This window comes from Triturus cristatus, chromosome 2_2 (genome assembly GCF_964204655.1).
Source record: "Triturus cristatus chromosome 2_2, aTriCri1.1, whole genome shotgun sequence".
Classification (NCBI taxonomy): domain Eukaryota; kingdom Metazoa; phylum Chordata; class Amphibia; order Caudata; family Salamandridae; genus Triturus; species Triturus cristatus.
In genome coordinates, this window is record NC_140582.1 from 756,908,970 (window position 1) to 758,062,402 (window position 1,153,433).

The 1,153,433-nt window shown below is 45.5% G+C and overlaps 3 protein-coding genes across 19 annotated transcripts in view; 1 reads left to right on the plus strand and 2 right to left on the minus strand.

Moving 5' to 3' along the window:
- The first annotated feature begins 1,113 nt into the window (after nucleotides 1–1,113).
- Nucleotides 1,114–233,996, plus strand: CNOT7 (CCR4-NOT transcription complex subunit 7). 4 transcript variants are annotated; one of them, XM_085642014.1, is made up of 7 exons: nucleotides 1,114–1,348; nucleotides 6,610–6,825; nucleotides 72,622–72,815; nucleotides 88,791–88,952; nucleotides 171,197–171,341; nucleotides 189,013–189,123; nucleotides 232,196–233,996. In XM_085642014.1, the coding sequence occupies exons 2-7, from the start codon at nucleotides 6,709–6,711 to the stop codon at nucleotides 232,325–232,327; spliced, it is 861 nt and encodes a 286-aa protein (XP_085498140.1). In that variant the 5' UTR covers nucleotides 1,114–1,348; nucleotides 6,610–6,708; the 3' UTR covers nucleotides 232,328–233,996. The 4 variants fall into 4 exon arrangements, with proteins under 4 accessions (XP_085498140.1, XP_085498141.1, XP_085498142.1 ...); XM_085642015.1 differs by having other exon boundaries at nucleotides 1,127–2,068; XM_085642016.1 differs by having other exon boundaries at nucleotides 1,147–1,761.
- Nucleotides 233,997–409,110: 175,114 nt separating this feature from the next.
- On the minus strand, nucleotides 409,111–964,996 carry ZDHHC2 (zDHHC palmitoyltransferase 2). Of its 8 annotated transcripts, XR_014978173.1 has the most exons (16): nucleotides 964,786–964,996; nucleotides 890,550–890,576; nucleotides 841,194–841,288; nucleotides 764,908–765,028; nucleotides 744,739–744,808; nucleotides 729,578–729,610; nucleotides 687,689–687,809; nucleotides 608,253–608,385; nucleotides 595,833–595,949; nucleotides 552,334–552,460; nucleotides 548,760–548,852; nucleotides 512,255–512,353; nucleotides 476,196–476,308; nucleotides 470,381–470,460; nucleotides 423,656–423,693; nucleotides 409,117–411,976 (listed from the first exon to the last, which is right to left on the minus strand). XR_014978173.1 is itself a non-coding variant. In XM_085642020.1 (15 exons), exons 1-14 carry the CDS (start codon nucleotides 964,913–964,915, stop codon nucleotides 470,420–470,422), a joined length of 1,320 nt encoding a protein of 439 aa, XP_085498146.1. In that variant the 5' UTR covers nucleotides 964,916–964,996; the 3' UTR covers nucleotides 409,117–411,976; nucleotides 470,385–470,419. The 8 variants fall into 8 exon arrangements, 7 of the variants coding, with proteins under 7 accessions (XP_085498149.1, XP_085498146.1, XP_085498144.1 ...); XM_085642020.1 differs by lacking the exon at nucleotides 423,656–423,693 and having other exon boundaries at nucleotides 470,385–470,460; XM_085642018.1 differs by lacking the exon at nucleotides 423,656–423,693.
- A 184,888-nt stretch (nucleotides 964,997–1,149,884) lies between these two features.
- The window catches only part of MICU3 (mitochondrial calcium uptake 3), a 547,440-nt gene continuing 543,891 nt past the window's right edge, over nucleotides 1,149,885–1,153,433 (minus strand). For 3 of the 7 annotated variants that reach the window (XM_085642031.1, XM_085642030.1, XM_085642027.1), the window contains one exon: nucleotides 1,152,661–1,153,433. This exon is cut by the window's right edge and continues 850 nt beyond it. The gene's annotated coding sequence lies outside the window, so the exon portion shown is untranslated. The other 4 variants (XM_085642026.1, XM_085642028.1, XM_085642025.1 and 1 more) reach the window with 2 other exon arrangements.

Genomic DNA, 1,153,433 nt, shown 5'->3' on the forward strand with positions numbered 1-1,153,433 from the left:
TAGAACAAAGCAATATACACATTCATAAATAAAGAAAATACACTTAACTGGCTGCGGAGCAGCAAAGAAAGAGGACATGATTCTCTCTACATGACCTTTTATACTATGGTCTCTATGGTTGGTCACGTGATACCCTGGTGTTTATGGGTACTGTAGTTTTTCTCTTTATCTACTATGTTTTTATTGGCTGCTGAGCATTTCTAATAAATAAATGAGAAAGCATAATCGGAGCCTCCTGTCCTGACATAGAGTTCAGGAAACGGGAAACTGCAAAAACTATGAATGGATGGGAGTCTGTTCGCAGTAGTCTAAATGCCTCCACAAACTGCCTAAACCCCAGGTTCCTGCAAAGCGGAACTAGCCATCGCCGTCTAACAATTTTATACCCTGCACAAAAGAAAAAAACATGAATGTAGGTCTCGTTAGTGCAATTACATGCAGGACACAAGGCTTTTGACCATTTGGTCCTGAAAGCACGAAGCGGCAAGGTCCCTATTCGGAACTGGAAATAAAATTTTAATTGCCAATTCGAGCCTCTTGCTATATCCGCAAAGTCGACACTCCCTAGTTGGCCAAGACTTTTTCCATGCAGGGGTTAAGTCCTTCGATGGAAAAATGCCCAGCCAAATTAGCATCAGGTCGTGTTCAGAAACATTTGCGGACAGCTAAGGCTGAGGGCTCCAAACTGTGTATGAGGGCAAACCCACCCACACGTGCCGTTTACTCACCAAAGTGTCTTTATCTGTGATGAATGATTGTCGCTTGGCTGCTTTATTACTTTACTCCTTTAAAACAGAATATTCTATTGAGGTCCGTAAAGCCTCTTGTAGGCACGGATGCTTCAAACATGACCAGAATTTGACACTTCACAGTAATAACTAGATTATTGCAAATTAATTCGCACTATCACAATACAGGAATTAATAGTGTTTCTAAAGTAGCTTGCTACTGCTGACAGTCGTGTTTTGCCTGACTAGGAGATGGCACCCTTCCTCACTCCAAGCCCACGTGCGTTCTGTTTTGATAAACTGACAAGCGAGTCGTGTACGGTGCGCGCTCTGAATTCAGCAGACGCGCGCACGTATTGAAAAGATGTACGTCCAGGGTTGCGGCGGGTAGTGATGATGTAATCGCTGCGCGCAGCTCTGTGTCCTGCAGGTGCTGGGCCAGGGCAGGCAGACTGACATCTGAAAGAGGGGGGGTTCTCCCTAAGTCCTTTAGCTGCGTTGTAGCGCGCCCGCTGCATGAGTTCACAGAGGGTGGCGCGCGCTCTGGAGCAGCCGGCGCGAGGCACCCCTTGGCAGCCTAAGGAACATCCTCCTGTCCTGTTGCACGCTTCCTGCTGCAGGTAACGTGGGTCCGTGTGAGTAGAACGCCACACACTCCCTTTTTGGCCGCAGGGGAGGTCCAAGAGCGGGTCTGGGTCCGATATCTGCGTATCATATAGTTTGTCCCGAAGTGTTCAGATCCCCCTAAGATCGCCTGTCAACTTATGGCAACGTTGACATCGGATACACAGCCACTGGTGAAACGCAGATCAATACAGAATATTGAGCCAGTGCATCTAGCGGACACCGTATCTTCTGCTGTTTCAGTGTCAGGCCTTTAACTGGGGCGGGTACTGACTTTGAAACGGGACCCTACCCATTCCTCTCTATTCAGATCCTTAAGTTTACTACAGGCAAAACATTGATCGGTTTGTCAACAATGACTGTGAAACCTTCAAGACAATCAGCGGTTGGAGTTAATACAATATCTATGGTAACTGATTCTGATTACAATGTGGGAACTGTTATCCTGAGTAAAATGTGGGTTTAGTCACAGACGAAAGCGACGTCATATAAAATGTAATACCCACCTTAAGTGAAAAAGAAACTCAAGTTAAACTAAACAATCGAAAATACAGTTCTCTTATAGGAAAGCTCAATGGATAAATGCAAACCAGTATTTTAAATGCTTCTGCTTAAGTGTCATTCAGTGAGTCTCCTGTACTGTGAAACCTAACCAGGGCAGACAGATAAACAAGTCTTTCTGCCAGAGTTCCTGCTTACCTCAAAGAAATGCAAATGTGAGTTGATAATGCAAATGTAAAGGATGCTTGGGGGCTGGTACTGGCTTTAATTGATCAAATCATTCGAAGCTATGTGATGGCAAAGATTTATTATTTTTGAGCGGTAGTGCAACGAGTTAACAACTGACTAGAGAAGTGTGTGCTTTTAATTGTAATTAGGGCTCCCGGTTTTATGGTATTTATTTTTTTGACATTTCTGTCTGTATTTATCCATATTTATTTTGGCTCTTCTGGAAAAATGAAACTGAAATTAGTATATTTTCACATTTATTTAACCGGTAAATATGAACTCATGCTTGAATGCCTATTCGGTTTCAATGCTGTACACACCCGCAGAAGATAAATTAAATTAATGCACTTTTAAGAAAATATGCAAATTTAAATATCAACCTAGTGCATATCTCCTGCTGTTAAAGCCTCTTTACAAAAATTCCTTTATTTCCTCCCCCCCCCCCCCCCCCTTACTTATCAATCCACACAGCTATTGGCCGGGCAGTCATGGCAGACCGTATTTAGGATTACTCAAAAAGCAACCCAATTTCCGTTTTTATCCACATAAAAAAAATACAGCCAAGAAAATGTTTTCTGTCTCTACTTATCTGTAAAAACAGGGAGCCTTAATTGTAATTGTATTTATTTATCTCTTACTATCCTTGACGAGGTGTTGAAGGGACAGTTATGTAAAAAATGGTATTGCATATAGTCTGGGTATTGCTAAAATATATATTTTGGAAGCACCATTTTATCTTAAACCTTTTTGTACATTTTGTAGCAGTCTCTCATACTGTGTGTAATGCAAGTTTAAAATAATGACTTTCATTTTCAGTGTTTTCTGCCACAGGGTGTGACCTCCTAGCACTAAAAATGCTCAAAGCAAAATCAAAGGGGATGATGGACGTAGTGTTGAACATTGCAAGCACTCACCCCCAGTCAACTGATCTGGGTTTAATCCATCATCATTCTTTAGCTCACTCCGCCACCCCAGTTCAGACATGGCCATATGCAAATCAGTCTGACCCTGTGCCTCATGGGAACAGTCCAGCCCTAAATGCCAAGCCATGTCTTCCCTGGACCAGAAACTAGCATCCTGGGACCGGTTTCGGGTTCTTAACCCTCATCAGCCAGACTTTCTTGAATCCAGTGGCAAAGTGAGCAAGGGACCCACGTCTGGTCATACCCTGCCAACTTAGGGCAAACAAAGCAAAACCAAAGGGGATGATGGATGGAGTGTTGAACATTCCAAGCACTCACCCCCAGTCAACTGATCTGGGTTTAATCCATCATCATTCTTTAGCTCACTCCGCCACCCCAGTTCAGACATGGCCAGAGACTGATTCCAGACACCCCCACCGTGGTCTGTGTACCAGCTAGCTCGCAATGCCACAATAACCTCCTCTTACCAAGGGGAGAATAGTTCTTGGCAACTATCGAACATGACAACCTTGATCCCTCAGGACCATGGAAACAGTAACTTACTTTTCGCTCAGTCACTTGTGCTTACTTGTTCTCAGAGAGAGAAACAGAATAAACGGTTGGTACGTTTTCGATAAGTATTTATTGAACCGTAGTTACGCATATATAAATGAGTAGTAGCACTAGGAAAGTAAACAGATGGTAGGTTTCTTCCATTTTCCTAAAACCATAGGTAAGTATATAAAATACATGGCAATAAAATGCGTACTCCTACGACGCACCCTAACTAGATGGACCAAAGTGTACCTAGCATGTGAGTAGGTGTAAAGCCAAGAATCCCTCTAGGATAAAGCCTACTCCATTACCTGATGTGAGACTGTGGGACCCCTTTTTTGTCTCGAGCTGAACACCCCGCTAGGGATGTCAGACCACTGCGAGCTGGAGTATCTGCATGCAGGAGCCTCAGCGTCTCGCGTCAGTGTGTCGGCATGGAAGTCGTGATCTCCTCTCTCTATCTCAGCAAGATGTGTTGTTTATATTCCCTAAGTTATCACCAGGGGTTCTACCTTGCTTTGCCAGTGTCGGACCTAGGATGACGTTGGGAATGAACTTTATACACAGTTATTATGCAGGAGATGATGGTACTGCTGTGATTCCAAGAAACTAAGAATCCTCATGCATAATTTGAGGCCAGTGTCCAAGGAAAAACCCTACGTACTTATGTGTATTGTAACTGGGTAAAAGGTCAGTCCTTCCAATCCGTTATGTATGTAGTATAGGAGAGAATATAGGTGAAGGGTTATGATGATACGTAGACCTATATTGGGGTACCTACATGAAATATAACACTACAATCGTCTGCCTCCATTAGTTGTTTCATGGGACTGGTTGCAACACATGTTAAAAGTACTACTTTAGGTGTAACCATATTAAGCAATCTAGTGGTCTGTTATGAGTAACTTTACATGCTTGTTGAGAACTTGTCAGGATACTTATGACACTAGTATTGTGCGAGAAAATAAAACAAGTTTGCCAGAAAGCTAAAATGATGAGCAGGTTGTGATAAGGACACTGCAACCTGCACTTTGGCATCTGTGGGAGGAATGGAGAAAATGTTGAGGCAAACATTTAAAAAGCATCATTTTGTCTTTTGTAAAGGACCGGTCCAGCTGATGCCTATAGTTTATTCACTTTTCCTGTGTTCCTAAACTGAATGCTGAATTCCTAATCTCTGATTTTGATTTTAATTTCTATTTCTGACGTTGACAATGATTTGCTGTATCCCTCTTTCTTTTATTCCGCTTGCGTAGGCAAATACTATAGTTTGTTCTTGCTTGTTAAATGTTTTTCTATACATGGAGGTAATGCAGAATAAGGGATGTAATTTATAATATAAGTAGACATTGACCGCTTTTGTATGTTGTGTACTTTTGTAATTGTTATACCTGGCACACCACATGGATAATGCTTGCTCGGTTCTGTTTGTTGTACTCTGTAGGGTTCATGTGGAAATTAAATAAAGAAATATTGCAAAAACATCAGAAGTGCAATGGAATGGGTGGTGAGAAATTGAGAGGAGGCTTCACGCTTAGCAAATTTAGACATGTATTGCTCAGTTGATTACAATCGTTACAATAATAAACACAATAAAATCGGTATAACGTTAGTTGTGATTCAAACATAAGAGCCAGGAATATAAAGTTGTATAAAGGTCTGGAATGGACAAAGTTCAAAGGCTGGAAAACAGTTCAGTGCAACATTGCATGCGTAAGTAGTCATTGACCAGCAAAGACTGACCTCAAACACAAAGCTACTTTTCAGGAGCTCTCGATAGTAAGTCATCCCCCTTCTCTGTCATCAATAAAATTAGGTGGTTGCAAATGACAAGTCCGACTTCTCGTACCCAGCGGAACACTTATCCATTTAAAACCACCACTAGATTATTCCTGTCGTGCTCTACCTCAACGTAGCCCCTCAATCAAAACGTTTTCTCCGTACTTACTTTTACAACTCTTCCCATCACGTTTCCTTCCTTCCATTTTTTTCTTCAGTAGGTCACCTCTCACTCTTTTAATGACAAGTGGCTGGGATTGGTAATGCTTCCAAGAATTTGCTTTCCTCGGACTGCATAAAATTCACAAAATCCACCAAAGCTTCTCATCTGTTAAATTAAAACATTGTTCAACAGCCTCCCTACATGTTCTCACGCAGAATCTGAGCAACACTGGATTCAGAAGAATTCTTCAATCAATTCCACAGACGAAGAAAAGGTATTTGGTTTGGCGTTACGCAGGAGAGCTTGATTACATTGTACTATATACTTTCAGTCCTGGCGGGACCAACTGAAGAGATTTAAATGTACACTGCAGCTTCTAAAGAAGCAGTCTATTTATTGTTGCTGCCCTCACCAATAAAAGAAAAATTAACATTAGTGGAAAAGAAATACAAATATACCCTAAATAAATAAATAATAGAATAAGTTAATCATCTATTTAGTCGGATGGATGGATGGAGAGGGCACATTTCAAAATTCTTTACTACCACATGTGTAGAATAAATATCCTTGGTGAAGTCTGTATTGGTGAGTTTTCTGAAGAAAGAAACCTGATTTTGAGTTACCTCTTTTTAATGATTTGCGAATAAAAACCTTGCAATAGATTTATTTTCGCTCCTAGACAGCCCATGAGTGACCGTTCAAGAAATTAAAAATATATATATATATTGTCACAAATCTTTCTTACAATAGCCCAAATCAATATAAATTGTTAGTTGAAGTTCAGAAAGCAAATGACAGCTTATACCATTTTTTTTCCTCCATTTTTCTGGTTCTTATAAATGAGCAGGCAGGGCCTTTGTACAGGCTTTCAACAAGGAAGACATTCAACAATATGAGTGTTAATGTGTCTTGTTTTTTTAACTATAGTATTTGTTTACCATTTGCATATTTTAAGATGGCTATTTCCTCTGTTTGAAATCCAAATGTCCTTAAGGTTCAGAATGCTTGCTTTGATTACATTTCTGATTTAAAAACATTGTGTGTTACAGGGCTGGTCTCGCAAACATTTGGGGTGGCTCAGTGATCTAATGCTTGCTGCTTCTGTTTTGTATGTTTTGTCTTGTTTTAGGATCAGAAGCCTTGGGAAGCACATTGCAAATCTCATGCAAAGCTTGTATTTGCCTGATACGGCTCTCTGTGCGTGGCATCTTACCCCTTGCCCCCAACTATGCCAGCAGCCACAGTGGACCATAGTCAAAGAATATGTGAAGTCTGGGCTTGCAACCTTGAAGAAGAGATGAAGAGAATTCGCCAGGTTATTCGCAAGTATAATTATGTTGCAATGGTATGTTCTTCAAGTTTTTTGAGTTAAATCAGATTGCCAGACAACATTACTTTCTCGTATACAGCTCATCATTGAGGCTTCATAGTTGGTACCTAAGTGTTGCTAACCCATGGCACCTCTCCTTTACAATCATGCACAACTCATTTATACCATGCGTTCACTGATGCAACTTGGCACAAAACCTATTTAGTTGGTAACTAGTGCCACCCAACAGCTCAGATAGACCAGGAAGGGCAATGAATACCCCTTCACTCTCTTGGAATGAAATTGTCTGTCTGTGGCATCCATTGACTATGGCTCACAAGCTCCCATAGACTATCTACACAAAGGGACATCACTGTTATCGGACACAGCATATTCTACCCACGAAAGCAGCAAGAAGTACCACCAAGCATTACTTTGAACAGAACAGTCTCGCCTAACAATCACGACTGCTGACGACCATCAAATGGTCAATGAGATATACCATTGCCATGCGGAACATCCACACAGATTCCAAAAGCTCTACAAGCCCATACAAATTCCAGAAGTGCTCTTTACAAGTGTTGATAACATACTATATGTGTAACACAGTGATTGATACAGTTTTCTTTCAGTAGCATTTCAAAGTAACCATCGTCTGTGCTATTTCATGTATCTAAAGTGAATGTTGGTTCATTTGAAGCTTGCAACAACATGATTGAGTTCGGCAGTATTTAATGCATCCCTCTGTTTAGAGGTGAATGGATGTTTCACAGTGCTGATAGAAAATGTTGTATTTTACTATCTTTTACATGATGTTAGCCTCCTGTTGTTTACTATTTTCCAATACCTAATTTTAGTTTACATTTTTATTCAAATAAATATGTAACAACCTTCTATTTAGGACCAGAATGGGATACAATATTCAACTTATTGTTTATGTAATGGATAAGTATATAACTTGAGAACTACATCAAACTATACTACATGTATACCAATAATTTGATAAAATACACCATATAGATTGCTAGATTTGGATAAACACAGAAAAATGAGAAAGGGAAGAATGCTTAGAAATGATAGGAAGGTAAAGTGGGGGCGGGGGGAATATACTAAATCAGTCCAAAAATAAACATAGTAAATCAATCTATAATGTACAGTGCATTAATGCGATCTAAAAACCTCTGTAGCCATATTTCCGTTGACATGGTTTAAATGGGAACAATAAATAATTATGAAAACATAATTCTTTTTTTTTTTTACAGTTCAGGGAAGTTTATGTACTTCAAGTGTAACATTCATGCTAACTGCCAAAGCACAAGATTGACATATTTGTCCTTATCAACTCTATCTAGTCTGTGATTAAAACATACAGCATACTACCAGGATTTAAAGCTTAGATTAGTTACATTTTTCCAATTCTTGCTTATCTGTTGAGAAACAGGAGCTATGAAAGGAGCTATGAAGGCTTCAACTATTTTTTTTATCATGGGGTTGTTTAGTCCAATCAGTAAATAGACTTCTAAGAAAAAAAAACGTATTATCTGACAAGATAGAGTAGATATGCACATGTACAAAAATACGGGTATAAGAAAGTGAATTATTAGTGGGGGTGGGGGAGGTGTCCACCACAAGTAATAAAGCCAAAAACGTGCTAGGACCAGGCCAGGCAAAGGTGTCAGTAATTTGAACCTGACCACAAACCCTGTTCGGCATGGCACAGAGCAAACCCGCTTAACTTAAAAAAATAAATAGAAATAAAAGAAATGCGTGTAGCATTTAGCATTACCAAAACAATTTAAAAGTCAAAAACCCAACACAATAAAACCCCAACTCTAATTTAGAAAAATGAATCAAAATGACCCCGAAGTGACAAAAAAAATGTAGTAAGGGGAATCTTAAGGTATTTTTATTTTTTTATTTTAAAGATTTAAGAGAAAAAGTAAAGCCCCTAATCAGTAGTCTATGTTCGCCGGTGACTGTCACCTGGGGGCCATTTGAGGCCAACCACAATGGAACACAGATTGGAAATGCCAGACCAGTACATTCGTCCCAGTCACATATTTTACCTAAGGACCTAGTTACTGAAATGGAAGTCGAAAACCTTAAGCTGGGTAGTTACAAAGTCTGTTTCTGATGAAGTCTTCCTCTCAAAGGTAGATAGCAGTTGGACGGGGTCCAGCTGAAGACATACGTTTTGGCAGTAAAAGTTACAAAATTGTGCCCACAGAGGTCGGTTTTTGGCAGTTCAACTAAAACATTCACCAAAGTCTAGAATTCAGCAGCACCAGAAGAGTATGCCTTGTACTGTGAACTCTATATATAGGATGCCGTAGCAGATGACACCAATAATTAATGATTCCTTGGTAGCCTGCAACTCCCTAAACTATCGCAGGAGGCCTAAAAAATACTTGGTAAAAAATCTCCAATGAAGAAATTGAAGAAGCAATTAATTAAAAGGATGCTGGTAGGAAAAGCCCCAGGGAAAGATAGATTACAAGTAGAATTTTATAAAATGTCAGCACCATAGGTAATTTTCCTTTTGAGGAAAATATCCAGAGAATGTATTCAAATGGGAAAGCTTCCAGCTGAATTAAACATGGCCTTTATCTTATGGGTTGCAGAATTTACTGACCCGTTGTGTTAATCAAACGTGAAATGATATGGTGCCTTTTTTTTTTGTAACGCACCACAAAATGTACATACCTGTAAATTAACTGTATACATTTAAGAATATAGCAGCAGATAGTAAAGCAAAAATGAATCACTTTTTAATTTTTTTTATTTGAGAAAACAAATATTTTAATAGGATTGAAGCAAATCAAGACATCTGGTGATGTGCAAATGATAAATATTCACTCAAACCCGTTTTTCCACATCAGTCAGTTGTGTGCTATGTAGTATTATAGGTAAAAGTGTATGTCTGCAAATCTTGTGGCCATTTCAAAGGAAAATGTGCTGTCTGTAAATGACTGCGCAATGCATGATACTTTAGTTGTTGTCAAGTGTGTTCCAAAATGCACCACTAGATACATACTACACCCATGCCAATCTGCTGCTGAATAATACATGTGCTACACTTTGTGTAAAGCTAGGATTTTTCACAACCCTGGTGACTTAAGTGATTTAACATTGATGTCCGCTCACCCCGCTTTGAAAATTGTTCCAGCACCGCTGGTGGAAACGTGCTGAACTATTTCGTGAAGTCCAGTATTAAAACAGACCCTTGTATTCCCAAGTAACTTTTGTGCGTGCGTGTGCGTTTTTTTTTTTTTTTTTTTTTTTTTTTTTTTACTTCACAAAGCCATTTCAAAAGAGAATGTGCTCACTATGCGTGATTATAAACAATCGACCTACTTGCGTATGACTTTCACACATAAACTGAGAAATATGGAGCTTCTGACCTGGGATCTGGAAATCATGTCAAGACCCTATGTTGGATCATGGCAAATAACATAATCTCCTATGCTCAACATAATCTCCTATGCTCAAAATAAAATGTATCTGACCTGTGTAATGCAACCTGATGTTCATGTAAAGCACTCCAATGCCCTTGTGTAGTGTTTGCGATATATATTGCGATATATAGCCAGCTGTGCGGGCAGCTGTGCGGGCAGGGAAACCGTTATGTCCCGGGGGTGACCACCCAGGAACATAGCTGTGGGGGTGCGGTGCACAGGGCAAAGCCACCAACCCCCCAACTTTAGTTATTGGCTCGACTCTAGAGTGGGTGATGGTCCCTTGAGCCACTATCGTACCGGGAGTTTTTACCCGGGGCCGAAATCTACCTGTGAGGGTGTCCACGCATGCCCCTCTCCCCCTATTCTAATCAGTAATCCACCCCCTGGCGGCATATACAAAACAAGTGCAGAAACTCATGTATTTTTCTTTTTTAATTTTTTTTATCACAGATGCTTTGCTAATTTGCAGTACATAAAAAAAAAAAAAGTTTTTGTCCCGCGGCGTTGTCCATGTTGGACCCCACCACCAGACCTATGGGGTCAGGGTATCCCTAACCTCCAACCTTCACCTTCTCAGCATGTGATCTGTTGGATCCGCAGAGGTGTCGCCTCCCTAAATATACACATTTATTTTTCTTTTAATTACTCCAAAACTACTGAACGGATTTTCACCACATTACGAAAAGCACTCTTTCTTGACTAAGATCTATCTTTGTGCCAAATTTGGCTCAGTTCTATTCAGCGGTTTGGGCTGTGGTAGTGTTCAAAATTATATGGAAAGTTGCATGGGAAAAAACGTGTTTAAGGACCCCCCTTTTTTCTCAGCTCCCACTTGAGGAATGACTCCGAAATTTCTAAACCGCTCTTGAACTGAGCAGCACTATAGTTTTTTAAAATTTTGTGAAGATTCATCAAAGAGCGCCAAAGTTATTAACAAAAGAAAAAACACTTAGCCTACGGAAACTAGGTCCTAACTATAACTATCTTCTAGTGACTGATCTATTATTATTATTTTTTTTTTTTTTTTAAACATGTTTTTATTGCAGAGTTATAAACAAGGCATCCATTAAGTCAACCTGTACACGCATGTCATCTCAAAGCACATCCGTCATTATAAAAATGCACACAGCCATTCAGCCCACATCCCGGGGGCCGGGCGGCGTACCAGTACAGGGACTCAGAGTATCATGGCGAACACCTCATAGAGATGTCAGGTCAACAGCATAATATAGTATCTGCTTTTATACCCATCAAACTCCCTCCCCAAAAACGCCGCCAAGTATAGTCAGCCACTCAGAGTGGTTGGCACCAGTATTGTTCGTGTCCACAACATCAGGTCCACACTATTGCCCTCCCGTGGTAGCGGTTCCTAAGGCCTATCGGTAATCACATTATATGTACCCAAGGAGCGCTGCTCTGGAACCCCGTTCCCCTGTAGGCATCAGTCATAGGTCCTTTCTGCAGGCGCTCTTCTGATCACTACAGCAATACCCCATTAACTCCCCTCCACCCTTCCCACCCCCCAACTGCTGCTGATGTGGGTTATAATTGTGGGTTCTGACGCTAAAGTTTGCCATTAATCGGGTTTTGCATTTGGTCTCCCAAGCCTCATGGAACCTCGCCCTCCGAATGTCCGTGTTCTTCGCACTCCAGCAGGTAGTCTTGCAGAGCCTGTACTATCATCTCCCAAGCCCTCGCCAACTCCAAGCCCTTCTCGTTACCCGCCTTGGCAGCCTGGTGCCTTCTGAGCACACTTTCACATCTAGACCATTTCAACAGCTCATTCATCCATCTCCTAACTGATGGGCCCTCCCTGGATTTCCAGTGCCATGTAATCTCTCTCTGGGCCAACATGAGACCTAGGTCAATGAATTTGCTCGTTACTTTCGTCCTTGCCGTATGAGGGAACCAGAGCAGTAGACATGTCGCCATGTCGAACTCTACCTCCCGGTCAGTGACTGCGTTCAGAAGCTCTCCTACCTCATCCCAATACGTCCCTAGCTTCGGGCACCCCCACAGTAGATGGTCTAGCTCGGCCCCAAGCGCTAAGCATCTCGGGCATGCCGCATCCTGCACCTTAAAGTATCGTCCAATCTTTCCCGGGGTCATATAGGCCCTATGTAGGATGAAGAAATGTACCTGCTGAAAACGGGCATTCCTGCTACCCTTCCACGTCCTTCGCAGAATATGGCTCCAGACCGTGTCCGGAATGGGTTTGCCTATGCTTTCCTCCCATTTCTCCTTCAATGCTGTGAGCGGCTCCATTCCCTCATGTAGCATTCTAGAGTGGAGGCAGGTCACCGCCTTAATCGTTCCCGCTGCCATCACCACGTACTGGCAGGCCATGGTTGTGGTAGGTTCCACCAGCCCTTCCCTCCAGTGCTTTTGTATCGCTGCAATCACCGCCGCATGCAGGAGGTAACTCCCATCCGGGAGGCCAAACTGATCCTGCAACATCCCGAAGGGGGCAAGCACCCCGTCGACATAGAGGTCCCCTACCATCTGCAGCCCTAACTCTTCCCACTCCGCCAACGGGGACCAGTCGCCTCCATGCGGCAACGCCGTCCGCATCCCCAGAGGGATCTCCGGTGCATACGGTCGTGCTGCTTTCGCTCTCTTCATGCTCGTATGCCAGCACAGCCGAAGAGTTCTCTCCTCTATGGATAAGCCTCTCAGATCCAGTTTCTGTTGCATGACTATGTAAGATAAAATGTGTCTCTGGATACCGGTCCCCCTCTCTTGTTCCGGGCCTCTAAACACTTTAGCAACGTTCTGCGTTAAAACTTGTAGCTGTGCCTCCAGGTAATATAATTCAAAATCAGGGACCGCCAACACTCCCTCGATTTTGGGCCGCATCAGAGTAGTCCAGGCCACCCTACGCCGTCCGCTCCCCCAAAGGAAGCCAATAATCAACGTCCTCAGGTCTTTGAAGATCGCTGTGGGATCCAGATTGGCAGGGTACGGAAGTAATAGAGCAGCCGAGGCAGAGCCACCATCTTTAACAATGCAACTCTGCCCTGCACCTTCTGGTGACTGATCTATAGATAAAAAATATAGTACAGATGCATAGATCTGGTCAAAAATGCACCACTGGACTTCATTTTGCACAAAAACGGGCATGAGGCCCCATCCAATCCTCTGCTTCAGAAGGGGTTTTTCAAATTTGCTAAAAACACTGGTATCCAGGGCAGCAACCTACTCTGAAAAGTGTTCCAGAGACAGTGTAGTTCACATTCTGCTGCTTTGTTAGGCAGATCAATCGCTTGCCAACAGTCCGATAAGGACATATCGAAGGGCATGGTCAATGTTGTGGTGATTATTAACAATTGCTGGTAGAGAAGTGTGTTATTTTGGTAATTCATAGTGTTTTCAAAGCATGTGTACTATTACATTATAACAAGCATTGGCATAGCCAGTAGATCTCGCCTTTGGGACTTTATAAGTGTTTAGCAATGCAACAGTTAATGTTGTTGCACCAAGGATATTGTGCTGGATACCTAAACACTTATAAGGTTCCAAAGGCGAGACCTATTGGCTATGCCAATGCTTGTTTATGGTGCTGTGATACACACTCAGCCAGAGCACTGTGATGCTATGACGATGGTAAGGTTTTCACTATTGTTAAAGTCTGATTAAAAGCCACAAAAGGAATTTGTTTAGGCTGATTTGGTGCAGAATGAGTGCTGGCTTTTAGCCTTTCCTGGTAAAAACTTATAGGCCTTTTGTAACTTAGGGGGGTGGTTTCAGCAGTGATGCAGCGATGCACCCTCAGTACAAAGGCGCTGGGGAACGTTGGGGGGATTAAGTGAGCTATTGCCCAGAGTCACATGGTGCTGGGCTGAGCTGCCACCGGTGATCGAACCGTAAGCCCCCGGGCTCCAAAGTCAGCCGCTCTGGCCACTGCGCCGCACCTCTGATGTATTAAGTTAAAACGTTTTGATGACACTGTCTCCCATCCTTGAAAGTAATGTCCAATGGCGATGGGACATGATTTTTCTTTTGTTGCAATGCCTGCAGCACACCCTGCTTTTCATTAACTCTGGTATCAATCACTTAACACCTGACGGCACACTTCAAGTACCCATCTAACAGCTGCTTTCATCCACATACCACGATTAGATTTCTAAAGCACTATGAGCCGATGGCTGCGAGGCCCCTTATGCCTAGCAGCGCTGCACCACTGCGTCTCCCCGGGCCTTGCAACGCTTGAGCCTTTTGAAAGGTGGTGCTCGGGTGCGGGGTCACTAAGTGAGCAGGTGCGGGGCCCTTAGGGAGCAGGTGCGGGGCCCTTAGGGAGCAGAAGCGAGCCCATTGGTAGTTGCCCACGCCTAGGGGTGGCCCCAATACAAACAATGCAAGGCAAGTGCACTCTAAGCCTGTGTGGATAAACCAAGACTTAGCCTCAGAGTCTAGACTTAATGTTCACATTTACAGCTGTATTTAAACATCACACCTTTGGCTCAAGGGCCGCATGTCAAGACCTGGAGTTGCGTTCACCTCCGCTGCTGAACTCCGCAAAGCCTACGCTATGTGTTTTCCTTTCCTACTTTGTGTCAAGCGTCGACTTGGAGATGACGTCACCACAAACGTGTCCTCGTGACGTAACTGGGAGAGCGCCGGAGAAACCCAGCTGCCGTCGGTGGAGCCAGCTCTGCAGCACACTTTCAGACAGTGCCAGCTATAAACGTGAACTTAACAAGAGGAGGGGCAGAACAGGCAATACTTGTGTCCACACATACTTTATGTGAGGAAAAAAAAGGCACGGAGACGCTCTCTAATCTTTACTAACCACTGACCTACATAATTAGCTGCAGTGGAAGTCATTAAGGGTTTCAAAACGCGCACAAACTCTCACGTTTTAGCCATAGGATTTTATGACTTCCTCTTCCATCAAGTTAACGAAAGCGGTGGCAAAACTTGCAATCTTATTTTAATGTGCAAAGCCAGCGAATGCGGAGGCCCATAGAACGCAAAGCTAGTGCGTGATGTTTTTCCTTTTTTGAAGTTACCAATACTTAAAAAAAAATATTCTTCCAGAAACTTGCGGCAGTAAATACATCTTCTGCTTAGAAGACAGAATAATATTTTGCTTTTGTAGGATTCTGTTAACGCTTCATGGATATTAGCATAAATTGCATTACAAGTTGTGTGGCGCAATGGATTTGACAACTTGAAGGTAACAATTGTTATTAAATCCGGCATACTCTATACTTATATACATGTGAAGGGGATACCACAAGTCATTAAGGAGTTCTGTCTGCAAACAGAAGCGGTTACCGCAAGGTGAGTCACTGTCACACAGCACAGACAAAGTACCAGTCTATGGTGGAACTGAAGGAGCCACTTCAGTTCATATGACCCTGGCATGGTTGGTAAGTGAAGCTCGTATCAGACCCTACCATCAAACAACCCTCTCTTGCCAGCTTCTACTACAGTTCCAGCCTGCATGCTCAATATGCCCCATTATGGAATGGAAGAAAGAAGTGTATATTAAGTAAAGTAAATAACGTTGCTTCTGCGTCAGTTCGCAACACTTCCTGTAATACGGTAAAAGGGGCTTGGCACTGTTTTTTGAACACGTGTATTTAGTGTTGTTTGAAGTCTTCCTCAATAGAAATGTTTCATTATCTGCTGCCGTCCTATAGCTCAATGTGGAATTTTCTGCAGAAAAACACATTTTAATGGCTTCTGTACTCTCCAACTTTAAACAAGCACGCGAAAAAAAAGTGATCACGATCACGCGAAAAGAAATAACAAGAAGAGAGTTCACATCAGGAGTAACAAGCATTGATCGCGATCAAAGCGAAAGACGTGCGGCCGAGTGGTGCTAATGACCCGTGAAAGACAGATGGCGGCTGCGCACGTGCACGCTCACGTGAACGCAAGCGCTAGGCCAGCCAGTAGCACTTTGAAAACTCACCTACTAAATGTCTCTCCGAGCCAGCGCATGCGCTGGGCTCAGCGAGACCTAAAAAATTGGCCGCCTCATGGTGGGTCGCAAAAGGCTGTCTTCTAAAAATTGTTTTGTGGTTCTAAAAATTTGGAAAGCGCTGCTCAAGTTGCATTTTCAGAGTAAATCCCCTGCTGTCACATGGCAGCCTCCTGGGAGGTGTGATTTAGCTACCATGAAAGTGAACAAATTGGATGTGTGACCTCCTGACAGGATGGGCTGGGGGATGTGCACTCCAACTGCACAAGCTTCAAAGGGGCATCATCTGTCGCAGGCAGAAGTAACTCTCATCTAGACCTGCCTATGCAATTGAATGGCACAAATCTCAGTGAGCAGGGGGCAGGAGTGGCCAGGGAGGGTTAGTGTGGTACCTGTTCCAGAACTTATTCACCAGAGAATTCCTTATTTCCCCAGCCACACCTCTAATGTGCCTAGAGCTTTTATCAGGGAAAGAAAGATTCTGGCATGTTGGATTTTGGCAGAGTAGGGTACTGTGGGATTGCTACGGGTCAATCCGCCAGGAAGTGATGTTTAATAGGGCAGGGTTGCTCCTGGAAACATTTTCCTTATTGAACAAGGAGTCTTACCCACCCACAAGATAGTACCAGGCATAAAAGTGGCACATGTACTCTTCCTGATTAACCATAAAAGCTGGGACGTAAAAACCGTTAAGAGGATTTTTGACAAAAGAACCAGAGATGACTGTCGTTGAGCGGTAGCTGCTGATGTCCTACTACTGCTGGTTGGATTCAAGTTGCTGGTCTGGCCCATGGAATCAAGTTGACTTCCCCAAAAAGTTTCTAAGCCCAAAGGTAGAAATCTTCACTGGGAGAAGGCACCAAACGTACACTGCCGGCAAGGGACCTCCTTCGACTGCTTGGAGCTTTTTCACCAAAAGTCACTGGCATCACTTTAACTTTGACCGATGGCTATCTGACCTCGTGGAACCCTTCTTGGCCACAGCCTGCTGCTTTTCCCCACGGAGTATACTGGAATTCCATTCCACAGGCAGAAAGTAAAAACTTTCCACCGTACCTGGTCAGTGTATCCTACATACACTCCCATCGCAGTCGGCCTCCGCTTTTAACTTTGACCAGTCTAGCGGAACCAGATGCCTGGGGTTGGTGTTTTGCATTTTTGTTTGGCACTAGAAACATTGAAAATTTTGAAAAATCATATCTCTTGGTGTTTATTTGCTCATTAAAATTTTTGTCTATTTTTAGGTCGAGCCTTGGCCGCTCGCATTCTCTATCTGAAGACCTGTTGTATTCCCGCCTGCTGCCTTCCCATTGGTTACGTGCCCTGTCCTTCTTCTTCTTTGCAGCCTGCTAAGTGGTTCCCTTAGCGATACCTCATTTCTGTTTGCGCTGAACATCACAGCCTAACTATAGTTTTTTTCCCACTTGCAGTCTTCATGTATTGTTGGGTAGAACTCCTTTTTAGGTCGAGCCTGTAACAGCGCGCATGCGCTGTTCTGGCGAAGACTTTATGTAGGGACTTTTGAAATCTGCCCTCACACTCTCACATGCTCGTGCTTTTTCTTTTGTCCTACGCTATTGGCTTTTGCGTGCGTCTTTTTAACAAAGACAGCATGCAATTGGCCAAAGGCGGGCGCATTGCTCCGCCCATGGCCTATTGGTGACGGTTACCTGCACGGCTGCCTTGTGGTTTCAATTATCGTGCCCAGACACGGGCACGTTAATTGAAACCAGAGGTCTCTCTGTGGCACGCATGCACCACTTGTTATCACTGTGCTATCAATTGAGAAAAGACTACGTTCATCCTAATCTCTTGACTCACTGTTCATATTGTTTTTTTATTTTTTCAAAAGTCAGTTGTTTAAATATTTTTACTTTACGAATTTTGGCATGTCATTTAAATATTTAGATTGTGTTACAAAATCACGAGGCACCAGGTTGTGAGAAAAGTGCTTCTGTGGGTGAGATATTTTTGCCATCTCAATGCCCTTATCACGCCTCTTAGCAAAAGTTTACAGTCAGTGGTCCTGTACTGCTCTTCATCCTACCAAAGTTAAAAGGAATACAATTCATTTGCGTAACAATGGCAGGAGGCAGGTGACATTTCTACGGCCAGAAACCGTAACCGCTCACAGTTTCAAGTTCCTACAGCCAATACCTTAACCATATTCTAAATATATTATTTTTAGAAAAATGCAAAAGCAGATAAGTCACCCCTACGTGTTTTGTTCTAAACCTACTCGCGGTTTGCAGAAATGGAATTTGCACCACATCAGGATGACTCAATATATCTTACTATCTACCCTACCCATGCTGCGGGCACATGAAAATCCACATTAAAAAGACCTGAAACCTCCTTCGGGGACTTTATTAATTAAATACTTGCTTTAGGGGACACATTTCAAAATGCTAGAAGTATTAACTTTATTATTATTTATTTACTCGCTGACACTCTGCTGTGACCATGCCTGCTTGTATTGAACACATGCTCACCTTAAAGTCTACATTTCAATAACTGTTCAGCCACCAGTGCCCCTCTGGCCCCCATCCACTAGTTAAACCTGTAAAATTATCTCAGAGTTTTACTGTCATAGCCTGTGATTATATAATGCCTATTATGGGCGAAGGAGGGGGCGCCGGGCAGTTTAGGGTTGCTACGTCAACGCCAGGCTTGCAGAAAGAGGATACCCATGTGCAGATGCAGACCTCCTGTCCATGCTGCCCGAGGCTCAGCCTTATTTGCATGGATGCGTGGGAGACGAGCCCCCACCTTATGTCTGATTCCGAATGTATGGCCGGATTCCCATGTCTTTCTGGATGCCTTGAAACCGCCACGTACTCTGCCTCGCCTCAGATGGCAGCCTTTTACGCGGAACCCCCTCCGTCACAACTTTGCTGACCCCTGTTAGCTCAGTCTCACGAATGCGAGACCTATTGCATTGCAAATGCTTGTTCCAATTGTTGCAGCTGCCCTTTGTCTTTGAGTATGGCAGCCGCGCCTCCCTGCTTTTGTTGTGGCTCGCCCACCAACTGACGCAGTGGATACAGCAGGGGGCATGCATTTTCTCAGGTTGCCATTATATCGCAACTTATTCTCACGCAACCAGCCAACCCCCCTGTGCTTGCAACTTCGGGCATCAAGTCTCACCTCGTGGTTTACTCCTTCCCTGCGTGTATCACTTAATCTCCCCATAGTTTCCGTCCTCCCCCCGTCGCTACTTTCCTTTTATTACTCCCCGTGCTTACTCCTGACCACCACCTTCCTAACCTCGCTGCTTGTCACGGTAAACCAGAGGCGCAACTAGAGCCAAATTTCGGGGGGGGGGCTGAGCAAAAATTTCGGGGGGGGCTGAACTTTAAGCAATTGGCAGAGTGGAGCTGCAGGGGCTCTTAGAAGGGGTGAAACAACAGCGAGGCCTCATTAACATGCAAATAGTCGTTTAAAGACCTGTGAAGTACTCGGGTGCGGCTGCTTTTTTGCACGGGAAGGTGTCTCATCCCGGGCTGCCGCACGCGACGGGGGGGGGGGGCTGAAGCCCTGTGAGTCCAATGGGTGTTGCGCGCCTGCGGTAAACCCTTTCTCCCTCAAACCCTCCTTTAACAATTTTCACAATAAGCGCTTGTCTTAACGAACTCCGACAGCTCTGAAAGTTTTTTTTGTTTTGTTTTGTTTTTCTCCTCTGGTAATCCTAGTTATTCTTCATTTTGGGCCACTCTGAGACTTAAACTGCATTCATGAAAAGTGGCAGGGAAGCAGCATATTTGGTGCTTTAAACCGCTGAGCGCCACCCGTCCTGTACATAATAGGCAGGTTTACCAAATCTGAGTTAGATCTGTCGGCGAACACTCCGTTGTACTGCGAGCACAAGAAGGATTTTGAAGAAGGAAGATACATTAAGGTTAGACATAAACAGTGCTTCCAAACAAAACAACCTTGAATTAAATGTTATTCATTCTATGTGGAGTGTTCTGGCTTTTTTTTTCCTACACAGAATGAGGGTACGCACAAGGTAGGGCGAAGTGGACACAGCCTTGGGGCATGGGCGCTGCAGCTTATAATATTGGTAGATTTAATGTCCCTACTCTATGGTTTTAGCAAGAGAATTAACACTGACCTTTTTGAGCGAGGAGGTTGTGCAACAGAAAGCACAACACCGCCCCATACATCTGCACACGCTCTTCTACTATATTGTGTGCTTTTTCTGCACAAGTATCCACTATCCTCTGTCTCTTGTGTGCTTTTCTTTGCTAATCCTGTCTTTTCTGTTCAACCTCCTCCCTGGCCTCTCACCCGCCCTGGTTTCATGTCCTTCCAGTCTCCGCAAGGCTCAATCAGCTTTGCCAATGGGACAATAGCTATTAGCTTTGGTAATATGCTGTGTACTGGCAAGAATTTCATTTTTTTTATTCGCTCAGCTGCTGCAAGAACAGAGAATATAAGAATAACACCAAAATTCTCAAATGCTCACTTTCTTGCAGCAGCTGAGCTGAAGAGAAAGTAAATTTACCAGTAACCAAGATCATGGTATGAACGTATTTTCCTCTACTTTACTGTTGCATGTCAGATAGAAAGCTGATCCCCCGGGGTCTGTCTGATAATGGGATTGACAGCTTTATGTTTCTTCCCCTAATAAATAGCTGTCAGAACACCCCTGTGCATTAATTTGCACAGAATAGCTGTAATTTTTACTGCAAAATATCCGGTTTTGTTTACGCAACGTTGTCTGTGTTTAATCACCAGATTTGTTTGTTCCAATACAAAATCGGAAAACCATAGCAACAGCTATAACAATGTTTATTTTTGTTAACCTGCACTGCTGTATTCCTTAAGAAGACTGCGCCAATAGCGCTAACACAAGCAAATGTGAGACCTATCGCATTGCATATGCTTGTTATAAATTGGATGGGGGCTTTATTGTGTTGTTTTCTGCTTGTTAAGTATTTTGGTACTGATAAATGTTTTACACTTGTTTTCCTAAGGTAAGCCTGTCTTCCCTGTGCTACATCTACCAGAGGTAAAAAAAAAAAAAATAAGCTCAGGTTTAAATTATTAAAACCTAACTGGACCTAATAAGGTTATGTGCCTTTTATCACTTGAAGAGGACCCGTCCACTTTAACTAATAATTGGAGCCAATGGAATTATGTGGTAGGGGTAGGTCAAATTTTGCAGCAACGATTAAGTAGATTATGCAACAAGAAAAGGCAAATAGTGCGGCACATTTTGTGATTTTTTTTTTTTTTTTTTTTTTTTGTCCGTCATTGTTAAGCTTTTTAACACTGTCTAGCCTTTAGTTGTACCTCATTTGTAACAGCTTGGCTCCCAAATATAGGAATAAATTACAGAAATGTGACCAGTCAACTTTTTTTAAAAGGCCTTCCTCTGCGTGGCAACCAGTGTTGCTTCATTTTTACTCATTTTTTTTTAACCTTTTGAGCTAGACATTTTATTTTGTTGTTAAAATCTACAGATTATGCGGCAGATGATGGATTATGCAGCAAATCTACAATTATGCGAAAATCCCCATGGCTGCACATTTGCATAATTCTTGTGGCCCTGCTAATAATCAACTTCAACTTCTCTCAGATCCCTTTATGAACTTCACAAGGCAAAACTCACCCCAAACGCATCTAATTCTGTAGTCCAGTCCTGTCCTGCAATCCTACTGGGATGATAAATGGAGTTACCTTGAAAATACAAACAACTTAAATATTCCACCCACCCAGGACCTAGCTTTGCTTCGTAACGCAAAAGACATTATAGACCTCGCAAACAAATGGTGGTTGGCAGTGGCAAAGTTGTATTGGGCTTCAGGAGTCCACTGTGGAATGGTGTGAACAACTGGCTCACTACTTCCAAAACAAGATTATAAATATTCAGGCCAGTATTCTCCCTTCTTTTCAGGTGAAGGAGATTATAGGGGACAATCAGCAGCCTAGCCTAATACATGATTCCACCCTTTAGTTTGAAAGGTGTGAGTGTACCTCTTTAGAAGGATTGCTATTAGAAATCTGTAGCCTTGCCTCTGGCTCTCCCTCTGATCTGTGCCCCCGGGCCTTCTGGCAGATGTCATCAATTTACTGCCAATCTCCTGAATCCCTTTGTCATCAGCCATAGTACCCCGTGCCTGGAAGTAGGCTAAAATGTTAACTCAGATGGATCACCATTAGGGTTTCTTCAGCAAACTACAGGCCTATTTCTCTGCTTCTGGCCCTCTCGAACGTTCTGGAAAAGCATGTGAACCATCAGCTAATATCTTATGCTGAAGCCACTTGTTACCTTTTTTCCTGGGGTAGGGATGATGTGTTCCCCGGCGAAAAAATCCAAACCTGTCTGACAGTAGTTTTCAATGGCTGACTTACCACCAGCTTAAATGTAATGCTGGGAAGACGAAGCTACTTTTTTGTTTGGTGTAAGAACAGATGAACCCTGGCTTTCCTTTTGGCTAGTGGATGCACCTTCTCCACTACGCCACACTAGCTCTCTGAAACATCTATGCAATAAGTTTGATGGTGCACTTTCTTTTCTGTCTCCGGTCAAAGCAGTGGTAGGGACTTCTTTTGTTATGTTACGTGAATGAAAGAGCATTTATAGAGTGCGCAGCTACTCAGTGTGTCCTGGCACTGAAAAGACTCTTATCAGATCCATTGCTGCCACCAGTGTGCGGGAGGCCGGGGGTTACGGAACAGCCAGGTTTTGAGCATTTTCCTGAAAACGGAAATATCAGACCCTTTCCTGAGAGACAGAGGAAGAAGGTTCCAAGCAGATAAGATTTTTCTTATGAAGGGTTGTTGTCATGTTCTGTCTTTTGTATCACATTCTGTCAATCTATTAGTCTGACGTGTATTGTTACATTGCAGTCTATCTCACAAGTGTTCATATTCTACGGATCTTTCATGCTTCTTAAGATCTATATTGCTCCTCCCACACACACTTCTCTAACTCCTAGTGTAAAACCGCTTTAGACCCACATTAAAGAAATGAATGATTTAGTGAAGGGCACATAGGAGCACATACCAGCAGCTGCTCCCTACACCACATGCATTCTAGAGGAGCCCCATAATGTGTGGTCTCTTGTACGTCCGTTAAGCCAGTCCTGCAGAGCAGTTGAAATGGTTAGACTTTGACTGTCACTCAGGTTAGTTGGGTAAAATGTGGGTGTCATGCACAGAGTGCTGTTGTGTTAGCAGTGGATTCCACAAGCCTGGTGGAAGTTTAGGCTGGATCTTAAAAAGTCAGTTTAGTCATTTGATTTCATAATTGTGGTTGTCCGTATTCTCTGAGTGTTTAGTTGAGGTTGAGGTGGGCGTTTTTTATTTTTTAGTTTGTAAATGCTTCTTACAAGTTTCCATGCAGGCTTGAGGTGTGTCTGCTTGTTAAGTGAGACTTTTAGTTTGGCAGGCTACATCATAGCCTATCTTATACCTGCTTTCCTCAGCTCACGCTTTGAGTCTATGAAGGCTCCTGTTGCTTCTTGCAGAGGAGTTGTGAACTCTGGGTAGATTGAAATTGTGGAACCATGGTGCTCCTATTTATCTTTCTCTCAGGCCATGTTGAGCATTGCTTCCCTGTTCCTTTAGTTCAACAATCTTGCTATTATTGGATGGATCAGACAAGTGTTCTCTTCCGAAAAAGAAATGCTTTTGGTGACCCAGCAAAACCTTTGGTGTTCCCCATAGCAGTTAACTTTGGCACCTCACTGTACTGTCATTGTTTGCTGTGATCTGGCCTCCAAATCTTACGTTTTGGCATGTATAACCACCAATACCTACTTCTTATTCATTATTTGTTCATTGAAGCTGGTTATACCATCTTCTAAGCTTTATAACCTTCGTTCCAGTTCATCCATTCTAGCGTATTGCCTCTCCAAATGTTATTTTATCTGATCGAGTTTAATGGACATAGCATCACTCTTGTTATCTATGGCTCGCAGACTTCTTTGCATTTTCAGTAATATTGTTTTATCACCATCGTATGAGCTAGGAAGTGCACAATTTTGTCAGGTTTTGGATTCTGTGTGACCAAGTTCGATGGTTGACTTTTCCTGTTTTCTAGCAATAGTGTACTCTGGTTTTTCTTCTGCTGTCCCTCCCATTTTACGAGCTTGATGTGCTGTCTACTAGCTCTGGTGTGATGAGTGGTGTTGTGGATAGTGTTGTAGGTGTTCACAGTTGCTGGTCTATGTGTGTCTGACCCCCCTGAGCCAGGCGACTAATGACAGACACAGTACTAGGTATTGTAGGAGTATGTCACACCTTCTGGCAAAGACAGGTCACAAGCCTGTTAGTCGCACACGATTGGAGCCCTGTAGCACAGATTATACAAAGGTAAGTCGCTTGGGGTGTTGTGAGTTGGTGGTACAGGCCTGTGCCACTCTGTGTCAAGTAATCTTTTCTTTCTTTGGTCTTGCAGACTTTTTGTTTGCCAATCTTAGATTCTCTGAATGCCTAGACTTTGTTTTGCTGTGCTCAGCCCACCTTGTTAGAGTGCATACATCTCAGATTCAGCCTGTTCACAACAAGCACTGTGTTTTCTGCAGCTAGCGCCCAAATACCTGGGAAGCAACTTCACTCGCTCCCAAAGGGCCCACCCAAAAGCTCTGCACGGTATCCTGGAACCTAGCTGATGCGGCCCTTCAAAGTTGGTGGTCTATCCTTCTGTGTGAGCTTGCGGGATCAACTACTCTGTCCTTGGCTCTAACCAGCTACCTACTCATTTCTCTGCAGCTTCAAACTTGCGGCCATGCTCTCTGCTTCTGTGGCTTACTGTGACCTGGCCCTCCCCAGGCCTGGAAGAGTCTCAGAGCTCCATAGCCCTACATAGGTCTCAGGGTGCGGCAGGGCAGTCCCTTAGTAACTAGCATTAAGGAAACGATGCTCTGTGACCTAGGTACTTTGCCAAATGTAGCCAGCCACATTTCAGTCAGTGATGGCTCCTGTCCAGATGTGATTTAGTTGGATTTTCCTGTATGGGATTGGAGCTTAGAGGTTAGGGTTCCGTCTTAGCCAGCGCTCAGTAACACCCCCCCCCCCTCCCCAACCCCCCACCATCCACTTTATTGACCCTTCATCATTCTTTCTGAACCCTTTTTGTTAAAGTTTAGGAATGTGTCTTTTCCCACTTTGCTTAGACTGTTGAATGCTTAAGTTTTTGGCAACAGTTTTCCTATTTGTTTGACCGATAGTGTGGACTTTTCAGCACATGCTTACTATGTATTGGGGCTTTAAACTCCAAGCTGCCCTCTGAGTGACTGTCACACTATACAAATCCTTACAAAATACAAATTTGTCTGGCACACCTAGTGGGTTTGATTTTACTTTAGTGTGCTGCAGCATGGGCCCTAGTCTTGGTTCTTTTTGCACAAGGACCTTCATTTACTTTGTATGGGCTCTTGCACCTCAACATCTCCTGAAGTCTAACATCTCTGCACGTGTCAGTTGTGCTGCTGATAGCTTAGTGGTACATGTAGCAGCACCACCAGTGAATGAGTGGAACCAGGGATTTCCTTGCCTTTTGTGAATCTGGAGATAGGTATTGGTTTATCTTCTTAGGGCCTCTCTTTTTCCATGCTTTCTATTGTTTTTTCATTTTATTTCTGCCTTTTCCTTTTCTTTCCTGTCTCTGTTTTCGTATAACCTTTCTGTCTTATATTTTCTTTTGTTTTATTGATAAATTTTTTTGTTTCCTTGTCTTTTTTTAGTTTTCCTTTTTTTAGGTCTCGGCTAGCGAAGGCTGCGCTTGCGCAGTCTCGCTCGCGAGATTTAATGACTTTGAGAAGAGGGGCTTGCACCCGCCCCTCTTCTCTCCTGTTCTCCATTGGCTGGCCTCTTAAATGCTGGCCAGCCACTGGAGAAGAGGTCCAGTCACTCCGATTATGCCCCGTCCTTTTCGGATCGGGGGGGCGTGGTTTTACCGAGAAGTCTCAATCGTGCTGGCCGTCCCCTTTTTCCGACGGGCGTGTTTTTTTTTTTTTTGTTTTTTGTTTTCCCTGTTTTCAAGCTCATTTTGTGTTGGTTGCTGTGAGGCGAAGGCTTCCCGGAGCTGTCTGGTAAGTGAGGTTTTTTTAATTTATGTTATTGTTTTGTTGCTTTTTATCCTACTTTGTCTTTGTTTGTTTGTTACAGGGCTTCCCCGTTGCTTCCCTGGTTCCAACTTATTCGTCTTCTAAACTTTTTCCAAATGCGGGAATGTATGATCAGTGCGGACTTCCCCATCATCCCTGTTAGCTCCTCTTACTTTCAATGGTCCCTGTCCTCCCCTATTACCAATAGCATTTCAGTTTGTTAGACTCGCCGCCCGCTTTGGCCCGATTATTTGGCTTCATTCTGTGCTCCGTTCTCCCCGCCTTCCTTTTAGTATTGCTCCCAAAGACTCCTTCCTTACGTACTTGCTCCTCCCTTCCACTATTGTGCTTGGATGCACTCTATAGTCAACATTTCCTCCCATACCCGCCGACTCCTCCCCCTTGCTGCCTCCCTTATCCCTCCCCCTTCGTTTTGTGTGTCTAACCGTCGCCCCGGTTATTTTTCTTATGATTTATCTCACCCCCCCGCCTCCTTCCGTGACCCCTCCTTTGTGCTTCTTCGAATCAGGCGCCGCTGCGGGCAGCCCTATCTCTGCCGCCGGGGTCCTGGCAGCCTGTGCAGAGAGGCCCGGGAGAGCCCGTGCTACCGCCGCCGCTCAGACACACCACGGTGAGTGCGAAAGAGCGCGGGACGCTAAGGGGGATCCCGGTGCTGGGAGGGTTACTAGTTCCCACTCCCTGTGGGCGAGAAGGCCCCGCCTTCCTTGAGGGAAGAGGGTATCAGGCATACCGGGACAGAGGCCCCAATGTACATATCGACACCACAAGGGGGGAGGGGGAGGTGGCGAGCAGTACTACCCTGCCATCATAGACAGAGGGGTGGACTGCAACACAGGACCGTAGGCCTGGGGCGGTGCACAATGAGGAGAAGGCGGCCGGATTATACGGCACGTCATCGTGGGAGCCCGGATTGGAGGAGGATTTTTTAATGTAGAAATATGCGTGTGTGGTTATGGGGATATTAGTTACATCACTGTCAGTGGCATAAGGGAAGGAAGGGAAAATCTGAAGTGTCATTCACTTCAATGCAGGACCCGCAATACCTGATCCTTCAAAGTTACACAAGTGCCTAGGATCCGGCGTGCTTCCGATATACTGTATAAATCACATGTTGCATACCTCTCTGCCTGGTCTGCTTACTTGATGGGAGATGTAGACTGAAGTCCAACTTTTGAAAGGCAGTGCAGATGTAGACTGAAATCCGACTTTTGAAAGGCAGTGGCTTTGTTGCTGCTCACAACCCACTGCAGTGATTTAAAATGTGTTTGTGCTTTGCGTGAAGTTGAGTATTTGTTTTGGGAATTCTTGTGATCCCGATTTATTTGTTGATCTGACTCGTCGAGTTCAGCAGTGTCCTCCTTCCTATTCCGACACGTCTATCGTCTTCACCTATTCAGGTCCGGTCAACATTCCCGATTTGCCCATGAGCAGAGATGCTTGTGTGACCAATTCAACAATTGCAAGTGCCTGGAACGTTAGTCCTACCACAGTTAGTTACTGTAGCTTAGTTAAGCACTCATATGGTTAGTATGGCTTACGATGTAAGCTTTTTTTAGCCTGCAATTAGCCAGGACCTTTTAATTCTACAAATATGAAATATATTATATGCTTATTTTCTTTCGTTCTTCCCCATTGGTCTGTTATTGTGTCATTCACATTTCTTCTGCCCACTACAGCATACAGCACGGCGCAATGCGCCAGCCCACTAAAGCCATTGGATAACTTCAGTGTAAGGGACCGCACTCCTCCCTTTTGCAAGGACCAAATCGGACACAAAGTACTGGCGACTACCATGACAATGTGTGCTTTTTGAGACCAACAAAATATTTTTACAGTTAGCCAATATTTTTTTTCATTGATGAGGGCACTGCAGCTTTAACAATGCCTTTTTATTTTATTAAGTGTGTTCAGCCCGTTGGAATAAGTCACTTTTGTCTATTTATTTTTGTAAATCATCAAGGATTGGAACATGCTTTAGTTTGCTTTCAGCCTTGGTGTAGTGTGACTCGCCTGCAAAAGATCATCATTTAAAGTAACCACGTTTTTGTTACTGAGATAGAACAGTATTTGGATCATTAAAACAGATTTTTCTTTTGTAATTCTTTATACTCATGGTACTGCCACTAGCCCCTGCCTTTATTCCTCAAGTCCTTTAAAGTAAAGCAACCTATTAATGGCCAATTTGTTGTTCCTTTTTTTGCATTTTGATTTGAATAAAACATGTTATCATACATAATAGTTATGGCATGTACAGTGGGCGATCGATGTGTGCCCACACACATATATTAACTGATGGGCATTGAGCTATCAACGGTGCTTCATTAGTAAAACAAGAAGTGCCAGGACTCTCGCCAGGAGGCCACTGCAGCTGGCACCACACACTGCCCCTCCCATCGCTGCCAATGACGATACTAACACAACTCCTAATTGTCTCACTCCTACATATGTAACAATTCAGACAATTCCAGGACCCCTAACCTAAAAACATGACCTGGGAGGCAGGTATTAACATTTTAATGTATATTGAATCAACAAATACCTGCTGTGCTCATCTTTAAATTAGACAGATACTGGCACCAGGTGGCAGACTGCCACAAGTGCGTACAATTAAGTGACGGTGCCGAGCACTGGGAACCACAGGTTTAATGTAGGCACTGTCTGCGAGTTCGCTCTCATCACCTCAAGTTTGCATGTGGGCCTAAGTGTAAAGAGCTGATTGGTATAATTTATTGTGTTGATAAAACAAACTCCCGAAGTAGGAACATTTTTTGTTATTGAAACAAAAAACAAGTGACCCCTGATATGCAGGGTATCCGCTCCCTATCCTGTGCACGTGGGCTTTGTATATTTTCCTAGTCCATGTCCTCCATGCCTGACATATTGGACATGAGCATGAAAAGTCAGTGAGGTTCGCCTGCCCTCAAAAGTGCAGGGAAACCATTGCTTTGGCGTATGACCCACAAGGTCAGAGGTTTACACTGGTAGATCCAGTGGAGGTACCACTTGTGCAAAAATGCCACCCACAACTCTTGAAGCCTTTCCCTTTCCGCTGCATAATACAGTTTTTTAGAAATGTTCGCTGCCCTAATTTCTGACTCAAATGACATTTCTTTTTTTGCTTAATAATATGGCAAACAGGTTGCCCATTGTGGTATTGAAGAAACACATTGGGCCTCATGTAGGTAGCATACCAGTTACCACTTCTTAACTACCGAACGTTACCGAATCGGTATTTAAGAAGTGGTAACTCGTATGTAGGTAAAGTGTCGGTAATTTTTACCGATTCGTTAAAATTCGGTAATTACCGAATCTGTATTTACCGATTCGGTAATGAGGCATACCTTCCCATTGATGGGAAGGTATGCCTCATTACCGAATCGGTAAATACCGATTCGGTAATGGGGGGGGAACACATGCAAGGGTGGCAGGGTGTCACATTGACACCCTGTTGCACCCCTGATTCGGCCATGTGTGCACATGTGGCACACATACATGCCCTAAGGGCATGTATGTGTGCCACATTGCACACTGCTAAGCGCTTAAAAATGCTTACACACATCCATTAATTATTTACCACCAACTATTAGTTGGTGGTAAATACCGACTCCTAAAAACACCCACACACTCCCCCTACATCTAATTTCTGTATTCGGAATTTACCAAATCGGTAAAATTACCGATTCGGTAATTTTACCGATTCGGTAAATTACCGAATACAGAAATGAGCCCCCTACATACCAAAAGCCAAAATACCGGTCGGTAACGGTATAATTACCGAAAATCGGCCGTTACCGACCGGTATTTGGCTTCCTACATGAGGCCCATTGTCTTTAAACATGGTGGTATATTTGTCTTTGCATAACAATTAATTTGCACTCTTTTTACGGGAGACTTTTCCTTATAAAGTACATTTTTTGCGATTGATAAATGTAACCCCTTTTGTGGTGGTTGTTTTGGTTCTGCTTGCCACAGAGGACGCAGTGCTTTAGTGCACTCTAAATATTTGCGCGTTTCCGCCTTTATCGCGTTGTCTGCGAGTGCCCAAGGCAAACTTGAAATTGGTTAGCTACAAGCTTCCCCATTTAGTAACGCATTTCTAAGGTCTTGGTTTCTGCCGTTCTGTATTACAGATTTGCGGTATACACTACTTAAAAAGTAGGAAAATTGTACACCCTTCTTCCACTAGTCAATAACAATAAACAAAATGGAGCAAAAAAATATTCGTATTGTGGGAGTGAAAAACATTAAATATGTTTGTGCATCTAAATGAGATATAAACAGTAAGTCTCTCCATGGTAGGGCCTAATAAGACAATTAAGAAGATGACATTTGTTTATTACTTTTTGTTGCTTAATTCTACCTTTTGGTACTTTCTAAAAACTGTATTTAGAATTTATGAGCCTACAACGGCAAATCCAGATTGCTACTTCGATTGAGAAAGAATGAAAGACTCCAGCGAGTAAAGAGCGAGATAGTTAATCCTTTCTTGTAACGCATGCACACGAAATGGGTGAACTGCACAGATGTAGCCAGCAACCAAAATGGGCCTGCAATGTATGAGAATACAAAGGCATGTTGGCAACATACGTTAATAAAATAATTTTATATATATTTAGGGCTTAATGGATGCACTATGCTAGTTTGAAAAAACAATCCTCCATTTAAGTAGTTAACCTTTACTTCAGTGGTACAGTCCTCTATTTGTGAAATTAGGTGGCTGCAGATGTTGGAAGGAGCGCCAACAGAGTGGACAGGCCAGGATGCAAAAGCAGAAAACTCATAAAGAGACACGTAAATGCTGGTCAGGTAACATGCTGAGTGAAGCATAGCATTGTAGTTCACATGTTTTAAGCTACCCTTAATTGCTTAAGCCATGAAAAGCACACTCTTGAGAGAGATTAAGCTATTGACATTGTAAATAACAATGCCGTTTCTTTAAATGTTTTAGAAACAAAAACATAAACAAAAATAATGTCATGAGCAATGCCAATAGGTCTAACTTTAACAATGCCGAGACCATTGCATTGTAAATGCTTGTCTTCTTTATCCTAGTACTGCAGTCCTGTTATAAAAGCTGTTTTAAATTTGTGATTATAGTATTGAGTTAATTCTTAACTTATATTATTATTGGTTTTGAGGCTAGGTAAGTACGCATATGTGCAAAGAACTGAAGCTAATATCTGTTCAACAGTGCAACTCTTTCGTGCTAGATCATGGAACTGCTAATTTAACTCTTGTGCTAACAGGTTTTAAGATGATTTTGAGATTGTATTGTAATTGCATTTATATAGCGCTTATTACCCATGACGAGGCGTTGAAGCGCTTTTTCGATGACTAGCACGCTACTCTGGCACTCATAGAGGATTAGTGTTGAATTAGCATAGTGAAATATGAAAGTAATTATATGTGGTGGATAGGTTAGTCAGTTATTTGGATTTGGAAGGATAGAGGAGGAAAAAAGGTGTGTATTTATATTGCGCTCGCTACCCCTGATAGGGTGTTGAAGCGTTTTTTTTGTTTGTTTTTTTTTTTTGGCGAGTAGCAACCTACTCCGAAAACCCATGAAGGATTAGTGGTGAATTAGTATGGTGAAATATGAAAGTAATTGAGTGGTGGATATTAGTCAATTATTTGGAGTGAGAAGGATAGAAGGGTGAAAAAAAATTTGCATTCATATAGCCCCGGTTACCCCTGTTGGGTGTTGAAGCGCCTTTCTGGCGAGTAGCTCGCTACTCCGGAACCCATAAAGGATTAGTGTTGAAAATTAGTATAGTGACATATGAAGTAATTTGAGTGGTGGATATGTTATTCAGTTATTTGGATAGAGAAGAGTAGGCGGCGGGATAGAAGAGGGAAAGAGGTTTGTATTTATATAGCGCATGCTACCCCTGATGGGGTTTTGAAGTGCTTTTTTGTTGAGTAATGCGCTACTCTGTAACCCATAAGGATTGGTGTTGAATTAGTATGGTGAAACATGAAAGTAATTTGAGTGGAGGATATGTTAGTTATTTGGATTGAGAAGGGTTGGAAAGGGGAAAAAGGTTTGCATTTATATAGCGCTTGTGTTGAAATGTTTTATTGGCAAGTAGCACGCTACTCTGAAACCTGTAAAGGATTAGTAGTGAATTGGTATAGTGGAATATGGAATTTGGGAAGTGAAAATGTTAGTCTGTTATTTTGATTGAAAAGGATAATGGCGGGATAGAAGAGTGAAGGATTTGGAGATAGATAGATATATTCACTGAAATAACCATAGGTTTCACACATGTTCTAGTTAGCTGGACATTTCACTCGTAAAAAACCAATGAAATTCCCCCGTTATAGTTACTGCAGGCAACTAGAACTCACGCAACCGCAATCCTCTGCTGATGACGTCAGATATTGCATCACTGTATTTAGACACTTATTTACCCATGTCTTCTTCCATTAATCTTTAGCAATACATATATTACAAATATTTATTTTTCATAAAGACACATATGTCATCAGTGATGTAATATCTGACGTCATCAGCAGAGGATTGCGGTCGCGTGAGTTATATTTGCCTGCAGTAACTATAACGGGGGAATTTCATTGTTTTTTTACGAGTGAAATGTCCAGCTAACTATAACATGTGTGGAACCTATGGTTTTTTCAGTGAATTTGTACGTTTTTTTTAAATGCGAAGTTATGTATTTATGATTTTTTTTTTTTCAGGTTTTTCACCGTGCGCGCAGCGTGAAATTATTTTTTTTTTTAAATCGCGAGGTGCGCGCACACTGCGCGCGCTGTGAGCGCTCGGTGCGCTTCGCGCACCGAGCACCCACGGTTTGCAGTGCGTGCCGTGCGCGCACCTCGCGATTTTAAAAAATAAATTAAAAAAAAAAATTCTCCCTTGGGGGTCCTTCTGTGACCCCCTGACTAAGGCTAGGGGGTCAGGAACTGTCCACTCTGCCCCCTTTTCAAGTTCTCCACCTTTTTTTTTTTTTTCCCCCCCTCAGACTGCGAGAGACAAAATGGCGGCCGACACTTCCTGGTTTCGACCGATTCGAATGTTTACCGACATCTAACAACCAATCAGAATTGCGCACGGCAGGGTGCGCGCACGGTGCGCGCGTATAGATATTGATATGCTTTTAAATGCTATTTTCTCAGGAAATACTGAACAGATTTACACCAGACCTGCAAAAGGCACTTCCTTGACCTTATTGCTACCTCTCTGCCAAATTTCAAGTAATTCTGTTCAGCCGTTCGGGCTGTAGCTGTGTCTAAAGGTCCTATGGAAAAATGCATGGGGAAAACGCGTTTTGCGACCCCCCCCCTTTTTTCTCGGCCCCCGCTTGACGAATCACCCCGAGACTTTCAGGGTAGGAGCTGAGCGGAGCGCCCCATTAGTTTTGAAAATTGGTTGTAACTATAACTATCTACTGGCGACCGCCAGTAGATTATATATATATATATATATATATATATATATATATATATATATATATAATATATTATCTCATTTTTTTTTAGGTCAAAGCAGTAGGAGGACACTACTGGATGAGTAAAAAGGGATTTGGAGGGGAAGAGTCAAAGGGAAGAGTTTAGAAGGGTTTGTTTTTTGGGGATCGGTATAGTAAAAGAGGGACCAGATGATGCAAAGAGGGGTATAGTAGGGGAGAGTCTAGCAAGGGTTATTTTGGGGATCATAGTAGTGGTATGGGGTTTGGGATAATGAGAGTGGATGTAGAGGATATATTGATAGATGATTTACCATGATTGAGACCTATTGTGTTGGCAACTCCTTTGTGCATTTCGTCAAATTCAATATGTACCTACATCTTGGAGGGAATAAATTAGTTTCCAAACATTAACATTCAATTTTTATTTGTTTCTGTGTAAATCTAGTGAAATGTGTCACAAGGTTACTTGCTTTCTATTTAAAGAGTAGTATTGGGTCTTGATTTTTGTATATTTCTTTTTTTTAATCCACATGGCTCTGCTGAGCAAGTTGGATGTTTTTCTGCCTTTTGTGATGATACCTCGATTTGTTGTCAAGAGTGTGTACTTTTGGGAAGCTTTGGTATTTGCAACACTGGTGTAGACTTTGAAGTTTCAGAATTTGCTGATAGGTTCCTGGGTTTAATTATTTGATGAAGGGACATATGGTTGGTTAAATAGTGGGTTTCCAGAAACTCTGGGCTCTGCAGGGTCTTTTGGTGAGGGCTGAGCAGCTAATGATTCAATCACCATTGCAAATGAGGCGACACTGGGCTTCCTTGTCTGGCAACCTTACCTATATGGAACGGGTGCAACAGTAACTCATTGTCTTCGGCATGCAACAAAATTTGCCTTTAAAGTTGATCGATCAGTTTGAAGTGCATATTTAGGTTGGTTTCTCAGCTTGAATATTTTAGTTGTCATTGTTTGATTTAGGTTCTCCCGGCGAGTACACTACACCCTTTTCTTTAACATTTACTTAACATATCTCTGTACAGCTTATTTTTAACACCTCAATGAGAAGGCTATGGTCTTGCCTGGTTTTTTATTCCCCCCAGTGTCTTTCCAGACTATTCTGGTGTGTACTTTTTGTCTAGCATTCTGTATTCACTTGGATCCGTTTTTTTATTGGAAGGTTACGTGCACATTCTGCTCCCCACTGCCTAGTACAACCTCCCGCCGATCTGCAAATACCCTGGCTAGGAATTTGTCCTCTGCTACTAGCTCAGCCTTACCATTCCCCACTGTGGCCTGCTCTTCCTTCTGGTATGCAAGCGTTTTCCAGTCCTGGGCCTCAAAAAGTACTTTGCTGTAGATTAGCTTCTATTTCAGCCAATTTAACAAGCTCTATCTTTTTGAAATAGGCCTTAACCTTTTGTCTTAGTGTTGGTTTGTAGTCCACATTTCAAGATTTCACCACCCCTAAATCGCTAATGAAATACTCTCCTATATCTCAATTAAGTTATACAAAAATGTTATATTGCTTATGGACCTCACAATCCACTGTCTCATTAATTTGCCATCCCTTCTGGCGGGCCCAGGTGTTCGATTTCAGACTGTCCAAAAATGCCTTGGGCAGTCTGCTGAAGTGTCGTGATTGGGCTGCATTCATGGCAGACGTAACTCTTGGGAGCTCTGCATGGGAAACGCTAAGCAGGCCGTTACACCCTCATAGAGTGCCCACCTGTGCATGGACATTTCCATAATGGAAGCAGTGATTGGTGTTGATGCAAAAATACAATTGCTTTTGTCACCTCTGTCATTTTTGAGGTTGACATTTTTAGATGTAAATTAGCGCCTCTGACCCTACCTATATGCCCACCAGTGAGAAAAGTCCAGATGGCTGCCACAGAGTTCAGCTGCGAAGGGTATGGTTGTTGGATCCTTGCTGCACCTTTGATTGAGGTGCATGCTAGCTGCTGAAATGTATTTCTCCAGGGAATACACTGCTACAGGTAGGATCACAAAACTGCTAATCGACTGCAGGGAAGAAATTCATGCTGCATCTTAGAGCTTCAGGGGACTTGTGGACAATCCAGGGCTGGCACTAGGGTAGGCTGGGAAAATAGCTGTTATGTGACAGACTTCTCTGAAGGTTCCAACCACAGGGAAATCTGATGGGCTCTGAGGTTGACAAAGAAAGTTAGTTTGGAGTGTACGAATCAAGAGGGTCAGTGTTAAAAAGCAAGTAATATTCTAGGGACTCCTTCATGGAGCTCTTAAGAAGGATAGAAGAGCACACCTCCCAACTGGTTAAACAAACAAAATCACCTTAAGGGGATTCTCATATCAAAATGGCAGGCACAGCAACAATAGAGAGCACCGCTTAACAGGAGTGCTGAGATTTATTGTCAGACCTATCCAAGAGAGAGCAAACCTAAAGGAGTGTACAGATCCCTTACTTGTAAAGTGTTCACTGATTGGGAGCCAAAGAGTGGTTACCTTACAAATCATGTTATTCGGAGAAAGGAATATACTGAAGGGTCCAATACAATTGTGTACAGCCTCAAGCAAAATTACAAACGTGAGGGAAACCATCCTTAAAGATAGTGGAAATGGCGAGGCTTCTAGAGGATTAAAGTCATGAGGCTTGGGGCACCCTGGTTTGAATGTAATTAGTGAGCGATGTATCTAGCCATACACAGAAGATGCACATCTTGCCTCCACACCACATTTGCTTACTTCCCTTCTGTTACACCCCGTTCAGAGGGCCGACAGGCAAGCAGGGACTATTGACCCTCAAAAATAGAGGTTGATTCATTTGCTTCTGACCAGTGTCCATCCTTCTATGACTCTAAACTGAACCAATTTTAACCCTCTCTGCGTTTGATTGTGACTGTTCGCCATCGCTACCACTGGGACTTCTCAGGGGGGTAGTGTGGGGCTGGGTGCTAATGAGTAGTGCACGAATTGAGTGTCCAACCCAGTGGTTCACTCTATAGAAGAAAAGTATTTTAATGCACACTACAAACACAGTATTCACAAGATGTAATTTAGTGTTCTGAGTGCTGGGGTTGGTTGTGCCTGTACCTGCTACTTGCCTCCTTCCTACCCCCGGCCCCCTCTTTCCTATCCAGGCAGTTCCCACCCCCAGAAATATATCAATAATGTGATAAGGCTGAGGTGCAGATTACCCCTCTATAGTCTAAATGTGCTTATTCTCTCAAGGTTGTTCTCACCAAGTGAGGCTTGACTATGGTCAGTTGCCCGATTTTGCCTCCATGTGGCCCCTCCTGTACAGTCTGGTACGGCGGCAGGGCTCCTCCCGGGCTCATAATCCTGCAGTCACGTCTTCGATTTTTTTTTTCTTCTTTTTTTTTTCTTTTTTGTTGCTGGCAGGCAGCCACCTCACTTGCAGGAGCATTGGTTTCTGTCAGGCTTAAGCTCATTCTCTGATCAAGTGGGAAAGTGTTCTTTGTTCATGGCTGTTCCACACAGGACAGTGGTGAAGTAGCTACACACAAGCCAAACGTTTAGGGATAGCAAGGCCATCCAAAGGCTTAACTCCTCTTTGCAAGGTTGCTCGAGTAGGGCCACCTTTTACCTTGGCATAGGGATTCAGGCCTGACTGCTTTTTTCATGATGGCCAGAGTGGTGCAGGCCAAATTTGTGCTTCAATGGTTCCTGTCTGGAACGGCGAATTGGAGAGTGTGATACCTCCTGACACCGCAGGTACACTTATTACCCATCTATTATCCTCTACTGGCAGACATCACCAGCACTGGGGTCATGCTGCACTTGGCTCTTTGTGGATAATCCGTTCTTGTGAAGGGTTTATAGACTCCTTTCCCCCTCTCGGAAGGCAGTCTGACTTCTTGACACTTCAGGTCAGGTGTACATAAACAACAGGGGTATACCCAAATTACCCTTTAATACCTGGGTATGGGACGTAGTTTTATACAATAGAAAAATGGTATAAAGGAAACAATACTAAGCACTTTTACGAGTAGAGCACATTTAATTAAACCCTCTCAGCAGTAATTATTATTCATAGCGAATATATCATCCGGAGCCCCAGACCCTTCTTTGAGGCCGCCCTGAAGGGTCTGGGGCTCCGGAAACGAGAGACTTTGTTTTGTATGTGAATGGAGGAGCCTGACTCACTCACGCACCCGACCTACGGAGGACATGCTAATGAGCAAAAACGGAATGCGTGTGGAAGGGATTCTAGCAGGATGATTCCTGCGATGATCGTGCTGCAGGAGACGGTTTCTGCCGGTCGCACGCAGAAAGGAAACACTGCGGCTTAACACTTGACAGCTTTGATTACATTCAACCACTTGAACATCAGTGCAGATATCGAGAATCAACATACCACAAGGTTTGATTTGAGGACTTCCATTGTTACAACCATAAATAATACTGCACTATGGGAGATGATGTTTAAAGAGCTGAGTCACGTGATTAAAATCTATTTTAAAACACGCCCAAGCACACGTTGGTGTCTTCTTCCACCTGTGAGCAAGGCAATCAGCCGAATATATATATATATATATATATATATATATATATATATATATATATATATAATATACCATTACAGTGAAAAACAGACATAAGACAAACAATAACCCTAAAGAAATTATTCACACTAATGTCCCCCCTATACTTCTGGACGAACCGCTTAGAGGTAGTCAAAGTGAAACACTTAAATGCTTATATACTAGTTGGCCTAGCTCTAGTGTAACACAATACAGTTCCAAGAATCACTATCAATCCAATGACTCCTCCTTGAGAGTGTCGACGTGACCACGTTTCAGCCTTCTCTTCTTAGGTCTCTTCAGGACAGGGGTTGTATACAATAATATTCTAAACGATCGGAGGAACCAAATCTCTTGCGCTGAATCAATTACAGCATCCCGGGTGCAGCACCTTCCTATCGATAGGTGGGCCCACCCACTTCAAATATTTCTTCACAGCATCTCCAGTCTATTCCAATGACCACAAGAATACCGATTTAAACGGAACAAACGCTTGAACAAATCAGCTGGCAATCCCTTCCTTCACTGGAGTTCTCCGCGGCCGCCGAAGTCAGGTCAGGTGAGCAGATTCTTCCATCAAGAGGTAGAGCAGTCCTACTTGTACTCTGCAGACCACTCCCTTCCTTGGTTATTAAGAACTTAGAACTTGAGCAGCAAGTGGGTCAGTGTGTCCCAATGTTTATACAGCCGAGTCACACAGGAGATGTCGATCCACTGTCTGCATTTTTAGAATCCTTTGGGGGTGATTCTCTTTTTAAGTGTCTTCTCCATATTACCCACCCAGCAATCATACTTATCTTGAATCCCATTTGAGGCTCCACTGACAATGACCTTCTCTGGTTCTCCTCCTACTTTTCTGACCGGCACCATTCAGGTCACAAAACATCCCTATCTCCTGTGAGTCCCAGAGGGTTCCATTCTGTCTCCTGTCCTCTTCAGCATGTACATGGATCAGTTTGGGGCTCTAGTCGCAGCATCAGAGGTTTCCAGTATGCCGATGATACACGACCTTACTTCAAAGTCTCCTCTGCTTAAGTCATCAAACGCTTCAAATGCTGCTCGCACATCATCCATTCCGGAGTGTCCTGCACCTATCTGAAGCTCAACCCAACCAACACAGAATTCTTGTTGTTTGCCAAGAGCAACAAATAACATACAGTACAAACCTGGCTCAGTGACATGAGCCTTGATTGCTTCAAATGCCAGCTTTCGCCAAATGTAATTTCTCTTGGAATCACAGTGGACACCAACCTCACCCTCATAAACACATTACCCAAAAACAGAGGGCCTGATACAAGCTCTCTATTTAAAGAAAGTGAAACTGTTTCTTTCAGAAAGCGACTTCAGAATTGCTGTTCAAGCCCTCGTACTTTTGCATACGAATGGTGGAAATGCTGTAATCTGTGGCATCCCATACTACACTCTGGCACCCCTTAGGAGCATCGCACATACCACATCACGTCTGGTCCACTGGCTAAAGATATATGATCCCATCACCCCCATCCTGCTGGGAATCCATTGTCTTCCCCTTGCCAATCCGCACCATCATCAAAACCAGCTGCATCATGACCGGCAGCCCCATTTATCTTGCAGACCAAATCCTCCTCTCTTGTGCGTCTTGGCACACTGGCAGCCAGGGCACCATCAAACTGAAGACTAAGAAGTGTTAAAACATTTTTTTAAAAACAAGACAGCAGGCCTTTTCCATCTATGCACCCAGGATCTGAAACAACATCCCCATATCCATCAGAACTGGCAAATTCTGCTCCAATTTAGGAAAGAGTTGAAGGCACACCTCCTTTAAAGAACACTGCATCACAGTACATTAATCTTCCTCACCTCCAAATCCTATCCACTTACTCATTGACATTATGCTTGTCCTTGACCACATAAAATGCTCAGCTGCCTTTTGGCTAGGTGTGTACTATAGAAATACCATATACATACATGCTGCTATCCATACACAGCTGTTCTTTTAAGTGGTGCTCCTCAGAGCAGGGTACTTTCCTGCCTCGAGCACCCACAAAAGATGCACAAAGAGATGTGAACTTTCTGCATTTGGCTGTCGTCAGTCACGCTGAAAAGTAATCAGAGGATACAAATGTTCTCAATTTTGATTGTTCTATTTCGTTGTATAAGGGATTATAAGGTGTAGTATAAGGATATTGCAAGTCATTGAGGAGTGCCATAACCATATAGAGGAACAAGAACGAAGGCAGAGTTTCTTTAAAAGGTTCTGGATCTCCGAGGGGACTTGCAATACCCCTATCATGTACACCAGGGGCATACTTTATCATATAAAATACATGGTCACGCCATCACCTTTCAAAAAGACTCGAGAGGCACACACTTATCATTAAACTTAACTGTTTTTTTGAACTAATTAGAAATTTTTAAAAATGTAGCGTGCTACAGAGGGGGGCACGTGCTGCCTAAAATGTGCCGGTAGAGTACAATCAATATCAAGAGTCACTACGACTCTTTCCGCTGTGCACTATTGCTAAAGGTGTAATTTCCATAAACACATGAACAAATCTAAACAGACCAAATTGTGCAAAAGATGAAAAGCCATTTATATTGACAAATGATTCAATAACTCATTGAGAACATTTCGTTTAAGGAATCGATGTACATAGTCCAGAATTCAAATCATTCAAGACAATTCTATAAATTCAAATGACAGTGGTTGATGTGAATCCAAAAGCTTTTGTAGAGCCCAATGCATTTCGGGCCATGAACGGCCCTTCTTCAGGAGAAAAATCTATAGAAAATGAATACAATGTAGGAGTGTAAAAAAATGTAATATGCAACATAAAGAAGGCGAAATACATTATTGCAGACAAGGAAACAACCAAAAATGGTTGACTTGAGTATAATTTTGACATCTGTAATTCATGGTAAACTTTTGTGAAGAGATAAGAAAAAAGAGCATAAGAAAAATAGAGAGCAAGACCCTCCACCTTCATGTGAACACTCGTGTAAATACTCACTAGAAAGTCGTTAGAGGAACCACTAATCTACAATGGGACGAAAAATGAATTACTGAAATGTCAAGAACACGAAAAAACACCATACTGAATTGTCCATATTGATCCACTATCCATTGATATATAGTGTTGGCGTGTGACCAAAATGTACCCATTAAGAAGGAAGATGTTTGATTTATATAAATAATGCCTTGAAAAAGTTCTCTGGAGTGAAACACTAATTGATTTTGATTGTATTGAGAAATAAATACGATTTGGTGGGTGTGGCTACCCTCTTCTTTTGGACCACAATTATATGAATTCTAAATTGAATGAATTTTATTATTGTAATTGTAAAGAATACTTATAAGTGGAGTGCTTTCCCATAATAGGAAAAGATCTACAGGAAGACCAATAATTAGCACTTTTCAGCAAAAGGCCTAATTACATTTCTGAAGGAACCTTCTCTTTCGCTCCACTTCCGTGTCTAAGGCTCTTCTAGCTGCATGAATGTCAGCACTACACTTCTGCCTTTGGAAACAAACCTGCCCTTCATCTTGTGTACAGGGATAGGCGAGGGGCCGCTCAAGATAGAGCCACAGGCCTCCATTAATCAGGTTTTCTCACACTTGTGAAGCTAGCACCATGCAGGTCACATAAATGCGCCCACTTGAGATGTTCGCACTAGTATCAAAGTTGGAGCATAGAAGTAGAACATGAGTAGGTCAGTAGGCCTCCACTCAGTGGCCCAGATAAAAAAAAGTTTCTAATCACAACTATGGATTCATAAAACATGCTACGTTGCACCACCATCCTATGTACTAAACTCAAAGCAGGAATGTCAGTCCACTGTTGCCGCTATGAGGGCCCAACAGGTCTAGACTTCTTATGCCAAGGCACAGGCCTAGACTTCTGCTCACACACTAGATTAGTATGGGATTAGATTCTAAATCAAACACCTGGATCCACTTAAGTCAGACCCTCTGGACAGGGTGAACATGCTGTTCACCATGTATTGGACATTTCTGTCCTAACACTGTCCACCCTTGTCCCATTCTTTTTTTACCTCCTGGGCCTCCTTCCTTCATCACCTGTTCACTCAATCTTCTGTTACCAAATCTGTCACTTGATCAATCTCACTTGTTTCCAATCGCACACCCTCCACCATTTTTAGGTCTTGCCTGAGCCAGCGAATCTGCTTTATTGAGCCTCTGGTGACTCCCCCTTCCAGTTGTCTGCAGTCTAAATTACAAGGGAGATCCAGGACGACCGACAGTACGGGAAAACACAGCTTCAACTACAGTACGGCGTGGGAAGAAAAACAAAAGAACGCATTTTGTGATGGAGCGTTTCTTGCCGCACGCGTTGTACTATTTTTATTTTTGCAATTTTATATAGCGCGGACATGGCCTGAAGGCACTAGAGCACGTTACTGCAGTAGCATGATACAAGGGTACAGCAAATAAGTTACAATAATTGCGTTCAGGCAAATTAACTTGCAATATGAATGAATGGTATGCGTGTTTTCGTAGGTGTCTTTTCAGTAAGTAAGTCACACACCTGATCAAAACACACGACCGGCGAATACACCACAGGCTTCGCGCTAGCCAATGGCAAACACTGTAAAAAGCATTTTCTGTGGTGTGCAAAAGCAGTTCATTTTAGATCGCATCTCGCAATAATATCACAGCAAGCATTATTGTGTAAACCGCTTCAGTTAGTCTGAAGTTTATTGCAGGTTGTGCTTTTATCCATTCATCTCCAAGAAGTTCAAATCCGCCTGCAGTGATATGGCATATTGGTATAAAATGGACGAATTATTGCAAACGTCCTGCTCTTTCGCGGCCCTTCCTACTTTTTGTTACAGAATTTCACCTTATACTCCTATTTTCTTTAAGTCCATTTCACATCATTTTCTGTAATGAATATATGTGGCGTTCTCTTTTAATTGTTTACTTGCTAGTAGAAATCTGATTAAAATCAAATAGTCACCATTGTCTCCCTCATTTATGATTCCTCCCCAGCGCCATCTTAGCTGCCTGTTTGTTTGTCTTCCCCTAATTAATTGATGCGCTTCCTGACCCTGCAACACCTGCTCGTTCGTCACAGCGGGGTAAGGCTAACTGACTCGGACATAACCCGCGCATTATTCTCGCCGGCTCCGAATGTCGCAGAGATAAGATCACTTTGTGGCTAATGGCACCAACTTTAGCATCTATAGAAACTTCAGGGGGCATGTTCCCGCCCAACAGATTTGAGTTTTAAGTCAATATAGTGGATACCAATTTAGACTTGGTCAGGCAGAGTTTTAGAGCAGTGATTATTTCAATGCTTTTTCTGTTATATCCATGACCCGAAGGTCGCATAACAGACCCAAAGCATGAGTAAGTGGGAGACCGATCATTGTATGATGATAAAATCTAAGCTTTTGTTTAATTTTATTTGTAATATGTATAACTAGATCCAATGTCAGCACTGTAAATCAAGAGTGTGAAGAGGGCACGTTTGGATTATTTTTCCTGTGTATCCACCCGCGCCCGTAGCGTGAATCCCTTAAATAAGTTGTGTCCGATGGGACTGTGCTTAAGAATGCTTGCTCCACAGCAGTTCGGATGCATAATGCAAATGAAGGTGTGCCAGCCTCTCGTTTCCCCCAGAAGAAGCTTGCGGTGGCATTGTGCACTTGGGCGGCCTGCTGCAGGCCCGCTGTATGCCCCGCTTTGCAGATGGGCCGTGGGCCAATCCTACTTTAACAGATTGTTCTGTCTGGATCCCAGTAGAATCTCTGTAAGTTGAGACTGCAGATCCTAAACACCGCCACATAATGGCCTGATTGGAGCATGGTGTTGTCAGGTAATCCTACTGTATTGTGTTATATATATTTCCAGATCGATTTATTGCTGTCACGGTCCTAAAGTGCCTTCTCTGTGACTTAGTAAGAAACTCACCGCTTTCTTGTATATGGTTGGAGCGGTGTGCGTGGGAAGCCTTTGGTGCATGATGTTTCGCTGTGATGCTTCAGTTGTGTTGCAGTGAACACATAGCTGGGCTGCAGCATGATGTGATGTTGAAAGGTGTAATACGGATAGAGTGACTTTCACTCTTATGCAGTCTTTTTCTTGTGTGGCATACGCCTCAACAGTTTCAGGTGTCCAGGAAAAGCCATATCTTTACCGCTCCCTGGGATTCAAAATGGCTCTGGATGAGCTATAGGGATAATAGTTTTTCTGGCAGAGTATTTTCTGGAAAAATGACACTTATAAAAGGTATATTTTCTGAGAATTATTGTGGGCTGAGGCTGTAAAAGCTTTCTGGTTTGTCTTTACTGAGTGCATACTGGAAGCTCTTATTCTCTTACGAATTAAATCTATTTCAGTTTAGTCTGGAGAAAATACTTGTGTTCAAATATTCCATTATATTAACTCTTGTCTCTAGCTAGATTACATTTCAATGTGCATGTTTTAGTTAAGCTGAATGTTTCTTTACTTTTCTGTTTTACCACAAGTGTGGCTGCCTTTCACGCTGTAAAATGTAACTGGCTTCATCTTTCCTCTGGTACAGGCCAGTTTCACACTGCATCACAACCGGCATCCTTTAGCTAGGGGAGTCCAGGAGTGTTCTCCGAGCTTTGTCACCTGATTTTCTAATGTCATTAAGAAGTCAAAATGACTTTGCATGAATGTGTACTTGCCTAGGTGGTCACACCGACTGCCATGTAGGGGTATGACAGAAGCTCCTTCTGTGAGCTATGGGTACAGCTTTTATGAACACAAACGTATCCCCCAGGGCATGCACCCAGAGCATAATAGGGACCTGCAAAGCAATGCGTATGATTGAAAATATATCACTGACCCGGATATTCATGTCATCTGGACGTTTTAGCAGGGACCTTAGATTACTCTTCTAATGGTTTGTATTTAAGCCCGACTCCTCTGATTTGGAAATGATCCTTAGAAAACAGAAAATGTAAATGGGGGACTTAATTTGTTTTGCCATAGGTCCAGTGTGGAAAGTGATAATGCCAATTTTAAATACTTTTCGTAAAGTATTAAAGACTGGGCAGAATTTATTGGAAGAAATATCTTTACAACACAGATTCAAAATACAGAAAATATTGACGTATGTAAATTCTGCAGTTTGATTGCATATGGCCATAGCTCCTTACCACCATACATTTTTGCCCCTGCATTCTGTCCTGCAAATGAGGTGGAACATCCAGGAGAGGAGACATAGCATGTGGGGAAGAGCAAATGCAGTGACCAGGAATATGGCCTTTCTGGTGGCGAGTGTAATCCGAATACGATGAGGCAGAAAGAGACTTCTGGAGTGAAACATAGGTTGGAAAAGGGAGGAGCTGGGAATTTCCCAGACAACCTTAACCTTTAAATCATGTTGGTGTTTACCACAGCAGTGTTAGAATATCCCAAATTATACAGTGTCTTTCAGTGAACTCAACCACTATATTTAATCACCAAGGACCACAACATCTGTACATCTTCAATTATTTGTGACTAGTGGTAGACCAACCGACCAGTCATACAGCAGTGGTCCTTCTTCTCTTGATTGTAGGGAACTTGCTTACCACTTCCCCTTCTTTGTTTCAGCTTGCCAGTCCACCTGCCTGTCCACTCTGTTCTTCTCTCTGACTGGGGGATCTTCTCCCGCTCCTCATTAAATTCCATTTGTAAATCCATTACTTTAGTTCGATTCCTTTCCTGTACCCCCACACAGTGATTAGCCACTGAGACCAATTCTGCCACGTTCTCAGTTTGCCAGCCAATGCAGAGGGATGTGCAGCTGATTCTGCATGTTAAGTAATAACCCCTGCACAAAGGCAGCACTTCTTGATGCCCCAGCTTGTTCTGTAGGACTGGCTATGCCCACATGTTATTTGAACACATCCTCTAGCCTCTTTAGATAATCTGTCATTGCCTCTCCTTTGCTCTGTTTGCTTTTCAAAATTATTGTTTAGTCTACCTTGACTGGGCACATTTCCATCATAACATTCGGCAAGTCATCCTTTTCCACTGCCAAGCCATCATCGCCTGGAGGGGCATGTCACATCCATTGGCTCTTCTCACTCGGTACTACCAATTTGAAGAACAGATTGACATCTGCCCAACTCTGCATGTACACCTCAAACCATATCTGCAATTCTTCTTGGAACTTTGTGGAATTATCACGTTGGTTGGGCAACTGTTTATTTACATGAAGTCAGCAGTTGACCAAGGGGCAGTTGACCAAGGGGCATGGGTTATACCTTGCCTCCAGAGCTGGTGTAGCCTCCAACAGGACCATGGACAACCATGAAGTCCGGGTTAAGTTCCTCATCATTGATAACACTAGAAGGTGGGGTGTATTGTTTATCATGGTCTTCCTATCTAATTCTCTGGCTATACTCTATACCAGGGGTACTCACAAGCTTTCTCTCGGGGGCCAAATTTACAGTGTGGTTTGTGGCCGAGGGCCGCACTGGTGGGGGCGGGGTCAGTGGTGGAGGGGGCGGGGCTAGAGCAACAAAAAAACTGACCGTGAGGTTGAACACAGACCCCTGCAGCGGACGCATTCGTCCACTGAGCCGCCAGACCCAGCATACACACACACACATGCATACAGTTCATTGGGGATTTGTCCATCAGAAGAACCGCACTTGAACACAAGCTGCTTTTCCCCACAAGCTTTTATTAGGTATGGTTCGTCGCGCTTGCCTGTAATTATTCACACCTGACTGAGCCAGACGCGTTTCGATGACTCTCTTCCTCAGAGGCTCACACAGTAGTATGCAAATGAAAGTTCCCCGAGTCCTTGTTTGGCAGTATATCGTACGCAACGTGCTGTCTCATATAGAGCAGCCCATTTGGTCATACGACATACTGCCAAACAGGGACTCTCTCTCTCCCGGTCTCCCTCTCTCTCTCTGTCTCCCTCGGTCTGTGTCCCTTTGTCTCCCTCCCTGTCTCCCCCTCTCTCTGTCTCCCCCTCTCTCTGTCTCCCCCTCTCTCTGTCTCCCCCTCTCTCTGTCTCCCCCTCTCTCTGTCTCCCCCTCTCTCTGTCTCCCCCTCTCTCTGTCTCCCCCTCTCTCTGTCTCCCCCTCTCTCTGTCTCCCCCTCTCTCTGTCTCCCCCTCTCTCTGTCTCCCCCTCTCTCTGTCTCCCCCTCTCTCTGTCTCCCCCTCTCTCTGTCTCCCCCTCTCTCCCCCTCTACCCCCCTCTACCCCCCTCTCTCCCCCTCTCTCCCCCTCTCTCCCCCTCTCTCCCCCTCTCTCCCCCTCTCTCCCCCTCTCTCCCCCTCTCTCCCCCTCTCTCCCCCTCTCTCCCCCTCTCTCCCCCTCTCTCCCCCTCTCTGTCTCCCCCTCTCTCTGTCTCCCCCTCTCTCTGTCTCCCCCTCTCTCTGTCTCCCCCTCTCTCTGTCTCCCCCTCTCTCTCTCCCTCTGTTCCCTCTCTCTGTCTCCCCCCCCCCTCCCCTCTGTCTCGCTCCCTGTCTCCCTCCCTCCCTCTCCCTCTGTCTTCTACATCTCTCTGCCGTTCTCTGTCTGAGAACTCATTGTCCTTGTGACGAAAATTAAGCATGCACCCATTCTAAAACCCGTCAAGTTCTACAGGCCATGCTGACCTGTAAGTGGTAACTGGTTGAAGATTAGATTCTGTGTGCTGATTTTTGGCGTCATCGGTGATCTTTGGCAGTTGCCAGCCCACAAATACAAGCCCCCTGAATATGGGCCAAACATACGTTAAAAATATTTTACTGTCATTTATTTTTGGAAAATGGAAAACAAGCACAGTCCAGCAACATCAGTGGACAATTAAACTATGCGTCATTTCTCATGTTTATTCACATCTTTGCTTGGAGCAGTATGTGGCAAGAAGGAATATCTATTTACAATCATTTAACCACCTGTGTGGCAGCTCGGGATGAGACCGCTTCCCGGGCCACAGCCGCACCCGAGCACTTCACAGGTCTTTAAAAGACCATTTGCATGGTAATGAGGCCTCGCTGTTTCAACCCTTCTAAGAGGCCCTGCAGCGCCACTCTGCCTATTGCTTAAAGATTCAGCCCCTCCCCTCCCCCGAAATCAGCTCCACTCTGCCTATAGCTTAAAGATTCAAGCCCCGCCGAAATTTGGCTCTAGTTGCGCCTCTGCTTGCGAGGCACTGGTTTTGCGCATGCCTCTTTCATCCCTTACCCAGTGAATGCGGCCCCCGAGGATTAACAACAGGCGGAATTGCAGTTGATTGCCTACATGTCTGTTGTTTTACACGAGGGCCGCATGGAAAGGGCTGGCGGGCCGCAACTGGCCCGCGGGCCGTACTTTGAGTACCGCTGCTCTATACAGTGCATTTCAAGCCATCTCAGATAATTGTCAGGCTGTAGGTTAATGTAGCATGGGAATACAAAATGACTGTGGGTTATTAAACATGGCAGTTGGTATGATGGATGGATTTGTTACAAAAAGTAAATTGGTGCACAACCGTTATGAAATGCCCTCACATAATAATAGGCTGTCGGAGGGCTTACCTAAAGCATGTGGATCAGAATACAGCTGTTAGTGGCGACCTTTGGTCTGTTGTTGTGATACATTTATGCCGAGGCCCATAATGGCAGCTGCATACTTGATAACTTTATGTGACCTAAAAGATATAATATAACATACCTAGGGAGGTCGAAGAAAGAAAGATTTACACTCTCCTTCCCCAAATACCGGAAAAACCTCAAGCCTTCGAGCATATGGATTCATTCATGGTAGCAAATCGGCCAGTTACCTTTGATGTCTTTTTGCCTCATGGAGGGTGAATATTCCCCCAGAATCTAGTTGGAAAGAAACTATGTGTTCGAGGCATTTGAGCTGTGCAGATCACACACTTAGGATAATAGATCGCCATCTGGTGTTGGGCTCGGATGCTTGCAGGTTGTTGTTGTCTTCGGAAGAAGTCTTTGGTCACGAGATAGGTGACTCCTCCGTTGGACTACAGTGCGCATGGGCATCCACTCCATCCTCAGATTGTTTTTTTCCGCCATTGGGTTCGGATGTAACTTTTCCACTCCGTTAGAACAAGCTTTCGAAGCGAAAAACTTTTTTACAAAACTACATCGAGGCACCTTCACTCGACATCAAATTCATCGGACCGGTTCCGGACGTTGACGCGGGCGATTGGACCTATCCGCGCCGTGAGGCCTACGGCTCATGGAAAGGACGCCGTTTAAAAAATGCCCCCAGTGTGGAGCAAAATTCCCACACAGGGACCATCATAAGGTCTGCAACCTGTGCCTATCGCCGGAACACGACGAGTCCAGCTGTCCAGCCTGCGCCGCATTTCGATCCAAAAAGACCATTCGGGATCGAAGAGCTCGACGCCATATCATGGCACACAGACCAGCCCCGGAACCAGAAAACCTCTTCGATGAGGGTCCCGATGTCCCGGAAGAAGATTCCGAGGAACTTCAAATTATCTCAGAAGCAGACGACTCAGACGACCCCATTACTCCGGGGCAACGCGTGAGTACCACTGCCCCTACCCCAACCCCTCCAAAACCAAAGGCATTGGTCAAGACTTCGCCAGCTGGCCCAGTCGAGACCGAAAACACCCTTCTGAAGCCCCGCCTTCGGGCTCGGCTCCGAAGAAACACAAGCCTTCCGGGGGCTTGGGCCCGAGCAAACCAGATATCATTGTGCCTTCGGCACCGAAGACACGAGACCTCTCGGCACCGAAACCGGCTCCGGCGCCTTCGGCACCGAAAACATCGAGGCCCATAGACAAACCGGCACCGAAAGCTCCCAAGCTCAAAGACTCAACTTTGGCACCGAAACCTTCATCGGCACCGAAACCTTCATCGGCACCGAAATGCCTGACCCTACACCATATCCCACCAAACCATCACCTCCAGATGACCACCTGGGGTTTGGACAACTAGTACACAGAGCAGGACTTCATCATGGCGTCACCATGCACTCCGATGCACCCGAGGAAGACTTCCTCTTAGACACTTTTGAACAGTCTCAGAAGTCGGTTCAAATTTTACCCATGATTAAATGGGTCATAAAACACGCCACAGAAGTATTTAAAGACCCCGTACGGGCCAGGGTACTCGACCCAAGAATTGAGAAAAAATATAGACCTGCCCCAGAAGATCCTTGTTACATCAAAGGACAGCTCCCTCTGGATTCTTTGGTCATTTCCAACGCAAGGAAACGCGCCAACTCCCAAACTACGGGAGATACACCGCCCCCGACAAGGAATCCAAACTATTAGAGGCCTCGGGCAAAAGACTAGCAGCACAAGCTGCTAATCATTGGCGTATCGCCAACACCCAAGCCCTATTGGCACGCTACGATAGGGCTCACTATGATCAGTTAGAAGATCTGATACAACACCTACCAGACCAATACAAGGCCCAGGCAAATGACCTTCTACAAGAGGGAAAACTTATCTCAAATGCCTCAATTAAATGTGCACTTGACGCCGCAGACACTGCCTCTAGGGCAATAAACACAAGTGTACTCCTTAGATGCCATGCATGGCTACGCATTTCAGGCTTTGAGCCAGAAGTACAAACTACTATACTTAGCCAACCATTTAATCAAGAACAACTGTTTGGACCAGCAGTAGACACTGCACTTGAAAAAATGAAAAAAGACAGCGACTGCTAAATCCATGGGAGCATTGCAGTCTCCACAACCACGTGGCTCCTTTCGACGCTCCTTCTACAGAGGAGCCTCCAAAAATATGGGAGCAGACACCTCCTCCACATTCAAACCCTCTACACAAACATCCCCCAGTAGAGTATTTTAGAGGAGGATATAGAGGAAACAACACCAAGGGACGAGGTCGAGTCAGTACCAACACTCGTACCTCTCCCGCCACAAAACAGTGACTTTCCTCCACTCCCCCCACTCCCCCCAGACCATTCCACTCCAGTCGGGGGAAGACTCAAACAGTTCCTACCTGGCTGAAACTCAATCACAACAGACAAGTGGGTAAGACAAATTATCCAGTATGGTTACTGCCTGGAACTCGCCACTACCCCCCCCCCCCCCCCCCCCCCACACACACATTCCACCCACACAACGCTATATGTCACAGACCATCTTACGCTCCTCAAACAAGAAGTTCTCTCATTGCTTCAAAAACACACATTACAACATCAGGGTACAGGGGTATACTCACTGTACTTCCTAATCCCCAAAAAGGACAAGACGCTAAGACCAATACTGGACCTCAGACTCCTAAATCAGTACATAAACTCAGATCATTTCCATATGATCACTCTTCAACAAGTACTCCCACTACTACAACAAGGCGATTTCCATGCCACATTAGACCTCAAGGACGCCTATTTTCACATCCCCATGCATCCTGCTCACAGGAAGTATCTAAGATTTGTGGTGGACGGACAACACTATCAGTTTACAGTCCTTCCATTCGGGGTAACAACTGCGCCCAGAGTATTCAACAAATGCCTAGCAGTAGTAGCAGCGCATCTCAGACAAATTCATGTCTTCCCATATCTAGACGATTGGCTCATAAAAGCCAATTCATTCAACAAATGCATCCTACACACTCACCAAACTATTCAAATCTTACACAACTTGGGATTCACAATAAACTATCCCAAATCTCATCTCCAACCCTCCCACATCCATCAATATCAGGATAGCCAAAATACAAGCTCTGATCGCAAAATTTCAAACCCAACACACTCTTCCAGCAAGAGTGTTCATGCAACTCATAGGCATGATGGCGTCATGCATCTTCATTGTGCCTTATGCAAGACTTCAAATGCGTCCCTTGCAAGAATGTCTAGCACGTCAGTGGAACCAGGCTCACGGTCAACTGGCAGATCTGGTGTTGGTGGACAGCCGCTCACATCGCTCTCTAAAATGGTGGAACACTATAAACCTGTCCAAAGGGCGGCCGTTCTTAGAGCCTCTTCCACAAATAGTGCTGACAACTGACGCATCTCTCACAGGATGGGGAACCCATCTCCTAACACACACCACTCGGGCACATGGACCACTCAACAGAAAGTGTTCCATATCAATTACCTGGAACTTCTGGCAGTATTCTTAGCACTAAAATCATTCCAATTACAGCTCCAGAACAAAACTTTCCTCATCCGGACGGACAACATGACAGCCATGTATTACATACAAAAACAAGGAGGCACACATTCTCTCCAGCTGTCCCAGCTCGCACAGAACATTTGGAGATGGGCCATTCCCCAGAACATATACCTGCTAGCAGAACACCTTCCAGGAGTTCACAATCAGATTGCCGACTTGTTGAGTCGACAAACTCAACAGATCCACGAATGGGAATTACACCCACAAGTCCTACTCCCATTCTTCCAAAAATGGGGCCAACCAGACATAGACCTGTTCGCCACACACAAACGCAAAATGCCCAACCTTCGCCGCCAGGTTTCCCCACCCACAGTCTAAGGGCAATGCGATATGGATGAACTGGTCAGGCAGATTTGCGTACGCTTTTCCGCCTCTCCCACTCATTCCATTCTTGGTACGCAAACTCAGGCAACAGTCTCTCAAGCTGATACTAATAGCTCCCACATGGGCACGTCAACCCTGGTTCACAACACTACTGGAACTCTCTAGTTCCACACCAAAAACTGCGCCTCTCCCCGTCCTTATTAACCCAGAACCATGGAGAAATCAGACCCCCAGATCCACATCAACTGAACCTAGCGATCTGGCTCCTGAAGTCCTAGAGTTCGGTTACCTCAACCTACCACCAGACTGCATGAATATTATAAAAGAGGCCACACGGCCTACTACTAGAACCTGCTACGCTGCAAAATGGAAAAGATTTGCCATTTACTGCACTAACAATGATATACGCCCACTGGATGCATCCATCCAGAACATCATTTGCTACTTACTACGCTTGCAAAGATGTAATTTAGCGTACTCATCCATACGTCTCCACCTAGCAGCATTAGCAGCCTAATTACAAAATCAACAACACTTGTCATTATTTAGAGTACCAGCGATCAAAGCCTTCATGGAAGGTCTTAAAAGGATTATTCCTCCCAGATTACCACCCTCTCCAGTGTGGAATCTAAATATTGTTCTCACAAGGCTCATGGGTCTCCCATTTGAACTTCTGCATAAATGCGAGCTACAGTTCCTCACATGGAAATTAGCGTTACTTATTGCTATCACATCCCTTAGAAGGGTAAGTGAGATCCAGGCTTTAACCATACAAGAACCATTCCTACAGCTAAACCGTAACAAAGTGGTTCTTAGAACAAATCCTAAATTCCTACCAAAAGTCATTTCTCCGTTCCATCTTAACCAATCAGTCGAGCTACCAGTTTTCTTCCCAAATCCATACTCGGTAGCTGAAAGAGCTCTTCATACCTTAGACGTTAAGAGCCCTGCTTTATTACATTGATAGAACCAAATCTTTCCGCAAAACCAAACAATTGTTTGTTGCTTTCTCTCCACCACATAAAGGCAACCCCATTTCCAAATCCAGGATAGCGAGGTGGATAGTTAAATGTATCCAAATATGCTACCACAAGGCTAAACGCACTCTAACAGTTCCCCCTAGAGCGCATTCCACACGCAAAATAGGGGCTTCCATGGCATTCTTAGGAAACATTCCCTTAGAAGATATTTGTAAGGCAGCCACATGGTCTACAGCACACACCTTCACTGAACACAACAAGCTTCTGTGGGTCAGGCTGTACTTAAAACTTTATTCCAAACTGCTGCAACTGTTACAGGTGACCACCGCTAAGGGAGACACTGCTATATAGTCTATCCTAAGTGTGTGATCTGCAGCTCATATGCCTCAAACGGAATATGCTACTTACCAGTATGCATCTGTTCTTGGCATGTAGAGCTGCAGAGCCACACACGCCCACCCACCTCCCAGGGACCTGTATCTGTTCCAGCATCGTCTTACTTAGACATTACACATGGACCTCCTTTCTTTATTTTTACAAACTCCATCATTTACCATTATGGCGAAAAACAATCTGAGGATGGAGTGGACGCCCATGCGCACTGTAGTCCAAGGGAGGAGTCACCTATCTCGTGACCAAAGACTTCTTCCGAAGACAACAACAACCTGCAAGCATCCGAGCCCAACACCAGATGGCGATCTACTATCCTAAGTGTGTGGCTCTGCAGCTCTACATGCCAAGAACAGATGCATACTGGTAAGTAGCATATTCCTTATGCAAAAGGAATTTGCAGTGGGATAATTGATGAATTGGCTGGAAGATAACCGAAATACAGATGAAATTCAATTGGATTTAGGGCCTGTTCACAATTAAAGTTGGTGAGACTGGGCAGCCATGCCAAACTAGTTTCTTTGTTGGAGGATCCCTTTCATGTCAAAGGCATTTGAAAGTATAACATGACCTTATACTGCAGAAAGGTTGGTGTAGTGGCTTTGCTATTCAGTTTGATAGTAGGATACCATGTATTTTGTAAAGCGCACTTTGTCGAATGTAACTCAAAACAGAAAATCCACCCGACCTACTTTCCAGGTCCTATGATACACATGGGAACTCAAGCAATCCTTGTGACAAACATTGACATTGTTCTTTCAAACACATGGACTGGGTACTATTGCAAGTTGACTAAATTACCAGCTGCCTCCTTTTTTCTAGGCCTTGACTTTCAGGGATTGGTGAGGTTGAACAGTCATGGCTTACTGCTGGAGCGTGTTGTGGTGTAGAACATATAGATTAAGAAACATATGTATTATTTACAATAAGTATAATACCCAAGCTGTAATTACTATGGCATTAAACTTTTTTTAGCCCCATGCAAATTTTGGTGACTCAAAATGCTGTTTCTAAGGGCCAGATGTACGACTGTTTTTGCCCTTTTGTGACTGCAAAAATGGGTCCTGGCATGTACAAACGCTATTTTGCGAGTCACTGACTCGCAAAATAGTGTTTGCGACTCTCCCCATTAGGAAGGGACGTCCCTTTCTAATAGCCAGTCTCAATGCAATGTACTATTGTTTTGCAAGCGTATTTGCGGCCGCAAAACACTCCGTTTACCACCTTCTTCAAGTAGGTGGTAAACCACTCGCAAATGGTAAGGGGTCCACAAGGAACCCCTTCCCCTTTGTGAGTGTTTGCGAAAATATTTTTTAAGAGCAGGCACGTGTCCCCGGGACCACTGCTGGCCCTTAAAAAATGAAACTGAAAAGTTTCATTTCTCTTTTTCAAAAACATCACGTTTTCCTTTAAGGAAAAAGGACTGCTTTTAAAACAAGCATTGGCATAGCCAATAGATCTCGCCTTTGGGACTTTATAAGTGTTTAGCAATGCAACAGTTGAAGTTGTTGCACCAAGGATATTGTACTGCATAACTAAATACTTATAAGGTTCCAAATGCGAGACCTATTGGCTTTGCCAATGCTTGTCTATCTTTTATTGAAGGCGGCCAGATGCGTCAGTGGGATATACCTGTTGCAAGAATCTATAGGTCAAAGGTTCAAATTCCGGGATCGCCAATGCAAATTTATATACTTTCATGATAAATAAAAAAATAAGCTCTTTTGGGTAATAGGACCATTGTAAGTACTATGCAGGCCGTTAGAGCACGTGGTAAATAATGCAATTCACATGTAAAAAAATAAATAAATAACAAAACCTACTTACAAATAAAACACGATTTTCAGTAAAGTGCAGGCGGAGGCAAAAATTGGTGCATGTACACGCACAGTCTCTGCGCAAAAACATCTAGGGCCTAATGTGTACTGCTTGCGAAATACTGGCAGCAATTTGTGACCAGTAAATATTTTTATGATCTGATCTATGTACCTTTAGGTCGGACTGTGAAAAGACAAAATTGGATTGCCTCCTAATTTGACCTACTTAATATTAATTAATAATAATTAATTTTCAAATTGCAGCTCATTGCAATTAACCACAATCAAACGGATAGTGGCCTCCAAGAATCAGTATGCCACCATGTCTGTCATTTATTTTCAATAAACTTATTTTTTTAAATGCAACCCTTTTGTTTTAAAGGAAACTGGCATGCATTTAAATAAAGTTTGTTCAAGAGGTGGGTATGGTCCCATGGACCACTGCCTACTCTCTAACAAACTTATTTATTACATTCACAAAGTAGGTGTCTCGGCGGAATCCTTGCCCTTTGTGAATCAGTTACCACCTCCTTTCAGGAGTCTGTAGCCTAGCAATGCTTTGCGACTGAAATTGTGGTCGCAAACCAGTGCAGTTTGGAAGGCATGTTCTAAACATGCCCCTTCCGAATTATTTGGTACTTCTACAACCTTTTTTGCGATTCCCTAAGCACTTATTTACAGCTTTATATAGCGCAAACTGGACCTGAAGGTATTGTAGTGCTTTTCATGAGCAACAGTTACATTACACAAAGGCACATTAATTTTTCTATTTTTTTTTGGGCACAGGGAGATTATTTGACTTGCTCAGAATAACAGGAAGTTGAGCTGATGCCAAGACTCGAACCTGGTTCCCCAGTTCAACAGTTGAGAGCTCTGGAATAGCAGAATGGAGTTAATATATACTAAAAAGGCATTTGATGGTCGATAATCCGGTGATTTAGCAAATTGCAGGATTGCGGCCATTGTAAATGTATTAGTAGATCTGACTCCTGGTTTCCTCATCCTTACTGCAGTCAAGGTGTGTTGTGACCCACACTGTGCCTCCAGTCAGGATCCATTGAAACAACAACAAGGGGAAGGGTGGAATGCTTGAATTAATCTCAGCACACTGGCACACGCTCAGGGCCTCAGTCCATTGTTTTCTCCACTATGCCACCTCAGTTTGGACCCAACCAATCAAGCTTGAGCCTGCTTGAATGAAAACAGTCCAGCCCAAACTGCCAGGCTAGGTCCTCACTGAACAAGAAAGCAAGCCAGGTATAGCTTGATTCCAGGTGCACAGTGAGCATGGGACCCATGTCTGAGCATACGTGACGCACTTAAGTTGTCACCTGCAAAAACAACAAGATAATGGGTGGAATGCTTGAATTAATCCAGGCCACTGTCAATCGTTAGGGGCCGCATCCCAATCCATCATTTTACGTCCACCATGCCACTACCTCGGTTTGTACCAGCCATATGCAAATCTTGAACCTGCTCCAATGGGAACAGTCCAGACCGACTGCCAGGCCAGGTCCTCCCTGAAACAGAACACAAGGAACCTACGACCTGTTTTGTCCTTTTGTGTGTTTTATGTACCTCTAGTCGAATCCAGTCAGCTGTATGAGCAGCTCATGAGTGCTTCTTGAGTAATTAAAGGGTGACCTCTCCGATTCCTTACTCGTGAACTTTCTTTTGCTGACATCCACAGTCTTAGAAATTAGTAGTGGTAATTCGTTTCGTAGTAGTATATGCAGGGCTTTAAGTGGGCCGGGTCTCACCGGTGCTGAGCACCAGCAGTTTTTTAAAGGAGGACTCGAAACTGGTCTCTATCGAGCTCTGTTTTTATGCCCTGGCACAGCCGGTCAGTTTTTTTTCCTGACAGCAGGCACATCATGTGCGCTGCTTCTAATGGAGAAGTTACGCCATGACGTCATGCCAGGTGAGCGTGGGTGGGGGGGGGGGGGGGGAGAAATCCTTTAAAGTCATTTTCTCTCTGGATTTCCCTTCTCTTTTTGAAACTCAAGATCAGCAACATTGTCGTGGCGTCACCAGAGCTTTAAGTGGAAGCTTTTTCAATATTAAATCCAAGCCATAGTTGCTGCTTGTTTCTCTTATGCAGCTAACAACCATTGACAAAGCTAATAGTCCTGATTTGTTGTAAGTGTGATGTTACTTGTTGTGTCATATATCTGGCTGCAATGACAGAAACAGCAAAATACAAGTCGGGCGGCACACTATGCTCAGCACAATTTTTTAGCTTGTGTGTTTTTAAGCCATGCCCCTAATGTCATTGACCACGCCCCTTTGAGACCCCACAGTTTATAGGTCTCGCTTAGCGAACACAGCACATGCGCTGCTTCGCCATGGCGAGACTATTGTTGTCGGTTTGGTGCGCGAAGGGAGACAAACCATGTGCGCGCACGGACAGGCGATGTGCACGTGCGTGGCGTCTCCTCTCTGCCTCACGCTCCCACCGCGCGCTTGTTTTTCACTGCTCCCTCCTCCCCATTGGTACTCTTCCCTCCCCCCTCCCCCCAGTGGTACAGTCTAGTTGTGCGTTATCTGAATGCCCCAGTCTTGGAGATGTGTCACTTGCCAGTCCTTGTCCTCGGTGGGCGCTTGTCTCTGCAAAAGTCCGTTTCCTCTGTGGAGACTTGATGGCATCATGGCAGTGCCCTTGAATTGAAGGAGAGGCGTGGCCATTTGAAAGCTTCATCCGTTCATTGTGCCCATACCCGCAGCGGAGCTCTCCCAGGGACCATGTCCGTGGAAAAGGTGAGTCACTTTTACTCTTCATCTTTGGTTAGGAGGAATTGACATTTGGCAAGGAGATTAGGTGCTGCACGACTGCTGCAGTGTCTGAATAATTGTCTTCTCAGCATGTTGTCTTCTAAAATTGTGTTGATTGCAGCGTTCGATTATGGCTCGTTTCTAAAAATGTTAGCCTTATTTTTGAGTTGGCCGACCGTTTTTATTTTCAATGCAGGCAAGAGATAAATTAGCATCAACTCTTCAATTGGAAAAAGCTGCAGTTTTTCAAGATTTCACAAATGATTTTGATTAACAATATGTATTTAGCGCTATTGATTTCCGTTCATGTCGATCTTAAATTTCAAATGAATTGAGCTGGGAGGCAGTTTTACCTCAGCCTGTTTTTCTGCAGGTAAAAACTCCCATTTGTTTCACTGTGGAGAGTTTCAGATGCCTCTTGGTATCAAGCCTACGTTTTTATCAGGTTTACCTGGTTAGGTAGGTACCTATGGGTTTTGATCTGATCTTATTCATAGTAAGAATTAACACTATTTTGGCACTGTTTTATATATAGGACAGAGTTCCATTCCAACAAATTCAAGTAGGGGAGAATAATTCTAATACTATTTCAATTTTCTCAGGTCAGTGTCTGGTGGTAAAGCTGAAAAAACGCACCTTCCCTACCTGGAAATTATAGCGATAATCTTAGGTCCTTTTAGTATGACTTCCGACAAGACACCGAGATGACAGGACTGGTCTTAACTGTCAGGAATTTTGTGAAGTAGCAGTTCATTAACGGGCATTAAAAATAAATACAGTGCAGCCAAATGACAAACTCCTTCTGGGCTGGTGCTCTTCCAGCGCAAACAAGGGTGAATGCCTGCTTGGTTTCTCTTGCTGTTTCTGGCACACAGGTATGGTACCAGAAAATTATCGGACATAAATGATAATGTCAAAAGTATGGTCTACCAAAATATCGCCTCAAGGGAGCTGTTAATAGAAAATCTACATCCAATGAGACCACGCCAATAGCTCTAACTTAAGCAATTGCGAGACCTATTGCATTTCCAATGCTTGTTCATGTTAATGTCCTTTTCTCTGCCCTTCCAGTATTTCTTTACCTCCTCATCATAGTCCAGGATGTAGGATAAACCTGGCATAGGTGTTGCATAAACTCTGAGTTGAGGGGTCATAGGCTCTGTAGAAGTAATGGACTACATAGCGGACGTGTTCATTTCTGATTTTCAGCACATATCTAACTTATGGCCCAATTGTTTCTTAACAATTTGCTTGTCTGTTTGATTTATGAAGTAACAAGAATGTTGATATGACGAGAACTTGCAGCAGATGCCCTGTGTGCATTTCTGCCTGGCACATAGAAATTGTTGGACCCGGCCTCGTGGCGTGGTCCTTACCCCCGTGGATTGTGCCCGTTCCCCGCCCCGGCCTTCACGGGCCACCCTTCCGAACTGCACCGAGACCCCTCATCCCGAGCCGCACGAGGTCGCATACCCCTCGGGGCTCCGCCATCTTGTTGGCATCCACGTGACTCTGTGCGCCAGCCGGCGTGACCCCGCTCAACCCGCCTCGGCCCCAGCGAAGCCCCGACATCGAGGCACCAAGAACTGGCCAGGGGGTGCCACATGAACCATTCACCGCCCCCGGCGGAGGACAGTATCGATGGGACCCCCAACTGTCCTCCCATCCCTAGGTGTGATCGCCCTGCAACTCTCTTGGGCCTGGCGCCTCTCCTGCTGGGCGTCTGGCCACCTCCACCCGGCCTCTCCGCCCCCCCCCCCCCCCCCCCCCCCCCCCCCGGCGCAAGGGTCCGGACATCAAAGGGCTCCAGACCTATATCTGGGGCGACCCCGCCATAGATCGGCAGTTGTATCCCGGAGTCGAGAGCCCTGCCGATCGAATCGCGGCCGACCCTACAGAGAAGAACTCTTGCTTGAACTACCACGAGCCCTGCAGACTGCGTCGCGGCTCCTTCTTGTTGAAACCTTGAAGCCCCCCGGAACATCGGGGCCCTGCTGATGCTGTCGCGGCCCAACCTCGCTGAAACCTCCCTCGGAGCCCTGCTGACGACGTCGCGGCCCGAGCTGAGCAGAAACCATCTTGAGAGCCCTGCTGACCTGATCGCGGCTCCCCACGAACTGAACGCCAGAGCCCTGCTGACGCCGTCGCGGCTCGACCCCTCCGAGATCCGGAGGTCCTCCAGCTTGAGGATAAGAACTGGGCCCCAGGTACCCTCGTACCGAGCTCCTGCCAAAGACTGTCCCGCTACCCCTACCCTTCTAAAGAGACACTGAGACTTTTGGTGGATCCCTCGATCCCTTTCGTGTAAATATTGATCCCGTAACCTTTAAGTGCTGATAAAGAATTGCTCGTCTTGAGACAACCTCCTTGAGTCCTGTGTGGTGGTGTTACTGTGCTAGTACGTGATAGGAGAAGGATCTCTCAGGAGGCTTCTCTGCAGCGCTCGGCTACTTCGTGCAGTGTGAGGGCCCCCCTGGGTGGTCTCGCCGACTCCTTGGGGTCCGCCTTCCAACATTTGGTGGCCAGCGACGGGATCCGAGCCGAACGCAGTACGTACCAGCCAGTACCCACTAGCTACCCATCCAGTCAAACAGAAATCATGAGCAACCAGGAAAATAACGCGACCATGGAGTTCCAGCCCGAACGGTTGGAGGAATATACGCACAAGGAATTGAAACAGTTCTGCAAGGACAAAGGCATTGCAACCACCGGCCTAGGTACCAAAGAGGAGATGCAGAAAGCCCTGAGGACCTGGCTGGAGGCCGAGGCAGGCCACTCCCAGGAAGAAGGTCCCTTGCCCCTGACTGAGGCCACATCAACCGCACTGACTCCGGCAACCGGAGGAAGAAAGAGCCTAGAAACCGGCCTCTCCGAAGAAGAAATACGAGAGCGGGAGAAGGTCCGGAACCACGAACTAGAGCTCGCACGACTGCGGCTGGACGGCGAACTCCAGCTGGCGGAAAAAAAACTGGCCCTAGAGCAGCTACGGCTTCAAGAGGAGATAGAGGAGAAGAGACGGCACCGAGAGTTGGAGGAAAAAAAACTGACCCTTGAGCACGAGCGAAGTCTCAAAGAGCTCGAAATCAAGGCCAAGAACGGGGGGGACCAACACCCCCAGTACTAGAGACACCCTACCGCCTGCGAGGCCAAGGTACATATCCCAAAAGAGGTCGTCAAGGAGTACTATAAGAATGACGACATCCAACAATGGTTCAAGGCATACGAGGTGGCCATGACCTCTCATCGGGTGCCCCGAAAGGACTGGGGCGCCGGCTTGTGGGGGCGGTTCCTGAGTGAGGGTCGAGACACACTGCTCCAGCTGCCGGAGGAGGTGATGACCTCCTACGACCACATGAAGGAGGCCCTGCTCACCCGCTACGGGCTAACCGCGGAAATAGACTGCAAAAAGATCCCGGGTACTACCTGGGTGGAATATGTGGACTTTCTCAGCCGGGCCCTAGAAGGATGGATCAAGGGTAGCAAAGTCACCACCTACGGGCAGCTGGTCGACCTCATCGTTTGGGAACATCACTCCAACAATTGCTTCGTGGAGTTAAGGCAACACCTCCTCGACAGCAAGATGAAGGACCCACGAAAACTCGCCGTCGAGGCCGATCGATGGGTCAACTCCCGAGTCCCCCGGAACTCGATGGGGGAGTACCAGAGGAACCCCACCGGACCCCCCCGCCAACGCGGTGGAGGGGGAGGGCCGAACAGGAACCGGGACCCCCCCGCCGGGGCCCCCAGGAGCCCCCCTCGAGGGCCACCGCAGCAACACCTCTCCCCGAGCCTAGCCCGAAGGGGGGCGACCCCGGCCAGAACCGGACCACGGCCACCAGTAACATGCTACGGCTGCCAACAAACCGGACACTATGCCAGCGACCCAGTCTGCCCCCTGAACCGAAGAAGCGGGGCCGACGGGCCCCCGCCCCGACAGCTGGCGGCCGCCGCCCTGGGAGAAGGAGAAGAGGAAGAAGAAACCCTCGACCGAGGGACCACCGAATGGGAGCCGGCAGCCATGTCCCTGGTCTGCCTGGGTAGCCGAGAAATGGTGCCCCGCACCCCCATCCCAAGCAACACCCAGAAGTACAGGCAGCAGGTCACCGTCAATGGACAACGGGCCGAAGCCCTTCGTGACACCGGCGCCAGCGTCACCGCTGTCCGCTGCCACCTGGTGACCCCCGAACAGATCCTACCCAATGTGCTGTGCCCCGTCCGGACGGCCGACAACAGCGAAAGCCTGTGCCAGATGGCCCTGGTCCCCTTCGAGTGGGGAGGGGTGACAGGCCTGCTAAAGGTGACGGTCCGCGACGACGCACCCGTAGACTGCCTCCTGGGGAACGACTTGGAGAGTTCCCCCTGGGCTCAAGTAGAGCGACGAGAGCACCTCCGAATGCTGGGACTATCAGAATGGGCCTGCGCCATCACCCGGTCCATGACCGCCCCGGCCCCCCGCTCGTCCTTGGCCCCCGGCTCGACCCCTCCGAGATCCGGAGGTCCTCCAGCTTGAGGATAAGAACTGGGCCCCAGGTACCCTCGTACCGAGCTCCTGCCAAAGACTGTCCCGCTACCCCTACCCTTCTAAAGAGACACTGAGACTTTTGGTGGATCCCTCGATCCCTTTCGTGTAAATATTGATCCCGTAACCTTTAAGTGCTGATAAAGAATTGCTCGTCTTGAGACAACCTCCTTGAGTCCTGTGTGGTGGTGTTACTGTGCTAGTACGTGATAGGAGAAGGATCTCTCAGGAGGCTTCTCTGCAGCGCTCGGCTACTTCGTGCAGTGTGAGGGCCCAGAAATGATCTAGTTTGGAGGAAACATGGTGTGCAGTTGAAAAGAAAATCTCCCCTCAGTAGCTTGTAACCACCCTAATACAGCTCACCCTTTTTGGAATTAGTGAGCACACCTAACCTAGATTTCCTTTGCCCATTGAAATTTCCTGCTTCAGTCTAAGGATACATCCATTTACTGCTTTGAAGTGGCTCCTTCAGTCATCAGGTTTTCAAATTTACAATAAGTGTATTTAGAAATCTGATGACAATCCATTCATCTGCAGTGAAGGGGAGTCTATAATTAGTATGACCCAACATACCCCTCCAAGTTTTCCCCTTTACCACCACATACCTCAGATTTTTAATTCCATGTTTTTTCAACAAAATGTGGTAATTTTCCTTACAATTTCCACATTGTTGAAAGTGAATACCAGGAGCAAACGATAGCTTCTCTGACATTGACAGCTTGTGCTCAAAAAGGTGTGTTTTCTGCATTCTAGAAATATCTAAAGTGTCTTCTCACGTGATACATTATTATGTCCTGTTTCACTATTATTCAGACCGTTGACATCCTAGGATATTAGACCAGTTACACGCTTATCTACTCAAATTTATCAGCCATCTATCCAGTGTGGCATCTGTAGCTTGCCAGTGTGCAAATTTAAAGCGCTCCATTAGTTTGGGTCCACCCCTTTATCCAACCCAAACCTCCTTCATATTTCCATCCTTTGTAAGCAGCTCTTGCCTCAAATAGGACAAATCTGTACCTACACCCTGTGAGTGCAGAACTTGGGGTAAAAATTCAGATTCACAGAAAGGGCTAATACTAATGCATTTTTTTTTTCTACACTGAAACTGCAACCAATTCAATTAGGATATTTCCAGTATGGCTGCTGAAGCTTCCATCTATTCCACTCTCTTGTTGCCCATCCGTGCCTGATACCACGACCACTGGCCCTCCTGCCCCCAAAGATCCACCATCGCCGAGCTCTACACCCTCGACCAGACTCAACAAACACTGCCACAGTGCCAACCCACGCTCCACAGTAGAACCTTTCACTTGCATCAACTGCCCTTTCACCTGCCACTGCACACACACCAGTTCCGTATCAAACACACCACAGACCCCAGCTGAACAAAAACACCAACTCGTATGCGCCTTTTTTAACATACGCTCACTATGCAAGCATTCCACTGAATTATGGGACCTCATCGCCACCCTCGCACCCAACATAGTCTTCCTCACTGAGTCCTGGCTCAACCCCTCCTCCGCCCCAGACATTGCCATGCCGATCTACGACTGATAAAAATCACTCACCAGGACGGCACCAACGAGCTGGGAGGAGGAACAGCCATCATCCACAAAGTCCATACAGTGTATCAACAACACCCCCCACCCCCCCCCCCCCCCCCCAAGGAGCATCTCCACTTCAAGCTCCACACAGTTAACGAGACAACCATCGTAGGCACCTTCGCATACCGACCTTCCCCCCCCCCCCCCCCCCCCCCCTTCCTTCCATTTGCCCAGGCCAGTGCTTCAGCTTCTGCAGAGATGGTAAAGTTGCCTACAGACCTGGGGCTGACTATGCCAATGCAAACAGCCTTTTCTGGTTTTTCCACTTAGACGATCAAGACTCTCTTGGAAAACGTTTGTCTAATTCTCTTTCGTTCGGTAGGGGGATGGGGGGTAGGGGGGCAGGAAAGTGCACCTTTTCAGGTCGAGCCTTGGTGGCGCATCGGCTGTCTGCAAGACCTGTTGTATCTCCTCTGTGGGCTTTTGGCACGCCCATCATTGCCATTTGTTCTTTTTGTTGCTCCTTTCAGAAATGCTGCCTTTGTATTAGTTCATTCATTGTAATTGTCCATCCTTAGGGTACTTGGCTCCCTCCCAGGCATTTCCACTAGGTAGTCCCTTTTTTTGTTGCTCATTGCAACGTGCTCACGCTTCCTCCTGGCACAGGGTGCGATTGTCTGTGCATCCCAGCCTCAGGATTCCTTCTATTTGTCCATCTGTTCATTCTGGCTCATGTTCAGCTGTGGGTTGTAGCAAGGCATGTTAAGTAGGAAAAGTATCTTGCTTCTTGTGTAGTTGCTAAAAAAACAGTTATAAATAACCAGGAACTCTGCCAATTATTTGTTCAAATAATGCACCTTAACAAACTACCCCACCCCTCCTGGCAAAAGCGGGCCCCACCCTTTCCGTCTCCAGAGCAAAAGCACGATGACTGATACGGTTAATGTGTCTCAGTTTGAATGTCATTTTATTTGGGGAGGGGAAGATTTGTTATATAGCGCAGACTCAATCAAAGGCTTTGGAGTGCTTCACATGAATACCAGTTGTGTTACACAAGGGCACATTTTTTTTCTTGGGAGGCACTGGGAGATTAAGTAATTTCCCAAGAATCCCAGGATGTTGAGCCGACGCCACGACTCGATCCTGGTTCAACAGCTTCAAGATCGCCAGCTCTGGCCGTTAACATATCCTAATCCCACACATTAATATTAAAAGCAAAAGAATTATTCCAGGAGTGCATCGCTACCATGAATTTAAATTAGCTTTGTGTTGTTGTTGGCCAACATAAATAATAATTAGGCGTGTTTTATATGTTATGATTTTACACATTCTTTCATGTTTAGAAATAATTTGTGCACTGTATAGTACATTTTTTTTGTTGCAAAGATGTTGAACTTTTGCATTACTGCTTGCTAGCTGAAGGAAATACTAAGAACGGTGTTTTCAAAATGAGACATTTTCCAAAACTGATAACCTAGTCATCTCGCCGGCAGTAGTTATATCTAAAGATCAAATGCTTGTTCCAAAATTACAGTGCTACCACAAGCTAAAATGAGTTTTATATTCCCACCGGACAAAGAAGGCCAAGTATTACCTCATCCTATAGCCGATATTTTACCCAGTGTTAAAGAAGCAGTTAGAATGTTTTGTGTTTTTTAGATTTTTGTGTTCAAAGTAAAAAGTTAATGTCTGCCTGTGAATTTCATACACATCTGGTCACAATAGAGAGAGCTGTCTTCATTGTTTCTTTTGCCATCTCCCTTCACTTTACACTCTTTTGTTGTGCAGCCATCTGGGTTTAATCAAGAAGGTCTGAGTGCTTTTAAATCACTTATCTGCCCAAGGTAGGCTTTTAATATATGGATCATGTGTTGTCTGTTTTAAGGCATTAACATCCAATGTTACAGGCTGCTTACAGGAATACAGTGCTTCCACCAGCTTAAAATACATTCATTTTCAGCTGAAGATGAAGGACAATAGTTATATTTTATAGATGGTTTATTTATCATTGTTTTATGCAGTCTTGCATGTTTGGGTATTTTTTGTGAACTACATAGTACTTGTTGTTTGCTGCCGTTATTTTAACCTTCTGCGCTACCGTACATAAAGTATAACTGCTAATTCACAATATTCCACTCTTTCTTTAGCTAAAATATACTCTACACCACTACACAACATTATAAAACGATCCACTCTACAATACTATACTAAATTCTAAAACTATAATCTACTGTAAAACACTATACTCTCTCCAACACTTTAAGCTACCTTATAACGCTAATCTTCACTCCTATCCATGCCACTAAACGCCACTATACGGGGAGACCTATTTGCATTGCCAATGCTTGTTGACATGGTCACTGGTATTTTATGTGCCAATTGTTTCCTCAATTTGAAATACCTTTAGCACTCCCTTTAAGTCCCTGGTAAATGGTGTCCCTGGTACCTAGGAAAAGGAGGCTAAAGATTGTCTTTAAGGGCTTCATCACGAATTATGCCACCCTAAGGGAGGTGCTGGACACTGGTGAAAACAAGTTTCCTGGCGACGTGATGGCTTCACTAAAACCACAGAGGATTGGTATAAAAAATCTCATATTATAATTCCAGTGTTTGATTTATTAATACAATACATGCACCCGAAGGGCACCTTAGAGGTGCCCCCTGAAAACCTACCAACTTCGCGGTTAGCCAACCTGCCACTCCGGATGAGTTTCTGATTCTCAAGGTTGAGGGCCTTTTCTCTCAGGAGGTCAGGAACAAAGCCTGCTCGGAGAGAGGGTGTTGACACTCCTCCCGCAGGATGACCTGCAAATTACCAATCCAAGAGTCCACTGCCTTTGGTATGCAGATATAGCTTCCTTCGCAGGAGACAATGCAAACCCCATTGACCAGGCCCCATTTGGTGCTTGGACAAGGTGGGAAAAATAGTAGTCAGACAGGCATGTTCACCTTTGGGCTAGTTTAACCCCCAGGGCGGGCTGCCTGAAGTGAAGATGACATTTGAGTCTGCCATCTTGGTGATGGCATACTTAGGAACTCTGGGGCAGAGATAGGCCCACTTCGCCCAGGAAGTGATCATACAGGGGGCGTAGTGACCCCAGGCCCATTGGCTACTACCCTACACTCCCCTAACACCCCTAAATCTGGTATTTAGGAGAGCCCTGGCACTAGGAACTCAGATTCTGCCAATCCAAAAGAAAGACTGAAGAGCTGCAAAAACTGAGGAAGAAGCATCTGACTTGGCACCAACCCTGCCGGCCTGTTCGCTTATTCCCGACAATTGTGCAAAAGTCGACTCACTCTGAAAGCTGCTGTGCCTACAAGAACCTGGTGGGACTGCCAGCATGTCTACAAAGACCTAGGAACTCCTGTGGAGTAGTAGAGCTGTTTATCTGAACCCTGCAGGTACCAAATAAATAACTGTGAGGACTTCGTGACCGCATAAACCGGACACTAGCCAGTACTACTGAACTCGCCGCTCCAAGCCTGAGTTAAAGTGAGCCAAGGGTGCCAGCGTGGTTCCCCAGCCCACCTTGGGTTTGCCAGGAGGGGGTCTCCTCGACGCTTCCTACAGCCTCTACCGCCTGAACGGTAGTATCTCTGGTGACGAAAACTCAACACCACAAAGCACTTCAGCACCCGTTGCCTCTGGCCCATTGAAAAGAGTACCAAAGGTGTCCCCACGTCCCCGAGAATTACAAGACCTGAGCCTCCTAGTTGGTTCAGCCTGACTGGAGTCCCAGTCCAAACTTTCAGCTCTTTTTCAACTGGACCGAACCCCATAGGATAATAGTGTGCGCCTGATACTGAACAGCATTTGTGCACCTGCCCGTCCCCCCCCCCCCCCCAGTGCCGCCCGAGGTGATTTGTTGGTGGTGCCTTGGACTTTCCCCAAACTTACCTAAAGTCCAGGAGGTTGGTCCCATAAGTCGCTGTGAGGTTCCCGAATGCAGTGCGTTTCCCCCGTAAGATAACACAGGGCACCACTGCTGAAAAGCACATCTGCACCCGTCCACCCCAGTGCTGCCCGAGGTGACCGGTTAGTGGTGCCTTGGACTTTCCCCATACTTACTTTAAGTCCAAGAGATTGGTTCCATAAGTCGCTGTGAAGTACCTGTATGCAGTGCATGTCTTTCCTCCATGGGATAACATCACCGCTTCAGAAACTGCACTGTCCATTTTTAAAAACGGTAAACATTTGTAACTTAAAACGTACTTACATAATTTTTATGATCTTGGTGCCTAAAGCTATGAAAAGATACTCGTTATTTTTCTAAATTGGCGTGGATCTCCTTATTGACTGTGTGTGTATTGCAGATGTCTAAAACTCCTCTCTGATAAGCCTAGGACTGCTTGACCACACTGCCCCCTAAAAGAGCACCTTGGGATTCCCTGAGCAAGCTCCTGTCCACTCATAAGGGAATACATGGGGGTCCATTAGTATGTCGGGCGGATCGCCACCGCCCGCATGGCGCTGGCGATCCGCCCGACCTAATCACCCGCCTGCCTCCCATTTCCCTAACGCCATAACAGTATGGCGGGGGGTACCGCGGCGGACGGGAAGACCAAAAGGGTTTAATATGGTGGCGGTGTCTGCTAGACAGCGCCATCCATATTTGTATCCAGGCGGGGAGCAGCCTTTCAATGGCGGCGTTGCCGCCACGGAAAGGCATGTGGGAAATCACATTTGGGGGGAGTGGGGGGTACCTATGATACCCCCCTGCATTTGCATGCACAGCGCGGTTCCTGCCACGTTGTGTATGCAAATTCACAACATGCATTTTTGGCATTGCGGCGGGTGATGCTGAAAGCACCGCCCGCTGCAATGTTAAAAATGCAGGATGCGCCCGCCAGTGTGGCGGGCGCATCCTAATCACCCCCAAGGGACCTCCGCACTCATGTCGGGTGGTCCTTTTTTACGTCCGGATGTCCGCCCACCATCCTAATGATGCCCATGCACTCTTTGCAGAGTATTCCTCTTTTTCGTATACCATATAAAGAGCCAGCTTCCTAAACGCCCACCCCTACAAGGAGCTACTTCATAACCTGGTTCCAACAATCTTCTCTCTGATGTCAGACGCACTGCACTGTAAAGCCATCTCTGGGTCCATGGACGCCGCCAGTCTACTGCATTTAGTATGTTTAAAGCAGGAGGTGTGAATCTGAATCAATCCCTTCATTGTGTGCTGCCAGCTGTGCTGCAAGAGATACAAGATGATTCTTTCACTCAGGTCACGGTAGTTCCTATGAGAGATAATGGCAGTTTACAATTTTGCCTGGCCCATCTACAGACCACATTCCTATGTTATCTTTATGGATTTAATGTATTTTTGGACTACCTCTCGATTTATATGTAGACTTAGTTTTTCTCTTATGCCTGCTTGTACTTTACCTATATTGAGCCTCCTTACACCTGGTATGTCTCCTTGACTTCTTCCTAGTTCACACCTCCATTTCCCATGGTGTTTTTTGATTTACCTTTGTAAATTATTTTCTTCGCCAGTAAAGTATTTCTTATTTTTCATCAGTGTACCTGATGCATAAAGTGTCCTTATAGCCTACTGTAGGCACACTGTGTAGGAAAGTGCGCACTCCATTTGGATGAAAAGTTTGCCTTGTCTCTCATTCCCACCTCTAACCTGGTCTTGAGTGTTTTTGGAGCTTTCTGTGGTGGATTCCCCTCTTACTTAATGTTCGAAACTTCTCAAGGTTTTGTATTGAGTTAAAATCTGTGGTTAATATAGTGTCCTCTTCTGCTAATGATTCCGCAGTATATGAAACATTCAGAAAGAATACTTACCATGTCATGAGTGTTGGATTTCATAAAGGTATATTTTTATCATTGGCGAGACAGTGCCCCTCAACTCTGACGTGGGTTTTTGTTAGTGACAGTGCAGGTTTGCGTTGAGATAAATCCTGATAAATGTATGGGAAGGCCTGTTTTGAAATCTTATTCCTTAAAGTTGGGTCTTCAGCAAGCATGCCACAGAAGTCCCCCCTCCATTATCCGCTCCAGTACATTGCTTGTTTTGACCATGGAATGTACCTGCTTCACATTGGTGATCAGGATTGTATGGTGAATGTCCCTTTAGAAAGCAGCCAGAATCATGCTGTGGCTTTACAGCGCTGGCAATAGAAACAAACGCATCGTTACCACATATTCGTTCAGCACGCAAGTCATTACAGTGACTTGCGTGAGGGGGCGTATTGGTGGAATGGAGTTGGTTTTCAAGTCCAACACCTTCCCTACTGTTACGCAGACTGGAGTTGGAATAGTAAATGTTACTATTCCAAAGTCCAGTGTATTCTGTCATGTATTTGCTTTGTAAACCTTATCAGTGTGGGTTCTTGTTTGTTGAACCACATGACTTTGTGGGACGAATTTCTGTCTTGCTTGTACCTGGGCTTTCAATAGTTACTCTATTGTGTTCTCAACGTCTCGATATTTCTCCTTTACTGTTTGATGTTTTCATCAGCTTCACTCTGACTAGTACGTGCTAACGAATTTACTCGGAGCCTGATTTCAATCTGAGTAATGTCCTTAATTGTAGTATTAGTACTGGCTGTTTCCATAGGATGGCAAAGCTATATATTTGCATCCCCTAATCATCTGCTGCAAGCAAATGGTGTCAGTTAAGCTTGATATTGTTTTCATCTTTTATCTCTAGTCTCGATGAATGACTAACATTTATTTGTTTACATTTTTATTTTTACCAGTTTTTCTCAGTAATGCGCCAAGTAATCCATTCCTACTTTTTCTGGGCTATGCTTTACTGGCGTGCAATTTCCCACCTCGCATTCATTACCTTAATTGAGTTGCTGATACTTTGAACATAATTGAAAGCCTTTAGATCTTTAGCTCTTGTTTTGTCTTCCTTCATTTAATGATTATCAAGTGTGCCTATTCATTTCTAAGAATGAACAAGTTGCAAGGCAGACTCACAATTGAGTGCAAGAATCCACCCAGAGTATCTAAAATGAGGAACAGCACAATAACCCAAAAAAAAAAAGTTCAACTCTAATATCTTCTGATCGCTGTTGCACTCAAATTGTGCGTAGAAAAGCCACGTTATAAATTGTGCTAGCACCTCAGTCCCTTATAGACAGCATTCTTTTTATGAAACTAAAGAAAATTGATGAGTGTCAGAGTTAATGGAAATTCAAACCTAGATGATGATTAGTCATTAAACTCATTCCCTGCCCTTTATGTTAAAAAAAGGCAGGCTACCCCGTAGAAATGTCTGAAATGAGCCAGACTTTCTCAAGCTGGCATCTTACCCCACCTCACAATGCAGTAGGGCTCAAGCCAGGCAGAAAGATCTAAGTCAACATAGTCTGTATTAAGTCAGTAAAGCCGCTGTGAGGTGCCCAATAAGGTTATAGCTGTATGACTAAAGCCTGGTGAGTCTACTTGCTAACGGCATGTCTTGCCCACAATTACTAAGTACCAGTCAAATCCTATATTATCCATGCTGTCCCAACACCTGCAAGTATCTCCATTCACCTTCGCTGAAGTAGCATAAATCTAGAAGGTTTCCTCGTCCACCATTGCAAGGGGAGACAGTGGCCGAGCATATGCCCCAGCCATCATCTACAGAACTTTACATGTTCAAAGGGAAATTAGTGTGCATAATGTGGACATTGTACTTTGTGGTAAATGTTTATACTAGTTTAATCTATTCAAAAAGTACGCTTGCCGCAGTTCCTGAGTCTTTAGTGCAAATAGTGCTCTATACTGTATTGCTTATTGTTGCATTGTGAAGGGATCTTACAATTCTTAAGCATCATTGCCTCATCAAAACTCATTCAGAGTGCAATGGCCTTCTCAGCTTGCCATATGTTGACAGGTTGACACAGGAGTGCCTGTGCTTACTATAATAAATTAAGTTTTTCTACTGGGCATCTTTAAGAGGAGAAAATCTGAGCTACACGGTCTTCGTGAATCGTATAGCTAATTGAGAAAAAAACCTTTTTATATTTTCCAGGATACAGAGTTTCCAGGTGTTGTTGCCCGACCAATTGGAGAATTCCGAAGCAATGCCGATTATCAATATCAGCTTCTGCGCTGTAACGTGGACTTACTGAAAATAATACAGCTAGGGCTTACATTCATGAATGAGCAAGAGGAATATCCCCCAGGAACCTCAACGTGGCAGTTTAATTTTAAATTTAATTTAACGTAAGTGGCATTGTATAACTAAATTGATTTATTTTTGAAGACTAATTTGAGCCATTCATGTCAGCCATTGTGAATATACAAACTGTTTATGATGTTATTTTAAAAGGATGATCTATTTTGTTTCTTAGTTTCTTAAATAATGTAAGGTTAGTGGCAATTTGTATAGAGTTTAAGGACAGGCTGAGAGAAAAGGGCAATAAAAAAGTGGCCACTGTAGACTTGAGCATCATTTCACCTTTATTGCTGTATATTGACACACATGCGTTAATATTGTGTGAAGTGCTTTACAAAACATCCTGAATATGCGAACCATATCACCGGCATTAACGGATCACATCTTCTATTTAAATATTGTTTTTCATCTTTTGAACTGTGGTGTTCGGTTCGTTTCAAGGTGATTTAGGCCCTTTAAGTCAATATCTACTCTGCTACCTTTTTATTTGCTGTAGAAACTTATTTTATGCTTCCAGCTCTATTGCATAGAGTATACTTGTGTGTGGATGCGCTCCTATGTTAAAGACTCAGATTGTTCTGCAAGAAAGATGTAGTGTATTATCCCAGACCAGGTTTGTTAGTTGTTTTGAAGGAAGTAATATTTTGGGCACAAAAAATCTGCTCGCTATGGTGAGCCAGATTTAATCAGGACGGGCTATGGTTAGGGCCTACTTGCACTTTCTGGCGAGCTGAAAATCCTCCAACTTCAGTCACAGAAAGAAAAGTAAATGTAGGATGACAATCTGACTTTTGACCTCGGTCTCTGAAAAACCAAGCAAATGTGACATAAGTGTTGGACTTGGCCCTTTTTGCAGGGTCATCCTTGAACTTTTTGCCTGCCTCCTGTATTTTCTCTGACCTGTTTTTGTTGGTTTTATGAATCTGGGCACTTTACCACTGCTGATCAGTGCTAAAGTGCATATGCTCTCTATTGTAAATTGATATATTGATTAGTGACTCCATGATTGGGTTATTTGATTTACTTGTCAGACCCTAGTACAGTGCACCATGTGTGCCCAGGGCTTGTAAATCAAATGCTGCTGGTGGGCTTGCAGCACTGGGTGTGCCACCCACAGAAGCAGCCTGTAAAGTGCGTCTCAGGTCTGCCATTGCAGAGCCTGTGTGCAGTCTAGTACTGCCATGTCGACTTGGTGAGTACACCCACTTCCCTTTTCTTCATATCAGACACCCCTAAGGTAGGCCCAAGGGCAGGGTGCATTGTAAGTATAAGGTAGGACATGCCCTGGTGTGTGTGGCATGTCCTAATAGTGAATTACAGCCATTTTCATTTTTCACTATTGCAAGGCTACCAGTCCCCATAGGCCAGAATGGGCAGTTTGACTATAACACCTTATAATCCTAACTGACCCAGGGAACATGGTAGAAATTCAAGTTTAGTATGCCTGAACTCCAGAATGATAAAATACATCTTTTAGTGAAGTTGGTTTTAACATTCTGTGTTTGAAAATAACACTTTTAGAAAGTAGGTATTTTCTTACCTAACCATCCAGCCTGCCTCTGCTAGCTTGTGTATTGTGTGTCTTGTTTTGTTAGTGACAGGGGCTGGGGGATTCCAGGAGACTGGGTGAGTCAGCACAGGGCTAAATAGAACCATCTGCATGTAGAGTGGTTGGAGGAGTCCGCACCTGGGACTGAAGAGGGCTGTGCCTGCCTTCCACAATGCTGGCTCCACTTCCTGAGGTGCGTCCGATGTCCCTGGCCCACACTGTCAAAGGAAAGAAGGAGTCCTGTAAACAAAGTGCTCCAGGACTGCACAGAACTGGTTTGGACTAGGTACAGGCCCCTCTGCCTTCAGATGACAAATGATTTAGTAGTATAAATATGGGGACCCAGACCAAAGTTAGAAATGGGGTAGCTTGGCGCGGAGCGGGTAGGCTAAACTCCGAAACAATGTGTAAAGCATCTGCGCAGACCACACTCGCAGGCGACACACTAGGCACACTACAAAAGAGACTCCACACCAGGTTGCGTAAAACTAGTCTTTGTATTAGGAAACCACATTAGAGTCATAATCACAGGCACATATAATGCTGTGCCAACTGGCACGAGGTAGCATTCTTACGGGGGATTATATACAGGGCAGGGCCAATCGGGCCGCTGCCAGAACAATCATGAAGCACCGGGGATAAATGTAAGATCAGCAATAAATGTGTACCAGCCAGTAACTACTGGCAAGCCCATGCACTTAGTAACATCCTATTAGCACAGGGCAGGAACATAAAGCATCGTAACTTTAGAATCGGGTATAGATCACATTTGCCATAGGCCTAGAAAGAAAACATCAGGTTAGGCATAGAAATGCAAAATGCATGATCATACTAGCATTGTCATAAAGGGCCTGTCTCAAACATGACAGTTATGGAGAATCCCAGGAGCATGAATGCAACATCTCTAGACATAACTTACATTATGCATACCCCTATTGGAACGGCATAAAATATGAACATGAAGGCCTCCTCAGCAGGCAGGAAACACATTATGAATTCTCAGGAGGCCTAGAACACATAAGAATGCGGCATAAACAGGTGAGCGTAGAGGCAGTGGCATAGCCCTAAAACATCATGGCATGAATACATTAGGCATTGGAATATGTTAGGCATGACCCTATGACATTAGGCATAACACCACTCCTTAGACAAATAGGCACATTCTGCATCATAACCGCATCAACCGAAGTACATTGTGCATCTCATTAGAGATAGAAACCTTATGTATTCTCATATTCTGATGGGGCAGAGACCATGAGCATTAATCACATCCTTATAAGCATAAAAAGGACATTGTGCATAACCACATTCAGGTGGGGCACAAACCATGAGCATCAAGCATATTATGCATTGGGCATCATCATGGCATAAACATCACTGGCACCAAATAGTAGTACTCTGCATATCATGCTTGTCATCACCAGTAATGCAGTGCACCACAGAAGATTATTATTTGGCAGAGTAGTCTTTGGCGCCACTGCGCCTGGGGAGCCCGCTCTGGGAGTCTAAAAGGAAGCTTTGCCCAGCGCTGCAGCAGTGTAAAAATGAGGCCCACAAGTTACTGGCCAGGTAGTAGTCCCTCTTGAGCCCTCATTGGGCCCTACAACCGCTGTGTGCCCCATTGCAGCTGCCCACTCTGGCGCGGCACAGCTGTGAAGCCCAAAAAGAGTACTGGCTCCACGGTGTACTTTTGAACCCCCTACTCTGGGGCTAGGTATTGAAAATGCCCAAGTAGAGCACTGGCACCCCCGTGCCCTTGGGAGCCCCACTCCAGGGCACTGAAAGAGAAGAAATAATTGGGCCCAACTGAAGAGGGGGAAACGTTGCAGCGGCCCGCACCTGTGGTGCTGCTGTGTGCCCCCCGGGGCACAGTGGCCCGGTCCATGCAGGAGCCCCACAAGGACTCCAAAACAAATGTGGCCCCAATGTTGGAGCGGCCCGCAGTCCCTGCGGAGCCGCTCGGGTCTACAGGCACCGGTTCTGTGCCTCGCTCTCGCCCTTCGGATCAGCCCCACCCACTGGCAGCCTCCACACGCGGATCCGGGACTTCCGATCTTCTTCGGACGTCATCCTGGACCCTTCTCCTCAGCGGCCGGCAGACTCTGCACCTGCACGGGGCACTCCTCCGCTCACGGGGAGCCCCCACCTCCGGAGCGAAGTCTCCGATGTCGTTTGGGCCGTTGGCCATCGTGGGGTAGGCTCCTGCCTGGCTTCCTCTGCCAATGCGGGGCTCTCACCACGCACGGGAGCCCCGCTCAACCATGCGACCACTTCCTGCCTCTACCCCGCCCATGCCAGGCAGCTTGCAGGCCTTCTGGGCCGCCGCGAGCAGCGTGGCGGCTCTCCTCTGGTTCTGGACTCTGGCTGCAGCGGTGATTTTAGCGGTAACACGTGGGGTGGGCACCCGCTACTAAAATATGCATAAAGCGGGGTAGGCACCCGCTAGGGATGAAAAATAAAGCATAGATGCGGGGTGGGCACCCGCTGTTTAAATATGCAAAAATACGACCATAACGCGTGGTGGGCTCCTGCTCTGCTGCAAAAACGCCCACAATGCAGGGGAATTGAAATATAGCGCTCACCAGGCGCTAGGAAGCACCAAAAGCTTCAGGGATGAAAGGTTAGCGCTCCCCTTCTGGCAATCAAGAAAATAGGGCCCACGTAGCACTCAAGTGCAGGCAGGTAAGCACAGTCAATCCAAATATGGCGCTCCCCAGGCGCTAGACAGCAGGCAAGCTAGAATTGCAGCGCTCACGAGGCGCTAGGGGCCAGGAGCGCACAGTCCATGCAGGGCGAGATCAGTAGGGCAGCTCACCAAAAATGAAGCAGCAGTTCCTGGGAACAGTCATCCTCCATTAAGATGGCAATCCTCCCAGCGCAGCGGTCTCCACTCCAGCAGAGTCTCTCCTTGGTCCAGTAGAAATGTGGAGGGGCAGAGTCGGGCACAGGGGCCAGCACGCAGGCCCTTGCGGCGGTACCTCCTGGCAGAGTGTCCCCTCCAGACCAAAGTCTAAGCAGACCCCACCACATGGAGTCTCAGCTCCTCTATATATACGCCCCTCACACCCCCCTACTGGCAAAGGCCAGAAGCTTCTGGAAGGCTCTCTGGGGCAACCGGTTTTTGGGGGAGGTGTAGAGCACCTTGTCACTTTGAGAACTAGACCGCCAACCCACCTCAGGCAGGCAGGCCCAAAGCTCACCAAAATGACGACTGTTAAAAGTGACAGTATAAATAAACCTGCGTACTCCATTGCGCAGCATTTATTATTTTCCCTTCAACCATACCAAACATACATACATATTGTGTTTTATTGTAAACCACCAATTTCATGTAAGGAAAAAACTGGGGGGAAGGCAACACAGTTCCATGGTGACCCTGCAAGCAGGGCCAAGTACAACACAGACCCCAAGAATTTAGATCACTTCTGGAACAACAAGACAAACCTCTGCCAAGGACAGGGCTCGAAAAATCCGAAAAATGGTACTAGTCCTGCAGGTCTAGTACCTTGAAAAATCTCCTCGACCTAATTGCAACCTACTTGACCTCCGTCTCTGAAAGCGGAGCAAATGAGACAAGATAACAAAATTTAAAGGCATCTTTATTGCTCATTCGCTTTGTGAGCAATAAAAATGCCTTTAAATCTTGTTATCTTGTCACATTTGCTCTGTTTTCAAAGACGGAGGACAAAAGTTAGTTTGTTTTCCTACTCGTCAGAAAGGGCGAGTAGGACCTAAAAATTGCTCATCCTCATTAATTCTACCTCGCAAATGCGAGCAGGCAAGTGAATTTGTCGAGCCCTGAAGGAGAAGTACCAAGGAAGCTGTAGGAGTTGGACTGCCCCCCCTGCCAGTGTGCTGTGTTGCTGGGTTGGCCTACAGTAGTGTCTTCAGTGCCAAGGAGAGGAGAAGGAACTTTCAAAGAAATGTCATCATCTTGCAGAATATTGCTCCCAAGGGCTTGAACTTGTGCTTGCCTCCTGCTGAAGTCTCGGGGACAAAAGACTTCACCTCCAGCTCCCCTCTGGATTTCCTTGCTGGGAATTCTGTCTGCAGAAGCCTGCGTGTCGCTGGGAGCTGGAAGCGCGACTCAACAAAGAAGGGTGTCGCAGTCGGAGCAGTTGCTGTCGCATCGCCGGAGAAGCGTGTCGCCGCCGCAGAGGTCGACGCCGCATCTCCAGAGAAGCGTGTCTTCGTCAAAGCTGTTACCCGGCGCATCACCGGAGAAGCGTGTTGCCGCCGCAGAGGTAGCCGTCGCATCACCGTAGAAGCGTGTTGCAGGGCCTGTCACGGCTCCAAAGTTACAGAGTTAGCCACACGGCTGCAGGGCGTGCACGCATCATCTTCACGTCGTCGCATCAAGGGCGCCATCTTAAGGCATCGCACCAGATTGTATCATCGCATTGAGGCGCCATCTTGTTGCATCGTAACCGGAATGCAGTACGAGAATCAACGCATCACCTCCTCTCCGGTAAGGACCAAGACGCATCCCCTACTCTGCGCAAGCATTGAGGCGCGACTCATCATCTCCCCCGAAGCAAGGAACCGACGCATCTCCATCCCTGCGAACCTTTTGTCTGTTTTGCGTTACACATCCAGGTACTTTTGTGAGAACTGTCGCATTTATCATCAACTTGAACTAAGTGACTTCTACCATCTTTAAGTGTATTTTGAGTACAGTATTGTGGATTTTTGTCGTTTGTGGTCTTGTGTTAAGTCAATATAAAGAATACTTATTTTTATAAAACCTGTGTGGTGTCCATCTGTAATGTTTTCACTGTATTACTGTGTGGGTTCACAAATGCTTAACACACTGCCTCTGAGATAAGTCTGTCTGCTCATGCCAAGGTACCGAGCGGGTGAGCAGGGTTTATCCAGTAGTGTAATCCCCTTTCTCTGACTTAAAAGAAGGGTCCCTATTTGGTCAAAGGTACCAACCTCTGCCAACTAGAGACCCCCAGTTCTAACAATAAGATTTAATGGCATCTTTATTGCTCACAAAGTGAATGAGCATTAAAGATGCAGTTAAATCTTATCTAGTCACATTTGCTTGGCTTTTAGAGACAGCGATCAAAAGTCAGTTTGTCTTCCAATGTTTACTTTTCTTTCTGTAACTGAAGTAAGAGGATTTTGTTAAGTTAATTGTGTGACAATCGCGTTAAGACTAGTTCACTGTTCAAGTACTTTACAGTTAGGTCAAATAGGTTTTTCAAGTTACTAGACCTGCAGGGCTAGTAAAAATGTTATGATTTTTTGAGCCCTGTGCTATTGATTAAATCTATTACTCAGGATTGACAATGTACCACCTTCATTTTGTTTATGCCTTGATGGGCGTCGGTTTCAGGCATCTAAAATCATCTTCCAGGATTTTTTGTCCTTTGCTTCCTGTTGCACAAAAACATTATTCATCCCCAGCCGCATCACTTTAACATGCAGTGCCATGGGAAAGAGTGCTCTGCACAAGACTGATAATAAGGTAGGTTCGACCTGTTCCTTTCTGTACGGTCAACCCCAAACCTTTTGCCTTCACCCTTTCTGTTTTGCGGAATTGGTTTTCATTGGCTTTAGTGCTCTATGCACTTTCCCACTACTAGTCCGTTCTAAAGTGCTTGTGCTCTCCCCTTTAAACATGGTAAAATTGTCTTGCCCCCAATTGGCACATTTATGTTGCCTTGAGTCCCTAATAAAGTGGTACTACATGTAACCAGGGCCTGTAAATTAAATGCTACTAGTGGGCCTGCAGCATTTATTGTGCCACCCGCTTAAGTACCCATTTTAAACATGTCTCATGCCTGCCATTGCAGCCTGTGTGCAGTTTTAAACTGGCACTTCGACCTGACATAATAAACCTTTTTCCAGACCTAAACACCCCTTTTTAATACACATCACCCCTGTGGTAGACCCTAAACTGCCCATGGTGCAGGGTGCAATGTAATTATAAAGTTGAACATATACTTTTAAGTTTTACGTGTCCTGGTAGTGACAAAAACTCCTAAATTTCTTATTCACTAATGTGTGGTTTACCTGTCCCCTAGGAGAACATGGTGGTTACCTATTATGTTTAATAAGCGATAACTTTTGTTTGGGAGCAGGTAGGAATATCGTGTATTCTTGTATGTTGTCTGAGGACTTTTAGTTTAAAACCTTCTTTAATGGTAAAGCCGGAATTCGGAAAATTCCACTTTTAGAAAATTGCCTTTTTTTATTTTTTTTGTCCTAATGATTTGGTTCCTGCAGCTTGTACCCTGTGGCACATAACTAGATGTAGTTGGCCTGTTTGTATTCCTCCCAGACAGTATCCCAAGAGAGGGCCCAGGTGTTGGCCGAATGGGCCATCTTGACGTGATTGGGAGTGAGGGGGGAGGACAGAGCTATTGCCTACCATACTTGCTCTTCAAGGGCACTGGTCCAGAACACTCAAAAAAATCTTCACACTAACCTATTTTGCCCCCAGACAGAGTGGGACCAGGGCAGGGAGGTAGTAAATTCCAGACACGTCTGAAAGGGGAAAACTTCAGAAGCTTCTCCCACTTCCAAGATGGCCCCAGGTATAAAAATAGGACCCTCAGACCCATTCTGGAGTACGCTCCTGGCACTGTGCACACTAAAGAAAGACTGCCCTGCTGTCTGAGAAGGAAGATTGGTGCTGCTCCCTCATTCCAGGCTACTTGAGTGACTGCAAGGGGTAGTTAGATGATCTCTTGTTCTGATCTACAGGGACACAGCAAGCTCCAGAGAACTCCCTGACACTACCCAGCTGACCTGCTGAACTTGACCTGCAACTGGACCGGTCTAAGCCCTGCTGGCCTTTGCTGGAGTGAGTTCCTGAACCCCAAGAGGTGCCTCCGAGGTACGGGAGTAATAAAGAAATCCTGAAGTTTTGGGCTCTTTGCGACCTTGAATGGGCCAGGTTGCGCCAAGGTCTTGCTGCCTGCGCCAACCGCTAACCCGAGTCTCTGGTGAACTAGACTCCGTACTACAGCAAATGCCAGCGACGCAAGTTCTGCTCTTCGTTCTACAACATTAACAGCCTGCGGTGACCGCCTATGTGAAGCTCAGCAACGACTGTACGAGACACCCAACAGGATGTATGTGCTAAAGCAATGACCGTCTGAGACGTCAGAGCTGCTCTTCACGTTACGGCTACAGCCATTCATGATGCTTCCCATGCCAGTTGACCTGAGTTTGTGACTTTAAACCGGTCTCGCACAACCAGACAACAGAGAGTAGCGCTTTGAGGATTTAAGTGCAATGTTTAGCTTAAATCTATGAAATTGCATATTTCCAGTTCTACTGATTAGATTTTTGTAGTTTTGCTGTGAGATAATTAATTATGTTTTACTCTAATTTTCTAAATTAGTGTGGGATTTTTCTTGCGTTATCTTAACTTTGCTATTTGAATGCTGCATAAATACTTACATATTGCCTGACTGCTTTTTTGCCAAGCTACCAGAAGGTTAGGCACAGGTTAATTTAGTGACTTTTATAGTTCAGCCTGATTGTGACTGTTGTTTGAAAGGGGCTTCTGCAGAGGTTGTCCGATGTCTAGTATCCACCTCCAGTTATGATAACTATAGGCCAATGTTATGGCTCAATTTTGCTTCACCCTCGAAGCTGGAGATTGAGGGGCTCAGACCTGTTGTGTCGTCCAAGGCGAACTTGCGTCTCCTAACTATTGAGGGAAAACCAAGGGCTTTAAGGGTGAAGCAAAATTGAGCAGTAACATTTGCCTCTTTGTGGAAACCTGACTCCTTGATTTGTGGACTCTACAGAAGAAATACTGTCCTGCTGCCAGGGTGATGTAAAGTCGCTAAAGTCCAACTCATTACTGTCCACCCTTCTCATTCATGGAACTAAGAGTGTTTCCAGTTCCGATATAAATGGACCTAATTATAAAACCTGATGAGACACCCAGTCTGGAACAAGTGTTCCCTTATCCATGTATCAAAGCCATCAAGAAACATCCTTAGAATATTCATCTAAGAGGTGTAGTTCAAATTGATGACCCCTTGTTTCCTATCCTCTTAAAGATCTGTCTAGGACCCTTTCTCTGGTGCCTGTAATCTGTTTACACCATTCCTGAAATTGTCAAAGCTTTGTTCGCTGATAATATCTAGTGTTTAGGGACCACCACACAACCCCATAGGTAGAGAGGTCCTTTGCCCCAGATTATCCTGCAAGATACCATCCGAAATGATCTTAGTTATTGCTGGCACTTAAAGAAGATGATGAATCCTGCCTGATGCTGATAAAAGAGCCGAGTGTTGGGCTCTGAGTTGAAAAATATAGTGGGAGGATGGGTGGTGGACGATAGCATGTTCAGGGGGATTGTGATGTAGGCATGTAGTGTGGATGGTTGATAGGAATTAGGCAGTTGCTGTTATCCTGCCTGTTCTGTACGAAGATACTCCTTTAAAGGAATCCTAAAATCCTTACCTGCGTGGTGAGTATCTTTTCACCAAGTACAGAGGGATGCTGCCACCGAAGTGCATTTGCCTTTGGCAGCAAAAGCTTACTCCACGGCTCCGCTGATAACAGCCTGCTCTGTCAACAAGGTATGCCATGTGCCGCCTCTCCCAGAGAAACTTTAGACTGCAAGTTACTCTACTACATGCTCTCCTAGGGTAGCACATAGAAGTAGGTTTTAATGGTGTTAGACTTTTTTAGATGATTTTTTTTAAACCATGTTAGAAATGTTCATTTTGTTTTTGTTTCAAACTTGCCTTCTTGCTGTCCTCAAAATATCCTGTGTGATCATTTTAGATAAACTAGGAAACAGGTTCACCCTGTTGTAATAAAGAGTTTTAGTTAAGTGTCTGTTCTTAGTGCTGTGTGTGTGATATTGTGAGGAGCAAAGTAGGTTTGCTGTTACCATTGAGCCCCTAATCCCTTTCCAAGGATTGTTAGTAACCCAAAAGCAATGACTTCGCTTCAACTTTGCATTGAGTGGGGTTCTGCTGGTTACTACAATAACCTGTCTTTCACATTCAGCACTGGTGCATTAAACTAAGTTCACTTGTGGCTCCCATGGGTGGGAAAGCTAACCTTGTAGAACTATGCCAGAGTCTTAGTTTACACAATCAGGGGAACTGCTCTGCTTTCTGAGAAGGCAGACTGTACCTGTTTGGTGTGGCATCTGTTGAGCTCCTTTTTGAAGAAGAGGAGAAATCCTGAAGTTTTGGGCTGTTAGCGACTGCAAGCGATGCAAAAGATCTTGCCGACTGCCAACATGAAGCTCCGATGAACTCGACTCTTCACGATACAGCAATTGCCAGCGACGACCGGCATCACAAGATCCGCACTTCGCACTACAGTATCTGCAGACCTTGGTGACTGCCATCACCAAACCATGACCTCCCATGACACCAGACAAAATCTCAATGCTACAGCGACGCCCTGCCTGCTCTTTGCACTACAGCAACAACCAGCTTCTACACCCTTCCTGTTCTTCTCAGCATCCTAAACCACAAATGAAACTCTTTGCGCTGGACTATTGAAGGTAACTTTTTTTTTTTTTTAGCTGGACTAACTTAATCCCTTTTTTACAGCCCCTGCTACATCGTGCTCAGCCTGAACTTGTGACTATCACACGGTCTTGCATAACAAGATGGCCAATTGCGAGTGGCACTTTGAGCTTCTAGGCACTATATTGACCTTAAATCTGTGAAATGGCATATCTGTTTCTAATGATTGGATTTTTGTTTGGTGTCAAATTTATTTCATTTAACTCTATTTTTCGAACTTAGTGTAGGATTTATTTGGTGTTGTGTTTTCACTTTATTACTGTTTGTGTGCTGTATAAATACTATACGCATTGCCTGCAAGTTGAACCTGACTACTTTTATGCCTAATTACCAGAGGATTAAATGCATGTTAATTTAGTGAGTTTAGTGAGTTTTGTGGTTTATCCTGACAGTTTCTCATAGTAAGGCATCAATTCCTCAATTGTATTTGGTGCTCCTGTGGGGATTACTTTCACATCCAAAGGACAATTTGTTTCAAAAATAGTGTATTTGCTATGATTTCACTGCTCAAAAGAATTTCCCTAAAATTCATATTTTGTTCTAAGACCGTTAAAAAGAATTCATTTAGCTTGTATGATATTTTTTGTCATTGTGTGTGTGTTTGACTTGTGCAGATTCTATATTTTAGTGGTTTATGTTAAAAATACTTTGCATGAAAAAAATCTAAACTAATGGGAATGCCCTTTTGAGTTGCCGTCTGAGAAATCTGTAATCTACAAAGCACACACTCGAAGTCCTAGCTTCCACCCTAATTCACGACTAAGCATATGTGCTGTTTAGGAAAGCCTAGGCAGTGTGCATAAGCTGTCTTGGAGACATAGTGTATGCGGTCTGTGGGCTTTGAACACGCCCAGTCCTTTCAATTGGTTGTTTCGTCTGCATTTCTAAATTCCTTTGGTTTCGTTGGTGAATAATTAACATTTGGCCTGTCTTTTGGCTGTCTGGTTCTGCCCTGGAGGTGGCCCATGCTACAGCGATCCTTTCGCTTTGGCTATATGTTTATTTTCAGCACACTACTTTTTAATTTATTTAGCTTTGATTGCACCTTTCCTTCCCATCCCGCCACCCACACCATTTACTGTGTGCCTCTGGTCACCCGGTCAGTGGTGTGAAGTGAATTGCTCCTGTGCCATTTATTGCTTGTATCTTCCTGTTAATGTGGGACAGAGAACAGCAGAATGCTGTAAAAAGAACGCCCTGTACTCCTCTGTATCTTCTATCTAATTCTTTAAGTGCATAGAGAAGACAAACGGGTAACACATGCAAATGCACTTCCAAATGCAGAGGGGCATAACTATATCTGTAGGACAGGGAGTGTTGTGTTTATTGTGTATTTCGTCCTCTCTCATGTGCATGTGTCGAGTGGAGCGTTGTGCATGGCCAGTGTAGTTTGCCAGGGACAGAAATCACAGAATTATGATCTACTGCCTGAGGGTCTGCCGTGTTTCAGGTGTTGGTGAGTTTAAGTCCCGGCTTAGCCATTTAGCATACTGTGTGATAATGGGCAAGTTATGTAATCCGACGAAGATGCTATCTTCATCTTAACACATACATGCAGCAGATTACTGCTAATGGAGGTTCCTGGTTCCACCAGTCCCCTCCCACCTAGGCCAGTGTGGCCAGAGTTTGTGAGTTTATTAAAGCCTCTCTGCCTGTCTGGGATAGCTGGGGCTCTGTGAAGCACGAGGACCCGGGAATAGCGGAGGCCCTCACAGCCTTAGGCAGCAAGTTGAGGCAGTGTTTAAATAAAGCATACTGCAGTCGCCTTCGGCAAACCTTTGCTCGTCCATGCCAACTCGCCCATGCCAGGACACCTTGTCCGTGCTGAGGCTCCTCGCTATAGTTATGCCCTGCAACCCCACCAACACACACATTCCCACCCCTCATTCCAGCCCCCCCTACTCCAACAAAGGAACACTGCCGTGCTGGCCAATAGCTTCTTTCAAAGCTACCAGACCTCCACGCCCCATCTTACATTTTAACCATCTCCCTCTGGCAGACTCCCTCCACCCCCCCTCAATTTATACGAAGTAGCCTCACCTTTTCATAAACATGTGCCTCATTGCCCCGCTTTGTTTCCATCTTATCTGAACCAGCGTTGATAACTTTGTACCATTCTCCTGGACTCAACTACAGTGTTTCACTACCTTCCATTACGGGCCCACATACATCTCAAATAAACCCAGAAATCAAAACTATCTTTCAAAGATGACCACCAACCACAGATATAGGTTAAACTAGTCTGCAATTTGTTAAAAAAAATATTTAGCTGACAAAGGTACATTTAAAGTGACAGTACCTTTTAGATTATGCCATCATACTGAGCTCCTCTCGTGAGTACAACAGCTTCACCTGTGTAAAGGGTATATAGGCGGAGGTATGTCCCTGGTTTGAGAGTCCTTTGCAGATTCATTACGTTTTAACACATACAGTAAACCTGCTATTATCCACAGACTTTTTAGGTCGTCTTTGGAAAATATGCAGAACCTCATTTTTTAGGTCTCGCCTAGAAAATGTCTTATTGGTTTTAAGACTGCTCAAAATTATTCAGTAATGTCCTATTGGTTATATAGAAGATAACAAAAATGCTTAACACTTTTTTATTATTACTCTTCAACATGCTGCATAGCACCGATGCTGCCCTACAGTATAACTTATACATTGGCAAAGCCAATAGCTCTGGCTAAACACGTGTAAGGTCGAAAAAGCGAGACCTATTGGCTATGCCAATAATGTTTTAATTTAAAAAAAAAAATTGTAAACCTTTCCTTGAGTGCTAAAACTACATAGATTAAATAGGGTTCAAATTCCGTGATGTACAAAGCGTTCACACTTTATTCAAAGGTGAGATTATTTGCAAACGCCTTTGGAAATAGCATAAATAACTGTATTTATTTACATACAAAAGGTGGTCGTGCAAGAAGATTTCAGTTCTAACATTATAGTGCTGACCATGGTGGTCCTGGTTTGGAAAAGTGTGATAGCTACTAAAACGGGGAAATGGCCTGCTTGCCAGTTTTGAAAGCTGCAGTTATTGTGTTGCAGATCTGTTTTTGTGCCATACTTTCCATACCTCCTAATTTCTCACTTAATTTGTGTGAATAAACAGCGTTTTGTACTAGACTTGCATAAATACAAACTAACACGATCCTACCCTTAATAAATAGATCAGTAAGTGGATCTAAAGTTGGAGAATGGAAGACAGATATCCTAGTTAGATCACAGTTGCTAAATACATCTTGGGGACATCCAGAAAGCTTCCCTGGGAATGCATTCTGCCTGTTGCTTACCATTGGCTTTGTGATTTGTAACTCACATTTTCTGGCTTTCTATTTACTCGCTTTATTTGTTTTAGGCTATCCAGGTTTAGTTTGTTCCTCCCAAGGAGTTAAGCTTTTTCACACTACCTCTCCTTGTATTCTTCCACGAGTGCTCCTTTCCGTAAATAGGCCTGTAAATCTTGTTCTTAACTTGTTACATTTGCTGTGCATTCAAAGACTGCGGTCCAATGACAGGCTCTGTCTTCCAAGGGAGCTTGGTGTTTACTTTTCTTTCTCTAACTTCAAAGTGAGAGGATTTATGTGGCAATCTTGCTGGATACTGGGGACATGAAAGGTCTTTTTTCTAACACACAATAACATTTAAATGAACTGTGCAAGTATGTCACAATTAGCAAAGCACAAATGAAGTAAATGTTTGGTTCATTCAGAAGCGTGCTGGAAACAAATACTTTAATATGATCAGAACAGTCAATAAACAAGGTGATGCCATTCCAACATATTGTTTGTGCGCTGTATAGTTTTATTAGTAAAAGTACTCCACTCTAATCTATGTCACTGCACTCTGACACTCTACTCTGCAACCCTGCAGTTTATGCTTGTGAACTCTATGCCACTCTACTCTGTACTACTGCATTATGTGCCAGTGTTCTCTGGCACTGTACACTGCATCCCTCCAGTCTAAGCTACTGAACTTTGTAGCACTCTATGCCACTGCACTCGACTGCACCATACTCTACTCTGCACCACTCTAATCTGCACAAATTGATGCAATTACACTCTATACCACCCTATTCTGCACCTCTTTACTGTATGTCACTCCACAACGCTGCATTGTACGCTGCTGAATTCTATTCCTCTGCACTTTAAGCCACTATACTCTGCAACAATTTATACCATTCCACTATACTGTACGCCACTCTATCCCATTCCAGTCTGCCACCAAATACACAACACTCTGAGCCATTGTACTCTGCCACTCAATACACAACACTTTACACCATTCCACTCTGCCACTCAATACACAACACTGTATGTTATTCCACTCTACAACACTCCACTCTCCTCTACGCCACTAACTTTTAGCCATGCTGAACAACAGCCATGCTGATATACAACATGGCTAAAACACATTGGCAAAGTGAATAGCTTTTGCATAGGCGAGTCCTATTGGCTTTGCCAGTGCTTGTTTGTATGCTGTGACTCGTTCTCATCACTATCTGCCACTGGACAAATGGATCTGTGAAAGGTGTAACTTGTCAAGAATGTGACTTCAGAGTATATACTATAGGCTTGTATTTGGCAAGACAATACAGCAGATTGCCTGGACACAGATTCTTAATATCGATTAAATTGTTTTATCTTTCGTGTGGGGGGGGGGACTTTATCTCTACATATATGCCACTCTTATAGGACGTCAAATGGAAATGCTACTTTAAGCACTGTGCTTCAACTATTGTCTGAAGTTAATATTGCTTATTTCTGAAATTAGGTTTAATAAGTGATGTATTTTCATTGTGTATAGTAGTTTCAGTGTAGCCTTTAGTATCTTCTACCATTGTTTGACTTTTCTTTTTTTTTTAAATTGGTTTATGCAGAATGGGAAAATGGTAACGGATTGTTAAAAAAAAATTCTTAGGTGATATGTAATATCGTTTTCTGTTTCTGTAATAGGGAGGACATGTATGCACAGGATTCTATAGAGTTGCTAACCTCATCGGGTATTCAATTTAAGAAACATGAAGATGAAGGAATTGAAGCTCTGCATTTTGCTGAGGTGCTAATGACATCAGGAGTGATATTATGTGAAGGGGTGAAGTGGCTTTCGTTTCATAGGTAAATCCTTTTTTTTTTTTTTTTGTGTAGGTTTTTATTTTGATGGTTTTTTTGTAAATGCTTTTTTTAATTTGGACTGCTGTGGATGTTTTTACCATGTTCCTGCTTGCTTTTCTGTCTTGGTGGTTTGCTCTTTGCTTTTTACTTGCCCTGAAGTTCTTTAACCTAGACGTGTTTCCAAAGAGTTGAAGTAGAGCTGTACTGGTCCCTTTGCTTTATGCCTGAAAGCAAGTTGACAGCGTAAAATAGATCTTTTCAGCTATTATAAAATAGCGTGAAGAAGCATGTCCCTCCCTAATGTTACCCTTTGCACCTCTTGCATCCAGTCCCTGCTTTCTCAGTTTGGAATATTGCTATTGCAGCACAAACCATATTTGACATGATTGGGTTCGCAATGAGGCATTTTTTTCCTCCGTTTAAATAGGTTATTAGCAATATCATTGCCTTTAATGATGCACTGTAATATTGAACCAAATCCCTATATTCCCCACTCCTCAATGCACTATTCAGACAGTGTTTTTCTGTCCAGTTTAGAAGCATGCTTGGCCACCACAGAGTTTCTAATGGATTTTTAGACTGGTGGTGTGATGAATGCTTTTTTTTCTAGGCTTGTTGTGTGTACTACTCACCCCCGTCTAGCTGCATCGTGGTAGTGTGCGGCATCTTCTATATTGTAGAAAGGCATACAAACCTGGGCTCTCTGAGCAACCTGTTCTCTTTAGGTCCCTCAGTCTGATGGAATCTTGCAGTTCTACCCTTTGTTTGGTCAACTGTTTGAAACGGGTAACGTAAAGTAACTTGCAAAACGTATTGGTAATAATTATCTTGGGAAAGAATACCAGGTTGGTAGCACAGCAGTTGGCTGTGGTCTAACCCTCTGAATCTGAGCTTGTTAATGCACAAGTAATTATTTTACTGGGGTTAAACAATAATGGAATGTAGATCTGTGGTGGGATGAAACCGTGTTGTATGGTTCCTACAAATTTAGTAGGACTGTGTATTAGGTCAACAAAACTTAACAATATTAAAAAAAAAAAGTCTACTCATATTATCAGTAAATGTTGGTTCAGCTAGCTCACAGTACCTCATCTAAACTCCTAAACCTCCAAAGTTCAAAATGCTGTGGGTAACCTCGAACATGACCACTCTAATTTACAAGGAATTCGTAGAAACAGATCTAACCCTTTTTTACGGTCACTTTAGCATGCCCAAAGTTTTACAAAGAAAACGGGTAACACATTTTCAAATGTTTATTGAAAAGATCTCATCTTTGTAAGTAAAACATGATCTGCGATTAGATTATTAGACAGATGAGACATATCAATGTTATATGCATCTGATAGAGATTACTAGTTGCAGATTCCTTAACGTAGAATTATCCCCAGGCGTGAGACTGGACCCGGAAAACTTTCTTGCCTCGCGACTCCACCCCGACGTCCTCCGCGGGCGTGACGTCAGCGAGGTCACGTAAGCCCCACCCCGGCGCGCCAACGTCAGTTTTCTTCTTTTACGCGTGCAACGCGGATCCGGCTTGTGTCCTGGCCTGTTCAGGCCTTCTTTTCTCGTTTTTCTTGGGTACAGTGTGCGAATGCCTTCGGACTTTAAAATGTGCTCGTCTTGCGCGCGCCAGATGTCGGCGATTAACCCTCACCCCATCTGTATGTGGTGTTTGGGGGAGCACCACGACTCCACGGATTGTGAGGCGTGTCAGCAGATGAAGCTGAAGTCCCGGCGGGAGCGCTGGATGAAGATCCTGTCTGCACGGATGTCCAGGTCGGCGGCGGCGCTGCGTCCGTCCCCCGTGGACGACTTCAAGAACTGCCGCCTTAGTCTCCGACATCGTCCCTCTCCCAGGCCGCAAGGGCATCACTCACCTGTTGGTAAGTGTCACAGTTTGTCCCCGAGGCCCGGTCTCCGGCCTGTTGGGGGCGTGGGTTCTCGGTGGGTGGTGCGGTCTGCGCGTCGCCATCCTATCCTCCGTTCCCTGGCGCGGGGGCGACCAGAGCCCAGATGGAGGCCTATGCGGCGGCCTTGCAGGCCTCTTAGGCTCTTCCATGTCCTCCTTCACTTCCTGGGACTTCTGCGGGTCCCTTGTCGCGTGTGGGGGCTCCTGCGCCGGCGGCCCCGGCGCCGACTGGTTCGGATCCAGGTTCGGAGGATGTGGGTCCGTCGGGGTGCGGCCCTTCGGGGTTCCCTCCTTCGGACCCTGGTGCCTCTGCTTTGCCGCAAACCCCCGCAGGGGTCCCTGTGGTGTCACGGGATGTTGCAGGGACTCGGGGTGTGTCCTCGAGTCCCCCTCGGCCCTCTGTGGTGACGCCGCTCAGGTGCTGGCAGCTGCTGGCCCTGTCGTGGGGCGTGTCTCCGGGCCCCCCTCGCCCCTCCGCGCAGGCGGCTGACTTTTTGGCGCCGTTCCCTGGTCACCCCAGTTCCGGTCTCCTGCGCCGCAAGTTGTGGCAGAGGTCTTGTCAGCGTCCCCTTCAGCGCTGGTCGATGTTGACCTGACACCGGTCGCGGACTCTACGGCACCGGGTCGTTGAGTCCTCTTCGGACGCTCCCTCTTCCTCAGAGGTTCGGCGCTTGTTGGTCTCGTCTTCTCCGGAGACATACCGCAGCGTCGTGGAGTTTTCCCTGGCGTCTTCCAAAGACGGCTCATCGGCATCGCCGCGCCCACAGTCTTCGCATGAAGGGCCTCCAGGTTCCCCATTCCTCGGCCACTCCTCCTCCTCCTCCTCCTCCTCCTCTTTTTCATACTTGGCCTTTCCTTCCTCCGATTGGCCTGGGGGACGGCCCACCGAGGAACTGCTTTCCCCTCCACGGGGCCCTACGGAGGCCGGTGCTGCTTTTGCTCAGGCTGTTTCCACGGCGGCGGGGATCTTGCACATGGGCGATCCAGCTGCCCATTTCCCCATTTCCCCACAGATCATTTTCTGTAAGTCCTCCATCGGGGTTATGGGGGTAGGGAGCTGCTTCTTCCCTTTGAGGCTTTGCTTCACACGTCTCTTTTGGGGGCTTTGGGGCGGCCCGCCACGGGGGACCCAGTGCCCCAGCCGCTTCTGCACTGCCACCTTTCTGCACCGCATGACCCTGTCTGTCTTTCACTCCACCCCTCTACCTGGTGCCCTCTTTTGCAGACTGCCTTTCCCCTCCCTGCCATCGTTGTTGTCCCCTCCGTCACTCGAGGCCCGCTGGTTGGATTCCTGGGGGCGCAATATCTTCGCCTCCACCGGTGTGGCTTTGCGGGCCCTTAACACTCTTTGTGTTTTGCCAAGGGCCACTTCTTGCTTGTGGGACTCTGCAGAGTCCCTTATCTCTGCCGCTTCTCAGTAGGGTGCCTGTGTTGATCTGAGGCACCATGTGTTGGATGGCCGGGAGCTGGCGTCCTTTATTCTTCGCTCGGCTCTGGACGTTTCGGAGGTGCTTGGTCGTACCATGGCTACTTCTGTGGTCCTTCGTAGCCATCCCTGGATAGTGTGTTCCCGGAGAACGTGAGGGAACGGTTGGTGGACCTTCCTTTTGATGGCGTTCTTTTGTTCCACGCCCCTGCGGATTCTGCCATTCAGAAGTTTCTTGCGGGGCTTCGCCCTCCTCCTACTCAGTGACCTGTGAGTCGTTCTGTGTTAGCGAGGTGTTCTTCCGTTGTTGTACTGGGGCCTTGTGCAGAGTAGCTCCGGTTGTGTGTTCTATGTGGTTCATATGCCTTCGGGTCATTTTGTTAGGACTTTGGTGCTGTTGGCTGCTGGTCCGGCCCCCTTTTTTGACTTGTGGTTTTGGCTGTTGGTAAGCCGTGTAGGCCTTCTGTCTTTTCATTATTGGCTGATTGGCAAGCCATCTGCGGTTTTTTTCTCCGCAGGATCTTCTGTTTGTCCTCTGCTGCGGAAACTTTTTCCTAAGAGGGTTCCCATGTTCTGGGCCGTAACATGCCCTATGTGGGGTAATGGTAGCTATTATATAGCTTTATCATGTGCTGGGAAGGGGTAGTCGTCCTTCGCACTTCTTCTCTCTGTGGCGTCACGGTATGTCACGAGTGCGAACTTCCTGATGGTGGTTTTGGAGTGGCTTGCGTTGCGCCCCAGGCCTTCCGTCTCCTGGATCGCTGTGTTGCTGGTCTTGTCCGGCCTGCTGTCTACGGCTTTCCGTTGTCGCGGTTTTGCGCTTCTCTTCTTCTTTCTTTCTCCCTAGTTCCTCTTCCTTCGGGGGTCAGTGTGTGCAGGCCCCTCTCGTGGGGCGTGTCCTGGCCCTTCTTGGCCCCTCCTGGCCTCTGCCTTCGGCTGAGATCTAGTTGGTCCTGGGTGCACTGTTCAGTGGTGTTGTCTGCTGCTGGCTGTCATGGCAGTACATGCCTGTTTGTTCTGCTACACCATTGTGGCCTTTGATGTGTTCTCTTGTGCCTTTCTTCTTCCGTCTGCACTTTAGGCGGTGCAGCCGTCCCTGCCTTGTCCGCTGCTTACGTCTGGGGTGTGTTCAGCTCTCTTCTGTCACTGTCTGTGTTTCTTCAGGGGGGCCCTGCCTCCGGTTCTACCTCTTCTCCCTAGGGGTTGAGGTGGTCCTTGTGTTCCTTGAGGCTTTTCGGGTGCTGTCTGCCCCTGCTGGGTTTTGGGCTGTTCTCCCTTGGTGGAGCTTAGGATATCCTGGCCTTTCCCTTCTTGTCCCTGAGACATGTCCCCTGCTGGGGCTCTGTGTCTCTCTGGGTGGGGAGGTTCTCTCGCAGGCCCTCCTCCCTTCTGGGTATGGCTAGGGTATCTATTCTACATTAAGGAATCTGCGGCTAGTAGTCTCTATCAGATGTACAAGTTACTTAACTTCGGTCACAATGTATCTGGTAGAGGCGGTTCTAGCCGCAGATTCCTTCACGATCCACCCTTCCTCCCCGTTCTGCGAGGACCCTCTGCTTGGGTTTCTGCAGTCGCCTCCCTCTAGGTGGCTTGTCTTCGTTTTTCTTCCGGTCAGGCTTTCCTCTAGCTGGTTTCCCTCCAGCGTGAGTGTCTACTTTTTGCTCTTCCCTCTGTGGTTAGTGTTTCTGGTTCCCTACCGGTCTTCTTCGTTACGGGTTCTTTTACCTGTCCTTTGACCCTCCTACTCCTTTCAGGGGTTGTGGCCCTCCTTGACAGTGTAGTCTGCAGATGGGTTACCTGTCCTTTGACCTCTGGATCCATTCATGGGTTATGGCCCTCCTTGACACTGTGGTCTGTGGATAGATTATCTGTCCTTTGACTTCCTGCTCCTTTCAGGAGGTATGGCCATCCTTGGCTGTGTAGTCTGGGGATGACTTGCTGTTGCTCGTCTGTACCGGACTTGTGGCCTTTCCCTTTGTGGTTGTCATTGCATACTCTCTCTATCTCTCTCTCTCTTTCTGTCACAGCGCTTTCACATGCTTGTTCCTCCAGGATGGCTCTTGCCTTGGCTTGCAAGGTGGTTCCGCGGAGTGGTGCATTGCGCTTTTCTTGCTATGGCTTCGCTGCTGTGGTCTTCTGGTGCTTTACTGCCACCTGGTGTTTTCGTCTTGGCTTGCACAGTAGTTCCTCCGAGTGGTGCTCTGCTCTTTTCCTGCTCTGGCCTGCTGCTATCGCCTTCTTGTGCTCGATGCCGTCTGGTGATGTTTCTCACATTTTTGTTTCTCTCTCCATTTCGTTTCTCTCTCCATTTCGTTTCTCTGTTTTTTTTGCACACTGTTCCCATGCTCTTCTCAGTTTTGTTGTGATGGCTCCGCGTTGTGGCGCGGAAAAGTTCTCCGAAGCAAACTGACGTCAGCGCGCCGGGGTGGGGCTTATGTGACCTCGCTGACGCCACGCCCGCGTAGGACGTCGGGGCGGAGTTGCGAGGTGACGCCCTCTGGCGCTCCGAGATGCTGGCCAAGAAAATTTTCAGGGTCCAGTATCACGCCTGGGGATAATTCTACGTTAAGGAATCTGCGGCTAAGTAACTTGTACAATATTAGAATGGTGAAAAACACAAAAAAATCAACCATTTAAATTTTTCTAATGTTACACCTATCAATAATGTTCGAGGCATGTGGGCTGCTGAATTCATATCTGTGCATAGATCGCCGCCTAGTGTTGGGTCCGGATGTTTGCACGTTGTTGTCCTGGAAGAGTCTTCGAAGTATCACGAGATAAGTGACTCCTCCCCTGGACCACAGTGCGCATGGGCATCTTCTCCATCCTTAGATTGTTTTTTTCCGCCATTGGGTTCGGATGTGCTTATCTTAGCTCAAGTTAGGAAAATTCAGTTTAAGGCCAAAAGGCCTTTAGTTTTCGTCGGTACTGTTCCCGCTCGGTATCGACTACTTTCTTTACTGATTTAGACCCTTCTTCCAGCCTTTCGGATCCATTTGGTCCGAACATCGAACTTACATCGAAGATGGAATCGAGGACTCCATTCAAACGGTGTCCTTTATGCCACGTCAAATACCCACACATCGACGTCCACCCGGTATGCAACAAATGTCTCTCACCGGATCACGATGAGTCGAAATGTATGGCCTGTGCCCGATTCCGATCGAAGAAGACTCTCCGGAATCGACGGGCGGCGAGATTAGAAGAGCAGCAATCGTCGCCTGCCCCAGCCAACATCTTCAGCACCGAGAACGAGGACGCTGAGAGCGTGGAAGAAGTAATCTCCAGCCCCGCTTCCGAACAAGATTCCCGATCGGAAGACGACGAAGTGCTTTTTCAAAGGGAAGAAGTCATCGACGAGGTAGGAGACTACGATGAGGCCTTTGGGGCCGAAGAAGATAGCTCTAGCGAGGAGACAGGCCTACCCGTCGATACGGAGGCCGTCCAAGTGCGTCATTCTAAGGCTCAGGTCGAGGCATCGCCTCCGGGCCTTACCCAAGATCAATCTCAAAGTTCTTCGGCCCCGCCTTCAGGCCCGGCCTCGAACATACCGCACAAGCCATTATTAACGAAGACGACTGGATTCCCTTCCCCGAAACCAATCGTCGCACCAGTTCCACCGAAACCAAAAGTGAAACTGACTGTAATCGGCTCGAAGGCCTCGAAGCCCTCCACTCCGTCGACGCCAGCAAAGGTCGTCGGCCCCGAACGCAGTAAAAGGGATTTCGGCGCCGAACTCACTGCAGCCGATATCGGTACCGACCCGAAGAAAAAGGCCATCGGTCCCCCCAAAGCACCTCGGCCTCTGGCACCGAAGCCATCGGCCCCGACCACCAAAGTCAAAATGGCCGCTCCATCTGCGTCCACGTCGAAGACAGCGACACACGCCAAGTCGTCGACTCCAACGACCATCGATACCTGTCCTCGGATCGATGACCCCATGGCTCCAAAGCAGTCGACGACTACCTCCACGGCACCGACCGGCTCCAAAGAGCCTTCTGCGTTCTCAGTGCAACAAGTCGCGGCGTCGTTGCAACGCATCAGGGAACGGGCGGCCCTCCGATCCACGTCGGGCCCCGACACGCACAAGGCTCCGAAAGAACCCTCCGCGCCAACCCACATCACTTTTGGCTTGCCGCCGTCCACGGCGCCGAAGATGTTCGAGATCCGAACACGTGTCCGCCAGACACAGTCCCCGTCTACTGGACACACGGATTATGAGCCTTCACAGCCACAATTCATAGACGCCGACACTGGTAAACTGATGCTCCGCAAGCGGAAAATCCCACCAGAGAGGGGATTAGACTCCTACAGAATACCTCTCAAGCACAAATTACCAGCAGGGTCGGAACCAGTTCTGTATGAACGATTACAGACCTCCTATCAGAATCCCCAGTCCTTTTCTCCTACGCCTTCAGAAACGGACGCAGTAGAGGACTACATGGGAGATGATGCCACCTACCCTGAAGATGTCGATCCTGATGAGCATCTACAGGGCCCAGATCAGGCATGGGATGACCCTACAGACCAGGGTACCGTGCCAGATACCCAGGACACGCAGCTTTACAGCGCCAAGACCTCTCCCACAGAGGACACTGCTGCCTTCAATGCCCTCATAGAACGTGCTCCTGCCAATCATGGAGTAGAACTCCATTCAGACACTGTTGAAGAAGACTTCTTAGTGGACACTTTCGCCTCCACCGAAAGAACTGTCAAAACTCTGCCCATGTTAAAAGGAGTTCTGAAACCTGCAAAGGACATTTTCAAAGAAACAACCAGGGCACGGGTGCTAAACCCCAGGATTGAAAAAAAATACAAGCCTGCGCCCGGAGACCCCATGTACATTAGAGGTCAGTTACCTCTGGACTCCATGGTGGTTCCTAACGCTCGCAAACGAGCCCATTCACAGACTACAGGTGATGCTCCTCCCCCAGACAAGGAGTCCAAAGTGCTGGAGACATCGGGCAAAAGAATTGCAGCGCAAGCAGCAAACATCTGGCGCATTGCCAACACACAGGCACCCCTTGCCTGTTATGATCGTTCACATTACGACACGCTAGAATCGCTACTCCAGCATTTGCCTGATGAATACAAAGAAGCAGCGGAGCTCCTCATCAGAGAGGGACAACTCCTTACCAATGCATCCATCAAGTGCGCCCTGGATGCTGCCGACACAGCGGCAAGGGCAATCAACACCAGCGTCATGTTAAGACGACACGCATGGTTGAGAATCTCAGGTTTCAAGCCAGAGATTCAAAACATCATCCTAAATCAGCCAGTCAATCCCGACTACTTATTCGGCCCCGAAGTTGACACTATCCTAGAAAAAATTAAAAAAGACACTGACACTGCGAAATCAATGGGGGCTCTGCAGACGCAGCAATTTCGTAGTGGCTCCTTTCGTCGCCCCGGGAATAGAGGAGCAGCTAGAGGTCAGGGGTCACAGCAGCAATACACTAAAGGGGGCACACAGAATACCTACGATAAAACCAACAGAGGTGGATATCGTGGCTCCAGCACCAAGGGCAGGGGACGTGGTTACGGCAACACCAGGTCCTCACCCAAGAACAAACAGTGACGCCCTCTCCCTTCCCCCCGACCACATAACACCTGTCGGGGGGAGACTCCAGCGGTTCCTGTCCACGTGGAAAACCATCACCACAGACAGGTGGGTCAGGGACATTATCCAGCACGGTTACTGTCTCGAATTAACCTCCACTCCACCCAACATACCGCCAAGGCACCGTCCTATGTCCGTAGAGCACTTAGCATTATTGCAGCAGGAAGTGCTAAGTATGCTGCAAAAAGGTGCAATAGAGGTCGTGCCCGTCGACCAGCAGGGGACAGGGGTGTACTCTGTACTTCTTAATCCCAAAAAAGGACGGGTCACTCAGACCTATACTAGACCTGAGACCCCTCAACCACTACATTCTCTGAGCATTTCCATATGCTCACCCTACAGCAGGTTCTCCCGCTGCTCAGACAGGGAGACTTCCTAGCCGCACTAGACCTCAAAGATGCGTACTTCCACTTACCCATACACCCATCACACAGGAAATATCTCAGGTTCACTATTCAGATAATCACTATCAATTCAAAGTTCTCCCCTTCGGAGTGACAACAGCACCCAGGGTTTTCACCAAGTGCCTAGCTACAGTGGCTGCACATCTACGGAGACAACACATTCACGTCTACCCTTACCTGGACGACTGGCATGTTCAGGCAAAGTCAGCCCAGCAATGTGCCAGCCACATGTCCCTCACAATTCACCTCCTTCACAGTCTGGGATTCTCACTAAATTACCCAAAGTCTCATCTCCAACCCGCACACGTACGACAGTACCTGGGCGCGACCATAGACACTCTGGCAGCCACAGCTCAGCCAAATTTGGTGAGGATCAACAGCATACAACTGCTGATCTCAAAGTTCAAACATCAACACTCCCTTCCTGCGCGAGTGTTCATGCAGTTGATAGGCATGATGGCCTCCTGCATTTTCATAGTCCCGCACGCGAGACTACATATGCGCCCGCTTCAGGAGTGCTTGGCACGTCAATGGAATCAGGCTCACGGCCAATTAAAAGACCTAGTGTTGGTGAGCGGTCGGGCATACAACTCTCTGCATTGGTGGAATCCACAAAACCTTTGCAAGGGCCGACCGTTCCAAGAGCCTGTTCCACAAATCATACTAACAGCGGACGCGTCTCTCCAGGGATGGGGAGCTCATGTACTCACTTACACAGTGCAGGGACTATGGACAACACAACAAAAGAAGATGCACATCAACGTTCTGGAACTGATGGCAATCTTCCTAGCCATGAAGGCCTTCAAAGTACACTTGTGCAACAAAGTCGTGTTGATTCGGACGGACAACATGACTGCCATGTACTACATACAAAAGCAGGGAGGAACACACTCTCCACAGTGGTCTCATCTGGCTCAGAGCATGTGGAAGTGGGCCATTCAGAGGAACATCTTCCTCATGTAATGTAATGTAATGTAATGTAATGTAAAATGTAATGTAAAAAATTCTTGTAAAGCGCAGCTTACACCGGACGGTTTCTTGGCGCTGTTCACTTATTTGGGGAAGATGGCATAAAGGGAAGGTGATGAGTGCTTATGTGTAGATGCTGCGGAAGAGGTGAGGTTTGAGGAGAGACCTAAAGTGAGGGTAGGAGAGAGAGAGTCTGAGTTCCAACGGGAGTGAGTTCCAGAATGAGGGAGCCAGGAAAGAAAATCTGAGACCTCCGTGTTTTTTGCGCCTAAACCTAGGCGTCTGGAGGAGCGCATGGTGAGAGGATCGGAGGAGCCTAGAGGGGACGTAAGGATGCAGAAGAGAGGAGATGAAGGAAGGGCCGATGCCGGCCAGAGATTTGTGGGTCAAACAGCCTAGTTTGAACTTGCAGCGCTCCGATACAGGGAGCCAGTGAAGGGCTTTAAGCAGGGGGCGGACGTGGTGGTGTTTGGGTTGATGGTAGATCAGGCGGGCTGCCTGGTTGTGTACCAGCTGTAGTCTTTTGATTTGATATTGTGGGATGCCTGCATACAGGGCGTTGGCATAGTCAATCCGGGAGATGACTAATGCCAGCAGTGCCAAAGTAAGGGCTTCGGTGGTCAAGAAATGAGCTATTTTCCGGATCTTCCTTAGCTGGAAAAAACCGGAAGACACAGTGGCACTGACCTGATGCTTCATTGAGAGATCATGGGAGATGTAAACTCCCAAGCTTTTCACCTTGTCCGCGGGGCAGGGAGGGGGGCCAAGGGAAAGGGGCAGAAGGTGGAGTTCCAGGGGTTGGATGGGCCTCCGACAAGAACAAGCTCAGGCTTGTCGGGGTTAAGTTTAAGATGGTGAGCACCCATCCAATTACTGATGTGGCAAAGGGTAGACTGAAAGTCTTGGGCCGCTTCGTCCGAGGAATCGAGGTTGAAGACAAGCTGAATGTCATCTGCATAGTTAAATGCAGTGACATTCCTTCCCCGGAGGGAGCGGATCAGGGAGGTGAGGTACAAGTTGAATAGGAGTGGTGACAAGGACGAACCCTGCGGGACGCCGCAGGTGAGCTTCATCCTGTCAGCCGAGAACTGGGAAAGTCGGACAGATTGGTGGCGGTTCGTCAGGAAGGAGCAGACCTAGCTAAGGGCCGTCCCACTGATGCCCGCCTCCTTGACACGGTCGACTAAGATGGTGTGGTCGACCGTGTCAAAGGCCGCCGACAGATCCAGGAGAATAAGGGCTTGACTAATATTGGAGTCGGCACCTCTACGGAGTTCCTCCATGACAGAGAGGATGACCGCCTCCGTAGAATGGGCAGGTCTAAACCCTGCTTGCTGGGAGTCTAGGAAGTTGGAATCTTCAATAAAAGAACTGAGGACGCTGGTTACATGTGTTTCAAGTATCTTACTCAGGTAAGGGAGATGGGACGGAAGTTACCCATAACCGCGGGGTCAGCGTTGGTTTTTTTTAGTATGGGAACCACCTCAGCGTTCTTAAACTGGCTGGGGACCTCACCGAGCAGGAGGGAATTGTTCAGGAGGGCCAGCGGAGGGGCAGGGCAAGCCGAAAAGGCAGCACGGAGAATCGCAGGAGGGCAACAATCCGTGGGGGAGCCAGATGAGACTTTATTAAGCAAAGAGAGAAAATCTCCTTCTAGTATGGGGGAAGCTGGGTCAGGGAGTGGGGGTTAAAAAAGGGAGTAACCTCTGTGAGGGACATCACAGGGGATCCAGAGGAAATACTGTTTTTGATTTTGCTAATTTTATCTGTGAAGAATTGGTTAAGGGAATCACATAGTGCTTGAGATGGGAGGGGTTTGATGGTCACCCTGTCCGGGTGTGAGAGCTCCTCCACAATGGCAAAGATTTCTTTAGATTTTTGCGCGGAATTAAGAATTGTTGTAGAGAAGTAAGCAGTTTTGGCGACTGAGATTGCCTGTTTGTATTCTCCAGATAGTTTTAAGAATTGTACTTTTTCTGAGGGGTCATAGTTTCTACGCCAGCGACGCTCGGCTTGGCGGAGTCCCAGTTTTAAAGATTTAAGGCTATCTGAAAACCATCGGTGTGCGTCATGGGGACGCTTAGTTCTAATTAACTTAAGGGGGCGACCTTGTCGCTAGCGGACTCTAGCCATTTGACAAGTGCAGCTTCCTGGGAGTCTATGGAACCGGGGCTGGGCAGAATCGAAGAAGTTAAAGAGGGGAGAAATAGATCGAGGTCTGCTTTGTTCCAGTTACGAGCCAGGAGGCTAGGGCCTCGGTTACGGGGGGCGGTGGAGGGACCAGGAGAAGAAAGGAGATTAAGAAGTGGTCCGACCAGTGGCAAGGTGAGATCGCAAGGGACTTGATTTCAAGATTGTAGGTCCAAACCTGGTCTAGGATGTGGCCCTTGGAATGAGTGGCCGTATGGATGTGTTGAAGGCCATTGAGCCCACTTAATAGGTCGGTGAAAGCCAAGGAGTGGGAGCTTTCGTGTTCGTCTGACGGCCAGTAGTTAGTCTCCCAGGACCAGGAGTTTGGAGTTATTGATTGCGAGCTGGGAAAGTAGGTCGCCAAAGAGCGAGGGGAAGTTGGGCATGGGTTGGGGAGGACGGTATACCAGGACACAGGTGAGGGGGGACACCGAGGATTCGAATTTGATTGCCAGGCAATCAACCTGGGGAATGGTGAGTAGGGAGAGGGAAGTGAACCTGAGGGAGAGTTTGATAATGGCGGCAACACCACCACCAGGTTTCCCAGCTGGCCGGTTGGCTTGGAGAATATAATACCCAGGTGGAATGGCTGCCAAAATGTCAGGGGGGGAATCCTCATTCAGCCAAGTCTCCGTTAAGAGTAGAATGTCGGGTCGGTCTGAATCCAGGAGGTGGCATATGTCAAGTTGGTGGCTGACTAACGACCGGGTGTTAAGGTATGTGATTGCTAGTTCCATATTAGCAGGTGCCTGAGCGGACAGGAGTTTAGAAGGAGGGGGGGTGACTGTGTGCTCGGGGATGAGGGAGGACGGGAGGGTCCGGAACTCTGGAAAAGTACTGCGGGATTGGAAAATGCCTAGTTATTGTAATTTTAAGTAGCTATTGGATTCCAGCGGCCAGAATGTGTGTAGAGCGATCAAGTCCCTAGGGGCAAAAGATGTATATTGGGCAGGGTGACGGGCCCCAGGCCCCGGCCGGCCGCGGACGGGCGCAGACGGGCTTGCCTTAGGCGCGCCTTTGGCGCGCAATCGTCGCGCCCGCTGCGCTCGTCCGCTGCGCTTCCGGAGGGGACACATACTGTATACAGGTAGAGGAGGGGTTTGGAAGGGGGCGTGGCCAACACAGGTGGGCGTCTCCTGCTGAACGCGGAAATGGCGGCAAAGATAACACCAAACACCTCACCCGCTGCAGCGCTGAATCCGCTGTGCGGGGGTGTCTATGGCCGAGGAAGATTAGATGCGCCAAGGGTAGGTAGGTGAGCAATTTTAAAAACACAAACAAGTACAATTTTAAAAATTAGCAAGAGCTCGTTGCTCCCGGCTGTGCCTCAGGAGAAATAAGTGAGCCTCATGGCGGAACACCTCCCCGGCAAGGACAACCAGATGGCGGATCTGCTCAGCAGACACAGCCACCAGATGCACGAGTGGGAGCTACATCCGTCCGTTCTCCAACCGTACTTCCAAAAGTGGGGTCATCCAGAGATAGACCTATTCGCCACAAACGAAAACGCAAAATGCCAAAGCTTTGCCGCCAGGTTCCCACATCCACAGTCACAGGGCAATTCCGATATGGATGAACTGGTCCGGCAGATTTGCGTACGCTTTTCCCCCAGCGCCACTAATACCTCTAGTGGCACGCAAACTGCGACAACACTCACTAACACTTATCCTAGTTGCTCCCACATGGGCGCGCCAACCATGGTACACCACCTTTCTAGAACTTTCCGTGGTGCCGCATCAACGACTGCGGATCAAACCCGCACTCTTAACGCAGAACCATGGCGAGATTCAGCACCCAGATCCGCAACAGCTGAACCTGGCAATCTGGCTCCTGAGGTCTTAGAGTTTGGCTATCTAAACCTGCCACCTGACTGTATGGATATCATCAGGGAGGCCAGGAGACCCACTACCAGAGCTTGCTATGCGGCTAAATGGAAAAGGTTTGTCATTTACTGCAACAACAATGACATTAACCCGCTGGACGCATCCATTCAAAACATCGTCTGTTACCTCCTACACCTATACCGATGCAATCTGGCATACAACTCAATACGTATCCATTTAACCGCGATAGCAGCCTATCTCCAAAACAGGCAGCACCTCTCTTTATTCAGAGTGCCTGCCATCAAAGCCTTCTTGGAGGGACTCAAACGAGTAATTCCCCCAAGACACCCACCGGCACCGGTGTGGAACCTCAATCTGGTCCTCACCAGATTAATGGGTCCACCCTTTGAACCTCTCCATTCATGTGAGATTCAATTCCTCACCTGGAAAGTAGTTTTCTTAGTGGCAATCACTTCATTAAGAAGAGTTAGTGAACTCCAGGCACTAACCATTCAAGAGCCATTCATACAGGTTCACGCAAACAGGGTGGTACTACGTACCAACCCCAAATTCATGCCCAAAGTCATATCGCAGTTCCACATGAATCAAGCTATTGAACTGCCTGTTTTCTTTCAAAATCCACAAAATGTCGCAGAGAGAATGCTCCATACACTAGATGTGAAGAGGGCCCTCATGTACTATATAGACAGAACTAAGGACTTTAGAAAAACAAAACAACTTTTCGTTGCCTTTTCTCCACAACACAAGGGCAACGCCATTTCCAAAGCAGGGATAGCCAGATGGATCGTTAAATGTATTCAAATTTGCTATCAAAAAGCTAAACGCACATTAACGATTCCCCCACGAGCCCACTCAACACAAAGTTAGGGGCGTCCATGGCTTTCCTAGGAAACATTCCTTTACAGGAAATATGTAGAGCAGCCACATGGTCCACTATACATACATTTACCAAACACTACTGTGTAGATGTACACTCAAAACAGCAGGCAGCTGTAGGACAGGCTGTTCTCATAACTCTTTTTCAGACTGCTGCAACCGGCACGGGTAGCCGCCGCTAATGGAGGAACTGCTATGTATTCTATGCACAGATATGAATTCAGCAGCCCACATACCTCGAACTGAATATGCTACTTACCAGTATGCATCTGTTCTTGGCATGTAGGGCTGCTGACATTCATATCGCCCACCCTCCTCCCCGGCGCCTGTCGCGGCTGCAGCTCTCAGAATTACTGTATAGCATGGTCATCACTTACTGTATCTACTCCATCACTGCCACAATGGCGAAAAACAATCTAAGGATGGAGAGGATGCCCATGCGCACTGTGGTCCAGGGGAGGAGTCACCTATCTCGTGATACTTCGAAGACTCTTCCAGGACAACAATGTGCAAACATCCGGACCCAACACTAGGCGGCGATCTATGCACAGATATGAATGTCAGCAGCCCTACATGCCAAGAACAGATGCATACTGGTAAGTAGCATATTCAATTCCTACTCTTATGAGAGCATGATGGGAGTACTCTTCTGCCAAACCCTTTTGAAATGCTGTAATCCCATTCCTGTTCTCAGTAAGGCAGCCTCAGCTCATTAACGAATACACTCTACTGTGTGCAAGCATGCACACATCTCTGCTTTTGCTGCTATCTTCCTTCTTAGGATGAATGTCCAGGCGCACGGGTCTGTATCACATTCGCAGCTCACTGCAGCATTCTGTAGTAATTCACTCCAAGGCAATCTGGTTGAAGAGTGAGTTTATTGAAGAGTGGACTACACAGCAATTGTTAGCTGCAGGTACAGACAAGAAGTAGCCAGTGCAGTTAGAGAGTTCCTTCTTCAAACCATAACATTCTTAGCATGCACCCGACACTGTGACATCACAGCACCAGCAGAGCAACATAGTAGAATACAACATACCTCCCTTTCCCCTACCAACAACCAGAAATGGAAAACAAAGAAAAGAACAGAAAAGAGAACAAGATCCACCAGAAAATAAAGCTAGGAAATAAAATACAAACCATTTATTCACGATACCGTTTAGGAGTGACAATGACTCTGGAATTCCTTCTATGTTCAAAAGGAACAGGTGGAAAAAGCTCATCTTGGCCATTCAACAACGAGCTAGACCTTGACCTAACTATTTTGGACAGGTTCCACCAATGACCACCTTCCACTTGAACTGCATTGTTACCGAGCTTGATCACTTTGATAGATTCACCATATTTACACTTCCCTTTCTTTGTATGCACAGGAATCTTGATGCGGACGAAATCACCCACATTAAGGGGAACAACTTTTGCACCCTTTTTTTTTGTCAAACCAAACCTTTTGTTTACTCTGCACACAATCAGAATTAAACTGGACAATTTCCATAAGGGAATGGACATTGGACTCTGATTGCAACCATTTGCTCATCTATACAGGCCTGAAATAAGTATTGACCCTCCTCCCTCTTAGAAGCTCAGACGGAGAAACCTTGGTAGATGAGTGAGGTGTGGTTCTATAAAACCAAAGCATGCTTTCTAAAGACTTTATAACATCATGGTTACCACCCACAGCCCACTTAACACACACACCCACCACCCGATTCATTCTTTCTACGAGACCATTAGTCCGTGGGCGATAGAGGGAACTTTTTAAATTTTTCACACCACTGGAACTCGGGGAAACTGAATTCTTCACTAATGAATTGAGTTCCATTATCTGAGACAACGAACTGAGGAAACCCTTCCCTCAGAAAAACATCCTTTAAGAAAGCAATAACGCTGATAGAGCGAGCTTCCTTGACAACCTTAATCTCAGGCCATTTAGATGCATAGTCCATCAACACTAGAATGTACTTTTTACCCAATGGTAAAACCTTGTATGGACCCATAATGTCAACTCCTACCTTTACCCAGGGACCAGACGGGCATTCAATGGGTGAAAGGGGAGGAGTAGAAACCTTAAAGGTTTTTTCAGCCGAGCAACACAGAGAACAATTTTCCACCAGCATGCCAATCTCAGTATCCATGCTCGGCCACCAGAAATCTTGACGAACACGACGTTTAGTGAGCATGACCCCTAAATGTCCCTCGTGAGCTTTTTTGACAATGGTGGGCCTAATAGTGAGGAGGTATAAGCTTGTGACATCTCATGAATAAACTCTCCTCTAAAGAGATTTCAGACTCAACTTTCCAATAGGGCTGCAAGAGGGCAGACAATCCCTTTTTCTTAGGCCACCCTTCTTTGACTAAAACGCACACTTTTTGAGGAAGACTATTCTCTAACAGAGCTGCTGTCCATTCCTCTTCTGACCCAACAGCCAGATCAGAGATGTCCATGGCAGCCACAAAGCAATCTTCAGCATCTTCCTCACACATTTTTTGAAAACCAGTACCTTCACATCCATCACTGTTTTGAGGGAAACTGGAAAGAAAATCTGGCCTTCCATTCCTACCCCCAGGAATGTGTAAAACATCAAATTGGTTTTGAAGTAGCTTGCTAACCACCATCCTTGTTATCCTGGGTGTGCAACACTTACTAGGACCAGAACCAAGTATGGAAACAAGGGATTTGTGGTCTGTAACTAACACACACACACACACACACACAAAGGGACGAAACTTTTCAATGGCCCATAAACAAGCAAGTAATTTCTTTTTGATGACGGAATATTGGACCTCAGCGTTCCTAAGCACCTTAGACGCAAAGGTAACAGTGTTTTCTCTGTCTCCAGAATCTTGTGTGAGGATGGCCCCTAAACCCAATTGACTGGCATCTACACCTATACAACAGGGCAAATCCGGGTCAAATGGGGTGAGAGTCTCACTGTTCTTCATAGAAGACTTGTCCACATTGAGCGCACAATCACATTCCTCAGACCAATCAAACTTTACTCCTAACTTGAGCACATTGCTAATGGGCCGAACAATTGAAGCATAATAAGGGATGAATTTTGAATAGTATTTAAACAAACCTAACAAGGACTTGACGCCAGTCTGGTCTTTGGGTACAGAAGCATTGGAAATGGCATCCATAAGCCCTTGCCTAGGCTTAATACCTTCATGTGACAGCAAATGACCATGAAATTCAATCTCTTTGCAGAGAAACTTACACTTTTTCGGACTTAAGGACTAAACCATTTTATTTTTTTTAAATGTTGAGTATTTTATTGAGGATGGTGTCATGTGAATCATTATCTTTGGCGTAGATCAGCACATCATCCTGAAAGACAAGCACCCCATCAACTTCCCTGAAAAGATTTTGCATGACCCTCTGGAACACCGACGCCGCGGAGGCAAGCCCAAAAGGCATTCTTCGATATCGGAATGTTCCAAGGAGGGACACAAATGCCGTGAGAGAACGAGAGTCTGGGTGTAGCTCGATCTGGTGGAAGATCCAACTTTGAGAATACTTGTTCACCTTTAATACTCATGAACAGATCGTTAATTCTAGGCAGAGGGTAGAAATCAATCCAGATCTCTTTGTTGAGAGATCTAAGGTCAACTCGCACACACTCAATTGTCCATCACATTTGCGGGCCACAACCAAAGGTGACAACCATAGAGATGACTCTGTTGGTTCCATGATGCACCTGTCACACAATTCTTTGAGTTCTTTGTTGAGGTCATCTCTAATGCTAAATGGGACGCCTCCAAGTTTAGCTTGTTACCAAAAACAGTAGGAAATTCGATTTTTCGTTTACTCCCCTCATCTCTTCACATGTCACCAGCATAAGTTGCTCTTTTGTGCCTGGTTTGAGTACCATCCCAAACAATCCCTGGTGAAACCACCCAAGAATGTTGAGCCCCTTGACAGCAACGTAAATTTTCCCTTTGATCCTTCTATCTTTGAACATCAGAATATCTTCAATGAAATCAATAGTTCAATTTTGCATCCCTCATAGGAGACAGGAGAGCGTTCGGGAGAAAATAACTCTGTCACCCCATTTTTCAGTAAACAACTTTTGAGTTATCATGGTAATCCTAGCACCAGAGTCAACTAATAGTTGGAGTTTTTGATCACCAACAATTATTTCAACAATAGGGTCAACACATAGTGAAGGATTACCTGATACGGGCTCACTTAACACATCGTTAGAGGAAAACTCATTATGAACCACAGAAATGATCTCCGGGTCAAAGTCGTCATCAGATTCTATAACACAGCAACACTCTTTTTCTTAAATTTCCTCTTGAGGCACACTTTAGCATAGTGACCCATCTTTTTACAAAAATTGCACATAACATTAGTAGCCAGGCATCTACTTCCTTTCGAATGAGGAGAGCTACCACAACGGAGACACACATTGTTAGGAATGGTAAAATCAGATTTAGATTTGGTGGCATTGTTGCAACTGCTCTTGACCGATTTAAGTTTAACATCATTGGCTACTCCAACAGCATTGACACTTTCAAGAGGTTTTTCATCAAGCTCTTTCAGTGAAACTTGTGAAATTTCAATGCTTTTCGCAATCTTAATTGTTTCTTCGAGTGACTGGTTCCCCATAGCTAACAGTTTCTGCCTAATATGCTTATCTTTACATTGACAAACAAACTGATCTCTAATAAGTTGATCAGTAAAGTTTTCGAAAATGCAAACAGAAGCTAATCTTCTAAAAACAGAAATGTAGGCATCAACATCTTCACCATCGGTTTGTTTCCTCTTAAAGAACTTGTGCCTGAGAACTATCAAACTTGGATGTTTGTCAAAACGTATCTTGAGTTTGCGCACAGCTTCTTGATATTTATCAATGACTTCATTTTCATCTAAAATCAGTTCTGGTAAATATTCGAAAATGGACCTGCCTTCAAAACCTAGAGCGTGAAGGAGTAGACATTTCTTCCTTTCAGCACCAAACCTTAAAGCCCAAATTGCACCGAAGTATGTTTCAAATGCATCGAACCAGACATCCCATTTGACATGTGGTTCTCCTGGGTTGTCTAGGAAAGCTGGAGGTGGTGAAACAGCTTGCATAGTACACATGACAGAAAACAAGTTCCGAACAATTGAAGTAATGTTTTAACAAATGTGATTCACGTTGAAAAGGCAGTGCACAACAAAGAAAACAAAACAAAGTAGAAAGTGTGTGAATCACTGAAATACACGTAAATCAAATTATTTGAAAAAACTTTGAAGTTCTGTGAGAAGTGTGTGAATCACTGAACTCCACAACTGAAAGTAGAAGGGAGAAGGCAGAGCAATAAACTGGATATGGTGTGCGAATCACTGCAATTCGCAAGGTTGTGAAGTGAAGTGCAAAGAGAGAAAAACTACACAGAAAAGTTTATGGTACTGAGGCTTGACATTCTCCGCAAATGTTAAATGGTACTTGAGAGTTAGCATAGAAGAAGACTTTGAATTTGCCAACTGTTCTTAATATTCCTCGCAGCAGGTATTCACACGAAGGAATAGACGAAAGTCCATAGTGGTAAAACTCTAAATTAGAGGATCCAGTAGAAGAAAACAGCGCGTTGCCAAATGGACTGTGTGGAGCAGGAAGCGTCTGAATAAAGAATGGTTGTCTAGGCAACACACCAGGGATTTAGGCGCGTGACGTCCATAAACACATGCACAAGCGTTCTCTCGTGCGTGCGTCTGAAGTCTAATGCGCATGCACCAGCGCGTGAGTATGCTCGCGCCAAGCGCTCGAGCCAAGCGCTCGAGCCTCACAACTGTAAAAAGCTGGGAAAGGGGCAAAATAACCAAAATTGACCCACCAGCAATCGGGGAAAGCGGGACACGGAACGAGACGTTCACAGCAGGAAGAAGTAGGACGGGGTGGGTCTTCAATACAAACGGCGGTCAAATAACATGAAAACGGCTCACCGACGAAGCACATCACCACAGATCACTTTTCACGTCTGGGTGCTCCTTGCTCAAGATGTTGAGGACGTCGAGAACCACTGCTTTCTGCTCATGCTGTCGGAAGTCAAAGACAGCTGCTCCTCACTTTCGTTGACAAGGCAGTGAAGGACGTAGCCTTTCGCTCTTGATATCGGTGCAGTACACAGATCGCTGCCTTTCACTCTTGCAGATAACCGGTAAAGTTGAGGGAGATGCACAACCTTCTGTCCATAGGCAGGCACAGGTGTTTTGTGAGTGGAGGCAAAGTTGAGGATGGCCAGGAAAGTTGAGAAACTCACGCTGTGGATTCCGCTGTGTAGTCCAGATCGTCGCCAGAAAATCTGTAGTAATTCACTCCAAGGCAATCTGGTTGAAGAGTGAGTTTATTGAAGAGTGGACTACACAGCAATTGATAGCTGCCAGTGCAGTTGGAGTTCCTTCTTCAAACAAGAACATTCTTAGCATGCACCTGACACTGTGACATCACAGCACCATGGTAGAATACAACACATTCATGATGTTTCCGGTATGAAGTGCCTCTCACAGACTTCAGTACAGGTACCGTTTAAATAATAAAACACCAGTCTGATCACGTTCTGCTAGAGACTCAGAATGACAACTTAACGTAGTCTAGAGGGAAAGAGTAGTCTCATACAACCACATAGGCATTCCACATAATAAAGCAATGACATCGCTTTATAGTGTGTGTCTCCGGAACTAATAGTCGTAGACTACAATGTCTGCTAAAAATAAATGTGTGCTTGTCATTTTCTTGTGTTAGTGAAAAACATGTTACAAAATCCTGTTTTAAAGAGATATGAAGATAAAAATAAAATAAAAATGGAGACTAAATTGAATCCCTATAACACCCTCCCTGTGGACGGTGGGGGATATGACTATATAAAACATAGCAATAGCACTCAGCTTGTGTAAAAAGCCTTGCGTTACATAAGAACTTTCACAGTGGAAGCAGCCAAAGCCTTTAAAAACTCCCAATTAAAAACCATGAAATGGGAAATTTCCCCAAAAACCGTGCAAAATGTTCTGGCATCCGATGAAGAGGATATTTCCAAAAGGTCCACAACTTCCATGTCCAGAGTGTCAATAGGGTCCAGGAATGAACTCTCATCTGCAGACAATCGAAAGAGGCTTGAAAACCAAGATCTTGTAATCTAATATGGTTATCACCAGCCCATTATCAGATGCAGAAGGCAACAGAGCCAACATCAAATGAGTGCACAGATACCAAAAAACCTGAAGTTGAGGGAGCATCGGCCATTGGCAAAGGTAGCTTCTTGTAGCAAAGTAAACAGCATCACTTGACAGCACAGCCAATGCGACAGCATCGGGTGCACAAGCAAATCAATATCTCGAGACTGCAACAATTGTGTAGCAAGGCATGTCAAGCTCACACTCAAACAAGCACCATAGACAGCAAAACACAGGCTCTACTCTCCAAAACCATATGGGCCGGAAGGACAGAGACCAGTTCTCGTTCGTTTCCAGTAATATTGATTTTCCAAAGTATTGTATCATGTGTTCACGACACAGAATGGCATGTAGTAGGTCCATTTCCATTTGGCCTTTTGTGGGACGTCCATTGCGGAGCAACAAAAATAGAACCAAAACAATACCTAGGAGCAATAATACAATTTGAATACCTCCGAAACAAGGAATGTAAAAAGGATGGAATATCTCCAAGAACAGTATAGAACGTGGAAACCAGTTCAGAACCAATCAATTAAAAAAAAAGTGTGCCACTACAACTGTATTCGAAACATTGAAAATACGGTGTACAAGGTCACTGAAATGATGTGGTAGTTGAATGCGCAATAGAGATTGCACCTCGGGTGAGGAACATGCAACTTAGAAAACAAAAGTCTTTCGGACAGATGTAAGAGTTTGAAACATTAAGGCTTTGAGTCTGCTCAACTTATCAAAGTTTATTTCAGCTACCGGAACCTTGGGCCACAAAGTAGCTTCTCCGACAGTATTTTTGTGAGGATATAGAACGTGCATGCAGCAAGTGACCAAATTAAAAACGGTGACCACATACAGGACACGTGGTTGCATCCTGCAGCAATGTTGATCCTTTAAAGTTAGATGGCTTCCATTAGAAAGCAACAACAATGTATGCTTAATTTTTAGGGGACTCCCCTTCAAATAACACGCTAAGTTTGACACAGAAGCATTGTATACTCCATGAAGTGTAATCTCCCTGCAGACCAATAAGTGACCTAAGGAAGTTTCACAATTGTGTAGACTAACAAATACTTCTTTGTTCTCATGCATGCATCTATATTGAAAAGGGAGGAACCAAGCTTCATGTAAAAAATAATTGTGTATCCATCCTGTCACTTACTTGAAAATGCAGAAGAAAATAAGTGAAATGAAACCATAGATCAACCAAATTGCAGAGGACGTTTCAGCAACCAAAAAGGAGACTTTTTCTGAACGTTTGATATTAAGCTTCGTGTAGGTGGCCTTTTTTTAGGCATTTATTTTTTGCATACATGTCAATTTAAAAGGCAAAAATAACTCTGTTGCATTCAAATAATTGCATGTCACTCTATTCAATTTTAAAACTAGCCGAGTTCAGCTCAATTACAAAGCCGATCTCCTCTGACTCTGGCCATCTTGAAGCATTGTTCTGTATTTTGTATGATGATGAATGCAGATGAAAGCATAATATTCAGTGAATAAATACTCGTTGACAATGTAGTCATGCCATCAACAGCCAAAGCTTTTTCCACATTTTCCTTATCAATTTGTCTCAAGTGTTCAGGTGTTTCTTGCTGAGAAATTTCTCAAATTTCATTATAACTGCCATATATAAAACATTTAGAACAAGGAGACCTCTTACCCACACTGCATGCAGTGCTAACACGCGTGAAACGACTGAATATACTGGCGGACTGGCCTGCTTGTCTCAAACCCTGTGGAAGAGTTAAAAAACGAGCATTACAGCCATTGGTATCAACTGGCCATAATAACCAGCCATCTGAACCAGAAAGTGTAGAATTGTACTTTCCATTTTTGCACCATTTCATTAAGCTGTTCTTCTGTGAAATTAACTAACTATTGCCAGGTATGAAACTTGGCGTTTTTAAATGTTTAACCCCACCAAATCCAAGACATATAGTCTGTTGTACTGTTTTGTTTAGAAAGATCATATGTAAAGGGATTAGACATTCCCTAAATAAAATGCCTGTCCCTTGGACCTGCCCATGGCATGTTCCCCAAACATATTTGAGTTCAATGTTATCTTTCCAATCGTTTTAACCTTAGAGGCGCAGTTCTGCAATAAACACGTTGGAATAAGTCTGCTTTGTCTGTGTGAACATGTTCTTTGTCAGTGGTGAAGGTGTAAGGCAATATCAAATCTGGTCTGTAAGATCGTGACCAGAAAAATAAGGTAGGGTGAGCAATGGTGGGATTTTTTGGTCTGTTGATTTAAAAAAAAAAAAACCCTGCCACAAGTATTGTTTATGTAATAAATAAAGAAACCTTAGCCACCACACCTGCATGGGCAAATGCCAAACCCTTATGAGCAGCGTTATTAACTCTAATCTGTTGTCCTGGTTGGGTATTACTCTATCACCTGCCCCAGGAATGTAGGCTAAGGGAACATTTTGAGGACTCAATAGATAGTTCTCAGCTGAATAGCCTTTAGGTAAGGTCTCCCCACTAGCCAAAGTAGTGACCGCAACCATTATGTCATCATCTATCCTCGTATGTGAACGAGTAATCGTAGCCCCATATACAGTCTGAGCAGCCACCTTCGCAGCTTCATCAGAGAATGAATTCCCTGCATCATGTTTACTAACCTGTTGATGGCTCAATGCATGAATCCCATGAACCTGTGGCAAAGCATCTCTTAGAGCTGCCAGATTTCCCCAGAGAAGCTTATGCTTTATAGAATTGTCCTTTCGAATCTCTGAATCCATTCATGCACCAATAAGGTAAATTATTTTTAATGGCCTGGATGCAGTCATTGGAATCACATACTGTAAGTGTGGGGAAAAAGCAAAGCCAGAACCAAAGACTTTAATTCAGCCAGCTGAGTGATACATTCACCGAACGTTTCTGTATATGTTTTATTGTGCCAGAAAAACTCCATCTATCATGACACTTTTAATTGAAGCTCATGCAGCTGAGTGTTTGCACTTAGTAAGAACAGGGGGCTACGTTGAACCAGCAGTATAGATTATGAAAACATACTGACCTAGAGGCAAAAGTTCAGTAGAAATGGAGTATTCTTGTTCATACTGGAGATGTTCCGTGTCCTCAAATTAGGATAAAAAATGTAATCTACAGCAGTAGCTGTCAAGAAAGAGGCCCACTGTATCCATCTAGGATGCAAGGCTTATGCGTGTCGGACACTAGCCTGGGTGATGGCCTTGAAGGCCAGAACACGAGACACCACAATTGTATGTCTCCCTTTTGCCACTGTACTTTCTTTCAATACAGCAGTTTGAACTGCAGTCAAAAATATTTCTGTCGCTGCAAAATGCATTTCCTCATTGGAATATAAATGTGATTTGTAAGCAATCGGCACTGTTTCTCCTTCATTAACCTTTTAACCGCAGCGGACATTCCGCCGTGGTGCGGCAGTTTATCGGAGTGGGCGGGGCCGCATCGGCCAATGGATGTGCGCAGCACTACGGAGGTAGTGCTCGCGACGGTCTTGGCCGACGGACGCACGCAACGGGTTAAATAAAATACAAGTTTATACACTGGAACCTGTAATTATGCAGATCACTAAATTAGTAGTGCTAACATGAGTATTTAAATGTTTAGAAAAGCCTGTCTGACTGTAAATTCTGAAGAATATCAGTATGTTCAGAAGTCCAATGTTTATTAGAAAAATCTGGGTGAATTAAATCGTACAGCGGTCTAAAAAATTGTGCATAATCTGGTATATATGGTTTAACAAAATGTAGAAATCCTAAAATCGACTTAAAGCTTTTTTTGAGCGACTTGGTGGTTGTAACAGAGCACATTGCTCTAAGAAATGTGGTAAAGCAAAAGACACACAATTGATGGACGAAGTGCAGAACAAATCAAAACATTCACCCCCAGTCAAGAGATCTGGGTTAAATCCATCATTCTTTTGCTCATCATGCCACCCCAGTTTAGACCTAGCCATATGCATATCAGTCTTGACCCTGTGCCTCATGGGAACAGTCCAGCCCAAACTGCCAAGCCAGGCCCGGGCTGGACTGTTCCCAATGGGTGCAGGGTCAAGACTGATTTGCTTATGGTTGGGTCAAAACTGGAATGGCATGGTGAGCAAACAAACCATGGATTTAGGCCCAGATCTCTGTACTGGGGTAAATGTGTGACATTGTTCTGCATTCTGTCCATCAATTGTTCTTTTTGCATCTAAGAAATGTGGTGTCAGAGTTTTACCGTTACCTAATAATTCATATCTTAAAAATAGGACAATGAGAGGCAATTTTAGACGTTTGAAAATTACATTTATAGCCATGGTCAGCGAGTCCCAGAATAATACGATGCACTTTGGCCATATGTGCATTTAAATCATCGTCTGGAATGCAAATATCATCAATGTAAGACAATACTTCTGAGTCAGTGTCTTGTAAAATTGACATTCTTCAGGGTGCAAACAGACCTGGACTGTCCTTATACCCTTACGGTAGCCGACAGAATCGTCGTTGAGCTCCTCACGCCGAGAAAATAGTCAAATTCCAGCTTTCAAGCACTATACTGTGACTGGAAAAAACTTTGGAAATGTCCAATGTAGTTTTTTTTTTTTTTTTTTTTTTTTTTTTTTTGAAACCGTTTATTGCAGTTCGTAAAAGTTACAGGTATGGGCCTACAACCATCCGGCCGGCCGCTAGAATGACGAAAACATATTGCACACATACAGTAAAAGTCTCTAGGCAGTGTAGAGCAGTGAAACAGGAGTAATCAATGGTGCAGGCCACACAGCTCCAAGCCCACAGTACGGTTCCCTTTTCTTGAAACAAAACAACACCAAAAAACCACACCCGCAAGGCAACCCGCGATCCAAAATAACAGCACGTGCTCCATAAGTGGGGGATCCAAACCAGCAGCAGAACTCTGGAGAGGGGAATGGGAATAGATCAGGGACTGGGGGACCGCGCGCCCGCGGCTGAGGGAGGGGGGCCGTCTAGGGAGACGGAGCAGGCGAGGCAGCCGGTAGCAGTGGTGGCTCACAAATACCCCCGCGGTAGGCGTTCCAGGGGCCCCAGATTTTCAACCACGCCCCAGGCTTACCTCTCGGCACATACACCACCTTTTCACGAAACATACACCAATCCATATGCTCTTTCCAGGCCGACACCGCAGGGGGCCTCTGGGATCCCCACAATTGAGCAATGTCGCGCTTGGCTATCATGTATCCCAGAGTCACCCACCGCGTCTGCGGGACCGAATAGTCATTCGGTTCCCATACATTCAGCAAGCATCTCCTCGCTTCAGGCAGCAGCGCAACACGCGTCACCACACGCAGGACCTCATGCACACCACGCCAGAATCGCTCCACCTTCGGGCACTCCCACAGTATATGCATGAAAGTCGCCAACGCACCACAGCCACGCTTACACATTCCGTCACCAGCAAAACCCATACGCAGAAGCCTTGGCCCCGTCACGTAAACCCGGTGAAGGATCTTGAGCTGGACGAAACGAAGGCGAGCCGGGATGGCCACCTCTTTCGGAGAGGCCACCGCGGAAATCCAATCCTCATCGTCCAGCTCCAGCCCGTCGGCAACCCAAGCCTCGCGGAGACTAGTCAGCAGGCACGATCTATCGTTGATCAGTTTTTTGTATATGAGGGAGATCGTGCTGTCCGGGACATGGCCATCTAGGACTCTGTCCTCCAGGGGGGAAGACTCCGGAATGGATGCGACATCCGGGAAGACGGAGCCCAGCGCATGGCGGACCTGTAGGTACCGAAAGTACTCACTGCCCTGCAGCTGGAACTCCGCCTGCAGCGTCTCAAAAGTTTTGAATCCCCCCCTCGTCCAGAGATCTCCCACCGTGCTGATTCCGATCGTGTCCCACTTTTCGAAGCCCTTCGACGTCCACAGGGAGCCCAACCTCTCAGACGCATACAGCGGTGACGCCCGGGTCAAACGGTCCTTCCACCCCATAGCTGCATTAGCCGCGTGCCAGACACGCACCATGACACGCGTCGGTCCCGTCAAACGGGAGTCGGGCGCGCCAGCGTAGAGCGCTCGATTGTAATCGCCACCGGGCAGGAGCATCTTATCCATCTCGAATGCCGGGTTCAAGGCGGGCCCGTAAAGGCCATGATTAATTGCAGCTAGTTGGGAGGCCCAGTAATACCGTTTAATGTCAGGGAGGGCGACCCCCCCATCGTACCACGGGAGCGTCAATTTAGCCAGAGCAATGCGCGGCCTCCCGTCCCAGAACAGGCGCCGCTGGAGGCCCTCTACCTCACGGAAATAGCGTGCCGGGACCAAGTCCATAGTATTCTGGAGGGCGTAGAGGAAGCGTGGCAGGGACATCATTTTAAACAAGGCCGCTCGGCCGAGCGGCGAGAGCGGCAGACGCCGCCAGCGCACCACGTCCTCCCTCAAACGCCGGAGGGGGGGTAACAAATTCCGCTCGTAGCGGGCCTCCGGGTCAAGAGTGATATAGATACCCAGGTACCGAAAACCTTGGGAGGCAATCTGGATCGGACAGTCCCGTGGTAGGGCCGGAGCCTTCCCGGAAAGCACATATACACAGGATTTCGCCCAGTTGATGACCAGGCCTGAGTTGCGACCGAATGAACGCAAAACATCAACCAGGACGATCAGTGATTTACGCGGGGAGGCGAGATACAGAAGGATATCGTCAGCATAGAGGGACACACGGTCCTCATGCTCGGGGGTCCAGCGGAGACCACGGATAGAAGGGTGCCACCGCAGCCACTCCGCCAGGGGCTCCAGGGCCAGGGCAAACAGGAGAGGCGACAGGGGGCAGCCCTGTCGCGTACCCCTCCCCAGCGCGAATGGGGCCGAGACTCGCCCATTCACTACCACCTGCGCCAATGGGCCCGAATATAGCAATTTGACCCAGCTAATGAAACCCGGGCCAAACCCGAATTTTGCCAGCATCGCCCAGATGTATGGCCATTCAAGCGTATCAAACGCCATGGTGGCGTCCAAGGACGCCAAGATGGCCGGCTCCCGCACAAATGGGACACGCGTGAGCACCCCGTGCAAGCGCCGCAGATTGAGCGCCGTGTTGCGGTGCGGTATAAAGCCAGATTGGTCTTGGTGGACCAAATCGCCAACCAACCTGTTGGCCAACACCTTGGCGAGGATTTTGGGCTCCGCGTTCAAAAGCGAAATCGGCCTATAGGATGTGACCCGTTCACGGGGCCTCCCCTCCTTGTGGATCACCACAATTGTGGCTAGACGCTGGTCCGGCGGGAGGGAACCCCGCGAGTGGGCCGCCAGGAACATCGCGCGCAGGTGGGGCGCCAACACATCCGGGCGTAGCTTGTAGAGCTCGATGGGAATACCATTGGGGCCCATGGCCTTGCCGGATGCAACCGAGCGAATAGCCAAGGCAATTTCGTCCGAGGTGGGAGGGGCGTCCAGCGAATCCCTGTCCTCCACCGTTAGGGAGGGCAGTGCGATGTCCCGAAGCAGGGCATGGGAGTCTGCCTCCGAGCAGGGAGAAACCGGGGAGTAGACTTCGCGGAAATAATCCGCGAAGCAGGAGACAATGGCTTCCGGCTCAGTGACACACGCACCATCAACACTCTCAATCAAAGGCACCACACGGCTCGCTCTCTCCCTCTTATCCAACCAAGCAATCAATTTGCCAGCCTTATCACCCACATCATACAATCGCCCCTGCTGCTCTCTACTGAGGCCCCTGGCCGCCTCCGTGACGAGGGCCCGATAGGCCGCCTGCTTTAGGTGTAGAACATGCAACTTGTCGTCTGTTACCCCGCTTCCCAGGTCACCCTCCAGTTCTGCAATCTCGGCCTCTACCCGGGTCACCTCCTCCCGCTCGCGCCGCCGGGCATGGGAGATAAAGGAGAGGGCCTCCCCTCTAAGGACTACCTTGAAAGCCTCCCACAGGGAGATGGCCGAAGAGACCGACCCCACATTCTCATCGAAATATCGCTGTAGGGATTTGATCAAATCAGCACGAATGGTGGGGTCGCGCAAATACCATGCATTGATTGGGGCCACCCTGCCATCCCCCCGCGGGAAGACATCGAGATGCAACAACAATGGGGAGTGGTCTGAGATACCCCGCGCCAGATGGCGCACCTCCCCCACCCTCCCTGCGTGGGCCGCCGGGACAAGGATGTAATCAAGCCGCGAGAGGCTACCATGGGCACCCGAGTGGAAGGTGTACTGTCGCAATGCAGGATGCTTTAATCGCCAGCAATCCACCAGGCCCAGCGTGTCCAGAAGGCCGGGCAGCCACGCCTGTGCCCGGGGGAGGTCCCTAGGGGGATGGCGATCCATAGACCCAGAGGCTACCGCATTAAAATCCCCTCCAACCACCAGCAGGCCACTCGGAAGGTCCAGAAGGAGGCGCCCCAGGTCCGCAAATGTGGTGGCTTGTAACCCAGGCGGGACGTACACTGATATAAAGATAAACACTCTACCCTCCATTCTTCCCACCAGAACCGTGTAACGTCCCCTCTCATCATGGCGCACCTCATCAATCTCCAACGGGAGCGAGTTCTTGATCATAATACCCACCCCCCGCGAGCCCAAGGTGAAGCCAGAATGGGCCGCCAAACGATATCCCCGCCGGTTCATTGCATGAAAGGAGTTACCTATAAGGTGCGTCTCCTGCAGGAAGACAACATCTGGTGAAATACGTTTTAAGTACTGCAGGACCACACCACGCTTAATCCTATCCCCCAGGCCGTTAACATTCCATGACAACACAGCCAAATCCCTACCCCCCATCATACGTCGAAACAATCGGTCGTCCCCCATCGAGCATCCTAAAAACAACAACATAGTAGCGGGTTTGCCCTGCGGTGCTAACAAACAACACACCCCCCCCCACCCCCCGGTCCCAACAAAACTCCCCCCTCCCTGCACCCCTGCATGAGCCCAGACAGCCCCCCCAAAGTGCAGTGTGCCTGTCGCCCCATAGCTAAAATACTAACTAGTCCCCCAGAGGAGGAGGGAAGCCCCCAACAGACCCCGCACGACCTCCATAGGAGGGGAAAATATGCAATCAATAAATGGTGAAGGAACAACGTCCAGAGCACGGCCTATGCAGTCACCCCTCAATTCTGCTCCGGCGGGCCCTCCTCGCCAGCCGCGCCCCCCCCCCGCCCCCCCGGCCCCGATCTCCAGGCAGAGTGTCCAGCCAGTCCCCAGCCGCCTCGGGCCGTTCGAAGAAGTGCGTGCGACCATCCACCTCTACCCTCAGCTTAGCTGGAAAGAGCATTGAGTACTTGAGGTTCAGGTCCCTTAGGCGACGTTTAACACCAAGAAAGCTCTGCCGCTGCTTCTGGACCGCCGGGGTAAAGTCTGGGTAGAAATGTACCTCCATGTTGTCAAGCTTGACCGGTCCCTGTTGTCTGGAGGTCTGGAGGATAGCATCTCTGTCCCGGAAATTAAAAATCCGGGCAATGAGAGGCCGCGGCGGGGCACCAGTCTTAGGTCTGCCCCCGGGGACCCGGTGAGCACGCTCCACCGCAAAAAGCTTACTCAGCCCCCGGGGCTGGAGATGGGTCAGGATCAACTCTTCCACGAAAAGATCCGCCGCCTCCGCCTCTCGTCCCTCCGGCACCCCCACAATACGGACATTATTCCTCCGGGCCCGACCCTCGGAGTCCTCCAGTCGCCGGTCCATCAGGGCGCTCGCCTGGCCAAGCCGGCGCACCTCCTTCTGGAGGGCCACCACGTCTGTCGTGAGGCTCGTTGTGGTGTGGGCCAGGGAGTCGACTCGGTCGTTTGTTTTGGACAAGTCTGCCCTCACAAGGCTCACATCCACCAGGACCGAGTCTATTTTTTGCGCTAAGGTGTCGAAACGCTGGTCCACCGAGGCCTTCATCTCTGCGATGGCGCCCATGACGTCCCGGAGGGTCAGATCCACCGGATGAGCGGATGCCTCCGTCGGGCCCACCGGGGATGCACGCGATGTCTCCGGAGAACCCTTCTGGAGCGTGTAGCGGTCCATACTGTTGGCCTGGTGTGCCGTGCCACGGCGGGTCGTCTTCACCTTCGCCCGGTCGCCATCTTGCTTGGTGGACATGCTGGCTCTTCCACCGTCGTGCCAAGCACCCCAAACGGGCCGCTATACCAAGTCACGGGTGCCAGGGGGGGGGCAGGGGCGACCACCGAACCGCGGGTCAACCCACCGCCGGCGGGTCAGCCGGGCTCCTGGACAAGGCCACACCACCACACCCCGCTCCGCAGTCCGACCCCGCTTGAGAGCTAGGAGGGCGCAAAAGCGAAAGTGAAAGTGCGGGGTACGCCAGTCGCCCAGCCCCGTTCGCCGCTGTTATTCACTTTGTCCCCGGATCGCCCCACTACTCCAATCCGGGGGGCCGGCGAGGAGAAGGCCACAACCTTCGATCGATGCTCCCACCGGCGTCCGGGGTCCGATTCGAGCCCAAAAAACGGGTGGCGCCTCAGCTCCGGTTCCCCAACACAGTCCCCTCAACAAGGACAGGATATCGCCAGGATTAATTCAGGAGGTCGCGGAGGTCCTCGGGAGCCTCGCACCTACGCGGCCATCTTGGTTGCGCGCTAGGCTCCTCCCCCTCCAATGTAGTTTTGTATGTTTTACGAACTATATTGTTTATCGAACTATATTATTTGTCTGAATTCTGTACAGCAAAAGCCCGTATGTGACTGTATAAATTAAATGGCCAGTAGTCTAGGACTAAATGAGAAGAACGATCAGGTTTAATCACAGGAAATCATGGTTATTCATAGAGGAGACGCAGGACTCAATCGCACCTTGAAACCCTAATTTAGCAAGAGCCCATTCTGTATCATGTGCTGCTTTCACATCCTCTGGAGTAAGCATGGATAAAGAATTGATTTCCATCCTTGTAAAACATTTCAAACTTAACTCTGGTGGCTTATCAATCTTCGCTAATAGAATGTCATATTCAACGGTTAAATTCAGCAAGAGTATTACTTTTAGTTAGCGATAAATCACCCTCAACTTGAATGTCTCAATCATAAATTCTATCCGTTGGACTAAGCCATTAATCCGCCCCTCTTTTCCATTGGCTGGCGTCACTGTTTATACTAAACGGTGGCCAGCCATTGTGAAAGAGCTTTTCAGGTTACCTCCCTTTGGCTGTTTCAGACGGCCCACTTGGACGGGCTCGCCTGCTTTCCGTGCGTCGCAAAAAGTTTCTTATCTTTATGGTGCAATGTGTTTCAAACACATGGACCCATAAAGACAAGCTCCGGCGCGATCCTCTTTCACTTTCGGAGTGCTTGCTTTTTTTCTTTCTTCATTTTTGTTGCTTTCACATGAGTTTCAGAAGCACAGTAACCATGATGGCGGCAGAAACCTCTTTCATCAGTGCATCGCTGCTTGAGTTTTGTTTATTTATCCAAAAGAGTTGGTGACCGAGCTCCGTGCTTACTGCATAAATGGATACTGTTGCTTTTTCCAACGAGTCTCCTCTTCAATAAATCTTACCCCTTCCTTAGCATGGAGAAGGGGTTTTATGGGAAGGCTGAAGGCTTGGTAGAGCTGCCCTGCAGGACACTGTTCACAAGAAGACCGGGGCTGCTTGTCTGATGATCATGGCTGGCCTCTGCCATTTTGCTGATTTTTTTCTTCGAGCCTCCAAAGGCTCTTAGTCCAATCCTGAAGTTAATCAGTCGTTGGGTGGGTGGAGGGGGGTAGATCCTGCTCTTGTTTGTTCACAAACACTGGAATTATCATCCAATAGTTTTGCGAAGGCGGTATATAGCCTACAGCCGTTACGCATGCAACTAAAACTGGTTCAGTAAACTGCAGCTAAACTCCCAGCCTTGTGATCTGCGGCTCCTTCGCTGGTGCCAAGACACCTGTTTTGGAAATGAGTGTCCTCTAAAGCTTCTCGTCCGTGATCGTGGTTGCCTAGCATCCATCGCAGAACTGTATAGAAGGTTTAATCTTCCAATACATTGGAGTCAAAGCACGCTTCAACATATACTTACTTCTAAAGAGGCTGTTGCCGTGGCACTGCAGGACAGAAGAGATCTGTCCACTTTGGCAGTAATCCACCGAAACGACGGATGGATATGGCTGCTGTGCCAGGGACCTGCTGAGGATGGTGGGCTTGAAGTTTCCTTCATTCAAGAAGCGCTCTGAGGGATAAGTAATAAAACGGTTGCCCTTATGCGCGGTTTTATAATGCGCGCTGTTTCACCTGAGTGGCCCATTCTCTTACCATCCTTTTGTTCCTGTCCTCTTTGGGTCAAAAAGGCCAGTTCTGCTGAAAGGAAAAAAATGCTCCTTAATTCTTATGCAGGCACTCTGGAGATAATTTTCCGTTCCTGCACTTTTCTCCCTGGCTGCTGTGCTGCGTGGAATGTTTGCGCTAAGCAATCGATATGCAAATGAGCTGATACATATTTATACCCGTATTTAAATTATACAGGGTGCGCTTTCAGTGTGCTCTGCAAATGAATTGCTCATGGACTTCAAAGTGCTGCCTGCCTTGCTAACAAGGGGAGATTTGCATAAAGCCCTAATCAGCCGCATACTGATTAAGCTTCATTATGGAAACTGCCAGCTGCAATCTTTGTTTCTATTTTATTACAAAAAGGGGAACTTTTAACGCTTCAGTTGCCTTGACAATGTCAGCCTGAACCAGCCAGGAGAGGCGAGAGCTCTGCTCGGTAACCGAAGTTTCCTCCTTTAGTTGCAGATTGCTATGGTGTAGTTGGAGGGTCTGGTTCACCCGCTCCCTTGGTTTCTGAACACTCGTGGACGCTGAAGCCGCGGAGCGCTTGACACCATGTGGGACTGCGGCGACTACCTTCTAGGTACGTAGTTTGTGCGGGGCTTCCATCTGTTGAATATGGAAACGGAGGGTGCGGGGGCCGGCCGTGGGAGGGAGACTGTAGCCATATGCAGAGCAGAAGAGGGGGCTTTGAAGGCAAATTATCCCTCCGACACCGCGGACTCCGCGCCTTGTTAATCCGCGGCGAGGGCGGGAAAATGCATCTGTGCCGCCTGGCGGGAAATGCAGACTTCTAGATTCTGCCCCAGTATGTGTTGTGGGTATCGCACAGAGTCGTCTGCCTAGTGATGTTAATGACTAATGCAAGCGTCGCCTACCGTCATGCGTTCTAGGTCTCCTGAACAAGTTACCCTTTACTGATGTTCAGGAGTTGGTATTTCAGGCCCCTTTGCCAGTATACGACCCCTTCCGACCAATTTGTGCTCTCCAGTGCTTGCACCTTTAAACAAGCATTAAAAATGCAATAGGTCTCGCCTTTTATTAAGTTAAAGCCATTTGCTTTGCTATACAATACCATTAGCAAAGCAAATGGCTTTAACTTTGTCAAAGGCGAGACCTATTGCATTTTCAATGCTTGTTATTTAAAGACATAAGAGGAGCGTTGGGAGTCAATCTATGGTTTCACATACTTCTCCTGTCTGCAATCGATTCAACACCCTCTCTCTAACCAGCTTGTCTGGAGAGTCCTGCAAGGAATATGAGAGATGTATATTAGAATACTGATATAACCGTCACATAATTGTAAAGGTTCCTCGAAGACTTTAACTGCGGAGTCCGTGTTTTAGTTCTAGTCTTTTTTCTTTATTTGTATCCCAGCATTTCTTTAGAAGACTCCAGTGCCTACTTGATATTATCAGCTTCTGACTTGCCTTTAATTTGGGACTCATTAGGCATGGTTCCCAAACTATCTCGACCAATAAAATTATTGGTTTCAGAGATTATTTTAGGTAAATCCCGTTCCTGATCCACAGCGGAAACTAAAGCGTATCACCGGAGAAGCTGCCTCCCCCTGTATATCACTTAAAATAATTGAGGACACTGTGGCAAAGTTGCCAATAATTGTGAGAAGTTGGCCTGGTATATGCTGTCCACTAGTTATAGTGGGCACCTTGCACCAGTCCAAACACCCCCTTATTGATGATGGGTTAAAGACAACCTTATTTGAAAGCTATCCTAGTGGTAGCTATGGAGAGCAGCCTTCAGGCTAAGTCTTGAAGGAATATAAAGCAGCTTGTTTTACCAGTCTATAATCTCTTGAATGGCTAAATGAAAGGAGACCACACCAGGTATATATATAAAATAGATGTATTTATTCCTAAACACACCCTACTAGTCTCTTTAGGAGGCTAGAGGTAAAAGCACATCTGCTACACTTCAAATATTACAGTAAATTAGCACAATACACGTTCGGCCCTGGGGTGGACCAAACCATATACTAGGAAAGTGGTATAAGAACCACGACATGACTAGACACAAGGCCTAGAGCCTGTAGAATCGCTGGGACCCCAAAGAACCACCCATAGTAGTGACACAGGGGACCCACAGGGGCCGTGTGCAGTGTGAGAACACAGCTGCGAGCTCCCGTTAGCTTCTATGGGGAAAGTCGCGGTTATATTTTTAGAGTTTAAGGACAATTAGGAGTGGACAAGGAATAAACCCTTTTGGACTTAGATGGTTCTAGGGCCAACACCCACGGGAGCACCAGAGTACTCGTGTTACCTCACCCAGGGAAGCCGGGTGCATAGGTGTCAAATGGTGTCGGGTCGTCGTTTTCAGTAGCAGGAGACTGAAAAGTGCTGATGCCGGGAAGAGGACAAGTGTCCGCAGAGATCCAAGCCTGGATCGAAGATGTAAAGAACCTGAAAGCAGAGGGGACTTGCCAGTGACCAGGGGCACGATAGACGAATGCCCACTGATGTCGGGTGCTTCAGGTGTGAAGAGGGGAAGCTTGACTCTTCATCCACGAGGACCAGGAGGCGTCTAGGACAACCAGGAGCTGGATTCGAGCTGTCCCACGAAGGATGTCGAGTGCTGCAGCATCGGTGCCCGGATTGGACACAACAAGCCTTGGCAACAGCAACCCACGCAGGAAGAGAAAAGATGCTTCGGTGCGGACCAGCAAGGTCCTGTGGACTCCCCAAGCGATGGAGAGTCGGGGCACATCTGGAGCAGCCAGGGAAGCCCAATTAAAGTAAGAGTTGCCTTCGTAGGGACCCACCAGTCAACGGGCCAGGGATCGCGAAGGAGCCTCGAGTGAAACCACAAAGAGCGGTCTCACGGAACACTCGTGGAGTGTAGGCCAGCAATCTACGGTAGAAAAGGTGCTTGGGGGTCTGGGCTACAAGTAACCCAATGCATAGCCTCAAGGGACTTCGAGAAGCTGATGCACTTGCAAATGTGCATGGTGTCCAGGGGTTCCGGTTCCACTGCACCCACGAGGGCTACGGGTCTCAGCTTTGCTGGAGACTCGGGTCAGCCTCTGGGAAGTCTAGAAACCCACCTCCTGTGTTGTAAATTCTTCGGCGTCCGACGGGAGCTTCGGAGATGTAGACCGGACAGATGCGTCTTTGGTGCCTGCCAAGTAGGGGAGTAACTCCTTTACTCCAGGGGAGATTCTTCAGTCATCGTCTAAGTTCCACGATTTCTGTAGCAGAGTTTTGTCCAGGTGTAATCTAATGTCTTGTAGTCAGGGGTTCCTTCTTTATACCCAAGGATGGGGTTGGACTTACTCTGGGGACCCATCTATGGGGGGGTTTGGAAAGAGGGGTGGCTACACCCATTTCCTTTATCCAGTTTCGCGCCAGAGCAGGGGCTGGTAGCCCCTGCAACCGGTTTGAGCTGGACTATGCACAGGACACCAAATGTGCCCCCAGTGCGTGCAGACTTAAAAGCACTCCTGGAGTGCTCCCACCCAGCCCTAATCCACTAAGGCCTGTCTGGGAAGTGATAACACCTCTCTGTGACAGGAAACCTATTGTCCAGGCCTCCCCTGCTGGAGTTTCGGTCAGCAGCAGGAGGCCAGACCCGCGTCTGGCAGCATCCATTTTGTGATGCCAGGGCTCTGTTAGCTGGTACCGGGTATACCGGTGCTGTCATGTCTCTCCCTCTAGAAGGGTGGGATCATACTCCCACACCAGTTACTGGTGTGGGGGTATGATTCCAAGGGGTTTGACACCAAACACAAGTTTCCGTGCAGCCAGTCCAAAGTTGGCATTTACCGTTTGGTTATAATGCACATATGGTCAGGCTGCATCACAGACAACCCCGGAGAAGAGATTCTGAAGGCTGCAGAGAGGCTCTGCTCATTCATGGGCACCCTCTCTCACAAAACCAAACACCCTGCCTTCAGGATTGATAAGGCCTGCCATATGGGTGACTGATAGGTTTCTATGTGCAGTGATGGGTGAGATATAGTGAACCTATATCTCAGTAAGGGGTGCATGCACCACCTTACCCAGGCTGCAGTAGCAGACCTGTGGTGTCATTTTGGAGGGCTTCCCAGGAGTGGCATAATACATGCTGCAGCCCCTGGGAGGCCTCTGGGGTACCTATGCCCTGGGTACATAGTACCATATACTAGGGACTTATAAGGGCACCCAAAATCCAATCTTTGGTGTACCTAAGGTACATGGAATCAATTTAGAGAGGAAAGAGCTAGGCTGTGGTCCTGATTAGCAGGGCCCCAGCCAGACTAAAATCGAAAAACAGTGAAACATCAGCAAAAGTGGGGGTAACCATAAGAAGCAGATCTTACTTTTCTACAATAATTTTAATCCCCAAGTCTAGGGCACGGGCTGCTTCGTGGTCATTTTGAATCTGTTTAAGCACCTCAGGCAAAACAGCCATTGATAAAGTACCACGAGTAATAATGTAGAGGTAAGCAAATACATTTTCCCACATATTACACTCCACAAATGGGGCAACCATTGCAAGTGGAAGACACGTAGTGAGAATGTAAGACCTGGGGTCTCCAGGCCCTAAGGGGGTAACGTGACACAAGCGGCTGGGCACCCAAAGGCCTGTGTGTTAAGCGACCATACAACACACGCATCCTGTGAAGCAGTAAACGCACACAGTAATGGACGCCACACAATAAGGTGAATGCAAATTAATCAGATTTTATCTAATCAAAGGAGCACACACGGTAATCTTGGAGGGCAATGTATCCTAACTTGTACACATTAACATTTGCATTCCAGCTTCTCATTACCTGTACACTTTAACATGTGCATTACAGCATCTCATTACGGTTACCTCCGCAATCCCTGCAGTATGAACTTCCCTAGTGCTGCGGGCCGGGGCCTGCACACGTGGCGCTACTGGTGTCTACGAAGAAACAAAGGCACATGAGCATAACTCGAGGTCGTATAATGTTTGCCTAGCACCCTGAGCATAATCGTTGTGGGTACAGGAAGCGCCTTGCACTTGGGACCTCCACTGGCGCATGGAGCGCTTGAGACCACAGACTGAGGTTACCCACTAATTGGACTTAGCACGCTCTGAGCGCTTGTGAATGGAACACATGGGATCAGCGCTCCTTAGACTTAGAACGCATTGCGTACTGGTGAATACACAGGAATGATCAGCGCTACTGAGACATAGAACGCATTGAGCACTGGCGAATGCAAATGGATGATCAGCGCTATTTAGGCATAGAACGAACTGAGCACTGGTGAATACAAAGGAATGATCAGCGCTACTGAGACATAGAACGCATTGAGCACTGGTAAACACAATTGGACGATCAGCGCTACTCCAACATAGAACGCATTGAGCACTGTTGAGTTCAAAGGAATGATCAGCGCTACTGAGACATAGAACGCATTGAGCACTGTTGAGTCCTGCGAACGGCAGTCCCTAGGAGAGGGTAATCCCACGGAGGGGAGACTCACAATTACAGCGGGAAATCCCACGGAAGGGGGGAAAGTCACAGTCTCTGCATGCGGTGTCGTTCCCACTTGGCAGGGGGCGCACCGGGCCTTCCCACGACTCCCGGGGAGCAGGGGGGGGGGGGGCGAGTCTCAGGCCGCCACACGGCCGCGCTACCTCCCAGCCCCCGGGGGTTACCTTGGTCTCGTCGCTCGGTTCTGCTCCGGGCCCTTCTTCCGATGCGCGCAATGGCGTGGGACACTCCCGGACACTCGCTCTTCCTTCTGACGCTGCGACGGCAGCGGCGGTGCCCCGGGCTTCTCCGCAGGCCCCGACTTGGCACTGACACTTCCCTGAGGCCTACGGCCCGCGGCGGTGATCGCGTTGCGGGTCCTCGCACCAGGGGGGGTCACAAATTAAGCGGGAGCTCGGCCAACTCCGCGCTCGAGAGCAGATCCGCACAGGGGGTCACAGGTCAGGTCTGGCAGCGCAGGAAACACAGCGCCAGTACCTGGTCGATCCCCAGCAGTCAGGCAATCAGTCGTTTCATGAAGTTACAATATTCGCTTTGGCATGAAGTTTCAGGATGTCGCTTCTGCAGTTTCAATATTCAGTCTTTGTGGCGCAGATGATACTGGCGCCCTTGGGGTTCTGTTCCTTGGGGGGTAGGGGATGAGTTGGCGACTAGGTCCTTCCTAGTCAGGCTGGGCAGAGGTTCCCTGGGTCCTCCTACTGCTGGGCAAGATCAGTGGGTTTCACAGGATCCCTCACTCACTGAAGAGGCAGCACCTAAGCCCTGTCACTCTCAGAGGCATAAGTCCCTGGCTAGGCCCTACCGCCTACACTCCGGCATGGATTCTCCAGCTCTGCTTCACCCCAACTAACTGGAAAAAGTTCCCTCCCTCACTTATGTATCCCTAGGTCAGGTGACCTCTAGCCAAGGCGGCAAAAGTAAAAACCACACCTCCCTTCTAGAAGGTTCCAGCACATTCCAGGAGCTTCCCCATTCTACCTATGGGACAAAAAAGGCGGGCTGGTGTCGCAACATTGTTGTGGGGTTCCAGCCAGCTCCTGGCAGCTAGGGTGCTACTATGAAAGACCACTCTGCAGTAGCAGGGGTCTGTGGCAGCCATCTTGGGAGAAGGGAGCACCTGCACCTTAACACTGGTTGGCAATGAAAAGGCGCCCGGAGACCTAAGTCCAACATCAAAATGAAGGTGGAAAAAATGAGGCACGATCAAAAATAGATGGGGAGACTACCCTAGGGCTGACAGGTCCAACAGAGAAATTCTAAATTTATCTTGGGGTTCCGTATGGGCAAAAGCTCCCTCAAGCCGATTTAGTTTTTTGTGGAATGCAAAACACAATTGCATCACGCTTGGCTGGGATCTTACCCATACTAGCACTAAGAGTAGTTGGACTAATGGCAGGCACGGCTTACTGCACCTGCCCGACTTGTGTACCCCTTGCTGGGTCAGTAGTATGCATAATGTACTACTTCAGACGTCGATACAGTCTTATCAAATGGTTCAAGAGAACAAGCATCTCTTCGCTGTTTAAATGCATTTGCATGTGGAAAAGGTGTATAGCCTGCTAAGACTGGCCAGGTTGCCCCTTCATGAGTGAGAAGGGCTAGTAAATATTTTGAAGTGTATGTGGGAGGGCGCCTTGGAACCAGTTTTGATGTTGTGGTAAGTTAATGGTACTTCTAATACTCAACATCAGCCTAATCATCTGTATGAAATGTTAGTGAATTAGCATCAACGCCAGGAAAAAAAAAATCTTATTTATTATTATCAGCATTTATATAGCGCAGCTAACTCCCTACGGGTACCCTGGCGCTGAGATACAAATTCCTGGTTAAATGTGGATACCAGTGGAAAAGAGCTTTATTAAAAGAAAATTAGCAGGATGTAGACAGGCCAAACTGAGGGTACAGTCAGGTTTTTACCCTTTTTCTAAATTGCAGGAGATCATCTATTTGCCTGATATCAGGCGGAAGTCTGTTCCAAAGACGGGAGGCTGCCGTACTAAAGGCCCTGCCTCCTGATTTAATTTTCCTGACTCTAGGCACCTTCACCAGGTTGGCCGAGGAGGAGCGGAGCATTCGGGATGGGACATACCATGCAAACTTGTCCTGCAGTGATTTGGGACCGTAGCCATGCGAGGCTTTGGACACTATGCACAATGCTTTAAAAAGTATCCTCTGCGAGATTGGAAGCCAATGCAACTCCAAGAGTGACTGAGAGGCGGAAGAGCGGCGTGATCTCATCAATGCCAGCTTGGCCGCCATGGTCTGTATTCGCTGTAATCTCTCAATCAGATACTTGGGTGATTCCAACAGCAGAGCGTTACAGTACTCTAATCTACTGAGGATAGTGCTTCTGACTGTCAGTGTTCTGGCCTGTGTTGAGAACATTGGGAAGATTTTTCGAAGTGCTCCGATCAAAGTAAAGCAGCACCCACCTGTTTTGTTAACATGACTTTCTAGTGTAAGTTTATTATCAAACATGACTCCCAAATTACGTACCGAATTACTGGGAGCCAATGAAGTGGTAGTGGAGGTAGGTCAGACGGAAGTGTAGGGGGAATTCTACCTGCTGCACAATGTAGGATTTCTGTCTTGTCGGAATTAAATTGAAGGGAGTTCTCCCTAAGCCAGAGTGCTGTGTCCTGCAGACAAGCATGGAAATCCTCTAGGGGTACGGATTGCTCACCCTCTAGGGACAAGATAAGCTGGGTGTCATCAGCATAATTTACTAAATTAATAGTATGAGCCCTTATAACCGCAAGTAGAGGGCTCATATAAATATTAAATAATATAGGACTGATTGTCGATCCTTGTGGGACACCATGCAAGGTATCGGGAAACATGGAGCGAAAAGGGAGAGGGCTACTGCCTGTTATCTATAGGTAAATATGATTGTAACCACTTTAAGGCAGTGCCTACAACCCCCACCTCTTGGAGCCTGGACAGAAGAATCTCATGTTTTTCCGTATCGAATGCGGCTGACAGGTCAAGAAGAATCAGTATAGCTGACTGTCCCCTGTCTGCACACATATGTAGGTCATCCATGACGGTCACCAAGGCAGTCTCCGTACCATGGCCTGGGCGGAAGCCGAATTGCACATTGTCCAGGATGTTGTTTGTTTCTAAGAACTGGGAAAGTGCTTTACTAATTACGCGTTCCAGGATTTTAACTGGGTAGGGTAGGAGAGAAATCAGCCTGTAGCTTTTCAGACATGCCAGGTCAAGTGAAGCTTTTTTCAGGAAGGGCGTTGCCATCGCCTGTTTCCAGCACATTGGCACAGAACCACTAGCCAGTGATTGATTGCAAGTTTGCCGTAGTGCCGGGAAAAGTTCAGGTGCCATCTCCTTCCAAATTTTATGTGGTAACGGGTCCAGAGGGGAACCTGATGATACCCCTATGGCCATTTTATAGAATTCTTTCACAGAGAGTGTATTGAAATGATCTAGGGAGCAAGAGTTGTCTGCCCCTACCTGTTTTGCAGGCGTTGGTTCCTTGGGCGTATATTCTGATTTCAGTCCATCAATGATAATACTGATCTTATCTTCAAAGAAGGTAGCCAGGCTATCACATAATTCCTGGCTAGGCACAATCTCATTCTTTGAGCAATCTGGATTGATCAGGTTATCTACTATCCTGAAGACACTTCGAGTACTATTTTGTGCCTTCAGAATGAGGTCTTCCAAGAACTCTGTTTTGGCTACGAGAATTTCGTTTTTATACTCCGCTATTGCCATTTTCATGAAGTTCTTTCCTCATCTGCATATTCCCTATGCCATTTCCTTTCCGCTTGCTTACAGCCCAGCTTCAGGTTTCTCAGCTTTTCATTGAACCATGGAGCTGACGGTCTACCTAGTTTCTTATGACTTTTAATCGGGGCAACTTGATCCAGTCTGGTGGTTATATGTTCGCAGTATGTTGCATAGTTCTCTCCCACCTGCTTATTTACATCACAGCCCTTGTCCGGCAGAAATATTGAAGATACCATTGCTTTATTCAGGAGGCCCTTCCAGTCCCTACTTTGAAAATTCCTGCCTATCTTGGGAGTTGGTTTATTCATCCTGGGATTATACAACTGAAAAACAATTGTGATGGTCCAACCAACATACCGGTAGGACATCAACTGTTCCCATTGTCTGTTCTTTGGAACCAAAGTGTGTCCCCCCTTGTATGTGGGTCCCATAACCCATTGTTGTAAATTTTAAATTTCCACGGGATTGAATGAGATTATGGTATCCTGAATCCAAAATCCCGTTGGGCCATAAATTGAAATCCGCTACGACAAGAAGTCTGGAATGAGTCTGTGCCAGATTGCTCAGGACCTTGATAAACCCCTGCTGTAGTTGAGGACTGGCTATTCCAGGAGGTCTGTAGCTGACTATATCAGTTAATACTTGTCCTTTGGGATCCTTTAATAGGAATCCCAAAAGCTCAATGCCCTCCGGCTCATCAATGTTAAGGGGAGCAAAATCCCAAATATCTTTGACAATAACTCCCACACCACCACCTCTACCACTTAATCGAGGCCTGTGGAAAGCGTTGTATCCAGAAGGGGATGCCAGTCCCAAATCTGACCCAAGGTGTGTATGTTTCAGTCATGAACAATACATCTAAAGCATACGTTTCTATTACCAGTTGGATTTCCAAATGATGCTTGGGGAGTGATCTAACGTTAAGTAACCCGCATCTAAGGCTGCCTCCTTTCACAAAGTCAGATACGGGCCCTGCAGTCTCCTCAAACTTGAAACTGCCTCTCCTACCCTCTCCTGCTCTATATGCTTCGTGAGCCTCAACCACAAAGCTAACATCTTCACCACCATTGGTGAGCCCATATCTTGTTAAATGATTAGTTACCGCTTGTATGCAATTAATAAACACAAGGAGAGGATGGACCGAGCACTGAAACTTTTCAGACGCTTACCCCAAGTCACAGATCTTTGTTGAATCCATCATTGTCTTTAGCTCACTTCGCCACCCCAGTTCAGACCTAGCCAAATGCAAATCAGTCTTGACCCTGTGCCTCAGGGGAACAGTCCAGCCCGAACTGCCAAGCCTTCCCTGGACCAGAAACATGTATCCTGGGACCGGTTTCAGGGTAACTCCCCTCATGAGCCAGGCTAGCTTGAATCCAGTGGCAAAGTGAGCGAGGGACCCATGTTTGGGCATTCCACTACATGCCACTGGAGTCAAGCTAGCTTGGCTGATTAGGGCTGATTCCCCGAAACTGGTCCCATGATGCTGGTTTCCAGTCCAGGGAAAACCTGGCCTGGCAGTTCGGGCTGGGATTAAGGAAGATTTGCATATTGCTGGGTCTGAACTGGAATGGCATGGGGAGCAAAAAAATAATGGATTTAGGTCCTGATCTCTATACTGGGGTGAATGTTTGACATTGTACAGCATTCTGTCTATCACTTGTTCTTTTTGCATTTGTCTACAATTAATAGCAATAACCACAGCTTGCACTGCTATATCAATGAATGGAATTCAAAGAAAGGAAGACTATAGGGGACTATCATTTTAAAAGGCCATTCTTGATCAACCTACACAGATAAATAGGTGTTTCCTGTTAAACTGAGGAGGATAAACCTATATCACCTCTGGCATCTCTGTATAAAGGCAAAAAAGGAGCTTTGCGCACACTAGAGAAACTATCCGGGAGACTCAATAAATAGGTACCAAACCTAGAACAGTGGTGAAGCCATGTTAAATGGTTCCTATGAATTTCGTAGAATTCTGTATTAGGCCAACAAAACTTCACAATACAAAACTAAGTCTCTTCATATCATCAGTAAATGTTGGTTCAGCTAGCTCAGAGTACTACTTCTTAACTACTAAACCTCCAGAGTTCCATGTGCTGTGGGTAGCCTCGAACAAGACCACTCAAATTCACAAGGAATTTGTGGAACCAGATCGAACCCTTTCATAGGTTACTTTTTCATACCCTAAGTTTTACAAAGATGAGGCAATTATACATTTTCAAATGTTTATTCAAAAGATCTAATTCTTGTAAGTAAAACATGAGCTGCAATTATTAGACAGATGACACATCATCGTTATAAGCATTATTGGAACAATGAAAAACACAATTCAACCATGTTCTTTGTTCTAATGTTACTCCTATCTATCAATAATTATTATACGAATGAGAGCATGATCTGCGTACCCTTCTGCCAGACCCTGTTTGAATGGAAACCTGTTTGGTGGAGAGGGGCAACTATCCCTCATGAGGGCCTCTTGGAGCTGATGCTCTGCGGGGAGCCCGTGCAAAAAAGCCAGAGCGGCGTACCTCCGCACGTAAAACCCACCAAAAGCGCAATCCCTGAAATCGGAAAGTCTGAGGCTCTCGCAGAACCCAACTTTGCCCCCATTAAGTCACTGCTGAGCCGAGAAACCAGCCGAAATACTCCTGAGCCAAGGCGACCGTAAACCAAAATGGTGTTTGGAGAATTTTTGAGCCTGCACCCGGAGGTCGTATGATAGGAGCCACGATACCGCTGGATCCAGTTCAGACTATCTACAGAGCCTCTGTTCCCTCCCCAAGGTACAGCACTGTCGATGTATCCCCCTGTAGGGAAATGACTGCCATCGCGGAGGACCTGCCTGCACGCAATTATCGAGAAACGACTGCCATCGTGGAAGCTGGCACATTTTTTTGAGTCTGCCGTGGTGGCCGGCGCTCCTCATGATCAGCAGTACAGACCCCCTCTGCCGAATGAGAATAACGACGGTTGTGAGAAAGTGGCTCTGTATATACTGTTCCCAAATAGATACAGTGTGTACAGAGTCTACAATCCCCAGAGGCTAAAGTTGGATATAACCTTACTCTCTAAAGTTGTAGCTTGGTCGAGCAGTAAGGCAGTATTAGAGCACAGTGTAAAGCATTTGTTGTACACAGTCAGCAATTGGTCTCACCCACTCAATAACTGAACTCTAGGCCAATGGTTTATATAAAAAAATGTTTGTTTTATTTTAGAACCAACAATAGGTATTAAAATATACTTTCTCAGAATTAAATACTTTAGTTAAATACTTTTGCAATATGCAATTGACTTTTGTAGATAGTTACAGGTTGTTGCAATAGGCAACACAATTTCAAACACAATATTGCATTGAGCTCAATGGAAGTTTTAAGTTCTTTGCAATAGATTACTTTTGTAATTCCAGGACTGGATCCTAGATTCAGTCCTGGGACAGTTCTTAGAAACAAGTTATAAAAGTCGACTTAGTTACTGTTATGATTTTTAGGCAATATTTTGCTATTTTAAAAGTTGACAAGAAATTTCATAGAAAACAGTCAATGATTCCCTATGGGAGAAAATTCAAGTTGCAGGTATAGTATGTTCTCGTTACTTTTGTAATCCCGTACTAGGTTCCTAGACTCAGTACTGGGACCTCTATCTAAAACAGGTAAGTAATTACGTTTTCACAGTTGGTACGATTTTTAAAGAATATTTGAAGTTTGCAAAAATCGACACTTAGAAGAAATTTCACAGAAAAACAGTCAATGATTTCCTATGTAAGAAAATTGGGTTACTGGTAAGTACGGTTGTGAATATTTTTCAGGGTCTGTGCTGGGCACCAAGATCCAGCACTGTGATCTCTTCTAATAGCAGGGGAGTGTTTTCGTTTTCGTTACTCGGTTGATTTTTGGTGAATATTTTAAGTTTTAGAAACTCCACACTTGGAAGAAATTTCAGAAGAAACCAGTCAATGTTACCCTATGGAGGAAAATTGGGTTATTGGCTTTTGGGTAAGTACTCGACTGGCAGAGTAAAGTTATCTGGGCACAGACTTGGGGGTCAGGTAGGTACAGTTGTTACACCCTCAACGGCACAGGGGCAGCTGGGTGCAGAGTGAGTTAGGCCCAATGTTATCCTAGGGGAGGCAGGGGGGCCTTGGTTGGTGGCTGCTGACTAGCAGGCCACGCGGCTGTGGGAGCTGGGCTCCTGGTCACTTGCTCAGGGCAAATGGGGAAGTAGATAGGTGTAGAGGTTACACTGCCAGGGCCACTCGGGCGGCTGGGTGCAGGGTGCTTTTGAGCCTTCGGGCGCTCAATGGTTTTCAATGGGAAAGCTCCTGGTTGAACAAAGGCTGCACGCTCGGGGACAAAGATTCTTCACGTGCCACCACCACTTCGAGAGGTAAGTTGGGTAGTTGAAGGATAGGTAGGTACCCTGGAGATGGGCACAGGGCACCGGGTGCAGGGGTGCCTTTTGGTGTCGGGAAATCTTACCCTCTGTTGATTGTGGTTGGGGGGGTACCTGGTTCTGAGGCTGCAGGCGTCGTCAGGAGTGTCCTTGGGTGCTGGATTCAGGGTCACAGTCGCCGGGGGGACGTCCTCGGGGTCTTTGTTCACTCCGGTACAGGCCAGGCTTGGCGGGTGCAGAGTGTGCAGGGTTCGAGGTTCCGGGCTGATGCCAGGGATTAGAAGCTAGTTTTGAGCAGAGCCTCTGCTCATGGGAGTCCCAGGTGCTTGGAGCCAAAAGGTAGCCAGGTCCTCCGGGGTTTGTGAGGTAGCTGGCCACAAGAGGTGCCGGGTTGTAGCAGGAGCAGGTTCGAGGGTCGACTGGCCGGTAGGGCTGGGGCCAAAGCAGTTGGTGTCTTCCTCTTCTTAGCTGCTGCACGGCAGGTCGTCTTCTTGCTCTTCTTTGTTTTTTGGAATCTAAGGAAGGAAGGTTCAGGGTGCCCCTAAATACTAGATTTAGGGATGTTACAGGTAGGTAAAGGGCAGGGACCAATGGGTCCCTGTCCTGGGGTGGGTACACCCCCTATCCTGCCACTCTCCTGTGGGAAGGGGGCAGTAGCCTAGTCCTGATTGGGCAGGGCCTCCCATCTTCAGGATGGCGAGCGCCCGGAGATGTGCTTCACCTCGCCTCCCCCACCTGAGGGGTGGGGTTGGCAGGCTGGCACATCCCCTGTCCTTATTTGGGGTTTCCGGCCAGGCTTCCCGCCAGAGTGGGGGCAGCAAGTGGCCTGGGGAAGCTCACAGTGGCCTTTGAAGCTTCCCCCTGTCCATCCTGGGGGAGGAGACCCAGCACCTCGCCCAGGATGTGCATTGTTGCAGGCCCAGGAGAGCAGGGGCTCTCCTACCCAGGGGTCCAGCAACATGTCTGCTGTGTGGCAGCCTAGGCAGCCTCCCAGACCAGACGTGGATTGTAGGTTAGGTTTCAGGGGGCATCTCTAAGAAGCCGTCTGGGGTGCTTGGTACATTTAATCCCACACTGGCATCGGTGCGGGTTTAATGTGCTGAGAAGTTTGATACCAAACTTCTCAGTCTTCAGTGTTGCCATTATGGTGCTGTGGAGTTCGTGTTTGACGAGCTCTCAGCACCATGTACTCTTAAATGGCAGCACTGCACTTACAGTGCCCAGGAATGGACGTGGGTACTGTAGGGGCAAAGGGCTCGTGCTCCTGTGCCCACACCACTGGCATAGGGCACCCAGCTAGAGGGGTGGCTGATGTATGCCAGGGCAGTGTAGGTGGTGGGCATGGCACACAGGGATGTGTGCCATGTCGACTTTGTTTTGTCTTGTACCCAGACACTCTGCCTGCAAGGGCAGTGTGTGTTTAGGGTACAGGGCCTCTAAGAGTGGCACAATGAGTGCTGCAGCCCTTAGAGGCCTTCCCAGGTTACAAGGCCCTGGGTACCTAGGGTACCATTTACTAGGGGCTGACATGTGGCCAGGGTTTGCCAATTTGGGTTTGAGGTTTTTAGGGAAGGAACATAGGCCCTGGGCACCTGATTGACTGAGTGTGCCCTGGACTCCTGCCAAAGTACATTCAGCAATTCAGCAAAAAGTGGGGGCATACCATGCAAGAAAGATGACACTTTCTCACACAGGTAAGCGGAGAAGAAGTGAGTGCTCTGCGTGAACGGATTGAATGCGTGGCTGATAGCACCCGCCTGAGTCCTCGTGACCACGGCCAGCAGGGAATACAGACTGCCATTGCGAGCGGCCCCCCTACAAGGAAGAGGTTAGCCTGTGGGGAAAATTCAAGTTTAATTGAATCGTAGGGACTTGGGGGTGGGGCTAAGATGACAGCACAGACATCTAGATAAGCCCTGCCTGACTTCAACATGGCGCCCAAGACGAGACGTGCCTGACCCTGACTTGGACCCCACCGTATAGGAGAGGAGCAACATGCAGGAGTGAAGCTACTGTAAGATGGCAGCCCTTTCCTATCATGCCATCCTCATCATCGCCACCCTCCCGTTTCTGGACTCAGGACTTTCGGTCACTTCATGATCTTCATTCTAACCCGGCGAAACCCAAACCACATGGCCGATTCCCGGTGTAGCTGCATCACCCTCCCCGCCCGCCCCCCATGTGAACTTCCAGCTCTCTTGTTCTTTTTGGATCTTGACTTTTGTGTTCGCTAGTAACTCCTGTCTTGACTTTGTATTCCTTCTGTAATTTATGGGAAATGTTGTAACTTGCAACTTGCTTTTTCCTTATGTAAAGCGCTCTGATACCTTCGGGTCTAGCCAGCGCCATATGAAACTCACCAAATAAAATAAATGCTATAACCCAATACTTTGTTGTAATGGCTCAAGAAGCTGGGCTCAGTGCATTAACAATTGCACCCTGTGTCAGTGTGCAAACCTGCACACATCTTTGCTTTGGCAGCTATCTTCCTTCTTAGGATCAATGTTGGAGCCTACAGGTCTATATCTCATTTGCAGCTTTCTACAGTGTTCCTGATGACTCCGGTGCGGAATGCCTCTCACCGACTTCAACACGAACACTGTTTAAATAATAAAACACAGACTGCCACTTAAACACCCATATACCACGCTTCCCGGCGTATGTTGTGTTGGGCCTGCCCAATAAGCTTATGTTTTCCCTGAAGTCCCGTAGGGGACAGCAAATGGGCATATCGTTGGGGGCGGCATTGCTGAGCATTTTAACACATAAGATACCCACATATTAGGGGCGGTTACACAGACTCTGGTTCGTTTTGGGTATGGAATGCATAACCCTTACACTGCATTGTAACGGAGCTTCATTTCCAGAGATGTGGTTCCCTTTCCTTACATTACTCAGTACAGAGATGAGGGAGCTTACCTGCCCCCAGTACTTGTGCCTGCTACGACTCCTAGAGGCCCCACGGGAGCCCACTCCATCTACATCGAATGACATCGGGCAGATGGGCAGTAATAAGGCCGGGATAATGCAACGCTTGGGTGTTCCCTGAGAATGCGGTGGGGACTGCGGACCAGAAGGACATTGGAAGAGCCTTGAGAGGGAGAATGTGAGGGAGGGTTGAGGAAGGGGGGTTGGGTTTGTTCTCCTGCCTGTTTTCTATTTCTTTTTCAATTACTGCAATATGTGATATATTTTCTTGTGTCCTACCATGCCCTTTGCAACATTAATAAAAAAAGATTTAAACCTAAATGATAAGACCGGTGTTTTATCACATTCTGCTAGAGACGCAGAATAACAATTCTACTTTGTCTGTAGGAAAAGAGTGGTCTCTACAAACTTATAATAAAGAAGGGCATTGTATTCTAGTGTGTGTCCCTGAAGTGAAGACAAAAAAATCCACCACAAAAAATGCGTCCATGACATTGTTTCGTATTGGTGAAAAACATGTTAACCACCATCTTGACCGGTGGCCTTGCACGTTTTATAATCATTCAGACTATATGGTAGTGACCTTTCGTAGCACCTGTTTGCCATGGTGCTGCTGGTCATAATTTTGTGCTCTTCTCTGCTACATCCATGATCTAGGTGTGATAGAGACTCCATTCTGAAAACCTAGGCTTGTCTTGCGTAGTTTAGTGCCGTTTTGAGACTACAATTGTACACAAGTCCTTTTGGGCGGTGTGCTCGGACTGATTAGTTTGTTCTGAACTGGCAGTATCCCAGTTCTCTAGCTGCACCCAATAATGTTGAGCAAATCAAATAATAGTTTTGATATCTGGAAGCTCGGATTCTCTAATCCTGTTTTGAATTGCTTGGTTTTTTATTTTGGTTTTTTTTTTTGCATCCAAGTATATATTCCGTACTCAAATTCTTTTTACCAGACTATTAAAGATCTTGGTATAGACTTTTATTGATAAGTGCTCCAGGCTCCTGACATAGCACTGCATGCTTTCGGTATGACCGTTGCTCGACTTTAATTTGGTCCTTTCTTTTATGTGTACCCTGTTCAAGCCGTTACATCTTTCCCCCATGTTTTATCACCCTGAAGACCGTTTTTTACTGCCTGATCAGCTCAGCTTGTTGCGTGAATGAGCTTTGTACTCTTTCAGTAAAGCCACCTTACACCACTTTTGTTCAGAACAAATTGGTGCTAAGAACTAGAGCAGACTTTCTACCAAAGATTGTGACTACCTTTTGTGTCGGGCATTCTATCACATTCTCAACTTCATTGTTTGGACCGCGAAAGAGCGCGGAACTTATTGATCACACCAAAGCCCATCGGACGGGCAAGCTCTTTGTGGGGTTCTTGGGTGCAAAGAAAGGCAATGAAGTGGAAAAGAGGTCTCTATCCTGGTGTATAGACCTCTTCATCAAGATGTGCTATGTGTTGGCAAAGAAGCAGGCCCCTAAGGGATTGCAGGCTCACTCCACCCGAGCCAAGTCTGCTACCCCTGCTCTAGGATGTGGAGTGCCTGTCTTTGATATTTGTCAAGCTGCTATCTGGGCACTTGCAACCCACAGACTCCATCGCAGAAAAGTCACAAGTTTTTTCTTCAGCACCTCCCAGATCCTTCCTCATCACCTCGCAGTCTCCTTCACCACAGTCCACAGGCCTATTCAGCAGCACATTACTGGCTACTTTCCATGCACCTCAGTGGTTTAGTTTCCTGCCCGCAGGCTCCTTCAGTGGCACCTTACAGGTTCTTTCTCCATAGTCTGCCCATAGGTTCATCATGTGTACTGTATTGGAAGTTCAACTTGTATTCCATCCCAGAAAAGAATGTAAAAGCAAAGACACAAAGGTGAAAAAGGGAAGTGATCCCCATATTGTTACAAAATAATGAGGAAATAATGCACCTGAGGATACATCAAAAAAGAATAACTAGGGTTGTGGTGGTAACAATCAAAGTTGTGTGGCTGTGGTATTCGATCTGTGGCTTTTACATTTGATGAGGAAAGTGTGCTAGTGTGCTTCTTTGGAAGTTTAGGGAGCGAGAGAGAGAGGACCACTGTGTAATTAACTTTGTTGCATAGCAGGTCAATACGGTCCTGTTATATCACCAACTCCGCAGTCGAGCAGCAGCACAGCACATACGGACACGGACCATAGGATAGGTGCACATTAATTTATTTTGTGCAGTATGTCGCCATGACAATGTGAATAGGTCAGACCACAACTTTTAAAGTGTCAGTGCTAATTTTCAAACTGAACCATGTGACTGAGTTTAGGATACTGTGGCGCCAAATTGAGGACATGTAAAGAAATATTTTATCAATTAAAAATATTTATCTTCACAATAATATACATTTCGCATATTAACAGCCTTGTAATGTGCTAAAGTCCAGTTAAGTTGTGCAAATACGCAAATTGTGTATAAAGCGTAGGAATGGCTTTCTTTTCTAAAAACATCCACCCAGTTGCTTGATACACGGAGCCTGCAATTCATTACAATACACATTTTCCATTTCATGAGGTTAGAAATAATATTCAAATTATACCTCTTGGTATGGACTAAAGTGCAGACAGGGGTATTTAGGAAATAAGTCGTGTTCCGTTTTTGTGCAAAATTTGCTGATGTGAGCTAGCCACATTGTAAACAGAGGTGCCCAATCCTTATTAATCTTATAGTATCTGTACATAAAGTCAATAAAAACGAGACTTAAAACAGATTAATATGCTAAACATGTTGACCAATTTTTCTATCACCGCGGTTTAAGAATTTGCGACTGCTGGTGCACGGTATCTTAATCCTGGCCAAGAACGTTCCTTAATAAAAAAATGTGCGTTCCTGAGCTAGTTTTAATATCACTTATCACAAATCTTTCTTTTTGCGCTGCGCCCTCACTCACACTTTTAGCTTTACATTTGTGGATTTAGTATTTCCAACATCACGTTCAAAACATCCCGGAGCTCCTCCCTCTCACAGAGGGGGTTGTAGCCCCCAGAGGAACCAGGTTTTTCCTCTGGGAGGAGAATCCCAAATGATGAAGCATGTCACCTTTGGTGAGTGAGGGATTTCACCTTTTAAGGGAAATGCCCAAAGATACTTCTGTTGGGCGTAGTTATAGGTTCTGTTTCACACTTTTTTGTCTTTATTTAACTTTATTGTAGTGGTTTTCCACACCCTATTAGCATTTGACAGACCTCAGGGTTTCGTATTGTTATCAATCACACACAACAACACTTCTAGAACACCCTATCAACGCAAAGTGGTCTGCATGATGAGGTTGTATTTACATGGAGTATAAAAAGTGCAGAGTGTCTTTTCCTCTCTTTGTAAGTATGAAACAGTATCTTACACAATAACTATGTTACAAAAAGTGACATATTTCCTTTTTTAAAATTCCTTGCGAATGATAAAAGTAAGCACAGAGTTTTATCTGCAAAGATGTTCAAAGAAGAATGATTGAAATAATTGCGGTCCTTCAATAGCTAAAATAGGAAATAATATGAACCCCCTCAAATCTCTTTTTTTGCAGGTCACATGATATCTGATTATGGTTAGATTTCAAATCTACATAGGTTTAAACAGTGTTTTTAGAAATATGTTTCCACTTTGTAGCTTCTTGCAGACCTTCTCATTCTGCATATTGAGACTTAGTTAAACTTAACTTCACAGTAATAGGAATAAAAAATGGTACACATTTTTTGCACATTTTCGTTCAAATCTAAATTATTAAAAATTGCTTATTTTAAAATTTGGATCTGTGAAAGAAAAGAAAAAAAATGTATAACATGTAATAATATACAACACAACATAATTTCCACGAAGTAATTTGTTTGCCCTTTTTGCTGTTCTCAGAATATATTGAATTTCACTAGAAATAGTGATTTCAATCATACTCATCACTTAACAGCGGGCAAAAAAAAAAACAATCAGAAAGATTGTTAAAAAAACAACAAAATACTTTTGTCAGTAAAATACCAGATAATACAAATCATACATATATGAAATGCTTACAGATTATAAAATTGTATAACTTTAACTTATAAAAACTGTAAATGTTGCTGCATTAAAATAATCACCGAATAAATGACCACCAAAAAGTCCATAATTCAAAAAATATACCTTTCTTTGAGGCCAAATGGTATTTTTGTACTTCTTCTTTATGTAAATTGTCCAATGGTAGTCCTATTAAATTGTAATAAAAATTCCTCAGAGAGTCAATTATCTTCCTAAAACTTTGGCTTTAAAAATATTAGGTAGGAATTTGGTAATTCACTAGGCAAACGTTGTTTGAAAACCAACTGGGCATCATTACAAAGTGTCCAGTCTTTGTCACATTTTAGATAGGCAGTGTAATGTCCAGATGTGGTGGAAGGACCATCATGGAAAATTATTGCAATTGCTACAAAAGTCCTTCCTGATATTGATAGTTGTGTTGCTACAAATTGCTTTATTAAAGTATCCAATTTTCTTCCATCATCTGTACAACATTGCATCATTAAAATTATATATTGTCCATATTTTTTTTTAAAAATGATGTGGATAACATTTCTGATTTACATTGGCTACACTCCATGTTTTGATTTGCACCTTTAACTAATTTATTGAAAGACACTGATTTACAGTCTGGTAATGTTAAATACAGAAATCTCTGTGTCTACATTGGTGCTACATGTATACATGCAATTTTCACAATAATGTTCCCATTTGTAAGAAAGGCCAAAAATATTTTCTATTTCTACACCTTCATTTTCAAAAATGGTAAGCATATACATTAAAAATTCCTGAGCATCTTGTTGGATATTTTGTGTAAATTGTGTAGAACCAGAACACGCATCCAAAAGATTTTTTCAATTTTTCATAAACAGAATGCAACAGAGAACAAAATCTTTTTTGCAGATTCTCCATAAATTGGTCTTGCAAACCTTCAAGATAAAAAAAAAAACATTGACCACTACATTAGCATAGCAGTTGACACCAGAACTATTTTCAAACTGATAACCAACAATCTCTCCAACAGTGTCCAATTTCTTTTTACCTGCAATCACAACATTATCTTGTTCTTTTCTTGATACCTTCAGAACAGATATTCTCTAACCTTCTTTTTCAACCAACCCATACGCTTTTCAAATACAGGATATTGACCTAAATTTGGAGCATACACCCTTCTTAACCTATTCTACTCCTTTACACAGTTTGCATCTGCAGTAACCTTTGTCTCATCAAAATCAATCAAAAACAAACCAGATAATGTTCTGACTCGCGACAAAGCAACATATGCCATACCCTCTTTAAATACGGTAGATCCAATGTTCACCAATGCACTGTCTACACTTAATCCTTGCAATTTATGAATAGTCACTGCATATGCCAGAGAAAATGGAAATTGTTTCCTACGGACATATAAATCTTTAACAAGCAAAAAACGAACTGAACAACGATCAATTTTTTTAACTTCATCAATCTGATCAAATTAAATTTTTATAAATTCAATTCCTTCTTTTTTCTGATAATTCACAAAATCCACCACTTTGCCCATTATGCACCATTAACTAAACCTTTCTCTATATCCAAATTACGCCTTAAAATTACCCGACAGTTTACACACGCATACAGTGTCTTTTCTAGGCCTGGGCCAAAATTCCGTTCCGTTCGCGGAAATTGCGATAATTTGGCATTTTCGCGTTCCGCGGAAAGCACGAAAATGTCAACATTTCCGCATTTTGCAGCTTAGCGATAATTTGTTTCTTGCTCGCGCTGTAAAATAATACTTTCTCGCGTGCGTGCGATCGCCTTACCTGAATCCCTGCGTTCCCGATCCGGTCGCGTTCTCCACAAGATGTCGGATTGTTGGTAGCCATTTGCGCTGTCTCGCGACAGTTCGCGCCCGCAGTAACGTCATGCGTTGCGCGATCACGTCTTTCTTTTCGTGATCATGCACCGTGAGACAAGTGAAAACAAGATGGCCGCCCCCGCGAGCAACCGCATGGGTAAGTTGGCGAGCCGCGACCACGCAGAAAGTACCGCGAACGGGCGGGAAAATAACTTGCGCATCTTCGTGATATTTCCGCGTGTTTGCGGAGATTTTTAACATTTTCGCAACAATTTACGAAAGTGAATTTCACAAATTCCGCCCACCCCAAGTCTTTTCCAAACCAGCAGTTTTAGATATTTTTTTTCTAAACAATTCAGTTTTGATCTCAACTTACCCGTCAAAATAATAGTGATTCCTTCATGTAGTATTTTATCGATGGCTTCCATTTTTACAATTTCTTCATTTTCCAATTTTAATAATTCTTCGTTGAATATTGAACACTCACGCAGTGTTCGCATTAAGCAAATCACTGACTTATTTTTAGCAATTTCCACGTACACTCTTGCAGGAACTGCATTTTCATTTGGAAAGACATTGCAAAGTAATCGAATCACCAAAGCTTCTTTCCCTTTTTTTGAAAGAATTCCAATTCTTATATCTTGAAGAATACTTCCATATTCAGCATAATTTGCCTGTCGCATATTTGTTGTCAGTTCTTTGTATTCAAAATTACTCCAAATGTTCACATTACCAACACTGCCAAGAGACTTAATGGTATCTTCATGGGCAAGTGTTTTAAATTCCGGTTGTCCTTTTACCGGTGTCAGTTGCAGTAGATCTCCAAAAACTATGGTATGTTTTCCTCCAAATAACACGTCATACTCAGTTTTAAGAATTTGCTGCATTCTTAAATGCACAAAGGCAAGCATCAAGTTTGAAACCATGCTCACCTAGTCAATAATGAGAAGTTTCATTTTCTTCAGCACTCTTGAAACTTCAGAACGAGCTTCACCATGGTAGCTTGTGGTATTCCAGTTTGTTCTCATGCTCTACTGGCAGCATTAGTAAACCATGTAAAGTAATTCCTTAATGTTATGTGCTGCCAACCCAGTTGGAGCAGTGACAACACAAGACAAATGCGACTCAGTTGTTTTTTGCAGATAACTACTTTAATTAAGAAACTCTTTCCTGTTCCAGCTTGACCACTCACATATATTCGGATAGGTTGAAATGATGTACATGAGCACACTCTCTTTTCATGAAGTAATCCATGGTCAATCTGCTCTTTCACTTGCTGATATATTTGTTTCTGTTCAACATTTAGTTGCTCTTCCAAGTTTCCTAACTGTATAGCATCTTCTTGTGCTTGATACATTGCTGTTTCCACCTCATTCATTGCAATCGCTGCTTCCTTTTCAACAATTGGTTGTCCTAGTGGATCTTGATTCAGTGCAGCAGAACTTTGACTGTCTTGAGAACTGTCTGTAGCAATCTCAGCTGCAATTATAGCTTCTTGTTCAATTTCATTATTCAACATTTTGACATAATTTGCGAAAGTACTGCATTGTATGCTATCTTTACAAGCATTAAATGAATCTTCATAGCTGGGAAAATATCCAAGTAATTCCAGTTCAGAACGCCATGGTTTGAACATTTGCAAAAGGTGCTAAATAGTAAAATTTCCTTTTGTCACCAGTGTCGCAACTCAGTTTTCTGTGATTTAATTAAATTTCCTTTCCTTTGTTTCACCAAACATCCTTCAGAACCAATCACTCCATATTTTCCATCGTTGATGTGCTCTGTAATATTCCGTTTAAAAGTGTAGTTTTGCAGCACTTCATAGAGGCACATGTTCTCAAGAGGATGACTTCTATTTGGATAGTATGTGTCCAACATATTGGTTTTCAAAATATCTGTACTTTCAGGGTCATTTTCTGCTAAATATTCAATTTCTTGAACAGATATCAGTACCCGATTTCGCATGCCTTCAAGACCTAGACTTACACAAATGATTCTTCTACTTTTGGAATATAGACTTGCAGATGATAACCGATCTGAACATTCATATGCTCCAATTTCACGATGCGATAACATCTTCAATCTGAAACTGTATAATTTCTTACTTGTAGTCTTCTCGTGAGAAATCTTACTTATAGTTTTCTCGTGAGAAATCTCTTCCCACATTTCTTTCAATTCAGTCTTTTCTGATTTAGTGATGTAAGACGTTACATATCGAGCAACAGCAATGGAATTGTCCGCAACATACTGAATATCCATGTTAGCGTTCCACATGGATAAAATAACTGGATTGTAGTCATTTATGTATTTTGATTCTTCCCTTCTTCTTAAGTTGTAGGTGTTTTTCGGAGACTTTCTTGTGATGGTAAGTCGTACAGCTGACAAAACTGTTCACACTTCCTTTGGATAATACAGGACGTGGAAATCCAAAACGACATTTGCTATAGAACTTATCCTTTGACTTGTACTTCCGTCGACAGTATTTTCCACACCTGTGGCTTTGAAATCGTAAGACTTGTTGTTTTAAGTTTTTCTCTTCTCTGCTATTTGGTAGAGCACATGTAGCATAATCTTCAATGAAAGACAAAACAGTTTCATCTGAATCTGTTCCAAATTTCGGGGCGTCCTTGACCCATAACAACATATGTATGTGAGGAGCACCTCTTGCTTGATAATCCTTTCTCCAAAAGAAATCCACAACTTCTCCAAGAGGAGGATTCTTTTTATTGCAGATGAAAGACATCATAGCTTCAAATCTATGATTGAAATATCTGCATACATTGACAGGATCCAAAGAGCACAATTCTCCAGTTGTCTTGTATTCAATATTTTTTATATTGGAATTTGCCGCTCGAAGAAATTCAAGTAAATCATCCCAAGCATACTCAGCACAGCTTAGTGTAACAAACCATGTAGGAGTTCCCAAGTTCCGTAGCATACATTTCAGTTCTCCATGTCGACGGTACCAATATTCATTAGTCCCACACTGACATGCCATCAGATTAATCAACAGAGATTCTAAATGATCATGTCTCTGATGCACTTTATCCATAAAATCCTTTACAGTTACATTTTGAAGATGCATTCCAGTTTTTAAAATGTGACTTACTGCATATGAAAATCCAGACAAGTCACTTTCAAACAGAAGATGAAACATATAAGGGATACATTGTCGAAATCTTGGATCTTCTGCATATAATCTTGTTGTCCGATATTCAGATGCAGGAATCTGCACAGGACGTTCATCATATCGTCCACCTTTTCCTGTGGGAAACGACTGCGGGAAACAACAAGCTTCCAAGCTCTCTTCCCATACACTCATGGGACTTCCTGTCGTTTTTTTCATTTGAAACAACTCAATTGTATTCCCCATCACCTCTTTGGAATGAAGTGGATGTACACTGTAATGTTCATAGATCTCTTCACATCTGGACATGTCCATTTTTTCAATTTGTCCACTTAATGTTTCACTATCTTCTGCTAAATCTATTTCTTCTTCTCCAACAAACACATTTCTATAGTAGTCATTATTTTTTAAAAGATGCAATGATGCCTTTTGCTCTTTTCTAACATCCACTAACTCTTGCCAGATTTTCTTATTCTTAGTAGGAACACCATTAACTAGAATGACTAGTGGCTCATTTTCTGCATGATCTACACCAATAGTTTCAATATTTTTCCTTAAATCTAATGGTAAATACACAACTCTTCCTTTCAATCCTCTTTGCAACTCTGATGGAGGTAATTTACTTGTTTTGGGCTCCATACGAACAATAGCCTGAAACGGGTGAACACATGGTATCAGAATAGACTCATACTATTTAAATCTATCAGCTCTGGAGGAATAGCAACCAACTCTAGATTATTATGAACAGCTCTAGCAGGCATTTTATTCTCATCTAATTTATTATAACAATATTTGCAAATACGCTGCTCACATCCCAAATCAAAACAATCCTCTACCAACAAATAAGTTGCAAATTCCATCCACTTATCATTATCTTCTATTTCACTTTTTAAATACAGATTGACACCCCTAGTCTGATTTTTATAGTGACCCTCGCCGACAACAAATACAAGAAACATTTGGTCTTTCACCTGAAATTACCTTAAACTTTGTGATTTCATCCTCAAATTTTTCTGTAATTACAGGGTCTACATGGTCTTCAACATTTTGTTCTACTAATGTGTCAGTTTCTTCACTCTCTTGCTGAGGCCCAAAGTAACAAAACTCAATATCCTCACAGACCTGCTTCACATCTGAAACTGACCCACGTAAAAGAGCACTGTTCAACTCACTTAACTTTAGTGCTGGACTTTTTGCATAATACAACCTTCTCACTAACTTCCGCATTTGAGTACGATGTACTGCCAGCATTCTGAAATGGGGAAAAATACTTTCACAAACTTTCCTAGAAAGACAAGCCAGAGAATGACCTTGCAAACCACTATGTTTTCTCACTCTGCAAGGGTCTAGTCCTTACAACAGCTTAATCTTTTGTTTTACACTTTTTTTAGTATAGGATCGTAAAAAACTACATAATTTTTCAATAGATTCCTGTCGTACACTACAAACACTACTACAATCCCAAGTGTACACAGGGTTTTTAGCACGTCTCACTGAAACTTAATCAGCTATCACTTCATCTGCATTTCTTTCAACCATTTTCTCTTTCTCCATTGGACAACCATCACTAACCTCATAACCTCTACCACAGGTGTCAACTGCATACAATAATTTTTCACTCAGTGAATAACTCTCTTCATTAAAAAAAAGGCTCTGAACTAGAACTGTTTCCATTCTCCCCAAAAAATATATATTTTTTTTATTAATAACTCTTTTCCTCCTACTTTTGGCCTTCATTACATATATTGGTTTGTCTAGTGATCGAATTCTGTTTAACACTAAAATAAACAGTTATCTTTTTACTTCAAAAGCCTTTTCCACAATGCTTCTTTTTATAAAATAAAGCTCTTTATATTTCTTCACATCTTTCAGCAAATTATGCACTACTCTCTTGTAAAATATTTTTTTGCGTAATTACTTATACTGATTTTGTCTTCTTTTACCATACTTTATCCACTTTGACTGAACATTTGCTTTTTTACTTTTCCTCTTATTTTGAATTTTTTTCTTACTTGAAAAATTCTCTGAAGTTGCAGCATTATCTACATTCTGTTTGCTCCCACAAACATTTTTAATAAATTGCTTTGTGATCTTACCAGAAGATTTTTCCCTTTTAGCCACATTATCTTGTTCATTCAATACTTGTGGTTGATGTTTCTTCAAATAATCCTCCTGTCTCTGTTCTTTTCTTTTTCTGGCATAATCTCTCTATTTTAACGTTGAAAAACAGTATCTGCAAAAAAGAATCACAAATAAATGTATATTAATAACTTTCAAATTTACAGTACTCCATTACTGTACAAACACATTTTATATAAAAACGGACTAAAACTATAGCCCTGAACCACAAGTGTGACGATGGTTAAAACACTACATACATAGTGCATACTACTTTGAAGCAGTTCATGCCCTGAAGCCTACCTCACTAAGACTACATGCTAACTGACTGAATGATTACAGTACTAAAAGGAGACACACTGGGTGAGTAACAGGGTGTTTGCTAGTAGTGTATGAATACTAACTGGGGAATTGAAGGTGTAAAAGACAACTGTGTAGCTGATTAGAGGACTGAATGCATACTGGATAGGCATTTAAAGCAGTCCATGTGCTAAGGCCTGGCTCACTGCATGAGTACTTGGGTACTGACTGAATGATTAGACTACAACAAGGAGAGTGCCTGGATGAATTTATAAGTGGTAGGCTTTTGGCGCAGGGAATAATACTTGGTACTGAATGGGTCACTAGAAGTGTGCAAAGGGAGTGACAGGATGTTTGCTGGACTATATGGATACTGACTAGGGAATTGAAAGTGTGAAAGTCAAGTGTCTAGGTGGTTAGAAGACTGCATGCATAGTGCATAGGGGTTTGAAGCAGTCCATGTGCTAAGGCCTGGCTCAGTGCATGAATACTTAGGCAGTGACTTAATCATTAGAGTATTGGAAAGAGAGTGTCTTGGTGAATTTATAAGTGTTTGGGTTTTGGCACAGTGAATGGATTAGTACATGGTGCTGAATGGGTCACTAGAGGACTGCAAAGGGAGTGACAGGGTGTTTCCTGGAAGTGTATGGATACTGACTAGGGAATTGAAGGTCTGAAAACCAACTGTGTAGGTGGTTAGAGAACTACATGCATACTGCATAGACATTTGAAGCAGTCTATTTGGTAATGAATGGTTCACAACATAAGTACTTGGAAACTGACTAAATCATCAGACTACTTCTAGGACAGTGCCTGGGTAAAACTTTTAAATTTTCAGTTCTGGTGCAGTGAAGACAATACTACATGGTACTGCACTTTAGTGTCAAAGCATGACTCATTTAATCAACGCATAAGCAAAGACTGGCTTCAAATGCTACTAAAACTTGACAACACGACAGGTTTTAAAACAGTTATCTGTCAGCAAATACACGATGTTACCAAATGCTTCTCTCACAGTGGTTCCCAAATGCACACAGACTCAGTGTGATTCTACACAAACAACACTATCCCTAGGAGTTTACCAAAACTCATTCACTACAGTGGAAGTGGTAAGGTAACTGCACACAATGTACATATTTCAAGACTGCACTTTTGTGTCAAAGCCTGACTCATTTAATCAACGCATAAGCAATGACTGGCTTCTAATGCTTCTAAAACTTGACAACATGACAGGTTTTAAAAGAGTTATCTGTCCGCAAATACAAGATGTTACTAAATGCTTCTCTCACAGTGGTTCCCAAATGCACACAGGCTCTCTGTGTGATTCTAGACAAACAACACTATTCCTTGCACTATACCAAAACACATTTCTCCATCTACAAGGAGTACTACATTTTAGTGCAGAAACATAACTCATTTCACAAATTCATAAACAATGACTGGTTTCTAATTCTACCAAAATATAAAAACTGCATAGTTATCTGTCTACAAACACATGAAAAAAAACAAATCCTTATCACAAAATGGTTTCTACATGCACACACTCTGTCATTAAGATTGTAGAGAAAAAAAGTACTCCCTGCACTTTAGCAGAAGAAATACATTAGTCTGATTAAAATAAAAATAGTCTACATACATCCCCTCACAATTAAATAAACTCACCTTTCAAGATGTTTTGTAGATTAAGAAGTATATCAGTCACACACCAGATATCAGTCACACACCAGATTTTCTTATACACAATCTCTGCACTGTGCACCTGTCAGCAGAACCAAAGAATGGCAAAGTTTCCCTCTCATTTTCCACACATATACATGTAAACATCAAATCACATTCCTTCCCACATAAATTCAAAAGCAAACACACATTTCTATTGGTTAAACATTTCAACCCTTTCCAAATGACATAAAATTCAACCCTTCCCCCAATCTGCCTTTGGCCCGTTACCATAGAAACAGGTCATGGAACACTGTACTGAGCAAACAGGTCACAAGTTCAGCACACACAATGTTGCTTATCAAGACAGCAAGTGTGCTTGACTTCTCAACATATCAGCTTGTCATATATAATGTTCCTTACAATCAGTTTTTGTTAACCAATAAGAATCATGCGTTTAAAAAACAGAAATATACACCCTACCTTTCAGTGTAGAAGGTTGTCAAACAACCAATGATTTCTTGTCTTTTTTCAAAATTGCATCTTAGCCACAGTTTTAGAAACATCTTACTTTCCAAACTGCCATTTCATTTACAGAGTCCATCTGAGTGCATCCAGACCTCCTTACAAGATGCTTAGAGTGTGGATTGTGGGACACCGCTACATTTTCTGGAGCCAAACGTATGCAGAAAACAAAGGCATTCACAAAGACCTAGCTAGGTTTGCCAAATGTAGACATTAAATGGATTGGACAGAGAGGGTTAAAGTGGCACCAATTGATGCCATTGCTTAAATCCTTCATGCAAATCCAACACCCTGACCCCATAATAGTGCACTGTGGTGGCAATGACCTAGGCACTTTGACTGGGGTAGGTCTGGAAATGCTTATGAAGGACACCTTTGCAGAACTGATTTCACTTTTCCCTAAAACTGCCTTTGTGTATTCTAACATATGCCAAAGGCAGAAATGGAACTGGTCCGATCATTTTTGTCCACAGATTGAGAAAGCTAGGAAACATGTTAATAAACCTGTTTCTGCTTTCCTCAGAGACTACAGAATGGGGTCCATTTACAATAACAATCTGCGCTTTCATATGCAAGAGATGTATAGGAGAGATGGAGTACACTTTACTGATGAAGGAAACAGAGTCTTCCCCAACAACTTTAGACTCTGTATAGGTACTTACTTATAAGTACCAAAAACTCTCAATGAACACAACGGCTCTTTTTAGAGCCACTCAGGAACAAAACACTTCAGCTTAATCTTTATCTCCCAACAATTTCATTTTTTTTCCCTTGGATCCGCGAACCCACTGTGAGAGAATCCGTGCATCCAACGCGGTAGGATGCACGCATCGTGCGCGCATTTCGCCGTTTAAAAAAAAAAAGGGGGGGTTCCTTCTGGGACCCCCTAAGCACCTCTAGAGGGTCAGAGTATTTCCACTCTGCCCCCTTTATATGTTTTAAACACTTATTCCCCTGGCTTCTTCAGCCTCGCTTCTACCGAAGCAGAAAATGGCCGCCAACAGTTCCTGGTTTCGAATGTAGAGAGACACTCGACAGCCCATTAGCATTCAGCGTGCTCTGTTCGGGAGGGTGCGTGTACGGTCTGCGGATCCTCCGCGGCCATAGATATTTATGTACTTTTAACTCTAATTTTCTCAGGAACTACTGAACGGATTCACACCATTTATGCAAAAGGCACGAGTCTGAACTGAGGACTACCTCTTTGCCAAATTTGGTGTCAATCCGTTCAGCGGTTCGGGCAGTAGCTGCGACAACAGATCCTATGGGAAATTGCATGGGGAAAATGCGTTTTGGGACCCCTCTTTTTTCTCGGCCCTCGCTTGACGCATCGCCACAAAACTTTCAGGAGCGGAGCTGGCCAAAAGTTTGGAAAATTTCGTGAGGATTCGTCAACCGGCGCCAGACTTATTGGGAATAAAATGTTGCGGATTTCCTATGGACGATAGGTCCTAACTATAACTTTCTACTGGCGACTGCCAGTAGATTGAATAAATATATATATATTCTAGTTAGGATCGTGTTTCCATAGGAAATCCGCAACATTCTATTTGGAATAACTTTGGCGCCGATTGACGAATCCTCGCGAAATTTTCAAAATAGGTGGGGCGCTCCGCTCCTTCCCTGAAAGTCTCGTGGGGATTCGTCAAGCGGGGGCTGAGAAAAAGGGGGGGGTCCCAAAACGCGTTCTCCCCATGCATTTTTCCATAGGACCTTTAGTCCAAGCTACAGCCCGAACGGCTGAACAGAATTACTTGAAATTTGGCAGAGAGGTAGTCCTCAGGTCAGGGATGTGCCTTTTGCAGGTCTGGTGTAAATCTGTTCAGTATTTCCTGAGAAAATAGCATTTAAAAGCATATATATATCTATAAGCGCGCACCGTGCGCGTACGGTAAAACTTACCGTACGCGCACGCTGCCGTGCGCGAGCGCGATTCTGATTGGTTGTTAGATCTTAGTAAACATTCAAATCGGTCGAAACCAGGAAGTGTCGGCCGCCATTTTGTCTCTCGCAGTCTGAGGGGGTGAAAAAAAAAAGGTGGAGAACGTGAAAAGGGGGCAGGGTGGACAGTTCCTGACCCCCTAGCCTTAGTCAGGGGGTCCCAGAAGGACCCCCAAGGGCCAAAATGTCCTTGAATTGTTTTGCGAAAAATCGCGGAGTACGCGTAGCGTGCGCGTACGGTGGAAACGGAAAATTTCAGCGAACTGCGTAACGCTCGGTACGCGCACAGTGAAAAACCTTAAAAAAAAAAAAATACATAACTTAGCATTTAAAAAACCGTACAAATTCACTGAAAAAACCATAGGTTTCACACACGTTATAGTTAGGAATTAGCATTTAAAAAACCAAAGGTTTCACACGTTATAGTTAGCTGGACATTTCACTTGTGAAAAACCATTGAAATTCCCCCGTTATAGTTAGTGCAGGCAACTATAACTCACGCGACCGCAATCCTCTGCTGATGACGTCAGATATTACATCACTGATGACATGTCTTTCTGAAAAAAAAAAATATTTGTAATATATGTATAGCTAAAAATTAATGGAAGAAGACCTGGGTAAATAAGTGTCTAAATACAGTGATGTAATATCTGACGTCATCAGCAGAGGATTGCGGTCGCGCGAGTTACAGTTGCCTGCACTAACTATAACGGGGGAATTTCAATGGTTTTTCACGAGTGAAATGTCCAGCTAACTATAACATGTGTGAAACCTATGGTTTTTTAAGTGTATGTGTGTATATATATATATATATATATATATATATATATATACACACACCTACCAAGAATCATAGATCCAAATACTTTACACACTAAGTATCGCACGGTTTAAATGCAAGAATATGTGTCATATTCTTGACGCAAATAACCCACATCCAATTCAGAAATTTGGCAACTGCAATTACTATTGGTTCCTGCGTATTAGTCTTAAGGATCCTTATTGCCTCCATACTTGATCTAGTGCCCATATTGAGGCAAACAGGTTTAAGCCATGTTGTTCTAGGATGTTTATAGCAGGACATACAAACAATATATGGGCTAATGTTTCGATCTGTGCTGGACATGAAGAGCATTTATCATCCAACGCTGTATCCCAACTTGTTATAAGTGCTTTTATAGGGAGGGAACCCACCCTAAATTGGTGGTACAGCTTCCTGTCATGAGGTTTAGTGATCACTTCCCAATAAGCTTCAAACTCGGTATCATGTTTGAGCTCCATAGATCGCCTAGACATGATGGACCTTATTGTGGATGAAAAGCGCTTAATCTTAACCATATTCCAATATGCTGCCTTATACACTTTTTTTGGTGGAAATGGGTTATGGACTGGGTCGTTCCACAGACTACTCATCCCCATATCAATCAAGGTGGTTTTAATCTTGTTTAGCCATGTAATTCTGCGTGGACAATCTTCCCCCCCTTACTTCATACAGTGCTTTAGCATACAGGGACAACTATGGTGTGGTCCCAAGCCTTCGCCAAAATGCAATCGGCAGAAAGCGTGCCATTTCCTCAATTGCTTTGCAACCCAAATCCAGATATAAAGGCAGAAGTGGTGTTGATTGCGGAACACCTATTAAGGATCTCATGAATTTGTTTTGTGCTACAGCAAGGGATGACAAATCCTCAAAGCCCAAAGCTCAGCACCATACAATACAGAGGAGCTGATTTTAGAATTATAAATCTTTAGAGCAGGGGCAATGGGCTTTGTCTGTGATAATCTCTGTCCTTTGATAAGGACACCTGCTAATTGAGCGTGTTTGAGAACCAACAAATCTATCTGGGGCTTCCAATTTAATCTCCGGCCTAGTGTAATCCCCAAGATATGTAAAAACTTCTGTCTGCTCAAGAAGGACGTTATTCATAAAAACTCTCCCTTTAATGGCTTTGTGTTTGTGGAGAACCATAAACTTCTTTTTTTCCACATTTACCTCTAGCTCATTATCGCGGCAAAATACCTCGAAACGAGATAGGGCGGTCTGTAACCCTATCTGAGTTTTTGACAATATCAAAGTATCGTCCGCAAACATGAACAAGGGTATCTTCATACCAGCCAGTGTGGGAGCATCCGTGTGTTAAGTAGAAAAATACTGAAATGCCCTGTTAATAAATAAAGAAAACAGGGTGGGAGTTAACACGCACCGTTGTCTTACCCCCTTTAAAACCAGAAACCTGTCCGTAACATTCCCCTGCATACCCCAACGAACTTGTGCATAATTACAATTGTGTAGTTTGACTAGGATAACCAATAATTTGGTTCGAGGGACCAAATCAAAAGCAGATTTAAGGTCAATGAACGCTGCATAGATTGTGCCTACTCCGATAATGACAACCCACCAGTAGATTAACATAAATCTAAAATCTTGATCTATGGTACTAGTGTGAGAGCGGAACCCTGCCTGTAAGGGGGACAAGATGTTCATTTCATCAATCCAATACTTAATTCTACACAACACTAGTCTAACAACAATTTTTTGGATGGAATCAATGAGGCTTATCCAGCCTATAGTTGCCTGGTAGGGAACGAGCACCCTTTTTAAATATCGGAAGGATTTCTGCACCTGCCAAGTATTTGGGAGTGGTGCACCAGTTGCTATTGCATTTGCAAGCATCTGAATGTATGTTACCCATGTTTCTTTATCATGCAAAAACAGGTCTGCCGGTATGCAGTCTGGTCCTGGGGCCCTGCCGCTCGGGGTTGATTTGAGGACAGAAGCAACCTCTAAACTAGTAAAGTGCAAAATAATAGTTGGAGTGGGCATTTGAAAGATGTCGTTGCTACAAATAGAAGCAGTAAACTTAGCCTCGAAATGCGAGTCCCACATCTCGGAGTTTTTTTTGTTTTTTTTTTAAATCTTTTTATTAACAAACATAATCATGTTGGTCGTTTCACAGTTTTCACTTGATGATACAGTGTTTCATCCTTGGACTCACAGAGATTATTGTAACTTGATATGGGACAGCATATTCGGAGTAGACAGTACCATCACATTATTGGGTTAAAATTTCTTTAAGGGGGCGGGGGGGAAGATGGGAGGTTCGCAGATGTTACCGCGGTATGCATTCCAACAAGACCAGACCGCTACCCATTTCCCGGGGCACCCCCTCGAAACATACACTATCTTTTCTTGCAGCATACACCAGTCCACGTCTTTCTTCCATGCACTAACCAGTGAGGGCGCTCCCGCCCCCCATAGGCGCGCTATGTTACGTTTTGCAATCACCAGCCCCAGCGTTGCCCACAGTTTGCCTTTTACCGATAGGTCCGTGGGCTCCCAAATGTTCAGGAGGCACCGCTTAGTTTCAGGCCGTAACTTTACCCGCCAAACCTCGCTCATACAATCCTGTATCTTTGCCCAATATGTTTGGATTTGCGGGCATTCCCATACTATGTGAAGAAATGTCCCCCTCTCCCCACAACGTCGCCGACAGAACCCATCTGCACCCCTCCCCATCAACACTAGCCTGGTGCCTGAGACATACACCCGATGTAATATTTTGAGCTGTATCAGCCGCAACCTTGCCGATATCGCCACCTCTTTGGGGGAAGAGAGCGCCTCCCTCCATTCCTCATCATCAATTTCCAGGCCGTCCGCCTCCCATTTCCCCCTGAGGGAGCGCAGTGGATCCAGGGAGTGATGTACGAGTTTTTTGTATGTGAGGAATATCGCCCTTTCCGGCAGGTAGCCGTCAAGCAGCCTATCCTCTAAGGGGGAGGATTCCGGGAGTGCTGTCCCTGGTGGAATGTTCGATTGGAGAGAGTGCCAAACCTGCATGTACCGGAAGAACTCCGAGTGTGCCAACTCGTGGGACTGCTGTAGGGAGGCAAAGGTCACCATTCCCCTGGATCCCCAAAGGTCCCCTATATGGGATATCCCGATCAGGTCCCAATTGCGAAATCCCTTAGTGCGACCCAACGACCCGAGCCTTTCTGACACCCAGAGCAGGGTTGCCTTCGTAAGTTTGTCAGCCCACCCTAGCCTCCGGTTCACAATGTGCCACAGTTGGACCGAGTGCTTTGTAGGCCCCGTGAGGTGGAACTTATTAGGCCGCGAGTAGAGTGCAGTCTCAAAGTTTCCCCCGGGGAGGAGCCACCTATCCATCCCATTCCCAGGATCATCCCCACTGCCGTACGTGCCCTGGTTAATAGCCGAGAGATGCGCTGCCCAGTAATATTTACGGATGTCCGGCAGTGCTATACCACCATCGTACCACCCCAATGTAAGTTTTGGGAGAGCTATGCGTGGTGCGCCACTGCACAGAAGGTCTCTCTGAGTAGCCTCTATTTCTACGAAGTACTTGTGTGGGACCAGGTCCGGGTAATTTTGGAGCGCGTATAAAAACCGCAGCAGCGCCATCATCTTAAAAAGGGCCGCACAACCCAGCAGCGACAGCTTCTTCCAGATTGCCGTATCCCTCTGGAACCTCTGCAGAGGTGGCCTGAGGTTATTTTCAAAGCGTAGTTTTGCATCACCGGAGATAAAGATTCCGAGGTACCTGAACCCTTCCGTGGCTATCTGGATCGGGCAACCACGCGGAATAGAGGGAAGGGTGCCGTGCAAAACATAAAGCAATGACTTTCCACAATTAATTCTGTAGCCGGAGTTTTTCCAAAAGCTAGTAAAGCTGTCTAGGGCCACCCGGAGGGATTTAGAGGGGGGAGGCAAGGTATAGCAGGATGTCGTCTGCATATAGCGAAATCCTGTCCTCCCATCCCTCCGTCCATCTCAGTCCTCGTATTGAAGGATCCTGTCTTATCCAGGCTGCCAGAGGCTCTAGGCAGAGGGCAAACAGCAAGGGTGAGAGGGGGCAGCCCTGTCTTGTCCCCCTTTCGAGTGCAAAAACCTCGGAGCTCTTGTTATTCGCCACTACCTGGGCCAACGGCTCAGTATAGAGGAGGTGCACCCACCCAACGAAGTTGGGACCAAAGCCCAATCTTTTATGGACCGCCATCACATAGGGCGATTCCAGCGTATAGAATGCCATAGCGGCATCTAATGATACCACGACCGCATCCTCCTGGATCATGTGGCGGCGACCCATCACACCGTGGAGCCGTCGCAGGTTAAGGGCTGTATTGCGATGCTGCATGAAGCCCGATTGGTCGGGATGGACCAGTTTGGTGATTATTGGTTTAACCCGGTTTGCAAGGAGCTTAGCCAGTATCTTAGGCTCAGCGTTCAATAACGATATTGGCCTGTAGGAGGAGCAGCAGTCTCTGGGTTTCCCTTCTTTGGGGATAGCTACTAGCGTGGCGATGCGTTGGTCTCTTGGTAGCTTCCCCAACGCTTTGCTGTCTTCAAACATACTTTTGAGATGCGTGCCCAGGCAGTCGGGCCGGAGCTTGTACAGCTCAATAGGTAGGCTGTTGGGGCCCAAGGCCTTCCCAGGCCGCAGGTCCTTAATAGCTTTTACCAGTTCGGCGACGGTGAGGTCGCCGTCCAGAGTCTCGCGATCCTCCTCAGTAAGCATGGGCAGCTTGATGTCTTCTAGGAGCGCAGCGGAATCCTCGTCTGACCGGTCCGACCCTCTGCTGTACACTTCTTTGAAATGTGCAGCAAATTCGCCTATTATCTCTTGTGGTTCGGTTAGGGGGGAGGCCCCCTCAGAACGGATTTCTGCCACCACCCTCTGTGTCATCTGTTTTTTATTCAACCAGGCGATTAATTTACACGCTTTGTCTCCTTGGTCGTATAGCCGGCCTCCTCTGTCTCTCGCTAGAGTCTTGGCAGCCTCTGTGACTAGGGCCTTATACTCAGCGGCTTTCAACTGCATTTGATGCTGGGCCTTTAAGGTCCCATGCACCTGCGCCTCTCCTTCCAGTGCGAGAAGATCCCGCTCCATTGTAAGCATCTGCGCTTCCCTCACCTTACGCTGTCCGGCGATTTTTTTTTTTTGAGAGGGCTTCCCCCTCAATACAGTCTTAAATGCTTCCCAGAGGGAAATTGGGGCCACCACTGTCCCTACATTGTCAGTGAAATAATGTTCTATTGACCGAGTGAGTGCCTTCTTAATTTCGGGGTTACGCATGAACCAGGGGTTTATGGGCACCACACATCCCACCCTCTGCTCCCCGATTGTTAGATGCGTCCACAGCGGGGAGTGGTCCGATATACCCCTTGCCAAGTGTTTGACGTCCTGAACCGTAGTGTCGTGCTGCAAGAGAGGAAGGAGGTAATCTATACTGGAGAATGTGTGGTGTGGTCCCGAGAAGAATGTATATTGTAGCTGAGTGGGGTGGCGAAGGCGCCAAAGGTCCACCAGCCCATACGCCTCCAGCAGGTTGGAGAGCCACATTTGCCCCGGTGCAATGTTCCGCGGTGGGTGTCTTTCTAAGTCACCTGACACTACTGCGTTAAAGTCTCCCCCCAACTAAGAGCTGCCCTCCGGGGAGGGAGAGAAGGAGTTCCCCCAGATCCTGATAGGATTGACTCTGGAGACCAGGTGGAATATACACCGTCACCAGGTTAAGCGTGCCACCTGCCCATTTTCCCGTGAGCACCGCATAGCGGCCCAGCAGGTCAGTTTTCGTGTGTTCAATTACCATTGGAAAGTTACGGCGCACCAGTATGCCCACCTCTTGGGACCCCGATGTGAAGCCGGCATGCGTTGCCAGTGTGTACCCCCATCTGTTAAGCGCCTGGCACGTGATCCCGATGAGGTGTGTTTCTTGCAATAGGGCAATATCTGGGAGGTGCCTTTTGAGGAATTGGACTTAAGCTTGTCCCCCAACCCATTGACATTCCAGCTAAGCACTTTGATACTTTTATCCCACCTCAGAGCCATTCCCAGAGACGATGTAAATCTGTTGTCCATATGGCATGCAACACCGCGCCACCTCACAAGGATCGTTCTCACTTGCCCCACTGAAACCAATCCGCCGCCCCCGGGATGCCCCCTGGTCAGTCCGGAAGAGGGGGGGAGTTGAATGAACGCGCACTTCTCGGGTCCCCTTCTCCGACAGGACCCATACAGACAGCCCGAAGGCGGACCAACGGGTGTAGTGCAGTGGTTTCGCCTCGCCAACGGCCGCCTCACACACACTCTGCCACGTCCATACTTGGCTCCCCTGCCCAGGGGCGGCCGGGATCAATCTCCGGGTGCGTAGCCCTCCCTTCGGGTCTTGGTGGGATGGACGCTTCCACGGACCACAGGGTCCCGGGCCCTCTGAGTGCACTCAAAAAGGCCGGTGGAGGAGAGGCCCAAATATCTCGTGGGGCGGTCCAGCTCAATCCCCGCCGCGGCTCTGCAGGGCCCCAAAGGCATGCCGCACAGATCCTCCACCTCACTCAGCAGCTCGCACCCCCGCAAGTTGTGTATGACCAAGGCTCTAGGGGTCAGCAAACGGCTCCGGGGGCCCGGTCATCTCCACATGTCGGGGCGCCCCCCACCGTCCACAGAACCAGCTGCCTCGTGGTTGCCCCTCAGAGCCTGCCGCTTCAGTCGTCCGGGCCCGCCGGGCTGCCGCTTCAGCCACCACGGGGAAGGCGGCGCCCCGCCCCCTAGAGCCGGTCCCGGCCTCCGGCACCCACAGGCGCCGCGCCCGCCTCCGACGCAGGGCCGACAGGGTCTCACAGTTCAGGCCGCAGGATTTGCGGCAGGCCTCCGCGCCGGGGCGTTGCGTTTGCTTCTCTGCCCGCCTCCTCGCTGCTCCCGGGCGCCTCCCAACTCGCCCACCGTATCTTCGCCACGGAGGCGTCCTGAGGTCCCCGGTGCAAAGGATTTCCTACCGCAGGTCGCCCTTAAGATTCCCCCACCCCGTAACCACTCTGCATGGGTGATTTTGGCCAGATTTTATGAGGAAAGACGTCGCTCCGGCGGAGCTCGAACTAAAGCGGCCATCTTCGCTGGCGCTTAGCCACGCCCCCTCAGCTCTTGCCTTTTTAATAACTTCCATGTCTCTAGATCTAATTGCTCTCGAAAGTAACTTGTACGCCTCTCTACACGATTTATTATACCAAGAGGGTGGACTAAGGCATGTTTTTTTTCCTTGGTTTACTAGTTTTAATAAAGAATTTTTAAGGTCCGTAAACAAATCATTATGTACCTGAAGAATCATTGCATTAATATCCTCCTGGGAGTCGCAGGATTGAAGAGACGCTATCGAACTAGCGACCAATAGCTTCATCTGGTCAAGATCTCCATCATTATCTATGACCATGGCCCATCTAACTCTTCTAGTGTCATTAGTGAGCACAACACCAACTGAAGACAGCTCAGCGGGCTGGTATCTGGGGATGCGTAAACCCAGCACCTGGAGAGTTAGCACCAGAGGGTTGTGATCACTTTTCATTCCGTTCCTGTACTTCCATATCCACTAAGGATGACCAGAATTCTAAATTAATAAAAATATAGTCTATCCAACTACTTCTCTAACCGTTGTCAAAGGTGTGGGTGGCAGTTTTATCTGATTGGGTCCTCCCATTGACTGCCCTCACACCCCGTTCCAGACACATCCCTTTAAGCTGCAAGGCTGCCTCAGTCCATTTTTTAATTGGGCGTAAATCTAATTGCGGGATGTTCCACTGAGCATCCTTCGCAGCACTAAGGTTGCCGTCCTCTTGGTCTAGGGGTTCAAAGGAACAATTATAGTCTCCTCCTATTATCAAGTTGCTGCAACCCCTATTATTGCCAATAAAAATATTGAGGATGGTAACTGTATTCGATCCTCTACCACCTGACTTTCCCCTTGCATAAACGTTGATAATCAATATATCTGGTTCTGGTGCTGAAGCCGTATAATCATAATATCTGGACAATCAATCTAAATTTCCTCGGCCTTAATACCTGCTTGCTGTCGAATCCAACAGGTAAGCCCACCCATAGTTCTACCTTTCTGTCCCCCCAATGCTCCCTTGGAGAAGTTTAAAAACCCAGGATGGTAGATTGGATCTAGAGACCATGTTTCCTGGAATAGCCAAACATCGTGATTTTCAATAAAGGCTGCCCACTCTAATGAGGGGGGTTTTGCGGATAAACCCGCTATATTCCAGGAGACTATAGATAGATTGAATTTTAAATTCCCCAGAGCTGTAGCATTAGGAATTACTAGTGCAATGGGTACCTTAACGTTGCCCAGAGCTTCCATACCTGATTCTATGTTGTGTAAGGTTGGTCCTACTGGATGAATTTTAGTAATACCCCCCTCACTCTCAACTGCCAATCTCATTTCCAGCCCAGTCTGTAACTCATCCCTCAGATAACTATTGCCACATTCGGGCCTAACCCCTGGCTCCATGTCAACCCCATTTTGGAAAAGTTCAACATGTTTATGTACATCTAAATTAGGCACCCTGCTTCCCTTACAAACATGGGCATCATTCGTAGCAGAGTAACCAGATCTACTGAGTCAATCAATATCCTCCAAGGAAGCAAGGATTCCAAAGCAGTTGCCTATAGGGACGGAATTACCAGATTGCCCAAAAAATGGAGGTGGCCCCTTCCTAACCCTGTGCCATGGATCCATGCCATGGGGGAAGAGGGGGTGATTCGTTCGGGTAGACTCTGCAACTGTCCCTACTGTACATATGGAACTATGTGGTTTGATAGTGGGACCCCTAGGAACTTTATCACTTCCCCTTGCCGTATGCGTGTTAGGCCCGCCTGTTAGCTGAACACCAGAATTACTAAGGGAAACGCTGAGAATTCCCTGCTCTATTTAGTAAGTCTTTCTTCTATCAATGTCAATTTAAGAAAGAGGGGATCAAGCAGGCCAGAGAGTTTTGCTTCCAGCTGTAAACAAAGCTCATCCTCATTTAGCCGTTGGGGAGGGTCACTAGTACCTAAAGTGGGACATGAGTTAATTTGCACATTAGTTGGCGAATTGATAAGTGACTGGCTACCAGTGTTTCCCGTGACAGCACTCTTGCATTTAACTAATCTAGAAGCCTGAATGATGGGTTTGAATGGGCCTCGCGCCTTTCGTTTTTTTTAAAGGTGGTTCACAGGGGTTAGCCTGATTGGGCTTCTTCCCTCTAGTAGTCTTTGACTGTCGAAGACCGCTCCCCGGACTGGAAGATGTGGGTGGCCCTGGTAATTCTACAAGGGAGTCTACATGTGCGGGGGAAGAGTGACTATGCTGACTGTGAAAACTATGATGGGAAATTAATTCATCGGTATGATTAAGCAAGGGATGAGTCAAAGACACTGTACTAGTGAGGGGGGGCTGGGGATCTAATGATAACCTTCGTTCAGTGAGTTGGATCTCGTGTATTAATACTGTTTCTGCCCTACTAAGAAAGGCGTCCAGTGTACCAGCAACCCCCACTCATGCTCCGAGCTTACGTTTACTCATGCTGCACAACCCTTACTATGACGGTACCAAGATACCAAGGATTACAACAGCTGATCTAACACAGGAATTGACTTAATATAAAAAGCCTAATCCTATCACCTTCACCTTCAGCTTAATCAGGCTCGTGTGTTGCAGTATTATCGGGCGCTAAACCACACTAACCCGCCTCTCCCTACACTACTAAAAAAACAAAATAATAAAAATAAATAAATAGAGGTTGATGGAAAGCGGTGAATAAACCCCTGAAACACAGTAGCACAAGACTCTCCTATATAAACCAGAAATTGAACCTGTTCAAGATGCAACGTACATCACAACCCCCCACATGAGAAGCATCAATGGCCTACAACAACGGGGAAACTCAACATACGTAGTTATGCCTCAATATAAGGCCGTATATAATAGTACCAGTTGGAAGTTGTCTTTACAACCAGTCGTTAATGCTCAGCCCAGCCTCTTTTAGCCTCTGATGGGCTCAGACGGGCCCGTCTTGGCCCAGTCTTCGCCCCGGACTGCGTCCCGCGCAGCGGTGTTTCGCGTTTGAATTTATGGCGCTCCTGCGCCCATGGCTCCACCTCTCTCCAGGGACCGGCTAAAAAGTTCAAAGGAACACTGACACAAGTAGCAAGAGGCTCCCGCTTCGCTGGGTTTCGCGTTTGAATTTATGGCGCTCCTGCGGCCGTGGGTCCACCTCGCTCCAGGGACCGGATAAAAAGTTCAAAGGAACACTGACACAAATTAGCAAAACCAATCTGTTTTCCTGCTGAAGGTTTTCTTTCCAGTCCAAATCAGTCAGACACTTGACTTTGCTATTTTCTTTCCACTCCCTCAAATAGTGACAGAAAGAGCATTACACACAATAGATGAAATGAGGGCTGTAATGTAGAGCATACAAAATCCGTTTGTTAGACAAAGCAAATACTCACTTGGTAGCTTGTAGCACTGTAGATTCATATGTGCTCTCCTGTCTCCCCTGATGCAAGCTTATGCTTCAGATACTGTACATTACACACATTATTTCTTCCAAACTAGACCTATACAGTTTCACTCCACTTTCTCTTGCTTACTCTTAGGGGAAACACAATCTGAGATGAAGTCTTTGTTCTGACGCATAGTGGATTTCAGGTAGGGATCAAAATTCAAATTGAAACCAAAACATATACACCCAAAAAAAAAAAAACCTGTACTGCGCACACGCAATTCTTGATGGCTGGAGTGTGCAAAACATGTAAATCTACAGCCCTAAAAGCTATAGATACTTACAGAGCAGGGAGTATTTTTTTTTATTGAATTGAGCTTTAGAGACTCAAACACGTGATTTAGGCACCCATCTTGTATATCTGAAACTAAATTTGGCCTCCTTTGCAAAACTCTAATTGAAAAAAAGTTATTTGTGTGTCACCCTTAACTTCTGAGGAGAAGGATTTCTGAGTGGAATGCATGACGGTAGGAAGCTGGCTCTTTATATACTATACCAAAAAGAGATATGCTGGGTAGAGAGTCCAGGAATCCCTTACGAGTGTACAGGGGCTTTACCTAGGGTAGTGTGGTCGAAAAGCATTCAGCTTATCAGAAAGGAAAATTAGGCATCTGCAGTACACACACAGTCAATATATGATGCACACAACTCAATACGGAGGTCCGCCCCAATTTATAAAAATAAAACTTATCTGTATATAACTTTAGGCACCTAGATCATCTAAATCAGGTAAGTATGTTTCGAGTTATGAATTTTTACAGATTTAAAAAAGCTTCTGAAGCAGTTGTGTTATCGTATGGAGGAAAGACATACACTGCATACTGGTACTTCACATCGACTTAAGGATCAATCTCCTGCACTTAAGATAAGTATGGGGCAAGGTCCAAGGCAGCAGGTGTAAACATCTCCTGCCAGAGCAGGCATTGTTCCTGACCTCTGAGTTCAGGGCTCCTACCTCCTAGGGGGTCAGACGCGTGTCTGTGGTGGCAGGCTGGACTGGACCAGTCAGCCAGCACACTAGTGGACTCGTAGGTTTTCAGGGGGTGCCTTTAAGGTACCCTTTGGTGCATGTATTAACAAATCCATCACAGGAATCGTGGGTTTATTAGTGCAAGATGTTTGATTCCAAACATCCTGGGTTTCAGTGAAGCCATCACACAGCTGGGTAAACTCTCATTCGCTAGTGTCCAGTACATGTCCTTAAGATGGCTTCCCTGTTCACTTGCAATGTCTATGAATCAAGTTAGACATCAAATCGTTTATATCTGCTCATGCAGATATGTTCACACATGTAATATAATGCACCCTGCCTTAGGGATGTGGATGTGTTGGGGTGACTTGGATATATTGCATGCAGTGTCTGCCTGTGTGCCATGTTGTGTCTTCACTTTTGTGTGCACCATATCACGCAGCCTGCAATGTCAGTTTGCATGAGATGTAGTGAGGGGCCCTAAGGGCAGCACAATATATGCTCTTTAGTACCCAGGCCCTTTGTTCTAGGGGTGTCAACTACTAGGGACGTACAGAGATGCTAAAGGTATTGCCAATTGGGGGAACAATTGCTCCATTTTAGGGAAAGAGATCAGGCACTGGGCACCTGTATAGCAGGAACCCAGTGCACTTCTGTCATAATTACATCAATTATCAGGTAAAAAGTGATGGGTGACTAGGTCAAAAAGGGGCACTTGCCTACAGTGAGTAGTTATCTATGCTTGCTTGAAATTCGTTGCAACCCTTGAACATTAGAGGAGGGAAATAGTAATAGACTGTGGGTAAGAATGTATCTGTTCTCGTGAAATGCACTGGACAGGTTCCTATGCATCCATGGTGTAATTTGAGATCTGAAACCGGTTTCTTTTTCCTTTTCTTTAAATCTTTTTGTCAGGAAAGACTAACAGTTTTCTGTAATCCCACCAAAGGCTGTTTTGAAGAGGAATATTTTCAAATGAGCAATAACTGCCAGAATATTTTAAGCCATGACATATGCATGAAGTTGTAAGAAGCAGTCCTGTAGTCTCTATACGGAAGATCGAGCACTAACAAGCATCCTCAAGAAATACAACAATTAATATTGTGGATTGCCTATAATCACCACTCCCTTAACAAAGGGTTTGAACCCAATTTAAGTGTCACACACCTTATTGAAGTTGATGTAGAGCTAGTGGCTCAATTCGGGGAAAAAAACAACATTGGTTTATCACTTCCTCAATGACTAGTTTGACAGCAACATCTATTACAGGCATACTTTATTTTAGGCAACCCTCAAAAACCTGGCTATTATCTGGCTACAGATATAGCAGAGTCAATATCCACCCTGCTATAGAGGCTATAGTAACCTGGAAGGTATTGAACCTAAATCGCAAAATGTATTCTTAAGGGCACATATTGAGTAATTCCTTACAAATGCTCAACATACTGACAGGCATATCATATCTTTACTAGCATTAATGGCATCCTTTATTTTTAATTGTTCAAGTATGGCTACACGTTAAGAGGAATGGTTTGAAAATCAGTGGAGCAACTGAGAATTAAAACTGATGCTAACTCACATGTGTCTCTGCTGTCTCCCTAATTCGTCCCAAATGAAAATAATGTTGGGTGTTCAGCAACAGCATCTCCTTCATTGTAGGATGTGATCATTTCTTTGAAAGCTGTATATTGTTGTCTGTGACATCGCTCAGCAGGAGGTGAAAACCATGCCTCCCTGCAGTGTATTCCATAATAAGGTTTCCCTCCGCCCTCGTGCCATCTGAGGTTTTAACCTAAGCTGAACAATATTTAATTTACCTCTTCCCAGCCTTGCTTGCGACTGGGAGTGCTTTACACCCTAGATAAAAAAAATTATATCTTTGGTCCCTTGATGACAATGTAGATTAAGAATTTATAGAGTGCTAACTGTGTGTCTTGGCACACACATGGCCAGAAAGAGATGTCAGCATGACCATTAACTACAGAGGAAGGCTAAAGGTATAGGTTTTATGCTGATAATCAAACCTAAAGAACCTAAAGAAGCTGGACTGAGAATATAGGGGGAATGTGCCAAAAAGTATGTAGATTCCAAATAGGAAAAGGATCTACCACCAGGTTGTGCAAAATAGATTTTAGGTGGTGTAAATGGTGTGAGAGTAGATGAAAGTAGTGCAGACTATGAAGCTGGGTATGGGTTTTAAATTTGGCTTCGAAGAAACCCTGTTCCAAAAAACAGAAGTTGCCAGAAATGTCCACTCAACGGATTTCTAGAAGAATTCTTTAGCAACAGGATGGCAGTGAAATATAAGCTGATGTACTGAAATACAGCACAACAGTTAACAGCCAAAATCTCACAGGGAGCAGGATTTTTAATAATTTAAAGAGGAACTGAAAGTAATAACGAAAGTGTCCATAATAAAGAACTGAATTACTGTTGGTAAAGCAATCACAGTTTTTAAAGTGCTCAAAATAGAGAAATGGATAGATTCATGTTTGCTAACCAGGGCCTGGGTGGAGCCAAATGATTATGCACATGAGAACAAGAGAGTATGCTATCTAGACAACTTTTTGAGTTCTCCACACAGGGTAGCTAGCCTCTGCTGTACAGTCCACAGTCAGGTGGATAATATTATGCATCAGTTGATTCTATCAGAAAGCCAGTCGACTCCTCTAAAGTAGTCTTACATCCAATGTCACAGGACCTATGGGAAAAAACTACTGGTCTGCTCAGTAACATTATGGTCATTGAAATTTGCAGTGTCGTCTTCGAGGTAATTTAATTTTTTGTTTGGGTATTTGCTCTATAGCAAACACACACATGGACCAAGCCCCTGTGCATACAAGTTTCCTTCTTTGTCGGTAATTTTCTCCACTGGAGTAGCCTTAGCGTAGGATATTACTGTTAATGATCATGCTATTCTTTTCAATGCTTCTGTACTCTAAAAAGAATCCATAATGGAGAATTAAACGTTACCTGCATGTAATCTGGGTTTAACAATTCTGATTAGTCACTGGTTTAATCTTTTACATTTGATTGGAACTTATTTTAAAGAAATGTATAGAAATTGTTGCACTTGGGTAGACCGTGTTCAACAAAATATTTTTAGACGGTGACATTTTTATTCAGGGGAGGTCAATGTGTTTTGGCTTACTTTGTTTTATGGGTTTAATGAAGTATCCGACTAAGAACTACAATTTGAAATAAAGTATTTTCCCATCTTCCTCCATAACTTTACTCAAAATGAAATCATGTAATGAAAGCTAATACTTGATTTCCTTTTAATGATTTTGCAGTGGGTATGATTTTGGCTATCTCATCAAAATCCTGACCAATTCCAATTTGCCAGAAGAAGAATTAGACTTCTTTGAAATCCTTCGACTGTTTTTCCCTATAATCTATGATGTGAAGTATCTCATGAAGAGCTGCAAAAACCTCAAGGTAGACATTTTAAAGAAATTACATTTTGAGTTTGTTGAAATGGGGATATTACCATTAGCATTAAACTTGTATGGATGTGTTCACTTAACTGTGTACTATAGCTCACTTGTAGTTGCTTGTGCTTTCTGACTACAATGGCCGACCCTCAGATTGTTTTATTGGGCATTTAACACCAACAGTCTTGTTTAGTGCTCTTCATTTTTAGCTTTAACTCTTTAATTTTACTTCTCTAATGTTCCAAAACATTTAGTTACAGTCATTAGAACGCCTCTATTAATAGTAAAAAGAGATTGATTGAACCGATTTTTATTACTGGTTAGATGGGGTTCGTTACTAGGAAGATATACATTTTGTTACAAAAATGTCTTCTACACCTCCTATTGTGGGAATGCCATACTTCTCAATTATTGTATGTCAGTAAATCTTTGTTACAAGCTACTATTCTAGAATGGTTTAATGAATGTGAGATACTATCTAAGCCAGTTGTAAGTAAATCAATTTCGATTTAAAAATAAATTACTAAAGTCATTCAGGTGGCTAAAATGACTAAATAAAATTACTTGATTTCAAGAGTTCACACTTTTCTTTAGAGTTTTTATTTTGTAAATCAAAATGTTAAGCTTCTTTCTATAGAGCATAGGTCAGCTGATTTCCTGGTCTTTGCTTTAGCCCAAAGTTGCAAACTGCTCTAGAAGCTTAGTTCTGACATGACACAATACAAAAGAGTGCAGAGTCCTTTTTAGGTTGAGCTTGAGCCAGCGCGCATGCGCTGCTCTGCGAGGCTTCTTGTAATCACGCTACACTTATCTTTGTGGGTCTGCCTCCCCCGCCACCCTCCCACCCCCCACTCATTTGGTTGGCTGTTGCCTTTTTCATTTTGTTTTTGTAGCCTGCTAAAGGCGGGCGCATGTCCCACCTCTTTAGCACAGGTTCACTCCTACAGCGTTTTGCTTGCGGGAGCGAGCAGCGGCGTGCAGGGTGGCAGCTGCATTCCTTGTTTTTTCTAACTTGCAGCACGCGCACCACTCGCAGGCACCCTTACAGCGTGCGCACACCACTTGCAGAACGTGGTACGCCGCGGGACGCTGTTCTTCGGACAATTCTTCACATTCATGTGGAACCTGTGTTTAATTTTTGGAAGATGTAAATAAAAGCTTTTAAAAAGGACCCTTCCCGATCAAAGAAGCATCTGACAAATTGAAATGTTATATCTGATTCCTCGATTTAGAAGAGGTAAATCAATTGATTCTTCTTACGCAAAACCATTTAGTGATCCGAAAAAGAAATACAACACAATAAACAGCACTAGTTGGGTACAACACCCCATTCACCACACGTTGGAGCAGTTGTACGCATTACTCGTACAACTGAAAGCAGGAACCTTGACAGTCATAATACCCATTCGCTCTACTTCCTACTGATATTAGGGAATTGACATAGTTTTGGTTCTATGCACAAGTGGGCTTAAGAGGGGAAGGGCCGTGAGGCACTTCTTTCCTTTGAAGTGGCCGCACGACAGAGCAGCTAACACTCGGACATTATGTGAGATGAGGTTATCTGGCCCTGCTTAAAGTCTCAAGTTAGAGCGCTATTATCCACTGGTGCGTAGGCTGTGTAGGGCGCCTGTGACTGACGCGCCCTGTGCTCGTGTCACCCGGCTGTTTACTGAGGCTCCACGCTGCTGGCCAGACATACGGGGCACTCATTCATGGCCACTTCTCACCCCTATCGGGGCTCACCAAACGCAGACATTATATCTCAGAAAAATCTCGCTCGCACCTTTGATCTACCCCATAAAAACAGCATGGAGATTAGAAAAAAAAATGTCTAGGCGTGCACTTCCTTTCGATTTTAGATGTCAACCTTTAGGACTGTTCTCAACGCACTTATTGTCACAGTGTAAGCATTGACGCAAAATAAGAGTTTGCAAGATACAGCAGCGCATCTCAAAGATGTATGCCATGCCTTTATTTTTTGAGGACTTCTATAGCACCAGCCTCTTATTGTACACGTCAGAACGCTTTACACGGTTGAAAACATAATAATATACAATTTGCGTTCAAAGCTATGCGTAAGAAATTACAATCACAGAAAAATCATAGTTGCATTTCAATATCCTGATTCTTAACCACCTTTACACTGTCATAATTTTTTTAATTGGGTCATTCAGTTGTACATAATATCTTCTTGGTTATATACAAGGTACCAAAAATACTTGTAATACTTTATTATTATAACTTTTCAACATGCTGCACAGCACCCACAATGCTCTATAACATAGGTTAAAAACATTGGCAACGCTGAGAGCACTGACAGAACACTTATAAGGACCCAAAGGCGAGACCTATTGGGTATGCCAATGCTCGTTTAGCTTTTACCTTAACATCAAAGTATTACTCCTGGCAGAATGTTGCTTAGAATATTCTGACATAGTTTCCTCATAAAGCAATATTAAATATTCACGTTTTTGCCCAAGTAGCAAAGTAAAGGTAAGCGTTGATTGATTACCTAAGCACTAGCATGATAATGTTATGAACTGGAGTCTGCAGGGACGGAGCTTGCCGGTGCTCAAGATGGCTGCATCCTGCTCCGGCAAGCCATTGTAACTATCCGGTAGGATTCCTGACAGCATAACGAAAAAATCACTGCTCGTGCCTTGCATCTGAAAGCACTAGCGGAGCGCTATCTGCCGGTGCCCCGGTCACCTCACTAGGTGCTGCGTGGAGACGTTGTGCATGAGCTGGGCCTGCTACGCCTCAGTGGTGCGGCCTACACCGGAGTTGGCGAGGTGGTGGAGCCGGTGGGGTCTCTGGCACTGCTGACCGGATCTGCTCGTCCCCGCAGGGAGGAATGGGGCCCAGACTATGGATGAGACTGCTGGGATTGTCGTTGCCTGTTCTCTCCCCCCCCCCCCCCCCCCCCCCCGGTGCGTTTGGTGGAAACAGTGTGGGGCCTAAGCAGAGCGCCTGTCTTGAGCCTGCCTGGCGAGACCACACCCCGGAGCCTGCAGCTGTGACCCGGTGACTGTGCGAGAGCGGGGTGGGTCTGCCGATCCACCAACCGGCCACGCAGTGCCCAGTGCATCATTCACGTCTGCCTGCAGTGATCACTCGCCTCCGGATTTTGATCTGGGAGTGCACTGGGCCTGGAACTACATGCTGACTTTTGGTGCCTGGGGAGTTGGCGGAAGAGAGGCAGACTGCCGTGACGGGCCGGCCCGCACACATTGCCCCAAAAACAGTGTGGCTTGGGCCCTGCTATACCGGACCCTGCGTGGCGAGTTGACCTGCGTGCGCAGCCCAAGTGCGGCTGCGACTACTGGGTGAGTGCGACCTGAGTTTCACGCAACGGTGAGAGGCGATCGCCATTTACTCTGCGCTATATAAAGAATTCCCAGGAGGAGCCCAGGTCTCAGGAGAGGCCCTGCACTTTAGGCTCGCTTGCACACCTTCTAATCGGGACCCGAGGCTTGGGAGCCACTCTCCAGCAAGCGCATATTTGATCACCGGTGAGGGTTGGCCACCGCATCTGGCTTGGGCCGAGTGGCGGTCCTCTATCCCCTCCTGCATATCACTGTCCTCTTGGAGTCCTTAGAGTATCTGTTCCTGAAGATCAGCACTTTGTCTTGTTGGATTTGAGTTTGTGCAGTTCTTTTTCGTACTTTCGGCAGCGCCAGTCATTCAATCAGTGAAGTTGGTCCTGGCGGAGGTGGACTTGTCTGACACTGATAGCATGAGTTTGGTATCATCAACGTAGGAGATGATGGATATGCTGTGTGCTCTGATGATGAGGTGTCACACAGACGTTGACCAGGGTTAGACTGTGAGATGAACCTGGGGGACTCCGCAGATCAAGCCCTTGGGCCTCTGATGTGTATGGTGGGAGTCTGACTCATTATGTTAATCTTGTGATGAAGAATCATATCCATTTGAGGGAAGGCTGGTCCTTTGATGCCTTTTTCGTGAAGTCTTTTGATGAGGCTAGAGTGTGACATGGTTTTGAACACAGTGGAGAGGCCCACCAGTATGAGGGCGGCTGTATCTCCTCGGTCAAGTAGGGTTCAGATTTGGTCTGTGATGGTGAGAAGTACTATTTCTGTTCTATGGTTGTTTAAAAAACCAGACTAGGAGTGGTTGAGAAGGTTCCAGGTGGTTGGTGAGCTGTTGGTTGATTGTCTTCTCTATCGCTTTGGCTGGCAGCGGGAGCAGGGAGATAGGGCAGAAGTTGTGTGTTTCGCTGGGGCTGGCCAAAGGTTTCTAGAGGAGGTCCATGACTGATGCATGTTTCCAGTCTTCGGGGAAGGGGGCGGATTCGATGGAGGAGTTGATGATGTGTGGGAGAGGTCTTTGCCAATTAGAGGACTTCCTAAGTGGTAGATATGATGTGTGCAGGGGTTTGTTGGAGCCCCAGAGTAGACTGTTTTCATAACTGCAGTGGTGTTTTCCTAGGTGGGTGTCTAGGTAGGCGGCGGGCAGTTTGATAATCATGTCCTGATTTGCCCAGAATCAAAGGATGTTAAGCAACCTTACCGAGACTCGAACCTTGTTCCCCAGCTTCGAGGTCGACCGTTCTAACCGCAAGGCTTCATCCTCTCCCCAATGTTGCCTTCCAAAGTTGTAGATCCTTTTAATTTTGCTGTGAAAGACATTTGAGAAGTTGACTCAGAGTTCCTGGAATGGAGTGATGGAGTTGGCTGTGACTTCTGGGGTGGTGAACTCCTTGATGATGGAATAGATCTCTTTGTGGTTTTAGGAGCTAGCTTCAGACCTTCAGTGAGGGATTTTCTATATGATAGTCAAATAGGACCATTCAGAAGTTGGACAATGTCATCTTTTGTTCCTTTAATGCAAACTTTAGGAATTTTTGAAGATGCTTCACCTATAAAAGCACCTTCCAGGCCTCTCTCTGGCTCTTGATTCCTCTGTGCTTTCTTGTAGTTACCTGTGTCTCAAACACTATTATTTAATTATTATTTTTAATTCAGTCTTGTGACTAGTTGACTTGCTCACATTCTGCCTTGAATTTAAACTTTTGTCAGTTTATTGATGCGGGTCACAGCAGAGTTTGAGTTGTGTAGCTGTAGATACCCATGCTGTGCATAATCCTACCATCAAGTGGTAGGCTCAGATGTGTGCAAGTTGTTTTTATTGGAAGAAAGTCTTTTGAGTTACAAGGTACTGCGGCGACTCCTCTTGCTGGTAATGCACATGGACATCAACTCCATTATTAGATTGTTTTCTTCCGCCGTCTTGTTCGGGTGTGTATTCCCGTGCTCCCGTTCAACACAGTTGTAGTGCACTGTTCTCAATCTACACTGGCCCTGCCTCAGTCGGTATTGTTATCGATTGTGTCCTTATTTCCTTTCCTTTCTAATGAACGAATCCTGAATCGATCTGGTGCTTTTCATCGACCTCAGGGCCTCGTGGGCTTTTGCCCTTTGGGGCCTTCTTTGGTCTTTAGGCATATCTCCCCACCATGCTCACATGGTTATGGAACGGAAGCCTTTCCGCGGCTGTCCTCTGTGTCACGCAGGATACCCTTGGACCGATCTCCACCAGGTCTGCAATCCGTCTCTCTCCTCTGAGCACAACAAGGCTGATTGTGATGCTTGCAGCTCCTTTCTGTCAAAGGGAACTCTTTGTGACTGTCAGGCTGGACAACTCCAAATGTCACGTTGAAGCAGAAAAGACACAACGGACCTTTTCGGAACTCAAGACATCCAGGGGGAATACCATGCGCAAGCGTCTGCTGCGTCTAAAGGTACCTTCCTTCCCGAACCAACCCCCCTCCCCCCCGATGACGGATCAAAAATGGAAGCTCTCCCACCACCGCAGCCAGCTGTGAGTACTGTACCCCCCACTTCGCCACCGACCCCACGCAGAGCAAACCTCTGCTAAGGGTTTAACAGTTACTCTGGAGCGCCAGAGACATGTCTGCAGTTGTTGGTCAGTGCTGACCTTGGCCTGAAGACAGTCTAACTCCCAGCCCTGGCTTGGCGCCGAAGAAACCATTGCGGCCGGGTACTTCGGCATAGGCAGCTTCCGCCTCAGATTCGAGCTGACAACTTTGTATTTGAAATAAAAAATGCTGTCAGAGCCCAGAAGATAGACCTCTACATCGGAGCTCAGCAACAAGGTTGGCCATGTATCGGGGTCCGTCACACCGATTCTTCATAGACTACAAGAAGAAATAGACACCTGTCAAACACTTAATGATCCATCTACATCCAAGAGGGTGGGTAAGTATCTGACCTGTAATTGCAGCTCAACCATCTAAAGGGCAGTTGTCCTTTAAAGAAGCCCTGTACGTTGTGCCTTCACCAAATCAGCTAAAGAAAATGGACAAGGCTACAAACCCTTTACATTTCACTACTCCACCACCCCTACCTCTACCACAACACTCCTCCTCATCTCCTGGTTCTCTAGCTGATCCTATATCATACATGCATCAAGGGTCACCTCAGTCAGATACAGGGGGACCAGACAATAGGGATACCTTTGACATCCCACCACAGGATGATCTCTAGGATACCTATGATACTGAACCACCAGTTGATACAGATTCTGACCTATGCCCTGCAAAACCCTCTCCTCCCGATGACACAACTTCCTACCACAACCTCATTGGTAGGGCTGCCAACTTCCATAAAGTGGATCTACATACTTTGCTATTGGAGGAAGATTTCCTTTTTTGAGACCCTTTCTTTCAAACAAAGGTCGGCTCAGTACCTCCCCATACTTAGACAGTGGCCCGTCACACCCCAGACATTTTCCACAACCCTGTTTGAACTTGGTTTATTAAACCAATGGTGGACAAGAAATATAAGACCTCCCCCAGCAAACCCACATTACATCAGGGGTCAGCTTCCACCTGAGTCTAGTGGTAGCTACTGCACTAAAAACGGCCAACACTCAAACCACTTCACCAGACAAAGAGAGTAAGAAAATAGATGCTGCAGGCTAAAGGGTAGCTGCAAAATTGACAAATCATTGGGGGATTGCCAAGTCCATTGGTCTACTTTCCAGATATGGCCAAGCCCATAGGGAAGAAATGGAGGAGCTCGTTCAATAGCTCCCAGATGAACATAAAAAGAGAGGCTGAGATTGTCTCGGAAGGGAAGCAGACCTCAAACACCACCACACGTTGTGCAACAGATGCTGCAAATACTGCCGTTGGGGGGTGGGGGCTGAGGTCTGTTAACTAGTGCCCTTTTACGTTGGAATTCCTGTTTAAAACCGAAAGTCCAGCAAAATCTCCTTAATCTACCTTAAAATGGAGAAACATATTTTTGGCCCAAAGGCTGATACTTTATTTGAAAAAATTAAAAAGCACAATGAAACGGCAAAAGCAATGGGTGCCCTAAAACCCCTTTCCATCGCGGGTCCTTTTGCCGCTTATTATACCTTGGAGGTCCCAAAATCCCCCTCCGTCTGAACCTCCACATTATACCAGTGGCCACAAGCCCAAAGCACCTCTCCCAGGCTTCTCTTCGAGGCTCCTACAGAGGAAACCATTTAAAGGGCAGAGGTATAGGCGGATCCTCCAAAGAATCTGCCACCACCAATAAGCCCCGATTTGCCTCTCATTCTCCTCGATGCTATAACACCATTCGGGGTAGTCTCCAAGGGTTGTTTCACACTTGGCAGATAGTCCCCTCCTACAAGTGGGTGTTGAATATTATCCAACATGGTTATTGTCTGGAGCTCATTTCCACACCTCCCAATGTTCCACCTTAAAAACACAACTCTTCCAACAACACCAGAGGTTACTCAGGGATGAAGTCCAAGCGCTCCTGCAAAGGGCAGCCATAGAACACACCCCTAGCCATCAACAGAATGCAGTTGTTTACTCACTATACTTACTTGTACTAAAAGAGCACTTTGACATGGTCACTCTTCAGGATGTCATCCTGCTACTACAACATGGCGATTTCATAACCACGCTCTACATCAAGGACGCCTATTTCCACATTCCAATCCATCTGGCACATTGCAGGTACCTCAGATTTGTATTAAGCGGACAGCATTGCCAATTAAAGGTGTTCTTTCTCGGAGTCAGTACCTCACCTAGGGTCCTCACCAAGTGCCTTGCGTTGGTGGCTGCTCGCCTAAACAAAACAGGGCATCCACATCTTTCCCTATCTGGACGATTGGCTCATCAAGAGTACCACTCCTCTACAATGTCACCAACATACGCAAGTCACCATCAACCTACTTCACGAACTAGGCTTTACCATCAACGCTTTAAAATACCATCTCCAACCCCTTCAGATTTAACCTCCTGTAAGGGCAATACTCAATTCAGAGATGGGCATAGCCTACCTAAATACCACCAGGATACAATCCTTTCCTGCACTCACTCCTCTGTTTCAACCAAATCAACAAGTTAGTCAGGATAGTTGTGCGCCTCCTAGGTAAAATTGCCTCATGCATCACAGTAGTACCTCATGCCAGGTTACAAGTGTCCATTACATATGTGCATAGCGCACCTATGGTCTCAAGGGGAGGGTCGCAATATCTAATATTAGTCGGCCTTCAAACGTGCCACTGTCTTCGAAGGTGGAACACCAACAACTTCTTAAAACGGTTGCCATTCCTAGAACCAGTTCCACTGAGCACCATATCAGCTGACAACTCCCTCTCGGTATGGGAAGCGCATTCACAAAATTTTACAGTCTAAGTTCAGTGGAATCACATTCAACTACTAATCCACATAAAATCAACTACTAATCCACATAAATCACCTAGAACTACTAGCAGTTCATTGGCAAGGTAGTCCTCATCCAGACGGACAACATCACAGCCATGTATTACCTTCAGAAACAAGGGGGCACCTGATAACCTCAGCTCTCTAACGTAGCCCAAAACATTTAGAAAATAGCTCTTCATCACAAGATCCACCTCTTGGTGGAGTACTTGCTGGGAGTGGACAACCGCTTTGCACACCTTCTCAGCAGGCTGCGGCAACAAGTCCATGAGTGGGAGCTCGACCCACAAGTTCTACACCACTACTTTACGTGTTTTGGACTACCAGACTCAGCAGAAAGCACTAAATGCCAAAATTTCACCTTCAAGTTCCCTGTGAAAGGGCAATGCATTATGGATGAGCTGGTCAGGGATATTTGCTTACACTTTTCATCTTCTTTCCCCCCTATTTCAGTTTGTGGTTCGAAAACTTAGTTAAACCTCTCTCACACTCATACTAGTGGCACCCACATGAGCACGACAGCCATGGTTCACTACCCTGCCACGAACTCGCAGTGGACCCACTAGAGACACTCCCTAGCAGACAGGACCTTCTCACCCAGAACCATGGAGAAATCCGGCACATGGATCCCAGGTCTCTCAACCTTGCGATCTGGCTCTTGGGGTCCTAGAGTTTGGATACCATAATCTCCCACCAGAATGCATAAACATTTTCAAGGAGGCGCGCCTGCCTGCTCCTTGTGTCATGCCAGTTACGCTGCTAAATGGAAAAAAATGTGTTCATTACTGTCATTCAAAACATATTGACCCCTTAGCAGCCAAAATATGAAACCTGGTCTGCTATCTTTCACTTACAAACTTCTGGTTTAGCTTTCGCATCCCAAAGACTACACCTTGCGGCTGTAGCTGCTAATCCCCACAACAGGCAATGCATTTCCCTATTCTGAATTCCTCTCATTAAAGCCTTCATGGCAGGTCATATAAGAGGTTTTTTTCCCTCTGTCCCATCAGCCCCAGAGTCTTAACATTGTATTAACAAGATTATTGGGCCCTCCACTCCTGCCCTCTCCATTTTCCATCCTGGAAGGTAACTTTTTTTTTAGTAGCCATCTCTTCCCTTAAACGTTTAAGTGAGCTTCAGGCATTGACCTTGGAGGAGAGGATGTGGCCTAATGACTAGAGCAGCCAAGGGGACCGGGCTCGAGTCTTTGCTGGGACGCTCAACATCCTGTGATTCTGGTCAAATCAGTTAATCTCCCCGTGTGTAATAAAATTAATGTGTCCGTCTGTAACACAACTGGTGCTCATGTAAAGTGCTCTGGTACCTTCTGGTCGAGTTTGCACTATATAAATCTCTCCCCTCCCCCTTCCCTCCCAAAAGAACCTTCTTACAAATACATAAACATAGGGTTGTACTCCACACCAACCCTAAGTTCCTCCCAAAGGTGGTTTCACATTTTGACCTTAATCTATTGAACTTCCTGAATTTTTCCCTCTATTCGACTGAGTTGAGGAACATGCCCGCCATACATTAGATGTTAATCTAGCCCTCGTACTATATTGACATAACTACATCTTTTTTTTTTTTTAAAACACAACCGCTTGTTGTTGGTTTCTCTGAAACCCCATACAGGGAAAGCCATTTCTAAATCGGGCATCGTTAGCTGGATTTTCAAGTGCATCCAGACATGCTATGCCAAAGCTAAAAGGACCTTGAATATCCCTCCTAGATCTCATTCCACTCTATGGCCTTTCTTGGAAATATCCCTATTGCTGATATTTGTAAGGCAGCTGCATGGTCCACACCACATACTTTTGCAAAACATTGTGTGGATGTAGTGTTGGACAGGCAGTCCTACGTCCACTTGTCCAAACCACTGCAACTTCCACAGGCTAGCCACTGTTGTTTTGGGAGGACTGCTTTACCGTCAATGCAAAGCATGTGTATCTAGAGCTACACATGCCTTGAATGGAAAACTTTACTTATCCAGTAAGCATCTGTTCGTGGCATGTAGTGCTGTAGAATAACATTGGCCCACCCAGCTCTCCGGGTGCCTCTGATAGTTGAAGTCAATTTAATATTTCTTACTTTCTCTTTGCGTGGACATATCTTTATACTACGCTTCGCTTAACACTATATCCTCACCCACCATATGGAAAACAATCTAACATTGGAGTTGTAATGCCCATTACCAGCAAGAGAAGTCATAATACCTTGTGACTCAAAAGATTTTCTTTGAAGAAAACATCCTTGCCCAACACTAAATGTCAGGATTATGCACAGAATGTGAATCTAAAGCACTACATGCCACAAACAGGTGCTTACAGAGGAAGCAACATTTTCCTTTCCCCTGTATAAGCTCATTTCTGTCATGAGCTTGCCCTGTTAAGAGTTAACTTTTCCTTGAGCATCAACAAATTATTACATATCTCGATCATAGAGGAATGTTGTATACCTACCCACATCTTTTTAACCATACCATTGCTTAAGGATTGTTTATGGGTTTAGAGAATGCGAACCTGATGGGAAGGTCTTCCCGTCCTTGAAATACAATCCTCTCAAAATTAATGGTCTCTCTAATTCAACTAAGGTCCGTCTTCCAGCACCTATCCTGGAAGGTATCATTCCTCCTAGACATAATTTCAGCAAGCCCGGTTTGCTGGAATCCAGCCCTGTGATCTTGAGAACTCCCTGATATTTCATCCCTAAGAGAATATTTAGTTATCAATTAAATCAAGTGATATCTCCTCTCAATGTACTCCTCAAATCCCTCGGATTCATCTTAGAGATCACATTTGTGCTTTAGAAATCAAAAGCGGTCCTGAATACCCACTTTACTAAACCAGCTATGTGGAAAAAATAAACCGCTTTAACTGCGGTGCTTTATTGTCTTAGCCTTCTCTAAATAATATAAGATTAAATAGTTGATAGTTTGCTACATACTATCTTTGACAGTTACGACTGCTCGCATTCGGACTCTAGGATTAGTACTCAAGTATGTTAAGTCTGTTTCCAAACTCCTTTTGGCTAGTATTGGCTTTCCTACAATAGCAATTTACCTTTATTCTAGTAATATAACAATTTTCCCTTCTCCTTGCAAAGTAGATGAGGTTCTGTTCTGGTTCCCAGTCTGCCCTGAGTTATCTTATTTTCATTCTACTTTTCTTTCATGGGTATCCTCGTTTAATTCATAAACATCCACTTTCTACCACAATGAGCCATGTAAGTAGCTTGGGTTCATGATTACGATTATTTTTCTGACTTGCCCCTCAATATGAACTGCTGCAGTTGGCACTGTAATGCACTTTGAGACTTTAGAGTAACTTGGCTGCTTTAAAAAGACAATGTGAAGTTTTCCTTGATGACAAGGCCTCTAAAATTTTGTGACCTGGTTGAACCAAATTTATTTGCCTAGGTTGACTATATTGTGTAGCAGAAAAAGTTGAAGGTCACCCTTTGGATCGTCAGTACCCTAAATTCTGAGGTTGTGCTGTTACATTTCCATATCTGGGTATGTCCCCCTTGCCCACCAATAAAAAGGGTATTGCATTCAGTGTTTGTGAAAATGCTGGCATTCAGTATGAGCGTACAGAGCCTACTGGTTGTTACAACATAACAATTTGTACAAAAACAAGTATCGTTGTTGAAGAAAAAGGTGCTTATTTATTTTCCGTTTGATATTTCATGGTGTATAGTTTATCCAGAAGTAAAGCCAAAATGTGTTTTTCGCCATAGTGGCATGCAGGCCTGGGACTTTTTCAAGGCTGCAGTAGGTATACATCACATGGCATTTTTTAGGGAAGCTACATAGTTGACATACTTTACTTATGGCAGGGGCCTATACCTTGCATTAAGAGAGTCCTTCAGTTGATGGACATCAACAAATGGAAAATCAGGATAACTTCGAACTTCCCCAAAAACAGATGGATTTCCTAGACCTCACTATCTACATGAAGGCGAATCAAATACTAAATGTCCTAGAAAGAAACAGCTGCCTGCACAACACTAATGGCAACCACTTGCCACCATCCAACCACCATACAAGATATCCCTCAAGGAGAATCTGCGGTCAAAAAGTAATTGCAGTGAATGATCTAAACTTGATCAAACATCCAATAAAATGCCTATAAAACCCTACAAGGACCTCTTAATTGACTATGGTAAATAGGACAATCAAAGGGCACGCCAGTAAAATGCGTAACCAACTTCAACAGTGTATATCATCGCATAAAGAGTCCTACAAAATATTAGACACTCATAACCAACCACCCCTCATAACAAAAAAGAAAAATGCTACCTAACCCGTCGCATGGGTTTTCGAAGAGGTACCAACCTGAAAGAAATCCTTTGTAGATCGGAGTATGTGGAAAAAAGAACCATCCCTACAAATTTCTGGACTGGATTCTACACTGTATAATTTCTCGATGTGCGAATTAGGACTGAGCAAAACTAAATACTTCACAAGCCATACAAGAGTATCAGTGAATATCAAGCAATGTATGAATTGCAGTAGTATCTATGTGATCAAAATATCCAGTGCTCTTACAACAAAACCTACATGGGGGCACAGTAAGACACTTAAAAATTGGAATACAGAAACTGTATCCGGGAACACATAACTGACTTTGGGCCTTATTATGACTTTGGAGGTGCCGCAGCGGGCCGCCACGCTAGCCCCCACTTCCACAACACCAAAGTCATATTGAGATGGCCTGCCGAAATTCAACTGGAATCCATGTCGGGCGGTTCTGTAGTGGCTGGCTCACAGCGGTGCAATGCTAATGCTCATACGTGATCCATAGCAAGGCATCTCAGTGGAAATACTGCAGAGCATGGACTGTCAAGCCAATGCCCTGCAGGAACTGGTGGTGCATGCATACAAGGGGGCTCAACATGCGCCCCCCTGCATGCATCCCCTGGCGCAGACGCAAGAGGGGGCCCTGTAGGGCCCCCTTTGTTTCCTCGCCGCCACACTTTTTATGGTGGGCTCACCGCCATGAAAATTGTGGCGGTGAGGAAACTCATAATGTGCTTGACGGTGATGCAGTGGCACCCCCAGCATATTGGGGGCTTCAGACCGCTGCAAGACTGCCAGGTATCACGGATCCCTGGGGGCAGCAGCGGTGCCAAGGCGGTCTGACTGCCCTACTTGTAATAGGGCAGTCTAAACACCAGTGCAGAAGTAGCTGTACCTTCACTGTGGGTTTGGCAGTCGATCGGACCGCCCAACTCATATTAAGTCCCCAAGTATTGCCCTTCACAAAGCATTTCTTACAGCACCATGTACCGATTTGAGCATTCACCTTCATTAGATTAGAACACATTTCCCAAAATTCCTGCGTTGGCAACAAGACATTGAGAATCAGTAAACTCCTACATTATTTAGCTTAAGTATTTTAGGATGAAATATTCCAGCTTTACACATGCTTGTTTTGCCATCAGCAGTTGGCAGTAGCTGACCTGCATAGCCTCCGAATTTCATGTTTGGATAACTGTGATTCACTGCACTTCCTGTGCCTCCATCATGATGAGTTCCCCTCCGAGCCCCGTTGCTTGCATGCAGATTAAGGATGTACTATTCCTTAGAGATGTTACTTCTTAGTCCAGGGAGGACCTGGCCTGGCAGTTCGGGCTGGACTATTCCCTCAAGGAACAGGGTCAAGACTGATTTGAATATGGCTGGGCTCAAACTGGAATGGCATGGTGAGCAAAAACACGATGGATTTAGGCACAGATCTCTGTACTTGGGTGAATGTATGACATTGTTCTGCATTCTGTCCATCAATTGTTTTTTTGCACTTCTTTCTGCATTTGTTTTGCAGCGCGCACTACAGAAACAATTTATTTTGTATTCATGTATCTTTCAAGGCCAGCAATGTGTTGACTGACTGTGCCATAAGATGAGATAAATGAACACCTACATGTTTATAGGTGCAGACTTCAAATCCTCTTCTAAATTTGTCCTGGTAAGCATCACCTCATTAAGCATCACCTCATTACCAACCTGACCTTCAGGAATTACTGCAAGCTCATAGTTGAAAGGTGAAAGACCAATTTGCGCACTGTATGAGGAGAATTGCATACTTAAAACAAGGTAAGAGAGGGGCCCTGTATTCTCAAAAAGGAAATAGAGCTCCGACAAACTGTGAAGTAAAAAATGTTTTCCTTTTCGAATCCAATGTTTGCTAATTCATTCACACATGTTATTGGTAACAACTACCAAGGTCAAGTATTCACAAAATCACTCATTCTATTGGAACACTTAAATGCAAGGCAACGTCAATTTATAAAGAATCAATTAAATGGTTTATTTGATTCACAAAGTTTCTTTAACCACAATCAGATCATAAAAAATGCATTAGTTTTTAAATAAAACGAAGACACATTAAAAACAAGTTAGATAAAAAATACTGAATAAAACAAAAGCACAAATCAAGGAGATTTTGAAAAAAGACAGTCAATTTGTCATAAGCCAGTTAATTCGGAAACCTTATGGGCAACAATTGAATAAGGGTTAACTTCCTCATTTGACACAGGTATTGTATGCCCCCTTCCAAATTTAACACAACGGAATTGCATCGACGCGTTTCGGAGGTTATTCGAAGTTTGTGACCTCCTTCTTCAGGACTATTAGAAATGGAATCTCCTTATCCATGAACGTTTGCCTAAGGCACAAATGAAAAACAATATTTACTATCAATGTACATGATGTTTTCTTTCCCCCTTTTTTTGTTTAAAAAAACAGGAGTCTAAAACATATATATCATGTCTCACGTTTATGCGACAACTACAGTTTTCTAACTATTCATTCTTTCGTACAAACAAGAAATGTACCCTCATGGATATATAACCATAATCATATTATCTAAATTCTCTGGTTTTATAAAGCAACGTAGCCCGCATCAAGAGTGTTTCCATTTAATCACTTGATCCATTACTCATCATTCATACTTTAACTCCACACTAGTAGGAAGACTTAGTGATGAAATCTCATTAGGTTTTTGAGAAACTCACCTGTGCGACCAGCGCACTAGGCTTGCTAATTGGTTTTGCTGCGCTCCTGCGGGAATGGTTTTTTCGATTAAGCACTTCCCTGGGCTGTCAAAGGAATAATAAAACACTTATTGTATCTCGTTCAATGAGTTTTGAACATACTCTATCTCTTCTTTTCCTGTAGATTTGAAGCTCCCAAATGGAGCTTCAAAATGGAGGGTTCTAACTTTGACTCCCCTCTTCATCTGTCTACACAGTTAGTATCAAAATTCTTAAAGATACCTTTCAAAGTTCTTCGTGGGTGTGGGCAAAGGACATCTTGTTTACTTTCCTCACTGCGTGCTTCTTTGTAGGTCGCTTTGTTCCTACAAACGAGGGAACTACATTTAGTTTCGCTAGGGTTGTGTATGACAAAGCCTATTGGTTAATCGAAGTCGTGTACCCATTATTAATTGCGTCTATTCTGTATTAATATAATAAATTTGATTTATAGCTCACCTTATGTTAAACAATTCTGAGCTGTTAAGGATTCTTTTACTGCTCCGGGTACAATCAATTCGTGGCTGTGTATAGAAACGAGTGTATGAAAAAAATGTACACACGTGTGTCTTAACTATCACGTTTTTAGCAAAATAGACCTCAACTGTTTTTTAACCAAGCGAAAGAACATGGTAAAGGATATATATACTTCGTGGCATAGTCACGTAGTAACCGCCTGAACAAAAATCTCAATTGGCTGATTAGCGTTTATTTTGAGTGTAACATGCCGGCCAGGTCTTACGTTATGAATCCACGAAGTTTTTTTTAAACGAGAGTTAGTTTAACTAATGGCAACGTATCTCTAGTGCCTAATCGTTAGAGTGGATAGTTTCGGCATGCGGTTCCCCGATCAGTCTCGAACGTACCTGTTGAAGTCCGACGATCTACGTTCCCGGGCAGCTACTTCCGCGTCTTCCGATCGCGGCAAACATCAAAGATGGACTATGCGGCTGGGACTGCCTATTTATTCAACGTCAGAGATAGACGTCATAATAGGGGGCCGGCGAACAGTACTCGGCTAGTTCTTTTTTTTGGTTTTTTTGTTGGGTATAAATCTTTATCAAAAAGCCTTATTAGACTATGCTGGACAACGGCGCGTACTCGCTGGAAATCTTGTTCTATATATTTTATAAATTACCTGCAGACTGGATGCAGAACAACTTTGCCCAGCTCCTTCTCCCAAGCAAGTGGAGAGAAATCTGGGAGTAAAAATAGATCAAACGTTAATCATGTGAGATCAAGTTAATGCTTCATATGGCATCTGTTTTGCCACAATGATGCTGTAAAAAAAAAAAAAAAGGTTTTCCCCGGCTCCCACCCACCTCTACGAAAACCCTGGTCCAGGCTCCTATAGTCAGTTGCCTGGATCACTGGAACACACTGCTGCTAGCAGCGGGCAACACCTTGTTGGCCAAACTACAACTTGTACAGAACACTTGCTCAGCTATTCTGCAATCTACCAGCCCAGTCGCCCTCTGCTCCCATACTAAAAAAGATTTCATTAGTTGCCCATGTTAAAGCTGGCAATTTTTAAGCTCTGCTGCATAACGCACAAGGCTTTATACCGGACCCAACCTGCTCTTCTGCATATTTGTACTTGTCCCAACTTCCTGAATTTTAAAATGTTAAAAGCATGGTTGTTTAAATCTTGCCTGATCAGCATAATGCTGAGATAGACGACTCGCTCCTGGAGGAGTGTTATATCAAGTTTTCATGGCCATAGTTGTGCGGTAATAATTGCATATCCTAAATGATAATCCTTTCTTTGGTAACAAGATTAGGTTTTGTTATGTTAATTGGTTTCTATATGTAATCGGAAGCAAAAATGCTGATTCGAATTAGCAAAGTTCTTTGGGGTGGCACATTTAGGATGCACTTTAATGAGCATAATTTCTTGGTTGCCTGATCTGTCTTTTTTGTTTAATTTCTCTAGGGTGGATTGCAAGAAGTTGCAGAGCAGCTGGAACTCGAACGGATAGGACCGCAACATCAAGCAGGATCAGATTCGCTACTGACTGGAATGGCCTTTTTCAAAATGAGAGAAGTATATGCATTTTATTTCCCTACTCTATTTAAGGAATGGATATACACCATGTATATTAAACCATACTTGTAAAGGTTCTATAAAGCTTATGTCCACAACAAGTTTGAGAGTTTCTATGACGTAGAACTCAACTTGGATTTTATTGAAGCCTTTCCCCCGATGTGGGATAGTTCACATCACATTCTAGGCATTTCAGATAATTCAATTATCATGGTATTTATGTGGAATTGGGCTAGTGCAGGAAATATAACCCCTGGATTGTTTTGCATTCAACCTATTTCGAGATGGGTGCATTGTATGCTGTGGCCTTAAAGGAATTTAAAGTTTGCCATTTTGGTAGTTTTACTTCTGTTTTCAATAGCACAATAGGCAGTCTGAACCCTGCAACCTCTACTTTTAGACTTTAGCATGTTGTGTTTCTATGTGATGTGGTCTTTCCTGCTTGTCTGTCTCCAGAAAGAAGGTTGGAGTCAGAAAAGTATGGTAGGCCTTAGATTGGATGAAAGCTGCGTAATGTTGGGACCTCATACAACAGGTTAAGTAGCTTTCCGTTTAGCTTATAGTTGCTATTGATGCCGCTGTTTCTTTGAGCTTTCATCCAATCTAAGGCCTACCATTTCTGATCATGTTGAATGACCGCATCAGTCAGTGGATTTCTTTTTAAATGAGTCCTCTGCATGATAGGATGCAGTTGTTTAAGATCAGTATTTACCGCCTCATGAACCTGATAACTTTTACTGACAGTTGGATGGGGCAAGTGATAGCGCTTTTGGAGACAACAAAGTTTAAATTGACTTGAAAGTCTTGGAAAAATGTGCCTACTCTGTTTTGTACAGAAAAGTTATTCCAACATCATTCTTTCAAATCTACTCATATGAGTCAGAATACATGGTATATTCAGTCTTCCATGACTGAGTGAGTAGTATGCCGGTGAAGGCCGCTTTGTAGTCCTTGTGTAGTGCATTGTATTCCTGATGCAAGTATAAATCCAGTATTATCTCCTCATTCTCTTCATGCACTGGATACAATGTTCAGAGTGCTGATCTGGGTGCTTTGCTTTTCAGTGTAAATTTTTTAAAAAAAACAATTGACACTCCTGTACGCCCTTTAAGTATTGATACTGCAGGTTTATTTCCAAGAAAAACGCATGGTGTTATGGTGCCCATCAGACTGCATATTTCTGGTCATCCGGACTCCTACTTGCACAAATCCCACGCGACGGAAACCAGATCCTCCTCCTCACTTGATGAATTCCACAAGAAGCTGAAAACCTGGCTTTTTGAGTAGTCCCATTAGGCCTTAGGTGTGGCTATACTCCCACTGCTCAGCACCAATATACCTTCCCAGTTCATAGTCCGCTCTACAGATCTGCATAACCAAACATAACATCCCTATCCTCCGACTGCCGCTGCACCAAGAGATTCTAGAGTCAGAATGTAAGTAATACAAGACGAAGATATGCAAGCCCCATGACTTCAATAGGTAAGTACATTGTGAGCTTATTAGATAGAAAAAGAAATGGTAGAGCTTAACACATAATATAGGATATAACCGATATCTGTAATTTGGTGATGCTTCTAAAGCCGTCACTTTGAAGGAGATTACCTTTACTAATAGTGTCAGTTTGTGTAGGCTATTCAGGTTTGCATCGTATATCTTGCTAACACAGTAGTGACTTGTACTAACTTGTAAGTCCTCCCAAAGCAGATAGTAGCAAGGTTGCACACAAAAATATATATTTCCCTTTTTACTGACCTTTTATATGGTTCAGTAACAAATTTGTCTGTATTTTTCATTTTGAGGCTGTGTGACTACTTTAGCTTTTTCTCCAACCTTATGTAATAAACAATAGAACTAAAAAATATTTGGCTATGTCTACAAACATAAAGGCTGTTTGAGTCACCTTTCTCCCTTTGAAGTTGTTCTGTTCAAGTGTCATTCACATTTTGGTTCTGCCTGCCATAGCATACTGCGTAGGGAAGTGGATCAGCTCACTTAAATCATTGGCTTTCTTGAATGGTGAATAATGGCATTTTGCCTAATCATATGTGCACATCCACCTAAAAAGTAAATTTAGGTGACAGATGATGGGCCAATATTTTCCTTTGGCAGTGCTATTTTCTTTTTATTTTCCTTTTTGTCCTTGTATATTTAAACTGTCTCCCAGGAGTTGGAGCCATCAGATGACCCCCAAGAAACTCCACTTGGGGTTGGATCGTGGTGAGCAAAAGTTGAACAATTGAAAGGGCATGCTATAGGAGTATCCAGGGTCAGAGATGTGTGGGAGCATGACCACATGAAATGTTTCTCGGCCTGGCCAAATAATTCAATATGCTTGAGTTCCAAATTTTTAGATCTTGCCAACTGAGACCAGCATTAGAGGGGCATCAAATCTAATGAGGAGACCTCCCGGAATATAGCCTGCCAGAAGTGAGACTGACAATCTGCCCGCTAGGGAGGAAGACCACTTCACAGGTCTTTGCAGCCCTAATGTGCAATGCCCTACATAGGTTAATGGAGGAGAGGCTCTGATTGGTGTGAGGCAAAGTTATCAGCTATGGAATTAGCAGTCTTAACAGTTAATCCATTTCAAGTACATGCACAGAGTGTACTTCAACCCTGCGTTTCTGTGGAAAAGTCCCCTCTTTGCAATGTTTGTGATGTCAAACTCTTGAGAGGTCACATAACCTAGGAGTGTAGGGTGATCTGAGTCTTCTGTTCCCCAAAAAATTACTGAGTGCCTCCTACATCTTAATAATTTGTCCCCCAGCCTATGGGTGTCAATACCAAACATTGGAAGTCTGCCTCTGCCCCCGCCCCCTCACAAGATAGCTATAAATGGGCCTTGTATAAATTATGTTTGTAGCATGTGTTGCTATAGATACACCCGCTCTGCATACTCTTTCCATCTAGCTTTGGGCTCTGACTGTTGTTTTTTTCTTTTTTTTTCTTACAAGAGGTCTTTTGAGTCACAAGGTACAGGAGAATCTGAAGCTAAATATGGGGTCTCTGTCATGGAATGAGTTATCAAATTTCACTTCTGAGGTTGGGGAAGCAAGGTTTCCCTGCCAGAGACCATCCAGCTACCATGTATGGGAATGTGCATGGACATAGACTCTATTGTTGGATTGTTTTTTTTCTGCCGTCTGCTCCAGACGTTTTTTGACGGGGCTCCATGTTCAAAATGAACAGCACAGTTCTTCAGGCCTTCTCTTTGCATCTTTTTGACCCTGGATTGCATCACAAACGACTTCGACAACAATCAGTCCAATTTACATCACTAATCATGGTACTAGAAGGCTATAATCCTCCGTACCCAACAGTTAGAGCCCCAGGCCCTTTTCTGTGCTTTTGCTCCGTCCCATGAACCTTCTTGTCCACAGTGCCACTCCAAATACTGTTGGACTAATCACCATCAAGTCTGCAACTTGGGGGAGGAGCCTAGCGTGCAACCAAGATGGCCGCGTAGGCTTACGGCTCTCGAGGGCCTCCTCAACCTCCCACGTCTATCCTGACTAAATCCTGGTTAATTTGACGGGCTTTTGCTGATGAACTTGCGCTGAGGTGCCACCCGTTTTCCAAATTCAGATCGGACGCCTGGAACCGGAATGGTTGCGCTCCGAAGTTTGCGGCCTGCTCTTGCCTTGGTCCCGATCTCGAGTTGGTGAGGTGCCCGGGTACGAAGTGAACAACAGCGGCAGGCTGGGCTTGACCTGCCACGTACCCCGCACTTTCACTTTCGTTTTCAAGTTTGTTTTCTGATATCGGCTGAGGGACTTTGGTGTTTCAGAGGAGCGCGGATGGCGGAGTGTCTGGCCTGACTTTCGGACTATAAACGGGCTTCCTGTCTGCGACTGCTGTGTTCAATCGAATTAGCTACCTGGTCCTTGTTCCTGGTGCAGAGGGTGCCAATCGTGGTGGCCTCCGGACGATGGCGGCGAGACTAGACGGAGACAAGTCGAAACCCAAGTCAACCCGGAGGGGAGCCTATACTCAGGTCAACAACGTGGATCGTTTTGCGCAGACAAAGGGATCCCCTAGTGGCTCGCATAAATCGCCTGAGAGGTCCAAAGAGGTCTCGGGCCCATCGTCAGAATTGACCTTGCAGGACGTTATGGGCGCCATTGAAGAGATGAAGACTGCTGTGGGTCAGCGGTTTGATACCCTGGCTCATAAATTGGACGCGGTCCTGATCGATGTGAATTTGGTCAGGGCAGACCTGTCCAAAACTAACGAGCGGGTCGACTCCTTGGCTCAAGCTGCGTCGAGCCTAACTGTGGACGTGGCTGCCCTACAGACGGAGGTCCGTAGGTTGCGGCTAGCCAGTGACCTGACGGACCGTCGACTTGAGGACTCCGAAAGCAGGGCTAGACGGAACAATGTCCGTATCATTGGAGTGCCGGAAAGATCGGAGGACTCTGCTGCTGATCTTTTTGTGGAGGATCTGGTGATCAATCGTCTCGCGCCCAAGGGACTGAGCAAGTTCTTCGCGGTGGAGCGGGCCCACAGGATTCCGGGTGGTGCGCCCAAAGTGGGTGCTCCCCCGCGGCCTATAATCGCCCGACTCTTTAACTTTCGGGACAGGGATGCTATCCTTCAGGCGTCGAGGGTGGCCGGGCCGCTGAAGTTTGAGAACTCTAACATCAGCTTTTACCCGGACTTCACGCAGGCGGTCCAGAAACAACGGCTGGGATTTTTGGGCGTCAAACGGCGCTTGAGGGACATGGAGCTGAAATATGCGATGTTATTCCCGGCTCGGCTGCGGGTTGAGTTCCGGGGTCACTCACACTTCTTCGACCAACCGGAGGCGGTTGGAGACTGGTTGGATGCCCTGCCTCGGGGACAGGACCGGGACGGTCGGATGGCGCAGAGGGTTTGGTGCAGCAGGACTAGAACTTGGTTCCTGGTGATGGACTAGACTGGTGACATTTTGTACCTTGGCTCAACTGGACTCTAGTTTGGCACAATATGCCCTTCAGATGCTTGGTGGTTGTGGGGAGCTTATTGGGACCCTTTCCTCCTTCTGGGGTTCTTTTGGTGGTATATGTTAGGGCGACAGGCACACTGCGAGTTGGAGGGGCTGTTTGGGCTCAAGCAGGGGTGCAGGGAGGGGGGAGTTGTGGTTGGGGGATTGTGGGGGAGGGGGGGTGTTGAGGACTGTTTGTTTGTTTCGCAAGGCAATGTGAAGTTATCTGCTGACTTGTCCGGGTTGTGCTTTCCGGGATGTGGGTATCATGCACGGGAGTGGGGTGGGGGGTAGGGGATTGAGAATCCTTTCGTGGAATGTGAATGGATTGGGGGACAGGCGCGGGGTGGTGTTGCAGTTTTTGAAACGGATTTCGCCCGACATTGTTTTCCTGCAGGAGACACATTTGATTGGGAACTCCTTCCATGCCCTAAATAGGAGGGGCTATCGCCTTGCCGCTCACTCTGGTTTCACTTCTGGCTCGAGGGGAGTGGGCATTTTGGTTAGGGCCTCTCTCCCACTGGAGGTGGACGAGGTGCTTCACGATGATAGGGGGCGCTATGTGGCACTGGTGGGGAGATGGGAGGGTAGGACTGTTTCGCTCGTTGCTGTTTATGTGCCTCCGGGGTTACAGACGGCTACATTTGCTGATTTGGGGCGTCTGGTCCTGGGACTCCCTGGGGGGGTTCTGGTGTTGGGGGGTGACTTTAACGCTGTTGTATCCGGGTTGGAGGACTGTCGCCCCCCCCCAGGGATCTCCCTAGGGCTCAGGCCTGGTTGGGTGGGTTTCTGGACACTTTGGGGCTTGTAGATTGCTGGAGATTGATGCACCCGGGACAGGCGCAATATACCTTTCACTCGGGGGCCCATGGGAGTCTCTCGAGACTTGATTACATGCTTATGCCGGCGATCCAAGCTGGGATGATTGGAGAGGTGCGTCATTTGGCCCGAGGTATTTCTGACCATTCCCCTGTATGGTTGCAACTGAAGGTTGTCCCTGAGGCAGAGGGGAGAGTAGCGCCCATTAACCCCTGGTATTTACGTAACCCTAAGATCCGCGCGGAGATGGTCAAGTCCACCGATCACTACTTCAATGATAATGTGGGGTCGGTGTCGTCCGCTGTCTCCCTATGGGAGGGTTATAAAGTGGTGGTCAGGGGGCAGGCCTTGTCACTTATCTCCCATGCTAAGAGGTGCGGGAGAGCAGAGGTGGTTCGCCTGGATTCTGAAATAGCTGAAATGGAGGATGACTTGGCGCGGAGTGTTACTGATGAGAAATTGCACGTTCTCAGCCTCAAACAATCAGATTATAGAGCGTTCGTCACGGATGCCGCTAAAGGGATGAGTAGAGAGCAGCAAGGACGACTGTATGATGTGGGGGATAAGGCCGGAAAGTTGATTGCTTGGTTGGATAAGAAGGAGAGAGCGAGCAGGGTGGTGCCCGTGGTGGAGAGAATGGATGGAGTGCGTGTGACTGACCCTGTGGAGATTGTTGACTGCTTCGCGAATTATTTCCGCGGGGTATACTCTCCGGTGTCTGTGCGTTCGGAGGAGGATTCTCATCTGTTGCTTAGAGACATCGCACTGCCAACCCTATCGGAGGCTGATGCAATATTGATGGAGGCGAAGTTGTCGTCAGATGAGATCGCTTTGGCCGCTCGATCGCGTCTGGTAAGGCTGTGGGTCCTAATGGTCTTCCCATTGAACTATATAAGTTGCGTCCTGATAAGATAGCGCCGTATCTTCGGGACATGTTTTTCGCGGCACGTGTGGCGGGCTTCCTTCCCCCTGACCAACGTCTCGCCACCATAGTTGTGATACACAAAGAGGGGAAGCCGCGAGATCGCTGCGCCTCCTATAGGCCCATTTCGCTGTTGAACGCAGAACCCAAAATTCTGGCTAAGGTATTGGCTAATCGGCTGGTTCGGGTCGTGGGCGACCTGATTCATCAGGATCAGTCCGGTTTTATACCCCATCGGAATACCGCCCTGAATTTGAGGCGGTTGCACGGCGTGCTTGCTAGAGCGGAGTTTATACGTGAGCCGGCCATCTTGACATCTTTAGATGCTACTATGGCGTTCGACACTTTGGAGTGGCTGTATATTTGGGCCGTGTTGGCGAAATTCGGGTTCGGCCCTGAGTTTATTGGTTGGGTAAAATTACTGTATGCTGATCCATTGGGTCAGGTTGTGGTGAATGGTAGGGTGTCGGCTCCCTTCGCACTGGGGAGAGGTACGCGGCAGGGTTGTCCGTTATCACCCCATCTTTTTGCACTTTCTTTGGAGCCTCTCGCCGCCTGGTTGCGTTGGGAGCCGTCTCTGCGGGGCATTAGATGGACGCCGGAGTTTGAGGACCGTGTCTCCCTTTACGCGGATGACATCCTTCTGTATCTTACCTCTCCCCGACAGTCGCTAATTGTATTGGTGGATGTATTGACTTCCTTTGGTCGCAACTCTGGCCTGGTTATCAACTGGGCCAAGTCATGTGTTTACGTCCTGTCGGGCGAGGCCCCCCTCCTGCCGCGGGATTGCCCTATCCAGATTGCTACACTGGGGTTCAAATATTTGGGAATCTTTATCTCTGGATCCCGCGGTCTGCTATGAGCGAAACCTTCTCCCTCCCCTCCAGCGATTGAAGGCCGACGTCGCGAGGTGGCGACAACTTCCGCTCTCGCCGCTCGGACGGGCGGCATTGTTTAAAATGATGTCGCTACCTCGCTTCTTGTACGCTTTGCAAAACACTCTAGATGTCGTGCCAGCCCGTTATTTTCGTGAGGTGGAGGGTCTTCAGCGCCAACTGTTTTGGGACGGGCGGCCGCGGATCGCTCTCGCCAAGTTGACGCTCCCTTGGTACGATGGGGGGGTCGCCCTCCCCGATATTAAAAGATACTATTGGGCGTCTCAGTTGGCGGCGGTGAACCACGGGATATACGGTCCTGCCTTAAATCCGGCCTTCGAGATGGATAAATTACTGCTCCCGGGTGGGGATTATAATAGGGCGCTGTATTCGGTGACCCCGGATGCGCGGTTGACAGGACCCACGCAGGTCGCGGTACATGTGTGGCATGCGGCGAGTGCTGCGATGGGGTGGAGGGACCGCTTGACTCGGGCGACGCCGTTGTATGCCTCTGGGCGGCTGGGTTGTTTGTGGAAAACTAAAGGCTTTGAGAAATGGGATATGATTGGTATATGTAAGGTGGGTGATCTTTGGGCAAAGGGGTCTTTCAAAACGTTTGAAATGCTTAAAACCGAATACAAATTAAATGATAGAGAGTACTTCTGGTATGCACAAGTCTACCATGCGCTGTGTTCCGTCTTCCCGGACGTTGCTGCTATCCCCGAATATTCCCCGCTGGAGGATAGAGTGTTGGATGGCTATGTGCCTGACAGCACTATCTCTCTGATCTACAAAAAACTTATTAATGATCGCGCGGACTTGCTGATCCGTCTCCAGGAGGCATGGACGGGCGACGGCTTGGAACTAGACGATGAGGACTGGGTATCGGCGGTGGCCTCCCCGAAAGAGGTGGCTATCCCGGCCCGCTTACGATTTGTACAGCTGAAGATCCTCCATAGAGTGTATGTCATGGGGCCCGGTTTGCTACGTATGGGTTACTCTAGGGATGGAATGTGTAAGCGTGGATGTGGCCTGTCGGGCACCTTTCTTCATATCCTATGGGAATGTTTGGAGGTTGTGCAATTTTGGAACGGTATCCACGCCGTAATGGAGGAGGTCACGCACGTTGCTCTGTTGCCAGAGGCTAGGAGGTGTTTGTTGAATGTCTGGGAACCGAATGACTATAATGTGGCACAGACGCAGTGGGTGACTCTGGGGTACATGGTGGCTAAGCGTAACATAGCACAGCTGTGGGGCTCCCCGAGGCCGCCCACGATTGCGGTATGGAAGGAGAATATGGACTGGTGTACGTTTAGGGAAAAGACGGTGTATGTGGCGAGAGGCAAGCCTGGGAAGTGGACGAAGGTATGGGGTCCATGGAATTTATATCGTGGACATATCTGCACCCCGCCTCTGCCGTTAGAGGTCGATATTGCTTTGTCCCCCTAGCCACGCATTCTGCGGGATTGTGTGCCATGTTTTGTCTTTCCGTTGTCCCCCCCACTACCACTTCCTGTCAAGAACTGCTTCGGACACTGTACGTTGTCCCCCGTCCTGGGAAGCGCACGCTGCTATTTTGGACTCTCATTGCCTTGAGTGTGTTTTGTATTTAATAGAAAATGAAACAGTTTTTTCCGATTGCTCTTGGCCTATGGCCACGGCCTGTTGCATGTGCTCGCGAACTGCCGGGAGCTTCGCTTCTGGTTCATTTGAATGTGTTGCGTTGCATTGCGGGCCCTCGGGCTCTGTAGCGGCCGGCCTTGGTGGTTGTAGGCCCTTGTATGTATTTTATTGTGTAATAAAGGTTTCTTTAAAAAAAAATAAAGTCTGCAACTTCTTTCTCTCCCTGGAACACGACATAACCACATGTTCGGCCTGCCTTCGTTTTCAGTCCAAAAAGACCCTTCGGCACCAAATGGAGCACAGGTGGGCCCATAAGATGCAGCACCAGGAACAAGACAGCCCTGTTATTTTCGGGTGGGTTGGACATCAAGGCACAGCAGGCGGAGCAGCTTCGGCCATTGGAACCAGCAATTACGCAGTTGTCTCCGAACATCTAGGCAGAATTCTCCTCTCAGTCTGACAAAGAACAGCAGGAATAGCTTGGAGTCGTCCACACTACATCCAAGTGATCCACTGTGAGTACCGTGTCTTCTGCGGGTCACCTCGACCCAGCTCAACCGCCTCGAGCAGAGGGTGACTACTCTCTCCCTCCCCGTAAAGGTGAGACGGCATTCGACACATTGGGATGGGGGTGTTTGGCTATGGTACTAGCACGGTATGGCATTGGCCCCACGTTTTTTTAAATGGATTAGATTACCTTCACCTGTGGTGCGTCATATAGTAAAGACAGGTCGCTTTATTTCAGACCTGTTCTGCATCAGGCGCAGCACCAGACAGTCGTGCCCCCCTATCACCCATTATCTTTGCCCGTGCAGTGAACTGGGTGCATTTAAGTGCATAACCAATGGCATGTTATCTCATTATATGCAGACGACGCTCTTGTTTATGTCCAAGGACAGCGAGCAGTACTAGCTGACCTGATGGCTCTACTGGAATCCTTTGGGCGTGCTTCTAGCCTCAAAGTTAAGTAGGAGAAGTCCCTTTTGTTCCTGATGATCCCTCAACCATTAGAACAATGGGCGCCTCCCACCTGGACATATGACTCCTTTAAATACCTATGGGTTCAAATATACTATACCACTCACAAGTGGATGTAATAGGAGGCAACTTTGGAAAGGCAACTACTAGGGCTCGCTCCTCCATGACATTCTGGATGGAGCTACACCTCTCTTTCTCTCTGTCTCTCTTTCTCTCTGTCTCTCTGTCTCTCTGTCTCTCTGTCTCTCTGTCTCTCTCTCTCTCTGTCTCTCTGTCTCTCTGTCTCTCTGTCTCTCTCTCTTTCTCTTTCTCTCTCTCTCTCTCTTTCTCTCTCTCTTTCTCTCTCTCTCTTTCTCTCTCTCTTTCTCTCTCTCTTTCTCTCTCTCTTTCTCTCTCTCTTTCTCTCTCTCTTTCTCTCTCTCTTTCTCTCTCTCTTTCTCTCTCTTTCTCTCTCTTTCTCTCTCTTTCTCTTTCTCTGTCTCTGTCTTTCTCTCTCTTTCTCTTTTCTCTCTCTCTCTCTCTGTTTCTCTCTCTCTTTCTTTCTCTCTTTTTCTCTCTCTCTCTCTCTTTTTCTCTCTCTCTCTCTCTCTCTCTTCCTCTTCCTCTCTCTCTCCGCATAGCCACATCCACAATGCTGCTACTCCCACGCCCATTATACTACTTTGAGGCCCCATTGCCGAGCAAAATGTTCAGAGATCTGAAATCAATCCTAACATCCTTAATTTGGGGCAAGTCTAGAGCCCGAGTAGCCCTCACAAAACTCTACGCCCCAATTACAGATGGGGGATTGGGGCGCCTAACTATGAGAGATACTATGCGGCTGCACAACTGCAATGGCCGATGAGGTGGTGGCGAATCACAATGTTTCTGAACTGGTGCAATGGGCACCACATAATACTCCTACAACAGTCCTGGAGTGGCTGAACAGATTAAACACGGCTATCCCGAAGCACCCTGACAACATATTAATGTCTCCCGCCAGAGTCCTCTAGGAGAACCCGAGCGGTGTTTTAGTGAAACCGACAGAGGTGATTGACTCTGTAGACAGTTGAGTGGGAATTTACATAACGATGTCTAGAGCCTTCTGACCAACAACATTGATTACATATACCCTTGGTCAAGCATAGAGGCCTAAGTACCTTTTATATATTTTATTTTTTATGCACCTCCATTAGCAGAGTGACTAAATTATACAGGTCCTGACGAATGGCCAGAACTTAATTGTCGATAAGGCAGAAACATGTTGACCGACTAATAGGGTGTATATATTTAACCCTATTTATTCACTTGCTTTTTAACCACTACCACAGATGGAAGGAAGAATAAAGTTGTTGCTCCTATGTAGGTCGTTTTTAAATCACTCTTCACTCTTCTTTTTGCACTCTGCCCCGCCTTACCATTCTGAGTTGGTAGATCCAACACGTGCTTTGCACTCCTGCTCCTTCCCCCTTGGGTAAAGTTGTAGCCCACACGGGGTACCTTGCGGTCCACGTGTGTTAGAGGAACCCAATGATGAAGCATGTCACCCTCGGGTGAGTGAGGGTTTTCGTCCACAACCTTGTTGTGCCCTGTGTCCTCTTACTCTACCTTTTCTCCCTTCTGCTACCCTATATATCGTGTGAGTTACATTAATTCAGTAGTACTATAGGATTAGAACTCTACATTGTAGCATAGTCCTACTCTAGACCCCCCTATGTGTGATACAACCATATTAATGTCCACAGCACCCAGCTGTTGAACCCGATATGTACGAACTACGCACTCCCCTCAAACCTACCAATAGGGGTAATTCCCAACTCAAAAGTAGGAATCCACTGCCTGGAAATGGAGGAAGGGCTCTCTGATGGACTTGGGACTTGGGGGGGACCTATTTGCCAAATCTACAGTTTGTGGTGAATTTGCAACACTTGTAGACGACTACGGAATATCCCCTGGATCATTCCTACTATGCGCATCACTAATACAACAGTTGTTCCAGATGTGGGTTGCCGGGCAGGATGAACCAAAAACCTCTGACATACTCCAAATGCTACTAACACACTACAGAGGTAGAAGAGCAATGACCATGCTATACAGTTCACACAATTCAGATACCGCGACCCTCATGGCCCCACTAAGGGACTACTGGGATACTGCACTCGAAACCACACTAACAGATAAATAATGGGCACAGCCCTGTCCCACCCAAAAATATCAATTAATGCACACAATTGAACTACCTCCATCATACCTACTTAACCCTACACAGACTAGCGAGGATGTATGAGGGTTCCTACGACCTTTGCCTGGACTGCCATAGTTTCGAAACTACGTTCCTTCACATGGTGTGGGACTGCCTGAGCATAAGAACATATTGGAATGAGGTGGCAGCCACTTTATCTGAAGCCACCAAGACTTTAGTGACAGCATAGGCGCTGCACTTGTTTGGAATAACCAAACGCACAACCGGGCGGAAACATCAACACATTTTTGTATCTGGCACTTGGCTTGGCCAAACGCAGACTTGCCATGTCATGGAAGTAAAGCCTATTCCCCCTCACATTCATATGGCTCACAGATCTTAAAGCACTGATTGCAGAGCACGCACAGCTACAGGACACTACACACACATGCCCTGCAAACACTTATTCTCTTAACATATGTAGAATCGAAACTCCACCAAAATTGATCGAAACGACACTCCCATGTAGAATTGATATCCATTGTGATGCTCCGCTACAGACTTTTCCACTAGATGGATCCTAGCCGGGGCTGTCACGCTTGGACGCTCTGTCATTCCAGCCTCACAGACCCTCTTCCACGCTCAGCAACAGACGAAACAAGTTACGTAAATGGCACTCCTTCACTGATAAAGCTAAGCTACCATTCAGTCTCTCTTTTCACATAGACGCTAATGTCTCTGTCGGGAAATCCATCACACATCAAACCACCACGAATCATGGATGTAATAGTAACTTGCAACAAGGGTTGGTTCAGCAAATTCATAAAGCATACATCATTAATAATCAAGTTTGATTTTAGTTTGTAATGCTTGCATTTTTTAACAGTGGTACAACAGAATGATAAAATGATGTTAATAACTGCATATATACTATGGATGTGTAATATTCCAATTCTGTGCTAAATGCATTACCTTTATACGTGTAAACCCTCAACTGCCCTGATGTCCATGAACGTTAAAATAAAAATCAGTAAAAATTATTTTAAAAAGTGTGCTAAAGAAAATGACTGGTGTTTGGTTAGAGCAACAGAACATTTGTTGATCTCAAATTTCTATATAAAATTCTCAAGAAAGTCTGATTAGAGAAAACTAACAGTAGGAGTAGCTGTAGTATTATATGTTTGAAGTATGAAAGTTCAATCTGCTTTCGAGGCATTTGAGGCTGGGCAAATGCAGACTTTGTTGCAGCTAATAAAGGCCTTAAACATGGCTGTGATAATGTTAACAGCACTCCTAAGACTATTCATTCTAGTTCTCCTTTCGACCTATGCCTGCCTTTCAGAATGCAAAGCTCCTCTTCGATCCTTGCTCTAGCTCCCTGCCAAACTCTCTATTCCTCTCCCTCCTCGTGACTGGTTTTCTTGGTGCGCCCATAAAAGTAGCATCTTTCTTGTTTAAGAAAGAAAGCGGGCCCTGCTCCCCCACGCCCCCAATGTTGGGTTTTCAGCCAATCAACAGTACTCAAACTGCCCTAGTGACGGACCTTGACATCATGTTAAATGGTAGCGTGTCCTAGCTTTTTTTGTTTTTTAATCTTCTGCAGTATTTGGCAGTTACCATTCCAGAGTTATCACTATAATTAGATCCTCTTATTTGGACTGGTTCTAGCCTTTTCTGTCCGGTAGGAGACAGCCAGCCTGTCTGCCTCCTCCCTTTTCTGTCTGCTTTCCTCATCCTGAGGTTGAGTGTCTCACCTTGTTGGCGCATCATCAGATTCACTCTTTTTAATGTATACGTTGTCCTTTCACTGCCATGGTATGATTTTATAATTTAACACTTATTAACTCAACTAAGTCCAGTTCCTGCTTTTTCTAAACAACTGATAGACAATAGAGTGAGAATTGGCAATGTCAATAGCTCTCTCTTTTGGTACCTCTTTGCTTTGTCAAAGCTTTTTGGTGATGCTGCACAGCTCTGACAAAAGGCATGCTCTTAATACACTACATAAATGTAACTATGATGTAGGAAAAGCTTTGCAACAACCTCTGAAGAAACCAGTCCCAAAGCTAATCTAGAAATGCTGGCCAAGAAGATGAAGTGGTAAGAAAATACTTTTTTGGCACAGTATAATGAGGTTGGGGAAACCTAGGGCATTATTGCAAGAATGATTACATAATTAAAATAGAGAGTACTATTTACTAAAAGCTAGGAGTCCTGCCTCTGTCTAACAGATCGATTTCTATTTTTTTTTTTCAATGCCTATCGTCATTGTGACTTTGCCAGTTGTTCATTATTTGGCTGCTACAAGTGTAGTAGGCACCAAAATAATGTTCCTTCTAGCTTTGCAGCACTGGCACGTAGTAACCCTTGCTTTAATCCTGTTCATCAGTGAAGACATGTCAGTCTTTACTAGGGGTGGGCGGAATTTGCGTAATCGCGTTACGCAAATCTCCGCGAAACGGTAAAAAATCTCCGCGAACACGCAGAAATTCCGCGAACACGCGGAATTGCTTGTTCGCGATACTTTTTTCCTGTTCGCGATCGCTGTTTGCGTGCTCGGGGTGAAATATCTCGCGAACACGCATATTGAGAACGCGAACAAGCAAAAAATTTCGCGAAGTCGCGGAACGCAGATTTTTGGGCAATTTCGCGTTCTCCGCGAAACGCGAAATTACCCAAATTCCGTAAATTCCGTGAACGGAACGGAATTTACCGCCCAGGCCTAGTCTTTACCTATCGATGTTCTGCCACCCTGCCTCAAAATTGAGTCTACATCTTCCCAGTGCCTGTGGCTTCTGTACCACCAAGCGCAGGAGGGTTTGTGTCCCCTCAGTAGCTCCCTAGTTTCCAGAAACTGGTGAAGGTCATTTAGTGCCTCAGTACCATACTTCTGCACCTCCATGAGGCATGAAGGGATTGTACAACCTGCATCCTCTGCAGATTGGCAATTTTCAAATATACCCTTTTGCCAGAGGAAGAATCACTTGCTTAGTTTAATATTTGTGCATCATTGGAGCATCCTCAGTATTTATTAACACTGTATAGCTAACTACCTCTGTGTCTGGGCTCTTCTTTTGGCAGAGAAGAACAGCTTTAATCTCTAAAGATATTGGTGTGTAAATAGGTGATGGAGTGAGCATTAAACACGCATTGTCGAACCCAATAGATCTAGCCTTGGCAAGTGTGCAATGTTTGGTTGGTCCTAATTAATAATACAGCCAAACGACTATCAGATGCTTTACTAATAAGGATCACCGTAGCGGAGAATGCACTTAAAACAGGGATAAGCATTAAAGTCAAGACTGGCGGAAGTAAATGGTGAGATGAATGAACATAAGGAGATATAAAGAAATTTGACAGAGAAAGAATCTACCCAGTCACTAAGGAAGACTACCGGGCCACAGGTAGCGACCTCTTCTCAGAAAAAGGGTCAGTGACATCCAGTAGGAAGCACAACTCAGCAGCACTTCCAGTGATGAAAGTTGGGGGACCAACAATAACAGACTGGGTAGGATCCGACCACCACTATCCAACTATCCTTTTGCACCTTTCCATGGACATCAACACATGACCCAATTCCCAGGCCTACCTCCAATTTGGCCCCATATGCATCAGATGCCACCACATATCCCAATGTGCCAACAACCCTTACCTCCGCCTCCTTTTTTCAACAGAGGATGGGGCAGAGGAAAAGGCAGAAGAAGGGGCAGCAACAAGACAGTTCAGCAACAACAAGAGCCACAGATGCGGCTGAGGAGCCACACCATGACAACATAGCCAAATTAGTGGTGAATCTTTCAGACAGGGTCTTAACCACAGAAGTGACCACTTTGGAAAAGGGTTTAGGTTTTGAACAGACCCTTCACCTGGACAATTTTCGTCTCCATGGAGAGTTACACTAGTTCTTCCAGAAAATCCGCCTTCGTGCCTTCTTCGAGGACAAACCATAGACTGATTCTGAGGACACAGGATTATGAAAACCATCCAGATTCACACCAACGGCAGCAACGGTACCCTGTGAAGTGATCTCTTTTGAGAAAGCTGTACTCAAAGAAGTGGGGACCCTTATACATCCCACTGGAATTAACAACCTGTCCATTAGAGAGAGGAACATCATCCAAAGTCTTATAGAAGATTTAAGCATCATAAAACCAGCGGATAAGGGTGGAGCAAAATAGTCTTGATGTCAACATCTGCTTATGATGAGGAATGTCTACGACAGTTTTCGAATGAGTAATATTATCACCCACACACCAATGATCCGACCACCTGACTTACCACCAAGATCACCGAACTGGTTACTGAAGCAAGTACAGAGGGTTGGATTACCAAACAAGAGTCCGAATTTCTCAAGAATTCTACGCCCGAAACACCATACTCCTACATACTACAGAAGATTCACAAAGGGACCACACCACCACAAGGACCCCCCATTGTCTCCGGTATCAACTCTGTTTTGGAACCACTCAGCAAATTTTGTGACCATTTCCTAAGACCTTTGGTTGCAGAAACAACCATGTACCTCAAAGACACTACCAATGTTCTTAACCTGCTCAAAGATTTGGAGCATCCACGAGAAATTGATCTACTAGTGACCTTAGATGTAAAGGCATTTTATACCAATATCCCTCAAGATGCTACCATTGAGGTGATGGACACTGGGAGTCAGCAACCCCAGTCAACTTCATTGTAGAATTAGTGACTCTAGCTTTAAAAGAAAACTTCTTCAAATATAAGGATCAAATATATCACCATATACAGGGCACTTCTATGGGGGAACACCTTTGCGCCTAGCGTGCCTATATACGGCTGACTTTGAAAACAAGCATCACTGCAGAGACCAACCCCTACTGTGGCAACATCAGAATGTGAAAACTAATCATTGATGATATCTTGATCCTGTGGCATGGCGAGGACGTGCGAAACATTCTGTGCACGGATCAACGGTCTCAATCCATACTTGCACTTCACCCCTACCACGTCGAAGCAAGCTGTACCATTCCTAGACTTGCTGATATCCCGGAGTGAGGATGGATTATCAACAACCATTTACAAAAAGGCTACAGACCACAACATTCTCCTGCTTTACGGGAGTCATCATCCAAAGGCACTTGGGGATAATCTCCCTCATGGCCAGTTTATTCAGTTAAGACGCAGTTGTGATACCCTTCCTGAATACGATGTCCAAGCAATAGAACTTTGCGCTAATCTGACCTCTCGGGATTACCCGAAGAGAATAGTCACACAAGCATACAAGAGAGCCAGAAATAATCATTGTGATGCCCTACTGAAGACACTGAAAAAAGAGACGCATAATCCACTTACCTGTGTAACTACCTTTACACCTTCAACCAACAAGATCCAGAAGATCATAAGAAAACAGTGGCCAATTCTTAAAAGTGAACCCCATAACATCCCAAGCCCCAGGTTTGCTTTCAAATGGACACAAAATCTTAGAGATATTTTGGTCCACACATGCCCATGCAAAACTAAGAAAACAAACCAACAGACACTCTGGGGATTACCTCAGATAAAAGGATATTACCCATCTGTAAATGCAAACTGACCACAATGAGCAAAGAGATCAACCTCTGGGAAAATCGCCCATGGGTTCAAAGAGGACATACCATATGTAATACAAGAGATTTTATGTTCGAGGCATGTGAGCTGTAGATCACATGCTTGCATACATCTGCCATCTAGTGTTGGGTCCGGAAGTTTGCAAGACGTTTTTGTTCAAAGAAGTCTTTTCCAGTCACGAGGCGTGGTGACTCCTCCTTTCGGTGATAGTGCGCATGCGCTTCGACTCCATTGTTTTTTTTTTCCGCTATGGAGTTCGGACGTGAATTGCTGCGCTCCAGTTCAACACCGTTCTCCGGTTCCCCTCGGTGCGCAATCCACTACCCTCGATGGTATTGTTTCTCGATCGCATATTCCCACCCTCGCGTATCGTTTCGCCTCCAAAAACTCCAATCGAAAGTCTTGTGGAAGGCCGTTGGGCCACCTCGCAGTAGATGGAACGGACTCCATTCCAACTCTGCCCTGGGTGCCACTCTAAGTACCCCTGCACCGATTTGCATGAGGTGTGCAATTTGTGTTTGTCACCCGAACACAACGAAGAAAACTGCGAAGCCTGCTGATCATTTAGACCAAAGAAGACGCTCTATGACCGTCTGCCTCGATATCACAAAATGTACCAGCAACACAGCGACTCCGCTGCAGATATCTACGGAGAACATTACAACCCAGAAATCTCCGAAGCGCAGGGAGCCGAGGACGAAGAGTAGCATATCTATGTGTCCGAGGAAGACTCTGACATCGAAGAGGACATCATGCAGGGTCAACGTACTGTGAGTAAAGATACTTCCCTGCCCCAAATGGTGTCTTCTAAAAAGGCTTCGGTCCCTCCTCTGCCTTCGGGCCAAGGTCGGGACCGTGATAAAGTTTTGAACGCCCCACTTCGGGCTCGGCACCGAAACATGTATGAAAGCCTTCAGGCTCAGGACCGAGTCGGCCTCCTTCGGGTACCGAAGTTCAAACCAAGTGATCCTTCAAACCCATCGGCACCGAAACCTTCAGATCCGAAATCTTCGGCACCGAAAACCTTGGCTATAAAATCATCTGCAGCGAAATCTTCGGCACCAAAAATTCTTGCCCCTAAAGAGAAAACCGCTCCTCCACCATCTAAAGAGCCTCGTTTGGATGCTCCTCCTGCCAACATGGACCCCAAACAAAAAGAATTATTTGTGATTAATCCTTAAACTGGACACCTTTATGCAAAGCTGCCAGCAAAAAGGATGCCAGAATTTGAGGTCTCGCTTCATTTCCCTCTGAAAAGAAAGGGTATGGGTACTAACACTTCCCCACCTCCTTTTTTACCTTCTTCACCTATTGATCCTAACTTACTCATAACACCCACAAATTCACCTCAGTCAAAATCCCCAGATTATCAAGATGATGGGGATGGGAATGAATAGGGAGATAAAGATCGGGATGTGCCACAGGACAATAGTCCAGACCCATGGATGGATTATAACACTGAGCCCAATAATAACGATCCAGATCTATATCCATCTAAGACTTCTCCTCCACAGATAATGTAGGGTTTATTGAGTTAGTTAATAGAGCTGCACGGCATCATGGAGTACAGCTCCATAAAGAGGCTCTTGAGGAAGACTTTCTATTTGAGACACTATGTGCATCATAAAAGACTACACATACATTACCTATGCTTAAGGGTATGTTGAAACATGCAGACTAGGTATTCAGAGACCCAGTGCGAGCTAGGGTTATCACACCTAGAGTTGATAAAAATATAAGGCTGCACCTGCAGACCCAATATAAGGCTGCACCTGCAGACACAATTTACATCAGGGGTCTGGTTCCATTAGATTCTTTAGTGGTATCAAATCCTCGTAAACGAGCTAATTCTCAAACAGCCCGCCTCCTGATAAGGAATCTAAATTACTAGATGGCTCAGGCAAAAGAGTAGCCGCGCAAGCAGCTAATCATTGGCGCATTGCTAACACTCAAGCACTGTTGGCGAGGTATGACAGAGCTCATTATGATGAGTTAGAGCAACTGATCCAATATCTGCCGGAGTATCATAAAGCTTGAGCTCATGACCTCATCCAGGAAGGGAAGCTTATGTTCGAGGCATATGATCTGCAGATTACACACTTTTGCATAGATCGCCATCTGGTGTTGGGCCCGGATGTTTGCAGTCTGTTTTTCCTCTTGGAATGTCTTTGGAAGTCACAAGGTCGGTGACTCCTCCTCTGGATCGTATTGCGCATGGTCTTCGGCTCCATCCTCAGATTGTTTTTTTCAGCCATCGGGCTCGGATGTGAGCTTCGCGCTCCGGTTCCGAACAACTTCCAGTTCGACGGTCTACGTGCAATCCTCACCCCAAACCGCGGTATTGTTTCGATCGCTATCTCCCCCACTCAACGCTCTTTCTCATCGGCACGGACCTTCAGTTCCAGTCGTCGACTGTGGCCTTCGGACCTATCCAAGCTTCGGTCCTGGCTAATGGAAAGAACTCCATTTAAAAAGTGCCCTTGATGTGGGTCCAAATTCCCCCACTCCGATCTCCACGAGGTAAGCAATCTCTGTCTCTCCCCTGAACACGAGGCTCGAGACTGCCCGGCGTGTAAGTCCTTCCGGTCCAAAAAGACTATTCGGGACCGAAGAGCCAGAAGAACTCTCCTCGACGACGGTTCCAGACGACCTCTTCGGAGAAGGCATCGACGCTCCAGAGCAGCACACCGAAGAGGGCCTCGTCAGCGCTTCCGAGGCCGACGGCTCAGATGTGGAGGACATTACCCCGGCGCAGAGGGTCGTGAGTACTGATCCCCCCCCCCCCCCCCACACCACTGCCGGCACCGAAAAAGGCTCCGCTCACACCTTCGCCTCCGGGCCTAGGCAAAACCAAGGATACTGCTTCCAACACCCCACCTTCGGGCCTGGTGAAGAAGCCAAGCAAGCCAAGCTCGGGCTCGACTCACTAGAGTTCCACCATCTGCTTCAAAGGGCGGCACACTATCATGGGGTAGACTTGCATACCGACCCCGTGGAGGAAGATTTCCTCCTCGACACATTTGATACCACACATAGGTCTACCTCCATATTACCTATGCTTAAAGGAGTGGTAAAGCATGCGCAATAAGTTTTTAAAGACCCAATTAGGGCCAGGGTCATTAACCCACGCATAGACAAGAAATACAAAGCTGCCCCCACATATCCCTCCTATATCAGAGGGCCAGCGCCACTAGATTCCCTAGTGGTGTCCACTGCACGCAAAAGGACAAATTCCCAGGCGTCAGGCGAAGCACCACCACCTGACAAAGAGTCAAAGCTACTGGACGCATCAGGAAAGCGCACTGCGTCACAAGCAGCCAATATATGGCGTATCTCCGATACCCAAGCGCTATTGGCCAGATATGACAGGGCACATTATGATGAGTTAGAAAGCATAATGCACCACCTCCCTGAAAAATATAAAGCTAGGGCCAACAAATTCATTCAAGAGGGTAAGACTATAACTAACACCTCTATACACTGTGCCTTAGATGCGGCAGACACGGCTTCCATGGCCATTAATACCAGCGTCCTCCTCCGTCGCCATGCTTGGCTAAGAATATCAGGGTTTAAACCGGAGGTACAAGCCTCCATCCTTAATCACCCCTTTGACCAGGAACACCTATTTGGACCAAAGGTGGATGAGGCACTGGAAAAAAGGAAGAAGGACACGGATACGGCGAAGTCCATGGGAGCCTTACAGTCACACCCTTCTAGATGCTCCTTTCGCCGCTCTTCCTTTCGAAGTACATCTAGAGGCTACTCCTCAGACAACGCGTCCACTTCGTACAAATCCCCCACTCAGTCCACCTTCACAAGGGGTTATCAAAGAGGCGGCTATAGGGGTAACAATAATAAAGGCAGAGGCAAAACAAACAACGCCCGCTCTGCCACACCGCCTACCCAATGACTTTCCCCCACTCCCCCCAGACCATCCCACTCCGGTCAGGGGCAGACTCCAAAATGTCCTTCCTGTCTGGGCGACCATCACCTCCGACAAATGGGTGACACAGATAATTCGGTCAGGCTACTGCCTAGAACTAAAATCTACCCCCCCAAACATTCCACCCAGGCACCGCCCAATGTCACAACAACATTTAATGCTATTAAAGCAGGAGGTAATCTCCCTCCTACAAAAACAGGCAATAGAACACGTTCCTGTCAACCAACAAAATATGGGGGTCTACTCCCTATATTTTCTCATACCAAAAAGGGACGAGACTCTACGACCCATTCTAGATCTCCGGCCCCTAAACACATACATACACTCAGACCATTTTCATATGGTAACGCTTCAGCAGGTACTTCCGCTTCTCTCCCAAAACGACTTCCTCACAACGTTGGACCTAAAAGACGCGTACTTCCACATTCCAGTGCATCACGCTCACAGAAAGTACCTCAGATTTGTAGTGGACGGACAACACTACCAATTCAAAGTGCTCCCATTCGGAGTCACAACAGCACCACGGGTGTTCACCAAGTGCCTAGCAGTGGTGGCAGCACACTTGAGAAGACAACACATTCACGTCTTCCCATACCTAGACGACTGGCTGATAAAAGCCAGTTCATACAATCAGTGTGTACAACACACCTCCACCACAATCCAACTACTTCACCAGTTGGGCTTCACGGTCAACCACAAAAAGTCCCATCTACAACCATCCCACATAAAACAATACCTCGGCACTACCATAGACAACTCGAAAGCGCCAGCCTACCCCAATCCAGCCAGGATTGCAAGCATCCTGCTTTACTTGCAAAATTCATAGCACAACACTCCCTTCCAGCTCAAGTGTTTATGCAATTAATAGGGAGGATGGCCTCTTGCATTTTCATAGTACCTCACGCAAGACTCCAGATGCGTCCTCTCCAAGAGTGCTTGGTGCACCAGTGGAACCAGGCCCAGGGTCAACTGACAGATTTGTGTTGGTAGACGGTCGCACCCATCGCTCTCTGCAGTGGTGGAACACCACAAACCTTTCCAAAGGTCGACCGTTCCTGGACCCGGTTCCTCAGATAGTACTAACAACGGACGCATCGCTCTCCGGCTGGGGAGCTCATCAATTACATCTCACCATGCAGGGCACATGGACACCTCAACAGAAGTTACTCCATATCAACCTTCTGGAGTTACTAGCAATCTTCTTAGCCCTAAAATCTTTTCAAACACAGATTTCAGGCAAGGCAGTCCTGATCCGCACAGACAACTTGACAGCCATGTATTATATCCAAAAACAAGGCGGCACACACTCTCCACAGCTCTCTCAACTAGCACAGAGCATATGGAGATGGGCCATACCCCACAAAATCTTTCTCCTAGCTCAGCATGTCCCAGGAGTCCAGAACACTGTCGCGGATCTGCTCAGCAGACAGACACAACAGATCCACGAATGGGAGCTTCACCTGCAGGTTCTTCACCCGTTCTTTCAAATGTGGGGGCACCCACAGATAGACCTCTTCGCCACCCACCAAAACACAAAATGCCCAAGCTTCGCCGCCAGATATCCACACACATTGTCCAAAGGAAATGCAATATGGATGAACTGGTCAGGCAGATTTGCGTACGCTTTTCCGCCTCTCCCACTCATTCCATTAGTGGTGCGCAAACTACAGCAACACTCCCTCACACTAATCCTAGTAGCTCCAACGTGGGCCAGACAACCGTGGTACACCACACTGCTGGAACTCTCTGTAGTACCGCACCAAAAACTACACGTCTCACCATGCCTCTTAACCCAGAACCATGGCGAGATCAGACACCCGGACCCAGCTCAACTCAACCTTGCGATCTGGCTCCTGAAATCCTAGAATTCGGGTATTTAAATCTTCCCCCTGACTGTATGAACGTCATCAAAGAAGCTAGACGACCTTCCACTAGAGTGTGCTACGCCGCCAAGTGGAAACTCTTTGTTGTTCATTGCCATAACAACCACATCAATCCCCTGGACGTGTCCATTCAACACATCATATGCTATTTACTCTACAAAGGTGCAATCTAGCCTATACGTCCATTAGACTACACCTCGCAGCTATTGCAGCTTACCTACAAAACAGGCAACAACTATCACTCTTTCGAGTACCTGCCATTAAAGCCTTCATGGAATGCCTTAAAAGGATAATTCCCCCCAGAGTACCACCCTCACCTGTGTGGAACTTAAATATAGTTCTCACTAGGCTAATGGGGCCTCCCTTCGAACCTCTGCACAAATGTGAACTACAATTCCTAACATGGAAAACCGCCTTTCTTGTAGCCATCACTTCCCTTAGAAGTGTCAGTGAGATACAAGCACTTACCATTCAAGAACCCTTTCTCCAAATGCATCATAACAAGGTCGTTCTCCGCACCAACCCAAAATTCCTCCCTAAAGTCATTTCCCCTTTTCACCTAAACCAATCTGTAGAACTACCAGTATTTTTCTCGCAACCACAGACCGTTGCAGAAAAGGCTCTTCACACACTAGATGTCAAACGAGCCTTACACTACTACATCGAGAGAACACAACCTTTCCGTAAGACCAAACAACTGTTTGTCTCTTTCTCTCCACCACACAAGGGCAACCCCATCTCAAAATCAGGGATAGCTAGGTGGATTGTAAAATGCATTCAAATTTGCTACCACAAAGCAAAACGAACGCTATCTGTTCCTCCTAAAGCCCATTCTACACGGAAGATAGGGGCTTCCATGGCATTCTTAGGGAACATCCCACTAGATGAGATCTGCAAAGCAGCTACATGGTCAACACCGCACACTTTCACTAAGCACTACTGTGTAGATGTGCAAACTAAGCAACAAGCTAGTGTGGGCCAGGCTGTACTAAAAACATTATTTCAAACTACTGCAACCGATACGGGTGGTCGCCGCTAAGGTTGGGAGTGCTATATAATCTATGCATAAGTGTGTAATCTGCAGCTCATATGCCTCAAACGGAATATGCTACTTACCAGTATGCATCTGTTCTTGGCATGTAGAGCTGCAGATCTACACACGCCCACCCGCCTCCCCGGCTACTCGTGTCTGTTCCAGTTTATCTTATTTAGATACACACACATGGGTTTCTTCACTGTTATTACTACGCTCCATCTTTCCCTGCTGGCGAAAAACAATCTGAGGATGGAGCCGAAGCCCATGCGCAATACGATCCAGAGGAGGAGTCACCGACCTCGTGACTTCCAAAGACTTTCCAAGAGGAAAAACAAACTGCAAACATCCGGGCCCAACACCAGATGGCCATCTATGCAGAAGTGTGTAGATCTGCAGCTCTACATGCCAAGAACAGATGCATACTGGTAAGTAGCATATTCCTTCCAACACTTCAACCAGGTGCACTCTAGACGCAGGAGACACTGCTTCACACGCTATTAACATCAGCGTCCTTCTCAGACGCCATGCATGGCTCAGGGTGTCGGGATTTAAACCGGAAGTTCAAGCTTCCATTTTAAATTTACCTTTCAATAGGAACATTTATTTGGTCCTGAAGTGGACACTTCATTAAAAAAAAATTAAGAAAGACACTGAGGTAGCCAAATCCATGGGAGCTCTACAAACACCATCCGATCGTGGTTCCTTTCGCCGCTCCTTTTACAGGGGAGGCTCAAACACCATGCCTACTGACGGGTCCTCCACATCACATAGAGGTAATAGTCAATCACCTCTACAAGAGATTATTTTCGAGGTGGATTTCGGGGAAACCATGTCAAAGGAAGAGGGAAAGGTAACGCACCCGTACTTCCCTAGCTACAAACAGTGACTTGTCTCCTCTTCCCCCGATCATTCAACAGCTGTCGGGGGATGTCTCACTCAATTTCTCCCAGTCTGGAATACCATCACATCAGACAAATGGGTTTTACAAATTATCCAATCTGGTTATTGCCTGGATCTTACCAACAACCCTCCAAACATTCCACCACGAACACACAAACTATCTCCAGAACAAATACACCTACTCAAACAAGAGGTTCAATCTCTTCTGGTACCATTACAAATCAAGGGGCAGGCGTATACTGTCTATACTTTCCACTGGACACTAAATAGACCTTTTTAACAGATCACGAACCATCTAGATCTCTTTTCCACTGCTTTAAAAATAGATACACTATATTGGTATCCTATTTCTTTTTATGTGCCTCCCTCTGTGTGTTTTTATGTGCCGGTCCCCGATGCGGATGGTTGCCGCTCTGTTTTTAGACCCCCATCCACTGGTTACATCCCCGTACAATTTTGTGGGACTTTGATACTTCATCACGGCCCCCGCGAACCCCATCACTACCGCTTTTATTATTTTTCCACATTCCCATGTGTTACCCGTGGCATTTAGTCTGGCCACCTACCCGTTGCCTGTCTTTAAATATATCGCCATGGCAACCAACTCTGTGAGTAAATCAACCCACGAAGAATCATTTCCTGATTCAGACCGGATGCCGATAGTTTCCCCACACCACCTGCTCTAACATGGCCGGCCCTCTATCCCCAACCAATGGGATTGATACAACCGCTCTGGTAACCAATCCCTGTGAGCACACCAACCCACTGAGTATCACTTCCCGAGTCATACCGGATATGGATGGTTGCTCTCTCTACCTGTTCCAACATGGCTGACCCGCTTTACACTCCCCGACCAATGGGCTTGTGATTACCTTAGTCATGTGACACATTCCACACCTCCCGATATCCTTATCTGGCGAACACCGACTCCGTTCGGAACCCATCCCAGGTCCGGCGGTAGGGGTAGGTCTTCCATCCCACGCGTCGTTTGACGCAGGTGAGTGCATCAGGGTTCATCCAAGCCGTCTTCCATAAGGTGAGTTTGAGTATTTTTAAAGGGGGATTCGTGACGCCTCCATGACTTCATTGGCAGCTTGAGCGAGTACGTCCTGCTCTGACCCATCCTCTACCAGGGGCGATGGCGGTCGCCCCCTATTTTGCTCTTGAGTCTCTCGTGGCGACCCGTTACTGACCTCATTGACTACTTTTGGGCGGCGATACACCCTGGCCCCTGAGCATGATGGTCACCATGGCTGCACACCTAATCGCTCATGTTAGCATCTTTTGATATTCAAGGCTGTCATTACCCTCCGACACTGCTCTTACCGCATGGATTGCCGGGCTGACCATGTCACTTTTAATTTCGTCCATCCCTGGTTTCTTAACTGCTCCTCCCGGTTTTTTACTTCAGGACCCACGTTAGGAGTCCTTTTTTACCCGCCGGAGACTGCTGCAAGATTGCCTTGCTAACGCAAGAGGTGAGTTTACAACCTCCGCTCTGTCTCCGCCCCCAGTCTTGTCGTTTGATTTATTCTGTCCTTCGAGACCTTCCAGTACTCACCCTGAGAGCTTCACCCTATGAGACTCTCGATGATTTCAGCTGAAGTTGTTATGTATGTATTGTTTATCTTTACAGTTTTGTCATGTGTTTTCTGTCTCCAATGTTTCCATAGGTGACTCCTGAGCACCTTTCGGGTATGTAAAACACACATACCTTGTTGTAGATAGTTTATGTTTTCCTGATCCTGACGAATTGCCGTGACCAATTACTGGCTTAAAGGGCAAGAAACATGTTGATCCTTCTGAGAGTAGGGCATACACAACTAGCATCATAATCACTAGGAGCTATCCCCACCTCATTTTCTTTTTAACTAGGCTGTTTACCACTTTATTAAACACATTTCCTGTGGACTAACAGTACCTATTTTATCCGTACATCACATCTACACATTCTAGGGCCCCTTACCCCCACAGCACCCTTCGGCAGGAACAGAAGATCCCCGCCAAAGAGCCCCAATATTGGGAGCCCGTCAGGAATTGCAGCGCCGACCTGACGAGGGGCAGGCTCAAATGATGAAGCATGACACCTAGCTTGCTGGGTGTGTGAGGGCCCTAGTTCCAACTAAAGGGTCTCCCCCCCCTTTTTCATGACAGACGAAACTTTTTGCTGAAATCATTATTTGTTCTTAACTGACCTGAGGAACTCTGTACCCTTTTTGTCTTACTAGTCGCTTGGGTATGTACACTGGACCTCGTTAAACTTACCCATCTATCCCTCCTTTTGTTGATATACTTTCTGATTCCCAAAACGGACGGTTCTCTCTATAAGACATCTCCGAGAATTAAACCTATACATTCATTCAGATCACTTCCATATGGTCACTCTCAGGTGCTTCCTCTGCTACAACAAGACAAGTTTATATCCACTCTGGACTTAAGACGCATACTTCCACATTCCAATACATCCCGCTCATCGCAAATACCTAAGATTTATGGTAGCTGGACAACACTACCAATTCAAAGTGCTTCTGTTCTGAGTCACCACTGCTCCCAGAGTATTTACAAAATGTCTGGAAGTAGTCGCAGCTCACCTGCAAAGAAAAAATATACATGTCTTCCCCCTACTCGGACTACTGGCTCATCAAGGCCAGCTCGTACCAAAAGTGTCTCCAACAGACACAAAGTACTCTACGACTCTTACACAGTCTGGGCTTTACAGTCAATCTGTTAGACAAATCCAAAACCCTCCGTGTCTCAGACATACAGGGGGGCCAGTTTGGATACTCAAAAATCCCTAGCCTTTCCAAGTGCAGCCAGAATAAACAATATTCAGGCTCTAGTCTCAGTTTCAGACCAGCAAGAGTAATCCTACAGTTGCTCTGAATGATGGCATCTTGCATCACAATAGTTCCACACGCAAGACTCCAGATACGTCCCTTTCAGGAATGCTTAGCCCGTCAGTGGAATCTATCACAGGGTCAGCTAAAAGATCTAGTGTTGGTGGACAGCTGCACCAATCACTCTCTGCAGTGGTGGAACCCACAAAACGTGTCCGAAGGACGGTCATTCATGGACCCAATTCCACAGATGGTGCTAACAGCAGACGCATCACTAACCGGTTAGGGAGCACATCTCCAAACTCTGACTGTTCAAGGGCTCTGGAGTCAGAAAGAACTTCATATCAATCAGCTGGAACTGCTAGCAATATTCCTAGCACTCAAAGCTTTTCAGACCCACCTCCTACACAAAACTGTCTTAGTCTGTACAGACAACATGACCGCAATATACTATATACAAAAACAAGGGGGGCACGCACTCCAACTGTCACGCCGCGCACAGACCATTTGGAGAGGGGCCATTCATCAAAACATCTATCTCCTAGCACAACATCTACCAGGAGAAAGCAATAAGATAGGAGACCTGCTCAGCAGATAAGTGGAAACTACATCCTCAGGTTCTTCTCCCAGTCTTTCAGATGTGGGGTTTTCCAGAAATAGATCTGTTTGTGACTCACCAGAAAGCAAAATGCCCAAGCTTCGCTGCCATGTATCCTCGCCCATTGTCCAAAGGCAATGCCCTCTGGATAAATTGGTCAGGACTCTTTGCCTACGCTTTTCCTCCTCTCCCCTTCCTTCCATTAGTGGCTCGGAAGCGGAGGCAAACACCCCTATCACTGATCCTGGTTGCTCCCACATGGGCCCGTCAACCATGGTTCACAACCCTATCATTTGCTATTTGTTGCACTTACAATGCTCAAATCTAGCTTACACATACGTACAACTACATCTTGCTGCATATCTGCAAAACAGCATTTGTCACTCTTCATAGTGCCGGTCATCAAAGCATTCATGGAATGACTAAGAGTAATTCCTTCCAGAGTTCCACCTGCACCAGCGTGGAATTTAAATATTGTCCTTACCAGGTTAATTGGTACACCCTTCGAACCTTTATACAAATGTAAGTTACAATTTCTCACTTGGAAAGTTGCTTTCCTCATTGCATTAAATAGCTGAGGAGAGTAGGGGAGATACTGGCATTAACTATTGAAGAACCCTTTATCCTCTTACACAAAGACAAAGTGGTTCTTCACACCAATCCTGTATTTCTACCAGAAGTAGTCTCTGCCTTTCATATAAGTTGCCAATTATTTTGTCTCAACAATTTTCAGCGGCAGAAAGGGCTCTTCACACATTGGATGTTAGGAGAGCTTTACTTACTACATTGAAAGGACAAAACCCTTTCGGAACACAAAGCAACTATCCGTGGCCTTTGCTCCAACGCATAAGGGCCATTGCTATTAAAAAACCTGACATTGCAAGGTGGATTGTAAAATATATTCAAACTTGCTATGCAAAGTTAGAAATAATATTACCAACACCCCTAGGGCTCATTCCACCCGCAAACTGGGGGCTACTAAGGCTTTTTTAGGGAATGTTTCTATTGCAGACATCTGTAGAGCTGCAACCTGGTCTACTCCGCTCACATTCACTAAACATTACTGTGTAGATATGTTAGCAAGACAACAAGCTAATGTAGGCCAGGCAGTACTTAAGACACTATTTCAAACAACTGCAACAGCTACTGGTTAGCCACCGCTTTGGGAACAAACTGCCGTATAGTCAATGCATAGCATGGGATCTACAGCTCACATGCCTCGAACAGAAAATGTGACTTACCAGTAGACATCTGTTCTTGGCATGTAGAGCTGTAGATTCACATTTGTCTATCCGCCTCCCCGGGTACATATACCTATTGTAGTTAGTTATTTACTTAATTACTTATTACATACATACGCTTGGTCATCTCTTTCTCTTCTACTAACTCCATTCTCACCCTCTAACTGGAAACATTCTAACAATGGAGTCAATGCCCATGCTTACTATCGCAGGAAGGAGTCACCACCACACCTTGTGACTGGAAAAGACTTCTTCAAACAAAAACAACTAGCAAACATCCGGACCCAACACTAGATGGCAGAAGTATGCAAAACATGTTCATCTACAGCTCTACATGCCAAGAGCAAATGTCTACTGATGAGTAACATTTTCCTCATCTCATAACCTGCCCTTGTGACCTTTGATATGTAGGCATGACCACCAGACCCATCAAATCAAGAATAACAGAACGCCGCAGCAACATCCGGTGTAAACACATCACGACTAAGATGTTGACACATTTTACAAACATCAACCATATCCCAGATTACATTAGATGGACAATATTAGCAGCAAACAACCACTGGGCGCAGCAGTTGCTATTCACGAAAGAACGGTGGGTGTTCCATCTAAAAAGTCATGTACATGCAGCCCGAACTGCCAAGCCATGTCTTCCCTGGACCGGAAACCAGCATCCTGGGACCGGTTTCTGCCTAATCAGCCGTCATCAGCCAGGATGGCTTGAATCCAGTGGCAAAGTGAGCAAGGGACCCACGTCTGGGCATACCCTGCCAACTTAGGGCGAACAAAGCAAAACCAAAGGGGATAATGGACGGAGTCTTGAACATTGCAAGCACTCACCCCTATTCAAGCTAGCCTGGCTGATGACGGCTGATTAGCCAGAAACCGGTCCCAGCATGCTTGTTTCCGGTCCAGGGAAGACATGGCTTGGCAGTCCGGGCTACCATGTCTGAACTAGGGTGGCGGAGTGAGCTATAGAATGATGATGGATTAAACCCAGATCCAGTTGACTGGGGTTAAGTGCTTGCAATGTTCAACACTCCATCATCCCCTTTGGTTTCGCTTTGTTTTACCAATAAGGTGGTGCCATGTGGCTCCACAGTCATTCTGTATTTCCCTCAAATTTGCTGACTGAATAAGGGCCAGCCCTGCATGCAGAGCCAGTTCCTTTTTTTCCGTGCCCTATGATGACAATCGTGAGCTTTACTCCTAACCTAGTCAATCTTCTGAAGACTTCAATATATCTCCTCCCCCAAAAAGCGTCAGAATTCAAACTGTGCTGCAACTGCATTAAGCAGATGTCTTTTATAGACCCGCACCACATTTGCTTTTGTGCTTGTGGTCTGCCAGAACTCAAACTACTGTCTAAGTATCCCTAAATAGGCAATCTGAGAGGCGGGAGCAAAACTGTTTCAGAAAATTAAGAGGTCGTGGTCGAAACATAGTCCCTCTCCTACTATTTGGGCCTCTTCAAGCCTGTTCATGGAATCAGTCACAAGTGAAGTCCTGTTCCAGCTTGGAAGTCTTCTCGTAAAGCGAAGATACACCATAAATGTGTTACACAAGCAGCGTCTAACTAGGACTTTGACGTATATCTGGTCCCAGCACACCCAGTATTACCTGGGCTTCTTTCGTCGACCCTGCAGCAAATAGTGGAATTCAAGAAAGCTTTACTGCACCAACAGAGTAATCGGGGGCACCATTTGAACATCAGTTTATTGTCCACCCTTGGCAACAACTGTCACGGTCTACTGTTAAGCAAAGGCAAATTTATTAACTGCAATCCTTCAAGCAGTTCCAGCCTCTTTGGATCCACTATTGCCATTCAACAGCGCTCTTACAGACTCTCATGAACCTCTGCTTGAGCCTTCAGTCATTCTGTGGCCAGGTGACAAAGGCCAGCAGCCCTGCCAACACCCATGGTGTGACTGTGTCACGCGTCATTGTCTCACTTCACTTGGTTACATGTTGGAAGAGCTGATATCATGGTGGTAGGTCTGGTGAGCTGGAAACCGGTGCACTCATTGGATTTCCAGCTCTCAGTTGGAGGCTGTAAGCAGCCGATAGCCGTAAAGAGGTGTGAAAACAGCCCAGGACTTCAGCTCCAGCCTCGACAACCATTTGTTTTTCTGGAGAGGAGAAAGAGACCACTTGGGGACTGGAGCAGGGAGCAGAAGTGCCTCTTTGGGCAGTTCTCAGCATTAAGCCCGCCCCTCCAAGGCATCGGCCTCACAACTAATTTTATTATTGAAGTTTGCAGGTCTAGACCAGCCACCTTTCAGTCATCACCAACACTCCCAACCTGTGCAGCAATGGTAGGCCCAATCCTTTTGGGCAGAGGTCATCGTGGCGTCAGAGGCAGACCGCTCAAGCAGGAACAGCTCTCGTCTAACACATCCTCTCCTTCACTCCAGCAATCAAGCCACTTGAACTTGCCTTCACAGGCCTATACTCATTCAGTAGGAGGCAGGACACAACATTTCCTCCCTGCCTGGAGATCCATCTCTTTAGACAGGTGAATCTGGCAAATTATTCATAGGGGCTACACTGTGATATTCATTTCTTTACCAACCCATTTTCCGACCATATCAGACTGACAGAAAACTATTCCGCCTTCTTATTGCAAGAAGTTAACTTTCTGCTGGTCAGGTGGCACTGAGTGTGTGCCGGATTCGAAGAGGGAACAGCGGTGCTATTTGGCCTACTTACTCATATTGAACAAAGATGAAGGTTTAAACTGGAACTCCGCCCACTGAATGTCATTCTGTGGAAAGATAAATTCAGATTACTTACTGTTCTTCAATTCTTTGTGCTCTGGACACACATCACTGCATGGTATCCCTGGACTTGCAGGACACATTTTCTATCCTGCAGTCCAAAGCAAATTATCTGCAGTTCTGGTGTTCACGAAAGTAATGGCAGTGGTGGGTGCCCACCTTCAGAGGTGGTTCCTGTGTGTCAATGACTGGTTTCTGTAAGCTGGACTCACCTCCATCACACACAGACCACTTCTGAATGACGTTCACTTCTGACACATTTGAGTTTTCCATCAAAGCTGAAGATCCCCTTCATTGAAGCTTTCCTACACATGATGGTGTTAAAAGCCTTTCCACTGCCACAGCTAATTCAGGATTTTCAGGGTATGATCCAGATTTTCGGGCTCAAGCCTCCGTCTCAGTGAGGATAACTCTGAGGCTGATTGGACTCCAAGTTTTATGCATCCTGCTCGTTCTGATCGCCAGATGGCATACACAAGTTCTACAATGGAACCTCGGCTTTCAGTGGGCCCAGCATCAGGGCCTCCACCTCCAGCCAGATTTCAGTGGAGACTACTCACAATTTTCTGTGGTATCAGACATGCACCAACCTAACCTGCAGCAGGATCCACTCTTCCTTCCCCACCCAGACTTTTCCTGGTTATGACAGATGCAACACTTGTGGGTTTGGGGCAATGGGGTCGCCTGCAGGAGGCAACGATCAGGGGCTTCTGGGCTCTGGCGAAAAACCATCTATCAACCTTTTGAAGCTTCAGACGATCACTCTGGCCCTCAAAATCTTCTTGTCCTTAATGAGGAGGCTGGTACTGGTCCTCACAGACAAAACCAACTGTCAGATGGTACTCCAACAAGTAGACCGAAGTGCAGTCCTGGATCCTGTGCCAGCAGACCCTATATCTCTTGAGGTGGCAGGACCAGCAGAATATCTTTCTGCTAGACAGCCATCTAACAATCTCTGAATACCAGAGTTGATGAACTTGGCAAATATCGGCTGACGGAACACGAGTGGCGTCGCCACACCGAGGTTGCAAGGGGTATCTTCAGTGAGTGGGGGATGCCCTGGTTAGGTCTGTTTGCAACTCTTAAGGTAGCAGTATCCTAAATACTCACTGGTGTTTCCTCCAGAAAAGTCACTAGGAGACCCAATCCAAGAGAGATGAGACAAGGGCCCCCTGTATGTGTTCCCGCAGCATTTCTTCTCCTGCCTCAAGTACTGAGAAAAGTCATGATAGACTGGGCCCAAGTCATCTAAATAGCCCCAGACTAGGCCAGGGGAGTAAAGTCCACACACAGGCTCCTGAGTATTATCATTTGCCCTCTGATCCTGCTACCTGTTGGTGAGAACATGGGTGAAGCCGGTCTTTGAGCGGTGTGCTTGATTTTGAACGTTATGGTTGGAGTTGTGCCAGGGCTGCTTTGTTCCAGTTTGGCCAACACGTCTTTCGTAGTGGTCGTGACTGTCGGGGCTGGATGTCTGTGCAGGCGGAATGGTGCGGGGGATGCCCAGTCCTCCTGGCGTATCACTGAAGCTATGGGAGACTTGTTGTGCTCCATTTTGGAATATTTAATTGGAATCCGAACTGGATGTTTTTCGTGAAGTGAGCAGACACTGACCCGTATCCGGGATACTTGGCTCAGACTGTATGGTACAATTGAACTTCAAGCTGAGATAATACCAGATTTTAAAATCCTTTCTGGTGAACTTACTGACAGCGGATTATTGTACCAGGCTATATGTAAAGATTTCGGTCGGCAGTTGATACGTCAGAGGGACTGGGTGTCTTTCGTGTTGCGCCGCTTGTGCAGGTATCTGGCCCTGCTGGGGTCGTGGTTGTTGCGGGGCACGTGTTGGCTGCGTTAGAGCAAAAACCTTTCTAGACTCTTCTCTCGACTATCCCTCCACTATCCTTTTCATTCGAACTAACAGACTCGCATGTCCACCGTACAAATTAATTTCATATTTCCCTATACTAATTCCCCACTAATCCTGTTTCGGTTCCAGAATAGCATACTACCTACTGCAACTCCTCCCTGCCAACCCCTTGACAGGTAAGAAACATTAAAGGCATAAGACTGAACTCCCGGTTCACTCAGCAGTGCTTAGGAGTATTTTCATTTTTTTTATGCACGCTGGTGGTGAGGCAAGAATTCTCCTTCCCCTAACTCTGCCCTGCCTTGAGTAGGCCAGTTGAGCGTGGCTGTAGGTCCTATTATCATTGGATATTTTCACTGACCCGAAGCCAGGGATTTATATGTTCGAGGCATATGAGCTGCAGATTATACTATTTTGCATAGATCGCCATCTGGTGTTGGGCCCGGATGTTTGCAGTTTGTTTTTCTTCTTGGACAGTCTTTGGAAGTCACGAGTTCGGTGACTCCTCCTTCGGTCCGTACTGCGCATGGGCTTCGGCTCCATCCTCAGATTGTTTTTTTCCGCCATCGGGCTCGGATGTAATACTTCGTGCTCCGGCTTCGAACCTTTCCAGTTCGACCTTCGACGAAAAATCCTCGTCCATCGAGATTCTTTAGACGGAATCAACTTCTTCATCTCTCTCTTCGGCACTTCTTCCATTCCAGACATCGGCAGCGGCCTTCGGGCCTGTCTCGACTCCGGTCTCGGCCGATGGAAAGGACTCCCTTCAAGAAGTGCCCAAAATGTGGGTCTAAATTTCCCCACACCGACCTCCATCAGGTGTTCAACCTCTGCCTCTCTCCCGAACACGAGACCCGAGACTGCCCCGCCTGCAAGTCTTTTCGATCGAAAAAGACTATTCGGGATCGACGAGCTCGACGCACCATGGCGCACTCATCGACCTCGGCTCCACCTGACATCTTCGGAGAAGACACCGGAGCTTCGGGACAGCAGTACACCGAGCGGGAGGAAGATGTCGTCAGCGCTTCCGAGGTCGACGACTCCGACGTGGAGGAGATCACACCGGCGCAGAGGGTCGTGAGTACTCTACCCCCTCCCGCGCCCATACCGAAAGAGACTCCGGTTACCCCTTCGCCTCCGGGCCTAGGGAAAGCCAAGCATTCTGCTTCCATCACCCCACCTTCGGGCCCGGTGAAAAAGCATCACAAGTCTCCTGGCGGCTCGGGCTCGAGCCAGCCTCCCAGCGGCGCCGACAAACATTCTTCGGCGCCGAAGAAAACAAGTTCCGTTCCGAAGCCATCGGTGTCGAAACCTGGCCTCTCGGTGCCGACCAAACACAAATCCCTCGGCACCGACGCTTCCGTGTCGAAGCCTGCCTCGGCGCCGACCAAAAAATCGGACACCCCGAGAAAGCACGGCGCGGATAAACTGACGAAGCCTTCGGTTCCGAAAACATCGGCACCGATGGAGGAATCGGTGCCGGAGGAGCTTTTCACACCGGATCCTCTTCAAAAGACTTTAACTAAGGATCCCAGGACTGGACATTTAATTTTGTCTTCCAAGAAAAGACTTTTGGACAAGCCAACTCCTCCTCCACCACCAAAACGGAAGGACTCTGCCACATCCCCGTTCAGAGTACCCTCCCCACCACCTCCACCTCCTCCTCTTCCTCCTCCACCTCCTCCCCCTCCTCCACCCCCTCCATCTCCGCCCCCACCTTCTCCACCCTTGCCTCATCGGTCTCCAACCCCGTCTCCAGACCCTGATGACCATGGAGATCCATTCTATGATCCCACAGATGCCCCGCAGGACCCCACTCCTCCGGGAACACCTGACCCATGGGAGGATTATCACATTCCCGACGTCCCAGATGTGCCTCAGGATGATCTCTATCCATCCAGGCCATCTCCACCAGAGGACTCCCTGGGGTTCCACCACCTCTTACAACGGGCGGCACATTACCATGGGGTGGAATTACACAGTGATCCAGTTGAGGAAGACTTCCTACTTGACATGTTTGACATAGCAGATAAATCCACCGCTATACTACCCATGCTTAAAGGGGTGACCAAGCATGCCACAGAGGTTTTCAAAGACCCCGTTAGAGCTAGGGTCTTAAACCCCAGACTAGAAAAGAAGTACAAGGCAGCCCCCACGGATCCTGTAAGGACCTGCGCCCCTAGACTCACTAGTGGTTTCCACAGCTAGGAAGCGCTCCAACTCTGTCATCTGGTGAGGCTCCACCACCTGATAAGGAGTCCAAGCTTTTAGATGCGTCAGGCAAACGCACTGCCTCGCAAGCTGCCAATATGTGGCGCATCGCCAACACGCAGGCGCTGCTAGCAAGGTGCGATAGAGCGCACTATGATGAGCTGGAGGCTCTCATGCAGCATCTCCCGGAAAAATATAAGAATAAAGCTCATGAGCTAATACAAGAGGGAAAGATTATTACCAACACCTCTATTAAATGTGCACTTGACGCAGCAGACACGGCGTCCAGGGCTATAAACACCAGTGTCCTGCTTCGCCGTCACGCCTGGCTCAGAATTTCAGGCTTTGAACCAGAGGTCCAAGCATCTATATTAAACCACCCTTTTGACCAACAATACTTATTTGGCCCAAAAGTAGACGAAGCCCTGGAAAAAATGAAGAAGGATACAGATACGGCAAAGTCTATGGGAGCCCTGCAATCACAAACCCCTAGACGCTCCTTTCGCCGTTCCTCCTTTCGAGGCTCTGCCAGAGGTTACTCTTCCGATAACGCCTCCACTTCCTACAAGTCCCCTCCTCAAAATACCTTCTCAAAGGGCTACCAAAGAGGTGGATATCGGGAAAACAATAATAAAGGCAGGGGCAAAACCAACACCGCCCGTTCTGCCACACCGCCCACACAATGACTTTCCCCCGCTCCCCCCAGACCATTCCACTCCGGTCTGGGGCAGACTACAACACTTCCTTCAAAACTGGGAGGCCATAACATCAGACAAATGGGTAACCCAAATTATTCGGTCAGGATACTGTCTCGAACTAACCTCTACCCCCCCCCCCCCCCCCAAATATTCCACCCAGACACCGTGTGATGTCACAAGAACATACCACACTTCTGAAACAAGAGGTACTCTCCCTCCTGCAAAAACACGCGATAGAGCAGGTACCCGTCGATCAGCAAAATCTAGGGGTCTACTCTCTGTACTTTCTCATACCGAAGAAAGACGAGACCCTACGGCCCATTCTAGACCTCCGGCCTCTAAATGCATACATCCATTCAGACCATTTTCATATGGTAACTCTTCAGCAAGTTCTCCCACTCATCCATCAGGGCAACTTTCTCACTACACTGGACCTGAAAGACGCATACTTTCATATCCCAATACACCCTGCTCACAGAAAGTACCTCCGATTTGTGGTGGACGGCCAACATTATCAGTTCAGGGTTCTCCCCTTCAGGGTCACAACCGCACCACGGGTGTTTACCAAATGCCTGGCAGTAGTGGCAGCACACCTCAGAAGACAAAACATTCACGTCTTCCCCTACCTGGACGACTGGCTCATAAAAGCCGCGTCCTACCACCAGTGTGTACAAAATACAAACGCTACCATACAACTACTTCACCAGCTAGGCTTTACGGTGAATCACCAAAAGTCCCACTTGATACCGTCTCACACAAAGCAATACCTCGGTGCCACTATAGACACCTCAAAAGCTATAGCCTATCCCAACTCAGCCAGGATCGCAAGCATGCAAGCCCTGCGCCAAAAGTTCCTTCTTCAGCACTCTCTCTCAGCAAGAGTGTTCATGAAACTAATAGGGATGATGGCGTCTTGCATTTTCATAGTGCCTCATGCAAGACTTCACATGCGTCCACTCCAAGAGTGCCTAGCACGCCAGTGGAACCAGGCCCAGGGTCAGCTGACGGATCTGGTGTTGGTGGACGGCCGCACTCCTCGATCTCTGCAGTGGTGGAACACCACAAACCAAAGGGCGACCGTTCCTGGACCCGGTTCCTCAGGTGATTCTAGCAACGGACGCATCGCTCTCCGGCTGGGGAGCGCATCTATTACACCTCACAGTGCAAGGTCTATGGTCGCCACAACTGAGGTTACTCCACATCAACCATCTGGAGTTATTGGCGATCTTTCTAGCCCTGAAATCGTTTCAGAAACAAATTTCAGCCAAGGCAGTCCTAATTCGCACAGACAATATGACTGCAATGTATTATATTCAAAAACAGGGGGGGACACACTCTCTCCAGCTCTCCCGCTTAGCACAGAGCATATGGAGATGGGCAATTCCACAAAAAATCTTTTTTTCCTGGCACAACACGTCCCAGGCATACAAAACACCATGGCAGATCTGCTCAGCAGACAAACGCAGCAAATGCACGAATGGGAACTGCATCCACAAGTTCTTCACCCGTTCTTCCACAAGTGGGGGCATCCTCAGATAGACCTCTTCGCCACCCACGAAAACAAAAAATGCCCAAGCTTCGCCGCCAGATACCCACACCCATTGTTCAAAGGCAATGCGATATGGATGAACTGGTCAGGCAAATTTGCATACGCCTTTCCACCTCTCCCGCTAATTCCATTAGTGGTAAGGAAGCTAAAACAGCACTCCCTCAGACTCATTCTGGTAGCTCCAACATGGGCCAGGCAGCCGTGGTACACCACACTACTACAGCTCTCAGTGGTACCACACCAAAAGCTGCACCTGTCCCCATGCCTCCTAACCCAGAACGATGGAGAAATCAGGCACCCGGACCCAGCTCAGCTCAACCTAGCGATCTGGCTCCTGAAATCTTAGAATTTAGATACCTTAACCTTCCCCCTGATTGCATGAACATTATCAGGGAAGCCAGACGTCCTACCACTCGAGCATGCTATGCCGCAAAGTGGAAGAGATTTGTTGTTTACTGCCGTAACAATACAATCGACCCCTTAGATGCATCCATACAGCACATCATATGCTATCTGCTCCATCTTCAAATATGTAACCTGGCATATTCATCCATACGTTTACACCTAGCAGCAATTGCTGCTTACCTACAAAACAGACAGCATTTATCACTGTTCAAAGTGCCTGCTATTAAAGCCTTTATGGAAGGCCTTAAAAGAGTAATTCCACCCAGGGCACCACCTTCCCCTGTATGGAATCTAAACGTAGTTCTTACAAGGCTAATGGGTCCGCCCTTCGAACCAATGCATAAATGTGAGCTACAGTTCCTCACTTGGAAAACAGCTTTCCTCATAGCTATCACTTCCCTTAGAAGGGTTAGTGAGATACAAGCGTTCACTATACAGGAACCCTTTTTACAGATACATCACAGCAAGGTGATACTTAGCACAAATCCAAAATTTCTGCCCAAGGTCATTTCCCCCTTCCATCTTAATCAATCGGTGGAATTACCGGGTTTTTTCTCGCAACCCCAATCTGTTGCGGAAAGGGCTCTACATACACTTGATGTTAAAAGGGCTTTACTGTACTACATACAAAGAACGCAACCTTTCAGAAAGACTAAACAGTTGTTTGTCTCCTTCTCTCCACCGCATAAAGGCAACCCCATCTCTAAATCAGGGATAGCTAGGTGGATTGTAAAGTGCATACAAATTTGCTATCAAAAAGCAAAAAGAACATTATCTGTTCCACCTAAAGCCCACTCTACAAGAAAGATAGGGGCTTCTATGGCTTTTCTAGGGAACATACCCTTAGATGACATCTGCAAAGCAGCCACATGGTCAACACCGCACACCTTCACAAAACATTACTGTGTAGACGTGCACTCTAAACAACAAGCTAGTGTGGGCCAGGCTGTACTAAAGACACTATTTCAAACCACTGCAACGGATACCGGTGGTCGCCGCTAAGGTTGGGTACTGCTATATAATCTATGCAAAAGTGTATAATCTGCAGCTCATATGCCTCGAACGGAATATGCTACTTACCAGTATGCATCTGTTCTTGGCATGTAGAGCTGCAGATCTATACACGCCCACCCGCCTCCCCGGCTACCTGTATCCGTTCCAGGCTATCTTATTTAGATACAACACACATGGGTTTCTTCACTATTATCACTACGCTCCATCTTTTCCCTGCTGGCGAAAAACAATCTGAGGATGGAGCCGAAGCCCATGCGCAGTACGGACCGAAGGAGGAGTCACCAAACTCGTGACTTCCAAAGACTGTCCAAGAAGAAAAACAAACTGCAAACATCCGGGCCCAACACCAGATGGCCATCTATGCAAAAGTGTATAGATCTGCAGCTCTACATGCCAAGAACAGATGCATACTGGTAAGTAGCATATTCCTTATCTATATAAATGGGCAGGCCAAAGGCTCTTGTGCTTAAAAATGCAGGATCTTCTTTCACGCTATGTGGCTTTTTGTCTTCTTTCCTCACAGTGTTAAAACATGCTACTACTCGGGGAAGCGTTTCTCGCAGGACTACTATTTGTACAGTGTTTTTCATTAAGTTTTGGGTTGTTAACTGGCTTTTGTTTGTGAACAGATTGATGTTGGTGATCAAGTGTGAGATGAACTCTTTGAGAAATATTTGCCATTTGTATTCAGTGATGTTGGTTAACACTAGGAAATTTCAGCTGGTCAGAACATTTTTTGTGGGCTTTTACTTTGTTTCTGAAGTTTGCAGACCGAAAGGAAATACATATGACCAGCTCATGCCCAACTGCCAAGTTTTAACATACAACTTTAAAGCTGCTAAAGGAAAATCCACATCAATTAAATGCATCCAATTGAACCAAACATTACATGGCTGTCATTGCTTTTTTTTTTTTTTTTTTGAGTAAATGTAATTAATGTTTTTTTTGTGGGCTTTTTTTGCCACCAAAAAGCACACAAATAAAAACCAGTTGAAACAAACATCGGGATACGTGTCTGTACTTCATCGCAGCCCATTGTCTCCCCTTAATATCGACACCCATGACGTCATACATCATGCCTCGCCAATCCCCCCCCCCAGCTCCCACAGCTCAAAGAGTGTATTCTGACACAGTATAATTTAGGAATGGAATCGTCAAAGCCCACCTTCCACTTCAGGGTAGTTTGTTCTTCCTGGAATAAATCACTTTAGTAAGCATTGCGACCCATCGCACCAGACACTCTGTCAAATGATCGATCCTCCTCGGACTCTGGTGCTCTTTATCCGCCGCCTCCTTTTCAAGGAAATCCTTTTTCCAAGCCTCATGCCCAGGGGCCTAGCGGAGGCACAATGAATGGCTATCCTGTCCTTAACTGACACAGTGCCAAAAGCCGCCATGCATTTCCTCCTCTTTCAGGAGAGTGTGGCAGGGAAGACACTGAACCAGCATTGTCTCATTAAGTGGACTACCAAACCCTTGGTCACAGATTGTAATCTTTATACTACTGAGTCACAGAATGTTGCACATCGCTGCCAAAATTGGTATACTTTCTTTCACTTGATTTTGCAATTTTGTTTGCTGAACTTATCTTTTGGAATGTCGTTTTTGAGTGGTGAAACACTTATTTTAGAGGGACCCCACTTTGTAAAAGACGTATGAATGGAGCAGTGGATAGATGGAGTGATGGGGGTAAAGCAGTGGTATAGACTGAAAGAGTTAAAATGTGAAAGAGTTCAATTAAGAGCGAGCGATTGCAGGAAAATTGTGACACACATTATAGTGAAGAGGGAAATTAGAGAAATATTGAGATAAAGAGATTGAGAGTTGAGGAGAGAAGGAAAGGTGGTTGAGATAGATTGGATTAAAAAGCTACAGGTATAGCGATATTGCTAAAGGATACAGAGGAAGATCGAATTTGAGATGGCTAGAGAGACCGATAAAACGCCGTAGAGGTATGGTAGTCCAGAGGGGCTCAGTAAAGTCAGTGGTGTTGCAGCAAGTGTGTGAATGGATAGGTTACAGAGCCCTGGCAAAATATTGATATACTAAACACCAAACACATTATCACACTGAAACCTACCTTCCAAAATATTTCTTTTGTTTAGCTTTAACTTCGCCAAATGGTATTTTTATTGCAGGTATATTTTAAGTGACTTCTTTTTCCTTTTTTTTTTTTTTTTTAGATGTTTTTTGAAGATCATATTGACGATGCCAAATATTGCGGCCATTTGTATGGTTTGGGCTCTGGTTCTTCATATGTACAAAATGGCACAGGAAATGCATACGAAGAAGAAGCCAACAAGCAGCAGTCATGACATGAAAGGGAGAAGGGATTTTCCTGACTTACACTAGCTTGTACATATGTTTTATCTCTGGTTGAATCACTTGAACAATGATGCTTGTTTTGCTTTTTCAGCACATTTTATTTTCTGCCTTTTTGTGTTCTGTGGTCCGAGCATTCCGAACCCAGATTTCCACATGGAGGCAGAAGACGTTCTGGGTTACATACAGCCTGAACCTCAGCCCATCTGTAAAGTAACAGCCGTGGGACTAGTGTGGCAGAAGAAAGGGGAGAGTTGAATTGGGAGTGCCCTGAGAAATGTACCCAGTAGGTCTCAGTCCTCGTCCAAAGCTAACTTGAACCAACTGCCTTTCCAGTTTCCTTTATTTCTTTCAGTATGCAAGAGTTTTAGGTATTCAAGATAATGGACCATCAATTTTTGCACTTTAGAGAGTGACTCCGATCCTCCTCTGTTTTATCTGAAGTTTTGGTTTTCTTAGCTAGGAAAAAAATGTCTGCCATCTTCAGTAAAGTCAGACCATATTTCTGTTGTGGAACGCGTGGAGCTTCATCCATCCCTTTATGAAAACATTTTGTGTTCATGAGAATCACTACCTACACAATAAATAGTGCACCTGAAGTCGAGTACCTGCCATCAACTAGTCTTCCACACACTCAGCAAGCGCAGGACAGCTTCATCTGCTATGATGCTCTGTAACTGAAGCACTTAAGAGAATTTCACTTTTCATCTTATCCAAGATTTTGTTGCTGTACCATGCTGTTACGAGCTTCAAGGTCTCAGGACCATGTCACTTTAGGGCTCGAACAACTACTTTCGTTCCATTCTGTTATTAGCTTTTATTCCTGTAGTGCTTACCCTAATTATATTTTTTTTTATTTGAAAACATCCTATTTATTATGTGCTTGATTTTGGGACTTCACAAGTCCATGATGTTATGGTAAGAGCCCCAATAATGATTTATACTGTGTACTGAATAAATTTAGAAGATAAATTCCTGTTGCTGCAAAGACGTGTTACAAAATTTGCTGTCCAACACACGCAGTATAATTTGTAGCCAATGAAAATGTCCAAGGATTGTAATGGCAGTTTTGTTTTTCTGACTGGGTTGTTGGCAAAAAGGCATAACACAAATGTATGGTATGTATGAGTGTGAACGTGTGTGTGTGTATACATATTATACACACACATACACACGCATATATGCACTCACACACAAACACCTATACATATTGATTTGCCAGTTACTGTGGTAAAGTACCTTTTTTTGATCATGCACTGTTTTCACACAGAGCAATTCTGAAGGAATATATCTTTGTCCTGAATAGTTAGATAATACTTGCCTACAGAGATGGATTCCACCTCATATGCCCTCCATTTGTGTCTCGTTGTACCACCTAAACTCTCATGTTAGGGGTGTATTGAATGCTTATTGAGAAAGTACAAGTATAGCATGCTGGCTTGGTCACCTGGGTCTAAAACACTGTTCTTTTGGCAAGTCTCCCTGGTTGTTTTCCAAACTGATCAATGGCTTAGTACTTTATCTTCTTTTGTGTTTCATTAAGTTACAGCATTTGCAACTGAGTAACCCTTTTAAATACACAAAGAAAACCTTTTGCAGAATGGAGGATATTTGTTTTTAAAGCTTTTGTAAATAAAGGCTTAAAAATGTTTTCTTACATAATTACTGTCCAGTACATTTATTTTAAGATGCCTATTTTAGCCAATGTATTTTATTCCATATTTTTTACGTTAAATATCTTCATTGTTACATGGTGAGCATGTTTTTTCAGTACGTTTTCTTTTTCCTTACCAAGGAGCTGTGGACTAGGGTAAGTGTTGCCGTAGCTGTCACCATAGCATAAGGTTTGCTAAATTCATTTTCGTAGATCATTGCTACATGCACACTGTGTGGGATTGTCCTTCCCCTCATTTCTATTGGGGGAAGGGCCTGAGAACAAAGTCTCTACTGCGAATTTGATGTTTTTGATCCTTAATAGGCCTGGGGTGTTCCTAATCCTTTAAAATTGTGCAGGATGAGGTCTTTCATCATGGTCCATTAATCTTTCATAGAAACAGGATCACATGCCAAAATTGAAAATGCAGCAGGCAGGTTTTCTAGGAGAGATAAAGAGGGAAATGTGCAACATCCCATGGTACGAGCAGGCCTGAGTGAGAAGTCCTATTATAAAAATAACAAGAGGTTTCTCTGAGTAATGTACTGACAGCAGTCACAGATTTTAGGTTTTGAGGGGTGCGGGGGGAGTATTTCTTTGAACAATAGTGTAAACCAATATTCGTGTACTTCCACATTATCAACCAGTATCAAATAGTTGCCGAACCAGAGAGAGAACTAGAGGATCCAACTAAAAAAAGAAAAGGAAAGACTAGAAACCTAGTGGATATAAAGAAATGTATCATAAATGTTCTATGTGAATATTATGGTTACTGTTTTGGGAAATTGGAACTCAACTTGGAAGGCTTTCTCAGAATGAATAAAGGAATTAACTGGATCTGGAACTGCCACTGGTCAATTTTGGGAAACCTGTGTCCAAAGTACCTAGTTTTATTTACTAATTTGCCTTGGAAGAGTAAAGCACATGTATGTAACAAAAGATTCATGGCTTTTCTTTCCCATTGCTACATTTCAACAGCATTGCCACGGCTAAGCACTGTGAGCAAATGCACAGAATGGCACTGCTGTCATCAAGTGAGGAGTAGCAAGGGTAGATTGTATATAGGACATGACTGATGCAGACTTGTGTCTTAATGTTTATACCATATCTTTTTAGGTTTTTAAGGTGTTTGCTACACCATCAGACACTACGTTTCAGCCATTTACGAAAGATTTTTTTCGTGATTACTTCATCTTTACAGAGCATTGCAAGAGTAGGTTTTGGAAAATATAGGAATAGTTCGTAACAGTTGTTAATTTCTTTGCCATGTTCAGTTTGGTTGTAAGTTAAATATGCCCTTGAGTAATAACCTATCTGATAGAGACTTCTAGCCACAGATTCCCTACCCTAGAATTTTCCCAGGCATCAGATTGGATCCAAAATATTTTTCGTGCGGACTACTCCTACGCCCTGGTAAGTGGCATCAAGTGGCTCCACGAGTATTGTCATTCGTGCCGGAATTGATGTCTGCGGCCCCTATATAGGCGCCACCTCAGCGCACTGACGTTAGTTATTTTCTTTCCGTGCTAGCCAGCACTGATCCGAGAATAGTTTGTCAAGAGTTCTTGAGATTTTCCTACTGGTGTGGTAGGATGTCATCAAGGAAGATTAGTTTTAAGCCCTGCACTGCCCGATGTATGTGAGTGACCTGCTTCTCGTCTGCATGTGGTGACTGAAGCGCAACCATGACAAGAGGTCGTGATCCTATTGCTGGGCCATGAACCCAAACGCTTTGAGGGAGTGGTCCCTGAAGGTCATGATGGCCCAGCATGTGACTCCATGAAAATAGAGGTGTTGGTGTTGGGGAAAGTCCCGGGACAGTTTTCGGTGCCCGAAGTAGTTGTCATCCCACCCCAAGTCGTCAGGTTATTTAGGTAAGAGGCACAAGAAGAAGAGTAAGAAGTCTAATCGGTCTCCAGCTTCTCCTCATCTGTTAACTGATGCAACGAGAATGCATTGGCGTTCGAGGCCTGGTTCCTCGGAGCCTGTGCCGACTCCACCCCTCTCCGTATTTCTGGCTGCTGGAGCGGCTAATCCCCCACCACCCAACCAAAGGAGTTTTTTTTGGGTAGCCCAACCCTGTCTACATGCCTTCTGGCCCCGCTGGGTCAAAGCCCCCCCCCCCCCCCCCCCCCAAAACCCCCCCCCTCCCATCTGATTCCACGCCAGCAGCTCCAGCCCTGGTGGGCCCTTAGAAATCTGTTCGTACTTGTGGACCGGCACCCATCGTACTACCTCTGCCTTCCTAGTCCCAATGCCGGCACCATCCCCATTGTGATCCCTGATTCCATCACGGAGCTGGATGGGCAATGCCAACAGAACTTTTGATTCTTAGATCCGAGCCTGAGCCCTATTCCCATGGGCTAGGACTCGGGGAGGAATGGGAGGGGTTGCTGGATCCTGCAGAATACTAGCTATACGTAGAGGACCCTTATACGTATTGGTGTAAGGAACTGAGTAAAGCCAGTAGACGATATTTCTCCAGATACTGGTATGCTTTCTCCCCTTACCATGGCTATGTAGGAGAAAGGCTTGTGTGCAATGGTGGTGTGGAGGGCAGCTGACGTCCTTGACCTGCCCTCAGTTACCTGCCACCACCATCCCGGGGGACCCAAACATACTCACACAATACCCTATCCCAGCCTCATGTTCCCGGGGCACATTCTCTACAGATCCCCGGACAGGCAATTCAAGAATTTGCACTCTTTTGCGGGCTGTGAACACCTTATGCCTTTTGGGCCGTTATTCCCACACTCTGGGATACTACTGAGGAAGGTGCTGCCACAAGTCCCAGAGGAGGCACATGCCATCCTTTCCCAGGCTGTTGCTGACTGGAGAGACACAGCAAACTTCGCAGTTCGCTCTGGATTCGACACGAGCGACCCACTGGACTGAGCAGTTTCCACAGTGGCCCTGAGGGGGTACGGCTGCTTGAGGACAACTGGCTTTTGGGGGGGATGTCCAAACTTCCCTTATAGACTTGCCCTTCGATGGCACCCATCTCTTCGGAGACCAGGCATATTCGGCGCTTGTGCGCTTTAACGACTTCCAGGCTACTGCCAAGTCCGTGGGCCCCACATCTCCCCCAGTCTGCCTTTTTCTCCTATTGTTCCGCCCCAGCAGCTACAGCCTCCAAGCCCTCCCTACGATTATGGCCATCCTGTTGGTGGCAGGATTCACCATCACTTACCGCAATGACAGTCCAGATCTTCTGAAGGGGGCTACTCTGTTCCCTTCAAAACAAACCCTCTCTCCATGCCACCATTTCACGACCGACTGAAGGCGGATGGTATAAAGAGTTCCGATGCCAGAAGTAGGCCATTGTTACAGTTTTGACTACTTTCTGTTCCCCAAAAAAGAACTAGGGCTTTCGTCCTATTCTTGATTTACAGGCCCTCAACAACTTCCTCAAAAAGGAGAAATTCGGCATGCTCACTCTAGCTCAGGTCTTGTCTGCCCTGCACCCAGGTGACTGGACGGTAGCTTTGGACTTGCAGGACGCCTATTTCCACATTCCCATCCTGCCTGTCCACTGACTTTATCTTCGGTTTACGGTAGGTCACAAGCATTTTCAATTCACCATGCTTACGAATCACGATTGGGTTCAGTGGCAGACCCATCTTCCCCCAACCAAAGCTGACAGTAATAACATATGCTTGACTCCTGGGATGAAACGGCCATAAGTGGTATGAGAGGGCTCTGGTCTCCTGTGGAATCTGGACTCCACATTAACATCGAAAGCCTTACTTCCCTCCATCAGTGGTAGGCTAGTGCAAGTGTTCACGGACAACACCACTGCCATGTGTTACTGCAACAAGCAGGGTTGGGGTGGGGTCATGGACCCTTAGTCTAGCACAGCTACCGCTGTCTAGCAGATTGCAAATGGTGTCTCCACCAGTATGTGGCACAAGGTCTCTATCAACAGTGGGGGGAGCCTTGGTTAGATCTTTTCGCCTCCGTCGAGAACATGCAATGTCAGCGGTTTTGCACGTTTGAGTTTCCAAGGTGGTACTTGTTCGGTGACGCACTTCGTCTCAAGTGGAGCACAGACCTCCTGTACGCCTTACTGCCCATACCACTCCTGGCCAAAGTTCTCAAAAAGATTAGGAACGACTGGGCCCAAGCCATCCTTGTGCCTCCACACTGGGCACAGAGACTGGTATCATGAGCTTCTGAGCATGGCCATCGATCCTCCAATTAGGCTGCCCCTTTGGGAGGCTCTTTTGTCGCATCAGCAGTGGAGGGTCCTCCACCCAAACCTGTCTACTCCGCCTGGTTGCGTGGAGATTTAGCAGCGGGTGTTGCTAGCTTTCAACCTTCCTCTCAAAGTCTGTAATGTCCTATTCGAGGCATATGAGCTGCAGATTGTATACTTTTGCATAGATCACCATCTGGTGTTGGGCTCTGATGTTTGCACTTTGTTTATGTCTTGGAAGAAATCTTTGTAGTCACGAGGTAGGTGACTCCTCCCTAGGACGATAGTGCGCATGGGCATCGACTCCATCCTTAGGTTGTTTTTTCTGCCATCGGGTTCAGATGTGAATTGCTGCGCTCTGGGTCGATATCGGTTTCAAATCCCCCTACGACACGCAATCCCTCTCCACTCGATGGTATTGTCTTGATCGCGGTTCCCTTTTCGAGTGCATCTTAAAACAAACTCCTCGACCTCGATCTTCGACGCTGGTCGTTGGGCCTCTTTGTGCCGACCACGCCTGCAGTCAATGGAAAGGACTCCTTTCAAAAAATGCCCCGGGTGTGGTGCTAAGTTCCCACACACAGACTTGCATGAGGTGTGCAATCTCTGCCTCTCCCCGAGCACGGAGATGAAAACTGCAAGGCCTGTGCATCGTCCAGGTCAAAGAAAACCATCCGTGATAGTCTGGCTCGACGTCACGAAATGTCTTGCGGAAGCAGTTCGATTCCGGACATCTTCGAAGCAGACCCCAATATCCAGCCGGAACAATCAGGTGATGAAGAACATATCTCCGAAGCAGACGACTCCGACAAGGAGACATTCATCCCGGTTCAGCGGTCTGTGAGTACCGAAACCCCCCACCCGAAAAATAAACCTTCGGCTCCGGTAACACTCTCACACTCTCGCTCGGGTCAACACCGGCAACATGTTTCAGACGCCCCACCCTCGGGCCCGGCTATGAAATCTAAACATAAGCCTTCCGGCTCGAGCCAACCCCATTCCGGCGCTGGAAAGTCTTCCTCTGCACGGTAGCAACAAGTCAAACACTTGTCCATGCCAAAGACAGGCTCGATGCCAGAGTCCTCGGTATCGAAACATAGCAAGGACAAACACTCGGAACCGAAGAAATCTTCGGAGACGAAAAAGGCTTCTGACTCGAAAAAATCATAGGAGCCGCAAAATCCTAAAGAGTAAGACCCCATGGAAAGCTTCACAAACTCCCTCCAAAGAAGGTTCGGACCCAAAATCTTTGACACTGAACAAAAGCACCTTGCCCACGCAGCCTGCACCTGATTTGATCATTACAAATCAAAAAACTGTTTATTGATCCAAACACGGGCAAACTAGTCACCAAGCCTCCAAAAAGAGGAAACTGGACACTGCAGAAGAACTTGCTATACCTCTCAAACAACAGGACATGGGCACTAATACGTCCCCACCTCCTTCTCCCCCTCCAGTTAATCCACATCTATTGATTTCTCCACAACACTCCCCTTCAACCTATATTTTCACCTCAACCATCAGATAGTGAGGATGACACAGATAGAGATATAGATCCAAATGGGGATGATGATTCACATAACATCCCACATGACGTAGATACTTGGGGTGTCTACAATACAGATCCCGACCCACATAATGATCCGGATCTCTATCCATCTAAGCCGTCACCACCAGATGACAACCCTGGGTGCGCGCAACTAATCAACAGGGCTGCTCAATACCCTGGGTCCCCTTACATTCCGACCCCTTAGATGAATATTTTTAGCTGGAAACCTTCGCACCCTCGCAAACCTCAAGCACCCTGCCAATGTTAAAAGGCTTGCTAAAACATGCCCCAGAAGTTTAAGGACCCAGTCAGAACCAGGGTTCTCAATCCCAGGGTGGATACAAAATACAAGGCAGCTCCCAATGACCCAATTTACATCAAAGGTCCGAGTCCCTTTGATTCCCTTGTGGTAACTAACGCACGCAAGCGTGCAAACTCAGAGTACAGGCGACACTCCCCCTTCTGATAAGGAATCCAAATTAATTGACGCAACCGGGAAACGTATTGCGTCGCAGGCTGCAAACTATTGGCGGATCGCCAATGCCCAAGCTTTATTGGACAGGTACAACAGGGTTCAGTACGACGAGCTTGAAAAGGTCATGGAACACCTTCCTGACCAGTACAAACAAAAAGCCAACGACCTTATCCAGGAGGGCAAACTCATTACCAACACCTCAATAAAATGTGCGCTCGATGCGGCCGATACCGCATCTCCCGCAATTAATACTAGCGTCTTGTTGCGTAGACACGCTTGGCTCCGGGTTTCCAGCAGGAGGTTCAAACTGCTATTTTAAATCAACCGTTTGATCAGGAACATCTTTTCGGCCCCGCAGTTGACACATCACTAGAAAAGATGAAGGATACAGAAACTGTTAAGTCTATGGGGGCTTACAGTTTCCTTCCCCTAGAAGCTCTTTTCGCCGCTCCTTCTACAGAGCCGGCTCCAAAACCATGGGTTCAGAGCATCCCTCTTCCTCCTACAAGAGCTTCACTCAAACATCCCGAAAGCATACAATTTGGGATGCTACAGAGGCAACATAATCAAGGGAGAGGTCGTGGCAACAATAGCTGGACCCCCCCCCCCACCGCTAAACAGTGATTTCCCTGCACTTCCCCCCGATTATCCCACTCCTGTCGGGAGATGTCTCTTTCAGTTCCTACCTGTCTGGAATTACATCACAACAGACAAGTGGGTAAGACAAAGTATCCAGTATGGTTATTGCATGGAACTCACTTTTACCCCCCCCCCCCCCAAACATTCCTCCCAGGGAATGTCCCATGTCCTCAGAACATCTAACAATGCTCAAACAAGAGGTTCTCTCTCTATTACAAAAACATGCAATAGAACCCGTCCCCTTGCCTCATCAAGGCCAAGGGGTTTACTCCCTGTATTTCCTAATCCTAAAAAAGGACTGCTCCCTCAGGCCCATACTGGACTTCAGACCGCTTAAACCTCTACATTGTCAGACCACTTTCACATGGTCACTCTCCAACAGGTGCTCCCACTACTTTAACAGGGCGACTTTCTCTCCACTCTGGATCCAAAGGACGCCTAGTTCCATATTCCCATTCACCCCGCACACCAAAAATATCTCAGGTTTGTGGTAGATGGTCAACGCTCCCAATTCAAAGTCCTCCCATTCGGGATCACTACAGCACCCAGAGTCTTCACCAAATGCCTCGCAGTAGTTGCAGCCCACTTAAGGAGACCGCTTATTCTTCCCATATCTGGATGATTTGCTCATAAAAGCCAAATCACACAGCAGCTGTGTGCAACACACACACAACACAATCCAGCTGCTTCACAGCTTGGGATTCACAGTAAACCTCGCCTAATCCCATCTCCAACCGTCCAGCATACAATAATACCTAGGGGCTACAATAGACGCATCAAAAGCTCTAGCATATCCCAATCCAGTCAGGATAAGCAGCATACAGGCTCTAATCCAATCATTTCAGCCTCAACACTCACTACCAGCGCTAGTGTTCATGCAATTAATCGGGATGATGGCCTCCTTCATTCTCCTCGTCCCTTATGCAAGACTCCAAATGTGTCCCATACAAGAATGTTTGGCACGTCAGTGGAACCAGGCTCAAGGTCAGCTAACGGATCCGGTGTTGGTGGACACCCGTACCCATCGCTCTCTGCAGAGGTGGAACACAAAACCTTTCCAAAGGGTGGCAGTTCCTGGAATTGTTAGCAATCTTCCTAGCGTTAAAATCATTTCAACTGCACCTCCTAGGCAAAGCTGTCCTTTTCCGTACAGACAACATGACCGCAATGTACTACATACAGAAACAGGGGGAACACACTCTCTGCAGCTTTCAAACCTAGCTCAGAGCATATGGAGATGGGCCATTCCGCAAAACATACATCTCCTTGCAGAACACCTCCCTGGTGTACACAATCGGATAGCAGATCTGCTCAGTCGTCAGACACAGCAGAACTTCATTCTCAAGGTCTTCTTCCATTCTTTCACATGTGGGGCCACCCAGAAATATATCTGTCGCCACACACCAAAACACAAAATGCCCAACCTTCGCGTCCATGTATCCACACCCACTGTCCAAAGGCAATGCGCTATGGATGAACTGGTCAGGCAAATTTGCTTACGCTTTTCTGCCTCTCCCATTCATTCCGTTAGTGGTTCAGAAACTCAAACAGCATTCCCTCACAGTGATCCTAGTTGCTCCAACATGGGCCCGCCAACCATGGTTCACAACCCTATTAGAAATACCAGTAGTTCCTCATCAAAAACTACGTCTCTCACCCAAGCTTCTCACTCAGGACCATGGAGAGATAAGACATCCAGATCCCAATCAACTCAACCTTGCGATCTGGCACCTGAGGTCTTAGAGTTTGGCTACCTAAATCTTCCGCCATTCTATAAGAATATCATTAAAGAAGCTAGACGCCCTACCACCAGAGCATACTATGCAGCAAAATGGAAACTATTTGTTCTTTATTGCACAAACAACAAAATCAATCCACTAGATGCTTCTATTCAGAACATTATCTGCTACCTCTTGCATCTACAACAATGTAACCTAGCATATACATCTATTAGGCTACATCTAGCTGCCATAGCAGCCTATCTCCAAAACGGACATTTGTCTTTGTTTCGAGTGCCCGCTATCAAAGCTTTTATGGAAGGACTTAAAAGAATAATTCCATCCAGAGTCCCACCCTCATGGGTCCCCCCCTTTGAACCTCTCCACAAATGCAAACTACAGTTTCTCACTTGGAATGTAGTTTTTTTGGTTGCAATCACATCTCTCAGGAGAGTTAGTGAACTCCAGGCATTAACCATACAAGAACCATTTTTACAAATCCATCAAAACAAAGTGGTTCTTAGGACTAACCCTACATTTTTACCCAAACTCGTATCTGCCTTCCATCTCAACCAGTCTGTTGAACTCCCAGTGTTTTTCCCTCAACCAGACTCCGTGGCAGAATGAGCTCTTCACACGTTAGACGTTGAAAGAGTAATACTCTACTACATTGAAAGGACAAAATCCTTTAGAAAGACCAAACAACTCTTTGTGGCATTCTCCCCACCTCATAAAGGCAATCCCATCTCAAAAGTAGGAATTGCAAGGTGGATTGTTAAATGCATCCAAATATGCTATATCAAAGCCAAACGCACACTAACCATTCCCCCTAGAGCTCATTCCTCACGCAATCTAGGGGCTTCCGTGGCATTCTTAGGAAACATTCCCCTAGATGACCTCTGCAAAGCAGCAACTTGGGCTACACCACACACGTTCACAAAACACTATTGTGTAGATGTACAGGCAAAACAACAAGCTAGTGTGGGCCAGGCTGTAATAAGAACACTTTTTCAAACCACTGCAACAGATACAGGTAGCCACCGCTAAAGAGTTAACTGCTGTATAGTCTATGCAAAAGTATTCAATCTGCAGCTCATATGCCTCGAACGGAAAATGCTACTTACCAGTATGCATCTGTTCTTGGCATGTAGAGCTGCAGATTTGCATACGCCCACCCGCCTCCCCGGATACCTCCATCTGTTCCAGCACTACCTTACTTAGATACATTACAAAAGGACATCTCATTCTACTACTTACTACTCCATCGTAACCCTGCGTGGCAAAAACAATCTAAGGATGGAGTCGATGCCCATGCGCACTATCGTGCTAGGGAGGAGTCACCTACCTTGTGACTACAAAGACTTCTTTCAAGACAAAAACAAAGTGCAAACATCCGAGCCCCACACCAGATGGCGATCTATGCAAAAGTATACTAATCTGCAGGTCTACATGCCAAGAACAGATGCATCCTGGTAAGTAGCATTTTCCTTTGGCAGCCAGGCGTTCCTCCACAAAGGTGGTATATGCCTGCTGTCGGAAGAAATGTGTGACATGGTGTGCTGAAAAATCTGTTGACGTCCCCAACCCCCCTTCTGCTCCCCTTTCAAAAGTCTTGCACTTTATTCTTTCCCTTGCCCAGCAGGGTCTGCTCTGGGCATTCTTAAGGGATATCTTTGTTCCGTCTGCTTATTTGCGGTTGCCCGACCAACCCTCTTTGGTTAAATCCCCTATTGTACATAGGTTTTTCAAGGGTCTCATCCACCTCTTTCCCCCTTCACCATTTGTTTTGCCTCAATGGGACCCCAACTTAGTTCTCCCTTTTTTGATGTGTGCTCCTTTCAAGCCTTTCCACAACTTCCCAATTGGGCTTCTCACATTAAAAACAGGCCTTCTTGATCACAAATACATCTGCCCGTAGAGCAAGTGAAATGCAGGCTGTGCTAGAGTTCACCGAATACTACTGTCTAGACAGTCAGGTCCCTAGGGTTAGGCACTTCACTCCTTCGGTCCTGCAGGATTTCCTTGTGTGAAATTGGTCTGCAGACCCACCACCGGGGATGGAATTGCTTGGGTATCTATTCGAAGAAAAGGAATCTGCGGTTAGAAGTCTCTATCAGATGAACAAGTTACACCTTATCTGGTAGAGCCTATATCTAGCTGCAGGTTCCTTACCGACCCACCCATCCTCCCCGCTCTGTTACCAAATTTCTAGGGGATACCAAAGGGGATGATGGACTGAGTGCGAGTCCCGTGCTCTCCATGCCACTGGAATCAAGCTATTCTGGCTGAAGAGGGGTGAAACCCCGAAACCGGTCCTAGGCTGCTTGGTTCCAGTCCAGGGAGGACCTGGCTTGGCAGTTCGGGCTGGACTGTTCCCATGAGGCACAGGGTCAAGACGATTTGCATATGGCTGGGTTCAAACTGGAATGGCATGGTGAGCAAAAAAATGATGGATTTCGGCCCAAATCTCTGTACTGGGGTGAATGTATGACATTGTTCTGCATTCTGTCCAACTGTTGGTTTTACCAAATTTCTAGGGTCAGGGCTGATCCCTTTCAGTGCCCTAGTTAATCCATTCCAGTGTCCGTGTTCCTCATGGCTCAATGCTTCTGGCGTGGAAAGTCGTGAAAAGTAACTGATGTCAGGGAGGTGAAGTCTCTATAGGTGCTGCGGACTTCACTTCCGGTGCAGGCAAAGGTGATTGACACTACTTACTGGTGGGCAAGGCAGCTGCAGATCTATTCTGATGCCTGGGGAAATTCGAAGGTAAGGAATCTGCAGCTAGATATAGTCTACCAGTTAAGGTGTTATCGAAGATAAGTAACTTGTTTATTTGTAGGTTTTGTGATTATATGTTCGCATACTCCTGCCATCTAGTGCTGTGCTTAGACATGTAACAGTACCTGGTGTGACTCCTCCCTTAATCCACAGTGCACCAGCGCAATAGCTCCATCTCATGTTGTCGTCTCCTCCCAGCTGCTTCGGACGTTCAAATGCCTGCTTCAGAAATGGCCCATTTTTTGCTGGATTCTTAGGGACCTTCTTTCAGGTACTCCAGCACAGTGACTTTTAAAACAATTCTAATCCTGCGCTCAGTGAGATGTTTTCTCACAAACGTCAAAGCACCTTCTTTCAAGACACTGCGTCGATGACCCCACTATGTATCACAATGAAGAGTCCCCCCTCCTCCCGCCCCCTTTCCCAAGTTCCTACCATCATTGACTGGACTTCAACATTTTCAGGTTGCGTTCTAGAGAATGATAGTGTGGGAGTGCTGGAATTGACCATCTTTTACATTGTATTGCCCTATATTTTTGCCAAACCCATTTTTGTTGCCAGTAGGACTTTTTTAATGCTTAGAAGTCACTCCTAAGGTAGGTACTAAAAAATCATTGGGCAGGGTGCATGTTGTTTTTAAACAGGAGGACATGTCTGTTTTAAGTTTTTTTATATTTCCTGGCAGTGAAAAAACCCTAAAGTAGTTTTTCATTATAGCATGGCTAGCCTCCGATAGTCTAACACTAGTTTAGCATATTACATTTAATAAGTGATAAATTCAGTATAGGAGCATATTGAAAAATGCTTCTTCCTCTCATTTTAGTGAAATGTTAAATCTTATTTAATTGTAAAGTCCTATTTTAACTTGCGTTAAAATTCCACTTTTAGAAAGGTGGATTTTTTCTTACTAAACAAAGTGTGCCTTTCTGCTACTGTCCAGGGCCACATGACTGTTAGTGGCTCTCGTGTGGTGTAGTGTGTATTCCCTCCAGACAGGGGACAAAATGGCCTTGCATGTGGGAAGGGTGTTTGTTAGACTTGGCATCTTTTGGCGGGTTTCCCCTGAGTTTTTGCTTTCTGACCTCTCGGTTTTGACTGTTTGTGCTGGCTTAGTGTTTCCGCGCACTTTTCTTACTGCTGATCAGGTGGACAGGGTCCCCAGCTGAGGAGTGGGGGGACAAGGGTAAAGCACAGGTGTTCTCTAAAGGGCCCCAAACTAATACCCAGGGTAAGGGTTCCCATCGCCCAGGAGACGAGAAAGGTCTGGTCTCTTCAGGATAGCCTGCAGAGACCGCTCCCCGCAAGTGTTTTGCATGTGACCAGGTGGGTCACATGAAGGGGGACCCCAAGTGCCCAAAGGGGGCAGAGCCACCCACCGGTGGGCAGTCCAAGGTGTTGGTTAGTGTAGCGCTTGGGAAGAAGGGCTACCCACAGAAGAGTGAGGAACCCACAGAAATTACCCTCGCCTCACTAGAGGACAGTGAGATGGTCCGAGGAAACCAGGTGCCCCCTAACACAAAGAAATACAGCACTTGGGTGACCATCAATGGAAAAAGGGTAGAAGCTCTCAGAGATACTGGAGCCAGTGTGACCTTTGGTGTCACCTGGTCTCTGAGGAGCAGGTAGTTCCCGGGACATTCCACCAAGTAGTTGCTGTAGATAACTCGGAGCGCCGTTGTATGGTAGCGCCGATTCCCTTTGAAGGGGGGGGGGGGGTTCTCAGGTCCCTTGAGGGTGGTTGTGAGCCCTACCATGCCTGTAGATTGTCTGCTAGTTAATGACCTGGAGCAGTCCTTATGGAAGGATGTTGAGCTCAGGTCTCACTTGGAGATGCTTGGGTTGCCAGAGTGGGGATGTGTGTCTACTCTGTCAGTGGCGGCCAGAAAGGGTGATCAGAAGGACTTGGAGCATGAAACAGTGGCCCAAGTCCCTGCCAAGAGAAAGGGCAAGGGACGCGGGAAACCAGCCTCTGAAGTTCCAGCGGACCTTGAGGGGGACGCCCCCAGTGCCTACAGGGAAGGAGGTAGCTGAACTGGGGGACATCTGAGCTGACCCTTGGCAGCAAGAAGGGGGTCCCACCAGAGAGGAATTCTGCAGGGAGCAGAAAGAGTGCCCTTCTCTGGAGGGTCTGCATCGGCAGGCTGCAGACCAGGCAGCTGGTGATCAGTCTGGATCACATTAGATCTACTGGCAGAATGGTCTCCTGTATAGTGAGCCTAAGGTTGCTGAACCTGGGTCAGCCCATGTGCTGGTGGTACCCCAGCACAACATGACCTTCCTACTGGGTCTGGCTCATGACGTGCCTTTGGCAGGACATTTGGGGTGGGACAAGACCTTTGACAGGCTTGTCACCCACTTCTGCTGGCCCCAAATGCAACTGTTGTTTTTGCATTTGTCACCCCAAATGCGAAGGCAGTCAGATGGACATTACAGGTCTTGCCAAACTTGCCAGGCAAGTGGTAAAGAGTGGGAGGAAGGTCAAAGCTCCTCTCCAACCTTTTCCAGTTGTTGGAACACCCTTTGAAAGGGTAGGGATGGATATTGTGGAGCCACTGGATCCCAAGACAGTCATGGGCAACAGTTCCATCCTGGGCTTGGTGGACTATGCCACCTGGTACCCGGAGGCAATCCCTCTCAGGACAACGACGGCGCCAGTGGTGGGCCGGGCTTTAATGGGGATGGTTTCCTGTGTGGGGTATCCCCAGAGACGTGGTTTCTGACAGGGGGACTAATTCAATATCAAAGTATATTACATCCCTGTGGAAGGAGTGTGGTGTAACCTACAAGTTAACCACTCCTTACCATCCACCAGGTAACGATCTGGTGGAGAGATTCAACCAGCCCTTGAAGGGCATGATTAAGGGTTTAACAGAACCCATGAGGCGTAAGTGGGACGTCCTCTTGCTATGCCTTCTCTTTACGTACATTGAGGTGCCACAGAAGTCTCTTATGGACAGTCCCTTTGAGCTTCTGTATGGTCTCCCTGTGAGAGGACCTCAGAGTATGGTGAAGAAAGGCTGGAAGGCAGCTCCCAGGAAAACTCCCCAGGATTTGTTTAGTTGCATGCTGGCCTTCAGAAACCAAACTGCCCGATTAAGGAAACTCGCTCAGGCGAACCTAGAAGCAAGCCAGGAAGAAATGAAGAAGTGGTATGACCAGAATGCCACTCCGGTCGATTTTCAACCTGGGCAAAAAGTGTGGGTCATGGCCCCAGTGGAACCTTGTGCCTTGCAGGACAAGTGATACCAAATGGGATGATGGACGGTGCGTTTGAGCAAATCAAACACTCACCCCCAGTCAACTGATCTGGGTTTAATCCATCATCATTCTTTAGCTCACTCCACTACCCCAGTTCAGACATGGCCATATGCAAATCAGTCTGACCCTGTGCCTCATGGGGAACAGTCCAGCCCGAACTGCCAAGCCATGTCTTTCCTGGAAACAAGCATCCTGGGACCGGTTTCGGGTTCGTAACCCTCATCAGCCAGGTTATCTTGAATCCAGTGACAAAGTGAGCAAGGGACCCACGTCTGGGCATACCCTGCCAGCTTAGGGCGTACAAAGCGATACCAAAGAGGATGATGGACGGAGCGTTTGAGCAAATCAAGCACTCACCCCCAGTCAACTGATCTGGGTTTAATCCATCACCATTCTTTAGCTCACTCCATCACCCCAGTTCAGACATGGCCATATGCAAATCAGTCTGACCCTGTGCCTGCAGGACAAGTGGACTGGGCCGTTTGAGGTGGTGGAGTGCAAAAGTGATGTCACCTAACTGGTGGACTTGCGGACTCCAAGGAACCCTTTGAGAGTCCTGCACGTGAACCGCATCAAGCCCCACTTCGAGAGGTCCGAAGTGAGCATGCTCTTGGTGACAGATGATGGGGTGGAAGAGGAGAGTGAACCTCTCCCTGACCTCCTGTCTACCAAGGAGCACGATGGGTCAGTGGAAGATGTGATCCTCTCCCCTACACTGACCCCAGAGCAGCAGAGTGACTGTCACCAGTTGTTGGGACAGTTTGCCCCACTGTTCTCTCTGACCCCAGGTGTTACTGGTGTCCCCATGACGTTGACACCGGTGACAGCCCTCCTGTGAAGCACAAGATTTACAGCTTGACTGACCGGGTCAGGGCCAGCATCAAAGAGGAGGTCTCGAAGATGTTGGCGTTTGGGGTGATGGAGCCAACAGTCCTTGGGCCAGGCCAGTGGTCTGGGTCCCAAAGGCTGCTGCACCCTTTGCCACTCCAGAACTGTGGTTTTGTGTGGACTACCGTGGGCTCAATGCCATTACCAGGACTGACGCGCACCCCAGCCACAGAGCTGATGAGCTCATTGATCGGTTGGGAGCTGCCAAGTTCCTCAGCACATTTGATTTAACGTCTGGATACTGGCAGATTGCCTTAACTGATGGGGCCAAGGGAAGGTCAGCATTATCAACCCCAGAAGGACATTACCAGTTCCGGGTGATGCCCTTTGGGTTGAATGCCCCTGCCACCTTTCAGAGCTTGGTCAACCAGGTGTTGGCTGGACTGGAGGATTTCAGTGCCGCATACCTGGATGACATCGCAGTGTTCATTTCCAGCTGGGAGGAACACTTTCAGCAACTCAGTGAAGTGTTATGGGCTCTGCAGAGGGCAGGCCTCACGATCAAGGCCAGTAAGTGCTAGAGCTGGTAGGGTTCTGTGGTGTACTTGGGACACCAGGTAGGAAGCGGCCAGGTGGTGCCCCTAAAACCCAAGATTGATACCATTCTGGCTTGGGACCCCCCCAAGACCGAGACAGAGGTGAGAGCCTTTTTAGGTCTCACCAGATAATACAGGAGGTTGGCAGGAAGCAGCCCAGGAGGGTGATCTGGACTGACTCCTGCCTGAAGGCTTTTGATGCCCTGAAGGCCGCTATGTGCACGGCACCCGTGCTCAAGGCACCCGACTTCTCCTAGGAATTTGTCGTGCAGACTGGCGCTTCAGAGCATGGTTTGGGAGCGGTGCTCTCACAACTGAACGAAGAGGGCCTAGACCAGCCTGTAGTTTTCCTTAGCAGGAGACTACCTCCCAGGGAACAGAGGTGGAGTGCCATAGAAAGAGAAGCTGAGGCCTTACCTGTTTGGGACTCACTTCCGGGTTCAGACAGACCACAGGCCCCTCAGATGGTTGATGCAAATGAGGGGTGAGAATCCAAAACTGCTGAGGTGATCCATCTCCCTACAAGGAATAGACTTTACGGTGGAACATCGCCGTGGCACAGAACACACCAACTCAGATGGTCTGTACAGGTTCTTCCGCCTTAATCAAGAAAACTCCCAGGAGGTTGGGTAGTTCTCCCTACTTTCAGCTGGAGGGGACATGTGTTAGACTTGGCATCTTTTTGGCGTGTTTCCCCTCAGTTTTTACTTTCTAACCTTCCGGATTTGGATCTGTGCTGACTTAGTGTTTCCGCGCACTTTTCTCACTGCAGATCAGTGGTAAAGTGCAAATGCTCCTGTTGTAAAATGTGTTATGGATTGGTGTTTCCATGATTTGCCTATTTGATTTATGTGTCAGTCCCTAGTAAAGTGCACAGTGTGTGCCAGGGCCTGTAAATCAAATGCTGTTGGTGGGCTGCAGCACTGGATTGTGCCCCCCACACAAACAGCCCATAAATGTAATTAGGGCCTGCCATTGCAGAGTCTGTGTGCTGTCTGGTACTGCCATGTCGACCAGGCCCTAACCTTCCCTTTTCTTACATGTCAGTCACCCCTAAGGTAGCCCCAAGGTACGCCTGTGGGTAGGTGCAGTATATGTGAAAGGTAGGACATGCCCTGGTGTGTGTGGCATATCCTGATGGTGAATTACTGTCAATTTCGTTTTTCACTATTGCAAGGCTACCTGTTCCCTATATGACAGAATGGGGAGTTTGTTTATAACCTCTTATAAACATAACTGGCCCTGGGAACAAGATAGGAAAATAAAGTTTAGTATGCCTGAACTCAGAATTTAAAGATGCATCTTTTAGTGAAGGTGATTTTTACATTCTGTGATGTAAAAGACCATATTTAGATAGTAGGTATTTTCTTGCTCAGCCATCCAGCACGCCTCTGCTGGGTTTGTGGGTTGACTGGGTTTTGGATGACAAGGGCTGGGGAGCAGCAGAGGCTCCAGATAGTCTAGGTGGGTCAGGGAAGGGCTGAATAGACCTGGTCTGCATTTGGAGTAGGGGGAGGAGATTTCCTTGCACCTGAATGGGCCTGGTCTGCTTCTGACAATGCCGTCCCCACCTCTGCCAGAAAGCCACACCAGGGAGGGCAGAACTGGTTCTGGCTGGGCACAGACACTCTCTGCCTGAGAGGACAAAGGATTTTGTGGTATAAATATTGGGACCCAAACCCCTGAACTTTAGAACTCTTTTGGCCCAAGAAGACTGCCAAGAAGAAGAGCTAGAGAAGCTGTGAGGAGGAACTACCACTTTGCTGTGTGCTTTGCTGTGTTGGCCTTCAGTGGCTGCTTCTGTCTGGGGCAGTGAAAGGACTGGACTGAACTTTCTGCAATCTACTTTTGTGAGTTTCCCCAAGGGCTTGAGGTAGAGTTTGTCCCCTGTTCAAGAAGTCTCAGGAACAGCAAAGATTTCAAGTTCTTATGCCCTCAGCAGTGGGGAATGTGTGTTCTGTGCTGCAACAGAATAAAAAGCAACCAGACGCTGTCTACGATGCCGCTGCCGACTCCATGTCCTGAAGGCAGCGCAGAGGGCACTGCCGCACCGCGACCCTGGTCTCACTGACGACACCTGCTGACGCCACCACCAAGCCGCTGCTCGCACCGCGACCTGTGGACACCGCACTCTGCATCGCTTCTCTTCACGACGCTGCCTTGGTATCCACAACCACGCTCCACGCCGAAACAGACGCTGCTGCTTGCACCATGGTTTGAGGGCACCGCTCGTAAAGTTACACGACGCACCGCCCTCATCCCGCACCACAGCCTTGGCCTGCCGGTGCCATCGACTCCAGTTCGTCAGCCGACTACAGCGCTTCAGCAACGATGACGGCGCTGCTTGCACCGTTACCTGCCAGCACCGCGACGAGCACCGCATTCACTTCGCATCGTGACCCTGGTCTCACCGACGCCATCTGATGCCGCCACCGAGCCGCTGCTCACACCGCAACCTGAGGGCACCTCACCCCTGCACTTCGCACCTCAGCCCCCAACGCCTGCTGACGCCAGCGCTCCTGACTTCAACCACGAGTTCGATCTGCAACGTATGTGACTTCAAGGGCCTGATGACTCCTGCACCGACCTCCAGAACCGACGCCTGCGGACGCCGTACTTTCAGAAGCTCAACAAGAGGTTGCCGAGGCCTTGCATTTCTAAAGGTACTGTTTTGCGGGTCTTCCCGACACCTTAGTTGGCCCGCGACGCCGCAGTAAGCCAGAACTGTTTGGATTTGTTTGTTCAAGATGCCGTGATAGCCCCAGAGGGAGCTATGGACTTCAAGGAACTGTTTTTAAAGGTTATTTTGATAACTGAAGAGTTCTGAGTACTGTATTGTGGATTTTGTATCGTTCTTGGTCTTGTCTTAAGTAAATATTGGATATTTTTCTAAACTGGTGTGCTGTTCTTTTCTATTGCTTACACTGTATTACTGTTGGTTATGTGCAAATTGTTTACACACTGCCTCTAAGATAAGCCTGACTGCTCATGCCAAGCTACCAAGGGAGTGAGCAGGGGTTATTTTAGGAGTGTAACAACCTTATTCTGACTAGGAAGAAGGGTCCCTACTCGGACAAAGGTGTAAGCCCTTGCCAACTAGAGACCCCCATTTCTAACAGTGTTTATCTCCAGGGGATAATGGTTCAGGTCATTGTACAAGCCCCTTCTTGTGCTTCAAAGAGTGGCCTGAGAGCTGTACCCAGCCCCTTCCTGACTTCAAAAGATGCCTGCCCAGTCCCTGGCAAATGCAGCTCACACTTTGCTAAGCCCCTGCCCTTTTGGTTTCTTAGCAACCAGGCTGTAGACAGACCCTTAGGAAAGGAAAGAACTGACCAAAGCCATTTTTGAGTTCGACAAGGGGGTGGTCCCCCCCCATTCCCACACACTGACTAACACTGGGTATTAAGGTACTACTGTTGGAACCTGAAATCAGAACATTCCTTGACCTGAGAAGATACAGGGGGTCTACCCTGCTGTCTGAAGAAGGAAGACTAGAACCGCTTTGCTTGAACCCAGGGATCCAGAAGTTGACTCCAAGGTTCACTGGATCTGACTCGGCGCAGTGGAGAAAGAAGCGGGCCTCTCATCTCATTCCCTTGCAGCTTCTGGTCAGTGGCTTCACCAGATCCGACACATAGTGGCATATACCTGATTCAGAATCTCACATTGCAGCACCTCACAACTCCTGGCTGCAACTTTACAGAATGGTGCACAACGTTGCAGGTCCTTGCATCGCAGCTCCTTACAGATCCTAGTTGACTACTTCACCTGAACTGAAGCAGAACTGCTCTGAATGACTCAGGGCCTCACATCAAAACTCTGTGTAGCTCCTGATCGACGGACGGGTCATTGGGTTCGACGCAGAGCCTTGCATTGCAGCACCGTGCTGCTCCTGTTTGGTGACTTAAATGACCCAATGTGACACATCACCTTGCAGCCCCTGCACCAAGAACGAAAGTTACAACTCCCAGCAGCCCGCACCTGATCTCGTACCCAACCACTGCGATCAGCCTGAAGCTTTGACTTAGTCCTTATGCATTGCAACCACATACCCGCAGCTGGCACTTCGTGCCTTTAGGCGCTGTTTTCATTATAGACTTTAAACACTCATAACTCCCGTTCTACAGATTGGCTTTTTGTTGTTTTGGCATCATTTAATTAATTCAAATACCCTATGTTTTACTAGTCTCCCCAAACCACTACACTGACCCATCCCAAACCTTGTTTACTACTGTGAATTCCCAAATAACCCTATCTAAGCTCTTCCGTCCTCTATCCATTCTTTCTTCTATTCATCCATTCACATACCCGCCACTCGCAATACCAATATATATTTCCCTTTACTAATCCACTATTTCATCTTGGGTTCCGGAGTAGCATGCTATACGCCAAAGTGTGCTTCAGTGCCTCGGTAGCGCTATATCAATCAATTGGGATTTATAAAGCTCGGCTAATCACCCGATTGCAGGTCCCTAAGCCTTATTCGAAGAGCCAGGGCTTGAGGGCCATTCAAATTCCTTCTGGAAGACCTGTGAGGTGATGCTCCACAGGTGCTTGGGGAGGCTGTTCCACATCTTTGCTGCAATGTGGGAGAAGGAGTGTCTTCCACTCCTGCTTTGGTTGCTGCCGGGAGTATGGGTAAGTGAAAGGGAGGCAGAGCGTAGTCTTCTGGACAGGGGAAGTTCAGGCTGTGGTTAATGTAGGCAGGTCCTTGTGTGTGTAAAGACTTGTGTGTGCGGGTCAGCAGCTTAAATTGGCATGTCTTCTGTACAAGGAGCCTGTGGAGTTGCCTGAAATTGGGTGTGATGTGCGTTAGCCTGGAAAGGTGGAGGAGGAGTCTGGCTGCGGTGTTCTGCATGGTCTGGAGTCTCTGTAAAAGGTGTGCGGCGATTCCTATGTAGAATGCATTGCCGTAGTCCAGTCGACAGGTGATGAGAGCTTCTCACAGTGCGTGTCGTGTGTAGGGGTAGCCACGTGAAGTTCTTATGTAGAATGCGCAGAGTTAGGAAGCAGGCAGAGGAGACCGCTTTGATCTGTGATTTCATGGTAAGCTTGTTGTCAATGATGATTCCAAAGTTTCTGGAGTGGTTGGAGGGAGTGGGTGCGGGTCCTAGGTCTGATGGCCACCTGGAATCGTTCCATGTGTTGCTGCTGTTGCCAAAGATCAGTACTTCCGTCTTGTCTGTGTTCAGCTGCAGTCAGTTGTTCTACATCCAGTCAGCGGCATTTGTCATGCATCTGTGGAAGTTGGTTCTGGTGGTGGTGGGGTAGTTGATGAGTTGTGTGTCATCTGGTAGGAAATTATGTTGAGACCATGGGATCTGACTATGTTGGCCAACTGAGTCATATATGGGTTGAAGAGTGTGGGGTGAGGGATGAACCTTGGGGGACACCGCAGGTGATCTCTCTTGGTTTGCAGGTGGGAGGTGGAGCCCCGGTTTCTTTCAGTGAGAAGGAAGTGATCCATCTGAGCACGTCCCCTTGGATGCCGATGTGGTGAAGTCTTTCAATCAGCGTGTGGTGGGATACGGTGTCGCAGGATTGTGAGAGGTAGAGGAGGATCAAAGCTGCTGTTTCTCGGTCGAGGAGGGTTCGGATGTTTTTGGTGGCTGCGATCAGGGCAGTTTTGGTGCTGTCATTGCTGCAGATGCCGGATTGGGTGGCGTTGAGTAGCTGGTTCTGCTCCACGTGTCATGAGTTGATTGTCGAACTTTTCCAGTACCTTTCCTGGGAATGGGAGCAGGGAGATTGCCCAGTAGTTTTTGAGTTCGCTGGGGTTGATTGAGGGTTTTTTCAGTAGTGGTCTGACTTTGGCATGTTTCCAGGTGTCGGTAAATGTTGCATTGATGATAGAGGTGTTGAGGGGGGTGGTGAGTTCGTGGCCGATCCTTTGGTTTCTGAGATTGAAGATGTGGTACGGGCATGAGTCTGTGGGAGCTCCCGATTGGATGGAGTTCATGATCGAGGTGGTGTCCTGGGTGGAGAGGATGTTCCAGGTGGCCAGTGTGTGGTTCGTATCAGTTACGGTGGTGGCGCATCTGTCGAAGTTCATAGGTGTGGGTTGGTGTTCAAAGTTTCTTTATGTGGTTGTGATCTTGTTGTGGAAGAAGTGAATGAGGTTGTCACACATCTCCTGTGAGGATGTGGTGGTGTTTTCACTGGCAGCCAGTTTGGAGAATTCCTTAATGTTGAAAAGTTCCTTGGTGCTGTTGGCTCTGGTTTCAATACTTGTGACAAGAGCTGTCATCTTTGTTGCCCTCAGCAGGCGATGGTGGATGTTGAGGGAGGCCTTGAAGGCTGCCCTGTTGGAGGTGTCCGGTGTCCTTGCTGGTGCACCATCTCCTCTCCAATTGTTTGCTATCTCGTTCCGCTGTTCTGAGTTCTTGGATCTCCCAGATGGCCTTTTTTGGAGGATTTTCTCTGGATGTTGCTTTTGATGGGGATTATGCTGTCTGCGCAATTGGGGATCCAGACGTTTAAGTTTTTCACTTGATGTTCGAGCTTGGTGGCGTTAGCAGGGTTAGAGTTGTTGAGGGTGCTTGCCCAGCTGGTCTCCCCGGTGGGGAGCGTTGGTCATTTTTGGGGTGGTGATGCGGGAGCTCAAGATGCAAGATGTTTCAGTGGACGATGAAGTGATCGCTCCATGTGAGTTCTGTGAGATGGCTTTATTTGATGTTGTTGCTGGGGGGTGAAAATCGGGTCCAGCGTTTGTCCTGCGGTGTGTGTAGGGTCATTGACGATCTGGGTCACTCCGAGCCTGCTCATACTGTTTAGGAGGAGTGCAGTGTTTTTGCTGTTGGGGTCGTCGTGGAAATTTAGGTCGCTGAGGAAGATATTTAGGTCACTGCGGTCCTGGGGAGTGATTTTATATCTGTCGGGGATCGCTGTGGCTATGTCTGGGATGGATATGGAGATTGAGCAAGGTCTCTGTGAGGAAGACTATTTCTGGGGCAAGGGTGGTGGAGAGGTCCCAAAATCCAGTCGGATGCTTGCAGAGTTAGTGTGTGTTGAAAAGGGAGCATGCAAGTTGGTGTTGTTCAGGTGGTGTCTGTGGTGTGTTCAGGGTGTGTGGGCAGGGGTTGCAGGTGAACGGTCCTACTGTGGAGTGTGGGACTGGCAGTAGCAGTGTTTGTTGCGACATCTGGAGGCGATGATGTACAGCTCAACAATGATGTAGAGCTTGGCATGCGTGTATCTTCGGGGGGGGGACGCTGGGCGCGAGGAAGACGGGCCCATACTGGTTTGCCTTTGGCATGCCAGAGGTGTGCCTGCTGCAGCCTACATTAATTAGGTCCTGGGTTGGGCGGGGTTTCTGTTGGTGGGAAGAACGGTCTGGAACAACCCAGCGAGAACACGGGCAGCTACGATGTCACAGGATCAGTAAGGAACTAGCAGGAGCTGGAGGCTAGGTGTCCAGGTGCCTACTAAAAAAACTATATGCAAGTCTTGACAATTTGAGGGCTTGTAACTTTGTCAAGTACTTACGTCAATAAGGTATGTAGTTTGTTAACGGTACAGAGAAAGAATTTACAGGTTGGACGGTGTACGTTTATCCAAAGAGTAGAACGGGGTCTACTCCTTTTGAAACTAGGGTCCTCACACACCCAAGAGGGTGTCATGCTTCATCAAAGGGCTTGCTCCTCGGCGGGCCAGCACTGCAATGCCTGATGGGCATCCTAAAAGAGGCTCTTTAACGGAGATCTTTTTGTTCCCAAGCTGTATTGTGAAGTGCAAGTGTAGGGCCGTGAGGTGTAGCTGGATGTGTTTGGTGTTTGGAGTGGATAAAAATGATTTAAAATAGACCAGGTAGTACTCTAAAACGATTTTATTCGGCGAGTCTTTTTGTCTAGTTAAAAACAGAACTCCCAAACCAGTTGCATAATGTTCTGTGGTTGCTTCTACTAAGAGGTTAACATGTTTCTTGCTTCGTTTGTCACACACGTGATCAGTTAGAAATTCATCAGGACCATAAATCAAGTGTTATGTGCCCCAATATTGGCCTAGGTAGTTGCACTACCTTTTACCTACATTTGTCCAATCATTGTTCCACTTAACAGGTTTGGTGCTGACCTTTTACCTAGTTAGGCGCTGCATAAATATTGTGTGGTTTTCTCCGAAAACTAAACTCATTTATTATGCATGAGGATTCTCAGTATCACAGCAGGATTTCCACCTTCTGTATAAGGGTCAACACTATCGTCCTCTTCGGCTGACATGCCCACAGTAACATGACACATCGAATTAGGACCCCTGACTGTTCCTTTTGGGTATATAAGCATTACATCTTTTCTGTGCAAACCTGAGGAGAAAGACTGTAATGCTGACGCACTGAGGTCCTTGCACACAGACACTCCAGCACACAGTGGTCTGACATCCCTCGCGGGGTGTCCATCTCGAGACCAAGACGAGGTCTTTCGCTCTCCCATATCTGGTAATGGGGTTGGCTCTATCCTAAGGGGATTCTTGGCTATACACCTACATGCATTCTAGGTACACTTAGGTACATCTAGTTAGGGTTTGCATCATAAGAGTTCGCATTATTACTGTCATGTACTTAAATGCCTGCATATATTTACTGTTTTGGCACTATGGTAGGATCCTACCTTTTATTTACTCTATTAGTGCTTGTAATCGTATACATCTGTTTCTGTCTCATGGTTGCTGCTGTTGCAGCACACGTATCCTATACTAGAATGTTGCTGGTTCAATAAATGTTTATTGAAAACATCCCCACCGTTTTTTCAGTGTATCTCTCTGAGGGAAAATGAGCACGAGTAACTGAACAAAAGGTATTGTACTGTTTACACGATCCCTGAGGGGTCAGGGTTGTCATGTTTGATAGTTGCCAGAAACTATTCGCTCCTTGGTAGGGTTGTGGGGCTATAGTGCACCGTGCGCTAGCTGGTCTACAGGCGAACATATCCTGAGGGGGTGTCTGGAATCAGTCTGGACTCCAATCCCTTGGTTTATGTTGTCTAAACGTGCAGATTCTATAAAGATTTATAGGAACTACACGATGGGGTTAGATCTACACAGTGGTTGGAATCCTAATTAGAGGAAACAGTATACCAAGCACTATAAGAACCTAAATGTGGAGTACCTTATAACATAACCAACCTTTAAAGAAATAATCATATACAGAAGTTAAATGTGTACAGCATGCGGTAGAGTTCTTATCATGCTGTTAGTTAAGAGCAGGCAAGTGGCACTTCTAAGGGCATAGGCAGGCAGGGGGCCTGTCAACCACTAATGCTGAGAGTAAGCTTATACTTCCTAAAGCAAACCATTCACTAGCCCCTACCATTGTACTTGAAGGCTGTGATTAATCATTTATTATTATTTTTTTTTTTTAAAAGGTTTTTATTGAACAGAAAAAAGGATACAAGCATGGGCCTACAACCACCAGGGCCGGCCGCTAGAATCAAAACGGATCACACAGTGTTAAAGTCATCAACCGACCGATGGTCCCCAGCCCATTACAGGAGCTCCGGATACTCCTAAGGGAATCAGGATACATACATTTACCATAAATAACAACTAAAAACAAAAGGCGAGGCGTAGTGACATAAAGTGGGCGTCAGACTACAGCAGGGGGACCCTACATCCGACCACCAGATGGCGGTCAAGGGAAAGGAGGACTAAGAGGTCAGGGGGGGGTCACGGGAGAGCCAGGTCTACACTCGGATAGTCCAAATACGCAAGGAACCATCAAGGGTCAGGGGGACAAGGCAACCTCGGAAGTGTCCACCAGGGGGGGGGCACAGATATTTCCCCGATACTGATTCCATTGCCCCCAGATTCTACCCCATGCCCCCGGTTTACCACGAGCCACATACAGTCTTCTCCCTGAACATGCACCAGTCCATGTTCTCCTTCCATACGGACACGGTGGGCGGCCGCTGGGAACCCCAAAGCTGCGCTATATCTCTCGGCAATCATGTTCCCCAGGGCCGCCCACCGAGTCTGGGCCGCGTTATAATCATTGGGCTCCCAGACATTCAGAACACAGCGACGCACCTCCGGCAACAGAGCGACCCCGGTGACTTGTCCCATTACCACATGCACCCGGCGCCAGTATTCCGCCACCTCGCGGCACTCCCAAAGGATGTGGAGAAAGGTGGCACTAAGTCCACAGCCCCGCTTACAGAGCCCGTCGTCAGAGAATCCCATCGAAACCAAACGGGGACCCGTCACGTAAACCCGGTGGAGAATCTTCAGCTGGACCAGACGGAGACGGGCCGGGATGGCCACCTCCTTAGGGGACGACAGTGCGGACTGCCAGTCCTCGTCGTCCAGCTCCACCCCATCTCCCGTCCATGCCTCCCGAAGACGCACTAAGAGGTCAGCCCGATTATTAATAAGTTTTTTATAAATTAGAGAGATAGTGCTGTCAGGCACGTGACCATCGAGTATGCGGTCCTCGAGGGGCGAAGAAGCCGGGACCTTGGTCCCTACCCCAAAGACCGAGAGCAGGGCATGCCGAACCTGGGCGTAACGGAAGAACTCCCTTTCAGTAAGCTCGTATTCACTCTGGAGCGCCGCGAAGGTTTTAACCGCGCCCTTGATCCATAGGTCTCCCACTCTGCTAATACCGATCGTGTCCCAACGCTCAAAGCCTTTCGTTTTCCAGAGGCTTCCCAGTCGGTCGGAGGCAAATAAAGGAGTGGCACATGTTAAGCGCTCACTCCAGCCCATGGCTACATTAGCCGCCTTCCAGATCCTTACCGCAATCTTAGTAGGGCCCGTGAGGGTCCTTCCAGCCGAGCGGGAGTAAAGCGCCCTATTATAGTCACCGCCGGGAAGCAGGAATTTATCCATCTCATACGCCGGGTTCAAGCCAGGCGCATACGTGGCATGGTTAATGGCCGATAGCTGTGAGGCCCAATAGTACCTTCTAATGTCGGGAAGCGCGATGCCCCCGTCGTACCAGGGGAGAGTAAGCTTTGCCAGAGCGATACGCGCCCGCCCGTCCCATACCAGTCTCCTCTGCAGGCTCTCCACCTCCCGAAAGTAGGCCACCGGAATGACGTCGAAGGAGTTCTGAAGTGCATAAAGGAATCTGGGAAGGGACATCATTTTAAACTGTGCTGCGCGACCAAGCGGGGACAAGGGCAGCTTACACCACCGAGCCGTATCCTCCCTCAAACGCCGAAGTGGAAGCAGGAGGTTCTGCTCATAGCGAACCGCCGGGTCCAACGAGACGTACACCCCCAGGTACTTAAAGCCGGACAGAGATAGTTGGATCGGAAGCCGAGGCGGCAAGAGAGGAGGGCCACCAGAAATAGGATAGACACAGGATTTAGACCAGTTAATCGTCAAACCCGAATTTCTCCCAAAGGAAGTAAGAACATCAAAGAGAACATTAAGCGACTGCCGCGGCGAGGTGAGATACAAAAGAATATCATCCGCGTACAACGAGACCCGATCCTCGAAGCCCGGGGCCCACCGGATCCCTCTGATCGAGGGCTCCCAGCGGAGCCAGGCAGCGAGCGGTTCCAAGGCGAGAGCAAAGAGCAGAGGGGACAACGGGCACCCCTGCCTCGTACCCCTACCGAGAGCGAAAGGCCGGGAGACCCGCCCATTGACAACCACCTGCGCCATTGGTCCAGTGTAAAGAAGCTTCACCCAGCCAAGAAATCCCTCCCCAAAGCCGAATTTGGTCAAGACAGCCCAGAGGAATGGCCACTCGATGGTATCAAAGGCCATCGTGGCATCCAAAGAAACCAGTACGGCTGGTTCGGAGAGGTACTCCGCCCTAGCGAGGGCGCCGTGGAGACGCCGCAGGTTAAGAGCGGTGTTACGATGAGGGATGAAGCCGCATTGATCAGGATGGATCAGATCACAGATAACGCTCAGCAAACGATTGGCGAGGACTTTAGCCAGTATCTTAGGCTCGGCGTTTAATAGAGAGATAGGCCTGTAGGAGGCACAGCGGTCTCGTGGCTTACCTTCCTTGGGGATCACGACTATAGTAGCCAGACGCTGGTCGGCGGGAAGGGAACCCGTCTCGAGGGACTCCTGGAACATACGACGGAGGAAAGGCGCGATTTTATCAGGGCGCAACTTATACAACTCAATAGGCAGGCCGTTGGGACCCATAGCCTTGCCAGAGCGAAGGGACCGAATCGCGGTGGCAATCTCGTCAACGGACAAGGGGGTGTCCAGCTGTTCACGGTCCTCGACGGACAGGCCGGGCAAAGCAATATCCCGCAGCAGAAGGCGAGAGTCTTCCTCATCCCTATCCGTCACCGGGGAGTACACGGCCCGGAGGTGGTCAGCGAAACACTCCACAATCTCACCAGGCTCAGTCACACACGCTCCATCCGAGGCCCGAAGCTCCGGGACCACACGATTCACTCTCTCCTTCTTGTCCAGCCAAGCAATCAATTTACCCGCCTTGTCCCCGGCGTCATACAATCTACCCTGCTGCTCCCTATACATAGTCTTGGCAGCATCAGTAACAAGAGACCTGTATTCAAACTGCTTCAAGCTGAGGGCATGGAGCCCGTCCGGAGTGACACCCGCCTCCAAGGCCGACTCCAGCCCAGAGATGTCAGCCTCCAGCTTCACCACTGCCTCACTCTTGATCTTCTTAGCCACCACTATCTGGGAGAGGGCGTGTCCGCGGAGCACGGTTTTAAAGGCTTCCCACAGGGACATTGCGGACGACACCGACCCCTCGTTTTCAAGGAAGTATTGGTCAATCGACTTGACCAAGCTGTCGCGAGTTGTAGGGTCTCGCAGGTACCAAGGGTTAATGGGAGCGATCCGCCCTGCAGACCGCGACCCGGTGTCAAAGAGCAGCCACAGCGGGGAATGATCAGAGATACCCCGCGCCAGGTGCCTAACCTCTCGAATCCGAGCAGTCTGGGCCGCGGGCATAAGGAAATAGTCTAATCTGGAAAGACTCCCATGCGCCCCAGATTGAAAGGTGTACTGACATTGTGTCGGATGCATCAATCTCCAACTATCTACCAGACCGAAGGTCTCCAATAGTCCGCCGAGCCATGCCTGGGCAGCGGGGAGGGCCCTGGGCGGGTGACGATCCAGGTCACCCGAAAGCACCGAATTGAAGTCCCCGCCCATAAGCAAAAGACTGTCGGGAAGTTCAAGCAGCATTCGACCCAAGTCCGAAAAGGTGGAGTTCTGGAGGCCCGGGGGGACGTAAACTGAGATCAAGGAAAGGGACTGCCCCTCCCACCTCCCAGTCAGACCCACATAGCGCCCTCTATCATCCGAGACTACCCTGGTGATGTCTAACGGAAGTGAGGATCGCAGGAGAATGCCCACCCCTCTAGAACCTGTGGTGAAACCAGAATGAGCCACGAGGCGGTATCCCCCCCTGTTCATTGCATGACAAACATTACCAACCAGATGCGTCTCCTGTAAAAACACCACATCAGGAGCCAGACGACGCAAATACTGCAGCACAACACCCCGCTTGATACGGTCCCCCAACCCATTGACGTTCCATGACATCAACCTCAACCCGTCCCCCCCCATCCCCTCCAGTAGATCAAAGGTCCCCCAGCCAGTAGCACAGCCCCCGAAACTGGACAAAAATCAATACCTCGCCCTGAAAACAAAAAACACACAGCAAAACAACTCCTCCCACCCCCCAACCCCCCCCCCGAATCCAACTCCCCCCACCCTGCACCCCTGCGGTCCAAAAAACCACCCCAACTTGCAGTGTGCCTGTCGCCCTACTAACCCCATTCTACGGAAAGACCCCGGAGGAGGAAAGGGACCCGTCCCCGCCCGCCCCCCACACAGGTCATAGTGAGACAAAATGAACAAAAGAAGTAAAACCCAACCGAACAGTGCAAAATGGCAAAGTCAAGGACCAAAAGTCACTCCAAAGGGGACCCGTCACCTTCGGTACCGGCAGAGGGCCCAGGCCGGTCACCCCTGTCCGGCAGCGAGTCCAGCCAGTCACTCACAGTCGCGGGAGAGTCAAAAAAGGCAGTCCGACCCTCATGTTCCACTCGAAGTTTTGCGGGATAAAGCATAGAGTACTTAAGGCCCAGGTCACGGAGACGACGCTTCACCCCCTGGAAACCCATCCGCTGTTTCTGGACAAGTTGGGTGAAGTCCGGATAAAAGTTAATTGACGAGTTCTCATGACGAACCGGGCCGTGGACCCGTGAGGCCTGCAGAATCGCATCTCGGTCTCTATAGTGGAAAAGTTTGGCTACAATAGGCCTCGGGGGGGGCCCCCGGCCGCGGTCGACCGCCCGGAACTCGATGGGCCCGCTCCACGGCAAAGAACTTACTTAGGCCAGCGGGGGCCAGCTGTTGGAGGATGAGTTCCTCAACCAGGAGGTCAACCGGGCGGTTGTCGGAGGACTCCGGTACGCCTATGACACGGATGTTATTGCGTCGGGCTCGTCCCTCGAAGTCCTCCAGCCGCCGGGCCATCTGATCGTTAGCCATCTTGATGTCGCCAAGAGTGGTCTGCAGGTCCAACACATCCGCACCGAGGGTAGAAGTCCGCACATCGAGCGCTTGAACCCTCTCGTTGGTTTTAGAGAGATCCGCCCGAATTAATGTGACATCGATTGCCACCGTGTCGATTTTACGGGCCAAGGCCTCGTACTGCGTGGCGATGGTCTCCCTGATGCCATCAATGGCGCCCATGATGTCCTGCAGGGACAGCTCCGGAGAGACGGACGTGCCACCACCGGCGGCGTCTGGGGGGGCGCCGGCCGCTCCAGGGGACCCTCTGCCATGAGTGTAGCGGTCCATGTTGTTCGCCTGGACCGGTCCCCCGCGGAGGGAAGCTTTAGTCTTGCGCCCCTCGGGGCCCCCCTTGCCCCCCATTTGGGCCACGCTCACCGAAGGGGACCGCCGATCAAGGGTCGAATGGGCACCGGCACCGCAGACGGGCGCCTCACCAGAGTCCGCAATATAGCGGTGCGAGGGGACCAAAGGCGATGGGCACACTAGTAGCAGGCGGAGACAAAGGCCTCACGCAGAGGCCTAGGAAACACCCAGCCACACCAAGCGATTCCGCCGTCCAGCCCCTTCAAAGTCCAAAAGTGAAACCGAAAGTGATGGAGCGACCACTGGCACAGCGCTGTCGCCGCTGTTGTTCAATTACACCCCGGCTCCACAGTTCGCCCTCACACCGGGCACCGCCGTCGGGTGGGTCCCAAAAGTTCAGACCACGATAAATCAGGATTCCCAGGTCCGATTCGATTTCTGAAAGGAGATCCGTGTTCAGCCAGCCTTCATCTTCCAGATTCCATAAACTATATCAGGATAATCTCAGGATAAATTCCGAGGAGCAGCGAGGGTCCGGGGAGCCCTGTGCTCACGCGACCATCTTGGATGCGCGCTAGGCTCCTCCTCGATTAATCATTTATTATTCCTGTTATGGTCGTTTTGCATTCGTGAAACTTATTTGTATGTCACAATCTGTCACTAATTTGATATGTAGGTTCTACATTCACTTGGGGTACCATTCACCATTCATGCATTTATATAAACAGTCTATATATTTCTTGTATATGGTTTCTGGTCTCTCGCTCTAACATCGCTTTACCCATGAATATTGCCATTGTGCTATGTTACCAAACACAAGTTGATGTCGGTCACGGACCCGCACCTCTGTTGCCTGGGGCGCGACCATGACCCGAAGTCGTTCTCCGACTGTTGGGCCATGAACCCGAAGTCTTTGCGGAAGTGGTCCCAAAAGCTTTGGAGGCCCAGCAGTCCACTCCGCGCCGCTCGAGGTCCCGGTCTAGAGAGAGGTTGCGGGACAGGTCCCGGAGTCACCACCATCATTCCTCCGTGAAGTCTTCGTCATCGGGTAAGTAGTAGCAGAAAAAAAGGGCGAAGAAACACCGTCGCTCTTTGCCTTCTCCCCGTCCGTCGGCCGAAGGGACATGGAACATCGTCGTACTTTGGCTCCCCCCGTGGAGCCTACTGGGACGGCTCTGAGCTTCCCTCCCTTCCCGGGAGCCAGAGTGTCCCCTGCCCAGCTTCGTGCATTTTACGGAGCCCTCACTCCATCTTTGGGCAGCCCGATTCTGCCTTCGGGTCCCACGGACTCGGCTGGAGGCTCTAGGTCTTCGATGCCGGCGGCTCCGGCAACAGGGCCCCCAGGGATCCAGGCCTGGATCCGGATTGGTGCCGGTTGACCTCCAACACCTACTCCGGCACAGATTCCTCTGACAACTCCTCTGCCAGCTCCGACGCCGGTTATGTCCCTGGCTGGCATCGACCCCGGCCTTCCCCTCGACTTTGACACAGACTGGCGTTAACTGGTGCCGACTGGTACTTTTGTACCACTGTTCTACCCTGGTGTTCCTTATCGCCCTGAGTGACTGCCAGTGGAGGGTGAGGAGGACTGTGAGGGGTCTGTTGACCCTGTGGCAGACCAGCTTGAGGAGCGGTACTGGAGAGAGGAGTTGGATGAGGCCAGTGGTCTGGATACCTCCCCAGACCTTAGTATGCTTTCTACTCCTACTGTGGCCACGGAGGTGGGAGCCTCGTACGCTGTGGTGCTGCGTAGAGCGGCTGAGGCCCTGGGCCTCGAGCTTCCTACTGTGGTAGTCAGGACTGACCTCTTGACTGAGGTGCTTCAGCTGGCAGCGGCCTCTTCAGAGCCTCTGCTGCCGTTCAATGAGGCCCTCAAAGACATCCTTCTGGGCACTTGATCCAAGCCCAGCAAAGGGGCTCTATGGATAGGATTATTGCCCGAAGCCCGGCCCGGGCGACCCAATTTTCCTCTCTCAATACCCTACCCCCGAGAACTTGATGGTCCGAGCCTCAATGTCCAAAGGCGTGTTCTCTACTGCTTCCCCAGATAGGGAATCCAAGAAGCTGGACCATCTTGGGAAGAAGATGTTTTCTTCCACCAGCTTAGGAATGCGGTCAGTGAACACCGCATGTCTCATGGGCCGTTACACCCACTCTGTGTGGGACCCGGTTGTGCAAGTGTTGCCACAGAGCCTATACCTATACCTACCAATAGTCCCAATACCATTACCAAATAATCAGTCAGTTGGCAGTGAAGAAGGTTCAATCGTTTATTAAACAAAATACTCTATAGAGGAGCCTCTCCGAACCTCACCCATCAGGTGCGCCGAGAAGACTGTTGGCCCTTATTCAAACATGAGGTTATATACTTTTCGGTTCAACAATACAATCACTGCGAAAGGAAAAATACCAGTTGGCCCTCGAGCTCCAGGGAAGGACCATATATGACACACATCAGATCAGTACAAAGGCTTGACTATCTATTACTGAGGCGGAGAGGAGGGTTGACTCCCTTTTGTCTTGGTGCCTGGGAGTGTAGACACGGCGCCTCCAGGAATGCGCTTATCGCCCCCAAAGACAGATGCGACCTTGAGTCTTAGAACAGTCGAGTAAAACAGCCTACCTTCAGCTGCTACCAATAACTCAGATTGAACTGGGGCCTTACAACGGCACGTGATCAACACGTGATCACGACCCGTGCTCGAGCATAGAATCAGAAGATGGCGTCTGTATGGTTCTCGGCCTACTCTTTCAGCAATAGATATACAGGGAGGAAATAAACACATTTCCTCCAAGCAAAAGCATATATATCAAACAGGGAGTATACCTATAGATGCATCATGCTAACATAATATGAGTCCAATACCCCTTATATACGGGAAATCTACTTTTTATCCCTCAGAACGGCCCTTTTAGCATGATGTAGCTAACAAAAACAGTTCAATCTTCGAATATTCTCTCATCAATCTGCATTAAGTTTTTTAGCTCCTGCTGAACTAGCTGAGCTTTTACTGCTGTTGGGGATGGACCAGACACAGAAGTGAGTTTTGTCGCGCAATAGGAGCAACATGCAGGTCCACATTGTACACAAACGCAACACGTGAATATGATACCGGCTATACATGCCAGCACCATCAAACTTTTCCATCCCCAAGTAGACAGCAAACCCCAAAACCAACCAGAGAGAGACCATGTACCAGTTTCTACATGTATATCAGAAGCTAAACGATGTAGCTTCTGTATAGCTAAATGAACGGAGGGGGCAGAGTCAGGAATATAAACACAGCAAGAGCTGCAGATCACACGGCATGCTCCTCCTCGACCTGCCAAGATAACGTCCAAAACCATACGGTTTTGAAGCGAAACGATTCTGGTCGCCTGTAGCTCTACTGTTATATTGGTCAGTATTCCTGCAGTAGTGTGAACTACCCCTTCAACTACTCTAGACAAACGTGGTTCTTCTCGGCTAGTAAGCATAGGCCCCCAAAAGGGTAACACTCCCTTCATATTGTCGGTAAAATGCTGCAGTGGAGTATCGGTCTGATCTATATCGGTGGTATCTATCTCCCTTTTATTTCTCCTACTAAGCACACTACGTTTATCTAGTCGATGATCCTTGTGATAATTAGAAGGGGCAATATAGACTGGAGGGTATAGGAAGGACAGGTAGCTACGTCCAGTCCAACCTCGCGGAAGCCAAGTATAGGCACTTTCTCCACAGACAAAATATACGTTAGGAGGGATTAACAATGGAGGGCTGCTAAAGGTACGCAACCGATAAGTGTAATTACATCGGCTTTCTCCTACTGATATGTACCCTGCTCCTTGAACACAAAACGCAGCGGTACTATTTAATATAGGCACTGGAATAGCCCTATCTTCCGTAACATTACGGTCCTGAAAGTGTTGATAATATTGAGTGAAATTGAATTCAACAAAGTCCAAAATTTCATTTTTCAACCAAGTGGTATTTTCATGCGTTATATACATATTCATACAAGCATTCGGATCTAAGGTTCCCTCTTCAGTATTCCCTTCGGGGTTGAATCCTTGATGAACCTCAATATATGCTAAAATCATTTCATAATCCTTCTCTGAAAACCTTGGAGCGTCCACAGTGTAATGCATATACATCATAGAAAGCAATTGGAACCAAGCCTCGCAACTTCCCAGATAAGACAAAGGCAACGATATAAATAAGTCGTGCTTGTGCATAACAGATGGTAAGAGAACACAAACCCAGCAATTTGTAGTATTGGTGGCACTGTGTCCTTGATGAAGCATTTCAATGAATGCGTTTTTCACATAGGTCTGATGATGCCTTTCCTTATGAGGGGCTAAAGTATGAAACGCATGTTCCGGAGGTGGGGTAGTTGTTCCTAAAACAGTATGCATAGGGTGGCGAAATTCTAAATATATGAATACTCCCAATAATATAATTAGCAATATTGCTATAGTAGCTATAAATGCAATTTTAACACGATTGGTCCAACTAGAAAAAACAGGCATATATGTAGGAAAATAGCATGGTACAAAAGCACGTTCCTCTTCAGGAACAAAACGAGCAAAGGGATACATGCTAAATAAAAGTCCAACAATAAACTAGGGCAATGCAGTCCAACCTGCCAGAGGGTGCTTCTTTCCTGTGTCCATTTAGAGCCTCAAAGGCAGACTCCTATCGTTCATCACAGATAATAGAAAAACAACTTCTCACGGTGGAGTTATGTTCTCACACTACTCTTGAAGAAAACACAACCTGGGCCCCTTTGAACATGAAATTCAGTCTTTCTTTCTGAACAGAGCAAACAAATGTTCAAGGCTCTCAGCGCGTTCAGTCCAGTGTCTTGCTCAGTACACCAGAAGCGTATCTAACAGACATTCATAGCACAGGTCTGTACCCTATCACTCAAGTCTCTCCCTATCTCCTACCATGTTCACCTGGTGTACCGTGTTGCTTTCTGGGCCGCAGGTTGTACCGAGTATGGCCAGGCACTTCTTGATCAGAGAACAAAACAGAGGATAACGAATCCAGTGAAACGGGGGCACTGCGAGCTTCTGGATTAGCTGTAGGAACAACAGAATCTGGGGCAATCACTTGTGCTGATGACAGAGCCCCTTCCGAGCCTGGTACACCTCCTTGCCCTTCTCCAATTACCTGGGCGTCAGAAAAAGTGATGAATCGAGGAACTCGCTTACTTTCCTGAGTCAGAACCCCGTCCTGGATTTGCTGATCATATGGAAGCGGGAGGGGTAGTTTTTTCAGATGTGACACATGAATCCAGTGTCGCTTGCCGTTCACCTTTACCGCCGTCTGCGTGGCCAACAAGACTTGAAACGGTTCAGACCAACGAGGATCCAAGCTGGATTTTCGCTGATAGTTACGGACCAGAACCCACTGTTCTGGTTCCAAGCGATGTCCAGGACCCTCCGGCAGGGTCTGCAAAACTGCTGAGACCTGTTGATGAATGGAACGAAGATCTTTAGTCAAAGTATACAAGTAGTCTGTCAGCATAGAATATTCTATATCACGAAACGTTCTGGGTCTCGGGATGCCCCAAACATTAGCAGGGTGCCCAAAAATGACCTCATACGGAGACAAACTAGAACGAGAATGTGGGGTAACTTGTATTGACATTAATGCCAACGGCAGAGCATCTGGCCACTTTAATCCCGTACTTTCTTGAACTTTGGCCAATTTGAGCTTTAATATCCCATTATACTTCTCGACCAACCCAGCGGACTGGGGGTGTCGAGCCGCATGGAATTTCTGTTTAATCTGTAGTCCATTACATATATGTGTGATGAGTTCTGCATTAAAATGTCTTCCGTTATCACTCCAGATCACACGAGGCTATCCGTAGCGAGGGAAATACTCCTTTACCAACACTTGCCGTTGCCAAAGCAGTATTTTCTTTTGTTGGGTAGGCTTCCACCCACTTACTGAAGGCGCATACCACGACCAGGACATACTTCAATTTGTAAACGCACTCCAGCTGGATATAATCCATTTGAAGCACCTCAAAAGGCAAAGATGGGGGTGCAAAGTTTCCACTCAGAACAGGCTCCCTGGATTATGCGTAAGCGAACCATGCAATATTGTACCAAATGAGCAGCGGTCCTAGAAATATTGGGATTGTACCATACAGGATCTAATAATGCACAAATACCTTTCACCCGAATATGAGCTGCACCATGTGCCATTGTCACCACCGCATTCACTAATGCATTAGGCAATAGCCACCGCTGCTTTTCTGTCAGATCAATCCAACAACCATCTGCATCTAATCTCCCAATTCGCTCTTCCAGTGAGCCAGTTCAATAGGGGTAGCTTCTTTCTGTATTTCTCAGACACTCTCCATGGTATTATCAAACATCTTTGTTTCAGCCACCCACCTAGCAGAGCTAGTCACAAACATTGAGGTCGATTTGGATTTCGCAGTTTCCTTAGCTACTTGATCGGCAAAGGCATTACCCTCCCCACTGCATCAACCACTGCCTTATGTGCACATTTGACTACAGCCACTATTTTTGGTAACGTCAATGCTGTCAGTAATCGCAAAATCAAGGGGCCATGCTGTATTCGCTGACCATGAGAAGTAAGAAAACCTCTCTCTGCCCACAGTCGACCAAAACTATGAGCCACGCCAAAGGCGTACTGGCTGTCGGTGTAAATATTTACTCTGTCCTTCACTCAACTCACAGGCCCTAAACAATGCCACTAATTCAGCCGCCTGTGCTGACTGATGGGGTACGCGAGAAGCCTCAACTATAGTATGAAGAGTAGTTATCGCATATGCAGCAGTTGTTGTGCCATCTGGTAACTTAAAACAAGAGCCATCGACGTACAACTTCCCTTGAGGGTCAGCTAGAGGAGTGTCAGTCAGGTCTACCCGTCCCTTTGTTTCTTCGTCAGTCCGAAATATACAATCATGAACATCATTGTTCTTTGTATTCGAAGGGAGGGGTAGTAACGTAGCAGGGTTCAGAGTGGCACATTGTTTAATCGTAATATGTGGAGCAAACAAAGTCAATTCGTATCCAGTAAGACGCGCACTCGTAAGGTGCTGGGTCTTTGTTATGTTCAATAATGTATCCACAGCGTGCGGTACCATCACTGTAAGGTCAGTGTTCAGAACGAGCCCTTCCGACTGTCGAATAGCCACCGCAACTGCAGCAGTAGCTCTTAAACAGCTAGGAAGTGCTCTGGCGACGTTGTCCAACACCGCTTAGAAATAAGCACAAGGTCTCTGCTTACCACCAAATCCTTGTGTTAACACAGAAAGCGAGCAACCGTCCACCTCGTGTACGTAAAGCACAAAAGGTTTTCGGTAGTCAGGAGTACCAAGAACAGGTGCAGAACAAAGTGCATATTTCAAAGAGTCAAAAGCATCTTGACAAGCATCAGTCCAGGGTAAAGGTTCATGCACGTCTTTAGTGGTTGGATACAGAAGAGGTTTGGTAAGAAGGGAAAAATTAGGGATCCCTTGGCGACAGTAAGAGGTTATGCCGAGAAATGCACGGACATCACGCTGAGTACGAGGTACAGACATATTAAAAATGGTAGTCACACGCTCAGGGGTTAGTCTCCTCCCCGCCTTCGACAGTAGATGACTGAGATAGGTCACCTCCTGTCGACAATATTGAAATTTAGAAAGGGAGACTTTATTGCCATTAGCAGCCAAATGAGAAAATAATAGTACGGTGGCCTTCTTACAACCTTCCTCGGTATCAGAAGCCACTAACAAATCATCTACGTATTGCAAAAGCACATTAACGGGGGGCAAGACCAAATCATCCAACAATGTTATCAAAGCTTGATTATAAATACTAGGACTCTCTGTGTACCCCTGGGGAGCACAGCAGAACCGGAAGCTACGACCAGACAATGAGAAGCCGAAAATATGACGGCTATCAGGATGAATCGGAATGCTAAAGAAAGCATTCTTTAAATCAATCACAGAGAAATATTTAGCAGTAGGAGGAATCATGGTGAGAATAGTAGTGATGTCTGAAACCACAGGGTATTGGGGCACCACTATTTTATTAATTTCACGCAAATCAATCACCAAACGATGGGTATCAGTATAGTCGGGATCGCTTCCAACAGGGGCTCTTTTGAAGATAGGCAAAATGGGGCTGTTGCACACATTAGCAGCTGTCTCTTCTACCACACCCCTTTTTACCAAATCTTGTATGATGGAGAGCAAAGCCTTCTCATCTGCCGGAGAGATTTTGTACTGAGGTATACGAGGAAGCCGAGCATTTTGCTTCAAAGTAATAGAAACGGGCGGAATCTTTAATAATCCTACATCTGTCACCAGTGGCCCACAATGTTGCTGGAATAGCAGCAAACTCAGGAGGGAGAGGTTCATTTTTAGTGAAACACTGCAAAGTATGCTTCCCAAGGGAATTAATAGTCAAGTAAACGCCATCAGGTGAACAATGAATCTTAGCATGTAATGTCTTCAACAAATCCAAGCCCAACAAATTTTCGCCACAATGGGAAGTAAAAAAAAAAGGGGAGTCTATCGTAACAGGACCAATTGTAAAAGGAATAGGTTTGGAGATGGGGCTCACCACCGGAATTCCCGAGAATCCTACCGAAACATTATTGTGCCCGGACAGAGCAGCCCCTGGGACCAGGGAACGAGAAATAGAACTATTCATGGCACCCGTATCAACTAAAAACTTTTCAGATGTCCTCATCAAATGCGCCTCTACATAAGGTCCTTGCTGATCAACGGGTACTGACACCTGGCCCTCACTCTGTCCATGGCTATCCTATGTATAAGCACACCCTTCGGTCGCGTCCATTTCACACTCCTCATTATAATACTGCCTACCTTTTGGATTATCAAAATAATTCTTTTCTTGTCCAACTTGTGTCGCCTCTTCTCATCGCATATCACTGCGATCCACACTTCCCGACCTCTTCCTCTACTTCTCATAGCCCTGTTCTGGGTGAGCAACAACGGACACTGAAATCGCTAATGCCCTTCCTCCTTACAATAAGCACACTGGTTTATTCCCAAAACGACAGCCGGCCCTCTGCCTCGTCCAGTTCCCGCCCCCCTCTGGACAAACCCTCTACCGCCTTTCTCTCTGTCTCGTCCTTGAGCAACTTGTTGCAACAACACCCGTGTTTTAAGATCCTTCGCTTTCTTTTCCGTCTTATCCTTACTCTCATTTTCTCTATGTTCGTAATATTGGGCCATATTCAATATTACAGAGGGCGTGGAAGTGGTCCAGGTACTTTCAGAGGCTTGCAGCCGTGCAGAGACTTCTGGTAACAAATTGGTCACAAAACGATTAACAAATAATCGTATACCGCCTTCCAGCGATAAATCCTGTCCACTAAAGTCAATGAATACGCCCTCAAATCTAGAGGAAAAATCAGAAACACTTTCATCTTTCTTCTGTTTGCATGCAGTCAATTTGTCCCAATCCACCATACGAGGCGGAATTAAGGAATGCATGTAAGTGATAATACGGCCAGGTAATGCCAATAATTCAGGTCTCGGCTTATCCCCAGGCTTACGATCCTTATCCCAATCTTTTATCTGATCCCATGTTCAACCGAATTCTTGAGCATGGTCCTGATCATGCACCTGACGCCATACGTCAACGGGAACTAATAATGCAAAAAATAGCTCTGTCAGCTAAGGTCATAACGACCGAGGAGGCCGCCTCTGTGAGTTCTTTATAATAATCCGTGGGATTCTTACGGGTGTCGGGTAATTGTGATTTTAGCAAGAGGACGTCACTCCTCTTCCAGGGGTTATAAACCCATTGCTTCAGCCCTCGGGCCTCTACATGAAGTCTAGTCACCACGCCATGGTCATCCTTTAGTTCCGGTATTTCAGGGTGAACTTCTCGCATAGGATGCTGAGAGTCCCACGAGGGACACTTTTGATGCATCCGTGCGCAATAATTTAATAAAACCTCCACATTTCTATACACTTCATCTGGGTTGAGTTCAGACTTATGAGACCTGTCCCGGATGTCATACATCACTTGAGGGGCCATCCCTCCTGGAAAACACTGTTCCCAGAGAGTAATGATACGTGCAGCCATGTGTTTCAAGGCATGCTGCTGCATAACAGGCTCATAGTCTCGAAGCGTGTTCCATATGTCAGTTATAGTGTAAATAGGCTGTCGCATCCACTGGGATGACTGATCCGCAATCATCTGTTTCTCAGTCGGTCCTACAGTCGAACGGATAAACAACTTCCGTGCGTTGAGATCCCCCGGAGCACGAAATGGAGTCGAAACAGCTGGAGATAGGGTTGTGCTTGCAGAAAGGGAGGTCCACACAGGGGTGGGGGGAGACAAAACAGCTGTGGCCATAACGGAAGACGGCAGTGTAACAGGCAAAGTAGCCGTCTCAGACACTGAAGGAGACAAAACAGAGGACATTCCCGGAGAGGCAAGGGAAAAGGAATCAACAGGGGCGGAAGCTGAAGGGGCCTGTACTAGAATCGGGTGAACAACAGGATATACATGCTGCGGAGCATAAGGCGGAGGTGGACGAGTATCCAATAAATACTCTATCTCATCTTCCGCTTCAGTCCTAGCCACATAGGTCTTATCCACTTGCAATCTAAATTGTCTGTCTGCACAATCAATCCCTTGTTCAGTTCGTGCTTTATCATAAACTATAGCTTTCTGCGTAATCGTCTGATTTCCTTTCATCCCACATACTTTCTTCTCCCTTATACGTCTACGCTTTGCTTTCTTCTGCCACAGGTTTAGGGAGTCAAACATTGACTGTCAACTACGTTTAGAAAACAATCGATCCTGCAGAAAATTTATCTTTTTCTCATCAAAAGACCTGGTTAAGGGCCATTGTAATTCCACATTATCTTTAGTATATTTATGCCATAGTGTATTAAACAAGAGAGGTGTAATACCATACTTTACATACATATCATAACTTGGGCTGCCCTCCGGCAGGGAAGGTTGACTTTCAGCCAAACGCATATCATTAGGGCGGCCACAACATCCAAAACAACTCAATTTGCTAAAACACGGCATGGTTATTGTCGTCACGAGTTCCTCATTCAATCATAAAAATAAACTTCCAAACATGGTCCTGTTCAAACATTCCGATTAACATACAACCTCAAACATACACAAGACAATAATATGCATATACATACAAAGATATTCAAAACAACGTCTTTTCAAACAAAAAACAGAGCCCGGCGACTCCTGTTCGTGGAGAATCAATCCAATTCAGATTCCAAGACCGACAAACCAAAATCAATCAGTCCAAAGACTACCAAGAGACAGTCAGACCGGTATAACCACCGACCGACCTACAGACCATCCTGCAGCCTTCCTGGTTCACTCTTGGGACTATTCTGACTACGCCCGCTTCATTAGCACCGCTTCAGATGTGTTCCCAAGGCTACCCAGGTACAGCCACAGACTTTTCCGAGAGCAGTCCGGCTGGGTGCGCACCACACGTGCCACACCGGGCATCCGATAGGCGTCTCTATTATTCACAAAAGGTCCGTGAAGCATCTGTACGTGCAGCTACCACAATGCTTCCCCGTCAGACCCCCCCAAGATTCTCAGTGGTACACTGACCACCAAATATTTACACAGTTAACTGCTTCAAAAACACTGCTCAACAGTTTATGCCAAGAACATCAAAACAATTCCACTCACCTGGTGCACACAGGTACAATCGCGTGTTCTCCACTGCCAACTCCTGAAGACCAACACGGTCAGCTCCTGGGTTACGCCCGTAGGACTCAGTTGAAGGGTCACTAGCAGCAGGGGATACTCTGATCGTGAGAGCGGAGTAAGTTCATACCAAAAATGGCTAAATTTCAAAGGATCCTTTTTCCGTCTACCCGCTCGACCAAAATTACCCCTTGTCCCTACTACCCGTTTACGGGGAGGACGACCCAGTCATGGAGTCCCGGCGGAGTCTCCAACTGATGTACCATAAAAATAAACTAAAGGACTATACCTACCAATAGTCCCAATACCATGACCAAATAATCAGTCAGTTGGCAGTGAAGAAGGTTCAATCGTTTATTAAACAAAATACTCTATAGAGGAGCCTCTCTGAACCTCACCTATATGGTGAGCCGATAAGACTGTTGGCCCGTATTCAGACATGAGGTTATATACTTTTCGGTTCAACACATACAATCACTGCGAAAGGAAAAATACCAGTTGGCCCTCGAGCTCCAGGGAAGGACCATATATGGCACACATCAGATCAGTACAAAGGCTTGACTATCTATTACTGAGGAGGTCAGGAGGGGTGACTCCCTTTCGTCTTGGTGCCTGAAAGTGTAGACGCGGCCCCTCCAGGAATGTGCTTATAGCCCCCAAAGCCTGATGCGACCTTGAGTCTTAGAACAGTCGAGTAAAACAGCCTACCTTCAGCTGCTACCAATAACTCAGATTGAACTGGGGCCTGACAACGGCACGTGATCAACACATGATCACGGCCCGTGCTCGAGCATAGAATCAGAAGATGGCGTCTGTATGGTTCTCGGCCTACTCTTTCAGCAATAGATATACAGGGAGGAAATAAACGAATTTCCTCCAAGCAAAAGCATATATATCAAACAGGGAGTATACCTATAGATGCATCATGCTAACATAATATGAGTCCGATACCCCTTATATACGGGAAATCTACTTTTTATCCCTCAGGGCAGCGGGCAGGCCAGTCTACCAGTGCCCCCCTCAACAGCAGCCTCCAAACCTTACTAGTCTGACCTTTCAGTGCCACCAATTGCCAGTGGGCAGCAGGATCCGCCATCACCTCCCCACTGGCACAACATCACGTTGGGGTGGTGGGTTTTGCAGATAGTACGAAGGGGCTACTCCCTCCCCTTTGAGACTACCCCACCCTCCATGCCACCCACACTCCTTCACATGATGGAGCTACACTTGTCCCTTCTCCGTCAGGAAGTTACGGCTCTCTTGGCCAAGGTAGCTGTTGAGCGAGTTCCTGTCCCAGAAGTAGGTCGTGGTTGCTACTCTCACTACTTCCTGGTACCCAAGAAGGACAAAGACCTGTGTCCTATCGTCGATCTCAGGGACATCAACCAATTCTTTCAGAAAGAGAAGTTCAAAATGTTGACATTAGTTCAGGTCCTGTCTGCCCTCGACCATGGAGTCTGGATGGCAGCGTTGGACTTGCAGGAAGCCTACTTCCACATCCCCGTCCGGCCAGCCCACAGGCGTTTCCAACTGTTCACGGTAGGCCACGAGCATTTTCAGCTTACTGTGCACCCCTTTGGCCTTACAAGCGCCCCTCGGGTATTCACGAAAGTGATGGCGGTGGTTGCAGCTCATCTGCGCAGATCAGGGGTTCCAGTCTTCCCCCTATCTCGACAACTGGCTGTTGAAGGCGGGCTCACCCCAGGCTGTCGTTTCCCACCTCCAGACTACGGCGGACCCCCTGCACTCATTGGGGTTCACTATCAATGTGCCGAAGTCATACCTGATTGCCTCTCAGAAGCTCCTTTTCATCAGAGCAGTTCTGGATACAGTGCAGTTTCTGGCTTATTATTCTGAGCAGAGAGTCCAGGATAATCGGGCTATGATACCGATGTTTCAGCCTCTATCCCGGGTTTCGGAGAGCATGACCTTGAGGCTGCTGGTCCTCATGGCCTGCTGGTGGATCATGCCAGGTGGCTTATGCTGGCTCTACAGTGGGACCTGGAGTTTCAGTGAGCGCAGCAGCAGGGGAATCTTTCCGATTGTGTCCAGATCTCGGAGGGCACTGCACATCAATTGCAGTGGTAGCTAACAAACCAGGATTGGGTCAATGGCAAATCCCTCTCCCATCCCCAACCAGAGATCACAGTGTTAACAGATGCGTCACTCCTGGGATGGGGCGGCCACATGGGAGAGGCAGTGATCAGAGGCCTCTGGCCTCCGGCAGAGTCTGGGCTCCAAATTATTCTTCTAGAGCTCCGGGCAATTCGTTTGGCACTGAAGGCATTCCTTCTGTCAAAGGAAGGGTAGTGCAGGTGTTCACGGTCAACACCACCGCCACGTGGTACTGCAACAAACAGGGCAGGGTGGGGTCGTGGACCCTGTGTCAAGAGGCTCTTCACCTTTGGATGTGGCTGGAACAGCAAGGCATGTCCCTGGGGGTTCAACACCTAGCAGGTTCTCTGAATGCCAGGGCGGACAAACTCAGCCGCCGATGCATGATGGATCACAAATGGCTTCTTCACTCGGAAGTGGTGCAAGGGCTCTTTCAGCAGTGGGGAGAGCCTTGGTTAGATTTGTTCGTCACCAAAGAGAATGCGCAATGTCAGCAATTCTGCGTGTTGTAATTTCCAAGGCGGCCCTCGCTCGGCGACTCCTTCCGTAGTGAGTGGAATTTCTGTCTTCTATACACCTTTCCGCCTATACCACTTCTGCCCAGAGTGCTGAAGAAGATCAAGCGGGACCGGGCTGAAGTCATTTTTGTGGCACCCGACTGGGCACGAAGAGTCTGGTATCCCAAGCTCTTTAACCTGGCCATTGATCCTCCAATCAAACTGCCTCTTCGGGAGAATCTTCTGTCGCAGCAGCATGGTGTGGTCCTCCACCCGAACCTTTCCAACCTCCACCTCCTTGTGTGGAAATTGAGCGGCACCAATTGACAGCTTTTGACCTTCCTCCCAAAGTCTGTAACGTCATCATGGCAGCCAGGCATCCCTCCACTAAAACTGTATACATCTGTAGATGGAACAAATTTGTGGCATGGTGCACAGCAAAGGCTGTGCATCCACTTACTGCCCCAATTTCTGAGGTTCTCCTCTTTATTCTTTCTTGGCCCAGAAGGGCTCTGCTCTGGGCACTCTTAAAGGCTATCTTTAGGCCATTTTGGCCTTTCTTCGCCTTCCTGATCAGTCTTCTCTTTTCAAATCCCCTATTGTAAATAGGTTTCTTGAGGGCATTACTCACCTCTTTCCTCCTATTCCTTTCGTAATGCCCCAGTGGGACTTGAATCTGGTCTTAACTTACGTTATCCTCAGCTCGCACGGTGAGTGAGCTTCAGGTTTTATCTTCTAAACCTCCTTTCCTTGCTGTCCATCCGGACAAGGTTGTCCTTCGACCTAAACCTCCTTTTCTTCCCAAAGTGGGTACCTCTTTTCACATAGGACAGACCATCACTTTGCCCACTTTCTTCCCACCCCGCATCCTTCCAAAGAGGAGGAGAGACTACACCATCTGGATCTAAAACGTGTGTTTCCTTTTATTTGGATCGCACAAAACAATTCCGAGTGGACGATCAACTCTTTGTTGGCTATGTGGGTGCCAAGAAAGGTCAGGATGCGCAAAAACCGACCATCTCTTGATGGATCATCCTTGTATTAAGATCTGTTACTCCTTGGCGAAAAAGGAGCCTCTGGTAGGACTGCGCGCCCATTCCACCAGGGCGACGACAGCCACTACTGCGTTAGGACGTAGATTCCCCCTCTGTGATAATTGCCAGGCAGCCACGTGGGCATCAATGCACATGTTCACTAAACATTATTGCCTGGATAGTCAAGTCCGGAGAGACGGCTTCTCTGGTCGTTCAGCTCTCTAGGATTTTCTGGTGTTAACTTAGTTCGCAGACCCACCTCCGGGGTTGGTATTGCTCGGGTATCTATTCCAAGGTAAGGAATTTATAACTAATAGTCTCTTTCAGATGAACAAGTTACTTACCTTTGGTAACGATAGATCTGTAAGAGACCAGTATTAGTTGACCTCTTCCTCTACCCCAGCCTAAAAATGAGGGGCTAGGAGTATGAGGATAAAATTGTTGTTGACCTGGTGGAAACATTGGGAGTTGCTAATAAGGAGATCCGTGGTATGTAGGCATACCATATCCAAAGACAGATGGATGGAGTCCTTTCCTTGGCCCATTGCTACCGTTACTCTCATTGCTTGAGTTACTATTTGATGAGGAGTTTCTCCTACGTGAGCTCTGACTTTCATCTGAGTAATTGGCCACTCGAGTGGGGGTGTAATCCTCTTTAAGATAGGGGTAAACTTTTTCCTTGTCAAATTTCTTTGCTTTTTTGTAATTTGGTATTCTTTTGTTTCATCAGGTAGTCTTTATTTTCGGTGATTTCACTGTTTATTTCAGCTAGTTTTTTTTGTTTAAGCTGTTATCAATACTCCTGTTTTGAGGGCCCTTTTCACTATCTGAATTTTAATCAGTAGTGCATATTCTAACTGTTTGGCGGTGTTTAAAAATCAATATTCGCTAATCCCTGGTTCACTTCCCTGCAACCAGGGACCATTCCTTCTTGAAGATGGCATCCTCTAAAATAAGATGTGGAACATTTGCTACCATCAGACTATTCAATGAATTTTTGGCCCTTAAATATTCAGTCATATTAACTCTCTGGAGTGTGATCTTGACCCATTGTCTCTCCTTAGCTGTAAAATTGTTCCCATCTTCTGATTGGTTGCCCGATGGGGTACTACCATCAGCGCCCAATAGAGATGGAGTTCTTAAGATTTCTGAAACTGTGCTGGACCTATAAGACCCCCTACTTTGACAATACCTTGCCAAGTATGCTGAACAAGTGACATCATGGTGTATGTGCAGTCACATTTGCTCAAATCCTCAATTTAAAATAGGCTGACATGTTTGGCAATGAGAGTGCACCAAGTGAAGGTCAGAGTTAACTGGAGGAAGTTGAGTGCCCCGAGCACGCTGTTGCAACACACAGCTCTTCTAAGGGAAGCAAATTAAAAATGAGCATAGAATATATATTTTTTTACATCGCAACATAATTGATGGGGTTTAAAGGGCATGAAATAATTGAGAACATTAAATGATGAAACTTGTCTTTGGTAACAAACACCTCCCTTCTAGCTAATCCATCAAAGAACCCAGCTGCATTTCTGATAATATAGTTGTTTCTAATCGACCATTGTGCTTTGAGAAGGTTGCACTTGTTCTTTATTATGGTGTTTCTGAGATTAGATGTATGCAGGTAAAGCCTGGTTCTGAGAGCCCATGGCTTTTACTGGAGATGTTTGAAGTACACAGCTCGAATGAAGCTCCCATGGAAAGGTGAACATTGCTCTTCCTGCATATGTCTGTACAAGACTTGTACACTCTTTTCTGATTATTATGAAAAGGCAAGACCTCATGATGAAATATAAAATTTAAGAATTAGCACTCGAGTGCTGTTGCATATCCACTAAAATCTGCTACATAGCATAGTTCATAGTAATATATGAACAATTCCAACCAACATGGTTTGAAGAATAAAAGAATCTTTGAGATTCAACATTATGGTTCCTCTGAATTAATGGGCTCAGTGAAGACTCATCAACTCTGACTGTCACAATCGACTACTAATTGTTTGTGATATTTTACAGCGCCCCCTATGTTGGTTGGAATTTTTTTTTTTAATGGTCAGGTTCCTGAGCAGTAGGACCCTCTGAGGTGAAGCGCGACCCTTTCTAATTGTTCAACTACTACATCTTGTGCGGTTCTGTGGGAGCTATTACTGCTCTTTCTGGAGTTTTGTTATATGAACAAGTAATGCGCTTATAATAAGACAAAATGTTATACGTGTACATGTGCAATTGATGCAAAATAAATTATGTTTATATAAATGGAAAATGTGCACATCAATAAATTAAATGCAATGGGGGCATATAAGCAGGAAAGGCAGAGCATACATCAGCCCTGGATTGATAAGGCAACAATTCTAGTAAATATGTGTATAAAAATCTATGTGCATTGATAAACTAAAAAGCTGCGCAAAACCTATTTGCTTAATTTGACAATGCAGCATGGGACAATTTAAAAGAATTTAGAAAGCAAAATAGCTTGCTTAAAATAGGTATACAAACTGGAACACCTGCGCATAATCTCTCTCGATTTACTGAGTTCATTTCATTCTGAAACCGAAACGTTCAAATCTGTAGTTCTAAAGAGAGCATCTGCAGGTGGAAACGATAATGTGCTTCAAATTGTAGGAAAACTGAAAATGTTGGAATGGAACTAGTTGCAGTGATACTAGTACTCACCAAATGTAGACGATGGTAACACCAGATTGTGTTTGAGGAACGAAGCTGTAAAATTACAGTCTGAAAACAGTTCAAGCATTGAAATTTGAGTCTCGGATTAGAAGGTTGAAATGTGCAAAAGCACAGAGCAAATGTGCATTTAGATTAGCAAACAGATTTCCTGCCATACAGAAAGCAATAGCTTTGCAGATAAGGTGGGGGACTGCTTGGGGGCGTGGCCTGCTAAAATGGTTAAGTAGACATTTATAACTGCGCTCCCGTCGATGGCAGTGAAATCCAGCAACATCCTGTATTATTCCGCCTGCTCCGACCCCATGAACTACGGTTAAAGCCTTGCTGCTTTTTCCCCGCAGTGTGTGAACAGCCAGAATGACCGCTTGGAGGGTATACTGGGCTCCAAAGAGGTGGCTGCCTGGTTTGCCGACGGCGCCATTTTACTAACCGAGTGGTGGTCTGGGTGGGGGAGGCTCCAAGGAGTGAGATCCCGAGAACGTCCGACAAGGGTGAGATTGATGGTGGGGTTGCACCTCTGCGTCAGAGGCAAGCCGCAGAGGAGAGCAGACTACAAACAGCAGTGTGCTTCATGGTGGGACGTACTTCATTGAGCCTCTGAATAGGGGATCCTCTGCGGTGCCTGACCGACTGAGGAAGTGATGGCGGCGCCGTGGAGACCTGGGTGCCTGCGGGAGGTGACGGGATGGCCATCTGTAGCGACAGTGCCTCCAGTCGAAGGTGAGGACTTATCCCTGGCTCCTAGGATATCTGCTGGGGCCCGGCTGGGCTTACCTGGTGGTAAGTGACAGCCGATCTGTGCTCTGGGCGGTAGCTGCTGATGGGTGTCGTGCCATTATTTCGGGAGGCCAGGAAGTGGAGACCACCGTCAGCGAGAGCGGCTGGAGCCATCTTGGATCCTAGGGCCTGCGGGTGTGGGCTGAAGAGAAGTTGAGTGGAGGTTCTAAGGTGTTTGGGGGCTACGGTTGTGGGACAGCCGAGGTCCCGGATGGAGGGCAGCTGACTGGCCTACTGTTGCAGCCCTCGGGGATGGGGAGCAACCGATGAGATCCGGCCGCCTGGCCCAGGGCACCTCTGCCAGAGGGAGCATAAACAGAGATGCGGAGGCTGTAATGCGGAAGAGGCGGGTGAGATTTTGTCCTTAAGTTATTGCGATCCCCAAGCCCACAAGAAGGAGGTAACCACTGCGGGCAGCCCTGAATCTGAACAGACAGAAGAGATGGGGCGGCTGCCGGGACATTGTGGGTGAATATCCCCGTACAATCTGTTGTGAGGGAAAGTAATTGGCCCCTGTGGAACAGCGGGGACACATGTACTGGACTGGATTGTGCCTAATTTTCGGGAACAGAAAGGAGGCCCTTGTGGGAGGGGCGACTGGTCTGGCAGGGAACTACGAGCGTCGCGGGCTGAAGAAGCATGGGAGGGGGACTATTGCTGATTAAATGCCTCAGATGGATAACTGGCAGAATGGTGGCTGAGCCTTCACTGGGACACGCATGGAGTTCACATGAATTACTAGCACCCAAGTACAAAGACACCATGGTGAGGTATAAGGGGTCCAGAGCGCAAGCCAATAAAATAAGACTACGCCCAGCCCCTCCCCCACGGCACCAAGACACGGGAGGCAAACATGGCGGGATGCAGTGAAGAGGCATTGCGGACTGTGGAGGCGGCCACTTCCTTGGCAGACGTATTGGCGGCGATCCAGTCTACCCAGGAGGACATGGTACACAGAATTGATGCAGTGGCCTTTGATGTCAACCTGCTGCGATGTGACCTGTACAAGGTATCTGAAAGGGTGACCACCACTGAACAGAATGTGGACACGCTGCAAACGGAGGTCCGTTCCCTCAGGGACACTGTCATTGAACTTCAGAAATAGGTGGTAAAGCTTGATGATCAGGTGGAAGACTCTGAAGGGAGGTCCCGAAGAAACAACCTACGGTTTGTAGGGTTTCCTGAGAGGGCAGAGGGACCCTCTACAGAACTGTTCTTGTAGAACTGAACTGTTAAGGTCCTGACTCTTAAGAGACTTTCCAAGGTTTTTTAATGTTGAGAGAGTGCCTAGAATGCTGGTACCTTGCCTCGACCTAGCGCAATGCCAAGAACCATCATTGTCCATGTTTTAATTACCGGGACAGAGACGCTATCCTGCAAGCCACACGAACCAAAGGACCTGTTCGAGGGCCACCCCATATCAATTTATCCCGATCACACACAACAGGTTCAAGACCAGAGGAAGGCGTTCCTTGCAGTTAAACATCATCTACGAGACCTCAACTTGAAGTACTGCATTCCCTTTCCCGGCTAAGTTGTGAGTCGAAAGTAATGGAAAAACCCTGTTGTTTTTCTCTGTTGCAGAGGTGAGCGACTGGCTGGACGCTAGTGGTAGGGCAGGGGCCTGTCAAGTGCCCTCGACGGCATCGTCCAGGTCATCACTTTCCGGCAGACCTGCCCAGGATTGGAGGCAGCAGACTCAGAAGAAAACTTGCGGTCAGGACGGAAGTTTGGGGCAGATCTCGTTTTGCCCTGATGGAACACTGCAAGCCACAGAGACAATGCTGAACTCAGACGGGGCAAGCCAGCATCTCATGATAGATCTCAGCCTATTGGAAGACACTACCACCTGACTACAGTGGTGCATAGTCACGCATGGGTGGCTCAGATAAGTGAACTGGTGGTCTCAATGCTGATGGGAGAGCAAGATGGTATGTTTTGGGAGGGGACGATGTGGGTGATGTAGACATAGGAGACTTATTCCTTCACAGGAAGAGAACTGCTATCTACAGAGGGCTTCCCCCCTCAGAGGTTGGGGCCCATGTGGGGAGCTGGAGGTCTCTGCCTTGCACCCCTCCGGTTACTCGGTCACTGGCATAGCGCCAATGTTGGGGGACTGTTATACTACACACCTCAGAATAGGTTTGAAGATGCGCACACACGCTGGGCAATGGTGATGTGGGTTCTTGGTATTTACAGTTGGGGGATTGGGTGGGATGCAGGGCGGCATGTGCAAGCCTTTACCAGAAAGTAGGGAGGGGGTTCGCAGAACTGCCCAGGGGGAGGGGGGGTCGTTGGGATTGAATTGTAGTGGAGACAGGGTTTTATTTGCACACATTGCTATGTTAGCATAAGCGCTTTAGAAGCTAAACGCCATCTTGCCACTTTGCTGCTTTTGCACACAACACTATAGGTAGCTGTTACTACAAGTAAAACTGCTTGCATGCTTTTTATTCACATGAGAACGGTCTGTTGTTCACATCCCTAGACGTGCCGCGCGACCTTTGTCTCAACACTGTGTGCTGAAGCCGTCAAGGTCAAATAACAATGTATGCTGTTGAATTCAAGTTGATCGGCCCACACTCTAGACACAACAAGCTCACAGCTGCAAATATCTGAAACTCGGTGCCTTTAATATTGCATTTGCATGCATGATTTAGACACTTGGAGAAAACCTTTCCAGTCACAGAGACCAGAGCTGATCCTGTGATGTGATTCACCTAAGCTGATCTTTGAGGTATGGGGTTCCCCATTCAAACCTAGAGACCTTCTATTAGTTTATAAAACTAGTTCACTAGCGAAGGGAGGGTGGTTCACAAGGTATTAAAGGACCTGTTTTTCACTATCATTTTTAATATGATTTCTCCCTTCATTTTCTTTGGTATTGTAACAATGCTGATGGTTTTGTTTTTAATCATTTGTCAGCTTATGTTAGCCAAAGTACTGCACCTTGGAGCACGTAGTTAAAAATAAACATTTTAAACTTTTCCGTGTCTCTGATTAATCTTGTTGTGGACTGATATAAGAATAATAACGAAAAGGTGTTTATGATTCCCACCATTCCTGAGAGTACTCTAAGTCGCTTGTTCTGGGTTGTCTAATCATTGGTAGCTTCGAGATGATACGGAGAACGAATGAGACACTTATGCTAGTCGGATAGGGGTTCTGGGTACTGAGGTGAGTTTTTTGGTACACCACAATTCACTGAGGTCCTGGTTTCCTGTGCATAGTTCTGTGCATGAGCAGAATCCCCGCAACATGGCGCATCCAACGATTTGGTCTTATGATTGAGACGCCGTAGTAGTGCTTGTATTTGTCCACAACACCCTCACTCTTGTTTCCGGATGACGGGAGTGACGGTTTAAACCTACCTAAATAGTTAACATATAGGTTCTCTCAAGCTTGACAATTAAAAAGGTTTCATTTTATCTTATACCCTTTTTGTGCTACGGTTTAAAATAGATTGTTTTTCTTCTCTGTGTCCTTATGGCTGAAGTCGATACTGCAGCGCATATTCGTGCACCTCTCAGGTGTCCTTTGACGCAGTTCGGGGTGCCCGGCGATGGTATGTCTATTATCTTTGTAGTGAGTGCCGATGCATCGTTTCCCTATGAGCTGTTTTACTCTTGGGTTACTTTGCCGGAGGTGAATGTGCAACTAGCTGGCCCGGCCAGAATTACTATTAGTCCCGTCATGGTTAATTCGGTAATGGGCAAGCGCCCCCAGAATAAGGATGATATGCCTTATTGGCTAGCTGAGAAATTTGACCAGCTGGAAGCGGTATTTCCAAATTCTACTCCTGTGGAAAAACACAGGATCCTTACCATTAGTTTGCAGAAAGACTTGGTCTGAGAGGTAACTGATTGTGAGATCTGGGGTAAAGTGTTTGTAGCAGTCTACTCGAAGTGCTTCGGCACACGGTCTATGACTGTACTGCCCTCCGTGATCAAGCGTGTTCAGGATCAACACGGTCCGGAGGCGGTGGTCGTGTTAGGAATGAGGCTTGTCGGTGTGTTCGACGTAGTTGCTGATCTCATCCTTGCTAACGTCAAGGGAGATGCGGTTAACTTTCAAGTGTGGAATATGCTGCGTCTCGTCGCCGACGTCGATAAATCCCGGCAGTTGCCGAAAATTATTGCACAGGTTTATGAGACCATTGGCCGCAATAGTTTGGGCATAAAGCCTTTTGCTAAAACAGCAGCGCAACCGCAAACTCAGACGGTTACGTCTACTAAAGGCAACCGTCCAGCTTTTCCTAAACAGAATTGGAAAACTAAGAAACAGGGGAAGCAGCAACAGAAACTGGGGTCTCGTCCAGCGTCACCGGTACAAGTGACTGCTGAACGCACGTATGAATTGCATGATCGCACTAGAATTAGGTCTCCTGATAGATTTCAGGTTCCTGAATAACGTTCTCCTCGGGGTGCCCCACAAGGACGTGAGCAGCCCCGCCCGGAGTTTGCATGTCAATGACCCCCGTTTCAGAAAAAGAAGCTTGCTGCACTAACAGCGAGGTATGCCACAGATAGTGAGAACGCAGCTTCGGAACCAGACATGGGCACTAACGCTGCTAGACAGCGCAGCGGTGGTTGCAATAGTGCGGCAAGCACTGCGTCCATATCTGAAGGCGACAGCAACTAACACATTTATCACTGTAGAAACTGCTGACACTAGAGTGGCTCCCCCTGACAGACTATATGACATAGTCCTTTTAATAGAAGGTGACATACAACGTACTATAAAAGGGATTTTTTGGGAAAATCTGACCTCTACATATGACATTTTGCTAGCAGAGGTGGACTGGCCCCCAGCTTTCGTTTTGGACGCTCCTAGAGGGGAGGAAGTAATCCTCCCATCTTTCGCGCACACTGTGCCGAAGGAGCAAGCTCAGAACTTTGCAGAACAGTGGGCACAGGTGCTTGCTCTGGCGTTGTACCATACTCAGGTCGGGTGGGATAAATTATCACCGAGCCGTGAGATTCCGTTACGGTCTATGCCACAGACACAACCCCAATATTCCATGCACCGCGAAGCCAGATCTCATGTCGCAGTATTCCTTGAACAATTGGAATTTCAAGGTGTAATTGAAACGTGTGTCACCCATGAATGATCCTCTTTTCACTGTAACCAAACCTGATGGGTCGTACTGCCTAGTTTTGGATTATCGGCATTTGAACTCTCATTGTCGGACGTGTGCGGTACAGAATACCCACAGTTCTGCCCTCGTTGATAGTCTCGTGAGAAAAAGGTTTAAGGCCACACTTGACATCTCCAATGGCTTTTATAGCCATAACCTGTCCTCTATTAGTAGTCAATGGACAGCCTTTACTTCAGGCGGCAAACAGAAACAGTTTAAAAGATTAGCCATGGGCTACAAAAACAGTCCAGGTGTCTTTCCCACACGTGTAGTCTCTCTGTTGGAGAGCATTGACCCTGATGCGTACTCGTATGTTGACGATATCTATCTCACAGACGACGAATTATGGCCGCATCTGTGTCGCGTTGACCGCATCATTGTTATGTTTGCGGACTTCGGTTACAAATTTAACTTTGCGAAATCACACATTGCAGAGTTTACAGTGTTGTTTTTGGGCTATGAACTCAACAACGAAGGTCTAGGTTTAGCACCTCACTTCCTGGAGAAGTGAGCATGTTTGCACTCTCCTACAACCCATAAAAAACTACAATCTTTGCTGTTTTTTTTTAATTTTGGGTGTACTTACATTCCTGATTATGCCCAGCGTATCAAGCCGCTATATGCCTTGGTACAACCAAATTTTTCCAAAATTAAGCTGGCTGCGAGAATATTCAGCTATCCTGCAATCTTTGCAGGCTGATCTTCTTGCTTCTAAATACTTACTGACGCGTAATAACCACACAAACCTGGTAATAAGAATTGTGCCTGGCGCAGTGGGTTTCACGTACTTAACGTTCAATGAGGGCGTCCCTATTGCTTACAAGTCACATCTGTACACTTCGGCTGAAATGCGCTTTTCCACTGTCGAAAAAGTTTTGACTGCAGTGCAGATGGCGATTCTGAAAGAGAGAGCGCTGTCGCAAGGGAAACACATGTTGGTTGTCACACAGTATCCTGCTCTAGAGGCAGTTACGAAAGCCAGTGTACCAAATTCTAAAGTTTTGCATCTGCGTTGGATACAATGGGCTACATCTTTGACGTCTCCAGATGTCACTTTCATCTATGATGCCTCATTGCAGACTCCGGAATATTTGCAGTATGAATTTGTTCATCCAGCTCCTCTGTCCTTGCGCCCACTTGAGGACTACCATTGTATCATTTACACTGATGGTTCGGCGCAACCGGCAACGGAATCTAAGCATGCTATTCAGCGGCCTGTGCAATAGTGGCTGGTACTTTCGTGAATGAAGAATTAAAGTCCGATGTCGTGCACACGCAGACATTGAGTGATTGTACCGCCCAGTTGGCAGAGCTTCGTGCTCTGGTGCTTGCACTGGAGTTTGCTGATCCTCGGGTGACTACTCTTATTTTGAGCGACTCTTTTTACTGTGTTCAGTCTTACAACGTCAATTTATTCTTTTGGTCTCAAAATGAGTATCGTGATTCCAAAGGTAGCACAATCAAGCATAAAATGCTTTGGGTTCGAGTCGCAGAACTTAAACAACGTCTGCCGCTCGTGAATGTAATTCATACGCTTGGGCACCAACACGTAGGTGTCCACGCTGTTGGCAACAGTTTAGCTGATGAAGCAGCGAAAACAGCAGTGGCAACATATCTAGTAGCAGCCGTTACAAGATCCAAAAGTAAGATTGTTGATGACATCTTGGTAGCAATTGCTGCGACAGAGAAGTGTGATAATTACCCTTGGGGTTTCCCTTCTAAATACTCTTATCATTTAAGTCTCGATAAAGTTCCCTATGTGAGAATTAACGACGTTGGTGACAGATTGATTCCCAACGCGGACTGCAGACTTTACTTGATAACAGCCGTGCACGAAGGTATGGCATCTGCCCATGCCGGCGTTGAGGCGACTGTTACTGTCTTACAACAACGTTACTGGTGGTGCAGATTGTATAACCAGACTCGTGCTTATGTCCTTTAATTGTGACATTTGCCAGCAGATTAAATCTTCGACTGCTGCGCGTCCACCTTAAACACAGTTGTACATATCTAATAAACCACTGGGGTGTGTTTATTTAGATCACTGCGGTCCTTTCTCCTCTGATACTGCGTATAAGTACATCTTAGTTGCAGTGGATTCGTGCACACGTTTTCTATGGGTCTGGCTACAACGGAGTGCTGATGCTCGACCTGTCATCAGGGATTTGCGTGTCTTTGTGGGAATTTTTGCATGTGGTACCCTTCATTGAGACCAGGGTCCAGCGTTCGCCTCTAAGGCGTACAAGGATGCCATGAGATATTTGGGGGTCCAGGTCAAATTTTCGTCTCCATACCGGCCTGAGGGCAATAGTGTTGTGGAACGAATGAACCGTGACTTAAAGCAATCCCTAACAGGGTTTTAGGTACTGGCAGGAACTGGTTTGCCCATTTGTATAGCGTTCAACGTGCACTTAATAATCTCCCTTGAAGGTCTCTGGGTGGGCGGACGCCATACGAAATGCTCTTTGGCATAAAGATGTTTGTCTTGGACCTTGTTGGTCTAGACATGGCGACGTCGGCCGCACCCTTTGACGTAGATGATCATTCTGCTGTATTACAGAATCTACAAGAGACCCGAGACAGTCTTGCAAAGGAACACTTGCCCTCCACAACTGATGCTGCACTTCAGATTCCAGTAGTTGGCTGGCTACCTCGAGTTGGTGATCTGGTCCGTGAGAAGGTAGAGAACAAGGAGGAGTTCGGCCTCTCTTATCGTGCACCGGTTCCAGTGCTTGGCGTGCAGGGTACAAGAACAGTCATTTTACCTCCACTTCCTGATCACAAGGATAACAGGTACATATCCATTGACAATGTCAAACTACAACGAGTGGCCGATTCTTCTTAGTATGACTCCAGCGGCCTCTTGTCCAGCAACGTTGAAAAATTCTGTTTTGGCTCCGGCAAATACCAACAGGCCTGACGCTGCCATCTAGATGCATACAGTTACTAATCCTTTATTGACTTCACTGGCTGGTGGTCCATTTGAAGATACTGAGTATACTTATCCAACAGATGTATCGTTGCCTGGTTTACAATCAAGTGCAGTTGACCAGTCACGTTTTTAATTTGACAACTCTATAACTTCAAATGTCCCATCTAAAATTTCTTTTTTTGCTGTTTGGTTTAAAAGTCATTTTTTAATTCGGCCTTGGACTTACATTTGGCTGGTGCTCATATCTATTTTTGTGTTTATGTCGATTGGATTTGTGGTTGTATTTTTCCGTCTAGTAAATGGACACTATCTAACCGAAAGATCTACAATTAGATTAATTGATGGAACTTTGGCACCCCACTCCTTGTCACACGTCATGAAGAGAGACCAGACTTTTGTTAATATTACTGCCTGGCCTGTGTTAGGTGGGATCATATGGGATTCTATAAAATTTTAAATTCGTGGTCCCACAGAGGTGATTAATGTCCCCAATGTACTTCGTGTTTCTAAGGTGGATGCTGTGAAACAAAACATACGCTCTGATGATTGGGATGTCCAAGCCATAAAGGCCTTTATTTCTGATTTGAAATATTATGCTGCTTTTGATGCTGAAGATTTGTATTTAGACACAGCAAATTAGGGAGAGCTGTTTTGCTACCAACACTATGGCAATCATTTCCAGCATAAAGCAAATACATTTAGAAATGTCGTTAATTATACGTAATGGAAACATTGTCCAGCCCCAATTAAAGGCAGCTCCAAAACTCTAGTGAAAAACATTACGTATTTTTCTGATTTCAGTGTATCTAACCCCGAAGCCTTTTATTTTAAAATGGCTGCTAAGTCAGCTTCCAAAGTTAGACTGACCCACACTAAATTACTATATTCAAAGTCCTCTATGGATCAATTAGCTGTAGGGGGCTATGAGCTGTGGAAAGATACCATTGATCTTAAATCTGTTTGAGGTTCTAAAGCATGGCAGGTAAAAGGCGAAGAAGCACTCCATCGTGCATGCCTTATACCTAACCACCTGTTGTGTTTAAATTCTACTACTTTTCACACCACCTGCTTTGGATTGGCTACTTCTAAAAAGATTAATTCCCCTTCTATTCCTGATCTGGGCGCTTATCCAACATGGGCTAATCACACAGATCTGTCCCTTGAGGAATTGCAGTCATTCGTCATTAATACGTCCTTCAATATTTCAACCTTAGATCCTGAAGGATGGTTAATATGGCAGAAAAGTTCAGATTCCTGTCAACATCGTTTTCTGGGTCTCCTCCCCGGTTATACACAGGTTAGAGTGGACCCCTGATTTGAATCTTCCCATTCAGTCACTACATATTCCGTAGGTAAATTATGTCAAAATTGGCTGCAACACTCCACCTTGGCATCTGTTAAACTTAATTTGTCCAAATTAAATGACAAAGTAGATTTGAATGATTTTGTTAAGGGCCCTGTGGGTGGCAGGTCCAAAAGATGGGTGTATGCTGTTTACAACGAAGTTTGGAAATTATCTCAAACTGAAGTTGCCTCTAGATTAAGAGCTACTGATCAAGCAAATTTGGAAAAAGTGCTTGCTGTCATTGATAATGGCATTAACACCCTTTCTTCCAGAATTTACACATTAGATAATATTGTTTCATCTGTTGTGGATATTGTACAAGCTGATATGTCTGTTTTATACCATGGTCAAAATCAATTGCATTCTATAATGCAGTTTGCATGGACTTTACAAACATTGAAGGCTGGGAAAGTTCCCTGGGACTACATGAACACTTCATCTTTATTCTTGCCATTCAATCTGACTGATAAACAACAGTACATGTCCATGAAGGATGCAACATACTCATTATTGCATATTGAAAAGTTGGAAACTTTACCATTCTCTGTGGCCGAATCAAACTCAGCTGTGTGGTTTATCCATGGATTGATCACTTTACCATTTCCATTGTTCAAGTTCAGTTCATGTATGAAACACTATGCCTTAGGCAGATACGAACCATTGGGTACCGCTTTCCTGCATGAAGTTTGGTCACTCCCGTTTACATACAGGTGCCTGAGAGAGGGTAAAGAGGTTTATTTAAAAGGATAGGAATGCACTTCCACACCTGATCACTCAGTAGTCTGTAGTAACATCCAATTGCATGGCACATGCAACGTTCACGCGCCGAATTTAGCTTGCATTCTGAAGGGAAATCCTGTGCCAGTGATTACACCCACTTTCACGTTACTAGCTAACGGTAGTTATTTGCTTTTAAATAATGAGGCATGCTGCGGGATGCTAGTAGGGATTCCGTACATTGTAACTGTATCACAACGAGTAGTCTGTTGTAAGAATGCCCTTTTCCCACCCCCGCATGGGAGACTGGATGTATCCATCTGGCCTTCCACACCAACCTTGAAAGCAGAGTTCAACAAGATGAGCAGAATAAGGGCTCCATTGTCTCAAAAAGAAGTCGCCCTGACATCCTCCCGTGAAACATTTGTCCTTCACGTAGCAAACACCCGCACCAAGGTGTATGCGCTTTTAAATACTGATCTCCCCCTTCATTTCGGTGCTCTGATTCATACTATATTCAATGCCTCGTTAACAACTGGCTTGGTGCATTTTTTCAAAGTTGTGGGCTCCGGCCTTGTGACCTCCTTCCAAACAATATTTGGTGTAATACTGGCATTTTTTCATTCTATTTTTTCCAGCGTCTTCGGCGGGCTTCCGTTAATTCTCGCCTTGACATCTGGTGTGCTACTGTTGGTTTGCTTGCTCCGCAATGGCTGCACGATCTGTATCACACGACAGCCTGCCCTGGCTGCTTCAATTGCGCAACCAGATGCTTGAATACTATGGAACATTACCACTGGCCACTTTGAGCGTAGCCTATGGATTATCCTTCCGGTTTTCATACTTCACTTGCGTGCAACCTGTTTTCCGTTGCCTAGATTGTCCATTCAAATGGGCTCTGGATTTGTGCCTGTCCAACACGGCGTCTCCTGCCCCGGATTATGATCGACTAATGAGTCCCCTAGTGGCTCATGAGTTGGACTGTTCTGGTATCGGGATTATGGCCTGTGGAGTGGTGCACGGAGTCCTAGGGAATTGGGATATATATGCGGCAGCATATGACTTCCTGGGCTGAAGTTATCTTGAAGAACACGCAAGTTGTTCTCTGATGGTGCTAGAGGCTCTGGTTGTTGAAGAACTTGTATGTTCATTTACTTTACTTGACTGGATGGCTGACTCATTTACTGACCATTACAATGACTTCCTCTTGGAGGCAGTTGCAACATATTGTGCCTACACGTTGATGGATTAAATTGGCAGTAGTCCATCTTCCGCACGTCCATTTTTCTTTTTTTACTCCATAATGGGCTGTTTTCCGCCCCTGAGAGATGTTTTAATTTTTACTTTTTCCCAACACATTTTTCGAACTTTCACTACCAATTATATGGATTGGCAATATATGAACTTGGTTCTGTCTCACTCGAACTTGAACTCTGCGGTCCTACATTGCTTCCCTATTCTGTTCGTGGTCCGATCAAGGGAGGGTGTAGTGGAGACAGGGTTTTATGTGCACACATTGCTATGTTGGCAGAAGCTCTTTAGAAGTTAAACGCCATCTTGCTACTTTGCTGCTTTTGCACACGACACTATAGGTAGCTGTTATTACAAGTAAAACTGCTTGCTTGCTTTTTATTCACATGAGAACGGTCTGTTGTTCACATCCCTAGACGTGCCCCGCGACCTTAGTCTGAACACTGTGTGCAGAAGCCGTCAAGGTCAAATAACAATGTATGCTGTTGAATTCAGGTAGATCGGCCCACGCTCTAGACACAACAAGCACACAGCTGTAAATATCTAAAACTCAGGTGCCTTTACTATTGCATTTGCATGCATGATTCAGACACTTGGAGAAAACCTTTCCAGACACAGAGAGCAGAGCTGATCCTGTGATGTGATTCACCTAAGCTGATCTTTGAGGTATGGGGTTCCCCATTCAAACCTAGAGACCTTCTATTAGTTTATAAAACTAGTTCACTAGTGAAGGGATGGTGGTTCACAAGGTATTATAGGACCTGTTTTTCACTATCATTTTTAATATGATTTCTCCCTTCATTTTCTATGGTATTGTAACAATGCTGATGGTTTTGTTTTTTATTCATTTGTCTGCTTCTGTTATTCAAACTACTGTACCTTAGAGCACGTAGTTAAAAATAAACATTTGAAACTTTTCCGTGTCTCTGATTACTCTTGTTGTGGACTGATATGAGAATAATAACAAAAAGGTGTTTCTGATTCCCACCATTCCTGAGAGTACTCTAAGTCGCTTGTTCTGGGTTGTCTAATCATTGGTAGCTTCAAGATGATACGGAGAACGAATGAGACACTGATGCTAGTTGGATAGGGGTTCTGGGTACTGCGGTGAGTTTTTTGGTACACCACAATTCTCTGAGGTCCTGGTTTCCTGTGCATAGTTCTTTGCATGACCAGAATCCCCGCAACAGAATATGATGTCTGTATTTTGAAATGGTTGGGGGTGCTTTCACTGTTTTTGTGTCTGGTTCTCACACTTAAGCTGCAAGAGCGATCTGAATGGATGAAGGGGAAACGGAGGGCAGAGGAGGTGGGGTGGGGAGAGCTGCAGGGTGTCTACGATTCATGGCTTCCCCCATAACGAAGGTAATAACCTGGAACTTCCAGGGTATGGCAGCCTTCGAAAAACGCAGAAGGGTATTTGCTTATCTGAAGCGATATTGGTAGGCGATTGCATGCCTACCGAAGAAACACGTGTGGGGAGACTCATTGCCATATATACTACGACAAAAATGGAGAGGGCAGCTATATGCTACCTCTTATTCGGGGTTCGCACTGGGGGTGCTCATTTGCGTGGCCCCATGGGTTCCCTTTCAACACCTACATCATGTGGCGGATCTAGAGCGGAGGTACGTGATCTTACATGGCAAATTGGAGAGACAGGAAATATGTCTACTTAATGTATACGCCCCTAATGCGGATTGTCCTGCTTCTTCCATACCGTCATAGCGGCGGCAACCCCTTACTTGGGTGCAGCGATAATCTTGACTAGAGATTTTAACTGTGTTCTCAATGGGACGCTTGACCACAAGCCCCCACAGGCTAATACTAAACCCCCAATAACATTGACCCTAAAAGAGATTCTACAGGGTATGCCATTACATGACGTGTGGAGGGCTCGCAATCCCACACAGAGAATGATCTCTTGTCTTATCCCCGCAGCTAATACCTTTAGTCGACTGGACTATAGTTTTCTTTCTCCTGAGCTGGCTCCTGATGTGAAGGGGATAACCTACTTACCTTGATACCTGTCCAACCACACGCCTGTCTTGCTCAGTTTTGGGGGAACTGTGGAACGCCCAGTGGTACAAGTGTGGTGACTTATGGCGGAGGTGCTGTCGGAACCCCCTTATATGGCTACTGTCTCGGATGCACTGTAGCGTTACTTTGAGGAGAATTGGGGGTGAGCTTCCAGCAGGGCACTAGAATGGGAGGCCATGAAGGTTGTCATTCGAGGGGTTTGTATAAAGACATCCTATGGGGTGGAGAACCAGTTAGAGCAGGATATACGGACCCAGGAACAGAAATTGTGCAAGTTAGAGGCAGACCTTCCTATGGCTCCCCAGGTTTTGGGGTAGTGGAGCACTGCTCGTGAGGCCCTGTTGGAGTCTTGGCGCAGGTTGGAAAAGTTTACTTACACTTCATATCAGCAGCACTTACACATGGAGAGGGACAAAACAGCGGCCCTCCTGACCCGACTTGTAAAAAGAGAGGCAGCTATAACTCCTACACTTCAAATGCAGGATATTACTGGGAAACTAGTGTGCAATCAGCAGGCGATCCTTAAAGTACTGGCTATGCACCTGGCCAACGTGTATAAAAATTAAATCTCCCCGCCACAAGAAGCTGTCCGAGAATTCTTAGATATGGTGGAACTACTGTGGCTAGATCACGATGTGGAGGTTGTGCTTGAGGCCCCAATCACTAAAGAGGAACTGTTAGCAGCTATCCGTGCCGTAAGCAGGCTAAGAGTCAGGGGAACGATGGTCCCCTGGCGGAGTTTTATCAACAGTTTGCTCCACTCCTGGCGGATCGCCTCCTGGAGGTATATAATGAAGCATTGAAGGGGCAGTCTTTGCAGGTCTCCATGCGGGAGGCAGTGTTAGCCATGATACTAAAACCTGATAGGGACTACCTATTACCTCGTTCTTGGCAACCAATTTCGCTCCTTAATTTGGATGTGAAACTGCTGAGCTGGATATTGGTGGCCCGGCTTCAACCACATTTGTCCCACCTGATCCAACCTGACCAGGCTCGCTTCATATAACTTTGTAACACCACTCATAATTTGTGGTGACCTTCTCATGTCTGGCATGCTTCCTTTTTTTAAAAAAACGTATTAAACCACAACCTTGTACATAACACAACTTCAGCAACATTATTACAATGAAAAGTATCGTGGAGTCAGCCGGATATAAATAAGGACAAACAGTCCAGGGAAAAAAAAATATCCCTTCATCATGTGGGGGAGACAGCAGCCACTTACTGGCAACACTTTATCGACATGAACTTACAAGCCCCAGACATCAATCAAATTAAAAATAGTAAAGGTAATATAAACGTATCCTACATTCACATTTCCCAAGGCATAATACAAGTTAATAGGCATATTCCTGCAGAGTGAAGATTTATACATTGTTTATAATAGCTTCCTCTCGTGACAGCAAGTACTGTTTATACAACTCCCAAAAATTCTTAGGACGACTACGCGGGGGCATTAACTCACTGTATATTTTGGACTGCGTATTACAGAAAATCAAATCTCCTTCCCACCCTAATTTAGAGGGAGGAGGACCCAGATCCCAGCACACAGTTATTTGCCTTTTGGCCAAAAGGAGGCCCAATCCCAGGAGCTTCCTGATCCCTTTGGGTTGTGGTTTAGTATATCCCAACAGGGTTAATAAGGGATCCGGAGTAAGTGAAGTGCCAACAATACTCCCCAATTCTGTAAATATCTGTTCCCAAAAAGTGGCTATACATGGGCATACCCATGCCATATGGAAGAAATCAGTACCACTGGCCCCGCAGCGCTCACAAATGTCAGAATCACAGAGGCGGTACCGATAAAGGCGGGAGGGTGTGTAATATGTTCTGTTCAAGAACTTGAAATGAATCAATCTATGCCTCTCATTTAAGGACACTGATTAGGTGGCTTCACAGCAATACCTCCATACCCCATCATCAATAGGAACTTCTAAGTCTGACTGCCCCTGTGCCCTCGGTGGGCTGAAATTGGCCCGGCAGTATTCCTGGGACATGGTGTATTTGTTAGAAATCAACTTGTAAGGGGTTTTGGTGTGTAAAAGGTAAGTAAGGGACGGGAGAGCAAAGGGCTGTAAATATTCATGACCCAACAGCGCCCTCATAGCGTGCCGTGCCCTAAAATATTGAAATTGCACTAGGGGGCCACCACCCTGACCAATAGCAGCTACCTCATCCCACGTCCGGGCTCTGCCTTCAGAGAAGAAATCACCCATATACATAATACTGGCACTTCTAAGCGCAACCCTGAAAGCAGTTTCAGTGCCCAAGGAGAACCACTGACACCAATCCAACGGAGACAGCTGGGAGTAGAGCAAAGAGCCTGCTTGCCTTTTTAATAGCTCATTCTAGGCGTGAACAACTGAGTTTACAGAGTCAAGAACGCCCTAATGTCTGATGGGAGGCTGGGTGAGTTGCCGGGAGAGTGGGGAAGGGACAGAAGAAACACTCTCAATGTGAAATTGTGGGAGAGTGTGCAGGACATATGTCCAGTAATACGCATGCAAGCCCTGAGCAGCTCTGTAGTAAAGCTCCAAGTCCTGGGCACCCAGGCCCCCCACAGAGTAGGGAAGGGTGAGAGTGTCTATCTTGACCCTGGGGGACTTCCCCACCCATGCCAGCCGAACCATCAAAGCCTTGAGGGTTTTGAAGAAATGACGAGGAATCGTCATAGGAATGTTAGTGAAGAGGAACAACAGTCTAGGCAAAAGTACCATTCTCAATAGAGAAACCCAGCCTATCAGAGAGAGTGGTAACTCAATGCATCTCTGAACGTTACTCTCCAGCTTAGCCATTGCCCTTCCATAGTTGTCACGCAACACTACGTCAGAAGCAGTGTGAACCTGTATACCTAAATATCGGACCGACTCATTAGTCCATTTAAGATGGAAGTCCAAGTAGAACGTGACCATCGAGGGGGTGAGTTGAAATATGATAGATTTATCCCAATTAATTTTTAATCCTGAAAGGCCATCAAATCTTATAACTTCACGAATTAGAGGAGGAAGGTTGACAGCAGGATCCCGAGCGTATAGCAACATGTCCGCATAACCAGACATGATTAAGTTATAATTAGGGAAACTAATGCCACAGTGCCCATGATATTCCCTCAAAGCACGCGCTAAGGGCTCTGTGACTTTGGCATACAATAATGGGGAGAGGGGGCAACCCTGCCTCGTACCCTGAGAAATGGACAGTGAAGGTGAGACACAATTACCAATTTTAACCCTTGCGGTCGGCTGATTGTAAAATACCGAAACCAAACCAATGAAGACATCTCCCAACCCCATCCTACGTAACACTGCCATCATAAACGTCCATTCAACAGAATCAAAAGCCTTTTAGGCCAGTAAAATAGCAGCAGCCTTAAGCTCAGGTTTAACGCGTAGTATGACACCAAAAATGGCCTCAAATTTTGAGTGAGTGTACGACCCGGAACAAAGCCCGCCTGCTCCGGGCCAACCAGTGTAGGGAGGAGAGAGTCTATTGGCAAGGATCTTTGCAAATATTTTAGTGTCCACCTTTAGAAGTGAGAGAGGTCTGTAGGATGCACATAAACGAGCAGTTTTTTCAGGTTTCAATAGGGTTACTATGAGTGCCTCCCTCATTGACTGCGGCATTACACCAGATTCTGCTATTTCCTCAAACAATTTACGACGATGGGGTAGTAAAAGATCTACGTAAGTTTTATAAAAAGGAACCGTGAGACCGTCCAAACCCGGGCCACTGCCGTCCCGCATAGAATTCAAGGCAATGCGAATTTAAGTTGCGTCAAGTGGCCTCATAAGATATTCTCTGTGGGAATTGGTAAGCCACGGTAATTGCACATGTTCCAAATAATCAAGAACTGCGTGCTCATCAACCATGATATGTGAACTATCCAGCTCGCTATAATATCGACAAAACTCCTGAACTATCTCCGAAGGATCAGTCAGGATGGTGCCATCTCCTCTGTCTAGGTCGGTGACTCCCCTTGTGTCCCTCTGTTGACTTGCCAACACAGCCAGCATGGTGCCTGGCCTATCCCCCTCACCGTACGATTTAGCAATGGCATACTTCCCCATATGCTTAACTTCTGCATCAGCCTCTGCGCTATACTCCTCAAGTGCATCTTTCATAGTCATTGCAATCTGGGGATCGCTGAATCCCTGAGCCAATTCCAGCTCCGCAAGTTTTTTCTCTAAGGTGGAAAGTCTACCACTGATGGAGCGCAACACCCCCGCATGCTTGCTAATGGAGACCCCCCTTATGTATACTTTAAACGCCTCCCAAACTGTTCTGAAATGCCTAACAGAGTCTATATTAATCGCAAAAAAAATCAGTGATAGCAGCGGCTAGCTCACCTTTGAACGCAGTGTTGAGTAAGGAGCAAGGGGGAAATCTGCATGTAAATGGGGCCCCTACCCGAGGAGGCATCTCAACCTCTAGAATTATAGGAGAGTGGTTTGAAAAGGTACGGGGCATGACCTCACAGGAACTAACCCTGGTGAGCAGCGACCTGTCTAATAGTATGTAATCAATCCTAGTGTGTGTATCATGAGGGGCTGAGTAGTGAGTGAAACCGCCTGCCTCCGGATGTCTGGCCCTCCATACGTCTACCAGGTCTAACTGCAGTGCTAAGTCAGAGATGACCTTGGCTGCAGCGGAAGTGCCGCGTACTAGTCCACCGGACTTGTCAAGGAGGGGATTCAAAATACACTTAAAATCACTGCCCCATATCTTTAGCATGATCGGGCCACTAGAGATGTGAGCTAACAATGATTGATAAAAGGAGGTGTCGTCGTAGTTTGGCCCATGTATGTTAACAACTTGGACATCTAACCCAGAGCCCTGACACCTTGAAACCGCATATCTGCCATTTGGGTCGGTTTTAACCACTGTCATGGAAATGCCTGATTTGGGATTGATCTAGGTAAGGACACCCCTGGCATGAGAGGTAAACCCTGCCGCATAAAATTAACCTTGCAGCCGCTTGTTCGTAAGAAAGCAGTTGGAAGGGGCTAAGTGAGTTTCTTGCAATATCTATGTCGTGACGTTTGAGATACACAAGTATTTTCCGCAATTTCCTAAAATCATTTAACCCTCGAATATTCAAGGTGATAAACCTAACTTTCCCTCGCAAACGCCTAGGTGTGGTATCTAAGGGCTGTCGCTGCTTACTAATGGGGGACCCTGGCGGCGGTAGCCTGGGACTGAGAAGTGATCACATCGGACATCGCAATCATTTACACCAACTGCACACACAGAACAAAAACCCAACCCACCCCTACCCACGCAATGCCATCCCCAACTAGGCATCTACGACCATAACCCCACCCTACTACATAATCCAAAGTGATCCAATTACTAAGAAAAACAATCATAAAACAAAAGAAAGACCAATAACAGTTCTTGGGGGTAATCCGTGGAGTCAGATGTGGCCAGGCATACTAGTATACAGCGGACAACTAAAAGCAGTGCCATATAAACAGAAAGATAACCCCACCTCAGGAAAAAAACACCATCACCATAATTGCATGACCCTGCCCTTCTGGGTGTACATTGCACTTGTAAAGGCATGTCTCAACTCAGGCTCAAGTCTGCAGGTCACTGCACGAGTCAGTGGGATGGTCCTCAGCAGCAATAACAGAAAGAGGATTAGAACATCGCCATTGCAGTAGTAACTGGTATAATAGTAGGCACCCGGCCAGAAGAAAATAAAAACCACTGAGGTGCTTGCGTCTTAAATCAAAGTCAGTCATTGTTGTCTAGGTTACCACTGGGGCCAACCTCTACATCACCGGAGTTTGAGGACTTCTTATTTCGGTCTGTTATTTTCCAGTCTTTGAGAGCTTTTTGAAGAACATTAGGGTCAGTTAATATCTTTATAGAGCCGTTGAAGACAACACTGAGTTTCGCTGGGTAGAGCATAGCATATTCACTATTATGCTCCTTTAGCTTACGCTTCATCAGGATGAATAGCCTCCTGAACTCTGATCGGGAAATCAGGAAACAGAGATAGTGCAGAGCCCTCAAACTGTAATCCACCTAATTCTCTGGCTTTCTTAAGAGCTGCATCCCTGTTGCGGTAGTTGAGCAACTTGGCAATGATGGGGTGTGGAGGGGCACCCGGAGGAGGACGAGGGCCCTAGGAGCGGTGTGCATGTTCCACGATAAACATAGGAGAAAAAGTCTCAGCTCCCAGCAGGTCAATTAGAAGTTTATCCACAAACACCTCCATGACTCCAATGGAGGTCGACTCCCAAAGGCCCATAATTCGTAGGTTGCTGTGCCTGGACCTGACCTCCAAATCTTCCACCTTGTCCTGAAAGATGGCCAGAGCTTTATCCATTTGCTTCTGCGTGCCGCCCACCTCCATCTGCACCTCCTCAACCTCAGTGATCCGCCGCTCGGAGATATCGAGGCGTTCCATATGCTTATCAAGACGGTCAGACATACGGTCCATTCTGTAGGAAAAGGAGTCTATCTTGCTGTATTGTGGAAAGGGCTTTTCTGGATGGTGGCTAGGATATGCTTAAAGTCGCTGTTAGAGACCTCAGATTCGTCACCGGAAGCGAGAGCGGATGTCCCAGAGGCATCGTCTCTGCTTCTGGACTTGCGTAGCTCAAAATTGAATTTAGATTGCGCTTTGTCTGGCTTGCCCATGATATCCAAGGCGATGAGAGCGCTACCACCGCCAAGTGGCTTTAGATCTTGCGAACAAAATCCAAGAGCTTAAGGATGAACATTGCACACAGGAGCACAGCACTCTCAGGAGCATTGCTACAGGACCCGGGGCCAAACAGTGCTGTGACGGACGGTAGGCCAGTCAGGATGGAGAGATGCTGCTCACAACCCCCAATAGTGCAAAACCAAGTCTGAAAAGCTGAGCCTCGGTCCATGCAGATCGTGCAGAAGTTCCAAAGGCCAAGGAGCGCACTCCATCGTCAGAACGTAAGGCAAGAGAGGTGACCCCGGAAAAAATCGGTGGAAGAAGGACAGTGGTACAACGTAAGGGAGGAAAAGTGCAGCTGAAGCACTCACCAGAAGCAAGAGTCCCAGCAACAGAGAGCCTCACAAATGTTCAGCAGTGGATAAGACTGGGTGAGCAATGTCCCAAGATATGCACCTTCCCTATGTAGTGCGGATCCCCAGTTGCAGAGCCCAACTCAGGCCCCAGAGTGACACAGCGTGAGGAGAAGTAAAGAGGGAAGAAGGGCCGAGTGTCTCCTCAGGCCAGGCAGCAGCTATAAGGGCAGGAGGCAGCTCCCAACAGACCAGCTCCAGCAGGACCACGGCGTACAAAGCGGATGATGAAACAGTGCAGTGGGGGTCCTCGCCGCAACACCAGCCTCTCGGATGAGCAATGGACCCTCCAGCGCCCCTGCTACACAGTCAGCAGCAAAGAAGTGTCCCGGCTCACCTATGTCTGGCATGCTTCCTGCTTCATGGCCGAGGATTATGCTCTGGCACTGCTTGATATTGAGCAAGCCTTCAACTCGGCGGGGTAGTCGTATATTTGGTTGGTCCTGTGAAGGCTTGGAGAGGGGTCGGTAAATGGGTCCAATTACTGTACAAGAACTCTGTCGCCCAAATTCGGGCTCTGGGAATGGTGTTGAAACAATTTGCACTGGACCAGGGTACCCGACAGGGTTGCCCCTTATCGCCACTTAGTTTCGTGGCAGCTATGGAGCAGGATTTGAGAGGACAGATGGGTGGATGGTGATATCCCTTGGGGTCACCAATCATGTGGATTGTTTCCTTCTACGCGGATAATACACTGGTATAATATATCTGTCAACCGGCACAGTTGGTGCCGGTTCTCCTCACAGTGCTGCAGAGATTTGGGGCAGTATCCAGTCTCCGCATAAATCTGGCAAAATCCAAACTGATTCTATTGGGGGACGTTGGCGATGGGGCCGAAGACAAATTGCCAGTGGTGGGCTCCCCTGGGTGACTGAAGAGGCGAAAAACGTGGGGATTCGCATGGCAGACAGAGCTCCCTCCTATTTGGAGTGCAACCTAGGAAGAGGGGTGGAGGGTGTACGTGACTCCATACGATTCTGGAGGGACTTACCTCTGTCCCTTATGGATCGAATGGTAAGTGAGAAAATTATTTTGCCACGGTGCCTTTGCGCGCTACATCACTTACTGTATAAAGTTCCCAGACACTTGTACCAAACGCTGGATGGCCTACTGGTGAAGCTAACAATGCTTAAAAGAACATGGGGAAACAGAGGACTTGCGGTGCCCTGCCTTGAGCACCACTATATTGTGTCCCAGCTCCAGCATGTGGTCCATTGGCAGGATGAGCGCTATAACTGGGAAAAGCGACTTCTGGTGGGCATGCGTGGTGACCCCTCTCTACTGTAACTCTTAATGCTTGGCGCGGGAGTCCCCAAATCTTATCCTTACATTGTACAGCATGTAGCCGTGGTCTGGGAGACCGCAGTAAAGAGGGTGGTGCGGCAATCGACCTATGCCCCATGCCACTTTGGGTGGTGAAGCCCCTCCAGTGCATAGTGGAATCCATGTTGGTGCAGAGACGGAGAGGAGGCAGATGCCTTACAAAGGCTGTGGAGACCTCCTTTGATCTGGTAAAAGGGAAATTCTTACAGTACAGGAAGATTTCGAAGGTAGCCTGAAAGATATACCCATCCTTCCCCAAGGAACCCCCGTACAAATGTACTAACAGTGATGCTTTATATGGCACAGGGGCAGCATCTGATACCTCATCTCTATAGGGTGCTCTGAGATGACCTCCCTAGGGGCATTCTCCTGGTGCAGGCGCGGTAGGATGAGGCAGCAGGAAAATCTCTATTGGAACGAGATTGGTTGAGAATCCATGAGGGGGTCCAGGAGGTGAGTTCTAATGCATGATTTAAGCTAGTTCAATACAATATTGTACACTAGGTCTACCTCACTTCACAGACCTTATGAAGAATCTATCCGGGCCATTCGGGTGCATGCCCCCTGTGCAGTGAAGCAGAGGCGACCTTTCTACATATGGTATTGGCATGCCCAGTCCTAAATCAATATTGGGGAGCTATACTTACAAGTTTGCAGAAAGCTATGGGATGGACAATCCGCAGGGAGGTTTGATCAGTATTGTTGGGGCTGTTGACCACCCTCAAAAATAAGAAATTGGTAGACGGTTTGCCCTTTTGGGGTTAGTGTTAGCGGAAAGACATATTGCAATAGTGTGGCTGAGCCCTGTACCTCCAGGAGGCGAGGCTGAGGGACATGTGTGGGTGGGTGACCGTGGAGGCGAGCTGAATGAAACAAGTCTGGAAGGACAAAAAACTTGAAGATGATCTTCGGGCATGGGTGTCTATGCTGGCGGACGTGTGAGATTTGCGGGCCCCCAGTGAACTGGAGGACTGATACGGCAGGTGATGAGGCTATTTACAGGATACTGGCTGACAGAAAGTCCTAGACGGGGGTTGGCGACAATACCTTGAGACACCTGGTACCCCCACTCACCACATTACTATGAGCATGGGGAAACATGACACGGGGTAGGTATTGTGGGGGAGTTAATAGAGTTTACATGGCATAGAAATGATTGCATAGAACTGTGGGGGAAGACCCTTACCCAATGGATGACCTGATTATACATGGATCCTATCTGGTTTTGGAGGGGTGGGGTGGGGAAACGTATCTTCCTGTCATTTCTCCTGTTTGTAACTGTTTGGGACTTGCATGGGAACACTCAACGCAATGCCCATCAAACGCCTGCCTTGCGCAGATTAATGCAACTCCTCAATTTATGCTGCTTATTTTTTAAGCCGTTCATAGCCACACAAAGTGGTTTTGTGTGGCTTCATAAATATTACTTGGAGTTTTACATCTTGCATGTACCACGTTGCGTGGTGCAGGCATGATGCAAAGCTCTCCTAAATGTTGAATTTCAGAAGCAGAATGAGCTGTTTGAAGAGCTAATGATTCTGCTGCTGTGGTCAATGATTACTATTTTTTTAAATTAGATTGGTTATTAGCTTATTTAATTGATCAAGACTTGTATTTATGTCAATTTTCATCCATGAAGTACTATCAAAGACTTAATGGAGGAGAATAGAATGGAACTTTGCAACTTTTTCCAATTATCTGAATAGGCAATAAATAAATGTATCATTGGGCTAACTCACAATAGGGAATCATTTGTTTAAATTACATAGCTACCATTATTTAACAAAGAGTGGTCAAACAGGATGAAGGAAGCAGATGTCACACAGAGTTTGCTAGCAAGGTTAGGGGTCCAAGGATTTCAAGTGCCTTGGATAGTTATGTTCTTGCAAAGAAGTGAATGTCCTAAAGCAGCGGTTCTTAACCTTTTGACTTGTGTGGACCCCCACTGAATAATTACTGGAATAGGGGGACAGTCATTGAGTCATTATTAGAAGCCAGGGTCTCCCGGCTAAGCAATTGTATGATTTGAACCTCAAAGCAATATACAACAAGTATTTACAATGCAACGGTCTCGGCATTGTTAAAGTTAGAGCTATTGGCAGTGCTCATGACATTAGTTTTGTTTATGTTTTTAAAACATTTAAAGAAACGGCATTGTTATTTACAATGTCAATAGCTTAATCACTCTCAAATGCGAGACCTATTGCATTTGCAACCACACACAAAGCCACCCACACACACAGAGCCACCCACAGAGCCACTCACATAGAGCAACCCACACACACATAGAGCCACCTACACACACACACACGCAGTAGCCCACTGACCTATTTACATTATTTGCACTTTGTGATCTGCATGGTACATGTTCTTTGCTGCAGGCACATTAACCCTATGTGCTACCTTTCCAGGAGTCAAAACTTCCACTAGACAAAACTCCGATCTCTCTCTAGGAAGAACATTAAACACCAGAGTCTTTATGACATTTTTTATTGTTGTCGAAAATTGCTGGCGGTCAGGAAGGAGGCAGCAAGCGCTTTTAAAACCTTCATTTACTTGCAAACATAATGTCTCCACCCAAAGTCAGCGCCCGGTCTCACCGGTTGCACTGCCCTAGAGCTGGCCCTTCTTAAGGGTCCTGTGACCTAAGTGACAGAGTCACTGTTGTTCTTGGCTGTGCTGCTTCTTAGGCCTGCTAGCAAGACTGCAGGTGTGCTTCAGTAAGAGAAGAACTGCTAGACAGAAAGAAAGGGAGGAATGAAAGAGTGGGGGGGGCAGCTGAAGCGGCAGAGCAGAAGCGGACACTGTATTTTTCTTCTCTAAGTAAGAAGGAAAAGACAGAGTCCTGTTACTTCCCTGCCGCCCGTGAACCATGTGAAATGCAAGCCGGAACAACATTGTTACCTTAACGCTTTTACACTCACTATTCAGAAATCAGTGAGTGCTTTTGCCTGAAAGGAGGGGCCTTGAATGGTCCCATTTCAATGTCCATTGCTGATATCCTTACAAAACGTTAGCAGTTGGACGCAGAGCCTTGTTTTGTTTTCCAATCCACACCTTGCAGTACCTCCAGGATTGGTGCACTAGTTGCAAGCCCCGGGAAAACAAAGACACATTGCAGTTGAAAAATGGTACAACTCAGGAAGGGCTGATGTCTGTTTTTGTGCAGTGATAACAAACGGAGGGGACACACTACAGACAGCACTAAATGACTGTTTCATCGGGACAAAACGCAACAACAATAATGTGATTTAATCCTCCGTTAAACTGAAAGGCCAGTGCTGTGAGGAAAACAAACAACGAAGCCGGAGAGAGGCGAGCATGGCGCGCAGAGAGCTCCCTCGCCGAGCCCCATATCGCTGTTGCCGAGCTGCGGCTTTCTTACACATTTGCATAATGCTAGTCCTGCTGTCAATCAGCAGCCTGCATATCCACCAGCTGGTTAGGTTACACCCAGGCTCGGGCTTTTAGAGCAAAGCTAAGCTTCTCCAGCATCTCCAGTCTAAGCCTGCTTCTACAGAAATTGCTTAAGGTTTATTCCGCTCAAAATACAAACAAAACTGAAGGTTTCTTTGCTAGAATACTTCCTCGCAGCAGCTTTGGCTATATGTCTATAAAAACGTGTACTTAAAGCTGAGCAGCTGAACCGCTGCTGAATGAAACCTGCGAAGCTTTGCAGCGAGCGTGTTCTACCAAAAGCCGGTGGGCCCGATTCACAGAATTAACTTAAGACAAAATCCTAAACTTACTACTTTTGGTATTCACAGAATGCCCTTACTACTTTTGGTATTCACAGAATGCACTTACTACTTTTGGTATTCACAGAATGGATTTACGACTACTAACTTTACGTCCACACTCGGGCTGGAAATTCCGGCCCGGAGGCGAGGCTCCCGGGCCGGAGGCGGAGATTTTGGCCATAGCTAAATGTCCGCCACTGGCCGGAATCCCCACCTCCGGCCCGGAAGCTCCGCCTCCGGGCCGGAAGCTCCGCCTCTGGGCCGGAATTTCCGGCCCGAGTGCGGACGTAAAGTTAGTAGTCGTAAATCCATTCTGTGAATACCAAAAGTAGTAAGTGCATTCTGTGAATACCAAAAGTAGTAAGTGCATTCTGTGAATACCAAAAGTAGTAAGTTTAGGATTTTGTCTTAAGTTAATTCTGTGAATCGGGCCCGGTGTTTTCATCACTATCTTTAGGATACACGCGGTTTCCACAGCACACACACACACATAATGCTTCAGACCAGTATGGACTGGCCGCTCTTCCGGGCTGAATGGGCTTTACTGTCATTCTAGAAGCTCGAAGCAGAACAAAACATACCCACATACCAGAGAACAGAGCACAAATTAATAAGCTGGAACGACTTCAAATTGGAAAGGCGTCTGCATTTATTACTGGTTGGCAACCGTGCTGCATAAGGAAGGGTGTGGTGTAAACTCGATATTGCTATGCTATTTTTATCTATGTATGCATTGTGTTATATAGCGCGCAGAGTAATGGATGGGGTTTCAGAGCGCTGTACCGGGTAGCAATAGAAGCATTTGACAATGAAAGCAGGCAGGGCATCAAAGAATAATAGGGCACCAGAGAAAAGACACACAAGGCGGATGGAAAAACCGCAATAAAAAAAATCAGTTTAGTCATAAACAGAAGAGCAGGAAGGTTACTGGCGCTTTGACAATAAGGGCAAAAAGAAGCAAATGCAGAAACAAGCACACGTTGATCGTAACATATTGTGGAGGCGTGGAGGGCAAGATAACTGACAATTAAACCTAAAGGTTTCAGCGGAACCCCTGCCAACCCGCAAAAACCCTGCAGCACAGAAGGCATCGCGTCAGAGCAGAAGCGGACACTGTATTTTCTTCTCTAAGAAGGAAAAGACAGAGTCCTGTTACTTCTGTGCCGCCCGTGAACCATGTGAAATGCAAGCAGGAACAACATTGTTACCTTAACTCTTTTACTCACCAGACTTGAAACGCCGATCCAGGAAACGCCGAGATCAGCCTTGCAGCAAGGAAGAGGCGACCCCACGTCCCGCTCCGTTCCGACCACGCACAAAATGGACGAACCTTCCGACGGTAAAAAAAACAAAAAAAACACGCCCACAACGTGTAAAAGGGGCGGAAAGGGGCGGGGCTTAAAAAACTCGAAAGAAGTGAAAAAACACGCCCCGAATCCGAAAAAGACGGGGCTTGTTTGGAGAGACAAAGCTCTTCTCCAATGGCTGACCAGCATTTAAGAGGCCAGCCAATGGAGAAGAGGGGAGAAGAGGGGCGGGTTCAAGCCCCTCTTCTGAAAAACATTAAATCTCGGAGCGAGACTGCGCAAGCGCAGCCGAGACCTAAAAACAAGTATGTAGCAAACAACTGCTCAAATATTGAAATATATTGTTTAGTTTACAGTCCAATGTGGAAAAGGTTTTCAGATTTGCTTCTTTATTTGTATATATGTTAGCAATTTTACTAAATCAATAACATTAGTATTATTTAATTTTGCTAAACTGTTGCGGACCCCAAGGGACGACTGATTAAGAACCATTGTCCATAAGATTCTTAAATGCAGATATATCAATGAAGACAGGATTTCCACTGGCCAAGCAGTGAAATTCAAAAGGAAAACACCAAGCATACTGTAAGAATCTTGTGTTGATACCATCCAAGAGATGTGCATTTCTGATATAGACCATAGAAATGAAAGACCGTGATAATCAAATAAATTATACCATGTAAGAGCCACATGAGATCCTCAGCAATGTAAAAAAGTATACTTTCAACTGTTTGAGAGAGAGACAAAAATATAGGGTATCTTTTTTATTTTTTTTTATTTTGAGAGATGATCTGTCTTGCAGTAAGATTTTGAGGAAGAAATATAGATTTCTCATTACTTAAAGACCGAGGCGTGTTATGCAACAGAAGTGTTGTAGGGCACCACTTAATTGTGTCAGTGTATGCATTTGAGCTTGTCATGCTGTAACACACTTGGTATCTCTAGTAAAAGAGTTTAAAGCAGAAGAGGTGATAGAAGAGATAGTTTTAAATACACGTAGCTAAAGTTTGAAAGCTAATGTCATGAATTTTAAAAGTGGCTTGAATCATTTTTCTGTCAGTGTCACTGTTTCTTTCTGCTGCCTGTCTCTCTGAATATACCTATTATTTTATAAATGTGTAGATTATAGCAGATATGAACCTTTTGTTTCACATGTTCAGGTCCCAAAATAAATCACCTTCATCTATATCTTCACTTCTATTTAACACTTGTTTTTCACAGCACTCAGACTAGACCATAATAACCAAGTTAGGCGGGCCTTGCTTATTTTATAGGTAGTCATAGCCATAGGGGAGTAGTTTTATACCTAGGGTCTGTCTATTTACCTATCAACCTGTATCTTTAGACAGAAATTTGTACATACACATTAGTATCTGTTTGCCATAATGCTATCCTGTCTGAACCAAACAATGATGAGTTATACATGCCACTCTGTACCATTTTATTCATCTCACTATCAGTTGTATTTTCTTTCCATTTCAAATCTGCAAAGTGTGTCAAACTGATTTTTGCAATTTATGGTGTCTACGGAAAGAGGTGCAAAGCTCATGCAAAAGGTAATTCTGTAGCATAGCAATCATACACGCTAATTAAGGTATAGTTCAATGAACTGTTCAAAATTTAGTTCCCCAAACACATTTCTTAAAAATGTTATAAATAATAAAGTGAAGAGGGGTGTGATCTATCATCACTATTAAGAAGTCTCCCTACCAGACGATTCACCTATTTGTAACAACATCGTTTTGCTAGAAACCGGCATCCGCCAAACGCTGGACAAACTAGCACCCCCGCGGGAAATAAGGACAAAAACATCCACCAATGAAAAATGGTACACCCCCATCCTCAAAAGCCTTAAAAGGGAATGTCAAAAAATAGAACACCAATGGAGACAAACTAAAGACTCCGAAATCAGAGCTAACTACATCACTAAGCGGAGACAATACATCTCTGCCATTCGAGATGCAAAAAAAGCATTCTTCACACAACGAATTTACGATAATCACAACTCCGCTAAAGAGCTGTTCAAAATCGTAAAAGAGCTTAGCAATCCATCCAGTACCTCACAAACCCTCACCCCCTCAACTGAGGCATGCGAACGGATTACCACCTTCTTTTCTGAAAAGATCAACAAAATTTATTCTACCTTTACCTCCTCCCATATCATTACCCCATCCGACAGCCCTGACGAAAGCTCGCCTACATCCGACAAAGATAACGTCTATCTAGACGCAGGCAACTCCCCATGCCTAACCAACTTCCAACCACTCTCCGAAGAGGAGGTGTTAGCGGTTCTCAAAACAATTAAATCCGGTTCTCCTGCAGACCCCTGCCCACATTTTGTATTTTCAGAAATCGTACCAACACTCTGCCCCCTCATCACCAAACTTTTTAATCAGGCCCTCACCTCTGCGTCCTTTCCAGAATCCTGGAAACACGCATCTGTAACCCCCCTCTTGAAGAAAGCCGGATCCGACATCCTTAACCCAGAGAACTACAGGCCAATTTCCCAGCTCCCCTACCTCTCCAAGACTTTGGAGAAAATGGTCAACTCACAACTGTCCAAATACTTGGAGGACAACTCACTCCTGGACCCCACCCAAACTGGCTTTAGAGCAAACAACAGCACCGAAGCAACGTTGCTGGCAGTGTCAGACAGTGTCAGATGCATCACAGACCAAGAAGGATCTGTGGCTCTGATACTGCTAGACCTGTCAGCGGCGTTTGACACGGTATCGCACGAATGCCTACTAAAAACCCTCCAGAGTAAAGGAATACAAGCCACAGCGTTAAAATGGATCAAATCATTTTTAAGTAACCGCACCCAAGCAGTGCATATGGGTCAATTCCATTCACAACCCCGTCCCATTGGCTGTGGGGTCCCACAAGGGTCCTCACTAAGCCCCACTCTCTTTAATGTCTATGTCTCATCTCTAGCCGACATTGGAAGAAAGTGGGGCATCGGCATATGTTCATATGCCGACGACACACAGCTGATAGTGACTATGGACGAAGGGTTGGAAACAACTAAGAAAAAACTACATAGTTGTCTCTCCGAAATGGCAGAATGGATGAGCAACCATTGCCTTAAACTCAATGCCGGAAAATCTGAAATATTACTGTTCGGAGGAGCCAAACTATCATGGAACGATACGTGGTGGCCATCGTCACTGGGAACAGCCTCCACCCCAAAACAGTACGCCAGAAACCTTGGCATCATGATGGACGATGCACTGTCCATGAAAGACCACGTACGCATACTCTGGGGCAAAGGCTTTGCAATCTTGAAACTCCTGGCCAAAATCTTCTCTTGGATCCCATTGGACTGCCGGCGCACAATCACCCAGGCCCTTCTGGTCAGCCGCCTGGATTATGGCAATGCCTTATTCGAAGGGATGAATGAGCAACTGTTCTCCCGCCTACAGGTCTTACAAAACCAGGCAGCCAAAGTGGTATGCAACAAAGGCAAACGAGATTCGGCATCCGCATGCCTAAGAAAACTCCACTGGCTACCAATGCGTCAACGAGCCACCTTCAAAATACTTTGTCACGCGCATAAAGCCCTCCACAAAACAGGCCCTACAATCCTGCAAGGTAAAATCGAATTCTATATTCCAAACAGGAACCTAAGGTCCAATAACTCAGCCCTGGCAAAACCTAAGCGCATTTTCAGGGCAAGGACAGGTGGACGAGCCTTTTCACATCTGGCGGCCAAAAGATGGAACGAGCTACCCATGGATCTTAGACACACTACAAACCTGCTACAGTTCCGGCAAAAACTAAAAACCCACCTCTTTCCAAAAAACTAACTCCCTCTGCATAAATCTCAATAGTCCCCCTTTTTCTTACAGCGACGTGATATCCTATGGGATGAGTGTCGCGCTTTATAAATACCAGAAATAAATAAAATTAACATACAAATGTCTTTTTAAACACCTTTTAGGGCTGATCACTGGCAATTCCACAACACTCCCACTGTGTTAAGTTGTACACTCTTTGGCTGTTTGATCAATGAATGTAGTGGTATTATTCATAGTGTGATAATAGAATAAGTCCTGATGATTGTCTGTGCGGGGATAGTGATCTTTATTGTTCAATGAAGCACACAAACTCTAATTGGTCATTGCTCATGTGACAATGCCATGCAATAAGATCCTCAAAGTACAGTGAATTTGAATGATTTCTGTAGGGCTTAAGATCTGAAATGGGACTCTCTCGCAAAGACTCCATAAGATAGTGAATATGTGGTGATATTGACTGCATGAACGTCTCCTCTAGCCCTCAGTGATGAATAATGGAGTTATAGCTTTTGTATCACGGGAGATGGTTTTAAACCTTCAGGAAGATTGTTCCCATGCACCATCAACAAAATTTTAATCAGCATAGTTTAATCACAAAAGAAATGACAATATCACTGCGAAGACCCAAATGTATGACGATGGGCAGATATACCAACAACGTGTAGATGTTTCTTCTGTTTCTTGAAGAAATAACGAAAGACCACACCTGTTTCAGGAATTGGATTGGGCTGATTCCAGAATATAATTTTTTTGCATTGGTATAATTTAATCTGACGTAGATGCTTTCAGTTGTGCCCATATTGTTGCAATTGTGCAATCGTAGTTCACATTGCAGAAAGTTCCATTATAGAAAATGTTACTTGCACCACATCTGGATCAGTGCTTGAAGATGAAAGTCAAGCTTGAGACACAGCAGGCCGTTAGTCCCTATATGCGACCAATAATTTCAACTCAGCTGTATTCTTGGCGTAACTCCAGATTAAAGAGATGACATACTGGACAAATCAGGGGGCACTTTGGTATCAGTGGCCACTGAACAGACCTGACCACAACACCTTTCTGTTGTCATTTGCCCCAGGCAGCGGCCACAGAATTACGAGGAATGTGCCTTCTACCCCAAGAACTGAAACAGGTGGTCTGTAGGATGGTGCAATAACTTGCCTGTCAGGAATATGTTTGTGATTTAGCGCTCCCAATTTTGGGAACCACCCATCAGCACCAGCTGTTTCGTCAGTGGGGGAGTCAGGGTATTTCATATTGACAAGTTTTTCTCTCACTTCTGGGATATTCTGCAAAAACTCCATTATGAGACTGGTTCAGATTAATCTGATTTAGACACCACTGCATTTCTAGGGAGTTTGAGATCAGCTACATACATTGGAACACAAAAAAGCATCTCTTATGAGGTTCAACCAATTAATACTCTCATAGGGAAGAGGTTGAGTGCTTGCTCAGCCCAATAAAGACTAGGAAACAATATCAATCCTGAATCCAGTTCACTAGCAGTCTGCTTGCTTTAATGTACTATTGGCTCACTGGACCAAGACATTTGATACTGGATGATTGGAAATAAGTATATTATTTGTCCTCCAAGAGCAGACGTAGTAGCCATAAACGCCTTTCCAGTGAAAGCTAGAGCAGTGAATCAAAAGTAGAAACTGCTCCCACTGCTACTAGACACTGCAAGTCTTTTATGACCACTCGACTAGTGGCAGTCTTTTTTTGATCACCCTTAAAGGAATCTAGATCAGGAGTCAAATGCAACCAAACATTTTTTTAAACAATTGACTGCTGGCAGCTGGCTAAGGTGAATGAGGGAACAAAACCCAAAGGGCCTAGGCACTAGTCTTATAGCAGCTTAATTTGTTACCAAATGTCACCAGTGGTGGCTTGTGACATTTGAAAGTGGTTTGGCGTAAAATTTAGGTGTTGCTTTTATGAAGCGAGTGATGCGAGCAAGCTTTTTTTCATTATTTACAACAGTTTTTATTGGCATTTCATAAAGATAACAACAACAAGACAGTAGCCTCCAAGGGGGAGGGGGACAATAGAGGAAGAGAAAGGCAAGGCACAGCAGTGAGATCATGAATTGTCAGCCCATCACAGAGATGCCTAAAAGAGCAGAAAATTCATTGTAGTACATTTGTTGTAGTCCACCCAAGGGATGGCCAGGAAAAAAAGCACAGCTCTACAATCTACTACATGTCGCAGGGTTTCAGGTGAGCAAGTGGTCAGGGCTGCCTGGGTCGCTGACAGCACCATCTAATAAATTAGGGATCTCTGCATTTGGCAAGTCCTCCTCTGCATTCAGCGGGGGGAGTCTCTTATTGAGGTAGGCCAGTATTGAAGCCCAAATGTCCTTTGTGCAGGATCTCAGTGGCATAAATTCCCAGTAGCTGCTCCTAGCAATAAACACCATCTTGCAGCCAGGTCTCCTCCCTTGGTACCGGCCACCTGCCGTTTGACTATGAGCAAGAGCATAGCCGTGAAGCATCCAACGCCGAGGGAGGGACAACTAATGGGATATGTGGCAGTGAATGGCTCATTATCTGATGCAGTACTGAGTATACTGCAGACCAGTATCCTACCACCCGCAGCACTCCCAGGTGAGATGGAGGAATGAGGCCTGTTGGGCTGATCACCGCAAGCAGCATGCATCATTGAAAAACCCCATGTGTAGTAGTTGCATCAGGGTACGGTATAGCCTGTGCAGAAATGTTAAATCACTGACCCGCAGTCTGTAGTTGCGTGAAAGGGCACAGTTTGCTCACAGCATTATGACCATTGTGCGTCCATGATAGGAGGGGGTCTGTGTCTAGGTCCCAGGCAGCGCGAGCGGACGGAGTGCACACTGGCACCTTGCCCTGCATCTCAGTGCATAAGATGGGGACTAATCAACGAGGAGAGGTGTTTGTCAGTACATGTCTAAGCACATGAAGTATGGGCAGTGGCGTGGGGAACAATGCATACATCGACCGACAAGTAGCACAAACATGGTGGTAAAGAAGGAATTCTAGCGTGTGGGGTGAGGATGCATGTCCGCCATGAATGGGGCTAAAAATTGACTGTCTGGTATATGTTTACAAATGTGGTGAGACTTTGCCTATAGGCTCGTACTATGGAGTCATCATCCTGCAGTGGCAGTAACAGGGGTATCCGCGCTAGAGTGATAAAGGGAGCGTAGAAGCAAGGTAGGAGGCTGCGACGTTGCAAGCTGTCGGAAGCCCATTGAACGCATTCAACCATGTTCTTGTGTGTCTGCGTGCGGGGTCTTGAAGGGCTGATAAAGAGCTGGGTAAGGGGTCACTTGATCTGCCTCCACCGCCACATGGGGCTGAAAGCATGTGGGTAGAGCCAAAATTGGAGGTATTGAGCTTGTGTGCCCATAGTGAGTATAGCGTCATGTCGTGTGCATTGAGGCCCCTCTGCTGAAGTGAGCCTCTCCCACATGATCCACAGCAGTTTTCCAGGCCAGGGTTTTCAGGTTGGAGTGCAATCGCCAAAGGAAATGCGTGGTGAGAAGGACTGGGAGGCTAAGAAAGAGATACAAGCATTTGGGTAAAACAACCATTTTTAGGTCTCGCTGGCGTTGCAGCGCGAAGCGCTGCCGCCAACGAGAACTATTGTTGCTGTGATGCCTCTCAAGGGAGACAGACCGGGGCACGCGCAGCGATCGGGGTCTGTGGACGCGCTTCTAGACGCGCTTACGCAGACGCACACGCACACACACAGACACTGCCTAACGCGCGCGCACACACCTCGTTTTCCTGGTCTTTCCATGTGCTTAGCTCAGTGTTTATGGAGTCAGCAGCCCTTATAAAATCAGGCCACTCACTGATCGCCCGTCACGAAGTCTGCGGTGCTCCCCTAATCCTCTCGCTCAGGTTTGACTGCAGCTAAGCTTGGCTCCTTTATTTACAAAGCACTCTCGAGCAACAGTGTTCTTTGGAACGGCGAACGGCGCGTTACACAATAGCACGACAACCATAGTCAAATGAAATGGTTCTTGCCTTTTTAACCTATTGGCTTGTGAAAAATAGAGCCAGGAAAAGTGCCATCACGCAACTGCCGCTGCTAGTGGATGCGTTCTTCGTATACACATGAACGTGGTGTTTGTATGCGCGTGCCTAACACAGCGCCATATTTTTGTATTTACCAAGGACGGGTGCCACTTGGATCGGGAAATTAAAAAACTTACAGTTGTATTATATTTGAAATTGGAGTTAAATTAGATGCACTTGCTGGGAGATCACTAAATCTATTTAGCTGGCTGCATTGTGCTAGAAATTTCTGCAAAGGGAGCTAAAATGTTGGGGCCTCAGGAGAAAGGCATAAAAGTGCCTGTATCGAGTAAATATTCAAGTATTATGCCTGATGAGGATAAGAGTTGGACAACTCAACACACCTTTGCTGCGAGAATACTTGCTGCAGGGAACACTTCTGGTTATGATTATGTGAGTCATTGAGATGGAGGTACATTTTGCCCCCCCCCCTTTCTCAAATATCTTTTAGTAGTGCTGTATGTCAATTTATTAGTATATGTTTCATTAAAATGGTCGAATTTCCATTACTCAAAATGCGTGCTACCTCCTGTTGATATGCCGTGTGCCATGGCAGCCTATGAGCTAAGCGATTTGCAGGAAAGAACCTATTGTTTCGAAAAGATGAGGATTTTCAGTTTTTTCGAAATCGAGTGTGGTTGGGTTCCACTCTGAAGGTGATTGAAAACAGGCTGAAATAGGTCCCTGTCCCTGAGGTGTTAGTACACCTGTGGACTGCTGCGTGGACAGGGCGCAGAAGCACAGTTAAAGGCACATTGGTGAAAGCTGGGCAGTTTTATTCAGTTTTTACAGCTTTGATCAGTTTGCACAGCCTATTTATTGATTGTGAAGATTTCTCTACTTTTCAGGTTGCTCTAATGGTTCTGAATATCATTTACTGTTCCACCTCGATTTACGCACTACTCAAGCTTTTTTTCCTCCTAATCAAATATTATCAGACTTTAAGACTCAAGCGCTTTCTAAAATCTCTAGTGACAGTAAAAATGTTTCAGATAAAGGCTTTTTCCCCCTCTTACACTTGTTAAGAGGGCTAGCTGTGTGCTGCACGTGACTTAAACTTCATACCAGCACAATGTCTCTAAAACAACTTTGCACAGTGGCTTGAAGCTGGTTTACTGCAGGGTATTGAACGATCTTCCAATCACAAGACCCGCCACCTTGAAAATTTTATCATAGTTCTCTGTAAATGGCAACTAATGAGTGCACCGTTTTAATTATGCTGTTTATAGATTGACGTTCTTCGACTAGAGGTTAATTTTTAGCCTCCCTCTAAACATAGTTCTGTCTCAAACCTCGATGAAATGCACAACAAGTTAGACAGCTTAGAGCCAGCTCTCTAACAGAATATTTTATTGCAACAAGTTAATGCGTTGCCCCAATAGTTTTCACTCCTTTTAGTCTGCTGTGCAGTGTCTATTTAAATGCTAAAGGAAGTAAGGTGAAGCATTGTATCACATACAGAACAAAAGGCTGAGCACACTTTGACTCGAGCAGAAAATAGAAAGTTAAAGTTATTGTTATGCAAGATATGATGAATCCTTCACCGCGCCCACTGGGAGAGGTCTTAATACTACGTGAGTCATGTTGCGAGGTGCTTCTGGTTTCTTGTTGAAATAGGCACTAGCAAGCCATTCAGTGGTGTATTCGGATTCCTGCAGATGGTGTCATTTTATCACCCCAAACCCCGCTGATTTACAATTAGAATGGGATGGGCTGTTGACAAAAAAATATGTATTTCCAGCTGTCATTCAAGTTCTGCACACGCTATTGTTTTAGGCGAACCTGCACATAAACCGTACTGTCCACATACTGTTAGGCGGTTTTGTTAAAAATAAATAAATCAGTAAAAACTTACAGGGTTTGTAAATGAAGATGCTGGTGCTAAACGAGACTTTTTCAGTAAGGTTGCTAGTATTAAATCATAGAGATTTATTAACCGAGCCTCGGGGTGTTTTAGAAACATACATGGTCCGTGTTGCGGTGAAGGAAAGTATTACTGTGTTATATATCCAATGACGAGTGAGTGGATTGGACGCAGTTAACAGCTTCTCTCTTGGACGGCGCTTCGTGACTTTCATTGATAGTGAAGAGGTCCCGGGTATTAGGGTCTGAGCATACTTGAAGTTCATCTGATAATGGAAATGTACAAGGATGCCAACAAGTTACACAGTGCATGCTGTGTACTCAAGATAGTTTGCAGCTGGTATAGTAGAAATTCCATGGCACGTGCCACAACCCATGGAAGTGCATTGATATTGTTTATATGAAGTGTGAAACTATCGCTGCAGACGCTTAAATTAAAAACTTAAATATGTCTTTCACCAAGATCCTGCCCTTCCCTAAAGTGTTGCGCCTCACCAAGTGTGAAGTCTTAAAAGGGCCTAATTAGCATGGCTGCGCATAGGCGCGTAATAAGACACGGGAGCCGATCTTTGGTTAACACACACGCGGCTCTGACTGATTCGCCGAGGCCACGCCTCTTTATTTTAACGAGCTAGCGTCTGACGTCACGCGTCAGCGCTAGCGCACCTCGGCAGCGCGGAAGGCTAGAACGCCTCGCGCGCGCCGAATACTACACTCCTTCCAACCTTTATAAAACATTAAGCAAAACATAAAACCAACGATGAATCTATTACCAGTCTGCCAGTACTTACAGGTTACACCATATAGTCCGCCAGCTGGGATGACGGTGCCGGGTTCTTCCTCAGGTTGTAGCGGGATGGGCCGCCTCTGGCAAGGGCCACCTCGGGGGTTCTGCGCCTTGGGGTGTTCGGCTCTACCCGGGCTGGGGAGCTGCCAGGCGGGTTGCCCGCCGGGGTGGCTGGGGCGGACTGGGAACCACCATTCTCGCTCCGATCGTCCTCCACCTCCTGATCTCCGCTTGGCTGGTCAGGATCCGGCCCCTCGGGCTCGGCCCCGGGGCCTGAGGGTGTTCCTGGGTGGACTTTTTTGAAGAAGGACACATCTCGCGTGAACGTTTCAGTACCTCTTTGAGCGGTCACCATCGTGCCTGTCCGGCGAGTGACAACCCATGGTTGTGGTTCGAAAGGAAGTCAGAACTTGCTGCCTGGGTAGCGGTCCTTCATGTACACTCGATCTTGCTGTTGTATCGTGGACTCCTTAGCTCCCCTTCGCCGGCTGGCGTGGTCGTTCGAGCGCATCCGATTGGCTAATGTCTTTTCGTTGGTGGCTTGTGCCGGAACCCATGTAGGGTGGTGCGGGATCGTGTCACTTACGATTCTCCCCATGGTGGCTGTTCCTGGCGCTGCCTCGGTTGTGACATGGGGGGTCAGCCGGTATTCCCGCAGAAAGCTGTAGATCGCTCTCTCCAGTGGAGATCCGTCAGCCATGGCGATGCAAATGGTTTTATTGAGTGTCCTCATAAACCTCTCCACCTCTCCATTGGCTTGGGGCCACCGTGGTGTTATTTTGCGGTTATGGATCCCCCAGCTCTTGAGATACTCTGCGAACTCCTGCCCTTGGAAAGGCGGTCCATTGTCGGTCTTGACCACCCCGAATATGCCATGGGTGGCGATGTTTTTTTCGAACTTCGCGATCACTTCAGTGGCTGTCTGGCTCCCCACAATTTCGACCTCTGGGTATTTGGTGAAGTCATCGATAATGACCAGCGCGTACCGTCCATCGGAGAGATGTCCGAAGTCGGCACTCACGCACTCCCATGGTTGCAGAGGATTGTCTTCGGTCGCCACCGGGTGAGTTCGTTCCGGCTGTCCTGCGGCTTGGCACCACGTGCAGGTTCTCACCGTCTGTTCCACCATCGCGTCCATGCCTGGGAACCATACTTTGGCTCGGAGCCTGCCCTTTGTCTTTACCATTCCTTGATGTCCCCTGTGGGCGAGGTCCACCGCCTGTTGAGCAAGGCTGGCCGGCATGACTAGTCTCGGACCCCGCAGAAGACATCCTTGGGCGTCAACGGACAGCTCACTTTTTACTTTCAAGAATGATTCCAGTGTCAGCTTGGCTTGGGGCGTCCTTCTGTTGAGCGAGGCTTGGATTGTCCTCCAGTCTCCCGACCTGACAGCCTCCGCTGCTGCTCTCACGCATTCATCACCTTCTGAGGCCTCTCTTATTGCGGCCAGGCTCATTGGGAGGGGTCGTGACCGCTCTGTCACATACCGGACGTACTACTCTGTGTCCTCGGCCTCCTCCTTCTCTTCTGTTGTGGCTTTCCGCAGGTGCCGTGACAGATAGTCCGCCGGGTTCGTGGCCCCTGGTTTGTACTCCACCCGGTAGTCATACCCTTGTAGTTGAAGTATCCATTTTTCAATCCGGGGTGGTGGCTTCGAGGACGACCCTTGGAATAGAGGAATGAGTGGCTTGTGATCGGTTGTCACCGTGAAGTGATGTCCATACACGTACACGTGAAAATGCCGGCATGCCCAGTGGATGGCGATGGCTTCTCGCTCGATTTGCGAGTACCGCTGCTCTGTTTCGGTCAGGGACCGGCTGGCGTAGGCGATGGGTGCCCACTCCTCGTTGTCCTGGAGTTGTGTCAGGACCGCTCCCAGCCCAAACGGGCTCGCGTCGACCGCCACGTTGGTGGGCTTTGCCGGGTCGAAGTATGAGAGGGTAGTGTCCGCGGACAGGGCCGCCTTCGTTGCTTGGAACGCCTGTTCCTGTTCCGGGCCCCACTGCCACGTGGTGGACGACTTGGTCAGCTCCCTGAGGGGTTTGGTGAGGTTGGAGAGGTCCGGAATGAAGCGGCCGCAGAAGTTGACCATGCCCAGGAAACTCCGGGCCTCCGAGATGATCGTCGGAGCTGGGGCATCTTGGACATCCTTCACCTTGTCCGGGTCTGGGGCCACCCCTTGGTCCGAGAAGGTGTACCCAAAGAAACTGATCTTCGTTGCTTGGAACGCCTGTTCCTGTTCCGGGCCCCACTGCCACGTGGTGGACGACTTGGTCAGCTCCCTGAGGGGTTTGGTGAGGTTGGAGAGGTCCGGAATGAAGCGGCCGCAGAAGTTGACCATGCCCAGGAAACTCCGGGCCTCCGAGATGATCGTCGGAGCTGGGGCATCTTGGACATCCTTCACCTTGTCCGGGTCTGGGGCCACCCCTTGGTCCGAGAAGGTGTACCCAAAGAAACTGATCTTGTTCTGCAGGAACTGACACTTCTCCCGGTGCAGGGTCAAGCCTGACTCCTGAATCCTCTTGAGGACCCCTCTCAACCGCTGGTGGTGTTCCTCTATGGTTGACGCGTATATGAGCAGGTCGTCGCTCACATTGAGCACGCCGGGGAGCCCACTGAGCACTTCTCTGATGGTATTTTGGAATACCTCTGCGGCACTCGAGATGCCGAAGTTCAGGCGCCGATACCGTCTGAGGCCCACATGGGTGGAAAATGTGGTGATGTACCTCGAGTCCGGATGAAGTGGTAGCTGGTGGTAGCCTGACCGTAGGTCCATCTTCGAAAACCACCTGGCCCCGTTCAGCTCCCCCAGGATGTCATCAATGGTGGGCGTCAGGTGTCGCTCTCTTTTGACCACGGCGTTAGGGAGGCGCATGTCCACACAGATGCGGACTGGTCCTGGCAGAAAGACCAGACCCGGCCCCTTTGGAGGCGGGCGGTGCAGTCGGCCCCGGGCCCTGATCTGGCACGCCTCCTGGACCAGGGTCTCTGCTTGTGTAACAAGCTCCTGTAGCGTCTCGCGCACACGGTTAACTGTTCAGCGACCCAAACATTATATAAATAGATCGTTTGCAAAATTAACAACAGGCACAAGGTGCTTGGTGTAGTATTCGGCGCGCGCGAGGCGTTCTAGCCTTCGGCGCTGCCGAGGTGCGCTAGCCCCAGTTCTCCTCTGCCGTGTGTGCACCCGCATGCAATGCAGTCACCGCAGCACCTTATTGGGTGGCCATGTCCTGAAGTGTAGAAAAGGAGCCTTCTAATTGGTTCAGAGAGGTAACCGCATGTTGTGCACAGTTTCCGAGACAGCCAGGTAAGCGCTCCCAACATCATGACAAAACACTCACTCTGGACTTGTTCCCAAGGCCTTCTGAGCTCGTTGTCTCCTCAGCCAACACTTGCTAAAGTCATTGTCTTCACAGCGTGCCGGTGCTGCGGCGGCCCCCTGTCTCCACGGCCTGCCGGAGCTGCCCGTCCCCCACCCGGGGAGGGAGGTGCGAACTGCCTATCCGCACAGTTCCTGCTTTCCTAGCTGAGGGATTGTCGCATGTCCTGTGTGTCCCTCAAGGCATTCTTCTCTCACGTAACTAGTTTCATTGTTTTGTAGGGTCCTCCCTTCTACAAAGTTTGTGTCCTGGAAAAGCAAAACTTAGGTCTGCTCTATTTATTGTTTAGCTGGACCTCCTGACATGGCCTCCAGTACACTCATGCCGTGCCACCTGCCTGGCAGACTGTGTACAGCTTCTCCTGCATCGGTGCAGCAAAGGTGTGCATGGGTCCTGGCTGGTTGTACAGCTGTTCGCATCTCTTTCACTGGTTCCACACAACACCCAGGCGGGCAGTGCACAATCGATTGTCTGGTTTTGCAACACACTCGCTCTACATTAACCGCTTGCCTAGTTCTGCAGCACACTGTCATCTGCCCATCTTTCCTGCACGCCATGCTTGCCTGGTTCTCCATTCAGGACACAATCTCCTGTTTGGCATCCATATACCTCACTCTGCTCTTCTCTTCACGCTCCTTCCTTCTGCCTCACGCTGCTCTTCTCTTCCTCACTCTCCGTCCTTGTGCCTCATGCTACTCTTCTCCTCACTCTCCGTCCTTCTGCCCCACGCTGCTCTTCTTACTCCTATCCTTGTGCCTCAGGCTGCTTTTCTCACTCTCTGTCCTTGTGCCTCATGCTGCTCTTCTCACACTCCTCCTTTGTGCCTCACGCTGCTCTTCTCTGCCCTCTTCTTTCTTATGCTGCATGCTGCGCTTATCCTCACTCTCTGTCCTTGTGCCTCATTCTGCTCTTCTCACTCTCCGTCCTTGTGTCTCATGCTGCTCTTCTCATTCCTTGTGCCTCATTCTGCTCTCCACCTCACTCTCCTTCCTTGTGCTTCACTCTTCTCTTCTCCTCACTCTCCTTCCTTGTGCCTCCATGCTGCTCTTCTCTTTACTCTCCATCCTTGTGCTTCACACTGCTCTTCTCCTCACTCTCGTCCTTGTGCCTCACGCTTCTGTTCTCCTCACCCTCCGTCCTTCTGTGCCACGCCGCTCTTCTCCTCACTCTCTGTCCTTGTGCCTCGTGCTGCGCTTCTCACTCTGTCCTTGTGCCTCACGCTGCTCTTCTCATTCCTTGCGCTTCACGCTTCTCTTCTCCTCGCTCTCCGTCCTTGTGCCTCATGCTGCTCTTCACCTCCTCAATATCCTTCCTGATGCTTCATGGTGCTCCACAAATAACAATTATACTCCAACTCAAAATATTCCACTACACACCACACACATACACTCCATAACACATGGGCACAAAACATTGCCATTTACAACACCAAAAGATCAGAATCAAACAAATGCGAGACCGGTTGCATTTCCAATGCTTGTTGTAATAGCAATCCGCCCAGTTACAGACCGAGGTAGCTGAGTCCAGGCACTGCCATAGTTGGCCTGGCAGAGTTCATCCATGTTGCGACTGAGCCAGATACCCAGTTAGCATACTGGCTCAGAGGCCTATTGCAATGGGTAGTCAGATTCGAACTGTCACGTGCTTGGGATAGGCCCAGTTAGAAACACCATTTACATGCTCACATTTCTTAAGTTGCCTTTTCTTTTCAACACAATGACTTTTGACATACATTTGCATGCGTGACCGTGCAGGATATTATTCTCTGAATCTGCATTACTTACATTACCACTTTGTAGGCACATTATCACGACACCTTGAAGATTCAGTACAATGGATAAAGTTCACAGCACAACTGTTATTTATGTTATTGTCCAGTAGACGAAGATGCAGTCCAACTAGAATAAACAATTGCGGCCTGACAAGGTTGTGACATGGGTGCTGTTTATTATATATGCTCAACAACTTCCTTGTTTAGGGGAGGAGCACTCCGCTGACTCTGCGAGGTCACTATATGCCAGAATTCCAGCTCCGTTGATTCCTGCTTATCAGCACAGGGATGTCTAGCCCTATACCAAAGCCAACAGCCTGCTGACACCCGCAGGTAATGGTGAGTTAGACCTGCCCAGCCCTGTCTGGTGCCGCGGGTGACAGGAAATGGGTCTAAAATCATCCCATTGTGGCAAAGTTAGGCCGTCAGGGAGTCATATAGAAGCTGAATCTGGGGTAAGAAGCGCGGGCTGGAACCAAGGTGCAAAAGTAGGTAGAATAAGTATGGCCACTCCAAAGAGCCACCCGCCTTTGTGGCATCCAATAGAGCGGCGACGGTGGCAAGTCAAGGCTCTATACAATGCATGAAGGGGAACATTATGCGAAGATTGTTTGCCATGGACTGGCCTGGCAAGGGCGGACTTTGTCTGGCAGCAGGGGGAGGAGGCAGTTTGAGAGAAGCTTGGTGAATATTTTTTTATCAACATTTATCATTAGCGGCCGGTGTGAATCAAATCGATTCCCAGGCTTGTCCGTTTTGAGTATCCTGACAATCCCTGCTTCACGGAGAGATAGCAGCAGCTTACTAGATGCTAGGGCATCCTCATACATTAGCAGAAGATGTAGAGCCAAAAAGGCTGCGTATTCTTTGTGGAAGGAGTTGGTAAGCTCGGTAGGCTGGATGCCTTATTGCTGGGAAGGCTCTTATGACTTGGAGCACTTCCTCCACTGTAAAGGGGGAGTCGAAGTAGAGACGATGGACCCAGTCAAGACAAAGCAACTGGATGGTACCCAGATCATCTGACTGCTCCTCCTCACCCGCCAACGTTGTGGGCTGTAGAGCTGGGAGGCAAGAGCCAGGTGAAGGCCTGTGAAGTGGCCAGGGGTGGGGAAAGTTCCAACAGGACAGGGGCATAATTTGAAAGGATACAGGGTAAATGTGTCACGGCAGTGGCCCGGGTAAGGACCTCCAGGGATAGCAGCCACAAATCTATCCACGACCATGTGCCGTGTGCTACTGTAACACAGGTACCCTCCACTCTGTCTGCATGAATCAGCTGCCAGACATTGGTCAAGCAATTGTCCCTCATAAGTGTGTGGAGCTGTGAAGCCGCAGTGAGATTGGGGCATCTTGGGGTACCAGAGCAGTCCACCGGGCAATTAAATTAAGGGCCACATTAATATTGTACCCCCCAATTGGCAGCTCCTGGTCCTATGCCAGTGATCAGCCACCACACGTCAGGGTGGAACTCTGGGGTGTCAGTGTTTGGGCCATAGATCGAAGTTAGGATGACTTGGTGTCTATGAAGTGTGCCAGTGAGAAGAACATACCTCTCATTAGTGTCACAGATGATCTGGCTCAGATGCCAGGGGAGGGCCTTGCGCAGGAGTATGGGCCACCTAGCATAGTTAAAATAGAGAGGCACATACATCTCAGGACCCCATCTTGTGCGTAGGTTGGAGACGGTCACCTAAGTAAGATGGAGTTCTTGGAGAAAACAAACGTCTATGTCGTGCCTATTGAGATAAGTGTGGATTAACCTGGCCGTCCGCTGGTTGTTCACCAGCGGATGTTCCAGGTCAGGCATCTGGTTGTGGTCATCACACTTCAGAAAGGGAGTGGCATGTCATAGTGGAATCAGGCCAAGCATGGCCCAGCAGCTGCAGGGGGCGAAGGCTTAGTGTGGTGCCCTGCCAGGTGTGATATGTGGAGGGAGAAAAACAAGAAACACAGACAATTAAAACCACCCCCACCCACTTCAACCCCAGAACTTGGTTGAGAGCCCCATCCCACCCCCACCTAAATACACATTCCTCTAGGCTATCAAACGATCACCCAAAATCGTATAGGCAAAAAGGGAGGTGACCTAGCTGTAGCGCTCAGGCAAACACTACATATTACTAAAGTTGACGATGTCTCCATAGAAAACTGTGAGGTCCTTTTCACCGGATGTAATCATACACCGTCTTCCTCCTGTAACTTCCCGCTTCCTTACAGACCTCCACCTAGCAATGCAGCATTCTCAGACATGCTTCTAGACATGGTTTCAAACCTTATAACACTGGACTCCAACCTATGCGTTTTGAGTGACCGCAGCATTTGGTTTTACAAACCCTATATTCCCCATCCGAAAACAATCATCGTTCACCTAGACGCACTGAACGCAAATCGCGGGACATATCCTAGATGTAATTTTTGCTGAGACAGAACTAGTTACCTTTCAAACAATAACTCCGGGCACATGGTCAGACCACCAATTGCTTGCTTTTCAACATAAAACAACACTAAGCAACGCACCTAAAACCACCTCACATGCATCCACCTATCGACTGTGGAACAAACGCAATTTGGAACACTCAGAAACACAACTAACATCAAGTACAGATCTAGAAACAAAAAATTCTGTTACAAAACTATATGAGTGGCTACAGGAAGCTTTTGATATCCTGATACCACTAAAAACCACAGAACAGAACAAAAGAAAACAAGCTCCTTGGAGAAATACAGAGATAAAAGAGATAAAACAACATATTGTAAAGCTGCAATGTGCCTGGCTCAAAACAAATGCCAATCAAGACAAACCGCCTACAGAAAATGAACAAATTATACAAGTCAGCTATCAAAAAAAGCGTAGAAAAGATACAGCTCAGACAGAATTTAAACTGCTAAATGTGCAAATAAAGAATTCTATAAAATTCTCAATGAATTTCGTAAACCAGATTGCCTAGAAGGAACTCATGCAGTTACTCAAGATTTCACAGATAAAGTGGCAAATCATTACACGGCCAAAGCAGACATGTTGGACTCATACTTAAAACAAAGACAAAGCACCAGCGCTGACCCTTTTACAAAACAAAAATCCAAAAATACTCTAACCCAGCGTCTCCATTTCTTCCAGCACATTTCACAAGATTAATTTATGAACCTGGTCAAAGCAAGCAGGCCTGCCGGCAGCTTTCCTGACCCGTGTCTACAGCAAACCTTCAAGACAATTCTTCTAACAACATCTGCTGCCACTCCAGTAAGAAGAATCATCAACAATTCCTTAACTACTGGAATATTTCCAGAAGAACTCAAAAAGTCATACATATGCCCATTACTGAAGAAAACAACCTTGGACCCGCTGAACCCAGACAACTACAGACCGAATACAAATGGGCCTTTCCTGGGCAAACTGATAGAAAGAGCAGCTTTTGCCCAAATGTCACAATTCATTGAAGATAATGCCATGCTTTCAGACTTCCAAACAGGGTTCTTTTCAGGAAGAGGCACATAATCTGCCCTCCTTGCCATCTGGGATGACCTAAAGAACACAGTTGACCACAACCGGGTTGCTGCGCTACTTTTCTTGGACCTCTCAGCTGTCTTTGACAGGGTTGATCATGTCACTGTGATACAAAGACTCTACGAAGCTGGCATAGAGGGGACTGCCTTAGACTGGATTGCATTCTACATTCGCAACAGAATTAATGTCATCCATACTCCGCCTTTCTCGTTCATATCATACTTCACGAACGCAGTAGTCTCTTAGGGCTCTATCATCTCGCCCATGCCATTCAACATCTACATGAAGTACTGGCATTGATCAATCAATTTCACCTCACGTGCTATAAGTCAGTCAGTCAGTCATAAGCTTTTATTCGATATGCAAGATATCTTGTAAGCACAATAAAAAATACAATCATTACAGTGTACACAAAGAAACAAATGCTACAAGAAGCCAGTATAAAATTCATAAAAAGGTAAAAGGACATGAAATGCCCGTTAATAAATTAGCTAAAAAAGAATTAAACAGCTACTGACAATCTCTTACAACGAATAAGCCAAAACAACTTTAAAAATTTTGCTATTCCACACACTATAGGGGGGGGGAGTGTCCGTGGTTAGGATACGCAAGGCTTCTAGGTGGCTACGTGTGCCCATATTTCGACAGAGGGGTTTCAACCAGGAACTCCTAGGCCTTGCATAATCCGGGCATTCAAATAAGACATGCGCAATGGACTCAACCCTACTTGGGCAATGTGCACAGTTGGGAGAAATACGGGCCGCTGGTGACCAACTCGATACCAATGCACCTAGGGGGAGGGATCCAACTCTAAATTTAAAATAAAGGGCTCGGTCAAAGGGGAGAGTGATCAAGTCCAGGTAGGGTTCAAAAGCCACAATGTCTTTAATTTGTAAAAAGGCGACAGTGGACTTGCAGTGGTTAGAGTTTGTAATTAGACGCTCAGCACACCATTTCCAATAAAGCGCCTTAACAACTTCTTTTGGAGGGGCTGAACGTGATGACCAACAGCCTCCTAGACCGATCTTCTCCAGAAGCTTTTTAGTTTCTCTTAGCCACTTTATCTTAGCCCAGCCCCCCAGACTCATTATTTCCCCCAGGGCATCAGCATAGGAATTTAGTTCTTCACCCCTCCAGATTCGTGTCCATAACAGGAGCGGGCGAAGCTGGGCCTGGTCTTTAATGTTTTTACAGCCCGTGTCCAACCGCACTGGTACAGATGGTGTGCTCAGTGGCACGGAGATAAAGGATTTCAATAGCTTGCTCCCCGCTATCTCTAGGGCGTCCAAACGGCAGTGGCCCCACAGTTCTGCCCCGTACAAGGCTGATGACACTACTTTGGCCTTGTAGATATCAATTACTGGGGTAAGTGATCTCCTAGGAGAGGCCCTGAACTCCCTCATGAGAGCACCTCCCACTCTCCTATGATTGAGGACCATTTTATCAATATGATTAGCCCAAGACATCCTATCCGTAATCCGAATACCGAGGTAATCGAATTCGGCTACTTTCTCTAAGGGGATCGAGTTAAGTGTGGGTGGACGGCCCAATTTCTTAGGAGGATTTAGGACTAGATATTTTGTTTTGTCCACATTTATTGTTAATCCTTTTGCAGCACAGAACTCCTGAAAACGCGTTAGTAATTTCTGGAGGCCTTGAGGGGTCTTCGAGATCAGGAGCGTGTCATCCACAAAAAGCAGGGTGGGGATACGGACTCCTCCGAGACAGGGGGCGTCGGCTGGTTCTTGTTGTAGATGTTTTACCACCCCATTCACATATAGTGAAAATAGGGTGGGTGCCAAGACACAGCCCTGTCTTACGCCCCTGGACACTGGAATCTTCTCAGTGAGTTCTCCGTTTTTACCCCAACGGACCTGAGCAAAGGTATGGGCATGAAGGCTAATGAGAAGGGACAAGATGTAAGGGGGTAATCCCAACTCATAAAGTACCCTCCAAAGATCTTCCCGGGGGACTAGGTCAAAGGCAGTCTTCAGGTCTATAAAGGCCAAGTAAAGACTACCCTTGCCCAGTTCCACCACCTTCCACCCCAGTAGTGCCAGCCTGAACACCTGCTCTATTGTCCCCATTCCAGCCCGAAAACCTGCCTGAAAGTCTGATAGGATTTTGTTCTCCTCCACCCAGTGGAGCTATAACTATGCAGATGACACGCAAATACTCCTTCAACTGGAATGCCCCAATGACATTGGAAACTCGCCAATTTTCAGTTGTCTCAGAGCCGTGGATAGATGGATGACGTGGAGCCATCTCAAATTGAATGCTTCCAAAACAGAAATACTCACGTGTGGCGATTGGAAACATTATGACCTGCTCGTTTCGTGGCCTGATGACCTCGGATCTCTGCCTAAAGTATCAAAGGAAGTAAGAGACCTCAGGATAATAATGGACTCCAAGCTATCAATGAATGTCCAAGTGAATAAACTAGCAAGATCAAGCTTTGTTACTTCAAATACTGTGTGACTAATCTTTCCCCATTTGGGATTTCCACACAAGGTCCAGGCTACCATATCCCTTGCTCTGTCCAAACTCGATTACGCCAATATCCTCTACAACGGATGACCTTTAACAACTATGACAAGACTACAAAGGATCCAGAACACCGCAGCCAGACTACTCTTACATAGAAAACCACAAAACCACATCTCCCCTGCCTTGAAAGCCCTACATTGGTTACCAGTTGCCAGAACATCCATGTTCAAGCTGCTTTGTAGCAGCCACAAAGTGATACATGTGAAAGGACCGCATTTCATCAGGAATAAAATAACCAAACACATTGAACAAAGGAACCTCCGCTCTAGAGTGGCACCTCTCCTCAAAATGCCAAGATACAATAAAAAAAACATGGGTGGCACATCCTTCTCTGTTAAAGCAGCCAAACTATGTAACGCTTTACCCCCCAAAAAATAAGATCCACAGATAACCACCTTATCTTCAGAAAACTACTCAATTGTTGGCTGTTCCCCAAATAACCACCATATGCAAACAGAAATATACAGCATAACCCTCTCTGTATAAGCATTTATTTGTACCATAGATATGTACCTCTATATGTGTATTGCTTTGTATAAACGTGTAGAATAATTGTTAAAAAAATATATAGATATTCATTAGTTTTGCTTAAAAATGTGAATATTACTGATAGTTACATTATTCAATTTAGCATGTATATAAGTGACTTCCTTAAGAAGTAAATCTTTTATCATAACTGTTTATCTACAATTGCTCCTTTATTGAATGACAAAAAAATTATAAAAATATAAATAAAATTAATTTAAAGTACAACACTTGAAAGCCGGAGTTTATTTAATGCATCTTTAATCTACATATACTATCTCCCTTTATGTATCTATATACCTTCCATGTACTTATGGATCTATATATTTATTACTTTTTATCTAATTCAGCATGTCCAATGCACTACCCTATTTCTCACCCTATACCTCTATCTATATATCCTCTACCTCCACTCTCTCATTCATCCAAACCCCATTCCACGATCCCCAAAATAACCCTTTCTAGACTCTTCACTACTCTACCCCTCCTTACATCATCTCATACCTCTTTTACTATTTTGCTCCCCAAATAAGCCTTTCTAAACCCTTCCCTCTAACTCATCCCCCTCCACCTCTCTTATTCTCATCCCAAGCCTCCTCCTCCTACTGTTAAGAGCTTCAAAACAAAAAATCAAAAAAATTATAAATCCTTCCCTCTTCTATCACTCCACTACTCCTTTCAATCCAAATAACAGACTAACACGTCCACCACTCAAATCAATTTCGTATTTCACTATACTAATACACCACTAATCCTTTATGGGTTCCGTAGTAGTGTGCTACTCACCGAAAAATCGCTTTAACACCTCATCATGGGCAACAAGCACTAAATATTATAAATGCAAACCTTTACTCTCTTCTATCCCTCCACTATCCTTCTCAATCCAAACAACTGACTAACATATCCACCACTTAAATGACTGTCATATTTCACTATGCTAATTCACCACTAATCATTTATGGGTTCTGGAGTAGCATGCTAGTCGCTGAAAAAAGCGCTTCAACGCCTTGTCAGGGGTAGTAAGCACTATATAAATGCATTTACAATACAATACATCCCAGAAGCAAACATGCACCGTGGAAATCATCCCGTGAGGTGTCAAAGAGCCAGACAAACAACCCAGTCAAGAAGGGACTGGGAGGCAGATGGGGCGCCGATGCACTCGAGTAGAGTCAGTATGGACATCAAATACATATAGCCATTTTCATAAGAAAAAAGCAGAATTGTTTGGAGGTGTCTGCCCGTTGCAGGGGCTGGGGCGCAGGTGGCAAGTCGGCTGCAGTTGAAGTGAAGTTGTAAAGTTGGCGTGCACCACTGGAGGCATAGTGGTGCGAGCGGCTCCAGATGGCATTATTTGTTGTCGCTGAGGCAGCATCATTCTATTTTGTAAGGGATGCTCTCTGTGTTAAAACCTGTAGAGAGTATTTTAGTGTGGTTTTAGGGCTTGTGAAGTAGCGGGGTTTCACATTGTGGTATATCCGCAGCTTGGTAGGGTACAGCAAGGAGTAGGCAATGCCCTCCTTCTGAAGGAGTCCTTTGGCTGGGAGGAACTCAGGTCGGGCCACTTACACTGCCAATGTAAAATCGGGATAAAAGGAGAGGTTGTAGCCTTGAGATTGGATGGAGTGACGAGCTAGCCAGACGATCACATTGCGATCTCTGTAATAAAAAAGTCTAGCCTTTATAAGTCTAGCTGGAGGGCAAGGATCTAGTGACTTGTGAGATGAAGATACCCAACAGAGCTTCATCAAATAGCGAATGCATCATTTTCTCAACAAAGTCTTCCATCGGCATGGATTCTGAAATCCCAATTATGCGAGATTGTTGCGCCGGGATGCACTTCTAAGTCTTCATTTTTAAGTTTGATGACCTCAAGGACTTTGTCCATGCGAGGCAGGAGTGTCTCCTGCATCAGATGCATGGGCTTCAAGCTGATCCAGCCAGCCATCCCTCGTGCTTATCCACTCGCCCTTTCATGCGATCAATGCAGCTTTTGAGAAGGTCAATCTTGGCATCAATGGTGCACTGACTATTCTTGATTTCCAGCAATATCGCCTTCAGGTCTGAGTCTTGCAGGGAAGCGCCCTGGGCCCACCCAGGGAAGTCCTCCGTAGCCCTCTCCTTCTCCATTTGTTGCACCTGTCGCTTTCCTTCAAATGGCAGTTTCACCTGATGTGCTTCTGGTTTCCCTATGACTCGCAGTCCAGCAGGGAGGCAGTTGCTGGACAGCGTCTTTCTCAGTTAGCGTAACCGCTCTGGGTAGATTAAGGGCACACGTTGATCTGCTAGCCAGGACCCCACCCCCTCGAGGGCTCACTTCACTGAACAGAGATGCAGCTGCGGGCTCCGCTTCCAGGCCACCAGCAAGTCTGATTACAGAGTTATGCAGCAGCCAAGTCACCGATCAGCAGCCCACATAGGCCGACCACAGCTGAGCGCCAGCAAAGTTCCTGTGGGGAGTTCGAGTAGGCCAGTGTTGTAAAGGGAGCTCAAGCAGGGTGGGCCCAGGTGTAGGCACTTCAAAATTGAGCAGGCTTCTCAGCAAGTAGGTCCCTAAGGGGGGTGGTCTCTACCCCCCAATGTAGCAGGCACCAACCATAGGCCCAGCACAGACGCACAGTCTGGCCAACTCCTGCGAAGAGACAAGGCCGAGGGGCGGAAGTGCCTCAGGGGCAGGGCTGGACTGGCCGTAGCCGGCACCGGGCAATCCCCCGGTGCGCCGCATGGGTGGGGGCCGGTTTTGGGCCCCTCGGGGCCGTTTTTGTTACAGGGCCGTTTTTGCAGCATAGCTTCACAAAATCGGCCGAAAACCGGCCCTGGCAAAGAGCTCGGCGGCACACCCCTCCACCCCCGGGTGGGGGGAGGGGGGGCAGCCGAGCACTTTGCCAGGGCCGGTTGTGGTTCCCAGTCCGGCCCTGCTTAGGGGCCACAACCCCTGTGTTCAATTATTGGGGCACTTACCCTGTAGTCAGAAAATGGGCCAAGTACCCAGATTGGAGGGGTGAGGAGGGGGGGCAGAGTCTGAGCTCAGCTCAGCCCAGCGGGCCGACACAGCTCATCCGCAGTATCGGCAATCTCAATAGCAGTCCCTCCAGCCACCTCTCGCTCTCATCATCTTAAGGTGTTTTGCAGTTCGTAGTTTGCTCTCCCTGAGCTAAAGTGGAGCGTGTTTCATGCAGTATGTAGCCCGATCAAAGCACTACCTCTCCTCCAGTCCAGCTGCGGTCTGATGATGCCCTCCAAGGACAAGGATTCTCGCTATAGTGCATGGTGAGGTCCCTCGCTCCCCTGCTGGGCTATGTTGACAGACTCCTCTCTGGTGGCTCCGACCGCCTGCTTGCAGAGCCTTCACTCACAGCCAGGAGGCCAGGCACATCACCCCTATGCTGGTTGCTGCTCTCCGCAGTCACAGGGGAATATCTCTGCACTGTTAAAGCAACGCGGCTGAGTACCCAGGGACCGCCTGACAGCGTGGGGCATGCAGCGCCAGCATCTCCTTGGCCTTGGGTCAAAGGCTATCTCAGCAGGAACACGAGGTGGCTACTGTTGTGGAGCCACCTGCGCTAATGTAGGCCCTCGCTGTATGCCCCGCCGCCGCAATAAAGGAAACCACACTCTGTGTATCGGTATCGGCGCGTAACTGCCTCAGCAGGCCGCGCCCCTTTATTTTATATGCAGGCGTACGCCACGCTCGTGGCGTACGTGTTGCGTAGTGACATTATGCGCTCTAGCGTCTAACGCTAGAGCGCTAACTGTAACATCCCTCTCCAACTTGGACAACAAAATAAACCAAAGTCCATAACAGTCACTCACTTGCTAGGCAGGCAAAGTCTTTAAGGCGGCTGCTGGGCGTGGGGTTCGCTCTCAGACCATACCTGGCCGTGGCACGAGTGCCGGAGCTGGGTGGGAGGTTATTCGGGGCTTCACCTTCCGGGGGGGCGTGATGGCTCTGCTCTGGAGCGCCGCAGGCTCCACTGGACGTTAGTCCTGGTCCCAACTCTGGGGTTGAGATCTCTTCCGCCACTCCGCCCAGTCCCCTTTGGTCGCAGTCGGTGGCCTCCGGAATGCGTTTGAACCACGAGATGTTCCTGGTGGTCGACTCCACCCCTCTTTCTGCTGTGACCATTGTCCCCCGCCTCTGTGCCACGGTCCAGCTGCCTGGTTCATACCGGGGTCTGAATTTTCCTCCTGGCCTTCTGTCCTTCACGAGGACGCTGTCCCCTGGTCTGATGTCGCGGTCTCGACTGCCTCTGGCCCGGCTGACTTGTCGGTTGCGGTGCGCTCGCCTTTGGAAGGCCTCCTCCGCTTCGAACGGTGGGGGCACCCACCCAGGGACTGTGGGTAGCCCATCGCGGCGAGGCCCATTGCGCATGAGGGACCACGGGGCTTGTTTTGTGGAGCAGTGGGGCGTGCTCCGATATTCTCCCAGGAATCGCTGGATTTCCCTCTCGGGGTCTAGTTGCTCCACTCCGGCTATCCGAATTACTTTATTCAGGGTCCTCATGAATCGCTCTACTTCTCCGTTGGCCTGTGGCCACTGAGGAGTGATTCGCCGATGTTGTATTCCCTGATGCTGAAGGAACTCCCGGAACTCATGACCGTGGAAGGGTGGCCCATTGTCACTCTTCACCTCTGAGGGGCGCCCAAACATGGCAAACATTTTCTCCAGCGCTGGTCCCACGAACGTGAAGGCTGTAGATGGTAGAACTTCCACTATGGGATACTTCGAGAAATTGTCCATGACTACCAGCGACACTTTTCCGTTTGGGAGGCTCCCAAAGTCTATACTAATCTTGTCCCACGGGTACCTTCCTGGTTCTTCTGTCACGATGGGGGCCGGAGGCTCCGGGCCGCTCGTCACCTGGCACGCGGCGCAGCCTCTTACCACCTCATCCACCATGCCATCTAGCCCCGGGAACCATATCTTCGCCCTCATCCTGGTCTTCATCTTCTCCGTCCCTTGATGGCCGTCGTGAGCAATGGCCGTGGCTTGACGGCGTAGTGCGGCGGGCATGACGATTCTAGACCCTCGCAGGATGACACCATCGCGGGTCATACTTAGTTCATTCCGCACTCGCCACATCTGCTGCAAGTCCTTCTTGTCCTCGTCTGCCCACGAGTTGGCGGTGTGCAGGAAATCAGCCCAGGACCCCTTTTGAAGAGCCCCCCGTGTCCTTGCCAGCACGGCGTCGTGCTCCCCGGCACGTATGATCTCTTGGATTGTTAGGATCCGAGGGCAAGTTAGAGCAGCTAAGAGGTCGATGTGCGCTTCAGTTTCCTCTTCCTCTTCTTTCCCGACCGGAGACGTCACCCCTTTTTCCGGGTGTCGTGACAGAAAGTCTGCCGGGTTCTTCGCACCTGGCCGGTATGTCACCTCCATCTGATATTGCTGTAGACCGATGGCCCACCTCTCGATCCTCGGGGGGGGTGGGGTGCTGTCCCCTTGAACAGGGGCACCAACGGCTGGTGGTCTGTCACCACAGTAAACGGATGTCCGCAGACGTATAGGTGGAAATGCCGGCAACCCCAGCGGATGGCAAGCGCTTCACGTTCAATCTGAGAATACCTCTGTTCAGTTGGGGTGAGCGCCTTGCTTGCGTATGCCAGGGTGGCCCATGTGCCTGGTTCTTGCTCTTGCGTAAGGACTGCGCCCAGTCCTACCGGGCTGGCGTCGACAAGCAGCTCTGTCTTCCTGGTCGGATCAAAGTAGACCAGAGTGGCCTGGTCCAGCAGCGTGGTTTTGATCGCACGGAAGGCATCTTCTTCCTCTTGCCCCCAGCGACACAGGGTGTCTGTCTTCGTGAGGCGTCGGAGGGGTTCCGCCGTGGTGGCTAGGTTGGGGATGAACCGCCCACAGTACGTGGCCATCCCAAGAAAACTGCGGACCTCTGACGCAGAGGTCGGTGCTGGGGCGTTCTTGATGGCCTGGGATTTTCTTGGATCCACTTGAATGCCATGGTTGGTGAACGTGTATCCGAAGAACTCGATGCTTTGTTGAAAGAACTGGCACTTCTCCTTGTGCAACGTGACCCCAAACTCTCTCAGCCTCATCAGTGTGGATCGGACTCGTCGGTAGTGTTCATCCACTGTTGTGGCGTGTATCAATATGTCATCACTGACATTTAGTACTCCTGGTAGCCCCTGCAAGATGTCTCTGATAGTGTTCTGAAATATTTCTGCTGCCGAAGAGATGCCAAAGTTAAGGCGTCGGTACCTGCGTAGCCCCAGATGCGTGCTGAAGGTAGTGATGTACCTGCTCTCTTCGGCCAGCGTTAGCTGGTGGTACCCCGCGTTGAGGTCCAGTTTGGAGAACCACCGTGCTCCGTTAAGGTCTGCGATTATATCATCCATCGTGGGCGTGATGTGCCTCTCCCTTTTGATGGCCTTGTTGGGCAGCCTCATGTCGATGCACACTCGAATCTTGCCTGGTTGCCGGGGCTTTTCCGCTATCACCATAGGTGACACCCAGGGGGTGGGTCCAGTTACTGTCTCTATGACACCTTGCTCTTCCAACCTCCTCAGCTCCTCCTCTACCAGCGGGCGTAGGTGGAAAGGAATCCTCCTGTGCTTTAGCGCTGTGGGTGTAACTGAACGGTCAATGTGGAGCTTGACTGGTGGTCGTCGGATGTTCCCCAGACCAGTGAACAGCTCCGGAAAATGGTCCAGCAGGGTAGTCGTCTGGGATTCTTGCACCTTCCGGAGGAACGCGATCAACCCTAGGTCTTCGGCCGCGTGCCCGCTGAGGAGGGTGTCTGCCTCTTGATTGATCACATGTATGTCAATGGTTATCTCTGCGTCATCTGACTTCACTGGTACCGTCATCTTTCCTGCCAACGGCAGTGGCGTGTCACTTCCATAGGCATAAATCTGGGCTTTTGACCGTTGGAGTTCAGGCCTGGGTCGGAGGCGATTGTATTGTTGCACTCCCATCACTGTGACTGACGCCCCTGTGTCGATCACTGCGTTGATCCTGGACCCAGCGACTAGGATGTCGCACCTCGGTTGTGGCCTTCTCGAGCTCTTGAGGGCTCTGGTGAATGAGATCAGGTACGTCTCCCCTTCGTCATCATCGGACTCCATCGCATCTTCCTGCAGGGCCTGCGCTTGCTTTCGCCCTGTGTTGGTGGGGGAGGACAGCGACAGCTGGGATAGTTGTCTCACCATGGCTTTCTCCGGCCTCTTTCCTCTCCGATCCCGTTGCGTGGCCCGTTTGCGACAAACAGACGCAAAGTGGTTCATCACGCCGCAGTTGTCACACGCCTTCCCTTTCGCAGGGCATGTTCTGCCTCCGTGCTCATCATACCCGCAGTACCCGCACGGGGCTGCAGGCTTCTTTGCCGCCGGCCGGCGGGAGGCTTCGCGCGTCTGGATTGCGTCGGCCCGCTCTGTTTTGACCGTTACTCCTGACCCGGCGCCTCGCGTGAGCGCCATCTCCATCTCCTCTGCGCGGGCATCGGATAGATCATGGGACCGTGCCAGCACTAAAATGTCCGCCATCGGGATGTTCGGTTGGCGGAGGATGAGTGTCCGCAGCTTTTTGCTGCGTATGCCGCATATTATCTGGGCTCTGATCTCTTCCTTGGCTCTGTCACCCACGAGGTGCGTGTCTGCCAGCACCCTCAGTCGAGCGTGGAACGCATCCACCGACTCCCCTTCTTTTTGCCTCGCTTGGCGCAGTTTGAAATGTTCAAAGTCCGGGTTCAACTGGGGGTCGAAGTGCGCATTGAGGGCTCTCACGGCCGCGTCATAGTCGTCCGCGTTCCCTGTGTTGGGGAGGTGCTTGAATAAGAGATAGACTTCTTCTCCTGCATAGTGGAGTAGTAGGGACCTTTTCACGGTGCCATCCGTCTCCCTGGTGCCCGCAAAATAGTTGTCTAGTCGGCCAATCCACGTCTGCCAGCGTGGGGCGGCAGTGGCGGGGTCAGCCGCTTCACTGAACGGCGGCAGAACGCCGGATGCGGGGTGCAGAGGCACTGCCTGGGCGGGGCGCTCATCATCCCCCATGGCTCCCTGGGGCACAGCACAGCAGGAGGGATGGCAGCAGGCAGAAGAGGCCGCAGAGGCAGGAGATGCCCACACTTGGTGCTGCTGGAGGACGTCAGGGCTCAGCTAGGGCACAGCAGGCAAACTGGGGCAGAGGGCTTCAGCACCCAGCCAGGGCACAGCAGGGGCACAGAGTTCGACAGTTCAGAGGCAGGGATGTTCATCTGCCAAGATGGGCTGTGTTCGGTGCACACGTGCACTCACCGTTGGTCAGAGGGGCCCAGCTGCACTGCTCGCGTGAGGCTGATCACATTCCAGTCGGGCCCGACAGGAACACGTGCGCGCGCGCGGGACTGCCGCGGTGCGCGTCTTTCAGCTGGGGCACACGTGGTCGATCTTCGCTCTCGTCGCCAGTGTTGTGGAGCCACCTGCGCTAATGTAGGCCCTCGCTGTATGCCCCGCCGCCGCAATAAAGGACACCACACTCTGTGTATCGGTATCGGCGCGTAACTGCCTCAGCAGGCCGCGCCCCTTTATTTTATATGCAGGCGTACGCCACGCTCGTGGCGTACGTGTTGCGTAGTGACATTATGCGCTCTAGCGTCTAACGCTAGAGCGCTAACTGTAACAGCTACAGGCAAGATGGCGGGCGTGCTATCGGCCAAGTGAGCTGACTCACCAGCACTCTCCTGTTTAACCTCTCCCTCCTACCTACCTACCTGGTCTTCATGTGATCCGGCAGGGAAATAACCTGCATTGGCCATGATCTGTCGATCCTGGATATGGCAATTGGAGTTACCGGCACCCTCTAGACTGGTCGACGCAGGACCTTTTTTCTCTGCAGCATTTACAGCTGCTCTCACCCGCTCGATCCTTCCAATGCCTCTGAAGACAACCGCTAGAGTCACTAGGACCCGCAGGCAGGCTCTGGGAGTCCCGCGAAGCCGGCTAACAGCATGAATGGCGGAGATGCGAGAGTACGCCGACCGGCTGGTGGTTTGTCTCCAGGATCTGGCGAGCGAGCGGGGAAAGGAGGTGTCCCTGCTTGTGGTCGTCAGATGCTCCCTGCACTCTTCAAGGCTCAGGCGGGAAGAGTTAAAAATACTGCAGATAGGCAACTGGCAATAATGCTGCAGGGAAGATCTCTACGACGCCTCAGGAAGCACTCATTCAAGGTACTGCATCTACTTCTTTTCTTAATGGGAGCAAAGTGAATGAGGAGAGTGTCTGGAAGGGGGCGACAGCGGAAGGCTTAAGGGAATCAGTAGGCGGCATTGGACCTGAGGGAAATCTGAATATTTTGAATATTGCTGCAGGGCCACGTGCTATAGGAGATATCATTTTAATCAATCAGTAAAGGGAGAGTTCCATGGAGACTGGAACCCCCCAAAATATTGGTCTGGAAAAAAAGGGAGACTGGTCAGAAGCATGGAAGTAGCCCTGATGAGAAGGATGAAATACAGGGTGCGGTCCCCAGCAGGGGCTTCAAAATGAAGACCAGTCAAATATAGGACCCGTAAAGGAGGGGGATTCAGGGGATAAATTCTACTCAATGTCAGATCCCTCCAACTCCTCGGGGGATGAAAGCCCTGGAAGGGATGGGGCAGAAGATGAACAGAGTCATGGGGATGAAAGTGGTACAAGTTGTTTGCGCTTTGAAGATGGAGAGACAGGAGATAATTCTTTATATGCCCCAGCAACTGTTTTTAAACACAGGGAGCAAGGTGAAACTCTGGTAAACAAGGCTACAGACCCGGTTGGCTCATTGGTGTGGGACTACTCCTTTTCCACTAAACTGGATGGAAGCGAAGTAGCTGCCAGAGGAGCGCCCACGGGAGCTTCAGGTTTAGGAAATCCTGATGAAATTACGCTCTCTATCATCTATCAGAGCATCATGGTCCATCGGGAGGAGACTCGAGTAGAGAGCTCAGGTACTGAAGGCGCATGTTGCAAATTACAGAACTCAATACGTAGGGTCGCAAAGACCTGCTCAGAGTTTGCAGCCAGGATCGGGGAGGCTGAAGCCCGAATTTCGACACTTGAGGACGAGCTTGCTACACAAAAAATTTTTACTGATTCCCTGAAAGCTCAGAAGGAAGATACAATGTGGAAGCTGACTGACTTGGAGAATCGTTCAAGAATTTGCGGGTTCTGGGTGTTCCAGAGGGCATGGAGGGTGCAGACGTCCGGAATTTTGTGGTTGAACTTTTTTCGGAGGCATTCCCCGAAATTCCACAATGGGACTGGAAAGTTGAATTGCAAAGGGCCTATACATTTCCTTTTGATTAGCATAAAAAAACAGTGCAATCTATTGATAAACCCAGGGCTATTCTGATCTGTCTTAATAACTTTCTGGCCCGAGAAGCAATATATGATTTAGCCAGACCGGATAGGAAAAGGGCGGGAAAGGGCTGTGAATTTTTTGTGAGGCCCGATTTTTGTCAGGCAACAGTAGAGAAAAGGTGGCAGCTGCGGCAATTTATCCCACTGCTTCAGGCAAAGGGGGTGCAGGTCTTTTTGCTCAACCCAGACAAATTAAAAGTTATATTTAAGGGCCAAACACAATTTTTATCTTCTGAAATATTAGCGAAAGAGTTTTTGCAATCTATTTAAGGTGGATATGCAAACATAATCTCTTTTTTGGTTCTTGTAGGTTGTTTGATGTTCACTTGAGGCTACTTTAACGCTAAGATTGGGTCTCTTCAGTTTTTGTGTCGCCCTTCTTTTTTTCTCTTACACTTTTTCTGCTCTGCTGGGGGGAGGGGGGAGCCCAGGGAGGGGCTGGCTGCTAGCTCTTAATCACTGAGGACCTTTGGTCCTTATGCCTCATTTAGAGGGAGGGAGGGGGGAGGTGGAAGGCTGGGTGTGGAGCGGAAGGTGGTTAAGGGGGGGTGGTGGAGGGGCAGGGGGTTAGGGAGGCTAGGTGGATTGAGATGTTGCTGTTTTTCACGTGTTGTCATGGCACTTCAATTTATGCAAGAAAAAATGAAATGATCGTTATAACTGTGTATATTCATTGGCATTGTTTGGCAAGACTTGATATGGAGTATGTTAGCCACAAGGATGATGGGTAAAATGCGTGTTTGTTCAATGAACATATGTGGCCTGAATGACGGGAAAAAGAGAGGCATGCTGGCCAAGATTCTTCAATTTATGCAGATCGATGTGCAATGCATTAAAGAGACTCATATACCTTGGAGCAAGCGCGGATGGTTGAAGGATTTGGGTATGGATGTGTTAGCTTGCACTTGACAGGGTACAACAGCGAAAGGGGTGGCTATTTTAGCAAAGCGAGGCATCGGATTCTGTAAGTGAGTCAAGGAAGACAGTTTGGGACGCTGGGTTATTATTGAATTTATAGCTAATAATGCCCCTGTCTCAATCAGTTCCATTTATGGATCTAACTTAGACGATTCGGCTGTTTTGAATCATCTAATTGTAGAATTGGCCTTATGGCCACACCCTGTGATCATTTGTGGAGATTTCAATATACATTTAGACAGTGACTTTATTTTGATTGGGGATTTGCCAAACCTAGGAAGGAAAGGTAGAGCTTTCAAGGCTCTTCAAGGACTAGTCAGGGAACACGGGTTGGCTGATGCTTGGTATAGACATAGACAAGATGACCAAGTGTTTACTTTCTATTCGGCCCCTCACAATAAATTAGTCCGTTTGGATTACTTCTTTTTCTCCAATCAATTGGCTGAGACAGTCAAAATCGAGATCTCCCCGAAGGTTATCTCAGACCATAACCCGTTAGTGGTAGAAATAGCACTCAGCGGCATTCCAAGAGCCCAGAGGCCGTGGACTTTTGAAAGAAAGTTATTGCTGGATCAGTCATATTGTGAATATATGGCCAAGTGGATTATGGATTTTTTTTTATATTAACAGAAATACAGATTCTGAAATCATTGTTGGGATCTTTTAAAGCAGGTGTATGTGGTGAGACTCTCACCTTCTCTATTTTCCATCAGAAGGTAGTATTGGAGAAAATCAGGAAGTGGGTTGAACAGCTGAGGACGGCTGAGATTGGGCTTGTGAGGAAAAAATATAGAAGAGTGCCAACAGCTAATTGCCATCATCGAATGTAAAATACATTAGCACTTCGGTGAAGAGTTGGCCGCCAAGTATGTGCAGTACAGGGCTGATACATATGAACTTGGAGAAAATACAGGGAGGATGCTGGCAAAGAGATTACAGCAGCGGGAAGTCTCAAACCAAATTTGTCGGATTAAAGACCATTTAGATCAGGTACAGGATTCCCCGACAGAAATCCTGAATGTATTCCAAAATTATTATAAGTAACTGTACACTGAGGGAGGGACTATGTCAGGGGAAGAATCTCCAGAAGAATTCTTCAACGACCTAAAAACAACAGAGGTTACACCTGATCAAAACGTGGCCCTTGCAAGCCCCGATTAGTTGGGAAGACGTGGAAGGTGCTATAATCTCTCTAGCCACTGGCAAGGCTGTGGGCCCGGAGGGCATCCCTCTGGAATTTTTTAGAACATTCCGGCAATCACTCCGGCAAGATATTATTTCTTTATTTCAATTGGCTCAAAGGGGCTTTATTCCTGATTCCTAGCGAAAGACAACTATAGTTGTATTTTAAAAAAAGATAAGTCTGAACTTAGCCCATCTTCATACAGGCCCATTTCTCTCATTAATTGTGACAGTAAGATTTATTCTAAAATAATAGCTTCCAAGTTAGGAAAGATCATCACCCCTTTGGTTTCACCACGTCAGCATGAGTTCATCCCGGGGAGGGATACAACCGATCACGTTAGGCGTGTCATTGCCCTTCTTGACTGGGCTCAGGCCACGGAATCACCACTAGGGGTAATCCTGCTGGACGCCGAGAAAGCGTTCGACAGGGTCTCTTGGCGGTTTCTGTGGTCTGTCTCACGATGGAAGGGGATATGCGTCAAATTTATTCAAGCCGTTAAGGCACTTTATTTATCACCGGAGGCTGTGATCCGTATCTCGGGACAGGAGTCAAACGTATTCAATATCAGTAGAGGCACTAGGCAGGGGTGTCTGTGTTCTCCCCTGCTCTTTGCCTTATACATTGACCCTTTTCTCAACAAATTAGAGCTAAGCATGAATATTAAGCCAGTTAGAGTCAATGATATTGAGTATAGGACATTGGCATATGCGGATGATATCGTGATACTTACCAGCGATGTCACCTTGGCACTGCCAGAAGTGAAGGTTTAGCAGAACGGTTTGGTGTCTTCTCAGGGTATAAATTAAACATGGATAAAACACAGATTCTTCATTCTGATAGTATGTTCCCTGTACGTCTCCCAAGTGTCTCTGAAGCAACGTATTTGGCGATTAAGATTACACCTGTGGTAGACCAAATTCCCGAACTGAACATTGTGCCAATGATAGATACTGTCAATAGAAAATTGGAGAGGCTATATCATTTGCACCTTTCTTTGCAGGGACGAAGTAATGTCATCAAAATGTCGATCCTCCCTAAATTTTTATACCTTTTTAGGGCTGTTCCTCTTGAATGTTCTCTATCTTGTTTAGCAAGGGTAGAGAGGATTTACTGTAGATTTCTCTGGGGGTACCGCAGACCAAGAAGAGCAGCTAAATGGATGACTCTTCCAAGACACGGGGGGCTGTGCCCAAATTCCTTTTATATTACTGGCCTTCTATTCTGCAACATATGGGGATTGTCTTAGTTGGGACTAAGGCTGAAATCTTGTTGGCTGCCAGACTGACTATATATGAAATAGGGCTGGGAAATGAGGGAGGAACATGGCGGCCGCAATGTGAGCGGTCGCGGGAGTGCTCCTTGGTCTCCCCAGTGATGGGCAGTTAATCGGGAGGGATCCGAGTAACTGCCTACTATGACTATGTAACAATATCCTAACAATATCCTAACAACTGACTGACTTGGTTTTTGCGTATTCGTTGTTATTGGCGATGAGACGGGACTTCTGGTGCTCCCACTCTCCCTTCTCCTCCGCGGCTAAGGCATTCGCGCTGGACTCTCGGAGCGAGGGCGGGAGCGAGGGCGGAGCAATCATCGAGGGCCCGCGCTGGAAGTGGAAGGCGGCGGCAGCAGTTCGTGGAATCGGCGTCCTGCACTCGCTGCTCCGGAGATCGCTGTGGGGAGGATCAATCCAGTGCCTGGGAGTCTGCTATTTTGCATCGTTGAAGTCGTTGAAGGTAGGGGGGGCCCGGTCAGCGCGTATTGCCCGGACCGAGGCCTCCGAGGTCTCCGAGGGGTTTCTTTCTTTAGTGCGGGGGCTCCCCCTTCTTCTTAGTGAAAAGCCAGAGATTCATACAGAGTCTGGCGAAGTGAGCACCCGAGAGAAGGGGCTGCCCGGAGGGCATTGCTGCTGCTGGGTAGAAGGAGGTGTATCCTCCTTAGATTGTATGGAGGAAAGAGTCCTCTTACATGAGGGTGTTTCTTCTCCCCCCAAAATAAGTCGATACACACTTCGAGCAAGAGCGGCACACTTAGCTGCAAATAAGGATATTACTTACTTTTCCCAGGAGGCTCCACCCCCTCAGGTAGCCGCATCAGGTCCAAAAGGAGATCACCACACAGCTTCGGGGCAACATAACCAGGCAACAACTGATCAAGTATTATCCAGGGAGTCTTTTTTTGCTGGGCAGTCGCAAGTGAAGCCAAGAGTTCAGGAAAGAAGGAGGAAAAAACCGGCAATTAAAACTAAAATTACCCCTTCGCTGAAAACATTCTATCAGGTCATCTCATTAATATCTTCGTCTAAATCGCCTCAACTGCCTGACAGCATGCCTAGTCCATCACAGGGGGGTAGGACGGTTCCTCCTTTAAATGACAGGCCCGATCCATCCCCTGTTTCTCCTCGGCTGTCCCCAAAATCAAGGCCTAAGGAGAAGCTGGGAAGATCAGCTAAGAGTAAGGCAGCTAAATCGCCTAAAACATGTGTTCTAAAATGTCAATCTCCCGAACAAGCCACCCCGAAGCCAGCATCGGATGTCATGGTAGAGCAGGTTATCCACCCGGAGATTGATCTCTCTAATAGGTTCTCTGTGTTAGTGGACCAAGAGGGGGCGGGTCCTAATACGGGTCAAAACGAGGGCCACGATCAATCGGGAGATGGTACAGAGCAAGGAACCACCCAGGGAGACCCTCCCGCCATAGCCATCCCAGTATCAAATACGCGGAATCTAGCTGACCTGTTATTGGCCATGAGAGACGAAATGTCATCGAGGTTTTCAACCTCAGAATTAAATCAAGCTGAGATGGCCACGAGATTTACAGTCTCTGAGACAAATCAGGCAGCTATTCGGGTCTCTTGTGAGGTGTTAGCCAAGAAAATGGAAGAGATTACAGCAAGAACTGAGACACTCGAGGAGGAAATGCCAAAGCTGAAAGATTCCTTACAGGCCGTTACTGCGAAGGTAGATTCTCTGTCCATCCAGAACAGAGAGTTGAAGGAGGACCTGGAACGACTTGAGAACCACTCAAGGCGAAATAATTTAAAATTATTAAATGTCCCTGAGGCGATTGAAAGAGACGATCTAAAGGGCTTTATAATTAAACTGTTAAAGGATACAGTCCTCAAGAGCCAGCCGAACATCGACCTGAATTATGAGATTCAAAGGATTCATAGAGACCCTTTCAAAAGAAGGATAGAGAAAAAAAAAACGCGCAAGATTTTGGTAAACTTTCTATCATACTCAATCAAGGAGCTTATTCTTACTGCAGCATTAAAAGAAGGGCCCATCTCCTCGCCTTCTACAGATTTTCCAGCCTTTTCCTTCACTATAAGATCTGACATCTCTCACATAACCGCCACAAGACAGTGGGAGATGGGGAAGAGACTGGAAGAAATAAATAGCCTGGGGGCAAAAGCACAGCTTAGGTTCCCAGCAACCCTCCGGGTAATGTGGAATAACCAGATGCATTTGCTGAGATCTGTGGAAGAGGTCGACATATTCATCGCTAAAATTCGACAAGAAAAAAAGGGTGGTTAACAAGTGCGATATTCATGCCTTAGTTAGGGTCGGTCTTGCGATATAAGCAACACGAAGACGCTAGGATATCAAAATTATTATTTTTTGATAGGGGAGATCAAGAGGGAGCTATACCCAATGAGGCTTAGCTTAGCTTAGCTTAATGGAAGGGTGGGTTCCTCAAGGGTTGGGGAGAGAGAGCGAAGGGAAGGGGCACTCAGGGGAGGGTGTAGGGGTAGGGGGGGGAGGGTCCACAGGGTGGGGAGCAGTTAGGGGAAAAAAGCACACAAAAAATGCCTCACCTCACCAAATTAATCATTTTACTAATAGATAAAGTTCTAAGAAAGAGAATTCATCATTTGGTAATAGATGGCCACAACAGGTAGGGTGAATGATTGCCGTAAAATTTATTACATTTCTTGGAATTTAAATGGTCTGAGATGTGAACGTAGACGAAGGCTGATTTTAAAGTATCTAGAGCTTGCCCCAGCACAGATATGTTTACTACAGGAGACACATTTAAATTCAGTGGAATTTCAAGTACTTTTCTCCAAAATCTCATGGGTACAGTGTTTCTGTGCTTCACAACAAGCAATAAACTCTCGGGGGGTAGCTATTGTTGTTAAAAAGGGGGTTCCCTGTAAGATTAAGTCTGTCCAAACGGACCATTCAGGTAGATGGGTAACTGCCCTCCTGGATCTAGGGGGAGTTGAAATAACATGTTCATCTTACTATGGCCCGAACCTGGATGATCCATCATATCTGGTTAAACTACAGGGAAGCCTAATTTCAGCAACCCCTCCGTTGATAGTAGGAGGTGACTTTAACATAAAGCTTGATCCAGTAAAGGATAGCTCTAGGTTAAGTCATATTACAACAACTCCTAAATCACGTAGAGTCATGAAAAATTTAATGTTAAACTTGAATTTAGCTGACTTATGGAGATCTAAGGAAGGAAACACCCAGGGATACACCTATTACAGTAAAAAATACGGTCACTCCTCACGGATCGACTACCTATTGGTGAATAAAGAAGCATTAAACAACGCCACTAGTATAACGATACTTCCAACTCACCTATCAGACCACGCACCCCTATTAGCAGTCTACGTAGCATGTGTCAATCGTCCTCGGGCAAGATGGACATTAAACAGAGCAATGCTAGCAGATGCTGAGATAATCCAAACTATAAGTAAGTCCTCTATAGAGTTTTTTTTCTTTAACTTGGGTTCAACCTCTATTGACCAAGTATGGGACGCCTATAAAGCTAACTTGAGAGGTGTATTACAAGTTCAAATAGGTCATAAGAACCGCTTAAAGACCCAAGAACTGTATGCTCTTGAGGAGAAGATCGGCACTCTGGAGATTGAAAGGAGGAATGCCATAATCGGTGATACAGGGCAATTAGTTAAGATAAACGGTAATTTAGAGGAGGCCAGGAAAAATCTTAGAGCTTTTTTAGATCAAAAATGCAAAGCACAATGGCAGGCCAGAAACATGGAGATGTTTGAGTATGGAGAGAAAGCAGGGGCAATCCTGGCCTGGAAGGCCAGATTAGACAGGGCAAAGAATGATATCAACGAACTTGTAATAGATAGCAGTGGAACTAAATCTAGCGATCCGGAGGAAATACAACAGGCTTTAATAACATTATTTTCAGATTTGTATACAGAAGATCTTAAACCCACACAAGACCAGATATCTCAATGGTTAGTGGATAAATCTTTGCCAATTTTATCGGAGGCCTCTAGGGAAGCTCTGGATGCCCCTATTACCACAGAAGAGATATTGGCCCAAATAAAGCGGGCAAAGAACAAAAAAGCTGCAGGGCTTGATGCCCTCCCTAACGAAGTATACAAACTATTACAAGACGATCTTCTTCCAGTCCTACACAGGCTATTTAATTCAATATACTGTTCTAATGGGGTAATGCCAAGATCATGGAGTGAGGCCACGATAATGTTAATCTTAAAACCAGGGAAAGACCCTTTATTGGCAGACTCCTATCGTCCAATCTCCCTGCTAAATGCAGACTATAAAATATTTGTGGGGATATTAGCAGGAAGATTGGCGAAACTGGCACCCAGCCTAATTAATCCCGATCAGAAGGGCTTCATACAGGGGAGGGTAATTCAAGATCAAACCCATCTGCTGATTGGCAATATCGACCTAGCGGAGGCTAGAACTGATCCATTGGCCGTGGTGGCAGTTGATGCAGCCAAGGCATTTGACCATGTGTGTTGGAGATATCTCTGGGGTGTCTTAGAGGCAATGGGAATTGGCCCAGTTTTTGTGGGGACTATCAAGCATTGTTATCTAGGAGCTTCATCCAGAATTCTCTTGAACGGCTCACTTTCCCCTAGCTTTCAAATCCAGAGAGGGACCAGGCAGGGATGCCCCCTGTCTCCCCTGTTGTTTAATCTTTATATAGAGCCCTTAGCTCAAACAATTAGACTGGACAGAGATATCATCCCATTTAGATCATTAGGATATGAATGCAAACTGGCACTCTATGCCGATGACGTGATAGTCTACACCAGCGATCCAGAGCATACAATTCCATACCTGGTCTCCATGTTGAGGGAATTTGGCAAGGTTTCAGGCTACAGTGTCAATTCAGACAAAACTGAAATAATGTGTTGGAACACCATATACACTAGAGGCCCCATAAGCAAGGAGTTCAGGTATTTGGGTATTAAAATAGTTAAAGACCTAAATAAGATTCCTTCTTTAAATCTTGGGAAAATCGAAAAAGAAATAGACTATCTCTTCGCTAAATGGAAGAACCTCCCCTTGACAATATATGGCAGGGTTAACCTTGTTAAAATGTCTGTACTCCCCAAATTGACCTACCTATTCAACGCAATCCCTTTAACATTCCCTGGAAAAACTATAACTAAAATACAGGGTAAAATTGGTAGCTTTATATGGGGGCATAAGAATGCCAGAATGTCATGGAAAAAGCTTAGGAGGAAGCTCCTTAAGGGAGGACTAGCCTTACCTGACATAAACTGGTATCTGATGGCTTTTCAGTTTAAAGGGATAAGAATGCTATTATCTCACCCCGAACAAACATCTTGGGGGAGAGTACTGGGAGAAATGGTTACGGCTGAAGGTGTCAACAGTCAAGAAGGGTTTTTGTACAAATTTGGTACTCCAAGGTTTTTTAAAAAGGTTCGGCTAAAGGTATTGAAATCAGCATTACAAACTTGGTTTAATTTAAGGAAGATATGGGGAATTGGATATTTCTCGGACTTTGCTCCAATATGGGACTCGCCTGGGACACCGCCCCTAATGTGTGATAGTCTGGCGATTCCGATTAAAAATTCAGGTATGGAGCGATGGCTAGACTTAGTGGACTCAGAGGGAATTCTACCGTGGGCAGCTCTATCAGCTAAAATTGGCCCCACCTTTTCAAGGTTTAAATATCTTCAATTGAACAGCTGGTATGAGTCTGAAAAAGGCGATATAGGAGGAAAAGGGGAATTAGAACAGCTTTTTCAAGATCCGTCCCCAAAGAAGAAAGAAATAGCCTTATGGTATGCCCAAATCCAAGACGCTGAGGAAGCCAGGATCCCCTCCCCAATTTCAGTTTGGAATGACTCTCCTTTGGTCGCCCAAATCGAGAAACTACTATATCCATCATTAAAGACGCTGTATAAATTCATAAAGCCTGCCTCCTTGAAGAAAAACCATTTTTATGTAATAAACAGGCTATACTATACTCCGGCTAAAATAGCCAAATTTGCTCCTATCCCGCCCCCAAGGTGTCCAAGATGTAGTCTCACAAACGCAAATGACATACACATTTTTTTTCAGTGCCCGGTGTTAACCACATTTTGGAAAGGAGTGGGGGAAGTGTTGACATCTATTCTGGAGGTGGATATAGTTGTAGATCTCTCTCTGGTGTTCTTTGGTAAAAATGAGTCTACGGATGGTGTACCTTTACAGAAACATATGGCCTTAATATTATATTTAATCATCTTGGCAAGGAGAGAAATATGTATCAAATGGAAGGACAAAACCCCCCCTGGTAATGAAGATTGGCTCAGAGCCGCCTTTAAAGCGGCACGATTAGACCAAGATACCGGAGCAGGCAACCAACCCAGTACTTGGCAACCATTGATACGTTGGGCACAACAAAGGTATTTGATTTGATGGATCAAGGCAATATCTCTAAAAATGTTTCATTCCCTCATGGTCCTATGATTACACCAGTCCTCCAACACGGGAGGAAGGCCATGGGGCCTAGACAGAAACAGTGAGCCAAAGAGGCCCTCAGGAATCGAGAACAAAACCTGGCTTGTCAAATCTGTGGAAGTTTTTGGTGATATGAGGACAAAAAAAAAAAAAAAAAAAAAAAAAAAAAAAAAAAACAAATTAGAGCTAAGCATGAATATTAAGCCAGTTAGAGTCAATGATATTGAGTATAGGACATTGGCATATGCGGATGATATCGTGATACTTACCAGCGATGTCACCTTGGCACTGCCAGAAGTGAAGGTTTAGCAGAACGGTTTGGTGTCTTCTCAGGGTATAAATTAAACATGGATAAAACACAGATTCTTCATTCTGATAGTATGTTCCCTGTACGTCTCCCAAGTGTCTCTGAAGCAACGTATTTGGCGATTAAGATTACACCTGTGGTAGACCAAATTCCCGAACTGAACATTGTGCCAATGATAGATACTGTCAATAGAAAATTGGAGAGGCTATATCATTTGCACCTTTCTTTGCAGGGACGAAGTAATGTCATCAAAATGTCGATCCTCCCTAAATTTTTATACCTTTTTAGGGCTGTTCCTCTTGAATGTTCTCTATCTTGTTTAGCAAGGGTAGAGAGGATTTACTGTAGATTTCTCTGGGGGTACCGCAGACCAAGAAGAGCAGCTAAATGGATGACTCTTCCAAGACACGGGGGGCTGTGCCCAAATTCCTTTTATATTACTGGCCTTCTATTCTGCAACATATGGGGATTGTCTTAGTTGGGACTAAGGCTGAAATCTTGTTGGCTGCCAGACTGACTATATATGAAATAGGGCTGGGAAATGAAGCGAAGGGCTGTTTGGTTAGGATACTAGAACCCAGTTACTATAAAAAGGCCAAATTTAAAATACTTAAAGCAGCTCATAAGGTCTGGAGAAAAGTACAGTGCAAACTGAAGATTCCAAGTCTGAATGTATATACTCCATTCTCAGCTTCCGGCATTTTGCCACCAATTTTTCAGGACCAAACTACGTTCAGATGGGGGAGCAATGGAATTTACTCTCGGGGTGACCTTTGTAATGAGGGTCAACTTGCCTCATTTACAAATTTACAGGAAAAATGTGGTCAGTCTAAACGAGATTTTTTCAAATATTTACAGATCCGGAGTTTTTAGGGTGGAAATGTGCAGGGGTCAGTTTTAAATTTTGAAAAGATTTGTTTGGTGGAAATAGTACGCATAGGGAAAATTTATAAAAATTTGCTGGAAGCTCTTCCTGATGATATTGGTGTTCAGAATACAAAATGGGAGAGTAGGTTGGGGAAGGGAGGAATAAACATTGAGGATGCATTGCAATTATCAAATCAGATTTTAATAACTGGAAGTCTTAGGAGTCAACACTTTGGGGTCGATTAGGATGTAGGGCGGATCACCATCGCCCGCATGGCGGTGGCGATCCGCCCTACATCCTTCCCCGCCTGCCACCTATTTCCCTCCTGCCATATTAGTATGGCGGGGGAACCCGGGCGGACGGAAAGACCGTCCGCTGGTTTTCAAACGGGCTATATATGGTGGTGGTGTCTGCTAGACACCGCCATCCATATTAGCATGGGCAGCAGAGCATGGCTTTCCATGGCTGAGACCCCACCATGGAAAGCCATGTATTTATTGCACGGGCACTTTCTTTATTCTTTTGTAGGATATTCTGGCTGGGGAGATATGTGCTTTTACTCCTTGTGTATCTTGCATGAATTGTTTGGTTTTAATCGAGAATCTTGCATTGTACTTTGATGTTGGTCTTTGCTATGGTGTATTTAGTGATTAATGTATTGCTTCTTGTTGAATTGCCATGACTTGTAGTAATCTAACCTTTCTTGTATAACGGGGGAAAATCTATAAAAAAAAAAAATTACTCAAGTTTGTGGTCATGTTAAACAAGCAGCATAAGCAGTCAATGTAATGTGATTCCTCTAATGCTGTATGAACTAGACTAGTAGGTGCAGTCACAAAACATGAAAGATTACAAATAGTTTACCTGTCGACAAATGCAGTCACAACTTTAATAAGAAAATGTCTGCCTGTACCTGGCCGACCACTAACAAAGAGAATTGTAGGCTTGAATGTTGTATATGAACATTCGGATTTATCATGTAAAAGTCCATGCTTTACTGTTTTAATTCTTTGTTAAAAAATGACTAGCATTTCGTCATTGAAGTGAGCTACCAACTAAAAAAAAAAAAGGAACACGAGGTGGCCCGCGGCACAAAAGGCTACAGTGCAGTCCAAATTGCAGCTGCTCGGTTTCTTGCCTTCTCAGCTGTGGTAGAGTCCCATTGGCAGTATCCGCAGATTCACGTCCGCATAGGGAATGCATATAGTGGAAATATATCGTGGATTAAGCCAAGATGCTGGCGATAAGTGCTGGATTAGACCATTGGCCAGCAGAGCCCTGCTAAGCAGCAGTCATCTTGCTGCCGGGCTCTCTTGCGCCCCCCAACGCGAGCAAGCTTAATGTACAAATGTAGGGTCCAGGGTGGGTCCTCCTTCAGAGAAAAAATTGAAAAAACATTGGCAAATGGTGCATTTTAAAGCAAATGAATTTAGTGATAAAGTAAGGCTTATAAAGCAGTGGGAACATATAGTCTTGGAATATTAAACACATTAAAAACTGCCCCATATCTTACTGCATTAATATGTTGAACAGTTACTGTAATGTACAAATTCTACAGAGTGACAACTTCAGCCCTTTAAATTGTGTGCTTGTCCATTGTCTTGCACTGCATGCAGCATCAACTTCGGAAGACAATGCTCTAACCTGGCTACAGGAAGTACCCAAAGCTGCTGGCTGCAATCAGTCATATAGAAAAATGTGCAGACAGGTCTTTAAGTGTGATGAAAAAAGTGGTGCTCTCTAAAGTGAACATGTAAAATACATTTCTGTTATTCCTATATTGTGCCACCCAACCAGCATTTTGGTATCTCTCTGAGATGTAATTGCATCCAGATATTTAACAAAACAACGACATACATCTAAAACCTGTCACTATGATTTGCTTTGTCAATGGTTGTTAGCTATTTAAGATAAATGAGTGACAACGATTGTTATAAATAATTAACACTGGAAATGTTTAATTCTGAAATTGTTAGTCTGTGAATTAAATAGTATTAAGGTCTATGGAAGGAGTTTTGGCCTTCAGTTATGTGCGTTTTAGATCAGATATGTATGCCCTTTTTCTCTGCATATCTTGTCCATCTGAACATCTTCAACTTCCTCTCGTTCCTCTTCAGCACCCTCTTTTCACTTTTCCTCAAATGCCCTTCCTGTCAACTCCCTCACTCAGCCACTTCCGAACATACACTGCACTCACTCACATTTAAGCAATTTATTTTCTTTTGCCTTGAAAATATTTCAGCACCTGTGAACCCCCTTCGCACACGTTTCCGCAGAATTTCAATTGCAACTGGAATACATGACCATTGTTCTGTGTGCTCTGCAGAGAGGCCAACCCACTGACAAGCACTTTGATTTGGCTTCAGCTTTAGGGGTAGAGTTATCAATTAAAGCCCTTTATAAACAACAACAATCTGTCCAAACTAGCCAATTAGTGAACACCAATATCAGGCTGCCCCCTTCCTTGTTCCATTTGTGCAAAAGAGTTTGAATCTTGATGGATTTTAGCATCATGGGGCCTGAATATAATTCAGTTTGGCCAGTGCCCTGTATGGGGTTGTGTCTTTTCCTAAAGCTCAAAAAGTTGGCTTAAAAAAATATTTCCCAACCCCCTCTTCTGGGTTTCTTTTCTTTTTCGGTTTTTTCTCCTTTCATTTATGTCATTCTTTTATGCCCTACTAAAAAATAGGGAACCTTAGCATATACATGCATTAACTCTTCTTTTTGCTTCCTTTGTGAAATGTGATGTTTACTGTTGTATTACACATGAGTCAAACGTAATGTTATCTCTGTGTTAAATTTTGTATGTGGTCCATGTGAAATTGAATTTTTTTTAAAACAAATAATAATAAAAAAAAAATGTTTTTCTTCAGTCACTATGAGTGTCACATGTGATTGGTTAAAATAATTAATATATTGGACATCAGTACTGGCAATAGTGTTGTTGTTAGAGTGCTTCATAAACACCTGGCATGGCTCAAATTATGCACTATGCAAAAGTAATAAGATACACAGAAAAAAATACAGAAACATGACATGATAACACTATTGGCAGGGGCGGCTCCTCCATGTGGGCGGAGGAGCGTCGCCACACTGCTTTCTCGCAGTGCGAGAAGCAGAAACATAAATTGGTATTATAAATACCATTTTATGTTTTTGCTTCTCGCACTGAGAGAAAGCAGAAGGGTTTAGTTGGGGGCGGGTGGGTCTACTCTAGGGCAGGGGAGGAGTGGCTTGCCCACTGCTGAGGGCGCTTAATGTTTGGTTGGCCCTCTGGGACCGACCAAACCAGTCATGCGCGCTGTGCCTTTTCTCCATGTAGGCTGCATGCAGCCTACATGGAGAAAATGGCCTCCCCATAGAGGCCTGGCTGGTTGGCGTCCCGACCAATCACAACGTTGACATTTCAGCCTTGTGATTGGCTTAGGGGAGGGAGGCTACCTGCTTCCTGTTCAGGAGAGGAGCAGAGAAGCAGAGACGACATGGGACAGGGCCAGGGAAGGTAAGTAATTTTTTTTTTTAATTAAACCTCCCCCATCCCGCATGTCACCCTGACCCCTCCACCCGTAAGTCATGTCGGCTGCGACTGACTCTTGGGAAATACAAGATTTTGTAAAACATGAAATGAGAGACGAACTAAATCGCTGACATGCATTGCCTTAACGTCTTTAACATTCATTGTTCATAAAACAATCCATGTTTTTGACATCAAAGTTAAGAGCAGGAAGATAGGGCCAGTTTTATGTCTATACAGCAAATAACTGTCTTTACTATAAGTACATATTTCTCCCTTTGCACTTGACTCGGATATGTGTATCAACTTCGCAAGGGAACAAATCTCTGCTCGGCTTTTGGGTCAATTTCACAAGGTAACAAATACAGCAGTTCTACTTCTGAAGGGGCCAGTGATGTGCAGCCAGGGCTGGGGTCTCGGCACAGTATACATAACACAAGATTAGCTTTATGACATTTAACATTACAGAGGACCAGCACCAAATCACACATGCTTGCATCCACTTCTACGTGTGACAAATGGGAAAGGATGGGATCTATGCATGTAACAGATGGTTGCCCTCAGGCAAGGACGGAGACTCTGATGCCGGAAACCATGACACTGAAAGCATGAGTGGCCTATAGTGGATACTACCAAAGACTACTATAGCAATCAAGGACTTTAAGAATGGCAAGCCCTGTGTCATGCCTTGCAGTGTAAGTTGATTTACTGTCTAGTTTCAGAGCGAGGCAGAGCAGGCAGCCTGGGACAGACAGCCCAGGCTTAAATACATCAATCTGTTTAGAGATAAGATTGTATCTCTAAATAAATCAATCTATTTAAAATTTGTCAAGGAATGTGTAGGAATTTCAGTGGGACACAGCCCCAGAGACCTAATTGAGAAACCACCCCCGAATGTTAGATCGCTGTGCATTTTTCTTTGCATTGTTTGGTAAATACGGCCAATATAATTTCTGTAGGATTGCTACAGTAGTACTGGTGCCAGTGTGAGCCGAGGTCAGTCTTTCATGAGATCTGATTTAGTTTGCTCATTATGCATATCCCCAAACCCAGGCATAAAAACCATAGAAATATGCTGTTGCTGAATCCATTCTTGTTGGCCATAGGACTCTGCAGCCTCCGCCCCTACTAATCTGTAGTAAAGTGCTTGTGCCAACCACTAAAGTAACACTATAAAACATGTTTAAAGTCTGGCCACTGCAGCCTGGGTGTGAACTTTTAAACTACCATTTTGATCTGGCAAAATAAACCCTTTGCCAGACCTATTTTTTTCTTTTTAATACGTATTAGTCACCCCTTAAGGTAGGGTTTAAAAGCCCATAGGGTGGGATGTGTAGTATTGAGAAGTAGGACATATATATAATGACATTTTTACATGTCCTGGAGATGAAAAACCTCCAAGTTATAACTGGTACAGCTGCCAATATAAGACAGATTCAGGAAGTGATTCAAAAATGCAATCTAACAGCGGAAACCTCTTCCTAGTTGAGCTTGTCAAACTTATGGCAGAGAGAGGACTCTTGCCTGAACTCAGGGAGGAAAATAATATTGCAACGGATTTCTTTGCATCAATAATCATTGGTAGTATCTTGTGTGTTTCTATTGCGTTTTGGGCACTGTGATACATTTTAGCAGGCTTGCCAGGTGTGGAATTCTCAATATCTTGTAAAGGCTCTTTTGTTGTGCCCAACTCCGCAACAAGGTTGCAGCGTGCACCTTCAGCAGCAGGACCCTTATGTCTTTCAATACCTGGATGACTGCGGGATGCTCCATCAGAGGCAGCTTTCGAGTCTCTGCAGACCACTGCAACTCAGTTGTAGTCACTAGTATTATCTATTAATTGGAAGAAGTTGGTTCCATTCTTCTGATTCAAATCATCAGAGCTACTCTGAAAATGCACAGGATGATGATCCCCTTGGAAGATAGGTGCCTCTTGCTTTAGATAAAGATCTTAGAATTTAAGTAAGACCTTTGTCCTCTGGTTTTGAAAGTTGCTTCTGTTTTGGGGTTAATGCCATCTTGTATTTTACCAATTTCACATGCTAATCAGCGTATGAAATCACCTAAAGAGGGTGTCCACCTTCATTGGTCTTGGATGTGAGGATACTGTTATCTTCCCTCAATAGTGAATGGAACTGAAGAGCACTTTTAGGAGTCAAAATGACTATGCGCACCAGTGCTTTGTTGAGAGGATGGGGTCTCTTCTGGAAAATCTTTACATTTTACCACAAATATCAAGACATTTGGAGTAATCAGGCATTCTCTACAAATGTTTCATCCAGTGGGGCACGGATAGATAACTCCGATGAAGAGGGGTAAAATTGATCGGTATGTTGTATTAGTACCAGCAAGGAGAGTCAATGTTGTTGCCCAGGAAAACCAAGCAACTCGGCCATCTAGAAATTCAGCACAGTATGTAATATTTGTTTTAGGACTAACCAGGTGCATGCAGTGAAGTGCCAAAAGCCTTAGGCTGGAGGGCCACAGGTAGGAGCTGCTTATAGGCATAACCGTTTTATCTTCATATCCTGAGGAAATCCTCTTCCAGATTAATGTTTTGCAAATATTGACAGAACATGGGCCCAGGCATCAAAGTCTGGAGTATCTGGAAAATACATTGTAGATAGACTTGTCTGGGACACCTTTCCACTGATTCTGTTGAGAAAAGGAAGTACAAGGTTTCGGGCTTCACAGTGATTCTTACTTTACCCATATGTGTGAAGCAAATGTGCTACCTGCATCTTAGACCACAGTTGCTTTTCCTATCTAGCTAACATGAAAGCAGAATCTGTAATCTAGGTCTAATGGCAAGATTATTCACCACAATTTGAGCTTTCAGTTTGATAGTTTAACTCCTAAGGCCGTTCAATTTGGACACCAAATCCTTCCTAAAATGTATATCATATGAATATAACACAAGTGTAGATCGGAGGAGATTGAAATTGATACAGAACTGAAAGGACCGAAGAACGAAGGGTGCGGATGCTGTGGGTAAGGATGGTGCCTTGAATGGAATGGCATTTATTTAAATGAATGGATCAAGCTTTAGAAGGGACCTAAGGAGAAATAAAGTCAGAACCCCCAATCATACCAAAGCCAATGTAACCTTCAGTTTGACCTATTCTCCATATTCGGAGCCTGGAAGAGATTGTACGATGCAAGACGGGGAGCCAGCAGCAAATGTAAATATAACCAGATAGAGTTCTCCAGGGTACCACAAGATCGCCTCGTGCAACATGGACAAACTACAACCATCTGACTCAAATTAAGAAAATTGTATAGACAAGGGAAGGTCCCTCCTCTGTCCATAAGAGGTTGGTTGAATAGTCCAGGGTGCAATAGTAGTGGGAATTAATGACCGGAAAACTCTGGGTACTTGGGATTTATTTGTTGACGCCAGTTTTTTTTTTTTTTTGAGTCACAATTTTTTATTGAGGCAGAATCATACAGCATATGCACAGTTTGGGACAAAAGTGTAGAGTCAATAAGCAATATAATACAATTTATTAGGGGGAAGAAGAGGGTACGGGGAAAAGGCTCATTACACATAGAACTATTAGCACCAACTTTCCCAGTGCTGGGTATCCCGTAGGTATCAAGTGTCAAATAGCCATCGGGCGGAGGCACACGTAGAGGAGGAGAGGGGTAGAGGTCCAGGCAGCAAGGAGGGAGAGAGATGACGCGTCCCTAGTAACCGGGTGTCTTGGACAACAGGATCGGGGAGGACGCACTCTGATGAAGGAAAGGAGCCCTGTGTTATCTGGCCAGTAAGTTTAATAGCCCACAGTTGAGAGAGAGAGGGAGAAGGTGGCGGGAATTGCTTTGGTGGTTCCCCATGTTAAGGGGGTCTGCATGTCTAGGTGTCCGGGGGAATAGAAGTGTGGGAAGGGGTGGAGCAGAGGCGGCGGGGAAGAAGGGGTATCGGGGAAGGGGGACATGGGGGGGAATCGGAGTAATGTGGGAGGCCTAGAGGGAGGCAGGAAGGGCGCAAGAGGAGGCTGGGAAGGACAGGGGAAAGGAAAGATAGGGGAGTCGATTTGGGGTTAAAGAGCAGGGGAGGCCGTGGAGGGCGGGAAAAGGCAGGGGGACATGGGGTAGGATGGAGGGCTGTCAATGGTGAGACTGCGGGAGGCACAGGGCCTCCCGGGGTACGTCAAGAGTCACCCACGCGCTTGAGAGCTTACTGACCTCGGAGCTCGAGATGGAATGCAATGGGAGGTGGAAGCGGTTTCTCCCATTTCAGGGATCATTACTTAGGAAAGGAGTCCATGTCTGCATGAACACCTGCTTGGTTCTGCAGGTTTTAAATAACATGCTTGTTCGACATTGTTTGGAGCATTGCCACTGTCCATTCCTCTTGAGGTGGGTGTGAGAAAGTGCCCTCTTTCTTGCATGGTATGCCCCCACTTTTTGCTGAATTGTTGATGTTCTTTGACTGAGTGTGCCGTGGGCTCCTGCTAATCAGGTACCTAGGGCCTATGTTCCTTCCCTTAAACTGCATTGAAGCCTAAACCCAATTGGCATCTCTGGCCACATGTCAGTCCCTGGTAAATGGTACTACAGGTACCCAGGGCACTGTGACCAGAGAAGGCCTCTAAGGGCAGCAGCACTTATTGTGCCACCCTTAGAGGTCCTGTACCCTGACACTCACACACTGCCTTTGCAGGCTGCGTGTCTTGGTGCAGAACAAAGTAAAGAGTCGAAATGGCACACATCCCTATGTGCCATGCCCACAAACCACTGCCCTGGCATACATCAGTCACCCCTCTAGCTGGGTGCCCTATGCCAGTGGTGAGGGTACAGGTGCATGAGCCCTGTACCCCTACAGTGCCCAAGTCCATTCCTGGGCACTGTAAGTGCAGTGCTGCCATTAAGAGTATATGGTGCTGGGAGTTTGTCATTACGGACTCCACAGCACCATAATGGGTACACTGAAAACTGGGAAGTTTGGTATCAAACTTCTCAGCACATTAAACCCACACTGATGCCAGTGTGGGATTTAATGTAAAATGCACAACAGAGGGCATCTTAGAGATGCCCCCTGAAACTCGACCAACTTCTAGTGACCTGACTGAGTGGTTGCTTAGGCTGCCACCACCAGACATGTTTCTGGACCCCTGGGTCGAGAGCTGCTGCTCTGGGGGGCCTGAAACAATGCACATCCTGGGATGTGCATTCTTTCCTCCCCCAGGATGGGCAGGGTTCACGACGGAGAAGCTTCAAAGGCATGCCGCCTTTGTGAGCCTCTCCAGACCATTTGCTGCTTTCAGCAACTGGTCCCCACTGGTTCTACCCCCCACTTTGGGCGGGAGAACCGGCGGGAAAAACAAGTGAGGAAGGGAGGTGCGCTCACCTCTGCCAACTCCACCCCTCAGGTGGGGGAAGCGAGGTGAAGTACAAGCTCGAGACCCCGCCATCTTGAGGATGGGGGACTCAGCCAACCAGGGACAGGCTCCTGCCCCCCCTCCTCATGGAGAGTGGCAGAATAGGGGGTGTACCCACCCCAGGGAAGGGACCCATTGGTTCCTGCCCTTTACCTACCTGTAACACCCCTAAATCTAGTATTTAGGGGCCTCCCTGAACCTTGCTTCCTCAGATCCAGCAACAACAAGAAAAGAAGATAAGAAGAAGGACCGAAGAGCTGTGCAGAGCTAACAAGAGGACGACGCCCACTGACTTGGCCCCAGCCCTGTCTCCCCTCGAACCTGCTCCTGCAAAAACCCTGGTGTGTCCTGCAGCCAAACCTCAAAAACCCCAGAGGACCTGCCTGCCTTCACTTTAAAGACTGAATCTCCCGTGAACACCGGACTTGTTCAAACTGCAGCTTCTGGCTCCGGTCGGACACCGCGAATCCAGCCCACTCTGCACCCGCTGAACCCGGCCCGAGTTCGAGTGGAAAAACACCACGAGGAGGTCACCCCGGCAATCCTGACTCAAGATCTGGCAACTTCTGACCTGCCTCAAGCTGCCAGACGACGCCTGCAGCCTCAATCCAGAGGATCCCCCCTACCGCGACCAAAGCCGGTAAGAAAATCCGACGTCCCAAGGCACCCCTGCACCCGACGTCCCACGGTCTTATGTGCCTAAACCGACGGTGCCTGACCAACCCACGACATCCCAACTTACCCCTCGAAGTGGTGGTCACACCCAGAAGATCCTCATCCCCGATCCTGCAGTGTTTTTTTGTACCGGAGGTTTTCCATTGGAAACAACAGGGCACCCTACCTCAAAACAGCACCCTGCACCCGGCCGCCCTCGTGCCGCTGAGGGTGCACCTATGGTGCTACTTTGGTCCCCAACTTGTCCTGAGCTAAACCCTAGGAGCTTTGCTCCCACAACCCCGTGGCCTGCTTGCTGGCAGCCACCAACTGGAGACCCCCTATCCTCATAGGATAACATTGGGCCTCAACACTCTGCACCCGGCCGCCCTAGTGCCGATGAGGGTGCAACAACAGTGCATCACCGACCCTGGGGGACCCCTGAGTCTAACCCCAGAACCTTAACTCCCACAGTCGAATACTTACCTAAGAACCGATAACCTGTTTTTCTTCCATAGGATAACATGGACACTTTTTCCTGAAAAAGTTTCTAAGTGTGGAGTTTTAAAAACTAAAGAAATGCTATAAAATTGTACGATTTAACCAAAACGCTTTTGCTCACCTGTTTACAGGAAATATCCCAGTGCTGCATCCAGGCATCCAGCACGGAGTAAGAAAAGTAATCCAAAAAGTAACTTACCTGCTATTTTACTGAAAATCTAATTGAAGCCAATGTACTGTATTTACAAGTGATTGCATTTCCCTGAGACAATACTGTAAGTCAAACCAAAGTACATTTTCTTTTTTTTTTTTTTTTTTTGAAACCGTTTATTGCAATCTCAAATAGTTACAGGTATGGGCCTACAACCGTCTGGCCGGCCGCTAGAGTGGCAGAAGCATATGACATATATACAGAAAAATCTCTTGGCGGTGCAAAAAGGTAAATCAGGAGATATCAGTAGTGCAGGCCACAGAACTCCAAACCCACAATACGGTTTCCTTTTGTCGAAACACAACAACACAAAAAACCACACCCGCAAGGCAACCCGCAATCCCAAGTGACAGCACGCGCTCCTTAAGTGGGGGACCCCAACCAATCGCCAAACTCTGAAGAGGGGAATGAGAACAGATCAGGGACTGGGGAACCACGTGCCCGTGGCTGGGGGAGGGGGTCGGCTAGGGGGACGGAGCTGGTGAGGCAGCCGGCAGCAGTGGCGGCTCGCAAATACCCCCGCGATAGGCGTTCCAGGGGCCCCAGATTTTCACCCACGCCCCAGGCTTACCCCTCGCAACATACACCACCTTTTCACGAAACATACACCAATCCATGTGTTCTTTCCAGGCCGACACCGCCGGGGGCCTCTGGGATCCCCACAATTGAGCAATGTCACGCTTAGCTATCATGTATCCCAGAGTCACCCACTGCGTCTGCGGAACCGAGTAGTCAGTTGGCTCCCACACATTCAGCAAGCATCTCCTCGCTTCAGGCAACAGCGCGACACGCGTAACCACTCGCAGGACCTCGTGCACACCACGCCAGAATCGCTCCACCTTTGGGCATTCCCACAGAATATGCAAGAAAGTTGCCAAAGCACCACAGCCACGCTTACACAGTCCATCCTCAGCAAAGCCCATACGTAGAAGCCTTGGCCCCGTCACGTAAACCCGGTGGAGGATCTTAAGCTGGACGAAGCGAAGGCGAGCCGGGATGGCCACCTCCTTCGGAGAGGCCACCGCGGAAATCCAGTCCTCGTCGTCCAATTCCAGCCCATCGGCAACCCAGGCCTCGCGGAGGCCAGTCAGCAGGCCCGATCGGTCATTGATCAGTTTTTTATATATAAGGGAGATCGTGCTGTCTGGGACATGGCCATCCAGCACTCTGTCCTCCAGGGGGGAAGACTCCGGAATGGACGCGACATCCGGGAAGACGGAGCCCAGCGCGTGGGGGACTTGTAACTACCGAAAGTACTCACTGCCTTGCAACTGAAACTCCGTCTGCAGCGTCTCGAAAGTTTTGAATCCCCCCCTCGTCCAGAGATCTCCCACTGTGCTGATGCCGATCGTGTCCCACTTCTCGAAGCCTTTCGAGGTCCACAGGGAGCCCAACCTCGCAGACGCATATAGCGGTGACGCCCGGGTCAAACGGTCCTTCCACCCCATAGCTGCGTTAGCCGCGTGCCATACACGCACCATGACACGCGTCGGTCCCGTCAGGCGAGGGTCCGGCGCGCCAGAGTAGAGCGCTCGATTGTAGTCGCCACCGGGCAGGAGCATCTTGTCCATTTCAAATGCCGGGTTCAGGGCGGGCCCGTAAAGGCCATGATTAATCGCAGCTAGCTGGGAGGCCCAGTAATACCGTTTAATATCCGGGAGGGCAACCCCCCCATCGTACCACGGGAGCGTCAATTTAGCCAAGGCAATACGTGGCCTCCCGTCCCAGAACAGGCGACGCTGCAAACTCTCCACCTCACGGAAGTAGCGCACCGGGACCAAGTCCATAGTGTTCTGGAGAGCGTACAGAAAGCGCGGCAACGACATCGTCTTAAACAAGGCCGCTCGGCCGAGCGGCGAAAGCGGCAGACGCCGCCAACGCACCACGTCCTCCTTCAAGCGCTGGAGGGGGGGCAGCAAATTCCGCTCGTAGCGGGCCTCCGGGTCCAGAGTAATATATATACCCAGGTACCGAAACCCCTGGGAGGCAATCTGGATCGGACAGTCCCGTGGTAGGACCGGAGCCTCCCCGGCAAGCACATATACACAGGATTTCGCCCAGTTGATGACGAGGCCTGAGTTGCGACCGAATGAGCGCAAAACATCAACTAGGACGATCAGTGATTTACGCGGGGAGGCGAGATATAGAAGGATATCATCAGCGTAGAGGGACACACGGTCCTCATGCTCTGGGGTCCAGCGGAGACCACGGATGGAAGGGTGCCACCGCAGCCACTCCGCCAGGGGCTCCAGGGCCAGTGCAAACAGGAGGCGACAGGGGGAAACCCTGTCGCGTGCCCCGTCCCAGTGCGAATGGGGCCGAAACTCGTCCATTCACCACCACCTGCGCCAATGGGCCGGAATACAACAACTTGACCCAGCTGATGAAGCCCGGTCCGAAGCCAAACTTCGCCAGCATCGCCCAAATGTATGGCCACTCGAGCGTATCAAACGCCATGGTGGCGTCCAAGGACGCCAAGATGGCCGGTTCCCGCACGAACGGGACACGCGCGAGCACCCCGTGCAAGCGTCGCAGATTAAGGGCCGTGTTGCGATGGGGTATGAAGCCGGACTGGTCTTGGTGGACCAAATCGCCCACCACGCCGACCAGCCGGTTGGCCAGCACCTTGGCGAGGATTTTGGGCTCCGCGTTCAAGAGCGAGATAGGCCTATAGGATGTGACCCGCTCACGGGGTCTCCCCTCCTTGTGGATCACCACGATCGTGGCCAGACGCTGGTCCGGCGGAAGGGAACCCCGCGAGCGGGCCGCCAGGAACATCGCGCGCAGGTGGGGCGCCAGTACATCCGGTCGCAGCTTATACAGCTCGATAGGGATGCCATTGGGGCCCATGGCCTTGCCAGATGCGACCGAGCGGATAGCAAGGGCAATTTCGTCCGAGGTGGGAGGAGCGTCCAGCGAATCCCTGTCCTCCACCGAAAGGGAGGGCAGCGCGATGTCCCGAAGCAGGGCATGGGAATCCTCCTCCGAGCAGGGAGAAACCGGGGAATACACCTCGCGGATATAATCCGCGAAGCAGGAGACAATGGCGTCCGGCTCGGTGACACACACACCATCCATCCTCTCGATCAACGGAACCACACGACTCGCTCTCTCCTTTTTGTCCAACCACGCAATCAATTTACCAGCCTTATCACCCACATCATACAGTCGCCCCTGTTGCTCTCTACTGAGGCCCCTGGCCGCCTCCGTGACAAGGGCCCTATAGGCCGCCTGCTTGAGGTGTAGAACATGCAATGTGGCATCCGTCACCCCGCTCCCCAGGTCACCCTCTAGTTCAGTAATTTCGGCCTCCACCCGGGTTACCTCCTCCCGCTCGCGCCTCCGGGCATGGGAGATAAAGGAGAGGGCCTCCCCTCTGAGAACTACCTTAAAAGCCTCCCACAGGGAGATAGCCGAAGGGACAGACCCCACATTCTCCTCAAAGTACCGCTGCAAGGATTTGATCAATTCGGCTCGAATAGTGGGGTCGCGCAGGTACCAGGCATTGATTGGGGCTACCCTGCCCTCCCCCCTCGGGAAGACATCAAAGTGCAACAATAGTGGGGAGTGATCTGAAATACCCCGCGCCAAATGGCGCACCTCTCCCACTCTCCCAGCATAGGCCGCAGGGACAAGGACATAATCAAGCCGCGAGAGGCTACCATGGGCACCCGAGTGGAAGGTGTATTGCAGCTGCGCGGGATGCTTTAGTCGCCAGCAATCCACCAATCCTAGTGTATCTAAAAGGCCGGACAGCCACGCCTGTGCCCGGGGGAGGTCCCTGGGGGGATGACGATCCATAGACCCAGAAGCCACCGCATTTAAGTCCCCCCCCAACTACCAGAAGCCCACCCGGAAGGTCAAGGAGGAGGCGCCCCAGGTCCGCAAACGCGGTAGATTGCAACCCCGGCGGAACGTACACTGATACAAAAACGACCACTCTGCCCTCCATTCTACCCACCAAGACAGTGTAACGTCCCCTCTCATCATGGCGCACCTCATCAATCTCCAATGGGAGCGAGTTCTTAATCATGATGCCCACCCCCCGCGAGCCCGAAGTGAAGCCCGAATGGGCCACCAAGCGATAGCCTCGCCGATTCATGGCATGAAAGGAATTACCTATAAGGTGTGTCTCCTGCAGGAAGACCACATCTGGTGAAATTCGTTTCAGATACTGCAGGACCACACCACGCTTAATCCTATCCCCCAGTCCGTTAACGTTCCATGATAACACAGTCAAATCCCTACCCCCCATCATACATGGAAGCCATCAGTCGTCCCCCAAAGAGCATCTCGAAAACAACAATACAGTAAAGGGTTCGCCTTGCGGTGCAAACAAACAACACTCCACCCCCGCCCACCCATCCCAACAGAACTCCCCCCTCCCTGCACCCCTGCATGAGCCCAGACAGCCCCCCCAAAGTGCAGTGTGCCTGTCGCCCCATAGACGAAAAACTAACTAGTCCCCCAGAGGAGGAGGGAAAGCCCCCAATGGACCCCGTACGACCGCCATAGGAGGGGAACATACACGATCAGTGAACGGTAACCAGAATGTTGTCCAGAGCAAGGCCTACTATTCACCCCTCAGTTCTGATCCGGCGAGCCCTCCCCGCCAACCGCACCCCCCCCCACCCCCCCGGCCCCGATCCCCAGGCAGAGTATCCAACCAGTCCCCAGCCGCCTCGGGACGGTCAAAAAAGTGCGTGCGACCATCCACCTCCACCCTCAGCTTAGCTGGAAAAAGCATTGAGTACTTAAGGTTCAGGTCCCGTAGGCGACGTTTAACTCCGAGAAAACTCAGTCTCTGCTTTTGGACCGTCGGAGTAAAGTCAGGGTAGAAATTCACGTCCATATTATCGAGCTTGACCGGTCCCTGTAGCCTGGAAGTCTGCAGGATAGCGTCTCTGTCCCGAAAGTTAAAAATCCGGGCAATGAGAGGCCGCGGCGGGGCTCCGGCCTTAGGTCGTCCCCCGGGGACCCTGTGAGCACGTTCCACCGCAAAAAGTTTACTCAGCCCCCGGGGCTGGAGACGGGTGAGGATCAGGTCTTCCACAAACAAATCTGCCGCCTCCTCCTCCCGTCCCTCCGGCACCCCGACAATGCGAACGTTGTTCCTCCGGGCCCGACCCTCGGAGTCCTCCAATCGACGGTCCATCAGGGCGCTCGCCTGGCCAAGCCGGTGCACCTCCTTTTGAAGGGCCGCCACGTCTGTAGTGAGACTCGAGGTAGTGTGGGCCAGGGAATCGACCCGGGCATTTGTTTTAGACAAGTCGGCTCTCACCAGGCCCACATCCACCAGGGCCGAGTCCATCTTCTGCGCCAGAGTATCAAAGCGCTGGTCCACCGAGGCCTTCATCTCGGCAATGGCGCCCATGACGTCCCGGAGGGTCAGATCCGCGGGCTGAGCAGACGCCTCAGTCGGGCCCGCGGGGGATGTACGCGGTGCCTCTGGAGATCCCTTCTGGAGGGTGTAGCGGTCCATGCTGTTAGACTGATGTGCCGGGCCACGGCGGGTCGATTTCACCTTTGCCCGGTCGCCATCTTGCTTTGTGGACATGTCGCACTCCCAAAGTCGTGCCAATCTCCTCGAAAGGGCCGATAAACCAGTTCACGGGTTCCGGGGGGGGGGGGTGACCACTGGACCGCAGGACAACTCACAGCCGGCGGGTCAGCCGGGCACCGGGACAAGGCCACACCACCGCACCCCGCTCCGCAACCCTACCTCGCTTGAGGGCAAGGAGGGCGCAAAAGCGAAAGTGAAAGCGCGGGGTACGCGAGTCGCCCAGCCCTGCCCGCCGCTGTTGTTCGCTTTGTCCCCGGATCGCCCCACAACTCCAATCCGGGGGGCCGGCGCGGAGAAGGCCGCAATCTTCGATCGGTGCTCCCACCGGTGTCCGGGGTCCGATTCGAAAACGGAAAACGGGTGCCGCCTCAGCTCGGGTACACAGACACAGTCCCCTCATCAAAGACAGGATATAATCAGGATTAATTCAGGAGGTCGCGGAGGTCCTCGGGAGCTTCGCACCTACGCGGCCATCTTGGTTGCGCGCTAGGCTCCTCCCCGACCCAAAGTACATTTTCAATTACAATACAACTGTATAACATTCAGCATTTATTACTGCAAAGTATTTACTGCTTACCTGTGCCATGCTTGCTTGGTTCCAGAAATAAAATACCTAAAAGAATATTTTATACAAAAACAATTGGCCTAGAGGTCAGTTATTGAGTGTGTGAATTCATTTGCTGACTGAGTGTGTACATCAAATGCTTAACACTGTCCTCTGATACTGCCTTACTGCTTGACCACTCTACCACAAACAGAGAGTAAGGTTATATCTAACTTTAACCTCTGCCTACCTCTGGGAACACTTGGACTCTATACACACTGTACCTCATTTTGGTGTAGTATATATAGAGCCAGTTTCTTACAATAGAGGAACGTGTGACCTCTATTGGCGGAGGATAAATATATTGGCCGTAGCCAGGGCCCTGTGAAGGGACAATGCTGTGGAAGGGATAGGTCTGAAGAATTCCTGGTGTCATGGAGGAGAATGAAGGTAGGGCTGAGGGTGAGTCACAGTGGTATGGATGCTCCCAAGGTGTCCCCAACATACGACCAGAAGGACCGGATGATGTGATGTGAGTGAGATTGCAGTGGGTGTCTGCGAACCTCCAGCAATTTGCATGGGGTAGGAGTCCTGCCCCGTTTAGTTTTGTCAGTGTCCAGTGCAAATCATGTCCTGGGCTTCAAGGATTAAAACCCAGTCCTCCTCCTCAAGGGTTGTCTGCAGACATGCCTACCACTTGTCACGTAGGCTGTGTAGAAGAGGTTATGAGAAGAGGTGACTTGTGAGTGTGCAGTCGAGACCCAACCTCACTTCTCTGTGACCACCCCACATGGTCAGGTAAGCCACTATGTGGTGAGGATTGTTTGGACCATGGATTTGGGCCTAAGCGACGCTTCAGGCAGTGCTCTAGTTGCTAGTAGCGCAAAGCTTGCCGTGGGTGGAGGACAAACTCCTCCCTCAGACGGTTGAAAGGCTTCAGATCTCCATCGAGCATAATTTGGTTGAGGCTGTGTATGCCCTCCTCCATCCATTCGGTCCAGCGTAGAACTTGACCATCAATACGCAGACCGTCATTGCCCCATAGTGGCACTTCATCATACAAGCTTGATTTGATTTATAATTTTACATAGCGCTCAAATGCCCTGAGGCGTCTTGGTGCTGCTGCAGTATGAATCAGGGGAGAAAAAGATGCAGAAATATGACAAATGTTCATTGATTAATGAGCCAAGTCTTTATTGATTTCCAAAGCGATAGGAAATCTGGACATTTCCTTAGGTTGACAGGAAGGGCATTCCATAGCTTAGCCGTCCTTAGAACAAAACTCATACCTCCCCATGTGGCTCGTTTAACCTTCAGTACTATTAAGAGCTTTGCATCTGAGGATCTAAGCAACCTTTGAGGGTTATGCCGGACAAGTTTTGAACAAAGGTAATGTGGTCATACATTGTGCAGTGCCTTAAATGCAGTACAGAGGGCCTTGAATTCCACTCTTCTTGCTACAGGGAGCCAATCTAATTTGATCAAGACCTGTGATGCTGATTGATATTTTGGAATTCTTGTAAGAAGCCGGGCAGCATCTGTGGTTTTTGAAGGGATTTTTTTCAGATGCTGTTAAAAAGGGCGTTTCTATAATCTAATTTAACTAAAACTAAGGTGGAGACCACCGTATTTTGAAGATCCAAAGAAATGTAGGGTTAAATCTTTCTGATTAATTTTAAAGTAAGGAACACTGATGAGGTGAGAGTATGGGTCCACTTAGAGTAGGTGGTGAGAGAGTGGCCAAGCCTTATGCGTGGCCTGCAGCACTGGGTGGAAGAGGTATGGCTGGAGGGTATGGTCCCCATAAAGAAGGCCAAGTCCCTCGCCGCCAGAGAGGAGCGATCATTCTGTGTGGGCCCACTGCGGTGGGTCTGGGGTACCAGGGATCAAGTATACCACTTGCGATAGGTAGAGAGTCAGAGTGTAATGCTCCACTGATGGGAGGCCCAGGCCTCCACACAGTCGGCGTGCCATGAGTCTGTCCATCAATTGTTGTTTTTGCATTTGTCACCCCGAGTGGGAAGGGTATGCTCAGACGTGAGTCCCTTGCTCTCCATGCCACTGGAATCAAGCTATCCTGGCTGACGAGGGCTGAAAGCCCGAAACCGGTTCTAGGATGCTTGTTTCCAGTCCAGGGAGGACCTGGCTTGGCAGTTCGGGCTGGACTGTTCCCATGGGGCACAGGGTCAAGACTGATTTGCATATGGCTGGGTTCAAACTGGAATGGCATGGTGAGCAAAAAAACGATGGATTTAGGCCCAGATCTCTGTACTGGGGTGAATGTATGACATTGTTCTGCATTCTGTCCATCAATTGTTGTTTTTGCATTTGTCACCCCGAGTGGGAAGGGTATGCTCAGACGTGAGTCCCTTGCTCTCCATGCCACTGGAATCAAGCTATCCTGGCTGACGAGGGCTGAAAGCCCGAAACCGGTCCTAGGATGCTTGTTTCCAGTCCAGGGAGGACCTGGCTTGGCAGTTCGGGCTGGACTGTTCCCATGGGGCACAGGGTCAAGACTGATTTGCATATGGCTGGGTTCAAACTGGAATGGCATGGTGAGCAAAAAAACGATGGATTTAGGCCCAGATCTCTGTACTGGGGTGAATGTATGACATTGTTCTGCATTCTGTCCATCAATTGTTGTTTTTGCATTTGTCACCCCGAGTGGGAAGGGTATGCTCAGACGTGAGTCCCTTGCTCTCCATGCCACTGGAATCAAGCTATCCTGGCTGACGAGGGCTGAAAGCCCGAAACCGGTCCTAGGATGCTTGTTTCCAGTCCAGGGAGGACCTGGCTTGGCAGTTCGGGCTGGACTGTTCCCATGGGGCACAGGGTCAAGACTGATTTGCATATGGCTGGGTTCAAACTGGAATGGCATGGTGAGCAAAAAAACGATGGATTTAGGCCCAGATCTCTGTACTGGGGTGAATGTATGACATTGTTCTGCATTCTGTCCATCAATTGTTGTTTTTGCATTTGTCACCCCGAGTGGGAAGGGTATGCTCAGACGTGAGTCCCTTGCTCTCCATGCCACTGGAATCAAGCTATCCTGGCTGACGAGGGCTGAAAGCCCGAAACCGGTCCTAGGATGCTTGTTTCCAGTCCAGGGAGGACCTGGCTTGGCAGTTCGGGCTGGACAGTTCCCATGGGGCACAGGGTCAAGACTGATTTGCATATGGCTGGGTTCAAACTGGAATGGCATGGTGAGCAAAAAAACGATGGATTTAGGCCCAGATCTCTGTACTGGGGTGAATGTATGACATTGTTCTGCATTCTGTCCATCAATTGTTGTTTTTGCATTTGTCACCCCGAGTGGGAAGGGTATGCTCAGACGTGAGTCCCTTGCTCTCCATGCCACTGGAATCAAGCTATCCTGGCTGACGAGGGCTGAAAGCCCGAAACCGGCCCTAGGATGCTTGTTTCCAGTCCAGGGAGGACCTGGCTTGGCAGTTCGGGCTGGACTGTTCCCATGGGGCACAGGGTCAAGACTGATTTGCATATGGCTGGGTTCAAACTGGAATGGCATGGTGAGCAAAAAAACGATGGATTTAGGCCCAGATCTCTGTACTGGGGTGAATGTATGACATTGTTCTGCATTCTGTCCATCAATTGTTGTTTTTGCATTTGTCACCCCGAGTGGGAAGGGTATGCTCAGAAGTGAGTCCCTTGCTCTCCATGCCACTGGAATCAAGCTATCCTGGCTGACGAGGGCTGAAAGCCCGAAACCAGTCCTAGGATGCTTGTTTCCAGTCCAGGGAGGACCTGGCTTGGCAGTTCGGGCCGGACTGTTCCCATGGGGCACAGGGTCAAGACTGATTTGCATATGGCTGGGTTCAAACTGGAATGGCATGGTGAGCAAAAAAACGATGGATTTAGGCCCAGATCTCTGTACTGGAGTGAATGTATGACATTGTTCTGCATTCTGTCCATCAATTGTTGTTTTTGCATTTGTCACCCCGAGTGGGAAGTGTATGCTCAGACGTGAGTCCCTTGCTCTCCATGCCACTGGAATCAAGCTATCCTGGCTGACGAGGGCTGAAAGCCCGAAACCGGTCCTAGGATGCTTGTTTCCAGTCCAGGGAGGACCTGGCTTGGCAGTTCGGGCTGGACTGTTCCCATGGGGCACAGGGTCAAGACTGATTTGCATATGGCTGGGTTCAAACGGGAATGGCATGGTGAGCAAAAAAACGATGGATTTAGGCCCAGATCTCTGTACTGGGGTGAATGTATGACATTGTTCTGCATTCTGTCCATCAATTGTTGTTTTTGCATGAGTTTGGATGCAGCAAACCGGAGCCCCACATGAAGGGCGGAATCTGGGAGTTGATGAGGCGTAAAGTGGTTAAAGGAACCAATACAGGGAGCATACCCAGTGCATATGTGAAGTGCGGTAGCTTGACCAACCTCACCACCTGCACCCTGCTGCACATGGAGAACTCAATTTGGGACCACTTCTCGAAGTCCAGTTTCATCTGGGCTATCAGGGGGTCCACGTTGTCTGAGACCATCCCGGCCATTCGTCTATTGACCAGTATCCCCAAGTATTTGAGGACACGAGGGCTTCCAGCGAACAGGGTAGCTGTGAATCTGCATCTTCGTGGCACCTGTTGAGAGTGGCAGGACCTCGCTCTTGTCCCAATTTACTTTGTAATGGATAGGGCCGCGAAACCGTCAATGACTTCCAAAAGAGCCAGCAAGGAATGGTGGAGATCTGTGAGGGTGAGCAGGACATTGTCTGCATAGAGGTAGAGTTTGGATAGTCCACCCGCAAGGGGAACACCCTCAATGTGTGGCGAAGGACAGATAGCAGAGGCCAGGGGTTCCATGGCCAGAAGGAACAGGTAGGGAGAAAGTGAACTGCCCTCCCCCAGATCGGGAAGGGGTCTGAAAGGAACCCCCCCCCCCCAGTTAACCCTGGCTGTTGGACAATCATACAGCAGCTGCACCTTGGCGATGAATTGGTCTCCCATGCCGAATCGTTTCATGGTGGTGAAGAGGTATCCTCACTCAATGCGGACAAATGCCTTCTTGGCGTCCAGGGAGAGGGCCACCACGTCGAACTTGAGGTCCTTGGCTGCCCAAAGGGTGTGGGCCAGGGTGCAGAGGTGGTTAATGGAGGAGTGACCCGGCACGAAGCCGACTTGCGTGTTGTGGATCAGGGAGGGAATGACTTTCCCGAGGCGTGCTGCCAAGATGCTGGTGAGGATTTTGATATTACTGGTCAGCAGCGAGATGGGTCTGTACCTGCTGCATAGTAAAGGGTACCTCCCAGGTTTGGGTAGGACTGCAATCACCGCCTTTCTGGAGAGAGGCCCCAAGGAGGCCGTCTGCTCCACATCCTGGAAGGCAGCATGCAGGGAGTCGGCTACCTCCTCCCTGACCACTTATAAAACGCCGCCGGGAAGCCATCCTCACCCAGGGCTTTGTGATAGGGAAATTTGGATATGGCCAATGCTATCTCTTCTTTGCTGACCCCCTGCTAGTAGTTCCCTACCCTTGTCTGACAGGCAGGGGAGGTCTATACTGTCAAAGAAGGTGGCCACCTGTTCCGTATTAAGGCACCACCTCTGGGATGTATAATGTTCTGTAGAATGAAGTAAACTTGTTGACAATGTTCTTTGGGTGGGTGAGAACCTCCCCACTAACTGAGTGTATGGCAGGAGGGTCTGTCCTGTCCAGAACTGCATCCCAGGTGAGGTTCCAGTCCACTCCAATGACATAATGAGATGGCCCGATCTCCACAAGCCGGTGATTCGATTGAAGAATGACGGGGTGTTTTATTCCAATGGGGTCTTATACCGATCCCACACAAAGGGACCTGTCACCCAACTGCAATTTGGCAAATGTATATCTGCCCTCTTTGTCTTTTTTTTTTTTTTTTTTTTTTTTTTTTTTTGAAACCGTTTATTGCAATCTCAAATATATACAGGTACGGGCCTACAACCTTCCGGCCGGCCGCTAAAATGACAGAAATAAATGACATATATACAATAAGGCACTTGGCGTTACAGAGACGCTAAAGCAGGAGGTATCAGCAACGTGGGCCACATGACTCTGAGCCCACAATACGGTTTCGTTTTATACGACACAACAACATAAAACCAGACCCGCAAGGCAACCCGAGAGCGAAAATGACAACATACGCTCCTCAAATGGGGGGACCCCAACCATACCCTAAAATCGAAGGAGGGGAAGGGGAATAGGTCTGGGACTGGGAAAACTCTGTGCCCGGGATTGAGGGAGGGGGTCATCTAGGGAGACGGAGCTGGTGAAGCGGGAGGCAACAATGGCGGCTCGCAAATACCCCCGCGGTAGGCGTTCCAGGGGCCCCACACCTTCAGCCACGCCCCAGGCTTACCCCGCGCCACATACACCACCTTCTCTCGGAACATGCACCAATCCATGTGTTCTTTCCAGGCCGACACTGCCGGGGGCCTCTGGGATCCCCACAGTTGAGCGATGTCACGTTTAGCAATCATATAACCCAGCGTCACCCATCGCGTCTGCGGAACCGAGTAGTCGGTCGGTTCCCACACATTCAGCAGGCATCTCCTCGCTTCAGGCACCAGCACGACATGCGTAACCGCTCGCAGGACCTCATGCACACCACGCCAGAATCGCTCCACCCTCGGACATTCCCACAGAATATGTAAAAAGGTCGCCAATGCACCGCACCCACGCTTACACAGTCCATCCTCGGCATAGCCCATACGCAGAAGCCCTGGCCCCGTCACGTACACCCGGTGAAGTATCTTAAGCTGGACGAAGCGAAGGCGAGCCGGGATGGCCACCTCCTTCGGGGAGGCCACCGCGGAAATCCAGTCCTCGTCGTCCAGCTCCAACCCATCGGCAACCCAAGCCTCGCGGAGCCCAGTCAGTAAGCCCGAGCGGTCATTAATCAACTTCTTGTAGATGAGGGAGATCGTGCTGTCCGGAACGTGGCCATCTAGCACTCTATCCTCCAGTGGGGAGGACTCCGGAATGGCGGCCACGTCTGGGAAGACAGAGCCCAGTGCGTGACGGACCTGCAGGTATCGAAAGTATTCACTGCCCTGCAGCTGAAACTCCGCCTGCAGTGTCTCGAAAGTTTTGAATCCTCCCCTCGTCCAGAGGTCCCCCACTGTACTAATGCCTATCGTGTCCCACCTATCGAAGCCCTTCGAGGTCCATAGGGAGCCCAACCTCTCAGACGCATACAACGGTGACGCCCGGGTCAAACGGTCCTTCCATCCCATAGCTGCATTGGCCACGTGCCATACTCGCACCATGACACGCGTGGGTCCCGTCAGGCGGGAGTCGGGCACGCTAGTGTAGAGCGCTCGATTGTAATCGCCACCGGGCAGGAGCATCTTGTCCATTTCAAATGCCGGGTTTAAGGCGGGCCCGTAGAGGCCGTGATTAATTGCAGCTAGTTGGGAGGCCCAGTAATACCGCTTAATATCCGGGAGGGCAATCCCTCCGTCATACCACGGGAGCGTCAACTTTGCCAGGGCGATACGCGGCCTCCCGTCCCAGAACAGGCGGCGCTGCAAACTCTCCACCTCACGGAAGTAACGCGCCGGGACCAGGTCCATCGAGTTCTGGAGGGCGTACAGAAAGCGCGGTAACGACATCATCTTGAACAATGCCGCCCGGCCGAGCGGCGAAAGCGGCAAGCGCCGCCAGCGCGCGACGTCCTCCTTCAAGCGCTGGAGGGGGGGAAGCAAATTCCGCTCGTAGCGGGCCACTGGGTCCAGCGTAATATAGACGCCCAGGTAACGAAACCCCTGCGAGGCAATCTGGATCGAGCAGCCCCGCGGGAGAACAGGAGCCTCCCCGGAAAGCACATAGACACAGGATTTAGCCCAGTTGATGACAAGACCTGAGTTACGGCCGAAGGAGCGCAGAACATCGACCAGGACAATCAGTGATTTACGCGGGGAGGCTAAGTACAACAGGATGTCGTCGGCGTAGAGGGACACGCGGTCCTCATACTCAGGGGTCCAACGGAGACCACGGATAGAGGGGTGCCACCGCAGCCACTCCGCCAGGGGTTCCAAGGCCAGTGCAAACAGGAGCGGCGACAGGGGGCAACCCTGTCGCGTGCCCCGTCCCAGCACGAATGGGGCCGAGACTCGACCATTCACCACCACCTGCGCCAATGGGTCAGAGTACAACAATTTGACCCAGCTGATGAATCCCGGGCCAAATCCAAATTTCGCCAACATCGCCCAGATGTACGGCCACTCGAGCGTGTCAAACGCCATGGTGGCATCCAAGGACGCCAAGATGGCCGGCTCCCGCACGAATGGAACACGCGCGAGCACCCCGTGCAAGCGCCGCAGGTTAAGGGCCGTGTTGCGATGGGGAATAAAGCCGGACTGGTCTTGGTGGACCAGATCGCCCACCACGCCGACCAGCCGGTTGGCAAGCACCTTGGCGAGGATTTTAGGCTCCGCATTCAAGAGCGAGATCGGCCGATAGGATGTAACCCGGTCTCGCGGTCTCCCCTCCTTGTAGATAACCACGATGGTAGCTAGACGCTGGTCCGGCGGGAGGGAGCCCCGCGAGTGGGCCGCAAGGAACATTGCGCGGAGGTGAGGTGCCAGTACATCCGGTCGCAGCTTGTACAATTCGATAGGAAGGCCATTCGGGCCCATGGCCTTGCCCGAGGCGACCGAGCGTATGGCGAGGGCGATTTCATCCGAGGTGGGAGCGGCATCCAACGAATCCCTGTCCTCCACTGAAAGCGAGGGCAGCGCGATGTCCCGCAGCAGGGCATGGGAATCCTCCTCCGAGCAGGGAGAGACCGGAGAATATACCTCGCGGAAATAATCCGCGAAGCAAGAAACAATGCCTTCCGGCTCAGTAATTCGTACACCATCCATCCTCTCAATCAGCGGGACCACACGACTAGCTCTCTCCTTCTTATCCAACCACGCAATCAGTTTGCTAGCCTTATCACCCACATCGTACAGTCGCCCCTGTTGCTCTCTGCTAAGGCCCCTGGCCGCCTCCGTGACGAGGGCCCTATAGGCCGCCTGTTTAAGGTGCAGAACATGCAGCGCCGCGTCAGTCACCCCACTCCCCAGACCACCCTCCAATTCAGTAATTTCGGCCTCCACCCGGGTCACCTCCTCCTGTGCGCGTCTGCGGGCATGGGAGATAAAGGAGAGGGCCTCCCCTCTGAGAACTGTTTTAAAGGCTTCCCACAGGGAGATAGCCGACGGAACGGACCCCACATTCTCCTCAAAATACCGTTGCAATGAGTTAATCAGGTCAGCACGAATAGTGGGGTCACGCAGGTACCAAGCATTGATTGGGGCTACCCTGCCCTCTCCCCTCGGGAAGACACCCAAGTGCAGTAGGAGCGGGGAATGATCCGAAATACCCCGCGCCAGATGGCGCACCTCTCCCACCCTCCCAGCATAAGCCGCAGGGACAAGGACATAATCAAGCCGCGAGAGGCTACCATGGGCACCCGAATGGAAGGTGTACTGCAGCTGGGTGGGATGCTTTAAACGCCAGCAGTCCACCAATCCCAGTGTGTCTAAAAGGCCCGCTAACCACGCCTGTGCCCGGGGGAGGTCCCTAGGGGGATGACGATCCATAGTCCCAGAAGCCACCGCATTGAAATCCCCCCCAACCACCAGAAGCCCCCCCGGGAGGTCAAGGAGGAGGCGCCCCAGATCTGCAAAGGTGGTGGACTGTAGCCCCGGTGGGACGTACACAGAGACAAAGACAACTACCTTGCCCTCCATCCTCCCCACCAAGACAGTGTAGCGTCCCCTCTCATCATAGCGCACCTCGTCTATTTCCAACGGGAGCGAGTTCTTCACCATGATGCCCACCCCCCGTGAGCCCGACGTGAAGCCCGAGTGGGCCACCAAGCGATAGCCACGCCGATTCATGGCACAAAAGGAATTACCAATAAGGTGTGTCTCCTGCAGAAAGACCACATCAGGCGAAATCCGTTTCAGATACTGCAGGACCACACCCCGCTTGATCCTATCACCCAGTCCGTTAACATTCCAGGACAACAATGTCAAATCCCTACCCCCCATCACGTAACGAAGCCATCAGTTGTCCCCCCCAGAGCATCTCAAAAACAACAATACAATAACGGGTTTGCCTTGCGGTAAAAACGAACCACACCCCACCCCAACCCACCCAACCCAACAGAACTCCCCCCACCCTGCACCCCTGCATGAGCCCAAACAGCCCCCCCAAAGTGCAGTGTGCCTGTCGCCCCATAGATAAGAAAACTAACTAGTCCCCCAGAGGAGGAGGGAGATCCCCCAAGAGACCCCACACGACCTCCACAGGAGGGGAACTTACCCTAACAGTCAATAGTGACAACAACGCAGTCCAGAGCAAGGCCTACCATTAGTCCCTCAGTCCTGATCCGGCGGGCCCTCCCCACCAACCGCACCCCCCCCACCCCCCCGGCCCCGATCTCCGGGCAAAGTGTCTAGCCAGTCCCCGGCCACCTCGGGTCGATCAAAAAAGTGCGTGTGGCCATCCACCTCCACTCTCAGCTTAGCTGGAAAAAGCATCGCATATTTGAGATTCAGGTCCCTTAGGCGACGTTTAACACCAAGAAAGCTCAGCCTCTGCTTTTGGACTGCCGGAGTGAAGTCAGGATAGAAATTGATGTCCATATTGTCAAGTTTGACCGGCCCTTGTAGCCTGGAAGTCTGTAGGATAGCGTCTCTATCCCGAAAATTGAAGATCCGGGCGATGAGAGGCCTCGGAGGGGCTCCAACCTTAGGCCTACCCCCGGGGACCCTGTGGGCATGCTCCACCGCAAAGAATTTACTCAGCCCCCGAGGCTGGAGATGGGTGAGAACCAGGTCCTCAACAAATAGATCCGCCGCCTCCGCCTCGCGTCCCTCCGGCACCCCGATAATGCGAACGTTGTTCCTCCGGGCCCGACCCTCGGAATCCTCCAGCCGACGATTCATCAGGGCGCTCGCCTGGCCAAGCCTGCGCACCTCCTGTTGGAGGGCCGCCACGTCCGTTGTGAGGCCCGTGGTAGAGTGGGCCAAAGAGTCGACCCGGTCGTTGGTTTTAGACAAATCAGCCCTCACGAGGCCCACGTCCACGAGGACCGAGTCAATCTTCTGGGCCAGAGTGTCGAAGCGCTGGTCCACCGAGGCCTTCATCTCGGCGATGGCGCCCATGACGTCTCGGAGGGTCAGGTCCGTGGGCAGAGCGGAAGCATCAGTCGGGCCCGTAGGGGACCTACGCGGCGCCTCTGGGGATCCCTTCTGGAGGGTGTAGCGGTCCATACTGTTGGATTGCTGGGCCGCGCCACGGCGGGTCGATTTTGTCTTAGCCCGATCGCCATCTTGTTTTGTGGACATGGTTTCGATCCCCAAGACGAGTCAATCTCCTCAAGAAAGGGGGGGGCCGACAATCCAGTTCAAGGGGTCCAGGGGGGAGCGACCACCGCTCCGCAGGATGGACCGCAGCTGGCGGACCGGCAGGGCACCCCAGCGAGACCACACCACCGCACACCGCCCCGCAACCCAACCTCGCCTGGCAGCAAGGAGGGCGCAAAAGCGAAAGTGAAAGTGCAGGGTACGCGAGTCACCCAGCCTTGCCCGCCGCTGTTGTTCACTTTGTGTCCGGATCGCCCCACAACTCCAGTACGGGGGGCCCGTGTGGGGAAGGCCGCAAACCTCAATCGATACTCCTGCCGGTGTCCGAGGTCCGATTTAAAAACGGAAAACGGGCGTCACCTCTGCTCGGGCTCACAAATACAGTCCCCTCATCTGGGACAGGATTCTGTCAGGATTTATGCAGGAGGTCGCGGAGGTCCTCGGGAGCCTCGCACCTACGCGGCCATCTTGGTTGCGCGCTAGGCTCCTCCCCCTCTGCCCTCTTTGTCAACCAAGTTTTCACAATGGTAACAGGCAGTGATTTCTGGATAAGGATTGCCACTGTGCACTTGCTGGGTGTCCCTCCCTTCTTGGATGGTGCTGTTGCAAAGCTACTATGGATCAGCCTGCCCATTCAGTTGCAGCGCAGCTTGTCGGATTCTAGGATATCCAGGTGTGTCTCCTACAGGAGAGCCACATCCGCTCTCATCCGTGCCTGAAGGTAAGAGAGCAACTTTTTCCATTTGATATAGTGCATGAGGCCACTAACATTGCAAGATGGGACGCAAAGAGGGTGGGGGAGGTGCATGTAGCAGGGACGGGCATGGGCTCTCAGGGGACCCGCAGCAGTGCTGGGCGGTGGTGAAGTGCAGGCGAGGAGATCCAGGCGTGGGGAGGAGGGTATGGGGCAGGGAGGCGTTCAGAGGTGTGGGGAGGTATGTGTGCAGCGCAGAAATGCGGTCAGCAAGGGAGCTGGGGTGAGGAGTGGGGTGTGGGGGAGGGAGCAGACTTGGGTAAGAGGATGGGGGAGGTCAGGAGGAGGTAGGAGCAATACGTGGGAAAAGAGGGAATAGTGAGGGCGGAGAGGGTGGGTCGCCTTGGGGGCCAGGATAGGAGGAGTGGGTAGGCAAGGAAGGGCAGGTGGGCAGTGTACCAGCCACGCAAGAGAGGCACTCCCGGGAGAGGAATAACTGGTGTGGGCGGCAAGCTGCTAAGGGATGCCTAGGATGCGTGCTGGGGTTGGTATAAGGGGAGGGGGGAAGGGAAGAGTTGGGACAAGCTGCTGCAGTGGGGTGCAGCGCTGAGAGCACTGAACTGTGTACCGCGGGTCTAGACTTGCGGAGACAGCACGCCAAGTGGACCTTTTGGGAAGGCAGGTAGTCTGAGTGGTGGACGAGTATGGTTGGGTGGGGCATAGAGGTCTTCCGTGGCCACTGGGGTAGAAAGTGAGTAGAGGCATTCCTGGGCATCTCCATGGGAGGATAGGTATCCGTGGACCCGAGACGTTGTAGGCATGGTGTGGGATCAGGGTGCACTGCCCTTGTCAGGAGGGTGCATTGCCTGAGTCGATGTGGTGACCACGGATTGGGTTTGCCCTAGAATAAATAGGGTGGGTGCTCGACTTCTAGTGACAGTACGGCAGCGGGTGTCCGCCGTCAGGGTGGCGATATACCCATCAATGGGGAAAGGGGCATCAGGAAGAGTGCATATGGAGTGGTCTCGGAAGAGGTGGTGCTAGTGACACCCAGATCCCATGCAGCCACAGGAATCCAGAAGCATGTGGCTGGGGTAGGCATTCTAGCATACTTTAGTAAACAGTTTGGCTCATAGCGCTTCTAGTAATACATGGACTAAACTTGCAGGAAAGTCAGAGAGAGGAGGGGCGCCTCGGGCTGCCTCACGCCACTGGCCTACCACTGCAGCATGGGTAGAAGTCTAGCATTACTCTCGCTGGAGAGTCAGAACAAAGTAGCATACAGGGCTCATATAGCGTACATGCAGGAATAGCAACCAAAACATGCAATATTCAAATATTTAAACAGGTGACACTCAGCCGTCCGGTGGCTGCTGGTCCCATCATTCCTGCTGCAGCTCACTCAACCACGCTGGGTTCGATACAGCACAACAGTCCCCAGGGCGGCACCTCCATGGCGGGAGCAGGTTTCAGCGCGAGTGTGATTTGTCTCTGTCCTGGTCCTCAGTGTGGACAACAATGGCCTGGAGGGTATAGACTCTGTTACCTTGGTAGCGCACCCCTTTGTAGGGGTCTCTGCCCTGGTGTTGGGTTCCACTGTCATTCTGCCAGCGCCTGCTGGAGGAAGTGAGTAGGGATGTCGGTGCCAGATGGTGGGCTTCTGTGGCCGTGGAGGAGCCAATGTTCATGTCCTGTGTGGAGAGTCCGTCTTAGAAGTGGCACCGGTCCTCTGGGTCAAAGAATTCATTTGAGGTGCCGTCCTTGGTGATCCTCAAGCAGGCGGGTTCAAAGAGGAACATTTAATGTCCAACTTGCGAAGCTGGGCCAAAGAGAGAGGAAGGCTTTGCGGCGGTCATTGGTTTCCTAATTGGTTTCGGATTTCATGGCCTTCGTGTGCGTAAGGACCATGCAAGCAGGCTGCAGACAGCAGTTGCCGGGCCTGCTCATGCCGTAGAAAGCAGGCAATGTGGGGTCAAGGGTTCATTGATGAATCCTGTTGTGGTGGGCCAATGCAGGGGGCCCACTGCATCTCCAGCGGTGAATCAAAGATAAGGCCAGTGAGCTTCGGGAGGATGTCCCTGAGAAAGGACTTAGCAACAGGCACTTACGCATTCTCCCAGAAGCTGAAGAAAGGGACATTGTCCTGCCGGCTCCGATCCTCCAGACCAATGACCTTGCTATGCAAGAATAGGAGTTCCTGGTCCCACTCTGGCAGGGTGTTTAGGTGTTCTTCCACCACAGCAACTCGCTGGTCCAGTCCATTTACGTGGGTCTGGAAGCCCGCAATGTCAAAATGTATTGATTTGTTCTCAGCCGCCGGTATGGAGCTGTTCGTGTCCATGCCCTCGAACCGGCGACCCACCGCTGTAATTTCTTGGAGGATGCGCTCCATGGTGGTTTCCTGAGCACTGCTTGTGGGGGGCTTGGGCTGGGGCTGGCCAGTCTCTGGAGGGACTGCCACCCTTGGGTTGGCCATGGTGTGAGGTTGGTTGAGGGCTTCAGTGAAGAGGAGTTGCTGCGCAGGTTTGACCGTGGTCTTGCCAGGAGACATCACCAGCCTTGGCACCAGACCCACGGGTGGGAGAGGAGGGCCCTGCCTTCACATGGCTTGTGATGCTGCTGGCGCTGGGGCCCCCTAAATGTTCCTACCCCGCTGTGTCCCGGGTAGACCAGTAGAAGGATAGAGTTAGGAGCAGCGATGGTGTCGGGGCCTAGTCCATGGCAGGATAGGGTGATGACCCTCTGAAGTCCCGGGTGGTGAGCCTCACTGTGTGTTGGTCGGGGGCGCTGTCAGTCCCCAGAATTACCACCCTCTGTGTGGAGGACCACAGGTGGGCGGACTGTGGGTGACGGCTCAATCAATATCCAGTGCAGATTGTCTAGTTCACTCGTATGTCAGATCCAACCAGGGCAGGGGGCCAAGGGTCGGTGCGTTGCCGACTTCTCGGTTGCGCCCTCCGCCGGGTGCCAAGGCGGCAATATGATGTGGTCTGGAATGTCTGCTCAGGGATAGGTCAGAGAGTGGTCAGGGAGTAGCACTGCAGATGGGCTTGGTGGCTGAAGTGGCCTAGTTGTATGTGGTCCTCGGGCTACCTGATCACTGCGGAGGCCTCGGAAGGAGGCCCTGGAAGGGCTCATCAGCCCCACAGGTGATGCTAAGGCTGTCCCAGGAGCAGTCCTGAGGGCCAGGCCAGTGCCCCCCGCTAAAGGGACAGGTGGCGGGCCCAGTCACCGACGGCACCAGTCCAAGTAGGTGCGGCCCCTGAAGTGACGCCAATGTGGCCAATGTGGGGGGAAGTCCAGAAGTGTTTGGCCCGGTCCCTTGCCATTAGGCTGCCACTTCAATAACTCCCGCTCCGGCGGGGTCGCTGGTATGCAGGGACGGTGGGGTCGTGGATCTGCACGCCACCACCAGCCCACAGCAATGGTCCAGGTGCATGGTGGTTTGATATTCCCCTACATGGAGGAGGGCTGGTCATGCTGAAATGTGGATGGCCGGGCACCTCCTGTGCCCCAGGCCTTATCCTCAACCCTCCTTGTGGCCAGGTCAGGAGGGGCTGGTGTTGCTGTGGAGCTGCGGGGGGCAGCCGGGACCAGGGAATGCGTGGTGCCTGTTGGGCAGATTATGCAGCCGATGCAGGGGCCACACACAGCAGGCAAGCCAACCAGGCCGGTCACTCACATGCCCCGCCCGCTCAGTGTCCCTGGTGGCGCCGAATGTCAGCTGGAGTGTAGTTTCCCCTTAGAAGCGTCTTGGGCCGGGAGCGCCACAGCACTGTGGGCCGAGACTTCCTGCTTGCCTCTAGGCCCAGTGGTCCCTCGGCGATGTGTGCCAAAGCAAGAGGAGCCAACCCTGCTGTGGAGCCAGTAACGGTGGTCGGAAGACAGGAGCCAGGTGCCGCACATGACGGGGATACTGGTCACAAACCCCCACCATGCTGTAAGTGCCGCTGCAGAGCTCTGGGATCAAGCTGCCATCTCCTCTCTTTGCCAGACCATGCCCCTGAGGCCAATTCTTTAATTAATCAGCCCCCCTGAGTTGTAAAAGAAGGGGGAAATGACTGATTTATAGTTCTACCAATGGAATAATCTGCACCAGAATCCCCAATCATTGCAAGTAAACACTTGGTTGAGTTGTCTGCACTCTTGTATTAGCATTAAGGAGATCTTATAGTCACCACAGCAGTAGATGGATCCTGCTACTCGTTCCTTTAAATACTTATAAGATAGTGGGGAGCGGACATCTGTACCACAACGGATGAGCCAGCCTTTCTAGCATACATCGGGTGAGGCAGAGTAACTGTGCCCTGACAAAAGACTTTAGAGGTTATCAGTGCATACACAAAGAATTATGATAGGCTTTGAAACCACCTCAGATTTCATTGTACTGTTAGGCTGTTAGGCTGACCTGTCACCTTCAAAGTTTCCCCAATGTTAGCACTCATCAACTTGAGTGAGCCTTGATTATTACTTGTCACAAGGAAAACAGTTCTTTGGTAATTTTACCAAAAAGTAGATACTGAGTATAACATAAATAGCATGTGGCTCACCCCTAGTTCTGGGCTCTCCCGCAGCCTGAATTCCTTGAAAAATCTCATATGCCACCTCAGGGGAGCTGCCACAACTTGGAAAGAAGATCTGTAGGTGGAAGTGATGGGTCTGTCAGAAGTGAACGTAATTTTGAAGCCCTACGTGCACTCAAAAAGCTCCCCAGTAGGAGATGATTAGGTGCGATTGGTATCTTAATGAGAAGAAAAGGCGCCAGAGAGACTATCCTAGGGAGGGAGAGAGACTGTAGTGTGCTCAGCTCTGGAACGAGGCATATTGGGCTCCTTTTTATGGTCTGACTAAACAGCGCAGCTGTTACCAGACAATTATGTGAGCAGGGACTTTGGCACCACCCACATGTTGGTAGTCAGGAGTACATTTTGACTGGGCAGAAGTTGCGTGCTTCCAAAAAAAGGGCTTGCCCTCAACACAGCTGTGATTATTTTGTTTATTTATCCAGCTGCATGAGCTTGAATTTTCAGGGGCACACACATGTGTGATGTTATTACAGTGTCTTAGATAAGTAGTTAATTTATTTTGTTTTGCTCTAGCAGCAGCAGAGATGGGAGGAGGGAAGTCATTAACCTACATGGATATTTAGATCTGGCTTTACAGTGCAACTGTCTCCTCGCCTTAAACCTACACCAATATTATTCTACAGTTCTTTGCTTCCTCACAATGCATATTAATTCCTGTACTATTTACTTGTAAGGCTTCACATTGCCATACACCATTCTTTTAAAGCCAGACCTATTGAGATTGACAATGTGTGTTGCTTTTGTGTTTGGCACTTTGCCTCCCTTTAAATGGTTAAGATGAACCAGATGTGTAGAAAGGTTGTGTTGAGGACCCATGTTTAGAAAAAAGACAAAAATGTAAATTTCATATTTGAAAGTGGTAAAATGTAAGTTTCACATTAGGCTGGATAAATAAGATGGCGGATACTGATGGAGAGCCTCTAAATGTCTGCACTGTAACCTAAAGTAACCTAAAGCTTGCGGGATAGTGCACTGAGAAGGAGGGAGATAAGAACTAGGCTACTTTGAGATCATTAAGATTTATTATTTCTACAAATATTTGCTTCGGAGATCATTTTAGCAAAATCTCCCTATCTTTGTTGTCGCACCACGTTGAGATCTACGTCAAATCTTGACACAATTTGCCTGAGTAATATGAACTGGAGTCTTTGATGCAGACATTTAACAATAGACAATAAGTGCCAGTAGAGTGTTAAACTATATCAGAGAAAATAAATGGGATTTTATGAATGAAAGAAAACACTGTGAAATGAGACAGAACAAAGAGTGAGAGAAAGGGCGTTATAATCTAGATGAATGCAAAGCTTGGAAACAACCATGGAATGTAAAGTAAATGAAGGAGTGATAGGTAGGGCAGAAGTCGATTTGTTGCGAGGGGGTGTAGTTCCCCCGTTTTTTGTTTTTTTGTTTATTAAACTTAGAAGATTTTCAGGGACTGATGAGCTGGGTTCCTCAGACGCACTTTGACTATTGGAAGTTGAATGGAACGGGTGAGAACTGTGCAAGTTAATAGTTGGTGAGTTGTTGTTTTTATTGGTTGTTCCATTTGAAGAGGTTTTAATTCCTTCTACACCTGACAAGTTGTCAGCTGTACTGGTCTTAGAAATCAGTACAAGTTATTTTTTTTTATTATTGAGGTGATTTATTTGGTGATTTAGGTAACATCTCATTCCTGTCTTTTGTTGGACAATTTGTTGTTATATTTGTTTTGCTAATTGTTAGTATAGCTGGTGCCCCTCTTATTTGCCTGCAATTCTAAGTTCTTACTATTCACGCTCTCAATTAGATTATTACTTGTTGATCATTAATTAGCATTTAGAGTTCCAGCTACTTTATGTGGTAAGTTGGAGGTGTAGATAAGATGTAACTTTCTCCTCAAAGATAGGAAGTAGGCTTAACAATATGCTTAGCTTTGCTTGTTATAGTTTTCCTTGTTAGCTTTCTTAATTCTTTTAACCTACACATACTTAAACATGATTGAAAGTGACTAAATGGCACGGAGTCGTGTCTTGGGCACCAACTGTAGTTTGAACTGGAAGACTGTTATTTGAGTACGTTTGTAGAGGACCTGAATTTTGGATCTTTGTGCTGAGTGCTATTGAATTGAAGCCTGGATTTATGATTTCTGTATCTAATTTTGTGATGAAAATATTTGGTTTCTTAGAGCCCTGTATTTAGAGTTTGGTGGATCAGTATAGACTCCGTCATGATGACATAGTAAGTCTGTCGCCCTGAGAAAGTACCCCACACCAACATTTTAAATGTTCGCCAGCCCAGCGGACATCTCTTGAAGTTGCAACCACCACCATCACTTCGGTCCCTGTAAGTGTATTGAAAGTTTGACGAACAACTCAGTCAACATGATGGTGCCATGCAGCAAACTTGCAATATTGTTTTTTATTTTATAATACAAAATCCCAAAGCATGATTTTCTTTTTGCAAATGAAAAAACAATGACCCTCTCACCTTGGGAGATTTCTTGTGTGCCGTGGAGGTCCATGTTAGTTTTCACTATCCCTTAGAGCCATGTTTTACCAGAGGTGGCAGACAGTGAAAACTGGCCATTTGTCCACCCACTCTAAATAGGGTTGGTGGGGAAAAAGGCCAAACCACTGATGGCCCTTACTCTGCTGTACCATCGTAGACCTACTAAAGATCCGCCTAACTCAAATGAGGCAGGTGGACATTAAATTTGGCACGTTGTCGCAGTACCCTCTCTGCCAAACTATAAACAGTGCCTTAGTGTCTTTGGTTTGTTTGGAAGTTTCATCATAGTTTGAAGTTTCGGCCAGTATGTGAGTTGTATCTTTTTAGTTTTTGTGACGATATCTCCAACTAAGGGTATATTAGTGCCCCTTATTGTTCTGGTACTGTCCTGGTGAGAGAAAGTGGCTCTTTTTGCATGGTTAGCTACACACTTTTTGCCTGGTTTTGGTGTAGTTTCAATTGTAGTGCACACGGCCCCTCCCAACCAGGTACCCTGTGTCTGTGCTTCTTCCCCAAAACATTTCCACATTTGGTACTTCTCCCCCCTGACAGTCCTTAGTTAATGCACCCTTGGTACCTAGGGCCTAGGAGCTTCAGAGGGTTCCCTGGGACCCCCCTCACTGGTACCATGCCACTGCCCTTACAGCTTGCATGCCCCTGTGAGGGAGAAACCGACAAAGTCGACATGGTACCCTGCCTGGGTGCCATGCCAGCCAGCACTGGCTGAAGGTATTGGTAAATCACCCCTCACAACCCTAAGGCAGGGTGCACTCTACCACACGTGTGACATATCTGCATGAACAGATATGCCCCTACAATTTTAAAGTCCATTACTTAAAGTTATAATAATAATCATAGTGCCAGTGAAGCCGTAGAGAGTACATGGGTTGGGAACTCGATGACTTGAGTTCCACAGCACCATGATGGCTTCTCTGAACACAGAAGTGTTTGGTACCCAACTACTCCTTTCAATAAATCCACATCGATGCCAGTGTGAGATGTATTGCACCAGAGGTACCGAAAAAAAACCTTCCAATGATGGGGTGGTTGCTGACTGGATGTGGGTAGCCAGCCACCACCAGACATGCTTCTGGACCCTGAGTAGATAGCCCCTTCTCTCAGGGAGCAGAAACAATGCACATCTTGGGCAGAGATGCCACAACTCCTCCCTCCAGATGGGCCAGTTATTGAAGGGGAAGCTTCAAAGGCCTGCCCCCTTTGTAATGTGACCACCAGCATCTGCTGTTAGCAGCAGACGGCATCATCCAGTTTACACCCCCACTCTGGGTGGGAAAACTGGTTGGAAAACTTAGGAGAATAGAAGGTGTGCCTACCTCTACCAACCCCTCCCTCCAATCACGGCTAGGTCTATGCCCCCTCCCACAGGAGGGTGGCATATTAGAGGGTGTAGTCACCCCAGGTAAAGTGCCCATTGCCGGTACCTGCTACTCCCCTGAAAGACCCCTGAATTTTGTATTTAGGTGGTTTCCCCAGACCTAGAAAGTAGATCTGCAATGACCTAAAAGAAAGAAGGGGAGAGTATGTGGCCTAATGGCTAGGGACGTCGATCACAAATCTGGGAACCAGGTTCGAGTCTTGGCAATGACGCTCAAAATCCTGTGATTCTGGGCAAATCAATTAATCTCCCCATGCCTAACAGAAATGAAGGTGTACTTCTGTATGCCAACTGGTGCTCATGTAAAACGCTCTGATACCTGATGCCTTTGCGTCAAGATCACGCTATATAAAACTCCGGAAAGATAAAAGAAGACATCCCTGCAGAGAAGACTGAAGACAACGACTACTTTTGCCCCAGCCCTACAGGCCTGTCTCCAGCTTCGGTGAACATGCGACCTGTCTTGCAGCCAGCGACCTTTTAAAACCCTGGGAGGACTGCTGCCTCTGAAAAAGGCTCCAATCTCCCATGGACACTGGACCTGTCCAGAAGAAATCGACTCCAAGGTCCAGCTGGAACCATGATTGCTGTTTTCACTCTGCAGCCGACGCACACGGCCCGAGTTTGAGTGGATGACCTCCCCAGTGAAGTCTCTCCAGCAATCCTGACCTTGAGTCCAATGTTGGCTGACCACTATTGAGCTCCAGGACGACATGCAGCCTGAATCCAGAGGCTCCCTCTGACTGAGACCGGCTCCGGTAGGAAGACTCCGACATGAAAGGCACCTCTGCCCCCGAAGCCCCTGGGCCTTGGTCTGCTGAACCAGCGGTGCTCCTGTGCCCCCCTAGACCTCTACTTACCTCTGCTTTTGTTGGTCTCCCTCTTGCAACTTCTGGTGCAACGCCTGCAGCCTGTTTGTCAAAAGAAGAAACTTCATTGAAAAACATTGGGAGCCCAAAGCTGGTTTTGCACCCTGCAGCCAGCCACCCCGGTGTATATTTAGTGCTACTTTGTGGACCCCTCTGTGCTCGTGCTAAGCCCCAAAGCTTGGCCCCTGCAACCGATCCACTTATCTGCAAACAGTGTGGCCCTGACTCCATTGAAAAGCATTGGGCCAAACTCTGACTTTGACTTCTGCTCCCAGCTGCCCTTGTGCCGCTGGTGGTGCAGTTTTGGTACTCACCTGACCCTTGTTCCTTGATGACCTTTGGGCTGAAGACTGGGTTAGTAAGTGTGGTACTTACCTGTTAAACCGTACTATTGTTTTCCCCATAGGATAACATTGAATTTATTAAAAAATATTTAAGTGTTGACTTATGAAAGTGAAAAGTATATTTTATTTGAAAGCGTACTTACCTTATTGCAAACATCTGGTATTAAAATAAAATACAAACAAAGTAAATTTTTCTAAAATTAGTGTGGATCTCTTTTTTGAGTTGTGTGTGCATTATTGGTCAATGTTGTGCAATAAATGTCTTACACTCCTCTGTGTTAGGCCTAAGGCTGCTTGCTCACACTACCACTGATAGAGCACATGGAGACCTGTACACTTTTGAGGAACCCCTGGATTCCGTGCACAGTATAACCACCTAGTGGGCATACCATATACAGAGGCAGCTTCCTACACTTGGTTAATGTTAGGGACTAGATCTTGATTCATTTTCTGGAAATATGTCTTATGAATTAGCGAAACCTGGCCAGCTGTGTTTTGCAGTAAAAGTTGTAATTAGTCAATAAAATCATCTATTTGTAAATGTTTTTGGATTTCTTTTGCAAACGTTACTGAGAAGTTACCTAGAAACATGTGATGATTGTAGTAGTCTTGTAAAGCTTTAATTTGTGTTGGAATGTCTTTTAGCATTGACACTTGATTAGTTATTAGAACTGACTGGTTTATAAAGGCGTCTTAAATCCTGTTTGCTGTATTACTTCTTGCCTCCGGGGCAGCTAATACTGAAGCTGTTTGAGGAGCCCATTTACTGTTGTTCTCCCACATGTTTCTTTTATTTGACTTTTCCTGGAGTATTTTTTAAATTTTCCAGTGTCTCCATTACAGTGTCTAGTTCCTTGAATAACTCTGTGTTGCCTAGGGTTTCCTGTAATACCAGGGAACTAGTAATATAATCTGCTGTTGGGTTTTCATCCTGGCAGTATACTGAGTCTGAATCTTTATCTGGATTAAAGTCAATAACCATTATTAGAGATGTTAGAGGTGTTGAGGGTGTGTTATTAGTTTATGTAGGAACTGTGAGTTGCTTGGAAGAAGTTCCTGTATCTCCTATTTTACCAGGATCATGATTGTTGCCATTGTCACTCTTTTTTTGAGAATTCAAACCCCCAATCAAATGTTCTTTTTCCAGGGTTACTGTTGATGCTATTATTTCTATGTTGTTATCATCCAGCTAGATGTTGTCAGGCGCGGTGTAGTATTACTGAGACCAGTGGTGAGTGCATTGCCAGCTTGAGTTGCAAAGGAATTGTGGCGACTGCTATTTCAGTTTTTCAGGAGAGGATTATTTTGTAGAAATGATGTAAAATGAGTGGAGTTAAGGAGACATCAAGGGCATCAATCATGATGCCCTTGATTAAGAAATCAAGGGTATCATGGGGTGGGACGTCATGTAAGGAATCTGTTCATTAGGATCCTTTTTATCTTGTTTTTGGGGATGGAGGTCGATTGGTTCGACCAAATATCTGGTGGAAGAGAGTTCCATATCCTAGGAAAAGAACCTGCAAAGGAGCGTGTGTAGGTTTTTTGTTTCCCGAACCTGAGTGGTTCCATCCAGAGGGAGTTTGTACTTCTGAAGGAGCGGCTGTCCCCTGATTTTCAAATCATTCCTGCCAGAAACCCAGGTTCATCGTAGTGCAAGGCTTTGTGAGTGAGGCAAGCAATTTTAAGCTGAGCTCTGGCTTCAAAAGGAAGCCTGCTGAGAGACCTAAATGAAGGGGTAAGGTGGTCAAAGCACCTTGTGCCTTCTAATCAGACTTGCTAATGGGTTGAGGGTCACCTTTAGTGGAGCCGCTCTCAACTTGGGAAGACCCATAAGTGTTACATAGCCATATTCTAGTCTGGAGACCACTAGTGATTGTACAGCTAACCTGAAATCTGGTAATGCCTAGAATGGTTTTACTTTTTTTAGGAGGTTATGTTGAAATGATTCACTGCGTGTGCTTGCACTGACATGCACTTGCATGTTAAGATTACTATCCCCTGTTATTTTGAGGGGTTTGGTTGATTCTATAATGGCAGGTTTTCAGTTGAGGGCCTCTAGATAGTTAATCTATTTTATGGTTTAAATATTTGTATTAGATTTACAAAACCAAAAAAACACCACCACATCCGAACAGCTGTGGACATAAGATGCAATATGAATACCACCGAGGGTGGTGACTGTATATATGTCTTAACTATACAGAGCCCGCAGTGCAATAATATACAAAAATAAGCAATAAAACATCCTCCCTCCCCCGCCCCGCCCGCGTCTCCCCTCTAAACTATATCTGGGCCCCCTGACCATGCCTCTAACCTCCCGCCTGATCCACCTCTGCGAGGCGTAACAGCCTTAAATATCTGACTTCACGGAATTCAGTGGCCAACATCGACAGGAATGGGCGCCAAAGCTCCCCGTATTTAGTTCCCTCCCCTGCCATCGTGAGCGCTAGCTTCTCCATCCCCAAAACGTACCACAGGCGATATAACCAGCCTGTGAAGGCTGGGGCCGTAGGGGTGCACCAATGTGTTAAAATGTTTTGTGTTGCAGACCCCAATGCTATGGCGATCTGCCGCCCTCTACGAGATTTCAATGGGTAGGTCAAGGGATTAGGAAGACCCAATAGGACGTATGCCGGAAAGCGTGGTATCTCCGTCTCGAAGTGCTTATCCACCTCATCCAACACCTGTGTCCAGTATGATTGAATGTGCGCGCACTCCCAGAGTAGATGCACTAGGCTGCCCACTTGGCCACATCCGCGCCAGCACGCCGCTTCTTGGGTATGGTCCATATCGTGTAAGCGCTCCGGGGTGTAGTACCAGTATGTCGCGATCTTTGTGAGTGTCTCCGTGAGCCCTATGTGATATGCTGAGTGCCTGGCTCTATAGTATATGTCTCCCCATTCTTTGTGCGTTAGAACTCTACCCAACTCCCGTTCCCACCTTTCTCTGCTGGGGTTGTAGTCGTGCGCATGCAACAATTGTAGTGTCTTATAAAGGTCCGATATGAGTTTCCGATCGGACGTACGTGTGAGAAGCCATCTTTCGTAGGAGGAAAATCTCCTGTCTGCCCCGGCGCGGATCTGTGGTTGGAGCGCCCAGTGCCTCACTTGAAAGTACCAATGTCTCTCTGCCTCCTGAAACCCATACTCCTGCTTCATTTGATTAAACGAGTGAACCCCTTCCGGGCCAGAGACGTGATACAAAAACCGGCACCCTGCTGTTTCCCAGTTTGAGAAAGCCGCCTTATCCATCCCCGGGGCGAAGTCGGGGTTGTCTAACAGTGGCGTTAACGGGGATGGAAAGGTTGTGAGGTCATGTTTAGCATTAGTGGCATCCCACACCTCTAAGGGGACTCGGGTGATGTATGAAGCATATAGATTAGGAGGTCTGTGAGGCTTGCGCATGAACGGTATGACCTGCAAGGGATGGGCCGCCACCGCCTGATCCTGGAACAGCCAGTGTTTCTCAGACTCCCCCCTACTCCACTCCACAAGATAACGTAACTGTGCCGCCTGGAAGTAGAGCTGAATATCCGGGACGCCCAGTCCCCCGAGCTCTGGCGCAAGCACTACCAAGGCCCGTCTCATGCGTGGTTTCCGGCCGTTCCAAATGAATTGGGCCAGCTCGGATTGGGTTCGACGAATCCAGTCGGCTGGCGGTCGCAAAGGTATGGTGCGGAAGAGATAGAGAATCTGCGGCAGAATAGTCATTTTTACCGCCGCCACTCTACCCAGCCATGACAGGGGGTAGTGTTTCCATCGGCCCAGCTCCCGTCGGATTTTCCAGCGTAAAATAGTATAGTTGACCTCAACTACCGCTGGGAGAGAGGGAGCCAACTGAATCCCCAAGTAGGGGATTGTGTCTGTTGCCCACTGGATGGGGAGTACAGACTGCAAATAATCCCGTGTAGGTCCTGACAAGGACAGATCAAGGGCCATAGACTTATCAGTGTTCACCTTGAATCCCACAACTCGGGCAAAGGCGTCCAATTCTGCCACACACGCCGGCAACGCGGATCTCGGCTCGGTGAGCGATATCAGCACATCGTCTGCATACAAGCTAATAGTGTGGGTGAACCCCCCGAACTTGATCCCCTGCACTTCCGGGTTTTGCCGCAGTCTTTGAGCTAAGGGCTCCATATAGAGTGCGAAAAGAAGGGGGGATAAAGGACACCCCTGTCTCGTACCTCTTTCAATATGGAATCGGGTGGAAGTGTGGCCATTCACCCTAACCGTCGCAGTGGGAAATTTAAAGCAGTTAAATATGTACGTGCGGGACCGTTCCCCCATCCCGACCTTCTCCAACACCTGTTCCAAATATGGCCAATGTACTCGGTCGAATGCCTTTTCGGCGTCAATGGCCAACAGCATATACTCGCCCGCCACCCGAGTAGCTTTCTCTATGAGGTGCAGAACTCTTTTGGTGTTGTCTGCCGTTTGTCGTTCCGGGATGAACCCAGCTTGATCCGGATCAATGAGGTCAGCCATATAAGGACCAAGACGGGCTGCCAGAATTCCTGTATATAATTTGAGGTCTATGTTAAGGAGGGAGATTGGGCGGTACGATCCGCAACGGGAGCCATCCTTCCCAGGTTTGGGAATCACCGCTATAGAGGCTTCCAAGAGATCCCCGTGTATTGGCCCTTGCGTAGCAAAGGAGTTAAACAGCCGGGTAAGGATCGGGGCAAGCACGACGCAATACGTCTTATAGAAAGCTGCGGAGAAGCCGTCTGGACCGGGCGCCTTCCCAGTTTGAGACGGGATATAGACGTTATGACCTCCTCCTGCCGGATTTCCCCATCTAAGTGGTCAGCTTGCTCCGTGGTCAATGTAGGTAAAGTAACGGAGTCCAGAAAGGCCGCCCCCTCCGAACTGTACAGGGAATCTCCTGCATAAAGAGTGGCGTAGAAGTCATGGAACGCTTCCGCTATAGCCCCATCCTCGGACACCTGGGTGCCATCCGGTCGGGAGATAGCCTTGACCCCCCGCCGCTGATGTACTTCCCGCAATTTGTGAGCAAGGAGCCGCCCGCATTTATCCCCCCCAGTGTAATATGCATGCTTCAGTCGCAATGCCGCAAATTCCGCCCTGTCCTGATCCAACGCTGCTAGCTGGTGACGCACGGCTTTTAGCTGTCGCCACACCCTCGGGGCTCCTGTTCGCTGGTGCATCTGCTCTAATTCCCGGGTGCGCTGTGTGAGATCGTCCCGCTTAAGTCCGCGTTCTCTGTTGTCCGCCGCCGCCAAAGCTATGAACTCTCCCCGGATTAGGGTTTTCATGGCCGCCCACTGTATTGCCAGTGTGGTGTCGGAATTTGCATTGTGGAAAGTGTAGTCGTCTATGGCTTGGCGTATATGTCGGACAACGTCTGGTCGATGTAGGAGAGTGTCTCTAAGCCGCCAAACCCTGAGTGGTCGGGATGTGGGCGGAAGGGCAAGAGTGGCCAGTACCGGCGCATGGTCCGACAAGGCCGCCACTCCAATCTCCACCGTCCTAGTGATTGTGCGGATCGAGTCAGACGCTAAAAAGTGATCCAGTCGAGCATATGTCTTATGGGCGGTGGAGTAGAATGAATACTCCCTCGAATGAGGATGAAAGCTGCGCCACAGGTCACAGAGCCCAGGTCCCGAATGTGTGCAATCCCTGATGCTGATAATGCCCCTTTGTGATTGGTGCGTTGACTGGACCTGTCCCTGCTATTGTCAAACACCAGGTTCAAGTCCCCCCCTAGAATAATATTACGGTCCGTCGTGGCAGTAGCGGATCGCAGAAATCGTTCCTGGTCTTTATTCGGGGCATATAGGGAACCAACCGTATATGTCTGACCCCCCAAGGCAAAACAGAAGACCAGCAATCTTCCCCGGATCTCGGCCACTTTGTGAAGGACTTCCCCCCGGAACTTCTGAGCCACCAGTATCGCTACTCCCGCCGTCTTAGTGGCGGCAGAAGAGAATAGCTGTGTTGGAAACCTCCGGGACTTAAGACGGTGGCAATCTCTCAGCAATAGGTGGGTTTCCTGTAAAAGGCACAGATCTGCCTGGGAGATTTCCAGACAGGACAGAACAGCCCTATGCTTCACGGGATTATTAAGGCCCCTCACATTAAGGGTAAGAACTTTAAGTGTGGTGTCAGGCATGTGCGTGGTCCCCCCTCTCCTGCAGCCACATGCGGGCGCCCCTCGGTGCCACCCCTGTCAACACGTCCGACGGTCATCGGGGACATGTTCGGACATCGTGAGACGCTTGAGTTGTAGAAAGAGGGTGTATGCGGAGCATCGGGATCCCTCCCTCAACAAACCCCCAACAACACAATATCAAAACCAACTTGCAACCAGTACAAAAAACTCTTAGTCCATCACTCGTCAGTGATCGGTGAAAGAAAATCTGGGTGAGATCGTCTACTGTGGAACGGGAGCCCCCCTCCCGCCAGCGATCCACTTTTGAGGATACAGGATGCAGCTGGCAGATAGCTATCTGTGCAGAGTCAGACATGCTAATCCAGTGGAGGTAGCCTCCAAAGCGGATCTCTTGCCCTCCGCTATGTCTGCCGCCGGAGGCTTCCTGGAGCGACGCCTGCAGCCTTGTTGACGCCACTGAGCCCTGGATTTCTCAGGCCCCGCAGTGCAAGACACCCCATCGGTCTCCCCCTCCGGAAGATCAAGACCCAGGAGCGTGCACGCCTCCAACAAGGAACGCAATTGGAACAGCTTATTGTCTTTACGGAACACCAGCCGGAAAGGGTGACCCCAACTATAGGAAATGCCGTGTTGTTGAAGGTGCATAGTGACAGGCTTGAATGTTCGCTGCTTTTGCAGCGTGAGTGCAGATAAGTCCTGAAACAGAATCGGTGTCTGACCCTGAAACTGAATGGGATGCAGCTGGCGTGCTTTCTGAAGGATGGTTTCTTTAGTGCGATAGTCCTGGACACACACTAGGATGTCCGACGGGGAAGCCGTCTGCGCCCTCGAAGGGCCCACTCTGTGCGCTCGATCTATTCGGATCTCAGTCTCAGGCGGGTTGCCCAAAATGTGATTAAAGAGCCGCTGTGAGTAGGCGAACAGATCTTTCGACTCCTCATCCACTTTCACTCCCCTAATCCGGATATTGTGACGACGGGAACGGTTTTCCATGTCCTCGAGGTGGGTTTGGAGGTCTACCTGTTGATCATGGAGCTAGATGATCTCTTGCTGCAGCTCTGAGATCTCCACATCTCGAGCATCGCCCTTGCCTTCCAGATCCGCTACCCTCTCACCAATAGAATCCACACCGCGACGAACCTCCTTCATTTCCGAGGTGAATTCCTGCTTGAGTGTGCGAATGTCCTCCCTCAATGTGCCGAACATAGATTCAAGGAACGCCCTGGTAACGGGCTCCGGTCCACCTCCCTCCGCCGCCGCTCCTCCGGAGGCTCCAGCCATCACCCCAGAAGCCATCTGGTCGGCCAGGCCCTGGCCAAACAGTTCTTTTATCGACTTGCCCTGCCTCTTCTTAGCCGTGGGCCTAGCCTGCTCTATCCGGGTCGCGGGAAACGCCCCGGGGTCCAATACCTCTGTCTCAATGCTGGCGCCACATGACCCAATCCAACGATCGTGGCGGGACGGCAGACTACAGGAGCCGAGGAGGCCTAGGTGGTGGATCCCTGCCTACCGTGATCTTAGGAGCAACGATACCGCTGGGGCGGGCGTCGGGGCACGAGGCCCCAGCCCCAGCCTCTACCCGTCTCGTCCTGGTCGGGAGGTTCCGGTAGCCGATGCGCCCTTGCTGGTCCCGCTGCTGTGTAGGCCCACTGTCACGATCAGGCCGGTCCCCCAGCGGGAGCCTCCGCTGAGGTCAGTCCTCCGGCCTCCCTCGTCACGGCGCCGGTATGTCCCCTCAAAGCTCCTCTTCCCTCTCCTCCAGTGGCAATGGGGCCCGTCCCCTGGAGATCTCCGTGGATGGGCCGGGCCCTCCTCACGCGGCGCGCCCACTCTCGCCGGCTCTCCGCTGCCTACACCTCAGCCGCAGGGGTGACCTGTCCGCTGGCCCCAAGTCAACCGACCCCCCCCAGGAGATCAGCGCCACCGTGTCGTGGGTTGTCGGGGGGGGAGAGGAAGGAAAGGGGCTCCGCGGGCCCCACTCCACCACTTCCACCGCTCCTGGGCCCGCTACTGCAATGGTTCCGTGGCGGGAGCACTCCTCGAAGCTCCGCTACTGACAGTGGGCCCTTTCCTCCCGGCCTTCTCCACGCACCGGCCTGGCCCTCCTCACGCGGTGCGCCTGCTGCCTCCGCCTCTCCGCCGTCCCCGCGCCAGCTGCAGGGGTGACCTGTCCGCCGGCCCCCAATCAACCATCCCCCCCCCAGAGGTCAGCGCCACTGGTCTGTAGGGTGTCAGCGCGTGCGGGGGGGATGGAAGGAAAGGGGTGCACTCACTGGCCCGGCCTTCACTGCGGTCAGCGTCCTCGCTCCCGCCGCTGCTCCGTGAGCCCGGCGCCACCGCTTCCACTGCTCCAGGCCCCCTACTTTTTTGTTTAAATGTTTTTATTGACTGCAAACAAGGCACAGTAATGTACATATCCGTGCGCCACCAACCGGAGGCCCGCCACCTTTTCTCATATCGCAACCAACTGTATCGGCTATCCCACATCCCGGAGGTCGGGCATCGCCGTGCATGACTGATTTAATACCCACTGCTTCTCGAGTGTCCCTCCATCTCGACGCTCATGTGCGGGGCAGACCCCCTGTCGGCGGCCAGGCTCTAGCGTGTTCCTTCCCCCAGAACGTAGGGCACAGTCACACATTTTATGGCCATAAACTCCAAACCCCCTTCCTCCCCCCACGATTCCCCCCAACTCCCCTACCAGGCCCCCTACTTCACTGGTTCCGCGGCGGGAGCCCTCTGCCGGCGCCACCGCACAGCTGCCTCCGTCTCTGTGCCGGCTGCCTCTCTGTGTGCTCCGGTGACTGCTTCTTCCCCCTCGGCCGGCGCCACCAATCCAGGGCCCCGCCTCCCACCTCCCACCTCCCGGCGACCCTAGGCCTCGGCTGGACGTCGAGCTCCGATCGTGCCTCCGACGCCCCGATAGCCAACTGCACTGGGCCAGAACCAGCCCCCAGCCGCTTGTGACGAGCACCTGCTCTCTGGCACTGCCCTGCGTTGCTGATGACGGTCCTCGGACCGGTGCTTGAGCGATCGCCGGCGGGAGTACTCGAGCAGCACGTCTGCTCACTCCGCCATCTTGACTCCGCCCCTCAGTTAATCTATTTTAGATGGGGGGGGCTGTTATGAGGGGAGATGAGTAGGAATTCTGTTTTCAGAGAATTTGGCTTGAGGTTGTTTTGAGAGAGCAATATTATGTGACGAAAGTAACTTTAATCACCTAGGAAGAATTACACACAAATCTTCCAACCCTAAACCTGCAGACTATGAATTGAAATGTGATCAGCACTGACACTTTGCTAATTTGATTTCCTGTTACTAGCCACCCGTTCATGAGACTGAAGGCATTTTGTCATGTTTCTGTAAACATTTACTATGATTTCTAAATGGTTTTTAGTTACTGTATAGTTGAGTAGTGGAAAATCACATTATTGTTCATTGATATAACATTATGAAAGATAAAACTTGGGGTGTGACTTGGATGGCCAACATGGCGGACACATCCTAAGAGAGCCCCAGGTGAATGCCCTGTTATCTGGCATCCTCATCTTGCCAGCTAATTACGATGAACCCAGACAAGCTGCGAGGAGCAGCAATTGGGAGGTGGTGCTCTGGTGATTTTTGTCCCCGCCTGGCCCTCTGCAGCTGAACCAAGTTTTGAAAGTGCTGTGCTGCTCAGGGCGACAAATGGGGTCCATGCAGTTTGCCAGCATGGCCTGAAGTCCAAGCTCACCTGGTCAGCTGATGAAGAAACATTGGATCCCACTGCTAGCCCAGGACATGTGTCCTTCCTCAGATCATTCTGCTGCTAGTGGAAAGGAAGGGCTGCCTTTCTGCCAGTTGGAGAACTGATGAGCCCTTAGTGGGTCTGTTACTGAGAGAGAGGGCCTCCTCATTGGGCTCCCTGCAATGTCTGGGATGAATATTGGCCTTGGTTTACCTGTCAAGTACCAAAGGGAGCCGGACTGAGGCTGTGGTGGTCCCACTTGACAGAGGGAGGCATTGCCTGCCCATACCAGCCACACTCATCACTGCGTAGCCTGGACTGAGGAGACTCTACACTTGGTCTTCCCCTATTGCCCTGAAGAGGTTGCCTCCACTGGGCTTGCAGTGATGCTGTAGCGCACAGGAGCCTCACTTGTGTGAGTGGAGGCACCCCTGTGCCTTACTGTCCCCTCGCCCTGCCTGTAGACCTGACCATCATTTTCACACTGCACCTGGCCCCTAGGTGGGGTTTGTGAGACCTGGACCTTGCCTGCTCCACGCCTACCTAGCTGCTAGTGCCGCCCACAGTAACACCATGCAAAACAGTGAAGCAAGCCTGGTGGTGCCCAGCCCTTCATCAAAGGTCTTGAGTACCTGCAGGGGAGGGCATCATCCTTTGTCTGGGTGGGTATCCCTTCTGAGAGAACTCACTGTGACAAGAACTACACCCGGAATCGGGGACACACGATCTTTAATGCTTGGAGAGAGAGGTGCCTCCTAGATCCGATGCCTGGGCTGAGCATCCAGCCGAGGTGCTAATATAAGGGGCTAGTCTCTTGACCCCCTACAACTCAGCACATGGGCCAGCAGCCTTCCAAGAACCCCCCCCCCCCCTTTTACTTTTGACTCTCTACGACTTAAAGCATGGGCCAGCAGCCTTCTAGGGGACTCCCCCTTTTCCTTTTACTTGACTGTCATCACAGCTGGTGGCTGAAGTACTTTGGAGGTGTGATCTCACTGCTTCCTGTGGGCCCATCTTGATCACTGGGTTTTGGGTGGGTGGGGTCACTGCACCAGGACCCAGATGCAATACCAATATGAGGAAGGACCAGGCGGCTCCTTCCAGTGTGCCATCTAAGATGGATATGTACACAGCACCTACATGAATGTGCTCTCAACCGCTGTGGGTAGCAGACTCTGGAACTGTGCTCCACTAAAACCTTCCTTCAGGCAATGCAGGTATCTCGCACTTTGCTTAAACCATGGTGAGGTAGAGATGAACATCAAATCACTTGAATCTTCACAATGTATTGGACATGGTCTCTGAAGCCAAGGGGTGCATCCCTGAACTTGAGGACATGGTCCCTGGCCTCAAAACCATGATGTCCTGCCTTTCTGCAACATCCAAGGCATTGGAGGAGCTTGAGGAGCTAGTGCAAGGAGAAACATCGTCCAGTTTTTGGGCTTTCCTGACGACACTGATGGGAACACCGCTGAAAAGTTTCTTAAAACCTGTACTGCCTCATTGATACCACCTTACAAGCTATCTCCCTGTATTATTCTGGAAATGGCATATAGGACTGCTGGGTGCACCTTCTCATCTCTTCATTGCCAGAGTCTTGAACTCTAGATAAAGGGATATAATCAGGAGAGGGGCTAAGCCATTGAAACTCTTATATTCTGGTCCCATCACACTTTGTCAGCTGCAAATCATCTTCATGCTTCATTTTTGAGTCACTAGCTCCACCTTTCTCACTGCCCTGGATCCCTTGGCGTACTTTAGTGTGTTGTCATGGAATGTTAATGGTCTTAGTGCCCAGTGACACTCCCCAGTATTGTTGCTTCTTCAAAAGACTCATTGAAATTGAAATGTTCCTTCTAGGGCAGGTGTGAGTATGAAAGGGTGTTTTATGCTGTTACACTTAAGGCTCCAGGGGCTCTGCCAAACAAGTACACAGATCCTATCCACTGCCCATCTCCCAAGTGTTATCTGACCCGCAGGGCTGCTACATATCGGTGGTGGGCGGGTTAGATGGGAGACAAAAAAACCTTGTTAGCATCTAAAAGTGGCTCATGATGACTTTAAACTAGAGCGATCAGGCTTCCGCATGACCTAACTGTTCTCGGGGGACTTCAATGCAGTCATGAACGGTTAATTATACACGAATGGAGTGAGAGCAACAGGGCATCACCCTCGCAGATCGGACTGCTTCCTTGACGTGTATGATGTCTGGTGGGTCTGGAACACTCATACTATACAATACACTCACACCTGGGCTGCTCCAGTATGGACTTCTTTTTCCTGCAAACCACATAAGTCCAGCGGGCGACGGAGGCATATATTCTCATCTGTGGTGTGTCAGGAGATGTGCAAATATGTGACAACGTAAGAACCATATACAGGGTACGGCTGCCCACGCAAGCACCAAAAGATATAAGGGCAGTGGTGAAACCACTTTGGCATTCATAATGGGTAATGCTTTGTGTCTCTGAACATTGTTTCATATGCGGTTTCATTTCATTAAATCAAAATATAATATGGTTTGTAGAGTAAATCATATGCTTTAAAGCCAACATACCAGGCTATAGTTAAAAATGTTTGGTCTTCCACTACCATACAGTGACAATGTCTTATGAATGTGCCTAACCTTTTGGCTGGTACCTGCTGTGGACACCATTATGGTGTGTTATCACCTGGAGAGAATGTTTACACATTTAAAAATAATTCTCACTCTCATGTGGATAAGCAGTAGAGTAAAATGTAAGCGAACCTCATAAACCAGTTCCTTTTTTTTTACAAAAGTTATGAGGTGAACTGCATGTATGTTGCTTAGTGTATCTCTAATCTATATGTGAATCTTCTTTAGGTGTAATACCTCTCACAATAAAACATTTCTCTAAGTGAACACAACAATGTTTAAAATATGAATTAAACATTAATATTGCATAGTGAGATAGTTTCAATACAATTAACACAATCAAAGCATGGTAGTATCTGTAAGTCCCATATCCACCAGCTTATAATTTAGTCTGTAGCTGATTAGATTGTTTCTCTGTCTAGCAAGTCCATCTCATGGGCTCAGTGTTAATGGAATTACCCGCCAGTCATTTCTTCTCATTCCTATAGAATCCATTCAGCTTCCGACATGATAACCTCCTCACTTTAACGCAGTCTTTTTTCCACATTCATTCTAGTTTGAATTGATTATATAAAGCAAAAAAGATTGTAAAAAGAAAGAGGGTCCATATATATTCAGAGATCTCCACAGTGAAAACATCAGAAATATCATCAAAAAATATTCAACTATGAAACAAACTGATAATTATTTGAACAAATTATTTAACCATGATCCAATATTTGTATTTCAATGTAGTAGTAATTTGAAGGGCACATAAATCAGATCATACAAATGAACAGGTTTGGAAACAGTAAAGGTTTAAGGGTAAAAATGAGGGAACATTTGCTTACTGAAAGTCCATTTGCTGCAGTAATGCTTAAATAGAGACAGCATTTCATCCACATATGGGGGAATCCAACTGAGGCACTATGCTACTTATAACACTACTTTTTGGGTATATGTGTTACAAATGTACCTTTTCTGCAAGGTCATCCCAGATTTTTTGCCTTATTCTGAACACTATTTTTACTGGCTTTCGAACTTTGTGCACTGTACCTCTGCTAAACAGTAGTAAAGTGGTTATGCTGCACCACTAAATCATGTACTGCACACTGAAATGATCTATTTGGCAAATTTAACTTCAATATAGGCCCACTGTAAATGCTATGGGGTACCTGTGGCATGGAATATTAAATGTCATATGTGGGCTGCAATGTCATATGGAAAAGCCTATTTTTATATGTTCATTAATCACCCATAAAATTGCCTTCTAACTAAGCTCACTGTGCAGGATGCTAATATATTAAAACAGGACAAATTACATATTGAAGCTATGGTGCCCTCAGAGTTAAATACCCAAAACCCAAAAACTATTTCACTTTGTAGGCTTAGCCCAACCTCTCCTTAATAGTCCTAGGCAGGATTAAAATCTTTATTTTCAGGAAAGGGTAAGAAAATGCATCAAAGTTATTCATTGCTTAGTTTTTTTAAATGTGACTTAATGGTGAAATCAGATCTTTGATAACTTATGCAAAATAGTAACTTTGTAAAATATACTTTAGGCTGCCTAAACAATAAGTGGCTTAAAACCAGTTCTGCCAGTTATCACAAATACTGCGCTGAAATACACATCTTTGAGTGGGAGAGTTAACAACCCTAGCTCAGAGGAAAATGGCTTTCCTCTGGGCCCAGGAAAGGCGAATGGGTGGTAACTGTTGACCATTTAGCAAAGACAAGATCTGGAATCGTACAAAAACAGTTACACAACAAAGGGAATTTTAACAATACCTCATTTGACTTGGAGAAGAGAAGAAAGGCTTCTTCTATTCATCCGTAGAACCCCACTATACAGTTAGGCTCCAGACACACCTGGAGGGACAACCAATACTAAGCCTGTCAGATAAGGGAATAGCCAAGAAACTGAAGACATGCTTGGCAGCTGGGTAACTGTGAGAAAGTTGATCGGATTAGGTGGTAGAATTTCTCCAATCAGTGGCTAGTGCACAGGATACACCTGGCACCTCTACTGCTACCCTGTCAGAACACTCTTGAACCTGGAAAGGCTTCATCGGTAGAAGGTGGCTCTGCTGGCAGAAGAATCCCGACTACTGCTGAAAGAAGAGGACTTGCAAAAGACCTGATGGACTCCTGAATACTACTGGCACCCAGAGAATGGAAGTACTCTCCAAGGGCCAAGTGGTTGGCCTCTTGTTTACCTGCTCAAAGGACACAAAAATAAGATTGACTTATGACTCCAAGAGGGCCCACCTAACTAAAGAAGACCTGACCCCACAGAAGACCTGGGTGGAGATCAACCTGGTGCAGAGAAGCCTGCTTTGAGGAGGTAGGGCTGCAGGGCTGACCAGAAGAAGCTTTCCCAGTAGTTGGAGACTTAGGGGTCGATTCCGATGTCATGCAGAAGGGCTCCAAACGGGATTCAGAAGAAGCAAATCGTATCCGGAGCGTATGTTTCTGACCGAATCGTCCCCTGTTCTGAATGACCAAGTACGATGCGAGGAAGCCATCCACAGCAACCGAATCGGTTCCAAACCCAAATCAGTCAATCCAACTCAGTCGGAGCTGATTTGTTCAGCTCAATGGGGCCGGCTTTCCGAACGAGCGAGTACGATGCCCGATTCTGAAAGTCGTACAGACTCGGTTTTAACTAAAAAAATGGCTGTGAGAATCAGACTTCGGGGGGCTGTAGCAGGTCCCCCTACACCCAGGGCACTCCGAATCGGTCACATAAGTCCCTCCTTTCCATGCATGCACAGTATGGCGGGCACCCCTTTTATGCAATGGAAGCCTGTGTATGTGTTCGGTACACAGGCTCCCATTGAGTTCAATGGGAGTCCGACAGAACCGAGTCCATCACTATACGGACACATCGAAATCGGTTGTTCAGATTCACTGAGCGCGATTCGTTTGGAAAGCTCTCCGGAACCGAGTCGTTCGTAGGGCTTTCCTAACGAGATCGTAATCGGGCCCTTAGGCTGAATGTAAGACATTTGACCGGGACAACCTGCTTGGTGTATAGGACCTCTGCTCCATTGCATTTAGCTTGAAATTGTGCCTAGGTCCCGGTCAGCTTGAATTATTATTGTCTCATAATGCTTGTCTCTTTCTAGGCTGTTTTTGCCTTAAAACTTCAAAAATCCCTATCTTCAGGCCCCTTAATCCATTTTGATGATCTTAATGTCTTTTGCTCATAATGATTTTTAACTATTTTTTAAAAATCAATTTGGGAATTCTAGTATGTTTTCTTCTTCACTTTGATATTGTTGGTACTTCTTGAACTTAGCATGCACATCCCTGGGGATTGCCCACTGCTTGTGCCATAGCTATCGGGGGTTGAGAAGAGATTCTTTCCAAATTATGTTTTGACCTAACCAAAGGGAGTTTGAGGTGACAGGGGTGCCCCTCACCCAAATGAATAACCTAATTTCTGGCAATATGTATATCCAGGATTTAATATGTGCTAACATTTGTTGATGGTGAGTGCTGGTACCCATTTTTAGGGACTGGGATTTATTTTCCATCATCAGGCTTGAACCCAGAGAAAGAGAGAGTAAAGCAAAAATGGAAACAAAGGACGAAAAACATAACAAAGCAGCAACATAGGGAGAAAGCAGGGAGGCAAACAACCATCATGAATGGTATAAAGCGAGGAAGTGTAGAGTGATGGAAGAAAGATGCATAAGGCACTGCTAAGACGAAGGCAAGCTTGCTATGCAGTAACACTTATACTGGAGTGGCCCGTGCAGGTAAGAGTGGTGGGGCAGGGTGGGGGGGGGGGGGACACAACTATTACAGATATTTAATTTTCCCTTGTCGTCTGTTGACTCCCTCCCCACCGCTCTTACCTGCACGAGACATGCATGCCCTTATAATGGCAGCTCTGCTGGCGTGCTTCTAAGAAACAACATTGTAGGCCCCTGAACTGTTTTTATTCTACAAATTAGGCATAGTATGTCTGTTAAAATGCCCATGTGGTTTAACATCCGTGGGAGAGGCAGAAAAAAAGACTGAGCCCCGCATAGGTGAGCATAAGAGTAATATCTGCATCAAGGACTAAACATCTCCAGTGGTGGTGCTTTGAGAAAAAAATAATACACAACCAAAATCAGTTGAGATATCAGGTTTTCGAAAATATACCACCATTTTTAAAGAGAAAGATATTGAAAAATGCTCTATTGAAAGAAAAATGAGAAGAGCAATGGCCTCTATCCTGAAACCTTCATGAATAAGCTGACTTGCTTTAGCTAATGCGTTCACACTGCAGTGCCCAGGTTACACCACTACCTTTGTAAAATAGAAAACAGGTTTATGAGGTTTTATTTACTATTATTGGAGTTCCCATCCAACTCAGAGTAAGAAAGATTTTTGAATGGGGAAACCTTTTGTTAAGCTAAGGTAAAACAAACCACAGTGGTGAGAGCAAAAGGCACCGCACAAGAAGTTTTGCAAAATCATAATACATTGGGATAAGGGACCACACCATTTGGCAGCTTGATAGGAATCAATACCACGACTACATGAGCATTTTAATTTGTTTTAATAGTTATTAATTATGCTGCATCAATATTTATTCTAGCATTTTTTCCATATCTTCAGATTTTCACAACATGATAACAACAAAAGTAATGATCTAGAGATTTTAAAGATTTTATGTACTTAAATGAGAACGTGGTGCTTTAGATGCCCACTGGTAAATGGGGAAACATCATAATCAATGGACTGCGTTTTCTCTGAAAACAACTGTTGTACACCACCTTCACTGCCACAGGATGCTCTCCGACTCATTCTATGCCAGACACTACATTTGTTTAGGCCCGTATTTGGACCTAGGCTAGGAATGATTTTCATTATAAGAAGGATTTTTACTTCAACATATACGTTACTACTAATAAAAGAGCCACTACAACATCATGGGCTGAACCAAGTCAACAAGTAAGCTATATCTATTCACAGAAGAAATGTTTGTGAATCTGGTGCAACATTGTGTGCGTGAGGAGGGCTGACTTCATTTCTGTAAATTGAGTTGTGAAAAGGACTAGAGGCTCTGCTATGATTTAGAATTTCTTTTCTCAGGAGCAAACCAAAATACAGACTGGAAGGATGTAAAACTATAATATTGATGCCCTCAGCATTTGTTGAAATTAGACACTTTTTGTACCTTTTTTGGCTCACAAAGTTACGAAAGCCAGTGTAGACTACATGCAGGACTGGACTACTGGGACAAAGTGACATTGCGACCATGGCGCTTTCAATGCAATTATGCCTTAGCCGCGCCTGCCATATGGCCTTCGCCTACTGTATAATTGTAAATTTCAGCGAAAAGAGCATTAGTAGCTAAAATGCATCAACAGTTACAAAAGAATAGGCAGTACACATGGTGTGATGGGACATTCTTTGCACAAATATAATGATCCTTTCTGTTGTTGACTTCTGTCTTAAGGTATTAAACTGGCATTGAGGTAAAGCTTTTGCCCAAACAATATCAAAGCCCCCAATTGATATATTTCAGCAGGGGCTTTGTTTATCACAAGAAAAAATCCTTACCTTGTTAAATGTAATTGAGAGTGGACTATGTTTTTTATCATTAATTGTACAAATTTGTATTACACCACAGATACTGTTCTGAGCACAACAGTTAAATCAAGAGGACATTAAGATTACAGAAGAATCAAAAACAGTTTACTTCTTTTCATATGGTGTGATCTTATGCATTTTACAGTGCCTCCTAGACAGACACTTACACTTGAAATATCGTTGCATTTCTGCATGTCTTTGGGAACCCTTTTTGAAGTTATGTCGCTTAAAATTAACAGAAACTAGAGACATAATGTTGCCACCCAATGAGCCACATAATGCTGCATAATATATCTTTCCTCGTTGTATCATCCGGGCCTTCATTGCTGCATAATTCCAATTACCCTGCATAAATGCAGGGCCACTTCCTGTAAGGTAAAGCGTGCTTTATCTCTGGAATATTGCAGAGTCAGCAGAAAGCGCTTCGAAGCGTTCAAGTGAAAATGTACTGGTTTCACACAGGAGCCTCCTGGTGTACACCAGACAAAGATGAGCAGAAAGCCATAATTGGAGAATAACTACTTGCATATCACATGCTGGAGAGGAAAGCATGGTAAATAAAACAGAATCACGTGACACCAAAATGCCAAGCCAATTTAGCTCGACGACGTGCTCTGCTGCAATTTAAACAGCGATAGATACCACTATTTGTTTTACAAAAGCTACTCTTGAGTTCTGAAACTAAACCCCGTTAGTTCTGTATACAAATGCACACACAGACATATAGGGAAGCGGGGCACGAGCACTCGGCACTTTCTGAGTGCGCAGCAAGACAGGAAAGGCACAAGCAAAACACTTTCACCAGGCACCCTGTTGCACCGTTATTCCATCCTCAATAACATGGCCACTGACGCTGCTCTCCAGAGAAAGAACGCCTTTTCTCAGAGATTTTTTCCTCTGGTTCCCAATCTTCTAAAATACCCTTTGGTAAACACTGCTTGTTGTGTTGTGTTGATGTGTGTTGGGTCTGTTAGTTCTCACCATATAAAACATCTAACATGTTTGCGACAAAACGTCTTGTAAGCGTTCCTTGGAGGCGTTGGCACATCTTGCCTATGCTTGTCACGGCCATTGAAACCCGCTCTGAACGAGGCTTCTGGGCGCTTCAGCCACACATTCAATGCAGGCCTCTCCCATCAACCCTCGGTCACCAAGGCTGAGCGACTGCGGTCGTCTGCATCCCGGATTCCGAGAAAACATTTAGAGCACGGTGGTTTGTCATCAGTGCAGCCTATCCCAGTATTTGTACACTTGGCACCATTAGATAAAAATAAGCTATTGTCAGTCTCCCTTAGCCATACGTGTAATTCCCATTTTATGACCAGAAAATTCTGCAACCAATGTCAGCAAATCCGTATCTTTGACTTTTTTGCCGAACTTTCAATTTGTAGAAATGAAAGTCAATGCTAACTTAAATCTGGGAACATGGCTGCACAAGGAGGCATCAGGTGTATTTAAAATGCACATTTATCATTGTTTGTGCTATCAATGTACTTATGTACTGTAAACTATAACCCACAATTCATACAAGACTGTTTAAAACTGCATCCCAATAATCGTTTCTTGCCTCTGTCTACCTTTTCTCATGCTACTAGCACTCAAAATAGTTTATTTCAAGTGGTCTTGGCATTGTTGGCTGGAATCCTCTTATCACAATACCAAAACGTAAGCGCGCCTTTCAAGCAGTGGTATGGAGAGTCGATCAGGTGCGGTGATATATTTTTCTGAGCACATCCACACAGGGACACATGGGTAGCTGGCTGATGAGGGCTGGTATCTGCGACAGGAGTTCCCACCCAACAGCTTTCTGGGCTAACAGCTTTCTGGGCTAAAAGGTAAGAAAAATATTACATGTGTGCAGTGCAAAAGCAAAGTTCAGATTCACAACATATTTTACAAACATATCGTTCTATGAAATATAGCGTTTTCATATTGAAATAGGATTATGTTTTTGTTTTTGTGCCTGGTGTTGGCGTGTACTGATATCTGGTTTGATATCACACTTTACATATGTTGTGCGTGATGTGTTTAAATGCATGTATTCCGTAAAAATCTCCGTAGGTGCTTACTTGAGTTTCTGTTCACAGAATAAAATCACGTATGTATTGCAGATGTGGAACGTTTGTTGCTTAAAATAGTTTTAAAAAAATCAGTAAAAAAAATACATTACTATCTATGTCAAAGTGTATCAGAGAGATCTTTAGCACGCATATAAAGACATTTTGTAACCCCTTGAGTCTCAGCCTAGTGCCTTTTTAGGTCGAGCTAGACAGCGCAGCTGTCTCTTCGAGACCTGCAGTCTTTGTGCATCAAGTCGATCCCCTTTGTTGCTATTTTTTTTTTCATTTGTCTATGTCAGTGCCCTTTAAAAATCCTTGCTAGCTAGTGGTCAGTACAGCCTCTTTGTCCCTCCTTTCTCTCTTCGGTTCCTCCCACAGAGCAGGGGCTTAGCACTGTCTCGTTCCTCTGTGGTTGCTTATCTGTTCTCTGGGGGACTCTTTTCTTTCTGGGTTTCCTACTTTTTTACTGTTTGTCTGGGCTCAGCATTAGCAGCCTAGCTTCTTGCATTTACATATAGCATTCTTTCTCCCACCCCTCTTAACATCCTAGTTGCGTTACTGCTGCCTCCCCTGCCCAGCCTCCTGCTGGGTTGCTTGTTAATAATTGTCGACATCAGCGCTGCTACCATATCACAAGCGCTGTGCTGGTTTCGTTTTTATTGTGTATTTCCTGGCTCCTTGGTCCACTTTCTCTTCTCTCCCTCCCCCTTCTCCATCAGTCACAGGGCTCCAGCATGCCTCTAAGGAGAGCCAGGCAGATGGAGAGTAAGGGTTGTTCTGCACGCAGCCTCAGAGCAGAGGGCACTGCTGTCTGTGCCTTTCCTGCTCCTCACAGCTGCCTGGGCCCAGGACTGGGTCTGGTCCCCGCAGAGAATGGCAGGTTCTTTCAATTATATTTATCGGCAGGCTCTTTCTATAAGCGCGGTGCCCTTTCACGTGCACCGCGCTGGTTTCGCTTTCATTCTCCTGTCTCCCCCCACTCCTCCACCCCTCTCTTTTGGCTCTCCCACCTCCCTCCCTTGCAATCAGTCACGGGGCTCCGGATTGCCTCTCAGCAGAGCCAGGCACACAGAGAGGGGAGGGCTGTGTTGCAGCCTGCCTCAGAGCAGGGGGCACTGCTGTCTGTGCCTGCCCTGCTCCTCGCAGCTGCCACGGCTGTGGACTGTGTTTTGTTTGTTGCGCTTCACAATCAATGCAACCCCCATTAAACAGGATGCGAAAACCAGAGCAGCTGTGTTGATAAGTCGTTGTTGATAAGTATCTCTGCTCGAGGATCGGCGTGTTTTTAGCTATTTCCTCTCTCCCCCACTGGACAGACTGACTGACGATAGAACCGAGAGAGAAAAATATGCATTAATTGTCCTACTAGGTAAACTTTGGCAGTAAGGATTAGTGGTCTGAGTTATAACCACCATGAATTTGAGTTTCTCTCCAAATACGGGCCAATAAATAACAGTTGGGCTGACTAGGGGCTACCGAATAAGCAACTGCGAGTTTTTGCAGTCGACAGAGCCTGCTATACTCATTCCTCAAATTCCGTAGCCTCATCCCAGCTGCAATGTTACCCTTGGAAGACAGCACACAGCCCCTTCCCCCACCAAGCACACGTGTTTCAAATTAGCACTGCCCCACACGCCCAATAAATGAAACCCAGTATCTGTCCTCTGCTCCAGTTTCTCATTGTACCCCCTCCGATCTGTTTGGGTGCGAGAACGATTATTCTGGAATAAAAACAGAAAACCTTTTATTCTAGACGTGTATGAAACCCCGCGACCATCAATCATCAAACTCAAACCAGAATGTTGGCAATTTATTTGTGCTCCGGATCCAGTGAAGTTGCAGATTGTGCACTCCTGCCTTCACAAAAACAAGCATTTGTAATGCAATAGGTCTCGCATTTACACTAGTTTGAGTTATTGGCATTGTAAATGCCAATGCCTTTTATTTATGTTTTGGTTTTTAAAACAAAAATGAAAAACATTGTTATTTACAATGTCAATAGCTTAAACTCGCATAAATGTGAGAACTATTGCATTGCAAATTCTTGTTTGACATTTGTGATGGTTATCGCAAAAGCCTTTACACTATTTTTCACAAATGGTATCCAAGCCACATGCGTGTTTCCTTTCACAACATTTTTGAGATTTTGATTATACCCTGAGTTTCTGATTTCCTGTGGAGGGAGTCTGAGGAAATAGATAAAATATGGTACAGTTTAGGTTTTCCCTAAAAATTGGAAAAAGTGCTGTTTTTCTGAAAATGGTATTAGCAAAAGGTTTGTGGTGCCAAAATTGCACTTTCCCGAACTTTCTAAACAAAAAAAAAAAGAAGGCAGAGAGAGCTAGAAATGCAATATTACTATTGTTTTAAAACTTTGCGAAAATGATCTACCATGTTCCTCTCTTGCACATGCTAATTTGATCTCCGTCATTTTGATTGGTGTTCCGATATTTGTTGCTGGTGCTGCAGGTAACAAGAACTCCATATCCTTGCAGCAGTGATGTTTTGGCATGTATTAATGTAACCCCCTAGTGCAAATTAGAGGTGGTATGTCTCACATGGGTGAAGTAAAAGAAAAGTCCTGAGATAATTAGTCGCTACACAATACGTTTGTAGGACACTTGAGTATTCTGTAATGTCCTATTAACTCCTTGCCCATCACAGTCATCATGAGTGAAGGCTCGTGGTACGTGAATAGTCGCAAAGTTTAAATTGCCTGTATCCCATCTCTCGAGCGTGGCCCCTTCGTCTTTCCTGTCGCATGATATAAATTAAAGAAATGAGGTACACTAACCTCACATCCTGCTTTTGGTTGCCTCTGTTTCAGGTATTGTCACAAGGCTCATGTAAGTAGCGATTTGATTTATTTATTATTTTTTAGGTCTCGCCTAGTGTTGCAGCGCATGCGCCGCTCGCCCGGCGAGACATATTGTTAGGGAGGAGAGTTCAGAAGGGGGCTAAAAGCCCCGCCCCTCATTTTTATTGGATGGCGTCATCATTTATGTTAAATGGTGGCCTCTGATTGAGAATGAGGCTTCTTTGTTACTGCTCATTCTCCTTTTGGGACGGCCCCTCTGGACTGGATGGCTTGGTTGACGGCTGTCGTGACGATCTTTCTTATCTTTGGAGGCGTAAAGTCACGGGTCATGTTTCCGAAGGGCAGTAGTTTTTTTTTTTTCGAAACATGTCGCCCGCTACACTTGCAGCTACGCTCTGCGAGCATTGAAAGCTCAAGCGGATCACTCCCTTCCCCATAAGCAGTTCACCCTGCTAACGGAGGCTCAGCCATGAACCTCTCTAACAGGTACAACTGCTTTTAAAGAGCTTGCTAGCGCTGGGTGCAGTAAAAGAAAAGTCCTGAGATAATTAGCCACTACACAATACGTTTGCAGGACACTTGAGTATTCTGTAATGTCCCATTAACTCCTTGCACATCACAGTCATCATGAGTGAAGGCTTCTGGTACCTGAATAGTCTCAAAGTTTAAATTGCCTGTGTCCCATCTCTCGAGCGTGGCCCGCCGTCTTTCCTGTCGCATGATATAAATTAAAGAAAGGGGGTACACTAACCTCACATCCTGCTTTTGGTTGGCTCTGTTTCAGGTATTGTCACCAGGTTCATGTAAGTAGCGATTTGATTTATTTATAATTTTTTAGGTCTCGCCTAGCGTTGCAGCGCATGCCCTGCTCGCTCGGTGAGACATATTGTTAGGGAGGAGAGTTCAGGAAGGGGCTAAAAGCCCCGCCCCTCATTTTCATTGGATGGCGTCATCATTTATGTTAAACGGTGGCCTCAGATTGAAAATGAGGCTTCTTTGTCACCGCCCTTTCTCCTTTTGGGACAGCCCCTCCGGACTGGATGATGGGGGTGACGGCTGTCGTGACGATCTTTCTTATCTTTGAAGGCGTGTAGTCACGGGTCATGTTTCCGAAGGGCGGTCATTTTTTTTTCCAAACATGTCACCCGTTTCACTTGCAGCTACGCTCTGCGAGCATTAAAAGCTCAAGCGGATCACTCCCTTTCCCATAAGCAGTTCACCCTGCTAACGGAGGCTCAGCCATGAAGGATCATGTTTCCACGCTAATAATCACAGCCACCAGTCCGTCACCTCTCTAACAGGTACAACTGCTTTTAAAGAGCTTGCTAGCGCTGGGTGCAGTAAAAGAAAAGTCCTGAGATAATTAGCCACTACACAATACGTTTGCAGGACACTTGAGTATTCTGTAATGTCCCATTAACTCCTTGCACATCACAGTCATCATGAGTGAAGGCTTCTGGTACCTGAATAGTCGCAAAGTTTAAATTGCCTGTGTCCGATCTCTCGAGCGTGGCCAGCCGTCTTTCCTGTCGCATGATATAAATTAAAGAAAGGGGGTACACTGACCTCACATCCTGCTTTTGGTTGCCTCTGTTTGAGGTATTGTCACCAGGTTCATGTAAGTAGCGATTTGATTTATTTATTATTTTTTAGGTCTAGCCTAGCGTTGCAGCGCTTGCGCTGCAACGCTAGGCGAGACCTAAAAAATAATAAATAAATCAAATCGCTACTTACATGAACCTGGACGCGTAGGTCATACTGGATAATGACTGTATAGTTATAAACACTACATCCAATATTCAGTGGAAATCGTAAATGCCCTGAAGAAGTTCTCTTGTGAGAACGAAACGCGTTGGCAGTGTTTTTTCTAAAAAAAGAAGATTACAAATAAACAATAAAGAAGGACATTCAATCATTCGATGGATCCAATGTGGACTATTTGACTGTACACAGTTGAAGTGGTGCAACCACAATATAAGTTTATTTTGTTAAAAAACAAAATTAGCCTGGTTAGACTTCAAATCACCCGAGGTTAATAGTATGAATTAGGAAAAAACAAAATTCTATACTTATGCTGTGTTATGAAAGTGATAATTATTGTCAAAGAACTCAGGGGTCCCGTGGACTAAAAGGCCTGCCCGGCCCCGCTTATTAAAACCTCCTGCGAGGAGGATGAGTTTCCAAACATGTTATTGTGCTTTGGTTGAGATGCAGGTTCCTGAAAAACCGGAACCCCCGACAGCGTGTAAGAGAGCTCCCTCCCTCTCCAGCAGTGTGAAAAGCTTCACAGCGGAAAGCTGTCTGGAGCATGCATCTGCTAAGGCTGCCTTTTCACTCCAAACACCACGATCATAATTAACTGTTACACAGCTAAACTCTTCCTCTCTAGCATTCCGACAGACGTCTCTGACTTGACAGTTAAAGAAACGGACAAACTGTGCCATCCGTCTAAATCTTTACTGTCAGAACGGCATTCTCCTCTTTCAGTGGAGAGGACGGATAAATACACGTTTCTCTGTAATCGCATAATCCAGCGCTGTAAAGGGGCATCACGTTACGTGTGACACCTTCAGCCCATCACTTGTTTTATGACTAGGAGTCTTTTATTTGCGGCCATTGTTTACAGGCGGAAATCCGAAGCTGCAAGCACCGGAATGCAGAGCTTTGACGGATAACAACCGCTTAATAAATCATTATCCAGCTTAAGAGCACTAGCAAGCTCTTTAGAAGCAGTTGTGCCTGTTACAGCGGTGATGGACTGGTGGCTGTGATTATTAGCGTGGAAACATGATCCGTCATGGCTGAGCCTCCGTTAGCAGCGTGAACTGCTTATGGGGAAGGGAGTGATCCACTTGAGCATTCAATGCTCGCAGAGCGTAGCTGCAAGTGAAGCGGGCGACATGTTTGGAAAAAAAACGACCGCCCTTCGGAAACATGACCCGTGACTACACGCCTTCAAAGATGAGAAAGATCGTCACGACAGCCGTCACCCCCATCATCCAGTCCGGAGGGGCTGTCCCAAAAGGAGAAAGGGCGGTAACAAAGAAGCCTCATTTTCAATTGGAGGCCACCGTTTAACATAAATGATGACGCCATCCAATGAAAATGAGGGGCGGGGCTTTTAGCCCCTTCCTGAACTCTCCTCCCTAACAATATGTCTAGCCGAGCGAGCAGCGCATGCGCTGCAACGCTAGGAGAGACCTAAAAAATTATAAATAAATCAAATCGCTACTTACATGAACCTGGTGACAATACCTGAAACAGAGGCAATCAAAAGTAGGATGTGAGGTTAGTGTACCCCCTTTCTTTAATTTATATCATGCGACAGGAAAGACGGCGGGCCACGCTCGAGAGATGGGACACAGGCAATTTAAACTTTGAGACTATTCAGGTACCAGAAGCCTTCACTCATGATGACTGTGATGTGCAAGGAGTTAATGGGACATTACAGAATACTCAAGTGTCCTGCAAACGTATTGTGTAGTGGCTAATTATCTCAGGACTTTTTTTTTACTGCACCCAGCGCTAGCAAGCTCTTTAAAAGCAGTTGTACCTGTTAGAGAGGTGACGGACTGGTGGCTGTGATTATTAGCGTGGAAACATGATCCTTCATGGCTGAGCCTCCGTTAGCAGGGTGAACTGCTTATGGGGAAGGGAGTGATCCGCTTGAGCTTTCAATGCTCGCAGAGCGTAGCTGCAAGTGAAGCGGGCGACATGTTTCGAAAAAAAAAAAAACTACTGCCCTTCGGAAACATGACCCGTGACTACACGCCTCCAAAGATAAGAAAGATCGTCACGACAGCCGTCAACCAAGCCATCCAGTCCAGAGGGGCCGTCCCAAAAGGAGAAAGGGCAGTAACAAAGAAGCCTCATTCTCAATCAGAGGCCACCATTTAACATAAATGATGACACCATCCAATGAAAATGAGGGGCGGGGCTTTTAGCCCCCTTCTGAACTCTCCTCCCTAACAATATGTCTCGCCGAGCGAGCGGCGCATGCGCTGTAACGCTAGGCGAGACCTAAAAAATAATAAATAAATCAAATCGCTACTTACATGAGCCTGGTGACAATACCTGAAACAGAGGCAACCAAAAGCAGGATGTGAGGTTAGTGTACCTCATTTCTTTAATTTATATCATGCGACAGGAAAGACGAAGGGGCCACGCTCGATAGATGGGATACAGGCAATTTAAACTTTGCGACTATTCACGTACCACGAGCCTTCACTCATGATGACTGTGATGGGCAAGGAGTTAATGGGACATTACAGAATACTCAAGTGTCCTACAAACGTATTGTGTAGCGACTAATTATCTCAGGACTTTTCTTTTACTGCACCCATGTGAGACATACCACCTCTAATTTGCACTAGGGGGTTACATTAATACATGCCAAAACATCACTGCTACAAGGATATGGAGTTCTTGTTACCTGCAGCACCAGCAACAAATATCGGAACACCAATCAAAATGACGGAGATCAAATTAGCATGTGCAAGAGAGGAACATGGTAGATCATTTTCGCAAAGTTTTAAAACAATAGTAATATTGCATTTCTAGATCTCTCTGCCTTCTTTTTTTTTTTGTTTAGAAAGTTCGGGAAAGTGCAATTTTGGCACCACAAACCTTTTGCTAATACCATTTTCAGAAAAACAGCACTTTTTCCAATTTTTAGGGAAAAACTAAACTGTACCATATTTTATCTATTTCCTCAGACTCCCTCCACAGGAAATCAGAAACTCAGGATATAATCAAAATCTCAAAAATGTTGTGAAAGGAAACACGCATGTGGCTTGGATACCATTTGTGAAAAATAGTGTAAAGGCTTTTGCGATAACCATCACAAATGTCAAACAAGAATTTGCAATGCAATAGTTCTCACATTTATGCGAGTTTAAGCTATTGACATTGTAAATAACAATGTCTTTCATTTTTGTTTTAAAAACCAAAACATAAATAAAAGGCATTGTCATTTACAATGCCAATAACTCAAACTAGTGTAAATGCTAGACCTATTGCATTACAAATGCTTGTTTTTGTGAAGGCAGGAGTGCACAATCTGCAACTTCACTGGATCCGGAGCACAAATAAATTGCCAACATTCTGGTTTGAGTTTGATGATTGATGGTCGCGGGGTTTCATACACATCTAGAATAAAAGGTTTTCTGTTTTTATTCCAGAATAATTGTTCTCGCACCCAAACAGATCGGAGGGGGTACAATGAGAAACTGGAGCAGAGGACAGATACTGGGTTTCATTTATTGGGCGCGTGGGGCAGTGCTAATTTGAAACACGTGTGCTTGGTGGGGGAAGGGGCTGTGTGCTGTCTTCCAAGGGTAACATTGCAGCTGGGATGAGGCTACGGAATTTGAGGAATGAGTATAGCAGTCTCTGTCGACTGCAAAAACTCGCAGTTGCTTATTCGGTAGCCCCTAGTCAGCCCAACTGTTATTTATTGGCCCGTATTTGGAGGGAAACTCAAATTCATGGTGGTTATAACTCAGACCACTAATCCTTACTGCCAAAGTTTACCTAGTAGGACAATTAATGCATATTTTTCTCTCTCGGTTCTATCGTCAGTCAGTCTGTTCAGTGGGGGAGAGAGGAAATAGCTAAAAACACGCCGATCCTCGAGCAGAGATACTTATCAACAACGACTTATCAACACAGCTGCTCTGGTTTTCGCATCCTGTTTAATGGGGGTTACATTGATTGTGAAGCGCAACAAACAAAACACAGTCCACAGCCGTGGCAGCTGCGAGGAGCAGGGCAGGCACAGACAGCAGTGCCCCCTGCTCTGAGGCAGGCTGCAACACAGCCCTCCCCTCTCTGTGTGCCTGGCTCTGCTGAGAGGCAATCCGGAGCCCCGTGACTGATTGCAAGGGAGGGAGGTGGGAGAGCCGAAAGAGTGGGGTGGAGGAGTGGGGGGAGACAGGAGAATGAAAGCGAAACCAGCGCGGTGCACGTGAAAGGGCACTGCGCTTACAGAAAGAGCCTGCCGATAAATATAATTGAAAGAACCTGCCATTCTCTGCGGGGACCAGACCCAGTCCTGGGCCCAGGCAGCTGTGAGGAGCAGGAAAGGCACAGACAGCAGTGCCCTCTGCTCTGAGGCTGCGTGCAGAACAACCCTTACTCTCCATCTGCCTGGCTCTCCTTAGAGGCATGCTGGAGCCCTGTGACTGATGGAGAAGGGGGAGGGAGAGAAGAGAAAGTGGACCAAGGAGCCAGGAAATACACAATAAAATCGAAACCAGCACAGCGCTTGTGATATGGTAGCAGCGCTGATGTCGACAATTATTAACAAGCAACCCAGCAGGAGGCTGGGCAGGGGAGGCAGCAGTAACGCAACTAGGATGTTAAGAGGGGTGGGAGAAAGGAACCGATAGGCACTACAATGCCCCAACGACAGGCACTGTTGTGATGTTCCTGATGTAGTTATGGACTAAGGAACCTATAGTGACTATCATATCACTACTCCTTGGAAGATACCAATAGTGATCTTAGAATAACAACAGCACTTTTCAACCTATAAGTTGATTTAGAAGCACTGGACGCGTAGGTCATACTGGATAATGACTGTATAGTTATAAACGCTACATCCAATATTCCGTGGAAATCGTAAATGCCCTGAAGAAGTTCTCTTGTGAAAACGAAACGCGTTGGCTGTGTTTTATCTAAAAAACAGAAGATTACAAATAAACAATAAAGAAGGACATTCAATCCTTCGATGGATCCAATGTGGACTATTTGACTGTACACAGTTGAAGTAGTGCAACCACAATATAAGTTTATTTGTTCTATTGCCCCTGTGGGATTGGGTGGTTCCTTTTGGACAGAAGGCGCCGTTGTGGTTTTGCACACAGGAGAATCCCTGTTTCTTGCTAAAAAATATTTTGTTATAATTTCTGAGTTTGGTGCCTATTGCTAGTCATAAGTTGGTCCACTGTCCAGTTGGTGGATGCATGACTTTGTTTTTTATTTACTGTGGCATTTTTAAACTTCTGCAGTGTTTTTAAAATGCTTTCATAAAGAAAATGTAGTGGCGTTTTCTTTAAATCTGCGGTGTCGAGAACTGCAGAGACATTTTACACAAGTACACTTTTCTGTGTGTTCATTTGTCGCCGTATTACTCTCGCCGTGTGCAAATGAAGGAACCCCTCAATGCTAGTTAAGAATTATTGCAGTCCGCAGATCGATTACAAAGTTCAAAACTGCTTTCGTCTGGTCCACTGAACGGATGCATCTCGCTGCAGTTGGGATTAATTCCCTTTCAATCAGGTCCCTAAGTACAGCCACCGCTCACCGCTGGGGGGCACTGTGCGATTGTAGTCATAGATTCGACTGTGGGAGAGTGAGGGCAGTACACTGCAGGGCCATTTGATCTTAGTGATACTCACATGCTTCTGGTTTGTCCTTATTAAGTATCAATATTAAGCGTATCTATAGAGTTTTAGCAGTTTCCTCTCCTGCTACATTCTAGACATAGATTTATAGGAAAGTAGTGTGTAATGTCATATTAAGGTGGGCGCCTTTGGTACAAGGTCCTGACTTTAATTTACGGTTTTTGTAAAGCGCTACAAACAGCCTCATGGTGGCCTCTGGGCATTTTGGAACATACTGTATTCATCGGTAGGGCAATCGGCCATAAACTTGCAACGTCTCTAACTAGGGCCATTTACCGGGTATACTAATAACCAGCTGCTAAAGCCTCTGAGAAGAGTTAATACAGCCTGAGAGGGACGTGAGCCCAGTAGAGGTAAAAGCTGACTTTAGGTGTCTAACCAACGGTACAGTGTAGGAGCGGTTCACAAGGGTGGGTAGCTCACAGACGTGGCAAAATAGGTCTGCTTATACACATCCCTAACTCTCTCAGATGGTCGTGCTAACAGTTCATTACTTTCAAAATCCTGACCTTACCTACCCCCCCCCCCCCCATGTTAAACTGTAGATGGAAAAGGTAAACTCTAAGGCCATCAACCCCACATTAACAAAAGTGACCCTAATTAAACAGAGCGAAGAAAGAGAATCCACTGGTGGGAAGGAACGACCCTTCGATTGAGGTTCCGAGGCCTTCTTTAATTTAGTTTTCCTCCTTCTTTTCCCAACTCAGAAACTGGTTGTGTGAGCCCTTATTGTTGTGGGCTTCCCTGTCTACGTAACACTTCCATCTACTGGAAAACTATGGATCAGAACCGTCCAGCAAGAGCCCCCACTGCACCAGGCACTCTTCCACTGTGTTTAGTCTCAGATATGTTGTGAGTTTTATATGTATGCTCTACCCTGTAAGTAGGAGACATTTGTAATGAATCCTATATTGCCTATTGACATCTGCAAAGCACTCTGCAAAGGTGCTGTTGGGGTCTGGCTCGTCCTAAAGAAAGTTATACATAAATAAAGGTTTCTCCACAGGGTTGTCCTTTTTTAAACTTTTGTTGTGTACAGTAGATCTTAGGCCCATAATCTTCTGAATATGAAGTGTTGAAATGTAAATAAGATAAGCGAGACATGCCCCTCCTGCAAGGTGGAAGAAGTGTGAAAACTTGCAGATAGACCTTGCTGCAACACCAAAAGACTCAGTCAAGTAAAGTGATATTCAGGTATATGAATTACCTGGGACGAATCAGATAGCTTCCTCTTGTGGGTGCAACCTGGAAAGAGTCAGGCATTATTACTAGCTAATTTTCAAAAATCATTTTGGGCATTAACATTAATAAAGATTCTGTAAACATGCCATTATAAATTGCCCAGTTGAGGAACTTGGGTTCATTTAATATTTATTTTTATTGCTCAAGAAAGCTGATGAATAGAGAGCACAGTAGTGTACTTTATCACTGCAGGGTTCCCCACAATTCTAACCAATGTGCATCTTTCTGTTTAGGTGACAAATGAAAATGTTGTGGTAAAGGTTCTCCGCATGGCTTGGGAAAAATGTGCTGTTCTGACCTGTAGTTTTGTATCTGTCCTACTCTTTATTTTCCCTCCAGTGATCACAGTAATGACAATGCCTTTTATGTAAGTTTTAAAAACAAAACTTAAAAAAGGGCATTGTCATTTACAATGCCAATAGCTCAAACTCGCGTAAATGCGAGACCTATTGCATTGCAAATGCTTGCTTTAAAAGTGGGCTCTGGTGTAGCAAGCAGCCTTGTAGAATATTGTGCTATGAAGTAAGAGATCCATCTATAGCAGACCCATTCACGTAATTATTTGGACAGGCATGTAAGGGCTTCTGCTTCTGCGAAGGCTTTCACCTCCAGCCATAATTTGTGTTCATGATTCCTGTTTGTTCTCCGCCTCAGTTTACAACCCTCTTTGAGTGCAAACACTTCCAGGGTTTCAATAGCTGCGTCGCAAAATTCTGATTTGAGCATTGCTAAGCAACACGGACATACAGGAAGGGCTGACTTTAGCGGATCGAGAGAGGGGAGGCTCTTCTGGAGTCCCAACTTTGACTGACATTCAGTACATGGTTAAGATGGTGCTGGCAGTTGCCTTTAAAGCAAGAGAGACTCCTCCTTCCTCCAAGAAATCTTGCGTAGGCCTGGTGATCAGGAAACAAAGACGTTTTAAGGGAAGGGCAAAGTAGGCTCTGGCCCAGGGCCAGTGGCGGCTCCTCTGCTAAGGCGGAGAAGCGTCGCCCCACTGCCCACGGAGCAGAGTAAAAGAAAAAAAGAAAATGATTATAACTGAAGTTATTATGATTTTATTTTTAGTATCGTCACAGGCGAGGCCCTGCTTCGTTCCCCTGACATAGGGGAGGAGGAGTTGCTGCACTCTAAAGTGCACATGATGCTTTGTCTCAGGTCGGCCAATGTGTCATGCGCACTTTGCATGTTCTCCACCCAGGCTGCCTTACAACCTGGGTGGACAACATGCCCAGGCCCCCAGCCCCTGTATGAGCACTGATTCACGGCGCTCAGACCAATCACAATGCTGCATTGCAGCACTGTGATTGGCTCAGGGGAGCCTGGGTGCTTACACAAATCACAACGCTGCACAGCATTTTCATTGGCTGTGGAGAGCCTCGGTGCTTCCTGAAAGAGACACGACGTGGGAGAGACGGAGGGGAGACACAGTGAGATCAGGTAAGTGATTTTTTTTCAACTCCCCACAACCTCAGCGGGTCCCCTGATAGAACCAGCTCTGTTCTGCACAGAGTACTGACCCGATGATGTTGAATAATTCTTAAACAGATTGTTTTAAACATTATTTGCCTTTGACATATACTTAATATGGGTGGTGTTTGAAAGTGTATTACAGACATTTTGCAGATAAGTTATGTTTACATTTCATGCAGCATCCATTTTTTAGATCAAAACAGGACCTTAGATATGAGAAATGGGAGGGTGTCACAGAGATTATTTGCAGTAATATTAGTGAGCTGTATTGAAAACATACATCACTCTTTCTGAATTAGATGTAAACACATTTAGAATTTGCAGGGGCTTGCCTGTGCATTGTCGTGACTTTGCCAAAGAGGGCATGAAAGAGATTAAATTGGATGGGGGGGCATGGCTAGGCACCGATGTGAGGGGAAGCAGATTCCAGAGCTCCGTCCCTAGCTTCCCGCCGCCCGCAATGATCCTGATATCCTAGAGGGGCCCCTTACCCCAAAATTAGTGGCGGAAACACTGGTGCCGGCGTTGAGCGGCTGCAGAGGGGTGACGGCGCCTTGGCGACGGTGAGAATGCCGATCGTATTCCTGACGGCTCTGTGTGCTGAGCGATCAAGATGGCGGCTGGGCACTGATGAGACTGCCTTAGCCGCGCACTGCCGAGGTGACCTGAGGCTCGCAGTGAGTACCATTTGGCGATTGGGATGGCCACTGGCTGGAGACCGGCCTTGAGGAGAGCAGGGCCCTGTTGTATGCAGAGAACTGAGCTTGGAGATGCATCACCTCCACAAAATGGCGGATGCGGACGGCGATGCTGGGCCCTGACGGCTGTGGCAGCGAGAGGCAGCTTGGGGGTGAGCAGCACGGGGGTGGCAGCTGTGGATAGCCCCGCTTCCAACTGTTGACCTGCGGAGAACTGGGGCGCACACCCTGAGTACAGTGCTGCGGTACTGGAGTGGCGGAGGGTGGTGCTGTGCTGGGCCTATGCTGTGAAGGACCCTGATCAAGAGCACTGCGGGACAGAGAGTGGCTGGCAGCGAGGGGGTGAGAGCCCACTAGATCTGCTTGCGAGCTGCTCCGGCAGTGCACGGAGGACATTGTCACAGCGGGAAGGCGCTACTTCGCTTGGAAACCCTCATGAGGCTGCCCTGAGTGGGTGGTGGTAACTGTGCAGAGGTGTTTCCCCGCACTGGTGCTCAACGCCGACGACCTGTGTGCACGAAAAAGAGCTCCGAAGATAGAGCCTGCGGCCTGGAGGTGTGGACTGACCCACCCTGCTGCCGAGCTCGACGCCGACGCTTGGAGTGCCTTACTGTCAACGTTCCAGAGATCCCTGTGGGTGTACGCAGCCACTAACAATGGGGAGGGTGCCCAGAAAGATAGGGTTCACTGTATTGCATGTGGAGGAAACAGGGCCGCACACTGATGATGAAGATGAGGTGGCGATGAGGCGGAAGGATGGTGCCCCGGATGGCCCCACTCTGGTGGATATCATGTAGGCCATTACTTCTTCTAGAGAAGCTCTGGAGACCAAGATAGATTCCATAGGGGAGGGTCTCAACCTGTTGAAGTACGACCATCGCATGCTCAAGGAACGAGTGAAGCTTAACGAGAAGACCTTGGAGGAGGTCCCGGAGGCGATTACCACACTACAGTGTTCTCTGAAAATAGTTAAAGCCAAGGTCAAGGTGCTAGAAATTAGAGCATAAGACAGCGAAGGGCGCTCCCGCAGGAACAATCTGCGTATTGTGGGTGTCTCGGAATGAGAGGAAGGGGAAGATGCAGTGCATTATATGGAGACCTGGCTTAAAACGGAAGTGGCCCCGGAGTGGCTCTTCTCCTTCTATGCACTCGAGCGAGCCCACAGGGTCCCGACTAGACCACCCAAACGTGGAGCCCCTCCTCAGCCGATGGTGGTGCGTCTGCTTCACTCCCGGGACAGGGATCACCTCTTGCAGCAAGCTCGAGAGAAACGGAATTTGCAGATTGGAAATGCCAGGGTGATAATCTTTCCGGACTTCACCAGGGAGGTGCAAAGACAACGTGCTTCCTTCCTACCTCTCAATCGGAAGCTGCGCCAGTTGCAAATTCCCTATGCCATGTTGTTCCCGGCACGCCTCCGGGTGATCGATAACACAGAAACTCACTTTTTACTGCTCCGCAGGAAGCATGGCACTGGCTGGAAATACGGCAGACACGAGTAGCAGGCACTTCGCCACTGAGCAGCATGCGGCGGCCATCGGTCACTCCCCCGCAGTCTCCGAGGGCTCCTACACCGACGGGCCGTCAACTGGAAAGACACAGGGCCGTGCAGGCCGTTGCGGAGATTAGCCACGGAGAGACTAGTCCGACCTCGACTAACAGCGACCATGGATGGACAGATCTGAAAGCTTGCGTCCCAGTAGCACGAACGGAGACTCTGAGATTGACTTACCGGACGTCACACAGAAAACGGCAGATGGCATAGTCTGAAGATCGCACACCAAGATGCCTGAGGAGTAGCTGTTGTGGTGGAGGATGTTGAATATTGGAGAGTCTACCATGGGGTGGCAACAAACTATTGGCACCAGAGCAGCTGATTGGGCTACCACCTACATTGTGGGGTGGGGGATAGCTGGGGAGGATCTTGGTCCAACAAGGCCAGTCTACGCCTCACCACTTTTCGTGTCTTGTAGTTCACAACACTAGTTTGGATTGGGACTTGTTGGTTGGTACCTGTCCTGGGGAGGGGGAGTTGGGGAGGGTTTGACTGTTAAGGGGTTTTTGTTTGGGGCCAGGCATGTCGCTGTGGGGAAGCTGGTAGACAGACTGATGCAGTTTGTGCAATTGGACCCCCCATAAGAATCAAATGCATCTCCTGGACTGTTAGGGGGATGCACACTATGATGCGTCGTCATAAAATACACACGTATCTAGTGAGACGAGGGGTACAACTCGCCCTGTTACAGGAAACTCATTTAACGCAGAAGGAAGGGGTCGCATTGCAGAAAAGATGGAGGGGGCAGGTGTTTTGCAGTACATATAATCAGCCTATGCCAGAGGTACATTGATCTGGGTGCGGGCGGGAGTTCCCTTTCAGAGTATCAGACAACTGGTAGACCCGGATGGCAGGTATGTGGTGGTCCCAGGGTGGTTAGACGGCAGGGACATAGTGATAGGGAGCCTTTATGCCCCCAACGTGGATCAACCTGCATTCTTTGTACACCTTTCGAGGACGCTGGCGTCCATGCTAACAGGGTCGGTGCTGATGGGGGGGACTTTAACTGTATTATTGACATTGACCTGGACCGTTCTCACCCACCGCTCCCAGATCCTCCCATACATAGACTTGCAGTGATCAGACGTGACTGGCAACAACATTGGGGGTTGACGGATACTTGGAGGGCCCACCACCCGGCAGAACGGGACTATTCCCATTATTCTGCGTTACACGAATTGCAAGTACGGTTGGACTTGATTCTATGTTTCCCGGACGTGCATGGTGGGGTCACACTCAGCAAATATTTGACTAGAGCGATCGCTGATCATAATCCGCTGCTGTTGTCCTTAGATTGAGTTATATATCAATGGGGTAACCCGATAGACCACTGGACTCGGGTATATATATTGGTACATGAAAATACAGTCACAGTGGAGTAATTTGAGACAATTAGAACACACGTTTGTTGTGTATAGATTGGCTACGGGTTAGACCTACCATACCGAGCTGGTGTCTGCGACCGGAGGCATTGGAAGATCCAGTGTTTCGAGCCACAATAGGTTCCGTTATTGATGATTATTTTTTAGATAACGCCAGGACAGCGACGAGTCCACTTATTGAGTGGGATGCCTTTAAAACTGTTGTCATGGGTCATTGCATTGGAGAAGTGGTTGGAGTGCGGAGGGTGCTGCTGAGGGACGTGCAAAATGTGGAGTGTAGACTCAGGGACTTGGAGAAAGAGAGGCCGGAGCGAATAGATAGGCAGGCTGATCTTCTCACTGCTCTTGAAGACCTAGTGACGCAAGTAGAAAAGCTGCCCTGTTCCGATTGTAAGGCATATATTACTCGGGACTCACACTATGTATAGGGTAGCAAGTGCAAAAAGGAGTTTGGGCACAACCAAGTTATGGACAAAAACCCTCACTCAGCTCTCCAGCTTCTTCCCCCAGGGGTTAAGTCGTAGCCCACATGGGGTACCTTGTGGTCCCCATGTGTTGGAGGAAACCAATGATGAAGCATGTCACTCTCGGGTGAGTGAGGGTTTTCGTCCATAACTTGGTTGTGCCCAAACTCCTTTTTGCACTTGCTACCCTATACATAGTGTGAGTTGCGATTATCTGGTAGTGGTATTGGACTTGGTAGCAATACTCTACCCTAGACCCTCTAGTGTGTGATACATATATTACTCGGGCCCATGCGGAACGGGATAAATCTGGGCACTGTTGGCCTGGTTGGCCAACCCAGCACGTAGAGGGGGGACGATCCTGGAGCTGAGGGGGTAGGGGGATGAGGTATTCTATGGTCAACAAGACATCAATGCTCAGTTTTTGGAATACTACGCTTCCCTATACCAGAGCAGACTTGACCCTGTGGCTGAAGAAGAGGTGGGTTTCTTGGCTGATGTGGAACTTCCCACGGTTGATGCTGAGGCGGCCCAGGACCTACGCAGAGAAGATTGGAGAAGTACGTAGCGCCGTTAAACATATGGCTAGGAATAAGACTCCGGGGACGGATCGGCTCCCGGTGGAGTTTTACTCTGCGTACATAGATGTCTTGGCCCCAAGGCTGGTGGCATTGTATAACAGGGCGAAGCTGGAGGGCTGTCTTCCTGCTTCAATGAGGGAAGCAGTGATGGTCCCACTTTTAAAACCTGGTAAACCGGCTTGGGACCGGACTGCTTATCGGCCCCTCGCCATGTTTAACTTAGACTACAAAATATTAAGTCGTATATTGGCAAGTCGGCTGTTAGCCCACATGATGACGCTTATCCACGTGGATCAGGCAGGATTTATCCCAGCCAGGAACATGGTGATGAATGTACGTAGGCTCCTGCGCATACTGGGGGTAGAGACTTATTGCAAGGAGGAAGCATGCATTTTTATCGTTGATATTGAGAAGGCTTTTCATAGCCTGGAATGGCCGTATCTCTTTAGGGTTCAGAGAGCATTTGGCCTGGGGCAATGCTTTGTGGAATGGACAGCGATCTTGTATATAAATTCCACGGCCAGAGTTCGGACGGGGGATTGATCTTGGACGCCTGCATGGTGGGCAGGGGTACGAGACAGGGCTTTCCGCTGTCACCCCTGTTGTTCGCGCTGGCAATGGAACCCATGGCCACTATTATCAGGGGCTGGAGGTGGAAGGACAGCTACAGCACAAAGCGTTGTATGTGGATGACCTCCTACTGTTCCTGACCAACTCAGGGGAGGCCCTACGGGGATCCAAAGAACTGCTGGGTGTCCTGGGGAGAGTTGCGGGGCTCAGAGGGAACTGGGCCAAATCATGTCTTTTTCCCGCAAGCTCGGATAGAGACGGATCAATGGAAGCAGAGGGAGTGCCTTAGGAAACCAGATGCTTGCCCTATCTGGGTACTCGGACATATCATGACCCTGTAGATCTTCTAGAGGGTAACATAGGACACTCCGTGCGCAGCACCAAAAGTAACTTTGAGTTCTGGGGGACCCTTCCATTATCTGTGGTGAGCAGGGTGGCATTGGTGAAAATGATTACAATACCTAGGCTTCTCTATTTCTTTGGGACACTCCCAATCTGGATCCCACCTAAGATTTTTGCCCAACTCAATACAATGCTCACGGGGTTCTTGTGGGGTACCGGGAGGCGGAGAGTGGCTCTCACCACTATGATGAGACCCAGGGCGGAGGGGGGTTTCGCAGTGCCGGATTTCAAGGCCTATTATAATGCAGCACAGCTACAGTGGCACATGAAATGGATGGCAGGATGGCTCAAAAATACAGAAGACCTTGATGGTCTGGACCGAGCCTGAGACTTCTATCCTGGGTGCTACTGCATCTGACCATGAGGGAGGGAGCGGTCCCCCCGGACCTACAAACGGTGCGCCAGTGTTGGAACCGTTTAGCTAGGCGAACGCAGGTACGGACCCCATATGCGCCTGAGATCCCGTTGGGTGTATGTGAGGCACAACCGCATGGAGGGGGATTGGAGCAGGTTGCGCTTATGGAGAGAGGTTGAGCTCTCCACTGCAGGGGGATTTATTTGAAGACAATACCTTGCTCACTTAACCTCCCACGAGGTGATTTTCTACTACATGCCGTTCTGACGGCAGTGATCCAAAAGCACTGGCGAGAGGGGATGGCAGAACCCCAGACCTCCCTGGCCTGTCAATATGTAGTGATGGCGGCTGGCACCATCAAAGCGGTCACTTGCCTCTACAGGCGTATCACACAGGGAATGCATCGACCCCTGATGACACTAAGTCTCAAATGGGAGGAGGACCTGGTTGTGGGCATTGATGAAAAACCCTGGGGGGAACTGATGGAACGGGCCTGGAAGAGCACTAGGAATGCGCGCTTCCAGTTGATTCACCTCTATGTTTTGCACAGGGCATACCTTACCCAGGGCAAGATTACTGAAGCCCGGACAGTGTGCCCGAGATGTAACTTAGAGGGTGCAGGGTTTCTACACATGTTCTGGGATTGTCCACATCTGGGAGAGTTCTGGAGAGGGGTGACAACTGGGCTGGCGGCCACAACGGTGAGAGAGGTAGCGTTGATGCCAGGTTGTTGTTTGTTGCACTGGTTCCCACACAATGCCAGGAATAAAGTCACCAGTAAATTCATAGATCTGGGGATGGTGTTAGCTAAAATGGAACTCACTAGTCATTGGAGAGCGAAAAACGGCCCAAGTGTGACATGATGGACAAGGGCACTGGTGAAGTGGGCAGATTGCGAGGGGAGCTTCCGACCGCAGATGGCCCACTGCACTGGGAACGAAAAAACGCTGGAGATGGCAAGGATGTGGGTGGCATTGGTGGACCTGTTGAAACACCCGACTGACGACACTGCTGACAACCCTGAGGGGGTGGACCCTCTAGCAGGAGAATGATCCTGGGATTACCCTCTTGCCCTGAGGGCGTCCAATTACTGGGAAGGTCCGATACGGTAAACATCCAATCCACTTGCACCACTAACTGGAAATCGGGGACATAGCGCCCATAATACATTGTTGGACCGACCAATGCCTAAGTACAGATGCTTTGATGAATCAGCGACATGCCTGGGGGGTGGGGGAGGGGATTTGGAAGGGGTTGGGAGGTCGGGAAGGGGGTTTGTTGGGGGTTAATCGCTATGGGACACCAGGTGGGATTCAGGGCCGTTAGAGCGCACTGACACACACTACAGGAGACAGAGAGGAGGGTGAGCACTGGGCTCGGATGTGTATTCCCTTATTTTTCCAACAGGCGGACTGGCAATAGATACTGAAGGATTGTTCTGCACTTATTGTGCTCAACTGTGCTCAACTATGTCTTATTGCGAATTAAGAAAATTTGTTTACAAAAAATGAAAGAGATAAAATTGGATCATAAATTCAAAGCTGTTCTGAACGCCCCCTCCCCCGCTCCACCACCAAATACGTTTGGCTCAGGGCCCCCAAAATCCTTCAGATGTCCCTGTCAGGACATGGAAGAAGAGGAGATTTGAGGAAGATTTATCAAGGGGACCGAGCTTAAGTAGGTTATGCAATATATTAGAACTAATATGGCCTTCTCAGAAGCCCCAATATTGGTTGAATCAGAGGATTTCTTTTGTCAATTCAATTCAAATTCAGCTTTATTCGGTGTAAGTAAAAAACACCATAAAATGATAATATTCTATCAAAACATTCCTACAATACATCATAAATAAGAATATTAAGAATGACAATTTATATTTATACAATACTAATACATGTACAATACATAAAATACACAATACTATTAAAAGTCAACCATGAATGATTGAAGACAAATCGAATTTTACGCTAACAGCTTTATAAAAGAAGAAAATAATTAATTCTGATTTAAAGTGCTTGTGCTTATAAGTGCATGGGGATACATAAAGTGCACGGGCCGCACTTGTCTTTATGCATTTCTCTAGTCAATATGGGAGATTGAGAACTTGTCAGGTTTTTACAGAACGGGCGTAAGGTGGTAATATGCAAAAAAGATCATAAATCTCTGAGATTACATAAAGTGCAAGTGCCTTATCTTGTCAGGATAGATATTAAACGCAAGGGGCTAACAGTTTTCATCCACATTTCCATATTGCAATACATCCAGGTATGTCTATTCCTTTCTTTTTCTAATTGCAAGTTGTTGGACTTGGCCCTTCTGGCAGGTTCACCCCTGAACTTTTTGCTTTTATTGGTGACCTGGTGGTAGTGATTTTTGGTTTCTGCGCACTTTCCCTGTGTCCCAGAGTAAAGTGCGTGCGCACTCTGAGTGCATGTGGTGAGATAGGCCTGCCCTCCCATAGGAATGTATGGGGAATGTATGTGTCCCTGGTAGTTCCTGATGCGTGGGGTGTGCAGGCTCGAGTTTGGTATGTGCGGACTCGTGTGATCGAATGCTTCACAATGATGTATAATGCGTGATTATGTCATGTGCGGAAGTGCCACTTCTAGGAGTTGGCATATTAGTGTAAAAGGTGTCTGGCGTGTGATTGGCTGGAGCTGGCTGGTGAGCCTGGCTCTAGGAGTCTGGGTGGGTCTGCCCCAGTGGTGAGTCTGAGATTAGCATGCGGATGGCTGGGGAGGAGTGCACCTTGGACCTGAATAGGGCAGGGCTTTCCCCACACAATGCTGGCTCCGCCCCCTGTGGTGCGACTGATTACCCTAGCCCTGCCAGTGAATAGAGTGAGGGGCTGAGCACATCAAGGGTGCTCCCCAACCAGCTGCGACTGGTTTTCCCCCTCACCCTGAACCAAGAACAAAGGGTTTTACAGTATAAGAAGGGGCTGTGTCCCCTTACAATTTGTTCTCTTGCTGATCCTAATTTGAGGGGGGCCTGCTGCTGCTGGGCGCCAGGAGAGACCGCCACTGGGGACTGCCTCCCTGCTGGAGGGCCCTGTGAGCTGGCCCCTGGGCCCAGTCCTTGCCCCCCTGCATCTGAAGACTTTGTTTCTGGATCTTGTTTTTATCCCTAAGCGCCTGGGAGCGCTTTTATTTTCTTTATAGCGCTAGGAGCGCTTTATTTTGGACCCCAGCGCTGAGAGAGCGCTTCGGTGACGCCTCTGCCGCACCGAATTGTGTTTCCTAAACGAGGGAATCCCCGGCGTAGGGATCCCCCCTCGTGTTGCCGAAAAGTGAAGCGGGTGCCCACCCCGCATTGTGTGCTCGTTGGCGGGTGCCCACCCCGCTTATTTGATTATTTCGTTGGCGGGTGCCCACCCGGCTTATTTGTAACGATTACGAGGGAGCCCACCCCTCTTACGACCAGGGAATTATCGCCGCGGCCGGGGAAGCCCAGGAAGTCAGGCAGCGCTGACTGGGACAGGGGCGTGGCCCAACCAGGAAGCAGCCGGGAGCCTACCCCGCGCTGTCCCGGACGAAGCAGGAAGAACCACGGAGAGCGAGGGAGCTCTCTGGTGACGCATCGCACTGCTCAGGAAGAGTCTGGTGTGACGGGAGCCCCGGAGGCTGCCTAAGCGAAGTACAGACCGGGGGAGAGAGGAACGGAGTCCCCCCCTGCGAGCGGCCCGATGAGTAGGGGAGGGCCCGGGGGGCTCCGTGGGGCCAGTATTCTCCATTGCAGAGCGCTTGGACGCTCTAAACGTTTGGGGGCATTGGTTCTTGAGCTCCGAGGCTCCCACGTTACAGGAGGCATGCTTGATTCAGAGCCCAGAGAGGCTCCAACGTGGGGGGCAAAATTGTAATAAGAGCCCTGACAGGCTCCAACGTGGGGCCCGTCATCTTAGAGCGCTGGTGCGCTCCGACAACGTGGGGCATTATCTGTTCAAGGCCCAGAAGGGCTACCGCCTTCAAGGGGGCATTATTTGTTGCTCAGAGTCTAGAGGGACTCCAACGACGGCGCATTGTTTGTTTAGAGCCACGAAGGCTCTAGGGGGCATTTCGTGTGGTTAGAGCCCAGGGAGGCTCCACGTGAGTGCTGCATATTTGGTTTGGAAGGCACAGTGGTGCCCCAGTATTTCCCCAGCTGCCCAGCACTTAGTGGGCAGCTGCCACGTTTAGGCCCCCCTGACATTGAGACACAGGGCGTCCTAGCCCCGACAAGGCCAGTTGGCCTAGGGACTGCCACAGGTGGTGGTTTATGTGAGTTCTTGCGCTATTGTTCCTGACCTGCACCTCTGAATGTGTTTTTATGCGTCATGTGCCTTGTGTTTACACCGCTGAATGTATGTTATGCATCATGTGTTTTCCTTCCCTACACCTCTGAATGTGTTGTGATGCATCATGTGTAACGTGCTATTACCCCTACAGGTATTGTGATACTTAGGTGGTTATTCTCCCTAGTACAGGTGGTGCTAGTGAGGTCCTGGTTCTCTGCGTGACATTCTCCTAAGGTGGTTATGGTTGCGTAGGTGGTACTTACCTGTTACCAGTAGTTACTGGTTGTGTGCTACATGTGTTATTTAGTGCTACAGTGATTGTATGTGCTATGTTCTAAAGTATTATTCCTATGTTCTAAGTGCTAAGTTCTAAAAGTGCTAATTCCTGACAGTGGTCCATGTGGCCCTGTCCCCTGTACATATAATCCCTTGTAAATTCAGCCCGTGCCTGTTGGCACATTGTAGAGTGTGTGTTTTTATCTAATGTGTTTTGGTATAATACAAAGGCTATTTCTATATAATACCTTGTGTGGAGTTTCTTTTGTGGTGGGCCTTAGGTGTTGTTGCTGGGTGCGCGCGCAAACGCTTTACACATTGCCTCCGAGATAAGCCTGACTGCTCGTGCCAAGCTACCAAGGGGGTGAGCAGGGGTTATCTTTGGCGTGTAACTCCCCAGCCCTGACTAGAGTGGTGGTTTCTGCCTGGCTTTGGCGCAAGCCCTAGCCAACCAGAAATCCCATTTCTAACACAAGTTGTACATATTGGATTACAAAGTTTATGATTTTCACATCTCCCAGACTACAAATAAAGTTAAAAGCTTGTTTATAATTAAAAAGCATATTTGATAAAGAAGGGGCTTTAAAATTAGTTTCCGGATGTCCCGGTAAAAACTACAAAACAGAATAAAATGCAGAGTGGATTGAGGAGTTTTCCCGTCACACAGGCAATTTGTTCATTTATGACGCCACTTTCCCATTTTTGGGAATGCTACTAAAAGATGTAACGTACCCATCCTTAGCCTGGTCAGATAGAATCTATGTTGGATATTTCTTACCAGCAGAAGATATGGCTGTAGGATCTCCATGAACGGGCGTTCACAGTAAGAAACAATGCTGTGTTTTTTGGTGGCAGCCCTATCTCTTTCATTTTCCATGACGTTTAAATATAAGTATAGGGTTCTTTTTGTCAATGTCGACTTTACAGCATGTTAGCAGACTAAAAATGTGCTCCAACCATGGTATTTTCCTGCTAAGGTCAAGGGCTAAACAATCCATTATTATATCTTTAGTAAATTTTGTTTCTTCTTTAGCCCATATCCCTCGCCAGAAGGTCAGGCTAGCCATATTTATCGTGTCGCTTAGGTATGGGACCATCAATTCTTTATGGACTATATCTATCGCTGTTGCTCTAGGGACTGCCAACAGTTTTAAAAAAAAAGTTGTTTTCTTGAGTTTTTAGCTCTCCCCCAAATTGCAGCCCCATAACAGACCCCTGAGACGCATTTACTCCGGTACAGGGTGAGGATTTCTCGAATGGGTTTGTTTCCCAGTTTCGCAGAGAATCTAAAAATACTCTCCGTGAGTCTTAAAAATGTCATGTTACACGATTCAATATGCGTATTCCATGAGCCATTCCTGTTAAAAAGCATCCCCAAATATGAAAAAGATCAAACTCTATTAATAATAACCCGGCCCACCAGGTGTTGTCTATTCTTAGATCTGTTGCTCCGACATGTCATGACAAAGGTTTTCTTTAGATTTAACTGTAATTCTTTATCAGTCATGTATGATACAAAATTATCTATTAGCAGTTGCAGCCCATTTGGAGTCCTAGAAATTAGGACGGCATCGTCTGCGTATAATAGTACCGGGTGGGGCGTGTTCCAACTTTCGCGGCATCTGCAGTTAAATTTTGTAAAAAGGAGTCTATGTTATTGATATAAAGGGAAAATAAATGGGGTGCTGACACACATCCTTGTCTGATACCGCATGCGACTCTAAAATCTGGAGTACATTCGCCCATATTACCAAACCGTACCCTGGAGGTTAAGAAGTTATATATCTGAGACAGTGTTTGCCATAATTTATGATGGTTGACTAGGACGAAAGCGCTTGTGAGATCGACAAAGCATAGATGTAGCACCCCTTCCTTTGCTAGAGTATACTTCCCTATTAGTAATTCTAAATTTAAGCATTGTTCCACTGTCCCAATACCTCTTCTGAAACCATACTGTGCCTCTGTTAGAATTTTTTGCTCACTGGCCCAGATTTCAAGCCTTTCTAGTATTATACGGGCCATCACTTTAGAAGTGGAATCAAAAAGAGATATTGGGCGGTAGCAGTTTGCCTTCCCTCTGTCCTTTTTTTAAAAAATGGGTACGATAATGCTTTCGACCCAGGTGGCAAGTAATACGCCCTTGAGTGTAGCTTTAAAAACATTCAATAAGATTGATATCCAGAAATCCGTATTATGTTTAAAAACATCAATAGGGACCCCGTCCGCGCTATAGGGACCCCGTCTGCGCCTGCGGCTTTACCATTGGCACTTTTTTGCAGCGCCAATTTAATTTCTTCTGGCGTTATTAGTGGGTTCCGACTTATTCTACTATTATAAAATTGCCCTTTTTACTATTGGCTATTTTTAAACCATCTGGGTTAAAAATACTCTCAAAATGAGATACCCAATATTCTGGGGTTACCACTGTGTCAATTTTTACTGCATCATTCTCTATAAAGAAGGGGTGGTTGATGGTTTTCCAAAAGAGAGCTTGATCGTTCAGCTCTGCTGCTTGGATTAATTTCTCCCATGCCCCCTCACGTATCTCCCTTTTCCTTTCTTTCAAGGCGTTTTTATAGTCTTTCCTCACAATACTAATTCTAACACTATCTCTAGGTTTATGTTTTAGTGCCAATTTCAATTCCCTATTCAACCTGGAACAGTCGTGGTTAAACCATCTGGGGTTAAGATCACAAGTTTTCTTTCTCCTTTCAGTTGGTAAATCACCTGCTATTGTGGTTGTGATGTTACAAAAGGCGGTTATAATTGCCGGGTCAGAGGAAGAACCATCCGAACAGATATCTATATCTCTTTGTGTTTTCCCAAAAAGTTTTTCCATGAATGTGGCTGGGTTCACTCCCGACCACTTTATTGAGATCCCATTATTCCCTTGAGTATTAATTTCAGTGTCCATTGTATTCCTTGGTGACAGGTTTAGTCTCAATGACACAGTTGAGGGGTTGTGATCACTAAAAAGGCTAATGTTAGTTTGAATTTTTTCCACCAGATCACAACAGTTATATGATACGATGAAATGGTCTATGTTTGAAAATGACCTTCTCCCTACAAAGGTTGGTATTTTATTTCACCATCTAAACTAGAGGTTTCTAGGGCTACTAGATCACATTTGTGCACAGCGTTATAGATTGCCTCCCCATACGCATCATGTGAGAAATGCGGGATCCTGTCGCCAAATTGGACACAATACCTACAAGGTTCTCCAGCTTCATAGGCGCACTTTACACAGTTAAAATCACCTGCCCCCCAACAAATATAATCCCCTTCAAATCCCTTCAAAATATTGTCCAAGTCATTTTCTAATAATTTGATGATCTTACTCTTGGTGTTCTCAAAAATATTATTATAAAAGTTTATTACAACAATGGGCTGTTTTCCTTTCGAATAAAAATACAAAAGCTGATAATATTGTGATAAAACACACGTATTCCTTAAAATCAAGGGTGAGGTTACTGCGATTAATGTAGTTAGGCCACCTTTCGCTCTACCCTTCCTAGAGGGGCTAGCTAGCATTTGTGCAAATGGTTTGGTAGCCATTTACAAAAAAAGGCTCAGTACACCACTTTCTTGAATTAATACGACCGCACACCCATCTAGCTTTTTCAGCCAGTCCTCGTCCCTGATCTTGTTTTTGATCCCAGCGACGTCCCACGTCATGATATTTAATGACTCACTGGGATATATGGTAGGGCCTTCTATCATCAAGTTACTGGTGAGTGGGTGTTCATTATTACCAGTACTAGGCTTATCCAGAGCCTCTATGTTAGGAGGTGCAGTTAGATTAACATTTTCCAGATTAGTAGTTAAATTAATTATGTGGGCAGTGTCCTTAATGCTACGCAAATGCTCTCCTATTCCAATTTCCTCAATTTGTATTGTTATATCAGCATCTGGGGGCCTATGGTTTACAATATGGTCCATGTTCAGAGAGGCATAATCAGCCCTGTCCCTTCTATGTCACTCTATTTCACTGCATCTTCACAATGGTAGAAACCTATTATACAAGGGGACGTTTAACATGGAATTATGACTCATATTTGTGTTGTTATTGCCGTAATTAGGCCTATAGAAAAAGCCCAATGGGACGGCCATTATTTTATTAATGTTATCAGAATAGTATCCTTTATCATTGTTCAACAAGATATTCAGCAAATCGCCACTATTTTGGAAATTTACCACTACACAGTCTCCAGGGCATGACTTTCTAGTTTTGCCACCCCAGTTTACTCTCCTTAACATGATAATGTCCTGATATAGAATATGCGCCCCGACATTAGAGTTAGCAGAAATCCAGTGAACCACCTGATTTTTTAATGTTTCATACGTTTCCTTCTGATTTGCAGCTAATTTCGGGATGCTATTTAAGATAATAACGTATGGGGTTGCCTGGGGCGGGAGATTCAGAGTCCCTTTGATGTTATTTTCTTCTCCAGCTGATCTGTTCCTCCTAAATGTTGGCAGAGTTTTAGGGACTCTTGTAGGGTGTGGGATATCATCTTAATCTAACCTAGAACCTGGTTTTTGTTGTATTATCAGGGCTTCCTTAGATCTTGCTGCAGTATTAAGTGTCTCTCTCTGTGTAAATTCGCCATTTATGATGGCTGGGTCTGTTTTTCCTTTTACGCTCTCTGCTATATTTTGGGCTGACAAAGTGAGGCAAGGTGTCTTGCTTGTGGATTTAGGAGGTAGTGTTTTGATAACCATGTCTGTTAAAAATGCCATATCTTTCTGCAACAGCTTGATTTTGGACATTAAGCGTCTTTCAATACTGTCCAGTTTGCCATGCAGTTTCTTAAATAGAGTCCCAAGATCTTGAGGCTTCTGGTTTGTAGAATAACATTCCCCTTTATTCGTGCCAGGGTTAATTCCTCTCTTTTTTTGTTTGGGTTTTGGTTTAGTCTTTGATGTGGGCTTAGTTTGCTGCCTCACCACTGGGCAGTTGGTAATTAAGACCGGTTGTTTCTTTTTTTTTGCAGGAGGGGATACCGGGGATGTATCATTAGTTAACACTGAAATCTCCAGAGATGAGTTTAAGACACAAGGGTTGGAAGATCCATGGGCATTTATGATATTAGTGTAGTTTAATATGAGTATTTCTGTCTCCTTGCCCTTTCCACTCATATTGCACTCCAGGGCTCGAGGTTCATTCCTACTTTCTGATACATTCTCTCTTAAGGCAGCATTGAGTGCTGTTTTTGTTGCTGCCAGTTGCTCCTCTACATGCACAATTTAACTATTAATTAGGCCCACGGCATTTTTTAAATACTTTGTTATGGGTGCGCCCTTTGTGTGCATTTTCCCCCCTGGCAGTGGTAACTTCCTTTTACCCATGGTTCAATTGTTCTGCAAGCTAAAGCAACGTAGGTTTCTCTTACCGGATATGTCGACTGCCACACAGCCAAGGGGGGTGGCCCTGCCCTGCCTCATCCGACCGCGGACAGGCGCAGACGGGCCCGGGCGTGGCCCGGGCACGCCAGCACGCGTCCCGCGCAGCGGGAGCCCTCACGGGTTCTTAAGCGCCTCCTGGCGAGTGGAATTCCGTCAGCGGTGAGCGCGCCGCTAGAACTCCTGGGAAATGGAGTTTCCTTCTCCCCAGGTCTCTGGTCCAGGTAACGGGCTGTGGTTGCGGTTGCGTGTCCCTCGTTTCAGCAGGTTTCAATACAAGGCAAAGAAAAGAAACAGAAAATTTGTCCCTACATAGCGCCATCAAGAAGGTCGGGGATTTAGTGTGGAAAGAGGTAGATAAGCATACTTTTCCATGGTTGCTCTCCAAAGGATATCCTTTGCAAGACTTTGCAGATGACTTGCCTGCTATTGTTAATGTTGACCCACTTAAGTCTGGCTTATCAATCCAGAGAATGATAATTTCAGAAGATGATACACCATCTGACCCTTTGAATAAAAGGGTGGCTTTGGCAGTCAGAGCTGGAAATGAGGTTACTGGTTGAGGGCTCGTGAAACCTTTTTCAAGCATCAACCATAATTTCTGTTAGGGTGAATTTACAGTTAACCTGTGCTTAACCCTCTTGTAGTTTGCTACAAAAGCAGTCAAGCTTAACCTAGAGGCAATGTGTAAAGTTTTTATGCAGCACTTCAGACAGTAATGACATGAGAACAGCACATAAGAACAATCCCACACCAGCTTAGAAAAAAAGAGTGAAATTTAATAAATTATTTGACACCAAAACAACAAGAATTCACTCAGTAGAACCGGAGATAAGCAATTTTAAAGATTTAAGTGACACTTAGCATCAAAAAGCGCAAAGCGTCAACTGCGGTTATCTAGTTGCGCAAGACCAAGACAAAGTCACAGAGTCAGGCTGACTGCGATGCAGCGCGGTGCGGATACAGGGGACAAGTTAGGCCCGCTGAACAAAAGTATCTCAAATCCTGGTTGCACAGCATGGTGAGATCCTGTGTTGAGAATGCGTCGTGCAGCCGAGGCGATGTGAGGTCCTGGTGTGGAGATGCATTGCGCAGCAATGGTTCTGGAAAGGGGCGAGGCTGCAATGTGAGGTCCTGAATTGTCGCTGAGGATGCCCTTGAAAAGGGGCCTGTGATGAGGAGACCTGCTTTGAAGATGCGTCATGCACCGACTGATTCCGAAGAAGTTGTGGGATTTGTGATGTGAAGACCTGCATCAAGAATGCGTCACGCAGCAGCTGTTCCGAGGAGCTTATGGGGGACAATGCAAAGTCCTGCATGAGGGATGTATTGCACAGTGGTTCTGATGTGGAGTTTTAGGAGGGGAAGCGCTGTGCTGTGTCAATTCTACTGGGACCACAGCTGGGCTGGAAGAGCACTTTCATGACCACTTCCAAGCTGGCAGAGTCCTGGTGCTGGGTACAAGGTTGTTGGTGCCTGTTCTGTCCCTGAGGCTCTACTCAGGAGTCCAGCCAACTAGCCCTTGGAGTCACTCTGGTGGTCCTGGGTTCAAGATGCAGGACCAGTCCTTTTCATTCAGGCAGGAGGGCAGCAGAGTGACAATCCTTCTTGCAGCAAAAGAGCACAGCATTTCTTCTTCTGAGTCTTCCACAGGTACACATGTGTACTGAAGAGTTGGGTCTGAGGTTCCAGTATTTATATTTTATGTCCCCTTTGACGTAGGAGAAACGTCTGGAGGTTTCCACCCTCCTGAGGTGTCAGACATCCTCTTCCTCCCTGCCCTGGCCCCTGCTTGTCTGGGATACAAAAGACTGGTGGCAAACCTTTTGTGAGTGAGTTCATGCAGGACCTTTGTGAACTGCAAGTGTGGCGGATACTCCCCCTCGTTAAGAGTGGCCCATCCTGCCAACACCTATTTTCCCTTTGTCTCACTTACTGGGAGCAATCCACAAAGACCAACTGCTAGCTACACGTAGGCATGTGATTCAGGAATAGGCTGCAGGCACGCAGCCTGGAACGGCTGCTGGTGGCCGACGACACTGGGAGCAGCCCGACACCCACCGACCACGCACGCAACCTGGGAATCATCCTCGACTCAACACTCTCAATGACCAAACAGGTCAACGCCGTTTCCTCCTCCTGCTTCAACACCCTCCGCATGCTCCGCAAGATCTACAGATGGATCCCGACCGATACAAGACAGACAGTCACCCAGGCCCTCGTCAGCAGCAGACTCGACTACGGAAACGCCCTCTTTGCGGGAGCCCCGACCAAGCTCATCAAACGACTACAACGCATCCAAAACGACTCGGCACGACTGATCCTCGACGTACCACGCCACGGCCGCATCACCCCCTAACCTGAGGGACCTGCACTGGCTCCCCGTCAGCAAGAGGATATCCTTCAAGCTCCTCATCCACGCACACAAGGCACTCCACAAGACCGGCCCAGCCTACCTCAACAGACGGCTCTCCTTCTACATCCCCAACCACCAGCTACGCTCCGCCGACCTCTCACTCGCCACCGTCCCGCGCATCAAAAGAACAACCACCAGCGGGAGATCCTTCTCCCACCTCGCCGCCAAGACATGGAACACCCTCCCACTGAGCCTACGACAGACCCAAGACCTGCTGACCTTCAGGAGGATGCTCAAGACCTGGCTGTTCGATCAGTAGCGCCCCCCCCCCCCCCATCGCCTTGAGACCCTCACGGGTATGTAGTGCACTTTAAAAATGACTGATTGATTGATTAGGACAAAAAAGCTGCATTTTCAGAATCATGACTTAAAATGCGAATTTATCATTAAAGAGGTCTTTTAATTAAAATTCTTTAGATACCAAACTCAACCTGTCCACCTGCCCCTGATTGAAAGCTGAGTTACAAGATAAAGGGGTTATCCCAGACACGTCACTACTACCTAGGTAAGGAACAGTACAGGAAAAAATGGTCCCATTGGATACAAATTTGAAACAAAAGAAAATAATGTACACATCAAAAACACCTGTTAAAGTAATTGCACACAATATTCTTCATGTTACCCATATTTTATTCATTTGGAACATGGAATCTCATGTTCACAAAACGTGACATTAGATAAACATGATTGTAAAGCGGTGCCCCAAAAGGGAAGGAGGGGTGAGTGCAGCAATGTGCAATTTTGGGGGTAAGTGAAGGAAGGAGGGCAGTGAAAAATACAAACATCTAAATCATGAAAGAAGCCAATCCAGCCTTATCAAAGGCTTAGTCTATTTACAACACCATAATGTTAAAAACAGATTGAACGGACACGGTGAATCAATCACTATTGTCCACAAAGGTACATAAATAAGGAAGCTGTCGACGTTTCGACCCTGGGAATGGATGTAGGCAATTAGAACCCTTACAGTAGGGTCTTCATCAGGACCAATAGGGAAGGGGGACACCCTAGGGCCACCGAAGAATTCAGTGGGTATTCAGAAAAAGATGGGCCTTCCGGCTCCACAATCAGAAAGGGAGGTGTGTGTGGGTTAGTGGTTAGAAGTCCTGTCTTTCTTCTAGTTAATAGTTCATGGGCTTGAAAAAATCAGATACTACATGTATCTTGTTTGGAAAAACCACGTCCGAGTCACAGCAAAGTGACTTTCGAAACGTCAACGGCTTCACTTACCCCCACAATTGCACATTGTTTTTGATGTGTACATTATTTTCTTTTGTTCTGGGGCCATTTTGTCCTGTACCTAATTGAAAGCTATCACTTATTAAATGTAATAAGGAAACCAAATGTTATTATATGGGAGAAGTTGGCCTTGCAGTAGTGAAAAATGAATTTAAGAGTTTTTTACTACTAGGATATGTAAAACCTAAAAGTACATGTCCCACTTTTTAAATACATTGCACCCTGCCCTATGGGCTATTTAGGGCCTACTCTAGGGGTGCTTGTATGTATTAAAAAGGAACGTTTAGGCCTGGAAGAAGGTTGATTTTGCCAGGTTGAAATGGCAGTTCAAAACTGCACACATGGGTTGTAATGGCAGGCCTGAGACATGTTTTGCAAGTATACTTAAGTGGGTGGCACAATCAGTGAACAGTGTCCAGTCCCATCTAACTCCTAAGCATGGACTGCAGTTGATAGGACCCCTTTCTTTTCAATACAATATTGGGGAAAGATTTTCTGTCTCAACCAAGGATTTAGAAGCTGAAGGTGGAATTAACAAGCCATCTGGCAAGAAAAGCTCTATTAGTCAGAGAATGATTAAGAGTTCATGGTCTCATGTCGTAGGCAGTGATGATTCTTCCTTGGACCAGGTTACATCTGTATCTGTTGGTCAATCATCTGTTGAGACATTGGAGTCTGCAGACCCAAGATTACAAAAAGAAAGTCCCTGCAGATCCAGACATTTGTGGTTGGTTAAAGGAAAAGATTATGTTAAAGGAAACTCCTTCCAAAACCTCCCCAGACCAGAATAATGACAACAGATTCAAGCAGGCTGGGTTGGGGTGCGGTTTTAGATCAGAATTCAGTACAGGGGAAGTGATCATACCAGGAAGCAGAAGCCTTGTCCAACTAGAAGAAATTGAAGGCTGCTCAGTTAACTCTTATGAGTTTTTCCGCACAGATATCTCATCAGGAGATAGATAAGAACAGAAGGTAGGGTAGTAATGGGCTATCTAAGTAGTGTTGAGTTATGCAATCAATTAATGTTTTGTCACAGGCGATTATGTCAATGGCTGAGAAAGGTGAATTGTGCAGCAGATTATCTAAGCAGGGTGTTTCCTTCTAAATCTATCTTATCATTGATAAATCCAGCATTCCGGCTGTTAATGAGGAGGTTTGGCTAGTCAGAGATAGATCTTTTAGCATCGGAGAAGAATGCTCTGCTTCTCGGGTTTTGCACAATTAAGCCTTGCCACAGGGCATGGAAGATAGATGTAAAGTCTTTCAAATGGCCCAAATCCCTTCTGTATGCCTTCCTCTAATTCCTCTGATAGCAAGGGTTTTTACTGAAGATTAGAAAGGACAAGCCAATAGTTCTCTTAGTGCTTACATGTAAAGATTGTCGTTCCTAGTTCCTGTTGTTTATTCAGCTTGCAATTCAACCTCATCGGATGATCCTACTGATCCTTATCCATTGATGAGGATTTAGTGGCCTCTGCCAGCTCTTGCCCATCTGCAATTAGGGGCATCGATATTAAAAGGTTGACTCTAGATGTGAAGGGTTGTTCCCTAGTGTGGCTTGATTGATCCAGTAATCCATCCATTTTGAAATCATACTCTCTCCACTTGCAGTCTTTTGATCAGTGGTGTAGAAGGAAAGGATATTCTAGGTTGTGATGGAGCCACTAAACTAACTTGAGTTTGTAAATGATGGGTTTTAGTTAGTACAGGCTGTGTTTACAATGTGGGCACAATACGCAGCACTATGGGCATTTGGGAACCCTGGGTTAGAAATTATGATTCTGTTAGTTTCTAGATGGCTGAAAAGTTTTTTCCTATGAAATCTGTCATTCATTGATATTTAAAGTCTTGGGATTTTCAATTAGTTTTTACTGGCTTTGCAGTAACCTTTTGAACCTTTAGATATGGCAGGTGGGAAATGTCTTATCTATAATGTGTTGTTTTTACGAGCTAGCTTTTGTGTCCAGAAGTATTGGGGATAGGATTATGGAGTATTTTAAAAAAAGTTTCTCCTTGTCAAAATTGTCCTCCATCCAAATCTCCAATTTGTCCGTAAAATTGATCAGCAATTAATTGTTCAAATGATCTGATTTTACCTATGCTTTATCTTTTTCCAGATTCAGTGAAAGTACAGAGATTGCATACACTAAGGGCCAGATTTGCTAAAGTTTCACACAATACAACACAGCAAGAGAACTTATTGTGCTTCGTTAAAGGAAACAGAGAGAGCATATATGCACCATATCTACTAACATGTGGCACACTTCTGTTCGCTATTTGGGCTGGCGTGCTGAGTCCTGCCTAGTACAAATGCAGGCAGGCACCTTTGCACCACTCTCCACGGCCTGCATTATGGGCAGGATTGTGTTTGTACAGCAAATGATACCTTCCTGCACAGAAACAATCCTAAGAGGCAACTGTATCTTTCTATGTGTGATGCGGAATGCCTCCCACACAAAAAGAGGAAATAATGAGAAGGAAAATATTTCTTATCAGTAGACCATCTTTGTGAGGCATACCGTTTTGCTACAACCGCAGGATTACTAATTTTAGTAACTCTGGTATTGCATCAAATTCCATTGGGGGATGCAGTTGAACGGCCATGCCCCACCCATGGAATGTCTACCACTACGAAATGTAACTCAATGCAGTGCAAGCTGCTATTTTGCACTAGTTCTTTTACAAAGTCACACAAGGCAACCCAAATCACCCCTTACGTGGTTTAGTAAATATCACTTAAGGACTTGCGTGACACAAGAACAACACAAGCCTTTAGTAAATCTGGGCATCCATATCAAGCAAGCACTGCCAATCTGTTTGGGCAGAACAAAGCCGTTCAGGAAGGTAGATGCTTACTTTGTTACATTTGATTTGAAATCATCCGGGGCAACCTTGAGTAGTTGGTTGACACTGGTAATTATAACTGCACATAAGACACAAGGGAATCTGAGTAAGTTCTCTATTGTTTGGAATGACTGCACAAATATCATGCACTGAGTACTATTGAGTGATGCTGTACATCTGTTTATGAAGTGATGTTTAGTGAATGTTAGAGTGAACATGAACATTCACCAAGCATTGGTGACTGATGCATGCAAAGGTGAACATGCAATTAGCATTATTTAGTTATGTGTGGTGAAAACCTGAACATGTACGAAGAATACTGAGTGGTTGGGTACATTTGAATATGCATTTAGAAGTAATGAGTAATGGTGCAAATGACAGGACAGTATTAAATGACTGAATTATGAGGAAAGCCTGAAAATGCACTAAGGATTACTGAGTGATGGTATAAATGTGAACAAGCATTAAGGATTAATAAGTCACACTGCATGCAGTTGAGATTTCTAAGTTATTGCTACTCTAATAGGGCATTAAAAGTTTCTGAGGGAGGGTGCAAATATGAGTGCACCATTGAGTACTGATTGATGGTGCACATTGGGTTATGTGCTGACAATTAGTGAGTGTTGGCACATTTGAACATACATTTAGGATTAACAAGTGATTGTGCAAATTTAAACAAGCACTAAGGACTACAGAGTGATGGGACATATCTGAACATACAGCATTTAAAAAGGGTGAGGACAAACCGAACACACACTAAGGTTTACTCCGTGGTGGTGCCAACCTGAAAATTCACTAAGGATTACTTAATGACGGGGCACATCTGAACACTGACTAAGCATTCATGAGTGATGCCACAAATGATAACATGAAATACTAATTGATGGTGCAAACTTTAGACTTGCACTATGGATTTTTGAGTGATGCTGCAAATGTGAAAATACATTTAGTATTAACGGATGACAAAACATCAATCTCCGCTCCAATGTCAATGCAAATCTGAACATATTAGAAGAAGGGATACTTTTTGAGCATGCATGTAGGATTATTGAAAAATTGAGCAATTCTCAAATCTCTTTAAATATTGCTTCTGAAAGAGTGAATCATGCACTCACTACTCATATAATATTGGTGTCACGTCCTCTTTCTCAAGTCGTATTTCCTACGTTTTCAGCTTTCAGTTACTAATGGAATGTTTTTATTCTTTCAATGTATCTGAATGAGTCATCTATCACTAGGAATGTGCAAAGACTTGCAATGCCCCGTGCAAAATGTTTTTTTTTCTGGGGCACTGAAAATCCTTGCAACAGCATTTTGCCTGTTGGAGTGCTAACCTAACACTAAAATGTAGTACGTTACTCCACCTGTACAGGGCGTACTGCCTTACTGCACGTTATAGAATCTCAGGACATATCCATAATATCTCCCATACCGAACATACCTAATTCATGGGATCCATTTTGGACAGAAATCTTTATGGTACGAGAAACATCTTAAATATATTCCCACAAGTGATTGGGAGGAGAAGTAGAAGAATGCAGTCAAGACTATGTGTTATGCAGCTGCTTGTCAAGAATGTATACACCACATATTCATAATTAGGGGCACAGGGAGATGATGTGATGTGCTCCATATCACATGCTTTTAAGTCAAGTGCTGAAGAGAGAAGTAGCACTCTGTTTAAAGCCATGAAACTTAGCAGCTACACCACACCTCCCTCCTTTCCTCCACAGGTGAAATTGATATTTTGTTGAGATCTTTAACATTGAACTAGGTTTAAACAATTTGTATGCTATTTGCCACTTTCATGTGCATGAAGGTTTGTATAGAGAGGTTTGTATAGAGAGTTATAGATATTTACTTACCTTCAATGCCATCTGAATTAACACCATTCCTACTCCGTTCTTACGCAAACAGAACCTTTTCTACCCAACAATCCTGGAAATACTTCAGTAATGTTTTAGAGCTATATAAACAACTTAAATAAGTATGGTATTTTGTAGAATAACGGAGTCTGCAATGGTGGAGTATCCAACAATGTTTTCAATAATTAAATAAGAACTCAAAAGCAAAATGTTTCACAGCACATACAAATCAGATTGTGCAAGTTGAGCTAATCAATATTTTTTTTATGTTTTTCTGTGGATCATACTTACTTCCAAGTTCACCACCTTCACAAAGATACTCCTTTCTTTACTTACCTGCTCCACTTTCTTACACCCCACCACCAGCCTGACTTCACTACCCTCTAAGACTTCTTTTTAAATTCACCCATTTAACTCCATTGCATTCTTAGATGAACACATTCCTAACCATTACAACCCTTCAGTTATCAAATTATTACAAATTTACCATTCCCCTCCATTATACATCTCTGTCATACCCCTGTATTCTAACGCTCCCTCTTGAATGATATCTACAAAGATTTGAATCTGCTGCTCTACTTTCTGTGTTTATTTTTTTTTTAAATAGCTTTATTAATTTTGATGCTGCCCAATACAGTTCAGCAACAAGAGTTTTTAAGTACACATAAAATAGAAAATGAGGAACAGAAACAAACAAGGAATATGCAAAAACAAATGTGTTGGTGGGGGAGTCAGACAGTGGTATAGGGACTCATTACGATGGCAGTGGGATCACCACCGTCACGCCATTGGTGGCGGTCCCACCACCATCGGACAATAAAAAGACCGCTTAACACATTAGGATGGCGGGGGGCTGATTGGCGGGCAGAGAGACCGCCCAACACAAATCCGACAGGCTCTAGGAGCCTGTCGGACCATCTGTAATCCCTACAATGGTGGCGGCGCCTGCTCAGGCACCGTCGTAGGGATTACAATGCCAGTATCCGCCAGCCGTTTCATGGCAGCCATCCGATTCCAGGTAATGACTTCGCTGTTGATTCAAGCATATTGGGGATACGCACGCCAAAATTCGGTGTTTGGATCTGCGGGGCATATATAATATTCTATTTCGAGAGATATCGCATCTTTGATTCTTGGTACAGACAACCAAGTTAATAAATAATGGAAAACGCTTGACAAAAATCAACCAATTGACCAGGGGGCACTCCATCTTGGCAATCACATGAAGTAATTATGAGCTTCCACCTGATAGGGGGCACATTAAAACATAAGACAGAAAACCGCATGGGTAGAAGAATCGAACAGGACAAGAACAGCACACACTCCATGTAATAAAATGATTGAGGAACATGGTATGACTATAAATCACACACTAATGTTTTTTCTAGAAAGCACATGCATGCCTTTTTCACCACACGAAATAAATAAGACCAGGTTTCACTGCTAGTGCCTGGGTGAAGTTTCCAGCAGGCAATAGGCAGAACTGAAGTGCATGACCCTGATCTACCTAGATGCACTTAGTATTGGTGGTGCTCTTTATGAGACTCCACCAGCTAAGTGCACCATAAGTTACATATGTTCCCCCCTCTGGTAAATTTCAGGTTAGAGTGGCAGCCATGACAAGGTGCACAGTTTACACTACCGGACATGGAGCAAATAGATTACAACCCAAAAAGGAAGGAAACATCTAATCAAGGTTACGGGATGTCTCCTGAACTGAGTAATGTTATCAGAAATATCCACATCAGTCATAAGCTAGAATCCTAACATGTTCCTTCATGCACCCACAGTGTCCCATAAGAACCGATTGCCCTGAAGAAGACCTTCCTTACTACACCAAGGTCCATTTATGAAGGTCGAAACGTGTCAGCGCATGTAATATTAAGGTCAAGAGCCACCAGTTCAAGCTAGTGTTAGTGCACAGGAGGCACTAATGTATAACGTAACATTGGATGTCAAACCTATCTTTTAGCAAGAAGCTCTGACCTCTCACGGACCCACAAGTATAAAGTGCTTTGTAAATTACAGGAAGGACCGAAGGGAAGCAGGTCCTCAGGACTGTAAATAATAGGACACCAGTAAAACACCGAATGTGCAATTATTAGTAGGATTGTTTCCGAAGAATATGTGGTTTTGTGATATTTGTAAATATGTGTTGTAAATATACACCATTTGTGTAGTGTATAATGTAAAGTGACATATTGTATTAGTGATATTACAGATTTTTCGTTTTGTTCTGGTACATGTTGTAAATATTTATGTTTGATGTGATGAAGTGTAATATAACATAAAACGTTGAAGATAAAAAATCTATTGGGCAAAGTATAAATCAGAAAAGTTTGTGGCATATAATTCATTTAGAAACAAAAGTACGGCAAAGTATCCATATTTGTGAAAATTAGAAGTCATCAAGTTCATCACATGAAACTAGATAGGACTACTTGGGTAGATTACTATATGTAAATTATAACTTAATTTATGGTCTGGGAGGTACTTGGCAATGTATACCCCTACATATCCCTGCACCATGTGGCAGGCACCACATGTTGCCTGCCACATAGTGCAGGGATATCTGCAAGGTGTTCATTTTGTACTGCAGCGTGTGCTGCAGCCCGCAGCACATGCCGTAATACCAAATATACAGATTTCGACCACCTTGAAGGGGGTCGCATCTTAATCCCTATGGCAGGACCGCCAACAGCCAGTCGGGAAGTCACATTTCCGAAAGGATGGCGATCAGGCAAAAGTCAGATCACCATCATAATGAGGCCTATAGTCTTTAACTAGGGGGATAGTTTACAGCTTCACCTGGGTAACCCTGGGTCAGACAAGAGATATAATAACATGATTGAGTTTAGTGCCACAGATGGCTCATGAGATGCAGAGGGGAGTACGTGCCACCACTCTGTATCCTCAAACAGACACCAAAGGTCAACAATTAGATTGCCATTCTTTAAACAAATATTGTTTAGAAGTTGGTTGTTGGTGGGCCAAAGCTAGGTAGAACCAATTAGGTAAGCCCATTCTCTGAGTCAATTGCTCCTAATGAGTTAAAATCCTATGTAGCCCACCTTTCCTGATTAGAACAGGTACATATTGAGCTATCCTCCACCCTCACACTGATATTTCACATACATTTTAAAGGTTTCAATATGTTCTCAAATCATTGCATCTTGTCTGCTAGGGTGGCCAATAACGTTTCCACAATGTATACATGCCAGATGTTTCACTACTACAGTCCCAAATGTGGGATTCACAAATCCAAATATGGGCAAGTGTTACTCTTCCTTCCAGTAAATGGGGTGATATTAACATGCCCCTAGCGATGTATCCAGGGTATACTCTTTCCTCTCCGGGATGGCCCAGGAGTATGACTGTGATGTCTAGTAGTAGCACTACACTCATCAGGGAATTTCTTAGTGTGACTAATTTTGCCCAATAAGTTTTTATATTGTGCAGCATTCATATAAATGCCTCTCAGAATTGTTTTTATGCAGGAAGGTTTCCCTTCCAACAAAAACACAATCCTACCTACAACGCAGGCACCCTTGGAACATGACGCAAGTGTGCCTGCGTTGGTGCTAGGCCACCAGAAGTGTGCCAGCACTAGTAAAGGACAGGAATGTGCCATACAATAGTAAATACGGCACATTCATCCCTCTTCACGCAGCACAGCAAGGTGGCTTGCTGTGTTGCGTGAAAGAATGATAAATCTTCCCTCCAGACCTTCAACCTACCACCTTCTCAGCTTCTTCCAGTTCCTCTTCAGTGGCCTCCATTCAACAGAAGCAGCACTCTTGTTGGCAACTTTATTTCTCCTGGCTGCCACAATCACTTCTGGATCTGCAGCTTTTGACACACCTACATCACACTTTTTCCTCCAGTCCATTGGCATTTAGAACATAGCTCTTCAGTCGTTTTCTTATATCGCTCTGAATGCTGCTGTTCAACGGAATGGCATACTAGGTGATCAGCAAATCTCAATGTTGGTGTTCCTCAAGGGGTCCCCTCCTGGCGACATCTCCTCTTTGGTTTTCACCTACCCTCTCTCTGCAGATAATAAGCAAATATTTTCTCCTTTCATGCTTTCCTGCCTTACCACCTATCACACAACTCTGACTGCCTCACTGCAGTTTGAATTTGGAGGATCCCTCAGTTCACTCATGTAGCACTCTTCATTCCCTCGTCCTTTACCTTCATCCCCCACCTAACTCTAGCCACATCCCTCCTAATAATCTAACCTGATCCACTTCAGGTACAAATCTAGGGATACTTTTCAACCCCTAAAAGCGAATGGGAGCATTCATTACTACCACAACCACAGCCCCTTGATAACAACTAATGAACATTAGAACAATACATCCATAACCTCCTGCTATAACCATCTTATATTTTCTCTTCTAGGTATCCCAGTTCTTGAATTACAGGTGTATGCTTTAAATAAGAATGCACATTTGCTCATTTTGTTATTTCCTGCAACACGATAATTAAGCACGCTTGGATATATTCAAGCTTTTCTCTTTTCCAGTGGTTGTTTTTAAAGAATTAATAAGGCTTGAAAGAACTTGATTATCTTCACTTCTCATTTATCGTTTTTAAACTATAGGCAAGGTTTCACAAAATGCAAGTAGGTGAAAAGCTGCAAGGGGTTTGCTACTTATTGTTTATTCTCAAAATGTTCAACAGTTTTCAGAAACAATATATAAACGAGAACAGCATGTAATAAGGTAGGGAGGAAATTCGTACCAAGGATTTGAAACTTCGGGTCATACAGAGCTTTAATCACCTTCTCTTGCTGAAGGCTATTGTGAAAGCACATCTAGCCTTCACATGGATGGCTTATCTGCCTACATGCAGATGCAGACAAAAACAGCAGATGTTGTTTCTTTGCTGAATGTTGGTTCTATTGTCCAGAAGAGCTATGGGAGTGTGAACGATCCCTGAAATTCAAAATAGGCCTCTTTTGGTGCTATGTGTAGCTTACTTAGCCAAGAGGAAGGTGGGGTTGGAGATACTGAGGTAAAGAAGCTCTATGATCTCATCACAATGCTACAATATTTTTTAATTATTCACCCTGATGTTAAGTATGTTGTCACTACTTTACTTGTTTTTATTCATATTGCAGACACTAGGATAGGATTTTGATTTGAAATAAATCTTGAAAATATATTCCTAGTTTTCTTGTGTTCTTAAGGGCCTTTCCAAGATTAAAAAGGGTTTGGGTTCCACTAACTATCCTTATGAAATCTCACAGAACTGATCGTTACCTAGAACTGCATCTCACTCAAGTAATGCCGAGTGTGTTGTGGGGTGGGTGAAGTCCATTGATTTTTCTGTCTCAGGTGGTACATTGACTGAGAACCTGATTTAGAGTTCAGTTTCTCCAGTAGAGCAAGAGAGTATTTTACTCCGTCACCCTGATGGAGTCACTGCACTCCAACTTTGGAGATGTTGGCTGCCCCAGCTGGCATCTCTTACATTTGCATCAACATGACAGAGCTATACAACAACCTTATTATTATTCTTTTTTTCAAAATGAAAATCCAAAATGTAATTTTCTTTTTCAAAATACAAAAAGCAATGACCCCACCTCCCTTGCCATGGGAGTTTTATCTCATGCTGTGGAGGACTACTGCCACGTTTTGATGGCGGTAAGCTAAGTAAAAACTTGCCATTTGTTCACCCATTTTGAAAAGTATGGGCTCTTATTATTCTGTCGGGCCACTGGAGGTGTATGTGACTGGGTAGTCTCTGCTGCTGACATGCTGAAGGTCCGACTGAATCTAAATGAGGTGAGGTTCAGTACAGCAGAAAGGATACTTTGTTGCCTGTGCAAAAGAGTACTCTTTCGGCTGTACTCTAAACCAGGCCCTCTGTCCTCAGTGACAGTTGGCCTAGAAAACCAATTCCCAGGCCATGTTCTGTATAGAAATCTACAAAACCTATCATCCCATTTCACACAGCTGAGGCAATAATTCAAATCTCAAGCAAACCGTATTAATTCAACAGATGAGTCTCCCTTACCGTTTTTTTACCCCATTAGCCAATGTATTAAAGTTTGATACCAGAACCCTCTGGACCTTGCCCTGGCACACTCCCACCACTAATTTTTGTTTTTGTCTGAGACACGAGTGAAACACATGTAGGACAGTACTTTGGAATGGTAGCAAGCTTGTTCTCATTTGTTTGATATATTGATAAGAGGAACAAGGACAAGCTCTTATCTTCTCTTCTCACTCTCTTCCTTGTTTATAGTATATGTAATCCTTTTTTATGTGTTTTCTCACTCAGCCATCACTCAACAACATCGGGTCCCGCTTTGCCTGCTTCTCTACCGCCACCTGTTGCCATTGGTCCAAGGAGGACCACAGGAGCCACACTACCCTGCTTCACTGGCGCCCACTAACAGCATCAGCAGACAGCGCCTGGAGGCACTTTAAAATCGGACGCGGGATCACGCAGCGCGGGACGCGCGCGAGCCATCTGCGCCCGTCAATGACAGGAGGAGACAGGACTGGGTCCCCCCTCTTTAGTCCAAAGTTTACAACTCTGCTACTCTGGTAAGACTCTGACAGCTGCGCACTTGTTGCTGTCTGCAGTCACACACTGAATTCTAACAGCGCGCGCAAACTTAGGCTACTTCCTGGTCAACCTTGATGTAGAAATCCAACTACAAATTTTGATATAATTGACCAGCTGCCAAGAAAAGCATACTTGCTGTTTCCTCACCTTTTCACGATCCTCTTGTATGCGCAGTTTCTGAAGCCAAACATACAGGATTTCACTGTCCGAAATCATATGGGACTTTTGGGACTGTGTTGCAATTGTTCCCTGTGCTTAGTAACTGGTTCAGGTGTTGTCCCTATTTGAGGCATCAATTGGAAGGACTATATTAAAGGAATATTGTTTTTATTGAACGCTCTGACTGTCCATGATCGTCGTGATCCTAATACATGGTTATATCTGGGGGTGATTAGTACTCATAATCTAGCTATTCTATGTTCTGTATCTTCACTACAAAGGTCGACTGATTAAGTAGCTCAGTCGGAAGCTGAAACGAACTGTGATCTTAGGGGCATACAGCAGCGATAATGGGTAAGAGGAAGGTCATAGAGGCTGTGACGGGGAAGAAGAAGCTAGCAAAACTCAGTAGACCAGCTAAGGCAGCAGCTAATAATTGTACTCTAGCAGCACTTGACGACTTCATAAAAGAAGTGGAAACAATCCTAGCTGGCGAAAGGGACCTAACATCTAATGGCACTAAAAATATATCTTCATACTATAACAAACAGAGCAAGCCAAACACTGTCAGGCCTCCCATCGATCCTATTATAGTCCATCATGCTAACAGTGAGAATGCTGCACATATTTCTTCATCCTCTCCGAATCAAAAACCCAGAGCAAGCTTGTTTGCCCCGACACCGCTATGTCGGGCCATGGCACCTGACCAAGTTAATTTACCAAACTATGAGGCTCCGACAATACCCTGTTACAATAGATACTCATTGCTAGAAATCCGTCAAGAGGAAGATCAGGTAACGCAAATCCCAGTTACTCCCCATGTGAAAGCCAGTAGTAGGGAAATCGAGACCCAGACTGAGAACACAGACATCTATGTACTTATGGTTACCCTACACCAAAGATTAGACATTATACAAGACGAGATAAAAACCCTCAAGGAAATATTTGGACACCACAGACTTCGAACCAATTTTATCTCAAGCAAAACACAAGGGAATAGTAAACCTCCAAAGGGAAAAGCCACCTGTAATCAGAACTCAGGAACAGGGAATAGGTGCTCAACTAGATCTCTCCCCATTCCTGCCCCTATGGAGACTCCCTGTAATAAGAACTTTTATTCAAATGGTAATAATCTTTGTCAATCCTTACCAGCAAAAAACCATAACCTACATACCAGCTTGGGACTAGGCCCAGAATGCTCCCATTTTTGCGGCAAGGGGCACCTAATAACAACCCCTCTAAGACATACACACAAAACGTCCCAAACCGTAGGGGACAGGAAGGGCTGTGCCAAAACTCCATACCAGATCCGGGGGTTATAGGTAGCCAACATCTAAGGGGATCTTATCAATTAACTCAACACATAACTAGTTCTAGGGAAAACACCTATAGTATTTTCCTTACCAATGTCCCAAGTTTAAACAATGAAATCAGAGAGGATGAAGAGTCTCTAATAAATAACGTCACGCACTGGATTAGAAATAAACGTCAATGCCGTTCTATAATAAGATCTGACATCCTAAAAGCTGAACGCATTCGGCAAGAAACAGGGAACCTGGACGACATAAAATTTACTTTTCGTGCCAAAACTATCGTAGATAATTTGATAACTATGAATTTAAGAACACACTCACTCTTCGAGTCAAAAATCAGTTTTAGATTAACAAAAACATCAGCGGCGGGGAGAAACAGTCTATCGTTAGCACCTGAGGGGACTCACAATCTAGAATCAGTTGATTGACTATATGCGTGGCCTAGAGGGACTCCATCCAAGGGAAGCTCACATAGTCATACAAATTTGAGGCCCCCCGAGTCCTGAGCGGGATCCTCATGTTCTACATTGCCCATTTGCACAGAAACCATCTACAATATCCACTAACAATCCATATGAACACTGTCAATAATAGACATAGTTCCCTAAGTAGAACCCCGATAGGCCTCCCTCCGATATAGCCCCGAAAATGTTAAAGATGTTGTTCTGGAATATAGCCGGGCTATATCAAAAACTTTCTGACCCAGACTGGCAGGTCTATGTTAATAACTTTGACCTGTGCCTCTTCCAGGAGACATGGGCGGTTGAGCCTTTGTATAAACTAGGCTATAGGACCTTTCATATAGGGGCCATTCCATCGAAGAGAGGAAGACCCTCGGGTGGGCTGATCATCTGGGTGAAAATTACTTTAAATATCACTATAGAGATAGTGAACTCTGGTTCCAAGGACATATTAGGGATAAAGTTTAAGTCTGAAAATAGACTACTCACTCACCTCTTTAACATATATCTAAGACCAACGGGGTGTACAAAGGAAGCATTGAGTATCTGACATCTTGAGGAAGTGCTTGATAGCATTGAGCCACATGGAGCAGTCCTGGTGGGCGGCGATTTTAACTGCTGCTATGAACCGATGTCCGGAATGGACACGATCTTCCATGAGGAAGATTTGGCCAGGGGAATTCCACTACTTACAACAAACAAAAAGGTGGCGTACTCTACATCTGCAACTCAAATATTGCACTTTCCCATTGAAAGAGGGCTAAGGGCATGCAATGGGCGGTTCCCTTCAGACAATGGGTGTTCGAACACTTCTACTAGAGGAAATGCCACTTCCCACATTGATTATGTGATGGCAAGCATAGCATACTGGAATAAAATCCAAGACTTTAGAGTTGATAAAAGATGGGAGAGCGATCATTTCCCATTATGCCTAGATCTAGCGGGGAGTTGGTCCATCGAATCCAACAAACCTTAGAGAAGAGATTCGCATATAAATAACAATCGGAGATCTGTCAAATGGCCAACAATATTAGATCAGGTTGAGCTCCTCACTAACATATATAACAACTTCTGCAAATTACTAACGGGCTACGCAGAGTCATGTCTGGGGTCCATACTGTTCACCCAGATCCATCAAAAAATGTCTGAGATTAAAAAAATACAGTTAACCAAAACCTAGAGGAACACCAATAAACCAAAATCGCGACCAGAATCCTCGAACCCATGGTTCAATAAGGAATGTTCCAATGTTAAACGCAGACCCTTGGGGGCTCTAAAATCTAAAGATGTAAACCAGATCAGAACAGAAAATTCAAATTACAAAAGAGTACGAATGAACGCTGTTAGACCTGTCAGCCCTAGGGTGGTCTACCCCGTTTTCTTGCCCTTGTTGTCTCATTTTTGCCGCCATCTTTTTGTTGGCCCTAGGTCTCTGGGCGCCTTACCACTGCTAAACAGTGCTGAGGTGCAGGTGCTCTCTCCTAACAACATGGCTGCCACAGGCCCCTGCTACTGCGGAGTGGCCATTGCATATACACACTAGTGGTTAGGAGCAGGCTGGGACATCTTTACCATCCCGCCTTTTTGTCCCATAGACAGTTATGTGGAAGCTCCTGGAACCTTCCAGTCCTGGGAGGGATTAAGCTTTGCCGCCTTTGAAGGAGGGTCACCTGACCTGGGGGTATAAGAGGAAAGGAGGGAAACCTGACTAGTCAGTTGGGGCACCTTTCAAGCGCTGAACCTTCCGAGCGCTGTGCCTTTGAGGCGCTGTGGCCCCTAAGCGCTGTAAGCCCAAGTCACCGCCGCGGGTCTCTGCTCTGCGTAGGGAGAAGCGCTGTGTCCGCCATCATCGCCGCGGCCCGGGTGCTTGCCGCGATTGCCTGCTGTGCCATCACCGCCGCGGCCCCGAAGCCTGTAGAGGGCCGCCGCGGTATTGAGGAGGCCTTCAAGGGATCAGTGAAGTCAGTGCGGCCCATCTCACGTGACGAGGGCGCCGGCCGCGTCTCCAGCCACGCGGGTGTGGCCTAGGGCATCTGCACCCAGGACGAAGAGGACGTCGCAAAGCAGAGGCCGGCCCCGGAGCCCCTGACCTTGCCCCCGCCTTGTGCAGGAGTCGCGGGGAGCCCGCTTTGCCTTTGCGGGCTCCCGCCTTGTCTGGAGGCCCCACCAAGAGGTAAAACCCCCTGGGGGGAGGGCGGAGTGACGGCGGGAAACGCAGGGGCTGCCAAGGAGTTTCCATTGTCTGGCAAGCAAGCCCCGCGTCCGCCCCTCCCCTCCGGGGACTGCAACCGGGCCCGGCAGGCCCCTCTGAACCCTCAGAATAGAAAGGCTGGACTGGGCCGGGGACCATACCCAGTGTGGGGGTCTAGCCATGTGAGTGGGCCCTGATTTGCAAACGTTGCGCCCATAACACCCCACTGCAGAGAATCTTGTTGCCCGGGGCCTGAAGTCCTATTAAAGAGGGGATTCCTGTTTTGGGCCGCACGGAATGTAGACACCTGGGGGAATTAATTGCTAGTCTGAGCCTTGATAATCCATTGGTGGGAATGAAGTGATTGTTACCTTGAGATGCATTTTTTTACGCACTAGACTGAGTTGGTTGTTACGATGAAATACTCTGTTTACTTCCTGTGATGAATTGACTGTTGCCTAGAAATGCACTGAGTTATTTACTATAAGGAATTAATTGTTGCCCTGCAATGCCCTGTCATTTAATTGAGGGAATGAATAGATGCCCTGCAAACCTCTGTTTAGCTACTTGAATGAATTGACTGCTACTTTGAATTGCCTTCATTTCACCTGAATGATTTGATTTTTACCTTGAGGAGCACTGATCTATTGACCTGAATGAATTTATTGTGGCTTTGAAGTTACCTGCATTATTCCTGAAATGAATTGACTCACCACTTCTTGAAATAGATAAAGAATCCTGTTTTATCAATCAACTTGGTGTGGTGTCCTTCATTGTGTGCGTATCAATGAGTCCCCGTGGGTGAGTGCTGCACAACTGCTTTACACAGTGCCTTCGGGTGCCTTCCTACCTCGCGCCAATCTACCACGTCGGAATTGGTGACCCCAGTTCTAACATTGGTGTTCAGCGGTGGGATAGGGACTTGTGCAGCACCCTACCAGGATTTAGTGTGCGCCGCAATTGGACGCCTGTTGTATCGCAAGCCTAACAATTTGCCCTTCACTGTCTGATTGAGTGTATAGGCTCCTGTTTTGAAACTGTTGCCTACGTCCTAGTGTTTTCCCTTGAATTGTCTGAGGCCCCACCTGTCAGGATGGTGTTCGAGCTGGCCAAACTAGAAATGTACACAGTGGCGCAGCTGAAGGAGTTCTGTCAGGGGATGGGGTTGTCTGTCAGGCGAGGCGCCAAGAGAGAGGAGCTTCAGAAAGCCTTGAGGGCATGGGTATTGGCCCACCCGGGGAGGACAGGGGACGAGGGACAGGGGGAGCCGGGCGCTTCGGGGGAGCCGGACGCTCGAGGGGAACCGGGCACTCCAGGAGAGTTGGACCTACTGCAGGTAGACATTTGTGACAATGTGTTGCCAGGGAGATGTTCCAGTGCAGGCAGCAGTGTGTCAGCAGGGAGTGTGTCGGTGGAGGAGTACGAGGACAGGCGGGAGGAGAGGCAATTGAGATTGGAGCTTGCTAGGATGGAGAAGGAGGGAGAGGAGAAGAGGCTAGCCATGGAGGAGAGGAAGTTTGCGCATGAGCTTAGCCTAAAGGAGTTGGAGTTGCGGGCATTGCAGCTAGGGGCGTAAGGCAAAAGGAATGTTGGCAGCGTACCCGCTGAGGCTCCACGAGAGCCTAAGTTCTATCTACCGAAGGAGGTGGTGGCCAGTTTTAGTGTCGGGGATGACATAGATAAGTGGTTGGCGGCATATGAGGTGTCCTTGGTAGCCCATGGGGTGCCTGAGAGTCACTGGGGGGTGGCCTATACCGGTACATGCCTCCCGTGGCAAGGGACACACTCTTGACCTTAGACAGAGAGGAGCGGACAGATTACCCTGTCATGAAGGAGGCACTGCTTAGGAAGTTTGGTCTCACTCCAGAGAAATATCGACAGAGGTTCCGCAACAGCCATATGCTTCCCACACAGAACTGGGTGGATTTTTGTGATTATGCACGTAAGGCCTTAGAGGGCTGGGTGCGTGGCAGCAAAGTGAGCGATTACGAGGGGCTGTACAGCTTGTTTTTAAGAGAGCACCTCCTCGATAAATGTTTTCCAGAGCTACGTCAACACCTGGTGGACCGCAAGCTGACCGACCCTCGGAAGCTTGCGGAGGAGGCAGATACCTGGGTTAGGACTCGGGTGTCCCACAAGGGACCCAGGGAGACACCCCGAAAGGCGGACAGGGCGCACCCCAGAAGAGAGAGGGGTGGATAAAAAGAAGGAGTTCTTTAAAGGCCCCCAAAATAGACTGCAAGGGAAGGGGGTAGGTTCCCCACCACAATCTGGATCACCGAAACCCACTTACCCTGACAAGAGTCAGCAGCCCAGAACTGTCCGGTGTTACGAATGTGGGGAGGTTGGGCACTACAAGGGGGATCGCCAGTGTCGCAAACGGACCCCAGCCCCCACAGGAGGTAAGAGCCCCGGGGTGGCTAGTGTAGCGCTGGGGGAGGAGTTGTCCCTAGATGAGGGGGGTGAGTGGACAGGCCTGACCCTGGTTTCACTGGGGGATAGAGAGATGGTCCCAGTGACACAGTTGCCCTCGAACACTGCCAAGTACCGGCAGAGGGTATGGGTTAACGGGGAGGCTCTGAGGGACACGGGTGTCAGCATGACGATGGTAAGACGTCGACTGGTGTCCCCAGAGCAGGTGATTCCTGAAGTATTACACTCAGTGGCAATGGCAGATAACAGCCAGAGTCATTACCCCGTGGCCCAAGTTCCCTTTGAGTGGGGAGGAGTCTCAGGATAGTTGAGAGCTGCCTTAAGCCCTGCCATGCCGGTGGACTGTCTGCTTGGAAACGACTTGGAACATACCGCCTGGAAGAAAGTGGAGTTCAACGCTCATGCTGAGATGCTGGGGTTACCAGGGTGGACCTGTGTGGTTACGAGGTCCATAGCTGCCCGGCAAGGAACTTAACCCGGGGTGGAGCCTGGAACAAGGGCCCAGCCCAATACTGGTCAAGAGGACATTGTGAAAGACGTACCCTGCGAGATGGATGGGGAGCCCGCGGAGGTGACCTCGGAGTCCGCGGAGGTGGATGTTGTTCCTGTGGGGGACTTGCCAACCCCTGCAGAGTGGCAGGTGGAAGGAGGGCCTACCCGGGAGAAATTTTGTCGGGCACAGAGAGAGTGCCCCACGCTTGAAGGTATGCGGTGGCAGGCCGAAGCCCAAGCGACGAACCAAGAGACCGGCAATTACCATATTTACTGGGAGGATGGCCTCCTCTACAGTGAGCCTAAGGCTCCGGTGCATGGGTCATCAAGTGCCTTAGCAGTCCCCCAATGCTACCGGGCCTTTCTGCTAGAATTGGCACACGAGATACCACTAGCAGGACACCTGGACCAGGACAAAACCTTTGCTCGATTGGTCCCACATTTTTACTGGCCCAGAATGCGAGTTGCCTCTGACACCTTTTGCAAGACCTGTAAGACTTGCCAGGTGAGTGGCAAGACTGGGACTAAGTTGAAGGTCCCTCTGGAACCGCTCCCGGTTGTCGGTACCCCTTTTGAGCGGGTAGGCATTGACATTGTCGGGCCGATGGACCCGCCGACTTCTTCGGGACACCGGTTCATCTTGGTGTTAGTGGACAACGCCACCCGGTACCCGGAGGTGATCCCTCTGAGGACCATCACTGCCCCTGCGGTGGCGCAGGCCTTGATGGGAATTTTCACCCGGGTGGGATTCCCCAAGGTCGTGGTGTCAGATAGGGGCACTAATTTCATGTCGGCCTACATGCAGGCCATGTGGAAGGAGTGCGGAGTGACCTACAGGTTCTCCAGTCCTTACCACCCCCAGACTAACGGGCTCGTAGAGCGCTTCAATAAGACTCTGAAGGGGATGATCCGGAGCCTGCCAGAGGACTTGAGACAGAAGTGGACGTCCTCTTACCCCTCAGTCTTGTGAAGGAGGGGTGGGAGAAGACTTCTACGAAGCTTCCCCGTGACGTGGTCAGCTATATGCTGGCATTCCGCAGCCAGATGGCCAAGCTGTGGAAGGAAGCCTCAGAAAACCTGGAGGCTAGTCAAGCCATCATGAAGGAGTGGTATGACCGCAATGTTCGGACGGTGGAGGTGGATGTTGGACAGACGGTGTGGATCATGGAGCCCGGAGAGCTTAGCTCCCTCCAGGACCGGTGGACTGGACCGTACGACATTGTGGAGAAGAGAGGCCAGACCACTTATGTTGTCGACCTCAAGACCCCCCGACAACCCCATCGGGTGTTCCACATCAACCGCCTGAAGCCGTACCATGAGCGATCCAAGCTTGCTCTCCTTATGGTGACGGATGGGAGCGAAGAGTAAGAGAGCGAGCCTCTTCCAGACCTTCTGGTGGCCCAAGAGAAGGATGGATCGGTGGAGGGAGTGGTCCTCTCCCCATCCTTGACCCCTGAGCAACAGAGGGACTGCCGCCAGGTCTTGGAGCAGTACGCCTCATTGTTCTCCCTCACTCCTGGGATCACGCATCTGTGTACCCATGACGTGGACACAGGGGACAGCCCGCCCATGAAAACCAAGTCTTACCGGCTGTCCGACAAGATCAAGACCAGCATCCAGAGTGAGGTGGCCAAGATGTTGGAGCTGGGGGTGATTGAGCCTTCCAGCAGCCCTTGGGCTAGTCCGGTGGTGTTGGTGCCCGAAAACGGCCCCACCGGGCACCACACCGGAACTTCGGTTCTGTGTGGATTACCGTGGCCTGAACTCCGTGACCAAGACGGATGCTCACCCGATCCCTAGGGCGGATGAGCTGATTGACCGACTGGGAGCAGCTCAGTATCTAAGTACCATCGCCCTGAAGTCAGGATACTGGCAGATTGTCATGGTGGACGGAGCCAAGGAGAAAACTGCATTCTCCACCCCGGAGGGCCACTTTCAATTTCAGGTGATGCCCTTCGGGCTAAAGAATGCTCCGGTCACTTTCCAGCGGTTGGTCAACCAGGTGCTTTCTGGCCTAGAGGCCTTCTCCGCTGCCTACCTGGACGACATAGCTGTCTTCAGCAGCAGCTGGGAGGACCATCTGGAGCACCTCCAGGAGGTGCTACAGGCTCTACAGCGAGCTGGCCTAACCATCAAGGCAAGCAAGTGCCAGATTGGACAGGGATCTGTCGTGTACCTGGGACACCTGGTGGGCGGGGGTAAGGTGCAACTCCTCCAGGCCAAAATTGAGACCATCTTGGCATGGGAGCCCTCCAAAACCCAAACGGAGGTCCGGGCTTTTCTCAGCCTCACGGGTTATTACCGTCGGTTTGTCAAGGGTTATGGAACCATTGTGGACCCCCTGACTGAGTTGACCTCTAAAAAGCAACCCCGTAAAGTCATCTGGACGGCTGCCTGTCAAGAGGTCTTTGAAACCCTTAAGCACGCGTTGTGCATCGCTCCTGTGCTTCGCACTCCAGATTTCAACAAGGAATTCATCGTGCAGACAGACGCCTCCGAGCATGGCATTGGAGCTGTGCTCTCTCAACTGAATGAGGAAGGCCAAGACCAGCCAGTGGCCTTTATTTCCCGAAGACTACTCCCCCGGGAACAGCAGTGAAGTACCATAGAATGCAAAGCTTTCGCCGTAGTTTGGGCCCTGAAGAAGCTGAGGCCATATCTTTTTGGCTCTCACTTCCTCATTCAGACCGACCACCGACCCCTTCGCTGGCTCATGCAAATGAGAGGCGAAAACCCCAAATTGTTGAGGTGGTCCATTTCCCTTCAGGGGATGGACTTTCGGGTGGAACATCGACCTGGAGTAGACCACGCCAATGCTGACGGTCTCTCTCGGTTCTTCCGCCTTAGTGATGAGAACTCCCTAGAGGCTGGGTAGCTCTCCCCACTTCTGGCTGGGGGGGACGCATGTTAGACCTGTCAGCCCTAGGGTGGTCTACCCCGTTTTTTTGCCCTTGTTGCCTCGTTTTTGCCGCCATCTTTTTGTTGGCCCTAGGTCTCTGTGCGCCTTACCACTGCTAAACAGTGCTGAGGTGCAGGTGCTCTCTCCTAACAACATGGCTGCCACAGGGCACTGCTACTGCGGAGTGGCCATTGCATATACACACTACTGGTTAGGAGCAGGCTGGGACATCTTGATACAGTATCTTTACCATCCCGCCTTTTTGTCCCATAGACAGTTATGTGGAAGCTCCTGGAACCTTCCAGTCCTGGGAGGGATTATGCTTTGCTGCTTTTCCAGGAGGGTCACCTGACCTGGGGGTATAAGAGGAAAGGAGGGAAACCTGACTAGTCAGTTGGGGCACCTTTCAAGCGCTGAACCTTCCGAGCGCTGTGCCTTTGAGGCGCTGTGGCCCCTAAGCGCTGTAAGCCCAAGTCACCGCCGCGGGTCTCTGCTCTGCGTAGGGAGAAGCGCTGTGTCCGCCATCACCGCCGCGGCCCGGGTGCTTGCCGCGATTGCCTGCTGTGCCATCACCGCCGCGGCCCCGAAGCCTGTAGAGGGCCGCCGCGGTATTGAGGAGGCCTTCAAGGGATCAGTGAAGTCAGTGCGGCCCATCTCACGTGACGGGGGCGCCGGCCGCGTCTCCAGCCACGCGGGTGTGGCCTAGGGCATCTGCACCCAGGACGAAGAGGACGTCGCAAAGCAGAGGCCGGCCCCGGAGCCCCTGACCTTGCCCCCGCCTTGTGCAGGAGTCGCGGGGAGCCCGCTTTGCCTGTGCGGGCTCCCGCCTTGTCTGGAGGCCCCACCAAGAGGTAAAACCCCCTGGGGGGAGGGCGGAGTGACGGCAGGAAACGCAGGGGCTGCCAAGGAGTTTCCATTGTCTGGCAAGCAAGCCCCGCGTCCGCCCCTCCCCTCCGGGGACTGCAACCGGGCCCGGCAGGCCCCTCTGAACCCTCAGAATAGAAAGGCTGGACTGGGCCGGGGACCATACCCAGTGTGGGGGTCTAGCCATGTGAGTGGGCCCTGATTTGCAAACGTTGCGCCCATAACACCCCACTGCAGAGAATCTTGTTGCCCGGGGCCTGAAGTCCTATTAAAGAGGGGATTCCTGTTTTGGGCCGCACGGAATGTAGACACCTGGGGGAATTAATTGCTAGTCTGAGCCTTGATAATCCATTGGTGGGAATGAAGTGATTGTTACCTTGAGATGCACTGTTTTACGCACTAGACTGAGTTGGTTGTTACACTGAAATACTCTGTTTACTTCCTGTGATGAATGTGACTGTTACCTGGAAATGCACTGAGTTATTTACTATAAGGAATTAATTGTTGCCCTGCAATGACCTGTTCCATTTAATTGAGGGAATGAATAGATGCCCTGCAAACGTCTGTTTAGCTACTTGAATGAATTGACTGCTACTTTGAATTGCCTTCATTTCCCCTGAATGATTTGATTGTTACCTTGAGGAGCACTGATCTATTGACCTGAATTAGTTTATTGTGGCTTTGAAGTTACCTGCATTATTCCGGAAATGAATTGATTCACCACTTCTTGAAATAGATAAAGAATCCTGTTTTATCAAACAACTTGGTGTGGTGTCCTTCATTGTGTGCGCATCATTGAGTCTCCGTGGGTGATTGCTGCACAGCTGCTTTACACAGTGCCTTCAGGTGCCTTTCTACCTCGCGCCAAGCTACCACGTCGGAATTGGTGACCCCAGTTCTAACAAACGCCCTGAGGGATTGGGAGGACGCTAGCTGGAGTGCCCTCATCGTAGCTGCAAAAACTAGAGACCAATCCAAATTTTGGAAGTTACTAGCGCAGGGGAACAAAGGGAGTAAGGTGACTACTGAACACTTTTTTGATCCCGGGACATGGAGCAGACATTTCTCCACGCTTTATGCCGCACCAGATGTACTCGCCTTAGACTCACGAACACTCACTGAAGCATCCCTGCCTGAAGCACATACTACACACCTTCAATTTAGCTTAGAGGATACTGTGCTAGCTATAGATAGCATAAAGTCAGCAAAGGTGCCTGGTCCAGATAAAATTCCCGGGGGACCTTTTGAAACACGCCCCAGATGTTTGGGCTCCATATATGAATCAATTGTGCAATGCAATAGCCAAGGGAGAGCCTATCCCAGATACATGGAAGGGGCTGAGATCGTCCCTATCCACAAAAAGGGTAGTAGGGACGATCCAGCAAACTACAGGCCTATCAGCCTGATAGACATTACCCAAAAGGTGTATGCCAAACAAATTTTGGCCAAGTTAAATGCTTGGGTGGATGAGAAAGACATCCTCTCACCTTGTCAGGCCGGTTTTAGAAATAAGCACAATAGATCAAGAATTCAGACTCTTTAGTATAGCTTGGAAGTACACATAGATAAAACATGGACACTTATATGTTGCCTTCATAGATCTGAAGGCAGCTTTTGATTCCATTCCCAGAGATCTTTAATGGAGATCATTACAGAGTCAGGGAGTCCCAGAGAAGATTTTAGATCAGATCATAAGGCTTCACGACGGGAATTTTGTGAAGGTTCGCTGGGGCCTAGGAGGGAAGCTGACGGAAGAAATCCCGATGGGGAGGGTGGTGCGCCAGGACTGTGTCCTGGCACCAACCCTGTCCCTATTATACGTGAATGACATGGTAGAGCATCTACACTCAGCTTTACACAATTCCCCTAAGCTTGGAGGCACCTACATTTGTGCCCTCACCTTTGCAGACGACACAATACTGACCTAGGGGTCTCCAAAACTTACTTGATAGCCTTGATAAGTATTGCAAGACAAAAGGACTTGAGATAAACCTTAATAAAACTAAATACATGGTTATCAATCCACATAAAAACTTTCAGAAAAGATTAACATTGAATGGGGTGCTTTTGGAATGTGTCCCCAATATTGTACATCTAGGTGTTACACTAGACTCAAAACTCACACGGAAGTTTCAAATAAATAAGTCAAATACAATACTAATGCAGAACTCTATTCCTGTAGTGAAGAAACAGCACTCCACCTCATCAAAGGCCATTACTCCCGCATTAGAAGTTTATAAAGCTAGAGCTCATTCAACTACACTCTATGGAACTGAGCTATGGGGAGGAGAAAATCTACAGCTTCTTATTATTGGGGAAAACAAAATCATGAGAATGCTTACACGTTTTCCCCAAAACACCCTGATGATCCCTCTTACACATGATATTGGGATAAAAAGAATGGGATATCTAGCTGTATGGAGGCTATTGGCCTATTGGATCAGAATTTGGACAACGGAGGAATTAGAGATCTACAGGCAGACCTTGAGGGAGCTAATGCATTTCGATGTATTTGTCACTCTTCCCTGGTTGGCCCACATCTGCAAATGGCTCACCGACTTGGGTTTGAGCCGTTACTGGGAAATCTATATCCTAAATGCTCACTGTGTACACTAGGTGATAATGAGGGTATTGTGCATGTTCTATTCTTTTGCGCAGCATATGCTACCCCCAGACGCAAGTGGATTAAGCCCCTGTGCAGAAGTTTGAACATCAGCAGCTATTTAGATTCGCTTAGAATTTTATAATCTGACATAGGCCAATTTATTGTATTTGGCGTAGTAAATTTTTGTTAGCTGCCAGTCATATAAGATATAGGAATGGGCTTAAGTTTTAAAAAGTTTTTTAAAAATTGATTTTTAGAATTTTGTATGTATTCTTAACTTTTTAATGGTTTTAGATTGAATCATCAAATAATTCCAGCAGTAGTGGAGCCCAAATTGGTCCGCTCGCGCTAATTGTATAGTTATCTTTGTACTGTATTGATAAGAACTCTAATTAAAACATGTGCAATAGGGGTCAAGACTAAAAGGAGAACATTTAAATAGTATATATATCTTGCATTTTAGACCCTTGTAAATAAAACACATTTTTATGTTTATATTTAGATAAATGTAAATTACAATGTGTACAAAGATTCGTTTTATAAGCTTTGATGACGAACAGCATGGATGTGCAGCACCTCAAATAATCATTTTTTTTTCTTACTCTAGCAGCATCTCATGCTATGTACTACCTTTGTGTACTGGTTTAATGTCATGCTGTTTGAGTCACATAAATACCTAAATAATTGGACACAGCATATTATCCCTTGTTGGTCTGCACATATTCTTCAAGTCTGAAAACATTACCTGCCATGATAATTCGGTGGCCACTTCAAAAGAAGCAAATGGGTCTAGCATCGTGGCAGTCAAGCAACTACTGCACTAAAAAAATGGGTCAGTAGTTCCGATCGATCACTAAAACCACTGCTTATTAAATATACTCAAAGATGCACTGACCTACTTTCCTCATCATTTACAAGCTTCGTTGAAGAGTCACTAGGTTTCATTTTCCATTGTTAATGCTGGGTTGCTCATACCTAGAAGAGAGACGAATACAAACCATTAATATGCACAGTTCTCAAAACATCACTACTTGCTTTTATCATATTCTTTTCCAAATTGAATTAACACCAGTTTGAGTAGTTGTCGGAGCAGAGGTATCCTATTGAGGGAATGATGAACAGAGATTGTGTGGATTAGTTGTGGATTGAGGTATGCTTCCTACAGACAGGGTTGTGTTCAGGGTCTGTATTAACCCCTACCTGAATACTTCGAGTTTTACTCACAAAAGAAGTGGTTGGAGGCACCTTCTATACCTTCATAGGTGTTGCTAAACCCTTGTCTCTTTTTATCTCTTGATTACTCACAATAGGAATGTCATACAACCAAAACATGGATAATATATATCTGAAATGCTCTTTGTCTAACAATAAACGTGATTGATTTATGGAGTGAGAATCCAGAGTAGAAACAAAGACACATAAAAGGTAAATATAGAGAACTTCGAAAGGATAAAAAAAAGAGTGCAGCAGATATTACTGCATAACTTCTTGGAATACTAGACAAAACGTAATAAACAAGAATATTTTTTCATATTACATTAGGTTTTGCACTGATGTAAACGATAAACAAGCTTTGGCAAAGCCAACAGTTTATGGAATTAAAAGGCCAAATTCTCTTCTTTGGCAGTGCTTCTGTAGCGCACAATGTGAACTTCAGAACTGTTCTGCAGAAGGAAATCAGAAGCACCATTTTAAAGAAATGCAGATGCATTAACTAATTTTCTAAAGCATGAAATAGACATATGTGTGGTCTCTGGGAAATTAGCATGCACACATCATACCTGTGGAGTATTACGAAACATAAATATCTATGGTGAGAACATATTTTTGTTACCTTTTCCAGTAAAGGGAAATAGGACCTTGTCAAGTGCTTTGTGGCAGTGTGCTAAGCTGGCAATATGAAACAAATGGGCTACCCTGACATGCAGCCTGTGCCTCCTAAGGATGCTGGACTCATCCATGGCACCATGTCATGCAGCCCCCCTGAGTCCTTCCACAGCAGCACCTGAAATAAAATCATGCTATACTGCAGTAGCCAGACCCCAGCATAGTGATTCACATCTCAGTAGCTGCTGAACAGCTGTATCACAGTCCTTAGAGAGGGTAAGTCTGCGACTTACAGGACTTTGCAACAGCAAATGGCCTACAGCATCCAGCGCACTGGCTCAGTTTTGTACTGCTGGGAGATGTAGGAATACCTGCCACAGCTACACATAAAGGGCTGAGCTACGACTCATGACCGCTGAACACTTTCTTGCAGTGGTAACCCCAGTCTTTTCATGCATTTTGTTTTAAATTAAAAAATTGCCTTTTAATGGGCATCATCGGTGGTCATCTGTAAACTGGTTTATTAAAATAAAACCCATATGGAGAGGCTCACCAAAATGTTTTTTTTAAAAAAGATAATCAAGAGTGAGGGACAGGGGAGCAATGGAGGAGCAGGGGTTGCGGGAGGAACATTAAACAAAAGGAGGGATATGTAGGGATGTGAAAACAATGGGGAGGGACTGGAGATGGAGTGCAAAGTGGGGAGAGTAGGGGAGCAACTGTGGACCATGGGTGAACATTAAAATAAATGAGTGAAATTTGGAGGGGTGGAGGAAGCAATGGATGAGCCGAGAGCTAAATAAAGGGGGAATAGCACTCGGGACAGACAAGAAAATAAAACTCACTCAATCAAATAATCAGGACTTATTTATAAAGCTAGCTGCTTTATGGTACTTAATTTGAACAGCCACTTCTTAAGTTCTTTCCTGAATTCCTGGAGTGATGATGTGGACCTACGGTGCAGATGGAGGTTGTTCCAGGCTTTGGCTGACAGGTGCAAGAAGGAGCGCCCTTCGCTGCTGGCTCGCCGGATACAGGGGTGTCTGCGAGGAAGAGGGAGGTGGATCGCAGGTGTCTGGTCAGTTGGTGGAAGGCCATTTGTTTGTTGATGCATGATGGTCCTTCATTGTGCTGGGCTTAGTATGCGAGTGTCTTGAACTGGCATCTTTTCTGGATTGGAAGCCAATGTAGTTTCTTGAGGTGTGGAGTGATGCGAGTCCATCTCGGCAGGTCAAGGATGAGTCATGTCGCTTAGTTTTGTATTGTCTGAAGTCTCTTCAGGAGGCGTGCAGTGATTCCTACATAGAGAGTGTTCCTGTTGTCTAGCCTGCTGGTGATGAGGGCCTGTGTGACAGTCCTTATGGTGTTAATTGGGAGCCACCTGAAGATCTTAAGGAACATTCATAGGGTGTGGAAGCAGGCGGATGAGACTGCATTTATCTGTTTTTGCATAGATAACTTGCTGTCCAAGATGATGCAGTGGTTGTGGGCATGGTCTGTCCATGTTGAGCTTTAGACAGTTGTCCTTCATCCCGTCGGCAATGTTTATCATACATCTGTGGAAGTTGGGTCTGGTGGTGGAGGGGTCCACTGACAATGAGAGTATGAGCTGGGTGTCGTCGATGTAGGAAATTATGTCATGTCCATGCAATCTGATGGTGTTGGCCAGGGGGGTCATGTACATGTTGAACAGGGTGGGGCTGAGAAACAATCCTTGTAGGACGCCGCAGATGATGATCTTGGGCTCTGAGCTGAGCGGTGGGAGACGGATTCTCTGGGTTCTACTGGTGAGGTATGATGTAATCCATTTCAGTGCATCTACATCAATTCTGATTTGGTGGAGTCTGTTGATCAGGATGTGATGGGAGACAGAGTCGAAGGCGGCTGACACGTCTGGCTGTTTTTCCATGTTCAAGGACGGGGCCCTGATGTTATTGGTGGCTGCAATCAAGGCTGTCTCAATTCTGTGGTTGGCTCGGAATCCGGATTGAGAGGGGTCAGGGAGGATGTAGTGTTCCAAGTGTTCGGTGAGTTGCTAGTTGATTGCCTTTTCGAGGACCTTCACCGGAAAGGGGAGCAAGGAGATGGGCCGGTAGTTCTTCGGTTATGCTGGGCCAGCGGATGGTTTCTTCAGGATGGGCCTCATTTCAGCGTGTATCCAGTCCTCAGGGAAGGAGGCCATGGTGATGGAGGCATTCAGAACTTTCTTGAGCTTGTCGCCAATTGTCTTGCTCCTGAGGTTTAAGATGTGGTGGGGACATGGATCCATGGGTGCTCTCGAGAGTACAGAGGTCATGATGAAGATTGTGGCTTGAGTAGTGAGAGCATCCCAACATGTGACCAGGCTTTCGAGGTTTGTGGATGTGAGTTGGCTGATGCTGTCTGCAGTGGTGGGTTGGGCTTTGAAGTTCTCACAAATGCCTGAGATCTTGTCATGAAAGAAGTCGGCCAGTTCACACAGTTCTTGGGAGGGGGTGGTTTCATTCACTATGGATGTGGGGTTGGAGAATTCCCTCTGATTGGCAGCAATGAGGAGTGGCCCCATCATTTATCATAATTTATAGTGCGCATGTAGGTTTGGCCGGCTATCTTCCTACGGCCAGGCAGACATGCACAATTCAAACCGCTCCAACCATGCTATCTTAGACACCTGGGTTGGAGAGCAGGCAGCCTGCTCCATCCAATCCAGAGGCTTCAATCATACTACTTCACAACATGAGTGCAGCGTCTGGATTGGATAAGGTAGATGGCTGTTTGATGTCACCTCAAACTCTGAGAAGTCTGAAGCCAGGTAATGAAATGAGTCGAAGATGTGCTGCAGGATAAGGTAAGTACCTTTTTTTTTTCTTTCATAGATGTTTATTTTAATTAGTTTTATTGTAATTGTTTAATGTAGGTGTGTTTTAATGAATGTAGTGCCCTTCCCCACTGTGTTTTGATGTCACCAACTGCCACTGGCTGAGAGCGGTAGTGTACTATTGGTTTTCTCCTGATCATAATGGAGTTGGACTCACAAGTGATTGGCCTGAGCGGGCTTGTTTAATGCTTGCTGAGGTCCTAGGAGCCTGTGCCTCTACTCGACCCAGCTGTACAAAACAGTTCTGTGGTGAGAGATCAAAGTGTGAATGACGGTTTGGCCGGCCTTAGCCAGCCGGCCAAACCATCATGCGCACTTACAGTGTGCACAACTCCTCCCCCTGCTCTCATCATGCCCCCGCTCAGACTTGGCTTGCAGGCTCGAGCGCGGAAAGAAAACTAAAATGATAATAAAACAGTTTTATTATAATTTTATTTTCCCTCCCTCAGTTGATTCTCAGAAGGGGGGCGAAGCTTCTCCGCCACAGTGGAGGAGCTGCTGCTGGTGCCAGTAAGGTAATTACCACGTGCTGGATTCTTGCATCATTCCTAATGTTCCAGCTTGGAATTCGGAGTAACTAGTGCATAATTTGTGTGAAAAGAAAACGAATAAATCCCAGGCCCAAATTATTTCTTAGGTGCCCACCGCCAGCAACTCTGAACGCTGAGGCTACTGAATACTAAGGCAGCTCAGTCTTGATTCTACCTTCATCCTTATTTCTTCCACCACCTTACAATTCCTCCCTCTTTTTTCACTTTGTGTGTTCCTTTTCATCCATACTTTCTCCCTTTATCACTGTTTTACTATTGTTCTCCTCCTTTTCACCCCAGTGTTTTTCTCTCTCTCTCTCTCTCTCTCTCTCTCTCTCTCTCTCTCTCTCTCTCTCTCTCTCTCTCTCTCTCTCTCTCTCTCTCTCTTTCTCTCTCTCTCTTTCTCTCTCTCTCTTTCTCTCTCTCTCTTTCTCTCTCTCTCTTTCTCTCTCTCTTTCTCTTTCTCTTTCTTTCTTTCACCAAGTGCATACATTTTTCACCAGGCTTCCTTTCCCTGTGACCAAAGTGTAAGGACAATCGTGGGGTGAGCTACTGTCCTTCCTACAACTTGGAATTCCGATTCTGCAGAAAACTCGTTTCCCCCAAAATAGGGATGACAATGAGAGTGGTAATAAGCACTGCTCAACCCCATTCTGCACCTCTGGGATTTTCAAACTTCTTGACGCAACCGAAGGAGGCCTCCCTTGCCCCCAAATCAGTGCTTAATTTGAGCTGGTGATTTCCGGTCCTCGGCGCCGGCACTTAATTGTCAACAATGGTGCTTATGACAACCTGCAACATGGTGGCACTGTCTGTCTAATTTAGAGATGAGCACAACAACAGCTGTAAATAATTCACTACACATTAAAAATAGAGAATACCTGTGGCCAAAGCCATTCTTATAGCTGTGGGGGCATGGAATAGTCTGAATTGTCACACGTGTAGGGTGTGATGGTTAGTATTTGTATTGATAGTGTCAGTGGCAGCGCTGGAAGGGGTGCAAGCTGAAGTGGCCTCCTGACGAGGGCCCTGGCACTTATATTTATTTTATAAATGAAGCACTGCCCCAAATACAACTCCAATTTCCACTCCCACTTCTCATCCTTTCATAAGCTGAACCTGACCTTGTTTATGGTTGCAGTGAGTAAAGCCTAAATTGCCATTTTAACAGATGTCCCAAACCTAAGCCCCCTGCTTAAAATAATTATTCATTGCACAGCCCCTAACATCAGAGACCTTTTGCATACTCTTTCCCTTTAGACCTCTGGGGTTAAGCCCATTCCATATAAAATTAAATTAATAAAATATTATAAAGGATGATCAAGAAGAGCTATTGCCCTAACCACCTGAGATATCCTAGCTTGTCAGCGGCCAGCTCATCACAGCAGTAGGAGAACAAGTGGCTAACACGTAATGTTTCATTCTTTTGTTTTTTTGTAAGCACAGCATGTCCTCATAGTAGCACACACAATACTATGCAGTAATTTTCACCTTACCAAGTTTACTCTTTTCATTGTTTCCAACGCTCTCTGTCCAGGACTGCGTATCAGTAAGAAGGTGGCTTTGTGACTCTCGCAAAGGCTTTGCAGGAAAGGGGTGCCCTTCAACCCTGTGGATTAAAACAAATAAAAGCACAGTAACATCTTCTCACTGACCCCAACACTCTATGTAACAACTTTGTTTAGGTAGCAACTTTGAGCATCTCATAAAGTTATCAGATCCAATGTTGATTAGAAAGTGCGTCTGACGGACCCTTGCTCCTGGACTCTTGGCCTTGGGCTGTTGTACTGTCTCTGAGCCCACTGTTCGCCGGACCCGCTTCGCGGGTCCCGCTTCACCGGAATTGCCGCTGGGGAATCTGTGGAGAGGCTGTGCAGTCTGTGTTGTGCTGGGGCTTTTGGGCAGGGCTGCGAGCGTTTCTGCAGGGACTCCATTTCCCAGGAGTGCCTGCTTGGCCGATTGAGAACACCTGGCCCGCTCTCCCTGTCAGCCCCGCCCCCTGCGCACAGAGTGTGTTAAAGAGCCTGCCTGCCTCTTACCTGCGGGATCCAATGTTGATTAGAAAGTGCGTCTGATGGACCCTTGCTCCTGGACTCTTGGCCTTGGGCTGTTGTACTGTCTCTGAGCCCACTGTTCGCCGGAATTGCCGCTGGGGAATCTGTGGAGAGGCTGTGCAGTCTGTGTTGTGCTGGGGCTTTTGGGCAGGGCTGCGAGCGTTTCTGCAGGGACTCCATTTCCCAGGAGTCCCTGCCTGGCCGATTGAGAACACCTGGCCCGCTCTCCCTGTCAGCCCCGCCCCCTGCGTGTCACGTCTGACCTATAACAGTGGTGCTTACTTGCGCGGGGCGGGAGCGTCCCGGGAGAAGCCCGGGACAAGGGCGGGACCGTCTGTGGCCGTCAGGGGCTGAAGGAGGCTGGGCTGGGCCCGCTCTTTGACATTGCGCCTTCTGACTACTTGTTACAGTACGTTCCCTGTATCTAGAGATCTCTGGTGTTTGCTTATATAGTATTGTTCTTTTTAAAGCTCGTTGGCTGCAAAGTATGTCTTCTCCTTCAAATACCACTGCCCAGATCTCTACTCAGGCCGAGGTGGGGTCAGCCATCTTGGGTCCTCTAGACAAATACTTTAGTCGGGTAACCCAAGATATTGACAAAGAGATCGCTTTGGCGGAGAGGCGCGCCGAGCGTAGGTTATCTATTGAACTCCTTAAAATTCCTTTGGAGAAACGGCCACCTCAGGGTTTCCCGGCATTGGTTCCTACCCTGTCATCCCTAACCCTGCCAGCTGTACTGGAAACGCCTTATGCTTTTCCCCCTTCACTAGAGCTGTTGGCTGGCTCGTCTGTGGGTCACGACGTGCCCATTTTGCCTTCTACCTCGTCCACTATACCAACTTGCTTACCTACAGGGCAGGTGACCACTGCCCAACCGAGTGTGTCAACTCACATGGTTAAAACTAAACCAAGTAACACAAGAAGTGCTGCCCCGAAGAAGTGCTATCTTCCCAAACATCCGAAAAAAATAAGGAAGGTTGGAATATGCCTGCGCCCTTCCTGCAAGCCTATTGGGGCTGGCTCTGGTGGGGTTAAGATTGTCAAGGACGGAGTTGTTCCGGCTAGTCCCGTATCTAACATGAATGACCCCTCAGCGATGGTATTGGCTGAGACCTTATCTTTTGCTCCACCCCTGCTCCTCGAGTTGGAGAGGCTGATGAGGTCTCTCCTGACTCCTATTGAGGAACGAGTTAAAAAATTAGCTGATCGGTTAGATCATTTCGAGCAGGCTACTCTAGATAACTTTTTTTCCACCAAATCCCTAATCAAGTCCCACCCTAGGACGGGGGATAGCATCAATCTTCTGAAACCAAATGGCCAGGCAAATGGTGTGTCCATCGCTGAGCCTCCTCCCCCCGTAGTCAGCATTGCAAGTAGGCCTCAGTCGAAGGGACAAATCCCCATGACTAATTTAGATTTGTCGGACCGTCCAAGTAGTAATACCACTAAAAAAAACAAGCTGCCTGATACTGTGGCTATGGGTAATAAAGATAGCTCCAAAAGTGGCAATCCTGTATCTAATGGTTCCCAACCCTCACCAAGCATTTCAACACCCCGTCTTGGCGTTCCTGTTAGGGGTAACAAAGACAGTTCCAAAACTAATAACACTGTATTGAATAGTTCCCAACCACCACCAAGTATTCCAACATCCCGTCCTGCTGCTCCTGCCATTAGTATGCCTAACACCCTCCCGATGAAGGCACCTCGTAGGATACCTCCTATGAATCTCACCCCAGATTCTTATCCTTTCGTGGCTGTCCTCACTAATGTACCACCTTTGTTGGCCGGGCAAAGAGAATCCTTCCAGATGCTAAAAAACAAGGTAATGCACTGGTTAAAGGCAAATAGACCACTGCCCGGGGAAGTGGACGGGCTGATTATTGGAGTGAGAAGGACAGACTGGATAGGTTGTACTCCTAAGCACTTGGGGGGGGGGGGGGAGTGTATAGTTGTTAATTTCCAAGATCCTAGGGTGGCACGTCTGATTACGAAGCAAAATTGGGGCACAAGCAGTGGTGGAATTGGTGTTGTTGATCTGACATTCTTTTATCCAAGACCAACAGGTGTTCAATTTGGTATGACCAGTGAATTAGGTTGCTATAACAATCTCCCCTCCCCAGGGTTTGTTCCTTTCACTGTACCCTTACAACGGGGTAACTTTCATAATGGACCAACGTACAATCGTTTTGAAGTGATGAAAGATCCGGGGTGGGTTCATTGACCAAATTTCGATTATTCCATGAACAGTAGGGAAGGTATGACCCGTTGGGATATATGTGGGAAGCCTGTGTTAACTGTTTTGACTAAAAACGTGGAATCAAATGAAATGAGAACTGGTTGGGAGACTGTGATTTTGGAGGAAACATGTGGGGAGTGTATTCCAATTTCTGGGGACTCTGGAAATGAGGAACTAATTACACTTAGCACTGTTGGTACCCAGGAGGTTGATCACAACACTGAGGATACCATCCGAGAGAGGGAGGGGTATGACGGAATCTTAACAAACGACTTTGGGATGTCCTGTGTAGGAGTAGTACCCATGGATGGCCCCAGTTTAGGAAAGTTTCTTTTATGGAACATCGCGGGGTTGAGTAGCAAGCTGATGTCCCAAAACTGGATGGATTTCGTCAATGGCTTTGAAGTTTGTTTATTCCAGGAGACATGGGCTTGCGACCCTATATTTCTTCCTGGCTACTTAAATTTTTCAATCCCGGCCAGTAGAGGTGCTAGGGGTCGACCGATGGAAGGCTTTACAATCTGGGTAAGGCAATGTCTTCAAATAACAATCAAAGTGGTGGATCTGGGTTGTAAGGACATCCAAATGCTAAGAATAGCCTCAGAAAAGTGGGGAGGGATAGATATATGCAACATCTACGCCAGGGGCAGTACCACTGGGAGTTCACCCATTCTAGAGGCTTTGTCCACTTTTTTGGAATCGCAGTCCCTGGGTAACAAAGTTGTAGTAGCTGGTGACCTAAATAGGACTTTCGAACCATTGGATAGTTCGGATGATCCCCTAGGGCAAGAGGAGGATACGCAATGGGGTGTTCCGACTTTAAATCTGGCTCCTGTTAAACGGTGGACGAAAGATATATTACAACTGAATGCCATTTGCCTGGAACATGGGTTGAGAGCCCTAAATGGGAGGACGAAGGGCGATAGGGAAGGTGCCTGTACATTTGACAATGGTCATAACCAAAGTCGGATAGACTATGTCCTTTGCAGCCTCAATTTGTGGCAGTTGGTATGCGACATGAAAATCGAGGGTAGACTGGAAAGTGACCATAATCCCCTCTGTGTGACCCATAACTGGTGGATGGCCATATCAGGGAACCCTCAATCAAGTGACGGCCCAATGCCTACCATGGCCAATGACATGCGCAGACTTAACTGGCCGAGTGTATTGGCGAATGCAGAATCTATGGACTTTATAATTTCCGAGGTGGATGCTGCAATCGCTGCTATGGAGGCTGCAAACCCCGTAATCCCAGGTTCTAGGGAAATAACGGACATACACAACAAGCTCTTTTCCCTTTTAAAACCGCATTTCTTGAGGTCCCGCAAGATAAATAGGAAACAACCACCCAAACCAGCTAGGTGGTTTAATCATCAGTGCAGAGAAGCCAGGTTAAGCTTGGGAAGAGCAATCAGGAATAGGGACAGGGCAGCGATTAGCGAGGCTAGGAAGCACTACAAGGTTAGCGTATCGCTAGCAAAAAAAACATGGGACGAAAAGTATTGGGCAGAACTAAAGGAGGCCTCGGGGGCTAAGGATTCCAGGTTATTCTGGAATATTGTCAAGTGGGGTAGAGGTGGAACTCCAAATAAACCCGACAATAATGTCGCTGAGGGTGCCTCAATAGGAGTCAGGAGAGACCTCATCAAACCCCAGTATGCTGAGACTACCGAGTTTAAGGATGTGGAAGTAATTTCAGCTGTATTCCCCACTGGGAATTTATTTTCCCCTAAAGAAACTGAAGTTGCAATATGCACTGCCCAAGGGGGAAGGGCCCCGGGTCTAGATGGGATACCCTCTGATGTTTTCATAAACGATAAGGCGAGGTGGGTTAGGTATGTATTCCTTTTGGGAAACGCTATTGCGAAGGGAACGGCAGTCCCAGAGCTATGGAAGGGAGCAAATATTATACCCATATATAAAAAAGGGGATCGGTCCCTCCCGGCCAATTATAGGCCGATAAGTTTGATTGCCACTATCCAAAAAGTGGTAGGGAGAATGGTGGTAAACCTACTAATGGATTGGGTAGACGAGAACAACGCCCTGTCCCCTTATCAGGCAGGTTTTCGGCGGGCTACAAGCACAGTCGACCAGGTGTTTCGCTTTGCTCTGCTGCAGTGGGGGACGGTGGTGCTCGGCGAGGGCAGCCTGTATGTTGCCTTTGTCGACTTGCGGGCTGCCTTCGACCTGGTCCCAAGGAGAAAGCTCTGGGCAGTTCTGAGCGAAATAGGCCTTCCGGCTGAGTTACTCACCCTGATAATGAGGCTGCATGAGTGTAACTTCGCCAAAGTTCAGTGGGGTATGAATGGTGAATCATCTGCCGACTTTCCGATTGAACGCGGAGTACGACAGGGGTGTGCTATGGCCCCCCTGCTTTTTTCTCTATTTATTAACGGAATTGTGGCTCAGATGCAGGATGCCAGTGTCGATGCACCTTCGTTGGCGGGCTTCAGGGTTCCGATCCCGATGTTCACCGACGATACGCTGATTTGATCCAAAACACCGGCTGGCTTGCAGCGAGCATTAAACATCTTCGATCTTTTCTGTGGGGAACATGGCCTGGAAGTTAATGTGGTAAGACCAAGCTGATGGCCTTCTCACCAAAACGTAGACCCCGGCCTAAAATACTTCTGAACAATTGTGAGCTTGAGGTGGTTACTGTATTTACCTACCTTGGGGTGCAGATAGCAAACAATCTAAAATGGTCCCAACATATAGAAAAGGCGGTCCTGAGGCATCAACAGATTTCGGGGGCACTTCGGGTGGAACACAAAAAGTCTAAATCAAAGCCTATAAAACCAGTCCTGGCAGTATATGATGCCAAGGCTATTGGGTCTGCCCTATATGGGGCTGAGCTGTGGGGTTTCGAGAGGCTTTTCCCCTTGCAAATATCGGAGAATAGGTTCCTCAGGGGAATCACGGGTCTCCCTCAGAGTACACCACTAATCCCGCTTGGTCTTGATTTAGGGAGAAGATCAGTTAGTGACCGAGCGCGATTGTGCCCGATTCTCTATTGGAGACGCCTCTGGACTACCCCAGAGATACGGCATTATGCAGAGGGGTTACTTGCCATATTAAAGCTGACACCTTTCATAAAATAGTCTGGTTTAAAAATCTTAGGACTGCTTTAGGTGACCTCGGCCTCTCCAATCTATGGGATAATCCATCTGGGGAACCCTTTCCAAACAAAAACATAATTAAAAGCTTATATTGGGATTGGATAGATGGCAGACTCTGGAGTAGAACGAGATCAGACACAATGGCGGGGCGTTTCTTAGAAATCAAACTGTGTCCTGCATTGGAACTATACTGGGACAGTATTACTAACCCAGGGGATAGGAAGCTTTTCTTCCAGTTAAGATTAGGTGCCCTTCCTCTGAGATCACTGACGGGTAGGTGGAGGAGTTCAACCACCTCGTGCTGCCCGGTTTGTGGTGCAACTGAGGAAAATATAGGTCACTTTCTATTCTTGTGTAAAGCTTATGCCACCCCGAGAAGAGTTTGGTTAGCTCCTGTTTGTAGAAATCTAGGGACATCCAGGGGTGTTGAGGCGCTACGAATTATTTGCACCGCCACTGATATGCCTATTGTTCTAGGAACAGCAAAGTATCTGGGGTGGGCATGGTCCATTAGACGGAGGGCAATTTCTATTAATGTAATATAACTGGGGTATCAAGTGATTTCTGTGTAAATGTACACCAAAGATTTTTATTGTTTATGTACGCACAACTGTTTTAAAAGTATGTATAAATAGGAAAAAAAATTTAATGTGATGTATTTTAAATGTATGTTTGTGCTTTTATGAGTATATTCCTCGAATAAAGCTTTGAATACATACATACGTTATCAGACCTGGGTACCCGCAGAAAGAAGCCGTAAACATAGCTGAAGTGGATGCCGTGCAGCGGGGACTTGGAATTATGTTTCTCTGGGTCGTTTGACCCCTCCACAGTCCATACGTACCTCCTGATGCCCATTCTTTTACATAATAGTGCCTAAATATTGCACAGGTTTGCAGGCAGAACCCAGGGTTGTCATGTTTTGCAAAGTACCCATATTTAAGGTTCGTTGTCACATTTATTTTATAGCTTCGTCAGGGGTAGTAAGAACTATATAAATGCAATTACTATTTCGTTTTTTTCTAATATTCTGTTCACATGATAGGTTTTTAGGCATCTGGAGTGATAGCATATTACGTTTTAGCAGTGGCGGATGGTGACATTTGAAAGTGGGGCATAAAACATTGTCGTAGCTCACTGTGGCAAGCGAGCGTAGCGAGCTAGCCTGAACCACCTGCAGCGGAGAAAAGTTTGAAAAAGAGTGGGCAAATGGTGCATTTTCAAGCAAAGAAATCCCATCTCGTGAACTCCACTCAACAGGGTGCAGCTTTCGTTTGTGCAGCAGGTGCAGTGGCACCAGTGCCCAGAGGGGCCAACCAAATCCTGATTATTATTGTATTGTACACTTCAGAGAGCAGTATTAAGGCCCAGTCCATCTGCCTCAGCATTCCAGGCGAATGCTCTCGCGTGTGCACCACTCGCCTCACACATCTCAGAGCCATCTTCTTTTAAACACCCCAGACACCCCCACGCTCATCCCAGGAAGCCCACTCATGGATGGCCCTTCTGGTGGGCCTACCTCAGGTCAGGTACCCCGTTGTGCACACCCGGAGGGCCCCTGTCACGACCCCCCCCCCCGCACACCCCTGTAGCTCTCACAGACTACGGGTGCCAACTCAGGCAGGCATTCACAGGTGAGGCCACCTTCATGTATTTTCACAGCTATCGACATCCAGCGCTCAGCCCTGGCCTACTGGGTCATGTTCGGGCTAGATAAGACAGCCAATTAATAAATAAAGAAGAATCATCTAAAACATGCACCCATTCCACAGATACCCTGCCAATGCCTCCCTTCCTTCAAACAAAAAGCGATCCCGTCACTGGAACTCCGTGGGCCCTCACAGACCTCGCTGTCCCCGCCAGGTGGAACTTCCAAACAAATTAGCCCTTCTCGAGATATTCCCCCGGTGGGCTCCGAGCCCCGGTACCACTGCACCTGCAGCACCAATATTAACCACGCCCGAGGCAAATGCATCATCTCAGGCGTCCACATACGTTCCAACTCAGGCAACCCTCACAGCTCAGAGCTCTCTCGGAGGTTTTCAAACCTACAGATGTACCGCGCTCTGAACACCTGGTCGGTGAAGTTCGCGCTATGAATACCAAACAATAAATACAAACGAATCTTCGCTCACGCATGCACTCATTCGACAGTTACCTGCTTCAAACAGGGGCGTAACAAAAACCCCCGCAGCCCCCGCGGTGCGGGGGGGCCCCCAGTCTTCGGTTAGGTGAAGGGGGCCCCCTCAGCTCTTCGGTAAAGAGCTGGGAGAGAAATGCTTGCTGTAGAAAGCAGGTGCAGTCTGCAGCCTGCTCAGAGCTCCTCGCGCTGACCCAGGGCAGGACTGAAGAGAAACAAAGTAACAAGTTACATTGTTTCTCTTCAGTCAGAGCCAGCCCGGAAAAGGGATGGGGGTGGGGGCCCCAGAGAGAGCATTCCCCACAAGGCACAGCCTCTGAGAAGGGACGAGGCAACAGAGTGTTGGCGGAGAAGGTTTGCAGCTCCAGGGACAGGACTCTGCTGGGATACATTGGAAGGTAAGCAAGCATTGGAAATGCAATTGGCTTCGCAGTCTCCCTGCATGGCACGGAGTGTTTCCTCTGTGGCCTGCAGTGTCCCCGATGCTGATAGTGAACATGGAAACGTTCCCAGATCTCCACAGAAGAGAGAAAAAAAAATGGCTCAAGAATGTTTGAAAATGGATGTACGTGTAGAAAATGACAGAGAATACTTTTTTAAATAGGTCAATATAGCGTAAGCTCGCCCCCAAGGTATTGGTGCGCTTTACACGAGCACCAGTTACATTACATGGATATTTCTTTTTCTATGCAGCGCAGGAAAAAATAAGTTTGTTTATTCCTATCACCTTTCCTGACCCCTGCAGCTGCTTATCACATCAGGCTGTGACACAAAGTTTGACTAATGGTGTAGGTAAGAGAATGTGTTACCATTTGTTTTTCTTTTTAAAATATGCACAGGCCCAGCAGGACACATACTTTGTGTGTGCTTCATTTAAACAGTTTTTATCATTATCATGGCTGATGCAGGACAACAATAAGACAATGCAAAATGCCCAGATAATGCTGGTGCTAAATGATCCTGCTGGAGAGAAATCATTTGTCTGTTAGTAGTTTTTAATTGTAGATGAACTGTATTTTATGTGGAAGCTCAGTGGGTTACTGCCTTTGTCACAGAGATCCTTGTGCTACTTGCAGTTCAGTAGTTACAATCCTAACATAGGACAGTGACCAATGACCTGTCATCAAACAGCTGCAGACAAACATGAATGGTATAGTTAGAACTTCGCTTTCTTTTTTTGTGATATAGTTAGAACTTATCCAGTCTTTCATTATTCTAATGTTGCTAAAATGAATAAGTGTGGGCAGATATACATTTTTATCAGTAAAGCTGACCCCCATGGAATACTCTTTAAATCCTGAGCTTGTGTTTCCCCAGACCAAACCCTCTTAAAATATACTGCCCACCAGTATGGATGACATGTGATTCCTACACCTTGTAATCCTCATTGGCTTATGTGACATTCCCTGTAGACTGATTTACATACTTGTATGATTCACTGTCTCTGTATAATGTGTGCGTGGTGTAAAGTACTGACACACACTACACTGATATGAGTAGCGCTACACAACAAATGATATGCATATGAGAGAGGCGCTACGTAAAGATGAGGAGCACTGTTGGAGGGTTACACAAGGCCACACTTATTTTTTAAGCACGGGGTTATTAAGTGATTTGCCCAGAATCACAGGATGTTGAACCAACGCTGAGACTCGAGCATGATCCCCCAGTTCCAAAGCCAGCATCTCTGGCTGTTATGCCACATTCCATTTGTATCAGTGGTCTTCCCAGCTGCAAAGGAAGGGAGAACATGTCTGTGGTTGTTGCACATTTTTGAGCGACATTTGAGACCAAGTGCAAAACTATCTGGAGCCTTCAGCAAAATTCTATTTTTATGTTTTTTGCTCCCTCCTTAGAATTAATTGGTAATATTTGATGCTTTTGGTGTCAATTTGGCACTGTCTGGTGCTGGCACCCTCGGCACCTGCCTAGTATTATTGACTCGCTTTATCATCAGCCCTTTTATTTACTTTTAGACTCTGGCCATGGGCGTACGTACCAATGGTGCCTAGGAATGGGAGGGGTACACTGACTACAGCTGTCTTTCAGTACCCAACCAGGAGCCAGGGGGCACTTTCACCTTCTTAAATGAGGGCGCGTGAGGCTCGTGCTATGCCACTGACTCCAGCTTAACTCAAAAACTCACATTTTAGGGGCTTCCAGAGTACTATAGAGTTGGGGAAAGTCATTCCCAGGTTCCACAGCACAGAACCTTCATTTTCTTTTTTTTAAATACATTTTAGGTATCCAGTTTCTGCCCATGCTGTGCACTTTTTATTTTATGTTTGTTTTGCTATGAATTCTATTTCTTGTTATTCACATTGGTAATATTTTCTATTGAAGAATCCAATAAAGAGCAGGTTATGAATTGGTACTTAAAGTCTAATGATGCATAGAATGAGCCCAGAACAGCAACGAAATGCTAAAAATAATAGAGATATATTCAGGGAAATGAATGGGACTGGAGTGTAGCAAACTATCACCAGAGTCATATGGGAGAGAGTAGGACACACATAAGAATGGAAGGACATTGTGGGTCGGAAGGGGAGAATCCATGTAAGATGTCATATCTAATAAGCGTTGGCAAAGCCAATAGGTCTGACGTTGGTTGGAGGACTATTGGCTGTACCATTGTATGTTTCTTTTGCTGTAGTGGGTGGATAGAAATGTATGAGCGACAATGAAATACAGGGTGTAAATACTGTAGGTGGACAGTGGTGAATAAGAGACAATGAAATACTACAGGGCGTAAATACAGTAGGTGGACAGTGGTGTATGAGAGACAATGAAATGCGAAAGGGTGTAAATACTGTAAGTGGACAGTGGTGTATGAGATACAATGAAATATTACAGGGTGTAAATACAGTGGGTGGACAGCGGTGTATGAGAGACAATGAAATACAGGGTGTAAATACAGTGGGTGCGACAGCAGTGTATGAGAGACAATGAATTACAGGGTGTAAATACAGTAGGTGGACAGTGGTGTATGAGAGACAATGAATTACAGGGTGTAAATACAGTAGGTGGACAGTGGTGAATGAGAGACAATGAACTACTACAGGGTGTAAATACAGTAGGTGGACAGCGGTGTATGAGAGACAATGAAATACAGGGTGTATATACAGGGGGTGTGACAGCGGTGTATGAGAGACAATGAACTACAGGGTGTAAATACAGTAGGTGGACAGCGGTGAATAAGAGACAATGAAATACTTGGTGTAAATACAGTAGGTGGACAGTGGTGCATAAGACAATGAAATACTGGGTGTAAATACAGAAGGTGGACAAGGGTGAATGAGAGACAATGAAATACTACAGGGTGTAAATACAGTAGGTGGACAGTGGTGCATAAGAAAATGAAATACAGGGTGTAAATACAGTAGGTGGTCAGTGGTGAATAAGAGACAATGAAATACTACAGGGTGTAAATACAGTGGGTGGACAGTGGTGAATGAGAACCAATGAAATACTACAGGGTGTAAATACAGTGGGTGGACAGTGGTGTATGAGAGACAATGAAATACAGGGTGTAAATACAGTAGGTGGACAGTGGTGCATAAGACAATGAAATACAGGGTGTAAATACAGTAGGTGGTCAGTGGTGAATAAGAGACAATGAAATACTGGGTGTAAATACAGAAGGTGGACAGTGGTGAATGAGAGACAATGAAATACTACAGGGTGTAAATACAGTGGGTGGACAGTGGTGTATGAGAGACAATGAAATACAGGGTGTAAATACAGTAGGTGGACAGTGGTGCATAAGACGATGAAATACTGGGTGCAAATACAGAAGGTGGACAGTGGTGAATAAGAGACAATGAAATACTGGGTGTAAATACAGTAGGTGGACAGTGGTGAATGAGAGACAATGAAATACTACAGGGTGTAAATACAGTGGGTGGACAGTGGTGTATGAGAGACAATGAAATACAGGGTGTAAATACAGTAGGTGGACAGTGGTGCATAAGACAATGAAATACAGGGTGTAAATACAGTAGGTGGTCAGTGGTGAATAAGAGACAATGAAATACTACAGGGTGTAAATACAGTGGGTGGACAGTGGTGAATGAGAACCAATGAAATACTACAAGGTGTAAATACAGTGGGTGGACAGCGGTGTATGAGAGACAATGAATTACAGGGTGTAAATACAGTAGGTGGACAGTGGTGAATAAGAGACAATGAAATACTGGGTGTAAATACAGAAGGTGGACAGTGGTGAATGAGACACAATGAAATACTACAGGGTGTAAATACAATGGGTGGACAGTGGTGTATGAGAGACAATGAAATACAGGGTGTAAATACAGTAGGTGGACAGTGGTACATAAGACAATGAAATACTGGGTGTAAATACAGAAGGTGGACAGTGGTGAATAAGAGACAACGAAATACTGGGTGTAAATACAGTAGGTGGACAGCGGTGAATAAGAGACAATGAAATACTGGGTGTAAATACAGTAGGTGGACAGTGGTGCATAAGACAATGAAATACTAAAGGGTCTAAATACAGTAGGTGGACAGTGGTGAATAAGAGACAATGAAATACTACAGGGTGTAAATACAGTGGGTGGACAGTGGTGAATGAGAACCAATGAAATACTACAGGGTGGAAATACAGTGGGTGGACAGCGGTGTATGAGAGACAATGAATTACAGGGTGTAAATACAGTAGGTGGACAGTGGTGTATGAGAGACAATGAAATACTAAAGGGTGTAAATACAGTAGGTGGACAGTGGTGAATAAGAGACAATGAAATACTACTGGGTGTAAATACAGTAGGTGGACAGTGGTGAATGAGAGACAATGAAATACTACAGGGTGTAAATACAGTAGGTGGACAGTGGTGCATAAGACAATGAAATACAGGGTGTAAATACAGTAGGTGGACAGTGGTGTATGAGAGACAATTAAATACAGGGTGTAAATACAGTAGGTGGACAGTGGTGCATAAGACAATGAAATACAGGGTGTAAATACAGTAGGTGGTCAGTGGTGAATAAGAGACAATGAAATACTGGGTGTAAATACAGAAGGTGGACAGTGGTGAATGAGAGACAATGAAATACTACAGGGTGTAAATACAGTGGGTGGACAGTGGTGTATGAGAGACAATGAAATACAGGGTGTAAATACAGTAGGTGGACAGTGGTGCATAAGACAATGAAATACTGGGTGTAAATACAGAAGGTGGACAGTGGTGAATAAGAGACAATGAAATACTGGGTGTAAATACAGTAGGTGGACAGTGGTGAATGAGAGACAATGAAATACTACAGGGTGTAAATACAGTGGGTGGACAGTGGTGTATGAGAGACAATGAAATACAGGGTGTAAATACAGTAGGTGGACAGTGGTGCATAAGACAATGAAATACAGGGTGTAAATACAGTAGGTGGTCAGTGGTGAATAAGAGACAATGAAATACTACAGGGTGTAAATACAGTGGGTGGACAGTGGTGAATGAGAACCAATGAAATACTACAGGGTGTAAATACAGTGGGTGGACAGCGGTGTATGAGAGACAATGAATTACAGGGTGTAAATACAGTAGGTGGACAGTGGTGTATGAGAGACAATGAAATACTAAAGGGTGTAAATACAGTAGGTGGACAGTGGTGAATAAGAGACAATGAAGTACTGGGTGTAAATACAGAAGGTGGACAGTGGTGAATGAGAGACAATGAAATACTACAGGGTGTAAATACAATGGGTGGACAGTTGTGTATGAGAGACAATGAAATACAGGGTGTAAATACAGTAGGTGGACAGTGGTACATAAGACAATGAAATACTGGGTGTAAATACAGAAGGTGGACAGTGGTGAATAAGAGACAATGAAATACTGGGTGTAAATACAGTATGTGGACAGCGGTGAATAAGACAATGAAATACTGGGTGTAAATACAGTAGGTGGACAGTGGTGCATAAGACAATGAAATACTGGGTGTAAATACAGAAGGTGGACAAGGGTGAATGAGAGATAATGAAATACTAAAGGGTGTAAATACAGTAGGTGGACAGTGGTGAATAAGAGACAATGAAATACTACAGGGTGTAAATACAGTGGGTGGACAGTGGTGAATGAGAACCAATGAAATACTACAGGGTGTAAATACAGTGGGTGGACAGCGGTGTATGAGAGACAATGAATTACAGGGTGTAAATACAGTAGGTGGACAGTGGTGAATAAGAGACAATGAAATACTACAGGGTGTAAATACAGTGGGTGGACAGTGGTGAATGAGAACCAATGAAATACTACAGGGTGTAAATACAGTGGGTGGACAGCGGTGTATGAGAGACAATGAATTACAGGGTGTAAATACAGTAGGTGGACAGTGGTGTATGAGAGACAATGAAATACTAAAGGGTGTAAATACAGTAGGTGGACAGTGGTGAATAAGAGACAATGAAATACTGGGTGTAAATACAGTAGGTGGACAGCGGTGAATAAGAGACAATGAGATACTAAAGGGTGTAAATACAGTGGGTGGACAGTGGTGTATGAGAGACAATGAAATACAGGGTGTAAATACAGTAGGTGGACAGCGGTGAATAAGAGACTATGAAATACTGGGTGTAAATACAGTAGGTGGACAGTGGTGAATAAGAGACAATGAAATACTACAGGGTGTAAATACAGTGGGTGGACAGTGGTGAATGAGAACCAATGAAATACTACAGGGTGTAAATACAGTGGGTGGACAGCGGTGTATGAGAGACAATGAATTACAGGGTGTAAATACAGTAGGTGGACAGTGGTGTATGAGAGACAATGAAATACTAAAGGGTGTAAATACAGTAGGTGGACAGTGGTGAATGAGAACCAATGAAATACTACAGGGTGTAAATACAGTGGGTGGACAGCGGTGTATGAGAGACAATGAATTACAGGGTGTAAATACAGTAGGTGGACAGTGGTGTATGAGAGACAATGAAATACTAAAGGGTGTAAATACAGTAGGTGGACAGTGGTGAATAAGAGACAATGAAATACTGGGTGTAAATACAGTAGGTGGACAGCGGTGAATAAGAGACAATGAGATACTAAAGGGTGTAAATACAGTGGGTGGACAGTGGTGTATGAGAGACAATGAAATACAGGGTGTAAATACAGTAGGTGGACAGCGGTGAATAAGAGACTATGAAATACTGGGTGTAAATGCAGTAGGTGGACTGTGGTGAATAAGACAATGAAATACTGGGTGTAAGTACAGTAGGTGGACAGTGGTGTATGAGAGACAAATAAATACTACTGGGTGTAAATACAGTAGGTGGACAGTGGTGTATGAGAGACAATGAAATACTACAGGGTGTAAATACAGTAGGTGGACAGTGGTGAATGAGAGACAATGAAATACTACAGGGCGTAAATAAGGTTGCACAACATAGACTTGAATTAACACAGGGCAGGGAGTAAACACAGTAGGCTCTGAAGTCGTGACCCTCAGCTGTCCTGCAGAGAACTGTGCTCAAGTGCCCCATAGTCAATTTCATACCCCGCATCACACATAAAGGTCAAGCTATTTTTATTCTCTAAAATTTCTCCCCATACTTCCCTAAATAAGTAACCATTCCAGGATGGTTGATATGCATTTGACCTGTAGAAGGGTACAGGGGACATATGGGTGTCCTTGTGTACAGTGGGAAGGGCTGTGACGAGAGGGGGTGGACTGTTAGAGACAAACAAGGAAGCCGTTCATATCTTTCTCTCTCTTTTCCATTGTGCCTGCGACATGCCTTTGTGTAGAAAAAAATATCACTAGGTAAAGAGGGGAGCTTGTCACAGCCACTAGTGAGATTCTACAGAGCTACCCCATTTCAACACCAGCAATGTTCCATGATTGTGTACTTAATAAATAAAATAACATGACATAATGTTGGCCCTGCCATAATGGTGGCACATATCGGCCCAATGTGCTCACCCATGGTATAATGGAGCCCAAACCAGGTAAAATGCGGGCGCTGGCATAATAGTGGTAATTCCTGTCTGATTGCGTGGTGCACAGTCCTCATACTTGCTTCGGCATAATGGCGGTAATTCTTGGCATAAGATTGGCGCATATGACATGCAACTATGACACATAGATATTCAAGGTGGAATCCAAAGCGGTGTATGAGAGACAATGAATTACAGGGTGTAAATACAGTAGGTGGACAGTGGTGTATGAGAGACAATGAAATACTAAAGGGTGTAAATACAGTAGGTGGACAGTGGTGAATAAGAGACAATGAAATACTACAGGGTGTAAATACAGTGGGTGGACAGTGGTGAATGAGAACCAATGAAATACTACAGGGTGTAAATACAGTGGGTGGACAGCGGTGTATGAGAGACAATGAATTACAGGGTGTAAATACAGTAGGTGGACAGTGGTGTATGAGAGACAATGAAATACTAAAGGGTGTAAATACAGTAGGTGGACAGTGGTGAATAAGAGACAATGAAATACTGGGTGTAAATACAGTAGGTGGACAGCGGTGAATAAGAGACAATGAGATACTAAAGGGTGTAAATACAGTGGGTGGACAGTGGTGTATGAGAGACAATGAAATACAGGGTGTAAATACAGTAGGTGGACAGCGGTGAATAAGAGACTATGAAATACTGGGTGTAAATACAGTAGGTAGACAGTGGTGAATAAGAGACAATGAAATACTACAGGGTGTAAATACAGTGGGTGGACAGTGGTGAATGAGAACCAATGAAATACTACAGGGTGTAAATACAGTGGGTGGACAGCGGTGTATGAGAGACAATGAATTACAGGGTGTAAATACAGTAGGTGGACAGTGGTGTATGAGAGACAATGAAATACTAAAGGGTGTAAATACAGTAGGTGGACAGTGGTGAATAAGAGACAATGAAATACTACAGGGTGTAAATACAGTGGGTGGACAGTGGTGAATGAGAACCAATGAAATACTACAGGGTGTAAATACAGTGGGTGGACAGCGGTGTATGAGAGACAATGAATTACAGGGTGTAAATACAGTAGGTGGACAGTGGTGTATGAGAGACAATGAAATACTAAAGGGTGTAAATACAGTAGGTGGACAGTGGTGAATAAGAGACAATGAAATACTGGGTGTAAATACAGTAGGTGGACAGCGGTGAATAAGAGACAATGAGATACTAAAGGGTGTAAATACAGTGGGTGGACAGTGGTGTATGAGAGACAATGAAATACAGGGTGTAAATACAGTAGGTGGACAGCGGTGAATAAGAGACTATGAAATACTGGGTGTAAATGCAGTAGGTGGACTGTGGTGAATAAGACAATGAAATACTGGGTGTAAGTACAGTAGGTGGACAGTGGTGTATGAGAGACAAATAAATACTACTGGGTGTAAATACAGTAGGTGGACAGTGGTGTATGAGAGACAATGAAATACTACAGAGTGTAAATACAGTAGGTGGACAGTGGTGAATGAGAGACAATGAAATACTACAGGGCGTAAATAAGGTTGCACAACATAGACTTGAATTAACACAGGGCAGGGAGTAAACACAGTAGGCTCTGAAGTCGTGACCCTCAGCTGTCCTGCAGAGAACTGTACTCAAGTGCCCCATAGTCAATTTCATACCCCGCATCACGCATAAAGGTCAAGCTATTTTTATTCTCTAAAATTTCTCCCCATACTTCCCTAAATAAGTAACCATTCCAGGATGGTTGATATGCATTTGACCTGTAGAAGGGTACAGGGGACATATGGGTGTCCTTGTGTACTGTGGGAAGGGCTGTGACGAGAGGGGGTGGACTGTTAGAGACAAACAAGGAAGCCGTTCATATCTTTCTCTCTCTTTTCCATTGTGCCTGCGACATGCCTTTGTGTAGAAAAAAATATCACTAGGTAAAGAGGGGAGCTTGTCACAGCCACTAGTGAGATTCTACAGAGCTACCCCATTTGAACACCAGCAATGTTCCATGATTGTGTACTTAATAAATAAAATAACATGACATAATGTTGGCCCTGCCATAATGGTGGCACATATCGGCCCAATGTGCTCACCCATGGTTTAATGGAGCCCAAACCAGGTAAAATGCGGGCGCTGGCATAATAGTGGTAATTCCTGTCTGAGTGCGTGGTGCACAGTCCTCATACTTGCTTCGGCATAATGGCGGTAATTCTTGGCATAAGATTGGCGCATATGACATGCAACTATGACACATAGATATTCAAGGTGGAATCCAAAACTGTCTGTACGCACCGCGGTGCCCGAGCAACTTTGGGTGATGCCCGGAGGAGCTGTCCTATGCAGCTATAGAGGAGTTTGGCTCTGGTTCACCCCTTGGCCGCCACCTACCCAGCCGGACATCGGACATTGTTTTCCTCGTCTCCACGTTGTGTTTCTTTTCCCTCCCCCACATCCTCCCTCCGTGATTCTTTGTCTGCCTCCCCTTTTCCAGCCTGACTCTCCTGTGTCACCTGAAGTACTTTCCCCCTCACCGTTTTTTTTTCTAATGTTATGCTATGCTTTTGTAATTCATGTAACTTTTGTAACTCCAACAACTGATGTAACAATGTTCTGAAACAATGTCCTACTTCATGTAAAGCGCTCTGATACCTCCGGGTCTAGCCAGCGCTATATAAAACTTTTCAAACAAACAAACAAACAAGGCGGAATCTATCATGTGTTTTAGTGGTTCATGACAATAATTGAACTTTTTCACAAAAAAGATAACTTCTTGATTTATGTAAATTTAAATTATTTTTCAAGAAGGCAAAGCTGGTATTTAATAGCAAAACGTGTCTGCTTTCATAAACTGACAAGCTGATATTTTGGAGACAAATGACTAAATTTATTTAAAGCTGAAATTTGAGTGGTTAAAGGGCCCACTTGGGAAAGCCAACCCCGAACACACCTCTTTCACTTTGGTGTGCTTGCTGTACTCACTTCCTTCTTCAACTTGGTTCTCAGCTTTTCGTTCCACCACTTTTAGAATTCACCAGCCGCCACTGGTGCATGCGCAGCAGGCCCCCGACCTGAGAACTCCTGACTGAATCCGGAGCGTGGGGGGCCCCCTCCATATTCTTTGCAGGGGGGCCCCCTCAAGTTTCGTTACGCCACTGGCTTCAAAAACTCTAAGACACCCTTGCTCTGACACCTAAAGACATAGCCTTCTCAGGGACGCTTCAGCCCTCTGTAGATTGAAGATGTGTATATGTTTCACTACATTTATTACACAAAAGCAGTGGTTTGAATTTGGAATGTATTAAAAAGGAGACCTAGTCTCAGTCAAATTTCTTTGCCTCTAGCTAATTAGTGTCTAAGCATGACAGTGCATTTCAATAATGACAAGCCGACCTATACTACTGTGCCCCCTTCCTCATTACTGACTGGGAGTGTACCATTGTAATGACCCCACATTTGCTCTAGACTAGGATCTGAGAATATTCCATCTCCCCTTTCCTTACACTCTATGGGTATTTCACAGTACTGAATGTTCCTATACATTGAGCGTTCCCATGTACTCTGTGCACTGTCGGAGTGCCCCCATGCGCTTGTCCCTTTGTTTCAGTGCACTGTCCCAGTGCCTGTGTGCAGTGCCTGTGTGCTGAGATGCATTGTCTGATTGAGTTGGTCTACTCTCTTAGTGTTCGAGCACTTTCAGAGTGTACCCTGCACCACCTGAATGTTTCTGTACACTCTGTTTCCATGCAGTCTTAGTGTTTCTGTGCATCAAATGATTGTTCCCGTGCACGTTCTGAGTTTCCATACACAGTTTGATACTGAGTACTGAGTTTTCGCGTGGTTGTCTGAGAGTTAGCTTGTGCTCTAGGAGAGCTCATTGTCTTTGTGTACTTCTGCATCGCTTGGCGGTTCTCTGTACTCCCTGAGTGTTCATTTGCATTGAGGGTCCAGGTGCACTCTCTGAGACTGAGAGTTTCCTTGCATTCATCGTCTGTATAAGTGTTCCCATGCACGGTCCGAGTGCTTCTGTGCACTAAATACTCACAGACTCTACCTGGCTGTTCACATGCGTTGTCGGAGTCCTCCTGTGCACTGACATAGGGTTCCTGTGCAAAGACTGAGGGTCCCTGTGCACCGAGTATTCCTGAGAATTGTCAGGTTTATGTACACTGAGTGGTCCTATACATGTGTTCCTGTGCTCTGGCCGAGTCTTCCAGTGGCTGTCTGATGGTTCCTGTGCACTGAAATGTCCTGGATACGCCTGAGGGTCCCCTCGCTCTCTAGGGGTGTTCCCACATACTGTCTGAAGATCCCTGTGTACTCTCTGAGCAATTCAGCACTCTGTCTATTCCCATGACTATCTGACAGCTGCAGCTGGCCTGCACGAGGTGGGGGGGGCAGCGTTGTGATTGGTGAGGCGCAGCAGAGAGCGCCCCAGCTGGTTCATTTTCTCTATGAAGGCTGCATGCAGCAGCCTACATAGAGAAAAAGGGGGAGTGCGTATGACTGCTTTGTTCGGCCCTGGGGCCGACCAAACAGTCAGTACCCACAACAGTGGACAAAGCCACTCCCCCCTTCCCTCGAGCAGGACCATCCACTCGTCCGCCCACAACCAGGCACTCCAGGCACTTCTGCTTTCTCGCAGTGCAAGAAGCAGACACATAAAATGGTAGTTTTACCATTTTATGTTTCTGCCCTCTCGCACTGCGAAAAAGTAGCGGGGCGACGCCCTCATGGAGGAGCCACCACTGCGTTTTAGGAACAGTGATAAGTGAAATTGAAGATGTGTGTATTCATAAAGTACAAAGCTTTGCCTGTTAGGTGCATGTTAGGTGTATGTTAGGTGCATGCATGTGCACCGGTGGGTCTCAGCTACTGTATTGCCTTGTTGCTTGAAGAACATGTATCTGCAATGCAACAGGTCTCGCATATACGCAAGTTTGAACTATTGGCGTTGTAAATGACAATGCTCTTTACTTATGCTTTGGTTTTTAAAACATAAATAAAAGGCATTGTCATTTACAATGCCAATAGCGTAAACTCTCGCAAATGCTAGACCTGTTGCATTCCAAATGCTTGAAGGCATCGCTGAGTTGCCCACTTCTGCCTCCCATGGCCCCTGAAGAGCTCCCCGTTTGCTAGGAGATAAATAAAAAAGCCGGTGGTCACAACTGCGTAGAAGGGACCCTCCTGCAGTAAAGAAACACATTAAAGAAAATAGTGCTTACAGACTAAAGAAGATGTACTGTGTCACAACCGAAGTAAAAGGGCTAGTCCTCATGAGAGGTTACAAATGAAGAGGAGGCGGTACTAAGGAGGGACTAACAAGCCTAATAACGAATCAGAAGCCAGCATTTACAAAGGACAATGACACAACCCAATGACAAATATGGGCGGAGAGTGGGCGGGGCTTCAAGTACATAATCCAATACAGCATGGCTCGCATAGCAGTGCATGCGCTGTCTAGGCTTGACCTAAAATTTTTGCAATTGTTTTAATTATTAGGTCTCCTAATGCCTGCCAAAAGGCAGCATTGAATACTTTCAATTACAGGGAAAAGCTGAGGCATCACGGCAACTTTGTTTTATTTAAACAAGGAATATGTTGGTTCTTGAACTTAAATAATGCCAAACTACTAAAATTTCATAACTGCTCAACCCATTTGGGAAAAAGGAAAAAAATCATTAACAAAAAGGAAAATAATTACAAACACATATCCAGCGTTCAACCCGATACAATGCACTCCCAAAAGATGGAGAATCATTGTTAGTTGAAAATATGACAAAAACATAACTTATTAAGAGTCTCTAACAGCTACGAAAGCTTTTTCTCTGCCATTTTCATACCTATTACAAGTCCTCTCGATAACTTTCTCTTCACATCTCTCACACTCTCTACCCTTCAACCAAAGGAAAGTCATTCAATCTGTGTAAACGATTCCTGGCATTATGTTTAATTTTGCCATAAAGCGTATTTTATGCATTATTTCAGTACAATTATGTTTTTGCATCACTGGCAGCAGAGTGGCTCTGTGTCATGTCAGCCACCTTGAATCACTTTTAGCTTTTTCACCATGATCACATTGCATTTATTACTGGATTTTAAATCATACTGACTAAACTACTGGCTGGCACAACACACCTTCCTACATCTCACTCATCCGCACCAGACCCTAGACTAGACGAAATTATGATCGCCTTGCACCAAATTAAAGCGGAGTTACTTTCGTTCAAGGTGATGCTGTCGAGACATTCATTGCGCCTCACGCCATCAAAGTCATATAAGCCACACGAGCACTTGGACCTCATGCCACCTGCCTCTAAAATGCCCCCTCCATGTTGGAAAACAGTTCCTTCCCACAATGCTCGTACACGCCCTATGCGCACCACCAATCTACTCTCGGAGAGCGATCTCCTCTCTCTTCTGCACTCTTACGAACCCTCCCCCCCAACTCCCTTCCATCCTCTCAGACTACCATCCCGACTATCCCCCTCAACCTTCGCAGACCCGCCACACACAACAACAGAGGAGTCTGTGCTAATAACCTTAGAAGAATCCTTGTACCTCCAGACCCCTCTTCTTCCCTCTCCTCACCGCATCTGAAATGCACTCTTCTAAACTGCCGTTCAGCCTCCAGACTTGCTGCCGACATAGCTGACCTCATCATCTCCCAGGATCTTGACATATTATTTCTTACTGAAACCTGGTTAACAGATTCATCCACCCCACTATTCGATATCCTCGTTCCTCCTAACTACGACATCATCAGACTCGATAGATCGGACAAGATAGGGGGCGGCATAGCTTGTATTCATCGCAGCAGCATCACCATAAACAGAGCCATTTCGCCCTCTCTCACAACATGCAAATACTTATGCCTTAACATGTGCTACAAGGGCAAACCTGTTTGCTCATTCCACATCATCTACCATCCCCCAGGAGACAACCTCCTTTTCATTGAACACCTCATGGATTTGATCTCCTCTAGCAACGGGCGGCAAAATACCCAAATATTCCTAGGCGACTTCAATCTCCATTGGAATGACATTAATGACTCAGGGGTCAACAGTTTCAAAAACTTCCTGGATGATCTGGCCTTCACCCAATCCTGCAGTAGTCCTACACACATTAAAGGATCAACCCTTGATCTCATTATCTCCAAAGCTGACGTCATCCAGGTGGACTCGATTCAACCATGCGACTGGTCAGACCATCACATTATTGCCTTTCACATCAAAGAAACCTTTAAACCCAACCCATCGCAACCCACAAAACCAAATATTTGGAAAAGAGACTTGAAAAAAATCAACCTTAACTCACTACCTGCCTCCAGTTATAACCTGCTCCAGCCTCCTGTAAACACCTCTGACGTCCATGTTCTCACGAATCACTATCTCAACGCTATGACCTCGATAATTAATGAGGCCGCCCCCCTGCAACTTAAGAGGGCTCCCAATAAAGATTCCAAGCCCTGGTACAACGCTCTACTTAATGAGGATAGAAGAGCCCTCAGAACGCAACTGGAGAGCAGTCCCATCGGCTCTCCACCTCAAACCCCTTAGGAAAAAGAGAAATGCATACTACAAAAAAATTAACCGCACTAAAGCTGACTTCTTCCGACACCAACTTGACCAAGCTAAAAACCGGCCAAAAAAGCACTTCGAAATTGTCAAAAATCAAACCAAGGAATCTCCCCAACGGGCCCGAGACCTAGATCGCCTACAACCTAACTGTCAAGAATTCTCCACCTTCTTCAATCTGAAAGCTGACAACCTCATAAAGGATCTCCTTAATGACAGACCATTACACACTGATCCTGATACGGTAATCACCCCGTTATTTACACCCATCCCATGCCATTCCCCCCCTAAGGCCTGCCCCAAAAACGAGGCAGCCTGGTCTTCCTTTGAGACGTACACTGAAGACGACCTAGGCAAGATTCTCAACAATCTGAAACCGGCCAATCATTTCACTGACCCCCTCCCGGCTAATGCAGTCAAAGCCCTTTCACCTTGGCTTCTTCCACTCTGGACCAAAATCATTAACAGCTCACTCCAACAAGGCTGCATCCCAGACTCCCTCAAAGTAGGCCAAGTATCACCTATCCTAAAGAAACCCACTGCTGACCCTACTGACCTTAACAACTACCGTCCCATTTCCAATATCCCCACCTTGGCCAAATTGCTGGAAAAATGTATAAACCGACAACTGACCAATCACATAGATCACTTCAACCTACTAAATAAACACCAATCAGGCTTCAGAGCGGGTCACAGCACTGAATCGGCCATGACACACATTCTTGATGATGCGCTACAAATCCTTGATCAGAATGGTTCGTGCTTACTCATCTTACTAGACCTCTCATCAGCCTTTGATACGGTCAAACACCAGAAACTATTAGATCTCCTGGAGCATAGGATGGGTCTGTCTGGCACGGTGCTAAAATGGTTTACGTCCTTCCTGCATAACCGTACACAAAAATTCAAGGTTAACAACGCGCTCTCCAATGCCTCCCCTGTATCTCTTGGGGTGCCGCAAGGGTCCGCACTCTCACCGTCCTTATTCAACTTGTTCATGGAACCGCTCACTGAAATCTTGCAAACATCCAATGTTTAATTTCATATGTATGCGGACGACACGCAACTATACCTCAAGAACAACTCCTTAGAGGACATTAATCTGCTCAACTCCACACTCATGATCACCCAGTCTTGGTTATCAGAAAATCATCTCAAACTCAACGCATTAAAAACAGAATTCCTCCTCATAGCACCACCGGCCAAGATCCCTTTAATGCATGATCTGATCAAACAGCTCTCCGCGTTCAATGTACAACCAACTATCGTGGATTCTGCAAAATCCTTGGGGATTACTCTCGACAACAACCTCATGATGCAAAAACACATCAGTAACGCCACAAAGAGAGCTAATTTCCAGATAAACACCCTAAGGAAGCTGAAACCCTTCCTGCCACTCGAGGACCTCAAGTTGACAGTACAAGCGCTAGTCCTCCCTTGTGTGGATTACGGAAGTGTCTCTCTGTGTGGACTACCAAAAGCTGCAACAGTGCCCATAAGAGCGTCTATCAACTCCGCGGCAAGACTCATCACTGGCTCGAAAAGAACTGCACACATTACCCCGGACTTTAAATCCTTGAATTGGCTTCCATTTGAAGCTAGAATCCACCTAAAAGTGGCGTGCATGACTCATAAAGCCTTACACCACAACTCTCCCAGCTACCTCGCGCAGAAACTGACAATCTCTGGTGGTCTACGGACTTCCAGGAGTGCCGAAAACCTTTTACTGAAACCTCAAAGGTTCAACAAAAAGAAAACATATAATCGATCCTTCTCTGGGATGGCGCCCAAAATTTGGAACACTCTTCCCCCCGAAACCCGACGGAATGCCTCCTCCACCGCTTTCAAAAAAGAAGTCAAAGCGCTTCTCATGGCAAAATTTACATGAGCACTGCATGCTGTAACTCCTCCTTCTATATTTGATCTCATTTGTTTTTTTATATGATTGTTCACTGCATATTTCTGTTTTGTTCCTCTTATGATGTTCACTGCATATTTCTGTTTTGTTCCTCTTACAGCCAGTGTTATGTAAAGCGCTCTGATATCCGCAAGGATCTTGTTCGCGCTCTATAAAACTTTCTAAATAAATAAATAAATAAAATAAATAAGCAAGGAATGGTATAAGGTTTTACACATGATACTAGTTAGCTATGCACAAGAAGTGTATACCGGGTTGTAATTCATCTAAAAAAATGAGCTTATAGTATTTGAATTGGACATGCAATATCTATGTGTTTAAAAGCAAAAGGTTTCAATTTGATATTTTCTTAGCATCTTTATTTCTATAGAGGTAATTAAAGATTGATTAGTCACGTGGAAAAAGCGCAGAAATTGTCTTCAAACAAACAGATATTCGGAATTACTAATGTTTGGTGCTGGTGCTAAAGCAAGGCAAAGTAACACAAAGAGTTGCTTGCCTCTTTACTATCCAGTGGCAAAAAGTGCTTTGCACTGGAAAGGTGAGATATACACAGTGCTCATACCTATTTGTGTAGCTTTGTGTCAAGTTGACTTTACTAGGGCAGAACACCACAAACCCCTTGCGTTTTGATTTAAAGGCCAGGCTACTAAGACAGGCCAACTAAGCCTTGCATCAAAAACTAATGCCTACAGGAAGCAGAAACAAGCATTGGCATAGCCAATAGGTCTCGCCTTTGGGACCTTATAAGTGTTTAGCCATGCAACAGTTGCATAACTAAACACTTATAAGGTCCCAAAAGCGAGACCTATTGGCTATGCCAATGCTTGTTTTAACTGCTGCAATCTATTGAAGCCTCACGGAGAACATCAAAGCGGCTTTTTGTGATGCACCGGCAGCACATTTTACTGCCCCATATTTACAAGGACAGGAAAAGCCAGCCTGCGTGACTTTTCCTGTCCTTGTAAATATGGCCCCTTTGCACACAGCTCTTTGCGTGAAAGGGGTGTTCCATGGGTGTTGCTGTGGGTGTTCACATGCAACACCCATGGAAACAGACACATTTAAAAATGTACATAAATTCGTAAATCTGGAAATTCTGCAGCACACATAGAAAGAGGAAATCACCTCTGGTGATTGTTTATGTACAGTAAGGTATCCCTTCCTGCACATAAACAATCATTGAAACAATGACGTTTTGCAAGTTCTATGTGTGCTAATGCAGCACACATAGAAGTTAAACAAGCATTGGCATAGCCAATAGGTCTCGCCTTTGGGACCTTATAAGTGTTTAGCTATGTAACAGTTGCATAACTAAATACTTATAAGGTCCCAAAAGCGAGACCTATTGGCTATGCAAAAGTGATCACGATCAAACATCAAAGCGGTCGTGCGGCCGCGAAAGTGAAAGTAATCGTGGTAAAGGGGGAGCACGCGCCCGCGCACATGCACTGTAGCTCTAGGCTGGCCTGATAGCACTTTTTGGAGCCTTCTCAATAAGTCTCGCCAGACCAGCGCATGCGCTGGGTCAGGCGAGACCTAAAAACAGCCTTCCTGCACAAAACAAGTCTCCCCATGACGCACACATCCTTGCACCATGGTGCATGAGTGCCTGCACGGGGCATGGCAGCAGTTTGTGTGCCAGAGCAGGGGGAAGCACAGAGATGCGACATATTGTTGTAAATATGTCACATCCCTGTGCTTTAAAAGTGACTCAGTGCGGCACAGCCAAATGGCTTGCGGCATGCACTGAGCCACTTTCCTTGTAAATCTGCCCCTGAATACATACTTAAATTTCAAGCAGAAAACATGGGTATATTGTTGGGGAAAGTGTACTCTGTTGCCAACTCTAGCACCTTGGAAGCTGGTGCTGCAGGTCAAGCTCTCTGTCGATCAGCAGCACTTGCGGCGACCACGCAAGGGCACATTACAATAGCGGAATGAAACTTGAGCCCCTCCGCCACCCCCACAAGGTATATGAAGGGGCCTACGCTCCGGATTTAATCGGGAGCTTTCAGGTCAGAGTACTGCGCTGAGGTGGCGCTCTGCAGCTCCGGGGCCCCCTCACGCACCCCGGAGGCTGCGGGTCTTAGTCCTGCCACTGGCACATTAAAGTGATAAAGCGCTATAATTGATACCAAACAAGCCTCCATTAATTTGACGTTTGAATATTGCAGACGATAAGAAGGACAATCATTTACTGTTTCCCAAAAAATAATAGGATTATCAAGGTGGAAAATTTGCACTTAACGGAAAAGTCGAATTATACGATGAACTTTGGTAATGAAGGAAGAGACAGAGAACGAAGCAAAGGAAAAAGCTGAAAAGTAGCAGAAGAAAGATAAGTACAATTAAAAGCCATACCCAAACTGATTGTAGACAGACCTCTTACTGTGGTGATCAGATTGGGTTAACCATTAAAAACATTTATCAATATTAACACCGGTTATGCTGGCAGATTTATTTAGGGCCATTCAGTCTCAGCTAAGAAGACACAAAATGAATAAAAATAATCAAGAGCCAATACCTCTGCCAAAACTGCTGGAAGCAAAGCCTGGTAAAATGTTCATGAAGGCAAAAAACTTTTGGATAATAAATGACCTACCTTATCCATAATAAATTTGTCCAATGGACATTTTCTGTTTTTGAATATGGAGCACGGGGGTTCTATTACTTGTTCAAATCTGTCCACAAAAATTAAGACATCGACGGCTGGCATCTACAGGGGCGGGCAACGTATTTAAAAAAAATAAAACTTACCTAACATGACTTCCTCGCTCAGGACCTCTTCTTCATCCAGGAACTGGAACCAGATGCTGGAACTCCCTTGCCCAGTCCTGGCGCTACTCACATGCAGCATATGAGCAGCACCCTGATTGGAGGGAGCAGCCTCACTCGGCACTCCAAAGCACACTGGAGGGCTGAACTTTCTCTCAAAACAGCTGTCTTAAAACAGCTGGATTGAGAGGTTTAAAGTACACATGCATGGCTGGCCTTCTCAAGACGGCCAGCCAACAACACATGTACACTTTAAACAATGCAATACCAGCCCACCCTCCTTCCTTTAGCTGTCAGACAGCAGCAGCCCTGCCCCCGTCCTGACGCTGGGTTCGGGACGGGGGATGCAAAAATAAAATGGTAATGAACTACCATTTTATTTTTCATCTCTGTAGGCTTTGGGGGGATTTTAAGTGGGGTGACGCTCTTCGCTCTAACGGAGGAGCCATCCCTGAATTAAGAGTGATCATGATCATGCTGATCTGTTGAAAAACAATCACAAATTCTGCTTAACGGGAGGGCAGTCATAGGATCAGAATGGGCATTCTATAATCTAAACTTATGCTAGAATTGTCATTCAACACATTCTTCAGCGGTGAACTCCAACAATTGGACTGTACTTGTACATTATCAAGCTTTTGTCCAGCAACTGTTTTGGTTTTTCAACAAACAATGTATAAAAGTGCATGCACTACAAAATTGGCCAGATATTTAAAAAATGCTGAATTGTTTTCCTAACAAAGCTTTGCATAAGAGCCAATTTGAAGTTAACAGCTAAAGGGTCAACGCAATCCATACCAAATTTGGAATGCAACAACACTGAGATTGCATGGTTTAATTCATTTTCAGCATTATATGATCAGGATATGACAGACATCAGAGTATTCACAATCAATTTGTGGTAGTAAAGAAAGTTCATCCCTTCCAATTTCATGATTCCTTGGTGCAGAAGGTGAAGGCATGTATCAACCCTCAGAAATTTGAAAAAAACCTGGGTGCCAAACTTGTGACATGGACCATGTGACTCACAGCATATCCCATCTTTCCAGTCACACAAATTCCAAAATAGTGGAAGAGTGCTATGATTTTGAAAAATAAGATAGAATTCAGGCAGACAATTATGGCAATATTTTCTGATAGGCTGCTTAGCAAATAATTTCGTAGATTTCTGTTTTTTGGGAGGATTTAATGCTGACCTAATGAAAGAACAATCATCCTGTATTCCTAGACAAGGTTTAACAACTGAACTGGAACTGAGGATGAGCACCATAGACTTAAAGTTTTACTATAAAAACAGGTAACTGCAAAAATAATTTGTATTTTGTCCCTGCAGAGGCCTAAATACAGTGTCTGAGACAGTGAGAAAGCTAAACTATGGTAGGCATCAGATCAAGAAGAAATGGCCCTACTTTGTTACCTTTCATTAGAAAGCTTTAGAAAGAACTTGCAGTAAAATGTGGCCCATCCATATCGATGACTTAGTCATTTCCAGTGGCCAGTGAAGTTCGACATGGATATGTGCTCGGGCCTTCCATTCTCAACATTCCTGTTGAACATCTTTCTAAGTAACAGGAATTTGATCCTAAAACCACCCAGGCCAATGGTTCAAAGACAAATAATCTTGAAACTCCAGTTCTCCTCTTGAATGCACGAATTAAGAAATATTTATAGAGTGTGAGAAGTTGGCCTGGTATATGCTGTCCACTAATTAGAGTGGACACCTTGCACCAGTCCAAACAACCGTTATGGTGATTTAAGAGGTCAAAGATAACCTTAGAAAGCTATCCAAGTGGTAGCTGTGGAGGGCAGTCTTGAAGGAATGTTAATCAGCTTGTTTTACCAGAATGAAACTTTATAGTATTGAGTAAATGAAACCATACAGTAGTTATAAAAGTATATATTTATCAATCTAACACTCTCTATAATGATAAAGTATCTGGTACACGCAGATAATCACAAAGCACACAATACTGTAGCAAAAAAAAATAGTAAACAGCACGAATACTCAGTGGACTTCAGGAGGAGACCAAACCATATACTAAAATAGTGGTATAAGAACTACGACTGGAGTTGAGACAGTGTCTGGAGTACGCAGAATCACTGGGACCCCAAGGAACCACCCAAGGTGAGTAAGTAGGGACCCCACGGAGGACGGTTGCAGTGTGGGAACACGACCGCGTACTCTGTACAATTCTATGGGGAAGTCGCGGTTTAAGTTTTAAAGTTTAAGGACCCTTATAAGTGGACTTCGAAGAAACCCAGTGGACCTTAAGAGGGACCTTAAGAGGTTGGCGAGCCACCCCATCTGTGGATACCGTAGTACCAGAGTTACCTATCCCAGAGAAGCCGGGTGCATAGGTCTGAAGTGGTGTCGGAAACCGCCGTCAATCTCTATGGAGGACTTCGAAGAAGAGACACTGCTGGGAATCCAAAGGTGGATTCTTGATGAAGAGTACCTGAAAGCAGAAAGGACAGAGACTGGGTAACTCAGGAGTGACCAGGGGCTCGGAAGAGGAATGCCCACCAAAGTCGGGTGCTTCAGGTGCATTGAGGGGGTTCTTGACTCTGTAGCCACAGGGACCAGGAGAGGTCGAGGACAACAATGAGCTGGATACGAGTTGTCCCACAAAGTATGTTGAGTGCTGAGGGGTCGGTGTCTGGCAGAAGCACCAACAAGCCTTGGCAGCGGCAACCCATGCAGTCGGTCAAGGAAGGTTACGGTTCGGACCAGCAAGGTCCAGGAGACTCACCAAACACAGGGGAGTCAGGGCAGACCAGGAGCAACCAGCGGAGCCCAAGAAAAGCAGTGTTGACCCTCAAGTGGATCCACAGGCTGGAGCCACCGGAGTCGTGACGGGACCTCAAGCAGTTTCGCAAAGCAACAGTCCATGGCACACTCGGTGTGAGGTGGCCAAAGTTCTTTGTAGGAAATAGTGCCAGACGTTGGGGCTACTCGGAGACCAGTGCACTTGTTTTGGAAATGCCAACAAGCATATGCACTTGCAAATGTATGCGTGCACAGGGGTACGGGTATTGCAACCCCCATGAGGGATTCTGATCTCAAAGTTGGTAAGAAGGCAGCTCGAACCTTGAGGGACTTGAAAACCCACAGCCTGTGTTGTTGGAGCCTTTGGAGTCCATAGGAGCTCAGGAGCAGCAGACCGGTCAGTTGAGATGTGGTGCCTGCGGTTACAGGGGAGTGACTCCTGCACTCCAAGGGAGATAGCTTCAGTTGTCCTTGATGTTCCACAGAGCCTGCAAAGAGCCTGTATGGTGCATGGGCCCAGACGAAGCTTTGGACTGAGAGGGAGATAAAGTCAGGCCCAAACGAAGTCCAGTGGTTCCAGACGTTCGAAGTTCAGTGGTTTCTTGATCAGAATCTTGTCCACATTGAATCTAGGGTCCTACAGCCAGGTAAGCCCTTTTGTACCCACGGGCGAGGGTTAGACATATTCAGGGACCCTCCCAGGTGAGGGTCTGGACAGTGGGGAGGTTAGTCCAATGTCCTTTGTCCACTTTTGCATCAGAGCAGGAGCCAATTGATCCCAGGACTGGTTTGAATTGCACTATGCACAGGGACACCAAATATGCCCCTCATGCAGACTTTCGGTCGCTGGCATGCACACCCACCCAGGCTTAATACACTAAATCCTGTCTGGTAGGTGGACACACCTGCCTGTGACAGGATGCCTAGTGTTCTGCCTTCCCCTGCTCGAGCTTGGCTCAGCAGCAGGAGGGCAGAAATGTGTCTCTGGTCAGCAGCAACCGTTTTGGGCTGCCCGGGACTACCAGGCTGATACCGAGAACACCAGGGACCTCACAAAGCTCGTTTCTGAGGTGTGGACTCATACCTCCCACACCTGTTACTGGTGTGGGGGTATTATTCCACAATGTTTGACACCAAACACGATAGGGTTACTTTCAGCTGTTTTGAAGTTGGTCATCACGCGGTCGCATAATGCCACTCTATATGTCGTAAATGGCTGCAGCACTAACAACCCGGGAGAATGGACTCCATAGGCTGCAGGGGTGTCCTGCTCATGCAGTGGCACCCTCTCACTTAGAACCAAGCACCCTGCCTTCAGGACTGTCAAGGCCTGCTATAGGGGTGACTTATAGGTTTTAAATGTAGTGACCCTTAGATATAGTAAACCTATATCTTAAGTAAGTGGTGCATGCACCAACATAAAAAGGCTGCAATGGCAGGCCTGTAGATCGATTTTGCATGGCCTCTCATGGGTGGCATAATACATGCTTCAGCCCAAGGGAGGCCCCTGGGGTACCTATGTCCTGGGTACATGGGTACCATATACTAGGGACTGACAAGGGTACCCCAGTATCTAATCTGGAGTGTACCTAAGTACATGACATAACAGATTAGGGAGAAATCAGATAGACTGGGGTCCTGATTAGCAGGATTCCAGTCAGACTCGTCAAAAACAGTGTAACATATAGCAAAAAGTGGGGGTAACCATTAGAAGCAGATCCTACTTTCCTACATAGAGCGCAACTCCTGCTTCAGAAGAAGTGTCCTAGCACTTGCATGATATCAGGTAAGATCAGAAGGTTACAGCTCACCAAATTGCACTGCACCTTGAACAGGCTTACACTAGACATGGTATGAAGGGAGGGTGGGAGAGCATTCCTAAGACCGGGGGCACAACCGAGAAAGACCTGCTGCCAGATCTGACGTTGCGGAATCTGGGGATGCACAACAGGGTTTGGTTACAAGAATGAAGAGCCCTTATTGGAGTGTAGTGTTTAAGGTTGTCTTGGATGTAGCTAGGACCCTTCTGGTGTAGTGCTTTATGAGTGATCATAGCATTCTTAAATGTTATCCTAGATTTGATCGGAAGCTAGTGAAGTACTTTGAGCCCTAGTCTGATGGACTGACGCTTGGGGATACTCAGAATGAGCCTGGCTGCGGCATTTTGTACATGGTGCAGACATGGAGTACGTTGGCATGGTCCAACCTGGAGGTGATAAGCATATGTACAATCCCCTTACGAGTGTCTAAGGACAGGTATTTTAGGAGCTTTCTCAAGGATTTTAACAGACCAAAGCAGGTAGCTGCAGTAGCCTGACGTGTGGTTTGAAGGGAAGAGCAGTGTCCATCATAATCCCCAAGTTCCTGACAGCTGTGGAAGGGGGTAGGCCCTAGGTCAAAGAGCCAGAGACACAGTGCGTCAAGTTGAGAGGACGACCCAAACATCAGCATATCAATTTTGTTAGAATGGAGTTGTAGACAGCTGTTATGCATCCATCGAGCGATGGATGCAAGGCAGCCTCTAAAGTTGTGAAATACAGGGTCATTGAGCTGATGGAAGAATAGCCTTAGTTGAGTATTTTCCACATAAGAGACAATGTTTATACCCCAACTTTGCACAACTAAAGCTAATGGGGCCTGATAGATGTAAAAAAGTTTTGGGTTTAGTGATGAACCCTGAGGAATGCAACAGCTTATGGCCCTGGACTGGAAGGTAAAGGGGGAGAGGAAGACTGTCTGTTGTATTTCTGCTAAATAGGAGCAGAGCCATTTCAGAAAGCGACCAGTGAAGCCTGTCTGTGCCTTTGTAAAAGGATCTTGTGGAACACAGTGCCGAAGGTTACAGAGAGATCCAATAAGATGACCACCTCCTTCTGTCCTGCATCGAGGTTACCTCTGATGTATTTGGTGACTCCAAGAAGGGCTAGTTCCATGCTGAAACCAGCACGGAAGGCCGACTTGGTAGGATGTAAAATCTTGTTCTGTTCCACATAACTGGTGATCTGACGGTTAACCAGAGTTTCTAACATCTTGCTGAGATGAGGAAGGAGGGAATGGGCCTGTAGTTACTCAGGAGGCATGGGTCAGTATTTGCTTTTTATAACAGAGGAATAACCAGTGCCTTTTTCCAACTAAGAGGCACCTCACCATTTTCCAAAGACAGGTTAAAAAGGGCATTAATCTGTGAAATAATGGTGGGTGCTGCCTTGGCGAGCAAAAAGGACAGGGCAGGGATCAAGAGGTGAGCCATATTTGATTTTATGAATTATTTGCTACGAGTCCGCTAATGAGGTTGAGTCAAATAACTCAAGCCCTGCTCCTGTCTTGTCAGGAGAGGTGGTGGAGGTTAGCTTGGAGATGGGGGGATTGGGCTGTATGTTGTACTTGGAATAGATTTTTTCCACTTTTGTGTGGAAGAATTGGGAAAGGTCCTCTGCCAGCGACTGAGAAGCAGGCACACTTAGTTTTCAGGCTTCTGGCTGCAAAAAAGGTTTGAGGATTTTAAAACCGTACTGGGGACATTGTCAGGGGCAGCAATTTGCGAAGAAAAAAAAAGCAATTTTAGCTTTTTTGATATTTCCCCAGACTGTTAGAGGGCAGTGCTATAAGCTCACTTGTCCTCAATGTCAGTTCCTACGCCACTTCCTCTAAAATTGCTTGCATTGCATTTTTCAAACTGACAGTTAGGTATGAACTAGTTTGCGGAAGGTGCGATGTGCTTACTGAAAAAAGATTTGGAGGGTGCCAGAGTATCAAAGCCTTTTACTAGGGAGTTGTTGAAGGAGCTGATTGCTATCTCCATTCCTTCCGAGGTGATGACCTCAATCTGAGAAAGACTATGTGAAAGACTGGACTCAGGGATATTCCGCCAGGGTCTAGAGATGTTCATAAAGTTGATCTGGCTGTAGTAAGAGATACGTATAAAGGCACTAGAATGTGATCTGTCCAGACTAGTGGAAGAGGGGAACCAACAGATTGGGGAGGGCAGTTGGAGAATATCAAATCCAGAGTATGCCAAGCACTGTTAGTGGCACCCATTACCAGTTGGAGAAGGTTAAGGTCACACATTGCCTCTCTAATTTGTTCTGCTGATCTGCAGTTTGGAGCACACATGTGGGCATTAACATCTCCAAGGACTACAAAGTTGGAATATTGTAGATAGAAAGGGGTAAGTTCAATAATAAGATTGTCAAGAGCTGAGGGACAGGCTTTGGAGGCAGTAAACTAAGGCTCCTGAGAGCGAGAAATTGGAGGATATCTCAAAGAAGAAGGCCAGACCCTCGATGAGGTCTACGCCCTCAAGTCTCATGAAGATCCAGCTGAAATGACAATCCCACTACCCAGTCCAGTGGCTCAATAAATGTGAGTGATCGAGTAGCCTTCTGCAAGGGCAATATCTGGGGCTGAGTGGGTGTTAAGCCAGGTTTCCGTTAAGAAGAGGGTATCCCAGTTATTGCCAGTTAACAAGTCCCAGATGTAAGTTTGCTGTTTGGGGAGGGATCTTACTGTGATTAGACTGATATGTATATTGTTTTGGTTGAGGGAGGAGGAACTCTTGCAGCACTGATTCTGGGATGGCTCATTGGAGCTTAGGGTACCACAAAAGGCTTCACCAGTAGAGGGCAGGCTAAACTTACATGTAGAGCAATATGAGGAGAGGCTTCCATGTTGGGTGCATAATAGTAAGGTGCCATACGGTTGAGGACGGAGTGCTGACAGGGCACTCTTACCATACTTTAGTCTGTGAGGCTAGGCTGGGGAGAAAAGGGCAGCATGGCTGGCATTGTACATCGTCCGGATACAGACAGCCGCAGACAGGCTTGCCTTCTTCAAGTATAATGCATTCAGATGGTGTATATGGCACATAACCTTTGCTCTTTGCCTGCAGCCTTTTGTACACTTTTGTATATTTATTGGTTTAATAAATGTTGCTACTGAAATTAAGATAATAGACCATAGTTGTGGGACTACAAAGGCTTTCAACCTAAAAATTCTATTAAAAAACGTTGTGGTAAAACATGTTCCACATTTCAGTTACCTGGATGTCCTTTCTGCTTGTACTGGCAGCTGGCAGACGCAGGCGCAGAAGAGAAAAATGATCTTGGTGCAGCAAGCATCCGCTATTTCAAGTTCTTGGCTAAGATTGGATGAAACAAAGCAATGACAGCAATTGAGAAATACACGGCACGGGCTACGACAATGTAGGGGGCAGATTTATTTATACTCACTGATATAGAATCCATTTTTCTGGCTAAATTGGTCTATTTAAAATTGGCTAGCTTGTTTTAATTCAAAATAAAATTTTAAATTGGTTAAAACTGGTTTCTTTAAAATTGGTTTCTTTAAATCATCTTTAGGCTTCCATTGAATACCCCATATTTGCCCTAGGAAAAGAGCTCCCCATGCAAGGAATTAAGCATATATTTGTGCTCAAGCCAGCTTCGCTATAAATTCATATTTAGATAAATTGGGCTTGCGAAATTGTTGGAATCTCACCAGCAATTAAATAGGCCAGATGTAAAAAAGGCAAACCGGGAGTGAATTTGCTTAGACTATCTAAATGAAGAAAAGCATGAGTCCATTCCAACATCTCTCTTCTGAGCAGAAGAAATGTCTGTTAATGATTAAACTCGTCACCTAAGACATATTTTTAATACTTAGATTAGGAGTTTGTCTTCTAGCAACAATAACTTGCGAATGAGTAGGAAAATAGTAAACGCCTAATAGATGTTTCAGGGAAGCCACCACATATTTTCAGTTCTTGAGACGCTTATACAAGAAGTACATTACACCCTGCTTGCAAGTAAAATATCACATATGGGTCTAATATGCTTAATTTATATTTTATTCCATCAAATCACTTCAGTTTCTAAAGGCACTAGACAAAACACCCAAACAAATTAACACCAATTCCTGCAATAAGTATATTAATTATGGCAGAGGAGATGGTGTGTGTTTACATTAGACCCGCATTTGTTAGAAGCGGTTAGTAGTGTGGGAGGGAGCTGGACAGTACATTGTCTTCCAGAAAAGGACACATTGGGATTTATTTTGAGTTGAGGTTCAGGAGAATGAATTTGGATGTGGGATACAGTAACAGGATGAGTGGCACATTCTGTCCCAGTACAGGAGACTTAAGAGTGAGCTAAGCCAACATTCATGAGCAGGACTAGTACTCCAGGTCAATAACTTCACCAAGTAGAACAGACAAATGACAGAAATGAGGATTGTAGTTAGGCGAGAATGATTATCAATTTATCAAAACATGCGTTAAAGTTGTAAGGTTACGTTATTGCTTTTACTTGCACTACCTCGCTTATTCTTGTATCTTCACTCTTAGAAGCGTCCTGAACTAGTCATGTACTCTTTTTAGATTTCAGTATGTCTCTTACCTTCCTTACATTCCTTCTTACCTTCCTTACATTTCTTCTTACATTCCTTCTTACCTTCCATACATTCCTTTCCTCATTGACTTAAAGATTATGAAGTCAGCCACTTGCAGTCCTTATGTATTGGCGTCATATAATTTTGTAAATCACTTTATATAAATGCACCGAGAACCACACTACTTAAATAACTAGCTCACCAGTAAGAAGCATCCTTTCCACCTTTTGGTAATATTATGGGACCTCACCCACCACCATAAATAGATTAATTCCATCCATCTGATATTGCCCCCTGATAATTTGGGTGAACTCTTTAAATGTATTCAGAGATCGTGCTCGATGTCGATGTTCAATGCCGATATGTCCATGATGAATTATTTTGTAGTACTTTGCACGTTAACATTGAGAACCACCATTATTTTTTATCTTAAACTAGTTTAGTTTGGTGAGCCTTTTTAAGCACCTAATGTTGTACATTACTCAAGTATGTCTGCTGTAATCTTTTTTTTGTTTTTAAACTATAGTAACTAAAAGGATGAAGCAAATTATAATTCAGTCTAATGAACCTGAAAATCATGACTCTAGAACGGTGAAAGGCTTCTGATTTACTTGTAACAGCAACCATGAGAAAACAAAAAAATACAGACAGAAAGAGGATGGATAAACCAGAATCTGAAACTTGTCAGTACTAACTTTGGAGAAGAAATGGTAAATAAAAATGTACATGGGGAAGAGACCAGCCCTCTAGTACCCTGTAATCTTCAAATACAAAAGAATGATCATAGATGGATCAGTTTGGGTATCTAGAGCAAATGCTTTATTTAATTTAGAATAATAGATGCAGAAGAGAGAACTAACCTGGAAAATAACAGCCTGTGGAATACAACCACAAAGTGAAACAAATTTTGAAACTAATTAAGTGAATCAGAGAGTAAATCAGCAAGTGCTTTATGCATCTTTTTTGGTGCTTAGCCTTTGCAAGGCGGACTTGGATATAGGGAATCAACATGCCACCGCTCATCATAAATGACTATCCAGTCACTGAATGTCTGCCTTTTTGGGTGAACCCAAGAGTCATACTTACAACAAAGCAATGACTACAGGAGGATGATCCATTGGCCCCATTCCACATATGCATTTCTTTGTGTTGATCCACAACGTGAGTGACACTTTCAGCAATCAATGGCTGAAGAGGGCTGGCCCAACAACCCTCTCCCTCTATATTGTTTATTATTTACAAAAGCTCTGGAGGGACAACTAAACCTGTCTCTATCTCGTAAGAGTTAAGAATACTGGCATTCATTGAATGATTGAGTTTCTAAAATCAGATTATTTCTACACTAAATTGTCAATAAGGCACACATATTACATTGTTTTATAGAGCACCCAGCAGAGGAGAAGAGTACTGCCCACCCTGCACTTTTATTGAATTACTCAATCAAATGAATTTTGGCTTGAGAGACAATCTGCAATTCACTACAGCTCTTACACCCTGTCTTTCTCACACTGGTGTTGTTCTTTTTCTTTCTGTCTCTCATACAAGTAATCACTCTAAATCTAACCCTTTCTTACATTTAGCTACCACTTTCGAAACACTGAAAATGAAGGGGTTTTTGTCCAGGTAGCTTACCAACAGATGTATTCAAATTGCTAGTGTCTGTAGTGGATATAGCTCAATCTGTTGAGCTCCCTTTGTCAAGCGTTGCAATGGATATGGAGACAGATTTAACCATACAGATGGTATTATCTATGGCATGCTCTAAAGGAGTATGAGTGCAGAGTACAGTTAGAGGTCCAATTTTATTGAATGGTATTGGCAGACGCAGCTCGCTTGACTCGTGGGCGGGGGGGTGGGTGGGGAAGTCGCATGGGGGTTTGCGTTGGGGGAGATTTTAAAAACAAAAAAACTTACTTTACCGGGTCCCGTGCTGCCTCCACTCCTGGCCGGGTCCCAGTCCCTGTTTTCCTGCTGCTTTCCTGCTCTCCTGCCTCCGGCAGGAACAGGAAGTAGGCATCCTCCCTCCCCTAAGCCAATCACAACGCTGCAATGGCAGCGTTGTGATTGGTGCGGATGGCGCCCTGCCCGGCGCCTGAAGGGAGGCCATTTTCTCTATGTAGGCTGCATGCAGAGTACCCATGACTGGTTTGGTCCGCCCCAGAGGGCCGACCAAACAGTCAGGACCCATAGCATTGGGCAAGCCACTCCTCTGCGACCCGCCCACCTGCCCACCACCAACCAGGCATACCATTCTGCTTTCTCGCAGCGCGAGAAGCAGAAACGTAAAATGGTATTTAAAATACTATTTTTATGTTTCTGCTTCTCGTACTGTGAGAAAGGAGTGAGGCGACACTCCTCCACCCTTAATGGAGTAGCCGCCCCTGGGTATTGGTTATTAACTGATGCTTTCATATCACCGAGGGATAAAATCATCATGCAGTATGAGACTATCAGTTTGAATTTGAAAATGATATCACACATATATCCTATTATGCAGATGATATATAATAATATAAGAATAGATCTGCAAACAGATAATAATTTAATTTAGTAAACAGTAGAGCTATGTGAAAATCTTAAACTACAACAACTATGTAAATAAGATAGAAATTATGGTTTAAAGGTAGATGTGAAGGGAACAAATATAAAGAATGCATCCAGATATCTGGATCTAGAAACACCTTCAAATAAAAAAAATTATTTTGTGCACTACTTTACTTTCTTCCTGTGTCTTTATTCACTTTTCAATTAACGTTGTTTAAAAGGATAATCTTCCAAAAACGTATGTTTTGTTTTGTTACCTTCTTTGTTAGGGTTCTAAAGGAACACATCTCTATTTGTCATTTCATATTATGTTATTATTATATTTGTTCTGTACAAATTAAAGAAAATGCATTGTTTTATTTGATTATAGTTTAGAATAAGCAACCAAAGCACTGTTATTGCCAGTGGACAAAGACACAAATTATTTTTTTGTATTTTGACATCTTATAAGTAAGTCGAAAAATCTTTATTCGCCCAATTATGGCCATAAAAGACACAGATCAAGACAATGCAATCATGAACACAAAAATGTAAAAGAACAAAATCATACAAAATAGCGCAAACAGGGGACATTGACACTGAAGCTCATGTAAACAATCAAAAATAAAAATGGGATAAATATGCTGTCGAACAATTAGCAGCCCTCATATAATGTGCAGAATACAAGATTAAAAGATATGGGTAAAACGTCTATAAAAACAATTGATAAAATAGATAGGATACAAAAGTTTAAAACGGTAGACAAGCGCAACCAGAGATACTTAAAGAACACATAATATCTGTGTTTCACCAGAAATAATCAAACTTGTGTGATTACCCCTCCAAGTTTTCCTATCGCTTAGAAAAAGGAGCACACCCTAAAGAAAATGACTGGTATATTCAACAGTTGCAGGTGGTGCAAGGCCACTCTACATCTGCGGTGTCCTTATGATTTTAAAAGAGGTGTGAGCAAAAGTCTGCAGGGATAATAAAAAAGATTGCAGAAAAACATGCAATGTAATAGCGACTGCACAGAGGTTCCATTGCATGAGCAGAATAAACTGATCGCCACGAAGTGTCAGTTGGATTACCTGTGCTCATAACCAGCCAAACCGTGCCAACTCTAAAGCGGGAAAAAAGGGACCTCTCCCATTGTGTTACATCTAGTGAGAGAGAAAAGACGGGCTCCCTCCTGGCAAGGTACCTATAAAAAACCAGCAGAGTATTTTTTGTTAACTTAGCCAGAGAATAGCACACCCCTCGTCCAGGCTAAGACAGTCCAAGATGGCTTCCCTACAAAGCTGCACTTGCGGATTGACCCACACACTAACCCAAAGTAAAAATGGGGCTAAACGAACCCTGTCCTCGATGTATCACTGATTTAGCTCCGTATGCGTGATATAACTGGAGGCAGTCAGTGGGAAATATAGAGGCATCTGGCATATGCGGTTTTCCTCTAGCTGGAGGGAAAGCATTTATGATAACCCCAAACTCCCGCCCCATATGTGGCAGCTGGAACGCATTGCACATTATATACCTTTAGGAGAGATGAAATGGTCCACCTCCCCTTTGTTCTAGGGAGATTAAAAATTGCTCCCGCTGACCTACTGAGCTTAAGACACAAACTGGACAGCTGGGGCTGCCAGGAGCCCAGGGCATTAAAAATGACTCCCAAATAACTAAAGTCTTTTATGCTGCACATGGGATTACCTTTGATGACAAGCCTACGAATATCAATTCTACCTGGCCCACAAGCCATGATCTGGGATTCAACTTACTCAGTAACCAGGTTGAGATTATCCATAAAGTGGACAAATCGGTCGACTAGCACCCGCAAAGCATTGGGAGTCTGGACAAACAGGATAAGATCATCCGCATAGCGCAATGTTGGTACTTGGGTACCAGCGATTCTGGGTGTATCAACTGGGATTGAGGTCAGATGGGGTTAAAGACCATTGATATATATAATAAAAAGTAAGGGGTGCCAAGATACATCCTTGGCGCATTCCACGCCTAAGACAGAATTCTGGGGATATTTCTCCATTTAAGCTCACTGGGACCTTAGCTATCAGGTCAGAACACCCATATCCAACAACCTCAGCCACGACTTGGTCCTATCAACAGAATCAAATGCTGTTGAGAGGTCCACCAAGGGCCTAACTAATGTATATTTGTTAACTATTAGGCTCCGATTTAGGCACTGCTCTACTGTACCCAACCCAAATTGAAAAGGAGTGAGGATTTCTTGCTCTTGTGCCCACTGAGCAAGACGGTTGTAGATCACTCTACTAATGATTTAACTGTGCTATCTAATAAAGAAATTGGCCTATAGCACTTTGGAGACATACAGTCCCCTTTTTAAACAAGCATTTGCAATGCAATAGGTCTCGCATTATAAAAGTGTGAGCAGTTGGCATTGCTAATAATAATGCAACATTAGCTATTGGCATTGTAAATGATAATGACATTTATTTATGTGTTTGTTTTATAAAATAGATAAAAAGGCATTGTCATGAACAATGCTAATAGCTTAAACTTTTGCAAATGCAAGACCTATTGCACTTGTTTCAGTACTGAAGGTTTTTTTAAAAGTTTTAGTCACTACTCAAAATGAAATCCAGTTTATCAGCATTGCCAGTGCTCCTTTATGTTTAATGCCATAAATGAAACACAGTGTTCTAAGCAGATTGCTAAATAGCATCTCCAGCCCCGATCACAATGTCTCACTTCATGCTGGACAGTGGGCACCCTGTTTACATGCAGCGCCAAGTCGGGGTGAACTAATGCACAGGCTGAAGTCTGTCAGCCTCCGAGGCTCAAAGCATTCCTTGCAACAGTCCGCTGTGTAAAGGTATTGCCATGTGTACAGCACACACTCTGCAACAGCAAGTGGTTTCAAAGTTGAGGGTGACTTCCTAAACTTTCCCGAGGTGTTCATCGTGTTTGGTGACAGCCTATTTATGCTGACAGCCCAAAAAACTGTTTGTGGTTGTGTGGTTGTGTGTGTGTGTGGTTTTGTGCATGTGTGGTTGTGTGTATGGTTGTGGTTGTGTGTGGTTGTTTGTGTGGTTGTTTGTGTGGTTGTTTGTGTGGTTATGTGGTTGTGTGTGTATGGTTGTGTGTGTGTGTGGTTGTGTGTGTGTGCTTGTGTGTGGTTGTGAGTGTGTGTGTGGTTGTGTGCGTGTGTGGTTGTGTGCGTGTGTGGTTGTTTGTGGCTGTGGTTGTGTGTGTGTGTGGTTGTGTGTGTGTGGTTGTGTGTGTGTGTGGTTGTGTGTGTGTGGTTGTGTGTGAGTGTGGTTGTGTGTGAGTGTGGTTGTGTGTGGTTTGGTGTGGTTGGGTGTGGTTGGGGTGTGGTTGTGGTTGTGTTGTTGTGGTTGTGTGTGTGTGATTGGTTGTGTATGGTTGTGTGTGTGTGGTTGTGTGGTTGGTTATGTGTGTGGTTGTGTGTGTGGTTGTGTGGTTGGTTGTGGTTGGTTGTGTGTGTGGTTGTGTGTGTGGTTGTGTGTGTGGTTGTGTGTGTGTGGTTGTGTGAGTGTGTGTGGTTGAGTGTGTGTGTTTGTGTGTGTGGTTGTGTGTGTGGTTGTATGTGTGGTTGTATGTATGGTTGTGTGCATGGTTGTGTGCATGGTTGTGTGCGTGGTTGTGTGCTTGGTTGTGTGTGTGTTGTTGTGTGTTAGTTTGTGTGTTGTGTGGTTGTTTGTGTGATTGTGTGTGTGTTGTTGTGTGTGGTTGTGTGTGTGTTTGAGGTTGTGTTTAAGATTGTGTGTGTGGTTGTGTGTGTGTGTGTGTGGTTGTGTGTGTGTTTGGTTGTGTGTGTGTGATTGTGGTTGTGTGTGTGTGTGGTTGGGTGTGTGTGTGTGGTTGGGTGTGGGTGTGTGGTTGGGTGTGGGTGTGTGTGTGGTTGTGTGTGGTTGTCTGTGTGGTTGTGTGTGTGGTTGTGTGTGTGTGTGGTTGGTTGTGGTTGATTGTGTGTCTTGACCTTATTCTGGAGGACCATACTATGGTTAAGTGTTTCGTGGCAGCTAAAGATCTGGTAACTTACACAAACATTATGGGATGTAATACTTAACAAATTGCACTATTTTTACCAGACCTCTGCAGAATGGAAAGTAAATAGGACTGGGAACTTGGTGTGGTGAGATGATAGCACCAGCCAAAAGGGCATAATTAGAAATTATGCCTATTTCACTTGTCACTTATGCAGATTTTTGGGACTGGTGATATTTCAAGAGTATTTAAAGTGCCACATGATCTTTTTCCATAGTTAATAACAAAAATGATCAATAGGTGAGGTGTCACAGTAGATTTTAACCGCAGATGCACCCCAAATTGTGACATGCATGTTTAGCCTAGATGTACCTAAAAGACTTTATAACACTAGAAAAGAGCTTTTAAGAGCTCAGACCTATCTAGAGGGTGTGGTAAAGCCAAGTGTACTCTTCATTGCATTGGGTTCTAGGTGGCGTAGGCATTTGTATTTGTTTGCCGTTTGTTGGAGTAAGGTGTTGAGGTGTAGTGTCTGCAAGCCAAGTGGATGTGTGTATGAGCTAGTTGCCACAATATGCTATGCATTGCTTTCTATACGGATTTAAAGTGTGCCAGTGTATGAATGACTTGCAGAAGTATATTAAGTATGCAGAAGTAGGATTCAGTGCGGGGTGCAGTGAGTGTGTGTGTGTGTCAGTCTGCTATGGACAGTGCTTCAGATGTGTCAGTCTGATGGTTCAAGAGAACGAACAGTGGGGCTCTTGGTGTGTTGGTTTCACAACGGTGGTTTCTTAGAAATCTGATTTGGGTGCTACACAAATGTGTATCTGTTTATTTTGTTAATAAATAACAGAAATTAGTGCTACTCCGGAGCACTATTTGTAGAGCTTCCTTGCGGCCATTTCAGACATCTTAACACATGGATACATTTTCAAAAGTAACGGGGAGAGCACGCATATAATGTGCTTATTCACAAGCAGTGAAGGCTACAGAATTCGCACAGGCCTCCTTTATTGCCATAATCACTCTTCCTTATCAGCCCTATCAGTGCCCACATGCAACAGTCAGACGTTTAGGCTCATGTTTCAGGGAAATTCTTGCAGCTGAAAACAGAGTACACATCTAGCATTTGATTGAAATGGCTCCCGTGAAACATCCATGGAGAGGGCTACAACAATAAAACCTGGTAGAGAGCTTTATCTAATGACCAGACTGGACTTGCATTTATTTTATTTTCAGCTATGAGGCATGTCTGTGGCCTGTTATCTTGGTGCCAAGTCTGATTCCGGGGCGAAGTGCACGCAATTTCTGTGGAAAAACGGCGCCCCCTTTAAATCGGCTGCTCTGTGCTGTAGACTGAGGGAAGAGTTGGATGTGCTGAGCTGGGAGTGAGCAGAGAGTGTTTCCAAGGGTCAGTGATCGGGACTGGCCAGAAACAGAACCGTTCTTGTAATTTGAAGTGCGCCCGAGTTTTTATTTATAAAGCTTTATATAGCGCTGGCGAGACCCGTGGGTATCAGAGCGCTTTGCAAACAAATAAAAGAGGGTGCGAAATGAAAGCACAAGGACAGACGAAAACTCAAGCAAATGTTACACTTTAAATGTACTCGTGCTGCCTTTCACCATCACATTTCCCTAACTACGAAAGAGAAGAAAACAAAACAAGTGTATAACAAGCAATGGCCGAATGTGAAAGTAATTAGGCCTAATAAATAATTTGACTCAGGTACGGACACTGCATTAAAACATTGGAAGAAACGTCCATTATAGGACCTTAACCAGCTCAGAACAAAACATTTTTCAGTCACACGCCCTGCATTCTTTCCATTAGCAAAAGCCCTCTCCCCGGTCTCCCCCTGAAAGAAGGAAAACACGCAGGAAGATCGGCAAGAATGTGAAAAGAAAAGCATCAGATAGATCATCTTCCTCAACTCACAAACCAACAAATAAATAAGCTGCGAGGGGTTAGGGACGGAAAGCGATGCTATTCTGAAATGTCCAGGCTGCAGGAAAGCAAGGCTCCACTTGCAAAATAAAAAAAATGAACAAGTCACTCTCTGCATAGGTAACCACCTTTCCACTCCAATAATGATTTATTTTATACTCAATACCACTGTACACCCAGGATCCCAGCAGAAACACATGCATTTCCATGTGAAGAGACTATCGAGATTACTCCTTTCAGATATGCAATGTGAGCTGCAAAAACGGGGGAGGCTAACATTTGTAAAAGTCACTTACCTCTTGCTACGACAAAACTCAAATACTGAATAAAAAGAAAAGGCCAGGGCTAACGCTCACCGGGCTAGGAGGAAATCAAGAAGCAATGAGATCTAGCCAATTTGAAAAAAAAATTAAGTCCACAAAAAATGTTGGGTAACATGGATTAAAGTGTTTGTTTTTTTTAAACGAGGTTTGCTGTGTCACAGCGTTAAAAAAATCAAAAAACTTGAATATGCCTCACTGCACAAGAGCACACGTATGCCTGCCGCCTACACAATTGCACAACTCGGAGGGCACATGGGGAGAAGAAACGGGTGGGCGGTAGGAATAAGAAAGATGGGGTTGGTTTAGAGCACACGTATGCCTGCCGCCTACACAATTGCACAACTCGGAGGGCACATGGGGAGAAGAAACGGGTGGGCTCTCAGTTTAATGTGCCTGAATCTTCAGAGATGTGTCCGTTTCAGTCGGAGGCTGGGAGTATGTGCGCGGTGGCGAATGCGTTTATTATTTATTTGTATGCAGATAGAGAGAGCCATACGAGTAGGAGCTTTCAGTGACACCTCGATTAAGTGGCCCCTTCATCACGTCCTGTTGCCTGTCTATTGTACAGAAATCAATGAAATGCAATGAGCCATATTTATTATTTACCGGTTAACTTTTCTCAAAATAAACGAGTTTTTCATAAATCTCTCAGAAAAAGCAAAAAATTAGTATAGCAAAAGTTATCTTGCATGGAATGCTCAGTATTCGATTTTAGATTCAAGTTTTGGTTCAGTGCAGTAACGTTTATTTATTTACTCTTAATCAGTACTTTTACTAAGAGTTAAAAACTTCTATGTGAGTGCATGCCAGGGAGTAGAGCGATGACGTACACAGTAGTGATTTTTGTAAACCAGGAAACGGGTGGGCGGTAGGAATAAGAAAAATGGGGTTGGTTTAAAAGAGAGAACCAGGTATTGAAGAGCTATAAAATGACTACACACTGGGTGTGAAAGAAAGAGTGAATAGTTTTTGTGCATGGAAATGGTGCTGGGTGAGTGTGTGTAAGAAACAGCAGAAGGACTGTACCTTAAAGAATGCATACATCTTGACTGTTCCTAGGTAGACAAATCAGTGAAAAAAAACAGCAGACACACCACCCCTCTGTCCTAAGACCACAACCCAGGCAGCCTTTCGCATCACCCCTCCACGAAGCGCCTAGAGGTGGCTCAGTACACAAGCCCACTCAGTTCTATTCCAGGCCCTCAAAAAGGAGGTAAGTGGCGAGGCATCCAATACCAAGCAACGAAGGGAGAGGAGACCGGCACTCCTCTGAAGGAATGCACCTTTAAGTAACTAAAACAGCCAAGATGCCTGTGCTCGCGTCACACGTCATAACTCCGAAACCATTCACTTCTCATTTTCATTCTGTCCCAACCTTTCACACTAGAAAAAGGTGATATGTTTTTAAAAAATGTATTAGAATGGTGTGTGCAGTTTTTATTGGGAGCTCACACACTGTATTCAAAGTTTCACTTAAGGAGAGCACAGATACAGTGCTCATTTAGCTGGCACGGTGCTTCTCACATGCATGTGTGTGTGTAAGTATACATGGGCATGTCTTTTCCAGAGTATCTTACTTTTAGCACCTCTGCCGCAAATTAAAAATGCGAAGCAAAATGCTTAGGCAAGTTTCAGAACCTTTTTCATCAATACCTGAATTTATGCAGTTTTTAGAATTTGGAGCAGATATATCAGTGTGTTATTTCCACCCATTAGCTTTCCAACTCAGACAGCAGCTCTTTAACCAGGGATATTTCGAAACTCACAACATCCATGATGTTATGGGGACTCTTAGCCTGACAGAGCGGTGCTGGGCAGGGTTGCGGGATGAAGCAAGCTGAGAACAGGAAACATCAAAGACGCTGATGACAGGGGAAGGAAAAAAACTCAAGCGGTGCAGTGCACGTAGTCTCTGGGGCCCGAGGTTTTACATGCCGGAGTCCTTGCAGGACTGTCGTGCGTGAAGCACAATAGATGCAAATCCAGTTTATTGTGTTTAAAGCTAGATGTTTCTTAAAAGTATACAGAAATATGTCTGCCACACATGAAAGGTCGATGTGAAAAAATGATGGTTGGACATTTGTTGACAGATCGGATACAAAAGTTTTGACTTGACTTGTATATGTGTGTGTGTAAGTATATTTATATCATTTGTACAGGGCACTTTCTGACATTGGGAAGGCGTGGAATAGCTGTCAGCAATTCGGTAACTTTCCAGTGCCAACAACATAAAAGTGTAAAAATACTAAGCCTGGCCCCATTTAGAAAAATAAACCAGCCCCAATACGGAGAGAAGCAGAAATGTCCCAGTTCCCTGCTGGATCAGTGTGTGATCTGTGAGCTAAGACACTTGATACAGACACCCCACCACTGACTCGTGGGAAACACAGCAACAAGTCCTGCTACTTGACACATGTGTGGCACTGCATTCTTTTTAAACTCGACAGCTCGTGTGTGATGCAAAAAAAACCTAGGAGAGGTGTGCCAGCAGGGTGCCACGCAGGGCACTGCACTCTCCAGGGCACTGCCTACTCGCAGAGCACAGCTATAAAGATAAAACACGAGGACAAACATCTAAAGATAAGCATCGCGATCACGATAAAACATCAAAGCGGCCGAGCGGCCGCGAAAGTGAAAGACAACGAGTGCTTTCAGGCTGCCAAATGGTGCGCGTGCCCGGCACACATGCACAGTAGTTGGCGGCCTGAAAGCACTCGTTTGCACTTCCAAAAGTGCTTACTATAAGTCTCGCCAGAACAGCGCTAAAGCGCTGTCTCAGGCGAGACCTAAAAATAGGCACAATGGTTGAAAGTTTCCATGAACATGGGATGTACGTATTTAGGGAACTGGTGTAAAAATGTTGGTGATCTGAGGGTCCCAAAGAGGAATATTGCACCTAATAAGATCAAATGGGATCTCATCAGGGCAGGGCACCTTACCACCAGTCCTATGGTGTATAGCCAAATCTAACTCTAATAAGGATGCTGTGACTGACGGTGTATAAAATAGACAGCCAATGTTAGCCTCAGCCTCCGGTTTGCCACTGAGCAGGGTTTGTCGAACCAACATGGGTCCCCCTCACAGGTTGAAGAAGATGCTGTTTATTGGCCAGAGATAGGGCATTATAGTGAGCTGACAAGACATTTCCCCAAGCTTCTGGTAAGCAATTAAGAAATAAACCCTGGTGTTCATTCAAGAGCGAATCGAAGACATCTATAGGTTCTGTAAGGCGCCAGACAAGTCTGAGGCCATCAGTAGAGTGTTGGGTGTAGCTGATACTAGTGGTAGGTTAAAGCCTGCTAAAGGGCAGCTGTCTTAGAGCAGACAGGGCATTGTGGCCCCCCACTCTGTCTGCACAACCTCCCCTTTAATAAAAACAATTTATAAGATTCCTAGTCACAAAAATGTAATATATAGTTGATGGGTGCCCATGTCTTCTAAAGATTGAAAGGAATAACTCGTCCTCACTTAGAGTATTACCTAAATCAATCAGGTCAAGCACAGCCAAATGGCTAGGCAGCTCAATTACCCTTACTTCACTAAGGTCCCCACACGGTTTCCCCTCATAATTCCCACCCTTCCAAATTATAATAAAACTTAGATATCAGAGTGATAGTTCAGATGTAAAGCTTTTCTTTGAGTGCTTCAGACCTTCTGGAACCTAAGTGTGAAAATCGATTTTAAAATGACTGAGTTTCACATTCACAAATAATATGGACCAAGCACTTCCTGAGGCCAATAGTAGAGCAGTAGGGTGCAGGGTTTACTAGACTAAGGCTCTGCTTCTGGTACCCCTGTTGCAACCTGCTCGCCAGATCTAGAGCATGCCAACACATTTATGGTGAAAGTACTTCAACCAATATAGTTGGCGGTCACCAGTAGGTAGTTATAGTTAGGACCTAGTTTCCATAGGAAAAGTGTTATTTGTTTTCTCAATATCTTTGGCGCCGGTTTACGAATCTTCGCGAAATTTTCCAAACTAGTGGCCCGCTCCAGTCAGCTCCTGTCTTGAAAGTTTCGGGGTGATTCGACAAGCGGGGGGCTGAGAAAAAAGGGGGGTCCCAAAATGTGTTTTCCCCATTTAATTTTCCATAGGAAACTTTAGACAAAGCTACAGTCCGAACTGCTGAACGGAATTACACTAAATTTGGCAAAAAGGTAGGTCTTGTTTCAGAAAGAGCCCTTTTTGTTAAATAGTGTAAATCCGTTCAGTAGTTCCTGAGAAATTTGAAAAAGAAAAAGTTCCAATATCTAGGGACGCGGTTGATTTGCGAACCCTCCCGGGCACGAGCTTCATTCTCGTTGGCTGCCAACACTCCAAACTGGGAACTGTTGGCAGCCAAGAAAACAGTAAAATAAATGTTTAAAACAAGAAAAGGGGGCAGGGTAGAAACACTCTGACCCCTTAGGCCTGTTCAGGGGGTCCCACAAGGACCCCCAAGGCCTAAAAGATTTTTTTTTATAATTTCGGCAGAATGCGTGATGGGGTCATGAATCCATGAACTTTTTTTTTCAAATGAAGCCCGCGCTTGATTTAAATGAGGCCCCTGGGTGCGACAGGTCCCAGATCATTTGCTCCCCGGGGCTAAGTAAATAAAGGTAGGGGGGGCCGCTTGGTCCCCTCTTGGAGCCCTTGATGGCCCTGGGGACCGCCACCCCCCAGGGACGGCTCCTGCAGTGTCCTGGGGTGCCAACCCCCGGGACACTGCTGTTTGCTATGACAGGGTGGGAGCATGGCTCCCACCCTGTCATAGCAAATTTGCTTTGGATTTTGGAAGCGAGAGTAGGGAAACCTGCTCTGTCTTCCAAAATCCAAAGCAGATTGCTTTTCCACACGGGGAGCTGCATGTGAGCAGCTCCCCGTGTGGAAAAGCAATGCCGGCTACCGCAGGATGCGGGGAGCCGTCGGGACCATGGGGGCATTCGGGCTCCCCCCACGGTCCCTAACCATGAGGCCAGGTCCTGGGAGATGGGGTCCCCGGGGCCCAAAATGGCCGGGAGAGGGGTGGGAGTCCCCCCTCCTCAGTTTTTTTTTTAAAGGCAGAAAAAAATTATATTTGGGCATGCCCCGGGGGATGGGGTCCCCGGGGCGAATGTAAATTAATGAAAGTGGACAGTTTAAAAAAAATAAAAAATGGAGTCGGGACCCTAGCGCGGTGCTCAGTGCGGCCCCCTGATGTGAACGCGGAGGGTGCATGGCTCCCAGCACGGCCCCCCTGGTGTAAACGTGAGGGGTGCGCGGCTCCCAGCGCTACCTATGGTGTGAACTAGAGGGGTGTACGGCGCTCAGCTCGGCCCCTAGTGTGAACGCGATGGGTGTGTGGATCCCAGCACGGCCTCTGGTGTGAACGCGAGGGGTGCGCGGCGCTCAGCGCGGCCCCCTATGTGAACGCGATGGGTGCGTGGCTCTAAGTCGCGCTGGGTGCGCGATTCCTAGCAAAAATAATTACGATTTCTATAAACTTTTAATAAGTATATTGGCAAAACTGTTAAGTCTAATATCATATTCAAACTTTCTATAGTCATTTTTTCAACTTTAAAAATACGCCGACTTCGGTGCGATCTCGGCGCAATCACGGCGCGACCCAGGAAATACGTGCGGGGAGATGTCGCGCACATTAAGCGGCTCCACCGCGCATTTCGTAACTTTACTTTTTTTGAAATTATATTGAAAATAATACTTTAAAAATACTTTTATTAATAAATTTAGACAAACACTTAAAGGAAAACTTTTTTTTATAATTAATTTAAAGATATTTAATACTTTACAAATCACACCGAAGTTGCGACCCCAGCGCGACTTTCCAAAATGGCTACCAGAATGCGCGCAGCCATCTTGGGAGGTGCACGAAGGGTGCACAACTTCTGTATAATATTTAAAAAAAAAAAAAAAAATGAATATAGTTTTCCTAACTAAAAATTATGCACAGTGCATTGCGGGGGCGCGAGTTATAGTTAGCTGAACTAAATATAACGCTGGAATTTCTATGGTTTTGTACGAGTGAAATGTCCAACTAACTATAACGTTCCTGAAACCTATGGTTTTTTCAGTGAATATATATATATATATGTATAGTCTGCTTTTCCATTGAAGAGTTTTTTTTAGTTAGCTAATAACTTTAGTTGGCTAATAACTTTGACTCTATTTGACGAATCGTCACAAAACAACTGAAATAAAAGGTTCATCCACCTCATTTCCTTTCGATTTTGAAAGTTTTGGGGTAACACATAAAGCAGGGGCTAAGAAATGAGGGGGTGTCCCAAAACACAATATCCCCATGCATTTTTCATAAGACTTGATGGTTCTGGAGAAATTAAGAGTAAACAATTATTATATATTTTGGCAGTTGGGTCTGCGGGAGTCTTAGAGACTCTCTTGGGAGTGGCAATTTAAAAATAGAGCATTCTCATTGGCCCATGGAGCTTTATTTCCCTTGGACCATCTCGCTCATGCGGGAGTCAGACTCTCGCAAGAGCAAGTGCTCTGATTGGCTGGCAGCAACATAAGAAAAATGTTGCTGACCGCCGTGTACTAAAGTTCTAAAAATATAAAGATATATGGGGCAGGGTAGGGATACCCTTAGCACCTAGGCCCATAGGGGTGGACCCAGAGGGAATTCCCCCACAGAGCCAAAAAAGAAAAAATAATGGTTAAAAAATGGCGCAATCTCACAAGACTCTTGAGGGATTGGGAAAAAAAACAAAATGGCAGCTCAGCCGCATTTAAATTATTTATTCGCTGGGGAGCCTACCTGGCTGACTTCATAAAGGGGAGAGGCTGCGTGCCCCTCTTCCCGAGTCTACAGAGGCCCAAGGAAGTCCACCCATGGGCCAAAAATAATCTGTGTGGGGAGGTGGGACATGCGAATTGTCACCCTGAGAGTCCCTAGGGAGCCCAATCTCGGGCCCGAATATTTTTGATATGGGGAGCAGCTAAGCGGAAACCTATGTATGCTTTCGCTTGGTGGGAGCAGTTTCAAATCTCTTGCCAAGCAGGAGCAAACACCAAGTCCACTCCCAGCTGGTGGGAGTTTCAAAAATGCTCCTGCCCGCTGGTAGCAGTGATCTGTTTCCCTGCCTGCAGCAAAGTGGGCAGGGAAACAGATCAAAAGATAGCTTCCACCTGTAGAGAGCAGCTATATTAGCAATGCCGGCTTCTGCTGTATGCAGGGAGCTGTCTAGGGCCGTAGTGGCCCTTGGGCTCACCCCGCGGCCCCCAATGACGCTATGGTGGGAGCCTTGCATGGGCACTAGGGCACCCACCTTTAACTGGGCAGGACCTTAGGGAGATGGGTCCCTAAGGCCGAAATAGGCCCAGGAAGGGATGTCCGTATGCCTTCTCCCCTGCAAATACGGCAGCCCCTGTCCCCTTAAAAAAATACACAATTCTGGGGGTTGGGGTCCTCAGAGCCTAACAAGGCCTGGGGAGGGGGGCTGTGTGGCCCCCTCCACTTCTAGTCTTAGAAATTGCTCTGGGTTCCCTAGGGCTCAACAAGGCTTCGAGAGAGGGGCCGCAGAGCTCCCTTCCCCTTCATTAAAAACAAACTGCCCTGGTGGATGAGGTCCCTGAGGCCAGGCCCAAAGGCAAACCCCCACTTTGAATGGCTTAAGAAAATCAGAACAAAAATAAAGACATGGGATTTAGCCAATGTTCTATCTAGTAATTATGAATTACACAAAACATCAGCATGCAAACAAGACACTAAGTGATGATCACAAAAGTGCACTAAATATGGTTCCAATGAAAATAACATACTAAACAACAGAGAAGAATGTAAAGCAATACTTTATTAATAGAAACCAACAGTACATGTTTTGAAGAAGGATATTTGAAAACACTGCTGAGCTGTTTATTTGTGTCATCAACATATGTGCCAGTCATAGGCATATATGGAATTTTACAGTAAAAGTTATTATTGTATATTAATGGAACTGAATAATAGGTTGCATTTGGTTGATGGACTGTTACAGATCGGGATTAAATTTTAGGACACAGATCCAAAAAATGAGGTAAGGAAATCTATTAATGAAAAGAATACAGGAATTAAAGGTGGTTTCTTATTTGCAGAAGCTGTACTGTGTTAAAGTTAAAGAATGTAATCTGATTATGGGGCGATTATTAGGAGTGGCATGGAAGTTAAGATTGCAAATGAGGAAACTGTGAATTTTTATTGGTTTAACAGTTTTGAGAACATCTAGGTCTGTTTCATATATATGGGCACAGAATATTATAACATAATTATTTAAACACTTTACACTGTAAAAATGAAATGAGTGCAAACTCTTGAAAAAAGAAGGTTCGGCCTAAACTGTGGGATAGCAATTTTTTCAAAGGGCCGATATAAATTTGTGGAGACAATATTTTTTGTAGTACATCTATGTTAGTGAAAACTACATTTAGTAAGTGGATAAACCGTTAACAGACTCTATGTTGATGCAAGACTGAAGAAATCTCTTAACAACGATGGGTATTTTGCACATGTACCTGTGAATGAAACAAGAGTAGGAATAGATTTAAGACAGCTCACTATTTGAATTACAATGCTGATTGCAAAGATTATACTGCCTTGACAGTCATAACATGTATTAGTTTTGAGAAATTAGAGAACGGGGATTTAATGATGATTATTTGTTAAAGAAGTCTCCCAACAATTGTTTATGATGAAGCACTTTGGTTAGAATCTTTCGCAATGCCATTATGAAAAAGTTAAACCAAATGGTGGTTGCATGGCTATAAGCTTCAGAACTAACTGGGGTTTTGTCTGGGGAAAGCTGGTAAATTCAACAATGTAGCTAGGGTATGCAAAGCATTTTGCAGTTAAACAGACATTTGAAGGCTAATGTAAGTTGTTGCTCTCTTGTTGTGGTTTCACAAAAATGGCCATGAACTATATTTTTTGATTAAACTGATAAAGGTTTGTGGAATTTCTCTATTGAAACATTACCAAGCCATACAGGCATAAACTAGGGTAGAGTAGGATTACAAGTTAACTATTAGAGTACACCAGCCTACCTACAACAGACTATCATTTTTAAAGTTTGTTGAAAGAAAGTTAGTGAAATGATTATATGAAAATGGCTAGTAGCATGATCATAGTCAATAGTCAATCCTTCTCTAGAAATGTCAGACATCAGAGAATTAATATTAGAAAGAGGAATGTAGGAGGAAAGTAATAGAAATCATATTACAGGATGACTTAAGTGCCTTACCTAAATATTGGACTTGAATTTTCAATGAAATCCACAAAAGCTAAAGAGGTATAATATGAAAGTGATAAAGTAAGTCAGGATCACTTTCATTTGAATCAAGAACACTGTGAAGCTTAAAAATAAAAATGTAACTGTAGGGGAATCCTAAATTTCTAAAATCAGCAAACCTAGGGAAAGATTAATTACATTAACACTCAAATTCTCGCAAATCAATCACTCACTTGAGCTGCTGCCTGGAAAGTGTTGGGGTGATTTGTCAAGCAGGGTCAAGAAAAATGGGGGGTTCCCAAAATGCCTTTTCGCCATGCAATTTCTCATAGGGATTTCAGACATGACTACAGCCTGAACCACTGAACAGAATTGCACTACATTTGACAGAACGCTAGATCTAGAAAGAGTGCTTTTTGTAATTTGGTGTAGGTCTATTCAGTAGTTTTAGAGTTACTAAAGAACAAAGATTTATATATAGCTAAAGATGTGGATCCACTGTGGATCTCCCACAGAGGATCTACGCAACAAAAGCAATGCTGTGAGCGGCTGGCCATAGCCTGGGAGAAAAGTTGCGGGTACCATTTTGTCAATTGGGACATGGTTCCTAGGGGCGGGGGGTGGGGAATAAAGAGTAAATAGGATATCAGTGTCAGGATAGAGATATTTGTTTTGCATGCATGAGGATCAGGGAACCACTTTGGGACTCAGGGCAGCCCCCTGTGTGAATCTGCATTAGATCTGTGGAACCTGACCTCAATTAAAGAAATACACATACCCACTTACACACCCACACAACCACTCGCACACCTACTGAGGCATCCATACAGCCACTCACATACCAACTCCCACACCCATAAAACCACTCCTACACCCACACCCACTCACAGACCCACACAGCCACTCACAGATCCCACACAACCACTCACACACCCACTTACATGCTCATACAACCACTTGTACACCCACACAACCACTCACACACCCATACAGCCACTCACACACCCACTCAGAGACCCATAAAATCTCTCATAAACCCACTCACAGACCAGCACAGACACTCACACCCATGTAACCACTCACACACCCGCTCACACACCTGTACAGCCACTTGCACCCACTCAGAGACCCACTCCCAGGTACACATAGCCAGTCACGCATATTTTCACACACCCACTCAGACACTCACACAAACACTCACACATCCATACAGGCACTCACAGACCCACACAGCCAGTCATACTTGCACTGACACACCCACCTCACATGACACACCCACTCACACAGGTTACAAGGATGTTTATTGTTAGGAAATAGCATTAAAAAGTAGATATTCACTGAAATACCAAAGGTTACAGAGACATTAGAGTTATAGTGTCCACTGAAAAAACAAAGGTGACAGGGACACTATCTTTTGGAAATAGAAATAGAATTTAAAAAATCTTATAAATTCACTAAAAAACCAAAGGTTACAGGGACGTTATAATTAGGTTCAGATTTTACACGCACAAAAAGCATTGAAAACCAGCAGTTATGGTTATAGTTATCTCAAGTAACTATAACTTGTGACTCGTGCTATCGCCTTGCACTGCTAATCACCCCACATATTACAATACTCATGATATCTTCAATGACATCATTGATATCAATGCAACATTTGCAGTGAAATTATTGATGAGAAAATTGTGCATGGCGCAGAAGCTAGTTATAGTTGCTTAGGGCACAAGTTATAGTTACTTGAGGTATCTATAACTTTAACTGCTGAAGTTCTATGGTTTTATGAGTATAAACCTGAACCTAACTATAACGGCCCTGTAACCTTTGTTTTTTTTGTGAACGTGATATATATATTGACAGTCAGACACTGTTTTTCATGACTAACCTCCATATGACTCCACCCCCTTTCTGCTGCCAAAACATGAACCCCAATTTATGAGTTCCACAAGTAAAAATGTTTTCTTTCCAGCAATGTAAAACGTGATAAACACAGAGCCGAACACTAACATTGATAAAGATGCAGTAAGATTTGACCTGAATGCACCGGCAGTACTAGGGAAATTAAACATGCTGGCCTTGCAAAATGAAAGCTGTGGTTGATGAATAATCGCAAGCATCAACACGAAAGAGTCCTGTTCTAGAAAGATAAGTGCTGGTGATGTCCACCAGCAACTAATGGCACTAATTCAGGGTTATCGTTAGGATTTTTGGGGCAAGAAATATTTGGGATCCTGTGTTCATGACAACTTTGAATTTTACCACCCACATTTGAGCTAACTGTAGCCTACATGAAGCCAAACAAAGTTTAGGAAACAGTTTTCACACAAAACAGTTGAAATATGTCCTTTCAAGGATCGCAATAACCCTTAAGATGATGATGGGCAAAGAGAAACAGATGTAGAGATAGGCAGAGAGACGAAGGTACAGATATCGAAACAAACAGAAGTGAGCCTGAGAGAGATAAAGATTACTTTCCCACAGGGCCCTTGGAAGGTGGGGGCCCTGGGCAATCACCCACTTTGCCCATGCCTTAAAACCACTCTGCACAAATTAAGTACTCAGTGTAACACAAGCAGTAGCCTGACAAAAAGCAATTGGTGGCATTTAGATACAGATTCAATCACCGTCTCAATCAATCCTATTGTGTTGGGAATTTTCTAATTGATCAGTACAGACATATTTTCCCCTTAAAGTGGGTTTAGAATGATATGGAAAAAACCTTACAGATAAACAGACCAACTCCTCTTTCAAAACCTACCATCAACATATAAAAATTACTGGTGCATCCAAAACTGAACCACTCAACACTTTGATGCAGTTTGAGAATATGGAGGAAAACTATTACACACACACACACACAAAAGCCCAACGATCCAGAAAGGGATGCAATATATTTGGGCATACTTATATACTCTGAGGACAGAAGACAGTACCGTTCAGCCCTTTAGCAGATAAATTGTACCAAGTACATTTCCAATAATTTACTATGGGACATAAAGGTTGTTCTTTAATCAGCTTTAAACACCACAGGGAGCCAGTGTGGTTTCTGGTATAGCAATAATTTCAGGTTCAAGCTTCGTAAAGAGACCCAAGGACAGCTCTTTAATTATTGTTTAATCGACTCTAAACCTTTTTAAAGATGGCTAACAGAACTCTGTGGAAAACAAACAACATGCATGATGTGGCTTAAAAAGGTCACACAACTCTTAGATAATATTCCTTTCTATTTCCATTTATATGGTGGAGATTCTGAATCCTTAAAATACGCTTCATGCTGTTTTGCCAAGATTTATTGGACGAGAAAGCAAAAGACACAAAATTGATAGACGGAATGCAGAACAAATAAAAACATTCGCCCCCAGTCGAGAGATCTGGGTTAAATCCATCATTCTTTTGCTCACCATGCCACCCCAGTTTAGACCTGGCCATATGCAAATCAGTCTTGACCCTGTGCGTCATGGGAACAGTCCAGCCCGAGCTGCCAAGCCAGGTCCTCCATGGATCGGAAACAAGCATCCTAGGACCGGTTACGGGGTTTCACCCCTCTTCAGCCAGGATAGCTTGATTCCAGTGGCTGATACCGGCCCTAGGATGCTTGTTTCCAGTCCAGGGAGGACCTGGCCTGGCAGTTCAAACTGGACTGTTCCCATTAGGCGCAGGACAAAGATTGATTTGCATATGGCTGGGTTCAAACTGGAATGGCATGGGGAGCAAAAAAACAATGGATTTAGGTCCAGATCTCTGTACGGGGGTGAATGTATGACATTGTTCTGCATTCTGTCCATCAATTGTTCTTTTTGCATTTGTCGCCCCGAGTGGGATGGGTATGCCCAGACATGGGTCCTGTGCTCTCCTTGCCACTGGAGTCAAGCAATCCTGGCTGATGAGGGGTGAAACCCCGAAACCGGTCCTAGGATGCTTGTTTCCAGTTCAGGGAGGACCTTGCCTGGCAGTTCAAACTGGACTGATCCCATTGGGCGCAGGACAAAGATTGATTTGCATATGGCTGGGTTCAAACTGGAATGGCATGGGGAGCAAAAAAACAATGGATTTAGGCCCAGATCTCTGTACGGGGGTGAATGTATGACATTGTTCTCCATTCTGTCCATCAATTGTTCTTTTTGCATTTGTCACCCCCAGTGGGATGGCTATGCCCAGACGTGGGTGCCGTGCTCTCCTTGTCACTGGAGTCAAGCTATCCTGGCTGGTGAAGGGTGAAACCCCAAAACCGGTCCTAGGATGCTTGTTTCCAGTCCAGGGAGGACCTGGCCTGGCAGTTCAAACTGGACTGTTCCCATTGGGCGCAGGACAAAGATTGATCGACATATGGCTGGGTTCAAACTGGAATGGCATGGGGAGCAAAAAATGATGGATTTAGGTCCCGATCTCTGTACTAGGGTGAATGTATGACATTGTTCTGCATTCTGTCCATCAATTGTTCTTTTTGCATTTGTCACCTCGAGTAGGATGGGTATGCCCAGACGTGGGTCCCGTGCACTCCATGCCACTGGAGTCACGCTATCTTGGCTGATGAGGGGTTAAACCCCGAAACCAGTCCTAGGATGCTTGTTTCTAGTCCAGGGAGGACCTTGCCTGGCAGTTCAAACTGGACTGTTCCCATTGGGTGCAGGACAAAGATTGATTTGCATATGGCTGGGTTCCAACTGGAATGGCATGGGGAGCAAAAAAACGATGGATTTAGGCCCAGATCTCTGTACTGAGGTGAATGTATGACATTGTTCTGCATTCTGTCCATCAATTGTTCTTTTTGCAAGATTTATTGGACAACATGGCAGAGTACTGTACTGCTTATGAATTCTTCATCCATTTACCCAGTGCTGGAGTTACAGGAGAACTACTGTACAGGTCATTGCGTTGCAAAGGAGCCCAGCTCATAAGCATTACAAAAACAAAACCTTGACAAAAGTCGTGAGTTTCACCAAGACAGTAAGCTATTAATGGCGGCCTGATGGGAATAGTTTTCTTCTATGAATCGATTATGGGGTGATGTCCTCACATTTTGTTCTTAATACAAGCTGACCATTATCAGATGCAATAATTATCCCAAGCGATAAAAACTTTTGGCTGTCTCCAGGAATGAGTTGCTTCACAAGAAAAAGAATGTGGGTGACTCAGCCAATGTAAGGTTTATCACTACCTTTTCTCATCAGGCACAGAACTTGCACATGATTCTGAAGAAACATTGGCATGTGTTGATGGCTGATGAGATCTTGAATGTGTATGTTTACCCCAATCCTTAAATTACTTTTAGATAGAGCAGATCACTGAGGGATGAGCTTAGCCACAATATGATCACGAGCCATGACAAGCTGTCCAAAGAGCAGGGTAGAGTTGGATTATTTTGATATAAGAATTGCAAAGCATGCAGTAATAGCTCTGACTGTTCTAGATTTCCAATACCCAATTCAACTAGAGAGTTTGTGATCAAGAAAACTTTGACTTGCAATACCACATATTGTGTGTATGGCCTATTATGTCCTTGCAATAGGATGTATATTGGGAGTAACATACATAAGGCTAAGAAACGAGTCCTTGAACATATTTAGGCAATTAGGCATAATGATAAGCACTATCCAGTGGCCCAACATTTCTTTGATGCCCATTTCCAAAATGAGACATTTTTACGCATAACTGTGATTGATGCAGTAGAAATTGATGTGAGGCGTGGTAATTATGAATTTAAATTGCGTAAACTGGAATATAGCTACATTATAGATTTTAAAACCTTGGCCCCGCAGGGCCTGAAATCTAGTGAAGATCTAGCAGTCCATCTGGGTTAGCAGGATGAGGAGAGGGATTGATTGGATTTTGCAGTTTCTGATATTTTAAATTGGTTTTATTGAATTTTATATTTGCTATTTTTCCATGTAGATAAATTCACTTTATGAGACAGAGAATAGCTGGGGAACTCCTGTCTTCCAATACTCCAGAATTGAGCGTTTTTCTAATTGTGACGTACCCATGTATATGCTGAGCCTAATCATGTAATAACATTGGACATAAATTTATTTTTAGGAATTGTGTCTCGCATATGTTATCAGTGTTGCATGCAATGCCCACTTGGGCCGAATCAGTTGGATTGTATAAACTTTGGCAATAATTTACAAAGGAAATTTGCCACTGCATGAGTCTTCAGTGTTGAGCTGCATGCAAGTACCACTTGGGAAATATTGGATGATCCGTACAATAATTGTTATGGCAGGAACATTGGCATTGCATGTTTTGCTAATTTGACATTTTTTTTGCAGGATTTGCCCTTATGGGAATAATTATCTATTGTCTAATAATCGTGCATGCTAATCGTTAACATTGAACAACTAATATTGAATAGTTGTGCTTACAGGTAACAGCAAATAGTTTATTTTATGAGCATTGCGTCACAAAGAACTAATAATATTGTGTTTATTTGCATTGTGCAATTTGACTTTGCATTTCATTGAGATTTGTATATTTAAAGTACTCATACTAGGATGGTATCTGGTTATATGTTTCCATGTATAAAATCATGGCATAGTGCTCTGTTACAAGATGGCCGACCCAACTACTCGGTATCTCACTTACGTGTGGGGTGAAGTCTGTTTTCATTGCGTAATGCCGGAATGCTTCAAAAGTCATTGAATTGAAGGATTGAGCATACAGGGGTGTCTCAGTGTTCTTGTTCTATGTGAACAGAGAATTGCTGTGAATATATATATACAATAAAATACTAATGTGAAGTAATTTGATATATTTATTTTACATCTTGAATAATGAAATAAAATGTTACAGTACATTAACTTATGTGTATATTAAATAAGTTCTTTAAATTGATTTAATTAAATAATGTCCTTAAAAAATACAAAACTCCTGTCAATATTTGTTTTTATTTAATAGCTGTGAAAGTTAAAAATTATATATATAGAATTAGTTTTAAATACTAATAAGTTAAGTTTTAAAGTGTATTGAAATGTTAATATTACAATAACTTCATGTTTTAATAATATAATCATTATTTATTAATTTAATATGTTTTTTAAATCAAACACAATTTATATATTTTGGAAGATAAAATAATTTTGTTTATTTAACATCGGTTTTTGCTGGATGTTATTTCAAAAACTTGCCTTCATCATTTTCTATGTAAGTGTGGTAGTTAGTACTTTAATTAAGCACTTAGATTTTTATGTGCTATGTATTCTTAATTCTGTGTTCCATAACCAAGTTTTCTTTCCACAGCGCTTAGCACTTGAAGTATGTTTATATTTGTTTTCATTGGCTCTCTTCTGGAAGATTGTGGGCATTCCAGACTTCGGGTCGGCTGGTACGTGGATGCTCCTAATAAAGTCTTTACTCACACTTGGATTGAGAATGGTACTCACCTAATTTTGATGATGAGTGGTGAAGAATCCTGTGGGAGCATCCACTTCCCTCATCGGCTGTGCTCCATTTTCTGTCTGCGGATTCTGTGTTGGGATTGCGTCAAGCAAGCTTCATTGCTGTGTTTGCCACCATGTCAGGATCGTTTCTTCTGATTCCCATCCTCAGGATTGCCGACAGCGCAGGCACCGGTGGCGTGGCAGAGGCTCAGTGGATTTTGGGCTGATTTCTAGCTGATGTCTGAGCTGTGCTCGAGCCCAGCACTGCCTGCACGAGAGGATTCGTTGGACCAACGCATGGAGGCTGTGAATGTGCTTTTTGTTCTGTGTGCTCTTGTGCTGCATTCATCCCTCGCGTCTGCGTGTGTGTTGGCCACTTAGCAACCACGTCAGCGTGCATGCGTGATAGGTCAGCACGCTCTGGCAGCCATATTTTGGGCAATATTTCACTGAAGATTACTCTATGTGCAAAGCTTCTTCTCATATGTCTGTAGAGTCATTTACTCAACTCCAGCACCAGGTTGCCGGTCATGAAGGTTTGATTTTGTTGCATTTCTTTAACTTGTTTTCCATCAAATTCTTTCATTTTTCTTCTATTATTTTACTCTGTGTCATTTACTCTACTCGCCATGGTCAATACCAATTGTGGTAACAATCCACCTGCATTGTTCACGGGTCCCTTCCAACCTAGCATGAATTGGGACAAATGGCTTTGTTGTGTTAATAATTGTCTTTTGGCAATTAATGGTGCAACTTTTCCTCCGGAAAGGAAAACTGCTTTGCTTTTAAACCTGATGGGTAATGATGCAGACAACATTTGTTAACATTTACCTGCTTTGGCACCCTCCCATGGAGTTGAAGCGGGTGACTACAATTGCTTTTCAGAGGCTTTGAATAGATTGAAGAAAAGATTAAAGGAAGAACCACATATTGTTTTGGAAAGATTTAATTTTTATACCCGCCACCAATTGATTGATGAAACTGTGCCTGCTTATGTTTCTCCCTTTAGGGTTCTTGCTGCCGACTGTGCATTTGGTGTTGAAGTACATACTTACATCAGAGATCAGTTGATCATTCAATGTTCCAACAAAAAGATCCAAGAACAGTTTTTGCGCCAATGTAATCCTACTCTACAAGAAACAATTGACATTGCTAAAACTGTGGAGCATTCTATTAGCTCTTTTAAAACTATTAATGTTGACAGCACTGTTGTTGGAGCAGCAGTGTTGTCAGTCAAAGATAATGGCAAATTGGGTCTTTCCCAAACTAAATTCTCAAAACCCGTAACTCCTTTCGATAATTTTATGTTTGAATTAGTTTGCAACCGTTGTGGTTCTAATCACATTCTGCTCGGTATAAGCAATGTCCAGTGAGGGATAAAGAATGTTTTAAGTGTGGTGAAATGGGTCATTTTGGCAGTGTCTGTTTAAGCAAGGGTAAAAGAGTTTCAACCATTCAGAAGTATGGTAATGAGGAGCAGTACAAAATGCTGTGTTGTGCATCAGAGAAGGTTTGGTTTCAGAAAAGACCTGATCAGAAGAATGATGACTGCATGACTACTTCTCAATAGTTGAATCAGTACCTGCTATCTGTGAACCTAAGCAATGTCATTTGATTTCTGGTGTTTCACTCGGTGATGTGGATGGGGAACCTTATATTCCCCCTATGTGTGAGGTTATAATTGATGGTAGATTATTACAAGTTATGGCAGATTCCGGTTCTCCATACACCATTATTTCTGATGTGTTTTTTAGTGAGAATTGTCAAGATAAGGGTCTGGGGCCTTCTGATATCAAAGTATTTGGGTTTGGAGGAAAAGAAATCTCCATAAAAGGCGATTTCATTTCTGAGATCAAGTTCAGACATAAATCTATTTTTGGGAAAGTGTATGTTGCTGTAGATGGGTTGCAGGTATTAGGTTGTAGACATCAAGAGAGGTTCAACATCACTCTTCATCCTAATGCTACAGTTTGCTTTGCTGAAGATACTGATTTTGTACAAAGTGTTCTAGATAAAGATAACGGACTAGACTGTAATGTAGGGAAACATAAGAATCACTTCCGCAAGGAACTTGGTGAAGTGAATGGTTTTCGCACCATATTCAATTTAAAAAAGATGCTGTTCCTTGGTAAAAGAAAAACTGGGGAACTTAGGGTCTGTTCGGATTTAAGGTCTATTAACAAGCAAATTCTAGTTGATTGCCATCCTTTGCCTAGAATACATGAATTATAAATTATTCGATCGGAAGAACGAGGGCCGTGAGTCTGCCAGAGTGTTCTCAGGTCTGGTGACCTGCTGATATCTTAAATGCACCAGTTTTTTAAAACTGCTTTTAACATTGATCTTAAATTTTGTGTGAAACATTGATTTTAAGCATTGTTTTTTAACTTGTGTCAGAGCTCTTTTTTAAAAAAAAGAAAAAAGTATTTACCTTCCATCTTGCTGCCGCATTTCCGGTGCCGACCCCGGTCCACCACGGCATTTGCCGATTGAGTGGAAGGCGGTGACCGGAACCAAACAAAATCATTACGAGCCGCCCTCGCCAGTGACGCATTGAGAGGCGTGGAGGAGGTGTGTGTTTTACCGCTCCCCACCGTAAAACCCAATGCTGTCATGGACGCGCAGCGGATCAGAAGAACGAGGGTCGTGAGTCTGCCCAGTGTTCTCAGGTCTGGTGACTTGCTGATATCTTATATGCACCAGTTTTTTAAAACAGCTTTTAACATTGATCTTAAACTTTGTGTGAAACATTGATTTTAAGCATTGTTTTTTAACTTGTGTCAGAGCACTTTTAAAAAAAAAAGAAAAAAGTATTTACCTTCCATCTTGCTGCCGCATTTCCGGTCCCGACCCCGGTCCACCACGGCATTTGCCGATTGAGTGGAGGGCGGTGACCGGAACCAAACAAAACCAATACGATCCGCCCTCGCCAGTGACGCATTGAGAGGCGTGTGTTTTACCGCTCCCCACCTTAAAACCCAATGCTGTCACGGACGCGCAGCGGGCGCGCCGGTGGCGCGCCAAATGCGCGCCTTAGGCAAACCCATCTGAGCCCGTCCGCGACCGGCCCGTGACCAGCGCCAGTCACGCTGGCCGTTTCCATCTAGACAGAAGAGTAATCCTGTCCAGGGAACAGATCCTTGAACTTAATGCAACAACGTGCCCCTGCCCAACCTGTCTTGATCCCTTCGCTCTCAAACAGGAACACCAGGCACTCGAGCTAGGATTAAACTGTACGTCCTGCGCCTTCCAGTTTAACAAAGATACCCTGGGGAAAATGTGTAAGGCCTATGAAGACGCCACCCCATCAGAGGTATCTCCCCCCAGTAACAGTTCTACTCACAAAATCAAAGCCTGTCTAATTAATTGCAGATCTCTCCCAAAGCATGCAGATAACCTTTGGTTACTGCTAGAAACAAAGTCCTGGGATCTCGTTTTTCTTACTGAAACCTGGTTAAAAGAGAGATCTAGCCCTGATATCAGGCTGGCCATCCCCACAGGCTACAAAATTATTACGGAAAACAGGGTGGGTAATAGAGTGGGGGGCGGTCTGGCAGTGATCATAAGAAACGACTGGAACATCTCACACAAAAAAGTTGAACATACTAACTTGCTGGACGCACTCCCTTTTAACATCACAATCTCCCCTACTCTCACCATTGCGGGAATGCTGACTTACAGGCCACCAGCATCTAAGCCCGCAGAGCTATGGGAAATATGCGACGGTATCGCTGATCTCTCACTTAAATATACCAACTTTATAGGACTGGGTGACTCAATATGCACATGGACAATGATCTATGTCCCATAGCCACTGAACTAGCAGAGACACTGTCAGGACTGAACCTTAAACAACTGGTCCACAAACCCACACACGTGGCTGGCCATACTTTGGATCTCATCTTTACTAACATCCCCTCCCTCAGGATTGAGGATCCAACTCCCCTCTTATGGTCAGACCACAGTCTTATTCCTTTCTATCTAACTGCCTCCACATACCACAATGTTAGGAAACCCGAACACGCAGTTAAAAGAAACTAGGGGAAAGTCAGCCCCGAAAAGCTTGGCCCGGTACTTACTAACAACCCATTATTATCTACCGGCGATCCGAACAGCGACGCCATAATCTTCAACCGCTGGGTAACGTCGGCCCTTGACCACATAGCCCCCATGAAAGCAGTTAAACTGGCAAGAAACAAACCCTCTGCCCCTTGGTTTACGCCGGAACTCCACTCAGAAAAAAGCCACTGTAAGAAACTTGAGCGGGTCTGCCGCCATACCTATAATCCTGAGGCAAAAATAATTTCACAAACTAAAACGCAATACTATTAGGGACCACATTGCAAATCAAATTAGAACAGCCGACTATTCCACTAAGGAAGTCTTTAAAATCGTCCAAGGGTTTATTAAACCAGAGATAATGAAAAGCAATATAATCCCCTTCGAGGCCCTATGTGAAGACCTCTCGGTCTTCTTCCAGGAAAAGATCCAGGACAACTATGCCACCTTTCCCGAGACTGAACTATATAACCCACCGCTGCCCCCCCCACCTCTGCCCCCCCCACATCGTCCCCTCCTCTGACCATCATCTGGTCAGAATTTAGCCCTTTTGACCCAGTAACGTCCCTTAAGCAGCTGGAAAAAACGAAATCCGGGTCACCGATGGACCCTTGCCCAGCCAGGTTTTTCAAAATATTAGCACCGCTGCTTAACCTGGCCCTAAACCTGCTTTGGAACACCTCACTGGAAACTGGCATCTAACCAGCTATCTTGAAAACCGCTGTTGTCCAACCGATCCTCAAGAAGGAGAATGCAGACCCTGCCATACTGGAAACCTTTAGACCCATTTCCCTTCTGTCAGGCCCAGCTAAGATTCTCGAAAAAGAAGTGCAGAAACAACTATCCAAGTTTCTTGAATCCAATCAATTACTACATGACTCTCAATCAGGATTTAGAGCGGGTTACAGCACTGAGACAGCACTACTTGAAGTTACAGAAACGATCCGGGAGACAATGGATAAGGGGAACTATGCAGTGTTGGTACTGTTGGACTTGTCGGCGGCATTCGACACAGTGTCCCACAAGATCCTTCTGGACAGACTTAGACAGCTGGGACTGACTGGGACCACTTTAGCCTGGTTCAGCTCCTTTTTAGAAGGCAGATCACAGAGAATTCACTTGCACCCATACACCTCCACTTCCCGCCCCCTGATATGTGGAGTGACTCAGGGGTCGGCTCTCAGTCCGACCCTTTTTAATATCTACCTTGCCCCCCTCGCCCCTTTAGTAAAGCAACACGGTGTCGAGGTCATTTCATACGCTGATGACACACAGCTTGTGTTCTCGTTTCAAGACTGCTCCGAGACCGCATTCTCAAACTTTAGGCAGTGTCTCATGGACATCTCAACTTGGATGACAGCTAACTGCCTAAAGCTAAATACGAATAAAACAGAGGTACTGTTTTTTAATCAACCCTCCCTCCCTTCACCCGACCTCTGGTGGCCCGCAGAGCTCAATCCCCTCCCCCCTCCCAGTTCCATCGGCAAGGAATCTGGGTTTTAAACCGGATACCACCCTATCATGCAAGACCCAGATAAGCCACGTCTCCTCGTCCTGCTTTTGGAAAATGAAGGCCCTACGGAGATTCCTTCACTTCCTACCCATGGACTGCAGGAAAACAATAGTACATGCGGTGATCATGTCACAACTTGACTACGCGAACAGTCTGTACTTGGGTCTGCCAGCTTACCTGTTTAGGAAACTGCAGATTGTGCAGAACGCGGCAGCCAGGCTTATCAGAAATGTCCCACTGAGGCATCACATCTCCCCCCATCTATGTAGCCTTCATTGGCTGCCTGTCAGGAGGAGAACTGAATTCAAGGCACTGACGCTAGCCTATAGGGCACTCAATGATATCGGCCCTCAATATCTAAGGAAAAGAGTCTGAAAATACCGTCAGTCTAGAACCCTAACATCTAACCTTCTGGAACGCCTTGTCACCCCACGCTTCTCAAAATCCAGAATAGGAGGCCGTTCCTTCTCCGTCAAAACCACGACTTTATGGAACTCCATGCCGGAACACATCAAAAAGGCCAAATCACAACTCACCTTCCGAAAGGCTTTGAAGACTTGGCTCTTCAGCCTCCCTTAGCTTCTTGTGGCTCGGCAACTCTAACTCACCCTCTCCCGACTCCGCCAGTGCCGGGACATCTCCGTTGGGGGTAGCTGCATGCTTTAGAAGCTTAATTACATTACATTAGCGAAATTGGATGGGGGAAATGTTTTTTCATCTATGACCTCAAATCAGCCTATCATCAGGTTGCGTTGTATCCTCAATCAAGATATTTAGTTACTTTTATTACACCTGATGGGGCATTCAGATATGTCAAGATGCCTTATTGTTTAGCGTCCGCTGCATTAGTATTTAAAAAATGTATGTTTTGTCTGTTTGGAAATATCGATGGGGTGGCCGCATTCCAAGACGATATTCTGGTGTATTCCAAAACTGATGATCAGCACTCTACTTTAATAGAGTGCTAACCATTTTGGAGGAGAAAGGTATGACTGTTCTTCTCGATAATTGCAAATTTTTCACTCATGAAGTATAGTATATAGGCCACACAATTTCCAATTCGGGAATTTTTCCTAAGAAAGAGTTGTTAAATGCCATCCGTGATATGTAGAGTCCCAAATGTAAGTATCAACTCAAATCCTTTTTGGGCTTATTTGAATATTACTCAAGGTTTGTACAAAATTTAGCTTACATTGTTTTTCTATTAAGGTCATTACTTAAAAAGGGCATCACATTTGAGTGATTGGATGTACATACCTCTGCGTTTAAAAGAAGCGATTATCAATTCTAAACCATTGTTTGTCTTTTCCCATGATGCTTCCAATGTAGTCACGGTGGATGCTAGTGCGACTTGACTTGGAGCTGTCCTTAGTCAAATCAAAGATGGTGTTGAACGCACTTTTGCATTTGCAGCCTGACCTCTGACTACAGCGGAGTCTAGGTATTCCACTATTGAGTGTGAGGCTTTGGGGTGCACATGACATGTGGAACATTTCAAAATGTATTTGTGGGGGAATAACTGTCATCTTAAAACTGATCATAAGCCCTTGATTTTGTTACTTTCAAAACATGGCATGGGAAAGGCTTCATCTAGATTGATTAGAATTTTATCAAAGCTCTATGAATATCATTTATCTGTGAGGTACATTCCTGGGACACAGAATATTAGTGCTGATTGCTTGTCCCATTTCTCAGGAGATGTTGTGGCAGGTCCTAATTTGTTGACTCACGAAGAATGTGTTGTAGCATCTTTGGATGATGTGGTACTTTCTGTGGGAGAAGTTATATCTAAGGAAGAATGGTTGTTAGCGATGCCTCAAGATGACATTTTTGAAACACTTAAAGGTTATATTTTAGAAGGTTGGCCTCTGGTGAAACATTTATCTAAGGAATTGCAAGTTTTCTGGAAGGTCCAAGATGACCTTTTTCTTGAGAAAGAAGTGATTGTAAAAGGAGGGTTGTTTTGTTCCACCTTGCGGGATCAGAAACAAATTGATTTCAATTGCTCATTTAGGTCATATCGGTCCATTTAGTACCATTAAGAAGGTCAGGGATTTTTTGGGGTGGCCATACACGGACAACAATTTTGTCAGGTTTGATGAAAATTGTCCTTTATGTATTAAGTCTGATAAGAATTTGAAGACTCAACATGATGTACATATTCAAACCACTTTGCCTGATAAATCTTGGACTAAATTGGCCATGGATTTATTAGGACTTTATGAAGGAATTGGCTCTAGAAAGACTTGTATTTCGGTTCTCATTGATTATTTTTCAAAATGGATGGAGTTAAAATGAATCTTTCATGCGGATACTGTCACTGGTATTGACTTTCTGCAGGGGGTGTTTAGGAAAGAAGGTTTTCCTGAAATTATTGTAACAGACAATGGTACCAAGTTTACTTCTGTTGCCATGGAAGACTATTTTAAGGGTGTTGATATTCGCCATCTTACCACCACATTATATGCACCGAACATGAACGGTTTGGTGGAGAGATTTAGCCTGACTCCGGTGGAAGGTATCCAGTTGTCTCTTAGGTCCAGAATTGATGTGAAAAACAACTTATTGCTGACTTGTGGTCTTATCATTGTACACCCATAGTACCACTAAATGTTTTCAGTTTGTGTTGCTCAATGGGAGGACTCCTAGACTAAAATGTAATCCTGGGTGGTTGTTTCCCAAAATAAACACTTGTAATCTCAAACAAATTGATGATGTTGTCACACATAATGTGAAAACTAAAGGATTAAAAGCCAGGAGCAGGAGGTTCTAAAAATAAAAATAGGTGGCCTGTTAATGATGAAGTTGAGATCAAACTACCTGTGTATGTACAGAAAGGTTGTTCTAAGTTTTCTGATGTTAGAAAAATTGTCAAATTAGGAAACACTTCTGCTTTAATGGACAATGGGTCTTTGTGGAGTATGTCTCGATTAGCGAAAACCTTTTCTCCTTTGCAAACTCACATCAATATCACTGATGATCCTGATTTTTGAAGTGATTGTATTGCAAGGAAGGTTTCAGTAGGAAAAGACTCCAGTGAAGTTGTGCCTGAAATCTTGGGAAAAAGTAGGAGGAACAATAAGTTAACTTTAAAATACAGTGATTTTGTTATGTATAAATTTAAGTTAAGTTTTTTTTTTGGGTTCTTTCTCTATTTTACTCTCTTGATCTTATTTTGTATTTTGGATAAGGAAGAGAGGTATGTGGTAGTTAGTACTTTAATCACTTAGATTTTTATGTGGTATGTATTCTTAATTCTGTGCCCCATAACCAAGTTTTCTTTCCACAAAGCTTAGCACTTGATGTACGTTTATATGTGTTTGTATTGGTTCTCTTGTGGGCATTCCTGACTTATCAGGATTCTGTTTGAGTTGGAATTGTACTGGCTGGTACGTGGATGCTTCTAATAAAGTCTCTACTCACACTTGGATTGAGAGTGGTACCTACCTCAGTAAGTCTTTTACGTTACCTGTCACTAGCCATGTGTGGTGCTGGTCTTACGTCTGGAGTACATTTACTACTTCTTTTGAGCCCTTTTTGTCTGTAGATAATTTAGTAGTGCTGTTTATGAATAGCAAAGGTTTTACTATTTTGTAAAAGAGTGTTTTACTTTTCCATGTCCCATCCTAAGCCCCCATATTGCTCCCAAAAACCCCTCACATTTTTCAGACAATCCCCGTATCCCTCCTACATTTACGACTAAAACACATAACAATGTGTGAAAGATTTCCACATAAAAAAAGATAAGCGAAGGTGTCCACAAGTAGGTTTCCATACTTAGGTTTGTGACTTGCATTTAGTAGTATGTGAGTAGTACTATCCCAGTACTACTAAAAGCTGTACAAAAGCAGTGTGTGATAGCCCACTACAACTTGTTTTCAAACTGCGTTCTAGTTTGTAATAGATAAGAGCATTATCAGTCTTGCGGTACCTCGTGTGTTACCTCGTGCATTGTTTATGGCGATAGATGTATGATTATCTAAGTCCTATTTGACTCAACGCTTGTGATTCGGGCAAAGAAAAAAGTCAGGGGATAAAGAAACAGTTTAAACAAATAACTACATTAATCAGCCATAAATGAGTGTTCCTACTATCATTTAAAAGCAAATTACGACAACCAGATGCAAAACCGACGAGTCAAGTAAACACAGACCTCATGCATTTGCACAGAACCACAAGATTATGCTTTCATCTCCCTCAGAGCTCTGTGCATTAATGGGAAAAGACAGAGTAATTACATTTTGGCTGCTGGGTTATTTCCCCCCGGCGTGGATGGCTGTTCAGGGTCTTGGTTTACAAGACAAGTTGGAAAGGAGCACCCGTCCCCTAGACTGAAAACAAAATGAGAAAAAATATAATTAGAACACACTGGGCACTTTGACCTTACACCACTCGAATAAACTAATTTTCATTCCTCCTCTAAAATGTTCTAGCCCTTTGGGCCCTCCAGCTCTTTGATTTGTGATGGGATTACTTATTGGTAATCAGTCCTTAGACCACCAAAGAATGACTCTTTAACGGTTTGCTCTACCAGGTAAACATCCATTGTCTGAGGAACCTGCTTGCACATCCCTTTTTCACTGGAAAACAACCTTTCACTCAAAAGCAAACGGGCCGGTTCACAAACTATTTACACTCCTAAATGAAAGAGAGACAGAAAAGGGCTTGCTAGGAGCAATCTACTAGCACGGTGTGTTGTCTTTATTACTAAGACCCGAATTGCCAGTGGCAACATTTAACCAGGAGTGATAACTGAGTGGAATTAAACCAGCGGTCATTCAAAGTCAGTGCTTAATTTGAGCCAGTGGTTTCCGTGGATTGGCCCCAGCATTTAATAGTCAACATTGGCACTTATATTGCAAACTGGACTTAAAGGTTGATGCATTGGAGCGCTTTTCATGAGCACCAGTTAAGCATTCATTCATTTTTTGTAGGCACAGGAAGAGTACGTGAATTGCCAAGAATCACAGGATGTTGAGCCTACGCTGAGACTCAAACCTGGCTCCCCATCTCCAAAATCTGCGGCTCTGGTCGTTAGGCAACATCCTCTCCCCACTTGTAGTGATCATGGTTAGTAGTTAGTTCTGTTATAGGTGGCTCTAATAGGAGGAGCAATGGGCTAGTGCAAGCTGCCTCCTGACAAGAGCCCCAACACTTATTTTTCACAAATTAACCACTGTTCAAAGTCTTTCTTGGCCTGGACCTACAGGGTCTGCAAACTGCATACCAGATAATTCCAGGCCTGGAGACACCAGACCCTGTAAGAAGCTGCAGGGCAGGGGTTGTCCCCAGTATCACAGCTCACCTGACAACCGACCCCTATAGCAGCATGGGCTAAGCAAATAAAGCTCCCTTGGACAGGCACAATTCTGCCTTGACCCCCTCCCCCAAGACACCATCAACACCCACAAGTCCACCTTCTCACATTTTGCCCTCCTCAAAGCAGTTGAAATATGTCTTCAGTTTCTATATGGAATCAGGAAGAACTACACTCAAAAGAATCTCATATCCCTGGGCCCTGTGCTCATTTCCCCCTTGGGGAAAAAAATTGTAATCACTAGATTTTGATATGGCGAATATTGATGAAACTGAGGATTCTTACCATCTGGTATCTCAGTGCCAGGCTCTCAGTCTGGGGCGCAAGTGGTTCAATGTGTCAGTAGGGGTTGGCCATGTACAATGAGCTCAATTGTATTTCTAGATCTGCGTCTTCAGTGGTGCCCTTTACAGTGCTTAATTTGTAAAATTGCCAGGCACAAAGTTTTACTTGGAAGCTCATGATCAGCGCTATTGAATGAGGGGGGTGCTGAACCAAGGATGTGTAGTCTTGATTACAGGTCACGCCTCTTGTATCCACCATCAGACACTCTCTGCCGCTTCATATCACTCTTTAAAGACCTTTTCCTCCCTGCTTCTTTTCTTTGTCACTGTAATTCCATCCTTATCTTTCTCCTCCTTTCCCATTTTGTGCTATTTCTCTCTCTTGCTCTGGGTAAGAGTCGCATGTGAGAAAATAGTTTCTGGTGGGACCCCCCTGAAAACACCAGCTCAAATTAAGAACCGCCATTATAGCAAGAGCATCAGTTACAGGACTGAGATGCTAAATTTTTAACCTTGTTCTACACTAGTTGAACCATTTTGGGGAAAGGTGCACTTTCCCCAATACATTCTAGGACATTCTACGGTTGAAATATTAAATTAGTTGGTCCTTGCCCAGAGACGTTTTAAGGCATGGGCAAAGTGGGCTCTGGCCCCAGGCCCCAGACTTTCAGGGGGGCCCCTTATGGAGCCAGCTATGTTCTGCAGAGAGCATTACCCTGGTGACCATGGGTAATTTTTAAACAAATTCTTTCAAATACTGTTTTACTTTAACTTATTTTTAATGTGGGTGATGTGAGAGAGTGTAAAAGGGGCATTTTGAAGAGAAATGCTGTGTTTACCTTTTGTGCAACATCCATAAAAATGTTATTTTAGCTGAAAACAGGACCTCACATATTCGAATTGGGAGGGCGTCACAGAGATTATTAGCAGTTATATTAGTGAGCTGCTGGTGTGTTAAATATTGAAAACACAAGTCACTATCCCTAAATATTAGATGTAAACACATTCGAAAACTTGGACGAGTGTGCTTCTGCGCTGTCAGTGACCTGGCTAAAGAGATCATGAAAAATCTGAAATTGGATCTTAAATTAAAAGTTGTTCTGAACAGGGGCCCCCAAAATTCGTTTGGCCCAGGGCCCCCAAGATCCTTAAGATGTCCCTGTCCTTGCCTGCAGAACTTCTGGTGCAGGGGGTGCAAATCAAGATAAGAAACTCAAGTCAGCTTCTTCCGCACACATACTCTTTCCATTTCCTGTGCATTCACAAACTGATAGCATGTTGATTGTTGCCTTGGAAAAGCATGAAACACTAAAGCTGGTAAAGGCATGTGCTTTTCTAGGATAGGAAGGGAACAACCCCAAGTTTCAGGGGGTGGGGTTTCTCCAGAGTCTAGATGGTGGTTAATTTGTAAAAAACATATAAGTGCCAGGGCTCTCGCCAGGAGGCAGCTCGCACCAGCTTATTTCTCCTGTTTGCGCTGCACAAACAGAACCAACTACTAACCATAAAGGTAGGGAGAGAATGTGACATAATGGCCAGAGCTGCCGACTTCGGAGCTGGGCAACCAGGTTTGAGTCTCCGCATGGACTCAACTTCCTGTGATTCTGGTCAAATCACTTCATTACCCGCATATGAATGTGTCCTTAACTGGTGCTCCATGAAAAGCGCCGGTGTTGATGATTAAGTGCCGGTGCTTAGCCCCGTAAACCACCTGCTCAAATTAAGCACTGAATTTAAATAATTTTCCTGTTGAGAAAAAAGTGAAGCAAATGTGGGCACTTGCAGATTGACCGTCTGCTGGTCTACACTAGGAGTAAGCAACAAAATGTCAAAACATCTATGCGATTCCCTATAAATTCCTTATTTATGAGTGGGCTGGTAATTCCATTGACATTGGCAAAATGAGTTACTGGGCCCACTAGAATTATGAGTTGTGGTTCCAGCAGCTGATATATCTTTATGAGGCACTAGGGGGAATATATGCAGGAAACAACGCGGAGAGACACCTTGCATATCATGTTATTCATTAAAAAAACTCGGAATTCCTGGTTTTTCCAACCTTCCAAATCACTAGAACACCCGATAATGGTAACTCCGGGGCAGGAAAATAGCAACTGGGATGTGGGCACTCGTCTACGAAGTCTTCAATCTCCGAAAATCATAGAAGACAATCTACTTTCAGTTTCTAATTACAAAACTCTTGATATTTACCTCGTGAAAACCGGCAGCAGCCAGTATTTCTTCTCATCGCCGAACACTTGTCGAAGATTTTTTCTGAAGCCCAAGCTGAAGCCGTTCTTGTCAACACCATGCCGAAATATGGGTGTCCTGAAAGCCTCTAAGAGCAAAAAAACATAAATGACAGTTGTCTCCTATTTTTAGTCCAGCAGCTTTCAAGCTACTTTCCTAAGGTACATTTAGAGCTTAAATACAGATTTCAATCGGCAGTGTCACCATGCAGCCTACTTTTCTTGCCTGCTACTGCAGAGAGAAAGTGGTTCTCCAACTGTGCAAAGCATAGCCTGCAAGAACCCGGATGTTTTGCACATTACACAGCTGTTACACTCTGTGGGAAATGCGGAAGATGGCGTCTCCATTTTTGAGAGCAGGGAATTCTTAAGTAGGAAATGGTCTTTGAATAAGTGAAGCACTATTTTAAACTCCCACACAATTACACATTTTTTTCTTTCTTATGCGGTGCTCTTATGGGTTCCACATCATCTCAGCGCCGAAAAAGCTTAAGAAAGAATAATTTATGCTACAGATAAAGCAGTTGCATGCATGCCAATGCTCAGTGAGGAACGCCTACCTGCTCTCTAGCGTCCATTATTAGAGGCAAAGGTAAGGAATAAGGTTAAAATGCAATCTAAAGCTATCATAAAATATGGCCACCAGTTGCGGCTCTAGATGTAAGTTTTAGAGGGGGCACAGAAGGGGCTACAAATAAAACGCGCGATCATGAAAATTGTGCGCATATGTATAAATATATGTATATATATATGCAAAGTCATAAACAAATTTAAGCAAACTATGAATTGAACATTACAATGGTCTGTGGAAAGAGCTGTGGACTTCAAAGCGTTTCAATCACTCCTGTTCTCCTCTTCACACTACTCTCTTCTGCAGTCTGTGTTAGATACCTGCACTCTTTTTCTCCTCATTTCTTTCTTTCTGAAACACTCAGTTTGCTTATAACACCTCATCGCTCTCCTTTTCAGCACACGCCTTTCACTCTCTCCTGCACATGCTTCCTTGCATCTCTTTCCCTTTACCATCCCCACACACTATGAACCCACTAACCTCTAAGAACTGCATTTACTTTAACTTTTTCCCTCTCAATATGTTGACAGATCTGTACCTCCTTTGCTTATAATCACAATTTTGGCATACCTGAGGATTGGTCTGTGCACTGTGCAGAGAGGCCAAGGATTGGATGAGCATGCAAACCCAACACCTTTATCATGCACTGTAAGAAATAGGGCTGTTGTTTGACTAAGGTGTAAACCCTGGTCAAGCATCAACCACAATCCTTGTCAGGGTAGGGCAAAAGCCAACCCTGAATTAAGGGACACTCAACCCTCTGATAGCTTGCCATATAGAGGCAATTGTAAAGTATTTGTGGACACTTTAAACAATAATAAAGTAAAACAAAACACACAAAAAGATCCTGCACCAAAAGTGAGCAATAGAGATCTTTTTAATAAATAAAACAAGACCAAAATTACAAAAATCCGATCAGTAGAACTGGAGTTATGCAATTTTACATTTATTGTGTGAAAATTGTGCAAAAAAGCAAAAAGCATCAACTGCGGATTTTTGGTAGACCTGGACTGGGACAAAGGCACAAGTTCAGGCTGACCGCAATGGAGCACGGGCCGGCAACAGTGATATTGTTACACCTGCTGAACAGAGTACTTTAAATCCTGGTTTGCGGAGCATTGCGAGGATAATCCTGGTTTGCGGAGCATTGCGAGGATCAGCTTTGTGCAGCTGAAGCGATGTGTGGGTTTGGCTATAAGGCATGGCTGTAGTACATGGTCCTGCATCATCGTCGAAGATCCCATCACCAAGGACTTGTGATGCAAAGTCCAGCGTCAAGGATGCGTCACGCATTTGGGGAGATGTGCCGGTTCCAAAGACCTGCGAAGCTGCAATGCAGACTCTGGTGTTGTCTTCGAGGTTGCTGTCGGTGAAAGGTGCAAGGCTCTGCACCAAGGGTGCGTCACACAGCAGCAGTTCTGAAGAAGGTGGCAGACTGCGGCGGCGATGCTGGTCTTTGTGACAGGCTCAATCCACACAGCAGCTGCGATGCATCGGTTCTGCTCTGTGTTGCGCCGTGCAGGAGAGGAGATGCGTTGTTTCTGCTGGATTTACAGAGGGTGGCAAAGCACTTTAAACCCTCTTTCAAGGGTCCATGAATGGGATGGCATTCCTTGGGAGGTGAGACTCATAAATAGCAGAGCCTAGGGGCAGAAGCAAGGTTGTTAGAACCCTTCTGTGTCGCTGAGGCTTCAGATTAGATGCCCTTGCAGCTGCTCTGGGCTCTGTGTTCAAGAAAAATGCAGGTCCAGTCCTTCGCACCCAGACAAGAGGGTAGAAGGCAGTAAGTCAGCACAGCAGGCCAAGCAAGTGGCAGTCCTTTCAGCAGCATAGCAGTCCTACTTCCTGGCAGAGTATCCACAGTTGCAGAAGTGTACCTAAGAGGTGGTGTCTGAGGCCAAATATGTATACCCAGTTGTGCCTTTGAAGTGAGGAGAAGCTTCTAGAGGAATGACTTTGAAGTGAACAGGTGCCTTGCCTTCCTGTTCTTGGCTCCAGACTAACTACAGGGGATATGCAGCCCTTTGTATGGAGACAGGACACAGCCTATTCAAGTCTAAGTGGGACTGGGTCCATCTCCTCCCTCCCATCCTGCCACAAATGACTTCTCAAGTCACACCTAAGGATCTTATTGTGTCTGGCTGTCTAAGAGGAATTCACAAAGTCCAACTGTTTACTACAAAGAGTTATGTGACCCAGAGACATGCTGTGGGCACCAAATGACTAAGGCAAGTAAATTCCAACATTCTAAAAGTGGCATTTTCAGAATTGTAATTTAAAATCCGACTTCACCGTAAATTAGGGTTTTCATTACAATTCCAGAGACACCAAACATGAACTGGTCAGCTGTTCCCAATTACACTTAGAAATGTACTAAGGTAACTTCAATATTATACTACAGGAGTAGTAGGCCTTGCAGTAGTGAAAAACAAATTTAGGAGTTGTTCACTGCCCGGACAAGTAAAACTGAAAAGTACCTTTTAAATACATTGCACTCTGCCCTTGGGGCTGTCCAGGGCCTACCCTAGGGTTGAATTATATATATTAAAAGAAAGTTTGGACCTGTCAAACAGTTTTCTTTGCCAGGTTGAAATTGCAGTTTAAAACTGCGCACACACAGGCTACAATGGCAGGCCTGAGACATGTTTAAAGTGCTAATTGAGGGGGTGGCTGTAGGAAAGTGCCTCTTTTGGACATGTTTAGCCCTCACATTTGCCTGGAAATGATGTCATTTCGACTGGTAATGCACAGGGTCCCTGCCAACCAGGTCCCCTGTGCCAGATCTCCTTCCCTAAACTGTACATTTGTTTCCACAATTGGCACCCCTTAAGCTCACATATATGTCCCTCATAAAAGGTACCCCTGGAACCAAGGGCCATGTCATTAAAGAGGGTCCCTAAGGGCTGCAGCACAAATTGTGACACACTACGGACCCCTCACCAAGCACAGGCACACTGCCTCTGCAGCCTGCGTGTCTTGGTGCAGACAAAACTGAAGAGGGCCACATGGCACACATACCTGTGTGCCATGCTCACAGACGCTGCACAAGATATAGGTAAGGCACACCTCTGGCAGGCATTAGTCCTAAGGCAGGGTGAACTATATCTCCTGTGAGGGCTCTGCTCATGCAGATTCCTTGTCCTTTCCTGGATATTGTAAGTGATCAGTGAAACAATAGTAAGTACATGGACAGGACATTCGTCATTACGAGTTACCCAGCTCCTTGATGGCTTCACTGAAATATGGGATGTTTGGTACAAACATCTCAGTGTAATAAACCTGCACTGATTCCTGTGTCAGATATATTAAAACATGCACACAGAGGACGCCTTGGAGGGCTACCACCAGACAGTGTTCTGACCTCATGGGGAGAGTGCCTGTGCACTCTAAGGCCGAGAACAATTCCTTTCCTGTGTGGAGGTGTTCACACCTCCCCCGGGTCAGGAAGAGCCATCCATGGCCAGGAGCTTCATTTGCCTTGCCACCTTCGAAATGCGACCCCAGCCTCTCCTGTCAGAGGGAGCAGGCCCCCTTCCTGCCCTCATCCCCTTTTTGGTGGGAGGACAGAAGAAAAACAGTAGAAAGAATAGGAGGTGTACCCCCCTCTGCCAACTACACCCCTCAGGTACTTGGGGCGAGGGGAAGTACACTTTTCAGTGCTAACCATCTCGAAGATGGTGGGACTTCTTCAATCAGGTTCAGGGATATGTCCACCCCCATGTGGGGTGAGCATTTAGAGGGTGTAGTCACCCTTAAGGTCAGTAGCCTATTGGCTACTACCTGGCACTAAATGCCCCTAAATATAGTATTTAGGTGGGCCCCCTGAGCCCCGAACTTCAGTTCCTGATGACCTAAGAAGAGCCGGACATTACAGAGTTGCACCAGCAGAGAAGACTGCAGAGACCAACTGACTTTGCCTCAGCCCTACCGGCCTGTCTGCAGCCCTCGATTATCCTGCACCAAAAGATGGCTCGTCCTGCAGCTCAGCGACCTCCAGAACCCTGGGAGAACTGACTGCCTCCAACAAAAATCAAGACTCCCGAGAACAGAGGACCTGTTCACCAAGCAACCCTCGTCAAAGTAAAGACTCTGTGACCTGAAGAACCGTGAAGCCGGACCCAGTTCCACCTTTGTACCCGACCCGGACTGAGTCCAAGAGGCCCACCGGTTCCTGCAACGTTCGCCAGCGATCCAGAGCCTGAGTCCACCATGAGCTGACCTCTCCTTGAGTCCTCGATGTCGCCTGCAGCCTCTGCTGGAGACCCCCCCAACGCCTGCTCTAGTAAGCCGTTTCTGTCTCCAAAAGGCACCCCTGCACTTGCCCACCCAGGGCCTTGGTGAAGAATACTAAAGGTGTCCCTACATCCTTGAGCATCACAACTTACCTGCCCAGCTGTTGGTTTCCTTCGACCGCACTCCTGGCCTGACCCTGCAGCCCTTGTTCGATTTGGCTGTTCTCCATTACCTTGCATTGGGCACCCGACGCTGTGTTGACACCCTGCACCCAGCCACGCCTTTGCTGCTGGTGGTGTAGTGTTGGTGCTGCTTTGCTTGCTTCAACTCCAGGGACGGTCCCCCCAAGCCACTGCTACTTACCTGTAAGCAGCCTCTGTCTGATTGCCCCCAATCCCCATTGATTTGTATTGGGCACCCAACCTCAAACTTGCACCCTGCACCCGGCCGCCCCTTTGCCGCTGGGGGGTGGGCACTGTTGCTACTGACTGAACCCTGCCCAATGCTGACCTTAACTTCCATAGGTAAACACTGCAAAGTCTGATAATTACACTGTATCCATTTTTGAAACTGGAAAGTATTTTAATATTATTTTTATAAATTGGTCTGGGATTTATTCATTGAGTGTGGGCCTCATTGCCACTGTGTGTACAACAAATGTTTAACACTGCCTGTGAGAAGCCTAACTGCTCACCCATAGTGAGCATTAGCATTATCTACTGTAGCCTCGGCAAAGCCTTTGGGGATCCACTGGACTCTCTACACACTATATATCTTTTTGGTATAGCATATAGAGTCAACTTCCTACAGTGGCACAATCAGTGCTGCAGGCCCACTAGTAGCATTTAATTTACAGGTCCTGGGCCCAGGTAGTGCCACTGTACTAGGGACTTAAAAGTAAATTAAATATGCTAATTGGGTATAAGCCAATCTAACATGTTTTAAGGAGAGAGCACAAGCACTTTAGCAATGGTTAGCAGTGGTAAAGGGTGCATAGTCCTAAGGCAGCAAAAACGAAGTCAGCACAAACAAGAGGTATGCAGGCAAAAGGTTAGGTGTAAAGCCGCACCAAGGAAGCCAGGTCTAACATATGTCCCCCCCAGGTGCAAGTGGGGAGAAATACTCAACCCCTTGGGTGTTCTCTCCACTAAGGCGGGAGAATCTGGAGAGACCATCAGCATTGACTTGGTCTGTTCCAGGACGGTGTTCCATCATAAAGTCCAGTCCTTATAGAGAGATGGACCACCTCAACAGTTTGGAATTCTCACCCCTCATCTGCATTAGCCATCTGAGGAGTCTGTGGTCTGTATGAACCCAGAAGTGAGTACCAAACAGGTATGGTATCAACTTTTTCAGCACCCAGACCACTGCAAAGGCTTCCATCTCTATTGCACTCAACCTCTGTTCCCAGGGAAGTAACCTCCTACCGATGAAAGCTAGAGGTTGATCCATGCTCTCTTCCTTTAGCTGTGAGAGCTGTGCTCTGAGGCATCGGTCTGGACAATAAAATCTTTAGGAGAAGCCAGGGGCCTTGAGCACGGCTGCTGTGCACATGGCCTCTTTTCAGGGTGTCAAAAACATTCTGAAACGCATCTGTCCAGATCACCTGTCTCGGCTGCTTCTTGGAAGTCAGCTCTGTCAAGGGTGCAACAATGGTGCCATGCCCCATTAAGAATCTCTTGTAATAGCCAGTGAGACCTAAGAAGGCTCTCACCTCTGTCTGGGGCTTTGAGGCCTCCCAAGCCAGAGTGTTTCAATATTGGCTTGTGGGAGGGTTGTTGCACCTTGCCTCCTCCCACTCAGTCTTTCAAGTAGACCGATAAACCCTGCCTTATCTGGAACCTACTAGCCTTGATTGTCCAGTCTGTCCTCTGCATCAACTGAAGCACCTCCCTGAAGTTGCACAAATGGTCCTCCAAGTTGGAGCTGAAGACTGCAATGTTGTCTAAGTAGGGGCACTGAAGTTCTCCAACCCAGCGAGGACCTGGTTGATGAACCTCTGGAAGGTGGCAGGGGCGTTCTTCAACCCAAAGGGAATCACTCTGAACTGAAAGTGCCCATCTGGGGTACAGAATGCAGACCTCCCTTTAGCACCCTTGGTTAAGGCAATCTGCCAGTACCAAGACTTTCAGTCAACTGTGCTGAGGTACTTGGTAGCTCCCAACCGATCTACTAGCTCATCCATTTTGGTGATTGTGTGCGCATCAGTCTTGGTGACTCCATTGAGTCCCCGGTAATCCACACAGAGCCTAAGTTCTGGGGGTGGCACCTGGAGGGGCAGCCTTGGGGACCAACACCACTGGGCTGGACCAAAGCTGTTTAAGGGCACAATAACCCCTTACTCCAGCATTTTGGAAACCTCCTCCTTAATGCTGGCTCTCATCTTATCAGACAACCAGTAGATTGTACTCTTTACCCGTGTGCTGTCCCCAGTGTCAATATCATGAGTACACCATGTAGTGAGTCCTAGGGGAAAGGAAGATTAGAGAGGCAAACTGCCCCAACAACTGCCGACAGTTCTTTCTGTTGTTCTATGGTCAGTGTAGGGGAGAGGCTGATACCCTCCACTGGTCCATCCTGCTCCTTTGACGAAAGGAGGTCTGGGAGAGGCTCACTCTCGCCTTCCATCCTATCATCCATGACCAGGAGCATGGTTGACTCATACCGCTCAAAGTGGGGTTTGAGGTGACTGACGTGCAAAACCCTTAAAGGGTTCCTGGAAGTTTGAGGCAGGTGACCTTATTCTTGCACTCTTTCACCTCAAGACCAGCAGTCTTGCAGGGCCTTAGGCTCCACAGGCTCCTTTTGGCCAGGCTGAAACTCGACTAGAATGGCCTTCTTGGTTCCATGACCTCCTGGCTGCCTTCTAGATTCTCTTTGGTTTTCTTCCAGATGCACTTCATCTTGGTACGGAGTTACCAGCATGTAGCTGACCACATCCTGGGTGGGCCTTCCAGGGACCTCTACAACCAGTCCTCCTTCACCAGACTGAGAGGTCCTCTCACAGTGTGCCCATACAGAAGTTCAAAGGGGCTGTAGATAACCCCCTTGTCAGGTACCTCCCTGTAAAAATAAAAGGCATGGCAGGAGGACATTCCACTTTTGCCTCAAGGGCTCTGATGGGCCCTTGAACATGCCTTTTAGCATCTTAGTGACCCTTTCAACAAGCCCACTAGTTTGGGGGTGGTAAGGAGTTGAGAACGTGTAGGTTAAACCACACAGACATAGTTAATACCATGGTCAGATACCACCTATTTGGGAACCCCACATGGGTATAAAACCCCATCAGTGCCCTGGCCACCATGGGCGCAGTCACCATCAATAAAGGTATAGCATCTGGGTGGTAGTAGTAGTAGAAATAAGTTTATTGTATGATTAATTAAAACCTTAACAATATAGGGCATTGAACAGGCATTAAAAAAATAATAATAATTAGTTCAGGGGGACAATGAATTTAAAACGAATATGGTTAACTTTTTATCAATGCAATCATTTAAAATCAATTGCCATTAGGTCAAAGTGCGCAATGCATTAAGGTTAATTCGTCTTTGTGTGCCATATGTCCACAAAAGTGAGGTGTCAAAAGAATAAAATTCGTGTTTTGCAATCAGCAGTCATTACATATAGAATCATATGGTTGGGATGTGTTGGAAAATAAACTGGGTGCCATGTGCATTTGATTGTTCAGCGATCATCGCTGCACTTAAGTGGGTTATTTGAGCAGGTGCTGCACCACCTTGAAGTATTTGCTGATTCGAGCAAGGTCCGAGGGGACCATAGTCATAAATATCCAGGTTGTGATGTCGCTACAGGTCCTTGCCATAGATTAGAAAGAGTCGCTTTAATAACATCTACCTGGAGTGGAGTAGCGATGGGCAACAGCAGAGTAAATGTGGGATGGATTCAATTTTGTAGCCACACAGCCTGCACTTCACAATATTGGAGAGGAGCGACCAATGTGGATTAAAGTCTTTAATTTGTAGTATCATCATCCTCGCAGCAAAATTGTGTGACACAAGCTTTCCAAATTGAGCAACTAAGGTATGGCTGTGGCTTTATGCCGACCTGGTGTTCATTGTCATACGAGGCTACCAAGGCTTGTGATGTATAGCCTCTGGTTATCGAGTGGCATGGTCCACCAAGACCAGGATGAACCTATTGTCAAGGGCTGTCTTGGGGTCCAGAGGTCAAACAATGTTGATACCTACCCTTTCAAAGGGAGTGCCAATGACACGGAATGGCTGCATGGGAGCATTGTGCTTCCCTCCTGACTTGGCACTGGCCTGGCAGATAGGGTGTGGCCTGCAGAATGTATCTGAGGCCATCCTCATCTGGGGCCAGTAAAAGTGGATGACAAGTCTATCAAAGGTCTTAGATGACCTGCCAGGGGTACATCATGAGACAGCTCCAGCAGGAAGGCCTGATAGCATTGGGGGATGACCAACACATGGTTTGCATCAGGCTCAGGAACCTAAGGCTCGCTAAACAGGAGACCATTCTCCCAGTACATGAGGTGATCAACAGAGGTGTTGCCAGCTGTCTGGGCCTCGGCCTGCCACAGTTGGGCCTCACGAGTAAGACACTCCATCTGCACCTTGCGATACTCTTCACTGGTGGGACCCCCTTCCTGCTGCCAGCTGGTCAAATCAGGTAGGTTTCTGAGGGCAGAAAAGCCCTCCCCTGTAGGCTCGGGGGTCACCCTCAGCTTCCTCCCGGGCTGTGGAAGTTTCAGCAGCGTGTTTCCTGTGCCCGCTGCCCTTCTTATTTTTAGCCGGTCCCTGGGACATTCTTCTAGATTCCAGACCATCCTCACTACCCTCTCAAGCGGTTATGGACCACCTGCACACCCACTCAGGAACCCTAACATCTCCAAGTGAGACCTGAGCTCCATCTCCTTCCAGATGGTGTGCTCCAGGTGTCTGCCAAGCAGACAATACACAGGCATGGACGGAGTCACAGCTACCCTCAGGGAACCAGAGCCACTGGGTAGTGACACTCATGGTTGTCAGCTGCAACGCTTGGTGGAATGCATTAGGGACTACCTGCTCTCAGGTCTCCAGATGACATTTCACAGTTGTCATGCTGGCTTCAGCATTTCTCAGAGCCTCCACCCTCTGCTCATTGATGGTTACCCACTGCCTGTATTTCCTAGTATTACTAGGCATGTGAGTTCTCTGCTCCATCTCTCCATCACCCATGGATACTAGGGCAACCTCTATGCTATCCCCCACACTATCTGGGACAATCCCCTCCCCAAGCACTACAGTAACCAACCTCTGAGTCTGCCCATCTGTGGGGGGACTGTGTCTGCTTGGGATACTTGGTATCCCTCTTGAAGTGCCCAACCTGTTGACAATCATAGCAATCATGATGACTTACTGTCATGGAACCACTTCTTCTTCTCAGGTGGGGATTGGGAGTCCTGGCCCTTAGGACTAGTTTGGGGACCTTTAGAGAACTCCTTGTTGTGGGAATCCTGCTCACCCAGGGGGTGATCCCCCCAACAGATACCTTCTTGTGGACCTGGTGCTGATCTTACATTCTGCCTTCTTAGCAAGCTCCCTCAGGCCAGTAAGCTTACTATAAATCAAGTGTTGGCACAGCTCTGGAAAACAATTACTGAACATGTGCTCTCTTGCAAACAGAGCACACAGCCCTTTGTAATCATTCACCTCACTGCCCTTCACCAAACCATCCAGTGCCTTCCAAAAGGAATATATGAAATCCACCCAGGATTGTCCAGGCAGCGTCTGCCTGTACTTCTCTGGGTTAAGGCCATACTTTCTGAATGGGGGTCCCTCCCTGGGGTGATATCTCACCCTGTCCCCTTATTTAGGGTCAATAACGCATCCCTCCCCTCACTAGGCATGTACTTCCAGAGACCAGCTCCCCAATCCTCCTCAGGGATCCTAAGCATCTACAAAGCCACCTCATACACTTCAAACCATTTTATGATGTCATTCTCTACAACAAAGTCAGGCACCAGATCTTTGGGGATATGAACCTTCTTGTCTCCAGAGGGCACTGTAGAAATGATGCCACCATCACTGCTTGACCCTGCCTGACAGGCTGTGATGTCCAGCTCCTTCAGATTCAGTTCATGAACCAACAAGATTTTCTTCTCCTCTAAGGATCTTGAAGTAGATGTCAAAGTAATAAGGCTGGAGCCTCTTCACAGTAAGTGGTAGATTTATTGTCAGAGCACAAACAAAGCGTACACCACTCCAGCTGACCAGACACCATCTGACTAGTCTGGAATGCAGCTTGGATTGGGAACGAGTACTTAGAACACAACGAGTATTCCAAAGAGTGAATGGGGAACGGACACAAAGGAAGGGCTAATACAAGAGAGGAAGATCGGTGAGTACATTAAGGATATTAAATATTTACAACATATCTTCTTCCCTTAAAATTAAAACAATTGAAACTACAATAGAAAAAGTACACATCTGAAACATTAACATAAATAATCATTCAAATAGACAGGAGGTCTGCGAGATCTCACAACTCTAGTTCCATCAGATTGATGAGAAGCATAATTATGAGGAACTTGACTCTGCACATCACTGGGGTTAGAAGCATCACCACCACCTTCCTCCCTATGACGAACTTCATCAGGAGAAGAGGTAGAAAACTCCGGGGTAGCTAGCAAGTAACCACTACTGGGTTGGACAATTTTTATTGACTTAATGGTGTCACTGGAAGATGTGGATTTGCAATAAAGTGACACCCTGCGAAGATTCCGCTTCTCACCATTGTCAAGTACAACTAAGTGTGGAAAAATCTCCTTAACCAAATGTGGACCTCTAAATTTGGAAAGACCTTTGGTCACTCTACCTGGTTTAACTTTAACTAAATCACCTACAGAAATTGTTTTGGAGGCATAGCCACCTGATTCAGAATGAGTACTTTCAACTTGACAATTTTTAATCTGGGAGGGCGCAAGCTTAGTGCCAGGACGTCTGCCACGCATGAGCTCAAATGGAGATTTACAATCTTCCTTATGAACAGTGGTCCGGTAGGCCCACACCATATCTTTGACCATCTCATTGGCAAACCCTCCCGAAGCACATGTCATTTGGATAATTCCTTTAACTACTCTGTTAGCCCTCTCACACACACCATTAGCTTGTAGATTATAGAGAGAAGTACGGTGGTGAGTCACCCCACACCCAGATAAGAATAAACGCATTTTGTGAGAGGTAAGCTGAGTGCCATTGTCCGTGATTAGTACTGAAGGATAACCCTCATTAAGGAATATACCTTTAAGAAATTGTACAGTGCAATCAGTGGTTATGTCTTTAAGAAATTCCACTGCTAACCATTTGGAGTAAACGTCAACAATAACTATGGTGAAACGTTGACTGACTGGTAGTTCATCCATCGGACCAATAGTCAAGACATACACTATGCCACGGGAACTCTGGAGTGACAATGTTGCTCAGCATTGAACTAGAGCCAACTTTGAGTCTCTTCTCACTATCTTTACAAACAGGGCAATTTCTTACCCAGGATGCTACTTGAGCATCCATGACTGGCCACCAGAAATCTGCCTTGAGTCTACGTTGTGTGAGAGTTTGCCCTAAATGGCCTTCATAAGCCAGTTGCAAAAGTTTTTGTCTTAAGTTACATGGTGGAATATACCTGTCACCTCTCATTAGAATACTATCACCACATGTTGATAATTCATCCAAGACTTTAAGAAACGGTCGTACTGGGGGTTGGACACAGCTTTCCCGCCTGGAACCTAATTTTACTAGCTCAATGACCTTAGTGAGAACTGCATCTTTTTCCATTGCGGCAAGCCATTCATCCTTGGTAAAAGTATCATCACTTAGAGATACTACATCATGAATAATGGCCACAGCCCCATCAGTATGCACATCAGCAAACTCGTTTGGTGTGTTCTCTACTCTGATTGGGAGTCTTGAGAGGCAATCAGCTTGCATATTCCGCCAACCTTGAATATAAGAGATGTCGTACTGATATTCTTGGAGTCTGGAAGCTAATCTTGACAATCTTGGTGAGCCTTTACCAGCCCCACCTGGCGACAAAACCTTTAACAAGGGTTTGTGGTCAGTTTTGAGTTGGAATTTTGTACCCCACAAGTATGTTCTAAAATATTGTACTCCCCAGGCAGCAGCTAATGCTTCTTTTTCAATTACTGAATACTTTAGCTCAGAAGAAGGGAGAGTGCGTGTAGCAAAGGCAATAGTCTTCTCTCCTTCATGACATTTCTGCAAAAGAACTGCTCCTATGCCTGTAGCACTAGCATCCACCATCAATACAGAAGTACGCCTGATATCAAAGGGAGTCAAAACCTTAGCCTCACACAATTCTTTTTTTATCGAATTGAAGCATTCAGCGTGGTTATCATTCCAACAAAATGTTGCCCCTTTTTTGAGCAACAATCTCAAAGTCAATGTTTGGTCTGAGAAGTTCTTCACGAATTTAGAATAGAACTCTATAAGCCCCATGAATGACAGAAGTTGTTCCTTGTCTGTAGGACATGGAGATCGATTTATGGCCTCTAAGAGATTTTTCTTTGGTTTGACTCCCTGAGCTTAAATCTCATAGCCTAAATACTCTATGTGTTGGACAAGGAAACAGCATTTCTCTTTGAGTAGAGTCAAACCAGCTTCATCTATTCTTTATAACACGTTTTTGAGCACCAAATTGTGTTCTGAGATGGTATCACCGAACACAAGTATATCATCTTGAAAAAACCGAGCTTTCTTTATTCCTTTAAAAATCTCTGTGACCATGCGTTGAAAGACACTAGCAGCGGAGATTAAACCAAAAGGGAGTCTCCTGAACTGAAATGGGCCCTCTGTGGTTATAAACGCTGTTAAATGTTTTGAATCATCGTGGAGACGGATTTGATGATACGGGCTCTTCAAATCTAATTTCGTGAAGAACTTCGCCCCTTGTAAAGTGGGGACCAACTCTCCTATGTTGGGAAGGGGAAAGGTGTCTGCCACCACATATTTATTTAGAGACCTTAAGTCCACACAGAACCTAATTTTGCCATCCGCCTTCTGCGTGATGACGACCGGAAACACCCATGAAGAGGCCTCAACAGGTTCAATGACACCACCCTGTAACATTTCATTAATAACCTTTTTAACCTCATCTTTGACTGATAGTGGAATTCTTCTTACTTTCGGAAGATCGGTGAGTACATTAAGGATATTAAATATTTACAACAGATCTCTCAGACTTCTTTACCTCCATGGCCAGTTTTCTTTCCTCCATTCTTAATTGAGCCATCTGCAGATTGAACTCTCTCTCTTCCTTCCTTTCCACCAGCTCCTGTAGAGACAAGTAGCGGAAACAACCTGCTCTCTCCTAACAGGGAGCTCCACTCTAGGGCTCAAGTCACCCCCTCAACTGGAGGTGGCACCACAGGAAGGTCTTCTCTATGACCTTCTTTCTCATCATCTCCGTCTGTAGCTCCAACCAACGACTGGTGGGCTTCTGCCCAGGACCTCAGCACCTTAGCACCTTTTGTAGCTTCACCTTCCTAGTGGTGCACTTGGCTGTAAGCCCCATCTTCTTGCAGAATTCCTTGAGTTGGGCCACAGTATAGTATCCATGTTGGCCAGCCCCTATTCCACCATTGCAAAGTGTGGTTTCAGGCACAATAGTAAGAAGGAGAATTTGATAAAAACCAATCAAGGAGAATTTAAAATTGAATTGGTTTTAGATGTGAGGTGGTAGTGTACACGAAATCACCGTATGGCACTGCACAAATATAGGTCCTCATCCTCAGTCCCCTGGGCCTAATGAGGCTTGGTGAGGGGGGACCATGGCTCCCCTCTCCTTTAAATACTTAAGCACCTAAGAAATGGGGTCCCCAGGGCCTAATGAGGCTTGGGGAAGGGGGGTACGTGGCTCTCCTCCCCTTTAAAATACGTAAGGCCCTGGGGATGGGGTTCCAAGGGCCTAATAAAGCCCGGGAAAGGGGGGGCACATGGCTCGAGGAGGGGGTGAATATAGCCACCCTCCCCTTTAAAATACTTAAGGACCTTGGGATGGGTTCCCCAGGGCTTATTGAGGCTTGGGGAGGAAGGCCACGCAGCTCCTCCCCTTAAAAAAAAATTATGGTCCTGGGGGATAGGGTCCCCCATGGCCTAATGAGGCTTGTGGAGGGGGCCATGTGGTTTTGTATTGTATTTGGCCCTGAGGGATGTGGTCTCCAAGGCCTATAAAGGCCGGGGAAGGAGGCTGCCTGCCCTTCTCTCTTGTTTAATTGTATTTGGCCCCAGGGATGGGGTCCCTGGGCCCCAAGGCCAATTCTATGCGGCTCACGGCAAAGGCGGTTCACAGCGTGGGGTTGGCTGCCTGTATAGAGTTGGAAACAGAGCCTGGCTGAAACACAGGAGTTACAGCTAACCCCATGCATAACCAAAGGCGTGCGTGGTGTTGGGTTGGCTGCCTCCTCGTGGCTGCCAGCACGGAATTGGGTGCAGAGCCTGTGGCCGATTCCAGGCCGCGCACGACGAAAGGTCATGCACAGCATGAGGTTGGCTTCCTGCAGGTGGTTCACTGCCGCCTCAGGGTGGGTTGGGCACATGTGTATGTAGATATATATTTACTGAAAAAACTCAAAGTTTAAAGTAATATTAAAGTTAGGTGAATTTGTCAATGTTAACATTAATGGTTGCACACAAAAACATAGAAATCCACCGGTTATAGTTAGCATTTCTAACTATAACTTGCGCCCCTTCATGCACTGCTTATGACCTTACATATGACAGCATTGATGACATGTTCTATGATATCACTGGTGACATCTCAAATAACCTCATTGATGACATCACTGATGACATCATCCAATGAGTGTGCTCATTTGTTTTTTAGTTTAGATTGTGGCGAATAACTACCATATGACTTTTCCACTTAATTGTGTCCAGCTCATGGGTGTAAGCATTTATAAAATGCATGTTCAGTTAATGCACCATAGAGGTATTGAAAGCATCAAAAAAATCTCTGTATTCAAAAGTAACTCTGTGTACAGGTGACAGTAGACTTGTGCTCACTACGTTCCACATAAGTATTTTGGTACTGCAGCAGACGTTTCCAGCAGGACAAAGATTCTACGTGCTACATACTAAGTATTGTAAGCAGCCTTGAGTTATTGAAGAGAATTGCCTCAGCATGACAATTTCTACTTAACATAGAAGACTGTGTGCACCAGGTACTATCCTATGTACTGCTTGTTTTGCTTCAGAAGATGGGCTATCTATAACGTTTACACCATAAAATGAACGGTGCAGGAAGTAGTATGTTTAGCACCTTCAGATCCTTGTTTTTTTTTTAGCAAATAGTGTTTTTTTGGGAAGCGGTTGCATAGAGTGTGCACTGTTGTACCAGCTCTCCTGTTTACATAAGGGCGTGTTTTCCTTGAGTTATGTAACAGCTCTCCTGTTTACATAAGGGCGTGTTTTCCTTGAGTTATGTAACAGCTCTCCTGTTTACATAAGGGCGTGTTTTCCTTGAGTTATGTAACAGCTCTCCTGTTTACATAACCTCTCAACCGCTAAGCATCCTGGGAGATGTAGTCCGTTTTCGCTGGTTACCGTTTTCCTCCCCTCGCATGACAGGAATTCTTGACAGTACATCCTCCCTCTCAGCGGCTCCCCACGGGTCCAGCGCTGGCAGGAAAACGCCGATGGAACAAGGAGACCAAGCGCGGAGCATGAACCCCTTCAGCCGGTTCCCATGACTGCTCCTCCGGGCCATAGCCTTTCCACGCAACCAGGTACCACAGCTTCCCCCTGCGCCATTTGGACGCCCGTATGCCCGACACTTCATACTCCACCTCCGACTCTACGCATACCGGCCTAGGTGTCCCAGACGGCTTGGAGGGTGCTGGTTTGAGCAATGATACATGAAAGACAGGGTGTATCCGCAATGACTGGGGCAAGCACACCTTCACGTTCACAGGACCCATACACTTGGTAATTCGATAGGGGCCCATGTACTTGGGATGGAACACACTGTTCTTTCGAAACCTCATGTTTCTTGTGGATATCCAGACGTAGTCTCCAGTGCGGTACAGTGGCCCGGGCCTTCTCTTCCTGTCTGCCTCAGCCTTGTATCTTCTCTTGGCCTCTAATAGGACAGCCCTTGAGCGCATCAACGTGTCTTTTATGTGTGCCACCCTGTCCGCTGTGGCGGGAATCCTGTCCTCTCTGAACGGATGTAGAAATGGCAAGAACCTGGGATGTTGGCCATAGTTGCTATAGAACGGAGATGACTGTGTGGAGCTGTGAGTGGCGTTGTTATAGGCTATCTCTGCAACCCATAGCAAGTCGACCCATTCTTCCCTGCCCTGGTCCACAAAACATCGCAGATACTGTTTGAGCGTTTGGTTCAGGCGCTCGGTTTGGCCGTCCGTTTGAGGGTGGTAGCTGGTGGACAGGGCGGTCTTAACATGCAGCGCAGTGCACCAAGTCTTCCAGAATTGCGCAGTAAACTGCGACCCCCGGTCCGACACGATCACCCCAGGTAATCCATGCAGTCGTACCACATTCTTTAGGAGTAGTGACGCCAATTCCCCGGCCGTAGGGACTCTCTTGCAGGGGATGAAGTGCCCCATTTTCGTCAAGTAATCCACCACCACCAGTATTGCCGTCATCCCCTGGTCTACCGGTAGGCCCACCACGAAGTCCAGTGATATGCTATCCCATGGTCTATCCGGGGTCGGAAGTGGATGTAAGAGCCCTTGGCTTCGGCCATGGTCGGCCTTCATGGTAGCACACGTAGGACACTCCTGTCCCCACCTCCTGACATCCACTCTCATGGTTGGCCACCAGAAATGCCGTCCCATGCTAGCCACCGTTTTTTCAAAGCCCAAATGACCTGCGCATGGAGAGTCATGGCACCAGATGAATGCTTGTTTCCTTAGCCTAGGCGTGGGTATCAATAGGCACCTGCCCTTCAGGGGTATCCCGTCCTTCAGCTGCCATTCTCTGTGACTGAGGAGCCACCTCCGCCATGCGAATGACCTGATCCCTCTCTTTATTCCCCTCAGGAAAGTATCCGGTTGGATAACCCCCAATACCATCCTCGAGGAAATGATGGAACGCTCGGTCGCAGGCAATGGTTCCTTAACTGCAGATTGACGGGACAGGGCGTCCGCCTTCCGGTTTTCCGTCCCCGGCCGATATGTGATGCGGAAGTTGAACCCCGCAAAGAAGATCATCCACCGCAGCTGCCTGGGAGAAAGGTGTCTTGTGGCCGTCATGAACTGTAGGTTCCGATGGTCCGTGTACACCGATACCACATGTCTTGCCCCCATCAACCAATGCCTCCATTCGGTGAAGGCGTCCTTGATTGCGAGAAGCTCCTTCTCCGCAATATGGTAGTTGCGTTCGGCGTCGTTGAGTTTGCGGGACATGTACGCAACGGGATGAAGCACCCCTGTGTCGTGGTTGCGTTGGGACAAGATAGCCCCCAGCGCCACATCCGATGCGTCCGCTTCCACCACGTAGGGGAGATCCGGATCGGGGTGAGCCAACACCGGCGCCTTACCAAAGGCGCTTTTCAGGGCCTCAAAGGCTTTGTTCGCTTCAGGGGACCAGACAAACTCCTTGGACTTCCTCAGTAGCTGTGTGATTGGGGCCACCAATCCTGAAAATCCATCTATAAACCGCCTGTAAAAGTTGGCGAAGCCAATGAAACTTTGGACGTCCTTCACGCTTTGGGGCACCGGCCATTCTTTCACCGCCTTGATCTTTCGTTCTGCCATCTCCTGTCCCTCTGGACTCAGCATCACTCCGAGGAATTCCACGGATGTGACGTGGAAGTCACACTTGCTGAGTTTACAAAACAGCATGTTTTCCCTCAGCTTTTGGAGCACAGCTTTGACGTGGTGTACGTGCTCCTCCACACTGGACGAATAGATGAGGATGTCGTCGATATATACGACCACGTAGATATCCAACTCCTCTCTGAATACCTCATTCAAAAAGTACTGAAAGGCTGCCGGGGCGTTGCACAGACCGAACGGCATGACGAGGTACTCAAAAAGGCCGAACCTGGTCTTAAAGGCGGTCTTCCACTCGTCTCCGTCCCTCATGCGCACCAGATGGTATGCCCCTTTCAAATCCAACTTGGTGTAGATACGAGCTTTCTTGACCTGTTCCAGAAGTACACTGATGAGAGGCAAGGGGTACCGATTTTTTATGGTTATCGCATTCAATGCCCTAAAGTCCACACAGGCTCTCAGCTCCCCATTAGCCTTCGGGATGAAGAAGAGTGGCGAGGCGGCCGGAGACTTGGACGGGCGGATGAATCCTAGCTTGAGGAGTTTATCCAGGTACCCCCGGAGATGCACGTTTTCCGGCTCCGTCAGGGCATACAGCCTGCCGCTGGGAACGCTGGCCCCTGGCACCAGGTCGATCTGGCAGTCAAACTGTCTATGTGGTGGTAGCACTTCCGCCTTCACCTCATCAAATACATCCTCAAAACTGTGATAAGCCTGGGGGAGAGCCACATCTTTTTCTGCCGCTGTAGCCACCGTCTGACTCCCGCTCTCATCTGCGTCAAGGGATTCCGTTCTTATTCCACAATGCAGGATACAATACGGTGACGTCATTTCGATGCGATGTGTTGGCCAATCCACAGAGGGGTTGTGTTTCTGTAGCCACGGCAATCCCAATATGACGCCATATTGGGGCGCTCGGATGATGTTAAAATCGATTTGTTCCAAATGGTTCCTCCCATATCTCATCGGAAGGACCCCCGTGTGCTGCCCGATGGGCCCCGTCACCAATCGCCTTCCGTCTACAGCATAGACGTCTTCGGGTACAGCTTTGGGAAGAAGCACTAGCCCTAGCCTGCATGCCTTGTTGTGGTCCATAAATATGCCAGTGGCCCCTGAATCCACCATGGCCACAACGGGTATCCACTGGTCATGCACTCCCACGTGCACCGTGAGAAACAGGTGTCGTTGTCCTTTAGTGACCGAGTTGGAAAGTGAAGGGATGGATGAGTGACTCCGAGATGCCCCTTCTTTGGTCTGGGAGTCCTCTAGTTTTCCGCCGGTACGTCCACCACGGCTGTTACCGACCGGTTGGCCCGATAACGAGACGTCTTCGGTTTGGCAGGGCATTCACGTACGTAGTGGCCTTTTTTGCCACAATATAGGCACAATCCTTGTTTACGGCGTGACTCTTTCTCCGTGGCTGTGAGGCTCGCTCGTATTGCGCCGATGTCCATGGGTTCTCCCTTGGATGCGGTGGAAGTTTCAGGACTTCCCACCGTCACATAGGATGGAAGGGATTTTCCTTTTCTCCCATGATCCCCCTTTCTTTCACTTAGCCTATGTTCCAGCCGTAATACCAGGTTGATAAGGCCCTCACATGTCTTGGGTTGAGGGTCAATATGAGCCACGGCGTCCTTGAGCTCATCGCACAGCCCGTGATGGAAGAGCGCCGTCTGTTTAGCAACAGGCCACTTGGTTTCCGCAACCAGCCTTCGGAATGCGTTGAGATACTGCACCAGGTCGTTGGATCCCTGTCTCAACTCAAGCATTTCACGTTCCGCCGTGTACGAGTCAGCCCTTCTGTCGAATACCTTCAGGAATTCCTCGCGAAAAGCACCCCAATCACATAAGATGGGGTCGTCCCTGCTCACCAGAGGTACGGCCCATTGTGCCGCGTTTCCAGCCAAATAGGAAATAAGGAAAGCCACACGAGCCTGACTCGTGGGGAACGCCCTTGGTTTGCACAATAAATGTAGCGCCACTTGTGTGAGGAATACCTGCACTGTGTTAGGATCCCCACTGTACCTCTCTGGTGTTGCCAAGGGGACGGCTACCGGCATTTCCACTACTACCGCAGGGGTCTGGTTCGTGAGGGAGGTGGTGGGCGTGAGCGGGTCCACTTGGATAGCATCCAGTCTGGCTTTTACATCGGCTGTTTCTTGCCTGGAGGCAGCCACTTCAAGTTGCACGGTCGCTAAAGCAGCCAGCACCTCATCAAGTGTTGCCATGTCTGTTATCGACCGGGAGACAGTTAGTGTTATTAAGGTCGGATATTTTGTAACGCCCTGAACGTCTCAGGATCGTTTAACAGACACGATAATGAGGACGCAACCACTTGTGAAGGGTTAGTTATTTTAATGAAGGCAAAAACAATACAAAGACTAAACAAAAGTTATAGTCACTGGAATCCTCCAGGCTAAGTACGTTACCAGCCCACAGCACGGATGGTCCTAACCGTCCTCTGCATATACGCCGATCCCGGCGTATGCCAACAGAGGGCAGAAATGATATGGCCGAAAATGCCAATCGGTAGGCTGTGAGGGGCACGAAGAGTGTTGGGGAGAATTGAGGAGTCAGGGAAACACCCAGCCGGGGTCTCTACCTGAAGGGAGCAGCCGCTCAACCTCTTCCTCAGACTGCACCGGGACGCGGAGTCACCTCCTGGTGATGCGTCACCGATACCCCAATCAAAAGCAAGAAGACTGAACCGAGAGCAGCCGCTCGATCGATCCTGTGGACTTCCGAGTCTGTAACGCGGCAAACACCTCCTGGTGTGCGTTACAGCTGGCAGTCCCTGTATCTCTGGTCGGGCTGGGAGTTACGACTCCAACCAACAAAAGCGCCACTGCGCTTTGACTCAGCCGAGTCAAAAAAGCGAAGCTCAATGGTTGACCGGTAGAGCTTCCGGGTCCTTCACAGGTGACGATGGGGCAAGACACGGCCCAGGGAGTAACGACTCGACCTACCTCCGTTCTTGCCTTACTGGAGCACCACTCCGGAACACTGCTCTTCACTAAGCAGGTACGTCGGTGTAAACACAATATCCGACAGCGTTGTACCTCCCGGTTCCTCCCTTTATAGGGCGTGTTTTCCTTGAGTTATGTAACAGCTCTCCTGTTTACATAAGGGCGTGTTTTCCTTGAGTTATGTAACAGCTCTCCTGTTTACATAAGGGCGTGTTTTCCTTGAGTTATGTAACAGCTCTCCTGTTTACATAACCTCTCAACCGCTAAGCATCCTGGGAGATGTAGTCCGTTTTCGCTGGTTACCGTTTTCCTCCCCTCGCATTACAGGAATTCTTGACAACTGTTTTGAGTAGAAATTTTTTAAGAGTCTGTTGAGTATTTCTCATGAAAGTTTCAGTGCTTCCAAAGAGTGTGATGTGAAGTAATCTATCTCTATAGAGTAAGCACTGGTTACAGTGCCAGTTCGCAGTTCTCTACTGATTTCAACTTCATTTCTTAATGTAGGTTTGATGTGTCAGAGGTTTGATGCTTAAGAAAGCTGTCCGTAGGAGGGCATTTGTTTTGTAATTGGCATTCACTATTTTGGCTTTCCCCAAATAATTGTATACAGTTTTAACACCATACTCAGTGAGGGTTTCCCATATATCTGTGGTTGACTGTTAATGTGAACTATACTGCATGTAATGCTGTAGCAATTTATACAGCAATATGCGGAATAACTAAGCTTGGATGATGTCATCAGTGATGTAATTAATGACGTTATTTGAGATGTCATAAATGATGTCAATGAATGTCATGAGCTATATTCCCTCTAGTGTGCATGCGCGGCTCCCTGCTTTCTCACATCGCCTAGTCTTTGGTGGAGCATGCAGGCCGATCCAGAAGCATCAAAGAGCATTTTTTTCCAGAGTTTTATATAGCGCGACGTAGACCCGAAGGTATCAGAGCGCTTAATATGAGGACCAGCTGCATTACAGATGGACACATTCATTTTGCTAGTTAGGCACAGGGAGATTAAGTGATTTGCCCAGAATCAAAGGATTTTGAGCATCCCTTGCGAGATTCGAAACCGGTTCCCCAGCTTCGAGTTCGACCGCTCTAGCCATTAGGCTACATCCTCTCCACAATTGGTATCTGAAACTTAAAATGTACGCCTTTTAAAAAGGCACAAGTGTGAAAGACAGTATGCCGGTTACTGGATGGCACACCAAGGAAAATAAAAGGAACTCAGCTGGGAAGGGAGACAGACGTCGTGCACTATGAAGGGAGCAGGCTGTGCGATTGACAATCATGCAGGGGTAAAGATGGGGGAGGTCTTCTGAGAGAACTCTGCCGTTTGTTTCACAATTAGAGGTCCAACAGCCAATACATTAACAAGTAGAGCCAAGAAGAGTTTATGGTCTTGCTTGGTTGCCTAGAAAATGTTAGAGATGAATGTAAATCATGCAATAAATACCACATAGAAATATGATAGAACTTATCAAAATTCAATAAAATTCAACAAAGTGCATTTTGTAATGATTTACCATACTGCATCAGGTTACATTACTGAAAGACATTTATTAAAAGTGATAGTTTTTTTAATGAACTTAGCCACATTCAGGCCTCTCTCTCTCACAACAAATCAAGAGGTAAGTCAGTTGTTTTGTGCACCCATTATGTAGCCTAGACTCCACATGGAGCAAAATCAGAGTCTATTAAATCGACACATGAAAGGATTGTGTGTAGCCCACATACTGAACTCATGTATGTAAAGGTGCTTTCATATGTTTAATGCAGAAAAAGGATACTCCATGCAATTAAGTATTTGCATAGAATTCAGTGCTGGAATTGAAAAAAAGTTACTAAAGGAATCCATAAATTAACGGTCAAGATCTGGCAGAGGAAAGGGGATAGAGCCACGAGGGTTAGAGCTTTAAAAATTGAGTCTGACAGTCGAATTGACTTTATTTAAAAGAACATTTCCTGCAAAGAAATTGGCAACAAAGACACATTTGACAGTAAAACTGTTCTAGCTTACTTCACATGTCACAGAGAGGCTGCATTTTAAAATATATTACAGGGTTAAGACGCCTTCTGCAGAGATCATTGTGTGCCCAACAATTCAGAAGGGATTGTAATGACGGTAAGATACATTGAGTGGTTAACACAGTTTTGGGAGAGTTCTAAGTTTTGTCCAGTCACAGTTTTGACTCATAAAGTAGCAGTGAGGGTTAATGTGCTTGTGAATCGTGTAACATGCAGATCACACATTGGTATTTTATTGAGAGAAGTGTGTTACTGCTTTTGATGCTGAGCTCATTTTGTTACATCCAGTTCATAAGTTGCAAGCCTTATGATTTAGCACAGTGGTTAATTTACAAGCATCAAGGATCTGCATACAAACTGTAAGTCATGGGTTTAGATCCTTACTGGTTTTTTCTCAATCTGTTATTCTAAGATGGCAAAGAAAGCTTCCTTTGGGGAACTAATAAAGTATTGTTGGTACAGACAACCACAATCACTGTAACACATTTTATATCATGACTTTTTGTTTCTCCCGACCATTTACTCTTAACATATTATGTTTACAAGTATGAATGATATTTGATTCCTACACCTCATAACCCTCATATCCTGTACACTATTTACACACTTGTATGATTTATCATGCCGCTGTGTGTGATCTGAAGGGCTATGACACCCTGCGCTGAAATGAGTAGCGCCATAAAATAATTAAATAAAAAAATAGTAAATGCCATTTATATAAATATTTGTGTAATTGCTCATACAGACAGATAAATCCTGCATTATTACAGTGCAAGCACATCTCTTACACAGGGAGTTGAACAAAGTTAAAAACCTGCCTATAATAGTACTTGTGAAGTGGTAACAAGTTGTGCACCTTCCATTTTAATGGTGTCTAAGTGTTAGGCTCCATATGGCACAAAGCCAGCATGATACATGAACTAAAGGAGGGCTGATGGCCCTTTAAATCAGGCCTTTTTTTTGCTGTCCACTTGAAGCTAAAATCAGAAAGCCCACTTGACACCTGACAATGTGCAGGAACTGCTGGCTGAATGTCCTGAGGTGTTGTAAAAATGAGATCAGGAGAAATTCCGCATGTTTCCTTTTCTTGGCCATATCTGGACCAGAAATAGCTGCGGGAACTGGGATCCAGGGCAATCCCCCTAATTTCTAGCACCAATAGAATCACACTATCTAGTTAACAGGAAAATTGAGATTGAGCCTGGATCCACCTTGTGCAGTTCAGCCATAAGATGGGCATCTCTTTCTCCAGCATATTTTACATCTACCTACCACGGTTAACCAAGTGGAGTCAGGCTGTGAATACATGTGGTTTAGCCCATGGCCAGATAATTCAGGAGCTCGCAAGGAGGGGTTTCTTCAGTGATGGGGAGAAAGCTCGGAGAGATGCCTATGCCCATGCTCTCTGCTGTAGAGTGCTCTGTTGTACCTTGAGAAAGGGTAGTGCCTTTCAGAAGACCAGGAGTTATGGTTGGGACACATCAGTCACAGGCCAGACACATTATGAGGCACTGCTTTGTATGCAGTTCACTACTGGCCTTTCAGATGTGCCATCCTTTCAATAAATATCCTTATTGGCCTATTGTCAGTTTGTTGGAAATGTTTCAAAACTGTATAGTGAATACCACAAACATGATTGTCTCCTTCTTGATCAATGAATGTTACTGATATTGAGCAGGGTGTTGGTTTAATCAGTTCTGGGAGGCAAGAATGCTGAATTTGCATGTTTTTTTTTAATGCATTTGTGTAGCAACACATGGTGCTGTGCTGCAGCTTTAAGGTGCTTTGATACAGAACAGACAAAATACAGATTGTCAAACATTAAGAACATGCTGTGCTTAATGTAAAGGAACACCAGTGTACAAAGGGTTGTTGTGGATTATGTTTATTTATTTTAGTTTTTCTGTTTAGTGGTTCACTAAATTGGGAGATTTCAGTGCCTACACCAATGCCTCTAGTATAGCAAAAGGTTTTAGGGCACAAGTACTTTATTATATAGTACTGTATTGTAGTATTTGTAAAACGCTTCATACCCCTCACGAGGTCCCTATAGCACTTTCTGGGTTGTTGAATAACTTAGTAGTAATGTATAATTGTTAGAGTGTTAGTTTATAGTGTAGCCTATGTGTAGTGAGTTTGTGTTGTGCATGAGATTTGAAGGTGTGCTCCATGCATGTTGCAGTTACCTTTTAGTAGTGCTTATGCATGAAAGGGAATGTGAAAGAAATATAGGATCTCAGTTTGCAGATATGTCCCTTTTACATCTTATTACCTTTACCCCTAGGATCATGTGCTAGGTAGCAGCCAGGTTTTGTTACGCTTGGGGTTCTAGATGGTTGTTGATTATCTTTTTTATGAAGGAACTAGGTGGTATTGTCAGCAATCCCAACATGACACGTTCAATACCACAGTCCTCCTGATCTTATTGCTGTAGGTAGATACAGCAACCATAAGCCAGAGTTGGCTTCATGGCTCGACAAACTCAACAAGTACTTAGAAGCAGCTTATTTGTTTCAGTAGGGTGTACCAAAGCTTTGTTTTCTGGACAGAGAAAGTTTACGCCAATGTCAGATTTACTGAAATTAGGGAAGTGATGTGGTCAGAAAATTTCTACCATGGACCCTAATTATTCCACTGTTTGAGTGTAAAGACCGCTAGAGGTGACAGAGGAGCTGGCAAATGAACGCAATGATGTTTGTCTATTTATGGACACTGAGATGACAATGTGAATCAAAAGATCTTATTTTATCATTTGATAGCTTATGCGTTACACCACTTGCAAAGTGATTTGACGCATGTATTTAGTGCACAAAGCTTTGGCAGTGGTGCACAGAGATCATTCATTGCCACACACAGAGGAACAGAATTAGAGGGAACATTGTAACTCATGAATGATGTCATATATGAGGTCATAAGTAGTGAGTTATAGTTAGTACTACTAACTGTAGCTGGTGAAATTCTGTGTTTTTTTTAACTTCAAAACGTTATTGTTCACACTGACAAATTTACCAAACTATAATGTTACTTTACCATTTGTTTTTTTCAGTGAATTTCTGTTTTCAGTTTTTTTAAAGGAAAACAGCTATGTTTATTACGCCTAACTATAAGGATACTCTAACCTTTGATTTTTTCCAGTGAATGTCTAGGTTTTTTAAAAAGTATGTTGATTATTTTTGTGAATGTATGCATGGTAGAATGACTTTAAACTATATTGTTGTGTTCTGACATTCTAGTAAAAGATGTTTCTTAATTGTAACAAAACAGGATATGTTCACAGGTTGCAAAATCTTTATAAAATATGTGTGAGTATTAAACAGATAAATATTCAGTAGAAATTGTTTAGTTGGTCAGTTATTGTAACTCTGATATCAAGACGTGTCACCAGCAATCTATTTTTGAGGTGTCATTATTCTGGCAACGATGGGTGTGTGAGTAGGGCATGTAAAGGGCCTGGCCTCTCTACTGAAACCTCCCTCTGTAATGATACATGCGCGTAGTAGGACCTGTGGAAGGACTGGCATCTCCTTTCAGACCTCTCTCTCAGATGATGGGTGTGCGTAGTAGAATGTGGGGAGGGAGTGCTCTCTTCTTTCAGACCTAACTTGTAAATGATAGGTGTGCATAGTAGGGTGTGGGGAGGGAATGGGCTCTCCTTTCAGGCCTGTCTCTCTGATGACAGTAAGAGCGGTGGGGCGGGGAAGGGGGGATTCGACATAGGACAATGAGGGAGACTTAAGTTTCCCTCATCGTAGTATGTCCCCTCCCCCCACCCCACCGTTATTACCTGCACGAGATGCGCCTGTGTGAAGGGACCGGCCTCTCATCTGACACCTCCCTCTGTAATGAAGGGTGTACCTAGCAGGGTATGGAGAGGGACTGGTCTCTCCTTTCAAACCTCTCTCTCAGATTATGGGTGTGTGTGTAGTAGGTTGTGAAGAGGGACTGCCCTCTTCTTTTAGACCTCTCTCATAGATGATGGGTGTGCGTAGTAGGGACTGGCCTCTCTGCTGAGACCTTCCTATTTAATAAGTGTGCTTAGTAGAGAGTGGGGAGGCGCTGTCCTTACCTTTTACACCTCTCTCACAGATGACAGATGTGCATAGTAGGGTGTGGGGATGGACTGGCCTCTCTGCTGAGACCTTACTTTGTAATGATAGGTGTGCATATTAGGTGTGTGGAGAGACTGGGCTCTCCTTTCAGACCTCTATCTCAGATGAAGGGTGTGCATAGTAGAGTGTGTGGAGGGACTGTCCTCTCTGCTGAGACCTCTCTCTGTAATGATTGGTGTGCGTAGTCGGGTTAGGAAAGGGACAGCCTTCTCCTTTTAGACCTCTCTCTCAGATGACAGGGGTGCATAGTAGTGTGTGCGGAGGGAGTGGCCTCTCTGCTGAGACCTCTTTCTGTAATGACAAATGTGCACAGGAGGGTGTGTGGAGAAGCTGGGCTCTACTTCCAGACCTCTCACTGAGATGATGGTAGTTCATAGTATCGTGTGTGGAGGGACTGGCCTTGCTGCTGAGACCTCTTTCTGCAATGATAAGTTTGCGAAGTAGGGTGTGGGAAGGGATTGGGTTCTCCTTTCACATCTGTCTATCAGATGATGGGTGTGTGTAGTAGGGTGTGTAGAGGGACTGACCTTCTGATGAGACCTCTCTCTGTAATCATGGGTGTGTGTAGTAGGGTGTGAAGAGGGACTGGTCTCTCCTTTCAGACCACTCTCTCAGATCACAGATGTGCATAGTAGTGTGTGTGGGGAAGAAACTGCCCTCTACTTTTAGACCTCTCTCTAAGATGACAGGTGTGCATAGTAGGGTTTCTGGAGGGACTGACCTCTCCTTTCAGACCTCTCACTCAGATGACAGATGAGTGACCTCTCTGCTGAGACCTCTCTCTGTACTGATAGGGGTGTATAGTAGGGTGTGGGGAGGGACTGGGCTCTCCTTTCAGACCTCTCTTTCAGAAGACAGGTGTGCAAAGTAGGGTGTTTAGAGGGACTGGCCTCTCTGCTTGGACCTCTCTCTGTAATGATGTGTGTGCGTAGTAGGGTGTGGAGTGGGACTGGCCTCTACTTTTAGACCGCTCTCTCAGATAACAGGTGTGCGTAGTAGGGTGTGTGGATGAGCCTTAACTCTATTAACAACTCTTCTCATACCAATGAGCATAAATAGTAGTCTGATAAACACCATCTCCCCAAAAAACCTTTATATAGTAACAAGTGTGCATAACAGAGTGTATTTAAACATCACCTACTCCTTCCTACTTTTCACAATCCTATGATTCTCTCGCGAGTTTATAACATTAAAAAAAAAAAGATTTAACCTTCTAATCTTCACAGCACTGATATCTTACACACTTCCTCTCAAAAAAGAGGACCACAATATACATTCCTACAAATAGAGGGCCATATTCTCAAGGAGCTATCGCCGAGTTATCGGCACCTTAACGCAGCCAAATTTGCGGTAAACTTACCACCTCATTCACAAGCAGGTGCAAACAGCCCATATCACCAGTTTTCCGGCGATAGCAGCCACAAAAAACATCGCCAAGGATGACCACAGCAACTATTGCTAATGAGATGCAGAGTAGGCGTTCCCGAGCAAAAATCCGCAACAGCACCACTCCACAACATTCACAACGACCAGCCACATCGGCGATAAGAACACAAAACATGCGATAAGGCGCGTTAGCACCAGGAAACTAACACCTGCTCTGACCTGGTGCAAAGTTGGACCAAAGCCTGCACCACAAAAGTGAGCCCAGCCCAGAGCCAAACCTGAAGAACTACAGATGCCATGGAGTCACTAAACATGCGTGCTGGACACCCAAGAGGGCCACAACACCCACCGCCACCACCCCCAGGAGCCCAACCCCCAAAAGTCCCCCCCCCCTCCCGGACCACCACAGAGGCAGCGCAGACAAAGACAGTGGACCCCCAGGAAACACACCAGCCTCACAGACCCAATACCTGACAATGTCATTGCCCCCTACAGGCCCAAAAGGACAACCATCCTACGCATCCTGACCATCATCGCCCAACAGGCTGACGGCACCAACACAGCGGACAACCAACATCCCTCCGCATACAAAGCTGCTGGCTGTGCTACACCTGTTGGCCCCTGGCATCCCCCAACCAACACCTGCCAGAGTCGGAGGAGTCTTACAGCCAGCCACATCCAAGTCCCTCACACCTGTCCTGGACATCACCATCAGCCTAGTACCCCAGTCCCTATACATGCAACACAATGTGCATGATCCGCTGGAGACCAAGCAAGGACCATACGCCATAGCTGGATGCACACACGGGTTGGGGGCAATCCACAGCACACATGTCATACCTGTGCTCCCTGGTGACACAGCACACAATCACCCCAACAGAAAGCACACGTCTCACATCAATGGGCAGGCAACATCCGAACACCATGGAATCCCCACCAACATCGTCGCCAAATACCCAGTCAGTGTGCATGATTCCTTCATCATCCGATAGTCCATCATCAACCAGCGCCAGTAGGATGGCACCAATGGAAATGCACAGCCCCTGGGCAAGTTCAAAATGAATACCCCACACACCTCAACTCCACAACCATGCAACACACAGCTCTGGCAATGCGCACGTCACAAAATCACATACAACATGCAAAACAACATGCCCACCCACCAGACATGACAGAACAACTCACAATGGTAACCTGGGCAAACCGTGAACATGAGCCATCAACGGCATGGCACCCCAGCCACACAATAGCGGAATGTGGGGAGAGGTGGGAACCAGGCATGTGTGAAGGAGGCACCATGATTGGGAAAGTACAAAATGCCTAGAGTGGTGGCGATGTGCTGGACAGGGCCGCAGTATGCAGAACACACCTATATCCATGGCGACATACACCCCTGGTGTATGGAGTTCAGTGGACAGTGGACACAACCATGTCACCCCAGCCAGTGGGGCCAGGGGTGTGAATAAAGAGCACGTAGCCCTGGGCGTGGACCTCCTCCAGAATGCCCAGCATCTCTGCCAGGGCGGCGCATCTCACCCCGCCACGAGGCTGATGCCATCCTCGTGAGCGGATTTGCCTGCGATCCTGTGCGCCTGCTGTACCCCAGCCCGCTGGACCCCGAACCCATCAGGCCCTCCCCCTGCACAGCCAGGCCACACTGATCACCTGCCGACACCGGCGTGTGTCAAGGTGGGCCCACCATGTGCCAGCGCAAGCTCCAAGCCCGAGGCCCGCAACACTGGCAGCCTCCTCAGACCATCACGGCCTCCATGACACAGGCCCGCTTTACTCTTTTCTCGTTGACGTACTCTACTGCTGCCTACGGTCTACACTACGGTCAAGTAGGTCACACATTTGGAACTGAGTCTTGATCATACATTGTCCGTGTACGCACAACAATGAAGATTCTACTTTACTGTATTCCCTACGATAAGGTGACAGCAACCATGTGGATTCACTTTCATTGTGACTGCAGGACGGATGCCTGCTTTCCCTGTACTGACTTATCCGGCACAACAAACGCGACTCCAGCTAATTCAAAGCCAAGAATCCTGTAGAATCAACTACCGGGATTACACAGCCAGAATCAGACTCTGGCTCAGACTAGGCGGTTACCGATCAATGACTCCCTCCCCTCCCTGCACCATGTCCTGATGAAGACCCGTAGTGACTACCGAAGGGAGCACACCGTGGGTTGAAACGTCGACGATACTACAAGGCTCAGACCAATCAAGGCCCTACATACCAAAAGGAGCATTTATAGCCTGTAGGGTGCTTGGTTACAAGTCTGACCTCAAAATAACTTTGTCCTTTTCCCTTGTATATAAATCTTGAAACCACCTTGTATATATTGCACCAAGTTTATCACCAAGCACTTATGTCACATGAGCACAATATGTATATATTTGACCTATTTCTGAACAGCCTCTTTGTACTTTTGAAAAGATGAATATATCTGAATGAAGTAATTCTGATAAAATGCAAAGTGGATATGCATAGATATTGTTATTGTGATTATTCCAGATAACGCTTCCTGTATGGTTAGGCGTGTGTGACATTCATGTCCTATTGATATTTGGGTTATGTGACTCTTTATGCGCAAGGAAAATTACTTTTAAACCAGACAGAACCAATTTTGTTTATAAACGTTATACCCAGGTTCTGAGGGACACCGGGTCGCCCCACTTTGTTTTTCGAGCAACCATGTGCATAGCATCCCAACAACAAGTGGCTGTGGACCCTTGCTGACCGCTGCCTCCGGCCTACACTGTGGTCAAGTAGGTCACACACAATTTTGAATTCAGCCATGATTTATTTATGGCAGACTTGATGTAATTGTTCAGGCCTCATCGCAGATTGCATCCCCTTTCAGTCCCAGTGCCACTAAGTCTGTTCCCCGAGACCCATGGACACTTTCTGGTTGGACTTTGGTGGCGACTGAGTCCATGGACTTGGGGTTGTCGTCGCCAACATGTCGGTGATAGTGACTTTGTGGTGAAAACGATATTGTGGCATTCCACTCCTCCATTTGCTGCTTCCGGACAGCTTCCACCCTCTGCATCATGCCCTGGAGGACAGCTTCCACTGTCCCCCGCAACCCTCCGCAACATACACCTCGGACATTGATGAGGATCCGCTCAGGTCGCATGGCCCATCTAACTGCACCACAAGTCACCGTCCCGTGGCTGGGTGCCTGTGCCGGCCACAGTGCATCCGGGGCCACTAACTCTGTGCTGGTTAGGTCCGGGACACATTCTTCTGAGATATTGGATGGTCTCTGCAATGTGTCTGTGGCCCAGCGCTGTCCGCATCCTCCGGACTCAACTGCGGCCCACCAGGGCTCACACATCAAATCGAGTCCTGACCGGCCCGGATGACGCATCACCGCAGGAGGCACACGCCACCACCGCAAGGACCACCTCCAACCCCCATCTGCCAGAGTCAAAACGGTGGTCCTGACAGACTTACGGAGCTGGTCACACCTGTCGTGGATGCCATCATTGGCCGGATACCCTGCTCAGCACTCCAGGTGCCACTGACTCAGTGCACCGCAATCCATCGTCTGTTACTGATTGGGTGTTGTGCTGTGGAGAGGTTGCGCAGCAATGTCATCTAAGCAGTGTGGGAGACCTGGGACGTTGATGAGGATGATGATGCCGGTCTAACACACCCCACTGCATCTGCATCAAGAATATCTCTAATGGACACAATCCGAGACTTTTTCTTCACATGAGCGTGCTCATCTCTAGTGCCCCGATCACAGTGCACTGCAAATCACGGACACTTCTGTTTGCATGTTGGATGTCCTCTGGACTTTATCTGGCTACCTCCATGTTGCTCAGCAGTTGACTCTGTTATCCAGGTGTTTTCAGTTTCCGTTGCACTGGTGTCCACTGTTCAAGTGGTTGCCAGCACCAAGCATTCCGTGCGTGCTGGATTACACTCACCCCACACACATCCAGCACAGGTGTCACTGTACATGTGGCCCTGCCAATAAAGGGTCCGGGGGCACATGCCCGTAGCCAGTTCAACATGGTATCTCCGTGTGTCCCTGTGGTCTTGTTGTATGCATGAGGGCCCTGGGCCCTACGACATTGCATTGTGCTGTGTACAGCAGACGCAGACATGTCACCGCAGGCAGAGGGTTAGAGCTTGGACATGTAGCTTTGTCGTCACCCACTCAATTCGGAAGGGGAGTGGCCTGGGCCGTCATACGCAGAGCCAACATGGGTGTGTGACTGCTATTTGCGTGACCCCGGGCGTGGTTCTGTACTGTAAATGTGCATCTGCATGAGTCTATGGCAGTGTGGGTCTCCTTTGTGGGGTGTAGGTGGTCCCTGAAGGGTAATAGACACCCACATATGTGATCGAGTTCACCTTCTATGGGTTCGGACCCCACCCACACCTGTTCAACCATCTCCTTTTGGCGTGCTGACACATGGCATAGGGGTGCCATGGATGGGTGGGTGAAGTGTCGTGAGCCAGATGTGCTTGCGGGTTCTTCCTGCTGTGTGGTCTGTTGCAGGTTCTGTGTTCGAGTAGCTTGACTGCCCGGGTCCTGGTGGTGGGTTGCATGGGATGTCCATGGCCTGTTGTAGGTCGTCGGTGTGGTGGTCCTCTCCGGCATCACAGATGTGTTGTCTTCTGTGCTCTGCTAGAGGTGTCATGTGCCCCTCTGCAATGTGAAGGGGAGATGCATGTTGACAATGTGTTTACATGTATGTTGGCGCATTGTTCTGGTTTACATGCAGACTGTTTGACAATGTACATTGTGACTGTTTGGGAGGTGCTGAGTACTGCTGCAGGACAGTGTACATTTGGACTACATGACGGATGTGAGGTTGTACGTGTACTTTTCCATTGCAAAGTTTTCTGCTCTTTCAGATGTAGTAGGCATGTTTCTGTGCGTGTGCGGAGTCAGTTGTGTCTCCTGTTCTGCAGTGTCAGCTTTGCGCATTGTACCACGTTGTAGTCAAAGTGGATGTGCTGTGATTGCTATGTATGTGTGCTGCAGTGTGCCAAGGGGATGAGGGACATGATCCAGGGTAATTGTGGGTGTGCAATGTGCTACACATCGTTGTGCATGTGTGCCATTGTGCCCATCTCTCCCCGTCCCCCCAGTCCCTGGTCGTTACTCACCCTGTTGATGTTGGGTCCGGTCCTCTCGGACTGTGTCCGTACTCTCTTCACCTTGCACCATCTCCACACTGATGACTGTGGCCTAGCTTTCCTCCAGCTCCTCCTGTGGCGCAGGACTGCCACCTCCTGTCGCCGTTGCAGCCTTCCTGTTTACGGAGGGTTTGTGCCTGATTTAGGTTGTCACATCATGCCAGCGCCTCTTGGCCTCCTCGGCACTCCGACTGCATTCCAGGTGGTCTACTTGTGGGTCAGTTGATGGTAGTGTTCGGTCACCTCTGTGACGCTGATCTGGTTTTGCTGCGGACGGCACCCCGTCTTCCTCTCCCTCTTCTCCTCGGCCGACCCCATACCCGGGGTTCATGTTAGCCTCTGCGCTGAGTCAGGGTGCATCCATGGTGTTTTTCTTGTTCTGCTTTTAAAGTGCATTTTCCCGCCAGACGTGTGGGATTTGCAGGCCGTGTTGTAAATACTTGGTTAACACGGCGTAAATTTCCTGCGATAGACTGCGATGTTGTAGGTTGCGTTAAGTAACTTTTGCGATGGTTATGATACGTTCTTGAGAATATGCTCCAGAGTGTATCAAGAAATCATCTACTCCTTTTTACCAGTCATGATCCAGAAAGAGTCCCACGAGATCATAAAAATTACTTTAAAACAATATACATTTATTGTCTTCACAGTAATTATCCCTTAGATACTTCATTTCTAAATGTAGTGGCAGAGCATGCCTTTCTGCTTCCCCCTTATGTATCTTTTTTACTTCACTTCCACAGCACCTCTAATTTTTCACAGTAAACAGTAATGGAAGCCATTTAATATCTAGCCTTCCATCAGCCAGCAAATCAGAAGTCTCGCAAGACTCACAGGAGCTTTTCGCTCCCCAGAGGGCATGAAGGTTCATGAGAAAAATTGACCTCTTGACCAATCACAGGACTCCATGTTTGATGCCTACGAGACTCTCGCCAGCCCAACCGCCAAAATATACAATTATTTTTTACCCTTACTATCTCAAAAATGACTGAAATCATAAAAGCATAATCTGTGGACCAAGATCTAGCTTCCTGCCGAATTTGGTGTAATTGTTGTGGCGGAGCCGCATGAAATGCATCGATAATATCTCAAACAAGCCCTTGGCCTGAGCAGTTATTGTTAATTTGAAGTCCATGCCTTTTATGTATTTTCCGTGAGCTGCTAACATGGCAAATTGAAACTAATCAATCACACACCTTTAAGCTGTTAGATTTTATAAAACTGCAGAGCTGAAGAGTAAAGAACTGCCGAAGCAGTACACAACAGTGCTAACGTGGAGTTACATGGTTAATGGATTTTAATTACATATCGCTACACTGTCACAAGTTTGGAATCTGTGGGAATGAATTGCGGGCAAGCCATATAACTGTGTCAACTGAGATCAACAGGGTTAATAGAGGTTAATAACACACTGTCACACTGTTATAAATCATAAATCTGCACACTTTGAAAAGTAATGAACTTCGGGGAAGCCGTACAACTGTCTCAACTCATGGATAAATTAATCACAATGGAAGCAGCAGTTTGTCTAAAGCCTTTTCTTCATTATACTAGGGGCCATATGTATGAAGCCAAATTGCGATCGCAAACGCTGAAATTCGCAGGATTTCAGCATTTGCGATCGCCATTTAGGCAGTGTGCAATGTAGCACACGAAAACCCACTCTCAAAATAAGGAATCCCAAAATTTGCGATTCCCTATTTTGCTAATGCATTTAAGAAATCCCAAATTGCAATTCCTTAAATGCAATGTAGGAAGCACCGAAGTTGTGCGATTTTGGCTTAATGAATCGCAAATTACCACCAACTTCAGTTTGGTGGTAATTTGCGAATTCTTTGAAAAATGCACTTTTTTGCATTTTTCAGAGTGCCATGTGGCGCACATACATGCCCTTAGGGCATGTATGAGCGCCACGTGTGCACACATGCTTATTTCATGGGTGCAACAGGGTGTCCTATTGACACCCTTGCAACCTTGAAATTGCATTCTCAATTTGCGATTCTCTAATTGGGAATCGCAAATTGAGAATGTCTTCCCATTCATTTATTCCTATGGGCCTTCTAGCCCATAGGAATGAATGGCAAGGTATTCCTTATTTGCAAATCTCAATTTGCGATTCGCAAATAAGGAATATGTAGGATTCGCAAAATATTTAGCAAATCCTACATACATTGCATTTTGCGATTCTCTAATTGCGATGCCCTAAAAATCGCAGTTTGAGAACTGCAAAACGCGTTTCTCATACATATGGCCCTAAGTGAGTCAAACCCGATATCACTATACTGCTTCAAATTTTGGAAGTTCATAGGATGGAAACCAACAATCCTAGCTAACTAGCTCGATTATATCAATCCAAAACACCCTAATTAGAATCAAAGCTGGAGCCAGGTGTGAATTACATTTACTTTTGCGTGAATAGCTTGTTAAAGGGGCAATCGCCAGGGAGCACATCGGCTAAACTCGAGTTAGAGTTAAAGCGGAAGCCGGGTGTGAAAGTGCATTTGCTCCTTTGTAAATAGTATGCAAGAAAGTTACTCCACAAACAAAGCTCAAAGTAATCAACTCCAGCTAGAATACCCAGTTATACCAACATCAAACTTATGCAATAGATATTAAAGAAACAATTGTGGCTGGATCGCTTGCTTACAAAAACTTCAAAGCCTTTTCAGTGCCGCAAATACTAACTGAAAGATTAAAATGTGGCGAAAGCACTAAAACAGATTAACATCGAATTCATACATAATTAGTGTGTGTGAAGCAGTGGCAGCGAAATCTCTCAATTGTATTATTTTTGGCTTATACCCGTCTGAGGGATAGTGTCAAATTGATTGATGTCTGTCCCTGCTCTTGAAGGCAAGTGTGTAGATCCCTCATGCACAGCCTGAGCAAATGCTTGCTCCCCAGTCTAGCACTGCCCAATCATATTCCACGCTTTGCTGTAAATTAAAATTAGGATCTATCATTGCATAAAAAAACAACTTTTTAAGAATTTGATTACACATCTACCTCCAAGAATATAGTCTTAACTGATTGAATTTTAAGAGAAGTAATATCACTGGTTGGTTCTGTACATGGGACTTTAGTATGGAAAGGAGTGTATTATATGTGAAAAAGGTATGCACACATGCTTTGTATATTTTAGTTAAATGAAATTTTTTTTTTTTAGTGAATACATACATATATTCACTGAAAAAAACAAAGGTTGCAAGATGTTATAGTTAGGAAATGGAATTAGGAAAAACTTAGAAAATCACAAAAAAAAATGAACAGGGATGTTACAGTCAGGCTCAGAATTTAGCAGTTGTAGTTACTGAGCAAACTATAACTTACACTCTTGAAATACACTGCTTATGACCTCACATATTACATCACTCTTGACATGGTCAGTGACATCACTGATTAAATCTCAAATGACATCACTGATTACATCATCCTGTGATTGTAACTGTTTCGTGAACGTTTCTGAGACTTCAAGATATATACTAAGCTGCTGCATAAGTTAAATTACCATTCTTTCTGTAATATTACTGAGTTATACTGTTTCTAACATATGTCATCTGCGTGGCTGTGTCACTGTCTGTATCATTGTGTGAGAAGGTATGTGAGTGACTGTATGAGTGTGTAAGTTGGTGAGTGAGTGCCTTTATGGATTTGTCACTGGGTGGGTGAGTGGCTGTGTAGGTCTATCATTGGGTATGTGAGTAGCTATATGGGTCTGTGAATTGGTTTGTGAGTGGTTTTCTGGGTGTGTAAGTGGTTATATGGGTGTGTGAGTGCCAGTATGGGTGTGTGAGTGGCTGTATGGGTGTGTAAGTGGGTGTATGGGTGTGCGAGTAGGTGTCTTGAGTAGCTGTGTGGATGTGTGAGTGGGTGTGTAAGTAGATGTATGGTATGTAAGTGGATGTGTGAGTAATTGTATGGCTATGTGAGTGGGTGTATGAGTGGTTGTGTGGGTGTGTGAGTGGTTGCATGGGTGTGTAAGAGTGTGTGAGTAGTTGTATGGGTCTATGAATGGTTTGTGGGTATGTGAATAGGAGTGTGTGAGTGGGTGTGTGAGTGAGTGAGTGAGTAGTTGTAGGGGTGTGTGGGTGTATAAGTGGTTCTGTGGATGATGTCATGAGTGATGTCATTTGAAATGCTATCAGCCATGTCACTGACCATGTCATAGGTGATGTAATATGTGAGGTCACAAGCACTGCATTGCAGGGGTTTAAGTTATAGTTAGTTCAAGTAAATTTAACTGCTGAATTTCTATGGTTTTCTGTGGGAGAAATCCGAGCCTAACTATAATGTCCCTCTTACCTTTGTTTTTTAGCAGAATTTCTATGTTTTTTTTAAATGTAACTTTTCTAGCTATAACGTCCCTGTAAACCTTGTTTTTTGGGTGAATTTCGAAGGTTTTTAAAAAATGTATTTCATAACTGTAACCTGTAACCTTTGAGAGTGCGTATGTGAGTGGCTGTATAGGTTGGTGAGTGAGTGTGTGAGTGGCTGTATGGGTCTGGGAGTGGTTTTGTGGGAGTGGCTGTGTGGGTCTGTGAGTGGGTGTGTGTGTGGCTGTATGGGTCTGTGATAGGGTGTGTGAGTAGCTGTATGAGTCTGAGTGGGTATATGAATATCTGTATCGGTCAGCTACTGGGTGTGTGAGTTGCTGTATGGATCTGTGAGTTGTGTGTGAGTGGCTGTATGAGTGTGTGTGGGTAGTTTTGAGGGTGTGTGAGTGGATTTGTGAGTCAGTGAGTGGGTGTTTGGATGGCTGTATGAGTCTGTGAGTGGGTGTGTGAGTAGGTGTCTTGGTGTGAGTGGGTTTGTGAGTGGTCCCTCTTTGCAGTGACAGCTACAACTAAATTTCCTAAATCCAGTTTATCTCTTCGGCAGGAGCAGGGCTTTGCTCCGCCACCCTCTCCTTTGTCCATTCTATGTGAGTTGCACCCTGCTTCCGTGATGGCGAAGAGTTAAATTTGATTTATGAAATTTGGTTGTAGCCGTCATTGCATAGAGGGGCTAGAGCCTATGAATATGGACTGTTCCTATTTAATTACATTTGGTGACTGGAGAAGTGCAGGCGGTTATTTGCGAGTATACACCAAACTGATTTATGAACCTAAGTGTTTATCAGTTCTGAGTCCTGAAGAGAACCCATAAATAAAGCCACAGGTTTGAAATGCGTTAAGAACAGCGCAACCTACTAGCGAATAAATAAGGCATTACAATCAGGGAAATAATAACACATTTGATAAATTAAGCTGCTGGTTATAAGAGCAGTGCATTGGGAGGTTGCTTGGCCCATTCGTATAGGAGTATATTTGATATTTATTAGCTTGTAAAGCACCCGAATCACCCCATCAGAGGTATCACATGCTGGGACTGCTACCATCAACCAAGAAGACTCACATCAGAACAGAGAGGTTTTTAGCAATTTTCTAAATTTCAGGTAGTCGGGCATTGATGTAAATGAATGGGGAGTTGGTTCCAGTAAAGGGGGGCAAGATGGGAAAAGGCTCTGCCGCCCAAAAAAGCTTTGTTAAATTGTAGTACACAAGTAATTAAAATTGATGTTAACTTATGTGTCCTCCTGTTTAGGCAAGGATATTCCAGAATAGTAAGTATGTATTTGTATAGTCATAACTGATTTGTATGTTTATTTTTGTTCATTACTTTGTGTAACAGTTTCTATTCATGTATAGTGGGTGGGTTTCATGTACTGTTTATATATGATTTATTTGTAATAAGCTTCTGTATATGATGAATTTGTAAAGTGACATGACTAATATGTAAAGTAATATTTGAAGACCACTATTATTAAAATGAATGTTCATTAAAAAATGAGTGTATGTAATTAGTAAATCAGTATTGGCAATTGTTGTTGATTTTTCTGTAGCCCAGCATTGCTGATTCCATAGAGCTCTACTCTGGCATTTTTTTTGTCCTAACCATTTGCTGTCTACAGTCTGCTTTCTGGGTCACATGACTAGGTGTACTTGGCAGTTAGCCTTTGTGTATTATTCCCAGACAGCCACACAATTGAGGGATTGGCTGTTGGCAGGATGGGCCATCCTGACTTAATGTGGGCAGCGGGGCTGTCACCAACCACACTTGCCTCAGCCCACACACAAAGAACTTCATACTAAGCCTTTTATGACCCCCAGACCCAGTGGAGCCAGAGTAGAAAGACAGGAAATTCCAGATATCTCTGTGGGGGAAGTTTCTCCCACTTCAAAGCAGACACCAGGTATAAAACAAAGACTCTCAGAACTATGCTTCAGTAAATTACTTAACCTGTGGACACTATAAAAAAAGGACATGGCCTGCTGCCAGAAAAGAGCCATGCTGCTTGATGCCTGCCCTTCTGTCTGAGAAGGAAGGCTGGACCTGCTCCCTTCATTACGGGCTACCTGCATGACTCCAAAAGTGAATTAGCTGGCCTCCTGTTCTGAGATGCAGGGACATAACAAGCTCCAGAGGCCTCCCTGCAACTGGACAGCTGCCCTGCTGCACTGAACCTACCTGGACCTGCAACTAGACCTGTCTGAACCCTGCTGGCCTCTACTGGAGTATGTTCCTGATCCCCAAGAAGAGCCTACCAAGTCCTGGACCCATGGTGTGACATCAGTTGAGCTCCTCCCGGAAGAAATGGAAACATCCTGAAGTTTTGAGCTCTTCACAACTGCAAATATGCCCATTCACACCAATATCTGGCTACTCGCTTCGACCACAAATGCAAAGCTCCGGTGAACGCTCATCTTCATGCTACAATAGTCTTGCTTTCTATATCGTTGAACTTACCTCTTGACAAAGCCAATAGTATGATTTTTTTTAAAGGACGCCCTTCATATTTTGATGTTATATCTAGTGTAGGCAGGGGGATAGTGATTATGGGGATTATTAACCAATTTTGGTCAAATGTGATTAAAAGATTTCACTTAATATCATATGTATAGCTTTGTAAATGAAGGCATAGTCTGCAAAATAAATTTACTTTTGCTTTTTCATTGAAAAAGCACTGACTGGGCAATCATTTATCAATTGTTATGTTGTGTGCCAGCTAATAGGGATTACTAGCCTACACCACCTTCCCTAAGTATGCCTTAGACTGTGCTGCTTCGCTACTCTGAGAGAGTCACATGTTACGATGGGGTATTTGGTTGACATTAAGGAGACAATTGTGGATATATTACATGTGAATGCCTCACATCCTGCATAACTTATAACTTTGTACAATAGGGAAAAGAGTTCCAGGAAGGCCGTCCACCACATGTGCTCCTCTTAAATGTAGCAACAACTAGAGTGTATTGACCATCAGATAAACATGATCTCCGTGGGGCATGCACTTTAAATATAAAAATAAGCACATATAATCTATAAAATAAAAAGCCCTGTAACATGCTCATTTTAAAAATAAACTCCTTCTGACACATGCAAAGCACTGGAGCTAACAGGTTTCCCCATCTGTCTGTTAGCAACATGTGCAACAGAGCATTCTGCTGTATTTTAAGTATCTTTAGTAAGTATTTTTGTATGTTTAAATCAATGCAGTTGGCATAGTCCAATATAGATGTATCTACACAAAATTTGGTAAATTCAGGGCTTTGAAAACATTTTTGGTCACTCATGAGGTGGTGAAACTTTTGGTGACAAAATGAAAAATTAGATGTTTGATAGTTAGCCAGCTGTTTGATCTCTGGGGTTTTTACTTTCCAAACAGACATCTGGGAGATCCTTACATCTGGTGACAACTGTCAATCATTGAAGTATACAAAAAAGTGATGGATGCAATAATTGAATTAATCTCAGCCACTATTAATTACTCTAGGGTGCATACTAGTCAACTGGTAATTTGCACACCATGTTACCTCACTATGGACACAGCCATATAGGAACAGTACAGCCTAATCTGTCAGGCTAGGGCCTCCCTGAATCAGAACACTAGCTGGTTCTGTGGATGATGTCATCAGTGATGTCATCCGTGATGTCATTTGAGATGTTATCAGTGATGTCACTAACCATGTCATGAGTGATGTAATATGTGAGGTCATAAGCAATACGTTGCAGGGGCGTAAGTTATAGTTAGCTCAAGTAATTATAACTGCTGAATTTCTAAGATTTTGTGTGGGTGAAATCTGAGCTTAACTATAATGTCATTGTAACCTTTTTTTTCCACAGAATTTCTACGTTTTCTTTTAATGTAACTTTCTTATCTATAACGTCCTTCTAACCTTTGTTGTTTTGGTGAATTTCAAAGGTTTTTAAATTTGATTTCCTGTAACCTGTAACCTTTGAGAGTACGTGTGTAAGTGGCTGTATAGGTCAGTGAGTGGGTGTGTGAAAGGTTGTATGGTTCTGTGAGTGGGAATGGGTGAGGGGGTTTGTGGGTGTGTTAGGGGGTGTTTGAGTAGCTGTGTGGGTCTGTGAGTAGGTGTGTGAGTGGCTGTATGGGTCAGTAAGTAGGTGTATGAATAGTTGTATGGGTCAGTGACTGGGTATGTGAGTGGCTGTATGGATCCATGAGTAGGTGTGTGAGTGGCTGCATGAGTGCGTGTGAGTAGTTTTGAGGTTGTGTGAATGGGTTTATGAGTTGGTGAGTGGGTGGATGTGTGGGTGGCTTGATGGGGCTGTGAGTGGATGTATAAGTAGAAGTGTGGGTGTGAATGAGGTTGTGAGTGGGTATATGGGTCTGTGAGTGGGTGTGTTAATTGGCTGTATGGTCTATTAGTGGGTGTGTGAGTGGCTGTATGTATCTGTATGTGGGTGTATGAGTGGCTGTATGGGTGTGTGAGTGGGTGTGAGAGTAGTTTTGTTGGTGTGCAGGTGGGTATACCAGTGACTGTATGGGTCAGTGAGTGGGTGTGTGAGTGGTTACATTGTATTGAAAAATAGGTAAACATGTACTTTTAAAATGTACATGTCCTGGTAGTGAGGTTTTAAATGTCCTACTACATTGGGTTAACTTATTACATTTGATCAGTGACATATTTTGTTTGGTTGCAGGTAGAAGTTTAATTTTTGGTGTCTAAAGAATTGTAATTTAAAATCCTCTGTAATGGTAACGTCAGATTTTAAGTCACAATTCTGCAAATGCTACTTTTAGAAAGTTGAGATTTTCTTGTCCAAACCATTTGGTGCTTGCAGTCTATTTAGCTGGCCTCCTGTTCTGAGATGCAGGGACACAACAAGCTCCAGAGGCCTCCCTGCAACTGCCCAGCTGCACTGCTGAACTCAACCTACCTGGACCTGCAGCTGGACCTGTTTGAGCCCTGCTGGCTTCTATTGAAGTGAGTTCCTGATCCCCAAGAAGTGCCTCCCAGGTCCTGGACCCTTGGTGTGGCATCAGTTGAGCTCCTCCTGGAAGAAAAGGAAACAGCCTGAAGTTTTGGACTCTTCACGACTGCAAATGAGCCCATTCGCACCAATATCTGGCTACCCGCTTCGACCACAAATGCGAAGCTCCGGTGAACCCGAATCTTCACGCTACAATAGTCTTGCTTTCTATATTTTTGAAGTTACCTCTTGACAAAGCCAATAGGTATGATTTTTTTAAAAGGACGCTCTGTATATTGTTATGTTATATATAGTATAGATGGGGGGATTGTGATTATGGGGATTATTAACCACTAGTGGTCAAATGTGATTAAAAAAGGTCACTAAATATCATATGTATAACTTTGCAAGTGAAGGCAGAGTATTAAGTAGTGTGTGAAAAATAAATGTACTTTTGCTTTTTCATAGACAAAGCACTGACTGGGCAATCATCTATCATGTGTTGTTGTTGTGTGCCAGCTAATGGGGATTACTAGCTCACACCACCTTCCCTGAGTATGCCTTAGACTGTGCTGCTTCGCTACTCTGAGAGATTTACATGTTACGATGGGGTACTTGGTTGCCAATAAGGAGACAATTGTGGATGTGTTACATGTGCAGGCCTCACATCCTGCATAACTAATACCCCAATTTCTTACAATAGGGAAAAGAGTTCCAGAATGTAGACAGACTGTCCGCCAAATCTGCTCCTCTTAAATCTAGCAACAACTAGAGTGTATTGACCATCAGACAAACATGATCTCCGTGGGGCATGTACTGTAAATATTCAAATAAGTTCTGTAACATGGTCATTTAAAGAAAACTCCTGACACATGCAAAGCGCTGGAGCTAAAAGGTTTTGCCATCTGTGTGTTAGCAACATGTGTACCAGGGCATTCTGTAGTATTTTAAGTTTCTTTAGAAAATATTTGGGTATGTTTAAATCAATGCAGTCGTTATAGTCCAATATAGATATATCTACACTAAATGCGGTAAACTCAAGCATTTGAAAACCTTTTTGTGAGCCACTCATGAGGTGGTGAAACTTGCTGTGACAAAATTGGCAGTTCCATAGTTAGCCAGCTGTTTGATCGCTTGGGTTTTTACATTCCTAACTGACATCTGGGAGATCCTTACATCAGGTGCCAACTGTCAATCATTGAAGTACACAAAAAAGTGACGGATGAAATGATTGAATTAACCTCAGCCACTATTAATTACTCAAGGCTGCATACTAGTCAGTTGTTAATTTGCACAAAATGCCACCTCAATTTGGACCCAGCCATATGCAAATCAGTCTTGACTTTTCTCCAATAGGAAAAGTCCATCCTAATCTGCCAGGCTAGGTCCTCCCTGAACCAGAACACAGGCAACCCAAGACCGGTTTCGCCCTTATTAGAGCTCATCAGTTGGGCATAGCTTGGGTTCAGTAGCACAGTGTGCACGGGACCCATGTCAGGGCACAACAGTCCCAATGAAGGCATAGCACGGAAGAATACAATAAACTGATTAATGGAATGCTTGAATTAATCTCAGCCACTGGTTACATAGTCTGCATTCAAGTCCATCGTTATTTTGTACTCCATGCCACCTCACTTTTGACCCAGCCATATGCAAGTCAGTTTTGACCCTGCTTCAAAAGGAACAGTCCAGCCTGAACTGTCAGGCCAGTCCCTCCATCAACTGGAATAAAGCACGGGAGACCAGTTTTGCCCTTCTTAGACATCATCATCCGGGTATAGTTTGGTTCTATTTGAACAGTGTGCATGGTACCCATGTCTGGGCATACTCATAGCACTGAACTATACAAAAAACTGATGGATGGAATGCTTGAATTAATCTCAGCCACTGGTAATTACCAGTCTATTGTTATTTTGCACAACATGCTACCTAAGTTTGGACCCAACCATATGCAAATTACTCTTGACCCTGCTCCAAACAGTCCAGCCTGAACTTCCAGTCCAGGTCCTCCCTCAACCAGAACACAAGCAACCCAAGACTGGTTTTCCCCTTATAAGGTCTCATCAGTCAGATATAGTTTGGTTTCAGTGGCACAGTCTTCATGGAACCCACGTCTGGGCATACTAGCCCACTTATGACATACACTGAAGTATATATCAGAGTGATCAGAGTCAATCAGACACAGGTACAAGAGACCAGTTAGTACCATAATATTGGCCTTATTGAGATTCATTTGCAAATAGTTGGGTCCCTTCTATCTGTCCGTGGCCAGCAAATCAAGAAAGGAAGCACTGGCTGTGTATCATCACTAGTGTAGAGGTGTACCCCCAAAGAATGTCATGTTGACATATAGAAATAGAAGAATGTGGATGACAGTCCTGACCCCTGAGCACCATACAGAGTTGGTTTGCGAGTTTGGACTAAAAAGTTGAAAAAACTAGTGCAGGAAGAATTAAACCAAGTACACAACCTCAGAGGAAATGAAAGTGGGTGAAATAGACAAGGGTGTTGAAGGGCGGCAATCGGTCTGATAAAATGAAGGTACCACCATTTCACTCCCATTTCTTATCATTAAGGAGGGTGTACCTTGAGTACAAATCTCACGTAAGGCAGTGCTGGATTGCCTTTGCTAAATAGCTTTTTCAACATGAGTGAAGCTCTGACATCATTGAAGCATGACTCTTAATAAATATGGTGCTTTATAATGTTTTAAAATTTGTAAAATGCAGCTCTACTGAATTCATGCATCACTGTGCCACTTTGGTAATTCTGGACCTTAGAGTGTCAAGTTAGAGAGGTTTCATAACCCAGACCAAAAAACAGCCTTAAGAACTGGAAAACATCTCAGTGCAGCATATAAATATTTTTGTGATCGATTCCAACATATTTTACCACTGAATTCACCCACCCAATGCGTTTGTGCCTTTTGTCCTTCTGATGTATTCCAAAGGACTTTTTCCCTTTTTTCGCAGCAGTTTGGCAGGAGAAATGTTACTTTGAGTTGTTTCTGTTTTGGCAGTTTGATAAAAGATAAAAATGGAGACAATAGTTGATACTTGTTAGACCTAAGATCCTTGGCAGGGCTTTCTCCTAATTTTTTGCCTTCAGACCTCCTGTTTTTACTGTGTTCATTTTTGCTGGCATTAGGACTCTTTACCACAGCTAACCAGTGCTTCAGTGCTTGGGCTCTCTACATAAACATGTTGAAGTGGCTTATACTCAATTGGCATATTTAATTTACTCATACCTCCTTAGTAAAGTGGCACTACCTGTACCCAGGGCCTCTGAATTAAAAGCTACTTATGAGCCTGCAGCACTGATTGTGCCACCCACTTAAGTAGCACATTAAATATATCTCAGGCCTGAAATTGCAGCCTGTGTGTTTGCAGTTTTCAACTATCATTTCGACCTGGCAAAATATACATGTTGCCAGGCCCCAACCTTCCTTTTTAATACATATATGTCACCCATGAGGTAGGCCCTGGACAACCACAAGGGCAAGGTGCAATAAATTTAAAAGGTTGGACATGTACTTTTACGTTTTACATATTGTGGTAGTGAAAAGCTCTTACATTTGTTTTTCACTACTGCAAGGCCTATCTCTCCCAAAGGATAATATTGGAATTTCATTATTACATTTTTTTAAGTGTAATTTTCAACTGGTATTAGGTAACCAGTTTATGTTCGGTGTTTCTGGAATCACAATGTAAAATCCTGACTTATGGTAAAGTCAGATTTTTAATTGCAATTCTGAAATTGCCACTTTTAGAAAGTTACATTTTCTTGCCTTAGCCACTTGGGGGCTTATTTACAAGCCCATTACGCTGCCTGTGAGTCACTTTTTTGGGTAGACCCATATCTATGCGTGGCTTTTCATGGCCTTGTAGATATGGAGTAAGGCAAAGCAGTGCAGGTCCCTGTATTGCCTAACTCTGCGTCAAAAAGGCATTCCATGGGCATTGCAGTGGGTGTTCCCATGCAACACCCATGGATTTTGATGCATGCCCAGATTTACAAGGACTTTCAAACCTGGGAATGCGTCGAAAGCCTACACCTTCCCAGGGACGGCAAAACGAAGAGAAATAACTTGTTTTTTCCTATGTGTGCTTCATTCTGCAGGACACATAGAAGGGATAAAGTAACACCTCCATGAATTACTTTTGTGCAGGTGTCCCTGCCTGCATAAAGACAATTGTTCCTACAATGCAGCCACCCTTGCACCATGGTCACAGAGGTGCCTGCATTGGTATAAGGCAGCCTCAACGGCATCATTGCAGTGGGAAAGGACAGGACTGTGCTGTATTTCATAAATATGATGCATTCCTGCTCTTTCCTTTTAATGCAGGGCAGTGCAGCAAAGTGACTTACTGCACGGTCCTGCCTCCAAAACATGTAAATGAGACCCTTGCAGCATGCAGCTGTTTCTGGGTCAGATGACTGGATGTGGGTGACAGTTGGGTTTTGTGCAGTCCTCCTTGACAACCACACATAATGGGGAGCTTAGCTGTGGCTGGATTGGCCATCACTGGCAGGATGGGAGGGAGGAGCTGGCCCAACCCCACCTATACTTGAATAAGCCTTTTCTCCACACAAAGGGCTGCATACCCCATGTAATTAGTCTGGAGCCAGGGCCAGGAAGGCAGGTCACCTGTTCACTTCAAAGGCATACTGCTAGAAGCTTCTCCCCACTTCAAAGGCACAACTGGGTATAAATATTGGACTTCAGATACCACCACTTCAGTACACTTCTGTACCTGTGGACACCCTGCCGAGATGATGGACTGATTTGCTGCTACAAGGACTGCCACTCTGCTGGACTGCTGCTCTGAAGGAACTGCTGCCCTGCTGTGCTGATCTCCTGCCCTCTAGCCTTGGTGAGAACAACTGGACTACCATCGCTTGAACCCCGAACCTTGAGCGACTCCAAGGGCTAGTTGGCTTGTGTGGTATCTGTCTCTTGCCTATGTCATTGGGGGTTCTATGTTCTAAAGTCTAAGACTAAGTGAAAGCTGAAGGAGCTGGCTGGAGAGACAAGAAAGTTAGTTGGAGGCTGGAGTCCTTACATGAAAATAAAGCTCTTTTCTTTTTATCATAACTTCTCCGGACGTATCTTTAGGAGATTACCACAAATTGGTGAACCTCATACTTTGGGGACTTCAACTACTACACTACTGGATTCATAAGACAGTTTGCCTTGTGTTTTTGAGAAAAGGTACTTTACCTCTTAATTAGCTCTACTCCAATTATGCTCCTTCTACTTTGAAAGGTCAGCTTTGTTAAGGATAAAACACTGTGCAGGAATACATGGATATGTCTTCTCTAAAGGATCAACTGTTCTATTGTGCCTCATGAGGGATTGAATTGGATTGGATTACTCCCTGTTTTATTTTTTATCTACTACTGCTTATATTTTTGCTGCACTTAGAATTACGGCGGCATCTGGAAGCCGCGAGCCCTTGCTGGTTTCAACTGTTGCATCCTTGTGGGTGCACAGGCAGAGATCAACTGTGCATGCGAGCAGTGGCCCTTGCTGCTACCTTGTGTAAGCGTTATGGTGGCTGGGTCTGGTGGCTTGGTGGACTAATGCATCCACAGCAGGGGCCTGTGTTCGACCTCATGGTCACAGGTTCAAATCCCGGCGGGTCCACTCAGTCTTTCATCCATCAGAGGTCCATAAAATAAGTACCATTGAGTTGGGCAGCAATAAACATCTGTTATTCAGCGCCTTGAGACCCATGGGTGATAAGTGCGCTTTACAAATACACATGTTATGTTATTGCTCTCTACCTTACGTAAGCATTGCGGCTTTTTCGGCATGCCATACTTCTGTGCCACAGCGCGGTTCAGATTTCATTGTGCCCTCATCTTCTAATCGCTAGCTGTGCCATGAGCCTTGCTTGAGCTTCACTGCACACACGCCTCAGAAATCAGAGGTTCTACAGCTTGCATATACATGTGCAAGCTCTATCGCTGACAACTATTTGGCAATCATGGGCACTGTAAAGAAACTGTATGAACTCACTCCTCTTTTGTGAATTCTCCCAACGCATTGAGGACCATGTTTAACCGTCATATCTAGCACATTGGAAGCATTACTTCATCCCTTCCCCCCTGCAAATTTGTAATTGATATCCTATGGTGTGACTATCGGCTACTGGCCAAATTCTATTCTACAGCAACTTTTTTCGAGATGTTTTTATTGTTTTCTTCATATCGGCTATTGTTTCACAGGTAGACCCTTGGAAGACTCGAGTATTGTATCAGAAACTAGTGTTTGGTCTTTTGTTGTGAGCTTATTATTATTTGTTGTGATTTGGGCAACAAAATATGTATTGTGTGATTATTCACTGTTGTTTTATAATGCAGAATAGATCTCCCCCTCCGTTTTTCTTACAAATGCCTGGTGAATCTTTGCTAAAATGGTATAAATGGAAAAAGGTGTTTAATAATTATTTCAAAGTATGTGGCACAAACATTTCTGCAGAAAAGAAGGCTGCCTTACTTCTGCACTGTCTTGGTCCTGAAGGGCCGGAGGTTTTTGATCATCTCACTGACTTGTCTGATGAAGAAGGGAGTGATGCAGCACCCAGTATAAACACATTTCAAAATATGTGTGAAAAAGTTGGATAGGCATTATCTGCCTAAATGTCTATAATACTGAAAAGGTATCATTTTGGTATACATGCACATCAGCCTGATGAATCAGTAGAGGACTATGTGACTACTTTGAGGCAGTTGGCATGCACATGCAGTTGTGGAAGTAATACAAATGAATGGATAAGAGATCAGTTCATATTGTGGTGTATGAATTACAAAGTGAGGGAAGATTTGGGGTTAAAGGGACATTCTATACTCAGTGAGATGTTACTCAGAGGAAAAGCAAATTTAACATTCTCAGGCATGTGTTGTGGAATTACATCAGAAATCTTTTAAGAAATCGGATTTGTAGATGGTAAAAGCTGTTCATTCCAATCTCCGCAAGTATCTAAAAACAGATAACTAAAGTGTAAAGGGCCATGCTTTAGAAGTGGTAATTTAGGACATGGACCAATAGTAAGGGTTGTCCTGCTGTCAAATGTGAATGCAATTTATGTGGAAAATAGGGGCATTAGGCTAAGTGTTGTAAGAATTGTACGAACCCTAGAACTATAGATAAAGACAAAGAGAAGATCAATGAAGTAAGTGCAGTGAGTGAACCCTTTCTGCCACAAATTTGGGGTACTGTCAATGGAGTGAGTGATGATGTTTGGCATCCTACTGACATAGTTTGGGTGAATGACATTGCTGTAAACATGATGATGGATTCTGATGCAGGTTTACTTTAATATTGGATGTCATGGTCTATACATACTTTAAGGGCAAAGCTGAGTTGCTTAATCCCGATGTCTAACCCTTTTCTTATGGTGGTAAGCTTATAGAGTTGATTGGTTATTTTGAGAGACATTTCAGTTTTAAAGGGAATGAAGCAGAAGGTAAACTTTATGTTCCCATCGTTGGGGATACCATACTAAATCAGCCTAATCAGAAGTTGTTTGGCATAACAATAAATCCAATGCCAATCCCCAGGCCTGAGTCCAAATTAACTGTGCCCAAAATTTTCCTAAGGATCTCGTGACAGAGTTTCCCTCTGTCTTTTCATCTAACATAGGGTGTTTGCAGAATTATTCGCATGACATAAAGCTCAAAGCGGATGATGTCCCATTTTCATGCAAGGCAAGGAATATTCCCTATAGTGTGAGGTAAGCTGTCCAACAGGAATTGGGCGGGCTGTGTAGTGAAGGCATAATTGAACTAGTGGAAGCAACAGAATTGTTGGCTTTTATCGTGGTAAATCACAAGCCCAATATTGAGATTAGGCTATTTATTGACTTGAGAGAATGTAATAAGAGGGTGTTTGAAGACAAGTTTCCTCTTCCCAACATAACAGAACTAGTGGGAACTCCTTCTGGTGTAAGGTGGTTCACCTCCCTAGATTTCACCTTGGCATATCGTCAGGTCAGACTTGCAGATCGGTCTAAAGACTTTACTTCATTTATCAGGTATTTTTGTACGTTCAGATTCAATCGCATTCCTTTGGCCTGGGTTCTGCTGCCTCAGTATCCCAGAGGCTGATGATGAGAATGTTCAGAAACATGGAGAGTGTTTTGTTTTTTCAGGATAATTTTTTGAAACTTGGATAAGACAGAGAGCAACATTTGGGTAGAGTCAAGAAAGTACTGGAGATCTTAAGTGAGAATGGTGTCACACTCAAGGCTAAGAAGTGTAAGTTTGCCCAAGAGGAAATTGAGCATTTGGGACATGTAATTTTGGTCAAAGGGGTTAAGCCTGAGGATGATCTTGTGAATGCAAAACTGAATTTATCGAGGCTAGAAAGGAAGGAGGATGTACCGAATTTTATTCTCGTTTTGTGTCAAATTTTAGAAGGAGGATTGTGCTTTGAGAGGATTGTTGAGAACATGTGTGTATTTTGTTTGGAGTGAACAATGTGAGGAGGAATTTAAGGATGTTAAAGTAAGTTTGTAGGGAGCTCAGAATTTGAGTAGTTTTGTCCCAGGTATGTTGTGCTCGGTCTCTACAGATGCCAGTGACAAGTGTCTTGGGGCATTATTAAAGCAGGTTCAGGGTGTTTGTGAGGTCATCATAGCTTTTGCCTCCAGGGCACTGAGAGAATCTGAGTCAATATATTCCACTATTGAAAAAGAGGCTCTGGCGTTATATTAGTCTATAAGAAAATGTAAGAAGTTTTCATGGGGGCAAAGGTTTAACTTTTGCACCAATCACAAACTGTTACATGAAGTTGTTTTGAGAAAAAGATTAGATTCTGTATCCAGTTGCATTTGCAAGTGGGTTGTGTTTTTACAGGATTTCCAGTTTAATGTGGAGTATGTGCCTGGAGTTTCAAATTAAGCAGTAGAATGCCTTTCAAGATTAGCGATGTCAGATGATTGTAAAGACAAGGCTGAATGAGCTGGGCAAGGACAGTATGCTCTGAAGTATCTGAGATAAGATTCTCAAGGGAGGGGATTGTGATGTATCCAATGAGGGTGAGAAATGTTTTTGAGGGTGAGAAATGTTTTTGCAAGGTATGGAATATTTTATTTGTTAACAATTGGTTAGTCATGAGAAATCTAAGATTAGTACCTCTTGGCATGAGTAAAACAAAAGAAAGATTGAGGAGGGATTATTGAGGCCAGGGATGGATGTGCATACTGAACAAATTATAAGGGAATGTGTTGAATGTTCTTTAAGTGACAAAATCAAGAAGATGAGTATGCCCCCCCAGGGGATGTAGAGATGTACCATTGGTACCATGGGAGGAGATTGCCCTAGACCTTTTGGGTCCTAAAATGGTGGGTTGTTGGTTTGTTTATTTACTCTTACTAATGGATATGTTCTCTAGATGGTCTGCAGTCACAGTTGTGTCAGAAATTACTTTAGCTTCAGTAATAAGATTTTTGGAGAACATTTTCAGCAGAGAAAGCAATCCGGGAGCTATCATCACTGACAATGGAGTTCAATTCACATCACATGCTATGGGAAAGTTCTTGTATGAGAGGGATATTTTGCACAAGAAATGTTCACTTTATAATCCCCAAATAAATGGCATGATGGAAAACTCAATAGAACTTTGAAATAAAGTTTGTAACTAGCTAAAGTGTGTGGGAAAGATTGGAAGGAAGAGCTGTGGAGAAAGGTTGAAGCTTACAAGTTCTCGCCACATGCTACAACTGGTGATACTCCTTTTCAGTTGTTTCAGAGGAGACTGCCCAGTAATATGACCTATCCCTTTTGGATGTAGAAGAATGCAAGTCAGGATGAATTTGAGTGGCAAGAGCACAACTGCAAGATCGCGGATGGTTGTGTATCAAGGGAAAAAGACAAACAAATTCAAAGGAAATTAATATATGACTCACGAAAGGGGTTTTGAATCTCAAGGTAGAAATTGGGTATTTGGTTGTGATGAAGCATCCAATCAATTGTGGTAACCATTCTAAATTCAGCAAGCCTCTCAAAGTGCTGGACTTGTTTAAAAATGCTGTTAAATTTGAAAATGGACACATTGGAAATCTCAAACATATTGCTGTAGTTAATTTATCAGTAATGTTGTGTAACAAGTTATAGTTATGAAGTTAACTGTTTAGATTATTTGATGTGTACCATATTATTGTTCATATCTGTTTTGTCCATTGTAGTATTTTTGTATGTCATGTTTGGGGGGAGGATGTGTGGTATATGGCTCTTGCCTATGTCATTGGGGGTTCTATATTCTAGATTCCATGACCTAGTGAGAGCTGAAGAAGCTGGGGAGAATAAACAGTTGGTTGGAGGCTGGAGTCCTTATATGAAAATGAAGCTCTTTTACTTTTTACCATAACTTCTCCATATGCATATTTTGGAAATTAACACCGCTGGCCTCCTGATCTGAAGCCTCAGGTATATAACAGGCTTCCAACAACCTTGCACCAGCATCTGCACCTGAATTCTGCCATCTGTGAGTCTACCCTGCCAAGTGGTGCCATCCTTGTCCTGGAACCTTGGAAGTGGGCTTAAGGAGCTCTGCTAGCCTCTGTGGATCCAGCAGAACCAACATATCTCTTGTGATGCACGGCGCAAATCCGAGCAGAACTGATGCATCGCAGCTGCTGCGTGGATTGGGCCCGTCTCATAGACCTGCATTGCATCGCAGCCCTTCGGAACAGCTGTATCGCCCCGACTGCATGACACATCCATGGCGCAGGCCCTCACACCCCTTATAGACAGCAGACACGACAATGATGATGGACTCTGCATCGCAGCCTTTCAGCTCTTTGGAAGCGATATATTGCCCCGACTGCGTGCCGCATCCTCGACAACCGACTTTGCATTGCAAGCCCCATCGATGGGATCCTCGATAATGATGCAGGCCCTCTCATCGCAGCCTCGTAGCATTTCAGAACCGATGAATCGCTTTGACTGCGCTATGCTGGCGGATTCTTGCAACGCTCTGCAAGGCAGGATTTAGGGTACTTTGTTTAGCGGGCCTAACTTTGTCCCTGTAGCCGTCCCGCACTCCATCGTGGTCGGCCTGAACTTGTGACTTTGCTCTCTGTTTGGCATGAACAGAGATCCACATTTGGCACTTTGAGCTTTTTGGCACTATTTTAATCTTTAAAATTGAATATCACTGTGTCTACAAATTCGAGTATTGTCATTTTGATCTTGTTTTATTTATTAAAGAAATAATTATTTGTCTATCTTGGTGTGGCACTCTTTTTGTGTGTTGTTTTCACTTTATTACTGTTAGAAGTGTTGCACACATTCTATACATATTGCCTCTAAATTAAGCCTAACTTGAGGGCTGAGGACAGGTTAGATTATGGTTGGCTTGTGCCTGACAATGATTGTGGTTGCTACTTGACCAGGGCTCAAGCCCCAGTCAACCAACAACCCAATTTCTCACAATACCACTGATAGATGTTTTCTTTGCTGGTATTTTTAAATCAGATGTGGCTGAAATATTATGTGACAATATCTGCAGTGCTCACTATTACCAAACAAGCAATGGCAAAAACAATAGGTTTGGCTTTAATGTGCTAACAGATGTAAACACAGGCTTTCACAAATGCTTTTTCACATGCATTGCATGCCCCCGTGCTGTTATTCACATTAAAACGTAGGGTGGCCATTTACCTCAAGGTCATTATGTACACTATTTTCAGTCCTGGACTTATTTGTGATAGCCTTATGCATTCTGGATGTTGTAATCTTGTTTTTCTTCCATTGAACTAATTAGATGAATACACCTAAAATCAATGATTTGTAGGTAAAAAGTCCAGGAGTGGAGGCAGTGTCAATAGTAACGTGGTATTAGGTGGTCATTTTTGGCCTTATCAATGTTGTAAAAAAGGTAGCAAAAATCATTCCTTTCGGTATAAAATGCATATAGGATATAAGGAATTGATTATAACAAAAAGCAGGACTGAGTGTGTTTTTCAGATGTAATATAGTCCCTCCTGCATTGCAATGGAATCACTTTCTGGAAGGCTGAATGATTCACCACTTAGCCAATGACATGGGGTTACAGTGTAATGGTCTTCTGGGTGCAGGCAAAGCACACTCTATTTATATTTAATATGTCTCACAGACATATGTGTTGTCAATCCAGACCTAAAAATGTATTGTGGCGCTAGAGGAGCAAGAGAGTGGTACATACAAGTAAATATAGGGGCCTAGTCCAAATTAACACAGATCCTTGTGCCTTGACACCTGAAGTGAAATAAATAAATGGAAATACAATCTTCTGAGGAACGTGCTAGAAATCACAAATAAATCTGCAGAAATAATTGTTAAATGTCACACTGAAGATGTGCTTGCATGTTTCAAAACAAAATTAATGATTCCACATACCTAGAGTAGATCTGTTCTTGCAGACTAACCAGCAATGATAACCGAACAGAGAAGAAAGACTGACTGAGAACATGGCGGCAGCAAAGAACAAAAACATGATGTGGAACTTGGCTTGGGTGTCCGGGAGGCCATTCTAAAAGAAGGCAACAAGAAAGAAGACAAGGCAAATGAATACACTAAATGAACAGACTGGAGATCGAAATGTATCCCAAATGTAATAATGATTGGAAACAGATATTAAATGCAGACTTGAAGATTACTTTTCATTAAAAATGTCAATTTCCAAATACATAAAAAGCGGTCGAAATTCATGTGATTCATTTGAAAGGGTGAAATGACGTCACTATTTTATAAATTGTGATGCTAGATCAGAAGCAGAACGTTCATTTAAGGTAGTCACGTGGCAGGCAAAGGTCTCAATTTCTGTAAGCCAGACCACGCCTTTAATGATGTATCTATTTGTGTTGGTCGCATCGATTCACCGAAATGCCTGGGGTAGCAGAGGTGACCACACATCCTTTGTCCGCCTGACATCAAAGAAGGGATATCTATTAAAACTCAGAAAGTTAACTTGTAGGCTTGAATAACTTTAATTGTACAGCACGGCAGACATCCTTCCAGCTCAAGACTCCTAGACCAACTGAGTCTCTTACTGGCAGGTTACATAAACAGTTCTACACTAGAACTTAGAACATAGCCTGAAAGCAAACAAAGTACATGCCACTGATGCAGTAATGTTAACATTCAAATGAACACAATATAAGATACAACACATCCCCCTCCTTTGAACAAAAATATAAAAAACAAAAAAATAAACAAATAAAAGAAAAGAAAAGAAATGAAACATGGTGAAAATAAAAAAACACAAGTAAACAAACTAAATATAGTCATTCAACTTCTTTTGGAAATATTTTACACGGCTGGAGGTTCTGGCCTTAAAAAAAACGGAATTCTCTTTTCTCGCATTGCTAGGTTCACAAGAAGTACCAGCATTGTTTTCATTGACACGGTTAGTATCACAAGAAACCGGATTAGACAAATTTCCGCTGACGCTGGGTGGACACTTTGCAACCCTTCTGACATTCCAGACCTTCCCATTTTGAGTAGCAACCGAATTCTTAAAAACCCTTTTGATTTGCATAGCTTTACCAAATTTACTAGCACCCTTGCAGAGAATACCAGGCTTAAGGATCCTAACCCAATCACCAACTTTAAATGAAGGTGTTTGTGTTTTCCACTTTTTATCAAACCAAGAACAAGTTTTTTGTTGTTTGTTCTTCACTTTCAAAGAAATATCATCAATACATACACTGTTTGAGTCTAGTTTCATACACTTCTCTCTAAACCACCACGGACAGACCTTTGAAGCTGGCTCTCTTCCTTTCAACAATTTGAACGGACTAACCTCAGTTGTAGTATGAGGAGTGATTCTGTATAGCCATAATTTTTCTCTAACTCTGTTTAACCAGTCCTTACCAAACTGTATGGAATCAACAATAACATCCTTCAAAACTCTGTTGAACCTTTCAACCTGACCATTTTCATGTGGTCCATAAAGAGGCGTGAAAATATGTTTTATACCACACTCATCAACAAAATTCCTCATCTCTGAAGACGTAAACTGCACACCGTTGTCAGTGACAAGGTAAGACGGGCAACCTTCACGTGCAAACGTTTCTTTTAAAAAATTTAACACAATTTCTGTTGTTATTTTGTTCACAAACTTTACCTCCAGCCATTTTGAATGGTAGTCAACTAACACTAAAGCAAACTTACATTTTTCAGGAAGCATATTAAAGGGACCTGAAATGTCGAAAGCTAACTTTTGCCAAGGTACCTTTGGCCATTCCACCATTCTTAAAGGTGGAGTTTTAACGCTCAACATCCTTTCACTAGAAACACAAAGCTCACATTATCTGATTATGCAATCAATGAACCTGTCAATGCCTGGCCACCAAAAAAAATTCCTTATAAGATGTTTCATAGAAGAAATCCCAGGATGTGTTTTGTGTGCAATTTTAAGAATAAAATCCCGCATTCCTTTAGGAGGAATACACTTAGAATTCTTGAAAATAAAATCTCCTTCCACTTCAAGTTCATCTGCAACCTTGAATAAAGGCAATAACTCAGATCTGATCCGACGCTTGTTAGGCCACCCTTCCATCACAAATTTTTTGACCTCCAACAAATCCTCGTCCTCATCCACACACTCTTTCCAAAACTCCTCACTGATGTCCTGAAATTGTGCAGGAATGATGTCATTAATGTTAAGCACAAAGTCAGTCTCTTTTACCACATTAACACAACTATGACCACATGGTAACCTTGACAGAAAATCAGCTGTAACATTCTTCTTCCCTGGCACATATTCTGTCTTGAAGTTATATTCTTGAAGCCTAGAAGAATGCCTAGCAATTCTAGCGGTGGAATTCTACCCTCCACCAGATGAAAGAATGTTGACTAAAGGCTTATGATCCGTTCTTAACGTGAATTTACTACCCCACACATACAGTTTGAAATGTTCGATGCCCCACACACACGCAAGTAATTCTCTTTCAATAACAGCATACTTTCTTTCTGACTCATTGAGTGTTCTTGAAGCAAAGGCCACATTCCATTCTTCCCTACCATGCCTCTGCGAAAGTACACCCCCAATGCCATACAAGCTTGCATCAACAGTGATAATGCATTCTTTCTTAACACAGAATAGACCTCAAAGTGGGTGCCTGCACTATTTCCTGCTTAATGTTTTCAAACGCTCTTTGTTGGATACTTCTCCAAATGTAATCTGCATTCTTTCTAAGTAACTCTCTCAACAGTTCCATTTTGCTTGCAAAATTACTAACAAATTTACTATAGTACTCGCACATCCCCGCAAAACTCAATAACTGTTCCTTGTTTGTAGGCGCCGGAGCATTGATGATAGCATCCACATTGGATTTCTTTGGGACGACCCCATCACCTGATAAAGTATGCCCTAAATACTCTACTGATTTCTTGTACAATTTACATTTACTTTCCTTGAGCGTGAGACCATTCTTTTCCAACCTACTGCAGACTTCTTTAAGATGACAATCATATTCTTCATTTTTTGAGAATATTAAGATGTCATCTTGAAAACATTTAACAAAATGATCAATATCTCTAAAAACTCTAAACATCACCCTTTGAAAAACAGATGCTGCTGAAGCTAAACCAAACGGCATCCTGGTGTAACGAAACAGTCCTTAAGGGGTAATTAATGCCGTTAGGATTTTTGACTCTTCAGACAGACAGATCTGATGATATGCAGACCTTAGATCTAATGTTGAAAATACATTTGCTCCTTCCAACATAGATACCACTTCGTTTATGTTTGGAAGAGGATGGCAATCAATCACTATGTTTGAATTAAGAGATCTGAGGTCAACACATACCCTCAAATTCTTATCAGCCTTGCGTACTAAAACAATGGGTGAAACCCATTCTGAAGACTCAATTTCCTCAATAATGCCCTCATCCGTAAGTTGTTTCAACATTTCTCTGAGCTCTTCTCTCACATTAATGGGTACACCTCTTAATTTTTGTACTACCGGACGTGCATTAGATTTTGATTTTGTGTTCAAAGTCCTTAAATCTTCCCAATTTATCACAGAAAACATTCTTAAATTTGTTTACTAACTTTTCCATTCTGACATTAGAGTCTAACACAGCAATGTTCCCTATTTCGCATTTGTCCCCTAAAGTGACAGGATCTACAGCTCGTGGGTTTAAAATAATACCTAACTTTCATTGATCACGCCATCCTAGCACATTTTCACCCTTCACAGCGATGCATAACTTAATCTCTGCAACTCTGCATTTGAACTGTAAGGAGACATTAAAATATCCTTCCATATCAATTCCTGTACCGTCAAAGCTTTCAGCAATAACATCGTTTGCATGTAGTACTTTCCCAAAACATACATTTTGCAATTTATCCATGAAATAATCTCTCGAAATTATAGTCCATGGCGATCCAGAATCGGCCATGAGGTGAAGCTCGACACCCAAAACCTCGACTTTACATTTTGGAGACTCCAGAAGAATTTCTTTATCTTCACCTATACCTCTATTAACAATGGAAACAACAAATCCTCTTTCACACTCGTTATTGACACCATTCTCTTCCTTCCCCACCTCACTATGAACCATTTCTGTACCACTAATGGTCGAGATAGAGCCAGACGCAGATGTTGATGGATTATTTTTCCTAATATCTCTGCAAACGGTACTAAAATGGCCTATCCTTCCACACTTCCTGCACTGTCTATTAATAGCCGGACAACCTGTAAAGGATGCAAAATGCGTCCTACTCCCACATCTAAAACACATATATTGCCCTCCCATGTTCACATTACTTCTAAGGGAATTTCCACTATTGTATCTTTTGTTTATAACTCTCTTTTGAACAACATCCATATTGTCTTTTTTAAACTGCGTACTGCTTCCTGTATTGTTTTTTAAAGCACACACTTCTTCCACACATTCACCCTTCTTAGTACTTTGCCTAATGGTTTGCATCCAACTTTCTGATTGTTCCACTGCTTTCGCATTAGCTATTGCTTCTGACAAACTAGGATCTCCCATCACCCACACATTTTCTTGGACCTTCTTGTTTTTCACATGCACAATTATTTGATCCCTAATCATTTCGGCCGCCATTATTCCAAATTTGCAATGGACACATAAGAATCTTAGTGACGTTAAAAAGTCATCAAAGGATTCATTCATCCTCCTTCTGCAGCCTCGTGTAGAACTTAAACCTGTTTAAAGCAATGCTTGTTGTTGGTTTGAAACGCTTTTCTAGTCTCTGTAGTGCCTCATTATACAAATTCAAATTCTCTTCTCCCACTTGTGCCGTAACTTGTGGAAGTGCTCTAAAAATGTCTTGACCTTCTGATCCTAAGCAGTGTAGTAGGATGCTTTTTTTTCTCTCTGCCCCCATCCGTTCTCCATCAATTGCCTTCATATATGTCAAAAACTCTTCTTTCCACCTTGACCATGGTAGGGGTGGATCTCCCTTACTTTGTAAAAACTTTGCAGGAGGGTCAAACTGCATTTTATATATCTATCTATTTTTTTTTTTTTTTTTACACTTGAATATGTTGAGTAATGCCCAATTAACAAAATGGCCTTAACATGTGAAAGAATAAAACAAAATAATTATCAGCTTTCCTCCTTTAAGCTTTGAAATGTACTTTCCCTTTTTTTTATGTAAGGTACATCATCTTGTATACCTCGGGTAATGTTGGATGGAATTAATCTTAAAAAAAAAAAAAAATTGCCCTTGTCTTCCTCACCAATCAGTTTAACGTAGGGCCCAAAATTCAGTTCAATATTTAAAAGTTAGATGTATTCCCACCTTATGTACTGTTCCTTTCTTCCTCTCTTCAATACACACCGCCTTCTTCCGCGCACAGTTTACACTTCTTCCTGATCCGATGCCTGCTCGCTAAGGCAACACGATGTTCTTCCCATGCGCGTTTCTCTTCATTTTACGCGCACGCGCGTAACATGTCCTCACTCTTTCCTTCACTCGGCAACGCTTAGCTGTTCAACACGCTCCACACGTCACCGTGCGTTCTGCGTACTGACACTCCTGAGGAACGCTCCTTCACGTACCCTTCTCTTCCGCTTACCTACTGCGGTGCTTGGATACGCCGATCGTTCCACCTGAACGTTTTTTCTTCGTAAGGTACGTTGACAATATATTTTTTTAAATTGAAACACCTTCACTCTTCTGATTTCGCCTCCATCATCGAATAGCTTCCCATAAAAAATAACTCTTCTCTCTTCCTCTCAAATGCTCTTCCTTCAAATTTTCTTTACACCCCGTAATCCGCTGACTTCTTCTTCCTTATGTAGTTTTCCTTCGTGGATTCTTCCACTCTCCGTTCCCGTGCCTCCTCTGACTGGAGAGACTATAACTCGTCGCCAATATTAAAACTCAGAGAGTTAACTTGTAGGCTTGAATAACTTTAATTGTACAGCACGGCAGACATCCTTCCAGCTCAAGACTCCTAGACCAACTGAGTCTCTTACTGGCAGGTTACATAAACAGTCCTACACTAGAACCTAGAACATAGCCTGAAAGCAAACAAAGCACATGCCACTGATGCAGTAATGTTAACATTCAAATGAACACAATATAAGATACAACAATATCGTTTGACTATTTTTAGGTATAGATAGCACCTGTTCATCACAGCCATCATTTAACAAATGAGGTCACACGCAATTACAGTCTGAAGTGCCGAGGCACAACTATTAAATGCTTGGTCATTCATTATCTTTGCTCTTCTGATCATCATCGTGCTGTGGTGGGTTACAGTTGTCATACTGTGCCAGAGTATAAACATTTATTTGCTAGAGAAAGTGACTGCTCTTTGCTGTTGTCTCCTTGATTTATATCTCTCCTTCTCTCCTTTAAGATCTCTACCTCTCTTATCCAATATGTGTGTTGCATATTACTCTACTGTGCTCTGCCTTCAATTCTGTCTTGTCCTGTTCTATGATTCTCATCACCCTTGCTACATCTCTCATATCTCCTCTTTCCATGGCCCTCTCTTCCTCTGTACTACACTTCTCTCTCCTCTCATCTCTCTCCTACTTCTTTACCTCATCATATCACTGATGTCTGTTTCACCTGTCTCCCCTTCTCTTTCTCGAATGTCTTTCTCACCAGTTGTGGACTCCTTAGGTCTCACCTGTCCTTTACCACCCCCCTTTCTCAGATGTCTCTAAGTAACGTCTCTTCTCCTCTTTATCTTCCTCTGTATCTTCCCTTTCTAACTCTCTCTGGCTCTTTCTGCTGTCTCTCACCTCTCTACCTCTTTTTGGGCCTTTCTTTCAACTGTCTCCATCTCCCTCTCAGCAGCCTCTTAATAATATGTCTCTGATTCCCACATTTCTATCCTCCCCAACTCTCTCAGTTGTCGCTTTTCTAGTCAGTCTTTTTTCATTGGTTTCTTCTTTCTGCTGTCTCCCCCTCTCACTCTGAACTGTCTCTTACCAGCCTGATTCTTTGCCACTCTCTCTCACTGGTCCCCTGTTTCCTTGCCAGTGTCTCATCTATCTGGCTCCATCACCTCTTATATGTCTCCTCTCTCATCTGTTTTCTCCTTTCTGTCTTTCTCCTGTCTCTTTGTCGCATGTCTCTATTATTATTATTTTGGGAGAAGATGTGGTCTGACGACTACAACTGCAGACTTTGGAGCTGGGAAACCAAGGTTTGAGCCTCGGGGTCACGTCCACATCCTGTGATTCTGGGCAAATCACTTAATCTCCCCGTGCCTACCAAAAAAACATAAAACAAAAAAAGGAATATGTCCTTGTGTAACGTAACCAGTGCTCATGTAAAATGCTCCAATACCTTCGGGTCGAGTTCGCGCTGTGCTATATAAATTTGCAACAAAACAAATATATATATCCCTCTCACCTGACTCACCTCCATCACGCATATCTCTAAAACAGCGGCATGTGTCTCTCTCAGCTCGGTATTATCTATTTCTCTTGTACACACACAGCCCGTTGTCTCTGCCTCTCACTTCTTTCTCTCAGTAGTGCACCCACTGTTTCATGGACCCTAGTGGAAGAAAATGGGCCTCCTGTTGCTGTTTGAAATATGAAGTACAGTGCACCGCTCATGCCTCTGGGCCCCAGTGCAAAGCACCCGCTGCACCAATGGAAGCTATGCCTACAGTTTTCTGTAGTATGCTCTTCTCTCACATTCTTTCTGCTTCCCCTGAGCCTCTCTCTTTCTCGTCTCTGCTGTATTTCCCTTTGCACTCAGGTAACCGGGGACAGCCAGATCCATAGACATGCAGTTTTTCAAACCCCTCTCCACCGGCATGAATCACTTAATTATTTTTCGTGTGTTACCTTTTCAATGTGTTTTTAATTTCTTCACACAAGATGCAAACTTACCTGAGTATTATCTACAAGGCGGCGATATAAAATTATCGCCGCTTTTGCGGACGTTTTCGTCCGAAAAGCGCCGATAATTTTATCGCTATATTAGCAAGGTCACGCTATCGAGTGAAACCTTGCCTTAGTGTCTGAATTCCTAATGCCCATCTTTGCATCTCTAATGAGATGCAAAGTGGGCGTTCCTCCCCAGGATAACGGGAGAAATGTCGCTAAGCGACATTTCTCCTATTATCAAGCCTCACGCAAAGCAGCATAGTGACAAGAAAAGTAGCGATAACCTCTGTTATCGCTTGTTTCCTTACGCCTGCTTTGAAACAGACTTAGCCATGATATCCTATGTAAGGTGGATATCATGGCTAAGTATGTGAGGCCCTATCAGCAAGCTATCGCCAAACTTTGTTGGATTTAATTACAAGAACGGAGGCTACATTATGCATTATTCCTTTAATGCAGTCCAAGCAGCCGCTTACATCACAATATTAAAAGCTTCCAGAATAGAACAATAGCAACACATGAAAGGCATGAGCCATCAACAATCTGCCTCTTTAAATGCGGCTCCAAGCAGATAAGTTCATTTTCCTTCATTACCATTATTCATTTTTATCTCTATTTTGAAGTTCCCTTATGTGTGGCTTAACCCCACCTGCCCTTCCTACTGCCTCTATACCGATCTCCAATTTAAGGAGATCTCCCTGCACCCCCTTCCCTAGTCCCATCCTTGCTTGACTGACCAGATTAACCTGCCTTTTCTTTCAGCTAATGTACTATTTCTAATGTTTAAATATATTTAAAGATTTTTAGATGTTTAATCGAACCTTAATATTTTGTTTTTTGTGTAAACGATTATTCTTCAATTTCATCCTTGTTCTACTTCCTCATGCCATAATGAGCTTACCTAATGTCTTAATTTAACTCCAGTTTGTCACCTCTTTGCACCAATGCAGGCCGCGCACTCCAACACGGCTGTGCATCGCTACCTTTTATTATTTCGTATTTCATCCGCAAGTAGTTATTATTTTACAAACTTATTCATAAAAAAAAAGGGAGGTTTTAGCTGGAAATCTTAATTTAACTGGCCTTTTCAACATTCTATAACAAAATTAATTATAATAAGAGAGGAATTATTCTCTTGACATTCCTTCATCTATAAACCGTGTCACTATTATTAAGGGAAATCCTCCCTAATTATCTTTCATTGAAGGGCTTTACCACTTTTTACAAGTTAACATTTCCTATATACCATGTCTGACTCTGACTCAGACAAGGCTCCTGCCCCTACTCCTAACATAGACAACGAAGCCCTGCAAAAAATCCTTCATAAGGAATTGAGGTCCTGCATGTTTGAGACCTTAAGTCAGATCATGTCCTCTAAAAGGTCACTCCCTGATGAGGACGAAATCTCAGAAATTCCAAACCCCTACAATATCACTGAATTAAGGGGTAAAAGTAAAAACATTGATAAGAGCAATATAGGAGATCCAAGCACCTCATAAATTCAGGGAGGTCTTAGCACCTCAACTTCGAATGGAGGTCCTCGCACCTCGAACTCCCAAGGTGTCCCTAGCGACATGACTTCTGAATCAGACATGGTGTATGAAGGGGAGTAAGAGGCTAGTATTTTGAAATGAGACGTGTTATAAAATAATACTAGGTATTTAATATCTTAGAGTAAAACTACGACTTATCTGGGTGTCCTTAGCGGCACGAAACATCTGGGTGTCCCTAGCAGCACAAAACATCTTAATGCTCTTCACAATATGGGAGATAACGAATCTAATGATATAGAATCCTCAGACGCACCTGATGAGTATGTCCTTGATCTTGATGAAGATGATCAAGAATTTTACAATCCATAAGAGGACCTTCCATCATCCTCTAAGGACATTATCCTTGACCCCTTAGGGGAAGAAATGTTTTCCCCATTAAGTATGAAACACCCGTTTTGACACCCTAGCGCAAAAAATAGACTCGGTCCTGGTGGATGTGAGCCTTGTGAGGGCAGACTTGTCCAAAACGAACGACCGGGTCGATTCCCTGGCCCACACCACAACGAGCCTCACGACGGACGTGGTGGCCCTTCAGAAGGAGGTGCGCCGGCTTGGCCAGGCGAGCGCCCTGATGGACCGGCGACTGGAGGATTCCGAGGGTTGGGCCCGGAGGAATAATGTCCGTATTGTGGGGGTGCCGGAGGGACGAGAGGCGGAGGCGGCAGATCTTTTTGTGGAAGAATTGATCCTGACCCATCTCCAGCCCCGGGGGCTGAGTAAGCTTTTTGCGGTGGAGCGTGCTCACCGGGTCCCTGGGGGCAGACCTAAGACCGGTGCCCCGCCGCGGCCTCTCATTGCCCGGATTTTTAATTTTCGGGACAGAGATGCTATCCTCCAGACCTCCAGGCAACAGGGACCGGTCAAGCTTGACAACATGGATGTGCATTTCTACCCAGACTTTACTCCGGCGGTTCAGAAGCAGAGACAGAGTTTTCTTGGTGTTAAACGTCGCCTACGGGACCTGAACCTCAAGTACTCAATGCTTTTTCCAGCTAAGCTGAGGGTGGAGGTGGATGGTCGCACGCACTTCTTCGACCGGCCCGAGGCGGCTGGGGACTGGTTGGACACACTGCCTGGAGATCGGAGCCGGGGGGGCGGGGGGGGCGCGGCTGGCGAGGAGGGCCCGCCGGATCAGAATTGAGGGGTGACTAAATAGGCCTTGCTCTGGACGATGTTCCTTCACCATTTATTGATTGCATATGTTCCCCTCCTACGGAGGTCATGCGGGGTCTGTTGGGGGCTTCCCTCCTCCTCTGGGGGACTAGTTAGTTTTAGCTATGGGGCGACAGGCACACTGCACTTTGGGGGGGCTGTCTGGGCTCATGCAGGGGTGCAGGGAGGGGGGAGTTCTGTGGGGATGGGGGGGTGGGGGGGTGTGTTGTTTGTTTGCACCGCAAGGCAATTGTGTTGTTGTTCTTAAGATGCTCGGTGGGGGACGACCGATTGTTTCGACGTATGATGGGGGGTAGGGATTTGACTGTGTTGTCATGGAATGTTAACGGCCTGGGGGATAGGATTAAGCGTGGTGTGGTCCTGCAATACTTAAAACGTATTTCACCAGATGTTGTCTTCCTGCAGGAGACGCACCTTATAGGTAACTCCTTTCATGCAATGAATCGGCGGGGATATCGTTTGGCGGCCCATTCTGGCTTCACTTCGGGCTCGCGGGGGGTGGGCATTATGATCAAGAACTCGCTCCCGTTGGAGATTGATGAGGTGCGCCATGATGAGAGGGGACGCTACACTGTTCTGGTGGGAAGAATGGAGGGTAGAGTGTTTATTTTTATATCAGTGTACGTCCCGCCTGGGTTACAAGCCACCACATTTGCGGATCTGGGGCACCTCCTTCTGGACCTTCCGAGTGGCCTGCTGGTGGTTGGAGGGGACTTTAATGCGGTAGCTTCTGGGTCTATGGATCGCCATCCCCCTAGGGACCTCCCCCGGGCACAGGCGTGGCTGCCCGGCCTTTTAGACACGCTGGGCCTGGTGGATTGCTGGCGATTAAAACATCCCGCACAGCGGCAGTACACCTTCCACTCGGGCGCCCATGGTAGCCTCTCGCGGCTTGATTACATCCTTGTCCCGGCGGCCCATGCAGGGAGGGTGGGGGAGGTGCGCCATCTGGCGCGGGGTATCTCAGACCACTCCCCATTGCTGTTACATTTCGATGTCTTCCCGAGGGGGGATGGCAGGGTGGCTCCAATCAATGCATGGTATTTGCGCGACCCCACCATTCGTGCCGATTTGATCAAATCCTTACGGCGATATTTCGACGAGAATGTGGGGTCGGTCCCTTCGGCCATCTCCCTGTGGGAGGCTTTCAAGGTAGTTCTAAGAGGGGAGGCCCTCTCCTTTATCTCCCATGCCCGGCGGCGCGAGCGGGAGGAGGTGACCCGGGTAGAGGCCGAGATTGCAGAACTGGAGGGTGACCTGGGGAGCGGGGTAACAGACGCCAAGCTGCATGTTCTACACCTAAAGCAGGCGGCCTATCGGGCCCTCGTCACGGAGGCGGCCAGGGGCCTCAGTAGAGAGCAGCAGGGGCGATTGTATGATGTGGCTGATAAGGCTGGCAAATTGATTGCGTGGTTGGATAAGAGGGAGAGAGCGAGCCGCGTGGTTCCTTTGATTGAGAGTGTGGATGGTGCGTGTGTCACCGAGCCGGAAGCCATTGTCGCCTGCTTTGCGGACCATTTCCGCGAAGTCTACTCCCCGGTTTCCCCCTGCTCGGAGGAAGATTCCCATGCCCTGCTTCGAGACATCGCACTGCCCTCCCTTACGGTGGAGGACAGGGATTCGCTGGACGCTCCTCCCACCTCGGACGAAATCGCCTTGGCTATTCGCTCGGTTGCATCCGGCAAGGCCATGGGCCCCAATGGTATTCCCATTGAGCTATACAAGCTACGCCCGGATGTGTTGGCGCCCCACCTGCGCGCGATGTTCCTGGCGGCCCACTCGCAGGGTTCCCTCCCGCCGGACCAGCGTCTGGCCACAATTGTGGTGATCCACAAGGAGGGGAGGCCCCGTGAACGGGTCACATCCTATAGGCCGATTTCGCTCCTGAACGCGGAGCCCAAAATCCTCGCCAAGGTGTTGGCCAACCGGTTGGTTGGCGTGGTGGGCGATTTGGTCCACCAAGACCAATCTGGCTTTATACCACACCGCAACACGGCGCTCAATCTGCGGCGCTTGCACGGGGTGCTCGCGCGTGTCCCATTTGTGCGGGAGCCGGCCATCTTGGCGTCCTTGGACGCCACCATGGCGTTTGACACGCTGGAGTGGCCATTAATCTGGGCGATGCTGGCGAAATTTGGATTTGGACCGGGCTTTATCAGCTGGGTCAAATTGTTGTACTCGGGCCCATTGGCGCAGGTGGTGGTGAATGGGCGAGTCTCGGTCCCATTCGCGCTGGGGCGGGGCACGCGACAGGGTTGCCCCTTGTCACCTCTCCTGTTTGCACTGGCTCTGGAGCCCCTGGCGGAGTGGCTGCGGTGGCACCCTTCCATCCGTGGTCTCCGCTGGACCCCCGAGTATGAGGACCGTGTGTCCCTCTATGCTGATGATATCCTCCTGTATCTCGCCTCCCCGCGTAAATCACTGATCGTCCTGGTTGATGTTTTGCGCTCATTCGGTCGCAACTCAGGACTGGTCATCAACTGGGCGAAATCCTGTGTATACGTGCTTTCCGGGGAGGCTCCGGTCCTGCCACGGGACTGTCCGATCCAGATTGCCTCCCAGGGGTTTCGGTACCTGGGTATATATATCACTCTTGACCCGGAGGCCCGCTATGAGCGGAATTTGTTGCCCCCCCTCCAGCGCTTGAAGGAGGACGTGGTGCGCTGGCGGCGTCTGCCGCTTTCGCCGCTCGGCCGAGCGGCCTTGTTTAAAATGATGTCCTTGCCGCGCTTCCTCTACGCCCTCCAGAATACTATGGACTTGGTTCCAGCACGCTATTTCCGTGAGGTGGAGGGCCTCCAGCGGCGCCTGTTCTGGGACGGGAGGCCGCGCATTGCTCTAGCTAAATTGACGCTCCCGTGGTACGATGAGGGGTCGCCCTCCCGGACATTAAACGGTATTACTGGGCCTCCCAACTGGCTGCAATTAATCATGGCCTTTACGGGCCCGCCTTGAACCCGGCGTTTGAGATGGACAAGATGCTCCTCCCCGGTGGCGACTACAATCGAGCGCTCTACTCTGCCGCGCCTGACTCCCGTCTGACGGGACCGACGCGTGTCATGGTGCGTGTCTGGCACGCGGCTAATGCAGCCATGGGGTGGAAGGACCGTTTGACCCGAGCGTCACCGCTGTACGCGTCTGAGAGGTTGGGCTCCCTGTGGACGTCGAAGGGCTTCGAGAAGTGGGACACGATCGGAATCAGCACGGTGGGAGATCTCTGGACGAGGGGGGGATTCAAGACTTTTGCGGCGCTGCAGACGGAGTTTCAGCTGCAGGGCAGTGAGTACTTTCGGAACCTACAAGTCCGCCATGCGCTGGGCTCCGTCTTCCCGGATGTCGCGTCCATTCCGGAGTCTTCCCCCCTGGAGGACAGAGTGCTGGATGGCCATGTCCCAGACAGCACGATCTCCCTCGTATATAAAAAACTGATCAACGACAGATCGTGCCTGCTGACTAGTCTCCGCGAGGCCTGGGTCGCCGACGGGCTAGAGCTGAACGACGAGGATTGGATTTCCGCGGTGGCCTCTCCAAAAGAGGTGGCCATCCCGGCTCGCCTTCGTTTCGTCCAGCTTAAGATCCTTCACCGGGTTTACGTGACGGGGCCAAGGCTTTTACGTATGGGCTTTGCTGGTGACGGAATGTGTAAGCGTGGCTGTGGTGCGTTGGCAACTTTCATGCATATACTGTGGGAGTGCCCAAAGGTGGAGCGATTCTGGCGTGGTGTGCATGAGGTCCTGCGTGTGGTTACGCGTGTCGCGCTGTTGCCCGAAGCGAGAAGATGCCTGCTGAATGTGTGGGAACCAAATGACTATTCGGTCCCGCAGACGCGGTGGGTGACTCTGGGATACATGATAGCTAAGCGTGATATTGCTCAATTGTGGGGATCCCAGAGGCCCCCTGCGGTGTTGGCTTGGAAAGAACATATGGATTGGTGTATGTTTCGTGAAAAGGTGGTGTATGTGGCGAGGGGTAAGCCTGGGGCGTGGGTGAAAATCTGGGGCCCCTGGAACGCTTACCGCGGGGGTATTTGTGAGCCGCCACTGCTACCGGCTGCCTCGCCTGCTCCGTCTCCCTAGATGGCCCCCCTCCCTCGGCCGTGGGCACGCGGTCCCCCAGTCCCTGATATACTCCCATTCCCCTCGTCAGAGTTCTGCTGCTGGTTTGGATCCCCCACTTATGGAGCACATGCTGTCACTTGGATCGCGGGTTGCCTTGCGGGTGTGGTTTTTCGTGTTGTTTTGTTTTGAGAAAAGGGAACCGTACTGTGGGCATGGAGCTATGTGGCCTGCAACATTGCTATCTCCTGTTTCGCTACTCTGCACTGCCAAGAGACTCTTACTGTATGTATGCAATATGCTTTTGTCACTCTAGCGGCCGGCCGGGTGGTTGTAGGCCCATACCTGTAAATTTTTACAGACTGCAATAAACGGTTTCAAAAAAAAAAAAAAAAAAAAAAAAAAAAAAGTATGAAACACCCAAGAAGTTCTGAGTGGTTCCCTCAGGACCACGTCGCAAAATTCATTAAAAAATGGATAAGAAACCTCTTAGAAAGGGACACTCGTAACTTCCTTAGAGCTGAATGCTCTAGACCTTCTACTGAGGATAAAAGCTGCTATACCCCCCTGAACTCATTAAATTCCTCTTAAAACTTGGAAGTGATCCAAGAAAAGGGATGGAAAAATCCCTGAAAGGGTTCCAAGACTGTCTTCTCGACGTACTGGGACCATTAGCCAGAATCCAAGATTTCGGAAGAGACAGCCACATCAATGACACCCCTCTCAACACCAATCTCATCAGGGGATGGAACCAGAGAGCATTAATTCTCCTGGGTAATGCCAACGCTAGCATTAATGCAGAAAGACAAAGAGTCGTTTTGACTAAAATAAATCCAAAACTAACTGACATGGCGGATAAAGAGCCCTTGCAAAACCCAAAAGGTTTACTCTTTGGAGAAGACCTCATTAAATCCTTGGGGAAATACGTCTCCACTTTCACCGCCCTGGACAAGGCACAGCAAAATATGCGCAGAGTTTTCAATCCTAACCTTTTTGGGCGGGCCAGAAAATGGGGCCTCTCTTCCGGCCGCTTCAATCAAAGCCCATTTCCAAGATTCTGTGGTTTCGGAAGAGGGTATCAGCAGTACAACGTGCCTCAATTTTACCCCCAGAGAATTAGAGGCCAACGCATCAGAGGATTTAGATCCTGTGGAACCTTCATCTCAAACAACCCTTCAAGTGAAAACTCTAGCCCCTCTCCCTTCTCCTTCTTTCCCCCAAAAAGTGGGTGGCAGACTCAAATACTTCCTTCACAATTGGAGATTGATCACTCAAGATCCTTGGTTCTTAAACACTGTCAATGGGTTTATGATAGATTTGACTCACATACCTTTACAAACTTCTTTCCCGAGAGACATGCCTCTCTCTCCAGAGCAACAAAAAATAATAGAGGAGGAGATCTCCTCTATGCTTCAGAAAGGAGCCATAATAGAGGTCCCATTAGAAACTTTAGGATTTATAAGCATACTCTTTCTTGTAAAAAAGAAAGACAAAGGTTGGAGACCTGTCATAAACTTAAGAGAACTAAACAAATATTTGGTTTACAGACACTTCAAGATGGAGGGCATCCATCTCTTGAGGGATTTACTTCTAGAGGGAGATTGGCTAGTCAAACTGGACCTAAAGGATGCTTACTTCGCCATGCCTATGGCCGAATCCCACCAACCATTTCTTCAATTTGTCTGGAAAAATCACCTTTACCAATTTCAGGCTCTCCCCTTCGGAGTCTCCTCTGCCCCTTGGTGCTTCACCAAGGTCATGAGAGCTGTTGCCTCATCTCTAAGAATAAGGGGCATTCGTTTAATCATTTACTTAGACGACATTCTTATAATGTCTCAAGATCCTTCACAACTAGCAAAAGACCTGAAGACTGTGATGGATGTCCTAGAAAGTTTAGGATTCATCATAAACAAAGAAAAATCAATTCTGTCCCCTTTCAGATCTCTGGAGTTCCTAGGTTTCACAGTAGACACATTGAAATGTCTCCGTTTACTACCTTTCAAAAAGATTACCAAAATCAGGAAGGAAATAAGACACGTCCTGAAACAGCAAGACTTATCTCGGAGAGAGCTCGCCACACTTCTTGGTCTCCTCTCCTCCTCCAATCAAGCCATCTTTTCCGGTCCCTCAACTCTTGGGCCCTGCAAAGGGTAAAGGCGAGAGCCCTAAGATCTGGCCTATGGTACGGAGATCGGATCTGTCTGGATCAAGAAGCCAAATCGGAACTAGCCAGGTGGCTCGAGAACCTAGACGCGTGGAACGGAAAAGCAATCTTTGGTTGAAAACCAGAGTTTGTTTTAGAATCAGATGCGAGCCTTCATAGCTGGGGAGCTTGCCTACTCAATCAGAACACTGGTGGTATCTGGTCACAAGAGGACTCATCTCACCACATAAATTATTTAGAACTAACAGCTGGGCTTTACGCCCTCATGAGCTTCAAACACTCTCTCCAGGAAAGGTCCGTCATTCTAAAGATAGACAACATGTCAGCAGTAGCCTATATAAATCGTCTGGGAGGCACCAAATCTGCGGACCTCTCGAATCTAGCAAATAAACTTTGGATGTTCTGTCTGGAACACAAGATCGCTCTCAAAGCGGAATACCTTCCGGGGAAATCGAACATCTCTGCAGACTGGAACTCAAGATTCCTGTTAGATCATAGCAATTGGAAACTGAATGTTTCCGTGATCAGTACCCTGAACAAGATCTGGGGCCCTCTAGAGATAGACTTATTTGCGAGCAGACTAACCTTTCAACTGGAGAACAACTTCAGCTGGATGCCCGACCCGGGTGCTCTAGCAGTCAACGCCTTACTACAATCTTGGAAAGGAGCGAAGGTGTATGCATTCCCTCCCTTAGCCATGATTCAGAGAGTTCTTCAGATAGTGAGACAGGATCCTTCCTTGTCCTAATAACTCCCCTTTGGCCATCCCAAGCATGGTTCCCCACCACTCTAGAACTAGCTTGCAACCTCCCCATCTTAATTCCTACCCTAGGGAATCTACTTGCAGACGTAGACGGAGGAGTTCACCCCCTAATTCAGAACAGGAGTTTAACCCTTCTTGCCTGGAGAGTGTGAGGAGATCCAATGAAATCTCAGGACTTTCAGCGATGGCTGCAACTCTCCTCAGAGAGTCTTGGGCCCCAGGCACTCTCTACAGATATAACAAAATATAAAGAATCTGGGTACGTTGGTGCCTGGAAAGGAACCTCGATTCCTTGGAAGCACCTATTGTTGACATAGTTAACTTTCTTGTTAAACAATTTGATAAAGGCCTCAGCTATAGAACTATCAATTGCTATAGATCGGCTATTTCTGCTGGTCATGTCCTTGTCAATGGTAAAACGGTTGGTAAAAATCTCATTGTTTGTAGAGTGATGAAAAGCATTCATTTAAGAAGACCTTCTTAACCTAAATATGAAAGTCTTTGGGTTGTCAAACTAATCCTTGATCTTTTCAATAACTGGCCTGTTAATACTCTCCTCAATAGAAAAAAACCTTTCCATTAAGGTGGCTACTCTACTATGCCTAATATCATGCAGAAGGGTCTCTGATGTCAAAGCCCTGGAGATTACGAATAGATCTTATAACATGTTCGGAATCAAATTTGAGATTTTTAGAAGAACAAAGACTATATCTGATTCAATCTTCTACCCACGTTTTGATTTATGTCCAAAACTTTGCATTGTGGACTGCATGAGAGAATATGATCGCAGAATGTTTGCGCTTCGCCCTCAGGATGTTAACCAATTAACCAATTACGTATATCCTTTGTTAAACCCCACAAAGGCATAACCTCGACCTCTATTGCTAGATGGGTTAAGACTGTTATGAGTTTAGCAGGTATCGACTTAAAGAAATTTCAAACTCACTCCCTTAGAGGGGTGCTATGGCCAGTCAATCTCTCTGGTCTGGAGGTAAGTTGGCCCTCTTTGCAGATACTTGGGACACTGTGTATTGACATCATGGGTTGGGTCGTGGTTTGCTTGCACGACTTCGTTCACTATTTCTTCATCACCTACTATTAGTGCACCCTTGGGTTGATTTGTCTTGACAGTCACATTTTCTTCGGTTTATTTTCACAGATCTACCCTATTTTGTTTTTGCATGACGCACTTCTTCACGTGAACTCTGTGTTTTTGCCATGTGTAAGCATGTATAGGTGGCACTGGCTTTTCGGCCTTTTCTGAATGGTATTGTGCTTGTTAAAATAATTTCTTTAAGTATCAGCAATATATTACATAATGGTGTGTTCGTATTTTTACAGTGGCCCCTGAAGAAGGGATGAATTAAATCCCGAAATGCATTGGGCTGGGCTGGGCACATCTGCCGAAAATGCATCAAATTATCTCGTTATTTGCATGAAGCAAATCACCATGTACAAAAAGTGATGTTTGATTTATTGTTTACCAATTTTTTGTGATGTAAATTTGATAGTAAATCAAACAAATTTGATTCAATTGCTGTTGGTTTCTACATATGTGTTTTAAAAAAAACTGTTTTATTGTGTTAAGAGTCTGTTTCTTGATGAAAATTTGTGAATAGTTGATTCTATTTATCACGCTGTCCACCTAGTATACTGGTGAACATTCACCTGCAGAGATTTGCCTCTTTGCAGATAACCACAGTTGGCACTTCGTGTTTGTAAGCCTTATTTTTACCTAAATCTTTCAAAATGTATATCTTCAGTTCTACTGATTGATTTTTGTTGTTTTGGTGTCAAATAATGTATTAAATTGTTTTCTATGTTTCTAAATTGGTGTGAGATTTTTTTTGTGCTGTGTTTTCACTGTATTACTGTTTGTGTGCTGCATACATACTTTACACATTGCCTCTATCTTAAGCCTGACTGATTTTGTGCCCAGGTACCACAGGGATAAGCACAGGTTAATTTTGTGATTTGTTGTGGTTCACCCTGACAGGGATTGTGGCTATTGCTTGAGAAGGGTTTCACCCCCTTAACCAACAACCCAATTTTTCACATTTGTGTTTATTTGTGTTTGTACAGTGCCATACAGTGATTACTGTTGACCTCTTTTTAAATTCTCCTTAGTTATCGATTGCCCACTTTTTTCCTTTTTCCAAATGTAAGTTTTCCCCACCTCCTTTTTGTCTACAATGAAGATGGAGCTGCTCAACATTGATGACCTCTCTAGGGCTGAGTTACAGAGGCTCTTCAAGGAGATGGGGATGAATGCACAACAGAAGGCCACAAAGCTGGACCTCCAGATAACTCTTAATACCTATGAGGAGGTGAAAAGGACTCAGGCCTCCACAGAGGAGCAAGATAAAGACAACCCTGAGTAGGAAGAACTAGATTTCAATGAGGAAGAGGAGGACCTATCTATGGGCATTGAGCTGCAGCTACCTAAGGAGGAGGACAACTTGGCTACAGGAGAGGAGTTTCTTATTGAAGCTGGAAGCAGTGTGTCTTCGCAGAGCCTGTCCCCTGAAGAGTGTTGACTTCAAGGATGTAGCTAGTTCTCCAAGGATTGGTGGACACAGTGCAAGTCAGATTTTATCAGAAGGAGCTGGGGGATAAACAAAACAATTTCCTCAATGCACTAGAAACATCTGTTGTATGCAAAAGAATGCCTTAATGATCTTACTAGATATTAACAATGCATTAGATTGAATGAATTGGTAATTTGTGGACAATAAACTGGAATCCTTTAGCTCAGGCTCAAGTTCCAGGAGTAGGTGTTAAGTGACTATAAGAATCCTTTAACATATATAAGAATCAATGGTGGGGTCTTCTCCAGCAATTATCATAAAAAGAGAAATCAGGCAGGGTTCTCCATTTACCCCTTGCCCTCTCAATAGAACTTATAGCCAAACGGGTGCACAGAACATCATTTTGGGGTCCATATAGCAAGTGGGGAGTTCAGATTTACTTTGTATGTAGATTACATTTTTATGGTCATGTCAGATCCCTTGAGCTCCACTCTCCCACCCTGATGGAGCAACTGATGGCATACAGGGAAATTTCAGGGTTTAGGGTCAATTGAAAGCAGCCTCAGTTATTAAATATTTGTGTCCTACACTGAGCAAGAGATCTCAGTTTTCTATACCCCCTTTAGACAGGCAATACACATGGACGTTCAGTCCTGGCACATGGGAGGCTTTCCATGGTCCAGAAGACTAGCCACTTTAAATGTCAATACTGCACAGGTTCCTCATTTGTTTCAGATTTTATCCTTATCTTGTCCTTCTTCCTTCTACAATGCTAAAAACCATGCAAAGAACACTGTACAGTTTTATCCAGGCAGGGAAGAAATCTAGAATTACTAGGCACAAACTGATCCTGCCACTATTAAGGGAAGGGCTAGGAACGCACAGTTGGGTGATGTATTACCAGGCATCACAATTGTGTTTATTGTGGAATGGGGGATATTGGCAACTGAGTTGTTCATCATGGCTCACATAATAGCTTGGGCACACATTTAAAAGATCCCATTGTTGAAGAGAATGCATTGCTCCTGTGGGCTATACATCTCACCTATACCTAAGGAGACGTTAGTGGTATGAGATCAGGTAGCTAAATAACCAGGATTGTCCACATTTCCGTAACCTCTCACTCATCTGCTGGAGGAAACCAAAACCCTGACTTTTCTCCAGCTATGGACACAATACCTTTAAGGCATGGAGGATGCAGGGATGCACTAAGGTGGGTGGTCTCTTTGACATGAATAAATAGCTTGAGAAGATTAAGAAGGAATTAAGAAGGAATAGGAACTACCAGAGATGGAGAGATACTGTAAATTTCAAATGCATCATTGATCTATTTACCACTCTATTAGGCAAAATCTAGATGACCCCTTACTAAATTCATGAAATGGTTGCTGTTGAAGGAAGGAGCTAAAACACTGGTCTAGGACATATATAGATATGTTGTAGAATCTAAAGTAAGTGTGAAATCCCTGGAAAAGAAATGGTGGGATCTGAAAACAAGGCAATCAATCTCAGGGAATGAATAGGGAGAGATGTTTCTCAGGATGCTCACTCTTGCAGTATAGCTGTAAAAGAAGCAATAGCTAAAACAGCACTGTATGCGTATTACACTCTTGTCAAATTGGAGTGGCTGTGGGGAAGGGAAGCTCGTTGCTACACCTCTTCTGACACTGCCCAAAGCATCATAGGGTTTGGAATTAGGTTCTTGACATGATCAACACTATATTTCACACTTCTGCACCAAGAATTGCAGTTTTCTAGGCCCATCTAACATGCAAATGTACCCACTGCTCTCAATATTGGGCAGGCAAATGTCTTTGCCACTTTGTGCAGCTCTATGAGGAAAAATCAGAGTCCTGAAATGCAGAGATTGGCTATACAGATTGTGGGATCTCAAGCGAATGGAAAAATAGCGATAACACTTGACCACGAGTTAGAGGCCTTCAGTGTCGACTAGGCACCATTCATTGACTATTGCTCATTGGAGTTCCGTGAACTCAGCTGCTCACGATATCTAAGGGTGCTGAGACATGTCTCACTTGTTCGCAACCACAGGTTTGAAGGCAAGGGTGAGGGTCAGAACGAAGGAGATGTGGGAGTAAACAAATTTACAGTATTAGGTACAATGGCTTATGGTTATCGCATAACATATCTCTTGGACCTGAAGGATTTTGGGGGTGGGCCAATTGTCAAGGTTGATGCTCCTGAAGAAGCATAGTTAATGGTTGTATATTTAGGTTTTATCCTTCCTTGCGGGCCTGTGGATGTACCTAAAGGTTTGTGTTTCATTCTCCTGACACTTCAAGAAAGAGTCTAGATCCATAAAGCATATATATATATATATATATATCACCTAATTGACTTTTCTCCAAAAACCCATTTACTTTATAAGAAAGGAAAAGGTTCACTTCTGCACAGCTCCAACACTAGGACTCACATCCCAGTGTCAAGACACAGGAAATAGCTTCTGTAAGTCAATCACACAAGTGACCTTTTATGACAAGAAAGGATGAGAAACATTTTAAGGGTGGAGCGCCGTGATAACACACAGTGATAAGACATGATTGCCTCGTCTTTCAGATTTGGCACAAGAAGAGGACATATAAAATTATATTAAGATGGTACACCGCCCTGCTCATTCGGGTGGAATATACTTACCTGCAAACACTGAATGTTGGGGAAGCGTGACTTTCAATGACATGATAAAAACCATAGGGCACATGCTCAAAGGGTCAATTGTTCTGCACACGTGTCCAACCCCTGATTAGGGTAATTACGCAAATTCAAATGACAAGGGATCTCCTGGTTATACAGCTAAGGGCCCCTGGCAAGCAAAATGCATATTTCCCCATTCCTCAACTATCAGGCTTATAACCCTTTGTCTCCTAGTCACCAAATTGGCATTGGAAATCTTCAGACTCACCCACCTAGAACATGTGGATGGCCAAGATGTGAGACATGATAGCTGTAAAGAAGGGGACCACATGTTGTTCAAAACAGCCATGAAAGATGTGTCAAAAATATGGCCTCGTGAATTCATTGATACTCGTAATAGGAAACCAGACTGGCCAGCAGGTGTATTTAATTTACTAGTGTAAACAAATAAATCCAAGGAGTAAACCAAAATATGAGATCTTCCCAGACCAGTGATTGAGTAGGGGAAAATACAAAATTTGTGTACCTCCTTCGAAGTCAATGACCTCATAACCTTATTTTACTAATTGTTTGAATGAATGTACTAATCAATCAATGCACCTTTATTTAGACACTACACGCGGGAAAACGAATAGGCATATGCAAAAATCTAATTTACTTACAGATGTGAACTTAAACTAAAATAGCTTTGTGCTTCATGCAGAAAATAGAAGTAAAATTGCATATATTTGTTGTGTAGTTAAATAGTGTGGCAAAGAATGCAGATGGTAAGTAAAATGGCTTTAAATGTTGCTTACGCTAGGTAACACCTAACATGGGTCATTAGAATGGTGGGTGGTAAACAGAAGGGCTTATTTACTATGTCTAATTTCTGCTATGTTGTTTTCACATTAGTTCCGTTCGGGCCTGCTAGGCCTCGCTGAGAGATGGCCGCTCCCAAGAGAGGATGATCACGTGTGATCAAAATGGCCCCTGTGCATGAGCAGATTGGAAGTTACAGTCACGAGTGTGGTCTATGCCTGGAGTGAGAGATGTCAAGGTCGCACTGGCCTAGGACAAGAGTGGATGCCAAGATTCTTTATACAAGAGCATGGGAACGGATGGAAGAATTTGGGCTGCAGCATTTATCAATAATGACAGTTGTTACAAATGGTGGAACATGACAAGTCACAAGGATACATGAGTCTGAAAATTCCGGAACCGGTTTAGGCAAGGAAGACAATGAGGTGACCATCACCACCCCTCCAATGGACCAATGGAAATTAAACACAGCCGCTAAAAAGTTTCAATTCTGGGTATTGCAAGTTAGTGAAAGGGTTTAAAAATTAGTGCTTATGATGACGTTGTGGCACTTGCTTATTTTCTATTCAACACGACACGCTGTCTGTTGAGACGATTTATCTCCCTGATGCTGAAAAGACTTTGACAGATTTTGAACTTCCATCTTTGATGGGAGAAAGGAACGAGTCCGTCGCGGGATTCAATCCTGGGAGGGAATACGTCCGAGGAGGTTAGAGGGACAGTCAGTCAGTTTGGGAACCTATCCTATGATCTGCGGTTCATGTTCTGGTGAACCATTCCTAAGGCCAAGGGTAATGAGTATGTTTCTGTTTCTTTTGAATCTTTACTTAAAACGCTTTTAATGATTATAAATTGTCTAATACATTTTACTTATTCAATAAATTCAAAGAATCTAGATAAAATTTCATGCTAACTCAAACTGAGTCTGTGGTTATTAAAATTAAAAGTTATGATCTATAATGGTTAAGGGTTTAATTGTGATTGAGCTGGACTTAATCGCTTTCAACTGATTCCTACTAGTTGATCCATCAACCCAAAATAACGGAGTACCTTGATGATTAGACCAGAAAACTCTAGAGTTAAATGTATATAGATAATATTTAGGAAAATAATAGTAATAAGGTACCCCGTGTTGTCTTGCAGCTCGTCAGCTAGTCACTTATCAGGAAAACTGAGTGAATGTGTGTTTTCGGTGTTATGGGCCCCAGCGATGAAGAAGCGGTGTGTGAGTTTTCCTGGGTTGGGTGACGTTTGTAAAGGGTTTGTTTTAGTCGCGCTGCATCAGTTTTCTTGGTAGCAGAGTTATCGTTTCTATAGGTCAGTTGAGTGGATTATTGATTATGGATTATTCATCTCTATGTTTAACACTCCGTGTTGAGTCTGTGTCACGTTATATTTAGTCGGAATTTGAAGCTTCTGGGAAGTAGGAAGTGGATTTGTGTGACAAGAGAAGTCACATGGAATTGTGCATTGTCTGATTTCAATCTGGTGATAACATAGGATTGTGTTATGGTAGGGAAATTCATGTGTGAATAACGTTGAATGAAGTAGCAACAGGTGTTCTTGTGAAACTCTGGCCTTAATTCTCAGGAGCAGTGTAGTCTCCACATGTGTTTTATCTCCAGAGAAATGGGTTTACTTCTTCCTTGAGAGAAGGGTAAGGTAGAGGGAAGTGCTACTTTTTCGGCGAAACAAAAATTCTGTGGTAGGGTAGAGGTAAGCGCTGCCTACTAGAAAAACAGAATTCTTGAATGAATGGGAAACTATCACTTTTGTTTATCGAAACGGACAATGGAAAATATGTTTATGTCGTAATTAACCAACTTTGTAAATTAAACGAGTTGTAAAATTGTGCCGATCATTTTTGTAAAGGAGGGGTCAGCAGAAGCAGGAGTAGAGCTGATGTCAACAAGAAACGCGCTGGGATTGGTCAGTTATAGAAATACGAAGAGCTCTCTGATTGGAACGTAGGTGCGAGTCGCATTGAGATTGGTCAGTGTGAAGGTGATGTAAAAGCTTTCTGATTGATGCGTTAGTGTGGTTCGCGCTGGGACAGGACAGAATAGTTAAGCATTTTGGAGAAGAGTTGTGAGAATTGTTTCGACAAATAATTGTGGAATATGGCTTATTATGATGAATGAGAGACAAAGAAACCTTCATGGTTTAAGAAAATCAAGAGTTTCTTTAAGAAAGATAAAAAGATTGTGACAAGAGAAGGAGAAGTACTTCTTTCACCAAAAACACCTGCATCTTATATGATGACGAAATATGGTTATCATACTTGTATTTGTTTGGAAAATTGGGCAAAATATACTCAAAATGATGGAGTATTGGCATTTCCAGAAACTGGTTCATTTAGCACAGCTATAATACGAAATATAAGAAATAAAATGATGAAGCTTGAACCGATACCTAGACCGACACAGTTTGAAGCCCTAGGTGAATGTGAAGATGAGATGTATGAAAGAGAGAGACATAGAGGTACAAGGGATGATGGTTTTGTTCCTGGAAGAGTATGGGGTTGGAATCATGAGGACAGGATGAGATGATGGCGATACGCTAATAATATGGATGGTATGTTTCCTGCTAGAACAGTTGAAGAGAGAACAGGAAAAAAGGGTACGGAGAAAAAGAAGCATATAATAACAGAAAGATGTGGATATGGAGACAGTGATACAGATGATGAGTTGCTGGAGGACATATTAAATAAAAGCCCCCCTCCATATCAACAGGTTTCTGTGGTGGTGACACCAAATGCACCGCCAATGAAAACTGGGATAAATCAAAATCTAGAATGATTTTCTGAAGTAAATAATTCATTCAATAGACAGAAAATACCACAGACTGTAGAACCTGATAATCATAATGCATCTGAACTGGCAAAAACGACAAAAGAATTGGCTAAAAATATAAAAGAATTGACATAGAACGCGGTAGCTGTGACTGTGCCAGTAACTATATCTTCAGTGATACCGGTATTTGAAAATCAGAAGATAGATGAACATTCCTTAACAATTCCCTTAAATTCTAGTATGCAAAAAGTACGCGAGAAAATGTATCCTGAAATTAGGGAAATGAAAGAGTACGATAAATAAAATTCCTATAGGAACTGAATCAGCAACAGAAACACCAGAGAAAAGTGTAAATAGGGTAGATTTAAATATGACCCCTGTGGGACTAACGGCAGAAGAATTAAGTGATTGGTCAGGAATTTGCAGAAAAAAGATACAGAACCACAACCTTTAGATGTAGTGAGATTAAAAATAGACGTGGAAGAACTGATTATAGGAACTATTGGTACAGACCAGTTAAAAATATACCAAGATGAAGAACTAATGTTCATGTGCAAAAGAACAACCAAGGTGAGCTAGGAATTTGCACGAGAAATTGGAAGAAACAGCAATTGGGTTGGGAGTAGATTTTGCCAAGGTTAGGGGATTACAGAAACCTTATAGAGTAGATTTCAGTGAAAAAGATATAGAGTATTTGAACACTTCAGGACGATTAACTCAGATAAAAGAACAAATTGTGTTACTGAGAAAATGGGGAGATGTAGATAAATGGAGAAGTAGATGGACAAAGAAAAAAGAAGATATGACTGATAAAATGATTTTCCCAGTAAAGGAAAAGGAACCAATAGTAGTAGAATGTCCGATGAGGGAAATTCCAGCAGGAGGTTATGTACATGTCCCATGGTCTGTACAGGATACATTGTCATTTACAAATGATTTTCCGAGATTGAGAGAAAAGCCTGTAGAATGGTACAGACAAGTGGAAAGATTTGTAAAGGTTTCAAAGGTATTGTGGGAAGATTTGGATGGACTGTTTGAGATTGTTGTACCTGCTGATTTAGGGACAGAATGTAAAATTACAATTGATTGGCCAAAGGAAGAATATCCTAGAGATGCCAAAACAGGAGCTGCAGGTCCAGAAGTAATGAGAATATATGAGCAAGCAATCACATTTTTGAAAAATAAGATTCCTCCAAGAGAAACAGATTGGGTAAAGATAGATAGAACGACACAGGAAGCAAAGGAGTCTGTGCATGCTTATTATGAAAGGTTGCTCCTAGTTTTTAAGCAATACAGTGCATAGGAGAGCTTGAGTGAAAAAGACATGAGTCACTTAGTATATCGATTTGTGTATGGTCTAAGACCCAAGATAAGTGAAATGATTAAACAGCACATGATATATTGGCCGTCTAGTACAGTGGATGAGGTGTTAAGATATGCAAAATATTGTAGTGATGACACAGAAGCTAGACAACGTAAACTCAAAGAAAAAGCAATGTGGGCACAGGTTAAGGTTGCAGAAGAGCAAGAAGCTCAAATATTAAACCAGGTTAATGATGCAGGGCAGACAAAAATGAAACCTAATATTGGTAAAGGAAAAGGTCAGATGAATATAGAAGAAGCTGAAAAGAAATGGCCATGTCATTATTGCAGAAAATTAGTGCATTGGAGAAACAAGTGTAAATTACCTCCAAAAGTTAATACAGAAAATAAATCATTAAATCCACAGGTGCAGAATGAGGTGGGTTATCAACAACCACCACAGCAACAGGTAGTTACTCTAGAGAGTCAGGTGCCGCAGCCACCTCTCCCAAAGAGTGTAAATCTTCAAAGATACAGTGCAGAGACAGGATTCTACGGTGGGGAGCAGGTAACAAAATTGCCGAGCACAGCTGCTGTTTCACAGTATTGGCTACGACCGGATGGAAATGAATCGGATGAAAGTTTATGACGGTGCCTAGGAGGGGAAGAACAGTGCGTGCTTGGCGCACCTCTAGAGGTAGATCAGTCAGGTCCGTTCGTGGATGGAAAGGTGAATGGTGTAAATGTAACTTTCCTTGTAGACACTGGCGCTACCCATTCTACTGTAAGATGAGTTGAAATTCCAAACCTTCCTCTGAGGTTCCGTGTGGGACGGAACGACACTTTTTGGGTGGTGACGAATATGGGCGAGTTGGGTATCTACGAACCGCAAATGACGAGTATAGTGGGTGTACGCAGTTTCGCTACGCAACCACGTATGGTTCGTCTGATTTTTGGGTTTGTTCATCTGACCCCTCGGGTTCCATTTTAGATACGGCATCCATTTTGTTTCTTGCCCTCAAGTAGCCAGCGAACGGACTTTGTCCGCTTCGTGACCCTGGGACTCCCAAGCTTACACGAGGGACACGTGTTCTTTGGAGTATGACTTTTATGACGAGGGGAACGACACGACGAAGGCAGATGACCCCGCTCAAGGCTCATCTTGCCGTGCCGGTCTATTGTTTCAGCCATGCATACATTAGACACGGTGTCTCTGATCCCGTTATCAAGTTCCCTTTATTACTCCTAACACTCTTCTCTAATCTGTTGTGCATCCTTGTCCTTTCTTTGCATCTGTTCTTGCCCCTTCTCCTAATGTGTTTACGATCAGGATGGAATGTGTTTTATTGCAGAGAAGATATGTTTTTACAGTTGGGAACTGGCGATACTGTTGTAATTATGTTCCGGCCTCTTGAAACATGAACGCGACCCTTTTGAAGTTTATTATGGGAACTGAGTTGTAATCTTTGTTCACTATACTGTTCTATGGGAAAAACGTGTATAAAAGGAGCGATCCACTTTTGCAAATTGAAGCAGTCTCCGAGAACCTACACGCTGTGTACTTCTTGTGACCTCTGTATCCCTGCAGTAAATAAACGCTGATCTCTGACGTCGCTGGAAGTGTCCCGTGTCTCTGTGTTTGGTACGCCAGAACAGGTAACCCGCGAAGGTTTCAGGTGTTGTTCCCTGGCACCGCTGGGTCTTAGAAAAACCCAGTCCTTCAGTTGGCGCCCAACGTGGGGCGACATCAGCGGTACCGGTCCAAAGCCCGACGATCGTGAGGAACTTCGTGTGAAATCTCCGAGGGAAGGTGCACCCCGCTTCATCGATCCAGTTGTCGAAATAAGTGGCCCGACGTCTTTTCCCGCGAAGATCCCCGCCTCCTGACGGCTGCGACGGACTGATGCCCTGACTGTCGACCTGTTTTGGCGCCTGGCGTAGTCCTTTGTACGGCGAGACGATAGACGGGCCTTCCTGGTGACGCCATTGTTCTTTCAGTTAAGTATTTGTGGTTCGCTCCCAGTGTTCCTTTGTTGTTTGCATGGTACCATAGCATTTGCGGTTCTTAGTTGTTGGGTTTTATTTGACGATTGCAATTGCCAAAAACCGAGGGTCTCGCAAACTTTTTGCGAGGATATCATAAATTCGATAGCCCTTGAAGTTTGTAAACTCGGTTAGTGTGCGCGATGCCTAGCCGTAGTACTTTGTTTGGGTTTCTCAAATGTTGCAGAATGGATTCCCGGCTGGAGGATTCATGTCCGATACCTCCGGTTGGAACTCCAATTTACGAGCTCTATAGTCGCCATGGCGTGGGTCCTATCGTGTATAATGAATATTGGGTCCGCTACACTAAACATGATGGTGTTCTTAGTTGGCCATCTCATGGTAGTTTCGAAACTGCCGTTTTAGATAATTTGGAAGCTAAACTGTTTAAAAAGAAGGCTAGGCCGGCCATGTTTGATTCCTTCCGGTTGTGGCGGAAAGAGGCCAAGCAGAAAGAAATCAAACAGAGTAAGAAGAATAAAAGAGACGGTGTTATTGCGGTGATGCAAGATGCTGAACAGTATCAGCGAGACAAAAATGAGAAAGAGCAGGAAGTTAGTGCTCGACTTCATCATATGGCGGTGGATAAATGTTATCCGGTGCTACCGTCTAATGTCGATAAGTCAGGTGAAGAAGCGGTAGAGGATTCGCTATTGTCTTATCTGTTGAAATCACCACCTCCCTATGCTCCTGATACTCTGGGTCCTGTGATTCTACCTCTTCCTCCACCTGCTGTTTTAGCGGCCGCCGGTCAGCCCGCTGTTCCTCCCGCTCTCCCGCATCCCTTTGTGCCACAAATCGTCCCTCCTCTTTTACCGGCTCCTCTTCCTACTGCGCCTTTTCAAGTCCCTCCTCAGTCTGTCGTTCCCACTACTCCTGGTGCCGCGTCTACTTCTATTGCCTCTACCCCTACTGTTGCTGCGCCTGCATCTTCTTCCTCTTCTCCTTCTGTTCGTAGTCGTCTCCTGACTGCTGTTGCTACTCTTTATTCTCCGCTTTTTGGGCCAATACTTGGCTCGACTCTTTCTGATGCCGCTCAGCGGCGTAGTCAGCTTCCTGATGATAGGGAACGTGAATCGCTGGTAAAAATGGCACGTAAATGGATACGTAATCCCGTTAAATACTCTTCGCGTGTAGTGTTTGAAACATTTTCTCAGTTTAATGCGCCCACTCAACGATTCGTGTTTGAGGAATTGTGTAAATCGTTGAAGGAGGAGTGGGATCACGATGTGGTAGATAATGTACCGTCAGAGGTTTCTGATCTCCAGCATCGGTTCACAACTGGTGTGATCGTGGGTGACAAGGTTCGAGAAGCTCTAGAACGTCTGTTATCATTTCGATGTACAGTGCGACCTCGAGCATTGTTTAAGGAAGAGACTGCAGCGTGGATGGCACAGCCTGGTCAATATCCGATGCGGGAAGTTCCCCCAGTATGGATGCCAGGTGATCCTAATGCTAACCCTGCTGTCCCAGGCCGTTTTCAGAGAGTGTGGATACACCTCCCTTGGAAACGATCGGAAGTCTTACAGGTGAAGCAAACTTTGCCTGATCCCCGTAAAAATCCAGCGGGTTATTATAAGGAGTTGTCCCAATTGGTGGATGCTACTGTTATGAACCTTGCTGATATTGATATGTTGTTTGGCAATGTAGTGCCTCAGCCGATTTGGGCGAAAATTCGTCACGAGAATCACGCGGTCGAGTTGGGCGGTGATTGGGCTGCCCTTACAGCGGCAGACGCTCAGCAAGTTGGTGGGGCTAAGCCTGAGCAGCTTATTGTGGAATTGCCCCAGAGGATAATTACCCTCATGAAAACGCTTATGCCGGCGATGCGCGTCAATTGGGACAAGTTGTCCGCGTGCAAGCAAAAGAAGGATGAAAGCGTATCCGACTTCTTTACGAGATTTGAGGAAGCATTTGTCGATCATAGTGGCCAGGACATGGGTTCAGAAGGTGGTCAGCGGTTGTTTGTTGATAAGTTTGTATCGAACTTGTTGCCCGAACTTAGCAATAAGTTGAAAAATTCTGAGAGTTCATGGGCTGTTTCTACCACTGCTCAAATATTGGCCACGGCACAATATTACGAAAATAGGGAAAAGGAGGAAAGTGAACGTGCAGATAAGAAAACAAAGGATCTTAAAACTAAGGTCCTATTGCAGCAAGCGTATCCTCCGCGCTCAAATTTCAATGATTCGCAACAGCCAAATAGATCGCAATCACAGTTCTCTAGATTGCAGACACGGAATGACTCTCCCGCACCTCGTTTTGTGTTGGGATATAATCAATGTGCGTACTGTCGAGGGGAGGGCCATTTGAAGTTTAATTGTCCGGTTCTCCGTGATAGGAATAATGGTGTGTCAGCTCGAGGAGGTCGTGGTGGTCCTCAACAAGCTTCACGTGGTAGAGGTCGTGGAGTTACTCAGAATCAGGCCGAGCGTTTTGCCACTTCCTCAGACTCGCAGAATTGTTTCGATCGACGTGAACAATCGTCTGGTAGATCTGCACAGTATCATGTGGATGACCATTACGTTGAGCATGATGTTGATACGGATGGTATCTACTAGGACAGCCATAGACAAAGGAAGGGAGAAGTATCAGTTCTGGTTGATCAGAGAGGGCCTTATGTTGCAGTAGCCACATTGGGCGTCGTTGAGCCTTTTCTGTTGGACACTGGTGCAGCAAAAAGTTCCATTATGCATTCGAAACTCCCTGGCGCGCCTTTGTCTGGCTTAACGAATGTTTCCGTTGGATTCTCTGGCGCCCCCGTTAGCAATCCAGTCTCTAGCCCCTTGCCCCTTACGATTGGGTCTCATGAGTTAGAAGCTCCTTTGATTTTGACTACTGGTTGTGGTGAGAATCTTTTGGGCTTGGATTTGTTGAAGAGGTTACATGCGACTTTGTACTGCTCTCCTACGGGTGTGGAGCTTACATTGGGTAAGAATGTGATCTCCCATATGTATCTGTCAATCGATAAGCTCCCGCCGGAATTGAGTTCTCTTCCGGTCTCTTTGTGGGCAACAGGTCCCAACGATGTGGGCCTACTGAGCATCCCACCTTATGTTGTTCAATTGAAAGCTGATGCGCGCTTACCACGCATACCCCAGTATCGTATTTCCCTTGATGGTGAACGGGCACTATTAGCGATCATTTATGATCTGATCGGTAAAGATGTTATCGAGGAGACACGAGGTAACGTGTGTAATAGTCCCGTGTTGCCTATTTTGAAACGAACTGATCCGTCCAAGCCTCCCGTGTACCGTCTAGTTATTGACTTACGGGAAGTAAATAAAATTGTTGTCCCGCAGTTTCCTGTGGTTCCAGACATTACAGCTTTACTGACTCTGATTCCAGCCTCTGCATCGTGGTTCTCGGTAATCGATCTGAAGAATGCGTTCTTTAGCATTCCGATTGCTGAGGAAAGTCGTGATTTGTTCGGATTTTCGTTAGGAGGTCGCAGTTTCCGGTTTAAACGCGCACCTCAAGGCTACTGTGAGAGCCCATCGATCTACAGCCAAGCTCTTAAAAGTCAACTAGATGCATTTGTGCTGCCAACTGGTGCGGCTTTGATTCAGTACGTTGACGATCTGTTGGTAGCTGCAGATACTGAACAAGTTTGCCGGACTGCTACTGTGTCACTATTGCAGCATCTCTGTGACTTACACCACAAAGTGTCACCTTCTAAGTTACAATATTGTTGTCAAGAAGTTACCTACTTAGGTCACTTATTGTCAAAGGCGGGAAGAAGGTTGACCCCTGAAAGAATTGCAGCAATTGCTCGAATGACTGTGCCGATGACCCAGAGAGATGTGCGTGCCTTTTTAGGTATCACGTCATACTGCAGACAGTGGATTCCGAATTTTTCACTGTTAGCGAAGCCATTGATAGCTCTCACGTGCAAGGACGTTTCGACTCCTTTGCCATGGACGGAGGAATGTCAGAAAAGTTTTTCTGAACTACGTGACGCACTGTGTTCGGCTCCTGTGTTAGGTACTCCTGATTACAGCAAGCCATTCACATTATACGTTCACGAGAGGGAAGGTTGTGCGTTGAGTGTTTTAACGCAACAATTCGGTGACAAGCAGCGCCCGTGTGCATATTTTTCCTCAACCTTAGACCCGGTAGCGAGAGCGTTGCCAAGTTGCTTGAGGGCGACAGCGGCAGCAGCGGCGTCTATTCGGCAGTCCGCAGGTCTTGTTATGGATAATATGCTCATGGTGATGGTTCCGCATGCAGTTGATACTCTTTTGAATCGGACAAAGACTCAACATCTGACGAGTGCAAGGTTGTCTGGGTACGAGCTGACCCTTTTGGCAAGTCATATACAGATCAAACGTTGTAATGTACTGAATCCGGCGACATTGTTGCCGATTAATATGGAATCAGATGATGTGCCGCCACATGATTGTTATTTACGAACTGAGGAAGAAACAAAAGGTCGTGTGGACCTAAAAAACACTCCCTTGACAGATCCCGATGGTACTTTGTATGTGGATGGTTCGTGCTTTAAATTGCCGAATGGTGATGTGACGACTGCGTATGCTGTAGTGACGTTGAGCACGGTTGTGGAAACTGCGAGATTGAATCAGAATTCAGCGCAAGCTGCAGAGTTGATTGCATTGACAAGAGCGTGTGTTTTGTCTAAAGGAAAGCGAGTGAATGTGTTTACCGACAGTCAGTATGCATTCGGTGTTGCGCATAACTTTGGAAGATTGTGGAGGGAAAGAGGATTTATGACATCGCATGGTACGAAGATTCAGCATGGGCAGCTTGTGAATGACCTTTTGGATGCACTTACACTGCCTTAACAAGTGGCGATTGTTAAATGTAGTGCACATCGGAAAGTGACGGATGATGTTGGTCGTGGTAATGTGTTTGCGGATGAGATTGCTAAGGAAACGGCTAAGGATCTTGCGACCCGAATGTATGTCACGAGTTCAGTGAGGTGGCCGATGGAGACTGGTATGTGTGAAAATACTATTGAGAGTGTGAAAGCAATTCAGAACGAAGCTACTAAAGCCGAAAAGACTAAGTGGAAAGAAAGTACGGGAAAGTTGGACATGCATGGATGTTGGGTTGACCTGACGGAATGTCAGAGGTGGATGTTACCAGATGCGTACGTATTAGCTGTTGTGACAATGGCTCATGGGTTGTCACATATCAGTGTGAAAGGAATATGTAGGTTTTTGTCACCTGTATGGAGAAATGAGGGTATTGCTAAGTGTGCCGAGAGAGTGGTTAAGAACTGTATGGTGTGTTTGATGCACAATCCCGGCAAGGGCACTCCCACTCCACCTGGTCATTTTGCTCCTCCTGTTTGTCCCTTTGAGGTTATCCAGCTGGACTTTATCCATATGGAGAGATGCAATAAGCTAAAGTATGTTTTGGTTGTGGTTTGTGCGTTCTCCAGATGGATTGAGGCCTATCCTCTTAAGGATAACACTGCCCTGTCCACAGCAAAAATCCTGCTGAAGGAATACTTTCCTCGGTACGGAATGCCACGGATTGTATGGTCGGATAATGGAAGTGAGTTTGTGGGAAGTGTAATGCAGAGTGTGTGCAAGGGTCTTGGAATTCGTCAAAAATTCCATAGCGCTACTCATCCACAGGCAGCGGGTTTGGTTGAAGGGTACAATGGTACCCTAAAACTAAAACTCGCCAAGATCCAGGCTACGACTGGTCTATCATGGCCTGATGCCTTGCCTCTGGCTCTCCTATCGACCAGAGCGACCGTACACTCTCGAGTAGGGCTTAGCCCGTATGAGATTGTGTTCGGCCGCCCTGCGAATATTTGGGGGGTCCCGAGACCAAGGGCTTTTAATAGTCTTGAGTACCCAATGTTAATTGATTACCTGCATGATTTGACCACTAAACTACGGTTAATCCATCAACAGGTCTTTGAAGCTCTACCGGCGCAGACAGAGGACCCTGGACACCAGCTCCGGCCAGGAGACTGGGTTGTTACCCGAAATTTTGGTCGGAAGCGTAACTTGGAGCCAAGATTTGTAGGACCCTTTCAAGTCTTATTGACGACGAGGACTGCGGTTCGACTGGAGGGCCGGAAGAATTGGGTACACGCCAGCCATACGAAAAGGGTACCGATTCCCTTACCAACGGATGGTTGGGTGAGGACTGGGATTTCGGCAACAGAAACTGAGACTCCTTTGCACTTTGTGCCGTTTAGCGACGCTCAACCTGTGGGGAATGATTTGTCACTGCCAAACCCACATGTGGAGTCATCGGTAGCAGAAAGCCCAAGGTCTGACTCGTTGTCCACTTCATCGAATACTGTTGCGCCAGCCGAACAATTGTTTGTAGAGCAAACTCGACCTGGAAGAAGTCGATACTTTCTTCGTTCAAGGACTAATAAAAGTTAGTTGTATATTTGCTTTTGATGTTATGAACATTATGGACAATTATATCCTTTCTTTTTAAGTTTTTATGTGCTTTCCCACGGCTTAGAGATTTGTAATCTGAACTTTTCGAGGGAACCTCTCCATCCGGGTTACCGTAGGGCCATGCGGGTACTCCTTTCTGTTTAGCAGGTTTCTGACGCTAGGTCGGTTACTTTTGTCGATTCCTGGGAACTCCTGGGGATTGATAATCGCTACTCAGAACGAAGTGCGTCAAGTACGTCACGGACGGTTTGTAGAGGATGGTATTCTCTAAGCTGTTGGAAGTAGAAAGGATGTCGGCGCAGAGATCAGAATTAAGAAGAGTTGTATGTACAAAATGCTTTCTGTTTCAGGTGTTCCTATTGTTCCTGACCGTATCTATGTTATTGGTGGGTGGAGTGTATTTTGGAGTCCAGTTGTTATTACCTTCTGTTTCACCTACCTCTTCTCCTAAACTGAGCTCCCTCACCACTGTTTCCCCACATTCTTTTCATCCCCTGCCTCAACATGAACAGGTTAGGCGTGCGGAATTTATGAATAACTCCTTCATTCAACTTCTACATCAGCATCAGTTGGTGATGAATACTACCAATTGTTGGGTGTGTGGGTTAATGCCACATACCATGGATAGGGGTATTCCATATTTGGTCCTCCCTTACAGCTCCCAGGGTTCGGCTCGAGCATTCCAAACTATGTTCCGTAGTGCACTAGATTCCTACCCCAGTCGAGAGCCACGTTCTGCCAATTTTGGTCCTGGGCCGTATCACAAACCTTTGGCGATAGCGATAGCGGATTTAGATAGAGATGTTTTTGATGCATCGCTTATCCCAAATGAAGAGGTACAGGCTTATAAGGATCTGAGCGAGGCTGAGTATAGTACGTCAGTGGGTGATAGACAGCTTAAGAGCTCATCCCCAATATGGATTGTACCACACCTCGGTAATTTCTGCTTGAAAGGTCTGGGTCGAAATCCGAGAGCACAACTTGGGAACAGTGCTTGCACTAACACGTATGTTCTGCCGATGCTCTCCTCCCCTGTTTTTCTGACCGCTAAGGGCACTTATTTTGTATGTTATGAACGCGCATATACATGGTTACCCCGGGATTTTTCGGGTACCTGTTATATTGCGAATCTTTTACCACCGACTTTCACGGTTGCCTCAGATTATCACAAGACTAGAGTTGTGAGAGGCGTTATTAGCAAAGAGGATACTGCCGGTCAAGAAGCAGGAGACTTCTTTAAGGGTTTCTTGCCATTTTGGGGACCTATGGTTAATAGTAGGAACCTAAGACAGCTGACACGTGTAGTAGAGTCGACTGCTAATATTACTGCAAGTGCCCTTGGTAATCTCACAGCTGAACTTCAGGCGGATAGACTCATGACGTTGCAGAACCGTATGGTTCTAGATGTTGTTCTCGCAGATAGAGGTGGTGTGTGTAAAGTTATCCATTCGAGTTGTTGCATTTTTATTCCTGACAATGCTCCAACTGTCTACCAAGCCATCTCGAAGTTGCACAAGATCTCCGAGTCCATACACGTGGACGAAGGTAATTGGACGCTACTAGGATGGTTTTGGGGCCTGATGTCAACTTGGGGTTGGAAGATTCTGATGATCGTAGGAGTTGTTGTAACGTTTCTGTTCACGTGTTATCTTTGTGTACAGTGTGGTCCTGCCTTATGTGGCCTATGTGCTACAACGTGTATAAGACGACCATCATAGTGCTTGCCTACATGAGGGCAAAAGGAGCGTCTGAGGTTCCGTGTGGGACGGAACGACACTTTTTGGGTGGTGACGAATATGGGCGAGTTGGGTATCTACGAACCGCAAATGACGAGTATAGTGGGTGTACGCAGTTTCGCTACGCAACCACGTATGGTTCGTCTGATTTTTGGGTTTGTTCATCTGACCCCTCGGGTTCCATTTTAGATACGGCATCCATTTTGTTTCTTGCCCTCAAGTAGCCAGCGAACGGACTTTGTCCGCTTCGTGACCCTGGGACTCCCAAGCTTACACGAGGGACACGTGTTCTTTGGAGTATGACTTTTATGACGAGGGGAACGACACGACGAAGGCAGATGGCCCCGCTCAAGGCTCATCTTGCCGTGCCGGTCTATTGTTTCAGCCATGCATACATTAGACACGGTGTCTCTGATCCCGTTATCAAGTTCCCTTTATTACTCCTAACACTCTTCTCTAATCTGTTGTGCATCCTTGTCCTTTCTTTGCATCTGTTCTTGCCCCTTCTCCTAATGTGTTTACGATCAGGATGGAATGTGTTTTATTGCAGAGAAGATATGTTTTTACAGTTGGGAACTGGCGATACTGTTGTAATTATGTTCCGGCCTCTTGAAACATGAACGCGACCCTTTTGAAGTTTATTATGGGAACTGAGTTGTAATCTTTGTTCACTATACTGTTCTATGGGAAAAACGTGTATAAAAGGAGCGATCCACTTTTGCAAATTGAAGCAGTCTCCGAGAACCTACACGCTGTGTACTTCTTGTGACCTCTGTATCCCTGCAGTAAATAAACGCTGATCTCTGACGTCGCTGGAAGTGTCCCGTGTCTCTGTGTTTGGTACGCCAGAACAGGTAACCCGCGAAGGTTTCAGGTGTTGTTCCCTGGCACCGCTGGGTCTTAGAAAAACCCAGTCCTTCACCTCTCTCAGGTGACTTCATTCAAGTTGTAGGTGTCTCTAATAGACAAATTAAAGCCCCTCTTACTAAATCAGTAGAGGTGGAAATCGGTTCCTTCAAAGACATGCACCGTTTTGTAGTGTGCGATTGCATGCAATATCATTTGTAAAATGAACTGTGCCATCTATTGTACCCCCGATGGTATTGCATTTCAGACATCAGATGACGATGTTCTGTATAAAATGCCTATGGCAGCACTTGAACCAGAAAATTGTGATACATTTCCTGTGTTTGATGCAGAGAAAATCCCTACTGAACTGAAAAAAACAGTGAAGACTGATGTATGGGATTTTACGGGTGAAGACATAGGTCTAATGAAAGGAGATGACCCTGTAAAAATGACTGTAAAGGAAGAAGCAATTTACCCGAATACTCCACAGTACAAATTAACACCAGAAATTATTGAAGGAATAGCACCAGTGATTGATAAAATGATTGAACAAGGGATTTTGAGAGAAATAATGAGTAGCCCATGCAATTCAACTATAATGGGATTGAAAAAGCCTAATGGAACCTATAGGATGGTGCAAGACCTGCGAAAAGTGAATAAAAGTGTTATTCCTTGTTGTCCAATTGTACCAAACCCTGCTGTAATACTGTATCAAATTCCACATGATGCAGAATGGTATACAGTCATTGATTTGTGCCATGCATTCTTTTCAATTCCATTGCACCCTGATAGCCAACCATTATTTGCCTTCAGGTTTGGTGAGCGTATTTTGGCATGGTGCTGAATTCCTCAAGGGTATTCTGAAAGTCCTTCCATTTTTAATCAACGTTTGCAGAAATCAATAGAAAGTTTGAGAGTGCCAGAGAAATCTGTTATGGTCCAGTATAGTGATGACCTGTTGGTGGCATCAAAGATCAAAGAGACATGTATTACCGACACCATTGCATTGTTGAATCATTTGGCAGAAGGAGGACATAAAGTGTCTCCATCCAAATTACAGTTCTGTCAACAAGAAGTGAAATATTTAGGTCATAAGATTGAACAAGCATTGGCATAGCCAATAGGTCTCTCTTTTGGGTCCTTCTAAGTATTTAGTTATGCAGCACAATATCCTTGGTGCAACCACATCAACTGTTGCGTGGTTAAACACTTATAAGGTCTTAAAGGCGAGACCTATTGGCTATGCCAATGCTTGGTGTGGTTGTGTGTGTGGTTGTGTGCAGTTGTGTGTGTGTGTGGTTGTGTGTGTGTGGTTGTGTATGTGTGTGTGTGTGTGTGTGTCTGGTTGTGTGTGTGTGGTTGTTGTGTTTGTGTGTGGTTGTATTTGTGGTTGTGTGTGTGGTTGTGTGTGGTTGTATGTGGTTGTGTGTGTGGGTATGGTTGTGTGTGTGGGTGTGGTTGTGGGTGTGGTTGTGGGTGTGGTTGGGTGGTTGTTTGGGTGGTTGTGTGGGTGGGTGCGTGTGGGGTTGTGTGTGTGGTTGTGTGTGTGTGTGTGTGTGGTTGTATGTATGGTTGTATGTGTGGTTGTATGTCTGGTTGTGGTTCTGTGTGTGGTTGTGTGTGGCTGCGTGTGTTTGTGTGTGTTTGTGTGTGAGGTTTGGGTGTGGTTGTGTGTGTGGTTGTGTGTGTGGGTGGTTGTGTTTGGTTGTGTGTGTGGTTGTGGTTGTGTGTGTGGTTGTGTGTGTTTGTGGGTGTGGTTGTGGGTGTGGTTGTGTGTGTGTGGTTGTGTGTGTGTTTGGTTGTGTGTGTGGTTGTATGTGGGGTTGTATGTGTGATTGTATGTGTGGTTGTATGTGTGGTTATGGTTGTGTGTGGTTGTGTGTGTGATTGTGGTTGTGTGTGTGTGGTTTTGTGTGGTTGTGTGTGGTTTTGTGTGTGGTTGTGTGTGGTTGGGTGTGTGTGGTTGTGTGTGTGGTTGGGGGTGTGTATGTGGTTGGGGTTGTGTGTGGTTGTGAGTGTGGTTGGGGTTGTGTGTGTGTGGTTATGTATGTGGTTGTGTGTGTGTGGTTGTATGTGTGGTTGTGTGAGTGGTTGTATGTGTGGTTGTGTGTGTGTGGTGTGTGTGTGGTTGTGTGTGGTTGTGTGTGTGTTTGTGTGTGGTTGTGGTTGTGTGTGGTTGTGTGTGTGTGGTTGTGTGTGTGGTTGTGTGTGTTATGTGTGTGGTTGTGTGTGTGGTTGTGTGTGGTTGTGGTTGTGTGTGTGTGGTTATGGTTGTTTGTGTGTAGTTGTGTGTGTGTGGTTATGGTTGTGTGTGTGTGTGGTTGTGGGTGTGGTTGTGTGTGGTTGTGTGTGTGGTTGTGGTTGTGTGTGTGTAGTTGTTTGTTTGGTTGTTTGTGTGTGGTTGTGGTTGTGTGTGTGGTTGTGTGTGTGTGTGGTTGTGTGTGTTTGTGTGTGCGGTTGTGTGTGGGGTTGTGTGTGTAGTTGTGTGTGTGGTTGTGTGTGTGGTTGTGTGTGTTTTGTGTGGTTGTGGTTGTGTTTGGTTGTGCTTGTGTGTGTGTGGTTGTGTATGTGGTTGTGGTTATGTGTGTGTGGTTGTGGGTGTGGTTGGGTGTGATTGTGGTTGTGTGTATGTGGTTGTGGGTGTGGTTGTGGCTGTGTGTGTGGCTGTTTGTGTGTTTGTGTGATTGTGGTTGTGTGTGTGGTTGTGTGTGTGGTTGTGTGTGTGATTGTGTGTGTTGTGTGTGGTTGTGGTTGTGAGTGGTTGTGGTTGTGTGTGTGGTTGTGTGTGTGTGTGTGTGGTTGTGTGTGGTTGTGTGTGGTTGTGTGTGTGGTTGTGTGTGGTTGTGTGTGGTTGTATGTGTGGTTGGGGTTGTGTGTGTGTGTGGTTGTGTGTGTGGTTGTGGGTGTGTGGTTGTGTGGGTTGTGTGTGGTTGTGTGTGTGTGTTCATGTGTGTGGGTGTGTGGTTGTTGTGTGGTTGTTTGTTGTGTGTGTGGTTGTGGGTGTGTGTGTGTGGTTGTGTGTGTGGTTGTGTATGTGGTTGTGTGTGTGGTTGTGTGTGTCTGTATGTGTGGTTGTGTGTGTGGTTGTGGTTGTGTTTGTGTCGTTGTGCGTGTGTGTGTGGTTGTGTGGTTGTGTGTGTGGTTGTGGTTGTGTGTGTGTGTGGTTATGTGTGTGACAGTAACACTAAAAGCATCTCAAAATAAAGGAACACAAACATCGAGTTTGTGGAAAGAGAAAGTACGTTGTAAGTCAAACGGGCACAGCAAAGCATTAACACAACAACAAAACAACTTAGATCACTTAGCGAAGACTGAGTGCTGATAATGGATACACACAGCCCATCATCCTAAGATGTGTGTGTGGTTGTGTGTGTGGTTGTGTGTGTGGTTGTGGTTGTGTGTATGTGTGTGGTTGTGTGTGTGTGTGGTTGTGTGTGTATGTGGTTGTGTGGGTGTGGTTGTTTGTGTGGTTCTGTGTGTGTGGTTGTGTGTGTGATTGTGTGGTTGTGTGTGCGGTTGTGTGTGGTTGTGTGTGCGGTTGTGTGTGGTTGTGTGTGTGGTTGGGTGTGTGGTTGTGTGTGTGGTTGTGTGTGTGGTTGTGGTTGTGTGTGTGGTTGGGTGTGTATGTGGTTGTGGCTGTGGTTGTGTTTGTGTGGTTGTGGTTGTGTGTGTGGCTGTGTGTGTGGTTGGGTGTGTTTGTATGTGTGGTTGTGTGTGTGTGGTTGTGTGTGTGTGGTTGTGTGTGTGGTTGTGTGTGTTGTGTGTGTGGTTGTGGTTGTGTGTGTGGTTGTGTGTGTGTGGTTGTGTGTGTGGGTGTGTGTGTGGTTGTGTGTGTGTGGATGTGTGTGTGGTTGTGTGTGTGGTTGTGTGGTTGTATGTGGTTGTAGTTATGTGTGGTTGTGGTTGTGGCTGTGTGTGTGTGTGTGGTTGTGTGTGTGTGGTTGTGTGTATAGTTGTGTGTGTTGTGTGTGGTTGTGGTTGTGTGTGTGGTTGGGGTTGTGTGTGTGTGTGGTTGTGTTTGTGTGTGGTTGTGTGTGTGGTGTTGTGGGTGTGATTGTGTGTGTGTGGTTGTTTGTGTGGTTGTGTGTGTGTGGTTGTGGTTATGTGTGTGGTTGTGTGTGTGTATGTGGTTGTGTGTATTTGTGTGTGTGGTTGGGTATGGTAGTTACTCTAGAGAGTCAGGTGCCGCAGCCACCTCTCCCAAAGAGTGTAAATCTTCAAAGATACAGTGCAGAGACAGGATTCTACGGTGGGGAGCAGGTAACAAAATTGCCGAGCACAGCTGCTGTTTCACAGTATTGGCTACGACCGGATGGAAATGAATCGGATGAAAGTTTATGACGGTGCCTAGGAGGGGAAGAACAGTGCGTGCTTGGCGCACCTCTAGAGGTAGATCAGTCAGGTCCGTTCGTGGATGGAAAGGTGAATGGTGTAAATGTAACTTTCCTTGTAGACACTGGCGCTACCCATTCTACTGTAAGATGAGTTGAAATTCCAAACCTTCCTCTCTCAGGTGACTTCATTCAAGTTGTAGGTGTCTCTAATAGACAAATTAAAGCCCCTCTTACTAAATCAGTAGAGGTGGAAATCGGTTCCTTCAAAGACATGCACCGTTTTGTAGTGTGCGATTGCATGCAATATCATTTGTAAAATGAACTGTGCCATCTATTGTACCCCCGATGGTATTGCATTTCAGACATCAGATGACGATGTTCTGTATAAAATGCCTATGGCAGCACTTGAACCAGAAAATTGTGATACATTTCCTGTGTTTGATGCAGAGAAAATCCCTACTGAACTGAGAAAAACAGTGAAGACTGATGTATGGGATTTTACGGGTGAAGACATAGGTCTAATGAAAGGAGATGACCCTGTAAAAATGACTGTAAAGGAAGAAGCAATTTACCCGAATACTCCACAGTACAAATTAACACCAGAAATTATTGAAGGAATAGCACCAGTGATTGATAAAATGATTGAACAAGGGATTTTGAGAGAAATAATGAGTAGCCCATGCAATTCAACTATAATGGGATTGAAAAAGCCTAATGGAACCTATAGGATAGTGCAAGACCTGCGAAAAGTGAATAAAAGTGTTATTCCTTGTTGTCCAATTGTACCAAACCCTGCTGTAATACTGTATCAAATTCCACATGATGCAGAATGGTATACAGTCATTGATTTGTGCCATGCATTCTTTTCAATTCCATTGCACCCTGATAGCCAACCATTATTTGCCTTCAGGTTTGGTGAGCGTATTTTGGCATGGTGCTGAATTCCTCAAGGGTATTCTGAAAGTCCTTCCATTTTTAATCAACGTTTGAAGAAATCAATAGAAAGTTTGAGAGTGCCAGAGAAATCTGTTATGGTCCAGTATAGTGATGACCTGTTGGTGGCATCAAAGATCAAAGAGACATGTATTACCGACACCATTGCATTGTTGAATCATTTAGCAGAAGGAGGACATAAAGTGTCTCCATCCAAATTGCAGTTCTGTCAACAAGAAGTGAAATATTTAGGTCATAAGATTGAACAAGCATTGGCATAGCCAATAGGTCTCGCTTTTGGGTCCTTCTAAGTATTTAGTTATGCAGCACAATATCCTTGGTGCGACCACATCAACTGTTGCGTGGTTAAACACTTATAAGGTCTTAAAGGCGAGACCTATTGGCTATGCCAATGCTTGGTGTGGTTGTGTGTGTGGTTGTGTGCAGTTGTGTGTGTGTGTGTGTGTGGTTGTGTGTGTGTGGTTGTGTATGTGTGTGTGTGTGTGTCTGGTTGTGTGTGTGTGTGGTTGTTATGTTTGTGTGTGGTTGTGTTTGTGGTTGTGTGTGTGGTTGTGTGTGGTTGTATGTGGTTGTGTGTGTGGGTATGGTTGTGTGTGTGGGTGTGGTTGTGGGTGTGGTTGCGGGTGTGGTTGTGGGTGTGGTTGGGTGGTTGTTTGGGTGGTTGTGTGGGTGGTTGTGTGTGGGGTTGTGTGTGTGGTTGTGTGTGTGTGTGTGGTTGTATGTATGGTTGTATGTGTGGTTGTATGTCTGGTTGTGGTTCTGTGTGTGGTTGTGTGTGGCTGCATGTGTTTGTGTGTGTTTGTGTGTGACGTTTGGGTGTGGTTGTGTGTGTGGTTGTGTGTGTGTGTGGTTGTGTGTGTGGTTGTGGTTGTGTGTGTGGTTGTGTGTGTGGTTGTGTGTGTGGTTGTGGGTGTGGTTGTGGTTGTGTGTGTGTGGTTGTGTGTGTGTTTGGTTGTGTGTGTGGTTGTATGTGGGGTTGTATGTGTGATTGTATGTGTGGTTGTATGTGTGGTTGTGGTTGTGTGTGGTTGTGTGTGTGATTGTGGTTGTGTGTGTGTGGTTGTGTGTGGTTGTGTGTGGTTTTGTGTGTGGTTGGGTGTGTGTGTGGTTGTGTGTGTGGTTGGGGGTGTGTATGTGATTGGGGTTGTGTGTGGTTGTGAGTGTGGTTGGGGTTGTGTGTGTGGTTATGTATGTGGTTGTGTGTGTGTGGTTGTATGTGTGGTTGTGTGAGTGGTTTGTATGTGTGGTTGTGTGTGGTTGTGTGTGTGTTTGTGTGTGGTTGTGGGTGGTTGTGGTTGTGTGTGTGTGGTTGTGTGTGTGGTTGTGTGTGTTATGTGTGTGGTTGTGTGTGTGGTTGTGGTTGTGTGTGTGTGGTTATGGTTGTTTGTGTGTAGTTGTGTGTGTGTGGTTATGGTTGTGTGTGTGTGTGGTTGTGGGTGTGGTTGTATGTGGTTGTGTGTGTGGTTGTGTGTGTGTAGTTGTTTGTTTGGTTGTTTGTGTGTGGTTGTGGTTGTGTGTGTGGTTGTGTGTGTGTGGTTGTGTGTGTTTGTATGTGTTTGTGTGTGCGGTTGTGTGTGTAGTTGTGTGTGTGGTTGTGTGTGTGGTTGTGTGTGTTTTGTGTGGTTGTGGTTGTGTGTGGTTGTGCTTGTGTGTGTGTGGTTGTGTATGTGGTTGTGGTTGTGTGTGTGGTTGTGGTTGTGGTTGGGTGTGATTGTGGTTGTGTGTATGTGGTTGTGGGTGTGGTTGTGGCTGTGTGTGTGGCTGTGTGTGTTTGTGTGGTTGTGGTTGTGTGTGTGGTTGTGTGTGTGGTTGTGTGTGTGGTTGTGTGTGTGGTTGTGTGTGTGGTTGTGGGTGTGGTTGTGGTTGTGTGTGTGTGGTTGTGTGTGTGTTTGGTTGTGTGTGTGGTTGTATGTGGGGTTGTATGTGTGATTGTATGTGTGGTTGTATGTGTGGTTGTGGTTGTGTGTGGTTGTGTGTGTGATTGTGGTTGTGTGTGTGTGGTTGTGTGTGGTTGTGTGTGGTTTTGTGTGTGGTTGGGTGTGTGTGTGGTTGTGTGTGTGGTTGGGGGTGTGTATGTGATTGGGGTTGTGTGTGGTTGTGAGTGTGGTTGGGGTTGTGTGTGTGGTTATGTATGTGGTTGTGTGTGTGTGGTTGTATGTGTGGTTGTGTGAGTGGTTTGTATGTGTGGTTGTGTGTGGTTGTGTGTGTGTTTGTGTGTGGTTGTGGGTGGTTGTGGTTGTGTGTGTGTGGTTGTGTGTGTGGTTGTGTGTGTTATGTGTGTGGTTGTGTGTGTGGTTGTGGTTGTGTGTGTGTGGTTATGGTTGTTTGTGTGTAGTTGTGTGTGTGTGGTTATGGTTGTGTGTGTGTGTGGTTGTGGGTGTGGTTGTATGTGGTTGTGTGTGTGGTTGTGTGTGTGTAGTTGTTTGTTTGGTTGTTTGTGTGTGGTTGTGGTTGTGTGTGTGGTTGTGTGTGTGTGGTTGTGTGTGTTTGTATGTGTTTGTGTGTGCGGTTGTGTGTGTAGTTGTGTGTGTGGTTGTGTGTGTGGTTGTGTGTGTTTTGTGTGGTTGTGGTTGTGTGTGGTTGTGCTTGTGTGTGTGTGGTTGTGTATGTGGTTGTGGTTGTGTGTGTGGTTGTGGTTGTGGTTGGGTGTGATTGTGGTTGTGTGTATGTGGTTGTGGGTGTGGTTGTGGCTGTGTGTGTGGCTGTGTGTGTTTGTGTGGTTGTGGTTGTGTGTGTGGTTGTGTGTGTGGTTGTGTGTGTGGTTGTGTGTGTTGTGTGTGGTTGTGGTTGTGAGTGGTTGTGGTTGTGTGTGTGGTTGTGTGTTTGTGTGTGGTTGTGTGTGGTTGTGTGTGTGGTTGTGTGTGGTTGTGTGTGTGGTTGTATGTGTGGTTGGGGTTGTGTGTGTGTGTGTGTGTTCGTGTGTGTGGGTGTGTGGTTGTTGTGTGGTTGTTTGTTGTGTGTGTGGTTGTATGTGTGGTTGTGGTTGTGTGTGGTTGTGTGTGTGATTGTGGTTGTGTGTGTGTGGTTGTGTGTGGTTTTGTGTGTGGTTGGGTGTGTGTGTGGTTGTGTGTGTGGTTGGGGGTGTGTATGTGATTGGGGTTGTGTGTGGTTGTGAGTGTGGTTGGGGTTGTGTGTGTGGTTATGTATGTGGTTGTGTGTGTGTGGTTGTATGTGTGGTTGTGTGAGTGGTTTGTATGTGTGGTTGTGTGTGGTTGTGTGTGTGTTTGTGTGTGGTTGTGGGTGGTTGTGGTTGTGTGTGTGTGGTTGTGTGTGTGGTTGTGTGTGTTATGTGTGTGGTTGTGTGTGTGGTTGTGGTTGTGTGTGTGTGGTTATGGTTGTTTGTGTGTAGTTGTGTGTGTGTGGTTATGGTTGTGTGTGTGTGTGGTTGTGGGTGTGGTTGTATGTGGTTGTGTGTGTGGTTGTGGTTGTGTGTGTGTAGTTGTTTGTTTGGTTGTTTGTGTGTGGTTGTGGTTGTGTGTGTGGTTGTGTGTGTGTGGTTGTGTGTGTTTGTATGTGTTTGTGTGTGCGGTTGTGTGTGTAGTTGTGTGTGTGGTTGTGTGTGTGGTTGTGTGTGTTTTGTGTGGTTGTGGTTGTGTGTGGTTGTGCTTGTGTGTGTGTGGTTGTGTATGTGGTTGTGGTTGTGTGTGTGGTTGTGGTTGTGGTTGGGTGTGATTGTGGTTGTGTGTATGTGGTTGTGGGTGTGGTTGTGGCTGTGTGTGTGGTTGTGTGTGTTTGTGTGGTTGTGGTTGTGTGTGTGGTTGTGTGTGTGGTTGTGTGTGTGGTTGTGTGTGTTGTGTGTGGTTGTGGTTGTGAGTGGTTGTGGTTGTGTGTGTGGTTGTGTGTTTGTGTGTGGTTGTGTGTAGTTGTGTGTGTGGTTGTGTGTGGTTGTGTGTGTGGTTGTATGTGTGGTTGGGGTTGTGTGTGTGTGTGTGTGTTCGTGTGTGTGGGTGTGTGGTTGTTGTGTGGTTGTTTGTTGTGTGTGTGGTTGTGGGTGTGTGTGTGTGGCTGTGTGTGTGGTTGTGTGTGTGGTTGTATGTGTGGTTGTGTGTGTCTATGTGTGGTTGTGTGTGTGGTTGTGTGTGTGTGGTTGTGCGTGTGTGTGTGGTTGTGTGTGTGGTTGTGGTTGTGTGTGTGTGGTTATGTGTGTGACAGTAACACTAAAAGCATCTCAAAATAAAGGAACACAAACATCGAGTTTGTGGAAAGAGAAAGTACGTTGTAAGTCAAACGGGCACTGCAAAGCATTAACACAACAACAAAACAACTTAGATCACTTAGCGAAGACTAAGTGCTGATAATGGATACACACAGCCCATCATCCTAAGATGTGTGTGTGGTTGTGTGTGTGGTTGTGGTTGTGTGTATGTGTGTGGTTGTGTGTGTATGTGGTTGTGTGGGTGTGGTTGTTTGTGTGGTTCTGTGTGTGTGGTTGTGTGTGCGGTTGTGTGTGGTTGTGTGTGTGGTTGTGTGTGTGGTTGTGTGTGTGGTTGTGTGTGTTGTGTGTGTGGTTGTGTGTGTGGTTGTGGTTGTGTGTGTGGTTGGGTGTGTATGTGGTTGTGGCTGTGGTTGTGTTTGTGTGGTTGTGGTTGTGTGTGTGGCTGTGTGTGTGGTTGGGTGTGTTTGTATGTGTGGTTGTGTGTGAGTGATTGTGTGTGTGTGGTTGTGTGTGTGGTTGTGTGTATTGTGTGTGTGGTTGTGGTTGTGTGTGTGGTTGTGTGTGTGTGGTTGTGTGTGTGGTTGTGTGTGTGTGTGTGTGTGGTTATGTGTGTGTGGATGTGTGTGTGGTTGTGTGTGTGGTTGTGTGGTTGTATGTGGTTGTAGTTATGTGTGGTTGTGGTTGTGGCTGTGTGTGTGTGGTTGTGTGTGTGTGGTTGTGTGTATAGTTGTGTGTGTTGTGTGTGGTTGTGGTTGTGTGTGTGGTTGTGGTTGTGTGTGTGTGTGGTTGTGTTTGTGTGTGGTTGTGTGTGTGTGTGGTTGTGTGTGTGGTATTGTGGGTGTGATTGTGTGTGTGTGGTTGTTTGTGTGGTTGTGTGTGTGTGGTTGTGGTTGTGTGTGTGGTTGTGTGTGTGTGTGTGTGGTTGTGTGTATTTGTGTGTGTGGTTGGGTATGGTTGTGTGTGGTTGTGTGTGTGGTTGTGGTTGTTTGTGTGGTTGTGTGTGGTTGTTTGTGGTTGTGGTTGTGTGTGTGTGTGTGTATGTGTGTGTGGGGGTGTGGTTGTGTGTGGCTATGGTTGTGGGGGTGTGGTTGTGTGTGTGGTTGTGTGTGGCTGTTTGTGTGGTTGTGATTGTGTGTGTGGTTGTGTGTGTATGGTTGTGTGTGTTTGTGTGTGTGGTTGTGTGTGTGGTTGTGTGTGTGGTTGTGTGTGTGTGGTTGTGTGTGTGGTTGTGTGTGTGTTTGTGTGTGTGGTTGTGTGTGTGGTTGTGTGTGTGGTTGTGTGTGTGTGGTTGTGTGTGTTGTTATGGTTGTGTTTGTAGTTGTATGTGTGGTTGGGGTTGTGTGTGTATGGTTGTGTGTGTGGTTGTGTGTGTGGTTGTATGGTTGTATGTGTGTGTTGTGTGTGGTTGTGTGTGTGGTTGTTGTGTGGGTGTGTGTGTGTGTGGGTGTGTATGTGTGTGTGTTTGTGTGTATGTGTGTGGTTGTGTGTGTGTGGTTGTGTGTGTGTGGTTGTGTGTGTGGTTGTGGTTGTGTGTGTGGGTGTGGTTGTGTGTGGTTGTGTGTGTGTGGTTGTGTGTGTGGTTGTGTGTGTGTGGTTTTTTGTATGGTTGTGTGTGTGTGGTTGTGTGTGAGGTTGTGGTTGTGTGTGTGGTTGTTGTGGTTATGTGTGTGTGGTTGTGGTTGTGTGTGTGTGTGTGGTTGTGTGTGGTTGTGGTTGTGTGTGTGGTTGTGTGTGTGGTTGTGTGTGTGTGGTTGTTCGTGTGTGTGGTTGTGGGTGTGGTTATGTGTGGTTGTAGTTGTGTGTATGTGGTTGTGGTTGTGTGTGTGTGGCGGTGAGTGTGTTTGTGTGGTTGTGGTTATGTGTGTGGTTGTGTGTGTATGGTTGGGTGTGTTTGTGTGTGTGGCTGTGTGTGGTTGTGTGTGTGGTTGTGTGTGTGGTTGTGTGTGTGGTTGTATGTGTGGTTGGGGTTGTGTGTGTGTGCGTGGTTGTGTGTGTGGTTGTGTGGTTGTATGTGTGTGGTTGTGTGTGTGTGTTTGTGTGTATGTGTGTGGTTGTGTATGTGTGTGGTTGTGTATGTGTGTGGTTGTGTGTGTGTGTGGTTGTATGTGTGATTGTGTGTGTGGTTGTGGTGTGTGTGTTGTTGTGTGTGTGGATGTGTGTGTGTGTGGTTGTGTGGTTGTGTGTGTGGTTGTATGTGTGACAGTAATACTAAAAGCATCTCAACATAAAGGAACACAAACATTGAGTTTGTGGAAAGAGAAAGCATGTTGTAAGTCAAACGAGCACAGCAAAGCATTAACACAACAACAAAACAAACAAGATCACTTAGCGAAGACTGAGTGCTGATAATGGATACACACAGCCCATCATCTTAAGATGTGTGTGTGGTTGTGTGTGTGGTTGTGGTTGTGTGTGTGTGTGGTTGTGTGTGCGGTTGTGGTTGTATGTGAGTGTGTGGTTGTGGGTGTGGTTGTGTGTGGTTGTGTGTGGTTGTGTGTGTGTGGTTGTGGGTGCAGTTGTGTGTGTGTGGTTGTTTGTGTGGTTGTGTGTGTGGTAGTGTGTGTGGTTGTGTGTGTGGTTGTGTGTGGTTGTGTGTGGTTGTGTGTGTGGTAGTGTGTGTGGTTGTGGTTGTGTGTGTGGTGTGTGTGGTTGTGGTTGTTTGTGGTTGGTTGTGGTTGTGGTTGTGTGTGTGGTTGTGGTTGTGTGTGTGGTTGTGGGTGTGGTTGGGTGTGGTTATGTGGTTGTGGGTATGGTTGTGTGTGTGTGGTTGTTTTTGTGGTTGTGTTTGTGTGGTTGTGTGTGTGGTTGTGTGTGTGGTTATGTGTGTGGTTGTGTGTGTTGTGTGTGTGGTTGGGGTTGTGTGTGTGGGGGGGGGTGTGGTTGTGGGTGTGGTTGTGTGGTTGTACGTGTGTGTGTTGTGTGTGATTGTGTGTGTGGTTGTGTGGTTGTTTGTTTGGTTGTTGTGTGTGGTTGTGTGTGTGTGGTTGTGTGTGTTTGTGTGTGTGTGGTTGTGTGTGTGGTTGTGTGTGTGTGAATGGTTGTATGTGTGTGTATGTTTGTATGTGTGGTTGTGGTTGTGTGTGTGGTTGTGGTTGTGTGTGTGGTGGTGTGTGTGACAGTAATACTAAAAGCATCTCAAAATAAAGTAACACAAACATCGAGTTTGTGGAAAGAGAAAGCATGTTGTAAGTCAAACGGGCACAGCAAAGCATTAACAAAACAAACAAGATCACTTAGCAAAGACTGAGTGCTGATAATGGATACACACAGCCCATCATCTTAAGAGTTCAATTGCAGCCAATGTGCACTCAAAGCTTGACCTTGGAAGCCATCCAATAGTGGAGAGTGACACAGGTCACACCCACACAGTGGTATCTTCTTGCCACCAGTTGGTAAGAACGGAGCCCCCCCCCCTCTTTACACTTAGGTCCTGATGAATGCCCTGGACCCACCTGGGCCAACACAGCAGAAAAATGTCGACCGCTTACACTATGGTTAGGGGACAATAATTTTCCCACACACCGTTTATTGGTTTTAATATCATATAGTTACCAACCACATTAAATTATAATTTGATAACTATAATGATTTTTACTCACACTCACTTTCTCACGGGCCCCCACTTAGTTTAGAAGTGCATCCCTGTTGTCAGGTGTATGCCCGCCCTCTATCAAACCAAGGTTTTAGAGGGCAATGACTGGTTAATGATGAAGCATGGCACCAGTTGGTGTGTGAGACCAGTCCGTCACATTTTGTGAGATGCCTTCACTCACAATATAACCGAAACCCCACATAGTTAAATTAATGCCTGATCTACTGCCATTTCAAAATGGAGGGCATGCATCTGCTCAGAGATCTTCTCCAACCAGACGACTGGATGGCCAGATTGGATATAAAGGACGCGTACTTGGTAGTTCCTGTTTTTCCTCCGCACCGTCGTTTCCTACAGTTTCTGTGGAAAGACTGGCTGTTCGAGTGAACTTCACTCCCTTTCGGACTGTTCTCGGCCCCTTGGTGTTTCACCAAGGTTCTCAAACCAGTGGTGGAAACGTTATGAGCGAAAGACTTTCGCCTTATTATCTATCTGGACAACATCCTCCTCTTGGAGCATTGTCCTCACCAGCTCTCTCAACAGTTGCAGGAGACAGTAAACCTTCTCCAAAACCTAGAGTTCATCATCAATTCCAAAAAGTCTCTTCTGACACCCTCCAAGCAGGTAACCTTCCTGGGTTTTGTCATAGACTCGGTTTCTCGTGCCTTGAGTCTTCCCGCAAAGAAAATGACCAAGATCCGCAGGGAAATGAAACGAGTCTTGGCCCGCTCTTCGATCTCTCTGAAACAGATCGCCCGGTTGGTGGGCCTCCTCGATTCAGGCGATTTCCCGGGCCCGCTCCACTATAGGCCGCTGCAGCCCCTGAAAGCCTCGCACCTCCGCAAAGGTCTACAATACTCCGATCAAGTGCCCCTGACGGAGGAAGTGCGCATGGAGATGAGGTGGTGGCTGGACCATATGGAAGCCTGGAACAGAAGAGCCATATTCAGTTGTGAACCAGACTTAGTGATAGAGTCCTATGCCAGCAAATCAGGCTGGGGGGCTCGGTGCGGGGACTCCTTTACCAGAGGAAAGTGGTCGGCAGACAAAAGTCAACTCCATATCAATTGCCTGGAACTAATGGCAGGGTCTTTTGCGATCCGATGTTGGACAAAAGAGAAAGCATCTTGAAGCGTGCTCTTGGAGATGGACAACGTATCGGCAGTCCGATACATCAACCACCTTGGGGGAACAAAATCAAAGGCCTTGGCTGACCTAGCCAAGGAATTCTGGACGTTCTGCCTATCCCACTACGTCTCGGTGACAGCGGAATATCTTCCTGGAGCTTCAAATGTAATAGCAGACTGGTGTTCAAGGAGTATGGCGGGCATGAGCCTATGGCAGTTTCAGCTTCACTAAATAAGACACCGTATGCTGTTCAACCCTGCCAAGTCCCAAATACTACGTAATAATTTCACTTCTTGTGGTGATGCAGAAAAATGCTTAAAAAGCATTATTCTAAAAGGAGATGTGTGGCACTTGGCAGGGATGGTAGCTGGGGATCTGTACTGCAACTATAAAATACCTTGCAAGGTTCCTTATAAGAGAAACTAGAGAGATACAATAGCAGCAGTTTTCATATGCTTCCTGAAATATGAATGAAAGCAACATCATAATTCAGGAATTCCCTCTGGCAAAGCATGAGTGTCTAGTTAATTTTTTGGCAAACTGAGCTAAAATGCTTCTACTTAGGGGGAGGAAAGGGAAGCCCTTAATCAATTTTCTTAATGACAGATCATGGGTGCAAACCCACTCATGAAAGCTGTATAGCAAATGGCATTATGGTTCAAATAACCTATACTGACATTGTCTCCAATTGTAGGATTTATTAAATGTTGCATGCTATTCAGCCATTATTTCCTCTTTAAAGTAGGGTCTCTTATAGGATCCTGACACAATAGTTTGAAACCACAATCATGAGGCATGATTCATCCCTGATTCTGCTCCTAGCCACGGACATTTTGTCCCTCTTCAGACTTAGAGCAGTTATACAAGTATGGAATTAATCCACACTGGCAGGGCAAGTTAAAATTTGAGAGTTGAACAGGGTATATTTTATTTCATTTTTGGCTAGCTTCCTATCACAAGATTAAAAGACCCAAAATAGATTTTTTTTAACCTATGATGGATGTTAGGACACTACACTGTCTATATACCTAACGTGAGTGTAAATTTCTATGCTTCTTACATCATGGATGTGAGGGAAAAATATTTTAGACATACCCAGTCCAACAGGTAATTGCTCAATGGCATTGCACCTAAGCTCTTCAGATTCACCCTGTCTCTATCTACTGTAGGTATATTAAATTGACAAGAATGGTAACTTTGACGAGGTTGCGTTTTACCTTCTCTTGTCTTGGTGAATGCCTAAGACTAGTGTTTGGATAGAAACAAGTTAACTCTGTAATACAGACCAACCTCAAATACTTATCAGTGATCTGGATAATCCTGTGTGCCTGGCTATTGTTATGCACATTTATCTCATTTTCTATGAATCAAACATCTTTCTTTGTTCCAAGAAGCATGCATTCTTATTGAACTTGATTTTTTACAGCCACCAATATAACATGAGAGCAATATTCTTTATTGCAAGAAAGAATATTCATCTAGTTTGTTTCACCGTTAAAATATATAATTCCCTAACAGTTTCTTCTGGACCCTTTCAACAAATTAGCATGTAAAATCTCTAATTTGGTTAATTTGCATGTAAAGAACGCAACATCTCTAGCTTGTTAAATTGACTTAATCCTGATTGACTGATTTTACTTCTCTAAAAATCCCGATTATATGGTGTAGAAAATGAACTTAGGGCCTGGAAGTTAAATGCCACCGGTGGACTGCAGCCTCTACTATGCCAGCCACAGGGTTGGCCTGTAAAATATGGCTTCAGGCCTATCATGTCTACATGTGACTGCAGCAGCCTAAACCCCTGCCGTTAGCCCTGTCAAAATAATCCTTTTTGACAGGTGGGAAACCCTGATTTTAAATATAAAGAAGTCCCACCTAAGTACACCTTTTTGCGCACAGGGTATGGTGTCTGATATTTAAAAGTGAACAATATGCAAAATTAAAGTTGCCATGTTTCTCCAGTGACTAGAGCACAAAAGGTATTTTCAATGGCAGGGCTGTAGCTGGAATCTGGAATTGTGAAAGTACAGATTAGAACCTTTAATCAGTAACTGTTCACAGGAAACAGCTAGAATAATCATTCAAAATATATTTTCCATATTTCTTAAAACTCCAATTCATTGGTGAAGGTATATTTCTAATAAATATTGAAGAAAAGTAACTTTTAGAAAGCTACCTTTTCACTGCCCAAAAAAACTCCTGGGTGCTAATTTGCATTTGCCTGCCAGTGGCTGCCTAGTCAGTGTGTGATCTTAATGAGGTTTGAAAACCTCCCTGAGCAGAACAATGGCTTAGGCCTGGTGAAGGGATGAGCTGGGTGTGGGACATGTGATCCCTATCAGCTCAGGAAGGCCTTCTGGGAAGTCTCTAGGAATTTCATCAACTTGAATGGGGCAAAGGCGAGGTCTGTCCATTCACAGTTTAATATAGGAGAGACATGGCAAGGGGGAACTCTTTAAACCCAGGACACATTGTAGTCAGCGTGGTCCCATCACCGGGAGGGGGTTCTGGCCCCGGAGCCAGTGTGGTGTAGCTTAGGTGGAGGGGGTCTGCTCATTTCCCCAAAACTCCTGATTGGCAAAGAGAAAGGTTCGGTGCCATAGATTCTATCAGATCTGTAACTTTCTCTTAGAATGGTTAAATGTGGGATCATTTAAAGGAAGGCAAACAGGATATGCTGCAAAAGTGGAGAGTGTTGCTCCCTGGATTATTGTTCTAATTGATAAGGGAGTCAACCCTATCGAGTGACTAGTGAAACCTACAGAACTAACACCTCACCCACAGCCCCTCAGATCACTTTCTGGACCTGTAGAACATCAAAAGAAAACTGGACTTGTCTGTAACTTGTGCAGAGATCTGAATGGCTGGAACTGATGACAACTGCACCCAGCACTTAGAAGTGGGCAGTTGTCTGACCTTCTGCATGGACACAACAGGCTGGAAGAGACCTTTTTCTTGAAGAGGCCAGTTAACCTTTAAAAACTGGACCTGGAATGAACCCTTCTGTTATTTTCGGCTGAAGTGAGTCCTAGCCCCTAAGTGCTGTCACTGAGGCCCTCAGAGCCTTAGACCTGACACAGAGGAGCTGCTCCTGAAATCTTGAAAAGCCTGGACTTAAGATAAATTTTAACTTTCATGACCTTCATAGCGTCTATGGGTCCTCGCCACAACATTGTCCGATTGTGATACAGGTTTGCTGAATACAGCTTCAGGATTGCACCAATGGAGGATCTTGAGCTTCATAAATAAAAGAGTAAGTCAGAAGGCAAACCCTGTGATTGGGACGAACCAGCTTGGGGCATCCAAATTAAGTTGCACCTAGTTCCCATTCTAACATGTCCATTGACTATCATTGATGCTTAGTGGTTTTTGGTGCTATTTTCATGTAAATCTTTACAATTCAGATCTCTGGTTCCTCATATTGGATTTTTTATGTTTTGGTGTTATTTGCTTATTAAAATGTACTCTATTTTTCTAATTCATTTTGGGATTTTTATTGTTTGATATTTTGACTTTATTACTGTTTTGGCCCTGCGTAACATTTACACATTGCCTAAGTTAAGTCTGTCTGCTCTTTGCCATAGCTACCAGTGGCTTGAGAGTGGGTGAATTTAGTGACTTTTGGGACTCACTCTGCCAGGTTAGCATTAATTGTTCCTTGAGTTGGGTGACTGCCCACCCCCAAAAAACTATCGACTTTCCCACAGTGCTGAAGTGCAATCTTCACATTCAAAAGCATGCTAGTGAATATTGAGCTCTGTGTAGTATTTCCTAAGATCTGTCAGAGGATTTTACTTCTTCTGATATCCCCAATCAATGCCTTTGTCTCAGAGAGACCAAATGATGCAAATATCATTATTCAAAACTTCCACATGATGCACATATCATTATGCAAAACTTCCACTTGTGTCACTGAAATAGTTTTAGCAGATGCAGAACTTTTTAGTCTTAGATTTATAGATTTTTTTCATTGCACATGCTGCAATATTTGTGGCAGGGAATGGCATGTGAACATTTTATCTCTTCAGCAGTAAGCGACATTTTAACGGGGGAAATCAGAATGCACACCAACATTCTAGAAGCACTAGCACACTCCTCTTCCTTGGAAGAGTGGGCAAAAAACATGGAGCAATCATACATTCTCCCATAGTTGCAGATGTCAATCAGCAGATGTTGTTTCAATACACATCAACACAAAAGCACAGTAAGAATAACTCTAGCACGTTGCTCTATTCAGATTCCTCATTACAATGAGAGATTTGTGTAACATGACTTTAAAAAGCACAAGAAATTACAACAGCCTCTAGTGAATAAGGCAACAAACTGAACATGACAATTTTAATTAACAGTCCCCAAGCCCTTGCACGATGGGTCTGATTGACATGCAGTGGCTGTAAATTGCCAGGGACACATTTGTGTCTCATTCCTCCTGAGTTGTCATGTTCTCAAAAAAAGTGTCACAGATAGTATATATGAATGGAGAAGTGAACATTGCGATGATATGCGTAATACAATGTACATTTCTCTGTGTCTAACAGCATGTCTCAACTGTCATTATTTGTTTTAAGTTTGAAATAAGTAGCGTTTGATCTTGACATGGAACACTTAGCTATTATAAAGGTCTGTGGCACTTTGAGTTGAGCTTGTTATCGATTTCGGACAACTGAATCAAAGTGTCACGGACAGTCATACGAGTACAAAAAAGAATCCAGTTACTGGGCAAAATGTTTTTTCCGTTGTTCCATTCCATCAGAAACTTACCTTGCATGCATTTGTTATTTATCATACCAAGGAAAGCACAATATCTCTGAAGGAAAAAGAAGGGGGTGAACATGCTATCTAGGAAGGTACGTAGAGTTAGAAGAGGTGGATAATGTGATCCTTAAGTCTCTAGAATTGGTACATACTGATCGGAGTGCTTGGAGCTCATAGCCTCCCTCATTTCCTCTCCTTCCCCAACACCAAGAAGACTAGGGGGCATATGTACAATAGAAGTGGCGGAGTGAGGCGTTAGCCGTCATGGCTTAACGCCTCACTCCGCCACTTTTGAAACGCAAGGCTGCACCATATTTCCAAGGATATGGTGCAGCCTTGCGTTTCCCCCTGTGATGGCGCTACATTTAGCAGTGTATGGGCAATGCAGGCACCCTTGCACCATAGTGCAAGGGTGTCTGCATGCAGGGGAGGATTGTTTATGTGCAGGAAGCTGTCCCTTCCTGCACATAAACAATCCATTTTATCACTTTTATGTGTGCTGCTTAATGCACAAGGCAGCACACATGAGAAAAGCAAAAACGAGGAGAAATAATGCATTTCTGCATTTCTCCTTGTTTAGCCAACTTAAGACCAGGTTTTACCTGGTCATAATTTTGGTGCTGCCTCCTATGTATGCTGTTGATTGCCCAACGTAACATCGACTGCCCACCCCTTTCACGCTAACCATAGCGTGAAAGGGGGTCTTATTTACAAGGCAGCGTTAATCCACGTTAAGTGGCTTAACGCTGCCTTGTAAATAAGGCTAAGCCCCTATCGCCACCACAACGTCGATAAAAGTGATGTTGTGGTGGCGATAAGGGCTTGTACATATGCCCCCAAGAGTCTTCTCTCTACATGCAGCATTTCCACGGGGAACTGTGAGGGTTGTTCAACTTTGTTGGCTCTTATGAGCATAGCCTTTCCTAAATTGCATAGATTTGTGGCAAGCGCATTTCCATACAAAGTATCATTGACCCATAGCTTCTATTTACCGTTATATCATGTGTGACACATTCAGCCACTCCTTTATTTTTAATCAACCCTATGATGCGCTCTCGGATGTGTACAAATGTAAGGATAGAGGATTGTGATGGACAGTAGATCTCCATCTCTGCATTCCCAGTTGTCAACCTGAGAATGACACTGGGACATCATACATTGTCTTGTCCACTTCTCCTGGTGCCCGCACCCACCACCACTCACAAGGCAGAAGCTGTCTCACAGGAATATCTTCCATTTTCCAAATGAGATACAAACAAATGTCAGTTTTCTGTATCAGATCAATGATTTTGAAATCATTGATCCATCTCATTGAGAGACACGATGAGAGGGGGACTTGCCTTTCATGCTCCCTTTCAGATAAGCAACGGGCCCCAAAAAGGCACTTTGCATATCAGAAAGGTTTTCTCAACTCACCAGTGCATTGTAACCTTTGCTTTATTGGTTGCAAAACCCTTGATTTTGTGAATTGAAGGATTTTGCAGCTACAAAAGTAGTTAGTACATTGAGCCAAAGGTAATGCAAAAATATCACAAAGTCACAAAAATAAGCTGCAAAATTTCCACCTAATATCCGACAAAAGAAATCATGAATCATGCTGCAATATCCTGTGGGTTCTGCAAATTAGAAAGACACTGAAGGTAGGTAGATGGTGAAGGAAAATACTTAGATTGTGAAAAATTGGGGCGAGGCGTTTTTTAACCTCCAGAGAACTACAACTTCCATGCCAAATACTTGGGTTGCCCGACAATAGGTTTTTGGATAATACAGTGGGTTTTGAAAACAAATGCAAAGGGGCAGAGAAATCTAATTCACGTTTGTTGAGATGCATTATCCAGCACAGTGAGCATCACACCAGGTGGATTCTGCAGACTCCACGTAACACAGCACAACAAATATCCCACCCACTGCATTATGTACTATTCAAACACACGCCCCATGATCATCCTACCTCGTGAAGCATGCCTTCTTCATGAAGAGTAACAACAGCAAGAATGCCTCAACCACTTACGACAACAGTATTGGGCTTCCTGTGAAATGGAGAAAACACTCTACATGCACACACTGCAAATGGGGCACCCCACCCAATGAAATCTCCACTCTCCAGGCAATACTGGAACAAGCATCTCACCTGGTGAAGTCTACATCCTTCATGCATATCATTCATAACACACTACTGTAGTACTTCAGCCACTCCTGTGCATGAACAATACACATTAAAAAAAGGTAGGATACCACAACAGCACACCACTTGCCACCGAACCTCATGGGTAAGAGAAGGTGGAAGGCGTCTGCACTATTTATGAACATATATGCACAAGGAATAGCCTATACTTTAAAAATACATAAAATGAACAACAAAAGTCATGTTCAAACTCAAGCACACAAAGACTTGTAGATCAAATACCTCACCATCACAGATCCTCTTAAGACTGTTGCATACAAGCTCAATTGAAGCTGACGCTTTACATCTGGGTTAGGACATACACTATTTAGCGGACATCCAGAACTTTACTACTGGCAAGCACAAAGAAATGGCTCTATCTATTTTGAGACAAAGGGCAAATAACACAGCAAGGTAATTGTAATAATTAACCTTTGGTCTCCTCAATTTCCCTTTGTTCCTCCCCCTTAGCTCCTTAGCCTTGCGCTCTCCTTGATTTTAGAATGATGGGAGTGAAGTGTGGATTAGAACGTTGCTGAGGATCTGAGCAGCTGCTCTATGAGAGGACTCTGTGTAATAAACCTCTTTTACTTACTTCATCTGTGGTTTTCGTACTTTCTTCATTTTGGTGACGATTGCTGTGTGGGGGCAGCGTGGAGTCCTCTCCCCCTTTGTCTCGCCAGAGTTCCTGTCTTCAGGCATCCTTATCTGGAGTTGTCGTCGATGAGCTTTCTTCATCGAATTTCCTGTGAAGATTTCACGCCGGAGTTCTCCTCACCTAAGGACGCTCAACTCTACTCGGATCCCTTCATCATAGTCCTTCCATTTCCTGCTTGCGATACGCCCCTGGGCGGGGCCGGCAACGCACCAGCTACTTTTGTACATCCTGCCAGTGCTGCGCTGCATTTACCTCACGACCGGGCTAAACTTTCGGTAGCATTGTACTTCACCTTCTACTGACTTCACACTTTAAAGGTGAGCCCTGATTGCACTGTCACCGCTGTGGCATTTAATCATGGGGCACTGCTAGCTGTTTTGGCGTCATTCTTCTGGTAACCTTCCAAAGAGACTTGACTCCAGAGTGCCATTCCATGTACTTATCCAGCCTTTCCCTGAATATTATAGCTTCATGGTGAGCTTGATTTTTGCTAGTCTGCCTGGGTGTTGATAGTATTCACCTTTCCGCTTCGCTCTTTATTACAAATTATATACTCAGGGAAATTGACAATAATGTACCGGTTTTGTTGAAGCATCCTCTTATTTTCTTCTTTTTTTCCATCCATTTGGAATTTTGAGAGACGGTGCTCTGTTTAGCCTTTTCTGGTCCATGCTTCTTCGTATTTTCTCCTCACAATTCCTTGATGTCTAACATGGGTGTACATAATCACTTCTGATCCAATCCTTGGTGCTTTATTATTTTCCTCAACCCTCTGCTCACATCAGTTTTTTCCTCATTTGTTCCTGCATTGTGAATAGTTTACACAGTGGTAATATGTCAGCTTTCATGATGTCACAACCTCCACCTTTCCTGAAAGATTTGTGTGAACCAAATATTCTGAGGAAACGGTGAATAAAGCTTTTCAAATCTTATCCCATTGCTATTGGTGAGGACAGATTTTCTTCAGTCAGGAAACAACATATACTTTTACATAATTTGGGAACTCAGGCTAAAGACATTTTTGATGATCTACCTGAAATGAATACCACTGAGCTAGAAGGGGAAGATGATGCACAGGGAGATGCACATTTGGATGCTTACAACATCACCCTGAAAAGACATGAAGATCAGTTTGGAGACAAAATAAAACATCGTTCTAGAGAAACACAATTTATTTCCAAGAATTCAAGGAAGGAATGAAAAAGTTACTATTTATATTGCAGCCTTGCAAGGGTTATCCACCACATGCAAATTTGGTACTTTTACAGACTCTCTTATAAGAGATCAACCTGTAAGGTGTATTTCCAATAAGAAAATTCAAGAAAGGTTGCTGGCAGAAAATCCTGATCTACCTCAAGCCATTAACATTGCTAAAAGTATTGAACACACTGCATTTTGTATGAGAGAATAAAAGAACATTTAGACACAAATATGATAAACAATTTTACTAATGCAGAATGTGAAAATAAGGTGATGGATAAGAATGAACAAGATAAAAGTGGTAATGTAAGTAATGTCAAACAAAAGTCTGATGGTAGCAAATTCAAATGCTTCAGATGTGGCAATGCCAATCATTTGGCTAATCACCATAAGTGTCCTGCCAGAGGAGTAAACTGTAGGAAATGTAATAAAAGAGTGCATTTTGCCAAAGTCTGCAGTTATATAGGGAACAAAGTGACACACATGGTTAGTGAAGCAAATCTTGTGGAAAGTAAGAAGTATGTATTTCAAATTTCCAACACAACCATGACTTCTGACACCACATATCCCATGTGTGAAATTTCCTTAGATAGGGTTAATTTCAAAATATTTGCAGACTCTTTCTCCCCGTATACTCTGATAAATGAAGCCACATTTAAGGAGAATTTCCAAAATAAATTTTTTTATATGTTAACCCCTGATACAAGTCCTGGAGAGTATAATAAAGACCCTATTTTGTTGTCCGGAATGTTACTAATGCATAGAACTTTTAAGGACAAGTCCACACTGGAAAAAGTGTACATTTCCAAACACGGTTCTAACCTAGTGGCGTGGAAACACCAGAGGGATTTGGGAATCAAACTTGACCCCAATGCAGAAGAATGAGTATATTTGGTTGACAGGTCCATTTGAGCATCTGTGACAAATTTCTCAAGGTCTTCACTAGTGATCGGAGTTTATTCAAAGACTTCATTCACAAAATCAAACTTAAATCTGGAGCCAAACCTGTGGTCTACAAAGCCCGCCCAGTGCCTTTACTTATGAGAGATCCCGTCTTAAAAGAGCTGGATGGGCTAAAACCAGCAAGAGTGATTGACATTTTTTTATGTGCAGAATGGTTGGCCCCCATTCTTATTACTTCTAAGGAAAGGGCAAAGAGTATTTGTCTATTTGTTGATCTAAGAGATTTAAATTCAAATATTTGGATCAATAGGCACCCCTTACCTAAGTTCAATGCAATGTTAAGTGTTTTGCAGGGTGCATGCTACTTTAGTGTATTGGACCTCTCATCCGCCTATCATCATGTGGTACTGCGCCCTGAGTCTAAGGCTTTAACATCCTTTATTACACCCTTTGGAGCATACCAGTTTTGCAGAATGCCTTTTGGTTCGGCATCTGCAGCTGCTGTGTGCCAAAGGGTGATGCAACAGATCTTACGAAATTCAGGTAAGATTCTATGCTTTCAGGACGATATCCTGATCTATGGCAGTTCTAAAGAAGAACCTAACAATTTTCTTGAAGTACTACTTAACAAACTTGAAAGAAAAGCAGGACTTACTATAAGAAGGGACAAATTCAAAATTGGGGTCAAGTCAGTGGAATGCCTGGGCCATACAATCTCAGAAGATGGTATCACACCTAAAGTTATTTTAATTGATTTCATAAAATGTTCACCTGCACCTACAAGCAAAAAGGAACTCAAGTAATTTTGGGGTCTTGTAGAATACATGGCCAAATTTTACAAATGTTTGCAGAACAGGTCCATTCCCTTAGGAACTTACTTAAGAAAACGGTCACATTCGAGTGGACAGAAGAGTGTCAAGCCGATTTCAATCTTATAAAAGAAGCTATTGTTAATGCACCCTGTGTAGGTATGTTTGACCCTAGGGTAAGAAACCATCCGGATCACTGATGCCAGTATGAAAGGACTTGGTGCGTCTCTTTCTCAAATTTCTGGAGGCAAGGAAAGAGTAATTGCTTTTGCCTCTAGGACTCTCTGGCAGGCAGAGTACAATTACTCTACTATCGAAAAGGAAGCCTTGGTGTGCTTCCGGGCCATAAACCATGTTAGACTTGGCATCTTTTGGTGTTTTTCCCCTGAGTTGTTGCTTTCTGACCTCTCGGTTTTGACTCTGTTTTTGCTGGCTTAGTGGTTCTGCGCACTTTTCTCACTGCTGAACAGTGGTAAAGTGCCAGTGCTCCTGTGGTAAAATGTGTTATGGATTGGTGTTTCCATGATTGACCTATTTGATTTATGTGTCAGTCCCTAGTAAAGTGCACTAAGTGTGCCAGGGCCGGTAAATCCAATGCTGTTGGTGGGCTGCAGCACTGGATTGTGCCACCCACACAAACAGCCCGTACATGTAACTCGGGCCTGCCATTTCAGAGCCTGTGTGCAGTCTGGTACTGCCATGACGACTTGGCAAGTACACCCACCTCTAAAACAAATAATGTGGTGGAGGGTCCTAGGGATGTTTAGAGACCAGCCACGGACTAAATCCCCTGTAAAACACAATAACAAACAACAACTAAGTCTGGTGGTCTACAAATGGGAGATAGGACTAAAGTACCAGGTAACAAGAAGAGTACTACAAGGAACCCAAAGGCAAAGAGAAAAGACCTTTGCGAAAAATAGGATTTCCATCAATTACCAGAGTGGTCAGTGTCATCATTTGGATCTCCTTCCTGCCCTCCACTATCCTTCTAGATCACAGAGGATAACCATGTGGAACAGGTTTCGACCAGGTCATCAAAGTCATAAGGGAAGGAGGTAAAGAAAAGACCAATTCTCATATAGTAACAAACATAATAAATGGGTAATGGAATTTTTTGTGCAGTGCGTGTTGGTGAAGTTAAAAAGGAGGTAGAAGAGAAAAACACTTTAATTCCAGATATCTCTTCTAATCCTGGTAAAAATGAGTGCAGAAGCAGCTTTAAAAAAATAGTCTGCCTCACAATATGGTCGACATGTTTCAGCCTTATTGACTATTAGTCGTAGGCTTTCTTCAGGACCTCAACAGAAAACTGTATTGCTACTGCATTACCAATAAAGTGAAAAAGTACTATTATAAAGTTGGAATCAATACAACCTTATGAGTTATCGTTCCTCTGTACAGGCGGAGTGTCTCTGACACCTATAACAGAAAAAACACATTGTACTCAAACATGAAACAGTCAAAAAGTTCCTATAAAAACTACCAATTAATTCTTCATCCATACCGTGGGACCTCTAGGTTCAACGATGGTCACATATATCTAAAAATTATATATGTTCAACAAAAACATCTTTCAATTTACTGATGTGCTCACCCGTCTTGTACGAGGATAAGACTTCACCTCACCCGGTCACAACTCAGGTATAGGAGGCCCTGGCCTATAAAGAGAGAGAAATCACTTTTAGCGGGAGGAAACCAGAAAACATGCAAATTCAAATCTGTCCCTCAAATTGTTTCTGCCATTTAGATTTCTCCAATTTATATGCCAAACATAGACTAGACACGACTCTTTGAAAAACTAGAATTAATATTGCAGAAACCATCGGGTGTGTACTTTAAGACCCTGGATTGCGGATCTGTCCAGAGTAACTCGCTTAACACATACGCTATGTCCCTGTCCTAATAATCCAAACAGCACAATCACTAAACGCCTGCTCTTTCGAACACAGAAACGCAACGGTCACTCATGCTTTTGTTTTGAAAGAAAGGTCAGTGTAGAGTTAATTTACGCGGGGAGACCTCTTAATGGTTCCACAAAGTTTGGGCATCGTAAATACGCTGTGCTGTATTTACTTCAAGCCACGCTATGCCAGATACCAAACGCTTCCTGTAAAACGCTCTCACGCGAAGCGTGCTTGACGGTGAGCGCTACTTAAAGTTACCCAACACGATTTGTGACTGGTTTTCGAGACGGAAGAATATCGTGTACTGATCTACCTACTACTTTAAAGGATACATAAGATGGACGATGTCTGCATAATCTTACTCACTAACAGTTTGTGTTAAATATGTTCCACAATGAACATCCGACTAATAGAGACATAAAAGAATTTTGATGAGCCCTGAAGAAGTCCGTGTTTGGACGAAACACGTTGGCGGTTGCATATATGAATAAAGATGAAAAATCAACTCCAACTGAATAACGTCATTTCTTTGTATAAGCATACAATTTATTGATAACTGTACCCAATTGTGGGCTGTTTGGATTATTAGGACAGGGACATAGCGTATGTGTTAAGCGAGTTACTATGGACAGATCCGCAATCCAGGGTCTTAAAGTACACACCCATTGGTTTCTGCAATATTAATTCTAGTTGTTCAAAGAGTCGTGTCTAGTCTATGTTTGACATATAAATTGGAGAAATCTAAATGGCAGAAACAATTTGAGGGACTGATTTGAATTTGCATGTTTTCTTGTTTCCTCCCGCTAAAAAGCGATTTCCCTCTCTTTATAGGGCGGGGCCTCCTATACCTGAGTTGTGACCGGGTGAGGTCTTATCCTCGTACAAGATGGGTGAGCACATCAGTAAATTGAAAGATGTTTTTGTTGAACATATATAATTTTTAGATATATGTGACCACGGTTGAACCTAGAGGTCCCACGGTATGGATGAAGATTTGATTGGTAGTTTTTAAAGGTACTTTTTATAGGAACTTTTTGACTGTTTCATGTTTGAGTACAATGTGTTTTTTCTGTTATAGGTGTCAGAGACACTCCGCCTGTACAGAGGAACGATAACTCATAAGGTTGTATTGATTCCAACTTTATAATAGTACTTTTTCACTTTATTGGTAATGCAGTAGCAATACAGTTTTCTGTTGAGGTCCTGAAGAAAGCCTACGACTAATAGTTAATAAGGCTGAAACATGTCGACCGTATTGTGAGGCAGACTATTTTTTTAAAGCTGCTTCTGCGCTATTTCACCAGGATTAGAAGAGGATTAGAAGAGATATCTGGAATTAAAGTGTTTTTCTCTTCTACCTCCTTTTTAACTTTACCAACACGCACTGCACAAAAAATTCCATCACCCATTTATTATGTTTGTTACTATATGAGAATTGGTCTTTTCTTTACTTCCTTCCCTTATGACCTTGATTACCTGGTCGAAACCTGTTCCACATGGTTATCCTCTATGATCTAGAGGGATAGTGGAGGGCAGGAAGGAGATCCAAATGATGACACTGACCACTCTGGTAATTGATGGAAATCCTATTTTTCGCAAAGGTATTTTCTCTTTGCCTTTGGGTTCCTTGTAGTACACTTCTTGTTACCTGGTAATTTAGTCCTATCTCCCATTTGTAGACCACCGGACTTAGATGTTGTTTGTTAAAGTGCACCTGCCAGGCCCTAACCTTCCCCTTTCTTACATGTCAGTAACCCCTAAGGTAGGCCCAAGGTACCCCTGCGGGCAGGGTGCAGTGTATGGGAAAGGTAGGACATGTTCTGTTATGTTAACCTCATTTTGTAACGCGCACAGATACTAAAAAAGTGTCCCGGCACGAGAGCCAAATAGCAAGAGAGGAATGGACGCTTATGTACCACCAAGAACTCAAGCCCCAAAGGCAATTAATGGAAGAGTAACGTTTTTAATTGTTTTTTAAATAGCCTAAGGTTATCCATGTTCTGTAACTCAAAGGGCAAGGTGTTCCAATCCCTAGTCGCTTTCACTGAGAAAGAGCAGCCACCTAGCCTCATCAGACGGAACCTAGGGACCACCGTGAGGCATTGACCCTTCGAGCAAAGCTACCGATAAGGCTCATAAAACGAAAAGCGCCTTCTGAGGTAGTAAGGCCCAGTCTGATAGAGAGCACCATGTACCAAAACCAAGGCCTTAAACCGAACTCGCTGTTCAACTGGGAGCCAATGCAGTATTCGAAGGTTCTGGCTGGCGCTAGATCTGACAGGCAAGCCCAATAGGGTTCTAGCCGTTGCGTTCTGTACAATCTGTAACCTTTTCAGTTGGTAGGCCCAAAGTCCAAGATACAAAGCATTGGCATAATCCAGCCTGGACAAAATAAGTGCCCGTGTTACCATTTCCTTGGCATTTTTGGGAAGCAACGGCAAGAACCTCTTAAGGCGTTTGAGCATACCAAAACACGCCCCCGCTAGTTTGCTGATCTGGGTCATGAATCTCAGGTCCTGGCTAAACCAGATCCCCAGGTTTTTAGCTGGGCAGCCTGAGGCACTCGACAAAGGAAAGCCAACCGGCCAAATATATTCCCTAAAATTGGAGGGAAAGGCCCCATAAAGAAGCACTTCCGATTTCTCCTCGTTGCACTTTAATTGGGCCTTAGCTAACCATTGAAAAACCTCTGCAAGGCATGTCCTGGCAATAGTAGGGAAGAAGTCCAATTTGCTCCATGTAAAGAGGAGCTGGGTATCATCAGCGTAGACTATAATTCTCACACCCAGGTCCTCAGCTAAAAAAACCAAGGGAGTCATGTAAACATTAAAAAGAAGAGGGCTAAGTGTAGAACTCTGCGGGACCCCTGTATTCAAACTGCGCGGGGTAGAAGAGAAAGGCGGCAACCACACTTGCTGCGATCTATTAGCAAGGAAAGATTCGATCCATTTCCAAACCTGCCCCGAGATGCCAATATGAGCCAACCGCGCCAAAAGTTGTTGGTGTGGCACGGTGTCAAATGTGGCCAAGAGATCTAAAAGCACAAGTGCAGCTTTGCCGCCGGTATCCAGACAGTCTCTAATCGCCTCAGTCACCTCAACCAAAGCTGTCTCGGTACTATGAGAAGCTCTTAAACCGGACTGGGCAGGGTGGAGAGCCCCCAAGGTCTCAACAAACTCAGAGAGTTGTTTATGGGCAGCTTTCTCACAGATCTTAGCCACAGCCGGAAGGAGGGAGATAGGACGATAGCTGGCTGGACATACAGGATCGAGACAGGGTTTTTTCAGTAATGGAAGGAGTTTTGCTTGCTTCCACTCAAATGGAATCGAGGCGGTCTGAAGAGACAGATTCACCAAATTTTTTACTTCCGGGTTAACTGTATCTGCAACCGCTGCTAGAAGCCTAGCACCGCAGGGATCAGTAGGGGAGACTGACTTCAACTATTTAAGTATCGACAAGGTGTCTGAGAGAGAAATAGCAGAGTAAGAAGTCAGAGATGGACCAACCATGATTACCTTAACCCCAATGAAGAGAGGTTGTGTCACCAAAGACTGACTAGAGGGCCCCAAACTATCCTGAATGGATTTAATTTTATTGCAGAAAAAGGCTGAAAGTTTTTCACACCAATCATTCGAGCCTGGTAAGGGCCTTTGTTCAGCTCTAGGATCCAGAAAGCTCTGCACAATTGAAAAACTTTCTTTGGAATTATTTTTAGATTGTGCAATACGCTCCGCAAAGTAAACCCCCTTGGCTGTCTACACCATAGAGTAGTATACCCTCTGAGCATTTCTAAGAGCTGATTTAGCTAGAGGACTGTAAGCCTGTCACCAAGTCCGTTCAATCTTTTTGCAGACAGATTTTTGCAACTTAAGTTCACTAGAGAACCAAGGTTGTGATGGCGACTTTCTAGCTCTTTTACGATTAGGTGGAACGGCAAATTTCTCCACTGCACCTGACAGCCAAAACTTAAATCCATCCACAGCTTCGGAAAGATTCCCTGGCAAACCCAAGCGGGTGTCAGCTAAGATCTTCTGAAATACCTCTGGTTCAATACGTTGAGGCAGTCTACCCACTGGTATATTCGAAGAGAAAGAGGACGATTGAATGGACCAAGAAAAAGGAATAAAAAAATGATCAGTCCAAGTAACAGGAAGAGGGTCAGACACTAATAGAGGGAAATTAGAACAAATCCTATCAATAATGTGCCCTCCAATGTGTGTAGGGCATTTGATCCACTGAGATAATTGGGCAAAGTCCAGTGACTCAAAAAGGAAAATGTCTGAGGAGCTTCTCTACAATCGAGGTGAATATTAAAATCATCCAGCAGAATGTAATTAGAATGTTTTAGGGATCTCTGTGCTACAACTTCATCCAACATTTTAAGAAATGAGCTGGACGACCCAGCAAAAAGTGAGGAGAAATAGAGAGGGAAAGGTCAAGAGCTTCGCTTTCCATCACTTCCTGACAATTCATCTGTGTAAAAACCCAGCTTTCTCTATAGACAACCGCAACCCCACCCCCTCTTCCTAATTTTCGATCCATCCTGGCAAATTTAAACCCCATAGGGATGGCCAAAGAAATAGTCGGGGCGGAAAACTCATTTAGCCAGGTTTCGGTAATGAATAAAAGATCAAGCTGGCTATCCACCAAGAGCTCAAATATGTCCGATGCGTGCTTAACCATGGAACGCGCATTGATCAGAGCAGCATTAATAGTATGTACGGTCAGAGGAGAAGAAGGAGGAGCAGGAGAAATACGCAGGGGAAGGGTAGAAAAGTCTTGTGAAGTCACAAAACCAAAATTACAGCTTGGACAGATCTTATCAATATTATCCAGTACCGACCACACATGATGACATCTAGTCAGGGTCTCACCAATAAATCCTAATTCTTCTCTATTCCACACCCTGCGCACAGCATGCCCCTGGGCAGCACCGTGAGCCCTGGCCGCGTCCGGCGGCGCATCCTCGCAGCGCGCATATTTTATAGCCAGTTCCCCCAATTCCCCCAGGTGCTCAAGCACAACTGACCCAAGATGGCGGCTGAGCGAGACGTATGCCTTCAAGCTAATGTCGGATGCAGTGAGAGTGCGGGTAAGCAGAACGAATTTCTATGCTAGCACACTGTAAAAATAAAACAACAGTTGAATTTTTAAAAGACTAGATAATAAAAAGGAGCCCTGGTGTGTGTGGCATGTCCTGATAGTGAATTACTACCAATTTCGTTTTTCACTATTGCAAGGCTACCTGTTCCCCATAGGACAGAATGGGGAGTTTGTTTATAACATCTTATAAACATAACTGGCCCTGGGAACTAGGTAGGAAAATAAATGCCTGAACTTAGAATAAGAAGATGCATCTTTTAGTGAAGGTGATTTTTACATTCTGTGTTTGAAAATACCACTTTTGGAAAGTAGGTATTTTCTTGCTCAGCCATCCAGCAGGCCTCTGCTGGGTTTGTGGATTGACTATCTGGGTTTTGGATGACAGGAGCTGGAGAGCAGCAGAGGCTCCAGATAGTCTAGGTGGGTCAGGAAAGGGCTGAATAGACCTGGGCTGCATTTAGAGTAGGGGATGTGCGGATTAGAACTTTGCTGAGGATCGGAGCGGCTGCTCCGTGAGAGGACTCTCTGTAATAAACCAATTTTACTTACTTCATCTGTGGTCTTCGTACTTTCTTCAGTAATTCCAGTTCATATGTTTCACAGGAGACAAATCTGAAAGTATACTATGTTTTCTTTGGACAGCAACTGCTCCTCTCACTGTCCAAATGTCTAAAGCAGGGACCATTTCTTGACCATGCCAATTTCTACCCGCGGCCGTTCTCATACAGCGGGCCAGTCCACGGCGGAAGAAATCGCAAGCTAAGGAAAGGCCAGAAAGGATGGTGAGTTGGAACGTGCAGCAGAGGCTGAGAAAGTCCGATTTAGAAAGTTTCTTTTCCATCAGATCCGTACTCAGCTTCACTGGCACAGCACACCTGACAATCCTTTATGAAGTAGCTCATATGTTTAGGCTGCTTGAGAGTTCAAGAGGACTTCTGGTGCCTTGACAGGACACATCAGTCGCCCCAATTAATAAATGAATGAATTACCGTTCACCTTCCACCACATTAAGCAGTCACATGAAGCACACCCCAGGCTCATGGTTCAAATATGCATGAATGTAAATAAGTGATCTTCCACATGTACATCAGGGACAAGCAAAGCATATATTTGGTTATAAGTAGGCTTCTCCGAGCGCGTGCAGAGATACTGATGCTCCACCACCATAAGTAGTAGTTCACCAGCTAAGTCTCTGCCTTCAACGACAACTACATTGTCCTAAGCACACAGAGCACTCATACTTTAAAGCTTTCCACTATAAATCAAACTACACAGAAATAAACAGCAAATGATAACAAGTGCAAGATATAACTCAGGGGATTAAACAAGCACCCAGATATGTAGATATTAACTTGCAGATCTTACAAAAACTATGAGCCAACTGCAACTTGGCCTAAGTAAATTGGATACCACCAACACATCAAGAGAATTAAAACAATTTGGGTGTGATTATGGCCTCTTAACTCTTAACAGGTCGACGTTGTGACTAAAAGGCACCTTCAGCACAATGAGAACATTACCTTGGTTGCCATCTACTTCCCTCAGAAGGTAGAGGCCTCAACGACCCTAGAGATGACACTCCTATACTATGGAAATGAACACTACCTGGTGTTTACAGCGTGGGCAGTCAACAAGTGCCAGTTACGTTCATTAACCGACAATACCACAACAACACTGCAACCTTTGTGTAACAATCAATACACAAACATCGTATGTATCTGCATGCACGCCTACATCTGTCCTTACATCCTCCCCAAGACCATGCTTCTACCCCGCCCCACCTCTACCTCTCCCCAAGCCTCATACACTGCAACCAGCCGTTCCCACATAGTCCATAATAGGACCCGGAACACAATCTAAGAGCCCTGTGACCTCATCAGGGTTACAAAGCACTATACAAAAGATACAGACGGTATCTCATACTCATACTCATTCAATAATCAAACACGTGCTTAATACCACTCGATGGGTATGGAAAGCTTTATAAAAGTGCCAGAACAAAATAATTGAATACAGTATTAATATAACTTACTTAGTGCAGCAACATAGTCATGCTAGCTGTCGTACAATAAAGTCATTAAAAACTATTTTTCTTGAGTGTACCACGGATAGTATTCACGACAGTTTACAGATTATCTAATATCCGGACATAAATCTCTCCTCACCAAGTGATGAAGGGATAATCATATCATGCTGAAAAAGAAGTAGATGTGTTGCAAGGAATAGATGGTCTCATATTCATTACAAACTCGCCAGTTACTTCTCTGGAATGGCGAACTCGTCCTTGACAAGAAATTGTTGTCCTACAAATGTTACCAGCCATAGCTTGAGCTATAAATAGACATTGGCAGTCTTGACAAAGAATGTCTTTTCCTGCATTTGGACATTTATGTGAAATGTTTATATGAGATAGGCGAACTAAAAACTTAACAGCAGTTCTCTCCTTTTAGATTTAGTTTAAGTTTGAGGCAGGTAGTTTAAACAATCCTAGTGACAAATCAAATGGGTTGGTCTCTGTTTTTAATAAAATAAATAATGGTGTTCGTCGTTTGATTTTGTACTTTTTATGGAGGGTTGCATTGGGTTTGAAGAAGTGGGTGGCTGGAAAGAAGGGCTGGCGGTTGTACGCATTTAGGCATAAGTTTAACAATAATAAATACTTTTTGTTTTTCAAACTGCAGTTATTGGGCAAACAGAGAAACCAGTGATTAAATGCATATTTAACACACACTGTTCTTAGCATACCCTGCCTGGACTGCACCCAGCCCATCATCTTTCTAAAGAGGAACATTCAAGTGGTACTACAGGACCAAGCTTTGAGTCCTACTACCGCCATCTGCATTTATGGGATTTTCACCTTACAGAACTGAGACAAACGATGCTCAAATGTCTTAAGGCAAGTTGCAGGATTGACTTCCGATTGCCAGCTTTCCTCCAGTTCATTATATTTGGTTGAAGCATCTAACCTTTAACCTCTGTTGTAGCATTCCTAGCCTACCTTTGGAATCCCTTTCATCACCCCTGACCTATGGGCTCTGTGGACTTGAAAACCAGGAGAAGTCTTTGAAATCCTCTTCCACTCCTCCACATTTGCACATCTATTTGACGTGCTCAGGATCATACGATGCACATGACGTGTGGATCTAGTGTTCTTGTTGGAGGTGCCAGAAGTGGAATAATGAGTGCCTATAATTTAAAGGGTATGTGCTTGGTTTGATCTTTTAAATAATAATAGCTGGATTTAATAGTAACCAGTGCCCCAGGGGCATCGTTTCTGCGTAAGAGGGTAGAGAGTAAAGATTTCAGCCTGCGCCTCCTCACCAGGCCTAACCAACCATGTCCCAGCTATATCTTTCCTTTTTGAGCGCTGGTCTTTACTAACAAGGTACAGAGTGTGCCTGCTATCTTTGCAAGCTTATACGACTAAATAGGATAAATATTGGGCCTGTTCAATCCAAATATTACATTTTAAATTCTGGCAGGGAGAGTCCACCCATCTCATACGGTCTAACCAGGCCATCCCATCCAACCCTGGGCACTAAGAAACCTCAACAAGGCCACACAGTATGAAGGAAAGGGTTAATGAGTAGGTTATACTTACCACATTGTGTTAGGGAGGTCTGAATGGTGCATTGCATAACAGCAGGATATGTATTTGCAAGAGAAATTACCTGGAGGTCTGGGAGCATACTTATAATTTACACATAGAACTTACAAGGCACATCTGGTAGAGCAGTATACAGCATTGTGTAAATGCACTTCAGCATTTGTGTGCCTTGTTGAGATTTTGTTGTCTGCTGCTTTCGCCGGCACTCATTTCTGTGCTTCTGTTTTTGTTCCTTTTTGGTTTCACACGGATTGTGCTATTTCCTGGTTGGTGTGTGCATTTTCCACAATTACTTTCAGTACTACAATCTTCTATTGTGTTATCACTGGCATTCATGGCCATGTTCCTGGTGCAAGCAAGGGTTCTGCACATCTATCAAGAAGGTGCAGTGAAGTTATTTACATTTGTTTGCGTTCTAATTTTTGTCCCTGTTTTCCCAGAGAATTGCTTCGTGATATTACTTTTGATTCCCTTCCTCCAAAGCGTGTCTTGATGGAATTGAGCCTACTTGATTAAAGACTATGCCAAGATTTGCAAGAAACCACAAAAAGGAATGTAGCCCGGTGTTTCTCTATCTCCTTCCATATTCCCCTCTAAGGCCTTTATCCTCAGCAATGTTTTTCGCAGGGCAGATACGAGGGGGGGGGTGGGAAGGGGAGGCGGGGGACGTGAGAGTTTACATTGAAGTTTGTCCATTACTTGCTCGTTTTGTCACAGCACACACTTTTCTGGTAGAGATCTTTCTTAGTTGGTGGAAAACACAGTGGGCAATATTATAGCAATATTCCTATAAAAATGTAACAACCAACAGCCTGAATTAGAGGTTGACAGATGGAGTAAAGGCCATCAGAGTGGTAGAGGATATTCACATCCTTCAACTTTTTTTTTTTGTGGTCCTCATTCTGCCAATTAACTTGTTGGCAATACTCCCTTTCCCTTAGCGAAAGCTGGACGGGAAAAGAGTCATTCCACACAAGAAATCTAGCTGCTTCCACTCCAACCCTTCTTGAGCATAGCATACAGAAGAAGAGGACCAAGACCGACAGCTATTTATTGGCTTAATCATTGGACCCCATTCCTCTGACACCAGTCAACCAACATATCCCAGACTTTCCTCTGACTTCTTGGATCACATGCCATGTCCTGTTGACTGATATATATGATGTTGTTTTTACGCTCTGAGAAAAGGGGTGGAATTGCTGATTTCCAGGCTCTGCATATCTCTCTTCTTCCCAATAAATTAACATAAAATATTAATCTTGCCACTCTCTTGTATAAAAAAACAGAATTATCATGGATTCCAAAAAATATAAGTGAGGGGGTTACTTTTATCCGAATTCCAGTTACTTCCGACAGGAATTCACATAAGTCCGACCAGTAATTAGTAATCTCTGGGCAGGTTAAAAACATATGATAATCATCTGCTAGGGGATCTTGACACCTGGAACACATATACTGATTTCCGGTGGTTTTTGTAAGTTTTACTGGGGACCAATTTGCTCGATATAGGGTAAAAAGATGGTTACGTTTTAAAAAGGCAGGTTTAACTATCTCTCGAAGCAATGCAAATGAGGTCATCCAAGTCTCAGTTAGATTAATATTAAAGACATCATGATTCCAGATCTTTTGAATGTCCTGGTCTATGTCATCTTCCGCTTCAATGAGAGTTCGATACCAGAGAGCAATTTCTCTTTTAATACCGCCAGTTTTCATCACTTGAATTAACCAAGAATCATCCATCTGTTCCACCCAATTTTGCCTCTCCCACCAAGCAGAGAGTTGATAAAATTTAAATCTGGTTAATTGTCCCATAGTACATGCTTTCAAAGTCTCCCAAGTATCCAGATCCGTTCCTATTCTCAGATCTCCCCATCTTGAAATACCCGCTTGCTATCATCTGAGCAAACAGGGGTGCCGGGGGAACCCCAAATTGGAGCATGATCTGAATGATAAGATATTCCAAGTTTTTTCCGGATATACACCCAATTCTTCACTGCCTGCAATAAGATCTTCAATCTAACTTTTTACAAAAATTTAGGGTCCCCGAACTTAAAAAGGAATTGCCAATGTTCCTCGCCTAGATCACTAAGCATTGCCCCATATAAGTAACCTAATGCAGAATCATCTGGTCTGTTTAACAACATCCTAAAGTTCTTAAAGTGAAAGACATGTAAATATAACCAAAAATCCGGTAGAGCCAATCCTCCCTTCTCCAGCTTTCTCCTTAACCTCTTCCAAGATATACGAGAGCCCTTCGAGGCCCAAATAAAACTACTGATCTTTCCCTGTAATTTTCCAATTTCGCCTTTATCAAATGGAAGGGGTATCGTGTTAAAGAGAAAGGTAAACTTTGGAAGTACGATCATTTTAATCAAGTTGACCCTACCATATAAATTGAGAGGGAGATTTGCCCATCTAATCAATAATTTCCATACTTCCTGGCTAATCCTCCTCCAATTAACCCTTGGGACATCAAGTAACTTCTGAGTAATTGTGATACAGAGGTATCTCATTTGGTTTTTTGCCCCAGAGGTTGGAGAAAGTTGGTTCCACTCCATAATTTCAGTTTTATCTCTATTTACGCCATATCCCGAGACCTACCCGAATAATTCTGCCTTAGTCATCAGACTAGGTATAGCCTCTTTAGGATTAATAGTATACAAGATAAGGTCATCGGCATATAAAGCTAGTTTAACCTCCAAATATTTATCTCTAAAAGGAAAAATGGAAATATCTTGTCTGATTAGGGCTGCAAAAGGTTCAATATAGATATTAAATAAAAGGGGGTACAACGGGCATCCCTGTCTGGTTCCTCGCTGTATATTAAACCAATCCGTTAACTCCCCATTTACTAAAACTCTGGCTCTAGGTGCACTATATATTAACTCAACAGCTTTTATTAAGTTCTCGGGAAAACCGAAAGTTCTCAAAGTCTCCCAAAGATAAGGCCAGTGGACCTGATCAAACGCCTTAGCGGCGTCGACTGCCACTGCTGTCACAGGGAGATTTAAAGATTCAGCCAGATCAATTACGCTGAGCATTGTAAAAGTCAATTCATTGAGTTGCCTTCAGGGAACAAAGCCCCTCTGATCCTTATGAACTACACTCTTAATTATCTTTGAAACCCTAGCTGCCAATATCCCTGTGAACACTTTATAGTCTACGTTCAGCAAGGATATGGGCCTATAGGACTCCACAAGCAACGGATCCTTATTTGGTTCTAAAATTAAAACAATCGTTGCCTCAGCCCAAGATGTCGGAGGATCCTCCCCTACCCTCAAGATAGCATTAAAAAGCTTTTTAAGCATAGGTATTATACTAACCTCGAGGGAAGAGTAAATTTCTGTTGGGAAGCCATCTGGCCCGGCGGCCTTCCCTCTTGCCATCCGTCTCATTTGTATCCTAATCTCCTCTTCGCTTACCTCTAAAGCAAGGGAGTCTTTTTGATGTACACTCAATAAAGGGAGTTCAAGATTTTCTAAAAATTGCTCTATATTTACCAACCCTGGAGTAATATCGTCTTTGTATAACTTGGCCATATAAGTACATATTTTAGCCCCTATTTGTATATTAGTGTCAACTATTTGACCAGTTTCACACTCTTTTAAGCTACTTATTTGATTTTGGGCTTTATCCGTTTTAACTTTCCAGGCAACTTGCCTTTTTTTCTGCCCGCCAAGTTTAGATTTCATGGAAAACCTTTAGGGGAACTCTGTGGGTTTTTATGAACCGTTGAAGCCATATAAAGGTTTTGTGTGTGTCTGTCATTGGTAACAAATACCTACGCCAAACTTTTAAAAGTTTTTAAGGTTTTTCTTTTCCAACAACAAACTCCCATATTCGGATCTGGTTGTCACAAAACAAAAAAATATAACACTCCCCAACATTAACAGCTTTTTTCCATGGTGTGGGGGGTATTTTTTATTATTTTTACTGTCTAACGGTGTCAGATTGATAAACAAAAAAAAGAGCCATCCAATTGCCCACTCTAAAGAGGGAAGATGGTAGGACAGCTTACGTGTAACAGTCAATTTCTTTGTTGGTGTGTCATAAACCCCACCGCCATGCTGAAACCATAGATAGTTCCTTCTACTCTTGGTTGACCTCAGGTTGCCTTGTGCCATGGGTCATAATATTGGACACGTGCCCTGTATAATGCTGCATTGCCCTTGGTCACAAGAATCCAAATACATGCTTACAAACAATACATGTGGTGTTCACAAGGCGCCTAAAATGGTGTATTTTCCGTTGCAGATTAGCTACTACCTGCCGAGCAATTAAAGGTCAACTCGACCACTTCCAGTTTGCTCTGAGTGATCTGCGGCATTGAGAGTTTACCAAACGAGTCCACTTTGTATAGCAGTTAGTAAGGTGGCAGGTAGGTGGCGAGACTGTCCTTATGTTAGTAAACTCAAGGACAGTCTCACCTACCTCATCATCTCCGCGAGGAACGCCCATTCCATAAGCTCAGGCATTCTCTGCTACCTAAGAGGATTTGAAGACCCCTTTGAGCGTTCTTCCCTGGGATTTTTCCAGAACGTTAATTTTAACTGTTGCTTTTTAAAGCTCGCTGTGTTCAATACTTTAGCCTGCACGGCTCTAAACCTCAGTGCATTATAATTAAAGACTGAAAACGTTCTTCGTGCTTTTTACAAAATGGTGCTACTTTTAGATGATAAAACAAAGGAGATAGAATCTGTGATAGAACAAAACGCGAGAAAGGAGCCCTGGAGATATTCAGAGGATATAGTTTTGGAAAAGGGATTCTGAATATTCGTGGGGGAATCTCACTACTCCTTTCAGCCATTTACTAATATGAGATGATATAATTGCTCAACATCACACCTTGACTGGAATTTCGAAACAGATGTGTTTTTACCTATACCATTTCGACCTGAAAAGCTGCAGGTATTAACCAGGTGGTACGTAAGATCGTTAGCTGCCGATTGGTTGCATAGATCAGTCGTGGAGGTGTGGGGGAGGGATGGGAGAGTACAATGACAGTACATCACATGCAATATACTTGACTCAAAATCACGCATTTTCAGCAACATTATAAATATTTACTATTTCAGCCTTAACTCCATGGATACAATTACTAATCATTAACATATCTGTATTAGAAATCAGTCTCATCAATGGGGCATGAAAGCATTATAAATTAGAAAATAAAATTAATATATTCAAGATTATCTACATAATTTAATGGGTACATGGTGTCCTATTAATTGATATAGAATTGCAGACTTAAATTGCGCATGACTGCACTCCTTGTGAGGCCTCCAGCTGAGCATATTTGCAATTATTGTGTGAGACTCATGAGCATTGGCTCATGGCGAATAGGCATTTTCAAAACACAAGCCAACATTTAGTAATCGATCGACTCTCTCCCAAAAATAGTGTTGTATTTAAGACCTACCGTCCAAAATTTGATAAAATATCGCAAATCCGTGGCAGCAATAAACAGGCAATACAGCAGAGAATATGCCAAGAAGAGAAGGAAAAACTTGTAATTTGAAAATCCCACGCAGTTGTTCACCCTGTCAACAAAACACAAGTTACATGTCTTGAGAGTTATTGTAATAGGAAGAATGTATTTTTAGTGTTAGTTATTATCTCTTCAGCAATCGTGAATGCGTTCTGGTTTTGCTGCATTCCTAGTGTTCTCATTATGACTCACACTCCTTGGGGGCAGTGTGGTTGTTTAGATCAGAGTAAGGAATGAAAACATGATATGCATCATATAATGTTCGCTACTGCGCGTGTATTGGCTGTGATCAATTCAGGTGTTTCATACCTCAGTTATTATTTTTTTCAGGGAGATGGTCTGAGTGCAACAGGTGTGTTTAGAGGTGGGTGTGGCAACTTACTGTGCCACGGGACCTAGACTGTGCCTCATGGGTGAGCAGTGGCTGCCTATCAACAGGAGATGGCCTATCAACTGCTGTGAACCTCCACACAGGTCCTGCATTCACAGCATTCAAAGCTGCCCAGAAGTTTGTCATCAGATCTGCCTGTGGGCAGTTCCGCCCTTAGGCCTTCAACGGTTGAGAACAACAGGACGGTGGGCCCTGTGGGATTAGCCATGGACTATGCCATGCACAGATGTATGTTGAGAGTACTGAATGTGCTGATTAAGAGATTCTTTGCTCAATGCTTTGTTGGACAAAGATCCCAGTCACCTCTGAAAGTAAGTGGCACTTACCTTGGTGCACAGTTGGGTGGCGTCAGGTTGGGTTACACCCTGGTTCTGTGCCAATTAATCCATGCAACGTGGCCACTGATGGGTGCCTGAGTTTCCACCCCGTGGCCCCAGACTATATCCTTCCTTTGAGAGGACACCAAGCCAGGCTGATTGAGAGCTTATTCACAACCACACAGATAAGCATGGCTAATAACAGTAAGCATGTGCACTAGCCCATCAGACCTGGGCTGCATAGAGCAATTCGTCACTCTATTGTGATTTCTGTGGGTATAGGGGAAATAGCCTAGTGCATGATGCTCGTTGACATGATGGCTGTTTCTGTAGCTCTGACCCAACAGTCCAAAGCATAACTCCATAAATTCAGTATATATCCACATGTTTCCCCCTCAGTCACTACTGTGACAACTTAACAAAAACAAGACTAGGCTGGTAGCACCACTAGACTGGGCAGTAAACCCCATGGCCTCAGAACAGGAAACGTTACTGTTATTTAACTATAAATATTACCTAGACATTGGTTAGCTGATATGTGAATAATGGATTGCTCATTCACTTTGGAGGAAGTTGAGGCACGTGTCTGAGAGTTGGTAATGTGATTGAAGATGTTCTGTTCATTGATTTCGAAATAGCATAATGTGTAATTTCTCACCAGAAATAAGGCATCAATAAAAAAAATCCTGGGTTTGGGAATGTTTTACAAGAAATAAACATGTTTATTTTAGCAGATTACAAGCAAAAGTTTAGAAGAACATCAGACTCTAAAGGCTGTGCCACTTAAAATTACTTTGTTAGCCAAAGATAACATTTGCTATACTTGGCTCATCGATAAGATCGGCATTTTGCCATTTGTGCTCATCAGTGTAATGCATGTGCCATGCTTTGGGGTAATTTCTTTTCACTGGTAGCCAATATTAAGCACCACACAGGTATGGCGAGTAATCTTAAACCCACAGTATTGTACACAAATAAATGTAATTCTTCGTGACATTTTTCATGTGACAGAGCTCTTCTTCTTGTTGATCAAACTCAGAATCAAGACATAAGCATACACTTTGTTAATGCAGATTTTAGGCTCGAAGTACAAATGGCCACCTAAAATGAAGAAGGCTTAAAACCTTCTGACTCTAAATAATGTCTGCACGTACAAGATATCTGTCAACATCTAAAGAATGAGGTCACGTCTCTTAGTGATGCTCCACTCAAATTGCCTACATTCAATTCACAGGTGGATACAACCCTAGTTCAGAGAGTCATATATTCTTTTAACCAGTTGTGTGGTTGTCTGGAATGTCCTAAGTGAACCCGCAGAATCTGGTTTGCAAATGTCTAAGGACTCATTTTGGTGCTGCAGCAGAGAATCTTAAGTAACTGGATAGAAGTTGGATCTACTGAACAGTGCAAGCCAGGTGAAATAACGCAGGGTGGTATACGGGACATTGATAGGACGGATGTTAGTCACCCTTTCTTTCCCAGCGGTAAAAGTTTCTAATCGAACCATTATATCCCCTGAAATGAATCTGAAGCCACCAGTGCTTACTTGTCACATGTAAACTAGACAGCAGACCAGAATACAACTGTATATTTACCCCTGAGTAAATTTGATGACACACAAAACTGACTCTTACATTTTTTTTATGTTAAAGACTTTAACAATGAAATATAGATAAGGAACAAGTAGGCAAACATGTCAGCAAAGATGGGCAATGCTTTTCTATTTACAGCTTAAAAATTGGCTGAGGTCAATACGGTTTTCACAATGGCAGACATGGAACAGAAATTCTCTCATTGAGAAGCAAAATGACAAGGTTATGATTTCTCTAAAATGGATGACCAAAAGTACAGTCTTTTAACCATAGATGCCACCTCTGTTGACTGCACAGCATTACCTATCTTATTCCAGGTGGATACTGAAACACTGGTATATAAAGAATAGGATCAGCATGAGAGAGAGGGGATTTTGTATGCTTTCCACCAGCCAAGGGGAGAGTAGAACATCAACCTCGAGTAAAACCGAAACTATCTCAGATTATGTGCCAAGCTGATAAACTCTATACCCTTGGTAAGTATTCCATGTCCGTATGTGCTAACTCTACCAATTTCTCACTCGAAATACTATTAATGCCATGAACGGAATCTTTGAGCTTCTGTATCACAAAGTTATAAGATTGAAGCAGAACATTCTTCCTAAAGTTGGCATTTAAAAAGACACACATACATTAATGTTTGAGACCATAACATAATCTTCTAAAGCCCATAATGTCATTTTAACCTTGTCTGCAGAACAAAATGAGGCCCACCATGACCTCACTCCATTTGTCAATTTCTCACTCCCAGATGCTTCCATTCCTAAATCACATTCACAGCTTGGTTACCTCCAGCACTCCTGCAAAATTATATTTCTCTCCCTTTCATTTTGCAACAGATACTTTTACTGAGAACAAGGGACATTGATAATAAGGATGTGTTAGACTTGGCATCTTTTGGCGTGTTTCCGCAGAGTTTTTGCTTTCTGACCTCCTGGTTCTGACTCTTTTTTTGCTGGTGTAATGATTCTACGCACTTTTCTCACTGCTGATCGGTGGTAAAGTGCAAGTGCTCCTCTGGTAAAATCTGTTATGGATTGGTGTTTCCATAATTGGCCTATTTGATTTATGTGTCAGTCCCTAGTAAAGTGCATTGTGAGTGCCAGGGCCCATAAATCAAATGCTGTTGGTGGGCTGCAGCACTGGATTGTGCCACCCACACAAACAGCCCGTAAAGTGTAACTCTGGCCTGCCATTGCAGAGCCTGTGTGCAGCCTGGGGCTGCCATGTCGACTTGGCAGGTGCACACACTTGCCAGTCCCTAAACCTTCCCTTTTCTACATGTTACTCACCCCTAAGGTAGGCCCAAGATACCTCTGTGGGCAGGGTGCATTGTATGTGAAAGGTAGGACATGCCCTGGGGTATGTGGCATGTCCTGATAGTGAATTACAACCTACTTCGTTTTTCACTATTGCAAGGCTACCTGTTCCCCATAGGCCAGAACGGGCAGTTTGATTATAACATCCTATAATCCTAACTGACCCAGAGAACATGGTACAAATTCGAGTTTAATATACCTGAACTCAGAATGATAAAATACATGTTTTAGTGAAGATGGTTTTTGCATTCTGTGTTTGAAAATACCACTTTTAGAAAGTAGGTATTTTTTTAACTAACCATCCAGCCTGCCTCTGCTAACTTGTGTATTGACTGTCTGGTTTGTGAGTGAATGGGGCTGGGGGAGACTCCAGGAGACAGAGTGAGTCAGCACAGGGCTGAATAGACCTATCTGCATGTAGATGGGTGGGAGGAGTAGCACCTGGGTCTGTATAGGGCTGTGCCTGCCTTCCACAATGCTGGCTCCACCTCCTGTGCTGCGTCTGAGGACCCTAGCCCACACTGACAAAGGAAGAAGGTGCACACTGGCAGAATGCACCCAGAACTGGTTTGAACTAGGTACAGGACCCTCTGCCTTCAGAGGACAAAGGACTTGCTTGTATGAATATTGGGACCCACGCCCCAAGATTTCAGAACTCTTTTGGATCAAGAAGACTGCCAAGAAGAACAGCTGGAGAAGCTGTGAGGAGGAACTACCACTTTGCTGTGTGCTTTGCTGTGTTGGCCTGCAGTGGCTGCTTCTGTCTTGGGCATTGAAAGGACTGGATTGAACATTCTGCAATCTAATTTTGTGAGTTTCTCCAAGGGCTTGAGGTAGAACTTGCCCCCTGTTCAAGAAGTCTCAGGAACAGCAAAGACTTCAAGCTCGACGCCGTCTACGACGCCGCCGCTGCTGACTCTGTGTCCTGAAGGCACCGCAGGGGGCACCGCTGCAATGCCACACTGCGACCCTGGTCACACCGACTCTGCCTGCTGACACCGCCACCGAGCCGCTGCCCCCACAGCGACCTGTGGGCACTGCACTCCGCACCATCTCGCTTCACGACGACACCTTGGTATCCCAGACGACGCCGCTCCACGCCGGACTCGATGCCACTGCTTGCACCGTGGTTCGAGGGCACCGCTCGTAAAGTTACACGATGCACCACCCTCATCCCGCACTGCAGCCTTGACCTACTGACGCCGCTGCCATCGACTCCAGTTCGTCAGCCGACGATAGTGCTTCAGTAACGAAGATGCCGCTGCTTGCACCGTGACTTGCCAGCACCGTGATGAGCACCGCCTTCATCTCACACCGCGACCCTGGTCTCACCGATGACGCCATCTGATGCTGCCACCGAGCCGCTGCTCGCACCGTGACCTGAGAGCACCGCATGCCGCACCGCTGCACTTCGCACCGCAGCACCCGACGCCTGCCGACGCCAGCGCTCCTGACTTCAGCAAAGAGGAGTTCGATCTGCAACGCGTGTGACTTTGAGGGCCTAGACGACTCCTGCACCCACCTCCGGAACCGATGCTCGCAGACGCCGTGTGTTCGGAAGATCAACAAGAGGTCATCGACGCCCTGCATTTCTGAAAGGTACTGTTTGTGGGTCTTCCCGACGCCATAGCTGGCCCGCGACGCCGCGGTCAGCCAGAACCATTTGGATTTGTTTGCTCACAACACCGTGATAGCCACGGACGGAGTTATCGACATCAAGGAGCTGTTTTACAAAGTTATTTTAATAACTGAAGATTTTTAAGTACCGTATGGTGGATGTTTATTATTTTGGTCTAGTCTTAAGTATATGAATATATTGGATATTTTTCGAAACTGGTGTGGTGTCCTTTTGCAGTGCTTACACTGTATTACTGTTGGTTATGTGCAAATGCTTTACACACTGTCTCTAAGAAAAGCCTGACTGCTCGTGCCAAGCTACCAAGGGGGTGAGCAGGGGTTATTTTAGGAGTGTAACTCCCTTAGCCTGACTAGAAAGAAGGGTCCCTATTTGGACAAAGGTGCAAGCCCTTGCCAACTAGAGACCCCCATTTATAACATTGGTTGTCAGCGGTGAGGATTAGGACTTGTGTTTGCACTTGGTGGGTACTACTACCATATCGTAGACCATTACGTACCACATACTGGTTCTTTTTCTGTTTGGCCTATTTTTGATCTTGCCAGTTTGAACTTGCTACTTCAACATGCCTGAATCTAGAGCATCATACATTACATCAATGGAAATTGCCTTTGAGGAGGATAGGTTGGAATCCTACAACGTAAAGGAATTGAAAGCGATTTGCAAGAACCTGATAGTCCAGGTCAGAGGCCTCACCAGGAAGGATGAGCTATAAAAGTCCCTGAGGACCTGGGTAGCAGCCAGACATGCCAGTGGGCAATTTGGTGATCTCAGTGGAGAGGCGGAGGAGCCTATTTCTAGGGTGGATATGCTTTTGGGAGGGGAGGAACCCTCCAGACCAGGCAGCAGTAGCATGTCCCCAGAGGAGCTGGAGGACAGGCAGGGAAGCAAGGAAGTTCGAGTTGGAGAAACTCAGGATAGAAAGTGAAAGGGAAGACAAAAGAATAGCCATGGAGGAAAGGAAGATGATCTTAGATCACGAGAGAATTCTCAAGGAGCTAAAGCTAAAAAGTAGATCCGGCTCAGATGGTGGCAGCAACTCTTCAGCGCACACAGATAGGATTGTACACATCCCCAAGAATATAGGTACAGAGTACAAGAAGGGGGACGACATACAAAGGTGGTTTCAAGGGTACGAGTCGTCTATTCATGTGAATGGGGTCCCTGAAAGGAACTGGGGGGCAAGGTTGTGGCCTCTCTTTCCAGAAGAAGCTAGGGATACCCTGATAGCTTTGGGCAAGGGGCTGGACCTCACCTATGCTGACATGAAGGACGCTCTCCTCACTATGTATGGACTCACTCCTGAAAAGTACAGAGATCAGTTTAGGTCCAGTAAAATGTCTGAGACCAACACTTGGTTGGAATGCGTGGATATGTTCTGCAGGTCGCTGGATGGCTGGGTGAAAGACAGTAATGTGACAGATTTTCAGGGGCTCTACAATTTGATTGCGTGGGAGCACTTGTCTAGTCTATGTTTTGCAGATCTGCGCCAGCACCTAGTTGATAGTAAACTGACTGACCCCAGGAAGCTTGCTATGGAGGCAAACCGCTGGGTGAGTACCAGGGTCCACAAGAAAGCGTTTGGGGGAGACTCAGCCAAAGGTGGGCAGGGTCCCCAGCAGAAAAGTGGGGGGTACAATTGTAAAGCACAGGAGTTCTCTAAAGGCCCCAAACTAATACTCAGGGTAAAGGTTCCCATCCCCCAGCAGATAAGAAGAAAGGGGTCTCTACAAGAAAGCCTGCTGAGACCGGCCCCCGCAAGTGTTTTTCATGTGTCCAGGTGGGTCACTTGAAGGGGGACCCCAGGTGCCCAAAGGGTACACAGCCACCCACCGGTGGGCAGACCAAGGTTTTGGCTATTGTAGCGCTTGGGGTGGAGGGGTGCCCACAGGAGGATGAGGATCCTGCAGAAATGACCCTCGTTTCACTAGGGGACAGTGAGATGGTCCCAGAAAACCAGGTGCCCCCTGACCAATTAATGGGAAAAGGGTAGAGGCTCTCAGAAAAACTGGAGCCAGTGTGACCTCAGTCCGGTGTCACCTGGTCTCTGAGAAGCAGGTAGTCCCTGGGGCATTCCACCAAGTAGTTGCCGTGGACAACTCTGAGTGCCAATGTATGGTGGCGCAGGTTCCCTTTGAATGGGGGGTCTCAGGTCCCTTGAGGGTGGTTGTGAGCCCTACCATGCCTGCAGATTGTCTGCTAGGTAACGACCTGGAGCAGTCCTTATGGAAGGATGTTGAGCTCAGGTCTCACTTGGAGATGCTTGGGTTGCCAGAGTGGGCATGCGTGTCTACTCGGTCAAAGGCAGCCAGAAAGTGTAATCAAGAGGACTTGGAGCCTGGAACCATAGCCCAAGTCCCTGCCAAGAGAAAGGGCAGGGGGCGCGGGTAATCGGCCCCTGAAGTTCCCATGCACCAGGAGGAGGCAGACTTCGAAGGGGACGCACCGGTGCCTACAGGGGAGTAGGTAGCCGAACTGGGGGACATCTCTGAGGTGACCCATTGGCAGCAAGAATGGGGTCCCACCAGGGAGGAATTATGCAAGGAGCAGAAAGAGTGCCCTACTCTGGAGGGTCTGCGACGGCAGGCTGCAGACCAGGCAGCTGGTGATCAGTCCGGGTCACATCTGATCTACTGGGAGAATGGTCTCCTATACAGTGAGCCTTAGGTTGCCGACCCTGGGTCAGTCCATGTGCTGGTGGTACCCCAGTGCTTCAGGACCTTCCTCCTTGGTCTGGCTCATGACGTGCCTTTGGCAGGACATTTGGGGCAGGACAAGACCTTTGACAGGTTTGTCACCCACTTCTTTTGGCAGCAAATGCGAAGGCAGTCAGATGGACACTGCAGGTCTTGCCAAACTTTCTAGGCAAGTGGCAAGAGTGAGAGGAAGGTCTAAGCTCCTCTCCAACCTTTTCCTGTCATTGGAACACCCTTTGAAAGGCTAGGGATGGATATTGTGGGGCCACTGGAATCCAAGACAGCCATGGGCAACAGGTACATCCTGGTCTTGGTTGACCATGCCACCCGGTACCCAGAGGCAATCCCTCTCAGGACAACGACGGTGCCCATGGTGGGCTGGGCATTAATGGGGATCTTTTCCCGCGTGGGATTCCCCAGAGAGGTGGTTTCTGACAGGGGGACCAATTTCATATCCAAGTATAGGACATCCCTGTGAAAGGAGTGTGGTGTAACCTACAAGTTCACCACTCCTTACCACCCACAAGGAAACGGTCTGGTGGAGAGATTCAATCAGCCCTTGAAAGGCATGATTAAGGGTCTAACAGAACCCATGAGGTGTAAGTGGGACGTCCTCTTGCCATGCCTTCTCTTTGCATACAGGGAGGTGCCTCAGAAGTCTCTTGGGTACAGTCCCTTTGAGCTCCTGTATGGCCACCCTGTCAGAGGACCTCTGAGTTTGGTAAAGGAAGGCTGGGAGGCAGCTCCCAGGAAAACTCCCCAGGATGTGTTTAGTTACATGCTTGCCTTCAGAAACTAAACTGCCCACTTCAGGAAACTCGCTCAGGCGGACCTAGAAGCAAACCAGGAAGAAATGAAGAAGTGGTATGACCAGAATGCCACTCTGGTTGAATTTCAACCTGGGCAAAAAGTGCGGGTCATGGCCCCAGTGGAACCTTGCAGGACAAGTGGACTGGACCATATGAGGTGGTGGAGCGCAAAAGTAACGTCACCCACCTGGCAGATTTGCGGACTCCAAGGAACCCTTTGAGGGTCCTCCACGTGAACCGCCTCAAGCCCCACTTCGAGAGGTCCGAAGTGAGCATGCTCTTGGCGACAGATGATGGGGTGGAAGGGGAGAGTGAGCCTCTCCCTGACCTCATGTCTAACAAGGAGCACAATGGGTCAGTGGAGGGTGTAATCCTCTCCCCTACACTGACTCAAGAGCAGCAGGGGAACTGTCGCGAGTTGTTGGGACAGTTTGCCCCACTGTTCTCTCTGACACCAGGTGTTACTCACTGGTGTACCCATGACGAGGACACTGGTGACAGCCCTCCTGTGAAGCATAAAATGTACAGGTTGACTGACCGGGTCAGGGCCAGCATCAAGGAGGAGGTCTCTAAGAAGTTGGCGTTAGGGGTGAATGAGCCCTCCAACAGTCCTTGGGCCAGCCCAGTGGTCTTGGTCCGAAAGGCTGCTGCACCCGGTGCCACTCCAGAACTACGGTTTTGTGTGGACTACAGTGGGCTCAATGCTGTCACCAGAACTGACGCGCACCCCATCCCCAGAGCTGATGAGCTCATTGATCGATTGAGAGCTGCCCAGCTCCACAGCATGTTTGATTTCATGTCTGGGTACTGGCAGATTGCCTTAACCGATAGGGCAAAGGAGAGGTCAGCATTCTCAACCCCAGAAGGTCATTACCAGTTCCGGGTGATGCCCTTTGGGTTGAAGAATGCCCCTGCCACCTTCTACAGGTTGGTCAACTAGGTGGTGGCTGGACTGGAGAATTTCAGGGCCGTCTACCTGGATGACATTGCTGTGTTCAGTTCCAGCTGGGAAGAACATTTACAGCACCTCGGTAAAGTGTTGAGAGCTCTGCAAGAGGCAGGCCTCACGATCAAGGCCAGTAAGAGCCAGATCGGGCAGGGTTCGGTGGTGTACTTGGGACATCAGGTAGGAAGTGGCCAGGTGGCGCCCCTACACCCCAAGATTGACAACGTTCTGGCTTGGGAGCCCCCAAGACCCAGACAGAGGTGAGAGCCTTCTTAGGTCTCACCGGATACTATAGGAGATTTGTTAAGGGCTACGGCACCATTGTTGCCCCCTTAACAGAGCTGACTTCCAGGAAGCAGCCCAGGAAGGTGATCTGGACTGAGTCTTGCCAGAAGGCGTTTGATGCCCTGAAGGCAGCCATGTGCACGGCGCCCATGCTCAAGGCACCCTACTTCTCCAAGGAATTCGTCCTGCAGACTGACGCTTCTGATCATGGTGTGGGAGCGGTGCTCTCACAACTGAACGAAGAGGGCCTAGACCAGCCTGTAGTCTTCCTTAGCAGGAGACTACTCCCCAGGGAACAGAGGTGGAGTGCCATAGAGAGGGAAGCTTGTACTGTGGTCTGGGTGCTGGAGAAGCTGAGACCATACCTGTTTGGGACTCACTTCCGGGTTCAGACAGACCACAGGCCCCTCAGATGGTTAATGCAAATGAGGGGTGCGACTCCAAAACTGCTGAGGTGGTCCATCTCCCTACAGGTAATGAACTTTATGGTCGAACACCACCCTGGCACAGAACACGCCAACGCAGATGGTCTGTCCAGGTCCTTCCGCCTTAGTGAAGAGAACTCCCAGGAGGTAGGGTAGTTTTCCCTACTTTCAGCTGGAGGGAACATGTGTTAGACTTAGAATCTTTTGGCGTGTTTCCCCTGAGTTTTTCCTTTCTGACCTCCCGGTTTTGACTCTGTTTTGCTGGTGTAATGATTCTGCGCACTTTTCTCACTGCTGATCAGTGGTAAAGTGCAAGTGCTCCTGTGGTAAAATGCATTATGGATTGGTGTTTCCATGATTGGTCTATTTGATTTATGTGTCAGTCCCTAGTAAAGTGCACTGTGAGTGCCAGGGCCCATAAATCAAATGCTGTTGGTGGGCTGCAGCACTGGATTTTGCCACCCACGCAAACAGCCCGTAAAGTGTAACTCTGGCCTGCCATTGCAGAGCCTGTGTGCAGCCTAGGGCTGCCATGTCGACTTGGCAAGTTCACACACTTGCCGGTCCCTAAACCTTCCCTTTTCTACATGTTACTCACCCCTAGGGTAGGCCCAAGGTACCCCTGTGGGCACGGTGCATTGTATGTGAAAGGTAAGACATGCCCTGGGGTGTGTGGCATGTCCTGTAAGTGAATTACAGCCTACTTCGTTTTTCACTATTGCAAGGCTACCTGTTCCCCATAGGCCAGAATGGGCAGTTTGATTATAACATCCTATAATCCTAACTGACCTAGGGAACATGGTAGAAATTCGAGTTTAGTATGCCTGACGATGTTCGCAGCAACAAAATTCGGCCCGCTAACAAGCGGTGCGACAGAAATTTTCTCGCTAAGGGGCTGTGCGTGAAAAAGTGTAGAACCTTTGCTTCTTTCTTCTTGGTCAGCTTCCCAACAGCAGGCACAACTTCCAGAGGCCCCACAATTGGCTCAAGCACTCTAGGAAGGGCAGAACTCACTCAGCAGAGTTCAGGGGGAAGCTGGGGGTGAAGTCCTTTTGTTCCTGGGACTTCTTAAAAGGAGGCCAGCTCTTCACAGGACCTTGGAGATCTCTTCAAGCAAGGGGACACAGCAACAATAAAGTCCTTCCCCTCTCCTTGGCAGTAAAGCAACTGCAGGTCAGCCCACAAACACACAGCAGGACAGTCCTTCCTCTTCAGTCCTCCAGCTTTCTCCTTGGCAGAGGTTCCTTCTTGATTCCAGGATGATCTAATTTTCTGTAGTCTGGGTCCCAATACTTATACCCCAAAATAGTTTGTCCTCTGCAGGCAGAGGGGCCTTGGCCTAATCAGAACCAGTTCTGGCCAGTCCTGGAGCACTCTGTTTACTTGGTTTCTTCTTTCCTTTGAGAGAGAGGGGCAGGGTCGTCAGCTGCCCAGCAGGGGGTGGAGCCAGCATTGTGGAAGGCATTCACAGCCCTATTCAGGCCCAGGTGCTACTCCTCCCACCCATCTACAGGGGAATTTCCCTATTCAGCTCTGGGCTGACTCATCGAGCCTCTGGGAGCCACCCCTGTCCCTGTCACTCACAAACCAGACAGTCAATTTACAAACAGGCCAAGGCACACAGAAAGGGCAGAAAAGGAAAACAGACACCTTCTAAAAGTGCTGTTTTCACGCACAGGATTTAAAAACCATCCTTCCTAAAAGATGTGTTATTAAATTCTGAATTCAGGGATACAAGACTTTAGCTTTCTATCTTGCTCCTATGGGAAGATATGCAGGTAAAAATTATACTCAGCATTCCCCATTATAGCCTATGGGCAAGATAGCCTTTCAATAGTGAAAAACTAAAATGGCTGTAATTCACTACCAGAGCATGTCACCTACACCAATACATGCTCTACCTTTCACATACACTGCACCCTGCCCAGGGGGGTACCTACGGCCTTCCATAGGGGTGTCCAATGTGTACAGAAAGGGAAGGGTTAGGCCTGGCCAGTGTGGACAATGGTCAGGTCAGCATGGCAGTTAGCAACTGCACCCAGACACTGCAGTGGCAGGCCTGTGACACCATTTTAAGGCTACTCCTGTTGTTGGCACAATCAGTGCTGCAGGCCCACTAGTAGAATTTGAATCACCAGCCCTGGCACACTCAGTGCACTGTACTAGGGGCTGGCAGGTGAAACAAATATGCCAATGATGGATAACCAATTACAATAACAATTTACCTAGGGAGCACTTGTACTTTGACACTGATCAGCAGTGGCAAAGTGCCCAAAACATCTAAACCAGCAAAAACGAAATCCAGCATAGCGTCAAAAATACAGGGGGTAGAGGCAAAAAGTCAGGGGAAACCACACCAAAGATGTTTCTAAATGCTTGTATTATTTTTTTATTGCCTTTGCATTGACCAAAATTGTGAGTACATTTCTAAGGCGCCTGTCTGAAACAGATGACTTTTAGGCACTGGTCATCTGAGTAAAGATGCTGCCCAGTGTGTGTCCCAATGCTGTACAGTCCCGCCAAAAGCAATTGCCAAAGCCACATTACACTCATTACAGTAAAGCTTTTTGAAAGGAAAGGCAGATTATTACAATCCATGAATTTCATCTGCCAAAATCTCCGTCAGTTAATTAATCAACATCTTCCCAGATATAACACTGGCTAACAATGAGCCCCATTTTAGGTGAATAGCCTCACTAACTCTCTTTTCCATGAAAAACCATAAATATGCAAGCTAAAATCAAGACTGACCATGATAACTAGTCTAGGTCCTTACATTGGTCTCCACATCGCTGTAGTTAAAAGATGACATATGCTTTGCATTCATTGCAGCATACGGTGGATACGTCGTTGAGGCATCCCTTGCTCTATTAGAGACAAAGTGCATTCAAGCTCTGCTGAATACATTATGTGCATTATTTATCAGCGCATGCCAATAAAGAGGGATATAACCAAAATCTCTTAAACAAGTAGTAGTACTCCCACTGTTAGAAAAAGACTACGCTTTATGCCTTTAGGTCCTGTCAACTATAGGCCAAGATTCTTGAAGTAGTCTATAAATTGCAACACTACATAGAACAAGCCAGCTCTCTGGCGGAAATTCACTCAATTTTCCACCTTATTCAAGGCACAAAAATTGCCAAGCTGGATATTATAGAAAAGGTCCACTAGCTTAAGGACCAGTGGATCTTTGCATGCTTTGTGAAAGCTGCTGCTATGATGACTATTGCTAACCTGCTAACCTCCAGCTACTGGTGAAAACAGTGGTGCTATCTAGACTGGAGCATTGCATGGCTGCATACTTGGTCTTTCAAAATAAAACAGAGAAACAAACTGCAACTACTAAAAAATCGAGCTATTCTTCTGTCTACAGTTTAAGGAAAAATGATTATGTACCTGCCAGAGACGTTTTAAGGCATGGGCAAAGTGGGCTCTGGCCCCAGGCCCCAGACTTTCAGGGGGGCCCCTTATGGAGCCAGCTATGTTCTGCAGAGAGCATTACCCTGGTGACCATGGGTAATTTTTAAACAAATTCTTTCAAATACTGTTTTACTTTAACTTATTTTTAATGTGGGTGATGTGAGAGAGTGTAAAAGGGGCATTTTGAAGAGAAATGCTGTGTTTACCTTTTGTGCAACATCCATAAAAATGTTATTTTAGCTGAAAACAGGACCTCACATATTCGAATTGGGAGGGCGTCACAGAGATTATTAGCAGTTATATTAGTGAGCTGCTGGTGTGTTAAATATTGAAAACACAAGTCACTATCCCTAAATATTAGATGTAAACACATTCGAAAACTTGGACGAGTGTGCTTCTGCGCTGTCAGTGACCTGGCTAAAGAGATCATGAAAAATCTGAAATTGGATCTTAAATTAAAAGTTGTTCTGAACAGGGGCCCCCAAAATTCGTTTGGCCCAGGGCCCCCAAGATCCTTAAGATGTCCCTGGTACCTGCCAAAAAGTCCAAACTACCCTGCTGGGGGCGTAGTCTGGCCATGCGACAAGATGGCCGCTTGAGCCCGGAGCTCCGTGGTTTGGGGAGCCCCAGACGGCGGCGAATGCTTTTTTACGGGCTCTGTGGCTGTAGAAAACCAGCTGGTCACTTCTTGGAAAGCCCGGAATTTGACATGTAACATTTCCTGCTAAGAAAAATTATCCCTGTAATGTGTTGTGGGAGCTTGTCTGGAAAGAGGAGAGCAGCCCCGTGAAGCACGGGAACAGCACTCTTGACCTGCCTCATAAATCTGAGTGGCTCAGACTAACATGGGTATTTCTGGAAACTCTGAGGCGAATTCTTTACTTATGCAACAGCGAGATGCTGCATCATGGTGTCTTCCACTCTTCATTTCAGACAGGTCTGTTTTCATTTTAATTCCAGTCAATTCTGACTACACCGGAGCATACTTCTGCCTGACCTTTGCTACTGTTGCTATTTTACCAGTGTAATAGTGTGCTGAATTTTAAACTGACAAAAAAAGTGCTGGTCCCACTCTGCTATTATACTGTTGAACAACTATTAATATAATACAACTACAAAACATGCCTCAGATACAAAATAAGTATGGACTTATATTGCTATTTTACTTAACTCTGTTGTAACAAGACAAATCATATGCAGTAGTGACTTTACTTTCTTAAAAGTGAACATTGAAAGAGAAATACCTGACTCTTTACACCACGCTGATTCTGGTCCAGGACAGTTATCAAGATTAATAACTATTAATCACCCTCGACATATATAACTTGTTACCAAATAGGATCAAAATGAATTCAGCTGCGTTGTTAATTGGGACAGCCTAATTCATACACCAGTAGTTAACATAATATTTTCTCAATTGTGTGCCTCCTGCTCAACTACCGCTTTCAGGTTTGGATTGACCCTATGTGACAAGCATATCAGATAAATGAGAGGATCTCAGAAGAAATCTCTACGATAAAGTTGATACAAAGTATAGACTTGAATTTACTTTTAAAACCATAAAATAAATTACTACCTACTATTCTCCAATAATCCTTCATGATATAAGGTCTACTACTTTACTACATGTGAAGTATATTTGAAAAGAAAAACGGCCCTCACAATTGTATATCAAAGGACTGCTGCTACGAAGTTGAAGATGCCTTCTGGTAAGATACATGGGAAACCTGTAAAACAGTCCCTTTTCTCAGAAGCTCTTAGCCAAGGTCGTTCTACATTGGATGTAAGGAATAATACTACTTTGACATTAAACCATCCTACTCCTATGGCATCATCATCTTCAGACTCCACTATGGAACGTATTCTCCAAGAAATTTCTTTTGTAAGCCGACGACTAGAGGGTATGGAATCTTCAATATCTACCCTTACGACTGAAACCAAGTCTTTTCGTACGGATATTGCTGGATTCCAAAATCGGATGGATGGTTTATCTGCACAAATAAAAATAGTGGATAATCGACTTGATGCTATACAAGACCATAATCAGGAACTTCTTTTTCTAAGGAGTAAAATAGTTGACTTGGAAGACAGGAACCGTCGTGATAATGTTCGCTTTTTTGGCTTTCCTGAGAAGGGTTAGATGCTAAATCCTTTCTAGAGATACCCTACCAAGACTTACAGGCCTCACTTTTGAACCACCGTTGGAGATACAGAGAGCCCTTTGTCTTGGACCGATTAATACGGGCACAAATATACGACCGTGCACGTTCATTGCCTGCTTCTTGTGTCATGAACAAGCCCGTCAACTGATCACAGCGGCTCGTACTCAAGGTTCATTCCTATTCCAGGGTCATGAAATCAAAATGGCCGCAGATTTCTCAAAAGAAACTAATTAGCGTCACAAGGCTTTTCTCTCTCTTTGACCTCGTCTTCGTCACCTTGATGCCATGTATGGTCTTTTCGAGCCTGTACGTTTACGAATCACCAAGGATGGGATTTACAAAGACTTCTTTGATCCAGAGGAACTTCGACATTTTCTGGATAATCTTACCCCCCAAAACATGGAATATGCAGATTCCTTGTCACAAGTCCAATCTCAAATTCTACCATTGAAATCCATGATCTCTTTTGGGGAAACTCAACGTGATTCAAGCCATTCCCAGAGTAGAGGTCGAGATCTAGATCGACCCATATGTTCCTTAGGAGATCGAGAACAGGCCCTTCAGGCAGTAGCTACCCGTACACAGGAAAGAGACCAGGATAAATCACGTGCTCCGCTAAAATCCTCTTCATTTGAAGGAGTATCTTGAAGTATGACTGATTAATTGTCTTTCTACATTAATCACCAGGTGGGTGTTCATCTAGTTGATGATCATTGTCGAGGATGATCAGATTAAACAACAGTTGGGAACCTGTCCCATTGAAGATTGCTGAAAAAGATGATCGGATGAGTACTTGAACATCTCTTTATTTGTCATATGTATTTGTTAGATATTATTTATAATGATTTGATTGGTTCATCCTTATTCTTCCCTCTACTTTTCTTTTAACCGTGTATCAATGATACTACCTAATTATTATTGTCTGATTTTATCCTATTCTTCCTCTTATCTAATATATTCCATTATATTTTATTATATATATATACATTTTTGCTTGTGTGTTATAAACGTATTTTAAGTTTCACATACACTACAAGTACCATTATATTCTTTAGTTACACATTTTTCATACACCTTTCTCTTCTCCTTCTTAATTATCCTACATATATAACAATATTTAACAAAACATTTAATTGCTTTTAATATGTAATAGACAATTGTTTTGATATTTAACTATAGTGAAGTGTAGTCATAATATATTTTTCTAATAGCAAAATTAGGATATATTTAACGTTATTTATTCTTCTCCCTCTTTTGTGTAAAGTCTGTCTTATTATAACTTGCATGTGATATATTAATAACCTGTTCGCTAATATTTTCCCTCTTATTAGATATTGTTAAAACTTTCTAATATAGACATTAGATTTATTGACTAAATAGATGATTGATCGCCCTTTGTTATGAATTGGACATGAATTCATTACAAATTATTGGTATTGCTTTGCTCCTCCTTTATCAACTCTTCCTACACATCTTCCCCTTCCTCCCTTCCTCCTCTACTTAAATACTATAAATAATATATATGATATTACTGATATATTATTTATATATGTTATTTATTATTTAATTGCCTTAATATTTAATTATTTAATTATAATATTATTGTCTTTTTACATGATGTTATTTTTATAATGAGATCATATTTAAATGTGACAATAATTATATATGCTATTATCTTATATTTAATTACTATTATTACAATGTTAATATTAGCTTCCTTGACTGTACTATATATTGGACAATTTCATATTATACTGTTCTTTCGTCTTATTTATTTTCTACCTTTCCTTCTCTCTTTCTATTCCCTCATCCCCTCTTACACAATAACCTCAATATATCAATTTCTCTTCTACACTCCTCTATTTCTATAATCCTTTACTCCTTTATTGTTGTATTTCTCTACTCCTTTAACCATAATCTCAAATTCTATTCTACTGTTCGAAAACTGTTATTATTTTTATTTTTGCGTAGTTGCATTCTTTATCATTTACTCTGCCACCAGATGGGGCTCCTTGGGCACGAGTAGCCCGAAATTTGAGACCCGCTGTAAGCAGTTCCTTTCCCTGGTGCTGTTCTTTCTTTGCACAGCATATTTAACACTTTTTCCCTTGTATTTTCATTAGTCGTTCTTGATTTAGGACCCCCTAGTTTTGTTCCATACATACTCTCTCCTTTCATTTTAACTTCATTCTATATCCTCACCCTTTCTCTCCTTCTTCTTCTTCTTTATTCCTTCAAAACACAAAAACGTATACATCGTTTACACTATACTATTTAACTAGTTTGTTTTTCCCTATTCTTGATTATACCTACATACCCACACATTGATGTCTTTGTGGTGAGCCAGGGTACTTCTTTTCCATCTCTCCCTTCCTCCTTATATTCTTTCTAATCTCCTCTTCTCGACAAGGACATTGTGTACTGTATTATTATTTTTTCCTATTGAATTTTTTTTTGGCATGACGAGCACTCATCCTCTATGTACAGTTACATGGAATGTCCATGGTCTCACCCACTACATTAAAAGGAAAAAAGTGCTTTCTTATCTCCAATCCAAACACGTAGATGTGGCCTTACTACAAGAAACCCATCTAGATACGCTAGAATCTGATAAACTATGCAGAAATTGGGTGGGGAGGGTCATTCACAGTAGTATTCGAAAGGGTGAATCCACAGACGCTGGCCCTATTCGCAAATATGGAGTTGCAATTCTTATTCGCAAATCACTCCCAGTCACGGTCTCCAAAACATGGTCGGATTCTGAGGGACGTTATGCGTTTGCTAAATTACGTATTGGAGATGCTTACATTTGTGTGGGATCAGTTTACGCTTCCTCTAGTTGAACCGTCTATTAACAGAGATAGAGGCCTCACAGTACCTCATTGGCGGGGATTGAAATCTGGCGCGAGACCGAATTCTAGACAAAACTGGTCCATTTGACAAGGGAAATGCTGCAGATAGAGCTCTATTGGATGACGTAATATCGGATAACGGACTAGTTGACCATTCAATCAATCAAAGCATTTATATAGCGCACTACTCACCCAGAGGGTCTCAAGGCGCTGGGGGAGGGGGGTCCGCTACTGCTCGAACAGCCAGGTCTTGAGTTGCTTCCTGAAGGCGAGGTGGTCCTGGGTCAGGCGGAGGTGGGTCGGGAGGGATTTCCATGTCTTGGCGGCGAGGTAGGAGAAGGACCGTCCCCCTGTGGTGGCTCTTCGGATGCGGGGGACGGCGGCGAGGGCGTAGCCGGTCGATCGAAGCTGGTGTTTGGGAGCGTAGAAGTTGAGGCGGGTGTTGAGGTATCCTGGACCTTGGTTGTGTAGGGCTTTGTGTGCATGGGTGAGGAGTCGGAAGGTGATTCTCTTGTTGACCGGGAGCCAGTGCAGGTCTCTCAGGTGTCCGGAGATGTGGCTGCGACGGGGGATGTCCAGGATGAGTCGTGCTGAGGCGTTCTGGATTCGCTGGAGTCTCTTCTGGAGTTTGGAGGTGGTTCCGGCGTAGAGGGAGTTGCCGTAGTCCAGACGGCTGGTGACGAGGGCCTGGGTGACCGTCTTCCTGGTCTCGGTGGGGATCCACCGGAAGATCTTACGTAGCATGCGCAAGATGTTGAAGCACGACGAGGAGACGGCGTTGACTTGTCTGGTCATGGAGAGGGAGGAGTCCAGGATGAAGCCCAGGTTGCGTGCGTGGTCTGTTGGTTTGGGTGCGCTGCCTAGGGCGGGGTGCCACCAGGAGTCGTCCCAGGCGGAGGGTGAGGATCCCAGGATGAGGACTTCCGTCTTGTCCGAGTTCAGTTTCAGGCGGCTTTTCTTCATCCATTCGGCTACTTCTTTCATCCCTTCGTGAAGGTTGGCTCTGGCGGTGGCGGGGTCGTTGGTGAGGGAGAGAATCAGCTGGGTGTCGTCGGCATAGGAGATGATGTTGAGGTTGTGCTGGCGTGCGATGTCTGCGAGGGGGCTCATGTAGAAGTTGAAGAGGGTTGGACTGAGCGAGGAGCCTTGAGGAACGCCGCAGATGACTTCGGTGGCTTCAGATCTGAACGGGGGGAGGCGGACTCTCTGTGTCCTTCCGGCGAGGAAGGAGATGATCCACTCCAGTGCCTTCTCCTGGATTCCGACGTTGCTGAGACTCTGCACTAGTGTACGGTGGCAGACAGTGTCGAAGGCCGCGGAGAGGTCTAGGAGGATGAGGGCTGCTGTTTCTCCGTTGTCAAGCAGTGCTCGGATGTCATCGGTGGCTGCGATCAGGGCGGTCTCGGTGCTGTGGTTGGCCCGGAAACCAGACTGCGAGAGGTCGAGGGAACCGTTCGTCTCGAGAAAGGCGGCCAGCTGCTTGTTGACGGTCTTCTCGATGACTTTTGCAGGAAACGGGAGCAGCGAGATGGGGCGGTAGTTCTTGAGGTCGGTGGGGTCGGCTGATGGCTTCTTTAGTAGAGCGCTGAGTTCGGCGTGCTTCCAGCTCTCCGGGAAGGTAGCGGTGTCGGAGGTGTTGATGATGTCCCGCAGGTGGGGTGCGATGACAGCGTCGGCCTTGTTGAAGACGTGGTGAGGGCAGGGGTCGGTAGGAGATCCGGAGTGGATGGAGTTCATCGTGCGGACGGTGTCTTCGGTGCTGATCGGGGTCCAGGCGCGGAGGGTGGTGGTGGGGGGCGGTGGTTCGGTCGTGGCGTGCGTCGGTTGAGTGCTGAAGCTCTTGTGTATGTCGGCGATCTTGTTGTGGAAGTAGGAGGCGAGGGAGTTGCAGAGGTCTTGCGAAGGGGTGATGTCATTGTTTCCGGCGTTGGGGTTGGAGAGCTCTTTAACGATGTTGAAGAGTTCCTTGCTGTTGTGTGCGTTGTTGTCCAGTCGTTCCTTGAATGCGGTTTTCTTGATGGCGTGGATGAGTTGGTGGTGTTTTCGGGTGGCGAGCTTGAGGACAGTCATGTTGTCCGGTGTTGGGTCTCTGCGCCATGTTCTCTCGAGGGCTCGGCAGTTCTTCTTGGAGCTCGTGAGTTTGTCGGTGAACCATGGGGCTTTCTTGCTGCCGGGTCTGCTAGGCGGGGTCTTCAGAGAGGCGAGGTCGTCTGCGCAGTTGCTGATCCACTTCGCGAGGTTGGTGGCCGCCTGGCTTGGGTTCGTTGCGCTGGTGGGAGGGTTCATGCTCAGGGAGGTCGCGAGCTGGTCGGCTGTGATCTTGTTCCAGCTTCTGCGTGCAACCTGTTGCTGGTGGTGGTGGATCGTGGTCCTTCTGAAGCTGAAGTGGACGCAGCTGTGGTCCGTCCAGTGGAGTCCGGTGGCGTGGCTGAAGGCGATGTCCTTGCTGGATGAGAAGACGGGGTCGAGTGTGTGTCCGGCGTAGTGGGTGGGGGTGGTGACCAGCTGCTTGAGTCCCAGGTTTGTGAGGTTGTCCAGCAGGGTGGTGGTGTTGCGGTCGTTGTTGTTCTCCAGGTGGAAGTTGAGGTCCCCGAGGAGGATGTAGTCAGCGGAGAGGAGGGCGTGCGGGCTGATGAAGTCGGCGATGTCTTCGCTGAATTGTGTGCGTGGTCCCGGGGGTCTGTAGATGAGGGTGCCTCTGAGGGTGGTCTTGGAGTTGATGTGGACCTGGAAGTGCAGGTGCTCGGCGGGTGCGAGGGTGTCGTTGGTGTTGGTCGTGATGCGGATGGTGTTCCTGTGGATGATGGCGATGCCTCCTCCGGTCTGGTTGATGCGGTCCCTTCGGATGATCTTGTAGCCGTCTGGGATGGCGATGGCGATGTCGGGCGCTGAAGAGGCGTTCATCCAGGTTTCCGTGAGGAAGGCGACGTCTGGTGAGGTTGTGTCGAGCAGGTTCCAGAGCTCGATGGCGTGTCTGTGGACGGAGCGGGTGTTGAGCAGGATGCATTTCAGGTGGCTGCTGCTGTTGCTCGTCTTGGTTGGTGCTGGAGTAGTGCTGGTCCGGATGCAGGTGAACTTGCAGGCGTTGCAGCAGAAGGGTCCGTGGGTGCGTCTCGGGGTGGCTCGGTAGCATCCTGGGATTCGGCCGGCGTTGAGTGCGTTGAGGGTGGCGGCGTCGTACGTCCGGCGGGTGGGCTGGGGTCTGCGGGGGCCAGGGGTCCTGGCGCTGGGCGCAGGCCAGGCGCGGACGGGCGCAGACGGGCTTACCTTTGGCGCACCTTCGGCGCTCAGTCGGCGCTCAGTCGGCGCTCCCGCTGCACGCGTCCGCTGTGCGGTCGCTCTGGGGGCGTCATAAGAAGGGGGACGAGAGGGCGGGTCAGCTGGGCGGCGGGAGCGGCTCGGCCAATGGGCTGGTGGTGGGCGGGGCCTGTGGCGAGCTGCGGCGGGAAACTGGCGAGCGGGCGGCTCTGCGGCAATGCTGGCATGCAGGAGCAGGAGGCGGCAGGAGGAGCGAGGGGGTGACCTGGCCTGGTGAGAGGCGCAGCGGTCACTCCCGAGCACTCCTTGCTGTCCCCTTAAGAAGGGGGACGAGAGGGCGGGTCAGCTGGGCGGCGGGAGCGGCTCGGCCAATGGGACGGTGGTGGGCGGGGCCTGTGGCGAGCTGCGGCGAGAAACTGGCGAGCGGGCGAATCTGCGGCAAGGCTGGCAGGCAGGAGCAGGAGGCGGCAGGAGGAGCGAGGGGGTGACCCAGCCTGGTGAGAGGCGCAGCGGTCTTAGCCTTCCAACAGACACGAAATACACCATCTTCTCTCCCACCCATGGCACATTCTCTCGCTTGGACTATTTTCTGACATCACAGAAAGTGGTTCAATTGATCATTAAATCCTGCATCTTGGAAATAGCTTTATCTGACCATTCCCCTACCCTCTTATCACTAGAACTAGGACTCTTTAGGCCAGGGTGTAAAGTCTGGTGTATGAACATCCAATGACACAGAACTCCTAAGGGTAAATCTCAATTACAATCACATCTCCAAGACTATGTTTCCACTAACCAGGGTTCTGTTACCTCCGACAGGACTATTTGTGCTGCAGCTAAAGCCACTATCACGGGTCAGTTAATGCGTGATGCAGCACTTGTTAATAAACAGAATGCTGCACTGTAAACAGAACTAGAACGTGACATTCAATCTTACTCTCGCCTGTACACACTAACCCCAACCTTGCAGAATCGTAAATCACTTGAGCAAGCTCGTATGGCATTAAATAACCTTTTTACATCTAAAGCCAAATACGCTCTGCAGAGAATGAAGGAGAGACATTACGAACAGGGGGGAAAGGTAGGGAGATTGTTAGCTGCCCAATTGCACCAAAGAGAGGCAGCTATGGCAATTCCAGCTATTCGAACAGCACAAGGTGATATGCTTACGAGACCTCAAGATATTGTCAATTAATTTGCTTCTTTCTACCAATCTCTCTATACCCCAGGTACTCAGATAGATTTGGATAAGATGTCTACTTTTCTTACAAAGGTGGATCTTCCCCATCTTTCTGATGATGGTAGAGCTATGCTTGAAGGTGAAATTAGAAAAGATGATATTTCCCGAGCCATTGCTAACCTACCTTACCACAAAGCTCTTGGGAAGATGGATTCCCTGCTGAATTCTATCGATGGGCAGGACACAATGTTATTGATGCACTACATGCTGCATTTCAAGAAGCAGATTATGTATCTTCATTGGGGCCTCTTTCTAACAAAGCACTCATCGCTGTGCTACCCAAACCTGGTAAAGATCCCTTTCTATGCAGTAGTTACCGTCCCGTCTCGTTATTAAATTGTGATATTAAAATATTGGCCAGCATCCTAGCGTCTCGCCTTCGTAAAGTATTACCTTCCCTGATACACCACACCAGATGATGCATCAGCTCTTTCACTTGACGCAGAAAAAGCATTTGATCACATTAAATGGGACTACCTTTTTACAGTAATGGAACTATTTGGGTTGGGTGATCAATTTATAACCAAGGTACGATCCATCTGCTCAAGTGAATTGTGGTGGTTTTTAATCTGACACTTTTCCGATTCAGATTCAGAGATGAACCTGCCAAGGATGCCCTTTATCCCCCTTCTTTTCCTCTTAGCTATGGAACCATTAGCTGCCACAATTCGCCAAACTGATGAAATCACAGGTGTTCCCCTCTCAATCGGAAACTCTAAAATGTACTTGTATGCAGATGATATCCTACTTCCCCTATCTATTCCGTCTCGCCTTCAAATCATCAATGACCTCTCTTCCTTTTCAGGTTATAAAATTATTTGGGACAAGAGTGAGGCATTACCCATCTCTGAGGGAACTACAAAAGCAGCTATATACAGTTTCCCTTTTCATTGGCAACCTTCACACCTTAAATACCGAGGAGTTCTAGGCAATAAAGGTTTGGAAGGCATGGTTATAGACTATTTAACTCCTCTGATTTCTCAAATGCAGCGTGATTTTGACAAATGGAAGGCTTTAGGGCTTTCTCTTTGGGGTAGAGTCCAAGCTATTAAAATGGTCACTCTTCCGCGTTTCATCTACATCTTGGGCACGCTTCCACTTCAGATCCCTTTATCCATGCTTCGATCAATAAACTTCAAGATTAAAACCTTTATATGGGGTTCAGCTAAGCCTCGTCTTGCCGTGACAAAATTGAAAGCTCACCAGCTATATGGAGGAATGGGCCTCCAATCGATTGAACATTATGCCCTTGCATTACAAATATCTTATTTGTTACCAGGGATCAAAGATGCTCCACAATGGGTTCATATAGAACGCCATCTTTTATCCACAGATTCAGGTCTTTCTCTTTTATATGGAAGCGGCACTAGTTGTTCTGCCCCCAAAAAGCCGATTTTATCAGCTATGCATAAATCCTGGCAAAGGGGACATTGTTTACTAGATTCAAACCCAAGCATCCACAACAAGGCTCCCTTATGGAATAATTCCGGTATACGTATTAATGGTCGAACTCTATCTTGGCCTTTGTGGCAAACAGCAGGCATTCACTCTGTAGATCAACTTCTTCATAATGGCGATTTCAAATCATTCTCACATCTAAGGGAGGAATTTAATCTTCCTGAACAACATTCTTTTAAATACCTTCAAATCCAACAGTGTTTGAAGAAACATTTGGACTCGCCCCCTTGGTCGTTTCAACTCTCTCCAATATTATCCTATTTAAATACATGGTAGAAACATAAAGGAGTGACTTCTGGTCTTTATAAAACCTTCACGTTTCACCTATTTTCACAATCCCTCTCTCATAATCTTCACCTTAAATGGCAATCTCTTTTATCAAACTCTTATACAGCTAATGAATGGGAACAGCTATTGGAGAATCTGCATAAAGGAACCTGTGAAGCAAGGCTTGAATTTTGTTTATTTAAAATACTCCATGATTGGCATTGGTCGCCAGTCAAATTGCATAAAGCCATCCTACTCTCACATACTAATTGTTGGAGATGCTCCAATTCTGGCTGTGACACAACTCACATTATCTGTGAATGTCCAATATGCAAACTTTTTGGAACTATGTTGGTAAAATTTTGCACTTCACAATGCCCTTACATCTACCACTCACACCTGCCAATAATCTTTTACATGATATAAGTCATTCCCCAAAGCTCTCTAAACCACAACATCGTCTTTTCCACACTGCATTGGCTACAGCTAAAATATGTATTTTAAGTCATTGGAAATTATCCTCTCCACCCTCACTGGAAGAATGGTTGGTAGCCCTGATACAAACGGCTTCACATGAACGCACCATCTATAACCTTCAGGATCAAACTGACATATTTCTCAAGACCTGGTCACCATTTCTAAAAACGAAAGCTGATGATACTACTAATTCTCCCGTTCCTCTCACTACACCCACATAGGGAGACTAACTCATTGTTCTACATCTTTGTTAATTATGTCTTTCCTATTATTACTTTGTCTGTCTCTTCCACTTTTCCCATATTCTTTTCATTATTACCTTCTCTCTCCTCCTATTTTTCTCCCCCACCTCTCCGTACCCTGGCTCTACCCCTCCACATTATCCTACATATTTTTTTTCTCCTTTTCTTTTTATTTACACTATTTTACTATTTTCTCCCAAATCTACTTTGTCTTAAATGTTTTGCAATGTGAATATTTTCCTATGATAAAACATTTCTCTTTGATTAATATGATGATCTCATGTTAAGCTATTGACTATTTATATTTGATCTATTTATATTGACTCAATTAATAATATCTGCTGTATCGGTTTCTTATTTATACCATTAACATATCTATTAATTCTTCCCCTTCTTGCATTCTTCCCCTTCCCCTCCCCTTAATTCTCTCTTCTTCTTCTCTGCTTTTTCACTATTTATCTACTTATTTATTTATTTAATTATTTATTCATATTATGTCTATTTATATATTCCATATTTATATGCTTTTATTCATCAACAAATGTCATGTATTTATTGTCACTTTTTATCATTATAGAATCCCTCATTTATTAAGTAAAAATGTATTCATGCATCCTTACCCTTATTATCTTGATGTATTTTTATTGCAAAATTCAATAAAGAATTTCTACACAAACTGCCCTGCTGAAGCAAAGTCATATTCAGTGTCCGTGTTAGGAAGGCAGTGAACAGCAAAGTGCCAAATTGTCGTGCAGACGTTTCTTTCAAATGACCAGCCTGCCAATCTCCGTTGATATAATCAATCCCAAAGTCTACCTCACTAAATTTGGAGGTAGATTCTTAATGGCTTCAGGCATAAAACTTTGGGAAAAGCTTATTAAGTCACAGTTTGAAATACAGCCAGAAAACATTGTAAAAAAATGTAAACAGCATCTGCTTCAATCCCGACGACCAAACTGTTTCTTTGCACCTACCCGGACAGTAACCTCCGATGAGCACGGAGCTCACATCCTGCTGTACTAGACAGGCTTTGTCTTTTTGTGGTTTCTCCACTTCTTGCTTGTTCTTAACTTCCTAATTATGTGTTATATTTAGGAAGGGCTTTATTGTAACTTATTTTGTACAGTCTGTGCCCAGAGGCGTAGCTAGAGCTTATGACTCCCGGGGCTATCCCTCAGATTGCCGCCCATGGCATCCGCAACCCTGTGATTGTGTGAGCTTAAGTCTCGGACTCGAATTTTGAATCTCACCTCACTGTCAAATTTCGGGCCCAAATATTTCTCACGTGTATCATTGGAATGCTAGTTTTTCCATTGGTCTATTAACTAGTGCAAGTAAGTGTTAACTATCTGAACTCGCAGTTGTAGAGGGCTGTGCACAGCACCCCGAGTATTTGCAATTTTGAGTGTTTCTTTTAATTTGATTATTCAGTTTTCCATCAACAAAAAATACAGAGAACTAACATTGCAGCATAGTTACAGTTGACACAGACAGTTTCACTTAGGTATGTGTGGTGGGTGCAGAGTCTAGACAGGGGAGGAGCCCAATATGTACTCTCAACTTAGTAAGGAAAAAAAGAAAGAACAAAAACCCTTCCTCTGTCGTACACGTTACTACTACACAATGTGCATGTGTGCGGCCAACGGGGGAGCGGGGAGAATTTTCAGACCCAAGTCTGATTCAACGCCTGTTCAAAGAGACTACCGTCTGGTCTAGTCAGATCCGACAATTGTTCACTATTGGGTGAAACTTGTGAGTCCAATGCTTCCCCCTGCTCACGCTCTGCACTTGTATCAGTGTCTCCCAATGTTATTGAGTCATAATGTACACTGGTATGTCAACATTGTTTACCAAGAGTTCCAGGCATGACAATGGCGAATAATTCAACCATGTGAATCTATGAAAAATCTAGTATTAGAGAAGACATGTTTAATATTTTTACATTTCAACCATATATAATCTCCAATTGCAAGCCCACCAATTTAAAATCCATATAATATTTACTAACTCTGCATCAAGTTCTGCTTTTTATAAATATCTCAATTCATCCTAAACGGGCAAATAAGCAACTATATTGTCTGTGTCTGATGCAGGATGTGTGTCACACTTCTTGCCAATGTTTTTTACTAGAAACATTAGCCAGGATTTCATTACTACTCTATTAGACAGTTTGTTTACGATCATTCTTTGTCAATCTGAGAAAATCTAGCAACAGAGGCATATGTTTGATAAAGAAAACTTCAAATTAACATCATTACACAGCTCTTCCCAGTTTGCTTCTCTTCGGTGTTCTATCTGGTGTCTATATCCTATTCAGAGGAAACTTATTTCATATTGAATAGCCTTGATCAGCGTTGTTTTTTTAAGGTCAGAAATCATTTCCAGAGGTGGAATTCCACTTTTTCTGATTTGGCTAAGAAATTAGGAATTTGATTTTCACTTGTGTAGAGCACTAGAGACAGTATTTTTTGTGAGAGCACCTTTAAAAGAAATGAAAGTCTCTATTATATAACGTTTTTAAAACCTGAAAAATACCACGCCCAACATAATTTTCCTTAGCTAAGTGACATTGGGCATGAGAGGACTAAGGAAAGGTATTGGTTATTGTAATTCGTAAATATTGATAGCTCTCAGGGCTTTAAGTGGGCCGGGTCTCACCGGTGCTGAGGACCGGCAGTTTTTTAAAGGGGGCCTCAAAACGGGTCTCTATCAGTCTCTGGTTTGTGCCCTGGCAAAAGCACTCACTTCTCACTAGTGGAGAAGTTATGGCATGATGTCATGCCAGGTGAGCATTGTAGGGAAAGGGAAATCCTTTAGAGAGAGTCATTTTCCCTCTGGATTTCACTTCTCTTTTTAAAACTGAGGATCAGCAACATTGTTGTGGTGTCACCAGGGCTTTAAGTGTAAGATTTTTCAATATTATATACAAGCCATAGTTGCTGCTTATTTATCTTATGCAACTAACAACCATTGACAAAGCCAATATTCCTGACTTGTAGGTATGATGTTACTTGTTGTATCATATATCTGGATACAATGACAGAAACAGCAAAATACAAGTTGGGTGGCACACTATGCTAAGCACCGACTTTTAGCTTACGTGTTTTAAGCCACGCCCTTAATTACACTGCCCACGCCCCTTCGAGAGACCCCCTCCCCCCAGTTTTTTCATCCCACTTAAAGCCCTGATAGCTCTTACACACCTATGGAGTTTGTTGTTTATCTGCCGGCAATGAGAATGTAAGTCTTCTGCTCCAATGACGATTACTTTGTTTAACTTTTGTATTAAATTATTTCTTGGGCATAATTAGTTAACGCCGTTAACTGCTGCTGTAACTCACTAAGGGGGAGAACTAATAACGCAAAATCACCCGCTTAGTCCGATGCGAGTCCATCCCAGGTTCTCCCAATGCCACCTCTCGAGAACAAGCACTCCTTTTCTCCTCTCCCCTTCTCATTTTCCCTTCTTTCTCACATGAGTTATTCAAGATGTTACTACTTCAGGTCAGAGCGACTCTGGGACAGCTGGAAATCCCGGAGAGTCTACATCTTCGGCTGAAGCTTGACACATCCTTAAACACGCTGTCGACATTGCCAATATCAACACCAATAAGACCCAGGTGTGGCAGTGTGAGAAGAAAGGAAATATGTCTGTCACAAAAGAAACATTCCGATAGCACACCAATAAGCACACTTCAGTTCATCATCTAAAAAGCTGCCACATTCAATGTACTGCAAGATTTTTGAACTGGGGCTGTCTGTGGTTGCAAGACAGACAATGAACATGGAACAACAATTTGAAATGTTCTTCTCATTTCCTGGGCTGAATAGAAGATTTGGGTTGTTTAACCCGATCTTTGGCTACTTGGCTCAATATCTGCCAGAATGTTTTTGAGTCCTTCTCAAATGAGCTAGTCGCTTACATTAAAACCGACAAGTGAACGTCCCTTAATTTTTGGGTGAATGACTATGATCGGGAGAGCAACTTAAGTAAAGCAGGCCCCCCTATTACGCCAGGTGGAATGTAGAAATGACACCGGGGCGGCGTGGGCATGGAAGTCACGCTTCACCTGAAATATTCTGAATCCAAATTCATCCTGATGCCTGCAGCAAAATCCTTGTGCTGCCTGTGCCGGAAAAGAGGCGAGCGCATGGTGGTGGAGCGCGTGATGTCACTGCCGCGCTACTTTTTTTAGCGCAACGCAAGGGCTGACCAAACATTATGCCCAGGGCCGTCATTGGTAGCGCTTTCCGCGCGCTACAATATTGACGGCCCTGGGACGGGATCCGGCCCCGGCCCTGGGACGGGACCCACCACAACCACAAACAAGGTACTCACGCATGCTGCACTGCAGGCAGCACGATTTACATCAGGTGTGCTTGCAATTCCGTGCGCGGGCCCCAGTGGCGGTGGCCTTTAAAATTTATTTGGGGACACTGATACTACTATGAGTGTCCCCAAATAAATTATAAAGGCTGCTGCCACGGCCCGCCGCCCCCAAAATAGTGCCGCCTTGGGCTGACCGCCCCCACCGCCCCCCCTAGACGCGGCAGGTAAGTACCTTTTAAATTATTTTTAATAACTTTGGGAGGGTGGAGTGGCCAGCTAACTACGCCCTGCCACTGAGTTGTAGTTTTGCCTGAACTCCACGTTCGCAGCGGAACATGGAGTAGGCATCCCCGATTCACAAAGTTTGCATTCTCTGCTTATTTTGACTCTACTGCTGGTCTTTGCTGGACATTGTCTATATGTGTGTATTTATTTTAACAATACAACATCAGTAACATATTTTTCCAACTAAGCAAACCCCTCAAATTGCTCACTAATGAGGCATGAATGGTACATAGATCAAGTTACATTAAATACAATTTCAAAGAACTTTCTAGGCAAGGAATATAAACAATTCTGCACTCTAAATAAATGTTTTCATGTGTTTAGTCATTCTACTACCTACTCATACATTAAGGGCTCCTTTAAAACTCTATTAGAACAGAGAGCGACACCAATTAAGAGAAAAGCAGTGAGTCCACAGGGGATGATGCTGTCGATATCAGTTTTTGAGTAACATAGAAGAGATGCATCTGAAACAGGTCTGGCACATTGTAACAGGTGAGATGGACGGGAAGGTAGTCGCATTAATAGTCTAACAAACATTGAAGCATAAAGGCAGCAAAGAGAAATTGGAGTTATATCTAGTACCAGTTTGACTCATCACAAAGAAGCCCAGAGGGTTACTATGCCTGTTCAAGGAACGCGTACCATGCAGATCACAGAACTGTATCTTATGTGGCTGGGTCAGTGTATTACTGCTTTTGTCACAAACATCCTTTTGTTGGAGCAGTTAATAAATTACAATCCTAATATAGGATAGTGATTTATTAACTGAATTCAAAGAGCTGCCTGTAAACTACATAATAAAGTTTAGGAGGTATCTTTTTTCCCCATTCTTTTATCATCTATTCCTAATGCTGATAAAAAGTGTTCAATTGGGTAAATATTCATTCTTGTCACCAAAGCCAACCCGAACCAGCGCATTGAAACAAATGAAATGTATATGAGAGAAGGGCTACGGAGACATGAGGGGCACTGTTGGAGGGTGGTACTGAGGGAATCTGTAGGCGTAGAGGAGGTCATTGGTAGGGGGAAGGCACCAAAAACTATTGTCACACAAAGAACTACCAGCGCTAAAGCCAGCCCTGCTCATGAGGGTCTCCCCCATCAAGAACACAGAAATGCAAGGTGAAAACTCAATGAAGAAGGGGCATGGGGCTTCTTACCTGTGCCACATAAATAAATGGTTACCTCGTCTGGTAGGAATGCAACCATTTCACTGCATCAACAATGTAGCCATCAGACCTACTGTAAGGACACCAACTCAATAACTTAACTGAGTGTCCAGAGTGGGGCATTACATTAACAACTCCAAATGTTGATGGGGTTAATGCACAGAGTTTCCTTGTGGAGAAAAAAGGAAATCACATTTGCCAATCCATTTTTCACCCAACTTACTAAGTTGAATTTATTAGTTTGTGATATATGTTCATTGGTATGTAGTGTCAATTGAGTGTACACCTGGAACTGTTCAATGTTCGTAAATTTCCAGGAATGCACATGGGACTATTTCAGATTTTCTTTTTTTGCAGTTTCATATCGTGCAAACTTCACCAGATGGTACTGGAGCGCTTTACATGAGCACCAGTTTCGCTACATAGGGTCATTTTCATATTTTTTTTTTAGGCACTGGTAATTTAAGTGGTGTGCCCAGAAACATTAGATGTTGAGCTGACACCGAGATTCAAACTTGGTTCCCTAGTTCTAAAGTCGGCAGTTCAGGCTGTAACGTCACATCCTTAGCTCTCATTTACTCCAAAAATAAGCAGAAACCCAGAAACTCACAGGAGGAGATTTGCAACTTTATTAAACTGAACTGTGTGAATTGGACTACCAGATGATCCCTTAAATGTCTAAATATTTCACTCTTTTTCTAACATGCAGGTGGGTTTATAAAGATAAACAAGCTTGGCTATTGATGAGCAAAGAAATATCATTGTACGAGGGTGAATCTTTTTAATAGTTGAATTCGTTTATCAGAAGTCTAGGCAGTCTAAATTGTGATGTACAACACGTTATATAGAATTTATGTTCTGTTATATAGAAATTATTAAGTGGGACTAACTCCCAACAAGGTATGTTGGATGAGGATTGGCCAGTATTGCAGGTAAAAGAGGAAGATATTCTTTGAGTAGAAGGAAACATGTGTTTTAATTGCGTTCCTACAACTGAGATGATTTTTCAACAATCTGTGAGACAGAGGATGAGAATTCCAACAATTGTATTGTAAGAATTTTGAGAAGTTTAAGATGAGATGTTGGAAGATTTATAACACACAAGTGATGGATATAATTGTCCTGAAGGCATTTAGGGCCAGGTTTGTAGAATACCCTATAAAATAAGCACAAGGGTTTGAAAAGATTATGAGCAGGGACAGGAAACCAGTGGAAAGTTTTGATTTGGTGGGAGATGTCAGCAGATTTAGGAATATTGAAAACTTACCTGGGTAAAGTGAGTTACAAAAATCCAATCGTGAAAGAACTACTGCTCTGTATGTCAGCTCTCCAAATATTTGCTTGTGAAAAGGAAGGATTTTTCTGAGCAGTTTAAGATAATAAAAGCAAGGAGAGAAAATGTATTGCTTTGACATGATAGGCTATGAGATTAGTCAAACCAGAAACCGAGGTAAGGTACCTCACTTCCCGGAATGGGAGGAACATCTAGTTCTGAGGACCACCAATCGAACTCCTGGTCAGCGAACTATTACCCACTGTCAACATTTCTGTTTTCTCTGTGTTGACCTTTGTAAAGTTTCTTGTCATCCAAGTTACAAATGCTCAGAAGCAGTTGATGAGCACTTTGATTGAGGCTGATGAGGACTGATCAATGCTAACAAGTAGTTGGGTATCATTAGCATATGTCATAAATGTGACACCATTTGATTTTATAAGTCTAGCTAATGGGGCAACATAATATTAAATATATTTGGGCTCAGCGAGGAGCTCTGTGGTAGTCTTGATGTGCCAGCATGTAAAGAGGAGCAAAATAAAGACAGTGCAACTCTTGTGCCCGGTCTTGTAAATAATCTCTAATGCAAGCAAGAGCCATTCCCTGGACCTCCAACTGATACAATCTATCCAAATGTGTGTTGTGTGAAATCACATCAGATGCTGCTGGCAGATTGATTCTGGCAGAACCAGGGGAGCAGAGCGACCCTGGTCTGTCAGCAGCCATAGGTCATCAAGAAACTGGAGAGAGGGGGCGTGGCTTGCAGCCGACGAAAATGGCCGCAACCTACTGCGGCTCTGGAGCCCAGCGCCCGATCTCACCACTATCCGGCACCCATCCTGGCCCTTTAACCGGCAAAGCTGACGCGTCGGAGCCCCCTCCACACCCGAGGCTCCGGTGATTTGCGGAAACGCGAGAAGCGCCGCGTCTAGCCCGCCCGGCTGCCTCGCTGCGGGCGCCGGGCCTATCTGCGGAGGAGGCGCCGGGGCCTCGAGTACCGGCCACCCGACCCGGCGGACCACAAGAGGACCGGACCGGCAGCCGGAGGCGTGAGCGCCCAGAGCAGAGGCGCGCTACGCCAGGGACAGGCATACCGGCGGAAGGAGAGCGCCGGAGGCCGGGTCCCCCCTGACATCAACGGCGACAGGCCCGCCCAGCGGAGACGATGTTGGCCTGGCGCGGCGCCATTTCAGCACGGGAGGAGACGCACTGGGCGCAGTGGCGAGGGGCCGAAGAGCAATCTGGCAACTAGTGGCACTGGGGGCAGTCGGAGCCATAAAGGGACGCTGGCAGCAGAAGGCAGGTGACACAGCCACGACACGGCCCCCGGGAGGGGAAAACCCCCTGCATTTCCCGGAGTGGAGGGTGGCCTTGCAGCATAAGGCGCCGGCCTTGCCTGAGACTTGAGACCTCACGCTGCGGACACGGGCGGAGCGAGGTGTGCGCCAACTCACCTGGTAAGGAGGCAACTGGGGATCTGAGGCCTGCACGATACCGAGACAGAAAGAAGGCTGACACCCTCGCAGGCCGCACATCGCGGGCCACCATGGGGGGGAAGGGCCAGCGTGGGGGAGCGCAGGCCAGGCTCGACAAATATGCCTTTCAGAAAGACCGGATTGCCTCCCCCCCCCTGACAAGGCCAAAGAGATCACCCTGGCAGATGTTATGGCCACACTGACCCAGATGCAAACCTCAATTGGCACGATATCCACAGACGTGACGCTGCTGAGGGCTGACGTCGCCAAAATCAACACGAGGCTGTCCGAGGTCGAAACGACAACCCCACCCCTCACTAAAGACGCGGCCGAGAGCAGAAAACGCATACAGTCACTGGAGAGGGTCCAAAAACAACTTATGGACAAGCTGGATGACCAGGAGGGCAGGTCAAGATGGAACAACGTCCGCGTCGTGGGTGTGCCTGAGAGTGAGTGGGGGCCGGCGCTCGACCTCTTCGTGGAAAAGCTTATCACGGAACAACTGCAGCCGCGTGGACTTTCAAAATTTTTCTCGGTCGAAAGGGCGCACCGGGTGCCTGGGGGGAGGCCGAGACCTGGGGCCCCCCCGCGCCCGATCCTGGCCCGTATCTTCAACTTCCGAGATAGAGACGCTATCCTCCAGGCGGCACGTGCCGCCCCCCCCGCTGCGGGTTGACAACTGCACGGTAACCCTCTACCCGGACTACACTGCGACAGTGTCGCGGCAACGCCAAGACTTCATCGCGGTCAAAGCGGAGCTGCGCGCTCGAGAACTTAAATAAGCGATGCTTTACCCGGCAAAGCTCCGGGTGGAGGCGGAGGGGCGCACGTGGTTCTTTGCCACGCCGACGGAGGCCACGGAGTGGCTGGAAGGCTGGCGCCCAGCGGAGGCATCGGGCCGGGCGGGGCGCACCCATCGAAGCCATTCTGCCTCCCCTGAAAAATCTGGAGGACTCTAGACCGCAGGAGACAGTCACCACACAACGTAGCTGTGGCCGCCACGGCCTGAACGAACTTCGGCAGCTGAAAGAAGGCGGATTCCCCATGGGTTAAGACACTCATTGCTGACTCGGACAATAAAGGGGTGTCGCAGTCATTGTCTACGACCTTTGCAACATGCTACTGACCGGTTTCCTAAAGGGACACACACATGGTGCGGGGATCAGACGAGGGGCACTGGGCAGCCATTCCCGGGCACGCAAGTAGACAGTTATGGGAACCAAGCACTCTGCTAAGTTGGGGTGGCGGGTAGTTTTAAATCCGCTGGGCAGGGAGGCAGGGAGGAGGGAGGGGGGGAAGGGACATCTTGGGAATGTTGGTTTGTGTTCTGTTCTAGGTTTAGCTACCACACATTTGCATACTTTGCAACTCAGACTGGTTAGAGATCCAAGGGGAGGTGCGCGGAGACTACTACTTGCCACCACCGTACATGACGAGGGAATCACATAATACCGCCCAAGAGGCCACTGTTAGCTCCACAGGGGAACAAGCACGGCGACACAGTCCCACACTTACAATTCTATCGTGGAACGTGAACGGGCTGGGAGGTAAGATTAAACGTGGGCTTGTCTTACAGTATCTCAAGCGCAAGGGGCCGGCAGTGGCACTCCTACAAGAAACGCATCTGGTAGGCTCGACCACGAGAGCACTGGACAGATGGGGTTTTAAGATGGCGATACATTCTGAGTTCACGTCTGGGTCCCGCGGGGTTGGCATATTGGTAAACAAGCGCTTTCCACTGATTTTAGTTGACTCCCGTAGGGAGGAACAGGGCCGATTCGCGGCGCTCACCTGCCAATGGGAGGGTAAAGTGTATAATTTGGTAACTGTGTACATCCCGCCAACACTCCACCAGGATACGCTCCGGGCATTGGGGGACTTCCTGCTGACATTACCACCGGGGGAACTCATTATGGGTGGGGATTTCAACGCAACTATGAACCCGCTACTGGACAGGTCATCCTTCAGAGACCGTGGTGGCGCAACCCCCAAACTGCGAGAATTCACGGAGGCACTCGGCCTCATAGACACCTGGAGGGCCCAATGTCCTGAAGACCGCCAATACACCTTTCACTCGGGGGCTCACAACACCCTTTCCCGCATAGACTATATCTTCGCGTCACCCATGGGGTTTAGGGGCATGACTGACGTTTCCCATCTGCCCAGGGGCATCTCGGACCATTCTCCGGTAGTGATCACATTCACACTTTCTACCCCACGTAACCGCAGGATATTCCCAATTTATCCGGGATACCTCAAAATCCCCAAAATTCGCAAAGCCGTTCAGGCGACGACCAAACATTATTTCGCTGAAAACAAGGACCCAGAGATAGGCCCTGCGACACTGTGGGAGGCGTGCAAAACAGTCCTTCGTGGACAAGCAATCTCCATGATTACAGACTATAAGAGAACCCAGCAGCTTGAGGTGCATAGGCTTGAGCAGGGGGTGGCACAGGCGGAGGCCAACCAAGTCACGCACACCGACGACGACACTGCACATAGTGCCCATATGGCGCAGCAGGAATATCGCTCCTATCTTGTAGAAGCCGCATGAGCCAAACAGACGGCTGCACGACATACTGTTTACGAACTGGGAGACAAGGCGGGCAAACTGTTGGCCTGGCTTGAGAGGCGGGAACGGGCCGCACGCTGGGTGGCGCGGATCAGGCTGGATTCTGGGGACTACACGTCTGAGCCGCGGCAAATCGTAGAGGCCCTGGCGGCTCACTACAAGACGGTATATACGCCGGAGGCCTCGTCCACGGTGGCGGAAAATGAGGCCTTCCTCCGGGACATCGCGATGCCGCGACTGGCCCCGTCAGAAGTAGAGGCCCTAGAGGCAGATCTGAAGGCAGAAGAGCTCACGTTGGCAATACTCGCTCTCCGTGCCGGGAAGGCTATGGGCCCAAACGGAATTCCAGTAGAATTCTATAAATTGAACGCTGCCCACATAGTCCCGCATCTATTGGCCATGTACAATGAAAGCCTGTCGACAGGGATACTCCCCCCGGACCAGAGAGTGGCTACCATTGTGGCAATTCCGAAACCTACTAAGCCAGCGCATGAGTGCGCCTCCTATCGCCCAATCTCATTGCTGAATGCGGAGGCAAAAATTCTGGCAAAGGTGCTGGCGACAAGACTGCAGCCCTACCTCACAACCCTAATACACCCGGACCAATCGGGATTTATGCCACACCGGAATACTGCCTTAAATCTACGGCGGCTCCACGGAATTCTTGCGCGCCGCACCTCGATAGAGGAGGACGCAGCCATCCTCTCGCTGGATGCACGAATGGCGTTTGACCTGGTGGAATGGCCGTTCCTCTTCGCTGTCCTTCGTCACGTAGGATTCGGCCCCAAGATGTGCGCATGGATTCAGCTTCTGTATACCGAGCCGCTGGCACAGGTGGTGGTCAATGGCCATATCTCAGACCCCTTTCCGTTGGGGCGGGGTACGCGACAGGGCTGCCCTCTTTACCCGCTCCTTTTTGCTTTGGCTTTGGAGCCACTTGCGGCATGGCTGCGGCAGGACCCGGTGATCCGGGGACTAAGGTGGACAATGGGGTGGGAGGATCGCATTTCCCTCTACGCTGACGACATCCTGTTGTACTTAGCCTCCCCAGCCCGCTCGATCGCTTGTCTCCTGGATATCTGTGCATCGTACGGGAGGGTATCGGGCTACGAGATTAACTGGGAAAAGTCCATTGTCTACATGCTCCACGGCTCCCCGCCTCGGCTCCCGCGGGGTTGTGCGATTCGGGTGGTGACGGACGGGTTCAAATATCTGGGAATCTATGTGACAGCTGATAGGGAACGCTTTATAGCTGAAAATCTAACGAAGCCACTGCTTCGGTTTCAAAGCGATGTCAAACATTGGCGCTCCTTGCCCTTGACATTGCTAGGAAGGGCCGTCCTCTTCAAAATGATGGCTCTCCCTAGATTCCTGTATATACTTCAGAATACCCCCTTCCCGGTGCCCCCAACATACTTCGCCGCCGTCAATGCGGAAGTCACCAGCCTACTATGGGAGGACAGGACGCCGCGGATAGCACTCCACAAGCTCACCAGGGGGTGGTATGACGGCGGGATAGCCCTCCCAGACATACGACTGTACTATTGGGCGTCGCAGCTTACGGTGATAAACCAGTGGTTGCATGTGCCAGGGGAAGACCCGGCATATCGTATGGATCGGCACCTGCTGGGGGCTGAAGGGGTCATGGGGGCGCTCTACAACCACAAAAAGGGCCGATACCCCCCAGGCCCCACGACGCACACTCTCCAGCTATGGTTTGCGGCGCAGCGGGCTCTGGGCTGGGCTGGGAAAATAACCCAAGCTACTCCGTTGTGGGAGGCAAAACAGTTGGGGGTACTACGCACCACCAAGGGGTTCCATCAACGGGACCTCATTGGCATCTCCAGGGTGGGTGACCTTTGGAGGAAGGGAGAAATGGTCACATTTACGCAACTGCAAGCAGATTTCGACCTAGCTGCCACTGAAGGGTTCAGGTACATGCAAATCCGCCACGCACTCCAGGCGGCGGTCCCGCCTGGGACCCGACTTCCGGAGTCGTCGCCGCTAGAGGACCGGCTCCTCACAGAACACCTGACTCAGAAGGCGACCTCCCTAACTTACCGAAAACTGATAAACAACCGGCCAGATCCTTTCGAGGCTCTTAAAAACCGATGGGAGGCTGAGCTGGGGGAGTTTGATGAAACGGACTGGCAGGCGGCTCTTTCCTCCCCTAGGGAGGTGGGCGTCTCATCCAGACTGCGACTGGTCCAACTTAAAATTCTGCACCGCACATACTACACTCGTACACTCCTGTTTAAACTTAACTGAACCGACTCCCCGCTATGTCTTAGGCAGTGTGGGATGGAGGGAACCCTCATACATACCCTGTGGGAATGCCCGGCCATAACTCAGTACTGGAAGGGAATTCTGCGCACGCTCTCCCAAGTGACCAAGGTCCCGACACCCCCGGAGCCGCGGAGGTGTCTCCTCAACGTCTGGGAACCGACTGATCTCCACAGGGTCGCACAACTCTGGGTAACACTGGGAGTTATGTTGGCGAAGCGCAATATAGCTCAAAGGTGGGGCTCTAGCCAAGCTCCAACCCTCGCCCAATGGTCCCGAGATATGGATTCCACAATGGTGGTCGAAAAAACTGTCTATATCCACAGAGGCTGCCCCAAAAAATGGACCCAGGTCTGGGCTGGGTGGAATGCCTATAGAGGGAATATATGTGAACCCCCGAGCGACACCTCAGACTCAGACTTAAGTGATCACGATTAGACGATACATACTTGGTCGACGCAATGTGATAAAAACTGTATTGCGAAGCCAGATGGCGCTCACTCATTTTCAAAATGTCATGAATGTTTCCTTCTACTCGCACTGGACAATTACTCTACTGAACCTGATGCCAATGTGTACTGTTTTATGTTTAAATTTCAATAAAAATATTTACAAAAAAAAAAAAGAAACTGGAGAGAAAGGTGGATTTAGTACTGTGGTAGGAACTGAATCCTGATTGACAAGGGTCCAGTACGTTTTTGGCTTCCTGGAATCAGGATAGTTGCGAATTAACTTCTTTTTCTGGGATAATGATGGGAGGTATGGCTGAGAGATTGGTCTATAGTTGGGTAATATTTTGGTTTTCCTGTAGCTGTTTTCCATACAGTGTGTACATATACTAGTAGGAGCAATTGATTGTAGATTGGGTGAAAACAGGAACACTAATTTGAGCTCCTAGTTGCATTATGCAAGCTTGGCATGGACCGAGTGGGGACCCTGATTTGATATTAAGAAGGAGTTTATGTATTGTTTCTTCAGTTAGTGGATTGAAAACAGACGGCATAGGTGAAGGGGCACTGACCTGGGGGGGGATTAGTTACTGTCAGTGAATCACTAATAATCCTGGTTTTATCCAGGAAGAACTTAGCAAGAGAGTCACAAAGATCCTGTGTAGGAGTGATACCATTGTTTAAGCAAATGGGGATGTCTAGGGAATTCACTATCTTAAAAATCTCTTTAGTGGGATTGGAAGAGTGGACAACTTTTGCTGCTTTGAAATCGGTTCAGGTTTTTCTAATTCAGCTATTATAAGATAACAGGGTAGCTTGTTACTGGGTTTACTCAAAACAGGAGTGTTTGACTCTCCCATTTTTTCTAGGCCTATTTACACTTTTGTTTCACTTCCCTCAAATTTTGATTATACCTGGGCTTGTGAAGACAAAGCATGTGTGATTTTAAGGTTACAAAAGTCATTTAACCATATTATTGACTGGTTATTCATTGATTACATTGAGTGATGCCTTCGGGTATCAAGTCACTAATTTGTGTTTGGATTTCTGCAAGGTGTTAGAGAATTTATGCTGTGTGAGATTGTTTAGCCTGCATCTAGTCTGAATAGAAGAAAGATAGTACTCTGGAAGACACGTATCTGTATTAATCTGGATATAAAAAGTAATTGCACTATGGTTTTTTCCATACAAGAGAGATTGCATCATCTACAATTGTATCTTTGCTATTAGGCAAGACTAGGTTATGGGAATAATAAGCGAGGACCCCCATGAAGGCCTAGCCATGGGCAAATCCCAGACAGGGTGGTGTTGGATGGAGGAGGAATCTGGGGTTCCTGTGGGTTGAATAGCTCTGGTAATCCCCCATGAGAGGCAAGCGAAGTCATGGTTTTCGCCTGGAACGTCCAAACCCCGTGGGCCACTGGTGCCAGCTAGAATGGCCTGCCTGGGACAGGGTGGCGCCCAACCCGCAAGAATTTGCAATTTTTCAAGATGTCAGCTTTTTCTCTGATAAGAATTTCACCAATAACATTTCATTCCAGCTGATGTCCAAGTATGGGTGTTTTAACTCAGTAAACCACGTCACCAGCTAATTTAAATCATGTCCAGGCCGAATGGAAGCCAATTATGTGCTCTACAGTGTAGTTCTTTTTTGGCTCGATTAAGAGATGTAGTCTACCTCTTAGCATGGAGATAAATGATTTGCAATACAATCACTGTCTACTCATAATACATTTGTGGTCGATTTGAAAAAGTCACCATCAATTAAGAGGGAATTATGAAAGCCACATAAATGTGTCAGTTCTCTTAAACTCTGTCATCCCTATGGGCTAATTACAGTTATGGGAAACGACTGTGCAGCATGAATATTTAATGTTCCAGGCTAGCGGGAGTCAATGTGGTATTTATATTCTAGTCTTTGATTCTCAATGCTTCACAAATTCAAAGAATACAAATAATCAGGAAAAATGTTTGAGGAAAAGAAAATCACAATTCATTTTCTGATATAATTATATTGCAGAAACTTGTTTGAACATTGCTCATTCCAAGACCGCAATATTTAATGTTATTTTTGCTGTCTAGCGTACTGCCGCATGCAGCAGAGACCGCATCTGTGATGGGGGATGTAAATCTAATAAAATATATTAAAAATAATTAAACATATAAACTTATGGCCGCAGAATACCTACCAAGGGCAGTGGTGATCCATTTTCAAAATACATCTAAAGAGAAATGATAAAGATCAATGAATGTATATTCAAAACATTGCAGAAGAACACAATGGTGATAAGTATTTTTCAGTGAATCTTCATTTTTTGCTTTTTTTTACGTTTACAAATATAATATAAAAGAATTAACATGTTAACAGTGTGCTACGTAGAACAGTGCAATTTTGGACAACAGGATATTCACATGTGATCTACTGAACAAACAGGGTTCTGCGGGCTACAATAACAGCATTCATCCTGCATCTGATTGAGGTACATGTCTGAAAAGCTCATCCATAATCTGAGAACCCTGGTTCATCGTGACAAATCTCTACCTGCATAGCAAAACACGTTACATGTACACGCACTGCGATCACTAAAATATGCACAACAATATAAGAAATTAGCTAGTTCCGAGAAATCGGATTAATTTGATTATATTGATGTGGTCATCTGTTATTAGATCACTTCCAACAATTGCGCCTCCTGCGCATTAAATGGCAAAATTAGGGAATAAGGTGGGTGTGTTTTGACCTTGTCTGACTTTAAAGGTCAAATGACTGCCAATGTCATTCTTGGAACAGCCTTAGGGGAGGGTTCATAGGCCATGTCACTGCTGGGATAGGACTTCATGGAAATGTACAGTGCACTTGCATTATTGATGTTGTTTACTTCTTTACATTTTTCATATTGCACATACCAGGTCCAACGTGTAGCAGTAGCATGCCGCTCTACATAGGTACAAGTTACAAGAGGATACAGAAATATACAACTTACAATGTGATAATGAAACATAGAAGGGTATAATAGAGCTCACATCAAACAAGTTTAAAAAAGATCTATAGACTATATAACATGCAAAACATTTTCTGAAAATGTATATGGTTTAATGGTAAAGTCAATGGACGGTCAGTTAGTAACACGTCACAGGTGAAAACCGTTCTGAAGCAGCAGGCATGTCAGTTCTCTTTTTAATGTTTTTTGGAAGAGATTAGCCCCGACAGAATGATAAATGGGGATTATGGTCCCGATTCACAGAGCTAATTTAAGACAAAATCCTAAACTTACTACCATTTTCGTATTCACAGAAGGCACTTACTCATTTTGGTATTCACAGAAGACACTTACTCACTTCGGTATTCACAGAAGTTAGGAGTCCTAACTTTAGGACTCCTAAATGCCTTCTGTGAATACCAAAAGTCTTAAAATTAGGATTTTTCTCAGTTTAGGAGTCCTAAAGTTAGGACTCCTAACTTTACTACTACTAAACTGAGAAAAATCCTAATTTTAAGGCTTTAGGTATTCACAGAAGGCATTTAGGAGTCCTAAAGTTAGGAGTCCTAACTATACTACTACTAAACTGAGAAAAATCCTAATTTTAAGACTTTCGGTGTTCACAGAAGGCATTTAGGAGTCCTAAAGTTAGGAGTCCTAACTTCTGTGAATACCGAAATGAGTAAGTGCCTTCTGTGAATACCAAAATGAGTAAGTGCCTTCTGTGAATACCAAAATGGTAGTAAGTTTAGGATTTTGTCTTAAGTTAGTTCTATGAATCGGGCCCTATGATTTTAGCCTGCTCTATGAGAATGTATTTGTTTTCTGAAGACTGGCCTTTCTGGTAGAATGGTACCAGGAGTCACACATTTATAGCTCTCTTGCACTAACCTTACAATTAATGCAATCTCTTTATAGTTTCAAGATTTACGTTGCTTAGGGTCTTGATTTGCATACAGCTGGAGAAAATGTAAAGGCACCCCAAGAACCTACGCCATGCTGTGCAAGTTATCACCTTATAAGAGTTGTAAGTGCAAAAGCGGATTTCTCAATAGAGAAGAGGAGGTTGCAACATATTTTGTGTCATCCACATGGTGATGTAAAAGTAACGGTGGGGCTGTTTTTCATTAACACGTACACAGATCTATCTATCTATCTATCTATCTATCTATCTATCTATCTATCTATCTATCTATCTATCTATCTATCTATCTATCTATCTATCTATCTATCTATCTATCTATCTATCTATCTATCTATCTGTGTGTCTGTCTGTCTGTCTGTCTGTCTGTCTTTCGCTATCACACAGTGAAGATGTCCCTAATGACATGCCTCTTCATGTATACAATGTGAGTGCTGCCAAGCCAATTTGTAAAGCTGTTCTGTGCAGGCAGGTGAGTTAGAGACTCATTGTGAGAAAGTGGTTTATTAGTTGAAGTTGTCCTCTTCAAGTAATAATGGCAGTATTCCTTATTTACTCCAGTTAGATTTCAACAATTTAAACCTGAGCTTATCCATCAGTAGCTGCATCTTTTAGCTTTCAGAGTCTATACGACAACAATAAAATCTAGCAAAAAGTGTGGGGTTGGGGGGTTTATCATGCAAACGGTCATTTTCTTATACTCAACCTCAGTCTCTAACTAGGGCATAAAGACTGTAAGCACCTACTAGTTCCAATAACCTCATGCTGTGGTGAATCCTGCAACTGCTGTGCCCAGCCCTCTGTGCACTGCACCATATCTTGGAAGTTCTGGAGGGGACGTATTTGACTCTTTCAGACCCCCTAATGCAGATACATGACCCTGTGTATTCAGTATCAAACATGAGGGGGAGGTAGAGGGACAGAGAGGCTTGCCCTCCGACCGATAAGCAACCAAAAGATAGGGAGCCATTTAGTTTGCTGTGAAATAACCATCCACAAGGTGAAGGAAACACACTTTATTTTCTTATATAACCCTCACCCACCAGGGTTGCCCCTTGGTGGCATGCTTCATCATTGGGTCCATCCGGTTCCGCTGTGTAATGAGGCATGCTGTGACCTAGCAATCAAGTGGGAGCACTTATAGATCTATTAATATTGTGTACAATGATGATAAAAGGCGTGGAGGGGGTGTTTAATGTGGGGAAAAAAACTTTAAAATACCTGGATAGTAGGTAAACTATTAGTTATTCTGACCTCTAGTTAGTATGATATAAAACAGGGAGAGGTGTGGAAATCGAAAATAATTGCTGTTAGCATGAGCTGAAGCCATCTTGGTTGTGGCATCCATTTTGTTAGCCATGTGATTCTTCCGTCTTCACTATTGCTTGCCTTTCTATTCTGCTTGAGTCATCAGCTTTAGTTAACTCCTTCTATTCTAAGCTCAAGCAATGTATGAGCTCAGAAAAGCCTGTAGCTGCTAGAATGCACCAGCTTGAGAATGTAACTGTCTATCATATCCTACTGATGTAAGCAGTTCTGTCTCCCCTCCCACTTTGCTAACTAAGTGATATCCATCTTCCCACGTTAGGCGATAGCTATTCCTGTGTATGTTTGTACCTTCTATTTGAGTCTACATGCTTACTCCGCAAAAAACTCAGTATAAAAGACCCATGGTCTGTGTATTTAAGTCACTACCTCCTGGAACACTGGAGGGTGTTGTATGAACGTGGTCTCACTCTAGAGTGAATAAACTTGTTATTTTTGAATTCCAGCTTCAGTGCCAATCTCTTCTTTGTTGGTTTGAGGACCCGTGGACAGAGAAGGGTGAACCCCTGCACCGGTGGGCCCCTAAAAAGACTAATTTCCACAGAGGAAAGGGTGGGCAACTATGTACCTGCCTTCCTAAGTGCTGACAAGCTTAAAGCCATCCCCTTGGCTTCACATCAGGATCAAGGATCTACCTCCTTGAGCCACTTCTGTAGTGATGTTGGCGCTAATCACGCTCAAATACTCTGCATGCTACACATGAGAAGGTGATTATACCTACTTCGTATTCACTCTTTTGTAATCTGCAATATATAATCATGAGAGGGTCAGTCTGCCAAAAGTTTGGCAGAAAACAGTACACCAAATATGTACTGTTTATATACATTCTGAATACCACCTATTAGTGTCATAACTAGTGAACTAATGCATGCTAAATATAGTAGTGAGCACTGCTAATACAATTAGTGTACCTTCTGATACACAACATTTAGCAAATAAAACATAGAAATGAACGTGAGACACATACATGCATACCTAGGAGAGGATGCTGGCCGAGCGGAGGTGTCCTGCTGGGGTTTGGAAAAGGATGCAACTGTTGACATAAAAGGGCCTTGGTTTTGTAGTGCTTTGTAGGTGCGTGGGTGAGGAGTTTGAAGAGTACACATTTAAGGAAAGGTAGCCTATGGAGGTCCTTGAGATGTTTGGCTATGCGTGTACGGTGTGAGAGATTGATTGCCTTGTAGATGCATTATGTTCAACTTGGAGTCTTTTGATGAGATAGGCGTTGATATCTATGTAGAAGGCATTCCTGTAATCAAGCCTGCTATCGATGAGGATTTGCATGACAGTTCTGTGAGTGTCCAACAAAAGTCATTCAAAGATGTTCCTGAGCAGTATGAGTCTGTGGAAGCAGGTTGAGATGGGTAAGTTTACTTGATACGCCACAGAGATGCTGCTGTTGATCACAATATCCAGGTTCTGTTCACATTGAATGGATGGGGTGTCAGTCCTAGCTTCTTGAGCCATCATCTGCCTAGATGCTGAAGAGTGTTGAGCTCAGACGGGAGCCTTGTGGGTCGATCATGTTGGACGGATCGGATGAGTAGAGAGCCAGGCTGACCATTCGGGTGTGTGCTGCAAGGAAGGAGCTGACCCATCGTAGTGCTGGGCCTTGAATAACGCATTTGGGGAATCACTGGATGAGTATGGTGTGCAAGCTAGTGTCAAACACTGCTGAGAGGTCTAGTAGGATAAGTGCTGCTGTGTTTCCTCTGTCCATAATGAGGCAGATGTGATTAGTGGCGACGATGAGAACTGTCTGTGTTCTATAGTTGAGTCTCAATCTACACTGGAAGGGTCCAGGAGGTGGTTTGCTTTGAGGTAGTTGGTCAGCTGGGTGTTGATTAATTAAGGACTTTGGCTGGTTATGGGAGGAGGGAGATGGGACTACTGTTGGCCAGGATCAAGAGGTCGGCTGACGATTTTCTGAGGCCGGTAGGTTTGTGCATGTTTCCAGATAGCAGTGGAGAAGGAAGAGTTGAGAATGTGTGTGAGGGTTGTTCTGATAGGCTGGAGGCCTTTGATGTAGATTAAGTACAGGCACTAATCCGATGTGGCTCCTGAGTGGATAGTGCACATGGTGATGTCAGTGTCTGTTGTACGGACAGATGGCAAGTAAGTAGGGTGGATTCCGGGGCAGCTCTGGTATCAGAGTAGAAGGCTTTGAAAGGGGAGGGATGTGGTTGGGGTGCTAAGTTGTTGCAGAGTGTGTTAAGTATTTTATGAAGTAGTTGGAGTATTATGTGCAGAGGAGTTCTTGGGCTGGGGTTATGGGTGTAGTGCTGGTGGATGGGGCACTGAATTCCTACACAATGGTGAATATTTTTGGGGGAGCATTTGGCACATTCTGGATTCTTTCAGTAAGGGCATTGCTCTTGGTAGTTTTGAGGTGCTGGTGGTAGATTGGGAGGGCAGATTTTTAGGATACTCAGTTGTCATTGTCATGGGAGCCTTGCCATCTCCTTTCTCACTGTTTGAAGGGGCACTTTGAGAGCTGGAGGTCCTTGGTGTAACAGCTTGCTTGCTACTTGGCTTAGGGAGTAGGGATGGACCTCAGAGGAGTCAATGAGTCCCCGCAGGAGGTGATCCACATGTTGAAGTTTGTGATTGAGCATGCTAGGTCATCATGGGCGGGGGGGGTCATTGGAACTGGACTTTGGAGATCCAGGTGTCCTCTGGGGTTTTATTCCATTGGCGTCAGTTAGTCTGGGTGTGCATAGTTCTGAGCAGATTGGCAGGTGCACTAGGAGATGTGTCATCTAATCTAGGTAAGCAACACAGGCGGCTCTACTGTGATGTGAGAAAAGTTGGGGAAGATAGGGTTGAGGAGGTGGGCTGCCATGTGGGTGAGGGCGGTCCCTCATTGGATTAATTCTAGGATGCAGATATCATCCACAAGTGTGATGGAGTCGGGTGTATTCTGGTCCTCTAGGTGGAAATTGAGGTCGCTGAGAATAATGAAGGAGTCAGATTTGAGGGACAAAGAGGTGATGTGGTCGATAGGAGAGGAGATGAAATTGAATCTGGGTCTCTGGGGGTGGTAGAGTAGTTCTTCTCCTTGTTAAGTAGTGCACAAGGTGTTCATATTGAACTTCATAAGCTCTAGTCGGTGCTGGTGTGAGTTGAAGCAGTGGAGCAGTTGTGTTCCTCTCTGTAGATGAAGGCAAGCCCATCTTGGGAATGTGTTGGGTCTGTCTAGTCTTATGATTTGGCATCCCAAAGGTGCAGGAGGGAGTGGCTGCTGCTATGGCTGGAGTAAAAGTCTGGTTGAAAAATGTTAGGTCTGAGGAGAGATCATATATGAGGTTCCAGACATCTATGGGTGTTTGGTGAGAGTAGGCTGTTGAGTAGTAGGCAGGTGAGACTGGGATGTTTGTTTTGGAAGAAGGTGATTGAGAGTCTGGAGCAGGGGCAGCTCCTGCATTAGGGTGGAGGAGCGTGACCCCACTGCTTTCTCGCAGTGCGAGAAGCAAAAACATAAAATGGTAAAACTAACATTTTATGCTTCTGCTTCTCACACTACGAGAAAGCAGAAGGGTATGCCTGGTTGGGGAGGAGTGGCTTGCCCAATGTTGTGGGCCCTGACTGTTTGGGCGGCCCTCTGGTGCCGACCAAACCAATCATGCGCACTCTCCCTTTCCTCCATGTAGGCTATGGAGAAAATGGTCTCCCCACAGGCGCCCGGCTGGCGCCGTCCCCACCAATCCCAATGCTGCCATTGCAGCATTGTGATTGGCTGAGGGGAGGGAGGCTGCCTGCTTCCTGTTCAGCAGGAGAGCAGGAAAACGGGCCCCGGGCAGGAGCTGCAACATCGCGGGACCCGGGAAGGTAAGTTTCTTTTTCAAAAAGTATTATTTAATCCACCCTCCCCCTGTACATACCCCAGCACGACCCCTCCCCCCTTTCCCGCAAGTCATGCCGGCCGCGACTGGTCTGGAGCAGTTGTGTGTGTGGTGTGTAAAGTTGGGGGATATTGTGGTTGGAAATCAGGAGAGGGGTAGGACAAATGGCAGGAGGGGAAAGCAAATGGACTGTTAGTCCCCGTTGGTGAGGCCTGGATGTAGTGCTGGGATGGGCATGCTGCGTTCAGAGTATGAAGCGTTTCTCCAGAGTAGTAATGCAAGGGGTCCTGCTCCTGGGCGCTGATAGGCTTGCCATTAGTGCTTTGTCTACCATGTGAAGGCTACTAGGAGGGGATAAGAGAGGGCAGTGGGTAGGGCTGCTAGCAGAGCTAGTGGCACTGGAAGGGAATGTGTGGGAAAAGCAAAACAGAAAGTGGATCAGGGCTAGCAAGGGGTAGAAAATCGAGAGAAACATGAAAAGAAAGCAAAAAAGTGAGGGAGCAAAAAGAACACAAAAGCAGAATAGCAAAAAGAACAGAGAAGCAAAAAGAGACATAAAGAGCAGAATAGCACAAAAGACCTTGGAGCAAAGGAGAGGCATCAGAGAACAAAGAGCCCTAGTATGGGGGAAGTGTAAAGGAGAAACAGGCAAGAGTTAGTAAGACAAGACAGGAGAAAGACGAGGGCGAGGCCCGAAGAGGGGGACAGAAAAGACAGAAAGCACAAATCGAGAGACAGCAGTAGACTGGCAGCCACAGAAGAGAGGCAGAGATGACGCTGAACTGCAACGGCCAAACTTCCAGGTCAAAAGACCGAGACAGGAGGGGAGGGAGAAGGGGAGGAACAGGCCGCCAGGCAAGGGCCAAACAACCAGGTCCTCTACAGGTTGCTCCAGTGGCCATTCAGTCACTATTGATTAGATGAGTGCCCACTAAGTGTCTCTGATTACACTGATTGGAAGATATCTCACATTAGAGAGTCAACACTAGGGGTGGGCGGAATTTGCGGAATTAACCTTCGCAAATTATCGCGAGAATGTTTAAAATTATCGCAAACAAGCAGAAATATCGCGAAGATGCGGAAGTTTTTTTCCGGCATGTTCGCGCGATTTTCTGCATGGTTGCGGGTCGCCAACTTACCCATGTGGCTGCTTGCGGGCGCGGCCATCTTGTTTTGAGTTGTTCTCGCGGTGCATGATCGCGAGAAGAAAGACGTGATCGCGCGACGCATGACGTCACTGCGGGCGCGAACTGTCGCGAGACAGCGCAAATGGCTAAAAACAATACAACATCTCATGGAGAACGCGACCGGATCAAGAAAACTTGTCGGCGAACGCAGGGATTCAGGTAAGGCGATCGCGCGCGCGCGAGAATGTATCATTTTACAGCGCGAGCAAGAAACAAATTATCGCCAAGCTGCGGAAACCGGAATTTTTGACATTTTCGCGCTCTCCGCGGAACGCAAAAATGTCAAATTATCGCAATTTCCGCGAACGGAACGAAATTTTTGCCCAGGCCTAGTCAACACATTATTGACGCTTACATTTTTAGAGGCAGACTATTTTTAGTATTGAGCGGTTCCAGCTGAACCTATTTTCTTAGAGGTTACAGCATTTTTCCTAATTTTCGAAATACATAGAAATACCTGGAAATCCCCCCCTCCCCCAATATGGAAAACGAAAAAGTGAATATTGTGGAAGGTACAGTGGAAGGTATAATGAGAGCACACAGTTCCGAACAGGAAAATAGTGCAAAGAGAAATAGTATTTAAATTAAATAGAAATAAGGATAGGCCAGTGCGGGGGCATACCAGTGCATACCAGTGCATTTCCTGGCTAGACTGCAATCATGAAATATTAATAAATAAAGCACCCAGTAGGCCTGTCCTTAATGTGCACATTTCATACTGGTGCAATAGTGTATATGCCTGTAACAATCTAAAAGAAATTATTATCTAGTTTCAATATAGTGAAACTAATAGGGATAAGCCCCCTTAATTGCCAAAATAAACTGGATCTACCTTAACATCTACATCAGTCTGTGGGAACACTGCCCTAATAAATTTTTACATTAATTTGTCTGAATATGCATTCTTTATTCGATTAGGTTGTTATAACATTGGTACATCTTTCACTTTAAGAAAAATACATTACTAACTTATATGAAATGTACACCAGCACTATTCTTGCCTAGCATATCAAAAGCCTGTCAAAGGCACAACCTTTCTCAGTCACTCTTTGACAGAAATGTGAAAACCTCAGGAAACTCCGCACGGAGAGTTACAACACGAAACAAGAACACAAATGAGGCAAGATCTAGTGCATAGTCTTCCAGTTCAGGGTATGATTTGTTAGATCATAACCACAACAACACCTTTTCACATGTTGTCCCCACATATTCTTGGAAAAGATAAAACTATAATCTAGGCGCGTAATAACAAATATACAATGAAGATATCACCCACAAAATGCTAGAAAGCTGTTCTATAGTGCTGCGCGCTGGAAACAGCCAACTTGAGAATAATTGATTTTTCCACCAATATCCTTTTTAATATTCCCACTAAATTCATCTAATTTGGGAAATACTAGCTTCTTTAGATGAGCCATGAGTCATATTTCTTCACGTCGCACACAATGATTTAATTTCATCCTTGTTAAACCAGTAAATGGATGAAGAAAGGCCGCCTTCTTTTTCAGAGAAAATGTGCCTTTGCTGGTTAACTAGAAAGCTAATGAACTCAATATATGTGTTCCAGACTTATATTGCTTTATTTGCCTTGTGGGATATTTTCTACATGTATTAAAAGAATCTCTCAGCTGTGAGCACCGTTTGGCAGAAACACTTTGCTATAGTAAGAATTAACCGAATTAATGAAATCCTTTTGGAATCTATAACTCAACAGCCTATTCATGCTGATTTGATACTGGTATTTTTCTAGGTTCTTTCTTAATACATACCTTGTCGTGTATTAACATTTCTACAGAAACTGTTGGGAGTTCAGTTGCGCTGTATGATACCTCCTCCTCTGGTAAATTATTTTCTTTCATTAACCTCTGTTACCATTGTACCACTTTCCCGTGGATGGCAATCCATGCGGCCCCTGATTAGACGAAATCTGAACCTTGTTTTGATACCAGGGTTACATGAAATGTTCCTAAATGCTGTATATTCGAATCTTGAAAGGTAACCCCTTTTAGTTTTTCTCTGGCAAGGGGCACAAGCACACTTACTAACTGAACACAGGCTACACTCCTATCTTGTTCACGTGACGGCTTTTCTTTCAATATGCGCATCCATTTCCAGCACAAGGTCAACCATTCCAAACAATCTTTAAATCCACTGTTCAGTCTCTAAATATAAGTAGTCACCACACTTTCTTTTGACCAATAAACATCTGCAGTTACTTTGTACATGTGTGCCCCACATAGAATAACATCACAAGTAAGACATTTCATTGTTACTAACCCAGTCCTCTTTAATTATACTGCATACAGCAGTAGAGTTTAATCGTATTTTTTCCTTCCATTATCTTCATGTTCAATTTATGAATGTATATTCCACATTTGTATTATTTTTTATTATTTTTATTCGGCAGCTCACAAATTAAGATGTACAACTGCAATTCCTTATATAAAAAATATAACATAATTACAAACCACCAACCATTGTATGTGAAATAAGTTAACAAAGGCTAGAAATGTTTGAAGTGAATTAGGCAAGCAGAGTTGGACTTTGGGAGCAAATGCTTAAGTGGCGTCTCTCAGAAAGCATCAGAATTCTGCAAGACATACATTTCTGGCACGTCAACGCATGAGAAATATACACCACTTGAGACTTTTGGATAAAGTGACTCACCTCCCGACCCTATTTTGGATGATGTCTATAGTATTTCCACAGTCTCAAAAGACTCAGTGTCGGCCCTCTCTGGGTACCGTGCCAGAGATCATTCCCAAGACCATACCACTGCGACAACTAACATGAATATATTTATCAAAAAATATCAAGGCCACATCAAAAGCGTCACTTTCTTCACAGTCATGCATTCATTTATTTGATTTCCATCTTCTTTACTGCTGGACATACGGCTAGTGTATGCCTGTATGATACATACGTTTTTGCCCCAAAATATGTTTTTCTAACTTGTGACGTGTGCCTTGTACTCACTGCAGATGGCGATATTTCCTTCTTGTGTGTGGACTATAACATTTTTATTATCTTGAAGATTACTTCATAGAAATGCTGGCAATGGAGAGGCAATACCAGTCAGGAGGGGGCCTTCTTGTCCATGTATTATCGCTCCATTCATTTCACCTATTAAGGAAGACCCTGTTAGACGTCTTGTTCTGGGACAAGAGCAAGAAGCAATGCTGTGCACACACATGCTTGGCCTGGTTAGTGATGGTTCAGGCAGTATTGCAACCTCTCTCTCTTCTTTATCTTCTGTTGGAAACGGGTAGCGTGGTGCAGAGCGGGTGGGCCAAACTCCGGAGGAAATGTGCAAAGCATCCACGCAGTACACACAGGCGACACACAAGGCACACTACAAAAAGAGACACTACACCAGTTTAGGTAAAAAGAACTTTTGTATTGTCCAAAACCACAAGGTGTCAATAGGCAATCTCTGTACTGCGCCAACTGGCGCTCGGTTAACATTTACAGGGGGGAATTATGTACAGGGCAGGGCCAATCGGGCCCCTGCCGGAATCATTGCGACCTAGAAAACCATGAAAATAAATCCATCAGCCTCAATCCTGCAATAAAAGCATCATGGTACAACATCAGCAAGAGTCCGGGACACCTGGAATAAAACACATCATGGCATTCCCGTAAGCATCATCAATATGATTGACTCCTGAGCCTGAGGCAGAAATTAGGGTAGGCAGTGCATCAGTACATCAAACCCTGGCATCTAAAACTAGCGCTGCACACAACAAATGACTAGCACTTTAAATCAGGCCTAGGAACATAGCGCTGCACAGGGCATTTGAATAGCACTTTAGATCATAACCTTCAACATAGCGCTGCACGGGGCAATTGAATAGCACTTTAAATCACGCATTTACCCTAGCGCTGCACATATCGATTGACTAGCGCTTCCAATCAGGCTTAGGAACATTGCGCTACACATAGCACGGCGAAAGCGCTCGGAACATGGCACATAAACATAGCGCTGCACTTTCCTGTAACAACAGCACTCCCTAACAAGTTAGCAGTCCCAGACAGTACAGTCACGGAACATGGGAGTCCCTCCTCTGAGACTCTCCAGCCAAAGTTAGGCCCCCAAATGTGGTATCTGGGAGCCCCCCCATCCAGGGGCTCATGCGTTAGCAGTTGTGTGGCCACAGTTAGATTGGCCCAGCTGGAGCAGCCTGCCAAGATATGTCACCATCGGGGGTGGGCACCGACTGTGCCCCGACACCCCCCCCACTCACCGGGACACTCCTAGGTCTTCCGACTTCCCTGGGTTCCTCCGGCGGGCCCTCAGAGGCTTCCATGCAGGGGGGGGGTCAGACACCGACAACGTGCGTCGAAGCCTCCTCGCTCCTCTATACCCTCCAGGCCGCTGCGGGTAGTGCGGGACTGTCTATGCGGGGGGGGGGGGCAGGCACCGACAATGTGCCTCGAAGCCCCCTCGCTTCTCTCACAAGGACTGCTGCCGCACCCGGGGCTCTCCTCAGTGCACGGAGAGACCCCCAGGCTGCAGTACCTCTCCTCGGCGCCAGACTTCGCCTCAGGACTTCACGGAGCTTCACCCGGGCCCCCTCCTGGGACCCGCGACTTTACAGGACGTCCGTGACTTGGGGGAGGCGGGGTAGGCTCCCGTCCTCCTCCTGGGGTCTCCACCAGCGCGGGTTTGGCTCCCGCCTGGCACAGCGGCAGCCGCGACGCCCAACACGAGGCGGGACTTCCTTGGGGCGCGCCAGCCAGCACCAATCGCTGCGAGGCTCCCCTGACGTCACGGGGGAGCCCGCGCAGCCCTCCGGGTCCGACGGCGGGGATTCTTTCTCTGTTCCATGGCGGCGATATGCGAGGTGGGCACCCGCTTAGTTACCCAGCATGTAGAGCGCCGCCATTACGCGGGGTGGGCACCCGCTGTAAGTTTAAACATTCACAGGCGGCACACACGCGGGGTGGGCTCCCGCTCCGCTTTACATAAGTTCAAATGTGCCCGAGTCACGGGATGGCCTCCCGCTGGCTTTGTAGGCGCTCCGAGGTGGCCCCCACGCGGCGCTTCCACATGAACCAGTCCTTCCCTCCAAACAGCGCTACTGGGGCCGTAGAAAGGGCGCTTCCCAGGTGCTAGGCAGCCTCCTCAGCTCCAGGGGCATCAGGCAGCTGGGATTACCACACTCACCGGCAGAGCACAGTCAGTTCCAGTGTAGCGCTCACCAGATTTAGCGCTCTCCTTCCAGGGGCAGCTTGTAAATAGCGCTCTCCTTCCAGGGGCAGCTTGGAAATAGCCCTCTCCTTTGTAAATAGCGCTCTCCTTCCAGGGGCAGCTTGGAAATAGCGCTCTCCTTTGTAAATAGTGCTCTCCTTCCAGGGGCAGCTTGGAAATAGCGCTTTCCTTTGTAAATAGCGCTCTCCTTCCAGGGGCAGCTTGGAAATAGCGCTCTCTGGTTCCTGCCCCTTGCTTGAGGGTTTCTTGAGGGGGGGAAATTGCGTTGGTGGCTGAAGGCGGACTAATTAGTCTCTGCCTGTCGTCCCTGGATTCTCCTCTCGCCGGGCCAGATCAGTGGGTAGTTCAGGATCCCTCACTCACTTGAAAGGCAGCACCTAAGCCCTGTCACTTTCAGAGGCATAGGTCCCTGACTAATCGTACCGCCTAAACTCCTGCGAAGGCTTCTCCAGGTCTGCGTTGCCACAACTATATCTTTCCCTCGCCCTGTGGACAGTAGGGGGGGGTAGGTAGGCTCAGGGCCCAGCACACAGGCCTATGTGGCGGCAACCCTTGGCAGCAGGTCCCCTCTCTCCCTGGTCCACCCTCTGACTGACTGCATGGCAACCCAGCTCCGCCCTTTACACGCCCCTCACCCCACCTTCCAGACAGTGCCAGAAGCTTCTAGAAGCGTCTGGGGAAACTGGCTCTCACTGGCCTAGGGGGAGGGGTAGAGCACCCTGGGTGCCAGGCTTCCCTCCAAAAGCTGGGGCTGCTGGGAAATAATGCCTAGACTGTCAACCCAGCTCAGTCAAACGGCGCAACCACACAGCTTTGGCATTCATTTTAAGTTACATTTTTAAAATGGGGAAACTCAGTCTGCACACATTCAATCTTTGCATTTACACATGTGGTTCCACAGAAAAGCAAAAAATTTCTGGGAAAAGGGCCAAGTCCAACATCTTCATTAATAGAAAATAATTCAACAGGGCCTTCAGCTGCTCCTCTTCCTCATATCCACACTGATTTACTACAACCCAGCACAGAACTATAATGCCGGTTTCCAACTAACTCATAAACAGCGACATCAGCCATCCCGCATCTATCTTCTGCAACCCTAGCATGCAGTACAGGTACACACTAAGCAATCATCAAGATAATATTTCTGCTTGTTAGAAGTACTCACTAAGCAACTTCCAAAGCCTCCACTAGAAATCTCTTCCCCGAGACAAGGGTTCAGCTGCCACAAGGCTCCCATGGTCAACTGGCTCTGCTAGTTTTGGTTGAGGACAGAGCAGTCACAATAGATTGTGGAAATGTGCGCCAACGTTACCCTCATTTAATCATTCAGTATTTAGAAGATCTGGACTCTCCATATGAGCCTTGGTTACAAGCAAGCTTCTGCCATGGAACGACCATACCCTAGATGCCCACAATATATATGCTGTCACAATTCTCACCCAATGGATAGAAGAGCCTTCAATTCACAAAAGCTCCATTACAATGCTACCTTGCTTGATATTCTAATGGAACATCATGCCATATTCCACCATCACCAACCTCCACCATGTGCCATTTTCCAGCACTTAAACTGAATGCATGGATATCGACTACAATCAACTGAGCAATGCACAGGATGATGGAGAACGTCTTGCAAAGAGGAAGACAACTTAAGATTCATTTATAACACAGCTCCGTTTTTGAAGTTAGCATCTGCTGACATTTGAAAAATACCTGTGCCTCTCCTGACCGATGGCATTAAAGAGCAATCAGATTTTCAAAGAAAGCGCAGATCCTTTAGGCACAATGATGTAAACCTCTTTCATCATTTTTAATAAAAATCAAATGGTCAATACGCACATCATCTAAGTCAATAACACCAGAAAATGAAGGTTCCTTACTTATCACAGACAGAACAATGATGACACCGGTCTGGCTTCACGAGCTGGCATCTGTCACAGTATCTGATTGCTGAGGACACAGAAAATATATTGGGTTAGTCTCTGGTCTTCTTTAGCCCATTCACATTACACAAAGGCTGTGCCAAGTCCACACACACATTTATACCCACTACTGTATACATTTGGGGCTGTCTTAATCTCATTCCACGCGTAAAATTCGATCACGTTATTCCCCAAAAATGAACAAGCACGGTGTAATGTTGCTAACATTTGACTAACTTTATAATGAAAGAAAATTGTTCTGTTCTTTCGCTCACAGCTTTCTGCCTACAAATATATGAATAAATGAAATGTAACACATCAATGAAAAATTCAAGAAAGAACTATATTGTAAGACGGCACATAGCTGTTGATGAGGGTGAGGAATCTTCAAGAGGGAGGGGTGCAAACAGTAGATTTTCAGCATCAGTATTCATTTAGTTTTATAGTCATCATCCCAATTATTCGGTAATATTTTGTTCTGATTCTCTGTAAATGTTAAAAGGCTGAACTGATTTGCACCTTCTAGGGACTTTATCCTCATGTGATTTCTTCTTTCAGGTCCTGTTTTTTCGTGCTTCCTCATCTCATGTTGCTACAGCTTTCAGGTTGGGGAGCCTGCTCTTCATCATTTGCTTTTTCAGAGGACATCACATAACAAAACAAAGAATGCCAAGATAACGTAAAGTTTCTTACCTGTCGGTGTAGTTTTGCAGCTTGAAGACTTTCTGGATTCACTATGCTGTGCATTTTTCCGCCATCTAGTGGTTGGGTCCGGAATTGTAGTATTTCTTCTCTTTTTTTTTTTCGTGGCCCAGCTGGGCGCCGACATACCACCATTTGGTGTCCCTCGTGACGTCGATGCGCTTCCTCCGGAAGCTCCCACCTTTGGTCGCCATCTTCGGATTCTTTTTTCTTGTTTTTTTCTGCTAGTTCTTCTCATTTAATCCTTGTAAAGTTTTTCACCTTCTGCCCCCCTTTATCCTCCTGTCTCATCTTTCTGGCGGAGGAGGGTGGGTTCGCTAGTGAATCCAGAAAGTCTTCAAGCTGCAAAACTACACTGACAGGTAAGAAACTATACGTTTTGCAGCGTGAATCTTTCTGTATTCACTATGCTGTGCATCGACTTTGTAGCGGTTTGTCCTTATAGTGGTGGTTGGGTGGAAGATGAGCATTGGTTACTGAAAATGTGTTGCAAGACCTTCTGTCCCACTTGTGCTTCTTTGTCCATTTGGATATCCACACAGTAGTGTTTAGTGAACGTGTGCACTGAAGACCATGTAGCCGCTTGGCAAATGTCTTGAATTGGTGTGTTGGCTAGAAACGCAATTGTTGCTCCTTTCTTCCTTGTGGAGTGAGCATGAACTGCTCCCTGTAATGGCTGAGCTGCCTGTTTGTGGCAGAGTAGTATGGTTTGTGCAATCCATCGTGCAATGGTATTTTTGGTAACTGGTCGTCCCAAAAAACTGCTGGCAAAGGATACAAAAAATTGCTTTGTTTTTCTGCACTCTTTTGTCCTTTCCATATAGTGCATCACTGCCCTCCTAGCGTCCAGTGTGTGTAAGGCCCTTCCTGTGCTCGTGGAAGGTTTTTGGAAAAAACTTGGTATTTGAACTGTCTGATTGATGTGGAACTTAGACACTACCTTAGGCATAAAATGCGGGTCCATTCTCATGACAATCCTATCACTGTGTATTTGCAGGTAGGGTTCTTGGAGTGTTAGCGCTTGCAATTCACTCACTCTTCGCAGTGATGTGATAACTACTAGGAAGGCTGTCTTTGGTGTGAGCATATGCAGTGTAGCTTTGTGCATAGGCTCAAATGGTGCCTTCATTAGTTGCGTTAGCACTACATTGAGGTTCTATGCTGGTGCTGGCATTCTGCCTGGAGGTGCGATCCTTTTTGCACCTTCTAGGAATCTTTTTACCACCTGTGATGTGAAGAAACTTTTCACTGTTTCTCATCTTGTGTAAGCCACAATTGCCGCTAAGTGGACCCTTAGGGATGTGTAGCCTAGTTTATTCTGCAGTAGATGCGTCAAGTATTTTAGTACTGTTGATTCCTTAGTAATTTTTGTTTGCAGTTTCTCCCTAATGCACCATTCGGTGAATCTTTTCCACTTTGCTATGTAGCACTTTCTTGTGGTCGGTCTTCTTGCCACACTGAGTACCGCCATCGTGCTCGCCGGTAATTTGAGGTGTGCGAACTCTAGGTCCTCAGGAGCCATGCAGCTAGGCTTAGGCTTTCTGGTTCTGGGTGCAGTACTCTTCCGTTTTGCATCGTTAGCAGGTCCTTCCTGGCGGGGAACCTGTGTGCGTGCGTTTGTGACATCTCCATGATTTGTGAGAACCATGTTTGTCTGGCCCACTGGGGTGCTATCAGGATGAGCGTCATGCTGCTGAACCTGCACTTGTTCAGCACCCTGTGTAGTAGCGGTATTAGTGGAAAAGCGTAGGCAAATGTCCCTGACCAGCTTATCCATAGCGAATTCCCCAGGGACTGTTTGTACGGTACTCTGGATGCGAGGTTTTGGCATTTTTGCATTTTGGTGTGTTGCAAAGAGGTCTATTTGTGGAGTCCCCCATTGGTGGAACACCTTCTGGATTTCCTGTTGGTTGATCTCCCATTCGTGGGATGCTGACGTCTGTCTGCTGAGCCAGTCTGCTTCTACATTGTCCTTCCCTGGTAGATGTATTGCTAACAGGTCTATTTTCCTGGGGATTGCCCATCTCCATATTTCCTGCGCTAGCCGGGAGAATGTCACTGAATGTGTCCCTCCTTGCTTGTTGATGTAGAACATGGTAGTTGTATTGTCTGTTTGTATCAATACTCTGTGCCCATACAGTGGTTTCTGAAAGGCCTTTAAGGCTAGGAACACTGTCTTGAGTTCTAGGTAGTTGATGTGCTTTATTGCATCTTGTAGTGCCCACAACCGCATTACTTTGAGGTTGTTTGAGTGCGCTCCCCACCCCTTCTGGGAGGCGTCTGTTGTAATGGTTACAGTTGGAGTTGGTTGTGTGAATGGTCTCCCCTGTGCTAAGTTCTTCTGGTTCCAGCATGCTATTTCTTGCTGTACTGTCTGTGTTACAACCACTAGATCCTCCCAACTCCCTGTTGCTTGTGACCATTGCTGCTGGATCCATTCTTGGAATGGTCTCATGTGCAGGCGAATATTCGGTACCAAATGTATGCATGATGCCATCATCCCCATCAGTTTGCTCACAGTCCTCACTGTCAGAGCTTGCCCCTTGCGGTAAAGACACGTCTCCTTGCATATAACCAGAGTCCTCTTTGCACATGGAATCACCGTGCTCTGTATGGTGTTGATCTCTGCTCCTAAGAATCTTTTCAGTTGTTCTGGTTCTATTGATGTCTTCTCCCAATGGATTGAAAACCCCAGTTGGGCAAGCGTCTGTATCACTATCTCTATGTGGCTCTTGCACCTGTGGTATGAGCTTGCTTTTACCAGCCAGTTGTTGAGGTATGGGTATACATGTATCCCCTTCCTCCTTAAGTGTGCTGCTACTGCCGTGAGACATTTTGTGAAGACTCTTGGTGCTGATTTTAGTCCGAAAGCTAGCACTGTGAACTGGTAGTGAGTTTTGCCGATTATAAGCCTGAGGAGGTGTTTGTGTTTGCTGTTGATGGGGATGTGCAAGTAGGCGTCCTTTAAGTCTATAGTTGCCATGTAGTCTCCTTTTTGTAGCTGAAGTATGACCTCTTGGAGCGAGGTCATCTTGAACCTTTGAGGCTTTATGAACCTGTTTAGGAATCTGAGGTCTAGAATTGGACGTAATGTTCCGTCTACCTTTGGTATGAGGAAGTAGGTTGAGTATACCCCTTTGTTCCGTTGTTTTTGTGGCACAATTTCTATGGCTCTTTTCTTTAGCAGTTCTCTTGCTTCCTGCCTCAAGTGTGTCAGCTCTTCTGATGTGCACACTCTGACCCTTGGCCTTCTGTTTTGCGGTGGCCTTTCCAGGTCTATACAGTACCCATATTGTATAAGGTTCAATATCCATTTGTCTGATGTTATTTTCCTCCACTCCTCGAGGAAGTGTCTTAATCTGCCTCCTACTGGTGTTATGTGTTGGAGGAGCTGTTGAAGATTTTGATTTTTTGCTGGTTTTTGTCTTGGCTCTTTCTGCACTTCCTGAGGTCTCATCCAGGTGTGCGTTGTTTTTGCTGGTGAGTCACTTTCCTGTGGGAGGCTGACTTCCCCTCTGGCCGTTACGCCTTCCTCGGCCGCGCCCTCGAAAGGATTGTCCTCGGGCTGGTACTGCCAGTTCTGCTGATGCTGTCCCTGCTGCTGTCCCTGGTTACCCCCTTGATAACTTTGCTGGGTGGTTTGGTGTGTTGCCCCAGGCTGATGATTTCCTCTGCCTGTTGGTCTCCTGGAAGGTGTTCCTCTTCTCATACCTCGGAACTGCAGCAACCCCATAGACCTAGCTGTTTCATTATCTTTTTTCAGCTGGTTCAATTTTTCATCTACTGGTGCTCCGAACAGTTGTTCCCCGTTGAAGGGTGTGTTGAGGATGTTGTTTTGGACCTCATTCTTGAAACCTGAAATTCTTAACCAGGCATGCCTCCTTTCTGTGATCCCCAGCATCATCTGCCTGCTAGATGTCTCTGCTGCATCTAGGGCTAACTTTAAACATGTATTAGCCATGTTCTTCCCCTCTTCTACCAGGTGGCTTGCCCTTCTCTGGTATTGTTCTGGTACGTGCTTGAGGAGTTTTCCCACTTCTTCCCAGTGCTGGTATGCGTGTCTGTTAATAAATAAATAAAATAAATGAGTGCATTGGAGTTGTCGATGCACCATTGTATAGCTGCACTCCTTTCCATCTTACTACCTATCATGTCCATCCTCTTGCTTTCTTTGTCTGGTGGTGGGCCTGAGTTTGTGGGTATATTTGCTCTTTTCCGAGCCGTGGATGTAATGATGGAGTCGGCTGGTACTGACCCTCTGATGTACATGGGGTCCTTCGAAGAATGTTTATATTTTTTCTCTGCTCGTGGAGTCACAGCTCTATACATGGTCCAGAACACTTGGGAGCACGGGCAGGAACTGGCTTTTAGTCTGGGATGGCAACAAGGTCTCCAAGAGGAAGCAGACTGGGGTTTCTCTTCCTCTAACTGCACTCCATACGTGTCAGCAGCCCTTTTGATGACTTGATTGAAGATCCCTATGTCTTCCGGCGGCGAAGGCCTCGACGGATATGATTCTGCGCCCTCTTCTGGTGATTCGGCATTGAGATCTTCCCACGGCAAGTCGTGAGCCTCCGAAGAAGTCGACTCTTGGTAAGTCTCATCTTCTTCCCCTTTGCCTGTCCCGTAGTACAGGTCTTCTTCCTGTTCCTCTCCCGGTTCAGGTGTGTTTGGCGCTTGGAAGTCCTCGACACCCCCTTCTGTTTCGGGCGTAGTCTTCGACAGTATGCTGTAGAATTTTAGGTTTTTGTCGAAGTCTTTCTTGCGTTGCAAGATGTTAGCCATTTTGACCTCGAGCCTCTTTCTTTTCTTTTCCATCTCTGCCGCGTGATCGGCTTCGAGGGCCTCGACCTTCCTCTTCGCGGTTGTCGACGTTGAAGTCGAAAAACTGTCTCGGGCCTTCGCCTTTCGACGTCGAGGCCTCTTTTTCGTGGCTGCTCTTTGGCGCCTTTCCCTTGTCTTGGGATTTCGCTGTCTGGGGTCTTTCTCAGAGGATCTGACGGTCTGCTTGTCCTTGGTTGCAGTAGTCGACGTCGAGTGCTTCGACGGCCCTGCTCCTTTCGAGGACTTTGGTTCGCTTTGGCGAGTAGCAGTGGAGTGTTTAGGGTTCAACGACTCTCTTACCTCCTTTGACGTTTTCTTTTCGACCTCGACGACCACGACGTCTTCTGGTCCTTCTGCTACGTTGTCTTCCTCTCCGCTGGAGAGTCCCAAATCTCGGAGCGATGGGGGCGTCCCCTGCCCCTGCATGTTGTAGTTTGCTCTTCTCTGTCTCTCCCTTACTCTGAGAGTCTTCGGGATGAACGCTGCACAGGCATTGCAGTCCTCGCTTCGATGGTCGAGCGGCAAGCAGAGATTGCAAACAGGGTGTTGGTCCTTTTGCGGGTACTTGTGGTGGCAGTTTGCGCAGAATTTGAACGGAGTCTTGTCCATCACCGCACCCAGGGAGCCCCCTGTATGCGCATTCTCCTTCGAAAAACGTCGAATTCTTTGATGTTCTCTGAACTGTTGTCGAGCTTCTTCTTTACTTGATCTCCGGTGTCTTCCCCGGTGATATATTCCAATATTCTTCTCTCTTTCGTCGATTCTTCTCTCCAAAGTTCTTGGAGCTCCTTCCTGTTGATCCAGACCCAACGGCGGAAAAAAGAATCTGAAGATTGTGACCAAAGGTGGGAGCTTCTGGAGGAAGTGCGTCAACGTCACGAGGGACACCAAATGGTGGTATGTCGACACCCACCTGGGCCACGACAAAAAAGAGAAGAAATACTACAATTCTGGACCCAACCACTAGATGGCGGAATAATGCACAGCATAGTGAATCCAGAAAGATTCACGCTGCAAAACATGTATTGCCTCTGCATGGGTGAGGAGTCTGCGCCCTTGTGGGTATGCCAAAATGTGCAAGTATTGCTGAGAAATTTGCATATTGAGAAACACCAGATAATTTAAATCCTCCAACTCAGAGAACACATTCTATTCAAAATGTGTAACTTATTTGTCTTCTGAATACACAGCAGCGATGCACTGGAGAGGTAGGTCCGTGTGTGCTCCATCAACTAATAACTGACATATGCAAACTTACGGTATACCCGCATTGATATTCTGTAATATCTGCTAGTGATGTTGGTTGACGTCTATCTAGATCTATGTTTCAGCTTTATAGTTATGGTCACATGGCTTTTGGAAAGGTTTGTGGAGCAACCAGAGACTTTTCCAGACTAAGCATTTCCTCAAGCCCTCCTCTTGGTGCGTGAACCATTGTCCCAGGGGTGTGTTCTGTAGTTCAACAGCTCCTTATTACACCAGCAGGAGTTTCTCCATCGATAACATTGCATTTTTGTTTTCCAGAATGTCTACTGTTGCATTTATAACTGCTTCAGATTCATGTATGCCTATATAGAGAACTGAAGAATACTATCTATAAAGGGAGGAATTTCGTCACAGGCTCATCTAGAATATCTGCCAAAAGATATTGTTTAGATGGTAACTAGACATAATATCGAAAAAAAAATATCGAGTAGCCAGAATATCGAGTTTTTAATATCGAATGGACAGAATATCGACTTGCAAAAATATAGTGGTGAAGAATATCGAAAAACAGGTAAGAAATATCGATTGCAATAATATAGAAGTAAGTAATATCGACAGTCATAATATAGTTGTTAAAAATATCGAATTTTTTATAGTTTTAAGTGTTAGTATATGTGTTAAAAGTATGTATTAATATTGGAATGTATGTTAGAATATTTTTAAATTAATGAATTTTATGTTTTTTTATTTTTTTGTAATTTAATTCCGTAGCGGGTTGTGGGTTTATAGGGGAGTAGGGTGGGAAGTAATTTAATTATAGTACATTAAATAATAATTTATAGGAATTATTAATTATTTTTAATTTAATTTTGCGTTTTACTTCTGTAGCGGGTTGTGGGTTTATAGGGGAATAGGGTGGGAAGTAATTTAATTATAGATTATTAAATAATTTTTTATAGGAATTATTAATTATTTTTAATTTAATTTTGCGTTTTACTTCTGTAGCGGGTTGTGGGTTTATAGGGGAATAGGGTGGGAAGTAATTTAATTGTTATTAGTTAATTATTAATTGGTATTGAAAATTAATTGGTTGTTGATGAATTATTAATTGGTAAATAATTAGTATTAATTGGTAATTAATTTGTATTAATTGTTTAATTGATAATTATGTTAATTGTATTCATTTAATATTTGTACGGGCAGTGTGTTTATAGGGGAATATGGTGGTAAGTAATATAATTGTAAATAAATAATTATTTAATTTATTTGTGTATATTGTTAATTAATATATCTTTAATTTAATTTTGCGTTTTACTTCTGGAGCGGGTTGTGGGTTTATAGGGGAATAGGGTGGGAAGTAATTTAATTGTTATTAGTTAATTATTAATTGGTATTGAAAATTAATTGATTGTTGATGAATTATTAATTGGTAAATAATTAGTATTAATTGGTAATTAATTTGTATTAATTGTTTAATTGATAATTATGTTAATTGTATTCATTTAATATTTGTAGCGGGCAGTGTGTTTATAGGGGAATATGGTGGTAAGTAATATAATTGTAAATAAATAATTATTTAATTTATTTGTGTATATTGTTAATTAATATATCTTTAATTTAATTTTGCGTTTTACTTCTATAGCGGGTTGTGGGTTTATAGGGGAATAGGGTGGGAAGTAATATAATTGTTATTAGTTAATTATTAATTGGTATTGCAAATTAATTGGTTGTTGATTAATTATTAATTGGTAAATAATTAGTATTAATTGGTAATTAATTAGTATTAATAGTTTAATTGATAATTATGTTAATTGTATTCAATTAATATTTGTAGCGGGTATTGTGTTTATAGGGGAATATGGTGGGAAGTAATATAATTGGAAAAAAATAATTATTTAAATAATTTGTGTATATCCTTAATTAATATATTATAAATTAATTATTAATTGGTATTATTTGCTTTTATTAATGTTTGTTATTGAAAAACAATTGTTTGTTAATTAATTATTAATAGTTAATTAATTAAACAAAAATTTATTGGTATTTATAAATAATCAATTCTTGTGTGATTGGTAATTAATTGTAATACTTGTTTTTGTATTAATAATTAATTAATAAAAAAAAAAATACATTTATTATTTTCTCTACTATTGCACTTACTTGAGTGGGAATAGTAATTTTTACCCCTACGCTATCCAATACTTTCCCTATTATTGCACTCTCTGGAGTGGGAATATTAATTTTTACCCTCCCGCTATCCAACACTTTCCCTACTGTTGCATTCTCTGGAGTGGGAATATTAATTTTTACCCTACCGCTATCCAACGCTTTCTCTAGTGTTGCACTCACTGGAGTGGGAATAGTAAATTTGACCCTCCCGCTATCCAACCCTTTCCCTACTGTTGCCCTCTCTGGAGTGGGAATAGTAATTTTTACCCCTACGCTATCCAACGCTTTCCCTACTGTTGCACTCTCTGGAGTGGGAATAGTAATTTTTACCCTACCGCTATCCAACGCTTTCCCTACTGTTGCAGTCACTGGAGTGGGAATAGTAAATTTGACCCTCCCCCTATCCAACGCTTTCCCTACTGTTGCACTCTCTGGAGTGGGAATAGTAATTTTTACCCCTACGCTATCCAATGCTTTCCCTACTGTTGCACTCTCTGGAGTGGGAATAGTAATTTTTACCCTACCGCTATCCAACGCTTTCCCTACAGTTGCAGTCACTGGAGTGGGAATAGTAAATTTGACACTTCCGCTATCCAACGCTTTCCCTACTGTTGCACTCTCTGGAGTGGGAATAGTAATTTTTACCCCTACGCTATCCAACGCTTTCCCTACTGTTGCACTCACTGGAGTGGGAATAGTAAATGTTACCCTCCCGCTATCCAACGCTTTCCCTACTGTTGCACTCTCTGGAGTGGGAATAGTAATTTTTACCCCTATGCTATCCAACGCTTTCCCTACTGTTGCACTCACTGGAGTGGGAATAGTAAATGTTACCCTCCCGCTAACCAACGCTTTCCCTACTGTTGCACTCTCTGGAGTGGGAATAGTAATTTTTACCCCTATGCTATCCAACGCTTTCCCTACTGTTGCACTCACTGGAGTGGGAATAGTAAATGTTACCCTCCCGCTATCCAATGCTTTCCCTACTGTTGCACTCTCTGGAGTGGGAATAGTAATTTTTACCCTCCCGCTATCCAACGCTTTCCCTACTGTTGCACTCTCTGGAGTGGGAATAGTAATTTTTACCCCTACGCTATCCAATGCTTTCCCTACTGTTGCACTCTCTGGAGTGGGAATAGTAATTTTTACCCTACCGCTATCCAACGCTTTCCCTACAGTTGCAGTCACTGGAGTGGGAATAGTAAATTTGACACTTCCGCTATCCAACGCTTTCCCTACTGTTGCACTCTCTGGAGTGGGAATAGTAATTTTTACCCCTACGCTATCCAACGCTTTCCCTACTGTTGCACTCACTGGAGTGGGAATATTTCATTAATTTAACATTACTTTTAAAACATTTAAAAAATTCGATATTTTGACTAACTATATTATTTACAACGATATTTTGGATTCGATATTTTTGTAATTTCCTGTTTGGAGATAGGACTTCGATATTTTGGTATTCTATATTTTTGCATCGATATTTTTGTAAGTCTATATTTTTGTAGTCGATATTATGTCAGTGATCCGTTTAGATTTGCCAATGTCCAGTTTGGCCATTTATAGAGCAGTATTCCCCCACCTGACCTTGTTAGGAGTTTAACACGAGTACACTCCTGACAAAATTGAATGCATGCATATACTGGAATTATACTGGAAAGCATTCATATGTGGGGATACCTCTGTATCCACTACAACTCTTGCACATTTGTAATTAATCAAGAATCAGAAAAGAATTTTAACAAACAAGCAACCTTGTTTAATCTTTTAGCTGCTGAGGATTTTCCTGCGTCTATGCTGAACCTTTTTGTTTTTATAGTTTGGGGCCCTACGCGCTTTAGCCTTTATATCTTTTTTATACAAAAGGCATCCATGCTAAATGTGAGTCCTTTTTTCCCCATATAGCGGAGATCCTAAAGGTACCCAGTGCTTGTGGATTCCCCTGAAGGGAACTGAGAAAATAGTCAAACTATATCAAAAGTAGTTTTTTAAGAGAAATAAAAAAAATGTGCTCTGCAAAAGGCATATTTTTTTCTTAGAATGGCTTCAATAAAAGGTTTACTGTACCAAAACCACAATTTTTCCAGTGTTCAGTAACATGCAGAGTGATAAAAAAACATTTTATTACCACAATATTTGCATTTGCTTTAAGCATTAGTCAAATGTTCCTATTTAATGGGGATCCACATGCTTTCATTTTGAGGTATGAAACCAACTGAAGAATCCAGAAAACTATACATTTCTGAAAAATAGATAATTCCTCATATAATACTTCAAATTCATCAAGGGATAATTTGCTCATTGTTTTCTCAAACAAACTAATTATAGAAATAATAAAATAATGAAAATAAGTAGGAAAGAAAAAAAACAGAAATAAATTACAGTATCTTCATCTGTAACGTTTCTGCCCTGATTGCACTTTTCAAGTTGTAGAAATATAAGGAGTTTTTTGGTTGTCCAAAACATGCCAACAACTGAGCAGCTGTTCGTTGTATACCAGCCATGCAGCAATTAATATGGTCAACTATAATCAATGAAAAATAGGGTTGTAGGAAGATCACAAATAATTACATAATTAACCTGTCAGGGCCAGTCAAAGTTTCAGTAATTGATACCTGAGCTCAACCCATATGAGCTTTGGCACAAAGCAGACAGGCTTAACTTAAAGAAAATGTGTAAATAATTTAGAATACCAAAAAAGAACAAAAACACAACACAATAAAAATCCCACTCTAATTTAGAAAAAGAGTATAATTTAATAAACAAAATGTCAACAAATGACAGAAATCCAATAAAAAGGAAGCAGAGATATGAATTTTAGATGAATTAAGTAAAAATGGCACAAAAAAGGACTAAGGGCCAATGATAGTCTATGACTGCAGTAGACCTAGGCACAATTTCATGCTGCCAACGATGGAGGGCGGGTCAGTAACACCAACCAGGTCCCTTTCGGTCACAGATTTTATTGTAGGATTTAGTCTTTGGAATGGAATTCGAAATCCTCCAGCAGGGTGAGGTTTCAGGTTGTATCCAAGTAAGTGCTCTTGAAGTCAGATAGCCATTGGACAATGACCTGCTGAGACCCTTGTTTTGGCAGGAAAAGCTCAGAGTGGGAATAATCAAATTTCACACTCAGGGAAGTCCTCGCATTGGCTGGAAACTTTTGGCGCCTTTGCCCAGTCAAGATTTCTTTGTTCAGATTTAGTTTCTCTTTTGGAGCTGAGAATCATCCAGTGAGTCAATGTTGCAGGTTGTATCCGATAAAGAGTTCTACAAGCCTGGATGCCTTCTTACCGAGGGCCGGCTGAAACAAATTTGCTGCTCTGGTGAAGTTCCAAGCAGGGTAAACTGGTTTCTTCAGCCCAGAGCATCTTGTATGGATTGGCTTAGATGGGTGGCCCAGGTCCGAAAAATGGAAGTCAGAGTTGTTAGGAGAAGTCGAGTTAGGCATTGACAAGGGTCCCAGGAGCATAGGAACAGCACTTGGGGGTCAAGACTCACTCCAGCACAAGCCATTAGCAGGGTCCAGTTGCTAGTGATCAGCTGGGTACTTCAGGGAAAAGGCCTTTCGTAGATTTTTGTGTCCCTGTAACCACACAAGAGCTCAGCCAACTGGCCCTTTGAGTCCACTCCTTAGTCCTGGGTACAAGTGGGAGCAGGGCTAGCCCTCCAGGTCTCCTCACAGGTATCAACCAGTCCTTCCACAGGTCTTGAATATATTTTGAGAAGGGTGCCTTGGAGTGCAACATTTATGGCTCGTACTAGTAAGTGCGCAGGGTTGACTTCTCGCTCCCAGGGAAAATCCTACCCACTTTCTCAGTAGTTCCTGTTTCCCCTACTATAAGCAATCCTGCAGTTCACCTTACTCCCAAAAATCCCCAATGGGGGAACCCTTTATCCCTTGTGTAGAGCCATATGCCCACACAGAGGTGTGGCCAGGGAAATGAGAAATCCCCTCCTATGGGGGCACTTAAAACAGGTTCTGAGGGTAGCTCCCCTCCCACTAGAGTTGGTTTCTGGCTGGTCCCAAACTTTAACTATCAGAATTAATCTTTAATCTGTAATCTAGTTTTTCTTACAGGACAGCTGGAGCCTTCCAGAGTGAAATTTGCTTGTGGGGCCTCATCAGTGTAGAGTAATGGATACATTAAATGTCTACATGTCACACTTTTAAATACCACGCATCCTACATTTTGGGATGCCAGGCCTACATAGCAGTGACTTATTAATTGTTACAGAGGATATATATTTCTTTTGAAAGGTAGGACTGCAGGTGTAGATTACAGCAGTAAGGCTACACTTGTAGGCATGAAGCCATGTTTTCTCTGTCACACCAGTGAATGGCGCAATTAGAGCCGGAGTCCACAGGTGACATTTACCTTCCAATGCCATTGGTGCACTTCTGCATCATATACTATGCCCTTATAAGAGGGATAAATATGCCTTTTAGGAGTTAGCCAATTTTTCACCTATTTTAGGAATCAGAGCCTGAATAGCAGTATCCCAGTGCACAGTGTCAAATAAACTGCAACATGAGTCCAAAAAATGCAGTTGATCAAGCCAAAACAGGCAATTTGCCACAAGCCCTCCCCAGATAAAAAGGTGAGGAGCAACTGGGCCATTGCCTTAGCAGTTATCATCTAAGCGGAAGAACCTGTAAAGTCCATTTTTATTGACATGGTCACTTGGAAGTAGGAAGCTGAAAGGAGCTACCACAATCAAACACATATTTGACATTACCATCCAAGGGCAAAGTAAAGCACCTAGGCATAATCACTGAAGAACACCTTATCTTTCATCCAGAACTTCAAACATTCTCCTGCCCTATTTCCTGATACCTACATGTGTTGTCAAAACAGAACTAAGATTCTGACCTCACATTTTCCATACAAATACACATCTTGTTCAAAAATAGATTACTGTAACTAAGAACATGGAGCAAGTGATTCACAATATCAAAAACATCAAATAGTGTTAAGTTGTACAGCATAGTCCAAGCATTGCATTGAAACAAAACTTGACTGTCTTGTGCTCGTTGTGTCACTCCCTGTTTCTGACTGAACAGCTCAACTCTCTGAAATGTGGGAGTCCATGAATATTCTGTGTCCAGACTGCTGAGGCAGCACTTAATTAAGGCAGATGTTGCACTGGGAACATCTTCTGCTCCTGGTTGTGGGTCAGATGAACCTGATCTGAGACCTGCTTCTTTTTGATGTACACCTGAGAGGCACGTCAGGAAATTACATAGTTTGGCAACAAAGATGGTATATACTTTTTGTGCTAACACATGTATTTAAAAGAAAGACTGAAGATAAACGAGAGTTGGTGGTGACCTCATGCTGCCTTTAAACCATTTGGTAGGTACAGGATGAAGGATGCTGTTATGCTTGAAGTATGGTGGGCAAGGTGTGGCATTTGTTATTACAAAGGCTTACCCTGCTAAGTGCAAGCAGGTCTTGGGAGCACAGACTGGAGTATGCCTGCCCTTCATTGTCTTTGATGTGAACTGGCCTGCTGTGAGAGAGAGAGAGAGAGAAAGACAGTAACAGAGAGAGAGAGGGACAGAGATATGGAGAGAGAGACAGAGAGCGAGAAAGTGAGAATGAACGGGGGAAATACTTTCTGGGTGAGGCCAGACCCCAATTTCATTCCAGTGTGACAGGGAGCGTTGGTGCTGCCCTGCCATCCTTTGAAGTCTTTCGAGAAAGAACTGCAGATAGGAATCTTCATGGACATACAGAGTCAGATGTGCATGCATCCTGCCTTTGAATCTGCCATACTTGGATCAGCATTGCTGTGGCTGGAGCTGGTGAGTGGATCAGAAGGGATGATACTTTCTGAGAAGCAGGGCCCAGGAGCATTCATGAAATTTGTCCCTGGCAACCTCGTCGATATAACCAGCAGTGGACTGTTGAGCCGGTGTCAGTGATGTTCATTGAATTGATTTGGAAACGAAAACTGAAGAGGGGTCTTAGGCAAGGCAACGTGAGCAAGGCAGAAGGGTTTCAGAAGTGTGCTTGATACCCAAAACTCATTTTTGCACTGGCGCTGATTATCTTCGAAATCGACAATAGGATGAGTTAGACCACTGCATTCTACATGCTGTTATCTTGCATTCACATTAAAATAGGATGAGAGACAAACATATTTGGACCGGCTACAGAGAACTTACACAAACAGCATATGAAAGCATGCTTGGGAAATCAAGTAGAATCCAGTATACTGCTCTGTTTAGGACAAGAGAAGGAGTCCGAATGCCATTATTGAGAGACTGTGTCCCCATACACCTCCGTTATGCCTCAAATCATCCCTCTTGAGATAGTAATAAATATTTCTATAGCGTCGGGCCATATGGTAACCCGGCACATGATTCTGCTTGTAACTAGAATGCACCTGGACAGCATGACCTGATGGGTGCTGTTTGTCAAAAAGTGCCAGAATGTCTCAAGCTGTAGATTCAAGACGTTCTAGTAGAAATGGCAAAGGTCATATTGTTGAATGCTGCTGCCAGTTTGAGAGCAGTGGGCAGACACAAATCGAACACAGTGAGAAATTCTTCACCGATATTCATCAGAGCAATTTCTTCCTTATGGCATAAACAGAATTCCAATTGCTAGTCCTACAAGACGCTGCTTGATACCCTTTGATTCAAGGATTGGTGAGGGTAAATTGTTCTTCTTTGCTGTGGTTTACACTCTGTGGTGCTTCACCCAACCATAGCTAACTACCCTATGCACACACAAGCACTCTAGGAATATATGCGGTTATGACTGGGAATAGGTCACATGGGTTGGAGGAAGTCGAGCACGGATAGATATATTTTGGGAGGCTTTCTTGAAGCAAGATGGTGACTGGTCCATTTAAAAACAAAACCTATCAGAAGTTAAGACCGGATTGGATTTTCAATGCTTTGTGATTCATGTTAATAATGAAGTCTGGGTACTTTGCACTGATTTCGACTACTCCGAGTTGTACTGTCTCGTAGTACTGGAAATCAAGGTAATAACAAATGCTTAGCAGAATGTTGCATCCTGGCACACAGTGTCACAACTGTTTTAATTGTTCACTACTGTTTTAATTGTTCACTGTCTTCTCTGCTGAGGTGAAAAGCCGGGAGATCTCTCTCTGTACTCTTTTATTTCATCGTGTGGGGGACTCGGTTCCTTACCTATTTGGGGGCAGTTGCGCACCTACCTGCAACCCTGGTGGCCGCGCCGCTCTTCCCCTGCCACCCTCTTGCCGTGCTCTTCTGGGCGCCCCCCTCTCAGCCGATTAGGAGCTGAGGGACAGACAGGGAGGCTGCGCACAAGTACGGCGGCCAGCTTGGGTGAGGCAGGCTTGCTAGTTTGCGGACTAGGCTTGCTGCCTCACGGGCGGGAAGTATAAATTTAGACGGGGATGGCTCCGCGCAGCGGACGCGAGGAGCGGATGCGCCTAACCCGCGCCAAAGGAGCGCCTAAGGAAAGCCCGTCTGCGCCCGTCAGCGTCCCGGAGGCGGACGGGTGCGGACGGGTGGGCGACCTTTGGACGCAGCACCAGGGAGGAACCCGAGGCTACTCTGCAGCATATCTCCTGGGCTTAAGACAGTCTATTCATAGAGGATGCACTGTCCATGACCACTGTTTTAAGGGTAATTTCCATTGCACTGGCTGTGGGTGGTCATTGAAGGAAGTATGGGCTGAGAGGGGCCCCCCGGAGCCAGGGTACCATGTCATCCCGATGGTGAGGCGGGGACCATCTGAACGCTTTTTCAGCTGCGCCCTTCTAAACACTCGGTCTGCGAGCAAACATGCTCTGGATCTGTTTAACTACCTATCAGAATCTAATCCCGCCTGCCTTTTCCTGACGGAAACCTGGCTTGGCGAAGCCTCTAGTCCAGATGTAGCTAATGCCCTGCCCTCTAACTACTTTATGCTAAGGAAAGACACAGTTAAAGGAGGGGGAGTGGCTCTGGTGATAGACGCTATGAGTGCTCTATCGTACCTACGTAAGACATTCCTGGGGCAGAAGCATTGGGATTTTGTCTGACACTTTCACCCGCCCAATCTTGCGCGGGTCTGCTGGTTTACAGACCCCCAGGTCCTATTGGATCATTTCACGAGGGGCTGGACTCAGTGATTTCGGCAATGAGTGTACAGTTTAAACACTTCGTTCTCCTGGGCGATTTTAACATTCATTTTGATGCAGCGGATGCTGCGGATACCATCAAAGTCTTAGACATCACTACTCCACTGGGCTTGTCACCCTATGTAGTGTCTCCTACTCACAACAAGGGGCATATATTGGACCACATTTTCTCCACTATGCCTATTACAGGGGCTCCCCCCGCCTTCCTGTGTTGTGGTCTGACCACCTACTAGTGACTTTTAATATCCAGTATAAAACCACCCTGACTATTAGAGACAATGGGTGTCAGCCCCGGTTGTCCCGTGCCCTACATCGAGTAATACCGGATATGATTGAACAATATCCGTTAACTCACCCCTGTTTGTCGACGGGTGACATAGAGGAGGACTTAGTCCGCTTTCAAACATGGCTCACGCAGTGTTTGGGGGAATTGGCACCGCCTGGGCGGACTCCTAAGAACTCTACGCAAGCGTCTTCCCCATGGTTCACGCCAGCGCTCAATACCAGTCGACGGCTCTGTAAGAAGGCCGAAAGAGCATGGCGATCAAACTATCTCAAACTATCTGGAACCATTGAGGGAGGCCTATAGGTGCTGCACTAAGGCCTATCACAAGGAAATTTATCTGGCTAAGAAAGCCTACTTTGCTCGAAGGATTGAGGAGGCCACTAACACCAGCAAAGAAATCTTCCTGATTGTGAAGGAATTCACATCGCCAGCCTCCTTCACTCCGAAGTGCTCTTTTCCGGAACCTTGGGTTACGCAACTGGCAGGCTTCTTTGCTAACAAGATCAAAAGCATCCAGGCAACTTTTCCATCTGTTGTGATAGGGGGAGTGCCTAATCCAGAAACCCATTCCTTTGTGTTTGACCCGGGACTGCCCAGTTTGTCGAGCTTTCCTCCTATTGAGCCTCAAGCCTCACTGGAACTTCTTTCTAAAATGAAATCTGGATCTCCGCTGGACCCCTGTCCCGCTAAGTTTCTAGCCAAAGTGGCATATGTCATCAACCCCATTGTTAATCCGATTTTAAATCGTTCATTGGAGACAGGGATAGTGCCGCTTGCCTGGAAACAGGCGCTGGTTCTTCCTTTTTTGAAGAAACCCTCTCTGGACCCCGCCATCCATGCTAATTACCGGCCTATCTCTCTGCTCCCGGTCCTGGCTTAGGTGGCGGAAAAGCATGTACAGTCCGTTCTCTCAGACTTTGTTGAGTCGCACGGTGTTCTGCATTATACCCAATCCGGTTTCCGTGCGAATATGAGCACGGAAACGGCATTGCTGGAGGTGGCGGAGGCCATTAAGGAGGTCCAGGACACCGGAGGGAAGGCACTGCTGGTGTTGCTTGATCTTTCGGCGGCGTTTGACACCGTTCCACGCGACCGCCTATTGGTTATACTCTTGGAGATTGGCGTCGGAGGAACGGTGTTCAGATGGTTTAAGTCCTTTCTCTCCAACCGGCAACAGACAGTCTGGGCTCCCCCGTACTCGGCGGCAGTGCCGCATCTGGAGGTGGGAGTACCCCAAGGGTCGATATTAAGCCCCACTCTTTTCAACATATATATGTCCCCTCTGGCGGCGCTGGTTGAGTCATTTGGCGCCCAGATTGTCTCATATGCTGATGACACTCAGCTTCTCTTCACATGCGGAAAAAACATGGACTTTAACGGGGATCGCATTAAAAGCTGTCTGGGTGCAGTTTTTGCCTGGTTTCAACTTAATCAGTTGAAATGCAACTCGGACAAATCTGAGGTTCTTTTCTTCGGCTGTCCTCCGAATCCCTGTTGGAAGTCCTGGTGGCCGGCGGATGTGTTTCCTCCTTCCGCTGTGGCCTCGGTGGCTAGGAATCTTGGTGTTAGGATGGACAATTGTATTACTCTTAAGCCACAGATTCTGAGCCTGGTCGGTCAGTGTTTTGGGATACTGAAAATGTTAAGGAAATTCCTCCCTTTCCTATCTGTTGCCCATGGGAAAACCACGGTGCAAGCTATGATAGGATCAGGGCTGGACTACGCTAACATCCTCTACCTGGGTCTCCCGAAGTACCTTCTTTCACGCTTGCAGGTAGTGCAGAACTCGGCCGCACGGGCAATCTTTGGCCTCGGCCATCAATCCCATGCTGCGGGACTGCTGGAGTCGCTTCACTGGCTGCCAATTCAGAAACGCATTGAGTTTAAGGCTCTCACCATGGCGTTTAAGGCACTCCATGGCACTGGTGCCCTCTATTTGAGGAAGAGAATTGGTTTTCACCTGCCTTCCAGAGCCTTGCGTTCGGCGTCATTGTCTCTGACCACGGTCCCGGCAATTAGGCGTGCTCGGATCGGTGGGCGGTCTTTTAAATATCTTGCGCCCCGGGCCTGGAATGCCCTCCCACTGTCCTTAAGAAAGAGTGAGAGCTTACTGTCGTTCAGAAAGGAGCTCAAAACGTGGCTGTTCGGCCAATAAGTCTCCTCTATTTCGCCGGGGCTCTGCCGTTATGGGTCTGATAGCGCCGGGACACTCTGCTTGAGTAGCTGAGCGCTCAATAAAACACCAGCTAACATAACAAAACATAACACAACAACCATGGGTTAGAAATGGATGTTCAGTGGTTGTCAATTTACAGGGCATGCATTAATTTCCAATGACATTTCATGGTTAACTGTTGGCAATCTTAGAGGATTTTAGGCTATACTGTTTCCCTTGCTTAATTGGAGAGCTGGTGTAATAAATGTTAAATAAATCACAGTTCTATTGGAATGGGTGTGGCATTAGTGCTATACAATAATAATGACCACACATTTTGTGGTGGCTCTTTCTTTGCATCCAAGTATGAGGAGAAACATAATTTCTTGCTAATAACAATTAGGCGTTAGGAATGAGTGCAATGCTTCTGTTCAGCATGACAGAATAATGTATTATTAATATGGCACCTTGTTACCTTAAATTTCACCCAGGGTATTCAAACCCAAAGCCATCACAGGGAACAAACAATATTGATTGTGGTACTTGCAATGGCGTTATCATCATGTTCTAAAGTAACATTATTCGAGGAAATAATACACATTGATATTTAACTGAGCATAATGCGGTGTCTACAAAATTTTACATTTCAAGTGTTTACCTCCTGACATTGTCCTTGTGTAGACCGGAAGATCTTTGGCAACTCGCCTCAGAACCTCTTGCTGGGATTCGCCCCGTGGCTCTCGCTCCAGCAGCTCTTTGTCTGAATATGACAGGTGGAACTAGAAGGAAACAGAGAAAGTCATTAGCAGAATACCAGCTACAGACTCCCTTTGCTCGAGATCCAAGGAAAGGTTGTCGGTTGCCATTAGTTAATAAATGAGCAGATGCATGTTAAAACTCGCCAACATGATACTCAGGCCAGAGACCATCAGTTTAGCTTTCAGTTCTTCAAGAGAAGAAACAATTGTCCAGCTGGTTCCCTGATCCCTACAGACTGCAAAGCGTGGCCTGTACCACAAACACTCAAATGTAGAACAGAAGGATATTAAAGCCATGCAGCCTGACATCACTGACAGCTCCACACACGCACACCATTCAATGTTTCCTGATTTCAACATAGATTGGGAGAATTAGTACTCTTCTAGGTTTATTTGAAGCATTTCATATATAAAATATATATATATATATTACCTACTGGCGGTCGCCAGTAGGTAGTTATAGTTAGGACCCTGTTTCCATAGGAAAACCGCAACATTCTATTTGGAATAACTTTGGCGCCGGTCGACGAATCCTCGCGAAATTTTCAAAACCAATGGGGCGCTACGCTCCGCTCCTACCCTGAAAGTCTCGGGGGGATTCGTCAAGCGGGGGCTGAGATAAAAGGGGGGTCCCAAAACGCGTTTTTCCCATGCATTTTTCCATAGGACCTTTAGACACAGCTACAGCCCGAACGGCTGAACAGAGTTCCTTGAAATTTGGCAGAGAGGTAGTCTACAGGTCAAGGAAGTGTCTTTTGTAGGTTTGGTGTAAATCTGTTCAGTAGATTCTGAGAAAATAGCCTTTAAATCAATATATATATCTGAGCCAGCTTACGGTGCGCTTACGGTGCGCTTACCGTACGCGCACGCCGCCGTGCGCGAGCGCGAATCTGATTGGCTGTTAGATCTTAGTAAACATTCGAATCGGTCGAAACCAGGAAGCGGCGGCCGACATTTTCTCTCTCGCAGTCTGAGAGGGGGTTAAAAAACAAAGGCCAAAAACATGTAAAGGGGCTGTTTAGACAGCTCCTAAGCACCCAGCCATGTTGAGGGAGTCCTCAAAGATCCCCCAAGGCCAAAAACGGAATTTTAATTTTTTCGATAATTCCGCCGATTAAGCTTACCGTACGCATACGGTCAAAATTAATAAAAAAAAAAAATTATCCATACTCTCCCCACCCCATGTGTAAATGGTGCCCGAAGGGCACCATTTGTGCATGGCATATTAGACTTGTGAAAAATTAAAATATTACCTTTCACAACGAAGCGCATCATATGTCCTCCATGTGCGCACGGTGCGCGAAGCGCATCGTGCGTACATGGCCCATCTAGCGTAACGTGGGAACGCGGTGCGCGTAGCGCACCGCGTGCCCACCGTGCGTGCACGGCACCCACTGCGTAAAGTGGGCGCGCGGTGCGCGAAGCGCACCGTGCGCGCACGGAACGAACTGCGTTAAGTGGGCGCGCACGCCATGAATGGCGTAAAGTAACTTAGCATTAAAAAAAACGTACAAATTCACTGAAAAAACCATAGGTTTCACACACGTTATAGTTAGGAATTAGCATTTAAAAAACCTTGCAAATTCAGTGAAAAAACCATAGGTTTCACACATGTTATAGTTAGCTGGAAATTTTACTGATAAAAAACCAATGAAATTCCCCCGTTATAGTTAGTGCAGGCAACTATAACTCACGCGACCGCAATCTTCTGCTGATGCTAATACTGTATTTAGACACTTATTTGCCCATGTCTTCTTCCATTAAATTTTAGCTATACATATATTACAAATATTTTTTTTTCATAAAGACACATATGTCATCAGCAGAGGATTGCGGTCGCGTGAGTTATAGTTGCCTGCACTAACTATAACGGGGGAATTTCATTGGTTTTTTATCAGTAAAATTTCCAGCTAACTATAACATGTGTGAAACCTATGGTTTTTTCACTGAATTTATATATATATATATATATATATATTCACTGAAAAAACCATAGGTTTCAGGCCTGATGTAGTTAGGAATTAGCATTTAAAAAACCTTTGAAATTCACTGAAAAAACCATAGGTTTCAGGCCTGATATAGTTATGAATTAGCATTTAAAAACCTTTGAAATTCACTGAAAAAAACATAGGTTTCAGGCCTGATATAGTTAGGAATTAGCATTTAAAAAACCTTAGAAATTCACTGAAAAAACAATAGGTTTTAGGGGTGTTCTAGTTAGCTGGACATTTCACTCGAACAAAACCATTGATATAGTTAGTTGTACTAACTACATCTCGCGCGCCCGCAATTCACTGCTGATGATGTCACATATTACATCATTCATGACATGGTCAGTGACATCACTGATGACATCTCAAATGACATCACTGATGACATCATCCAGTGAATGTGGTTTGGTTCGTTATTTAAATATGTATTATATATATATAGCAATTTGCATTGAACAATGGGTGGATATATAAATATAAATATTTGGATGGAGGATTTAGTAGCAGTGTGATTGACTGTTTACTTGAATAATTTATAGTGTCTCACTAAATATATTGGATAGTGACAAAACTGTGTGAATATCTGTATCACTGTCAGTTGTTGTGTAAACTGCTGCACCAGTTGGTTACTAGCTATGTGAAAGTCTATATTATTTATTGATTAGTTGACTGAGTATTTGTATGGGGGAGTGAATGTGTGTGTGGTTCGGTGGGGGGGTGTGTGACTGCCCAAAGATGTGTGAATAGTTGATTCAGTAGGTATCTGAAGTTAAAACTACATGTTATAACAGTTGTTTGGGTGAGTGAATATCTTTATGGGTGTGGCGATGAGCCAATATATGTCTCAATGGTACATGTTCAACAAACTAGAAAAATAAAAGCCAGTGTATGTGTCAGTTGTTGTATATAAATACGTATACATAAGACTCAGTAATTGTATGAGTGACTGTATGGATAACTGTATAGTTGTAATAGTGCTTTTATAACACACTAAGTATGAGTTATTATCTATATGAATAGATTAAGTGGTGTTTTTATAAGTGTATAGCTAAGTAAAAGTAAGTATGATCCATTGTTTGCATTAGTGAGTAGGATGACTTCATAAGTGATTAGGATGTGTGCTGGTGTGTAATGTCGATATAGGTGTATAAGTATATTTGAAAGTGTTCTATTGATCATTGACAGCATGTATGAGTGAATCTATAGGTAAGTGATTAGATGTGTGTATAGATCTAGGAATCACTGAGTGGGTGTTTTAGAAACTTGTATTGGTGTGTCAATGGTTTTAAATCTGGCACTCACTATTTTACAGTGAACGATGAAAGGTTATACTAGTGTATGATGAGGTGTATCTGATTGTCACGTGGATGATGTCATCAGTGATGTCATTTGAGATGTCATCAGTGATGTCACTGACCATGTCATGAATGATGTAATATGTGACATCATCAGCAGTGGATTGCGGGCGCGCGAGATGTAGTTAGTACAACTAACTATATCGGAGGAATTTCAATGGTTTTGTTCGAGTGAAATGTCCAGCTAACTATAACACCCTTAAAACGTATTGTTTTTTCAGTGAATTTCTAAGGTTTTTAAAATGCTAATTCGTAACTATATCAGGCCTGAAACCTATGTTTTTTTCTGTGAATTTCAAAGGTTTTTTAAATGCTAATTCGTAACTATATCAGGCCTGAAACCCATGTTTTTTTCAGTGAATTTCAAAGGTTTTTTTAAATGCTAATTCCTAACTATATCAGGCCTGAAACCTATGGTTTTTTCAGTGAATTTCAAAGGTTGTGTAAATGACAATTTTTAATGTATTAATTGTTATACTGATTTTTTTGATACTGATTTACTACATTGTTTAAACTGTTTATTTTTAGACATTTTATTTTTTTAATTACATTATACATTACAATACAAAATATACTTTCTCAGAATGAATTACTTTAGTTTAAATACTTTGCAAATAGGCAATAGACTTTTAAGTACAGTAGTTACAGTTGTTGCAATGGGCAACACAATTTCAAACACAAAGCAACATTGAGCTCAATGTGAATTTCTAGTCAAATGCAATTAGTTACTTTATGGATTACTTTTCTAACCACAGGACTGGATGCTAGATTCAGTCCTTGGACATCTCCTGTAAACAGTTGAGTAAAAGCGTTTTGGTTACAGTAGTGATTTTTAAGGATTATTATTGGATTTAAAAAATTGACACCGACATTTTTTCACATAGAATCACCAATGTTATCCTATGGCAGAAAATTCACTTAGAAGGTAAGTACTGTTATCGTTACTTTTTCTTACTCAGTGGTGGATCCTGGATCCAGCACAGGTGAATCTCCTGTAAACAGTTGAAAGAATGTGTTTAAGTCATACAGACGATTTTTTAGGAATATTTTTAGTTTGTGAAAATAGACAGAAACTTTTCTACTTAAAAGCACACAATGGATTCCTATGGAAAGAAATACAATTTACTGGTAAGTACGCTTAGAATTACTTTTCAGGGTCAGTGCTGGTCTAAAAGATGAGGCACTGGGTTCTCTCCTGATAACAGGTGAGTAAATCGGAATTCGTAGTTCGGCTGATTTTAGAGGAATATTTGTAAGTTTCAAAAATTGACACTTAGAAACTTTTCTGCTGAAAACCACACAATGGATTCCTATGGAAAGAAATACAAGTTACTGGTAAGTACGCTTAGAATTTCTTTTCAGGGTCAGTGCTGGTCTAAAAGATGCAGCACTGGGCTATCTCCTGATAACAGGTGAGTAAATCGGAATTTGTAGTTCGGCTGATTTTAGAGGCATGTTTATACGTTTCAAAAATGGACACTTAGAAACTTTTCTGCTGAAAACCACACATGGATTCCTATGGAAAGAAATACAAGTTACTGGTAAGTACGGTTAGAATTACTTTTCAGGGTCAGAGCTGGTCTAAAAGATGCAGCACTGGGTTCTCTCCTGATAACAGGTGAGTAAATCGGAATTCGTAGCTCGGCTGATTTTAGAGGAATATTTGTACGTTTCAAAAATGGACACTTTGAAACTTTTCTGCTGAAAACCACACAATAGTTTCCTATGGAAGGAAATACAAGTTACTGGTAAGTACGCTTAGAATTACTTTTCAGGGTCAGTGCTGGTCTAAAAGATTCAGCCCTGGGTTCTCTCCTGATAACAGGTGAGTAAATCGGAATTCGTAGTTCGGCTGAGTTTAGTGGAATATTTGTACAATGGTAAAGGAAGGGGGCGGGGCCTGAGGTGATGTGTGCAATCACGCCCTGTGGCGTGTTTTAAGTTGGGGAATTAATTCCTCTTCAATCCTGCGGTCACCTGGGGGCCAACTAGCCCACCAGGTACCTCCAGTATGCGTCAGGGAGCTGCGTTGCAGGGAGGTGTTCAGAGGCCACGCCCCTTTTTACAACACTCTGCAACGCAGCTACGTGGCGCTTCCTGGAGGTACTTGGTGGGCTAGTTGGCCCCTAGGGGACCTCTGGATTGAAGAGGAATTAATTCCCCAACTTAAAACGCGCCACAGGGCGTGTTTGCACACATATCACCTCAGGCCCCGCCCCCTACCTTCACCACTGTACAAACGCACCCCGTGGCGTGTTTTAAGTTGGGGGATTAAGTCCCCTTGAATCCTGAGGTCACCTGGCGGCCAACTTGCCCACCAGGTACCTCCAGTATGTGCCAGGGAGCTGCGTTGCAGAGAGGTGTTCAGAGGCCACACGCCTTTTTACAACACTCTGCAACGCAGCTCCGTGGCGCTTACTGGAGCTACCTGGTGGGCTAGTTGGCCCCTAGGGGACCTCTCGATTGAAGAGGAATGAATTCCCCAACTTAAAACGCGCTACAGGGCGTGTTTGCACAGTATCACCTCAGGCCCCGCCCCCTATCTTCACCACTGTGCAAACGCACCCTGTGGTGCGTTTTAAGTTGGGGGATTAAGTCCCCTTGAATCCTGAGGTCCCCTCGCGGCCAACTAGTCCACCAGGTACCTCCAGTAAGCGCCACAGAGCTGCATTGCAGAGAGGTGTAAAAAGGGGCGTGGCCTCATTACACCTCTCTGCAACGCAGCCCCCTGGCGCATACTGGAGGTTCCTGATGGGCTAGTTGGCCCCCAGGGACCTCCAGTATTCAAGGGGAATTAGTTCCCCCTCTGCAAACGCACCAGGGGGCGCGTTTGCAGAGTGGTGTAAGGAGGGGGCGTGGCCTCCGGCCCGATCCCATTTTTTTTTCCCTTCTTTTTTGTAGAAGGGGTGCTGGCCTCTCGTTGGAGACTATGGGGGGGTCCCCAATCCCCCCACGGTCCAAGCTGGCTCCTCGCCTCCTCCGGGAGTCGGCACTGCTTTTCCACATGGGGAGCAGCTAACATGCTGCTCCCCATGTGGAAAAGCAATCTGCTTTGCTTCATTGAAGCGAGAGCAGGTTTCCCTGCTCTCGCTTCAATGAAGCAAAGCATTTTGCAATGGCAGGGTGGGAGCCGCGAGGCTCCCGCCCTGCCATTGCAAACAGCAGTGTCCCGGGGGTGGGCACCCCGGGACACTGCAGGAGCCGGCCCTGGGGGGTGGCGGTCCCCAGGGCCAATACAAGGCTCCAGGAGGGGGTCCACATGGCCCCCCTTCAACATGTAGAAGGTACCCCGGGGGGGTGGCGTCCCTGGGGCTGGGGGGGCTGCGAGCCCCCCACCTATGGTAACAAAGCCCCAGGGGGTGGCGGTCCCCGGGCCCCCCCGCATATACAATCTTGGAGCCCCGGGGCAGTGTGGGGGGGTTTGGGACCCCCCCACTTTTTTTTTTAATTGTGCCCCCGGGATTTGGCCCCTGGGGGTAAATTAGAATATTCAGCGCGGGACCCCGCGCAGAATTTTTTTTTATTTTAGTCCGAAATTCGCGCTGGGTGCGCGAACCTTTTCGATTTATTTTTTTTTTTAATTTTTTGGGCCCTGGAGGTCCTTGTGGGACGCCCTGACCAGGGCGAGGGGGTCAGGGTGTTTCTACCCTGCCCCCTTGTTGCGTTTTTCACGTTTGTTTTTTAGGTTTCTTGTGCCTCGGTTCTACCGAGGCACAAGATGGCTGCCAACACTTCCTGATCTGGAGTGTTGACAGCCAATTAGAATACAGCTCGTGCACAGCAGGGTGCACGCTCGGTGCGGGGAGGGTGCGCGGATCCTCCGAGGCCATAGATATATCTATCTTTTTAACTCTAATTTTCTCAGGAACTACTGAACGGATTTACACCATTTAAGCAAAAGGCATGAGTCTGAACTGAGGACTACCTCTTTGCCAAATTTGGTGCAATTCCGTTCAGTAGTTCGGGCTGTAGCTGCGTCAACAGGTCCTATGGGAAAATGCATGGGGAAAACGTGGTTTGGGACCCCCCTTTTTTCTCGCCCCCCGCTTGACGAATCACCGTGAAATTTTCAGGATAGGAGCGGACCGGAGCTGGCCAAAAGTTTAGAAAATTTCGCGAAGATTCGTCAATCGGCGCCAACATTATTCCAAATAGAATGTTGCGGATTTCCTATGGAAAATAGGTCCTAACTATATCTACCGCAGGCTTGGAAACAAGACAGTGGGAGCATAATGGGGAGCATTTCCCGCTCATCATTTTCCAGAGCCCTTCTTTGCCACTAAGGATTTCATGGCATTCGGAGATGAGAAAGGGAGAGGAGGGGAATCGTCTCCTCCTGCCAACTTGGCAGCAGCGGTCGGTAGTAGGAGTAACTGCAGGGCGGTGACGTGGGGAGGGGGAGGGGCAGGGTGGGGGTAGTAAAGTATGGATTACGGAGATTTACAGGTAAGTTAACATATAAATTAATAAAACGAATTTTGTTGCGTGCACTGCATCCCCAAATGCGATGCAGTGCACGCAACGAAATTCGTTTTATTAATTTATATGTTAATTTACCTGTAAACCTCCGTAATCCATAGTTTACTACCCCCCACCCTGCCCCTCCCCCTCCCCACGTCACCTCCCTGCAGTTACTCCTACTACTGACCGCGGCTGCAACTCGGACATATTGAGCATTGGAAAGCACTGATTTTGGCAGCAGAAAGTAAGACTGGCATCATTTTATTGAAAATTATGTGACTGTTATTTTCAACCATTTGCACTGGGTCACTTTATATGTACTATACAAAACAGACAAAGTTGGTGCATTATGGGCATTGAAGGATTACCTTTGGTCACGTGCTCACCATGAATAAATTGAAATACGCCTGCCATGATTTTACTCACCTGTGATCAAGGCTATTTGTAAACCTGAAACGCCTAAGGAAAGACTCTGCTGCGTGCTTTAAATAAATGGCAGCTTGTTTCTTGAGTTGGGCTTCGAGTATATACTATATATATATATATATATATATATATATATATATATATATATATATATATATATATATATATATATATATATATATATATATATATAATATATATTATCTACTGGCGGTTGCCAGTAGATAGTTATAGTTAGGACCGTGTTTCCATAGGAAATCTCAAAATTCTATTTTGAATAACTTTGGCGCCGGTTGACGAATCCTCGCGAAATTTTCAAAACTAATGGGGCGCTCCGCTCAGCTCCTACCCTGAAAGACTCGGGGGTATTCGTCAAGCGGGGGCCGAGAAAAAAGGGGGGTCCCAAAACACGTTTTCCCCATGCATTTTCCCATAGGACCTTTAGTCGAAGGTACAGCCCGAACGGCTGAACAGAATTACTTGAAATTTGGCAAAGAGGTAGTCCTCAGGTCAGGGATGTGCCTTTTGCATATATGGAGTCAATCTGTTCAGTAGTTCCTGAGAAAATTGCAGTTAAAGTAGATAAATATCTATAGCCGCGCACCGTGCGCGCACCGTGCGCGCACCCTAACGTGCACGAGCGTAATTCTGATTGGTGGTTACATGTCAGTCAACTTTCGAATCGGTCGAAATAAGGAAGGTTCGGCCGCCATTTTGTTTGTTTTGAGTGCGAGAGAGAAAAAGGAAGGGGGCGAACGTGAAAAGGGGGCAGGGTAGAGAGTTCCTGACCCCTAGCCTTTGTCAGGGGGTCCATGAAGGACCCCGAAGGCAGAAAAAAACATTTAATTTTTTTTTTTTAAATCGCGGGGTGCGCGCATGGTGCGCACGTTGAAAAACCATTAAAAAAAAAAAAAAATAATACGTAGTTTATTGTAAAATAAATATATCAAAAATATAATAATAAATACATAACTTAGCATTTAAAAAAGCGTACAAATTCACTAAAAAAACCATAGGTTTCACACACTTTATAGTTAGGAATTAGCATTTAAAAAACCTTGCAAATTCACTTAAAAAACCATAGGTTTCACACGTTATAGTTAGGTGGACATTTCACTCGTAAAAAACCAATGAAATTCCCCCGTTATAGTTAGTTCAGATAACTATAACTCGCGCGACCGCCACTCTATCAAAAGGATGATGTCATCAGTGATGTCATCAGTGATGTCACTGACCATGTCATGAGTGATGTAATATGTGACGTCATGAGCAGTGGATTGCGGGCGCGCGAGTTATAGTTATCTGAACTAACTATAACGGGGGAATTTCATTGGTTTTTTACGAGTGAAATGTCCACCTAACTATAACATGTGTGAAACCTATGGTTTTTTAAGTGAATATATATATATATATATATATATATATATATATATATATATATATATATATATATAATGACATATCCCTCAGTACAACCCACATTTTGACATTTTAAAACCTTGTACAACATTGCCAGGGAATTACAGCTAATGATTAACTCGGCAACCGCAAAAGCTAAATGCAGAGTAGTTTGTAAATGGAACAAGACACAAGATAGAAACATTTTTACAAATTACATAGATTATCCATTTTGTATAGTGTATATTTTACATTTCTACTTAGCCTGAATTAAAGAAATTATTTTTTACCAAACAGAGAAAAAGGTATATTGAAATCGACGGGTGACATACAGGAATATACTGTTTGATTGTAGTAAAAATAAAAATATTTCATTATGTAGTTGAGAATACAGTGTTTCAGATACATATACTTTGCTTTGGTAAAAAATGCACTCTGAATGTAGAAATCGAAAATGTAGAAGCTACAGTAAGAAAAGTCAGTTGATTAAACAATATGCAGAACACAGTTTTTTAAGCTACTCCTGCAATGTTCAGTTAACAGTATGCCATTGGTGCACGTTCAGATAATAATTAGCTTTCATAAATGGACAACTAATTAAACAATGAGTCGTGGCTAAGCTCAGAGAACCTTGAATCTTCTCCTGCAATGGTCAGCAAACAATGGGTCCTGGATGCGATTTGAAGATGCAGGCAACATTTGCTTTGGAAGCTAAAAGGGGAACAACCATCTTTTTTGACTCACTAAAATATTTTCTTTTGCATTGAAATATGGAACTGCACGAACGTTATCATACCGGACCTTAGCTGAATGGGTTGAGTGGGTGCCAAATGTTGTGCAGATTAGTCCATGGTGTGTATATATTGTAAGAAAGTGGGTTACTGGTACCCCAAACCTGGTCAGGGGCAGGCAGAAGCAAACCCCACATTAACCTCTGCTCAACCCTCTCTTAGCTTGGCACAGAGCAGTCAGGTTTAACTTAAAGGCAATGTGTAAACCAGCTGTCTCCAATGAGTAGCGCGTGAGCTACTAGTAGCTCTCCAGCTGCCTCTGAGTACCTCTCCTGTAAGCAGTACAGCCTTTTGCTTGGTTGAATTATTATATACATACCAAACTTAAAAAGTATTTATTTGAGATGAAAATATGTGTATTTTCACAACTCATAAATTGATGTTTGGAGAGAAATGGTGGACTTTTTAAAATGCATTTAAAGCTATTTGAGTTGGAGAGATTTATTACTTATATTATGACCTTGGTCCCAGGGGAATTACAGCTATCGTTTTATATATTACCCATGTAGGGGTATTCCACATCAATAATTCCTTTTTAATTAATTACTCGCAACCCTGCCTGATGCACCAATGTGATCACTGCTGATAATCTTGGATGGAGTGATCACTATTACATCACTAATATCAGTTGCTGGGAATGATTTTCACTGCAACTGAGCAGATCTTATTACAGAAAAGGTTGGAGACCCTTGGTGTAAAGCATTTATGTAGTACTTTAAACAATAATAAAGTAGTAAATTGAAAACACACACAAATAAATCCCACATTAACTTAGAAAGATAGAGTAAAATTTCATGCATATCTCAAGATCAAAATAAAAAAAATCCAATCAGTAGAACAAGAGATATGCAATCTTAAAGTTCTCAGTGAATATGGTTTCAAAAAACACAAAGTGCACACTGTGAATATCTGGTCGTAAAGTGCACACTGTGAATGTCTGGTCGTAAAGTGCGCACTATGAATATCTGGTTGTGCTAGACTGGGACAAAGTCTCAAGTTGAGGCCGACTATAATGAGCTTGGGGCTGGCAACACAGACCCAGCAAGGTGTGTTGAACAAGAGTACCTTAAATCCTGGTTATGTTACGAAGGGTTGCATTGTACCGCGTTGAGCATGCGTTGTGCAGCCAAGGTAATGTGTTGGTTCTGAGGTGCTGCAAAGCTGAGGTATAAGATTGCTGAAGGTCCTGTCGATGAAGCCTTGTGATGCAAAGCCCAGCTTAGCAGATGTATTGTGCACCCAAGGTGAGACATCGCTTCCAAGAAGCTGCAAGGCTGTGAGTGCAGTCCTTCGTCGGGGATGCATTGCGTGAAGGGAATTCCACTGGGGCTCGGGCTGTGATGTGAAGTTCATGCGTACGGAAGATCCGCACAGAGGAGGCAATGCATTGATTCTGCTTGGGGTTGTGCCGAGCAGTAGAGGAGATGAGGCGGTTCTTCTAGATCTACAGATGAGATGGAATAGCACCTTCAGCCTAATTCCAAAGTTCCAGGACTGTGGTAGCAATGCTTGGCAGGGTAGGATTCACAGATGACAGAGTCGAGGTGCCGAGTTCAAGGTTGTTGGAGCCTTTTGTCCCTGAGGCTGAAGTCAGGAGGCCATTCCAACTATCCCTTGGAGTTACTCTGGGGTCCTGGGTTCAACAGATGCAGGCCCAGTCCTTCTCACTCAGGCAACAGGGCAGTAGGTCAGCACAGCAGAGCAGTAGTCCTTCAGAACAGCAGTCCAGCGGAGTGGCAGTCTTGCAGCAGCGCAACCATCCATCTTCTTGGGGAAGATTCAACTGGGAGTCAGCTGGGTAGCGTTTCATTCCACTGGGTGTCATGTGCTGTCCTGGCAAAACATCCACAATAAATTAGATTTTTGACCCATGATGCGCTCCTGAATTATTCATCATAGCAGGTGCTCACTCTGACGAGGATTAAGCTTCTAGAGGTGTTCACCCCCAGAAGTGCCACGCATCACCTTCCTTCCTGCCCTGGCCCCAGCTTATCTAGGGTCACAATAGACAAGTGATAAACCCTTTGTGAGAGTGTTTTGGTGAGCCTTTGTGATGTACAAGTGTGGTAGGTGACAGCTCATCCCCCTCATTAACTCAAAGTGGCACATCCTGCCAACACCTATCTTTACTTTGCCTCACTGTCCGAGAGCAATACACAAAGACCAACTGCCAGCTACACTTACTCTTGTGATCCAGGAACAGGCTGCAGGCACCAAGTGGTTAGAACAAGAAAATGCAAACTTTCTAAAAGTGGTATTTTCAATATTATGACTAAGAATATGGCTTTGCAATTAAAGAGGACTTTTAATTACAACTCTTTAAACACCAAACTTGAGCTGTTTACTTGCTCCCAATTGGACGTTACAGCTTATTAAGTGTAATAAGGTAACTCCAATGTTATCCTATAGACGAGGTAGGCCTTGCAGTAGTGAAAAAGGAATTTCACTACCAGGACATGTAAAACCTAAAAGTACATGTCCTATTTTTTAAATACACTTGGGGTGCACTTCATCTGAGGCAAACACGATGCCAAAACAGTTCTAGTGTATCCATTTTCTGATTGCTGAAAACCCTACTATTTCTTCTACCTTACTTCTGTATCTGGCCTTATTGGGGGTACCGCATTGCTTCAGATTGCATTTTAATGATAGATGTGGGAGCACCCTAGAATTATCATAGTATGCTCCCCACACACAACTACCACTCAGATCCCAAGTTGAGCATGGCTGAAAACTGTTGCCATCTTGAAAATGCTCACAGGGGGTAGGGGCCCCTGGAATCTTTACTCCATTGGTTAGGGCATCGTCAGGAAACGTTCCCATCCACTAGAGCATGACAGGCAGAAATGTGACATCTCCAGACACCCATCCCAGAACACTCCTGGACCTGTGGAAGGTCAGAAGAAGCCTAAACCTGCTGTCTGAGACAAGCATATCCTAGAAGACTCGACTTGTTCTCCTTCTTGTACCCAGGGCAGAGAAATTGATTCCAAGAGTCATAAGCTACAGGGATACAACAAGCTACAAGAGGCCTTTCTGGAAACTGCCCAGTACATCAGTGGCCACTAGACCTGGACTAGAATACCTTCCTTGACCTCGGTGGGGGGGGGGGGAGGTCCTGGTCTACTATCAGTAATTGTCTATCATATGCACTTTATGTTTCTTGACTCTATCCCTACTTAAAAGTTTAGAAATCCATATTTCTGGTTCCCCTTACTGTATTTTTTTCATTTTGGTGGCACTTTGCTAATTAAAATGTACTCTATTCTACTATTTCGTTTGGGATTTTTATTGCTTGCATTATAACTCTATCACTGTTTTGGCAATTCATAAATACACATGGCCCTAAGTTAAGCCTGTCTGCTCTGTGCCATAGCTTTCGGGGTTGAACTCAGGTTAATTTAGCTATTTTGAGGGTTCACCCAGACAAGGATTGTTATGATTACTTGAGGTGGCCCTTACCCCCTCAACAAATACTTGCATTTCTTTCAGTCACATACCTACAACATTTATTACCACATTCATAATAATGTTATTGGTAATGAGGCCTGGGTGAAACTTTAATTACACCAGAGTAATTTCAGTAATTATGCATTATGCTTGTGATTTGAAATTACTGAAATTACTCGATTATGCCCACTTGAGTAATTAATTAGTGGCAAAAACCCTACCACTGCAGCACAGGAACAACAAACTAAAAGAGAGCTAGTGGCTAGTGGCTGCTGACAACTGCTGTTTGTGTCCTGTAGCATTTAGCGTTATTTTATTAGCACTAAATGCATCCTCTGGCCCATTTTGGATGCAAGAGTGCCTTTTGGACTGAAAAATAGCGCTAAATGCTGGAAAACATTTGTCATGTAATTCCACATAATTACGAGATATTTTGTGGTAATTACGCGAGCGAGAATTATGCCAGTTACACCCACCCCTAAGGTAATGAGATGAATAATCTCACCTGTTAGAGTGTTTGTCATTTATGACTGCATCACATTTTGTAGGTCACCACCATTGGAATTGGTGTGCAAGTTATGGTATAGGCAGCTAACCATAACTGGTGAATTTCAGTTCATTTTCAGATTACTCTGTAACCTTAATTATACTTTAGTTGTGAATATTTCAATGAAATTCAGAGGTTTTTGTAGCATGTTAATATCCTATAACCAATCTTAAACATAACTTCACTTTCACTGTCTTTATCAGTGTATTTCTGTATATTTTCATTAAAACATCTCTTCGCTCTGGCTCAGGTTTTGCTCATCAATTCAAACATTTCCATATTCATAATCAACCCACTTCATGTGATCCTGACGCTGCGGCTTAAACCTATTGACCGGAGGAGGAAGCCTGATATTAGACCTTGTGCATTTTTTTAATGAGTAAAATGCTCAAAACAATAATGATTTCATCTTTCATTTTCTGTTTTTCAAATAAATTTAGATCAATGAATGTTTCAATTGTTAAAATTGACAGTTCAACCAAGAATAAAATACTTTTTGACGGAAGAAATGATTCAAATGTGAATGAAGACCCTATAAGAAATTGTATATTACTCTTTTGCAGCATGTTACACCCATTAATCTGGTACTGTTTAATTTAGAAAGCCCTTTCCTGGTTATTGGGATTATTGTCCCACTGCCAATGATCATAGAACATTTTTGGTCTGCAGTATTGCCCAGGTGACTTTGGTCATTAAGCCTGACCACGAGATATGGCTTGATCTAGTTACATTTGAATTTAGTCTACTTCAATGTTTCTATGCATATTTATGTTCCTGCTTTGGGTCACAAAAAATATTGCATTTGCAGCAAGGGAGACATCAAAGAAATTGGTATCATTAAATATCCGTAGCCGTTTGGACCAATTTTTGTAGCAGTTGCTCTGAAACATCGTTCTCTACTACAGCGAAGCGATATTCTCTTTTGGCTAGCATTTACTTTGTTTAAAACATTTGTCATATACATTTATTTGATGTTGTTTAAATGTTAAATTTGAATGACTGTATAAATGTGATTTGGGAATTTTCTCAATAATAGGGGAGACCTAATAATACTAAACTCAAACTCATCTTTTGGAACCATTCCTTGTTTTGTGTTCAATATGACAAAGGGACCACTATTTCTGTGAAAAAATATTACTCCTGATCATCCCCCTTCAGTCTCATATTATGGACTACAGTTTATATTATACATATCTGATGAAAACTGCTTGCCTACAGAACCCTGTTTATTTTAGTGACCTGAATTTACCTGAAATATAACCCAACACTTATTTTCTGAAATTCATGTGTGCTCAAAAGTGTGTTTTGACTGAAATAAATACTTCCTATGATGGAACTGTGAATGTGTGATATATGTAGAAGAGAACAAGTAAGGATGGGATTCTGCTTTAAAGCACCAGTAGAGTAGAAAATGTGACAGTCAAGGGTCTTTTAAAATCAATAATTGAATTATTATTATTATTATGCTTGAACTGGTGGAGCAACGATCATGACTGCTGTTACCTGGATCATATAATCTGTGACGGTCCAGCGGTACCAGTCTTCTGGGAGGCAGCTGGAACCACCCTGAGCAAGATCCTGACAGTCACCAGACCCCTGTCCCAATTTTTGATCCTGTTGTACGACCTTGGAGACTCCCCAGACATCTCACACCTTCAGGGTTGTGAAAACCTGCTTCCTCTTCCATTGGGGCTCACCCACCCATGACGAGTGGCTATCGACCATGTACCAGATGGCCACATATGAGCGGGTCATTTATAATCTGCAAGACGAAACCGAGTTCCTCCTCTTCACCTGGGAACCTTAGATTCAGGGTGGTGGACACTTGATGCGAGAAATGGACATTATTTAATTCCTGCAGGAAGACTGGATACTGCACTGCAGACTGCCCCGGACCTTGTGGCCCTGTGCTGGACCATGCAGACGCTCACCCACTCTCCTGCTCTTTTGTCCTCCCAACCTCGCTTCTCTCTTAATTTCTTGTTGTTCTACCTATCTTGCCCCCCAGGTTTGTGGGGTTCCCCACCCACCTCTTTCCCCTCCTTCTCACATCCTGTTCACTCCGTGGCTACCCCTCTCTGTGCCAATCTTCATGGGTGGCATTGCAGAACCATGCATTGGAGTTGTCCGTTCTAAACCTCCGCGCACACTAGATTTTCTGTGCTGCAGCATGCTATGTACCTAGTGCTGCACCTATTTTGCAATGTGCGATTGCTTCATGTATCAAGTTCTCCACCCCATTTCCTTACCCCCTGTTTTGTATTCACCCTTCAATAAAGAATTGTGAAACAAAATAAATTAAACAGAAACAAAAGCTGTCTAGCCCTCATCTGATTTTCTTTAAGACAATTTTGCGGGAGGTGTGTAAAGAAAGGGGTTTCAGAGGGTAGAGCTTTGTGTTTGTGATGTTCATCCTCAAATACTTTAATACTACGGTGGGAGACACGATACAATTTAATAAAGTATAAATGTAGGTATGATTAATAATTAAAGAAGATGTCAGTGTCAGAAAGGAATTCTTAGCACACTATGAAAGTAGACCTCTGCCAAAGAACAGTGATTGTGTCTGATCCAGAAGGCAACAATGGCAATGTCAAAGCAGCAGCCATGAAAAAGGAGGCTGGTTAAGTGAGTCTTGGCCTCAGCATCCATACCAATGACAAGATGAAACAGTCATACTACATGGAAACCATGATCATTTTACAAGTTAAGGCATGTCGCTGGCAGCCAGAAAATCTCAAGGTCTAACATAAGTCAGTTGCTGTGGCATCATTTATCCAACTTAAGGTACTGAAGAAATTCTTAGAAAGAGCCGGGAGAGATGCATTAGTCTCATATGCGTTTCTTGGGGGTATGGGGGACCTTCACTTCCACATGATACTATTATGATATGTAATTACTCATATTGTGTGTTTTGTTGGCTTGCCCAAGCTCTTGTTCTTGGGAATACCTGGAGAGAGTTTAATGTAATGTTGGAGTGAAGATAGAGAAAAACTGTTTTCATACATTGTTCTATCCTCAGTAAGTGATTCATTTAGCTAAAATATAGATTTTGAAAGGTTATCAAATGCTGACCTATGCCATACCTGCACAACAATATCTATCGCTACCTGAATGACAAATTAACCCAACAGGGTGAGATATCTGCACAGAGGTTCTATTCATAAAGCTAGTTTCACATCTCAACACATCTAAAGTGAGCAAGTAAATGTATTTGTGAGGACAGAGGCCCATTTATGATTTGCAGAATAATCAATGGTTAGAATTTGCTTTTGCAAATGAACACAGACGTGCTAATAAGGTGGAACTTCTGTGTACGCAAATGTCAAAATTTACACGACTGTGGGTGTTCACCAACATTTTCAGGTAATTGTACACATTAAATATTTTGGCAGGTTTACTAATAGCAAGAGAAAGTGTAAATGCATTTTCAGGGTGGAAAGGTAGAAGGAACATTCTGAAAACTGACTAGGTCCTATGGGGAGGGCTTTTTGCACAGGAAAGTTTATTTGTATACACCTATTACAGTTCAATATGAGGAAAGAGTTAAGTATTTCAGCACTCCTGGAAAACTTTGGTAGTCAAAGAATGCCAGACATTTCGTTAGACTGCTTTGTAATTTTCAAAAATGTTTGAAAGAAACTGAAGCTTATTTTATTAATGTTTTTGTACAGTTTTTACAAGACCCATAGGTATCAGAGAACTTTACATAGGATTTATTCTACAACGTGTCGTCAAAGTTTGAATCAATCAATTATTTTAATAATTAGTCCATACAAAAATGGGTGAATGTATAAGAAGGGAGGAGGAGATGAAGGGGCTCTGGAATTAAAAATAGCAGATTTGCTATCAGTACGCACATGCTCACATACATGAGGAAATAAACAGTGGTCAAATCTCTAGATCCAGGATGTTAAATACAGGATTGACTTGGGGCGTAGCCAGGCGCCCAACGAGTATGGCGGTGTCTCCATGAGGCTCCTCTCACCGGTGCAGCGGAATCGCGCTCACAGAATACCTAGCACAGAGCTGCCCGTTGGAATGCCTCTATGAAAACGTGTACGTTGAACGGAAACAACGCCTGAAGCATTTTATGGCAACAGTAGGACGCATTTAAAGGTAAAGCGTCTCTCAGTGTAATTGCGGGATCGCAACCGCCATTTTGAATATCTGAGACGCGCCTCTCCGGCAAATGATATCTTCAGTACTCCATTCTAATGGGATTTTATCATGGTATAGCTGTCTAGCTTAATTCCATGTAGTCTATAAATACTGAAGTAATGAGACTGTGGCTGCCATTTTGAGGAAGAGCATATTTTTTTCTCTTCTACAAATAAACTTGGTGAATGCTCCAATATAAACTTGGACTGTACATGGTCTTTCTGTGTTTTTTTCTTTCCTGCATCACCTTTTGAATAAGAGATTACCTCTACAACTTCCACTTCCCTTCTTCACGCACTAGCTTTAATGATGCACACTAAGTGGAGGGGAAGGGCTTACCAAGTAATATAAATGTTCTCAGTGCAACAGAAGTCTTACTGATCCTCGACGTTTCAAGGCTGCAATTGATTTACGCTATGTAGCACGGCGCATTATTCTCCAAGGCCGCACAGTTAACTGTAGATGAAGTTTTCTCCGGATTGAATCTACCTATTTGTTTCTCAAATCCCAACAATAATATTCTTTGTTTTAATCTCAAGTCTCTTTGCATCGTATACTTTAAAAGTAGATGGGAAGAATGAAAGGATCCCTTCATAATGCTCCAAAACCACAACTTTATTAAAAATTCTACACTCTTCTCAGAATTTTCAAAACTGGAGGACACAGGATTACCTGCGACAGAAAGCACTGACCCAACAATCGACCCCTCACAAGCAACACAAGGGAAATCTAACGTGAAGTGCCTGAAAAAAGACCCCCCCTCACCACCTAAACCGGCTTCTCCAGTCTTAATGGAATTACTATTACAAGAAATAAGGGCCCTCAGACCCTTTGTGGAGGAAACTAACTCTAAATTACAAGCACTCTCGGATAATTGGTCCCAGCTTGATACAAGACTTACAGTAGTAGAACAAAATGTCTCCTCCTTTAACGATACCACCAAAAGTGTTACTTTTCTACACTCTCAAGTCTCAACACTTCAGAAACAAGTCGAGGAGCTTGAAAATCGCAACAGGAGAAACAACATGCGTATTTATGGTTTGGTGGAAGGGGTCGTAGGTACAGATCCTCTTGCATTCTTTAAGTCGTTCCTTCCTAAGATCCTTCACATGCCAGAAGATACTGTACTAAACATACAACACGCACAAAGGCTGGGCCGAATTGCAACCAACACTTCACCTTCACATCAACCAAGAGGAGTCATCCTTTACTTTCCAGAGTATACAGACTTGCTGAAAGTGCTGACAGCCGCTAAAGCTAATCAACAGATTTCTTGGTCTGGTTCCACATTGTTCTTTGCGCAGGATTATTCCAAGGTTACAGCAGCCAGACGTAAAGCTTTTCTCAACATGAGACCTGATCTTCATTCCATGGGAGCTAGATATGGTTTATTTCACCTGTGTCTTTTTAAAGTCACTTACAATAACAAAACAACAAGATATGAAGATTCAGTATGTTTGCAAAGCTTCATTAACGTGCATAAAACGGAACTTATGGACTCTTCAGGATCCTCCTCTTCACACGCTACATGACTTTCTTGAACTGTATATCTCAGATATAATAATTCCTTTGAAAGTATAATTTAAGTTGTTAGTCTTATATATATGCTGGTAACTCTTCCTCATTAGCATTATAGCTTATTGTAGTGGGACAACACTCGCACATACCTGGGCAGTACGTGGACCTGCTGGACGGCGTTTGGATCGCCATTGCCTTTGCCTCTGACCTCACGCCTCGCGGAACCCGCTCCGCGGGTCCCGCTTCGCCAAGGGGTGCCTGGAACTTGGGAGCTGCCGTTGTTGGGACAGACCAGGGCTAAGGGCTGTGAGGGCTGCGAGCAGGAGGGGCTGGACTCAGTTTCCCAAGAGTCACAGCTCAGCTCCGCCCACAACACCTGGGCCGCTCTCCCTCATCGCCACGCCCTCAGCTGACCAGTGAAAGCTGCCGGATTCCTCCCTCTACGTGGGACAACACTCGCACATACCTGGGCAGTACGTGGACCTGCTGGACGGCGTTTGGATCGCCATTGCCTTTGCCTCTGACCTCACGCCTCGCGGAACCCGCTCCGCGGGTCCCGCTTCGCCAAGGGGTGCCTGGAACTTGGGAGCTGCCGTTGTTGGGACAGACCAGGGCTAAGGGCTGTGAGGGCTGCGAGCAGGAGGGGCTGGACTCAGTTTCCCAAGAGTCACAGCTCAGCTCCGCCCGCAACACCTGGGCCGCTCTCCCTCATCGCCACGCCCTCAGCTGACCAGTGAAAGCTGCCGGATTCCTCCCTCTACGTGGGACAACACTCGCACATACCTGGGCAGTACGTGGACCTGCTGGACGGCGTTTGGATCGCCATTGCCTTTGCCTCTGACCTCACGCCTCGCGGAACCCGCTCCGCGGGTCCCGCTTCGCCAAGGGGTGCCTGGAACTTGGGAGCTGCCGTTGTTGGGACAGACCAGGGCTAAGGGCTGTGAGGGCTGCGAGCAGGAGGGGCTGGACTCAGTTTCCCAAGAGTCACAGCTCAGCTCCGCCCGCAACACCTGGGCCGCTCTCCCTCATCGCCACGCCCTCAGCTGACCAGTGAAAGCTGCCGGATTCCTCCCTCTACGTGGGACAACACTTGCACATACCTGGGCAGTACGTGGACCTGCTGGACGGCGTTTGGATCGCCATTGCCTTTGCCTCTGACCTCACGCCTCGCGGAACCCGCTCCGCGGGTCCCGCTTCGCCAAGGGGTGCCTGGAACTTGGGAGCTGCCGTTGTTGGGACAGACCAGGGCTAAGGGCTGTGAGGGCTGCGAGCAGGAGGGGCTGGACTCAGTTTCCCAAGAGTCACAGCTCAGCTCCGCCCGCAACACCTGGGCCGCTCTCCCTCATCGCCACGCCCTCAGCTGACCAGTGAAAGCTGCCGGATTCCTCCCTCTACGTGGGACAACACTCGCACATACCTGGGCAGTACGTGGACCTGCTGGACGGCGTTTGGATCGCCATTGCCTCTGACCTCACGCCTCGCGGAACCCGCTCCGCGGGTCCCGCTTCGCCAAGGGGTGCCTGGAACTTGGGAGCTGCCGTTGTTGGGACAGACCAGGGCTAAGGGCTGTGAGGGCTGCGAGCAGGAGGGGCTGGACTCAGTTTCCCAAGAGTCACAGCTCAGCTCCGCCCGCAACACCTGGGCCGCTCTCCCTCATCGCCACGCCCTTACCCATTACCCAATTATATCCTAGGCCATAAGTAAGAGCACGAACACCGCTGCGCGGGAGCGCGCGGGAGCGTCCCGGGAGAAGCCCGGGACAAGGGCGGGACCGTCTTTGGCCGTCAGTGGCCGAAGGAGGCTGGGCTGGGCCCACTCTCTTGATCCCCCTTTGTGTTACAATTAAGGCAATGCCTTCGCCCCCACCACGGGAAACCCCCTCAAGGGATGGCGCCTCCAGCTCTGGGACTTTGGATGATTACTTTAAACCCACTAAAGGAGAAGCGGACATGGAATGCTCGCTTGAGAAGCGTAGGGTGGAGCGCAGGCGCTCCATTGAATCTATGAAAACCAGGCCCTTGACCGATATTATTCCTTATCCCACCACTCAAGAGGAAGGCATTCCACCCAGCAGTCTGATTAAATCGACACTCGAGGACTTCCCTGTCTTACTAAGGGAAATTCCTTCTACTCCAGGGATAGCGCTTGGAAAAAACACAGAGCCAGCCCCTCTCGAGTTCTCCCATACCCCTATTAACTTGGTAACTCAAACCCCACCTACGCAATTGGTTAATAAGAGCAAGTCCAAATTAAATGTAGTGGCGGAGTTACATAGGCCCCCACCCAGTAAACGTGCTCGGAAAACAGTGGGGGGGCGGGGGAATTCCAAAATATCACATCTTGACTTTGGCAAGAAACGCACTAACACCGCTCTATCGGGGAAGCCTACGGAGATAGTGCCTACCATTCCACCGCCCACGCCCCCAAACCCCAGTATAACGGCCACCACTAAAGAACCAGAGGTAATTTCTTCAAACTTAAACCTCCCACTCTCTGCCAAAGGGAGCATTGAATTCCTACTCCGCTCCCTTTTGCAGCCCATTACCGACAGCTTAAAAAAAGTCGAGATCAGGCTCACCCTATTAGAAACTTCTCTTACCACTTTGAACACTCTAGTAAGTAAGCAGACAAAGCTAGTGGGAACCCATTCCTTTGTTGGGGATCCTTCCAAAGCAGAAGCTGCAACTAATGCCAATAAAGCCCCCCCCAGAAACCCACCGCCTGCCCCCCCTCTGCAACCCCTTATGGCCATCCAACTCCAGGCCCGGCACAATAATCAAAGCAATAGACCTACCCACCCCGTGGACTTAGCCTCCCATAGCTCTCAAATAGAGTCCTCTGGAATACATCAAGATCAGGTTAACGCCCCCCCACCCACGCCCATTTGCCCAACTCCCAGACCACGAAGGCCAGACCTCCCGCCTGAAGCTAATAGATTAATGGTGGTCTTAGCTGGTGCCCCCCACTTAAGATCAGGGGAAAATGAGGACTACCAATCCCTTAAGAAAAAGGTAATCAAATGGCTTAACTGGAACCGACCCTTGCCATCCCATTTTAATAACGAAATCATCATGGTGAGAAGGGTTCCATGGCTAGGGAAGACAAGGAAAACCATAGTGGGGGACTGTATTATGGTAACCTTTAAGGATCCGGGAACGGTACGACACATTTGTGGAGGAATGAACCGATCCCTTGATTCCACCATACAGACCCTCCCAGTATCTTTTTTCTTCCCCCCGATTCCCAGGCACCAGGTCCCAACACACGATGACTGGACAAGGGTGGAACACAGACGTAAACACAAAGGCTTTCTACAACGCCCGTACTTCCAACCGCCTGAAACACCTTTTTGCGATTTTAATCGCTTTAACTGCCTGAACGGTTTGGATGGGGTCGACTGACTTACCGTCTGTAAGACAGTGCCAGGGGTCTCGGGCTCCCCCGCTGTGTCCTCCGGTTCAATTTCTGACCCCCTGAATGATCCAGCTGCTTCAGACCATGGCAGAACCGAATCTTTTCACCAAGCCATTGATGGGGTAGTTGTTGCTGAGGGGATAACTACGGTTCCTTTCCTTGTGGGCAATGGTGCGCCAAGACCACCGGTGCCACATGCATCTTCTGCTGCCCCTACTATAGGTCCCGCATTTGAAGTGGGGCATGGACTCACCTCCTCCAACCCTCATGGTATGGCATCTGCCACCTCCGAACATTTGAAGATAATTTCCTGGAACATCGCGGGATTAGCTAACAAACTGGAAGACCCGGCTTGGGCAAAGTACATAGAAACTGGTGACATATGCATGTTCCAGGAAACCTGGGCCAGAGAGGACTATGGACATCAAGGCTATTCGTCATTTTTCATCCCAGCAAGGTGGGAAGGCAAAGGCCGCCCATCAGGGGGCCTTACGACGTGGGTTGCTGCGCACCTGGGTTGTGTGGCCACACGGCTCCCATTCAACTCTGATGACATCCTTGCGGTATTATTAACATGGCCAAACAAAGCTAACCTCCTGCTGGTCAACATCTATTCCAGGCCGATGGGAATGGCAAAAGAATCATCGAGCATTGATGAACTCTCGAACTTCTTATCTGAACTGTCGATTGATTCATATTATGTGGTGGGTGGGGACTTTAACTCTCACTTTGAGCCACTCCCCGGCCTCCAGGAAGGGTTCTTATCAGAAGAAGAAGTTAGGTGGGCAGTACCATGGGTTGATGTGCCATCTCCGAAAGCTTGGACCCCACTGGCACTGCAAATCACTGCCCTTACGTTAAGGTTTGGACTCAGAGCGTGTAATGGGCAAATTAAATCCGATATACCAGGCAAAAATACTTACAATCGGCGGGGAAGAGAGTCTCATTTGGACTATGTCCTGGTCCAATTGGCGAGATGGTCAACAATACAGGACTTCAGGGTAATAGACAGGTTGGACAGTGACCACAATGCCCTCGAGTTAGACCTTGCTCACCCAGCACCTCAGGCCCCAGTGACCCATGAGGAAGGGAATCGCCCCACGCTCCTCATAGATAACAGTAGGAGAAGAATTAGGTGGGAGCATATGGTCACAAGCAAGGATAAACTCCCACTGCTTTATGCAGAGATTACTCCCATCCTGGAAACTGTTGGGGATCTTGACAGTGTGGCAAATAAAATAGATATAAGGGGCAAACTGTTTGTTGCCCATGAGGAACTTATAAAAGTTGCGGCACCCCACTTTACTCGTAACATACGAAAGCCAAGGGAGAGGTGCCAAGGTAAAACACAATGGTATAATGTAGCCTGTAGACGGGCCAAAACAGAACTCCTTGGAGCAATTAAGGAGGGCACAGGAGGGGAACGCCTTGAGCAACGCAGGCAAGCTTACAAGAAGCTTCTTGCTCAGGCCAAAATAGAATGGGAGGAAAATCTGTGGGAAGAACTTACAAAGGCCCTAGCAATTCAAGACCAACGCCTGTTCTGGAGAATTGTGAATGGGGGATCAGGGAGTCTACACTCGGCAGTGGAGCCTAACATAGCTCCTGGAGTGTGGCAGGCCCACTTCCAGTCCCTATATAGCGCTGAGTCTGGAGAACTCCCTGCGCCAATCGAACCGGAGAGGCTGGGCCCTCAGGCGGATCCAATAACACTGAGTGAGGTCACTGCTGCTATTTCAGGCCTGGCTTCGGGGAAGGCGCCTGGACTGGATGGGCTACCGGGAGACCTGTTCAAGCAGGAGCCCACCGTCTGGGCGCCTTACCTCGCTGCTCTTTTTAACGGTATCATCGGTGGGATGGAAATCCCTAGTACTTGGCTGAGGTGGTCCCGATTTTCAAAAAGGGGTCCCCCCTCCTCCCAGCCAACTACAGACCGATTAGTCTGATAGACGTAGCGCAGAAGCTGTTCGGCAGGGTTCTCCTGAATAGGCTCCAGGACTGGATAGAGGAGGTGGGCGCCCTCAGTCCCTATCAGGCAGGATTTAGGAAAGGGGTATCGACTGTGGACCAGGTTTTTAGATTGAATCTGGTCTATTGGAGGACAGTGTGGTTCGAGGGCGGTAGTTTGTACACGATTTTCGTGGACCTACGGGCCGCCTTCGACCTCGTGCCCAGGGGAAAACTTTGGATTATCTTGGCAGGGATGGGCGTACCACCAGATATTTTATTGACCTTGCAGAGGTTGCATCATAACAATTATGCCCAGGTGAGGTGTGGGAGGTCGGGGGAACTGACTGACAGATTCCCCGTTGGCAGAGGGGTAAGACAGGGCTGTGTGCAGGCGCCGACCCTGTTTTGCCTCTTTGTCAACGGGGTAATCGCCCATCTTAACGCCACCGACTACACAGATGCCCCCAAATTAAATGGCAACAGTGTGCCCGCAATAATGTTCGCGGACGACACATTGTTAATATCTAAAACACCCATGGGCATCCAAAGGATACTCGATGCCTTTGTGGCCTTCTTCCAGGATAGAGGGTTGGAAATCAACGCCACAAAAACCAAATATATGGTATTGAATCCGAGCCCCAAACAGCGCCCGAATCCCCAACTGGGAGCTGTGCGGCTGGAAAGAGTAGCCACGTTTGAATATCTCGGCGTGACGCTCAACGAAAATATGATCTGGGGGACCCATCAGAGCAGGGCTAACCTTAAATTAGTGCAAATTACCGGGGGTATATCCCGGATGATGATTGGTTCGACCTACCGCCCACTGGGGGCCTTAATTCAGATATATAAAGCCCAGGCTAGGGGGGCGATCTTGTACAGGGCTGAATTGTGGGGCCACATTCCATGTCGGAACCTGTCTTCCACGGAAAATAGGTTTATAAGACAAATAACCGCACTTCCCCCTAGCACTCCACTTCTTCCTCTGAGGCTTGATCTAGGGCTACGGCCACTTGCCGACGAGATAAGTCTAAGACCCATTGCCTTCTGGCGCAGGCTATGGAGCAGCGATGATCTCGCCGACTATAGGGCGGAATTGGCCGAACTATTAAAGCACCCCAAGGCGCTCAGTATTCCCTGGGTCAAAAACATCCAGTCAATTTGCACCGATCTGGGGCTCCCTGAATTGTGGACCGAACCAGCGAATGTAGCACCAGGAATCTCTAAGAGATCCCTGGCGAATCTGTATCACGAACACAAAAGGGCAAGGGCCTTAGCTACCCAGACAGAGGGGTCCCTCTCTTCCATATTCCTGCAAACTAAGGATCTCTACAGATTTGAGAAGGCTTTCGATCCCATATTTCCCATACTCACCAGAAAGTTATTTCTCCAGTGGAGATACAGTACATTGCCTTTTCGGTCCTTTTCAAGCACCTGGCTACAAGTCCCTTCCACCAAATACTGTCCTCTTTGCGTTGATAAAGAGGAAAATGATTTGCATGTGATCTTTTTCTGCCCAGCCTACAAGGCAGCCAGAAAGCATTGGCTGCTTCCTTTGATTAAGAATTTGGGTGGCAGGGAATATACACCTATGTACAGGATTTTAAAATCCGATGTTTCTGGCCCAACCGTTTTTGCACTTTCCAAATTCTTTACGAATGTTTGGTATACGCGTATTCGTCTTTTAAAAAATGCTGGGTAGATTTTAGAATCACTTCAATTCTTAATAACTGTTTTTATTGTTTGTGTTGATCTTAAAATCATGTATTGATGTTTTAACAAATCTGACAGAATTCATGTGATTTTTTTGTATGTGCATCTTTTATGACCAAATGGTCGAAATAAAGATTGGAAAATGAAATGAAAATATTGTAGCGTTTGACTATCTTAGCTCATGTTGCTGAGCCTTAATATTTCCTTGTTCATTGTTTATCTTATAAATTAATGTTAAGTATGTTATTCTTCGCTTCACAGCTACGTCCTAGTTATGGTGTGGTTCTCCCCCGGTTTAGTCGAGCCATCCCTAGACTTCCGTCTGCTCCATGTGGCGCCACCTACCCCCGTATCTACGTTTCCTTTTTGTAGGTATGTTATTTGTTTTGTTTTTTGTTATTCGTTCTGTCTTGCATTTCCACTTTCACTCTTCCATTGGTGTCTCTAGTATCTACATATCGCTCCACTCATGTATGTTTATTAATATACTTGTCACTACACATTTAAATCTTTCTATGTATCCATTTTTCTATTTCTCATGTATCATATCTCTTTTGTGTCATTCTGTCATCCTTAATTTTCAATCCTGGTTCTTACCATCTGATTCTTCCTTTCTCCTCTATCCCGAGCTTGATTTGATTATCTGTTCCTGTCTTTTTTTTGTCTTTGTTCCTTATTATCACATTAGTGATTTGGACTTTTGCTTCATGTTTCTTTATCATTCTTTTTCTGAAACTCTATGTCTTTAAAATTGATCTCATGGAATGTTAGGGGTTTGAATTCTCCCATCAAAAGACAAAGAGTTTTAACTTATCTAGCTAAAATGGGTGCTGACATAGGTTTTTTTTTTACAAGAAACGCATCTCACAGATGTTGAGTCGCTAAAATTAAAGAAAAATTGGGTGGGGGAAATTTTCTTCTCTCAAGGGGATGGTAAACGCAATGGAGTCATGATACTTTGTCGTAAATCACTTCCAATCAAACTTATATCACAGGACTCGGATGATGATGGCAGATGGTTGAATGTTAAATTGTCTCTTAGGGGTATTCCAGTCTCTTTCCTTAACGTCTATGCTCCTACTAGTGGTGAAACCTCTTTTTGGAGCACATTGGCTAAGCAAATTACTTATTGCATTGAAGATAACTTTATATTAGCTGGTGACTGTAATCAGACTTATGACCCGTTTATAGATAGATGTTCCACAGTCTCTTTTATCCCCAATAAACCGCATAAATCTTTTGTTCACACTATCACGCAACATAAGCTCCTAGACGCGTGGCTTTTGTGTAATCCGACCACTAGAGAATACTCCCCAACCCATCATACTCAGTCAAGAATTGACTATATATTTGTCTCTAATAATATTTCGCAAGCCCTCACGAATGCAGAAATTGGCCATATTCTATTGTCTGACCATGATCCGGTCTCAATTAACCCTGATATATTGCCTAAGGCAAATGCCCCTAGAAGATGGCGTTTTAATAATGCTCTTCTTTTAGATCCTATATTTACAGATTCCTTCACTACCTTCTTCAATGAGTACTTTGCAATAAATCAAAGTGAATCCTTGTCACTCTCAACCATCTGGGATGCTTTTAAAGCTTCAGCAAGAGATTTTATTATTAGTTTTGTTGCTAAGAAAGGAAAATTGGCGCGCAGCCTTACAATTGATCTCTTTCATACTATTAAGAGACTGGAACACTCATACTATATGTCACCCTCAAAGGAATGTTTAACAGCTCTTATAAACGCTAAATTGTAATTTAATAAGAATTCTACTGGTAATGCTTCATTATACTTGTTGAAATCCAGTGCGAAATTTTATGGTGGTAAAAATAAGGCTGGGAAAATATTTGCTAATTATTTAAAAATTCGGCACGACAAATTAAATATTGATTCTATTTATGATGATCATTCTGCTTTAAAATTTAAAGATGCTGAGATACTGAATGAATTTTCCCTCTTTTATAAATCATTTTATACTTCCGAAACACATTCCACAGACCAGTTACTGTCACTTTTTTTTATCTAATGTTCAGAAACCCCAGTGTGCCCCTCCTGATTTGTCTTCCTTGGAAATAGATCTTACACAGGAAGAACTACTCAAAGCTCTCCAACGCCTTAAAAAAGATAAAGCGCCTGGTCCCGATGGTTTTACTGTAGAGTTTTATCTTCATTTCTCTAAACTCTTAATGCTCAAATTGTATTCCCTGATAGATTCTTTTTGTTCCTTAAACAACTCCTCTGGTTCTTTCTCAGAAGCGCTGTGATGGATACATATATCCAACTTTCCACGGTACCTGTTACCCCTACAGTCCCAAACCTCCCACCAAGAATCCATACCTTGTTACAAACCTTTCCTAGGGCTTCCACTATCTATAACCACTTACGAGGTACTGATACTATCAGGCTGCAGTCTAAAACAGAAGTGGCGTGGGAACGTGATTTTATGATATCATGGTCGTTATCTCTTTGGAAAAACATATGGATCAAGATTCGCAGATCTTCCAGGGCAGCCAACATGACGCAAACATTGTTTTTTATTTATAATAGGCTCCTACTAACACCGACCACTTTAAGTAAAAGTTTTTCGACTGTTCCGGATACTTGTTGGACTTGTACCTCTTCAAATGCTGATTTATTTAATTTGCTATTCTATTGTCCATCTGTCTATACTTTTTGGACACAAGTATGGGCTCAAATGAACTTAATTTTTGGTACTAAGTTTCCTTTTTCCTTCTCTCATTTTTTTAGGAAGTCTCTCTTCTATTTGGGAAAACGTTACACTAAATGTCAAAATTATTGATCTGTTATTGGCAGTTGCTTTTCAGCAAATTACCACAAACTGGAAGGACTTTACAAAAATGTCTTATAAAGCTTGGTGGTTTGCTGTTTGCCATAATCACAGACTGGACGCCTCTTTTGTTTATCCTTTACACATGAAACGTTTACATTTGGGGTCACCTGTCACAACATACATTGACGCAAACGCCCAACGATGTTCTCTGTTATAACCATCTCAGCAGGAAGTCCTCAAACTGCTTTACTCCCCTCTTAGTTCCTACAAATTATTTGTATTCAAGAGTTATTTATGCTTCACTTATACTGTTTTGCTTTTTCTTTTCTTTCTTACTAAAAAGTCAATTTCATGTAATTATATGGTAACAGATTTGCAATGTATTGACAGGAGTTCTTTATTTTGTACTGTACGTAGACACCTCTATTCTTTCTAATAAAACTTTTCTTGAACTTAAAGATACAGAATTGACCATTGATGGATTAAAGAGGTATGAATCTGTGCATATAAACTGCATGGGAGAGCTGGCATAGGAGAATGTTAGGAGTGGATGGCAGATCAAGTTCAACGAGGGGGGAGCTGGTAGTTGTGTTTGTAACTGGCATTGGAATAGTAGATATTTACATTTCTTTTTTAATGTTTCATAGGCAGAGATAGTTCCGATGTTTGGAGGTAAGTAGTTCCAGATTCTTGGTGTGATTCATGAGAAGGATTGCTTCAATGTTTTTGAGTTCTTTACAGGGGATATCAAATAGAAGGGTTGTTAGTGCTCCTCATTGAGCATACCCTCCAGAGAACAACAGTTTCTGGCTGATGAAAAATGGCTGAGGGTTGTTCCCTTGAAGAGCCTTATGAGTGAGGATGATAAACATTCCCTGTTTCAGTGGGAAGTGAGTTCTGGGAGATGAGAATGGATGAGGTGAGGTGCAATTTTCTAGGTCCTACAACCAATCTAGTGGCTGAATGCAATGATGCTGTGAGGCGTGTGGTGAATTTTATGAATTCCTATTAGCAATGAGTTGCCATTGGACTGGGGCCAGCACATCTAGTTTGAAATCTTGGACTGGAATTAATCGCTTGACCACATGGAAGAGTCTGAGTTGAAATTGGCATACCTTGACCAAGTTATTGATTTGATCTTGAAAGCTTAGGTGTATGTTTAGGATAAAAGCTAGGTATATAGTAATATTCTATCTACAATATTCGATCTACAATATTTGACTTGCTGTCGAGCAGTGAGATTACCTCGAACCACTCTTGAGCAGGTATGTGACTTTTGGGGCAGGGAGATCAACAGAAATTCTGTTTTTAGTGGATTGAGCTTAAGGTGGTGCTGGGTCATCAAGGATTGAATCTCCATGAGGATTTGAGAAGCTAGGTGATGTCTTCTAGTGATTATGTTTTCATATAGAGCTGAGGTGTGTCAAATGTAGGGGTAAGTACAAAGGAGTGAATGTCTAAAATTTATCCTAGCAGTTTTTAGAATAGGGCCTACAGTGCCATAATCAATTACGCTCACTGATTTAATTCCCCTTCCCACTTAGATTGATTTGAATCATTGGAAGAAAAAAATCCATAACCAAAGGAATCAAGAGTGGGATGGTAGGCATAATGCTTTTTAAAATAATTTTAGTTTTCATATGTTCAATTTAAAACAACATTGACATTTTGAAATGGTATTCTCTACATTGTTATTATTACAATTAGGCATGTGTAATACAAGTTGCAATAGTAATAAATCCAAGCGCTCATGCCGACGATTGGAGAAAGCATGGAGAAACAGCAAAACCCTGGAAGCACGCACCACCTACAGGAACGCTACCACAGCACACCACCAACTCATCAGATCAACGAAGAGAAGCTTAATTCAAGACAGAATCCTCTCCAACTCCCACAACTCCAAGAAACTCTTCACCATCATACAAGTATTCACCAAAGCCCACAGCGAAACCACTAATGTCCTTCCCGGGACCTCTGCAACAAACTCAGCTCCTTCTTCCACCACAAAATCAGGACGCTATTAGACAACTTCGACCACCAAGGCCACGGCACTGACCCTACACCCTTCACTGACCCTACACCCTCCACCAGTTACGCCACCCAGCTGACCCTCCTCACCTGGCCCCTGTCACCACAGAAGACACCTCAAAGACTGAAAAGCATCCACTCCGGAGCACCCACTGCCCCCGCACAACTTCCACAGGGACGCATCCGCCATCACACCAGAACTAAAATGGACAATCTACTGCGCCCTCGGAACAGCCACTTTCCCGATTACTGGAAACGTGCTGAAGTCAAACCCTCCTCTAGAAGCCCTCCGCAGACCGTACTGAGCTCAAGAAATAGAGGCCGTGTCTCTTTACCTCTTTGCCGCCAAAGTCATCGAGAAGTTCGCCAACACCCAGCTAATGCACTTCATAGAAACCAACAACATCCTTGACTCATCTCCATCCGGATTCTGCAGCAACCACAGCACCCAGACCGCCCTCATAGCCGCCACTGACGACATCTGCACCCTCCTCGATCAAGGCCTCACTGCAGCCTTCATACTACTAGTCCTCTCAACAGCCTCCATGACACCGGTATCCAGGGGACTGGATTAGTTCTTTTCTCTCGGGCAGAACACAAAGAATGATGCTCCTGCCCTTCCTCTCCGAACCCACAGAGATGCGGAAAACCCCAAGGATCCTCCTTCAGCCCGACGCTCTTCTACATCTACATGGCCCCCCTCACAGCTATCATCAGAAAACACTGACTCAGCATCATATCTTACGCCGACGACACCCAGCTCATCTTCTCCCTAACGAAGGAACCCAACATAACCAGGCACAGTTTCCATGAAGGAATTAAGGACGTTGCATCCTGGGTGAGAAGCACCTGCCTGAAGCTCAACTCAGAGAAAATGGAAGTCCTCATCCTCAGATTCACCCCTCTGTATTGAACGACACCTGGTGGCCCCTCTCCTCGGAAACCCACCCACCCCCACGGACCACTCCCGCAATTTTGGCATCATACTCGACTCCTCACTCACCATGAACCGCCAGATAAACGCTGTGTCCTCCACATGCTTCAACCTCCTCTGCATACTGTGCAAGACCTTCAAATGGATCCTCCCTGACTCTAGGAAGACAGTCATCCACGCACTCATCACCAGCAGGCTGGACTACGGAAACCCGCTTTACGTCAGAATCAACAAAACACTCCTTTGCAAACTCCAGACCGTCCAGAATGCCGCATCCAGACTCATCCTCAGCATCCCACGACATGACTACATCACCCAGCACCTCTACGAACTCCACTAGCTCCCCGTCAAAAAGAGAGTAACCTTCAAACTGCTCACACACACCTACAAAGCCCTCCCTAACACCGGACCCCAATATCTCAACAAAAGAATCTCCTTCCATGCCCCCAAGAGAAAACTCCGCTCCACTGAACTAGTTCTTGCCAAGGTACCCCGCATCCACAGAGCCAGAACGGGAAGCAGATCATTCCCCTACATCACGGCTTAGACCTGGAACAAGCTCTCCCTCAGCATCAGACGAAGCCCTACACTGCAAATTTTCAGAAAGGACCTCAAGACCTGGCTCTTTGGATGAACCTTGGAGCTGTCAAACCTCCCACCCCCCAAGCACCTTGAGACCCTCACGGGTGAGTAGTGCGCTCTATAAATCCTTGATTGATTGATTGAATCAAGGTACATCTAGTGTTAAAGTACGTTATATATGCAGCATCAATAATGCCATGCAACAACACGGGATCTAGTGTCTGTAGTGTGCCATGTCCAACTAGACAGGCACATCACAGGGACCACTACCTGCTCGTAAAATATTAAATAAAAACTCTTAATTTTTCTTTTGTATAGCATCTTGTTTTCCGTTAAAACAAAAAGATTGCTTTATTTAAAAGCAATCACAGACATAGTGTCTGCTGATCTCAGCAGGCCACCATCCCTGTGGTTTTTGCGATTCCTAGGGGGTCGCAAAATGTAACCTACCTCATTAATTTTCATGAGGTAGGTCATTTGCGACACCTTAGGAATCGCAGAAAGTGTACTGCACACTTTAATGCATGTTGTTTCGCGATTCCCTAATTGCGAATTAGGGAATCGCAAAACATTTTTTTGATACATCTGGTCCTTGGTTTTGTAATTCTGAAGTATGCTGGAAACAAAGATTTTATTAGGATCAGAACAAATAAAGACATTTACTTGATGATGCACAAATGATAAATATTCACAGAAACCCGGATTTTCATACATTATACTATGAGTGCTGTATACTTTTATCAGTAAAACTGTATGTCTAAGCAGATTTAGTGGCCCTTTCAATGGAAAATGTGCTGTCTATAATTTGACAGTGCGCTACCACCCAATGCTTTAATTACATTCAAAATTCGCCCCGCCTCTTGTCCATTAAAGGTAGGTGGGTCGCAAAGGTTTGTTGTTCTAAAAAGTGGGTTATGGTTCTGAAAGGTTTGGGAGACACTGCTCTAGATATCTCATGGTCAAGATGTTCTCCAAATATTGAGGCATACACTTCTGATTGTTTACTATAGATTGATATGTTTTTTAACCATGTCTCAAATTATGGGAGTTACTCTCTCATTAGATAACACTATGGCAACACTATGCTTACCAATCAGCAGGAAATTGCTAGAAGTTTTCTAGATGGTTTAGGAATGCTTTATGCATATCCCAGAAGAGCCCTAAATGGACCAAGAACCAGACATGCTTCAATCATTGTTTCTATTGCCCCAAACACTTTCAGCTTAAAGGTATGGACACCCTAACAACTCCATGCCAGGTGCAGAAAATCTGCAATGGGTAAAGCACATGTCCAACAGCTTGAATTTGTGGACATACCAAACCTTACTATATTGGTAAGTGTATAATATGCTCCCAAATGTGTGTGCATTTCCAAGATAGTGGTCTAAGTTATCTGTTGTGATAGATTAATTGACAAAAGGTAATGGAAGGCAACTTAGTTATGGAGCACAAGCCCTCACCCTCAAGCAAGTGGCATGCTTCATAATCCGGTTGTGCTCCTTCTTGGGCCGGCACTGCAATGCCCGACAGGCCCCGTACAGATAAATATATTTTTAATTCATTAGGCTATGCTTCCCATTGCTGGATGTTTCTTTCATCTGTTGGCAACAGTGTGTCCATTGTGCATTTGTGAGTTTCTAATTCAGCTCCTGAGCACACTTGTCTTTTGATTGTGATTTGCCCAGCCCCCGCTTCTCTGTTGTACTTTGTAGTGATGAACCAGACAAGTTGGGGATTTGAAATAAGCAAACCGAGTAGTTTCCACTTGTCTGGATCAGCAGGCAAAGCATGAACATCTCCTCCATCATCCGCTGTGTTCTCTGATATGCCAGTACATATAAGGATTTGCAATGTGCTCCATCTATGGGACCGATTACGATGCTGTTTGGAAACTCTTCTGACCGAATCGGTTCTGGAATCATATTCGATGTGATTCGGGTTCTGTGAGTCCAACCGACCGATTACAATGCTTTCCAACATTGTTCTGTTGAACTCGTATTGACTTCAATGAGAGCCTGTGTTCCGAATGAGAACACAGGCTCCCAATGAAAAAAGGGGTGGTTGGGGAAAAGCTTAAACCCTGTGGCAAGCACCCCATGGTGCCTGCTACATTGTGCATGGTTGGAAAGAGGGGTCCCTTGAGTACCACCACGGGCCACAACTGGAGGCCTCTGGGTGAAGGGGGGCCTGCAATGGGCCCCCAAAGACAAATTCCGACAGCTGTTTCATGTTGGGCAGATCAAATCGGAAAAGCTGCCCGAATCGGTCATCGTAATCGCTCGGTTGGAAACCGTATCCATAGAGCTGTATGATTCGTCTCTGAAAGACTTGGCCTGTTCTAATGCCTTTCGAAACTAAATTGGACAGCCCGAACGGTGTCCTGCCATCGTAATCGATCGTTTGGAAATGTGTACGATTCCGTCTGAAACATAGGTTCCGAATTGGATTCTGAGATACCGAATCCCATTCGGAGCCTTTCCGAACTACATCATAATCGGCCCCTCAGTCATTACTTCAAAGTATGAGTGTTTAGCCTTCTTGATTTCTACCTTGAGCACCAAGTCCAATAAAGTGGTCATCTGTAGCCACAATAGCTTATGTGTATGCATATCTGTGGGTAGGTCTAATGGTAGAAGAATTAGTGAGTGATCAGAGAGGGTCTTGGGTATGTGTGTAATGGATGAAGCCTATCCTGCCATATCCCTGGTACCCAGCCAGTAGTCTGTTCGAGATGAGGATCCATACTCTGCAGAGTGAAATGTATACTCTTTAGCTGCAAGTTATCTGATGCTCAATAACTCTGCCAATTGGTATTGGCACAATATATTAAGTAAAGCTCTAAGCACCCAACTACGCTCGGCTAGCTCCACTCCCCGTGGTATCCATCTCAGCATGCAGAGAGAGGCTTAAATCTACTTCTTGTATAATAGTGTGACATGAATGGTCTGCACAGCTCGTCATTACAGAGAATAACTCAAAAGTGCTAAAGTTCGGACCACATGTTTTTACAATTGTTACATGTGAGACACCTAGGATCACCTGCACAATTAAGTACCAGCCCTCATTGTCTGTCATTGTGTCGCTGTGCTTATATGGTAAGCCAACCACCCTAGAGAATGTAGAAAAGGAGGGGAAAAGCTTGCCAGAGCTCCCATAACAAGCCGTTCTACAGGAGCGATTTTGGACTGATGAGTTTCCTGTGTGAGCACAAAATCTATTCTATGTTGTTTATTGAGGCAGGCTATGACCTGCCTATCCTTAAGGTGATTGCTCAGGACTCTCACATTCTATATATTCACCTTCAGCTTACATGAATCTGTGTGTACTGACCCCTTGTTATGAGCCATATACCTGCATTAACAATATGTCAGCATGCCATTGATTAATGCATTCTTCCATCTTAACCATGTTGCCATTAATATCCCCACCACCGACATTTAGCCCCAACTCTTCAATAAATTCACCATTAACAGGCCCCTTTCTGTAGAGCATGAAGCTACCAGGTGGTCCCTGGCTCTGTATGTGGACCTCTACTTGGCTAATTGCTGAGGCTTGCCAGAGCAGTATTTAGCTGAAATTGAAACTTACTCAGTCAATATTGATGATCTAAACTTGGGGAACCCAAGGGAGCCTCTGAGTATATCAGATTGAGATCGAAAGCAGAACAAGTCTCATTTTATTATTAAACTGAGTAATTATTGTGGTGTGAACTTGGTTTGACTGGAAGATGACATATAGGGGCCACCACCAGTGACCCAGCACACATCACAAGTTGATACAGCCAGTCCAGGGTGAATACTTCCCCTGCCCCGTGGGAACGGGGAGATCAGTCAGCCTTTAATACTTCTTCTGCCACTCCACAACACTAAGATACTGATCTGTTGGGGATCTGGTCCCCTCCTTTCTGTTATGATGCATTGAGTTAGTTCTGTTCAGAAAGGTGGAAGCCTACATTAGTGAGCAAAAATATGTATTGCATGTATTTTAAATTGTGATCTAGATGGATGCAGTAACGCATACTTTATCCCCACGTAGCAATGCCTTTGCTTCCTCTGGGTGAATTTTCTTGTGGCGTATTGCACATTTTGAGTAAAATCGGGAAAGAAAGCAATCAAGGAACCATCATGAAGAATTACATTTCTGTCTCTTGCCATTTTCAGGATTGGGTCCCTAGCTCAATAATTCAGTAGTTTGGCGATAGTTGGCTGGGGTCATGCACCTTGAACCAGTCTTGGGGCCAGAGCACAGTGAACCAGCTCCACCACGAAAACTGGTGTAAGGTTGTCGCGGCCAAAGACATTAATAAGCATGCATTCTATTTAGTCCTGTTTTCAACCCATGGCTGTAGTCTTTGGGATTCCAATTATATATAAATTGCTTATCAGAGAATGTAGCTTCTTTCGTGGCTTGGAGTGGGTTGTGGTGCTATTTTCTATATCTGAGATCTGATGTTCCGCCATATCTATCCACGTGTGGTGCCTGTCAAGCCGGTTCATCATGTTGCCCAGCTTTAGAATAAGGGACTCTAATTGAGTCAATGGAGGCCAGGCTGATTTTCACCTCTAGAAGGAGGTCTCTTAACCTCCTGTGGAAATCAATGGTCCTTCCTCTGAGTTTGGGCTGACGTGGGATCAGGGTCTGGCATTTGCCCTTGCAAACCGTCACTCTTTTTGTCCTTGAATGTTAGCCTGATTTATTGGGTGTCAACCTCCCCTTGGTGTGACAGTATAGCATCAATGGGTGAACGTACTGTGTTCTTCAAGATATTCATTAAATTGTTGAAACCCATTTTCTGTGAAGTCTCAAGACTTGTAACTGATTGGTCATACAGCAGCTCACGTTATTCTCTGAAGCCACCCACTCAATGTCAAACAAGGGCATTTCAGGTCGGTCCCCTAACCAAAGGCCTCTTCTAAACACTATGGACCTAGAGGCTCACAACAACTCTCTGATAACACGTGATAACACGTGAGGAAACTACCTGGCCCTCAGGAAACTGCAGTCTGGAGCTGATCTTTTAATTGCTCTTTCTGTACACTGGACATAGTGCCTTTGCCATGCCAGCATAATACACAGCGCATACGCTATATTTTATAGGCCTTTCCTGTGTTTGTATCATCAGCATTGCGGTGCCTGCCATTTTGGTTGGGTGGCTCCATCTGTAAAAGGCTGCGATCGCAGATTGAGGGCAGGGTCACACTCCCCTCTCTGTCCATGCCTGTTTCTTGTCATATGGCCTACTCCTCCACCTCGCTTTCCTCAGCCAGCATCCACTCTCTGGAAGAGAGAAAATCTTAGATGTTGGCTGCCACTGCCCCAGCTATCATACTCCGAGCTGGTATGCACCATCAGTGGCCGGTCTATACGTGCTGAGGGGCCACACCTCCCACCTTTTACCAGGCAAGAAGAGTGTCTGTCAGGCTGAGCAAAGGTCAGCCTGACAGACACACTTCTTGTTCAGGTCAGGCAGGCAAGAGCGAGATATATGCTAAATGTGCAGGCTCCTGACTGCTTGAGTGGGTCAGGTTGAGGATTTCACAGCCCTGTGGGAGTGACATACTCAGCCTGGCAAAAGGGCCTTGAGGCCCTATCCCTCGTGATGAGTGGGAGCATCACTGATTGCCTCGAACCTGGGCAATTCAGTTTTAAGCCCTGAAGTGCCCAGGCCAGAGTGTCAATCAGTGAGTGACAACTCGTCACAGAGTGTGGTGTGACGAGGTTGGGACTGCTGCCTTCACTCATTGGCTACCCTAAGCTCAGCCAATGAGGGAAGGCAGCATTCCCAGCACTCCTGGGACCTCCAAGGCCTGGAACTGCTGCCTTCCAGCCAATGAGGGAAGGCAGCATTCCCAACACTCCTGGGACCTCCAAGGCGTGGGACTGCTTGCTGCCTTCCAGCCAATAAGTGAAGGCAGCAGTCCCAACCCTCCTGGGACCTCCAAAGCTTTCCCCTCAGAGAGCTACACATTAGATACATTGTATGTGCTTTTTTAATGTTTGGTGTGTGCATGTATGTATGAATGTATGTGTATTTGTTAGTGAGTATTGTCAATGGGTGTGTGTGCGTGTGCGAATGAATGGGTTTGAATGATGTGTGTGTGCGTGTGTGACCCCTTTCTCTGGTAAAATTTCTGCCAACCACTGGTAAGCACCACTGCCTGTGCCAGGTTCGCATAAGTGCCCCAAAGTCTCTAGGGCAGGCCCGGGCCCTGCACCACCCAATAACCAAGCAGGGCTCAAGCGGCAGGACTTCCTCCGGCTCTACCCCAGCACCTTCAGCACCCGGAAGGTGTGCAGTCAGTTCACCGCATTGCCTCTCTTTTCCGATCCATTGGCAGCCTGCCAGAATCCCCCAGCAAGCATTTGGGCAGGATAATATTAATGGATTTAAGGTCTGGCTGCCTGAACATTCTCAAAGGGCTGCAATTTTGTTTCACGCTCTCTAGCCCCCACCATGGAAGTCATAATGCCTGTGTCCCCATTTACATCAATATGTATTGCCTTCATGTACAAAAGGCCATTAGACAGAGAGAAAACAACCAATGTGTTTACAAATCTTCTCATCTGTCCCACATATGTTCTTTCTCTCTACTCTCCCTGCTTATACCCACTGAGCGTACTATTCATGGCCTAACGTTTCCACTGAGCCCCAGGGAGATTTGCAAGTCACGTGGTTTTGTTAAACAGTTTTTGCATAGCAACAAAATAATCAAAATTTTAAAGATAGTCTGATAAGCATTAAACTGCACGAATTGTACGAAAGTCTATGTGATTTCTCTGTAAGCTAAACGTTCACTGCTGTGAACTATATGCAAACTGCATGTCGTAGGTTAAAAACTTGGTGGTAAATGTTGACTGCTTTAGCTTTCTGTTTTCAAAGACCCACTGTCTAGAATACAAAATACAACAAGCATTTACAATGCAATAGGTCTCGCAATGACATTATTTTGAGCTATTGAAATTGTAAATGGCAATGTCTTTAAAAAAAATTAAAAGGCATTGTTATTTACAATACCAAAAGCAACACCTATTGCATTTCATAGCACGGTGTCCGTGAAGACGGCGCTGTGCTTATTAAAGTTAAAGAAAAGAGTGTGTCGGGGACAGAGCCCTGTGGTGACTCACTGAAGAACACCTTGAGTGCTGCACCCACCCCCACTTCAACATAGCAGTCCTTACTGCACAATGAACAAAATTAATTTCTGTATCCCCCAAATTCCAAACACCTCCCTCATCAGATCACCCCAAATTAAACAACCAGACTGCCATGCTCTACCTAAAACTCTCATAGGCCAAGGATAATTCAAGATTGGATCGGTCTGGAGCTCAAAGTTATCATGGACACAAATAATTAACTGAAACAGAGTTCTCACAATTGTTCCATTTCGAAGGAACACAGGCTCTGGGAATCGGATAGAATGATTTGCCCAGGATCACACAATGTGCTCAAGAACTAGCAAACTAGCGCTCTTCGGCTGATTCAGACTTTCATCACTCTGAAGTCAATAAAATGAGCACCATCATAGCAACACCAAATTGTCTAGCCCCTCAAACAATTTTTTGGGGTGCTTCGGCAATAATAGTCCTTATTAGTAGGAAATCAAAATTCGGACTCGTGTTCCTGGTTGAACATTTGACAGATTAGGGACAGATTGGAGCTGCATGACACAAGGGGAAATGGAATACCGGGTCTGAAATTACAAATTCTGGCTTGTATGTCCACCCCTGTATTGTGCAATTATGAGTTTTTAGGCCTTCAATGTGGAATAATATGTGATGTCTGGAATTACCGGGCGCTTTCCTGCATTTGATTCCCCGAATGCAGACATGTTCCATCTGCTTTCTGAAGATGCAAAACATATGCAGAAAAGCATATGTTACTGGGTGACTTCCCCACACACTAAAAGTCATTCATGCTAAGGTGGCACTTCCTGCACACATCATGATGGGGGGAGGGACTGAACCAGAAGGCATCAGAGACCTTCCCTTTCGGCTTCCATGGCCAATCGCACCTACAATGAATCCGGATCTTGCATAACGCCCCCCTGCTCCCTCCTCTGCTCTCAATACCTCAATACAGAGCGCCACTTAAGTCTTCCCTAATAAGCCGTGCTACGTTTACCGGGTGAGGGGAAACAACACACATATGCCTTGTTTGTTGAGCTCTGGGGGACAGAGAGCAGCCACAGAGCACAGAACCAGCGTCAGAGGAGGAAAGCCTTTCAGATCTTCAACCATTGTAGTCTATTCACTGATGCTTTACACCCACCCCAAACCCAATGTTATTTAAGCGGACCCCACCATCATACATGACAGCACCAAAAGGGAAGGCAGCATTCAGTGTCCAGCTAGCAGCTGCTCAATGCCAAACACCTCCCAGTGCCACGTAAGGCCAGCACCAACAACACAAAGCAAAACACTAATATACAAGGCAGGCTCCGCTGTGAGGCACAGGCATGCCCGCCTGTGTGTTTGTATGTGAGACCACTGAATGTATGTGTATGTGTGTCTGTGTGTGACATTGTTTGTGTGCACGTGTGTGCATATTTCAGTGTGTGTATGACTGTTGTAAAAGTGTTCCTATGTGCGTTTGACTGTCAGAGAGAGACGTGTGCAGATGTGTGTGCATTTCAGTGTGTTTGTATTACTTCTGTAACAGTGCTTATGTTTGTGCGTGTGTATGTGTGACTTTGCTACGGGTGTGTGTTTCTGTGTGACACTGTCCGTCTGCAGATGTGTGCACATTTCAGTGTGTTTGTGTGACCGCAGTAAGAGCGCTTATATGTGTGCGTGTGTGCGTTTGACTGTGTGTCTTTGATGCATGTGTGCACATGAGTGTGTTTTATGCCTTAAGGGTGATCTGTGAGCTGGTGGAGGTAGGACAGGACAATCCATGGACCGGAAGCAATGACCTTCAAGCAGGAAGAACACTCTTGGTAAAACAGGTCTCAATTTGAGGCTGGAGTGGGAAGCCGAAGAGTAAGTGTACACAAAGCAGGTCACGGAACCATATGTCTGTAACTCGCAACAGGTTTCAGTGCCAGCGAGACCGAGAGCTGCAGAGATCATTAGTTGGGCGCTTTATACATGTCACCTGTACCCATTCCAGTAGGATTGCTCAGCAGGTTAATGCACCTGCTCTAGATAAGTGTGCGTGAGATGCGGTTCACCTGTTCAAATCACTGCAAGATTGGTAAGTATCGTAATGTGCCCTTGATAGATCTGCAGAAAGCCTACGCTTCGAATTTCCTAGCTAGATAGTTCAGCGGGTTGATGTTCTTGCAGTCACCATCTGTCGGCCCGGGGTTTACAAGTATGACTCCTGCCACGGTTGGTTCTTTCAAAGCACTATACATTGAATGTACTTGTTCGGGTTAATAATAAAACTATATATTTACACACCAGGAGACAGTTCCGTTTCTGTTATCGTCAAATTTAATATGAAGAGACAAGGCGTTGCTTATAAAAGTGACATTTCCTGCTTTGCATTTTAACCTATTGAACAAAACAGACTTTATTTTGGTGAAACAAATATAAGTGGGTTTTGTTCTGAAAACGCAACATATGGCGGATCTTATGTTTCAATTCTTTTGCCTTCTCTGCCCTGTGGTCAGCATGTGTGGGAGATGAAGAGAGTTGAGCTATGTTGGGGAGATGACTGTGCGCGTAGTTTACGGGTGAGCGGCACGAACCCCAACACGTTTAACTCTGCCTTTCATCCTTCTGATGCCAGTAAACCGCCAAGGCTTTTGTGGCAGGCGCTGTGCCAGTAATGGGATCAGTTTCTGCCCTGGGGCTGCCACAAAGTAGGGTGCAGCCCACCTTCCTCCACTTGAGACGCTCTTCCCACCACTAGTCTCCGCCCCAGTGAAGCAGCTTTTGTAATCACAGCGCTGCTGAGTGGGAGGTTTCGCATGGTTTGTCCTGCGCAAAGCTCTGTTTGATTTCTGCATCTTAATCTCTGTGAGTTAACCCTTAAGCTGTGTGAGTTAAACCTCAGCATGGAAGGCAGCCGCTTGTTTATATTTGCATTGCGCTTTCACTTTCACTTTAAGTGAAAGCGCGATGCAAAAATAAACAGCAGCAAAATGTAACCGGCAAATTCCTATCAATATCAGCATAAAAGTACCATAAAGCCGCCCACTCTGTTACACGTTCGTCAGTTGGTAAACATGTCTTGGGCGTGAATGTAATGCATTCTAGCATTCCCCCGCAAATCCTCTGCTAGTGTGATGCGGCACTGTTAAATCAGACTCTGCAACAACGAAGACAACACACTGAAGAAAAATAAGCATTGCTCTCTTAGCTTTATGGGGCCATGTGTTTCTAACTAGCGTGAATTAGTAACACATGGCCCCATAAAGATAAGGAAGTGCTTTGCGACAGCAGCAAAGCAGGCAACCCAGTTGGATCAGAGGCGAAAGGGCGTCAAACAAAAAACCCTCATTTCCAATGGCAGGCCACTGTTTAGCATAAACGGTGATGCCAGCCAATGGAAATGAGTGGCGGGGCTTAAAGCCCTTTTCTGAAATCCCTCTCTTACAAAATTTCTCGCCAGCGAACAGCGCATGCGCTGCAATGCAGGCGAGACCTAAAAAGCAGCCTGTGGGTCATTCCTTTGCTCAGAATTGGAAGGATTTCTCATTTGTCTGAATTCCCTGTCCATTACTTTCATCATCATCATCAAATATCTTTATTTCGGTCGTTGAGACCATAAAAGAATACATCGTAATACAAGACACATTTACAGTATAAAAACATTGCACAGTTGTAAAAAAGATATTAGCTCAATAAAACATCATTACTTGAAATGGTTTTAAGAAGGGCTGATCGTGTAAACCACATGGACGTTAAAAATTTGGCAACCGCAAATGCAATTGGGGGCGAAATGTCAGACTTAAGTAATCTAAAAGCGGGGGAGTGCTGATTAAATCCCATGTTTCTAAGTAGTGGGCAAAGCCAATACTTTCTTGCTCTTCTGTATACCGGGCAAAAAAATATGACATGCAAGTCAGTCTCTTGTGTGTGCTTGCAAAAGGGGCATGAGGCCGTATGTTCTGAATGTGGCCAAAGAGCGGTAAATGCCCTCAGGGGGAGAGTATTATAGCGCCATTGCATATAAAGCTTTCTTGTGAGAGTAGGACCCATATCATTATAAGTCGACTCTAGGTGGTAAAAGTCTTTAAAAGCCAGGAAGTAGGCAGGGCAGTATGAGAGCCCTCCTTCGCATTCCTTATGGCATCTTGCAAATGATGCTCACGAAAAGCCTTCGTGATGAGTTTACGTGGGACCCTGAGGCATGCAGCCTCGGGGTCATGCCATAAGTCTGGTCGATCCAATGTCTCACAAGTATGCTTTATATAACTTAGCCAAGGTATTTGTGTATTGTTGCGGAGGCGCAGAATCTCCTGCAGCTCTGATCTGTATTTAGAAAGTTCAGGGGAAGACCATATCTTACACCATAAAGTTAGGGGTTTTAAGCCCAGCTCCACTGAAATTGGTCTTAAGCCCAAATCTAGTCTAAGGGGCAAAAGAGGGGTACTAGCAGGTAACGCTGTCAGCTGCCTAAGAAAAGTATTCTCCGTTACCTGGAGCTTCTGTGAAGACGTGTCCCCAAATTTCTGCACCATAAATAATTGCCCCCCTAGCCTGGACCTTGTATATTTGTATACGTGGGCCTAGGGGCCTATATGTAAGGCCGTTTGTCAGCCTGCCAATTCCTCCCACCAACTGAGTCAGTTTCATATTAGCCCTTAATTTGTGGGATTCCCAAGTCATGCGCTCGTTAATAACTATACCCAGGTATTCAAAAGTAAAGACCCTCTCCAACCTAGAGGACCCAATACTAGGGCACGCACGTGTAGTCGGGGGGGGGTTGAAGATCATGAATTTCGTTTTAGAAGCATTGATCTCCAACCCACGTTCCTCACAAAAACCTACGAAGCCATCCAAAACCCGTTGGAGTCCCATAGGGGATTTGGATAGCAGCAGGGTGTCATCCGCAAACAAGATTGCAGGAACCCTGCTGCCATCCAACTTGGGGGCATCAATGTCATTCAGGGTACAAAGATGATCTACGACCCCATTGACAAAAAGACAAAAAAGGGTCGGGGCGAGGACACATCCTTGCCTGACCCCCTATCGACAGGGAAAGCGGCAGACAAAGTACCATCCCGTCCACACCTTACTTTGGCGTAGTTCCCCTGGTGGAGCCTTCTCAAAATTGAGAGAATATCCACAGGGACCCCCATCTTCATTAACACCGACCATAACTTATCTCTAGGCACCAGATCGAAGGCGGCACGAAGATCCACAAAAACTGTGTAGAGGCTGCCACCCTCAATCAGCACCGTCTTCCAATATAAAAGAGTTAAGCGGAAGATTTGGTCGGTGGTGGAAATACCACGTTGAAATCCCGCTTGGTAGGGGCTCATAATCGCCGTTTCATCGATCCAATCCTGGAGGCGATTTAGAATGAGCCTGCCAAAAATCTTCTGCGGTACATCTATTAGGCTAATGGGTCTGTAATTGTCTGGGAGCAGAGGCGAACCCTTTTTAAAAATTGGGACAATCTCTGCTCCCAGCCAAGTACCCGGGATAGCCATGCCCGCTAGAATGGCGTTGTAGAGAGTCAAGAAATAGGGGGTCCAAACGTCTGGCTCCTGCTTGAACAGATCACCCGGAAGACCATCCAAGCCAGGTGCCTTTCCTGTGGCGAGACCGGTCAAAGCGGCTCGTACCTCCTTTAATGTGAATGGTTCGCCGGTCTCGATGGGGCAGTGAGGGAAGCTAAAACTTTCCTCAACATCCACTGGTAGTTTATAAAGAGACTGGAAATGGTCCTCCCACACCTTAGCTGAGATATTTGGTTCTAAGGCAGGTAGCAATTCCTCAGCACCCGTGTTGACACAGCGCCAAAATTTGCGCGAGTCTGCACGGGCCAGGAAATTTGTGAGTTTAGTCCATTTGTCGTGTTCCCATTCACTTTTAGCGTTTAAGATCAAGGACTTATAGACACTCCGTCTGGCCCTAATATCCACGGCATCCCTTCCTTCCTTGATTGATTCCAGAAGGTCGGCTTTTGCCTTACGGCAAGCGCCGTTGTACCAGGATGGACCGAGAGTTTTCCTATTAGTCCTGGTTATTGGTTTGGTTAAAAATTCAGAGACTATTTTAAGGAGGTCGGCATGTAACTGTCCCAGGTCGGAGTGAATATCCTCGCTGGTGGCTTTCTCGGCTAACACCTGAAGCTTCTCGAGAAGAGGCAATGTTTGAGCATATAAATTATGAATCTTATCCGGATGAGAGGATAAATGCTCCCACTTTATTTTGCGTCTATTAGACTCGAGTCCCCGACAATCCGTAGAATCGGCCATTTGATTTCCCCTGACTGGGGCGCCGGGATGATTGTAGCTTAATTCAAGGGCATTGTGGTCGCTATCGTTCCTGACTGTGACCCAAAAATCTTCAACAAAAGGCCAAGAAGACACCGGGACTAATACATAGTCCAGTCTGGACTCACTGCCCATTCTGTTAAAAGTGCATCTTGCCTTGGTATCAGACTTAGACCTGCCATTACAGGCACGTAGTCCGTATTTCAGCAAAAGGGAATTAATTTGCAGAGCCAGGGGGGACCATATCTTTGGGGCCGGAGCCTGTGTGGGAGGAATATGCCATAGGAGATCCTCCTCCGTGGCCAAGCCTTCCATAAAGCCAGGGAGGGGCTCGTAGTGGCAGTTAAAATCCCCGCCTATGAGATAGGCGGTGCCCTGTGGTATATCCTTCACAACCAAAGCGAGCTCCATTATAGTGGAAGACTCCTGAGTGATATTTGTTGGCCGTGAGTAGATATTAATCAACAGAAGGCTGCCGGTATTCGGCCACTCCAGCAGCACAGCGAGAATATCTGCTGAATTAGTGGGTAGTAGATCCGCCCTGCAACCTAGGTCGGTAGCCACCCATGTTGTAAGGCCGCCAGAGGGACGCCCTCTACCCCCCCACGTTGCGTGTGTGGAAAAAGATGCATACCCCTTATGAGTGATATTTTCTCTAGCCCAAGTCTCTTGTAAGAGACAGATGTCTTTCTGCTCAATAAAGGAACACCAGGACGGATTATTCAATTTGTTGGGGAGCCCCGCAATATTCCATGATAGTATCTTGAGGGGGGGAAGAGTTGTTACCACAAGGGGTGGGCTTTGGGAAGGGACCACTTCCAGCTCCAACCTCCGGGGGGGGGTTTGGCCACAGTCAATTCCCTGGATAGCCCTCTGGGGTGGGGTACTCCCAGGAAGAAGGGCCACCACCAAACCCCCCTCTTCTGTATCTTGGGTGTGACGCAGATGTTCTTTCTCTTTGGGAGGTACTGGTTGACTATTCTTGCTTTTATTCAAAGCACCACCACCCACCAACCCAAACGGTCAATCCACCATATCTAGGATAGAGAAACGATTGTGAGTTGGGACTTGGTCGCGACTGGGGCATCCTTTCTGCCATCGTTCCCTGTCCACCAATGAAGCCCTTATCCCATTTCTCCTGGATACTAGTTCCCTAACATCCTCAGCTTGCGGTGATATTATGGGGGGGTAAAAAAAGGAAAGTGGAAGGGATTGGATAAGAGATCCCGGCGTTGGATATGGCCAGCTACATATATGAGAAACTGTGCGGGGATCCCTAAAATTAATCAATACACAGTCACCCGTGATAGTTTTTTTGGTGTTTCCCAGCCACGGGAGTCTCCTGACCATAAGAACTTCGCTATTAACACCCTCAGGTAGAGGCCTGTTCTTGGAAAGCCAATGAATGACTTTGTTTTTTAAAGCCCCCAATGGTTCACTGATCGATGGTTTTAATTCCGGGATACCCATTAGGATGACTGTGTAAGGAGCTGACTCAGGTGGTAGATTAACTAATCTGTGTCTACTATCCTGTCCCTGCACCCGTGATGGAGATGGTAGTAGAATGTCTGAGGGGTTGGGAATAATATTCCGTGGGGGGATCTTAGGCCCAGATATTGGAGATTCAATCAATCTGGGCAGATGTAAGTGGGGAAGGAGTTGTGGGCCAGGGCTATCCCTAGATAGTGGTGCGTCTGCGGGCTTTGCGACTACTTTGGTTGATTTAAATGTGTCCCCTATGTGGTAAATAATTTAATTACCGGGACTTAATTTGATACAGAACATAATAAAAATAGCTCAGTAAATAAGAGGCAGAATCCGTGGTATTAGAGGTTCGGAATGGGCTTTATTCCAATGGACGATTTCGAAATCGTGGCCTCCAAGTTCCATCACCACGGAGGTTCAGGAAGTGAAGTACATACATTATTGGTAATTATTCACCTTTATACAATAGGCATTACAGTGAAGTAAATGCAAGAGGCGTAACAATTGATAGCAAAGATAACATTTCACATGCGTAGCTGAAAGAGGCGTAATTGGGTGTAACAAGGAAAACGTCATTGGTTATGATGTCACATATGGGTGGACCTATGAAATAGTTTCGCAATGTCAGCAGAAATACTTGGCACAGATGCGCGCGCAGCAGTATGACGTGTGATTGACGTGCAACTAGGGGGTGAAGGGGACTTGACATTTAGCTCTACATGTGGCGACAGAAGTCTGGAGGGTCAAGTCAACCTAATCCCAAATCATATCTAACATCCTATGTTTAAAGAACTATGTTATCCAGAAGAGAGGTCTCTTAGAGTAGAATCTTATTCTATACTGACTATACTAACTGTTAGCGCGTGTACAGGCGTCTAAGTGTCTACACTAGATGCGAGGGCAGGAATCTTCCATAGTATCAGGGCTATGAATTACTTGCATGAAGACAGAGAAGCCGGGCCTTTGCTCGGTAGCTGGAAGAATGTTTACTGAAACTACTAGACAGGAATGCATTGGGCAGGGGGCGGAGCAGATAATTTCGAAGGTGAAATACAGTTTCTTGGCAGGCAACAGGCTGATGTCAGGCTTCGTGAGCCGCGCAGGGAATGAGACAAAGTTCATGGTCACAGATGCAGGCTCAGACTGGAGCTTCAGAGGCAGAAAGCAAGAAAAGCTTGATGACAGAATCAGGGCCTACTCGTCTGAACTGTAAAATGGCATAAGTGAACCATATAAAGGCGGTGGCCTTTTGTACTTAGGAATGGAATATCCGGCTCATTCATGGCGGATCTGAAAGAGGACATGTTAACGGTGGACGCACATGTATTTGCGTCTTCATAACTGGAACTGGAGGGAACATACATGTACTTGTAACATGCACATAGCACCGTTGGGGTCCAAGATAGGGGACATAACTGACCAGAAAAATCCATATTTCCACATTCCCTCCTTGTCCCCTACTTGCCCGTCAAGAGATATCAATCTTCATTAATCCATTGATCTGTTCATATAGCATCATTTGTTCTTCTTTCTTCTTCCGGGATTTTGAACGAAAATCTTGATGTGGAATACACGATGTGGCACACAGACCACAAATCGCTGGTCCACATTGCAGGCATAGACAGCAACTGAATAGTATGAGAAGGCCAATACCTAGGAAGGATAGAACTCTCCATCCCCAGGCTGATAACACGCTCCAAAACCAACCGGACCAAGTCCAGGTGCCTGGATTCTGGTGTATCTGGCTTACAATCTTATGAAGGCGGGTTATAGCTTTATATACAGATGGCGAATTTTCTGGTATGAATACGCAGCAGCTTGATCCGATGACCCTACAAGCTCCGCCCCTATCGGCCAGGATGACGTCAAGGACAAGACGATTTTGAAGCACAACAATCCGCATAGCAGACTGCTCTTCTGTTAAATTGCCTAAGGCGGAAATAGTTTCGTTCACTACTGCTTCAAGGGTTCTAGTTAATCTACGTATCAGCTTACTATTGGTAACGGTACCTATATAGGGAAAGAGACCTTTATTGAAATCTGTGTATTTTTCCCATGCTGTTTCAGTGTAATCGACAATTGGGAGATCTCTCCTTTCTCTATTGTGTACTAAATGAGTATTTCTGTGATAATCAGGAGGAGCTAGGAAAACAGGTGGCAAAAGAAATCCAATGTAGCAGGTACCATCCCAATCTAGAGGCAAACGTACATATGCCGTCTGACCACATAAAAAATAGGAATGGCGGGAAGCTCTAAATGTCGACTTGCCTTGATCACTGAATTCTATTACAGTGGTGCATCTACTATGGCCCATATGTATGGAACCATTCTTTCTTACACATAATTCACCTTTTACTGGAAATACTGACATGGCGGGCAAACTTGGAGTAGCTTCGGATTCGACATTTAGGATCATAAGATTAAGCGTAAAATTACCTAATCCATACACTTCATTTTCTAGATCAGTTCCTGTTCTCTGGGGAAATCCCTCCTTGTTAGGATAGCAGACTTTAAGTAAAACTAAGTTCAAATTTCCCCATACCCAGTTGTCTTGATAAACTGCAGAATTTGAATCTAGGGAATTAATTAAACTAAACCATGCTCCACAGGAGCCGTTGTGTGTGAATGGGTATGGAAAAAGAGGTAGAATTCCTTTATAATTCTGATAGGGAGGGAGTCGGCCACATATCCAACAATTTGTAGCATTGCTAACCTGATGGGAATGATGTAACATACTAATAAAAGTGTTATTGCGCAGCGCAAATCTATACGATAATTCATGCGGAGGTAATTCACTAAAAGAATGTTCAGCAGTAATATTATAAACATGTCTAGAAATAGGATAATATATGTGCAACAATATACTTGCAATAATTATAAAAAGACTTAAGGAAAACAAAATTAATAACGTCACTGTACAATGACTACGCAGTGATTTACAGTATGCATGTCGTTTCAACATTTTTCGGGTGCATTCTCTATTCAGGTCCAAGGGATACATGTCAGAGACAATTCAACCGCTTCACCTCCGAGAGGACTTAAACAATCAAATTGCTTGACTGATTGGACCTGAGTTTTAGTTTATAAAGTTCGGAATTACTCTTTTCAACAAAAGGAAGTTTTGAGTCAATGGGTGAAGACACACAAGGTGTGGTGTTTACGTCCGATGGTAGTCCATGAAATTTCTTGATATGACTTGAATGTATCCAGCCTTTTCTGCCCTCGATCTTCACGGCTGTCCTTGTGGTGAGCAAGACCAATTTCGGTGACTTCCACCTAGGATCCAGCTGAGTCTTTCGATCAAAGTTCCTTACTAAAACGAGATCCCCTGGAATTACGTCATGGGGGTTCACCTCAGTGTTGTCAGGAAAGGCTGCAGCTACCTGTGAACGACAAGATTGTAGTGCAGACATCAAGGAAGCCAAATAATCTGTCAGCATATTACAGTCAATATCAGTTATTTTACGTGGTATAGGCGTCCCCCACATATTTGGTGGTCTGCCAAAGATCACCTCATACGGAGATAGCCCTGTTCGTGAGTGTGCTACCATTCTCATGTAAAAGAGTGCAACTGGTAATGCTACTACCCAGTCGACACCTTTCTCCCTGCATATTTTGGACAATCTGATTTTCAGGATCTGATTATGTCTTTCTACGAGACCTGCTGCCTCGGGGTGTCGGACACAGTGGAATTTCCACTGATAGCCTAACAAAAGTGAAACGTGTTTCATTAGTTCGGATGAGAACGGCTGGCCGTTATCTGAGTAGACAGCACGTGGTAAACCGTATCGTGGGAAGAATTCTCGAACTAACTGTTTGGCAGTAGTCGGGGCAGTGTAATCTGAAACCGGGTATGCCTCTGTCCAACGGGACAGAGCACAGACAACTACGAGAACATATTTGAATCCTCGACATCGTTCCATCTGGATATAATCCATCTGAAGGATTTCAAAAGGGTGATCAGGAGGCTGAAATCCACCCTGCTCTACGGGAACACTTTTTCCTGGGTTAAACTGGCAACAGATCATACAGGTACGAACTTTTTGTTTAGCTGCTGCTCGTAAATGTTTATTGAACCAAATGTGTTGGATGCTGTCTAGCATAGCTTTTTCTCCTAGATGTGCTGGACTATGTATAGTGTTAATAATAACTTGGACCATTGAGTCAGGAAGGAACCACACAGATTTTTCCTTCGTCATCCATCCTTGGTCCGTTTGAATCCCTCCTAATTCAGTCCATTTCTTTATTTCCTCTGGTGTAGCATGTGTCTGTATGTCAATTACGTCAAGAGCGGGATCTTTAATTGTCATACAATGTGTTGGCGTCGGGACTATTGTCTTTGTCATGTCGGATGTTTGAGTTTGAGCAGTCTGTTTAGCTGTTCTGTCAGCTAGATCATTGCCTTGAGAAATGATATCAGTAACTTTCGTATGAGCTTTACATTTCATAATTGATATTGCAGTGGGTAGATGTATTGCATCTAATAAGGCATGAATGAGGGGTCCGTGCTGAATGTGGGCACCGTGAGAAGTTAAATAACCTCTCTCTCGCCACAGCACGCCGAAGTCATGTACAACTCCGAATGCATAACGTGAATCAGTGTATATGTTGACTTTTTTATTTGCGGCTTGAATACAGGCTTGTGTCAGAGCGACGAGCTCTGCTGCTTGAGCGGACAAGGTATTTATACAATTAGTTTCAATGATTTCAGTGTCTGTTGTGACTGCGTAAGCGGCCACTAACTCTCCTGTACTTGTTCTCATACATGAGCCATCTACATACAACGTCAGGTCTGGGTCTGACAATGGGACATCTGTCAAGTCTTGTCTGGGTTTCGTCGTTATTGTAATAACGTCAATACAGTCATGAGCTAGTGGGTCTGTTCCGTTTACTGGTAACAGTGTGGCAGGATTCAATGTGTTACAACGTCTGATTTCTATATGTGGTTGGAACAATGTTAATTCATACCCTGTAAGTCGCGCTATAGTTAAATGTTGTGTTTGCGTTCGATTCAAAAGAACCTCTACTGCATGTGGTACTTGTACTGTCAATGGATGTCCTAACACTATGGCATCGCTTTGTCTGATTGCTAAAGCTGTCGCTGCCACTGATTTTAGGCATGCAGGCAAAGCCTGAGCTACGGGATCTAATGTACTAGAAAAATAAGCACATGGTTTGTGGGATCCTGCCTGTTCCTGTGTGAGTACTGACAAGGCAGTACCTTCGCGTTCTGTAACAAAAAGTGTAAACTGTTTATTGTAACATGGTGTTGCTAAAACCGGTGCTTGACATAAAGCTTTCTTTAAGCTTTCAAAAGCTTGTGTATGTTCCTGAGTCCAAGGGAGAACAGTCGATGTGGCTGCCTCCTGTGTTGTCAATTGAATGAGTGGTTTTGCTAGAAATGCATACTGAGGGATCCACTGCCTACAATATGAAGTGAGGCCTATAAAAGCCCGCACCTCCTTTTGCGTCTTGGGTATAGGCATGTTAGCTATTAACTGAATGCGGTCGGGTGTAAGCTGCCTTCCCTCCTTGGACAGCGAGTGTCCAAGATAAACAACTCGCTGGACACAGAATTGCAGCTTAGAAGGGGACACCTTGTGCCCCTTTTCGGCTAGAAATTGTAAAACTGTCAGTGATGCTTTCTCACATTCAGGTTCGCTTCTGGCGGTGATCAGCAGATCATCGACATATTGAAGCAGAGCAGTGTTGACTGGCATGTGGATACTGTCGAGTTCTCGTTTCAGTGCTTGGCTATAGATGCTGGGGCTTTCTGTAAATCCTTGAGGTGCGCGTGAGAATTTAAAGCTACGTCCATTTAAACTAAATCCGAACAAGTATTGGCTTTCCGGATCTATAGGGACGCTGAAAAAGGCATTCTTGAGATCAATTACAGTAAAGAATGTTGCTTCAGAATCAATAGCTGTCAGTAATGACGAGATATCTGGGACCACAGGGAATTGTGGCACAATGCATTTGTTCAATTCGCGCAGATCAATAACCAATCGATATACTGGCGGGGCCTTCGGATCTGTTCGTTTAAGAATCGGAATTATCGGTGAATTACATACATTGGAGTCTGTTTCCACAACCACTCCTTGGGCAATGAGCTCGTCAATGATTTGTAGTAAAGCCACTACAGCATCTGGGGGTAACTTGTATTGTCGCATTCGTGGTAGTACCACTCCTGCCTTTAGTGTGACTCGATATGGTGTAATATTCATGCAACCAACATCAGTAGGGCCTTGTGCCCATAGATGTGTAGGTAAAGTCTGCAGTCGGGGATCCATGTCTCGAGACACATAATGACCTTTGAAATCACGTAAAAACAATCTTACTCCTTCCGGAGAACAACATATTATAGCTCCTAGAGCTTTCAGTGTTTTTATACCTAACAAGTTTTCTGGACATGATTTAGTAAGCAATAAATCTGTAGTTCTGGTCAAGGGTCCTATCGTAAGTGGAAGAGGCTGTGATACTTCGTTAACAATAGGTTTTCCTGAAAAACCAAGGGAAATATTCTGTGAGCCTGAGAGGGGTGCCCCTGGAACTTCACTACGTTTTATTGTTGTTCGACTTGCCCCTGTATCGAGTAAAAATTTTCTGTCTTGACCTAATAATTCACTATGTACATAAGGTCCTTCTTGGTCTACAGGGATCTCGATAAGGGGTAAGTCAACTTCCCTCTCTAGGCTGGTTCATGCGTATCGTTGATAATCAGGATAGTCGTACTGTGCGGTCTGGTACAGCTGTCGTGTCGTGGTTTGTGTGGCAGCAACAGGCAACGCTGGTGCGGCTGGCACAAACTGTATAGACTGTTGCGGAGCTGGCATGGCCTGTGCATGCTGCGGTGCTCCTGTTTCATTCTGATCCTGTCTAGGTGGCCGTGGTCTTTCTTTTGTAATACCTGTGGCGATATTACGCTTTAGGACTGGACAATCGTGTATATAATGACCTGGTTGTTTACAGTAGTTGCATGTCCCTTTTACAGGTCCTGCTGATTCACCGGAATGTGTCGTACCCTTTTTATGTCCTTCAGCTGGAACTGTCTGAGAGACTAGCATTTTCATTTTCGTGTCTTTCATGCGTCTTTGTTCATGATCTTGTTCCTCTCTAATTCTATTGTGATGATACTGTAACATTTGTAACATTTGTGATGGGGTATTACCTTGCCAGGTACTCTCGAATTTCAATACTCTATTCTTCACTTGGGGCAAGGAATTTTCAACTAATTTTGTCACAAACAGATGTGGGTATGATTCGCTACTTGCTTTTATGCCACTATTTATACCAAAACATTTTTCAAATCGTGCATAGAAATCACTAGTGTCTTCATCTTGCTTTTGTTTACAGGCTGAAATTGCACCCCAGTCTTCCTTTTTCGTGGTTAATAAACGTGGCAGTACCTGTACTAGTAAACCTGGTAGTGCTTTAGTTTTGTCCCCAAGCCCCGAACCTGGACCTCGGGCCTTTTCTTCATTTTCTAATGCTGTCCAATCTATCTTTTGGTCTCCCACCTCCCACTCTTTTTCCTTGAGTTTTTCATAAATGCCAGCAGGCATCAATACCTTTAATATTGTCATAATGTCGGGATAGGTATACTCTCCCATGAGTAACATGTCTTTAATTTCTCGGTGGAAACCCGCTGGGTCTTTGTCATGACTGGGTACCACTTTCTTCATTTCCAACAATTCTATTTTTGATATGGGCGTATATACATATACACGTTTAAACTGATTGTCCTCGCCCTTTATTGGGTGTACTTCTCGTAAAGGATTCTGTCTGTCCATGTAATACATCGGTCTTTCCTTGATGGGCAGTGAGACATGTTCTGGACATACGAAAAGAAAGTACTGCTTTCTTGATTCTAGTATTTCTTTAATTAGCTTAGTACCTGAACCTCTCCATCTATTCGTGAGTAATTCAGTCAATATATCAGGTAAGGGACCAGGATCTGAATGTTGGCTTTTATATAGTATAAGAAGTTGTTGAATCATATAAATCCCAGCTAAACGCTGTTCATCTGGGGTGAGATTCAAAAATGTGTGTGCTACTGTATCATCATCATACTTTCCGGGACTGTCAACCCAATGAACGGCTGACCTGGCTAATTCTTGTTCATCCATAGAATCGAGAAAATGATAACCCCTTCGTTCTCGCAGTAATTTGTCAGCGGCTTGGAACGAATGCTCGGGGGACCTTATATTTATTATAGGTGTTTGGAAATTCCTGTTATTTTCTAGACATATCGGGCGTATCGGGTCAGTAAGACATCTAGTACTATTACAAGATCTTCCTCTACCTACATAGGCTATGGTTTCTGACTGTCCCGTGGGCAGTCCTGATCCTTCCTCCTCGCTTTGTTCGAACTGGTCTACCGCTAATCTCTCTTCGTGTAGGCGTTCTATTTCTTTACGGATCTTTCGGCACATGGCTATTATACAGTTTTGCTTATCATGTCTCCCTTCTGATATGTTCTGGCTCCATCTGGTAAGAATTTGCATTGCTTCCGGGTCTACCCCCGGTCGGTCTTGATTTCTGATCACACAATTTATGAGGAAACGTAACAGTTCCCCCTGTATTTCCACTTTCTGGTATTCCATAGCTCTGTTAATACATTCAGAATCTCGCCCTGTTTGGACAAAATGATATATATTATCTAGATGCATAATCATTCCTGGTAACTTCACTAAATACACCGCGGCTCGTCTGATACGTAATGATGCCAGGATCATTTCGTCCTCTTTGCCGGGCACAGGGTCATATCTACAATCTATAAGAAGTTCCTTAAGCGTGCGGGAATTTATGAGTTTGGGGGTACGTGGATGTGCTGACTCTTGAAAGGTAAGTTTATTTATTCTGGGTGGCGTAGAAAAAATATTGGTAGCACCTCCCGTAGCCCCGTCTGGGGTATCGGGCGTGAAAGGATTCGTTGAACGCGATACAGCAACTATAGGTGTGGACATAGCTATAGAAGTAGCTGTAGGAACAGATGAGGAAACAGATGTGCTTGCCGGAACTTGTGTCAGGATTTGGTGTTGTAGAGATACAGATACAGGGTCTTGGCGTTGAACCTCCCCGGCCAACGGTCTATGTGGGGCGGGGTTAGCATACTCGGGAGCTGCGTCATCTAAATATGAGGAAAGAAAAACATCTTCTGCGGTTCTAGGATGCCCCTTGGGATGTACCTTTATTGGAAATAATGGGGGTGGCAAGTCTTTTGGTATCCCCGCAGTAGCCTTAGGTAATCCTTCGGCCAGAAGGGGATACATACCCTTCATAAGGGCATGTCTTTGTCTGTCTACTTGTTCTGATTTCACTCGTGTACCTTCTTCAATTAATAGATTTTCTCGGACTTCATTTGAATTCTCTTTACTCTTACCTTCCTGTCTACGTGCTTTTTCTGTACGTCTATACGATTCTTTACGCCATAATTCAATGGCGTCTTTCTGTGATTGTCTAGCTTTCTTTTTCCATAATTCTTCCTCTACTTTCACGATGCACTCTGCATCCCAGGTCCCAGCTGCGGGCCACCTCTGACTTTCTGGTAATTCCTTAGTGTAGTCTACCCATAAATCAAGAAATAATATAGCGTCTAGGCCATGTTTATGATACATGAAGTACCCTGGAGTGTCCCTAGGAGGAAATAGGAACAGCTTCTTCGAGTACCCCTTTTCTAGTTGTGATCTGTCTTAATTTCGAAAAGAGCGGCATTTTGAGAACTGATCTGATACTTGATTTTGAACAAACTTAATACAATAAACACGATAATGAACAGTCATTCATACCACAATATGCAGAACGTATTAACACATTTAACATTTAACATTTTAAATGAGCAAACAATGATGATAACGATCTAAGGAAACTTAATCTCTAAACATAATTCTCGACATTTAACGGAAATTATTCTGAATTTTATATACTTGATATACTAGATATACTGCTAAACAGTACAGATACACTGCTAAAACAGTGCAGACCGGATTTGTGTACCCAAACCCGTCTGGACCGGCACAACTTATGTGCACGCCAGAACGCCTCCCCAGTAATGGTACTCACCGGGTAGCTCGGAACGGAAGGCCTCGGAACGGAACTGAACTGAACTGGACCGGACTGGACTCGACTTGACTCGAAAACTTCGGACACGTCAGGACATCGGAAACCTGGTGGGCCTCTGTATACCTCGGATCTTGCTCTCTCAGCTAGGCTCTGGTCGGGATACTTCGCACTTCTCACCGCCTCGTCTGGGTGTTGATCGCAGCCTCAGTCGCCCCCGCTTGACCGGAGGGAGATACAGGAAATCCTGCTGGTACGCGTTGTTGTCCGTCCAGCTGTGGCAGGAGACCGGGCCTGCAACGCACCGCCAGCGCGTGAGATGAGAAAGTGTCCCTGTTCGGGCGCCATTTATGTGGTAAATAATTTAATTACCGGGACTTAATTTGATACAGAACATAATAAAAATAGCTCAGTAAATAAGAGGCAGAATCCGTGGTATTAGAGGTTCGGAATGGGCTTTATTCCAATGGACGATTTCGAAATCGTGGCCTCCAAGTTCCATCACCACGGAGGTTCAGGAAGTGAAGTACATACATTATTGGTAATTATTCACCTTTATACAATAGGCATTACAGTGAAGTAAATGCAAGAGGCGTAACAATTGATAGCAAAGATAACATTTCATAAGCGTAGCTGAAAGAGGCGTAATTGGGTGTAACAAGGAAAACGTCATTGGTTATGATGTCACATATGGGTGGACCTATGAAATAGTTTCGCAATGTCAGCAGAAATACTTGGCAGAGATGCGCGCGCAGCAGTATGACGTGTGATTGACGTGCAACTAGGGGGTGAAGGGGACTTGACATTTAGCTCTACATGTGGCGACAGAAGTCTGGAGGGTCAAGTCAACCTAATCCCAAATCATATCTAACATCCTATGTTTAAAGAACTATGTTATCCAGAAGAGAGGTCTCTTAGAGTAGAATCTTATTCTATACTGACTATACTAACTGTTAGTGCGTGTACAGGCGTCTAAGTGTCTACACTAGATGCGAGGGCAGGAATCTTCCATAGTATCAGGGCTATGAATTACTTGCATGAAGACAGAGAAGCCGGGCCTTTGCTCGGTAGCTGGAAGAATGTTTACTGAAACTACTAGACAGGAATGCATTGGGCAGGGGGCGGAGCAGATAATTTCGAAGGTGAAATACAGTTTCTTGGCAGGCAACAGGCTGATGTCAGGCTTCGTGAGCCGCGCAGGGAATGAGACAAAGTTCATGGTCACAGATGCAGGCTCAGACTGGAGCTTCAGAGGCAGAAAGCAAGAAAAGCTTGATGACAGAATCAGGGCCTACTCGTCTGAACTGTAAAATGGCATAAGTGAACCATATAAAGGCGGTGGCCTTTTGTACTTAGGAATGGAATATCCGGCTCATTCATGGCGGATCTGAAAGAGGACATGTTAACGGTGGACGCACATGTATTTGCGTCTTCATAACTGGAACTGGAGGGAACATACATGTACTTGTAACATGCACATAGAACCGTTGGGGTCCAAGATAGGGGACATAACTGACCAGAAAAATCCATATTTCCACACCTAGCTGGACCAATCCATATTGTAAATTTTGTATGGATGATTCCAATTTTGCAAGGCGATCTATTATGGGGGTGAGCATTTCACTCATGAGAGATTTTATGTCGGCAAGTGAGAAGCCCTCCTTCCGCACAGCAATTTTTGGACTCACAGGTCTGTTAGTCTGGGGTGGGGGTATAGCCACTCCCCCTCGCCCCGCTGTCGGAGGAGTTGTTTTTCCCCTAGAGACGTGCTTTGAGATCTTTGGCCTGCGCCCCCCTACAGTTTGAGCCCTTCCCTTCTTCTTGGGTATTGCTCCCTCACGGTCCCCCTGGGTGGTGTGTGAAGTAGGGGTAGTACTAATGCTCGTAGGTGTCTCAGGGGCTAAATCTGATTTGCGTGTTAACGAGGCAGTAGAAAGCCTTGGTGGCGGGAGGGATAGTGCGGTAAAATCAAATGAGGTAGAAATATCACAGTCTATATTAGACGTATTGTTTGGGTTCAATAATGTCGAGGAGCCAGGCAGCCCCCCCGTAGCAGGTTCGACATGTTCTGACGTTTGTGGCGGGGAAGTAGCATGTCTGAGGGGGCCTAGAGACGATCTTCTAATCCAGTCTATTTCAAGGGATATGCGCTTCTCCAGAGTAGTTATATCGTCAACCAATAGAGAGCCTGCCTTTGCAAAATATAAGTCCAAAGTACCTGTGGGCTTAACAGCAGCCTGCGTTGTTTTGCTCCGTGTTTCTCTCGCAGGCGCCATAAGTACAATGGAGGTGGGGGCCTAGGAAGGTGAGCCCTGTCCCTGCCTCTCCTGTCCTCAAACTGCCTCAAACGGCCCGCTCTTTGCCCGGTCTTCGCTCCGGGCGCGTACCGCTGGCGCGTAGGGGCGGAGCTCTTAAGCTGCTCGGTTGTTGGAAAAAGGGGGAGGGGCCGGGAAGAGGACACAGGTGTGCTGGATCAAGGCAACAGCGAGCACCCTGGTCCTCGCAGTCCCGGAGCAGCGATGTTGCACAGCAACCTCCCAAAGTTCAAGGTCCGTAAGTTCAGCAGCCCCGGGCGGGGGGAAACAGCAGCTTCAAAATATCCACCAGGCTAGTCCGACGAGCGGCACCCGCAAAGCGGGGGCCGTGAGAGGTTATGAACTAGATGGGGGAGGGGCCGGGAAGAGGACACAGGTGTGCTGGATCAAGGCAACAGTGAGCACCCTGGTCCTCGCAGTCCCAGAGCAGCGATGTTGCACAGCAACCTCCCAAAGTTCAAGGTCCGTAAGTTCAGCAGCCCCGGGCGGGGGGAAACAGCAGCTTCAAAATATCCACCAGGCTAGTCCGACGAGCGGCTCCCGCGAAGCGGGGGCCGCGAGAGGTTATGAACTAGATGGGGGAGGGGCCGGGAAGAGGACACAGGTGTGCTGGATCAAGGCAACAGCGAGCACCCTGGTCCTCGCAGTCCCAGAGCAGCGATGTTGCACAGCAACCTCCCAAAGTTCAAAGTCCGTAAGTTCAGCAGCCCCGGGCGGGGGGAAACAGCAGCTTCAAAATATCCACCAGGCTAGTCCGACGAGCAGCTCCCGCGAAGCGGGGGCCGCGAGAGGTTATGAACTAGATGGGGGAGGGGCCGGGAAGAGGACACAGGTGTGCTGGATCAAGGCAACAGCGAGCACCCTGGTCCTCGCAGTCCCGGAGCAGCGATGTTGCACAGCAACCTCCCAAAGTTCAGAGTCCGTAAGTTCAGCAGCCCCGGGCGGGGGGAAACAGCAGCTTCAAAATATCCACCAGGCTAGTCCGACGAGCGGCACTTTCCTCCCTCATCTTGTGTTTGCTCGCCCTGTAGCATAGCTGCTTTACCCTGTTTCTGACAGTGACAGGTTGATTTGTATCCTTCCCCTATTGATGTGAGGAGACTATTTTTTTAATTATTATTTGGCTTTCAGTAATCCGTTAGAGTGGTCCGTTCCTCATTCTTTTCCCTGTCTTCCCTAATCTTTGCTTTTTTATTCCTTTTTTTCCCTACGATGGCCCAGAGCTGCCCACAGCTACTTCGCTGCTCGCTGTTGGGCATTAGCTCGTGCTGGACCCTGTCAACTTCCTCCACCTCCTTCCACCTGCTTTTTTGTTCCTTTTTAGGTCTCGCCTGACCCAGCGCTTGCGCTGGTCTGGCAAGACTTTTTGTGAGGGCTCAAAAAAATTCTACCATGGCCAGCCTAGAGCTACAATGCATGTGCGCGGGCACGCGCTTAGGAGCAGAGGCTGGCAAACCTCGTCATGCTCATTAAGCGCCCGCGATCACTTTCACTTTTGCCCGCGATCACTTTCGCTGCGCCCCTTTGATGTTCTCGTTCAAAGAACATCAAACATCAAATAACATGTTGTTGTGTTAATGCTTTGCTGCGCCCGTTTGACTTACAATGTGCTTTCTCTTTCCACAAACTCGATGTTTGTGTTCCTTTATTTTGAGATGCTTTTAGTATTACTGTTTTGTGACTTAAAGAACATTAAGGAAATGTTACTGTGAAACTGCAGAACGTTCACAGTGTTTATTTCTGATCGCAGCGGCTGCTTCATGTCCGTTGCACCATTCAGGGAGTCCTTTTGTTGGCGCTTTCATGAGGACATGATGAGGAAGTTGGACATTTTTGGCACATTCGCTTTAAAAGCACAGCGAGTCCTTTCGTTGGCGCTTTCATGAGGACATGATGAGGAAGCTGGAAACTTTTGGCAAATTCTCTTTAAAAGCACAGCATGTTGGCGACTGGTTAATCGATTAGAGCCATGTAGCGCTTTAGATCTCAAAGCGCTATGGTGATTGCAGCAGTTACAACTCATGAAATATGGGGTGCAACTCACAAGGAGGGGGCAGGTTTGAGTGCACATTGGCTGCAATAGAACTCTTAAGATGAAGGGCTGTGTGTATTCATTATCAGCACTCAGTCTTCGCTAAGTGATTTTGTTTGTTTTGTTGTTGTGTTAATGCTTTGCTGCGCACATTTGACTTGCGTGCTTTCTCTTTCCACAAACTCGATGTTTGTGTTCCTTTATTTTGAGATGCTTTTAGTATTACTGTCACACACACAACCACAACCACACACACAACCACACACACACAACCACAATCACACACAACCACAACCACACACACAACCACACACACACACACACAACCACACACACAAACCAGCCACACACACACAACCACACACACACACACAACTACACACACACAACCACACACACACAACCACACACACACAACCACACACACACAACCACAAAAACAACCTCACCCAACCACACACACACAAGCACAACCACACACACACACACCCCACACACACACAACCACACACACAACCACATACACACATACAACCACACACAACCACACACACACACACACAACCACACACACACATACAACCACACACACAACCACACACACACACACACAAACCAGCCACACACACACAACCACACACAACCCCTACACACAAACACATACACAACCACAACCACACACAACCACAACCACACACACAACCACACACACAACCACAACCACAACCACACACACACAAACACAACCACACACCCACATACACAACCACACAACCACACACACAACCGCACACACAACCACCCACACAACCACACACACACAACCACAACCACACACAACCACAGACACACACACAACCACAACCGTACACAACCACAGACACACACAACCACACACAACCACAACCACACACACAACCACCCACACAACCACCCACACAACCACAACCACACACATACAACCACACACAACCACACACACAACCACACACACAACCACACAACCACACATACAACCCCACACATACACACACAACCACACGCAACCACAACCACACACACAACCACCCACACAACCACCCACACAACCACAACCACACACATACAACCACACACACAACCACCCACACACACAACCACACACACAACCACACACACACAACCACACATCCACACATACACCTGCACCCACAACCCCCCCCCCACACACACACAAACACACACACACAACCACACACACACAAACACACACACAACCACACACACAACCACACCAAGCATTGGCATAGCCAATAGGTCTCGCCTTTGGGACCTTATAAGTGTTTAGCCACGCAACAGCTGATGTGGTTGCACCAAGGATATTGTGCTGCATAACTAAATACTTAGAAGGTCCCAAAAGCGAGACCTATTGGCTATGCCAATGCTTGTTATTATATATCTTTTAGATTATTGTTACGAGTGCCCGCTGTAATTTAATTTAAATTGAACAACAATACTGAGTGCAGCGATTGTATAGATGAAGAAGTGAGCATATACCATGAAGTAGGCATGTTTTGTTGTTTTTCCGGGTAAGAAACTAAAATCAATGAAAATTCGAGTAACCAGCCATTATAAAGCATATCATCTTCATAAGTGCTGTGGTTCACCTAATTGAAACTAGGGCTCATGTCAAGCCAGCTGATGTGCCCTATTCAGAAATCCTCCCGTGCCGCACATTCAGGCGTCATGTCTAGCACACGAAGGCTCCTGCCCTGCTGCATGATGCCGAGGCACTTGCCCAACCAGCTTAGGCCTATCTGTACAGCTTAGGGTTTGTTTCCAGCTTGCAGTGCTGACTGTTCTCTCCAAATAACTAAGGTTTTCTGTCTAGCGAGTGGTACTGAGTTCTCCTTTCCAGTCTGCAGTGCAAAGGACGTATGACCAGGGATCATGCTCCAGCTCACAGAGCTCAGAGCTATGTCCACCCTGCTGAGCGCTCCTCGCCTGCCTGTAGTGTTGCGCATCCATGGACAGTGCTTTAGGGTTTTCCCTTGTGTATCTGTCCACCATAACAAGGACAGGCATTTACAGCATCAAGACATTTGAATTTCTGTGCCCTGATTTCACCTAGAATACATTTATTATTTTGTGACTCATGCACTCAGTGGAATTAAGTAATGTCTGTGTCCTGATTTCACCTAGAGTAGGGTTATGCTTCTGTGACTCATATAATCAGTGTAATTAATCTGCTTGGGATATGTAGCTCATGAACAAACAAAAACCGTTTTTAAAGTGGCATGCACATTTTGTGCATAAAAATATCATGCAAATGCTACTGCATCACCATAGTTCCTCTAAAAGAAGATTGAGTTTTCTCATTTCTCAGAGAAGAGGCAGAAAATGGGCCATGTTACTGAAGAAACCTAGGAATACAGTGAGCATTTGCACGTATTTTTGGGTCTGCAGACCAATGTGTGGCCCCTTCTGTAACACTTATTACATGGGTGCGCACTTCCCATCTGTGTGATCTCAATTAGGTACTCCCGCATTTGCATAGGAGTTCTACTTCATGGTAATGAGTTTACACTTTTACTCTGTACCTGTGCAGAATAACTAATCACAGAAGCAAACATGCTTTTGGGAGGTGCACTAAAAGTGCATACAAAGCATGGCTGCCAAGGTTTCAGTTTGCCATGTGTGACATTTTCATCATTTCTGTGTAATTATGAGCAACATTTCAAAGACTATGAGTGATACTTTCTCGCAAGCAAAAACAAGCAATGAAGACGAGGGAAACATATATATATTAGAAATTACACCGGAGAGTGCGGCTGAGGCATGCATAGATAACAGTCAGGCTGTGTTTTATTATGTAATACTAGTTTAGCAGCATCAACCCCAGGGGTTTAAGTGGGAGGAATAGACTGTGGGGGTCTCTCAAAGGCAATTGGCTGATGTAATTAAGGGTGTGGCTTAAAAACACACAAGCTAAAAAACTGTGTTGGCATATTGTGCCGCCCGACTGACATTTTGCTGCTTCTGTCATTGCATCCAGATGTATAATACAAGTAACATTACTGCCAGGACTATTTAGCTTTGCTAATGCTTGTTAGTTGCATAAGATAAATAAGCAACAACTATGGCTTCGTTGTAAATGTTATGTTATGTTATATGGGTATTTGTAAAGCGCGCGGCTACTCAAGCGAGTGTCCCGGTGCTGGCTTAACCCTTTTAAAAGAACAGATTGAGCTACAGGAACTCCGCTTCTCATTGAAACAACCAGGTTTTTAATTTCTTCTAAAACTGAGGAGAGTTTGTTCCTGTCTTAGGAGAGGCAGCAGGTTATTCTACAGCTTTGTGGCGGTCACCTGGAACGAGCGCCCGCCCAACCGAGAGCGTGCACATTTTGGCACAACCAACAGCTTCTGCGTTGAGGATCTCAGGGTTCTAACAAGAGCGTATGGCTGTATTCTCCTCCTGATGTAGGGTGCTCCAACATTATGGAGGGCTTTAAAGACTAACACCAAAGCCTTAAAAATCACCCTTTTCCGCACCAGAAGCCAGTGCAGAGATATCAGGAGGGGCGTCATGTGCGTTCTAGGATCAGCAGGACGGCCTTAGCTGCCGCATTCTGTACCACCTGCAAGCGGCCTAGCATTGGAAAATGCTTCAGTTGTGACATGGTGAGACTGTGAAAGATCATAAGTGGTGGTATGCACACCGTTTTCTCACAGTGTAATCCATTTTGTTTAATCAATTTTTTTGTCAAATTTTACGATTTGCGTGCGGAACTGGGCCGTGCCTTGCCCTGAATGCACCATCATTAGTACAATCTTGTGGGGAGCGCGTATTCCACGTTCCACTCCCAGTCGCACTGCGTTTGTGGATACCAAATCCAGCCAATATTTCTCCATTTGACCATGTTCGCCATTCATCTGATTTTTAACCACAAAGTTGACCAAATTCTTATCTCGCTTTCCTGATCCACATATCTAACATGATGAATTTTGGAAGCTTCTCATATTAACTTGTGCCCATCCGGACCGCTTCGTAAATACGATCCAAAGTACAAAGGATAGTTCAGAGCAGCAAATCTTTATTCAGAACCCAATGCATTTCGGGCTTATTTCCAGCCCTTCGTCAGGGTTAACTGTAAATCAACAATTGCAAAAATTCATCATTACTACTTTTTGCCATTATCAGCTATAATCACATATATCTGTGTTTAATCTTGCGCATGTAACATTTTGTACTAAAACAGGCAGTTCCCATTAATTGCAATAAAAAGACCTGGCGCAGGTCGTAGTAAATGGCCATATATCGACCACCTTTCCACTGGGACGAGGAACGAGGCAGGGATGCCCCCTCTTACCACTTCTTTTTGCGCTGGTACTGGAACCATTGGCGGCCTGGATACAACAAGATCCGGTTATCCGTGGCCTGAAATGAATACAGGGATGGGAAGACCTCATATCCCTCTATGCGGACGACATCCTGTTATACTTAGCATCCCCAGTGCGCTCGATCAACTGTCTCTTAGACATATGTACATCGTATGGTCGGGCCTCCGGATATACTATTAACTGGGCGAAATCACACCTCTACGTACTCCAGGGTCCCCCACCACGGCGTCCAAGGGGATGTACGATACAGATAGCGGAAGAAGGGTTCAAATATTTAGGGATATATGTCACAACTGATAGGACACAATTTATCAAAGAGAATCTCACACAGCCCCTAATTCGGCTCCGCTGTGACGTCAAGCATTGGCGTTCCTTGCCACTGACACTACTGGGAAGAGCGTCCCTCTTCAAAATGATGGCACTCCCCCGATTCCTGTATGCATTACAAAATACGCCTTTCCCAGTTTCCCACGCATACTTTACAGCAATAAATGCTGATGTGACCAGCCTACTATGGGAGGGAAAAACATCGCGAATAGCACTTCATAAATTAACAAGAAGCTGCTATGACGGAGGCATCGCCCTCCCTAACATAAAAATATACTATTGGGCCTCACAGCTTGTAGTTATAAACCAATGGCTTCACGCATCTGGAGATGACCCAGCGTACCGAATGGATCGACAGCTGCTGGGCGAGGGTGGAGTTATGGGGGCACTATATAACAAGAGTAAGAGACACAACCTCACGGGCCCGACGGCACACACTATACAAATATGGTTTGAGGCACAGCGGACGTTGGGGTGGGAGGGAAAGATAACGCAGACTATGCCATTATGGGACACGAAAAGACTGGGTATGTTGCGTAATACTACAGGATTTAGGCAGTGGGATCTGATAGGGATCTCGCGAGTCGGGGAACTCTGGAAGAAGGGGGAGGTACTTACATTTGCCCAATTGCAGACTGCTTTGGACCTGGTGCATACCGAACAATTCCGCTACACACAAATCAGGCACGTGCTTATGGCAGAGATCGCACCGGGCACGCAGATGGCAGAATCCTCACCACTGGAGGATAGACTTCTCACAGACCACCTCAACAAAAAAGCCATATCTCAAACATATCACAAAATCATAAATAATCAGCCAGACCCTCTAACAGTCCTTATATCTAAATGGGAGACAGAAATAGGAGACCTCGACGAAACAGAATGGCAAGAAGCCCTTTCGTCCCCCAGGGAGGTAGCGATACCATCAAAACTCAAACTGATACAACTAAAAATGCTGCATCGCACTTACTATACCCAAACTCTCCTATACAAACTCAAGCGAACAGACTCGCCACTTTGTCTTCGACAGTGCGGAGAAGAAGGGACTCTCTTTCACACCCTGTGGATGTGTCCCATAGTTGTTCAATACTGGAGGGCGGTAATGCGTACACTCTCCCAGGTTACAAAAATCACGACTCTCCCAGAGCCAAGGAGATGCCTCCTTAAAATATGGGAACCCACAGATCTTAACCGTACAATGCAAACATGGGTAACATTAGGCATGATGATGGCAAAGCGAAATATAGCACAGAGATGGGGATCCCGGCAGGCCCCTACCCTCCCCCTGTGGTGTAGAGACATGGACACCACAATGATTGCTGAAAAGGCAGTTTATGTACATAGAGGATGCCCCAAAAAATGGACTCAGATATGGGGGGGATGGAACAGTTACTGAGGGGATATATGCGAATCCCCTAAGGAAAACTCAGATTCAGAACTTAGTGACTAAAGAAATTGAGGGAATGGCTGGGGAAGGGGTGGGCAATATTGATGTCCTTGATAGGGCACTGACTTGGAGGAATGGACTAGGAAATGATTATATCAATGTAATGTTGTGCCAGATGTTTAATGAATCTACATGCATTTATGGAATGATCCTCACTATATGCCAAAGATTGTTATGTATGTTTTGGAAATATCAATAAAAAGAGTTAAAAAAAAAAAATCAGATGAATGGAGAACATGGTCAAATGGAGAAATATTGGCTGGATTTGGTATCCACAAACGCAGTGCGACTGGGAGTGGAACGTGGAATACGCGCTCCCCACAAGATTGAGACTGTGAAAGAAACATAACGAGTATCTTTGAAGTTACATCAATGTCAGTGCAGGGTGTTATTGCTGCAGAATTAAGATATTTTTTCATGCTGATGGTGAGGGCAAATATGGAGAGCCCAATAGAGACCCGTCTCGGTGCCCGCTTTTCAGAACTGCCTGTGTTGAGCACCGGCAGGACCCGACCCACCTAAAGCCCTGCTCAACCCTAAAGATCATTATCCCAGGTTGAGTGATCTGCCCAAGGCGGCAAGTGGAGCTGGTATCTGCCCAGCCCTGCAGCAGGCACCAGCTCACACCAGCCAGAGGGAGACTGTCACAGAGCTACAGACAGGCTCTACTGATAGTGACGCTCCGGCTTAGCGCTGAAAGCCCGGGCGACCGGCACAAACATTACTGAAAGCAAGGGCTAGGGACTCAGCACGAGGGCCTCAGACTCCAGATCCCGCTCTTCCCAGCACCTTATTGAGTTAACAGTGACACCATATTGTGTTAACACTGACAAACAGGGTGGCAAGTGGCTAAAAGAACTGTCTACTTACTGTGATCATTTTCAGCCGGAAGCATGATTGGCACGTCGGGGACTCACACTGCAACAAGGCTGCTGGGTGCTAATGCCACGAGTGAGCCACCCCTGCTGAAATCTGCCTAAAACTTCGGTCCAGGCTGCTGCTGTCCTCACTGAGTCCTGGCAGACTGCGCTGTAAACCGACAGTGACGGTCAGTCATGGCTTTCCATGACCCGTCCACTGCACTAACTCCCTCAGCAGGCTCGGAAATTTTAGCTGAATGCTGCGGCGGCCTTGAATATAATGGCCTACAGAAGAGTATGGTCAAGCCGTCCAGTGCGAGCAACAGCGCTGCCCCATGATTGCGGTGGCCTTCCTGAAGAATAAACTCCCTGTTCTGGCAGCCAGCAGGACGTGACATACCCCAGCGGCACCCTCGATAGTATCTGTTAGGCACCAGCCATGACGTCAGGAAGGCTGACTCAGAGCTGCGCGGCACCACGGCCACGGTTGGTACATTGTAGCAGAAAGCCTGCGGCTGGCAGGCCATAGCTCAGCTGGGAACACTGCCTAAACACCACCGAAGCAGCTTGCCGGCACATGTAGACCACAGGCAAGGCCTGCAGCCAGCTGCCACACACAAGTTTGCAGCCATCAGTGAGTGTGCACCTGAGAATGCCACTATGCATTATGTGTGACAATGCATTTCAGTGCGGTGATGTGGAGCAACACACTGAAATGCGTTAGTACTTGGCAGGGCGTAACACAAGCCACAATCAGGGGGGCCACAATCAGTTGGAAGGACCCCATTCTGGTTAATAAATATCTGTGAGATATGGGAGACCCATCATTTTACGTTACCCATGGGTGAACAAATGAAGAAATAGTGCATAGCGAGTGTGCCCCCAGTGGCATCTGTTGTGATGTCACACAGTCATTCCTAGGACACCACACAAACACGCACAGCCAGCTGTATTTACTTACAGTACCCACCTGCCGGGGAGTTCCTCACCCTCTCTTTAAACTCAGCATTGTGCTTCTCACAGTAACAGAGCAGCAGTTTGAAATCACTGTTTGATCTGTCACTGCTGCGCTATCCCCCAGCAGAGGCAAGTTTGCGCCTGTGTGGAGGACAGCACATTTGTTTCCTAATCAGGTGTCTCAGATAGATAGTCTCTAAAGGGTGTACCCAATAAGTATGCACTGCAGCACACATGAGGACAATGCAACTGATATGAAATGTGTACCACAGGTCACTTTGTGCATCAGCTTTCCATTTCTATTCTAAGTAGCAGATTTTACTTGGAATTCTATTTCAATATGTCTGTTATCTAAAAGTACACTGCTCTACCCCTTGTAATACTTTGAAATGTGTGTTTTATACCATATTTATGTTCCAATCATTTCGGGACAGTTCCATATGGTATGTAAGAATATGCCTACTTGACCTCAACCTCAGAGGCATTCATTGCTTGCTGCTTCCCCAGTTTTCACCACTAACTCTCTAGTGAAATACACTCTGTGAAGTATATTTAGTTCTATCAGCTGAAAACAGGCCCTAATTGTGACTGCCTGTTCCCCTGAAGTGCTTCACTTCATTCCTCATCTGATATATCTTTCAAATCCGGCTCATATTTCCCTTGAAACCCCTCCTATACATCCAGCAGGTTATTGATTATTTTCCTGTAAATTAGAGAAATCCCTTTCTGCACCAAGGGTTGGTTAAAATTGAATCTTCTAGTGAGTTACTTTCCTCCACCTGTGTGTTTCGAGACATCAACCTGAAGGGGCATGCCTAAGCTGCACATAACAGAACTCAGCAAATATTCTTAATGCTTTTGCACTAGCTATCTTGTCTAGACTCCTATGTATTCTCAATCTCTATGTTATGACCAGAGCAGTTCTGGGCCAAATGTAAGAACATTAGAAACCATGGACTATCCCATTAAGGCCAACTGATTTCTGATTGCAAGTAGCACCTAATGCAAAATGTAACAAATAATGGCAGCTAGATAATTATTATAATTGTTAGAGTCGAACATTCCCTACCTATGGTAGTTAGGTTTTCAACCTGGTTATGGAACCAAGTCACAACTGTCATGGAGTAATGGGTTCAGAATATACGTCAGGGGAGATCTTCTTAGATCCTTCCAACACATTTGATTCAATGAATTATGCCATCCAGAAATTAAGGCTTGGTGAGGTTGTAATAACCCCAACTATGGTGGAATGGTTTTCTTCCTTTTAGGAGGAACAGTCAGTTTTTCATTCAGCCAGCTCTAATAGGCAAGAAGAGGTCTCAAATGATCCTTGTTTTCACCCACAATTGTTTAGTGTTAATGTTAAGTAATTAGTATAACTTATTAGATCATATACTTGCCTCTGACATAAGAGAATAATGCTAAGTTGATTGTACTCCTCAGCCTAGATGCCATCCACTGAAGTGAGGGTTTATGTAGCCCACACCATAGGATGAGTACCAACTTTCTGCTAATTCTACTAAACTGCTCTTGGTCAGGAGAAACTAGCATCTTTGGCAGGACTTGATTTGGCATCTCTCACTAAGTACTCTCTCGAAACCCACGTTGAATGTGAAATCCCTAAGGATATGATTGGATGGACAACTCTCCTTCAATTCACAGATCAATGTGAGGATATGCTGTTTCGAGGCATTATACACTTTAGGCACAGTTCCCCCACCTCCCAATCTCCAGCAAAAGTCAATAAATCAAATCAATCTTTATTCGGTCGCAATCATATACATAAAAGATAAAATCACAGAACAAATATATTAAATACAGGATCATTTAAAAAAATCCAATAAAACTGGAAAAATATACATTTAAAACAATGTACAGTAAAAGTGGACCCACATAATATCAGTCGGGTCTCAATTGTTTTGACCGCAAAGAAAGGAAGTTACTGCAAAAATGGTTTATTCATTTGACAAAAGCTGCAAGTGCATGAGCGCCACATGGGCTTACGTAAAATTCAGGGCTTTCAGGAGAGGCAGCAAAAACTGTTTCCTAGGCCGGCTACAATATTTACAAAGAAGCGCAAAATGCAGGGTATCCTGTAGAGACCTTCGTCGCAGCCACAGGGCCCTAGCATACTTGATTGAAACCAGCCTGATGGAGAGGCCAGAAGATGGTGTAGCTTATTAAACCTAAAACGAGCTACCAGACACCTGTCCCTTTCACTACTGAGAAGAGAAAGGTGAGTCTCCATTCCCTGCATAGTTTTCAACAATAAATGGCCCTGCACTGCAGGCTTCACTAGCTCTACGCATTCATGATGAGAAAGGCCGTGCTTAAATAAAAGTCCCTTACATGTCTAAGCTTTCGAGAATACTGGGAATCATAATTGTAAAAGATATCTGCCCTGCCTACACTGGTGAAAGACGCCTTTACGTAAGAGATGCAAGAAATGTTGTGCACATTGTCCGGTGACATGCAGTCAGACAGGATCAAATGATTTAACTGGGCACCCTACCTGGACCATATCTGAACCTAGCACAACAGAGGCTTTACGGCCACAAAGTCCTCAATATACTTGACACCAAGCTTCATGGGCAGAAAAAGATGAGGCGCTTTGGGGAACCCTTAGGATCTGCCATGAAAACACATTTTGTGCAAGCTGAATCTTATGGACAAAGGTGTACCCCCACACTTTGCTTATAAGACCTTGGAGAGGCATTTTGAGTGATAGGGCTTTATTAGAACACTTGGAGAACAAAAACCCACTCTCTGGGCATAGCTAGCTATGGCCTCTATTGACTTTTTCATATCACACAACTTTCCCTCAACCAATGGTATCCAACACAATTAAGGATCAAAAAGCATTCCCAGATAAGAGAAAACCAGGACGTTAGCCAGGGTATGGCTCTCTGCCTTAAAAACGTTGGACCTAGTTGACCGTGGGCCAACTACCAAAACGCATGACTTTGTGAAGTTGATGGTCAGATCCAAACTGTCCATAAAGGAGACAAACCTGTCTATTAAGGTCTGCAAAAGCACTGCTGTGAGGGCCATAAGTACCGCAAGACCTGCGTACTGTAAAACTGGTAGTGATTTTACACCTACTTGAGGGCTGTTTGCCTGTACTGACAGAAGAGCCTGTTTTAAGCCGTTAATGTACAAGGTGAACAGGAAGGGCGCAAGTATGCACCCTTGACAAACACCCTTTACACATATAAACTGTTCTGTAAGGCCCACCCCCTTTGAGTATCTAACCTGTGCTGTGGTGTGAGCATGGTGGGTCTTTAGTGGGGTTACAATATCGGCGTCAGCACCCAAAGAAAGCAGCAAGTCCCATACCATCTTCCAATTTACCCAATCAAAAGTGGACGTAAGGTCCATGAATGCTAAAAACAAGGAGCCAGGTTGGATTACGGTATATTTATTAACTATTAGGTAGAGGTTTAGACACTGATCAATTGCTGATTCACCCAGCAGGAAACCATACTGAGTCTTTGTTAATATCTCATTAGTGTCTACCCATAGTGACAGTCTATCTAATAGGACCCTACCCAGGACCTTAACAACTGCATCAATGAGAGAGATGGGACGATAACACTGTTGGTTATCCTTGTCACCTTTGCTGAAAACCGTAACAATGATGGCAGAAGACCAAGATACTGGAACACCCTCTCTTACTGCTGCATTTATAACCAGAGTCGAAATTGGATGCCAAACCTCAACTTTGTCTCGATAAAGGTCCAGCGGAATACCAACAGCCCCTAGAGCCTTATTGCAGGACAGAGCCTGCATTTCCCAACACACTTCCTCAAGGGTAAAAGTAACATTAGTTCCCCCCAATACCAGTTCTGCCACCTCCTCCGTCCCTTCAGTGAGTCAAAAAATTATTCACACCCTTAAAATGTTCTACCTATTGCTGCAGCTCCCCCACTCATCCTGAAGACTATGCATATCAGCAGGTGTCATATCTGGCTCAGACTATTGTACCATGTGGGCTTCCTTAAAAGAGCCTTAGCAAAGTTGCAAAACATTCAGAATTTTACATCTATGAAGGGACAAAGCCTAGGGAAGTTTAAAATGCAACAAAAGCAAGAAAATCTATCCCGGGGATATCTTGTAACACACAGGATTCACTTTAGGATCCTGTATCCTTTATGCAAAGTTTTCCATTGAATGGCCACTGTTACCATAGCAGCAGAATTGTAATATACATTACTGGTCACCTGCTGTGTGGAAGTTTGTTGCTATTGCCACAGAGTCCAAGGCACAATCCTCCCAATTCTGGAGGTCTATCCTTGAGGGTATTCATTCTCAAACTGTAGAAAGAGTTCCACTTTCATCTTTACAATTACAACATTTTTACTTTCACATGGGGGATAGTAACCTGGCATTTCCAAGGCCTCTGGTGATTCATAATTTCTTACTGGATCTTCAGGGTCCAACTCATAAAGAGGTGGATTTGTACATGTTCATGAGTTACCAGTATATATGGTATCAGTAACTCTGGGTGTGAGAAAAATCCATCCCATTTCCTGGGCCACTTATAATGAGGGCCTTAGTGTAAGGGCTAGACAGGATAATATGGGTCCCCATTAAAGATAGCTATTTCTGATTTTCTTGCTGGTGCCCGCTTGATTAGTGAAGATACACATTTTTTAATCGTAGCAGCAAACAAGTTGGACTGAGAAATGTACATTTAAATATAGAATGCCCTCTTTTAACAGACAAGCAGGTACCGTTTTGTGGGTGGACTCCTGTAATTGAGATATGAAATGGCAGAAAATAATTTACAGAGTAATAAATTACAGAGGGCAAAATCACTCCAGACTTCATGAAGTGGGGGTCTAAAGTCTACCTTGTCCTTAGCACATAAGGGTTTCACAACAGACTCACTTTGAATGCCACCACAAGGAGAAGGGTATTTTAAACCTGCAGGAAGCATTAGCCAATCGATGCTGTTTCTCAAAATATGGCAAGAATCCAAAATAGGTGTTCATCTCTGATTGAAAGGGATCATCCTGTGAACGTGAAAATCCGATTCCAAGGCAAAGAGAAAATATTAAAAGCAGAGAATGAAGGCTGGAAAAAGGCCCTGGCAATAAACGTCTGTCTCAACGTAGGCTACAGATTCTTCTGAAATGGGAACCTCAAACCAGGGAACAGCTGATTTCTCAAACGGGTGGCATCCAATGAAAAGAGACCACCATCAGAAGGGGGTGAACTATGTAAGGAGAACCTCCAACAAGATGAAAAGCATCAAAAGGAACATGTGTCTGTCACAAAACTGTACCATTATTTGATGGAAACTTTATATTCCCTTTACTGTAAAAAGCTATACACATGGTACAGAAAGATGAGAAGGTAATACTGATAGAGACAATAATATATCATCATATACAATGAATGCGTTAACATACCTCCTTTGCAGGGTTCATAGGCTTTGTGAAAATGGTTTGCCAGTAGGACCACAGGAACAGTATGACAAAGAAGTGATATGCTATCAGGCAAACAGCTAAAATAAACACAAAAATACAGGAATTCAGCTACAAATGTACAATGCATAGGGTATCTTCATACAGTCTATGGAGAACACACAAGATATTGAAGGAAGAAAGATAAAGTGTTAAAGAAAAATCTGACAAATAGAGAAACTGATAGTATTATACACATAGTTAAATGATGTAAAAAGGAATTGTGTATAGACATTTTTATTTTTTACCAAACAAGCAATGCCCGTTATCCTACCCAATCATACCTATCTATAGTCAAAGAATAGTCAGTGTTTTTGACTGATAATGCAAATGTTTTTTCTATTATCATTTCATTAGCTTTTGAAGCTAGGATTCTGATAGCTGAATTATAACTAGACTCTGTAAAAGCATTTGACTGAATGAATTCGCAATTCATTTATAATTGTGCAGTGTATGAGGTGTTTGTTTGATGTATGTTACCTAATGTGGAATCCATCAAAAATTAAATATTTCAATATTTTGTTTTTTCCTATTCTCAAAATAACTATTCAATGTAACATGTATTCCCCCCAAACCAGACTTCAGGACTTATTATTCATCTGGTCCCCCTTTCATTTTCATGTATTTGACACCATCAAAATGATTGTCATTCCTCATATCCTTTTTACACTTTCAATGTAGCCCTTCAAAATGCCTTATATTTAAACAACTCAATAATATAGGTTCAAGAATTTTATAAAATAACACAACTCCACAAATTGCTTAAATAAAACTTAAGAAGCCTAAAATGAAGGTGGAGTGAGATTCCCTGATTTTAAACTGCATCATTCCTCTTTGATTATCAGGTAAGCTTGTACGTTAAATGTGCATTATGATGCTACTCCTACACCTGTATGGGTTATTATTCAACACACAATCTTTACTAATTTCTCTTTTATGGAAATCAATATAATGTCTAATTGGCAAAGCTTGCCCTAGTATCCTATATACATATATATATATATATTCACTTAAAAAACCATAGGTTTCACACAAGTTATAGTTAGCTGTACATTTCACTCGTAAAAAAACAATGAAATTCCACCTTATAGTTAGATCAGGTAACTATAACTTGCGCCCCCGCAATGCACTGCTGATGACGTCACATATTACATCACTTATGACATGGTCAGTGACATCACTCATGACATCAATGATGACATCTGAAATGACACATTGTGCATTGCGGTCGCGCAAGTTATAGTTACCTGATCTAACTATAACGTGGAATTTCATTGGTTTTTTACGAGTGAAATGTACAGCTAACTATAACTTGTGTGAAACCTATGGTTTTTTAAGTGAATTTGCAAGGTTTTTTAAATGCTAATTCCTAACTATAACGTGTGTGAAACCTATGGTTTTTTCAGTGAATTTGTACGGTTTTTTAAATGCTAAGTTATGTATTTATTTTTAATTTTTGCGCGCACGGTGCGCTACGTGCACCGTGCGCGTGTTGTGGGCACTCGGTGCGCTTCGCGCACTGAGCGCCCACGTTGCGCATTTCGTACCATGCACGCCTCGCCATTTTTTACAAAATATCAATTGTTTTTTTCTCCCTTGGGGTCCTTAGATTTATATATTAAATGTGATTGTTAATTCTTTTATTTTTTTTAATTTTTTTTTTACCGTACGCGCAATCCGCGATTTTTTTTAAAAATTATTAAATTTATTTTTCATACTTTTTGGTCCTTCGTGAACCCCCGGACGAACGCTAGGGGGTCTGCAACTCTCTTCGTTGCCCCCTTTTCATGTTATCAACCTTTGTTTTTCAGTGCGAGAGACAGAAAATGGCGGCCGATACTTTCTGATTTCGACCGATTCGAATGTTTACAGTCATGTAACCACCAATCAGAATTGAGCTCGCGCACGGCACCGTACGCGTACGGTAAGCTTACCGTAAGCGCACGGAGCGCGCCTATAGATATATATATTGATTTAAATGCTATTTTCTCAGGACCTACTGAACAGATTTACACCAGACCTGCAAAAGGCACATCCCTGACCTGAGGACTACCTCTCTGCCCAATTTCAAGTAATTCTGTTCAGCCGTTCGGGCTGTAGCTCGGACTAAATGTCCTATGGGAAAATGCATGGGGAAAACGCGTTTTGGGACCCCCTTTTTTCTCAGCCCCCGCTTGACGAATCCCCCCGAGACTTTCAGGATAGGAGCGGAGCGTAGCGCCCCATTAGTTTTGAAAAAGTCGCGAGGATTCGTCAACCGGCGCCAAAGTTATTCCAAATAGAATGTTGCGGATTTCCTATGGAAACACGGTCCTAACCGCCAGTAGATAATATATATATATATATATATATATATATATATATATATATATATATACACACGGTGCAATACTTTATATCCAATAGACCAATCAAATACACACATCACAACAAAATGTTGTTGAATTTTTTGCTCTTTTGTCTGGAGAACAATCTTTTCATGTTCCACAACCAAATGTACCGGCAAACGCAAGGGGTAGCCATGGGGGCCAGCTTCTCCCCCAGCTATGCCTGTTTTTTTATGGGCTGGCGGGAGGAGCTGGTCCGCATGCGAAAGTCTGAACAAGTGTACACATCAAATGTTATCTTCTGGCTGAGATTTATAGATGACCTTTTCATTGTATGGTGTGGAACCAAACAAAGTGCAGTTGAGTTTATAGACCAAATTACCAACAATGATATTAATCTAAAATGTACTTCAACTATAAGCAAGGAAGAAGTGACATTCTTAGATGTACAGGTTACAGTGGTAGGAAACAAACTATCAACATCCTTGTTTAGAAAGCTAACGGCTGGTAACACCTTACTGCACGCAAAGAGCGCACACCCTATACATCTTAAAAACAGTATCCCCTATGGGGAAATGTTGCGCATCAGGCGTATTTGCAGTGACAAAAAGGATTCTGACAATAAACAAGCTGAATGCCGCACTCGTTTTCTAGCCAGAGTCTATACCACTGATATAGTAGATGCTGCAATAGTAAAATCTAAAAAAAGAACAAGGGAAGATTTATTGGAGTACTCTGCTAAAAGCAGGAGCAAAATAAATCCCAATAATAAGACACAGGAATCTATCAGGCTTATCCTGGCTTTCTCCAAACATGAGAAACAATTGAGAGCGGTACTTAGACGTAACTGGCCCATTGTACAAGATGATCCTATCATTGGCAAACTTTTACCTCCAAATCCAGCCATTACTTTTAAAAAAACAGCCAGTTAAAAGCAATATGGAGGAAGCAGTAAAAGGAACATGGTTGACAACCAGAAAGGGATTTTTCAAGTGTCCTACATGCAAAGCTTGCCAATACAGTACAAACATAACATCATTTCAGACCGCATTCAACAAGAGACTGCAAAACATAAAACAGCACTGAACATGTAAATCAGACTATGCTGTTCATGTTTTAGAATGCAGCTGCAAATTGAAATATATAGGCAGCACAAAACAAGCCGTACATTAAAGAACTTTACAACATATGAGGGCCATAATTAACAATGACCCTACCTATCAAGTGGCAAGGCACTTTAAAAAACAGCATAATAGTGACCTAAAACAACTCAAATACTATGCTATTGAAACAATACCGCCACAAAAAAGAGGGGGGGATAGGGAAACAATGTTAATATGTCTAGAAATGAAATATATCCTAGAATTTGACCCCAAACAGCCAGGGGGCCTGAATACCACGGAGGACCTACACACATTCCTATAATTATCCTGAAATTATTATCAAACTCAATATAGGGCACCACACTGTATATTGAATATAAATATAGCTATGATAATTTCTCTTTAATAGAAAGGGCGTCCACAAAACCATAACAGAGTATACATGCTAATATCAAAGAGGTTTTTAAATTATGTATGAATTTATTCATTTTAGCTAGGTGACTATTTATTCCATATAACTTTGTATGTATCCTTTATGTACGACATGTAATTAATATATGGTAAAAAAATCGGCTGCTATTTGAAGCAATGTATTCATGAATTGACAAAATCCTTTTTTATTAGCCAACCATATCCCTTTTAGCTTTTTTTGCACACATTCCACTCAAGCACTTTATAAACTCCGGCACAAAATTAAAAACTGCTTTAATTGCAATATAAATTTCATACTAGCATTGAGAAGGTCTAGCATTACGCACTTCATCAATTTTTTAACTCATGATGCACCTTATATATCAATATAAATATAAATATCTCTTCGTTTTTATTATGAGTTTTAATATTATGTTTGAATTAGGCACATCGTCACTTTCGCTATGAATATTGTATAATAGCAGATGGTGATGATTTTCATTTTTTTTATGGGGACATGCACTTAAACTTTTAAGCCATCAACTTGTTTTAGATTAGGACCATTCATGCATTCAAGCTGTAATAGTTGTCCATTTAATGGAAGAAAATACATATGGTCCATTTAACTGTTGACAACATACTTTAAACGTACATGGAATATATACATTGATTTTATATTTTATATAAAATTGTTCTTAAATTGGATCCTATAACACATTTTGAGATTGTACTGATTATTAATATCTAAATGGGATTTTACCGAAGATATAGTATGTTGTCTATGTCTATGAGACAAGTTGTTAGCACTAGCACTTTAAAAAGTGGGTTACACTGTCTTAGCCATGTCATGTGATCAAGGCCGTAAACCGGCCAAAACACATCATGGCGGACTGAAATGGTGGCAATAAACATCTTGCACCAACGCTGGGACCACGCTCGTTTTCTTGAAATTTGGAGGAATTTGCAACGAGGCTGTTGGATATATATACCACCCTGAAAAAGAGAAAGGGATCGTGTCTTGGAATTATGCCAGGAAATAAGCGACAAGCAGGTATTCAAAAAGCAAAGTGAAAGCAGGACTTTCAGTCTGTGTTTCGCTGTTTAAAATTTATGCTTAAGATAGAAACCCATTGGAGGGTAACAACTATGCAAACACTACAAATACCGCAATGCCTTGGGAAAATAGCACACCGGAGGCTGGAGCACACCAGAGGCTCATTAAGTGAACAGAGCAGGAAGCGGTGACTGTGGTGCTTTAAATAATGAACTCTCATATGCCTTTGAAAAAAGAGAGATGTTCTCTGAAACGCGTCAGGAAAGAGACAAGCAGTGAACTGGAAATAAAGCCTCGTACTAAAATGCTTTCTTTACTCTGAATAAATGTTGGAGTTCCAACTTACCTGTATGGAGTGCGGCCTCATTTGCAGGGCAAACTTTGGATGATATATATATATATATATATATATATATATATTCACTGAAAAAACCACAGGTTTCAGGAGCGATATAGTTAGTTGGATATTTCACTTGTACAAAACCAGGGAAATTTGGCCGTTATAGTTAGTTCAGCTAACTATAACTCGCGCCCCCGCAATGCACTGCTGATGACATCACATATTACATCATTCATGACATGGTCAGTGACATTACTGATGAAATCTCAATTGACATCACTGATGACATCCCTGATGACATCATCCAGTGACTATGACTTTCTGTAAAGTTTAAATATGTTTTATATATAAATATGCCAAGGTGTATTGAAGAATGAGTGGGTGTATAAGTGTCTGAATGGATGATTTAGTAGGTGCATGACTGACTGTATGAGTGAGTGATTAATCGTGTCGTACTGAATGCATGGGTTAGTGACTAAACTGTGTGAATGTCTGTATTTGTCTGTCAGTTGGTGTGTAAGCAACTGCATTGGTTGGCGAGTAGCTACATGAGTGTCTATATGGGTTATTGATTGGTTGTCTGAGTATCTGTATGGGTGCCTGTGTGTCTCTGTTTGGTTGGATGGAGGTGTGTGTTTTTGTGCATAGATGTGTGAGTGGGTGATTCACTGGGTGTATGGGTTCAAGAGTACATCTGTGAAGGGCTGTATGGTTGGGTGAGTGTATGTATGGATGTGTTGGTAAGTGTTTAGATGTCTTAGTGGTACATGTGTGAGTAACTACATATGTAAAAGGCAGTATATGTGAGTGTTGGAGTATATAAATGACTATATGTGAGAGTGAGTGATTGTGAGAATGGCTGTGTGAATGAGTGTCTGCTTGTATTACTTATTGTATAAGAGTGTAAGTATGTGTTAGTATATGTTTGAATAAGTGAGGTGAGTGGGTTAGTGAGTAAACTGTGTGAATGTCTGTATCCGTCTGTCTATTGGTGTGTAAGTGGCTGCATGGGTTTGCGAATAGCTACATGAGTGTCTATATGGGTTGATTGGTTGTCTGAGTACCTGTATGGGTGCCTGAGTGTTTGTGTGGGTGGGGTGTGTATGACTCTGTACATAGATGTGTGAGTGGGTGATTAACTGGGTGCATGGTTTCAAGAGTGCATCTGTGATGGACTGTATGGGTGGGTGAGTGTGTGTATGGGTGTGTTAGTGAGTGAATGTATATCTCAGTTGTATATGTGTGAGTAACTACATATGTGAAAGGCAGTATATATGTGTGTTGGAGTATATAAATGGCTATAACTGAGAGTGTGTGATTGTGAGAGTGGCTGTATGGATGAGTCTGTGCTTGTATCAGTGTTTGTATAAGAGCGTAAGTATGTGCTAGTAATTTTATGAGTAAGTGAGCTGGTGTGTGTATAACTGTATAGGTGAGTAAATGGGAGTGTGATTAATTTTGTACATCACTGACTAGGTGTGTGAGTATCTCTATGGATGAGTGGCGGTGTGTGAGTGTCTATACAGGTGTATGAGTGCATATGGTAGTCCTGTACTGAGTGACAGTAAGTATAAGTGACTGTACAGGTGAGTGAGTGGATGTGTGTGTAGACCTAAGAATCAGTGAGTGTGTATCTAGTTATTGGTCTTGGAGTGTCTATGGTTTTGAGAATGGCAGTCTGTAATTTAGAGTGGCTGTATCAAAAGTTATATTAGGGTGTGAGAAGATGCGTCAAATTATCACATGGATGATATCATCAGTGATGTCATTTGAGATGTCATCAGTGATGTCACTGACCATGTCATGAGTGATGTAATATGTGACGTCATCAGCAGTGCATTGCGGGGGCGCGAGTTATAGTTAGCTGAACTAACTATAACGGGGGAATTTCTATGGTTTTGTATGAGTGAAATGTCCATCTAACTATAACATTCCCTAAAACCTATGGTTTTTTCAGTGAATTTCTGAGGTTTTTTAAATGCTCATTTCTAACTATAACGTGCCTGAAACCTATGTTTTTTTCAGTAAATTTCAAAGGTTTTTTAAATGCTAATTTCTAACTATAACGTATCTGAAACCTATGGTTTTTTAAGTGAATTTCAAAGGTTTTTTAAATGCTAGTTTCTAACTATGCCTACAGAGATAGGACATGTGAAGAAAGAAGAAAAACACACAGAAAGAAGCAAAAGATATGCAGAAAGAGGCAACAGAATTCCTCAAAGATGAAGAAAATTGCAGGAAGAAGCAAGAAGTGCAGAAAGAACCAACAGAGGAAAAGAAAGAGGCCTTGTTGCAAAATCATCCTGAGCCCACAACTTTTTCAGACGGGTACTGGTGGTAACTGACTCTGACTAACCAGGCCTAGAGCCAGTGCTATGCTAAAACACACTTAGAATACAGTGAAAACAACTACATACACTAGGGAACACTATGCGTTGCGGTACCCCTGTGATTAGCATGACCCCCTCTGTAAGGCCCTAGTACATAATAGGGCAGGGGGATTAAAACTACCACTTAAAACCGGCCACGGGACGTGTTTGCACAGTGGTGAAGGGAGGGGGCGGGGCCTGAGGTGACGTGTACATAAGAAGCATACACTGTTGCTGCTTAGATTGACATAATTCTAATTGGTGGTTTTATGTTTCAATTACAGGAAAGGAGGACGGGTTCTAGACATTTGAGGTCAACCCACACGATCCCTACAAATTTCCTCCCCTTCACTTTGTTTCGTCCTTCTTCCTGCAGCAATGTCAGTGGCATTATCGCACTTTGTTTATTATATTTTTTTCTCATTCACATTTTATTATTTGTCTAACTAGCAACACACACTGTTTATAAATCAGCCCGCATACAATATGACACACGCTATTTGTGGGATATTTTATGGGTCCCTGGCTAGCCACTTAAGCAGACTAACTGGATATTTGAGGCACTTGCCAACAGGGCTCTGTTGGGTGGACATCGTGATAATTGGATGGTATAACAGTGACACGTGACACTTGTCATTAGCATACAGGTTGATCCTGCAGTCTTTCTCTTTGACAGAAGAGGTTACACGTAATTTCCGTGCGCATCAGAACGAAGGATTACCCTTTGGTGGAACGCGCTAGATCTGAGAGACTTTTTCAGCAGTTACTCGCAGTGCACTGTCATACATTCTAGGCACACGTGAATTGAAGGCAACACAACTTTATTAAGGGGTGACAATGAGCATTGCCGTAAACAGTAGATTTTACCTGTGATTTGTAGTCCTACGTTACTGTTTAGTACTCAACAACATTGCATGAGTTGACAATTTCCTTTTATAATGAGATGTCATTTTGATTGAATATGCAAAGTTGTTGGAATTTAATGTGCATTTAACATTATTTTTGTCTCACGTTAAGAACCTGCGAGGAATATTATTATTATTATCTTTCCCACGATGTCCTCTTTCTATGTTCATTGTGTTATATATGCGGGCATTTTCAGTGTTGTCACTAACACGTGACCAAGCCAGACGGCGAAACGCGTTGTGTTTGAATAAACAGCAGTTTTTCTGAAACCATTTCTGGTTCCTTTGATTCCTGAGAGCGTACTTACTGCAACAGAGTAACTACAATTATTGAACAGCCGGTTCATCTCCGCCGGCATGTACGCCACTCCCCCAGGGTCCATTCGAGTAGTATATATATATATATATATATATATATATATTATCTACTGGCGGTCGCCAGTAGATAGTTATAGTTAGGACCTTGTTTCCATAGGAAATCCGCAACATTCTATTTGGAATAACTTTGGCGCCGGTTGACGAATCCTCGCGAAATTTTCAAAATAGGTGGGGCGCTCCGCTCCGCTCCTACCCTGAAAGTCTCGGGGGGGATTCGTCAAGCGGGGGCTGAGAAAAAAGGGGGGTCCCAAAACGCGTTTTCCCCATGCAATTTTCCATAGGGACCTTTAGTCCAAGGTACAGCCCGAACGGCTGAACAGAATTACTTGAAATTTGGCAGAGAGGTAGTCCTCAGGTCAGGGATGCGCCTTTTGCAGGTCTGGTGTCAATCTGTTCAGTAGTTCCTGAGAAAATTAAAAGTAAATTCATATATATATGTGGGCGGAGCCTAACCACACATCTCATCCTGAGATCTGATTGGCTGTCAGCACTTCATCCAAGAAGTGTTGGCAGCCATCTTGGGACCAATATACATGATAGCACCTCATTAAAAAGCATTGCAGTTAATAGAAGGTTTTAAGACTTTAGTTACATTATAAATCATTTGTGGATGGTACCATACTTATTTTAGGAATTGTGGTATGTTCTAAGGTGATTTCACCATGTGAAAAAGCCTTCTGCTGGGATATCATGATTGAGAGAAAAATATTTTCTCATGCTTTTCCCACAGAGGTTTGGAAGGTGATCTATAAGCTAAACTGAGAGCCTTTTTTCTGTAAATTCACATTATCTTTCTCAGTCATGTGAGAATGAAGTCTGACATTCTCAGTAAAACATGTACATCCAACAAGGGCAGAGACTGTCAGTTGATTCCTTTGTGTTCTACTGCAGCTTCCCAGAGTGTTCCAAAGAACAACTAGAGTGCTAACAGTCCTACTTATGATAAACGTATGGCACACCTGAAGCCATCTTGCTTGGATTAAAGTGGTAACTCTTAAAACATTTAATTTAAAAAGGAACAAAATGAGGGGGTTCATTTTTCCATAAAAAGTATGATTAGTGCTGCAGAAAGAAAAATCCTCTTCTATTTCATTAAAAAATTCTGACATGCAGACTGAAACATGCACTTTCAATACCAGCAGCGGTTTTCCCTGGTGAGCAGTAGCTTTACTACAGTGATCTAATGAGCAAAAAGAGTGCTAACATTCTGAATTTATGGCAAATGTGTGACACATCTGAATGCCTTCTTGATGGAATCAAAGTAAAAAACTGAAAGTATTTCCTACTGAGGAGACTGCAGTAAATGGGGAAATTAGGAAACTTCATAACAAATAAGTCTGCCAAGATGGCCACCAGAGACAAAAGAGCCCAAATGTAGCCCAAATATCACCCAGATGTAGCCCAAGTATAGCCCAATGACAGAATGTCCCAGAGTGTTCTTAAAAACAACTAGAGCGCTTACTGTCTTCATTATGATAAAAGTATGGCACACCTGAAGCCATCTTGATTGGAATAAACTGGTAACACTTAAAACATTTAATTTAAAAAGGAACACAATGAGGGGGTTCATTTTGCCATAGAAATTATGATTAATGCTGAAGAAAGAAAATGAGGGCACATTTTGAGTGACTTCTCAAATCCTCTTCTATTTCATTAAAAAATTCTGACATGCAGACTGAAACATGCACTTTTAATACCAGGAGCAGACTTCCATGGTGAACAGTAGTTTTACTACAGTGATCTAATGAGCAACTAGAGTGCTAACATTCAGAATTTATGGCAAATGTGTGACATATCTGAATACCTTCATGATGGAATCAAAGTAAAAAACTGAAAGCATTTCCTACTGAGGAGACTACAGTACATGAGGAAATTAGGAAACTTCATAACAAATAAATCTCCCAAGATGACCACCGGAGACAAAAGAGCCCAAATGTAGCCCAAAATCACCCAGATGTAGCCCAAATATAGCCCAATGACAGAAGTGTGCAAAACACTTATTATTTTGTGTTTTTGCAGTGTTATATAGTGCAGACTTGTCAGGTATTGGAGTGCTTTACATGAGCATTGGTTACATCACACAAGAACAAATTCATTTTGGTTGTAGACATGGGGAGACTAAGTGATTTGACCAGAATCACAGAATGTCGAGCTGAAGCAGAAACTCCAACCTGGTTCCCCAGTAGCAAAGTCTGCAGTTCTGGAAGTAACACCACATCCTCTCCCCTAAGTGCAACATTTAATCAAGTGGTCAACTGGATAAAAAAACATAAAGGTAACAAATAATTTAAAAGTGCTTTCTCGCTATTTGAAAACTCAGAAAATATGTCCTTATTTTAGTCTTTTAGAGCACTAACCATAATTTTGATGCCAATAAGACCCTCTCATATATGTAATTTCTAAAGGAAATGCTCTAGGTATTACAGTTTTGATTACATCAAGATGACATCAGGCGTTCCACACTTTTGTAATAAATATAGAATGTTAGCAATCTAGTTGTTCATTAGGATACTGTTGAGAGGCAGAGGCCAGGGGCACGGACTCTGAAAATTGAAGGCAGGTAGGAGGGTGCAAAGGCAACAATTTAACCACACTGGGCAGGCAGGAAGGGCCGTGGCAGCACAACAGACTATGGAGGGCAGTGGAAAGGGGGGCAGGGGCAACAAACCAACAATACAGGACTTGCAAGAGAGGCTGTGGCAATGTAATAGACCATTGTGGGCAGAAGGAAGAGGCAATGGTAGTACAACCATACATGCCAACAGACCCGATTCAGCCAGGAAACGTCCAATATTTTTAAGCTCAAATGGGCTTTATTTTATCTGTCTCCTGTCTACAATCTCCTCTTTTTCAATGTAACTCAAAGGGGAAAATCAATACCCCAGTTTTTTTTCAAAATCTCCCTCTTACCAAGTTCAAAATGTTTGCAAGTATGGTACATTGGATCATGGAAGGAAATGGGGTAGGGACATGGACTTGGATAACAGAGGACAGGCGGGACATGGAGAGGTGCACCAAACTGACCCTGCAGGGCAGGCATCAGGTTTGCAGCAGCACAATACACCACACAGGGCATGCGGGACGGGAGTGCAGCACAACAATCCATAGAAAGCAAGAGGGAGGGGACAGGACCATGCACATGGACAACAGAGAACAGAGGGTTAAGAGGCAGGACCATAATGGACAGACAGGAGAGAAAGCTGCAGCATAACAGACCATAAAGGGCAGGAGGGATGGATCAGGGGCATTACAATGGAATAGACACGCCAGGAAGGAGGGAGTAGGGGTCTGCACATGTAAACAGAGGGCTGGGGGCAAGGGGGCAGGGCAGGAGCAGAAAGATAGCCATGGAGGTCAGGCAGGATGGGCACTAGAAGCAAGACACACCATGAAGAGCAACAGTGAGACTGTGATGGCATACACACAGACCATGGAGGGAAGGTGGGAGGGGTTCAGGGGCAGCTAACTGACCACACAGGGAAGGTGGGAGGGGCCATGGCAGCACAGAAGACCATGCATGGCAAGTGGGAGGGTTAGTGATAGCACAATGGCCATGATGGGCAAGAAGGAGGGTGCAGGGGCATGCACAAAGGACGATGGAGGATAGAAGGGTGGGTCAGGACCTGTGCACAGACAAGAAAGTTCAGGGGAAGGGGCCTCACAACAGACCGCACGGGGCAGGCAGGAGGAGCAGTTGCAGCACAACAGACCAGGGAGGGCAGAAGGGTGTGGCAGTACAATGGACCATGTAGGACAGGAGGAAGAGGATAGGTGCATGGCATGTGGACAGGCAGGGTGGAGGTGGCAGGGACAGTTTACAGTCATCTGACAATGCTAGGCAGGTGGGAGGGGAGTGGCAGCTCAACAGAACACTCAGAGTAGATAGGAGTGGCAGGTCCATGGAACATGGTGGGCAAAAAGGATGGAGCAGGGGCATGCACAACGACATCGGAGGGCATGGGGAAGGAGAATAGGGGCAGCAAGCTAAGCACAGAGTTTAAGCAGGAGGTCAATGATGGGGCATATAATTGGGCAATGGAGGGCAGGAGGAGTGGACTGGTACATCATACTAAATTGAGGGCAGTGGCAGCACATCAGACCATGCATGGCAGGAGGGAGGAGACTAGTCCATGGATTCACACAACAGAGGATAGGGAGGAGGGGGATGGGGCAGCAAGCTAACTGTTTAGAGAAGGCGGGTATTAGGAACTTTATTGTTTTTAAAACGTGTGTCTGTGCGAACTACTTAAAATATGAACAAGTATGCAGCATAATCTCACTTTTATTCAGGAAGAAGAGGACGTTTGTGACTGACTCCGGGCTCACTTGGCAGAAACACCCCCTGACCCTCCACCCCCTATCGCAAAATGTAATGCCCGTGAAAAGGGTAGGTGAACACAGTGTTATATAGAACATAGTCCTGAGAGCACGATTGAAAATGAAAACTAGATATAGTGTATGGTATAAACTATGCACCAAAAAGTGTGATATAAGATGAACCGGGCGTGAAATATAATATGCAATACATTGTGCGCAATGACAGATTCATTGGAGAGCGCGAGATAGCACAGGCACTAGTGCGTGCTATGAGATATGCGCCTTGGAGTGTAATATGCACAGGGCAGTGTTGTGTAACCTAACTAGTCTCTAAAGTTGTAATATAAAATATGTGCTGGGGAGTGTAACGTTGCATATGCACGGTGACAAAGATATGGGTCCCAGATTGTAATATGTATGGCATAGCACTGTGCGTTATAACATAGGCATCGAGGAAGGCACGTTAGATGGGGCAATATAACCCGTGCGAAGACAAGTGTGGCATGACATATTCACGGGGTGGTGTTACAGTGCACATGGGCTAGAGAGTGTCATAGCATATGCACTAGCTAGTGGAATACAACACAGAGGTGTGTGGCACTCAGCAGGCAATGGTGGGTGTAACACAGCATTGGGCTCAGCCAGGAGCGCGCTGTGACTCTCAAGTGATGTTCGTCCCCTTTCCAGAGAGTAAAATAAAAAGTATTACACATCCGGCAGTGGATGTGTGTTTTATTGACCGTGAGGGGGGTTTCTTGCATAGTTTTGGTCGAATTTTTGTCGAATCCCCTTTGAATGGCTTGGTGTGCATGTGTAATAAATGTGCCCGTCAATAGCTACCCATGTTTGTATAAATAAACGACAAGGGTGTCTACCGGGATTAGGCACGGTAGGGCATCAGACATGTCAGAGCTTCACTAGTGGTGTAAATACATTCCACGTGGATTCATTGTATGCATAGTCGCCTTTTAATGAATATCACGCAAATCGTCATGGTGATAGGTACGTACGGTTTGTCCAGCATGTCCTAGGTGTGTCTATAAATATATATTTTTTAAAAATAATATAAAACAGTGGTCGGCCCTGGAGATTGGGGTCAAAAAAATATAATTAGGAGACAGGCCCTGGGGGATAGGGTCATCAGGGCCAATAAATTAGAATAAGAAGGGGAACCACACAGCCCCCCTTCTTAAAAAATTAAAATAAATAAAAGACTGGCATCGTGCCGGAGGCCACGCCCCCTCCTTGCAGCACTCTGCAAACGCGCCCCCTGGTGAGTTGTAAGTTGGGGAATTAATTCCTCTTCAATACTGAGGGTCCCTGAGGGCCAACTAGCCCAACAGGCATCTCCAGTATGCACCAGGGAGCTGCACTGCAGACAGGTGTTCTGAGGCCAAGCCCCTTTTTACACCTCTCTGCAACGCAGCTCTGTGGCGCTTACTGGAGGTACCTAGTGGTCTAGTTTGACCCTAGGGACCCTTAGGATTCAAGGGGACTTAATCTCTCAACTTAGAACAGCCACAGGGTGAGTTTACACAGTGGTGAAGGGAGGGGACGGGGCCTGAGGTGACGTGTGCAAACACGCACTATGGCACGTTTTAAATTGGGGATATAATTTTCCTTCAATACTGAGGGCCCCTGGGGGCTAACTAGCCCACCAAGTGCTTCCAGTAAGCGCCACTGAGCTGCATTGCAGAGAGGTGGTCCAGGCTGTGCCACTTTTTACACCTCTCTGCAACGCAGCTCTTTGGCACTTACTGGAGGTACCTAGTGGGCTAGTTGGACCCTAGGGACCCTCAGGATTCAAATGAACTTAATCTCCCAACTAAAAACGGACACAGGGCGTGTTTACACAGTGGTGAAGGGAGGGGACGGGGCCTGAGTTAACGTGTGCAAAAACGCCCTGTGGCCTGTTTTAAGAGGTAGTTTTAATCCCCCTGCCCTATTATATACTAGGGGCTTACAGAGGAGGTCATGTTAATCACAGGGGGACCCCAACGCATAATGTTCCCTAGTGTATGTAGGTGTTTTCACTGTATTCTAAGTGTCTTTTAACATAGCACTGGCTCTAGGACTGGTTAGTCAGACTCAGTTACCACCAGTATCCGTCTGAAAAAGTTGAGGGTACAGGATGATTTTGCAACAAGGCTTCTTTCTGCTCTTCTTTTTGTTCTTTCTGCACGTTATCCTTCTTCCTGCACTTTTCTTCGTCTTTGAGGACTCCTGTTGCTTCTTTCTGCACTTCATTTTTTTCTTTCTGTGCATTTTTTCTTCTTTCTTCACATGTCCTATCTCTGTAGGCATAGTTAGAAATTAGCATTTAAAAAACCTTTGAAATTCACAGAAAAAACCATAGGTTTCAGGCACGTTATAGTTAGGAATTAGCATTTACAAAAACCTCAGAAATTCACTGAAAAAACCATAGGTTTCAGGGGTGTTCTAGTTAGCTGGACTTTTCACTTGTACAAAACCATTGAAATTCCCCCGTTATAGTTAGTTCAGCTAACTATAACTCGCGCGCCCGCAATGCACTGCTGATGATATCACATATTACATCACTCATGACATGGTCAGTGACATCACTGATGACATCACTGATGACATCTCAAATGACATCACTGATGACATCATCCTTGTGATAGAGTGGCAGACCTCCTCTCACCCTAATATAACCTTTGACACACACATTCAAAAAAAGAGACTAAACTTTTCAAAACAATGGGCATACCAATACCAGTTACAACAACCTCTTCAGTAATTCTAAGATCCACATACACATCCACTCATTCACCAACAGTCCTATACAGTCACTCATACATGTATTCACTCATCATATGTACTCATACACCTATACATCCTGTTACACAATGCCACTCATCCATAGAGTTACTCACACACATAGTCACTCATGCTAATAAAGAATCAAACATACATTTATTTGCATATACAGTTATACACACACCACCACACTTACTTCTACGGAAACTTACACATACTTAGTCTTTTAGACAATCACTTATAGAAACACATACTTATTCATACAGGAACTCTTTCAATCTCTCACTCTCACATATACTCACTTATATACACCAATAGTCACATATACTAGTTTAAAACATATGTAGTTACTCATAAAGACACTATTGAGACAGTCATTCACTCACTAACACACCCATACACACACTCATCCACCCATACAGTCCTGCACACATGCTGTCTTCAACACATACAAAGAGTGAGTCACTCATTCATGCACCTATGCACTACGTAATACCCCCCACCGAACCATGCAGACACTCAGACTGATACTCAAAAAAACAACTGCCGGTCCTTGGCAGCGCAACCAGGCACAGACCTCAGCAATCTCGCAAGAAAGACTTCAAACAACTTCAATGTTGTGGAGAAAGCAGTGTAGTTTATTTGAAGGTAAACCACAGGTTTAATCAGGCCTAGTACCTGCCATGAAGCGTTTCGCTTGCCACACGCAAACTTGATCACATGATACGCCACGTACCCAGGAAACTCAATAAATAACCCAACGTGCACTAATAACTGTGAAAATAACATCACCAAGTCTGTGTACATAATAGACTAGAAACAGCGGTAACTGGGTCAATTCCTTAACAATCATAAAAGATGAAGATATAATTACAATGAATAATTGCATGGATAATGACCCCTAAATAGTCTGAAGCATGTACAAAAAGATACATGGCAATAAAGGCATAGTAAGATTATTATACTTAAAGGTTCATTAGACATGGATAAAAACGTAATGTTCACTGCACAGTTAATGTGCAAAAATGCTACGCTTTAGACAGTACTATCAATGTGCAAATAAGCAAGATATCCAATGAATATTGGAGTGCAAAATTGCAATGATGGATACATATGCATAGATATGATGTAAACCACACCTATTAAGTGCAAATGTGTATTATGTCTAATAAAAGGTAAAAAAGGAAAGTAACATGTCATATCGAATGCTAGTGCATAAAAATTTACATCTTACTACATGTGCAAATATGCAAAGTCTCAAACATAGGCTAACAGACTTATAAAAGCATATTAGAGAGATGCTAAAATCACAATCGATAGTGTTATATCCAGACTGGCATAACTACATAATTGTCAATTATATTAATATCTAATTGTAGTAGCCACCTGGTATATGCAAATACGCAAAGTCACATTTGATAAAATTAATTATAAATGTCTTATGGCAGCGAAGTGCATATGAATAAAATACAAGAGAAATGACAAAGATGTTAAAAAATACAAGAAATAGACAAAGTCCAAAGATTGGGACATAAAGTGCTAGTGCATTAATGGTCTAAACTTCTCATATATATATATATAGTTGTTTGTAAGCACCTTGTCCATGAACCCTTTGTCACGCATCTTTCAATTTACAATTTGGAGCATCAAGTTTGAAAAAATCATGCTGGAAGTACTGGAAAAAAAGGGTGTTTAATGGATAAATCAAATATCGAATGACACCTCTATTATAACATTTGAAAAATCACAGGTCATGTATTCACCACCTTATACCTTTATGAAAAAGTATTTGCTGTTACAAGCTTCCCTCTCTTTTTACAGGATCTCAAATTTACTTCCATAAACTGATAATCCATCAGGTTTCCACAATCTGATCTGAAATAATAACACACCTAAGACTGTTGTCATTTAAAAATTACTTCACCAGCCCACTGCAATTACAACCAAGTCTTCAATTGAACTATTGCAGGAACATGATATGCAGACTGAATTTAATATTTAAACCTGAGACACGATACCACATAAACTAGTCTAAACATTAAAATATTCAAATATCACCTCTATAGCTCTTTTTTTTCTATAATAGGTTACCTTTTACTTGAATTTATACTTTACATTTTTTTTTATTGAGATATCTCTTTATTGCATGATTAATTACAATCTTTGCAGTCGAAAAATACATTCAGAATAGGCCTGTGCAAAATACGCATGAATTACAGTAAGATTAATATAAAAATAATTTTAAATTGCAAGTATTCTTACTACTGTGAGATAGGTTAAAACATGTAAAATGTCATTAATGTGCAAAGTATAAGATACGATAAACGAGCCTAAAAAGGTGCCAAATTTAGCGGTTGTTAAACAAGATCAAGTCCCTGCTCTCTATACTCTGAAACTTATAACAGATCTACAATGTTAGAGCGGGTTTTCCTTGTGTGAAAAATTTGGAACAGTACTTAATAGTTTGGCTGGTTCTACATTTTGGGTGTGGCCTTCTATAATCGATTTACTAATTAGCGGTTAAATTTAACATGATTTTCGCAATACTCATGAATTGAACCAGTCTGCATGCTAACTGAATGTCACTCCCATCAAGGCTGACTTTTAAGGCTTCTAATTTTGATCATTCTGTTTCAAATGTATGCTTGTCAGAATAACATTCTCCAATTTAAATATTGTGCCTCACAGATTGTTTACAAAAAATATAATACATTGGAATATATTGGGATTCTGAAATAAGGCATTATCTTCAATGAATTCTGACATGTGGGCAAATGCTGCTCTTTCTATCAGTTTGCCCAGGAAAGGTCCATTTGTAATTGGTCTGTAGTTGTCGGGGTTCAGTGGGTCTAAGTTTGTTTTCTTCAGTAATGGGCGTCTGTATGACTTTGATTACTTTTCGATTTCTTTTGGAAATATGCTGGTAGTTAAGGAGTTGATGATGATTCCTCTTACTGGAGTGGCAGCAGAGGTTGTTAGAAGAATTGTCTTGAAGCTTTGCGGTGGACACGGGCCAGAAGGGCTGCCGGCAGGCCTGCTTGCTTAAACCAGGTCCATAAATTAATTGTGTAAAATGTGTTGGAAGAAACAGAGAGGCTGGGTTAGAGTATTCTAGGATTGTTGTTTTATAAAAGGGTAAGAGCTGGTGTTTTGTCTTTGTTTTAAGTATGAGGTGGTGTGGCAACGTGTCTGCTTAGGCCGTGTAATGATGTGCCAGTTTTCCTTTTGAAATCTTGTGTAAGAGAATGAGCTCCTTCTAGGCAATTTGGTTTACGAAATTCTCTGAGAATTTGATAGAATTCTTTATTTTCACATTTAGCACTTTGAATTCTGTCTGAATAGTATATTTTCTTCTCTTTTTTGATTGCTGAGTTTTATAATCTGTACATTTATTGTAATCAATGTTTGCCTTGATTAGCGCTTGTTTTTAGCAAGGCACATGGCAGCTTTCTAATTTGTTTTTTTATCTCTTGTATCTCTGTATTTCTCCAAGGTGCTTGTTTTCCTTTGTTCTGTTGTGGGGGTTTTTTGTGGTATCAGGATATCAAAAGCTTCCTTAGCCAATCATATAGCTTGAACAGAATTAATTGTTTCTAGATTTGTATGGATGTTTGTTGTGTTTCTAAGTTTTCCAAACTGAGTTTGTTCCACAGTAGATAGGTGGATGCACGTAAGGTGGTTTTAGGTGCATCGCTTAGTGTTGTTTTATCTTGGAAAGCAAGCAAATGGTGGTCTGACCATGTGACTGGAGTTATTGTTTGAAAGCTAACTAGTTCTGTATTAGCATAAATTACATCTAGGATGTGTCCAGCGATGTGTGTGGGTTTGCTGACGATATGATGCAGGTTCAGTGCGTCTAGGCCATCGATGACTGTTTTTTGATGGGGCATATTGGGTTTGTCAAACCAAATGTTGAGGTCACCCAGAACGCATAGGTTGGAGTGTAGTGTTATCAGGTTTGAAACTGTGTCTAGATGTGCGTCTGGGAATGTTGCATTGCTAAATGGAGGTCTGTAAAGGGAGCAGGAAGTTACAGGTAGAAGACGGTGTAGGATTGCATCTGGTGAAAAGGGCCTCACAATCTTTGATGGAGACGTCATCAACTTTAGTGATATGTAATGTTTGCCTGAACAAAACAGCTAGGCCATCTCCTTTTTTTCCTATACGATTTTGGGCGATCGTTTGATAGCCTAGAGGAACGGCTTCATGCAGGACTGAAGCCATATCATCTACCAAACATGATTCAGTTATAAACGGTATGTCTGGTTTTGCGCCCGTGAGAAGGTCGTAGATGTGTGACTTTGTTTTGTAGAAGAGTGATCAGTATTTTGTGGGCTTGTAGCAGGCGTGTCTTTAGTGTTGGTATTTGGTATATGAGTAGCTGTTCTGTATCATGTTCCTCGTCCAGCAGGCTAAGAAGGCATTTTTATGGGTCTGCATGTGTAGGTGGTGGAGACAGTGTAGGGGTGGTGCAGCATGTGGGCCATGTAGTAAGGTTCTAAATTGCCCAGTGGATGAGAAGCAGTTAAAAGAGAGTTGCTGTGTTACTGTATATGTGTTAGGTGTGGTGGAACAGAGAAAGATTGGCATTGGAGTTTGTTCATTTGTGAAGGTTTGAAAGGTGGGTGTATGTTTGTGATTTGTGATGGTACGTATTATGATGTGTTGCGCTTGAGAGGTTTTGTTGTGCTGGTGTGCGTGATATGTTTTGTTTTTGAGGAGAAGTGAAACAAGGTGCTGATGTATTTGTTTTATGAGATGCATTTGTATAGTATTGTTTGTGAGTGGAAGATGTAAGTTAAAGGGTTTGGTGATTAGAGCAGGGAGTGGTGTATGGATGAGATATAGTTAAATATGTTGTGGATTTGAGTTGTGATAAGTGGATTGGTTAGTGGTATAGCATAGAGTTGTGTACTCATCCTCGGACCCACCGCCTCAGCCTGGGACGACTCCTGGTGGCCAACTGCACTAGGAGCACCCCCCACACCCACCGACCACGCACGCAACCTAGGGGCCATCCTCGACTCCACCCTCTCCATGACGAAACAGGTCAACGCCGTCTCCTCCTCCTGCTTCAACACCCTCCGCATGCTTCGCAGGATCTTCAAGTGGATCCCCACCGAAACGAGAAGGACAGTCACCCAGGCCCTCGTCAGCAGTAGACTGGACTACGGCAACGCACTCTACGCAGGAGCCCCGGCCAAACCCCTGAAACGGCACCAATGCATCCAGAACGCCTCTGCCCGCCTGATCCTTGACATCCCCCGCCGCAGCCACATCACACCCCACCTGAGAGACCTGCACTGGCTCCCCATCAACAAGAGGATAACCTTCAAGCTCCTCACCCACGCACACAAGGCACTACACACTACCGGACCAGTGTACCTCAACAGCCGACTCAGCCTCTACACCCCACCCGCCAGCTCCACTCCACAGACAGCGCCCTCGCCACGGCGCCCCCCCGCATCCGAAGAGTGACCTCCGGCAGCAGATCATTCTCCCACCTCGCCGCCAAGACATGGAACACCCTCCCCATCCACCTGCGGCAGACTGAAGACCTCCTCACCTTAAGGAGACTTCTCAAGACCTGGCTCTTCGAACAGTAGCAGCGTTCCCCCCCCCTAGTGCCTTGAGACCCTCACGGGTATGTAGTGTGCCTTATAAATACCATGATTGATTGATTGATTGTACTGTTTGTAGGTGGAAATGAGTGGTAGCTGGGATAGAAAGGTGTATAGGTTTGGTTTCTGGAGTTTTGTAGTGGGTGCTGAGACATTGGACTTTGTACAGTGTTAGTTTGTAGTAAATGAGTAACGTACAGGTGCTGTGAGTGTGTTACTCTGATTGTTGATGGGGCAGGGTGGGTGTTGGTATATATGAAATTGGGCAGCATTTCTGGCCTCAAACAGGCTCAAACAGGCAACTACCCTTAGCCTCGATGCCCAGGCTGAGACACTCTGAACCCTGGCCTTACATAGCCCTATTAATCAGGTGACCCCTTCAGCCAATGGGAACCCCAGCCCTAACCCTAACCAATGACAACACTAGCACTTAGCCCTAGGACCAGTAGGAGACAAGCCTCTTACAGCCAATCACAGCCCTATTCCCAGCAGAGCAGCCAATCATACAGTAAACTGTAAACCCTACACCCAATAGAAAGCCCAGCCCCAGTAACCAAACCAAAACACTAAACCTATCCACCAATCAGATCACTAGCCCTAAGCCCTACATCAATAAAATCACTTACCCAGGAACCAATTAGCACCCTCCAATACCCAACCAATGAGAAACTAACCCTAATCCAATAGAAATACCATATGCAACCACCAATCACTGCACACATGTATCATTCAAAAGCAGCCTACATAAGGTCACTGTGACCACAGGCAATATTTGCTGCCCAGGGAGGTGAAGCTCCTTTTCAATTCAGAATCTCATAGGAGACAGACAGGCTCAATCCACACTTTGGAGTTCTGCAGGTAAGGGCCTAACAAACTTCGCCCTCTAACAATACTGTTTGTACACAACTTTACTCATTTCCCTTACCAACAAATGAGTGTGCAATCCCTAAAAAATACAGCTTAAACAGCTAACAGCAGATTACTGTTGTCTCAGAGCACCCTCTGTTCACCCTCTGATGTATAATATCTCACTCACTTGCTAACACAAAATGGGAGCTGGGGGAGGATTGCTTAACATAGGTCTGAGCACAGAGCAAGGGAGAACGTAGGAGGGAAAATAAGGTAGTCATGGGCTATGTGAAAAAAAACAAAGATTTATTTGGACTACAACTCCCACAATTTAACAGGTAAAATGAAACAGTCACGGGCAAGTAATGCAAAAGTCACTTTTAAAATTTCTGGAATGAGACAGCACTAGTCTGCCTTCCTACCACCTCCTGGTCCTAGGTTCACTGCAATCTTGGGCACAGGGAAACTGTAGTTCACAAAATGGAAGAGAATGTTTTGGAGTTCACAAAACAAACCCTCAAGGGCCTGGGCAGGTGTGAGAGTAGGGCTCAGGGTTGCTTGGGAGCAAGGGAGCAAATCAGCAAGCTTAGGCTTAGAATGGCACTTACAACTGAAAGAACAAGGACCATTCCTCTTGTACGGCACTGACACACACTCATCCTTATCACCTTTACCAAAGATCCAGCGTCAGGGCACCCTACCAGATGATAACTCGCTCAACAAATCTGCATAACAACATAACAATGACCCACTCAGAAAGCCTCCCTCAAGCTCATCATTATCAACTAGACCATCTTTAATTCTGCAAATACTACAAACCTCTTCACACATAACTCTCTAGGAGTACTCCTCATCGTAGACTACTGTACACAGGATTATCTACCAACACTCATCAGAATTTCAGGTTGATAAATTCTTTAGTCCTCTTTCTTCAGAAGTCTACGCTCTTCTCAATCGTGTTGTCTAATTATCCACACAATGGGCTTATGTAGGTTTGGCAATATAGCTTTCTCTCGGGCTGCTGGAAAGGTATAGAAAGTACTCCCCTGTGCTCTTCATCTGAATTACAATATTACATACTTTAAAAAAAGCTTACTTATTTGAACTTTTTTTCATGCAATAGTAGTGTCTGTGAAAAATTAATCTTCCTGCGCCAAGATACTTTAGCGATGAGGGGTCTATAAGTTTATTCTATAGACAATATTAGACCATGAGAGGCCTTCTTTACACATCTGTCTCTGCTGAGAAACTATTATCAGATTACTAGCCTATACAACCCATCAATTGTCCTATCACAAGATGTAGCAAAATCATGATACCTAAAAACATTTTACCATTCATTCATCTTGAACTCGCACCCATTATCTTTCATTTAATTAGTTCCATACCAGCTCCTTGTTGCCACCTCTGAGGCCAACACTGTCCACCTCATGCACATAATGCGCTCAGCAGCAAATACTTTGTGTAGAAGATCACAGAATTTATTGTACCTAATCAAAATCTTATTTGGGAACTCTAATTTCTTCTGCGTGTACACACCACTAAAGACATGAAGTTTTTCCTTGAGTCCTTGAGTTCTTAACCAATATCTGGCATTAGCATCAAAGCTTTTACATCAAGGTACTTTACTATGCGTTCATTATAATGCATACCTACATATTTTATTTTAGGCAGAACTCCCTGAAACATCTACCCACGCTTGAACTCTAAAAAAACACTTATCTCCCTTTACTTCTATCTACTCCATAAACCCAAAAAAGGTTCTCTCCTCTACCCACCCCGGAACCCTCAATCATCTTCAATCATCATAACAACTTCGGCTAAATAAAAAAGGAACGTACCTCGTTTCAGAACTTTAAATTATAGATCTTAGCAATTTCACTGATTGGACTTTGATCAACCTCTTTCCTACAAATTCTGATGATTATTTCAATATCTCCACTGTCAACCTTAAAGATTGTATGTCTTAGGTTCTCAATGATCTAACCCCTTTTAAAGGCAAAAATAAAGAGCTCAAAACTTCTGTTCCGTGGTTCCCTAAAGGTCCCATTGAAGAAAGGAAACTTTTTCTATCCAATGCATTTGAAAATTTAATTTTGCCATTCAACCTTCACTTGCTCACCTTCCAGACTCAACAATGGTCATCAACCGTCACTCATGAAGCGATGAAGAAAGAACTACAATCTTTTGCTCTACTTGACTAAATCAGTGTTACTTGATTGCATCATAATTGTCCGTCTCTATTGTACATCATTGCTCAGTTGTGAGAACGTTCATGAGAAAGTTCCTGAGAGTTTGTGATAATGCATCTTGAACAGATAAAGCTTTTTTTAACTGAATATAAGTTGGGACTCAGGCAGGGCTGCAACACCAAAACCACCTTGCTCCAGGTAGTACATGATGGACATTGCATTCTTAACTTAGCCATCTACTGTCTTCTTGTACTTCTAGATCTATCAGCAGCATATAACACCATAAATGACTCCTTGCTCACTAGGTTCTTAAAGAAGTCATTGGCACTAAAGGTATTATCTTCAAATGGTTCACCTCTAACTTGACCAACTAGGCACATCAGATTAAAATTGACAATTCTGTCTCAAGTTTGGTTGCTTTGGTATAGTGCTTCTGCAAGGTTCCAAACTGACTGCTAATCTTTTCAATTTGTAACAAAATCATTTTGTTGCCCAAAACTCAGGGATACTCTATCACCAATATGTGAATGACATATGTTTGATTAAGATTTTTTCTCATAATGAGGTCTTACACTTTGCCAAAACTCTGCAAAAGGTGAAAGATTAAATGACTATGAAACTAAGTCTGAGAAAATTCGATTTTCGATCGTGATCGAATTGACCCGCCATTTCGTGCTCCGCCGCCATTTTGTGTTGCCCTCACTCAGGCAGCACGACGATCAAAGTCTTTTCTGCTTTTCCTGCAATATTGTGTCGAAATAGCCTTGTGCCTCTGTTTACAAAGCTGGTGTTAGAGACTGGCCGAGTACACTAATCCCTGTCTGGTTTTCCTAATCCCTGTCTCAACTATCTGTTGGTTCACACTATTCTCTTCTGACTTTATCTTATCGTCTGGCCTTCGCTGTCCTCTGTTCGTATTCTCTTGTTTCACAACTGTCCTCCAAAACACACAAATGTATCTCGCCACCTGCAAGTCAGTTACAGACCTGGTTAATACCTTAACCTGTGGGGAGGGGTAGCAAACACAGTTGGAGGAGAGGTTTCTTCGAGTTACTCGATACTTTGTTTTCTGACTTTTCCTATTGGCTCTATCCTATTTTCGAACTATTCTTATTGGATCCTTTTATATGTTTTAGGTGTGTTTTAAGTTAATGTATATTTCATATATGTACTATATAAGATTGTGCGCCACGGAGTGAAGTGGCAGTCTCTTGAGAACATACCGTGTGATTAAGGTGTACCCTGCGCCGCCAGGCCCATAAGGTTCTGGTTCTTCAAGTCCACCGAATGTTATTTGTATAATCTTGGTTTCAATCCTGTTACGTTCTAGATTCTAAACGTGTAATCATTGACAGTGCTAAATATATATGTTTGATCCTACATAAAATACTAAATCTGCTATCACAAAACAATGTGATGGCTAAAAGTGTCTACTTTGAACTGATAACTCTTTATAGGATTTTCAGTATATCCCAGTATAAAACCTCAAGCCTTTTATGCAATCACTTGTGTTGTCTAGGATTGACTTTTGTTGGTCAAATCTGACTTTGTCTTCTCAAAGTATAACCCACCCCACCTGAAGACAGTATTTTTCGAAATGGCATGTATTCATATCTCTCTTGTGCTTTTTACCTTTCAATTACTTTCATCGGAAGCCAGAGTACTCTACAAGAATGCTTGTATTACTTTCAAGGTCTCACACAACTACAGTCCTTGGTATTTTGCCTCAAAATGTGATGGCACCATCTTGGAAATACTCTTCCTCTAAGCCTTCGCAGCACCTCCTTGTTAGCTGCTTTGAAGAATGAGCTGAATATTCTTCTCTTCCAAAGGCACCACTCGGCAGATTTTTGATACACCACTTTTTCAGATTTTGGCTTACTGGTTACACCTTCTTCCTACCCTCCTCCTATTGATTCCTCATCCTATTCTTCTCACAACTATAATCTTCCTGGCCCCTTCTTTAGGATGCCTTGTCTGTTAGCTATCACTCCTGGATTCCCTCCTGAACCATAATGAAACAGTCTGCATAATGATGCTCGGATATTTCAAATGTTCTTAATTTACTCTGATTCCGTCACAATAATTAAAGTGTGTTGTGTACATGGTGTTTATAATTGTATTATTATCATTATCATTGTGATTATGTTATGTCACCTTGCTATTTCTGTCCTCTTCCTTGAAAAGTAGTCTAATGCCAATGGACCACGTTTGCCCTTTAAAACATTGCATAAATAAATAAATAAATAGAAGTTTTAAAATGTTAATATAACAGCCAAATGGGTAGTGCCAAAATGATGCACTCCATACTATTCTGAATGTTCTGCACTCTCAACAGCTCCGATTTGGCTCAGGTGAGTCAGAGACATGCAGGTGCACCACGGCAGCACTCAGCAAGTGTAGGCTCTCCTTTCAGCCTACATGGTCGTGCTCCAGCAGCATTCAGAGGGGTTTCCAAGCTCCTGCTGCAGGGTAAGTGTCCACAGGCCCCTGGGCATGGGTGATTCCGATGCACCTGACCTTGAAAAAGTTGAGACTTTCACAGCGTCCTCACTTGATCCATGAGCTAAGGGCGGATGCAGTCCTTGTTGCTCCTAATGACCTATGGCTCACCGCTGCGCACAGGTCGCAGGCTCCTGCCTGATCCACATGGCACAATTACTCCCAGCAACCCCATCTGACATGCAGGATTGTCACACCACTGCCTCACAAAGCTTTAGCCTTTTCCACACAGTAGACCTTACAAAAAAGCCCCCTCCTGGAATACTGGCTTGCCACTACAGCATCGCACAGCTTTGGCCTGTCTCTGCAAGGCAGTCTTTCCACAGCTGCTCCTCTTGGCATTTGGGGTCACAGCAATGGTGCCGCACAGGCCTCAGCCCTTATAGCTCAGCAGTCGTTACACAGCTATCTTCACTGCAGGCCTCTCATGGCAAACGAGGGTTGCAGACATCTGTCTACATATGGGCAATAACAAGATCAGTGCAACAGCTGTCTTCTCACATCTCGCACCGGTAGTCCATGGGAATGGACAGGGCCATCCACTGGACTTTGCTCCCTCCAGCGCTCTCCTCTTACTCACAGAGCAAACTGGTCTTGGCGAGTAGGCAGGTGCAGGTACTCCAGGCTCCAGAGTAGGTGGTCTTGGATTCTATAGGTGATGCCCACTCATCGAGCAGGGAGACTAGCAGGCCTTGAACCACAGCCCTGTTTCAACCTTCCCATCTTATAGTCCATTTCTAGACATCAAATGTGATTTAGGGTCTGGGTCTTTGAAGTTTTATATTGGGGTTCTGCTTCTTTTTCTTTTGAAGTACATACTTCTCCTCTCCCTCTTCCTCTTGAAAAACTGTCAGTTACAGCAAGAAAGACTCCAAATCTGATAGTCCCACAACACAGGCCATGGGAGTGACTAGAGTTCACACCTGGATGTCAGTCTCAGTGAAATGTATTTATAATTCATTAATTAATTAATCAGGGGGTCACAGCCTCATTCTTTATGATTCCCTCATTAGCCCCATCTTCTTCCTGATATTTGTCCAGACCCTTTCCTTGTGATTTCTTACTGAATCACTAGCACCCCTTGAAGTGTACAGCGGGAGCCTAACTCTCCCACTTCCAGTGTGTCCCATCCAGAGCACAGGAATGCAGCAATACACAAATCTGTCAGGGGGTATTCCTCTACCTCATCATGTCTTAACGAGGTAGGCCTGGGCCTTCGAAGATGGAACTCAGGGTCCTCCATGTAATGAACCATTACCAGAACTCTTGCATTCAGTGTATGTACACAGCACACACACACCATCCAGCACTGTTTTCTCCATGTATTGTGCCACCGAAGACGCACATAGATTAAGCACACACATTCACTCTGTGTGAACTGCTCAGTACTTTAGTCTTTCTGTGTTACCACTTGCAGCCAGTACACACATTCACCATATGGTGCTGCCCAACACTATACCCTTCATGTACTGCACTACTCGCAGGTAAACATACACCAAGTACTTTCACTCACCATGCCCACACTGCTTAGCACTACATCTCCCATGTACTGTATGGCATTAGGGATCCAAACATCAGTACAGTTGGGCACACAGAGTAGGGGTACATATCCATTACCATATAGAGGACTTTTCTATCCTTCCCACATAGCCTGTATTCACTATAATTTGAACAACATGTATTCCCATATAATATGCCAATTTTTCACAAAAACCCACTTAATGCCAAATGTGAATTGCCACACAAACTGGTTGATTTCAAATTGGAAGTTCGTATTTTTCAAGATGACAAAGAAAAATATAACATCACCCTAATGGAGTAACTGTACTTTCAATTTAGAGATGTCTGCCACCCCAGTGAACATCTCTTACATTGGCGTACATTGCCATCATGGCCTTTTTTCGTCAATGCATTGAAAATGTCCTGTGTGGCTCCGTCAACATGATGGTGCCGTACCGCACACTTTCAATATCTTTTTTTTCAAAAATAAAAACCCAAAGCAGAATTCTTTTTTTGAGAATAAAACAAGCAGTGACATCCTCACCATGGGGATTTTTTTCATGGTGTAGGGATCATTGAAATTTTTCTACTTTCACTTACTTCCACGTTTTGGATGCCAGTGTGAAGTAAAAACTGATCATTTGTCTGCCCCCTCTAAATAGGGCAGGTGGAGAAGTGGCCAAAATAGGAGCCATCACTTGTTTGGTCATTTGTCTGCCTGCCCTATTTAGAGGAGGAAGACTAGACTTTGTTGGGTTGTCAGAGGAGTAAGTCAAAGGCAGAGATGGAGATAGAGTAGGATCCGGTGCTCGCATACTTAAGTTCAGCCCACTCTAAATGAGGTGGGTGGAACTTCAGTTTGGCAGGGAGGGTGATGGAGTACCCTCTCTGCCAAACTCTAAACCAGGCCCAAAGACTAGAAGCAAGAAAGCAAGTAGCAAGAAAGCAATACAACTAGTTAAGCAAGAAGGAGTTTTGCTAGGGTGAATTCTTTCCTAAGAGCACAAGGAACCCCCAGTGATACAGGAAGAAGGAGGTAACTCCTTAAAAAGGGCTATTTTTGTTCTGATCAAGAGTTCATCCACAATAGCCATCAGCAGTGTAAGACCAAGATCAGTATACTTGTCTAATAGCACCCACACACTTCAAACTATGGGTGCCACCTCCCTGTCAGTGGTCAATGCCAATATCTGATTCACATTTTCTAAAATAGAAAACCAACATACCTTTCCTCACTGGACTAAATTTAGGGTCCCAATATGATACAACCTGGAAGCACTGAGTTACAGAATTAAAAATGTCCTAGCTTTCATAATGGAAAGTTTCAATTCTATTAAGGACTGGGAGGTGAGAATTATGCAGTCTTTCTTAGCTTTATTTTTACAGAAACAATTTTAAAACATCAAGATAAACTACCATTCCCATCGAACCTAGGGGGAGGAAATATAATCCAACAACCAATAGGAATACTGGCAATCGATACAGTAGTCCTTCTTCCTTGGTCATGTTCGCGTGACCGAGATCTAGTTTCTCTTTCGTGCTATTTTGATTTAGCCAGATGTAGAAAAGTGGCTCTTTTTGTATGGTTAGCCCCCACTTTTTGCCTGATGCCCGACATGATTTCGACCTGTAAGTGCACTGGGTCCCTGCTAACCAGGTTCCTAGTGCCAGGCTATGGTAGTGCCTCTTCCTTCAAGAAGTAGTCACTAGAGGGTGTAGGCACTCTAAAGGGGAGTATCACATTGGTTACAACCTGTCTCCCCTTAGAACGCCCCTAAATTCAGTATTTAGGGGGGTCCCCGAGACCTTGACTTCATATTCCATGGACCTAAAGTAGACAAAGGAAGAAGACGTGTTGCGGATCCAGGAATTGAACCCTGCTACAGAAGAAACCGGCATGAAAGCAGCAACTTGGGCACGACTGCCCTGACCACAACAGACTACCCTTACCGAACCTGAAACTGAAGCTTGCCGGTGAAGAAACAATTTTGCATCAAAAGACCTCCTGCACCTGCAAGGACACTCTAATAGGCATCAGCGCTTGTTTCCTTGTGTCAGCCGCTGTTCCACTAACGCCTCGCATCGTATCTCTAATGAGATGCAAAGAAAGTGTTTCCTCTCACAACAAAATGGGAAATATCGCTAACTGCACTACTCTCTATCAACAAGCTGACCCAGGACACCGATAGTGATATAAAAAGCCGCGCTAACCGCAGTTATCACCATCAGCTAACATCTGCAAAATTTCAGACTTAGCTATATTCATAAAGGGAGGTGGACTCTAAGCCTAAATCCACATCTCCCTATCACCAAGGATTTCCTTAGCGCTGTAGCTGTATCGCTGGATTTCCAGCGATGTTCCCTCATTTTGCCGCTATTGCCGGATTTTCCATCGCCGTGGAGATAAGCGGTGATGAAAACGCGTTATTTCGGCGATCAAATCCGGCGATAAACAAATGCGCGCTAAGTGCGCTCTGCCATGTATATCGCAGTTTATTGATGATATGCCCCCAAGTTTCTAAAAATATATATAAAGATACAATTTTATTTTTCCTAATTGGTCTCGGACTTTTTCCTGTGTGTGTCTCATTTATTGCCTTTGACAACAAATGTTCAGCACTACCCTCTGATAAACCTGACTGCGCGCCCACACTAAAGTGCATTGGAATTATCTACTCTTACCTCTGCATATCTATTGAGGATCCACTGGACTCTCTGAACAGTGTATTTCATTTTAGTGCACTATATAGAAAGCCAGCATCTTACACCACTTTTTTCCTATATAGAACAAAAAACCTAGATAAAACAGAGTTCAGTTCTCAGAAGATGCATCAAACCTTATAACACTTTACAATTACTGACTGAAGCATACTAAGAAACCTTAACAATATCAGGTAACAATTGCTTTACCTTCTACATGCAAGAAATGTAAAAGTTTTATGTACTACCTAGACGTTGATTGAAGAGGCACATCTGACCCACAAATTTGTGTGGGAACTGGTTTAAATCCAGGTGGGATAATTCTCGCCTCCTAGTCGTCATTGAATTGAAACTTTCCATTGCAAAAGTAAGGACATGTTCCATTTTATGTCAGGACCACAGACGAGGATTATGCTTTTTGAACATTTGTTGATGACTAAAGATGCCATGTGCACCGCAGGTTTGAACATAGAGTCTGAATTACAGTCTGCAATGTTCAGAATGTCCTGCAGATGAACCTCTAAAGCGAAGGCCATGGTGGCTCTAGCAGAATCTGCACCAAACTTGGAGGTGTCAATACCTTCCTCCTGCATCACCCATCTAACCCATCTTTCAATGGTCGGCGATGAGACTGCATGAAATGGTCTCCTCAGAGCAATGAAGAGTTGGCATCCTCCTAGGGGTCTGAGCTCATCAGTCATAGCTTCATATGCTTTAATGCATCTCAACAAACAAATGATGGACGGAATGCTGACAATGCATACATTCTCCCCCAGTCAAGAGATCTGGGATAAATCCATCGTTCTTTTGCCCACTACACCACCCCAGTTTAGACATGGCCATATGCAAATCAGTCTTGACCCTGTGCCTCATGGGAACAGTCCAGCCCGAACTGCCAAGCCATGTCTTCCCTGGACCGGAATCAAGCATCCTAGGACCGGTTTCTGGCTATCAGCCGTCATCAGCCAGGATAGCTTGACTCCAGTGGCGTAGTGAGCACGGGTCCCACGTCTGGGAATACCCATCCCACTTAGGGCGAAAAGCGTTACAACAAACAAATGATGGACGGAATGCTGACAATGCATACATTCTCCCCCAGTCAAGAGATCTGGGATAAATCCATCGTTCTTTTGCCCACTACACCACCCCAGTTTAGACATGGCCATATGCAAATCAGTCTTGACCCTGTGCCTCATGGGAACAGTCCAGCCCGAACTGCCAAGCCATGTCTTCCCTGGACCGGAATCAAGCATCCTAGGACCGGTTTCTGGCTATCAGCCGTCATCAGCCAGGATAGCTTGACTCCAGTGGCGTAGTGAGCACGGGTCCCACGTCTGGGAATACCCATCCCACTTAGGGCGAAAAGCGTTACAACAAACAAATGATGGACGGAATGCTGACAATGCATACATTCTCCCCCAGTCAAGAGATCTGGGATAAATCCATCGTTCTTTTGCCCACTACACCACCCCAGTTTAGACATGGCCATATGCAAATCAGTCTTGACCCTGTGCCTCATGGGAACAGTCCAGCCCGAACTGCCAAGCCATGTCTTCCCTGGACCGGAATCAAGCATCCTAGGACCGGTTTCTGGCTATCAGCCGTCATCAGCCAGGATAGCTTGACTCCAGTGGCGTAGTGAGCACGGGTCCCACGTCTGGGAATACCCATCCCACTTAGGGCGAAAAGCGTTACAACAAACAAATGATGGACGGAATGCTGACAATGCATACATTCTCCCCCAGTCAAGAGATCTGGGATAAATCCATCGTTCTTTTGCCCACTACACCACCCCAGTTTAGACATGGCCATATGCAAATCAGTCTTGACCCTGTGCCTCATGGGAACAGTCCAGCCCGAACTGCCAAGCCATGTCTTCCCTGGACCGGAATCAAGCATCCTAGGACCGGTTTCTGGCTATCAGCCGTCATCAGCCAGGATAGCTTGACTCCAGTGGCGTAGTGAGCACGGGTCCCACGTCTGGGAATACCCATCCCACTTAGGGCGAAAAGCGTTACAACAAACAAATGATGGACGGAATGCTGACAATGCATACATTCTCCCCCAGTCAAGAGATCTGGGATAAATCCACTGGAATCAAGCTATCCTGGCTGAAGAGGGGTGAAACCCCGAAACCGGTCCTAGGATGCTTGTTTCCTGTCCAGGGAGGACCTGGCTTGGCAGTTCGGGCTGGACTGTTCCCATGAGGCACAGGGTCAAGACTGATTTGCATATGGCTGGGTTCAAACTGGAACGGCATGGTGAGCAAAAAAACGATGGATTTAGGCCCAGATCTCTGTACTGGGGTGAATGTATGACATTGTTCTGCATTCTGTCCATCAGCTGTTTTTTTGCATTTGTCACCCCGAGTGGGAAGGGTATGCCCAGACGTGGGTCCCTTGCTCTCCATGCCACTGGAATCAAGCTATCCTGGCTGAAGAGGGGTGAAACCCCGAAACCGGTCCTAGGATGCTTGTTTCCTGTCCAGGGAGGACCTGGCTTGGCAGTTCGGGCTGGACTGTTCCCATGAGGCACAGGGTCAAGACTGATTTGCATATGGCTGGGTTCAAACTGGAACGGCATGGTGAGCAAAAAAACGATGGATTTAGGCCCAGATCTCTGTACTGGGGTGAATGTATGACATTGTTCTGCATTCTGTCCATCAGCTGTTTTTTTGCATTTGTCACCCCGAGTGGGAAGGGTATGCCCAGACGTGGGTCCCTTGCTCTCCATGCCACTGGAATCAAGCTATCCTGGCTGAAGAGGGGTGAAACCCCGAAACCGGTCCTAGGATGCTTGTTTCCTGTCCAGGGAGGACCTGGCTTGGCAGTTCGGGCTGGACTGTTCCCATGAGGCACAGGGTCAAGACTGATTTGCATATGGCTGGGTTCAAACTGGAACGGCATGGTGAGCAAAAAAACGATGGATTTAGGCCCAGATCTCTGTACTGGGGTGAATGTATGACATTGTTCTGCATTCTGTCCATCAGCTGTTTTTTTGCATTTGTCACCCCGAGTGGGAAGGGTATGCCCAGACGTGGGTCCCTTGCTCTCCATGCCACTGGAATCAAGCTATCCTGGCTGAAGAGGGGTGAAACCCCGAAACCGGTCCTAGGATGCTTGTTTCCTGTCCAGGGAGGACCTGGCTTGGCAGTTCGGGCTGGACTGTTCCCATGAGGCACAGGGTCAAGACTGATTTGCATATGGCTGGGTTCAAACTGGAACGGCATGGTGAGCAAAAAAACGATGGATTTAGGCCCAGATCTCTGTACTGGGGTGAATGTATGACATTGTTCTGCATTCTGTCCATCAGCTGTTTTTTTGCATTTGTCACCCCGAGTGGGAAGGGTATGCCCAGACGTGGGTCCCTTGCTCTCCATGCCACTGGAATCAAGCTATCCTGGCTGAAGAGGGGTGAAACCCCGAAACCGGTCCTAGGATGCTTGTTTCCTGTCCAGGGAGGACCTGGCTTGGCAGTTCGGGCTGGACTGTTCCCATGAGGCACAGGGTCAAGACTGATTTGCATATGGCTGGGTTCAAACTGGAACGGCATGGTGAGCAAAAAAACGATGGATTTAGGCCCAGATCTCTGTACTGGGGTGAATGTATGACATTGTTCTGCATTCTGTCCATCAGCTGTATTTTTGCATTTGTCACCCCGAGTGGGAAGGGTATGCCCAGACGTGGGTCCCTTGCTCTCCATGCCACTGGAATCAAGCTATCCTGGCTGAAGAGGGGTGAAACCCCGAAACCGGTCCTAGGATGCTTGTTTCCTGTCCAGGGAGGACCTGGCTTGGCAGTTCGGGCTGGACTGTTCCCATGAGGCACAGGGTCAAGACTGATTTGCATATGGCTGGGTTCAAACTGGAACGGCATGGTGAGCAAAAAAACGATGGATTTAGGCCCAGATCTCTGTACTGGGGTGAATGTATGACATTGTTCTGCATTCTGTCCATCAGCTGTTTTTTTGCATTTGTCACCCCGAGTGGGAAGGGTATGCCCAGACGTGGGTCCCTTGCTCTCCATGCCACTGGAATCAAGCTATCCTGGCTGAAGAGGGGTGAAACCCCGAAACCGGTCCTAGGATGCTTGTTTCCTGTCCAGGGAGGACCTGGCTTGGCAGTTCGGGCTGGACTGTTCCCATGAGGCACAGGGTCAAGACTGATTTGCATATGGCTGGGTTCAAACTGGAACGGCATGGTGAGCAAAAAAACGATGGATTTAGGCCCAGATCTCTGTACTGGGGTGAATGTATGACATTGTTCTGCATTCTGTCCATCAGCTGTTTTTTTGCATTTGTCACCCCGAGTGGGAAGGGTATGCCCAGACGTGGGTCCCTTGCTCTCCATGCCACTGGAATCAAGCTATCCTGGCTGAAGAGGGGTGAAACCCCGAAACCGGTCCTAGGATGCTTGTTTCCTGTCCAGGGAGGACCTGGCTTGGCAGTTCGGGCTGGACTGTTCCCATGAGGCACAGGGTCAAGACTGATTTGCATATGGCTGGGTTCAAACTGGAACGGCATGGTGAGCAAAAAAACGATGGATTTAGGCCCAGATCTCTGTACTGGGGTGAATGTATGACATTGTTCTGCATTCTGTCCATCAGCTGTTTTTTTGCATTTGTCACCCCGAGTGGGAAGGGTATGCCCAGACGTGGGTCCCTTGCTCTCCATGCCACTGGAATCAAGCTATCCTGGCTGAAGAGGGGTGAAACCCCGAAACCGGTCCTAGGATGCTTGTTTCCTGTCCAGGGAGGACCTGGCTTGGCAGTTCGGGCTGGACTGTTCCCATGAGGCACAGGGTCAAGACTGATTTGCATATGGCTGGGTTCAAACTGGAACGGCATGGTGAGCAAAAAAACGATGGATTTAGGCCCAGATCTCTGTACTGGGGTGAATGTATGACATTGTTCTGCATTCTGTCCATCAGCTGTTTTCTTGCATTTGTCACCCCGAGTGGGAAGGGTATGCCCAGACGTGGGTCCCTTGCTCTCCATGCCACTGGAATCAAGCTATCCTGGCTGAAGAGGGGTGAAACCCCGAAACCGGTCCTAGGATGCTTGTTTCCTGTCCAGGGAGGACCTGGCTTGGCAGTTCGGGCTGGACTGTTCCCATGAGGCACAGGGTCAAGACTGATTTGCATATGGCTGGGTTCAAACTGGAACGGCATGGTGAGCAAAAAAACGATGGATTTAGGCCCAGATCTCTGTACTGGGGTGAATGTATGACATTGTTCTGCATTCTGTCCATCAGCTGTTTTTTTGCATTTGTCACCCCGAGTGGGAAGGGTATGCCCAGACGTGGGTCCCTTGCTCTCCATGCCACTGGAATCAAGCTATCCTGGCTGAAGAGGGGTGAAACCCCGAAACCGGTCCTAGGATGCTTGTTTCCTGTCCAGGGAGGACCTGGCTTGGCAGTTCGGGCTGGACTGTTCCCATGAGGCACAGGGTCAAGACTGATTTGCATATGGCTGGGTTCAAACTGGAACGGCATGGTGAGCAAAAAAACGATGGATTTAGGCCCAGATCTCTGTACTGGGGTGAATGTATGACATTGTTCTGCATTCTGTCCATCAGCTGTTTTTTTGCATTTGTCACCCCGAGTGGGAAGGGTATGCCCAGACGTGGGTCCCTTGCTCTCCATGCCACTGGAATCAAGCTATCCTGGCTGAAGAGGGGTGAAACCCCGAAACCGGTCCTAGGATGCTTGTTTCCTGTCCAGGGAGGACCTGGCTTGGCAGTTCGGGCTGGACTGTTCCCATGAGGCACAGGGTCAAGACTGATTTGCATATGGCTGGGTTCAAACTGGAACGGCATGGTGAGCAAAAAAACGATGGATTTAGGCCCAGATCTCTGTACTGGGGTGAATGTATGACATTGTTCTGCATTCTGTCCATCAGCTGTTTTTTTGCATTTGTCACCCCGAGTGGGAAGGGTATGCCCAGACGTGGGTCCCTTGCTCTCCATGCCACTGGAATCAAGCTATCCTGGCTGAAGAGGGGTGAAACCCCGAAACCGGTCCTAGGATGCTTGTTTCCTGTCCAGGGAGGACCTGGCTTGGCAGTTCGGGCTGGACTGTTCCCATGAGGCACAGGGTCAAGACTGATTTGCATATGGCTGGGTTCAAACTGGAACGGCATGGTGAGCAAAAAAACGATGGATTTAGGCCCAGATCTCTGTACTGGGGTGAATGTATGACATTGTTCTGCATTCTGTCCATCAGCTGTTTTTTTGCATTTGTCACCCCGAGTGGGAAGGGTATGCCCAGACGTGGGTCCCTTGCTCTCCATGCCACTGGAATCAAGCTATCCTGGCTGAAGAGGGGTGAAACCCCGAAACCGGTCCTAGGATGCTTGTTTCCTGTCCAGGGAGGACCTGGCTTGGCAGTTCGGGCTGGACTGTTCCCATGAGGCACAGGGTCAAGACTGATTTGCATATGGCTGGGTTCAAACTGGAACGGCATGGTGAGCAAAAAAACGATGGATTTAGGCCCAGATCTCTGTACTGGGGTGAATGTATGACATTGTTCTGCATTCTGTCCATCAGCTGTTTTTTTGCATTTGTCACCCCGAGTGGGAAGGGTATGCCCAGACGTGGGTCCCTTGCTCTCCATGCCACTGGAATCAAGCTATCCTGGCTGAAGAGGGGTGAAACCCCGAAACCGGTCCTAGGATGCTTGTTTCCTGTCCAGGGAGGACCTGGCTTGGCAGTTCGGGCTGGACTGTTCCCATGAGGCACAGGGTCAAGACTGATTTGCATATGGCTGGGTTCAAACTGGAACGGCATGGTGAGCAAAAAAACGATGGATTTAGGCCCAGATCTCTGTACTGGGGTGAATGTATGACATTGTTCTGCATTCTGTCCATCAGCTGTTTTTTTGCATTTGTCACCCCGAGTGGGAAGGGTATGCCCAGACGTGGGTCCCTTGCTCTCCATGCCACTGGAATCAAGCTATCCTGGCTGAAGAGGGGTGAAACCCCGAAACCGGTCCTAGGATGCTTGTTTCCTGTCCAGGGAGGACCTGGCTTGGCAGTTCGGGCTGGACTGTTCCCATGAGGCACAGGGTCAAGACTGATTTGCATATGGCTGGGTTCAAACTGGAACGGCATGGTGAGCAAAAAAACGATGGATTTAGGCCCAGATCTCTGTACTGGGGTGAATGTATGACATTGTTCTGCATTCTGTCCATCAGCTGTTTTTTTGCATTTGTCACCCCGAGTGGGAAGGGTATGCCCAGACGTGGGTCCCTTGCTCTCCATGCCACTGGAATCAAGCTATCCTGGCTGAAGAGGGGTGAAACCCCGAAACCGGTCCTAGGATGCTTGTTTCCTGTCCAGGGAGGACCTGGCTTGGCAGTTCGGGCTGGACTGTTCCCATGAGGCACAGGGTCAAGACTGATTTGCATATGGCTGGGTTCAAACTGGAACGGCATGGTGAGCAAAAAAACGATGGATTTAGGCCCAGATCTCTGTACTGGGGTGAATGTATGACATTGTTCTGCATTCTGTCCATCAGCTGTTTTTTTGCATTTGTCACCCCGAGTGGGAAGGGTATGCCCAGACGTGGGTCCCTTGCTCTCCATGCCACTGGAATCAAGCTATCCTGGCTGAAGAGGGGTGAAACCCCGAAACCGGTCCTAGGATGCTTGTTTCCTGTCCAGGGAGGACCTGGCTTGGCAGTTCGGGCTGGACTGTTCCCATGAGGCACAGGGTCAAGACTGATTTGCATATGGCTGGGTTCAAACTGGAACGACATGGTGAGCAAAAAAACGATGGATTTAGGCCCAGATCTCTGTACTGGGGTGAATGTATGACATTGTTCTGCATTCTGTCCATCAGCTGTTTTTTTGCATTTGTCACCCCGAGTGGGAAGGGTATGCCCAGACGTGGGTCCCTTGCTCTCCATGCCACTGGAATCAAGCTATCCTGGCTGAAGAGGGGTGAAACCCCGAAACCGGTCCTAGGATGCTTGTTTCCTGTCCAGGGAGGACCTGGCTTGGCAGTTCGGGCTGGACTGTTCCCATGAGGCACAGGGTCAAGACTGATTTGCATATGGCTGGGTTCAAACTGGAACGGCATGGTGAGCAAAAAAACGATGGATTTAGGCCCAGATCTCTGTACTGGGGTGAATGTATGACATTGTTCTGCATTCTGTCCATCAGCTGTTTTTTTGCATTTGTCACCCCGAGTGGGAAGGGTATGCCCAGACGTGGGTCCCTTGCTCTCCATGCCACTGGAATCAAGCTATCCTGGCTGAAGAGGGGTGAAACCCCGAAACCGGTCCTAGGATGCTTGTTTCCTGTCCAGGGAGGACCTGGCTTGGCAGTTCGGGCTGGACTGTTCCCATGAGGCACAGGGTCAAGACTGATTTGCATATGGCTGGGTTCAAACTGGAACGACATGGTGAGCAAAAAAACGATGGATTTAGGCCCAGATCTCTGTACTGGGGTGAATGTATGACATTGTTCTGCATTCTGTCCATCAGCTGTTTTTTTGCATTTGTCACCCCGAGTGGGAAGGGTATGCCCAGACGTGGGTCCCTTGCTCTCCATGCCACTGGAATCAAGCTATCCTGGCTGAAGAGGGGTGAAACCCCGAAACCGGTCCTAGGATGCTTGTTTCCTGTCCAGGGAGGACCTGGCTTGGCAGTTCGGGCTGGACTGTTCCCATGAGGCACAGGGTCAAGACTGATTTGCATATGGCTGGGTTCAAACTGGAACGGCATGGTGAGCAAAAAAACGATGGATTTAGGCCCAGATCTCTGTACTGGGGTGAATGTATGACATTGTTCTGCATTCTGTCCATCAGCTGTTTTTTTGCGTTAATGCATCTCAACACACATCGTTTGGGACGGTCATCAAATGCTGGGTAAAAACTCAACCAGGAATTACACTTTGTATGTCTAGACAGACGGAAAGTTAACCCCTTCTGGGGAAAGTACCATACCTGTAATAGCCACAGCCTGGGCATCATATACCATTCTACGTGAGGTGAGGGATTTCAAAATGGCCAACTTACCAGAAAGTTCTTTCAGAGAATTGCTTTTCCATGACAGGAAAAGGTTAAGAATGTCGTTCACATCCCAGAGCACTGAATTCCATGGTCCTAGGTGAAGGGAAAAGCAGATACCTCTCATCAATTTCTGTAATAATGGATGCTCACCAACCGGATAACCTTAAATCGGGGGGTTGCCTGCCAAATTAGCCTAGTGAGAAGTGTTCACCGATCTGTAAGCCAAGTGCTTTGACGCCAAAGCCAATAAGAAATTCAAGATTGGAACAACATTTGACCCCACGGGATCCAGGTCCCACTGGAGGCACCAACCCAGCCACTTCGACGAGGTAGACCAATAGCTCTTCATTGTGCTTTCTGACCTTGCCTTTGATAAGAGGCATTGAGCTTCTTGAAAAATCCTGTGGACCTTCCATGATTCCCTGTATTCCTCCATGCCATAAAAGACAGTTGTCCTCCTTAGGTAATATGGATTCCTCTGGGGTTCCAGGAAGGTATAGAACTAGGGGAAGAAGGATTTGAGGATCCCAAGAAAGTTCTATCAGAACTGGATACCAGACTTGTGACCTCAAATTTAATGTTATCACCACTAAGTCCGCGACCTGTTTCTATACCTGGTCTGATAGCCTTGTGATAATTGGGAATGGGGGAAATGTGTAACCATTCTCCAGACTCGAATCGTCGAGAAGAGCGTTCATCACCACCAATAGCAGGTCCGGTCTCTAGGTGAAGAACTGCTCCAGTTCATGATCCACTCATGACACACACAGGACTACTGAGAAGGGGCTCCATCATCCTTCTATGGCTTTGAAGTCTGACAGATGCAGTTTCCACAGGCTCAAATACTAGAGATGACTGGAGCTCCAGTCTGCCCCTCATTGGCCCTGCCAGGGAGATGCCTTGCAGTCACAGAGAGGTTGTTGTCCAGACAAAAGTGACAGAATTTTTTCACCAACTCGGCTACTGCTTTTGACTATGTCCCGCCGAGATGATTGATACACTTTGGTCCAGCAACATACAGCAAATGAACCTGCTAGAAGTTCGAGACAGTTCATGTGTAATTGTCATTCTCGAGCGGACCATTTCCCTCCTGTGTAGAACTCTTTGCAACGAGCTCCCCAAAGTTCTCTGCTGCCGTCCGATTCCATAACCATGTCTGGATTGGAACCAAACATTGCTCTCCCATTCCACGCCTTCATATCTGTGAGACACCATCTAATTTTTTCCTTTACCTCTTCTGTCAGGGAACCTTTTCTGAATATGCCATACCTCTGTGAAGGTGATGGACCTTCATGTATTGAAGGGCTTGGTAATGGAGTTGGCCTGGAAAGTTGCCTGAATAGGCAAGGAAAGGAGTCTAATCAGGCGAGCTATTTGTTTCAGTTGCCTGATCTTCACCATGTTCTTCCTCGGAAGACTCAGGGTGGCCTCACAGGAGACTATAGCAAATCCCAGAAATATTGTTCTTTGAGCTTGTTTTGACAACGACTTTATAGCGTTGATGGTGAACCCCAAGCTTTCCAATGGGTGCACAGTTGTCTGAAGGAGCTCTCGGAGTCTCTTTGGCCATTGGTCCAGAAGGAAGATGTTGTCCAGACTATCAAACGGATCCGTTAAGCCTGCAGATGTTCCATAACTGGCCTCAGCACCTTGGTGAAGCACCACTGAATGGAGAAGAGACCGAACTGCGGGAGGCAGATCTGCCAACATGAATTGTAGGAATCTTCGATGTAGTGGGAAAATAGGGATTGTGAGATACACATGCTTTAGGTCCAAGTCTGGTCTGAAGGATGAAGGATATCTCGCAGGAGATGGATTACTTTCATTTTGAAGTGGTGGCAGACCAGCCACTCATTGAATTCTTGCAGCTTGATAACAAGCCGTTGACCTCCATTCCTTTTCTTAACCAGGAAAAGGTTGCTTATGAAACTCTTTGGGTGTAGGGTAGTAAGGGATTTAGCCCTTTTGTTCAGAACTTCCTAGGTTCCTGAGATATCAGAAGAAAATCTGATTCTGAAAATGCAAGTGGTCAAGAAGGGTTGCTCTTGCATCGGAGTCTCATATAAATTCTATCTGGAAACCCTTTACTGTCTGGAGGACCCAGGCCTCTGATGTGAGCCGTTCGTAACAGTATGCAAACTGAGCCGAACGCCCTCCCACTTTTGGTCCTGAAGAATGTGAACAATTACAAGAGCCATTTCTGTGTGAATGTCCTTGTGGTCCCCATCTGCCTCCTCTGGATCAGGTCTCCTTGAAGGATCAAACCTCCGAACCTGGAGTGGTCTTGCCACTAACTGCTTCGAGAGCCTTGGCTGCTGGTGGGGGCTGTCATTAGTGTGTGGCTGGCTGACCGCCCTCTATCACTAAAGGCTCCTGTGAAAATCTTTGGAGTAAAGATGTGTTTCATTGATGCCTGTGCTTTTTCCAATGAAGCAAAAGTGGAGACAAAGGTGCCCAATTCATTCACGAAAGGGTCACCGAACAAACTCCATTGGGCAATGGGACCTGCTTCTTAAGTCGCAAGGTCTACCAACTTGGGATCCACTTTGATTAGAAAAGATCTCCTGCGCTCAGTAGACAGGCCACAGTAGGTGTTCGTGGAAGGGGATCGTGCGTTGTGCCCATCCAGATAAAAATGATTGGGAAGATGAGGGAACCAGATTGCTTGACTTCTTCAGCCATATCAAGGATTTTTGTGAGAGGCCCTGTAATGCCTAACAGCTTATCCTGGCAGGAGCGCCATCAGCAGTCAATGCCTTTTTTGAGATCACATATGTATTTCCCTAAGAAAGTAACCATCCTGGCATCTATTTTTGGGTTCAGGGCCACCTTGCCTTTGAGCGAAGAGTGGGTCATTCTGCCCTAAGGCGAGCCTGGGTTTACTTTTTAAGGTGTTTCCTCAGCCTTCCTGCAAAGTACATTGTTACTTTGTCTGACAAAGACCATTCCAAAGAGCGGGCATGTATTAGGTTATCCAGATCCAGCTTATTGAAGGTATAGGAGGGTTGAGACTTATGTAGGGGATTAGCCCCTGTGCACGGAGATGAACACCACGGCTCGAAGGGGCTGGGTCTCTGTCCAAATCCTAGTGAGAATCGTCCACATGGGAATCATCTGCCTTCAGGGGGTAAGTATGCATTGTGGTGGACTGGGGTGCAGTTTGTCCCAGTGTACTACCCAATGGGGAAAGGGATTGGGACTCTGGGTTATTGGAAGTCAGAGATTGAGACAAAAACACCCTCTTGAGGCAATCAAAGGCATCCATATCCATGCCTTGAATGTGTTTATGTGGGGCCCCTACCTTTGAGGGGGTCTTGTCAGGGAACGTTGTCTGTTTTGAGGGGTTATGAAGAGTTGATGGAGTTTCCATCAAGATAAGGGGTTCAGGATAACAACAGGCTAGCTGAAGGAATTTAAGCTCTAGAGATATGATGGTCGAAGCGACCGCTTGATTATTGAAGCATCCACAGTGTTGTTAAACTCATCATCAAAGGGAAAGTAAGGAGGGTTCCCTTCTTCTTCCATATAGACTACCTCTGCCTGTAGCTTTGTTTTGGCCTTCGAAGGTTCAGGCTTAATTATATTGGCAGCCGGAGACTGCTATGTGGTGCTGGGATGAACAAGTTACTTACCTTCGGTAACACTTTTTCTGGTGGATACAGGATCTGCCTGTGGATTCCTCACCTTGTGAATATCCCCTACGCCAGCATTCCACGGAATTTTTTCCCCAGCTCTCCTCGCCGACGTGGACGTCATAATACCATGGCTTCGCTCGCGACTCCGTATGACGTCACCGGAGCCATAAGACAGCCACGTCGGCGTGATGACGTCAGTTCCACCCATTTTTTCTGGGCCTCCGAGGCGAACAGATGGACCGACAACAGATTCAAAGTATACATAGTATACAACATTCGAACAAATATACATAGTACATATACAAAAAGGAAAGCTAAAGAACATAAGCATTTCCTATAAGTGTTCCAGATAGAAAGATACAATGTAAAACAACATGTCAAACAAAGCATCCTTTAAGGTTTACAAAGGTGGACAACGGGGAGGCGGGTGGGCCAGTGAGGAATCCACAGGCAGATACTGTATCCACCAGAAAAAGCGATACCGAAGGTAAGTAACTTGTTCTTCTGATGGATACATCTGCCAGTGGATTCCTCACCTTGTGAATAGATTCCCACAGCAGTCCCACTCCCGGAGGAGGGTGTCCACCTTCCTATACCAAAAAGTCATGCAAGACAGAGCGCGCAAAATGTCCCTCCCTCCTCATCTCAGAGTCTAAGCAATAATGCTTTGCGAAAGTATGGAGGGAGGCCCAAGTCGCTGCCTTACAAATGTCTGCAACTGGAACACCCCTGGCCAAAGCAGAGGTAGAAGACTTAGCTCTAGTTGAATGAGCTCTAATACCCTCAGGAGGAACCTTACCAGCAAGGGCGTAGCAGATCTTGATGGTTAGGATGATCCACCTGGACAGAGTGCACTTGTGCACAGCTTTGCCTTTAGAGTGTCCAATATAGCCCACGAAGAGCTGATCATTCAAACGAAAATCCTTTATTTTGTCCAAATAAAAGCTCACTGCTCTTTTAGGGTCCAATCAGTGAAGTTTCTCCTCCTCCTTGGAAGGGTGAGGGGGAGGATAAAACACAGGGAGATTAATGGACTGCCCCAGATGAAAGGGAGTAACTACCTTAGGTAGGAAAGCAGCCCTGGTCCTGAGGACCATCCTTTCAGCATGTAAGGATAACAACGGGGGTTTCGAACTGAGAGCTTGAAGCTCACTCACCCTCCTTGCCGAGGTTATAGCTACAAGAAAGACCGTTTTAAAGGACAACAGCCTCAAAGGACAGCTATGAAGGGGCTCAAAAGGGGACCCCATCAAAAAAGTTAAAACAAGATTAAGGTCCCACTGTGGCATTACAAAGGGAGTAGGTGGAAACCTGTTAGTAAGACCTTTGATAAATCTTAATACAATAGGACATTTAAATAACGATGGCTGATCCGGAAGACACAGAAAAGCCGATAAGGCTGATAAATAACCCTTAACCGTGGCCACAGCACAACCCTGCTGAGCCAAGGAAAGAGCAAACTGAAGCACATCAGAAAGGTGAGCTTTTAAAGGGTCAATGGATCTCTCTCCACACCATTTTACAAACTTAGACCATCTATAGGAGTAAATGGACTTGGTGGAGTGTCGCCTGGCCGATAAAATAACATCCACCACATCAGGCGGGAGAGAGAAGGAACTCAGGTTGCCCCATTCAATCTCCAGGCATGAAGGTGCAGGCTCTGGAGGTGGGGGTGTAGAACCTGTCCCTCCGACTGCGAGAGGAGGTCTGCCCTGAGAGGGAGACGGAGTGGAGGGTGCGTCGAAAGGTGAAGTAGATCTGTGTACCACACCCTTCTTGGCCAATCCGGGGCGATCAATATAACTAGGGTCCGGTCTTGGCGAATCTTCCTCAGAACCCGAGGAATCATGGGTATGGGAGGAAACGCGTAAAGGAGTTGTGAACACCAACTCAACTGAAACGCATCCCCAAACGCCCCCTGCATCGTAAACTGGAGACTGCAGAATGACGGGCAATGCGCGTTCTCGTGAGTGGCAAACAGGTCCATCCAAAGAGTCCCCCACGTCCGGAAGATGTGCTGAACTACCTCTGGATGAAGCCTCCACTCGTGGTCAGCGGAAAACTGTTGACTGAGACTGTCCACACGTACATTCAGCACCCTTGCCAGATGATTCACCATCAAGCAAATCCGATGGTCCCGAGCCGAGGACCAGAGTCGCAAAGCCTCTCTGCAGAGACGGTACGACCCTACTCCTCTCTGCTTGTTGACATACCACATCGCGGTAGTGTTGTCCGTCAGGACTTGCACTGACTGACCGCGAAGGGAAGGGAGGAAGGCCTTGAGCACCAAACGTATCGCTCGCAATTCTAGAAGATTGATATGAGACAATCTTTCCTCTGGAGACCAAAGACCCTTGATCTCCAGATCCCCCAGATGAACACCCCACCCCAGGGTGGAGGCATCCATTATCACTGTGGCCACCATTGGAGGAAGATGAAAGGGCTTTCCTTGAGACAGGTTGCCCTCCACGCTCCAGCAAGACAGATCCGCTGCAGCTTCCCTGGAGATCCTGACTGACTCCCTGAGATCCCCGTTGTGCTGATACCACTGCCTGCGGCGACACCACTGGAGCGCCCTCATGTGCCAGCGTGCATTGTTGACCAACAGAATGCAGGAGGCTAACAGACCGAGCAGGCGAAGGACCTTCAGAACTGGAACAAACGCTCCATTGTGGAATAAAGGGATCATCTCCTGAATGTCGAGAATTCTTTGAGGAGGAGGAAATGCTCAACACACAGTAGTGTCCAGTACCCCCCCTATGAACAGGTTGCGCTGAGAGGGCACCAGGTGAGATTTGGGCAAATTGATTGAAAAAGCCAAGTTGAATAACAGCTGAGATGTTACCTGCAGATGATGTTGCACCATCCCTGGCAACTCTGCTTTCAGAAGCCAGTCGTCCAAGTAGGGGAAAACCAGAATCCCCGACCTCCTGAGATGGGCAGCCACCACCGCAATCACCTTGGTGAAGACTCGAGGTGCAGTAGTAAGACCAAACGGGAGAACCGCAAACTGGTAGTGTTGCGACCCAACCGTAAAACGGAGATACTTCCTGTGCGACTTCAGGATTGGGATGTGGATATACGCATCCTGCAAGTTGATCGACACCATCCAGTCTTCTTGCTGCAATGCCTGAAGAACCTGTGCAAGGGTTAGCATCTTGAATTTCTCCTGCTTCAGGTAAAAATTCAAGACTCTGAGGTCCAGGATCGGACGCAATCTGCCGTCCGTTTTGGGAATCAGGAAATACCGGGAGTTGCATCCCTGACCCCTTTCCTGCTCTGGAACCACCTCTATCGCACCTTTTTGTAGCAATGCAAGAACCTCCTTCTGCAGAAGAAGCAGATGGTCCTCTGAGCAAAAACCTTGGCAAGGAGGGTAAGGGGGAGGAAATTCCCGAAAGGGAAGGGCATACCCATTCTCCACAAGGTTTAATACCCAAGGGTCCATCGTGACCGATTTCCAACCTCGCAGAAAGTGGGACACCCGACCCCCAACAGGCCTCACATGATCCAGGATGGGGGATCTAGGGCTGCTTCCCTGTAGCCTCATTGGGAGCAGAGGAGGCTGAGGAGGAGGATGGATTGCGGCCAGAACCACGCCGACCACTTTGTCTTCCTCTATAGGATCTGTAGAGAGGATTTTGTTGCTGCTGCTGAGGTTGACGGAACGAACGAAAGGATGACCTTCCAAATCCCCTATACTTCCTGAAGCCAAACCCTTTTGACTGCGTCTGCAAGCCTAAAGATTTCGCAGTAGCTCTGCTATCCTTGAGTCTTTGCAGGGCGGAATCCGCCTTTTCCCCATCAAATGGTAAGTCGACCAGAGTGGCCTGAACAGAGAAACCGGAAGAGGAAAGCCAAGCCTGCCTTCTAGCGGCTATAGAAGATCCCATAATTCTGGCCATGGAATCAGCCGTATCTAGACCCGATTGAATAACTTGCCTAGCAGCAGCTTGAGTGTCTGCAACAACCTCCATAAAAGAGCCGTAGCTAACTGCTTCACAGAGTCCATCAAAGCATGAACGTAGCGGCCCAATAAGCAAGTGGCATTTGTTGATTTAAGCACCATACTTCCAGAAGAGAAGACCTTTTTAGCTGACTGCTCAATCTTCTTTGAGTCCCTGTCAGCTGGAGCCTGTGCAAAAGCACCTGAAGATTGTTTTGAACAGGATGCCTGCACAACAAGACTCTCTGGAGAAGGGTGCGAGGAAAGGAAGCGCGGATCCCCTGGAGCCACTCTATATCTTCTCGCCACAGTTCTGGAAACCGCAGGTGAAGAAAGTGGCTTGCGCCAAACATCCATAACAGGCTCTAAGATAGCCTCATTAAAAGGCAACAGAGGCTCGACAATGGAAGAAGGAGAATGAAGGACTTCAGTCAAAAGGTTTGGCTTATATTCCACAGAAGGCAACTGTAAGTCTAACAGGGCATCCCTTCCTAATAGCAAGTCGCAGGGAGCGGTACAATTGTTTTGTGACCGCGAATGCAGTCCCAAAACAATCACAGTTGCCACCAGTTTCAAATGGTTGGTAAGCCAGTCGCAAACGGGAAGGGGTCCCTGTATTTGTGGCCCATTCCAAATTGCCTCATGAATATTGATGAGGCAAATCATTTGCTAACCCATTGGGAATCTCTAAATATTTCTGAGACACATTAGTACATTCCATTTTGCAAGTAGCATATTGAGAGTCAGAAAAAAAACGCAATTTGCGACCTGCAAAATGGAATGGTCGTACATGTTGCCCTAAGAGCTCAGAAACGCCAACTCACTAACTTACCTTTACCTTTGAGCCTGTACAGTGCTCCGCCGCATTTTGGCCAGGCTTGTGCTAAACAAATTGTGCATGCATACACACATACATTTAAGAATAGATTACAAACCACACAAGACACACATATAATTAACAATAACTGGAAAACACATTTGATCCAGAAGCATCTCTACTGAGAAGAGGGGAGATGGAGAAAAGGGAAATATAAACGCTGAAGTTTAAAACACATCTTATTTGCATATCATTTGTGTCAAACCGAATGCCTATTGATAGAAAGATGCACAGCAGGCTCTGCAGACTCTATTATTTTCCATGAATCATGTTTTATTTTGGCCAAGAGACTTTTAACATAACCGGGTGTTCACTTTTCATTATTATCTTTTTTTCTTCACAATTGATAGCTCCACTGAAATTTGACATTTACTGAGCTAGAAACAAAGCCACTTCCTTTTGTTTGGAAAAATGCATCTATTAACATCTTGAAACAAAATGATTATGCTGCTCTTTCTAAATACAATTCAAGTTACCATGTCATAACTTACCCTTTTCTCCAATTTGGTCCATGGAAACTGGAAAAAAGAGAACAAGGACATAATGACTGATTACGTAAGGAGACAGTGTAATATCTCTTGTGTTAACTTTTCATAAATACTTTTCTGGGCGCATAAAACATTTTTTATATTTATATTTTGGGATCCAAGTGGCTCTGGCACCTGAATATAGTAGTGTCATCAGTGTATCTACGAAGAACCAACAACCCTCAGTGATACACTAGGTTTGTTCCTTTCAACTAAATGTACCTTAAGTGTTTACTGGCAAGCCAAATTCTTTGAAAGATGCCTTTTTCCCAATATGAATTTACCACTCCTCATTCACTTCTCAAATTGACACGTTTTCTATACTCAATAAAATAATCTCCAGCATTCTGAAATATTTTGTAGTTCTTATCTATGCTGATCTCCAGCCATAGAATATTAGATGAGAAACAAGGTAGTGCTCCAAATGGGAGAACGTTTTGGTGAAACCTCCCTTGGCCTGGAGCCCTACCTGGAACTGGTGACTAATACGTGGGACAGGATACTCTTGAAAAGATTTAGACTGAGGTCCGTTAGGCGCCTCCTTTGCTTAGTCTTATTCCAATCAGACACAATGTCCATTGTTGACTACCCATGTGATAACATTTCCCCCCAGAGTGTTATCCTTTTTGTATTTTGTTTTACATTTTGCTGACCATTTGCAAGGAGATTTTTATTTCCCATCTTTAAATGCTCAGGTTGCACGAGATGTAAACCCACCCTGATCTACCTTCAGATACATTATTCACCTCAGGTGTGCTATAGTGTTTGCATCTTTCTTAAAAATGCATTGCAACACATTTGTTTTAGCTCTATATGTTTCATGGATAAGTTGTGCTTTTTATGATTATTTTTCTAATGATCAAATAAATAGTATTTGAAAGTTGAAAGGTGAGAAATATGACCACCTAGGAATGAGGGGCTAAAGTGTGCAATTATATCACGATCTAAAGAGGTTTACTAGCTGTTGTAAAGGGATGTGAGATACTGGGTAAACCCAATGAAAGTGAGACTCATACGATTCTACTGATGGTTGTCAGGCAGTGAAGGACAGAGAGACCTGGAACATCCCAGCAACACAGTGTATATTCGGTTCCATGCAAACAATACCTATTGCACACGTGCAACATTAAAAAAAAAAATCCCCATTTTTCTTTAATGGTTTTTGTGTCCATGAAATAGGCAAACATAAGGTCAACCACTTGATTCTTGGAGAGCAGTTCCACTCCCTACATACCAGCAGGAGTCAGGAGTCCTTTAGTGCTCCACGGAGTCTTCCTCTTTCTAGAGGATTTAGGAGTTGGGAGTCTTCTTTCTTCCAGGAGTACCTTCTTCTTCAAGTGGAATCTTCCTAGGTCTAGGAATGTTCAGAGCAGCTGGTGGTTGAAATGCCAAATGTATCCTATGCGTTAGACAGTGATTGCAGAACATTTTCACAGCCTCTTTCGTCCTTTTGCAGGACTTCCTCTTTGCCTTACTGTAAAATTACTGAGGAGCCCTTGTTTCAAAATGTTGTAACCCTTCAATAAACCAGGCAGGATGATCTTTACCTCCTTGACCACTCCCCTATTTTGATGAGCTTTCTTTCAAACTGACAGCGTCCAACCTAGTTATCTCCCTACTGTGACTGTCGTTTGGCAGTCTATGGGGGTCCTTGGAATAAATAGGAGAAGCCTTCCTTGACAACTCCAAGCCATAAGAGGTAGTGCTAAGGCTGCCTTTGTTCTGCCAGCTGTTCCTGTCGATAGCTATTGCCTGCTATGTGTTCAGTAGTTAACACATCCCTATCCATCCTGGGCAAAGGGGTTGGCAATTATCTTCTGATCCAAAGTTGCTAACTTTCCCAGCTATGGATGTGTATTCTAGCTTCAAAGGTGTGATGAGTTTTAGAAGTGGTTTTAAGCCAGTTGTAGCTCAGGTATCCTAAAGTACATTTTTAGAAAGTTGCTTTATCAAAAATCTGATTTCACCAATAGATCAGATTTTGAAAATTAAGTATGAAGTAACTTTAAACAATATCATTAACATTTTACCAGGTGAAATGTAATATTTTAATTACACCTGGGCCTGTCCTATTAGAAAGGTAGCTGAAACAACACAATGAAAAAGATTTAGATTTCAGTCACTGTGAGGGCACACTTTTTAAATATGGTATGTACCATTTCTTTATATATTAAACACCCTATCATATGGGCCTATAGGGTTCACTTTAAGGCAGACCTAATATCTAAAAATGGTTTCCTGGCATGGCAAAGTTACTTTCCCTTGCCATATGTTAGAGCAGTGCCTTTAGATTACAGCTAACACATATTTTTTGTCATATATTTGGGTGGTGTAAATACACACTGCAACCTGCCAACAATATTTAACCATCCATGCCATGGGTGCATTTTAGGCACCATCTACAGTGGAATCAGAGTAAGTTAATTATACCAAAATGGGAGTTTCAATTGCACAGCACCTTTTAGAGGGGAAGCACAGGCACTTTAGTACTGCTGACCAGTGGTAAAGCTCACAGAGCTCTAAAATCACCACAACCAGACAGACAAAATGCTAGGACCACAAAAAAGTTATGTCAGTCCTCACATGGGCCCCTCCAGAAAAAAGCAGTGATGACCAACCATTACCTTTGACGTTTTCATCTCTAATGAAAAATAACCTGGAAAGGCTTTCAGCATTGGTGTGGTAAACCTCAGCTCTGTGTTCCACGGGAAAGTCAATACCCTCTAGTGAGATGGACCACCTCAACAGTCTTGGGCTCTACCCTTGCATCCACATCAATTACCTAAGCAGTCTGTGTTTTGTTTGAACTCAGATATGAGACCCAAACAGATACTGTGTCAGTTTCTTCAAGGACCCAACCGCTGCACAGGCCACTTTCCCAATGGCACTCCACTGCAGTTCCCTGAGAAGTAGCCATCTGTCTATGAATTAAAAGGTTGATCCTGTCCTTCATTATTTAGTAGGGGAGAAACACTGTCCCATAATATGATCTGAAGCATCGATCTGCATGTCAAACTCCTTGCTGAAGTTGGGTGCCTAGAGGACTGGTGCAGTACACAGTGTTTCCTTTAGGGCGTGGCAGGTCTTCTGACCCCACTCAGTTGAGGATATATTTTTGGCTCTTTCTTCGATGTCAGCTCTGTGAGAGGTGCATTAATGCTCTTGTTTACCAAAACAAAGCTGTGTTAATTCTCGGTAAGGTCAATTAAGGGTCTCATCTGAGTCCTGATCTTGGTAGGCTCCCAGGCCATGATGGTCTGGATCTTGGTTTAGAGAGGCTGCATATGTCCCTGCCAACTTGGTGGCCCAGGTACACCACCAAGCCTGGCCCTATCTGGTACTTCCTGTCTGTCATTTCCAAGCCTGCCTGTTGCAGGACTGAATCACGCCCTTCAAGTGGGCCAGACGGGCTTCCCAACTGGAGAGGAGCACTGCAGTGTCACCTAAGTAGGCAACACTGAAGTTCCAGTCTAGATAGGGCTGGATTGGCCCACCCTTGGAAGGTGGCAGGGACAGTCTTCAAAACAAAAGGGAACCACTGTGAGCTATAAGTGTCCTTCTATAGTAGAAATCGCTTCCCAGTCCGTGGAACCCTCTGTTACGGCAATATGATATTACCCTAAGTCAAATTAAAGGTATTTAAGCCCCTACTTGTCAATGAGCTCATTAGTTCCAGGTTTCAGGTGTGCGTGAATCTTGATGATTGCATTGAGCACCCTGTAGTTTACATAGGATCTCAACTATGGAGTACTTCCCTGGGGGGATGGTATGGGATACCAGTATCTCTGGACTGGACCATGGTCTGCTGAAGGGTTTGAATACTCTGAGGCCCCACAGCTTGAATACTTCTCCTTTGAAGCTGGGTCTCAACTGTCTGACAGATTGAAGAATGTATTCAGGACAGGCATGCTGTTGCTTTCACCAGCGTTACGAGCCCAAGTGTCAGCAAGAACAGTGAGGCAAACAGCCCCAGCAGCTGCCAACAATTCCTCTGCTTCTAAACCAGTAGCCCAACCTGGCAAAATATCCTGTTTCACATGTAAAAACCCTTCCTTTTAAATACAAATAAGTCACCACTATGTAGGTCCTGTAGCCCAAACGATAGGGTGCATGGTATTTTTAAAAACTGAGACAAGTAGCAATTTAATGTTACCATGTCCCTGCAATGAACTATGCTCAAAATAGATTTTCACTCTGGAAGGCTCTGGCTTTGTTACATTATGTTATATTGATTTGTATAGTGCACTAATTACCCGTGAGGGTATTCAGGTGCTTGAGCAGGTGTGTAAGTTTGTGGTCCCCTTGGTGCTTATACGAAGAGTCAGGTCTTCAGCTCCTTTAGGAACTCAAGAAGTGAGGAGGAGGCTCTGATGTGTTGAGGGTGATTTTTCAATGTCTTGGGAATGATGTAGGAGAATATGTGACCTCCAGTTTTGCTTTTGCAGAAGCAGGGTTTGTCTGAGAGTGAGAGTGAGGCAGACCACAGATGTCTGGTAGGCAGTATGTACAGGATGTGGTAACAGGAGGTGCACACTGCGTTGTCTCGTCTCGTTGAGCTTGTCGTCTAGGATGATCCCTAGATTTCTTGCATAGTCTGTGGGTGTGGGTGTTGGTCATAGTTCCAATGGCCACCAGGTGCAGCCCCATAGTAAGGTATTGTTGCAGATGACCAATACTCCCATATTGTCAAAGTTGAGCTGCAGGCAGTTGGTTCGCATTCAGTCCATGGTCCTAAAGTTGGACAAGTTGGTTCTGGTGGTGGTTGTTTTGTTCATTTGGGGGGAGATGATGAGTTGGGTGTCATCAGCTTAGGAGATGACTGTGATGTCTTGTGTTGTACAGATTAAGATATTCATTTTGCTATCTCAAGTTTGGGACCAGCTAAAGAAATATTTAACCCACTTTTTTAATGTTTATTAAAATTCATTTCAATGGTGAAGTGAGATTTTTTATGAATATTTGGAAAACATTGTTTTTCAAAGTTATATTTTCCCTGCTTGAAACTCCTAAAGGCTAGTTTACATTAGCTCTCCAGCAGTTATCCCGCAAGAGCTTGACCATAACGAGGTGTGTAAACTGCACCCAGACACCCAGAGCAGGGACAATGATCTAGGTGTGGGAGGTGTTTTCTTCATGTGGCAGGAAGACTGATTAATGTGAGCTCAGGAGCCAAATTAAAGTAAAAATGGCCTGCCCTGTCACAAGTAAAAAGTCAGGTGACACTTGTAGCTTGTCCAACAGTTTTGCATCTGTACTGTGTAGAACAATGCTTGCGTACACAACTGTCGGTATCAATTAAGCCCCTATTACGGCTCACAGTTGCTTTAAGGATGGAAAATGTAACTTTTTTGAAAGGGCATAGAATGCGAAGATTCGGCCATTACCTTTTGTTTCCAGGTAATGTTTATGTTTTTCAAAATTTGAACAATTATCTATGTACAGACCTAGATATTTGTAGTAATTAACTACCCCTAATGTTATTTCTCCCAGCCTGACCAGAAATGTGCGTGCTTACTGCTTAGTACCACAGCCACCCCTGTGGTTGGGCTCACAGATTCTGTACAAGGTGAGAAGTACTTCTCCATCTTGGATTTTGGGAGTAAGATGCACTGTGAGATGGTTGCAGAAGGGATGAACTGTGGGAGTGCTTGTAGAATGGCATACAGGAACAGCTGCAAAAGTGAACAGGGTTACCCCTGGGAACATTTACCTCATTGGGCAGGGAGGAGTCAGGAATCACCCCACCCACTAGCTCATGCCATGCATACACCAGGCCCCCTACTCAGTACACCTTCTTGACTTGTGGAAGAACTAAGGAAGGACAGCACCTGTTGCTTGAGACCTGTGGGAAGGGCTGAAGATGCTTCTACTTGTACCCAAGACAAAGAAGTGGACTTCAAGGTTCAATTGCAATAGCTCCTGTGTGACTACTGTGACTCAACAAGTTGCAAGAGGCTTTTCCTTGAAGTGCCTCGCTGACCAGGGGTGACAGGACTTAAAAGGTTAGTGGGTTTATTAATTTTGGTGGCCTTCCATGCACCCCAATAAAAAATGTACTTTCTTACATTGATTCTCTGGTTCCTCTGGAGTCCTCACAAGGGTGAGAACTTGTTTAGCACTGGTACAGTTTATGAAAATATTAATGGCCCTGAGAACAGAAATATGTTTAGGTGTCTGTAATTGATATAGATTCATTGGATTGGCATAGATTCCTACTTCACATTTTCATGTCAACAGCTGGTCTGTAGGCCTCCTCAGTTTCCTCCCTTTTTTCACAAAGAGTGGCAGAGTGATAAGAAAAATATGTGTTCACCTGCCATGATGCTACTTACTATATTTCTTGAAAAATGTATACATTAATTTGGGTAATATCAGTGGTGAATGACAGAGCTGGGCCTAATGTAAAGTCAAAGATTTCATTCTTGGAGACAATTAGGAAGAGAAGATTTTCCCTTATGGCCCACCAAAAAGCGAAAGCCAGACTGGCTGTGTTTTAGAAAAATAGGTGGAATTCTGCTTTCTTTGATTAGGTATCAGGATGTTGCCAGACAACTACGTTTGCAGTGAGGTAAAATAGGCAAGAAAGGTAAATAAATATTCCCTAGAGTCAATATATTTTGCTTCACCAGTATATAGACGGATTCAGATTCCAGCACCCTCAACCAACTCACTCAGCAGCTCAAACCCCAGGTTCAACATGCTAGGTGTCAGAAACGTACCCTGTTGGAATACATGTCGCGCTGCTGCTCTTCCGGACACGTGCTTCCAAATTTTTAGTATTGATTCTATCTTCAGCCCTTACGAAAAACTAAATGTTCATAGTATGTTAGAGAACATTTCAGCATAGAAATGAAGAGAGAAGAAACAGGAATACTTGACATCTGTAATGAAAGCCACATTTTGCAAATATTATATAGAGTGCCTACAACTGCAGTTTATGAAATAAAATAAATCATTTAGCACTGCAGAGGATTGGCACACGTGCACTTTATCCCTGAAAACTGCCACGTCCTGTAAACTATTTTAAAAATGAAATAATAATGTTGAATTATCCCGAAGTGGAAAAAGTTAATTGATTGTGGTCAACTTTATGCATTGTATCCTGGAATGTTTAATTAGGTAATGTTTGGTTTGTATTTATTTCTGGCCTTTCTTGTAATGGTTTTAATTAATCAACAAAATAAATAATAAATAAAATAAAAAAAATAAAAAAGCTCTGCAGAGGATTAAAGTGGGCAGACAGAGAAGTTAGAATTAGCAAATTCAATTATCCTGATGAAACAAACACAAGAAATGAATACTAGGTGGAAAATACAAACTGCAACACCTAATGCTCACCGCATCAGCATATCCCAGTGGAATATAGGCCTATGTACCATAGATAACAATAAAAATAACAACAATAATAATAATAATCCTTATTATTATAAGTATAATAAGTATAAAAATACACAGTGGCTGGAGGAGACACTGGTTTATAAGTGGCTTAAAGCGGAATGGAAAAGCTAAACATAGCAGAACAGATCATTCCAACAAATGACAGATTAAATGATCTGTTCATATGAATGTGCACATCTGATTTTAAGCAACTGAAGGAGGTGAGCAGAGTTGATGGAACAGCGTGTACAGGGACAGATTTACAGAACCGACTCTTAAAAAAAACCAAGACAGTCCATTTGAGTAAATACCAGAAAAGGCACATGCACCGAGACAGTACCCGTTTTCATATGGAAAGACAGTGTAAATTCGCTTATCGATAGCTTACCAGACCTGTGGTTTTTAGACCCAAACAAACATAGTTGCTAGGTGTTGAATAAGCCGCATTTTTAGTTAGGTAGCCTGAAAGACATGCATTCAAGGAATTGCCATAATCCAGATGTGACAGTCTCTGCCTGGACACTGGTTTTTAGCAGTCAATAAGGTAGAATTGTATTAATGTTTTTAAGATAGAGGAAGCTAATAAATGACATTGTCTGTATGTGCTTTGAGAGTTCAACTGAGATCCAATCTGAAACGAATTCTAACATTTTGTGCTGTGTTTGCGTCATAAAAAGTGACGCAAACCAACAAAGCTCTTTTCTTCTTATTTATTTCCAGCCCAAATTTTGTTTTGTGCTAGGATTTGACTAGAAGTAACGCAAAGCAGGGCAAAGCGCTTTTTGCTTTACATAGAATCCTGGGTGCTTTACCTGGGTGTTCCAATGCAACCACCCACCCTTTTTGAAGCACAACCCTATCTACCAAAAGTGTGGGACAGGGTTTTGCATCAAAAATAACTTTTGAAACCATGCCTTTAAAGGAGAATTATTTTAATTTCTCCTTTCTTTTTCGACATTTTCATGTCTACTGCACTGTACAGCACACATAAAAAGTAGGATGAGTTTTACAAGTTGTCTGGGCATAGTATTCAGGACTGGAAGGGAACCCTTCCAGTACAAAACCTATGCTAGACTCGAGCACATACCCTCAGATTATGGCGCAAAGGTTTTTGTGTGGCACTCGGCAGATTAAATCAGCACCTGCGCTAGGGAGAGGGGAAGACAGAGCCCTATCTCTGTAGACATGGTTCTCTCTTGCTCCCTCCCTGTCAACCAACGCAGGGCAGCATTTTTGGCTGCTGCACTGCATTGGATGACAGTTTAGTAAATCTACCCCTAAGTTCCTTACTGAATCAGAAGGAATTTGAGTCAAGTCCAAAGAAAAGAGTCTCCAAGCATCAGGTTGATGTTTAGTTGAAGGGCATTTAAGCTCATCCACTAAATTGTTATTATTATCATACACAGTGGAAACAGTTACTATTTGATTCCACTCAATCCTCTAGTAAGAGTCTGCTGGGTATCATCTGTAAACCCGTATGATGTGAAGCCCAATGTATCAACCAAGGATGCCAAAGGTTTTAGGTACAAATTATATAGAGTGGGGCTGAGTTCAGAGCCTTGAGGTAAATCACAGTTCAGAGGCTGTGGTGGAGGTCTATAGGGTCACAGAGAAATTGTCTAGGAGTACCCATCCAAGAAGGAAGCTCTCCACTCTAGCACTGTACGCCCAACTCCCACTTTTCATAGATGTTAGTTTAAGAAGAATTCAAAAAACGGTATCTAAGGAAAAAATAGATTCAAAAGGACCAGGACCCCCAGCTTGTCTGTGTCTAGTTAGCCATGTAAGTCATCCAGAACACCTTTCGGGATGGACCCTACAGTGGAAAGGTCTGGAGACAGTCTGAACTGGGTCTACTAACAGATATGTTTTTGAGCAATTCAGACAACTGCGAACTAACTGCACAATCAATAATTTCAGTGGAAATTTAAAACTGTATGAAAGGCAGGTAGATGGAGTCAGAGAGTCAGTACCAGGTTTCTTAAGCAGCGCAATGACCTTTGCTTCTTTCCAGTACTTTGTTATCAGTGCTGACTTGATTATGGATTACACAGCTCAGTAGTTTTAGGAGTAATGATCTCACCTTCTAATTCGATCATCTGCATGATGCGGGGATCTTGGGTGACCTGCTACTTTCGGACTTAACCTTTTAAAAAAGTTCTGCAGAGGGCATAAGCACTGTCGGTGTTGCTGCAGAAAAGGTAGGTCTTTCAAGCAAGGAGGCCCTCTGCCTAGGTATTGCCACTACCATGCGAATGGTCGAGTGAGTTAAGTGCCTATGATTATAAAAATGGCCAAGTGCTGGCGGCTAGTGTTGGACATTAGCAAAGCTGTGGAGCTACTGCTCTCCATAGCTCCAGTTCAGCAAGGCAGCCGTACAGGCTTTTAGCAGAAGAATAGATGGTGGCACTTTATTGAGAGCTGTCTGCCTGGGGCCTCGGGCATTTCCAGTTCTTCTTTGTAGTGCTTTCTTTTTTAGTGGCAGTTTGTGGGGCTCTAAGGAATCTCGTGAATGTGCCAAGCCTTGGTTCGGCTTCAAAATCCTTAAGATTGTGCACCTTGGAAAATGTGTACATTTAAGAATGTGTGTGCAAATTTTTCTGAGTACCTACATTCAACAAGCATTTGCAACGCAATAGTTCTAGCATTTACGAGAGTTTGAGCTATTGGCATTGTAAATGACAATGCCATTTATTTATGTGTTTTTTTAAAAACACATATATAAAAGGCATTGTCATTTACAATGCCAATAGCTTGAACTCTCGTAAATGCAAGACCTATTGTATTGCAATTGCATTAGCAGAGTGCGTGTCCTGCCTTTTCCTGCCGGCAAGAACAGGCAGGACAAAGCTGTTTGAGAAAATAGTGCTCGGAGGCTGTAATTAAAGCCTACCGAGCAACAACAAATGTAAAAGGGGGTGTCCTCATGGGAGGTTACAAAATGGGAAAAGGGGGTACTAAGGAGGGACTACTAAGCCTATTGACTATTGAAAAGCCACAGTTTACAATGGGCAATGACACAAGCCAATGAAAAAACTGGATGGAGAGTGGACAGAGCTTCACATCCATCCCTTAATACAGCATGCCTTGCAGAGCAGCGCATGTGCTGCCCAGGCTCGACCTAAAATGTGTTTTTGTGGGGTGAAGCAATTTGAATATTATAGCAAAACTGACATGTCTCTGCAAAGACAGGGTAACATGTCCTACCTACAAAAACAGAGTTTTATAAGACAAATAAAATATTTAGCCGACAGTGAATTTTAAATGACTTGGCCTTATGGATAGATACTTACAATTTACAGACACAAGAGACATTTGTATCCGCTCCTTGCTTCAATAAACCTCTCATACACAATAATAGTTTGGGCTACAAAGTATTAGTAAAGGTCAGATTATTTAGTATGTTAGTTCACCATTTACATCAAGTGGAGATAAAAATATCTAAAATCTCATACCTTCACTATGTGTAACAGATTAGAATCACCAACAAATTTACAAAGACCCTACATATTCACTGAGCAGACCCATTTATAAGATGTTACTATTTCTAAATATACAATCCTACTAAGAATGGCAAACAGACGTAGATGAAATAAAAAAAAGAGGATTACTGGGATACCAGTTCAATAGGATTATGAATGACTGATCTAATAAAGCAATGTTTGCCATGCTTAATGTCCTGCATAAATCTTACTATGAACTAGAACATTTCAGAAAGTGTTAGAACACACAATCAGACGTTTATTCAAAATGTTAACATATTTTCAACATGACCGACTGTGTGCTGAGTTTCGACGGACGAATACCAGCCTCTCACTTTGATTACTCTCACCCACTGTACTGAAGCCTGGTGTAAGACTCATGTGCTGATACTGGGAGGGAGCAGTGAACAGGGATGCCTTAAGGATTTTGGGGGACTCGGACAAACATATTTTGGGGGCCCTTGTTCGGAATAGCTTTGAATTTATGATCCAATTTCAATTCTTTCATACCCTCTTTGGCCAGTTCATTGCAGTGCACAGGCTCACTGGTCCAAATACTAAATGTGTTTACATCTAATATTCAGGGATAGTGATATGTGTTTTCAATATTTTATCACAGCAGCAGCTCACTAATATTACTGCGAATAATCTCTGTGACCCCCTCTCCCATTTCTAATATGTGAGGTACTATTTCTTTATCCAAACAAAACTTTTTTTATGAATGTTGCATGAAACAAACACATTTGCCTGAAAAATGTCTGTAATAGACTCTCACACATTAACCACATTCAAAATAAATTAAAGGAAAACGCTACTGACAACAATTTGTTTAAGAATTATTCAAGGACACCAGGGCAAGACTCTCCCATGGGGAGGCACATGGAGGCAGCGACGCAAGATGGCCGCTCACTAGTTCTCCTCCATAACGCCGAAGAACTTTCTCCTTCGGAGGGACGATTATCCAGCACTGTGGGGGCTTGGAAGTCACCGCGAGCGGCAGGGTAGGTTTATAGACTTTGAATTGGTCTAATTACCTTTTTATTAGCTTTTCCCTTGCCGCTCCCGGTGGACTGTGTAATTGCTGCCCTTTTATGAGCTTCTGAGATCATTTTACTTTCCCTCAGGCGTTTGCACGCCCACAACCTTTTCCTTTGTATATGGCAATGTTGTTTGGAGAAACATGAAGAGACCCTCTTTTTTTCTTTTTATATATATGCCTTCCCATGTTCTCCATATTTTGTAAGTTATTTGGACAGCATAGCTATTATGAGTGCACACAGTGTGAACCTAACAGAAGCATACTGGTATTTTTGAATTATTATCCTTGAAAGAGACTTTTTTTGTTTGTTATTCAATTGGTCTGTTTTACTGGTCCTCTTCATTGAAGTTACGCAGTCTATAATATGTCTTCGTGGATATTGAAAGAGTGCATATGCCATTTTGCCTGTCTCCTTCAGCTCAATAAAATATGGAGGTGGCGCAGTCAACTAAATCCCAGTCTACCAGCAACCCCACTGCAAATTGTCACAAAGAACTTGGAGGCAATGCTAACAAAAATCCCTCTTCTCCCAATAAATCACCTTTGCCTTTGACCCTGGAAGACATCAAGGATGGGTTAAAAAACATAAAACCGTTTATGGTAGATACCAATACAACACTTCGGAGGATTGAGGAGAAATGGTCTCATCTGGATTCTAGAATTACAGAGGGTTACCGACGCTCAAGATGTGGCTACCAAGGTTGATAATCTATCCAAAGAAGTGATTCAACTAACGAAAATAACAGAGGACCTGGAGAACCTGGAGAACCAAAACAGGCGCAATAATCTACGTATATATAGCATACCAGAAGGTTCCAAAGGCCCCGACATGATCAACTTCTTGAAGATCCATATACCAAAAATAGTTGGTCTACTGACTCTTACAGATCTCAATATCCAAAGAGCAGAGAGGATTGGTCCCCTTGGTGCTTCAACCTCATATAGACCATTGCTAATTTTCTACAATACTCAGATTTTATTATGATACTCACAGTAGCTAAACAATGCAAACAGATGCTGTGGTCTAGTCAGCAGATGTATTTTAGTCCGGATTTCTCCAGAGCTACAGCTCACCACTGGAAGGAATTTTTAGATCTCAGACTTATGCTGCGATCCATGAATGCTCGATATGGCCTTATTCATCCTTGCATTTTCAAGGTCACTTACAAGGACAGGACTTTCACAGACCCCACAGAGCTCAAGAAATTCATACATATGCACAAGGGAAAAGTTATGGAACTCAGTAACCCTTAAAATATTGCCAATTTTGGTTTTTTTTAAATTCTCTATTTTACAGGTCCCTGGCTCCCTCTTGTTTTGATGTCGGTGTCTTCGTTGATTAGTGTCTTCTAGTCCTATGTCTATGTTTTGTTCAGCTATGCTGTCCCCTTACTGTTTGGTAAGTTCCATTAGCACTGTGATTGTTATGTTTCTCATTTTATATTGTTCCCTCCTCATTTGTTGATACTATGGCCATTTAATTTCGGTGTTTCAATCTTTTGAGTGGCGTCTTTCTTCTCCTCGTTCCCCCCTTAACATTATTGTCCTTTTTGTTCTTCCTTTTTATGACTAAAGTCCTACGGCTTTCTATCATCTCTATTTTCTATTTATATCAGAGGAGACCTGGTTCTTCCCTAATTCCCCTCTTCTTTTCATCACCTTTTTTTTGGTTTCTTTCTTTAACTTTCTCTTCTTCCTTTCTACTACTATGTAGTGCACTTTCTTTATGTAATTTTTTTCTTGTGGTACTCCAACATTTTCCACCGGACTTCTCATGGATGGATAAATCTCATTTTTATTGTAAGTCTTTATATTTTTTCTTCTCCAATTACTCTTTACGTTCTTCTCCATGAGTAACTTACGTATTGTGTCATGGAGTGTTAAAGGTCTTCGTAACCCAGTTAAAAAGTAAAGGGTTTTGTCTCATTTATCAAAGTTAATCTGTCAAATTGCTTTATTACAAGAAACTCACCATAAAGAACAAGACATAAATTCTATAAGAAGACAATGGGTTGGGAATGTTTTTAGTTCCCCTGCTGTAAATAACTAAAACAGTGTCCTTATATTGTTTCATAAATCTTTAAATATTCAATTGTTGAATGAATTCAAAGATGATGCTGGAAGGTGGCTTTTGTTAGATATGAAGATAAATAACAAACAATTTTCGATTTGTAATGTCTACGGTCCAAATGAAGTAGATCTGTTATTCTGGAATGACTTTTCCTCTCTGTTATCTTCCCATGCATTAGAAAATCTTATAGTAAGGGAGACTGTAATCAACTTACGGACCCCTTTATGGATCATAGATCTCAGACTAGATTTATTCCCACCAAAATGCACAGAGCCTTTCAGAGAGCCATATCCTTTAGAGGGTTGGCTGATGTTTGGAGGGCATCACACCCCGAAGTTTAGGAATTCACTTTCTTTTCTCCAGTTCATAATTCCCACTCTAGAGTAGATTATACATTTTCTACCAAGCACACACTTCAATTTCTAAAGCATGCTGAGATAGGTTCAATTCTCATCTCGGACCTTGCTCCCATTATTGTAGATCTAGAATACCCTAACTCTATCCCTCCCACTCGCAGATGGAGATTTAACAACACCCTTCTACTGGACCAACAATTTACCGAATAATTTACAATATTTCTACAAGAATTTTTCTTGAATAATCTTCCCTCAGGCACACAAATTAATTTTATCTGGGATGCCTTTAAAGCTAAAGGCTTTATAATAGATGGTGTAGCTAAAGAGAAGAGAAGGGCTCTTAGGGACTGTGCAACTTTTAGATCAGATTAAGGTTTTAGAACACAAATATTTCTCCTCTAATCACAACGACACGTTATCTAAACCTACTAAGGCCAAACTGCAATACAACAAACAATCTTGGGACAATGCCTGTGGTAGTCTACTTTGTTTTAATGCAAGAATGTATGGTGGTCTGAACAAAGCCAGCAAAACTTTGGCCAATTAACTTAAAATCAAAAAGCAGAAATCTAAAATTGTTGCTATAACAGATTCAGTCGGGGTCAGGCATATTAGTGACTCCAACATTTTAGAGTGCTTTTCTGAATACTATACAAACCTATATACCCCAGAATCATCCCCTTCAACAGAACAATTAGATGCTTTTTTTCAATCAATCCCTAAAAATCCTGATAGTACTGTAGATTTACCTTCTCTTGATACCCCACAATCAGAGCAAGAAATTCTAAATGCCATTAATCAACTTCCTAAAGGTAAAACTCCCGGGCCTGATGGCTTTACTGTACCCTTTTACTCACATTTCAGACATCTTTTAATTCCCAAGTTACTACTTCTCATTAATCATTTTTAGACCACAGGATGGACACAAGGCTCTTTCTCGCAGGCTATGCTCTGCTTGCTCCCTAAGAAAGATAAAGATCTATCTCAATGTAGCAGTTATAGGCCTATCTCATTGATTAATATGGACTGTAAGATTTTTGCTAAATCATTGTCACTCCGTATTAATTCTTCTATTACTGATTTAGTTGATATACATCAGTCAGGATTTGTGAAGGGAAGATCTATTTCAGATAATTCTAGAACCTTCCTTAACATCATTCACTTACTTAGCCTCCAAGCTTAATTCTCCCTTAGCTGCATAACTCTTGACGCCGAGAAGGCTTTCGATCGGGTGAATTGGGAATTTATGTTCAGTGCATTGAATTGCCATGGTTTTAGTCCCCCTTTTCTCCAATATATTCAGGTATTATATTCCGAAACCTCTACCTCTATTTGGGTTAATGGCAAACAATCCCACTACTTTCCTCTTCATAGAGGTGCCAGGCAGAGCTGCCCTTTGAAATGAAATGAAATGAAATGAAAAGAAATTTTATTAAACGCGACTGCTGCCCAAGGGCGTCCAAGCGCTAAAATAGAAAAAGATAGTGCCTCGTAGTGCGATAGCTTCGGGAGTGGTTATTTAGTGAAGAGGAATGTTTTAAGCTTTTTCCGGAAAGACAGCAAATTAGAATCAGATCTGAGATATACAGGGAGAGAGTTCCAAAGTTTGGCCGCATTATGGGAAAAGGATCTACCTCCTGCTCTTGATCTCCTAATCCTAGGAGCTTCAGCTAGAAATGCTTTAGCAGAGCGGAGTTGTTTGCTGGGTTGGTAAGGAGAGAGCAGGCAATGGTTGAACTTTGGACCAGTATTCCAAAAGGCCTGGTGAGAGATGCACATGGCTTTAAATTTAATTCGCTCCCTAACAGGGAGCCAGTGCAGAGTCTTCAGTCCTGACTCCACTGATGCTCTGCAAGGGAGCTGAAGCAGCATGCGCGCAGCACAGTTCTGTCTGCGCTGAAGTTTTTGCAGGACATATTCCGGAGACCCTAGATATAAGGCATTACTAAAATACAATCTAGATTGAATTAAGCCCTGTATCGCAACCTGCTTGTCTTCAAACGGTAGAAGCGGGAGAATTTTCTTCAGCATTCTAATTATTCCAAAGCAGGTTGCAGAAATCTTGGTTGCTTGGGTGTTCAGCGTTAGGGAATCGTCCAACCAGACTCCAAGACTTTTTATGTTGGTTTTTGGGATGGGCGGGGTGCCCAGACTAGAGGGCCATAGGAGGTAGAGAGTGCTGGTGGTCCAAGTAACATAAGTTCGGTCTTATCACCGTTAAGTTTAAGGGACGAGGCTGTCATCCAGTTTTTGACTTCTTCCATGCAGGCAGTCAGGTTGGTCTGTGCAATGTCACAATTCCTTTGCGCAAGGGAGACCACTAGCTGAGTGTCATCCGCATATGTAATGATCTTGATACCATATGGGTGAACAATCTCAGCCAGTGGTCTCATGTACACGTTAAATAAGGCAGGACTAAGTGACGAACCCTGCGGAACCCCGCAGGCCAGGGGTTTACTTGAGGAAATACAGTCTCCATCAAAGACCTGAAAAGTCCTTCCACACAAAAAGGATTTAAACCAGGCTAAAGCGTTCCCTGATACTCCCAGATTAAGGAGTCGGTTCAGTAGGGTTTCGTGGCTCACTGTATCGAAGGCTGCACTTAGATCGAGGAAGATGACTGCCACTGATCCTCCCCAATCTAAGATCCGCCTAGTTTCCTCTATTACGGCCAACAGGGCCGTTTCTGTTCCATGTTTAGGACGGAACCCTGTCTGAGAGACATCAAGTAGATGATTATTCTCGAGAAACACAGTCAGGTGGAAATTAATGTGTTTTTCCTGAATTTTACTCGCCCAGGGTAGCAAGGAGATGGGGCGATAATTACCATGATCCGTAGGGTCGAGGTTAGGCTTTTTCAACAGTGCTCTCACCATGGCTTGTTTCCACGTAGGTGGGACACTGCAGGTTATTAAGGAGGTGTTAAGCAGCTCCAACAGGGTGGGGAGAATGATTTGACTGACTGACACCATAGTCCGAGGAGGGGCAGAATCGCGTGGGGAACCTGATTTTACTTGCTGTATAAGAGTCTCTAATGTGTCTAGATTAATCAAAGGGAAATGATCCAAAATCACTCGTGAAGGATGAGCTGTTTCCATGGTAGAAGAAAGATCATTGGGGGGGGGGGGGGGGGTTCCCGGGCTGAGACTACAAATGATGAGTAAATTTTATTGATTTTCTGATAGAAAAATGTATCTCCCCTTTTATTCATTTTATCATTAGAATCCTTCCTCGAAACAATGCACCGATCTACAGCCTTTCTGGGTTCTCAATTTAAAAGTTTGAATATAAAATATACAGCATATGCTGATGATATTTTGCTATATATATCCAACCCCAATACATCTTTACCTGAGTTTTTTTACTATTGAATATATATTCTGTTGTTTCGGGATACAAACTTAATATAGATAAATAGGAGGTCCTACCTCTAAATAAATATTGCCTTCCAGATATGTTCAAAGGCATAGGGGTTCACGTTGAATTCAAAATATATTAAATGTTTAGGCATCCTCTACTCCAATAATATTACATAAATTATTCTTATTAAACTTAACAAGATTATGACAAAAATCAATTTGCTGATAGAGAGTTGGTCCCCTTTATTTCTGATGTTGCTACCAATCATTAATTTTCTATTTGTGCGTGCTTCCAGTATCTCTTCCACACACCTTTTTCAAAACTATTAATCGTTCTCTGATTCAATTTTTATGGAACAAACGCAAACCTCGAATCTCTTTAGCCGGCCTTCAACAACCAAAAGATACTGGTGGGGTTAATTTTCCCATCTTTAGAGTATATCATTCGGCCTTCACATTGAAACATATTTGGACTTCCATTTTGGAAGCTCATGCAGATTCATTTTTTATGGAACAAACGCAATCCTCGAATCTCTTTAGCTATTGGTAAACCTTTAATTATCTCTTCCAACTCCTGCTCCGAAAATATTTTACAAACTCCAATTTGGTATAATAAACACATTAAATTAAATAATAGAGTTCTTCTGTGGAAGAATGGATCAATAAGGGAATTATAGTCATAGGACATTTACTCTCTAATGGTTCTCTGCTAGATTTATCTGACATCCAGGAAAAATACAATATATCTACTTATTATGCCTCTCATTTTCAGTGCCTTAAACATCTTCTTCTCCTTTACAGTTTTCAATAATCTGATATTGCCCCAAGCACACAGCTTCCTTCTTCCCCGTTAGACTTTTCTTCAAAAATAAAGGCCTCTGGCATATATAAATTATTAATCGGTTCCTCTAAGTTTGATACAAAATCTAAAACAGAGTTCATGTGGGAAACAGATCTCTAGCATGAACTTTCAGTTCATACTTGGAAATCAGTATGGGCCAAGATCCATACCTCGTCTCGTTCAGCAAGCACAACACAAACATTATATTATTTTTAAAACAGACTACATGTTACCCCTATGAGTTTATATAAATTCAAACTTTCCACTACCACTAAATCCACTACCACTAAATGTTGGTCTTGTGCTCATGACAATAGTGATCTCCTCCACATGTTTTTTTGAATGCCCTCTAGTTAATAAACTTTGGCTACATGTATGGGATAAACTTAATGAAATTTTGTCTACAAGCTTTCCTTTTGATAATCGGCACATTTTTCTGGGGGCGCTTCTCCCCTTTGGAGTTCCTAGTGTATGGTCGGGAAATTCATTGACTTGACGGTTACTCTGGCTTTACAAATAATCACAAATAACTGGAAGGATTCAACTAACATCACCTATATTGGATGGTGGAATCTGTTATGGCATCACCATAGACTGGCTCGAGCTCATGCTACTTCTCTTCCTTCAATGATTAAAAAAGATTTATTATGGTCACCCCTTGCCTCATTCCTATCCAGGCAAGCTGCTCGACCGATATCTAAGGTCATTAACTATGAACCCCCTTAAAGATTAGATTGTCTATTACATATTTATTTTTAGTACTGCATAGTTGTTAACTGTGCGCTCCATAAATTCAATATTGCATTATATCTTCCTTTCTCCTTCTCTTCTTTCCCCCTTTTCCTGTCTTTTCTTTTTTCCTTTTCATTTCTTTCTTTACTGACTTTTTCTTTCATCCTTATAAAAATAATTAAATGCATTTGTTTCAGCATTACAATTATATATTTCAATTAATGTTTTTAGGCTCATCGTTTATTATTATTATACAATATGTTTACTTTGCATGTTTGTTAGACACTGATTTTCTTCCTTCTTTTTATTAGATTGTTGTATTAACCCACATTATAATATTTTTCAATATTTGCTTGGATTGAATTGATTCATCTGTTGTACATGCTTTTTGTTCTTTATTTGTTTTTAAAAAAGCATTTCTAAACAAACAAAAAAATATAGACTCTCTCCGGAGGCCTCCTGGAAGGTTGGGGCCCTGGACCAGAGCCCACTTTGCCCATGATTCAAAACATCTCTGGCTGTGAACGGAATCAGAAGCTGCTGTGCTTATGCTGGAAGCGACCAGTCCTGCGAGTCAGAAATGTGCAGTGAAGTCTATGCAACTGATGTGAAGAGGCTGTTCTACTAAAGTAGGTGGATTGCAAGGATCATCATAAACGTGAAATTGGCCATATCTGGGTCTCATCTTGTGTTTTTGTTTTAATAATAGTGCTTACGCAACTTTTCTTACACTCTGGGGAACTGTGCTAATATTCAAGGGAGTGCTAATAATGTTCAGTAAATATATTATTTAACTATTGTATGGAAACTGTTTCCTTTAAAACAGTTGTTTGATAAACATCGTTGGGAAAGCCCAAGATTTTTGCTCAGTGCTTAATTTGTAACAAGATAAATGCCGGGGTCCTCGCCATGAGGCATCTGCAGCTTACACCACCCATTGCCCATTGCAAATGCTGCCAATGACAGAAAGAACATAACTACTAACCATCACACTCCTAGAACTGTGACAGTTCAAATGAAGCTCTGTTTCAGTTCTTGTTTGTAAGAGTGATGTTTGCAAATTAACAGCTGCAAAAAAAAGCAATCTAATACAGGGTCTGAAATCTCACTTGATAAGAGTTAGAGCTGCTTTATGGGAACGTAGAAATTTAAGATGTGTTCTGTCCAAGTAAACATAAGTTGGGAGGAGAGAGATTGTTGCTCTGTGTTTATAAGCACAGAGGACTAAGGCATTAAATCCAGTATTGGCCCAGCCGTATGTTTTGCACAATTTACTGACTGAGAGAGCTAACCATCACCGGTTGGTTATGAACTTGTTTGGATTGTGGGAATTTGGGCCGCCATTCCAAATATTAACGAGCCCGTCCATGCACCAGAGAGGCTCTAGTGTTCTACAACTAATGATGCCATCAAGTCATTGAAGGTTTGGGGGGACTATAGCCCAGGAGAATTTATTTACTAGGTTGTGCATTTTCGAGACACGTGCACCAATGGGGAATACAGGTACACATTGGCTACATATGGTGATAAGAGTTCCACAACCAGATATCATGCCGATAGTGTTTAAACATACATATAAATATGAGACTATGAAAACTCATCTTTGCTGGTCCCTGCTCGCGACATCAAACGCAGAGCTGTCAATAAAAAGTACTAGACATGCTCTAACGAGACCAGCAATGTGACATTACAATGCCACAACCGTAGCTCTTCTCGACTGCGCTCTGGCAATGATATGCTGCATTATGCAATGTTGAGGAAAACCCTCCTTCATCACCACTCGTCATCTCCTTGGAGACAACAGAGATTGCTTCACGGGTAAGTAGGTCAGGCACGCAGAACGCATAGTCATTGGTTACTGTGTGCTGAAAGTGAAAGAGAAAGGACCAGCTCGCAGTCAGCGTAATCTGATAAAAGCAGCAGATTAAGTACTTCTGAGCATTACAAAATATAGAGGCGCATCATGCCGATTAGATAAAAGAAATATAGAAAGAGGAAAGCATTACAGACTAGAAAATACTGCTATTTGCAATATATTTTTTTATATTGTCCTATATACAACCTCACCCTGTTTCTTAGGAGCACAGGTCCCGTGGTATAGTTTAACCAGAACAGCAGTGCAGTATTAATGGGTGTCAGGGGGCTGCTCCTGTGCTATGCTGATACTAACAGCTGGACATGGCCCCGGCTGACTTTCCCTTCCATATGCGGGTGGGAAGCATGTCACTGCCACTTGATAGCAGGCCCATCAGCATGCATAGGATATGTTGGGTGAGTCTCAGGGGGAGTGAGACTTGTCAGGGGCCTGGATCACTTTTTCCGGAGGTCCACCTGCACAGCGGGCAGATCCCGCCAGGGATCAGCAGAAGCTGCGCTTCAACGCTGAATCCTGCCAGAGGAGCTGCACAGAAGCCTGAGCTCCATTTCGTTTTACAACTCATGTCATGGCAAGAGAACTCATTATCCTTCCTTTACCTCTCATTATTAAAGTAAAATCCCCAAATCTTTCAAGAGACAGAAAGGGTGATAACTGAAAATATATTTATTTCATCCAAACGATCAAACCTCTCATTCCAAAAGAGGACTTTAGACCGAGGATCTAAGCCCTAGCTCCTTTCACATTGATCGCAGGAATGACATCCATCTGGGATTACCTACCTCAATGCTAGCTCACTTCAAATCAATCCTTCATTTGCTATGCTATGGTATGCTAGAGGATTTATAAAGCGCATGGCGACTAGAAGGTATCCCAGGGGCTGACGGACAGCAGTTCATAAAGAGTCATGGGCAAAAAACCTGACCATATTACTAACATTCAATCCAATCTCCAGTGGCTTCCTCTTAAAGTGTGCATCACCTTTAAGATACGTTGTGTTGACATGGATTGGTGCATGTTTCGGGAAAAGTATGTCTATGTAGCTAGGGGATGTCCCAAAAAGTGGTCCCACATATGGAAAGACTGGAACGCATATAGGGGAAATCTCTGTACCCCGCCACTGATCCCAGCTCAAGATGAAATGTTACAGACATGACACGAATCACCAGTTACCTCCGCATTGTGTATTTGTAAGTGCCTGAGAACCTTGTAAAGATAAGACACGATAATATAATGTACTCTGCCTTGTGTTGTTGATTCCTATTGTTAATAAAAAGAAATCTAAAAAATAAAATAAAAATAAAATAAAATGTTGTGTTACTCACTAAGTGATAAACTTGGAACAATTATGGATCTGCAAATACCAGGACCAAAGCATAGCGACAGGAGTCACCCCACAACCGAACAAAGGGAGAAAAAAAACTCCCATGCTTTACACTCAAAATATGGAATATACTAACTAAGAAAATTCTACGAATACCGTAATTGGAGACATTTCACAATGCCTAAAAATAATGCGTTTACCTTCCACTTTGACTCATAACTGAGATTACTTCTATGATCTAATTCCCATCCATGTAACTGAATCTTTGCAACCTTCTGTCCATCTGATCTAATGTATTTGCATGTTTGAATGTGAGCATTGTTCTCTCTGAAGTCTTGGCTAAACTGGCGGCAAGGTCCACTTTCTATATTTATATACAAATAAAATAAAATAAAAATTGTTTAGCTTTTTCAAGGTTAAACATGATAAAGTTTTCCCTTGAATGCAGACGTCATGGATAGCTGATTAACAGTTGATCGATACAGCCCAGTCAACTCCCAGTAGCCACTTATGCAGTCATTAGCTAAGGTGACAGCCTACACTTAGCTAGCTACTGTCGTTGGCAGATGTACTGTAGTAGATGGAGGTTTGACAGAGCCATCTCCTTTCGTTCACATACTTTGGTCTTGGTAAAAAACAAGTATTAGAAAAGTCAACAGCTCTTCATTTTAAGGGCAGTGCTTAGAAACAATTTGTCGACTTTGTTTATGCGGCCCTCAGCTGTCTAAGTGAGCATTTCCCATAATGAAGCAACACCTTGGGCTACAACAAAACAGAAGCTGGAAGCAGGCTCCTTTTTTAATAGACTGCATTAACAGCACTAAGCTGTCCACTGAAAAAGGATAGGGCGCCGAAGGAAAGGAATCAAAAGATTACGTTTGCATTGTGAGTGGTGAACTTAAAAAAACACACAACAAAATACTGGCTAGTAGTAGAAAATTGCATCTTTCAGAAAATCTAAGGGCATATACATCTTTCATTGAGAACAAAAGGCTGTAAATCCAACAGCATGTTATCATAATAGCAAAGTGAAACAACTTAACATCAAATTTGGTTAGTGAGTAGGGCTGTGTCTGTACAATAGAGTAAGTCATCCCTACTATGTGAATATCCTAAACAATATCGCCATATCAGAGCAACTAAAATGCAGTTGTGTCAGCAAAGTAATTCGATTAAAGAACACACATGGGGTGTCAATTACCGGATGAATGCCACATCTGCAGTCTAAGAAAAGGAGGCGCACCAAAACCTAATGGGAACACAAATGGGAAAATACAGCCATCCTCAAAATGCAACAGACATTAATGACATGCAAGACTATCCAAGTAATGGGAAACTATGATAAACACATGCACGCCCACGGCTGAAAGGGGCTGACCAGATGCCCCCCTCCCTCCCTAATTCCAATTGTATTTTTTAGAGAATTGATAACATCAAGGAAGAACTTAAGCTGCTTGTAGTGAGACCTAAACATGGCAAACCTGGAAACATTTAATAGTGGATCATCAGCCTTGCTGAGAAGAGTCTGCAATGATCAATAAAAAACAAAGAGCCTGCTGAGAAGTTCCTTTACTGCCCATTGCAATGTTGTCAGCCTTGTTGTGTTGTGCCAGTACTATTAAATGTATACCCATCCTAAAGAGAAATCCAGCAGTCATGTTCATAAGTATTAGAACAGTTTGATTATAACTATAGACGCTCTGTTGGTGCTGTCCATTAAAGTCATGTTTGCTCAGCTGAGAGTGCAAGCACTTTCCATGAGAAGCAGCAGTACTGTTGACAAGTGCATGCACTCTCCCGATAACACTATACCGGACCTGATGAGAACTGCAAGTGCTGTCCAGGGAACGTATGGCAACTGCCCCCAAACGCTGTCTTGTTAGCACTGCGGTAGGAACGCTGTCAAGAGCCGGTACTGTTACATTAACAGTACTTCAGCTCTGGTCAGATGCGCCATTTCACCTGGGCAGGCCATTGGCTCTCTTTTACAGTTACCATCTACAGAGGTCCCCCGTACATCACTTCCTGCAAAGGAAAAGACATTTTTTTTTCAATCTAAAACGAGTGAAAATAAATATTGGAACCCACAGTTAGATGTGGGCCTGTGATTTGAAAAGTATTTGGGTCTTGGTTGACTTTCAAAGAACGTTGACTTGCCATCAGCTGCTGCCAATGAATGTAAGTAACTGCAGGTCATGTTCAAGGGCCATTGCCATGCCCCATGCGTGTATCACACCTCCAGGGCTATTCCTAATAATAAAAATAACATCATTTCATGTAGGTGGATAGAAACAGACAGTTCAGCCACACTTCCACTTATTGCCACATAACCAGAGTCAGAGGGGTCTATAGGGCAATCTGGCAGTGCTAGAAGGGCTGGTCTGACAGATAAGTGCATGGGCTGGGTGTTTGGCTGTTTGTGAGGCTGCTTAATGGTCTGGTGTGCATGTTTTACTGGTGATTTCTCTGATATTACCTCAAACAATACCTGCAGAATTCACAAATCGCATTCTCCTTGGGAAACAACTTCTACAGTTTGTCTTTACAAGTTTTAAACTACACCAATGTGCAGGTTGTGGGCCACTTATGCGCTGCTCTGCGAGGCATGCTGTATTGAGGTATGGAATAGAAGCTCCACCCATTTCCCTGCCCATCTTTTCAATTGGCTCCTGTTACTGGCGTTTCAAAATCGTTGCTTCTGATTGATAAATAGGCCTAGTAGTCCCTCTTTGGTACCGCCTTGTCTGCATTTGTAATCTCCCATAAGGACTAGACTTTTTACTTGTATTGTTATATGGTCTGCTTTGTCGAGTTTGTGAGCACTATTTTCCTTAATAATCTTCCACTATTCCACCCACGACGTGCTTTCCTACAAGGTAGTACGCCGCCCGCTTTTATATTTTTTAAGAGCAATGGCTGCGGGTCTGCTTTAACTGTAGCAGCCACACTTATTTATTTATTTAATTTGCATCACGGTCTGCTTTAACTATATAGCGCCCATGCTTATTTATTTATTTAATTTGTAGCGCGGTCCGCTTAAACTATAGTGGATGCCTTTCCTTAATTTGTTTAATTTTCCAGAGCAGTCCCCTTTAACTTTAGCGGCTACGGAACCTTTATTTATTTTTTATTTTGGGGTGAAAGTGCCCCATACCGCGCTTTCGCTTTCATGTTGGCCGCTCCTCTTTCTTTAGACACTGCTCACTGTAAAATGAATACCATCAAAAGTGGTCTCGCATTTGCAAGAGTTTGCGCTATTGGCATTATAAATAACAATGCATTTTATATGTGTGTTGGTTTTAAAAACACATAAATAAAAGGCATTGTCATTTACAATGCAATAGTTTAAACCCTCGCAAATGCGAGACCTACTGCATTGAAAATGCTTGTTCTAGTCATCTGATTCGCTAATGTGGGTCAAGTTTGTTTTGGAGCCCAGGGCTATTTTCAGTCCTACCCTGCATGTTCTTGGTTTCGAGACTGATTGATCGTAGCATCAATTACAGCGACCGCCTAGATTATTCATCGTTATTTGTTTTTTATTATTCATTATTATTTAACATTTGCTGAATTTGTGAACGGGCTCTCTGGTCAAAAGCAATCTGGTGGACAAAACAATTCTAATGAAGCACAGAGCGAAATACAATCAAGATTAAAATAAAATCAACGCAAATAAAAACGAGATAAAGAGATTCTGGAAAGAAGCTGGCTGTCCAAAGGTAGGAAGAAATGCCAGAGGCGTGGAGCTGCTGCAGGAAAGACCCAACCGAGCCACTGCAGACTAGAAAACACCGCTAGTTGCAATATATATTTACTATTGTCCCATATACAATCTCGCACCGCTTGTAGGTCCACTGTAGCAAATGGGCTGGAACACAGGCCCACCAGTATTAGTTTAAGCAGGCAGAGTTGGGCTGTTTGATGCATGAACACTGAGCGCCGGTGTGCAAGCAGGTTTGCGCTCCATCATCTGCGCAATGGCAGCCGCTTGTCTGCCATTTACAGGACCCATCATCAAAAGCTGCATCATGAGCAATGTGCGCATAAAATTGGTGTGAGCACCTCTGTCTGCATAGGTGCTGTGCTGTTACTATGATTTATGTACCTAATTACTAGTCTGGGCACGTGGCCTCTGTTGGGACTAGTGTTGGACACATTTTTCATCAGTTAGCACATCTTATGATATTGTTCCTAACTGAGAAAATGCAATCACAAAAATATTGCAGTAACTTTCCCCCTTAGGAAAAAACGCCATAAAATGTGCACATTAATCACAACGTATGTGGCAAACTGGAAAAAATGCATATAAATCACAGAAACGCACCTGCGGGGAGGTGCAGGAGATAAGAAACTCTTTTCGCTCAGGCGCTCATCGTCCATGAAAGTGCCCCTGATATTAGAGTTCACAAAATGCAGGTTACCATGGAAGCTAGTGGTCATGACTGCCTGAGACGCGCACCCTCTTTGTCACATAAATGGGTTGGTTAAATAGAAGTGGCACAGCACAGTTTACAAGCACTGCAGAGGTGCTCTGGGAGGACAAACGCCTCCCAGGCTGCTGTCGGCTGTCGGCTGTCTAGCAGTGCGCCTGCTTCCGCCCCGGAAGGTAGATACCTGCATACCTCACATTCAGCCACTGCTGCTTGTTCACGCTGTTCTGCGTGTTCAGCTTGATGTTAGAAATGTTTGTCTTTTCTCTGTGCTAGGGAGGAATAGACAGTCCCAGGTCAAAGGTTTTGGGGTTGTGATGGCATGGAAGCCATGCTGTCATCCTGGCAGGGACCCCAAAGACCGAGTAGAACTGATCTTCTGAACTGTGCTTTATTTGGAAGGCTCTCCGCACCTGGATCACTCGCCGTTTTAGGTTTACCACATTGTGACTGGATCCCGCTCGTCAGCTTCTCATCTAAGACGGAGAGGATGCTTGCTTGCCTTCTGTCCATCCACCCCACCTGGCGGAAGGATCCCTTAGGAATGGGGGTTAAGCTGCCTCTCCTACTAGCTGCAACCAATATGAAGCTGTACCATCTAGCTATACTGTTCTGTCTGTTACCAACTACATCTACCAGAACACTTCCAATTACAGGTTTCACCTTTGTACTCCAATAAGCCAACTGTTTTGGCATTGAGTGCAATCTGGGGTAGGACTGCTTCAGAGACTCTTTAGCTTGGATCCACAATGAATGTGAGTGTAACAGGTGTTTTGATCTGCTTCCTTGGTTCAATTGCGGTTATGGAGGCCAGGCTTGCCCAGTATCCTAGCAGATCTAAGCCAAGACTCTGTCTTTTACTAATCATTCCTACAGGTGTGGTGCCTAGTAGACCAAAGTCAGATGACACAAGGGAAGAAACAGCTGTGGCATCCTGGCAGGTGTGGAGGAATGTAGAGTGTATGGCTGCATGCCACCTAGAATATCCTGATAGTGCCGACTGGAACTGAAATAGGTTATCGCTAAAATGCAATACATTTTCCTAATACTGCCACACAACCTGCTAGGAGCATATACAACCAAACTCAAAGGATGGAATGAGGAAGATGAAAGATGAAAGTCCAGAGGAAAATGCTTTGTCCTGTCTTGCAAGGACAAACCCAGGGCTTAGACATTTTTGTACATGTGACAGTGATAGGAAATGCTGTATTCTCAGAGCACAGAAAACTGCCAGGTACAGAATTTAGTGATATGAGAAATATGTTCAATTAAAATGGGTCACGCACTCGCCACACTAAGATGACTATATGATCTGGGGGACAAGGCTAGTAAGCTAATCGCCTGGTTAGAAAAACGGGACCGGGAACGGAACTGGGTCATGGAGATTCAAGTGGGCAATGGGGCGCCATGTAAATCCGGGGCAGACATAGCGGAAGCATTCGCGCCCTACTATGAGACGATATACCAATTGGCGACGGCAAGATCTGTGGACGATAGTACTGAGCTACTCATGAACCTACCCCTACTGACCCTATCGCAGGAAGACATGGGAAACATAGACCAAATCTGACGGTGGAGGAGGTAGAAGGGTCCACCCGGGATCTACAATCTGGGACAGTGGCAGGCCTGAATTGGCTTCCCGCGGAGTTCTTCAAATGCATGGCGACCGGGGTGGCGCAACCAATGTTGGATATGTTCAAAGCTGCACTGCAGGATGGTTGCTTGTCGGAACACCTGAGATTATCCACAATAGTAGTTATTCCAAAAAAGGGCAAACCCATGGAGCTTTGCAGCTCATATCGGCCCATCTCTCTACTAAATTTTGAAACTAAAGTGTTGGCTAAGGTGTTAGCCAACCGGCTTGCTCCTGCCATCTCCACTATTGTCCACCAGGATCAATCCGGATTTATGCCCCAGCACAGTACTAGGCTGAACCTACGATGCCTCTACAGGGTGATGCATGCTACGGCAACAAATCCATGTGAACCCACGGCACTGCTATCATTGGATGCTCGTATGGCATTTGATAGTATTGAGTGGCCCTACCTTTTTGCCCAGATTGGGATTCGGCCCGAGCTTTTGTGCATGGGTCTGTATTCTTTATTGGGAACAGAGAGCCTGTGTAAGGGTGAACGGGTCGATCTCCAGACCATTTACGCTCAACAGAGGCACGTGCCAGGGATGTCCACTTTACCCCATACTATTCGCGCTAGCGCTCGTGGCACTTGTGACATGGGTCAGAGGGGTCCCTATTGTCAGGGTAATAGATCTTGAGGGGGAGTGGGAGGAGCGTATCTCGTTATACGCAGACGGCGTGCTTCTCTACGCGAGCAGACCTCGGCAAATGTTCCGCAGGCTCTTCAATATAATCTGACTATTCAGCACATACTCAGGGTACAAGATAAACTGGGACAAATCCTTAATTTTGTATCTATCCGGAGTGCTGCCCCCACTTAGAACTGACTGTGTGGCTCTGATACAGCTAGATAAATTCAAATACCTAGGCATATGGATTACCTAATCAGCCAAGGAATTCCTCAACTAGAATATACACTTACAACTGACAAGACTGTGTGAAGAAACTCTACACTGGTGCCAAATACCTATCTCTGTTATGGGTAAGGCAGTGTTATTCAAAATGATGGCCCTACCACGCCTACTCTATTCATTGCAAAACCCTCCATATAGGATTCCAGATACCTTCTTTGAGGCTATTGAAGGGGAACAGTTCAACCTATTATGGGAGGGAGGCAGATCATGCATAGCGCTACGCAAGGTACAACGGGTGGTGTATGAGGGTAGATTAGCCATCCCAGACATCGGGAATTACTACTTAACGGTTCAACTCAGTAATATCAATGGCTGGGTCTTTGCATCTCGCTCTGAACCGTCTTACCGAGTAGATCACCAGGCAATGGGAACTGGTGGGAAACTGGCAGTCCTGTATCGCTGAGACAGGGGGAAGTCGCTCCTAGCCCACACACAAGCATTGGTACGAGCATGGCACGCCACCACCAAATCACTGGGTTGGGAGGACAGATTGACCCAGCAAACCCCACTATAGGATAGCAACACGCTGGGTGAGGTGGGTCGCCTGCAGGAGTTTCGCAGATGGAGGCTTTTTGGAATGGAAACTCTTGGAGACGTATGGTGGAACGGCAATATGCTCACCTTTAAGGAACTCCAAACAGAATTTCAACTGAAAGACGGAGAGCAATTCCGATAACTACAGCTAAAGCATGCCCTTAGGTGCCACATCACGGAAGGGGAGTTACTACAGGCGTACTTCCCGCTGAAAGACCGATTGCTATTAGACCTACTCCCTGATAAATTGATCTCTCACAGGTATAGGAAGATAATGAACAATCTTCACGACCCCATGGGCCCAGTGAGATCAGCGTGGGAGGCTGATTTGGGATTGCTGGAAGATGATGACTGGGAAGAAGGAATCCAAAGCCCCAGAGAGATTGCTATACAGGCAAGATTCTTACTTATCCAACTCATAATTTTGCACCGATCGTACTCTCCCCGAACGATCCAACACAAAATAGGTAGCGATGACACAAACCAATGTGCTAGGGGATGCGGGAATAAGGGTACATTCTTCCATATTATTTGGGACTGCCCAAAAATTCAGTGCTACTGGGTGGGGGTGACGGGGGCGATGTCGAAAAAGCTGGCCATCCGGATCCAACCAGATGCACACTGGCACTTGCTGGAGGTCATGGGGGAAGACAGGTGGCCCACACATACACCAAAACCTGGCTTATGCTGGCCGCAGGGGTGGCAAAACAATGTTGCACGGCTGTGGGGGGACGGGACCCACCGAAGATCTCTGATTGGAAGGTGGATAGGCACTGGTGCCGACTGGCAGAAAAAGTGGTATACGAGAACAGGGAATGCACAAAGATGTGGGAAAAAATATTGAGCCCGTGGGAGATATATAGGTCTCAATAGGGGGGAGGGGGAAGGACACTAATGTACATGAGCGGGAGAGATGGAGAACCAATTGTAAGATGTGTCATGTTTGATATTGTTTATGTATACCAAATGTACTCCTTATACCGAACACTGTATAGAACATCTCTGGTTGAACACTCCTACTTGTATGATTGTGTCGAATTTTTTAATGAAAAGATTTATAAAAAAAAAAAAATGAAACTGGCCTAAGAATTACAAGCAAAAACCAATGACTTGGAGTAACAATTTAGGAATTATATCCAACTCCAAAAGTCAGACAAGAAAAAAATCATCACTCATATACGTGCAAGCTATTGACTTATGTATTTAAAAGGAGCAAGTCTCAAAGAGCAAAGCTACATGGTGTGGGTGTCAAAGAGAAAAAAAATACAACTAGTCGATTGACTCAAATATATACCAAAAATAGATGCTTTGCTCTGATATTTAAGAATACCTGGAAAGCTGACGGTTCATCTGAAATTCAGGGACAGCGGTGGATTGACTGAAAATATTGTTTAGGAGCAAATTTGACCAATTAAGATTTACTCACAAAGTCTAAATTCAACTTTCAGAACAGAGGCGATAACTGATGTGTCAGGGTGAAAGAACTGCCTGTGCGAATCTGCTCAGCACCCAAGACTTAAATACGTTTGGTGAGACTCAAACAACTTTCTCTGTGGTAGGGGGGAAGCAGGCTCTTATCACTTCTATTTCCTGGAATCTGGATCCCGGATTATGTTTTGGGCAGTCCAAAATTCCATTGTAGAGTTCCACTTTGCTCAATCATAAGCTAGCTGTTGATCTCATGCTCAAATGTTCCAGTTGCAGTGACCCCATCCCTGATTTTATCAGTTGGAAATTCTAGCAGGTGAAATTGCTTTGGGGAATGGGCTGCACTGCAGCCCCGATCAGGTTCCCAGCCTTTTTCTAACCCTCAGTCAAGGCACATCAGGAGCATGTAACGTTTTCCCTTGCAGGCGACATCTTCACCTTTCCTCCCTCATCCACCCTCCATTATATACATAGCACAGAGACTTCATTAATCAAGGCCACCAAGGAGATTAGGGTAGTGAAGGACAAAGGTGGTGCACTACCCTAATTCTCCTTGATCTATCAGCAGCGTTTGGTACTGTAGACCATAACCTGCTGTAATTGTGCCTAAATGATTCTGCACTCTCCTTGCTTTCTTCTTTTTTAGAGGATAGAACTCAGTTGGTTGCACTCGACCATTTGAAATCAGCTCCTTATGTGCTGCCTTGTAGGGTTCCACAGGGTTCTTCCCTTAGTCCGACACTATTTAACATCTATGTGTTGAAACTAGCTCCCCTGATTCAACAATTTGGCTTCAGTTTGACATCTTACGCTGACGACAGACAAATTATTGTCACAGCTTTTTAAAATGAACCCTCCACCTCCGTTCGGTTTCAACAGTACATGCGAGAAATCAATACATGGATGAGCAAACATTGTCTAAAGCTCATTTTGATAAAACTGAGATATTGATCTTTGGCAATCGTTTACCATCATGGGATGCCACATGTTGGCCAGCAGAATTGGGGTAACTCCCCAAACATGAAATAAAGGTGAACATTTTTTGAATTGGACTAGATAACAAACTGAAATATGTGAACAAAATAAACACTATTGGTAGGTCCTCTTTTTTCTTAATTAGGAAATAAAAGATAATTCTTCCTTATTTGCCAGACAACTCCAGAAGGACGGTTGTGACTGCACTGGTGTTATCTAAATTGGATTACTGCAACAGCCTATTTCTGAATTTCCAAAACCAACATTTAAACAAGCACTGGCATAGCCAATAGGTCTCGCCTTTGGGACCTTATAAGTGTTTAGCCATGCAACAGGTGATGTTGCACCAAGGATATTATGCTGGATAACTAAACACTTATAGGCTCCCAAAGGAGAGACCTATTGACTATGCCAATGCTTGTTGAGACTAAGGAGCAGCAACATTGTCGTGGTGTCACTAGGGTTTTAAGTGGAAGCTTTTTCAATATTATATACAACAAGCCATAGTTGCTGCTTTTTTATCTTATGTAGCCAACAACCATTGACAAAGCCAATAGTCATGACTTGTTGTAGGTATGATGTTACTTGTTGTATCATATCTGGATGCAATCACAAAAACAGCAAAATACAAGTCGGGCGGCACACTATGCTAAGCACAGATTTTTACCTTACGTGTTTTAAGCCACGCCCCCTTTGAGAGACCCTCCAGTTTTTTCATCGCACTTAAAGCCCTGGGACCACCTGATCGCAAGAGAGCCGAATGGGTGAGGTTGGGTGGGGTTGCCTTGCCTGTCGACAGCAAACGCAGGAAGGTCGACTGGGGTCAGTATTCACGTGGCTGCTTGAATTCTGAGCCGCTTGACTATAGCAAAAATAAAAATAAATTAAAAAACTGTGAAACTTTTAGGGACAACAGAAAATGGTGGGTCAGACACCCAGGATCCATACACGTCTGTCCTCGAAAAGGCCAAGCTTGAAAGAGTTCATATAAGAAAGGACACTTACTGAATCTGCCCCCAGGTTGGCGCACTCTCTTGATTCAGACCTGTGCCCTCCAGCAGGCGCATGAACCCTCCGACGGCGCTTCTAACAGCGGATGTGCACTGCATGCCTCTGTGCCGGGCAGCTGCAGAGGATCAGATCTGCGATGAAAGGATGAAGGTGGGCGCTGGGAGTGGAACATTAGGTAGGGGCGGCCCGCCTCCCAGCAGGGCACCAGGGAGGTCAGAAGCAGGGTGCAAAGGCGGGTGCTGTGGTGGTGTGTAAATAAATGAACTCAGCTGTGCGGGCTGCAGGGGTGTGGGCGGGCAGGCCTCAGTAACCTCTTCCGGAACCGTAAATAAATCCAAGACGAGGCCCCGGCTCACCCTACCTGACCCAGGAGGGAAGACAAATAAGCATTTACGTCATAGCAGACAAGATAAACCATCTGTCTTGTAACGTGCAAATTACAGGCAGTTATACCCAACTCAAAGGCATTCTTTTAATTAACCACTGAAGGAGGAGTGGCCCTATCGAGATATGTAAATTGAAATAAATTGATATTTTATACAGCGCTGGATTCTGGTGATTGGACCTTTCTAACGTTTTCCAGGTAGGAGATCAGTTAGGAGAAGAGAACGCGGGTAACATACAATACAGTGAAGAAGAAAAACTGCTACAGCACCCTTGCTCCTAAGAGGGCAACTCACACACTGGGCTTGGTGATCACCCATGGCATGGAACCCCTGGGGTGTCCTTATAAACAGCGCCTTAAACAGGTCTCTTTCGCTTCCAGGCGCTTCATAAAGCTGCTATAAGGCCCCACGTCAGATAACTGCTTCAAACACCTCCATACAGTCAGTGCCCCGATCACACCAAGAACAAGGAGGAACTACAACTGCTCGCTCCCGCAGATAAAACGCCGTGGGATGCGAGGAATGCAGCTGCATCGCCCCGCGAGTGGTGTGCGCGCTGTAAGAATGCTGTCGCGAAAGTGAAAGCGAGGAAAACCAAGCTTTGAAATGCGACCCGAAGCAGATGGCACACTGCGTGCCTCTATGCGTAACCGCAAGGTCTAGGCCGTAGGCGTCAACATTCTAAGAAAAGGTGGGACAAAAACCCGCCTTTGCCCAATTGCGTCCTGTCTTTCTTAGAAAGATGCACGCAAAGGCCAATAGGCTGTCAGCAACAACAAAAAACACTTGTGCGTGTGGTCAAACTCGGAAGTCCTTACTAAAGCCTCGCTGAGCAGCGCATGTGCACTGGCTCAGGCGAGAATTAAAAAGTTGCAGATGATACAAAATGCAGTCACACGAATCCTATTGGTTAGCCCAAATATCAATCAGTTTCAAAAGAAATTTGGAAGCTGCACTGGCTTCCAGTGGCAAGTCGTATTAAGCTTAAGGCCTTGTGCTTGACCTATAAAGCTCTTAATAATACAGGACCCAGTTTCCTAAAAAAATCTCTTCAAGTGGTATCATCCTAGTAGACTGCTTCGGTCTACCGAAGATAAGTACATGACAGTTCCCAGATTCTGTACATCTAACTGGGGTGGTCGAAGCCCGAGTTACGGAACTGCAAAACTTTAGAATACTCTCCCGTCCAGATCCTCCTACTCCTTATCTTCTTTCAGGAAGAGCCTCAAAACCTGGCTTTTTCAGACCTAGATCTTGATTCAGTTGTGTTGTGCTTTGAGGCTCAGTGCCAACACACCCCAGGGTATTCGCGCGCTAAACAGGTTTAAATAACATAACTTTAACACTTGTGAGTGGCTCTCATTTAAAACCAAGGGATTGAATCCATTGTTCCTACACTTTGGCAAGTGTATTATTGGCTTCAGTTTACATCTTACTCGGTCATCATAGACACATCTAGAACTAGGTCAAATGTTGAGCTGTCGGATTATCTCATAGTCTGGCTATACCCTATTTGGCCACCATCAATCCAGTGTCATAGATTGGCTAACAGTATTTTGGTGAGGCATGGTTCCAAAAAGCACAGTAGCATTCTACGAATGGTTGAACTGGTGGACCGTTTGGAAAAGTGGGCTTTAATTTCTCCCGAGAAGGTATTTGCTAGAGGGCATTGCCATGTGATATGTAAACATGGAAATTATATAAATTGCCTTTCTAGACAGGGGTTTTAGATGCCAATCATCTCTCATTCATAAAATCCATCACATTGATTAGATTTTTTTAAATAGCACTATCCACATTCCAGTTGAATAACATGTAATACTGGTGACCTCTCCAACGATTCTAACTCTTTCCTCTAGCGTGTGGTACTCTGCCCTATTCTAACCTCAATGCAACATCCTCAAATAAGGAATCTGTCTCTGTGAAGGCAATAATAAGGTCCAGAGATATGATGTAAACATCTCCAGTGCACAAAATCCAAAGCAAATGAGAGTTACTGCTTAGAGTTTTTCTCTCTCCCACCATCAAGACTCTCAATTAATCAAATTGCCTGAGATGTAGAAGTAGAGAGTTCCAGGTCTTCACAGCGAGGTAGAAGAAGGGTCTTCCTCTGGCCGAAGTCTTGCAGAACTGTGGGATAGTGCCCAGGGCAAGTTGGGCAGCGCAGAGATGTCTGGTGGGTGTGTAGAAGGAGAGGCAGTGTTTGAGATATGCAGGTCCGGTGTTGTGGAGGGCTTTGTAGCTGTGTGTGAGGAGCTTGAAGGTAATTCTTTTGCTGATAGGGAGCCAGTGACGGTCTCTCAGGTGACCAGAGATGTGGCACCAGCGAGGTATGAAGAGGATAAGTCTGGCTGAGGCGTTCTTGATGCTCTACAATTTCTTTTGGAGTTTTTGGGTCATGCCGGCATAGAGTGCGTTGCAGTAGTCGAGCTTGCTGCTGACGAGTGCTTGAGAGACTGTTCTCCTGGACTCAGTGGGGATCTACATGAAAATCCTCTGAAGGAGACAGAGCATGTGGAAGCAGGAGGATGAGAGTGCGTTGATTTGGTGGTTCATTAAGAGCGAGGAGCCGAGGATAATGCCAAGGTTGCATGCGCGGTCGGTGGGTTTGGAGGGGTTCATCCTAGGCTGAGGGAGTGGTGCCCAGGATGAGGCACTCTGAATGTCAATTCTTTGTGACATCTCAACCTGACATTTATATTATATCTTTTGTATAATCCTTTGAGGTACGGCACATTTTTTCTGTCTTTGCAGAGAGTGGTCTTTAGTGGTTGGATTGCTGGTTGAGAAAACAATGAGTTTGACTGTTCCTATATTTTTGTCTCATTTCCTTCATTGTATTTCATTTTACATTTATGTTTTTTGCTGCGTAGGTTCTGCAGATTCGCCTCATTGACGGCAAGGAGTTTAAATGGAATCTAATGTGGAGGATATTGGATGGGAGAGTCAGTGTGACCCGCACAGGTGGGATTTCTCGGAGAGGTGGAGATTTTACATGTGGTAGCATGTACCCACTGTAGCATCACAGTTTTTTTCTATTCATGTATTTACATTTATCTTTTACTTATGGATCTCTTTGAAAGTAAAAGTCAATTTCGATATAACAATATATCATTTATGGAATCCTGCTGAAATGCGGGTTACAACCGAGACCATATAAAGAGTGGAGGCAGGATGCAGTCTAAACGAATGACGGGAGCTCACCTCTCTGCTGCACCATCTAAACATTATAAAATGATGGTTTCATGCAGAGAGTGGAAGCAACTTGAAATGGAGAAGAATTATAGCTCTGAATTGCAGTACTTCAGATTCCAGATCCAGAAGTATGAGTTATTACAGAATTCCTTCTCATGGTAATGTCCTTTGTCATACAATGACACTCCACTATAGAATGCATAAAAGTGCAAGTAATAGACAACTGTACCCACATCAGGGTCAGTACAGTTGAATCGGCAGACTCACTTCTACCTTGGACACTGTACAGCAGAAGCTGACATTTTAAATGATATGAGAGAAGACTGACCATGGATTCCTAGACACAAAGTCCTTCCATTCCAACATGGCTGCTCACAAACCGTTTTTTATACATGCTTTAATTCCCTTATGCTTTTGAAAACTAAGTCAGGACTTTGTAAAGCATGGCTACTCACCCGTAAGGGTCTCAAGGCACTGAGGAGTTGGGGGGCTGATGATTCTTCTGGGTGTAGAGCACCAGGCGTAAGAAATTGGGTTACGGGTTGAGTGGGGTGAAACGCTCCTCAAGCAGACCACAATCCTTGTGGGGTGAAGTCACAAGCAAATGCAAAATGAACCTGCACTCAACCTTCTGGTAGCTTGGCACAGAACAGTCTATCTTAACATAGAGACTTTGGGGAGAGGATGTGGCCTAACGGCTAGGGTGGTCGATCTCCAATCTGGGGTGCCGAGTTCAAGTCTCTGAAATGATGCTCAACATCCTGTGATTCTGGGCAAATCACTTAATCTCCCCATGCCTAACAAAAATGAATGTGTCCTTGTGTAATGCAACTGGTGCTCATGTAAAGAGCTCTCATACCTGATACCTTCGGGTCAAGACTGCGCTATATATAACTCCCCAACCCCAAAAAAGAGACAAAATGCAAAGTATTTATGCAGCTCTTTAAACTGTAATAAAGTGAAAACACAACACAGAAATACCCCCAAACCAGTTTAGACAAATAGAGTAAGTTGTTATACATAAATCAAAACCAAAATGACAAAAATCCAATCAGTTGAACCAGAGATATGCAATTGTAAAGATTTCAGTGAAATTAGCCCAAAAAAGCAGCAACTGCCAACTATGATTATCTAATTGTGCCAGACAAAGACAAAATTACAAGCTCAGGCCAACAGCAGTGGAGTGCGGGCCGGCTACGGGGAGCCAGTTGGGCCTGCTTAACAAGCATACCTTAAATCCTGGTTGCAGACCGTTGCAACATCCCACGTCAAGGATGCGTTACTCAGCCAAGGCAATGCGAAGGCCTGGTCAGGGAGGTGTTGCACAGCGTCGGTTCTGGGGAGCTATGAGGCCTAGATGCAAAGTCATGCATCGTCGTCAAGGGGACCATTGACGAGGGGGCTTGCAATGTGAAATTCTGTCTAGAGGATGTGTCGTGCACTGGCTGGTTCCAGAGAAGTTGAAGGGCTGCGATGCAGAGTCCTGCGCTGTTGGCGAGGCTGCCATCGACTTGGGGATTGTGATGCGAGGGCCTACATGGAGGAAGTGTTGCACAGCGGTGGTTCCGATGTGGCTGGGGCTGTGCGGCTGATGCAACATCCTTGTGATGGGAAAACTCACGCAGCAGAGATGATGTGTTTGTTCTGCCCGCGGTTGTGCCACAGAGCAAAGGAGATGAGTCGGTTCTGCTGGATCCACAGATGGGCTGGTAGAAGTGTCCATGTCTGGGATGGCACTATTTAGGTAGGCAGGACTCACAGATGGCAGAGTAGAGGTACTGCTGTTTCGAAGTACAATTTATTTATTTATTAATTTATTTATGATCTTGGAACTCAAATGAGATCCACATAAAAGGATAACACATGGAAAATACATTTTCATGCATTTAAAATCAAAATAAAAACAACAGAAAAAGAACTTTTTGAGAACCTCTAGTATATATCTAGAAAGCTTTTTAAAAAGTTGAAGATTTTATAACAAAACGTTTCATTGGGGGGATTATAAATGGCGTCTAAGAATGTGGTGGCAGACAAAATATTTAATTTTAAACAAATTGGTCTCAACCACTTGCGCCGATGTAAAAGCAGAGCTGGGCAGACAGAGTACATGAGTGATATCCTGAGAAGCATTATTACAAAGATTACACATTGCTGAAGAACCATACCATCTAGACAATAAATTATTCAAAGGAAGACGACCCTGCCTCAATAGAAACAAAAAGCGGTGTACACCATGAGGAAGGTTCCAGGTAACATAGGGTTGTATTTTCCTTATTAGGCAGGAATCAATGGCCGGGGAAACACCTTTCTTTAAGAGATCAACTGCAATTCTGAAATTCTTTACAATTAGGGAGTGCTCTTTTAGGGATCCCAGTAGTTCTTTTTGAATAAGATATCTTAAGAGTACCGGGTTCTCCCTTTACAATATTAAAGACCCATCGCACTAACCCAGCGAGGCCCTGAACCCAACTGCTACGCAGGCCAAATTCCAACCTAAGAGCGGCCACGGTACAAGTGGTATTAACCGTAGTTAAATACCGCAAGATCTTGCCCTCCGTAACGTTAAAAAAATCCCATTTACCCAATTCAAGTAATTCAATGCCATACAGTAGGGAAGCTGGGATTTTGGCACGGAAGACCTCTAGCAGAAGGGCAAAATGTCTTCTGCCAGTAGATCTATAAAAAGAACTTAAACTTTTACATTGTGCCAATGCCTTCCGGATATTATTTGCTATATGGGCCTTATCACTTAAATTACCAAATATTGTTTTTCCTAGGAAGACATAAGATTTTACAACTTCCAACTTCTGTCCACCTACAGACCAAGTAAAGCTCCCATATTTCGGCTTTTTCGTTCCCGTCATACACATTACTTTACTTTTAGACACATTTATCCTCAGATAGTGTGTCTCTGCGTAATCATGTAGTGCCTGTAGACGATTGTTTAATCCTCTTGGAGTTAGGTCCAATATTAATATATCGTCTGCGTATAACAGACAGACAATCGGCTTGTCCCCTAATACAGGGGCAATACCATCACTTAAGGACAGGGCATGGGGGAGGTCAGATATATATAGGGAAAATAATAAAGGGGCCAATAAACAACCTTGTTTTAATCCATTAACTGAAGAAATAACTTGAGAAAGACCTCTTTCCCCTCCCAATAAAACTCTACACCAGGTATCAGAGTGAAGAGCCCGAACCAGCTCCAGGATCGTGGTTGGCATACCCATGTCCGATAATTTCCTCCACAGCAAAGGACGATCTACTTTGTCAAATGCTGTGGAGAAGTCTATGAAGGCTGCATAGACTTTCCTTCCTCGGACTTTGATGTATTTTTCTGATATAACTTGTAATGCCGTTAAGTTATCTAGGGTACCATGCCTTTGCCTGAACCCAGTCTGCTCGAGGGGTAATAATTCGCCCTTGACCACCCAATCATTAATTAACTTCAGAAGGCATTTTGCGAAGACCTTACCTATAGCGTCCAAGCGGGCAATTTGTCGATAATTTTGTGGAGCATCCCGGTCACCCTTCTTGAAAAGGGGTACTAGTATACTCCCCTTCCAAGAAGGGAGAACGGTTTTACTTGAAAAACAAAAATTAAACACCGGAAAAAGAATTTTGCTCCACCGTTCACTATCCTGTTTTAGGACCGAAATGGGAAGCTCATCCGGACCCATAACCCCAGAGGAACGCAAGCCCTTAATAGCAATTTCAATGTCCTTTTCAGAAGGGGGACTATTTAAAGAACTGTCCTCAATTGTTCTACTAGCCCCAACCACTGTTCCATTACTTGAATATAGGTTCTCAATATGGTTAACCCAAATTTGCTCTTCGATGGGAACTGGAAGTGGTCTAGATCTTACTCCACATCCCTACCCGATGAGCGACCAAAATAATCTTACTCGACCTTTGGATGCAGCCTCCCGCAATTTAATCCATAAGTTGTCTTCCCTCTCTTTTTTCAATTTAACCTTCACCCTGGACCTCCTTCTCCTTAGTAAAACTATTCTATGATATCTTTCGGGAGAATAACTCAAATACTGTTCCCTTACTAATTTGTTTATTTCAGTATTAAGTAAACGAACAGAACTAGGGACTACTTTGGTTTTTCCTTTTAGATTTGATTTTTTTGCAATGGAGATGACCGCATTCATGAAATCAGCGAAACATATTGTTTCAAGTCCTTTCCAGTTCACCAAGTTTTTTACTGCAACCTCTAGAATGCTTTCCAAGCTCCTAATTGCCCTAATATTCCAATAGCATCTCCCTGATTTATCTCCAAAACTATCAAGTTCGCTGTTTAAAGACCAACGATCCGTCAAGAGCGGATTTAAATTTACAGTAACAGTTATTACTTTATGATCACTATATAATGTATAGGAGGCCGTAAGATCCTTCAGAAGGGAAAAAGAGGTGCTTTCCACCATCACGTAATCTAAAATGGATTCACTCTGATTTGATTTGTGGGTGAAATTCGCCGGAGTATCTGAAGGAAGCCTACCATTTACTATGATTCCATCAACTACTGTCAGTTCTTCAAGGAGCAATTTCCCTCTCTTGTTTGTTTTGATGTTTCCTGGAAAAAGGGCTTGAGGAATCTGCAAGGCTTCCTCTTTGTGCTTATTTCTAAGTAGCTCTAGACTGAAGTTAGAGATTTTGCAATTAAAATCCCCTAGCAAAATTATATGGGGAACAGGTTTTTTATCAGATAATTTCTTTATAAAGGAGAAAACCTTCTTTAAAACTACATTGTAACAAGCATCTGGGGGGATATAGGCGTTTATCAAAACGATTGGTTTACAGATTTCAGTATTGGCGAAATTAAACAACGTTACTGCCTGGAAACGTTTACTAGAATCTATATAGTGGGAAAAATTCCATTTTATCTGGGTAGACAGTAAACAAGCCACTCCGCCTCTTGCATGTCCTCTCCTAGAGGGGATTGCTCCACCCTCCAACGAAAAATAATCCTTTCCTACGAATAAATTCTCTACACACCAAGGCTCTTGGAGACAAATCACATTAGCCTCTAGTGTGTGTAGGAATTGTAATTTTTCAGGGCTATTGTTTAATCCAGCGACATTCCACGATATTATTTTCAAATCGTTGTTTAAGACGAGAATATGGTTTAGGATTACTATTAGGTTTGCTCGACAAAACGCCGGGCAACCAATACCATTGAGGATTCTCTTCAGCAGCGTTTCTTTGAGTAGGGAAGGAACGGGAACTTTTATATGTCACATGACGTGCATTTTTAGAAATACAGATTTTTAGGTCTTCAATTTCAGCAGGGCGATCTGTGCTATCAAAAATAGCCTGGTTTAACGGGAGCTTATTTACAAATCTTCCAGATTGGGATTTCTCTAGGAAAGGCATAACATCAATCCCTCTACTTTGAAAGCCTTCTGGCCGTTGAAGGATATGATTTACAATAAGTCTGGAATAAAACTGTTGAAAAGATAACAGCACCATGAAGTATGTAAGTAAGATCTTCTTTATTCCACCTCCACAGCGTTCCACAGTTCGTCTCAAGTTAGCTACACTAGGAACGTTCCCAACATTCTATAGCAGCCTCTCGGCCAACAGAAGGGAAGTACCAACGGAGGACAGAGAGCAGGGGGGGAAAAGGAAGGGAGGAAGATTCCAAAGGAAGAGAGAGGTAAAAGAGGAAAAGACAAGTGTAGGAAAAGAGATATAATTGTAACACATCTTTCCCCTTAAAGAAGAGGAACGGGAATATCACCTTAGGCTTGAAACGTACGCAAGGTAAAGGCAGTTATAAAACAACATCATTAATATGTTATACAACATGGCTAATGAAAGGTAAAGACACCTATACAGTGTTATGAGCTAGGAACAGGAGAGCGGGATAGTCTGTCCATACTCCAGCATTGGCCATTTTCAAGAATGACAGTATTTTGCCTAACTTCTGCAATCTTCATAGGTTCAGAAAATTTCGATCCACTCTCCCCACTGCGAGTGGGCCTTTTAACAATCACCCAGTCACCAACATCCCACTTCTGTTCCTTAGTACCCTTCTTGGTATCATAGTACTGTTTGTATTTGGTCTGGTTGGAAGCAACCTTCCTACACCTCTCTTCCTCATCATATTCCACAGATTCTCCCCCACCTATCCAATTAGGAAAGAACTTGGTTCCAGGTTTCCTCCCTCTAAGAGAAGAAAATGGGGATATGCCCGTAACTTGGTTGGGAGTGGTATGGTATGCCCATAAAATTTCTTGCAACACCAATTCCACTGACAATTGATTGTGACAAGCAAGTTGAATATGCTCCTTGATCATTCTGTTGACTCTTTCAACCATGCCGTTAGCCCTGGGACGATAAAGAGCTGTCTTATGCTGTGTGATCCCTAACTTGGATAGAAATGACGACATAGCTAAAGAAGTGAATTGCACTCCATTGTCAGTTACAATGGTTGAGGGGATTCCTTCAGATGCAAAAGTGTCCCTCAAGAAATTTATGAGTGTTTCGGTATTAGTTTGAGTAACCATCTTAATAACCACCCAATGGGAGTGATAATCAGTTAAAACAAATGCAAATCTTTTGCTTACACCTTTCCTGTTGATAGGACCTATCATATCCAAGGCTAGCTTGTCCCATGGTTTGCAAGGTATAGATACTGGGGATAATGGCGCTTTGGAAGTAGCCCTGGACTTGTCGCTGTTCGCGCACACACTGCAATTCTTAACTTTGTTCTTGACCAATGAATCCATTCCTGGGAACCAATAACGTTCCCTAAGTCTGGACTTAGTCAAGCTACGTCCTAGGTGTCCTTCATGGACGAGATCAATGATTTTCTCTCTCATCCCTGATGGTGGTATAATTTTGTCATTTCTCCAAACTCGATCTTGCTGTAGGTTAATTTCATATCTCACCTCCCAATATTTCTTAATTTCTTGGTCGAGTTGATCACACGTGTCTGGCCACCCCTGTAATGCGTAATTCTTCAATTGTGTAAGGGTCATGTCTTGTTCTTGCAAGGTGCACCACTCATCAGAGTTAATAGTGGATGAGTGTATTTCCATGATGGGGTATTCCGTGATCCCAAATTGTTCTTCCATATTTAAAGGTGCTCTTGAAAGGAAATCAGCAGCCAAATTGTGTTCTCCTGCAACATATTCTACCTTGAAACAAAAGCCCTCTAACCCTAACACCCACCTTGCTACTCTTGGGGTGCTGTTGTAAGTCCCTTTCGGGTTGAACATAAAAATAAGAGGTTTGTGGTCAGTGCGCACAGTAAATTTTATACCCCATAAGTAGAATTTAAAGTGTTTAATGGCCCAGAAGCATGATAGGGCCTCTTTTTCTATTACGGAGTAGTTCTTTTCAGGCTTGGTAAGCACACGTGAAGCAAACGCGACTATGCGTTCCTTACCATCAATTACTTGTGATAGTGTAGCACCGAGACCTTTGTTACTAGCATCTGTAGTGATTATAGTCCTCCTATTGGGGTCAAAGTTGCACAGGTATGGAGTGGAGAGAATAGCTGCCTTCAATTTTTCAAAAGCATTCTGGTGTACTTCTTGCCACTTAAACTGTGTGTTACTCTTCGTAAGATCTCTAATATTGCTGGTGAGATCGGCAACATTTTTCACATATTTTGCCATATACTCTGCTAACCCTAAGAAAGACAGGAGTTCTTGTTTATTAGTAGGGGCAGGGGCATCCTTCACTGCTTCCACTAAGCACAATTTAGGTTTAAAGCCCTCTTTGCTGATAGTATGTCCCAGGTAGTCAACTGTGCTCACCCCTATCTTACACTTTTCTTCCTTAAGTGTAAGACCAGCTTCCTTAAACTTGTTAAGTACTTGAAATAAGTTCTTATCATGCTCTACTGTGGTAGCACCATAAATTAGGACATCGTCCTGGAAGCATAACGTGTTGGGTATGCCTTCCAGTGCGTGCTGCATGATTTTCTGAAATACTGCAGCCGCAGACGCTAACCCAAATGGCATTCTGCAGAACATGAATGTGCCCAACGGGGTGGTGAAAGCCGTAAGTTCTCTCGAATCCGGGTGTAACTCTACCTGGTGGTATGCCATTGATAGATCTAGCACACTAAAGCAAGTAGCTTTGCCCATCGTACTGAGTATTTCATGTATGCGGGGCAATGGGTGCCTCTCAACTATTATGCTGTCATTTAGGTCTCTAAGATCAATACATAATCTGATGTCCTCTCCATGGGCCTTACGGGCAATTACAATGGGGGCAACCCACTCAGAGCAATCTATGGGACATATTATCCCCAAGTTCTGTAATTTAGTTAACTCCTTCTTTAATGGTTCCCACATGAGGTGTGGTATAGGTCTAGTTTTATGTACCTTAGGTTTAGCATTAAGTTTGAGTTTTATGCGATGCTGATAATGTTTGAGAAGTCCCAACTCTTCAGTAAATACCTCAGGAAATTTCTTGAAAATTTCTCTACCTGACACCTCCTGGTCAACAACCAGCACTTGCTCTGGGTTGTTGGGGTCTAATCTTATCCCTAATTCCTTTTGATGCTGCCAACCCAGCAGATTTGACCCTTCCTCCACAACATAAGTTTTCCCTGAAGTGGAACGGTCCTTAAAAGAAATTAGGGTTTGCATCATCCCTTTTATAGGAATCGAGTCTTTCGTGTAACTGCTTGGTGAAATATCAGCAACCTGTCATTCTTTCTCTTGCCCAATGTTCATTTCATTGAAATCAGAGACATTAAGTAGAGTAAACGGTGAACACGAATCTGCGTACATCTTAATCACTTTACCATTCAATCTGACATCACATTGGGGATATTTAATCTGATTGATCTCACCACCATCATGAATTTGAAATACAATTTTTTTCACACTCTCTTGTTTACTATCATTAGCATCACTTGTAACATAAGGTTTCTTTAGATTGCTGTGGCACAACCTAGCCAGGTGACCTTTTTTATTACACTTCCTACAAATATACGATCTTGCTTGGCAATTCGGACTATTAGCTAAGTGATTGCTGATGCCACAGCGATAACATTTTAGTTTAGTATTATCATCATTACGTGTGTTTTCATTACTTTTCTCTTTTATCTTGCATACCGTATCCTCAAGGTTTAACTTGGCTACCTCTGACACAGGTTCACTATTGGTAGGTGTTTTCATCTCTTTGATACATAGCGCTGTGTGTTCTATGGACTTCGCTATTTCTATAGTATTTTTAAGATCAGGTTGCTTCTGTAATAGTTTTTCTTGGATCCTAGGATTGTTAGTACATCTAACCACCTGATCCCTTATAAGTGAATCTCTAAGATTCTCGAACTCACATAACTCACTCAGACCCCTAAGTACAGCCACATAACTCGAGACACTTTCCTGCTTTCCTTGAACCCTGCTAAAAAATTTGTGACGTTCAAGAACAATATTCACTTTGTCACCGAAATGCAACCTCAATTTTAACAATGCCAAGTGGTACAGATCCAACTGATCATCTGCTAAGTTGGAATCTTGCGGAATGTCAGGAAGCGTATCAAAAACTTTTCTGCCATGGGAACCAAGATTATGCAACAATATGTGTTGTTTTCTTATCGGACCAAATCTTTCACCCCCAATGGCTATTAAATATGACTCAAACACTTTTTCCCATTCATTCCAAGGACAATTAGGTTCTGAAAACTCATTTAAGTATGGAGGAGGTTGAGACATATTAGCCGCCATTCTAACAAAATATATATGCACTGGTAATCTACACAGGAATAATCAAACGACAATTACACAATAAGAACAGAGTCTGTCACTTAGCAACTGGCTGGAGTGAGGAAATGCTACGAAGATTACAGTTGATAGTATGACTTAAACACTGTCAAATCCACCACAGAACGCTTCGGAATGGTTGACCTCCGTTGAATTAGAGATGACAGGCTACTAAAGCTTTGAGGTGTGCCTGTCACCGTTAATTTATAAACAACATCAATTTCCTCAGAATGCTTAATAATGGATGGCATCCACCGTACAATGGAGATGACAGGCTGCAGCAGATTGGAGTGGTGTGCCTGTCACCGCAAACGAGGAAAAGATATAGATGACAGGCTACTAAATGTTTGAGGTGTGCCCGTCACCGTTAATTCATAAACAACCTTAGTTTTTTCAGAATGCTTAATAAGGGTTGGCATCCGCTGTATAATGGAGACGACAGGCTGCTACAGATGGGAGTGGTGCGCCTGTCACCGCAAACGAGGTAAAAAAAAAACGTGTGGAAGAAATGATGTCGAACCCTAACACAAAGCCCCGTTGAAAGAGTAAACTATAGAATAAGGGTTGTTAAGGGTTAACTGTTAGTGAGCAACCAGCCCCGCCTCTGATGACACTCCAGGCGTGGCTGAACTGAGGACGGCTGCGCCGGCAAGGACGAACACGGAACAAGGAAGCTGACTGGATCACTCGATGAAGAAGGGAAGGACCGTCCGCTTCGTGCTCCCAAATAACAGTTGACCTCTGCTCCCAAGCTTGATATCGGGCCCCCACACACACCAGACGCGAGGAAACGTCAAGGAATGTCCCTCTCAACGAAGACTAACTCAGCGTAGAAAGCCGATCGTCCCTCAGCGTAGAAACCCTCGTTAAAATCCCAACCTCTGTTTTCACGATCATTACTACATCTATATCGTTAGTTTGTCTAAGTTTTAGGCCTTCGATCTCCCAAAAACATTTAAGGAGCGAAGATCTATTTAGTATACAATCCGTATCAAACAGAGGAAAAAAGTCTAAAAGGAGAGTATCTATACTATCCCTTTCAGGGACGTCATTTAACCTTTCAGGAATCATTTCTCTTTCAATCGTATCAGGGAATGACTTAGCTAGGGGATTAAGAGCTGTTAATATGAAACTAGTAGGTTTCGTCAACTCCACAGAAGGATTAGAGTTGGAAAGCCCCCCCCGTTACAGTACTATAGGCAACTGATATGGGGGGTATAGGGTTAAGCAGTGGGTCATTATGGGACGATGGTAGATCCTGCAAATCAACACCCTGATCGGCTGGATACAGGATCTCTTGATCTAATTTAACTTGCCGAATCCCATCTTGGGAGGTATTAATCAAGGAACCTTGAAAGAGATCTTTTCCAATGGAAATATCTGAATGTTCTTCAAAATTAATTTTCCTCTGCCTTTTTTTTTTTGCAAATCTTCGAGTTGGTTTCCTCTTTTTTCCTTTATTCTTTTTAGGGTTCCCTGTTTTTTCCTTTTTCCCCTCATATGGTTGATCCAGAACACCCTCTTTTCCATCATTTATTTGGGATTTAAAGATAGGGAATAACTCCTTGTCTGACCTTTTTTCAACTTCAGTCATAATTTCCAAATCTTGATCAGGCTCAATACCACAGCTAATTACAGGAACTTTTAATGGAGTTACGAGGATGTTCCTCAACATTACTACTGTTTTCTTTCTATCTGTTAGTTGGTAATTCTCATCTTGTTCAATTCGAACCGAAACATGAGGGGCGTTCTCAGGCTCATTCTCTACCAATTTATCTTCCATCCCTTTGAGCCCTGGTTGAATAGACTCATATTTAAAACTAGAATCCTTCCCCTGTTTATTATTTAGAAGTACCTTCAGAATTTGAGTTACAGTGTCCAACACACAATCGGAACCACCAACAAATTTTTCGAGTAACAATAGAATAGAAGAAAGCAAGTGTTCTAAGGATGACAAAGAGTCAGAGACAGGTTTATTATACCTAATAGACTGATTGAGATGGATATCTGTGGTATCAAGTTCAGGGCTCGTAGAAATATTTGACTGAGATATTAAGAATTGAGATTTATTAGAGGGGGTACTACTGTATAACTGAAGCCCTGTAGGGGCTATTACTGCTGGGGTATTTGTTGGAGCTATGGACTTGCTAGAGTCATCCACAATATATCTCTTACAAAGCTCCATATCTAAGTCTGGGAGCATAAAATCATTACTTTGCTCTTCCACAGACAGAGACGGAGCGAGAGATTCTTTAGATAATAATTCATCGGGGGGAGGTAAGTGACTATGCACTAAAACCTCCGCTGTTTTAAGCGTGGGATCCAGTGGGCCTTGTAGGGGCAAAGTACCATTTATAATTTTATCCCTGGGGGTTTGCGGTGAAGGCACCTGTGTTTTTAAAAGGGCTAAGGGTCCGCCCACTCCATCAGTGGGAAGATAAACACCCCCTATCTTATTTGCCTGATCACTTGAAACAACAAGATTGCTATCCCCCCTCACAGAAATTTGGCCTTCATCTTCTCCTCTTTCAATATTATCTTCTGACTTAAACCCCACTATAGGAACTTTTTCCTTACCCCTTTCCCATAAGCTAAATAACTGACATTTACCTTTCAACAGCGCAACGTGAGCATCCTTATTACGTAGGGGGTTAGATTTAGTCTTGGAGCAGGTTCTGCCCACCAACAACCTCCCAGACCTTAATTTTTTGGCGGTCATTTCTACTATCAAAGAAGTATAAAAGCAGCTATTATTCCTATTAATATCCCTAACTTGTGCGAAAACTACTCACAATAAAACACAGCTAAACACAAAACAACATTTTACCCACACGAACCAAAAACAGTAGATAAAAGATGAATTACAGTCTCAAAATGTAAAAGGGAAGGCCCCAGCCCAGCCTACTCCGGCCTATGAGGGCCTTAGAGGGCCCGCCCTTTGCCCGGGCTTCGATCCGCGCTGCGACCCACGCGCGTCCCGCGTACGCGTTCAGATTGTTGTTTAAATTACAGGAAGCGGGGGCGGGAAGAGGACCAGCTGCGGCGAGTCAGCGCCGCTGTGCTTGCTGGTCCTCGCAGTCCCGCTGCAGTTCAGGGAGTCAGTGACCAGGAGCAGATTGAAGTCCTCCCTCCCTCCTCACCAGGCGAACGGCACCCGCGCAGTGGTGGCCGTGAGAGGTAGCGTTTCCTTTTAAAGAAGGTAGCGTTTGCTTACAGGTCCAAGAGCACAAAGATCGAAAGCAGCAGCACCAACGCGGAACAAACAGCAACCGATCAGAGTTGTTTCAGGCTGCACTATATCCAGGCGGGGGCGGGAAGAAGACCAGCTGCGGCGAGTCAGCGCCGCTGTGCTTGCTGGTCCTCACAGTCCCGCTGCAGTTCAGGGAGTCAGTGACCAGGAGCAGATTGAAGTCCTCCCTCACTCCTCACCAGGCGAATGGCTCCCGCGCAGCGGGGGCCGTGAGAGGTAGCGTTTCCTTTTAAAGAAGGTAGCGTTTGCTTACAGGTCCAAGAGCACAAAGATCCAAAGCAGCAGCACCAACGCGGAACAAACAGCAACCCAGGTACTGGTTTCAAGGTTGCTGGAAGCCTGTTATAGCCCCGAGGCTTCTGACAGGGGGCCAGCCAACTGGCTCTTGAGTTCACCCTGGAGTCCTGGGTTTAGAGATGGAGGTTCAGTCCTTCTATCATCCATGCAAGCGGGCAGCAGGGCAGCAGTCCTTCAGAGCAGCAGTCCAGCACAGTGGCAGTCCTTTCAGTAGCACAACAGTCCTTATTCCTGGAAGAGTCAACAGGGCCAGAAGTGTACTGAAGAGTTGGGGTCTGAGGTCCAATATTTATACCTGGTGTCCAATTTGAAGTGGTGGAAGCTTCTAGAGGTTTCCACCCATCAGTTGTCAAGCATCCCCTTCCTCCCTGCTCTGGCCTCTGTTTTTCTGTGGTCACAAAAGACTAGTGACAACTCTTTATGAAAGGGTGTAGGAAGAGCCTTTGTGATGTGCAACTGTGGTAGGTAACAGCTCCTCCCCCTCGTTAACTCAGAGTGGCCCATCCTGACAACACCTATACCCCCTTTGTCTCACTGTCTGGGAGTAAGACACAAAGACCAACTGCGAGCTACACCTAGTCATGCGACCCAGGATCAGTTGCAGGCACCAACTGGTTAGGATAAGGAAATAGCAACTTTCCAAAAGTGGACTTTTCAGAATTGTGACTACAAATCCAACTTTATTATTAAAGAGGACTTTTAATTACACTTCAATAGACATCAAACTCGAACCATCCATCTACAACCAATTGAAAATGATCACTTATTAAATGTAACAAGGGAATCCAATGTTATCCTATGGGAGAGATAGGTCTTACAGTAGTGGAATTTTTTTTGGGTGGTTTTCACTTTTTTCACCATCAGGGCATGTAAAACTTAAAAGTACATGTCCAACTTTTTAAATACACTTCACCCAACCTTATAGGCTATTTAGGGCCTACTCTATGGGATTACAAAGGAAGGTTTAGGACTGGCAAATGGTTTATTTTGCAAAGTCGACATGGCAGTTTTAAACTGCACACACAGGCTGCAACGGCAGGCCTGAAACACGTTTAAAGGGCTACTTAAGTGGGTGGCACAATCAGTGTTGCAGGCCGATTAATAGCATTTAATTTACAGGCCCTGAGCACATGTAGTACCACTTTAGTAGGGACTTGCAAGTAACACAAAATTGGGGTGGAATTCAATTCTACATTGGTTAAATGAAAGAGCACAAGCACTTTAGCACTGGTTAGCAGTGGTAAAGTGTTCAGAGTCTTAAAAGCCAACGAAAACCGGTTCAGAAACCAGGAGGGTATAGGCAAAAAGTGTGGGTATGTGCCAAGTTCAACACCAAGTAAATGTTTGGTAGAAATGACTAGAGTTGCCAATTAAAGAATGATACCCATACTACTACCAGAGAAAATTAGCAAACTTCAGTTCTCTGACTGTGATTTCATCAGTAAAGTTCTTATATGGCTGTAAGAAAATTTATTTGGCAGAGCAATGGTCACTTTGGAAGGGAAAAAAGGAGCACACCAGTGGCATGACATTAGGCCCTTGCAGTCGCCGCACTGCCCCTAAGCTCCCGGGTGCGCTCGAGCTGCAGGGTGCCCCCACCGGTACTGTGCCTGGACAGTGGGCCCTTGGCGTGAGAACTCCTGACTGGGTCTGGGGGGAACTCCATGTACTTTGCAGGGTTGCCCCCTCAAGTTTTGTTACGCCACTGGAGCACACGTCATGCTGATATACCCCCACACTGTAATCATAATCTTAGTTGTTCCACAGTTATTTGAAAATAACATCTGGTGTCAAAACAATCATTGACGCTCATGAAACAGTGCGAGAATCCTGAATCTGCCCTCTGAAATTGCAGGGACACCCCAGTAATGTTAATCCAGTGAGGGGGTTTTAATGGATTGTAGCAGGGTAATCGTAATGAGGGCCTCAGAGGGTAGTTTGTAAAGCTTACTGGTGAAAAACGAACATATAACATGAGGATGCGGTTGTTTCATGTATAGGAAAGAATGATTGCCGCTGTAAACATGCTGCACTTATTCTACTTAGCAGGCACCCAATATTTATGAATTTGAGAAATTCTACTTTGTTACCCAGGAGTTCACTGCACTCTGAATAGCTATCCAGGGTGCTCTCATTTAAACGACTATTTTATTCTGTAAAAGGTCAACAGAGCACAGTTGCTAAGTGACTATGCTGCAATGCATTATATAGTAGCTGGATTCAAAAGGTCATCTTTGATCTACGGGGCTTTGAAGCCTGTGCGTATATCGTAGGCACAGACAGTAATTGATGCGTTTAAGGACATTTACTTACTGACGATGTCTCACTGTTTTTGTCCAGCTCCATGTTATTTGCAAACCAAGAAGTAATTAGTGAATGTATTAATGTAATTGTTATTGTACAGCTGTGGCTTGTGGCGAGTAGCCAGTTGAGCCTCTGTTGGGGTGAATGGCCCCCTTTATACAAAGATAACGTCATCTTGAAATGTTGGCTACTGTGTGCCAAAGAGGTCGCTTAACTGGATGATAGAACACACAAGATCCAAGTGTCATCACTCATGCTAGGCCCACACACTGCAGTCTCCAGTGCACATGGACAGCTGCCAGGGCACATGTACACACGTTGCATCACTAAGTAAGATCCGCTGTATGTGGCATGAGCCCTTAAATATTTTGCAGCAGGATCCGAGAGTGGTTAGCTGATTATGGCCCAACAGGCATGCATCATTTCAGAAATATCATTATATATGGTGGTGGATCTGGAAGAAAGGAAGGATAAATAATCCAAAATAGTCCTTAGACAGTCCTGGACGCTGGAGCGCCGTCACAACATGTGCCTCTGAATTCAGAACTCAGACAACAGCGACTCTTCCGCAATGGCCGATGAGCATCACCCCACTGGCTCAGAGCCCGCGGCTAAAAAAATAAAACAATATTTTACTATTGTTATATTCTTCAGCTGCTGGCTCTGAGCCAGCGCGTGTAAGGAGGGATGGGGCAAGGCCATGGGAGGGGCAGCAGTAGTATTATGCACTTCTAAGTGTGTATGTCTGTTTGGTCGGCCGTCCTAGGCCAGCAAAACAGACATGCACACTTAGGAATCTCTATCCCGGCAGTATTCTACAATTGGGTTAGAGAAAGGCACAGACTTTCTGTGCCTGTGTGAAGCGTAAAATCTGCCCGCTCAGGCCTATCCCCACGCAGCTCTCATAGTATGAGAACAGCAGCTGGATTGGATGGGGAGTCTGTTGTCCCAGGGACAGCCGGGAGCAGCTGAACAAATGAGCACTGAGGTGCGAGGCGGCCGCAGGAACAGGCACATTTAAAAAATGTGAGATTCAAAACCCCCCTACTCCCCATCCAACGTTTTTGCTGCTCGGCCGCCCCACCGCTCCATAGTGGCAGTAGCCGCGACTAAATTCAGACGTGCTTAAAATGCATGGACGGATGGAGGAAGGATGTGTCGGTCCCCAAAAACCACACTAGCAACCAAAATGTGATGACGTGTAATAAAGGAATCTACATTTCAAGACCGCCCACCTTTAACAAGACTAACAGAGATTGTCCTATCTTTATAAGGGTACTCAATGTCTAAGGCTCCCTGTTTACCGTTTTTACAGATTGTTACAGATAAATACAGACAGAAAACATTAATTTTCTTGTATGGATTTATTTTTAAATGTGGATAAAAACGGAAATTGGGTTGCTTTTTGAGTAATTCTAAATACTGTCTGCCATGACTGCCAGGCCAATAGATGTGTGGATTAATAGATAAGGGAGTTCAAAAAAAGGGCTTCTAGTAAAGAGGTTTTAACAGCAGTAGATCTGCACAAGGTTGATACAAAAATGTGCATATTTTCATATAAGTGCACTGATTTATCTTCTGCAAGTGTTCACAGCACTGAAACCTGGCAGACATTCAAGCAAAAGTGCATATTTATTTGTTAAATAAATGTGGAAATATACAAATTTCAGCTTCATTTTTCCACAAATCCCAAAATAAAATTAGCAAAAAATAAATATGGATAAATACAGACGGAAATGGCAAAAAAATAAATGCCATAAAACCGGGAGCCCTATCAATGACACACTGATTCAACTCTGAACTCTCGAACTGTGAGACTTTGACATAGAAAGAACTTATAACATGGGTACATGTCGTTGTTTATCTAATACTACACAAAACTAACTGTGTTCGACCTACACAATTAAACAAAATGTCAAAGAAAATGGAAATTGGATCAATAGGGATTTGTTAGAAATTGGCTTACTGGTTGACTGTGGTGTGAGCCCTGGTCAAGCAGAAACCACAGTCCTAGTGAGGGTAAGGCACACACAAACCCCAAATTAACCTGTGCTCAGCCCCTGGTAGCTTGGTGCAGAGTAGTCAGGTATAAGTTAGAGGCAGTGTGTAAAGTATTTGGGCAACACTTCAAACAGTAAAACAGTGAAAACACCACACAAAAAGGTCCCACACCAGGGTAGACAAATAGTGCGGAGGTTAATGAATAAAAAAAGACCAAAATGACAAAAATCAAATCAATAGAACCAGAGTTATGAATTTTTTAAAGAATAAACTGTAAATAGCACCCAAAAGCATAACTGGGGATATCTGGTCGCGCTGGACTGGGTCAGTCAAAGGTTCAGGCTGCAAGTCGCATACAGTTCCACATTAGTCCCGCTGAAGGCTTACCTTCCCAAGTTTTGAGCGAAGAGTCTTATTTGCATGGAAGATGGTCGACGGGAGCAAGGAGAGTGTTGCTGGCGGTGGTTGGCGAGATGTGAAGAGCAGGCCAGGCATCGCAGATGAGCGGGCTGGTACTTTACTGTGGCGGTCCTCCATGAGGATCTATGCTTGCTTGGTGAAGAGACAGGCTGGTAGCGTCTCTCACTTATTTTCGGTGCAAGCAGCATCGTTCCAGTGTGAATGGCCCATTCGCAGTCACGAAGACCCCAAAAGCTTGAATGCAAGAGCTCAGGAGCCATACCAAATGTCCAGGACGTAAGAGGCACCACTTGGGGGTCTGGGACTCATTGACGACAGGTTCAGGAGCTACGGGGAGCTTGTTATATCCCTGAGGCTCAGAGCAGAAGGCCAGCAGATAAGCCCTTTGAGTCACTTTGAGTCCTGGGTTCAAGATGAGTTCAAGGTCCAGTTCTTCCTTTCTAGAGAAGAGGGCAGCAGGTCAGCACAGCAAGGCAGCAGCTCTTTCAGAGTAGCAGTCCAGCAGGGTGGAAGTCCTTGTAGCAGAAACGCAGTCCTTCTTCCTGGAAGAGTAGGTGCAGAAATATACTTAAATGGTGGTGCCTGAGGTCCTTCTTTTAAACCCTATTGCCCTGGTTCTGGAGGGTGTGAGAAGCTTCTAGACAGTGTCTTTGAAGGGCATGGAATTCCCTACCTCCCCTGTCCTGGCTCCAAGTTGGCTCATGTGTCAATGCAGGGTCATTCAGTCCTTTGTGTGGAGACAGGACACAGCCTAGTGAGGCTGTAAGTGAGGCTGGGCCCAGCTACTCCCTCCCATCCTGCCCATCCAGTCACACCTAAGCTCCCATTGTGTACAGCTGTCTAGGAGGAATACCCAAAGCCCAACTGCCAACTACATCTAATCATGTGACCAGACACAGGTAGCAGGTAACAAATGCTCAAGGCAAGAAAATGGCAACTTTCTAAAAGCAGCATTTTCAGAATACCAATTTTAAATTCAACTTCACCATGAGTAAGGATTTTAAACTGTGATTTCATAGACATCAAACTTTGAGGGGTTATCTCTTCCCATTTGGAAATGACACTTCTAAAAAGGCCCTGCAGTAGTGAAAAATGGATGTAGGAGTTTTTCACTAGCAGGAGATGTAAAACATAAAAATACATGTTACATTTTTGAAACACAACACACCATGCCCTTGGGGCTGTCCAAAGCCTAACCTAGAGGTGACTTATATGTTTTAAAATGGAAGGTTTGGGCCTAGCAAAAGGTTTATTTTGTCTGGTCGAAATGGCAGGTTAAAACTGCACACCCCGGCTTTGCAATGGCAGGTCTGAGACATGTTTAAAGGGCTGTTTAAGTGGGTGGCACAATCAGCGCAACAGATCTATTAGTAGCATTTAATTCACAGGCCCTAGGCACATGTAGTGCACTTTACTAGGGATTTACAAGTAAATTAAATGTGCCAATTGGGGATAAGTCAATACTACCATGTTTTAAAGGGGGAGCACATGCACTTTAACACTGGTTATCAGTGGTAAAGTGCGCAGAGTCCTAATGCCAGAAAAAACGAGATTAGAAAAAATGGAGGAAAAAAGCAAAAGGTTGGGGGAAAACCACCCTAATGCTGACAGGATCTATCTTAGTTCCTGAATCCGGTAAAAAACTCAAAATACACACACCTTCTTTTGCCAACTGTAAAGAATGTCATTGCCATTAAAGTGTCGCAATAGGTGCTTTAAAATCGCTCACATTCTCCCTTCAGATTTCGTAACTTTAACCACTATTGTGCCTGAAAAAATATTTCTGTGGCTCGTGTGCTGATATGTGTAAACTCTCAGTGTTGTCCAATTATTTATTGTTGGGTTATAGTTATTCCTTTTCAGAAGAACTGAACTTTACAATGAAATATTCCCCTGAAATATGAGGCAAAACTTCAGCAAATGTTGAATGCAGTAGTTGACAGACTATTTCCTTTTGAGAGCCCATGGTGACCTTATTGCAATGAGAAATGCAAAAAAGAGATGGGTGGAATGCTTGAATTAATCTCAGCCATTGCTAATTACTTGGGCTGCATTCCAGTGCACTATTTTGTGCCCACCATGCCACCTCAGATAGGAACCAGCCATATGCAAATCAGCCTTGGTCCTGCTCTAGTCGAAACAATCAAGTCTGAACAGCCAGGCCAGGCCCCTTCTTATTTGGAGCACCCTGAGTGGTTTCAGCCTGTTAGGGTCTGATCCGCAGGGTGAAGCTTGGTTCCAGTGGCACTGTGAGCGCTCTAACTATCTATTGTTATTAATCACTTTCCTGTGCCCAGACAACTATTTTCCTACTGGAAACAATGCAAGCTCAGCTATCTCATCCTAGAACTCACTAGTACCTTTTAGGAAACCAGATGTGATTTTCACATGTACTGTCTAATCTAAATGCTTTCTGAAGGAACCATGAGGCAACCTGATTTGTCGATTGGATCCACTATATAAATAAATAAATACATACATACATACATACTTACATACATACATGAATATCTGACAAGGGAGAGACTTGTCAATCTTCACAACTATTTGACTAGTACCACTTCTGGACAAGTTATCAAGGAGAAATATTTTCTACTGATTATTCTCCACCTTAAAAAACATTTGCAATAATGCAATGTTCAATTACATTGCTCACCTTCTGAAAGAATTTGGCGCTCAAGTGATCACATGTCACGAAGGTCAAAAGGGAAAACATATGGCAATGGATCACACAAACTTAAAATTCAATTGAAACACAAATGAGTCCAAATAAGTCACATAATTTCATGGATGCCATCACATCACTGGTGTTTAGAGCCACGTTGGTAATTGATTATTGTTAATACATCAAGATACAAAGGGCCAAGCAGTCCCTGTGATTCTAAAAGAGCACGTAGTATTGAAATACACTCTAAAAGTATTCTAGGAGTCTAGAACAGCAAAGTCCTCTGTGGGGCAGCCACAGGTTTTTTAGGGGTTCTTTTCTGGCATGGCGGTACTAGATAATGACAGAGATGAAGAAGCAAAAGATTGTTCCTTAAAACATTGCTCTGTTAAACAAGGGGGCGGTGGGGGGCATCCCAGCCATATTCGGGCGCACACGAGCGCGGAGTGGCCCACCCTTGGCAGAGGCTTGGTCCGGGCATTGGTCGGGTGCATCCGTGCGCCTTGCATGCAGCAGGGAGCCCTAGCACTTCTTGTTGTGTGGCTGCTGTGTGGGGAAAGTCACCTGGTCAGCGTGGGGGACTGATCATCTGAATCCACTGACCGATGGAGAATCCTTCTGTTACCTCCTATCAGTGGCATGATTGCTCCTTAGAGGGAGCCCGGTGCTTTTTTTTAGCACGTGATTAGTAAGCAGGGCAGGTGGCATGGTCAGCACAGAGCACTCCGGCCACTTGATCTAGCCTGAAGATGGCCAGCCCTTCCTATCCAGTGTGTTTATGAGAATAATTCAAGGACGAGGTTAAAGGAAGCTAATGTGCTATGCTGGGTCTTACAGCACACAGGCAGTTTGAGGCAAAACCAAAGATGTCACATGTATGCTCAGTGATTGGCAGCGGTAGCTGTCCAAGGCAGCACTTGTGGCCACTGTGATGTGCACTTTCATAAACATATAAAAACACAATTACACCACCAATAGGCATGAGAAGCCCAGCTCAGGAGCACTTTACACGTGTGATTGACTTTCTGATAAAGTTGTGGTCTTTTTTTACCAGAAACACATGATGGCTACATTTCAACATGCGGAATCCTGCACTCTCGAGGGATTGAACCAAGGCAAGTAAAGTAAATTAAGCTCTTTGAATGGGACATTGCATTTTAGAAAATTGCAATATGCTATAGCCCACAACAGCACTGATTTTTTGGGGACAAAATGTTTGATTGCAGATACAGAGCCAGAGCCTCTACTAAACGCATAGCTTGGGGCCGTCAGAATACGACATTATTCTAAGTACTAACCTTACATCAGCAAAGCCCGGAAGTTACATGCAAACATGTGCTATAATTCAAAGTGGTGGCAGCAAAACAACAAACGTTGCCAAACCCTAATACTCACAAAGACAAGTCGAGTGACAATCTGAATGCAGTTGAGGCTATATGCACTATTTGTGCTGCCACGGGTGGGGAAATATTCTGTGAGGTAGCTGTCCAAGGCAGCACTTGTGGCCACTGTGATGTACACTTTCATAAAAATATAAAATCACAATTACACCACCAATGGGCATGAGAAGCGTGCGGGACAGATCATCTGAATCTACTGACAGATGGATGGATTTTAATAGTGAAAACTAATTTTTAATATATGTTTTGATTGTGTTCACCAGAAAGACAGTGTACGCTGTTCTTGGACTTGTGAGTTGATTTATATATTCCTTGATTGTTTTTGTACTTCTACACGAAGGATACAAATACAATGCAAAGCCACATATTTGGTGATTCAGTAAATACCAATTAATTAGTTTTTATAAGAATTCCTTCAGGAGCAGCAGTGTGTTGTTGCAGTATTTTACCCAGTCTCGTGTGGTATTATTGTTTTGCCCTAGTATTGTTTAGAAAACCTACATACTCAGGCAACACGTAAGAAGGCGTGGATGCACACATGTGTATGGATGGTGCATGGGTATGTGGAGAGATGGCTTAAAGGATGTGTTACTGCATTTGAACATGGGTACTGGGGTGCATAGATACGTGGCTTAATGCTTTGGTGTGGGTGCATAGCTGAATCAATAATGTATGAAAGCATATGGGTAACTGAATGCATTCGTATTAAAGTTCGAAGAAGAGCTCACTCTAGCCATTACTGAAAACAGGTACTTGAATGCAAACACCATTGGGTCAGGATGGATCACAAAATGACAGTATTTATCGAGCTGTCAAAACAATCCTTGTTTGAATCCCAGATATGCACAACGCAAAAACTAAGAAAGCAATATACTCACTGACTTGTGTAGAGATTTTTTAAAGTCGCTTACAAATAAATTATATCATCTCCCATAGTCTTCGCAGCACCCTATTGACCTTTTTACAGTATTCTCATAATCAGAACCTAAGGTAAGGAGCATTCATCTTGCTTTTCCCATCTCAAAATTCCACTGTTTCCCGTATATTTCAAATTAGTCTTGTAATCTGGTCATTGTATAATTGTTCCAAAGATGACACCATTTGGTAGTCTAAAACAAATGTATTGCGTTCTTCTGAATATCAAACCGAATCAAAAACTGACTGCGTGGTCATGTTTGAAAGAGAAGATGTGGTAGAACATACAAGTCTGGTGATTTTCTTGTACAGCAATTGTAAAATGGTTTAGGTGTGTAGAATATGGTGAGGATGCTTTGTGGGGGTTATAATGCTTCAAGGTTAGATTGTGGTAAAAGAAATGAGGGTTGTGACTTTGTAGTGAGATTGTAAAAAAGATTTGACGTGATTATTGAGCTAAAACGCCGTAAAGTGGGCCTCTAATGGATAAATGAAGAGTGTGGGTTAGTAAGGATGCTGCAAAGAGTGGCAACTGTTCAACGGAAAGCCAATAGGCTTCGCTTGTGTGAACGTTATTGGCATTACCAATGTCCTTTAGCTATGTTGTATAGCAGCGTGGCTGCTGTTCAGAATGGCTAAAAGTAGAATCCTAACAAAGGTTCAAGTAATGTATTACATACAACATAAACTAAAGTAATGTGAAATATACATCACATAAAACAAGAGAAACGATACAAGACATAAACATATTGCCAAGTGATACCCCTACACAAACTCAAATATGTACAAAATGTAATAAGACAGTAATATAAACTCAGAAAAAAAATGGCGCTCTCTTAGTTACACAACCAAACAATATAAAGACAATTAATAGTGTAAACGAAATAATGGTTAACTTCAGAGTCGTGAATATGACATCTTTCAAAGTGATCAACATACAAAATGACAAAATTGGGAGCATGAGAAGCCCCCATAGAAGTCCCCTTAACTTGGAGGAAAAATTTGCCGTTGAATTCTAAATAATTGTAAGGCGAAGAAATAGTCAAAAGATCAACGACAAAATCTGTAGGGACAATGACTGGACCCGATCTTTTGTCCAGTGCTTTCCTAATCACCTGCATCCCCTCAAGCTGAGGGATATTGGTACATAAGGACTCAATGTCCAAACATGCCAATAATTCAGTTTTAGGGTCAAATTCCATTTGTTCAAGCTGGGTGATAATATCACCACAATTGCAAACATAACTTTTTGTGTTATCAGCCAGGTCCTTAATGAAAACTTCTATATATTTACATAGGGATTCCAGTACCGAGCACAGCCGGAAACAATAGGACAGCCTGGTGGGCGAATAAAAGATTTTTGTGAATCTTTGGTAGAGTATACAGGACCGAATGCTTGGTGATTTAGCATTGAGGAAATCATATTCGTTAGCACTTTTAAAAACCACTAAGTTTAGCTTTGGCTGTTACATCTGTCATAAGTTTTTGGATCTGAAAAAGGGGATTAGATCGCAAGATTGCATAATGATTCTGATTAGATAGCGGTTTAAAGATTTCTGCCTAGTATGTTTCAATGGGTTGAATAACAATACCCTCGCCTTTATCGGCTGGCTTTATGATTAACACACGATTAGCCTTTAAAGTATTGAGGGCTTGTTTTTCCATGAGAGAAATATTATATGGAATATGTTCAAAGCCTTTTCTGAGAGCAATAACATCTTTCATAACCATTGCTTCAAAAGCCAAAAGTTCAACAAGCATCTTGTTAGTAGGGGGATTAAATGTAGATGGTAATTGCAATCTAGATGGGTTGAAATTTTCAGTGTGTTCCTTATCCAAAAAGAAAGCTTTAAGCCGCAATTTCACATCCAACTATTGTACACGCTATCATTTAATATTGTTTGTCCTGATGATGACCATTCAAGTTCAGCTTGGTCGAAACGCCGTCGACGCCTAGATGTGGCCCTGATTGAAGGGGACGCAATCTTTGCTATTTCTGTTTTTTGTTTTGTCTGAACAGTTTGTGTGTTATAATTTTTTCACAGCCACTGTTTACGTTTGCACTGTTAATTGTCTTTATATTGCTTGTTTGTGTAACTAAGAGAACACCATTGTTTCTTCTGACTCTCTATTACTGTCTTATTACATTTTGTACATATTTGAGTTTGTGCAGGGGTATCACTTGGCAATATGTTTATGTGTTGTATAGTTTGGGTAGTTTTATGTGATGTATATTTCACATTACTTTAGTTTAGGTTGAATGTAATGCATTATTTGAACCTTTGTTAGGATTCTAGTCTTTACTTTGCCCCCAGTTCAGGTAACAAGGCTGCCCCAGTTGGTGGTAACCAACAACCCTAAAAGTAAAAGTAGCAAAGAGTAGAGTGGCGTAGAGGAGAGTGATGTAGAGCAGAGTGGAGTGGCATAGAGCGGCATGATGGCATGGAGTGGCATATAATAGCATAGAGTAGCATAGAGTGGAGTGGTAGAGTAGGGTGGAGTAGTGTACAGTAAAGTGGCAAGCATACAGTAGAATGGCATAGAGAGAGTGGCATACAGTGGAGTGATAAAGAGTAGAGTAGAGTAGAGTGTCATAAACCGGGGTGACGTAGAGTAGAGTACCATGGCATGGGCTGGAGTGGTGTGGAGTGGCATGGCATAGAGTGGAGTTGCATAGAGAAAAGTGGCAACATGTAGAGTGTTGCAACTTAGCACACTGTTGAGTGGCATTGTGTGGTGTGATGTGGAGTGGCATGAAGTGGAATGGAATAGAGTAGATTGGCATTGACTGGAGGGGAGCAGAGTGGCATAGAGTAGAGTGGTGTACAGTGGGGTGGCATGGAGTGGGGTGGCATAGAATGCCTTGGCATAGTGTAGTGTGGCATAGAATGGCATGGTGTAAAGTGGCACAGAGTAGAGTGATGTGGCAAAGAGTGTTACGGCATGGAGTTGTGTAGTGTAGAGAGGTGTGGCATAGAGAAATGGGGTGTAGAGAAGGGTGGCATAGAGTGGAGTGGCATAGAGTGGAGTGGCATAGAGTGGAGTGTCACAGAGTGCCACAGAATGGCATTCTGTGAAGTGGCATGGAGTGAAATGCATAGAGTAAAGTAACACAGAGTGTAGTAGATTAGAGTGACTTACAGTATTGGGGCTTAGAATGGAGTGGCATACAGTGCCACAGAGTGGCATTGCCTAGAGTTGAGTGGCATATAGTAGAATTTTGTAAAGTGGCATAGAGTGGCAAACAGTAAAGTGAAGTACACTGAGATAGAGTGGATTAGAGTGGCATAGAGTGGAATGGAGTGGGTAGAGTGAAGTGGCATAGAGTGACAAAGCTTAGAGTGGTGTGTAGTAGAGTGGCATAGAGTGTGGTGATGTGGAATAGAGTGGTATGGAGTAGAGTGGCTTACAGTGTAGTAGCACGGAGTGGAGTGGTACGGAGTAGAGTGGTGCAGAGTAGAATGGAATGGTGTAGAATAGAATGGAGTGGCGTAGAGTAGAGTTGTGTAGAGTAGAGTGACAGAGTAGAATGGAGTGGCACAAAGTGACATTGGGCGGAGTGGCATAGAGTGGAGTGGTGTACAATGGAGTACAGTGGAATGGTGTATGATAGAGTGAAGTAGGGTGGCATAGAGTGGTATATAATAGGGTGGAGTGGTATAAAGTGGAGTGGCACAGAGTAGAGATTCATAGAGTTGAATTAGGTGGAGTGGGATAGAGATGATTGCAGTGGTGTAGAGTGCGTGGAGTGATGTAGGGTGGAGTGGTGTAGAGAGGCGTAGAGTGAGTAACAGAGTTGAATGGCGTAGAGTAGAACGGTTGTGGGTGTAAGTAACTAAAGCATCAATGGAGATGGTAGATAAAATAAAACAAATAGAGCATTGCAAAAAAATGAGGAAGAAAAAAAGACATGGAACAACACATTCTTGGCCCATGCTCCAAGGAGAAGCTAACACAAAAAAGGAAGGGAATCCTACAGAAGTTAAGCAATCTAAAGAAGCAAATGAGAGAGACAATGAAAACAAATAATGGCAAGCAGTGGACGGGTTCAAAGCCTACTTCATTTTAAACAATACGGCTCACAATACAATGCATGCGCTTTGCATGCAAGACCTAAAAATGTTGAACTCTTGAAGTTGCAGCTTTAGCTGACTCACCAGATTGCTATTGAAAAAACCCCACACCTAATATACAAGCATAGGTGGGGCTTCATCCATTCGTTTTTTAAAAAATTGCCATTCACATTTTTCTTCTACCCAATACAACTACAGCACGATTCAATAGATGAGTCCCCTTTACCAATCGGTTCTGTTCACTGTGAGTGACTGAACAAAGCCAATGCACAGTTTTCGCATCCTCCTAAAAATAGTTCCTTTATCTTCACAAACAAAAATTATGTGCATTTTAATTAATTTTTTATATCAACATTAGAAACTGACTATGTATTTTGTATGCACTTTAGATGCCAGTTAAATTATCACATTCTTTTCCATCACTTTTTTAAAGTTGATGTTCCACAGCGACTTTGTAACATAGTAGGTGCCTTCTATCTGAGTGCTCAGTTAACTAGTGTGGAAGTTTTTCAAATTAATTTTTTAATTGCAAGCATATAGTAATGATGTTTAGGTGGAGCTATATTGCTTTGTCACTTTTTTTTTTGCTCCATATGCTTACTATAAATAATTGGAATAACGTTTGCAGTTCGTATTATTATCATGTAACATAATAATAATAATAAAAATTAACAAAATGAATAATAATAATGATGCAGATTGATGAGAGGCTCTTGATAATGAGGGTATTTGTAATGGGGTCATGAGGGTTGCTGTACTCTGAGTATACGATGGCAGACCATGGTACATGTGAGGTGATGGATGATGAACAATGAGTGCTTGAGCCATGAAATTGAAGTGCATCATTTTGTTGGTAGATGTTTACATGTGACAAAATGGCATGACTCCCAGTGAGTACAGCAAATGACTGAAGTGGTTAACCTACTGCCCAATTCCGTATGCTGTGGTGGGTGGAACCAAAACGTGAAACTGTTTAACAGTCCCAGACCACGGACTCAAAACCACTCTTTGAATGGTTATATTTTTGTATTTTTTATGAATTTTGGGTAAAACTCCAGTCTGGCTAAAATGATAAACTGTCTTCAGGCCAGATCGAAACAAACAATGGCAAAGCCAACAGAACTTTCTCTTTGACATATATACACAAATATACACTCTGGTCTGGAGAATTGCTACCAAAGGCAGTACAAGTATGCCATTGGGATGATCAGTGTTGTTGGGAGACGAGACAGCCATGTGCTGAAACCTTTGCCGTGATCCCCACTGTGCCTGCTTGTAGTGTTTCTGGAATAGATACTGCTACTTGGTGCAAGTCTTGTATATTGTAAGTGATGGTTCTATTGGAGCAAGGGGATGGGACAGCCAGGGCTAGGAGCCACTGGGAAGCTGCAGGACATACCTCTGTCTAACACAACAATGGCAGATGCCAGACCAACAGCCTATGGTTAAGCAACTGTTGTGTGGTGAAGTGGGGAGCTGCATGGCTAATGCCTTTGCCGTGACCTGCTTTGCACCTGTTCGCAGCCTCCTTCAAATGGAGCACGTTTCCTTGAGCCACGTCTGATATAATGAAAGCCACAGGCCTCTTACAGCAAGCGGACAGGACAACAGGGGCTTGAAGACTATACAAAGTAGCAGGGCAGGTCTCTGCCTGTACTTGCAATGGAGGATGCCTGACGGGGGCTCTGCAATTGAATCCGATGGGAAAGGCTTTTAGTTGTGACCTTTGGGTTTAACAAGGGTGTATTATGAATATAAGGTATTTTATTGGGAAAGTACTTTTTGAAATTTTGTATTGTTTTTATTTTTTTAATTTTATAAATAGTCTACTTAAAAGAATTATGTGTTTTGGAAATACTAACATCCAAGGGTCGGTTGTCCTGTATGGTGATCTCTTTGAGTTAAACTACGATCCCTAGAGACTCAGGCTGTGCATATTCCTTTCAACTTAATGCCTAACTACAACATCAAATAAGATCAAATGAATGTCTAATGAACATATGACGTAAGCTTATGATGAATACATTTATTTTATGTATTGAATGTATTTATTTATGGCACTTGTGCTTTTATGGTCATTTGACTGAAATAAAGTACTTTTGGTTGGTTGATTGATTGAGTGAATGTGGTGTAAAGGAAGAGCTACATGCTCAAATTCTTACCCTTGACACCATGTGTTCCAGCTTGTAGTGTCTCGGTAATTGAGCACTATCTATTTCAAACTGTGAGTCTCATTCCGTGAAAGTGCTAGACCTCCTGGACAACGTTGGTGATAAATTTGGACCTTGGGGAGATGTGATGCAAGGACTGATGCCCTAGAGCTGCGCTACATTGTCTATGTCTAGTCTCTGTCATGAAAATTGACTCATTTGTTGGTTTAATTTCACGTAGTGACAGAAAGTTAAGCATGAAAAATAAAGAGATAAAGTATGGTTTGATCAGATAATTAAAACTTGGAACTGAACAAAATAAAAACATTAAACACAATGTATGGCACATTCCTCACTGTTGGCGAGTTAATGCATATGCCCTCTTCTAGCTGCTGACAGGCCTCTCTGGTGTCAATCTGTACAAGGGTCCAATTCACCAATGGTGAAAAGAGAACAAGGGATGCACCAGCGATGAGCAACATCCTGTCCCACGGTTTTAGATACGAAGATTTGAGACGTTAACAAGCTTTGAAGAGGCCTGAAATGCGCCTTTTGCCCTCAACCAGATCATGACAGCCTGTAGGATCTCAGACATAAATGAGATCAATAAAGATTTTTTTAATTAATAAAGAATATTTTAAAGATCACTACTGGAATGTTGTCCTTGGCTTAAAAACTTCTGCTGTTCCCTCAGGCAGCCTAACGGACCAGTACCTGTCTTTTAAATATGGTTCCTATTTCGAAGATTTTATGGACTATGTGAATAGGCGACCGTCTCGGTCTTTTTATATTACATTTAGATTGTGGATTCTGCTTATTTTACCTCTTCTTGCAGGAGCAATGTAAACCCCTCCTATCTTGGCCCTTCGGGATATCGGTCAGTGGAGAACGACAAGCACTTACTGTTCTGACGTGCATACACTAAACAGCTTGCCCCCTGGATCATCCCTCTGTGCCGCCTCCTCAGGCTTGACAATAGGCATCATGCCCTGAGATTATGTTGGGCAAATACTAGAAGCTATGTTGTTCACTCGGTTGCCAGCTATCTAAATTCTAAATGGCATCTCAGAAAAAGAGGTATCAATACCTTAATGCACCATGCACGTTAAGTTTAATTGGACATATGGCCCCTTTTAAGTGATTATTTTAAGTGACTTTTATGCTTTTGTACATGAACAGCTGCTAGATAATAGGATTTTGCTAGGCCCCGCCAAGCTTCTTGTTCGTGGAAATTGAATTCTCATTTAATACTGCTTGTTGAATTGAAATGTTTTTATGGTGCCATGCTTTTTAAACTTATGTTGCTATGCGTACTCTTATGGTCTCTACAAACCGAGATGAGGTTAAATGATGTTGATGATGATGATGAATAAACCAGGTTGCCTCTGTAGACAGTAGGAAGAAAGACATAAGCGGAAAGGAAATTACCAAAAATTAACAAGTTTCAGATATGTCTGCATTTCAAGACAATACTTTTTCAACTTAAGACAAAAGCATCGGCCAGCAGATATATCCCATCAGTCAGACAAATGTAAACAAGCAACATGTTTCAAGCAGATACTAAAAAGGAGAAATGAAAACCAGTACTTTACTTTTCTGGAATCCCTTAATTGTGGGAACTATAGCAGCGCAGAATGTTCAGGCCCAATGCCAGACAGCAATTCCCTCTTTAGGTGGAGTTTGAAGTAGTAAGATCTGTACATTTATTGAACATGCATTGTCACCTTTTACCAAGAATACTGTAATAGTGCATGCAACGGACTATACACATCCCATCTTCATAAGCTGTATTTATCTCCTTCATATTAAAAGTATGTAATAGGTATTGAAAAAAGTATGCTTATTATCAAATGTTAACTAAAGACATATCTTCATGTTGACTATTTTTGATTCTTAATGATTAAATATATGGAATAAAGTTCCCCCGGTTGAACATTACTAGCCACCAATGAGATCTATGACCATATAGAGGAACTAGGCCAAAGGTGAGTTTCTTTATAAGGTTATAGAACTCTGAGATGACATGCAATACCTGTAACATGTATGGCAGGGGATACTTCATTCCTTATAATGCATGGTTATCCCATCACCTTTCCCGCAACCCACTTATAATCCTTGGTGTGTAGCTCTTTCATATACAAAACAAGAGAGCATGTTTACAGACCTTAATAATAAAAATAGAATCTCTAGTGCAAAAGCAAACAATTCAAAAAAAGCTGTTAGATATTTGTTTCAAAAAGATATTAGAATCCGTTTAATACAAGTCAGTTTGTCAATTTACCTATCTCTATGGCACTGTACAACATTCCATCCGACCCCTCACCACTGTACCACACTCTACTCCACTATATGCAACTCAACTCTACAAGACTCTACTACCCTATGTGCCACTGCACAACATTGTACTCCACTCTATGCCTCTGCACTAAACTAGTAAAACATTCTACTCCACTCTACAGCACTCTCCAACACTCTACAATACTTCACGCTACTGTACTGTACAAGATGCCAATCCAATTTATTATACATAACTCGACTCTACACTACACCTGTCCACTCTAGTGCACTCCATGCCATTGTATTATACAACATGCCACTACACTGTATACCAATTTACTCCACCATACACTACGCCACTCTGCTCTACTTCACTCCACTCTACAACACTCCACTCTACGCCACTCCACTGTTTGCTATTCCACTGTACGCTATTCCAATCTACCACATTCCACTCTACTCTACTCCCCTCTATGACAGTACACTCGACAACACTACACTATACAACACTCTCCTCCACTCTACTGTACCGCACTCTACTTAATGACATTCGACTCCATGACAGTAAACTCTAGGATTTGGAACACATTTTTATTCAAATTAAGAAAATATTGAAATTCAAAGGAAAAACAAAGGTTAAACCTTTGTTATAGTTAGAAAAACTTACATTATTCTTTCTATACAAACCAAACTTAAAATACATAAAAATTAAACATTATAAAGCTATAGTTATACCTTTCATTTACACAATTTCGCACTAACTTTAAATTAATATAACTTTATTCATTCTTCAACTACAAACCAAACACAAACATTTTTAATTGTAATCTTATACTTATACCTTTAATTTATAACGTATGTAACTCCTTCAAAACCATCTGAACACACTAAGGAAAATCAAGCCCTTCTTGCCTCCAGGTGACTTTCAATTAGCAGTCAAGCTCTAGTTATATCCTGACTAGATTACAGGAGTGCTACTCTTGCAGGCTTACCCAAAGTAAGGCTGGCTCCACTGAGGGCCACATTGAACTCAGCTGCTAGGCTCATCAATGGATCCAGAAGCTCCGACCACATTACGCCAGTTTTAAACTACCTAAAATGACTCCTGTTTGAAACAAGAATCCATTTGAAGGTAGCTTGCATGACAGACAAGGCCCTTCATCAAAACATCCCTGTTTACTTGAACCACAAACTTTAACTATCTGGTGGGATGTGGTCCTTGAGAAGCTGTAACTCGTTGTTGCTGAAACCACAGAAGTTCAACAAAAAAAAAAACTTACAACTGATCTTTCTCCGGTCTAGCCCCAAGAATTTGGAACGCTTTGCCACCTGAAACCAGGGAAACCCCTCTATTACTGCCTTCATAAGAGAAGTAAAAATGCTTCTCATACACGGATTCCAACTGGAGCATCCCTAAAGTCCCTCAGTTTGTGTATTTGCAGGTTGATCTATCCCTGGTCTCCCAATCTACCAGGACGGTATATGGTCTGTAGTTGTATTGCTTCTTACATATGCCTTCTTGCTTTTTCTCATGTTTGTTTTTTTCTGTTAACTATATGTTTAAGGTTCTGATACCCTGACGAGCCACGTTCGCACTATACTCTGTAAATAAATAACATTATTCTATGTCGTGCACCTCTCTAAACAGTGTATTCAACTCGGTAGCCACACTACATTAACCTCTTCAATGCGCATGACGGAGCGGTTCAGTCATGCGCGTCGGTTGCGCTGTGCGCATGACGGAATTGCTCCGTCACGGCCCCGCCCGCTCAATAGAACCTTCAGCACGCGCGGTAATCCCCGCCGCGCTGAAGGGGTTAACTTTAACTCGCCACTCTACCATGCACTGTATTCTCACAAAAGATGTGATATGTGATGTCATAGCTATTATTGTAAATATTATTATTTTAAATGGTATAAGTTATATCATTCAAAAAGGTATAGGCACTACACGGAGAGGGATCGAGTTATAGTTAATTTAGTGTGGCTACCAAGCTGAATGCACCGAGTATGGAGGTGCGCAAGTTATAATAATTTGAAGGTGTTACGTAAATTATTAAATTAAAGGAATGCAGCGAGGCGGGAAAGGAAATTAAAAGCACCCAAGGAAATGCTGACACCCTGTAGGCTGACGCTGAGACATGACAAACCACAGTGAAACTGGATGCATCGAAGAGGAGAGGTAAGGAAAGCTCGCTCTAGGCTCCCTCAAAGTTTCCATGTCAAGGCGGGTGCTGCATCTGACAGCTTCAAATAGCATTGCACGCCCTCACCATAGCGGAGGGGAGGCAACGTGCACTTAACCATCAGCACGTGCCTCGGTATTGGGCCGAAATTAAACTGGTTTTTCACGTGCACAGCAGAAACAAATGTTGATCTTGCAGCTCAAATCCCCAGCATGAGAGCAGTTATAAATGATGCTGTCAAGTCGATTATACAAGGCAGCGCACAGTTAAACCAGCCCTGTTCCGATTCAGATCTCCCAGCTATGACCTCTTTGATGGAAGTTTTCGTTAATACACGAGACACTCGTCCATCAGCTAAAAAGGCTTCATTTATTAAAACTTTCCAACTCCAAAAAAAAAAAAAACTATGCCAGAGACGGGTATTTTATATTACAGAAAAAGTAGCGTTCATTTTTAGGTCTCGCCTGACCAGCGCTTTAGCGCTGGCTCTGGCGAGACTTATAGTAAGCGCGTTTTGGAAGTGCAAACAGTGGCTTTGCAGGCCTCCAACTACAGTGCATGTGACCCGTCCGGGCGCGCGCACCATTTGGAGTCCTGCAACCACTTGTTTGCTTTCACTTTAGCCGTGATTCATCGCACCATTTGGCAGCCTGCGTGCCCGCCCCCACTCCCCCTCCCACTCCGTCAGCTTCAGTGCGCGCTTGTTTGTATTTTTTGCATTCCTTCATGCTTGTGGCCACGATCGATGCACGTCTGTGTCATCCTCCCCTCGTCGTCACCCCCCACCGCCACCCGCCCTCTGTGTCGCCCCCACACTCCCCAGTGCCACCCGCCCCTCGTTCCTTATTTGGTTTCACTGTGCAGTGTTCTCGTAGCTCAGCTGAGCGCCCACTTAATGGATGTCGTTCTTTCAATTTAATATCTCTGCACCACACACACCTTCATGTATATTAGCTCAGGAGTGCTGCTATGAAGGAGACGGGCATACTTTTTGCTTTAACTTTATTTAATATCGGCGCCTGTGCGCTAATTGGCAGCAGTTCGCCATTGCCCGCTTTTCTTACATGACCACGGCTGTTGTGTTGCCTGGATGTAGGTAGCACCGACATCCCTGGAGCCCCTGCACACATCACGGACAGAGGCAGATGGTTTGTTTACTTTAGCTGATCCTATCATCAGAACCTCTCTCTGAAAGCATGTTGCTCATGTTTGGGATTCCTTGTGGGAGCTTAAATGCATTGTCTTTCAGGCCATCTGTCTTATGCGCAGCAGTGTTTTTCACTTTAACCTCTATGACCCCTTCTGTTTCTTCGCCATTGCGATACATTCCTTAGTAAAGTTGTTTGTAAAAAAAAAAAAAAATTGCTTTGGCAAAACAGTTTTGAATGGGCACAGCATGCGCACCTCTGCATTAGTATGGGCACCGGGTGCACACTTCTGCACTGGTAGGGGCACAGCGTGCGCACCTTTGCACTAGTACGGCACCGGTTGCACACCTCCGTGGACTTGCAGGACCCCGTGTGAACACCCGTGGACTTCCGGCCTCGAGGTAAGGAAGGCTTTGGAATTTCAATAAAGTTTTAAGGAAGAAGCGCGAGTCAGATTTTAAGACCCTCTGCTGCCTGCTCGAAACCTCCAGAAAGTACATGTATTTTGTTTGTAAATGTTCGTATTATTGTTGATGAAGCGACAGCACTAGTTCATACATAGCAAGGATTAATAAAAACAACAAGCAAGTCCCTGGATTCCGTTAGGTTTTTACCAATACACGAGTTTTAAAGGTATTCATGTTAAATTGTTTTGCTTAAAATAGCAGGTAATGTATGAGAGCTCTGCTTGGGAAGGGAGGGGCTCAGGGGGAGTAAGGGTCACTGATAACAGCAGAGGAATGATTGGCGCAAATGAGGCATCAGTGCTGCAGTGATATCAGAAGTCCCTCCGAGGAAGGGGGTCAGTCTGAGGAAGTCCCCCACTCCTTACAAGCACAGGCTGTTTCCACAAACCCCTCGGCCTCTCAAGCACCCTTCATTTCTTCCTGCTGCACACCCCGAGGAGGTCAGCCGCAGGTACTATGCTGAGCTCTGTTTATTCATGCTTTTCGGTATAGCGCCGTATACCACGCGGGAATTTCATAGCACTGATCTCGCCACTGTGTTTCAATGAAGCATAATAATATTTCATATTTGCAATGCACACGTCAAAGCTAATCTGTCCTTACCTGCCAGAACAAAAGGTCTTATAATTATCTAACACGCTGGCCCTAATTTATCCACTCCTTGACGGATTCGAACCTGTGATTAGGAGGTTACAAACAGCTCTTCATCAAGTGAGTATCACCGCTAAGGAATCTAAACAACTCTTTCGCCCATTGGCAGATAGGAATGGCAGCAAGGATATTTTTTATTTTTGTTTTATACAGCGCAAACTCGACCCAAATGTATTATAGCGCTTTACATCAGCACCAGTTGCGTTACAGTCGGACACATTCATTTTGTTAAGCACCTGGACATTAGGTAATTTGCCCACAATGTATACATACAGGTTTATTTTTGTTTCCTTTCCTTCCCTCCATAAACAATAGTCAGTGCCTAAAAATGGACCTGAGGATACCTTGTTGTTAGGTGAACCTAGAGACCTTTCTCCTCACCTCGACTTGCCCTCAGCTCCGCTCTAATCAAATCCTGCTTTGTGTGATCTTGTCTCAAAAGTGCCTCAGGCACCTGCCTGTTTTATTAAGAGCTCCGCGTGCTCCAGGTGTTCATGTGCACTAAGCACGTTGTGTGTAAAATGCTGCAGTGTCTGTTACAGAATGTTCAGGGGTGCAGCAGATAGATCAATTAACAAGTATTTGAAATGCTATAGGTCTCACATTTGCAAGAGTTTGAGCTATTGGTATTGTGAATGGCAATGCCTTTTATTTCGGTGTTTTGTAAACCTGCAGGCGGTGCAAAAACATGCACTTTGTACTTATAGTCGTTCCTTAGGAGAAGCAAAGCTGGCAGTAAAAGAGGTGCAGTTACTGCCAGCCTTACTTCTCATAAGCAACAACTATAAGTACAAAGTGCATGTTTTCGCACCGCCCGCAGATTTTCGAAACACATAAAAAGGCATTGCCATTTATAATGCCAATAGCTCAAAGTCTCGCAAATGCGAGACCTATTGCATTGCAAATGCTTGTTTCCTAACGTGTCAGGGACATCAAATAAAAGCAAATATTCAAAAAGTTGAAAAAAAAATATCAACATTTTAATATAAAACTAAAGAGGCAGCCTGGCTGTTAAATAGCAAATATCCCTTGCGCTAATCCAGAGTTAACTGTCTCCCTCCGGAGACTTCTCATGCTGGCAGCTGTGCTCCCCCGGTACCCACGCGCGCAGCTGCCCCTGTGACTGCGCACTCTGCGCCCGCTGCCGATCACCGAGGGTTTCCCGGCTGGGCTCGGCTCCCGGAGCCGCTAATAGTCCTGCAGCAGCAGCGGCAGCAGAGGTAAACAAACACCCCCGCGCCGCCTGCTGTTGCTCCGGAGACTGCAGCAGGCGGGGGGCGGCGGCGCACTCACCTAGGCAGAGCTGGACTACATAGGCGTAGTAGGACCAGCAGACGATGATGGAGATGAAGAGCACGGGCACCCAGTAGAGCACTCTCTGGCACCGGCGCTTCAGAGTACTGGGGCCCACGGAAGGCGCCATCTCTGGAGGCAGCCCGGGCGTCAGCCACAGCTGGAAGAGTGAGTGCGGGCAGCGCAGGGAGGAGTGAGGGCAGCCTGGGCCCCCCCCGAGATCTCTCGCTCTGAGTGTGCCAGACACAGCCAGCTGGGAGGGGGGAGGAGGGAGGTCCTTGCCAGCCACACTGCTGCAGGCAGCTGACACCGCCACGGGCGGGGGAGACGCTCGATGTTGACAGTTGTAATGAGAGGGATGTGTGAGATGGTCACTGTCTTTGGCAGGAGGGCAGATACAGTGCAAATAAGAAACCGTACATTTATTTGTGGTTAGTGGCTTAGAAGCATATCAAGTTTACTGGGCAGGTTTTACATTAGTCGATTTGCGTAATTTCTTTATTGATGTGACGGCGTTTTTTAGAGGCGGATCCCGTGGGTGGAGATTCACACACTGAAGTATGCTCATTTTGAAGTGCACACAATGTTACGCCGTGTCACTCGCTGACTCAGCACCCGCTGCCACCAGAGTAGCACTTTGGTAAATCATTGTAATGCGTCACAACCTTGGCGGTCCCATCACTACTGTTAGGATTCTTGTTTCCAGTACCATGGGCCTAGTTTTCACAATATTATAGGAGGTACGCATTGAGAGTTAGTCACAGAGCTGAGATGTCCAAGGAAATAGGCTAAACCCGAAACTCAAATTACCATAGTAATCAGCTAACATGCTCAAGGGCCTGTGGCTATGTTTACGCTATATAAAAATCCATGCATTAGCTTACTGTAGGATAGTTGAGAGGGTAGTATGTGCGGGATCAAGGAAATATGTAAATTGTATTTGGTGTATGTTAGAAGATGGTTCTGACACTATGGGCCGCCCGGATTTTTTGCTTTTTGAGCACCTAATTGTTGAGCTTTTACAGTGGGGGAGCCTCATAAGTTGGGACTCACCCACAGTGAACTCAGGATGTAAGAGACTGCATGGGGATTTTACTGGTGTCCCCCTGGCTTGACCAGGCCACCGCGCAGCAGCTGGAGTAAGGGACATCGGGCTGGTAACATGCAGACACATGCGTACATGCGTGTGCACCCATGTACAGGCGGCGCAGGGGAGATTCCTAGCGTGCGCAGTTCAGGAGCAGCTACAAAGTGAATGGTGTGGAAGGACTTATGCAGAATTGGGTGGTGACATGGAATTGACTTTATCCAGTGGGAAGAAACATGCCAGGGAAAGTCAGTGTGCTTTACCGTGTTTATTCCATTATTCTCTTAGGGGGATAGGGAGCACATGGGCTAGTTTCATTTTCCTAAGGCCTACAGATTCCAGACACGCACTAAAGTCAACTGTAGCTGATGTGAAAAGAAGTGTTCTGCAGAATCCAAAGTCATATTTGTACTGCTTTTGGGTCATACAGAACTGTCATATTTCTCTGAGCCAGCCATGACCAGACCCAGGCAGAGGGCTGACCTCAGCTGGATGGATTGATAACCTTTCTTCCACAAGCTAAGTCCTCCTCAGCACGAAGAGAAGATGGGTGGGGCTACAGGCTCATCCATTAGCAGCTGTCACTGGGTGCCAGGCACCAGGCTGCACCAAGGAGAGAAGGCAGTGAGGGGGGGAAGGAGTTGGGCTTCAGAGGTCATGTGGCCAGAGACACTGGACGCCGCCATTTTGAACAAAACCAGAGGCTGGACAAGAAGAAGGGAGCAGGGGCAGGGAAGTGATGTGTCGCTGTTTGATAGGACCAACAGAGACTTCCTGCCAGCCCCCTACTCAACTTTTAAAAAGTGCTTGCACAGGAAGAGAAGCTCTCACTGGGGTGTGGTCTGCTGAGGCGGAAGGTGCTGGAGCCTGGCAATGGGCATTTGGAAGGAGGTACCCCCTGACTGCCCCCCAGGACCCTAACAGTGCCAGAAGAAGAGCCCAGGACCAGTGCGCAGAAGCAGAGGCCTCTGCGCAGGGAGAAGAGAGGCGCAGGGAGCCAGGGAAGACTGCTTCCTGCAGAATGCACCCTCTTGGAGACCCGGAGGGCAAAAGAGAGTGCTCTCAGTGGCTGGGAGACGCCACCAGGAGCAAGAAGACACGAAAATGGGGCAGATTGGACCCCTAGGGGCTGAGATATGGCCCCCGGAAGGTAGGCAACCTTTGACCCCTAAGAAGACCGACGACGAAGCGCGTGGGGCTTTGCCGCCGGTCTCAGAAATGCCCCCGGAGTGGGTCAGGTCCCGGAGCTGCCCCCCAAAGAAGTAGAGGCGGGGAGCGCCGTTGCGCTCCCGGTGAAGCTCCCTAAAGGGGTCAGGAGCCCACCCTGACCCCCGGTGATTCCAGAGGGAGGGGAGCGCCGCCGCGCTCCCCTCGAAGATGTACGGGGCCCGGGATCCCATCCCCGGGCCCCAAGCAAAGACGGGGAGCGTCATCACGTTCCCTGTGAAGATGCCGCAAGCGGAGCACCAGGAGCCCACCCTGGCGCCCGCCGAAACCGCCAAAGACGAGGAGAAGAAGGGGGCCCGGGACCCCATCCCCGGGCCTCGAGGAGATCAGGACGCGTCTGCCAGAAGTGATCGTCCGGCTCCCGCGGCAGCACACGAGGGTGCTGGCCGCACGGAGAGCCTGCGGGGGCAGCCGGGGGTGGGCTTCCCAGGCTGCCCTCCAACTGGAAGGCCAGTGGGGGTCCCGGATGGGACTGGGACCCCGAGAGGACACTAGGCACTGCACGGGACCCGGGTGGGAACGGGCCGAGCGGCCGGAGGTGGACTCCCCAAGCCGCATTCACTCACCTGGGCGTCCGGGTGGGACCGGGCCCTCCACCGAGGCAGAAGAACACGGCGAAGCCACCAACACTGCCAGCGTGGCTCTCCCCAGCACAGCAGGAGAGCCGCTCATCTAATATTCATAAGCAGGAGCACGAAGCGCCCCATAATGCCTTGCCAGGCATTTGGAAGTCTGCCGTTTAGGTTCCTGGTGGCCCCCCAGGGGAGGGGGGTCACCCTTAAGTGTGAAAGGGTGTTGGGGAGAGCTGCTGGAGAAGCGCTGTCTCCCCCCCAGCACAAAGATAAGTCCCACCCTAAGTTTCCTGATGATTTAAATAGAATAACCCCTCAAGGGCTCAGAGAAGATTGCATCACCTCCTAGGCTGGAACTTTTGTTCTACAGCTGGGGGTGCATTAAGAAGTGCATCAAAGAGTGAAGGGCTGAGCTGGGGATGTCTTGACAAGTGCATTCCCTGGAGGTGAAGTGGTGTCATTGCATTGAAATGCATTTACTAATGTTATTTCTTTTAGAGGAACTGAAGGTCACATGTGTAATGTGAAGTACTTGTGTGAGGTGATGTCATAAGCAAAGTGGGGTTATGTTGCCAGACATTCCTCTTAGGGTGTCTGGCTGTATATGCGTAATCCTATGATTTTATCTGTGATGCCTTTAGGGGCTGCAATTGCAATGCATTCTAGTGATCCACAAATGTGATGAGTACTGTCATTCTAAAGTGTTGCTTAAACATGTATTCTTGCTGCTGCACTTACGTGAAGAACCCAGACTGCTACCCTTAAAATATAGAGGTGAATACTTTATGGTCAGTAGGACATGCTCAGTCAGGGTTATAGGTCACCAAGTCAGGGTTAACTATTTTAAATGCTTGTGGAGATAATGGCGGGGGGGTTGCCACTGGGATGGTGCTAGTGCGCCGGGCCCTTGCCCTAGGCTATGTTCAACCAACTGCATTGGGGGCAAGATGATGTGCATACATGGGAGTGGTGGTACTAGACCCCACCCCCCTGCAGGAGGGGTGGAGATGTTATGCAATGTCACAAAGTAATTCCAACAGCTTATGTATATTTGTAAATTGGTCCATAGTATTGAGTAGTGTGTGTGTTTAATAAATGTACTCTTACTTTTATAAAGCAAAGTACAGACTGGACAATCAATTATTGAGTGTTATTTTTGGGCACCTGCAAATGGCAATTACTAGCCCACACCACCTCCCTTGAATAAGCCTCAGACTGCTCTGCAATACTACCCTCTGAGAGTCAGGCGCTACAATTGGGTGTTTGGTTCCCAGTGAAGGACAAATGTAGTCATGTTATCTGTGCAGGCCTCACAGATGCTGCCTTGTTTTCCAAAAGTGTAAACTTTCTCTAATTTTTTCTTCATAACGCAAACCAGCAAACAGTATAGGTCTAGAAAACGTTTTTATTTTTTATTTCTATTTACCTGTCAATTCTTCAACTGTTGTGTATATTTTCTGTCACTCTGCGGCTGCCCGCAGTGCATGCAGTGCACCCTCCTAAGAGGGCGGCCCCTTAGTGCAGCACTCTGGCACACTCACCATCTTGCTAGTCTATGGGAGCCCCTAGGGGAGTCCCTCACTTCCAGCACTCACCACGCTTCATGTCCGGTGCCTCGTGGTCTAGAGGCAAGTACTTATACCTGCCCAACACAGTTGCCGCCCTCTTTGCTCCCCACTGGATAGGCTCTCAGTCGTGAGGCTTCTCATCAGTCCAAAGGCAGCGTTTTGTGCATCGATTTGGCAATGGTGAGTCCGGCTTTTTGGGGCCGAGTAAACCGCCTCCTACCCCAGCCATCTTGGAACGGGCGGCATATGGCCTGCATGATCACTCAGGGCAGGGAGATTGTGTGAACCAGGTATGAACCTCAGTGGCAGTTATGCATCCTGTGGGTCTTGGTGAGGCTACTGGATCCCAGGGCCCCCAAAAATGTTGTTGGTTGAATATGTGCCACCAGTAGATTAAAGAACTCCCCTTGGAGCAATGCATCACGCAATACGTCTAGTCATCCACAACACTCCACCAATTGTCCCTACATTCGCTATGGGTCCTATTAAATTCACCAAGTGCCACCAAAGTAAAGAATTAAATAAAGTTTTAGGGCTAAAAAATCACATGTAAAGGCCCCACAATTGTATCATCTTCCCGTGGAGTATCTTCAAATATCTCAGCCAGTTAAAAACAACACCATATGAAATAAATTAAAAACACAGTTCACTTTTTAAAATCCCCCCATCAATATCGGGGCAATAAATCATGCAATACCAATTAAAATAAAACATCAACAATCAAATGGAAGCAGCCGAAGTACAGTGCTACTGTATCTGTTGCAAATGCTGATCCATTATTTCTATCAGGTACGAGTCCTGATGAAGTAGATATTCTTCCTCTATGATCTCTTATTATGATTTGATTCAGTGTGAAAAATGAGTTGATGCGTTTGTGAATGATTCAGACACTTTCTTAAGGACAATATATTTAGGTTTAGATCTCCTTCAATTTAAAAATCAATCATTCAATATCTTAAAACTCTACGGCCTCTATTGTGACCAATTACTTCTGCCATTCACCCCTCACTAAGGACCAGGAATTGTATCCGGGCATACTGAGGAAAACCACCTCTCATCAATCAGAGTCCTTGCTTAGGATTGGGATTCGTTCTCTCCTATTCTATAGGCTTCCCACAGATCAGATTTCTAAGTGCACCACCTTCAACAACAGAATCTGTCAATAGTATACTGATTCTTCCAGATTTCAAATGTAACTCATATTGTCAGAAGAGATACTTTGATATTCTTCTCTTATGTTTAAATCCGGCTCCCATCACTTCCTCTAATGTTCGAAGGCTGCTACAGAGTAATCCAGTGTTCTTGGGTCTGGCAGGCTCTGTAAGAAAATGTGCAGTTCAGTTGCCACAAAGGAATCAATCTTTAGAAGTGTTGTCTATTCTTTGCGCTTTGTTTAATTGTAGAGGAATTGTACAAATCCACAACTGCTCATTTTAAATGTGACTTTGGTAATTTTTGTACGTTTGAACACCATTACAGTAACAATACATCCAAACTGCCCATATCAGCGAATGCCCAGTTCTCCGGGTAAGTAGCATTGCAGTTGTTGCTTTCCCTTCATGAAGGTTGTTATGTTTTGTTAGAACAGCAGTTGATAATAATATAAACTTTATTGTGTGATTTAAAAGTAAACCATTGCAAATACAAACATTTAAAATTCAAGGTTAATTTAAGACGATAATTTCATAAAAAGTTGATATGTATGGATAATAAGGTAAAACTTCAGTTTAAAAAGTCATATTCAAAGGAGCCAGAATCAGCAAGTGAGGATTTAGCAGCATTATTCCAATGGGGGATCGCAGACTCTGGACAGCTCAGTATGTTTTTTTGCAGCGCACTCCATAAATCTTACTAGGGCACAATTTAGTTTAGTGTTCCTAGGATCGAAACACGCCAAAACTGCTGCTCTACAGCTTCTAATCATGTTTCTATTCCAGTGATGCTTGAGTAAAGCCCGTCTCTCTGTCAATAGTAGAGGACACAGGCATATGATGTGTATAATGTCTTCTTTGGGAGACCCACAAAGTCGGCACTGTACTTTTCCATGTTCTCTTTTCCATTTTGGCCGATGTGTCAACAGATTGATGACTCCCAGTCTCAGTTTTAAAAAACTTAGTTTCGTCCGAGCACTAAACAATCTGGTAAGGTACGGCTGTGGGATTAGTAAGGCATAGGATTGAAGGGTCATCCACCCATGACTTCTTTTTGCGAGGCTGGCTTTGTCTTCCACTCTTGACAATTGTTTAGTGCTGATTTTCGCTAGCCTTTTGAATTCCTTCTGACTTGCATGCAGGATCCAGAGGTCATTTAGGCACAGAGTTTTTAAGCCTTTTGACCAATATTCGTGTCCTGCTCGCCATAAGTTGTTATCAATGCAGGCCCACAAATGGTAACCTAAACTTCCCTCCTTTGATAACCTCAACTTGTGACAGCACACGAGGAAGGACATGGCTCTAGCCAGTCGTTGTTTGCAGATGCCAAATTCCAACCTGATTTGTGCAGGTGATGTGTGGTTTGGTAATTTAAACACGGACCTGTAGATATTAGTGATTATTTTATCCAGATGGTCACTGTCCAATCCTTTTAAAGCTTCACTGCCATAAGTTAGAGTGGGAATGATTTTTTCCTGAGCCACCTGAAGTGTGGGTGCAAGAGTAGGGCCTTGAAATTTCTTTTGAATTATACCGATTGCAAAGGCAAGTGCCGTGCCCTTCCTTTTTTGCTCTTCTAGTTGGGATTTGTATTTTCCGTTGCTGTTAAAAGTGACACCAAGGTACCTTTGGCAGTTGGATTCGACAATGCGTTCGTTATTCAGAGCCCAAGACAGCTTCTTTGCTTTCCTTGAATGCACCGCTAGAATTTTCGTCTTCCTGTTGTTAATGCGAAGCTCATTATTGTTGGAGTAGTCGGAAATAGCATCCAGAAGTCTTTGCATTCCGATCTTTGTTTTACTTAACAGTACCACGTCATCAGCATATAATAGGTTTGTCAGCGGCAAACCGGATAATTTAGGAGCGTGGGAATTGACCTTATTGAGAACTTCGGGAAGGTCGGCTAGGAATAGATTGAAAAGTATTGGGGCCAAGACACATCCCTGTTTGAGGCCTTTTTCTGTCGAAATCTGGCGAGACAGTCTTGAGCCGTCCCCGATCTTAATTCTAACCCATGTATCCTGGTGCAGGAGTTGTATGGCTCTTAGAAGGGCCTCTGGAATGTTGAAACTGGACAGCTTCTGCCATAATTTGCTTCTGTTGACATTGTCAAAGGCCGCTTGATAGTCGATAAACCCCATATAAAGTGAACAAGAGCAGAATTTAGCTTGGTCAATTAGGCATGAGAGGGACATGAGATTGACTGAAGTTCCAGTGTTTATTGTAAAGCCTGTTTGATTCGGGGGAATTATGGAGTTTTCCACAGCCCATGACCTAAGTGAGTTTAGCAGCACTCCCGCAAAATACTTTGCTTCGTTGTCAATGAGTGCGATGAGGCGGTAATTCCCAGGAGATTTTTTGTCCCCGCCTTTAAAGATTGGTGCAAGGATAGATCCACGCCAGGAGGGCGGTATGATGTTGTTTTGGAGACATGTGTTGAAAAGGGGGCTTAGTTTCGTAGCCCAAAAAGTTGGATCTTCCTTGAACAAAGCTTGAGGAATTCCCCCAGGGCCAGGCGCGCCATCCTGACGTCCTTTTTTTATTATTTTTTCAATTTCGCCCTTCTGGACTGGCACTAAGTTAGCGCAGCTCTGGATCGAATGAATTACTTTTATTGGTGCCATTTTGTGGCCGAGCTTTTTTGAAGAGTTTGAAGAGTTCTGATGAGATTCTGAGGCAGTCTCTGATTGTAGTAGTGTGTCCCTGAAAGGGGGATATTGATCATTAATGCGCAATTCCTGGTCATTGAAGTGGGAAGAAAGATATTCAACCCACTCTATTTCGAGAATGCTCGAGGAAGCGACTTTGGAAGAGCGTCCAGATGTACTATTGATTGTGCGCCAAAACCTGGCAGAGTTGTTTGATTTAATATCATACTGTAATTTGACCCAAAACAGGTTCCATTGGTTTTTGCGTAGTTCACGTTTAGCTTTCTTAAGATGATTACGTGCCTCTCTCAGTTTTTTTATTTTGCTGGGTTCCGATGGGTCAGTTTTTAAAGCCCGCCATGAGCGATTCATTGCTCTTTTTGCAGATAGTATCTCACCGTTTGAGCGCGGCATGTTCTTTTGATCAATTTGGCTTGCATGTTTTGTTGGTTTCGCAAATTTATCCGTAAGTTCGGTAGCAAATATTGACCAGTTGGCACATATATTGCCCGAGCACGTTTGGCGCTCAATTATTTGTTTGGCCTCGGCTGATATGGATTGAAGATTCTTAAGGGAACATTTGATGCGTTTGAGGTTGATTGTGAGGCTCTCAGATGGCAAGTCCCTTACCTTTTTATGTTGTGTGAGGCCAGTCCTCAAAGTAATTTCTTGCGGGCAATGATCACTTTCTATTCTGTTTCCAAGACAGTATCCAGCTACTTGATGGAGCAAAGAGATGCTGACAAAGGTATAGTCGATTAATGAAGTGCCTTTTTTCGATAGGTAGGAGAATCGAGGTGGCTTGTCAGCAGGATAACGTCCGTTTAAAGCTCTTAGACCCAGATTTTCGAGGTTACCTTGTAGAGAACTTCCGTGAGAATCCTCCTTATGCCAACCCGGCTTGGCTTGCGGTGGGATCACCCAGATGCTATTGTGTGATTTGGTGACCTCATTTTTATGAAGAACTGACATTAACCACATGTTAAAGTCACCAGTGAGTAAAATTTCTGAATTTGGAAAACCTGTTTGCGCTCTTACTACTGATGCCGATACTTCATCTGCAAAGGATTTCCTGGATGCTGTATTTGGGCGAACATAGACGTTCATGAGTGTTAACCTCCATTTTTGGCCATTGTTCACGATAAGAGAGATTCCCACACATTAGAGGCGATTTGATGAGGCCGGCAAGTCCCAGGAAGTGACTGCGTTTTTTGTTGATATATAAACTGCTAGACCGCCACTCCCCCTTCCCGGACGATTCAGTTTGTGCGCTGGAATGTGGTGGATTTTGAAGCCTTCTAGATGATGCGGTGCCATGAGCCATGTCTCTTGTAATAAGAGTATGTCAAAACCCCGAAGGTAGGGAATGGTAGTGTTGTCCTCGAGTTTGTTCGTGAGGCCATTTATGTTCCATGAACAGATTTTTAAAGGAATCTTATCGTAGCAGTCCACCCTGCTAGGATGTCAGCGTAAAAGACGGGTTGTATTCAGGGCGCCGGCCAGCCATGACCAAGAACCCACCTCGTCCAGATTCCTATTTGTTGTGCACCCATCTTCTTTTGCTTTCCTCATTGGGTGGGCAGAAGTGGGAGTTTTATTACATGCTCCCATAAGGACGGAATAAACTGTACCCCTCCCTACGCTTCTATTTACAACACCGCAGCTTCCCTGTAAAACGTGTGGGTTAGAACAGCAGTTAAATGCTTGACTAGTCACACAACCGTTTGCTTACAGTGTGCATTGCTTGACTGGCTGGTTGTCTTTCAGTGTCAATGTGCACATTAGAAGGATTCATGGATTTTGAAAGTTCCTACTGGTAGTACTTTCCCCGTTTTACTGATACAGCAGGAAGCCAATGTTAGCTCTGCAGAACCAGTACTCCAGAAGGCCTGATTCATTATGTCATTGTGCCCGACTGTAAAGGGTCAAGAGAAACAGCCTCAATGGCAGAGACTGCATAAGGCAAAAAACGGACATGGCAGCAAAAGGCGGGTAGAGTGCTCGAGCACTGTAAATGGCTCCATAAGTTATTTAGGCCACCGGGGTGGCACTTCTCCACGGTTTTATTGCTATTAGGTTGAATCGATAGTGGAATGGCAACGCGTGAGGTATTCTAAAGAGGACTCAGCACAGAAAAGGGTTTGTGACTGCAGTGGGGGTCCGAAATATATGTCCCAAAGCGAAGGTACCATTTAAGTGTTTCAATTTACGTTGTCGGTTGCTCAACTGTTTCACTGATATTTTGCCCAATGTGAACAAAAAAGACTGATGCCATTCATTTGTTCTAATATCTGTTGCTATTGCTACACTGTTTTACTGTTATGATGCCCAAGGCCAACGTGAAAGAAGGATTCCAGATAATTGTTTTAATAGCCGTTGGGTTGGAGACGATGATTTACAGGACGATGGCCCTCCTTTTCAGGTATATTGGACAGCGAGATTAAGTTAAGATATAGCGTTTCATGTAGAAACAATAGTGATGTCATCAGTGATGTCACTGACCATGTCATGAGGTATGTAAGATGTGCGGTCAAAAGCAGTGCATTGCAGGGGCGAAAGTTATAGTTAGCTTAGGTAACTATAACTGCTCAATTTCTAAGGTTTTGTATGAGTGAAATCTGACCCTAAATATAACGTCTGTAACCTTTGGTTTATTACAGTGAGTTTCTAAGGGTTTTCTTAATCCCAATTCCTAACTATAACGCCTCTGTAACCTTTGTTTTTTTTTGTGAATTTCTTAGGTTTTTCAATTGCATTTGTAAAATATTATGTCATTCTGATGTCGACTTTTTTTGTTAATTCGGATGGTTTATTTTTAATACTAGGTGTATTACAAATGTTTAATATTTTTTAAAAAGTGTAGTATTTTTTTTAAAATATTTTACAAATAAACTTCTTATAATTGTAAAAATATAAAAAACACATTTGTACTTAATGTAAATTAAAAAGACTTTTCTTTAATGTAATTAAATATATATTTAAATATTTATATATTTTAAAATATTTTTAACGTACTGCGGTACCTTTGTGGGTCCGAAATATAGATGGACTACTACTCTATGGTTTTTACACCCGATCACGTGATCGGAACAACTCCGCGAGTCTGGATATGTGGATTGAACAAAAATGTTACACATTTCTGCAAATATGTACACCCCTCAATTGTTATTAATAACATAAAGGTGAACATATTTACAAGTATATATGAACCACTTTATTTTTATTTTTCAAAAAGTTAGCCATTTTGCCAGTTTTTCAAATCCGCCATTTACAAGCCGGATTCGCTAATTCACTCGTAAGCACACCCACACCTTGTCTTCTAATTTGATACATTGAGATCCAACCCTTCCACATTGAAAACAACACCAAAAAGAAGTTACTTCTCCAGTGATTTCTCTAAAAGGTAGATTGAGAAGCAGGAGTGCTCTACTTTTAGAAAATGGCTGAATCTACATCGTCTGTCCAAGATGAGGATCCACAACCTCTTGAGGATGAAGAAGACACACCACCTCGCAGAAAAGAAAGTGATGTGTGAAAGCTTTTTACTATACCTTCTGAGAAAAGAAGGTATCAGCAAAATATGTCAAGTGCATCATTTGTGGCAAGCAGTTATCAAGAGGCACTGCAAAGAAATATTTGCGTGGAAAGCACAGAAAACAATTCATGAGAGGGTGTACAACCAGATGATGCGAGAGAAAGCAGGTGCAACATGACAGATGACTTCTACAGCAGCCTTGGGAGAAGCATCTTCATCTGCACTCCTTACAATACCAGCTGACTGTGAGGAATGAGTAACATGGTTATTCACTGCATGAAATGCCACATGCTAGTCACTCTAAAAATGTCTTCTGTGGGTGCTTCTTGAATACAGTGAAGAAGCATCTCTGTTTGTTTGTTTTTGCATTCAAAGACTACACAATGTTTGTTGAAGAGTGAAGCCAGTTGCTTCTTTGCATTTCCACACCCTTACCCTTTTTACCACTTTGCTCACTTATGTTAAAAAAAAAAAACACAATTTAAAAACTGTTGAAAAACCCTTCTAAAAAAAAGATTCTTATACAAACCACAATCTACTCAAAGAAAGAGCTAAGTTTGTGTTTTTAATGTGTCAGTGGCTGTATCGTATGAGAGTGGGTGTATCAGAATGTGCATGAGTGTATGCCTAGGTGTGTGTTAGTGTCTGCATTAGTGAGCACATGGGTGTGTTAGTGTATGCTTCAGTATGTGCTTCGGTTTGTTAGCATATGAATCAGTGTATGACTGAGTGTATTACTGGATACATTACTGTTTGGTTGGGTGTGTCAGTGTATGCATTGCTGTATGCCTGGGTTTGTCAGAGTCTGCATTTTATGTTCCTAGGTGTGTCAGTGTATGAATAAGATTATGCCTGGTATGTTATTGGATGTATTAATGTTTGGCTGGCTGTGTCAGTGTCTGTATTGATATATGCCTGGGTGTGGCAGTGTCTTCATTGGTAAATCTTTGGGTGTGTCAGCATGTGCATCAGTGTGTGCCTGGGTGTGTTACTGGATGCAATACTGTTTGCCTGGGTGTGTCAGTGCCTACATTGTTTTACGCCTGGGTTTGCCAGTGTCAGTATTGATATGTCCCTTAGTGTGTCAGTGTATACATCAGTGTATGCCTGTGTGTTTTATAGAATGCATTCATGTTTGGCTGGCTGTGTCAGTGTCTGCATTGCAGTATGCCTGGGTGTGTCAGTGTCTGTAGTGCTATGTCTTGTGTGTTAGTGTATGCATCAGTGTAGGCCTGGGTGTGTTATTGGCTGCATTAGTGTTTGGATGGGTGTGTCAGTGTCGGCATTGCTGTATGCCTCGCTTTGTCAGTAAGTGTCTGCGTTGGTATGTCCCTGGGTGTGTCAGTGTATGCATCAGTTTATGTCTGGGTGTGTTATTGGATGCAATAATGTTTGGATGGCTGTGTCAGTGTCTGCATTGCTGTATGCCTGGGTGCGTCAGTGTCTGTAGTGCCATGTCCCTGGGTGTGTCAGTATAAGCGTCAGTGTATGCCTGGGTGTGTTATTAGATGCATTAGTGTTTGGATGGGTGTGTCAGTGTCTGCATTTCTGTATGCCTGGGTGTGTCCGTGTCTTCTTTGGTAAGTCTCTGCCTGTGTCAGTGTATGCATCAGTTTATGCCTGGGTGTGTTATTGGATGCATTTATGTTTGGCTGGCTGTGTCAGTGTCTGCATTGCTGTATGCCTGGGGTAGTTAATGTCTGTATTGCTATGTCCCTGGTTGTCTCAGTGTATGTGACAGTGTATGCCTGGGTGTGTTATAGGATTCATTAATGTTTGGCTAGCTGTGTCAATGTCTGCATTGCAGTATGTCTGGATGTGTCAGTGTCTGTATTGCTATGTACCTGGATGTGTCAGTGTATGCATCAGTGTATGCCTGGGTGTGTCATTGGATGCATTAGTCTTTGGATGGGACTATAGGAGTCTGCATCACTGTATGCCTGGGTGTGTCAGTGTCTCCTTTGGTAAGTTCTGGGTGTGTCAGTGTAAGCGTGAGTGTATGCATGGCTGCTTTATTAGATGCATTAATGTTTGGATGGGTGTGTCTGCATTGCTGTATGCCTGTGTGTGTTAGTGCCTGCATTGAAATGTCCCTAGGTGTGTCTGTGTGTAGGCCTGGGCATTAAATTCCGCTCCACTCGCAGAGTTTGCAGAGTTTGTCCCACTCTGTGCTCTATGTAGCATGCAGAGTTTCTTTCTTGCTTGCGCTCGCCAGCGTTAAGTTGGCGTGGACGAGTGAAGAAACTCTTACTCCAGACCACCTCCCGGCGAGATTTCTCAATGCAGGTGGTCGGGATGGTCGCTACTGCTCGCGTTGAGAAACCTTCCGTTCACATTGAGGAAGCTGCCGCTCGAGTAGAACATCTACTCGCGCAGCAGAAAGAAGCAGCGCCCTCTTGCGCTGTGCGTGGTGCCATTCATGCTGATTTTACAGCACGGGACAAACACCTGGCACTAAAAATCAGCACGAACGGCGTGACAACGCACTCTGCTGCTTGCCAAACTTCGCGTAGTGCAGCAGAGTTTTTGGTCACTTCGCAGAGCTCGACATAGCGGAACTCATCCCAGGCCGATCAGTAGGTACATCAGTGTGTGTTATTGAAAGCATTACTGTTTGGCTGGATGTATCAGTGACTATACCAGTGTGTAGTTGTCAGTAACTGTATCGATGTGTGTCTAAGTTTGTCAGTGACTATCAGTGTGAGCCTGTGTCTGATAGCACCTCTGTCTGTGTGTAGCTGGGTATATGACTTGCTCTACTGATGTATGCATAGGTGTGTTAGTAACGGTAGCAATCTGTCCTTGGGTATGCATCCACAAAATCTAAAGCTATGGAACAGCACTGCAAGAACTATTTAGTAATGTACATTACCTCAAATATGGTTTCATTGTTCACCATAAAAAGAAAAAAACTGAAATATTTATTAGTTTTACAATTAATAGAATTACAAAAGTAATTTACAATTTCAACAATGCATAAAGACATACTTCTTAGAAATAACTAGACATATTTCATACTGTAAAGGTATATAGCAATATAAAAAAGATATATTCCTTTTTAACTGTTCTCATCTTCTTTACACATACACTGCAAACAATGTACTTTTTAAGGACACAGCATAGAACAGTGGGGAAAAATCAATCAAAGATTGTAGAAAAAAAAAAATCTGCACACTATCTCATTGCAATTAAGAAACACTGTGAAGTGCACACACTACAAACAAACAAAAAAATATAACAACGTGTTTAAGTTAATAACCATTATTAACTATTTACTAATATGCTTATCTACACAATTTTTTTCAAAAAAATGCATGTATATCTCTGCAACAGCACAAAAGAAATTAATTTTTGGAACCACTTTACTATACCTTCTGGGGAAAAGAAAGTAACAGCTGAATATGTGCAGTGTAATATATGCTGCCTACAGTTACCCAGCAGCACTGCCAAGGAGTATTCACATGGGACAAGTTGCAATTGGTGGCACTTATAAGCAATTCATGAAAGGGTGAACGACTGAACAGTGCATGAAAAACTAAGTGTAGCAGAATATTCCACCACTAGAGCACCCTTGGGAGAACGTTCATCAGCTGGGGTCATCAGAATCCCAGCAGCCTGTGAATACATGTGAGTGAGATGATTACTCAGTGTGTGATATGCAGCATGTTTGCTGCTGTAAAAATATCTTATGTGGTTCAATTTTCCCTACTACTGTACCCGTGTGAATGACTGTATAGATAGGTGAGTACATGTATGAGTACCTGAATAAGTGTGTTTGTCACCCTTACATTAACTTAATAATAAATGTTTATTACTTTACAAGTATATATTTTTTAACATATTACACTACAATTAAAACCAAACAATAAACATAACATAACTTATTTAACTATTTACAAATAGATAAGCACACTGATATTCAAACTTTTACAACAAAAAGTAGCTCCATAGGAAAAGAAGAGATAATTACTAGAAATGTAGAAGAAGAGACCGGTGAAGAGGTACAATGGAGGTGTAGACATTCTCCAGTGCATAAATAAGAGTGTATTAGTATTATTTGCCTGGATTAAATTGATACAGTAGGACCCCACCCATGTACTTGCAGTGCTGCTGTCTTTTTACTATACCTCTGCAAATATTGGTACAAATGAGTGCGGGTCTCATTGCCATGTTGAGATTAAGTACATGTTGTCATAAGCGTCTGAGGAAAAGGTTCCTCAAGTTGCTTCTTCTCAGTCCTATAAAACTGTTAGAAACATCGTCTTAAAAACAACAGTATTTTGAACAAATATTTGAAAACTACCCCACAAAATCCTCCCAGTACCAGTAACACAGTTTCTGACTAACACTGAATTTCAACCTGCACTCCTCTGGGTTTAGTTCATACTTACAAGGCCCTCCTTCATAGTGGGAAACCTCAACCTCTTCTTCTCCAGAGCCAGCATTTTGTCCATCCCATCACCATGAATATGACTTAAATATCATCTCTACAATCCTCCTGAGAAATCCTCTGTAACACATCATCTACTTCTTATGCCAGACATCACATATATAAAAGCCCTCCTTAAAGTCACACACTAAGTCTCTTAATAAATTAACTCTTTCTTCTGCACTGGACATAGTAGTGGTGCTCACACCTTTTTTGCGAGACTCTAACAGCTATTTAACCTTCAAGTACACCTCCTTAACACTCCAGCCAGCAAGACCATTTTCTGCTCCAAGGTTCTCTTAGCCTAACCTTTTCATTCCTCTGTACCCAGCTGGGACAGCTGTGGCCTCAGGTCCCATTCAGCCTGTCTGTCTTGAGCTCCTCCGGGGTCTGGGTTGAGAGGAGACACTACTTTTTGCACCGTAGCCAATAGAGAAGTCTCTCTTTGGGGGAATTCCCTCTCTACTCTGGAGAGTTTACCCCCTCATTTCTCTACTCCTCTCCGTCCTCCTGAAACCCATTACCCTTTGTGGCCCTGATTCTGAGATCAACTACAATCAGGGCTCTCCTTTTTCAAGTGATGAAGTAGTCCTCCTCAAACTCTTCTTGTGGTGTAGATTGCATTCTGTGCATGCCCTCCCCGGTTCTAAGGACAAACTAGTACTTAAACGTGGACGTATATGGGAGAAAAGGGGTCTGTGAATCGTTTTATGGGTGTGTGACAGAGTTACAGTCACTGTCTGGCTATATGGGTAGTGTGTACATAAGTGTTTATGTGGGTGTGTAACTGGATATGTGCCTGCCTGACTGTGTGTGTGTGTGTGCACATTACATACTATTGAAATACATACTATAAGCAAGAACCCACATCTAATTTGAAACACATTCATTCATACCGGCTTAATAAAATTACTATACTTTTATTATACCAATTTCTCTTTCTCCTTACCTGCTACACATTTTCTTTCAGTTTACATACACTCACAATGTTTTATCTCCATATATTTTTTATATACTACAACCTAATTAACATACCTGTAAAAGCTCTTTCCTGTTCTCCCAGTTATATTTCTATGTTTGCTAACATGTTTTCATTCCGAATTTCCAGTCAGAACTCCTGTAAACCACCTCCCCTCTGAGTAGAAATGCAGGTAAAACGGCTAACCTTCACCATGTACTCTTACTTTATGCTACTCTAGTTAAGAAATCATAGTATTCCTTTCTTCTTTCTTTCTTGTTATACCACTTCTAAGTGATCAGTATTTCTTTAACGCTTTCCATGCTTGCTGCAAAGAAGCCCAATTTGGTTGGGTTTTTCTGCAAATCAGTGAATACTCCACAATGCTCAGAGCTTGCCACCTCCCGGGTAACTTTGCGGCGTGGTTTGTGGATTTACACGGGGTCAATGCTGAGCCCCATGATGGCTTCGCTGATTTCGATAGTGACTAAAAAAAAAAAAGTGGGGCTTTTTAGTGCCCTTTAAAAATGCTTACACATCATTTTAAAGACATCCATGGGGCAGGGCACCGCTACCCTGACCCTTACATCTGTTTTATATGTTTCTTTTCAGGCCCGTGGATTGTTTCCCAACACATGGAGTGGCAGCTGAAACTTTCCTCTCCGATTGCATTCAACCATACAGGGCCCTGCTGTGGCACAGACAGCCGTGAATCTACCGTGAGTGGATCCACAGGGGGTTTGCGCCCCTAGTTATACAAATTTGGATTTCGGTTAATATCTCTAAAACTACTGAACAGATTTCAACCAAATCACAAAAAGCCCTCTTTCTGGACCAAGTACCAGCTTTTTGGCAAAATGGTGTAATTGCGCCCAACGAGATGGCTCAAGGGAAAAATAGCTCCCCTGCCCAATCAAAATGCTCTATTTTTAAATATTGGGTGTGTGGGACTCTCGCGAAAGTCTCTCAAACCCAACAGTCCAGATATACAAATATTTTGTAACCTTAATTTCTCAAAAACTTCTCAACGAATTTATATTAAATCACAAAAAGCACAATCTGCAGACCAAGGTCTAGCTTCCTGGCAAATTTAGTGTAATTCCTTTCAGCAGTGTTTGCTGTAGCCTTGCCTAAATACATTTATGTAAAATCAATCAATCAATCAATCATGGCATTTGTAAAGCGCACTACATACCCACGAGGGTCTCAAGGCGGCGCTGGGGGGGGGGGGGGGGGGAGGCTGCTACTGTTCGAAGAGCCAGGTCTTGAGAAGTCTTCTGAAGGTCAGAAGGTCTTCGGTCTGCTGCAGGCGGATGGGGAGGGTGTTCCATGTCTTGGCTGCGAGGTGGGAGAATGATCTGCTGCCGGCAGTCACTCTTTGGATGCGGGGGACGGTGGCAAGGGCGCAGTCTGCGGAGTGGAGCTGGCGGGTGGGGGGTGTAGAGGCTGAGTCGGCTGTTGAGGTACGTTGGTCCGGTGTTGTGGAGTGCCTTGTGTGCGTGGGTGAGGAGTTTGAAGGTTATCCTCTTGTTGACAGGGAGCCAGTGTTGGTCTCACAGGTGGGGTGTGATTTGGCTGCGGTGAAGGATGTCGAGGATCAGGCGTGCGGAGGCGTTCTGGATGCGTTGAAGCCGTTTCAGAAGTTTGGCCGGGGCTCCTGCGTAGAGTGCGTTTCCGTAGTCCAGTCTACTGCTGACGAGGGCCTGGGTGACCGTCCTTCTTGTTTCGGTGGGGATCCACGTGAAGATCCTGCGAAGCAGGAGGAGGAGATGGCGTTGACCTGCTTCGTCATGGAGAGGGTAGAGTCGAGGATGATCCCTAGGTTGCGTGCGTGGTCGGTGGGTGTTGGGGGTGCTCCTAGTGCAGTCGGCCACCAGGAGTCGTCCCAGGCCGAGGGGATGGATCCGAGGATGAGGACCTCTGTCTTGTCCGAGTTCAGCTTCAGTCAGCTGTTCCTCATCCAGTCAGCGATGGCCTTCATTCGTTCGTGGAGGTTGGTTTTGGCGGTGTGGGGGTCCTTGGTGAGGGAAAGGATCAGCTGGGTGTCGTCGGTGTAGGAGATGTTGAGGTCGTGCCGTCGTACGATGTGGGCGAGTTGTGCCATGTAGACATTGAAAAACGTTGGGCTGAGGGATGAGCCTTGGGGTACGCCGCAGATGATCTCGATGGCTTCGGAGCGGAAGGGGGGAGGCGGACGCTCTGAGTTCTACCGGAGAGGAAGGAGGAGGTCCAGTCCAGGGCCTTCTCTTGGATTCTGTTGTCGTAGAGGCGTGTTCGTAGTGTGCGGTGGCAGACCGTGTCGAAGGCGGCTGACAGGTCCAGGAGGATGAGGGCTGCGGTTTCTCCGTTGTCTAGCAGGGTCCTGATGTCATCGGTGGCGGCGATGAGGGCAGTTTTGGTGCTGTGGTTGCTGCGGAACCCGGACTGGGATGGGTCCAGGATGCTGTTCTCCTCGAGGAAGCTGGTCAGTTGTTTGTTGACAGCCTTTTTGATGATCTTTGCCGGGAACGGGAGCAGGGAGATGGGTCGGAAGTTCTTGAGGTCCTTGGGGTTCGCTTTGGGTTTCTTGAGTAAGGCGTTGATCTCTGTGTGCTTCCAGCTCTCCGGGAAGGTCACTGTCTCAAAGGAGATGTTGATGGTTTTCCAGAGATGGGGTGCGATGGTGCTGCTGGCTTTGTAGACGTGGCGTGGGCAAGGGTCTACCGAGGATCCAGCGTGGACGGTGTTCATGATCTTGATGGTGTCGTCGTCGTTGATGTTGGTCCAGGCGATCAGGCGGTTGTTGCGGGTGGTGGTCATGGGAGCGGGGGTCTCAGTGGTTGCCGGGGTGGTGACGGTGTTGAAGCTGTCGTGGAGGTCTGGGATCTTGCGATGGAAGAAGGTGGCCAGCGAGTCGCACAGGTCTTGTGAAGGTGGGATGTCGTTGGTGTTGGAGCTGGGGTTGGAGAGTTCCTTCACGATGTTGAAGAGCTCTTTGCTGTTGTGTGCGTTGTTGTCTAGGCAGTCTTTGAAGGAGGTCCTTTTGGCAGAACTGATGAGGTGGTGGTGTCTGCGGGTGGCGTTCTTGTGGGCTGTGTAGCTTTCCGGTGTTCATTCACGGATCCAGTTTTTTCGAGTTTTCGGCAGGTTCACTTGGAGGTCTGGAGGTCTTCGGTGAACCAGCTGGCTTTCTTGCTAGTGTGGGTGTTGGAGGGCTTCTTGAGGGGGGCGAGGGTGTTGGCGCAGTCGTTGATCCACTGTTTGAGGTTGCGAGCGGCGGTGTCGGGGTCGGTCGGATCTGCGGGTGGGCTACGGGCGAGGGTGGTGGAAAGCTGGTCTTCGGTGACATTGCTCCAGCAGTGGCGTGGCATCTGTTGGGTACGGTGGTGCGTGGTGGGTTTCCGGAAGGTGAAGTGGATGCAGCGGTGATCGGTCCAGTGGAGCTCGGTGGTGTGGTTGAAGGAGACGTGGGAGCTTGCGGAGAAGATGGGGTCAAGCGTGTGGCCGGCGGAGTGGGTGGGTATAGTGACGAGTTGTCTGAGCCCGAGGTTGGCGAGGTTGTCGATCAGGGTGGAGGAGTTGGTGTCATCGTTGTTCTCGAGGTGGAAGTTCAGGTCCCCGAGGAGGATGTAGTCCGTGGAGGCGAGGGCGTGTGTGCTGACGAGGTCGGTGATGGAGTCGCTGAACTGTGCTCGTGGTGTCTGTAGATGAAGGTTCCTCTGAGGGTGGTGCTGGGATTGGTGTGGATCTGGAAGTGCAGGTGTTCGGCGGTGCTGAGGGTGTCGTCGGTGTTGGTTGAGACTTTGAGAGAGTTCCTGTGGACGATGGCGATTCCTCCTCCTACTCCATTGGTGCGGTCCCTGCGGTTGATCTTATAGTCTTCCAGGATGGCTATGGCGATGTCGGGTGCCGAGGAGGGGTTCAGCCAAGTCTCCGTCCGGAAGGCGATGTCTGGGGTGTTGGAGTCCAGTAGGTCCCAGAGTTCCACGGCATGTTTGCGTGCGGAGCAGGTGTTGAGAAGGATGCATCTGAGGTGGTTGGGTTCTTTGGTAGGTGGGTTGGCGGGTCGGATGCTGGTGAAGCTGCAGTTTCGGCATGAGAAGGGTCCTAGAGTGAGCTTCGGGCGGCCAGGCAGCAGGTGCGTGATCGTCCAGCGTTGAGTGCTTGGAGGGTGCTGGAGTCGTAGCAGAGGCGGGCATTGTGGCATTTGCGGGGGCCAGGGCTCCTGGCGCTGGGCGTGGACGGGCGCAGACGGGCTTGCCTTAGGCATGCCTTCGGCGCGCCAGCAGCGCGGCCGCGTAGCGGCCGCCATATAAGGGGAGGAGGGAGGGAGGAGCAGCTGGGAGGAGGGAGGGAGGAGCAGCTGGGAGGAGGGAGGGAGGTGCAGCTGGGAGGCGGGAGGTAGGGGCAGCGAATGGACAGTCAGGGGGGCAGGGCCGCAGGGGACGCAGCGGTGGGAACGGGAGCGGTGGATGGCACGGAGGGTAAGGGCACAGAATCACGGGGGCACAGAAGGAAAAACGGGCACAGACCATGGGGGCACAGAAGGAAAAAGAGGGCACAGATCACGGGGGTCACAGAAGGAAAAACGGGCACAGATCACAGGGGCACAGAAGGAAAAAGAGGGCACAGAAGGGAAAAAAGGGCACAGATTATGGGGGTGACGATAGGAACAGAAGGAAAAAAGGGTACAGGAGAAAATACAGGCACAGGGGGAAGACAGACACCAGCAGTCACAGACAGCAAAAGAGAAAACGATACGGGCAGTACAATGAACAATAGAGCAGACCTAAGGCCTACCACTGGCTGCAGGAGGGCCTCAACTTACATCAGCAGTGGCAGGGGGAGCGACCTACCTAACAAGGTCATGGGTCGCTCACCTCACCGCGCAGCGGCCACCATATATGGGGAGGTGGGAGGAGCAGCTGGGAGGCAGAAGGTAGGGGCAGCGAATGGACAGTCAGGGGGGCGGGCCGCAGGGGATGAAGCGGCGGGAACGGGAGCGATGGACGGCACAGATGGCAAGGGCACAGAATCACGGGGGCACAGAAGGAAAAACAGGCACAGATCATGGGGGCACAGAAGGAAAAAGAGGGCACAGATCACGGGGGTCACAGAAGGAAAAACTGGCACAGATCACGGGGGCACAGAAGGAAAAAGAGGGCACAGATCACGGGGACACAGAAGGAAAAACGGGCAAAGATCACGGGGCACAGAAGGAAAAACGGGCATAGATCACGGGGGCACAGAAAGAAAAAGAGGGCACAGATCACGGGGGCACAGAAGGAAAAAGAGGGCACAGATTACGGGGGTGACGATGGGAACAGAAGGAAAGAAGGGTACAGGAGAAAATACAGGCACAGGGGGAAGACAGACAACAGCAGTCACAGACAGTAAAAGAGAAAATGATACGGGCAGTACAATGAACAATAGAGCAGACCTAAGGCCTACCACTGGCCGCAGAAGGGCCTCAACTTACCTCAGCAGCAGCAGCTGGGGCAGGGACAGGACACACAGGCGGTGCTATGCGGAGGGGGAGCGACCTACCTAACAAGGTCAAGGGCCTCTAGAAAATAGAAAATGCATAAGGATTCTGTGTTTTGGGATCCTCTTTTTTCTGGCCCCCACTTGAGGGATCACCCCAAAATGTTGCATGCACTAATTAGGCAGAAAAGAGCACTTTTTTTGGAAAGCTTTGTGGAGATTCGTCAAATAGTGCCAAAGTTATTAGCAACACAACAAAACAACTTCCTTTGGGATTGTTGACCTAACTGTAACTACCCAGTTGTGAAAGTGGTGTGTGTGTATATATGTGTGTGTATATATATATATATTACCTACTGGCGATAGCCAGTAGGTAGTTATAGTTAGGACCACGTTTCCATAGGAAAACCTCAACATTCTATTTTGAATAACTTTGGCGCCGGTCGACGAATCCTCGCGAATTTCTCAAAATAGGTGGGGCGCTACGCTCCGCTCCTACCCTGAAAGTCTCGGGGGGATTCGTCAAGCGGGGGCTGAGATAAAAGGGGGGTCCCAAAACGCGTTTTTCCCATGCATTTTTCCATAGGACCTTTAGAACGAGCTACAGCCCGAATGGCTGAACAGAATTACTCAAAATTTGGCAGAGAGGTAGTCCCTAGGTCAAGGAAGTGCCTTTTGTAGGTTTGGTGTAAATCTGTTCAGTAGATTCTGAGAAAATAGCCTTTAAATCAATATATATATCTGAGCCAGCTTACGGTACGCTTACCGTACGCTTACGGTAAGCGTACGGTGGCGTGCGCGAGCGCGATTCTGATTGGCTCTTAGATCTTAGTAAACATTCGAATCGGCCGAAACCAGGAAGCGGCGGCCGCCATTTTGTCTCTCGCACTGAGAGAGATTTTTAAAATCGGAAGCCCAAAAACATGTAAAGGGGCTGTTTTGACAACTCCCTCCCACATAGTCATGTTGAGGGAGTCCCCAAACATCCCCCAAGTGCAAAAACGGTTTTATTTTTTTTTCGGCAATTTCGCGGGGTACGCTTACCGTACGCTTACGGTAAGCGTACGGTAAAAAAATAAAAATAAAAAAAACACTATCCACACTTACCCCACCCCCTGTGCTTTTGGTGGCCGAAGGCCACCAAATGTGCTGGGCTTATTGCAATGGAAAAAAACACTATCCACACTTACCCCACCCCCTGTGCTTTTGGTGGCCGTAGGCCACCAAATGTACAGGGCTTATTATAAGGGAAAAAAACTTAGCATTTAAAAAACCGTACTAATTCACTGAAAAAACCATAGGTTTCACACACGTTATAGTTAGGAATTAGCATTTAAAAAACCTTGCAAATTCACTGAAAAAACCATAGGTTTCACACATGTTATAGTTAGTGGAAATTTTACTGATAAAAAACCAATGAAATTGCCCCGTTATAGTTAGCGCAGGCAACTATAACTCACGCGACCGCAATCCTCTGCTGATGACATATGTGTCTTTATGAAAAAAAAATATTTGTAATATATGTATAGCTAAAAATGTATGGAAGAAGACATGGGCAAATAAGTGTCTAAATACAGTATTAGCATCAGCAGAGGATTGTGGTCGCGTGAGTTATAGTTGCCTGCGCTAACTATAACGGGGCAATTTCATTGGTTTTTTATCAGTAAAATTTCCACTAACTATAACATGTGTGAAACCTATGGTTTTTTCAGTGAATATATATATATATATATATATATATATATATATATATATATATATATCCTACTGGCGGCCGCATTTTTTGATTTGCTAATAGCTTTGGTGTCATTTGACAAATCTTCCTGAAATTCTCCCAAAAAAAGTCTATCCAGGTCAGCTCCTAGCCTGAAAGTTTGGGGGTGATTCGTCAAGTGGGGGCTCAGAAAAAAGGGGGTCCCAAAACCCGTTTTCTCCATGTTTATTTCCATAGGAAATTTCGCGACAAGCTACAGCCCGAACTGCTGACCGGAATAACCCCAAATTTGGCAAAAAGGTAGAGCTTGGTTCAGAAAGCAACCTTTTTTTTTACATGGTGTAAATCCGTTCAGTAGTTTTTGAGAAATTCAAAAAATAAGAGTCATAAAATCAATTTCCCATAGGAAACTTTGTGCAAGGCTACAGCCAAAACTACTGAACGGAATTACCCCAAATTTGGTAGAAAGGTAGTGCTTGTGTCAGAAAGCGTCCGTTTAAATAAAGGTGTAAATCTATTCAGGAATTGCTGAGAAATTAGAAAAATAAAAGTTTCAATATCTGAGTGGAGCCTAAGTTGCATGCGCGAGCTTCACTGTGATTGGCTGCTGGTAGTCCAAACCGGTAAGTGTTGGCAGCCATCTTATTGCTCGGGCGAAGCAAGTCAGCCGAAAATGGAGAAACAAAGGTATACAACGAGAGAAGGGGGCAGGGTAGGAAAACCCTGACCCTAGGCGTGCTCAGGGGGTCCCAGAAGGACCCCAGGGCCCAAAAATAATGAAAAAATAAAAAAATCTGCAAAAATTCGCGCTGGGGTCGCAGGTTCTCGTGTTTCATTTTAATGAGGCCCTTGGGTGGGCTAGGTTCCGAGGGTATTTCTTAAAAAATAATAGCAGGGGCTCGCAGGGGTTGCGGGGGTGCGCTGGGGTCCGTGTCGCCCCAGTGCTTCACTCATGTTGGGAGGGGGGTTGCGCAGCCCCCTTCTGGAGCCTTCTATGTGCTTGTAACTTTGGCGTAGTTTGACGAATCTTTATGATATCATCAAAAAAGTTTCTTTTTTTGATTAGCTCTTATATTGAAAGTTTGGGGGTGAATGGTGTAGGAGGGGTGAGAAAAAAGGGGGTCCCAAAACGTTTTCTCCATGTAGTTTCGGTAGGAAACTTTACAGAAGACTATAGGTGAAACTGCTGAACGGAATTACAGCATATTTGGCAGGGAGAAAGGTGATGGTTCAGAAAGTACGCTTTTGTATAAATGGTGTAAATCTATTCAGTAGTTTTTGAGAAATATCAAATTTTACAGAGATCGATATTTGAGAATTCTGACATGTGATTGGCTGAGGGATTACAAGCACGAGTGTGCGGCTCATTGGCTGTGAACTGTTGAAACCAGGAGTGTTGGCAGCCATTTTGTGATTTACTCTGTCAGCTTGCATGTCTTCGTGTAGAAGCCATCGGGTCTGTAGTTTTACCTCTGCGAGGCAACACTGGCATCTGTGTGCGATATGCCTTTCACGCTGCCTCTCCTTATATCACTAGGTCGCGGCTATGGCTTTAGAAGCCCGTTCGTCGGCTCCCACCTCTCTACGTTTGCAAGCTAGTACGCTGCTGTGGGGCGCAGGTGTCCCTTTGCAAGACTGGGAGCGAACTGTTGATGAGTCACACTATATGAGCATTGAAAAGCCATTTTGTGATTGAGTCCGTCAGCTCGCATCTGCCCGAGGCAACTCTGAAAACAAACCGGAGGTCTGTCTGTGCGAGATACCCCTTTCACGCTGCTATTTCCATATCAGCAGGTAACGCACCCTGTTCCTATATCACCAGCATACCCCCAACAACGTTATTGGGCCCGCAACTCTCCCTTTGTGAACCTCTGGTGGGCTCACAGCTGTTCCAGTGGGACTTCTCAGGGCTGCAGTTGTATCTGTGAAGCCAAGATTGGAAATATACCGCAGGTCTCTCTCTGCAAGAAACCCCCTTCACGCTCCCTCTGCCCAACATGACCACTTCGCAGCTATGCTTTTAGAAGCCACTGCATCGGCTCGCAGCGCTCTACCTTTGCGAGCTAGGCCACTGCTGTGCCTCTTCGTCTTCGAGCTACTATGCTCCTGTTCCTTTGGGAGCAGACGGCCCTTAGTTCTCCCTCTGCGAGTCGAGCCCAGGGGCTGCAGCTGTTCCTCTGCAAGCCTGGGTGCGAACTGATGATAAGTCACACTGTATGAACATTGAAAAGCCATTTTGTGATGGAGTCCGTCAGCTCGTGTCTGTCCGAGGCAATTCTGAGAACATACCGTAGGTCTGTCTGTGAGAGATATTCCTTTCATGCTGCTTCTCCCCACATCAGCAGTTAACGCACTCTCTCCCCACATCACCAGCATACCCTCAACAACCTTCTTGGGCCAGCAAGTCTCCCTCTGCGAAGCAGCTCCTTGTCTGCCATCCCCGCCAAACAAGTGACAGGAACGTTTTTAAATCTTGAGCCTAACAAATCGACTGGTGTTGTAGTTCATTAAAAAAGATACTTGTGAGGTTGGACAAATAAGAATCTTAGTCATGTATGGATTTACATATATATAATATTTATTAAAACAAAACAACAACAAATAAAACTATGTGCAGCAATGGCGTGTCATCCCTCGACAATTTGTGAATCACAGCCTGCAAGATAAAAAGAAAGATAAGATGGTGCGTCATGCATCCAGCAAAGGAGAGAGAAAAAGAGGGAAAGAGAGGAAGAGTGAGATGCAAGGAAGATAGAAAGAGAAAAACAGTGTGAGAGAGTAAGACAGAGAAAGAGTGAGAGAGATACAAGGAAGAGAGAAAGTGTGAGAGAGAAGAGAGAGAGAGAAAGAGTGAGAGAGAGGAAGAGAGAGAAGAAGGGAGAAAGAGTGAAACAGTGTGAGAGAGGAAGAGCTGGAGAAAGAGTGAGAGAGAGGAAGAGAGAGAAAGAGTGAGAGAGGAAGGGAGAGAAAGTGAGAGAAAGAAAGAGAGATACAAGGAAGAGAGAAGAGAGAAACAGTGTGAGAGGAAAGAGAGAGAGAGAGAGCAAGTGAGAGAAAGAAAGAATGAGAGAGAGAGAGAGGGGAAGAGACAGAGGGGCATATTATCAACAAAGTGGCGAAGAGAGGCGTTAGCCTTCTTGGCTTAACGCCTCTCTTCGCCACTTCGGAAACGCTAGGCTGCACCATATTACCAAGGATATGGTGCAGGCTAGCATTTCTCCTTGTGATGGCGATAAGTTTTACAAGTTACCGCCAGCACAGGTGTCTCCGAGGGGGGAAGGTTTGTGAGAGAGGAAGAGATGGAGAAAGAGTGAGAGAGAGGAAGAGAGAGAGAGAAAGAACGAGAGAGAGGAAGGGAGAGAAAGAGAAAGTGAGAGAAAGAAAGAAAGAGTGAGATACAAGGAAGAGAGAAAGAGAGAAACAGTGTGAGAGAGGAAAATAGAGAGAAACAGTGTGAGAGAGAGAGAGCAAGTGAGAGAAAGAAAGAATGAGAGAGAGAGGAAGAGACAGAGGGGCATATTATCAACAAAGTGATGAAGAGAAGCATTAGCCGTCTTGGTTTAACGCCTCTCTTCGCCACTTGCGAAACGCTAGGCTGCACCATATTAACAAGGATATTGTGCAGGCTAGCGTTTCCCCTTGCAATGGCGATAAGTTTTACAAGTTACTGCCAGCGCAGGTGTCTGTGAGGAGGGAAGGTTTGTTTATGTAGAAGAAGGAGTTTCTTCCTGCAAATAAACAAACCTTAAATGCCATTTTGTAACTTACATGTATGCTGCTTCATGCAGTACACGTGTAAGTTACAAATTGGCATTTTTAAAAAGAGGTTTGTTTATGTATAGGAAAGGACACTTTCCCGTACATAAAGACACCTTGGGATTTTGCTTTTTCCATGTGTGCTGCAGAAGGCAGCACACATGGAGAAAGCAAAAACGAGGAGAAATGAAGCATTTCTCCTCGATTTGCCACCTTAAGACCAGGATTTTTCTGGTCTTAAGTTCGGCGCTGCCACCTATTATCGCCAAGCTTGATAATAGGTGGCAGCGTCGAAGTGAATGGGTGTTGCGGTGTACGCCGCAACACCCACTGCACGCCCCTTTCAGGATAGGTTTATCATGAAAGGGGCCCTATTACCAAGGCAGCGCTAAGGCAATTAACGTGATAATAGAGCGATGCACATATTGCCGCGTTATCGGCAGTAAAGGGGCTTGATAATATGCCCCAGAGAGAGAGAGAGAAAGTGGGAGAGAGAGAAAGGAAGAGATGGAGAGTGAGTGTTGACACTGGAGAAAATCTTCGCAGCTCACCTTTGTGCCATCGGTGTGTGTCCAACAAGGTGCCGAGTCATAGTGTACCCTCAAGTTTAGTGATCTGAAAGATAGTATAGAATTAGTAATTGTAGAGTACATACAACTGCACACGCCTAATTCTCTGTGTCGTTAGTGCGCACGCTGGCTGCTGCACCCCATCCACTCCCACTGCAAGAAGGCGTCTGTGTGCTCTTTTGCCCTCAGGGTGCTGTACCCCATCCACTCCCACTGCCTAGAGGTGACTTCCGTTCCTGCACACCCAGACTGTTGTACCCCATCCACTCCCATTACTCAGAGGTGTTTGCCCGCTCTTGTGCAGCCAGGCTGTTGCACACTATCCACTCCCAGCGCCTACAGGTGACTGCTCGCTGCTGTGGAAAGAAGCCTCTCTGCTCACCTTCTGCCATCGGCGTGTGCGTAAGAGGGTCCACCACGTGCCAAAGCAACCTTCTCAGGCGTTCAGGATGGCCACACTTCATCATAGGTTCAACAGGCGTTCAGCTCTGGTGGTGTTGGGGGGGGGGGGCAATTCGTGAAACACAGCCTGTTAGATAAAAAGGAAGATAAGATTGTGCGTCATGCGTCCATCAAAGGATAGAGGAAGAGAGAGAGAGGAAGAGAGAGAGAGAGAGAGTGAGAGTGACACTGGAGAAAATCTTCGAAGCTCACCTTTCTGTCACCCGTGTGTGTCCAAGCACGTGCAGGGACATAATGCACCCTTAAGGTCCACATCTGAAAGATAGTAGAGAATTAGTAATTGTAGGAAAGTCCAGTATGCAGGAATGAAAAGACAGAACACATCTTTTAAGCAGCAAATATAAAGGAAGAATGAGTGAACCCCCGTTAACTTCTACGTCCCAACCTTCTCACATTTAAAACATAACATTCCCAAAGAGACGCGAGGCAACCATGAGATGTGAGAGGAATGTCACCCTCGTGTCTGCATGCTTCGATGATCATAACACACCTTACCTCCTCATAAAAAAAGAGAGAAAGGAAAGGATGGTAAATTTAAGGGTACAAAGTATGAAAAAATATATAGTCAACTAGTTTGCTACAGATGTGGGAGCGACGGATAGTTGACCGACTCTAAAAACTGTCCTGCTATTGATTTTTTTAAAATCAAAATGCAATAAGACAGGGTAAAGCCAGGGTATCTACGACTGTGTACACCTAAATCGCTGTGACGCCTTTTGTATCCAAGCTGCTGCACCCCATCCACTCCCACCGCCCAGAGATATCAGCCCGCCGTTGCTCACCCAGGCCTCACTGCTCACTGCTCACCTTTCCACGGACAGGGCACCCTCCACATCATGCAGCCCTCTCTGCAAGCCACAAGTCTCACAATTGGTGCGGAGTCTTGATATTGCCATGGCAGAGGACATACTCGTGCACCCACCATCATTGCAGGTTGCTCAACCGCTCAGTGCTTGTGGTGCCACTAACTCAGTGACTAGTTAGGGCACGCACGTGGTGGCACGCCCTCCTGGTGCATGACTCAGGCCTACACTGTGGTCGAGCAGGGCACACAATAGATGAGGTGTACGGACCACCGGAACAGGCCATCACCGCAGGCTCCACACCCACTCAGCACTTACAATGCCCTTACCTCAGTGGACCGAAATTCACAGTTTCGTGGCTGTGTGCCTGTGTCGGCCCCAGTGCATCCGCTGTGAGCAACTCTAAAATGGCATCGAGCACGTGTGCCTGGTCTTTTTTATTGGCAGGGTCATGTGTCCTGTGACGCCTGTGCTGGATGGGTGTGGTGTGAGTGTATAGCAGCCGTGAGGGAGTGGCTGTGGCGTGCTGAGAACTAGACCTGTGACCAGCAGATCACTATAATGAAAATGTGGGCCATGTAGTGTTGTTGTCCTTTTTTGTAAGCGGAGTGGGCTGACGTGGCATATGCCAGTGCTGCGTGAGACTGTGAAGAATGACTGCGGAGCTATGGGCGTGGCTCCGTCCTGAGGTATATGAGGACTTAACTGATGCTGGTGCCCATGTTGTAGTGCTTCCGTCACCTGGGTTGTAAGCGCAAATGTGTCATTCTGTGAGTGAAGTCTCACAACATGGTCAACATGGAAGGATCACTGACCCTACATTCATCCATAGTTCCACACATGAAAGATGGTGGACATGACGCATTTCTGTGGATATGAATGTTTATTGCACATTCACTGCAGTGTTGTAGCTGTAGCAATACAGGGCCATGGAAAGTTCAGGTTCAGTTTTTAGGACATGGAGAGCAGCCAATTAGAGCGAAGCTCGTGTTCGGAGTTAGGCTGTGCCAACATATGTACTTATGTGGTCCGTCGGCTAGACTGCCGACCTTGGTGGTGGAAACCCGAGTTCGAGCCTCGGGGTCGCGTACACATCTTGTGATTATAGGCAAATCACTTATTCTCTGCGTGCTTCAATGTGTAATGTAAATACGGTGGTCATGTAAAGCGCTCCAATACCTTTGGGTGGAGTTCGCGCTATATAAATATGCAACAAAAAAAGAAAAAAACTCTGTCAATCCCCACGCACTTATGAATTGACTATACACTCTCCTTGCAATACTCTAATGATCCAGTCTCTATGTACGTACTTGTACAATGAGCGAGACAAAGTTACATAAGCAAAGTTTTCCCCACTGCTAGAGGTAACATGGTTGCATACGCTGTCTACAGCACAATGTAATGTGGTAGGGCCCATAGGCAGCATCTTGCATACATAATGAACAGATGGACACAGATAGATAGTTGAACTGGGTACGGGCATGTGCGCTCGACTCCTTTTTATTACCATGATCACATGTCCAGTGATGTGTTTGCTGGGTGCATGTGGGGTGAGTGTAAGTCAGTGCTCCGGGAATGGTTGGTGGTCGTAACAAGTACAAAAGTAATTATTGGATCATACACAGAGATTCAATCATAAAGGGTCTATGACTTGTGCTGCAGTAAGGTAGGGGCACTACATGTGAAATAATGCACAAAATATTGTATCGTAAAGAGTCCATGACTTGTGGTGCACTGAAGTAGGGACAGCAGATCTGAAATCATACACAAAACATTCTATCATAAAGGGTCCATGAGTTGTGGTGCACGGAGGTAGGGGCATCAGAAGTAATGAGCGTGTGCGGAGCCAGCGATGATACGTGGTCCAGGCTGGCCGCACTGGGAGCAATGTCTTTTGCGTACTGGACTGCGTCATCTGCAATCGCGACTTGAACATGAGATGAAACATCTATGGAATACATTGTCGAAACATGTAGGTTTCAGGGACGTTATAGTTCAAATTGTGAGCTGTGCTGTCGGCAGTGTAGAGTGCCATTCAGTGTTCGTTTGGACTTGCAAGATAAATTTGGTTACTGTACTAAAGCTATACCTGATATAAAACAAGTTCTTGAAGCAAGGATACTAAAAGGATATTGTGTAGGTTTTGAGGGACGTTATACTTAGTTGCGTACTGCACTTTTAATTAATGAATGAAGAGTCAATTTAATTGTGAGCTCTGATGACCGCAGTGTAGGCAGGAGGCAGCGGTCAGCAAGGGCCCACAGGCATGTGGTGTTGAGTACAGGTGCACAGGCATTGGCAATTCAGTGTGTGTGCAGTCAGCGATGATAAGTGGTGCACTGAGTTAGTGGCAGGTGAAGGAACCAGCTTGTATGGAGCCTGCGATGATGCATGGTGCGATCGGGCCGCACTGGTAGCAATGTCTTTTGTCTAATGAATTCTGCCTTATTAACTCCACGTGGCGTTGACTTGTGGTGCACTGAATTAGTGGTACGTCTGGCGCTCAGCGTGTACACAGCCTGCGATCATGCGTGGTCCAGGTGGGTCACAGTGGGAGCAATGTGTCTTGCATACTGGACTGCGTTTTCTGCAATCGGCACTGCATCTGAATTGTGAGCCCTGCTGTGCGCACTGTAGATGGAAGGCAGTAGTCGGTACAAACATAAGTCTGCGGTTCTGTGCCGCTGGGTTCGCAGGGGGCCTGTGTCGAGGAGGCCTGCATTCATGGCGGCAGCCACATGGCAGGGTGAGGCCCGCCGCTCTGGCAGACGCGTTGGCCTTCCCACAAGTGAACCACGCCCAGAGACCCAGCTTATTTATTCATACTCCTATGCTGGAATGCCGTACATTGGACCAGCGCACTCCGTTTCCACTTCGAGGGGGGGGGACAACACAGCTACATGACCGAGATCTTTCCCACTGCCTGAGGTACCATGTTTGCGTCCACTGTGCACAACACTACAAGTATCAGTGGTATATATCCACATGGAGAGGTTTGTGCTTTGCATAGTGAGGTCTGTCCAGCACATCACCGCTACACTTGGTATTGTGTCCATATTATTGATGGGTGACTTGCGTTCTTCACACATACTTCGTTCCCATCTCACCCAACATTCAGCTATTGTGCGGCTGAGGGGCCATGGCGTTTTGAGAAGGTCCGTTGTCCTGTTCTGCGCTGCCTCTGTGGTTTTTGGGGGTGTGGCCAGGGGAAGGTCCTAGGGGTGGTGGCAGTGGGTGTTGTGGCCTTCTTGGGTGTCGGAGCTGCATGATCAGTAGCTCTATGACGTGTTGGTCTTTACATGTGGCTCTGAGTTGGGCTCCAATTCACACTGTAGATTTTCGTCCTGCTTTACATCAGTTAAAAGCTGATGTTAAATTCTTACTGCTAACTCGGCTTATCGCCTGATTTTTGGATTGAATCGCAGATTTGGCTGGTCGTTGAAAATATGGGGAAGTGGTGTTTTCGTGGTTTTTTTGCACGGGGAACGCCTACTCTGTATATCATTAACGTTAGTTGTGGCTCTCATTTGTGGCGATTTTTTTGACGGAAGGTATTGATGGAAAAGTGGTGAGATTTGCAGTTTTCACCAGGTTGAGAATGGGCTGATAATTTAAAAACACAGAAAAAAAGATAGGTTCAATGAACATTATAATTAGAATTTAGCATTTAAAAAACCATTGAAATTCACTGAAAAAAACATAGGTTTCAGGGACGTTATACTTAGAAATTAGCATTAAAAAAAACTTAGAAATTCACTGAAAAACCATAGGTTTCAGGGACGATATAGTTAGTTGGACATTTCACTCATACAAAACCATAGAAATCCCCCCGTTATAGTTAGTTGAGCTAACTATAACTCACGCCCCCGCAATGCACTGCTGATAACGTCACATATTAAATCATTCATGACATGGTCAGTGACATCACTGATGATTTTGTAATTCAGCCTCGGGGATAGGGTCCCCGAGGCCTAATAGGGCTCAGGGAGGGGAGCCATGTGGCCCCTCTCCCCTGGTTTTCATACATTTGTCACCAGGGGATGGAATCCCCTGGCCTATTAGGGCTCGGGAAGGAGGGCCATGGAGCTCTCCCCATTTATATTGTATTTTGCCCCATAGTATGGAGTTCCCGAGGCCTATTAGGACTCAGGGAGGGGAGCTGTACACCTTCGTCCCCTTAGATTTTGACCTAGGGAGTGGGGCCACGGGGGCACAAGTGTGCTCAGGGGGAGGGGCCCTTCTACTCTTTCTTATTCTATTTGACCCTGGGGGATAGGGCCACAGGGCCTTTAAAAGCTTGGGGAGAAAGGCCACTTGCCCCCTCCCCTTTTTATTGGAACTGACCCCGGGGATGAGGTCCCCAGGGCCAAATAAAGGTCGGGAGGGGTTTGTGTGGATCCACAAAATTCTTCCCACCCTGCATTCCCCAAAGTCTCCTGATACAAATGGTACCTCACTTGTGTGGGTAGGTCTAGTGCCCACGACAGGAAACGGTCCAAAACACATTTGCCTCACATTTCTGTGATGGAAAGAATGGAATCTGCATGTATCCACAAAATTCCCCCCACCCGCATTCCCCAAAGTCTTCCAATAATAATGGTACCTCACTTGTGTGGGTAGGCCTAGTGCCAGTGGCAGGAAACGGGCCAAAACGCAGCATGGACACACTACATTTTTATAGTGAAAACTGACCCTAATTTTGCAAAGTGCCTAGCTGTGGATTTGGAACCCTACCTTTGTCGGCACCTAGGGAACTGTTGGACTTGGCCCTTTTTGGATAAAGTTCCTTAAACTTTTTGCCTTCCTCCCAGACCTTTTTCTGAAATTGTGTTGCCGACTTAGATGCTTTCGGCACTTTGCCACTGCTGATCAGGGTCAAAGTGCAAGTGCTCCCTGTATAAAGTGTTATGATAATTGGTTGTCCATAATTGGTATGTTTGTCTTACTAGCAAAGTCCCTCGTAAAGTGCACTGTTTGTGCCAAGGCTGTTAATGCAAATGCTACTAGTGGGCCTGCAGCACTAATTGTGCCACCCACATAAGTAGCCCTAAAAAGAGATCTCACGCCTGCCACTGCAGTGCCTGCGTGCAGTTTGTTAACTGCCTTGTTGTCCTGACAAGTGCACCCACTTGCCAGGCCTTACTCTTCACTTTTTATGCACATCAGACAGACTGTGTGCTGTTTCCTGAAGTAACTTGTCTCCAAGGGCCCGAGGAGAGCTGGTCCCCTGTTGTGGAAACTCAGGAACATCGTTTCCAACCGTGTCTCAGCGACACTTGGTCCCTGTGCTTTTGCATGCCTGAGACTGCCGTGTGGTCCGTGGTGCTGTTTACGAGGTGCCCCGTGACCGCATTGCCCCCGAAGCTTGAAACATCGTCCACACTGCTGTATTGCTGTTTGTGGCTCGAGCCGTCATCGTAACTGAGGCTGTGAGTAAGGATCACCGCTGCCAGCTTAAGCCGCAATGTGCTAAAGGATTTTTGAAGCTAAGGAAGCTGCAAGGTGAAAGGGATCGTGATCGTTGTTCACCAAGAGAAATCTGCCCAAGATCGGCAATGAAGGAGAAGGCAGCGCTGTAACCCATCCGGCTACAGCGTCGCCTAGCAACGGAGCTGCAACGTCGTCGGGCCGCCCAGCAGGACGTCCGACGTGCGGAGAGAGAAAGGCAGCGCACCCGCCAGGTAAGGCTTGGACTCTGTTCGGGAGCCGCAAGCGTGTGTGGCCTGGTGAGGCATACAGGAGGAGTACAAGAGTGCGCCGATCTCTCTCCCACTGCACCGCATTAGATGCGCTGAGTCCCCGAGCAGCCCCGCCCCTTTAAGCTTACGACTGTTGTCTCTGCTGTTGGGGCCTAGTGGTGCCCGAGTTGACCGCGCAGATTGGCTTACAGCATTATTCCTTGCATTACGAACTGCCTGATTCTTGCATTACGAACTGCCTTATTCTTGCATTACGAACTACATTATTCCTTGCATTACGAACTGCCTGATTCTTGCATTACGAACCGCATTATTCTTGCATTACGAACTGCCTGATTCTTGCATTACGAACTGCCTGATTCTTGCATTACGAACTGCCTGATTCTTGCATTACGAACTGCCTTATTCTTGCATTACGAACTGCCTTATTCCTTGCATTACGAACTGCCCGATTCTTGCATTACGAACCGCATCATTCGCATTACGAACTGCCTGATACTTGCATTATGAACTGTCTTATTACTACATAACGAACTGCATTACGAACTGCATAGCATTTCATTAGGACTGCATTAGATCATTGTGAACTGCTCATTAATAACGCAAGAACCTACAAGTGATTGCTGGCCTAATAACCGGCAAAGTGAAATATTACGAATACGCATATGTTGGATTTCTATTGTTTGGTCTCATCGTATTCCTTTTGATAAAGATACCGCTATTTTTATAAAACCAGTGTGGTGTCCATTTGTGGTGTTATCACTGTGTTACTGAGAGTGTGGGTGAAAATACTTCATACATTGCCTTGGAGATAAGCCTGGCTGTTCGAGCCAAGCTACCGGGGGGTGAGCAGGGGTTATCTGAGAGTGTGTCCCTCCTTTCCCTGACTAGAAGCAAGGGTCCCTATTTGGACTAAGGTACCTAGCTCAGCCAACTAGAGACCCTCAGTTCTAACAGGATACCTAGCAAACCTATGCGTTTCTGAAAACTAGACACCCATGGGAATCCAGGCGGGTGGGAATTGTTTGGCTCTCACCTTGTTCTGTTACCCAGAATCCCTTGCAAATCTCAAACTTTGTCACAAAAATCAAATTTTCCACACATTTCTGTGATGCAAAGTTCCGTAATCTGCGTGGATCCACAAACTTACACCCAACCCGAATTCCCCAAAGTCACCCAATAAAAAGGGTACCTCACTTGTGTGGGCAGGCCTAGTGCCCGTGACAGGAAACGGCTCAAAACGCAATGTGGACACACCACATTTTTACAGTGAAAACTGACCCTTTTGAGTCAAAGTGCCTAGCTGCGGATTTTGAACCCTAGCTCTGCTGGCACCTAGGAAAACCATGCAAACCTATACAAAAATGTTAACTAGATACCCAGGGGAAAACAGGATGGGGTGACTTGTGTGGCTCTCACCAGGTTCTGTTACCCAGAATCTCTTGCAAACCTCAAACTTTATTTTAGAAAAAAACACAGTTTCCCCACATTTATGTGATGGAACGTTCTGGAATCTGCGTGGATCCACAAACTTCCAACCACCCTGCATTCTCCAAAGTCTCCCGATAAAAATGGTACCTCACTCGTGTGGGTGGGCCAAGTACCAGCATCGGGCAAGGGCCCAAAACATATTGTGGAAACATTAAAATGACCTATCACAAAACAACCTGGTTTTGCAAGGGGGGGGTCTCCTGGGCTTTTGGCCCCGGGCTCGGTGGCCATCTAGGGAAACCTACCAAACCCACACATTTCTGAAACCTAGACAACCAGGGAAGTCCTGCGAGGTATGGCTTGCATGGACCCCCAAAGCTTTCCTACCCAGAAGCCCATGCAAACCTCAAATGTAGCTGAAAACAGCACATATTTCTCACATTTCTGTGTGGGAAAGTTGTGGGATCACTGGGCTGACAAAAATTTCCTATCACCCAGTGTTCTCCCAGGTTTCCCAATAAAGGTGGTACCTCTCTCGTGTGGGTGGGCCAAGTACCTGCGACAGGCAAGGGCCAAAGACGTGTTGTGAAGATATCAAAATTACCGATCACAAAATGACCTGGTTTTGCAAGGGAGGTCAGCTGGGATTTTGGCCCCGGGCTCGGCAGCCATTTAGAGAAACCAACCAAACCCACACATTTCTGAAAACTAAACACCCCATTGAGACCAGGGAGGTATGGCTTGCTTGGACCCCTCACCATTTTCCTACCCAGAATCCCCAGCAAACCTCAAATTTAGTTGAAAAAATGACATATTTCTCACATTTCTGAGTGGGAAAGTTGTGGGATCACCAGGCTGACACACATTTCCTACCACCCAGCATTTCCCCAGGTAGCCTGATAAAAATGGTACCTCACTTGTGTGGGTAGGCCTAGTGCCTGTGACAGGAACCAGCTCAAAACGCACGTGGACACACCACATCTTTCCAGTGAAAACTGACCCTTTATAGTCAAAGTGCCTAGCTGTGGATTTTGAACCCTAGCTCTGCTGGCACCTAGGGAAACCTAGCAAACCTCTACATTTTTTAAAACTAGATACCCTCGGGAATTCAGGATGGGGTGACTTGTGTGGCTCTCACCAGATTCTGTTACCTAGAATCCCTTGCAAACCTCAAACATTTTTTTTTTAAACACACTTTCCTCACATTTCTATGATGGAAAGTTCTGGAATCTGTGTGGATCCACAAACTTCCACCCACCCTGCATTCGCCAAAGTCTCCCGATAAAAATGGTACCTCACTTGTGTGGGTGGGCCAAGTACCCACGACAGGCGAGGGCCTAAAACTTATTGTGGAGACATCAAAATTACCTATCACAAAACGAACTGGTTTTGCAATGGGGGTCACCTGGGATTTTGGCCCCCGGGCTTGGCGGCCATCTAGGGAAACCTACTAAACCCACACATTTTTGAAAACTAAACACCCAGAGAAGTCCAGCAAGGTATGACTTGCGTGGACACCCCCCCCCCCCAAAGCTTTCCTACCCAGTATCTCCCGCAAACATCAAATTTAACTGAAAAAATCACATATTTCCCACATTTCTGTGTGGAAAAGTTGTTAGATCACCGGGCTGACACAAATTCTTACCACCCAGGATTCCCCAGGTCTCCCAATAAAAATGGTACCTCACTTGTGTGGGTGGGCCAAGTATGCGCGACAGGCAAAGGCCAAAAACATCTTCAAAATTACCTATCACAAAACGACCTGGTCTTGCAAGGGTGGGGGTGGGGGGGGGGGGGGGGGTCACCTGGGTTTTTGGCCCCGGTCTCGGCGGCCATCTAGGGAAACCTACCAAACCCACACATTTCTGAAAACTAGACACCCAGGGGAGTCCAGCGAGATATGGCTTGCGTGGACCCCTCAACACTTTCCTACCCAGAATCACCTATAAACCTCAAAATTAGCTGAAAAAAATCACAGTTCTCACATTTTATGTGGGAAAGTTGTGGGATCACCAGGCTGACACAAATTTCCTACCACCCAGCTTTTCCCCAGGCCGCCCGATAAAAACATGACCTTACTCGTGGGGGTGGGTCAAGTACTCACGACTAGCAAGGGCCCAAAACATATTGTGGAGACATCAAAATTACCTATCACAAAACTGCCTGTTTTTGCAAGGGGGGGGGCCCTGAGTTTTTGGCCCCGGACTCAGTGACCATCTTGGGAAACCTACACAACCCACACATTTCTGAAATCTAGACACCCTGGGGAATCCAGAGAGGTATGGCTTGCATGGATCTCCCAACGTTTCCCTACCCAGAACCCCCTGTAAACCTCAAATGTAGCTGAAAAAAAACACTTTTTCCCCACACATTTTTGTGTGGGATCACAGTGCCGGCACTAATGTCCTACCACCCAGCGTTTCCCTTGTTTGCCTGAGTAAAATGATACCTCAATTATCGGGAGACTTGACGGAACGCTGGGTGGTAGGAAATTTGTGGCGGCCCGGTGATCCCACAACTTTCCCACACAGAAAATTGAGGAATAGGTTTTTTTTTTAGCTAAATTTGAGGTTTGCCGGAGATTCTCTGTAGGAAAATGTTGGGAGATCCATGCAAGCCACACCTACCTGGACTCCCCTGGGTGTCTAGTTTTCAGAAATGTCTTGGTTTTGGTAGGTGTCCCTAGATGACTGCTGAGCCAGAGACCAAAAACTCAGGTGCCTCCCTTGAAACACCAGGGTATTTTGTGATAGATAGGTGGACACCGGTTTGTTTGGTCCTGGGCTTGTAGACCTCTAGGGGAACCTAAAACACCTAAACATTTTTGAAAACTAGACACTCATGGGAGTCCAGGGAGGTGTGGCTTGCATTGATCTCCCAACATTCTCCTTCCCAGAATCCCCTACAAACCTCAAATTTAGCTAAAAAGTCAAATTTTTCTTGAATATCTGAGTGGGAAAGTTGTGGAATCACTGCACGGCTCAAATTTACTACCACTCAGTGTTCCCCTCTATCTCCTGATAAAAATGATACCTTACTTGTTTGGATGGGCCAACTGCCTATGACATGGAAGGACCAAAAACGTGTAGAAATTGAGGGGGCCCAAAGTGGATCCAAAAGGGTAGATTGTTTATCATCTTTTATGCTGACTTTGGGCACCCACACAAGTGAGGTATAATTTTTCTCGGGAGATCAATGGTAATGCTGGGTGGTAGGAGATTTGCGCCCGCGTGGTGATCCTACAACTTACCCACACTGAAATGTGAGAAAAATGTGATTTTGTAAGTAAATTTGAGGTTTGTAGGGGATTCTGGGTAAGAAAACGCTGGGGGATCCATGCAAGCCACAATGCCATCCAAGATTCAGTACACTCACACCACCATCCACGCACACTGCCAGCCAAGCACCATCCACGCACACCGCCAGCTAAGAGCCATTCATGTACAGAGTCAGCCATGCACTAGCCATGCACACTGCCAGCCAAGCGCCACCCATGCTCATTGCCAGCCAAGTGCCATCCCCCCCACACTGCAAGCCAAGCAGGGCCAGACTGGGAACAGCAACTAGCTGTGGCGGATGGCTCCTCAATAGGCGCTGGGAGGGGGGGTCATGCTAGTAAAAAGCACTGCTACCGCTTTTGTTACTGGGGGCTGATATTGCAGCACTGCTTCAAAACCGGACCCCAGTGAAAAAAACGCCCCCACAGCTAGAAAACCGTCCCCCACACCTCTGGCCCACTGGGGAAACACCCTGTACCTGCTACAGCCAGACCAGCCCTGCAGCCAAGCACCAGCCATGCACACCAACTGCCAACCACCAGTCCACATACACTGCCAGCCAAGCACCACTCCACGCACACCACCGGCAAGTGCCAATCTACACACACCGTCATCAAGCATGAGTCCACACACACCATTAGCCAAGTGCAAGTCTACACTCACCGCCAGCAAAATGCCACTACACGCAGACCGTCAACCAAACTCCAGTTCACACACAAAGTTTCCCTGGTTTCTAGTGGTTTTCTGCCCCGTTTGCGGGCAGATGAAACTAAGAATATAATTGAAACAGCCAAAATGTATGCCTAAAAAAAGGCGAGCAAAACCCTTGTCCATGGGACTTCTCCCTGACATACCTCAAAAGATATCCCTGGTACCTAGTTGGCTTTCTGAACTCCAGGAAGGCGGAGGAGGGGACAGATCAGGGGCAGGAAGGTTGTGGCATTTTTTGGGGGGTGGGATGGGGGCTTAGGCATGTCCATTTTGGGCAGCCCCTGACCACTCATATTCATAAAACAATCCCTGGTATCTAGTGTACTTTCTGGCCCCGGCGGGACATATTGGGGGCTATTGCCCCCATCTGCCTCCTGGGGGGCAGAAAGACTGGAATTTTTTTGGGGTGGGGTGGGGGCATTGACATGCCAATTTTGGCCACCCTCACCCCACAATGTGCTAAATCAAAATCCCTGGTGCCTTGTGTGCGTTCTGCCCCTTCGGAGGGCAGAAAGACTAGAATTTTTCAAGGGGTGGGGGCTGCCCAAGATGGGCATGCCAGTGCCCCCACCCCTTCCAAAATGTGCTAACAAAATCTCTGGTGCCTAGTGCGCTTTCTGCCCCCCCCCCGGGTGGCAGATTGGTGGCTATTGTCCCCAACTGCCTCCCAAGGGGGGGGGGGGCAGACAGACTGGAATTTTGCAGGGGTGAGAGCATTGGCATGCCCATCTCGGGCAGCTCTGAACTGAAAATGTGCACACAAAAAAATCCCTGGTGCCCAGTGTGCTTTCTGTCCCCCCCTTCTCCCCAGGGGAAGGCAGATTGGGGGCTGTTGTCCCTATCTGCCTCCCAGAAAGACTGATATGCCAATGAGTAATTGGAGGGACAAAAGGCCCTTGTCCAAGGGGCCGCTACCCCCTCCCTGGTGTCTAGTGGGTGGACCCCTGCTTTGGTATTGCCCTGTAGATTCTCCCCTTTCCAATGATACCTTTCCTGTCTTTCTACATGCTTGGCAGGCTGAGATAGCCCCATGTGCACGTAGAAAATGAAACTGAAATGACGTCAGTATGACGTGCGCGCTGATCGTCGTTTCACAGAAACCAAATGTTAGACCTGGCACCTTGGCGTGAGTCTCCCTTCCTCTTTTTTTTCGCTGTGCCTCATGTGCTTTTATGGTGTTGGCCGCTCAGCGCACTGTGCCACTGCCAACCAGTGTCGCGGTGCGAGTGCTCCCTTGTAAATGATATATGTTGGTTGGATTCCATGATTGGATTGTTTGGTTTACTGTCAGACCCCAGTAAAGTGCGCCAGGAGCGCCAGGGCATGTAAATGCAAACACCGTTGGTGGGCCTGCAGCACTGGTTGTGCCACTCACAGAAGCGGCCGGTAAAATATGTCTAAGGTCTGCCATCGCAGAACCTGCGTGCAGTCTGGTACTGACATGCTGACTGGCAAGTGCCCACACTTGCTGGTCCCTAAAACCTTCCCTTAACTGCATGTTAGTCACCCCTCTGGTAGGCCCACGGTCAGGGTGTGTTGTAAGCATAAGGTAGGACAAGCCTAGATGCGTGGCATGTCCTAGTAGTGAATTACCGCCATCTTGTTGTTCACTACTGCAAGGCTACCCTGTTCTCATAGGCCAGTATGGGCGGCTTGGATTGTTACACCCTATGATCCTAACCGACCCAGGGAACATGGTAGAAGATCGAGTTTAGTATGCCTGAACTCGGAATAATAAGGTACATCTTTTCCCAAGGTTTATTTTAATATTCCGCGTTTGCAAATGCCGCTTTTAGAAAGCTGGCCTTTGCTTGCCTAAACATTTCAGCCCGCCTCTGCGTGATGTGTATCTGATGTCTGGCTGGTGTGAGTGACAGGGCTGGGGGAACCCAGATGGGCAGGGCTAGGTAGCCTGGTGGTGAATAGGACGATCGACAGGTAGATGGGGGGGGAGGAGTACTCCTAGGCTCTGAATAGGACAGTGCTCTGCCACCTCAATGCCGGCTCCGCCCCCTGTGGAGCGTCTGAGGACTCTGCCCTGCACTCTGAAAGAAGAAGCCTGCATCACGTAAACAAAGTGCTCAGAAACCGGACTGGACTAGGCAAGGGCCCCCCTGGCCTGGGAGAACAAAAGATTTGCTGTATAAAAGTAGGAGCCCTGCTCCTAAGAAACTAGATCCGCTTTTGACCAAGAAGAATCTCTGCCTGAGGAGGAGGCACCGGGAAAGCTGTAGGAGGAAGACTGTCCCTGTCCTGGGGGATTGGCCTGCAGTGGTGACCTTGCTACCAAAGGGGAGATGAGAAACTGTTGCTGAAGACTTTGCTTAATTCTTACTTTCAAGACTTGTGCTTTCCAAAACGATCTCCAAGGGCTTGGAACTGAGCTTTCCCCCTGAACTGAGCCCCAGGACCATTGGGCTCTACCTGATCTTCACTCGCCTGCCGCTGGACTGTGGTGTCCTTTCCCTCGCCGGAGCTGTGACCCTCGTGCCCCAGTCCCTCCCTGAGCCGTGACCAGGACTGCTTAGCCGCCCCCGCCTTGGGAAGAGCCTCGCTCGATCGGAGCCGCTCCCCCTACGCTGTACTGGGCTGCCCCTGTCACCTCGCTCGCTGGAGGCTCGCTGTGCACCTTCACCCTCCCGCCGGAATCGGCGTTGTGAGCATCTCCAAGCCTCGGACGGCCCGGACGTATCTGCGTGCCCGGCTGCCCCGCTTTGTTCACCCGCCACCTGCAACACCCCGCTCTTGCTGTGAGCCTGAAGATCAGACCCCCATCGTGAAGTGTGGGAGCCTCGGACGCCGCCTCGCCCTTCTGTCGAAGAGCCGCTGAAATCCCACACCCGCCTTCGCGTCAAGAAACAAGGTACTGTACTTACGAACTCGACCGCGAGCCCGCATCGGATCCAGGGTCTGCAACGTTCTGATTTCCCTGTCATCTGTCGTGTGCTTCCCGGGCGCCGCCTCAGCACGAAGTGTGCTGAGGCCCACAGTTACCTTGTACCCGCCTATAGAACTTTCCGTAACAAAGAGACTTTACCGTATTTCCATGAGTTGTGGCCCCATCAGTTCAACGTTATTGGGCCTTGTATTTGAATCTGCTGAATCTACATAAAAGCTTATTTTTATATACTTCCTGATTGGTGTCCGTTTGTGGTGCATGCAAGGGGTTTACTGTATGTGTAATTGCATTTTCTTAACCGTGTACGCCTGAGACTTAGCCTAGACTGCTCTCGCCACGCACCTAGAGGGTGAGAAGGGGTTATTCTGAGGAGTCATCCTTTGCCCTGACAAGAAGTAAAGGGTCCCTGCTTGTTGTGGGTACACACCTGCGTCAACCAAAGCCCCCTCATTTCTAACATTGTTGGCAGCGGTGAGGATTTACGGATTTGCATTTGTGGTTTGCGTATAGTGAACCACTGATCACCACGTAGTGAGAGCAGACCAGTAACTAGCAATTGTTTTGTTTTGCCAAGAATCTCCGTTGTTAGAGCCATGCCTGGTTCACTCCCCGCCGGAAGGGCAGCTTCTATAATCTCTGGATTTGAGGACATAGATTGGGAAGAAGGCGCACTCCAGAATCATACCAATGAAGAATTGAAAGGTTTTTGCTCCAAGTTCAGAATTGCCCAAACTGGATTGAAAAACAAAGCCCAACTCGTGAAGGCGCTGAGGGCCTGGTATGAGTCAAAGGCACCAGAGAATCAGGTGGAAATGGTTCCACCAGAAAGTGTCCATGAGTTTGGCAGAGGCCTGTCACCAGAAGAGTTGGCAGACAGGGCAGCAACCCGGGCACACGAAGTGGAGATGGCAAGACTTAATGGGCAGATGGATATGGAAAAACAAAGATTAGCCATGGAAGAAAAGAAACTACAATTAGAGCATGAAATGAAGCTGAGGGAGCTGGAGCTGAAAGCAAAAAGTTTGGAGCTTAATCCCTCTGGTGGCAGCACACCGCCAGTACCGGCGGAAGCAAGAGTTTATATTCCCAAGGATGTAGTGAAGGAGTTCTTCAAGAATGACGACATCGGGCAGTGGTTCAGAGCCTACGAGGTAGCCATGTCTTCCCACCGGGTCCCTGAGAGAGATTGGGGAGCGGGGTTGTGGGGACGGTTCCTGAGTGAAGGGCGGGACACACTGTTAGATTTACCTGCTGATGTTCATAATTCTTACGCCCATATGAAGGAAGCCTTGATGACTAGGTATGGGTTGACCCCTGAGTTATATAGACAGAGGTTCAGGGGTTGCACTAAGATTCCCAATAGTACGTATGTGGAGTATATGACTTTCTTTTGCAGAGCGCTGGATGGTTGGGTAAAGGGTAGTAAGGTAAATGATTATCAAGGGCTTCTTGATTTAATGGCATGGGAGCACTTGTCCAGTAATTGTTTTCCTGAGCTACGCCAGCACCTGATAGATAGTAGGCTGACTAACCCTAGGAAGCTTGCTGAGGAGGCGGACCGCTGGGTCAGTACCAGGGTCCACAAGGGTCCCGTGGGAGATTCCGCCAAAGGTGGGCAGGGTCCCCAGCAGAAGAGTGGGGGGGACAGGGGTAAAGAGAAGCAGTTCCCAAAAGGGCCCCAAAGTAGTCCCCAAGGGAACCAAGGGAAGGGCTCTCAGCCTCCCCCACCCCAGAAACCGACCGGGGCCCCGACAGGTCCTCCTGTTCAGAAGGGGCCCGTCAGATGTTACAGGTGTAACAATTTGGGGCATTTTGCCTCTGATGTAAAGTGTTCATTGTTTGGTAAACCAGCACCCACTGGTGCTCCACCCCGGCAGGTGACTAGTGTAGCCTTGGGGGAGGAGAGGGATATCCAAGGTGGGTGGGGTCCTGCAGAGATGTCCCTTGTCTCGCTAGGAGACCATGAAGTGGTCCCTCCAACCCAGCTGCCTGAGAACACTAAGAAATACAGGCAGTGGGTGACCATAAATGGCCATAGGGTGGAAGCTCTCAGAGATACAGGTGCCAGTGTGACAGCTGTCAGGTGTCACCTGGTGTCTCAGGAGCAGGTGGTCCCCAATGCATTCTATCCCGTTGTTGCCGCTGACAACACAGAGAGGCACTGCAAGGTGGCTCAGGTTCCCTTTGAGTGGGGGGGGGTCTCTGGTACTCTTCAGGTAGCTGTGAGGCCCGCCATGCCTGTAGACTGTTTGTTAGGGAACGATTTGGAGAGCTCACCTTGGGCTAAGGTGGAGCGGAGTGCTCACCTGGAGATGTTGGGTATGCCGGATTGGGCGTGTGTCACCACACGGTCCATGGCAGCCAGTAGAGGTACTCAAGAGGTCCTGGAGCCTGAGAGGGAGGCCCAGGAACCGGCCTCAGAGAGAAGGAGCAAGGGGCGCGGGAAGCCGGCCCCTGAAGTTCCCACGGTCCAGGAGGAAGCAGACCTTGAGGGGGATGCTCTGGAGCCTACAGGGGAACAGATAGCTGAACTGGGAGACCTGCCGGAGCTGACCCATTGGCAGCAGGAAGGAGGTCCCACCAGGGAGGACTTTTGTAAGGTGCAAAAGGAGTGCCCTTCTCTCGTGGGTATGCGGCAGCAGGCTGCAGACCAGGCCGCAGGTGATCAGTCAGGATCACATTTCGTTTACTGGGAGAACGACCTCCTATATACAGAGCCTAAGGTTGCTGAGCCTGGGTCAGCCCGTGCGCTGGTGGTACCCCAGGACTTCAGAGCCTTCCTACTGGGGCTGGCTCACGATGTGCCATTGGCAGGGCATTTGGGGCAGGACAAGACCTTTGAAAGGCTTGTCACCCACTTTTATTGGCCTCAAATGCGCAGGAGTTCAGATACTCACTGCAGGACATGCCAGACTTGCCAGGCAAGTGGAAAGAGTGGAAGGAAGCAGAAGGCTCCACTCCAGCCATTCCCTCGTTCCAGCGAGTGGGGATTGACATTGTAGGGCCACTGGACCCCAGGACAGCGATGGGCAATAGGTTCATCCTGGTCCTGGTGGACCATGCCACCCGGTACCCGGAAGCCATTCCTCTGAGGACAGTGACGGCCCCCGTGATGGGACGTGCACTGATGGGAATTTTCTCCCGAGTGGGATTCCCTCTAGAGGTGGTGTCTGACCGAGGTACCAATTTCATGTCCAAGTACATGAAATCCCTTCGGCAAGAGTGTGGTGTAACCTACAAGTTCACCACACCTTACCACCCCCAAGGAAACGGGTTGGTTGAGAGATTCAACCGAACCCTCAAAGGCATGATAATGGGCCTAGAAGAACCCATGAGGCGTAAGTGGGACGTCCTCTTACCATGCCTTCTCTTCGCTTACCGTGAGGTGCCACAGAAGTCTCTGGGGTTCAGTCCCTTTGAGCTTCTGTATGGTCACCCAGTCAGAGGACCTCTAAGTCTGGTCAAGGAAGGCTGGGAGCAATCTCCCAGGAAACCTCCCCAGAATGTATATAGTTACATGCTGGCCTCAGGAATCAGACTAGGCGATTCAGGCAACTTGCTGAGGCAAATCTGGAATCCAGCCAGGAGGAGATGAAGCGGTGGTACGACCAGAATGCCACTCTGGTAGAGCTTCAGCCTGGACAGAAGGTATGGGTCTTGGCCCCCGTGGAGCCGTGTGCGCTCCAGGATAAGTGGACCGGTCCCTTTGAGGTGGTCGAGCGCAAGAGTCCTGTTACCTACGTGGTGGACCTGAAGTCTCCTAGGAACCCCTTAAGGGTCCCACGTGTCAACCGCCTCAAGCCCCACTTGGAGAGGTCCCAAGTGGGCATGCTCTTGGCAACAGATGCTGGAATGGAAGAGGAGACAGAACCTCTTCCTGACCTCCTGTCAGCCAAGGAGCAAGATGGGTCAGTGGATGGCGTCATCCTCTCTTCCGCCCTGACCCCTGAGCAACAGAAGGATTGTCGCCAGTTGCTGGGACAATTTTCTGATCTGTTTTCCCTGGTTCCTGGTATCACTGATTGGTGCATCCATGATGTGGACACTGGGGATAGTACACCTGTGCGGCACAAGGCCTACAGGGTGACTGACAGGGTGAGGACATGCATCAAGGAGGAGGTCTCCAAGATGTTTGCACTCGGGGTAATTGAGTCTTCTATTAGTCCTTGGGCCAGCCCAGTGGTCTTGGTCCCAAAGGCTGCAGCGCCGGGAGCCACACCCGAACTCCGGTTCTGTGTGGACTACAGAGGACTCAATTCGGTCACTAGGACCGACGCACACCCCATCCCCAGAGCTGATGAGCTCATAGATCGGTTAGGGGCTGCCAACTACCTCAGCACGTTTGATTTAACGTCTGGGTATTGGCAGATCGCCTTGACCGAGGGGGCCAAAAAGAGGTCAGCATTTTCCACCCCAGATGGGCACTACCAGTTCCGGGTTATGCCCTTTGGGATGCAGAATGCCCCTGCCACCTTCCAGAGATTGGTCAACCAGGTGTTGGCTGGGCTGGATTCGTTCAGTGCAGCCTACCTGGATGACATCGCGGTGTTCAGCTCCACTTGGGAAGAACACCTGCGCCACCTCTGGGAAGTGTTGATGGCGCTGCGCAAGGCAGGCCTCACGATCAAGGCAAGTAAGTGCCAGATCGGGCAGGTTTCCGTGGTGTACTTGGGACACCAAGTTGGGAGTGGCCAGGTGGCACCCCTTCAGCCCAAGATAGGAACCATCCTGAATTGGGAGTCGCCCAAAACCCAGACAGAGGTGAGAGCCTTCCTAGGTCTCACCGGGTACTACAGGAGATTTGTCAAGGGGTATGGCAACATGGTTGCCCCCTTGACAGCGCTGACTTCGAAGAAACAGCCCAGGAAAGTGATTTGGACTGACACCTGTCAGAAAGCTTTTGAGGTCTTGAAAACTGCTATGTGCACGGCGCCCGTGCTCTTGGCTCCCAACTTCTCCAAAGAGTTTATCGTTCAGACAGACGCTTCAGAGCATGGTGTGGGGGCTGTTCTTTCACAGATTAATGAGGGGGGCCTAGATCAACCCGTAGCCTTTCTTAGCAGGAGGTTACTTCCACGGGATCAGAGGTGGAGTGCTATTGAGCGTGAGGCATTTGCTGTGGTCTGGGCGCTGAAGAAGCTAAGACCCTACCTGTTTGGGTCTCACTTCCGGGTTCAGACGGACCACAGGCCCCTCAGATGGTTGATGCATATGAGGGGTGAGAATCCAAAGCTGTTGAGGTGGTCCATTTCCCTACAGGGTATGGATTTCACGGTGGAACATCGCCCTGGTACAGATCACGCCAATGCTGACGGTCTGTCCAGATTTTTCCGCCTTAGTGATGAGGAACTCTCTGGGGTAGGGTAGTTCTCCCCACTCTTCAGCTGGAGGGGACACGTGTTAGACCTGGCACCTTGGCGTGAGTCTCCCTTCCACTTTTTTTTCGCTGTGCCTCATGTGCTTTTATGGTGTTGGCCGCTCAGCGCGCTGTGCCACTGCCAACCAGTGTCGCGGTGCGAGTGCTCCATTGTAAATTATATATGTTGGTTGGATTCCATGATTGGATTGTTTGGTTTACTGTCAGACCCCAGTAAAGTGCGCCAGGAGCGCCAGGGCATGTAAATGCAAACACCGTTGGTGGGCCTGCAGCACTGGTTGTGCCACCCACAGAAGCAGCCGGTAAAATATGTCTAAGGTCTGCCATCGCAGAACCTGCGTGCAGTCTGGTACTGACATGCTGACTGGCAAGTGCCCACACTTGCCGGTCCCTAAAACCTTCCCTTAACTGCATGTTAGTCACCCCTCTGGTAGGCCCACGGGCAGGGTGCGTTGTAAGCATAAGGTAGGACAAGCCTAGATGCGTGGCATGTCCTAGTAGTGAATTACCGCCATCTTGTTGTTCACTACTGCAAGGCTACCCTGTTCTCATAGGCCAGTATGGGCGGCTTGGATTGTTACACCCTATGATCCTAACCGACCCAGAGAACATGGTAGAAGATCGAGTTTAGTATGCCTGAACTCGGAATAATAAGGTACATCTTTTCCCAAGGTTTATTTTAATATTCCGCGTTTGCAAATGCCGCTTTTAGAAAGCTGGCCTTTGCTTGCCTAAACATTTCAGCCCGCCTCTGCGTGATGTGTATCTGATGTCTGGCTGGTGTGAGTGACAGGGCTGGGGGAACCCAGATGGGCAGGGCTAGGTAGCCTGGTGGTGAATAGGACGATCGACAGGTAGATGGGGGGGGAGGAGTACTCCTAGGCTCTGAATAGGACAGTGCTCTGCCACCTCAATGCCGGCTCCGCCCCCTGTGGAGCGTCTGAGGACTCTGCCCTGCACTGTGAAAAAAGAAGCCTGCATCACGTAAACAAAGTGCTCAGAAACCGGACTGGACTAGGCAAGGGCCCCCCTGGCCTGGGAGAACAAAAGATTTGCTGTATAAAAGTAGGAGCCCTGCTCCTAAGAAACTAGATCCGCTTTTGACCAAGAAGAATCTCTGCCTGAGGAGGAGGCACCGGGAAAGCTGTAGGAGGAAGACTGTCCCTGTCCTGGGGGATTGGCCTGCAGTGGTGACCTTGCTACCAAAGGGGAGATGAGAAACTGTTGCTGAAGACTTTGCTTTATTTTTACTTTCAAGACTTGTGCTTTCCAAAACGATCTCCAAGGGTTTGGAACTGAGCTTGCCCCCTGAACTGAGCCCCAGGACCATTGGGCTCTACCTGATCTTCACTCGCCTGCCGCTGGACTGTGGTGTCCTTTCCCTCGCCGGAGCTGTGACCCTCGTGCCCCAGTCCCTCCCTGAGCCGTGACCAGGACTGCTTAGCTGCCCCCGCCTTGGGAAGAGCCTCGCTCGATCGGAGCCGCTCCCCCTACGCTGTGCTGGGCTGCCCCTGTCACCTCGCTCGCTGGAGGCTCGCTGTGCACCTTCACCCTCCCGCCGGAATCGGCGTTGTGAGAATCTCCAAGCCTCGGACGGCCCGGACGTATCTGCGTGCCCGGCTGCCCCGATTTGTTCACCCGCCACCTGCAACACCCCGCTCTTTCCGTGAGCCTGAAGATCAGACCCCCATCGTGAAGTGTGGGAGCCTCGGACGCCGCCTCGCCCTTCTGTTGAAGAGCCGCTGAAATCCCACACCCGCCTTCGCGTCAAGAAACAAGATACTGTACTTACGAACTCGACCGCGAGCCCGCATCGGATCCAGGGTCCGCAACGTTCTGATTTCCCTGTCATCTGTCGTGTGCTTCCCGGGCGCCGCCTCAGCACGAAGTGCGCTGAGGCCCACAGTTACCTTGTACCCGCCTAAAGAACTTTCCGTAACAAAGAGACTTTACCGTATTTCCAAGAGTTGTGGCCCCATCAGTTCAACGTTACTGGGCCTTGTATTTGAATCTGCTGAATCTACATAAAAGCTTATTTTTATATACTTCCTGATTGGTGTCCGTTTGTGGTGCATGCAATGGGTTTACTGTATGTGTAATTGCATTTGCTTAACCGTGTACGCCTGAGACTTAGCCTAGACTGCTCGCGCCACGCACCTAGAGGGTGAGCAGGAGTCATCCTTTGCCCTGACAAGAAGTAAAGGGTCCCTGCTTGTTGTGGGTACACACCTGCGTCAACCAGAGCCCCCTCATTTCTAACACCAAAGATACAGCCTAGGGAGCTGGTGAAACTCTTCCTCAGCTCCTGAGACTGTTGGGGGTTAAAGAAACCCCTCTGATCTCTCTGGTGCCCGCACCAGAGGGATTTCCAGTGCCATGTGCAAGGACGGCCGGGAGCCATCCTGCACACATGACCACCGTGGCGCAGGACGGTTCCTGGCCGTCCTGCGCATGGAAGGGGTTAAGGTAGGTGCTACTAGTCAATGCTTCTTTCACATTAGCCCACAATGTTAAGAACCCCTCCTCTTGCCCTACCTGCAGCTTCCACATGAATCTAACTCCCAGCTTGGAAGCTTTTACTCTGCCCTCACAGGCCATGCCATTGAGAAAGGCATATTCAGCATTCCTGATTAATGCACATGCTCTACGCAGAAACTCAGGTCCTCATCTATGATTTCCTATACGATGAGCAACAGGATGTTCTTTTTATTACTGAAACCTGGTTTTCTTGCTCAGCCAGCCCATTACTTAAAATGGCCATCTCGTATGGGTATGAAGTACTGGGGTTTTTAGGACCCCAGCGGTGCCAGGGGTACCACCGTATGACTTCGAGTTCTTCCTGTCTTGGACCACAGTGTAGTACTTGAAATTTTCATTCTCAGGGTAATATAACAAAGAACTTGGCAAAAGAAGCTGAAATAGCAAAAGACATCTTTATTAAACTCAAATGAGTGAGACTACGTCACACAGAAGCCTTAGCAACTGAACGAGGCAGTCTGCAGAACAAAAACCAGTCTTCTCTTTTATACAGAATATTACGCTTTGGGCAACACCGCCCCTGTTTTACAAGTGGTCATTCACATATTTTCGCTTCAAAGAAGGAACAGACTTATGATGACAATCCTACATTTCAATTCAGCCAGCCCACAATTATTTACCCAGCGAGGCTCAGATCCCTCATCAGATATCAGCAGACCCCAATAAACACGGGCACCTCCTCCTCGTAAAACAGGCCATAAAGAAGGAAGGAGAGTCAGGTGTGAAAGAGCTTAGTTGGGGCTTGTGTGGGATGAAAGGCTTTATGGTGTGTCAAACCCTGATGCTAATCACAGGTGGCCGTAGGAAGGGGAGCTCATGAGACCGGACTGACCTCGGGCAGTGGAGCCAGTTCGCACAGGTCACAGAGAAGTCAATAGAAGGTACATGTGTTCTGAAGGCCTTTGCATGTCCTTAATGTGCAGCCTATGTGAGGGCAACCATAAGATGGCTACCGCTCTAAAATGGAACCCACGAAGTCAATGTGTAATATCGTATACAAAGTGAATTTATCGATGAAACGTTATGCAAAACACTTGTACATACCGCTTTTGTCATTTGCGGTTCGTTGACACCAAAATAGGCATGGTGGGGCCATGCCTCCAATGTGGTTCCAAATTTTACAGTACCACAGGTATAACATTTATTAATGTAGACTACCCTAATGGGAGGAGAGGCGGAACCGCTATAGTATATAAACAAGATTATAGCTGATTGTTTTTTCTGACTGGTCACCTGAAAGGAGCAGAGGTACTCAGGTTCTGCCTCACACTTATGCCTCAACAATATCTTACATGGGTCCTGATTTTAACAGATCGTCTGGTCTGACTGGCCCCTTTCTGAACACTCTGGACAATGCCCTGTCCCATCTGGCCCTGAGGTTTTTCAACTTTATTGTAATAGGAGATTTTAACATCCATATGGACTGTACATTTGAAAAAGGGGGGGTGGGGAATCACTCTGCTGGACACAATGTCGTCTTTTGACTTATTCAATATGCCTCTAAGCCCGCCCACCAGGCAGGACCTGGTGTTTTCTAATGTAAAGGGCTCCCTGCTCTGTCTAGGCTGCTGGAGAAATTTGTGAACTAACAACTTCCATGGTACCTGGAGTCTAACGATCTCCTGCACCCGTCAATTTTTTTCCGATCTAATTTTAGTATAGAAACTGCCCTGCTCGAGGTAACAGAGCATATTAGAGATACTCTAGGCGGTAAGGCTATGCTGATATTGTTAGACCTATCAGGAGCCTTTGATATGGTACCACACTCTAGATTCTTGTCTCACCTTCAGGCTATCAGACTTGAGGGCCTAGCATTGAAATGGCTGGACTCTTTCGTAGGAAATAGAGGGCAGGAGGTTTGGACCCACCCACCCATTCTCTTCAAGATTTAACAGTAGGGGTTTCCCAGGCCCCCACACTGCTTAACATCAACCTCACTCCACTGGCATACCTGGCAGAATCCTTTGGTGTCAAAATAATATGCTATGCGGATGACACGCCACTCCTGTTCTCCTTTAACCCCTTGCGTGCGCACGACGTCTCCCGGCCGTCGTGCATTACGGTGGGTGTGTGCGCATGACGGCCGGGAGCCGTCGTGTTCGCGAAAGCCGTTTATTTCTCCCACACAGCGGGAGAAATAAACCCGCACGCAAGGGGTTAATAAAGGAGAAGATATTGCACCATATCTAATCAAACCTTGCTTAGCTGCTGTCTTTCATTGGATGTGCCTTAACCAACTGTAGTGCAATGTGGATATGACCAAATTTCTCTTCTTTGGCCATAACTCACCTTCAGTTTGGCAGGCTTTGTGGCAGAGGGCGCTCCAGCTTTAGGCCTGTAATTCGAAGTGGTCAAAAAAATAGGGGTCAAGTTTGACAACCTCCTGTCCTCCCAACACCAAGTCTAAGCTATGATAGGGTTCTGCTTTGGCTTTCTCCACATATTGAAAAAGTTTCTTCATTTCCTTTCTCTACCAGCCAGTAAAACAGTCAGTCAAGTACTCATAATGTCCAGGCTGGATTACGCAAATGCACTTTACCTCGGCCTCTCTGAATATTTAATCAACAGACTTCAGGTAGTGCAAAACGCAGCAGCTTGCTTGCTCCTTAATCTTTTGTTAAGAACTCAGGTTTTTCCCTGGTCTTCACTGCCTGCATTGGCTCCCGGTGAGGAAACAAATCTTGTTCAAAGCTCTTGCACGTACCTATAGAGCCTTTCATCGAACTGGTCCCAGTTATTTTGCGTCCAGCATTCTGATCTATCGCCTTGCTAGGAAACTGTATTCCTCTAACAGGGCATTAGCCAAGGTACCCAAGATTTGCCTTTCCAAAGCAGGGGGGCGCTGTTTCTCATATTTGGGTCCCTCTGCCTGTAATAAACTCCCCCTGGACTACCACCTAGCTGAATCTGAACCAATCTTCAAAAAGCGGTTGAAAACATGACTCTCTTCACAAAGCTGGATGCCTTTACGATGAATCTTAGCACCTGTACACTCTATGGACCATATGTGTGTTTTATACAATCAGGTTAATTAATTCAAGCATACAGCAACGCAGAACACAGATGATATGTTTAAAACTTACAGTTCATTTCCTCACTGTTGGTGTGTTCTTTGTGATTGCTGTCAATTAAGCCATTTCAAGCCCCTTGTTCAGTGCAAAACTGCAATTCTGTTTTATGAATATCTGGATTTCTGGTTTACAAGATCTGGTCCATGCTATGTTACATGTTACGTTTCTTTGATGAAAAAGTAAAATCACTTATGGATCAGATTACCCATCCTACCTCCCATGAGGAACGCAAATCCCTAGTCCTGTGGCAGAACTTTGACTTTATCACTGAAACAGCCCTCCTTAAAAGCATTCTAGACACTAAACCCTCTAACCATTCGATCGACCCCATCCCCAGGGACATTCCCATTGACTTTCACACCCACACACTCCCCTACTGGACCAGTCTGATAAACCTCTTCCTCAACCAAGGCTCCCTTCCTGCTGCCCTTAAAACAGGACAGGTTACCATACCTCTTAAGAACCCTTCTGATGATATCCAAATCTACCTAAGGTTTCTTCCACTCATGACATTTCAATTCTCAACACCACTCTCAACTCCATCCACCACTGGCTGTCTACTCATCAACTAATACTGAATCCTTCCAAAACAAAATTCCTTCTCCTCTCGACCTCACTATCTCCTCCTACTATCCAATCTTGGATGTACAATATGAACATTCTCAACAACAAGCCTATCATTATTGACATTGCCAAATCTCTAGGCGTCATCCTAGATAAAAGGCTCAACTTACAGTCCCATATCAATTCCATCACCAAGAATGCACGCTACCAACTGCACCTTCTCTGGGGGTTTCGATGCTTCTTTCCTGAACAAAACCGAAAAACCTTGGTCCAATCATTGGTTCTTTCCAGATTGGACCCCTGCAACTCTCTCCTTGCTGGCTCCCCAAATCGCACCTTTTCCCTCTAAAATCCATCCTCCACTCAGCAGCTCACTTCGTATATAGGGCTAAAAGAAATGATCACATCACACCCATACTGTTGGCTCTTCGCTGGCTTCCTATCGAAGCAAGATCAATTTACAAGACTGCCTGTTTCACCCACAAAGCCTTGCGCCTCCACCCCACGCTATCTGGCTAATAAAATCAAAATCTCAGGAGGCTCTAGACCCTCACGCAATGCGGGGAACGTACTGCTCGAACCTCCTACCTTCAAAAGGGAAAGATTTGTAGCTCAACCCTTCTCTGGTAATGCGACCAGAATCTGGACCTCACTTCCTCCATCCTTCCGAACCACCACCTCTTTCCAGACATTCGAAACAGATCTGAAGACACTTCCTGGAATAACTTAACCCATTTCTTGACCATTACGACCATCTAACAATCACACAAAGTCAACTTTGTAAATAGGTATTTTCTCCTGTTTCAACCTAACACTGACACCTCTCATATTTTTCAACATAAATATGCAACCTGTTAGCGTTGTAACTGCATGTATGTAACTTGTTAGCATGATCAGCCTATCTGGTGCACCTGTAACTGTATATATGTAACTTGTTCGCGTGTTTAGTTTATCTTGTGTACCTTTTATAATTTGCCTGGCGCTCACATGAGGTCAACTTTCTAAATATGTATTTTACTCCTGTTCTAACCTAACGCTGACACCTTTTATATTTTTTACAATATAAATATGCAACTTGTTAGAGTTGTAACTGCATATATGCAACTCTTTAGCGTGGTCAGCCTATCTTGTGTACCTGTAACTGTATATATGTAACTTTTTAGTCTGTTTAGTCTATCTTGTGTACCTTTTGTTACTTACCTATTTCTTTTGTAAAACACTCTGACACCTTTGGGTAAAGTTCACGCTATATAAACTGCATTTAATAAATAACTGGGGAATCTGCAATTTTACTTCATCAGTGACTGTGTTATTGATGGTCTGTTGGGTCTGCAAGAATAACAACGGCGGTGTTATGGTGCCATCTAGAGGCCAGACTGTAATTTGTCTATTTATTCATTTCATTTTAAATGTTTTTATGAAAGAAACCGAGAGTTTACTAAACTGCTTTTACATCGTAAATAGGGTGGTGCGCCCAGGAGTCCCTTTGGCGCAGCTGGTGTCCATAGTCAACCTAAAGAGAATCTATATTCGTGAGATATGGGAGTCTCAAGGTGCATTCGCCACGTTTCCCAGGACGGAAGGGGTCGTTATTTTGTGCTTTACCATGTGTGGACATAGTAGAACAGACGCGCATGCGGCAATAAGGAGAGGGATACTCAGTAATTTGCTTCAGACCAGCGGCCGAGAGGTCGGGGTCAGGATGTTCCTATTAGGAAGAGGATCTACAGGCTCTATTGCAGCTCCCTGGTTCCTGGCAGTCCCCAATTCTTAAAATACTTTACAGAGTCTACTAAAATCGGAGGATTTATTTTGTAATCCATGGATTAGGGAAGTACAACGAGGGGGTACAGCTTTCTATATTCGAACGCAATCGCCGCGGAATTTTCAAACGAATGCCCTACGTCAGAGAAGTAGCCTGCCTGTTGTCCTATAGGGCAGAGTTGAAAACAAATCTGTTTTTTAAATATTGACGGCTGACTCAGTAGAAAATGGCTTGCGATTTTTTTTTTAGCGCCGAAAAACGTTACGGCATACGTTTTTGCGCGTTATAGGGTTTTCTCTCTGACTCACTCATGAGTGTAATCCACAGAAAAAACAACTGGAGGGAGGCGGAGAAGTCAGCAGGGGACTAGTTAGGCTTCTTGAAGACCTCATCGAGCGACAGACAGTGCATTTTTAGGTCTCGCTTACGCAGCACGCATGAGCTACATAGGAAAGAGACCTCTTGAAATCGATTCAGCTTTGCAAGCAAAAACGTGCAACATGTTGTATAGCTTTCAATGCAAGGCTTGCACGCTTGGCAATCCCCTTGCGGGAACGAGCGGCGCCATATGTTCGCAATTATTGCGCTCGCTCCGGCAAGGGAAACGCTGCCTGCTCTCAGCAACAGGCTTGTTTGGAAGCTGTGGGTGATTATCAGGTCTCACCGCCGGCCCCTCAGCTCCTCTGCTTTAATCCCTAGGCGTATGCAGCGTGGCTCATGAATACAGTGTGACACTGACCATATTGAACAACATAAAGGACACATGACTGAGTCAGTAGAAATATTCAAGAGGCCAAACAGCGGGGGGAGGAGCCAAGATGGCGACCGGGATGGCAGCGTAGGCTCCCGGCTCCGTGAACCTCCGCACCCCGCACAGATATCCTGCATGAGATCCTTAGCCTGCGCTAGCTGCCCGTGTTGGTGAACGCGAGCGGCACCCGACCGTGTGACCCCGAAGTTTCTGGCAGCTGTACCGCCGGAGAAATGTCCGTCTGAAGTTTGCGGCCTGTGCAGCCCTGGAGCCGGGACCTCGAGTGGACGCCGTGGCCGGGCGGCAGTGCAACAACAGCGGCCTTCGGTGACTGGGGGGAGTCGGACTGCCGGAGTGGTGCGAATGTCGGCCTGCGTTTCGCCGTGGTCGTTCCTACCACTAAGCGTAGCGGAACGGGTGCGGGCCCGAGGTGGCGACTCCAAGACTCTCCGGTGATTGCCTCAGCCTTCGCCGGTGAGCTGCCCGGACGCCGCCCGTAACTCGCCCCGATTCTCGCGGGCTGCTCCCGGATTTTCGCGGGCACTGGTCCGTGGTGGGGACGACTGTGGCCCGTGACCACACACCGGACACATCATTTGCCTGCCCCCGGAACCCTGTTTCCAGTGACATGGAACCCGAGGCGCTTGGGCCTGAGTCCCGGTCCCGATCTGGGTTGGATCTACCCAGCGGCCATTTTGGTCGGACAGTGTCCACTATCCTGTACACTGGGTTGCAGCAGGATTGGGAGGGTGTGCCTCTGAGGAGCGTAGCGGAGCGAGCGCCGGGAGCTGTACTGGGGTACGGTGACCTTCTCGAGGCCCTCGGTGCCCTTCATTCCACCTTGGTTCACGGCGCCTGGGTGTTGGGGAGCAAGCTCGATGGAGTGACATCAGCGTTGGAACAGTTGCCGCCTGCCTATCCCCAGGTACACTGGGACTTCTTACACCGCGCACGAGGGGACAGTGTCGTGGCCGCCCCTGAGAATAGTGCACGCCTGGACTCTCCGGACAGTATATTAACGTGCGATCAGCTGGCTGTGGATCTGGTCTGTTCCGGAGGTTTCGGACCTGAGCGGGGGGTGGTGGCCTTGTCCCGTGCACGGCCTCCGACGACTCAGGCAACATCCAAGCAACGGTCGCCTACTCTGCCTGATTCCGCCATCCTGGGCCTGGTGTGCAGTGTCAATCCTGGCTCAGCACTGGGAAAGACGACCCTCCATAGAGCTGACTGTGTCGACCTTCAGAGCCCTCTACCCTACTTGTGTGTGTCGCTTCCTGATCTTTATTGGACGCTTTTCTTCCTGGTAACACTGGACATGGCACTGGGACGAAGGGTATGCATGGGTGGGTTTGCAAAGAGTGGCCAAGGATGAGGCTGACCCTTCAGAGACGGTCATCCACTAGGCGGGCGGGCTCGGGCGTTGTGTGCTCTCACGGCAAAACTGTTAGTGTACCAAGTGCGTAATGCTCCTTACTTCATTTTGACAGGGTCGATTTCGTGTTCTGTATTGTATGCTTTGCGGGAAAACGTATGGTGCGGGAGGGAGAAGCCGGGGGCGTGTTTTACAGGCCCTCCTCCAGTTTATTAATACTCTCTCTACCCCCCCGCCTGGTGGGGGCTCTTTTCCTACTCTTTTTCTCTGTTTCTTCTATATTTCGGGTCTGGTTTAGGGGCGACAGGCACACTGCTGGGGGGTGGCCGTACTCATCTGCAGAGGTGCAGGGTGGGGGGTTGGGGGGGGGATTCTTTAGTCTTTAACCCCCTTTTTCTATGGCCTCTTTTTCTTCTCTTATTCTTCTCTGTCTTTTCCTGGGATCAGCATGGTAGAACTCCTTTGTTGTCAATCACTGCTGTTTCCGGAGTGCTATAATTTCGGTGGAGTTTCCTGGGTCTTGGGGCAGGGGGGTTGCAGGCGCAAATGGCCGTGTCAATCCTTCACATCCTGAACTTCCTGTTTCAGCGCCATTGCCTAGATAGACTGCTGTTTATTGTTTACGTTCATCATTCTGCCTGCCATTTTTCGCTGCTGGGAAACTGTTTGGTGCCTGATCCTTTCATCCTCTTTTATTATAAAATGTAAACCTTTATTATCCTGGTCTCCTATTTGGGCCGTTCAGAGACTGAGAGTATGCTAACGTCGAGATTTTGCACCCCGAGGTGCTGACTGTGATAGACTTGCTTTCTGCTATTCTGACTGTTTAGCGGCCGGCCCCGGGGGTTGTAGGCCCATACGTGTAATTGATTGAAATGTCAATAAAGGTTTTCAAAAAAAAAAAAAAAAAAAGAGGCCAAACAGCGGGAAGAGGGTTTGTACACTAGGTGGTAGCATTCGTAGCTGGTGGATTAAGCAGACCATTGGCAATAAAATGAAGTGGAAGGATGGCACGGTGGCAGTAAAGTAACAGTGTGTAGAGTGCCGTATTTTTTCACAAATTGACATGCTGCACTACGTCATTTTAGGGCATTACCTAACATTCCATTCAAGGTGTTATGTCGATATATTGTTTTTTGTTCCCCTAGGGCCATTTAAAAAACCATTGCAAAGCACTCTGGTTACAGAGAGGCTGAGAACGGTGAAGCACATAGTAACAGCGATCAAAAACTGGCACACAGGCATGCATATTGGCACACGGGAGGTGGTGTTAGTGTTTGTGTTTGACAAGACGTAAATTGGCACCAGAATACTTAGGAGACTGATGTGTGTGTGGCTCACTGCAGAACATGAGCTACAGGGCAGATTGACCGCGAGCTAAGCACTATTTGTAATGTAATGCATATTTTTGAGACAGTGAGACTAACTTACTTACATCGGTGAGGCGAGCCATGGCAAATCTATTTATGGCCGGGCCGTCCGCCTTCGGGGTCCTCCTGGCCACAACAAACAACTCCCTCGAGCAGGTCACAGAACCGGCCAAGGCTGCTGCTCTCCTTCTTTCCCTTGCAGCTATCAATATCATGAGCTTGAAACATGAATCTGAATGCGGAGCAGCCGCATACTGCTTCACACCAGTAGAGCCCCATTAGAAACGTTCTTTCCCGGTTCGGCGAAACAAATCCGTCTGCCCAGCCCACTGCAGCTGAAAGGTTTCTAGGTGCACCGCAGGCCTGCCCCGGACCTAGGGCACATTAGGAGGCTGCTCAAGAGGTGACTGTCATCGCACCGACAGTAGTGGCATCTTGTTGAGGTACTCATCGTCCCTGTGGCAGAAGACAAGTAGCGCATGACTGGGAAGCTTTTGAGGTAATAGAAGGAGATTGTGCAACAGCCCAGCAGAAAAGACCTGCATGGTAACTGTCCAATTCTTAACGAGCTGGAAAGCACACCACAGAGGGCACACAACTTTTATACCTCGAGGAACTTTTTGGGAAATTTTTATTTAGCGCGAACTAGCTCCAGTACATTACTCTACTTGCCCAGAATCACAAGGTTTTGAGCCGAAGCCGGGAGTTGCTTTTAATTCCTGTTAATTGATTAGTTAATCCCTTCCTCTCATCCTGTTTTCCACACTCAGCCAATTAGCAAAGCCAATCACTTGTCTTCTATATGTTCTGACTCTCCAGCTTTTCCACGTTTCTGTTGCCCTTTTCTATTTGTCTGCTATTGATCGTTTGGCTGTCTGCTTCTTTCACAGTTTCTTTCTATGCATTCTCTCTCGTGCCGTTCTTTTTCCTGTGTTAAGCTCTGCATCTTATTTCTCTATGCATTCGTCGGCTTCTGTTTTATAGCTTTTTCTATGTACTGTGCCTCACGTCTTTCCTTTTTCTGGCCTCTCCTCTGCTGTCCTTCTTAGTGTGTCCCTCTCCCCTCTATCTGAGTGTGTGTTTGCCTTGATTTTTGGGTCTCTTGCAATGTTCTTTTGTTGTTCCCCTCTGTCACTTCTCTTTATTGGCTGGAGAGGCCACGAAATTAGGGGTTCCCGAAAGTGCCCACTCAACATATTTAAAGGAAAGCTCAAACAAGTATTGAGCAAGGAGCAATGTCAACAAGTTAAACTCATTTTAGGCCTAAAGGACCCTTAAGGCGGCTTAGAATTTGTATATTTGCTTTGGGGACCTGCTTCTCAACATCATTTGGGATGATACTAACCTTTTCTGTAAGCATGAATTTTTCAATATTCTGCTCATAAAAGTTTGTCACGTCTTTTATGGTTACCTCGGAAAGCCACCTTATGCAAGGACCCATCTCCCTATTGTAATAATCACACGGACCCCTTATTGTGAATGTGAGATTTTTTCCTGTGATCTGGGTTTATAGCGAAATAGGGAAGCACAGAGACTCACTTTACACAGCACCTGTTTGCTCCAGAGGAATGCCAGAGCTCGCAGCAGTCCTGAAAAGTGCTTCAAATAAAAGGTGTGCAGGGACTCTGAACCAGACAGATCCGTCTCATTACATCTAAGCCTGTGATTGCTTGTAACCTCCTACGTAAAGGTCCTCGATGCACGCATTGATTTACCACAAACTTTGATGTCTTTATTGGCTAATGTAATGGATAATGTACTGAATGGCTAAATACTTATAAGGTCCCAAAGGCGAGACCTATTGGCTATGCCAATGCTTGTTTTTCTGGACAAAGATTCACACGCGTAATGTCTAAAGAATGCTAGTCCGCAGCCCACTGATATTCCCTAAAAATCTCTATGGAGGGAGAAGTTTCCTTTGATCTAGTGGGGCCCCCTAATTAGCGCTATGTAATTCGCCGAGAAATAAAAAAACAAGCATTTACAATGCTAATGGTTTTGCAATTACTTGATTTTGAGCTAATGGCATTGTAGATGGCAATGCCTTTTATAATATTAAAAGGCATCGTCAATTGCAATACCAATAGTTTAAACTTTTGCAAAAGCGATACCTAATGCAGAGTGCGGTGTCTGTTAAGAGGGTGCCGCGCTCACTCAAAGTAAAAAAAAAAACCAGAGGTGGTGTCCCTGACGTGGGCACCACGCTCAGTATGAAAGATTAAACAAAAATAAAATGAAACAGAGCGTGGTGTCCCTGAAGCAGACACTGCGCTCAACATGAAAGTTTAAAAATAAAATTTGAAACTGAGGGAGGTGCCCCTATAGGGGGGGCCGCGCTCAGCAGCGCTGCAAATACAAAAAAAACACAGCCGCGATTGTCCCCATCAGTGTCACCCACTAGATAAAGCAGACCATGTAACAAGCCAAGTAAAAGGTCCACTCATTATGGGAGGTAAAAAATGCAGACAAGGCGGTACCAAGTAGGGAATAACAAGCCTAATAATGAACCGGAAGCCAGCGTTTACGAAGGACAATGACCCAAGCAAATTAAAAATATGGGCAAAGAGTGGGCGGGGCGTCCAGTGCATACTCTACTACAGCTTGCGCGCTGCTGCTAGGCTAGACCTAAAAATGAATATGCATTGGTTATATATTGGCTAATTGGTATTTTAACTAGAATGGATAAGCGTTACATGAAAAATCTTCACTGGGTGCGAGTAAATATAGTATTCGAAAGGTTTACTGATTAAGACTACTCGACGGGACAGGTGTTCAACCATTATTCACGCAGATAAATTAGGTCTGTATTACATATGTATTGCGTGTTACATTTCTCAAAGTCTCCACACTTCTGCATAAACCGATGCAATGCTTCACCTTACGAGGGAGAGGCCAACTACAAAGGTACACTTAACCAAATGCTAGTACAAGCACACTGTAGGTTTAAAGTATCAAGTGCAAAGTCCAAGGAGTTGATTATGTGTCACTGAAGCAACCGTGCTTACAAAATCTGAAGCAATATAAGATTTAAAACACACCACGTCAGTAATCCAATCTAGACATGACTAAGCACACAGCAAAAACGGGAATAAAGGGATTAATTTCACAACACAATGAAAAAACTCAAAACAGTTTACAGAGTAACTAAAGAATATTTCTAGCTCTTGCTGAGCTTCAAGTCTCTCTCAAAAACACCACGTGAAGAGCAGAAGCGTGTTGCCCTCATTTGCAATCCGTGACATAGATGTGACAGGAGTCAAGAGGCGGCTATGAAGTTAAAAAATTGTAACCCTTGGGGGCGTGGTCTCGCGCTGGACTAAGATGGCGGCCGCGAGCTGAGCTCCATTACATCACGGAGCTCGCTAATTGTTTAAAGCCGCAAATTTCACCGCCAGAGTGAAGCAGAAGCGCTTCTGATGTTGCTTGCTGAACTACGGATGCATCGTTTGGAGCCATCTCTTACTCTCTCCAGCTCCTGCCTGAGCTTATAAAAGCAGACGGTAACGTCCTCGTCTTTCTCACGGGCGGCCGCCATTTTGTGCCTGTCGCTTGTCTCTTTTGACTGACTTCTGAGGTAAAACCAGCGCGTTAATATGTAGCGCTTGTCAACTTTTTTTTTTTTACTTTTTTCGTTTTTTTTCCTTTAATTTTTGCTCTCATCGACTGACAAACTGCAAATATAATGACCTTTTGCTGCAAATTAGACTATTTTTACATGCTTCTTTGGAGCTATTCATCTTCTGCTGTTCCCTCATAATTGCGCATGAATAATTCTGCTCAGATGACATCCACTGTTTGATTTTTATTGATGTTTGGTCTTCTTGAGAGCCTTTTTTGAGGGGTCAAATAATATTTTCTTCTGAGTGTTTATTTACTATTTTAAAGCCAACTGCTGTCGGCTTTAACTTTCCAAAGGAGAAGGTCAATTTATTATTTTCCTACATAGGGGCAGATTGAGGTCTCTATTGAAAGTGAATTTTCATCCTTCTCGGTATTCCATGAAGGCCAGCGACAATTCTCCTCATGTCAAAACCTCTTCGTCTGGTACTAAACCCAAGAGGGCTAAGAAGGACCCTCCCTCGCCTATTCTGTCATCGCATAATCCTGTCCTTGACTTAATTCTTGATGAGGTGAGGGGGTTGAACTCTTTTATGTCTATTACCAAGGATAAACTCCAACAAATTGAAGATAGGTGGATCACAATGGAAGCAAAGGTTTTTGATATGGAACAACATATTAGTGATCTACAAGATGTCTCTATCAAAATTCCTATTCTGGAACAGGAGATTCAGCGTCTCAAGCTCCACACTGAGGACCTTGAAAATCACAATAGATGCAATAATCTTCGCCTTTATGGCTTACCAGAAAATTTAGAAGGTCCCGATATTCTCCTTTTTCTTAAATTTTTTTGGTCAGAGCTCCTTGATCTTCCTCTAGAGCCTTCACTGAATATCCAACATGCTCATCGTTTGGGTCATCTTCAACTGAACTCTGTTCGACTTAGAGGAATTATAATGCTATTTTTGGAATTCACAGACATTTTCCGTGTCCTACAGGTGGCTAAGGTGAAACATGGTCTTGTTTGTGCTGGTCACACCATTTTTCTCTCTCAGGATATCTCCAATGCTACTAATGCCAGAAGGAAGGAATTTCTTGCACTTCGTCCTCAGATGAGACAGTTAAACATTCGTTATGGCATTTTGCATCCACGCTTGTGTAAAATTACTCATAATGGCTCCTCTCGCTCGTTTGATGATCCTGCTAAATTGAAGTCTTTCTTGCTCAATCTCTCACCTAGCTCTATGGATAGTTCTACTCAGCGTCTTTAGCTTCTCTCCTTCTATCTCTCTCTTATAGATTTCCTCTGGCTGTTCCTATGACTATTTCTTAATTTGCTCCTCTGCCGTTTCATCTGTTCTCGGCGCAGTTAAGCCCCATGCTCATTTTGTTTACTATGTTTCTTAGATCTGGATATCTTTCCTTGATGTATCTTTTTTTCTTCGGATCCTTTTTTATTTCTTTATTCTTTCTCGTTAACAATATGTTGCTTGATGCACGTGCCTATTGCTGTTATTTGTTGTTATACATGTTTTTTTGTATTCATATAATAAGTGGTGTTTTTCTGCTTTCAGCTGTTCTCCTGAAGTGTATCATCTCCATTCATGTATTACCCTCCCCTCCCTCCATTATGTGTAATGTTGTCACATGGAATGTTCGTGGTCTTGGAAACCCCTTCAAAAGACAAAAGGTACTCTCTCATTTGTCAAAATTGAATTCTCACGTTTCATTTATTCAAGAAACGCATTGTAATGATATAGAGTCACTTATATTAAAGAGACAATGGGTGGGTCAAATTGTTTATTCTCCAGCCTCTAATCGAAAAGGAGGTGGTGCTATACTATTTCATAAATCGATACATGTACAGATCTATCTACGCAATGTGATAGTGATGGACGCTGGGTAATGGCTAAGGTTGTTATACAAAATAAATGACTTGTCTTATTGAATATCTACGGCCCTGTTAAGCCAGATCCTGACTTTTGGAATAGCATTAAGATTTTACTCTCCTCTATTGATGGCCCAAATATTATTGTTCCTGGGGATATAAACCAATGATTGGACCCTTTCTCTGATAGACAATCCAAATGTAAATTCAGTCCTGATAAAACCCATAAATCATTTCAATCAGCCATTGCCTCTCGTTCATTATATGATGTTTGGAAGACCTGTAATCCTGATACCCTTGAATTTACTTTTTATTCTAATGTTCATCATACTCGTTCTAGAATTGATTATATTTTGGTTAGTAAACCCTTACTTCCATCTATTCAATCATCTGAGATTGGATCTATTATTATTTCTGATCATGCCCCTGTTTTTTCTGCTTTTGATTTTTCTCTGAGTTCTCCAAAATGTGGTCGTTGGAAACGTAATAATTTTTTGTTATCAGACACTGCTTTTGTAACCGCAGCTACTATTTTTATCAACTAATTTTTTGCTATTAATAATCCTTTGGACACCTCCGTTACTAATAATTGGGACGCTTTTAATGCCCCCTTCTGTGCCTTTACTATTTCATACTCAGCAAAAAAGAAGAAAACTGCTAAGGCCAAGTATACAATTTTACTACAACAACTCAAAATGTAGGAACATAATTACTTTACTTCTAGAACTTCCTCTGTTCTCCATGAACTAATTAAAGCCAAATCTGCTCTTAACAAACTTGCCACAATCGATGCATGTAATGTCTTTTTTAAAATCAAGTCTAAGTATCACGGAGGTCAAAACAAAGCTGGTAAGATGCTGGCCAACTATTTAAAAATTAAATCTGAACGTAAAAATATTGGCCCTATTCTTAATGAATCTACTAATAACTTAGCATTCTCCGATGAAGATATTGCTAATGCATTCCTTGATTATTATCAGTCATTATACACTGATGATATGAATCCCTCCACTCAAAATTTACACTCCTTTTATTCGGGCCTCCCTCAACCCCCTTTGCTTCCTGATCATTTTGAATTACTAGAAAGAGAGGTCACTCCTCAGGAGATAACGTAAACCATCAAATCCTTAAAAAAAATCGAAAGCACCAGGTCCTGATGGTCTTTCTGTTGAATTTATTTCCACTTTTTCATCTATTTTTGTTCCCAAACTTCTGACCCTTTTTAACTCATTTATTGCTGATTCCAAAGCTTCTGGTTCCTTCATGGAAGCCTTGATTGTCCTTATTCCCAAACCCTATAAAGATCATTACCTCTGTAAAAACTATTGCCCCATTTCATTAATCAATTATGACTGTAAGATATTTGCTAAAATCCTTGCCTCCCGACTCGAGAATATTATCCCACTATTGGTTAGGACAAATCAAGCGGGTTTTGTTAGGGGCAGATTGGCTTCGGATAATGCTCGCATGTTTGCTAATGTTATCTCCTTCAGGAAGAAGTATAAATCTCCACTTGCAGCATTGTACTTAGATGCTGAAAAGGCTTTTGATCGTATAAACTGGGAATTCATGTTCAATACGCTCCAATGGTTTGGTCCAAATTTTATTTCTTATGTTAAATTGCTTTATTCTTTTCCACGTGCTAGTATTTTTGTGAATAACCATTTTTCTAAATCTTTTCCATTATATAGAGGTGCACGCCAAGGTTGTCCCCTTTCACCCTTGTTATTTGTTTTATGTCTTGAACCTTTCCTTGAGCGTATTCGAGTTAATTCACGTATTTCTGGATTCAAACTTAATTCCATAGAAACTAAGTTATCAGCTTACGCTGATGATATATTGGTCTATATGTCTGATCCCAATACTTCCCTCCCTCCCTTTTTGGATGAGGTTCAATTGTATTCCAGTATTTCTGGATATAAGTTGAACTTTTCTAAAAACAGAAGTCTTACCCTTGAACTTTATTTGTTACCAATATATGTTTAACAATACTAATTTTACCTGGTGTCCGACAAAATCAAATATCTTGGCATTTGGTTTTCCTCTACCTTTTATGCCACCATTAGTTATACGTTTAATGTCCTAACAACCAAAATACAGTCACTCCTTCTTTCCTGGTCCCCTCTTCATTTGTTATGGTGGGGTAGATTAGATACTATTAAAATGATGATTGTGCCACATGTCCTCTATACATTATCCATGTTACCTTTACGGATCCCCGTTTCATGTTTTTCACTGATTAATTCTATTTGTATAACGTTTTTATGGCATAACAAACACCCCCGTATAGCTCTTATGGAACTCAAACGTCCCAAAACAGAAGGTGGTGTGCACTTTCCTGATTTTAAATCCTATCATTCTGCATTTTTAATCCGTCAATTTTTTACCTTTACTTATGACTTTGCTGATATCCCTATCCCTCGTTGGATTGTTTTTGAGCGTTCTTTATTAAAGGATTTTTCTTTTCGAAATATAATTTATATGTCTAATTGTACCTTCATATTAGATAATCCCATTTTAAAATACTCTTGACACTTATTATATAATATTTTTTCCGATGGTTTAGACTCATATCAATGTTTCTTGTCTTCCACTACTTGGTACAATACATCTATCAACTATAAACGGAAATCATTTTATTACAAACATTGGAAGGAGAAGGGAATTATTTTTATTCATCAATAAATCCGGAATAATTCTGTTATCCCCTTCCATGAATTACAATTACATTATGATTTACCGGATTCATTTCTTAATGAAAATCTTTTAATATCCACAGCTTTGCAGTCTTATTTATCTTCCAAAATTTCCCTTTAGCTTCTCCCTCATTCAATCCTCCCTCACCGTTATATAGTATTTCACAGGACCATAGACCTAAGGCTGCCTTTATTTATAAAGTGTTGTTATCACCTGTTACTGAACGACCTAAATCCCATATTGAATTACTCTGGGAAGCAGAATTATCTTTGTCACTTCCTATTTCTTCTTGGGGTAAATTATGGCTCAAGTTATTTAAAACTTCAATTGCTGCTCGTATTACTCAATCCATATACTTTATTTATAGTAGAGCTGTTATTACCCGTTTGTATATCCAAGTTTTCCCCTACTTCCTCATCCCTTTGTTGGTCTTGTTCTGAATTCACTGGGACTTTAATTCATCAACTTTACGATTGTTCTAATGTATTGAAGTTTTGGCAATCTGTTTGGTCTAAATGTATGAAAATATTTCATTGTAATATTCCATTATCCATACAAAATGTTTTTCTAGGTTCCGCCTCACCTAATTTTGATGTTTCTAATCATATTTCTTTGCTGTTTGACTTATTTATTGCTCTAGCATTTAAACTGATTCTGTCCTGTTGGAAAGATAACTCTAAAGTATCATAACTAACTTGGTGGAACTATATTTGTGATGAACACAGAATTGCTACTGTTTCTTCTCTTACTCTTTCTCAGAAAATTAAATCTGACCTACTTTGGCTACCTTTTACTTCTTATCTTTCTATACATGCACCTGCATCTTAAGCTCTCACTTTCTCTTAATCTCCAATTTTCTTAATTCTTTCTTTCTATCTTCCTTTCTTCTCTAGCTCTTTCGATCCTCTTGTTTCTTTTTCTTTACCTCTTTTTATCCTTTTCTCTTTTGAATTATTTGCTTGTGTTTTTCTCTTATATATGAATTCATGTATTTTATTCACAATGTGTTCATTTGATTAATAATGTTTCTCTTTTTCTGAAATCTTAATAAAAAAAATTAAACAAAAAAATAAAAAATAAAATAAAATTGTAACCCTTGATTCTGGTCTCTAAATTGCAGTATACTAAGGACTAGCAATGCTACGAGATCACATAATGCAGTACTATTCAATATTTGCACCAGGCTGCGCTTATCTGTGCTACGCTCTTTCACTCCAATGCAAGCATATATCCCTCAGCCTTAATTTCTACCAAGCTGATTACAGGGGGGCAATATGGAAAACGTTGTAGTGTTCCCATTCTAAGTTGAACTAAAGATTCTGTGAGTGCTGTAAGTGGAGGGGGGAGTAGTGTCTATCCTAATTAGGGTGTCAATGTGACAAAGGCAAATGGATATCATCCAGCACGGGGTACAAGGTGGATGATACATTGTGGAGGGTGCCAAACAGGGTGTGTTATCCTGTAGACTGCATAAAGAGTGAGAGAATTAAAGTGATGAGTGCCCACTAAGGCCCACAAAGTAAGATGACCAACGAAGGGCTTCCCATAGGATACTCATAGTGAGACAACATGTGTGGGCTGCCTCATTGTGTATGTGGACCCCCTTTTATGAAGTTGTCTCAGATACCCAATTTTATAACCATTCGAGATATCCGACTGGTGGCTATTCTGCAGAGTACTAAAACTAAAGCAGGGACACGGACATCCAATAGAGTGCCAATTCAATGCTTTCTTAGCATAGTCCACTGGTAAAGTGCCATCTTGTAATGGTGCCAAGCAGTGCTTTAAGGGGGATGAAAGTGGTTAGAGGAGTGAAGAAGGTAATAATCTAGAAACCATGGCCAAAGAAGCATAACTAGAATCCATACAAAGAGGGATGCTCAATTCCATTAAGGCTGTGTCTTAAAACATATGAACTAGAATCCTGTGCTTCGCATGGCATGCTTCCTAATCAGTTTTTGGGTGCCTGACTGTGAGTGCGCATCAGTAATGTATATTTAAAAACCACACTAGGAACAAACATCTTAATAAGCCAGAACCACTTGACTGTTTTCCAGCTCTTGTTAGCCGTATCAGATAAATGAGTAACAAAGGTTTTGTTTTAAAATGTTCAGTTAAAAAAAAAAATCTGAGACGGTGAATTAAGCATTAAGATCTATAGGGTGGTAGTGTCTGCAGCACTCCTGTTTTCTCCTTCACAGCACTTTCCTCTTAAACCCTTACACCCGTTTTCCTCCAGGTATCTTTCTAAAATATTCCATCTCCATAACTCAAACGTCATTGCCTTTCTCTTCACCGCTGTCTTTTCACTCTGTCCTGAATTTACTTCCTTACCACATGTTCCTTTCACCATGCCTTCTCTTCCACCAGGCCCGGTTCTAGAGGGTGGGCCAGGCCCACCCAAGTAAGATCCTGACCCACCCAAGACCATTTAGAAGTGGAAAAGCAGATCCACATACCTGGGCCGATTTTAATGCTGGCCCACAACCTGAAAGGCTGCTACAGCTTGCGTGTGACTCTCAGCAAGCCACAGAGTGAGGCCGGTCCATTGTCATGAGCAAAATTGACAATGGGCCGGCAGAGGAGGCACAGCATGGAGCATCTCCTCCCATCCCAAGCCTCAGGAGGTGACTTTGAGTGCTGGGGGAGCTGCTGATGCTTTGGGCGCAGCACAATTAACAAGTCTTAGGCAGGGGACATTGGCTTTAGTCCCTCGCAGCAGGCCACAATGATCCTAAAAAAAAGCTGTGGAGGTGGGGGGGGGTTAGCGCCAGCATTCTTGGTTTAAAAACCGTGCAGTGATGTACCAAACTGAGATTGGAAGTTCATTCTAAAGTACAGCCGTTTATTAAATGGAGAGAGTGTTGTACACAGCTAAGAGTGAAGGCACTTCAGAAAAACATGGAGGAGAGTGCTGTACACAGCTAAGAGTGATGGTACTTCAGAAAAACATGAAGGAGAGTGCTGTACATGGCTAAGAGTGATGGCACTTCAGAAAAAACACAAAGGAGAGTGCTGTATACAGCTAAGAGTAATGGCACTTCAGAAACAACACGAACGAGAGTGCTGTACACAGCTAAGAGTGACGGCACTTCAGAAAAAACACAAAGACGAGTTCTGTCCATAGCTTACTGTGATTGAACTTCAGAAAAAACACTAAGGACTGAAATAACTGTATATTTAAATAAAAATATGACTAGAAATGGGTAAAAGGAAAATTTGATTTTGCCAATGTTGCAGTGAAAAAATTAATTCACCTCTATGTTGGGGCAAAAGCAGAGAAGGGCTAAAGAGACAAACAGAGGGAGCGAGGAAAGAGGGCGTAATGATTTATGAGAGAAGAGAGGAAAAGAGGCTAGCGGGAAGGGAAATAATGATAGATAAGCACAACAAGAGAGTGAGATTGGGAAAGGAGTTACGGAAACAGCCAAGGAAAAGATGAAGTGAGGACAATCTAAGTGGAGGGAAGGGTAGAACAAGAGATTAGTAAAGGTAGGGTAGAAAACAAAAGTGGAGAGAAGGATGATGGTAAATGGAGAAAAAGAATAGTGAATGACAAAGCCAACAATGGATGCAGAAGAGGGAGAAAGGGATAATAGTAGACCCTTCAAAAAGGGATAGGTAGGTAAAAGAAATGTCATCCGTGGATTCTCCACTGTTTCTAATGATTTCTCCAGAAATAGGTGGATTTTCCTTTACCACTCAACAAAAAAACATACTTTTGGTGTAATCTCTACTAAAGGTAGAATAAGGCCTCTCTACTTCCCTGAATAACCTTTGAAAGCATGCAGAACTGAAAGCACTTAAAAGGACAGGAATCTACTTAATGTCTACAAAGAACGGTCTTCTGCAAATGTCAAGGCTTGATAAAGCAGGTAGATACTGACAGCAACAATGCAGTAAATTGACATAACAAGATATAACATTAGGTGTAGGACACAAACAAGTTCAAGGACCAGAGGTAAGTGAGGGTGACTGACATGAGAAAACAAAATTGGCGAAAGGGAACATTTTCAACACCGAAAAAAGAACTGAAGTAAAACTCAGAGGCAATAGGAATTGAGAGAGAGGGGAATACGGACATGGAAGGTAGAAAATAGCAACATATAGAGTGTATATGGGAGACAGGAGTGTGAAAGTGGGGGAAATTATAGACTAAGAGAGAGGGAGGGAAATAGTGCAGGGGCAATAACAATGGGAAAATTCAGGGCAACTACAGAGAGAGCCAGGAAAAAAGAGATGGATAACGAGAGGGATGGAATAATGGGAGGGAGAATGTTAAATAAGGGGATTACATTAGATAGAATGGTTTGTAGGATTAGAGAAAGACAGAGGGAGGGAGACAGAATTAAAAGTTGGTACGATATATGGACAGACATACAGGAACATAGAAAATCTGCAGATGTGTTCGGTGAGAATGTAAGAGTGCAGGAGAAATGAGAGAGTGAAGAAAGCAGAGAGAGGGCTAAACATTAGCAGGAGGCGTGAAGGGCTATTCATTCGTGTGGGGGAACAAAAGAGAGAGCAAAAGCACAGGCAATATATAAAAGATGAAAAGAACGGCGGTAGTTGAAGTGATTTCCTCCAGCATGCCCAGCAGATTCTGATAATTTCTCTTCTGACAGTATAAAAGTCTCCAAGTACCAAGCTGTGTTATACCCTCTAAGACATTACATACACACAGACTTCAGTGTGACATCCAAAAGGGTCCATGAAACACTTGGATGTGTACAGTTACTGATGCCTGAAGCTTGAACAATAGCAGTGAGTTTTGTGACTTATGAATAGGAAAACTCAGGTTGACCTGAAAAGTCAGTGATCTGAAGGTAAACTAGATCTTCTGGTAGGCGAAATTGAGAAGCAGATTCAGCAACTTGAGGATGGCATGTGCCCGAGGGGTCTAAGGTGGACCAGATCTTCAATGATTAATGTCCCTGAGAAGGAGCCTTTAGGCACTAGAGCATGGCCAGGAGCCACAAGTAAATTACACTGAGCAGGAACCTTAGCACCCCCTAGTGAGCCAGAGCCTTGGGACGAGCAGGAGCCTTGAAAACCTTGAAGCGAGCAGGGTTTCGGGCAACGTGGAGTGAGCATAAACCTCAGGACCCCAGGGTGAGCTTGAGACTCTGGGACCTAAACTCAGCTATGCTTCTGAAGCATGTGTTCACCCCAAATGCACACTGAGGATTGAGGGTGAGCAGGAGCTTCAGCCATCTGGTAGTGACACTACACCTCATGCCCTTAGGGTGAGCAAAACATCGAGAAAGCTATATGGATATATAAGTCTTATGGAATCTAATGGTAAACATGACCCTCACGGAAATGAGGATGTCCTGGAGCTTCCAAGTAAGAGTGAACAAGAGCTACAGGGTCTGACAATGAACACGGAAATCAGGTGACCAGATGATGAGCTGAAATCCAAAGGCACCTGAGAGCGAGCTGGAACATGAAGGACCTGAACCTCAGCAGGAGTCTCAGTGGACCGGAGAGTGGAAATGAGCTGCAGGGTCCTTTTAATAAGTGTGTAGTTAAGAGACCAGTTGATGGCGAGCAAGTCTGAAGATCTTAGGATGAGCAGCACCCATGGATTCTTATGTATGAACATAAACCTACAGCCAAGAGGATCCACATGAGCTTCTGGGGTCATGCCGGTCAGGGCTAAGCAAGTATTCATAAGAATGATAAGGAGTTTGAGGACCAGAGAGAGGACCCAGAGATCGGAGGGTGAGTAAGGGCTTAGAGGATCTAAGAGTGAGCAAGTATTTCAGGGACAGATTCGTTGGAAGATGTGTGAGTGTGCAAAGTTGTCAGAGGGCTTACTGCATCGCAGTTTGAAACCTCAGTGCTTTGCAAACTGCAAAGTGGACAATTTTGTTTTAAAAAAAAAAACATGAAAAGCTGCAAAGATGTGTGGCAGCTGGAATGTGTCTGCTGCTGCACATGACCAGGAGCAGGCTGCAGCCAATCTGTATGCTTCCACAATGCAAGAAGCAAATGAAGGGAAAGCGACGTAGGTACCTGATTGGTGATTATGATATTAAAATGTCAAAAGCTGACAATGTCAATACCTAAAATATCAGATCTCCGCAATACTTTGTACCACTGCCCATTGATCTTGATGGCCCACCAATCCTTGTTCACAGCCCTCCCTAAGCAAGAATCCTAGAGCCGGGCCCGCTTCCAACACCTATAAACATATAATTTATTTTTCTTTGGTGCAGTCACTATTTCAACAGCTGTCGTTACCCGCTTCACAAACTGTAACATTAAATGGTAATTACAAGTGGCACACCTGTTACCTTAACTTTGTGTTCCATGCCATGGATCACCCCCACAACCTCAACTCAGATGAATATCTGTCCAGGTAGTGTTTCGTAGTCAGTTTTATATTACAGATGGGTCTGAGACTTCGCGGGACCCGCCCCAGTAAATCCCTGGTGTCGCACTACTTTCGATATTCGCAAATGGCAATCTATATCAGCACTCACATGGGATGACTTTGCAGGATGGAAAGGCTAAATCGAAATGCTTTCTAACAGGGGCCCATTGCACCTGGAGTGCTATGGCTCTGCTGCCCACCCCACATTTGCCCCAAATCATTTTGAGATCTTACTGTCAAGCAAGTCTTCCAGGTCCTTATCCTCTGCCCCTGCACCCGCCATCTTTGCTACCCCTGGAAAGGAGGTGAGGCGTTGGGACGGAGCTGCTTCTGCATTGCCATGACAAGACCAAGCAGACAAGAGATGGTACAAAATACAACCAAATACAAAAAAACTCGGCATAACGTAACTTACCTCCACCTCACATTGTGGCATATCCTAAGTGGCGATGTCATAGACATAAAAAGCAGACTACAGTGACAAGAAATGAAACGAGGGTTGTAAATAACAAACAAGCTTTGGCTCAAGATCAGTAATACTTAGAAAATAATTTAATCTCTTCGTGCCTATCCAAAAATGAATGTGTCCATCTGTAACTTAACAGGTGCTCTATTAATCGCCTGTGCCTGTCCAAAAATGAATGTGTCCATCTGTAACATAACGGGTGCTCTTTTAAAGCGCTGCAATACCTTTGGGTCGAGTTCACGCTAGTTAAAATTACAAAAATAAACATTAAGCACACAGCTAATAACTAAAGAAAACATGATTGATTCGCACTGCAAGGCAGGCTAAAAATACCAAGCGGGGAGGAGCACTTACGAAGAAGAACAGTGCAGCTTGGAGCAGGAAGGTGGGAGGGAACCAAGCAGTGTTAGGCTGCAATGCCCGTACAGGAGGAGGGAGGAGGGGCCATCACAGCTGAACAGTGTGATGGCCTAACAAAACGTTCTCTGAGTGAAATCGCCAGCGAGGGAGCTCAGCCCACAAAGGAGGGACATTTAACAAATGCACCAATAACAAGCCAGCATTTGTAAATGACACAGATAACAGTCAATGGCAATTGGTGGGTTTTCCAGAGCCCATAGAAGAGGGTACAACAGGTTGATCGTGCTCGACCTAAAAATCAGTCACTGACTGCCCTCGAGGGATCGTGGACAACATGCTGCAAGTTATATAGTAGTGTACACTAGACTTGAAATCTAATTTGGATTACATGTCTTTGCTCACTTTACTAAATAAGATTTAATTACATACAACATAGAAATATATTGACGGAGAGCCAAAGCAATTCACAATTTGAATGCATTCCATTTGTATATGACTAAAAATGTAGGATAGAGTATATAATATCTCTATTACAGAGAAGCTAAAAGTGGGACTATTACGAACCTGGATCGCTGTCTTACAATAACGTATACTGATGATCTGTTAAATTTAATATTTAAACCGAATTGTTGGACAAAGTATTGTGAAATCAGACTATATAGTTGATTAATTGCACATCAAGCTGCCCAGCTGCATAAAACAAAGTCAGTATATATATATCTCCTAGAAATAGTTCAATATAAACATTAGTACTTATCATCCAAATCCTTTAATGCACTTTCTATTTATTGATACAACTTTGCTTTCTGTTTGGATCTGGTTTTTGGATCAGTATTATGCCAGAATCAGGTCAGAATAGAAATTTGCAATCTTCCAAGATCATCAACTAGTTTTCTTTGAATGAATTTAGTCTTTAAATAATTGGTTATATTGCACTGTAAATTGTTGAGGTGAGGGCACTGTTAATTTTTTTACAATAATTTGTCTTGGACATATTGTGAAGCAAATTTCATGCATTTATGCGAATATCAAGTTATGGTAATACCTATGAGTTATTTCATATGATGTGAAAAATACTATCAGGATAACACATTGACATTATGTGGTTATTAGGTTTGGCGAGGTATATACCTGTAACGTTGAAGGAAATGTATGTTTTCTATGTCCATTAATTGATGCACTAGCACTTGCACTTTAAAAAGAGCGGTCATCAGCCAAAGTATTGTCATGTGATCAAGGGCGGGATCGCCCGAAACGCGTAATGGCGGAGAATGGCGAATAAATAACTGCACGAATAAGACTGGGTCTGCGCTCGTTTGTTTTCCAACCAAGGAAAGAGTGAAGGCGAGTGGAGGTGATATATATATATATATATATATATATATATATTGTCTGCTGAATAAACCCACAATATTCACTAATTGCAAACTGGAGTGGCTCGTCTTTTCTGCGGCAATCGGAGGATTTTCTTTCTATATATATATTTATTATCTACTGGCGGTCGCCTGTAGATAGTTATATTTAGGACCTAGGTTATATTTAAGACCTATTTTCCATAGGAAATTCGCAACATTCTATTCCCAATAACTTTGGCGCCGATTGACGAATCTTCGTGAAATTTTCAAAACTCATGAGCGTGTTTGCACAGTAGTGAAGGGAGGAGACGGGGCCTGAGGTGACATCTGCAAACACGCCCTGTGGTGCATTTTAAGAGGTCGTTTTAATCCCACTGCCCTAATATATACCAGGGGCTTACAGAGGAGGTCATGCTAATCACAGGGGGACCCCAACGCATAGTGTTCCCTAGTGTATGTAGGTGTTTTCACTGTATTCTAAGTGTCTTTTAACATAGCACTGGCTCTAGGACTGGTTAGTCAGACTCAGTTACCACCAGTAGCCGTCTGAAAAAGTTGAGGGTACAGGATGATTTTGCAACAAGGCATCTTTCTGCTCTTCTGTTTGTTCTTTCTGCACGGTTTCCTTCTTCCTGCACTTTTCTTCGTCTTTGAGGACTTCTGTTGCTTCTTTCTGCATTTCTTTTTTTCTTTCTGTGCGGTTTTTCTTCTTTCTTCACAAGTCCTATCTCTGTGGGCATAGTTAGAAATTAGCATTTAAAAAACCTTTGCAATTCACAGAAAAAAACATAGGTTTCAGGCACGTTATTGTTAGGAATTAGCATTTAAAAAACCTTAGAAATTCACTGAAAAAACCATAGGTTTCAGGGGCGTTATAGTTAGCTGGACATTTCCCTCGTAGCAACCATTGAAATTCCCCCTTTATAGTTAGTTCAGCTAACTATAACTTGCGCGCCCGCAATGCACTACTGATGACGTCACATATTACATCGCTCATGACATGGTCAGTGACATCACTCATGGCATCCTTGTGATAGAGTGGCAGACCTCTCACTCTAATATAACCTTTGATACACACATACAAAAATAGAAACTAACATTTTCAAAACAATGGACATACCAATACCAGTTACAACAACCTAGTCAGGAATTCTAGGATCTACATACACATCCACTCATTCACCAACTGTCCTATATAGTCACTCATACATGTACTCACTCATATGTACTCATACACCTATACATCCTGATACACACCGCCACTCATACATAGAGTTAGTCACACACAGTCACTCATGTTAATAAAGAATCAAACATCCATTTACTTGCATATACAGTTATACACATACCACCACACTTACTTCTACAGAAACTTTCACATACTTACTCTTTTAAACAATCACTTATATAAACACATACTTATTCATCAAGTTCAATTGGCCGCACACCGCTCGTCACACCAGCAAGTTGCCCCAAGGAACTGTGGTCAATGTAGTGGCGACGGCGAGTACGCCTATGCCACGGTGTGTGTAAAAAAGTATGTGTCGCATTAGCCATCCCTGGACACGTGTTTCGAGGTAGTTGCCTCGAAACCAGCAGGGAGCAGGTAAGTGTAAAGGGGTGCCGCGTGGACTGCCAACAATTTAAAACAGGTAGAGTACCTCTCATGGCGCGCGGGTGCTGATCCAGGACTCGTCAGCCCGGTGGCTCAAGGGAGCCGTAATATATCAAGTTCAATTGGCCGCACACCGCTCGTCACACCAGCAAGTTGCCCCAAGGAACTGTGGTCAATGTAGTGGCGACGGCGAGTAAGCCTATGCCACGGTGTGTGTAAAAAAGTATGTGTCGCATTAGCCATCCCTGGACACGTGTTTCGAGGTAGTTGCCTCTCGTCAGCAGGGAGCAGGTAAGTGTAAAGGGGTGCCGCGTGGACTGCCAACAATTTAAAACAGGTAGAGTACCTCTCATGGCGCGCGGGTGCTGATCCAGGACTCGTCAGCCCGGTGGCTCAAGGGAGCCGTAATATATCAAGTTCAATTGGCCGCACACCGCTCGTCACACCAGCAAGTTGCCCCAAGGAACTGTGGTCAATGTAGTGGCGACGGCGAGTACGCCTATGCCACGGTGTGTGTAAAAAAGTACCTGCTCCCTGCTGACGAGAGGCAACTACCTCGAAACACGTGTCCAGGGATGGCTAATGCAACACATACTTTTTTACACACACTGTGGCATAGGCGTACTCACCGTCGCCACTACATCGACCACAGTTCCTTGGGGCAACTTGCTGGTGTGACGAGCAGTGTGCGGCCAATTGAACTTGACATACTTATTCATACAGGAACTCTTCCAATCTCTCACATATACTCACTTATATACACCAATACTCACATATACTAGTTTAAAATGTATTTAGTTACTTACAAAGACACTATTGAGACAGTCATTCACTCACTAACACACCCATACACACACTCATCCACCCATACAGTCCTGCACACATACTATCTTCAACACATGCAAATAGTGACTCACTCATTCATGCATGTATGCACTAAGTAATACCCCCCACTGAACCATACATAAAACTCAGACACTCATACTGATACTCGAAAAACCAAGTAATTACCTATATAGACATTCATGTAGCTACTCACCAACCCATGCAGCCACTTATACACAAAGTGAGAGACTGATACAGATATTTATATATTAGCTGAACTAACTATAACGGGGGAATTTCAATGGTTTTGTACAAGTGAAAGGTCCAGCAAATTATAACCCCCCTGAAACCTATGTTTTTTTCAGTGAATATATATCCAAAGACAGTCCCCTTTATACAGTTGAACGGGGATCATCTGGCGAGGACTTCTTGGCGAACATCCATTCAGAATAGAGTCAGGAACACACCAGGATAAAGTGCATAATATATTATCAGCACATTAAATCCAAAGACTGCTCGGACATAATGCCCGCCACTCTGACGCGTTTCGCTCGCCACCGCGAGCTTGATCACATGACACGCTGTGAGACGGGAAGTACTAAATACAAAAAGGTGCGCTATCTACTGTGAAAAAGTGACTGACCTTGCTGCTCCTGCTAATTTGCACACGGCCCCTGGCCCCCACGACGCACCGCACTTTCCTGTGAGTCCCTGGAGGGACGAGAAAACCGGGAGAGAGGTCCCGCAGCGCGGGAGACTGACCTTGCTGCTTCTGCTAATTTGCACACGGCCCCTGGCCCCCACGACACACCGCACTTTCCTGTGAGTCCCTGGAGGGACGAGAAAACCGGGAGAGAGGTCCCGCAGCGCGGGACGCGCGCGAGGCGTGTCCGGGCGCGGCCGGGCCAAGACGGGCCCGTCTTAGCCCGTCATAGGCTGGGCTGGGCCACAGCTCCTGGTTCTATCACAGAGGAGCATTGAGACTCAAAGGCATTGCAACATATAAAAGGGAGCGGGTAAGTTTTGAAGCACCTGGCCTTTAGCCCACTTAAACTTGCAATAACCTGTCTGACATTCATCCCCTTGGCTGTACATTTAGAGATATAGGGAAGAGGAAAACCATGTGCCCTAAAAACCCCCATAAGGAAGGTGGGGGGGGGAGCCATCAGACTCTCTTAAAATATTTGTCCGGAGCGATGGGGGCCATAGAACAGCAGATATCATCCGTAGAGGAGGCCATAAACATCGAAAGATCTGGGCCGGCAGTGGTAGGAGCTCTCCATTCCTCCATCAATTACTCCTGAAACCCTGGAACCTAGTGTAACCATCAATGGGTGCATTGCAAACTCCTCTGAGCATATCACTACACATGACTCAGAAGTAGACAGTGGTCCCCAACCTCCAACCAAACGAATGCGGAACACCACCAATCATGAAACCAATTTAATTATTACCCCCCCATAAACAACAAGATGATAGAGTTGCCGCTAACAACAACTCTTCTAGTATTACGGTGGTCAGAAATTCTAAAAAGACAAAATCAGTTAAATATTTGCGGAACCATAGGAATAACACCAATAAAGGCCCACCGCATAACACTTCAAAGGACTTGGCGGCCTTAAATAACAAATTTGACACTCTGGATTCCTACTTGAGAGAAACATTATCAGACCTTGCTAAAAGAGTGGGCACTGTGGAAGCCATACTTTTAAGCCATCCAGAAATTTGCCAGTCGACTATTCCGAGATCTAAAGTACCCCTTGGCGCGGTTCCTGCTTTGGGGGGACAAAAAAACAACACTCTGGTAAATGCAACTCGCACCCCTAGTACTAGCATGATTCCAAGAAGACAATTCCAGCTAATCACTAATACTGAGGCAGGCCCCGAGGTCGGTACTAACTCAACGGTCCCGTCCGTTGATTCTGCAGAAAGGACTTTAATTCAAGCGCCAAATCTAACAAACACCGGCATCCTCTTCTGTCCTGATGTCGCCCCTAGGCCAGACCAGCAACGGAAACATCACTCAGGAACATATAACTGCCCTGTGTCAAATGTTTCAGCACCTGATTACAACGTATGTGCCGAATCTAACACAGTTTTGGACCTCCCTCTGGCGGTGGCTCCATATACTGTGATCCTGGTTAATGTCCTGCAATTACGAGCTGGGACCACAGAACATTGGGACACATTAAGGAACAAATCTCTGTTTTGGCTGGGTTCCAAAATCGGCTCCTCAGACAATCTGTTTTGTAATTTTAAAATGGTTAGAAGAGTTAGTTGGCTAGGGAAGGGTAAGAAGTCTATGCCAGGGGACTGTGTGATATTAACTTTCAAATCAATAGATTTGGTTCATCACATTTTGTCAAGGGTGGGTTCGTTTTCTACTTCTCTGAATGATATTAATGTGGTTCAGTTGGGCTTTTTTTATCAGCCTTTGAATATTGCACATTCATACAGACAGGAAAGGGAATATCCTTTAAGGCATACATTTTATAACATTCCAGTCCAGAATCGCTATGACCTTATCTCTCATCTGGACCAGGTGGATTGACGCCCTAAGAAAAAAGAGAGGTTGAATCTGCTGAACTCTGAAATCTCCATAGATATGAGCCCGCTTGCACAGAGACAAAATGTTTTGGGTTCTACTAACGACATGGTAAATATATATACAATTGCAGAGTTAGCTTTTCAGAAGAATGCCAATGAAGTACCCCCCCCAGTCCTAATTAAAACAGCTATGGATGCAGTTGATAACGACCCTAGTATGGTGGTTAACCCTGCCCCTAGGTTGGAAAATGATTTAATAGTATCCCCTATCATGGGTCATGTCATCACAGCAGAACCAAGTAAAAGCATGGCAAAGGAGAAACTTGTAGACCATACCTGCAATATATTGTTCTGGAATATCGCAGGCCTGAAGACTAAGATTGTGAATCCTCAGTGGACAGATTTTGTATTTAGGTTCGACATATTATGTTTCCAGGAAACATGGTCTGAAGACTCGATTCATCTAAATGGGTTTAAGACATTCTATTCTCCCGCAGTTGCATCAACGCATGGAAGAGCAATGGGAGGACTCTCCACCCATATAGCCTATCATACAAACTTGGCAAATATAATAACACTGGTTACTGATTGTCACTTTTTAATTATAGGGGCCGATTTGGATAGATCTACTAGCATATTGATCGTGAATTTTTATAATAATGCTTTGCGTAAAGATCAGGCCGAAATGTTAAGGGTAATATCCTTACACGTCAATAAGTCCCAGGAGGCCTCTTGTAAAGATCTCCTTATAATTTGGGGCAGAGACTTTAATATTAGTCTTTGCCAGTATTGGGATACCGGAGTTGGATATAATTGCGAGTCTAGCCTCCCTCATTTTAATCATCTTGGCCCAGGTGAGACCTTAAATGATATTATGCTCACTGGCAACTTGGGATTTGCATACACTTTATGTAGTTCCCCGGCACCTTTCAGCCCAACTTTTAGCGGACGTGGACTTTTCTCTACCATTGACTTTATTTTAATCTCAGCAAGACATGCCTCTAGACTTACCAATTTTCAAACCCATGACATCGCCCTCAGTGATCATTTCCCACAAAGTATTGGTTTCAAGCTAAATCATAAATTAGTCACAGGCAAGGATCCTCTTATTCATCGTGCAAAAGATATCACCCTGACGAGACAAAATGGTTACTCACTGAGCTGGAAAAAAATTGATCCAGACTCACTTATGACCATGATCTTATGTAACTGTAGTGAATCCATTAATAAATGCACTGGGGATGGTCACATAGCTTCCGAGATAGTGGAGGGGTTTCTTGACCTATCTAAAACTATCGGAAACTATTTATATGTAAATTCCAATAGGAAACACACTGTAAACAATGGATGGTTTGATCACAGCTGTAGTAAAGCACACTCTAATCTTAAACTTGCCCTCCACAGTAGGCCTCCAAATAATGATAGAGTAAAAGAAACACGAAGGGCATACCGAAATACCCTGAAAGCAAGAAAAAATAGTCTTAGGGAGGAGGCATGGAATAATCTCAGAACCGCATCCGAAATGAAAGATTCTTCAGCCTTTTGGAAAGCGGTTAATGCCCCATTTTTAGCCGATACAGGGAGAGCAAGTATTGAGATAGCTGTAACTTTTAAGGAATGGGTGGACCATTATTCTAAACTATATTCTATTCCTTCCCCCGAATCAAGTATTAGCGACTTGGAGGGTGATAGGATAGATTTCCAGACTGCTAATCTCCACTCACAGATCAAATTGGAATTGAAAGAGATTGAGGTGGCAATTAGTTCAAGCAAGAGCGGTAAAGCCCCAGGGCCAGGCGGTATCCCCGTGGATCTTTTTAAATACAACATAGCCTTCTGGGGACCTATTTTAACTTATGTCATCAATGCCTGTATATCGTCGGGTCTCATTGCTACTTGGAGAGAATCGATCCTGGTCCCGATCTTTAAAAAGGGGGATAGGCATAAACCTGCATGTTATCGTCCTATCTCGCTCTTGGACTTAGTCCAAGAGCTAGATAGGACGTTAACATGATCTCCCTAATGCGCAAATTTTATATTGAGGCAACTGCCGGGGTGCGCTTTGGAACAGAGGGAGAGTGCTCTGATCATTTTATTGTGGGGAAAGGAGTGAGGCAGGGCTGTGTCCTGGCACCCCTCCTTTTTATTCTATATATTAACAATTTAAATTTGACTTTGCAAAAGGAGTGCAAGGACTTGCCGGGGGTAGGGAATAGCCCTCTCCCCGTGTTCATGTACGCGGATGATGCGGTGCTTATGGCTCGCACCCCGAACAGTCTCCAGAAGGTTTTAAATAGTTTTGTAAAATTTATGTCTGATTTGGGACTCACAGTCAATTCGTCAAAACCCTTTATTTTAAAATGTGGTCAGGGGAGCAGCAGGAGCCGGTCTTTTTTTCTTGATGAGAGCGGTCTAACCTGTACAAATACTTTCTCGTATTTGGGGGTCCTTTTTGACCGCACTGGTCTATGGACAAAGGCCGTAAACTCTCGAAGATTGTTGTTTCATAAGGCCTTAACAGCTTTGAGTAATTTTAGCAAAAAATTAGGCAGACATCCCCCCGTTGAATTACTCCATATCTATAAAGCCAAGTGCGTATCAATTGCGACCTATGGAGCAGGTATTTGGGGTTACGTAGACGTGACCTCAATGCAAAAGTCTGAAAATAGATTTCTTAGAAATTTGCTCGCTCTTCCAGTAAGCACTTCTACTTTTAATTGTCATTCTGAGTTGGGATTACCATATATAGAAGATGTTATTGGTATTCAACCATTTCTCCTCTGGCATCACATTTGGACCACAGAACAGACCAGTTTAAATCGCCAAGTGATCAGAGATTGCTGTGCGTTAGATGGGGCTTCTCACATAGGATGGCTTATGCATATTAAAGATTTCTCACGAAAATTGGGCCATCCAGAATATTTTGACAAACCTAGCACTTTGCTTAAAGTAAATAGGAAAATATTAAAACTAAGCTGCCTGCACTACCTCGAAAATATCAGACTAAATATAGAAATTTATAAAATCTCGGTTCGGGCGCATCAAAATATTCTCACTACATTCAAGATACAGCCCTATTTAACATATGTACTTTCTGATTTTGACAGATTTTTACTGATACGGTTTAGGATGTCCATTGTGCATAGATTACTTAGTTTTCCTACAACCAATGACTGGTCCAGGCAACTGTGTAATTGTCCCTGCAATGGTATGTCTGTACAATCTACCATGCAGGTTTTATTTTTCTGCAAATTTTCTAATTACCAGAGGAAACGGTGGATAGTCCCAGTGCTTAGAACATTAGGGATGGAACAGTGCCGTCCAGCCTTTTTAATTATGCAATCTCTGGGGGAAAAGGTTATAACTCTATCGGTCTCATCGTTTTTAAAGGCTGTTTTCAAATGTAGGAAGACTATTATTATGTAAGAAACTGTACTGTAAAAACTTATCCAGATCTCTGGGGCTAGTCCTCCTTACCTTTTTAGATTTATATGTTTTTTATCCTTGATTGTAATGAATTGAAATTGTGCTTTTATGATTAATTTTTTAATCGAATAAAGCTTTGTTTGATTTGATTTGATTTGACTACATTGTGGATGGCAATAGAAACCAGACTATAGATACTTAAGGTTGCCGAGAAACTACCAACAGTTCATTTACAGAGATATGTTCCATAAATTAAAAGGCATTTTTCTTGTTGGTACTGATATTAGCGCACAAATTACATAATGTACATAAATTATATAATAACATTCTACTCATTATTTATACAGTTGCATTTGTAAAAAAACTCTCTCATATGTATCTGTAAAAGCTCACTGCAATTGCCGATATTCACAGATTAAAAATACCTGGATCTTTTTTTCTATCTCTTGTGCTCACATACAGCAATCTATTATCATTACAAAGTAAAAAATGCATATGTACTTTTTCAGGTGCCCTTAAATGCCCAATATTCGCTTGTTGATTTAAGCACGTGCTATCAACAACATATTCTAACGGGTAAAGTATTATAAACTATACCTCGTGGGGATGCTTAGAGGACACTGAATAAAGTGCAAGTGCAGAGTAACGAATATATTGTAGATGCTGGAAATGTACTGAGAACCACTAATATAGGGCAAGTGCATGAGGCTAATCAAAGGATAAATCGAAGAATTTAGGGTATTAAATAATGGGCAACAGCTAACATAGCTAAGTGAAAATAACGCATAAAGGCAGCAATGTGCAAATATCACAATAACAGATGTAAGCCAGTATTGGAACTGAATGAGAGCTGTCTGGTCTAACATTTGGCATTGCTACTCGACCAGTCTGTAAAGTGCTCTAGTGCCTATACATGTGAAAACTAGTTCAAAACATACAAAGTTATAAAAATTTATTATAGCAGCTAGTAGTCTGTTCAAGCCTGAACAGAAAAAACCTTAAAGTGCCATTAATTTAAAAAACAGTTAACAATTAGTATATATGCACGCAAGATCAAATATCTCTGAGACTATCCAGATTAAAAGATCTAATGTCAGAGAAATATAGAGCCTCATGTTCAATAGGAATCATAATACACATGTAGGATTATAAAAAATGATAAAGATCCTCGCTGTTATTGAGGCCGTTCGGCATTTTAGTGTCTAGGGACAGTATAAAATGAGTCTTCAATTGACGGAGAGTTTTCTCTCGATTCCCACCCCGTCTGGAAATGGGAACCACCCCTAGGACAGTGTACTCTAAGTCCTTGAGTTTGTTATTATGATCCATGCTTAAAATGTCGTGCCAACGGGTAATTGGGGTCTGAGTTGACGATGGCCCTCACATGTTGCAAGATGCGTTTATGTACGGGGAGCTTTGTGCTCCCAATGTAGTCAAGACCACAGGTACAACACAATTTATATACAGCATATTCAGTGCGGCATGTTAAGTGTTCCTTGATAGGAATTCTTTTGTTGTTAAATGCCGTGATGTAATCAGCACTGTTAGTTGCAAACGTGCAAGCGCGACAGGAATTACACTTAAAAAAGCCCTTTTTAGTTAACCAGGTGGTTTTAGGTGTATTTTCTGGGCTTAATTTAACAAGTGCATCCCTCATAGAGGGAGCTCTTCTGAATGTAATTGCAGGTGTTTCCGGTAACATTGATTTAAGTGTAATATCGGTCAGCACAATAGGCCACTGCGAATATAGAATGCTGCAAATCTTGCTCTCCTGCTGACTAAAAGTTGTAATGAATCTCACATTGTTTTTCTCAGTCTCAGCATCAAGGTTATGTGAGGCAAGAGAGGATACTCGGTCTTTTCTAGGAATAAGTAATTCCTCCCTAGGTGGCAAGTTATCTTTGGTTAATGTTTGGTTCAGGATGATTTTAGTATACCCTCGCTCAAGGAAATGAAGAAAGGCCTCATGTTGGCATGTTGCGCATTCGGATTCCTCACTGCAATTGTGGCGAATTCGAAGGAATTAGCCGTATGGAATGCTACGAATGGTGTGGTGGGGGTGGGCACTATCTGCATGCAGAATAAAGTTACCTGCGGTTCCCCTACGATGTAATTTGGTATGTAAATCACCCGCATTAACATACAGAGATACATCAAGAAATTCAACATTTTTGTCATCAATGTTAGCTGTAAATTTCAAATTCAAGTCATTGCAATTGATGGAATCAATAAAATCCCTGGCAGATTGTCTGCTACCCTTCCATATCATGCACATATCATCAATATAACGCCAATAGAACATCACATTGTTGGCCCATACTGTCTGGTATTTAGCCCTGAGGACATGCTCCTCCCACCAGCCTACATGCAAGCATGAGTAGCTGGGGGAGAAACATGCCTCCATTGCTACCCCTCTCAGCTGCTGATAGATTTCGCCGCCAAAGAGAAAATGGTTATTGTGAAGGCACAGTTCAATCATTGTCATCAACATGATGTTGTGTTCTCGCATCCCTATACCTCTTTCTGATAAGTAGTACTGAACTGCTGACAGACCATCTGTGTGATTAATACTAGTATACAATGATTCTATGTCCATTACAACTAGTAAGTAGTTTGGCTGCCATACAACATTCTTGATCTTGTTCAGAAAGTCAGGAGTGCCCTTGACAAAAGATGGTAAGACAGAAACGTGTGGCTGAAGAAAGTGATCCACGTATTTTGAGATTTTCTCCATTAGACTTTTCTGTGCAGAAATTATCGGCCTACCAGGAATAGGGACTGTGTTTTAATGTACCTTCGGCAGAAAATACAAAATTGGTGTTACTGGGAATTCCACTTTCAAAAAATTAAGTTCATCCTTTGTAAGTAGGCCGTGCCTTTTCCACTGAAACAGATATTTGGTCCCTTTTTCCTGAACCATACGCATATTTTGTCGGGAAGATTTTCTATAGCAGGACGTATCGGCGATATGTCTATTGGCTTCTGCAAGATATTGGTCTTTGTGCCATAGCACAACATTACCGCCTTTGTCAGACTTATTAATGATGACATCGTGTTTTTTCCTTAGTTTGTTCATCAAAGCATGATATTGGTTGTTTTTGAAATTTCTGCCTTTTTGTTTGGAGTTGATATTAATATTCAGTTGTTTCAACTCATCAATTACTCTTTCACTGAAAATATCCACAGCATCTCTTTGCATCAGAGGTTGGAAAGTGGATGAGGGACGAAAGGGGCTGAAAGCTGGTTGGTTGGTATTCATGCCCATATTACGCAAGGCCTCTTGGGTGGACACACTATTAGCAATATTGTATTCAGTGTCAGAAAGTAGATGTACAGTTTGGAGTAGAGGAACATCCTTAACTTGTAAAGTCCCGTCAGTAATGGTGTTAACTGGCCTGACATTGTCAGAGGGAGGGAGAGTACTTGTTCAATTGAAAGAATTTCATCAACTTGATTTTCCTGATGAATTTGAACATATCAATTCTCGTTTGGTTGTAGGAGAAAGTATTGGTGGAACAGTATGTCAGTCCCAGGTTAAGAATTTGGATTTCTGCATTAGTGAGTTTTTCTTTCGTTAAGTTAATCACTGTCTTATCTGAAATGTACTTTGATTTTTCCATTTCCTTCCCCTGTTCCCTCTGTTGGAACCTCTTGTGGCATTTAACCTGCCTCTCCCTCCTACTTCGGTTGACATTTGTCCTTGTTGTCCTTGCTGTGGTTGAGGATTTCTCGGTCGCAAGGTTTGTCTACGATCCTCTCTGATAAAATTAAGTTCCTCTGCAGGTGATAATTTATTGATATTCACAGATGTAACACCTAAAATAGTGCATCCATTGTCATCTGAATCACTGTTGGAAGTCAAAGAGTCAATGTCTGAGTCCACATTAGCCGTTGGATTTGCACCGGAAGACCCTACCTCTACATCTGGTGTTCTGCTGGTAAGTGCTTGACGTTTGTAGTTGTCAAATTGAGAACGTGAAAATCCGTCCTGTAGTATAGTCATTCAGGTCACGTGCAAATTTGTAGGCTTTACGAATTTTTATAGTGTCCTCATGTTTTTTGATACGTATATCAATATCTGCCAGACCTTTAGTGACAAGTTCTTTGTCTCCAGTCGTATCAAGTACCCCATTGATATGCTCAATTTCCAAGAGAAACGCTTTCCTGTCGATTTCCGCGTATGTAATGAGTATAAGGACCATATTCATAGATGCTTGAAGGTTATCAGCCCATTCTTTCAGCATAGCTTGATTAGGGTTCTCAAAGGTAGGCGCAATGAGGACCCGTAACCCCCTAGGTACGCGATTGGCATCTCTGTATTTTTCCAAGCTTTTCTTTTACCACCACATAGTGAGCTCATTTCTTAAAAGTTTCTCTAGTGATTTTAAGAGCGATCTTGTGACATTGTTACCAGAATTGCTATTAGCTTATGTCTGTGCCGTGTGGACATTAGGCAAATTAAGGAAAAGCGCCTCTGCTGCAGCTTCCCTATCTCGAAGCGCGTCATTGGTAGACATGTTGCAGGTCCAAGAATCCGGAGTCAGCCTACCCCGGCTACCGAAATATCCAAAGACAGTTCCAGCCCCACTTTATACAGTTGAACGGGGATCATCTGGCGAGGACCTCTTGGCGAACATCCATTCAGAATAGAGTCAGGAACACACCAGGATAAAGTGCAAAGTGCATAATTTATTATCAGCACATTAAATCCAAAGACTGCTCGGACAAAATGCCCGCCACTCTGACACGTTTCGCTCGCCTCTGCGAGCTTGATCACATGACACGCTGCGAGAGGGGAAGTACTAAATACAAAAAGGTGCACTATCTACTGTGAAAAAGTGACTACATTGTGAATGGAAATAGAAAACAGACTATAGATACTTAAGGTTGCCGGGAAACTACCAACAGTTCATCTTACAGAGATATGTTCCTTAAATTAAAAGGCATTTTTCTTGTTGGTACTGATATTCGCGCACAAAGTACATAATGTACATTAATGATATAATAACATTCTACTCATTATTTATACAGTCGCATTTGTAAAAAACTCTCTCATATGTATCTGTAAAAGCTCACTGCAATTGCCGATATTCACAGATTAAAAATACCTGAAACTATTTTTCTATCTCTCGTGCTCACATACAGCAATCTATTATCATTTCAAAGTAAAAAATGCATATATACTTTTTCAGGTGCTCTTACATGTCCAATATTCGGTGGTTGATTTAAGCACGTGCTATCAACAATATATATATATATTTGAAGGATGTTATAATTAATGTAAAGGGTAAAGTTAAAATGATATTCATGCTGGCACAGTTAATATCATTAAAGTTAAATCTTGTTCTGTAAAGTGAGTTATTGTGAACACTGGCTAATGGAAATGATATTTTATAGACTGTCTTAAATCTGTTTACTTTTCCTTGCCCCTTTGTACTTTTTGGATGACTTTCTGAGATAAATATGGTCTTCTGAAAAGTACATTAAAACATTATAGAATGTATTTTAAAATGTGAAACCTCCTTGTTTTTTCATCCATGCCTTTGTGTACATCGTAACATAAATGCAGGTAGTGTGGCTGGATATGTAGATTACATCAGTATATGGTCAATGGCAAAGTTTCCCACTAATGACCGTCAAAACCCGTTATCATTTACTTTTAACGTATTGGTTCCTTCGATTCTATGCTTGTGGTCTTCTGAAGCGCATGGCTACCTTGAGGCCTCTCAGCCTTCATAATTTTTATATATTTTAAAGAAAAAGAAAGTATATTTTGAGGCACAGAAATTCTTAAACTCTTGTGAAGAAGACAACACATCACAAGCGAGGGAACAGCAAGCAGTGAAGGCCATGAAGAGATGTCCACACGTGTCCACTATGTGAAACCTGTCAAAGTCACATTTTTTCAAAATGGCTGGCAGCGATTAGAGCCGGTGATGGGCAAAACGCCCCGATAGCAGCAAAAAAAAGAGGGGAAGACCTTCGGCCTATAGCAGTTGTTATTATCCATCCTTCTAAAATACCATCTGCTGGCTATAATGGTATATCTTCTGCCAGGTATGAGCGATTTGCCCCTCAGCACCTCTGAGGGCTGTACATTACCCATGCCCAGAATTTAAGGGCATACCTTCTGCAACCTCTGTGTGATGTACTTGCTGCCAGCTCTCAAATATATATCCACTGTCAGCCCTGATGTTATACAATGCCATCACTAAGGGTATACCATTACTAGCTCACAGAGCATGCCCACTATCACCTGCAATAGTGTAATTGCCAAAATAGAATATGTACCTACTGAAATCTAAAAGGTACCCAATAAGAGTATAGACACTGCCATCTCAAGTGGTAATCCCCTGCTCGCACTGACGTCTATACTCACTGCTACATGTAAGGATATATGTCCTTCCATCATGTAGGGTGTCACCATTGTCAGCACTGAGAAGTATGGCCTCTTCTGGCTCTGAGTGGAATGCCACTGAAAGGGCATAAGTTCAAGACCTGTTATAGAGTCACAATTCGATGATTCTTTTTCGCAGCATGAAAGTGTAAAGGGGAGAAAAGTAGATAGGAGACCAATCAATTAACTAATCCTTGTATTGGATAGCTAATAACCAAAGATTACTACTTAAGGTTAGTTTGACTTAATACAAAGCCCCAAATAACTGAATATAGAGGCACCTCAACACGAGGTAGAAATACATAGGAATTAGCATAAAGCAAAATCTGCGCATCCAGTTTAGACGATGCAACAAACTATACAATTAGCTCAAGAAGTAAGATACAAAAGATCAGGAAGCAGGAGTCCAAGTTCCCCTGCACTGAGTGTTGGTGAGTGACAACATTAAATGTATCCCTACTCTAGCATTAAGATAACATCCCTACTCAAGCATTTTCTGAAGAGTAGATAAAAGGTGCCAGTATGCTGAGTCTTCCTGAGAAGTCTCTCCACTATCAATGGGTCATGTAGCATAAACTACCAAGACACAGCTTGTTCTATGATGCTCTTTAACTCTAGGCAAAGAAGAAGTGGGGCACTATCCCTATCCGCAAAAACAAGTTATCCGGAAGTAGAACTCGAGGGTGCAGTGCGAATCACCCCATCTGCTCTGGGTACAGTCCGGAAGGTAGTTTTCCACGGTGATGGCGGTGTAGTTTCCTTTTTACAATTTGTCCTTGGTTCCCAGGCATTTTCCTGTGTGAAGCTCAACGACCTTTCTTTATCGACTCAGGCCCACGCGAATGTAACTTCTTCTCTCCATGCCTGACTAGTGAAACAAATACATTATTGTACCTAACAAGAGCTCTTGTTCACCTACAATACAAAACGGGAGAAAGAACAAATTCTCACAGCATACATGAAATTCTACGGTTAATTCTGAAGCAAGAGTTTTCAGGGAACTTCATTTCATGCCTACGAGAGTCAGATAACATAATAAAAATTCATATCAGATTCACAAATTCACATAACATTAATACACTAATGCATGTGACTTTCCCTATGAAATTCATTGAATGGAGACAGGAGATGGTGGTCTTTCTGTGTTCTGTGTCCTGGGGAGAAACCTTAAAGAAAGTTTTCAGGGTTCGAAATGCATCAACAGCCTTTCTTTCAGCCAAATAAGTGTTCTACAGATGTATTACCACTGTTGCTCATAATTCATTGATCTTGAAAAATTATTTTGTTGAAACTTCTATTATGAGCGCAGTAGGGTCACTATTGGCTATTGCCTCTGCTAAAACGTGCAAAAGTTCCTTAGTTAGGTAGTTGTCAGGGGGGTTACGGTATTATTGCAGTTTAAACTGTGCAGAACCTGAGCAAAAACATTGTTTTTGGTGTGTATTGTACTTGTATTGTATATATGTCATGTAATTTGCATGTTTGGCACATTTTTGTATTTTGTAATTTTGTGATTCCTGTGTATATACACACATTGATGAAGTCTTAAAAAATCAATCAAGTCTAAAACAATCACAAAAACAATTCTCTTCAATTAAAAATTGACTTTTGGAATAAATTCAATCGATCATAGTAATTGGATTATGTGATCATAATTTGAATGGTTGAATGAATGATAATCAGTATTGGCATTTTTCTTGATGTTTAGATTGGTGTATTTTCCTGCACCATATACCATGGGTTTACTGTAAAGTTAAATAGGCAATAGCCAATATTAGCATGTTTTGGGAGTCTGAGGTCATGCACAGGGGCCTTGACAGCAGTACCACAGTGTGCAGAGTATCAGTCATGAAAAATGAGGGTACCATGCAAAGGGAGACACCTTCTCACAACCATGTACATACAGATGCTTTTCATGGAAGACAAGGTGTTGAACTTTTAAAATGTTACACTCGGGGGACCATGTTGCCGTAACACAATGACCAATTCATGCGAATTACTATTCCTGAAATGCGGCAATGGCTTGGCATATACAAGTATATTTCTAGAGACCTTAGGGGACTGCATGCATCCAGGGCCGGACTGGCCGTAGCGGGCACCAGGCAATCCCCCGGTGTGCCGCACGGGTGGGGGCCGGTTTTGGGCCCCTGGGGGCCGTTTTTGTTACAGGGGGGGGGATCGGGGGGGGCGGCGGAGCATTTTTCCAGGGGCGTTTTTCGTTTCCAGTCCGGCCCTGCATGCATCACATTAATTCGCTGTGAATGAGGAATCTTCCCAATATGAGTGAATCTGGATGGCCTCATACCATATTCTCTCATTGTTGGATGGAAGATAGACTAACCTTGGGGAACTAGTCAGGAATCTCGGGGGGGGGGGGCAAATGGCTTTATGGGCTCTCAGTAGGTTGGCAGACCGGATAACTCGGAAGCTGCATTGTGATAATACTTGCACCTCAGAGATCATGGAGAGAAAGTTGTATGTTAGCCATGGTGAGCTTGATACAGGAAATTGCCCTGAGATTTATATTGATTGTTAAAGGACACCCTCCATGGCTGGGAGAGCAGATTACAACTAGTAGATTTCTTTCTAAATAGTTTTTTCCCCAATCTATCAGTTTTCCAACATCTAAGTCAGCATCTCACTACTTATTTACCCCATTAGGCCACTGGTCCACCCCTTCGTGGCTCACCTGTCAGTTCTCATAAACCGGGACCATAAACATGTAAGCATCAATAAACTTTTAAGTGACTGGGATGTTAAGGCCCTTCTTAAATCCAAAATAGATTCTTGGATGTAAGAAAGGCGACCTCACAGGGCCCATTACCTCCCACCGACAGAGTGGGAGGTAATGGGTCCTGCAAGATCACAAAGTTGGCAGGGCCAGAGGCATCTGGTCTAATGAGACGGTGACTGCTGCCTGGTTCCAGGGCACTACCTGTAGACTCTTCTATATGTGTATTCTGCCATCATGAGCAAAGCAAATGTGAATTAACATTCCAACGTATTGAAAATTCATGAAATACTAAAATTCAATCAATGCAAACAAAAGCAATAGTTCATTTGCTGAACCCTTTAACTCACCATTACTGTCTGTGGTAACTCTAGGTTTAGCAAGGTGAGCAAAACATGTCAGCTGTAATTTTTCATACACTGGATAATACACACATTATTCAGACAAAGTACAGCAACACGCACGTTAGCCTCTACATTGGCAACCTCATGGGATGCTGTTGAGGAAATATGGAAGCTAGATCTAGAGAATGACTGAAGGGAACTAAGGAAAGAAGGACTCATCTACTTATCATGTATGTACCATTAACACATTTGCATCTCACCTAGGTGCTTTACCACCTAGACCAGATTGTAGAGGTCTGATGGGGGACATATAATCAGACTAGCATGGCTCTCTGGTCTTTTGGGGGAGAGGTATAGATGGGAGGAAGGTTTGAGGTTTTTCCAATCAGGGGTTCTCATGGAAAGGTGGCTTCCCACTCCTGGTGTCTGAGCAGGCATGTTACTGATTATGATAGAACTTCTCTTGCAAATTCACAGCAGGTATTTAGGGTGAAACAAGAAAGTCAGTATCACTATTGGGAACAGTGATAGGCTTGTCTGGCTCTCCCACAGTAGTCCCATGGATGATCAAACTTATTTTCTGACAAAGGGTTTACCCGGATGCTAGGTCATGCATTGAATTTCCTTATGCTCTCTAATAGAAAAGGACTACTCCTACTAGATGTTAGTGCACAGTTTTCCAAACGTTTCATGTTGGCGACACTCTTTTTCTAGATGGCTCATTCAGCGACACGTTAATTGAGTGTAGTGAGCGAGTGAGCCCAAACCACCTACGGGAGAAAAGTTTGAAATAAAGTGGGAAAATGGTGCCTTTTCAAGCACATTTTAAAAAGCAGGAAGGTTAATAAAGCAATTGTGAATCTGTTCTAACAAAGACAGTGACTGGCAAAACTGTCCATCGCTTGTTCTGCTGACATCCTAGGCGCGCAAAATCAAACTGTTTCCCAAGCTGTATTGAAAATAATGGCTGCCATCTTTCAAGAATCTAGTTCGAGTGGTCAATAATATCACTGGACTTAAGATTGGTCTATAAAACTGTCCATCACCTGTTGTTTTTGCTATAAAACAATTAATCCATAAATTATATTTCTATACACTGGAAGAGTAAGCAGAAAACACAGAGCTAGAATGTCAACCAATTTTAAAGTCAGAAATATAAACAAAGCATTTAAGCAAAAAAAATATATATCAGCTTGCTTGAAACGTGACTTTGTGAATGTACAAACAACCAGAGTGCAACACTATCTTGATGGCTAACTGAACAACTCTAGTTTTACAGTTATATTCTCAAACATCTCAATCCAGCAGACAGTAAGGCTCACTACTACTTGACGCATGCAGTCTGTATCTCAGGTGCATTTGGTGCGACTTGCATGTAGGAATCAAAGGTAGGGTCTGGTCAAAGTAGCCTTACTGCATTAATCAAAGTGACTTTTAAACATGGAAGGGAGCTTATGCTTCAGCCAAACACTGCTAATTGAGATCAACATTCCCATGCAGGTTTCACATTTAGTGAATAAGTAACTGAGCAGTCATAGGATGGTTAGCATATAACACAGGTTATTTGAACATGGTGTTTCAAGTGTGCAGTTTTAAACAAGGCAATTTAATAAACCGGAATTGGCTAGAAAAAAGTAGCTAAATTATTCTGCCAAACTCATACCCCAATAAAAAAACTGTTTAAAAATAAAGTACAAACAGTATTTTGGAGGCCATTTAAAAATGAGCTTCTGGCCTGGGCTGTGTGAAGAGTTACATTCAGATGGAGTGGGCTAGTTGAGCGCGGCCAGTGGGGCTGCAAGGTTGGGTGGTAGTCCCCAGTCAGAGCTGGAGAAGGTGCTTCTGCTGCTGACAGACACGAGCTGGCTGCGTTTGCAACAGAAATGCCAGGACAGTCTATTAATCACATTAGCGCTCACAAAAGCTGCCTGCAGTCAGATACTTAAAGAGGAGTAAATGGCAGAACTCTGGCTCCAATACCTGGACCCCATCCCTTGGAGGAGCGGCGGGGGTGTTGTCTCGGGACCGAGGAGAGGACTGCCATCTTGGGCCTTGTACCACGGTGACCACCCACGGGCCGCAGATCACTGGACTGCTCTTCCACCTTCTTCCGGTGCTTCCGCTTGCTGCGCCTGAGCACCGGAGGTAGAGGGACATCACTGGCATGGCAGACACGCTCCCTGGTCAGCTAGTGTCTTTGGTGGGGAGCCCATAGCCGCCAATTTGCACCTCCTGGATCCTGGAGGCACTTCGGGGGGCCTTGCTTATCCCCTGGGGTCTGGAGCGGGCCCTGGTGGCTCGGGCCTTTCCTGCGGGTGCACGGGGCCTTTTGGGGACACCGCCATCTTGGGCCTCTCGACGAGGAGAGGAGGAACGTCCCTTGTAGCCTTTGGTGGACTTTTTGATGCGGCGTCAGCTCACTGGAGACACTGCACGGCTGCCCTGAGGTGAGTGGCGCCACATGCCGGACTCCTCCTATATGTCCTATATCGTCTCTCTGCCTCTGGCCCACACCACACCTGGACTCTGGTCTGACTTTTGGACCCCCGGTGTTCCCCTTGAAGGCCTGCTGAAGGTGATTACCTCGGTCCCCCTGGCGCCTGGGACGCTGACCCTCTGCTGAGCCCTCACCCCTTGCCTGGGTCACACCTGCTGGGGGTCCTCTTGCTCCCGCATCTCTGAGCCCTGCTGCTGGGTCTCTCTGGGACCTCCTGGTGACTCACACAGTAGGTCGAGTTGGTGCTCTTTCCTGCATGACCTGGGGAGTGGCCTCTCCTCCCTGCTTCATACCTGATTCTGACTTTGGTGGGGCTGGGGAAGCCGCAGCATACGCTGGGGCCTTGGAGGGACCTACGAGGTTCTCCTCTCCATCCTGCCGGTGATCTCAGCCTCTGAAACGACAAACACTCACTTCTCAGCCCCTTGCTGCGGACTGCCCTGCTCCACTACACAGCGGCTGCCTTCACTACATTTGGAAGGTGGCACCCGGCCTCTTGCTATACCCTCCTGCCCTGGCTTTACATTCACGCCTGGGTGCTCGGGGGGTCATGCCACGCTCTAAGGTGGGGAAGGACACGGCTGCACCTCCAAAGGACAATCCTGTGACGGCCCTGTGGAATAAACCCTGTCCTTCCTCTTCTGTGGCTATGGCTTCAACGGGGCCCCCCCCCCACCCTGTTACTCAGTCCTTCATGGCCAATTTTCTACAAGAACTCAAGTCCGAAATTGGCTCCCTCCGAACTGAAGTGCAATCCTGCGTCAAGGAGCTCAGGAGAGACATCACGGAACCTGGAGGGAGGGTGGACGATCTTGAGAAAATGGTTGACACTTGCATGGAGGATCAAGAGCAACTCTGGCAACGACTGGCTCTCTTTAAGAACAGCACATTGTGCTCCAAATTAAGCAGGAGAACTTAGAAAAATGGAGCCGCCGCAACAACCTCTGCCTGAGGGGGGTCCCAGCGGGGGCAGAGGGCTCTGACATCATGACTTTCGTTGCTGATCTCCTCCACGATGATGCCTCTCCGCCCGCACTGGATCATGCTCACCGTGAGTCTGGACCTCCTGGTTGCTCCGGTCTGGTCCCCGATATACTGGCCAGGGTCCACTTCTTCTCTGAAAAGGAAGCCATCTTAAAGGCAGAGCGTTCCAAGTCAGAGTTATCCTACAAGGGCTCTCCTATACAGCTATTCCAGGACCTTGCTCCGGCCATGCTTAGGGGCCGCTGGGACTGTAACCGACAAACTTCGAAAGTTGGGTGTCAAATATCAGTGGGGTCACCCTTTCACACTCATTTATCAATGGGAATCAAAGTGCTGGGTGCTACGATCCTTTCAGGAGGCCTCCCAACTGCTTCACCTCCCGACCACTTCCCCCATCGTTCAACCCTTCATGACTGCCTCCCCTGGGTCGAGAGCCTGTGAAGCCACAGTGGGCTAGAGTGCTTAGACCGTGGCGCCAGTCTAGGCGGGGGAACTCTCCTCTTCCCAAGGCAAGCAGGACATCATCCAACATCTCCGCTCTTTGGACGGCGGGCGGTCCCCCCTGGCTCTCCACATAAAGAGAACTGAACGTTTTTCTGTATTTCAGACGGACATCGCTCTTCCTCGCCCTTGGCTGTTTCTCACGGAGACGAGTTTGGTTTTTCATGCTCCTTGCATGTCTGCCCTCTGCTCTGACCACAGCGTGGCAGCGGTGCCGGTGTACACCTTCTGACAGCGATGCTGATCTGGGACCCACTCCCCCTCCTATTCCTCGGACAGTGACATCTCTGGGATGGCTTGTGACATTGAGCCTAGCTTGCTCCTGGACTGGAATAGGTCATGTTGGCCACGTTGGCCATTGTTCAATTTAGATATTCTACTTCTCTTTTCTCTCTCTCTCTCCCTTCTCTTTTCTCCTTCTCTCTTCTTATCTGTCTGAAGGGAGGGGGGACATAGCTACAATGGGGGCGCCATTCCTTGATCAAGGGCTATTACTTGCTGTGTTGACCCCCCCCTACCTTACGCTGGACATTGTGAATTATCCTTGCTGCACTTGCTGCCTATGTGAGTATGCCGGGGGAAGCTGTATGGCGCTGCGTTGCAACCTATTCCCCCTATCCCCGATGGCACCTGTGCATAGTCTGCCTTTGTCATGACTTTTGTACCCTGTTTGAAACTTCTCTCCCTTAAAAGGTCTTAACTCCCCCAACAAGCGCCGTAAAATCTGGCGATATCCGTTACAACAGAACCCAGACATTATCTTCCTACAGGAGACCCATCTGTAGAAGGCGGACGTTCCCTGCATGGCTCACCCTCGATATCCCCTCCAATACTGGGCATCTGCTCCTACCAAAGCAGCTGGGGTGGCTATTCTCTGCAGGGCAGGTATTCAACAGGGGGGTCCCAGGGTGATCCATGGCAAAGATGGTAGATTCATTAAATTGGTGGTCAAGATCAGGCAATGGGCATTCACACTGTGTAATATTTATGCTCCTAATCAAGCGCAGGACCTCTTCATTAGGGAACTCCTACAAGAACAGATAACATGATGATCCTCACCTTATCCTGGAGGGGGGGGGGATTTTAACCTGGTCTGGTCTGGGATGATGGTCTGGACCACAGCGATGGCTTGTTTCATGGGATCGGGCCATGTCCTCTTCTTTGAAAAAGCACCTTAAAGATCTTGACTTAAAAGACATTTGGCGCTACCACTCCCCAGCCGCACGAGACTATTCCTACAATTCACATGTTCACCGTTCTTACTCTCGCATCGATTATGTATTTATTTCACACTCCCTGAAGCCCCTTTGGCGTCTGTCTGATATTTCCATCTCGGATCAAGCGCATGTGGAGCTTATGTTGCAGGATCATTCATCTCATTCCCATCGCCCTCCCCGCTGGCAACTCCCTCCTCAGGTTCTTTGAGACTCCGTGGATGTATCAGAGCTCCGAGAAGCTATCACATCCTATTTCTTGTCTAATGACCTCCCCAAAACTCCTTTCCCCGTGGTCTAGGATGCTTTTAAGGCCACGATTCGGGCCGTATCACCTCTATTGCTATAGCTCAGGAAGCCTGCCTCTTTGAGGACAATCTATCTCATGACATAAAAAACCCTCGAAAAACAGGATCAGGAACAACCTCTTACCCTTCACAAGCGACGCTTGGGTACGCTCCGCAGCCAGCTACGGGCCTATAGAACCAACAAACCAGAACACGCTCTCCTGGCATTGAAGCAAAGGTATTATGAAGGGGGGATAAAGTGGGAACGGTCCTGGCCCGTTGCCCCCGGCAATGGGCCGCGAAGGCGGACATCACTAATATAAAATTAGATGAAGGCACGTGGGCTACCACTGAAGCCGCTAAACTGAAAGCCTTCCACAAATACTACTTATCCCTTTATGCACGGGATCCACCTAATCTGGATCAGATTCAGGCAGTACTGAGGGAATGCACCTGGTCCCCGATAGGCCGACACCATGCACAACTCCTTGAAGACCCACTTACCCAGTAGGAACTTACAGGCGCCCTAAAAGACCTCCCTCTCAGTAAATCTCTGGGTCCAGATGGCCTCCCGGTCTCTTTTTATCGTGTTTTCCTTCTGCAGCTTAAGGATCATCTACTTCCCCTTTTTAACTCTGTCTTGGATTCTGGGGTGCCCTCCGCTTCTGTGGCAATGGGCGAAATCTCACTGCTTCCCAAACCAGGGAAGGATCCCACACTATGTTCCTCTTTCCACCCCATCACGCTCTTAAACACAGATCTTAAACTCTATAACAAAATACTGGCCAAACGACTTGATCCGCACCTACCCGGGCTTATAGAGCAGGATCAGGTTGGCTTCATCCGTCACCAGCAGGGAGCGAACAATGTGCGGCACATCGCTCATTTAGTCGGGAAGGCCCACCACTGGAATATACCTGTGTGCTTGTTGTCACTCGATGCTGAAAAAGCATTCAACCGGGTGGATTAGGTCTTTCTCCAGTTTGTTCTGCATAAAATAGGGCTGGGACCCCGGATGATTGCTAGGATCATGGCCCCCTACCTCTGACCTCTAGCCCAGGTACGTGTCAACAGCCAACTTACGAGTCCCATCTCTATTCATAGGGGCACCTGACAGGGCTGTCCTCTCCCCCCTAATAGTTGCACTTGTGGTAGAGCCCCTCGCCGTCCTGATACGCCAGTCTCCTGACATTCATGGCATCACTCTCGGAGGTTTGGACCACAAAATAGCCTTGTTTGCGGACGACCTCCTCCTCACGGTGTCCCGCCCGCGAATCTCTATGCCAGCCCTTCATAGGCTGCTTCAGGCGTTTGAACTGGTCTCGGGCCTCAAAATTAACCACTCTAAATCCTGGTCCTTGAACCTCACAATCTGAGTCAGAGATCCCTGTGCTCCAGTCTCTTGTCCCATATCAATGGGCTTACCATTCCATCCGGTACCTGAGGCTCAATTTGACTCCCAATCTAAACCCAATTGGCATCACTGTAAAAAGGCCGTTCTAGAGGATCTGCGAAAGTGGAAGTCTCTCCCCCTTTCCTGGCTGGGTCGCTTGAATACAGTCAAAATGTCGGTACTACAGAAAATATTATATTTATTCCAGACCCTACCCACACCTTTCCCGCAGCACCAGATTCAGAATCTTCAGCGTGAACTCACTAATTTCATTTGGGGAGGGCATCGGCCACACTTCTCCAACAAAATACTTCTGCTGCCTGTCCCAATCTAATGGAGTACTATTGGGCTTCTCATCTTCATTTCATTTTGGAATGGATGGCATGTGAGAGCGAGAAGGTCTGGTTTCATATGGATAGGGCGGTGACCTGCAGACCCATATGGGATCTTGCCCATCTCCCACGGGAGACTCGGTCACGCAGCGCCTATATGGATTTCCCAACAAAAACTGTGCTCGATATCTGGGATAAGTTAGCGTTGTCCATCTCCTCACACCCCTATTGCAAGCAATCCACATTTCCAGCCTGCCTTGCACCCACATTCTTTCTCTGCCTGGTCGGACGGGGGTGCCGGACACTCCGGGACCTTTTCAAGGGGGACTCCCTTAAATCCTTTGAACAATGCAAATGGGACTTTCAACTTCCCGTGGGGGCTCAGTTACAGTATCTTCAAATCCGGCACTGGGTTCAGGCGTCCTCCTCGCCGGGAGCCACCCGCCCTTTTACCCCTTTCGAACGGCGTGTGCGCTCCTTTGATAACTCCAGGGATCTGATCTCTCGCACGTATCAAGTCCTTCAACACACTCCCTGGGTTGTCACACATGCTTACCAGTCTAGTTGGCAGTCTGACACATCTGCTGACATCACATCACAATGGGACCATCTGTGGCGTGACATTCCGAAGCTCTTCCGCAGCGTCTCCCAGAGGGAAATCGCATACAAGGTTATGACACAATGGTATTACACTCCCCACAGGTTGCACAAAATCGATCTGTTGGCATTGTACGAGCACCATTGGAGATTTTCTCCACATCTGGTGGAATTGCCCACTCTTGACCACCTATTGGAAAGAGGTTCTTAGTCACATCAAACTGGTAATTGGTTACCCCTTGCCCGAAGCTCCGTCCACGGTCATTTTAGGCCTCAAGCCCGTGAACCTGCTTGCCACGACGCTCAGAGATTGACACCTAAGCCTACATACGCTTGGTGCAGCTAAACAAATCATAGCTCTCTACTGGAAGAAGGCTGAAACCCTTCTGGTGACATATCTGGTTCACTCGCCTGTGGCATACTATGGCAATGGAGTTACTCACGGCACGTTTGCAGCTCCGAGACATCAACTTTACCAAACTCTGACAACCGTTGATAGACTATTTTTGCAAACTGGATCATGCCCGCCTCCAGCCTCCAAAGCTCCGGGCTCTACGCCTTTTCGAGGACAACTTACTCCCCTCCGATGCGGATAGTCTCTGGGGGCCCAATAGAGTTGCTGACTAATCTCCTCACTATCTGGGGTTGCCTCTGCAAGCAGTCACGCCCCTCCCCCTCCATGCCCCTTTCCACGTACAGGGGATCAGTATTTAGGTGTGGGATGCCTTATCAACTACACCACCACATCACACAGTCCCCCCCTTCAGTTGGAACCCTTCATCATCCACCTCCCTTCTACAAAGTGGATAACCTTGCCCTCTCCTAGAGTGGTACTCTGGGTCCATGATGGCTTAGGAACACATGGCAGCCCTAAACCTACATTCGCCGACCTTGGGGGCCGCTGAATGTCGTCCTCCTCTTTCTCTTTGACTTCCTCTTTCTCTCATCTTTTTCCCTCTCTTTTTCTTTCAGTTTCCTGATGATCTTGATGGTTATATTGTTTTTATTTGTATTGTATTCTCAATAAACAGATTTGAAACAAAATGCCCAAATAGCCAAATAGCCTAAATAGATAAAACGTCATATTAGCAATGAATTAAAATGCCCAAATGGCAAAAATTTGTTGTTTTCATTATGGTGGTTTCTCCCCAAAAACCTTTTTTTAACGGGTATTCTTTGAGCCTCAGGTTAAAATATAAGCTTTATTATAACTGACCTTAAGCTTCAACCCTTGCATAAAACTATAAAAACGGTCTAAAAGTGCTTGTAGTCCATTTGCAGTGCGAGCTAAAAGCACTTCTTCGTTTGCGGCAATAGTACGGGGACCAGGCGCAAACCAATTTTAGGGACATTAGGGGTACAGGAACTTAAAAAGGTGTAAAGGGCATTAATATGAAATAAGAATAGAAAAGGTGAATAGTCAACACTAGTCAATGTAGCATAGGCACTAGACAGAACAATTCAGTGCTGAAAATTGAACCTTGCAATGCTCCTATACGGCCTTATGACTTACTAATAAAATTCACCCTCCTAAGCCCCACACCAAAGTCAGAGATCAGACACAGTTTAGCCATTCACACCCTAGAACAGAGAACACCCAAGATTCCAGGCTATACACACAATTTGACTTTACCAACATCAAATAAACCAATGAACATGTTTTGGAAACACAGCTGTTAATCGAGAACAACTTTGATGGACTTGAACTCACCAAGATACGATTTGGTTACCACTTGATCACCATTTCTTATTACTTCATGTGTTGAGGATATAGAATCATTCACAATTATAGAGGGGGATAGTACTCCTATATACTCAGACACTTTGTCCTGCACAAAAATTCCTGACTTAATATTCTCAGTTCCTGGGGGCTGACCCCACCGTAATATCCTCCTACTACCTTACTTTTTGAACCAACTCATCATCCACATTGCCTAAATAGTATCCAAGAGCAACCAGACAAGTTAATAATTTCACAATTTACAAGTTCCACAAGGTGTTATAATTAGCAGTTCCAATATCTCCCAAAGTGAATGGGCCATGTGTTTCGTTGGAAACCTTAAATCACAAACTTTCAAGCTCACAAAGAGTTGGCGAAAGCCCTTATAAAAATACCTAAGAAAAGGATCTGTATTACTACAGAATGAAATGATCAAGCATTAAGCGAAATGAAGAAATTGAGGGAAACTGGAATGCAAATGGCATAGTTCATTTTTGGACATTGACGCAGCCAGCTTAAGAAAGAGAGTAGGGGAACCACAAGGCAATACACTGGCCAAAAGGGCGTAACTCTCCAAATTTACTACTGCAATCCCAAAGAAACATTATTCTCAGCATCTTCCAAAAGCTGTCAAATCAGGAAATTTGGAAAAATCCCCCCTATATTCTGTCCAAGATTGTGAAGACATCCTGAAGTTCTTCGAAACCAAATTCTCAAACATACAAGCCAGTAACCCAACACATTCACCCTGCCAGTCATTCCAACCTGACCCACCTTATGTGAGGACTGACCACATTCAATTCTATGATAGAAAAGAAAGGCCATCGTGTAGATATAGGCCGGGCTTAAATAATGGGTGCATATTGCACACAAACCTTTTGTAATTTATCTTTCATTTTACAATGTGACCTGTGGAACATCCAGAAATGCCTGTTTCTATTGGGTCACAACACATGGCTAAAAGCATTAGTTAGCTATGTTGCAATTTGTGACCCCATCTGATTGGCTATGAACATAGTGATAGTAGCCTGCATGGGACAGCAGACCTCAATCCCTGCACTTCCATTACAGAATGGATTTATTAAAGCAGCCCATGACCCTTAAAGGGTCCACGTTGTGGAGAGACATTTCTATTTGCTAATCAGATACTGCCCCCAACTTGGGTGTTGGTTACAGGTCAATGGTTTGCAGCACAAATTGTGGTCACAAACTATTTACACATATAATTGTAAATTACAATTAGAAGCCCAAATCTAACTACAATTTGGAATGAGTCACAGAACTCCTTTTGAAACCCATAAAGACTTTTTCAACTTGAAAAGGGGTTTTGTCAATTGTAAAGTAATCTTTTACAGTTGCAAGCCCTATGATTTTGCGAATCACAGGGTTTGCGGCCACAGCAGAGTGTTGTACATTAAGCTTGAAGTCTCAAAATTAGCCCAGAAATCAAAAGACTTTAAATTTCAAGTGGAACCATACACAGAGGCATATATGAAAAAAAACGTTCTACTCTCGTAGGGAACAATGCAAACATAATAACTCAATACTCAGTGGTAGGGTTCACAATCCAATTAAACCAGTGGCAGATCCTTTGATTCTGTCTATTGACTGACCAATCTCCAACTTCACATACCAGAATAAAACCAGAGAGAGAGCAAAATAAACATTCAACTACAAGAACATATGGAATAAAACAAGATTCTGCATGGTTTCAAATTAGGTTTGAGACGCTAAAGAGGGACAAAATCTGTACTGGCCAATACCTGGCAATATCTACTCAAAATCTTGGTGAAGGCCAACATGCTGCCTTGATACGTCCTAAACTTTCAGTAGCCTATAATACAACTAGTCATGACATTCCTGTGAAGAGATTGAAACTGCTAGCTGCTGAGGCTTTTCACTCCCCAATGCGGAGTTATTTGTTTTCAGCACTCTGAGCTTAAATCGTCATAACTTTGTGTTTTATCACAAAACGTATCCAGGCCAATTGGGCCTCCTTTTTTCCAAAATACTGGAGATTCTAAAGGTGCCCAGGGTTTTTCAGATTCCCATGGAGGAAACTGACAAAATAGCAGAGAAGCAAGAAAGGTTTTTTCCCCCCCGAAGTATCGCATCAGCAAAGGTTTTGCTGTGCTAATAATACCATCTTCCCAGATTTCAGTGTTAAGAAGATTTGGAAAAAATATTGTTACCACAGTTTTCTGATTTTTGTAATGGATAGTCTATTTTTCCTATTTTTTGAGTTTCTACGTACTTCCAGTTTATGGTGAAAACAGGTATGAAAGCCAACAGTGCACCCGCAAAGCTATACATTTCTGAAAGATAGACAGAATTCTGAATTCAGCAGGGATTACTCATGTAGATAGCTTAGGATGTTCCAACAAAACTAGTCTTTGAAATAAAAAAAAAAGGAAAAGTAGTAGGAAAACATACCAATTAGTGACAATGTTTTTATCTGTAATGTTTTTGAAAACGAAACACTCGGGGGAATATAGGGTGGTGTGAGATGTGTGTATCCCACTCTGTTTTCTTACCCAGAATGCCCTTCAACCCTCCAACTTTGCATGAAATCAGTTGTTTTTGCTCACATTTCTGTGAGGGGAAGTCGAGGTATAGGATGGGTTCACAAAATTCCTACCAGCACTGTTCCCAGAATTTCCACACTTCTCTTGATAAAAATGGTCAGACTCTTGGACTAAAAGTGGTCTGATACAGTTTTACACAAAATCAGCAACTGTTTGAAACATATTTATGATGATGCAAGTTCCTCACACTCACAATCTGAAGGCTCTCAACATCTTATTGGTAAAAAAAAAAGAAATTCTTAGGTCAATTCTTGTAAGCTGGGCTGCACAGTTTTATTAGCTGGTGGATAACGTTCTGGATATACCCAGTGAGCCCAGCGTTTCTCTTTGCTGTACTGACCAGGGGTATGCTTTTTCCATACACTGGACAATACAAATTCTCCATCTTCTAGGGTAAGTAAAAGAGGCAATGGGTTTATCAAATCTTAGAAAAGACCTTGAGCAATAAGCAGAGTTCCTTACATTGCAAATGATTCTCTGCGCTTGCTGGCAGAATCTTCTTCAGAGTTCAGATGAAGTACAAACAAGCACTAGTTGAATGGGCCTTTTATGAATCCTTCTTCAGAGGAATGTACAAGAAGCTAGGGATGACCAAGCCCAAACTACTTTTAAAATTTGAACATGATTTAAATGAAGACAGAATGAACTTTCCTACACTTTACTCGGCCATAATAGTTTTTTTTCTTGCAAATCAGGACCTGGCTCCAAAAGACTGGTGGAATGGGGGTTGTACATATTCAGTCTTAGTGAAAGCCTTCTGGTTGCTGAGAAATGCATACAATTGTTCAGAGGCAGTGGAAGATCAGGTACCATTATGTGGCGTATATTAGACTGCCTCTCTTGAGCAGATCAAATATCACTGGGCAACAGCATGAAGTGCGTCATGTTCATATAAGACAAACCCTGAGGATGAATAACAATTGTGTGCATACACTCACCATTTCCACATCAAGACAACATTAATCCCACAGACAGACCACATTGTGAGAAAATAAGAAACCAAGCTATGCCTTATTGGAGAGATTTTATCATGCGGAAACATATTTGTAAGGCCTTTAAGGAATCATAATACAATAGGTGACTTAAACAAAGACGGCTCATCTGGCAAGCAAAGGAAAGCCGACAATGCCGATAAATATCCCTTTACAGTAGCTACAGCAAAGCCTTGCTGAGCAAGAGAAAGAGCAAGAGCAAACTGAAGGATGTCGGATAAACGAGCCCTCAAAGGGTCAATAGACTTCTCTCCGCACCAAAGAACATATTTAGACCACCTATAAGAATAGATAGATTTAGTGAAATGACGTCTGGCAGACAATATTACATCTACCACATCAGGCGGGAGAGAAAAAGAATTCAGGTTGCCCCGTTCAATCTCCAGGCATGAAGGTGTAAGCTCTGGAGGTGGGGGTGTAGAACCTGCCCCTCCGACTGCGAGAGGAGGTCTGCCCTGAGAGGGAGACGGAGCGAAGGGCATGAGGAGAGGTGGAGAAGATCTGTATACCACACCCTTCTTGGCCAATCCGGGGCGATCAATATTACTTGGGCCCGGTCTTGGCGAATCTTCCTCAGAACCCGAGGAATCAAGGGTATGGGAGGAAACGGGTCAAGGAGATGTGAGTCCCATCTCAACTGAAACGCGTCCCCCAAAGCTCCCTCCATCGGATACTGGAGACTGCAGAATGACGGGCAGTGAGCGTTCTCGTGAGTGGCAAACAGATCCACCCGAGGGGTTCCCCACATCCAAAAGACGTGACGAACCACCTCCGGATGAAGTCTCCACTCGTGGTCGGCGGAGAACTGCCGACTGAGACTGTCCGCACGCACGTTCAGAACTCCGGCCAGATCATTTACCATGAGACAAATCTGATGATCCTGAGCCCAGGACTAGAGACGCAGAGACTCTCTGCATAGGCAACGCGACCACACACCTCCCTGCTTGTTGACATATCACATCGCGGTAGTGTTGTCCGTCAGGACTTGAACCGACTGACCGCGAAGGGAAGGGAGGAAGGCCTTGAGTGCCAAACGTATCGCCCGCAACTCCAAAAGGTTGATGTGAAGCAACCTTTCCTCTGGAGACCAAAGACCCTTGATCTCCAGATCCCCCAGATGTGTACCCCACCCTAAAGTGGATGCATCCGTTATCACTGTGGCCACCGATGGAGGTAGATGGAAGGGCTTTCCTTGAGACAGATTGCCCTCCACGCTCCACCAAGACAGATCCACTGCAGCTTCTCTGGAGATCTTCACAGACTCCCTGAGATCTCCTTTGTGCTGATCCCACTGCCTGCGGAGGCACCACTGGAGGGCCCTCATGTGCCAGCGTGCATGGTTGACCAACAGAATGCAGGAAGCAAACAGACCGAGCAGACGAAGGACCTTCAGGACTGGAACGACCGCTCCATTGTAAAACAAGGGAATCATTTCCTGTATGTCGAGAATCCTTTGTGGAGGTGAAAATGCTCGACACACAGTAGTGTCCAGTACCGCCCCTATGAACAGGATGCGCTGAGAGGGCACCAGGTGAGATTTGGGCACGTTTATCGAGAAACCCAATTTGTACAACAGCTGGGTTGTATCCTGCAGATGATGAAGCACCTTCTCCGGCGACTCCCTTTGATCAGCCAGTCGTCCAGATAGGGAAAAACTGGAATCCCCGACGTTCTGAGATGGGCTGCCACCACTGCCATCACCTTGGTGAAGACTCGAGGTGCAGTAGCAAGACCAAACGGAAGGACCGCAAACTGATAATGTTGCAACCCTACTGTAAAACGGAGATACTTCCTGTGTGACTTCAAGATGGGTATGTGGAAATACGCATCCTGCAAGTCGATAGACACCATCCAGTCCTCCTGTTGCAGCGCTTGAAGAACCTTTGCAAGGGTGAGCATCTTGAACTTCTCTTGCTTCAGAAAAAGGTTCAAGATCCTGAGGTCCAGAATTGGACATAGCCTGCCATCCTTTTTCGGAATCAGGAAATACCGGGAGTAGCATCCCTGACCCCTATCCTGCTCTGGTACCACCTCTATCGCACCTTTTTTTAATAACGTTAGGACTTCCTCCTGCAGGATAAGAAGGTGGTCCTCCGAGCAAGTACCTTGACAAGGAGGGTAATTTGGAAAGGAATTCCCGAAAGGAAGGGCGTACCCATTTTCTATAAGATCTAGAACCCAGAGGTCTGAAGTGACCGATTCCCAATCTTGTAGAAAATGGGTAAGCCTGCCCCCACAGGACCAACATGATCCAGAATGATGGATCTAGGGCTGCTTTGTAGTGGTGGGAGGGATGGAGGAAGAGGAAGAGGAGGAGGAGGAGAAGGAGAGCCGCCGACCTCGAGCACGACCTCTGATTCTGCCCCTGTAGCTCTTATACAGGGTGTTCTGTTGCTGTTTTTGCTGCTGCTGCTGGGGCTGCCTGTACGTCCGAAAGGACGACCTTCCAAAGCCTCTGTACCTCCTAAAAGAACCCCTAGGTTGTGACTGCAGACCCAGAGATTTGGCTGTGGCTTTACTTTCCTTAAATCTCTCTAATGCAACATCAGCCTTTTTTCCAAAAAGCCCAGAACCATCAAAAGGCAGGTCCAGAAGCGTTGCCTGCACATCAGGGGAGAACTCAGATGATTTCAGCCACGCACTCCTCCTTGTGGCAACAGAAGAGTCCATAATTCTAGCGACAGAGTCCGCAGTATCCAGGCCACTCTGGATAACCTGACGTGCAGCCGCCTGAGTGTCTGATAGCACCTCATTAAAGTTCTGTCTGTCCTCCTCTGATAACTTAGGGGCCAGTTGTTTTGCGGAATCCATGAGAGCATGGATCTAACGGCCCAAAAGACAGGTGGCATTTGTCAATTTTAAAGCCATACTGGCCGAGGAGAAGACTTTCTTGGCTGATTGGTCAAGTTTTTTAGCATCCCTGTCACTAGGGACCTGAGGAAAGGCACCTGAAGACCTTAGAGCAAGCAGCCTGAACCACCAGACTTTCCGGAGAAGGATGGGAAGTAAGGAAGTCTGGATCTCCTGGAGCCGCCCTGTACCTTCTAGCCACAGTTTTAGAGACCGCAGGAGCTGAAAAGGGTTTTCGCCATACCTCCATGACTGGTTCAGTGATGGCCTCATTAAATGGTAGTAAGGGCTCTGACACAGTGGAGGGAGAATGTAAGACCTCAGTAAGGATGTTAGGCTTTAATTCAACAGTTGGTAGCTGAAGATCCAAAAGCTCCGCAGCCTTCCTAATAACCGTGTGGTAGGGGGCCACATCTTTAGAGGGAGTATGAGCTAGATGAGTAATCTCCCACTCTGGTGATAAATCCAGGCCACTTGCCTCTTTCAACTCTTCAAATAAATCATCAGACTCCATGAGCTCACCCTCTTCCATCTCCTCAACCTGGTACCTTTGCTCTTCCAGGACCCTTTGAGCTTCTCTCCTGGACCTAATCCTTATGACCGGCGTCGGCGGCGCCGCAACCGACTCCGACGGAGCCGGAGCCGGCGTCGAACATGGATCCGGAGGAGCAGCCGGAGTCTAACAAGTTCGAGCTGGAGCCGGTGAAGATGGAAGCGGCGTCGATGTCCTCGGTGCCAGGAAATGACGTCTCCATTGCTTGGACGCCGAGGCCCCTTCTCGGACTAATCCCGATGTTTGGTAACTTGACGAAACTACTCCAAGCCCCGAGGACTGATCCCGTTGTTTCGCAATTAACCCGCCTACCCCAAGTTCTGAGAACCTATCCCGTTGTTTGGCAGTTTACGATTCTACTCTAAGTCCATTTTCTAATATTGCGGAATTAACTACCGCTGGATGCCTTTTCGTTATTTAACATAATGCCCCTATTGATGGCTCCCCTTTAAACACAACCAGGACAAATTTATTATTCCCATTGGCCTTCATTTCTCTGTTGTCAGCCACAGACAATTTATGATCCCCCTCTAAATGTGACGGACCTTATATAATTGATCCACCATTCCCTGCAATTAACTTTGAAGTGGTTTTTGACCACGGACACAGGTATTTAGAATATTGCAATAACCATAGTCCTGATGATGACCTCAACTTATGGAGGTTGAAACGTCGTCGACCAGACAACATTATTTACGGCTAACTACAGGGTCCTGTGAGACCTTCATGTTTATATGTAAATTACCCATTGTATATAACTCTCCTTGACCTTGAATTTATTTAAATCATTTCGCCGTATCGTGTTGTCACTTCCACACTTTTTGTCACTGCGCCGTTCACTTTTTCACTTTTTTGTCAGTGCATATGTGTTAGTTATGGTTATTTTGAATTGTATATACCTTTTGTGTATCTAATTATTAAATCTGTTCCTTCTCTACCTTGGATCTCTCTTAATTTTGCCCTTCCCTTGATTGAATCATGTATTGATTGGTCCCTTTATTCATTTTTCCTGTTGAGACATTGTTTTTTGCTATTAGGAAATGCCAAGACGGCGTCGCCGGGAAAAAAAAGGCATAAATGGAGCCTGAGCGTAGGCTTGAGTAACCCCCAGATTGAAAGCCATTGGACCCATGGGACCCGAAGGTGCTCCAAAGGGGTACATCGCTCTAGTGAAGACTCCATACATCGCATTCAAATAATGCAATGCATCTTGACCCGGGCCTGGAAAGGGGTGATATGGCTCAGACTGAGGCATAACCGGACTCTGGCCGATCGGTGCCGACGGTTGAGCCAGCGGAGTCGAAGACTTATCAGGAGCCGGATCTTCTTCAACTGGAGCCGGAGAATGAGCCGGCGTTGGAGATGGAGCCGGAGCCGAAGAATGTTCCGGTGAAGCAGCAGGCGAGGTCAGGCCAACAGGAGAAGCAGGAATAGAGACAGGAGAAGGAGACACAAAGTCCTTACGACGTCGAGTAGGCAAAGTCGATTTCGGATCCGCTTTTTTATCCGAATGGTGTCGAGAACCATGCCTCTTCTTCTTTTTGTGCTTCTTGGACTTCGAAGCATGCTCCGACGTCAACTTCGACGCCGACCTTGACCTCGATCTGGATCGTTTTCAACCTCTCTTCTCTTTTTTCCTTCTAGCATTAAACAACTTGGCTTCTCTTTCTTTTAAAGCTTTAGAACTCATCTTGCGGCAGCAAGAGCATCCCTCGACGTCGTGATCCGACGGCAGGCACCAGACACAGTCCTCGTGTGGATCCGTGATGGACATGTGCTTACCGCACTCCCTGCACGGCTTGAATCCAGACTTCTTTGTCGACATCTTTAACAGGAAGCAAGAAGAAAGAGACACCAGCAGAAAAACAAAGTAACTAGCCAAAGCTACGGAGAGTCCCAGAAAACCGTTAGCGTAGACGGCGCGGAAAAAAGGGAACTGACGTCATCATGCCAACGAGGTCTTCTTATGAATCCAGTGACGTTAGCGGAGCCGCGAGCGGAACCGTGCTTCTTTGACGTCGTCCTCGTCGGCGTGGGGAGCTACAAAAGTTTACGAATGTTGCTGGCGCATGGGATATTCACAAGGTGAGGAATCCACTGGCAGATGTATCCATCAGAAAAAATGTTTCTTCACTTTCAAAATATCACATGTAAAAATGACACTATTCAAAATTTCAACAAATGTCATTCTGGGGAAATCATCATAGACAATGCACATTAGTCTTTGATATTTGACACCTCCACCAATTATGTCACTGGGTTTCTATGAATTAATTTGAAATGTAAAGATCCCCCAGTGCATTGTAGATCATGTCCTCAACACTTCATCAGCATGTTTCGGTGGACAATGCCAATGACAGCCTCTTTCCTCAGGACAATGTAGATATCACTTCCCCTGTAGTACAGTTTGTACCTCCTTCAGTAAAACTGTGTGTTTGTGGGGCAACATAAATGTCAGGACTGATTCAGTTCGCACCCTCAGGGTATGCTGGCCTATAGTCCTGCTAGCTCACAATGCACCATCCAGACCCCAAACCTTACAGGGTAAAAAATGTTTGTGCAACCTCAGAACATGACAACCCTGATCCCCCCAAAGAAATCATGGTAACAGAACTAGAACCTTTCCGTTCATACCCAAAGGAAATTTTCAAGAAATACACAACCAGCAGTTTCAATATTTATTGAAGCGGTGAGATTCTTGAGTAAAATTCATGTGCTTCAATTAATAGAGTGAAACATATAACCATAGTTAGCAGTACAAGAAAATGGGAGAGAACAACTAATTCTCCCATTGTGCTAAAACAATGAATTATGCTGGCATAAATATAGTCAAAATTAGACTCCCCCCCCCCCCCCCCCCCTCCTCTCTGCTATGTATCAATCTGTGCCGACCCGAGGTTACATTCTGCAATTTTCGGTGCTCTGACCAACGTAGTATCGGGCTTGACCATTGACTTTGCAAAAATGGGGACTTCAATTTATGGTAAAATTAACCAAATGAGGGCCCCATATCCTCCAATCTGACTCAGCAGTTGTGTAGCCTGAATCTTATTCAGCAGGGCCATATTTTAGATCAAATCTGCTTGTCGAACTTTCATATCTCCAATCTGCTGGTCAGACCAATTTTAATTACATTTAGAATGTATGCTCTCTCGTTCAGAAACCTCTCCCTGGGATGGGGCACACTGCCCAGGAACTGGAAAGATGTAGATCTTATTGCCTTTTGCAACTTATGGGCACAGTCCATTCCAAACCAGAGTGAGGGGATGGAGGAGCTTGATGGGGCAATGATACTCTGGCTCAAAGAAGCAAGTGACATCCATGCCCCTCTGCATAAGACAAGCCTGATCCGCCGCCATGAGGCATCCAAATAGTATTCAGAGGACCTGAAAGTAGCCAAACTCCTACGCAAAGCCGAGTGCAAATGGCGCAAAGCATACAACCCTGGAGAAAAGGTCAAATTCCTGTCGCCGCTAAAGAGCTTCATAAAACGTATCTGGGAGGCCAAATCCACCTACTTTTCAAACAAGGTTTTAAACTCCGAAAACAAAAAAAATGTAATCTTTGAAACAGTCTCAGAACTGTCTAACCCTGACTGCCTCAAAGTCCCGGTGGCCCCTACACAAGCTCTATGTGATGAACTGAATTCTTTCTTCATCAAAAAGATCAGGACAATTAAAGACACTATGCCTTCTAGCACCCCCGCCAGTCGTACTCCCTTAGAAGACAGAAACTCATTTCACCTCAACGCCTTCTCTTCAATCACTAGGGATGATCTATCAAAGATACTAATAAAGATCAAATCTGGTTCTCCCAATGATGTCTGCCCTCCTCGGATTCCAAAAGCCATCTTTTCAAAGTTTCCAGATTCAGCGCTGGCTACACTTAACCTTTCCCAGAGTCAGGGTGTTGTCCCTATCAGTTTTAAGGAAGCAGTGGTTCTGCCCTTCTTGAAAAAAGTGGGAGACAACCCTTCTATCTTAAAGAACTACCACCCAATCTCCCTCCTCCCCTATCTAGCCAAGATCCTGAAAGCCCACATCCCTCATTCTCTTTGCTCCTTCATTGAAGACTCATCTTTTCTAGACTCACACCAGGCAGGCTTCCAGCCCTTTCATTACCCGCAGTCTGTAATTCTCTCAGTATTAGAGGACATGAGAGAGGAGGCAGACAAAGGTCAGGCCCAGGCTTTAGTCCCTTTAGATCTTTTGGCGTCCTTTCACACAGGCGATTAAGACATTCTTTTCAACTGTGTCAAGGCCGCTGTACTGAGGGGCTGCACCCGGGATTGGATAAAGCCTTTTCTGTCAGACCGCTCACAATCTATCCGCCTCTCTCCCTTCTGCTCCTCTAAGGTTAAGCTCAGTGGTGGAGTACCTCAGGGATCATCTCTATCCCCTAGCCTTTTTAATCTTTATATTCGCCCACAAAGGCGGCAAGTAAAAATATAGAACTATGTAGATGATTTGCAGTTAGTGTTTAACCTCACGGACACTCCGTACTCAAATGTATTTTTCCAGAGCACCATAATTTTCATCTGGGACTGGATGGACAGTCACCAACTAAAGTTGAACTCGGAAATAACTGAGGTGATGATGGTCAAAAACAAACTGCACTGCTAGAGCCCTTCCTTTTGATCCTGGGAGCTAGGCACCCCCTCCCACTTCAAAAAAGACAGTCAAGAGCCTCGGCATTTGTGTAGCTAAAGATCTGTTAATGAAACCCCAGATCGCAGCATTGACTTTCTCCTGGTTTCATCAGCCTCATAAAATAAACAATTAAAGCCACCATCCAAATTGTACTCGCACTAGTGATGTCCGCATCAACTATGCTAACGCCCTGTACCTACGCCTCCCTAAGGGGCTGAGCCAAAGCTGGTCCGGAATAATACAGTTAGATTGGTCAATCAACAACCTAGACATTACCACACAACTCCCCTACTGAAAAAACTACACTGGCTCCCAGTCGCTCAGAGAACATCATTTATAATTGGCTGCACAATCTTCAAAATACGGCAAAGACAAAGCCCTTCCTTTGTCTCCTGAAGAATACAGAACTATTTTCTAGGCGCAACCTCAGAGCAGCCCATCTCAATCTCCTAGAGAATTCCAAATTCCATAGAAAGAGGCTGGGGTGTACTAAGTTTGCTGTGTTGGCACCACGTATCTGGCACACTCTTCTGGCCAACATAAGAGCTCAAACTCCTATATGCAATTCCGAACTCTGCAAAAAACATGGCTCTTCAGACAAGTCTATGATTAAGCCATGTCTTAGCCCTGTTGTTAGTGCTCCCAGTGCCATGAAACCTTTGGTGAACGCGCGCTTTAGAAGTTCCTTGTAACATAACACCAGAACATAACAGAGAACATAGTATAATGTAGTGTGCTCCTACCTAATGCTCCCTAACCAAGTTTGGCCAGGGGTGTTGATCCCCTGGGAATCCCTGCAGGGAGATCTAACTCGCCATTACCTGTGGGCAAGTGTCATCAGGCTGTTCATCTAGGTATAGAACGGGTCATCTCTCGTGGAGAGGACAGGAATCAGCTGAGCTGGAATTCCAATGTGCCATGACCTCGAAGTGTCAGCAAAGTGGTACTGTGGTTTTAACGAGGAAGTGAGTTTGTATATATAATAAAAAGTGCAAGTCATGGCATGTCGAGGTCTTTGCCAGGCCGCAATTGTTTGTTAGCTAGTTAGCGTCATCACCTACTGAGCAACAATAAGCCGTGATATTTGTGCAATGAACTCTATACATCGGACTGAATGTTCAAGGTGTCATGATAGTGTGCCTATGAAGTTGAAATGTAAGCAAATGCAGTTTGAGAATCCTATCCTGCACTGACACGAACACAAATGTATGTCGAAAGTCACTGTGTTGCAGAAAGAAGGCAGCTTAAGAAGCGTGAGCATAAAGATGGCGTTGTTTCTAGTCAGGCAACGCGACACCCCAATGTAAAGTTCCTATGACATCTCAATTATTCAGAGAAACCCTAATTGTTTGAATCATTGGGTCTCAACGCTATGTCCCACTCTGTGAATAACACGCTCGAGATGGTCACAGTTGGTTTGACATGGAAGAGAGCCTCACGCTGAAGATCGTTTATGTTGGCCAACTGAAGTACGTTGAGATGGGTTTGTCTATGAAAAGTGGTGAGAGACGGAACTTTACAAGTTGGGGCAAAAGGAATTTCTACCGTTTAACAGTCCCTGCAGGGAGAGATTTACCATCATGGTCAAACAGACAATTGGTAATTCTCTGATGTACCATTTTTTACTTTTGTTCTATATTTACGTTAAAGTATTGGGAAAATGTAATTAAATGTATTTAACTTGAAAATAAGGATTAAAATAATGTTTATATTAAATAATAATGTAAAATGATTGTATATATTTATTTTATTAAAACTGCTATGACAGCTTAATTTTGAAATAAAACTTTAAATAATTGAAACATATGAAATTAATGTTATTTTTCTAAAAAATAAATTCCTGAAGTTTTTTTATTATGCATTAAAATGATTAACAGTGCTGTATACAATTAATCAAAATTAATCTAGATACATTTTAATAAAAATACTGTAACATTAAAATTTAAATTCAAATAGGGTATTACAATATTTGATAAATAAATAATAAATATGTACTATGTTTAAATGTTTTAACGTTAAATAATATTTATTTGTATTTAGAATTTTTTTTCAATAATTTATTTTAAATTATTTCGTATGTTTTTCTATTTTAATTGTTATCCTATTTTCTATGTGAGAGTGTTTTAGTACCAATTGTTGGTCGTGTATGGTGCTGGAATTCCTACTTTGTTTTTATTTTGTGGTAACTTACACTCACATTTTCACAATAAGCAAATAGTGGTAAAGTTACTCAAAAGTCTAAGTTATCTTTGTGAATAAGGCTCAATGACAGCTGTGATAAAACATGTTTGATGATACTGTTTGATGATACTTTGGACTTCCAAGCAAAAGTCTTGAGGTAAGGCGGAGGGCTTTCTGGGAAAGCAGATAATTTACAGTATGGGCGTTGTCACTTTGATACCTGCCTTTTGACAGCAGTTACCCTTGTCTTTTGTAACTATGCTTCTTTGTGATGGAATCGCAATACATGCAGGTTGCTGAATTTGTCCTTATTTACAGGGGAATGACCCAGTATCTATAAGGTACTATATACGATTGTGTTTGCATGACGCGGCGTCTGTTTTTGCAAATCTACAATGCACATCTCATGGAGCTGCCTTTGCCTGCCCAGAGCTGCATCTACTGTATGCATGCAGGGACCTGTCAATGTTCAAGAAGGTGCCCTGGTTGCAGAGCTGTCCTTTGCCGCGGGGAACTGAAGCTGTGTATTCAGAGAGGTGTATTTTTGCAAGGAGGCACTCCTGTCTCTGTCTAAAGTGAACACCCACTTGGAGCCGTATTATACATTGTGCCCTGAGGGCACAGAGGGCATGTGCACACGCTTTGTCCACCACCGCAGGACACAATGGTATTACAGAAGGGGCCGCAGACCAATTGTCCAGCCCCCTTCTGTAATACTAATAGTGCTAGCACACATGTAATGTCAGCACTGTCATGAAAGGGTGTTCCCTCATTTGCTTGGGGGCATGGCCCATGCAAATGAAGAAATTGCTTTACCTGTGCACCCGTGCTGCATTACACACATGGGTAGAGAGGCAAACAAGCCCTTAGGAGGTACACTGAAGGTGCATCACAAAAATGTGGTGCACTGTCGATGTGCCCCCTGAATGCAAACATCTGGCTGGGTGAAAGAGGGTCCTATACTCCCCAGACATCTCCCTTCAGGCAGGTGCAGTCACTAACTGCACACTCCTGCAGGGGATCTCTCTATTCTGTCTCGAATGCAGGTGAAACATGGAGTGGCTTGGAAGCAGCCGCTTCTTATTCAACTTGACTGGAGGTTTGCAGCTGCCCTGAGGGCAGAGCATTCATCACAATAGGGTGCTCTTTCCCTGTGTGCACCCGGTGTACCTGTTTAATGGTGCAAACAGAGAATGTGCACCCTATTTGTAATACAGGCCTTGGTGCAGTCAGCTGTCTCTTGCAGAAACTGCAGGAAACTAACCCATCGGAGTATCACTGTATGAATTAATCCGCGCCACAAGTTTCAAGACATTGTTCTTGGACTTTTTCTATGTACCAAGGTGATTGACGACCATAGCGCTTTCACCCAACATGATCAGTTGGAATCCTAATTTTCAGGGTCCCTCCTCTCCCACCTACCTCATTGACAGCATGGCGCCTTGAATTCCTGTTATCAAAATCCATTAATACATATGGATTGGACTGTCTGACCTCTTGTCCCCCTGTCCTGAAGAAGACCCGCCATGACATTACCTTACTTTTGCATTTGTTAGGGTCGAAACATCGATGGATACATCTGTCCAATCATCCTTAGATCTTGTTAAGAAATTCTTTTGTTTGGACTAGAGATACTGGAAACATCTATTGTTTGGACTTGTAAAATTTCTTTTTTCATTCAAAATCTCTTCACATCCATGTATATACACTCAGTCACCATCCTTCACCTGGGCACTTTATTCACTGTAAATTTATGTCACTTGCGCCGTTCCGCCTTTTGAACAATTAGACAGCCCTCATTTGTAGTTTTGATTATGTGCATTGTTTTGATAAAAAGAAAAGTAAAAAGATTTTTGATAACGCCCAAAACATTGTTCCTATTTATGTGTTCCATGTGCATCAAAGATACATTGATATCACAAATGTTTTGGACTGTTAAGAAATGTTCGTACCCAACAGAACCAATTACAAAAGGCATAGCAGCATTATTGATGCTATCATTTTCGGAAAGAAAATAATACACTTTAGTGGTGAAGAATATCTCAGCAAAAAGCCAAACAGCAAACAACAGTGCCATATTTCCAATGTATAGTCTAGGGCAAACAGTTCCCAGCCACCAAAGCCGAAGAAATGTATGATTATAGTTCAGTCTCTCCCTCCACGCGGATTCCCCAATGTTTGATGGGGGATGGGGGAATGGGCTCCAAATAGAGTCCCCGGTAGTCTGCCCATTTCTTCCATATTTTATGATGTTTCTGAGGGCACCCCCTCGCCTTGAAAACAGGCCTCTCCAATCCCATAGAGAAGTCAAGGCCCCTTTTCCAGATTCCCACCGATGGCGGGGACACATCTTTCCATGCCCTGGCAATATTGCGCTTTACTAGTGTAAGACCAAGGAATAATAAATGTTTCTTGTACTTGTTGCCCCCTATTTCCTCTGCGACATGCAACATGGCCAATCGCGGCGATTATGGAATATCCCATCCCAATACCTCTGAGAGGCATGTGGTGACCCCCCTCTAAAACTTCAACAACACCGTGCACTGCCACAGTGTGTATGAGAGTACCCTCTGCAACCTTGCATCGCAAACAGTGAGGGGAAGCAATCAGCCCCGCCAGCCAGAGTTTGTACCTAGTAAAATAGACCCGATGAAGATATTTAAATTGTATAAGTCTGAGGCGTGCAGCAATAGCCGCACCGTTAGGCGACTCAAGTGCCTCCACCCAATCATCGTCATCCAGGGGGCCTAGATCAGCTTGTCTGGCGTCCCGTGTAGTATTGAGTGTAGTTGGGCTATCAGTCACGAGCGTACATTAAATCTTAGTTATTTCGTGATCACCCGATTGCCCCACAAAGACTTTGGCCTCAATAGGATTAAAGTCGGGTATGTCCTCTAGATGAACAATGTAGGGGGAGAATGCATGGCGAAATTGGAGGTACTTGTAAAACTGCGAAACAGGGCATGTTATATTCTGCTTGCTGCTCCTGGAAGGACTTTAAGATCCGACCATGTAGAACCACCCCGACTGTAGTAACACCAATAGCCTCCAAGCCCCAGAACCCGGACAGCAGTGACAATTGTGGTAGTAGGCCATTATGCCATAGAGTGGCTTCCCTTGTCAGTCTGCCCCACCACCCAATCCTACGCAGCACTAGCTTCCAAGTTCAGAAAAACCGTCCTGGTCTCGGGCGGTAGCGTTTTAAGCATCGGGACTGAATATAGGATTGTATGCAACAATGTGGTGTCCATTAACTAATGCTCAACAGCGTATGATGGATCTCGTCTGTACCCATACCACCAGTCATTGAGGATAAGAAGATGCGAGGCAGCATGGTATGCCTGGACATCAGTTGTCGTGATACCTCTGCAATATGTAGATTAGAAACTGGTTCCCAATGCCACTCGTGCTGAGCCACTCCCCCAAAGGAAATTACCTAAAATAGTGTTCATTTGTCTGAACCAGGTGGGTAGGGGTGAATTTGCAGCTGGTAGTCCTTCCGAAACCTGGCCAAACTATCTTGTTGCTCCTCTTATCATCCCACTTCCCTCTTTAATGTAGAGGTTAAAATTTGGGTGAAAGCCCTGGCGAATTGTTTGTTAAAAGTTGTGGATTCTCCAGTCCAATTTGATCAGTTGGACTTTATGCCCTGCTGGGACACAATGCACAATATTCGGTGAGTACAGAATGCCCTAGCAGTAAAAGCTAGATTAAGTGAGAAGGTACTACTATTGGTTGATTTTCATAAAGTGTTTGATTCTGTGGGGTGGGAATACTTGTTCGCTCTGCTCACCTTGCCGGTTATCATGCCGTAATCTCTATGACTTTGTTGTTCTAATAGTATCCATACTAGGACCGCACAGATAATTCACCCCTCTAAAAGACGCAGGAGACTGAGCTTTGTTCATTTCTGCAACGCAGTATCTTAAAGACACTGGATATCTGACACTATTGGGTACTAGAATCTTGTGAATCCATCCAACCCGGAGGCTATACTTTACCTCTGAGGTCTTTATTTATTTAAAAAGCCTTTTGAAAATCATGCACCAGCTGGTTATTGGTTGAGCCCTGACTAAGTTCCCACTGGCTAAATTGGGAACGAAACGCGTTGGCTGTGTGCCAGTTTTTAAATAATGGAATAAAAGAAGCACTTTTTGGAACAGATATCTACTTACTTTATTGACTTCACAACGAGTGCACCTTCCATTTCTTTTGAAAATCTCGGCTAATAGTGGCACCTTTGGACGACGGGTGCAGGAAGTGATTGCACCATCCTTTTATATTCAAAGTACACATGGATTGAATGTGCTTTACCTTGGTCTGCCGTTTGTTTGTTTTTTGCTGCTCACTGAAATTAACTTTGGCTCAAGCTTAATTCGTTTTGTCATTTTGGAGCTCTATTTCAAACACCTTTCCCATACAGCTGAGGACCCAAAACGGCTGCCTTCTGTCACCCCGGCTATTTGTGATGCCCATTGAGTCCTTGACAGAGTGGCTTAGGGTTGATGCACTCGTTAAGTGACTTGACTTTGGGTTCCAGTCAGCACTTCCACTCTCACCCATTGGTAGATCAGCGATTCTTAAGGTGGTTGGGCTCCCACACTTACTATATCAGCTCCACTTTCACTCATCTTAATTCAACTCGGAGGGGTTTCACAGGCCACCCAGAATTGTAATGAATAAATGCTTTCAGTCCATCTTTAACGGTGGATTATCTACACCCTAGGTAGTTATTTAGTCATTATTAATGAAAAAGCGTTTGGTAGACCAGATGATCCAGCCTACACATCTGAGAAATGGGCAATGCAAGGGCCCCTGATCATGCATGTCCTGTAAGGGGGCTCGCCCCTCTGTTGCTTTGTTTGGCCACGTCGATGGTGTTTCAGATGTGGGGTGACACGGTCAAGGACCTGGGCTGGAAAGGTCGCTTAACGACTAAGACTTTCTTATGCAGTAGGCATTGGTTTCAGTAGGTCTCCTAGCTGCTGGGCTTCAAGGGCTAGGATCCTATTGGTATCTCCTGTTAAATTTTTTGCAGAGCTCTAGATAGAGTACAATCTTAATCAAAATCAATGTTATCAATGTCTGCAACTCTGACATGCACTCTTGCCCTATATATTAGAGAAGCTTCTAGAGTATAATCCATTGGAGGCGCAAGTACTGCTTGGTGAACCCATGCAACAAACTCTCTTACAAATATAAATCTCTTGTTACACACACCCTCGATTCCTTTCCTCAACTTCGCTCAGCTTGGGCTCAAAACATTGGTCATCTGACAGATGATGATTGATGGGAAGATTTTGGATCTCTGAGAGAGGCCGCCATCATGGCCCACTTTTGATATATACAGTTGAAATACTTCATCCGTTTTACCTCATGAGGTCTAGGTTGTGAAAATCTGTCTTCCATGGTGTGCCCAACAGGGGGATCTCCTCCACACTGTCTGGGGATACAGAGTGCTCAAATCATTCTAGGTGGGAGTATTGGCATGCCTCATGGAAATATTGGGCTGGCCTCTCACTAGTGATTCCAAATTAGTTTGATTAAATATTGCTAATGACTTAGAAGGCAATAGGTACAAAAGGGTTGTACATGGGAACAGTGTGGGATTGGTTTGGTTGTGGCCAAACACATTATTTACAAAGCTTGGTAAAATGTAGAGGCTCTGTTATTAACAGAATGGAAGAGGGGTCATCTGGATAGGTGTAGAATACTGGAAAAAAATTATGTCACTTGCAAGAAGTTGCCCACATTAGCATGGCATGATTTGGAGAGACTGGGCTCAATATCAAGGGATTCTGTCACCCTTGTCCCACACAGTCCTGGCCTTTGAACAATGAGGAATGCACCCTTGGGACCTAATGGTTTGCAGTGCAATGGTGGTTACGGGAGGCGATTGGGAGTGTGGGCGCAGTATAGTCCCTATAGCTTTCAAGCTAGCGTTGTGTGCTACAGGACATATCTTCTTTTGTCTATATCCGCTATCTTGGGATGAAACCTTGTAAATATTTTCTTGTTGTGTGGTAATAATGTTCAAAGGCATTAAAATGTTTTTTGATGTATTTTTGTTATTCACCTGGCTGGGAACAGGATGCCAGTTGTCTAGGTGCCATTGATGCTTTTTTTAAATCTGTTTATTGAAGTTTTTCATTTTTTATATCAGAAAATGGCATAGTAAGATTGGCAGCACGGTATACAGTGGAAAACATGCTGCCATATAATCTTAACGCCATAGTGGATAGTCATGTAAATCCAACAATACGGTTGAATCATAGAGGCGTGTGTACACCAATAGGCCCGCGAAATATGAGTAACACTGAGCTCCAGAAAAGACATACGATATAAATGTATATACTAGCTCAAGCAATAGGAGTGCTGTATGGCAACCCCTGCAATAAAGCATAAGAAAGGCAGAGCACCAGTGGAAATATATCTGACATTGGAAACAGATTCATAGATTTTGCTAAACGTGAAACAATAAAACCCAATTAAAACACTTACGATCCCCACAACTCAACTGCCTGCCTCAATTCCCCCTGTCTGTCATCTCCGACAGTTGCTGTGTGGGATATCTATCACCAACGACCCCAGCGAGAGTGTGCATGATGTGTCATAATATATACAATAGACAACATCAACCCACAACCATTGTCGGTGCACCAAGTGCCCCTTTAACTTTGCCAGGGCTACTGCCCATCGCAGGTGAGTGATTAGACTGCAAATCAGCTAAATTGGTGTCCCAGTAAATATCAATGGGGTACCTTCCCAGCCCAAGTATGTCTTCTTTATGCAGGACTACGCGTTCTGCTTGCGCCCAGTTTTGCATCAAATACTCCCAAGCTGTGACCTGTGGGGGCTCTGGGGATTTCTATCTATAAGTAATGAGATGCTTAGCCAATATATAACCCAAGTCTTGGAAGTAGGAGGTAACCTTATATTTCTTCCTCCTATGAAACAATCCTAGGAGACATATTTCCCACTTATGTTGGCCTGGGCATATAGTGCAGGCAGATAAACTTGAGGTAATGCTGGTCCAGTATGTGTGTAAGCAGGGGCAGAACCAAAGCATGTGTAGTAAGGCAGCATCTACATAGGAACAGTGTGGGCAAGCTGCATCCTCCAAGTGATAAAACCTATCGATGTTGGCAGGTGTGAGACAAGCCCTATGTACAATGTAGAGCTGAATAAGCTTGAATTGGGCGTTTTGTGGCACGTGTCATGGGCCTTTCAGTAAAGCAGCCCCTTCCTTCTCAGTGCAAGGGCACGCCAAATCAGCTTCCCAGCGGTGACTCAAAGGGGGGAGCTATGGAGTAGTGTAGGAGCGGAGTGAGTCAGCGAAAAAGCATATGAGGTGTCTGCCTCCACCTGTCATGTGCAGATATTGAATTGTGAGATGCATGGGCAGTTCGGTGATCACATCACCCCAGTGGTGCACCAGCGTGGCAAGTAATATGTTGTGAAGCAAAAAGTGACCCAGAGATAGGCCTTCCTCCTTCATTAGCATCCCAAATGTTGCCAATGTACCATTCCTGTACAAGTCCCCAAGCGTGTGTAAGCCTGCTGCATGCATGGTGCCAGATCAGCTGTCGATATGTGTGCCCCCTGCCCTAGGTGTAACCAACAGTGCCATTCATGGAGCATAGGGGATCACATGGTTAGTGATACATAGGCATCTGTGAAAACAATGATACACAACCCAGAGCACTAGCGAGCCACGCACCCGCGTTCATGTGCAGGGGTGAAATAGATGCAAAATAGAGGGCAGGATCGAGCTAGGGGAGGATGTGGCTGTTTCCAACAAGTGTAAACCCACCAGCCACTGGGCTATCCATTGGACTTGGGCAGCAAGGCAGCACTGCTCGAAATGTGGAGCAGTTTACACCTCCTTGTCTGTGGGTGAGCAGTATTTTTGCCAACGCCACCCTACACCTCGACTTCTTCCAGATGAATTCTCGGACTGGTTAATCAAATATATGGAAGAATGCACCAGGGATGTGAATAGAAGGATTAGTAAAGAAATACAGAAGGCGGGGCAAGACCACCATTTTAGCAATGCCACCCTCCCCGCTACAGCCAGAGGCAACGTGAGGCAGAAGGCTATCTTGGAGTGCAATGATGGCATTGACCAAGCGACATTACCTTAAAAAATATCAGTCATGGAGTGATCAACCCGCACCCCCAAATATCTGAATGTGTCTGCTGCCAGTCCAACTGTGTCCCACCGAGAACAAAGCAAGGATTGGGGACATCAAGGAGAAAGAAGAAGAAGCAGGATTTCGTCCAATTAACTCGCAGTCCGCAGACGGTTACAAAATGGGCCAGAGTTGAAGCAATCATGACATGGATTTTGTGCGTGTCCTGTACGTACAGCAGCATATTGTCTTCATATAACGATATCGCAAGTATCTCATTACCCACTGTGTCCCTCAGGCTATTGACGAGCCAGTTTCTGTCTCAATGCATAACACAATGGCTGAAAGTGAAAAGAACTCTAGAATCTTCCACCATGAATGTTTACTAGTATAAGTGGACTCTTTCTGTATAATGTTTTCTTAATATTTCTGTTGCAGTTTTTCCCCAGTAATAAGCCAGATCTATTGGCTTTGACAATGCTTATATGAAGAAGAAAAAAACCCTTTGCCATCGTTTGTTCTTTGCTCCTTGTGGATTACATTGTTTTTTCAAAAGAACATTCAGAATATTTTCTAGACGACCCTTTGTGAGAAAATTACCCTTTTTGCATGTTCATCCACATTTATTTCTGAATGTTATTGCTCATTTTAGATTCTGCACACTGGGGCACTGCTTTCCACTTCATTAATCTGGAAAGGGCCCTACCATTTCACAAGTAAAAGTAATCTGAGACCTGGAGAATGCCAGCTTTGTCGCCACAGTAAGGCTCCCACCAAACTCAGTGGAAGGGCAGCTACCCATAGAAACAGTTTTGACTGACTACAGAAGAGAGGACTGCGAATTTCCCAGGCCACATCTCTGGGCATGCACAGAGGCTCAGAAGAGGGGAGGAAAGGTTGCTCCATCTTGCATTTTAAGAGTGAGGTTCACTGTAATATTGTTAAAAATAGAGCAAAAAGGAACTGCTGTAGAACCAGGAAGGGTTGCCCATTGAAACGTTTACCTCATTGCTTAGGTTGGAGCCAGGAATCACCCCCACCACTAGCTAGTTCCACCCATAAACTTAGCACTCCAAGTCCCGTCCATTCTTTTGATCTGTGGAAGAGCAGAAGAAGGACTGCACATGCTGTTTGAGACCATAGTAGGCTGGACATGCTCCCACTTGTACCAGGGACCAAAAGGAGCTGGGTGACCCTCTGTGTGGCTACAGGACCACAACATCTCCAAGAGGCCTTTCCCCTGAAGTAGTCAGCTGGCCAGTAGCATTTGGATCTGAACTAGACCCTGTTGGTGGGCTCTGCTTGACTGAATCCTGACACCCCACCCCCCCCCCCCAACTGCTGTCCCCGAGATCCTTGGTTGTGTTTAACTGGACTTCTCCTAATAACCCCGAAAAGTTGTGAGCTTCCAGACCTCCAGAGGACAGAGACCAACCACCAATGCCAATCTACCCTAGCTGTGACTTTGCTTGGTTAAAGCAACTGTTTTTACTTCTTGAAGTTTCCCTGTAGCAGCAAATCTGTTTCGGCAGGCCATAGGCAAGAAGGAATCCAACCTTGTGGAATTCATCATCGCATACAGCCTGCAACCTTGTACCGCTGGAGGATTCTAAGCTCTGAGAAGGAATCCAAGTCAAAATGTAGAAATCTCGACTGGATGAATGTGCAAGAAGTATCCGGCTGTAGGAAACTGGGTTACTGGCTGAGGGTGGTGAAGCCCTGCTCAAGAAGCAACCATAATCTGTCAGGGAGAAGTCAAAAGCAACTCCAATTTAGCCTGTGTTTAACCTTCATAGAGCAGTGGTGTAACAAAAGTTGAGGGCCCCACTATAAAGTACACGGAGTGGGTCCCCCACATGCCGGACCCAATCGGGAGCTCTCTGGCCAGGAGCCCACTCACGTGCAAAGTGCTGGAAGAGGCCCCCTGGAGCTCAGGCCCCACACACACAGCGGGGGATGTGGGGGCTATTGTTATACCACTCTCTGGAAGTTTTGTACAAAAGCAGTCAGGCTTAACTTAGAGGCAATGTGTAAAGAATTTGTGCAGCACCTCATATAGTAATAAAGTGAAAGTGCAACACAAGAAAAGTCCCACACTAACATGGAAAAATAAGGTGGCATGTAATACATTATTTGAGACCAAAATGACAAAAATCCAATCAGTAGAACCGGAGATATGCAATTTTAAAGATTTAAGGTAAGTATGGTGCCTAAAAGCACAAACCACCACTTGCGGTTAACCGGTCATGCAAGACTGGCTAAAAGTCAAAAGTCCAGACTGAATGCGATGGAGTGTGGGCTGGATACAGGGATCAGATTAGTCCAGCTGAAAGAGTTACCTTCTAAAGTCCAGTGTAAAGAGTTCCATACACAGTAGAGGGGGTGGGGGAAGGAGCAGGAAGAAATGTCAAGGGATGGTCAGCACTGTAGTGCGAAGAGCAGGCCGAGTGTCATGAACGGTCGTCACTGTAGTGCAAAGGGCCGGTCACCATGTGCTGTTAATGCTGTAACGCAAAGTGCAGCTTTCACATTGCCGGACGTCGCTGTAGCGTGAAGAGTCGGGTTCACCGGAACTTCGCTTTGGCAGTCAGCACGGGCAGCAAGATTTTGGTGCGAACACGCCTGTTCGCAGCCTCGAAATGCCCAAAACTTCATGATTTCTCCCTTTTTGGAGAGGGAGCTTAACCGATGCCACACCAAGGGTCCAGGACCTGTAGGCACCTCTTGGGAATCAGGAACGAAGTCCAGCAGATGCCAACATGGCTGTGAGAGGTCCAGTTGCAGGTCCAGGCAGCTGGTCATCTGAGCAGATGGAAAGAGACCTCTGGAGCTTGGTATGTCCCTGTAGCTCAGAACAGAAGATCAGTCAGATGACCCTTGGAGTCACTTCAGACTGGGATGAAGGGTGCAGGCCTAGCCTTCTTTCTCAGCAAGCAGGACAATAGGCATAAGGACAGCAGAGTAGCAGTCCTTCTGGCAGCAGAGCAGCACAGCAGTATCTCTAGTATCCACAGGTCTAGAAGTGTACTGAAGAGTTGGGTCTGAGGGTCCAATATTTATACTTGGTGCCAGCTTTAAAGTAGGCGATTGTTCTGGATGTTTCCACCTCCAGAGGTGCTTGGAATTTCATGCCTCCCTGCCCTGGTCCTAACTAGTCCGGGGACACAAAAGACTGCCGTTAAATGCTTTGTTAGTTTGCTCAGGCAGAGCCCTTGTGATGTTGGGACAAGAATTGTGGCATTTTCAGAATTGTGACTTAAAATCCAACTTTACCATTAAAGAGGGTTTTAAATTACAATTCTTTAGACCACAAACTCAATATTCCTACTTGCTTCCAAACGAAAGTTAGCACTTATTAAATCTAATAAGGTAACCCAATGTTATCATATAGGAGTGGTAAGCCTTGCAGTAGTAATTAAGACTTTTTCAGTACCAGGACATGTGAAAGTTAAAAGTACATGTCTAGCTTATTAAATACACTCTACCCTGCCCCTTTGACATTCTAGGGCCAACCGTAGGGGTGACTTATATGTACAAAAAAGGAAGGTTTAGGGCTGGTAAAAGGTTTATTCTGTCAGGTCAAAATATTCAAAATATATATAGGGGTATACCCAAATTACCCTCCTATGCCTGGGTAAAGCACAATACAGCAAATAAAAATAATCAGAAATGGCCAGGAGGAAAAAATATATAAATCTTACTTTTTAATAGGGGGGCTATATATTCCTCTATTAGCAGTACATAGTCCTGTCGTTCATTAAATTACATTTAAACAAAAGAAACAATCACATACCAAAAAGCAAATGATTACATAATTTAATTAACGTAATCTTGATTCATTTGATCATAGTTTTCAAACTTCTTTCAGCAAACCATATACATATATATATATATATATACACACATACAATGCTTATATACAAATGACAAAAAGTAAACAATACTATTAGGTTCCTTCCACCCAAATCGTCGAAAAGAAAGTGTTCACCTATTCCCTACAGGCAATACACTTTGAGGTAGTCTTATTTACACAATTGGTTCTAATCTCTCCAGAACCTTAATTGAAAAATTGTGCATAAAAACTTATTAAACTGAATCAAACAATATCTCATCAGACTCCTCTTATCACAATCTGTCGACGCCTTTCAGCCATATGAAACATCTTGGCCTCCTCAGGACAAGGGTGAGGGAAACGACCTAAGCAAAAATACAAAAAACACATATGGAGTCTATTCACAACAAAGGCTATCTCAATCTCAATCTCTGTGCCAACCACCGAGAAACCCAACGTGACAACAAAGTGTGATACCCAAAGGAGTAAAATAAATCAATAAAAATAAAGAAGATAATAGAAGAAGATCCATCAACTTCTAAGCCACAAGTGCCACGCTTTAAGTGCTCAAAATAAATACCAAACTAAAAAAGTGTGATCGACAAAAAAACATGGATATTACTCCTCCACTAATGAACTATAGAGAGGTAAACCCAAAAATGTGTCCTGGGTTCATACCAAGTCGCACTCACTTTCCTGAAAAAAGATCCGTGTGCCTATTACAATTCGGACAGCGTTAATCAAGGATCGATAGAGTTAGTGCAGCTCAGGTTCATAAAATGATGTGTACCTCCAAGCACTCAAAATCGCTGCTAAATGCACTTCGTTATACAGCTACAAATCTAGACAACAGAATAGAATACTACAGAATGAAAAACCATCCCTCTTACACTCACTGTCTCTTACGCTCACTCCCCAAGGTAAACGAACAAAGTCAAGGCTATTAATCATAGGTTCGCTCCCCTAGGTCAACGAACAAAGCCAAGGCTATTAAACATACCTTTAAACAATCGAGGTCTTCCGTAGTCGTGTCTCCTTCGGTACGAATTATCTTAGTAACGGCACAGGGCAGCCAACTCTCCGCGCGTTTTCAATTAAGACCGCAACTCGGCGTCCCACGTGATCGGGACCCAGAGGCAACCAACAAAAGGGAGAAGGGACTGCTAGAATCACAGCTCCTACTGCAACAACACAAACAAGGGACTGAGAATCTCAAGTCGTCTCAAAGAAACAACATCACGACCAACTAAATCTCATAGTAACAACTCAATACATCAAGACCCTAATCAAAAACGAATATATAATGAAACCCATCGTGTCACGCAGGAAAACCAAGGTAGGCACAGAGATAAGCTTACAATCTTACATTCATATTGATCTATAAATTGCTTTAAGATATACAGGTGTATCTTCCATAAACTTATTATGGGTATAAAATCAATCATAAACATCAACAATTTTATGAAAACACACACTAGCAAAAGACATTGACATACATAAACAATCATAGAAAAATATATATTAAAAAAGCTCTGGAGGAGTGCATCATTGTACTGTCCAATATATACACAGAGTTACATATCACATAGGTTAGGGTGAATATACAATTCATCATTACAAACTATTTACAAAAGAAATTAGATTAATGCCCAAATTTCATCGCGGTCATTTAAACCAACACTGGCAGTATGGTATTTCTCTATCATACGTGCCTCAAGTTTATTCAAAGTTGTCTGGAGGGTCATTTTATTCTGAGATTTAACTACCAAAAGAACAGACCACCTAATGTCGTTCTCATTATGGTTACACTCCACAAAGTGTTGAACCAAGGGGGCTCCCTGTGTCTTGCAGCGTATTCTCGACTGATGCTGCATCACCCTCATTTGGACTGCTTGTGTGGTCTGCCCTATGTATACCTTTTCGCAAGGGCACATAAGGAAGCAAACAACATTTCTCGTGTTGCAGTTTGAAAAGTTGTTTTGAATATGTTTTTTATCGTTCAACATCACAAATTTAGAGTTAGTCGTGTATGGGTATACCACACAGCCATTACACTTAAAATGACCCACCACTGGTGGCAGACCTAGCATATTTCTCAAGTTTCCCTTGGGGGAATGAGTCCGAATAGCTCTCACTAGATGTTAACGTATGTTTTTGCCTTTACAAAATGCAAACAAAGGTTAAGGGATATTCAAATGTCCGATTAGCCTCCAATTCCGTAAAATGATTTGTTTCATTTTATTGGCCTTGGGGTTATAAGTAAGCACACACGTCATTCGGTTAGACTCCTGTTTTTCCTTAGGGGTCAATAAATTTTCACGTGGTGTGAGCCATGCTCGTTTCAAGGCAGTTCTTACCAATTTTTTTGGATAGCCTCTGTCACAGTTTTTTTTGCAATATCTCAGCATTTTCAAAATAATCGGTCTTATTGAGCAATTGCGGCGAATTCTTAAAAATTGACGGTAAGGCAAATTTTCCTTAAGATTCCTCGGATGGCCACTCGAAAAATGCAGTAAAGTATTACGATCAGTTGGCTTAGTATAAAGACTTACTTCAAGCATTCAAGTATTATTACGTACCCATACATCTAAAAAGTTGATTTTTGTGTCACTATACGTAATGGAAAAGTAAAGATCTACTGAGCGAGCATTTAACCAACTGTGAAATTCAGTTGTTCATGATTCCCGGTCCATATCATAAAGATATCATCAATCAATCTGATCCACCGAGTGATGTGTGCTTTAAATGGAGTCATTTCATGAAAAATATGCTGTGTCTCAAAGGCGTCTATTACAAGATTCGCGATTTCTGGGGCGAAACAACACCCCATTGCCACGCATTTAACTTGTACATATAAATCATCTTTAAAAGCTAAAAAGTTATTTTTGAGACAAATCTTGGCAAGGGCTGTGATGAAATCTGTAGGCACAATATTTGGTCTAGGCCTCCCATCTAAGACCATCCTGAGGACTAGCATTGCCTCTTCCTGCGGAATATTGGTGTAGAGACTTTCGACATCGAAAGTGACCAACAACTGTTGGTCACTTTCAAATATCGAATTCTCAATCTTTGATATAAAATCCATAGTATCCCTAACATAGGCCTTAGTCAGGGGTACAAAGGGTTTCAAAAACACATCTATGTATTTAGGCAAAGTTTCTAGTATTGACCCACATGCTGCAATAATCGGCCTTCCCGGGGGTTGTTCAATATTTTTGTGAACTTTAGCCAGTACATAAATATTAGGGATTTTTTGTGTCGTAGTGTTCAAATAATCGTATTCTTTTTTACAAATATATCCATCATTCAAGGCTTGTGTCGTTAAATGTAAAATTTGGGCTTTTAAACGTGCAGTCGGATTGTCACTGATCGAACGATAATGTTCCAAATTATTCAGTTGGTTCACTATCACATTATCGTAATCATTACTATCCCATAAGACAATACCACCCCCCCTATCAGCCGGTTTAATGACTGTAAGGGATTGTGGGTAAGTTCTTTCAATGCCATCCGTTCTTCCTGAGTGAAGTTAGGTTTAAAGAAACATCTTTTTTTATTTAGTTCATCAACTTCTCTCAAGATTTGATCTTCAAAAAGAAGAATCTCATTTGGCATAGAAGTACTCTCCGGACAGAATGTAGATTTATTTCGCAATCCACTGGTATTAGTTTCATAAATTTCATCCTGATCTGCAAAAAAGGTTTTCAATCTAATTTTACACAAAAATCTAAGAACCTCTGTTTTAATGTTCACTGGGTCCTGCAAAATGAGTGGAACAAAGGAAAGACCCTTATGTAGTACTTGCCATTCCATGTCTGTCAAAGGGTGCTTCGAAAGGTTGTAAATGGGAATTAGTTCCTTACCACTATTCCCTCCATCACTGAACTCCTGTCCTATCGGTTGTATGTTCTCCGTCGGGTCCTGAAGATTCCTTGTTCTGGGGCTGGCATGGGAGCTCTCCATTCTCCTCTGAACCCCCTCCCCCTGTGTCCTCTGTCTAAAAAAGGAAGGGCTCTTGGGTATTGGTAGTAAGTGGGATAAGGTTGGTAGGGTGGAAAATATGTTCCCGCTCCCTGGTCTGAATCTGAGGAAGAATCTGAAAAGGTAATACATTTCCTACGGGATCTACATCTATATTGCAAATTCAAAGTACTTGGATTGTTATTTTTAAAGAAATCCTCCTTCAAATATGGATATACCAGTTCAGATTTGAAATTTGTTATATCTTTTGTAACTTTTGATGTTTTAAGGTTCACTGTATGTGTTCGAAAGTCAATTATTGTTTTTTCAAATAGATTCTAACAAAGCCTTAGCATCAGTAATTGCAGTGTCTGGCCCAATTTCTTCCTCCAACCTTTTAATCTCCTTCAATTCCTCCTCACTTATTCTCAATGCAGTTTGGATTGAAAGAACTATCCAGTCACTAGAGCATTTAGTCCCCACTCCACTGAAATCCAACAAGTATGGTTTGTCATTAACGAATATCACCTAAATGTTCTTAGCCTGCAAACCAGCAGGAATCGTATTACTTTTAAGATGTTCTAAAAGTGCATGTGCATGTAATTGCGTTCTGGTATTCTTTTTTCTTAATTGTATACGACGTTCGCCCTTATCTGAAATATAGGTACCCGATGTTACTTGGTCTCTACCCAACAGTGAAGGAATTTGTAATAATCTACTGATCTCTTCCTCCGAATATTGTACCATGTGTGGTTCAGACATTTCAGTCCAGTCAAAAATGAAACACAACAACCTCCAAACATATAATCAAAAACAAACAGTGAACCTTAAAACATCAAATGTTACAAAAGATATAAAAAAATTCAAAACTGAACTGGTATATCCATATTTGAAGGAGGATTTCTTTAAAAATAACAATCCAAGTGCTTTGAATTTGCAATATAGAGGTAGATCCCGTAGAAAATGTATCACCTTTTCAGATTCTTCCTCAGATTCAGACCAGGGTGCGGGAACATATTTTCCACCCTACCAACCTTATCCCACTTATTACTAATACCCTAGAGCCCTTCCTTTTTTAGACAGAGGACACAGGGGAGGGGGTTCAGAGGAGAATGGAGAGCTCCCATGCCTGCCCCAGAACAAGGAATCTTCAGGACCCGACGGAGAACATACAACCGATAGGACAGGATTTCAGTGATGGAGGGAATAGTGGCAAGGAACTAATTTCCATTTACAACCTTTCGAAGCACCCTTTGACAGACATGGAACGGCAAGTACTACATAAGGGTCTTTCCTTTGTTCCACTCATTTTGCAGGACCCAGTGAACATTAAAACAGAGGTTCTTAGATTTTTGCGTAAAATTAGATTGAAAACCTTTTTTGCAGATCAGGATGAAATTTATTAAACTAATACCAGTGGATTGCAAAATAAATCTACATTCTGTCCGGAGAGTACTTCTATGCCAAATGAGATTCTTCTTTTTGAAGATCAAATCTTGAGAGAAGTTGATGAACTAAATAAGAAAAGATGTTTCTTTAAACCTAACTTCACTCAGGAAGAACGGATGGCATTGAAAGAACTTACCCACAATCCCCTTACAGTCATTAAACCGGCTGATAAGGGGGGTGGTATTGTCTTATGGGACAGTAATGATTACGATAACGTGATAGTGAACCAATTGAATAATTTGGAACATGATCGTTCGATCAGGGACAATCCGACTGCACGTTTAAAAGCCCAAATTTTACATTTAACAACACAAGCCTTTAATGATGGATATATTTGTAAAAAAGAATACGATTATTTGAACAAAAAGACACAAAAAATCCCTAATATTTATGTACTGCCTAAAGTTCACAAAAATATTGAACAACCCCCGGGACGGACGATTATTGCAGCATGTGGGTCAATACTAGGCCTGGGCAAAAATTTCGTTCCGTTCGCGGAAATTGCGATAATTTGACATTTTCGCGTTCCGCGGAGAGCGCGAAAATGTAAAAATTTCCGCTTTCCGCAGCTTGGCGATAATTTGTTTCTTGCTCGCGCTGTAAAATAATACATTCTCGCGCGTGATCGCCTTACCTGAATCCCTGCGTTCGCCAACAAGTTTTTTTGATCCGGTCGCGTTCTCCATGAGATGTTGGATTGTGTTTAGCCATTTGCACTGTCTCGCGACAGTTCGCGCCCGCAGTGACGTCATGCGTTGCGCGATCACGTCTTTCTTCTCGCGATCATGCACCGCGAGACAACTCAAAACAAGAGGGCCGCGCCCGCGAGCAACCACAGGGGTAAGTTGGCGACCCGCAACCATGCAGAAAATCTTGCGAACAGGCGGGAAAAAAAATTCCGCATCTTCGCGATATTTCCGCTTGTTTGCGATAATTTTACACATTTTCGCGATAATTTGCGAAAGTGGATTTCGCAAATTCCGCCCACCCCTAGTCAATACTAGAACCTTTGGCTAAATACATAGATGTGTTTTTGAATCCCTTTGTACCCCTGACTAAGGCCTATGTTAGGGATACTATGGATTTTATATCAAAGATTGAGAATTCGATATTTGATAGTGACCAACAGTTGTTGGTCACTTTCGATGTCGAAAGTCTCTACACTAATATTCCGCAGGAAGAGGCAATGCTAGTCCTCGGGATGGTCTTAGATGGGAGGCCTAGACCACATATTGTGCCTACAGATTATCACAGCCCTTGCCAAGATTTGTCTCAAAAATAACTTTTTTGCTTTTAAAGATGATTTATATGTACAAGTTAAAGGCGTGGCAATGGGGTGTAGTTTTGCCCCGAAATCGCGAATCTTGTAATGGACGCCTTTGAGACACAGCATATTTTTCATGAAATGACTCCATTTAAAGCACACATCACTCGGTGGATCCGATTCATCAATGATATCTTTATGATATGGACCGGTCATCATGAACAACTACTAGAATTTCACAGTTGGTTAAATGCTCGCTCAGTAGATCTTAACTTTTCCATTACGTATAGTGACACAAAAATCAACTTTTTAGATGTATGGGTACGTAATAATACTGGAATGCTGGAAGTAAGTCTTTATACTAAGCCACCTAATCGTAATACTTTACTGCATTTTCGAGTGGCCATCCGAGGAATGTTAAGGAAAATTTGCCTTAGCGTCAATTTTATGAACCTGAGCTGCACTACCTCTATTCCGATCCTTGATTAACGCTGTCCGGATTCTAGTAGGCACACAGATCTTTTTTCAGGGAAGGGAGTGCGACTTTTGGTATGAACCCAGGGCACACTTTTGGGTTTACCTCTCTATAGTTCATTAGTGGAGGAGTAATATGCATTTTTTTTGTCTATCACACTTTTTTAGTTTGATATTTATTTTGAGCACTTTAAGCGTGGCACTTGTGGCTTAGAAGTTGGTGGATCTTCTTCTATTATCTTCTTTATTTTTATTGATTTATTTTACTCCTTTGGGTATCATACTTTGTCACGTTGGGTTTTCCGGTGGTTGGCACAGAGATTGAGATAGTCTTTGTTGTGAATAGACACTATATGTGTTTTTTGTGTTTTTGCTTAGGTCGTTTCCCTCACCTTTGTCCTGAGGAGGCCAAGATGTTTCATATGGCCGAAACGCGTCCGCATCGACAGATTATGATAAGGGCAGTCTGATGAGATATTGTTTGATTCAGTTTAAAAAGTTTTTATGCACAATTTTTCAATTAAGGTTCTGGAGAGATTAGAACCAATTGTGTAAATAAGACTACCTCAAAGTGTATTGCCTGTAGGGAATAGGTGAACACTTTCTTTTCGACGATTTGGGGGGGAACGAACCTAATAGTATGGTTTACTTTTTGTCATTTGTATATAAGCATTGTATGTGTGTATATATATGTATATGGTTTGCTGAAAGAAGTATGAAAACTATGATGAAATGAATCAAGAAGTATGAAAACTATGATGAAATGAATCAAGATTACGTTAATTAAATTATGTAATCATTTGCTTTTTGGTATGTGATTGTTTCTTTTGTTTAAATGTAATTTAATGAACGACAGGACTATGTACTGCTAATAGAGGAATATATAGGCCCCTATTGAAAAGTAAGATTTATATATTTTTTCCTCCTGGCTATTTCTGATTTTTTCGCTGTCAGGTCAAAATGGCAGTTTGAAGCTTCACATTGGCTGCAATGGCAGGTCTGAGACAAGCTTGACAGGCTACCTAAGTGGGTGGCACAATTAGTGCTGCAGGGCCAATGTAGCATTTAATTTACAGGCCCTGGCTAAATGCTGTACCACTTAACTAGGTACTTACAAGTATTCTAAAAGTGTCAATTGGGGGTAAGCCAGTTTCATCATGTTTAAAGGATAGAGCACAATAACTTTAGCAGTGGTACCAGATATAAAGTGTGCAGAGTACTAAAAGCCAACTAAAACTGGTTCATAAGATAGGAGGATGAAGGCAAAAATGTTAGGGATGATCCTGCTGAGTAGACCAAGTCCAACACCGGCCAAAAAGAGGACTTCTTCGAGCACAACATTTGAATTTACTAGCTAGTTATTTTTACCGCCCAAACTAATGCCTTCAGTAGGACCTTATCCAATGACTATACAGCTTTTTTGAACGCTTCTAGGATACAGCGCATAACCTTGCCGCGCTGGAGGATTCAGACTTCAATTTCAGGTATGAAGTTCCAAGGTAAAATCTCCAACCAGTATGGACCTGGTTGCTGCATCAGGCCTGTGCTTCATTGAGATCAGCCTGAAATCACACCTATGTCCCAGTCTACCATGACCATGGACTATCATTGGCGCCTAGTGCTTTGTGGTGCTATTTTTTCTTAAATCTTATAAAATGTATCTCTCTGGTTCCTGTTCGACCCGACAGCCTTTGGGTAGTCATCCACCAAACCTTTTTGCCCACTTGCCCAATATTTGTGCTGATTTTTGTTGGACTCTTAGGACTCTGAGCACTCTACTACTGCCAACCAGTGCTAAAGTGCATGTGTATCTCCCCTAAAACATGGTTTGACTTATCCACAATTGGCACTTTTAATTTACCTGCAAGTCCCCAGTACAGTGCACTACATGTGCCCTGGGCTTCTAAATTAAATGCTACTAGTGGAAATGCAGCAGTGCTTGTTCCACCCACTCAAGTAGCCCTTAAACACGTTTAAGGCCTGCCACCACAGAACCCATGTGTGCAGTTTACACAGCTATGTCGACCTGGCATTTAAAACTCCTTGCCAAGTGTTAAACCACCCTTTTATTACACATACGTCACCCATAAGATAGGCCCTAGGAGGCCCATACAGCAAGATTCTATGTAATCAAAAGGTAGGACATGTACTTTTATGTTTTGCATGTCCTGGTAGTGAAAAACTCCCAAACTCCTTTTTCATTACTGAGAGGCATACCCCTCTCATAGGTTAGCAATCGGGATTCCTTATTACATTTAGTGAGCTGTAATTCCTACTTGAGAGAAGGCGGAGTGGTCATGTTTAGTACCTCTGGAATAGTAATGACAAATCCTCTTTAATGGTAAAATTGGATTTGTACTTACCATTCTGAAAATGCCACTTCTATAAAGTTGGACATGTTCCTGCTCTTAGCCATTTGGTGTCTGCTATCTGCCTCCGATCATTGGCTGGGCTATGTGACATTTCATTTTGTGTACTCCCTCTAGACAGTCCCACTCCAAGGAAGGCTGGTTGTGGCTTCATGCATCTTCCTGGGAGGAAGGGAGGGAGGATCTGGGCACAGCCTCACACTTACACCTGAATAGGCTGTGCTCTCTCCACACACAAAAGGCTGCATACCCCCTATAGTGAGTCTGGAGCCAGGGCAGGAACAAAAGGACCTTTGGGCACTTCAAAGACCCTTCTTTGAAGTCACCCCAACTTCAAAGGCACAACTGAGTACAAGGACTGAACTTCTGATCAGTGTACACAAAGCGTTCTACATCTCTTTTGGCCTACGGTGATTGAGGCATGATCTTCCAGTGATAGATTTCTAGGTACTTCAGAAATTCTCTGAATTTGGCCCCTTTGCAAGGGACCCATTATTGGTACGTATCTCCTTTGGGAGGCTGAATGCCTCAAAACCTTTCTCTAGTAGGGGGTTGACCTTGCAAAACACCATTGACTCTGCCAGCTCCACCACTGCAGACTTAGAATATCTGCCAACAAGCCCCATGGCTAATCGCCCATGCAGGAAGCTGCCTAAGTGTAGGCTAACTTTGGCCTATGGTACTTTGCAGCACTGTTTGCGGGTATTCACTGATTGGCATCTCGTAGAATTGTTTTCCACATCTCTCCCTGAACAGTGATAGTAGTTTTTTGGAGACCGTCATCGTGTTGCATGGCCTGACTGGTCTCTCTCACGATTAGTGCTTTTAGACATGCACTCGGGCTCACCATGCCCACATGGTCCTATATCACAGAGTCTGTAGTAACCTGTCCATTCTCCAAGTCAGTATGGTGGTGTGACCAAACGTCAGATGGATCCATTACCCCAGGGGAGTAGGTGAGGGTGAACCAGTACTGCTGCAACTGCACAGCCCACCTTTTGGTACGAGGTGGAGGGTGTGAGGCAGTACCACAAAATAAGGGGACTAAAATTTTTTGTGATCCATGATTACTTTGAGCTCTTATCCACAAAGATATAAGGGAAAATATTTGCACCCCCATTTTATAGACAGGGATTCGCTTTCGATTTGGGCGTAACGAGTCTTTGTCGCTGTGAGAGCTCTGCTTGCAAAGGTGAGGGGGACCTATAAATCTGACTCTCTCTTCTGAGTCATGAGTGCTCCGAGTTCAACGGGACTTGCATCAACTATCAACTCCATTGCTTTCTCTCAAATGCTGCATCTTCCTTGGGTCCTCAAACACACTTGACGGCTGTTTTTGTCAATGCTCAGAGTGGTTCTGAGCGCGCTGCAAGAATAGGTAGGAAGGGTCCACTGTAGCTGGCCATGTCCAAGAAGCTGCGCACCTCAGTTGCATTTTGAGGAGTGCTGGATGGCCTATTATTGCGTTGGGTCAACCTTCAGCCATCCTAGGTGAAGATATAGCAGTAGAACTCAGATTTCTACTCAAAGAATGAGCATTTATCATGGTATAGGATGAGGCCATGGTCACAGTCACTAGAAGGCAGCTCGCAGACGATGGTATGCTCTTAGAAGGTGGACAAATAAATCAGGATGTCATTGCTAATGTTCATCACCTCTTGTAGAGCAGAAAGAGTCGCTCGAACAGTATTTAGAGAAACTTTGGCTGCCGATGAAATCTCAAACTGCCACGGAAACTTACCTAATATTATATAACCCTAGGTGTGTCAAACAGGTCATGATGCATCAGCTCTCTGGGTCTAGTAATAGCTGATTGCAGATGGCATTGAGATTCAATTTAGAGAACCATTGGTTTTTGTTAAGGTCCGTAATTATGTTGTCCATAGTGGAGGTGATATTCCTCTCCCTCTTGATGGCTTGCTTGGGGAGGTGCATGTAAATACCCCCTAGATGCACCATCACCCAGTCCCTCATCGCCAGCCAACTGGACTGTGGCAAGGCTCTCTACCAAGTGATCACAGCTCACCTCCTCCTCCGACAACTACAGACAGTAAAGAATGACGCAGCCAGACTTGTCCTGGATCTCCCTTGATGAATCCACTTCACTCCCTACCTCAGGGAACTCTACTGACTCCCTGTACAGAAAAGATTCCAGTACATGTTCCTGACCAATCCATTCTAGGCCCTACACAACTGTGGACCCGCCTACTTGAACCCCTGCCTGAACTTCCATCAGCCCACCAGACCTCTCATCTCCACCTCCCTTTCTCTAGCCCTCACCCCCCCATCTGATGTAGCAGATGCAGAGGTTGCTCCTTCTCCTACCTAGCAGCAATTACATGGAATGTGCTACCCTTTCATCTATAGACCTCCCCATCTCTTTCAGAGTTCTGAAAGTCCCTGAAGAACTGGACCCTACCAGTGCATGGATATGCTCATGGGTGACAAGAAGCGTGTTTCAAATCTACTGATTGATTGATTGACTGATCACCCCGGGTTGTTTTAGTTTCTCTGCAATGACCAATACTGAGACCCATGGAGTGGGGCCAGACACCTTTTCAATAACATCAAGGCGTTCAAGTTTGTCAAGCTCTTACTTCACCATTGGGCAAAAGTGGAAGGATATCCTGCTGTGTTGAAGTGCCATCTGTTTGGCAGATCGGTCTATGTGAAGGTTGATCAGGCCTCCTTTCTGTTATGCTATGCCTTGAAACAGCTGAGGAAAATGTTCTAAGATGCGATCAACCTGCGGGGCATGAGCTGTACACGCAAAGAAGTCCAACTTGAGATCCTCCTTTGTGTGATATACCTTAGCAGTGTTCCTTTGTAATATGGAACTTGGCTGGTGGCTCTTTGTTGCCATGCTGCCCCACCACATCAATTACTCATGTCAGCAGAAGCGGTTGCTGGCTTCCGTAGGTGTAGATCTTGGTTGGTGCTGGTGCTGATCAGGGCTTCAGTTGGTTGCACTGCCCTACAGTCATGAAGTTTACTGAGGCCCCTGTGTCAATCAACACTTTGACTGTTGTACTTGTTACCACCACTTCGCACACTGGTTGGTCTGCTGCCATTCACTGGGGCAGTGTAGTATAAGAGGAATTTGCCTTCTTTGTTGGAGGCTGCACCCTCCTGGTGTGTCCACAAGGTGTGACTCCTCGAGCTGTGTCTGTCTTCACCTTCATGCGCGAGATTGTGGATTGCCACTGGTTGCTCAGTTCTCCCTTTAATTTTCTTCCTCTGTCTCCATTGTGGAAAATACAGACAAAATGATCCAACTTACCACAGCTGGAACAGCTCTTTCCCTGTGTGGGGTACTTGTCCAGCAGGTGTACTTCCATTCCATAGTTGCACCAGGTGCTGGAGTTCTGTTCAGCGGCACTCATCCGTCTCGGTTTAGGTCAGCTCTGTAGGGCGTCAACAGATTCAGTCTTGACGGATAGCATCCTTCCAGGTTTGGGTGCAGCCAATATTTTCGTCAGCTCCACTAATGTGGCGCAGAACGCTGATAGATCGTGTGAGTGCGCTAAGATTAGGCTATCCCCTAATCTGATTAATGGTGAAGTTCTTTATATCCGTGCAGTTGGTAGTGAGTTAAGAGTGTCTTTTGTATCTCAGACGCATTTGCAGGCCAGGCTGGTGCAGGATCAGGTCTTGCAGCATCACTGAAAACACAAGGAGATGATGGATGGAGCAATGAAACTTTTCAGACACTAATCCACCACTCACAGATCTGGGTTGAAACCATCATCATTTTTAAGCTCACTACGCCACCCCAGTTCAGACCCAGCCATATGCAAATCAGTCTTGACCCTGTTCCTCATGGGAACAGTCCAGCCCGAACTGCCAAGCCAGTTCTTCCCTGGACCAGAAGCAAGCATCCTGGGACCAGTTTCCGGGTAACACCCCTCAGCTGCCAGGCTAGCTTGAATCCAGTGGCAAAGTGAGAACGGTACCCATGTCTGGGCATACCCGGACAAATTAGGGCGAAAAAAGTAAACACAAGAAGATGATGGACGGACTGCTGAAACTTCAGACACTCATCCCAGCATCACTGACCTACAGCCTTGTACCATTTGGGCCTGTACCTATTTTGACTGGTTATCATCAGTGCAAGTGATTGCCATTTCGTTTAAGCATGCATAGAATGCATCAATTGATTCCCCCGTCCTGCTGTCCGGCCTGTCCGAGTTTGAAACGTTCAAAGTCCAGATTTAATTGGGGGTCAAAATGCACATTCAGTGCTCTGGTGGCTGCCTTATAGCTGTTGTCAACGTCTGTCCTCACAAGGTGCTCAAAGAGCTTTTAGACCTCCTTCCCAGAACAAGCATTGGCATAGCCAATAGGTCTCGCCTTTGGGACCTTATAAGCGTGTAGCGTTGCAGCTTTCCGATGACGGTGCTAAATACTAGATGTGACTGACGTGCAACAGGAGGTACATCAACAGCAGAGAGGGAGCAGTGGCAAGATAAAACAGTAGTTTTTGGAGAGACACTGTTGCGTTTTGGCATCACTCATTGGTATTGTATGGGCTAGCTAGCGCTAGGAAACTTGCTTTAAAATGGCCAAAGGCGCTTTAGACGTCCTTAATAAAATAAAATGCAATCTTGATAAGTGGAGGAATATTAACAAAATGGATGGATAAGAAGGAGGGGCTCATTTTAAAACGGAAGGGGCTTGGAGGGGTAAGAAATTACATTGAGCCGTTCTCGGGTCATTTTACCACTGAAATTGCTTTTCATTTAATTCCAGCAGCAAGCGATAGCTCGCAAAACACTTCGGATGTAAAGAAAGAGAAATCTTTGTGTGTTAGGAGAAGCACTTATATCTGCTTTGTTTTCTTCTCGTGTGTGATTTGAGGCACCACTTCTTGAAGGAAAAAAGCATGCTTGGCAGATTTTTGCGAGAATCAGTAAAAAGAAGAGAAAAAAACACACTGGGGGACTTTTCAAGATACACGGTTCATCTACACTCTGAATGGAATAAGAGGTGGGCGCAAATGTCATTAAAAAAGGGGATGGGTTAATAGAGTAGAAATTAAGAAGTGGGCGGTAAGAAAAGGGGGTGTGAAAATATATTTTCCCAGAAGAAGAAGAAAGGGAAAGATCTGAAAGAAGTGAGGCCATGTGGGAGTGTACACCAGAAGGAAGATGGGAGGCTGAGCAGGTTAGGTAGCCAGTGAGTTCCAGTTTGTCCATGATGGGTATAGGCCTACAAGTCCCAGCATGCATAGCTTTGTAAGAGGAACACCTGGCTTGGCAGTTCGGGCTGGACTGTTCCCATGAGGCACAGGGTCAAGACTGATTTGCATATAGCTGGGTTCAAACTGGAACGGCATAGTGAGCAGAAAAACGATGGATTTAGGCCCAGATCTCTGTACTGGGGTGAATGTATGACATTGTTCTGCATTCTGTCCATCAACTGTTGTTTTTGTATTTATCACCCCGAGTGGGAAGGGTATGCCCAGACGTGGGTCCCGTGCTCTCCATGCCACTGGAATCAAGCTATCCTGGCTGAAGAGGGGTGAAACCCCGAAACTGGTCCTTGGATGCTTGTTTCCAGTCCAGGGAGAACCTGGCTTGGCAGTTCGGGCTGGACTGTTCCCATGAGGCACAGGGTTAAGACTGATTTGCATATGGCTGGGTTCAAACTGGAACGGCATGGTGAGCAGAAAAACAATTGATTTAGGCCCAGATCTCTGTACTGGGGTGAATGTATGACATTGTTCTGCATTCTGTCCATCAACTGTTTTTGCTCTTGTGAGAGCAGCATTGTGAATGGGTGGGGACGGGAGCAGAGAAGGATGGAGGCACAGGGAGCAGAGGAGCACCAAGGCGGCGTCTGGCAGCGCATGCGGCCGTGAGGTTACGGTATCATCTTGGGGAGACGGGTAGCACACAACAACAGATTCATCTTCCATCAAGCTACTGTCGTCTTTGAATTGAAAGACTGCTTCGTACCCTGAGACTTTGCTGCTGACTTTCCCACCTACCTGCGAGGACTACATTGCCCAGGGGGCCCAGCGGGACTCATCACTCGTTGCACCTGTGTAAATGGTGGTAGGAAATATATTCATCTCATAGGTCACGCATCGCGGGACGCGCGCGTGCGCGCGCGCGCCGGGCGAAGGGCGGGCCCGTTTCAGCCCGTTAGAGGCTGTGTGAGGCTGGGCTGGGCACACCCCTTTTCCCGCACCCCTCGGCGGCCTCGCTGCCTATGGTCCGACATCACCGCTACCTGTATATTAATTCCATTTCGGTTTCGACCTGATTGTGATACACGTAGTTTGTGAGTGTTACTCTTGGCATAGGCATTATGGCTACTGGATCTACGAGACTGCCTTCTAAGGGTTGCAACGTTGCTGGGACTCTGGAAAATTTCCTCCCCCTTGCTAGTAACGTCCTTGCTTACGAGATTGCTGCCACAGAACGCCGTTTATCATTGGACCCACTATCCGGAAAGCGTTCCTCACTGGGAGCCATTATGCTAGTACCTTCCCCCGAAAAGTCTATGACTTTGCATTCTGATGGTACATTAGACGAACCACTGCTAACAAATCTAGTCTCCGTTGCTGGCCCTAACCTATTCACTTCCTCTGACGCAAAGTCCACAGAGTCCAACCTATTAGGTCCCGAGCCCCTTCCATCCGCCCCCATCTTTACTAATTTTGCTACAACTAGGTCAATGTCGGACCTGAGTGCAAGAAGTAAGTGCTCAGGTACGAACCCACCAGTTTCAAAGGGGAAGAAACGAGAAGGGGGCCCTACAAGAAATTCTACTAGGAAAAAACAAAAAAGCTCCCCTAGTATAATTTTTGGTCCTAACACTTTGACACAGGAAAATGGCTCGCCCAGATGCCCTATGCTGGACCTCGCGGTCCCTACCACACTTCTACCGATAGGGGAAGAGGATCCACGGGGCCCCACTAATGATGCCTTTTGGGCAAAAATGGAATCCGTAATTGCTGGGAGCCTGTCCCCTTTAATTAAGCATTTATCCATACTGGAAGATAAAATAACGTCGATAGCCAATGCCACTAATTTGAACTCTGCGGCAATGGCGCAGTTGGGACAGAAGGCCCTTTTTTCACAAACTGTCCCCCCATGTTTCGACAAACCAAGTGAGCTAGCTCAAGTCTCTAATCCTTCTTGTTATCCACCTCCAACTGGAAGGGACATATTATCCAATAAAGATGGAAAAACTGTTTTTCCAAAATGTGCAGGCCCCAGGAGACATGAGTCGAATAGGGCGGCCTTTACAACAACTCGTACCACCTTCTCCTAAGGATTCCAGCAAAAACATACCCACAAGTCATAGGGATCTGTCGAGAATTGATTTGCCCCCAGAGTGCAGCCCCTACGTTGTGGTTCTAACAGGCGTCCCTGAACTGCCCCCCGATAGAGCTGAACCTTACTTGTCCCTGAAGCATAAGGTAATCCACTGGTTCAACACAAATAGACCCCTCCCGCCTAAACTTAATGGGGAGATAATGATGGTACGCAGAGTGGCGTGGGTAGGCCGGGGTGTGAAAACCACAAGGGGAGATTGCATTGTTGTTAACTTTAGGGACAAAAAGGTGGTTAAGTACCTGGGGGGTGGCCAAGAATAGTCGATGGAATCCAAACTTCCTTTCTACCACACTTTTACCCGTTGGAAGTATTTAATTATAGGATGGGCCCAGTGAAGCCATATGAGGTTATAGGTGGGATGGGTTCAGGACCGCAAGGAATCCCAGAGGCATTCCAACATGATTTACGTTTTAATATACCATGTCACAATAGGTATGTATTGTATTGTATAGTCATTTGTATAGCGCAGACAGTCACCCTACAGGTATCCTGGCGCTCTGACAAAACAATTAATTGCTTAAGCTACAAGAGGTGAGACGACATCGACGGCAATCAGGCTTCTGGAAAAAGCCAGGTTTTAAGACTCTTTCTAAATTCCAATAAGGAGTCTAGCTGTCTGATGTTCCAGGGGAGCTCATTCCACAGGTTCAGCCTGCTTGATTGTGTCGATTGACTGTTGCCAGCTGTCGATGCTGGACCTAGCGATCCTGTGCAGGGGAAGGCCCACACCTGGGTGAGTGTACAGGAACCCCCTCTCTGTCAGGTTAGTCCAAGGATTGAAGGTGTGACATCACGGAAGGACAGGAATGTCAGGAGTTTAGAACGGGGTGACTGCAGTCTCCTCGTATCCGCCCTGATCCCTGAGCTAGATGATAGTTGTACCAAAGGAATAAACCACCAAACAAGGGTGAACAAATTGGAGTTACGTTACCCAAAGATAACGGAGATTTACCCCGTCTCTTCCTCCAACTATTCGACATTTCCTAGGCTTTCCACTTCTCCAGGGCTAACCGACAACACTAGGGAAAATATAAGAATTCCATCTGGAGATATTACCCCCCAACCCATACATCCTGATATCCATTGCTCAAATCATGCTAAGGGGCTAAAAATGTTATCATGGACTGTGGCGGGCTTATCCTCCTTGATGGACTCCGACGATTGGGGGGAGTTCATTGATGAGCACGACATCTGTCTTTTTCAGGAAACATGGGCATTGAAGGTCTACCACCGTCTAGGGTACGTTACCTATTGGGAATCGGCAGTGAGGCCCAGAAGGGGGAGGCCATCTGGTGGGCTGACTATATGGGTGCGAACGCACCTGGGCTGCGCAATCAGGAAGATCAACACTGATTCGGCTGATATTATGTGCTTAGCAATGACCTTTCAGGACAATCACGAGCTGAGTTTGATTAATATCTACTCTCGCCCAGTGAATTATGGCCAGGTTTCCAGTACCCTCACTAGCCTAGAGGAATTCCTGAGCTCATCTACCAACCTAGGACACCTGATTATCGGTGACGACTTTAATTGCCACTATGAACCCTTGAATGGGCTGTCCATTCCAGTGTCACAGGAAGAAGACCAAGTATGGGCAATTCCCTTATGTAATTCTTACATTACGAGGGGTTGGACACCTTTGGTTCTCCAACTCACTTCGTTAACCCTCACTTTTTCATTAAGAGCATGCAATGGTAGATTTCCGGCAGATAATCCAGGCAAGTTTACATTTGAGAGGAATGGACACGCTTCCATCATCGACTACATAATGTTTAGTATGGGATTGTGGTCTAGGATCCTGGATTTCGAAGTAAAACAACGCTGTGAAAGTGATCATAACCCCATTTTCGCAATTATGGAGGGTTGTAGAAATAGTTCTCAACTGGGCAGAGACTTGGTTCCTCTAACGGCCATGGTTACAAGTTGTGGCGCTCGAAGAGTTAGATGGGAGAAGATCGCCCAATCCCATACGGAGTTAAAAGATATGTATAGGGAGATCTACCCCCTTCTGGAGAGGGTGCTGGGTGATGCTGCTTTGGGAGAGGGATCCTCAGCTCAGGCTACGATAGGATCTACACATGCAGATCTCTGTGGCATCCTGGCGACCCATTTTTATCGGGAAACTAGGAGGAAACCGGAAGCAGCCACGTGGGGGAAAAATGCATGGTATAATAAATCCTGTAGGGAAGCCAAGTTAGTTCTCCTAACAAATCTAAAAAAGGGAAATAAGATACTGATCAAGGAGGCGAGGATACATTTTAAGAAAGTCACTGAGGAAGCTAAAAAAGATTGGGAATTTAATAGATGGGAGGAGATCTCTATCGCGTTAAAGAAAAGGGACTCAAGGTCATTTTGGAATTTGGTTAAAACAGGGTCATCAGGTTCCCAACAAGCAGTACAACCTAACTTAGGGGAGGAAATATGGCGTCATCATTTTAAAGACCTTCATGATTTTAAAACAATAGAACTAGACGTCCCTGTTTCCCTGCCTAATGAAATGTTACCCCCTAATTTGGGTGCGGTTCAAATGTGTACGCTTGCTGAAGTCAAAACGGCTCTGAGTAAAGTACTCCCAAATAAAGCCCCAGGCCTAGATAGGATCCCAGGTGATCTATACAAGAGTGAGCCGGACATCTGGGTTCCCTATTTATTGGCTCTTTTTAATGCAATTTTGGCTGGAATGACGCTACCCCCGACTTGGGCTGGCGCCGAGATCATACCCATCCACAAAAAGGGCTCCCCTCTTGATCCGGCAAACTATAGACCGATCAGCTTAATTGATGTGGCCCAGAAGATTTTTGCGCGCATTTTATTAGTGAGACTCCAAGAATGGATGGATGAATCCAACATTTTAGCACCACTGCAGGTGGGCTTTAGAGCTAAAATGTCAACAATAGATCAACTGTTTAGATTACAGATGATCCATTGGAAATCTATTATTCTAGAAGGAGGCAGCCTTTATCTCTCTTTTGTAGACCTAAAGTCTGCCTTCGACATGGTAGATCGCCGACAGCTGTGGGAGTTGTTAAAAGGGATGGGAGTGCCCCCCCACCTATGTTACCTTCTAGAGCATTTACATAAAGACACTTTTGCCAGAGTCAGGTTCGGCCTAAATGGGGAACTAACTTCCCCTTTTCGAGTTGAGAAGGGATTTAGGCAGGGCTGCGTATTAGCGCCAACCCTTTTTTCTCTTTTCCTAAATGGGCTGGTAGATGAACTCTTGGATTTAAGAGATGTAGAGGCACCCAGGTTGGCGGGCAGGAAAATACCAGCATTAATGTTCGCAAATGACACCCTGCTCCTGTCCAGGACCCCTATGGGGATGGAAAGAGTCCTGGATGGATTTGCTTCATTCTGCAGGAAAAGGAACCTGTTCATAAATGTCAGCAAGACCAAATATATGGTTCTTCACGCGGACACTACAAACTGCCCCATCCCAAAACTGGATGGTCTATATCTAGAACGGGTGAGCATCTTCGACTACTTGGGCTTAACACTTAATAATAAAATGAATTGGGGCCCCCAGATATCAAAATCTAATTTAAAATTTACACAGATAACAGGGGGCATCCTAAAGATGTACAAAGAAAGCCCACTAAAGCCAATTAGCTCACTAGTAGAGTTATACAAAACTCAGGCGAGAGGGGTGGTGGTATACGGTGCTGAACTCTGGGGTCATAACTCAGATTTTAACTAAGTCAGAAAACCATTTTATGAGACAACTACTGGCACTACCTACGAGTACCCCCATTCACCCTCTCAGGATGGATTTGGGCATACACCCAATCGCTGATCTGGTAGCCACACGCCCGGTCATGTATTGGCACCGATTATGGAGCACTCCCGAACTTGCAAACTTTCGGGAGGAACTGAAATCTATCTTGATGCTCCCAAAGGCAGGCGACATTCCGTGGCTAGCCCATGTAAAAAAATCTTTGAGGGCAATCGGGAGAGAAGAACTCTGGCATACACCTGAGGAGTTATGCCCTGCTCTACCAAAAAAGATTTTGGCCAAAGCTTTGGAGGAATATAATTTAATGCAGATCCTGCGGACAGAAAATAGAACCAATCTGACCTCGGTATTCCTTGAGGTGAAGATTGGATACAGCTTTGAGCCTGCATTAGACCTGATCCATCCGTTAATTGCTAAGAAACTTTACTTGCAATTTAGACATGGATCACTTCCTCTTTTTTGTAGAACGAATAAGTGGGCTGGTTCCTGTAGACAGCCTTGTCCCGGGTGTGGTGTTGATGAAAAGACAGAGGTACACGTCATATTTTTCTGTACAGCCTATACAAACCCCGTAGAAAATGGATCATACAGCTCGCCAAAAATTTGGGGGTAAGAAACTATAGAGATTTGTTTAGGCTGTTCAAATACGATCCATCGCCTGTATTTGTTACAGTGATTGCTAAATTTTTATTTTCAATGTGGTTGATTAGAAGACGTTCAATATCATGATAAGGTATCCCATTGTACCATCCTCTTAATATACTGTTAAACTTATTGTCTTGGTCTAAGTGTATACCCACATGTCTACCAAATCACACTTTTAATGTTGTTCCTTTTATTACTTTTGTTTTAAAAATATTGTGATGTATGTACTTTTATGGCTGATAGCCGAAATAAAGTTTTCTGACTGACTGCTTTTTCTATCCATCAACGAGAAATTGCAGTGATAAGATAATGTAATGCTTTCTGAAACTGTGCTGTGCATATTGAGTACCTGACGTTTAGGAATGAAGGCGTGCGGGGTCCCATAAACCACTTGTTAGGCTTGGCATCTTTTGGCATGTTTCCCCTGAGTTTTTGCTTTCTGACCTCCCGGTTTTGACTCTGGTGTAGCGTTTCTGCGCACTTTTCGCACTGCTGATCATGGTAAAGTGCAAGTGCTCCTGTAGTAAATTGCGTTATGGATTGGTGTTTCCATGATTGGATATTTGATTTACTGGTTAGTCCTTAGTAAAGTGCACTGAGTGTGCCAGGGCCTGTGAATCACATGCTACTCGTGGGCCTGCAGCACTGATTGTGCCACCCACGTGAGTAGCCCTGAAAAGGTAGCTCAGGCCCGCCATTGCAGAGCCTGCGCTCAGTTTGTAACTGCCATGTTGACCTAGCCAGTGCACACACTTGCCAGTCTCTAACCTTCCCTTTTCTTACATGTCAGGCACCCCTAAGGTAGGCCCAAGGTACCCCTTTGGGCAGGGTCCAGTGTGTGTGAAAGGTAGGACATGCCCTGGTGTGTGTGTGGCATGTCCTGATAGTGAATTACAGCCAATTTCGTTTTTTCACTATTGCAAGGCTAACTGTTCTCCATAGGACAGAATGGGGAGTTTGTTTATAACATCTTATAAACATAACTGGCCTGGGGAATTAGGTAGGAAAATAAAGTTTAGTATGCCTGAATTCAGAATCTAAAGATGCATCTCTTAGTGTAGGTGATTTTTACATTCTGTGTTTGAAAATACCACTTTTAGAAAGTAGGTATTATCTTGCGCAGTCATCCCGTGTGCCTCTGCTGGAATGTGGATTGCCTGTCTGGGTTTTGGATGACAGAAGGCTGGGGAGCAGGAGTGGCTCTAGATAGTCTAGGTGGGTCAGGAAAGGGCTGAATAGACCTGGGCTGCGATGGGGGAAGGGGAGGAGATTTCCTTGCACCTCAAAGGGCTGGTCTGCCTCTGACAATGCCGTCTCCACCTCCTGCCAGGAAATCACACCAGAGAAGGCAGAACTGGTTCTGGCAGGGCACAGACACTCTCTGCCTAAGAGATCAAAGGATTTTGGGATATAAATATTGGAGCCCAGACCCCTGAACTTTAGAACTCTTTTGGATCAAGAAGACTGCCAAGAAGAAGAGCTGGAGAAGCTGGAAGAAGGAACTACCACTTTGCTGTGTGCTTTGTTGTGTTGGCCTGCAGTGACTGCTTCTGTCTTGGGCAGTGAAAGGACTGGACTGAACTTTCTGCAATCTACTTTTGTGAGTCTCTCCAAGGGCTCGAGGTAGAGCGTGCCCCCTGTTCAAGAAGTCTCAGGAACAGCAAAGACTTCAAGCTCTTTTGCCCTCAGCACTGGAGACTGTGTGTTTTGTGCGGCAACAGAAGAAAAACAACCCGACGACGTCTACAACACCACTGCCGACTCCGTGTCCTGAAGGCACCGCAGAGGGCACCACCGCAACGCCACACCACAACCCTAGTCTCACCGATGCTGCCACCGAGCCGTTGCTCGCACTGCGACCTGTGGGCACCGCACTCTGCACCGCCTCGCTTTACGACTACACCTTGGTATCCTCAATGATGATGCTCCACGCCGAAATCGACGCTGCTGCTTGCACCGTGGTTCGAGGGCACCACTCGTAAAGTTACACGAAGCACCTGCCCATCCCGCACCGCAGCCTTGGCCCGCCGGCACCATCGTCTCCAGTTCGTCAGCTGACGACAGCGCTTCAGCAACAACGACGCCGCTGCCTGCACCATGACCTGTCAGCACCGCGATGACCACCGCCTTTATCTCGCACCCCGACCCTGGTCTCACCGACGATGCCATCTGACCCCGCCACCGAGCCGCTGCGCGCACCACGACCTGAGGGCACGCACGCCGCATCGCTGAACTTCGCACCGCAGCACACAACGCCTGCCGACACCAGCATCCCTGACTACAACAGGGAGGAAATCGATCTGCAACACGTGGGACTTCGAGGGCCCGACGACTCCTGCACCGACCTCTGGAACTGACTCCTGCGGACACCGTGTTTTCGGAAGCTCAACGAGAGGTCGCTGACGCCCTACATATCTAAAAAGGTACTGTTTGTGGGTCTTCCCGACACCATAGCTGGCCCGCGACGCCGCAGTCAGCCAGAACGGTTTGGATTTGTTTGCTCACAACGCCGTGATAGCCCAGGACAGAGCTATTGACATCAAGGAACTGTTTTTCAAGCGTATTTTGATAACTGTAGATTTTTAAGTACTGTATTGTAGATTGTTATCGGTTTTGGTCTTAAATATATAAAAATATTGGATATTTTTCTAAACATTGTGTGGAGTCAATTTGTAGCGCTTACACTGTATTACTGTTGGTTATGTGCGAACGCTTTACACACTGCCTCTAAGATAAGCCTGACTGCTCGTGCCAAGCTACCAAGGAGGTGAGCAGGGGTTATTGTAGGAGTGTAACTCCCTTATCCTGACTAGGAAGAAGGGTCCCTATTTGGACAAAAGTGCAAGCCCTTGCCAACTAGAGACCCCATTTCTAACACCACTGCTATTCAAGCACGTTCATTGTGAGTAATGTATCAAATTAGTTTTATTTTCAATTCTTTTTCCTACCCAAAACACATCCGAAAGTACTATTCTATGAAAAATACATTATTTATTCATTACCGTATTCTCAATTTGGATTATGTTTTACTCCGTTTTTGTGAAAATAGAGCAAATGAGCTTGCTTTATTTATGTAATTGCAGCTTCATGTCAAATGTGAACTGCTGGAACGTAGACAACTGTATTGCACAATAAAAGAACATTGTAATGTGTTTTACCGTGAGCTGAGCAACTGATTTAATCAAAAGCAATTTATTCACAGGTGAATATATAGCAGCAGATCCAATTTCTATAACTGTGTACCCAATTTGAAAGTCATTTGAATATTCTGTTCACATTCTACATTATGTTGCATTTTTGGGACTGGACTTCTTTCGCATCATTTCCTTACTCATCTCATTTCTTAGGTCTATGAATATTAGGCTCCTACCCTGGTATTTCTCTTTCAAGCTTCTCTTTACATGGATCCAGCCCCATCTCCTCAAAAGGATCCCACTAATGCAACATCCTATTTTCTTTTGTATTCACTTTCTGTTTTGATGTTTGAGCAGAGCTGTTGTGGATGCGTGGCTTACTAAGGATTCAAGGTATACACTACAAAAATGTATAGCATCTTGCTTCTGTTAAGTGATATTGGGCCCAGATCCAAGGAGGGAGCTTTGATCTATGTATAATTGAGTGGCGCTTCGACTCGCGTTTAATTTTCATTAGGTGGTCGAAATCACTGGGGTGCAATGTCCTAAATACATGTTTGCATTGAACCTTTAAGGTTTAAGTGTGGTGCACAGGCTTATGCAAATCATTTATGTAGAGCTACATTGCTAGTCGGACTTGCAAGTGGCACAAAGGCCCTTGAATATCCATGAAACATTCGCCTGAGCTTTTCTTCTAAGACAGATCTATTCATGTTCTTTTAGCGGTGCTTTAGCGGCTGATATTTATGCTACTTTATTATCTATTGGGGCTGCAGGGCATGCTTGTAAGTGTTAAAGAAAGACATTGGGCTATTAGTTGAGTGGATGTGAGCCCCACTCAGCAGATCAACACAACCCTTGTCAGGGTGAACCATAAAAGTCACTAAATAAACAATGTGCTTAACCCTCTGATAGCTTGGCACAAAGGAGACAAGCTTAACTTAGAGGCAATGTGTAACGTATTCATACAGCACTCTAACAGCAAGAAAGTGGAAATACGAAACAGGATGTAGGAAAATAGTATGAATTTTAGTACATAAAATGACACCAAAATGCCAAAAATTCAATAAGTAGAACATGAGTTATGAATGTTAAAGTTTCAGGTGAAAATAGCGCCATATAGCACAAAGTGACACTTGGGTTTCTTGTCACGTTGGACTGGAACAAAGTCATGGGAGTCTGGATGACCGCGATGGAGCGCGGAATGGATACAGGGAGCAGGTTTGTCCCTGTGAAGTATTTACCTTCTCACACAGTCCAATTCCAAGCAAGGAGCCTCAGCTGGAGCATTACATTGGCGGGAGCTGCGTAGAGATCTTTGCCGGTACGGAAAGCAGGTCTCGCTGGAGCTTCGCGTCAGTGGGACAGAGGGTGGCCATTGCCATTACAAAAAACAGGTCACCATAGGATGTTCACGCTGACGACAGAGGCAGCAGTCATTCACAGTCATGAGAAGTCCGAAACCTCTAGAAGTTTACATGGTGCTATTGCCAAAGGTCACTGCTTCTGTCTTTGCAGTGTTGAGCTTGAGAGAACTGAATTTCATCCAGTTACTGACTTTGGTCATGCAGGCAGTGAACTTGTAACATGTGTTGGGGTCTTTAATCAGGCAGAATTTCTAAAACAGAACTTATCACCTGTGGGAGTTTCCAGGCGCTGGGGAGGAGGGTGGGGTTCCTCGCTGCTTCAAGCCATTTGTTGGGGCTTGTCCAAGAGGGAGAGTCGAGTTGTGCGTCATTGGCATAGGAGAGGATTTTGATGTCATGTGCCTGGGTGACATTGGACAGAGGGCTCATGTATGAGTTGAAGAGGGTGGGACTAAGCGATGAACCTTGAGGCACTCAGCAAATGAGTTTGAGGCTTTCGAGGAGTAAGGTACCAGGCTGAGAACTTGTGTTGTAACTGTTAAGAAGAACCAGATCCAGTGGAGCGCAGGCCTTTAGATACCAATCTCATGCAGTAGCCTGATGAGAATGGAGTGTGCAAACATGTCAAATGCTGCAGATAGGTTAAGGAGAATGAGTGCTGCTGTGTCTCCTCTGTCAAGGATCATGCAGATGTAGTCTGTTGCAGTGAAGAGGCCCTGAATTCAGTCTGTGTGGCATCAAGAAGCTGGTGGTTGGTGAGGCATCAGTTGATTAGTTACTCTAAGACCATGGCAGGGTATGCTAGGAGGGAGATGGGCCTGTCATTGAAGAGTGTGGTGGGTCAGCGAACAGACTCTGGACAGGGACTTGACGGTGGTGTGTTTCAAGGCGGCTGTGTTGATGGAGGCATTGAAAATGGGTCTCAGTATTCCGCTGATTGGTAGGAGTCCTTTAGTGAAGGCATGGTGGGAACAATGGTCAGATGGGGCCCCTCCTTGAATGGCCTTCATGGTAGTAGCAGTTTTGATGCTGATGACAGCAGGACACAAGGTTAGGCGTTCACTTCAGTCATGATGGTCCTCAACGGGGTCAGATTCGGGCCCAAGTTGCTTATAGGGAGGTAATTTAGTTGCAGAACAATTCATAGACCTTGTTGCAAAGATCATATGAGGGTGTGATGTTGCTGGAGGCATCAGGAAGTGCGATGAAATAGTTGATGGCAAAGATTTCTTTGCTATTGTTTGTACCAACGTCCATGGGATCTGTAAGAACTGTGGCTTGGATGTTCCAAATCTGCTGGTGGTCGCCTTGTAGGTCGGATTTGAAGATGTCTGTATCCATGGTGTCTTGACTTGTTCTCCCTTGGCGCTCCATTTGCTTGCAGTGGTGTTTTATCTGCCTAAGCTCCTCTATATACCAGCTGACTCTTGTTGGGGCTCTTGCCATTAGGTTGCACTTGAGGGAAGTCAGGGTGTTGGCACATACAGTGCTCCAGCTGTTAAGGTTACTGATGGTTTTTGGCAAGTTGCTACTGTGCTCAGGCCAGTGCGTAGAGAGGGCAGAAGCCCAGTCCTCTTCTAAGATTCTTTTTTAACGGTAGTAGGTAGATCCGTTGGTGGTAGGTCTGGTGGTGCAAGATGGGTATGCTGCAACTGATGAGGGTGTGACCTGTCCAGGTCAGAATTTCTGATTTGTCAACTGTGATGTTGCTGAATGAGGAGAAAATCGGGTCCAATAGCTGTATAGTATTGTGGGTGGGTCTGGTAACATGTGGAGTGAGGCCAAGGTTTCCTGGAAGAGCCGTAGAGTTTGGTTTGGTGCAGTTTTCTAGGTGAAAGTTAAGGTCTCAGAGGAGGATGGCAGTGCAGGCATTGATGAGGAGGGTTGCGAAATCCATGATGCCACTGGCGAAATTGGTGCAGGGTCCTTGTGGCCTGTATATGAAAGTTCCACCAAGGGAGAAGTTAGCTGTCATACAAGAATTTGAGGTGTTCCATGTAGCTGGTGAGGTTGTCTGTATAGTTGGTACAGCTGATTGCGTCTTTAAATAAGATGGTGTCCGACTTCCAAGCTGATGTGGATGGTCTTGCCTTGCGATCTTGTAGCTGGAGGGGGTGCTGTAGCGATGTCCAGTACAGATGTTGTATTAATGCCATGAGGAAGAGCAGGTTCGGAGTGTGATTGTGCAGTTGGTCCCATATCTCTGTGGTGCATTTGGTGAGCAGCAGGTGTTGAGGAGCATGTATGCAAGGGTGGCATATTCCGTGGGCAGTGAGTGGTCTGTGTGAGTGTAAGCAGGTGGCTGAGTTATATAAGTGTTGAGTGAGTGGGATGGTGGGTGTAGGGAGTAGGAGAGTGCATGAGAACTTCCAAGAGGCTTATGTGACTACTCCCTCTGTGTTGTGTGGTGTGGTACCAGTGCAGTAAGCGATAGCCAAGATAAAGAGCGTAGAGCCGCAGGGTAGCAGTGACTTGTGGGTGTACCAGTGTTCCCAGTGCTGGGTGCTGTCCAAGCGTTGGCAGGTTGTGGTGCAGGTGCACCAACTGCACACTTCCACAATTAAATAGGTCCTGTGGGACGGGGGGTCTGGATTTCTGAAAGCCCAGAAGTATTCCCAGAAAAAAAGGACAGATATATGGTTATGTTTTACTGAGAGAGTTGTAACTTTAGGGTATAGATGTTTCCTGGCTAATTAGTGTCATTTCTTCATTTAAAATAAGATTTGTGAAGTTGAAGGTGGTGAAAATTTCCATTGGCAGTTACATTTCTTCAAAGGTTATTGTGGTCGACTATTCTGGGGTGTATGATGGTTTATGAGAAACCGAACTGGAGTGTGGTGGTCACCTTTCTTCTTGTTGGATGAGAGATTCAAAATATGATGGTAAAAGACATACACTATGAAAAGACAAATTCCTCTAGTATTGTTGCAAAGCCGGATTGAAGTATTGTGAAAACAAGAGCTGGTGCTTGAAATTCGTTGTAGAGCTTATCCTTCTGGCCCTCCAGGGTAGTCGAGAGATTCTCATCTGTCAGTATCTTGTCCATTGTTTGTAAGTTCTTCATGGGTTTCATCTGAATATGATGCTGATGAAGATGAAAGCTTTATGAGGGTGAAATATATCCAAAAGGAGGAATAGCTGACTGTGGTAGCCTGTCATCCATCTTGCAGTTATCACAAGACAAGTATCAACCTGGAAAAAGTAGGGAGCGAATAATGCCATTCAAAGTTTGTTGAAGAGAGAATGAAAGGACTCGGATGCAGAGTCACTTCTAAGAAACATGGGCCAACTTAATCCAATTACAGAAGTCAAAATGGACTTGACACAGAGTGTTATAGCGGATAGTTTTTTTTTTTTTTTGAAACCGTTTATTGCAATTTCAAGTATATACAAGTATGGGCCTACAACCTTCCGGCCGGCCGCTAGAATGACAGGAGCATGTGACATACGTACAAAAAGGCACTCGGCGTAGCAGAGAAGTAAATCAGGAGGTATCAAGGACGTGGGCCACATGACTCTGAGCCCACAATACGGTTTCAGTTTATACGAACACAACAACACAAAAAAACCACACCCGCAAGGCAACCCGCAGTCAAAAGTAACCGCACGTGCACCTCAAATCGGGGACCCCAACCATCCACAGGAATCTAAAGAGGGGAAGGGGAGCAGATCAAGGACTGGGGGAACCCTGTGCCCGGGGCTGGGGTCAACTAGGGGGACGGAGCTGGTGAGACAGCAGGCAGCAATGGTGGCTCGCAAATACCCCCGCGGTAGGCGTTCCAGGGGCCCCATACTTTCACCCACGCCCCAGGCTTATCTCTCGCCACATACACCACCTTTTCTCGGAACATGCACCAGTCCATGTGTTCTGTCCAGGCTGACACCGCCGGGGGCATCCGGGCTCCCCACAGCTGAGCGATGTCACGCTTAGCTACCATATATCCCAGAGTCACCCATCGCGTCTGCGGAACCGAGTAATCATGTGGTTCCCACACATTCAGCAAGCATCTCCTCGCTTCAGGCAACAGCGCGACATGCGTAACCACTCGCAAGACCTCATGCACACCACGCCAGAATCGCTCCACCTTCGGGCATTCCCACAGGATATGCAAAAAGGTCGCCAAAGCAAAACACCCACGCTTACACAACCCATCCTCGGTATAGCCCATACGCAGAAGCCTTGGCCCCGTCATGTAAACCCGGTGGAGTATCTTAAGCTGGACGAAGCGAAGGCGAGCCGGTATGGCCACCTCCTTCGGAGAGGCCACCGCGGAAATCCAGTCCTCGTCGTCCAACTCCAGCCCATCGGCAACCCAAGCCTCGCGGAGGCCAGTCAGCAAGCCCGAGCGGTCATTGATCAATTTCTTGTAAATGAGGGAGATCGTGCTGTCCGGAACGTGGCCGTCTAGCACTCTATCCTCCAGGGGGGAAGACTCCGGGATGGAGGCGACGTCTGGGAAGACGGAGCCCAGTGCGTGACGGACCTGCAAGTACCGAAAGTATTCACTGCCCTGCAGCTGAAACTCCGTCTGCAGCGTCTCGAATGTTTTGAATCCCCCCCTCGTCCAGAGATCCCCCACTTTACTGATGCCTATCGTGTCCCACTTCTCGAAGCCCTTCGAGGTCCACAGGGAACCCAACCGCTGCGGCGCATACAACGGTGACGCCCGGGTCAAACGGTCCTTCCACCCCATAGCTGCGTTGGCCGCGTGCCACACTCGCACCATGACACGCGTGGGGCCCGTCAAGCGGGGATCGGGCGCGCCAGAGTAGAGCGCTCGATTGTAATCGCCACCGGGCAGGAGCATCTTGTCCATTTCAAATGCCGGGTTTAAAGCGGGCCCATAGAGGCCGTGATTAATTGCAGCTAGCTGGGAGGCCCAGTAATACCGCTTAATGTCCGGGAGGGCAATCCCCCCGTCGTACCACGGGAGCGTCAACTTCGCCAGGGCTATACGCGGCCTCCCGTCCCAGAAAAGGCGGCGCTGTAGACTCTCCACCTCGCGGAAGTAGCGCGCCGGGACTAAGTCCATAGTATTCTGGAGAGCGTACAGGAAGCGCGGCAACGACATCATCTTAAACAATGCCGCCCGGCCGAGCGGCGAAAGCGGCAGACGCCGCCAGCGCACGACGTCTTCCTTCAAGCGCTGGAGGGGGGGAAGCAAGTTCCGCTCGTAGCGGGCCTCCGGGTCCAGCGTGATATAGACACCCAGGTACCGAAATCCCTGCGAGGCAATCTGGATCGGACAGCCCCGCGGGAGAACGGGAGCCTCCCCGGAAAGCACATAGACACATGATTTAGCCCAGTTGATGACGAGGCCCGAATTACGGCCAAAGGAGCGCAGGACGTCAACCAGGACAATCAGTGATTTGCGCGGGGAGGCTAAGTACAAAAGGATATCGTCAGCATAGAGGGACACGCGGTCCTCATACTCGGGGGTCCAACGGAGACCACGGATGGAAGGGTGCCACCGCAGCCACTCCGCCAGGGGTTCCAAGGCCATTGCAAACAGGAGCGGCGACAAGGGGCAACCCTGTCGCGTGCCCCGTCCCAGCGCGAATGGGGCTGAGACTCGTCCATTCACTACCACCTGCGCCAATGGGCCCGAATACAACAATTTAACCCAGCTGATGAACCCCGGCCCAAATCCAAATTTCGCCAACATCGCCCAAATGTATGGCCACTCGAGCGTATCAAACGCCATGGTGGCGTCTAAGGACGCCAAGATGGCCGGCTCCCGCACAAACGGAACACGCGTGAGCACCCCGTGCAAGCGCCGCAGATTAAGGGCCGTGTTGCGATGGGGAATAAAGCCGGACTGGTCTTGGTGGACCAGATCGCCCACCACGCCGACCAGCCGGTTGGCAAGCACCTTGGCGAGGATTTTGGGCTCCGCGTTCAAGAGCGAGATAGGCCGATAGGATGTAACCCGGTCTCGGGGTCTCCCCTCCTTGTGGATCACCACAATTGTAGCCAGACGCTGGTCCGGCGGGAGGGAGCCCCGCGAGTGGGCCGCCAGGAACATCGCGCGGAGGTGGGGTGCCAGTACATCCGGTCGCAGCTTATACAACTCAATAGGGATGCCGTTCGGGCCCATGGCCTTGCCAGATGCGACCGAGCGTATGGCGAGGGCAATTTCGTCCGAGGTGGGAGCAGCATCCAACGACTCCCTGTCCTCCACCGAAAGGGAGGGTAGCGCGATATCCCGAAGCAGGGCATGGGAATCCGCCTCCGAGCAGGGAGAGACCGGGGAATACACCTCGCGGAAATAGTCCGCGAAGCAAGAGACAATGTCTTCTGGCTCGGTGACACGTACACCATCCATCCTCTCAATCAACGGGACCACACGACTCGCTCTCTCCTTTTTATCCAACCATGCAAGCAGTTTACCAGCCTTATCACCCACATCATACAGTCGCCCCTGTTGCTCTCTATAGAGGCCCCTGGCCACCTCCGTGACGAGGGCCCTGTAGGCCGCCTGCTTAAGTTGTAGGACATGTAGTGCAGCATCCGTCACCCCACCCTCTAGATCACCCTCCAATTCAGCGATTTCGGCCTCTACCCGGGTCACCTCCTCTTGCTCGCGCCTCCGGGCATGGGATATGAAGGAGAGGGCCTCCCCTCTAAGAACTGTCTTGAAGGCTTCCCACAGGGAGATAGCCGAAGGGACAGACCCCACATTCTCCTCAAAATACCGCTGCAAGGATTTAATCAAGTCAGCACGAATAGTGGGGTCGCGCAGGTACCAGGCATTGATTGGAGCTACCCTTCCCTCCCCCCTCGGGAAGACATCAAAGTGGAACAGGAGCGGGGAGTGATCTGAAATACCCCGCGCCAGATGGCGCACCTCTCCCACTCTCCCAGCATAGGCGGCAGGGACAAGGATATGATCAAGCCGCGAGAGGCTACCATGGGCACCCGAATGGAAAGTGTACTGCAGCTGCGTGGGATGTTTTAAACGCCAGCAGTCCACCAATCCCAGTGTATCTAAGAGGCCGGACAGCCACGCCTGCGCCCGGGGGAGGTCCCTAGGGGGGTAACGATCCATAGTCCCAGAAGCCACAGCATTGAAGTCCCCCCCAACCACCAGAAGCCCCCCCGGAAGGTCAAGGAGGAGGCGCCCCAGGTCCGCAAAAGTGGTAGACTGTAACCCCGGTGGGACGTACACTGAAACCAAGACAACTACTTTGCCCTCCATTCTCCCCACCAAGGCAGTGTAGCGTCCCCTCTCATCATGGCGCACCTCGTCTATTTCCAGCGGGAGCGAGTTCTTAACCATGATGCCCACCCCCCGCGAGCCAGATGTGAAGCCCGAGTGGGCCACCAGACGATAGCCACGCCGATTCATGGCACAAAAGGAATTACCAATAAGGTGTGTCTCCTGCAGAAAGACCACATCTGGCGAAATTCGTTTCAGATACTGCAGGACCACACCTCGCTTAATCCTATCCCCCAGTCCATTAACGTTCCACGACAACAAAGTCAGGTCCCTACCCCCCATCACACACAGAAGCCATCATTCGTCCCCCCGAGAGCACCACAAAAACACCAATACAGTAAAGGGTTTGCCTTGCGGAAAAAACGAACAACACCCCACCCCAACCCACCCATCCCAACAAAACTCCCCCCTCCCTGCACCCCTGCATGAGCCCAGACAGCCCCCCCAAAGTGCAGTGTGCCTGTCGCCCCATGAATGAGAAAACTAACTAGTCCCCCAGAGGAGGAGGGAGAGCCCCCAAGAGACCCCGTACGACCTCCACAGGAGGGGAACTTACACAATCAGACAATGGTGACAGTAATGTTGTCCAGAGCAAGGCCTACTATTAGTCCCTCAGTCCTGATCCGGCGAGCCCTCCCCGCCAACCGCGCCCCCCCCACCCCCCCGGCCCCGATCCCCGGGCAAAGTGTCCAACCAGTCCCCGGCCGCCTCGGGACGATCAAAAAAGTGCGTGCGGCCATCCACCTCTACCCTCAACTTCGCTGGAAAAAGCATCGCATACTTGATGTTCAGGTCCCGTAGGCGACGTTTGACTCCGAGAAAACTCAGTCTCTGCTTCTGGACCGCCGGAGTAAAATCAGGATAGAAGTTTACGTCCATATTGTCGAGTCTGACCGGTCCTTGTAGCCTAGAGGTCTGCAGGATAGCGTCTCTGTCCCGAAAGTTGAAAATCCGGGCAATGAGAGGCCTCGGAGGGGCTCCGGCCTTAGGTCTTCCTCCGGGGACCCTGTGGGCACGTTCCACCGCAAAGAGTTTACTCAGCCCCCGGGGCTGGAGATGGGTGAGGATCAGGTCCTCCACAAACAGATCCGCCGCCTCCTCCTCACGTCCCTCCGGCACCCCGATAATGCGGACATTGTTCCTCCGGGCCCGACCCTCGGAGTCCTCCAGTCGACGATCCATCAGGGCGCTCGCCTGGCCAAGCCGGCGCACCTCCTTTTGGAGGGCCGCCACGTCAGTTGTAAGGCCCGAGGTAGTGTGGGCCAAAGTATCGACCCGGTCATTCGTCTTAGACAGATCGGCCCTCACCAGGCCCACATCCACGAGGACCGAGTCAATCTTCTGCGCCAGAGTGTCGAAGCGCTGGTCCACCGAGGCCTTCATCTCGGCGATGGCGCCCATGACGTCTCGGAGGGTCAGATCCGCGGGCAGAGCAGGAGCATCAGTCGGGCCCGCAGGGGACCCGCGCGGCGCCTCTGGAGATCCCTTCTGGAGGGTGTAGCGGTCCATGTTGTTGGACTGATGGGCTGTGCCACGGCGGGTCGATTTCACCTTTGCCCGGTCGCCATCTTGCTTTGTGGACATGGTTCCAGTCCCCAAATCGTACCAATCTCCTTAAAAGGGGCCGACAAACCAGTTCACGGGCTCCGGGGGGGGGCGACCACAGCTCCGCAGGGCAGATCACAGCTGGCGGGCCGGCAGGGCACCCCAATGAGGCCACACCACCGCACACCGCCCCGCAACCCTACCTCGCCTGGCAGCAAGGAGGGCGCAAAAGCGAAAGTGAAAGTGCGGGGTACGCAAGTCGCCCAGCCTTGCCCGTCGCTGTTGTTCACTTTGTCTCCGGATCGCCCCACAACTCCAATCCGGGGGGCCGGCGTGGAGAAGGCCGCAAACCTCAATCGGTGCTCCCGCCGGTGTCCGAGGTCCGATTCGGAAACGGAAAACGGGTGGCACCTCAGCTCGGGCTCACAAACACAGTCCCCTCGTCTAGGACAGGATATAGTCAGGATTTATGCAGGAGGTCGCGGAGGTCCTCGGGAGCCTCGCACCTACGCGGCCATCTTGGTTGCGCGCTAGGCTCCTCCTCCTATAGCGGATAGTTACTGGCTAATCTGACTGCCCAAAAAGCTGCAATAGTTAAAGATGCTGTGGCATCAGATTTAGTAGACAAAGCGGAACCCACACTTAAGAGAGCTTATGCAGGTTTGAGTCACACTATGAAGGCAGAAATATATACATATATACAGCACGTTTCTAATAGTAAAATATTTCCAGTCATTTCTTTTGCAAAACAGGAAGGTGAAGACTTTTTAAAATTTTTGGAATGGAGGTTGCGGAAAAATGTCTTCTAGATATAATATTTGGTAATTTGAAAGCCATAGCTATTGCATAAAGTGGCAAAGTACCATCCAGATGCCATCGTCTTGTAAAGACAATTCAATCCATAATGCTTTTTTATTAAGAATGTGTTTTCAGCTGCGAAATTGCTTGGTGATGGGCTTGAATTAGAGCTTTACAGAACATACCCAGCCTTTCAAACAGCAGTCCTAGTTCTTTGTAAGAAACACAATTATGAGCAATCTCATCATAGAAGACACTGTCAAGTGGTGAATCCTTCTCCTTTCCAGCTAAGAAGAATCAATCAATTTACTGATTCTGGCAAAAACCAATGGGGGTGATCAACAGCAACCTCACTATACCAAGATTCCTTGAGAAGTAGAGCCAGTGGGGGGGCAGATTACTTCTTTTTTAGGAGGTTTGAAGCAGGTAAAAATGAACAGCTAGGTGCTGGAGTGGTGTCAATAGGGAACACATGAGATTTCACTTCAATTGCACCAGACTAAGGCGTAATAGTAACTCAAAAATTTATGAATTTGGAGAAGGAATGTAGATTTACTGGTTCAAAATAAAGCTACAGTTCCAAGGATTTCTCAAGTAAATTGAAAAGGATGGTGTTTAGTTGTGGTCCCAGTATAACACATTTCAAGAAAGTACAGACTGGTAATAGACTTATTTAGCAGTTAGCAGTTGTTAGCAGTTAGCAGTTGTTTCAAAGTATTACACTTTAAGATGAACACTACACTACAATCCTATCTCTGTGCGCTCTGTGGGACTTTTATCACATCATTGGACCTTCTGAATGCTTTTCTCTATATGCGATTAGACAACATTATCAAAGATTCCAGAGGTATGGGGATCCAGCATTGGTAATTTAAAATTTCACCATGTGGGAACAACCAAACCAGTAACAAATAGCCAATGGGTGACTAGAAGGGTTTGATTCAAGCCATTCTGATCACACAGTACATAAGCAAAACATTTAACTGTTGCGGTTTCTCCACATGGCAACCTTTTCTTTTCACGTTCACAGTCCTTATTACACTTTAAAAGTCCCCGACAGGAAATTCAATTCTTTTATAAACAAACAACAGGAGGGTACCCGTAAACCCAGTTGAGACCTGGGTAGATATGTTTAGCAAACAACACTGTCTCAACAGGTATTATTGGATGGCAATTTCACTTTCATGAAAGCATGCACATAAAAGTTGCGGAGGGAGACAAAAACACTTGTAGCAATTAAATGCAAGAATTAGTCTGTATTGAGCATAAATATCTTAAAGAAGGAAGAACAAAATGGCAGCACTCAGTTATATTAAATGTACATGTAACCTGTACAGACTTGTGCACAGTAGTGCTCTTGAAAAATAAAGTGAACAGCGCAAGTGAAAAAATATATACAACGATAAAACGGTGCAAGGAGAAGACAAACACGAGTTTCAATATATACAGAGTGCTCTTGGTGGTTCTCATAGATTAGTACATATTTCAGGAGTACAGGTAGTTTCATAGAACCACAAAGATAGTGTCAAGAGTTGCGCTGAAGGGTTGACAGCGTTTCGAACTGTACATAATTCAAGTAATCTTCTGGACCAGGTTACGCATTTGTAGGAGTGCTGTGTATCGACCAGGGACACAAATCTGGCCGGGTCAAGGCACAAGGTCACGAGGAATGGGGGAGTAGAATAATACCGAATGAAGCGTAGTGACCAGATTAGTCTGAGTGAGGGCACGTCAGGTCAAATCAATTTAGCCATTGATGAGGCTACAATTAGAGGAGTCGAAAGCACGGTAAGCAATTCCGATAATTGTAGTTGCCGGAAGCGCCAGTGGAAGAGAAGTGGAGGTCTGGTAAATTGTTTCCAGATCCTCGAGGAGCCGTTTGACAATCTTTCTTACATTTAATGTTTTGTTTGTTTCACAAATATAAATATTTAGTTTTTTTCCTAAAATTAACCCCTTGCGTGCGGGTTTATTTCTCCAGCTGTGCGGGAGAAATAAATGGCGTTCGCGAACACGACGTTTCCCGGCCGTCATGCGCACACGCCCACCGTAATGCACGACGGCCGGGAGACGTCGTGCGCACACAAGGGGTTAAAAATAGATAAGTTATGCTCAATATGTTGTCCATCTATCTAAGAAGTTATGTGTTTTATTGGTAAAAATCATAACAATAATGTTCTCATTCTTACTGTTTAAATGTTTTATTATTGTTTGATAAAGACTGTTTTGAAGTGTTGCTCCTTTCAAACAGATTATTCCACCTATCATATATTTTTACCAACTGCTCTAGGCGGGTGGTAAAATAGGTGCCAATTCCTCATGCTGAAAAGGTTTACTCACAACTTTGTAATTGCATGTGGCTTTTCCCAGTATGTTTATTTTCACATGAATATGTACTGAAGAGTTGATGCCTGGGGTCCTATTTTATACCATGGTACCCTTCTTCTAGCAGATCGGAAAAGCTTGTAGACAGTGGACTTGAAGTTCATGGAATGTCCTGCCTTCCCTGCCCTGGCTCCAACCTGGCTACAGTAACAATGTGGGGTTGTTAGACCCTTTGTGTGAAGGCAGAGCACAGGCTATTCCGTTGAAGTGGGGCTCTGCTCAGTTCTGCCCCCCCATTCTGCCAGCAGATGGCCCATTGAGGCACACCTAATCCTTCTATTGTGTGACTGTCTGGGAGGAATTCACAAAGTCTGTCAGCTACTCCAAGTCATGTGACCAAGGCCAGGCTAAAGGCACCATACGGCTAAGGGCAGAAAATGTCAACTTTCTAAAAGTGACATTTTTTAAATTGTGATCAAAAACCGGACTTTACCGTTTAATAGGGCTCTTAATCACAATTCCAAAGATACCAAACCCAACATTGCTACCAGCTCCCAATTGGAACTTACAGCTTATTACATGTATTGCGGAATCCCCAGTGTTATCCTATGGGAGGAATAGGCTTCACAGTAGTGAAAAATAAATGAAGGAGTTTCACCGACAGGATATGTAAAACTTAAAAGTACATGTCCAACTGTTAAATTACACAGCATCCTGTCCTATGGGCTACCTAGGGTCTACCTTAGAGATGACTTATATGTAATAAAAGGGGAGTTTAAGGCATGGCAAAGGGGTTTAAATGCAGTTTAAAACTGCCTTCAGGCTGCAGTGGCAGACCTGGGACATGTTTTAAGGTGCTATTTAAGTGAGTGGCACAATAAGTGCTGCAGGCCCACTAATAACATTTAATTTGCAGGCCCTGGGTATACGATATACCACTCTACAAGGGACTTACAAGTAAATTAAATATGTAAATTGGGTAGAAGCCAATGTAAACATGTTTTAGGGTGGTAAAGTGCAGAGAGTCCTAAGGCCAACAAAATTAAGTGCAGCAATTTGGAGGAGGTGAGCCAAAAAGGTAGGGGGAAGAACACCCTAAGGCGGACAGGGGTAACATCCATAAATACACATAAAATACTGATCCGGATTACCCTTCATTCCCAATTCCCTTGCTGCCTCTCACCTTTTAAGAACTGACATTTAACAAAAACATCTCAGTGCATAGCGTCTGTCCCCTCATACACTGAGCTATGTTTGGTTCTTTGTTCTTGTATCACACTTCCTCAAACTTGCATTGTTTAACCAAAATAGTATTGGGAAGCATACAAAGGCAAATAATTAACACAAATACCAAATAAATCATGTGAATTCTTTCCAAGTAAACACAAGGAGATGATGGACGGAGCGCTGAAACTTTTCAGACACTCACCCAAAGTCACAGATCTGGGTTGAATATATCATCGTTCTTTAGCTAACTTCGCCACCACTGTTCAGACACAGCTATATGCAAATCAGTCTTGACCCTGTACCTCAGGGGAACAGCCCAGCCCGAACTGCCAAGCCATGTCTTCCCTGGACCGGAAACAAGCATCATGGGACCAGTTTCAGGCTAACAGCACTAATCAGCCAGGCTAGCTTGAATCCTATGGAAAAGTGAGCAAGGGACCCACATCTGGGCATACCCTGCCAACTTAGGGCGAACAAAGCTAACAAGTGTTAGAAAGGGGGGTCTCTAGTTGGCAGAGGTAGGTACCTTTGTCCAAATAGGGGCCCCTGCTTCTAGTCAGGGTATGGGGATACACTCCTAAAATAATCCCTGCTCACCCCCTATGTAGCTTGGCATGAGCAGACAGGCTTATCCCTGAGGCAGTGTAAAGCATTTGTGAACAGATACAGCAGTACAGTGAAAACATTTACAAATGGACACCACACCAGTTTAGAAAAATAAGTAATCTTTATCTAAACCAAAATAAGATCAAATGACAAAAATCCACAATACAGTTATCAAAATATCAACAAAAATAGGTTATTCTCTTAATTTAAGTCCCTAGCAACAAATAACTCCACCTGGAGCTATCACGAAGTCATGACAGATGGGAATCCCAAAGTACGGCGCGAGGTGCGCAGCGTCGGGCGTGGAGTTAAACAGACCCACAAAGAACTGTATCTTGGAAACGATGAAAATAAAGACGTCGCACGGCGTCGGGCAGGGGAAGCTTGGTCGGCGTTGGGCAGTGTCTGTTCCTTACTGCGGCGCAGGGGAGGTGAGACGTCTGTTCCTTACTGTGTCGGGGAGGTGACGTCACCATGGCGGCGAGGCATCTGGTCCTTACAACGGTGCGGTGTCGATGGATTCAGGAGTCACCCACGTCGAGTATCGGCTCTGCGTTGATGAAGCACTGGTGTCAGAGTCTATGTGGCACGGCGTCGGGCCTACGGCGCAAGTCGGGCGGTGCGTCGTGCTTGTCACAAGCGGTTCCCACGGCTTCGATGTAGGTTTTGGCATCGCCTGTTGGTGTTGCAATTGCCTTCTGTGGCAGCTGAAACAGCAGTTCCAGATGCAGAGAGAGAGAAGAAATTAAGTCTTTGTGTCCCTGAGACTTCAGAACAGGAGGCAAGCTCAGTTTCAAACTCTTGGAGATCTTCCTCCTCAAGCAGATGACAAAGCAAACAGCAAAGTCATTTTTCTCCTTTCCTAGGCAGCAAGTAGCCACTGCAGACCAACCCCAGACAGCAAACAGCGCAGGGGCAGTATTCTTCCTCAGCTTCTCCGGTTTTCTCCTTGGCAAAGGGTTTCTCTTGATTCCCAGAAGTGATCTAAAAGTCTGGGGTCTGGGCCCCCTTTTTATACACACAAATCCTTTTTTCTCTGAAGGCAGAGAGTGTCTGTACCTGGCCAAAACCAGTTCTATCCTCACTGGTGCAGCTTCCTGGCAGGAGGTGGAGACCGCATTGTTGAAGGCAAACCAGGCCCATTCAAGTGAAAAGGAAATCTCCTCCCCCTACTCTGAAATGCAGCCCAGATCCATTTAGCCCAGCCCTGACTAATCAGATTTCTGGAGCCACAGCCCCTCTCAAGCCCCTGTCATCCAAAAGCCAGACATGCAATGCACAAACCTAGCAGAGGCCCACTGGATGGTTAGGCAAGAAAATACCTACTTTCTAAAAGTGGTATTTTCAAACACAGAATAAAAAAGTCACCCTCACTAAAATATGCTTTTTAACATTCTGAGTTCAGGCATACAACACTTTATTTTTCTACTTTGTTCCTTGGGCCAGTTATGTTTATAGGATGTTATAAACAAAGTCCCCATTCTGTCCTATGGGAACAGGTAGCCTTGCATAGTGAAAAACAAAATTGGTAGTATTTCACTATCAGTATATACCACACACATCAGGGCATGTCCTACCTTTCACATACAATGTGCCCTGTCCACAGGGGTACCTTGGGCCTACCTTAGGGGTGACTAATATGTAGAAAAGGGATGATTTAGGGACTGGCAAGTATGTGCACTTGCCAAGTCGACATGGCAGTCCCCGACTGCACACAGGCTCTGCAATGGTAGGCCAGAGTTACATTTTACAGGCTCCTTCTGTGGGTGGCACAATCAGTGCTGCAGCCCACTAGCAGCATTTGATTTAAAGGCCCTGGGCACACACAGTCCACTATACTAGGGTCTGACAAGCAAATCAAATATGCCAATCATGGAATCACTAATCCATAACAATACTTTACAAAGGGAGCACTTGCACTTTGGCACTGAACAGCAGTGGCAAAGTGCCCAAAGCATCTAGTCTAGCAAAACGGAGTGCAACACACAGCAAAAACACAGGAGGCAACAGCAAAAAAAGGAAGGGATACCCACACAATGGTGCCAGGCCTAACAACAAGGAGATGATGGACGGAGCGCTGAAACATTTCAGACACTCACCCCAATCACAGATCTGGGTTGGATCTATTATCGTTCTTTAGCTCACTTCACCACCCCTGTTCAGACACAACTATATACAAATCAATCTTGATCTTGTACCTCATGGGAACAATCCAGCCTGAACTGCCAAGCCATATCTTCCCTGGTCCGGAAACAATCAGTAGTCTGGTAGTCCTGGTTTCAGGTGATGAAACACAGCTCAGGCAGTAGGGCAGGCATCTCCGGGTTCAATGCAGGCTCCATGAAGAAAAACAGTCCTTCCAGGTGCAGCAAAGCAGCCTTGTGGAGTATACAGCTGGCCACAACAGCAGGCAGTTCACTGAATGTCCTTCCGCAAGTCCAGAAAGTGTACTGAAGAGTGGGCCTGAGGGTCCTCTTTTATACATGGTCCCTACTTTGAAGTAGGAAAAGTTTTTAGAGCATATAATTAGAAGTCCTTGAAGTTGCCTGACTTCCCTGCCCTGGCGCCAAGCTGGCTGCATGAACAAGGCAGGGGTGACAAGTCCTTTGTGCGAATGCAGAGCACAGCCTATTCAGTTAGAAGTGGGCTGTGCCCAGGTCTGTCCCCATCCTGCCAGGTGATGGTCCATTCAGGCACACCTGTGGCTGTCTAAGAGCAATAAACAAAGTCCAACTGACAACTACACTCAGTTATGTGACCCAGGGAGGCAGCAGGCCCCAAATAGTTCAGGCTAGGGAAATGGCATCTTTCTAAAAGAGGCATTTTCAAAATTATAACTTATAATCCGACTTTACAATTAAATGGATTTTTGAATGAAAATTTCTCAGACAACAAACATTAAAGGCTTACCTGTTACCAATCAAAAGTTAATATTTATTAAATGTAATAAGGCAACCCAATGTTATTCTATGGGAGTGGTAGGCCTCACAGTAGTAAAATATGAATTTAGGAGTTTTTCACTACAAGGAAATGTAAGGGTTAAAAGTACAAGTCCAATCTTAATTCCAATGTACCATACCCTTTGGGCTACCTAGGGTCTAACTCGGGGGTGATTTATATGCAATAAAGAGGGAGTTTAAGGCTTGGCAAGTGGGCTATATTACCATGTATAATTGGAAGTTTAAAACTACATTCAGGCTGTAATGGCAGACCTGGGATATGTTCGAAGGGGCAACTTAAGTAGGTGTCACGAGTGCTGCAGGCCCACTAGTAACATTTAATTTACCCGCCCTGGGTATGGGGTATACCACTCTGCAAGGGACTTATAAGTAAATAAAATATGCCAATCAGGTGTAAGCCAATGCTACCCTGTTTAAAGAAGAGGGCGCACACACTTTAGCACTGATTAGTAGTGGTAAAGTGCACAGAGTCTTAAGGCCAACAAAAACAATTCAGCAAAAATAGGAGGGTGAAAGGAAAAGGTTTGGGGATGACGGTACAGAGAGGGCCAGGTCCAACACAAGGTGTGTCATCTGTCAGTTGCTTTACTGATAAGATCAGTATTGACAAATTCACACTATGTAAATCCTGAGACCATGGACGTTTGATGAATCATTGATTATAAAACCAATGTTTGTTGACTACATTCATAACAACATTAAGACCCTGTTATATGCCTTTCGATTGTCAGAATAGGACATCTCTGTTTACATCACTATTTCTGGATGTAGAGAATGAATTCAACCAAGATGGATATCAATTTCCTTCATCAACAATGGAAAATATAGGATTAGCATCTTTTTTTATTAGAGCGGGTAAATGTCTGGATATTACTCAGTCACTTTGATCTGAGGAAATTGGGTTTTGTCAGAGTATATTCTTGCTCATGTTTTGAATATTGTGTCTTTTTTATTCACGCCAATCCCCTGATTGAGTTACAGGTCCCTGTCAAAAATGCTGAATGTGTGATTTATATGACATACTTTTAGTTTATATGAGAATGATCTGCAATGTGATAATCAAGCTTACATGAATATATTTGCAGTTTTGATCTAAGCAATGACTGCTTCATTTTGCTTGTTACTGCTTATAAACAGATTCTATAAGTTTGACAACTTTAGGGTCCATTAGGATGGCGGGCGGTTCGCCCCGCCGGGCCGGTGATAGCCACCGCTGGCCCGGCGGGGGCGAAACGCCCGCCATCCACACCGGAAAGACCCCCGCCATATTAGGATGGCTGGGGGGTCCGCGGCGGACGGTAAGACCGTCCAACGCTTTTCTGCCGGTTAATGCGTCAAACGGGCAGAAAAGGAGCATAACATGGTGGCGGTGTGTGCAAGACACCGCCATCCATATTATGATGCATGCGGAAATTGGCCTTTGCATGGCGGCGATGCCGCCATGGAAAGGCATGCGGTCTTCTGTTTCGGGGGCCCGTTGCGGGCCCCCGGGGTGTTGGAGGGGTGCACTTGTGGGGTACCCATGGTACCCCCAACCATTTGCATGCACAAGGTGGCAGGCACCGCGCGGTGCCTGTCACGTTGGGCATGCAAATGCACAACATGCAGATTTACATTGCGGCGGTTGCTTGCTTGCACCGCCCGCCGCAATGTAAAATATGCGGGATGCGCCTGCCAGTGTGGTGGGTGCATCATAATCGGCACAGCGGGACCGCTGCCCCCTGGCGGGCGGCACCGCATGCCGTTACGGTGGCGGATGGTGCCCTATGTGTTTTATTTATTGTTATTTCAAAGACCACAATATCATAGAAGGGAAATAATTGAAAGGGTATCAGGGCACTTTTTGTTAACACTTTTTGCTAAATGTTTCCAACAATGAGATAATGTTATAAAAGTTGAGCACAGAGAGTAAAGAATAGAGGGGATCTTCACACCAGGCAACACTGGGACAGGCTGTACATAATCACATCTGCTGTCCCAGTTCAAGGTTACAGAGACTGGAGGCAATAAGACTTTGCTCGCTGATTTATCAGTGCAGCTGGTCTCATAAGACGAGAGCAGTAGACTTTGCTATTTTGTTGAACACAGAACTCTATCGAAACAGCTATGTGGGTGTCCAGTCTATGCAACTCGAAATAGACTTTATTTTCTGCTGTTCTATAATGAGATTTGCGATTAGATGTAGCAGAATGATGGTAGGATTGCTACAGATTCTTAGCAACAATCATGTTACAATGGCTCCTCCTGTTTAGGCTTTTTGAAAACGTTGCTGCTGTCATTTTCTTTATATTCACTGAGGTTATAAATGTGTGCACTAGACTAGGATTTTGATGTAAAAATAAATCTTTGAAATACCCCCTTTGTAGTCTAGTGTTCTTGAGCATGCTATTCCTTAATGAAAGAAAGTTTGGGGGCTCCACTAATTATCCCGGTATAGTTGGTTTGATCATTACCCGAAACACAGATCACTCAAACAGAGTTCTTAGTGCTTGTGGCTATAGAAAGCCGATCTCTGGTCTATAGAAAAGCTAGGGAATGTATAAATCATACAGAGCCTCATCAAGTCTTCTCTCTGTCTCAGCCCTTTTGCTCAGTACCTGCTAAAGAAACAATAAGAGAGTCTTAAAAGAGAGATCTACAAGAAACAGTGCAAATGTCTTGAATGCATTAAACACAGTGGTAAGGGGTGTCTGCACAGGCTTATTGAGCGGCGCATGGACGCAAATCTTAGAGTGAAAAGGATCTGAAGAATCGCGAAGACATTTGTTAGCCATACTAAGAATTGACTAAATCCCTCAATATTTTATTGCCATCCAACTTAGAAATAATCTGGAGTGCATTAGATCTAATGTTAAAGAAAAGATATGGAAGAACAGGCAGCCCTATACACCGGGTGGCTCCTCCATCGGGCATTTGCAAGGGTGTTCCATTAGTACTGGTAGGATGCGGGTTAGGACATTGACAGATTTGTCTGCCGCACTCCTACTGCCAAGCCGGACAGTAGAAGTTCATCAGAACAGTTTAGAGAGACACACTGGGTGGGCAAGGTTAGCCTCCTTCAATTCTATTGAGTTTCACATGCACAGAGGGGGCCTGTGAATTAGAAATGAGGCACACAAGTAGTTCCAAAAGCATCAGGTTTCCCAGCCAGTCAGTTGAGCCCTGCTTCCCGGTATCTATTTCTCATGGTCTGATCCTTCAGAGGATCAGACAGCTGGAGGGGCAGGATGATTCTAAAGTGCTGAGTACATCTATGAACTGGTAGAATGCAAACCACGATGGAATAGGAACCTAATACAATTCTAAGTAATTCCTTGCCTCACTGCTGCCTCCCTACCCCATCTGAATGGGCTCCTGCCTTTGTGCTGGGCCTATAACATGCCCCATCAGAACTTTACCCTTCACTGTTGGTGGTGAGGTCACCAGGGCCCAGTAGATAGAGAATCGAAGCAAGCACCTTTAAGTCTCCTGAGCTCTGGAGAGCCTGATGTGTTTCCTGAGATTTTTGGGGTCTAACGTTATAGATTTCATTAGCCCTAAAAGGAAATTGCGACGTTTTCGGAGAAAATGAAACCTGGCAGGTGTCTCTTACCCCTCCATGTGGGTAAGGGTGAGTAGTCAGACCAACAAGTCAGAGAGCTCATCTGCAGATTGATTTGTGGGGCTGGCCCTAAATCCTGAATTCAGTACATATGTTTTGGTATTTTACATGAAACAAGTATATATCTTGTGCTCCAAATGATGTGAGTAGTAATTATTACTGAAGTTATGAAAAATTTAGTGAACAAAATGGATTCTAGCGTGAACACTAAATACATCCCAATCATATTTTGTCACACATCCCTAACTGATTAGACTAAATTCTACCAATGTTACTCTTAGCTGATTTACCAACTGGTTGTTATAGTATGTTTAAAGCTAAGTCCTGTAAAGTTTTCACACATACCTTTATGCCATTAAGTCTGAAGAAGCCAGTGACCTGTTTTTCAACATCCCCTAAATAGGTCCATCTGGATTGCTCCATCACAATCAATGGCAACGTTTATACATTGTTCATGCATGGTGGTATTTTGTGCGATGAGGGGTTTGTGTGTGCTCTCTTGTATTTTTTACATAGAATAGTAAACAATGACTCCGTTGAGATTTTAGGAATCATGTGGAAGCTGCCACTGCTGTATTTCTCTCGTTCCTCCAATACGTAACCATGAGTATATACTGGCAAGACAGATCTCCAGCTACCATGAAACGTAAAATGCTGCTAAGAGTGGAAAAATCCCATCTCGGGTTGATTAATGTGAGCAACATACAGATATGTTCGATACAGCACAGGCCTGTCTTCTAGGCCTAAACTCTCTGGTTCTCTCTGGCAACAGCACCAAGATGCCCTCAGGCATACAAGCGCTATACAATTCCCAAATCAAACTCTGTCATTAATCTCACTGCATTTAATGCACAAACAATGAACATTTTAATACAGCAAGGTCTGTGCTGAATGTAACATTATCTAAAAGCATAGTAAAAGCTGTTCTATAAATGTCAAGGCTTAGCACATAGACAGTAGGTGGTAGGGCTCACAACTCATATTGCTAGCCAGAAGGATCCTTCCTGGAGCTGTGAAGCAAGGATGACTATTGCCTTCCACCAAAAAAGTAGTGGGAGGGCTAGAGGCCACTAGTCTATTGTCTGTGAATTTGCATGTCTGTGCACGTATGAAAGTATGTGCATGTGAATGAGTGTCAGTGCATTGATGTATGTATTAGTCAGTGATAGAGGGGTTCATGGACATATATTTGCGACATGCTAGGCTTCCTTATAAAATTGAAGCCCATCATTAACATTTTTCGTAACATATTGGCTATCAATGACATAATAGTTGCCAATCTGTGGCATAATATAGGAATTCTTATAATTACTTTTTTTATAAACAAATTTCATTGCTTTATTAAGTGCATTGACAAATGCATACAAAACCATAGTCCACCAAGTTGTGCCACAGAAAGTCACAAAGCATATTTGAAACGCAGGTACTCCCCATGTTCAGCCCATGAAAGTCCCACCATTTGCCCCAAATCTTCTCATGATTCAGTTGTCTGTCCCGAGGCATATAGATGGGCTGCTCCGGCAGAGCACACCAGTCTACCCCATTCCCTCACACAGGGGAGGAGGGTACAGCGTGCGATATCAAGCTTGGCAACCAGAATTGTAACCCCAATAAAGACATGCTCCAGTCTCGGCCCTCATTCCTCCCCCAAAAATCCCAGAAGGGTAAAACTGGAAAGAAGGTCCAGCGGCCGATCCAGGAGTGAGGAGAGCTCCTCCCCTATTTTCTGCCAGTAAGGAACCAGCCTTGCGCAGGACTAGGCAACATGAGCGAAATCTGCATCTGGTGAGACACATCGAATGCAGTTGGGCTGGGGAATCCTACCAGCTTGGTGAAGCCGCATGTGGGTCATGTAGGTAATATCTAAGTAGTTAAGTTTGATCAGTCTGGGTCGCGTGGAAATAGCTAATTCCTGGTAAGCCATCCTGGCTTCACATCACTCAGCATCGTCAAGTTCCCCCGCCAAAGCCTCCCATTTCCTTCTCAAACCTGGGAATTGATCCTGGGTGTTAATGACCAAGGACTGGTAAATTTAGCCTGGAGGGAGCTGAAATCCAGGACTAGCATGTCAGAGGGAATATTAGCCAGGAGAGCATGCCTAAATTGCAGGTATTTGTTAAACTGGGTACAGGACAGTTGATACTGCTCCTGCAGGTCTTGAAACCTCTATATATGGGAACCCACATAAATGCCCCAGAGGTGAGTGATGCCTATCCTGTCCCACTTTGCAAAACCCTCCAGCCCTGCGGTGTGGGCTTGGTTTGGGCAGAGGCAAGGGGTAGTGGATTGTGTTGTCCCATGTCGTCCAGTACACCACACGATCCATTACAAAGCAGTCAATCTTCACAACCCGTTGCACACTTACCACCAGCACGAGCAGCAAGGGCTAACTTTGCCCTCATGGAAGATGCGGGTGCACCCAGACCCAGGAAGGCCAGATGGCAGCTGCAAAGTGAGCCACAGCAAGAGAGGCCCCAGCCAGCCCCAGCCAGCGGACCCACCTCCCAGGTGCTGCTCACCACAGGGGATCCACTATCGTGCAGGCCAGAAATCCACAACAACAGCCAATCTGGACAACCGTAGCAGGAGGTCTGTCCAATTAATCACAAGCCTGGGGACTACAGCCTCACTGTACAACCACATCACAGGCGCCCATCCCTCTCAAATGAGCAAACCCATACCATCCAGGGTGCATGTGAAGTCCACAGGGTGACTAGTACTCAAGAAGCAAAGCCAAGGACCACAGTCATTCCACTGAACCTGCAGGCCAGGATCCTTGATGCAGCCGCACCCAAGTGGTCACTCCCACGGCTCACCCGTCCCCCAAGCACTGCAGTCCAGAAGCATGCTGCCGCAACAGGCGTGCAGCAACAGCGACCAATGGCCTTCAGCGAAGGCTGCACATGCACCAAGGTGGCTCAGCAGGTCCCAGTCATCCGTCACTGGTCTTGTCCCTTGAGCAGTCCGCAGTGGCACCCATGGGCACCAAGAACTAACTTCACCCACCTGCCTGGGCCCCAACACAGCGACCAGGGCAGGCATCAAGTCCAGGCGCAGCCCACTTATCCAGGCCAGCCAGACCCTCCACTCCGCATGCCACGGTGAGCCAAAAGATGGACCCCACTCTGGCCGACCCCAGACAACCACCACGATCCTTACTGTCACTCCGGCCCCAGAACCACCACACATCTCTGAAGGCCCGGCTCCACGCACTCAACCACGGGAGAGGTCCACCATCTTGAATGGAGTCGATCAGCGGGCCAATATTTCTTCGGAGTCCTGCCACAGTTCAGATCAATACTCGGCCCGACAGAGTTGCCATGGCCAGCAACTACCGGCAACAGGAAAAATGGGCAGGGGGGAAACACACTTGTCAAGCTGCGGATGTTGGCAAATGTTCCGGGTGGCCGGGAGCAGCTCTAAGTTGTAGCCGCCATCTTGGCCGCCATAGCCACACCCTCTATTGTTGGCACTGTTGTAAAATGTTTGCCCTACCCTTCTAGCATACCGGGAAAATGCCCGATGACTAGTATGGCATTCCAGGCCTGATGGTGAAATGTATGTATTTACAGAAATTACCAAGGTGATGTTGCAGACAAAATTATTGAGTTTCTGAAACGTGTTTAAAGCATATATTTGATCTACACATCACGCTGAATCTGACAACTACTGCTGTTTTTGGGTCTTGGTACCAGAAAATGTTAAGAACTTAAAATACCTTTATGTCTGCAATTCAAATTAGAGGCTTATGTTGAGATTTTCCAGTTACCACTTGGAATCTGTCCAGCACACCAGTGTTCTTTAAATATAAACAATAAAATAAGTTCACTAAATGCTCCTCATACAGACTAAATTACTTTTTAATTATTAATGGTAAGATTTATGCTACATTTTACACTAACCATCTGTCTCTGCTCCTTTGTACTTTGGTTTCTATAAACAAAACAGTAACACTTGGTTACTGGTACTGATGTTAAAGGAAGAGATGGCTGGACAATTTAAACAACCATGGCAATTACCCTTTGTTCTCGTCATGTAGAAGAAACTTCAGTAGAGTCAGACGGACAGTTTTTGGTCAGAGATGCATAGAAGAATCTTCCTTTCAGTATTTATTCGAGTTAATGTGGTGCCTATAGAATCAGGTCACAGCCAGTCATAACAATATGATCACAGAAACGTCTGTGATCAAAAAAGCTCTCTTCAAGGATACCTCTTTCCCTAGTAATAATCCCTCTACATTTATAATCAGTAATTCTTTTCTCAATTGAAGTAGCACCATGTCTGCATCTAATCCTGCAGATACAATGCTAGTTGTCAAGAAATTTTAACAGAATTCCTAGAGATAGTTTTTGTTAGGCAAAAATCACACAAGTGCCAGTAAATGACTCCAACAGCCACCAAACTAAGACAAGTGCAGTCTACATAAAGATATTATTTGAATATGTACTATTTATAGATATCATTTTAAGCCAATATTCACTCCAGATTTGATTGTTGCTTAAATTTAATTATCCATTGTATTACAAAAAAAAGACTGACCAATGTTCCTGTGTGTCTGGTGTATGGTAGAATACATACTAGGTTTCTTTTTCACACCCTAATCTAAGACAATACATTCCTTTCACAAAGAACAATATTGGGTGTTAATTTACAAATCCAAGCATGACCGTGACTTCAACAGTTTGTTCATCTTTTAAAAAACATACTCTTTGTATTCCTTTCGGCACCCTTTAGAATGATGCCGTCTCTTTTGACACTATTTAGAATGATGCAGTTCTTGTTTATGCCTGACAAAAAGCATGTAGTCCTGATATCGTGTGATGCTATCCTAGATCTGGGATTCACTTTCCCAAAAGAGTTGGACCCTGGCAAAGTGTTTCAAAGTCCACAACTGTGTGAATCAACGTCATTGAAAAGGATTAGATGTAGAAAAATACTTTGAGTACCTATTATTTTTAACAAGCATTGAATCAACCTGTATGAGGTCTGCATAATTCACCAGTATGTTTAATTACTTTTTTTTCCTAATGCAGAACAATGAAAATTATATGAAATTTCTGTTGCATCTGAATGAAATAAAGTCAGCAACTACTAATCAAAACCATCTACACTACAATAGTCTCATATGGTTTACTGCACCCTGCAAAGGTTCTTCATGACAAGGCAAAAGACATTATGAATGCTCAGAATCCTGTCATCTGTGGTACTTATGCTCTATGCTTCACCAATTTCAGGGTGATAATGGGAAACAGAATGGTAGAAAGGCGAAAGCTGAAAAGATCACATTCAAAAATACAATACTCGGTCATGCTGATCTTACTGATGTTAAGTACACTCCATTCGGGTTTACACCAGGTGCTGTGACAAAATGTGCGCTTGTTAAAAATTATCCCCACTTACCATTCATCAAAGGTTGCAAGAGTTCATCATTTGTTAAATTTGAAAGTAATTACTTATCAGGTGCAGAAGGTACTAATGCTCCAAGCATTGTCAGTCAATTGATCAAAACTCCAGTTTATTAGAACTATGATTCATTAAAATATAGTACATTACTAAATAAATATCTAAAAGCATAAAACACAAAACAATAGCTTAACTATAGCACTTTGCACATACATACAATGCATTGTTAAATGTAATAATTCATTTAATTGTGATATTCAAACATAAATAATCATTATTCTACATCATTTGGTTCTGCTAAGAGCTCAATTAACTGGATCTCTTCCAATTTCACTCTCTGTAAGAAATTCCTTAGATTACTTATTACATAGAAAAACTGCACATCGAATGAAAATCTCAGGGCTCAGAGTGATCTTACATTACACTTTGTTAAAATAGGTTTTAAAATTCATTTTGTCAATTTGTCAGTACTATTCATCTTTTTATATATCATGGTGACTGCTCATGTTTATAAGTCACTGTTAAATATATCAACAAAAGTTTATATTTATGCTTTGTACAATAACCTCAAAACCAACTCTAGAAAATCAATCAAACAGCCTATCTGACAATTGAATTAACTTTTACAGTGATGTATTGAGTGCCCTTGAGTGCAAAAGAATGGATGATGGTTTACCAGGACATTCGACCCTGCACATGAAGATCTACATCTATTATCAGCACAACATGACTTCTAACTCGCCCAACGTTCAAGGGGGGCAGGGCTAGTCTAGATTTGAGTCTCTTTTGAACTTATCTCTGGTAGATATACAGGAGTTGAAATGTGTCAAGTGAGGCGATTTCTAACAGTCTCCAGAAGCATAGTAGTTAAGGTTGGTGTTAAGGTACAAAGCCAGGCGAGTTTCGTCAAGTTTCAAGATGTCCGCCTTGTCTGCACCACGGTTGATGTTCGGTTCTCATTCTTAGAAACGAGTACACAGAGTTGTAGAAGGAATGTGCTTTGACCATCGTCTTTCTATAGAATGTAATCAGATATTCAGTAACCAAAATCTTTCATGGAGTTACACATTAGGTATTCGTCGAGTTCGAGCATGTTCTATCACGGTCCACATCTATTTTTTGGCGAACTTTTTTCTTTTAATTCTCTCTTTTAATTATCACTGATATTCGGTCATACATTTTCTAGATTGGTGATGGTAACTGTAACACTCTTTGTCTGAAGCACGTTTTTCATTTGAATTACGTTCCACAATCTCTCTCAGTGGTCATCTTTCATGTGCAACAAGGCCTGTAATCTCTTTTATTTAGATATATGCATCAGTTTATTTAAAACAATTTATTAAGTTGTTTTTGAGTTTGCCTCCCTTCTAATTGTTGTTTAACTTTCATAGTGGCCCCTGTAGAAGGGATGGGAATCCAGAAATGCACTGGGCACTCAATACATTGCTGTAACAGTGAATAAAATTGTCAAATAGGTAGTTTGATTGATTTTCTAGAATTGGTTTTGATGTTTATAGTACAAAGCATAAATGTAAACTTATGTCAATGATATATTTACCAGTGACTTTTAAACAGGAACGGTCACCATGAGACATAAAAAGATGAATAGTACTGACAAAACGTTTGTGATATGTGATTATTTTGTGCAAAAATCTGGGATACATTCCCAAAGAACGATGGATGGGGATGCGGCCTGAGCAATTGCCAGTGGCTGAGATTAATTCAAGCCTTCCATCCATCACCTCATTGTTGTTACAGAGACTCAAACTAGGCAGCTCCATTCTTTCCATCATAACAATGACCTAACACTACACTATAATTTTCCAGCCCAGAACAAAGGCACTAAGCAATGATTCCTAAACTTGGCTACATCAGTAGTCATAAGACCACTAACAGCACTTCATGTTGAGTGGTCAGACAGCTCATCCGCTTCCACATTCTTGATTTGGAATTGCCCTGCCATGCTAAGAATGAGAAGAAACTAGTAGTGAGAGATGTAAATACCATTAATCATAACTTTCATCCACTCTCTCACATTGGATAGACTTCCTTATATTGATCGAACAGAACTAAACAAGGAATACAAGTATAACATAGTCAGCATGGTTTACAATCTTGCTCCAGCCAAAAGTAAGCACAGATATAAAAGTAAGCTTGTAGCTTCACCAACGTTATTAGAAGTTAGAGAAAGATACTATGTGCCCATGTCAAAAGATGTAGAAAATACCCCAACTGCCTCCAAACTCATGTACTCAAGTAAGAGAAGAAAAAGCTGCACAAAGTTCCTTTTCCAATCAAATTTGTCATTAAACCTGAAACTTCAGAATGCTCAAAAAAAGCACAGTCAGCTTTTTCAAACCATACATGTCCAGACACATGAAGCTAAGAGTCTGCCACCTAAGGCTCCTGAATCTAATGACCCAACCAACCATTTTACTCCAAAAATTCGGAAGAAGATCAGATAGGAGACCAATTGCCACACACTCCAACCAGAATCAGAACGAATTCCTCTCACCAGAAAAGCCCAGTTAGCCTATGCTCTTTCTTTAGACTCGTTTCAGAACTTGATTTAAAAAAAGTCATTGCAAGCACTAAGCCTTCACCCTAATCTATTGACCCACTACCACCTTGCCTTGCTAAAGAACATGCTCATGCCATCCTGCTCATATGGCTAGAAATAATAAAATCCACTGATAATCCCTTTTTAAAATTGGATCAAAGACTGAACTGACTAAACATGGCAGATGTGGCATCTATCTACCTCACCATGGTAGTTTCTCAAATGCCCACATGACTCCAAGCATGATAGACAGGACCAGAAATATTGCTGATATAACACTAAGCAAAGACTTGGAAACAGTGCTGTTAATACCTTTCTGTCGATTTTACAATTGGTTTGAAATGAAGCCAACAAGCCCTTTAATAGATCTTGTTTACTGAAATAATAAAACCTCTCCTTTAGCAGATATCAGACTGAATTATAAGTTTTAGTGAAGCAAAGAAAATAAGATCCATTGATAAATCAAATGCATTTTATTCATGCAAGTAAAAGTACAGCATGCTGTTTTAAAGAAAAACATTTTGCTACAGGAAAAAATCAATTGCAGTAAAACAGTCATCTCTTAATATAGAAAATAAGCAGCAATTTTTGTGTCTCTTTTTGATTGTATTCTGGTACTAACTTGATTGACCCTGTGAGTAAAAGGAGCACAGTACTCAAATGTGTTTGGTAATATGCAACTAGTGTTTGCTGTGATGGAAGTAAAGTGAAGGTAAGAAGACACAGACAGTAGCAAAACACCTATAGAAAGTGTCAGTCTGCGGCAGAACTGTAGTGGTTTTCTATCAAGCAAGACTTTACTACAAGTGAGAGGTTATTTAAATACTCACAACCAGTAGAACCATTACGACATTTTTCTTTATGCATGTAGAACAGACAGCTTAGTATTTATTAGAATTTCACTGGTTTGGAATGCTTTCAGAAATGTTACAATGGAGTTCTTCAACAGACAAGAATCCTGCAGTTTCCAAAAGGCTCTAGAGAACCTCAATTTTTGTTTAAAACCATTGATCATTGATGCATGCTTCATCAGAGAGTCGCACTGGTCATATATTGTTTTGCGGTCAGGGTGGTCCTAAAACGTATCACCGTTCATGAAATTAAACATGGAGTACATGACAGACTCTAATGTACACGTTCAATTAACCTGTGCTTAACTCGACTGGGCATCCATTTGTATAGATAGAAAACCCATTAAATGGTACTGTGGACACACATGCAATCAGTGTAAATATCGAATGTGCACATTTACAAACTCTAACCTTAGAGGGACCTATGTGTGCAAGTGCACATCCATGATAAATCTACTAATAAGGGCCACTAGAATTATGCGATTGTGTCGGGCGCTGCGATTTTTGCATGATTATAGATTTGCCGCATAATAAATCATCCGCTGCATAATCTGTCGAATTTAACAAACAAAACTATTTGTTTCTAGCCAAAACAGTCCATAAAATGCATCAACACGTATTGCCTCGCTGTGGAAGGCCCTTCGCAAAGTTGACTAGTCACCTTTCTGTTGCTTATTGCTATAGTGGGTGGTTAACTGGTACTAATGAGGCGCAACCAATGCCCTGACAGTGTTAAGTAGTTTAAAAATTAGAAAATAATGAAGTAATACCATCATAAAATGTTCTGCATTATGCTGCATAATTTGGCTTTTCTTACCACATAATTTATTCAACCCTGCCGCATAATCTGTCCCTCCCCCTGCCACATAATTCCAGTGGCCCTGCTAATAGGTCACAAGTTACAAATTATAATTTGGCATCAATACCTTTCCTTTAAATTGCTTAAGATAAAGGTCAAGCATGAATACAAGTACCACAAAGTCTTTTATTCCAATCACTTTCTAATCATCTTGCAAATGTGTGGAACTGGCTCTCGTAACTTGAATCATCCTTATCATAGGAGGTGAGACAGAGGGAAAAGGAATTTTATAATCATCTAGATAGATATAGTACTGCTATCATTAACAACCAGTTACATCTTTCGAATGGATTGTATGGATGGATAGCATCATAATTTTTTTAGTTAATAGATTAACCGGGACAAAGTCTTTATTCTATTAAGGATTTAATGGGGATAACATACATACTTAGGAAATCACATTAGAAGTTAACAGAGATTTTCTGTGCACCACCATATTACTAAATGTTACACATGTAGGACTGGTCCCGAATAGTTACCTTTATGTTAAGTCTACCTCTATGACAAATATGGATCCAATAATGCTAAAATATACATTCAAAACAGTGTAAATAGGTACATTTTTATTATAGATTAATTAAATAACTCGGGAAAAGGTATTGGTCTATACTGTAATTGCTTAAAAGTAACAACTCTCCAACTTAAAGCATCAACACTTCCAAATCAATTATTTATAGTTTTTCTTTCGTAAGAAGTTAAGAGCATTTAACAACTGCTATTTAAGAACCAGTAATTAGTCATTTCTAAGACTCTTCTCTAAAACTATATTATTTCTAACAAACATATTTGTAACTTAAATAACAATCTGAATAGAAAGTTGTAATGCATGCATCCAAACTACGTACCATCTGTAGAAATACTCGTTTTTTCTACTATGCTAGACAAGCTGCATTGCTTATTTTTTCTTCACACAAAAGAATACTGTAACAGCTATGTTCACTATGCTTTGGTAAATTAAATCTACAGGATGCAGTCTTAAGACTCTTGGTTAACTTGACATGGCTAACATTTATATACACATTTTCATGCACCTGAGTAGGTACCATAATTATTGCACATAACTGAACAACTAGGTGGATTTTTAGGTTGTTTCTATTCTGTTCTGCAATGCTGCCACTGTGTCCACTGACTCCTTTGGGAAACAGCCTTTACAACAAGATTTTTACCTCATTGTGCCTTTACCATGCATATTTTCACCACGCATATTTTTACCGCAAACATATATTTACAGAGCATGCCAATACCATGCATTTATGGTAAGTTTTTTTTTTGGGGGGGGGGAAGCTCCTCCCACAAATACATTGTTTTTAAATCTAAAAATAATGCGTGGTATTGGCATGCGCTGTAAATGCATATTCGTGCTAAAAACATGCGTGCTAAAAAATGCCTGGGAAAGGTATATGAAGTAATTACCTGCGTTCTACCGTCGTACAACCACTCCTTCTGATCTTTTTTTAGACATTGTGTGCCGTTGTATGAAAATGGGGATGGGAGGTTGTGTAATGAAAGACACACACATGTATAAACAACTATTATGAATGTTTTAATTGTTCAATAGTGATGTTTAAATATAATAGTAACTTACAAAAAGGTATGGACGCTACTGTAAAGAATAATTTGGAAAATCCTAGTTTACAGATCTTGAGCTTTTGCTAAATGCGATCGTAAAATTTGTCTCTATCTTATGGAACTTTTGAATGAATTATTCATTTGTAAAGCAGATCAACTACCCATCCTATGGCGTCCTAGTGCTGGAAAGACTGGCAAGTAAACTGAAAGTTGGATGCTAGCTGGAGAAAAGCCATGTTTTGAGTTTCTTATGTAAAATAATGACAGAAGAAGCATGAATATGTTCTAGACCATACCATTTTAATTTTTATAAAGTGAATAAGACATAAAGGTGAACTTCATATGGATTACTTTTAATAAACATTTCCCATACCTCAGTGATTTCCCTAAGACTATGATTCCAATTTTCTAAGTTAGAGTGAGATTGAAAAAACTCTTTGAAGTGCTTTGATATGCAGAGAATGTCCTTATTGACAGTTCTTCAGTTGGATACTAGATGCTCTTAAAATGGACATTAACCCTGCACCTTTGTAATTAGTGACAGGGGAATTGGGTAGCAAGTTGATCCCACTGTGTTTAAAGCATGACTATCCTATCCATGACGCACCCCTACAACCATCTATTGCTCATTTACAGGGCATTTTAAACCCCAGAAAGACGTGAAAGTGTTAAGATAGGGACTTTTAATATTTATAAAATTATGGTTAGAATTTTCCATAAAGGTTGCT

Coding starts and splice junctions, on each gene's coding strand:
- CNOT7 (XM_085642014.1), top strand. CDS start 6,709: ATGCCAGCAGCCACAGTGGACCATAGTCAAAGAATATGTGAAGTCTGG. Junction 88,953..171,196: donor AAGTGGCTTTCGTTTCATAG/GTAAATCCTTTT, acceptor ATGATTTTGCAG/TGGGTATGATTTTGGCTATC. Junction 171,342..189,012: donor AGAGCTGCAAAAACCTCAAG/GTAGACATTTTA, acceptor TAATTTCTCTAG/GGTGGATTGCAAGAAGTTGC.
- ZDHHC2 (XM_085642020.1), bottom strand. CDS start 964,915: ATGGCGCCTTCCGTGGGCCCCAGTACTCTGAAGCGCCGGTGCCAGAGA. Junction 687,810..729,577: donor ATGGATCACCACTGCCCTTG/GTAGGTATTCTG, acceptor TTTTGTTGACAG/GGTGAACAACTGCGTGGGAT. Junction 595,950..608,252: donor CAAGAACAGATCTACTCTAG/GTATGTGGAATC, acceptor CTTTTCTTCCAG/GAGGAGCTCAACTGATGCCA.